Consider the following 1,056,687-nt stretch of genomic DNA (forward strand, 5'->3'; position numbering starts at 1 on the left):
AACTAGATAAAGTTCAATGTCAATGCAAGGGGAACTCCCCAAACCATCATGGAGGATAGGTCATACCCTGCAGGGGACCAATGAGCAGGGACCCTCCTTTATATATGTCCATTACTCTAACGCCAACCCCTCTTTCTGCAGCTGACTTGCACCAGACGCCCAATGGAACGGTTGAACTGCGTAGCGCAGAGAAAAAGGATCCAGCGAAACCGGAGATCTCAACCTTTCCGCAGCCTGAAGCAATGAAGAAGTTCTTCTGGATAGGACTTCTCACCCGAAATCACGCACTCCAGAACTTGTAACTGCGATCCACACTCCTGAGCAGAACCTCAACTCGTACCTGTAAGAACAACAAGCAAGAAGGGTGGGTGGTTGGGAAGAACAACAAACCAAAGAATGTTCTCACTTGAACCACCTGTGTACATGCGTATCACAATTGTCATATCATATCATATCCAGGGTGGGTGGGAGGGATAATAATCGCCTCCTTGTCTTTAATAGAATCTAAACCCCCATCTCACGTTAGTGTGGGGGATTAGTCATTCTATGACAAGACAGGAGGCTCATATTATGCAAGTTCAAAGCCCTTGCATCTCATCAGTAAGTACAAAATGATCCAATATAATAGATAATATAATAAAATAATAGGAAAGGAAACATTTTTTAAATGCTTTCATTAAATCAATCTGTTGACCAATCAGAGAATTGCCCAAGACTAGGTTGCCCGAAAAGCTGTCTTATAAGGCAAAGTCAAATCCACTGCAAGAAAAACAGGAATGTGCCAAATCCAGCGTTCCTTACAGGCCACAAAAACCAACTGGTTAAAAGAGGGGAAAACATTGAACAAAGTTTTCCTATACTAATAGGTTAGGACAAAACCATCTGAAATAAACACCTATGTTGTTCAATCAAATATTCGAAACACTTAAATTCGTACCATTTTTGGGGACCTAGAAAGCAAACCAATGAAAACAAACACCTAGCTCTCCTGGAGATAAAGAAAAGTACCCCATAGGGGTGAAAGTCTTATAGGTTCCATCCTATGCATTAAAGGAAGATATCGCATTAGAAACAGGGCATGTCACAGAACTACACTGGGGAACCAAGAGGGAAAGACAAATCTTCAAAAGGGTAAAATGGGAGTAAAAAATCATTTTTATAAATTTTGTAATAGGACAATCATCCTGAGCGGAGCTGAAAAGCAATAGAATTAATCTACAATTGTCTTCAGACATATGTGTATACTAAGGAGGGAAGTCTTCTGGAGGCAGAAGCAGAATGGAAGAGAGGGCCCCACCTGAGAAGCTAAACCCGTCAAACCACCAACACGGAGACCCTCAGACCTCCCGAACTCTTGAAGAAGGACTCTGCTACCATGACAAAAGGCAGATATTATAAACCTGATCCTTAAGAGGCCAAACTTGGCAAGAAGAAAAAATGTATCCGACATCCAATCACTACCATTATAGTGATATCTAAACTCCTTTGTAGGTATGCCCGGTGCTTGAACCTTGATCCCTCCTCCCTGGTGATAAATCCCCTAGCGGATCAAAAGTAACCGAAGGAGGACACCAAATTTCCAAAATCTTAGCAAGACTCTAAACTGCAAAGAACTGATCACTAAATGGTTAAACTGAAGGTGTACACCAGAAGAGGTCCAACCTATATTTCAGCCAATTTGCAGATCTTTGAAGCTCACAGCACCCTGAGCTGGCACCTTACTGCAAACAAACTCTTGTGAAAACCCCAAAGGTCCACCTGCCATGCAGGTGACTATGATAATCAAGTCATCAACCAAATATATATCCCAGCACTCTGGTAATCGTAGCGGCAGACACCGTCTGAAAGTTAATGTATAGACTCTGGAACGCATCGTGATAGAGGGTCATAACGTGGATGGGGGATAGTATCACTCCCAGACCCCTCTATCCCACCAAGGGATATTGAGCCTTCCCAAAAGAGGAGAAACCTCCCCCACTTATCCAAAGGAAAAACCTTGCAATCCAGAAAGAAAACTACCCTGAGGACCACATTAAAGCCCCGCTTTACACCGTTAAGAGAAATAAATACCCACTAGCGCCTCTAACCAATCCCCTGACTGGACAGACTCCAGTTAACTTATTGAAATACCAGAGATTAGCACAAAGGAAAGTAACAGACGGGAGGGAAATGCTCAGTGCGAGTCTGCACTGGTCACCCGCCAGAACTCCTGTAAAAAGGAAAAAACTGAAACCATTGGATACTCCCAGAGGTGTAATATTATGATGCAATCTCCCCCAAGGATGGCAGGAAGGGGATTGAGGGGGAATGAACTCTGGATAATTATCAATGCCCTGTACATGCAAGGTTGAGAAGAAATCTGGGACCACTGTCCCCTCAAACCCTGAGGTCTGAGTCACTGTATTCATGTGAGGCTGACTGGCCACTAAGGGAATCAGGGGAAGGAAAAACTAAGCACATTGTCCATAGCAAAACAGTACTTATACAGTACTACGAACCCTCAGGTATATGAGTGGTGCTTAACACTACTACGAGCGTTGTGTGGTGTGAGGTGTTCACTTATCGATCTCAGCAGGATAAAAGACTGATGTAGACCTTTCCAAAATTAGGAACCTGTATCAGAACGGTCAGCACGGATATGAAAACAGCACTCTAAAGAGGTTAAGCAACGCTCATGAGGGTACAGAAGCCTGCGTGTACTCCTCGAGCAGAGGAGAAGTTGCAACACACTGTTAGACGGTTAGCTGAACCATAGGCCAAGCTTTGGGAGGAAAAACATGAGGCAGGCGCCAGCAAGTTATTATTTGGCAACTCGTCTAACTGATACCATCAAGTGTTTCCAAACACTCCATCCAAGTAAAACCTGGTTGCTCAACTTGTCATGTAAAAAACTGAACGGTTACCCTCGAGCTGACCCTGTCTCCACCAGAAACCAAAAGAATAAGGAATGTCCAATGGGACAAAAGTAGGGGAGAACAAACGTCCCCACTAAAGAGAGCCTTAAGCCCTACAGACCTCAATAGAGGCATAACGCATCATCTTTATTCTTCCTCATGTTGAGAGAAAATACTGTAGCTTAATCAGCACTGGTATTGGGTGGAGCAATTGAGGTCGGGAATCAAAACCTAAGGAAAGGACTGAGTTGTCCTGAAACTAACTAAGGTAAAGGGTGACAGAATTTTTAACTAAAAGATGAATGATAACACCAGAGAGATGGTTAGAGAGGAAGGTACAACCCCATATGGGTCTGTTTACAACCACTTCCACACTCTTTTCTTTAAAGCACTTAATAAATAAAGAATATATAATATATGAAATATATATAAAATATCCAAAGAAGAGGGGTTACGCCCTCACAGGGGACCGAATCCCCGGCCCTTATATAAGCTGATACTCACTGAGCTTTCTGGGCCACTGACAATTCTGAAAAAAACGCAAATGTGTTCCAGTCAACACTTAAACATATTGTTTATCAAAGCGTACACTGAGCAAGTGCACCTCAACTGCTCACCCCAGCAGGGTGAGGCAACCAATAGTACACGAGGGAGCACCTCGCAGTAGGAACAAGGCGAAGCCTGAAACCGAGCAGGTTACTGCACGCCTACAAGACCAAACAATGGCGTCAGCCATATGCAGCACCTAAACAAAGCTGCCGACCTTAAGGAAGGAATACACTGAGCAAGTGCACCTCCAACTGCTCGCCCGAGCAGGGCGTGATAATCAGCAGTACACGAGGGGGTAACCTCGCATTAGAACTCAGGCAGAGCCTGAAACCGAGCAGGTTAGGGTGCATGCCAGTTAAGGTAATTACCCAAGTTGCACACTTTAAGGGAGGAAACACTGAGCAAGTGTACCTCAACTGCTCACCCTAGCAGGGTGTGGACACAGCCGTATACAAGGGGACCCCTCGCAGAAACCCCAGGCAACCTTGCCACCGAGCAGGTGACTGCACCTTTCCAGGGAAGATAACCCAAACAAAAGAAAACTGTCAAGTTGAAGGTAGGATACACTGAGCAAGTGCACCTCCAACTGCTCGCCCGAGCAGGGTGTGATAATCAGCAGTACACGAGGGGGTAACCTCGCAATAGAATCAGGCTGAACCTGAAACCGAACTTATGGCACCTACAGTGAAGGCAAAGCACATAACTTAAGAAATAAGTAAATGAATAAATAAACAAAGAAAATAAAATAAAACTGCAGACTGGCAGTGCATCGGGCTCTTGCGCTGGATGGTCAGACTTTGACCTAACAAACCCACAGTCTATCAGTAAACATTCTTTCTTTCCAGCACTAAAGGTAAGGAAATGTGTTGTGTCACCAGGGATACGAAATTACAAACATTTAACAAAACCACATTTTTACTATTAAAATGTTTGTGCTATAATCTTTCTGAAGAAGTCATGAACCAACCAAATGCCCATTAGGAAATCCCTGCTCAACTGAGCAAAAAAGGTGACAATCAAATACCTCCACTGTAAAATACAATTATTTAAAATATAACAATTAAAATATCTAATCTTAAAATATACAAATAAACATGCGCTGGTCGGCCGCGAACCCGGGTCTTCCTGCATGGGAGACCTGCAGCTCTATATTTGAGCTAACTTGGCTCAGTACTGAAACAGAGGCTTTTGTTACAAACATAAGCCACAGGGGCAGGCCGAACCCAAAGCCTGCAGCACCTGGAATCCCCAGGTGACCATAAATCTGTCAAGGGGCACGAATTCAAACAGGCGAAATGAAGAGGGAACAGTGTAAACAACACTGCTCTCGCGCACGCCGGGAGCAAGTTGATTAATGCACTAGAAACACCTGAGTTTACAAACGCGAGAAATTTTTAAAGAAGAAATAAATTAGAGAGCTCCCTAAATTCATCCATTGCACCACTGCTTCAGCTGAAACAGGAAGTATGAGCATAATACATATTTTCTTTTTGAAAGACACCAAAATGAAACCAACGGCCGCACGCGGCTATCCAGATACATTGTATCAAATACACAAATTCCTTTATAATAAAAGGTAATTAACACATATTTACCATATATGCCATATTCAAACTAATAAAGCCTACTACTGACAAACAATGTAAGACACAACTGAAAGGGGTGACTTAGCTCTGTGGTGTCAGCAGCAAAGAAAGAGGGGTTGGCGTTAGAGTAATGGACATATATAAAGGAGGGTCCCTGCTCATTGGTCCCCTGCAGGGTATGACCTATCCTCCATGATGGTTTGGGGAGTTCCCCTTGCATTGACATTGAACTTTATCTAGTTCTGTTGTTGAAACTTTTTTGTTTGTAAAAGTTTTTTCTTTGCTGCTGTGGTTTCAGAGTAAAGATTGTAATGCATAATATGAGCCTCCTGTCTTGTCATAGAATCACTACAATACCGAAATAATGTCAGAGGAAGACATCCCTGCCACTGTGTCAGCACGCTCTTCTGGTACATTTTAAATGGCACAGGGGGAGAACATTCCATGGCAAATATCCATGGCATTCGATCTGACAGACACGAGCAACCTAGCACCATCGCACACAGCATGCATTCAGCTACATGTAGAGTCAACAGAGGCAAACAGTGGGTGCATACTCACTCAGTTTTAAGACAGCCATTGAAATGGGCTAGTACACATCTAACACCACATCATGGCACACAGATATATGGCTCCAGAAGGATTCATGGTAGAAGCCTTCCCAAACGTATTCAAAAGGCTAGGAAAATTGCAAAACCACAGAGTGTGACTACATGTCGACCCCACAGTCAAAACGGTAGCCCAACACTACAGAGAAATCCCATTGAACATCCAGAAACAAGTGGAGGAGGAGATTCAGCGCTTTCTAGACCTCAACATCATTGAAAGGATGAGCAGACCCACACCTTGGGTCTCCCCTATCGTACCTGTGCCAAACAAATCAGCAGAAGAATCCTTCAGACTATGGGCCTCATCACGAGTCGGGCACTAACCCTGGCGGTTTTACCGCCGGGGTTATTAGCCCTACCACCAAACCCCCAGCGCAATTAGCCCCAGATCACGGGTTTGGCGGGACGGTAAATCCCCATTCCCCATTGGGCCCATTCGGGAATTTCCCATTCCCCTTTGGGCCCAATGGGGAATGTTCTGCGCTATTACTGCCGGCGGTAATTGCGCTGAAAATCAGCAAAATTGTGGCAGATTTGCCCCCAGCTCAGAGCTGGGGGTAAATCCGCCAAGCCCGTGATTTGGTGGCCCCTTAAATTCTGCGATAATAGCGTTGCTGCCGCATTTAAGGGTTACCGCCAAACTCGTGATGAGGCAGTATTTGTGCATATGCGCTGACCAAACAAGGCAATCCAACAAGAAAGACATCAGGCCCCCAGGATCACCAACATGGTTCAACTTTTGAATGGTGCAACTGTCTTTTCCAAGCTGGACCTTAACAAAGGATACCACCGACTGGAATTGGCTCCTGAATCACGCTGTATCAACACTTTTGCTGCCTGCATGGGGCTATTTTGCTATAAAAGACTCCATTTCGGAAAATCATCAGCGGCAGAAATCTTCCAGAAAGAGCTACTGTCATGGTCAGGAAGTCAGGGGCACAGGCATGCAGGGGTTGCATGCACAGTCGAACTGGGTGGGCACTGTCCTGGCGCCTTTGGCACCAGGATCATGAACAAAAGTAAACAAGAACATACATTTAACACCAAAAGCTTTTATTATGGACATAGCACTTCAGATGCATTAACCTTGAACATTCCATCCATTAAGCAGGATGCATTAACCTTGAACATTCCATCCATTAAGCAGTCCCAAGTGTATTCTTGGGTGAGGCTGCTAATGGATTGCCTTCGCACATGCTCACTCTGTAGGAGTGGCAGGGTGTGCTGGTAAACAGGCCTAATGTGCGTGCCCACAATCCCAGCTATATAGGCTGCCCTGATCCTCAATACAGACGCTTTGCGTTATTCTGCACTTACAAGCAGCTTAACACTCACCGCCACCTGAGGTCAGACTTACCTTTGAAGATCCTGCTTCCTGGACATCCTGCTTCCTGACAGAATACTTACCAACTGGGGGAATCTGTTCTTACCTGTACATCTCTTCGGAGACCAAGTATTCATCTTTACACTTTCCGGAACGCCGAAATCTTCACTTGGCACCGCAGCACGACACGCTCCATCGTCGACAGCAGTGCCTGCAAGGAAAAACAGAAGACAAGGTTAGACATCGAAAAAACAGTCAGTTTAAAGTTGCGCTTCACCATACTTCGCGCTTTCCTTAAACCATCACTTACCTGCTGTCGAACATTTCGGTAGCATCCATCTTCCACCTGGCCGCGTCTCGCGTCTCACAGCTGTATTGAGGCTGCATTTCCATCTAAGGGAAGAAAACAGAAGAGAGGCATTATTAGGGGCATAGATAGTAGCAACATATAAAGACATAAAACAGAACGAACAGCATCACAAGAGCTCAAGAAAGACTTACCAATAATAAGGAGAAGCATAATCGGAGCTGGACTTGACTAATCCTTATCAGGGATCAGTGAAGGAACTAGATCCCATTATACGAGCCCCTACCAAAAGTAGCAAGGACGGAGAGCTTATCTTCCATAATTCACAGGTGAGCTTTATGGGCCGGCGTATACTCACAGAAACCGTAGTTTGGGGTGAAGGGTTCGAGAGGTACAACAATCACAGATTGGCACACTCACACACTGTTATCTCCACACAGGAGTTGTATCACCACGTACCACCGCTCACAGCTTTTCTACTGAGGGAGAGGCCTGAAGGGGGGTGATTCAAGTTCAGGGAGGGCTGCAACCATGCCCCACACCTCCGTAGAGACCAGGCGAGCGTAACAGCTACATAAGATCATCAAACATGTTACAAATTGTCTCAGCTATAGCAACGACATTCTGGTCTTCGGCAAATGAGTGAACATGATGACATCCTACATCGTATCTGCCTTGGATTAGTAGCAGCAAGAGTGACACTAAACAAACACAAATGCGAATTCCGCAAACACACTTTGACATTTTTCATCAATATATTTTCCGAACACGGCATGAGACCAGATCCAGACAAGATAGCAGCCCTAACAGAAGCCTCCCAGCCTACCTCTGTTTCAGACTTACGGAAGGGCCAGCTATAGCTCACGCTTCATGGAAAATTACACCACCATCAGCGCACCACTGTGGGAACTTACCAAAGACAGACAAGAATTCAAATGGTTCACAGAGTGCCAGACCAGTTTCAAGGCCACTCGAACAAACATTGCGTCGGCAGCAGACATGGCCTATTTCAACTTGTCAAAAGACACAGAGGTGACCATAGACGCCATCCCAGTAGGGCTCAGCACCATTCTGTCCTAATTCGACCAGAAGACAACTCACTCCAAACAAATAGTGGCATATGAAAACCACAGCTTGTCAGACACAGAACAAAAGTACTCTCAAGCTGAGAAAGAAATCCATCATTACAGACCACCAGGCCCTCCTCGCCATATATGGCAACCCAACAGCAAGAATGCCCCCACGTATCGCCAGATGGGGACTTCGATTATAGGACTACAAATGTACTATTCACCACAGACCAGGGAAGGACAAAAACCCGGCAAACTTCCTCTCTCGGCACCCGAGAGGACCCAGACAACAACACTCCTTAGGGGAGGCCTATGGCTACTACGTCATCCACCAGATGAAACCATTCCTGATTGCTTGGTCAATTCTCCAACAAGTGTCTGAAGCTGACCCAGCTTTAACCATCATAGCCCGATGGATGTCCACAGGGAAAATGTGGCATGCGAAAGACATGGCAAAGCATCTAGACCCAACTACTCAAGAAGAAGTCAAAGGGAGGAACTCACAGTCACAGAAGACCACATCATAATGAAAGGATGCAAACTTGTCCTACCCAGATCCCGGTGTCAGCGAGTCATCGACCTAGCATATAAGGGTCATAGATGAATTACCTATACCAAGAAGTTACTTTGAGAGACAATATGGTTCCCCCAAGTGGACAGTAGAGTGGAAGAAACGCTCAAGAACTATGTTGTTTGCAATGTAGTGGCTCTGGCCCCCAAGCCTCATCCATTACAAATGTCCCAGCTGCCTGAAAACATCTGGGCGGAACTGGCAGTTGACTTTTTCTGCACCACAAGAGATGGCTCTTATGTCCTAGTAGTAGTGCATAAATATTTAAGATTTCCAGAGGTACAAATACTGTCATCACCTGCTGCCATATCTGTCTCCCGGCCTTGGACTTGTGAGAAACCAAAGGGTGTCTCACCTACTAGTTCTCAGGGATCTCTCAGATGGCCAGGGCACAGCCATTGCCTTTGGATCCAGACCCTGGAGGTGGACCAGTGCGGCAGGATCACCTGGGTGAAGTCTTCAGTGAGTGGGGTGAGACAACCAATGGTGAGACGCAGTATTCCCCCCTTTCCCACACCCATGCCCCATCCTATTTTGTAGGATTGTCCAATGTCCCAACTCCCCCCTTTTTGCACAAACACTGGGCCGAGGAAGAGGGCAACTGAGAGTAAAGAGGCTAACCCTTACATATCTCATTGGACATGTCCCACCAATTAGGTCAGGCAAAGTCAGGCATTTGACTTTAATCACTTACAACTGATACCCATTAGCTCTCCCCACACAGATAAAGGCGGAACATAGAGACACATTCTGAGCAATGTGGAACGAGAAGGAGCAGATCTTTCAGGGCAAGGGTGAACCTACTGGAGCAGGCCGGCATATCGAGGAAGAAAAACCCTGAGGTTCCCTTCAGGAGGTCCTTGCCTCTGGGAAGCCGTGAAGGCGATGCAGTGAAACCCAAATCGCAGACAAGATGAAACCTGCATTGCGTTTTAAGGATGTCAGTGACCCTCCCGGGTGAACGACAGAGTTGGGTAGGTGAGGCCAAGCCTGTGGTATTAACCTTTACTTGTGAATCAAAGCCGCAGAGACAAGAAAGGAACATGCTCAACCAGTGAGTTAGTGAAAGACATGAAAGGCCGGTTTGTGTCAAGGAAAGATTGAAGCCGCAACAGTATATCTCACAAGTGAAGGTTGCACACATGCTGATGAGACACGAAAGAAAGCTAACCAGTGATTAACTTTTAAGTGGCTGATAACTGTGAAGCCACTGTGAAGCCACTTACAGAGTAGCGGAGTGGTCCGGCGAAGGAAGTAGCCCACTCGAAAGTCTTAGCGAAATGTGAAATGTTTTGTTATAAAGCGGCAAAGTGAATGCACTCGGAAATGTGTAATGGTCAAGATTAACCCCAGAAAAAGGGGAAGTGCAAATGTGAATGCTTGAAAGGAAACATTTCTTTGAACTTTTATGCTTATGGTACTGAACTACCAAGACAAAGAGACACTGGGGCAAATAACATAAGGGTGTGAGCTGAAGAAAAAGTTGAAGTGTTCCTGCCGAGGTCTATAGTAAAAGCCTCGCACATTCATGACATCAGAAAAAGGTCATAGCCCGACTGAGGGAGACCAGAAGTATGATAAGTTAGGGGAAGGGAACCCCTAACAAATGTGAATTACGCTTGGGGAAGGGAAACCCTGCAAATGCTGTGATTGCGTGTTCCGAGCCTGGCTGAAGGATATCTGCGTGGAATCAGGTACTTGTTGATTCATAGGTCCAAGCCTGGCTGAGGCAGATGTATGTGAACTGTTAAAGCTTTGAGAGGTCAGAGCCTGACAGAGAGAGATCTACGTGAACCTTTTGTTGAACTGTGAAAGAACTTTTTGAATGCTGGAATAAGTGACTTTAACATGGAAGGTCAGGCAGGTCTTGATCCACGTTGTAGAGAAGGAGAAAAGTACCTCTCCCAGAAACTCTGCCCCTATGTTGTCTATATGTTGGGAACCGGAAATTGCAAAGTACCAGTGAAAGTGTGTATACCATAAAGAATCCTTGAGACAAGATATCCATTGAGAAAACCTTATAAGCATTCACGAAGAAATAACAGTCTTCTGGAAGAAGTCTTGGAAGAGGTGTGAAAATGAATAAGAAAGAAGACTTGTCCTGACCAACTACCAATTCTAGGACTCACTTGGGCACCAATCACTTTCCGCTACTTGGGAGTGGACATACACCATAGCACCACAGCAACGCACACGGCTAATACACAAGCGGCCCTAGCCAAAATAGAAAAAGCTCTGATGTTCTGGAAGACACTCTCACTGGGGATGGTAGGAAGGGCAGCTCTACTGAAGATGACGGTCCTGCCCCGCCTATTGTATTACTTTACTAACATTCCATATAACATTCCCAGGCCCTTCTTCACACGGCTACACACACTGGCAAGAGAGTTCCTGTGGGTCGGGGGGAGGAACAGGATAGCGCTGAACACACTACACTAAGACTATGAATGGGGGGGGATCAGACTACCAGACTTTGAAAGTTATTACCTGGCGGGACAACTCCAATTCGTTGTGAAATGGTTGGAGGATGACACATCTATAGATACATTGCTCTTTCAGCCAGCAATATGGCACTACTACGTGAGAGAACTCCCATGGATGGTCAAGGCTCTAGCCGAAACACTCCCTACTATAGTTCAAATGGGTCTGACTCGCATGGCCCCTACTCACGACAAATCCCCCTCGCGGGACTGATCGACAATCACACGGCGTCCCTGACCACCTACCGTATACAGTGGGAAGACAAGGGAGTGGCACAGACCAGAGATTTATGGAAAGGAGGACAGTGGGTGGACTTTCAGACCTTGATGGAGGAACAGGGCGTACACTGCGGACAATTCCTGTTGTACAACAGTATGATACAGAGGATCAGGAAGAGGTGGAGGACACAGGTGGAAGAAGGAGACAGTGAGGGAGTACTGGATATGTGGTACGATGTATCGGAGGGAGGACACACAATATCCAGAATCTATGACCAGCTCCTGCATAGTAATAATGAACGGACGTTGCAAGTAAGAGCTAGATGGGAAGAGGAGCTCCACAAGACCTTCACCGATGGGGAGTGGAACAGGACACTTCAGTATACCAAAAAAGTATCCAGGAATGCGAGATTCAAGCAAATGCAGCTGTATCTCATGCACAGGGCACACCCAAGAGAATGTCGCATATGGGACACAAACAAACCCGAAGCTGCCCACGTTGTGCGATAGAACAGGCGGATATTATACATATGTTCTGGAGGGGCCAAACTACTTGCATGGAACTCCCTCATACAGGACCCATTTAACAACGCAGATGGGCAAGGCACGACAGGCACGAGGGGGCCGGCGGAGGATTGAACTCCCGGCGACAATGTGAGAGTGGGAACTCGGAGGGGGCGGCTGAGATGCCGCAACGGGTTTGACACAGGGGCCAGGAAAGACCGATACTGAATACGATGGACGGACAAAAAGAGTGCCAAGCCGATGCGCCAAGGAGACGGAGCATAGAGTGCGGATCCCAATACAAAGTGCCAGTTGTAGTGTAAAGTTTGCTGTTGTTGTTGATGTTTGTTTGTTAAGTGTTGCAAATTACTAAAGAGTTTTAAAAAAAGAAAGAAAACTGGTGACGTCATACACCTCTGCACAACTCAGCACCGCAAATGATCCACATTGCGGTTCTGGGTTTTAAAGGCTCCTCCTCTCATGAAAAGCAGCAATAGAAAGACTTCACAGGTACAGCCAGGGCTCAGACTACTTATACTGCACACCTCTTCATAGTTCAACACCACAAAGGCTCCACGCTGCGGTTCTGGGTGTTAAAGGCTCCTCCGCTCATGCAAAGCAGCAATAGAAAGACTTCACAGCCACAGCTAGGGCTCCGACTGCTTGGACTGCACACCTCTGCAAAGCTCAGCACAGCGAACCCTCCGTGTTGCGGTTCTAAGTTTTAAAGGCTCCTATTCTCACGCAAAGCAGCAACAGCAGCAATAGAAAGACTTCACAGCCACAGCCAGGGCTCAGACTGCTTAGGCTGCGCACTTCTGCACAGCTGAGCACTGTGAACGCTCCGCGTTGCGATTCTGGGTTTTAAAGGCTCCTCTTGTCACGGAAAGCAGCACAGCAGCAATAGAAAGACTTCACAGCCACAGCCAGGGCTCAGACTGCTTAGATTGCACACCTCTGCACAGCTCAGCACCCCAAACGCTCTGCATTGAGGTTCTGGGTTTTAAAGGATCCTCCTCTCATGCAAAGCAGCAACAGCAGCAATAGAAAGACTTCACAGCCTGGGCTCAGACTGCTTAGACAGCACACCTCTGCACAGCGAATGCTCTGCGTTGCGGTTCTGGGTTTTACAGGCTCCTCCTCTCATGCAAAGCAGCAAAAGCAGAAATATAAAGACTTCAAAGCCACAGCCAGGGCTCAGACTGCTTAGACTGTACACCTATGCACAGCTCCGCACCACAAACACTCTCTGTTGCTGTTCTGGGTTTCCTCCTCTCACGCAAAGCAGCAACAGCAGCAATAGAAAGACTTCACAGCCAGGGCTTAGACTGCTTAGACTGTACACCTCTCCACAGCCCAGCACAGCGAAAGCTCTGTGTTGCGGTTCTGGGTTTTAAAGGCTCCTCCTCTCATGCAAAGCAGCAACAGCAGCAATAGAAGACTTCACAGCCTGGGCTCAGACTGCTTAGACAGCACACCTCTGCACAGCGAATGCTCTGCATTGCGGTTCTGGGTTTTAAAGGCTCCTCCTCTCATGCAAAGTAGCAAAAGCAGCAATAGAAAGACTTCAAAGCCACAGCCAGGGCTCGGACTGCTTAGACGGTACACCTCTGCACAGCTCCGCACCACAAGCACTCTGTGTTGCTGTTCTGGGTTTCCTCCTCTCACCAAAGCAGCAACAGCAGCAATAGAAAGACTTCACAGCCACAGCCAGGGCTCAGACTGCTTAGACTGTACACCTCTCCACAGCCCAGCACAGCGAAAGCTCTGCGTTGCAGTTCTGGGTTTTAAAGGCTCCTCCTCTCATGCAAAGCAGCAACACCAGCAATAGAAAGACTTCACAGCCTGGGCTCAGATTGCTTAGACAGCACACCTCTGCACAGCGAATGCTCTGCGTTGCGGTTCTGCGTTTTAAAGGCTCTTCCTCTCACGCAAAGCAGCAACAGCAGCAATAGAAAGACTTCACAGCCACAGCCAGGGCTCAGTCTGCTTATACTGTACACCTCTCCACAGCTCCGCACCACAAATGTTCTGCGTTGCGGTTCTGGGTGATAAAGGCTCCTCCTCTCAGGCAAAGCAGCAACAGCAGCAATAGAAATACTTCACAGCCAGGGCTCAGACTGCCTAGACTGCACACCCCTGCACAGCCCAGCACAGCGAAAGCTCTGTGTTGCGGTTCTGGGTTTTAAATGCTCCTCCTCTCATACAAAGCAGCAACAGCAGCAATAGAAAAACTTCACAGCCAAGGCTCAGACTGCTTAGACTGCACACCCCTGCACACCTCAGCACCGCAAACGCTCTGCGCTGCGGTTCTGAGTTTAAAGGCTCCTCCTCTCACACAAATCAGCAACAGCAGCAATAGAAAGACCTCACAGCCAGTGCTCAGACTGCTTAGACTGCACACCTCTGCACAGCTCAGCACCGCAAATGCTCCGCATTGCGGTTCTGGGTTTTAAAGGCTCCTCCTCTCATGAAAAGCAGCAACAGCAGCAATAGAAAGACTGCACAACTACAGCCAGGGCTCAGACTGCTTATACTGCACACCTCTGCATAGCTCAGCACCACAAACGCTCTGCGCTGCGGTTCTGGGTTTTGAAGGCTCCTCTGCTCATGCAAAGCAGCAATAGAAAGACTTCACAGCCACAGACAGGGCTCAGACTGCTTGGACTGCACACCTCTGCACAGCTCAGCACAGCGAACGCTCCATGTTGCGGTTCTGAGTTTTAAAGGCTCCTACTCTCACGCAAAGCAGAAATAGAAAGACTTCACAGCCACAGCCAGGGCTCAGATTGCTTAGACTGCACACTTCTGCACAGCTGAGCAGTGTGAACGCTCTGCGTTGCGGTTCTGGGTTTCAAAGGCTCCTCTTCTCATGCAAAGCAGCAACAGCAGCAATGTAAAGACTTTGCACCCACATCCAGGGCTCAGACTGCTTAGACTGCACACCTATGCAAAGCTCAGCACTGCGAACGCTCTGTGTTGCGGTTCTGGGTTTTAAACGCTCCTCCTCTCACGCATAGCAGCAACAGCAGTGATAGAAAGACTTCACAGCCAGGGCTCAGACTGCTTAGATTGCACACCTCTGCACAGCTCAGCACCACAAACGCTCCGCGTTGTGGTTCTGGGTTTTAAAGGATCCTCCTCTCACACAATTCAGCAACAGCAGCAATAGAAAGACTTCACAGCCAGTGCTCAGACTGCTTAGACTGCACACCTCTGCACAGCTCAGCACCGCAAATGCTCCGCATTGCGGTTCTGGGTTTCAAAGGCTCCTCCTCTCATGAAAAGCAGCAATAGAAAGACTTCACAACTACAGCCAGGGCTCAGACTGCTTATACTGCACACCTCTGCATAGCTCAGCACCACAAACGCTCTGCGCTGCGGTTCTGGGTTTTGAAGGCTCCTCTGCTCATGCAAAGCAGCAACAGAAAGACTTCACAGCCACAGCCAGGGCTCAGACTGCTTGGACTGCACACCTCTGCACAGCTCAGCACAGCGAACACTCCATGTTGCGGTTCTGAGTTTTAAAGGCTCCTCTTCTCATGCAAAGCAGCAACAGCAGCAATGTAAAGACTTTGCAACCACATCCAAGGCTCAGACTGCTTAGACTGCACACCTCTGCAAAGCTCAGCACTGCGAACGCCCCGTGTTGCGGTTTTGGGTTTTAAACGCTCCTCCTCTCACGCATAGCAGCAACAGCAGTGATAGAAAGATTTCACAGCCAGGGCTCAGACTGCTTAGATTGCACACCTCTGCACAGCTCAGCACCACAAACGCTCCGCGTTGTGGTTCTGGGTTTTAAAGGATCCTCCTCTCATGCAAAGCAGCAACAGCAGCAATAAAAAGACTTCACAGCCAGGGCTCAGACTGCTTGGACTGCACACCTCTGCACAGCCTAGCACTGTGAAAGCTCTGCATTGCGGTTCTGGGTTTTAAAGGCTTCTCCTCTCACGCAAAGCAGCAACAGCAGCAATAGAAAGACTTCACAGCCAGTGCTCAGACTGCTTAGACTGCACACCTCTGCACAGCTCCGCACCACAAATGCTCTGCATTGCGGTTCTGGGTTTTAAAGGCTCCTCCTCTCATGCAAAGCAACAAAAGCAGCAATAGAAAGACTTCAAAGCCACAGCCATGGCTCGGACTGCTTAGACTGTACACCTCTGCACAGCTCCGCACCACAAACACTCTGTGTAGCTGTTCTGGGTTTCCTCCTCTCACGCAAAGCAGCAACAGCAGCAATAGAAAGACTTCACAGCCACAGCCAGGGCTCAGACTGCTTAGACTGTACACCTCTCCACAGCCCAGCACAGGGAAAACTCTGCGTTTCAGTTCTGGGTTTTAAAGGCTTCTCCTCTCATGCAAAGCAGCAACACCAGCAATAGAAAGACTTCACAGCCTGGGCTCAGATTGCTTAGACAGCACACCTCTACACAGCGAATACTCTGCATTGCGGTTCTGCATTTTAAAGGCTCCTCCTCTCATGCAAAGCAGCAAAAGCAGCAAGAGAAAGACTTCAACGCCACAGCCAGGGATCGGACTGCTTAGACTGTACACCTCTGCACAGCTCCGCACCACAAACACTCTGTGTTGCTGTTCTGGGTTTCCTCCTCTCACGCAAAGCAGCAACAGCAGCAATATAAAGACTTCACAGCCAAAGCCAGGGCTCAGTCTGCTTAGACTGTACACCTCTCCACAGCTCCGCACCACAAATGGTCTGCGTTGCGGTTCTGGGTGATAAAGGCTCCTTCTCTCAGGCAAAGCAGCAACAGCAGCAATAGAAATACTTCACAGCCAGGGCTCAGACTGCTTAGACTGCACACCCCTGCACAGCCCAGCTCGGCGAAAGCTCTGCGTTGCGGTTCTGGGTTTTAAATACTCCTCCTCTCATGCAAAGCAGCAACAGCAGCAATAGAAAAACTTCACAGCCAAGGCTCAGACTGCTTAGGCTGCACACCCCTACACACCTCAGCACCGCAAACGTTCTGCGTTGCGGTTCTGAGTTTAAAGGCTCCTCCTCTCACACAAATCAGCAACAGCAGCAATAGAAAGACTTCACAGCCAGTGCTCAGACTGCTTAGACAGCACACTCTGCACAGCGAATGCTCTGCATTGCGTTTCTGGGTTTTAAAGCCTCCTCCTCTCATGCAAAGCAGCAAAAGCAGCAATAGAAAGACTTCAAAGCCACAGCCAGGGCTCGGACTGCTTAGACTGTACACCTCTGCAGAGCTCCGCACCACAAACACTCTGTGTTGCTGTTCTGGGTTTCCTCTTCTCACGCAAAGCAGCAACAGCAGCAATAGAAAGACTTTACAGCCACAGCCAGGGCTCAGACTGCTTAGACTGTACACCTCTCCACAGCCCAGCACAGCGAAAGCTCTGTGTTGCGGTTCTGGGTTTTAAAGGCTCCTCCTCTCATGAAAAGCAGCAACAGCAGCAATAGAAAGTCTTCACAGCCAGTGCTCAGACTGCTTAGACTGCACACCTCTGCACAGCTCAGCACGGCAAATGCTCCGCATTGCGGTTCTGGGTTTTAAAGGCTCCTCCTCTCATGAAAAGCAGCAACAGCAGCAATAGAAAGACTTCACAACTACAGCCAGGGCTCAGACTGCTTATACTGCACACCTCTGCATAGCTTAGCACCACAAACGCTCTGCGCTGCGGTTCTGGGTTTTGAAGGCTCCTCTGCTCATGCAAAGCAGCAATAGAAAGACTTCACAGCCACAGCCAGGGCTCAGACTGCTTAGACTGTACACCTCTGCACAGCTCCGCACCACAAACACTCTGTGTTGCTGTTCTGGGTTTCCTCCTCTCACGCAAAGCAGCAACAGCAGCAATATAAAGACTTCACAGCCAAAGCCAGGGCTCAGTCTGCTTAGACTGTACACCTCTCCACAGCTCCGCACCACAAATGGTCTGCGTTGCGGTTCTGGGTGATAAAGGCTCCTTCTCTCAGGCAAAGCAGCAACAGCAGCAATAGAAATACTTCACAGCCAGGGCTCAGACTGCTTAGACTGCACACCCCTGCACAGCCCAGCTCGGCGAAAGCTCTGCGTTGCGGTTCTGGGTTTTAAATACTCCTCCTCTCATGCAAAGCAGCAACAGCAGCAATAGAAAAACTTCACAGCCAAGGCTCAGACTGCTTAGGCTGCACACCCCTACACACCTCAGCACCGCAAACGTTCTGCGTTGCGGTTCTGAGTTTAAAGGCTCCTCCTCTCACACAAATCAGCAACAGCAGCAATAGAAAGACTTCACAGCCAGTGCTCAGACTGCTTAGACAGCACACTCTGCACAGCGAATGCTCTGCATTGCGTTTCTGGGTTTTAAAGCCTCCTCCTCTCATGCAAAGCAGCAAAAGCAGCAATAGAAAGACTTCAAAGCCACAGCCAGGGCTCGGACTGCTTAGACTGTACACCTCTGCAGAGCTCCGCACCACAAACACTCTGTGTTGCTGTTCTGGGTTTCCTCTTCTCACGCAAAGCAGCAACAGCAGCAATAGAAAGACTTTACAGCCACAGCCAGGGCTCAGACTGCTTAGACTGTACACCTCTCCACAGCCCAGCACAGCGAAAGCTCTGTGTTGCGGTTCTGGGTTTTAAAGGCTCCTCCTCTCATGAAAAGCAGCAACAGCAGCAATAGAAAGTCTTCACAGCCAGTGCTCAGACTGCTTAGACTGCACACCTCTGCACAGCTCAGCACGGCAAATGCTCCGCATTGCGGTTCTGGGTTTTAAAGGCTCCTCCTCTCATGAAAAGCAGCAACAGCAGCAATAGAAAGACTTCACAACTACAGCCAGGGCTCAGACTGCTTATACTGCACACCTCTGCATAGCTTAGCACCACAAACGCTCTGCGCTGCGGTTCTGGGTTTTGAAGGCTCCTCTGCTCATGCAAAGCAGCAATAGAAAGACTTCACAGCCACAGCCAGGGCTCAGACTGCTTGGACTGCACACCTCTGCACAGCTCAGCACAGCGAATGCTCCGTGTTGCGGTTCTGAGTTTTAAAGGCTCCTACTCTCACGCAAAGCGGAAATCGAAAGACTTCACAGCCACATCCAGGGCTCAGATTGCTTAGATTGCACACTTCTGCACATCTGAGCACTGTGAACGCTCCGCGTTGTGGTTCTGGGTTTCAAAGGCTCCTCTTCTCATGCAAAGCAGCAACAGCAGCAATGTAAAGACTTCACAGCCACAGCCAGGGCTCAGACTGCTTAGATTGCACACCTCTGCACAGCTCAGCACCACAAACGCTCCGCGTTGTGGTTCTGGGTTTTAAAGGATCCTCCTCTCACACAAATCAGCAACAGCAGCAATAGAAAGACTTCACAGCCAGTGCTCAGACTGCTTAGAATGCACACCTCTGTACAGCTCAGCACCGCAAATGCTCCGCATTGCGGTTCTGGGTTTTAAAGGCTCCTCCTCTCATGAAAAGCAGCAACAGCAGCAATAGAAAGACTTCACAACTACAGCCAGGGCTCAGACTGCTTATACTGCACACCTCTGCATAGCTTAGCACCACAAACGCTCTGGGCTGCGGTTCTGGGTTTTGAAGGCTCCTCTGCTCATGCAAAGCAGCAATAGAAAGACTTCACAGCCACAGCCAGGGCTCAGACTGCTTGGACTGCACACCTCTGCACAGCTCAGCACAGTGAACGCTCCATGTTGCAGTTCTGAGTTTTAAAGGCTCCTACTCTCACGCAAAGCAGAAATAGAAAGACTTCACAGCCACAGCCAGGGCTCAGATTGCTTAGACTGCACACTTCTGCACAGCTGAGCACTGTGAACGCTCCGCATTGCGGTTTTGGGTTTTAAAGGCACCTCTTCTCATGCAAAGCAGCAACAGCAGCAATGTAAAGACTTTGCAGCCACATCCAGGGCTCAGACTGCTTAGACTGCACACCTCTGCAAAGCTCAGCACTGCAAACGCTCCGTGTTGCGGTTCTGGGTTTTAAAGGATCCTCCTCTCATGCAAAGCAGCAACAGCAGCAATAAAAAGGCTTCACAGCCTGGGCTCAGACTGCTTGGACTGCACACCTCTGCACAGCCCAGCACTGTGAAAGCTCTGCATTGCGGTTCTGGGTTTTAAAGGCTTCTCCTCTCACGCAAAGCAGCAACAGCAGCAATAGAAAGACTTCACAACTACAGCCAGGGCTCAGACTGCTTATACTGCACACCTCTGCATAGCTCAGCACTACAAACGCTCCGCGTTGTGGTTCTGGGTTTTAAAGGCTTCTCCTCTCACGCAAAGCAGCAACAGCAGCAATAGAAAGACTTCACAACTACAGCCAGGGCTCAGACTGCTTATACTGCACACCTCTGCATAGCTCAGCACTACAAACGCTCCGCGTTGTGGTTCTGGGTTTTAAAGGATCCTCCTCTCATGCAAAGCAGCAACAGCAGCAATAAAAAGGCTTCACAGCCTGGGCTCAGACTGCTTGGACTGCACACCTCTGCACAGCCCAGCACTGTGAAAGCTCTGCATTGCGGTTCTGGGTTTTAAAGGCTTCTCCTCTCATGAAAAGCAGCAACAGCAGCAATAGAAAGACTTCACAACTACAGCCAGTGCTCAGACTGCTTAGACTGCACACCTCTGCACAGCTCAGCACCGCAAATGCTCCGCATTGCGGTTCTGGGTTTTAAAGGCTCCTCCTCTCATGAAAAGCAGCAACAGCAGCAATAGAAAGACTTCACAACTACAGCCAGGGCTCAGACTGCTTATACTGCACACCTCTGCATAGCTCAGCACTACAAACGCTCCGCGCTGCGGTTCTGGGTTTTGAAGGCTCCTCTGCTCATGCAAAGCAGCAATAGAAAGACTTCACAGCCGCAGCCAGGGCTCAGACTGCTTGGACTGCACACCTCTGCACAGCTCAGCACAGCGAACGCTCCGTGTTGCGGTTCTGAGTTTTAAAGGCTCCTACTCTCACGCAAAGCGGAAATAGAAAGACTTCACAGCCACATCCAGGGCTCAAATTGCTTAGATTGCACACTTCTGCACATCTGAGCACTGTGAACGCTCCGCGTTGTGGTTCTGGGTTTCAAAGGCTCCTCTTCTCATGCAAAGCAGCAACAGCAGCAATGTAAAGACTTTGCAGCCACATCCAGGGCTCAGACTGCTTAGACTGCACACCTCTGCAAAGCTCAGCACTGCGAACGCTCCGTGTTGCGTTTCTGGGTTTTAAAAGCTCCTCCTCTCATGCAAAGCAGCAACAGCAGCAATAAAAAGACTTCACAGCCAGGGCTCAGACTGCTTGGACTGCACACCTCTGCACAGACCAGCACTGTGAAAGCTCTGCATTGCGGTTCTGGGTTTTAAAGGCTTCTCCTCTCATGCAAAGCAGCAACAGCAGCAATAGAAAGACTTCACAGCCTGGGCTCAGACTGCTTAGACAGCACACTCTGCACAGCGAATGCTCTGCATTGCGGTTCTGGGTTTTAAAGGCTCCTCCTCTCATGCAAAGCAGCAAAAGCAGCAATAGAAAGACTTCAAAGCCACAGCCATGGCTCGGACTGCTTAGACTGTACACCTCTGCACAGCTCCGCACCACAAACACTCTGTGTTGCTGTTCTGGGTTTCCTCCTCTCACGCAAAGCAGCAACAGCAGCAATAGAAAGACTTCACAGCCACAGCCAGGGCTCAAACTGCTTAGACTGTACACCTCTCCACAGCCCAGCACAGCGAAAGCTCTGCGTTGCAGTTCTTAGTTTTAAAGGCTCCTCCTCTCATGCAAAGCAGCAACACCAGCAATAGAAACACTTCACAGCCTGGGCTCAGATTGCTTAGACAGCACACCTCTGCACAGCGAATGCTCTGCGTTGTGGTTCTGCGTTTTAAAGGATCTTCCTCTCATGCAAAGCAGCAAAAGCAGCAATAGAAAGACTTCAACGCCACAGCCAGGGCTCGGACTGCTTAGACTGTATACCTCTGCACAGCTCCGCACCACAAACACTCTGTGTTGCTGTTCAGGGTTTCCTCCTCTCACGCAAAGCAGCAACAGCAGCAATAGAAAGACTTCACAGCCACAGCCAGGGCTCAGTCTCCTTAGACTGTACACCTCTCCACAGCTCCGCACCACAAATGTTCTGCGTTGCGGTTCTGGGTGATAAAGGCTCCTCCTCTCAGGCAAAGCAGCAACAGCAGCAATAGAAATACTTCACAGCCAAGGCTCAGACTGCTTAGGCTGCACACCCCTGCACACCTCAGCACCGCAAATGCTCTGCACTGCGGTTCTGAGTTTAAAGGCTCCTCCTCTCAGTCAAATCAGCAACAGCAGCAATAGAAAGACTTCACAGCCAGTGCTCAGACTGCTTAGACTGCACACCTCTGCACAGCTCAGCACCGCAAATGCTCTGCATTGCGGTTCTTGGTTTTAAAGGCTCCTCCTCTCATGAAAAGCAGCAACAGCAGCAATAGAAAGACTTCACAACTACAGCCAGGGCTCAGACTGCTTATACTGCACACCTCTGCATAGCTCAGCACCACAAACACTCTGCGCTGCGGTTCTGGGTTTTGAAGGCTCCTCTGCTCATGCAAAGCAGCAATAGAAAGACTTCACAGCCACAGCCAGGGCTCAGACTGCTTGGACTGCACACCTCTGCACAGCTCAGCACAGCGAATGCTCCATGTTGCGGTTCTGAGTTTTAAAGGCTCCTACTCTCACGCAAAGCAGAAATAGAAAGACTTCACAGCCACAGCCAGGGCTCAGATTTCTTAGACTGCACACTTCTGCACAGCTGAGCACTGTGAATGCTCCACGTTGCGGTTCTGGGTTTTAAAGGCTCCTCTTCTCATGCAAAGCAGCAACAGCAGCAATGTAAAGACTTCGCAGCCACATCCAGGGCTCAGACTGCTTAGACTACACACCTCTGCAAAGCTCAGCACTGCGAACGCTCCGTGTTGCGGTTCTGGGTTTTAAGCACTCCTCCTCTCACGCATAGCAGACACAGCAGTGATAGAAAGACTTCACAGCCACAGCCAGGGCTCAGACTGCTTAGATTGCACACCTCTGCACAGCTCAGCACCACAAACGCTCCGCGTTGTGGTTCTGGGTTTTAAAGGATCCTCCTCTCACACAAATCAGCAACAGCAGCAATAAAAAGGCTTCACAGCCAGGGCTCAGACTGCTTGGACTGCACACCTCTGCACAGCCCAGCACTGTGAAAGCTCTGCATTGCGGTTCTGGGTTTTAAAGGCTTCTCCTCTCACGCAAAGCAGCAACAGCAGCAATAGAAAGACTTCACAGCGAGTGCTCAGACTGCTTAGACTGCACACCTCTGCACAGCTCAGCACCGCAAATGTTCCGCATTGCGGTTCTGGGTTTTAAAGGTTTCTCCTCTCATGAAAAGCAGCAACAGCAGCAATAGAAAGACTTCACAGCCACAGCCAGGGCTCAGATTGCTTAGATTGCATACTTCTGCACATCTGAGCACTGTGAACGCTCCGCGTTGTGGTTCTGGGTTTTAAAAGCTCCTCCTCTCATGCAAAGCAGCAACACCAGCAATAAAAAGACTTCACAGCCAGGGCTCAGACTGCTTGGACTGCACACCTCTGCACAGCCCAGCACTGTGAAAGCTCTGCATTGCGGTTCTGGGTTTTAAAGGCTTCTCCTCTCACGCAAAGCAGCAACAGCAGCAATAGAAAGGCTTCACAGCCTGGGCTCAGACTGCTTAGACAGCACACTCTGCACAGCGAATGCTCTGCATTGCGGTTCTGGGTTTTAAAGGCTCCTCCTCTCATGCAAAGCAGCAAAAGCAGCAATAGAAAGACTTCAAAGCCACAGCCATGGCTCAGACTGCTTAGACTGTACACCTCTGCACAGCTCCGCACCACAAACACTCTGTGTTGCTGTTCTGGGTTTCCTCCTCTCACGCAAAGCAGCAACAGCAGCAATAGAAAGACTTCACAGCCACAGCCAGGGCTCAGACTGCTTAGACTGTCCACCTCTCCACAGCCCAGCACAGCGAAAGCTCTGCGTTGCAGTTCTGGGTTTTAAAGGCTCCTCCTCTGATGCAAAGCAGCAACAGCAGCAATAGAAGACTTCACAGCCTGGGCTCAGACTGCTTAGACAGCACACCTCTGCACAGCGAATGCTCTGCGTTGCAGTTCTGGGTTTTAAAGGCGCCTCCTCTCATGCAAAGCAGCAACACCAGCAATAGAAAGACTTCAACGCCACAGCCAGGGCTCGGACTGCTTAGACTGTACACCTCTGCACAGCTCCGCACCACAAACACTCTGTGTTGCTGTTCTGGGTTTCCTCCTCTCACGCAAAGCAGCAACAGCAGCCATAGAAAGACTTCACAGCCACAGCCAGGGCTCAGTTTGCTTAGACCAGTGGTATTCAAACTGTGGGTCGCGACCCCCTAGAGGTCCGCGGGTGCATCCCAGGGGGGCCCTGAGAGCTCAGCATGAAAAAAGATTTTTTTTTTTTTTTTTTTAGATTGGAAGAAATGGGCAGGGGTGGCCCACATGGGCGGGCTGAAGCATGAAACTGTCTCAGGCAACAATGAAAAAGTGGCCCACAGTTGTAAATGGATATTCATTCCTTTAGTCACAGACTGGGCCTCATTACTACTATGGCGGACCAGTAACAACGGTGCTGGTAAGCTACCGGCACCGTTGCTACCGTTCCGCCATAGTAAGAGTTGTGCTCGTGGGTGCTTGACAGCCCCCGCCAGGTCTGACCTCAGCTCGTCGGATGCACCGGCACCGTTATTAACGGTGCCGGTGCATCCGAGCTCCCCATTCCCATTTGAGCCATATGGGGCTCAAATGGGAATGGGGATCTACCGGCACCTTCGAAAGGGCAATTATCATGTCCGCCTAACTCGAATCAAAGAAACGAGCTGGGGGTAGATCTCCGTCTTCGGCTGGGGCCTCCCTCTGGAACAGCGCCCTGCCACTCTAAAACTTGAGGAGAACCATCTTTCTTCCTGCACTTATCAGACCTACCCTGTCTGCTGCCTTAAACGTAGCACTTGCAAATTGCTGGCTGCACTACCACTGTTTGTTGCCTTTATTATTTATTTATTGTTATTTATCTTTTTCTCCTCTGCTTCGCACTTTCCACTTCTCCCCCCTTCCATGCACTTTTCCCCTCACACTTGCACGTTCTCAATGTCACTGGGCCTAGTAAGATCGCTGTTTTATTCTCCTCTGTTCCCCTCCCTTGCCTTGTCACGCTCTGAAACACTTGTGTACGAGCGCGATAGAAATAAAATATCAATGCCTGCCCCCTGGACTCCCAGCAACAATTGCAAACTGTTTGGCTATTTACCCATTTTTTGTTAAAAGTATGCTCTACAATGCAACATTTTAACCTATTATTTAAAAAAAATTCACAGGGGGAAACCCCCCCGAACCTCCCCTTAATGCCCCTCCACTTAAAAAAGATTCACCAGCCGCCACTGGCCCTCAGACTGTGTTGGGAACGGGATGGGGGAACCGAGGGACTATGGTGGGAGCACAATGGGCGGGAACCATGGGATAGTGATGGGAGCAGAGTGGGGAGAGCCCTGGGTGTGTGATGGGTGGGGAGAGACCAGCGACTGGGTAGGAGTGGGATGAGGGAGCCCAGCGACTTTGATGGGAGCAGGTGACGGCGCGCAATATATACTGTCCATTTGGCATTTCTGGGGGGTCCCGACCTGCCCAAATTTTGCTCAGGGGGGCCCTGGCCAAAAAAGTTTGAAGACCACTGGCTTAGACTGTACACCTCTCCACAGCTCCGCACCACAAATGTTCTGCGTTGCGGTTCTGGGTTTTAAAGGCTCCTTCTCTCAGGCAAAGCAGCAACAGCAGCAATAGAAATACTTCACAGCCAGGGCTCAGACTGCTTAGACTGCACACCCCTGCACAGCCCAGCACAGTGAAAGCTCTTTGTTGCAGTTCTGGGTTTTAAATACTTCTCCTCTTATGCAAAGCAGCAACAGCAGCAATAGAAAAACTTCACAGCCAAGGTTCAGACTGCTTAGACTGCACACCCCTGCACACCTCAGCACCGCAAACGCTCTGCGTTGCGGTTCTGAGTTTAAAGGCTCCTCCTCTCACACAAATCAGCAACAGCAGCAATAGAAAGACTTGACAGCCAGTGCTCAGACTGCTTAGACTGCACACCTCTGCACAGCTCAGCACCGCAAATGCTCCGCATTGCGGTTCTGGGTTTTAAAGGCTCCTCCTCTCATGAAAAGCAGCAACAGCAGCAATAGAAAGACTTCACAACTACAGCCAGGGCTCAGACTGCTTATACTGCACACCTCTGCATAGCTCAGCACCACAAACGCTCTGCGCTGCGGTTCTGGGTTTTGAAGGCTCCTCTGCTCATGCAAAGCAGCAATAGAAAGAATTCACAGCCACAGCCAGTGCTCAGACTGCTTAGACTGCACACCTCTGCACAGCTCAGCACCGCAAATGCTCCGCATTGCGGTTCTGGGTTTTAAAGGCTCCTCCTCTCATGAAAAGCAGCAACAGCAGCAATAGAAAGACTTCACAACTACAGCCAGGGCTCAGACTGTTTATACTGCACACCTCTGCACAGCTCAGCACAGCGAACGCTCCGTGTTGCGGTTCTGAGGTTTAAAGGCTTCTACTCTCAGGCAAAGCAGAAATAGAAAGACTTCACAGCCACAGCCAGGGCTCAGATTGCTTAGACTGCACACTTCTGCACATATGAGCACTGTGAATGTTCCGCATTGTGGTTCTGGGTTTTAAAGGCTCCTCTTCTCATGCAAAGCAGCAACAGCAGCAATGTAAAGACTTCACAGCTACATCCAGGGCTCAGACTGCTTAGACTGCACACCTCTGCAAAGCTCAGCACTGCGAACGCTCCGTGTTGCGGTTCTGGGTTTTAAACACTCCTCCTCTCATGCAAAGCAGCAACAGCAGCAATAAAAAGACTTGACAGCCAGGGCTCAGACTGCTTGGACTGCACACCTCTGCACAGCCCAGCACTGTGAAAGCTCTGCATTGCCGTTCTGGGTTTTAAAGGCTTCTCCTCTCACGCAAAGCAGCAACAGCAGCAATAGAAAGACTTCACAGCCTGGGCTCAGATTGCTTAGAGAGCACACTCTGCACAGCGAATGCTCTGCATTGCGTTTCTGGGTTTTAAAGGCTCCTCCTCTCATGCAAAGCAGCAAAAGCAGCAATAGAAAGACTTCAAAGCCACAGCCAGGGCTCGGACTGCTTAGACTGTACACCTCTGCACAGCTCCTCACCACAAACACTCTCTGTTGCTGTTCTGGGTTTCCTCCTCTCACGCAAAGCAGCAACAGCAGCAATAGAAAGCCTTCACAGCCACAGCCAGGGCTCAGACTGCTTAGACTGTCTACCTCTCCACAGCCCAGCACAGTAAAAGCTCTGCGTTGCAGTTCTGGGTTTTAACGGCTCCTCCTCTCATGCAAAGCAGCAACACCAGCAATAGAAAGACTTCACAGCCTGGGCTCAGACTGCTTAGACAGCACACCTCTGCACAGCGAATGCTCTGCGTTGCGGTTCTGGGTTTTAAAGGCTCCTCCTCTCATGCAAAGTAGCAAAAGCAGCAATAGAAAGACTTCAAAGCCACAGCCAGGGCTCGGACTGCTTAGACTGTACACCTCTGCACAGCTCCGCACCACAAACACTCTGTGTTGCTGTTCTGGGTTTCCTCCTCTCACGCAGAGCAGCAACAGCAGCAATAGAAACGCTTCACAGCCACAGCCAGGGCTCAGTCTCCTTAGACTGTACACCTCTCCACAGCTCCGCACCACAAATGTTCTGCGTTGCGGTTCTGGGTGATAAAGGCTCCTCCTCTCAGGCAAAGCAGCAACAGCAGCAATAGAAATACTTCACAGCCAGGGCTCAGACTGCCTAGACTGCACACCCCTGCATAGCCCAGCACAGCGAAAGCTCTGTGTTGCGGTTCTGGGTTTTAAATGCTCCTCCTCTCATGCAAAGCAGCAACAGCAGCAATAGAAAAACTTCACAGCCAGTGCTCAGACTGCTTAGGCTGCACACTTCTGCACAGCTGAGCACTGTGAATGCTCCACGTTGCGGTTCTGGGTTTTAAAGGCTCCTCTTCTCATGCAAAGCAGCAACAGCAGCAATAGAAAAACTTCACAGCCAGTGCTCAGACTGCTTAGACTGCACACCTCTGCAAAGCTCAGCACTGCGAACGCTCCGTGTTGCGGTTCTGGGTTTTAAACGCTCCTCCTCTCGCGCATAGCAGACACAGCAGTGATAGAAAGACTTCACAGCCACAGCCAGTGCTCAGACTGCTTAGACTGCACACCTCTGCACAGCTCAGCACCGCAAATGCTCCGCATTGCGGTTCTGGGTTTTAAAGGCTCCTCCTCTCATGAAAAGCAGCAACAGCAGCAATAGAAAGACTTCACAACTACAGCCAGGGCTCAGACTGCTTATACTGCACACCTCTGCATAGCTTAGCACCACAAACGCTCTGCGCTGCGGTTCTGGGTTTTGAAGGCTCCTCTGCTCATGCAAAGCAGCAATAGAAAGACTTCACAGCCACAGCCAGGGCTCAGACTGCTTGGACTGCACACCTCTGCACAGCTCAGCACAGCAAACGCTCCATGTTGCAGTTCTGAGTTTTAAAGGCTCCTACTCTCACGCAAAGCAGAAATAGAAAGACTTCACAGCCACAGCCAGGGCTCAGATTGCTTAGACTGCACACTTCTGCACAGCTGAGCACTGTGAACGCTCCGCATTGCGGTTTTGGGTTTCAAAGGCGCCTCTTCTCATGCAAAGCAGCAACAGCAGCAATGTAAAGACTTTGCAGCCACATCCAGGGCTCAGACTGCTTAGACTGCACACCTCTGCAAAGCTCAGCACTGCGAACGCTCCGTGTTGCGGTTCTGGGTTTTAAATGCTCCTCCTCTCACGCATAGCAGCAACAGCAGTGATAGAAAGACTTCACAGCCACAGCCAGGGCTCAGACTGCTTAGATTGCACACCTCTGCACAGCTCAGCACCACAAACGCTCCGCGTTGTGGTTCTGGGTTTTAAAGGATCCTCCTCTCATGCAAAGCAGCAACAGCAGCAATAAAAAGGCTTCACAGCCTGGGCTCAGACTGCTTGGACTGCACACCTCTGCACAGCCCAGCACTGTGAAAGCTCTGCATTGCGGTTCTGGGTTTTAAAGGCTTCTCCTCTCACGCAAAGCAGCAACAGCAGCAATAGAAAGACTTCACAACTACAGCCAGGGCTCAGACTGCTTATACTGCACACCTCTGCATAGCTCAGCACTACAAACGCTCCGCGTTGTGGTTCTGGGTTTTAAAGGATCCTCCTCTCATGCAAAGCAGCAACAGCAGCAATAAAAAGGCTTCACAGCCAGGGCTCAGACTGCTTGGACTGCACACCTCTGCACAGCCCAGCACTGTGAAAGCTCTGCATTGCGGTTCTGGGTTTTAAAGGCTTCTCCTCTCACGCAAAGCAGCAACAGCAGCAATAGAAAGACTTCACAACTACAGCCAGTGCTCAGACTGCTTAGACTGCACACCTCTGCACAGCTCAGCACCGCAAATGCTCCGCATTGCGGTTCTGGGTTTTAAAGGCTCCTCCTCTCATGAAAAGCAGCAACAGCAGCAATAGAAAGACTTCACAACTCAGCCAGGGCTCAGACTGCTTATACTGCACACCTCTGCATAGCTCAGCACTACAAACGCTCCGCGCTGCGGTTCTGGGTTTTGAAGGCTCCTCTGCTCATGCAAAGCAGCAATAGAAAGACTTCACAGCCGCAGCCAGGGCTCAGACTGCTTGGACTGCACACCTCTGCACAGCTCAGCACAGCGAACGCTCCGTGTTGCGGTTCTGAGTTTTAAAGGCTCCTACTCTCACGCAAAGCGGAAATAGAAAGACTTCACAGCCACATCCAGGGCTCAGATTGCTTAGATTGCACACTTCTGCACATCTGAGCACTGTGAACGCTCTGCGTTGTGGTTCTGGGTTTCAAAGGCTTCTCTTCTCATGCAAAGCAGCAACAGCAGCAATGTAAAGACTTTGCAGCCACATCCAGGGCTCAGACTGCTTAGACTGCACACCTCTGCAAAGCTCAGCACTGCGAACGCTCCGTGTTGCGTTTCTGGGTTTTAAAAGCTCCTCCTCTCATGCAAAGCAGCAACAGCAGCAATAAAAAGACTTCACAGCCAGGGCTCAGACTGCTTGGACTGCACACCTCTGCACAGACCAGCACTGTGAAAGCTCTGCATTGCGGTTCTGGGTTTTAAAGGCTTCTCCTCTCACGCAAAGCAGCAACAGCAGCAATAGAAAGGCTTCACAGCCTGGGCTCAGACTGCTTAGACAGCACACTCTGCACAGTGAATGCTCTGCATTGCGGTTCTGGGTTTTAAAGGCTCCTCCTCTCATGCAAAGCAGCAGAAGCAGCAATAGAAAGACTTCAAAGCCACAGCCATGGCTCGGACTGCTTAGACTGTACACCTCTGCACAGCTCTGCACCACAAACACTCTGTGTTGTTGTTCTGGGTTTCCTCCTCTCACGCAAAGCAGCAACAGCAGCAATAGAAAGACTTCACAGCCACAGTCAGGGCTCAGACTGCTTAGACTGCACACCTCTGCATAGCTCAGCACTACAAACGCTCCGCACTGCGGTTCTGGGTTTTGAAGGCTCCTCTGCACATGCAAAGCAGCAATAGAAAGACTTCACAGCCGCAGCCAGGGCTCAGAATGCTTGGACTGCACACCTCTGCACAGCTCAGCACAGCGAACGCTCTGTGTTGCGGTTCTGAGTTTTAAAGGCTCCTACTCTCACGCAAAGCGGAAATAGAAATACTTCACAGCCACATCCAGGGCTCAGATTGCTTAGATTGCACACTTCTGCACATCTGAGCACTGTGAACGCTCCGCGTTGTGGTTCTGGGTTGCAAAGGCTCCTCTTCTCATGCAAAGCAGCAACAGCAGCAATGTAAAGACTTTGCAGCCACATCCAGGGCTCAGACTGCTTAGACTGCACACCTCTGCAAAGCTCAGCACTGCGAACGCTCCGTGTTGCGTTTCTGGGTTTTAAAAGCTCCTCCTCTCATGCAAAGCAGCAACAGCAGCAATAAAAAGACTTCACAGCCAGGGCTCAGACTGCTTGGACTGCACACCTCTGCACAGACCAGCACTGTGAAAGCTCTGCATTGCGGTTCTGGGTTTTAAAGGCTCCTCCTCTCACGCAAAGCAGCAACAGCAGCAATAGAAAGACTTCACAGCCTGGGCTCAGACTGCTTAGACAGCACACTCTGCACAGTGAATGCTCTGCATTGCGGTTCTGGGTTTTAAAGGCTCCTCCTCTCATGCAAAGCAGCAAAAGCAGCAATAGAAAGACTTCAAAGTCACAGCCAGTGCTCAGACTGCTTAGACTGCACACCTCTGCACAGCTCAGCACCGCAAATGCTCCGCATTGCGGTTCTGGGTTTTAAAGGCTCCTCCTCTCATGAAAAGCAGCAACAGCAGCAATAGAAAGACTTCACAACTACAGCCAGGGCTCAGAATGCTTATACTGCACACCTCTGCATAGCTTAGCACCACAAACGCTCTGCGCTGCGGTTCTGGGTTTTGAAGGCTCCTCTGCTCATGCAAAGCAGCAATAGAAAGACTTCACAGCCAGGGCTCAGACTGCTTGGACTGCACACCTCTGCACAGCTCAGCACAGCGAACGCTCCATGTTGCAGTTCTGAGTTTTAAAGGCGCCTACTCTCACGCAAAGCAGAAATAGAAAGACTTCACAGCCACAGCCAGGGCTCAGTCTCCTTAGACTGTACACCTCTCCACAGCTCCGCACCACAAATGTTCTGCGTTGCGGTTCTGGGTGATAAAGGCTCCTCCTCTCAGGCAAAGCAGCAACAGCAGCAATAGAAATACTTCACAGCCAGGGCTCAGACTGCCTAGACTGCACACCCCTGCACAGCCCAGCACAGCGAAAGCTCTGTGTTGCGGTTCTGGGTTTTAAATGCTACTCCTCTCATGCAAAGCAGCAACAGCAGCAATAGAAAAACTTCACAGCCAGTGCTCAGACTGCTTAGGCTGCACACTTCTGCACAGCTCAGCACTGCGAACGCTCCGTGTTGCGGTTCTGGGTTTTAAACGCTCCTCCTCTCACGCATAGCAGACACAGCAGTGATAGAAAGACTTCACAGCCACAGCCAGGGCTCAGACTGCTTAGATTGCACACCTCTGCACAGCTCAGCACCACAAACGCTCTGCGTTGTGGTTCTGGGTTTTAAAGGATCCTCCTCTCACACAAATCAGCAACAGCAGCAATAGAAAGACTTCACAGCCAGTGCTCAGACTGCTTAGACTGCACACTTCTGCACAGCTGAGCACTGTGAACGCTCCGCATTGCAGTTTTGGGTTTCAAAGGCGCCTCTTCTCATGCAAAGCAGCAACAGCAGCAATGTAAAGACTTTGCAGCCACATCCAGGGCTCAGACTGCTTAGACTGCACACCTCTGCAAAGCTCAGCACTGCGAACGCTCCGTGTTGCGGTTCTGGGTTTTAAACGCTCCTCCTCTCACGCATAGCAGCAACAGCAGTGATAGAAAGACTTCACAGCCACAGCCAGGGCTCAGACTGCTTAGATTGCACACCTCTGCACAGCTCAGCACCACAAACGCTCCGCGTTGTGGTTCTGGGTTTTAAAGGATCCTCCTCTCATGCAAAGCAGCAACAGCAGCAATAAAAAGGCTTCACAGCCTGGGCTCAGACTGCTTGGACTGCACACCTCTGCACAGCTCAGCACCGCAAATGCTCCGCATTGCGGTTCTGGGTTTTAAAGGCTCCTCCTCTCATGAAAAGCAGCAACAGCAGCAATAGAAAAACTTCACAGCCAGTGCTCAGACTGCTTAAACTGCACACCTCTGCAAAGCTCAGCACTGCGAACGCTCCGTGTTGCGGTTCTGGGTTTTAAACGCTCCTCCTCTCACGCATAGCAGACACAGCAGTGATAGAAAGACTTCACAGCCACAGCCAGGGCTCAGACTGCTTAGATTGCACACCTCTGCACAGCTCAGCACCACAAACGCTCTGCGTTGTGGTTCTGGATTTTAAAGGATCCTCCTCTTACACAAATCAGCAACAGCAGCAATAGAAAGACTTCACAGCCAGTGCTCAGACTGCTTAGACTGCACACCTCTGCACAGCTCAGCACGGCAAATGCTCCGCATTGCGGTTCTGGGTTTTAAAGGCTCCTCCTCTCATGAAAAGCAGCAACAGCAGCAATAGAAAGACTTCACAACTACAGCCAGGGCTCAGACTGCTTATACTGCACACCTCTGCATAGCTTAGCACCACAAACGCTCTGCGCTGCGGTTCTGGGTTTTGAAGGCTCCTCTTCTCATGCAAAGCAGCAACAGCAGCAATGTAAAGACTTTGCAGCCACATCCAGGGCTCAGACTGCTTAGACTGCACACCTCTGCAAAGCTCAGCACTGCGAACGCTCCGTGTTGCGTTTCTGGGTTTTAAAAGCTCCTCCTCTCATGCAAAGCAGCAACAGCAGCAATAAAAAGACTTCACAGCCAGGGCTCAGACTGCTTTTACTGCACACCTCTGCACAGACCAGCACTGTGAAAGCTCTGCATTGCGGTTCTGGGTTTTAAAGGCTTCTCCTCTCACGCAAAGCAGCAACAGCAGCAATAGAAATACTTCACAGCCTGGGCTCAGACTGCTTAGACAGCACACTCTGCACAGTGAATGCTCTGCATTGCGGTTCTGGGTTTTAAAGGCTCCTCCTCTCATGCAAAGCAGCAAAAGCAGCAATAGAAAGACTTCAAAGCCACAGCCATGGCTCGGACTGCTTAGACTGTACACCTCTGCACAGCTCCGCACCACAAACACTCTGTGTTGTTGTTCTGGGTTTCCTCCTCTCGCGCAAAGCAGCAACAGCAGCAATAGAAAGACTTCACAGCCACAGTCAGGGCTCAGACTGCTTAGACTGCACACCTCTGCATAGCTCAGCACTACAAACGCTCCGCACTGCGGTTCTGGGTTTTGAAGGCTCCTCTGCTCATGCAAAGCAGCAATAGAAAGACTTCACAGCCGCAGCCAGGGCTCAGAATGCTTGGACTGCACACCTCTGCACAGCTCAGCACAGCGAACGCTCTGTGTTGCGGTTCTGAGTTTTAAAGGCTCCTACTCTCACGCAAAGCGGAAATAGAAAGACTTCACAGCCACATCCAGGGCTCAGATTGCTTAGATTGCACACTTCTGCACATCTGAGCACTGTGAACGCTCCGCGTTGTGGTTCTGGGTTTCAAAGGCTCCTCTTCTCATGCAAAGCAGCAACAGCAGCAATGTAAAGACTTTGCAGCCACATCCAGGGCTCAGACTGCTTAGACTGCACACCTCTGCAAAGCTCAGCACTGCGAACGCTCCGTGTTGCGTTTCTGGGTTTTAAAAGCTCCTCCTCTCATGCAAAGCAGCAACAGCAGCAATAAAAAGACTTCACAGCCAGGGCTCAGACTGCTTGGACTGCACACCTCTGCACAGACCAGCACTGTGAAAGCTCTGCATTGCGGTTCTGGGTTTTAAAGGCTCCTCCTCTCACGCAAAGCAGCAACAGCAGCAATAGAAAGACTTCACAGCCTGGGCTCAGACTGCTTAGACAGCACACTCTGCACAGCGAATGCTCTGCATTGCGGTTCTGGGTTTTAAAGGCTCCTCCTCTCATGCAAAGCAGCAAAAGCAGCAATAGAAAGACTTCAAAGTCACAGCCAGTGCTCAGACTGCTTAGACTGCACACCTCTGCACAGCTCAGCACCGCAAATGCTCCGCATTGCGGTTCTGGGTTTTAAAGGCTCCTCCTCTCATGAAAAGCAGCAACAGCAGCAATAGAAAGACTTCACAACTACAGCCAGGGCTCAGAATGCTTATACTGCACACCTCTGCATAGCTTAGCACCACAAACGCTCTGCGCTGCGGTTCTGGGTTTTGAAGGCTCCTCTGCTCATGCAAAGCAGCAATAGAAAGACTTCACAGCCACAGCCAGGGCTCAGACTGCTTGGACTGCACACCTCTGCACAGCTCAGCACAGCGAACGCTCCATGTTGCAGTTCTGAATTTTAAAGGCTCCTACTCTCACGCAAAGCAGAAATAGAAAGACTTCACAGCCACAGCCAGGGCTCAGATTGCTTAGACTGCACACTTCTGCACAGCTGAGCACTGTGAACGCTCCGCATTGCGGTTTTGGGTTTTAAAGGCGCCTCTTCTCATGCAAAGCAGCAACAGCAGCAATGTAAAGACTTTGCAGCCACATCCAGGGCTCAGACTGCTTAGACTGCACACCTCTGCAAAGCTCAGCACTGCGAACGCTCCGTGTTGCGGTTCTGGGTTTTAAACGCTCCTCCTCTCACGCATAGCAGCAACAGCAGTGATAGAAAGACTTCACAGCCACAGCCAGGGCTCATACTGCTTAGATTGCACACCTCTGCACAGCTCAGCACCACAAACGCTCCGCGTTGTGGTTCTGGGTTTTAAAGGATCCTCCTCTCATGCAAAGCAGCAACAGCAGCAATAAAAAGGCTTCACAGCCTGGGCTCAGACTGCTTGGACTGCACACCTCTGCACAGCCCAGCACTGTGAAAGCTCTGCATTGCGGTTCTGGGTTTTAAAGGCTTCTCCTCTCACGCAAAGCAGCAACAGCAGCAATGTAAAGACTTTGCAGCCACATCCAGGGCTCAGACTGCTTAGACTGCACACCTCTGCAAAGCTCAGCACTGCGAACGCACCGTGTTGCGTTTCTGGGTTTTAAAAGCTCCTCCTCTCATGCAAAGCAGCAACAGCAGCAATAAAAAGACTTCACAGCCAGGGCTCAGACTGCTTGGACTGCACACCTCTGCACAGACCAGCACTGTGAAAGCTCTGCATTGCGGTTCTGGGTTTTAAAGGCTTCTCCTCTCACGCAAAGCAGCAACAGCAGCAATAGAAAGACTTCACAGCCTGGGCTCAGACTGCTTAGACAGCACACTCTGCACAGTGAATGCTCTGCATTGCGGTTCTGGGTTTTAAAGGCTCCTCCTCTCATGCAAAGCAGCAGAAGCAGCAATAGAAAGACTTCAAAGCCACAGCCATGGCTCGGACTGCTTAGACTGTACACCTCTGCACAGCTCTGCACCACAAACACTCTGTGTTGTTGTTCTGGGTTTCCTCCTCTCACGCAAAGCAGCAACAGCAGCAATAGAAAGACTTCACAGCCACAGTCAGGGCTCAGACTGCTTAGACTGCACACCTCTGCATAGCTCAGCACTACAAACGCTCCGCACTGCGGTTCTGGGTTTTGAAGGCTCCTCTGCACATGCAAAGCAGCAATAGAAAGACTTCACAGCCGCAGCCAGGGCTCAGAATGCTTGGACTGCACACCTCTGCACAGCTCAGCACAGCGAACGCTCTGTGTTGCGGTTCTGAGTTTTAAAGGCTCCTACTCTCACGCAAAGCGGAAATAGAAATACTTCACAGCCACATCCAGGGCTCAGATTGCTTAGATTGCACACTTCTGCACATCTGAGCACTGTGAACGCTCCGCGTTGTGGTTCTGGGTTGCAAAGGCTCCTCTTCTCATGCAAAGCAGCAACAGCAGCAATGTAAAGACTTTGCAGCCACATCCAGGGCTCAGACTGCTTAGACTGCACACCTCTGCAAAGCTCAGCACTGCGAACGCTCCGTGTTGCGTTTCTGGGTTTTAAAAGCTCCTCCTCTCATGCAAAGCAGCAACAGCAGCAATAAAAAGACTTCACAGCCAGGGCTCAGACTGCTTGGACTGCACACCTCTGCACAGACCAGCACTGTGAAAGCTCTGCATTGCGGTTCTGGGTTTTAAAGGCTCCTCCTCTCACGCAAAGCAGCAACAGCAGCAATAGAAAGACTTCACAGCCTGGGCTCAGACTGCTTAGACAGCACACTCTGCACAGTGAATGCTCTGCATTGCGGTTCTGGGTTTTAAAGGCTCCTCCTCTCATGCAAAGCAGCAAAAGCAGCAATAGAAAGACTTCAAAGTCACAGCCAGTGCTCAGACTGCTTAGACTGCACACCTCTGCACAGCTCAGCACCGCAAATGCTCCGCATTGCGGTTCTGGGTTTTAAAGGCTCCTCCTCTCATGAAAAGCAGCAACAGCAGCAATAGAAAGACTTCACAACTACAGCCAGGGCTCAGAATGCTTATACTGCACACCTCTGCATAGCTTAGCACCACAAACGCTCTGCGCTGCGGTTCTGGGTTTTGAAGGCTCCTCTGCTCATGCAAAGCAGCAATAGAAAGACTTCACAGCCAGGGCTCAGACTGCTTGGACTGCACACCTCTGCACAGCTCAGCACAGCGAACGCTCCATGTTGCAGTTCTGAGTTTTAAAGGCGCCTACTCTCACGCAAAGCAGAAATAGAAAGACTTCACAGCCACAGCCAGGGCTCAGATTGCTTAGACTGCACACTTCTGCACAGCTGAGCACTGTGAACGCTCCGCATTGCGGTTTTGGGTTTTAAAGGCGCCTCTTCTCATGCAAAGCAGCAACAGCAGCAATGTAAAGACTTTGCAGCCACATCCAGGGTTCAGACTGCTTAGACTGCACACCTCTGCAAAGCTCAGCACTGCGAACGCTCCGTGTTGCGGTTCTGGGTTTTAACCGCTCCTCCTCTCACACATAGCAGCAACAGCAGTGATAGAAAGACTTCACAGCCACAGCCAGGGCTCATACTGCTTAGATTGCACACCTCTGCACAGCTCAGCACCACAAACGCTCCGCGTTGTGGTTCTGGGTTTTAAAGGATCCTCCTCTCATGCAAAGCAGCAACAGCAGCAATAAAAAGGCTTCACAGCCTGGGCTCAGACTGCTTGGACTGCACACCTCTGCACAGCCCAGCACTGTGAAAGCTCTGCATTGCGGTTCTGGGTTTTAAAGGCTTCTCCTCTCACGCAAAGCAGCAACAGCAGCAATAGAAAGACTTCACAACTACAGCCAGGGCTCAGACTGCTTATACTGCACACCTCTGCATAGCTCAGCACTACAAACGCTCCGCGTTGTGGTTCTGGGTTTTAAAGGATCCTCCTCTCATGCAAAGCAGCAACAGCAGCAATAAAAAGGCTTCACAGCCTGGGCTCAGACTGCTTGGACTGCACACCTCTGCACAGCCCAGCACTGTGAAAGCTCTGCATTGCGGTTCTGGGTTTTAAAGGCTTCTCCTCTCACGCAAAGCAGCAACAGCAGCAATAGAAAGACTTCACAACTACAGCCAGGGCTCGGACTGCTTAGACTGCACACCTCTGCATAGCTCAGCACTACAAACGCTCCGCGCTGCGGTTCTGGGTTTTGAAGGCTCCTCTGCTCATGCAAAGCAGCAATAGAAAGACTTCACAGCCACAGCCAGGGCTCAAACTGCTTAGACTGTACACCTCTCCACAGCCCAGCACAGCGAAAGCTCTGCATTGCAGTTCTTAGTTTTAAAGGCTCCTCCTCTCATGCAAAGCAGCAACACCAGCAATAGAAAGACTTCACAGCCTGGGCTCAGATTGCTTAGACAGCACACCTCTGCACAGCGAATGCTCTGCGTTGCGGTTCTGCGTTTTAAAGGATCTTCCTCTCATGCAAAGCAGCAAAAGCAGCAATAGAAAGACTTCAACGCCACAGCCAGGGCTCGGACTGCTTAGACTGTATACCTCTGCACAGCTCCGCACCACAAACACTCTGTGTTGCTGTTCAGGTTTTCCTCCTCTCACGCAAAGCAGCAACAGCAGCAATAGAAAGACTTCACAGCCACAGCCAGGGCTCAGTCTCCTTAGACTGTACACCTCTCCACAGCTCCGCACCACAAATGTTCTGCGTTGCGGTTCTGGGTGATAAAGGCTCCTCCTCTCAGGCAAAGCAGCAACAGCAGCAATAGAAATACTTCACAGCCAGGGCTCAGACTGCCTAGACTGCACACCCCTGCACAGCCCAGCACAGCGAAAGCTCTGTGTTGCGGTTCTGGGTTTTAAATGCTCCTCCTCTCATGCAAAGCAGCAACAGCAGCAATAGAAAAACTTCACAGCCAGTGCTCAGACTGCTTAGGCTGCACACTTCTGCACAGCTGAGCACTGTGAATGCTCCACGTTGCGGTTCTGGGTTTTAAAGGCTCCTCTTCTCATGCAAAGCAGCAACAGCAGCAATAGAAAAACTTCACAGCCAGTGCTCAGACTGCTTAGACTGCACACCTCTGCAAAGCTCAGCACTGCGAACGCTCCGTGTTGCGGTTCTGGGTTTTAAACGCTCCTCCTCTCACGCATAGCAGACACAGCAGTGATAGAAAGACTTCACAGCCACAGCCAGGGCTCAGACTGCTTAGATTGCACACCTCTGCACAGCTCAGCACCACAAACGCTCTGCGTTGTGGTTCTGGGTTTTAAAGGATCCTCCTCTCACACAAATCAGCAACAGCAGCAATAGAAAGACTTCACAGCCAGTGCTCAGACTGCTTAGACTGCACACTTCTGCACAGCTGAGCACTGTGAACGCTCCGCATTGCAGTTTTGGGTTTCAAAGGCGCCTCTTCTCATGCAAAGCAGCAACAGCAGCAATGTAAAGACTTTGCAGCCACATCCAGGGCTCAGACTGCTTAGACTGCACACCTCTGCAAAGCTCAGCACTGCGAACGCTCCGTGTTGCGGTTCTGGGTTTTAAACGCTCCTCCTCTCACGCATAGCAGCAACAGCAGTGATAGAAAGACTTCACAGCCACAGCCAGGGCTCAGACTGCTTAGATTGCACACCTCTGCACAGCTCAGCACCACAAACGCTCCGCGTTGTGGTTCTGGGTTTTAAAGGATCCTCCTCTCATGCAAAGCAGCAACAGCAGCAATAAAAAGGCTTCACAGCCTGGGCTCAGACTGCTTGGACTGCACACCTCTGCACAGCTCAGCACCGCAAATGCTCCGCATTGCGGTTCTGGGTTTTAAAGGCTCCTCCTCTCATGAAAAGCAGCAACAGCAGCAATAGAAAAACTTCACAGCCAGTGCTCAGACTGCTTAAACTGCACACCTCTGCAAAGCTCAGCACTGCGAACGCTCCGTGTTGCGGTTCTGGGTTTTAAACGCTCCTCCTCTCACGCATAGCAGACACAGCAGTGATAGAAAGACTTCACAGCCACAGCCAGGGCTCAGACTGCTTAGATTGCACACCTCTGCACAGCTCAGCACCACAAACGCTCTGCGTTGTGGTTCTGGATTTTAAAGGATCCTCCTCTTACACAAATCAGCAACAGCAGCAATAGAAAGACTTCACAGCCAGTGCTCAGACTGCTTAGACTGCACACCTCTGCACAGCTCAGCACGGCAAATGCTCCGCATTGCGGTTCTGGGTTTTAAAGGCTCCTCCTCTCATGAAAAGCAGCAACAGCAGCAATAGAAAGACTTCACAACTACAGCCAGGGCTCAGACTGCTTATACTGCACACCTCTGCATAGCTTAGCACCACAAACGCTCTGCGCTGCGGTTCTGGGTTTTGAAGGCTCCTCTTCTCATGCAAAGCAGCAACAGCAGCAATGTAAAGACTTTGCAGCCACATCCAGGGCTCAGACTGCTTAGACTGCACACCTCTGCAAAGCTCAGCACTGCGAACGCTCCGTGTTGCGTTTCTGGGTTTTAAAAGCTCCTCCTCTCATGCAAAGCAGCAACAGCAGCAATAAAAAGACTTCACAGCCAGGGCTCAGACTGCTTTTACTGCACACCTCTGCACAGACCAGCACTGTGAAAGCTCTGCATTGCGGTTCTGGGTTTTAAAGGCTTCTCCTCTCACGCAAAGCAGCAACAGCAGCAATAGAAATACTTCACAGCCTGGGCTCAGACTGCTTAGACAGCACACTCTGCACAGTGAATGCTCTGCATTGCGGTTCTGGGTTTTAAAGGCTCCTCCTCTCATGCAAAGCAGCAAAAGCAGCAATAGAAAGACTTCAAAGCCACAGCCATGGCTCGGACTGCTTAGACTGTACACCTCTGCACAGCTCCGCACCACAAACACTCTGTGTTGTTGTTCTGGGTTTCCTCCTCTCGCGCAAAGCAGCAACAGCAGCAATAGAAAGACTTCACAGCCACAGTCAGGGCTCAGACTGCTTAGACTGCACACCTCTGCATAGCTCAGCACTACAAACGCTCCGCACTGCGGTTCTGGGTTTTGAAGGCTCCTCTGCTCATGCAAAGCAGCAATAGAAAGACTTCACAGCCGCAGCCAGGGCTCAGAATGCTTGGACTGCACACCTCTGCACAGCTCAGCACAGCGAACGCTCTGTGTTGCGGTTCTGAGTTTTAAAGGCTCCTACTCTCACGCAAAGCGGAAATAGAAAGACTTCACAGCCACATCCAGGGCTCAGATTGCTTAGATTGCACACTTCTGCACATCTGAGCACTGTGAACGCTCCGCGTTGTGGTTCTGGGTTTCAAAGGCTCCTCTTCTCATGCAAAGCAGCAACAGCAGCAATGTAAAGACTTTGCAGCCACATCCAGGGCTCAGACTGCTTAGACTGCACACCTCTGCAAAGCTCAGCACTGCGAACGCTCCGTGTTGCGTTTCTGGGTTTTAAAAGCTCCTCCTCTCATGCAAAGCAGCAACAGCAGCAATAAAAAGACTTCACAGCCAGGGCTCAGACTGCTTGGACTGCACACCTCTGCACAGACCAGCACTGTGAAAGCTCTGCATTGCGGTTCTGGGTTTTAAAGGCTCCTCCTCTCACGCAAAGCAGCAACAGCAGCAATAGAAAGACTTCACAGCCTGGGCTCAGACTGCTTAGACAGCACACTCTGCACAGCGAATGCTCTGCATTGCGGTTCTGGGTTTTAAAGGCTCCTCCTCTCATGCAAAGCAGCAAAAGCAGCAATAGAAAGACTTCAAAGTCACAGCCAGTGCTCAGACTGCTTAGACTGCACACCTCTGCACAGCTCAGCACCGCAAATGCTCCGCATTGCGGTTCTGGGTTTTAAAGGCTCCTCCTCTCATGAAAAGCAGCAACAGCAGCAATAGAAAGACTTCACAACTACAGCCAGGGCTCAGAATGCTTATACTGCACACCTCTGCATAGCTTAGCACCACAAACGCTCTGCGCTGCGGTTCTGGGTTTTGAAGGCTCCTCTGCTCATGCAAAGCAGCAATAGAAAGACTTCACAGCCACAGCCAGGGCTCAGACTGCTTGGACTGCACACCTCTGCACAGCTCAGCACAGCGAACGCTCCATGTTGCAGTTCTGAATTTTAAAGGCTCCTACTCTCACGCAAAGCAGAAATAGAAAGACTTCACAGCCACAGCCAGGGCTCAGATTGCTTAGACTGCACACTTCTGCACAGCTGAGCACTGTGAACGCTCCGCATTGCGGTTTTGGGTTTTAAAGGCGCCTCTTCTCATGCAAAGCAGCAACAGCAGCAATGTAAAGACTTTGCAGCCACATCCAGGGCTCAGACTGCTTAGACTGCACACCTCTGCAAAGCTCAGCACTGCGAACGCTCCGTGTTGCGGTTCTGGGTTTTAAACGCTCCTCCTCTCACGCATAGCAGCAACAGCAGTGATAGAAAGACTTCACAGCCACAGCCAGGGCTCATACTGCTTAGATTGCACACCTCTGCACAGCTCAGCACCACAAACGCTCCGCGTTGTGGTTCTGGGTTTTAAAGGATCCTCCTCTCATGCAAAGCAGCAACAGCAGCAATAAAAAGGCTTCACAGCCTGGGCTCAGACTGCTTGGACTGCACACCTCTGCACAGCCCAGCACTGTGAAAGCTCTGCATTGCGGTTCTGGGTTTTAAAGGCTTCTCCTCTCACGCAAAGCAGCAACAGCAGCAATGTAAAGACTTTGCAGCCACATCCAGGGCTCAGACTGCTTAGACTGCACACCTCTGCAAAGCTCAGCACTGCGAACGCACCGTGTTGCGTTTCTGGGTTTTAAAAGCTCCTCCTCTCATGCAAAGCAGCAACAGCAGCAATAAAAAGACTTCACAGCCAGGGCTCAGACTGCTTGGACTGCACACCTCTGCACAGACCAGCACTGTGAAAGCTCTGCATTGCGGTTCTGGGTTTTAAAGGCTTCTCCTCTCACGCAAAGCAGCAACAGCAGCAATAGAAAGACTTCACAGCCTGGGCTCAGACTGCTTAGACAGCACACTCTGCACAGTGAATGCTCTGCATTGCGGTTCTGGGTTTTAAAGGCTCCTCCTCTCATGCAAAGCAGCAGAAGCAGCAATAGAAAGACTTCAAAGCCACAGCCATGGCTCGGACTGCTTAGACTGTACACCTCTGCACAGCTCTGCACCACAAACACTCTGTGTTGTTGTTCTGGGTTTCCTCCTCTCACGCAAAGCAGCAACAGCAGCAATAGAAAGACTTCACAGCCACAGTCAGGGCTCAGACTGCTTAGACTGCACACCTCTGCATAGCTCAGCACTACAAACGCTCCGCACTGCGGTTCTGGGTTTTGAAGGCTCCTCTGCACATGCAAAGCAGCAATAGAAAGACTTCACAGCCGCAGCCAGGGCTCAGAATGCTTGGACTGCACACCTCTGCACAGCTCAGCACAGCGAACGCTCTGTGTTGCGGTTCTGAGTTTTAAAGGCTCCTACTCTCACGCAAAGCGGAAATAGAAATACTTCACAGCCACATCCAGGGCTCAGATTGCTTAGATTGCACACTTCTGCACATCTGAGCACTGTGAACGCTCCGCGTTGTGGTTCTGGGTTGCAAAGGCTCCTCTTCTCATGCAAAGCAGCAACAGCAGCAATGTAAAGACTTTGCAGCCACATCCAGGGCTCAGACTGCTTAGACTGCACACCTCTGCAAAGCTCAGCACTGCGAACGCTCCGTGTTGCGTTTCTGGGTTTTAAAAGCTCCTCCTCTCATGCAAAGCAGCAACAGCAGCAATAAAAAGACTTCACAGCCAGGGCTCAGACTGCTTGGACTGCACACCTCTGCACAGACCAGCACTGTGAAAGCTCTGCATTGCGGTTCTGGGTTTTAAAGGCTCCTCCTCTCACGCAAAGCAGCAACAGCAGCAATAGAAAGACTTCACAGCCTGGGCTCAGACTGCTTAGACAGCACACTCTGCACAGTGAATGCTCTGCATTGCGGTTCTGGGTTTTAAAGGCTCCTCCTCTCATGCAAAGCAGCAAAAGCAGCAATAGAAAGACTTCAAAGTCACAGCCAGTGCTCAGACTGCTTAGACTGCACACCTCTGCACAGCTCAGCACCGCAAATGCTCCGCATTGCGGTTCTGGGTTTTAAAGGCTCCTCCTCTCATGAAAAGCAGCAACAGCAGCAATAGAAAGACTTCACAACTACAGCCAGGGCTCAGAATGCTTATACTGCACACCTCTGCATAGCTTAGCACCACAAACGCTCTGCGCTGCGGTTCTGGGTTTTGAAGGCTCCTCTGCTCATGCAAAGCAGCAATAGAAAGACTTCACAGCCAGGGCTCAGACTGCTTGGACTGCACACCTCTGCACAGCTCAGCACAGCGAACGCTCCATGTTGCAGTTCTGAGTTTTAAAGGCGCCTACTCTCACGCAAAGCAGAAATAGAAAGACTTCACAGCCACAGCCAGGGCTCAGATTGCTTAGACTGCACACTTCTGCACAGCTGAGCACTGTGAACGCTCCGCATTGCGGTTTTGGGTTTTAAAGGCGCCTCTTCTCATGCAAAGCAGCAACAGCAGCAATGTAAAGACTTTGCAGCCACATCCAGGGTTCAGACTGCTTAGACTGCACACCTCTGCAAAGCTCAGCACTGCGAACGCTCCGTGTTGCGGTTCTGGGTTTTAACCGCTCCTCCTCTCACGCATAGCAGCAACAGCAGTGATAGAAAGACTTCACAGCCACAGCCAGGGCTCATACTGCTTAGATTGCACACCTCTGCACAGCTCAGCACCACAAACGCTCCGCGTTGTGGTTCTGGGTTTTAAAGGATCCTCCTCTCATGCAAAGCAGCAACAGCAGCAATAAAAAGGCTTCACAGCCTGGGCTCAGACTGCTTGGACTGCACACCTCTGCACAGCCCAGCACTGTGAAAGCTCTGCATTGCGGTTCTGGGTTTTAAAGGCTTCTCCTCTCACGCAAAGCAGCAACAGCAGCAATAGAAAGACTTCACAACTACAGCCAGGGCTCAGACTGCTTATACTGCACACCTCTGCATAGCTCAGCACTACAAACGCTCCGCGTTGTGGTTCTGGGTTTTAAAGGATCCTCCTCTCATGCAAAGCAGCAACAGCAGCAATAAAAAGGCTTCACAGCCTGGGCTCAGACTGCTTGGACTGCACACCTCTGCACAGCCCAGCACTGTGAAAGCTCTGCATTGCGGTTCTGGGTTTTAAAGGCTTCTCCTCTCACGCAAAGCAGCAACAGCAGCAATAGAAAGACTTCACAACTACAGCCAGGGCTCGGACTGCTTAGACTGCACACCTCTGCATAGCTCAGCACTACAAACGCTCCGCGCTGCGGTTCTGGGTTTTGAAGGCTCCTCTGCTCATGCAAAGCAGCAATAGAAAGACTTCACAGCCACAGCCAGGGCTCAAACTGCTTAGACTGTACACCTCTCCACAGCCCAGCACAGCGAAAGCTCTGCATTGCAGTTCTTAGTTTTAAAGGCTCCTCCTCTCATGCAAAGCAGCAACACCAGCAATAGAAAGACTTCACAGCCTGGGCTCAGATTGCTTAGACAGCACACCTCTGCACAGCGAATGCTCTGCGTTGCGGTTCTGCGTTTTAAAGGATCTTCCTCTCATGCAAAGCAGCAAAAGCAGCAATAGAAAGACTTCAACGCCACAGCCAGGGCTCGGACTGCTTAGACTGTATACCTCTGCACAGCTCCGCACCACAAACACTCTGTGTTGCTGTTCAGGTTTTCCTCCTCTCACGCAAAGCAGCAACAGCAGCAATAGAAAGACTTCACAGCCACAGCCAGGGCTCAGTCTCCTTAGACTGTACACCTCTCCACAGCTCCGCACCACAAATGTTCTGCGTTGCGGTTCTGGGTGATAAAGGCTCCTCCTCTCAGGCAAAGCAGCAACAGCAGCAATAGAAATACTTCACAGCCAGGGCTCAGACTGCCTAGACTGCACACCCCTGCACAGCCCAGCACAGCGAAAGCTCTGTGTTGCGGTTCTGGGTTTTAAATGCTCCTCCTCTCATGCAAAGCAGCAACAGCAGCAATAGAAAAACTTCACAGCCAGTGCTCAGACTGCTTAGGCTGCACACTTCTGCACAGCTGAGCACTGTGAATGCTCCACGTTGCGGTTCTGGGTTTTAAAGGCTCCTCTTCTCATGCAAAGCAGCAACAGCAGCAATAGAAAAACTTCACAGCCAGTGCTCAGACTGCTTAGACTGCACACCTCTGCAAAGCTCAGCACTGCGAACGCTCCGTGTTGCGGTTCTGGGTTTTAAACGCTCCTCCTCTCACGCATAGCAGACACAGCAGTGATAGAAAGACTTCACAGCCACAGCCAGGGCTCAGACTGCTTAGATTGCACACCTCTGCACAGCTCAGCACCACAAACGCTCTGCGTTGTGGTTCTGGGTTTTAAAGGATCCTCCTCTCACACAAATCAGCAACAGCAGCAATAGAAAGACTTCACAGCCAGTGCTCAGACTGCTTAGACTGCACACTTCTGCACAGCTGAGCACTGTGAACGCTCCGCATTGCAGTTTTGGGTTTCAAAGGCGCCTCTTCTCATGCAAAGCAGCAACAGCAGCAATGTAAAGACTTTGCAGCCACATCCAGGGCTCAGACTGCTTAGACTGCACACCTCTGCAAAGCTCAGCACTGCGAACGCTCCGTGTTGCGGTTCTGGGTTTTAAACGCTCCTCCTCTCACGCATAGCAGCAACAGCAGTGATAGAAAGACTTCACAGCCACAGCCAGGGCTCAGACTGCTTAGATTGCACACCTCTGCACAGCTCAGCACCACAAACGCTCCGCGTTGTGGTTCTGGGTTTTAAAGGATCCTCCTCTCATGCAAAGCAGCAACAGCAGCAATAAAAAGGCTTCACAGCCTGGGCTCAGACTGCTTGGACTGCACACCTCTGCACAGCTCAGCACCGCAAATGCTCCGCATTGCGGTTCTGGGTTTTAAAGGCTCCTCCTCTCATGAAAAGCAGCAACAGCAGCAATAGAAAAACTTCACAGCCAGTGCTCAGACTGCTTAAACTGCACACCTCTGCAAAGCTCAGCACTGCGAACGCTCCGTGTTGCGGTTCTGGGTTTTAAACGCTCCTCCTCTCACGCATAGCAGACACAGCAGTGATAGAAAGACTTCACAGCCACAGCCAGGGCTCAGACTGCTTAGATTGCACACCTCTGCACAGCTCAGCACCACAAACGCTCTGCGTTGTGGTTCTGGATTTTAAAGGATCCTCCTCTTACACAAATCAGCAACAGCAGCAATAGAAAGACTTCACAGCCAGTGCTCAGACTGCTTAGACTGCACACCTCTGCACAGCTCAGCACGGCAAATGCTCCGCATTGCGGTTCTGGGTTTTAAAGGCTCCTCCTCTCATGAAAAGCAGCAACAGCAGCAATAGAAAGACTTCACAACTACAGCCAGGGCTCAGACTGCTTATACTGCACACCTCTGCATAGCTTAGCACCACAAACGCTCTGCGCTGCGGTTCTGGGTTTTGAAGGCTCCTCTTCTCATGCAAAGCAGCAACAGCAGCAATGTAAAGACTTTGCAGCCACATCCAGGGCTCAGACTGCTTAGACTGCACACCTCTGCAAAGCTCAGCACTGCGAACGCTCCGTGTTGCGTTTCTGGGTTTTAAAAGCTCCTCCTCTCATGCAAAGCAGCAACAGCAGCAATAAAAAGACTTCACAGCCAGGGCTCAGACTGCTTTTACTGCACACCTCTGCACAGACCAGCACTGTGAAAGCTCTGCATTGCGGTTCTGGGTTTTAAAGGCTTCTCCTCTCACGCAAAGCAGCAACAGCAGCAATAGAAATACTTCACAGCCTGGGCTCAGACTGCTTAGACAGCACACTCTGCACAGTGAATGCTCTGCATTGCGGTTCTGGGTTTTAAAGGCTCCTCCTCTCATGCAAAGCAGCAAAAGCAGCAATAGAAAGACTTCAAAGCCACAGCCATGGCTCGGACTGCTTAGACTGTACACCTCTGCACAGCTCCGCACCACAAACACTCTGTGTTGTTGTTCTGGGTTTCCTCCTCTCGCGCAAAGCAGCAACAGCAGCAATAGAAAGACTTCACAGCCACAGTCAGGGCTCAGACTGCTTAGACTGCACACCTCTGCATAGCTCAGCACTACAAACGCTCCGCACTGCGGTTCTGGGTTTTGAAGGCTCCTCTGCTCATGCAAAGCAGCAATAGAAAGACTTCACAGCCGCAGCCAGGGCTCAGAATGCTTGGACTGCACACCTCTGCACAGCTCAGCACAGCGAACGCTCTGTGTTGCGGTTCTGAGTTTTAAAGGCTCCTACTCTCACGCAAAGCGGAAATAGAAAGACTTCACAGCCACATCCAGGGCTCAGATTGCTTAGATTGCACACTTCTGCACATCTGAGCACTGTGAACGCTCCGCGTTGTGGTTCTGGGTTTCAAAGGCTCCTCTTCTCATGCAAAGCAGCAACAGCAGCAATGTAAAGACTTTGCAGCCACATCCAGGGCTCAGACTGCTTAGACTGCACACCTCTGCAAAGCTCAGCACTGCGAACGCTCCGTGTTGCGTTTCTGGGTTTTAAAAGCTCCTCCTCTCATGCAAAGCAGCAACAGCAGCAATAAAAAGACTTCACAGCCAGGGCTCAGACTGCTTGGACTGCACACCTCTGCACAGACCAGCACTGTGAAAGCTCTGCATTGCGGTTCTGGGTTTTAAAGGCTCCTCCTCTCACGCAAAGCAGCAACAGCAGCAATAGAAAGACTTCACAGCCTGGGCTCAGACTGCTTAGACAGCACACTCTGCACAGCGAATGCTCTGCATTGCGGTTCTGGGTTTTAAAGGCTCCTCCTCTCATGCAAAGCAGCAAAAGCAGCAATAGAAAGACTTCAAAGTCACAGCCAGTGCTCAGACTGCTTAGACTGCACACCTCTGCACAGCTCAGCACCGCAAATGCTCCGCATTGCGGTTCTGGGTTTTAAAGGCTCCTCCTCTCATGAAAAGCAGCAACAGCAGCAATAGAAAGACTTCACAACTACAGCCAGGGCTCAGAATGCTTATACTGCACACCTCTGCATAGCTTAGCACCACAAACGCTCTGCGCTGCGGTTCTGGGTTTTGAAGGCTCCTCTGCTCATGCAAAGCAGCAATAGAAAGACTTCACAGCCACAGCCAGGGCTCAGACTGCTTGGACTGCACACCTCTGCACAGCTCAGCACAGCGAACGCTCCATGTTGCAGTTCTGAATTTGAAAGGCTCCTACTCTCACGCAAAGCAGAAATAGAAAGACTTCACAGCCACAGCCAGGGCTCAGATTGCTTAGACTGCACACTTCTGCACAGCTGAGCACTGTGAACGCTCCGCATTGCGGTTTTGGGTTTTAAAGGCGCCTCTTCTCATGCAAAGCAGCAACAGCAGCAATGTAAAGACTTTGCAGCCACATCCAGGGCTCAGACTGCTTAGACTGCACACCTCTGCAAAGCTCAGCACTGCGAACGCTCCGTGTTGCGGTTCTGGGTTTTAAACGCTCCTCCTCTCACGCATAGCAGCAACAGCAGTGATAGAAAGACTTCACAGCCACAGCCAGGGCTCATACTGCTTAGATTGCACACCTCTGCACAGCTCAGCACCACAAACGCTCCGCGTTGTGGTTCTGGGTTTTAAAGGATCCTCCTCTCATGCAAAGCAGCAACAGCAGCAATAAAAAGGCTTCACAGCCTGGGCTCAGACTGCTTGGACTGCACACCTCTGCACAGCCCAGCACTGTGAAAGCTCTGCATTGCGGTTCTGGGTTTTAAAGGCTTCTCCTCTCACGCAAAGCAGCAACAGCAGCAATAGAAAGACTTCACAACTACAGCCAGGGCTCAGACTGCTTATACTGCACACCTCTGCATAGCTCAGCACTACAAACGCTCCGCGTTGTGGTTCTGGGTTTTAAAGGATCCTCCTCTCATGCAAAGCAGCAACAGCAGCAATAAAAAGGCTTCACAGCCTGGGCTCAGACTGCTTGGACTGCACACCTCTGCACAGCCCAGCACTGTGAAAGCTCTGCATTGCGGTTCTGGGTTTTAAAGGCTTCTCCTCTCACGCAAAGCAGCAACAGCAGCAATAGAAAGACTTCACAACTACAGCCAGTGCTCAGACTGCTTAGACTGCACACCTCTGCACAGCTCAGCACCGCAAATGCTCCACATTGCGGTTCTGGGTTTTAAAGGCTCCTCCTCTCATGAAAAGCAGCAACAGCAGCAATAGAAAGACTTCACAACTACAGCCAGGGCTCAGACTGCTTGTACTGCACACCTCTGCATAGCTCAGCACTACAAACGCTCCGCGCTGCGGTTCTGGGTTTTGAAGGCTCCTCTGCTCATGCAAAGCAGCAATAGAAAGACTTCACAGCCGCAGCCAGGGCTCAGACTGCTTGGACTGCACACCTCTGCACAGCTCAGCACAGCGAACGCTCCGTGTTGCGGTTCTGAGTTTTAAAGGCTCCTACTCTCACGCAAAGCGGAAATAGAAAGACTTCACATCCAGGGCTCAGATTGCTTAGATTGCACACTTCTGCACATCTGAGCACTGTGAACGCTCCGCGTTGTGGTTCTGGGTTTCAAAGGCTCCTCTTCTCATGCAAAGCAGCAACAGCAGCAATGTAAAGACTTTGCAGCCACATCCAGGGCTCAGACTGCTTAGACTGCACACCTCTGCAAAGCTCAGCACTGCGAACGCTCCGTGTTGCGTTTCTGGGTTTTAAAAGCTCCTCCTCTCATGCAAAGCAGCAACAGCAGCAATAAAAAGACTTCACAGCCAGGGCTCAGACTGCTTGGACTGCACACCTCTGCACAGACCAGCAGTGTGAAAGCTCTGCATTGCGGTTCTGGGTTTTAAAGGCTCCTCCTCTCATGCAAAGCAGCAAAAGCAGCAATAGAAAGACTTCAAAGCCACAGCCATGGCTCGGACTGCTTAGACTGTACACCTCTGCACAGCTCCGCACCACAAACACTCTGTGTTGCTGTTCTGGGTTTCCTCCTCTCACGCAAAGCAGCAACAGCACCAATAGAAAGACTTCACAGCCACAGCCAGGGCTCAGACTGCTTAGACTGTACACCTCTCCACAGCCCAGCACAGCGAAAGCTCTGCGTTACAGTTCTGGGTTTTAAAGGCTCCTCCTCTCATGCAAAGCAGCAACACCAGCAATAGAAAGACTTCACAGCCTGGGCTCAGATTGCTTAGACAGCAGACCTCTGCACAGCGAATGCTCTGCGTTGTGGTTCTGCGTTTTAAAGGATCTTCCTCTCATGCAAAGCAGCAAAAGCAGCAATAGAAAGACTTCAACGCCACAGCCAGGGCTCGGACTGCTTAGACTGTATACCTCTGCACAGCTCCGCACCACAAACACTCTGTGTTGCTGTTCAGGGTTTCCTCCTCTCACGCAAAGCAGCAACAGCAGCAATAGAAAGACTTCACAGCCACAGCCAGGGCTCAGTCTCCTTAGACTGTACACCTCTCCACAGCTCCGCACCACAAATGTTCTGCGTTGCGGGTCTGGGTGATAAAGGCTCCTCCTCTCAGGCAAAGCAGCAACAGCAGCAATAGAAATACTTCACAGCCAAGGCTCAGACTGTTAGGCTGCACACCCCTGCACACCTCAGCACTGCAAATGCTCTGCACTGCGGTTCTGAGTTTAAAGGCTCCTCCTCTCAGTCAAATCAGCAACAGCAGCAATAGAAAGACTTCACAGCCAGTGCTCAGACTGCTTAGACTGCACACCTCTGCACAGCTCAGCACCGCAAATGCTCTGCATTGCGGTTCTTGGTTTTAAAGGCGCCTCTTCTCATGCAAAGCAGCAACAGCAGCAATGTAAAGACTTTGCAGCCACATCCAGGGCTCAGACTGCTTAGACTGCACACCTCTGCAAAGCTCAGCACTGCGAACGCTCCGTGTTGCGGTTCTGGGTTTTAAACGCTCCTCCTCTCACGCATAGCAGCAACAGCAGTGATAGAAAGACTTCACAGCCACAGCCAGGGCTCATACTGCTTAGATTGCACACCTCTGCACAGCTCAGCACCACAAACGCTCCGCGTTGTGGTTCTGGGTTTTAAAGGATCCTCCTCTCATGCAAAGCAGCAACAGCAGCAATAAAAAGGCTTCACAGCCTGGGCTCAGACTGCTTGGACTGCACACCTCTGCACAGCACAGCACTGTGAAAGCTCTGCATTGCGGTTCTGGGTTTTAAAGGCTTCTCCTCTCACGCAAAGCAGCAACAGCAGCAATAGAAAGACTTCACAACTACAGCCAGGGCTCAGACTGCTTATACTGCACACCTCTGCATAGCTCAGCACTACAAACGCTCCGCGTTGTGGTTCTGGGTTTTAAAGGATCCTCCTCTCATGCAAAGCAGCAACAGCAGCAATAAAAAGGCTTCACAGCCTGGGCTCTGACTGCTTGGACTGCACACATCTGCACAGCCCAGCACTGTGAAAGCTCTGCATTGCGGTTCTGGGTTTTAAAGGCTTCTCCTCTCACGCAAAGCAGCAACAGCAGCAATAGAAAGACTTCACAACTACAGCCAGTGCTCAGACTGCTTAGACTGCACACCTCTGCACAGCTCAGCACCGCAAATGCTCCACATTGCGGTTCTGGGTTTTAAAGGCTCCTCCTCTCATGAAAAGCAGCAACAGCAGCAATAGAAAGACTTCACAACTACAGCCAGGGCTCAGACTGCTTATACTGCACACCTCTGCATAGCTCAGCACTACAAACGCTCCGCGCTGCGGTTCTGGGTTTTGAAGGCTCCTCTGCTCATGCAAAGCAGCAATAGAAAGACTTCACAGCCGCAGCCAGGGCTCAGACTGCTTGGACTGCACACCTCTGCACAGCTCAGCACAGCGAACGCTCCGTGTTGCGGTTCTGAGTTTTAAAGGCTCCTACTCTCACGCAAAGCGGAAATAGAAAGACTTCACAGCCACATCCAGGGCTCAGATTGCTTAGATTGCACACTTCTGCACATCTGAGCACTGTGAACGCTCCGCGTTGTGGTTCTGGGTTTCAAAGGCTCCTCTTCTCATGCAAAGCAGCAACAGCAGCAATGTAAAGACTTTGCAGCCACATCCAGGGCTCAGACTGCTTAGACTGCACACCTCTGCAAAGCTCAGCACTGCGAACGCTCCGTGTTGCGTTTCTGGGTTTTAAAAGCTCCTCCTCTCATGCAAAGCAGCAACAGCAGCAATAAAAAGACTTCACAGCCAGGGCTCAGACTGCTTGGACTGCACACCTCTGCACAGACCAGCACTGTGAAAGCTCTGCATTGCGGTTCTGGGTTTTAAAGGCTCCTCCTCTCATGCAAAGCAGCAAAAGCAGCAATAGAAAGACTTCAAAGCCACAGCCATGGCTCGGACTGCTTAGACTGTACACCTCTGCACAGCTCCGCACCACAAACACTCTGTGTTGCTGTTCTGGGTTTCCTCCTCTCACGCAAAGCAGCAACAGCACCAATAGAAAGACTTCACAGCCACAGCCAGGGCTCAGACTGCTTAGACTGCACACCTCTCCACAGCCCAGCACAGCGAAAGCTCTGCGTTACAGTTCTGGGTTTTAAAGGCTCCTCCTCTCATGCAAAGCAGCAACACCAGCAATAGAAAGACTTCACAGCCTGGGCTCAGATTGCTTAGACAGCAGACCTCTGCACAGCGAATGCTCTGCGTTGTGGTTCTGCGTTTTAAAGGATCTTCCTCTCATGCAAAGCAGCAAAAGCAGCAATAGAAAGACTTCAATGCCACAGCCAGGGCTCGGACTGCTTAGACTGTATACCTCTGCACAGCTCCGCACCACAAACACTCTGTGTTGCTGTTCAGGGTTTCCTCCTCTCACGCAAAGCAGCAACAGCAGCAATAGAAAGACTTCACAGCCACAGCCAGGGCTCAGTCTCCTTAGACTGTACACCTCTCCACAGCTCCGCACCACAAATGTTCTGCGTTGCGGTTCTGGGTGATAAAGGCTCCTCCTCTCAGGCAAAGCAGCAACAGCAGCAATAGAAATACTTCACAGCCAAGGCTCAGACTGTTAGGCTGCACACCCCTGCACACCTCAGCACTGCAAATGCTCTGCACTGTGGTTCTGAGTTTAAAGGCTCCTCCTCTCAGTCAAATCAGCAACAGCAGCAATAGAAAGACTTCACAGCCAGTGCTCAGACTGCTTAGACTGCACACCTCTGCACAGCTCAGCACCGCAAATGCTCTGCATTGCGGTTCTTGGTTTTAAAGGCTCCTCCTCTCATGAAAAGCAGCAACAGCAGCAATAGAAAGACTTCACAACTACAGCCAGGGCTCAGACTGCTTATACTGCACACCTCTGCATAGCTCAGCACCACAAACACTCTGCGCTGCGGTTCTGGGTTTTGAAGGCTCCTCTGCTCATGCAAAGCAGCAATAGAAAGACTTCACAGCCACAGCCAGGGCTCAGACTGCTTGGACTGCACACCTCTGCACAGCTCAGCACAGCGAACGCTCCATGTTGCGGTTCTGAGTTTTAAAGGCTCCTACTCTCACGCAAAGCAGAAATAGAAAGACTTCACAGCCACAGCCAGGGCTCAGATTTCTTAGACTGCACACTTCTGCACAGCTGAGCACTGTGAATGCTCCACGTTGCGGTTCTGGGTTTTAAAGGCTCCTCTTCTCATGCAAAGCAGCAACAGCAGCAATGTAAAGACTTCGCAGCCACATCCAGGGCTCAGACTGCTTAGACTACACACCTCTGCAAAGCTCAGCACTGCGAACGCTCCGTGTTGCGGTTCTGGGTTTTAAACACTCCTCCTCTCACGCATAGCAGACACAGCAGTGATAGAAAGACTTCACAGCCACAGCCAGGGCTCAGACTGCTTAGATTGCACACCTCTGCACAGCTCAGCACCACAAACGCTCCGCGTTGTGGTTCTGGGTTTTAAAGGATCCTCCTCTCACACAAATCAGCAACAGCAGCAATAGAAAGACTTCACACCCAGTGCTCAGACTGCTTAGACTGCACACCTCTGCACAGCTCAGCACGGCAAATGCTCCGCATTGCGGTTCTGGGTTTTAAAGGCTCCTCCTCTCATGAAAAGCAGCAACAGCAGCAATAGAAAGACTTCACAGCCAGGGCTCAGACTGCTTGGACTGCACACCTCTGCACAGCCCAGCACTGTGAAAGCTCTGCATTGCGGTTCTGGGTTTTAAAGGCTTCTCCTCTCACGCAAAGCAGCAACAGCAGCAATAGAAAGACTTCACAGCGAGTGCTCAGACTGCTTAGACTGCACACCTGTGCACAGCTCAGCACCGCAAATGCTCCGCATTGCGGTTCTGGGTTTTAAAGGCTCCTCCTCTCATGAAAAGCAGCAACAGCAGCAATAGAAAGACTTCACAACTCAGCCAGGGCTCAGACTGCTTATACTGCACACCTCTGCATAGCTCAGCACTACAAACGCTCCGCGCTGCGGTTCTGGGTTTTGAAGGCTCCTCTGCTCATGCAAAGCAGCAATAGAAAGACTTCACAGCCGCAGCCAGGGCTCAGACTGCTTGGACTGCACACCTCTGCACAGCTCAGCACAGCGAACGCTCCGTGTTGCGGTTCTGAGTTTTAAAGGCTCCTACTCTCACGCAAAGCGGAAATAGAAAGACTTCACAGCCACATCCAGGGCTCAGATTGCTTAGATTGCACACTTCTGCACATCTGAGCACTGTGAACGCTCTGCGTTGTGGTTCTGGGTTTCAAAGGCTCCTCTTCTCATGCAAAGCAGCAACAGCAGCAATGTAAAGACTTTGCAGCCACATCCAGGGCTCAGACTGCTTAGACTGCACACCTCTGCAAAGCTCAGCACTGCGAACGCTCCGTGTTGCGTTTCTGGGTTTTAAAAGCTCCTCCTCTCATGCAAAGCAGCAACAGCAGCAATAAAAAGACTTCACAGCCAGGGCTCAGACTGCTTGGACTGCACACCTCTGCACAGACCAGCACTGTGAAAGCTCTGCATTGCGGTTCTGGGTTTTAAAGGCTTCTCCTCTCACGCAAAGCAGCAACAGCAGCAATAGAAAGACTTCACAGCCTGGGCTCAGACTGCTTAGACAGCACACTCTGCACAGCGAATGCTCTGCATTGCGGTTCTGGGTTTTAAAGGCTCCTCCTCTCATGCAAAGCAGCAAAAGCAGCAATAGAAAGACTTCAAAGCCACAGCCATGGCTCGGACTGCTTAGACTGTACACCTCTGCACAGCTCCGCACCACAAACACTCTGTGTTGTTGTTCTGGGTTTCCTCCTCTCACGCAAAGCAGCAACAGCAGCAATAGAAAGACTTCACAGCCACAGTCAGGGCTCAGACTGCTTAGACTGCACACCTCTGCATAGCTCAGCACTACAAACGCTCCGCACTGCGGTTCTGGGTTTTGAAAGCTCCTCTGCTCATGCAAAGCAGCAATAGAAAGACTTCACAGCCGCAGCCAGGGCTCAGACTGCTTGGACTGCACACCTCTGCACAGCTCAGCACAGCGAACGCTTTGTGTTGCGGTTCTGAGTTTTAAAGGCTCCTACTCTCACGCAAAGCGGAAATAGAAAGACTTCACAGCCACATCCAGGGCTCAGATTGCTTAGATTGCACACTTCTGCACATCTGAGCACTGTGAACGCTCCGCGTTGTGGTTCTGGGTTTCAAAGTCTCCTCTTCTCATGCAAAGCAGCAACAGCAGCAATGTAAAGACTTTGCAGCCACATCCAGGGCTCAGACTGCTTAGACTGCACACCTCTGCAAAGCTCAGCACTGCGAACGCTCCGTGTTGCGTTTCTGGGTTTTAAAAGCTCCTCCTCTCATGCAAAGCAGCAACAGCAGCAATAAAAAGACTTCACAGCCAGGGCTCAGACTGCTTGGACTGCACACCTCTGCACAGCCCAGCACTGTGAAAGCTCTGCATTGCGGTTCTGGGTTTTAAAGGCTTCTCCTCTCACGCAAAGCAGCAACAGCAGCAATAGAAAGACTTCACAACTACAGCCAGGCTCAGACTGCTTATACTGCACACCTCTGCATAGCTCAGCACTACAAACGCTCCGCGTTGTGGTTCTGGGTTTTAAAGGATCCTCCTCTCATGCAAAGCAGCAGCAGCAATAAAAAGGCTTCACAGCCTGGGCTCAGACTGCTTAGACTGCACACCTCTGCACAGCTCAGCACCGCAAATGCTCCGCATTGCGGTTCTGGGTTTTAAAGGCTCCTCCTCTCATGAAAAGCAGCAACAGCAGCAATAGAAAGACTTCACAACTACAGCCAGGGCTCAGACTGCTTATACTGCACACCTCTGCATAGCTCAGCACTACAAACGCTCCGCGCTGCGGTTCTGGGTTTTGAAGGCTCCTCTGCTCATGCAAAGCAGCAATAGAAAGACTTCACAGCCGCAGCCAGGGCTCAGACTGCTTGGACTGCACACCTCTGCACAGCTCAGCACAGCGAACGCTCCGTGTTGCGGTTCTGAGTTTTAAAGGCTCCTACTCTCACGCAAAGCGGAAATAGAAAGACTTCACAGCCACATCCAGGGCTCAGATTGCTTAGATTGCACACTTCTGCACATCTGAGCACTGTGAACGCTCCGCGTTGTGGTTCTGGGTTTCAAAGGCTCCTCTTCTCATGCAAAGCAGCAACAGCAGCAATGTAAAGACTTTGCAGCCACATCCAGGGCTCAGACTGCTTAGACTGTACACCTCTGCACAGCGAATGCTCTGCATTGCGGTTCTGGGTTTTAAAGGCTCCTCCTCTGATGCAAAGCAGCAACAGCAGCAATAGAAGACTTCACAGGCTGGGCTCAGACTGCTTAGACAGCACACCTCTGCACAGCGAATGCTCTGCGTTGCGGTTCTGGGTTTTAAAGGCTCCTCCTCTCATGCAAAGCAGCAACACCAGCAATAGAAAGACTTCAACGCCACAGCCAGGGCTCGGACTGCTTAGACTGTACACCTCTGCACAGCTCCGCACCACAAACACTCTGTGTTGCTGTTCTGGGTTTCCTCCTCTCACGCAAAGCAGCAACAGCAGCCATAGAAAGACTTCACAGCCACAGCCAGGGCTCAGTCTGCTTAGACTGTACACCTCTCCACAGCTCCGCACCACAAATGTTCTGCGTTGCAGTTCTGGGTGATAAAGGCTCCTTCTCTCAGGCAAAGCAGCAACAGCAGCAATAGAAATACTTCACAGCCAGGGCTCAGACTGCTTAGACTGCACACCCCTGCACAGCCCAGCACAGCGAAAGCTCTTCGTTGCGGTTCTGGGTTTTACATACTTCTCCTCTTATGCAAAGCAGCAACAGCAGCAATAGAAAACTTCACAGCCAAGGCTCAGACTGCTTAGACTGCACACCCCTGCACACCTCAGCACCGCAAACGCTCTGTGTTGCGGTTCTGAGTTTAAAGGCTCCTCCTCTCACACAAATCAGCAACAACAGCAATAGAAAGACTTCACAGCCAGTGCTCAGACTGCTTAGACTGCACACCTCTGCACAGCTCAGCACCGCAAATGCTCCGCATTGCGGTTCTGGGTTTTAAAGGCTCCTCCTCTCATGAAAAGCAGCAACAGCAGCAATAGAAAGACTTCACAACTACAGCCAGGGCTCAGACTGCTGATACTGCACACCTCTGCATAGCTCAGCACCACAAACGCTCCGCGCCGCGGTTCTGGGTTTTGAAGGCTCCTCTGCTCATGCAAAACAGCAATAGAAAGACTTCACAGCCACAGCCAGGGCTCAGACTGCTTGGACTGCACACCTCTGCACAGCTCAGCACAGCGAACGCTCCGTGTTGCGGTTCTGAGTTTTAAAGGCTCCTACTCTCAGGCAAAGCAGAAATAGAAAGACTTCACAGCCACAGCCAGGGCTCAGATTGCTTAGACTGCACACTTCTGCACAGCTGAGCACTGTGAACGCTCCACGTTGTGATTCTGGGTTTTAAAGGCTCCTCTTCTCATGCAAAGCAGCAACAGCAGCAATGTAAAGACTTCGCAGCTACATCCAGGGCTCAGACTGCTTAGACTGCACACCTCTGCAAAGCTCAGCACTGCAAACGCTCCGTGTTGCGGTTCTGGGTTTTAAACGCTCCCCCTCTCATGCAAAGCAGCAACAGCAGCAATAAAAAGACTTCACAGCCAGGGCTCAGACTGCTTGGACTGCACACCTCTGCACAGCCCAGCACTGTGAAAGCTCTGCATTGCGGTTCTGGGTTTTGAAGGCTTCTCCTCTCACGCAAAGCAGCAACAGCAGCAATAGAAAGACTTCACAGCCTGGGCTCAGACTGCTTAGACAGCACACTCTGCACAGCGAATGCTCTGCGTTGCGGTTCTGGGTTTTAAAGGCTCCTCCTCTCATGCAAAGCAGCAAAAGCAGCAATAGAAAGACTTCAAAGCCACAGTCAGGGCTCGGACTGCTTAGACTGTACACCTCTGCACAGCTCCGCACCACAAACACTCTCTGTTGCCGTTCTGGGTTTCCTCCTCTCACGCAAAGCAGCAACAGCAGCAATAGAAAGACTTCACAGCCACAGCCAGGGCCCAGACTGCTTAGACTGTCCACCTCTCCACAGCCCAGCACAGCGAAAGCTCTGCGTTGCAGTTCTGGGTTTTAACGGCTTCTCCTCTCATGCAAAGCAGCAACACCAGCAATAGAAAGACTTCACAGCCTGGGCTCAGACTGCTTAGACAGCACACCTCTGCACAGCGAATGCTCTGCGTTGCGGTTCTGGGTTTTAAAGGCTCCTCCTCTCATGCAAAGTAGCAAAAGCAGCAATTGTAACGCTCACCTGAATCCCTCGGAGGCGCAGGTCTGGGCTGGGGGTTCTCGGAGTCTTCTAGGGTCAAGCGCAGGCCTCGAATGCCATCCTGGAAAGGCCCTTTCCTCACTGAGATCTTGATCTGAAGGGTGAGGTGTCTGCAATTATGAGAGCAAGAGGTTAATATGGATATATAAGCCTGACTGGGTAAGCTGCCTCCCCTTCCTGGTACTCCCAAGTAGTTCGTAGGCTAAATGTGCTCACCTTATGTAGGTGAAAGCGGAGCTCTCCATCCTGCGTCTGTGCAGGGGCGCCGAAGCCAGTTACTTCACTGGTTAATTGTCCAGCCTCTTGGTTGCAGAGGATGAAGATTTGGAGCTAGGCCGTTGTTAGCAGCACGAACGGCGGTTGCTTGAATATGGAGGTCCGGAGAGCGATGGAATGGCGAAGGTATTGCAGGCAAGTAAGTAGAAAATGTCAATTTGAAGTTAAAAGCACTTCTTAATGTCTCTTTTCCTTTTTCAGGTCGCAGAAGCAGCTGGGTAGAAAAATGGATGTCGAGGAATGCACCGAGGAGTGAGAAAGATGAGCGCTGCCCAAAACACGTGCGTATAGATGGAGTTTTGTATTTCTTAATGATGTCCTTTTGTTTTGCAGATGCTATTAGCAGCATCGGCGGAGGCGAGAAGAATGCAGCGCAGGTAAGGAAAGTTTCACGGAGGTTTACTAACCAATGTCTTTGCTTCCACAGGGTGCCGGAAAAAATGGAAAGCTGCAGCCCGTGGCTTGAGATGCACCGATGGACTGGGTAAGTGCTGCGCTGGTTTTTATCTCGTGCTAACCTGGTTTTCTTTTCCCTTTTCAGATGCTGCTGAAGACGAAGATGGTATTTCGGAAGGTAATATTGTGGATTTCTCTTCCCCAGATGCAGAAGTTGAACATTCTCTGGAGCTGACACGGTGAGCGTCCTGCTGCTATTGCAGAATAACGCGAAGCACGTTGCTCTGATCGGGCGTGGTTTAAATAGCTTACTGGAGTGCTTAGGTGTCTCCTTCCACAGCAGCCTCGCCCAGGTAAGAAGTCCCAGCTTCCAGAATAGTTCCAGTATCCAGTCCCAGGGAGTGGTGCTGGCCACACCCAGAAGGTAAAGTAGTTCCAGCCATGGATGGATGAGGATTACATCCTGCAGGTGAGTGAGCAGCATGGTCTGCAGCAGGTAGGTCCACCCAAGCACCATTCCTTACATCATGAGCCCGGCACGTCCTGTGCCGGGACTGGGTCCCCTTATGAGCCTGGCGCCACTGGCGCCAGGACAAGGTCCATAAGGCCCCTATGGGAGCCGATGGGTGCCTGGAAATGAAGTTGTGACCCAGCTTCCGAGACAGTTGGGCTAAACCTGACTCCTTGGAGGCTGCGGTCATGACAGCAATAGAAAGACTTCAAAGCCACAGCCAGGGCTCGGACTGCTTAGACTGTACACCTCTGCACAGCTCCGCACCACAAACACTCTGTGTTGCTGTTCTGGGTTTCCTCCTCTCACGCAAAGCAGCAACAGCAGCAATAGAAAGACTTCACAGCCACAGCCAGGGCTAAGACTGCTTAGACAGCACACTCTGCACAGCGAATGCTCTGCGTTGCGGTTCTGGGTTTTAAAGGCTCCTCCTCTCACGCAAAGCAGCAACAGCAGCAATAGAAATACTTCACAGCCAAGGCTCAGACTGTTAGGCTGCACACCCCTGCACACCTCAGCACTGCAAATGCTCTGCACTGTGGTTCTGAGTTTAAAGGCTCCTCCTCTCAGTCAAATCAGCAACAGCAGCAATAGAAAGACTTCACAGCCAGTGCTCAGACTGCTTAGACTGCACACCTCTGCACAGCTCAGCACCGCAAATGCTCTGCATTGCGGTTCTTGGTTTTAAAGGCTCCTCCTCTCATGAAAAGCAGCAACAGCAGCAATAGAAAGACTTCACAACTACAGCCAGGGCTCAGACTGCTTATACTGCACACCTCTGCATAGCTCAGCACCACAAACACTCTGCGCTGCGGTTCTGGGTTTTGAAGGCTCCTCTGCTCATGCAAAGCAGCAATAGAAAGACTTCACAGCCACAGCCAGGGCTCAGACTGCTTGGACTGCACACCTCTGCACAGCTCAGCACAGCGAACGCTCCATGTTGCGGTTCTGAGTTTTAAAGGCTCCTACTCTCACGCAAAGCAGAAATAGAAAGACTTCACAGCCACAGCCAGGGCTCAGATTTCTTAGACTGCACACTTCTGCACAGCTGAGCACAGTGAACGCTCCGTGTTGCGGTTCTGAGTTTTAAAGGCTCCTACTCTCACGCAAAGCGGAAATAGAAAGACTTCACAGCCACAGCCAGGGCTCAGATTGCTTAGATTGCATACTTCTGCACATCTGAGCACTGTGAACGCTCCGCGTTGTGGTTCTGGGTTTCAAAGGCTCCTCTTCTCATGCAAAGCAGCAACAGCAGCAATGTAAAGATTTTGCAGCCACATCCAGGGCTCAGACTGCTTAGACTGCACACCTCTGCACAGCCCAGCACTGTGAAAGCTCTGCATTGCGGTTCTGGGTTTTAAAGGCTTCTCCTCTCACGCAAAGCAGCAACAGCAGCAATAGAAAGGCTTCACAGCCTGGGCTCAGACTGCTTAGACAGCACACTCTGCACAGCGAATGCTCTGCATTGCGGTTCTGGGTTTTAAAGGCTCCTCCTCTCATGCAAAGCAGCAAAAGCAGCAATAGAAAGACTTCAAAGCCACAGCCATGGCTCAGACTGCTTAGACTGTACACCTCTGCACAGCTCCGCACCACAAACACTCTGTGTTGCTGTTCTGGGTTTCCTCCTCTCACGCAAAGCTGCAACAGCAGCAATAGAAAGACTTCACAGCCACAGCCAGGGCTCAGACTGCTTAGACTGTCCACCTCTCCACAGCCCAGCACAGCGAAAGCTCTGCGTTGCAGTTCTGGGTTTTAAAGGCTCCTCCTCTGATGCAAAGCAGCAACAGCAGCAATAGAAGACTTCACAGCCTGGGCTCAGACTGCTTAGACAGCACACCTCTGCACAGCGAATGCTCTGCGTTGCGGTTCTGGGTTTTAAAGGCGCCTCCTCTCATGCAAAGCAGCAACACCAGCAATAGAAAGACTTCAACGCCACAGCCAGGGCTCGGACTGCTTAGACTGTACACCTCTGCACAGCTCCGCACCACAAACACTCTGTGTTGCTGTTCTGGGTTTCCTCCTCTCACGCAAAGCAGCAACAGCAGCCATAGAAAGACTTCACAGCCACAGCCAGGGCTCAGTTTGCTTAGACTGTACACCTCTCCACAGCTCCGCACCACAAATGTTCTGCGTTGCGGTTCTGGGTTTTAAAGGCTCCTTCTCTCAGGCAAAGCAGCAACAGCAGCAATAGAAATACTTCACAGCCAGGGCTCAGACTGCTTAGACTGCACACCCCTGCACAGCCCAGCACAGCGAAAGCTCTTTGTTGCAGTTCTGGGTTTTAAATACTTCTCCTCTTATGCAAAGCAGCAACAGCAGCAATAGAAAAACTTCACAGCCAAGGGTCAGACTGCTTAGACTGCACACCCCTGCACACCTCAGCACCGCAAACGCTCTGCGTTGCGGTTCTGAGTTTAAAGGCTCCTCCTCTCACACAAATCAGCAACAGCAGCAATAGAAAGACTTGACAGCCAGTGCTCAGACTGCTTAGACTGCACACCTCTGCACAGCTCAGCACCGCAAATGCTCCGCATTGCGGTTCTGGGTTTTAAAGGCTCCTCCTCTCATGAAAAGCAGCAACAGCAGCAATAGAAAGACTTCACAACTACAGCCAGGGCTCAGACTGCTTATACTGCACACCTCTGCATAGCTCAGCACCACAAACGCTCTGCGCTGCGGTTATGGGTTTTGAAGGCTCCTCTGCTCATGCAAAGCAGCAATAGAAAGACTTCACAGCCACAGCCAGTGCTCAGACTGCTTAGACTGCACACCTCTGCACAGCTCAGCACCGCAAATGCTCCGCATTGCGGTTCTGGGTTTTAAAGGCTCCTCCTCTCATGAAAAGCAGCAACAGCAGCAATAGAAAGACTTCACAACTACAGCCAGGGCTCAGACTGCTTATACTGCACACCTCTGCACAGCTCAGCACAGCGAACGCTCCGTGTTGCGGTTCTGAGGTTTAAAGGCTTCTACTCTCAGGCAAAGCAGAAATAGAAAGACTTCACAGCCACAGCCAGGGCTCAGATTGCTTAGACTGCACACTTCTGCACATCTGAGCACTGTGAATGCTCCGCATTGTGGTTCTGGGTTTTAAAGGCTCCTCTTCTCATGCAAAGCAGCAACAGCAGCAATGTAAAGACTTCACAGCTACATCCAGGGCTCAGACTGCTTAGACTGCACACCTCTGCAAAGCTCAGCACTGCGAACGCTCCGTGTTGCGGTTCTGGGTTTTAAACACTCCTCCTCTCATGCAAAGCAGCAACAGCAGCAATAAAAAGACTTGACAGCCAGGGCTCAGACTGCTTGGACTGCACACCTCTGCACAGCCCAGCACTGTGAAAGCTCTGCATTGTCGTTCTGGGTTTTAAAGGCTTCTCCTCTCACGCAAAGCAGCAACAGCAGCAATAGAAAGACTTCACAGCCTGGGCTCAGACTGCTTAGACAGCACACTCTGCACAGCGAATGCTCTGCATTGCGTTTCTGGGTTTTAAAGGCTCCTCCTCTCATGCAAAGCAGCAAAAGCAGCAATAGAAAGACTTCAAAGCCACAGCCAGGGCTCGGACTGCTTAGACTGTACACCTCTGCACAGCTCCGCACCACAAACACTCTGTGTTGCTGTTCTGGGTTTCCTCCTCTCTCGCAAAGCAGCAACAGCAGCAATAGAAAGACTTTACAGCCACAGCCAGGGCTCAGACTGCTTAGACTGTACACCTCTCCACAGCCCAGCACAGCGAAAGCTCTGTGTTGCGGTTCTGGGTTTTAAAGGCTCCTCCTCTCATGCAAAGCAGCAACAGCAGCAATAGAAGACTTCACAGCCTGGGCTCAGACTGCTTAGACAGCACACCTCTGCACAGCGAATGCTCTGCGTTGCGGTTCTGGGTTTTAAAGGCTCCTCCTCTCATGCAAAGTAGCAAAAGCAGCAATAGAAAGACTTCAAAGCCACAGCCAGGGCTCGGACTGCTTAGACTTTACACCTCTGCACAGCTCCGCACCACAAACACTCTGTGTTGCTGTTCTGGGTTTCCTCCTCTCACGCAAAGCAGCAACAGCAGCAATAGAAAGACTTCACAGCCACAGCCAGGGCTCAAACTGCTTAGACTGTACACCTCTCCACAGCCCAGCACAGCGAAAGCTCTGCGTTGCAGTTCTTAGTTTTAAAGGCTCCTCCTCTCATGCAAAGCAGCAACACCAGCAATAGAAAGACTTCACAGCCTGGGCTCAGATTGCTTAGACAGCACACCTCTGCACAGCGAATGCTCTGCGTTGCGGTTCTGCGTTTTAAAGGATCTTCCTCTCATGCAAAGCAGCAAAAGCAGCAATAGAAAGACTTCAACGCCACAGCCAGGGCTCGGACTGCTTAGACTGTATACCTCTGCACAGCTCCGCACCACAAACACTCTGTGTTGCTGTTCTGGGTTTCCTCCTCTCACGCAAAGCAGCAACAGCAGCAATAGAAAGACTTCACAGCCACAGCCAGGGCTCAGTCTGCTTAGACTGTACACCTCTCCACAGCTCCGCACCACAAATGTTCTGCGTTGCGGTTCTGGGTGATAAAGGCTCCTCCTCTCAGGCAAAGCAGCAACAGCAGCAATAGAAATACTTCACAGCCAGGGCTCAGACTGCCTAGACTGCACACCCCTGCACAGCCCAGCACAGCGAAAGCTCTGTGTTGCGGTTCTGGGTTTTAAATGCTCCTCCTCTCATGCAAAGCAGCAACAGCAGCAATAGAAAAACTTCACAGCCAGTGCTCAGACTGCTTAGGCTGCACACTTCTGCACAGCTGAGCACTGTGAATGCTCCACGTTGCGGTTCTGGGTTTTAAAGGTTCCTCTTCTCATGCAAAGCAGCAACAGCAGCAATAGAAAAACTTCACAGCCAGTGCTCAGACTGCTTAGACTGCACACCTCTGCAAAGCTCAGCACTGCGAACGCTCCGTGTTGCGGTTCTGGGTTTTAAACGCTCCTCCTCTCACGCATAGCAGACACAGCAGTGATAGAAAGACTTCACAGCCACAGCCAGGGCTCAGACTGCTTAGATTGCACACCTCTGCACAGCTCAGCACCGCAAATGCTCTGCATTGCGGTTCTGGGTTTTAAAGGCTCCTCCTCTCACTCAAATCAGCAACAGCAGCAATAGAAAGACTTCACAGCCAGTGCTCAGACTGCTTAGACTGCACACCTCTTCACAGCTCAGCACCGCAAATGCTCTGCATTGCGGTTCTGGGTTTTAAAGGCTCCTCCTCTCATGAAAAGCAGCAACAGCAGCAATAGAAAGACTTCACAACTACAGCCAGGGCTCAGACTGCTTATACTGCACACCTCTGCATAGCTTAGCACCACAAACGCTCTGCGCTGCGGTTCTGGGTTTTGAAGGCTCCTCTGCTCATGCAAAGCAGCAATAGAAAGACTTCACAGCCACAGCCAGGGCTCAGACTGCTTGGACTGCACTCCTCTGCACAGCTTAGCACAGCGAACGCTCCATGTTGCAGTTCTGAGTTTTAAAGGCTCCTACTCTCACGCAAAGCAGAAATAGAAAGACTTCACAGCCACAGCCAGGGCTCAGATTGCTTAGACTGCACACTTCTGCACAGCTGAGCACTGTGAACGCTCCGCATTGCGGTTTTGGGTTTCAAAGGCGCCTCTTCTCATGCAAAGCAGCAACAGCAGCAATGTAAAGACTTTGCAGCCACATCCAGGGCTCAGACTGCTTAGACTACACACCTCTGCAAAGCTCAGCACTGCGAACGCTCCGTGTTGCGGTTCTGGGTTTTAAACGCTCCTCCTCTCACGCATAGCAGCAACAGCAGTGATAGAAAGACTTCATAGCCACAGCCAGGGCTGAGACTTCTTAGATTGCACACCTCTGCACAGCTCAGCACCACAAACGCTCCGCGTTGTGGTTCTGGGTTTTAAAGGATCCTCCTCTCATGCAAAGCAGCAACAGCAGCAATAAAAAGGCTTCACAGCCTGTGCTCAGACTGCTTGGACTGCACACCTCTGCACAGCCCAGCACTGTGAAAGCTCTGCATTGCGGTTCTGGGTTTTAAAGGCTTCTCCTCTCACGCAAAGCAGCAACAGCAGCAATAGAAAGACTTCACAACTACAGCCAGGGCTCAGACTGCTTATACTGCACACCTCTGCATAGCTCAGCACTACAAACGCTCCGCGTTGTGGTTCTGGGTTTTAAAGGATCCTCCTCTCATGCAAAGCAGCAATAGCAGCAATAAAAAGGCTTCACAGCCTGGGCTCAGACTGCTTGGACTGCACACCTCTGCACAGCTCAGCACAGCGAACGCTCCGTGTTGCGGTTCTGAGTTTTAAAGGCTCCTACTCTCACGCAAAGCGGAAATAGAAAGACTTCACAGCCACATCCAGGGCTCAGATTGCTTAGATTGCACACTTCTGCACATCTGAGCACTGTGAACGCTCTGCGTTGTGGTTCTGGGTTTCAAAGGCTCCTCTTCTCATGCAAAGCAGCAACAGCAGCAATGTAAAGACTTTGCAGCCACATCCAGGGCTTAGACTGCTTAGACTCCACACCTCTGCAAAGCTCAGCACTGCGAACGCTCCGTGTTGCGTTTCTGGGTTTTAAAAGCTCCTCCTCTCATGCAAAGCAGCAACAGCAGCAATAAAAAGACTTCACAGCCAGGGCTCAGACTGCTTGGACTGCACACCTCTGCACAGACCAGCACTGTGAAAGCTCTGCATTGCGGTTCTGGGTTTTAAAGGCTTCTCCTCTCACGCAAAGCAGCAACAGCAGCAATAGAAAGACTTCACAGCCTGGGCTCAGACTGCTTAGACAGCACACTCTGCACAGCGAATGCTCTGCATTGCGGTTCTGGGTTTTAAAGGCTCCTCCTCTCATGCAAAGCAGCAAAAGCAGCAATAGAAAGACTTCAAAGCCACAGCCATGGCTCGGACTGCTTAGACTGTACACCTCTGCACAGCTCCGCACCACAAACACTCTGTGTTGTTGTTCTGGGTTTCCTCCTCTCACGCAAAGCAGCAACAGCAGCAATAGAAAGACTTCACAGCCACAGTCAGGGCTCAGACTGCTTAGACTGCACACCTCTGCATAGCTCAGCACTACAAACGCTCCGCACTGCGGTTCTGGGTTTTGAAAGCTCCTCTGCTCATGCAAAGCAGCAATAGAAAGACTTCACAGCCGCAGCCAGGGCTCAGACTGCTTGGACTGCACACCTCTGCACAGCTCAGCACAGCGAACGCTTTGTGTTGCGGTTCTGAGTTTTAAAGGCTCCTACTCTCATGCAAAGCGGAAATAGAAAGACTTCACAGCCACATCCAGGGCTCAGATTGCTTAGATTGCACACTTCTGCACATCTGAGCACTGTGAACGCTCCGCGTTGTGGTTCTGGGTTTCAAAGTCTCCTCTTCTCATGCAAAGCAGCAACAGCAGCAATGTAAAGACTTTGCAGCCACATCCAGGGCTCAGACTGCTTAGACTGCACACCTCTGCAAAGCTCAGCACTGCGAACGCTCCGTGTTGCGTTTCTGGGTTTTAAAAGCTCCTCCTCTCATGCAAAGCAGCAACAGCAGCAATAAAAAGACTTCACAGCCAGGGCTCAGACTGCTTGGACTGCACACCTCTGCACAGCCCAGCACTGTGAAAGCTCTGCATTGCGGTTCTGGGTTTTAAAGGCTTCTCCTCTCACGCAAAGCAGCAACAGCAGCAATAGAAAGACTTCACAACTACAGCCAGGCTCAGACTGCTTATACTGCACACCTCTGCATAGCTCAGCACTACAAACGCTCCGCGTTGTGGTTCTGGGTTTTAAAGGATCCTCCTCTCATGCAAAGCAGCAGCAGCAATAAAAAGGCTTCACAGCCTGGGCTCAGACTGCTTAGACTGCACACCTCTGCACAGCTCAGCACCGCAAATGCTCCGCATTGCGGTTCTGGGTTTTAAAGGCTCCTCCTCTCATGAAAAGCAGCAACAGCAGCAATAGAAAGACTTCACAACTACAGCCAGGGCTCAGACTGCTTATACTGCACACCTCTGCATAGCTCAGCACTACAAACGCTCCGCGCTGCGGTTCTGGGTTTTGAAGGCTCCTCTGCTCATGCAAAGCAGCAATAGAAAGACTTCACAGCCGCAGCCAGGGCTCAGACTGCTTGGACTGCACACCTCTGCACAGCTCAGCACAGCGAACGCTCCGTGTTGCGGTTCTGAGTTTTAAAGGCTCCTACTCTCACGCAAAGCGGAAATAGAAAGACTTCACAGCCACATCCAGGGCTCAGATTGCTTAGATTGCACACTTCTGCACATCTGAGCACTGTGAACGCTCCGCGTTGTGGTTCTGGGTTTCAAAGGCTCCTCTTCTCATGCAAAGCAGCAACAGCAGCAATGTAAAGACTTTGCAGCCACATCCAGGGCTCAGACTGCTTAGACTGTACACCTCTGCACAGCGAATGCTCTGCATTGCGGTTCTGGGTTTTAAAGGCTCCTCCTCTGATGCAAAGCAGCAACAGCAGCAATAGAAGACTTCACAGGCTGGGCTCAGACTGCTTAGACAGCACACCTCTGCACAGCGAATGCTCTGCGTTGCGGTTCTGGGTTTTAAAGGCTCCTCCTCTCATGCAAAGCAGCAACACCAGCAATAGAAAGACTTCAACGCCACAGCCAGGGCTCGGACTGCTTAGACTGTACACCTCTGCACAGCTCCGCACCACAAACACTCTGTGTTGCTGTTCTGGGTTTCCTCCTCTCACGCAAAGCAGCAACAGCAGCCATAGAAAGACTTCACAGCCACAGCCAGGGCTCAGTCTGTTTAGACTGTACACCTCTCCACAGCTCCGCACCACAAATGTTCTGCGTTGCAGTTCTGGGTGATAAAGGCTCCTTCTCTCAGGCAAAGCAGCAACAGCAGCAATAGAAATACTTCACAGCCAGGGCTCAGACTGCTTAGACTGCACACCCCTGCACAGCCCAGCACAGCGAAAGCTCTTCGTTGCGGTTCTGGGTTTTACATACTTCTCCTCTTATGCAAAGCAGCAACAGCAGCAATAGAAAACTTCACAGCCAAGGCTCAGACTGCTTAGACTGCACACCCCTGCACACCTCAGCACCGCAAACGCTCTGTGTTGCGGTTCTGAGTTTAAAGGCTCCTCCTCTCACACAAATCAGCAACAACAGCAATAGAAAGACTTCACAGCCAGTGCTCAGACTGCTTAGACTGCACACCTCTGCACAGCTCAGCACCGCAAATGCTCCGCATTGCGGTTCTGGGTTTTAAAGGCTCCTCCTCTCATGAAAAGCAGCAACAGCAGCAATAGAAAGACTTCACAACTACAGCCAGGGCTCAGACTGCTGATACTGCACACCTCTGCATAGCTCAGCACCACAAACGCTCCGCGCCGCGGTTCTGGGTTTTGAAGGCTCCTCTGCTCATGCAAAACAGCAATAGAAAGACTTCACAGCCACAGCCAGGGCTCAGACTGCTTGGACTGCACACCTCTGCACAGCTCAGCACAGCGAACGCTCCGTGTTGCGGTTCTGAGTTTTAAAGGCTCCTACTCTCAGGCAAAGCAGAAATAGAAAGACTTCACAGCCACAGCCAGGGCTCAGATTGCTTAGACTGCACACTTCTGCACAGCTGAGCACTGTGAACGCTCCGCGTTGTGATTCTGGGTTTTAAAGGCTCCTCTTCTCATGCAAAGCAGCAACAGCAGCAATGTAAAGACTTCGCAGCTACATCCAGGGCTCAGACTGCTTAGACTGCACACCTCTGCAAAGCTCAGCACTGCAAACGCTCCGTGTTGCGGTTCTGGGTTTTAAACGCTCCTCCTCTCATGCAAAGCAGCAACAGCAGCAATAAAAAGACTTCACAGCCAGGGCTCAGACTGCTTGGACTGCACACCTCTGCACAGCCCAGCACTGTGAAAGCTCTGCATTGCGGTTCTGGGTTTTGAAGGCTTCTCCTCTCACGCAAAGCAGCAACAGCAGCAATAGAAAGACTTCACAGCCTGGGCTCAGACTGCTTAGACAGCACACTCTGCACAGCGAATGCTCTGCGTTGCGGTTCTGGGTTTTAAAGGCTCCTCCTCTCATGCAAAGCAGCAAAAGCAGCAATAGAAAGACTTCAAAGCCACAGTCAGGGCTCGGACTGCTTAGACTGTACACCTCTGCACAGCTCCGCACCACAAACACTCTCTGTTGCCGTTCTGGGTTTCCTCCTCTCACGCAAAGCAGCAACAGCAGCAATAGAAAGACTTCACAGCCACAGCCAGGGCCCAGACTGCTTAGACTGTCCACCTCTCCACAGCCCAGCACAGCGAAAGCTCTGCGTTGCAGTTCTGGGTTTTAACGGCTTCTCCTCTCATGCAAAGCAGCAACACCAGCAATAGAAAGACTTCACAGCCTGGGCTCAGACTGCTTAGACAGCACACCTCTGCACAGCGAATGCTCTGCGTTGCGGTTCTGGGTTTTAAAGGCTCCTCCTCTCATGCAAAGTAGCAAAAGCAGCAATTGTAACGCTCACCTGAATCCCTCGGAGGCGCAGGTCTGGGCTGGGGGTTCTCGGAGTCTTCTAGGGTCAAGCGCAGGCCTCGAATGCCATCCTGGAAAGGCCCTTTCCTCACTGAGATCTTGATCTGAAGGGTGAGGTGTCTGCAATTATGAGAGCAAGAGGTTAATATGGATATATAAGCCTGACTGGGTAAGCTGCCTCCCCTTCCTGGTACTCCCAAGTAGTTCGTAGGCTAAATGTGCTCACCTTATGTAGGTGAAAGCGGAGCTCTCCATCCTGCGTCTGTGCAGGGGCGCCGAAGCCAGTTACTTCACTGGTTAATTGTCCAGCCTCTTGGTTGCAGAGGATGAAGATTTGGAGCTAGGCCGTTGTTAGCAGCACGAACGGCGGTTGCTTGAATATGGAGGTCCGGAGAGCGATGGAATGGCGAAGGTATTGCAGGCAAGTAAGTAGAAAATGTCAATTTGAAGTTAAAAGCACTTCTTAATGTCTCTTTTCCTTTTTCAGGTCGCAGAAGCAGCTGGGTAGAAAAATGGATGTCGAGGAATGCACCGAGGAGTGAGAAAGATGAGCGCTGCCCAAAACACGTGCGTATAGATGGAGTTTTGTATTTCTTAATGATGTCCTTTTGTTTTGCAGATGCTATTAGCAGCATCGGCGGAGGCGAGAAGAATGCAGCGCAGGTAAGGAAAGTTTCACGGAGGTTTACTAACCAATGTCTTTGCTTCCACAGGGTGCCGGAAAAAATGGAAAGCTGCAGCCCGTGGCTTGAGATGCACCGATGGACTGGGTAAGTGCTGCGCTGGTTTTTATCTCGTGCTAACCTGGTTTTCTTTTCCCTTTTCAGATGCTGCTGAAGACGAAGATGGTATTTCGGAAGGTAATATTGTGGATTTCTCTTCCCCAGATGCAGAAGTTGAACATTCTCTGGAGCTGACACGGTGAGCGTCCTGCTGCTATTGCAGAATAACGCGAAGCACGTTGCTCTGATCGGGCGTGGTTTAAATAGCTTACTGGAGTGCTTAGGTGTCTCCTTCCACAGCAGCCTCGCCCAGGTAAGAAGTCCCAGCTTCCAGAATAGTTCCAGTATCCAGTCCCAGGGAGTGGTGCTGGCCACACCCAGAAGGTAAAGTAGTTCCAGCCATGGATGGATGAGGATTACATCCTGCAGGTGAGTGAGCAGCATGGTCTGCAGCAGGTAGGTCCACCCAAGCACCATTCCTTACATCATGAGCCCGGCACGTCCTGTGCCGGGACTGGGTCCCCTTATGAGCCTGGCGCCACTGGCGCCAGGACAAGGTCCATAAGGCCCCTATGGGAGCCGATGGGTGCCTGGAAATGAAGTTGTGACCCAGCTTCCGAGACAGTTGGGCTAAACCTGACTCCTTGGAGGCTGCGGTCATGACAGCAATAGAAAGACTTCAAAGCCACAGCCAGGGCTCGGACTGCTTAGACTGTACACCTCTGCACAGCTCCGCACCACAAACACTCTGTGTTGCTGTTCTGGGTTTCCTCCTCTCACGCAAAGCAGCAACAGCAGCAATAGAAAGACTTCACAGCCACAGCCAGGGCTAAGACTGCTTAGACAGCACACTCTGCACAGCGAATGCTCTGCGTTGCGGTTCTGGGTTTTAAAGGCTCCTCCTCTCACGCAAAGCAGCAACAGCAGCAATAGAAAGACTTCACAGCCAGGGCTCAGACTGCTTAGACTGTACACCTCTTCACAGCCCAGCACAGCGAAAGCTCTGCGTTGCAGTTCTGGGTTTTAAAGGCTCCTCCTCTCATGCAAAGCAGCAACACCAGCAATAGAAAGACTTCACAGCCTTGGCTCAGATTGCTTAGACAGCATACCTCTGCACTGCGAACGCTCCGTGTTGCGGTTCTGGGTTTTAAACGCTCCTCCTCTCATGCAAAGCAGCAACAGCAGCAATAAAAAGACTTCACAGCCAGGGCTCAGACTGTTTGGACTGCACACCTCTGCACAGCCCAGCACAGCGAAAGCTCTGAGTTGCGGTTCTGGGTTTTAAAGGCTCCTCCTCACATGCAAAGCAGCAACAGCAGCAATAGAAAGACTTCACAGCCTGGGCTCAGACTGCTTAGACAGCACACTCTGCACAGCGAATGCTCTGCGTTGCGGTTCTGGGTTTTAAAGGCTCCTCCTCTCATGCAAAGCAGCAAAAGCAGCATTAGAAAGACTTCAAAGCCACAGCCAGGGCTCGGACTGCGTAGACTGTACACCTCCGCACAGCTCCGCACCACAAACACTCTGTGTTGCTGTTCTGGGTTTCCTCCTCTCACGCAAAGCAGCAACAGCAGCAAGAGAAAGACTTCACAGCCACAGCTAGGGCTCAGACTGCTTAGACTGTACACCTCTCCACAGCCCAGCACAGCGAAAGCTCTGCGTTGCAGTTCTGGGTTTCAAAGGCTCCTCCTCTCATGCAAACCAGCAACACCAGCAATAGAAAGACTTCACAGCCTGTGTTCAGATTGCTTAGACAGCACACCTCTGCACAGCGAATGCTCTGCGTTGCGGGACTGGGTTTTAAAGGCTCCTCCTCTCATGCAAAGCAGCAAAAGCAGCAATAGAAAGACTTCAATGCCACAGCCAGGGCTCGGACTGCTTAGACTGTACACCTCTGCACAGCTCCGCACCACAAACACTCTGTGTTGCTGTTCTGGGTTTCCTCCTCTCACGCAAAGCAGCAACAGCAGCAATAGAAAGACTTCACAGCCAGGGCTCAGACTGCTTAGACTGTACACCTCTCCACAGCTCCGGAACACAAATGTTCTGCGTTGCGGTTCTGGGTGATAAAGGCTCCTCCTCTCAGGCAAAGCAGCAACTGCAGCAATAGAAATACTTCACAGCCAGGGCTCAGACTGCTTAGACTGCACACCCCTGCACAGCCCAGCACAGCGAAAGCTCTGTGTTGCGGTTCTGGGTTTTAAAGGCTCCTCCTCTCATGAAAAGCAGCAACAGCAGCAATAGAAAGACTGCACAACCACAGACAGGGCTCAGACTGCTTATACTGCACACCTCTGCATAGCTCAGCACCACAAACGCTCCGCGCTGCGGTTCTGAGTTTTAAAGGCTCCTACTCTCACGCAAAGCAGCAACAGCAGCAATAGAAAGACTTCACAGCCACAGCCAGGGCTCAGATTGCTTAGAATGCACACTTCTGCACAGCTGAGCACTGTGAACGCTCCGCGTTACGGTTCTGGGTTTTAAAGGCTCCTCTTCTCATGCAAAGCAGCAACAGCAGCAACGGAAAGACTTCACAGCTACAGCCAGGGCTCAGACTGCTTAGAATGCACACCTCTGCACAGCTCAGACCCACAAAAGCTCTGCGTTGCGGTTCTGGGTTTTAAAGGATCCTCCTCTCATGCAAAGCAGCAACAGCAGCAATAGAAAGACTTCACAGTCAGGGCTCAGACTGCTTAGACTGCACACCTCTGCACAGCCCAGCACTGTGAAAGCTCTGCATTGCGGTTCTGGGTTTTAAAGCTTCTCCTCTCACGCAAAGCGGCAACAGCAGCAATAGAAAGACTTCACAGCCAGGGCTCAGAATGCTTAGACTGCACACCTCTGCACAGCCCAGCACAGCGAAAGCTATGAGTTGCGGTTCTGGGTTTTAAAGGCTCCTCCTCACATGCAAAGCAGCAACAGCAGCAATAGAAAGACTTCACAGCCCTGGCTCAGACTGCTTAGACAGCACACTCTGCACAGCGAATGCTCTGTGTTGCGGTTATGGGTTTTAAAGGCTCCTCCTCTCGCGCAAAGCAGCAACAGCAGCAATGGAAAGTCTTCAAAGCCACAGCCAGGGCTCGGACTTCTTAGACTGTACACCTCTGTACAGCTCTGCACCACAAGCACTCTGTGTTGTGCTGTTCTGGGTTTCCTCCTCTCACGCAAAGCAGCAACAGCAGCAATAGAAAGACTTCGCAGCCACAGCCAGGGCTCAGACTGCTTAGACTGTACACCTCTGCACTGCTCAGCACCACAAATTCTCCACGTTGCGGTTCTGGGTTTTAAAGTGTCCTCATCTCACGCAAAGCATCAACAGCAGCAATAGAAATACTTCAGAGCCAGGGCTCAGACTGCTTAGACTGCACACCTCTGCACAGCTCAGCACCGCGAACGCTCCGCGTTGGGGTTCTGGGTTTTAAAGGCTCCTCCTCTCATGCAAAGAAGCAATGGAAAGACTTCACAGCCACAGCCAGGGCTCAGACTGCTTAGACTGCACACATCTGCACAGCTCAGCACTGCAAATGCTCTGCATTGCGGTTCTGGGTTTTTTTACGCTCCTCCTCTCACGCAAAGCAGCAACAGCAGTGAAAGAAAGACTTCACAGCCACAGCCAGGGCTCAGACTGCTTAGATTGCACACCCCTGCACAGCTCAGCACCACAAACGCTCTGCGTTGTGGTTCTGGGTTTTAAAGGATCCTCCTCTCACGCAAAGCAGCAACAGCAGCAATAAAAAGACTTCACAGCCAGGGCTCAGACTGCTTAGACTGCACACCTCTGCACAGCCCAGCACTGTGAAAGCTCTGCATTGCGGTTCTGAGTTTTAAAGGCTTCTCCTCTCAGGCAAAGCAGCAACAGCAGCAATAGAAAGACTTCACAGCCAGGGCTCAGACTGCTTAGACTGCACACCTCTGCACAGCCCAGCACAGCGAAAGCTCTGAGTTGCGGTTCTGGGTTTTAAAGGCTCCTCCTCACATGCAAAGCAGCAACAGCAGCAATAGAAAGACTTCACAGCCTGGGCTCAGACTGCTTAGACAGCACACTGTGCACAGCGAATGCCCTGCGTTGCGGTTCTGGGTTTTAAAGGCTTCTCCTCTCAGGCAAAGCAGCAACAGCAGCAATAGAAAGACTTCACAGCCAGGGCTCAGACTGCTTAGACTGCACACCTCTGCACAGCTCAGCACCACAAATTCTCCACGTTGCGGTTCTGGGTTTTAAAGTGTCCTCATCTCACGCAAAGCATCAACAGCAGCAATAGAAATACTTCAGAGCCAGGGCTCAGACTGCTTAGACTGCACACCTCTGCACAGCTCAGCACCGCGAACGCTCCGCGTTGGGGTTCTGGGTTTTAAAGGCTCCTCCTCTCATGCACAGCCAGGGCTCAGACTGCTTAGACTGCACACATCTGCACAGCTCAGCACTGCAAATGCTCTGCATTGCGGTTCTGGGTTTTTTTACGCTCCTCCTCTCACGCAAAGCAGCAACAGCAGTGAAAGAAAGACTTCACAGCCACAGCCAGGGCTCAGACTGCTTAGATTGCACACCCCTGCACAGCTCAGCACCACAAACGCTCTGCGTTGTGGTTCTGGGTTTTAAAGGATCCTCCTCTCACGCAAAGCAGCAACAGCAGCAATAAAAAGACTTCACAGCCAGGGCTCAGACTGCTTAGACTGCACACCTCTGCACAGCCCAGCACTGTGAAAGCTCTGCATTGCGGTTCTGAGTTTTAAAGGCTTCTCCTCTCAGGCAAAGCAGCAACAGCAGCAATAGAAAGACTTCACAGCCAGGGCTCAGACTGCTTAGACTGCACACCTCTGCACAGCCCAGCACAGCGAAAGCTCTGAGTTGCGGTTCTGGGTTTTAAAGGCTCCTCCTCACATGCAAAGCAGCAACAGCAGCAATAGAAAGACTTCACAGCCTGGGCTCAGACTGCTTAGACAGCACACTGTGCACAGCGAATGCCCTGCGTTGCGGTTCTGGGTTTTAAAGGCTTCTCCTCTCAGGCAAAGCAGCAACAGCAGCAATAGAAAGACTTCACAGCCAGGGCTCAGACTGCTTAGACTGCACACCTCTGCACAGCTCAGCACCGCGAAAGCTCCGCGTTGCGGTTCTGGGTTTTAAAGACTCCTCCTCTCATGCAAAGCAGCAATGGAAAGACTTCACAGCCACAGCCAGGGCTCAGACTGCTTAGACTGCACACCTCTGCACAGCTCAGCACTGCAAATGCTCTGCATTGCAGTTCTGGGTTTTAAAGGATCCTCCTCTGCCCAGCTCAGCAGCGCATTATAGGTGAGTACCGCAGTGTGGAGAGACAGCACAGTAATTAGCAAGTCATAATTTGACGTGCCTAAAAAATGATGCACATTATATATGCAGCATGTTTGTGCAGGTCAATGACTACAACTATTTGATAGTATCACACAGTGCACTTTGTTGTATATCTAAGTCTTGAGAGTATATTTGCAAAAACAAGAGGCCAATATTTAGCTTTACACAGTACTGCATTATGATTGTTATTGTCTTCCACGCTAGTCATACTCTTTTTGCTTAACATATTTCTATAAGGATTTGTATACTTCTTAGGTAGATTTACCATATGATGTATAATTTGAAAGTCATTCTGTAAAGTAAAGCATCCTGGAAAGCCAAACACTAACACAGATTTATACTAAAATTAGTCCTAAGAACATATGTGTTTATGTGGCTAAATTGCACAATGTGCTCAAATCCCGGTTTCAACGTGTGGTGTGATGAAACATTTTATCTCAATGTGCTCTATCTCACAAAATTATAAGTCTGCAGAAGGGATTCAATTCACACTGTCCACTACTGAAAAAAAAACTCGCTTGGGGTACTGCTCCATAAGAAGTAATAATAATAATGACAGTGACCATTCATATAATGCACAACACAAAGTTTGCCTCTTAGCTTACCCATGGCTATCTCATGGAATGCATCTTCACATGATCCCCTAGATTAACAAATACTCATGTCCTCTCTGTGACATAATTTTCGGTGATACCACTAATGGTGGGGTCAATACATATGCACATTTTGGGGGCCGAAGATTTTTTGCCACAAAGGTCCTCGCAAATTCTAGATCCATACCTCTCTCCAAGGATGCATGCCAAAATTCTGCAGGTAAAACGAAGCCCATTAACTCTGCTGAAGTTGAGCTCATCCCGGAGACATATGGAGCATATTGCTTGCAAGAACATGGATCATTTTAGCTCGGCTAAGCATGTCAGGATTTACTTGTTTTTTCTTTTGCTGCTTATTTTCCCTTTTGTTCCCGTCAGTCACTTCAAACACTTAAAGGAGTGTGCTAAACACAGAGGGCCTGATTCCGAGGTGCATGCAAAAAGAAGTATGAACACTTTCTTTAAAAGCACCATATTCTGATGAAGTGCTAATTTGGCGTCTGGCATCAAAGCCACGACTTTAGAATGTGCCTGATTTACTGCTTGGCAACAGCCTTAGCAACCATGAGGGCTGGCACTGCGAGGGGATTCTGCTCTCAAAAGCACGGTTAAAGAGGAGTTAAAATACGGCACCAGTGAGGTGCCATTAAAGGCTGCTTCACGCTTTTTCCTTTATAAAAATGGCATTTTCGCGACTACAGCACCACTTTTCTAGTTTAATGAAAGCTTTAGAAAACTTTCTTAAACTACAAAAGTGGCAGTCTTTAAAAAAATGCTTGCAGTGCCACTGGTACACATGTTTCTATGTACATGATAGATTTATGCAGCTTTTGCTGCTGGAAAGCACAACATTTCCCCTCCAATATTTCCACCCACCCCAGAATGGTGGTGCTGGAAACTGGAGGGAGAATCTTGGCTTTCCACACTTTAAATAGCACAAGCTCAGAATCAAGCCAAGAGAGGTTCACCAAAATACTTGCATGCACATGACATTTATCTATCAATCACTGAAGAAATCCTGAAGGTAGTAACACAGAGGGCCTGATTCTGAGGTGCATGCAAATGTAAGAAAGTGTTCCTACACGAAGGAGAAACACTGTACTTACAAACACCAAAGCTTCGGCTTTTGCATGTGCTGATTTATGGATTGACAACAGCCCAGCAGGACATCTCCCCTCCAATACACTGGAGTAACGGGGCCCCGCCACTACATGTCCGGGGAGGGGGCCCCATTGGACGTATTTCTTCTTTTTTAGTCACTCTGCCTTCATACAGAAATTATTTCTATTACATCAAAACAAACAATTTCTGTATGAAGGCAGAGTGACTACAAAAAGAAACAATTTATTTTTGAAGCCTGAGGGCTCCCCCCACCTCATGACATGAAAGACTCTAGGCTGGAGACCTCCATGTCATGGGGTCGGGGGAGCTCTATGACTTAAAAAAAAATGGTTTCTTTTTGAAGTCACTCTGCCTTCATAAAGAAATTATTTCCATTAAGGTTCGGTCCTTAACGGAAATCATTTCTTTATGAAGTCGGAGTGACTTAAAAAAGAAACCATTTCTTTTTTGAGTAATAGGGCTCCCCTCAACCCCATGACGTGTACGCGTGTGATTGTATGGTGAAAGTGTGCAAACTTAAATGAATAAGTGGCTGCCTGTGTTAGCGTATGGTGAAAGGGTGCACAATTAAATGTATGTGTGGCTGGGTGTGCATGTTGAGAGTATGGTGAAAAGGTGCACACTTACATGTGTGGATGGCTGCCTGGGTGTGTCTGTATGGTGAAAGGGTGCACACTTAAATGTGCAGGGGACTGCCTGTGTGATTGTATGGTGAAAGAATACACATTTAAATGTATACATGGCTGCCGGTGTAACTGTATGGTGAAAGGGTGCACACTTAAATGCATAGGTGCTGGATGTGTGAGTGTATGATGAAAGGGTGCACAATTAAATGTATGGGTGGCTGGGCGTGCGTGCCAATTGCATGGTGAACAGGTTCACCCTTAAATGTATGGGTGGCTGCCTGGGTGTGCCTGAATGATGAAAGGGTGCACACTTAAATGTATAGGTGGCTGCATGTGTGAGTGTATGGTGAAAGGGGGCACACTTCAAGGTATGGGTGGCTGCCTGGGTGTGTGTGCCTGTATGGGGAAATGGTACAGAAGCCCAGTCAGCTCAATGGTTTTGCACCACTACTTATGTTTAATCCCTTGGTTACTTATTGGTAATCTTCATTACTCATAGCCCTATTCTTCCACATCCCAGTACTTGGTAATGCCTGGCTTAGTTATCTGTAATCTTTATTACTTCTGGTCCCACTCTTCCTCATCCCAGTACTTACCTATGAGGCAATGAGCCTGATACGTAAGGAATGGGACAAGAAAAAGGGACGTGGAGGTAATTCTGGGCTCGAGAAGCTGCTTTGGGGTGTTGAGACAGGGGGTGGGAGGGAGAGAGGATGTGTGGGGGAGTGGGGTGAGACGTGTATTGTGCGATAAATCATAATGGTCATCCATGTCCAGGCTAAGCAGGCAGGATATGTGGTATTAGTGGCTAGAGAGGCACTTTGGTGCTGCCAGTCTAGTCATTTCTTAGTTTGGCTTGACTTTTTTTTAACGGGGTATCTATGATAAAGCAGTCCAGCTAAGTGTAATTACCTGGCTAGAATGGCATTTGGGTGCTGCCAGTCTTGCCATTTCTTACTGCGGCATTGTATATTTTTTCTGGGCATCTGTGATAAAATGACCATGATAAGTGTCATTGCTTTGACTAGCATTTTGGTGCAACCAGTCTAGGTATGTCTAAATTTGACCTGGCATGCTTTACTGTAATATGTTATTACGTGTCTAGACTGGTCTATATTGTGCAGCCAGTTGGACATGTTTTCATTGTGGCATGGCATTTTTCTTTTTTTTTTAAATATATTTTTATTGTGAATTACAGATTCATCAGCCAAAAGGCTATAAGCGATTAATAATGTCAACGTTAGCAATCACAGAAGTACATTTTGAGATAAAAGAGTATCAAGTAGAAAAGAGTAGAACAGCCCCCCTCCACATAAAAGATTGGAGGTAAAGAGCGGGAGGGAGGCTAGAAGAACCGAGATAGGGGAAAGTGATAGAAAAGATAGAACCCTGTAACCCCCTTTCCCCCTCCCTCAGGGTCTGATCGCAATAAGCTGGCTTGTCACGTATGGGGTGCCGTGGTGTATACCGTGTGCTTGAGGCTTGGGGTTAGCAAAATAAGCATATTTCCGCTATGCAGTAGTGGGGTCTTTGCGGGGCGGGCCCATGTTCTTGCACTGGAGTACTAGGCAGGTGCTCACTCTGCGGTTTTCTGTGTTTCCCGGAGATACTGCAAAAAGTGAAGCCATTGTTGGTCAATGTGGGTATGTGTCTCCATTAAAAGTGCAGTTAGGCTTTCCATGTTGTACATTTCTTTCGCTTTTCTCAGCCATTCCTCTTTTGTGTATGGCAAAGAAGCTTTCCATTTAATGTTGACACATACACGCGCCGCCATCAACACATTTCTGGGCATGTGGGGGAGGAGTAGGTACCGGTTCTCAATAAACTCGACTCCAAAAAGCACCAGGGGAGGGGAGAGTTCTCTATGGATGCCCTCAATATCATGGATCCACACCAGGATCTCTTTCCAGTATCGCTGTATTTGTGTGCAGCTCCACCATTGGTGCCAATATGTGCAAATTTGCCCACACCCTCTCCAACAGTAGGGGGAGATGCCCTTGTACATTTTTGCCAACCGTTGTGGGGTCAGGTGCCATTGTGTAAGGATTCTGCAGTTGTGCATTTTGTATTGCATTGCAATGGAAGATTTCCATACTGCTCTGTATATGGCGTCACAGCCTGCTTCATTGTTATCCCAGCCCAGTTCCATGTCCCATCTCGTCTTACTGTTTGGCGGTGGAAGGTGACTCCTGTCCATTAGTGCGCTATACATGTTTGATATAAGACCCTTAGTGCGCGTGTGTGCGTATCTAGTATTTTTTCAAATGGGGCGCTGCAGCTGACCGTTCCAATTACAGTCCGTAGGAACGCCTTTTAGCTGTAAATATGGCACAGGTTTAATGCGTAGGCCCTGCTGTGTGCTCTCGAGTTCGTCTTTTGTCACGAAGGATCCATCCCTCCACAATTGTCCCGCTCTAACCAAGCCCTGTTCATACTGTGGTTGGAATCGGAGGGGTTCTGACATGAAGTCTCTTATTTGGGGGGGCCCTTATGCAGCTGAGAGGCGATGGCCATGTCATCACTCCGATCATGCCTGGGTTTCTGTTGTTCCATATCGCCCAGAATGCTTTCAGTACCAGGTGTTCCCTTGCTCTGTGCAGGATGGCGTTCCGAGGGGCCCATAGCCATTCGCCCAGGGTTACTGGGGCAAAGAGACCATTTTCCAGGGCTACCCACTGTTTGCATTTCGATTCTCGAATGTGGTCCACTAGAATGTCTGGGTATGCAAGGCCACCCTTCTCCTTTGCTAGGATCAGAGTTTTGTAGGCAATGTGCGGTTTTCTATTGTCCCAGAGGAAAGCTAGTAGGGTCTTTTTTGCTGTGTTCAGGAAAGTGCTTGGGAGCTGGACTGGTAGGGATTGGAAAAGGAAGAGGAGACGTGGCAGTATATTCACCTTAATTGCGGTAAGCCTGCCCGCCCCGGAGAGTTTGAGCTTGCTCCATCTGCCGAGGTTTTGCTGAATTGCGGACCAAAGAGGTATATAATTGGCTTGGTAGATCCTGGTGGTTTGTTGTAATGGTGACCCCCAAGTATCTTATGCCGGATTGCGCGACCTGGAGGCCCCAGGAATGTGCGGGTGTGACGAGGGGAGTCTCAGGCTCCTTGAGTGGGAGATGTTGTTTTACTTCTGTTTATACAGAACCCTTATTGTGCACCATATTCCTCTATTTCTTGCAGGGGAGACGGGATTGATTGCTCGGACTGCGAGACGTATGCTAACACACCATCTACGAACAGGGCGAGTTTGTATTCTGTGCCATATCTGCTAAGCCCTTTAATCCTGGTGTTCTGTCTAATATTTTGGGCTAGTGGTTGCATGACCAGAACATAGACTAGTGGGGGGAGGGGGCATCCCTGCCTGGTCCATCTTGTGAGCTGAAACTGTTTAGAAGCGACTCTGTTGATGACAACTTTAGCTCGGGTGTTCTGGGACAACGCTTGGGCTCCCCTGATCCAGTTAGGCCCTAAACCTGCTTTGTGCAGTACCTCGGAAATGAACCTCCAGTCTACTCAGTCGAAGGCTTTTTCAGCATCGACGGAGATCAGCGTGGGTTCTGGCTCTGACGCTGGGATGGATGCAATAAGGTTTAGTGTCTTGCATACATTGTCCGCACCCTGCCTTTCTGTGACATATCCAGCTTGGTTGCTGTGGATCAGCGGGGAAGAATTTTACCCAGACGCTTGGCCAAAACGCTTGCATACATTCTGGCGTTGACATTCAGTAAAGAAATCGGTCTGTATGACCCACAATCAAGTTTATTTTTCCCTTCTTTGGGTATTACTATGATCCTTGCCCCTGTAAAGGAGGGAGGGGCTGCGCCGGCCTCCATTATGTTATTAAAAAGGAGAGCAAGAAACGGCACCAGGGCACCCTTGAATCGCTTGTAGTAGGCAGGGGTGTACCCATCCGGGCCTTGAGCCGAGCCCGCCTTAGGGTGCAAGATGGCTTGATTGACCTCTTCTGTGGTTACTGTGCAATTAAGTAGGTGGAGGTCTGCTTCTGGTAGTGACGGGAATGTGACTTTGGACATGTATGCTGCTGCGCTCTCTGTGGAGGGAGGCGTGTCTGACGTGTAGAGCTGCTCATAACACTCTGCGAATCGGGCCGTGATTTCTGTTGGGTTGGCCAGAATTGTGTCTGAGGGAGACCGGATCTTTAGAACTGCTCTATTGACTCTTTCCTTTCGGAGCCTGGCTGCTAAGAGTGTATGCGCCTTATCTCCTTTTTCACATTATCTTTGCTTGACGAATCTCAAGCTGGTTAGGGCTTTTCCTTCCCATATTTCTTTTAGTTCTAATCTGAGGGCTTTGATTTCTACTCTGTCATTTGTGGGTCTCCTTCGTCTCTGGTGAGGGCTTTTTCTTTTTCTTCTGTTGTTTGTTTGACCTGGGTGTCTCTGAAGAGTTTTAGTCTTTTCACTGAGGAACCCTGGGCTATGATTAGACCCCTTATTATGGCTTTGGCTGCCTCCCGACGTGGAGAAGGGAGATTTCCCCAGTATTGTTTCTCATGAAGAAATCGTGCATTTCTTCAGAGAAAACTTAGACGAAGAGCCTATCCTTAAACAATGTGTTGTTGCACGTCCATCGTTTGTTGATCAGTACGCCACGCCCTAGGTCATTGTTGATTGTGACCATCTCATGGTCTGACCACCCCACCACCTCGATCTCAGCCTGTGTAATAAGGTGCTCTAAGTGATCCTCCACGAGTATGTAATCTATGCGACAGTACATTTGGTGTGGCGGGGAGGAGAATGTGTAGGCTTTGTCTAGTGGGTGTGCTGCCGTCCATGCGTCTATAAGGTGGTGCGATTTAATGAGATGCCGGGAAGTGTTATTGATCGGGGTGGGGGGCACCCGGATGGTACGATTTCCAATCTAGTGTGGGATCAATTATCTGGTTAAAGTCTCCCCCACAGATCAGGGGTCCTACTCTTTCCCCTTCCAAAGTAGCTATGAGTTCTTCACAAAAGGGTATTTGTTGAGTATTTGGAGCGTAGACTGCGTATAGCGTGACCGTTGTGGATATGATGGCGCCTTGTACTATGAGGAACCTCCCCCTTTCTTTTTGGGAACCAAGGCCCAAATAGTACCCCTTAGGTTGCCCCCTTTTAAGTCAAATTCCCCTGTCTGTTTAAATTTAGTTTCCTGGAGAAAAAGACTATCGAGATTGGCTTGTTTGAAGGTGCGTCGTAACATGGACCTTTTTTGCAGAGAGTTTAATCCCTTCACATTGAGGGACCCAATCCTGATTGTATCAACCCCCATCACCGCTTGTCTTTATGCCTGCTCCTAGTAGCGGAGTATACCATATGTGTCTTTGTTGTTTCTGCTTCTCTAGCCCATCCAATACATTGCCAATGGTTGGCGTGTTGCAGTCAGACCAGTGTGTTCCGCCCCCCAGTGTAGAACAGAAAAGTGAGAAAAGAGTGAAAAGAGTGAGAGAAGGAGAGAACAAACTCCCAGTAACTGCAGAGATACCCCGGTTATAAATACAGGGCCACACAATGGGTGCTACCCCTTGAACCTGCCGAGCTTCCTCTCTTTTTCAACTATCCATCATACGCGAAATCTTAATGCCTACATTTTCTGGTGTCCAGCCTGGCTATAGATTCTTCATGTCATTTTGCTGTGTTTCCTTTCTCTTATATTTTCTGTTCATGGTATGTTCAGTCTCTGGAAATGTTTGCCTCCTCGAGATTTGCTTTTCTGCTGCCCGGGACCTGAAGGTCGCTGCGTGGGTTCCGATGAAGACAGCACTTCCTCACCGTCGATTGTGTTTATTCTTGATTGCAGATGTTTAAGCACCCCATTGGCTTCTTCTCCAGAAGTCACCCTGCATTTCTCACCTTCATTACTAAAGACCAGAGAAAACGGGTGATTGGAAGATTCTAACTTACGAGTCATCGAACTCTATTGCGTCCAGTTCTCTCGCTCTTTGGGGATGTCTACTTTGTGCTTGTAATGATGGCACCTTGCTAAGATTGATCTTGGACCGCCTGGGGGGCCATCTGCCCGATGGACCCTCTTGAATTCCAGTGACGGTGTAATTGGGGAGTGGAGAATAGAGGCAATTAGGTCTTTAACTCTCGACTCCAGTGATGCCGGTGTCTCGTTGGGATTTTCTTTAAGGCCTTGAATCCTAATATTTGCCCTCCTCTTCCTGTTTTCAAGGTCATCTGCTTTTGCTTCCAGGTCACGATTTCTCTATTCAAGTTCTTGGAATCGACCCTCCGTCCTCATCTCTGTTATATCAGCTGATTGTTGGTAGTTTAGAGCCTCTACTCTGTCCTCCACTTTATGTATTTTGTCTTGGAGTGCGCTGACTGGTGCTGTCATGCTAGTTCTGAATGCTCGGATTTCGCCAAATAGGAGACGGATGTCTGATTTGGTTGATACCACTTGATCTCCCCCTCGGATTGGGGGGTCCTCCTGGGGCGTAGGAGAGGCCATGTTTGTGTTACCTCTGCAGAACCTTTGTGGTTTTTGTATAGTTACAGGGGCAACCTCGACGTGCATGCGGCGGTTGCTTCCTGTGGTGTCTCTGGGGTGCAGCGGCTGAGTTGTCTGTGTGCTGGGTGTATGCTCTTGCTTGCTTCCCTCTTCCTGAGATCGCAGACGCGTACTGTCTCGATAGGTCACCAAGGCAGCTTCGTGGGGTTGCTGCTGTGGGTCTCTCTGTGCGATTCCTGGAGAAGGTGAGATTTGTCTTTTACCTCTGAAGTTGTTAGGTTACGGCTGGCTTTTTCTCCAGGATGCTCAGTGAGGGTCTGGGAGGCCGTTGGACTGTTATTTTCCTCTGTGTCTGAGGCACTGTGATACCTGGTATTTCGTGTGGGCCACTCGTTGGGTGCGACACTTGCTGTGTGCCGGCCGGCTGTGCGACCTCTGAGCATGCCTCAGTCTGTGATTCTGCCCCCCATATATGGCCCGTGGGGGGGGTGGAGACTTGGTTTTATGGAGCTTGTATAGGTTTCGCCCCTTTCCCTTTGGTGCGAGTGAGGGTAGGTTGTCCACTAACTGGTTACTGTTCTGGCGCACCTTGAGTGTCTGATTCCCTGTGGTGGTTTTGCGGCGCCTGGAGCTCAAGGGCTGGGATCCCTGTTGGCAACAACGATGTTGGGTTTTAGCATGAGGAAGTCGCTGGGGAGAAAGGATGGCTAGCGAGTAGAGTAAGTGGTGGGGATGGCCCATGCCTGCAGAATTTTGTGTTAGTAAAAGGCTGGTATTGGCAACGAGACGGACCCTATGGGCAGTGGTGTTTTGGCAGGTGTCTCTGCTGGGCCCAGGGTCAAGGAGGATCCTCCCTCTCTCTTTACCTTGTGTTGCATCTGTAGGACACCGGAGCAGGCAGGGCAGTTGGGAGGCCTTTTGAGCGCTTCTCTTTGCCTGGGGATTAACTTCGAGGCTCCTATCCGTTGCAACACCTGGCACTCCTGCAGCAGCGTCCGGTTCTCCGTTGGTATTGGGGGCTGTGGGTGGTATCTCTTTAAACCCCCTTCACCGCTGTCAGCACGGGGCCAGGGGAGCCTTGGTCTAGGCGGGGGCTTCCCCCTCCTTGGTAAGGTGTGATTGTGCAGGGCTCTGGGAGCAGGGAGAGTGGAGGGGTGTACTGGGCCGCTTTAACTTCTGTCTTGCTGCTGCCTGGGTAGCCGGCTCCGATGTTCACACCTAGGGGTGCTCCGGACTGTGGGCGCACACTTTCCATGTCCTTCTGAATTGGGCCAGGGGAGCACTCCTCTCTTTACTGCGGGTGCCGCCCGGAATCACAGGAGCGGAGGGAGCAGTCTCTGCAGCAGGCGCTACCCAGCCTCACAGAGGGGAAAGGAGGCGGCAGCATCTGCAGGGGTTACCTCCAGGGTTGATCAAAGTTGTTAACCTTGTCAGGTGTTGCGGTTTCATTTACACCATTGTCTGTGGCTTGGCGAACGCTATGACTTGATTCTCTCTCTGCATGGAGCAGGACGTCCTCTACTGTCCCAAGGCGGACACCGCATTCCTGCATCGGCAGCCCTTTTGCGCGCGGCGCGGGGGACCCCTGTTAAGGTGGCGTTCGTGGTGAAAATCAGTTAGGTTCCGGACCACACTTGGGTAGATTGATCTTGATCCTTTCTTCTTGTCCGGTGCTGAGTTTCAGTGGCGTGCGGGCTGAGCAAGCGTAAGAACTTCGCTGTTAGGCGGAGGTTCACTGGGAGCTGGGTCTTCAGGCTTCCATGCTACCTGTGCCCCCTGGGCAGCATGGCATGTTTAATAGCAAAGCATTATATTAATTAAGGCATTAATGTTCCTGTGCACTGTTGGTGACTTGCATGTATTGAATTTTTGGATTGGTGTTATCCTACAAAACAATTGCAAACGTTCTTGCCTTTTAGCCAATATTTCTCAGAAAGTGTGCTGTATACTGCATTAAACCCTATATTTATATCTTTCTCCAAGTGCAGTGTGCAGTGTACCCCTGCAGCAGCATGCTCGTGCGTATTGTGCAAGCGTGTGAGGCACGACCCGTGATTTGTTGCTGAGTTGGGGAGGGGCCTCAGCATTGCTCGCAGACCCGTGATTTGTTGCTGAGTTGGGGAGGGGCCTCAGCATTGCTCGCAGGGAGGCCCCCAAATGTTGTGTTATGCCACTGCTCCAATATTTCCACCCACCTCAGAATGAAGGTGCTGGAAACTGGAGGGGAGAATGTGGTATTTCCACACACTTTTTACTTTTTATCACAACCTCAGAATCAGGCCCCATGTTTGTCACTCCTTGTCATGGTTTTCTAAGGTGTTCTTACTAATCTGCATTGTGTTATGGTAAAGAATGCTACATGGGTGCTGACATTTTTTAAATTGGTTCATGCAAATACTATATTAAATATTTACCTGTGTTATCATTGCATGTGTGGCCCAATATCATGAATTTTCTATGGCCTCAGATACATCTGTTTGTTTCGATTGGTGTCAACAAAATTGGAAAGGTCACATGACTTTCTGACCATGGTCGAAAGTTTAGTGGGGGACAAGGGTTTCCCCTTTCCCCCCAACTTTTGTGGCACACCATTTTGTCCCCCTCATTTAGCAGAGGCCCATTTCATTTAGATGTCATGTCTCCCCAACATTTTTAGCAAAAGTTACTCCACAGCTTCTTTTAGACTGTCATTTTTAACGGGTGGGGTAAAGAAGTCAACATAAAATATGGATGCCAATATTCCCCTGAAATTAGACTGACTATGTTTGCTTGAGTTGGGACACGAGCTGGGAACAGAGCAACATTGCTCTCCGATCCCACCGGTTGTGGGTTATTGGGCGGGACACAGAGCACAGTGATGTCAGGCAGGTGACATCTAAGTAGACACCCAAAAGTGGTAAGGGGTCACTATTTTGCGGGTCACTTTTCCATAGCTTATATTCCGCTACCCTTCTCCCACGCTACTTTTACTGTTTGGCGGGGTCACCTGTCGCTCCTCCTTTCCACTGGACAGGGGATACACCTGTAACTCCCTTTTTGGAGGATAACAAATGGGATGCAAAATACTTCACTGCAGAAGGTTTTCTTCAGCAAAGTGACCCGGCCCCCCAGCCGGTAAGGGACACATCATTTCTGCTGAAAGATTTATCTAGACTGGTATTCATTCTTGCAATCATTATCTGGAGGAATGGAGGAAAGAATACAACCCAGGGAAAAAACACTTTACCAGAAACAAATCTGTGCATACAAGATTGAAATTCAAAAGGCAAAGAAAAGACATTACGACGACAGAATCAACTAACACACAAAAAGAAATGTTTAGCATCATTGAAGAAATGAGAAACCCACCTGGCTGTGATAACACCCCAACCCCCTCAGAAAAACTATGCAACGACCTGGCAGATCACTTAAAAACAAAATCAACGACATCCGTCAAACCATACAAAAGCGACCAAACAACCACAACATACAACCCAATAAACCCAAATCGGAACCACAACACAAACTCAGAAGCTTTCCTGAAATATCAGCAGAGGCATTCGCAATGCTGGTTAAAAGAAGCAAGAAAGCAGGATCACCTATGGACCCATGTCCACCAGATATCTACAAATCAATCCTCACGCAAGGATCGCCAGCAGAACACTACAGAAACCTTCTAAATCTATCGCTATCAACAGGGACTGTACCGAAGATCTTCAAATCAGCATACATCAAGCGACTCTTAAAAAACACAAGTGGTGACGTAGATGACCTTTCCAACTACAGGCCGATCTCTAACATCCCCTACCCAGCGAAACTTCTAGAAACCTACATATATAAACTAACCCAAGAACACGTAGAAAAACACCACCTGCTGGACCAAGCTCAAATCGGTTTCAGACCAGCGAGAGGAACGGAAACAGCACTAGTATCCATCTGGGACGACCTCAAAACTAACGCAGACTCAAACACTACTTCAGCCCTTATTCTGCTCGACCTCTCCGCAGCCTTTGACACAGTTAGCCACGACACCCTGACCAAAAGACTAGAAAACACAGGCATAACAGACACAGCATTACGCTGGACCAAATCATTCCTAACAGACAGAACAGAAACCGTATGGATAAAACCTTTCAAATCCACTCCACGAGTTAACGATTGTGGAGTACCTCAAGGATCCTCACTATCTCCACTATATTTCAACATCTACCAGACTCCGGTCATCAGAATCTTCAAAAAATACAACATTACATGTTACAACTACGCAGATGACACTCAGATCATCTACAAAATTAAAGACACCGACGCCGACCATTCAACCCTTACCGACTGTCTAAAAGAAGTCTTCGACTGGATGGATGCCAACAACCTAAAAATCAACCCAGGAAAGACAGAAATCATGATTGTATCCAAAGACCAAGAGAACGAAACCACCATCCCATGGCCTACGGAAATGGGAAAAGCACCAAAACCATCGAAGGTAGTAAAAAATCTGGGAGTCCTAATGGACAACAACCTTTCTCTGGAGCCACAAATAAATGCAACAGTGAAGAAATGCTTTTTCCTCCTCCGGACGGCAAGAAGAATCCTACCTTTCCTCTCCTTCGGGCACAAAACACTCACTTTCGTCGCCTTAATCATGTCCAAAATAGACTATGCAAACAGCCTCTACCTCGGAATACCTGAATACCTCATGAAGAAACTGCAACAGATCCAAAATGCAGCAGCAAGACTACTCCTCAAACTATCCAGAAGAGACCACATCACTCCAGCCCTAAAGACCCTACACTGGCTCCCAGTAAAACATTGCATCACCTTCAAAACAATGTGCATAACACACAGGACAATCAGCGGACAAGGAGCAGAATTCCTACAAAAGAAAATAACAGTCTACAAACCAAAGAGACCCCTCCGATCGAGCAACGAAATCCACCTGGAACTCAAACCATACCTCAAGAAAAAACTTGGAGGCACCTCCTTCTACCACTTAGCCGCAAAAACCTGGAACAACATCCCAAAGGAAATAAGAAACACTGAAGATCATCTAAAATTCAGGAAATCACTAAAAACCTGGCTCTACAACACCACAGACTAAACCTAGAAACCGGAACTGGAAAAGGATAACTAAATCGAAAAGACACGGACATCCCTGACCCGGGAGAGTAAAAGCCCACGGCAGCTGGACGGGTGACACAGGATAGACAGGAACACAGGCGGCACGCACGGAGACTGAGTCAACTAACCCAGACAATCCCACCAACACTTTCGCCCGCCCCTTAATTTAATTACTGCCAGGTACCACATCGGTGTGGAATTATGGAGATATTGGCAATCACCCCACTACCTGAGAGGTTGTCATTGGCAGATGCACTGGCCACAAGAGTCTGAATGGAGGATAAGGGGAGCTATGAGAGAGCATGTTAGAGGCGGGGGCTAGAGGAGTAAGGAACCTGTATGCCAGTCAGCCGCAACAGGGGAGACTACGCAAGCCGAGCGCCTCAATTCTGGATAGAGACGCAAACTAACCAACCCTACTAACAATTTCCCTTTCTGCATACACCTCTCAAACTCCAAACCAAACACAACCAAAACCTACAGCACAACAAACCGCACAAACTTCACTACATTGCAACAACAAAACAAAAACACACATAGCCTTGCACAACAGTATACGACGACTACTGGCCGCAAACACCCCAGGCCCAACCAACAGACCCACCGGGCTGAGGCCGCCAACAGCACATCACTGCTCTCTTGCACTCTTCCTGATTCCTCCCACTAACTCAACCTCCCCTCCTCTTTCAGAGCCGCCAGAGCGCCAAGGGACCACTAGGGTGGTGATAGTGCGCGGTACAAATGTCCTTTAACATTAACATTAACATCTTCTGTGCCACAACTTCCCTAAACCAAGAGTAAACTGTAACATGGCTTGCAACTATATTTATGGCTTATCAAATAGTGAACTGTTCAGAAAAAAAGAAAGAATTAATACAAGTGCCGGGAGTGGTGGAGGCTATACATGGAGATGACAATGTAAGGAAATGGAGCAGGTGCCCAAATAATGGGGCAGCGTCCTCCTCCCTCCCCCGTGGGTAAGGGGGGCGTGGTGCAGGCAAGCCCGGGAAATCAGGAGGGCCAGGCAGCCCACCAAAAGGGAGAGAATGCCAGCGAAAAGAAACAAAAGAAAGGGGCGGGCCAAGGGGCTTATAAGCTGCTGGGCGTCAGGCTACTGGAGCATTGCAGCCCAAGGGTGCCGGACGACCCAAGGAAAGAAGCAGCAGTTTCGTTTTGTTTTGCGAAGCTTGGTTAAAGTATGATAGGGGTTTTAGGCTAAAATGCAGATTTGTCCGGCAATGTCTTGGGATTAAGTGGATGTTACGGGTTACATCGAAAAAAATTGTATCATCAAGGGAGATGGGGGATAAGGCCTAGGGCGAGAAGCCGTATTATAAAAAGGAGAGATGGTCTTATGGGGGCAGGGGAAGGGGGTCCTTTCGTGGGCACTCCTCCTGGAATAGTCGACCCAGTTATCAGCAAGGGGAGCAAGCGGTTTGCTGGAAGTTTGATCAAAGGTATTGCCCCTTTGGCAAAATCTGCAGATTCAAACACACAGATGGCAAAGGTGCAGGGGATCACAGCACATCTTCATCCGATGAGAGAAAGCAGAGAAGCGGGATAAAACCCAAAGGGAAGGATAAGCGTAATTGACACCCAATTGCCCACCCTGGTACTCCTACATAAATTGAGCCCATTCTTGAATACTTACCACAATAGCGCTGATGCAAAATTACTTTCGGAAGGTTTCAGGTGGGGGTTTAGAATCCATTACAACGGTGCAGCAGGGAGCAGGGAAGCAGACAATCATAAAATTGCTAAAAAGATTAAACTGGGTAGGGTGGCGGGCCAATTCCCTACCCCGCCGTTGAAGAACTTTTTGGTATCACCACTAGGCTTGGTCCCCAAGAAGGAGGAAGAGCAGTTTCGCCTCATACAGCACCTTTCCTTCCCCAAAGGCACATCAGTAAACTATGGCATAGCTGAGGAGAGCTGTAGGGTTCATTATGCTTCCTTTTATGATGCAGTAGAACTAGTGAGGGCTGCGGGTAGAGGCGCACTGTTGAGGAAGGCCGAAATTGAGTCAGCCTTCAGGCTACTGCCGATTAGCAAGGAAAGCTACCATTTGCTGGGTTTCAAGGTAGACGGCCCTTAATATTACGACAGGTGCCTATCAATGGGTTGCATTTCTTGCGCTTATTGTGAAAAATGCAGTACTTTTTTGGAGTATGCATTGAAGCTGAGGGCCCAGGGCGGGGTGGAGATGCACTGACTCGATGATATGATATGATACGATAGGTTATTTATAACGCGCTTAATACCCAGAGGTTTCTAAGCGCGGACCCAGGGATCGAACACGTGTTGCTCAATGTCGTCTTGCTTCCAAGGCAAGCACGCTGCCCCTGAGCTATCCTCCCAAGACTTGACTTCTTGTTCATTGGAAGGGAAGGGACAGATGAATGTTGTAACTAGTCTCTCCCCTTCTCACCTGTTTTTCTTTACTTGCGACCTTTTTGGAAGTGACTTCCTTCTTTCGCACGGTCCGGGATTTATACAGGCCTGTGTGCAAGTCTTCGGATTCCAGCCTGAGGTTTGTGATGTCCTGTGCTGGGTAACGTTCAAACATCCAGGATCGGGAACCATGAAGGGAACAATGTCCTGACTCAGAGGTATGGGAGTATTGTAGAACCAAGTACAGAAACGATCCAGGAAGGAAGCACGGAAGTAGGAGGGTAAGGAAAGGGAACGAACGGGAAAATATAATCAGTGAATTGGGAACAAGGACTATAAAGGAAGCGATGAGCGGACTCTGGCAACACACCTCTGACTACTCCAAGCAGTAGCGTTGAAACGCGCATAGCCGCGGGGGCGTGGCTTTTTAGTAGGAAGTTGCACGTAACGTGCAAAGGCTGGTAAGCAGTGTTTCGAAAGAGACGGCGATGTTGGAAGGAACACAGAGTTCCGACCTCGGTGCATCATCGACCACAAAGTCCAGAATTGATGTAATCGGCTGTTCATGACAGTATGCCTCCTCCGAAGCCCCACACCTCTGGGTTTGCCTGGGTGGATATGATGATATCTTTGTATCAATCGGGGGGCATTCATGTTAGAGACAGGTTCCCGGGTGCGCTCACTGGGAGGATATCCTTTCCATTCGACCAAATACTGGAGTTGACCTCTTCTGTACCTGGAGTCACATATTCTGGAAACCTTGAATTCATTCGAGTTGGTTATTGACAATTACTGGAGTTGGTCTTGGAGCAGTTCGAGTGGATTGTACAAATGGTTTTAACAGAGAAGTGTGGATGACTGGATGGATCCTTTTCCACGACTCTGGAAGTCGGAGTATATAGGCCACTGGATTAACAATTTCCTTTATGGAGAAAGGTCCATAATACCTGGGAGCCAACTTAATTGATCGTAGATGTCGAGGAAGGAGTTTCGAAGACAGCCAAACCTTATCTCTTACTGCATAGGAAGGACTAGACCTTCTCTTAGTGTCTGCATAGTGTTCAACAACTTTTTGGGCCTTTTCCATGTGTTCTTTGGCTTCCTTGTGCACATTGATCAGTGTTTCAATCCAGGAATCGACCGCAGGAACTTGGGTAGGATGTGGAAGAACAGAGGGTAGTACTGAAGGGTGAAATCCTTGGCTGCAAGTGAATGGACTGATCTTGATAGCTGAATGATCTGAATTGTTGTAGGCGAATTCGGCCACAGGAATCAAGAGTGACCAATCATCCTGTACCTTGGGGGCGAAGCAACAAAGGTACTGTTCCAAGGTCTGGTTGACTCGTTCAGTTGCTCCATTGGTCTGTGGATGATACCCCGAGGACAATGCGCACTGGATCCCCAATATCCAACATAGTTGTTTCCAAAACTGGGATATATACTGGGGTCCTCTGTCGGAAATGATCTTGGAAGGTAGTCCATGGAGTCTGAATATGTGTTCCAGAAAAATCCCAGCCAATTCAGATGAAGATGGTAGCTTGTACAAAGGTGTAAAATGAGCCATGTGTGTAAACAAATCGATGGTAACCATTATGGTCGTGTATCCTCTGGATGGGGGTAATTCCACGATAAAATCTGTGGTGATGATTTCCCAAGGTCTTGTTGGTATCGCTGGTTGGTGTAAGAGACCCGCTGGTCTTCTGTTATCATATTTATTCTGATTGCACACTGCACAGGATTGTACATAAGTTCTTACGTCGTCTTTCATCCTTGGCCAACAGAACTGTCTCTGTATAAGACGGAGGGTGTTGGTGATTCCACAGTGTCCGGAATGGAGGGTATCATGGCATAGATTTGTGATCTTATGTCTCAGCTCTTGTGTGGGAATAGCCAGACGTGTTTCCTTGAATAGAAATCCGTCCTTCATCTTGAGATTCCTTAAATTGCTTCCTTTAAACTCCTTCCAAAGTTCGGAAGACAGTGGGCCTCATTACACGGATGGCGGTAAGGATTTACCGGTACCGGTAAAATACCGGTACCGGTAAATCCTTACCGCCTTACTACGAGGTCCCTTTGCGGGTTGGGGGATTTAACGCCTGCTTTTTGCAGGCGTTAAAAACCAACCCGCAAAGGGACCCAGGGAGCTAATTACGGTACCGCAATTTGCGGTACCATAATTAGGGCCTTCCCCATTCCCATTATGCCCTATGGGGCAAAAATGGGAATGGGGAAGGGCAATGGTGGAAGGGGGAATTACCGCCCCGCCAACCTTGGAATGGGGCGGTAATTCCCCTTTCCGCCAAGGCGGTGCCGGTAGTTTACCGGCATGAACCATGGCGCTAATAGCGTCATGGTTCTCCGCCATCCGTGTAATGAGGCCCAGTGTCTTGGCTCGAATATCCTCACACGTTGTGTGTAATGGCTTGAGCAATGAACACTGTGTTAGGAAACATCTTGGGAAAAGCCCAGTCGTCAAGGGGCTCATAATCAGGAAGCCTGGACAGGGCATCAGCTATGAGATTATGTGCTCCAGGTAAATGGTGGATTTGGACAGAAAACAGCGGGCCTGACGGCTGTTTCTGCATTCCAGCGATTGTAAGACCTGTAAGTTCTGATGGTCTGTACAGACTTGTACTAGGTGTTTGGTTCCCAGAAGGAGATGACACCAGTCAGTGAAGGCTTGTCGGATGGCTAGCAAATCCTTCTCCAGGACAGAATAATGAGTTTTACTGGGAGTCAACGTATGGGAGAGATAGGCAATGGGATGTTCCATCTTGTCATCAAGTTCTTGTGTTACGGCCCGTTCACAAAGGTGGTCTTTCTTGCGCCGGTGGCGCTTTCTGCCTTCTCTTCATGCTATTTCTCCCAAGATGGAGTTGTGTGTACGAATGGACGGTTTCAGTCACCTGAGGAATCTCCTCCCCCTAACATGGTCACGGTACTTAAACATCCGGAAAGGAAACCTCAGTGCGTTGCTACTGTTTACTGTGGTCACGCTTTGTAAGTCACCGCTTAGGAAACTCCTGGATTTCAGCATCCAAACTTATTCCAAACTTCCGAATCCTTCATTTATTGAGACCTGTTTCTCTCTCCTTCTTTCCTCCCTCTTAGACCAACTACCGCCATTCACCTTCACGCTCTTGAGTTAAAGATCAGTTTCACCGTGGAATCTGCAACCAGACCCATTTACATTCCGTAGGTCCCACTGTCCCCATTAATTACACATTTTTAAGCACAAGAGATACCATCTCAACACTTACCTCTTGTTGTTTCACTTCTGTATCAGTTCACTAAGAAATCCCGGACTACATCTCCCAGCATTCATCACAGGGATCTCTCTCTCTCATCCATCATCAAACTCGCACTGGGTAGGTGGAATCGAAACCCCTTCGCTCTTTCCTACAACCCGCCTTCTTTTACACACCATTTACCCTGTTTTTGTTTTCATCCTCAAGCTACCTCCGGTCATGGACCCATCAACGCCCCCGCTTCCGGAAGGCGTTGACACAACCCGCAACCCACAGGGAAACTTCCTGGGGAAACCTGTTCACCGATAGTCTACGCATCGAGGCAGCGGCCGAGGCCTTTAAACCACCTGTTGATCCCGCGCTCTCAAGCAGCACAGGGTTTTTTCCCTTCACAAAGGGTTTCCCTGAGGCACCCTCCGCTCGCCGAGTTGGAGGCGGATAGAGGGTGTAACAGGTGAATTCTCGCTAGCTTCGATCCTTCACCGAAGACAAGGTAGGAATTTTCCATTTGTTGTGTTGTGGTGAAAGGAACCTGAGTGTATCTCTACTTCTCATGACTCAACACGTGCTAGAATTATTACAGATAGCAATGCCTGGGTAAGAAAACAGAGCCGCTGTTTTTTCAGCTCACTCTGTGTTCCCTTCATAACAACATAGCAAATTGATATGGAGCAGCAGGTACAACAGTTGATGGCGGCTGTGCAAGCCCTCTCAGGGGAGGTCCAACAACTTAAACAAGAGAACACTATTCTGCGACAACAAGTAGGTCGCTCAGCTCATAGCTCCGAGGTTCCCCCGGGTCCACTTCCGTCAGGAAAATTCGATGGAAATCCACACACTGTCAAAGAATACCTAGAAGCCTGTACAGTGTAATTTACCTTTAAGGCAGCCTTTTTCCCAACTGATCGCGACAAGGTTGGTCACATGATCGCCCAAATGACGGGCGCAGCATTAGCATGGGCTACCCCCCCTTGTTACCAGTAACAATCCGATACTTGACTCCTACCCAGCTTTTTGCAATAGCGTCAAAAGTATGTTTGGCAGGCAGGAAATCACGATAGCCTCACAAGAGCGACTGTTGGACCTTAAACAGGGAAGTCAGGACATTTTAACATATATTACTAGGTTTAAACAGATGTCGGCCGATACCTCCTGGGTTGACGACGCTCTCATCACTATATTTAGGCGAGGGCTTTCTGAAGAACTAAAGGACGAAGTTTCTCGAGTCCCAGGTCCTCACAATTTGACAGAATTCATTGCATTGACAATGCAACTAGACTATCGTCTCCAGGAGAGACATTGTGAAAGGCATAAGGGTTGTTCCCAAAAACCCTATTCTGAAGGAGCAGTCCCTATATCCAAGATTTCATCTACGGAAGAACCTATGCAATTAGGTTACACTAGAGGTCCTCTATCACCAGAAGAAAGGTCCAGACAGAAGTCTTTAGGCTTGTGCATGTATTGCGGAGCCATCAACCATACAGTACAGGAGTGTCCCCTCACTCCCAAAAGGAAATCGGGAAACGCCTGCGCCCGGCCGTGAAGGGAACAACGGTCCAGGGCTCTTTGACGGTTACCGGTTCCCTACTTGCTACACACTCTGACTCTAACCCCATCCCAGAAGGCTCCATGATTGTAGTGGAAGTTTCCTTAACATGGGACAATATTCAGCTTCTAAGGGTGTCTGCTTTAATAGATAGTGGAGCTGCAGGAAATTTTATTGACGATACATGGGCTTCACAACATGGCATCCCAAGAAGAGCAAAACCCATAGCAATTCCAGTTGAAAGCGTGGATGGCAGTCCACTAACCTCGGGACCCATTACAGACCATACCTGCCCTTTAACTATGACCATCTCTAATCATCAGGAACCCCTTGTGCTGGACATCATCAAGACGGCTCATTACCCGATAATTTTAGGATTACCTTGGTTAAGTAAACACATCTCCGTCTGAGAGATCCTGGGAGCCCGCTTCTGCAGTGCATGCTCCGCGCTTTGTTTGCGCCTTCTATTGCCGTCACCCGGGTAAGCCGGGTTCTGCCTCCTTTGGCAGGGGGCATACTGTTACGGCCCATTCACAAAGGTGGTCTTTCATGCGCCGGTGGCGCTTTATGCCTTCTCTTCATGCTATTTCTTCCAGGATGGCGTTGTGTGCACGAATGGACGGTCTAGATCCCTTTCAGTCACCTGAGGAATCTCCTCCCCTTAACCTGGGCACAGTACTTAAACCTCCGGAAAGGAAACCTCAGTGCGTTGCTACTGTTTACTGTGGTCACGCTTCGTAAGTCACCACTTAGGAAACTCCTGGATTTCAGCATCCAAACTTATTCCAAACTTCCGAATCCTTCCTTTATTGAGACCTGTTTCAGGGAAAACTTCCTGGGGAAACGTATTCACGCATCGAGGCAGCAGCCGAGGCCTTTTCACCACCCGTTGATCCCGCGCTCTCAAGTAGCACAGGGCTTTTTCCCTTCACAAAGGGTTTTCCTGAGGCACCCTCCGCTCGCCGAGTTGGAGGCGGATAGAGGGTGTAACAGGTGAATTCTCGCTAGCTTCAATCCTTCACCGAAGACAAGGTAGGAATTTTCCATTTGTTGTGTTGTGGTGAAAGGAACCTGAGTGTATCTCTACTTCTCATGACTAACACGTGCTAGAATTATTACATCTTGTTTCAATACTGCTCCGATGGCGTAGTCGGATGCATCAGTTTCAACTAGGAAGGGTCGGTCTGTATCAGGTTCAGCTAGGATAGGGGCTCAAGTGAACTCCGATTTCAATCGTTGAAATGCTGACTCCTGAGCTGAGGACCACTGAAACCGAGTGTCTTTCTTTAAAAGTCTGACAATAGGGTGTACAATGTCGGAAAACGTGGGTATGAATTTCCTGTAAAAGTTAGCTGGCCCCAGGAAGGATTGAATGTGTTTCACAGTGGTAGGAACAGGCCAAGACAGGATGGAATCAACCTTGGAAGAATCCATTCCGATGCCTTTTGGGCTAAGAACAAATCCGAGGTAGTGAACGGTTGATACATGGAAAAGACATTTTTCAGGTTTGGCCAGGAGCTTATGTTCACGTAAACGCTGTAGAACTGCCTTGACGTGTTCTGGGTGTTTCCGAGGTTCCTTGGAGTAAATCAATATGTCGTCTAGGTATACAATGACGAAAAGGAACAACATGTCAGAAAAAACCCGATCCATGAAACATTGGAATACAGCGGGGCATTAGGAAGTCCAAAGGGCATCACCAGATACTCAAAGTGGCCAAAGGGAGTTCTGAAGGCTGTTTTCCACTCATCGCCTTCTTTTATACGAATGAGATGGTAGGCACCCCTGAGATCGAGTTTAGTGAAGATGACTGCACCCCTCACTGCCTCCAGGATGTCCGAAATAAGAGGTAATGGGTAACGGTCCTTGAGGGTGCATTGATTGAGGCCACGGTAATCCAAACATGGTCTAAGCTCCTTGGAATCTTTCTTAGGAACGAAGAAGAGAGAGGCTCCTGCTGGGGACTTGGAAGGCCGAATAGTTCCGTTTGTTAGGTTGGTGTGTCCAGATATTCTCAGAGGGGCCTCTTTTCTGGCTCGGATAGAATGAACATTCTTCCAAAGGGAATCACTGCTGAAGGTTCATTATCAATGGCACAATCTTCAGGCCTGTGAGGTGGGAGAGATTGAACAATGGCCGTTGAAAACACATCTGAGTATGTTTGATAAGCCTGGGGAATCTGGACGATGTTGGAGACTGTTACCGAGGATTGCCGGGGTTCCTGGAGACTTTCTGAGGGGCTTGGCAAGGTGATAAGAGATAAACAATGGGACATGCAGTGTTCTGATCCAAGAAACAAGGAGCCTGCTGCCCAATTGATTTATGGATTGTGTTTCTGTAGCCAAGGCATGCCTAAAACCATGGGATAGTGGGCAGATTTTGTGATGTCAAATCTAATCATTTCTTGATGGTTGTTTATCGAAAGCAGAATCTCCTTGGTTTGATGAGTTATGGGTCCCGAAGACAAGGGCCTGCCATCAATGGCTTCAACAGGTTGCATTACGTCTTTTGTTTCTCGGGGAATGTGATGGCTGAGGGCCCAATCATGATCTATGAAAATGCCCATGGCTGCGCAATTCACTAAGGCCAGGATAGGGTGGGATTCTTTTTTGGGAGGTGACAAAATGTCTGTACAATCACGAGATTGTTCTGTCCTGGGGAGTTCAAGGAAGGAATTGATGAGGAGCAAACATCTTTCTCCCAAAACTGTGCTTCATTTAGGATCGGGAGCTGGTGTTTCCTGAACGCAGAGGCGGCGCAATAGGACACTCTCTTACAAGGTGTTTATCAGAGGCACAATACATGCACAGCCCTGTATTGATCCGACGGATCCTTTCCTGGGGGGAAATTGGTCCTCGGAAGGCACCTAGTTGCATGGGTTCTGGATCTGAGGCCTGTGATGCAACAGCTTCTTTCTTGTAGGGGTGGTCTGTGACTGTCTTTGGGGATGTTGGCTTAGACTTCCTTTTCTCTGCCTTTCTTTCCCCAATCCGGAAATCAATCTGTAGGGAGAGGTCCATGAGAGCTTGGAAGGAGCTTGGGCGAGCCACCCTAGCTAATTCGTCCTTTATCTCATCATTCAGACTTCTTCGAAAGAGGGTGAAGCTGGCTTCTTGGGACCAATCGGCTTCTTTTGCTAGTTGTTTAAAGCGAGTCACATATGTGAGCATATCCTGGGACCCTTGTTGGAATTCAAGCAGTCTTTCTTGTGCACTATACACGAGTTCTGGGCGATCAAACATGGCCTTAAGGGCGTCCACAAACCCATTGGAACCATCCAGGAGTGCATTACCCGCATTGACTAAGGGGGTTGCCCAGGTTAAGGCATTGCCCGTGAGATGTGATATCATAAATCCCACCTTAGCTCTTGGGGTGGAAAAGTAGTACGGTTTGAAGGTAAAATGTACCAAACAAGAATCAAGGAAGGAACGGAGGGTTTTTGATGAGCCATCATATTTGTCCACTACTCCTCCCAACAAGACACTTTCTTTGGCTGCAGTCACGAGATAAAACTGCTTTAATGCCGCATTCTCTGCCTTAAGGTTCTGGACTTCAGTGGTTAATTCCTGCATACCTCGCATGAGGTCTTGAACTGCGGCTTCCATATCTGCCTTTGTATCAGGTTTGAGGCGTCTCAATCTGTCACAAGTCTCTCCCCTTCTCACCTGTTTTTCTTTACTTGTGACCTTCTTAGAAGTGACTTCCTTCTTTCGCACGGTCCAGGATTTATACAGGCCTGTGTTCGAGTCTTCGGATTCCAGCGTAAGGTTTGCAATTTCCTGTGCTGGGTAACGTTCAAACATCCAGGATCGAGAACCAGGAAGGGAACAATGTCCTGACTCGGAGGTACGTGTAATGCTCACCTGGTATCCACGGGGACGTCACTCAGCCTGTTCTGACCTCTTACGACCTCAAACCCTTCCCTGGAGCCTACTCGACTGGAGACTGGGCCTGAAACACACGATTGTTAGAGTTTAACAGCATTTTGTCTCTGTGTGCTTGAACCCCTTCTTCCCCGGGGTTCAACCCTTCCCTTTGATCCACAGCTCACCTTGTTTTCTTGGAAAGTGTGCTCTCCATCCTGCTTTCAGCGCAGGGGCGCGTTGATTGATGCGGGCTCGTTGCTGCCTAGTTACTTCACTGGCAAGAGTCCGACAAGTCAGTATAATGAGTCTTTTGAACAGTTCTCTAACTTCGTTCCTTTCCTTCCTTAGATGATGGCCGGCGTCCGGGGATGGCGACGTGCTGCTGAGATGAGTAGCACTGAAGGTGAGTGAGAGCGCGATGCGCGATGCAACCCTTTCATATTTGTATTTAACTGAGTTATTTTTCTGTGTCTTTTAGGTGCCGCAACGTTTTCAGCGTGGATGCCGGTTATGCAGCGCCTCTAGATGTTTCCACGCTAACCTGGAGTGTCTTTTCCCTCTTCCAGATGGATGAGAAGTTCCGAAGACAGAGTTCCCCCAGAGCGGCTGGGATTCAGGTAAGCGTTTGAAGCTCGTACAGTCTTTAAAAATAAGCGAAGATTTGCTGAATGCTTACTAATGCCTTTTTCTGTTCTTTTCCCTTTTCCTTAGGAAGCAGCGTGCCGGGATGGGAATGACACTGCTGAAGATGCCCGCAGAACAGAAGAAGCGATGAATGATGGGCAGAAGCACCGCAAGGTAAGGCTGTTCCTAACTGTGTTCTTGTTATTGCAGGAGCTGAGCGCAGAAGAAAGATTCAGGCCTACTGGAGACCGATCCGAACACGGTGAGTGTCACGCTACGCTACAGGTGCAGAAAACACAAAGCATGTTTCTCAGCCTGGGCGTGGCTTAAATAGTCTCTGGGTATCCCAGGTGTCTCTGGGCTGAACCACACCCAAAAGACTAGACTGTCCATGCAGTTCTGTGAACCGAAATATGTGGGGGCATACATCTTGTCTCCATCAATGCACTACAAGTCCAATCCCCAATGTTATCCTATGGGAGTTAATGAGTCTGGTGCCACAAGCGCCAAGTCTGACTCCAATTGGGTCTTTGGAGGGATGGAGAGGCCCTTGAGGGCCATGTAGGTGATTGTGGCCTGGCTCCACCCTGACATCTTGGAGGGCTGGGGACATGAGGGGCAGGAATCATGACAGTACGGGAGTATTGTAGGACCGAGTATAGAAAGGATCCAGGAAGGAAGCACTGAAGTAGGAGGGTAAGGAAAGGGAACGAAGAGGAAAATATAATCAGGGAATTGGGAACAAGGACTAGAAAGGAAGCGCCGAGCGGACTCCGGCAACACACGTCTGACTGCTCCAAGCAGTAGCGTTGAGATGTGCAGAGCCGCGGGGGCGTGGCTGTTTAGTAGGAAGTTGCACGTAGCGCACAAAAGCTGGTAAGCAGTGTTTCGAAAAAGACGGCCATGTTGGAAGGAACATGGAATTCAGACCTCGGTGCATCATGGACCACGAAGTCCAAAATGGACGTAATCGGCGGTTCATGACAAATGTGGTGCTCTCATGAACAGGTTCCAGGCATTGATGGCTGAGATGCTGAGATGGGGGTCCCCTTGGCAAAGGGGAAGACAGTGGGCCAGCTCACAAGGCTTACATTCCTGGGTATAGAGATAGACTCAGTGGAAGGGAAGTCTAGATTGCCAAAGGACAAAGTGGTGCAGTTTAAGGAAACCATCAGGGAATTGAGGGCCAGGAGTAAGGCCACCTTGAGGGAGCTGCAATATTTGGCAGGGAATTTGAACTTTGCTGGTAAGGTGATACTGGCAGGGAAAGTGTTTGCCAGGAGCATTGAACTCAAGACTGTAGGGCTGCAACATGCTTCCCAGCATGTGCAGCTGGGGGCAGAGGTTAAAGAAGATCTCAATATGTGGGATGGTTTTCTGGATGATTTCAATGGGGTACTACTTTGGCGGGACCAGTGGGCTACTAGTGAGAAACTCAAGCTTTTTACTCACTCTTCAGGTTCACACATATTCGGGGCAATTCTGGGGAGTGAGTGGTGCAGCTAGGCCTGGCTGGCAGCATGGCAGCAGGAGGGGATTACCAGCGATATCATTTTACTTGAGCAGTTTCCTATTGTAGTTACTTTCAGACTTTGGGTAAAGTAATCATTTATTTATTTATTCATTTTAATTCTTATAATGCACCGCATGCCTGTGGGCCTCAGGGCGCACAAAAACAAAGACAAGACAACAAAGAAAGGCATAAGGAGCAGAAAGGAGGGGTCATAAAAGATTACTCCAAGTTAAAAAGATGAGTTTTTAATGGCTTTTATGAATAGGAGGTAGTTTTGGATCTGTCGTAGACCAGCTGGCAGGGCATTCCAGAGTAGAGGGCCCTGGATGTCAAGAGTGATGCCACCAAATTTAGCAGTCTTAAATATGGGGGGAGCAAGGACTGTGGCAGAGGAGGAGCGAAGATTTCTTCCATTGCTCTTGATGTTAATGCATTCAGACAAGTAGATGGGGCTGCTGAAAGAGATGCATTTATGTGTTGTTGTAAGCATTTTCTGTGTAATACGATGTTTAACAGGAAGCCAGTGAAGCTTCTTCCTGAAGATGGAGATGTGGGAGCGGCGAGTGTGTTGAATATGGTGCACACGCCATTGTTGTGGGCCACTTGTAAGGATTGAATATTTGCGGCAGTAGTGCCAGACAGTAGGCTGTTGCAATAGTCTAGTCTGGAATTTATCAGTGCTGTAGAGAGTGCACAGTTTTTAGCTGTTATAAATGGGTGGATGTAATTGATTTGCTTATTGATCAGTTTGCAGCTGGACCTGATGTTAGAGACACGTGGCTTCATGGATAATTTGTCATCTAAGACAACTCCCAAGGTTTTTACCTTCCTCTGGACAGTAATGATGTTGTCAGCAATAGGGAAATATGCGTAGTCGGTGTCCAGTTTGCTCCGGGTATTCTTGGAGGATACTATCATTAGTTCGGTTTTGTTGTTGTTTAAAGCTAGAGAGTTACAAGCCATCCAATCCTGGATGGCTTTGTAGATGTTATTGATGGCATCAACATAATTTCTGTACTGACCGCTAAGCTGGATGACGACCTGTGTATCGTCTGCTTAGGTAGTATACTGAACTCCTAGCTTGTTTAAGAGGTCAAGAAGAGGTTGAATGTACAAATTAAAAAGTAGTGGCGACAGGCAGGAGCCTTGTGGGACACCACAGGTCTGAGAGATAGGAGTGGAGTGATGACTACCTACGCTAATCCTTACCATGCGTGGGCCCAAGAAGGAGGCGATCCATTTTGATGCCATCGTGGAACAATTTGCGACCTCTCCGACCCTTGTCACTAGTAAGCTGTGATCAACCAGATGAAAAGCTGCGGAGAGGTCAAGTAGCATCAGTAGTGCGGCTTGATTCTTGTCAGCAATGCCCGCCAGGGTGGACTTAAAGTCGAGCATGGCTCTTTCATTTCCATGACGAGCCCTATATCCTGACTTTCGAGAGCCGAAGATCTTGTGTTCTTCAACATGAGCCTGGAGTTGTTTATATGCTAATTTGTCCAGTATCTTGAATATAAAAGGCACGTTGGTTATTGGTCTATAATTATCTTTGTTGGTAGGGTCAAGATTTTCTTTTTTCAGCAAGGGTGTTATCCAGGCGGATTTGAGCGCATCTGGTACCACACCTTCATCAAAAGATACATTTATCAACTTAGTGATCCAGGGAACCAGCAAGTCAGTCGATTCTTTGAAAATGTTAGTAGGACAATCGTCACCAGGGCAGGAGGTAGCTTTAAGATCTTGTATAACTTTAAGCACTTCCTTTTCAGAATAATGGGAGAAGGAGAATTGGGGTATGCCATCTTGAGTATTATTAGGATGTGTAATATTTTTTGTGGGTAGCGGTTGTGCTACATTGATAAGGGCTTTGTTAATTTTTGGATGACTTGACACCATTTAGAGTCTTTAGTTATGTTATTGGAGGGTGGAGGCTGATCCTGAAAATCAGTTAAGATTTTAAACAGTTCACCGACATTAGATTGAGCGTTTGATTCTTTTATTGTAGTGTGTGGCTTGGCATTAATGATACGTTTTTTTGTATTGATGCGTGGCTTTTTTGTAGGCATCAAGTGTATTGTTGTTGGGGTTCCGTCCCCAGGATCTTTCAATAGCCCTTTTGGTTTGTCTGGCCCTTCACAGCTTGCTTGATAGTGTGAGTCAAGTGGTTAACTAAGGCGTAAGAGTCTGCTAAATTGGATATAGGTTGTAGCTGGGATGCTACTAGGGATGAGAATTTAGAAGATGTTATGGTTTTCAAATTACGAGTAAGTTTCCGCAAGCGCGGATAGGTGTTGAGTTTAGGTGGAGGACCAAGTAGTGAGATTTTAGCCTGGATGAGAGAGTGATCAGACGGTGTAACTGAAATGTCGGAAATAGTAGCATTTTGTGAGATAAGCCAGTCGAGTGTGTGTCCACTTTTTTGTGTGGGAGATTTAATCCACTGAGTTAGTCCAATAGCATAGATTGAGTCCTCTAGACTGAGTCCCACTTTGTTTGATTGGTCGTTGGCCCAGTAGTTAAGATCGCCCATGATGATAAAAAGAGCTTTTACTTTTACCAATTTGTGTAATCAGATTGATAAGTTGTTTTTCAAAAAGGGGCATGTCTTTAGGTGGCCGATAGCTGGTAAGTACATTAAAAGATGTATGAGGGGACGTCTTAATTTTAACCCAGAGGGATTCACTGCCGCCAGGTGAATAATGTGGTAGCGCATGACAATTGAGGCTGGATTTGCACATGAGTGCCACTCCGCCTTCTTTGCCTTGGGAGCGATCTGCTCTGAAGAGAGTATATTCATCTGGGATTGAGAGGGTTGCTTGAGTAGGCAGGTTGGAGTTAAGCCATGTTTCAGTAATACCAAAGACATCAGGGTTGCAATCATTGACATGGTCTGTAATTTCGACACCATGTTTATACAAAGAGCGAGTGTTGAGCAAGGAAAGAGACAGTACTAACAGAGGCGCGATGTTAGAAACGGTTTCTCTAATCACGCGTGCGGTTTTGTCTAAGCACATGGTTGAAATGTGTGCCCACCTCTCACTTCGTCCACTGAAAATGTGTGGGTGGCGGACTTACTTGCTATTAGCGAATAGGAGGGTGATTCTGTGGTCAGATAACCTGGCAGTGGTCCCAATCATTAATATGGGGACGTCCAGCAAGTTGAGGGTACTGAGGTTATTAAGGGAGCTGACGACAAGCCTGCTCAAATTGAACTCCGAGGTAAGGGTATGACACATTCCAGGAGTGAAGAACGTGGCAGTTCACTCTCTCGTTTGCAGTGGGAGAAGTTTCAAGGGAACTGTCCAGAGGAAAGCAAGAGGATTACCCTGTTCAAGGTTCTTTGGTGGGGCATGATTGGGGAAATCTGAGCTCACTGATCCACCGGCCCTGGCCGGAGGTACATCAGGTGCTGGGAGCAATTCCTGGCCTTTCAAGAGCACATTTTGACAGAGCACCAAAGGGGAGCGCCAGAGCGCGCCTTTGTCGGATGGGGGATGGCGGTCTGGGAAAACCAGATCCTGGACGTCTTATCACTTGGCAGCAATAGCACGTTATTACAAACTAGGGGGAAAGCCCGATCCCACCAAGGAGCATTACAGGTAATGACAATGAAAGGATGGACAAAGCAAACAAAGAAAAAGCCTGACACAAGGCGGCCCATTGATATTGTTAAATTGCACAGTTTAATAGATACTCTGCCTACAATTTGCCGTAGCGAGGGGGAGAGGGTCTTGTTCACAGAAGCCTTTACCTTGGCCTTTTGTGGAACCTTCAGAGTGAGCAAGCTGGTACCTGAAAATAGAGAGGGACGGGGCTCTTGTTTTATAAGGTTGGAAGATGTGCAATTATCAAAGGGGCTGGTGTTCATTTATTTAAGAAGATCCAAGACTGATCAGAAGGGAAAAGGGAGAACGGTCACACTTTATAGCATCCAGGGGAGTATAGTGTACCCAGTAGCAGGGCTGACAGCTTACCTACTGGTGAGGCAAAAGGTGGGGGCAGGGTCTCATCTATTCTTTCATAGGGATGGATCGGCTCTGAGCAGGTTTCAGTTCAGGAGCGTGATGCACATGGCTTTAAAGGTGATGGGAGTGACAGGAAGGGTGTTAGGAACACACTCCTTTGGAATCCGGGCAGCTACATTAGCAGCCGAGCTGGGAATGGGGACCGGGGCAATCATGAGAATCGGGGGTTGGAAGTCGGGGTGTTTTAGGAGGTACATAATGCCGGGAAAAATGGAGTATTAATGTATCACCTTCTCATCTCCCCCCATTTAACAGCAGCCCGAAGGAGGAGACTGTCCATTTGAGTAGTAGGTCATTCTTTTGTGACTACGGCAGGGGCTAAGTGGACGGCAGAGAAAGAGAGAGAGAGCGGATGACCGCTGCCAAATATCGGATCTGGTGGCAGGGGATGTGCAGTTTGAGATGGGCACAGCTACAGGGGCACATGGACAAACTATTCGGCAGGCATCGCAGGCCAGATGTATTGATCATCCATCTGGGCGTCAACAACCTGACAAATTTGGGCAGGGAGTCATTGATGAGGAAAATTATGTTCACCTCACAAGAATTGTCCTCACAGTTGGGTGACATAGAAATCATCTGGTCCGAGATCATTCTGAGACAGGAATGGAGGGGCGCGGAAAGTCATTCAGCAGTGGAGAAATCAAGGAGGAAGTTAATCGGGTCAATGGCTAAATTCGGCAGGGGCAGAGGTTTCACGCAGATCAGGCATGGTCTGATCAACTGAAAATCACCAGAATACTATGAGAAGGATGGCGTGCATTTGTCACCAGCAGGCATGGATCTGTTCTTTTGGAATTTGTGCACGAAACTGCTGGAATTGTAAGATATGAAAGGGTGGAGCCACAGTGGGCGTGGACCCACCTTTGGCGTGGTAGTGTTTTTGCGACCAGTGGCAATATACAGACTAATAACAAACCGTGGAAAAGCGGGAAGGGTTTTCACTCTTCTCACGATCAGCGCCCCTTTGAGGCCTAAGTGACAAGGGCACTTGAGGGATCGATGAGGGCTCAGCTTCCCCTGAAAAAACAGCACTGGAACAACTGCAAGGGCAGGTGGGGTTCAGACAAGAATGGTTGGGGGAGCTTTGGCCTACAGTGGATTTGGTTGGGAAAGGGGGAAGCAAGGTTTGGTCATGGAACAGTCGGTTGGTCACCGCACCTTCAGAACTATTTTCACAAAGTTTTGGATTGCAGTATTTTGAATTTGGTAGTTATTAACAATGTTGTGAAAATAAATCTGCGGACATTGATGCCAACAAAGAAAAAAATATTAATTCTGCACCTTTTTCCTTGGTGGGTTTCAAGGGTGGCAAATTGAATGAGCAAGTGTGTTGGTACAAGTATGGACAAATGCCCAGGTTATTGAGGTGACAACGTAAGGAAATGGAGGAGGTGCCCAATTAATGGGGCAGCGTCCTCCTCCCTCCCCCCTGGGTAAAGGGCAGGGGTGCGGGCAAGCCCGGGAAATCAAGGGGGCCAGGAAGCCCACCAAAAGGGCGAGCATGGAAACAAAAGAAAGGGGCAACCAAGGGGCTTATAAGCCACCAGACGTCAGGCTGCTGGAGCATTGCAGCCCAAGGATGCCGGACGACCCAAGGAAAGAAGCAGCAGTTTCGTTTTGTTTTCAGCATTTCGTGTTTTTGCAGCATTTGCCTGGAAGCAGCGTAGCATTTTGCTGGGTTCGTGAGCCATATCATTGGGAAGCAGGTTGTCGTCAGAGCGTGGTGCGTGTGCCAGGGGGCCGCCACGAGGATCAAGGCTACAGTGGTGAAGTAGATCTGCCGCGAGGATCGAGCTGCAGTTGGGAAGCTAAGCGGGCCAAGGAACAGAGCGGCTGAAGAAGGAGACGACCGTCGAGAGGTGGATAGGACAGTGAAGCCACGTCGGTGAGGCCACAGGGAGGAGCAGCGAGAGTTGGAGGTGAGTGAGGGGACGGAAAGAGGAGAGAGAGTGCCCATTTGCTCGCCCCGCTCACAACTGCGACTGCGTCAAAGCCCAAAGAGGTCTGCATGTAAGCAAGCCGGTCGCCTTGGAGATTTAAAGAAGCATTGCTATTTCCGGGCAGCCAAGGGTGAAAGAGATACTTTATTTGGATAAAGACATATCATCGCGCACCGGAACTCTGCTTTACGAATTTAGAAATCATTAAGGGTTAGTCGTCGGCAGCAGGCCTGCGTTGGCGTTTGTTTAGTAGTTTAGCAGCGAGGGGAATACAAACAGTGTGTGCACCCTAGGGCATTCAATTCTAGGTGGAAACATTTGAGAAGGAAGCGCACGCTTCAAGGTGAAGTTTCATGGACCATACATACAGCCAACTGGCCCACAGCCCATGATTAAGCCATAAAGGAAGGAGCACTATCCCCAAGCAGTGTGTGTGCCCCAGGGGCCGCTGCAAGGGTCAACAGAAGTGGTGCAGGTGAAGGGCTCTGGCCATCGAAGACGGTTAGAATGCAATAGTACGCAGTGCGTGTCCCTGGAGGCCGCTGCAACAAGTAAGATGCCCATTCAAGGTGGCGGCAAGCCAGGGTTCGGCTGTCCTGAAAATTATTTGAAACAATTCATCATGAGGGCACGGATGGCAGCCGCAAGCACGGGCCAGATTGGTTGCAGAGGGTGGCGTTGCAGCTCAATGGGGAAGTGGCCGGGACAGGCAATAGGTCACAATCTCCATTGTTGTTCCCAAATTACACAGAAGAAGAGGCTAGGCAGCAGATTCTGACCATTGAAGATGAAGAAACTGTTCCTAGCAAGGATGAAGAGTCGGTATCCAAAAGGAGCAGGACATTAACTGCTAAGGCTAAGGCTCTCAGACAGCAGGCAGAGGCTGCCAAGAAGCGGAAAGCAGCCAGGGCAACAAAGGTAGAGGGAAAAAGCAGGGGTTTGTTGCCAACCTGGCGGCCTGGCCTGCGGAGTTTCCAAGGTGTAGCAGCAGTGCACCCAGAACGCATGCGGCCAGCTCGGCAGCGGTGGCATCAGAGCGACCTGCATCCTTGGAACAAGTTAAAGGTATGGTTATGCAGTGCTTGCAAGCATGGGTAAAAGGGGGGGAATGTTGTGTGGGAATGTCAATGCATTCCATCAAGTGGGGAGGAATGCTGAGGCGGTGCATCAGCAAGGAAGTGCAGAGGCTGGGTGGCTTAGGGGAGGAGGGGCTGTGAGCCCTTTGACCATGAGTCAAGCCACTACCACTGTCTTGGGGAATGTCTCTAGGGGAGGGCAGCCAGCAGGCGCCCACAGGTGTTGCGCCCGGCAGGCAGCCACGGGCAAGGTGTTGTGTGGGGTAATGGCACACAGTATGGGAGAGCGATACCGGGCTTTGCACCAGTATGGACGGCAGGGAACGCCCTAGTATGGCACACTGCGGCTGCTGAAACCAAGATTACAGACAAAGAGGGTGGAGGAAAGGAGGGGTCCTTCTGCTGACATTTTGGAATAAAGTGTTTAAATTAGTGTATTTTCAGGTCAAGATCTTTCTGGTGCCTGTAGGTTGACGGGCGTTGATCTTTGTCACACCAAGATAGCTTTGTGGGTTTTTCTTCATGTGTAACCCAGAAATACAAGAATGTGCTCCAAATGCAGACAGTGTGAGCTGAGGCTGAGGAGATGGCACTGGTAGGTGAGGCAAGGATCTTTCACTGGTACACAACATGAGGTCCGTGCACCAAAGGACAGTGCGAGGAGCTTACAAAACAGCTAAAAGAGTCAAAACACACAACCATAAAAAACAACAGCGTTCTGCCACACTTTTTTCCCCCCCAACACATTTTGTTTCGTGTTAGTCTTACATAAGTATTTTGGTCATTCCTTCACTGGTATATTTGTTTTACTACCTCTGAACACATACAATGAATACAGTTTTAGATAAACTTCCCAGGGGAAATGTAAGAAAATTAAAACCAAAGAACCCCTTGCCCCTTGCGACTCAATGGTCCAGAACTTTCTACAACGTTCACAATTCAGCAGTTTGTGTGCCATTTCCCCCCTATTCTGCAATAAGCGCAGTATTCCTCTCATATTCTAATATGCACGGATGTGGAGTCATGGTCTAAACAAAAGCAGAGTGCTTATTCTTTCTGAAAATATTCAACCTCTACTGTCTTGAGACAAGTTATTTATCAAAGATTGCCAAGTCTTTGAGAAAAATCCTGTGACATCATGAGTCTCTGATATGAACCTCCATGCCAACAACTGCCAGAGATCAATTCTTGGAGCTCTTTTTTTCCACCAGTGCCCTGCAATGGCTAGTTTAGCCACTAGGATTTTGTCGCACTTTTACATTGTAAGTCTACAAAAATTGTACAATAAAATATGGAAAGGAACTAGCACCTTGTCGCAACACAAGTAGCTATCACTAAAAAATGCCTTGCCTTCTGCACCAGTATCACCAACAATGCTGAGACTAGCTGGCATACTTGACTAGCACAAATAAGGGGGTCTGTGTGAAGCCGAGTCCACCGTCGCGGACTTGATGCTGACTCGCTCACACCAGACATCACTCAATGTGGCGCAGTCCCTCCCCACCCTGCTGCCCCTGTTCATAGACCTCTGTCAGGTCTTGGTCCCTCAGGTGCAGCCTTCGGGAACGCTTCACACTGGAGCCTCACCCCACCCCCTGAGTTGGAACAAATTAACTGCATAATATTTACCTTTTTATTAATGCCACTAAGTACACTTAGAGGTGGGATGACACTCGTCCCCCTCGCCGCCCCAAAATATTGTTAGAAAAAACCCTCTCAGCCCTTTTGCACCTTGTTCAACACTCCCTCCTCCCCCAACCTTAGTCTGGTGTTCTCTTGGGCTTCCTTTCTTCTGGTTTATCATTCACAGCTCCTCTCTGAACATGGGGGAGGAGTAGCTCCACATTTTCCATTTTACCAGGCCATGCCAGGGTGAAGGGAGGCACAGGCCGCCTGTGCTGTTAACAGATTTTACAGTTTAAGTGAACAAAGCATGATTCCATCTACAACTTGCAAATGGAGTCATGCTTCATTTACAAATGCTAAGCACTGAATAATGGGGTAGGGGTAATCTGCGCCACCAAAGTTGAGGGGGACAGATCCTTTTGTCACCCTTTAAAGTACACTCATACTTATAGAGCAAGTTTACAGCCCAGAATATGCTGGAGCGAAGCATTAAGGGTGTGATGTTAGTGGTGACCACCCTCATCCGAGGGAGAGCCTCCAACAGGATCGGAAGATGACGTGTGGGGGCCTGTTTCCACATGCTGTTTGGATCAACACACTGACTTCACCTAGGAAAACTTGCCCAATATGTTAAAAACAAAAATGAATTGGACCAGTGTAGTTGAACATTTTAAACTGCTGAAGGGCAACGGAAAAGTGGTGTGGGGAACATTTTTGGCCCTAAACAGAAATCTTTTTCACCTGAAAAGCCGCATTTAAACACTGCATCCAAAAATTACCCTGCTTTGTTTTTATTCCATCTGAATGACAAGAACTTAAACATTGCACCAAAAACAGCCCTGCTTTGCTTTTATTTCACTTGAATGGCAAGAAGTTAAACATTACACCAAAAATGGCCTTGCTTTACTTGTATTTCACATAAGGGACAAGAATTTCAACACTCCAACCAGAAACGGCTTTGTTTTCCCTTTCATTTGAACATCAGCTTTAAAACACTGTAAATAAAAAATGGCTTGGCTTTTTCTTTTGTTCATATTAAACCAAGGAACCAGGTGGCAGGGGGCCTACACCTCATTGTCAATGAACCAACAGCAAATGCAAACTTGCTCAAAAAGGAGAAATCAAAGAATTGTGTGACCTGCAAAGACAGGATGTTAAACATTATAAGCAAACAGCCTGCACACATGTGAAAAGGAAAAAACAACAGCTTTAAAAACCACAGTGAAAAGATAGCACTGCTCGCTTAGAAAATGTCAGGGGAATATGTTGTGGGAGTTGACCAAAGCAATGTACATTATGTTTCCACCCACAAGACTTCAATCACCTTTGAAGAGGCACATAATACAGGAAAAACCAGATTGAGCTAAGGGAGGAAACTTCACAATTAAAAGCCCTGCTTCCCACTGGAAGTCGCACCTAACAGTTAACTATCTTGCAGTAAAATGTGATGCTGACGGCATCATAATTCCCTACTCTGTCAGTCTTGAAGGCAGTAGCTCAGGGATTTCAAAGAAAACAAAGTGTGACTGAAACCTGACCAGGAAGGGTGAGCCCTTCCTGCACCCACTACAAAGAACAAACTGACAACTTCAAAAGGAGTCATAAAAATCTCTGGTCACCGGCTGAGCCCAGGGGAAGACAGATGGCTGTGGGGGATGAAGCATCCCTCCCATATGTGACAGATCCTCCCAAATTGACATTAAAAGACTGATTATATTTTAGGCATTTTTCACAGTAATTAGAATGAGAAGTAATTTTGTTTTATGCCCTTTGTTCATGTAAATTGCAGGGGGGTTTTAAACTGTAAATTGCATTTTCCTAGGACTGGAGACTGAAATGGCCAGTTAAGATTAGTTTCTGGCTGATCTGAACAGGTGACAAATATGATAATTGGTGAAAAGATGGACAATGAAATTAGAAACATCCCTGATCATCTGCAAATTCATAACTGTTGTATATTTTATGAAAATGACAAAAATGCGCCAAAGAGCCATACTACCTCGTACGGATAAAAAAGTTCAAAGCAGAAACCAGCAGGACTTCTTCAACCTTTACCTATTCCACCTGCACCATGGCATACCATATCAGTGGATTTCATCACAGAGTTACCCCCTTGTTCGGGTTATAATACAATTTTGGTGGTGGTGGATTTTTTCTCTAAAATGGCCCATTTTATTGTCCTGAAAGGACTGCCATCGCTATCAGTTTTAGCATTGTACGTCTTCATGGATTTCCGTCAACAGTGATCTCTGATAGAGGGAGCCAATTTGTATCCCAATTCCGGAAAGAATGAGATGGCTAAAATAGAGTGTGTTTGTCTACGAGTCACCATCCACAAACTGATGGTCAAACTGAGAGAACAAATCAAACCTTGGAACAATACCTATGGTGTCTTCTCCAACAAACAGATCCCTCTTGGGTGGATGTGCTTTGGGTAGCAGAGTACGCTTATAACAATTCTGAGCACACTTACACATGACACACTCCTTTCTACATTCATAATGGTTGCCATCCACAAGCCTCTACCTTTGATCCACCAGAACCTTTAGAGATTGCAGCTGTGAAAAGTCTTCATGAGAACATTTCCCAAGTTCAGAAGGAAGTCTTAGAGCATTTAATTGTTCCAAAAGAAAGTCAAATGAAATTTGCTGACAAACCCTGAAGAAAACCTCCTGATTATCAAGTGGGAGACAAGGTGTGGTTAGCTTTCAAACACATTTCTCTTAAATTTCAACCAAGATATCTGGGCCCATTTTCCGCGGAAGCAGTCATCAATCATGTAGCACTAAGATTAACACTACCACCCCACATGCTAACTCTTCCCGTGTTCTACGTTTCTTTGTTACAACTAGTGAGCCCAGGTAATCGACTACAAAAATCTCCCGAACCTATGATTGTTGATGGAGAACCTGAGTTCCGAGTGAAGGAAATTTTAGATTCCAAGATTGTTAGAAGAAAATTGTTTTACTTAGTGGATTGGAAAGGTTTTGGTCCACAAGACAGAACTTGGGAACCGAGTTCTAATATTCATGCTCCCCAATTACTTAGAAAATTCCATCAGAATCATCCAACCAAGCTGGGGCTGGAGATTCCATCCTTAGGAGGGTCGTGTGGGGGAAAACTGTCATGATCACCTCCAGGGTTCCTAGTCTAAATTCAGGAGTTCAGGCTAGGTGGGATTTATTTGTAAAATCAGCAGGCTTTAGGTGGGTGTTAGCTTGGCACACAAGGCATTCTTACCATTCACAGCAGTACATCTTCATAGACTTCAATAGGATCCAATAGCATAAACATATCCCTAAAATGGCCGTCCTGTGGGTCATGGGCAAGTTCAGCAGAGAACTAGACATTGGACTTTGAGAGCTATTAAAGCTATGCAATAAGGTGCGCTTCGAGTTAGGTCTGCTGACAGCGGTGTAACGCTACCGGCGCTTCTGGTCACAGAACCTGCAAAACCAAAGAAAAGAAATATTAACAACTCTGCAGTTTTCACAGAATTATCTATAGACAACAGATAAGAATTACATGACGGAAGTTTTCCACTGCCGCAGTCTTCCAGTGGAATTATTTTCATCCGTCACAATTTCTCTTCAGTCTTCAGCTCCAGTTCGCAGCCGCAGCAACGTTCCGAAGTATTCCTTCATTTTTCCAAAGACCTGCAAATAAAAGGTACATTAGTTAAAGAACGAACCTTACAGAAATAGAGCAGAGATAAAATCCTACATGCATACTTACCTGAAAACTCAAAGAGTTATACCTCACAGATGTGAACCGTGCTTCGCAGTAGGAGATTGCAGCTATCTCTGACAAGACGAACTCACGCAGTGCACCACCTTTCTTCCTGATTATGCACGCATACTTACCTCAGTAAAAACGCCTTGTCATGTTACCAAAGCCCTCTCCAATTGGTGCGCTTCAACTTACCTCAAGAGAAGGTTTTCTCATTCTTTCCTTTGAAAACTCCGAACTCTTCAGCAAATGTGTTTTCTTCCGAAAATCTGCAAAAGATAAGAAGAAGAAAAAAACATTAGTAAGAGAGATCTCTCCAACTTAGAAAAGAACATTTAATCCATAGAGACATAGTTTATTCTTCCAAGTTCTGTCAAGAGACTAATTCACTATTAAGACACTTGCCTTCAGAGGTTTCCACAGTCAACAGCATTTGTCTTCAGAACCTCAACACCAACACACCCCTATGTGATAGCAGGATGGAGAGCTCCCTAAACACAAAACACAGGTGAGGAGTGGGGGTCTTTGTAATTAAGGGGAGTTATTTCAAAGGGGGAATACCGACTTCAAGTTCTAGTAGCTTTTACCATTCATATCAATTAGCATCCCTTTTCTTGTTATTTCTTCTTTCAGGACAAGGAGAATCCCTTAAAGCATCAGTTTAGTGGTTCAGCAGGGTTATGAGAATCATTATGCTCCTGTGGAGTCCAGGTAAGTGTTACAATAACTATCTCGTGCAGAGTTGGCGATCAGCTTACCTAATTCCCAATGATCAACTGAAACTGTCTATCTGTTTCTTATGCTGGTGGCTAGTCTAAATAGGAAGTTATGAGACATAACTAGTTTTTGTCAAATAGTTGCAAGGATAACAAAGAACTGTAACAAATGCAAACAGACAGATGGTGCTCTCTTCTCTTGAACCAATTATGCCAGAGGGTGGAGAGAGGAATGGTAAACTGTCCTATCTGAGTGGTAGGAAAATTACAGATTACTCCCCCTAGATTGTAAAGTTAGTGATACAATTTGTGCTATATAAGGGGGGACTGTACTAGGTTCAGGACAGACACACACAAATCAAGGGAGAGAGGAGAAGGAGGATGGAGAGGAGGTGGCTGAACCTTACCATCTTGGAGAGTGCTGTGACCAGAGCCCTTGCCCTAGCATTCCAGAGTGTCCTGAGATCCAGCTGGCCTTCCAGAATCATCCCAAATCAAGGTGTACATTGTAAGTAAGAAATAACCCCAGCCCTGAATTGCGTAAGCCCTTCCTTTTTGTAGCATTGCATCCAATATTTACCCCATTGAAAACCCCATTGTAAGCTGCAAATTGTCAGTGTAATTCAGTCATCTTCTCATAGAAGAATCGGTTGTTAGCCTATATCTCTTTGGTAAACCTCTAAGTTGTCTGCATAAATCCTTAATATTTTTCTCAAGTAAATCAATGAATTCCCCTAGTTGAAATTCACGGTTCAAGAGTGTTGAAATTCGAAATTAACCCTCTTGTCTCTGGCGTCTTTCTTTAATTATTATAGTCATTAAAGTGTTGCCTCAAAAGTATTAGTCTCCTTGTAACTGAAAACCAAATTTGCCTGTGTATTGTGTGCATTATCCCACAGATTCCTATCTGTTCCAAACCATGGTTCCATTGTTAGCAATCCTTTTGCCTAGAAGTCTACGGGCCTCATTAGGACCCTGGTGTTAGCCATGCCCTTATTAAGGGCACGTCTGCCGCCGGTAATGATTTTTTTCCGGGGCCCAGAAAAGGGCAATAACCAGGTCATCCCCGGTTATTGCCCAGGGTACTAACAACAGAACTGTTAATGATGCGGCCATTGTTAGCATCCTGGACTGCTAGCGGGTCCCGCTAAGGATGCCTGGTCTGACCAGGCGTTCCTTAGCGGGTCCCGCAGCAGTCCTCGTAATAGGGCAGCCTGTAATGAACGGTGCCGGTCACGTACCGGCACCGTTCATTACGGACCGCCAGGGTCCTAATGAGGCCCTACCTGTTTTGTGCCTCGGTCCTTGACACTGAAAACTGATTTCCTATTTTAAAGCTAAACCTCTTCCCTAAACTGCCTGTCATTGTAAATCCAGTGTAAAATGAATTTCCATTTGCCACTGTATTTTCCCTTTTTTCTTTGCTATCTCCCAAAACCAATTTTCCCATTTAATTTCTACCTTGCCCTGGTGTGCTGATCAGTGTTATCTAAGCTTCCCTATTTCCTAAGGTGCAAGCAATATGAACTGCCTTTCATTCTGTCCCCTAGCAGTTGTGAGTAATAATCAAAATCCCATTCTGGCATTTTGCTCCAAAAAATGGGTTTTCACTTTCTGTGCTGGCTTCCCATCTTGTGGTGGTGGGATTTTCCCAAAATTCGATTTTCTCTCTCTATTCTTACTCCTTGCCACTGCCTTCCATTCTAAGGAATCAAGTTTAGCTGATGTTTGGGGTGAGTGTTGCAGGGGGAGTGCTAAACCATTGGTGCTATCACGTAGTAACATTGCTCTTTCTCCTGTTTTGCCATTAAAGATCCATGTGAACTGTGATGGGATATCTTAACCTAACTTTTTCTGTGTTGCCATTAAAGACTGTGTGAATTGTAATAGGATATCTTAACCCAATTGTTTTGTAGAGATTAGTGCATTCTGTATTGCCACAACACTGGTGGCTGTGAAATTGTTTGATTTTCCTTTTTCATTAAACAATAAATATTTTATTGATACACACCGGCCTGGTTTCTAGTCCATTGTGACATGGGGTGTTTGTGAAGGTTGGGTGCGAGACGGGTTGGAGGCCTAATCATAAAGAATCCGTAGTATTTTAAAGATAAAAAGAGTTTCTATTGTGCGCCACATTCATTGTCGGTGAAGGAGTCCCTGGCCGGAGTGTGCTGTGGAATAAAACCGCGACAGTGGTAAGTACATTTTGAGGGTTACAAGGAGTTTCAGTTGGTTCGCTTTTGTGTCTCTAGAACACACATCTGATCACACAGTCAATATATTATAAGGAATCGGGCGAATGAATTCAGTACAACCAAGGCAGTGGGCCTCATCTGGTGCAGGCAGCTGTTTGGAGCATAGATTGTACCAGAGAATATGTTTCCTCATGCAAATGGCAAGGGGGGTTCCCCTGGTTTAATTATTGAGGTTGCATAACATGATCCACACCTGAACGTGAAAAGCTAAAAGTAGGGTGAACGTCTGTGATAATTGAACCCCTTTTGGAGAGGTATGGCATTGGCCAGAACAGCACATTTAAAGTGAAAGAGCAATTACTTTGTCAATAGTGACACTTCCTCAGAGAATATGTGTGTACCTTCTGCCCACACTTGTGGCTTCATTCTATGGCAATGTCCTGGATAAAGCAATGGAGGTAGGAGGTTGATAGCTGCAGATTATGACAGAACATGTTTATTTGCCTATCCACAGCAGAACAATGGCCAACAAGGGAGCTGGAACCCTGAATCAGCACTTAAGAAAAGCTAATACGTTTTCTTTGTCAGTCACAGGGACCCTCCCAGGTGCCGGGACACAAATCAATTCAACAGGTTGAAAGACCTTGCTAACGGACCTGCCCGCTGGAATAGTTCCTTTGTGTGAAGTGCCAACTTTCCCAAAAGATGCACACGTTATGATGAATACAAGCCCATTCAGCATACTGCTGCTGCAAATGCAGAGCAACCACTGTCTGTGTCCCTCCATCAATATATTACAAGGCGCTGATGGTAAAATGTTTTTTATTTTTTTATTTTTTGTATTTACTATGAATTGGTTGAAATAATCAATCTTACATATTTAATACACATGACAATTTAAAACCAATTAATCATTTCACAGTTTATAAATGTCTCAATTCATACATTTATATACAATAAAAAGAAAACAGTCTTAAAAATCAGCCTAAGACACATTCTTGCAATCACATCACAATTTCTATGCAAATTAATATAATTAAAAACACAGTCAACTAGACCAATTCCTGCCAGAAATTTCACTCGATAATCAAGCCCAAAACCTTTCAGTTTCCTGCCACTCAGTGCTACAAACAAAGCGTGCAAAGATCGTATTTCTTAACTCACCAAGAGAAACGCATTCTACCAAAAGGTGCTTTAAAGTGTGCATAGTCCCTTCTGTTTTGCATTGTGAAACAGATGGTAAGAGTGCCAGCAGTGTACACCTGCGTTCTAATGCTGCCTCATGGTTTTAGCTCTGTTGAGTTTGTGCTGAGGACAGTAACCCAGCACAAAGCAGCATTTCGTTTCTCCGAATCCAGGATCCAGAGAGATAACCTTTGCCTGATTCTCGGTCTGGAGGAAAAAGCACATTTCCAGCACTGGTTAGGGCAAATACATATACATTTTCACAAGTACTCTAGAGTTTCAGAGGGTCTTACATTTTATGGGCTCTGCTGAAAAAATCCACAGAAATAACAGCAGCAAAGACGTCTTTTAGTTGCATATATGCCAAGAGTATCCATTCCATTCGGAAGACACGAATCCAGTCCTGGTGCTACCTTTTCATTCTGGGACTTGTAGTCCTGATTCAAAATAGAGAAATCCAGGACTTCAAGTACTTTCATGCAAAGTTAAAACCGCGACAGGACTAATAGTCTGCGGAATTAAATGGATAATTTTGGCATGCATAACATTGCTGACCATGCTACCTACTAACCTATGTTCTAACTCTGGCTATCCTTTGATTCATATCCCTGTGCCTCAAACTGTAAATACATTTAATTTTTCTGAGTAAATGTTAAGGTTGTAACTACACTGTGTCATCCAGTCCCGCCCAAATAACAGACTCCCAGACCTCTCACCTACTCCCAATCTTTAGTGAAGTTCTTAACTTGGCCTCACACCCCCAGATGCGCTATGTGCAAGGCGGTCACACGAAACAAGAACCTTTCCTCTAAAAACCACTGTGCTGCTTCTAGGAACTTGATCTACATACTTTCAAATACCTAAAATACTCCTAAACGACACTTAAAGTCAGGAAACAGTCATCATAAATCTGTGCCAAAGAACGCAGATGCAGTTATTGCACAGGAAAAACGGATCAAAAGGGCCGAACACGCTTTACCCAGGGTAAAAACAAACAGCTTGCGACTGGGCCCCAGGTCCCCTTCTACCAAACATTCCATGGGAGATGATCAGATGGATGAGAAAGTAACTGAGAAGGACCCCTTGGGAATAGGCAGATTCCCTCGAGACCCTTTGGACAAGAGCCAGTGACAATAGCGCAAGTCCCTCAGAATGACCGGAATAAAAATCAAGACAATCCAAAGCAGGCCCCCCTTCATCAGCTATGGTCCTGGTTAACAAAGACTTTAACTGCAAATCGGAAACAGTAGCAATCCGTCCGGCCTCCCCTGGGATTTGGAACAGAAGAAGCTAAAAAAACAACGAAATCCATTGGAAAGGGTGTTGAGGCTTGGGTCTTGAAATACACAGGGTTTCCGCCATCTCACCGTGGAAGGAGGCATACATTTAGGAATCTTTGACATACTTTGCCTACAGGAGTCTTGGATGACGGAAAAACCTGCGATGGATGGCTATGACTTATCCTTTGTCCCGACGAAAAAAGGGGACCTGGGGTGCCCATTTTCAGGTTTCATTTCAGCGATACGCTCGGGTAGCGAGCTCCATCTTCAAGAAACACTGATTGCAAATCTGTATCTACAGGCTATTCTAGTACGATGGGATCAACACACGGGCGAAATGGACATGGACAATACCTATTGGAACCCACAAGCGATGGATGATAAGTCCTTCCTTTCCATGATTGAACAGGCCATCGACGAAGCCTATATGGAACATCAGGTCTCTCATGTGATCTTATACGGGGTCCTAAACGCAACGTGGCCCACTCAAGAAGACATGGCAAAGTGGAGGTTTCCTAAATTTCAAAGAGAAGAGAGAGGAGAAAAGTGGTCAGATCTTATGTCCTTGAGAGACTTTCTGAACGTGGGAGACCTATTTTGCCAACCAGAACGTGCCACAACATGGGCAAGAGACAACTCTCATGCAGACATAGACCACATCTTTGTAACAAGGACACTAGCACCTCAAGCTGTCTCATTTGAGGTAATAAAGACAATCGCAAGTGATCATAACCTCTTGGCTTTTACGTGGAAATCTTGCTCAATTCAGAAATTACAAATGACAAACCAAATAGAATGCAATTCTCAAAGAACTTCCCTCAAACTGTCTGCCAGAACCATCACGGACATAACAAAAAATTACATCAAGAGGTCAGAGGTCCATCAAGTTAAAGGTGCTCTACCAGCTCCAGACTATCAACCACTCCTTATTCCCTACAAATCTGATGGCAAAAAGCAAAAGCCTTCTTCAACTTTCAAAAACCATACCTACTGCAAGACTCTTGTAGGGAAAAGACAGGACCTTCGGAAACTGAAGCTGGTGGTCCAAAAACACCCTTCTATATTTAACCTTGAAAGGCTACTTATAGCCACAAAAACATATAAATCATGGGTGAAAAAACATTGCTTGTTATTATATCAACAGGATTCGGAGGAAATGTTAAGGAAAGTGAGTGGCCATAACCCCCGTGAGCTCTGGGCCCTAATCAGATCTGTGGATTCCTTAATGGAGGAGGGTTTGCTGAATAACATCGGTGAGGAGTCGTAGGTGAAGTTTTTCAAATCATTCTTCCAACGGACCCTAGCCCTCACGTGTGCAGATAAAGTAGAGCAAACTGAACGATGGGTTGATTTAGGAGATATAGAAGACATAACAGATGTTATCCATAAGCTAAAACAATCAAGAGCTCTGGGACCGGATGGCCTAAAAGACAGCGACCTCAAACAGCACCCAGAGGAATGGGCTGTCTTTATCAGCGCGGTCTTTAAGAAATGCATGGAGTCGAAGTCAATACCAACATCTTGGGCCCCATCCATCGTGGTACCTATGTTCAAAAAGGGATGCAATGCAAAGAGGATCCAAGAAACTATCGCCCCATTGCGCTATTAGACGTGATTGGTAAGGTCTTTGGGGCCCTGCTCTTGAAACGCTTACAGCTTTGGGCGAGTACCGCGCCATGTGCCGTTTCCTTCCAAACAGGATTTACAAAAACATTAGGACAAGCGGTAACATCATGTTCATGAGCGCATTGAAGAATAAGATCCTAGAAGGGTCCCCCCACCCCCGAGTTTTCGTGGCCTTCATGGCTCAAGCCTTTGACCAGGTCAATGGTAAAAGGCTATGGGAGAAATTAAGTTTGTAGAAATGCCCACCCGAAATCCTACAACCGATCCACACACTCCACGAGAACACCAAACTGAGGGTACGCTTCAGCGAACAGGACTGGCTTTCTAAGGAAATACCAACATCGAGAGGAGTCAAGCAGGGCTGCCCCATAGCACCCGCTCTCTTCATTGCATACATGGGCGACTTCAAAAACTCTGAGGCTAATATAAGATCTTTCCCACCCACAATGGGTTCGACAAAAACCACGCGCCTCTTGTACACCGATGATATGATATTAATGGATCATACACCAATCAACCTGCAGAGCCAACTTGACAACTTGGCCAGCTATATACGTGCAAACAATCTGGAAATCAAAACAAAGATCTTGTCCCTGGAAAAATTGCAACAGAAAAAGGAAAGACTGAAAAGGTTTCTTGAAGGCACAGAAATTGAAAATATCCATAAATCTAAATATCTCAGCGTGATCCTGGACTCATCAATAACAAATATGGCAATGCAACAAGTCCTCTTTGATAAAACGAGAAAGCTGACTGCACAAGCGAGAGCACTGGACAATAAATATGAACGCTTTTCCCTAGTCCCAGTGATCAGATTCTATAGACTCAAGGTGGTCCCATCTTTAACTTATGGCATGGAGGCCATGCCTCAAACATCGGAAAAAATATGGATCAGTCTGGAAGGGTATTTTTGGAGATCTGTGTTAAGCCTTCCAAAATGTTCATCTATGGTGTTGATCAGACGGGAATTAAGCCTTCTATCTCTGCAAGCCTCAATTGAAAGAAACAGCATGATGTTTTACAGAAAAACACTGTTGAACAACTGTCCGTGTATATTAAGTGTGATCAGAGAAGAAACAATGGGAAACAGGTGTCACATGCTAAAAGCATGGGAACATGGGTGCAAAACTAAGTTAACCGAAATACAAACCAATGAGGCAGAGTTGATCCAAAATCCTATCAAATAGAAAGAAAAATGGACAAACTTGACTGGATTAACACCATGGACTCCGCCAGAGAGTTCAAATCGACATCTCACTTACCAGCGCAGTCGAGGAAATTAAACTGCATTCTGAACTATTTAAAAAAGTTTCCAAACAAGTCATTAAGGAACATCTTTATGAGAGCCCGCCTCAACTGTTTGGAAACCAATGACATCCTGGCAGTTAGAGGTTTGGCGAATTCGAACAACTGCCACTACTGCAAAAAAGACAATCAGACTGAAACATTATGTGTTACGCTCACCTGGTATCCATGGGGGCACCACACGATACTGGATCGAGGTCTAAGCGTTATGCCGGACCCCTCTCTGCTTGGTTATGTGCCTTGGTTATGTGCCTGACGTTGGGTAGCGCCTATAACAGGAGAATGGAGGGTTAAGATACAGGATGGATCTGCATATTTGGTGGTAAAGCTAGTTTTACTGCCACAGGATTTATAATAGCCTTGATGGTATAGGGCCCTAGATATCTGGGATGAAATGTTCGAGTTCCTCTTATGGGCACGTGCCGAGACGCAAACCAGACTTCATCTCCGATTTGGTAGTCTGGGGCTTTTCTTCGGTGTTGATCACAGAATCTTTTGTGTTCTGCTGCCTTTTTGAAGGCTTGAGTGATGGTTGTATGTAAAGTCTTCACTGCAGGCATTTCCAAGGTCATGGGGGTATCTAATTCGGAAGTACGTGGGTGCCTTCCATATACGGTATAGAATGGACTCTGTCCGGTACTGGTGTGTAGCAAGTTGTTGTAGGCATATTCGGCTATCCACAGCACATCCTTCCAGCTTTCTTCCACTTGATGTAACATGCACCGTAGGTATTGTTCTAATGTCTGATTCGTCAACTCCATTTGGCCATCAGTTTGGGGATGGTGACTAGTGGACAGACGAATATCGATTTGGGCAATTGCACACCTCTTCCTCCAGAAGTTAGACACAAACTGACTCCCTCGGTCAGAAATCAGGACGGAGGGGAAACCATGTAATCGTATGATGTGCTCTAAAAACACCTTTGCCAGACTGGATGCATTTGGTAGACCATTAGGTGGAATGAAAGGGGCCATTTTAGAGAATAGGTCAACAACTACTAGGGTAGTGTTGAACCCTTGACAGGGAGGCAGATCTGTGATGAAATCGAGGGAGAGTGTGTGCCAAGGTGCAGGTGGAATTTCCAGGGGCTGAAGAAGGCCTACAGGTCTTTGTTTCTGGGATTTATTCTGTGCACAAATGCCACATGACAGAATAAACTGCGCAATGTCCTTTGGCCAGGTCGGCCACCAGTAATTTCTTTTCACCTTGGCTGGGGTCTTGGCAATTCCTGGATGTCCTTCTATCAGGGGGTTATGATAACCAGAAATTACTTGTTCTTGTAGTGCCTTATTCGGTAGATATAATCGCCCTCTGAAATATGGGAGTTGGTTCTTTGTTGTGTAATGTTCACCTTGAGTGGTCCAATCTTGTAGAGCCTCGGTGTTCATTAGGAGCCGAATTTACTTTTGGAGTTCGTCCAGAGACAACGTTGTTGTAAGTCCTAGTAGTTTGTCATCTGGAATAATGGCCCCCGGGTCTGGAGTTGATTATGCATTCTCATCAATACCCATGTGGGATAGGGCGTCGGCTTTTCCGTTCTGGACTCCAGGTCGGTACATGATTATGTAATCATATTCTGCGAAGAATAAAGCCCATCGGAGTTGATGGGATGATTGAGCCTTTGCCGTCTTGAGGTATTGTAGGTTGCGATGGTCAGTGATTAATGTGATGGTATGTCTGGCGCCTAGGAGGTAATGCCGCCAAGCCTTAAAGGCTGCTTTGATCGCTAGGAGTTCCTTGTCTGTTATTGCATAGCTAAGTTCAGGTGTAGTACATTTTCACAACCAAAAGGCCACGGGATGTAACTGGCCTGTTTTGGGATCCCTTTGGGAAAGAGCAGCCCCCATTGCCATGCTGGAGGGATCTGTTTCCACTACATAAGGGAGATCTGGGCGGGGGTGTCGTAGCACCGGGGCTGAGGTAAATCTTTTCTTGAGTTCCTGGAAGGCCTTCTCCGCCTCTTCTGTCCATTGGAACAGTTTGTTGTTTTTTCGAAATGAAGAAGTGATAGGGTGCACAATCTGGGAGAAACCCGGGATGAATCAGCGATAAAAGTTTGCAAAGCCAAGCATACTTTGGACACCTTTGACTGAAAACGGTGATGGCCAGCTAAAGATGGCGTCTACTTTGTGCATATCCATCCGGACGCCTCTGGAAGTGAGGACAAAACCAAGGAACTCGACTTCGGTGACATGGAAGGATCATTTTTCAAGTTTGGCATATAGCTGGTGCTGTCAGAGTTTTCCAAGGACGGAGCGAACGTGCCTGACATGTCCTGTTTAGAAGAGGAGTACACCAATATGTTGTTGATGCAAACTAGGGCACATACGTCGATCAATTCCTGTAGTACATCGTTCATGAAGTACTGGAATGCGGCGGAAGCGTTGCAAAGCCTAAAGGGCATCACCTGATATTCGTACACAGCCCATACTTAGTACGAAAGGCGGTCTTCCATTCAGTGTCCAGCCAAAGGATTGAAAAAAAAGGATCGAATGCCATTTTTTTTAAACCAAAAGGACCGAAAAAAAAGGGTTGAATGCTTTTTTATTTATTTTTTATATATTTTTTAGTTTAGTATGCAAAAAAAAAGAAAACAGGGGGTTCGGGGGGAACCCCCCATAAAAAAAACAACAACCTTTTTTTCAGTCCTTTTGGTGTGGAAAAAAAGGCATTCAATCCTTTTGTTTTAGATCCTATAACCCTTCCATTCATCTCCTTTCTTTCAATTTGGTGTAAATTTGGGCATTCTTGACTTGGTCTAGCAGTTCTGGGATAAGGGGTAGACTATAACGGTTTTTAACTGTTACCTGGTTTAGTGCGCGGTAGTCGATGCACCTTCTCAAGTCCCCCTCCTTCTTGGGTACGAAGAATAGGGGCGAGGCTGCCGGGGATTTGGACGGGCGGATAAAACCATTTGCCAGGTATTGGTCCAGATATGATTTGAAGTGGAGATTTTCAGGATCAGTGAGTGCATAAATTCGACTACACGGGATTTGTGCACCAGGTATGAGGTCGATCTGACAGTCATATGGCCTGTGAGGGGGTAAGGTATTAGCCTGTTCTTTTTGGAAAACGTCTTGGAAATCATGGTATTTGCTTGGTAGTGTACTTGTTACACCTAGTACCAATGCCTATTTATCTTGGAAAGGAGTTTCTGGGTCAGACGATGGCATTTCCACTTGGTGGCACGCATGAGCACATTCATTAGAGAAGGCACATTTTGTGGCTCGCAAGTCGATGTTAGGATTGTGAGCCACCAACCACGGCATCCCTAGAATCACCCGGAACTGAGGGGCCTTGATAAGGTTGAAGGCAATGGCTTCCCGATGTCCGTCTTGGCACAGAAGGGTCAATTCTGCTGTGTGTTGAGTTACAGGACCAGAAGCTATCTCTGTGCCGCCGACAGTGGTGACCTTCTCAGTTGTCATTATCTGACAGAGGGGAAGCCCCATCCTTGTTGCCAGGCCTTGGTCTATGTAGTTACCAAAGGCTCTGCTGTCTATGTATGCCTCCACAACATGCATCTGAGATGGTTGTTGGTGACTGATCAAAATCACAGGCAGGGCAAGGTGTGAGGTATGTGGCTCTTTTCCTTCACTCGACAAAGGGACCTCTACACTTGCCGGGCCTGGAAGTTTTCTGACTCTTTTTCTCCTCCTTTTTTCTCTGTAGCTCCAACTGTTCTCCTAGGGGGTTTTACGAGACATTCTCTGAGGAAGTGACCTGATTTCCTGCAGTACAGGCATAATTGCTGTTTTCTCCTTTTTTCTCTTTCGGCCTTGGTTAATGGGTTCCGTATCGCCCCAATTTGCATGCGTTCCGAAGTGTTTTCTGATGAACGCAGACTATTCTCCTTTGAGCATACATACACAGTCCAATTCTCCGTTTTGGCTCAATTTGACTGTTGATCTTGCAGCCTGTGGTCTAGCCGCACCACTAGGTTGATGAACTCTGCACAGTCTTTTGGCGGGTTTTACCACCTGAGCTAGGACGTCTTTCAATTCCCCCCATAATCCTCGATGGAATAACGTTGTTCGTTTTTCCTCAGGCCACCCAGTTTCAACGACAAGTCTGTTAAAAGTGGCGATATATGTTAACAAATCTTGGCTGCCTTGGCGGAGGGACAGAGGTTCGTTATCCATAGCTTGGCCCTGAGTATGTTGGGTGAACAGCTCCTCCATCTCCTGTTGAATCCCCCTGAAATCCTGCAAAAGTGGGTCATCCTGGCTTACTAACGGTATGGACCAATCCGCGGCACTGCCACTCAGATATGACAGAACAAAGGCAACCCGCGACTGATCGTTGGGAAAGGCTCCGGGTCTACAAAGAAAATGGAGGTAGCACTGGTTCATGAATACTGCTTATTTTCTTGGGTCCCCTGTTAAACGTTCAGGTGGGGCCAAAGGAACTGCCCCAGGGAGAATCACCTGCACTGGATTGACGGATGTTGCTGGAACCGACGGAATACTTCCTGGCAACGGAGCCTGCCCAGCCTGTGTTTGGAGCAATTGTCTGGCTAATTCATCGGTGCGGTCCTTGGTGACAATCAACTCCCTCCTAAGGGCGCTGGTTTCTTGCCAGGCGGAGTGCACCTCGGCCCGTAATTCTCCCAGTAACTGGGCTAGTTGGTCAGTCTCTGATGTTTCCATGACGCCCAGATGGATGTTTTAATTGAGGCTTCGCGTTCTGTTATGCTCACCTGGTATCCACGGGGGGGCCACACGATACTGGATGGAGGTCTAAGCGCTATCCCGGACCCCTCTCTGCTTGTGCCAGACCTTGGGTAGTGCCTATAACAGGAGAATGGAGGGTTAAGATACTGGTTCTGTGATGGGTGGACTCCCACCTCCCTCTGGTCCAAATCCCCTCCGTTGAGGTTATTGCTCACCTTAGGTTTTTGTGCTTTGAACTCTCCGTCCTGCGTCTCTGTACACGGGTGCGTGGTTGGTGTGGGCGTTCCGTGGATCTAGTTGCTTCACTGGTCCGTGTGCCCTTATGTTGGGTCCAGACCGGCTGTGACTCCGACTCTGCTTGCTGTCTTCCAGGTGAGTTATAATGTGTTTTCCGTCTTTATTCTGTCTCTTTCTTCCCCTCCATTTTCTCTGTCTTAGGTAAGTGAAGCGCAGGATGGATTCAAGACTGGTTACTTCACAGGTACGTGTTCTTGCTTGCTAGTGCTGTTCTTGTTCTTTCAGATTATGAATGGAATCCGGATCTAGGGCTTCAGGATCAGGCCGCCAGAGAAGCAGATGAGCAGGAGCCAGACACGGTGAGCATTACGCTGCAGGAGTGCAGAATAACGCGAAGGGTGTTCTGCTGTTTGGGTGTGGTTTAAATAGCCCAGGTAAAGTAGTTCCAGGCCAAGTAGTTCCAGGCCCAGCCACACCCAAAACACTAGACCGCATGGCTTGGTTCTAAAGAACTGAGCTGTGTAATAGGCCTCCATGTTGGATTAAGGTCCAAAACTGGTATTGTTTTATTCCTGATAATGAGCATGGCGCCAAAGGCGCCAGGACTGACTCCAAGTATGTTTCTGGTGGAGTTTTAAGGTCTTTGGGACCGGTGTGAAGGGCTTTAGCCCCACTGCTGCCAGGGGGCTGTTATACCTGAGGATGTCAGGGGCATGGATCGTGACATTATGGCACCTGCTTCTTACATGCCTGGAACTAAAACTATGAGATCAAAATACTTGACGCCACATCTGACCCCAGCCTACACTCAAGAAGAATCTGGGTGGTGGGAAAAACTAATCGGCCAGGAAAAAACAACCTGGATAATAGCAACTGCGCAGCTACTGAGACATATTCTAGGTGGAAGCAACCAATAAGCACAAACTGAACTTATATCCTATCCAGAGAAAGCGTTTCTTTTTTCCTGTATTAGTAACAGCAACTTTTACTTTTACTTCCAACATCTACATTTTATTTTATTTTATTTTTATTTATGTTCGTGTTTTTCTTGTAGAAATCGCTAATCCAAAGTGAGATTCGAAGAAAAACATGCAAAGATGTCAACATTATCAGCTGAATGCAATGTGTCAATAGTAGCGCAGGTGAAATAATTACTGCAAGTTCATTACACGCATACACCATGGATGTGTCCTTGCCCACTGGGGAAGTGTCTATTCACAAGGGCAAAGGGTAAATAACAGCTGTTTAATAAAATGGTCACTATATTCTGCACTATTTACCCTTCATCCTGGTAAATTGTTGCATACATTAATTAATTACCAAGAGAATGGACATTGCTGACTAGCTCTCAACTCTAGTCAGAGTTGTTTCCCTGGTGTACTAATAAGTAAATATCGAGAACTTGCACTATTTAAACTTAGTTCTTGTCAATAATAGAGGTTCTGCCCTATTTACCATTTATCCTGGTAAAATTGGCAGAGATTCTGCACTATTTACCGTCCATCTAGGGCAATAGTAGAGATTCTGCACTATTTCCACTCTGTCCTGCTATATAGCAGAAATTCTACAGAAAATGTACCCTTTGTCCTTGTAATAGCAGAGGTTCTGCACTACTTACCCTCTGTGCTGGTAACTAGCATAGATTATGCTCTAGATACCCTTTGCCCTGCTAAAGAGTAGAGCTTCTGTACTCCATACTGTGACAAATCTGGGGAATAAATCCCCTCTCCCAAGGAAAAGCCATCCCCTTTGGGACAAGGGAGATGGGCCTGCTATGCTACACACCCCCTAAGGGACAAGGCAAGTGGGGTCCTAATGGGGGTGAGTCCCCCTCCCCCTTCTGCCCTATCTTACCACAAGAAGCCAATGTCCCCATTCATTGGCTATTTGGGAACAATATCAAAACAATAAGAATGTTGTACCTGGATTGGCTTCTGGCATGTTGCTGTTGCCCTCACAGAACAGATGGTTTGCTTCCTCTCATTTTAGAGATGGATGTAAAAGGAGTGTCTCAACGGCACAAAGAGAAACGAGAGAGCAGCTAGAGGGAGGCTTAAAATTCTGCGGAGCGAAGACGCATTAGAATGCAAATCCATCTGGAAAGCTTAGTCAGGGAGAAATCAATGTAATTGGCGTGGAGTGCTGGGCAGCGAGGAAGCCTGCGGAGTGCTTCTCCCTGTCATCAGGCCAGGAGCTCAAGGACCCGGGCCCTGCCATACCAAAATACGACGTGTCTGCCAGAGCTGTGGTTGACCCGCGTTCCTGGAAGCCGCCGGAAAGAACCAAAGCCTGTACATTGCTGCAGAGACCAGGAGAGAAGGAGCCACGCTGCCGCAGATCACAAGGAACGTCCCACTGCAAGCCAGGGACACTGGATGCTCAGAGAACCGGGAGGAGGGTGGACCAGCCAGAAAAGACCACAAGTCGGGTGAGAGGACGGATGACCCAGGAGGGTCCACACCTCAACACTGTTCAGATGCAGGGCAAGAAAGCAAACACCACAAGAAGGAATTGGAGACCCGAAAGCCCAAGAGAGGCCGATCTGCAACGCAGCCCAAGAAGAGGTGAGAATCGAAAAAAAAACAACAAGGGGTGAGAGAAACCTGATACAGAAAGGGACTGAAGAGCCCCAACCAAGGCGATAGTTCATACACCCCAAGCCAGGGTGCGAGCCTGAGAAAGGAAGGCCTAAGCGGGATGAATAGATGCCAAACCCGAGAAGAGGAGAGAATCAGACAGGCAATCCCTAAACAAGGATATAATATGTGTTTGATCTGCAGGTTGCAGGTTCAAATCCCGGCAAGGTCGACTCAGTCTTGCATCCTTCCAAGGTCGATACAGTGAGTACCAATTTCGATTGTGTAATAATAATGTATGTAAATATGTTCCACGTAAAGTGCTCTGAATAAAAGCGCTATATACATAACAACTTGTTATTATTATGTAAGTTATCCTCCCTTGTCTCAAGAGCCTAATAGTTTTGTTGGTTATATAGGAGTTAATCTATATAATAACTTGCAACTACTCACACAAATGGCTTGTATAGTTTCAGTACCTTTTCAGGCACCGTCCACACCTCAGAATGGAGGCCGGGGAATAGGCTCACCCGCTGGCAATGTGAAGGATAAAGACCCATTTGGCATTGGAGAAGAGAAGGAGAATAGACCGCAGAGCTGCAGAGGAGGAGTGACTTCTTCCTGGCAGATGTGACGGAAAGAAGGGAGCACACGCCCAGTGTGGTGGGTATGGCTGTGTGTCATGACTCAGAGAATCAGTGTACGCGCACCATGCAAACACCATAGCCTTGTCTTTCCCCTCATACAGCGTTGGCGGTTGCCATGGCACCTATTCCACCGCCATGTTCACTTTCGGCGCTCCCCAGCTGCTGTGCGCTTGGGTATGGTAAAACCTTGAGTAGTCATGGTTACCCGATGAGAAGTGCAACGTAATCACGTGGCAGGAACTCCCACAATGCCATAAAGAACAGCATTTTCATGGCGTTGGTGCTCCTGATTGAAGTTAGTACTCCGGTATCTTTGTTTTGTGCTTCCTAGGCTTGGCATTCATTGTGACCCCGTTTCCTGCTTTACCTACACATCTTTGGATCCTGTTTTGATAATTATGCTTGGTGATTTAAGGTAACGCCTTCTGCATGCAACATGGACTGAACTTGGATATTCCTTTTATTACTGCTATTCCTGGAAATGTTTTGGTGCACCGAACTGTGGACGCTATGCAGCTTTAATCCAACGTGCACTGAATTCGTAGCGTTAGTGCGTCCTCTTGCCACCCGGGGTTAGGTCCCTACTAATCTCACTAATCTCCCTTCCCCTTTTCATTTGTTCCTTCTATGTGGATTTGTTCTTGTCTTCCTGGAATTCCTTTGACCAATTTACTACTTCTGCTTCTGGGCCCTCACTCCTTCCTATTAAGTAATATACCCAGTAGATTAGGCCCTATTTCCTGGAGTCCTTTTTTCCTTCCCTGTGGCTTAGTTCTCTGCCATTTTTCATTTCTATTAGTGTGAGGCCACAGTGTTTTTGCCACCAGACGAACCTGAAAACATTGACTAAGCACCATTCTATCCAGCTCAGTGTTATCTTCACCTCAAGTAGATATTTTTATCGGAGTTGGATTACTGGTGCTGAGATCTATCTCTGTTTTCTTACCAGCTTGGCTCATACCTGGTGGTATCTTTGCTCTTTCGCTTGAATAGAACCTCTGTTTGTCCTCATTCAAATGAACAGAGGGGTGCTTCAAGAGGAAGGTCTCCCTCACTGAGGAGACCTCGTCCTTGTAGACTGCAGTTTCCTGGCTGCACAGAAGGGGAACATGCCATCCAACTGCTCCTTTTCGTGAGTATTAACACCATGGCCATGCCCGCAGAATGCTCAGCGACCCTGCTGAGACACAAACCAGAGAAGCACAGGCCAGGAGACTTTCAAGCAGCAGAAACCGCCTGAGCGGCGGACAAGAGGCGTGGCGAGGAACCGACTCCGACGCCCTGCAGCAACACAGCAAGAAGGAAGCACAAGCTCCATCAGACGCAGAACACCGGGAAGAAGCCAGAAGGACAAAGCTGTGTCAGCCAACCTGAACACATCTGCTTGGAGGAGCACTACATGCAGACGGAAGTTATTCATTCATGCCAGGGACCCTGGAGGAGGGTAGAAAGGCCCAACGAGACCCCAAGGTGGGGTGAGAGAAATCAGACTCCAAGGCAGGGGTGGGAGAAATAGGACCCCAAGGCAGGGTGAGAGAAATCAGACCCCAAGGTGGGGTGAAAGAAACCAGACCCCAAAGCGAGGTGATAGAAACCAGATCTCCAAGGTGGGCGACATAAACCAGACCCCAATGCAGGCTGAGAGAAATCAGACCCGCAAGGTGGGGTGAGAGAAACCAGACCACCAAGGCGGGATGAGAGAAACTAGACCCCCAAGATGGGGTGACAGAAACCAGACGCCAAGGCTGGTGAGAGAAACCAGACCCAAAGGCAGAGTGTGAAACCCAAAACCCCAGGGATGGGTTATAACAAACCAGGAGGTAGCTAACTGGAGATAGCACAAGATTCCCTTGTGGGGAGTCCAAATAGAGTACCTGGTGTGGACATACGAACCAGGGGGTTCCCCACGGGTGGTAAAAGACCAGAAACTGAGACAAAAACCCTGGTTACCCAGGTAGAAACAGACTAACCAAAGACTGACACATAACCCGATGAGAGGAGGGTTGAAGTGACATTTGGTATTTTCACTTGAACTGTGCAGAGGAGCAAGGAACCCCTTTTTCCAATAAAGGGACATTAGAGTGGGGTTAGATACCAGCCACCATTATTTTGTTTGAGTAAGGGCTCTTTTTGTACCTTTTTTAAAGTTATGCTTTTTGTTTATAGTGGTAGGAAAATAAATCAGGCTAGAACAAGTGCCTGGACAGGAGACTTTGCTTATTTCGATGAGCACTCTTTTAGACTTCTTTTATTCTCTTTTATTCCCTTTAGCGTAGGGCAGTAAAACCTTGGGACGGCTGAAATTTTGGGTGTTCCAATAAATAAATGCTCAACCCAAAATGCCAGCTTGTCCGTCTCCTTATTTTGACTTACCACAACTATTTTACCACATGTCCTGGTCAGTAGTGGGGATTCTGCACTATTTACCTTTTGCCCTGTAAACCGCAGAGACTCACCACTACTTACCCTTTGTCCTTGCGAACAGATGCTACCATTCACAAATGCATCTCAGCAGCAGAAGAAAATAGTTAATGATTGTGCTAGTGCCAGGGAAGTACAATGTAAACAAGCCCTAACAAAGACAATAGTGTCAGCCTTTGCCGTGGTTTATTGCATTTTACACACATAGGCATGAATGCAGTAAATCTTGGGCCCTACATACCCAGTAATTACCTTAATCCATACAATAGAAAGACCACAGCTGAGGTGGCCACCTAGGTAGAGGACGGACGGATACTGAATGCTAAAAGGAAGGGAACAAGTTGTAGATGTGTACATATATCTTGATACTCTTTCTGGATGGAAGGTTTTATTGAGAAAAAGTACTCATTAAAAGGGGTAGCAGTGGTATATGGGGTGAGGGAACCTCCATCTTACACAGCAGTTAATTCTCTGCTGTAACCAGAGTAAGTAACTGTCTTTTCATAGTCTTTCCTGCTGAGGCTTGGCTGGTTAAATCTCTAAATTATGAGGAGTGCCGGGGAGCACTGCTTCTCTCCTGGTGCTCTGATCACTCTCTCATTGTTTTGAGCACACCTCTGCCTCCTCCGCGCATGCGCACTGGCATCTCGCGAGATGCGGCGGGTGCCGGGATCTCGCGAGACTGCTCCTGACATACCTCCTTTTGTCAAGCAGTTTAGTCCTACTCCATCTCAAAGTCTCTGCACCTGATTGGTCTTCGCCTCTCTCGCTGGGGGGGATTCACACTGAGTGGCACTATGGAAATTGAGGGCTCGAGATCTCTTGTTCCCTCTTGTATCTGCAGTGACTTGGTTCTCTCCTCCTGTTGATCATTTTCTCCATTTGTAACAGTTCCTTTGCTGCTTCTTTCTTGGCTCTCTTCTACCCTGTTCTCTGTTTCTCTTGGTTCCGGTTCTTCACATGGTCCTTGGTAGCCTGCCATTGTCCAATCTTCTGATGATTCTCCTTTCGCCATGGGACATCTTTTGAACACTAAGACTCTAACCTAACCAAATTCCATCTTTTCCCATCTCTGGTGTATATGTAGTTGGTTCCTTTCTTTTCAACTTCCACTGGCTGACTTTACTTGGATCCTTTGACTTGATCTTTGTTGGGTAATTTTATTTTCACTATGTCTCCTTTGTTTACCTCTGTTCTCCAAGCTGCTCTGTGAGTGTCACAATGTTCTTTCATTTGCTTGTTGTTCTTCTGGATCCTCCAAACCATTTTTTCCATGTTTACTTTGTCATCCGGTCTTCCTCTGGATAACCATAGCGGTACCAACGTGGAGGCAGCCTTCCACCCTCTCAGCATTTTGAAGAGCGACAAATTAGTGTTCGCTTTAGGAGTTAAGCGATGGAAGGCTATAGCCTCTTTTACTGTCTTAAAAGGATCCATCCCGCTGCACTGGCAGTTGCAGTGCTCCCTTAATGAACCTATTTGTCCTTTCTACAAGCCTATTAACTTGTGGGTGACACAAACTAGCCCTTATTTGCCTGATGTTGTTTTTTCGTAGGAACCCTTAGATTTATCTTGACTCCAGCTGGATGCCATTGTCTGTGACCAATTCTCGGGGGAAGCCTTTCCTCTGAAAAATGGTGTTCAACACTTCAATTACAGTGGCTGTGGTGATGTTGGGTACAAATTCTGTCTATACCCATTTTGACAGGTAATCCACAATGACTACCCCATACTTGTGGTTGGGCGATATGGTGTCCAGTGGACCTATAAAGTCAAGGCCCAGCTTACCCCCTGACGGAATTTCAGTGTGGATCATTGGTGCCTGCCATGTTATGTGCCTCTTGTGGTTGTACATACACGTGTGGCATCTTTCTATCATGACTCTGACATCCAGGTCCATGCACGGCCACCAATAGGTTTCTCGCACTCTGCGTCTGGCCATATAGTTGCTCAGGTGACCTGCATGTGCCATGCACAAAATTACCTTCCGCATTCCCACTGGTCGTATTTCTTGATCCAATCTCATTAGCAACTCCACGGTTACAAACATTTCTTCATTAAACTTCCAGTAAGGTCGCAGTCCCGCTGATATTGTCAGGCCATCCATTTCAAGACCAATTTGCTACTTTTTGTAACAACTCATCCTTGCTTATTTCCCCTTTACAATGTGACTCGCTAATTTCCAGGTACTCCTGGCTTCTTAAATCACTGACAGATTCTACCACGCATTCGTCCTGTAGAAACGTGGTGGAAGATGTTCCCTTTCTAGTAGCCTAGACATGCAATCTGCTTGAGAGTTCATCCAACCTGCTATGTGCAATATTTCATATGTATATTCTTGCAGCTTGGCTGCTATCCGTGCCAGTATCAGCGCTGAAGTCTTTGTGCCCCCTGGACTTAACATGTGGACTAGTGGTTTGTGGTCGGTGACCAACCAGAACTTTGTGCCCCAAACATATGTCCGGAAGTACTCCACAGCCCAGGCAAGCATTTCTTTTTCAGTGCAGTAGGGCTTTTGATGTAAACGCAACCAAATGTTCTGCACCCCCTTTCTTTTGGGTGAGCGTGGCATCCAGTGCATATTGTAAAGAAGGCATGGTATCAACAGTAAGACAGGCATAAATGACCACAGTTCAAGTGTGTATATTGAACATCAAAAGGAGTTTGAAAAACGCCTATCTAATCCTAAGTCTAAAGATGGGAGCAAGCTACAACCATCAAATAATAATAACGCAATCGTAGTGGTGTCTTGTCAAAATAAAAAGGGCCTATACTAATAAACCTATTGCCAATCCTTACCTCTGAATAGAAATCGTGTGGGAAACAATGTTATACAAAAGAAAGAAGTGTCCAAGAAATGATATGTCAGGATATTCAGGTCGATGGCCTCCCTTCCCACGTTTTCTGCACGGGACAAGGCGGTGAATTTAGCACAGTCTCTGGCTTCTCAAGCACGAGGGTGCAGTTCGAACATTAGCATCAGGGCCTTCCGTGCCCAAGTTTCTTTGCTTTTTTAAGTCTCTTCTTTCAGAGGGTCTGATGTGACAAACAAACACTATGTTCTTTTCCTCTTAAGATTTCACAAGTATTCAATTTCTCAGGTGATTTACTATTCACCTCGGATCCCCGCCAGCCGGGCTCAGATCTCTTTCAACACAATGTTCAATTAGTCTCCCTCCGCTTGGACTAATTCCAATTTAACTTTTCAACACAAACTTGCTATAACCAAAAAGCTCACAGCTGATCTCCCTCCACCAGGCTCGGACCAACTTCAATTTACTTTGTCATCAACCTTCTTTACGCTATTAACCTCAAAGACTTTCGATTGTGCACAGGGTTTTGCTTTAACTGTTGCAGGACCACTTCGATTCAGAATTCTTTACACTCTTTCCCTTTTGCCAGCTTTCAAGTTGGATACCTTATAGAGACTTTCGAATGAGCACCCACGCTGAGTGTATGTCTTGTGTTTATAACTGTCTGAGTCTCAATATATGTGGTTATTGTTTCTTCCTATAATACCTAGTAGGCCTGATATTGCTGTGTGTGACCGTTAGTTTATTTCATGTCCAGTGATATTTGTCTTTCTTTTCATTCTTTATGAAAAAGGAGGAGTGTGGTGTGCTCCCCCTTTAAGAAGTAAGGAGCCCTTGCTGAGGGCTTGTCTGGTGTCACGTGTCTGGACACCATGTGATTAATGTAATAAAAGGGACAAGGGGTCTCCCGCTCGTCAGTCGATTCTACTAGACTCCTGCCTGCTGTGTAATGTGTTCCGTGCCTACAAGGCTTATAGAGATATTGAGGAAGTGCAGAGCTTTCAGAAAATAGCTGGAAATCATCTCTTGACACAAGGTATAGGAGTGACTGCTAAAAACACTGTATTGGGAATGGGAAATACAGGTAGATGGACAATATCAGTGACAGAACAGAGTGCTGCAGGGGAGTCATTTATGGGGTACCTGCAGCAGTGGCAGAAGAGGGAATAGTTGAGTCATTAAAAGATTCTGAAGTGACAAAAGCATAGAAGATAGGAAGGCAGGTTCCAAAATTGGATGTTATGTCCACCACAGTAGTGCTAAGCTTCCAGAGCAAGGAGATTCAAGGGCATGTGGTTCTAGTATTCCAAAGGTTTGAATTAAACAATATGTGCCAATCCCTTTGCAATTCTATTGATGCCAAAGTTTTGAGCATGAGGCAAAAGTGTGTAGAAGTGAGATTGAGTGTGGAAATTGTGGAGGTCCTCATGAACAAGTGCAAGAGTGAGATCAAACTTCAGTACTGTGACTGGAGGGGTGCATATAACATTTTACAGATATAGGGGGTCTGTAAATCAAATTGAGTCCTGGAATTTAATTCAAATGAAAGTTACACAGAAGATTAGCCGTGTAGAAGCAGTTGCTACACTGAAAAGCAAACAGTTGGTGGTATCAAGATGTGGCAACCTAACTACTGAAAGGGGATCGGTTCTCAACATGAAGGATAGAGTTGATAAAATGAGCTGATCACAGGAGTTATCAAAATCACGAAGGAAGAGTTACTTTGCTTTATAATTGCTACCATACATCTACTGTGGGATGTCAGGCAGTGGTTAAAGCAACTAAAACATACCTATAAATTGGACAAACAAATGATTGTGACACTCATAACATGATGAATTTAGAAAGCAGGTGGCCAAGCAGCAGATAAAACAGGAGTTCCTTAATATATCAATGGGACAATATAAGTTTATGCACGAATGGGCAAGAATTAAAAGGAGTTTGAAAGCAAAGGCAGCGTTTTGGAAGGATGGCAATGTAGATATACTGTCCTTACAAGAAACCTGGTTGCGGAAAGAGTTACGGTTTAGTTTTCTGGGTTATAGAGTTTTCATGAAAGATAGAGAAGGTTGACAACAAATCAAAAGCTTGTCTGTGTCAAAACCTATGCTTGCCCTCACATCTAATACAAACATGTTGTGTAGGGTTATTCTAACTCAAATAGTGTTCAACATAAAGTCTGGAGTAGTCTCCAGCTCCCTTCCCCAAGTTCAGGCTACAGTTCCAACAATCATAAAATATAGTGTATATTCCCCCAAAGCATACTTGGTCTCAATATACAAAGTTCAGGCCTGCTGGAGGCGATGTGGCCAGATAGGATCCTTTTTCCAGATGTGGTTGCCCTGCCCCAAAGTCCAAGGCTTCTGGAGACAATGCTTAGGGGCCATCGCCGACATCACACAAACTATACTTCCCTTAAACCCTGAGCCGATCCTCCTGGGCCTCCCGATACCCGGGATCTACCCAAGAACAGGCCCTAAGGCCAAGCTCCTATCCCAATGTTTACAGGCGGGGAGAATAGTGGTGGCACGTACATAGAAATCCCCAGAGGGCCCCCTCCTTCCCCTCTGGTGGTTGAAGCTATGGGACGTGCTGTTATCAGAAAAAGTGACGGCAGCCAGAGCGGGCCTCCTCCACCGCTTTCGGAACATTTGGAACCCGGTTCTTGACTATGATAGAGACTTTCCGGCCCTGACTTACAAACCCCAATTAGTCAGGAAAATCCTGGAAAGCGGAGATGCCCCACAGGAGCAAGAATGAAGGAGGGGACTCTTGAAAGGCTCGATAATCTTGAGGAGGGTGGGAAATGTGAAATGATGGGCTTTACAATAATGCATTTTAATTATTGATAAATGTTGGTACTGTTATTACCCTGCCTTGTTAAAAAATAAACATATTAAAAAAAATATATATATATATATACAAAGTTCAGAAGGAGCTTAGGGTTCCCTTCCCCAAGCTTCAAGTACTGGTTCACCAAAACAATGTTCCAAAAGAGTTCAGGGTTCCCTGCCCCAAGCTTCAAGTACAGATTCACAAAACCAATGTTCCTAAAGAGCGAAAGGTTCCCTTCCCCAAGCTTCAAGCACAGATGCAATAAAAGTTCAACAAACACTTGTTCTTAAGTTTTCTTCAGCATTTTCCATACACTTAGTTGGGGCTCTCTGGTCTGGGTGCAGTTGTCAGACTGCCCGGTCCACCCATTACAGGTCGCGCAACCAGGGGCCTTTGGTGTTATATTATGGCTTGAGACCATGTCCAGGCGTCTTCCTTGGGATTACTTAACTCTTTGTACTTTAATTTGTTAACTTTATATTCAGTTTATTTCTTCCTTCACCACGGTTTGCAGCCTTTGGGTTCTCTTTTGCTCCCACTTCACTGCTCCCCCTTCTACTGTTCGCCTAACCGTTATTAACCACTTTCTCTTCACTCGTAGTGCTATGAATATTTTTATTCACACCCAGATATCCAGAGACTTTCCAAACGGTGTCTATTGTCTGCACCTGACCACTGTGATAGCCTGTTTCAAGATACTCCTATGGGAGACTGTGGGAATGGGGACCACGGAAGCACCAGTTGCTAACGGTGCTGGTGCTTCCATTACAGTCTGCCTACCGTGGCCGCTGTACCCGACAGGGTCAGACATGTCAGGCACATCGGCTCCGGCAGGCAGACGTTTACTTTGCCAGTCCGGAAACAATGGTGCCGGTAAGCTTAACCGGCACCGTTGTTTCCGGACTGGCAAAGTTATAATGAGGCCCATTTTCTTGCTAACATGTCAGTCTTCGTTACTCAAAAGGCTTTCAAGACTTTGCAAATCTTCTATACGAAATCACTCTGATACACAGTATCTTAGTACAGCCCCGTTAGCATAGCATTCAATGGTTCATACAGTTCAGAAGCACTCACAAGTTTAATCTCTCACTCGTGCACCTGGTTTCTTTACTCACAGAAACTCACTGGTATTTTAGTCAATGCTGTGGCTCCTCCACTCTCATAGCTTCTCACAAGCTGAGGTCAGGGTCTCACCACCTGCTTCTCAGGCACTCCTGGGCTGGCTCCTCTACCCAGGGGAACAAGCATTTGCAGAACCAAACGGGAAGGGACGACACTGCGTATAGCGTACTTCTTCCGACCTCACCGGCTCCCTGGAGACACGGCTCCCTTGCCACGCTCCCACAGAACGCCCTGCTCTGCAACTTTTCAGTGTTCTCGCTTTCCGCTCTCCTCCGGTTCCCAACAGTCCATCTGTGCTCCCTGCTGCTCTCTTCCTCTCTGCTGCTCTCTTAGTCTCCTCTGTGGCTGCCACCCTTTTATACACATGTATCCCATCAAGAGTGTTCAGGTGTGCTTCTCTTGCCTGTTTTGCCTGATTCCAATTAGACCATTTCTGGGACATGCCTGACCTTTAGTTTTGTAGTGTTCAGACACCCTCTTCTTCGTCTCAGTACTATAGTGGTGTTTCCAATAGGAACTGTGCATTACTCTTATTTGCCTCTTCCTCATCTCAGCACTTGAGGTGAGATTACAGGGAAAAGCTGGAAAGGACTGTCGATATCCCATAAAGACCGAGGGAGGGTCTGATAGGTCAGTGTTAGTGAAGGGGGGATTCCATGTCTCGCCTTCAGGGAGCCTCTCTCCAATCCCCAAGGAACCTCCAGCCAGGTAATCCTCCCTTGCTAGTCCACCCACAGGTTGGAGATCCAAAAGCGATGGCCCTTTCCTGGCCACCTGAACAGAAGATCCCTGGGGAGTAAATGTGGGAGTACCTTCAGGTTTCTCACATAGGTCAGAATCAGGACTCGAACAATGAGGCATGGTCCAAGAGTCTTGATTTTTCTTGCAAAGTCCAAAATACTATGTCCTTAAGTCTACGATTCCAATCCCTCTATAAAACAAGAAAATCAAAAGGGTGATCATCAGGAAACCTAGACAAATATAATGCAGTCATATGTCCGGAATCTTACTATAACCTAACCACCTTCCCTATCAACAAAATAAAACAACAAAACAACAAGTAGTAACTTTGTAGAATTGGGGGTTTGGGGGGTGTGGCTAGATGGTTGATGTGCTTGTGCTGATCTGGAATTGATCCTTCTGAAAAATGCACCCAGAGCCTGTAGAATGATGTTGCCTTGAAGCTGAGTATGTGCATGTATCGGTTGACGAGCTGGGAGAAATGGAATGAAGAGAGAGCTCAATTATGAGCACGATAAGTTCCTGTGAACTAAACAAAGACCAAGATAAAATGGCACCCAATTGAGAACAACAGGACTAGCCTCTGTTCGACAGCACCGAAACACTGGAGCGCTGCGCTGCTGCCCAGCAAAAGTGGTATCTGTCCGTTATACGGGGATCAACGTGAAAGGAACAGCAGTGGCAGTGATTACAGCTGACGAGCTGTAGAAGTTTGCAGGGATGCAATGGATGGCGGATCTGTAATGACAAAGTATTGCTGAGTTACTGAAAGATTAGAACGCTAACACTGGGGTGCACGGAGCATATATATGCATTGCAACAAAGTGGTGGTGCACTGAAAGGATCCTTCAGGAATCGGAGACGCTGGCTTGCCAGGCAGTGGGGAAAAAGCACTGTGTAACGAGCAGCAGTACAGTCCAGCAGGCGGACCCCCATACAAGCAGAAGAAGTCGTAGTGGCATCTACAATATGGGGTTCATGAGTACAAGCCTGATGAGGTTGACTACTTAACACCGGAGGGAATCTCGGCATGCGAAATGGAACCTTGCGCGTGTGGCGAAAGCGCTGTAGTGATACACGAAATTGCAACCTTGCCAATCAGGGCTTTAGATGACAGCATTAGCCGCTGAAAGCCAATAGTGTATTCAAAGTATGTGCTAAAAATGCTGACAGTAGTCTGTTGTAGCACTTCCATTATGCAGTAGTGAGCTACAAGGAATATGCAGGCCTAGTATGAAATAGGTCACATTAAGCATTGTTGATAGACAGGCAGGGAGGGCCCCTAGCTCTGTACCTAATAGGTATTTTTGGAGTGTTTGGAACATTATGGCACCTATATAGCGCTTAGATAGCCAGTCTTAAGCGCTATAAACACTAAGCTATGAGTGCATGCCTTTTAGAGCTTGCAGATGGGGTTAATACATCCCTGCTTCCCTTAGAATATTCAGCCTCACTAACGGCAGCCCTGGCTCCAAGCTAATCTTGCTTTTCTCTGGGAAGGCACTGATAAGGACATTCCAGTGTTCGCGGAGAGGGCTCCAAGGGAGGGGGTAGGAGCGAGCAGGGAGCATCTCAGAGAGAGCTGGGTTTTTTCCATGAACCAGCCCATATTTTTGCACAGGGAAAGTTCTGGAACTGTGCGTCATGGTGACTGACAGCAAGAGATTATAAAATATCCATGCACACATGACTCGTGGGGAGAACGTCCTGTGGACTTGATTCATGCACGGTCAAGTGCCCGGAATTGGCTCTCACGGTGTCCTCCAGCATTGTTTTTCTGAGCGGGGCTTGTTTTTACAGCTAGCTTATGAAAAGCCAGGTCTCCCAGTGCTGATTAAAGGGACGTAAGACTGTGTTTCTCTATGTTTCTCTATATTTCTCTATGTTTCTCTATGTTTATCTAAGTTCCATGTTTCACTATATTTTGCATTGCTCTTTGTTTTATGCTTTGTAATATTCTCTAACTTGAATCCCAAATGTATATGAAATTCACTGCTTAGAATAAATATGCTAAAACTTTGAGGGTGTCATTTGTCACTAGCATGAGATCACTGCTCAGCACAATAGAACCTGTATTTTGGGCTGAATTGGGTATTTTTGCTCTCAAAGGGCTGGCCCCGAGGAAGATTTTGCCCATATCAAGACATTTGGTGGCAGCGGTGGGATTTGTGAAGAGCAGTGCCATGCTATGACATGACAAAGTGTGTGAGAGAACACAGTGTAGAGTGGGGAGCAGGCTGTCGCATTTCCTTGGTGGTCTCACTGCAGCTCTGAGACTTCAAAAGGCAGCAATGTTGTGTCGGCTTGCCGTGGCCGATAGCTTGTGTGGTTAAGACTCCCTTCAGTAAATCAGTCGTGACTGACTTATTGCATGGGATTGGTGCCAGGGAGTACAAGGCGATAAACGAGCGGGAAATGGCTTTGTTTAAAGCACTCCGATGAATGGTTAAGAAAGATGTATGCTCAATTAGAAAAGAATTTTATCATGCGGTTTCCCCAGTTTAAAGTTGTAATTTGGAATGCATAGTGAGACGGAGTTCTCATCTCTATTCTGTCATGAGGGCAGGGAAAAAATAATTGCAGGGATTTGACATGCAAATTGTGAATAGTGATTTAACCATTGACTCAGCCCCAGTGTGCTAGCGAGTGGGGGCTGTAATGTTCGGAGGCGAAGGTTCGCTTTTTTGATGTATGCTTTTGAAGGGTTGGCATTCCTGAATAATGAGGAAGGGGAATGAGCCATGCTTAGGAGAATGAGTAACATCTGTGCTGAGAGCCTAAAGAGTTTTTTTCTTTTCTTTTGGCAACTGTAAAATTCCATGTGCTAATGGTGGCAAATTCTGTTTAAAGGAAACACACTAAAATGACTATATTGCATTTTAGGCTGTGCCATGCTTTTAATGGGTGAGAGACTCACTTAAAAGGAAAGTGAGTGAATGTTATTTGGATTTTCGATTTTTGTGTATTGATTTGAATTTGCAGAATCAGTTTGCAATGGTTTGGGGGGAAAAACAATTTATATTTTTCTAAATTGCACCTGGAGTATTTTTGTTCCCATGCTATGCCATGGATTTGTGCTGTTGCCTTATAAGTGATGTATGATTTGGAAATAGTGTCCTGTTGACTGTGATACATGATGAAAAAATGTTGTTGACACATTAAACAGCCCACAAGCAATAGAGTGTGGGTTGCTCTTGCAGGAAAACGTGCAGGGAGCTGCACTAAACATTGGCATTTTTTATTTTTTAAATGCACTGAAATGAGTGGTTATAGTTTGGCAATGGTACAACAGAATGAAACATCTGTGTGTGATAAGATAGCACAAAGATTTAATGGGTTGTGAGTTCTCTTGAAAGATCGCACATTACAAGAAAAAAAAAGACGCTTTGACATTTTGCAAAATTACATGGAGTAGAATCTGATGACAAGAAAAGTGCCGCTTTTGAAAACAAGAGTCTTGCTGTGTGTGCAGAGCTTGTGCCTTGAAGCTGTCTTGGGCGAGGTGCGTGAAGGCAAACAAAAGCAGAAACAGTACAAGAAAGAGTTAATCTGGGTGAACTGTCTGAAACGAGTGCTTCCCATTGAAGCCGCCACAGTATAAGAGTTATAGGCAAAAGAGATAAGCTGCGTGCTCATGGCGCTGCCAGGTGCACACGAAAGATAAACAATGCCTGCATTCCTGAGGAAGGGGGAGCAAAAAGAGAGAGCTGTTCAGAAGTAAAGAATTTGCCCAGTAAACTGTGGTACGGAGCAAAGGCTTCATGCAGGATGGAAGACGGGCACATCACATCTGAACATTTACCTATGCATCTGTGAATGGGCCAAGAAAAGACAGCTGCCCATTCCAACAGACATTACTGTGCAAACCGCATTCCCATGTGATGTGATGTGAAGTGAAGTGAAACGCTATTGCTGTGCAAGCTGCATTCCAATGCTCCATGTGATGTGAACTAAAGTAAAGCGCTGTGCACTGGAGAAGAAACCTCTAGGCGCTTTGAGAAGAGAAAATACACATCTGGCAAACTGCAAGCTACATTGCCAGGGGATGGAGTAACTGACAAAGACATTATGGCATTCCAGATGGAAGCAAAACTGACAAAAAGTGCTTAGCCGTTTTGCAAGAGACAACATGCAGAGCGGGGCTTTGAAGTACAACATGAACACTGCACATTAGCCATGATCCAGAAGCCATACGGCTTAGTGCAAGAATGAATGATTTGTTGAAGCAACAAAAGAAACTGACTTAGACTATCGCACTCAAAGGGGTGGTTCAGGAAACAGCAAACACCCTTTGGAAAAAATGACAAGTGAAAAAACCAGAGGCCTGAAAAACACTGCCTGTATGAAGAATAAACAAAGCTGCTGCTTGTACAACTGTAAGCGGTATTGGACTGAAAGACTTTACCTTTGAAAAATGGAGTGATGCCAGCAGGGCAAACTAAATCAAGATCATGAGACACTGGAAGCAAGTTGGCGCCTGGCATTTGTGATCGCTTTGGTGAAAAAGAAAAGCATTGTGCGACCTGGGTACTTACTATATGGCTTTGTAAAAGCACAGATCAGTCTGAGGTACCATTGACCAGCTATGATTGCATTGCACAAATGAGTTTGTGATTAGGCAGCCACACCCCGTATGGTTGAGTGTAAATAAGCCCCCAGAAACATGCAGAAGGGTGATAAATAATTGCAGTAGCAATGACAAAGTGTGTAGTTACCTGATGAGACCTTTTTGAAGATGGGGGTGGTATTATGGGAAGGGGTGGATAACGCTGATATTGAAGTTTTGATGACATCCTAACATTTCTGTTTGTATTTTGCCTAGGCATAAAAGCAAGACAAGGCATTTCATAATATCAGAAATAGATGTATGCAGTTTGTGGGTGACACTAATCTCAGAGAATATGCAAGTCAACTTTAAACGTGCCCTGCACCGCACTCAATGCTGCAACCTGTGAAAAGTGTCCAACAGAGTAATAACTCTTGCTGAACTGGCACGATGCAGACTTGGCTAATTATCAAGTATTTGATGCTACACATTCAAATGACTCAGTTGCTGGAAATAAATTAATTGACATGTTTTGCCCTTTCTTGTTTAAAGGACTATGGACAATGAGTTGTGGACTGTAACATCAGGCACCACAAGAATGCTAACACATTGAAAAATGGTTTTTAAATGCACTGTTGAGATGAATCTGAAAAAACGAAATGGTTTTACTCTTCCAACTGAATTGCTTTAACCAGAGATGTTTTGTTTTTTGAAAAAAAAAAAAAATATTCTACATTGCACGTAGGCAGGAAAATGATTTATGAATTGTTGGGGCAGCAGAATTATGCAAGCAGGAGCGTAATTTATTTTGAGATAAGATGAGTGCGCACATCAAAGTCACCTGTGCGTAGGTTAAGTTTCTTAATTGAAGTAATGCTGCCAAGTGTGTGAGCTATAATTTGAAATGGTAACCTTTGAAACACTGGATACTTTTACAGCCAGCTTAAGGCAGGTAAATGAAACCATGACTGACTTGATGTTTGATTTTATGACACAGAGTGTGACACGGTTTTTGTTAAACCAACCAGTTTCATGTTTTTGTGGGGACAGCTGTCTCCAGCACACTAATGCAAAGAGTCACCTTTTGATTGTAGACATTTGGAATAATTCTTTGGAAAAGCGCTACAAATGAGTATCCACATGGAATTGCTAGCGTACTGGCCTGGCACATTGTCAGGCATCTTTTGTCACTGAATGGATACCATTTGTTTAATTTGTCTAATGTGATGTTTTTCTGACCAAGAACTGCAGCGAGTGTTCTCGCCAAGATTTTATGGACTATAACTTGACTAAGGCATTTTACCATGGTGTGATGAAACAGCCACTGCCGGATAGTAGTATGGTGTTTGTGGCTAAAGTTAATATTGTATATGGTAGATATCCCACTTGAAGAAGAGTATTCTCCAAGTCACAATAGGTAGACTGGTAATGCACACCTTCATTATTACAGTGATACACTTAGACATAGATTTATCATGAGGCAATGTTTCCTTAGTACTACCAAGCTGCTACAAATGGAGTCCATTTCTATGGCCCATCACTAGAGTGCGCGTAGCTAGGGAGCTAGATTCATTAATTGCAGGAGCTTTATATGCTTGTGACATAGAAACTGTGCACAATAAGCTAGCCACTATGGGTTCTGATGCCAGCTCTGCTATAGAACTTCTGGCCTAGTGGGGCCCATTGATACGCCCAACACTGCTACAAGTATTGACAACCACTGAAAATGGCAGAATTTTAGGTATGAAGACATTTTTTCTGCCATAGGGCAGGTCAACAAGACTGCTATATACACACGATGCATTGTATGGCAAACATTGTTTGATCAGCAGGTGTTGGCTTTTTACTGGGTGGGGGCGACCATCCTCCACACACTGGCACGCAGAGCTACAGTTACCAGCATACATATGGATTGAATTGCTTGCTTTTGATTGCATGAATAACACATGCCATGCTTGATGTAAATTAGTAGAATTGTTTTTATTTAGATAACCTGGTGCCCATGGGTTCACCTTGTTCAGGAAATTAGATGGTTTCTGGTTGGGTTCCACCTACCTGGGGGAAGTGTCTAGTCACACAGCCCACAGTCACGCTTGAATGCCCTGGGATCAGGGGGAGGGTAAGCCCTTAGAGTGAAAGGCTGCCAGGTTTTAGAATTGGTAACCATACATAAATGCAATAGTGCATTGTAGATTAGACTACACTGGATTGCCTTGACATTTTAACTGCATGCTGCTTTTTAACTGACAATCAGTTATACAAAATTGATTTAGGTATTTTTGTGTAGGCCATGTTTTGGCTAGAGTAAATGTCCATGTTCACTTGGTGTAGGTATTTTTTGTGTAGGCCAGGTTTTGGCAAGGGTATATGTCACTGTTCACTTTGTGTACATTTTTGTTTAGGTAGTGTTTTACCTTGCATGCCACGCTAACTAACCGCTAGAAGATAGTTTGCTTAAACCTCTTGCAAAGCCCCAAGGTCTTTATCACTGCACTAAATACTATATTGATAGGTATTAGTCAGCATTTTGGCGCACACACGTTGAATAGGGGTGGAATGTAGTGATACACGAAATTGCAACCTTGCCAATCAGGGCTTTAGATGACAGCATTAGCCGCTGAAAGCCAATAGTGTATTCAAAGTATGTGCTAAAAATGCTGACAGTAGTCTGTTGTAGCACTTCCATTATGCAGTAGTGAGCTACAAGGAATATGCAGGCCTAGTATGAAATAGGTCACATTAAGCATTGTTGATAGACAGGCAGGGAGGGCCCCTAGCTCTGTACCTAATAGGTATTTTTGGAGTGTTTGGAACATTATGGCACCTATATAGCGCTTAGATAGCCAGTCTTAAGCGCTATAAACACTAAGCTATGAGTGCATGCCTTTTAGAGCTTGCAGATGGGGTTAATACATCCCTGCTTCCCTTAGAATATTCAGCCTCACTAACGGCAGCCCTGGCTCCAAGCTAATCTTGCTTTTCTCTGGGAAGGCACTGATAAGGACATTCCAGTGTTCGCGGAGAGGGCTCCAAGGGAGGGGGTAGGAGCGAGCAGGGAGCATCTCAGAGAGAGCTGGGTTTTTTCCATGAACCAGCCCATATTTTTGCACAGGGAAAGTTCTGGAACTGTGCGTCATGGTGACTGACAGCAAGAGATTATAAAATATCCATGCACACATGACTCGTGGGGAGATCGTCCTGTGGACTTGATTCATGCACGGTCAAGTGCCCGGAATTGGCTCTCACGGTGTCCTCCAGCATTGTTTTTCTGAGCGGGGCTTGTTTTTACAGCTAGCTTATGAAAAGCCAGGTCTCCCAGTGCTGATTAAAGGGACGTAAGACTGTGTTTCTCTATGTTTCTCTATATTTCTCTATGTTTCTCTATGTTTATCTAAGTTCCATGTTTCACTATATTTTGCATTGCTCTTTGTTTTATGCTTTGTAATATTCTCTAACTTGAATCCCAAATGTATATGAAATTCACTGCTTAGAATAAATATGCTAAAACTTTGAGGGTGTCATTTGTCACTAGCATGAGATCACTGCTCAGCACAATAGAACCTGTATTTTGGGCTGAATTGGGTATTTTTGCTCTCAAAGGGCTGGCCCCGAGGAAGATTTTGCCCATATCAAGACAAGCGCAAACGTAGTGCCAAGCTGAAAGATAAGATGCAAGCTGGGGAGTGATGCAAATGGCAGAAGCTCACAGAGGACCCCAGCTGTTGTGGTTGCACGCATGTCACACCTTAGGGCTATATCCAAACGTAGACACCAGTAACAGGGCGGCCCAACTCACATCAGGACAATACCATTGGGCTGCCACTATAGCACAGTGGCAACCACACCGTCTGACACAGCCGGGTTGTATGACAGTGGAAAGAGTGAGAAGTAGCAGAGTGGCTGACATGGGCTCGGGAGACTGTGGTGGTAGCTGCACAGCAATCTGAGGTTTGTGCCGGTCTGCTTCAATTGGTGTACTGTAGGCCGGTCTCGTACATAGGAGGCTGGAGGTGTACTAAGGTGAGAACGTGTGCTGGATGGAGCAACATAACATAAATTAAGCCATCACTTGTGCAGCCCCCAACGAGTGCTTTAGGTGGTTCTGACTGCAAAGACCAAAAGAGGCTAGCTTACTAGGCTACTAGGCAGCACCAGCAGGATACAGAGTAGTATGAAGGAAGGTGCATAAACCTTACATAAAGGGCCTGTCATTAACCCTTCCAGAAGTGGGCTGGCCAGACGCAGGCGGAAGCTGACTTAAGCGAACCAGATGCAACAGAGGAGGGGTCGCCGATGTACCATGAACTGTGGAGGACCCTGTAACGCCCACCTGGTTCCCACGGGGGCGCTGATCTAGTCTGGATTACTGCGGCCTCTTCTAGCGTGATGCGCAGGACCCGGAACACCGATTGGACAGGACCTCCTAATCGTGCTTCCTTGGCCCGTAGGAATATCCTTCTGCAGATGAGAAAGGGGATTAACAGTCTGCAGAATGGTGTGCTAGTTCCCCCCTTCCCCCCTCCGTTCCTCTCTATTCCTCCAAACCCGGTTTAAGCTCACCTTATGGTTTGGAAGGTTGAACTCTCCATCCTGCTTCTGGTGCAGGGGCGCTCGTTCGTTCAGTTACTTCACTGGTTTTCAGAATGGCGCTGGCAAAATCCACTTGACTTTCCTGAGCGATGCGCCGTAAGTATGAAAGTTCAAAGTTCAAGTGAGGCCCCCTTTATGCTTTCTTTCTCACCTGTGATCTGTCCTTTATTTCAGGTGCAGAATGAAGGCGATGCGTCGAGGGGTTAACCTGCCGAGGTGAGTAGTAATGAGGGCGATCCCTCTAGATGTCCTTATCATTCCTCTGAAATGTCTCTAGTCCTTTCCCCATAGGGGCCGGGGTACGGTACCTGCCAACGGGGCGGCACCGACCCGAAATGTGGAAGAAAAGCCAGTAAGTATTATGGCTGTTAATCAGGCTTTCCTTCTGTGTGTCCTTCTGCTCACCTTTTATTTCTTCCTCTCTTCCCTAGGTGCAGAGATGTGAGATCCGATGCTGACAGCCGCGATGGAGCCGGGAGATGTCTCGAGGACAGGACAGGTGAGTGAAGCGTGGCGCTGCAGCGAGCAACGCGATGCTTTTAAATTGAAGTCTTCCTTCAGGGATGCTGGCGAGAAGATTCCGGATGCAGGTAAGAAGCTTGAAATAATCCTTGGTTTTCACCTTTCGCTTCTCTTCCTTCCTTGCAGGTCTTCCAGGTTCAAGACGGGCGTGGCTCTAGTCCTGGAGCAGGAGCAGACACAGTGAGCGTTAAGCTGCAGGAAGCAGAACAACGCGAAGCATGAGCTGCTGTCTGGGTGTGGCTTAAATAGCCTCCAAAGAAGTCCCAGGTATGTATCCTTCCCCAACTAGGTATGTATCCTTCCCTGGCCACGCCCGAGTGAAAAAATAGTCCCTATGAAAAAATAGTCCCTTTCAGGTCTCAGGAAGGCCTGAAGCATGCAGCATGGTCTGCATCAGGTAAGTGCACAAAACACCTCCCTTTATGAGCCTGGCACCTATGGCGCCAGGACTGAGTCCAAAGAGTCCCTATAAGGGGCCGCTGGGCTTTTACCCGAGGGCATGATGCCTGCTTCCGGGGGTGCTGGGCCTGGCCTGATGCTCCGGGGGTAGGCATCATGACAGCACTCCCCCCCCAAGGCCCTTCCCAAGGTCGTTCCTTCTGGAGGTTTTTGTTTGTTTGGGAAATTCCGATGGAACCTTTTTACCAGCCGAGGTGCATGTATGTGATCACTGGGTTCCCAAGACCTTTCCTGAGGCCCGTACCCTTTCCAATCAATTAGATAGAAAAGCTTTGATTTTAAGATTTTGGAATCCAAAATGTTCTTTACATCGAATTCTGGCTCTCCATCTATCAGGATTGGGTCTGGTGGCTTTATTAATCTGGTTCCTGGTTGTACTGGTTTCAAAAGAGACACATGAAAAACGGGGTGAATCCGCATGTTGGCTGGTAGATCGAGCTTGACTGCTACTGGCTTAATTATAGCTTTGATTGAGTAAGGGCCTAAATACCTTGGATTAAAAGTTCGAGGTCCCTTGAGCGATAAGTGTTTGGTAGCCAACCATACTTGATCCCCAATTTGGTACGGAGGCGCCTCCTTTCGATGTAGATCCGCATTCTTTTTGTATTTCTCTTTCGCATGTTGCAAATGTGCAGTTGTATCCTTGAAGGCTTGAGTTATCGTAGAATGCAAATGATCCACTGCGGGCATTTCAAGGCTCGAAGGTGAGTCCAAGTCTGAAATACGAGGGTGATGTCCATATAGGGTAAAAAAGGGGCTTTGACCCGTTCCAGAGTGTATCGAGTTATTATAAGCATATTCAGCCACCCACAGAATATCATTCCAATTACCCTCCGATTGGTGCAACATACATCGTAGAAATTGTTCAAGGGTCTGGTTCGTTCTCTCCGTCTGACCATCGGTCTGTGGGTGGTGGCTGGTCGAGAGTCTTACGTCGATTTGTGCCAGCTGGCAACACTTTTTCCAAAAATGAGAAATAAACTGGCTTCCCCAATCGGAGACTAGTATGGACGGGAATCCATGCAAACGGATGATATTCTCGAGGAATTCCTTGGCAAGAACAAAGGCTGAAGGTAATCCTTTCAACGGAATAAAGTGGGCCATTTTGGAAAATAAATCCACCACGACCAGAATAGTATTTTAACCTTTACAAGAGGGCAGGTCCATGATAAAATCTAGTGACAGGGTGTGCCAAGGTGCTGGTGGAATGTCTAAGGGCTGAAGAAGACCGGCGGGTCTTGTCTTTTGACCTTTGTTTTGGGCACAAACTCCACAGGACATCACGAAAGATTTAATATCCTTTCACCAGGAAGGCCACCAGAATTGTCGTCTAACCTTTTCCTCAGTTTTGGCAATGCCAGGATATCCTTCCATCAGGGTGTCATGATGACGGGAAATAACCAGTTCTTGCAATTCCTTTTCTGGCAAAAATAAGCGTCCTTGGAAGTAAGGTAAGCCATCCTTGACTGAAAAGTTAGACCCCTTTTTGATCCAATACTGCAAGGCTGAAGAGTCCAGGACTTGTTTTACTCGTGCTTGAATGTCTTCAAGGGTTTGTAAAGTGGTTATTCCCAAAATTCTTTGTTCGGGAATTATCGGCACAGGTTCTGAGTTTGTGTCTTTTTCTTCCATTCCAATTCGGGATAGAGCGTCCGCCTTACCATTCTTAGAACCGGGGCGGTAGGTGATTACAAAATCGAACTCAGCAAAGAACAAAGCCCATCAGAGCTGTCGAGACGATTGGGCCTTGGCAGTTTTTAAATATTGTAAATTTCGGTGATCAGTGATCACGGTGATGGTATGCCGGGCGCCGAGGAGATAATGCCACCAAGCCTTAAAGGCGGACTTAATGGCTAATAGTTCCTTATCGGTAATCGCATAATTTATCTCCGGCGGTGAGAACTTTCTGGACCAAAATGCTACGGGGTGCAGTTGGTTGGTTTCAGGGTCTCTCTGAGACAGGACAGCTCCCATGGCTAAGCTGGACGTGTCGGTTTCGACTATATATGGGAGATCAGGACGCGGGTGCTTCAAAATAGGTGCGGACGTGAACTTAGCTTTCAACTCCTGAAAGGCCTGTTCGGCTTCCTCGGTCCATTCAAAACTTTTATTTTTTCGCAAGAGTGCAGTGATAGGTTGCACCACACGTGAAAACTCCGGGATAAACCAGCAATAAAAGTTGGCAAAACCAAGCATGCTTTGGACACATTTCACTGAACTAGGTGATGGCCATTTGAGGATGGCATCCACTTTCCGTGAATCCATTCGGACCCCTTTAGGTGTCAGGATGAATCCGAGAAACTCAACCTCGGTGGTATGGAAAACACATTTTTCCAGCTTAGCAACAGTTTGTGCTGGCGCAGTTTCTCTAGGACGGCCCTGACATGTTTTCTGTGATCAGATTCCAAAGAGGAGTAAACAAGAATGTCATCGATATACACGATAACACAGACATCAATGAGTTCCCGAAGGACATCATTCATGAAGAATTGGAAGGCAGCAAGCGCGTTGCACAACCCGAAAGGCATCACCTGGTATTCGAATAGTCCATATTTTGTACAGAAGGCCGTTTTCCATTCGTCGCCTTCTTTTACTCGTACCAGATGATAAGCCCCCCGGAGATCTAACTTGGTGTATACGCAAGCGTCCTTCACCTGGTCAAGGAGTTCAGGGATCAGAGGCGGAGGGTAACGATTTTTAACAGTTATCTGGTTCAATGTGCGGTAATCGATGCAAGTCCTAAGGTCGCCCTCTTTTTTAGGCACGAAGAACAAAGCTGAAGATGCCGGGGACTTTGACGGGCGAATGAAACCATTGGCGAGGTATTGATCTAAATATTGTCTCAAATGCAGATTCTCAGGTTCAGTAAGGGCATAAATCCTGCTACAAGGGGGTTGTGCACCGGGCACCAGATCGATTTGGCAATCGTACGATCTGTGGGGAGGTAACGTGTTGGCCTGTTCCTTTTGGAAGATGTCCTGAATGTCTTGGTACTCTGGAGGTAGTTGCACGGGGCAGAGGTTACTGATGCTAGATTAATCTTTGGATTTTCTGGGTAGCAGGTTTGTGCACAATCCGGGAAGGTTATTCTCTTCGCTCGCCAATCAATTCGAGGATTATGTGTCTCTAACCAAGGGACTCAGAGAATAAACTGAAACTGTGGAGTCTTGATCACATCAAACACATCTGCCTCCTGATGGCCATCCGGACCTACAAGTGTCACCTCAGCTTTGGAATGTGTTACCGGTCCAGAGGCAATTTCGGTTCCATCTACAGTGGTGATGACATCTTTGCTGGTTTTAGGACGCAGAGGGAGGTTTATCCTAGAGACCAATTCTCGATCCACATAGTTCCCTATAGCCCCGCTATCGATGTATGCCTTTATAGCATGCAACCGTTTTGGCTGTTCCGGATCTATGAGGACCATTGGCACAATGAAATGCGAGGTCTGAGAGTTAGTTTTCAAGCTCGGCAAGCGGACCCCTACGCTTGCTGGGCGTGGTCGTTTCCCGATACAGAGTTTCCATGGATTTTATCAGCGGCTCCTACCACCTTCTTGGGCGGCTTAACCGGGCAATCTCGTAGAACGTGTCCTGAGGACCCACAATAAAGGCATAATTGCATCTGTCGTCTTCTTTTCCCGTTCTTTTTGAGTTAGGGGTCCTTTAACATCTCCGATTTGCCTAGGCTCCGAGGCATCAGCCCCCTTGGGGTTAGCGTGGGTTTTGGCCCACACCCGGGTTTCAAACTTGGACCGATCTGCTTTTCTGTTTTGCAGCCTGTGATCCAACTGGACCACTAAATCTATATATTCAGTGCATTCTTGGGGCGGATTTACAACTTGTGCCAGGACATCTTTAAGTTCTCTGCATAGACCTCGATAGAATAACGTGATTCTTTTATCCTCTGGCCAACCCGTTTCCACAATTAGTCTATTGAAGGTTGCAATGTAGGATAGAAGGTCTTGATTGCCCTGTCGCAGAGATAGAAGTTCATCATCCAGAGCCTGTCCCTGGGAATGTCGAGCAAATAACCTTTCCATGCTTGTTTGAAATCCTTGAAAATCAGTAAGAATCGTGTCATCTTGAGTTACCAGTGGGACTGACCAATCGGCAGCACAGCCACTGAGATATGACAACACAAAGGCTACCTTGGTCTGATCATTAGGGAAGGTCCCGGGTCTGCATAGGAAGTGCAAACGACACTGATTCATGAATACGGCGAATCGTTTGGGGTCCCCAGCAAAGCGTTCGGGTGGGGCCAGCGGCATGTTTGCAGGTAGATTAATCAGCACAGGGTTACTGGAAACCACAGGAGTGGGGTTCCCCCCGGAACCGGGTAAAGGAGTTTGTCCAGCTTGACCTTGCAAAAGCTGTCTAGCCAGGTCATCAGTCCTTTCCCTTGTTACAATCACTTCTCTTCTGAGGGCATTAGTCTCTTGACGAGCGGCGTGTACCTCGGCCCGTAATTCCCCCAGTAGTTGGGCCAGTTGGTCAGTCTCAGAAGTTTCCATAGCGCCTGGGTGGGAATTTGTAGGGAGGCTTTGCGTTCTGTAACGCCCATCTGGTTCCCACGGGGGCGCTGATCTAGTCTGGATTACTGCGGTCTCTTCTAGCGTGATGCGCAGGACCCGGAACACCGATTGGACAGGACCTCCTAATCGTGCTTCCTTGGCCCGTAGGAATATCCTTCTGCAGATGAGAAAGGGGATTAACAGTCTGTAGAATGGTGTGCTAGCTCCCCCCTTCCCCCCCTCCGTTCCTCTCTATTCCTCCAAACCCGGTTTAAGCTCACCTTATAGTTTGGAAGGTTGAACTCTCCATCCTGCTTCTGGTGCAGGGGCGCGCGTTCGTCCAGTTACTTCACTGGTTTTCAGAATGGCGCTGGCAAAATCCACTTGACTTTCCTGAGCGATGTGCCGTAAGTATGAAAGTTCAAAGTTCAAGTGAGGCCCCCTTTATGCTTTCTTTCTCACCTGTGATCTGTCCTTTATTTCAGGTGCAGAATGAAGGCGATGCATCGAGGGGTTAACCTGCCGAGGTGAGTAGTAATGAGGGCGATCCCTCTAGTTGTCCTTATCATTCCTCTGAAATGTCTCTAGTCCTTTCCCCATAGGGGCTGGGGTACGGTACCTGCCAACGGGGCGGCGCCGACCCAAAATGTGGAAGAAAAGCCAGTAAGTATTATGGCTGTTAATCAGGCTTTCCTTCTGTGTGTCCTTCTGCTCACCTTTTGTTTCTTCCTCTCTTCCCCAGGTGCAGAGATGTGAGATCCGATGCTGACAGCCGCGATGGAGTCGGGAGATGTCTCGAGGACAGGACAGGTGAGTGAAGCGTGGCGCTGCAGCGAGCAACGTGATGCTTTTAAATTGAAGTCTTCCTTCAGGGATGCTGGCGAGAAGATTCCGGATGCAGGTAAGAAGCTTGAAATAATCCTTGGTTTTCACCTTTCTCTTCTCTTCCTTCCTTGCAGGTCTTCCAGGTTCAAGACGGGCGTGGCTCTAGTCCAGGAGCAGGAGCAGACACGGTGAGCATTAAGCTGCAGGAAGCAGAACAACGCGAAGCATGAGCTGCTGTCTGGGCGTGGCTTAAATAGCCCCCAAAGAAGTCCCAGGTATGTATCCTTCCCCAACTAGGTATGTATCCTTCCCTGGCCACGCCCGAGTGAAAAAATAGTCCCTATGAAAAAATAGTCCCTTTCAGGTCTCAGGGAGGCCTGAAGCGTGCAGCATGGTGTGTATCAGGTAAGTGCACAAAACACCTCCCTTTATGAGCCTGGCGCCTATGGCGCCAGGACTGAGTCCAAAGAGTCCCTATAAGGGGCCGCTGGGCTTTTACCCGTGGGCATGATGCCTGCTTCCGGGGGTGCTGGGCCTGGCCTGATGCTCTGGGGGTAGGCATCATGACAGACCCTTGTGCAAGGTGTACCGCAGAGGGACTATAAGTGTGGAGGGTCTAGCGCTCTGGTGCGGAGGTGAGGCGAATCAACCAAGTAAGGAGGAATATGGGGTGCTCACCATTAGAGCTGTAAACTGCCTGAGAGGCGTATAGGTTACTGAAGAAGAGGAAGTACGCATAAAGTATATACATCGTATGCTCCTGGTGTATGGTCAATGGTGTGTGTCGTCAGGCAAGTAGGATGAGGGTGAAGCAGAATTCTGAAGTGGGTGGACATGATAGGTGCTACGACACCCGAGATAAGGGCTGCCTAGATCCAAGTAGGCAACAGACAGAGGACCACACGTGAACCTTGGCACAGACGTGCTCCCCATATCAAGGAGCTGACATCATGGTGACAAAAGCGAACAAAGGAAAAGGAAAGCAGTCATCACTGGATGTGTTTACTTAACCTACTCAACTGTCCGAGGCCACAAAGGTACAATCAAAAGATGCACAAGAAGGAGAAACACTGGGGAGAATGGACCAGCAAATATTGGAGGCCATTGCAGAACTGAAATCGTCACTGGAATTCAAGATCGATGCAATGCAAACTGATATGAACCTTCTACGATAATATGTCAGGGCGCTGGCGGGACGTACAGAGGTGTTCGAGAAGGAAGTAAAGGCCAACGCTAGTAGCTGTAAGGACAACTCCCAGGAGGACTCCATACTGAAACAGCAAGTGAGTAACCTCGAAAATTGGGCAGAAGAAGCAAAAGGTCAGGCGCGGAGGAACAACCTGCATATAGTTGGACTCCCGGAAGGAGAGGAGGGTCAGAACCCGACTAAATACTTAGAGGACATGCTCCTGCAAGAAATAGGAGCCAGATTGCTCACCCAGGGGTTCACAGGGTATAGGGCGCATAGAGCCCTGACAAGGAGACCACCACCCAGAGCCCCGCCCCGACCGATCATCGCTAGGGTACTGAACTATAAAGATAGGGAGAGGATCCTGGAACATTTCCGTAAAGGTGGAACTATTACCCGGGCATCAGCGTCTATCACAGCATACCCTGATTACATGTTTATGATTCAGAAACAAAGAATGAGCTACGGGACCATTAAATGGAGGTTATGGAGTTCCAACCTCAAATACATGATACTGTACTCAGCCAAAATGAAGGTTTTATACAAAGACCAGGCTTGGTTCTTTGAGTTCCCCGAAAATGTGAACAGTTGGATGGACTCATTAAACCTGCCGGAGGAACAGCCGGATCGGAGAGGAGAAAGGAACGATAAGTGAAGCTGCAAGGGATGTTAACATATTGCTAGATGTTAGAGGGTGCTAGAAAATGTAGAGGTGTTAGAGACAATTGGACTGATAAGCATATGCGTTTATAATGTTAGCAGAATGAAGGAGATACATGCGCAGCATAGGATTATGCAGCGTTGAGGACCATTCTTTACCCACGTTATATTAGTTTAGTTGGGATACTAGTAGTCTAGTATCCTCCTGCTGCACTCTGAGTACCGGCAATGGGCAGAGAAAGGGGGGAGATGCGGGGTAGCCTGAGATACAGTTATGGAGCTCGACAACAGTTGGGGTTGGTGGAGTTGTGGGGAGGAGGGGAAGTTGGGGAAGTTATGGGGGAATCGGCCTACGGACATGCACTCAGAACAGAATGTGGGGGCGCCAATGGAGAGGAGAGGTTTTGGATGGTAACACAACATGGGTGAACTCAAAATAGCAACCTGGAACGTGAGGGGTCGGAACAGTCATATTAAAAGAAACTAGGTTATGTCATATTTAAAGGTCAGAAAATAGACATAGCGCTTCTGCAGGAAACCCATTTGACAAAGGAGAAACAAGACACCATAATACGTAAGGGGTCAACATATTCAGCATATGCTGGAGGGGTCCTGATCTAGATAGCACCACATGTCCCATTCAAGATCCTTCAGACCTTGCTTGACAAAGATGGTAGGATGGTAATTGTCTTGACTTGACGCGTCGTGAAGAATATATGGGCCTCTGTCCCCAAGTTCCACACAGAGAGATAAAAAACGACTCCCTATGCGAGCCTTGAGGCCACAGGATCAGACGCCGCCGAGGACCCCAGAGCTGTTGGAATGAATTCAGGTATTAGCACAAACAAGCACAGTACTGCAAACAATGTAACTGTTGTTGAAAGGGGCTTACCTAAGGGTAATTGAAAGGTGCTAGGAACTATGAGGCTGTGATGCAAGGAAGCGTCAGCAATCCATAAAGCCAGGCACCAGAAAATCAGCACTGGCTACACACCTGATGATTCTTGGATGTATTCGTGACACTGTGGTACTCGTGGACTGCTTGGAGGCACTGTAGCAGTTCAAGGCACCTCGGAGACCGTAGAGTAAATGACAAAGCAGAGAAGGGTAATCCAAACAATCCATTCACCGTTAGCCAAAAATCCAAAAGTCTGTGAATCCGAGCAGGAACCAAAACCACAAATCCAAGCAGCAAGAATAGCCAGTCCGTAATCCGTAAGCTTGAGGTCTTTTTCCAATGAATCCAAAACGTGAATTGAAAACGCCAAACAGTGTCGTGAAATAGCTGTGAAGCGGCGAGTGATTCAAAGTGCGAGGCTTTAATGTCTGCCGACTCCCGATCACATGAGCGGAGCTCAAGGCATGTGACCGGGAAGTCGGCCCAGAACCAGGAAGTGGTTGCGTTCGGCTGCTCCAGCCCGCTCGCAATCTCCATGGGAGTTGCCACTGGAAACGAGGGAACAAACAAAATCGCCCTCTGACAGAGCCTTGGAGCTGATGATGCTACACTCGCACCACAGGTAGCGTGACCTTATGAAGGGCTGACTGTGACTTGGGGAGTCTAGCTGTGTTATGTGTCGGGGAGTCCCCGGGGGTAAGAGTGTTATGTAAAGCAGTGTGCCTGAGGGTAATCTTCCTTCCGCGCATGACAGAGCCCCCCCCAATAGCCCACGGCCACGTGGGCATGTGGGATGGTCCAGGTGAAAACGAGAAACCAGCCGCGGGGCATGGACATCTGCCGCAGGAACCCAACACCGTTCCTCCGGGCCAAAGCCCGCCCAGTCCACAAGATACTGGAGACCACCCCTAACCACACGGACCCCAGAATGTTCGACACTTCATACTCCTCAGAACCACCCACAGAAACGGGGCCAGGGGCAGACAGGAGACAGGTAGGAGCGGGACAAGGTTTCAATAGGGAGGTATGAAACATGGGATGGATGCGCCAAGAAGCGGGAACAGAGAGGCGATAGGCCACCGGGTTGATCACTGCAGAAATCCTACAGGGTCCTACAAAACAGGGAAGCAATTTGTGACAGCCTGGCAGTCGGAGGTGACGTGAAGAAAGCCAAACCCTGTCCCCTACAACATAGGAAGGTGCCACAGCCCTCCGTCTATCAGCCGCAGACTTCACCGACGCCTGAGCCTCGCGAAGATGAGTGAGTGTCTGGGCATAAACAGCCGACAGGTCACGGGCGCATGCAACCGCAGCAGGATTAACAGAAAGCGTGAAATCAGGAATAGGCAAGGTACGGGGGTGCTGACCATATAGAACATAAAAGGGAGAAGAGCCAGTAGAAGCGTGCAAAGAGTTATTGTATGCAAATTCAGCAAGGTGCAAGGCACTTAGCCATGATTGTTGGTGCTGTAAAATGAGACAACGTAAATACTGTTCCATGGCCTGGTTCACCCTCTCAGTCTGGCCATCCATTTCCGGATGATAGGCAGATGAGAAACGGGAATCAATTCCCAGGAGACCTGTGAGCGCCCGCCAGAACCGAGATGTGAATTGCGGCCCCCTGTCCGAGATGATAATCGTGGGTAGCCCAAAAAGACAGAAGACAGATTTAAAGAAAAGGTTGGAATGCCAGAACAGGGAATAAACCGAGCGACCTTATAGAAGGAATCCACCACCACCCAAACTGTGTCGAAGCCCTTGGTCCGAGGCAAGTCTGTCACAAAATCCATCAAAACCGTGTGCCAGGGTCTAGGAGGTACAGGTAAGGGATGTAAGAGACCCACTGGGCGCCCCCGATGATGTTTACACTGGGCACATATTGCACACGTGTTCACATAGCCTTCAACATCGTGTTTCATGGAGGGCCACCAACAAAAGCGTTTGAGGAGGTCCAACGTCCTCTTTGGTCCAGGACGTCCATTAATGGCTCTGGCATGGGACCAATCCAGAGCAAGGTTGCGGTTGTCTGCTGTTGGTAACCATAATTTATTCTGGATGAAAGGTAACCCATCATGAAACACCGGATCCCACTCGGAGACTTGTTCAGGATGTAGCAAAACCCATGTACGAAACGATTTCAGTAGTGGTAAAGGAGGTGTATAGAGACAAATGACATGTTGGTCTAATAGGGTTTCAGGGAAAATGGGTAAGGAGACCCCGCCAGGGGAACGAGACAATGCGTCCGCCTTTCCATGGGACAAGCCCGATCGATGTTTGATCTGGAAGTCGAAGCCCGCAATGAATAAATGCCACCGCACCTGCCGGCTATTAATACACTTGAGCCAGGCCAAATCTTGGATATTACGGTGATCTGTGAATACCGTGATTGGATGTTTTGCCCCTAACAGATGATGTCGCCAGACTTGAAAGGCATCCTTGATGGCCAATAACTCTTTTTCCGTAACCGTGTAATGGCTTTCGGTAGGGGAAAACTTTCGGGAATTAAATGCCACCGGATGTAACTGACCTGAAAAGGGACAATACTGGGATAACACTTCCTGATGAGTGTTCTGTATATTCATGGTGATTGGGGCAGTTTGTTGTCTGATCGGACCGGAAATCAGTGCTGTGCCGTCCACTGCGTGTACGGGTTCTGGGTGTTGTTTGGTAACCAGGGGTAGATTCAATGACTTGGCCAACATTATATCGACATAATTGCCTGTGGCACCTGAATCAATAACAATGGACACTGTATGAACAACATCTGGTGTGGGTTTTAAAGTAGCCTGTACCACCACTGGCCTAACCCTCCCAAAAGCGGGCATCATTTCTGAGGGAGTAGATGAACTGCTCGATCCGGCCCTCGGATCTAGGGTCGAGCAGTCCGAAAAACTGGATTTTTTGTCTTGGGACGCTGAGGACAGGTCTTTACAAAATGACCGTTTAGGCCACAAGAATAGCAGACGTTGTCAGTTCTACGGCGTTCTCGCTCGGTTTGCGAAATCGGGCTGCGGATTCCGCCTATTTGCATGGGTTCACCACCTGTATCTGTGGAAGGGGAGGTCTGAACTGTATCAGGAAACCCTGCTTTGGATTTGCGTTCAGAATGCTGTGCGTCTATCTGTAAGGCGAGGTCTACTAATTCAGTGTGTTGTGTGGGCAGAGAGGGGACGACGGCCATAGCATCCTTCATGGAATTACTGAGTCCTCTATAAAACACCACTGCCTTTTTTGTTTCGGGCCAAGAAGTCTCAGCGGGCAATTGATTGAATCGGGCAATGTATTCTATGAGTGAACCCTTTCCTTGAGTTAATTCCAATAACTCGAGATCCTGGGACTGGGCCTTATGATGTGTGTCAAATACATGAGACATTTCTGTGACTAGTAGATCGAAATCATAAAGAACGGGACTGTCATTTTCCAATAACGGGTTAGCCCAAGCGGCAGCTGTACCAGCTAGATGGGATAGGGTAAACGCCGCCTTTGTGGTGGAATCGGGGAAGGCCTGGGGTCTACAGAGGAAATGCAATTTGCACTGGTTTAGGAATGTACGAAACCTTCTGGGATCTCCATGGAATCTTTCTGGAGCAGCCAAGGGAAAGGGCGTAGACACGAGTACGGGAACCTGAGGTGCTGCCGTAGGAAGGACAGGTGGAGCTACTGGGAGTTGCGCAGCAACATCACCGAACTCTGCATCAGAGGGTAAGGGATTGTGAGCACTTTGGATGAGGTCTAACCGCTGATGTATAGCGGTATTGGCGGCTGTCATATCAGCCCTCAACACTGTGATTGCCTGTACCAAGGCAGCCACCGGTTGGTCGGCTGCGGCCTCCATATTCAACACAACCCGCGGCTTCACAGTCTGTCTTGACTTGACGCGTCGTGAAGAATATATGGGCCTCTGTCCCCAAGTACCACACAGAGAGAGAGAAAACTACTCCCTATGCGAGCCTTGAGGCCACTGGTGGTTGTTGTTTCGCAGGATCAGATGCTGTCGAGGGCAAGAATAGCCAGTCCGTAATCCGTAAGCTTGAGGTCTTTTTCCAATGAATCCAAAACGTGAATCAAAAACGCCAAACAGTGTCGTGAAACAGCTGTGAAGCGGCGAGTGATTCAAAGTGCGCGGCTTTTATGTCTGCCGACTCCCGATCACGTTAGCAGAGCTCAAGGCATGGGACTGGGAAGTCGGCCCGGAACCAGGAAGTGGTTGTGGTTGGCTGCTCCAGCCCACTCGCAATCTCCATGGCAGTTGCCACTGGAAACGAGGGAAAAAAATCGCCCTCTGACAGAGCCTTGGAGCTGATGATGCTTCCCTCGCACCACAGGTAGCGTGACCTTATGAAGGGCTGACTGTGACTTGGGGAGTCTAGCTGTGTTATGTGTCGGGGAGTTCCCGGGGGTATGAGTGTTATGTAAAGCGGTGTGCCTGCGGGTAACCTTCCTTCCACGCATGACAGTAATCATTCATGGGCTGGTGGAAAGTAAAGAAATATGTGTCATTAATGTATATGCTCCAAATCAGGATACTCTGACTTATTTCAAATCCCTATATTTTAAGATCAGTCCGTATAGAGATGGGGCAGTGATCTGGGGAGGAGATTTCAAACATTCTTTGGACCCGACAATACATAGATCGGATGGTAAATGTGTTCATCTGGCCCCTTCCGCCAAAGCTCTGAACATGTTGCTGCACACATTTAAGTTTGCAGATGTATGGTGAATGAAGCATCCACAAGATCGAGTATACTATCACTATTCTGCCCCACAGAATCTATATATCAGGTTGAACTATCTGTTCACAGGAGAGGAGATGATGAGCGAGGTCATACTTGCCGAGTATAAAGCGAGGGTGCTCTTGGATCACACCCCTCTGGTTGTGACTTGACGGGTCCTCCCTTCCTGTGCTAAAATCCTGACATGGAAACTGAGAGTAGAAGCATTAAAAGATACAGGGTTTCGAGGGGGCTTAAGCACCGATGTGAGAGAATATTTTGATATAAATACTAGTAGTGTCGAGTCAGCAGCAATGCTGTGGGAGGCCTTCAAGCTAGTGGTTAGAGGAGGGGCTATAGCTAAATTGAAAGGCGTGCAAGACGTCATAACGCGAGACCTGCAAAAAACAAAGCAGAAATTAGAAATGATTATGAAAACAGGTGGGAGTTCCCCTGAGCAGACTGCGGAAACATCCTGCTTGCAGCGGGAATGTAGGATCACTGGGAACGGTTGGGCAAGCTGAGTTATAGGTAATACATTGAGAGGCAACATGCTGAGGGGGATAAGCCGGGCAGGCTTTTGGCTTTGTTATATAAGAGAGAGACCGCTCTGCAAACTATTAGGGCGGTGAATGGGACAGATGGAACGCTGCATGAGACCCAGGAAGACGTGAAATGTTTCTATGATTACTACACGCACTTATATTCAGAATATGAAGTTGAGGAAGGGATGGATATGCAAGAGGCATTGGCAGAGATTAATCTTCCCAAACTCAGCAGTTAAGAGAGTGAAAACCTCGAGTCCCCCATTACGCTGGAGGAACTCAAGCACGTTATTAAAAAACCTCTGAGTAATAAAGCCCCGGGTGTGGATGGTCCCCCCAGAGAATATTATAAGGTATATATGAATGAGATACTCCCCCACATTATTAGCAATGCTAAATGAGGCATAGGATTCCGGCAGATTACTAGAGTCCTTGCGAGAGTTGATAATTGTCCCACTCCTCAAACCAAATAAACCAGAAGCAGAATGTGGATCTTTTAGACCCCTCTCGCTGCTAAACCAGGATGGGAAGATCTTAATGGCAGTCATGGCGAATAGACTCAGACCGGTCATAAGTAAACTCATACACCCAGACCAGACTGGTTAAATCCCACATAGGAATATAACTAATAATTTGCGTAGATTACAGCACATTATAGATTAGAGAAAGAGGGGGTCGCAGGAGGTGGCAGTAGTCACACTAGATGCAGTGAAAGTATTTGATTCAGTCAGATGGTCCTGGTTACTGGCAGTCCTGAAGGAATATGATATTGGGCCCACATACATTAAGTGGGTGTGGCTGCTGTACATTGAGCCGGTAGCGAGAGTCAAGACGGACTCCACTATCTCTGAGCAATGACGGTTGAATAAGGGCACGCGAAAAGGATGCACGTGGTCCACAATGCTTTTCACTTTTGCACTGGAGCCATTAGCGGTGTACTTGAGGGCAGAGTACGGAGAGGTGGGTATCAGTACTGGGGGGGGGCAACACTTCATTTCGCTATATGCTGATGACATGTTATTATACTTACAATACCCTGAAGAGAATTTATAATATGTTTTGGATGTGATGGCACGGTATGCTGCACTGTCAGGTATAATGATAAACCCGCAGAAGTCGAGTTTATACACCCTGGGCGCGTATGTGGGGAAGCTGCTACACAAATTGCCGGTACTACAGATTAAGTGGGAAATCGACACATTTAGGTACTTGGGGATAGACATATACCATGACCCTAAGTTGGAGCACAAGCAGAACACTGAGAAGGCGGTGTCCAATATTGAGAAATTTATGACATTTTGGACAAAGCTACCATTGTCCATGATGGGCCGCGCTGCATTATTAAAGATGGTGGTGCTGCCAAGACTAGTACACTGCTTCGCTAACGTCCAGCTCGCGATCCCGTAGAAGTGTTTTATAAAATTGCATGGCATATGCAGGAGCTTCATATGGCACAACTCAAGGTGTAGAATAGCACTGTGGAAGCTTCAGAATTCATACGAGCTAGGAGGCATAACATTACCAAATTCTGAAATACACCATTTGGCCAGTCGACTGCAGTTTGTAGCCAAGTGGCTGTCATACAACCGATCACCGAATCCAGATTACTAGGTACAGAAAGCGCCCCTGTTCTTCTTAAATGAGATAATATGGGCATCCAATAAGTGTGCTACCAAAGAGCACCTGTTACGTTTAGGGCACATGATGTGGCACAAGGTATGCCGAGTGATAGATAGTCCTGCTCTGTATTCCCCCCAGATTCCGCTGGTGGCGCTAGAGGGGCTGGATGAACAGGTTAGGTTAAATCTCAGGGGAAGGTGGAAACCTGTGGGGATAGCGACAGTGGGAGATGTGCTTAAGGAAGGGACTCCCAAAACTTTCGAGGAGTTGATATTGATATTGATATTTTATTTCTATAATGCTCATACAAGTGTTTCAGAGCGCGACAAGGCAAGGGAGGGGAACAGGGGAGAACAAAACAGTGATTTTACTAGGCTCAGTGACATTGAGAATGCGCAGGTGCATGGGAGAGGGGAGGGGAAAGTGCATGGAAGGGGGGAGAAGTAGAAAGTGCGAAGCAGAGGAGAAACAGTTAAATAACAATAAATAAATAATAAAGGCAACAAACAGTTTTAGTGCAGCCAGAAATTTGCAAGTGCTAGGTTTAAGCAGTTGGTGGAGGATACTGGGTTACACCACGGACAATACATCACACACACCCGTCTTTTGTAGATTATAAAGGGCAGGTGGCTGGGTTCTGAGTTACCCCCACAACCAGACGATGGTCGGAAGGCAGACATGAGGTTTCACGTATATATATGAGTTGTTGATGTCCATAGTGGGGAAAGAAGCGGTACGTACGAGGCAGGAGTGGGAGACAGATATATGAGAACCAATGTCGGATGTGCTGTGGGGCAGGTCTAGAGGGTACCTCTAGTCTTTCAAATCCTTCACAATTGATGGCAATATCATCAAGGTGGCCAAAGATACAAAAATGGTTTGCATCTATATCAATGCCACTCTATCACTTTCTAAACAAATCAACTCTGTCTGGTCTGCTGCATCTTATACATGCAAGCTCATTTCGGCATGTCGCCCATTCCTATCACCAGCCAATTGCACTACATTAGCCAGGACTCTAGTCCTATCCAAGATCGAATATTGCAACGCCCTCTATCTCGGCACCAACCAATGCAATATCATCAAATTACAGATTATACAAAACAATGCCATCATAGCGGCACTAAACATCCCCAGGAACCTCCACATCTCAGACTCCAGACGGAGCCTTCGTTGGTTATCAGTTTCCCAAAGAGTCTCACTCAAAGCGCTCTCGCTAACACATACAAGCATCACAAACCAAGCACCTAGTTATCTGGCTTGTAGATTTTATTAACACACTTCTTCTAGACCTCTGAAAAGTGCTCAAACCAACTGTCTCTCCATCCCCCGCTTCAACCTCCAGAGATCAGGCGGGAGCAGCTTCCCAGTCATGGCGGAGAAATTATGGAACTCCTTACCCAATCCATTCAGAGTGAAACCGTCCTTCCTGGCCTTCAAGAGCAAAGCGAAAGTCATGCTGTCTGCTCAAGACAGGCTTTGATTTTTAGCTCCTACTGTCATCTTTGACCTACTACACTGGCGCCAACCTGCCAGTTGCCCATTCTGATTGTTAATATGTATAGTACTTGTATATTATCCTAACATACCCTTTTGTTCACTGCCTGTTTCCCCCTCCCTGATGTATTCTGTTTTATGTACCCTGTATTTTCTGCTTGTAACCTAAATGATGCACCTGGATGCCCTTGGGCCTGGTGCCCTTTACAAATAAATAAAATACAAATACCACAAAAAGGTGTCACAGAACGTGCGTTTACAACAGGCCCAGTTATATGTGACACTCAGAGCATACCTGACCCAGAGCAGAATAGTCAAGTTTCATCAAGCAGGAATCCAGACTTGTCCAAAGTGTGAAGAAGTGAATGCGGGGTTAGTGCATATGTTTTGGGAGTGCGAAGAGATAGGCACATTTTGGGAAGAGGTGCCCCAAATTATGGCCAAGGCGGACATTACCCTGGATGTAAGATCCCCAGTGGCTTGCCTCCTAGGAGGATTCCCCAGACCGAAGAGAGAGCAAGCTTAAGGATTGGGCATATGTACTTGCGAAATGTAGAATTGCGATGGTGTGGAAGGCACAAATTAGACGCTCAGCGCAAAACTGGCGGAGAGTTCTAATAAAATGGCCTAATGTGGAGACAACGGTGTGGGTGGAAGCAAGAGGGAGGAACGAGGATTCAGCAGAAGGGCTGGAGAAGTGGAGACAACTGATAGCAGCTTTATCTGCACTGGAGCTGGTCCTGGAAGCAAGAAGACAAGATATCATAAGGGCAGGAGTGGTGAGGGTAGAAGGTGTGAGGTGTGACGTAAGCTGGGAAGGGACATTAAAAAAACATTAACCACCATTTGAGGTTTGTGGTGTTTAATGGTTATGTGTAAGAAAAAAAACAATAAAAATAGTTTAAAAAAAATAAAAAAATATAAAAACTTTCATTCTCTCCCCCACTCTGGGGAACCTTCCTTTCTCATTCCCCACGGTGGGGTTTTCTTTGCCTTTTCCCACACTGGGTTTCTTTTCCTTTTTTCACCCCACTCTGGGGTACTCTCAGGCACTCCCTAATCTGGGGCTCCTCTCTTTCTCACTTCCCACTCTGAGGTTTCCTTCCTGTTTCCTCCCCACTCTGGGGTTCCCTCAGGCTCCCTCCACTTTGGGTCTCCTCCCCTTATGACTCCCCTCCTCTGGGGTAGCCTTCTTCTTTTCCCACTCTGGGTTATTTCCTGGCTTCTTCCCCACTCTGAGCTTTTCTCACTCTTCTGCGATTTTGGGGTATTTCTCGTTCTCACTCCCCTTCTCTGGGGTATCCTTCGTCTTTCCCCACTCTGGGTTCTTTCCCTTCTTTTCTTAGTTTCACCCACCTCCCTTTCCCCTTGAACCACTGTGTAGCTAAATGCATCGAGCAGTGCTCCTCGGGAGGGACGTTGAGTTTGGTTGGCACTCCTGTTGTTGCAGAGCTGCTTACTCGACTTTCCAACTGGGTACAATATCTGCCATCTTGGACTCTTCTCTCTGGTCCTTGCAGCTTCTCGTCAGTGCTGAGTCGCTTACACAATGTTTCAACTGGGCTCTACGTTGGCCTTCCGAGGCTCTTCCCCCCCCTCTCTCTTACAGCTCAATCTGTGTGGAGTCGCTTACACAACATTTCAGCTATGCTCCGCATCCTCCTCACTCTTGCAGCTTCTCAGGGCTGCTCTGGTTGGCCATCAGCTGTGCCTCACTTCACTTTCCTGGTGCATGTTGCTGCCACGCCTGCCAACACTGGCATTCTTCCTCTCTCACTGGACACACCTCCTTTGGCCTCTTTGACTCGGGTTAAACTTCACTGGGCCTCCTGAGAGTCTTTCATGATTGGTTCTCCCAGGGACGCTCCCAGGGACGCTCCTGCAGGAGGCTGGTTTACTCGTCCCTCCTTAGTTTCTGCAGGAGACTGAGCACACATAAGGTCAGAAGCCAAGTCAACCATTAGTAAAGGGTATATAAGGTTATTATAAAAGCTAGCTCCCAGATAATCTACAAAGGTGTTCATAACTGGGGGAATAGAAGGATCTCACTTATCCTGTCCACTAGGGGGTGTTAAGCATAGTGGGCTCACCTCCCTATTCCCAAAGGGGGTGGTTCCCCCTTAGGGAGAGGTGACAATCTCTTAGTTGTTTAAATTGTATGGAAATGGCCTTCAATGGAACGAAGAAGTGTTTGAGATTGTGAGATTAACCAAAGAGGTGTCTATTTGTCCTGCTGAATAAATGGCTATAAATATGGCATTAGTCAGCGGTGTGTTAGGCCTTTTTCATTGCCTGCCCACAATCATTGTCCAGGCCCCTCCAACTATTTCCCACAGTCAGGGTCGGAGTCAGTGTGAAATGGAAGCATGGTCTCATGTTTGCAGAGCTACAACCCCAATGCACTAATCACAGTGAAATTCGCAGACCTTTACTTCACAGCTGAAGAAAAAAGCACTGCATACTGGGATGAATCGCAGGATTCAGTCACTTCTCCCCTGGGGGTAGCCTTTCCCTGTGAGGCTAGGGAGGTGAGCTTGCTATGCGATACCCTCCCTAGGGTAGAGGCAAGTGGGACCTCACCCAGAGAGACTCCTCCCTGGGGACAAGGACTCCCGTTTCGAAGAGGAACTCCCTATGTTACTCACCCACACCTCTCCGCCAACAACGTCTATCCAAAGGAGACATAAAGAACCAATGAATGTATGACACTGTGGTGCAGAAACCTTAAATCCATGTGAGAAAGACAAGGAATACAATACTGTGAAGAAGAAGCCTGGGAGATTCAAATCAGCTATGCGATGAAAGCTGTACCGGAACAGGACGCGCAGCTTGCAAACGTGGAAAGAAGCTGGCGAGTGAAGGCATTATAAGAAATGCCTGAGGGAAGGAAACCTCAGACGGCTCACTGAGTCGTAAGTGGTGGCGTGACAGAGTCATGGACTATTAAGTCCAAGAACGACGCTGAGACCACAGACCCATTCACGGGCACAGAGCTGGTGCAGAGAAGGAGAAGGAGAAAGAGAAGTCGAGAGGCCAGCAGACAACCTAACGAATAGAAGCAAACATCCCGTCCTGACCACACGCCCAGTGACATTAACCCCAAGTAAGAAAGGTAACAGGGAAGGTGGGAGACCCAGGAGGGTCAACGAACATAACAAGCATAATAATCATTCTTGTCCCAGAGATAAAAGCAACTCAATATTCCCTAAGGAGAGTGGGAAGTCTAATGGGGACATTTACAAGAAAGAAAGAACGACGAAGAATGATGAGAAGCAATACTGGTACCCCTCATAGTCTTCCCAGTAACAATAAAGAGGTGGAGTGAAGTGAGAATCATTAAGGGTACCCTCATACCGGTTCCAGTTATACTAAATAGGTAAAGAAAAGTGAGAATTATTACTGGTACCCTCATACTCATCCCAGTAAACTTAAAGAAGTGGACACGGAAGAGAATCATTACTGGAACATTCATACTCCTCCCAGTAAGGCCAAAGAAATAAATACAAGTGAGAATCGTTATTGGAACCTGCATACTAGTCCCAGAAAATATTGAGTGAAAGAGAAAAGCGAGAGTTAATTTGAGAAGCCTTATGACTGGCCCAGCCTGGAAAAACAGTGGGCGTTGTCTATAGAAGAGGAACCAATTGTTATGTTATGTTAAAGGTTCTTATGCTGTGCATTGTTGCCACCTGTGTGGTTTCTTGGCACGCTGTATTAAATAAAGAGCAAGAGAAGGATAACTTCAGAAGGGGAAAGCAAGGTGTCAAGGACACGAAAGAGCAACTGAAGAGCCATATTTCTGGACTGTATGAACGGGTCAAAATAGTTGCCAACAACTACTTACGATTAAGTTACTGAAGCAAACCACAGTAGAAGGGAAGTCATTCTCTTGTGCCTAAGTTGTTTTGATAGTGGTAGAGACATAATAGGTTAGCTTTGGAAAAAGGACAGATCTCCCTTGTGGACTCACCGATGACTGACGAGTACCCTACTTAGTTTTTGTTAGGTAGGAAAGACCCATAGTTTAGGGATATTGAGGAGATTCCTTCTTTTTATTTTGTTGAATAAAATCCATAATTGGAAGAAATCAGTCTCTGTCCTTCTGATCCACCACAATACTGAGAAGTATGCATTTGTCTGTTCAGTCATCAATCACCTCTGTAGTGCAGAGAAAGCAAACCAACGACTTAAAGGAAAGCCGAAGTAAAATGATTAGGTGATCTAAGGCACCATCTCCTGTTGACATGGGGATGCTGCCTATCCCCCAAATGGCCACTGGTGTGGCAGTCATCACAGTGGTGTCCCCATGGCACCAGGAATGCCACCTGATTCCAAGATGGCGGCACGGCTCACATGCTAACGGGTGGCCCCCATGCTAACAGGGTCGCCCTGAAGATTTTGGGGCATGCCACGGGTGCAGCAGTGAATGAGGGTGTGCTCCCCAGCCAACGGGGTCCACCATGACGATCCCAGGGAGCTGTGGGTGCGCAGGTGAGCGCGGGCAGACTCCCACTCATGCAGGGGGCTGCGCAGGACTTTTGAAGAGCGCGGGCTGTGCGGTGAGTGTGGGTGGCCCCATATGGTGGATGGAGCCACCCTGAAAAAAGAAGAGGAGCCAGGGCCCAAGCCCCAACCAGCTTTTCCACCAGCCACCATCCAGAAATGCCTTCAGGCAGCTTTTCTGGCAGCCGACATCCAGCATTGCCTTCAGCCAGCGTCACAGGCAACACAGAGCAAGCATCACCAAGGACAGACCCACAAAGGTACTGTGACGGGGGGTGACTGACTGCAGCAGTCACTCCATTGTGGCATAATGTTTTATGGGAGTTTGATGTCATATATAAATATATATGTATGTGCAGTTGTATATATACATATTTATTAAGTGTTACGTAGAAGGAAGCAAGGTTAGGTTTGAGGTAAGTGTTGGGGGGAATGTTAAGTACGGTTAAGAGGAGTAGGATATCAAGTATTTATAAGAATGCTAAGTAGATAACAAGAGTAGAGGGGAGGTACCCTGGTGTGAGGTAGTGGGATAGAGTGGTGGCTTGTCTGAGGCTGCCTGGTGAGATGGGACTACCTACAGAGTCATCATCTGGCCTCCCACTCGATGTGGGTGGTACCTGAGTGTAGGTAAGGGGTCTGTTGTGTTGGACTCACACTAAGGGTCCCTGAGACCCTTCTAAGGATGGGTGAGCTTATGTAGCAAGTCCCCATTTAGATGGAGCTCACACCAGGAGAATCCTAGGAAGAAAAAAAAGGGTTAAAGGATACAATTGATTTTTATAGATAAACAGGGGTTGAGGTTGTGTTTTCCATGTGAACAGTCCCTGACCTAGGCCAGTAATGGATGCTCCCTGTTTTGGGTTACGGGCTGGAAAACAGGGACTACAAATGCATGCGTGCATGTATTTGAGTGTTTGTTTTCTGAAGTACTATAACATGTAGGGAGGATCAAGGCAGGAGAAAAGATAGGCAAGCATGCAAGTTATGTCTGGAAGGGATTGTATTCCATTCATAGTATTGCTGTGAAGATATGGTCTACATGAGCAATGGTTCCCAATTTAAGAGTGGCACCATACTGCAAATTTTAAGGAAATGTAACAGTACTTCACTGGGCTTTGTGACGAATCCCCGGATGTCGTCCCATCTTCCCTAGGGGGAGCCCTTTCCCATGAGACCGGGGAGGTTTGTTTGTTTGTTTGTTTGTTTTATTTAGTATAGCGCTCCAGACCCAGGGGTAAATGGGCGCTTAAGGATAGGTTACATAGTTACAGTAAATAATCAGTTATACAATTGTGGCGTTAAGATGCCAAATATAGAGTATACAGGCAGGCAGTAGGAGCATTTCAAGGTATGTACAATATATACAGTTGGTGCAGGTCTAAGACAATCATCTATTCAAGGTATGTACAGTAAACGCAAGTGGGACTGAGCTTAATTTATCTGGGGATTTCCTTCTCTAGAAGCCAGCTAATGACTGATCTTCTGAACAGTTGGAAGGATTTGGTCAATTTAATACTCAGTGGCAAGGTGTTCCAGAGTTGAGGGGCAAGGACACTAAAGCTTGAGCCCCCCGCTCTTTTGGCGGAGAATCTGGGCACGGTGAGGCAGAGAGTATTGGATGATCTGGTGAGTCTTGTGTTAGGCTTGAGGGAGAATTTGTTGGTGAGGTACTGGGGGGCAAGGTGATTTAGGGCTTTATAGGTGAGGCAGAGGGTTTTCAAGTCGATTTTTTGTTGGATAGATAACCATTTACAAGCTAGTCTTATGTGTGAGATGTGCTCTCTCCTGGGAATGTTTAGAGCTGCTCTCAGCGCATTATTCTGGAGGATCTGAAGTTTCTTGATTATAGCTTGGTTGGCACCAAGGTAGAGGCTGTTGCAATAATCGAGCTTAGATTGTATGAGGGCCCTCGCCAGAATGAGGCAGCTGTTTGTAGATAGAAAGGGTTTACAAGCCCTAATTAATTTCCCCGTGTAGGCGGTAGCTGAGGCGGTCATATTAACTTGTTTGGAGAGGTTGGTATTGGCGTCTAGGTAGAAGCCTAGGGTTTTCACATGGTTTACAACTGGAATGATGTTGCCATCTATGATGAATTTGGAGTAGTCAGGGCTGAGTTTCTGTAGGTTATTGGGGGAGCCGACCAAGAGGAGCTCGGTCTTCTCATCATTCAGGCAGAGGCCGTGTATGGCCATCCATGCCTGAATGATGGCGAAGATTTCGTTGATCCTGGTGGCGTCAGTGTTGTAGTTGCCAGTGATGGTGAGGAGTATCTGGGTGTCATCCGCGTAGTTAGTGTAGGTGACACCCAGATGGTCCAATTTGTCAAAGAGGGGTTTGGTAAAGATATTGTAGAGGGTAGGGGAGACGCAGGACCCTTGTGGGACACCGCATGTGATGGGGATGGGGTCAGGCCGTTACCCGATAGTCCCCCTGGGGGTGGTACTCAGTGGGTGGGTCTCATGGGGAGGGATACCCCTATGGGACTAGGAACCACTATCAGAGGAGAACGCGGTATAACACCCAGTTCCCTTCACCTAACCCTCCTTTACCCTATCTCCCCGTGTACATGTCTCACACCCATAGTATTAACAGTACTGGGACTATGAAGATTACAACCAACCCACTGAAGTTCAAGGGTATAAGTACTGAGACCAAGAAGAACTCCACTGACTCTCAGGAGAACATGTAGATTAAAAGTAAGAGACAAGGAGGAGGTGCGTAGCCATGAACCATAGGAAACTTAACGAGCAGCTTAGTTGTTGCCAGTTGCTCATTGGTCAATGGAGAGTAGAAAAGGAAGAGAGACTCAGGAAGCAGTTGCCTAGTCTTCCCTGGAGGAGCTTTCGGAGCCAGCACAGTGCAGGAAAGTGGAAGGAAGCAGTCCAGTACGCCAAGAGGGGAGCTGGAAAGACCAGGGCCAGTGCAGAGTGGAAGGACCAGAAGGTGAGCGGAAGGACACACTGCCCATTGAGACTGTGGTGTTTCCGGGTGGACCAGAGCCCACTGCAAGGCTCCCTAGAGGTAGCGGGAGCATGCAGGCTGGCTGGTAAGAAACTAAGAAGGTGCAGTCAGCATCTTCATAGTCACAGTACCTGGCAGACAAGTGAACCAGGTCTGCCCACCAAACAAAAGCAACACAAGTCATCTTCCTCATGGCAGTACTTGGGAGGAAAGGGCCCCCAGTATCCAAAAGCAAAGAAGAGGGGTCTGGGACCTGCCACTATGTGAGAACCACACAAGTCATCTTCCTCTTGGTGGTACTGAGGGCTCCAAGTGCACAAAACATAAGGAAGAGGGGTCTGGGACCCACTTGCATGAGAAGAAGGGAAACCACAGAGCAATTTACTAAGGACCATACTTGGCAGGGAAGTGAACCAAATTGGGCCAAACAGAAAGAGAAAGAAGCAGAGGTCTAGGATCTACGAGAAATTTTACAATTGGGAAGGAAAGCCCACGAGAAAGGAATCATTTTCTGGCGCATTGTGAACTGTGATGAGTCATAAAAGTCTTGAGAAAGACTAGGGGAAGAGAGACATTCCCCCTGGCAAAGAGAACTTTGTGTTGTTGTGTCATACAAGCCTGAGAAAGGCCAGGGGATGGAGCCATTCCCCTGGTGAAGGGAATTGATGCATTTTGTTTTGGGAGAACCCGAGAAAGGTTAGGGGCAGAAAGTCATCCCCGTAATCCAGTGGAACTTTATAAAGTCACCTTGCTTTATGTTGTATATGATAACATGCAGATAGCTTTGATGACTTTAATTGCCTTGTACGTAGTTGTTGTGGCGTTGCCCCGTGAGGGTATGCGCACGCGGCGGCGTGACGTTGCACGTCGCCGCGTGCGGCTTAAATAAACGGGGCGTTCCCGGCCGCGACAGAGCGACCGGGGAGCCCGAAACACACAGACGTGTCCTGCGTGAGGTCTGTAGGTGGAGGGGCTCACGGGCACGCATGGGGGCATCCTGAGACCCCCAACAGTGGCGACGAGTGATACTGGACGCCCGGGCCCGGCGGTGAGAGTCATCCAGGATAATTTTTCCATACGTCGGAACATCCGCGGATGTTTCGTCTCACGCCGTGGCCGCGGACCATACACGCGGCTGGAGGCCATTTTGCACACGTGGTTGCGGAACTTCCAGGAGCTCCGGTTTGGAGTCGGAAGGTGATCTGAACCAAATTTTTGGATATGCTGACTGCGGGCAGCCTAACCTGCAGGCCCATGCCTGGGTTTTGATGTTTTGACCAATTTTGGGTCTCTGACGTCGTGTAGTAGCTGGAAGACGGACTGAGGTGGCTGGGCCTTCTCAGCCCACTCCATTTTTCAAGCTCAATTTTTGGAACCTCCGGTTCAAGAAAGCTTCTTTAACCCCTTCATCATCACGAGGGTGGTGGCAGTGTGGGGTGAGGTCCAAGTTGCGGCCCTCAGGACTGGAACGAGGGTGCCTGTGCGCTTGGGCCTATGAGTGATATCGGCGCCCTGGAGGGTGCGGCTGCCACGACCTCGGAGGATTCACAGGACGAAGGCTTGGCAGGTCTATTTCGGCAGAATCCCCCACAGCCACCCCCACCACTTGTGACGTCTGGACTGCCAAGACCCGCGGTAGGTGCCGCTGCTCCCCCGAATCAGCCAGGGCCTGGGGTCTTACAGGGCGCTCAACCACCCCCTCTGGCCATGGCCCAGGCCAGGGCGCAAGCGGCCCTGCAGCCCATTCCAGAATTTGACACTGCGGGTCCCCCGTCCAGCCTGGGCCCCCGGTGGAGAAGATGGATTGGACGCCTGGACATGTACTTCCGGGCCACCCAGGTGACGGACAATGATAGTATGGTGGCTACTATGTTGTATTCAGCCGGAGTCGCCGTCCAAGAGATATTTGAATCACTGACTCCGGTGGACAACTCCTACGACCAAGCCAAAGCCGCTCTCCTCGCACACTTCATCCCCCTTGCCAACGTGGATTACGAGAGATTCGTCATGCTGTCGGCCAGGCAAAAGGAGGATGAGACTCTCGACACCTTCTATGGTCGCCTGCGCCGCCTCTCCCAAGGGTGTGCGTGGGGGGATGCGGAGGACATGATGCGGACCATGCTAATCCAGGCTTGTTCATCGGGCAAACTGAGGCGGCAGGTCCTGAGAGAGCCCGGCCTTACCCTACCCCGCATTCTGGAGCTGGGGCGGTGTCATGAGGTGGCCGAGGCCCGTGCCAACAAAATGGAAGCCGGATCCCGCGCGGCCTGAAGAGGTGTGCACCGTCTGGCGGGGCGGCAGAGGGGTGCGAAGGCCCGGTGGAGCTCCCAGAGACAGAGCAGGAAAACCTGTGGAGTCATGCCAAAAGTGTGGCTATGACCTCCCCCACTCATCTGAGTGTATGGCAATAGGGAAGATCTGTGGACGCTGCGGGATACCCGACCATTTCTCGAGGGTGTGTAGGGCGACCCTACCTGTACTGATTCCGAGAGGACAACCTCGACTGTGGACTCCTCGCCAGAATCGCCCGCCCAATGTATCTGAGGTGGAGCAGGCGAAAGAGGATGCGCCGGCGGAGGAAGCTGAGGAGGAGGACGAGAAAAACATTTTCTTCGTCTCCAGCATGGAAGTCCTCAAAGGGAGGAGCAGGAGGCAGCCGAGATGCGTCGTGGAAGTGAACTGCTCGCCTGTCCCGGTGCTGGTTGACACTGGGGCATCAGTCAATGTAATGGCGAGAGGACATTATGCCGCGCTCAAACCACCACCGAGTCTGGCGACGCCGAGAGCCCGCATCTTTGCATTTGGGGGGCGGGAGCCCTTGCCACTGGACGGTGCGTTCGTTGCAAAGGTGGAGCATGACGGGTCCATGATCAAGGCCCGCTTCTACGTGACTCCAGTGAGCAGCAACACCCTGTTGAGTTGTGCGGCAGCGGAGGCTCTTGGCATCGTGAGTTTCGCATACTCAGTCTACCTAGAGGACATAAACGACCTGCTGGACAAGTATGCTGCCATCTTTAAGGGGATTGGGAGAATGAATGGTGACATACTGCGGGCGCTTCATCCGGAACCTGGCCTCGAGGTCGGAGCCACTCAGGGCCCTGACAAAGAAGGATACAGCCTGGCAGTGGGGCCCGTTGGAGCAGTCGGCGTTCGAGGACATCAAGGGCGCCCTGACAGCAGATGATACCGTGGCCTTCTTTGACCCGGCCCTTGAGTCTGAAATTGTGGTGGACGCGAGCCCGTTCGGTCTGGGAGCTGTGCTCACTCAAGTGGGCCGAGATGGAGGGATCAGACCAGTGGCCTACGCCAGCAAAGCCCTCTCCGAAACCGAACAGAGATACTCCCAGATAGAACGCGAAGCCCTGGCCGTCCTGTGGGGCTGTCAGCACTTTCGGCTGTATGTGCTGGGAAGACCTGTAACGGTGGTGACGGACCATAAGCCGCTGCTCCCGATAATGGCTGGATCATCATCGAAGCCGCCGGCCAGAATCGAGAGGTGGATGCTTGCCCTCTTGGAATATGGCGTCACCCTGATCTACCGGCCGGGTGCCAACAATGCGGCTGACTACCTGTCCCGACACCCGGAAGGTGGTGGAGGATCAGTGCGAGACTCCTGCGCCGAAGAAGCCGACGACCACATCAGAATGGTGGTAGAGGGTGCCACTCCCAACTCAATGCCGCTACCCGAACTGGAGGCTGCCGCGGCCAACGACGAGTGCTTACGCATATTGAGGAGCTCAATGCGGTCGGGATCCTGGAAGTCCGTGCTGGAACCGGGTGACGAAGTACTGATCCGGAACCGGCATCCTCATGGCAAGCTCTCGCTCCCGTATGAACCGGAGCCAATGGATGTGGTTGCAGTACAAGGGTCAATGGTGACGGCCTCGGATGGGAAATCGGCCGTCACTCGGAATGTGAGTTTCTTTAAGAAGCTGGGTGACTCTCGAGCCGAACTCCCGCCGGACCCGGATGAGACGGACCTCCCGGATGAAGAAACCCCCCCGGGGGGAACTCTTGGGGTCGCCAGATCGAGGGACTGGAACAATGGGAAGTCCTGCGGTGGAGGTAGGCGGGAGGTACCCCCAGAGGGCTGGGCGAGGGAAACCTGCCTACCTCGGTGACTATGTGCTAGGACCGATTGATTGTGTTCCGGAGTGAGGGGACTCGGGTGGCTGACATTAAAGGGGCATGGGCTCTGAGTTTTCAATTGTTGTTTTGTGTGCAGTGCAATATCTAGAAGTGTGTGCTATTGTTGTTCCTTCCGGAAAAAGGAGGAGTGTGGCGTTGCCCCGTGAGGGTATGCGCACGCGGCGGCGTGACGTTGCACGTCGCAGCGTGCGGCTTAAATAAACGGGGTGTTCCCGGCCGCGACAGAGCGACCGGGGAGCCCGAAACACACGGACGTGTCCTGCGTGAGGTCTGTAGGTGGAGGGGCTCACGGGCACGCATGGGGGCATCCTGAGACCCCCAACAGTTGTTAATGTTAGTGACGTGTTATGGGACATTGCTTTTATATGCTTTACCATGTGTTGAGAGTCGTGCATGGTGGGGAGAGTGGGCCACTCTTGTAGTAGAATTATGTTGAGGTTAAAGCAGTGCGAGTCCAAAAAATACACGCTGGAGTGGTCAAGTGTGGGCTGTCACTGCTAAGAACCATTGGAAGGGGAATCGCGGCCATTTCGACGACCTGATATCAGCCTGGAGTGTATGAAGGGCGGGAAACTAGCTAGTGACATTTCCTGGTCTGTGTTGTGAAGGGGCGCTCAGGAGCACAGGAGGGGGTTAGTAGCCTGGAGGATAGGTGCCAACTTACATTGGTTAGTAGAAAGTCTGACAGTGATCAGAGGAAAGGAAGGTAGCCTATTTAAATTAGAGAAAGGACCTTCTGTGTTTCACAACGGAAGGTAACAAAATGCACGATGATGCAATACAATGGTCAGCCACTAGAGGACTCTGTGATCCAATATATATTTTTTATAACATAAAGAGTAAATATAACCAATGTTAAGTGGGAAAAATATAGGGGACAACAACCACTGCATTGTACAGTAACAAGAAACCATTCCCAACCATCATCTTTATGCCGCACGCCACACTTGAGACTCCTGTTTGTATTTCAGAGGGGTGGGCATACATGTTTTCACCCAGAAACAAACCCTTTTTACTTGCAATATCTACAGAGCTCTCACTCACGTTGCCCCATTTTCTGTGTAAGAAATGTATTATATATATATATATATATATATATATATATATATATATATATATATATATATATATATATATATATATTCACTAAAACTCTTTGTTAAAGGGATGTTATGGTTAAGTTGCACTAATAAAAACCTTTGAAATTCAATGAAAAAACTGAAAACCCCCAGAAATTCCCCAGTTATGGTAAGCGAAGCAACCATAACTCACGTCCAAACACCGTGCTCTGCTAAGACTAACACCCAGGTCATCAAAGATGACATCGCAAATGTCATGACATCACTGATAACATCACATATCTGGACCACTTGTTTTTGTTCACTGACACATCTAGTCCAGTTACTTTTGTCTACTGACGGTGTGAATTTAGAAATTCGAAAGCTGATATATATGTAGACGTTAACCTTGTCCTAGGTTGTTAAGGTACTTCACTTAGGGTTTGGTCTCAGCACATGGTGCACATATATGGGGCAATAAGCAGGACTTAAACACACAATTCAGTTGTATACGTGATAATGAACTTTAATGTTATTGACATTTTCTGGTGATGTTGTTTCTTTCTTCCTAACTTTATTTTCCCTGAATGTGCCTCTGATTTGTGTGCATTGTGGGTCTTCATATGTATTGTTTGTACTAACACAAGTATGTAATAAGTCTGGAATTATTAGCTATTGGTTCCATGTTTAACATTACTCAAAGCTCCGATAAAGGTAGCACTAATTATTTTACTATCCAAAATGACCAGATTAAAAATGTTGTACTTCTATGCTGCAGCCATTGTCTATGTGTCTGTGTCACGCTTCGTCCCTGGAAGATTTGGCAGCGGTGGAAGCTCCATTGAAGGGCAGTCACGTTTCTCCAGCTGTAGCGTTCTAGTCTTTGTTCTGTTGTGGCACTTAAAATATAGGCCACGCCCCTCCCACTCCGAGCAGTGCATCTTTGTTTAGTTCAGGACGCTAGTGGCCTTGCTACTCTTTCTACTTGGGATACTTTTGCCTTCCTTGGTCTCTCCCCGCTACAGCAGGTACTCTGCCTGCTCTGTGACCTTGTGCTTTCCCCCGCAGCAGCCTTACTCCTTGTTGCAGAGCTGGCGCTTCCCGGTCTGCATTTCCCCTTTAATTCCTTCTTTGTTGGCGATAGCTATACTTGCGCTCTTACTGGTGGTCACCCTGCAGAGTCAGCTATCCCTGCAGCTCCTCTCTGGGTTTTCCCCCTTGGTTCCGACTCTACACTCCTCCCGCGGAGTCAGCCAACTTTCATTGAGTTTTTTTTTTTCTCTTTCTCTTTCTCTCTCTCTCTCTCTTTCTTTCTTTCTGATTTCGCATATTCGCGACATCTTCTTCCTTTCTCACCTGCATGGTAGTGCGGTCAGCACCTTTCCCAGCTTCCGCGGACACTTGCTGGACAATCAGATACAAGCTGAACCTGCTACACCTTCAAACAACACAGGGTTTTTTTCTGCCTACATTGTGTTTTCCCTGTTCTGGGGCTGGCTCCTCAGAGTTCCACTTGTCCGTAGTTCCTACCTCGGTCAAGATGGCCTATGGGGGTGCCTGCCCTTATCTCCACAAACAAAAGAAGGAGAAGAAAGAAAATAAGGTAAAGGAGCTCGAAGAAAGAAGAAGCCTATTTCCCAGAACAGCTCCACTGAAGATCCAGGTGAGGAGAGTCAGCGGGAGGATCCTTCAGAGCCTGATAGCATGTATGATTAGGTTCCTGTATTAACAACAGCACTTCAATGTAATGTTTTACTTAGATGACTACATACATTAAGTAGTTAATGATAGGTCTCACTCACATGTTGTCCAACATTAGTAACACACCCCTTGTAGGGACTTTTCATCAAAATTAATTTCATATGTGATGTCATCAGTGATGTCATCAATGACATTTGTGATGTCATCTTTGATGTCCTGGGTGTTAGTCTTAGCAGTGCACAGTGGTGGTGCTTAGCTTACCATAACTGGCGAAATTCTGGGGGTTTTCGGTTTTACTTGTAACCATAACGTCCCTTTAACAAAGTTTTTTCATTGAATTTCATAGGTTTTTGCCAGTGCACCCTTAATTTCCTGCAACTTACTAATGTCATACTTACCCCAATATAGCAACATTTTTGTCCAATTTACAAAGTTTCACCTTCACTCTGCCATTCCCCACCTTCAAGCATCATTTTTAACACTTCTATACAATTTTTGAAACTTTTTCTGTGTCCGTTGACGTCTGCGAACATGTGACATCATTGCGTACTTGCCGGACAGTGTCACGTGACCACGCGCTTGCATGCAGCATGATGAAATGGCCGCGATCGTCTCCGAACTGTATGATCGGGTCCATGCTTCGTGAACAGTTCAGAACTGCATTTTCTGCTGATCTAGGAACTTCCAAGCTCAACATTTATCCTTGCACAGCTCCAACACCTATTCTTGCTCATTATCCATTAACAATCTAGCACAGAGCACATACTTGAAAGAATATTAGAAAAACTGCTATTCATCTTAAAAATGGCATCAGCTATTATCCCACCTACCCAAGAGCCACCACCATCACCAGCTGGAGGACCAACACAACAAAAAAAGCGCAGTACTTCCAAAGACAATGAAGAGGACCAAGAAGATGAGGTAGAGGAAGTGCTTACCTCTAGCACCCAGAGAGAATCATGGGTGTGGCAGTTCTTTACCATTGTTGGGAATGTACCAAAGGCTAAAGCTACCAAAGTAAAATGCACCCAGTGCAAGGTTGTTCTGAGTCGTAGACTACCTGGACAATACACCTATGGGACCACCTCCATGCACCGTCACACCAAATTCAACCACCGAAATGCTCTCAGAAAAGTTGTTCCTTTATTAGCAGGTAGTAGGCTGTCTTCCTCCACCTCATCTTGCTCAACCAATACTGTAAACACACAGCCTACCTTACCTCTGTAGGACACTGTCACCACCCTCGCCCAAAACCTCCTCTGGCAAACCCATTGGCCAGGTGGAGTCAGGACTCGAGCCTCTAGAACAGGCATCCTTTTCCAAAGCCCTCTTAGGGCCACTCCTGGCGCCTATGGCGCCAGGCTCATACACCATGAGAAACATGTGCTTGGGAACTACTTATTGTGTTGCCAGCCAACATGGAGGCATCAACATAGCTTGGTTCCTAGGAACCAAGCTATGTGGTCCAGTGTTTTGGGTGTGGTAGCCTAGGGACTACTTTACCTGGACTATTTTGTTGGGGCTATTTAAACCACACCCGAGCAAGACAACACGCTTCGCGTTACTTTGCAGCTTGCAGCGTGACGCTCACCATGTCCAGCTATTCCCTCGAACCTCAGAGAAGCAGAACCTGCAAGGAGACAAAAGGAACATCATTAGCAGCAGCATTTTACCTGCAGTCTTCATCTTTAAACACTCGCAGCTTCTGAGAACGGCTTCCTTGAATCAGCAAGCCCCTGGGACAGTACGACCTGAAAGAGGAAGATAGAGGCAACATTAAAGAAAGCAGTAGAGACATTTGTAAATTACGAACTGCTCAAAAGACTTACCTGGCTGGTTGCATCACGGCTGGCACCATTCCAGACATTCTACATGCACTGAAGAACACAGCGACCTACAAGGAAGGAAAACACAGGTTAGCAAAGGCAAGACTTCACAGCACTGCGCATAGCGCTACTTACCGCAGCATATCGCTCTTAATGCCCCATCATTTACCAGCGGGGCTCAACCAAGCCAGTTCACCGCGCTGAAGCTCTGCATACCCAAGGGAGGAAAAAGAGACATTTTAAACAAAGAAAGGCATGCAGGATAGCAACAAAACTAAAGAACAGCAATAAGACCTACCTAAACAATATCAAACGGGCCAGAGTCAGTGAAGTAACTGGACCGCACACATCCAAGAAAGACAACGCGCCCCTGCCAGGAAGGCAGGACGGAGAGCACGCCTACTTCTACCACCAGGTGAGGAGAGGGCCCAGAGGGGCTGAAATCATACAGGGGTGGAGGGGGGATACTTACCCCAGTCGGTCAGTCTTGAACACAGTCCTCCTGTATTTTCAGGCAGAACATTCCCCGCAGACCATTTCAGGGCAAAACTGAGAAGCATACCAGCGAGTAACCCGGCTGGGTGGCGTCCCTGTGGATAACAGGTGAGCGTAACAGACACAGAATCCCAGCAGTTACCTTACAAGCAATAAAAGAGGCTGTTGATCCATAGCTTTCGAAGACAACAGTACTTTGTATATACTGCAATACACCAATCTGCAGGGGGAGCAATTTTGAAGTGCTTTTGAAGCTGTTATCAAGGAGCATGAGAAACACTGCCCTTACCTTAGATGTAACCAGGGCTTTAAGTGGGGTAAGAAATCGAGGGGGGGGCCCTCATTTGGGGGCGTGGCTTGTGGGGGGCGTGGAAATACATATTTCTATGTTTAGAAAAGATGGCTTGCAAAGTACACAAACCATAGTAAGGTACGCACACAGGTATATAACATGCATATATATGTGTGTTTGCATACCTTACGGTTTGCCTACTTTTCAGGCCATTTTTTTTAAAAAAACATTTCGGTTTTATAAAAGATGGCTTTGAAAGTACACAATTCAAGCCATCTTTTATAAAGCTTTGACTACGGACAAAATTGTCCGTCGGCAAAGCTTTATAAAAGATGGCTTGAATTGTGTACTTTTCAAGCCATCTTTCATAAACCTCGAAAAATATCAAGGAATCCCCAGGTCCGCCGAGGGTTAAAGACGCCTCGGCGACCTGGGGAAACAAAGGGACAGTAACTGCCTCTGGTGACCCCTCGCGCGAGAGGTCACCAGAGGCAGTTACTATGATTTACAGAAGTGGCAGCCAGGCACAGCATTGCTGTGGCTGTCTGCCACTTCTGTCAGATCGCCTGACTTCATGGCAGGCGCATATCCCGTCGCGGCTGCCGCCGCGACGGGATAATGCATACCGCCAATGTTGCGTGTGGTGGGACGGGGGCCCCGGCAGGGCCCCGGCTCAGTCCCACTTTTTGGAGACTGCCGGGGCCCGGCCCCGGCAGGCCCCGGCCCACTTAAAGCCCTGGATGTAACACATAAGAACGTCTTCCCCTGTCCACCTGGCCCTCCATATTAGTAGTTTGTGCCTCTCCCCTCATTTCCCTCTCCACCTTACTTTCTGACCTCTCCGGAAAAAAATGTTTCCTTTAGGAACCACCTTTCACAGTTAAAAAATAGAACAAAAAAGAAATAATCTTAGAGACTCCATCTACTTTGCATTTTTCAATAAAGTTGAAAGACTACTGGGACTCCCTAGGTCTACCCTAATTGAAGCAATATAAAGTGAATTGGGGTTGGTATCACTCAAAACGCTCTGGAAAATACGATGTTTTAAGCTCTACATGAACATCATGCTGGGAGATGGAGAAGGAGCGAGTCTCCTGGGACTCATTGGTAAAAGTGTGCATGTACAACATAAATTGAATACATCCATGAGCAACTTGAAAGGAGTAACACTCTCCTTTCTCATGGAAATTAATATGAAGATGCCGATACAATTGGGAGAAATTAATGCAATTTACAAGCTTCTCAAGAAGAAGGCCTTTGAGTGGGATGTACATTCAAATTTGTCCTATCTTTCCAAAAAGAAATGCTATTCGACCTATGCACTCCAAGGTATAAAACCAATGACTCCAAGACACTATTTATTTATTTAAGACCGGAAACAGGAGCCTGATACGTTTCATTTTCCTCGTCAGATTTAACATACTACCAGGCAGAGAATATATAGGGCTTGGTCGGGTTTAACTTTGGAAGAACGATTATGTAGACATTGCAAAAAATAGATTGAATCTATTAGACACATAGTCACGGGTTGTGAGACATTACAGGAATGGTACTTTAGAGGCTATGGTAATTTTGTATGTGACTTAAGTATGATTTTATCTGATCAATTCTGGTCTGCCCTATATATGGCAGAAACTACGGTCTACATTTGGGCTGCCTTTTATATTTGGAAAAGAGCCATCCCAAGCAACTAAATTTAGTATGATGGGATGCCACGTCTGGAAGAACTGATATTTGCTAAGGAGCTAAAATAATAGTCAATTTGGTTTTTAGATATGCTATGATGATGAAGAAATATGCTTAAATTGTCATTTTAATATGAAATCATATGAATTGTTTTATGCATACAGAACAACTTTTCTTAACTGCTATTTATGTCATGTATTCTATTTATGGCATGTATTCTTTGTTTATGTATTTTAATCCTTGTTGTAATATTATGTTATATAGTGTATAAGGTTTTAATTAACCAATTTGCACTTTAAATTAAATTTAAAAAAAAGATAGACTCAATAAGATTCTCCAACATTTCCATTAGCATTTTGTGCTAATGAGAATAATGTGGCGTTCATCCCTGTTCCAAGGGCTGGAACGGGGGATAATGGCCCTGCAACCCAAGTTATCGGCCCAAGTGAAGTGAGGGCGGATAACAAGGGCTCTGGGCCGTTATACCCCATTCCAGCCACTGCAATGGATGATGAAGGCCATAAGCACCCTAGTTTGCCAAAATGGTAACTCAGGGTGCTAAAAAAAAGGATTTTCCTTTCTACAGCGGGACGTGCACAGCGTCCCGCTATAAGAAGGAATATTCTTTTCCAAGATGGCTGCCATGGAAAGGGAAGGTGGGGCTCCGTACGGAGCCCCTCTTCCCTTTCCATGGTGGCGTGCAGGAGGCGAAGAGAAGGAGCGAATGTGGCAGCGGCACCCGCCGCTGCCGAAATAAGGTAAGTGGGAGGTGTGTGGGGTGAAATAAATTATAAAAAAATCGGACGGAGCGTGGGGATAGGGGGAGATGGCGGCAGACAGAGCTGGCCATCAGGCGGCTTGGAATGCAGGCTTGTACCAGCCGTTCAGGCCCGCGTTCCTAGCCAAGTTATTGGCTGGCTCTCCCGCCCAGGGTGCTAATGAAAATTGTATACTAGAGAAAACTATAAAAGGACAGAAATAATTTTCTGCCCCAAATACTTTTATCTAGCATACAATAAGGACCATAATCGATTAACCTTTATAACTATCCACAGTCTCCACAGTCCCCTTTCTAGGCCATGCATCATTAAAAGACCAGATCGGCAGGTGGACAACATCGCACAGGGCAGCCCTTCTACTTCTTTAAATTATATATTGGTACCACTCCCTCAATGCCTGCTTTCAAACAGTCAATCATGCGTCCACCAATCACTTCCAAAAACTGTACGTATAACCATATGAGCATACTACGCTTCCACACACCAACTGCCACTTACAAATCTTCTACAAAAATTTTGCATCTGCATTTGTCTTACTTATACCAAACAAATGTACCAATGCTCCTATGCATGCACATATGCACTGTGCAGTGAGAGAAGTGCATAAATAGAAGGGGCAGTACGAATGGGAAAGTGCTCATGAGAACCCAGGATGGAAATGCCAATGGGACGCCACTGGCTAACTACTGGAGCAAAGGAGTCCCAAGGGTGGGATGCATCTTAACCCCCTTTAACAACGTTTTTTCTGTCAATTGAATAGGTTTTTATAAGTCGAAACATTTCATGGTGTTCCATCACTGTATATAACTTATTAATAATTCTTGTTCTCATATATGAAAGAACTATAAACCTCCTTTAAAAAACATATTTTTGCAACACATACTTATGTCTGTCATTATCAGCAGCGCATGCTGGAGACGGAAATCATCGTTCAATTGCCTACGGCATAAGGCTTCACCATGACCCCAGCCAAACCAAACCACCCTTATTATTCAGTGTACCTACTCTGCATCCTAGCTTAGTGTCCACTATACCCTAATAATGTAACCAATGGCCAGTGCTCATGGCTTCCAGCTATGGCCAGTCTCCAAATCCATTGTGCATAGGCTTCAGCCATGCTGCATTCCCTAAAAAGCAAATTAAAGTACACATTTCTGTTTACCGAGGGCCAGGTCCACTACCCCCACACACCAAATGTATATCACTCGTTTTTCTACTTACATTCTTACACTTTTCAAAAACAAAACACAAGACATATTTCCAAAAACACGCTTTCAGGTCCTTGCTAATCCTTGTCGCGTATGTTTATTGTAATCTAGTACACCACTTCAGGATGTAACCGCAAGTAGAATATTTTTTCCCATTCAAACCTACCGCTTCGGCCATCCCGCAGGCCCCAATAACCAAATTACAGTACACATTTCTTCTCGCTAACGGCCAGGACCTTTGCCCAGACACCAACCTATATCACTGTGTTTCTGTACTTACATTTTACACTTTTGAAAAAAATAAAAGACAGGGCATATTTGCAAAACCATGCTTTCAAGTTCTTCTGACCCTCCTCTTGTATATTGCTGCAATTCCATCCAGCACTTCAACGTGTACCCATGAGCAGATTTTTTTATTCCCATTCAAATCTATCCCAATTTCGAACAACTTCACCACATAGCCGGTTCCTGGTGGCCATGCCCACATTAACTCCATTGCTGGTCCCTCGTAGTCATGGCCAGTAGCCAAATTGTCCGGGTCATGGCCTTAGGCCATGTCCCAGACAATCTGGCCACTGCCCATGGCCACAGGCTATACCTCAGTCACCAAAGGTATGTCACTATTTTTTGTACCTACATTATGACACTTTTAAAAAAATAAAATGTGGACACATTTGCAAAACCATGCTTTCAGTTCCTTGCCAATGCTCCTTACACAAGTTTGCTGCAAATCCGCCCATGTTTTATTTTTTCAAAAGTGTCAAAATGTATGTACATACAACAGTCAATAACTTAGCCCCCACTTGATAAAAATCGATTCAGACTATGCACAAACATTCAAAGTTGGGTCTCTAATTTTTCTGAAAACTTTTGTCCACATTCATCCAACGACAACAAAATTATAAGCCATCTAAAATGTTGAGACCCCCCCTCTAATTTTGCTCCCTCTTGACAAAATCCCACCAAACGTTGCAAAGATATTCATATCTAGGTCTACAATCTTTTTACAAACTGATGAGCAGATTTTCTCAAATGGTACCACATTTGTAAGCCTTTAAAATATTTTGGAACCCCCCTCCCCTCTAATTTTGTTCTGTCTCGACAAAACAGCACCACACTTGGCAGAAACATTCAGAATCAGGTCTAGAATGAAAGTCCAAAATTTCATCCAGTTTCATTGAATGGCGCCAAAGTTATAAGCCATCCATAAACTGATTTTCACCAACCCAGTAATGCACAAGTAAGAATAGATGCCCCCTAACATTACTGCCCCGGACAGTTCACGGACATCGGAGAACAAAAACACCCCTTCGTGGGCTTTTTAATGCCATACCCCATCCCATCCGCGTCACCCCTCACCTCAATAGAGATTGTTTCATTAGTTTGGCAAGTGCAATGTTCTGTTTTTTAATATGTTTTTACCGCGATGTTTGCGGACAACAATGGCTGTACGCGAATCCAACATGGCAGGCATTTCCAAAAATATGACACACCTCATGCTTTTCGCCATCCAGTAAGCCGGTGCGTCCGATGTTCGCAGACCTCATGTCGACCTTTGGGCCAATCGGAGGCCTGTCCCCAGGCCCAACAGGGACGTGAGTCCGTGAACCGAACCCATATATCACTAATTTATTTTACCTACTTTTTGGTCATTTTATTTAAAAACTACTGGACGGACTTACACCCAATATACAAAAGCACCCTTTCGATACCAAGCCGCTGCTCCTGCAGCAAAATTGGTGAAAATCCATCCAGCGGTTAGGGCTGTAGGCGTGAGCAACCTTTATTTTCCATTGCATCTATGTGAAAAACCACACCTTTTATGTTTATGTTTATTGTGTTTATATAGCGCTTTACGCCAAAGTGCTTTACATTATAAGAACAAGGATACAATAACAACAGGAGAAGCAATTACAAAATATGAATCAAACCAGTAATACAGTAAGTATAACAATTTGCCAGTGAAGATAAACGAGGGAGGAGGGGTTGGAGAAGGGGGAGGAAGTGGGAAACAGGAAGAGGAATGAGCTGAGGACAAGAGAGGAGGAGAGGGGACTTAAGAGGAACGGAGCAGGGAGAGAGAGGTAAGAAGAGGACGGTAAAAGGGAGGAGAGGGGAAAGTGGAAGGAGGGGATAAGAGAGTGTGATGGAGGGGAGTGGAGAAGAAGAGATTTCATGGAGACACGAAAGGAGGAATAGATGGGGATGGAACAGATAGAGAGAGGAAGGGAGTTCCAGTGGAAGGGGGCATGGAGTTGAAAGGAGCAAAAACAAGAGGAGGCACATTTTGGGACCCCCCCTATAACTTTGCCCTCCCTTGACGAACCTCACCAAACTTCGCAGAATCAATCTGATCGGGCCATCATATACTTTTTTTTGCAAAGTTCTATAAGAATTCGGAAGATTCTACTCTTTTGGAATTTGATATCCTTTTTCAGCGAAGCCAAGTCTATAGAGACCCTTCCATAAGGTATCCTCCTGTAGGGTGACCAGTGCGTACCTAATCCCTTTATTTTAAATGCCACATATCGGCCTTCTGTTCCCATGCCTGATCTTAGGTTCAGAATTATGTTTTAAACAATGCCTAGCATTCTCTAAGGACGCTATTTTATTGTAGAGAATTCCTTAAATATTCTTAGGCCAATGAAGCCTGTGCCATACACTATGTCAGCGTCTTCCAATGTGGTCATTTGGGTCTCCACTTTTTTCATCTATAAATCGAGGGACTCCATTTAGATTCCCATGTTCTGCAATCTGCCCTGAACACTATACGGTTTCTTATGGGCTGCGACCAGGAAATCAATGAGGGCCAATTGTGTGAGTCCAGTAATCTACCCATGTCTAGACCCTACACACTTCTCAATTCCAGCTAGGCTCCCTCCGGGTTAATTGGAGAATATCTAGAAGTTATATTCCTGTTGTCATTTCTGGCATCATTGTAGCCTTTGGCCATCTCCCTGTCCTTATCACAGGTTTCTTGGGGCAGTGTGAGAGAGACGTGGGTTAATTTCCTTTGACCAATGTGAACAGCACGTGGCAATTTTCAGGGCAATGTGAAAGGAGCATGGGTCAATTTTCAAGAGCAGTGTAGAAATTAGAAACAAATGTGCCTAACTGAGACAACACTGCCATGGCACTGGCATGACCATTTATGTTGCATTTTGTAAAACTAGCTTGACACATTGCTTAACAAGACACTAGCATTACGGTGTTGAAAGTGACATGGTAATTATGACTTTGCGGTGTAACTCCCTCTTGAGAAATGGATCAGTGATCAGAGGACGTGGGCAGCAGCTGCAGAAAGGGAGTTGAGAGCCACGAGGAGGTTGGCAGAGGAAGCGGGCATGATTCATTCCGTTCAGTACACGTTTCTTGAGGTGCTGTACTATCTATCTGATGTTAGGGCGCCATGAGATGCTCATGAAATGTGGCACAAAGCATTGTTTGAACTAACGTTGAATATACTTTACAGGCAAGAGAGTAGTTTATCGTTGACACTTAATGTAGAGTGATAGTAACAGGTAGAAAATAGGTGCTAGGCAGATGTTGAGCATTAACGCCTGCCTTAACACATCTTCCTCCGATCCAGGGGATTTTCGTAACTTTTGCATGTGTAGTGGGGCCATGCAATGGGATATATGTTTCCGCTGCGCATTCCCCCTATATCTGCTGAAAGTTCTATTAACCAACAAGCCAATACAAGTGATATAAATGAGAATGATTAATAAACCTCCCCCTTCCAATCACACACACTTCCTAAAATCAGATTCTCCAAAGTTGGCTTTATTCATCCAAAAGTTCATCCAATAATTTGTAAAGATAATAGTAACCCAAAACCCAAACAGTAAAAATAATCCAAAAGACCAAATACTCACTGCACCTCTTTGCAAGGGAAAACAAGGCTTATGACATGCAAAAAGGTCCCAGATGGTCGCATAGAACCAAACTGACACCGATCTCGTCACACACCCAAAAAGGTTATAGGTTATATAGCAGAAAACCGCACGTTTCCATAAATAGGTTATAAAGTCATCCCACCACCCTCATCGGCTACTACCTATAGAACATGCTAATACCCCCGTAGTCCCTGTACCAATTGGCCACACCTTATCTAAACCCATTCCCCTAAACACGTGGGCCACTACATCATCACTATTTAATCCAGGTACAGGATTGGCTCGTAAATTTATTGGCATGTTAATAAATCACGACCGTCATGTGATGTGCACCCCTTCCGATCTGGGTACATTCAAAGTAAACTTGCGAGGCCAACTATGCTTTGTTAAGACAATATGTCTTCTCATAACTGATGTTGCGGCGCACACAAGCTGCATCCCCGACCTTGTGCTACATTTATTGGCATCATCTGTGCTCCTCCTATCCCAAATCATACAGCGTTCCAGACATGTCTCCCCGTTATCTCCTTCAAACCCAAGGTGCCCAGTAATGACGTAACCAGGGCACCACTCTCGAGTCTGAATTTCAGGGATTTATTTGCTTTGGTTGTGAGTCTAATTGTAATTCAAGTGCAATGAACGACCATGGGGTGAGGGCAGTAGTGCTCTGAATCTTTACCGGACATGCTGGCATCACAAAACCCTATGACCTATTCGCTTGAATTTGTCCTCCAAAATACGCATCCCTACCTGCCTTTCCTACAACTAACAGTCCATTTTCACCACGTTCGGGTCTTGCAGTTGGATACAATAAGCGTTCATCTGTGTACCGAAGGTGCTTCTGACCTTGGTTTCTCGCATGGGGAACAGAAAAGAGGATTTGGCTTAGGACTGAGCTAAACATAGCCGCAGTGCCACAAGGCCTGCATTCTATTCAGTTCAGTATCTACTAGGCCTTAAAATCCAATATGGCAGCACGCCTGCCATGTTAACACACTGACCTCGCTTCTACCACAGTACCTTTATGACTCCATCTTCCACCTACTTCAACTCTTCCCTCACACCTCAATAAAGAACATAATATCTGTGATGAATCTGAGGATGTCGTCCCTTCTCCCCTATGGGGCCAGGGCGGTGCGTCTACAGTACAATAGTCCCCATGGGGTTGATGCACTGAGGGAGGATCACATGGGATTAGGGGCAACCATGTTTACAGAATGCAGTATTTCCCCGCTAAAGTACACCTAAGTGCTTCCCCAATGCTAAATCCTCCTTCTCCTTCTTTTGATAGGGCCAAGGTTTGCTATTGTAAAGTTAGCCAACCTAATATACTTGACAGGATTAAAATATCAAGGTATGCTCCTTTAAGGGGTCAAGATTAACACTTGGACACAGAGGCATGTTAAGTGTGGGTTACAAGCTTTTATTTATCACAAAAGGAAAGGGGGTTGGAGGAATCCTGTCTGTCCCTAATCCTAAGAGGAGATTCCCTGCCTCAACACAACTAAGGAGCGTCCATATCAGGATGTTAAACAAATAAGGCGTCCTCTGTTCGGTTTCCAAAATCCTAAATTGACCCTTACATACTAAACCAAATACAATGTGTAAAAGTGCCAAAAGGAAAAGGAATAAACTTCCCTTAGATTTCTTCCAGTGGTTTTGACAATATTTTTCACAGTTCCAAGTTGTTCAAGGCAGAAAACTCTTCCCTTGAGCCTCCTCAAAAGTACACAGTTATCTTGAATCCTTAAAGAGGCATGAATCTTCCCTTTTCTGTACACACTTTCATGTATAGGGGTTTTGACACTTGATCTTTATCAATCCTTCTTCCTTTCCCTGGTATGCTCTCCTGACAGCGTATTGTACCTTGTTCCTGAAAAAGGAGTATGGACCTTCCCTTTTTATCCATTATCTTATTTGATGAATCCTGCAGAGTCTTCACAGAATCCCTGCCTAAAGTCTGCTCTCAGGTGGTCAGGGGAAGGCAGCCGCTACTGGATCCTTACCCGTGGGTGGTATTAGCCGGATGGATCACTTGGGAGGAGAAGGTCACCAAGGGAAAATGATGACTCCATTAGGAGAGACACAGTATTCATCTTCTTCAGAGGGTGACAGTTCCAAAATACTGGAATACCCAATCGAGTGTTGTCAGAGTAAAGCTTCCCTTCCCAATATTACCCAGATTGTCAGTGGTAAAAACCCTTATGGTCAACAGGGGAATTATAAATGTAAGGGTCAAATAATCAATATCACTAGTTATGATTCTCCCTTGGTTTGGAACTATAAAGCCAAGAATCAAATATTTATCCCTTTAAAAACCTCCCCTAAAAGGTATATTTTATAAATCATTTAAACAGAGTGAATTGGAAGATGAAAAAAGGAACAAGAACATTAGGGAATTGAAGTCCCATAATGTTCTAGGTACTGGGACGAGGAAGATGAGCTCAGAGATGCAGAACAGTAGTGGGCAGTCTAGTGATTCTAATGACCCACACCTGCGCAGGACTTGTACAGCCCCTTCAGATACTGGCCATTAGAAGAAGTAGACAGCAGCAGTTGGAGCAGCAGAAGCTGAACGAAGAAGACGCCTGGGCCGCCGCTGTAGTTGCAGCGGGACACAATGTCGGGAGAGTCATATAAGTGGGGACTCTGAAGTGCAGAGAACATGCAGCGGGAAGCAGTGCTGTTGATGGCTATCCCGTAGGAGAAAGAAGCTCTCCTGGCATGGGGTCCTACTCTGGTAGTTGGCGTTCACCGGAGTACGAAAGGAGTCAGACAGGCTTACTTACCAAAAGGCGTGGCCCGCAGGAGTGTGACCGGAGATGTCAGATGCCCAGGACCCAATAGGGGAAGAGGTTTCAGCAGCAGCGGGTTGAACGTACGCACAGAGAAAGACCAGTGAGTTGGCCCTCATTAGGTGACCCCGGGGTGCTCCGTAATAGGCTGCTGGCTGCCAGCAATGCTATTGAATGCTGAACTAATGAAATAAAGCATTATTGGCATGATACTGATATTGAGAGAAAGTGAGAAGAGAAAGATTGTATCCATTATTGCCAAACTAAAGAGGGGGCAATATTTAAAGATTATTGTAATCATCATTGCCAAACTAAAGAGGAAGCAATATTTGAAGAAGATAACAACCAGCATTGCCTAAGGCAAAGAAAGGCAATTATAAATAGGAGAGGATACCGTTTCCCTAATAATTTACAAAAAAAGAGATTACCTGAAAGGGCAGACGACAACTAGCATTGCCTAAACCAAAGAAGGGCAATTTCTCTCTTTAGAAAAGCTGTTTCCTCTTTTATTTACAATAAACAAAAGAGGAAACAGCTTTTCTAAAGAAAGACATTTGAACAAGTGACATTACCAGCAGTTAACTGGTGAGTTAGAAGGAACTCCAAGGAGGCAGGAGAGAAGCCCTGCTTGTAGAAATTATCAAGGGGGAGAGGAGCATAATGTCCATCGTATGTGGAAAACAAATCAGTGGAACAAACAGCATCAATGTATATTATGCCCTTGTGAAAGAAGTTGTGAATCTCAATGTTGTTGAAAGTCAAAGACTTTTCTAAAGTTTTGAAGCAAGCCTTTCCACAAAGCGCTTGTAGTAGTGGTAGGAGTTTTATCCTGGCAGGCAAATACACCAGGAAAGGGAATATTAGTGGTTAGTCCTGGCAGGTTAGGGGACCAGGAAGAAAATATTGAAGTACTGCCTTGTGGTGGAAGGTTGTGGTGGAAAGAAAGTGGCAAGTCCACTAATGTGTTATGATTTGAACTGTGGTGAAACCATCCTGACAAAACATTATTGTTTATGAAGAAAAAATGTGAAAGTGGTTGTTCTTCAAAGAAGAGAAGTTATATTGAAAACTGACTAAAAGTGTGAAGACAAGATTCATTACGCAAAAGTTTGTGGAAACTTTGAACAATCATATTTTGAAGTGCGATCAATCTTGTTTAGCAAATCTAAGTGCCAAGTGAAAGTCTTATGGAGTGACAAGAACTTTGTATTGCATTTGGAGCAGAACTTGTATATTGAAAAGAGCGTTCTTGATTGGAACTTTGGTCTGACAAATGCTACATTAATCCCGGGGAGGGGAATCCAACCCAGGTTGCAAGGGTACATGTTTACAAAGTTTATGTTTGAATATAACTGTTATTTTGTTGAGGTTGACTGGCTATACGATACCTGTATGATTTTGTCGTATGTACATGTGTGAGGGACATAAACCTTTTGATATTAGAGTGTTTTCCTTTAGTCTTAGTATGACAAGTAGGGTAATCCACGTTAGGTTAGGGAAAGCGAAGCGTTTATCGCACCCATATTGTTTAATAAAATGGCTACTTATGAGAAAACTCCATCTACTTGTCCATCTTGCATTTCTGACCACTCACACTACTTACCCCTGGTTTACTCGTCCTGCCAGGGTATTGTCACTTTCTTGCTTGGGTGTGAGTCCCAGACTCACCGTTTGCCTTGTTCACTATCCTGCCAGGCTTCTCCGTTCTCAGTTCACTTTCTCTTTTATCCAGCTCACAACACTTCTCCAGTATTGGGTTAGCAACCCTTTCTTATTAACTCCATTGTCTTTATTTAGGCTCTTGCTCTTAACAATGGTCATGTCTGCAATAATTCCACTGCCCTTACTTAGGTTATTTCTCTCAACAATGTTTATATGGTAATAATTCCACTGCCTTTGCTATGGCTGTTTCTCTCAATAATGTCCGTATCTGCAATACTTTCAACAATGTTCGTTATCAGTAATAACTCCACTGTCTTTGCTTAGACTCTCTCGCATCATACACGCTATACAGCATTTGCCCAGAAGTGCCCTGGTAACCCACTCACTCTCCCTAGGCTTACCGGCTGTTGATGGCATCTTCAGCATTCCATGTGTTTCACCGGTGTCTACGCTCCTGGTCCACTGACTGGCAGTGCGTCTAGTGAGTTGTTCGCTTTCTGCTTTACCTTCCTCTGTGTTCAGCAGCTCCGGCTGCCACTGACATAATAGTGGCAAACTTCTCCCGACCTGGCCCCTCTGCACACCATGCCTGTTGGCTTCCGCACTGCAGCCTGCTTGCCTCCGGCGTCCTTCACAGTGTCAGCACAAGTCAAGTGCCTCTCCAGCCTCTGGCTTTCTCGTTCTCCCTCTCTCAATTCACCTGTGTCCTTTTTAAATGTCCCCGTCTTTAATTTCAGTTTCCATTGACTAGAACATGGCATTGGCTTACCGTGTCTAGTCATCGTCATTGCTTTATCCCTCTTCCTTGTCTCAGTACCGGAAAAGGGGAGGAATGGTAAATGAGGTTCTGGGCTAGTAAAACCTGGGAAGTTAGCATCTATATCACAATAAACCATGTATGAATGTTGCAAAGGCACATGGTTGTCACTAAAAGTTATGACTGAAGGGTTATCTTGATGCAGTCTTTTTCTCCCTGGAGCTTGTCCCCTCCCACGTGGTCCTCCCGCAGATAGCCAACACCAGGGTCAGAGTCAGGTCAGATTTGTCATGCTGCATATAGCTCTATTTCAAGTAGTGGAAAACTTCATCTACTTCATGAGACTGAAACATTAGAGAATGCAAAGTATGCTACATCTGACTTTATTTTATGTACTGAGAAGAAGATGACCAGGAGTCCAAGGATCACTCTGAAAAAGGAGAGTGAGCGCCCTAGCTTCTCAACGAATGTTATTGGCCCAAAGCAATTCCATTTTCTTACGTGGGAGTTTAAACATACCACAGCTGAGATATGTGATGAATCAGAGGTGATTATGTTATATTATGTTATGTTAGCGGTACTTGTATAGCGCACCGTCACCAACGGAATTGGTCCCCAGGCACTCTGGCGGATCTGTAAACAGGAAGGGTGGGTAGGGTTAGTCGGGAGGAGGGGAGAAGGAGAGTGGGAGAAGTGGTGTGCTGTTAGCAGCTTCAGCTCGTTATACACCGAGTGCTGGGCTTTGGTGCTAGTATTGGATCGGATGAAGGCCTCGAGTGCTGTGGGTGAAATTTATGTGTTGTTGATGTGGTGTGGTAAAGTGTGTGCGGATTGCTGGGAGAGAGATGGTTGTGTGGCTTTGTGTGGGTTTAAGTATGCAGAAGATTGAGGGTTGGGTTAGTGGGGTCTGTATCCTGGTTCAGGTACTTATAATTACGTTAGAGTTGTAAACCTGTGGGTTCAGATGTTGCTGGTTCTTCGTGGGCCGACTTGTTTTGGTGGTGATGCGCTGATCCACCTGTATCCTATTGAGTATAGTTTGGATTGGTGGGTGCGTCTGAACCTAATCTTCAGGTGTGGGACTGGGTGGGTGATATTTGTTCCCAGGTGATCTAGTGTGACCCTGGTCGGTTAAGGCTTTGAATGGTTCAGGGTCGGGGTTGTGTTGCAGTGTTGTCCTTCTGTGCTGACCAGTTCTTTGATTTTCGTGGGGTGAACATCCTTGGGACTATTGTTTAGTTGTAGTTTTGTATGGTGGGGCATTGTGCTTCCTGCTTTGTATTGGTGGGCAGTGTGTAGTGATGAAACATTCTGTTTCTCACCCATTGTAATGGGGCCCGTGATGCAGTGCTTCCTTTCTCTCTCTATGTTTTGTTCTTATGACTGTTGGGTAAGGTCATAGTTAAGGTCATGGTCCTCTTGATGATTCGTTCTAGTCTTTCTGTCTTCGTTTGCTATGTTTACTGTCTTTGGTCGTATTGCGACTGTATCCCATTTGGTCCTTTAGTATGTCTTGGGATATTTACCTCAGTTTTTCCCACTGATTGATCGGTGTATATCGCGGTCGCTCTACGTTCATTGATGTTTTTAGTTATGTCGGTGCCCCTGTGGCTAGTCTTTTTAATTATGACGTGAAGAGCCAGGTTTTTAGTAGTTTCCTGTGTTGCGTATGTACTTTGGAAGGTTGTTCCAGGTTTTGGGGGCTTGGTGAGAGAAGGAGGATCCTCCAAGTTTTCTTTTGTTCTAGGGCTTCGGTTCCAGGCGGATGTCCATGCTGGATCTGAGCGTACTTGTTGGTTGATGTAGGCGCAGTTTGTCTCTTAGGTACTCAGCGCCTTCGTTGTGTATTGCTCTATGGGTAATGCACATTGTTTTGAATTTTATTCGTTGTTTTATTGGTAGCCAATTTAGTGTTTTCAGCGCTGGTGCGGTGTGTTTTCTTCGGGGTAGTTTCAGAAGTAGTCTGGGTGCCGCGTTTTGAATGCGTTGTAGTTTTTTTAGGAGTCGTTCAGGCATGCCTAGGTATAGGCTATTGGCGTAGTCTACTTTGGACATGACAAGGGCGATGATGGTGGTCGTTTTGTTGGTCAACGATAAGAACGGTAAGATTTTCTTTGCCGCTCGCAGGAAGAAGAAGCATTTCTTGAGGAGAGTGTTTACTTGTGGCTCTAGCGTGAGATTATTGTCCATCAGAACCCCCAAATTTTTTACAATCGCCGAGGGTGCTAGGGTTGTCCCGAGTTCCCTTGGCCAAGGGATGAATTGGTTTTCTCCTCCATTTTTTGTGACGATCATTATTTCAGTTTTGCTTGGGTTGATTTTGAGGGAATTGGATTTCATCCAGAAGAATACATCGCAGAGGCAGTTTTCTAGCGTTGAGTTTCTTTCCGGGTTGTCTTGTAGTTTGAAGATTATTTGTGTATCATCAGCGTAGTTGTAGCAAGTGAGGCCGTGTCTTTTGATGATTCTGATCAGTAGGTACAGGTAGATGTTGAATAGTAGCGGGGAGAAGGATGATCCTTGTGGTACTCCACAGGTGGAATCTCTCGGGCTGGATTTGAAGGGTTTCATCCATACAGTTTCCGTTCTGTTTGTTAGGAAAGATTTGATCCATAGTAGGGCGGTGTCTGTTATTCCAAGTCCTTCTAATCTCGTTATGAGGGTGTCATGGTCGACTGTGTCAAATGCTGCCGATAGGTCTAGGAGTATCAAGGCAGTGCTGTTGTCCGAGTCTGCGTTGATTTTTAGATTGTCCCATATTGAGAGTAGAGCTGATTCTGTTCCTCTCAGTGGTCTGAAGCCAACTTGTGCTTGGTCTAGTAGGCCGTGCTCTTCTATAAACTCTTGGGTCGTTTTGTGTATATACGTTTCGAGCAGCTTGGCTGTTTACGGGATGTTGGAGATGGGTCTGTAGTTGGAGAGGTCCTCTACGTTTCCCTCTGTATCTTTGAGTAGTGGCCTGATGTATGCAGTTTTGAAGGCTTTTGGCACTTTCCCAGTTGCGATGGAATGGTTGAGGACGTTCCTGTGATATTCCATGGGCATTCCTTGTTTAAGAATTGATTTGTATATGTCTGGTGGGCATGGGTCTTCGGGGGACCCTGAGTTATTGCTTTCATTCACCAGTTTGACAAATGTCTCCACTGATATTTCTGGAAAGCTTTGTAGTTTGTTTGGGTGCTCCTCGCTGGTGTAGGTTGGGGTTGTGGTCAGATCAGACGGTCTGCTTTGAATGGTTTGTTGGATGTTGGTGATTTTGTTTTTGAAGTGGTCTGCAAGGTTGTTGCAGAGTTTCGCGGACAGAGTTGGTGTGTTGTTACATCCCGGAGGGTTTTTGATTTCGTTTATGATTTTGAAGAGCTCTTTTTGGGTGTTTGGTGCTTCGAGGATTCGGTTGTCGTAGTGTTTCCTCTTTGCGTTTTGTATTTCCTTTTTATAAGCCTGGTTGTATTGTAGGAATTTCAGTTTGTTTGCCGCATTGTTTTGTTTTCTCCAATCAAGTTCTAGTCTTTGGTTTTTTCTTTTCATGGTGCAAAGTAGTGGGGTGAACCATTTTGCCATAGACCGTTTATTAGAAGAAGCAAAGGGTTTTTCTTTGGCGATGTTGTCTACAGTAGTTATGATCCAGGAATGCAACAGGGTTACCTTTTTGTCCAGATCATCATCTTCCATGAATGTTGGGTGTGGTTTCTTTAGCTCCAGGAGTTCATGCAGGTTGGAGTTTTTGATGGTTCTCCAATTTCTTCTCATGGTTTTCGTTGTTTTGTCCGGTTGATTGTTTGTTAGTCTGGTAATTTTGATTACGAAGGGGGTGATGAGGTGGTCGCTCCAGGGTATTTCGATTGGGGGTGCTGTGGTGAGGAGTAGTTTGTTGGCGAAGATTGCGTCAAGTGTATGCCCTGCCGAGTGGTTGCTCCTTTGACTAGTTGTTGTAAGTTCATTGCTGCTAGTTGTCTCGTTAGCGATTTTTGTATGGTTGTGCTTTCTCCTTCAAACCAAATGTTGAAGACTCCTAGGACTATCAGGTGATTGTGTTTGATGGCTAGGACGGTGATTGCTTCTGTAAAGGAGTGTACGAAGGTTGCATCGTAGGTTGGTGGTCTATATATCAGTACGAATTTCAAGTTTGTTTTGGATGTTACTGCTAGACGTATGATTAGGGATTCACATTTATTGATGATTGGGAGGGTCTTCCAGTTTTATATCTAGTTGTTCCTTGTGAATGATTGCCAGATCTCCTGCTCTTTTGGTTTTTCTGTTTGATTGGACGCATTTGAAGTATTCAGGCAGGCAGTTGTTGAGGGTGATCTTATAATTGTCCTCTAGCCAGGTTTCTGTTACAAATAATATGTCAATCCCTCCGTCGCAGAGCAGATCATATATCTAGGTGGCATGTATCAACATTGATCTTGCATTGATGAGGTTGCAGTGGATCTTATTGGTGTGTTTTTGCTTGTTGGTTGTACCTTGTTTTGGTTTGTGGTTGTTGGGTTGCGGTTCATCCTTGTTGGCGTTGATTGAGGGTGGAAGAGGATCAGCAAAGGATGTATTTTCATTGTAGGAGGGTGTATGAGGATCAGCGGAGGCTGCATCTTCATTGAAGCAGTCTGCTACAATGAGAGCTTGGGTGTTCAGTGGTGTTGCTTCTCCATTTGTGCTGTTTAGGTGAAGGTCGGTGAAGGCTTCTTCTTCGTTGAATTGGTGAGATAGGTTCATGTTTGGGTTGTTGGTTATAAGATCTTCGTCATCGATATGTCCGGTATGGCGTGGGTGTTGAGGGTGTCCTTCTGTTCTTGTGATGTATGGGTGGTAGGGTCGGACTCTAGCCACCTTCTTCTTGGGTGTTCCCATCTTTTTTCTAGTTGTCTCGGGATGTTCTTTGTCTGTCTTGATGTCTTTGTGTCGTTGTCACGACCCTCAGACCTGATCCCCACTGGCAAGCCCATTGGCCAGGTGGAATTAGGGCTTGGATCACTAATAAGGCCTGTCATCCACTTCTCAGGCCCTCTTGGCGCCAGGCTCATCAGTAAGGAAGACATCTGCTTGAGAAACTACTTTATTTAGGCTTTCAGCAAACATGGAGGCATCCACATAGCTTGATTCCTTGAACCAATCTATGCGGTCTAGTGTTTTGGGTCTGGTGGCCTAAGGACTACTTTACCTGGACTACTTTACAGTGGCTATTTAAACCACACCCAAACAAGACAACACGCTTCGCGTTACTTTGCTTCTAGCAACGTGACGCTCACTGTGTCCAGCTTTCTCACGAGTCTGGTGAATTCTGGACCTGCAGAAAAACCAAGAACATCGTTAGCAGCAGAATCTTACCTGCATTCATCATCCTTCACTGCTCGCAGCTCCTGAGCAGCTCTGTTGGTGGAGTTCACCGCCCGGATCGAAGGACCTGAGAAAAGGAGGAAGACATCATTAAAGGAGGTAGTGGAGACATTACAACCACAAAGCGCTTAAAGACTTACCTGGTTGGTTGCTTTTCGGCCGGCATAGCTCCGGAGCTCCATCTGCGCTGGGAACTCACTGCGACCTACGAAAAGAGAAAAGCACAGGTCAGTGAGGACAAGACACGGCTGCGCTATGCAAAGCGCCTCCTTACCGCATCATAGCGCTATAGCGCGCCATCATCTCCCGGTGAGAACCAGCATATCCAGTTCTCCAAGCGGACACTCTGCGCTCCTAGGGAGATAAAAAAAGAGACATTTAGAGCAGAGAAATGGCATGCAAGAATTACGACGCCATCAATCGCAATAAGACCTACCTGAAAGACACTACAAGGGCAGCAGTCAGTGAAGTAACTGGACCGCCCGCGTCCACAAAAGGCAACGCGCCCCTGCCCAGAGAGCAGGACGGAGAGCCCACCGATTCCGACGACCAGGTGAAAAGAGAACCTGGAGGGGCTGGAAACACAAGGGAGGTGGGGGAAAACTTACCTTGGTCGCCCAGTCCTAATATAGTCTTCATTTCCAGGCGGAATCCATCGACATCGGGACCACACCAGGGAATCATTGGGAAGGGCACCAACGACCAACTGGCTGGGTGGCGTCCCCGTGGATACCAGGTGAGCGTAACAGAATGCGAAGCCTCACATAAATAATCCACCTGGGCGCCATGGAAACATCAGAAATCGACCAATTGGCCCAATTGTTGGGGGACCTTTGTGCTGAGGTTCATTCAGCCCGACAAGAGACTAATGCACTCCGGAGAGACCTAATAGTGACCAAGGAGCGCACCGACGAAGATGCAAAATCCTATCTCACGATCTTATACCCCACACCAGTACAGATCATGCTGCCTGGAACAGTTCCCTTGGCACCACCAGAAAGTTTTACGGGCGATCCATGGAAGTATGCAGCATTCATAAATCAGTGTCGCCTTCACTTCCTTTGTCGCCCTGGGGCATTTCCAAATGACCAAGCTCGGGTAGCTTTCATACTATCATACTTGAGTGGAAGTGCAGCGGATTGGTCGGTGCCGTTGGTGACCCATAATAATCCGTTGTTACAGGAATATGGGGGGTTCCAGAGAGAAATGGAAAAACTGCTCGCCATACCCAGGAACAAGCAGTGGATAACAAACTTTTATCCCTCCGGCAGGGGAACCAAAACTTGTTAACATACATTGCAACTTTCAATAGACTGGTTGCTGAAGTCAGGTGGCCAGAAAACACCACGTTATTCCATCGAGGCTTACGAGTTTACGAGGCGAATTAAAGGACGTCTTGGCCCAGGTAGTTGATCCCCCCAGAGACTGTACCGAATTCATAAATCAGGTCGTGCAGCTAGAGCATCGGTTGCAGGACCGAAAAGCAGACCGGTCCAAAGCAGACTCTCAAGTAGTTTATGTTCGGCCTAAAGACAATGCGCCACGGGGGCCAGACAACACCGTAGAACCCAAGCAGATCGGAGGGATACGACCTCCGTTAACAAACCAAGAGTGGGATAAAAGAAGACAACAGCAACTTTGTTTGTATTGTGGAAAACCAGGACATTTTCTGAAAGACTGCCCAATAAAACCCCCATGGAGGACAGTCGGGGCCACAGAAAAGGATGAAGTTAAGGAATTGGAAAACTACCAAGCTCGGCAACCGTAGAGGGCAGTTTGTCGAGTGATGAGAAAGAGCCACTGACCTCACACTTTGAGATACCTGTGATCTTAATAAATCACCAACAATCGTCAAAGATGCATGCTGTAGAAGCGTACATCGACAGCGGAGCAGTTGGGAACTATATAGATCAAGAGTTGGCAGCAGAGATGGGGCTCCCTTTGTGTTCTAAGTCTACCAGGGACAAGGTGACTACCGTGGATTGGACAGAAATCGCCTCCGGACCAGTAACCCAGTGCACAGCAGTAGTAACCTTGCTGTCCCAGGATGGACATCAGGAGTGTATTTCGTTCTATCTTATAAAGGCACCTCAGTTCCGGTTGATACTAGGGATGCCATGGTTGGTTGCTCACAACCCTTTGATAGACTGGCGGGCACGGAAATTAACCTTCTCCAGCAACTGCTCCCTAACTTGCTACTCTCCTGACCCGGAACCCGACTCCTGTGTCTCCAAGACTTCCAATACTCTACTCTGTGAGTAACTAATACTTTGCCAGATGAATATTGTTACTTTCAGGACGTATTCCAAAAAGACCAGGCTAACACATTGCCGCTGCATAGGCCTTATGATTGTCAAATTGACTTTATTCCTGGGGCACAAATCCCTTGCGGCAGGATCTACGCTCTTACCGAACCAGAAAACCTTCACCTGAAATTCTATTTGGACCAGTACCTTGCAAATGGATTTATCCACCCATCTAAGTCCCCAGCAGCCAGTCCTTTGTTCTTCGTACCGAAAAAGGAAGGGGACTTGAGGACCTGAATTGATTACCGTGCAATAAACCAGATAACCGTGAAGAACCGCTACCCCTTGCCTCTTATCCCGGAAATGCTAGACCAACTCAAAGATGCCCAGATCTATACCAAATTAGACCTTTGGGGAGCATACCACCTGGTCCGGGTCAGAAGCGGAGATGAGTGGAAAACCACTTTCCGTACCAAATATGGCTTGTTTGAATATCAAGTCATGCCTTTTGGCTTATGTAACACCCCCAAAGTGTTTCAATATTTCATGAATGATGTCTTGAGAGAACTGATTGACGTTTGCACCTTAGTGGACATTGATGACATCTTGGTCTACTCAGCCTCAAAACAAGATCATATCAGGCATGTTCGTTCAGTCTTCACCAAGCTCCGCCAACATCGTTTGTATGCAAAGCTGGAGAAATGTTTTTTTCACGTCACCGAAGTAGAATTCCTTGGTTTCATCCTTTCGCCGAAAGGCATCAGAATGAACGTACATAAGGTTGACGCTATTCTAAAATGGCCATCACCAACATCTCTGAAGTGGATACAGAGCATGCTAGGCCTTGCAAACTTTTACCGCTGATTTCTACCAGACTTCTCTCAGGTTGTGCACCCGATCAAAGTACTGCTACGAAAAAGCAATAAAATGGACTGAGGAAGCAGAAAGAGCCTTTCAGGAACTGAAACAAAGGTTCACCTCCGCTCCAATCCTGCGGCACCCGCACCCAGACCTCCCTTATGTCGTAGAAACGGATGCTTCCAGTATGGCAATGGGAGCAGACTGGCCAGCTGCATCCTGTGGCCTTCTGGTCAAAATAATTCTCACCCACGGAAATTAATCACGCTATCACAGACAAAGAACTCCTAGCCATCAAGTCCGCTTTCAAGGCGTGGTGACACTATCTTCTGGGAGCTAGACACACCATTACAGTGATCACAGACCACCGGAACCTGCAATATCTCAAAACAGCCAAAGCCCAGTCTTCACGTCAGTTACGGTGGGCCCTCTTCTTCGCCAAATATGACTACGTGATCACCTTTTGACCAGGGGTCAAGAATGGGAAAGCTGACGCCCTATCTCGAATGAGCATTGATGAAACGGTATATACAACTCCAGACCCGGTACCCATCATACCTGAAGACAAACTCTTGGGTATCACAACAGCATTATCACAAGCCGAATTACAAAACAAAATTCGACAGTCAATGAACCGGATGCTTTCCTCGCATGGCAAAGTCAAGGAGAGCAATATTGCATCAAGGATCAGTTACATTATTTTAGGGACCGGCTATATGTACCCGAGAAGGAGTTACAACAGCATATCATTTCAGGTTATCATGACTCTCTGATCGAAGGACACCCTGAAATCGCTAAAACTTTAGCCAAGGTAAAAAATTACTTTTGATGGCCTACCTGGCGTAAGGACATTGTCCAGTATGTTCAGTCCTGCGGCGTCTGTGCACAAAATAAATCACAGAAACAGAAACCATTGGGTCTCCTACAACCACTGGACATCCCTCCCGCTCCATGGCACACTCTTTCCCTCGACTTTATCACTGATCTGCCACCGAGTCAAGGCTTTAACACCATTCTTGTAATCGTGGATTTGTTCTCAAAGATGGCACATTTTATTCCTCTCAAGGGTCTCCCGGACGCATCCACCTTAGCAGAAGTATTTCTGGAAAACATTGTCAAGCTGCATGGCTTAACATCAGTTCTGGTCTCCGATCGAGGCAGCCAATTTGTATCCAATTTTTGGAGAAAATGTTGCGCAGTGGCACAGATTGACGTCCGGCTGTCCACTAGTCACCACCCCCAGACGGACGGCCAAACCGAGAGGACCAACCAGACCCTCAAGCAGTATTTACGGTGCATGCTGCACCATGAATTGAGAGATTGGAAGGACTTACTGTGGATAGCCGAGTATGCATATAACAACTCCGTAGATTCTAGCACGGGCCAAACACCTTTTTACACCTTGTATGGCAGACATCCACGTACATCAGAACTTGACCTTCCTGACAGCTTGGAAATGCCTGCAGTAAAGACTCTTCATACAATCATCACTCAGGCGTTCAGAAAGGCGAAGGAACATCTTATTCATGCAAAAGATAAACAAAAGCACTTTGCCGACCAGCATTGGAAAAAGGCCCCAGACTATCAAGTAGGAGACCAGGTTTGGTTAGCTGCCAAATACATACCATTCAAAGGGACCCGGACATTCCATCCTCGATATTTGGGACCCTATACCATCAAGGCAATTATCAATCCAGCAGCCATCAAATTGGACTTACCACCTAATCTACAAATCCATCCGGTAATCCATGTGTCCCTCTTAAAACCAATGCAACCCGGTACACAAATCAAGACACCAACCTCAACCTATACTAATAGATGGAGAACCAGAATTCGAAGTCAAGGGCATCCTGGACTCCAAGTTCTCTAGAGCCAAGTTGTACTATCTCGTCGATTGGAAGGGGTTTGGGCCTCAAGATAGATCCTGGAAACCCAGTGAGAACATCCATGCACCACGTCTGATCAAGAAGTTTCATCATAACTTCCCAACTAAACCTGGACCAGGCAGGAGACACACCTTGGGAGGGGCCTTGGGGGGGAGTGCTGTCACGACCCTCAGCCCTGATCCTCACTGGCAAGCCCATTGGCCAAGTGGAATCAGGGCTCGGATCACTAATAAGGCCTGGCATCCACATCTCAGGCCCTCTTGGAGCCAGTCCTGGCGCCTTTGGCGCCAGGCTCATCAGTAAGGAAAGACATCTGCTTGAGAAACTACTTTATTTAGGCTTTCAGCCAACATGGAGGCATCCACATAGCTTGATTCCTAGAACCAAGCTATGCGGTCTAGTGTTTTGGGTGATGTGGCCTAGGGATGACTTTACCTGGACTACTTTACAGTGGCTATTTAAACCACACCCGAACAAGACAACACGCTTCGCGTTACTTTGCTTCTAGCAACGTGACGCTCACCGTGTCCAGCTTTCTCACGAGCCTGGTGAATTTTGGACCTGCAGAAAAACCAAGAACATCGTTAGCAGCAGAATCTTACCTGCATTCATCATCCTTCACTGCTCGCAGCTCCTGAGAAGCTCTGTTGGTGGAGTTCACCGCCCGGATCGAAGGACCTGAGAAAAGGAGGAAGACATCATTAAAGGAGGTAGTGGAGACATTACAACCACAAAGCACTTAAAGACTTACCTGGTTGGTTGGTTTTCGGGCCGCATAGCTCCGGAACTCCATCTGCGCTGGGAACTCACTGCGACCTACGAAAAGAGAAAAGCACAGGTCAGTGAGGACAAGACATGGCTGCGCTATGCAAAGTGCCTCCTTACCGCATCATAGCGCTATAGCGCGCCATCATCTCCCGGTGAGAACCAGCATATCCAGTTCTCCAAGCGGACACTCTGTGCGCCTAGGGAGATAAAAAAAGATATATTTAGAACAGAGAAAAGGCATGCAAGAATTACGACGCCATCAATCCCAATAAGACCTACCTGAAAGACACTACAAGGGCAGCAGTCAGTGAAGTAACTGGACCGCCCGCGTCCACAAAAGACAACGCGTCCCTGCCCAGAGAGCAGGACGGAAAGCCCACCAATTCTGACAACCAGGTGAGAAGAGAACCTGGAGGGGCTGGAAACACAAGGGAGGTGGGGGAAAATGTACCTTGGTTGCCCAGTCCTAATATAGTCTTAATTTCCAGGCGGAATCCATCGACACCGAGACCACACCAGGGAATCATTGGGAAGGGCACCAACGACCAACTGGCTGGGTGGCGTCCCCGTGGATACCAGGTGAGCGTAACAGTCATTGGGGTATCCTGGTTCTGGGGTTGTTGCGAGGTATGGTGTGAGATGTAAGGAGTTTTCCCTTTGGAGTTTTGTTCTGGTCGTTTTGGTTTTTGATGTTGTGCTTCTTCTATTTGAGGTTGTTGCTTCAGTGGTAGGTTGGATTTGTGCGCCTGTGTCCAGTGTGGCCTTGTCTTGTGCCCTTTCTCGGCGTCCCTTTCTGGTCCGGGGCATTTTGGTGCTCTGTGCGGAGGTGCCGGTTGAGTGGTTGGCTGCTGTGTCTTCTGATGGGAGTGCTGGTATTCTTCTTGTGTTGGTAGGCTTAGGTGCTTTTGTGCCGCAGTGGTGGAAGTGAGTGGGAGCGGTTGGGAGCGGTGCTCCTCTACTTTTTTAAATTAAGTTTTACTGTTCCTATACTTTTATTTTAAAAAGACACCGTTCCAGAATGGTTTCATTTAAAAATAAAAGTGTAGGAAGAAGTTGGAACTTTCACTTTCAGTGCACTAGACTGAAAGTTCCCTTAAACACCAGGTGTATGTGTTTGGGGGGGTGTATTGTGTGTCAGAGGGGTCGTGGTGATGGGGTTTGTGCAGAGTGGGTGCAGGCCAGCAGGGAACATAGTTCCACTACTTCTTTTTGTACACTTAGACCACTGTTATGCCGTCTGTTCTTCCGGTGGGTCGGTGTGTATATCCTCTGAGCGCTGTCTGGTGGGGTTTTGGTGCTGTGCGTACTGTTGTCAGGGGTGTCGGTCAAAGTTCAGTGCTGGCTGTGTAGGTCTCTCGGAAAGGATGAGGGTGGTTAGAACTATTCTATCACGGTCTGGTCCTCCCTGGGAGTATGTTAAGGTGGTTAAGCTAAGTTTGTGCTTGAGGCCAGTTCTGACTATGTTCTAGGGTATCGTATGGTAGGAGGGACCCTAAGGAGTATAGTAATCCTTATGATTCTAAATAAATAAATAAATACATTTTTGGGGAGCGGAGTCCCTACTAAATTTAGTAGACCTGTATAGTGGGAGAGGGGCCTATCAATGTAGTCTGAATGGCACAAGGTGCAATTTTGGGGATAGAACCCCTGCTATATTTGGGAGACCTGTATAGTGGGAGAGAGGCCTATCAATGTGAACTGAATATCATACAATCTGGTTTGGGACCAGAGCCCCTGCTAAAATAGGGAGACCTGCACGGTGGGAGAGTGGCCCCCCAATGCAATCCGAATGTCACAATGCAGTCTGGGAACAGAACCCCTGCCAAATTTGGGAGACCTGTATAGTGGGAGAGAGGCCTATCAATGCAATCTGAATGTCATACAATACAATATTTTGGGACAAAACCCCTGATGATTTTGGGAGACCTGTATAGTGGGAGAGAGTCCTAACTATGCAGTCTACATGTCACACATTATAATTTTGGGGAGAGAACCCCTGCTAAATTCGGGAGACCTGTACAGTGGGAGAGAAGCCCATCAAAACAGTCCGAACCTCACACAATGCAATTTTGGGGACACATCCCCCACCAAGTTTGGGATACCTGCACAGTGGGAGAGGCCTATCAGTGCAATCTGAATATGATACAATACAATTTGGGACTAGGCCTGTATAGTGGATGAGAGGCCTATCAATGAGATCTGAACACCACACGATACGACCTGGGAGCAGAATCCCCGCTAGAACTGGGAGACCTTCATAGCGGGAGAGAGGCCCACCAATGCAATCTGAATATCACACAACACAATTTGGGGTTGAACCCCTGATACATTTTCGAGACCTGTATAGTGGGAGAGAGGCCTATCAATGCAATTAGAATATCATCCAATACAACTTGGGGACAGAACCCCTGATAAGTTTGGGAGACCTGTATAGTGGGAGAGAGAGGCCTATCGATGCAATCTGAATGTCATACAATACAATTTTGGGACAGAACCCCTGATAATTTTGGGAGACCTGTATAGTGGGAGAGAGGCCTCTCAATGCAATCTGAGTGTCATATGATACAGTTTGGGAATGGAGCCCCTGGTAAATTCGGGAGACCTGTATAGTGGGAGAGAGGCCTATCAATGCAAACCGAATATCATACTAGGCAGTTTGGGGATAGAACCCCTGATCAATTTGGGGGGCCTGTATAGAGAGGGCTATCAATGCAATCAGAATATCATACAATACAACTTGGGGACAGAACCCCTGATAAGTTTGGGAGACCTGTATAGTGGGAGAGAGGCCTATCAATGCAATCTGAGTGTCATACGATACAGTTTGGGAATGGAGCCCCTGGTAAGTTTCGGAGACCTGTATAGTGGGAGAGAGGCCTATCAATGCAATCTGAATGTCATACAATACAATTTTGGGACAGAACCCCTGATGATTTTGGGAGACCTGTATAGTGGGAGAGAGTCCTAACTATGCAGTCTGAATGTCACACATTATACTTTTGGGGACAGAACCCCTGCTAAATTCGGGAGACCTGTACAGTGGGAGAGAAGCCCATCAAAACAGTCCGAACATCACACAATGCAATTTTGGGGACAGATCCCCCACCAAGTTTGGGATACCTGCACAGTGGGAGAGGCCTATCAGTGCAATCTGAATATGATACAATACAATTTGGGAATAGGCCTGTATAGTGGATGAGAGGCCTATCAATGCGATCTGAACACCACACGATACGACCTGGGAACAGAATCCCTGCTAGAACTGGGAGACCTGCATAGTGGGAGAGAGGCCCACCAATGCAATCTGAATATCACACAACACAATTTGGGGTTCAACCCCTGATACATTTTGGAGACCTGTATAGTGGGAGAGAGGCCTATCGATGCAATCTGAATGTCATACAATACAATTTTGGGACATAACCCGTGATCATTTTGGGAGACCTGTATAGTGGGAGAGAGGTCATCAATGCAAACCAAATATCATATTATGCAGTTTGGGGATAGAACCCCTGATCAATTTGGGGGACCTGTATAGAGAGGCCTATCAATGCAATCAGCATATCATACAATACAACTTGGGGACAGAACCCCTGATCCGTTTGGGAGACCTCTATAGTGGGAGAGAGGCCTATCAATGCAATCTGAGTGTCATACGATACAATTTGGGAATGGAGCCCCTGGTAAGTTTCGGAGACCTGTATAGTGGGAGAGAGGCCTATCAATGCAATCTGAATGTCATACAATACAATTTTGGGACAGAACCCCTGATAATTTTGGGAGACCTGTATAGTGGGAGAGAGGAATATCAATGCAATCTGAGTGTCATACGATACAGTTTGGTAATGGAGACCCTGGTAAGTTCGGGAGACCTGTATAGTGGGAGAGAGGCCTATAAATGCAAACAGAATATGATACTAAGCAGTTTGGGGACAGAACCCCTGATCAATTTGGGGGACCTGTATAGAGAGGCTATCAATGCCCTCAGAATATCATACAATACAACTTTGGGACAGAACCCCTGATAAGTTAGGGAGACCTGTATACTGGGAGAGAGGCCTATCAATGCAAAAAGAATATCATACTATGCAGTTTGGGGACAGAACCCCTGATCAATTTGGGGCACCTGTATAGTGGGGGAGAGACCTATCAGTGCAATCTGAATATCAGACCATACAATTTGCGAACAGAGGCCCTGCTAAATTTGGGACACCTGTGTATTGGGAGAGAGGCCTATCAATGTAATCTGAATATCACACAATACAGTATGTGGACAGGACCTCTGATAGATTTGGGAGACCTGTATAGTGGGAGAGAGGCCTATGAATGCAATCTGAATATCTTACAATACACTTTGGGAATGGAAACTCTCCTAAATTTGGGGGACCTCTTTATTGGGGGAGAGGCCTATCTATGCAATCTGAACATCACAAATTCAATTTGGGAACAGAATCCCTGATAACTTTTGGAGACCTGTATAGTGGGATAGAGGCCTAGCAATGCAACCTGAATATCTTACAATACAATTTGGGAACAGAAACTCTGATACATTTTGGAACAGTTTTATATATATATATTTTTTTTCTTTTTATTTTATTTGGTTGATAAAATCAACCTTTCAAATTTTCACCATACAAAACAGCAATACATTTTTTTTAAGAATTACATTTCACAATTGTTTACCAGCACTTCTCTAAATGCCTAGACGTATATCATTGACATTATTATTCGTTCAGACATTAAAATGAAAAATAAAGATAAATATAAAAACTTGCACACAACCTAGTGCCAAAAGAAGCTCCTTCCGGAACCTTCAAGATGTAGAAGCGCGATGTATACTAGTATCTAGTAATCACTCCGTGGCACTGTAAATGCAACAAATAATGGCAGTCCATCAATAGAAAATACCAACTACCTGTAACATCCAGTGTCCATATTATTATTGTCCTATGCATTAAATAATAACATGGCCAGGAGCCCTAACATGCGGTATCAACACTATCAATATCCCAGTAACATTCACCACATGGTATCTACAAACCATTCTCTTACTCGGCTGGCCAATAACACCAATAAAGTAGACCCCAGTGCATTCATATACGCTCAGACATTAAAATGTCTGAACGAATAATAATGTTAATGATATACGTCTAGGCATTTAGAGAAGTGCTGCGCGATCTACCAATCAAATAGTTGTGCAATATCCCTGTATTCCCTTCTTTATTATTATTTTTCACTGACAAAAACTCAGTCCATAAAATCAGGCTGTGAATAAATTAAGAAGGGATCCATTACACGGGGCCATGTGTTAATTTAACAAAACATTCTCTCTTGACTTTTTTTCACTCTTTTTTTTTTTCTCTTTAGTTGTGTGAAAGCGCGTATTACAAACACGACACGGGGGCTTGCTTTTGCTCTTACGTGTGTTATCATGCTCTGGTGGCTTTGGAGCAAATTGTTTTCTATTTCCCAATGGCGTAGACCCGTGCCCGCCTGGGTGTTAAAATACCTAGAGATAATAGTCCCTTCTTTGTGCGCCTCATTTAGAACGATAGCTAGTCCTTTGACTATGTCTAGTGAGCATGTAGCTTGGCTGCCTTGATGCAGTCCTTTGATTGTGTTCTTCATTGTAAATAAAGGTTAGTCCCTCGATTATGTCTAGTGAGCTTGAAGCTTTGCTGCTACGTTTGGAGGTCGGTGCCGCGTGAATGAAGAGGGTGCCGATTCCACTTATATTGTGACGGCGAGGACGGTGTTTCCTAGAAGGTAAGGGACGAGCGAGCAATAGATAGATGCTCATGGTGACGATGGTCCGCCGAATGAGTAGTCACAGAAGAGATTTGGCACATTACGATCGCACTTAGGGGCGATAGATTTCAACATAGAGTTGCTCATGTGGCAGGGTGCCAGAGCGTATATAAATGCACTGGGGTCTACTTTATTGGTGTTATTGGCCAGCCGAGTGAGAGAATGGTTTGTAGATACCATGTGGTGAATGTTACTGGGATATTGATAGTGTTGATACCGCATGTTAGGGCTCCTGGCCATGTTATTATTTAATGCAGAGGACAATAATAATATGGACACTGGATGTTACAGGTAGTTGGTATTTTCTATTGATGGACTGCCATTATTTGTTGCATTTACAGTGCCACGGAGTGATTACTATATACTAGTATACATCGCTCTACTACATCTTGAAGGTTCCGGAAGGAGCTTCTTTTGGCACTAGGTTGTGTGTAAGTTTTTATATTTATCTTTATTTTTCATTTTAATTGTGTACCATATAAGGTCACATGTAGGCACATTATGTGCCTGGTAGTGTTGAATATGTTAAGTAACACACTAAGTGGTGTTCTTTGTTTGCTTTTGTTGGTTCCACAGGCTCATTATACATACTGATGCTAGTGGAGGATGTATTCCTGTTGTCCCACCCACAATCCTGAGAAGTGTATCTTGGGGGTGAGTAGGGCGTTTGTGTGTATTAATTTCTAACACAATGTGACATTTTCTGTCACCTCGTTTAAGAAATAGGGATGACATTGTTGTTTTTATTATTGATTGTTAGATTTACTATTGGCCCATGTACGTAAAGAACAGGGTGGAGTATTCACTCCAAGCCCAACGTCCTGAAGAAGGTCTCTCACTGAAACACGTGTCGACGTTTTTCTGAAAAAGATATCTGGTGGAATTCGATACCAGTTATACAATGACACTTGATACTCTGGACTGGGTCATTGCTGAATAGGCCAAAGGAATACATTTGTTGTAATGAACATGTGATGTAATGATATTTTGAATACCTATTGTGAAAACACTAGGGCTTTTTATATTCAAAGGTTTGAATGAGTGTTGTATGTGGTTATGAATGAGGGTATGAATCGATTGATTTTTATGTGATTTTATGATATTAGTATGATTTTTTTTGTGATGAATTAATTGAATAAAATGTGATATGTATTAAAACTTAATCAGTGTCATCCCGTTCTACTGATCCAATTTCTGTGATAACTGTATAATACCTGAAGGATCAGGGATTCTAGTGCAGGTCTACCCCTTTACTTATTTTTTTACTCTTCTCATGTGGCCAGGGAAAGGCACACGCTTCTTGTTCCCAACCCTGGAGGCAGTGTTCTGCGGGAGGGGGGACTTGGGTAAGGAAATTTGGGAGATCACCATTAATAACTTCCCTAGACACCCTACAGTTTTAATGGCCTACTGCAAAATTGAGACCTTTGATACAAAAAGAAAGCAGAACATTGGGTACTTCAAGTCCCACAATGCAGAGGTACTGGGATGAGGAAGAGGGGATCAGAGGAACGAAACTGCAGCGTGCAGTTAAATGATCCTGATGACCCACACCTGAGGGGGACTTTAGATATTGAAGACCCCCTCAGGTGCAGGCCATTAGAACTAGTGGTTGGAGCAGCAGAAGTTGTGAACAGCATTTGCAGCAGCAGAGAACTGAAGACACAGAGACACAGAGCCGCTGCTGTTGTGGAAGCAGAGTTCAGTCCTGAGAGTGTCTTCAGAGTGGAAACTCTGAACTGCAGAGATCGCACAGTGGAAAGCAGTAAACTGACAAGCTGTCCCGTAAGAGAGAGTGACTCTATTCATTGTATGCCTGGTTCCGGTGGCTGGCGAGCACCTGAGTGCAGGAGATGCAAAACAGGCTCCTTTCCCAAGCGGCACGGGGTGCGGGAATGAGGCCGAGGCTGGCAGCCATTCAGAGTTTACAGAAGAAGCAGAGGAAGCGGCTTGAGCAGATGCGTGTGGAAAGACTGGTGAGTTTGACTGTAATAGGAAACTCCGGAACGCTCCATAGTCGAATGCTGACTGCTGGTAATCATTTTGAATACCGAACTAATGAAAGAAGGTTACGTGGGCGATATACTCACTTTAAAGGAAAGCAAGGTTACAACCATTACTGCCAAAACGAAACGGGAACAATATTGTATCAAGATAACATCCTGCATTGCCAAAGTAAAGAGGGAGCAACATTGAAGAAGACTAATAACAACCATTACCAAAGTAAAGTAGAGCCAATACTTTGACAAATATAAAGCCTGCATTGGCAATAGAATAAAAGAACATTATTGCAGCAGAATTGCAACCAATGTTCCCAGAGTGAGGAAGATGCAATAGATAAGCCACCCACCAACAAACATTGCCTGAGCCAAAGAAAGGAAAGTGTGATAAAGAGACATTGGGCCTCATAAATCCGATGGTAAGCGTGCCGTTAAAACCGGCAGGTTGCCGCTGGACATCAGAATTTTTCTGCCACCTGCCTTGCCAGAAACACCGGGGGATTGCGACCCTGGTGTTCCTGGAAGTCAGGTGCCAGTAAATTGTTAATCCCCATTCCCATTTCAGTCTCTAGGGACTCGATGGGAATGCGGACCACGGACCACGGAAGGACCAGTACTATTAAAAACGGTACCGGTACTTCTGTGAAACTCTGCGGGTGGGTGCCATTCCACCCCTCAGGTCTGACCCTGACCGACGGGATGCCACCCACCCGCAGAGTCGTACTGTGCTGATCTTACCAGCACCAGTGTTTCCAGACCGGCACAGTCGTAATGACGCCCGCTGTCAAAGACTTTTATGAAGATTGTGAAGCAAACCAAACCACAAAGTACTGTAGTAGTGTTAGGAGTGTTTGTCCTGGCAGGGGAGTATACCAGGATAGGGAACATTAGTGGTAGCCCTGGCAGGTTAGTGGACCAGGAAGAAGACATTGAAGTAATGTATTGTGGTTGAAGGTTGTGAAGGAAAGAAAGTGGCAAAGCCACTATTGTGTTTGATCAATAATGGTAAAAACCATCCTGACAAAGACATTATTGTGAATTAAGAGAATTGTTGAATTGCTCATGTTGCAAAAAAGAGAATTGTCATTACAGTGTTGATTATCAGTTTGAAGATGGGGTCATTACGAGTTAGCAGTAGTTCAGTGGTAAATCTGCCATAAAACCGCCTAATTGAATTACTGTTGCCGCCAATTGGTCCGATGAAATTACCATCGGATTAGAAGTGGCAGTGGTGGAGTAATTCCCCATTTTTTCAGAGTCCATTGGACTCTATGGGGCTTTTTAGGCAGAACTACGACCAGCGGAATTACTGCCACAGTAATTCCACTGGTTTTCGGCAGACACTTGGTGGATCTACCTCTAGCATGATGCTGGCAGTAAATCCCACACTCCAGGGCCATTCTCGTAGTATAGCGGTGCATGAAAAGTGACAGTAATTCCGTTACCGCCAGTTTTTTCCTCCACCACCACACTGGTAATGAACCCTCATTTTGTGGAAACTTGTCAAATGCTGAGTAAAAGACTTTTGGAGCAAGAAGAACTTTATGAATAGAACTAGGCTACAAAAAAGGAGGAACGTTCGTGTTTGGAACCTTGATTGAAAATCAATTTGAACCAGGGGAAGGGGAATCGAACTAGGTTACAAGGATACAAAGTTATCAGAAGTTATCAGGTTCATGGTGAACATAACTTATTTCTGTTAAACTTGAATTGCCATATTGTACCTTTAAGAATTGTATGTATGTACAAGTGTGAGGGACAAAATCCTTTTATTAGAGTGTTTTCCTTTAGTCTTGTTTTGATAGGTAGGGAAATCTTCTTTTGGTTAGTGATAGCGAGGCATTTATCACCCCCTTATGAGTATAATAAAATGGCTACTTGTGGAAAACTTTTATCAAGTTGTCTTTCTCGCATTTCTGACCCCTCACAGATGCGAGAGAAGAGCGTGCCTCCAAGGACGAATCCGGTGAGCCATGCACCAGCGAGGTAGACGAGGACCAGCAGGAGGGAAGCCACGAATAGAGGAGGAGAAGCCAAACAGGTTTCTTAAAATTGAAAAAAGTTGAAGAAAATTTTGCCATTTATTCCCATCAATTTCCATGCTCCAGTCATAACTGCTTCCATCAATGGTAGTGTGGACTACTGCAATGCAATCTTCTTAACTCAACCTAACTACTTGATCAATCGACTGTAAGTTTTGCTAAATTCAGCAGTTCGCCTGGCCAAAGGTATTCCCTATGGCCACCACATCTCCGCAGCCCGGCAAATCCGTAATTGGTTGCCCGTGGCAGCGCGTATCAAAAACAAATCTCTTTCTTGATTTAGCAAGATTATGACAAAAAGGGGTGACTGTCCCTGCAGGAGAAATGTCTCCCTTATCAGCCTAAACGTCTTCTGCGATCAGCGTCTTCCTTTCTGGTAGCAGTGCTGTCCTTCCGACTGGAACATTGTGATGGCCGTGCCTTCTCGTGGCAGGGTCCAAACTCTGGAACTTCATTTCTCTGGTTTTACGCAGCCTGCCTGACTTTGAGTGATTTGAAAGTGTCTCTCAAAACTTACTTATTTGCATAAATCTGCTAAATTCCATGTCTCTTCTCATGTCAGCGCCTTGTTGCCTTTGGTGATTAGTTGCGCTATACAAGTGTAATGATGATGATGAACACTGTCCAGGAAGAAAGGTCTGCTCAGGCTTCTGCCAAGTGAAACCTCTGGGCATTCAGAGCAACAGCGGAGCATCCATGAGATAGGACACACTGCCGTGGAGAAGCAGACATCAGGAGAGCCACTGCAGCCCACAATGGAGCCCCGAACACTACCGCAGCCTCAAGAGACACAGCTGCTGCTCGGGAAATGCTGGTACCTACCAGAAGGAAGCAAACAGGTATGCGTGTTACCCGAGAGGTGCTGGAGATCCGGGGAGCAAGTGGGTGAACACGGAAGCTGCAACAAGAGCATATGGGGCCCCGGGAACGAAGTGTGAGTCTGGGTCCCACACCCATATGAGAAACAGAAACAAAAGCCAATCCAAACATTGCAAGTCTGGGACCCACACCTATACGAGAAACTGAAACAAAGCCAATCTGAATATTGCGAGTCTGGGGCCTGTACCCAAAGAGACATAGGGAACAAGTTACTTACCTGTAACTGTTGTTCTCCAGCATGGGTCTGGCATGGATTCAAATGCTCATGAATATTCCCCGTCGTCAGGCTGGGAATCCTCAGTAAAGAAAAAATCAGTGTCAGTTTCGTTTCTGAACTGTCTTTCTACTAGTAACCAATCACTGGTCTATGGGTCATACTGCCCCCAGCCAATGACTGCCCTCTACCTAAGCCCCTCCTCTGGCAGCCATCTTCAGATTTGGTAGCACGTAAAGTGGTAGTAGGACCAAGAGAAGAGCCGCAGAGAGGTAGGAGGGAGGGTTTGCATGTGAATCCATGCCAGACCCATGCTGGAGAACAACAGTTACAGGTAAGTAACTTGTTCCTTCTCCAGTATGGGGTCTGGCATGGATTCACATGCTCATGAATATAAGAATACACAGCAGTACACACATGCACAAGCACGGGAGGTGGCAAGGCTCAAAATTAAGCATTTCATCAACTCAACATTAAACATCTCTTACCTCCTCACCAGGCCCACCTTCGGCGAACAGGTTGCGCAGCACTGCCTGGCCAACCCTGGACTCCTCCTTGGAATCCCTGTCGACGCAGTAGAATCTTGTGAAGGTGTGCGTCAACCTCCACATAGCAGCCCTGCAGATGTCCAGCAGGGGCACACCAGACAAGAACGCTGTGGTAGCAGCGATCGCTCTGGTCGAATGGGCTCTCGGACGGCCGGGCAACGGTCGGTTTGCCAACCGGTGACAGTGCATGATGCAGCCAGAGAGCCATCTGGAAATGGAAGCCTTCGAGAGGGCCTTCCCTTGGTTCACAGGTACAAAGTTCACAAACAGTTGTGATGTCTTCAGAAGGCTCTTTGTGCAGTCCACGTAGAACTTCAGCACTCTCGCTACATCCAGCGAGTGCAAAGTCCTATCAGCCGGCAACGAAGGCAACGGGAAATAAACAGGTAACACCAAGGGCTTGTTGAGATGGAAGTCCAACGGCACCTTGGGCATGAAGGAGGGGTGTGTCCTCAGCACCACCCTTGTCTCGTGAAAAGTCAGGTATGGAGGTTTACAGGAGAGGGCCTGGATCTGGGGGGGGGACGCTGACATGTCCAGAATGTCCGGGAACCAGATCTGCCTCGGCCACGCCGGTGCGACGAGGAGCATCCTGCACCGGGACCGTCTGAGTTGACTGATGAGTTGCAGCAGCAACGGCAACGGTGGGAACGCATACAGGAACAGGCCGTCCCAGGGGAATGAGAAGGCATCGCCCATGCTCCCCGGCTGGGGAAACCTGCTGGCGAACCTCTGCACTTGGTGTTGGTCGCCGTCGCAAACAGGTCGATCTGGGGATTGCCCCATCGTCAGAATAGGAGATCAACTTGATCCTTCTGCACCTCTCACTCGTGGCACGAGCGCAGCTCCCTGCTGAGTGAGTCGACAATGGTGTTCTTTATTCCTGCCAGATGGAAGGGTACCAGAAACATCCCTTGGGCGACTGCCCAGTGCCACAGATCCTGGGCTTCCTTGGATAGGGCTGGGGATCTGGTGCCTCCCTGCTTCCAGATGTAGAACATCGTGGTGGTGTTGTCGGTGAAGACCCTTACCACCTTGCCCTTGAGGGACGGAAGGAATGACCTGAGGGCCCAGAACACGGCTCGGAGCTCCAGGACATTGATGTGTAGTGACCTCTCCTCCGGGAGCCAAAGGCCTCTTGCGTGGAGATCCCCGGTGTGCGCTCCCTATCCCTCCAGGGAGGCGTCCATCGTCACCGTTTCCTGATGTGCCGGGGTCTGGAAGTCCATGCCCGCCTCCAGATGCGCGCGGGTGCCCCACCACCGGATTGCTTGGCGGAAAGTCTTGTTGAGTGAGATTCTGTCTTCGAAGCTGCCCGCCGTTTGCATCCAACGGGCGTCGAGGAACTCCTGTAGCGGTCGCATTCGCAGTCTGCACAGGCGCACGAGGTAGATGCACGAGGACATCATGCCGAGCAGGGACTTGATGGACCTCACACTGGCCTCGTCCATGGTCAACAGCCATTGTACCTTGCCCAGGATGGCCTTCATCCTTTCCTCTGACGGAGAAGCCAATCGCGCCATTGTGTCGAACCTGGCTCCCAGGAACAGAGCGACTTGCGACGGTACCAAGTGGGATTTCGCGAAGTTGATCGAGAATCCCAGATCCGTGAGCAGTTGGATGGGGTTCGCTGTGTGATCGACGGCGAGTTTTCTTGACTTTGCTCGGATGAGCCAATCGTCCAGGTAGGGGTAGACGTGGATCCCCTGCAGGCGCAACCGCGCCGCCACTGGTGCGAGGCACTTTGTGAACACCCTGGGAGCCGACTTCAATCCGAAGGGAAGGGCCTTGAACTAATAGTGTCGCCCTTGGACCACAAATCGCAGGAATTTTCGATGTCCTGTTAGAATGGGGATGTGAAAGTAGGCATCCTCTAGGTCCAGGTCCAGCGACGATAGGAAGTCGCCCTCTACTAGCTGTCTGGGACTTGATGTACTTGTTTAGACAACGAAGGTCCAGGATGGGTCGCCAACTGTCGGTCTTTTTCCAGACGTGGAAGTAGCGCGAGTACACCCCGGAGCCTCTTTGGGACGAGCTCGATAGCTCCCTTTCTTAGCATCACCCGTACCGCCAGCAGCATTTGAGGTACGTGTTTTCCTTCCTGGCCACGGGTGGAATACGGGGACACTTCTTTAGAAATTCCAGAGTGTGCCCGCGGGCCAGGACATCCAGCACCCAACGGTCAGTGGAGATGGATTTTGCCAGCCGGCCTCCCACCGGCGTGCTCAGGTGGGGGCCCGATGCTACGGCTGGTTCAATCCTGCTTCGTCGCGGCCTTGCCGCCTTGGCCTCCTTGGCGACTACGGCATCCTCCTGCCTTGCCGCGTCCTCTGTAGGTCTCCTGAGACGAGGAGCGGGCCACTTGGCGGTATGATGAGGAACCGCCGCCAAATCTTTTGGAGGCACCTTGCTTGCCTCCGGATTTCCGAAAGGACAGCCGTCGTTGTTGAAGAACCCCCAAGGCCCGAGCTGTCTCTGTGTCCGCCTTAATGGCCTGCACTGACTCGTTCACTGTCTTGCCGAACAGGTTGTTCCCGTCAAAGGACATGTCCAGAACCCTGGTCTGCACGTCCTGGAGGAAGTCGGTGGCCTTGAGTCAACCGCGCCGGCGAAGGCAAATGCTGTTGCCCATCTGACGAAAGCCAGTGTTGGCGATGTCCGTAGCCACCATAATGGTGAGGTCCGAAGCCACCTCTCCTTCCTGTAGGATTTCCAGGGCCTCAGCCCACTTGTCGTCTGGGACGAAGTCCAGCAGGGGAGCGATCTTAAACCAAAGCTCCCTGTCGTAGCGAGCCACAATCGCGAGCGTGTTGCCCGCTTTAATAGTCGTCGCCGCTGCTGAAATGACCCATCGTCCCATGGTGTCCAATTTCTTTCCCTCTGCGTACGGAGGGGAAGTTGAAGTTGAAGCCATCGCCCCCGCCGCTTTCTTTTTGGCCGCCGCAGAGACCACTAAATCCAGGGCCGGCTGCGCCCTAAGGCACATGGGGGCAGAATCCGGGACCCGGTATTTCTTCTCATACCGGTCTCTCTTAGCCAGAGCCGTGGACGGGTTCTTCAGGAGAACGAGTCCCTCATCCAAAAAGTCGTCCAGTAACGGGACCGACAGGACAGTCTTCCTCTTGGCCTCCCGCCATTGGTAGAGGAAACCTTCCTTCTTCTGTTCTTCGGGGCAGAGCTGGAAGAGCTAAAATGCCCTGGTGATCATGGCGTGGAAGGAGCCAATTTCGTCGGGAGGGGAAGCCCGAGCGGGTGGTGATGGAAGGTCCATTCCATCGTCGCCACCGTCGTCATCCGTCCCCGTCGTCGCCGTCTCCTTTCCCATCTCATCCCTCAGAGGAGGGGAAGGAGGTGAAGGCCGTACAGGCTGGAAAGTAGGAGGGGGATGAGTTCTCCTCTGCTTGTTCGGTGGGCTTCCCGACGGTCCAGGCTCCGCTGGATCATCCACTGGGGGTAAGGGCAACCTTGTACTTATCTCCGTACACAAGGCCTTAATAGCCATCAAGATTGCTCCTGACTTGTCTTGTGGCATAGGCACCGGTTGCGACGGGAGCGACGGTTGGGGAGTAGGATCCTCCGCCCCCTCCAGGGCCCGTGGTTTCTTCATCCGCCTCGTCGGGATCCTTCCCGTAGGTCCGGACCTCCTCAACCTTCTTGTCCAGGATCTTTGCGACACCAGCCAGCTCCTCTTCAGAGGTGGTATCTGTGTCCGTAATGGCTACCGGGCCCCCCTCCCTTCTTTCTCCGCCTGGGGTTTCACAGGGGTCTTATCGATAGGCTGAAAATAGGATTCCCTCGGCGGTGGCAGGGAAACACTAGGCCCAGAGGTCGTCTCCACTGGGAAAGCCTCCGCAGGCTTTGCCAGGGCCACCACAACTCCCTCGATCGAGGCCTTAGCCGGGTGAATCAGGGCCTTTGCAACTTTGGGCACGCCTGAGGCCTTCACCTTGGGGGGAGGGTCACCTCCTCGCTCCCCCTCGGCTGTCTCTGTCAGGATCGACCGGGACTTCTCCCGAAGCTTACCCAGGTTCTCTGGTTTCCTCTTCCCCGAGCCAGAGCGTTGGCTCGTGGTTGATGGCGTCGGTGATAATGTGCCCTGCCTGGTAGCCAATCGGCGCTCCCGGTGCCCGTGGACTTGCAGTGCTTTGCCTTTTGTTGGTCCCCCTTCGCCGGAGCACCCTCAAAGACTGCTCGGATTTCTTCCTCTTCTCACCTGCTGCTGGGCTCTTCCCCTCCAGCCAGTTGGCGAGTCGAGTACGACGATCCCTCATCGTCCATTCGGACATGTTCTTACAAAACGCACAGTCCTTCTCCTCGTGCGATTTGTCGTCGTAAAGGCAGTAGAGGCACTGAAAGTGATCATCCTCCTTAAAGACGTTCTGAAGTCCGCATCCAGGGCAGCTCCTGAACAGCTTGGAACCAACAGGCGTCATGCTTCCCTTGTCCTGGGCCATGTCCACGCGGGGTAGGCCTCAAAGATCTTCTGGAATGCTCCGAGAAGTGGAAAACACATTGGCTGGGGGCAGTATGACCCAGAGACCAGTGATTGGTTACTAGTAGAAAGACAGTTCAGAAACGAAACTGAAACTGATTTTTTCTTTACCGAGGATTCCCAGCCTGTCATGATCTCTGCTTCCAAAAGGTCAGGGTTTTCCCAACTCCCTTGGAAGCAGATCCATAACCCAGGTTCCGAGTGCCAACCAGTCCCAATTGGGACCTTTTGGACCCAGTCCTGGCGCCAGTGGCACCAGGCTCATAAATATGCCCAGTCCCAGCGCTGGAAGCGCCGGGCTCATAATGCTTGGGTGGACTTACCTGCAGCAGACCATGCTGCTTACTTGCCTGCCAGTTGAGCCTCTGATCCTCTTCTGTTTGGAACTACTTTTCCTGCTGGGTGGGGTAGGAGCCACTCCCTAGATTCAGAACACTGGAACTCTTCTGGAAAGCAGGAACTCTTTTCTTACCTAGGCGTGGCTGTGGAAGGAGACACCTAAGCACTACAGGAGGCTATTTAAACCACACCCGATGGATGAATCTTGCTTTGCGTTATTCTGCATCCTCTGCAGCAGAACGCTCATCGTGTCTTCTGCATCTGATCCTGGGCCTAAGGAAAAAGGCTTACCATCCTGAATCCAGTCTTCAGCAACACCTATAAAGACAAGAAAGAACAGGTTAGCATTACGGTCTTCAGTGACAGCTCTTCACTTACCTGGTCCATCGGCTGTCACCAACGCCTCGCGCTGCATTCCGGCATCTGAAAGACAAAGGCTTACCTACTCTTCGTGCGCTCCGGAGGTCTTCACACTGCATTCCGGCATCTGAAAGACAAAAGCTTACCAACTCTTCGCACGCTCCGGAGGCCTTCGGCGCTGCATCCCGCATCTGAAAGACAAAACAAGGTGCATTTAAAGACATTGGGGAACTTTAATACTCACGTGCCATTACTCCTTTCCACATCTAACCCAGTGGGTATTCCGGCACCCTGCAGCCGCTCCGAACTTGTACCTGCAAAATAAAAAGACAGTTAGAGTGCATCGTGAAGCAGGCAACAAGCGCTTACTTACGTGCTTCCAGGCGCTTCTATTCATCACACGGGCTCCATCTTCAACTCACTTCAGTCCGTCATCCGCCATCGCCGGAACCCTGCAAAACAAGAAACATCATTACTAAAGACTTTAAAGACATTAGAATTACTCGAAACTTACCGTTCGTGCAGTAAACGACGGACAGCAGTCCTCTGAAGTCAAGAGGCCTTCTCCCCTTATCCAGTGAAGAAACTGGTTACAGCACCCTGCCCCGAGGCAGATGGAGAGCACGGCGTTCACTTACCTAAGGTGAGAGCGTTAACCTTTGGGGTTCTACAGGAGAAGAGAAAGGGAAGAAGAGAGAGACATTCAATAACCCAGTTCCTTAATCCCATATTTTCTATCTGCAGACATCTTACCCTTCAAGTCAGACATACAGTGCACAGAGGTCCAGCCCAAAGAGCCAGCCGTGTGCTACACATCACCTTTGCAGATACGGTATACGCCCAGTCAAGACCGGCGCCTCTACGGGAATCAGGTGAGCGTTACAGAACGCAAAGCCTACCACAAAACTCCCGTCCAGGCGCTATGGAAACCTCGGATACCGACCAGCTAGCCCAGTTACTTGGGGAACTAAGGGCAGAAGTGCATGCAGCCCATCAGGAAACGAACGCTCTAAGAAGGGAACTGATTATTTCCAAGGAGCGAACAGATGATCTCGCTAGACAATTGCTACAGTCACAAGCCGGACAGACCCCGTTACCCGCATCTGGGGGAAATCTTCCTTCTACATCCTCTATGAATCCAGTGCAGATCAACCTACCTGAGAATGTACCTCTGGCTCCGCCCGAGCGATTTTCTGGTGACCCAAAGAGGTTTGCAGTATTTATCAATCAGTACCGGTTGCATTTCTTATGCCGGCCAGCAGCCTTTCCAACTGATCAAGCTAAAGTAGCTTTCGTGCTTTCGTACCTTAGTGGCAATGCGGCAGACTGGTCGATCCCTCTAGTAAATCAAGATGATCCGGTCCTCCATGATTTTCAAGCTTTTCAGCTCAGTATGGAAAAACTGTTCGCAAGACATTCACAGGGGCAGGCCTTGGACAATGAGCTTCTTTCGTTGCGACAAGGTAATCAAGACCTTTTGGCTTATATTGCGTCTTTCAACAGACTGATAGTGGAAACTCAATGGCCTGAGGACAAAAGGATTACGCTGTTTTATAGAGGTCTACGTGGAGAGCTCAAAGATGTGTTAGCCCAAGTAGTGAATCCCCCACAAGATTGTTCGGACTATATAGACTTAGTCGTTCAAATAGATCACAGACTGCAGAACAGGAAGGCCGATCGTTCCAAGTTTGATGCTCGAGTATTTTCCAAACCGCCAACTCCTTCCAAAGGAGTAGACTCCGGGGAACCCATGCAAATAGGGGGTCTGAAAGGTCCTCTAACACAAAAGGAGCGGGAAAGGAGAAAACAGTTGCAATTATGCCTCTATTGTGGAAACTCAGGGCACTTTCTACGAGACTGTCCGGTGAAACCTGCCAAGAAGGCAGTAGGAGCTGCAGTTACCAAAGTTACAAACTCTGAGCAGGGAAACGACCTCGCCCGACAAGAATAGAGGTCCTCTTGCCGAGCGTCAAAACCAGTTCCGTGACCTCGCATTTCGTGATACCTATGGTCCTCATTAGCCCTGATAATCCGGATCGATTACATGCAATTGAAGCTTACGTCGACAGCGGTGCCACCGGCAATTATGTGGATCATGAAATGGTTTTGAGGATGAATCTAACTCTTTGTCCCAAGGCTGTAAAGGACGTCATTACTACGGTGGATGGTACGGAGATAGCCTCCGGGCCAGTAACGCATACCACTCAAGAGGTGACGCTAGTAAGTCAAGATGGACACCATGAGAAGATCGTGTTCGATGTGATCAAGGCCCCTCAGTTTCAGATTATTCTAGGAATACCTTGGTTAGAGAAACACAATCCTCTGATCGATTGGCGAGCAAGAACGGTCCAGTTTCCAGAATGTGTCTCTACTTGTCACCCTCCACCTGGTGTTGCACTGGCAGCAATTTCTTCAGAGACTCCCCAGTTACCTCCCGAATACCTAGAATACCAAGATGTTTTCCGGAAGGATCAGGCTAACTCTCTACCTCCTCATAGGTCTTATGACTGCCAGATAGACCTGATACCTGGATCTACTCCTCCTTGTAGTAGAATTTATGCCCTCACCGAGCCTGAGAACCTTCACCTTTGACAATACCTGGATCAATACCTGGCAAATGGGTTTATTCGTCCTTCCAAGTCCCCTGCTTCTTCAGCTTTGTTCTTCGTTCCAAAAAAGGAAGGAGACCTTAGAACGTGTATAGATTATGGCTCCCTGAACCAGATCACCGTTAAGAATAGATATCCGTTACCTTTGATCCCTGAACTCCTGGACCAAGTCAGAAAAGCATGCATATATACAAAGCTGGATCTTAGAGGAGCTTACCACTTGGTAGGTGTAAAAGAGGGCGATGAATGGAAGACGGCCTTCCGCACCAAGTATGGACTATTTGAATATCAGGTCATGCCCTTCGGACTTTGCAATGCCCCGGCCGCCTTTCAATATTTTATGAACGATGTCCTCAGAGAGCTCATAGATGTGTGTGTTGTTGTTTACATTGACGACATCCTCGTTTATTCTTCATCGGAATCTGAACATCGGAAACACGTGAAAATGGTCCTCGAAAGATTGCGTCAACACAAACTTTTCGCTAAGTTGGAAAAATGTGTTTTCAACGTGACTGAAGTTGAATTCTTGGGATTCATATTATCACCTGGCAGAGTGCGTATGGATTCAAAGAAGGTCGATGCAGTTCTCAAATGGCCATCACCATCCTCCGTAAAAGGTGTGCAAAGCATGTTAGGCTTTGCTAACTTTTACCGCAGGTTTATCCCCGAATTCTCTCGAATAGTCCAGCCCATCACTGCCTTGTTAAAGAAAAACAAACGTTTTGAATGGTCTACCGAGGGGGAACAAGCTTTCCAGGATTTGAAGACTAAATTTATCTCTGCACCAATCTTAAAACACCCTCGCCCCGAACTCCCCTACATCGTGGAAACTGATGCTTCAAGCCTTGCCATGGGGGCAGTTCTATCACAAAAGGACCCGGTAAGCAATCAGTTGCATCCCGTGGCATTTTGGTCCCGCAAATTCTCGCCTCCTGAAATCAATTACACGATTACTGACAAGGAACTTCTGGCTATCAAGTCTACCTTTAAGGCTTGGCGGCATTATCTGCTGGGGGCCCGACACACTGTTACTGTGATTACGGATCACCGAAACCTGCAATATTTGAAAACCGCAAAAGCCCAATCCTCTAGACAACTCCGTTGGGCATTATTCTTTGACGAGTTTGACTTCATAATTACCTATTGACCTGGTACAAAGAACGGTAAAGCTGATGCCCTTTCTCGGATGGGAGTGGAAGAACACTTGATCAACCCTAAACCTGTACCAATCATTCCCGAACAAAGAATTCTGGGTGTAATCGCCACAGAATCCATAGAGGAAGTTAAGGATAAGGCCAGGCAACTTGTAACTACAGCAGACATACAGAATTGGCATCTGCAGGGAAAGGACTTTGTAGTAAAGGACAACTTATTGTATTTCCAAGAACGATTATACCTACCCAGCACAGATTTACAGAAAAAAAAGTAATCTCTTGTTATCACGATTCTTTAATGGAAGGACATCCCGGTATGGCCAAGACCTCAGAAAAGATCAAGCGCTACTTCTGGTGGCCGTCTTGGAAAAAAGATATCAGAGACTTTATAATGTCCTGTGGAGTATGCGCCCAAAACAAGGGTCAAAAGGAAAGACCAGCAGGCCTCTTACGCCCTATTGACATCCCACCTCGCCCTTGGCATACGCTTTCTATGGACTTCATCACCGATCTACCTCCATGCTCCGGATACAATACGATTCTAGTAATCGTGGACTTATTCTCCAAGATGGCGCATTTCATTCCGCTCAAAGGCTTGCCAACAGCAGCAACTCTGGCCCGAGAATTTCTCGAAAACATCGTCCGACTGCACGGTTTTCCTTCGGTTCTAATTTCGGATCGAGGTAGTCAATTTATTTCTCATTTTTGGCGAAGTTGCTGTCGGTCGGCTCAAATTGATGTGAGACTATCGACCAGTCACCACCCTCAGACCGACGGACAAACCGAGAGGACCAATCAAACTCTGGAACAGTATTTACGCTGCATGCTGCAACAAACTGAAAAAACTTGGAAAGACATCCTTTGGATAGCCGAATATGCCTACAATAACTCTGTCCATTCGGGAACTGGGAAAACCCCGTTTTTTCTTTTGTACGGCAGTCACCCTCGAACCTCGGAGTTGGATCCCCTCCAAGATCTTGAAACACCAGCAGTAGACTACCTGCATTCTACAATCACCCAAGTCTTTAAAGAAGCTGTTTCTCACCTTCAAAGGGCTAAAGAACAATACAAGAAAGGAGCAGATCAACATCGGAAGGAGGCCCCTCAATATCAAGTAGGGGATCAAGTCTGGTTATCCACCAAATATCTACCTCTAAAAGGGCCACGCACATTCAACCCAAGATACCTTGGTCCCTATTCCATCACTACCATAGTAAACCCAGTAGCGGTCAAGTTGGACTTGCCCCCGCACATGAAGATACATCCGGTCTTCCACGTCTCTCTATTAAAACCCGTGCAACCTCAAACCCGACTAATTAAATCTCCAAAACCTATCCTAGTTGATGGAGAACTCGAGTTTGAAGTCAAAAGCATTCTGGACTCCAAGATCTCCAAATCTAAACTATTTTACCTAATTGACTGGAAAGGCTACGGCCCCCAAGAGAGATCCTGGGAACCTGCTGAATATGTCCACGCTCCTCGCCTAATCAAAAGATTTCACCGAACATTTCCTGACAAGCCAAAACCCCCGGAGAAGCCCGGTTTGGGAGGGGCCTTGAGGGGGGGTACTGTCATGACCTCTGCTTCCAAAAGGTCAGGGTTTTCCCAACTCCCTTGGAAGCAGATCCATAACCCAGGTTCCGAGTGCCAACCAGTCCCAATTGGGACCTTTTGGACCCAGTCCTGGCGCCAGTGGCACCAGGCTCAAAAATATGCCCAGTCCCAGCGCTGTAAGCGCCGGGCTCATAATGCTTGGGTGGACTTACCTGCAGCAGACCATGCTGCTTACTTGCCTGCCAGTTGAGCCTCTGATCCTCTTCTGTTTGGAACTACTTTTCCTGTTGGGTGGGGCAGGAGCCACTCCCTAGATTCAGAACACTGGAACTCTTCTGGAAAGCAGGAACTCTTTTCTTACCTAGGCGTGGCTGTGGAAGGAGACACCTAAGCACTACAGGAGGCTATTTAAACCACACCCGATGGATGAATCTTGCTTTGCGTTATTCTGCATCCTCTGCAGCAGAACGCTCATCGTGTCTTCTGCATCTGATCCTGGGCCTAAGGAAAAAGGCTTACCATCCTGAATCCAGTCTTCAGCAACACCTATAAAGACAAGAAAGAACAGGCTAGCATTACGGTCTTCAGTGACAGCTCTTCACTTACCTGGTCCATCGGCTGTCACCAACGCCTCGCGCTGCATTCCGGCATCTGAAAGACAAAGGCTTACCTACTCTTCGTGCGCTCCGGAGGTCTTCACACTGCATTCCGGCATCTGAAAGACAAAAGCTTACCAACTCTTCGCACGCTCCGGAGGCCTTCGGCGCTGCATCCCGCATCTGAAAGACAAAACAAGGTGCGTTTAAAGACATTGGGGAACTTTAATACTCACGTGCCATTACTCCTTTCCACATCTAACCCAGTGGGTATTCCGGCACCCTGCAGCCGCTCCGAACTTGTACCTGCAAAATAAAAAGACAGTTAGAGCGCATCGTGAAGCAGGCAACAAGCGCTTACTTACGTGCTTCCAGGCGCTTCTATTCATCACACGGGCTCCATCTTCAACTCACTTCAGCCCGTCATCCGCCATCGCCGGAACCCTGCAAAACAAGAAACATCATTACTAAAGACTTTAAAGACATTAGAATTACTTGAAACTTACCGTTCGTGCAGTAAACGACGGACAGCAGTCCTCTGAAGTCAAGAGGCCTGCTCCCCTTATCCAGTGAAGAAACTGGTTACAGCACCCTGCCCCGAGGCAGATGGAGAGCACGGCGTTCACTTACCTAAGGTGAGAGCGTTAACCTTTGGGGTTCTACAGGAGAAGAGAAAGGGAAGAAGAGAGAGACATTCAATAACCCAGTTCCTTAATCCCATATTTTCTATCTGCAGACATCTTACCCTTCAAGTCAGACATACAGTGCACAGAGGTCCAGCCCAAAGAGCCAGCCGTGTGCTACACATCACCTTTGCAGATACGGTATACGCCCAGTCAAGACCGGCGCCTCTACGGGAATCAGGTGAGCGTTACACAGCCTGACGACGGGGAATATTCATGAGCATGTGAATCCATGCCAGACCCCATGCTGGAGAAGGGTCATGTCTTGATATGGGCAAAATCTTCCTCGGGGCCAGCCCTTTGAGAGCAAAAAATACCCAATTCAGCCCAAAATACAGGTTCTATTGTGCTGAGCAGTGAACTCATGCTAGTGACAAATGACACCTTCAATAAGTTTTAGTATTTATTCTAAACAGTGAATTTCATATACATTTTGGGATTCAAGTTAGAGAAGATTACAAAGCACAAAACTTAGAGAAATGCAAAATATAGAGAAACATAGAACTTAGAAAAACATAGAGAAACATAGAGAAACATAGAGAAACACAGTCTTACGCCCCTTCAATCAGCACTGGGAGACCCTGGCCCTCATAAACTAGCTGTAAGAAGCCCCGCTCAGAGGACAGCGCTGCTGGGTGCCGTCAGAGCTCCAAATACCGGGCACTTGATCTTGCTCGAACCAAGTCCACAGGTCGATCTCCCACCTGAGTCATGTGAGCATGCATATTTTATAATCTCGTGCTGTCCGTCCATGACGCACAGTTCCAGAACTTTCCCTGTGCAAAATATAGGCTGGCTCATGGAAAAAACCCAACTCTGTTAATTTCCACTGTGCTCCTTCTTCTGAGCCCCTCCCTGGAGCCCATCTGCGCGAAAGCTCAGGAATGTCTTATCAGTGCCTTCCCAGAGAAAGGGAGATTAGTTTACAGGGCTACCGTTAGAGAGGCAGAATATTCTAAGGGAAGCCGAGATGTATTAACCCTATTAGAGCAAGCTCTAAAAGGCATGCACTCATAGTTTAGTGTTCATAGCACTTAAGACTAGCTATCTAAGCGCTATATAGGTGCCATAATGTTCCAAACACTCCAATATTGTCTATTAGCTACAGAGCTCGGGGCCCTCGCCCTGCCTGCATAATGTGACCTATCACTCCTACTAGGCCTGCATATTCCTTGTAGCTCACTACTGCATAATGGAAGTGCTACAACAGACTACTGTCAGCATTTTTGGCACATACTTTGAATAAACTATTGGCTTTCAGCGGCTAATGCTGTCATCTAAAGCCCTGATTGGCAAAGTTGCAATTTTGTGTATCACTACAGGTCATTACAAGTGCTACTGGCGGGTTGCCACCGGACTGTAACACCCTTTCCGCTGCCTGAGATCCTGGTGCCACTGGGACATTACAAGTCCCGGCGGCCCGGGATATCAGACAGCAGAAAGTGTTAGTCACCATTCCCATGGAGTCCAAAAGGACTCCATAGGAATGGAGACTCGGAAAGCATTGGCACCCTCAGTAACGATGCAGGTGCTTCCATGACAACTGTGCTTACCGGGGGCGATGCGCCGACAGGTCAGCCTGCCCCATGCAACAGCGCCGGCAGGCACAGTTGTAGTACAGCAGTCCAGAAAGGGTACCAGTACGTTGCTACCGGCACCCTTACTTGCAGACCGGCGTACTTGTAATGACCCCCATAGTTCACGCTGGGATTACTGCTTGGCAGGAGAGTAAACCAAGCACCTCTGAATAAAAGGAGTCTGGGACTCGCACCCAAAGAGAGACAATCCAAGAGAGAAAAAAATGTTTGTCAGGAGAGTGCACCAAGCCGGTTTTGAATATTGCGAGTCTGGGACCCGCACCCAAAAGAGGGACAGTCCATGAAAGGACAATTGCTTGGCAGCTGAGTAAACCAAGCCACTCTGAATACTGCCAGTCTGGTGGGTGACAGAGAATTTGTCTGAATACCTGGACTTTATACTCAAACCCAGGGCCACCTTGCTACCTTCCTATCTACAAGATTCTACCTCAGTGATAAGGCAATTACAAACATTTAAATGGCAGAATTCCTTCATCCTGGCGACGTTAGACGTTAAAGCCCTATACACCTCGATGCATTACAAATGGGCAACTTCAACAATTTACCACACTTTTAGAAACAATTCTGCTTCATTTTTTCTACAAATCCAAATGTTGAAAGAAATTCTCCAAGTGGCATTGGATTCCAGCATATTTATGTTTGATAACAAGACATACCAACAAAGGAAAGGGGTCGCCATGGGAACCAAATTTGCACCTGCATTAGCCAATTTATTTATGGGTATGTTGGAAGACGAAGTTGTTTATCAAGACCCAGATTATGGTACAAGAATAAAATTGTGGAAAAGATATATAGACGATATTCTACTGATTTGAGATGGACCAGAGGACGGATTCGCAGAGTTCACCAACAGGTTGAATCGGAATCACTTTGAGATTGAATTTGTAGGAGCCTGCAATATGAGGGAAATATATTTTCTAGACCTTACAATAAGTGTTAACAATCACCAACTTACAACACGGACATTCAGAAAACCAACAGAAGTGAATTCCATATTACATGCGACGAGTTGTCACAAGAAAACCACGATCATGAATTTACCATTAGGTGAATACGTGCGAGACAGGCGTAATTGTCAAGACCAAAACAGCTTTGAGCAAGAATGTAAATTATTGCAAACACATTTCTTGAATATAGGATACCCAGGATCAAGTGTCAAGAAGGCCTATGAAAAAATTAAAACCCTAAAACAAGGGGATACTTTGATCAAAAAGAACAAACTTTTGAATACCGAACCAGTAGAAGTAAGGTTTGTTACACAATATAATAAAGAGCACAGAAGAATATATAAAGCTTTGAAGAAACATTGGTACCTACTTAAACTAGACGAGCATATCAATACATTTGTGGGGGAGAAACCAACAATGATATTTAAGAGAGTGAACACATTAAAATCTTTAATAAGTCCATCATTATTGCCGGATATCAAAGAACCTGAGATCCGCACCTGGCTAACCAAAGAAGACACGGGATTCCGCAAATGTGGATATTCTACTATGTGTAAATTCGCAAGTGAAGCGACATCTGAATTTAAGGATCGAAATGGGAAATCTGTAAAAATTAAGCAAGCAATTAATTGCAGAACCAAGTATGTGGTGTACAGTATTTGCTGTGTCTGTACCAAAATTTATATTGGCAGTACTAAACGGGAATTAAGAATAAGAATTCGAGAGCATCTCAGTAAAATAGGGAGTCAAGATCCTACTTTACCACTGGCGGCCCATTGGCAGAACTCACATCAAATGGATGATAAGAAACTGATCAAATTTGTTGGGTTACAACAAGTTACACTGTCAAAGAGAGGCGGGGACAGACTAAGAGCCTTACAACAAGCAGAAGCCAGGCTCATTTGTTATTTTGATTCTACAGCAACAGGCCTGAACCAGGACACTGAAATGGCATCGTTCTTATAAGTGTGGTTTATGAGATCACTCAATAATGTATGAATTCATTGACATATCTGTTGGAATGACTGAGAGGTTACGAAGAAATAATTGAGTGGTTAAATGGGGAATGTATACACTTAAACATCTATGAATCAACTAAATAAGCATGTATTCAGTTCCTAAATGGATGTATACCATAGTAAAGTGGTATCCAAATAAGGTTGAAAACAAAACTTTATTGACACAAATATTTTGTATAAAAAAGAGATAGTCCAAGATGGCACTCAGCATAACCGAACACTATATCATTATTAATTAACAGAATCCTTAACCCGCGTAATCTTGAGATTTTTCTCAATTCCTGACATAGACTTCCTGTATAAAATAGACAGTCCAAGATGGCGCTCATGGCTTAAGTAACGATATTCGGTCACGTGTCACACACAGTTGAATATTATATTGTTATTTTTTAACAGAATGCTTAGCACGCGCATTCTCGAGACTTTTCAATTTGTTAATTTAATTTGGTAGAGTATTTCGCAAAACGAACAGCAGAATACATAGAGCATAGAGACGCTAATAATGATACGAAGAGCACCGCATCGTCATGGAAACCACTACAAAAAGGATGTCCAAAATGGCAACGGCGTCCGTAGGAATGCCAACGCAAGTAAAGTAGAGGCAGCAGGTAAGCGATGCAAGTCGATTTGACTATGACATTTGTAATAACCGGAGGCTTGAATTACGAAGTCTCCTCGAATAATCGTTAAAATCGTAGAGATTCATTCGCCTATTTTCATCAAGAAAAAAGATATGAGTTAACATCATGCTAGCTATATTGCGAGCTAGACACGAGCAAAGTAACACGGAAAGTGTAGCACATGGATTTGATTCTTAATAGCCGAATAACGGACTTGGGAAATCAATGTAACTGAGGTACTGACTCAAATAATGGTCTTAAAGGCATGGTCTAGTAAAAAATGTTATGGTCCCTACGGGTCGGCCATGTTTTTTTAAGCCTAAGTGGCTCGATTTTAGAAAACTTTCCTATGGACCTTACCCGAGTTTTCGTCCATTAAACGCACGCAAAAACAAGCACCAGGGCGCCGCCATTTCCTGATAATCCTATCACTTGCCGCATCGCCCTAGCTGACCTGCTTCTGCGGCACTAAATCAATTCCCCCGCCCCTTAGCCTGACATTATCCAAACATTCCTATTCCCCGCCTCTCTCCGTGATGTTACTGTGCTGCGTAGGCAAACGCGCCCAGTCGTCTTCTAGGCGACTCCACACAGAACCCGGAAACCAACACAGACCATCTCACAACACAGCGCGCCACAATTCGTAATATGAAACTGTACTTTAAAATCAAACAGCAACACGGTACATTTGGTAAAGTACATTTATTTTACATTAAATGTTTAGAGAATATTCAGCAATTGCCATATGAACTCCGAAAGCCATTTATTTTCTTTTATCTGTATCCGCCATGGTACACAGGGTGTTGCTTTTCGTTAAAAGAAGCACTTTGGAAGCACGGTGAACCGCAAGGCTGTTCCATCAACTAGGCACTAGTCCATCGTAAAGGTTGATATGTTGCTTCTAGCCACTAGTACAGCGTAAGGGCAAAGGGCATGTGGGCCCTTGGCGATCGTCCCATAAAATTGTCAGTGTGCTCCAGTTGTTCACACAAAGCTGCAGGTGTCTACTGTAAAAGCCATCTGCTGGTGTCTCAAACCGATGGCAGTAGCAGAAGGGGAGCAAATACCTGTTATGAAAACAAAAAAATCATAATTAGTCTCGCCAGCCGATCTTCATTAATATTACTTATTTTATTTATTACAGCCGATCAGAAAATATTTGCTTGCAAGGATAGTTCAATGGAGTATGTTCGGCTCTAAAATCAATGCGAAAAGTAACAAAATAAATCGAGGCCAACACACAATGATAAACGATAGTTAGTCTACATGCGTGAGGAATGATATGATATATGATATGGCATTTGTAAAGCACCTATACTCAAGTGTTTCTAGGCGCGACGAGGCAAGTGGGGAACAAGGGCAGACAGACAACGATCCTACTAGGCCAGGTGTCTTTCTGATCGCGCATGGGGAAGGGGGGAGGGGGGGTAAAAGTGCTGTACATGGTTAGTTGAATACAAATTAAATAATAGGGCCAGCTGGTGGCAAGTGCAAGGTAAATGCAGGGAGAAGGTGCTGAAGGATACAGAGACAGTCCTGTAGTGCAGGTAGGCAGTGCAGGGAAAAGTGGCTGGGCCAAGGACCGAGATCAGTGAGACCAGTGGACCTGCATGCCCATGTGCCCACTACGAACATGTTTTCCTTGCTTTTCCTAGCTCTTCATTCATTCATTTATTCATGCATCCATTCATTAAATCTTCATTCCGGTATAAAAGCGTGTAAAGATTTACTTACATTATATTTGAAATTTCCATTGTGTCTCTTCGTAATGCAGTCTGTAAAACGGACCGTGCTCTTGACAACGATTTTTTGTATACTGAACTAAAATGAAACTCGGTCTAGTTTCTGAATTTTCTGCCTTATCGTCTCTTACGTTATTGCGCACCCCCTTCAAATGTAGTTCTTTCGGCATGGTCCCTGTCTCAAGGTCAAAAAACAATAGACCCTTACACTTCCAGTGCGACTTGTGGGCCTCATCTGGGCGCGAGCTGAAAATCAAAGCCGCTGTCCTTCGCATTTTTTATTTGCAACATCACGTAGTATAGGCATCTGTGAGAACTTGAACTTTAGAATCCGTCTATGTAGTGCGCCTCAATGTGCAAATGCGAACTGGCTTCTCTCCCAAATGCCACGGCCCGCTTGGCTGGCGCGTTCTAAGTGCCCCAATTTTGTCCCCGTTGTCTGCGAGCTTTGCAGCCCAAATTGAGACATTTAATTTTTGGCGGAAGGTCAGGGAAAGTATAAAGTACCACAGGAGTTGAGTTACAAGTGAGATTTGTTTGTTTGTTTGTTTTATTATTTGCAATAAGCAAGCCTCCCCTCTGTTAACAGTGCGGAGCATTTACATTTACATGAGATGAGACATGAGAAAAATATATACATACACATATGCGAGGTGAATAGAGAGAATTCAAAGATGACACCCAGCTTGTTCGCCACCCATGATGGTGAAGGTAGGGGTTAGGGTTACAGGTACACTGTACAATAACATTTATTTACAAAAAGACAATCGTATTGCAATTATTTAAACCCGGATTTGTACTTCACAACCAGCTGTACTTCGGGTGGGCATGGCACAGTCGCAATGTTCGGTGGCAATGGATCACTGCTCTGCACAGAAACGTCCAAAATTCCATATCTGTGCTTCTTTAACACAGCAACAATAAGGCCTTTCACAAAGTCGAACTGCATTTCATCATAGACTGGTTTGATCACCCATTGCTTACTTCGTTTTGAAAACACCTTAGTGTAGCGAGGCATCCTTACTTTACCCCTAGTCCTAGATTGTTCACGTCCGACATTGCTGTTATGGGCCAAGACCGCTAGTAGAGTGCGATGTTTCATGCCCCGAAAGCTAAAATGCAAGCGCTTTGGCCTGTACTTTAGGCACATATTGTGGAACACCTCCAAATCTCCTGTGTGACAGAATTCTGTCAGTCCTCTCAAATCTCTTGATAGAGTTTTGTTGAAAACAATCTTCTCAATGGCTTTGTGTGTCGGTGAAGATGGAATCAACCACTTCTTCTTCTGTGCCTCCTCTGGGGACAAAGGGCCATGTTCACATTGGTGGAAATGTTGATTTGCTGTCCAGCGGTGAACGTTGGTACAGTGGTGCATCAGTGACCGCCATTTTTCAAGTAGTATTTCCACTGACCCTTCACAAGTTTTTGAGCTCCACCAAAGATGCTTGGTGATAGAATGGGACCACTGCAAAATACTTTCAAAACCTTTTTTTTTCCCTGCAGCTGAGATTTTCTTATTGATTGATTTAGCAAGATGCCATACGTCAAATTGATGTTTAATATGTGGGAACTGCTCTCTCATTGTCTTGGCAATTGATACGTGTCTGTCCGTGGCTATGAGGTCGATGTGCATTCCCCTTGATTGTAGATATTCCACTGATTTTATAAATCCTAGTTTCTCCATGGCCACTGACGATGTACATTGTGTTACCTGCACGACCACCGAACTCACAATTTTCTTACTATCCATGTCCTGAAAGTGGTAGGTGCAGTACTTGGCAGAAAATCCAGGGCTGTCGCACTGTCCATTGCTGGCTAGCCTGAATCGTTTGCCTTTGGATGTACTTGCTAGAGACAATTGTTCAATTTTCCAAGCACCACTAATGGCCGGAAACAGATAATCACGTTGGCATATGTAGTACAGCGCTTTGGAAATGAAATGGAGTCCCACAAACTGAAAGAAAGCCTCTAACTTTCTAAAACTGGAGCCACTAAAAAGTGATGCAGCTGCACACAGTTGATTGCCTGCTGGCAGTTTCCCCAGCATCGGTGGTGCAGACCATGAGAACCTATGATTTAATCTACAGGCAGCATTTATTTTGACGTTACTGCCTTTTATTTGACGCGTCACATTAATCAATGGCTTCCCACATACTTTCCCTCTAATGGAATGCACACATTTCAGCATACTTATAATTTCCATCAAACAACTGTCGAATACAATGTATTTGCTCTCTTTCATTAGACTGTCATCCTGCGTCAACATTGTTTCGGCCTGTGACGTTGTGGAGATTTCAACACATTGGAAAGTAATATCGCTAATATCAAGTTCTGATGTGTCTATGGATGCTGCGGCTGGTTCATTCTCTGTCATTTCGACATCTATTACTTCAACATTGATGGGAGAACACAACAATGTCGACAGGTTTTTTGGTGGCAAATTTTTGGCGGGTGTAGATTGTGTGAATTGATCTGCAACTACTTCAGAACTATCTTCAATACATTCAATAACATCTTCTTGTGGTGGTGCGGTCACACTGTAGCTATGGTCCAATGCAACTTTGCTGTAGTCTCCAAACACAGTTAATTCATGTTCTGGCCATTGGACATGAGCATCTCGAGCCTGAACATGCCTCTCCTCAATTAATAGTTCCTCCATAGTGTACATGGTCTGGCAAGCAACATCTCTCATTCGCTTCACTGTCTGTGTATGTATAGTTCTGACACCCACGGGTAACTGGAGGAGAGATTGGAAAAGGGATGTTCAGTTTAAACACAAGATAAAGTGTAGTCCAATTGACTGGAAAAAAACATAAAATAGTCCCCAGCGCAAACATTTTTTTAAAGTTATGAACTGTTTGTAAGTAACCTTTTTTTGTTTTTTTTTCTTTGCAACTTTTTTGACTCGACCTTCAACATCTGCACGCTGTAGCTCCGATGCGTTTCCGCCTGTCCTCCCTTCCTCTTGCGCTGCAACGACTATATTTTCTGTATCCGCATAGACAGCACGGAATGAGGCTCCATCGTCTCCCTGAAACATAGTACTTTCATTATTATGTATCAAAATATTGTTAGCATAAAAAACACGTGAGGACGAACAGACGGGTACATCTCAATAGCCAAATACGATTTAAACATTGTGTGCAACAATCAAACGACAAGTATTCAACCAGTGATGATCTATTTTGATGGAGCTGTCAGTATCCATACCTCTGGCTCTGCATGGATTGCCATGAATGGTTGTATTGGAGAGGAGGCATCCGCATCTCCCTGAAACACAGTACTTGCATTAGTATGCTTTTCAATATTGGAAACATAACACACACTTGGGGTCGACGGCACAGGTACATATAAAGAGATAACCACAAATGATGCATTGTCCAAAAGAATCAAGGAAAATCTAAATATGATCACATTTCATCGACTTATTTCTCCAATTCCTTTACATCTGCATCATCTAAATGAGATGTTGTGATTGTAGTCGAAGCTCCGTCATCTCCCTAAAACACAGTACTTGGATTAGTATGGTTTTCAATATTGGAAACATAACACACACTTGGGGTCGAACGCACAGGTACATATAAAGAGATAACCACAAATGATGCATTGTCCAAAAGAATCAAGGAAAATCTAAATATGATCACATTTCATCGACTTATTTCTCCAATTTATTTACATCTGCATCATCTAAATTGGATGTTGTGATTGTAGTGGAAGCTTCGTCGTCTCCCTGAAACACAGCACTTGCGTTAATAGGGAAGAAAGTATAGCAAATGGAATCACGTTATATGATCACGCATGATGGAGCTGTCAGTATCCATACCTCGTGCTGCTGAAGAATATCTATGGATGTTGCAAATGTAGTGCGCACTTCCGAAAGCTGTTGCGCCGATTCGTATACGCATGGTCCCGCTTCCACTTCCCCTGGAATTACTTGAATGTCAGGCTCTGCATCAAGTGCAGGGGTTGACGCTCTATCAACTGCCTGAAACATAGTACTTGCATTAGTGAGGATTACAATAGTGAAAACATAACACACACCTGGGGTCGACAGCACAGGTACATATCAACGGCTAACCATGAATGAAACATTGTGTAGAACAATCAAACGACAAGAATTCCAGCTCTGATGATGACGCTCGATGGAGCTGTCAGTATCCATACCTGCTGCTGGTGAAGAACATCTAGAAATGTCGTAGATGTGGCGGACGCTTCAGCATCTCCCTGAAAGACAGTACTTGCACTAGTATGGATAACACTAATTATAACTGAAAACAAACACCAGTGGACGATAACTAAGGTGTATATCAATTGGAAAGCACCAACCAAACATTCGGTAAAATAATTACACGATAAAATAAAACTATTACTTGACATGCATAAAACAAGTCTGTAGCAGATTAGCCTAGTAAGATTACCTGATACGCGCTAGAAGTGGTTGATAACTGCGACCACATCAAGGATGTACAATGTTCTTGCTTCAGATTCAAGGGATAGTCAAGAAGTTGTAAAGGTAAATTAATGATTGATAATGAAATGCCAATATTAAAAATAGCCATGTAAGGCGACAGAATACTTGAAAAATGCTCAATACAGCACAGTTCCCTGTTCCCATATATATACATTGCTTTTGTGGGTTATGAAATCGAAAAAGAATATATTGATAAATGTAATTATTCAAAAAACTATACACTCATATCAATATCGAAATTATTACAAGGGATAGAACACCTACAATATCAATTAATCCGTTCGGCTACCTACACACTACCGCAAGGCCTAAAGCTAAATCCGGACACTTGACTCACCGGTGGCGGAATGTGGACGAATAGAGTGGGAATAGCGTTTTCGAGCAATTTCCGTGTCGTTCGCCGTTTATTCTTCTTTGTTACCCAAGATGTTGTGTACATGTCCAAGGAAAAGTGCCGGCTGCAGATGCGGTATCGATCACCCCTCTTGTCCTGTAAGACTTGTTGGACTCTACTTTCCAGCTCATCCAGTGGATAGCCGCAATGTCTGACCCATTCTCTTATTCGATCAACAGTTTTCGGGAATACATGCATTGTAGTGCCTTCAGATTTCGCATGGGTCTTCGAAGGGCAACCGCTAATCGAACAGGCAGGCATTGTTGATAAATCTGAAAAGTAAATATCGACATTATTATACAATCTTCAAGAATAAAGATTTGATACAAAAGTAAATGAATCATACAATGATCAATGCAAGGTTTGTTTTGGTCGCAGGAACTATACCAGTTCATTATGTGCGGCTTAGTATTTGCATAAGTTGCAGAAATGTATAAATGATGTGACTAAAATCTGAACATGTGACTCGTCCCTTGGATGTTCTGTCTTGCACGAGAAACACGCTTACATTATAGACTGAACCCCCGAAGGATGCAATTCGATGACAATAGACACAGATGAAAATAAATAGATCTATTGATAGCATAGCAATGGAAACTCAAGTCAATAGTAATGAGACCAATGAACATAGCACTATTGTGTACTCTACTCGCAAATAGATAGAAATTTAAAAATCTGCGAAATATGACTAGGATACATGGCCTTACCTTGACCAACAAACAGTTGGATTCAGCAAGCAGAGCAGTATGTTGCAGGAGAATAGGTGGGTGGCCACAGGTAGCACACTGATGGGTTTGCTCTAAGCGGTCACAGAAGTTCACGGATAGCACGACGACGAGCAGATTAGCGTAGATCTCAGTGGTTACCAGGTAACACGTTCAGGAGTTGACTTGCAAAGCACAAAGATGTTCTCATGAGCATATCAAGTGGTTTATAAAGTATTAGAAACAGGGGTGTGTTTGTGAATGAATGACGTATGTATGTCGTGGTCTTAGGGAGGCGGCCTGCTTGAAGGTGAGGCCTGGCTGGAGACACGGGGTCTGAGGAGGCCATGTGATTGATGGCCCCTTGGCGTTGGATACCTTTTGAAGTGTACATGCAGTTTGGCACCTTGGCCTTTCGCGCCCCTTCCAGCCCCCCATGCCAGCGCTCATCCCTGGGTGCGAACCGCCTTTGATAGAGGGGGGTGGGATGGATGGGCCTGGGGCGTGCAGATAAGGCACAGGAAGACTGCTGAATGGAGACACACTTATGTGGATTGCAGGGGGCGGCCTGCTTCAAGGGGAGGCCTGGCTGGAGACACAGGGTCTGAGGAGGCCATGTGACCGATGGCCCCTTGGCGTGGGATACCTTTTGAAGTGTACATGCAGTTTGGCACCTTGGCCTTTCGCGCCCCTGACAGCCCCCCATGCCAGCGCTCATCCACTGGCACGAACCGCCTTTGATAGTATATCGTTGCTTATCAATAACAAATGCCACATACCGGAGATTCTTGTGAGCACAGACCCACACTTCAACCGGTGTATTATAGTGGTCAAGACCCTTTGGCCTGTATAATACAATGGTAATTGTTAGTATAGATATATGTGTGACTTTTATAGAGACATAACCTACTGAAAGACTTTGAACAATTGTTATTTAGTGCATGCATTATCGAGAATATGTTATGTTAGCTTAGATAGATAGTGACCACCCTGCTTCACAGCGACCAGACCTTCACCAATTCGGAGCACAGATGTCCGACATCCATCCTTGAATGGAGACACACTTGATTCATTTAAAAATCGAAACAACCGTTGTTAAAATATATGTGGTGTTTTATTTTGTATCTTATTTTCAAAAATACAAGACTTTAAAGATTATACGGGTCAGGTTGCAGCACAGCGAGAGAAAATCCCCTGTACTGACCGCTGTCACTCGGGAACGTTTCTCTAATGGCACGAACGGCACAGGCGGGTATCACTCTTTGAACGCGGTGTCCAAGCCTCCCGTGGAGCCACCATGTAAAGGAACGATAGGCCACCAGCCTGTACCACCTGTGAAAAGGAATGAAACAAACTGTTTTTAAATTACCAAGATAAGTTTAATAAACGTTTGTTGTCAATGACAATTCTTGTAACTAATGGCATTCTACACGGACAAATGCTATCTAGACAATGCACACTATTGAACGACTTACATGCGTTACAATGATATGTAGATGTAATTTTGGATATAGTAGAACATGAAATAGGAGTGGCATGACAAGCAGAGTATACTTACTCGTTACTCGGATTACGAGGACGAACAGTTGCGTGAAGTTTGTGCATAAGCACCATCATTATCCTCAACATGGCCCGTGTGAGGCAGGCTGCCCTGAAGTCTGGCAGCTCAGTGATGCATTGCGGTCATGGCTCGCCTTCCGAAATGTAGGCCAGGCATCCCGAGTTTTCTCGGCAGCAGCAGTTCTACTCCTCGGTCGGCATTAGCTCGCACCGATTGCATGTGCACCAGGTGGAGACGCCGTCCATGCGACTAGGCCCAGGCTCTTCATCTGTTGATTCGTCCTGCCAACTGCCGTCCGAATCCCCATCGTTTTCGCGTGCTTCCCTTTCCAGTAGTTCCTCCTCGGTATACTCGGGCTCGTACATGTAGGGCATTATTGTAGCCATTGTGTGGTAAACAAAGTAAAATAATTTACCTAGATGGTACAGGTGTTCACACGGGCTACAAGCGGCGAAGGTAGCTGACCAGAGCACATAAACGAGTCACAGAATACTCGAAGTATCACAGAGAGAGGAATGGAATCGAAAATCTGCTGCTGTGTGTTGTGAAACAGTCTGTTTATACTTATTGAGGAAAGAGGCTTCCTGCCATTTCCATGGCGACACGTCATTAGCTGAAGCGCAGCGAATGTTGAACCAAGACGTGCTTTGGCGTTGGGAAATGGGCGGTACGAGTCTGCTGATGACAGGCTCTGGGGCGGGGGATATGATTTAGTGCCGCAAAAGCAGGTCAGCCAGGGCGATGGGGGAAATGATAGGATTATCACAAAATGGCAGCTCCCTGGTGCTTGTTTTCGCGTGCATTTAATGGGCGAAAACTCGGGTAAGGTCCATAGGAAAGTTTTCTAAAATCGAGCCATTTAGGCTTAAAAAAACATGGCCGACCCGTAGGGACAATAAAAAATTTTACTGGACCATGCCTTTAATTAATTTTTGGGCTATTATGAGAGTGGTGCATGTATGCATATACATACAAGTAACCCTAGTCATTTTCGGAGATATGTCATATAACTCTAATCAAGATTGAATAATAATGTTTTTTTATGGAATAAACACGGTGGACTAAGCTAACTCAATTGCATGCTATTGACAGATAAGGAGCTTGGGATTGAACCCAATCTAAAACAAGCAGAGCAACAAAATCAGTCATTATACCTAAAGTCATTGGGTGAGTTAATATGTGGATAAGAACAGAACAAAGTTAATTATAATTAGATAAGGATTGGACTAACATGGCTAACAATGTTGTATCTCTTTCTTTCTCCATTTTTTATTTTGATCTTATTTATTTTTTTCATGTATTTATTTATACATCTTTGTGTTCTGTTTTGTATATATGATGGATTCATAATTTGTTTGTATTCTCTGTTCCTGCTTTACCTACTTTTTCTCTTTCTTGTGCTCTGTACATTGTCTGTATGCAAACATGATTTTTTTCTTTTCACCCATGCAAACCCCCTGTTACCAATCCCTAATCTCTGTCTTTGAATTTGAATATTCTGCATATTATGCTTTATGTTGTTTTTTTTGGGGGGGGGGGGGTGTTTACTGTGTTTGGGGGGATGTTTTGACTACTTACAAATCAGATTGGATGCAAATGATGAATTAGACAATAAGGAGCCCAGTTTTGAGGAAGGCTTGATTAAGCCGAAACACGTGTCAGAAGAGGGCGTTTTTTGATTTAGAGGGCGTTTTATAATCCAAATTTTGGTTGAATAAAACATAGTCTTCGAAGAATTAATTGGCGCAGAGTCACAGAGTTATTTCTTCATCCAATGCATTTGTAACGGTATAGGCTTGATACCGACAACTCCGGGGAATTGCGACATCATGTGGAAAGTGTAACCTACAGAACATATATAGCGAAAACAAGGGGGATTAAGGAGTCGCCCACGAGACCAGCTGTAGACAGTGAAAGCCAATTTCATATTATTCACACCTTTTTCATATATGTTTCTGCCCAAAAACATGCCATCATTGTGTCCGAGCCTTACTTCTGCACCCTCACACATTGTATGCAATTACTAAACAAAAGGCATATGCATTGCCCTATCTATAACATCTGCAACCACAACATTAATACATGTGTTGCTCCTTCCGTGTTACTATATGTGGATATCTAATATGTGTCAAAACTACCTAAAAGTGATATGTGCGCCTTCTACTGTGCCAAACTCGCTCTAATTACACTACCATATGCTAATAGGTTTTTCTTAGCCTGAACCTTTTTGCCTGGCTGCGACGCTGTAAGTGCATCCCAACATTCCCCCATTTAGATAATTTGCCATTAACTAACCATGCTGCCTCCTTCTTTCTGTCATCTTTAGGTACCCATGCCCTACACACATGACATAAACTCCCCCCACCACGGGCATATTTTTCCGGGGTACCTGTCAGAAAGCAACATCTTCCATCTCCTGCTAAATCGACCCAGTACTATACATAGTTCTCTGGGTCGGAGGGGGTGTGGTCAAGGTATCAGGGGGGTCAAAAATCCTGCTCTACTCTCACCATCCTTGGTTTTACAACCCCATCTCACCTATCAGTCGGAGTGTACTTGTATTTTGTGAGAGGAGGGGCTCTACCCGTTGTTATTGACATCATAATCAGTGTTGCGCTCTTCAGCAGGGTCTTCAAACAGCATCTCAGGATCATTTGACACAAACAAAAAGACAAGCAGAAAAACACAAGGGGAACCAATAATTGTATGGCTGTTTCTAACCACAACAGGGCCTGCGAAAAGATTGAGTGGAACCACTCATCAGCATTTACTCCAGCTTTGTTTTCCATGGCGATCCTCAAATTGTGAAGGGGCCCTGTTCCATGGGTCAAAAATGAGGGGTCTCATTACAACCCTGGCGGTAGCCGTGCCTGTAAAACAGGCACGCCTGCCGCCGGAGTTGCATTTTTTCTGGCGACCAGAAATGGGCAATTACAGGGTCATTACGGCCTTGCTGAAGGTGGTAATTTGCCGATTCCTGGGTGCCGGAAAAAAATTCTTCCCCATTCCCATTGAGCCCAATAGGGCTCAATGGGATTGGGAAAGCCGGATGAACAGGCACCGTTATCAACGATGCCTGTGCATCCAAAATGCTGTGCTCGCGGGTGTCTTTCATTCCACCAGGTCAAACCTGGCGGAATGAAAGGCACCCGCAAGCACAACTCAGAGTTTGCTGGTCCGGATACAACAGTACCGGTAAGCTTATCAGTACCGTTGTATCCAGAACGGCAAACTTGTAATGAGGCCTATTGTCTGCATCATTTGGGGGGATGTCCGTGCAACACCCTGGACCACCCTTCTATAGCCATGAGCAAATCCAGGACATATCTGTTCTGGAGGGCCATAAGCCTGATTGCCTGTAATTCAGTGTTTATTGAATTAAGACCCTGCTCTGTTTGGTTCACCAACTGAAGCATCTCCCACCTATTCATATGCAGCCATTTGGCGTTGGCTGCAGTCTGGATACCAGGCACCAGGAAGGTGGTAAAAAAAGGTTTTGTTGTTAGTAAATAGTTTAAACTGGTCTGATATCCCTTTCAATTTATCAGAGGAGTCTTTGGACAAATAGTTTGATGTTTTCTGGCAACCGACAGGCCCGCTTGGTAGAAGGGGGCTTTGTTGGTTCGAGGGGCATGTAAGGGATCAAGAGTAAGACTCTGACAGTGGCATGTTAAGTGTTCTTTACAGACTTTTATTTTCAAGAAAATAATAAAAAGGTTGGGAGGAAGCTTATCTATCCCTAATCCTAAAATGGGTTTCCCTACCTCAACAAATCTAAGGACCGTCTGTGTCAGGATGTTAAGCAAAATAGCAATAGAGTCCTCTGTCCTGTGTCCAAAAGCCCTAACCTGACAGTGATGAATCCTGCAGAGTCCTCACAAAGACCCTACCTAAAGTCTCCTCGAAGGTGGCCAGGGGGAAGGCAGCCGCTAGCTGATCCCAACCCTGGGGGTGGTATTAGCTGGGAGGTTCACCTGGGAGAAGAAGGACCCTTTCACAAGACTAGAACGCAGTATTAGTTTACCGCTTCTGGTAATCTTCATTGCTCCATCCCTCTTCCTCGTCTCAGTACTACAAAGGGAACAGTAGGACTCCGTTGGGAGAGATGTGGTATCTGTCTTCCACACAAGAAGAAATGTCAGTGATGCCAGAATATGTTATGGTTTGCTGTCGGAGTGAGGTTTCCTATCCCAAAGCTATTTATATTGAGGATTGTGAAAACTGTCATAATCATTCATCAAGAGTACGAAGCCCCTTCACAAAGTTGCCTTGAGGAAGAGGGATATTGAGGCACTAGGCTGCAAATTACAGCCTAATGGTGTTAATGACCCACCCCTGAGCAGGACTGGGAAGTATAAAGGACCCCCTCAGGTGCAGGCCATGAGGAGAAGCAGGAGGTGGAGTTACTGTCGTGACTCCACGTTGCAGTGGCAGCAGAAGTTAAATGAAGTCGAGACGCTGGAGCCACCGCTATTTGCAAGGTGAATGCTGATTCCAAGAGGGTCTATATCTTGGAAGACTGTGTATACAGAGGTCACCAAGGAGGAAGCATTGTTTGGAAAGCTTTCCCCATGATCGCCGTGAATGCAGAGGTCGCAGAGCGGGAAGCGTTCATTTGAAAAGCCTTCATCATTGTAGGTTGGGCTCCGGTGGCAGGCAAGCAACAGAGCATCCCTGGAGTGGGGAACACTCCTCTCCCGACATGCGCATGCTGTGGAAAGGGAAAAGGAGCAGTCTGCCTTGTAGAAGAAAGCAGAAGAAGCAGAAGTCATTGTGGCAGCAGAGCGAGCGGATGTGTATGCAGCAACCAGTGAGTTCACTGCAGTTGTTAAACCCCGAAACACTCCGTAATCGCCTGATGGGCATTAATGATAAATGTGAATATCGAACTGATACAAAGAAGCTAAAGTGTCAGACTGAGAAGTTTGGAAATAGACAAGAAGGTTATAATTGTACTCATAAAGATCAAAGTAATTGTCAAGCCAAAAGCGGGCAATACTAAAGCAAGTTGACAAGAACCAATATTGCCAAAGCCAAGAAAAGGCAATACTAAAGCAAGTTGACAAGAACCATCATTGCCAAAGTCAAGAGAGTGCAATTCAGAAACAAGCTAAGTATAACCCATATTGCCAAAGAGAGAAAGAGGCAATAGATGGAAAAGACCCGAACAAGCAGTGTCTAAGCCAAAGAGAAGCAAGTATAATAGAAAACCATTATCAGCATTCGGTTGATTTAAGAGCATGAAAACAAGAGTGGCAGGAGAGCAGCTCTCCTGATAGAAAGTATTCAGGAGGAGAGGAGCATAATGTGAAAAACCCAGGGATTTTTCCCACCTTTTTCCCCAGGGTTCTACTACATTAAGGCCCAAGTCCCGATTCTGGAGGCAGAATTAAAGGGACAACCAACTAAGTGGAGAATTCGGGGGAGAATGTTCAATGGGGAAGACGCAATATTCAGCCCTTTTGTAATTCCCATCACCCCCCCCCCCCGTTTTTACCATCAGGAGTATTCGAGTTCACACCCAATCTCCCCCTCCCCAGTCATGAGAAACAATGGGACGAAGAAGAGGCAGATGGGAGTCATGAGGATTGCCCATGGAAGTCAATGGGCAATGGATTCCTATGGGCAGTCTCCATGTTGTCCCAATAATGAGATCAGGCAGGGTCAGCAATTACTGACAATTACTCACACCTGCCTTCCATTAAACTTCCCCACACGGATAAAAGGCAGAGGACGAGAGCGCACACTGAGTAAACTGAAACTCCAGAGAGGACTGGGAGAGCCCAGAGGCAGGAGAGAGCAGAAGGAGCTGTCAGAAGAGTCCAGAGGAGAACAGAGGGGCAATGCGCTGAGCCTGTGCCTGTGAGAGGCTGCATCTTAACAGGGGAGCCGTGTCTCCCGAGGACCAGAGAAGACAGACTGCAGCCTGCTAGCTGTGTCACCTAGTGGGCTAGTTTCCCCTGGGTTCAAGATGTAAAGCCTAGGTGTCAGAGTGGCAGGTCGAAAGACCCCGACCTCGACCAAGAGAGGTTCCTCGCCAGCGCTGCGCCATCACGATGAGCATCAGGAAAAGAGAGAGGAAATACTGCTAAACGTGCGTGTGGCTAGAGCGAGAACGTAAATATTGAATTTAAGGAAGAAAGCAAGAACTAGAAAAAAGGCCCATGAAAGGCATTATGGGACTTGGCGTTTGTTGGTAAATTAAAGAAAGAGTTGGAAAGAACCTTGTTAAGAAGCGCGTGATGAACAGCGCAAGAAAAGGTGAATTGTTGATGAGTGTTTGAACTACGAAAAGCAAAAATACGATATCTTTGACAGATTGGTCTTCTATAAGGTATTGTGAGAAACCTGAAGGTGTCTCCATAGCTAGTCCCTGGGGATCTGTCATCCAGGGGACCAGAACACGGCTATTGCTATTGGATCGACTTCCTGGGAGTGGACCAGTGAGGGAGGATCACCTGACTGGGGGGTCCTCAGGGTGTGGGAATGGGACACTGACGGGTGAGAGGCGGTATCCCCCTTCGTTCAACACCATTTCCCCATCCTACCACGTAGGACATTCAAAACCACTGACCCCTCCTTTTCCGACACGAACACTTTCACATGACAAACCAGAGAACAGACTAACACAAGAGCCGTTACCAGAGCAGAGAACGCCAAGCCGTTCATCACAGCCAGTGAGTCGAGGGCAGAGCAAATAAGCTGTGTTGAATGAGACTCGCAAAGTGGCAAGTTTGAATGAAGTTCAATGAACTGTGAAAAGTGTTAAGGGGAGACCAGCTGCAAAGGGAAACTGCCACCACCTGTGTGCTATCTCGAGACACTCTGGTCGATCCCCATCTGAGCGAAACTACAAGTACCAGAAGGCCGTAGGAGAGCCACCAAAAGAGGTCACAGTTGACATACAGGAGGTCTAGTAAAATCCCTTTACAATCAAAGACTTTGATCTACAAACTGTTTGAAAGAAAGGGACGTGAATCCCATATTGAAAGAAAGCACACAAGGGAAGTGAATCCTGCACTGAGAGAAAATACAAGACGTGACTCCTGCAACACTTGAAAGTAAAGTGAATGTGAAGTTAGCAAGAGTGAACCCGACTGAGGGATGCTGATGAACAGGGGGCAAGTCTAAAGTCCCAAGGAGAAGTGTGTTGACAAGAGTGAACCCGGCCGAGAAATGTCCACTAAACTGTTTAAAAAAGACATTAGGATTTGCAAACAAAGGAAAAGCCATAGTGAACCCAGAGAAGGGAGGCTGAGAGTAAAGAAGGGTCAGCGCCTGGAAGAAGAGGACCCAGGGGTGAAGATACTTCACCCTAAGTTAAACCAGGAAACTAACTGTAATTAAGGAATGTTTGTTTGTTGTTTTTGTAAACCTATCAGGCCCTCAGAACCAAGAAGAACAACCACTGAAGGGCCTGATACTGATCGAAACTGTTTTGGGGATCCAAACCCAGAAGAGGGAGATGCAGAGGGTGAAAGAGCCATCACCCCAAAACACGAAGAACAAGGGTCTGCGCCCAGAAGAGGGGGATCCAGGGGTGCATCCATCCCTTAAAGAGGATACGGAGAAAAGGAACTTTGTGTTTGTTTGTGATTTTACTGACCCCTGAAAGCAAGAGACTTGTTGTTGAAAAGGGACTTGGTCGTCGAGACTTCTGAGAAGTTAAAACCGGTACTGTTGTCTCGTGCTGGAAAAAGCTTGAGATTGTGCTGTGCTCCCAGATCCCACCTTGCCCCGTGCTAGAAACATGGGGAAGGAAGACCCAGGCTACCGCATCCTGATATATTAGTAAAGAACACTTCTTTCTTTTCTTGAAAACTATCCCACACCCTTTTTTGAATTAGTTGTGAGGTTTGGCAATAGGTTTCTTAGTATAGGCCTGTTTTATTTGACACAACGCCACTAGGACTGCCTTATTTTTCATTTGATTGTCAACGCTTGCTCCTAGCTTAGATTTAGGTTTAGCATAGGCGTTTTTCCATACTGCATTCATTGTTCAATAAACACCCTTGAACTGTGATCACTTGTGTCCGTCTTACTTGTTGCCACCATGAGTTCCTCACAGTATCCATCTGAGAAGTGGCATAACTGAAAGTCGAAGAGTTGTAAAAAGAAACCGTGAATTGAAGTGTGCCTGCTACCGGTCAAGCAGAATCCTGTGCATATTCGAAAGTCTTTGATCTTTGATGTAGAAAGGAAGGTTTTGAAATTGAGATGAAATGGTTCGAGCCTGGCAGAGTGAGACCAGCTGAGAAATTGAGATGAAATGGTCCGAGCCTGACAGAGGGAGACCAATTGAGAATATGGTGTTAAGGTGGGTCTGATCCCGGCAGAGAGAACAGAGACACCCGAAATTGAACTGTGTGTTAAAGTGGGTCTGAGCCCAGCGGAGGGGGACTGTGAGAAACTTGAGGGTATTCTCCCAGGTAAACCTCAGGAAGCCCCGATTTAGGTGGCCTGGGAAGGCTGCCACTCCCAGATCCCAACCATGGGGGTGGACGAGCGAGGGAGGATCACCTGGGTAAGGGAGCCCAGGGTTGTGCTCTGGGGAATGCCCCAGGTGGGGCGCGGTACTATACCGAAGAAAGGGATGAGGTCCCCAAGGCTTTTATGGGCTGTATCAACTGGGCCTCCCTTCCATCCGATAAACTTCCTTTTCTAAAAACCACCATCACCCTGCCTCTGGAGAATCCATTACACACCCCATTGCATTCAGAAACCATCTTTCTCAGAATCCTTGTTTTTCTGTTCCCTATCCGAATACTCCCAATCGTTCTTCTTCACGTCTTTCTGATTATGATTTCCTACACTCCCAACCTGCTGAGATAAAATACTACAGTTCCCACAATCCCCCTTGTTTATTTCATGATCCTAGCTATTCCCATTTGCCCCACAAACCTTACCAATCCCGTCCCTCTGACTGTCACTTGCAGAACTCTCAGTATAAAATTACAAACTATTACAGTTCCCACAAACCTCCTACTCATTTTGAAAACCCTCCAAAACCCATCCTTCCGAGATCACCAAAAACCCCTCTAAAATGAAGGTTGTAATCCCATATAGCACTGTTTCCCCATCCTATCCCTTAGGACAATCTGACACTCCAACCTCTCCCCTTTCCGACATGAACACTGCTTTACCCCATGAAAGACATTGGTCTTGTAATAAAACTGTTTACCTGACATGTCCCGACACAAGGGTCAGGCAAAGTCAGGCAATTGCCCACATCACTCACACCTGACGGCCCTATCCTTTCCCTACGTGGCTAAAGGGTGGAGCAAGAGAGCACAGTATGAGCAAGGCAGACCACACAATGAGACAGCTATCCAAACCCGGCAGTTGAAGAGGAGGAGAAAGGCAGCAAATATCAAGAGGCTGACGAGGAGAGACACACCTTACCCTTTTCGAGGCACACTCGCGAAACCTCCACAGAGCAAATCGTAACCCTAAGGACAATAGCTCAAGTGTGCTGCAGCAGATCTCAATGGTACATGGAGCGTATCAACGCTGATAAGACGGACCAAGGGAGACTCCGGCTTCTGTGGTACCGGCCTTGATTTCAGTTAAGAGGAAAGCCAGGCGGTTCATCACAGATGGTGATTCGAGGGGAGAACCGATAAGAACCGGGCTTTGGTGAATGAAAGTCGTAAAGTGGCTTAGCAAGAAAAGCTTAAAGAACTGTAACATTGTGAAAGGGAGATCCGCTGCAAAAGAGGATCGGCAACACGTGGGTGCTGCTCCAAGGAACTATGGTCAGTCCCCGTCTGAGAGAGACTACAGATACCAGAAGGCCGTAGGAGAGCCGCCAAGATAGGTCAAAGTTTGCATACAGGAGGTCAAGCAAAATCCCCGTACAGTCGAAAGCCTTTGACCAAAGAACTGTGAGAAAGTATGGAAAGTGAATCCTGCAAACATTGAAAGCGAATGTGAAGTTGGCAAGAGTGAACCCGGAAGAGGGGTGCTGACAAAGAGGGGGCAAAGTCTAAAGTCCCAAGAAACAGTATGTTGACAAAGGTGAACCCGACCGAGGGATGTCCACTGGAATTGTTTAAAAAGACATCAAGATTTGTAAGTGAAAGGACAAGCCATAGTAAACCCGGTGGAGGGAGGCTAACAGTCGAGAGGAATCTGAGCCCGAACAAGGGAGATCCAGGGGTGAAGCCATCACCCAAAGTCTAGAAGCCATTGTGAACCCAGTGGAGGGAGGCTGAAGATTTGAGAAGGGTCTGCATCCAGAAGAGGGGGATCCAGGGGTGGAAACCTATCTCCTGAATATAGGGAAGAAACCCTTGTGAAAGAACATTTTGTTTTGATACTTTGGAAGCTATCAGGCCCTCGTCACCAGGAGGCAAAACCACTGAAGGCCTTGATACTGATAGGAACTGTTTTTGAAGGGTCCACGCCTCAAGAGGGAGATCCAGGGGTGAAGCCATCACCCAAAGAAAATGTGAAAAGGAACTTAGTGTTTGTTTTGTTATTGAATATGTCAGACCCCCGAAGTCAAGAGACTTTGAAGAGAAATGAGACTTGGCCATCAAGGAACCTGATAGCTACAAGTGGAACTGTCGTCTCGTGCAGGGGAAGTTCGAGACTGTACTGTGCTCCAAGATCTCAACTTACTCCGTGATCAAAAAAGAAAAGTGGGGAAGAGAGACCCAAGCTACAACATCCTGACATATTATTTGTGAACACTTCTTTTTTTTCTTGGAAACCATCCAACACCCTTTTGGTATTAGTTGTAAGGTTTGGCAAAAGTGTTTTTTTTTTAGCATAGGCCCTTTTTATTTTACACAACCCCACCACGACTGCCTTATTTTAATTTGATGTTCGACTCCTGCTCTCATCTTACATCTAAGTTTAGATTAGGTGTTTTTTCAACCTGCTTACAGTTTAATAAACACCCTTGAACTGTGATCACTTGTGCCCGTCTTAACTGTTGCCACCATGAGTTCCTTACAGGAGCCAGGGTGAACAGTAAATTGGTCCGAGCCCGGCAGAGGGAGAATGATTGAAGCTTTGTGTTAAAGTCAGTCTGAGCCCGGCAGAGGGGGACCCGAGGTGAATAGTGAATCACCTGAGAAATTGAGTATGTGTGAAAGCCTAAGCGGAAAGGAACTTTATTGTTCGTTTGTCACATCAGGCCTTCTGAAAGAAGAGACTTTGAAAGGCAAAGAGACTTAGGCACAGAAGGCCCTGATGCTGATGTTTTGAACTGCATCCTCGTGCTAGAGAAGCCAGAGAATGTGCTAAGCTCTAGTGTGCCACCTTGTCCCGTGCTGAATACATGGGGGAGGGAAGCCAATGGCTCAGATATTCTGACATATCATTTCCTGACCACTATTCTTTTGCATAACATTGTTTCCCACACTATTTGTATTTAGAGGTAAGGATTGGCTATAGGTTTTAGTATAGGCCCCTTTTATTATGACAAGGCACCACTAGGCCTGCGTTATTATTATTTAATGGTCGTAGCTTGCTCCCATCTTTAGATTTAGGATTAGATAGGTGTTTTTGAAACCCTTTTTGGAAGTTCAATAAACACCCATGAACTGTGGTCACTTTTGTCTGTCTTACTGTTGACACCATGCCTTCCTTACAATAACCTGTGTTGTATGTGGCAATCATAAGTGTGGCACAAATAGCACTAATATGTCTCATCTTCCCAGAAGAAGTAGTCAACGCTGATGTTGTTGAAAGTCTAATGACTCTGCTGAGTTGTTTGAAGTAGAACTTTACCACAAAAGTACTTGTAGTAGTAGAAGCTTTTGAGTCCTGGCAGGCAAGTATACATACTAGGGTGGGGGCCTTTGTAGTGGTAGTCCTTGCAAGTTAATGGACCAGGAAGAAGTTATTGAAGTACTGTGTTATGGTTAAAGACTTTAAAGCAGAAGTGGCAAGACCACTAAAAATACTTAGTGAACTGTTGTGGAATCATCCCGTCAAAACATTATTGATACAGATGACTTGTGGAAGTGTTTTGTTTCCTATGAAGAAGTTGTGTTGAACTCTTTGCTACAAGTGGAGGGATAAAATTGTGTGGTCTTATTTTGAACAATTGGTCAAAGTCCAAATGAGAGTCTTTTGGAGCAAGAAGAATTTTGTCATTCAAACTTTGTTGCAAGACGGAACTTTACTATTTTGAACTGTTGATTGAAAATCCTGCTTTGAATCTCGGGAATGGGTTTTCACCCAGGTTTCCAGGAGAAACAGTTACCAGGTTTATGTCGAACATAACTGTTATTTCTTTTATATTTGAATTGCCATATATTCCCTTTATATGTTTGTTGTATGTATAAGTGTGAGGGACGGATTCCTTTTGTTAGAGAGTTTCCTTTTGTTTATTTTGATAGGCAGGGAAATTTGTTTTGGGTTAGGGATAGCGAGGCGCTTGTCATACCCATTTGAGTTAATAAAATGGCATTTTACGAAAACCCTTCACCAAGATGTCCCCCTCACATTCTGGCCCCTCACAGGACCCTTACACTTTGAACTCATAATGTGCACAAGGGGATTTCTATAAGCTATTCACTTGTAGCTTTCCAATGTTTTTAAGGTGCCTAACAGAAAAGGGAACTAAAGTTCTGCCAGAGAAAGGGATCCTCCTTTCCCCTAGATTTCCTTTGGTAGTCTGAATGTCACTTTATCAAAATGTAAGTTCGCTCCAGGGGGATGAATCTTCCCTTGAGTTTCCTTTAAGTCCTTTATGTACACAGTTCTTTTGAATGTTCAATTTCTCACAGTCTATCACTGTTTCTCTTTCTGCCCCCAGTATTCTCTCCTGCCAGGGTATTTGCAACTTTATTATTGATCCTTAAAAAGGGGCATGATTCTTCCCTTGTGTATTCGTTTATCACTGTTCCACGATTTCAGGTTCACTTCTCTTCTCACTCCTGGTTTACTCTCCTGACAGGATATTGCAGCTTTTTATATTCCTCTCCTGAGTGTGAGTCCCACACTCACTGTCGCCTTGTTCACTAACTTGCCAGGAATTTTTGTTCTCCATTCACTCTCTATTTCATCTACAAAATAATGTTTTTCGAACATTGGGTCTCCAACCCTTTCTCAGCAAAGTTCATATTTGTTTCAACTTCTCTTTTGAAGTATTTGGTCACCAAGCCTTTCTTAGCATTGTACGCATTTGTATATGTTTCTTCAATGGTTTTAATTGGTCTCGCTCACACTCTTAATGAAGTATTCACTGTTAAGCGCCCCAGTAACCCATTTGCTCTCGCTGGGCTTAACTATGGTGTTCCTCACGTCTTTCCTTCTTCCGTTTTGCTACACTGGAACTACATAACAAATGATAACAACATTTACTAAAAATCATTAAGAAAATTCTTACTGATGATTAGTTGGAAGTGAGTAAACGTACTTGAGAGGAGGAAAAAAAAAGAAGGAAGGAAGGAAGGAAGATGGCCAGTTGATTATAGAATTTTAACACAAAGCAGGCTGTCACTTCTTAGCGTGTGCTTAGAGCCCTATCTTGCAGCTCTCAAGCATTTGAGTCACTATTTTCTTCTGCTGTGACTGCCCATCAATCAATAGTTCCCAAGGGAGCTCTGGCACCCAAAATGTTGTATCAGAGACAAATTTGCTTAAGAAGTGTTGTCTGGCCCATCTAGTTCCTTCACACTCCATCATCAAGTGTTTAATGGATTAATTTTCTGGGTTTTTGCAAGTTTGACATAGGTTTATGGCCATTTCCCCCATTCCTCTTCTTGCCAGTACTTCCACAGTGTGTAGGATATTCAACCTTAGTCTTAGAAATGTATTCCTAATTCTCCAGTCAGGAAACTTGATTAAATATTTGCCCAGGAAACCCAGTTTTCGGTCTATAGTTTGCTGGGGATTTGGATTGGACCCCAATCTTGCTTTTCCAATGGTATGGATCCAATCCATTTCCTCCCAATTCCTTTTTGCCTTTGTTGGATTTTCTTGCAGCAATTTACTTTCTATATTTGCCCCTAAGAGTAGCTCTTTCACCTGTAGATTTAGCTTATCAAGGGATTTTGATCTGCCCCGCTCTAAGTGCTTCCTCATGTCTGTGTAAAGTGAATTATCTTGAGCTGTAGTGATTCGCTGTTGTAAGGATATCAGTTTCCACCCAACCTGGTGTTTTAGGGATCTAAGCCCCAGCTCAAATCTAAGGTTATCCATGGCCAGGCTCAAAGGAAGTCTAAATGCATATTTCCACAATAGGCCTTCCCACTTTTGCCATGTGGTATTCCATAACTGAGGTTTAGCTTCTAGACCATATAGTAACACAGGGATTACCTTTGCTTGTTAAAACTTCAAAACTGGGATGACTGAAAATGTCCCATATTTCCATAGAATTTTCTTAATTTGTACTGCAAGAGATTTTATTTTTATTTCAATGTCCAGCTCCACTTTACAGATTGCCGGAATGGCATAGATTTTGTAGCCCAGATAGACCAGCTCCTCCACCCTTGTTATTACTTCGCCCCCCATTGACCATTGGTGAAAGGCAATTGTTTTATTTTTTTGTCTAAAGACCATAACCTTTGATTTGTCAGTGTTTAGGGAAAGCCCATTTTCTCCTGCATAGCAGTACACACCATTAAGTAGACGTTGTAAAGCAATTGCTGTCCTATCCAGGACTACCACGTCGTCTGCTTAGGCAAGCCAGTGGATTTTTGTCCCGTTCAATACTGGACTTGTCAGTGCATATGGCGCTAAGTAGTCCCCCATATCTGCTGTATACATGTTGAAGAATAAGGGAGCCCCGAGACATCCCTGCCTGACCCCCCCAGTTCACTCTAACGGGGTCCGACATATGACCTTCTGCATCCAATCTCACTCTGATGTTATTCTCTCTGTGGAACTCGATGAGCCTCCCCAAGAGGCCTTCTGGTATACCCTTGGCTCTTAATTTCTGCCAAAGCCTACCCCTATCTACCTGATCGAAGTCTTGGAGAAATCCACCCAGGCTCCATACAGTTGTTCTTCCCCCTTCTCCTGCGTTTTTTCACTCAAGAGATTTATCACAATGCCATTTATTGCGGTGGATAGCCCCCTCCTAACACCCGCCTGGCATTTAGATAGTACCCTTGCTTCTGCGTGCCATGCCTCCAATTATCCTAGCAAAACTTTCATAAAAATCTTGCTGTCAATATCCATGAGGGCGATAGGGCGGTAGTTTGATGCCACCGTCCTATCGCCCCCCCTTGAAAAAGGGAATGATGGTAGCGGTTCACCATGATGGTGGCAGTTGCTTCTTGACCAAGATCTCTCTAAAAAGCCAATTGAGCAATTTTGCCCATAGACCCGGGCGATTCCTCAATACCCGATAAAACAGACCATTCGGTTCTGCTGCTTTTGAGCTGGACCCTTGCAGAATTAGTTCTTCAATGTATGATTCATCGAAGGTTAGATTCCATTTCGCCTGTGTGTCATATTGACATATGGTTTTTTCAGGCTTACCAAATGCTAAATTTAAGTAATCAATCCAATCTTTCTCTAGTACCAAATTGCACTGTCGGTTTGTTTTTTCCCTTCCAGCTCCTGTATTACAGACCAAAACCCCTTTGCGTCCCTTTTCCCTAAAAGCTCTAACATATGTTCCCCATCCTGTTGGTGTCTTTTTATGTTCCTTGAAGTGGACCACTCTTTATATGACTTTGTTAAAGCTCTTTTTTCCGTATTTCTGACCTCCTCATTACCCGGGTTTTTTTTAAGCATTCTTAAGTTCTTGTTTAGTTCTTTTTTCTTTTTCATTGTTTCCTCGTCATACTCATGACGGTGCACTTGTTTTGGTACACCACCATTCGTCATGGGGGACACGTTAGCCAAACAAACTTTGGAAAGTTCGATGGGGAACAATTCTTTTTTTGGGTATGCTCGGGGAGGACTGCTAACCGTTCATTAAGCTTTGTACCCCTTGCCTTATATTTAATTAATCAAACTCTTCCCTTCTGAACATCAAAGCTCTGTTATGCTCACCTTGCTCCCACAGAGGCGTCGATCTGAACTGGACAGCTGCGGTCTCCACCACGTAGGGCCGAGATGACGGACTGGACTGGCCCACCTAGCTTCGTTTGCTTGGCTCGTAGGAATATTCTTCTGCAAATGGAGAAAAGGAATTAACCACCCGTGGAGTTGAGCGTAAATCCCCCCACCCCCGCTGTTCTCCCCACAGATCACCTTTGATGTCCCCTCTTATAGTCTCACCTGATGGTTTGAAAAGATGAGCTCTCCATCCTGCAATGAGCGCATGGGCGCGTTGATAACCAGCTGCTTCACTGGCTCGAAGGAATTGGTGAGTTCCAGAACAATATTGACTCCGAAAAGTATGTAGTTCATAAGAGTTCACATGTCTGACTTTCACTCTTGTCCGATTCCTTGCAGTTTGCAGCTTGACCCCAGCGAAGAGTTCCTCGTGGTAGCTGACGAAGTTCAGGTAAGGATTTGGCTTATCCTACACAGTTCAATAAGATAAGGCCAGAATGTAACCTGTTGCTTGCTCCCTTATTCAGGTGTGGAGAGAAAATATGAAGATCGGGGAATAATGCCTCCGGCGGTAAAATTAGGTAAGTCTATTGCGGTGAGAAGAGTTCCCCTTGTTTGTCCCTTTGTCTCACCTTGTTGTCCTTTTGTTCCCCTTAGGGGCCTTGGTACGGCGAGGATGCAATGGAGACAGCGCCGACTGTGAAGAGGAATAGTACCCCCAGCGGTATTCAGGTACCTCTATGGGGGTAGTAACTATTGCCTCTGTTTATTCCCTTGGCTCATCTTTGCTGTTCTTGTGTTCCCCTTAGGTGAAAGAGTGCGGCGGGAACATGCAGAAGGATGTGGTGGAGCATGAGGATGCTGCGAAGGCCGGTGAGTTCAGCGCGTAGGTGCAGCAGGCGAGGCGGCGCGCATAATATGCTTCTTTCTCCAGCTCGAAGGCGCTGTGGAACGGAATTCAGGTAAGGATCAAAGGTTTTGCTCTTATTGTAACCTTTTCTCCTTCTGTTCCTCCCTTTTTTCTAGGAGCTGCAGACTCGAGGCGGGCGTGGCAGAAGACTGGATGCAGGCTTGCAGACACGGTGAGCGTTACGCTGCTGGATGCAGAATAACGCGAAGCGTGTGCTGCTCTTCGGGCGTGGTTTAAATAGCCATCAAAGTAGTCCCAGGTAAGTATTCCTCCCCAGCCCCACCCGAGTAGAAAATAGTCCGTAGGTAAAATAGTCCCTTCCAAGCCTCATTTGGTTTGGAGCTCTGCAGCATGGTCTGCATCAGGTAGGCTTGCAGCATGTCTGAATCAGGTAAGTTCTACTCTATGAGCCTGGCACCTATGGCGCCAGGACTGACTCTCCATATGAGCCTGGCGCCATAGGCGCCAGTACCGCACCCAAACAGCCCCTATCAGGGGTTTTTGGGCTTGCTCAAAATAACTTGATGCCTGCTTCCGGGGTTGCTGGACCTGGTCTGGTTCCCCGGGGGTAGGCATCATGACAAGCTCTGAGTGTCTCTTTGTTGATTTTCTAATGATATTTCTGGGAAGGAGAGTTCTAACCGCATATGGTCACTCCCACCCCCTTCTCTAATATTCAGGGTAACTTTTTGTTCAAAGAGGAAACTTGAAAAGAACAAGTAATCCAATGTTGAAACTGAGGTATCCTGAATTAATATTTTTTCTGTGCGGCCAATGACTGTTGTATGGTGAGAGGTCTAAGCCTTGCTTAACGGATGCAATTTTCAGGTCTTGCAGTTTTTGCATCACATTTGTGTTGATAACATTACTGCAATCTACCACCGCCCCATCCACCTCATTTGTCATTTCTATCAGAGACCCAGTTTGTGATTGGACTTCAAACACTGAGACTAAGGAATTTAGCACATAGTTAAATGCGCTCAGTGTGTTTTCATTTAAAGTTCCCTAATTTGTGTTATTATTACTTGGTGATCACTCAGTTCCGGAGACAATTGCTGTTCTAGTCTTTCTTCTTGGCCTGGGTTCATCAACTCTTTATTTTTTTCCACCCCAGAGAGGTTCAACTTGCCAAATGATTGATCACTTAGGTCCAATCCTGTTATTAAACCTATTGAGCCACTGACTCTTCTGAGTCTTTTATGTATGTTGGGCATACTGCCATTCCCCCGCGTGGGATCATCTTCACTTATGAGTCTTTTTTTCCCAAAGTGATATTCTATTTTCTTTTGCATTTTTGTCATTGTCATTGTGAATTCCAAACCTTTCTTCCAATTTTTTTGTCAATGTATTTTCGTCTTCATGCAGGTCACTATGTCTGACTGGTGTATAGACAGCAGGTTCCACATTGACCTGGGCTTGAACTTGTTGTTTCCCTGCTGCAGGCGGCATCTCCCCCCCTGCTGGTTCTGAAGAGACTTCTGGGCATCTTGCATGGGGACTGGTAACAGTTTTTGGTTCCTCCCATTCTGGGGCTTTTATATCATCTTGAATCGGATTTCTCTGTAATTTCATAGCCTCTTGTTAGCTTTTTCCTTCAATCGCTAACAAATCAATGAATGTACTTTTTATCCCCTTTTTCTCTATTCCAGTCTTTGTGCTTTGGGAAATTTGCGACAAATTTTGCTGATATTTTATCAGCTTTTATTTGCTTTGCAGAATTCCACCCAATCAGAAGTCTTGTACTGGAATCCGTTTGTTTCCTTGCCCGCCTCGTCCTGGGCGTGGCTATCATTCCGCACGAGAATGCGAACGCTGTCACCCTCTCGCCGATTCAGCACGTCTGGGTATCGCCGAACTCCGGCAACACAGCCCCCAGAAAACGCTGGGCTCAAAGGACCGAAGTTCAACAGTCTCCCAGCACATCAGGTAGGCTGCGTGTGCGGATCATGCAGATTCGCCTTACAGATTGTTACTCTCCCTTGGTGTTTTGATATGTTGCTCCGGCTCTCCGGAGTTTCCCAATTTTAAAACACCGTCTTCCCGATTGACGGCGAGATCAAAGGAATGAAAAATCCAACATTTAGGCTGCTCTTTGCTGCTTTGTAGTTCAATCTAGGAGTTTTGGGGTTACACTTTATGTGTTTTACTGCTCCAACTCCTTGTTCTCCACTATTTCAATGTCTTTCTTTTTGTATGTTTATCTAGCGGGGTATTTGAGAAATCTTATCATATTTCAGGTGGAGAGGAAAGGTTTACTTTCACTTTGACTATATGTTCATATCAGTCCATGCTCAGTTTAAACCATACCACTTACCCTAGAGAATGTCGGTAGAGGCTTCTGTACCTCCTATGTATTTTCAGCAACCAGCCCCCAGTGGTTCCCAATGGACCACAACAGAGCACTTGTACCACTTCAACATCACGCGCGCTCCGCGCTGTGAGTGTGGTTTTATGTTTGCTCTCAGGTCAGTCTCCAAGCAAACTCCTCCTCTCCTTAGTGGCCACTGAAAAAAACCTTGCACAATTCAAAAGGGGTCGACCACAACAGACCACTTGCACCACTTCCACACCGCTTTCCCTTCTTCTGCTCCAGGTGGCCCCAGCTGCCTATGGCATAAAGTGCAAACTACTTTTGTCTCGGTCTCTCTTCAAGCTGTTCGTGTCAGTCTCTGTGCTGCCTCTTACAGTCTGCTCACCCCCGGTGTTCCGACCGGCGTCAGAACAAGTTGCAAACAGTTTCAGTCTCTGCCTCTCTCTGGTATTCTGGTCAGCTGTGGCAGTTTCAAACTTCCCAGCATTGCTTAACATTTTCACAAGACTAGAATGCAGCATTAGTTTCCCGCTTCTGGTCATCTTCATTGCTCCATCCCTCTTTCTCATCTCAGTACTACAAAGGGGGGGGAGGTAAACAAGGTGTTTGGCTGAGAAAACCTGGGAATTTGTTGTCTACACCACAATAAGCCATACCAGCATGTTGCAAAGGTACATGGGTGCCATTAGAGATGGCATCTGCAGGATTATTTTGATCCTGCATTTTCCAGGCTCTTTGGAGTTTGTCTCCCCCCACATGGTGCTCCCGCAGAGCGCCACCCCCAGGGTCAGAGTCAAGTAGCTCCTGCCTTTGCCAGGCCAAGTAAGAGAAGCTTCCTTTCAGGAATCAATGACGATGTTGATAGATTAGCACAGGGTGGCACATTTATAACTGTCAGATGGGCGTCAGGAACTACCAAAGCTGTTGAGTGCAAGGCTGTCCGTTAACATACACCTCTCCATGATGGCGGGAGGTGCAAGTATGCATATTGTACACACACCCAATAGACAACAATTAACGCTGCTGTGCCTTAGGTCAGGTCAGGGATGAAGAGAGTTTTATTACAACAAATGTTTGTTCCTATGGGTATAGTACCATTTTCTCGAAAACAGAACAATTACTCTGCTGGCCTCTGTACTTTTGCTGGGGTCCCATTTAACTTGATCTATGTCAATTTTGGCATATCATTTCCCAGTGACTTGTCATAGTTTTGATTGACACGTGCCACTACATCTTCCGGGAATCCCAGTACACCCCCTGATGCACAGCTCACTACTCCGCCACCCATCTACAACTAGAAAACAGCACTCCTGCCAGTTTCAGCAATGGTCTTATTTGTTACTGTGCTTTTTCTTTCTTCTTTGCATATTCTTCATCATCTCCCTCCATTATTACTGCTTGGACCATGTTCCTTTGGAAAAGACTTTGTACTCTGCACGGGGTGAGGTGTACTTAACACTGGACTATAAGAGGCAGCATTTCTTGGGGTATAAACAACTTGGGTGTGCCCGTCGCATGAGGTATCAAAGAGCATACATATCAGCTCTCGTTTGACCTCTCCCTCCCCACTTTGCGCCTGTGATTATACCACATGGTATCCAACATGGGATGGTGCAAATCTGCCACAGTGTCCAGTATTACCCCTTTAAATTGATTATACTCTATATCTGCCTCAGTTTCCCTCCTGATTCATGTCATCTCCAAAGATACATCAGTGTCATTTTCATTTCCATACCACCCCTTTTTATATTCCCCAACCATTTAAAATAACAGACAAACATTATACCTACTCCAAAAGCAAAACAACAGATACAACATAATAGATATTACACAACGCGTGTACTGCTGAACCTGCAGAGGGATGGGATAAAAATGACAAACATGGAGAAAAATCCAACCTTTTCATCATAGTATAAGGATTGATCAATTGTAGTATTTATAAAGAAACTTATTGCAAAATATATTTTTTATATTACTCAGTCACTTGTTCATTCTTGTGAGCAGGTGGAGCGATGCTGGTTGCTTTCCGAGCATCAGATAAGTGGACCTATTACTGGAACTCCTTTACCTGAACTGCAAATGGTGTAGCAAAGACATCAGTAAATGGTCACTGGAAACTTTGGTCGTTCCCAAAGTGGACAAAGTTCCTGATGAATACTTGATCCCCGGGGTACAGTTGTGGTGCTGGTAAATTCAGTCCATCCACAGCTGATGCTTTAGCTGTAGCTTCTCTTCTAGGAGCAATCTGGTGAGACAAAATCTTTATACTTTTTGTTAGCTCCCTCAAATCCCCCTGAAATTCCTCCCCCAAAACTCTTGCTGCCCTGTGAACATCTGATGCTGTGCGTGTAGGCGTGAGAGGTATGTGCATTCTTCTCCCCATCACTATTTTGTCCGTTGACAAGTGGTGATCTTTGCTTGGCTGCATTCTCAGGCGAAACAAAGCCAGAGAAAGACAATGCAGCCAATCCCCCCTAACATAGTACACACCTTAGACAGTTTACTATTCAACAGCCCATTCATTTTTTCTACAATCCTGTTGGCCTCAGGATGCTATATCGAGCAGAGTTTGTGCGGTATCCCTAATATGGATGCAATCTCTTTAAACAATTAATTCAAAAAGTGAGTTCCATTATCAGATTTTAGGACCTCACATAACTCCCAGCAAGGAAATCTCTGGCGTGCCAAGAATTTAGCAGCTGTTTGTGCATTTGATTGTGTGCAAGGACCAGTTCCAACCCAATGGGAGAATGGACATACTACAACAATAAGGTAGCAGTAATTACTGCACCTGTTAAGAATGTCCACATAATCAATATGAAGTTCTGGAAAAAAACGTCCATTTGGTCAGGTTAATGGGCCGCCCAACATCCTGAGAGTCTGTCCAGTTCTGTGAAGATGACACATTGTACAATTTCCCACAAACTGATTAACACATTCTTTTAGGTTGGGGACAAACCATTCCTCTTGAATGTCAGTTGCAGTGGGCTGATTGGAAAGCAACCATGAGCAACTCCCATGGCATTACTACTGAACCTTTAACAGTTTGTCAAATCAAATCAGTCGGTGATGTGAGCACCCCCTTTTAACTGACAACTCTTTCTCTTCCTGGGGTGCCTATCCTTGTAACTCATTATTTGCGTGAGCGGTACTTCAATGAATGGGATTGCTAGCTGCAACTGTTTTGGGTGTGGGCAGCGCATGCACCGAGAATAGAGAGAAGGGTGACCATTTAGAAGGATACTGGTGGTTGGTGCAGCGACTTGGGTGGCCAAGAGAATGTTAGATTGAATGGCCTCAATCTTAGTCACAAACTATCTAGACAAAGAATAACAGAGTTCCTGTGTCCCAGTGATAGAGGCTATCGGTTTGTGGCTGATGACAGAGACTTTACTACGAAAAAAGTTCCCTTGGCTGATTAAGTGCTTTGTCAATTGTCAGGGTAAAAAAGGCACCTTTGGCTTCCAAGATTGAAGAATGATAATCAGTACCACATTGGAGCTCATTCTAACAATGCCGGTCTGGAAACAACGGTGCTGGTTACCTTACCAGCACCATTGTTTAAGGACTGGCAAAGTACAAGTCTGGTGTGCGGGTGCCCTCCTGCCTTGGAGGTCTGACTTGTCGAGTGGACCGGCACCTGCCTACAGACTTTCACGGAAGCACCAGCACCGTTATTACTGGTACCGGTGTTTTCGTGGTCCCCGTTCCCATAGAGTACTATTAGACTCTATGGGAATGGGGAAGAACATGTTACCGGCACCTTGCTCCTGGTCCGCCGGGACTTATAATGTGCCGGTGTTACTGGAAAGCTAGGTGCCGATAACTGGTTACGGGTCCGGAGGCTACCTGCCAGTTTTACCGGCACAGTTACCGCGGGACCCGTAATGAGGGCCATTGCCTTTAGGCTGCTCTTTCAGCAATCCCATACGAGCAACACCATCTGTGCTCCGCTGTCTGAGCCTGAGGCGAGCAACCTTACATTCAACAGAAAACCAGGGCTCAGAGGGCCGCCTCTGAAGGTGGATACACTTGTGTGGTTGTTTGATTCCCTTAGTTCCCTTCGTTCCCTCCTCCTTCCCTCCTTCTGCACTCTCCTCACCTGAGCTGTCGGAATTGTTGTTCGTATACTGTAAGTTCCGCCTGGCCAGGTAATCCTTCTCCCTTCTTGGATGAATGTGCTTGTCACGGAAGGAAGCCACAGTTACCGCTAGGAAACAGCAGTTCCGTGGCCCCTTTTCCGGAATCAAGCCGGAGGAAGGGAAAAACCCAATCGGGAAGAAAAAACCCTTCGTAGCACTTGAGTTCTCTTCTTTTTCCTCTCCGTAGGTGTCAGTGAAGGCTGAGCAGGAAGCGAACGACAGAATGGCGTGAAGATCGGGCAGCGCCTTTGAAGGAGGCAATGAGGGAAACAACGCTGACAGAAGAGACCTCCGGAAGGTAAGCCGGGGACGGGTGAGTCCGCCCAGTAGCTGTCATGTCACGCGGGAGACTGGGGTCTGCCGCTCCCATTTCCTCCTTGCGAGTCTACCCGCGCGTTCGCGTCTGGGGACTCGCCGGGAGGGGAGCAACGGATTACAGGGCCGGCGGCCTTCGGCGCATGCGCGGAGGTCCTCTCTCTCGGTTCCGCGCATGCGCCGTGGGGGCTTGCCTTCCAAGCCTCGTTCTGGGTTCGCCGGCGCCCGGAAACGGAACGGTTTGCGTTCCAGGCCTCTCGGGCGCCGGCGGCCCATAAAAGAGGCCGCGAGTCAAAGCGGGCCGCGTCTCAACGCGGTTCGCTTCGCTTTCCTCGTTGTTCCTGCCCAGCCTTACCTGTGGCCTGTCCTGGGCCTACCTGCCTCCAGCCTTACCTGTGGCCTGTCCTGGGCCTACCTGCCTCCAGCCTTACCTGTGGCCTGTCCTGGGCCTACCTGCTTGCCTCCAGCCTTACCTGTGGCCTGTCCTGGGCCTGCCTGCCTCCAGCCTTACCTGTGGCCTGTCCTGGGCCTGCCTGCCTCCAGCCTTACCTGTGGCCTGTCCTGGGCCTGCCTGCCTCCAGTCCTTACCTGTGGCCTGCCCTGGGCCAGCCTGACTCCAGTTCTTATCCGGGTCCTGTCCTGGGCCTGCCTGCCTTCAATCCTCACCTGGGTTCGGCCCTGGGCCAGCCAGCCTCCAGCTACTACCTAGGTTTTGCCCTGGGTCAGTCTTCCCTCAGCCCATTCCGGAGTTCTGTCCTGAGTCATCATTGTGTAGAGGGGACTTATCCCACACTAGCCTGCATTTCCCCTGTTCCATCTTGGGCACGTTCCTACAGTTCTCTAATTGGCCAGACAACTAGTTCCAACTGTCCTCACTCTTTCCTGTCTTGCCTGACTCCGAATCTCATCCTGTGTACCATTGGAACTATCTGCACCAGCCAAGCTCCTTTGCCTACTACGAATACCTTTCTGCTACACTGGTCTATCTATCAACTGTCGCTGCACTGAGGTTCTTGGAAGATTCATGGTCTGGACAACAAGCTCTACCTGGACTATGGTTCCCTCCATCTGAGCCTACATCCTCTTGTCACGCTTACCTGGGAGAGTGCCTTTGTGACATTGGGGGTTGGTCCATCCTTCACCCAGTTCCTCATTTGGGTGGTGGAGAGGCCGATTCCTCGTGCCGCTATCTCATCAGTTCCTGGACTCCAGACTGGCGACCTCTGCGAGACCAACCACCAAGACTACAGGTACGCGGTCCTCTCGGGCCAATCAGCTTGACAGTAGCTCCGAAAGAGAGAGCCGAATCTGGTAAGGAAAGGAAGAGAGGGCAGAAAGGAATCCGGGGAGTCCAACCAGGAGGCGGAGAGAAGGGAGACAGAAACAGGTAAGAAGGAGAAAGGTAGGTCCGGAGAAAATAAAGAACCGGACCTAACGAGAAACACTGAAGAACGCCCAAAGGAAAGCGTCGGAAAAAGCACTTTGTGGGAAGAGTGAAGTGGAGGACAGTGGAGCGAGGAAAGGCCGCAGCAAAGCAAGGAGTGCCAAGACTCGGGAGCGCATAAACCCGGAAGGGAGACTTCCGAAGCGGGTTGCAACGCGGAGTCTGCTGGGAAAAAGGAAGTTTTAAACTCCCGGCAGGCACCGCCCACAGGAATGGCCGAGAACGATGACCATAGAAAGAGGACTAAAACACACGGCCCCTGTGCCGAAACCTGTAACGCGGAAGAATCCGCCAATCGCGGCGGCGGCTGATGACAACTTGAGAGGGGCAACTAAGTCTGCCGCCATCTCCAGGGAGTGGGTCAGAAAGGACAGGTGAACTTTGCGTGTTCAACTGCACTTAGTGTCAACTAGGGCTACCAGTGCATCTAAATAAGCAGAATGCCAATTCTGTTGCAGAGTGACCAAGGAGTTGGAGAAAGAAGGGTATTAAGTGGTGGTCTGACCACAGAACTGGTTCAACCAGAGAGACAAATAATTCAGATTCTCTGGCCAGCAGAAGATCCAACGTATTCCCCAACACGTGAGTAGGTGACCATCAAAAAATTGGCTTAAGATAGGCGCCTGAGGCAAATTAAATTTAATATGAAAATTGCCATTAAAAACGAGATGGTCACATTTGACTGGAAGTTCAACTATAAGATGCAAAAAAGGGTCAAGAAATCCTGCTTGCGGCCCAGGTGGTCGATAGACCACCAAAAAGTGCCAAGAACATGGGGCTTAAATGATAAACTGCAGCAGCAACGCTTCCATTGCTACCACATGAGTGAGTGGAATATTGGACACACAGAATTTCGATTTATAGATCATAGCCACATCACCACCAGGGAGCGGTAATAGTTGATCGTGGTGGATTATTCTGTAAACAGTAGGCAAGGTTCTGAACCAGCGCAGACGCAGATGACTCAGTTAACCACGTCTCTGACAAACATAAAATATCCAGCATGCAGTCGTTTAAAAGATTAACTGATGCTGCATGGGCCGTCAGCGATCTAGCAGTTAATAAAATAGCAGTGAGACAAGACTCACTTTCCACAGTAGGCTGCAAGTAAATAACAGTTAGCAGGCCCCACCTAGGGCGGGAACTTCATTATAGGTGGCGCTAACTCTAGTAAAGCTGGCCACGTAGCCTTGCTACTGCGCTTGAGGTCAAGCCTGTCCTTAGCTTGGACAGGCACAGATGGGCTTGACTTTGGTGCAACTTCCTGACATTTGGTTTAATAAACCAATTTGTTGTTGAACTTTGAATCTGTTGTCTGTGTCTTGCTTTATGATGCCTTCACAAATGGTGTCAGGGGTGGGATGTGGCTCAACCGCTACAAGTTGGGGGACCCTAAGATTTAAAAAGCTAAGTACCACAGAATCAGATCCCTCGGTAGCTACCAAGCTTTATTGGGTTTGATATCTGCAGTAGTATGAAGGAGACAATTCCTCCAAGAGAAAGAATATTGATACCCACTAATTTTATACTAATTCTACCCCCGATACATACATCAGACTAGCACCCAAATCAGGGCTGGCATGGAGACATTTGAATTGATGCATTAATGGGAGTAATAGACCCAGACTTTAGTGCTACACAATCACCGAAAGGATCCATTCCAAATTCATCAAGGGGATACAATTGTTCAAGGGATGCTTGAGAGAGCAGTGTTCTCTAGGCTTAAGGAAGAATCCGGGAAGGAAAGCACAGATAGGGAAACTCAAGAGTTTGGGGTGGCCGTTGAGACATTTGATGGCCCTCCCAACCCTGTACCCAGAAAAGCTAAAGAGGAAGAGCCCAAGCCACTTCCCGACTAAGCATTTGCCCAAAGAAATGACCCCTTCTTAGCTGAAGCATTTTTGCAAGTAGTATTGGAACTGGAGGGTCATGAGAAAGGGGGACCTTTTTTCTTTTTGAATCATGATCTTCTTTATAGAGGAGACACCACCTGGTAAAAACCCAATTGGTGGTCACTAAGAGTCACAAACAGGTGGTCCTAGAGATAGCCCATTCACATCTGACGGGAGGCCATCTGGGGCAGTCCAAAACTCAGACAAACATAGCAAAAAAGTTTTACTGGCCTGGAATTCACACCAACATAAACAACTTCATCCAAGCGTGTTTAATCTGCCAGAAAAGTAGCACCACAAATCCTGAAACATCTGCTCCCTTTCTTCTCGAGAGTTAGGTTTCCGAAGGAGATATTGAATGACCAGGGCTCTACTTTCATGAGCAAGCTTATGGGAGAAGTTAAAGAACTGGTGCACATCACCACCCTCAGAAAATCTGTGTATCATCCTACGAAAGCATCATGAAGCAAGACACAGACAACAGATTCAGAATTCAAAACCAAATACTTTATTAACTTGAATGCCAGGATGGAAAAAGGCCTAACTTGCCCTATGCTAAGATGGGATTTCCCTACCTAAATGTAACTTAGGAAAGTCTGTGTGAAAGAGTTCAACTTAAGAATCTGTCTGTGTCCAAAACCTATACTTGCCCTCACAACTAATCTATACAATGTGTAGGGATGTCAGCAACCAAAAGAAACAGTGTTCAACAAAGTTCTGAGCTTCTTCCAGCTCGCAGCTTCCTTTCAGCTCTCTTCCCTATGTATAAAACAGTTCCAAAAAAAGTCTCAAAATGACTTTGCTTAAGTTCAGAATGATACAGTTCTAACCAATACTCAGGGATCCCCTCCCCAAGTTCCAAGTAACACACTTCCAAACACAAAAGAACCTTCAGAGTCTGTCTTCAAGTCAGTAAATGTTCCAAGTCTCAGAATTATGTAAGGGATGCATGGTATCACAAGTATGACACTGACACAAGAGCTACAAGTTTCAAAACCTTTATTAAATTCTTGGGGTTTGGAAAAACTCCTACCTTGCCCTATCACTACGATGGGAGTAGTCTTTACCATCAAATAATAAAGAAAAAATAGTTATAGTCAGCCTATGTCGAATAATAATGGCCTACAATAACAAAAAGTGTGTAAAGGGGAATGTGTATGCAAAGGAAATTCAGTGTTATAACTTAAAGGATCAAGGTGGCTATTCAGTTCTCCTCCCCACGTTGCACAGCAAGGAGTAAGTTGGCCCCGTAAACAGGATAACACACTCTGGCTCAGGTTATCAAAATAAAGGCAGTTCATAACATGGGTCGAGGCCCGCTTGGACTTCCACGTTAAAGTCACTTATTCCAGTTTTCAAAAAATTATTTTACAGTTCAACAACAGTTCACATAGGCCTCCCTCTGTCGGGCTCGCACCTCTCAACATAAAGTACTTGATTCCACGTAGATCTCCATCAGTCGGCTTGGACCTCGCAATCAAAGCACTTGCAGGGGTACCTTCCCCAAGCTTCTTTCACATTTGTTTGGGGTTCCCTTACCTTATTGTATTTCATGTTTCCGGACTCCCTCAGTCAGGCTCAGACCTTTCACTGATGTTGAAGACTTTTGAGTGTGCAAGGCTTTTTCCATAGACCTCCGCAGGACCACTTTGAATTTCACTTCAGCTCCCCCTTATGTTATTTGACCCAGTGTCTCTTGGTCTTGGTAGTTCCATAACACAATTAGCAAACTTCACAGAGATCTTTCTATTAAAGCAATCACCTTTTAACTTCCCCTTTCGAAGGGATTAATTGTGACCATTGCATATGTCAGAGTTCGTTCACTTTCCGTTTTTATAACAAGAAATCAAACATTTCACAGAGACTTTCGAGTGGGCTACTTCCTTTCGCCGGACCACTCTGCTACTCTGTATCACTGGCTTTACAGTTATCTGTAACTTTAAAGTTTACTACTGGTTTGCTTTCTTTCACGTCTCATCAGCATGCGTGCAACCTTCAATTGTGAGCTACATTGTTACGGCTTCAATCTTTCCTTGACACAAACCGGCCTTCCATGTCCTTCACTAACTCACCAGGTTTGCGCATTCCTTTCTTGTCTATGCGGCTTTGATACATGAGTCAAAGTGGATACCTCAGGCTTGGCCTCGCCTCCCCAACTTTGTCGTTCACCCGGAAAGGTCGCTGGCATCCTTGACACAGAATGCATGCTTCTTCTTGTCTGGGATTTGGCTTTTTGTGCATATCCTTCACGGTTTCCCAGAGGCAACGATCTCCTGCAGGGATCTTCACGGTTTCCCTAACCTTCGCTCTGGTCCCTCGATCGGTTATCCTGCTAAAGAGGGTCCGCCTTCACCCCGGAAGACCTGCTCCTTCTCATGTCTCACCTTGCTCAGAGAGTGCCTGTATGTTCCACCTTTTATCCGTGTGGGGGAGCTAATGGGTATCAGATGTATGTGATTTAGGCCAAGTGCCTGACTTTGCCTAACCTGATTAACGGGACATGTCCAATGAGATATTTAAGTATTAGCCTCTTTACTCTCAGTCGTCCTCTTACTTGGCCCAGTCTTTGTGTAGAAAGTGGGGGAAGTTGGAACATTGGAGAATCTTATAATGGGCACGGGAAAGGGGGGAATACCATGTCTCACCATCGTTTGCCTCACCCCTACTCCCCGAAGATCCCTCACCCAGGTGATCCTCCCGCACTGGTCCACGCACAGGGTCTGGATCCAAAGGCACTGGCCGTGCCCTGGTCACCTGAGAGCGAGATCCCCGGGGACTAGAAAGTGAGACACCCTTTGGTTTCACACAGTTCTCCTCCCCAAGACTTAGTTTCAGTATCACAAAAAAATATCCTTTGTCTTCTTAGGGTTCTTTGCCACACTTGCACCTTCTTTTGCATGTAAATATCTTGACTGAGTTGGGTTAAACTTCAGGGTTCCAGTTAAATCAACTTTCAATATATATTTCTGCTGTAAGTAGTTTTCACATAATTTGATGTTCAATATGCCGCTTTTTGGTTCAATGTTAAATTTCTGTTCACTTTTGAATTCAGCATACAACCGTTGTTAAAGTTTCATTCATTTTAGTATTCAGCATACTGTCATTTTACTTGAGTTTAAAGTTCCATTCAATTTAGAATTCAGCATAGAATGGTTTTACTTGAAATTAAAGTTCTGTTAAGTTATGAACTCAATATGTAACAATTGTATTTCTTCTACAGTGAACCAACTGAGTCTATCCCTGGGGACTACAAATGAATTGTACTGCTCCTTGCCAACAGACTCCAGTTTCTACAGTTAGCCCAAGAGATACCTTTGGCTGGTCACTTGAGTTTCAAGAAGACCAAGGAAAGGCTCTCTCTCTCTACTTCTACTGGCCTAAGATGGGTGCAGAAGTTGACAAATTCTGTAGGAGCTGTCACACTTGCCAAACCTCTGGCAAGAGTGGCGCTAAGAATGTGGCACCCCTGGTGCCTCTCCCAGTGGTGGGAGTTCCTTTTGAGAGGGTGGGCATTGACATTGTCAGCCCCCTTGACCCTCCCAAATCTTCAGAGAACAGGTTTATCCTGGTTGTAGTAGCCCATGCTACAAGATACCCAGAAGCCTATCATGACCACTGTGAGGGGGCACAAGTTGTGCCACAAGCAGGCTCCCACCAGAACCCTGAGGGCCTTAAACTTAAAACCACTGCAAAAGGGCTACTGGAGCCAGTCCTGGTGCCTTTGGCACCAGGCTCATATGTAGGAAGGAAGGGCTGTTCGAACTAGGTCCCATTTATGTACATGGGCCTTTCAATCCAACATGGAATCACCCACACAATCTAGTTCTAAGAACTAAACCATGCGGTCTAGTGTTTTGGGTGTTGCAAGCCTGTAATTACTTTCCCTGTTACTACTTTACTTGGGCTATATAAACCACACCCTGACTGCAGAACACGCTTCGTGTTATGCTGCAACCCGCAGCATGACGCTCACCATGTCCAGCTCCTGGTCTTCAGCATCTTACTGTAATCCTGCAAGAACACGATTATTCTGTTTTACCTGAGAAAACACCATCCAGCACTCAGCATCTCAACTGGGCTGCAATCTGTGGAAACCAAGAGAAGAAGAAACATCACTCACCTGTGAGTACTAGCTTAGACAGCTGCTGTTCGAACATTGCGACCTGCAATAACGAGAAAGGGAAAAACAATATTAGAACGCGAGCTTCCAAAACATCGAATTCCATCAGTCTTACCTGAATTCCATTGCGCTATGCCACGCTTCAATCAGGAGTCCACAGCAACATCTGCAAAGGAAAAGAGACATATTCAGGTTAGCTTTCAATATTAAACAACCGCACAGCGCTGTACTTACCTTAACGGATTCCGGGGGCCTGTTTTTCATTGCGCTCTAATCCACTCGCAGCACCACAGTGGCCTGTGAGGAGAAGAAGAAGAAAACACAGGTTAGCTTTAAAAGACAAAGGTGCTGCGCTTCGCGCTTTCTCTTACCTAGAAAATGTGCCTCTTCATCTGGCACGCCAGCATCAAGACCTTCGCACCTGAAAAGAAGGAGATAAAGACATTAACGAATTCCCACCATAAACAAAACAAAGACTTACAATTAACAAACCTACCTGCCTGCCAGCAGATTTGGGGTCACAGCAGGCCTGGGCCCAAGGAAGGCGTACTGCACCAGTGAAGCAATTCGGGCAGCTCGCCAACAAACGTCAAGCACCCCTGCACAAGAAACGCAGGACGGATAGCTCACCCTACAAATAAGTAAGGTGAGAAAAGAACCCAGTGGGAAGGGAATCGGTCAGAGGGAGGTGGGAGATTCACCCATTAGAGACAGTTATCAAAAATCCTCCCTTCTGTAATTGCAGATTCATTATTCAGCACTGGGCAACTACGCATCCAGGGTTCCAGATCTCAGATCCTTCCAGACGCCCCCGGGGACATCAGGTGAGCATAACAAAGCCATACCTATGAGAACTGTTACGGCTCAGGCGGCGGCTAAGGCCCTACTTGGTATTTTTACCCGAGTAGAGTTTCCTAAGGAAGTGATATCCGATAGGGGATCCAATTTTATGTCCCGCTACATGCAAGCCATGTGGAAAAACTGTGGTGTCACTTACAAGTTCTCTACAGCCTACCATCCACAGACAAATGGACTGGTAGAGAGGTTTAATCATACTATGAAGAGCATGATGGGTGCTTTAGAAGAAACCCTTAAGAAAAAGTGGGACCTTCTACTGCCATGCCTTCTCTTTGCATATAGTGAAGTCCTTCAGGAGGGAGTTGGTTACAGTCCCTTTGAACTTCTCTATGGCCATCCAGTCAGAGGTCCATTTGCCCTCATCAAGGAGGGGTTAGAGTGCTCCTTCCGCCAAGCCAGTCAGAGTGACTGACTATGTGATAGGTCTCTGGAGGAGAAAGTCACACATGATGGCAGAAGCAAGTGATAACTTAAAAGCAGGTCAGGCTATGGTTAAACATTGGCAGGACCAGAAGGCCAGCATGGTTGAGTTTACTCAAGACTAGCTTGTATTAGTTATGGTGCCAACAAGGCAGGGGGCCTTGCAGGACAAATGGATAGGACTCTTCAAAGTTTTGGGCAAACTTGGACAGGTGAACTATTTGGTGGATTTAGGCAGACCTAAGGAGGCTCCCATTGTCTTTCACACCAACCGTTTAAAGGCTTATTTCTCGAGACCAGAGGTGGGAGCTTTGCTTCTAGCTTCAACTCAAGAGGAAGAGGAGAGTGAACCTCTACCTGACCTCCTCAGGGGCCAACCTTTAGATGAAAAGATATGAGTTAATCTCTCTTCTCAGCTGACTTCTGAACAACAGGAGGAGTGCAAAGATCTGTTAAATTAGTTTGCCTCCCTGTTTTCACTATCACCAGGCGTGACCCCTTGGGGCCAGCATGATATTCTCACTGCTGACTGTTTACCTGCGAAAAGCAGAGGTTACAGAATGTGAGAACATGTGAGAGCCCACATCAAAGGAGAGGTAAGATGCTTGATCGCGGGGTTATAGGGCCATCAACAAGTCCATGGTCTAGACCAGTTGTTCTTGTACCAAAGGCAGGTTCCAAGGAGTTGAGATTCTGTGTGGAGTATAGAGCTCTAAATGCAGTCACTAAGACTGATGCCCATCCTTTGCCAAGATGAACTGGTGAATAGACTTGGTTTAGCCAAGTACCTCAGTACATTTGATCTAACCTCAGGCTATTGGCAAATAGCACTGACAGACCATGCCAAAGAGAAAACTGCATATTCCACACCAGCAGGCCTCTACTAGTTTAAGGTTATGCCTTTTGGACTAAAGAATGCACCTGCTACATTTCAAAGGATGGTTAATCAAGTTCTGAATGGGATGGAGGACTTCTGCATGGCGTACTTGGATGACATTGCAGAGTTCAGCCCTACATGGAAAGAACGTATTGATCACCTGGGATATGTTTTGCAGGCTCTTGAGCAGGCCCATCTGACCATAAAGGCAAGCAAATGTCAAATTGGTCAGAGTAAAGTGGTCTATCTTGGTCATGAGGTAGGAGGAGGTGAGATAAGGCCATTGCCCAGAAATGTACAAGCTGTGCAAAACTGGGCCACCCCTACTACTCAAACCCAAGTGAGAGCTTTCCTAAGTCTCACTGGGTACTACAGGAATTTCATAGAGAACTATGTGTCCATAGCTTCCCCCTTGAATGTGATCGCCTCTCTGAAATTCCCTAAAAAGGTTAAGTGGAATGAGGAGTGCAATCATGCCTTTGAAAACCTGATGAAAGCCCCAGTCCTAAGAGCTCCTGATTATCACCAACCCTTCATTGTACAGACAAGGTGGGCAACCATAGAGCGTGAATGTTTTGCCATTGTGTGGTCTCTGAAGAGGTTTAGACCATACGTGTATGGATCTACCTTTGTGATTCAGACAGACCACCAACCCTTGAGATGGTTAATGCAAATGAAAAGGGAGAACCCCAAACCTCTAAGATGGTTGTCAAGGATGGCACTCTGTCAAGAGTGGCACAGGGCCCCCAGGTAGGGTTTGGGTGGCTGTGCTGATGTAAGGTGACAGATAAGTACACACACAGCAGGAAACCCATCAAGAAAGAAAAGTAGGCAACTGTAGTTGTGAACAGAAAGGGGCAGGAAATACAAAGATACAAACAAACTGGATTCCCTCTTGGGGTGTATGCAGATATGGAAAAAGAGTGTTCCACGGACCTTTAGAAACTCCAGCCTTCTGCACGGATTACTATTACAGAGGCCCACTCTGTCTGCTCATGGCTGGGAACAACAGCTGTGGGTGTCTGTTAAACAGAAAACGCGACAAGGGAAGGGGCAGAGGTTGCCTGCCGGAAACCAACAGTCAAGCTCTGTACAAAGGATCAACATAAGACACAAGAGAGACAAGAACAGAAATAACCAGGGACAAGGAAGTCTAAGAGAAATCTAGCTGAAGGGAGTGAAGGAAGAAACAGCACAATAGAAATGGGTAAACTAAAGGGGAGGACAGAGGAGACAAGGAAGAGAAGGACAGGAATCAAGAACAAGGGGTTGCAAACAAGGAAGAGAGCAAGGGAGCAGCAGCCAGGAAAGAGGGGGGCTGCAAACAAGGAAGCAGGGCTGCAGTACCAAATGGTACAAGGTACAGAACAACTGTAGTGGATTGCAGAGGACTGTAGTAGGCTGCTAGGCAGAGAGCCCAGAGGAGCATGACTGAGAGCTGCAGTAGGCGGCAGACGGAGAGCCCAGAGGAGTAGGGCAGCAAGGAGCGAACCCAAAGGAACAGGGCGTAGAGACAGAGAGACCCGAGGGTCAGGGTTGAAAGCAGAAGAGAGTAGCAGGCTGCAAGGCAGGGAGCCCAGCGGAGCAGAGCAGCAAGGAGCGAGCTCAGAGGAGCAGAGCAGCAAAGCAGGGAGCCCGGAAGGCTATGGCTGTAGGCAGCGGAGTGTAACTGGCTGCAAGGCAGGAAGCCCAGAGGAGCAGGGCTGTGCGGCAGGGAGCCCAAAAGGCTAGGGCTGTAGGCAGCAGGGTGTAGCAGGCTGCAAGGCAGGTGTTAAGGAAAGCGTCTCGAAGGCGCTGAATACCTGAACTTCCGGATGTTGATCGTGATGAGGTTGCCAGGCTGTCCGAATGAAGAATGCTGAGAGTGTGATGCGAGAAACCAGCACAAACCTCACCCTGGAATAGACAGGGTCAGAAGTGGACCGGCTCCCAAAGCCACGGAAGCTAGCTTCCCTGATTTTCGTGACGTCGGGACAGTGCAAGCACTGTCAGGGAAGGCGGGTCTGGATACAAAGATGACTGTCCACAACAGGATATAACTGCGAAGACTTCCAGAAATGGCAACTGGAGGAAGGCTGAAGCTTGAGGAGGTTGTCCACAATGAAGTGCAGCTATGACTCTTGGAAACGGTAGCAGACAAAAGGCTGAGGCTTGGGCTGAATGTCCTGAGCTGAATGTAGTGACAGTTCCAGGAATGGCAGCTGGCAGAGGGCAAATTCCTGGTAGAAGGTACTCAGCAGGATGCAGGGTAGACTCCAGAAATGGCAGAAGGCAGAGGCAGCACAGAGACAGAAGCACAGGCTGAGAGGACTGGGCAGGAAGGACACCCAAGCTGCCTGAAAGGGAACCCAAGAAAAAACTAGGGGAACCCAGGGAAAACCAACTAGGAAAAGGAGGAGAAGGAAAACCCCCCCACAGGAACCAGGACAAAGGACCAAGGAGGAGTCAGGAAGGCAGGCTAGGAGAGGCTGCAGAAGCAACGAGGGGCGAAGACGCGATCCAAAAACAACCGCGTTGAGACGCGGTGAAAATTCAGGATACTGGCCCTTAAATAGGGCCGGCAGCACCTGGGAGGCTTGGAACGCAAGCCGTGCTGTCCCCGGGTGCCGCCGTGCCCAAAACGAGGCTTGGGAAGCAAGCTACGGCTTCCCAAGCACTCAGTGGACAGCGCATGCGCGGAGGGAGAAACAAGGCCCTCCGCGCATGCCCGCTGCACTGTAAACCCGGAAGCGGCGAGTGCCGCAAAAGACTGCTGTCCTCCCAGCCGGAATCGGGGATAGAAGCGCCAGGACAGGGGGCGCCGGGTCCGACAGGCGCACCCCTTGTCCCAGGTAAGTGATGGAGTAACACTACGTCCCCTCCCAGGAAGGCCAGGTGCCCCAGGTTTCCAAGGGAAACGGTGATAGAACTCACAAACCAGACGGGAGGCATGCACATAACTGCATGGTTCCCAAGTGCAATCACAGGCAGTGTTGCCTTTCCAGTCCACTAAGTACTGGAGAACTCCCCGTCTAATGCGCGAATCGCAAATCTCCTGCACTTCAAATTCTGGGGTACCCCGGACAACAACTGAGGCCGGACGAGGAGGAGACCGCCCAAAAGCATCAACCACGTAGGGTTTCAAAAGGGAGATGTGGAAGACAGGATGAACCCGCCAGGCCTGGGGCAAACGTAAATGAAAAGCTACTGATGATAAACATCTAGTAATCCTGAATGGGCCAAAATAGTGGGGAGCCAGCTTGGTTGGCAAGTTACGCACTGGTAGATTTTTGGAGGACAACCAAACCAAATCTCCAACCCGGAAAGTGGGTTCTGGTGTACGCCCTTTATCAGCCTGTTGCTTCATACGTTCCTGTGCCTCTGCCAGACTTCTGCGTGCCAAGGAGTGTTGATCTTGGATGGTAGTGACAAGATGATCAGCAGAAGGAACCGCGCTGGGAAGCACGGAACGAAAAGGCACCAGCCTAGGATGTTCACCAGAACAACAGAAGAACAGGCTCAGACCGGTAGCAGAATGTACCGTGTGGTTATAGGAGACTTCAGCAAAAACCAGATGTGTGTTCCAGTTGGATTGGGTGGCATTGGCAAAACACCGTCTGAGTCTGATTAGTTATTTCAGTCTGTCCGTTGGTGTGAGGATGATAACCCGAACTAAGTGCTCGGTGAATGCCGAGATGACCACACAACTGGCGCCAGAAAGATGACAAGAACTGGGATCCAAGATCGGATATGATCTTCTCTGGTAGTCCATGTATCCTGTATATGTCTTGAAGAAATGCCAAGGCCATTTGAGATGCAGTGGGTATCCTGGGAAACGGAACGAAATGGGCCGCTTTAGTAAAACAGTCCACAACAACCATGATACAGGTATATCCTTCCGATGGGGGAAGCTCAACAATAAAATCCACCGCAATGGTGTGCCATGGGTAAGGAGGTATCTCCGTGGGATGAAGCAACCCCAGTGGTCTCCTCCTAGGTTTCTTAGCCTGGGCACACACAGCTCCTGACATATCGGTCAACTTCGTCGGCGGATCTTGGCCACCAGAACTGTCTGGATATTAATTCTCGGGTGGCTCTTACCCCACGATGTCCACCCACTAGGGAATCATGGAACCCATGAAGTACAAGAGTTCGAAGAGAGGTAGTGGGAATATATAACCTGTTCCGCTAGAAAAGCAACCCATTACGTTCAGTGATCTGACATTGTTTCAGAAGGCTTTCCCTTGCTGGATCTGATATAGTGTCCTGAAGTATTGTCGAGGTGAGAGGGTGAATAGAAAATGCTTTGGAGATATTAGTGGCATATCCTTACATTCACTTCTTACGTCTTCCTCCAAAGACCGGGATAAAGCATCAGCTTTCACGTTCAGAGCTCTGGGAATGTAAGTAATATGAAAATCGTACTGAGAGAAGAAGAAGGCACACCGGGCTTGACGAGAGGTTCGACACTGCAGAGACCGCAAATACTGTAGGTTTCGATGATCTGTACGAACTTCCATGGAATGCCGTCCCCCAAGAAGATGATGCCTCCATTCCTCAAACGCTGCTTTTATAGCCAACAGCTCCTTTTCAATTACTGCATAATTCCGTTCACTAGAAGTGAGTTTGCGGGAGAAATAAGTCACAGGGTGTTCCATGTCCGTTCCTGATTCCCTCTGTAGGAGAACAGCACCAATAGCAAAGTCGGAAGCGTCTGCCTCCACGATGAATGGCATCTCGTCATTGGGATGACGCAAAATGGGTGCAGAGCAGAAAGCTTGCTTCAAGGTTTAAAAAGCCTTGGTAGCCTGCGAATTCCAAAGAAAGGGTACCTTGCTGCTGGTTAGTTGAGTCAAAGGAACCGTGAGTTGTGAGAAATGGGGTATGAATTGCCGATAAAAAATTGGCATATCCCAGAAATCGTTGAAGGGCTTTCAGATTGGAAGTTGAGTCCAGTTTAGAATGGCTTGTACCTTGGCTGGATCCATGTAGATACCTCTGCCACTGATCACATATCCCAGAAATTCCATGCTTTCTTGATGAAAGGAACACTTCTCTGCCTTAGCGTACAGCTGGTTCCGGGACAACCGTCGAAGCACCTCCCGAACGTGTTCCACATGTTGTTCCAAGGAAGCAGAAAAGATGAGAATATCATCAAGGTATACCCAAACCGAGATGCCAATCAGATCACAAAAAATGTTGTCCATAAAGTGCTGGAAAACAGCCGGGGCATTACAAAACCCGAATAGCATTACCCGGTATTCGTAATGCCCAAAAGGAGTCTTAAACGCCGTCTTCCATTCATCGCCTTCTCTTATTCAAATCTAATGATAGGCGCCAGGCAGATCCAACTTGGTAAAAATCTGGGCCGTACGAAGAGATTCCATGATGTTCCGGATTAAGGGAAGAGGGCATCTGTCCTTTCGTGTGATGTCATACAATTGACGATAGTCGATACAGGGACGTAGGGTACCTTCTTTCTTCTTTACAAAAAATAGAGGAAAACCCGCAGGTGACTTTGAAGGTACAATGTATCCCTTCTTGATGCAATCAGAGAGGTATTCCTGTAGTACCGTCTTCTCGGTTAGGGACAAGGCGTACACCTTCCCATGTGGTATTACAGATCCAGGTACCAGATCTATAGAACAATCAAACGTTCTGGGAGGTGGCAGAGGTATGTCCCCAGGTTCGGAAAACACGATCTGAAATTTGGAGTATTCCAGGGGAATTGGCAACAACGAGCAGAGCCCAGATTGACTAGTACTCCTCGTAAGAGGTATGGAGGTGATGCCATTCTGAGGCACGCCGGGCGGACAACAATTACAGAGGCAATTAGCGGAAGAGAAGTCCAGAGTGTGAGCCTCCCAATTGATGGTTGGGTTATGGTGAAGAAGACAGGGTAATCCTAAAACCACTGGATAGGAGGGTGACCTGATGACATCCAGGGTGATTCTCTCCCCATGCTCCTTGATCTGGATACGTAAGCACATGGTTTGTTGACGTATTGGCCCTAAAGATAAGGGAGTTCCATCAATCACCTCTACGGGCAGGACGCTTCTCCGGGCGAAAAAAGGTATGCCATGACATGCTGCGAATGTTTCATCAATGTAGTTTCCGGAAGCCCCACAGTCTAATAAGCCAAGAACTTCTGTCACTTTGTCCAACCATGTCAACTTGATCTTCAAAACCAGTAAAACAGCCGGTTGCATGGGCTGAAGCAAGGAATTGGAATCGGAAAGGCCTGAATACGGATGAGGACCTGTCGTTGCCTTTCCTACAGACGACAGGTCACCTAGTTTTCCGACTTCCTTTGGGGGCGTAGAGGACAGGAACCCAAGTAATGGCCAGCGGCCCCACAGTACAAACAAAGCCTCAGACTTCTTCTACGTTTCCGTTCTGCTTCTGACAGCGGCCCCCTAACGGCTCCTAACTGCATGGGTTCTGGGCCGGGGTCTGAAGACCCAGAAGCTCCGGTCGATGTATGGGGTGATCTTGAGAAGACTCGCTCTGCTCGGCGCCTCTCTCCCTTCCGTTCTGCCAATCTATGGTCTATGCGCAAAACTTGTTCCGCTAGTTGCTGGAGAGTGTCAGGCTCTGGGATATGCAATAACTCATCCTTATACTCATCTCTCAATCCTCTTCGAAATACAGTTTTCTGGGTTATTTCAAGCCACTGAGAATCAATCGCCAATTGGCGAAAGCGACCAATGTAGGCAATAATGTCCATAGATCCTTGTTTGAGGTCCATCAATTGGTTTTGTGCTGTGGAGGCCAGGTTGGGTGATTGAAAAACCTCCAAAAATGCTTTTGCGAAGGCAGTAAAGTCGTTTAGAATGGGGCTATTGACAGATACCAAGGGGGCTGCCCACACAAGGGCATTTCTGGTCTCCCCAGAATATATCCAATCTTGGCCTTGTCTGAATTGAAATAAGAGGCTCTAAAAAGGAAATGTATTTTACAATGATTGCAAAACTCAGCCACGCGTCTTGAATCTCCGTCAAACTTGATAGCTGCGGTATGAGACATAGCTCCTTCACCCTGAGGAGCAGAACCTTGAGTCACCATCTGTCTTAGACCAATATTCTCTTGACGGAGCGCAGTCATCTCGGCTCGAAGAACTCGCATCACTTCCCGAAGTTCCTGAGCCTCATCCATCTCAGAGTCGGAAGGCAGGCGTCTCAATCTGTTAAGGAAAGCGTCTCGAGGGCGCTGAATACCTGAACTTCCGGATGTTGATCGTGATGAGGTCGCCAGGCTGTCCGAATGAAGAATGCTGAGAGTGTGACGCGAGAAACCAGCACAAACCTCACCCTGGAATAGACAGGGTTAGAAGTGGACCGGCTCCCAACGCCACAGAAGCGCGCTTCCCTGATTTTTGTGACGTCGGGACAGTGCAAGCACTGTCAGGGAGGGCGGGTCTGGATACAAAGATGACTGTCCACAACAGGATATAACTGCGAAGACTTCCAGAAATGGCAACTGGAGGAAGGCTGCACCTTGAGGAGGTTGTCCACAATGAAGTGCAGCTATGACTCTTGGAAACGGTAGCAGACAAAAGGCTGAGGCTTGGGCTGAATGTCCTGAGCTGAATGTAGTGTCAGTTCCAGGAATGGCAGCTGGCAGAGGGCAAATTCCTGGTAGAAGGTACTGAGCAGGATGCAGGGTAGACTCCAGAAATGGCAGAAGGCAGAGGCAGCACAGAGACAGAAGCACAGGCTGAGAGGACTGGGCAGGAAGGACACCCAAGCTGCCTGAAAGGGAACCCAAGAAAAAACTAGGGGAACCCAGGGTTAACCAACTAGGAAAAGGAGGAGAAGGAAACCCCCCCCCCCACAGGAACCAGGACAAAGGACCAAGGAGGAGCCAGGAGTCAGGAAGGCAGGCTAGGAGAGGCTGCAGAAGCAACGAGGGGCGAAGATGCGATCCAAAAACAACTGTGTTGAGACGCGGTGAAAATTCAGGATACTGGCCCTTAAATAGGGCCGGCAGCACCCGGGAGGCTTGGAACGCAAGCCATGCTTTGCCCGGGTGCCGCCGTGCCCAAAACGAGGCTTGGGAAGCAAGCTATGGCTTCCCAAGCACTCTGTGGACAGCTCATGCGCAGAGGGAGAAACAAGGCCCTCCGCGCATGCGCAAGTCCCGCTGCACTGTAAACCTGGAAGCGGCGAGTGCCGCAAAAGACCGCGGTCCTCCCAGCCGGAATCGGGGATAGAAGTGCCAGAACGGGGGGTGCCGGGTCCGACAGGCGTGCCCCCTGTCCCAGGTAAGTGACGGAGTAACAGCAGGAAGCCCAGAGGATCAGGGCTGTGAGGCAGGGAGTCCAAAAGGCTAGGGCTGTAGGCAGCAGGGTGTAGCAGGCTGCAAGGCAGGAAGCCCAGAGGAGCAGGGCTGTGAGGCAGGGAACCCAAAAGGCTAGGGCTGTAGGCAGCAGGGTGTAGCAGGCTACAAGGCAGGAAGCCCAGAAAGCACTGGAACAAAAGCAGGAAAATGCAGCAGCAGGAACAGCATACAAATTCGAGACAAAAGGCAAAAAGGGGCTGGGAGGACTCTTGATGCAAGAGACTGAGCTCCTGCAGGCAGCTGCTTAAATACCGCCCTGCCCTGTACTGCGGCAGGCTAATTGGCAGCACCTGGAGCAGCACACCTGAATACAATCTGCCTCCTCCCTCTCTGGTCCTGAGATGGTGGAAGCAGCACTGATCCCTAGGGCTTCTGGGGATTGTGGTTCCAATGCTGACAAATGGGAATGGCCAGGAATTGATAGCTGTAGCAAGGTGCATTGTGGTACATGTAGTTAGTTGAGTTATATAAGAAGGCACCAAAGTCACGCAAATGGGAATTAAGTACCAAAGTGTGAATAGGGGTTGTTCCAAGAGTATTCTGAAGAAAAATGAATAACAAATAGTCCATGATGGTTGCCAATGTGTGCGCCCATGGCGCAGGCATGACAATGGTCAATCTGCCTGCAAGGGTTTGATGTCACCATTGAGCACAGAGCAGGATGTCACCACCAAAATGTTGATGGTCTCTCTAGGATGTTTTTAACCAACTAGAGGTAGAGATTCATCCAGGAGTGGATTACATCCTCCTATCCCTTAGTCTGGGGGGAGGGGAGAGAGTGTTAGGGAGAATTATCATAAATGGCTAATTACCCTTACCTAATGAGTCCCTCAGCATCTTTGTTGGATTTCTAGGATTTCTTTTATTCACCTGGTAAGAGTGTGAGCCTTTTTCCAACTATTACCTGTGTTTTGCTGTGTGTGGTTTTACCATTTGTGTGATCTTGGGCCCTGGAACCTCACCTACTCCATGAGCATCATTTTTATGTGTATTTCACAGCACCTTCAGTACAGTGACACAGGGTTGTCTTTTAGACTTCCCACTGACTCAATTTTTCTGGGACTGACTACTGTCCTAGACCTAAGGAGGCTCCCATTGTCTTTCACACCAACCGTTTAAAGGCTTATTTCTCGAGACCAGAGGTGGGAGCTTTGCTTCTAGCTTCAACTCAAGAGGAAGAGGAGAGTGAACCTCTACCTGACCTCCTCAGGGGCCAACCTTTAGATGAAAAGATATGAGTTAATCTCTCTTCTCAGCTGACTTCTGAACAACAGGAGGAGTGCAAAGATCTGTTGAATTAGTTTGCCTCCCTGTTTTCACTATCACCAGGCGTGACCCCTTGGGGCCAGCATGATATTCTCACTGCTGACTGTTTACCTGCGAAAAGCAGAGGTTACAGAATGTGAGAACATGTGAGAGCCCACATCAAAGGAGAGGTAAGATGCTTGATCGCGGGGTTATAGGGCCATCAACAAGTCCATGGTCTAGACCAGTTGTTCTTGTACCAAAGGCAGGTTCCAAGGAGTTGAGATTCTGTGTGGAGTATAGAGCTCTAAATGCAGTCACTAAGACTGATGCCCATCCTTTGCCAAGATGAACTGGTGAATAGACTTGGTTTAGCCAAGTACCTCAGTACATTTGATCTAACCTCAGGCTATTGGCAAATAGCACTGACAGACCATGCCAAAGAGAAAACTGCATATTCCACACCAGCAGGCCTCTACTAGTTTAAGGTTATGCCTTTTGGACTAAAGAATGCACCTGCTACATTTCAAAGGATGGTTAATCAAGTTCTGAATGGGATGGAGGACTTCTGCATGGCGTACTTGGATGACATTGCAGAGTTCAGCCCTACATGGAAAGAACGTATTGATCACCTGGGATATGTTTTGCAGGCTCTTGAGCAGGCCCATCTGACCATAAAGGCAAGCAAATGTCAAATTGGTCAGAGTAAAGTGGTCTATCTTGGTCATGAGGTAGGAGGAGGTGAGATAAGGCCATTGCCCAGAAATGTACAAGCTGTGCAAAACTGGGCCACCCCTACTACTCAAACCCAAGTGAGAGCTTTCCTAAGTCTCACTGGGTACTACAGGAATTTCATAGAGAACTATGTGTCCATAGCTTCCCCCTTGAATGTGATCGCCTCTCTGAAATTCCCTAAAAAGGTTAAGTGGAATGAGGAGTGCAATCATGCCTTTGAAAACCTGATGAAAGCCCCAGTCCTAAGAGCTCCTGATTATCACCAACCCTTCATTGTACAGACAAGGTGGGCAACCATAGAGCGTGAATGTTTTGCCATTGTGTGGTCTCTGAAGAGGTTTAGACCATACGTGTATGGATCTACCTTTGTGATTCAGACAGACCACCAACCCTTGAGATGGTTAATGCAAATGAAAAGGGAGAACCCCAAACCTCTAAGATGGTTGTCAAGGATGGCACTCTGTCAAGAGTGGCACAGGGCCCCCAGGTAGGGTTTGGGTGGCTGTGCTGATGTAAGGTGACAGATAAGTACACACACAGCAGGAAACCCATCAAGAAAGAAAAGTAGGCAACTGTAGTTGTGAACAGAAAGGGGCAGGAAATACAAAGATACAAACAAACTGGATTCCCTCTTGGGGTGTATGCAGATATGGAAAAAGAGTGTTCCACGGACCTTTAGAAACTCCAGCCTTCTGCACGGATTACTATTACAGAGGCCCACTCTGTCTGCTCATGGCTGGGAACAACAGCTGTGGGTGTCTGTTAAACAGAAAACGCGACAAGGGAAGGGGCAGAGGTTGCCTGCCGGAAACCAACAGTCAAGCTCTGTACAAAGGATCAACATAAGACACAAGAGAGACAAGAACAGAAATAACCAGGGACAAGGAAGTCTAAGAGAAATCTAGCTGAAGGGAGTGAAGGAAGAAACAGCACAATAGAAATGGGTAAACTAAAGGGGAGGACAGAGGAGACAAGGAAGAGAAGGACAGGAATCAAGAACAAGGGGTTGCAAACAAGGAAGAGAGCAAGGGAGCAGCAGCCAGGAAAGAGGGGGGCTGCAAACAAGGAAGCAGGGCTGCAGTACCAAATGGTACAAGGTACAGAACAACTGTAGTGGATTGCAGAGGACTGTAGTAGGCTGCTAGGCAGAGAGCCCAGAGGAGCATGACTGAGAGCTGCAGTAGGCGGCAGACGGAGAGCCCAGAGGAGTAGGGCAGCAAGGAGCGAACCCAAAGGAACAGGGCGTAGAGACAGAGAGACCCGAGGGTCAGGGTTGAAAGCAGAAGAGAGTAGCAGGCTGCAAGGCAGGGAGCCCAGCGGAGCAGAGCAGCAAGGAGCGAGCTCAGAGGAGCAGAGCAGCAAAGCAGGGAGCCCGGAAGGCTATGGCTGTAGGCAGCGGAGTGTAACTGGCTGCAAGGCAGGAAGCCCAGAGGAGCAGGGCTGTGCGGCAGGGAGCCCAAAAGGCTAGGGCTGTAGGCAGCAGGGTGTAGCAGGCTGCAAGGCAGGTGTTAAGGAAAGCGTCTCGAAGGCGCTGAATACCTGAACTTCCGGATGTTGATCGTGATGAGGTTGCCAGGCTGTCCGAATGAAGAATGCTGAGAGTGTGATGCGAGAAACCAGCACAAACCTCACCCTGGAATAGACAGGGTCAGAAGTGGACCGGCTCCCAAAGCCACGGAAGCTAGCTTCCCTGATTTTCGTGACGTCGGGACAGTGCAAGCACTGTCAGGGAAGGCGGGTCTGGATACAAAGATGACTGTCCACAACAGGATATAACTGCGAAGACTTCCAGAAATGGCAACTGGAGGAAGGCTGAAGCTTGAGGAGGTTGTCCACAATGAAGTGCAGCTATGACTCTTGGAAACGGTAGCAGACAAAAGGCTGAGGCTTGGGCTGAATGTCCTGAGCTGAATGTAGTGACAGTTCCAGGAATGGCAGCTGGCAGAGGGCAAATTCCTGGTAGAAGGTACTCAGCAGGATGCAGGGTAGACTCCAGAAATGGCAGAAGGCAGAGGCAGCACAGAGACAGAAGCACAGGCTGAGAGGACTGGGCAGGAAGGACACCCAAGCTGCCTGAAAGGGAACCCAAGAAAAAACTAGGGGAACCCAGGGAAAACCAACTAGGAAAAGGAGGAGAAGGAAAACCCCCCCACAGGAACCAGGACAAAGGACCAAGGAGGAGTCAGGAAGGCAGGCTAGGAGAGGCTGCAGAAGCAACGAGGGGCGAAGACGCGATCCAAAAACAACCGCGTTGAGACGCGGTGAAAATTCAGGATACTGGCCCTTAAATAGGGCCGGCAGCACCTGGGAGGCTTGGAACGCAAGCCGTGCTGTCCCCGGGTGCCGCCGTGCCCAAAACGAGGCTTGGGAAGCAAGCTACGGCTTCCCAAGCACTCAGTGGACAGCGCATGCGCGGGGGGAGAAACAAGGCCCTCCGCGCATGCCCGCTGCACTGTAAACCCGGAAGCGGCGAGTGCCGCAAAAGACTGCTGTCCTCCCAGCCGGAATCGGGGATAGAAGCGCCAGGACAGGGGGCGCCGGGTCCGACAGGCGCACCCCTTGTCCCAGGTAAGTGATGGAGTAACACTACGTCCCCTCCCAGGAAGGCCAGGTGCCCCAGGTTTCCAAGGGAAACAGTGATAGAACTCACAAACCAGACGGGAGGCATGCACATAACTGCATGGTTCCCAAGTGCAATCACAGGCAGTGTTGCCTTTCCAGTCCACTAAGTACTGGAGAACTCCCCGTCTAATGCGCGAATCGCAAATCTCCTGCACTTCAAATTCTGGGGTACCCCGGACAACAACTGAGGCCGGACGAGGAGGAGACCGCCCAAAAGCATCAACCACGTAGGGTTTCAAAAGGGAGATGTGGAAGACAGGATGAACCCGCCAGGCCTGGGGCAAACGTAAATGAAAAGCTACTGATGATAAACATCTAGTAATCCTGAATGGGCCAAAATAGTGGGGAGCCAGCTTGGTTGGCAAGTTACGCACTGGTAGATTTTTGGAGGACAACCAAACCAAATCTCCAACCCGGAAAGTGGGTTCTGGTGTACGCCCTTTATCAGCCTGTTGCTTCATACGTTCCTGTGCCTCTGCCAGACTTCTGCGTGCCAAGGAGTGTTGATCTTGGATGGTAGTGACAAGATGATCAGCAGAAGGAACCGCGCTGGGAAGCACGGAACGAAAAGGCACCAGCCTAGGATGTTCACCAGAACAACAGAAGAACAGGCTCAGACCGGTAGCAGAATGTACCGTGTGGTTATAGGAGACTTCAGCAAAAACCAGATGTGTGTTCCAGTTGGATTGGGTGGCATTGGCAAAACACCGTCTGAGTCTGATTAGTTATTTCAGTCTGTCCGTTGGTGTGAGGATGATAACCCGAACTAAGTGCTCGGTGAATGCCGAGATGACCACACAACTGGCGCCAGAAAGATGACAAGAACTGGGATCCAAGATCGGATATGATCTTCTCTGGTAGTCCATGTATCCTGTATATGTCTTGAAGAAATGCCAAGGCCATTTGAGATGCAGTGGGTATCCTGGGAAACGGAACGAAATGGGCCGCTTTAGTAAAACAGTCCACAACAACCATGATACAGGTATATCCTTCCGATGGGGGAAGCTCAACAATAAAATCCACCGCAATGGTGTGCCATGGGTAAGGAGGTATCTCCGTGGGATGAAGCAACCCCAGTGGTCTCCTCCTAGGTTTCTTAGCCTGGGCACACACAGCTCCTGACATATCGGTCAACTTCGTCGGCGGATCTTGGCCACCAGAACTGTCTGGATATTAATTCTCGGGTGGCTCTTACCCCACGATGTCCACCCACTAGGGAATCATGGAACCCATGAAGTACAAGAGTTCGAAGAGAGGTAGTGGGAATATATAACCTGTTCCGCTAGAAAAGCAACCCATTACGTTCAGTGATCTGACATTGTTTCAGAAGGCTTTCCCTTGCTGGATCTGATATAGTGTCCTGAAGTATTGTCGAGGTGAGAGGGTGAATAGAAAATGCTTTGGAGATATTAGTGGCATATCCTTACATTCACTTCTTACGTCTTCCTCCAAAGACCGGGATAAAGCATCAGCTTTCACGTTCAGAGCTCTGGGAATGTAAGTAATATGAAAATCGTACTGAGAGAAGAAGAAGGCACACCGGGCTTGACGAGAGGTTCGACACTGCAGAGACCGCAAATACTGTAGGTTTCGATGATCTGTACGAACTTCCATGGAATGCCGTCCCCCAAGAAGATGATGCCTCCATTCCTCAAACGCTGCTTTTATAGCCAACAGCTCCTTTTCAATTACTGCATAATTCCGTTCACTAGAAGTGAGTTTGCGGGAGAAATAAGTCACAGGGTGTTCCATGTCCGTTCCTGATTCCCTCTGTAGGAGAACAGCACCAATAGCAAAGTCGGAAGCGTCTGCCTCCACGATGAATGGCATCTCGTCATTGGGATGACGCAAAATGGGTGCAGAGCAGAAAGCTTGCTTCAAGGTTTAAAAAGCCTTGGTAGCCTGCGAATTCCAAAGAAAGGGTACCTTGCTGCTGGTTAGTTGAGTCAAAGGAACCGTGAGTTGTGAGAAATGGGGTATGAATTGCCGATAAAAAATTGGCATATCCCAGAAATCGTTGAAGGGCTTTCAGATTGGAAGTTGAGTCCAGTTTAGAATGGCTTGTACCTTGGCTGGATCCATGTAGATACCTCTGCCACTGATCACATATCCCAGAAATTCCATGCTTTCTTGATGAAAGGAACACTTCTCTGCCTTAGCGTACAGCTGGTTCCGGGACAACCGTCGAAGCACCTCCCGAACGTGTTCCACATGTTGTTCCAAGGAAGCAGAAAAGATGAGAATATCATCAAGGTATACCCAAACCGAGATGCCAATCAGATCACAAAAAATGTTGTCCATAAAGTGCTGGAAAACAGCCGGGGCATTACAAAACCCGAATAGCATTACCCGGTATTCGTAATGCCCAAAAGGAGTCTTAAACGCCGTCTTCCATTCATCGCCTTCTCTTATTCAAATCTAATGATAGGCGCCAGGCAGATCCAACTTGGTAAAAATCTGGGCCGTACGAAGAGATTCCATGATGTTCCGGATTAAGGGAAGAGGGCATCTGTCCTTTCGTGTGATGTCATACAATTGACGATAGTCGATACAGGGACGTAGGGTACCTTCTTTCTTCTTTACAAAAAATAGAGGAAAACCCGCAGGTGACTTTGAAGGTACAATGTATCCCTTCTTGATGCAATCAGAGAGGTATTCCTGTAGTACCGTCTTCTCGGTTAGGGACAAGGCGTACACCTTCCCATGTGGTATTACAGATCCAGGTACCAGATCTATAGAACAATCAAACGTTCTGGGAGGTGGCAGAGGTATGTCCCCAGGTTCGGAAAACACGATCTGAAATTTGGAGTATTCCAGGGGAATTGGCAACAACGAGCAGAGCCCAGATTGACTAGTACTCCTCGTAAGAGGTATGGAGGTGATGCCATTCTGAGGCACGCCGGGCGGACAACAATTACAGAGGCAATTAGCGGAAGAGAAGTCCAGAGTGTGAGCCTCCCAATTGATGGTTGGGTTATGGTGAAGAAGACAGGGTAATCCTAAAACCACTGGATAGGAGGGTGACCTGATGACATCCAGGGTGATTCTCTCCCCATGCTCCTTGATCTGGATACGTAAGCACATGGTTTGTTGACGTATTGGCCCTAAAGATAAGGGAGTTCCATCAATCACCTCTACGGGCAGGACGCTTCTCCGGGCGAAAAAAGGTATGCCATGACATGCTGCGAATGTTTCATCAATGTAGTTTCCGGAAGCCCCACAGTCTAATAAGCCAAGAACTTCTGTCACTTTGTCCAACCATGTCAACTTGATCTTCAAAACCAGTAAAACAGCCGGTTGCATGGGCTGAAGCAAGGAATTGGAATCGGAAAGGCCTGAATACGGATGAGGACCTGTCGTTGCCTTTCCTACAGACGACAGGTCACCTAGTTTTCCGACTTCCTTTGGGGGCGTAGAGGACAGGAACCCAAGTAATGGCCAGCGGCCCCACAGTACAAACAAAGCCTCAGACTTCTTCTACGTTTCCGTTCTGCTTCTGACAGCGGCCCCCTAACGGCTCCTAACTGCATGGGTTCTGGGCCGGGGTCTGAAGACCCAGAAGCTCCGGTCGATGTATGGGGTGATCTTGAGAAGACTCGCTCTGCTCGGCGCCTCTCTCCCTTCCGTTCTGCCAATCTATGGTCTATGCGCAAAACTTGTTCCGCTAGTTGCTGGAGAGTGTCAGGCTCTGGGATATGCAATAACTCATCCTTATACTCATCTCTCAATCCTCTTCGAAATACAGTTTTCTGGGTTATTTCAAGCCACTGAGAATCAATCGCCAATTGGCGAAAGCGACCAATGTAGGCAATAATGTCCATAGATCCTTGTTTGAGGTCCATCAATTGGTTTTGTGCTGTGGAGGCCAGGTTGGGTGATTGAAAAACCTCCAAAAATGCTTTTGCGAAGGCAGTAAAGTCGTTTAGAATGGGGCTATTGACAGATACCAAGGGGGCTGCCCACACAAGGGCATTTCTGGTCTCCCCAGAATATATCCAATCTTGGCCTTGTCTGAATTGAAATAAGAGGCTCTAAAAAGGAAATGTATTTTACAATGATTGCAAAACTCAGCCACGCGTCTTGAATCTCCGTCAAACTTGATAGCTGCGGTATGAGACATAGCTCCTTCACCCTGAGGAGCAGAACCTTGAGTCACCATCTGTCTTAGACCAATATTCTCTTGACGGAGCGCAGTCATCTCGGCTCGAAGAACTCGCATCACTTCCCGAAGTTCCTGAGCCTCATCCATCTCAGAGTCGGAAGGCAGGCGTCTCAATCTGTTAAGGAAAGCGTCTCGAGGGCGCTGAATACCTGAACTTCCGGATGTTGATCGTGATGAGGTCGCCAGGCTGTCCGAATGAAGAATGCTGAGAGTGTGACGCGAGAAACCAGCACAAACCTCACCCTGGAATAGACAGGGTTAGAAGTGGACCGGCTCCCAACGCCACAGAAGCGCGCTTCCCTGATTTTTGTGACGTCGGGACAGTGCAAGCACTGTCAGGGAGGGCGGGTCTGGATACAAAGATGACTGTCCACAACAGGATATAACTGCGAAGACTTCCAGAAATGGCAACTGGAGGAAGGCTGCACCTTGAGGAGGTTGTCCACAATGAAGTGCAGCTATGACTCTTGGAAACGGTAGCAGACAAAAGGCTGAGGCTTGGGCTGAATGTCCTGAGCTGAATGTAGTGTCAGTTCCAGGAATGGCAGCTGGCAGAGGGCAAATTCCTGGTAGAAGGTACTGAGCAGGATGCAGGGTAGACTCCAGAAATGGCAGAAGGCAGAGGCAGCACAGAGACAGAAGCACAGGCTGAGAGGACTGGGCAGGAAGGACACCCAAGCTGCCTGAAAGGGAACCCAAGAAAAAACTAGGGGAACCCAGGGTTAACCAACTAGGAAAAGGAGGAGAAGGAAACCCCCCCCCCCACAGGAACCAGGACAAAGGACCAAGGAGGAGCCAGGAGTCAGGAAGGCAGGCTAGGAGAGGCTGCAGAAGCAACGAGGGGCGAAGATGCGATCCAAAAACAACTGTGTTGAGACGCGGTGAAAATTCAGGATACTGGCCCTTAAATAGGGCCGGCAGCACCCGGGAGGCTTGGAACGCAAGCCATGCTTTGCCCGGGTGCCGCCGTGCCCAAAACGAGGCTTGGGAAGCAAGCTATGGCTTCCCAAGCACTCTGTGGACAGCTCATGCGCAGAGGGAGAAACAAGGCCCTCCGCGCATGCGCAAGTCCCGCTGCACTGTAAACCTGGAAGCGGCGAGTGCCGCAAAAGACCGCGGTCCTCCCAGCCGGAATCGGGGATAGAAGTGCCAGAACGGGGGGTGCCGGGTCCGACAGGCGTGCCCCCTGTCCCAGGTAAGTGACGGAGTAACAGCAGGAAGCCCAGAGGATCAGGGCTGTGAGGCAGGGAGTCCAAAAGGCTAGGGCTGTAGGCAGCAGGGTGTAGCAGGCTGCAAGGCAGGAAGCCCAGAGGAGCAGGGCTGTGAGGCAGGGAACCCAAAAGGCTAGGGCTGTAGGCAGCAGGGTGTAGCAGGCTACAAGGCAGGAAGCCCAGAAAGCACTGGAACAAAAGCAGGAAAATGCAGCAGCAGGAACAGCATACAAATTCGAGACAAAAGGCAAAAAGGGGCTGGGAGGACTCTTGATGCAAGAGACTGAGCTCCTGCAGGCAGCTGCTTAAATACCGCCCTGCCCTGTACTGCGGCAGGCTAATTGGCAGCACCTGGAGCAGCACACCTGAATACAATCTGCCTCCTCCCTCTCTGGTCCTGAGATGGTGGAAGCAGCACTGATCCCTAGGGCTTCTGGGGATTGTGGTTCCAATGCTGACAAATGGGAATGGCCAGGAATTGATAGCTGTAGCAAGGTGCATTGTGGTACATGTAGTTAGTTGAGTTATATAAGAAGGCACCAAAGTCACGCAAATGGGAATTAAGTACCAAAGTGTGAATAGGGGTTGTTCCAAGAGTATTCTGAAGAAAAATGAATAACAAATAGTCCATGATGGTTGCCAATGTGTGCGCCCATGGCGCAGGCATGACAATGGTCAATCTGCCTGCAAGGGTTTGATGTCACCATTGAGCACAGAGCAGGATGTCACCACCAAAATGTTGATGGTCTCTCTAGGATGTTTTTAACCAACTAGAGGTAGAGATTCATCCAGGAGTGGATTACATCCTCCTATCCCTTAGTCTGGGGGGAGGGGAGAGAGTGTTAGGGAGAATTATCATAAATGGCTAATTACCCTTACCTAATGAGTCCCTCAGCATCTTTGTTGGATTTCTAGGATTTCTTTTATTCACCTGGTAAGAGTGTGAGCCTTTTTCCAACTATTACCTGTGTTTTGCTGTGTGTGGTTTTACCATTTGTGTGATCTTGGGCCCTGGAACCTCACCTACTCCATGAGCATCATTTTTATGTGTATTTCACAGCACCTTCAGTACAGTGACACAGGGTTGTCTTTTAGACTTCCCACTGACTCAATTTTTCTGGGACTGACTACTGTCTCCCAGAAACATGTAAAGTTGCCATTACCTTTATGTAGTCTCTTTAAACCACAGACCCAGGACAACCCATCTTAGATGGATTATTTAAAAGGTTTAATTCCTATCCCTTTGTGTCCGTTTCTCTATGAGCACTGTTTCGCTCCCTTTACCTCAAGACTTGGCTGGTGGCAGTGGTAACTACCCTAATTTTTCTACCGTGGGTATCTTATATAACCATGGTATTGTTTTAGGCTATTATATTAGCCTCGAACATAAACCCGCTTGACCAAATACATTTTATTTTGGCTCCGCCTGGGTTTAGTCGCCATTTCTTTTTGTTAAAGTCTTTCTCGTGTTTTTCTCTGCGCACCAAACCGGGGTTGATTCCTTTGTTCGCCGTCTTTTCGCAGGATTCTGCACAGAAGCCCTTCTTAAAGCACCTGAAAGTCTGGGTAGGCAGGATGTGAGGGAGGGGTCTTTGGACCCCTGCCATGCGTTCCCTTGGAAACCCAAGTCGCACTCTTGTCTGATCGGCTAAGTGGACTGGCCTTGCCAGGCCAGCCACCCTGCTGTGTGATTGACAGCCAGGCTGTATGATTGGGGGAAAACTGCATAAAAAGCAGGTCTCTGGGACTGGAAGGGCAGAGTTGCCACTGGAACGCAAGAACCAATGAGGAGCTGACCAAAGAGGACCCCTTCAATGACTGAACTGCACGGTGAAGCCCTGCTGCAGGTCCAAATCTGTAAAATCCGACAACAGAGAATATCCTGCAGGAAACGTCTTCCCTTGAGCTGGTGGGACCAACCAGTTGACCCAAACTGCAAGCCAAGACGCCTCCTCTGGTCGAATTCGCTGTACAGAGCTACCGTGGGCCGGATAGCCAAGAAGGTCGGACCATGCTTGGGTTTTAAGGAGCGCACCTTTTATTCATTTCTTTGCTCTGCTGCTGGTTTCTTCCCTGGGTAGTGCAGGACCCTCCAGTCTTCCTACTTCTTGTCAGTCTGACAGTCGCTTCAGGAATCGTGAGCCTGCAGGAACTACCAGGAACGTCCGCCTCAGCTACAGCTTCCTCTCCGTTTTAAGGTACTGTGCAAATCCGGTTGTTCGTTTCGTTCAGCCGCGGTGAAAGTGTTTGAAATCTTTCTCCAATCTGAAGGCTTGCCCTTGTCTTCTCTTTGAACTAACTTTTCTACCAACCAACCTCGTCAGGAATCCGTGGCACGAACTTTACCGCGAACTACCATGAACCATGTCATCTTGAGCAAAAGACTTTTGACCCATTGACTTTGGCCCTAAACCTTTTCTACCTGATTCTATCACTGTAGTTCCTCTTGTTCAATTGCCATGAGTACTTACCTGTTGGTGTGATTTAATTTCTATTAACTTTGTCTTTCCTTCCCTTTTAAATTGCTGGAGTGCCATTTTGCTCCTACTTCATTTTGTGAGCTTAACTTGTCTGGAATTTAAGGGAAGTGGTGTGGTGGTTTAAGAGTGTGCTTTTTAAACTGCTTATAATAGTGTAATGTTATACAACTGAACAGTAAAATAAATGTATATTCTTTTACTTGAAAACCTTGAATCAGTGTTTGCCTGAATCATAGTAATTGCTGTCCTTTGTGTAACTATTTGATACTGCTCACTTGCTCTTGAGATAAGTCTGGCTGCTCAGCCATCGCTACCACTTTTACTGTGTAGTACAGGCTTGTACCAAAGGTGAATTTGAATGGTCAATTGTAGTCTTAATTGTGTGTGGTGTTCCCAAACGGTACTGCATATAATTCTGCCTAACAGCGATCGCGGCTTTAGATGCAGAGAAGGTGTTCGACTCCGTTGAGTGGCCTTTTCTCTTCGAGTTGCTTAAGTGCTCTGGGTTCAGCCTGTTATTCCTCCGGTGGGTCGGACTGTTATATACCACCCCAAGAACAGCACGGTACACAAATGGAGTGGCCTCAGACTATATCTTCCCAAAGAGGTGAACATGCCAGTGGTGCCCACTCTCCCCCATTGTATTTGCCCTAGCAATGGAACTATTAGCGTGCCACATCCGCAAACTACATGCACACAGGGGCATACGGGTACACTCACATCCCTCCATCATATCACTATATGCAGATGATATACTACTCTATGTCAAACACCCTAGGCCGAACCTTCCCCCACCGACGCAGGATATAACTAGATTTGTAGAGCTCTCGGTGCTAAGAATTAATTGGAATAAATCCGAAGTGCTCCCCCTGACCCCAGAAGTTCAAAGGGCAGATATAGGCGATGACTTTCGCTGGTGCCCTCAAGGTATATGCTATCTAGCTATCATGGTGTCCACAAAGGCGGGGGACCTATATAAAGATGATTATATTAAAGTTCTTGAGCTGCTGGAACACAAAGTAGAATCCTAGATCCTATTACCGTTGTCACAAGCAGCCCGCATAGCGTTAGCAAAAATGGTTATTCTCCCCAAACTACTTCATGTATTTAATAATGTACCATTTTGGCCCCTTACTCTATACTGGTCACGTGTCAAAAGGCTGATAATCCGACTAGTTTGGGCAGGACAACAAGCTAGAATATACTAGGATACCCTCACATTGCCCTATGAACAAGGGGGGGGGGGCTGGAATATCCTGATCTATACTTGTACTTCCTAGCAGCTCAGGTCCAATATGTAGTGGGATGGAAATCAACTACAGCAGACACCCCCCACTCACACCTGGCCAAAGCGGTCACGAGACCAAATGACCTGTTGGGAATATTATGGGGCAATTGGGAGGGGGAGGCAACAGTTGGGACGCAGCCTAGACGCTAATTCTTGATATTTACCGGACTTCCCTGTATACACAATTTGCACCATTACGCTGACACACAAAAGGACCTTTCAGATCCACTTCCAGAGGCTAGGGATCCAGACACTAGGAGACCTGGTCCGTGAAGAACAGTTCATTAGTTGGGAGGACCTGCAGGCTAAGGCGGAATGCAATGTAGTAAACGGTTCTACGTTATTTCGCCGCAGTATTTTTCATCGCACGTTTTTTCATCGCCGTTTTGTTATTTTTTTTTGAAAAACTTGTTTTTTTTTGTTTTTTTTTTTGGGGGGGGTTATCCCCGAAAAGCCCACATAATTTTTTTTTTATTATTCCCTTACACCCACAACCATATATTTTATTTTTTTAACCCCCCCAAAAAAAAAAACGGCGATGAAAAAACCAGCGATGAAAAATTCTGCGGTGAAATGCGTGTATACCGTAGTAAACATGCTTTTATATTGCAGACTCATGGGGATACTGTAGTCCAAATGGCCTAGTTTTCCTTGTGCGCTGGCCCCCCACCCAGCCCTTCAATACACGATGAACCCCCTATCCACAAAGAAACTGGTGTCAACCATATATAAAATGCTGAGGAGTGAGAGAGTCTTAGGAAGAAAACATTTCAGGGATACACGGGAGAAATCGCTGGGGAAAGGGCTGCGTGATGACCATTGGAAAACGGTGTGATTACAGACACGTAATCAGGGCTTTGCTAGGGGGGTTTTAAGGGGGCTATAGCCCCTGATCTTTTGGTTGTAGCCCCGGATAGAATCTCAGGAGCTACAGCCAAAAGACTAGCTAGCCCCCAGTCCCAACAGTTCCGACATCAGCTTAGCCCCGGGTCTTTTTCAGACCTAGCAACTCCCCTGCCGTAATCTGTCTTTAAACTGTCGGTTCAGGCTAATACAATACAAATTCCTACATTAAGCCCATAATTCCCTGGCCAAACTAAACAGGTTCTACCCAGAGAGGTCCCGGCATGTAAAAGATGTCAAATGGACCCTGAAGATTTTTACCATGTGGCCTGGGCATGCCCATGCATCAGACGCTTCTGGGCAAGGATAGAAGAAGCAATGAACACAATGTTGTCAGAGTCGCAGTCTTATGCCCCAGAACTGTGGCTTCTGGCATCGATTCATGAGGGCTTCCGTTCCAAAAAGAGGCTATTGGGTATGGCCTCGTTAACGGCCAGATACCTGGTGGCGAGGTAATGGGGAAAAAGTAATGCACCCACATTCACGAGTTGGCTGGACTTCATGAACACTTGTGAGCAAAGAGAGACCGGGTATGCTTAGACACTCCCGGCCAATAGCCCCCCACTGAATTACTGGCCCCCCTTTCGACAATATTACACAGGACTACAACATGACATGCAGACAACTGGGGAATCACCATAGCATATAAAAGCTGAACAGGGGTAAACTCGCTATATTGATAATTGATATAGGAATACTGAACTGTGGAATATGTGGAACAAAGTGGCCACCCGCTTGAAAGGTCTGCGTACCCCACTGGTGAGGGCACGGTAACTCTTGACAGGGTCGACCCCGCTAACAGTAGGAACTGGGAGGCTATAAGAAGACACTGAAAGTGATAATATAACTGTATAGATACTTGCAAACTGTATGTGTCACACACAAGCCGGGGGGCAGGGGGAATGGGTGGGAGAGTGGATGTTTAAGGGGAATGTTTACGAGGAATGTTGTTACTTGTTGAATGGAAAAAACAATAAAGAACTTTTTTTTAAATCACCCTTAAACTGTGGTCACTTGTGTCCGTCTTACTGTTGATACTGTGCCTTCCTTACATAGAGCAGGTATTAGGTTTTGTTAGTATAGGCCATTTGTATTTGACGGACTCAACTAGGACTGTTTTATTTATTATTTGATGGTCGAGACTACTTCCATCTTAGCAATAGGGCAAAGTAGGAGTTTCTCCAACCCCATCGAAAATTCAAATAAATGTTTTACAAATTGTACCCTTAGTGTCAGTGTCATACCTGTGATACCATGCCTCCCTTACAACACACAGTAGGATACAAGAATTACTCTTCGACAGTAGTATATAAAAGAAATATACAATTTATTAACCCACACAATGTAAAATATATGTATAGTCACTTTTCGGTCAATGCGGTAAAGTGAGGATTCCCGCCAAAACCTGTGAGGAGAGAAAACACTCAACCTTTTAACACAATAGCCAACTCCAGAAATGGATATCCGTAACTTAAGAACTCCAGCCCTACGAAGAAGGGATAATTGTGCTCAATGTTCTGTTAGTTCGTAAAAGCCCTTTTCCATGCGTAAAGCTCACAAAGTGCAACTTAAATGGGATGGAAAAGTTAGAAGAGGACACTGGAGCATAAAGAATTTGGTTCCAAGAGTCAGAGGTGGGTCTGCTATGGAGAACAAAGCTGTCCCTAACTTTCGGACGACTATAGGAAGCAAGAGCCACCCAAGTCAACACAAAGGCCACAAGGGATCTTACGTGTGAAAAAATAGTATGGATGAACTAGTGGCCACTGGTAAGTGGTATGTTTACTCACCTCCCTTAGTTCACTCCGGGTTCAAACGTGGCAGGTTTGAAGAAGGTTGCCTGGGCTACAAAATCCCCTCCTTGGTTATGCTTCAAAGTGCACATGTGCTGCGGGTGTGGATGCGCGCCCATTTTAGATTAGAAGCTGGATCATTCATCTGGAATGCATGATAAATAAAGCACTGATGCCGCTGGTCTCAGGACACTTTAAGAACGGCGGGAAAGTCACCAGCAGCGACCGCCTCTGTCGCACAGTGACGCAGGAGCACCCAAGTCTCCTGGACTGATGCACGCTTCTCTCTTGCGGCCCAAAGAATTAGGGATGACGAAATATGGAAAGAAAGTGCCTTGCAATGGGAACTAGGGTTCTCCCAAAGTTCGAGCCGAAACTCGATGAAGCAACACTCCAGCACGGGTGCCAAGGTACAAGCTGCTCAGTCCACTGGAGGGCAGAGGGACACTTCAGAGAAGGCTCGTTTCAGGACACCAAGGAAACGTTGAGAGTGATTGGTCCCACCACTCAAAAGGGTTGAAGCACCTCTGCAAGTCTTCGGAGATCGAGCGCAAAGCAGGGCTCTACCGGGACAACAGCGGGCTCAGGGTGCCAAACCTTCTCTGTGCGGTACCGGACAGTCCTTGGATCTGCTTCGCTTCTCAAGATAATTGGCTCTGTGTAGAGGTCGATGCGGGCCTCAGGGTGATCTGCGGGTCTGCACCCAGAGCTCCTCCTCCTATCCTAAAGTCCAGTGAGTGCTCGCACCCCAGCTGGTCAATGAGGAAATCTGCCCCACGTATGCACGCTAGCAGTGGTCCAATCAGGGACCAATGCAGCTCTCATGCTCTCATGCACACCAGACATCCTGGCACAAGTACTATGGACTAGGATCAGACAGTCTCAGCCCACTTCCTGGGTACCCACACGCGTGGATGCAGGAGCCCGCAAACAACGATGGATTTTGTGGGCGAATGTATGCCCAAATGAGAACTCCACGGGTCACAAAGAGCAAGAGGAAGGCCAATAGAGAAAATGGCCAAAGGAGAAGACAAAAGACTTTGTGGCACAGCCATGATGGACACTAGCCACAGTCATGAGCCAAACGCGGTAAGTGCGGTATGGCTCAGTAAAAGTTTATAAAAATACACGAAAAGCTTCTGCTGCCACGAGTTTACTCCTAGGCACATTGTCAGTTACCAAAAAATCCTTAAGGGTTGTCTAGGGCCCGAGAACGCAAGGACCTCAGTGTGCGGTACTGTAATGTACTTTGTGCACTGAAATACAGTTGCCAAAATGGACAATATAGTCATAAAACTAAGGGAAACAATGTTTCCCAGTAGTGACTGTCAGAAGGACCAGCAGAGAAAAAACATACATATACCACTAGCTACCCACCTCTAGCACACCAAAGGAAGGCTACTTGTCAGAAATTAACCTCACAGTAGGAATTTCATAACATTATATCTCCCATCAGAGACAGAATGATGTATTTAGCATATTTTAATCATTATATCAAACACAACATAATAAAATGACATAAAAAAACTATTTCCAGCGTTCGTAATTTGTAGAAACAAAAATGACCGAGAAAAGCAAACACCAAGACATTTGCAGTATACAATTTGCGTGATGTTAGTAATGGTGTGTTTTGATCGCATTTCAATTATACAACAACATGGTATAATAGTGTCAACACTTAAATATGTTTCTGGGGAGAAGGACAACACTGTTGCAGTTTAAAGCTCATCAGTGAAGTCCCAAGCCCCGTCTTCAGGACGCGATAGGTTAAAGAAACAAGTTACACTGGCAACATGGCACCTATGTGTCAGTGTAAAGACCTAAAAAGATAAATGAAACATGTTTTACTCAAATTGAGAAAAACTGTGATGATGGTGTGTATATGCATAACAAACCAGTAGCCAAGTTGCTAACCTTAAAATGATTTCTTGTGGTGTGATGGGCAAAACAATTGCGTGAATCTATTTAGTTGAGGCGGCAAACCAGTCCGTTTTAAGAATTCAGGCTGTAAATCAATACGTGAATTATTTAGGTTTTTGTTGAAACAAGTAACATATTGAGCCAACAATAGTCACATCTGGGTGTATGAATAAATCATATTTATCATTTAATGTATAAGGCAAGGATTTCAATTTCAAGTCCTGCAAAAAATATCAATAGTGAACCGAGTTTCTATGATATTCTGGACACTACATGTCCCATAATGCATCATGGAATCTACAAACAATGCACAGAGCCTTTCAATTTTACATGGTTTCACATGCTTTTCGTTTCTTTCAAGCATATACATGGCAATGAGTAACACTTACCTTGCCATGATGATCCCAAAGGCTGTCTTGTATTAATGTATATTGGATTAGTTATTTGGAACCGCTCGCGTGTGCCACGTGTCAGTGAATAGCTCTGTGTGGTGGGTAAAGACACCAGAGAGTGCAATTAGACTCTCGATTCGTTTTTAGACAGCGGCCGAATGTGGCATGCAATAAAAGGCAGGCTTACCTGTCGTATGCACACTCGCCTTCACAGAATTGCTTTACACAGTGGTTTCAATAGTGAAATGCCGGTATTAGCGACTTGATTTTTGTTTCAAGTCCTGCAGAGGAATATCAGTAGTGAACCGAAGTTCTATAGTATTCAGGGCACTACATGTCCCATAATGCATCATGGAATCTACAAACAATGCAAAAAAGCCTTTCAGTTTCACATGGTTTTACATGGTTTTCGTTTCTTTCAGGCATATAAATGGCAGAGAGTAACACTTACTTGGTCATCATGATCCCAAGATCTGTCTTGTATTTATATATCTTGGGTTAGTTATTTTGAACCGCTTGCGTATACCGCGTGTCAGAAAATAGCTCTGTGCGGGGGGCAAAGACACCAGAGAGTACAATTAGACTCTCTGCTTGTTTTTAGGCAGCAGCCAAGTGTGGCATAAAGTATAAACCAGGCTTACCTATCGTGTGCACGCTCGCCTTTCGCTTTACACCGTGGTTTCAGTGATGTAATACCAGTATAAGCAAAATGTCATTCATTGACATCAACAGAGGACTACCAAGTCCAGTCCTTCAGTATATATAATGGAAGAAGGACTTTCCTCAATGTAGGATAAGGATCGGCCATTCTTAAGTGTATAGAGGTCCTAACAAAATATATACTTAACACTAGGATAAAACATGATCTGATTGCTAGTTCTTAGTATGGAGGTATGTATTATATATCGAGTGCATTTTATCTCTAGAACGTATTTATGCACATGATAGTTGTGTATTATATGACAGTTTTTCAGCAAGCAAAGCAACCCTCCAACAGACATGGTAGACAAATATGGCAAAGAAATCATATTTCATAAACCCCCCAATGGTTATCTGAGCCATTAGTGGATAAACAAATTCCACTCTACGGCAATATTAAGGCCGGACTGGACTGTATTAAGATTGTAAATCCATTTTTGCTCCATTTTTTTAAGGAACAGATCCCTGTTCCCTCCCCGTGGGTGAGCTTTTGATGTTTCAATGACGAACCAAAACATGTCTTCACATGTTCGTTTTGCTTCTAGATAATGGGCCACCAATGGTTTATCAGGAGTACCATTACGAATGGCTGAGCAATGTTCTACGATTCGTAATTTGACTGACCTAATAGTTTTACCTATGTAGATTAACCCACAAGGGCATTTTATCCCATAGATCACCCATTTGGTCAAGCAATTCGAGAAAGATCGGTATTTCCACAGCCTGTCATACAGGTCAATCTGTTTTAAATTCTTGGTCAAATGGCAAACTGAACAATGTCCGCATGCATAATGTCCACTGACTGGTGGTAGTCCCCATAGTGTGGATTGAGTGGGTGTCTCAGTGTTGTTAATGGGGTAGGTGTGTAGTAGTTTGTCCCGTAGATTTGGCATCCGTTTGAAGGCAAATCTTGGACAATTGGGTTGAAAATCGTCGGTGTGAATGATTTTCCAGTTTTTTCGTATCACCCTTCTTAGGTCATTACTCAGGGGTGAAAAAGATGAGACGCATGTAATTCTATCATCTTGTGGTTTTTTGTGTTTCTGAAGGATCACTTCGCGATTTGCGTTACGTGCTCTCTTCATAGATCTCCTGATTATTTTCCTGGGATATTGTCTCTGTTTTAGTTTTTCACTCAGAAACTGGATATTGGTTTTAAAGTCAGCCATTTCACTACAATTCCGGCGGATTCTAAGGAACTGTCCATAGGGCAAATTATCCCGTAAACTGGACGTGTGGAAACTGCTGAAAAGCAAAAGCGTATTCTTGTCTGTGGGTTTTTTGAATAGTGTGGTACCCAGTTGGTTTTCCTTTTTGAAGATTTTCAGATCAAGAAAGGCTATATTGTCAGTGCTTGATGACATAGTGAATTTGATGGTAGGAGTTTGGCTGTTAAGCCATGTTAGGAAGAGATCTAGTTGGTCCTGGCTTCCGTGCCAGAGCATGAAGAGATCGTCTATATAGCGATGCCATGAACTGATGTGTTCATGGAAAGGATTAGTCGCCGTGTAGATGAAATTAGATTCGTAGTGATCCATGTATAAATTTGCTAAGTCCGGTGCAAATGTAGCACCCATTGAAGTCCCTTGCCTTTGTTGGTAAAAGGTTTGGTTACACAAGAAAAAGTTTTTTTAAGTGCCAGCCTCACACATTCGATTATAAAGTTGGATGGCACTGTCCGGTTAGCTCTTGTCTCTAGATATTGATGTAATACCTCAATGCAGTGGTCCTGGGGGATGTTAGTATATAACGATTCTACATCAAGGGTAACCAAGATGTCATCGGCCCCTGGGAGTAGACTGGCAATGATGTGTATCATAGCTGTAGTGTCTTGCACATATGATTTCATCTTAGCCACAAATGGTCTCAGGAAAGAGTCTGCATAAACGGAAAGAGGCTCCAACAGTGAGCCTATAGCTGAGACAATAGGGCGACCAGGTGGATGAATCGCATTCTTATGTAATTTGGGTAATAAGTAAAAAGCCGGGGTGGTCGGATTGGGTCTAGTCAAGAACATCAGCTCATCTTTACAGATCCACTTTTGATCGTGTGCATGTTTCATAAGGCTCAAGATTTCCACAGTCAATCCCGTAATAGGGTTGCCCACAAGTTTCCGATAACATAATTGGTTAACCAGCTGTTTTTCAATTTCCAGATTATATGCATTCACATCCCACAGTACGATACCTCACCCTTTGTCAGCGGGTTTCACTACAAAGGAGGTGTTATGATATGATATGATATGGTATTTGTAACGCGCCTATACACATGTGTTTCAAGGCGCGACGAGGCAGGGGGGGGGGACAAGGGGAGACAGACAACGATCTTACTAGGCCAGGTGTCATTCAGATCGCGCAAGTGCAGGGGTGGGGGAGGGGGAAAAGTGCAAGGGGAAGGGGAGGGGGGGAAGTGCAGTACAAGGTAAGTGGCGTAACGTAATAGATAAATAAATAGGGCCAGCTGGTGGCAAGTGTGAGGTAAGTGCAGAACAAGTGCTGGGGGAGGGGGAGGGGCTGTAGGGATACAGAGACAGTCCCGCAGTGCAAAGGGGTTCCAGGGCATCAGTGCAAGTGGAGAGTGGCAGGGCCCAGGGCCGAGGCCGTTTAGAGTGGTCCAGTTGCAGGATCAGTGCAGTTTCAGTGAGGAATTAAATTAGCTGTTCAGCAGGGGAGAGGGAGAGAGAAAGCAGAAGCAAAGAGGAAGGTTTTGAGGTGCTTCCGGAATCGGAGATGGTTCTCCTCAAGTTTCAGGGAGGCAGGAAGGCTGTTCCAGAGGGAGGCCCCTGCCGCGGAGAGAGATCTACCCCCAGCTCGTTGCTTCGAGAAGCGGCTAACCCTGAGGGAATTGGAGGCGGATGAGTGAAGGGCTCGGGAAGGAAGATATTTGGGAAGAGAGAGTTGAAGGTATTTAGGACCCAGGCCCCAGAAGGCCTTGTGGACAATGCAGAGGGTTTTGAACTTTATCCTCGCAGCCACTGGGAGCCAGTGTAGAGATTTCAGTCCTGGAGAGATACGGTCCCTGGGCTTGAGGCCAAGGACAAGTCTCGCAGTTCTGTTCTGGATGAGTTGCAGAGGGCGGAGAGTGGAGGCAGGCAGATTAAGATAGAGTGTTATTTTCGAGATTTTTTAAAGCTCTTCGCCCTGCTTGTGTTAGATTATCTTTTTGTTGGTTTTTGTTTTTAAAGAGATAATTCAATTCCCTTATTATTTTCTTTACAAAAGTGAGAATCTCTGGAGAGATCATAGCTGCATAGAATTACATGCGTCACATATTTTTTGCCCCGGAGTAATGACCTAAGAAGGGTCATACTAAAAAACTGGAAAATCATTCACACCGATGATTTTCAACCCAATTGTCCAAGATTTGCCTTCAAACTGATGCCAAATCTACGGGACAAACTAGTACACACCTACCCCATTAACAACACTGAGACACCCACTCAATCCACACTATGGGGACTACCACCAGTCAGTGGACATTATGCATGCGGACATTGTTCAGTTTGCCATTTGACCAAGAATTTAAAACAGATTGACCTGTATGACAGGCTGTGGAAATACCGATCTTTCTCGAATTTCTTGACCAAATGGGTGATCTATGGGATAAAATGCCCTTGTGGGTTAATCTACATAGGTAAAACTATTAGGTCAGTCAAATTACGAATCGTAGAACATCGCTCAGCCATTCGTAATGGTACTCCTGATAAACCATTGGTGGCCCATTATCTAGAAGCAAAACATTCATGTGAAGACATGTTTTGGTTCGTCATTGAAACATCAAAAGCTCACCCACGGGGAGGGAACAGTGTTCTGTTCCTTAAAAAAATGGAGCAAAAATGGATTTACAATCTTAATACAGTCCAGTCCGGCCTTAATATTGCCGTAGAGTGGAATATGTTTATCCACTAATGGCTCAGATAACCATTGAGGGGTTTATGAAATATGATTTCTTTGCCATATCTGTCTACCATGTCTGTTGGAGGGTGGCGCTTTGCTGAAAAACTGTCATATAATACACAACTATCATGTGCATAAATACGTTCTAGAGATAAAATGCACTCGATATATAATACATACCTCCATACTAAGAACTAGCAATCAGATCATGTTTTATCCTAGTGTTAAGTATATATTTTGTTAGGACCTCTATACACTTAAGAATGGCCGATCCTTATCCTATATCGAGGAAAGTCCTTCTTCTATTACATACACTGAAGGACTGGACTTGATAGTCCTCGATTGATGTCAATGAGTGACATTTTGCTTATACTGGTATTACACCACTGAAACCACGGTGTAAAGCGATCCTGTGAAGGCGAGCGTGCACACAATAGGTAAGCCTGGTTTATACTTTATGCCACACTTGGCTGCTGCCTAAAAACAAGCAGAGAGTCTAATTGTACTCTCTGGTGTCTTTGCCCCCGCACAGAGCTATTTGCTGACACGCGCCATACGCAAGCGGTTCAAAATAACTAACCCAAGATATATAAATACAAGACAGATCTTGGGATCATGATGTCCAAGTAAGTGTTACTCTCTGCCATTTATATGCCTGAAAGAAACGAAAACCATGTAAAACCATGTGAAACTGAAAGGCTTTTTTGCATTGTTTGTAGATTCCATGATGCATTATGGGACATGTTGTGCCCTGAATACCATAGAAATTCGGTTCACTACTGATATTCCTCTGCAGGACTTGAAACAAAAATCAAGTCGCTAATACCGGCATTTCACTATTGAAACCACGGTGTAAAGCAATTCTGTGAAGGCGAGCGTGCATACGACAGGTAAGCCTGCATTTTATTGCATGCCACATTCGGCCGCTGTCTAAAAACGAATCAAGAGTATAATTGCACTCTCTGGTGTCTTTACCCCCCACACAGAGCTATTCACTGACACGTGGCATGTTTCATTTATCTTTTTAGGTCTTTACACTGACACATAGGTGCCATATTGCCAGTGTAACTTGTTTCTTTAACCTATTGCGTCCTGAAGACGGGGTTTGGGACTTGACTGATGAGCTTTAAACTGCAACAGTGTTGTCCTTCTCCCCAGAAACATATTTAAGTATTGACACTATTATACCATGTTGTTGTATAATTGAAATGCGATCAAAACACACCATTACTAACATCACGCAAATTGTATACTGCAAATGTCTTGGTGTTTGCTTTTCTCACTCATTTTGTTTCTACAAATGACGAACGCAGGAAATAGGTTTTTGATGTCATTTTATTAAGTTGTGTTTGATATAATGATTAAAATATGCTAAATACATCATACTGTCTCTGATGGGAGATATAATCTTATGAAATTCCTACTGTGAGGTTAATTTCTGACAAGTAGCCTTCCTTTGGTGTGCTAGAGGTGGGTAGCTAGTGGTATATGTACGTTTTTCTCTGCTGTATCTTTCCTCACATACCACAGCCCCCATGAAAAATTGAGGAAACCCTTTTGCTCATCACATTTGCTTACCCCTGTCAGAAGGACCAGTCAGTTTCCCCAGAACGATGAGCAAAAGCCCAGTGGAGCACAGCTGAAGGCTGGGCTACACTAAATGAAAGTCAGGACTGGATGCTGAAATAAAAGCAAAAAGTTGGGGGGTCCACAAATATAGAGGTAAAAAAGCAGTAAGTGAAATTTTACCTAACAGAAGCAAAGCCACCATAGAGGAACGCTGAGGACCGGTGAGTGTCAGGGAAGCCACTTAACACCGGGGTGCTCGTAGAGGGCTACGCACAGACAATTAAGTGCCATATGAGCTATATTGAATCCCGAAAACTTGAAACAAAGTTAATTGAATACCAAACTGAATTAAACTTTGAGACACAGGTGAATTATGCATATTGAATAACAAACTGAATGAAAACTTGAAACCAAGCTAAAGGAAGCTTATTGAATACAGAACTGAATACAACTTTATGGGTAAAGCTAATAGCGGATGAAAGCCAAAAGGGAAAGTGCCCATTTTGAAAGCAACCTACGGAGAAGAGTGCAAGTGTGAAAGATTGCAACAGAAAGATGGGGCATGAAAAAGACCACCTCAAAATGAACTTTAGGAATGGATACAGTGCAGCAAGGCCAAAGACTGCCAAGAAGTGTGTGACAAGTTATGGCAAACCCAAGAGCCTAACCAGGAGAGTGTGAAACTGGACACAGAGCCAAGAGGCCGACAAAGAGAAGCTAAGTGAATGTGACTCTGTACACAGGGGCAAGTATAGAAGAACCTGTGGGTGTTGGAGATCCTAGGGTTCCTGGTTGTGTGACCTATGATTGGTGGACCGTGTGGTCTGATAACTATGCCTAGACCAGTGAGCCCTATATTGTGAATGTCAAAGACATTGGGCCTCATTCTAAGTGTACCGGTCCGGTAACAACGGTGCTGGTAAGTCTACCGGCACCGTTGTTACCGGACCGGCACACTACAACTCTGTGGGCGGTGCTGTCCTGCCGGCCAGGGTCTGACCTGGCGGGCGGAACGGCACCCGCCCGCAGAGTTTCACGAAAGCACCAGCACAGTCATTGACGGTGCCGACGCTTCCGTGGTCCCCATTCCCCTTGAGTCCTATAGGTCTCAATGGAAATGAGGATTTACTTTTACTGGCGCCTGACTTCTCAGAACACCGGGGTGATAATACCCCGGTGTTACCGGGAAGTCAGGCGCTGGTAAATATTGCAAGTCTAGCGGCAACCTGCCGGTTTTACCGACACGGTTACTGCTGGACTTGTAATGAGGCCCATTGTGAAATACACCAAGAAGAAGCACTGTGAGTGAACTGGTAAGCGGTCACCTGTTTGCATCTCGACAGGGGAATAGCAAGCACACAAGACCTCGGCAAGTTTGGGGGCACACACAGAGATATAAGCCAGCAAGCCATTGGGCCATGCCACAAGTTTGCCATGTGCATTTATTGCTCTACAAGGGGAGCAGAATACTTACTGTTTGCGAGTTAGTCCATCAACACTGAATACACATCAAGTAACAAGCTATTTGACTGGTATTGCCATTGGGAACTTTTGTACTGCTTGTGAAGCAGATCACACAAAGAACGGTGTCTGCAAGGCATTCTTTGAAGTGAGAGAGTATTTTGAATAGAGATATTGTTAATGCAGAACCCGCCCTGAAGATGAACTGCAAGTACGAAATGAATTGGCTGGGGCCTCTGCAAAAATGAAATAATTCAAATAAAAATATCATTGAAAAACTTTGAAAACGTGAGAAGAGCATCATTTGATACAACCTCAACAGGTTGAACATAGAACATTTCAAAGATCAAGAATTCAATTTTTACATTTGCAGTAGTATTTACTACACATCGGGCATCTCCAATGCTCAGTGAGAGTCTCATTGAGCACACCTTGCCCTTATGAACTGGTAAAGCAAACCAGAAGGAGGGTCAAGTGGACATATATTTGTGCTGAACTTTTAAAGACTGAAACAAATATCAGTTGCTACATTGAAATCCTGGGAAAGGGAACCCTGAGATTTGATGAACTGCAAATGCTGTCTTGAGGACAGAGCCTCAAGACCCTTTTTCTTTTGAACTGTGTTGCCTGGACCCTGGGGAAGGAAACCCCAATCATTGTGTGGAACTGCATTGCCTTGAACTTGGGGAAGGAAACCTCAAGGATTTGTGGAAAGGTATTCCCGAGATGTTTATGGAACTTTCTTGATCTTGGGGAAGGGGAGCTGAAAATGAAGCTAAGAGCTGGAAGAAGCTCAGAACTTTGTGTTGATCCCCATTTCTTTTATAATGCACATCCCTACTGTGAGAAACCAAAGGGTTTCTCACCTACTAGTCCCCAAGGATCTCTCTCGCGGGTGGCCAGAGTACGGCCATCGCCTTTGGACCAGACCCTTGGGTGGACCAGGGTGGCCAGACCACCTGGATGAGGGGTATCCGGGGAGTGGGGGTGAGGCAGCTGAGGCTGAGATGCGATATTCCCCCTTTTGCGTATACCTAACCCAACCTATTTTTTAGGATTTTCTGATGTCACAATCGTCCCCCCTTTCTACACAAACACTGGTCCGAGGAAGAGGATGACTAAGAGTAACAAGACTAACTCTTATACATTGCACAGGACATGTCCCGCTAATTGGGTCAGACAAAGTCAGGCACTTGGCTTTAAGTGCGTACACCTGATACCAATTAGCTCTCCTCACATGGATAAAAGGTGATCCATAGAGACACACTCTGAGGAAGGTGTAAGAGTAAGAGCAGAACTTCTGAGGCAAAGGCAAACCTACTGGAGCAGAGCGATGGACCAAGAACCACAGGAGTTCCGTACAGGAGGTCAGTGCCTCAGAAAATGCCCCAAAAGACATGTGTAGAAGGCCAAATGCCAGCCAAAGCAGAAGGCTGCATTGTGTTTCAAGGACGTCAGCGACCCTCCCAGGTGAATGGAAGAGTTGGGAGGCAAGGCCAAGCCAAGCCTGTGATACTAACCTTTACTCATGAATTGGACAATTGTAAAGCCAAGAAAGAAACACACACAGCCGGTGAGTTGGCAAGCGACCTGAGAGACCGGTGTGTGCTATAGAAAGATTGGAGTTGCAACATTATATCGCAAGTGAAGGCTGCACATGTGTGGATGAGACACGAAGAAAAGCAGACCTGTGAATGAACTTTGAAGTAAAGACAGCTGTGAAACCTGCAATACTGAATAACGGAGTGGTTCGACGAAAGGAAGTAACCGACTCGAAGGTCTCTGTGAAAGGTGAATTGTTCGTAGTGATAAAGTGAATGGACTGTAAAAGCAAAGTGAACAGAATTAACCCTGAGAAAAGGGCAGAGTAAAAAGCTGAACATTAAACTTTGAGTCGAAGTGGTCCTGCGGAGGTCTGTAAAGAAAACCACACACATTTGAATGTCTTCGACATCCGAAAACGGTATGAGCCCGACTGAGGGAGACCCGAAGTGTAATAAGTGTGTGGAAGGGAGTCTTCTAAGTATTGTTGAACTTGTGTTGTGAAAGACTTAGCCTGACAAAGGGGGATCAACGTGAACTTTTGTTTTGAAGAGGTCTGAGCCCAACAGAGGTGGACCGGCATGAACTTTGTTGAACGTTATTTGGAAAACTAGAAAGAGAGACTTTATTGTGTAAGGTCAAGTGGGCCTCCATCCATGTTTTTGACTGTTCTTGTGTTGAAAACTCGAGCCACAGTGTGGCATCCTCCCTACGGAGACCGCTTACTCCGTGCTGTCTAACAGGTGGAGGAGAGCCGATTCACATGTATTCTTTATATTTTAACACTGATGTTCCTTTCCATACCCTCTTTGTAAAAGAGATAGGGTAGGCATTAGGTTTTGTTAGCATAGGCCATTTTGATTTGACAGACTCTACTAGGACTGTTTTATTTATTATTTGATGATCGAGACTATCCTAGTTAAAGGGCAAAGTAGGTGTTTTTCCAAACCCAAAAACTTTAATAAAGGTTTTACAAATTGTACCTTTTGTGTTAGTGTCATACTTGTGATACCATGCCTCGCTTAAACTACACATTATTTAGCGTTAGTTGTGAGGGCAAGGATAGGTTTGGGACAGAGACAAACTTATAGGTTGAACTCTTTGACTCAGACTTTCCTTAGTTTCGTTCAGGTAGGGAAATCCAACCTTAGCATAGGGAAATTAGGCCTTGTACCATCCTGACATTTGATTTAATAAACCATTTTATTTTGAACTTTGAGTCTGTTGTCTGTGTCTTGCATCATGATGCCTTCACAAGTGGCAGTCACATATGAAGAATCAGAATATATGGTCACTAAGCATCTTTGGGATGCTTCTAATGCCTCAATTAATGCAATCAGTTCTGCTGCCTGGGCCGAATAGTGTATTGGTAACCTCTTTTGAACTACAACCTCATATTCCCCCATCTAAAAGGCGCACCACTGCTGCACCTGTGTGTCTCTGGCCAATCTCCTGATCAATCGTTGATGACCCATCAACGAAGAGGACCTCCCCTTCTTCAAGTGTGTCCTCACTGACTGGGTCAAGTGGCATTTCCGGGTTCCATGTGTTGATATCCCCGCAAAAATATCGCCATACAAAAATATTGCCATATTTTTGCGGCGATATTAAGGCATGGGACACCCCTGCAACACCTGCATTATTTTTAAAGGAGCAGGGGACACCCCTGCAACCCCTGTACCCAAAAATCCCAAAAAGTATCCCCCCAAAAAATCACCACATTTCCTTGGGTTAGCGGTTACTCCTGCCTCTATCAGGGTCCTTACAATTCCATACAAGTGGTGTAGATGTACTTCCCAGGTTTGACTATGGACTACTATGTTGTCAAGATATGCGCTGCAAAAGCTGGAATAGGGTGACAATATCTTATTCATAAGCCTTTGGAAAGTCACTGCGGCGCTGTGGAATCCAAAAGGTAGGACTCTGAACTTAAACAATCCCCTAGGAGTGGAGAAGGCAGTTTTTTCTTTGTTGGAGTGGTTTAATGACACCTGTCACTAGCCGTTGCTGAGATCAATCAAAACTGTGGATCCCAGTCTGGCATATAAGAGTGTCAATGTGAGGCATGGGATCACTGTCAAACTGGGATATCGCATTCAGTTTGCAGAAATCTATACAAAATCTCCATGATTTATCTGGTTTCGTGACCAGGACTATTGGAGAGTGCCATGGACTTTGAGAAGGTTCTACGATTCCTGCCTCCAAAATTTTTTCCACTTCTCTGAGAATGACTTCCTTCCCAGATTCAGTTATCCTGTAAGGAGGAAGGTTAACCACTTTGCCAGGAGGAGTCATATAACCTTCGTGGCTCTTCACTAAATACATTGTGATGCTCAGTGGTTTCTTCCAACAAGAGAGCTGCCACCAAGAGAAAACCTCAGTAAAACCACTGAGGTTTTCTCAACTGGGTCCTCTCTCCATTCTTTTATTAGATGTATATGATAAATCTGTGTTTTTAGCTTTCTGTCTGGTTGTGACACCTGACTGGTTCTGTTTGTTCTAAGATTTCATATGGGCCATGTCACCTTGAAGTCATGGTGTGCTCTGAGGTTGGTAGTAATACCAAAACCTTTTGGCCAATAGAAAATGATATTTTTATGGTCTTCTGGTCATAATAGGCTTTCCGGGCTCCCTGGGCTTTTTCTCTAGATGTTTATGTACCAGGATCCAGGCCAATTACATATCTTCCTTCAAACGGGGCATTTGACATAAGGGTAAGAAAGCCTCTTCACGTTGCTCCCAAGTTTCTCTAAGCATATGTAGGACGTCCCTCGGGTTCTGCCCATCTAAATGTTCTTGGGGGGATTTGCAGATTTCAAAAAGAGCCCAAGGCACCATCAAATCCCAGTTTCCGCCATCGGCCTGAACCAACTTCCTAAGAATGTTCTTTTGGGTCGTTCAGCAAGCCCATCTGTTTGTGAATGGTATATAGAGGTCCGAAGTGTGGTAATGTGGAGGATTTCTTTCACTTTAGCAATAAGTCACAACTAGTGCTCCAAATAGGATTTTGAGGTGGGAGTATTTTACTCCCTATTTTTAAACTTTGAGAGTAAATGTGATTTTAAGAGAGTAAAAATGACTTTTCTCCTTTGCAAGAGAGTAAAATGTATGTGACATCCAAAGGATGTGTGCAAAAACTGTATGGAAATCATTACTACGAGGCAGCTTTCTGCATTGTGACAGAATACACCTTTCATTATTTCTCTAAGGTCTAGCCATTTGATCTCTCCTGTATATATTTAAATGTGAAATCACAGAAACCTGGCCAATTACATAGTAAAGCAAACATGAATTGTATTGTGTGTTTTGAGGTTCGATAGCAGAATTGTCTTTTGATGTTTAATGAAAGTCCTCATTTTCTGGAGCTATTACTACCTAATGCTATGCCAATGTTATGATACAATAGTGCACAGGCACAAGAACTCCATGCCAAATTGTATATCTAATCTAATGGTCAAATAGTTATTTATATAGCGCTTTTGGCACAGCGCTGTACATAGCCATTTTTTATCACATTATCACCAAACCAAAGTCGGTACTCCTTTATCAACCTCAGAAGGATGAAAGGCTGAGTTGGCCTTGCCGGAATTTGAACCTGCAACCTACAGATCACGCACAGATTGCAGCAATGAATGCTCAACCGGCTGAGCTATCTTATTGGCTAACATGCTTCAGAGGTCAGTAAACTGAGTATCGACTGAGGTATAATAATCACAGTACCCAGATGTTGGAGGAACCATTTATGAAGAACTACATGAAGTTAAATACCTATCTGGATTATCAAGGGGCAGGTTTTGCTGAGTTTCTATTTCAATTTCCAATGTAACTTTCATTTGTTTGTTTTTGAACAGCGCTTGCACTTCCTGGAGAGTCCGGTTTTGGATGTTTTAATTGTAGTCTTGATGATTTCAGATGCTAGAACACCTGTGTTTGGTGTAATGACAATCACTCACCCTTGAGCAAAGACTCTGCTGCCACTGACCATTTTATAGGAATGTATCCCATTGACTGTAGGGTTGAATGGATGTAAACTAGACCATGCATAGTAATCATTTTGCACACATTTTATAATTAGAATGTAAATTAAATTAGAAGTGTAAAAATGATCTGCCTCCGCATGATTATGCACACAGAAAAATACAATTGTGCAATACTGGTTTGCTTTCACTAGAAAAAAGCATAATTTGTCACAAAATATGAATTCTCAATTGCAACTTAGCATTGTATCATTAATAAGATGGTAAACTAACAGTCAAGGAATATAAATATGCATAGTGCTTCTGTTTGCTCCATGAGCATCAATACAGCAGAAGCTGAATGGAAATATACCATTCCTTTAATCACAGTGCAGTTTCTTTTTTTGAAAGGCTTCCGAGAAATACATTCTGTTTCATAGGTGGCTTGACATTACATCCTTGTAGATAAAAATCAAAAGAAGCCTTCTGGTTTCTGTCAAGTAGCCGGACCATTGCACTGCCCTCTGCTCTAAACCTGTGTGTACATGTACAGAAGAAAATAATAAAGCTGTCGTATTTACAAGATTTTCATGTGTAAAAAGGCCTCATATGCACCTTATCTGGAGGCCTGGTCACAACATAAAGGTACTCCCTTGGTCTGGCAGAATCTCTTTAAGGAAACCGACATGTGATAAAAATGATATCAAGTATTTTGAGATCGTCTGAGAGGTATTGTTCTTCATTGGGAACGCTTCTGGATAACAGGACGCATAGTCGTCAATGACCAAAATATACTTTTTTTCCGAGTCTGGATGGTTCTAACGGGCCAACAATATCCATCCCTATTTTTGATTATGGGGCGTCTATAATTCGATGGGGCTGTAATGGGAGTGCTGGAACATTGGCTTGAGCAGTTTTCTGGTATAGGGTGCATGTGGAAACAACATTCTCAAAGCCGGCATGTACACCTGGCGAGTAGAATCTGGGTTCAGTTTGGTTCTGTGTCTTGTTGATGCCGAGATGTCCAGTTGTTAGGTGGGTATGCGCCATTTCTAAAATAATGCGCCCTTGATTTCTATGCACCACCAATTGTGTTCTCGATATTCCTTCAGGGCTAACATCTCCCCAATAAAGGAGACCTTTATTTACATAGAAGAAGGGGCCTTTGTTTTTCTCTACTCTCTTCCTCAGAAATGACCTGATGAAAAGCCTCGGTCAATATCGGATTGTTCAATTGTGCGAATGCAAATCAGGGATTCTGTGGGTTCATCAACTAATGGGACAAACTCCCCATGGAGAGGTTCATCGGCTTCCCCAAAACCTTTGGTACCCTGTTCTGTAATTTCTTGCTTGGGGACTTCTATGGGTTTGGGAAACAGATCCTGCCTCCAGCACACCGTGGGTTATTTTGTCTCCAATTTTTATGTGCTAGGATTTCTTTCCCTGATTATGGAGCAGAATCTTCGCATTCTCCGGTAATCTGGGATGACCACCCCTGCTACCACATCTAGGTCACGCCCTGACGCCACAACAGACTTAGACACAAGCCGTATATATGTGCATTTTAGTGGGGACAAGATTAAGCTTGTGTGAACCAATTGTCATTCACCACTTTCAATCACTACGTTCTGACTACTACTTTGGTCCAACCCTATTGACTCAGGGTATCTACTATAGTGTCAAAGGCTCTAGTGGACAACTTAGTAAATCTAAGGCTCTCCAATTTTTTTCAGGTTGGTAGGATCCCAGTCCTGGCACCATTTGTGGTGACAAGGAATGAAGAGACTGGCCAAGTGGTGCCATAGTGGTTGCTATTGACTTTTATTAAATGAGAAACCAAACCTAGCTAGCCCTAACTCTAAGGGGATTTCCGTACATAAACTAAAGAAACTAGGACACTCGCCAGGAAGTCTGTGTGAGTCAAAATAAAAAGGCACTGTCCCAGTCACAAGGGCTCCTACGCTATCCCGGTCACTACAACAAAACACCATTAAGTCCAGCTACTGTTTTCTCTGTGACCCAACAGAAACTAAACAGTTATATAAAGTTCTGTGAGGCTAGGCGAAAGGCTACCTTCTCCTAGCTGGTTCCCCAATGTCTTTCACAGTTCTAAATAAGGTTTGTAGTTGCTCTAGTGATGTTTTTACAACCTCTAGGTTTTGCATAATACTTGATCCAAACCCACTGGGACGATGAAGCTGCTCCTGGAAACACTGTTGATTCTCCAGTACCACACTTTTGTGGAACTGGCCTGGGAACTGTATCACAACATTATTTACCTTTTTTCTTTTTCTCTATGGTTCACACAGGCCTCCAGATAAGGTTCGTATTAGGTCTTTTTACGCATTAAAATCTTGTAAATATGACGCTTTATTATTTTCCAGTGTTCATTTACGCACATGTTTACAGAAGAGGGTAGTGCAAAGGTCAGGTTACTTGACAGAAACCAGAACGCTTCTTTTGATTTTTATCTACATGGATGTAATGTCAAGCCATGGAGAACAACCTCTGAAACAGAATGTATTTCTCTGGAGCCTTTCAAAAAAAGAAACTGCACACTATGTTAAAAGGAATGGTTTCTTTCCATTCAACTTCTGCTGTATAGTGTGTAGATGCTCATGGAGCAAACAGAAGCACTGTGCATATTTCTTTTCCTAGCATTTTAGGATTGTATAATTAATAAAATGGAAAGTTAAGTTGCAATTGAGAATTAATCTTTTGTAACAAATTAAGCTTTCTTTCAGGGAATGCAAAGCATTATTTCCAATTGTATATTTCAGAGTTCCTGTGCTGTGTGCATAATCACGTGGAGAGCATATCATTTTGACACAAATAATGTAATGTATACTCTAATTATAAAAACAGTGTGTAAAATTATGAGTATGCACAGTCTAGTCTACATCCATTCAACCTTGCAGTTAATGGGGTACATTACTATTAATGGTCAGTGGCAGCACTCTTTGCTCAAGTGTGAGTGCTTCTCATTACACCAATCACAGATGTTAGCCTCTCAAATATTCAAGACTACAATTAAAACATCCAAACCCTAACTCTCCAGAAGGTGCAAGCGCTGTTCAAAAACAAACAAATTAAAGTTACATTTGTAATTGAAATAGAAACTGAGCAAAACCTGTCCCTGTGATAATCCAGATAGGTATTTAACTTTATCTAGCGCTTCATACATGGTTGTCCAACATTTAGGCACTGTGATTATTATTCCTCAGTCGATACTCACTTTACTGACCTCTGAAGGATGTTGGCCAATAAGATAGCTCAGCCGGTTGAGCACTTGTTGCTGCGATCTGTGTGTGATTGGTAGGTTGCAGGTTCGAATCCCGGCAAGGCCAACTCAGCCTTTCATCATTTTGAGGTCAATAAAGGAGTGCCAACTTCGGTTTGTTGATAGTTGTGATAAATATGTTCTATGTAAAGCGCTTTGCTAAAAGCACTATGTAAATATCCATTTGACCATGAGATTAGGTATAGAATTTAGCATGAAGTCGTTGCCTCTGCACTGTTTTATCATACCATTGGCATTCCATTAGGTAGTAACAGCTCCTGGAAATGAGGACTTTCAGTAAACATCAAAAGACAATTCTGCTATCGACCCTCATAACACACAATACAATTCATGTTTGCTTTTCTATGTAATTGGCTAGGTTTTTGTATTTTCTACATTTAAATATGTACAGGTGAGATCAAATGGCCAGACCATGGAGAAATAATGAAAGGTGTATTATGTCACAATGCAGAACGTTGCTGCATGGTAATGATTTCCACACAGTTTTTGCACATGTCGGCTGGATGTCACATACATTTTACTCTCTCGCAAATGAGAAAAGTCATTTCTTTTTTTTTTTTTTTTTTTTTTTTTTTAAATTTTTATTTTAATTTTCAAAATTACAATAAGATGAGCAAAAACATATTAAATGATTACAACAAAAACACATATACTCTAACCTACACACTTAACTATATACAAACCCCCAGAGTCAAATCAGATCTAAAATCAGGCCTAATACAATAAAAGAAATTTACCCCATATCTTATTGAACAATGCACTCTTTTTCTCCCTCAGGTACAGAACCCTTTCGATATCAGCCAAAATATGCATCTCAGCAATCCACATTTCAATTGTAACAGGAGTAGATGTTTTCCAGTTTCTCAATATCAATTTCTTTCCCACCATTGCTCCCCGAAAGATCCACTTTCTCTGGGAGGTACTCAAGTCTTCCAGCACATCAGTGCTGCCCAGCACAATAGTCTTGAAATCCAAGTGGATTCTCTCTTTGAGAACTCTCTCACAAATCTGATCAAATTCGAACCACATACCCCTCACTCTTGGACATTCCCACAACATATGTTCAAAGGTGCCCCTCTCCTGAACACATGCCCAACAGTCAGAGTTATCACTCATTCCTCTTTCCATCAAACGCTCCGGTGTCCAATAAGTTCTATGTAGAATCTTAATCTGCCGCGATCTTTCAACCAGACTCAAAGAACACAGTTTCACATTCTCACAGATTCGAGACCAATGCTCTTCCGCAATGTCCTCACCAATCCTTTGGTTCCAATCCAGTCTCACAGCATCATTTATCTTGTAGTTGGACACAATTTGTTTATAAACATAGCTGACCAAGCCACACCCACTCACCCCAGGTATCCAGCCAAGCAAATCCAAATTGACTCCCTTCTCTATATTCACGTCACCTACTGCTCTCCGGATCTTCCGATAGTCCGCCATACAAAAGGTAGGGATATCAAACTTCAACTTGACTTCTCTGGCAGTCAACCAAGTCATACCATTGAAAAGGTCCCCAATCCACTGAACCCCAGCAAGGAACCATTCTTGCCAGAACATAACTTTCCCTTCATATGTAACACTCGGATTCAGCCAAAGTGAAGCATTCGGGTCTCTCAATGCATCGAAACCCAAACACTCATTCAAAGCCAACCACGAAGTCCGTAGACTCTTAGTCAACGGATTCTCCAACCTCCGTCTGCATGGCTGACTCGTTAATAAAGCCCGGGGTGACAACGGACTCACATGACTAGATTCCGCACCAAACCCATCCGCACCATCTGATTTAATACATGCAAATAAGGTACGGGCCATGAAGGCCAGATCTCTTGAAATCACATTTACTCTCAAAGTTTAAAAATAGGGAGTAAAATACTCCCACCTCCAAAATCGTATCTGGAGCACTGGGTGTTAGGAAAGATTTGCTTTACTGCACCTTTCCTTCCATCTTTATGGAACTCCTAAACTTTGTACTTTTATTTTTGAATCTGACCTGTACTTTTCTGCAGTACAATGAAGCCTTAAGCTTCACTGTACTGGATTTTGCTCACATGTTACGGCGAAACGGATATGTCCTTAAGGCTATCAGTACTGGGAAACAGTGTTCCCTCAGTCGTGTTACTATGTTGCAACTTGTGGTTACTTTTGTATCACTTGTGGTAACTTTTTATCATTGCACAAAGCAGCTTACACTGCAGTGCAATGGGGTGCATTTTTGTTTTGCCCTAGACTAACACTCAAAGGATTGTTTTTGTTACTCTAGATGTGCTTAAGAGATGGGCTGGGGGGAGCAATGACTTTTCCTCACTTTTTGGGGAATTTCGTTTTAGCTTTACCGCATTTACCGCGTTTGGCTACTGACTGGATACTGGTCAAACACGGCCGTACCATGAGGTTTTTGCCCATTCTTTTTGCATCTTGTTATTTAGCCTTCTTCCTGGCCTGAGAGGCCAGGAAGATCCTTATAAGGACTTCCAGTGCCCGGGAAAGCAGCAGCTTTTGGCGGGCTAGTGGAGGGCTTTGTGTCTTTGCAGGCAGGATGTGGGCTGGGTCATCTGACCCTAATCCACATACTGGTTTCTGTGTGTCTGAGTGGTAAGCATGAGTGTTCCCGCCAGTGGTCCTGAATGGACCACTGTGGGGTGTGTGTGTGGGCTAGTTCTGCTATTGGGAGTTTCGACTCCTACCTGGCTTTTAGGATAAGAAGAGGACCCCTGCATACATTCTTCAGAGATCCTGGAGAAACCTGAAGGAGCCAAGTATCCTATCCAGCTACGAGACCTGCGAAGAAACCTGAAACCTGACTGAAGGAGGCATGGCAAAAAACCTCTGCTGCAGTCCTGATGGAGCCCTGTTTTGCTTGTGATCTTCAGTAGGCTTGCGAAGGTACTACAGCCCTTGAGTGGAGGGACCATCCATTCCCGATGTCAACTCGATGCCCAGCACAAAAACCGCCTTTGGAAGTGCCCGGGAATCGTCCTGTGGCTGACCAGCTTCGTTTTTGGGCTACCGTGTTAACTTCGTCGCCGTTCCGAGTTTCTGCCTGAAACTTGGCATACCCTCAGATGCCACTGCAACAACACCATCTGCAGAATTTTGGTGTCCTAGCATGAAGGGACCAGAGAAAGACCGGAAAGTGCGACCGCGGCTACTGAGTCCTCTTGCATCCCTGTGCGCGGCGTGCACCGTCCAAAAACTGCTTTTCTGACATTAGTCCAGTCCTTAGAGGGGTGCTACATAGTTTGTTTTTGCATTCTTTGACCGAGAGTCCTTGCACCAGAAAAAGATCCCAACCAGAGTCATTCTTGAACCTTCAACCCCTGAAAATCGAGGACCGCAGTGTCACATTTCCCGGGAGGTGGAAGCTGCTTTTTCGCTGGAGGAGCCGACTCCATTGAATACTCTGTTACGCTCCTCAGCGTTCCTTTGAATGCGCTCTAGTCTTTTTCAACATCGTCGCTGCCCTGTTCGCTTTTAGTCACTGAGCGATCGGCGTTCGGCGCGTTGCAACTGATTAGGCTTTCCCCGTTTGTTGTTATGCTACTGGATCATTTCTCTTAGCGGTGCTCGGCTCTTCTCTCTGCCTCCTCTTTTTTCACCTATCCGCTCTGCTTCTGCCTTTCCTACTTAGGGTCAGATCCCGCTCCAACTACTCTCTGCCCGTCTGTCTTTTACCACTTTTTCCCTATTTTATTTTGCCCTTTTTTCCATTCTGTGTTGCTTGCCTGCTCTCTCTTTCCTCCCATTTTTCAGCTGCCTTCTCCCCTTTCTTACCTCCATACTTCTTACCTCTCTCCTCGCCTGTCTGGCGGTTCCACTTTGACTTTTCTTTTCTCTCAGGGCCACCGAGTTTTCTTTTTTCCATTTTTTGGGTCTTCTCTCCCATTCTACATCTTCCCGGTTACCTTTCTTGCCTTACCGGTCTGTGGTTTGTAGTTCTCCTGTGATCCAGTCTGTCACTGAACTGTTCTTTCTTGGTTTCCATACAGTCCGCCCCCCCCCCAGGGCTATTATTTCCTTCTACACAGAGTCCACCCCCCTCGACTGCTCCCACAGGGGAATACAGCGACCTGCAATCTATTGTTTTTTTTTGTGCCCTGAAGGCTTTTTCCCCATACACCCGGCTGTTCCGGGATCGAGGCCCCCTGTCTGGCTATTTGAAGCAGAAACAGTGGTTTCATACTGTGGCAGACCTTACCTTCTTTAAAAAAAGGAGACCCACAACAGGAGAAGAAAGAAGATTCCTTCGCCGGATCCTTGCTTGTCAGGTGAGGAGGAAGAGGGGGACTTCGAAACTGTGTCTTCTACATCTGTGGAAAGCGAAGATGACAGTTTGCAACGCCAGAAACTCAACATGACCAGAGCCAAACAGATTCAAGAACTGGTGGCTGCTGTACAGGATCTCAACCTAGAAGTACAAAACTTAAAGATGGAAAACACTGTGCTTGGTCAACTGATCACTGCCAGAGACCAACACTCTACGGATCTCCCTCCTATGGCCCTTGTATAAGGCAAGTTTGACGGCTCACCCAAGAAGGTGAAGGCATTCCTAGAAGCATCTAGTGTGCACTTCACCTTCCGATCTGGCACCTTTTTCATGGATAAGGCCAAAGTAGGTTTTATGATTTCACATAAAACAGGGAATGCCTTGGCATGGGCAACCCCCTTGGTCACAAACTCGACCAAGCTCTTCAAAATTATGATGCATTTGTTTCTCTTCTTCGTCAAACATTCCAAAGACCGGAGAACACCTTTGTTGCCTGTGAGGACTTGTTAGACATCCGTCAGGGTAACATGGTCCTCTTATCGTATGGAACTACCTTTAAACAACTGGCTGCGGAGGCTGGATGGTCTGAACAAGCACAATTTTCAATTTTTTGTCGAGGTCTGAAAGAGGAGCTTAAGGTTGAGTTGGCTCGCACCCCAGGTCCTCCAACCATTTCAGACCTATATTCTGTGGTTCTTCTGATAGATGTTAGACTTGCTGAATGGCGTTCGGAAAGGAGAAAGAACCGCAGTATTTCTCTACTTCCGGACCTACATACACCCTCCTCGTCAATTGGACCACGTCCGGTCAAAGAAAGAAACAGAGAAGAACCAATGCAGTTTGGTACCACCCAGGGTCCCCTTTCGCCTGAAGAACGAAAAAGAAGAAGGGAAGGAAATCTGTGCATGTATTGTGGATCGGGAACCCACTTATTAAGAGACTGTCCAGAGGTTCTGCCAGATGTTCGGGAAACGGGCACCCTCGGGAGAAGTTGGGCCGACTTACCGAGGGGCAGTTCCAGGTCCCTACACAACCATCACAGTTTCTTCTTCTGTACCCACAGATGACACTAGCCTTATGGTCATTACCATTCAGATCCTGTTGGGAGAAAGAAGGATCGACACCCTTGCCCTACTGGACTGCGGAGCGGCTGCTAATTTTGTCGACACACTATGGGCCGAGAAGGAAGGTCTCCACCGGTTAAAAAAAAAAAGGAAGGGCAAAAAGTGGAAGGAGTAGACGGAGAACCTTTCGGCTCCGGTAACATCACTCATTCTACAGAGGAATGTTCCGTTACAGTTCTACAACATACAGAGAGACTGTCCTTTGATATCATAAGGGCCGCTCACTTCCCTGTGATATTGGGCATAGGTTGGCTTTGTCGCCACAACCCTTCCATTGACTGGTGTGCAAACCTCCTCAGTTTTCATTCACTATATTGCAAGCTGAACTGCCTTGAGGGATCAGGGTTTGGGACAGTCAAAACAGTCTTCAATAAAGACTCTTGTTCCATCCATCGCATTCCTGGGAACCTCAAAGAATATGAAGACGTTTTTCTAGAAAAGACCCCAGTGGAATTACCTCCACACAGACCTGAGGACTGTGCCATCAACCTGATACCTGATGCATTGGTCCCTTTCGGTAGAATGTTCCCCCTCTCAATGTACGAGAAGAAGGCCCTTCGTGATTACCTTGATTCAAACCTTACAAACGGTCTCATTTGCCCTTCTCGTTCCCTGGCTGGGGCTTCTCTTTTTTTTATTCCCAAGAGAGATTCTAAGGAGTTGAGACCTTGTATTGACTACTGAGGCCTTAACAAAGTTACTGTGCGAGATAGGTATCCTATGCCATTGATCTCGGATATATTGGAAGTAGTGCAAGGGGCCACTATTTTCACCAAGCCTACCATTTACTCCACATTAAAGCAGGAGACGAATGGAAGACTGCTTTTCGCACTCCGTATGGGAATTTCGAATACCAAGTGATGCCTTTTGGGCTGGTAAACGCCCCATCAGTGTTCCAGAGGTTCATAGACCGTTTATTTTGCGATTTCCTTGACCAGTTTACTATAGTATATCTGGATGATATCCAGGTATTTTCAAAAAATAAGACGGAACATCAAGAACATGTACAAGAGGTACTGCACCTACCTCAGAAGAATCATCTACTAGTCAAGCCAGAGAAATGTGTTTTTTTACTCCTCTCCCATCCCTTATCTAGGGTTTATACTCTCTGATCAGGTGGTCACTATGGATCCTCGCAAAGTCTCGGCCATCATGGATTGGCCTGCTCTAACTTCCGTAAGGGAAGTACAAAGATTTCTTGGGTTGGCTAATTTCTATAGGAAGTTCATCCCAAATTTCTCTAATGTAGTACTTCCAATAACTTCTTTACCTAAGAAGAGTTCTGCCCCTTTTAGCTGGACTCAAACTGCAGAAGAAAGTTTTTCTCTTCTCAAACATCTGTTTTGTTCAGCCCTGATTTGGCAACAGCCTGATCAAAGCCAGCCATTTATTTTGGAAACAGACGCCTCCTCGGCTGCCATAGGAGCAGTTCTTCTCCAAGGACATTCAGGAAAGGAACATCCTGTCTCTTATTTCTCCAAGACACTCAATGCCAGTCAAAGGAATTATTCGTTAATCGAAAAAAGAACTCTTAGCCATAAAGGGGGCGTGTGAGGAGTGATGACATTTACTTCAAGGAGGAGAACTTCCTTTTCTGATTTGCATGCATCACAAGAACCTTCAGTTGTTACAGAGAATGGAATGTGTCAACTCTCGTCAGGCCCGCTGGGCTCATTTTTTTTCCTCAGTTCCAGTTCAACATCACACACATACCAGGATCACAAAACAGATTGGCTGATGCTCTTTCAAGAAAGACTGATGTAGAACCGGACCCTGACAGAGAACCTATGTTTCCGTGCACTAAGATCATAACAGTCGTCTCAACCTTTTTACAACGAGTTAAAGATGCTTCTACCGAAGACCTAAGTACCTCTCTACTTTTAAGGCACAGTGATACTGAAGTTAAAGAAGGTCTGCTCTTCTACAAGAAGAGATGATTCCTGCCCACTGATGAAATTCGCTGTTTGGCTCTCTTTTGGTGCCATGATGCAGTAACCGCAGGACACTGAGGCTGTTATGGTATGCTAGATCTGCTCAAGAGATAATTTCACTGGCCAGGGATGGCAAAGGACACAGAGATGTACGTCAAGGCCTGTCTGGTGTGTACACGCAGCAAAATTCAACCGCAGAAGCCTATAGGCCTACTAGAAAAAGAACCCATCTCTATCGGTCCCGGGAAACATATTTCTACAGATTTTGTAGTGGAACTGCCGGTTCACAAGGCTGTACCTGCATAATGGTTACAATTGATACTTTCTCCAAATTGGCTAATTTTCTGCCTTTGCCAGCCATCCCCATGGCTTCCGAAATGGCAGAGGTCTTTCTCAAAGACATTTTCCGCCTACATGGATTATCTCAAAAGATGGTGTCAGACCGAGGTAGTCAATACACCTCATGCTTTTGGAAGGCACTATGTAATCGACTGGGCATAGAGTGGGCTTTATCTTCTGGCTTTCACCCTCAGTCCAATGGACAAACTGAGCGTCTTAACAGAACTTTAGAGAAATATCTACGCTGTTATGTTAACCATCTACAAGACAATTAGGTGTCTCTCCTACCTACAACGGAATTCACATAAAATAACACCATCCATACAGCATTGGTCATGAGTTTGTTCTTTGTTACTTATGGGATACACCCCAGTCAATCCTACCAGTCATTCCTGGTCCTTCCAACATACCATCCATAGAAAGCTATCTCTCGCAGAAGCTCAAAACATCGCCAGGCAAAGCTTACATGATGCTAGGGATTGCTATAAAAGACAGGCTGATAAGCATAGACGTAGGATTCCTAATCTCGCAGTAGGGTCTAAAGTGTAGTTGTCCACCAGATATCTCCCTCGTTGGGTCCATCCCTCCAAGCTGTCACCCCGATATATCAGTCCATTTGAGATACTGTCACAAATAAATCCTGTAGCCTTTCACTTGCGGCTGCCCAATAAACTCAGTTGCATCCATCCTGTTTTTCATGCTTCACTTCTGCGACCTCATGTCCCTGATCTTTTAGCTCGTCCCTCCCCTGCTATTCAGACATCAGCCAACAATCCGCCTGAGGAGTATGAAGTAGAACAGATATGTGACTCCAGGTACCGGAAGGGTAGACTTGAATATTTAATAAAATGGAAAGGGTACCCTAGTTCAGAAAATTCCTGGGAACTTGTTACGTACATCCATGCCCCTCTTCTGGTCAGAAGATTCCACCGGGCTCATCCAGGAAAGCCAGGGGGCGTTAGGTCTCAAGAGGGGGCATACTGACACATTTCCTGGGAGATGGAAGCTGCTTTTTCGCTGGAGGAGCCGACTCCATTGAATACTCTGTCACGCTCCTCAGCGTTCCTTTGAATGCGGTCTAGTCTTTTTCAACATGGCCACCGCCGGTTTGCTTTTAGTCATTGAGCGACCGGCGTTCGGCGCGTTGCAACGGATTAGGCTTTCCCCCTTTGTTGTTACGCTTCTGGGTCATTTCTCTTAACGGTGCTCCACTGTTCTCTCTGCCTCCTCTTTTTTTGCCTCTCTGCTATGCTTCTGCCTTTCCTACTTAGGGTCAGATCCCGCTCTGACTACTCTCTGCCTGTCTGTCTTTTGCCACTTTTTCCCTATTTTATTGCCCTTTTTTCCGTTCTGTGTTACTTGCCTGCTCTCTTTGTCCTCCCATTTTTTGACTGCCTTCTCTCCTTTCATACCTCCATTCTTCTTACCTTTCTCCTCGCCTGTCTGGCGGTTTCCACTTTCACTTTTCTTTTCTCGCACGGCCACCAAGTTTTTTTTTTCTCCATTTTGTGGGTCTTTTCTCCCATTCTACATCTGCCCGGTTACCTTTCTTGCCTTACCTGTCTGTGGTTTCTAGTTCTCCCGTTATCCAGTCTGTCACTTAACTGTTCTCTCTTGGTAACCATACATTCGCCCCACCCTGGGGCTATTCTTTCCTTCTACACGGAGTCCATCATCCTCGACCGCTCCCACAGGGGAATACGGCGACCTGCAATCTACTGGGGTTTTTTTCCCCATACACCCAGCTGTTCCGGTATCGAGGCCCCTTGTCTGGCTATTTGAAGCAGACACAGTGGCTTCATACCGTGGCAGACCTTACCTTCCTAAAAAAAAGAAGACCCACAACAGGAGAAGAAAGAAGATTAATTTGCCGGATCCTTGTGTCATGATGCCTACCCCCGGGACCCAGACCAAGTCCAGCAACCCCGTAAGCAGGCATCAAGTTATTCTAAGCAAGCCCAACAACCCCTGCTAGGGGCTATTTGGGTGCAGTCCTGGTGCCTATGGCGCCAGGCTCATATGGAGAGTCAGTCCTGGCGCCATAGGTGCCAGGCTCCTAGATTAAAACTTACCTGATGCAGACCATGCTGCAAACTCACCTGATGCAGACCATGCTGCAAGAGCTCCAAGCCAAAAGAGGCTTGGAAGGGACTACTTTACCTAGGGACTATTTTTTTACTCGGGTGGGGCTGGGGAGGAATACTTACCTGGGACTACTTTGGAGGCTATTTAAAACACACCCGAAGAGCAGCACACGCTTCACGTTATTCTGCATCCAGCAGCGTAACGCTCACAGTGCCTGCAAGTCTGCATCCAGTCTTCTGCCACGCCCGCCTCGATTCTGGAGCTCCTAGAAAAAGGGAGAAAGAAGGAGAAAAGGTTAGATCAAGAGCAATACCTTTGATCCTTACCTGAATTCCCGATCCATCGCACCTTCGAGCTGGAAGAAAGAACCTATTTTATGCGCGTCGCCTCGCCTGCTGCAGTGCCGCGCTGACCTCACCGGCCTTCGCAGCATCTTCACATTCCAGTGTATCCTTCTGCATGTTCCCGCTGCACTCCGGCACCTAAGGGGAAGACAAGAACAGCAAGGTGAGCCAAGGGAATACACAGAGGCAATAGAAGTTACCCCCCCATAGACTTACCTGATTTTACCACAGGGGGTACTATTCCTCTTCACGGGTCGGCACCGCTTCCACTGCATCCTCGCCGAACCCCGGCCCCTAGGGGGAAACAAAAGGACAGCAAGGTGAAACAAAGGGACAAACAAGGGGAAACCTCCTCACCACGATAGACTTACCTGATTTTACCGCCGGAGGCATAATTCCCCGAGACTTCATACTTTCTCTCAGTGCCTGAATAAGGGAGAAAGCAACAGGTTACATATTGATATTATTTTATCGAACTGTGTTGGATAATACAAATCCTTACCTGAATATTAGTGGTCCTTACTTGAAAGTCAGACATTTGAACTCTTACGAACTACATACTTACGGCGTCTTGCCGGGAATCTCAGAGTCAATATTGTTCTGGAATTTACCAATTCCTTCGAGCCAGTGAAGCAACTGGTTATCTACGCGCCCCTGCGCTCAATCCAGGATGGAGAGCTCATCTTTCCAAACCATCAGGTGACACTATAAGAGGGGACATCAAAGGTGATCAGTGGGGAGGACAGCTGGAGTGAGGGGGGCGTTAACGCTCAACTCCACTGGTGGTTAATTCCCTTTCTCCATTTGTAGAAGAATATTCCTACGGTCCAAGCAAACAAAGCTAGGTGGGCCAGTCCAGTCCGTCATCTCGGCACTACGCGTCACATTGGTGGAGACCGCAGCTGTCCAGTTCAGATCGACGCCCCTGTGGGAGCCAGGTGAGCGTAACAGAACGCAAAGCCTACCCACAAATTCCCACCCGGGCGTTATGGATACCTCAGAAACTGACCAATTGGCCCAATTACTAGGGGAACTGAGGGCAGAAGTGCATTCCGCCCGTCAAGAAACCAATGCCCTTAGGAGACAACTGATTTTGTCAAAGGAGCGAACTGATGACCTTGCTAGGCAACTACTGCAAAGCCAGGCTGGACAAGCACCCCTACCAGGTCCCAGGGGAAATCCAGCTCCTGTGTCATCGAGTAACCCTGTGCAAATAAACCTACCAGGAAATATTCCATTAGCTCCGCCCGAACGCTTTGCCGGAGATCCCAAAAGGTTTGCCGTGTTTATGAACCAATGCCGCTTGCACTTCTTATGCAGACCTGGAGCCTTCCCAAACGATCAAGCCAAGGTAGCCTTTGTATTGTCATATCTCAGCGGCAGTGCAGCGGATTGGTCAATTCCACTAGTTACCCAGGATGACCCAATTCTTCGGGATTTTCAGGGCTTTCAAATGAACATGGAAAGACTATTTGCCCGGCACTCCCAAGGACAGGCCCTGGATAACAAACTTTTGTCCCTATGACAGGGTAAACAGGACCTTTTATCCTACATCGCAACCTTTAATAGGTTGATAGTGGAAACTGGATGGCCTGAGGTAAAACGAATCACATTATTTCACCGAGAGCTTCGAGGAGAACTCAAGGATGTCTTGGTTCAAGTTGTGAACCCACCTCAAGACTGCGCTGAATATATAGACTTAGTGGTCCAGTTAGATCACAGACTTCAGAACAGAAAGGCTAATTGAGCCAAGTTTGAGAATCGGTGTTGGTCAAAACCCACGCTAACCCCAAAGGAGCAGATGCTTCAGAACCCATGCAAATCAGAGGGGTTAAAGGACCCTTAACCCAGAAGGAAAGAGAAAGGAGACGACAAATGCCATTGTGTCTATATTGTGGAACTTCTGGGCATTTTCTACGTGATTGCCCTGTAAAACCACCCAAGAAGGTGGTAGGAGCTGCTGATAAAAACCATATGGAGTAAGAGTCGGGAAACGACCACGCCCGACAAGCGTAGAGGTCCGCTTGCCGAGCTTGAAGAAGGATACTCAGACCTCTCATTTCATCATACCAATGGTCCTCTTAGATCCAAGGCAGCCATCGCGTATGCACGCAGTAAGGGTATAAATTGATAGCGGGGCCATAGGAAACTATGTGGACTACGAATTGGCTTCCAGGATGAATCTACCTCTCTGCCGAAAAACCACCTCAGGTGTCATCAGCACAGTCGATGGAACTGAAATTGCCTCTGGGCCTGTAACTCATTCCACCGCAGAGATGACACTATTGGGTCAGGATGGGCATCGGGAGACTATTGCGTTTGATCTAATCAAAGCCCCACAGTTCCAAATAATACTGGGGATACCTTGGTTGGAAAAACATAATCCTTGTATTGATTGGCGAGAGAAGAGAATAACCTTCCCGGATTGTGCACAAACCTGTTACCCAAAGAAAAATCTGAACGCAGGCCTGGCCACAGTAACCACAGCAGTCGTGCAACTACCTCCAGAATACCAAGAATTCCAGGATGTCTTCCAAAAAGAACAGGCAAACACCTTACCACCTCACAGATCGTACGATTGTCAAATTGATCTCATACCGGTGCACAACCCCCTTGTAGCAGGATCTACGCCCTTACGGAACCTGAGAACCTTCACCCACGACAATACTTAGACCAGTACCTTGCTAATGGCTTCATTCGCCCATCCAAGTCCCCTGCATCTTCAGCTTTATCTTCGTGCCCAAAAAGGAAGGTGACCTCAGAACGTGCATAGACTACCACGCATTGAACCAGATAACTGTTAAGAAGCGATACCCATTGCCTCTGATCCCTGAACTACTAGACAAAGTGAAGGACGCTTGCATATACACTAAGTTAGATCTCCGGGGGGCATACCATCTGGTACGTGTAAAGGAGGGCGACGAATGGAAGACTGCTTTTCGCACTAAGTATGGGTTATTGGAATACCAGGTGATGCCTTTCGGGTTGTGCAATGCACCAGCAGCCTTCCAATACTTCATGAACGATGTCCTTCGTGAACTCATTGACGTTTGTGTTGTCGTATATATCGATGATATTCTAGTATACTCCTCTTCAGAATCTGACCATGTGAAGCACGTCCGAGCAGTCCTTGAGAAATTGCGCCAGCACAAACTATATGCAAAACTGGAAAAATGCATTTTTCATGCCACAGAGGTTGAATTCCAAGAGGAGTCCGAATGGACTCACGAAAGGTGGACGCAATCCTTAAGTGGCCATCACCAAGTTCAGTTAAAGGAGTACAAAGCATGCTCGGCTTTGCCAATTTCTACCGCAGATTCATCCCGGATTTTTCACATGTTGTACATCCCATCACAGAACTCTTGCGAAAGAATAAACGCTTTATGTGGACTGAAGAAGCTGAAAATGCCTTCCAAGAGCTGAAAGCGAAATTCACGTCTGCACCTGTATTAAAGCACCCACGCCCTAAACTTCCGTACATAATGGAAGCTGATGCATCAAGTCTAGCCATGGGAGCTGTCCTGTCTCAAAAGGACCCTGAAACTGGCCAGCTTCACCCAGTAGCAGTTTGGTCCAGAAAGTTCTCGGCACCCGAGTTAAACTATGCGGTTACCGACAAGGAGTTATTAGCCATTAAATCCGCCTTGAAGGCTTAGCAGCACTATCTTCTTGGTGCCAGGCGTACCATTACTGTGATCACCGATCACCGGAACTTACAGTATTTAAGACAGCCAAGGCCCAATCGTCACGCCACTCCGATGGGCATTGTTCTTTGGCGAGTTCGATTTCGTGATAACCTATCGACCAGGTTGTAAGAATGGTAAAGCAGACGCCTTATCCCGAATAGGGATGGGAGAGGCAGAAGTGAACCCAGAACCAGTACCTATAATTTCTGAACAAAGGATTCTTAGCATGACTACTCTACAAACACTAGAGGACATTCAGGTAAAGATCCAGCAACTCTTTGATCCTACAGCCCTGCAGGACTGGGTAAAGAAAGGCCCGGACTACTCTGTCACCAATGACCTACCTTATTACCAAGGGCGACTATTTCTGCCACATAAGGAACTGCAAGAGCTAGTCATTTCCCGTTATCATGATACCCTAATGGAGGGGCACCCAGGTATCGCAAAAACTGAAGCTAAGATTAAGAGACAATTCTGGTGGCCCACCTGGCGAAAGGATATTAAATCATTTGTGATGTCTTGTGACATTTGCGCCCAAAACAAAAGTCAAAAGAAAAAACCAGCTGGACTCTTACAACCTTTAGACATTCCGCCTATACCATGGCACACCTTATCGTTAGACTTTACTACTGATCTACCCCCATGCAATGGATTTAACATCATTCTAGTTATTGTGGATCTTTTTTCCAAGATGGCCCACTTTATTGCTTTAAAGGGATTACCTTCAGCTTCAATCCTGGCCAAGGAGTTCCTCGAAAACATTGTTCGCATACACAGATTTCCGTCCGTATTGGTCTCTGACCAGGGCAGTCAATTCATTTCACATTTTTGGAAACATTTTTGTCAATTGGCACAAATCGATGTGAGGTTATCGACCAGCCACCACCCCCAAACCGATGGTCAAACGGAGAGGACCAACCAGACTCTCGAACAATACCTGCGTTGTATGTTACATCAGACTGAGAGTAATTGGAAAGACATTCTTTGGATCGCCGAATATGCATACAATAATTCAGTACATTCTGGAACTGGACAAAGCCCCTTTTATACCTTATATGGGCACCATCCTCGAACCTCAGACCTTGACTCACCCCAACACTTAGAAATGCCCGACGGTTTGGGTATCACCTACACTAACTATGCTGATGATACCCAAATCCTCATCCTGTTGTCGGGAGACTACAATGCGGATTTGGCCTTGGTGAACAAGGTGTACCTCATCATCCAGGCATGGATGGCCTCCCATAGTCTATGGGACTGACAAGACCAAACTCATCATCCTGGGATCAGCCACGAACTTAAACAAACTGGACCTCAACTACTCCAGCTTCACCATTGACAGCAACCCTATAAAGGTAGCTAAGGAAGTGAAAACCCTTGGCATCTATCTCGATTCCACCCTCTCCTTCCATAAACAGGTCAGCTCCATGGCATCCACTACAGCCTGCACATGCAAGCTTATACGCTCTGCCAAACCCTTCCTCTCCACCCAAAGTTGCATTACTCTAGCCAGAGCTCTCATACTATCTAAACTGGACTATTGTAACTCCCTCTATGTAGGTGCCAACAAACAGATTACCAATAAAATCCAGATCCTACAGAACAATGCCCTTAGAGCAGCGCTTAACATCCCTAAAAGAGAACACATCTCGAATACTAGGAGAACCCACAACTGGCTCACTACCTCGGACAAAATTCTGCTTAAGGTAGCCTCCCTCGCCCACAAATGCCTTAACAACGCAGCTCCCCGTTATCTCTCAGACAGGATAACCAGATACATGCCCAACAGACTCACCAGAAATAGCAATGCTAACCTGCTCACTGTTCCCAGATTCAAGCGCATGAAAATGGGCGGCAACAGCTTCCAGGTAAAAGCAGCCCAACATTGGAACTCACTACCACCTTCCGTCAGAGCACCTCAAACCTACCACCAATTTAGGCGTAACTACCTCCAGTGGCTTAAGAACAAAGACCAATAATGACAGCCAATAATGACACCAGTAACTACTACACATTTGTCAACTTGTAACTATGTCGTAATTTTACTCTGTATCCTTGTAACTGTTTCTACTCACTGTAACTGCATCTACCCACTATGCATAATATGTAACTAATGTACAGTATTGTAACTAAGTTGAGAATATTCTTGTAATGCTTTCGCCCTCATACCTTCTGGTCCGGTGCGCCATATAAATAAATAAACAAACAAACAAACAAGTGGAACATCTGCACGCTACGATTACACAAGCCTTTAAGGAAGCAACTGCACATTTAAAAAAGGCGAAAGAAAAATACAAGAAAGATGCTGATCGGCATAGAAGTGATACTCCACAATACCAGATAGGGGACCAAGTATGGTTAGCCACAAAACATATACCTCTAAAGGGAACACGGACCTTTAACTCCAGATATTTGGGACCTTACTCTATTAAGGCCATTATCAACCCGGTGGCTGTCAAGTTGGACTTACCTGCTAATATGCAAATTCACCCCGTCTTTCATGTGTCACTTTTGAAGCCAGTGCAACCAGGGACAAGACTAACCAAGCCACCAGACCCCATCCTTGTAGACGGGGAACCCGAATTTGAAGTTAAGAATATCCTGGACTCCAAGCTGATAAAGTCAAAACTTTTTTATTTAATCGACTGGAAAGGTTACGGACCACAGGAAAGGTCATGGGAACCTAGTGACCACGTTCATGCACCCCGATTGGTGAAATAATTCCACCGAAATTTCCCAGACAAACTGAAACCACAGGGAAGAACGACTTTAGGAGAGGCCTTGGAGGGGAGTGCTGTCATGATGTCTAGCCCCGGGGACCCAGACCAAGTCCAGCAACCCCGGAAGCAGGCATCAAGTTATTCTAAGCAAGCCCAACAACCCCTGCTAGGGGCTATTTGGGTGCAGTCCTGGCCCCTATGGTGCCAGGCTCATACGGAGAGTCAGTCCTGGCGCCATAGGCGCCAGGCTCATAGATTAAGACTTACCTGATGCATACCATACTGCAAACACACCTGATGCAGACCATGCTGCAAGAGCTCCAAGCCAAAAGAGGCTTGGAAGGGACTACTTTACCTAGGGACTATTCTTTTACTCGGGTGGGGCTTGGGAGGAATACTTACCTGGAGGCTATTTAAACCACGCCCGAAGAGCAGCACACGCTTCGCGTTATTCTGCATCCAGCAGCGTGACGCTCACCGTGCCTGCAAGTCTGCATCCAGTCTTCTGCCACGCCCGCCTCGAGTCTGGAGCTCCTAGAAAAAGGGAGAAAGAAGGAGAAAAGGTTAGAACAAGAGCAATACCTTTGATCCTTACCTGAATTCCCGATCCATCGCGCCTTTGAGCTGGAAGAAAGAAGCTATTTTATGCGGGTCGCCTCGCCTGCTGCAGCGCTGCTCTGAATTCACCGGCCTTCGCAGCATCTTCACATTCCACATCCTTCTGCATGTTCCCGCCGCACTCCGGCACCTAAGGGAAAGCCAAGAACAGCAAGGTGAGCCAAGGGAATACACAGAGGGAATAGTAGTTACCCCCCCATAGACTCACCTGATTTTACCACCCGGGGTACTATTCCTCTTCACGGTTCGGCGCCGCTTCCACTGCATCCTCGCCGAACCCCAGCCCCTAAGGGGAAACAAATGGACAGCAAGGTGAAACAAAGGGACAAACAAGGGGAAACCTCCTCACCACAATAGACTTACCTGATTTTACCGCCGGAGGCATAATTCCCCGAGACTTCATACTTTCTCTCAGCGCCTGAATAAGGGAGAAAGCAACAGGTTACATATTGACATCATTTTATCGAACTGTGTTGGATAATACAAATCCTTACCTGAATATTACCGGTTGCCACGAGGAACTCTTCGCTAGGGTCAAGCTGCAACGTGCAAGGAATCGGACAAGAGTGAAAGTCAGACATTTGAACTCTTATGAACTACATACTTACGGCGTCTTGCCGGGAATCTCAGAGACAATATTGTTCTGGAACTTACCAATTCCTTCGAGCCTGTGAAGCAACTGGTTATCTACGCGCCCCTGGGCTCAATGCAGGATGGAGAGCTCATCTTTCCAAACCATCAGGTGACACTATAAGAGGGGACATCAAAGGTGATCAGTGGGGAGAACAGCGGGAGTGGGGGGGAGGGTTAACGCTCAACTCCACGGGTGGTTAATGCCCTTTCTCCATTTGCAGAAGAATATTCCTACGGGCCAAGCAAACGAAGCTAGGTGGGCCAGTCCAGTCCGTCATCTCGGCACTACGCGTCACATTGGTGAAGACCGAAGCTGTCCAGTTCAGTTCGACGCCTCTGTGGGAGCCAGATGAGCGTAACACCTTGCTTGTCACGTGCAGCGGAAGAGGGGGACTTCATGGGAAGATTCGGAGTAAGGGGGTAAGTTACAGAACTTTTAACCTACCCCTTTACTCCCATTATCGGTCAATGGGCTTATGATAATCCTATTTCTTATACTATTGGCTTTGCCATTACTTACCTTGGCAAGACTTCTGACTGTTGTGGGTAATTTTGGGCACTTGTCTACATTGAACCTTAACTCTATGAATCCATCACTGGACCCCAGACACCCTACCTACATGTTTTTTTCCTGCATCCCAAGTTCTGTGGAACTGTATCCTGAACAAATAGGCACCAGGCCCCAAACAATTTAGGGTTGGACAATTTTAGCTAGGGATCATCTCTGTGGAACTTTTTGTGTATGATACGTAGCTATTCATTCCTTTGCAGGAGTATTTTGATTTGTATTGTGCATTTGAACCTGTGAATGTATATATGTATTTAGTTTGATAGTATTGGTTAACAACTCTACCTGCTTGTATTCATTTTCTTATAGTGTGTTTTGGCCATAATTAAATAACTGTATTTTTATACATCCTGTCTACATGCAATTTGTGACTCCCATTGTGCACCCTTTACACTCTCACTCCTCTGAAGATCTTAGAGCCTAGACCGCCTGTCTCTGCTACCTAAACTGGTTTTCCTTCTACTGGGGAACTGTTCACTGGTTTCGCCAGGGGTTGCGGGTCCACACTGCTTAGTTCAACTTCTTCCTTTTGTAGTCCTCCACATCTCACCTCTCTCTCCCTCGAGTTATAGTTGAATGCCTCAGGATAGCTGTTGGACCCCTTGGTCCCACCATTACAGGTTACGCCTCCTCCATGGTCGTCACCTATGCGGTTCTGCTTTAGACTATGGTAGGCGGTCTGAGGCACTGTTGTCGGACCGAGCGGTTCACCAACTACAGGTCGTGTCACACTTCTCAGTCTCTCAATGTTTATCATGCCAGTTACCAATCGACTGGGATGACACCTTGTGGGCGTCACGCTATTTCACTTATCAGCCTTGAAGATGAGCCTCGCTGCAGTTTCCTGAAGCCCTGCCAGCTCGCCATGCCTCGATGCGGCCTCTTGAGCACCTGGTGCTCCCTCTGGTTGTACCACAGCTTTCAGCTCCCCAGAACTGCACATTCCATTGCTGGATGGGTCAGCGGATGACGAAGAACACAGTCCTTCTTTACTGTTAAGTTTAAATTGCCGGGACAACCCAGCGTAATGTCCTTCCAATTGATAGCAGCTTTCGCCCTGCACAAATGCAGCGGTTTTGAGCACTTCTTCCTCTCAGTACTTTTGTCATCAGACGGGTTCAATATTTCACAATAACACATAGTTTCGGAGGTGATCTTATGCTATTAAGAAGTGGGCGTTATCATCAGCCTACGTGGTGGGAATTCACATTGTTTGTGCATCCCAATTGCATCCTTATACCCAGGACAGAAGTCCTTCCCCATGAGATCCTCGCGCATGTTACCATTCCTAAGGGGACTATTGGTTTGCGGTATCCCCTCCTTAGCCTCATGGGAAGGGATTCTCCACTGGGGAGACCTGACGCTATCTGAAGGATCATCGCAGTACAGTACACAACATTTTCAGAACTCTCTCCCTGACCAGGGGGGCTTACCAGGCAGCTAAAGCAGCATTAACAAACTATTTCAGTCCCATTCTCAAAGCCAATTATGAAAGATTCTTGCTACAAAATGCTGAGAGAAGATGAGACATACAACACGTTTGATGCTTGTGTAAGAAAACTAGCATTCACCTGCACCCTGTTAAATGAAGATGAAGTAAGAGCGCAGGTGATTCAAGGTTTCTTCTTTGTTAAACTACACAAGCAAATATTGCGCAAGCCTGCCTTCTCCCTGACGAAAATCCTAAAACTGTGGTGAGCCAATGAGTTAGCTCCGGAGAGAGCTGTATGCATGGACAAAAAACTTTGTTCCCAGAATGTGGAGGAAATCATTGTAATCTCTTAATCCAAGCCCCAGGAAGCCACCAAACAAACCAAGTCGGAGAACGGTAACAAGACCAACTGGTAGCTGTAGTTATTGCAAAGAAGCATTACCTAAGCCAGCCCCTGACCAGCTAAAAGACAGAACTGCCATTGCTGTGGCAGGCCCATTCACTTTGAAAGGTTGCGTTTGCCCCTATTCTCGAAACAGGGATAATGTGGGAGACCTAATGTTTCAAAAGGCTGAGCGAAAGTAACCCAAGCCGACTCCTCAAGAGACAACCGTGATGACATACGAAAGGAAGAGAAAGACTCGAGTTTTCTTCATCTGAGCCATATTGGGTGAGGGATGCTAACCGAAGCGACAACCCTGGTGCTTTGTGAGTATTCAAGGTAACAAGGACACACCCATACTGATTGGCATAGGGAGCTCAGTCAATGAAACATATAGAACATGTGGCCACTGTGCTTGCCAGATTAGAACAACACGGTCTCACCCCACACAAAGAGAAGTGCAAACATATGAAGCAATGATAGGAGTTTTTCTGATAAGTCTTCCACGCAGAGGGGTTTGTGAGGGGTCAGTAATGTGATGATTTATTAATGTAAGCCATTTTATTCTTAAGGAAAATGTACTAATAAATGCCTCACTATTCCTATACTGCTGAGGATCTCCCTTCCTAACCAAAGCTAAGGGGAAACACTCTAACACAGGATACCTAGCCCTCACACTAAGCAATAAATACACAAAGAACATATATGGCAATCCGACATCAAATGAACAACATTCCCAGTCTCTGAGCAACCTTATAATGTCCTGGGTGATTTCCCTTCCCACGATTAAAAGTCAGGTTTGTTGGTGCTCAACCAAAGAAAGACATGTTTCAAATCAGTTCTTGATATTTCAAAGTCAGTGTAAAGGTGTGTTAACCAAAGGTCCAATGATAGCAAATCTCTTCTCCTTGGTGAAATATCCACTTTCCTCTTCCTCCAAATAGCACCAATGGTAATCCTGGCCACGGTGCTTTGTCACCACCTCAAGAACACTAGCCACAGTTCAAAAGAAATGCAGTATCCATAACTACTAGTGATACACAGTTCTTGGTTAACACTTAAAATTCTCTTGGTTATAGTGTTATTCTTCACAATGGTATATTTGTCAGGATGACTTCTTAGTGCTGCTGCTTCAACTTTAACAACTTCACTTCTACTTCATCCACTATGAGAACAGTCACCTTTGTCTCATAGTAGTCCTCTTTGCGTGGACTACTACAATGTTGCATCCACAAATAACCAGATGTGCCACCACAGCTTCAGTACTTAGTACTTTTAGACAGGCTTTGACAGGACATACTTCAAAGTACTTCAACAACTTCAATTAGGCAACACCCTCTTCAAAAGGGCTGTCTCTTTGCCTCTCGTGTCTGTCTGCTACAATAACAACCTGGGGTTGCCTTTAAGACTCTTTCTTCTCTGTCTTCCACAGTCTCTAGCAGTACAGGTTGTGTCAACTTCAAAATAGTCTTTACAAGCAGTCAGTTTCCCTTGCCCAACTTTACCTGCCCCTTTCTGCCAGTTATCAGCCCAATTAATTACCCAGAAGCCTTGGTGCCACTCTCCTAGCTCCAGGTAATACTTGCGCACTTGTATCTTAGGCCAATGAACTGTTATTAACTTCACAGTATAGTTAGATTGTTTCTTTAGTCCGAAAAAGGTTGGTTTCAGTGTTAATATTGTGTGATTCTTAGCTTGGTGGGATGGGTCAGTAATGTGAGGTGGACAGCTGCTTGTAGTTTTCTCAAGATCAGATATTTTATTAAAGTAAAAATGTGATAATCAAGCCTTCCTTGCCCTACACTATACAGGAATTCCCTACCTATTCTAAATGCTAAGGGAATTACTCCTGACATAGACAAGCTGGCCCTCACGCTAAACAACAAAACATTCAAAGATAATCATAAACAACATAAAAGAATAAACAGTGATTAAACAGTGTTTTTGATGACCTTCGCCTGTCCTGGGCAAATACCTTCCCCAGGGGTTTCCAAATCAACTTCCCCAGTGTGCAAAGGAAAAGAAAAGTCTTGAACCAGTTATTATAAGTTCCTCAAAATCTTCGAAAGGAAGGAACAGTTTTAAACCAGTTCCTGGAAGTGCCAATGAAAAACAAAATTTCATCAAACAAAAATCCACTGGTAACAGTTCTTTAGTTTTCATTTGAAAATATCCCCTTGCAATTCCAGCCAAGAAAACAGCACCAATGGTAATCCTGGATATCCTCTACCACTTTACAATTGGTTATGACATCTACAGTACATTTGGTATAATCGTCAGGATGCTTCTCTTTGGGTTGTTGCTTTCCTCTTGACAACCACCATTCAACTACTGTTACTGTGGGAACAGTATACTTTGTTGGTTATAGGTCAAAGGATCAAATCAAAAGGATCGAAATACAACAGGGTCGAATCAAAAGGACCGAAAACAAAAGGGTTGATTTTTTCAATTTTTCTTTTTTTATAATTCTTTTTGGGGGGTCCCCCCTCAAAACCTTTTTTTGTGGTAAAAAACACTTTTTTATCCTATAGGGAAACCCATAAAATATATATATTTAAAAAAAAAATTCTACCCTTTTGTTTTAGGTCCTATTGACTCAACCCTATGGCATTCGATCCTTTTTGATTCAAACCTTTGACCATACACCTACTTTGTTCCACAGTATGCCACTACTTCAGGCAACTTCCAAGTAACATCCACTGACAGTTGTATCCACCACTACAGTTCAGGTACTTCTGCTTCCACTTTATGCTTCAGAATCTTTAGGTAAATAAAGACGAGACTCCTCGACCTATAAGCAAGGCACTCTTCTTTCCTATTATTACAGAAAAAGGCAGCCTCTTTGCCTCTTCTGTCTGCCTTACTGTCAGGAATCAGAGGTGGAAGCTGTGGCATAGCTGGAAGCATTAGTCTCAGAGACTATTCCCCGCTCTAGTCCTCATCCAAGATTGGACGCCCGTATTTAAACAGACTCCGCCCCCGGTTCTGTGCATTGTATCTGTTTTTCACCCTTCAGTGCTCGCTTCCCTCTCGGTGTTATTACCAGTGCCTTTCTATCTATCCTGTTTCCATCTGCCTTCTGTGTTCCGTTCCCGTGCGGTCTTATCACGGGGAAGTTCCGCTGCAGTGCTTGACGGTTCTTCCGTTGTTCCGCTACTATTTGTTTTCGCTCAACTGAGCCTCTGCCTAACTCCTGGTTATTCGCGGTGCTTCCGCGATTTGCTATTTCGTTCATGCTCGACTGAGCCTCCGCCTACCTTCTGTTTGTTTGCGGCTCTCTGCAATTTTGTTGGGGTAAGTGACAGCGCCTTTAGTAAAACGCTGTCGAGTTTCGTTCTATCTCTTGGCTTCTACCGCCCTTCTTACTTACCTGAGACCATCCCTCGTCTTCGGGTTACTTCCGCGGCTTTCCGCGGCTACTTCTGTGGAATGGACGGAGCACCTTACGCCCTCTCAGGTGCCTGCCTAGCCTTTTCGGTTTCTTTTAGTAATCCTCCGTACTCTGTTTTACTTTAAGTACTGTTTTCACCCCTCTTTTCTTTTGCCTTGTGTGTATCACCTTGTACCTTAACTGAAGGTTCTTTTTTACAGTATTATTACGAGTGTTCTGCTTTCTTATTACCTTATTCTTTGTTCTGCTGTTGTCCACTCTTGAAAGTCTTCCCCTTTGTGTCAGTCCTTGCTGGGATTCCGGGTTTTGTGCTGACTTCAACACGATCCGGATTACCAATCCTACAGACATTCTTCTGTGCACAATCGGATCAGGGTTTTTTCTGCCCATTGTCTTTTTCCCTGAATTGGGGTTTAGCTCCTCGGGGTCCCCCTAAGGCAGGTGTCTATCCCTGCCAATGTGGCCTCCGAGTGAGCTAGACCCTACTAACACGACCGAAAGTCCAAGGATAAACAGTCTACCGACAAGAAGAAGTTCAGCAGGAAGACGACTTCTACCACCAAGGACAAGTCCTCTGAAGGCTCAGGTGAGGGGGAGGATTGGGAAGTTGGTCAGAGGCTTGACAGCATACACCGCCCGATATTACCCATGGCATCCTTGGAGCAGTACCAGGAGGTGGTGGCAGCTATGCAGAACCTTACTGTGGAGGTCCAGGCTTTGTGGACAGAGAATGTTGCACTTCAGAAACAGGTTTTTCTACATCGGGACGACCGTGGGGATTTACCTCCCATGACACTATCTTTTGGCAAGTACGATGGTCATCCAGGAGGACTCAAGGACTTTCTTGATGCTTGCCAGGTATATTTTACCTTCAGACCTCATGCATACGAGACGGCAAGATCCAGAGTCGGATTTATTATTGCAAATTTGATGGGAAACGCCCTAACTTGGGCTACTCCGTTTGTGACTAGCAACGACCCCTCCTTAAACGACTATGACCATTTTGTGGGGTCTCTTAAGGAGCGATTTGACCAACCTGAGGCCCTATACACCTCATTGGAAGCTATTTTGGATGTGGGTCAAGGAACCACAGATCTACAGACATACATTTCCCGCTTTTTGAGATTGGCTACTAAGACGGATTGGCCTGACTCAGCCAAACAAACCATCTTCAGACGTGGCCTGCATGATGATATAAAGGATGAACTGGCAAGGGTGGCAAGACCAGCATCCTTTCAAGACCTGATGACTTTGTTCTTCAGATAGAATTTAGATTGCAGGAACGACGTCAAGAAAGAAGAAGACCTCGAGTCACTCCTCACATACTTTCCCAATCTCCTAGAAAGAGCCAAGCAGCTGAGGAACCGATGCAAATCGGTGCTACAAGAGGACCTTTGACTTCTGAAGCACGACGGAGGCGTAGAGAATCAGGCCTATGTATGTACTGCGGTTCCTCCAAGCATCTAGTAAGAAACTGCCCTGAAGTACCACCTAGGAGGAAGGAAAACTCCAGCCCCCGATCTACTGCAAGGGAAGTATCGGGGGAACTACCTTCAACCCTTGCAACTCTTCAAGACCAATAGAGAATACAGAGGACAGCCGACTGATGGTTTTCAGAGTCTTACTTTGGGTGCCTGGTTCAGAGCCCAAGGAGGTACTAGCTATGTTAGATTGTGGTGCAGCCGGCAACTTTATGGACCTAAACTGGGCCAGAGAGAATCTAGTACCATCTCGTACCAAGCAGAGACCCATACCAGTAGAAGGAGTTGACGGAACCCCACTGTCTGGTCCCATAACCTGAGAGACATTACTATTGAAGATGAAGTTGGGAGAACACCAAGAAGACGTGATCTTCGATTTGATCAGAGCGGCTCACTTCCCTCTGGTAATCGGAATCCCATGGTTGAGAAAGCACAACCCTCAGATAGACTGGTCTTCCAACAGAGTGAGTTTTAATTCACAGTATTGTGGATCCCACTGTATGAATACCTCATTCCAGAAGACAGAAGAAGAAGAGACTAGTGTTTGTGGAACCATGACAATATCTGCGATTCCTCTTCAGTACCAAGAATACTCCGAGGTGTTTCAAGATACCTTACCCAGATTGTTACCGCCTCACAGGGCAGAGGATTGCGCCATAGACCTTATCCCTGAGACTGTACCTTTTGGGCGCATGTATCCTTTATCATTATCAGAAAGGCGTGCCTTAAGGGAATACTTAGACGCCAATCTGCAGAACGGCCTCATCCAGGAATCCAAGTCATCCTGTGGATCCTCATTATTCTTTATTCCCAAGAAGGACTCCTCAGAACTTCGGCAATGTATCGACTATAGAGGTCTAAATCAGAAAACTGTTCATGACAGGTATCCCATGCCCTTGATACGTGACATTCTGGAAGCAGTTCAGGGTGCAGTCTACTTCACCAAGCTTGACCTAAGAGGGGTGTACCATCTGCTAAGAATAAGGAAGGGAGACGAGTGGAAGACGGCCTTCCGTACCCCGTTGGATCTGTTTGAATACAGAGTGATGCCGTTCGGGATGGTAAATGCCCCTGCTATCTTTCAACGGTTTATGGACAAGGTATTTGCTGACATGTTGTTTATTTCCATAGTAGTCTATTTGGATGACATCTTGATATTTTCTCAGACCTTACAGGATCATCACCATCAGGTAACGAAGGTATTACACCGCCTGCAATCCCATAGACTACTAGTGAAACCTGAAAAATGCCAGTTCGAGATTACATCAGTTTCTTACCTGGGTTTCGTTCTGTCTAAGGAGGGCATCGAGATGGATCCCAGCAAGATCAAGGCAATCCTGGAGTGGAAGGAACCCCAGAATGTTAAGGATGTACAAAGATTTCTTGGACTGGCGAACTTTTATCGTAGGTTCATCCCTAACTTTTCCGGTATAGTGTTACCCATTACATCTTTACTCAAGAAGGGAATCAAATTCGCTTTCAATCAGGAACCCAGAGAAGCCTTCCAAGTTCTCAAGAAGTTATTCACTTCTGCACCGGTTTTGGTACAACCTGATCAAGACAGACAATGTATCCTTGAGACAGATGCCTCGATAGGAGCGGTTGGAGCTATTCTACTTCAAGAATCTATCGATGGTCTGGAGCACCCGCTACCTTACTATTCCAAGACATTGACCAGCAGTGAGCGCAACTACTCAGTTCTCGAAAGAGAACTCTTGGCCATCAAGTTAGCCTGCCAAGAATGGCGCCATCTTCTACAAGGAGCGGCTCACAAGTTTCTCATTCGGACGGACCATCGCAATCTTCGTGTACTGCAACAGATGGAATGTTCTAATGCACGCCATGCCAGATGGGCTTATTTCTTTTTACAATTTGATTTTCTGATCACCTACATTCCTGGTTATGAGAACAAGAAGGCTGATGCCTTATCCCGTTGTCACGGCGAAGATTCCGGGGTTTACCTGGGCCAGGAACTCCTATTTCCAGAATTGAGAATAATTGCTGCAGCCACCCCATTTCTCCAAGAACTGGTTCCAATTTACCAAGGTCTTTCTGACCTCCCTTCCATGGTCACACAAGGAACCGATTGGCTCTACTACCATAATACTGCACTGTATGTTGCCACAAAGAAGCTACAGGAACGAGTCCTTTCCTGGTGTCACGATGCAACCCTATCAGGACACCCAGGTATAAGGAAGACTTACGAGTTACTCAGCAGAGGGTTCTGGTGGCCCAGACTCAAGAAGGATGTAGAGGATTATGTTTCCTCTTGCTCCATTTGTGCATCCTGTAAATATCAGACGGGTAAAACCTACCAGGTTGTTACAACAACCTCAGTTACCATGACGTCCGTGGGAACACATATCCACTGACTTTATCGTTGACCTCCCGAAATCTTATGGCATGGCGGTGATAATGGTTACTGTGGATTCTTACAGCAAACTGGCTCACTTGTAAGCCTTTACTCAGATCCCTACAGCCCCTGGGATGGCCACCACCTTTTTACGGGAGATTGTTCGTCTCCATGGGCTACCCAGGACCATTGTGTCTGACAGGGGTACCCAATTCACCTCTAAATTCTGGTCTGCCCTATGTCAGTTACTAGGTATACACATAGCACTCTCATCAGGTTATCATCCCCAGAGCAATGGGCAAACTGAACGGCTTAATGCCAGCCTTGAGCAATATTTAAGATGCTTCTGCAGCTCCCAACAAGAGGAATGGTTTAGCTTTTTACCTCAGGCAGAATTCACCTATAACAATTCACTCCACACATCCATTCAAATGAGCCCATTCTATTGCACTTACGGTTACCATCCCCAACACTTACCTTGGTCCAGCATGCAACCCACAAGTAGTGCAGCTCTGGACAGGGTACTCTCAGACCTACATGATGCCCATAATCTAGCCGAGAGGGCCCATGAGGCTAGTTAACAGTCACAGAAGAGATGGGCAGACAAGAAGAGACGTGCCAATCCCGACTGGAAGACTGGCCAGTTGGTCTGGTTATCTTCCAAATTCCTACCTAAATGGGTTCACTCTGGCAAGTTCTCCCCTAGATTTCTGGGCCCATATCCCATAGAATCTTAAGTCAATCCAGTAGCTTATAGACTAAGGTTGCCTCAGCAACTCCGGAGGGTGCACCCAGTGTTTCACACCTCCTTGCTGAAGGCTTACAAGGAAGACCCCTATCAGAGACGCTACCGCAGAGTACAAACACCCACGGTTCAGGTCCCAGATGAATATGAGGTTACCTATCTGGTTGATTCAAGATATCGCAAGGGCCGAGTCCAATACTTGGTCCATTGGAAGGGATACCCGGCGGCAGAAAGGTCTTGGGAACCAATGAGTCACATACATGCCCCACTATTGGTGAAGAGGTTCCACCGGTTATACCCTGGAAGACCGGGGGGGTCCCCCGAGGGAAAGGGGGTATACTGTCAGGAATCAGAGGTGGAAGCTGTGGCATAGCTGGAAGCATTAGTCTCAGAGACTATTCCCCGCTCTAGTCCTCATCCGAGATTGGACGCCCGTATTTAAACAGACTCCGCCCTCGGTTCTGTACGTTGTATCTGTTTTTCACCCTACAGTGCTCGCTTCCCTCTCGGTGTTATTACCAGTGCCTTTATATCTATCCTGTTTCTGTCTGCCTTCTGTGTTCCGTTCCCGTGTGGTCTTATCACAGAGAAGTTCCGCTGCAATGCTTGACGGTTCTTCTGTTGTTCCGCTACTATTTGTTTTCGCTCAACTGAGCCTCTGCCTAACTCCTGGTTATTCGCGGTGCTTCCGCGATTTGCTATTTCGTTCATGCTCGACTGAGCCTCCGCCTACCTTCTGTTTGTTCGCAGAGCTCCTCAATTTTGTTAGGGTAAGTGACAGCGCCTTTAGTAAGACGCTGTCGAGTTTCTTTCTATCTCTTGGCTTCTACTGCCCTTCTTACTTACCTGAGACCGCCCTCATCTTCGGGTTACTTCCGCGGCTTTCCGCGGCTACTTCTGTGGAACGGACGGAGCACCTTACGTCCTCTCAGGCGCCTGCCTAGCCTTTTCGGTTTCTTTTAGTAATCCTCCGTACTCTGTTTTACTTTAAGTACTGTTTTCACCCCTCTTTTCTTTTGCCTTGTGTGTATCACCTTGTACCTTACCTGAAGGTTCTTTTCTACAGTGTTACTACGAGTATTCTGCTTTCTTATTACCTTATTCTTTGTTCTGCTGTTGTCCACTCTTGAAAGTCTTCCCCTTTGTGTCAGTCCTTGCTGGGATTCTGGGTTTTGTGCTGACTTCAACAGGATCCGGATTACCAATCCTACAGACATTCTTCTGTGCACAATCGGATGAGGGTTTTTTCTGCCCATTGGCTTTTTCCCTGAATTGGGGTTTAGCTCCTCTGGGTCCCCCTAGGGCAGGTGCCTATCCCTGCCAAGGTGGCCTCCGAGGGAGCTAGACCCTACTAACACGACCGAAAGTCCAAGGATAAACAGTCTACCGACAAGAAGTTCCGCAGGAAGACGACTTCTACCACCAAGGACAGGTCCTCTGAAGGCTCAGGTGAGGAGGAGGATTGGGAAGGTGGTCAGAGGCTTGACACTTACTGCCACAAGAATAACCAGTCTCTGTCTCAAGACTGACTTTCTCTCAACTTCAGCAGTCTCAGCATTCCAGATTATTTTCTTCACAAGCACCCAGCTTTGTTCACACCTTCTTTGTTCCACTAACTACACTGAAGCCGTATTCCCACACTTCCAGCTTCAGGTAACAATGCCATGCGAGTATTAGAGGACACTGGACCTTCCACAACCTTGTAGGTCAGGTGGAGAGATCTAAATATGACTTTCTTCACTATAGAAAGGGCTCGCCGCTTGGGTAATGCTTGTTCATCTCCGTTGGCCACATTCGACCTTTCTTTGATGCTGTATTCACTTGTAACTTCTGTGAAGGTCAACGTTCGGGTTTTCAGAATGTTTTAGCAGGCGTTCCCTCTTTAATTAGGGACATACTACCACTCTGGCAACAGTAAATAGTTCAGCAATGAAAATTAAATGCTTTTATTCTTAAACAAACATTACATCTTTTACTGTTAGTGCGTGTGCTACAGTTAGAAATACTTTCACAATGATGAACAGTTTATACTCGCTTCTACTCACCGGCTTCTTCAACAGCTTCTACTGATGTGGGCACACTTGGGACCCACACCCTTGTGCAGCACGGGTGTCTATTGACCAGCCACACCGTTTGGGAGTCTCCTTCACCCCTCAGTCCCTCGGCTTGCTTACTGCTACGGGCCACGGGCTTCAGCATGGCCACGGCTCTGCAATCACAGCCACTGAGCGCACCTCAGAAAGACTCTCCTATCATTCGCCTTGCATTAAACTGCCATCTTGGAATTGCTGCTTCCTCGTGTATTTTGTCTTTCTCGGAGTGCACCGCTTTTTATCCATGTAGGGTATTGTAATGGAAGTCACGTGTGTGTAATGGTCAGTAATTGCCTGACCCTGCCTTACCATTGTATTGGGACATGTCAGGTATACGGTTTGGGTGTTAGTCCATTTTCTCTTATAGCGGGCTGTCCAAGAGAAAGTGTTTGTGTTGGAAAAGGGGGGGAGGGTTGATTTCCCAAGTATCCTACTTGGTGGAATGGGGTAAAGGTGTTACAGGGAAGGGGATACCGCGTCTCGCTGTCCGGTGTCCCACTTCCACTCCCCGAAGATCCCTCACCCAGGTGATACTCCCACACTGGTCCACCCCCAGGAAGTGGATCCAAAGGCGATGGCCGTGTCCTGGCCACCTGGATGACAGATCCCTGGCGACTAGCTCGTGAGACACCTTAAGGGTTCTCATAGGTGTTACAACCATAGAGTTTACCACCTTAGATTCAATAAGAGGTTGAGAGAAATTAAAATGACAATAACCTCTTCTGGCACAGTGGTAAGAGTCTCCCTGTTAGAGGAAGAATATGCTGTCTCACCCCACAGAATCTCCTCACTACCCTGGTCCCTGTCTCCACCCAGGTGATCCTCCCGCAGTACACCACCCCCAGGGTTTGGATCAGGAAGCGTCTGCCTTCCCCTGGACACTGTGAGGAACCTGAGGGCATCCTCCAATCTACTCCCCGTGGGTCCTCCTCTCAGGTGGCCAGGGAAAGGCCATTGCTTTTGGATCCTGACCCTGGGGGTGGATACAGGAGGGAGCATAACCTGGGTGGGGGGACCACAGGAAGTGCAGAGAGTATGTCTTCAGGTGGGACATGGTATTCGCCTTTCCCGTATGAGAATTAGTTCCTAACCTCCCCCTGCCTTCATCGTCTATTACAAGTATTTATACCTTCCACACACACCAAGTGTCCCACAATCCTATGCCTTTAAGACTGGAACAAGGAAGATGCAACTAGGAGTGATGCACACTTCTAGTCAATTTCACCGCTATAGTAATTGGACGAGGAAGATGACTATGGACGGTCGGGCATGTCCAGTTTAATTGGTACAATTGTGGTCAGGCGAAGGACTCGCACCTGCAACCCATTGAAAGGCAACAGGTGCTTAAAAGGAGAGGCCAGCAGCGGAAGAGGGAGAACATGCCTGGAGAGAAGGCAGCAGCAGCGAGGAGCAAGCAGGGGAAGGGTCGGTAGAGAGGAAGCTATGTACTGCAGAGGGGTGAGGGAGGCACAGAGACCTGAACGGGCCGTGAGGAGGTCAGAGCCCCTGCAGTCCCCTTTGCCACATCTAAACTGGGGAACACAGAAGACTACGAAGTGCTGTGGGCAGTTGCCGTGAGGTACACAGGTGGCACGCGCTTCTTGCTGGAGCTCCTGATGCGTAAGTGGAAACCAGAGAACAAATGGAAGGCGCCCGAAGTAGCAGACAAGCCTTAGTGAGTACGAGTATTCCCTGTCTCGAAGGGGAGCTCCAGGGGCGGGAATTGGACATCAGCTGTTAGCTTTCCAACTGAAATTTGTAAGAGTAAGAATGGGGTTTGGAACCTGAATGAGAGAACACTGAATCATGAGCAAGTTGCCAAGTATTTTGTGAAATACAGCGACATATATTGAATACCGAACTAAAGAGAAGATATGGAAATAATGTGAAATTACAGCACAAGTGGAACGTGAATGATGTGCTATTGTGGTAGTAGTCAAAACTGCTATGAAGCATTTTGAACTAAGTGAAAAACAAGTGTGAAAGACAAGTTGGTGAACTTAAATGAACAATGTGAAACCAAGGTGGTGGAAGAGGATATATAGCACAGAATAAAATTAATACAAGTTGTGGCAAAGCCAAAAGACTGTCAAGGAGAAACCCCAGCATATGTTTATTACGGACATAGATGCATGGTGGAAAATCTGTGTTGTCAAGGAAAACCAAGAGCATCACAAAATGCCATGGGTTATCAGTTGCGTGACCTGTAATGGGTGGACTGAGTGGTCTGACTACTGCACCTAGACCGAGAAGCCAGACTTGGAAAAGAACCAAGAGAAGCTGAAGAGGGAGGGGAGAAATCTACCCCTCTCACCCCCTCCACCAAGTACACAAATCGGAAGAAGAACCAGAAGAACCGCAATCGCAATCCCCATCCTGCATCAGCTCCCAATACCCCAGTGAATGACAAATATGTTGAAAGATACCCCCTTCGTCAGCCCTATAACCCAGGAGAGGTACCAACCTTGCCTAGAGTAGATGAAGAGCCCCTGAATGCTGTTAAGGACACCTCAATTGACAGCCTTGACCAAAGCGTCAAGAAGACATGCTCCAATGTCTTTAGAGACACCATGACATAGCAGCATTAGACATGAAGTACACGTGTTACCCGCACATCGGGGCACGGAAACACACACCCGAATACACAAAGAAGACATGCATCAGTTCTATGAGTTAGAGGGCAGATACATGTACATACTGCCATTGCTTTATTATTTTTGCCATTAGCTTGATTGCAGCAATGCAGAAACCGCATGATGCAAGAGATCCTGTGTAAAAGCTTGCAGATGCCTATATGCAACTAACCCTATGGAGCGGCAGGAGAACCTGAAGGAGCGGAGCTGACAGCGCCATGAATATTATAGAACAGCACAAACCAGCAGAGGCCTTGCCTCGATTTTAGGAAAATTACAGCAGGCCACAATTGTCTCAATAACGGCTGACTGGAGCTGAATTCAGTGAGAATAGAATAGCTACTGTGTGAGACAGGGCCCGCAGCCAAAGCCACCTTGTTGCGATTGACATTCGATTTCCTGAACTGCAGTAACTCCAGCACAGAGAATACGAATAATTCTTCATAAAATAAGACTAATTCAGAGCCACAGAGCACAGAAACATTGGCACTGAGCACATGGTCCAGCAAGACTGAGAGCCAACTGAAACTAGCAGTTGGGAAGAGGAGCAGTCCCACGATCCAGACAATGGCTTGCAACAAAGTTGTTACAGAAGAAGCCGAGAGTCCTATGATGAGAATGGGTGCACTCATAGTGTCTGGTGGTTTACACATGTTACAATGCACATAGTTGTTCTTATTGAAAAGGTACACTCCAAGCTGAGAACCGACTTGGTTCCCAGGCCTGGGGGCAACATCTTTAGCCAATCACAGTTCAGGGCCCTAGGGGTGGGTAGCTATGGGCAATAACCAATGACAAGACCCTCACACTGCAACATTGTAGAAAAATAGACAATTGGGAACAAGCCAGGCTGGCCATCTGACATGAAAGAGCCAATCAACTAACACTTGTAGGGTCCGCTATAGGTGGACTACTACTCCAACGCCCAATGACACAGGGTGATTGGTTTTCTAGGGACAGGCCCAAAGTGTGATGTCAACATGATAACTGCCACACCAAACTGGCCTGGAAGCCAGGGTTCTCTGGGGTGTGCCTGGACTCCCCTTCTGTGTACTGATCCCTGGTTTTGGCTGTAATAAATCACAGTCAAGCTTGCTGTCTGTCTGGGCCTGCGTTCATTTTGGGAAAGGGAAGGAGCTGAGCCTTGCATGAGTTCTGGATCGATGAACTCCTAGTAGCCCGAACCTACCTGGGAGATTTCTCTAACTCAACAAGTTGGTGTAGAATGCGGGCAGCTGCCTGCGCCAGCCCGCCACCAAGCCGACCCCTTCATCGCTGATCCTGAAAGGCTGTGGGACCATCGCGATAATTCAGAGAAATCGGGGAATGCGTACCCGTTAAAAGGCTGTCAGGAGCCGCTTTTGGAAAAATCATCCCGCCCGGGATTGCCGAGTTGTCCAGGCAGACCAGGACGTAGAGGCGAGGTACGATTAGGTCCTGAGGAATGGATAGCAGCACAGATACTCTTGAAGCTTAAAGAGAAGACGACAGGGGAGGCAGATGGGGTGACTGCGGTAATAAAGTGCTTGGAAGGAAACGAGAAAGACTTAAATGGGCAGAACAAATGGAGGAGGAGAGACGAGAGAAGGATTGGGAAACAAGATTGCAGGGTGAGGAGAGGGACACAAGGAGAGCAGAAGAACTGGAACGGGAGGACAGGGAGTGGAGACGGAATGAGGAGAAGGAACGTATGGAAAGAGAACGAGAGGAAAGGATAGAGAGGGAATTGAAGGAAAGGAAGAGGGTAGAGAGGGAGATGACAGAGAAGCGAAAGGGAACTAGAAGAGGCAGAGAGAAGGAGAGATAGCACAGCAAGAAAAACGAAAGTTAGCAGAAATGGAACAGAGGAAGTTACAGTTGGACAGACTGGCAAGGGAAAGAGCATGGAAGGAGGATGATGAGCGAGCACTAAGGTCAGTCAGTGCGCAAGTAGCTTTGGAACTGGAGAGGAAGAGACGGGAGGAGGAGAGATGAACAGAACCAGACAGCACGTAAATACAGAAGAGTGGCTCGGTAGGAAGCGGCACAGCACGTCTAGGGGTATGGGCAGGACGCAGCAAGTATAACCTGGTGGACATTGACCTTACTGTAAACACTGACGCTGAATCGACGTCCAGGAAACTTAATTTCTATGACGACTTCTGTAGTAACATGGACATGGGGTCTGATGACGACAGGGGAGGGAGCAACAATGGAGTGTAGGCCTCACAGACAGGGAGGAGGAAGGGTCACTCTTGAAGAACAAGAAGAACAAGCACAACAGGCAACCAACTGGTGTACTAGGCACAACACATACCTCAATAGGTTCAGGGACCTCCCGGGACGCAGGAGAGATGATACAGCGCTGGCACATTCTAGAGGATGATTGTCCAGAACTCACAACGAGAGCAAGCGAGTACCCACACTAGAACCAGTGGACATGTGAACAGACATAGAGGATGAAAGAGGGCCTAGTCAAATAAGACAATATCAGAGAATGCCTGAAGAAAGAGCATCCTACTCACAGATGCCCCTATTAAAGAGATGAGGGACGAGGCCTCAGTAGGTGCCCTGGAAACACATAGACAAGGGAAATGTGGAGTGCAGATTACCCTCGTTGAGCACGGGAGCGAGGAAATGGATCTATGAGATGGAGAAGCTGACTGAAGGGCACAGGTTGGTGACGTAAAGGGATTATTAGTTTCAATACTGGGTGACACAGCCGATGACATATGGAAGAGGGTGGGGTTCCCAGGGGTGACGATAGAAACACAGCACATGGCATGTCGTAATTTGCAAATTGCAGGGCAGCAGTACGGCAAGCATTATGAACACAGTATCCAGATACGTCAGACACTGGGGAAATTACATCACGCAAAATGCATGACAATGAGGATCCTGTTCAAGAGATTCAAGAGCTTTGGAGCCTTGAAACTCGAGAGCTGTCGGACAAAACGATAGCAATCTTTTATCATATCTTGGTGCAGCGACTCCCAGAACTGGTACAGAAGAGTTTAAAGAAATTGGTGGGGATGGAAGCAAAGGGATCGCCAGAAATACAACTCACAATAGTGCACCACTGTAGTCTATGGCCAGAGACGATGAAGCAAAAGGAAGAGGAGAGAAAGGCGGATTAGGCCAAACTAGTGCAAAAGAAACTATCAAAGTATGCAATGGAGGGGGGCGGTAATAACCAGCCCCACACCACAGGCGCCAACACTGCTGCAGCAGTATCAGCAACCACCACAATACACACCGCCCATGAGGGGAGGATACATGGGGCAGGTTCCAACCTGGGCTTTGAGGAAGGGGAGGATTCCACAGGGACCGTGTCGTCAGACCACAAATGCACCACAACAAGGGAGCGTTTCGGGGATATGGACAACAGGGACCACAGAACTCTGGAGACTTTTTGGGGGTTTCCAAGGACAGGGAAGGGAACCCCCACAGTGTTGGACCTGCGGCCAGCTAGGACATATCTCAAGAACGTGTCAATTTGGGGGAGTTCAGCAGAATTGGGGTGTCAGGGACAGCAGTAGTACACAAGGGGAAAGGGGGGCTATTATGCTCAGGGCCAGCAGCAGCAAGGGCAGATGCAGGGCTCATATCAGCAGGCACCACAAGCACAAACTCAAGCACTGCCACCTTCACCGGCACAGAAACAAGCACCACAAATGGCAGCGCGAGAACCACAGTACCTACAAGGGTCCCAAATCAAACAAGCACAAATGTAGGACGGTGACACAACGGAACTCATGGACACGGTGGCGACAGTACCAGTGAGGAGATTGGGGTGGGGGGTTACTCACCATGGTAGGAAACAACCTTTTCACAGGGAACGGACTATCCATGTACTCCCAATAGGACAGCCACAGACAAACTTGATGTGTCCTATCCTGTCGATCACACCCAATCCTGCGGAGGAACCTTGCATAGGGGTGGCTATAGGTGACAAAACCTTTTCTTTTCTTGTTGACACTGGAGCGACTAGGTCATGCTTTAGGGAAGGGACATTTAAGTTGTCAGGCGATGCCATGAACACTCAAGAATACTCTGGGGCTCGGGAAGTGGTTCCTTTTACTGATAACATCTCCTTATCTATAGGAGGGTTTATGGTCTTTCCATCTAATGCCTTTGCATCTAATGCCATTCCATCAAATTTTTTTCCATCTAAAAACTTTGCATCTAATACCTTTTTGTTTTAGGGGGGGGGAGTCCCTCCCAACCCCTGTTTTTTACCCTTTACAATGCACCTAAAAACAAAAATTTACCCTTTACCCCCCCAAAAAATACATTAGATGCAAAGTTTTTCAATGGAACAATTCGATGGAATGGCATTAGATGCAATAGCATTAAATGGAAATACCAGATACCCTATAGGAGATCACGACTTATCACTACCTTTAATTCACTCTCGACAGACACCTGTAAACATCTTGGAGTGTGACATCATGACCAGACTAAACATGACCATCTCATTCACAGACAAGTGCATAGTGTGCTCAACACTAGGAATGCCCATGCTGAATGTGAGACAAATTCTTCAGGCATATTGTGGGAGCACACTACAGAGGGGGGTGCCATTGGACCCAGAAATGTTCCAATATGGGACAGACAATGCCTTTGCATGGATGCCAGGCATAGCAGGGAAGGTGTGAAGGGTGCCCAGTGAATATCTATTCTGGCCAGAGACAATGGATGAGCTAGAAGGGACCCTCGTGTCCACTGCAATTGAGGCAGTGTTGGCTGGAGAGGATTGGATCAAAGTCCATGCAACAGATGACACAGGGAGGGCATGGAGAGCCCTTATTGTAGTTGCAGAAGGGTGCAGGTTAACAACAGTAACAGATGAGGATCTCTTCATGGAAGAAAGGCTAGAAATGGTGTTTGAAATGAGTGTGACCTTTTGGTTACAGATTCATTACAGAGAGGTCCCACAGAAAATGGAGGCGCCACCCTCATTCTGGTAGGAAGACATGGCCAAGGTACCCGCCAGCTTATGGACCACAAGTCCCTATGATGTGGGGTGAGTAAAGAGCATTAGAGGAGTAAAGATCAAATTGAAACCAGGAGCAATACTACCACGAGTAAAGCAGTATCCCCTAACCAAAGAGTCAGATGTGGGTATTTATGAGACAATCAATGCCCTCATTGAGAGAGGCATCGTAGTACAATCAGAATATCCATGCAACACTGCAGTGTACCTCATGTGCAAGGCAACCGGGGGGTCATGGCATTTCATTCAGGATTTATGCCCTCTTACCAACATTGTAGAAGTAGAGTATCCAGTAGCAGCAGACCCTGCAACAATTTTGTGTGGCATCCCAGCGTAAGCCACCTGCTTCACAGTAATTGACCTGAAGAACGCATTATTTTCTGTACCACTGCACCCAGACTCACAAGACTTGACCAGCTTTATGTATTGCAACCAGAAGTGGGAACGTACTTGTTTGCCACAAGGGTACTGCGAGTCACCATCTATTATGAACAGAGTGATCTAGATGGAGCTAGGCAACATTGAGATGGAGAGCACAGTACTACAGTACGTAGATGACATCTTGATTTGCAGCGAGACAGAGGACCAGTGCAGGACAGACTCTGTGCACATGCTGACAGTGCTAGCAGACAAAGGGTACAAGGTAGACAGGGCCAAGCTCCAGTATTGTCAAAAGGAGGTGCTGTACATTGGACAGATAATATCCAAGGACGGGAGGCACATTGCCCCAAAGAGATCTCAGACCATCTTTGACACACCATAGCCCAAGGCAATAAGGGAGAGTTCCTCGGATTGTGCAACTATTGTAGGGCATGGGTCTTCGACTACAGCACATACATCAGGCCACTCTTGCAGACCCAGAAGGGGGCAAAGACACTGACATTGTCATGATGCCCGCTCCCGGGGAGCCGGTTCAAGCCCTGCGTCCCCGAAAACGGACATCCAGTCCCCAAGGAAGGACCCAGCAACCCCATATAGGGGCCCTTTGGACAGTGTCCTGGCGCCTATGGCGCCAGGCTCATAAAAGACATCAGTCCTGGCACCATAGGCGCCAGGCTCATTATGGAAGTGCTTGGGTGCACTTACCTGATGCAGACCATGCTGCAGGATCCCGGCCTCCTTGAGGCCTGAAAGGAACTACTTTACCTGTGGGACTAATTTACCATCCGGGGGTGGTCGGGGAAGGATACATACCTGATTGGAGGAAGGATATATACTTGGAACTTCTTCCAAGGCTATTTAAACCCCACCCGAACAGCCACACGTGCTTCGCGTTGTCCTGCATCTAGCAGCTGGACGCTCACCGTGTCTGCTCCTGCATCCTGACTTCTGCCACGCCTGCCAGCATCCTGGATCACCTGCAAAGGAAGAGAAGAAGAGAACAGAAGAAGGAAAAGTCCTTACCTGCTAAATCCGTATCCTGGAGACATCTCGCCGACAATCCTGAAAAGGAAGACTTTTATTTAAAAGCTCATCACGTCGATCGCTGCAGCGCCGCATTCCACTCACCTTTACAGGGCGCCTCCATGTTCAGCAGCGATCATCCGGATTCGCAGTCACGCCCCAGCGCATAGGGAGAAAAAGACCAGAACAAAAGGTGAGAGAGAGAAGGGAATAAGGAAAGCTAAATCTCCATGTTAAGACTTACCTGTTGATTCATTCCCTCTTCATTTCGGGTCCGCGCCGCATCCTGGCATTTCCGGACCCCAGCCCGTAAGGGGAAAAAGAGACATCAGCGTTAATGAGCGAATGAAAAGACATTACCAAAAAATGCTCATTAAAGACTTACCTGATTTCTACATGGATTTCACCTCTCATCTCGGGTCGGTGCCTGTTCCCCGGCATTCCGTACCCCGGCCCCTATGAGGAAAAAGACACTAGCATTAGTACATTAATGCATGGACACAAGGGGAACCTCTTATCAAAAAACTTACCTGGAAGCCAAGCAAGTTTGGTTCTCACCAATCCGAAAATCCAGTGAAGTAACTGGATACCAACGCGCCCCTGCATCAGAAGCAGGATGGAGAGCTCGTCCTTCCAGACCCTAAGCTGAGACGCTACGAGGAATCACAGAAGGGTTTCGAGGAAGGTGAGAGGGGAAAGTGGGAGGCTGATTGCATTACCCCGCAGACAGTTAATCCCCTATTTCCGCCTACAGAAGGATACTTCTGCGAGCCAGACAAGCCAGATTTGGGGGCCCGGTCCAGTCCGTCTTCCGAACCCTGCGCATCACCTTAGAAGAGGTCACAGCAGCGCGAACTAGGCCAGCGCCTCCGTGGGAGTCAGGTGAGCGTTACAGACATGGACAACAGAGATGATCGACGCCTTTAAGGAAGTGAAACTGGCCCTATGTAGCACTCCAGTATTATGGAACCCATACTATAAGAATGAATTTTTCCTGTTTTCCCACACTGACTTTGTAGTGAATTTATTAAATTATAAGACTATGAGAAACACCTCGCTTTCCCTAACCTAACAAGGATTTCCTTGCCTGTAAAACTAAGACTAAAGAAAAACACTCCAAAATCAAAAGGTATCTGTCCCTCACACTTATACATACAACACAATCACACAGGTATTTCTATGGCTGTTCAAACTCAACAAAATAACAGTTATACTCAAACACAAACTGTATAACCGAACATCCTTGTGACCAGGGTCAAATCACCTTCCCCAGGATTAATGCAGGATTTTCCAAATAAAAGTTCCAATTAGTAAAGTTCCTTTCAATGGTCAGATTTTGCTTCCAGGGCAACACAAAGTTCCTTTCAACAGCAAAGTTATGCTTTTAACACAACATTAATTCCCTCCCTGGGGGTTTTACTTGGCATTTGGATTGTCTCATTTTGAAACAGGGTTCATCACTCTTCAGAATAAAGTTTCCCACAAGCATGTATTTGTCAAACCAAAATGTCTTTGTCTTCATACTCTCAGTGAATATTTCAATACAACTTCTCCTCTTTGGAAAAGATAACTACTTAACATGTCTTCTTTATAAACAACAATGTTTTCATCAGGATGGTTTTACCACAGCTCATCAAACAGATGAGTGGCCTTGCCACTTTCTTTTCACCAAAATCGTTCACCACAATGTAGTACTTCAATATCTTCTTCCTGGTCCACTAACCTGCAGGACTGCCACTTAAAATCCCTTTCCTGGTATACTCGCCTGCCAGGATAAAACTCCTAACACTACTACAAGTACTCTGTGGTAAGGCTTACTTCAAACATTAGCAAAGTCTTTGAACAACATTAAGATTCACAGCTTCTTCCATAATGATACAACACCCATTGATGCTGTTTGTTCCATTGATTTGTTTGCCACATGCAATGCTGGTTATGTTCCTCTCCCCGTTGATACCGTCCACAAGGAAGGCTTCTCTCCTGCCACCTTTGGGTTTCTACTATCACAGCGGGTAACTGTTGGTAATGTCTCTTATTTAAGTTTCTCTCTTTAAGAAAGCTGTTTCCCTTTTTATTTGTAAAGGCCTTCCTTAGGCTTATGCAATGCTGGTTGTTATCTGGCTTAAATGTTGCCTCTTTACTTTGGCAATGTTGGTTATGGTTTGGGTTCAATATTCCCCCCTCTTTACTTGGGCAATGATAATTGCAAACTTTCTCCTCTCATTTCCTCTCTGCAGGATTCATCACAGTATATTCGAAGTCGTTTTCAGTGGTAACACACCACAAGCCTCTGCTACCGATTATGTCCAGAGTAGCACTACACCCTCCAGCCCAGATCGAAAACTTCAGGAGTATGATGTGGCTCTGATAATGCGGACGGGGTGTGACAACCTGGCTGGCTACCTGTCCAGGCATCTAGGAGACAAAGGCACAGAGTGTGCCCACAAAGAACTACTGGCGGAAGAACACCTTCGCATGGTCAAGTCTAATCCTGGGTCCATTATTTTTCAAAATCCATTACATTCAAATAGTCATTGTTCTGACTATAACATCATCACTTTACAAACAGCCTCATTACAACCTTGCCATTGTGGCAATAACGTGTCAGTAATACCGTATACCGGCACATTTCTGTACTGGCAAAGTACACGTTTTTCAGTGGAGTGCCAGGAATTACCTCCAGTTAAGAGCTGGAGGTCATTCTGGTATCCTACTGGAAAAAAACACAGGTATTACTGGTGCCGGTAATATTGGCATATCTCCCAATGGAGTGAACACCATTAGCAGCACTTGCAATACGGTGGACATTCCACCGAACTGAGTGCCAGTAACAGTATTACTGTTTGCCGGTATCCTGGCAGTATTACTGCCAGGATACTGGCAAACTTAAGATGAGGTATGCCACTCCATCATCTTCTTTTAGTCCTGGGATTTTCAATGGAAAGATTGAGCAAGAGCACCATTTTAATGTCAGAGGATCCCTCAAAGTTTTGAAAGATTAAGAAAATGTAGACTACCTCTAGTTTTCCTGTTAAACATCAAGACAAGTCTATCAGGGAAAGAGAAATGGGATGTGAGCAGCTAGCTCCCTTATCGCAGTTCCCCCTCGTTGCTAAGGCATCAACCATCATCATATTTTTGGGTGTACTGAATATTTTTCGGGAGTGAAAGCACAAAAGAATTGTGAAATATCAATCTATTTAATTTGATTAAATAACGATGATTGCCTGTCCTAAATATGTGGGAGCTTTCTCTCTGGCTTTTGCCATGTACCGCGGAATGACAGCAGGCATGTAGTTTCGGGCGGGGCGCCTGTCAGGTGCCTTTTCCCCCACTATGGCAACAAGTGCCAACATTTTCACAATGTCCCTTCAAAAGGGGAGTGTGATAATGCAAAGCAAAGAGGATGCGGCAAGGTGGGGGAGACCCCGCCCTGGCTGGGAAGACAAAACTGGTCTGATTGATCGTGCAGCCCGACACCAGGGAGGGAGCTCTGCCCCGGGCCAATTATGCTCTATAAGTATGAGGGGGCCAAGGGCACACACAAACAGATCTCCTGCATTGCGTGATGCACAGAGCACATTTTCAAAGTTGGATGAACGAAGATTTCTTTTAGCCTTTTTGAATTTATAAATCAACCGCACTCTGCACGGAGGACGGTTGGCAGTAACCAGTCTCCTTGCGGAGACAGATTGGAAGCTAAAGCAGTTTCAGAAAATGTACGGAATACTGGCACCAACGACAGCGGTGATAGCAAAGATCTCCAACCACCACCCAGCACCAAAGGAAGACTTCAATGAGGCAAAAATTCACAACCGAGAATCCCAGGGCCTACCGAGTGCGGATGGTGCAGTGGACAACGCCACAGAAGGAGAAACAGCCCAGCGCAGGGAGGCAGGGAGCCACATGTGGGACATGTGGCCAGAAAGACCACTATGCACGTGTCTGTAGATCCTCAAGGCAGCCTCAACACCCACAACCGCAACAAGCTAAATCCTCCAAGAAAAAGAAGCAAGTGGACGCGTGTCGACAGACGAGTCTGGAAAGGACAATGGCGACACTGTGATGGATGTAGGGACTGGGAGAACGAAGAGAAGGAGCAAGGTCCATCTGATCTCAGCACTTGATTACAGTAGCATAGAGCCAAGAAAGAAACAGAGAAGACACAAATGCCTTGTGTCCATACAGGGCCAAGAGACACTCATGAAGATAGACACCATAGTATTGGTGAATGTCACGCCATCGACAATGTTCCGGACACTGCGTCCTCGACCTGACTGCAAGACGCTACTCCCCGTGGAAGGAAGCTTCAGAACGGAACTAAGCAGAGGCGAGAAAGTCATCAAATCAAAGATTTATGTGGTCAATGCTGGAATCGAATGGCTGGTTAGTTGGGATGCAGCGGAAGACCTGGGACTGATCCGGTTCATCTGCGATGTCACAGACTCAGCGGACGTCACCAACCTCCTAGAGAAGTGCCCGGGCACCCTCAATGGCAGTGGATGCTTGAAAGGCAAGCTCATAATACTTTACATCGACTAGACGGTACGCCATAGGAGAACTCCATTTCACATGAGAGACCTGGATGCAAAGGAGTTACAAGAACCTGAAAAGGCTGGAATTATTGAACAAGTCACAGGACCAACACCCTGGGTTTCGCCTATGGTGCTGACGAAGAAACCGAAGCAATTGGGGAAAGTAAGGATTTGCATTGATATGCGTCTACCGAATGCAGCAATCACAAGGGAGTGACACATCACCCCCACATTAGATGAGATAATTACGGACCTCATAGGGTCGAAAGTCTTCTCAAAAATGTACCTCAATGCTGCATACCACCAGTTGAAACTACACTGTGACTCAAGGTATATCACAACCTTCTCCACCCACCTGGGTATGCGGCGATACAAGAGACTGAGCTTCGGTATCTCCTCAGTGGTAGAGGTGTTCCAGCAAGCCATTCAGGAGTGCTAAATGTCAATAACAACATCCTCATTCATGCCAGCGACAGACAGGAGCACATGCGTCGTCTCGAGATGGTGATTAGCAGGCTGAAGACCACACGTCTAACCATCCACCGGGACAAATGCAAGTTCCTGAAAGAAGAGATAATATTCTTCGGGTACGTTTTCAACAGTGAGGGGGTATCAGCCGACCCACAAAAGGTGGCAGACATAAAGGAGCCCCTCCTCCCCCCAACACACATGGGAGCACACAGTTTCTTGGCAATGGCAATTTATTGCGGTAGGTTCATTCCAAACCTGGCAACCATGTCTGAGCCGCTCAGGGAGCTCACCAGGTCAAACTCCAAATGGAACTGGAGCTCTGAATGCCAGGAGGCATTTGAGCGAATCAAGACGTCTCTGTCATCAGAAACAACAATGGCATATTACGACCCAACATTGACGACTGAACCATATGTTGATACGAGCCCCGTTGGCCTTGGGGCCATCCTGGTCCAACAATCACGGACAGGCAAAACAAAGCCCATTAAATATGCCCCCTCAACCCCTTACACCAACCGAACAGTGATACTCGAACATCGAAAAAGAATCTATAGCGGTGCTCTGGGGCTACAGCCACTTCCACATCTACCTCTATGGACGGAAGTTCAGGGCCTATACAGATCGCAAGCCATTTATCTTGATCTTCCTAGGGTCATCAGCACACCCTCAATCCAGAATTGGGAAGTGGCTGCTCTACCTTCAGCAGTATGAGTTAGAGTTGGCCTACCAAGCGGGCACTGACAATCCGGCAGATTTCTTATCCTGGCACTCGAGGGCAGTGACCCTGGGGGAAGCGAGTGAAGCAGAGGAAACGGAGGGGCAAGTATGTCAAATCATACACGCCGTGAAGCCCAAGGTGGTCAGTATCAAAGACATCATGGAGGCCACGCACAATGACCCTTGCTACGACATAGCAAAGAACACCATCATATGGGTGATGGGAATTCATTACTCTGCCACGCACATAACTGCACGTCAGCGGCCAGAGACTTCCTCACCAGCATATTCCCAGTATGTCAGGAATTGTCAGTCACCAACAAAGGGCTGATCCTAAAGGGGGATCCGCATAGTGATGCCCAGCAGCCTGCAGGACAGAATCGTGGCACTGGCACACGAAGGCCACCAGGGAATGGTTGGGACAAAGGCCAGAATACAACATTCGGTGTGGTTTCCTCATATTGACACCAAGTTAGAGCAGGTTATTACATCCTGCCACCCTTGCCAAATCACAGGAGCACCTCCAAACACTACAGTCGGCAGAGAGTGGGTCATCAAGGTGGGTGTAAAGACTGGAAGGGGGTGTCTGTACTTCTGCTCTCTATATGGTAGAGGAGAGGCACAGAGGACCCCAGCCAAGATTCTCTATTATTGGTATTGTGGTCGAGCAATCAAGGTCTAGCTTCTCAGGAGGTGATGCAGGCTGGTTCTTAAGTACAGTGTAGTCCCCAAGCCCCCACAAAGAAATGTCAACACACTGTATTAGTTAAAACACATTTTTTATATAATTAATATTCAAGGTTATGTACACTATAACAATAACTCACTTTGTGCTCAGAAAATCAACAATGGTAAATATATACAGTTCTACAGTGGTACCACAAATATTATCAGATCTTATTAAAGTGCATCAACTATACTGTCAAAATGTCACACAGATCAATAAAGAGGAAACCAGCAGTAGAGAGAGGAAGGAAAGCAAGATGGTTGAACAAATGGCAGAATGCTGGCCCTGTGCCACTAGACACAGTTCTGTGTGGAGATCCCCCCACCTGGGCAACCTGTAAGATAAAGATATAGCACATGCCCAGTCCACATATTGATCTATGAGTCTTATTTCCTTCTACAATAGTTCTATGGGAAATCGACGGCCCTTCTTGAGTGCCCTCCCTTTAAGGCAGGAGTCACGGGTTGTCGAACGTCCGATGGAGAACAGGGTGAACTACGGCGGTGAAGTGGCAGCTTCGTTCCTAGCGGTGCTCGTCGACGACGAAGCGTTGGCGTCCTGCAAGGAAGAGGTGTGCGGGGCACCTCGGTGACGATAGTTCTGAACCGCAAAGAAATGATGAAGAGCTGTGGCCCAGCAAGGGCGTCGAGTCGTCGGCATCTCTGTGGTCTTTAGGTGGTTGGAAACCCACTGGCAGATGCACCTCGGCGCGTCGACGGTCGGGCCTTCTCCAGCGGGATAAAGCGGGCAGCGATGCAGACGAGAGCGTCCTTGGATCAAATGAAGTTCTTAGGCAAACGGGAGCACGGCGGCTCCAGTCGGCGACGGTGGTCGTCGACAGAGGCGGACAACAGTCCGGGCACTTCTCTTTGGGATTCCGCGGCACTTCCCGTCTCCGGTTGGCAGCCTGTCGTAGGTCTATCTACCAGGGAGCTTTGGCAAAGATCAGCTGGTGCACGATGGTCCCTCGTAGCTCGGGAAGAGGGCGCCTTACCAGGTCCTCTCTGGGTCAGTTCTTGGAAACACAGCCGATTTTCACATTGTGAAGGAGAGCAACAGCAATTCTTTTCTTCCAGCAGGGCTTCAAGGTTAAGCTTCAGTTTCACTCCAGTTACTCTTCAGCTTCTGAACACGAATTCTAGCAGTGAGAGGCCCCCAGATATACTAGTTGCTCTCCCATTCATTCTGCTGGGTCACATTCAGGCAAACAATCGGTCAGAAGGGCACTCATGCAGGCAGGCATCCAATCAGATGCATAGTGCATTATTTGTATTGGGACAAGTACCCAGCCATTCAACACTCCACACTGCATTCATACCAGTTTCGGGCAGGGCTGTCTCAGTCGTTGTGTAAAACACCAGATACTAGACACCCACAACACAGAATGCATATTCGTCACACACTCCATTCACCCAGGTCCCACCCACAGGGTGTACCCACAACATACAGTCACTGGGAAGGCTCCAGCCAGTCTCGTGTGGACTTCACAACAACACCATATATGGAACTTCCACCCAACAGCCGGTCAGGGGTAAGGGACAGAGTCAGGGCTACCCAGGACTTTGGGAAAACAAGGTAACAGGCAATAGAAAGCAAGAGGCCACAGGGGCCATCTTGTTTCCTATCAGGAATTAACTGATCCGAATGGCAGGGCATGGGTATCCCAAAATGGAGAATACTCAGAGCCCCTGTCAAATTCAGCATGGAGCTGCCACCAGCCCATACCCTGCTCTGTGGGCCACCCACAGGTGCCCAAAAACATGCACTAGGGGCGCAGGGTTGTACCCCCACCCATGGGTGCCATAAGGGTATCCCATGGGTCTGTTCACCAAACCATAAGATAGAGCTGCACCGCCAGGAGTCCCACATGAACTCCTGCGCGGAAAACACAACAGAACACATGATAAAAGGCAGTAAAGGACAATGATACGGAGGCCCTGTCCCTCCGATGCATTTCCAGCATCACAGTCGCCCCCAGACTGAGGTTAGGGTGCCTAATCTCCCACGAGATAGACACCCTCATCCAGATGGTCAACATACCTTCTGGAAAGGCCATCTGCGTTATCGTGACTCTTCCCTGGTCCATGCTATATGGTGAAGTCTAGCCTTGCAGGCTAATGGACCTCCTGAGCAGCTTTGGGCTTTCACACTTCATCTGCATAAGCCACTTCAGGGGCTTATGATCTGTTTGGACCTTGAAGGCAGACCCTGTAAGGTAGGGTCCAAAACGCCTAAGGCTCCAAACTGTTTTAAAACATTCCTTTTCAACAGTAGCCCACCTAAGTTCTCTACCCTTGAGTTGTCTACTGATGAATATGATAGGATGTTCTCTTCCTTTGTAATCTAACTGGGACAAGACAGCTCCAATTCCGGTGTCACAGGCATCCGTCTGGACGATAAAGGTCGGCTGTAGTCAGGCGCACACAATACAGGTGCCCTACACAGACTTTCTTTCAAGCCCTCTGACAGTCTTCAGTCCAATTAACCTTCCTAGGTTGTTTGGGTGATGTCAGAGCTGTCAGGGGTGCAGCTATGGTTCCATAGTCTGCCATGAAATTGCGATAGTACCCAGTGAGTCCCAAAAAGGCTCTTACCTGGGTTTGAGTAGTGGGAGTCTCCCAGTCATGTACATCCTGTACCTTACTGGGGAGAGGTTGGATTTGACCCCCTCCTACCTCATGACCAAGATATGTGACTTTACCCTGAGCTATCTTGCACTTGGTGGCCTTGATAGTGAGGTTAGCCATTTTCAAGGCCTGCAACACCTTATCCAGGTGTGTCAAATGCTCTTCTCAGGAGGAACTGTAGACGACAATGTCGTCTAAGTAGGCCACACAAAAGGCCTCCAACCCACTGAGCGCATGATTGACTAATCTCTGGAAGGTGGCAGGGGCATTCTTCAACCCAAAAGGCATGACCCTAAACTGGTAGAGTCCCTCTGGTGTTGAGAACGCCATCTTTGCCAATAGCCTGAGGTAAGGTCAAAGGTGCTCACAAATTTGCAGCACCTATGGTGTCCACAAGCTCATCAGCCCTGGGCAATGGGTGCGCGTTAGTTTTGGTGACGGCATTGACTCCTTGGTAGTCCACACAGAACCTCCAATCATTTGGTACCTGCCTGGGAACTTGCCTTGGGGACAAGGACCACTGAACTGAACCAGGGACTGGTTGAGGGTTCAACCACACAAAGATCCAACATCTTGGCGACCTCAGCCTGGATGTGGTTCTTACTTGTAACTGACATATGGTAGCACCTGTTTTAGACAGGCAAACTGTCACCAGTGTCAACTTCGTGCCTGCACCACGGTGTAAGGCCTGGTGTCAGGGAAAACAGAGAGGCATACTGCTAGAGCAAAGCCCTGCAGGCCCTCTGCTGCTCTGTCGTCAGATCTGGAGAGAGATGTACTCCCTCCACTGAGCCATCCTGAGGATTGCTATGCAGCAAATCAGGAAGGGGCTCACTCTCATCCTCTTCTTGCTCTGAAGCTAGCAAGAGACATGAGACTTCTGCTTACCTGTGGAAAGGCTTGAGCCTGTTAACATGGAATACCTGAGGGGCTACCCCTGGGATTCCCATGTCAACCAGATAATTGACTTCGCCCATCTTGGAGATGATCCTGAAGGGTCCAGTCCACTTGTTTGCCAAAGCACTAGGCTTGGTAGGCTCCATCACAAGAATTTCCTGTACCGGAGTCCAATCCACTTGCGAGGCTTTAAGGTCATGCCAGTTTTTATTTAATTCCTGGCTGGCCTTGAGATTTGCTGTTGCTTGACCCATCATCTGTGTCATCCTCCGGTGGAGGCCTAACACATAGTCCCCCACTTGCTTAGCAGGACCTGGAGGGGTGGCCTTCCAACCTTCTCTGATCAAGGCAAGGGGCGCCCTCACGGGATCTCCAAAGAGTAACTCAAAGGGGCTGAAACCAACACCCTCTTGAGGTACCTCTCTGTAGGCAAACTGCAGGCATGGCAGGAGGAGATCCCATTTCCTCCTTAAGGGCTCTTCCAAAGCGCCTAGCATGCCTTTGAGAGTTTTGTTAAATCTCTCAACCCTGGGGTGGTAAGAGGTGGAGAACTTGTAGGTTACCCCGCACTCTTTCCACTTGGTTTTCATGTAACTCGACATGAAGTTGGATCCTCTATCAGAGACAAACTCCTTAGGGAATCCATATGGTAGAGGACAGGCACAGAGGACCCCAGCTAAGATTCTCTATTATTGGTATCGTGGTCGAGCAATCAAGGCCTAGCTTCTCAAGAGGTGATGCAGGCTGGTTCTTAAGTACAGTGTAGTCCCCAAGCCCCCACAAAGGAATGTCCACACACTGTATTAGTTAAAACACAGTCTTTGTATAATTAATATTGAAGGTTATGTACACTATCACAATAACTCACGTTGTGCTCAGAAAATCAATAATGGTAAATATATACAGTTCTACAGTGGTACCACAAATATTATCAGATCTCATTAAAGTGCATCAACTATACTGTCAAAATGTCACACAGATCAATAAAGAGGAAACCAGCAGTAGAGAGAGGAAGGAAAGCAAGATGGTTGAACAAATGGCAGAATGCTGGCCCCGTACCATTAGACAGTTCTGTGTGGAGATCCCCAAACCTGGGAAACCTGTAGGATAAAGATATAGCACAAGCCCAGTCCATATATTGTTCTATGAGTCTTATTTCCTTCTACAATAGTTCTATAGCCCCAATGTACCTGGAATTGTGGCGTTCGTCGACAGGAAATCGACGGCTCTTCTTGAGTGCCCTCCCTTTAAGGCAGGAGTCACAGGTCGTCGAACGTCCGACAGAGAACAGGGTGAACTACGGTGGTGAAGTGGCAGCTTCGTTCCTAGCGGTGCTCGTCGACGACGGAGCGTTGGAATCCTTCAAGGAAGAGGCGTGCGGGGCACCTCGGTGACTATAGTTCTGGACCGTAAAGAGATGATGAAGAGCTGTGGCCCAGCAACGGCGTCGAGTCGTCGGCGTCTCTGTGGTCTTTAGGTGGCGGGAAACCCACTGGCGGATGCTCCTCGGCGCGTCAACGGTCGGGCCTTTTCCAGCTGGATAGAGCGGGCGGCGATGCAGACGAGAGCGTCCTTGGATCAAATTAAGTTCTTAGTGTTATAACCATATTTGTGATAATGAACACAACAGATACAGAAGGAATGTCTAAGGTTCACTTCAAGGATACAGACTGGTAGCTGCAAAGGATACACTCGATGTCTTCTCCCATCTACTGTGGTCAGAGGTAGAACGTAGTGTCTCAAGAGAAACCCAACTAATGTCACTCTCTGACTAGTAAAACCCACAGTCAAAGAGAGCTATTAGTGAGTAGGGCAGGAGTGGACCAAGACTCACCAGGCTGTCGATAGAGAGTGGACTAATTAGAAGGCTATTGTTACAAAAGGACAGTAAGGCCCTATGTTAAATACACTAACCTGGATGTACAGCCACAGGTAGGTCCCAACAATGTCCGATGAATCCAAGGAGAAAACAACGACAAGGAAAGGGTAGTGAGGAATCTAACCCGGGCGGAACGAGGGCCACACTAGAGTCGGGTTGATGCACACAGGTAAGCGTCCAAAGTTCTGTGCACTTTGTAGTAAGAGGAAGAAAATCTTGATCCAGGAAGACAAACCCTTTACAATAGTTGAAGGTCCAGTTGAGTCCTGATCAGTAGTGAGTACAGAGACTGTCAGACTAAACTCTCCTGCAAGTAGGGTGTGTCATGACCGCAGCCTCCAAGGAGTCAGGTTTAGCCCAACTGCCTCGGAAGCTGGGTCACAACTTCATTTCCAGGCACCCATCGGCTCCCATAGGGGCCTTATGGACCTTGTACTGGTGCCAGTGGCGCCAGGCTCTTAAGGGGACCCAGTCCCGGCACAGGACGTGCCGGGCTCATGATGTAAGGAATGGTGCTTGGGTGGACCTACCTGCTGCAGACCATGCTGCTCACTCACCTGCAGGATGAAATCCTCATCCATCCATGGCTGGAACTACTTTACCTTCTGGGTGTGGCCAGCACCACTCCCTGGGACTGGATACTGGAACTATTCTGGAAGCTGGGACTTCTTACCTGGGCGAGGCTGCTGTGGAAGGAGGTACCTAAGCACTCCAGTAAGCTATTTAAACCACGCCCGATCAGAGCAACGTGCTTCGCGTTATTCTGCAATAGCAGCAGGACGCTCACCGTGTCAGCTCCAGAGAATCTTCAACTTCTGCATCTGGGGAAGAGAAATCCGCAATCTTACCTTCCGAAATACCATCTTCGTCTCCAGAAGCATCTGAAAAGGGAAAAGAACACCAGGTTAGCACGAGATAAAAACCAGCGCAGCACTTACCAAGTCCATCGGTGCATCTCAAGCCACGGGCTGCAGCTTTCCATTTTTTCCGGCACCCTGTGGAAGCAAAGACATTGGTTAGTAAACCTCCGTGAAACTTTCCTTACCTGCGCTGCATTCTTCTCGCCTCTGCCGACGCTGCTACTCGCATCTGCAAAACAAAAGGACATCATTAAGATTACAAAACTCCATCTATACGCACGTGTTTTGGGCAGCGCTCATCTTTCTCACTCCTCGGTGCATTCCTCGACATCCATTTTTCTACCCAGCTGCTTCTGCGACCTGAAAAAGGAAAAGAGACATTAAGAAGTGCTTTTAACTTCGAATTGACATTTTCTACTTACTTGCCTGCAATACCTTCGCCATTCCATCGCTCTCCGGATCTCCATATTCAAGCAACCGCCGTTCGTGCTGCTAACAACGGCCTAGCTCCAAATCTTCATCCTCTGCAACCAAGAGGCTGGACAATTAACCAGTGAAGTAACTGGCTTCGGCGCCCCTGCACAGACGCAGGATGGAGAGCTCCGCTTTCACCTACATAAGGTGAGCACATTTAGCCTACGAACTACTTGGGAGTACCAGGAAGGGGAGGCAGCTTACCCAGCCAGGCTTATATATCCATATTAACCCCTTGCTCTCATAATTGCAGACACCTCACCCTTCAGATCAAGATCTCAGTGAGGAAAGGGCCTTTCCAGGGTGGCATTCGAGGCCTGCGCGTGACCCTAGAAGACTCAGAGAGCCCCCAGCCCAGACCTGCGCCTCCGAGGGATTCAGGTGAGCGTTACAGGATGGGATTTAGCAGAGGAAGTATAACCAGAATGGAAATAATTGTCTACGGAAAATGACAAGGAGTACTGAGGTTAATAGTATTGCTGAATTGGATGTCTATGAAGTGGAACTCTGCCGGGTGTTGATTGCAGTCCGTGGAAATTGCTATGTGACGTAGGAATGTGGCGGGGCTCGTCTTGGAATGAAGCAACAGGTTGAAGAGCGTTGCATAGGAATGCGACGGGGCTCCCAAAGTTAGAAGAAGGCTGCATAAGAACGCAGAAGAAAGGAGTAGCTCTGAGATGAGCTGGAAGGTTGCCTGAAACTGCGTAGGAACGTGGGGAAAAGCAACCGCTTCTTGCGATGAAAAAGAAGAGCATCTGCGAAGAACAGCAGAAGCAAGCTCCGGAACGCAGATACCAAAAACGATCAGAAGCGAAGCTGTAAGGCATCAGCCTCATTAAATAATGTCAGCTGACGTGCACCTAACTAACACGATGACGCGTACGTTGGTCATGTGATGCGAGCTCGCTCAGTAGCGTCTCCTGGCCAATTTCCATTGAGTATAGAATGGCCTGGCCGTTCCGAAGGATGAGGATGCCGGCAAATAGGAGCGTTTGGGGTAAGTAACGGACCCTGGGGTGGCAGGCATGACACTTAGGCAAACGGGAGCAGGGCGGCTCCAGTCCGCGACGGCGATCGTCAACAGAGGCAGACAACAGTACGGGCGCTTCTTTTTGGGATTTCGTGGCAGTCCCCGTCTCCGGTCGGCAGCTTGTCGTAGGTCTGTCTACCAGGGAGCTTTGGCAAAGATCAGCTGGTGCACAATGGTCCCTCGTAGCTCGGGAAGAGGGCGCCTTACCAGGTCCTCTCTGGGTCAGTTCTTGGAGACACAGCAGCTTTCAGATTGTGAAGGAGAGCAACAGCAATTCTTCTCTTCCAGAAGGGCTTCAAGGTTAAGCTTCAGTTTCACTCCAGTTACTCTTCAGCTTCTGAACACGAATTCTAGCAGTGAGAGGCCCCCAGATATACTAGTTGCTCTCCCATTCATTCTGCTGGGTCACACTCAGGCAACCAATCGGTCAGAAGGGCACTCATGCAGGCAGGCATCCAATCAGATGCATAGTGCATTCAGGCCATTCACTCCTCTCCAGATAATCACAACAAGTTATGTGTATTGGGACAACAAGTACCCAGCCATTCAACACTCCACACTGCATTCATACCAGTTTCAGGCAGGGCTGTCTCAGTCATTGTGTCAAACATCAGATACTAGACACCCACAACACAGAATGCGTATTCGTCACACACTCCATTCGCCCAGGTCCCACCCACAGGGTGTACCCACAACATACAGTCACTGGGAAGGCTCCAGCCAGTCTGGCCTGGACTTCACAACAACACCATATATGGAACTTCCACCCAACAGCCGGTCAGGGGGAAGGGACAGAGTCAGGGCTTCCCAAGACTTTGGGAATACAAGGTAACAGGCAATAGAAAGCAAGAGGCCATGGGGCCATCTTGTTTCCTATCAGGAATCAACTGATCCCAATGGCAGGGCCTGGGTATCCCAAAATGGAGGATACTCAGAGCACCTGTCAAATTCAGCATGGAGCTGCCACCAGCTCATACCCTGCTCTGTGGGCCACCCACAGGTGCCCAAAAACATACACTAGGGGCACAGGGTTGTACCCCCCCCCATGGGTGCCATAAGGGTATCGCATGGGTCTATTCACCAAACCAAAAGAGAGCTGCACCACCAGGAGTCCCACATGTCCCTCCGATGCATTTCCAGCATCACAGTGGGTCTCCATCAGCGTCGGCTTCTGCACAGTGCAGGAAAGGAACATATCTGCTGGTAGCTACTGACGACCACTCACGATACCCATATCCTCGACAGCAGCGGAGACCGTAATATCTGCACTCGAGAAGATGTTCGCTACACATGGCCTGCCAAGACGCATCAGGAGCGACAATAGGCTACCATTCCAGGGGACCGAGCTCAGGAAATACCTGGACGATTTCCACATCAAACATCACCACATCACGTCCCGGTGGCCCCAGGCGAATGGCGATGTGGAAAGATTCATGCGAACAATCAACAAAGTGTTACGCATATCCAGGGCTCAAAACAGCCCCTGGAGAGTGGATCTGTACAAATTCATACGAAACTACCGGGTGACACCCCACAGCTCCACCAACATAGCCCCGGCGGACTTCATGTATGGGACTTTGGTAAACTTAACCATACCACATTACCCGAGCAAGGGAGTAGACCCTTTTGACATCGACCGCACCCAACAAACGAGAGTTGCAGCAAACGAATACATGAGCGACAGGAGACATGCAAGAAGGTTTGAGACACAAAGTAGGTGATTGCGTATTGGTGCTGCGAAACCCTACAAAGTCCAAGCTGGAAACACATTATGACTGCGCACCCTGGACATTGACCTGAACAGAAGGGACAATGGTTACAGCGGCACGAGGACAACAGACGATCACCAGGAATGCTTCTTGGTTCAAGAGGGTGCCCCAGCGAATGTGGACTGACGGAGACAGACAGTCCCAGGCAGATGTAGAGCTGCCACCACACGCTTCGAGTCACTGAGTCGAGGGAGAAGCAACACCGAGTGGAGAGCCCGAGGAGCAACCAGAAGAATCTGAGGGGGTGTATCCAGAAGATGGAGATGAGCTAGGGGGGGGACATTGTCCAGCATCCCGGCAGAGGCCCAGCAGGTATAACCTAAGAGCAGTCCAAAAGGCTCCAGAGAGGCTAAGAGACTATGAGTGGTGAAATGACAAGGTGGAGAGCGTGTAGCTGTGCAGGACTAGATTTGCACAGGAGAATTAATGATGTTGTTTGCTTTGGTTATATGTTTGTGTTTAGTTGTGTTTTGTTGGAAAAAAGGAGGAATGTTAGATCCGCCTCACGTCCTGCATACCCAGTGACGTGAGGCGCACTGTAAGAAAGGGCCCGCCCTGCCAGAAGGCAGGTAGTTCTAGGCATGAGAGAACACAGGCGTGACATGTTCTTTATCAGCTCACATATTCCCCCAGCTGGGCCCCCATGCAGGGCCTACTCCTTCCTCTCTCCGCTGGCTGCACCAGCACGGGGAACTTCACACGCAGAACAAGAGCAGCTTGAGCATAAGGTGTGAGGTCCGACTTCCCATTGGAAGGGCATTGTAATACTTCAGGAATGCAAAGACCTTTGGAAATGTCTGTGCCCCTTATGGTGCAGGGCAATCACAAGTAGCAAACTTGCAGTGTTTAATCGTGTTGGGTTCAGTAGTGAAGAGCGTGGGTCTGCGAGCCTAAACAAACATGTTTCGCGATTCGTGTACAATAAAAGGGAAATTTGCATGGCGAAAGGTACATTGAGAAGTGGCGGCAAGGACTGAGAAAGCAGTGCAGCAGGCACCACCTGTTCATAGTGTAAGCGACAGTGGCTAAGCTATCAGCATTGCTGGCACAGTGGTGAAGTGGCCGGCCTGTGAACCTGGCGAACACGGTCCGAGGCTGGTGCGGGGTGTTTAGGCAAATTTAAAGACAATTTTGTTGAAGAGCCCGTGCCCTGGACAGCAGCAGGGCACGGGGTCGCCCAGTTCACAGGTGAATTTCAGTGGGGCGCAGCATTGTAACTTGGCAGAGTAAATGATTTATGCTTTAGGCAGTACTTATATGCATTGGCAGTGCGTGCTGGCACTTTGTGAGCTTCGCGTTTGTAACTGTTTCGATTAAATGATTCAGGCGTTATAGAGCCTCGAGGGCGATGCAGATTACCCAGGCCGATATAAGTGTATTTGCCCCCTCTTTTAGCCTCCCAGGTGAAGAGCAGACCCCTCAGGTGAGCATTTGAGCCGAAGGGCTCCCTCCATCTTGGCCGAAAACCCCAGAGGAAATCGCGCCCGGCAAAGAGGAGATCCAGCTCCCCCTCTTGCTGGCGCGAAACAAACGACGGACACGAGCCGTGGGACGCAGAGACACCGGATTTTCAGCAGACCACAACGTGTTGGTGGGCCACCCGGCTCCTGCACCCCCTCCGGCCACAGAGGTGAGGAAGTGGGTCTGGGTTGCTCCCTGATACCCGGGACCATCATCGGTGCTCCGCCCATCACCCCACATGAGCACTGTGGTTATTAGGCCCAGATCGGAGGCCTGAGAGACACAGCTGGGGCTCTCTAGAGTCTCCGCTGGACTATAGAGGCAGCAGACTGCCCAGCCCGTCAAGCAGCGACTCGCAGCCAGGGCCCCCGGCGGCCTGATGAGAGGGACAGTGCATGGATTAAGGGACGACCAGGGTCTGGGCGGTGATCAAGGCCTGCACAAGAGCAGCTATAGGACCACACACGGTCCGAAAGGAGAGCACCTTTGTCAGGTGGGGGGTGACCACGTAGCCCATCGGGCCCCCAGGGCCCATTTCACTTTCCTTCAGCTGGAGGTGGCTACGAGCATGGAATACTGTGGTGCAATTGATCATTTTGGCCCGCCTGCTGTGTGGGTGGCCAGATTCAGATGACTACCACGGCTTGAGAGGAAGTAAGTGGGCCGGCCACACAGAATAAACAGCCTGGAGGTGTGGGCCCCCAAATAAGGGACATGTGGCCACCTCCAGGGTGGTGAGGTGTCCAGAGGACGGCGACGGTGCATCAGTGGTGGCCTGCTGGCGGACCTCCCGGTGGTAGCAGACAAGCCTGGACCAGCAGGGACAGACAGGGAATGGACTCTGAAGGCATGAGTGCTGTGCAGAACCACGAGCCGCGCAGGTGATCCCAAATTGGGCCACAAGAGGAGGTGTATTACAGGAGGTGTGGGCCCCCAGTCATGGGGCGTGTGCCCACCTCCCAGGAATTGGGCCCCAGAAGGGTCCCACTGCTGCATTGAATAGGGTGGAGTATTGGTGGGATCAGTGAACCGAGCCCCACACAGGATCTGCAGTGGCTCTTTGGGCACAGCTTTTAAACAGTAGAATAGCGCAGACCCATCTAGGGACAGAAGTGGCCCCAGCTTCATATTAGCAACTAGGGGTCTGTGGGAGAGGTGTGGGCCCCAGAGAACAGGCTGTGTGCCCGCCTTAGCCCCGGGACGTAGACCTTAATCCCCCCTGCAGGTGGCAGAGAGAAACATTCCTCCTGGAAGACACACAGGCTGACGGTTTCCCATTGAAAGGCATCCCACGGATAGGGGAGGTTCTGGAAAAACTGTACCTTCTGGTGGAAAGTAAGAGGAAGGAGTGAGACCCCATTACAGCCCCCCAACCGGTCCCAAGGTTATATGGAGGCCAGAACAAAGCTGGTCGAATTTGCATACCCAGGCAGACTGGATCTCACGGCTCAACCTGAACCACGGAAGATGGCGACCCGGGGACAGGACTCGATGGCGACCAAGAGTGATGTTGCGTCCCTTCTCAATGAAATAAGGAGTATGAGGGCAGATATTGGTGGCAAGGTGGACAAGATCGATGTGATAATGGATAAGATGGATGGGAGACTACAGGCGGGTGAGCACAACCAATCCTGCTTGTACACTCTGGAGACCCAAATGGACGTAAGGATAGGTGAAATCGAGCAAAGAGAAGCAGAGATGGTCTTGAAGATGGACAATTGAGAATCACGAAAGGAGAAATAACCTACGCTTCTTTGGGATACCGGAGGCGGAGGATGAATCAGATAGAACCCTTAGGAGGATCATACATGATATTACTGGGCTCCTCTTTGACGATGACTCCATTGATGAGATGAAAATTGAGAGGGTTCATAGAATCGGGCGCTCAGGGAGGGGCCAGAGGTCGGTCCTGGCCGGTTTTCATAATTATCCAGATAAACTCAAAATCTTGGAAAGGGCAAGGGCTAAGGGGCCTGTAATGATGGGTGTGGCCAGGATCACAATTTTTCAAGACCTGTCTTCCCTGACCCTCACAAAGAGAAGAATGTGTCTCCCCTTGACGAGATGGCTAAATGAGAAAGGAGTTTGGTACAGATGGGGATTTCCGTTCTCTATTACCTTTGAACTAGAGGGCCAGAAGTACCAACTTGCTACGGAGGACGAGATAAACAAAACAATTGGGGAGCTGCTGGAGGTGTGGGGGACCTCGGGCTCACAAGGTGAAGGTGGAGTGGACAGACAATGGCGTATCAAGGGCCCTAGAAGGAAGCGGGTCACTGGATCAAGGAAGTTTCAGAAGCTGAAACCCCCCCCCGGCTGGCACACCCTGAAAACAGTACTGACCGAAGATGAATATCTGCGGCAATTGATTGAAGGGATTGATGGGTCTGTTGGCCTGTTGAGGGAGGGGAGAGTTGAAGTCGTGGGGGACCAGATTTCACGGTTTCACTACTGCAGCTGGGCTAGTTGGAATCAATGGGTCTGTAAGCAGCTGTATGTTCGTAACGCTAGTTGAAGTTGGGGTCATGAGTGGGGCGATTGGGGATTGAGGTGGCATGAGCAGGGGCCTGGGTCTCGGGCCTGTTTGGTGGTTCGGCACTCCTCTGGTGAAAGCAACTGGAGGGGGCTGGACGCCTAAGGAGAGGGGTGTGGGGGAGAGGGGGAAGGGGGTGTCAGAGGTCATGTGGGGTTTGGAATTTCATGATCCGACAATGATATACGCTCTCTTCCGTTCTGAGAAGGCACAATGGGGGAGGGTCACCTCCCTGGCTGTTAACGAGGTGGGAAACAGGATTAGGTTATGGCTGACTCAATAAGGGGTTATGGGGCGGGCAGCCTGAGGGTGTGCACGCTGAATGTGAAAGAGCTAAATGCCTTGGCTAAGCGGTCCCTGGTTGCGAGGGAATTTAGAGGATCAGGGATTGATATCCTATTCCTCCAGGAGACAAAATACTTGGGGGTGAAGAACGAAGGATCCCCTGTGGTCTGGTGGGGGGAGAATACTGGGGCTGGGAGTCGGGGATAACGAGAAAGGCTGGGTTTGGGATACTGGTCCGTAGGGGGCTCCGACTGGAGGTCACTAAAGTGTGGTCTGATGTGGAGGGAAGGGCAGTTTTGATCTCGGGTCTAATTCGAGGACTCAGGTTCACATTTGCCATGATGTACGTCCCCAATCAAGGTTAACTGCAGAGAACCCGGGAAAAAATAATGAATGACAGTGGGGTACACATCATACTGGGAGAAGAATTCAATGTCTGGAGCAATATCAGCATGAACCGACAGTCCGGGCACCCCAGGGATACAGGAGCCCCAGAATCAGGCAGGCAGGGAAATAGGTATGATGATGGAGCTTTACGGGGTGCAGGATATATGGCGGTACGTCCATTCACGTGACAGGGGGCTGACCTTTTATTCTGCCCCACATGGGACTTTTACGAGGATAGATTATCGATATATATCCAGGGACCTATAGGAATTTGCATTGGGGTCAGTCATTCATCCTATTAGTTGTTCTGACCATGACATGGTGTCGGTTGATATTGGTTGGACTGGCCTTTGTCCCAAGTGGAGGTGCAATGAGCCTCTGTGGGAGGACCCATGTTTTAGGGAAGAGATGGAGAAGGGTTTCACAGTATTTTTTTAACTGAATGTCACTGGGGAGGTGCGTAAGGACATAGTGTGGGATGCGGCGAAGGCTACATGGAGAGGGATACTGATCAAAGAAGGGGCTTGCAGAAAGAGGGAAAGCACCCTCATAGAGAGAGGACTGAGGGACAAAATAAAGGTCTTCGAGAAGCGGGCGCAGTTGACTACAGATGGAAGGGAGGACCTCATCCAAGAGGGGAGGGGCGTGAGGGAGGAATTGAGAATCCTTGAGGAAGGAAAGATATTCTGCAACCTACAATTCTTGAAACAGAGGTTTTATGAGAAAGGGGGCAAGGCGGACATTCTCTTGGCAGCCAGGCTAAGGGGTCAGTGGGCATAGAGGTGGGTTGCTTAGGTAGAAGGAAGGGGCAGGACCTCTGAAGGTTGGGCTGAGGGCATCAAGGAGGCATTTGCAGTTTTCTATGAGGGCCTGTACAGGAGTGAAGGGACAGCAGGCAGTGAGGAAATTGGGAACTATCTGTCAGTCTCCAACCTCCCCCTGCTCACAAAACCAGAATCAGAAAGCTCCAATCACTGGGGATGAAATTAGGATGGCCATCGGGTAGTTGAATTTAGGCAAGGCTCCGGGGGATAACTGCTTCACATCAGGATCTTATAAGTCCTTTCTCCCGGCTGCGCTCCCCTTCCTAACGACATTGTTTAATGACATTTTGACTACAGGGAAATCGCCAGATTCTTTTACACAGGCTCTAATCACAGTGATACCAAAGGAGGGCAAGGGCCCCCAGGCGTGTGGCTCTTACCATCTGATTTCTCTCTTAACTATAGATGCCAAAATGTACGCCTGAGTACTAGCCGCAAGGCTGGAGGGGCACTTGCCAAAACTGGTTCTTTTGGACCAGGTGGGGTTTGTGAAAGGGCGGCAAGGGGCCAAAACCATGAGGAAGATGCTACATTTGATTAATGAGGTGCAGGGCTGGGAGGTCAATCCCAAGCTTCTCTCCACAGATGCCGAGAAGGCCTTTGACATGGTGGAGTGGGACTTTTTGAGGGCAGTACTAATTAAGTTTGGAGTAAGTAAGGGTCTCATAAGGGGCATCATGGCACTCTACTCTTCCCCCAGGGCATGTGTGGCTGTTAATGGGGGATACTCGCACTGGTTTAATTTGGAAAGAGGGACAAGACAGGGGTGCCCGCTACCCGCGACTCTATTTATACTATCATTGGAACCACTTGCCAACAGGTTGAGGGAGGACGGTAGAATTGAGGGGCTAACGGTGGGTAAGAAGTTGTATAAGGTATGGCTGTATGCAGATGACATGCTCCTCCACCTGGTAAACCCATTGACATCGGTCCTGGCAGTAGTGGAGCGGATTGAGGAGTACGGGCACCTGGCAGGTTTTAAAATTAATAAGGGCTAGTTGGTACTGTTTCCCCTGGATAGAAGTAAGGACAATGATCTGGGACGCTTTCTCCCAATCGGTATGGAGGTCAATGTGGGGTCTCTGAGGTATCTCTGTATCAATGTTACAAAAGAGCTTGAGGCTCTGTATGAGGCCAACTTCCTCCTCTGATGACAGCTCCGGAGAAAGAGTTGGGAAAATGGAAGGAGCTGACCATCTCTTGGATGGGACAGCTGAACGCGCTCAATATGGTGGTCTTCCCCACGCTCCTGTACTTGTTCCAGATGCTGCCTATTCAGATTCCCAACCTCTACTTCAGAGTGACCAAGGGGACTCTTTTACGGTTATTGTGGCAAGGGAAGAAACCCAGAGTCTCTAGCAATGTCTTGAGTCTTCCTAAGGAAAGTGGGGGTGTGGGGCTCCCAGATATACATCTATACTACAGGGCCACCCAGGTGAGAGTATTGATTCCACACCTTAGAGGACAGAGGGACCTACAATGGGTGGGACTTGACAATCGTATATGTTTTTTTTTATTGCTGCGTGTTTAGTTTACAAAAAACCTTACACAACATGTAGAACAAAAAACATCATATAAATATACATAACCCTTAAAATACACAATAAGAACAATAATCCATTCACATTTAGGATTAAAAACAATTACATCAACCCGTCACATTAAATTCATCACAAAATAAAAGAAACGATAAACAGATCTTATATCACGCTAACCAGAGTTCATTCGAGCCACACTCCAGCATCCATTAGATAACCAAATTCATTATTTCCAATTCTTTGGTTACACATTGCAGAAATGCGTTTAATGCCACAATTAAGGAAATATTTAGCCCCAGCATACATCTACTCCAGAAAAGGTTCAATGACGGCTCTGAATCTTTATCAAACTTATCTTTAAAAATCAAAGGCGTGCGTAGGCTCAAAATAGGGACAAATAAGCACTAAATGCTTCAGTGTCTCTCCGCAAAAACGACATCAAGAATCAAGAAGACTGGACCCCCGCGCATCTTTATTACCCCAGTGCCGTGTATCTCTCGAGAGTCAGTACCTGATTGAGCCTAAAACGCTTATAACTTGTTCTTCCCCTATCCCAGGGAAACCTCTGAAGATAAAGAGGCAAACATTCCCTAACATGGCCAAAATTAGAATATTCCTTGTAGGTGGAGTAGGTATTAACACAGTTCACAGTTTCGACCCAATCAGCCCTGAAGAGAAACCTCTTCACTATCCCCGGACGTTGAATAAGGTCTTCTATGGTTAAGCCAAGGGAAATCAAGATTAACTTCAATTTGGCTCAAAACTTTTCCATGGACAGAACCGAATCAGAACTCACGACCTCTCCTAGTGTTTCATACAGAGTGTTTTTCAGTGGGGCGCTTATTTTTCTAAACAGGGAAAGTTGTTTCCAAAGATACCTAGCTTTAAGTGATATAAGGCAGAGCTCATGTCGAATAACTGCGTGGGGCACTGCCATAGATAAACCCAGTATCTCTTTCCACAACTTTCCCTGGATAATGTTAAGAGTAAGGCTCAAATCATGGGTGCATAGGTCCAGGCCGTAGAGTAAAATGGGCTCACATTTGCTGAGATATATATCGCCTTATCGGAAGCAGAGAGAATCAGCAAGCCTTCACTCTCAAAAATTTAATTTGGGATTTGAGTTTACAGGCTTTCTCATCAAGGGTCTGTTTCCATAATTTCACACTAACCCTATTTGTAAGATTGTACTCCAAATAGGTGAGAGCCTGAACCCGATCCACTGATTCATCACCCACGATCCACTTGTAGGTCTGGCTCTTGCTTCTTTTAGAAAAGACCAATATTCGAAATTTGGATGCATTTGGCAAGAGATTGTTAGCTAACACTTAGAGGTAGAAAAGATACATTTTCCTCCTGAGGCCACGGTGGTACGATCCAAATGAATAAAGTCGTCTGCAAAGGCCATCCACTCGATTCCTATCCTCCCCAACCTGGCTGATGCGATGGAAGGTCCCTGCCACACTCCCTCCACATCGCCCACATACAGATTTAAGAGAACTGGAGCCACTGAGCAGCCTTGCTTAACCCCTACATATGTAGCAATTTCCTGAGACAAAGTCCTCTCTTTGGTCAAGCGGACCCTTATAGTTGTATTAGTTTGAAGTAGGGCAAGGAGCTGGACAATCCTACGCAGAATATTCATAGCTAACATGTTGGACCACAATCTCGACCTTATTACTCCTTCAAATGCATTTGAGAGGTCCAGTGATGCCATAAACACATCTCCAATATTGGACTGCTGTACCGAATCTCTAAAATGTGCCAAAACCATCGCATTCAAGCTGGTTCCCAGCTCTTCCCTGAAACCCACTTGAAATTTACTAAGAAGTAAATTATGCCTGACCACATTATTAAGATCTCTTAAGAGCAGGATGACAAAAACCTTACTAGCCGCATCAATGAGCGCTATAGGTCCATAGTTACTAGGAATTAAGATATCGCCCTTCTTATATATGGGCGCAATAATAGATTGAACCCAGGAAGCCGGGACAGTGTGGGTCTCAAAGATGTAATTGAATAATGGTTTCAAGAGGTTAGCCCACTCAGGGTCAGCCTTAATAACAAAAAGGCAGAATGCCATCTGGGCCGGGGGCTCTGGACGGCTTAAATTTGTGTATAGCCCATATAATGTCCTCGTAATCCCATGTACAACCTCCTACAACAGGAAATCCCAAATCAATACCTGCCCCTTCTACAAATTTAGAGGGCAATGCAAACTTGTTTGTATAGTAAACAATCCAGACGTCAGCTTGGATTGGACAATATAAACTACCCTTAGAAGTGTCGAAATTCCTATTAACCATGAACCAGAATTTGCCATCCATACCCTTACAGAGATTTTCCATCATGTTCTGGTGGGAATTCAAATAATGATCCATCCTAAGCGATTTAACCTAGTTTTTTGTCTAAGAATGATCTTTGTTTTTAAAACCAAAAACTCCATTATCGATAAGGACTGTTATTTAAGAGCCACCAAGTCCCTACGTTTGTTAATTTTAGAGTTACTAATTCTAGTATCCCACCTAAAACTGTCAGATTTGTTGATGGAGTTACCTCCCCCTTTGCTAATCATATAGACACAGCTAAGTATAATGTTGTTATAAAGATTCCCCCCTCGTAAAAGGGAACTATCCCCCAAATCAGATTGGACAGCTTTCGTTAAGTATTCTGTAAGAAGAGTATTAAATCTCCTAATGGTATTGGTATTCCAATTAACCCATCTCCCTTGTTTCACCAATGAAAGACCCATAAGGTCTGGCCTGACGTCAGTCAGGTTACCACACTTTTTATCATTCATTAGTCATGTAGAAGAAATCAATCCTGGAGCTGTGGGAGCCCCTCTTCCACGTGTGCTTGGGTAGTTCCGAATTACATGGGTGATCCAACATCCCCAAAACCCATCCCTCCAAAAAAATATCCCACCGCATCCCCCGGCTAGGATTGGGGTGGAGAATCTTAGGAGTAGCCCCCCCTATCATTCCACTGGGTGCCCTCAGCACATAAAGAGTTAAAATCACCTCCCAGCACAATACATTTCCCAAAACCCTTCTCACACCATTCCCCCAAGATCTCACTGAGGCTCTCCTCCACATTTTCAAACGGCACTTTCATAGGATTCCAATAAAGGTTTAACAGCAAAAATTGCTCCAGCACATTCTCTATATCCAATGTAATGCCCAGGAGCCAATCCTTGCTACAGACCAATTTATAATGATACCCCATATTACAATCTACGGCTATGGTCAAGCCCCCGCTCAGTCGTCCCGCTATACCTTTTAAGGCAGGATGTGAGAATGTATGAAAACCCTCTATACTAAAATGATCAACAATCATAGTTTCATGTAATAAATATATGCGGGAATAGCGTTAGCGGAATACTTCCGTAGCAATGAATTCAAGTGTGGGCTCCCACAAGTATTCCATGAAATAACTTCAATGTTAGTCATGTCATGTACATCCTGTACCTTCTCTTAAGGCATGGGTGCACAACATATTGCCGCGGGCCAGTTGCGGCCCGCCATGCCGTCTTGTCCGGCCCGCGAGACACAAAGACTTTCCTAATGGAGGGCGGCCCGCAAGCAGCATCGGCCGCCCTCCATTAGGAAAGTCTTTGTTGTCTTACGGGCCAGACAAAACACTGGCCCTCATTGGTTCAGTGCACACGAACCACGCAGCTCCTACGAGCCACGTAGTGCGTATGTGCTTCACCAATGGAGTGCCAGCACTACGGCTGGCGTGGCCAGTAAGGCTTGATGCCGAAGGCATTTCAGCCTTGCTTGCCACGCCAGCCGTAGTAACAGAGACATCGCCAGCGTTCCAGCACGTCTGGGTAAGTACATGATTGGGGGGGGCTGTATGTTTGTGTGTGTCTGTCTCGGGTCCGTCCTGACTGTGTTTTTTGTTTTTGTATGTATGTTGAGATGCGGAGGTGGGGGGGGTGTCGGGTGTGTATGGGTGTGTTTGTATTTGTATGTCTGCAGTGTATGTTGAGATGCCGGGGTGGGGTGGTGTGTCGGGTCTGCTTGAATGTGTTTGTGTGCAAGTGCAGTGTGTGTTGAGATGCGGAGGGGGTGTGTGTGTCGGGTCTGCCTGAATGTGTTTGTGTGCAAGTTCAGTGTATGTTGAGATGCGGGGGTGGGGTGTGTGTCGGGTCTGCTTGAATGTGTTTGTGTGCAAGTGCAGTGTGTGTTGAGATGCGGAGGGTGTGTGTGTGTCGGGTCTGCCTGAATGTGTTTGTGTGCAAGTTCAGTGTATGTTGGGATGCGGGGGTGGGGTGTGTGTCGGGTCTGCTTGAATGTGTTTGTGTGCAAGTTCAGTGTATGTTGAAATGCGGGGGTGGGGTGTCTGTGGGGTCTGCTTGAATGTGTTTGTGTGCAAGTGCAGTGTATGTTGAGATGCGGGGGTGGGGTGTGTGTCGGGTCTGCTTGAATGTGTTTGTGTGCAAGTGCAGTGTGTGTTGAGATGCGGAGGGGGTGTGGGGGTCGGGTCTGCCTGAATGTGTTTGTGTGCAAGTTCAGTGTATGTTGAGATGCGGGGGTGGGGTGTGTGTCGGGTCTGCCTGAATGTGTTTGTGTGCAAGTTCAGTGTATGTTGAGATGCGGGGGTGGGGTGTGTGTCGGGTCTGCTTGAATGTGTTTATGTGCAAGTGCAGTGTGTGTTGAGATGCAGAGGGGGTGTGTGTGTCGGGTCTGCCTGAATGTGTTTGTGTGCAAGTGCAGTGTGTGTTGAGATGCGGAGGGAGTGTGGGGGTCGGGTCTGCCTGAATGTGTTTGTGTGCAGGTTCAGTGTATGTTGAGATGCGGGGGTGGGGTGTGTGTGGGGTCTGCTTGAATGTGTTGGTGTGCAAGTGCAGTGTGTGTTGAGATGCGGGGGTGGGGTGTGTGTCGGGTCTGCCTGAATGTGTTTGTGTGTGTGAAAGTGAAGTGTATGTTGAGATGCTGGGGGGGGGGGGAGGTTGGAGGGGTCGGGTCTGCCTGAATGTTTGTTGTTGTTGTGTGCACGTTCAGTGTATGTTGAGATGTGGGGGTGGGGGGTCCGGGTCTGTATGCATGCATGCTTGTGAGTTTGTTTGGTGAGTTGGGGGTGGGGGGGTGTTCGAGTCTGTATGGGTGCATGGTGTATGCTTGTGGGTTTGTATGCTGAGTTGGGGGTGGGGGGTTCCGGTCTGCATGGTGTATGCTTGTGGGTTTGTGTGCTGAGTTGGGGGTGGGGGGTTCGGGTCTGTATGGGTGCATGGTGTATGCTTGTGGGTTTGTGTGCTGAGTTGGGGGTGGGGGGTTCGGGTCTGTATGGGTGCATGGTGTATGCTTGTGGGTTTGTGTGCTGAGTTGGGTGTGGGGGGTTCGGGTCTGTATGGGTGCATGGTGTATGCTTGTGGGTTTGTGTGCTGAGTTGGGGGTGGGGGTGGGGGTTCGGGTCTGTGTGTGTGCATGGTGTATGCTTGTTAGTTTGTATGCAGGGGTGGGGGGTTGGGGTCTGTATGAGTATGTATGCATGGTGCATGCTTGGTGGCATGGGGCATAGCATTTGCTTGAGGGGTGGGTGTCTTGGGGAATAGTGTTTGCATGAGGGGTGGGTGTCTTGGGGCATAGTGTTTGCATGAGGGGTGGGTGTCATGGGGCATTGTGTTTGCAGGAGGGGTGGGTGTCATGGGGCATAGTGTTTGGTCGGGGAGTGGGGGCTATGGGGCATAGTGTTTGCTTGAGGGGTGGGTGTCTTGGGGCATAGTGTTTGCATGAGGGGTGGGTGTCTTGGGGCATAGTGTGTGCATGAGGGGTGGGTGTCATGGGACATAGTGTTTGCATGAGGGGTGGGTGTCTTGGGGCATAGTGTTTGCATGAGGGGTGGGTGTCATGGGGCATAGTGTTTGGTCGGGGAGTGGGGGCTATGGGGCATAGTGTTTGCATGAGGGGTGGGTGTCATGGGGAATAGTGTTTGGTCGGGGAGTGGGGGCTATGGGGCATAGTGTTTGCTTGAGGGGTGGGTGTCTTGGGGCATAGTGTTTGCATGAGGGGTGGGTGTCTTGGGGCATAGTGTTTGCCTGAGGGGTGGGTGTCTTGGGGCATAGTGTTTGCATTAGGGGTGGGTGTCATGAGGCATAGTGTTTGCATGAGGGGTTGGTGTCTTGGGGCATAGTGTTTGCATTAGGGGTGGGTGTCATGGGGCATAGTGTTTGGTCGGGGAGTGGGGGCTATGGGGCATAGTGTTTGCATGAGGGGTGGGTGTCATGGGGCATAGTGTTTGGTCGGGGAGTGGGGCCTATGGGGCATAGTGTTTGCTTGACGGGTGGGTGTCTTGGGGCATAGTGTTTGCATGAGGGGTGGGTGTCATGGGGCATAGTGTTTGGTTGGGGAGTGGGGGCCATGGGACATAGTGTTTGCACGAGGGGTGGGTGTCTTGGGGCATAGTGTTTGCATGAGGGGTGGGTCTCATGGGGCATAGTGTTTGGTTGGGGTGTGGGGGCTATGGGGCATAGTGTTTGCTTGACGGGTGGGTGTCTTGGGGCATAGTGTTTGGTTGGGGAGTGGGGGCCATGGGACATAGTGTTTGCATGAGGGGTGGGTGTCATGGGGCTTAGTGTTTGGTTGGGGAGTGGGGGCCATGGGACATAGTGTTTGCATGAGGGGTGGGTGTCTTGGGGCCTAGTGTTTGCATGAGGGGTGGGAACCATGGGGCATAGTGTTTGGTTGGGGAGTGGGGGGCCATGGGGCATAGTGTTTGCATGAGGGGTGGGTGTCTTGGGGCCTAGTGTTTGCATGAGGGGTGGGGGCCAGGGGCATAGTGTTTGGTTGGGGAGTGGGGGCCATGGGGCTTAATGTTTGCATGAGGGGTGGGTGTCATTGGGCATAGTGTTTGCTTGAGGGGGGGTGTCATGGGGCATAGTGTTTGCTTGAGGGGGGTGTCTTGGGACATAGTGTTTGCATGAAGGGTTGGGGCCATGGTGCATAGTGTTTGGTTGGGGAGTGGGGGCCATGGGGCATAGTGTTTGCTTGAGGGGTGGGGGCCTTGGGGCACAGTGTTTGCATGAGGGGTGGGAGCCATGGGGCATAGTGTTTGCTTGAGGGGTGGGGGCTATGGGGCATAGTGTTTAATAAAAATTAGGGGTTGAAAAAGCCTCCCGCCACGCCACGCCACGCCTACCGCCCCACCCACAGTTACTTTTCGGCCCACTATAGCCATCATGTAGGGTACTTTTGGCCCTCTGTCAAAATCAGTTGTGCACCCCTGTCTTAAAGTCTCCAGCGTCTTGAGGGCTGGCTGTAGCCAAGACCACGCATGTCCATTAATTAACAAATTAGAAATCAAAGACAGAACTGGTATAGAATTATTATATTGATTAGTGTCAGAATATACTGCTTGCCCAACTGGAATAGTCATGGGTTCCTTATATACAAGGAAGATGTCAGCCTCCGTTGCACTAGGTAGTGTCACCAGATTAAATCCCACCGACTCGAGATTTTTTTCTTGAGCTCTTACCATATCTGCCGCCATCTCCGAATGGAAATTACATACCATTCAGAGATTGTTGTAATCTGGCAGCGAAATTGCATCAAATCGTCAGTGGTTATAGATCGGAGTAGAGGGATATTCTTAAAGATATTTAACAGATTTGTTCTATTAAGATTGGACACTTGATCGGTCTTATTGTTATTTATCCACCCAATAATTTTCCCTGTATTAATCATAGAGACAGGCTTTCCGGGAACCAACAACTCCTTTTTCCTGTCAAGGACTACTGATTCCTCAGGCTTAGCTGTAACTACCCCTAATATGTCACCATCGAATGGGGTCATTAACCCTCAGAGCGCTACCCCCATAGTGGTATTATTAATAACCGGCCCCTTTCTTTATTTGCAGTAGACTGAGCCACAATAATCTGTGAGCCTACCTGGAGTGCATCAGTCAATGGAGGAACTCAAATCTGTGAGCCGGTCATAGAAGAAACCCCCAAATGCTGCGAGCCAGTAGAGAACCTAGCATGCTTTGTGCTGACTATTTTCCCAAAGGCCGTCATCTTTGTTTGTTTTGTCTAAGGGCGATCGTGCACAGATTCTACCCTAAGTTGATTTTTAGCACTATCATGTATAGGTTGTATCTCTATATCATTATCTGCTTCCATCCCTACCGCAGACCCACCCTTAGACAACTCCCCAGAGTGGGCCATATCGCATCTAGGAGAGTTATTACATGTGCTAGGCAATTTAAGTTGTTCTTCTTGAACTAATATGTTTCTGATTGCTCTAAAATTAGAGTTTCCCCCCTTAATTTTGGTCTCTGGCATGTTTTTAGTTTTCCTAAGCATCCTCCCCCCTCTTGTCCCTTTTTTCTAATCATTATTTGAGGTCTACAACGGTGGGAGGGTGGCTATGTGTACCTAGGGCAAAGTTAACACGTAGGATATGTGAGCATCCAATCCTGGACACTATTTGGAGTATCTGGCGACCAGGTAAAGAGATGTCCGGGGTAACATCGTGGCCCTCACCCTTAGGGCATCGTTGGGTGCCGGGAGTTTGAGGCAAATTCCCAGATCTTCCAGATTCCAGGCGTGGTATGAGGCGGCCTGGAAAGGATCAGACAAATGTAGAAAGATGGGAGATTTATTATGGTATTGGAATTGGAGGAGGCCCTGGGGATAGGTACACGCTCTGCCTTTTTGTATTAGCAGCTCAAGGGGGTCTTGACTAAGGAGACATGGAAAAGCAAGATACAGAGGGAGCTCACCCCCTTTGAGAAACTACTGGACACACTCACTCAGTCTAAGGGAGTGACTGGAGAATTGTACAGGGCCTTGCTGGGCACGAGGAAGGGGCGGTGGATGGGTTGAGGATGAAGTGGGAAAGGGACTTGGGGATGGAACTGAACCCGCAAACGTTGCTAAGGATATGTTGCGGGGCCTTAAAAACCTCCGTTTCTTGCCAATATAAACTGCACGCCTTAAGGCTGTTACACAGATGGCAATATGACCTGAATAACAGCAGCACTCCATGGGGACCACGGGTCGACTGAGGCAGAATGGTCGAACTTCTTTTCAGCATATATACAACAGGGTTGCAGAAACATAGAAGCGGAATAGGGATTGGTGGGGAGGGTGGCCCCCGAGAGATGAAAACGGCGAGAAACTATACCAGAACTGGAATTGAACTAGGATTACCTGCAAAAAAAAAACTGAGAGCGGTACAATATGGGACTAAGAGTGGAACATTGGTTGGATTAGGAAAAGGAGGGAGGGGGGTTGGGGCGGGAGGAGAGGTTCTCAGTTAAAACAATCTTGTGGGATTAAGTTGCTACCTTTGGGATTTTTGAAACGGGGAGACTTACAATGTGGTTGTGTAGCCTTGTTTCTGTTAAGTTCACGAAAATGTCAATAAAGCAGAAGAAATAACAAGGCATGGGTCATTTATACGCAACTAGAAGTACTTTGAGAAGTTGCTTTATTGGGAAACTAATGCATATACGAAAAAGTATTTTACAAGGGACAGAACAGCCGACTGTATGGCACAATGGGCAAGTGCCAGGCTTACGATCATAGGATCACAGTTCGAGTTTTGGGGCAGAGCACATAAGAAGGATATTGGGAAACAAAACCTCCTTCTGGACGGCGCGTGATGGTCAAAAAGGGCACAGCAAAAGTTGCCTTTGTTGAACCGCACGGATCATTGATTTTCTTAAAACAAGTGGAGCCAGCGCTCTTAACCGCATCTTAGCCGCGGATCTGCAAGGAAGAGGAAACACGCAAGCAGGATGAGAGAGGAAGGAGTGAGGAGCCAGGGACGGCTGGAATGAAGGCTGTAATAAGAAGAACATTGGTAAGATATAGGAGGTATGGCACCAGGGGTCGGTAAAGAAAAATTGGAGGAGTTCCTGCGCTCCCATGATACAGGTTTAAAAAGGTCATAATGTGGCATTATGTGCCCGTTCCACAGGCAACATCTGGGGGTAAGAGCCCGGCAGCCCGGATTAACAGCCCAAGCGAAGCAAGGCCGATTACCAGGGGCCCTGAGCCATTACACCCCAGCGTTGCCTGTGGAACAGGTGCATAACGCATAAAAGTACTTTCATTCATTGAACGGGATGCAGGGCGCGTCCTGTTCAATGAATGAAGATACTTTGCTAAGATGGCCACCATGGTTGTAAAAGGCAGAGCTGCGTAAAGAGCCCCTCTTCCATTACCATGGCTGCTGGAAAAACAACATTCAGTGAAGCTGATGCGGCGCCGTCACAATCAGGTAAGTGGGTTTGGGGAGTGGGCTTTGGATTTTTTTTTTTAAAGGAGGGAAAGGGCGAGTGGCTACAAGATGGCACAGCGGAGGAGGGGAGGCATCCTGCGAGTTCTGTGGAACTCGTGCGGAGATAAGAGGTTTCAGCTGCAATCTGCAGAACCTGATAGGCTGCACCCCCGCCCTGGATTCTAATGAATACAATTTAAATGGGGAAAGTTAGAATTTGTAAGAAAGACATAACTGAATAGAGAGTGATTGAGATATGACAATGAGAAGAACTGAATGTAGCGGGATGGTGATTTAAACATTGACTAGGTCATTGGCAGAACTGGTTTACAGCATTAGTGTTGTTAGGTTGGTTGGCACTACTCTTATGGGGAATAAAGGATATCGTGCAGATAGAGAAATGGCACATTGGATATTCATCATAAGCAATACAACAGCAGGATAGTTAGTAAAACATAACAGCACAACAGATCACAACATGGCCAGATTTAAGTAAAGCACAAAATTGTCAACGTCAATATTTAATAACATTATTTATTATTTATTAATTAAAAATTCTTGTATACTGCGCCACATGCCCATGGGCCTCATGGCGCGCACATACAACAACAAAAAACACACAAAACATTACAGAGGAACGGCCAGTCAAAGGGCCAGGAAAACAGTAGAGAAGAGCTGAGGCAATTAGTCAGGTGGTAGGTTAAAGAGACGTGTTTTCAGCTTTTTCTTGAACTCTACCATTGTCGGAATAGCTGTGAGGCAGGATGGGAACAGATTCCAGGCAATTGAATTCTGAACATTGAAGCTGCGCCCAATAGGCCTTCACCAATTTAAATCTGGGCTGTACCAGTTTAAGAAGTTTCTGTGACCTGAGGGTACGGGCAGGAGAATATGGCTGAAGGTGTGTCACTAAATATCTGGGAGCTATGCTGAGGAGACATTTGTGAGTCAAGGTAAGTATTTTATGTCTAATTCTGAGCTTCAATGGCAGCCAATGCAGGTCCTGCCTGGACGCAGTAATATGAGTTTTTCTTGACAAACCAAGCACAGCCCGAACTGCTCTGTTCTGCACAACCTGAAGGGAAGATATATTAGACTGTAAACAACCACTAAGGAGGCTGTTGCAATAGTTCAGTCGAGAGTTGATAAGGACTGTGGTGAGCATCAGAAATGGTTGAATGTTGCATAAAGGTTTGTTAATCAAGCCACAAGAGGATCTGGTCTGGACAATGTGTTGATTCATGGTAAGCTCGGCATCTAACACAACACTGAGAGTCTTGACCTTCGTAGCCACAGGAATCGTGGAGCCAAGGATGAGAAAGCTCTTATTGTCAGATGAAAGAGATTTCAGTTTTGAGCTGGAAGCAGCAATCAAGAGCTTTGTTTTCTTGGCATTAAGTGCAAGAGAGTTGGTAGCCATCCAGGTATGAATTGAAGCATAAACAGAGTTGAGTTTGGCCAAGTCCTCAAAATAGGAGTCAGAGAGTTTTACAACAACCTGGGTGATGTCTACATAATTTTCATACTGAACACCCAGGTTGTCAAGAAGTCTTAGAAAGGGGATGATATAGATGTTGAACAGAGTGGGGGAGAGACATAACCCCTGCGGGACTGTCAGTCCAGAAAAAGTAGACACCCTTTGATCGTAAGGCAAAGTATTTTGTTGGCCGAAGACCAACCGCCTCATGTGTTTAGTATTAGAAATATATAGCCATAACCTTGACTAAAGTGCGGCCATTTTAAAGGTGATTGAAATCGCCATTTTGTTTTCTCTAACGTTGCTTTTTGCTTTCTGTTAAAACTGCTTTGCTGAAATATTATTCTGCCCCACTTGTGCATAATGCAAGGCCGCGAGAGGCATGTTGAAACATAACGCAGTAACCCCCCAGACAGAAATGCCCGGTCTCCTCCCTCGCATATCCTTGGAAGTAAGCAGCAAGGCATCCTAATCAGTCCACAGGTGCCAGTTAGTCTTGAAAACACAGTAGAAATGCTAGAAGCGAAAATTAAATTACTTGAATTATGCTCTTCTTTGCGGCCCCCCTTTCCTGAGCCCTGTAGAGCCCTGGAGAGCAAGTTGACCCCCAGTACACGAATAGAAACTAGGAGATAGCAAGGCATGGAATGTGTCTCTCCCCAGCTTTTTTGCAAGAACAAAAGCATTGTGTTCTTTTAAACAAAGACTTGTGTCTGTAGGCTCACGAAAATTGCAAACTGTTGCTAAATGAATGTTCGAAGGTGTCATGGCAAACCAGAAAACAGGAAGATTTTCAGTGGCCGAATCATGCGAGTTTTGAGATGACGAGAATAGATAACCAGCAGAAGGTGTTGATGAAAAAGAAAACACGTCCTGCAGCATTTGATGTCCTTAGGGATTGGAGAAGGGAAGCTATGCTTCGTTGGAGAAGTAGAGAGAAACATGCGCGCAGGCATACGTCGAAAGCAGAGAGAGTGAAAGAAAAGGAGGAGTAGTGGAATGATAGTTTGAGCAAATCAAATAGATGCGATCAGTTGAGTATAGAAAAAATATACCCACAACAAGAATTGCATTCATCAGATGAATTGATAAATAAAATATTGACTGATACAAAGCGAGGCCCAAGGGAAGAGACTAAAAAGACTGTCAGTAACTATTGCTCAGCCCCCTCCTATTGCTCAGCCCCTCCCTACTGATCAAATTCCAGGCCTTCCAGCACACCCACAGACCACACAGTCAGCGCCTCCCATTAGCCAGTCAGCACCGCAACAGCCACTTCCCGTTGTCCCATCTGCACCTCGCTCCCTAGCGATTGTTTCTGTCTCATCTGCCCCTCCTGTAATTGAACTTAACTTGTTGAAACAAGAGAAGGGGCCTGTCAAAGTGGATGTGCGAGAGTGACCCATAGTGCGATCAGCAAGGAGAGAAGACGGGAGATGCAAGAGCAGACAGACATGTATATAAACGGGAATTATGAAACGTCAGCACTAGCTTCGATGTATGACTTCAGGAGGAGCAATGAAAGACAGGTAGTGTTGGAATGCATGGGGGAATATTTAGTGGTGAGATGGAAACAGTTAATTGGGAGGCTACCGCCACAACGATTGTTGGATTTGAATGCATTAGCACGTTGTAGAGATAGAGATGAAGAAATAAGGGAACATGTAGACCGACTTTTTGAACTTAAGAATGAACTTGATGATGAATATGCTGAAATGTTTGCCACGCCTGGGTATAGGAGTAAAGATATTAGGAGAGATAGGAAGGAAGCGGTAGAGCCCTATATACAGCGGCGATTTTTGCCGTCGTCAAGACAGACAGGCGATAAATTAAAAGTATGTATACGGGAGGCATTAAAATGGATTTCAGATCCTAGTATCCCCACAATGGGAATACATGAAATGTTTGATGAATACCCCTTGTCAATGAGGATAGAAGCACTAAAATGGTTGAGGTGCTACTCCAGCAAGTGGCGGGACACAATAGAGGGAGAGGAAATGCACAAGGCAGAAGTAATTTGAACATGCATGGAGGACCTCTGTTATTGAATCAGTGTGCGTATTGCAGAGAGGAAGGTCACTGGCGAGCGTAATGTCCACATCTGCAAAAAAGAAATGGGTATGGCCAGAGAAGACAGCATAGGGGGCATCCAGGAACAAATGGGCAGAATAGAAATAGCATGCAGCAGCACCAAAATAGCCAAGGGAATGGTACTCAAAGTCAGAACCAAGCGCAGAATCAAACTGCCTCTACTCAGAATCAGAGCCATCAAAACACGCAAAATGGAAATAGAGGGAGGGGCGGGAACATTTTTGACACCCAATCAAACGCGTATTATAATAACAGCAGCGATTACACATCGGATGTTGTGTTGTTTCCCCAATAGGACAGCCCAAGACAGGGGTCGGAACCAGTGCCTATTCCCGTGGATCAGAAAGGACCCTACGTAGAAATGAAAATCGGGAATAGAGAGCATAGCTTTCTTGTATATACAGGGGCACAAACAATGCTCGATAGATCATGACTTGGTTCCAGAAATACCACTGTCAGGGCAAAGAAATATTTCAGTAGGGTTCGCAGGTACCCCAGTAATAAATCCAGTGTCCCAACCAGTACCAGTAACATTAGGTCCATTCACTGAATACTGTCCATTTCTCTTAACAGAAAAATATGGGGAAAATTTGTTAGGATTAAATCTACTGAAAAAACTGAGTGCAGTTATCCACTGTACGCCAGAAGGAGTATTTTTTTCCATTTCACCACAGAATGTACCAGTATCTGAATTTTTGTCCAAACCTTTGCCAGGAGAATTGAGTGAAGTGCCAACTTGTATATGGGCGATGAATGACAATGATGTGGGATGCTTGAAGATAGAGCCAGTGAAAATTGCTCTGAAAGAAGGAGTAACGTTACCGCGTATTCCACAGTATGAAATCTCAGCAGAAGGAGAGGAAGGATTGAAAAGTATTGTATCTGAATTGGTAAAATTGAGAGTGATTGAAGAAATTACAGGCAGTACTTGTAACAGTCCCATTCTTCCGGTGTATAAAAAAGGAGGTAATGAGGTACCATATATAGATGACTTATTGATTGCCGCAGATACAGAGGAGATTTGTAAAAAGAGCACTGTTTTACTATTAACAAACTTAGCAGCGCATGGCCACAAAGCGAGCTTAAAGAAATTCCAATATTGTCGAAAGGAGGTGGTTTATTTGGGTTAACTACTTTCGAGAGAAGGGAGAAGACTGACGCCAGAAAGAATGGAGAGCATTTCTGGTATGCCTATTCCAAAAACACAAAAAGGAGTCAGACCCATAATAGGCATGGCTTCTTATTGTCGGCAGTGGATTGTGAATTTTGCTTTGATTGTGAAGCCAATGGTGGAATTGACAAAAAAGGATGTTGTGATGCCTTTGCAGTGGAATGAAGAATGTCAGAGAGCATTTGATCTGCTCAAAACTGCATTGTGTTCTGCTCCAGTTTTGAGCACACCAACATATGAAAATGTTTTCAGATTGTGTGTACATGAGAATGAAGGCTGCACATTGGCTGTTTTGACACAGGAACAAGGTGGAAGAAATAGGCCATGCGGCTATTTTTTTTCTGCGCTGGACCCTGTAGCGCGCGCATTACCACGATGTTTGCGAGCTGTTGCAGCGGCTGCTGCATCAGTGAAACAAACGGAAGGAATGGTATTGGGGCACACCTTAATTTTGATGGTGCCACATGCCATAGACGTTCTATTAAATAGAACGCAGACGCAACACCTCACTTCTGCTAGATTGACTAGATACGAAATTGTCCTTTTTGCACCACACATCCAAATTATGAGGTGTAGCGCTTTGAATCCTGCAGAATGAACGCCACTGCCTACGGAAGAACTTGGTGAGTATGAATCACCTCCCCACGATTGTTTAATGGTTACTGAGGAAGAAACAAAGGTAAGAATTGATTTAACAGACACCCCACAAAAAGAGCCAGATGGAGAGTTGTTTTGTGACGGGTCCTGTTTTAAACTACCTGATGGCACATCAACTGCTGCCTATGCTATCACCACGTTAAAAAGTATTGTGGAAAGGGGGCGCTGTTGCGCTTGGGAAAGATGGTCGCCTGAGTTCCAGCTCCGTCCCGTGAGGCATACGATCTCCTAAATTCTCCGGTTGCCTCCGGCATCATACACTGCGGACCCGCTGCTCGGACGGCTGACGGGACTGTGGGCCGAGTGCCGCCTTCCGGGCCGCCCCAGCGACCGAGCTACATCCCGCTGGGAGTGAGGCGGGAGCGGGTGCCTTCCGACCCAGCTCCCGGCTCCAGGCGATCTTGCCTGAGCCCCGCGGCTCGTGGCCCACTGTGGGGGAGGGGCGTCCTGCCCTGCTGGCGCGGCGGCCTTCACCTGCGCCGTGTTGGAGGGCCTGCCCGCATTACTCCTGCACACTCCTCCTTGCCATCACAGGGAACTCGGGATCCTGGAGCGGACTGCTACGCTGCCCCGTCCTGGGCGGTGTGCTGTTCGCGCCTACCCGACGCCGCGCGGTGAGCTTCTTGGAACCGCCTCACCTCGGCGGCTCTACCGGAAATTCTGCAGACACCGCGGACCTTGAGGGGGGGGGTCGGCCCTGGCCCCCAGTCTCCTTTTTCTCCACTACGAGGGACTCCAGAGCGACCTGCTGCGCTGCCCTGTCCTGGGCGGTGTGCTGACCACTCTCTAGTGGATACCTACCCGGCCCCGGATGGCGGGTGGCCCTGGCTCAGTTACCCTCTGCGCCGCCCTCTTCCTGCGCCACCGGTGCCGGGATCGCCGCTGGACCCCAGAGCACCAGGCTCCGCTGCCCCTTCCTGGGCGGTGTGCTGACCACATGGAAGGAGACATCGCCCCGACTCCCGCGTGGTGAGTGATCCTGACCCCGACCACCTTCACGGCCACTCCACGGTGGCGGACCCTGTCCATCTTTTGCTGGACTCCTCCACCCTTGCGAGACATTGGCTTTTCGGACACACGGTGGAGCCTGGTGGTGCTCCGCTCTCTACATTAACCCTCTGCCCCCCTGGATGGCTGGGGGCGCCGCGTGTGGATCTATCGGGTCCTGGTAATCCTGTTGCCCTTCCATTGGGGACGGCTGGTGCTGGAGGGCTGGCTCGCCCCCCTGTGGGCTCTCTTCTCAGGCCGTGGCGCCCACCATCTATATTTTGAGCCCAACAGGGAACCCTACTTAGATCCTTCGATCAGCTCCTTCCTGGACATAACTACGGAGGGCGATACAGCGACCCTACATACCCTGATGACGAGCATGGGGGCAACCTGAACTGCCTACTCCTTCTGGTCCACCCGTATTCCTGATCCTTGGCCGTTCTTGCTCCGGGGCTTCGCTCCCCTCCACCTCCTCCAACGTCCTTCGCCATTCGGATCAAGTGTCTCTCACTCCACTCCCGATACTGGGTTGCTCCCCCTTAATAGGGATTCTTGGGACCGATTGCTGCTCACTGGACCCTGCATATATTACCTAGCCGGCAGCGCCCCTCTCTGGGCCCTCCCGCTTGGAACGGAGTCGTCGTGTGCTCTCCTGGCGCGCGGCTCGCCCTTCGCCTGCGAGCCTCAGTGGATCCTGGTGCCTTCCCTTCTGACTTCACCCAATTCCTTGGTGGATCCTTTGATCTTAAGTTCATCCTTCCATCAGCATCATGTCGACACGCACTGGCAAGAAACAATCCTCCATCAATATCTTCACCAAGCCCTCTGGAAGCAATGGACCAGAGACGTCCACACAGGAGCCTTCTACCTCAGTGGCGCTAGAGCCGTTCGACCCTCAGAAAATGATGGAGTTCATCCGGGAGGGATTCACCACAATTCATTGTAAATTGGACGACATGAATGGCACGATATCCTCCATCAAGGCGCATATGGAGAGAACGGATGGTCGTGTGGCTGAGGTTGAGACGCGTGTGAGCACCGCTGAGGACGGCCTGAGCTCCCTCCGGGCGGAGGACTCCACACTATCCGCCCGCGTCACAGAGGTGGAGAAGAAAAACGAGGACCTTGAGTCTCGCTCGAGGCGTAATAATCTCCGCATTATTGGGGTACCGGAGGATGGGATACACGAGCCTATGGAGGAATACGTGGAGGGTCTACTGAACCAAATCCTGGATTCCCCTAAACTCTCACCTCAGTTCGCGATTGAAAGGGCCCACCGTGCGCTCACGGCGAAGCCCAAACCCGGGGCACCCCCACGTCCCATTATAGCAAGGGTCTTAAATTTTCGCGACCGAGATGCCCTCCTCAGGGCGGCAAGACTCAAAGGGGACCTTCTCCTGGGCGCAGCTAGGATCCACCTATATCTGGACTTCTCGGTGGCGGTACAACGGGATCGCAAGACCTTTCTGGCGGTCAAGAGAAGACTACGTGACCATCATGTCAAATATGCCATGCTATACCCCGCCAAACTTCGGATTGAACATGCAAACCGAGTCTACCTTTTCACGCTGCCTGAGGAGGCCTCCAGGTTCATAGATGAACACTTTCCCGGCTGAACTGCACCTTCATCAGGCACCGCTGTGGGCACACCCCCCACCGGCGCGTCGGATCACGTGATGTGACACTGGCTAGCCAAGGCATTGACAATTCGTTGAATGGATACCGTTGTGTCCCATTTCATTCTCCCAGCGCTGGAGGGGGCCCCCTTTTTTTTTTATTGGAGGCGACCAGGCCACACTTATGACAGATTGTGTGATTGTCCCTATCGTTCCTTATGATTGCTCTGTTCGGGGACGCACTGATATGGCAGGAATTGGTTGGGTCTTTGGGCAGGCTGTGCTGTGGTCTGCTCCCCACCATTACACCCCAGAGGCTTGCCACACATATTCTCTGCTTTCTTGGTCGCCCGGGAGTCCTGGGATAACCCCCTGGATTCCACCACGACATGTTGGTATTGGACAGCACTACTCTGCATGCTAACTGTCCTCCATTGTTGGTTTGTTCAAGACATGGGCTTGCATGCGATCATTTTTCTCTGGGGCATCCTTCTGGTCAGCTAGACCCCGTTAACCGATTGAACACTATTGTTGCCCCTTCGGGCGACTGTGACGTACACTTGTCAGACTCCTGTTGGGTGCCCCCTCCTTCTCGCGCCCCCTTGGGCTCACGTCCCGGTCCCCCCTTGTCACTGTGGCACCCCCAGGGCATCAGTGGCCGGGTGCATACACCACCCCGGTCCAGTTGATCGGGAATTCACGTTTTGCAGCCCCCGTTCATTGGTTCATTATCTACTGACCATGCCCGCCTCTTCCTCGGGAATTCACGTTTTGCAGCCCCCGTTCATTAGTTCATTATCTACTGACCATGCCCGCCTCTTCCCTTCCCCTCCATGGGTCCTCCCCTGGACGGGAAACGACATTAATGTCGGGCATCATGTTTATCCTAAAATTGCCTCACGGTTCGGAGCATTGCCGCCGGGCCAACTCGCAGACCCCCCAGGCGTCGATGCCACTGTTCTGGTTCTGGTTGTTTGGTTATAGGGTCTTCATCCCTCTGGTTGGGGGAGGGATGTAGGAGGGGGATGGGGGGAAAGGGTTAAATGTTAAAAAAGGCTTGGAGACGGCAGGAAGGGTAGAGTTTGGAGCACTATGGCCCCAGGGGCATCGCGGACCTGACCATATTGGTCACCATCCATGGGGAGCACACTTCCATCCACCCATATTCCTCTATGGCCACCTCTGGAGTGCGGGGTGAGGAGGCATTGACATTCATGAGTTGGAATGTGCGAGGTCTGGGTAATTACAAAAAAATGAGACGATTACAGCTTCAGGCCGAGAGACATGGGACTAAAATCCTATTTCTTCAGGAGACACATGCATGCTCTGAGTATTGTGAAAAGTTTGCGAAATCATGGGGCCCTCAAAGGTACTTCACCACCTACTCCACCCAGAGCCGCGGACTTATGACCCTGATCCACAGAACCCTCAAATTCAACCCCATTGCTACGTTAATTGATCCCCTGGGCAGATATGTTCTACTCCATGGCGTCCTGCAGAATAGGGAGGTGGTCCTCCTAAACATTTATGGCCCCAACATCGATGATCCCGAATTCTATGTACAACTGGTGTCCCTCTTGGGAGGCTTCCCGCTGATACCGATTCTCTGGGGAGGCGATTTTAATACGATATTCGACGTGGACCTAGATAGATCTGGATCCAGACCCCGTCAGCTCTCCAGAGCGGCATATGCTGCACTGTCCACCCTTCCTCGGCTAGCCCTATATGACGCATGGAGGTTTCTTTACCCTGACTCCCGATCTTACTCCTTCTATTCCTCGGTTCACGATTCCTTCTCTCGAATAGACAGGTGGCTGGTGTCTGGTGTGCTGATGAGGAGCGTGTCTGGATTGACCATCCTACCCAGGACCCTTTCCGATCATTCCCCGGTGACAGTCACCCTACTCTGGGGCCCGGACGGCGGCCGCACCAGGCACTGGAGGATGAAACCACTCTCTCTCCTTGACCCGGTCTTCAGCTCGGAGTTGGAGTCGGCCATCGAGGAGTTCTTTGAAATTAACACCAATTCCGTTTCCTCCCAAGCCACCCTCTGGGAATCCTTTAAGGCCTACATCAGAGGCATTGCCCTTTCCAAGGAAAATGGTATCCTTAAAACTATTCGGAGGGAGATTGCAGTGAGTGAGGCCAAATTATCGGCGTTGGAGACCCAATACATGTTAGACCAAACCCCAGAAACCCTTGCGTTAATTGGCTCGGAGCTGGATACATTCCGCTCGCTCGCGGACCGTGAGCTGAGGTTTCTTGATAACCCTGGACATGCGAGGAGATATGGGGAGGGTGAACGCCCAAGCCGCCTCCTGGCTAGACTTCTCCGCTGTGAGTTTGGTGCCCCACCCATTCCTGGAATCGAGAGACCTGATGGCTCCCTGGCCACTTCGCCGGGAGATGTCAATTCTGAATTCCTCTCCTTCTATCAATCCCTATATACACAATCAGATAAAGCCACTGAGGCAGAAATCGATGCCTATCTCGATAATCTTCCCCTCTCGGCTCTCTCTCCTGAGACCGCCGGATCCCTTGAGAATCCATTCACCCCTGAAGAATTCTCGGAGGCTATAGACTCCCTCTCTTCAGGCAAATCCCCGGGATCAGACGGTATACCTGTAGAGTTCTATAAACACTTCAAATCACTCCTACTCCCTCGTCTAACTGTGCTATGGGACGAATCGGTGGAACTAGGCCAATTCCCCCCCTCGTTGCGCAAAGCCACCATAACAGTCCTACTAAAACCCAATAAACCCCCTACTCAATGCGGCTCGTACCGTCCACTCTCTCTGATCAATTGCGATGCCAAGATCTACGCCAAAATACTTGCTCTTCGACTTGTCCCCTTCATGCCACATATTATTCACCCAGACCAAGCTGGGTTCATCCCAGGCCGCTCCACATCCTTGAATTTGAGACGTCTATTCAACATTATAAGTAGAGTGAGCCTGAATGTACATGCAGTAGCCGCAACACTCGACATGCAAAAGGCATTTGATTCGGTGTCGTGGAGATCTCTCTGGCGGGTACTTGACAAATGTAAATTCGGTCCCACCTTTGTCTCTTGGGTCAGACTACTTTATTCCAACCCTGTTGCCAGAGTCCGCACAGAGGACCGTTGCTCCCCTCTTTTCCATATAGCCAGGGGCACTAGACAGGGATGCCCCTTCTCTCCCTTAATATTTGCTGTAGCAATGGAGCCATTTGCGGACATGCTTCGTCAAAACCATGCGCATAGGGGTCTACGTACTGCCGGTATCTCGGACATAGTTTCCCTGTACGCTGATGATGCTATTCTTTTCATCCGTTCCCCCGAGACTAACCTGGCCCCAATACTGAAGGATGTTGCCCTCTTCGGGCACATCTCTGGTCTCATGGTAAACTGCTCTAAATCAACCCTCTTCCCGCTTACTCCCAGCACACTCCCCCCCCCGATACCATGGGGTTCGCTTGGGCCCAATCTAAAATTACTTACTTAGGTATAGTGGTGGTTCGTCACACCGAACGGGTCCGTGAGGAGAATTATCAGACATACCTCACAAACCTCATCACAAAACTACAGGGCTGGGCCAAGTTGCCGATTTGGCTGGCGGGCAGGATAGGGGTACTGAAGATGGCGGTACTTCCCCAACTCCTGTATAGATTTGCGAATGTTCCGCTATGGCCGGGAACCGAATTCTTCCAAACATTGACAAGTATTCTCAACTCCTTCCTTTGGCACTCAGGTGCGGTCCGTCTAAAGCTCAAGACCCTTGCCACCCCCATGGAGGCTGGAGGATTTGGAGCTCCGGACTTCCTTAATTATTGGCTGGCGGCACAACTCCAACACACTGCACACTGGTTCAATGTATCGGACCCCCCCATGTCAGATTGGAAAGGTTATCGGTCAGTGACCGTGATATCCGATCTCTAGTGGTCACACCCATGCCGGTGGTGTCGGACTCGCTGGATCCCACGGCTTGCACATCCCTAGCCTTACATAAATCTTGGCAAATACTGGGTACCATTCATCCCTTTCACGGTAACTTTCTGATTTGGAATTTCCTCCCAGAAGTCCCACATGTCCCTCCCTCGGTGGTCCGTACATGGGCTGAGGCGGGATACGAACTACTACGCGACATATTCAAACAGGGAAACTTTATAGAATGGCCCGACCTCCCAGCCTCCCTTAGGCGGAGACCCTCCGTTTGGCTCCAATACTCATCTCTCCAGGGGGGTACTCAAACGCAAATACATAAGTTTTCCGGCATTGCCACCAGATGAACCTGCAATTACCGAACTATCCTCGCCTTCCCCTATGAGGGAAAAAATCTCCAGGCTATACACCCTGCTTCAAACCAGATCACCCCCCACATTCTCCAAACTGAGACACGCCTGGGAATCAGATCTCGGCTCCGAAATATCTGACGAGCGTTGGACCCATATGTGTGCACGCACCCAGTTGATCTCCTTTAACTCCCGATTCAAATTAATTCAATTTAAGGTGCTCCACAGATATCATTACACCCCGGCTAGGTTACACCGTATGTCAAGTGACTCTTCCCCTAGGTGCCCTAGATGTGGCGATGAAGAAGCGGGGTATATACACATGATCTGGTCTTGCCCCCGACTCACCCAATTTTGGACCTCAGTATGCTCCACTATCTCATCCATTCTCGAGTGCCCCATCTCCCCATCCCCAATGCAGTGTCTATTTCATGATTTCCCTGAACTTCACCGTGATTCCAGGAAACTGGCTAGCCTCTGTATGCTACTAGCTGTGCGTACAATCCTACTCTGCTGGCTTCGGCCGAACACCCCTACTCACGCACAGTGGCTCAGGGCAGCCACGTGGGCCTCTGACACCGAGGAGTCCTGGACGATGCAACAGTCCGCCCACTCCAGACCTAGAGATATATGGCAAAAATTCCGCTCATACATGTCTCCCACCATCACCGACTCTGACCCTGCATCCCCGGATCCTTCTCTTGCCTCAGCTCCAGATGACTCTTGATTCTTTCCCAACTGTCTTGTTCTGTCCTCGCATGTGCCCCCCATTGGTGTACGGTGTTCCCTTTATTGCCTTATGTAATTTCTTAAATTGTACCACATTGATCTGTGATGAACACGATCCCCTTTGTATTTCTGTTGATTTTACATGCTCTACTGTAGCTTGCCTGTGCCTGTTGTACCAAGCTGAATAAACAAAAGTTAAAAAAAAAAAAAGTATTGTGGAAAGTAAAAGAATCCCCTACAACTCTGCGCAAGCAGCGGAGATAATAGCCTTAACCAGAGCCTGTGAGATTTCAGAAAATCTGAGTGTAAAGATATATACTGACAGCCAATACGCCTTTGCCGTGGTTCATATCTTTGGCCGACTCTGGGCTGAGAGAGGTTTCCTGACATCACATGGGGCCAGGATCCAACATGGCCCTTTGATTATACGATTGCTGTCTGCAATTATGTGTCCGAAGCACCTAGCAATAGTGAAATGCAAGGTGCATACAAAAGTAACATGTAAAGTGGGAGAGGGAAACGCATTTGCAGACAGAACTGCGAAACAAACTGCCACTGATTTCAATACCAAAATGTTGACAGTACAGTCTGAGGAGGTGCCCTGCATGATAGAGAATGGAAATGCTACTGTCAAAGAAACGCAGGCAGAAGCCACTGCTGATGAAATACAAGGATGGGCTGAGGGCTCTGCTGAATTAGATCTAGAAGGTTGCTGGGTGGACAAGAAGAGTAGAAACTGGATGCTGCCCAACTCCTATGTAATTGCAATGGTCACGATGGCCCACAGCCCTACTCATATTTGTGCCAAAAAGATAGTTCAGCATCTAGCCACAGTATGGGAGAATGCACACATAAAAGAAAATGCAGAGAGGCTGGTTCAAAACTGTATCACGTGTCTACAACACAATGTGGGGAAGGGAACGGTGACTCCAACAGGCAGTTTTGGTCCTCCCTCTATGCCTTTTGAGGTAATCCATTTTGATTTCATAGAGATGGAAGGATGCCAAAACTTGACGTATGTCCTAGTAGTTATATGTGCATTCAGTAAATGGGTGGAAGCATATCCATTGAAATATTGTACCGCCATGAGCACGTTTTGGTCTGCCCCGTGTCATATGGTCAGATAATGGTCCGCATTTTGTGGGCGCAGTGATATTACAGATTTGAGCAGGTCTCCAGATTGATAAGCGATTCCATTGTTCTAGACACAACATGAGTGCCGGTCTTGTTGAACGCCACAATGGCATCTTGAAGTCCAAAATAAGCAAAATATGCACAGGAAACAAGTTAAGCTGGGTAGACGCATTACCAATAGCGTTACTGTGCATGCGTACATCTGTGCAGGCAAGAACTGGGCTCTCCCCTTATGAAATCGTGATGGGGAGACCGGCAAATGTTTGGTGTGCACCGCAGCCGAAACGGTTGAGGGAGCTCGAATACCCTGTGCTCAGCATTTATTGTAAACTTTTAATACAATAATTGCGTTTGATTCATCGGCAGGTGCAGGAGGCATTACCGATAAGATACACTGGTCCGGGGCATGCACTGGAACCCGGAGATTGGGTCCTCATCAAGAACTTTGAAAGGAAGACATTGCTTGCACCAAGGTAGCGTGGACCCTATTTGAAACTCTTAACAATGCAAACTGCCCTTCGTGTAGACGGAAGGAAAGCGTGGATTCATGCAACCCATGGTAAAAAGGTCCTGACACCATCTGAAAAACTGCCTGATCGAGATGACCAGAAAGAAACAGCGGTCCCAGAAACGAAAGAGACGGTTGCCAGTTCTTTGCCACAAAATCTGCCTGATCAGACATTGGTGCTCCCACCCACAGACCCGAGCGGCGGCCACAAGACCCCTTACCTCACTGGAACTGACGGTGAGCGACCTACCGGCCCGGGGGAAGATATTGGCCCTGTATAGGCTGCTGCAGGAGGACCCCCTCCAGTCCAGGCCTTCCTATATGTCCCAATGGGAAACGGATCTCGGACACGCCATTGAGGACCATACATGGGTGGACATTTGGACAAGAACGCGGACGTCTTCCCGCTGTATTACCAACCGGGAGTGTGCCCATAAAGTACTCCTGCGCTGGTATTACCCCCTCTACGCCTTCATCACTTCCAACCAGCACTAAGCCCTCACTGTTGGCGACTTTGCGGCCACCCAGGATCCTACTTTCACATGTGGTGGACCTGCCCCAGGGTGCAAGAGTTTTGGTCTCTCTGTTTAGCTACCATAAAAGACGTCACCCAGACGACCATTCCGCTCGCGCCCGAACAGGTCCTTTTAGGGATTCCACTGTCAGGCTCATGCCCGCGGTCGGGGAGAAGAGCGGCCTTGGTATCCCAGTTCTTGTTAGCGGCTAAGATCACGGTGGCCCGCACCTGGAAGTCCGTGGATGGGCCCTTGATGGCCCTTTGTTGGGTCAAACTTTGGGATATTTTAATAGCCGAGAAAGTCACGGCAGCCAGGGCGGGACTGCTTCATCGATTTCGGGATATCTGGGAGCCAGTGCTAGACTATGACCGGAACTATCCGGCCCTGACCCACAAACCGCGCCTGATCGCAGGGGACCTTCATGTTATGGAGGACCCACCAGTGCCGCCAAATCAGTCTGACTAAGGCCTGAGAACTATGCTTGCCGGGGAACGTAAGGGGTGGGAGATGGGGACTCTGGGTTACATGACCTGAGATGCTACATGTAATGATCTTGTATAATTTCTCCTGTGTGTGGATTTATAAATAAACACATTTAAAAAAAAAATCTGCCTGATCCTGAAACGAAGCCTGAAAAGATTGCTGTAAAAGAGGAAGGGCAAAGAGTGCCCCAACGTTGTCCAGCAGAATCTGCATCACTGCTGGCTGACACAAAACGTATACCACTGTGGCGCCCACCACCTTTTGTTGCGCCACAGCCTGAAACAAAATCTGCATCATCACTTTGGCGCCCGCCATCATCTGTCATTGCGCCACAAGCTGACTCCGAGCTCGAGTCTGGAAGTGCACCCGCACTATTCATTGATCACACGATACCAGGAGCAAGGCGGTATAATCTGCGGAACCGGAAGAAGGAGTGATCAAATCTTCATTTCTTTTGATCTTTGTTGCCTCTGTTTCCTATTACGGGTGAAGTAGGAACCGGAGGCCTAGAGGAGAGCACCGTGAGGGTTGTGCAAATCGGACAGCCCAAAAGGTGAGGCTCCTCGGTGCTAAAAAAAATAAATCCATGTGCAGATCACCCCTTACGGACAAGAGGGGCTCACATGGTACGAAGGCAATTGATAACTGTTCCAGAGTTCTTTGAGCAATGTGCAAATGCACAGAGATCTTGCCCAACGCATAGCAATCCAAGCTGCTAAGAACTGGCTGAATAGACTGAGGACAATTACCGAACTTATTGACATTCGAACTAGTGCAACGAGAAGAGATATTCACGACGAACATTGCTGAAGAATAAGAAGAATCGAGAGAGAAGAATGCCGGAACCAGCTTTTGCCCCCTCCTGCACCACTGCTGATAATGAGTTAAACATAGCGCACGAAAAGTTACACAAAAAGAATTGCCAAAAAAATTGTATGCTGATTTTAACAATAGTCATGTGTATGATGAGTATAATAGCCTCAATAATGACAGTACTAGTATTATGGTGCTTAGAGGGAATGCACCCATTAGAAGTTCTCTTGCCTGTAAGAAACATCTCCACTACTGAAAGCCCGGTTCATGTAATTACCTACACACTGTCCCCAATAGAAGAAAGACATAGGGAAGGATATGGTAACAATACATTACTGCAAATAATGAATATGGCACATTCAATTCTGAGAAAGAATAATTGTTGGGGGTGTGCCCATTTGCCACAGCATGGTGGTAAAGGAATAGGTTGGTACATGCAGCCACTGACATTGAGTTCTGCATGCAGAGAATCTCTAAGTGCCTTATATTATGGGAAATGGAATAAAAGTGAAACGGGTCAATTAGATAGCCCAAACATGAATGAATTTGAAGAGATAATCATGAAACCTGTAGGTTGCTCCATATTTCATAGAGCACAAATAATAACACCAAAAGTAACACCTTCACAACTTATGCCACAAGATAGATTGTTTGCGCCATATAAATCATCTGTAATCACGTTTCATATGAGATTAGAAGGAAATAAAGATGCAGTGCCCCCCTCCTATACAGTAAATTACAGCCCACGTTCTGTGCCGTTTTGCTAAAGAAAGAAAGGCTCCTATTCAGTAGGGACATTCACTAGATGCATGAATATAGTGATTCTTGATAGGGAAGTAGAACCTGTATATGTAGGTGATCCCGTGTATTTTATCTGTGGAGAAAAAGCGTATTCTTGGTTGCCTAGAAACTGGGGAGGTACTTGCTATTTAGGACTTTTGTTCCCAGGAGTGTTTCTTTTAAAAACAACAAGGAGGATTGATTGCGGAAGATGTAGCAAAATCATTTTTACCATTTATGGCCCAAGCAATAAACTCCTATAATATATGACAACTATCCAGAATCTTAGAGAAAACAATAAATGGAACAACATATATATTATACAACATGACAGAGGAGAAAGGGATTAGATTAATGACACTTCAAAAGAAAATGGCTCTTGATGTAATCCTGGTTTATCGTGGCGGTGTTTGCAAAATTGTGGGATCAGCGTGTTGTGTATTTGTAAATGACTCCTCCCCTTCGATTTTTGAGGCGATAAGAAAATTGCACGTCTTGAGCTCTGAACTCCATACCCAAGAAGGAGGTTGGGATATAGGCTCCTGGTTCTGGGATATATTATATTCATGGGGATGGAAATTATTTGCGATCCTAGAAGCAGTGCTAGGAACATTCATGAAATGTTGCTGCTGCATACACTGCTTACCTATAATATGCACTGAAATAAGCGAGGGATGTGTACAGATGATGGAAAGGAAAAACACTACTAAAACAAACACTTATGGTAATGATGAATCGAAGACAGTAAAAGAATTCATGTCAATTGATATTGATGACAACGAAGAGGAGACCAGTAGTGTGCAAGATTCAGAATCTGATTCAGATACTTGGTCAGAAGAGGATGCAATGTATGGAAGAGGCGTTTGGCATACGGCCAAAAGGAGCGTTTGTCAGTCCAGAAAAAGTAGACACCCCTCGATCGTAAGGCAATGTATTTTGTTGGCCGAAGACCAACCACCTCATGTGTTTAGTATTAGAAATATATAGCCATAAGCTTGACTAAAGTGCGGCCATTTTAAAGGTGATTGAAATCGCCATTTTGTTTTCTCTAACCTTGCTTTTTGCTTTCTGTTAAAACTGCTTTGCTGAAATATTATTCTGCTCCACTGGTGCATAACGCAAGGCTGCGAGAGGCATGTTGAAACATAACGCAGTAACCCAGACAGAAATTCCCGGTCTCCTCGCTCGCATATCCTTGGAAGTAAGCAGCAAGGCATCCTATTCAGTCCACAGGTGCCAGTTAGTCTCGAAAACACAGTAGAAATGCCAGAAGCGAACATTAAATGACTTGAATTATGCTCTTCTTTGCGGCCCCCCTTTCCTGAGCCCTGGAGAGCAAGTTGACCGCCAGTACACGAATAGAAACTAGGAGATAGCAAGGCCTGGAATGTGTCTCTCCCCTGCACGCAGCTTGCTTGCAGCTTGCTTGCAAGAACAGAAGCATTGTGTTCTTTTAAACTTGTGTCTGTAGGCTCACGAAAATTGCAAACTGTTGCTAAATGAATGTTCAAAGGTGTCATACTCGTCACCATTGTCAATCATCGTGCCCAATTCAAAGGAAATGTATTAGGGGTGGTATTGGATGTGTCACTACTAATTACAAGATGCTGGATTTGTATATATGTAACTGTTGTAAGATTCTCCCTCTCTTGCATCCCCCGGGGTCTGGAAACACACACGTCGCGGGGCGTGGGACCCAGTTGGCCAACTGAGACTATTTGCTTTGCAATAAACCCTAGATTTTGGGAATACAACCTCGTGTCTGGCGTATCAGTTTGTGTGTGGTGATTGTGCCTTGTTTCCATATGCGAGGGTCCCTCAGGGGCCCCTTCAGGACAACACATGTAATCGGGGTAGGTTTGGAAAATATCTCACCCACACTCACTCTGGCATTCCTAGGTCCCAAAAAAGAGGAGCTCCATTGGGTTGCCTTAGACGAACATCTGTCTATCGAGCGGAGTCTATCCTCTAGCAAAGCATGATCAATGAGATCAAAATCAGAGAATAGATCCCACAGCATCAGCATTGCTGATTGCCCAAGGTCAATACTCTGCAGCAGGTTAGCCTTAAGGTCTAACATGGCCGTTTCTGTGCCATGTCGGTTTCTAAATCCAGACTGGTGTGCCAAGAGAATGTCATTCCCCTTGACAAAGTTCTGAAATTGGATGGAGGCCACTTTATATATAAAATAAATAATAGATAAACTGTATTTTAGACATTGGTATGTTTTCAGTGGCACAGCGTGGGTATGGTGGTTACAGAATAACTAACAACTGCACAAGGCACTGTGATTGACCGGTTAAAAGTAAATAGAGTTGGATGCATGATATAAGAACATTTAAAGGAAGTAGAAAGGGGTATCATAGGAATAGCATGTGGTGCTCAGGTGTGGCTTTGGTATAAACGGAGAGCATTGATTTTGAGCAGAAGGAAGCGTAGGTATTGACAAGCAGGTGTCGGTCCCCCAGCCAGGTACGAGGATATACCTTTCTCAGGAGGGAGAACGTCTGAAGGGGAGTCCGGTAATGGTAAGTAAAAGAGGTAGGGAAAGATGGGACAAAGAGTAGGAATAGGGTTTCTGGGGGAGGAGTGGAGCTGATGGGCCTGAGGTGGCGCCTCTCCTGGTTTCACATTTGACCTCCAATGGTTTTGTCCCAGGCATCTTTCAAGTAGAAGATGGTCTAAAAACTAAACAACACAATTGACTGGTTGAGCGTGCACATTAGGGGAGCAAATTGGGATTATGTTATGCTCACCTGGTCTCTGCGGGGGCGCCTGACCCAGGTGGGCGTGGTCGTCTGCTGGGTATGCTTCTGGTCGCTCTGGCGGTCAGCTTTGGACTGAAAGGAGGCAGCTCCTATGACAAGCAAAATGAATTATGGAGTTTGTCCTTCTGGGGTATGACCCTCTACTCCCTCCAGAATTCACTGCCTATTCTCTCTAGAGTGTCTCTCACCTTAAGTACGAGCTTGGTGGGCTCTCCGTCCTACTTGTCTATGCAGGGGCGCAGTTGCGGGCGAAGTTTGAAGGGCCGAGTTACTTCACTGGTCCTTGAAGAGACGGTAGGTATAGTCCAGACCGGCTGTGGCTAACCTTGTGGTCCTCACTTCACTGTTTTAAACTGTCCTTACGTCTGCTTTTCTGCATCAAGACTGTTCTTTCCTCTATTCCTTTGTATGCGTGTTTCACACTTGTTCTCTTCTTTTCTCTCTCCGTTCTTCCTTTGCGAGTGTTTTTGTATTCTTGTATTCTTTCACGCTTGTTTTCTTGCTCCTTTTCTCTCTGTTCTTTCTATGCATGTCCCTTTGTATTCTTTCACGCTTCTTTACTATGCGTGCCGACTTACATGTTATTTTCCTCTTGTATTGGCAGGTTGGATCAGAGTCGGCGGAACGCTGAAGGCTTGCGGTTCACTCAGCGGCGCGGTTGAATGGCACTGATGAAGAGGACAGGTAAATTCAGGTGCGCGAAGCGCTGGTGCTATGTTGTAGGTTTCAATGTTGCTAACCTGTTTTGTGTTGCAGGGCGCGTCTCACAAACGGTGGATGATCAAGGAATCCAGGCGATATTCAGGACTTACACAGGATTCTCAGGTAAGCGGAGATGTTAATGTTGTCTTGCTTTCTTCTTCCCTGCAGGTCGGCGGCTGGATCAAGATTGGAGTTTGTGGAGCGCTGGAGCTGGACACGGTGAGCGTTACGCTGCTTTAATGTAGAGCAACGCGAAGCACGGATTCCGGTTTGGGCATGGCTAATATAGACAGCCTCGCCCACGTGCTCAACCACACATAATAAAATAGAGTGCACGGTCTAATTGGATCATAGGACTTTGACTTCCTGTCCTCCATGTTTGGTGCAGACATCTATTGACCACAATGATGAGCCTGGTGCCAAAGGCGCCAGGACTGAAACCAGGTGGTCTTCCTAAATTGTGTGGGGCCCCTTTTGGTTACTTGTTGGCACAATGTTTTCACTGTGGGTCGTGGGCAGGGGTGCAAATGGTTATCATGAGTACTGACCATGACAATTATTGAAGGATTTAAAGAGCATCAGAGGAAGCGGCTTAATGTTTGAAGTCTGCTTTAAATTAATAAAGGAGCTTAGGAATGTGCTCTGTTAGGTACACCAGACGGTGGGAGAAGATAAATTATTGTTTTAAAGGGAACAAATAAGGATAAATATACATGAGTTAAGAGGGTACACCGAACGGTGTTGCATAATAAAGGTTTGGCGCATGTTGATTTGTGTCTTATATGACTAACATTGGGTACGAGCAAGGACTATATGCTGAAATTGGTGAATACTGCGGATAACTTATCTTCTTTACAATTGACACATTTGCAAAAGTCTGAAAGCAGAAGCAAAACAACAGAGAAATCTACAGGAGGACGTTTGGTAAGTACTGCCAGGCTGGCAAAAGATAGGGCTCAAAGCATACCTGACATTATTAAACAAGATGTTAGCAGAACTCTGGAATAGGAATTGAGTGCCTAGAGACCACCCCAGTGGTGGTAACGGTGCGCAATATAATATAATAACATATAAATCAACATAACATAGTCAACATAACATTGTGGCAGAATAAATTGATATACGGTGTACTAGCTTCACCACACAGAGCGCTCCCAAAGGTTTAGGATAGCAAGGGGTGTTATAAGCATGACCAAGGGGCCAACCAACAAGGGCATGGAAAGGGAATAAATCTATGTTAGATTGATGGCCCTTCGATGCATGCATCAACAGGGCAAGTGAACTTCAGGGAGCCCCGTGACTAACTACTGATCCATTTAGGGCGCAACGATTTGGTAATATTTGGGAGAAATCAACTTGTTTTGACATCTGCACCTCACTGAATAATATATCTCTTTGTTGGAGAGGCACTTGCATTTTATGACTGAATATGCTCTTCTGAACACCCATGAAGAACTGCTCGCATCTCTGGACTCCAACTCACCTGCTGTCCTCATCCTTCTGGATCTCTCTTCTGCATTTGACACAGTGAACCATTCCATCCTCATAAAAAGGCTCCAGGACACTCTTGGCATCTCGGAGCAGGCAGTGGACTGGCTTACCTCCTTCCTAACTGACCGTTCCTCTAAAACCATTCTGGGCCCTTTCTCCTCCCTTTCTTACTCCGCCACCTGTGGCGTACCCCGAGGCACCATTCTTTTGCCCTGGCTCTTTAACATATACATTTCTCTGCTGGCACGACTCACATCTTCCTTTTCCCCCCCAACTTCCAGTGCTACGCTGACCATACACAACCTTTCTTTAAACTTCCCACTGACGCCTCTGCACCCTCCTTCTTCCCTGACTGCCCCTCTGCCATCCAGGCCTGGTGCATTGCTAATGACCTCTGCCTTAATGCCTGGACAACAGAGATTTTCCCTATTGGGTCTCCTGCTCCATACTTCTTCCCTGCACTTCGGCCTTCTTCCATGGCCCCCCCTCCATCCTCCACTGAAGTTAGGAATCTCTGAGGCATCTTCGACTCCTCCCTTTCCTTCATCCATCATATTCAGGTCATTGTCAAGAAGTCCCACTTTCAGCTCTTCCTTCTTAAAGGGACTCTCCCCCTCCTCACCATCCCCCAGAGACTCAATGTTACCCGTGCTCTGGTACTCTCCAGGCTAGACTATTGCAATAGCCTCCTCCTTAATCTTCCTTCCTCCACCCTGTGACCCCTCAAGCTAACTCAGAATAGAGCAGCGAGACTTATCCTTGGCCTCAGACCAGGGACCCCATCTCTCCTGCCCTACGAAGCCTTCACTGGCTCCCGGTCTCAGCACAGATTAAATTCAAATCCCTCTGTATCATCCACAAGGCTATCTGAGGCCGGGACAACTCTATCTTCAACGTTATCTGACCAAATACTCCCCTTCTAGACTCCTCCATTTCTCTGGCACCAACTTCCTGCAAGTTAAGCGATTTGCTAAACAGAGAGCTGGTGGGCGATCACTTTCCTCGGCTGGCTCCCTCCTGTGGAACAGCCTCCCTCTCCCTTTGCATTTTGAGCATGACCTCCTGATGTTTCTGGAAAAGCCTCAAGACCTTTCTCTTTACCTCTTCCTTCTCCTCCTTTGTTCCCTGCTAATTTTACAGCAACGTGACTGATGTGCAGGGCCTTATGTTTCCTGGGGGCCTTGACCCCCCCCCCCACATATCTCATCCCAGCCGCTGTCTTTCTGCTGCACTTACCTGGGCTCACCCTACCCACGGGCGGTAGCACTTACCCTGAGCACTTCTCCATGAGCACCAAATCACCTATCCCTTCCACCTCCCCCCTGTGCACTTGCACGTTCTGAACACTCACAGGGCATAGTAGGTTTGTCTCCCATTCCCTTTACTCTCATTATTTGTTTGTATTAATTTAATTATTTATCCTTGCTTTAATGCATTCTACCTTCCTTTGTTCCCATCCCCGTTTGCCCTGTGGGCGCTTTGAAACAGTTTTTCTGATTGTATAAGCGCCTAACAAGTGACCAATAAATAAATAAGTAAATAAATAAATGGAAGAAAACGGCGAACGTCCAATGTTCAATAAAACAATAGACATGGCTCGAAAGAAATGGAACAAAGCTATATCTAAGCAAGAGCATGGGGGTAAAATGTCATCAGTCATGCAAGAACAGCGATCCAATACAGTGGCGGCGGCCCGTTCAAGTCCTCTTGGATCGCAGGGCACTCCTTTGTGTCATGAACTGGAAGATAGCTTGAGGACACACAACAAGGTCTATATTTAAGACAATCACTGTCTGGTGGGGAACCCCAGGCATGCCTTGGGAGGATATCCAAGATAGATTAGCTGGCATGGTGGGTTTCAGGGATCCCCTGGAATTCTTAGTTATACATTTGGGATGGGGGGGCGGGACTTGGTTAGACTGGTGAGAAAACAGTTGGTTTATGATATATGTACATCTTCAAAGGGCATGACACACTGTTGGAGGGACACAGAGATTTGTATGTCTGAGATATTGCCCAGAAGGCAATGACACAGGCCCCTTTCCTACAAAGCAATAGATATAGCAAGGAGAGAACTGAACAAAGCAGTGTCAACGTTCTGTGGGAACATGGGTCTTACTTTCATCAGACATGGGGGAATAACGTTTGGCAACCCTGAGCTGTTACACAAGGATGGTGTGTATTTATCTCTAAAAAGCATGGAGTTATTTTCTGCAGGTATTGTCAGTGCTTTAGCGGACAGAGAATTGAAAGGAACCAGGAATGAGACACGGACACTGAGGACACATAGTGGTTGCTACAGACTTCTACTTAAATAATAAAAGGGTTGGAAAAAGTCTTAAAATCCATATTCGGGGAGGAGTATCACTCCCAAGGATCTGTCCTGTGTCAAGATGTCCAAAGCACAAATTTCCTGTATCCGAAAATCCTAGTGAAGAGGAGCAGATGGGCCCCTTCTCCCTGGTCTGCGCCACCTTAGCACCATCCCATTGGAATGACAGACGAAGAGCCATAATTGAGAACCCGTGCATGAATCCTTGTAATATTCCTGTACCATGTCGGGTATATGATACACGATATGCACTCAGGCAACCATTTAGCGTGTACCCACAAGCTGACATAGTGGAGGAATGCTACCAAGAAGAATGCCCCTTGCCGAGCTGTCGAAATGCAGACATGAACAGAATGGATGTATGGTAAAACAAGTCTGATGACAGCAAAAGAATGTCATAAAGAAGATATAAGAACCTATGCTAAAACGATATGAAAATACTTATGAATGAGGATGTAACTGGAGCACTAAGAGAAACATATACTCAATAATACAGTAATCATGAACGAAAAGAAGAATGAAGTGACTCACTGGTCAATAACTGTAAATACGCCGTAATACAAGGTAGAAAGAACATATAGAAGCTTGCATATAGAGGTATATATTCAACGTTTAGGATGACCATTAGAGAAGATGGACGACAGCTTATGTCAATCAACCCAGCTACCTGAAAATACGAGCCCTGGATCCTGAAGTGAAAAAACGATGAAGAGGCTCCTTGCTAAATAAAGGAGTACATTGGCCTGGGAGCAAGGATACTATTTCGAGAGATGAAGGCAAAGTACGAAGGGAGTCCAACGAGCAGATCATGTGCATAGGACATATTTCTCAAGATTAGGAGGAATAAGAACATTTACAGATGTCAAGTATTGGACAATTACAAGTGTATAAATATTATAGGGGCTAAAGAGAGCAAGTCTCTAAAGGCAAAGAGGAGCAACTGCACCTAGTATAATTGAATTAAATAGTGTTAAATTTACTATCAAAATGGACAAATTTGTCGTCTCTTAACATGTGCCTAAGAGTTGCAAACATGGGCTATTCATTAGGCTAGAAACTAAGATAATGGTGTGCCTACACTCCTTTGAATGTTTCAGGACAGTGCAGAATGGCAAGGTTGATCTTCAGATGACACTGGCTGAGGCCTACTGATGAGAGATGGTAGACTATGGGAAAGCTAGGAAAGAGCCGACGTATCTCAAAGCACCTGTGTTTTATTTCTAGTACGTGCTGCTAACGAGCCGAATGTCCAAGGTTGGATTTGGGTTGCCAACCAATCTGAAAAGTCTGCCATGCACTTTTACACACAATGTTGCAAATTACTATTCCGCTGCCATAACCAGTATACTATGTAGAAGTCGCTCAGGAAGTGTCTTTAAGACAAGGGGCCAGCAATGAGAGACTAACACTCATGCATTCTATATGTAGATATGTTCCTCTAATCCAATGCCACCCCTCGATAGGTTTTTGTAATATGCCACGTAGGATGACATCATAGATGATGCATCTGGCATTATATCAACTAAGTATAATCAAGAACACGTGATCCTGCATGCATCGATTTGATGAATGATGATTAACCCTGCTTTCCTTCTTTGAGCTAGAAACCGTATTTTACCATCTTCTTTGAGTCTGTCCGGTTATCTGGTCTGAGACATTATATTGGATAATTTCATATAGCACAAAGACGCTTCAATGTGCTGGAGCCCACTATCCTAGCCCTTGTATTCTAGAAACAAACTCTAAGGAAGTGAAGGATATGTCGTATAACGCCAACCGAAGTAGATAATGTTCACAATTCTAGGGAATGGCTCCCTTTCCTAGGTTTCTTCACAGCAAAACAAAAGTTCAAAGAAACAAATTCTTAGTAGCCCAAAAGGATAATGTCCTCCTCTAGTTGTCACAATTTACTCCAGGAGAAATGACTCCTTTCCTCTGGCTTTTTATTTAATTTTAATTTCATTTATTTGTTTAGTTTTTTAAAAAAAAACTTTACAAAATATTTGTTAAAATTACATAAGATTACAAAAAATTACAAATAATTGCATACAATTACAAGAGAAATTACGAATGATTACGTAACTGCAAAAAATTGTACACATTGTATCCTAGAATCCACTAATACAAGTACACATTTCTAAAATTCTTATGTCTATGCTCACTTTTACATGCATACATAACATTGCTAAAGCTTCATCACTGGTTGTGTCAATTACAGTACTCTATTATTAAAATTCTGTGATCTTTACGTTTTAAGGAGGCCATTTTATTTAACTGGGTTTCTGTTTTCAGCTTGTTATCTTTCCCTTTATATTGGGTTAACTAGTTAACATTCTTGATCAATGCATCGTTATCGACCTTCTCATTTTCAAGATTTTTTTTAATGCACTTCCACAGTAGATATAAACTTATATGTACTGTCTGCAAGTCAGTGTTCAGGCAGTATGCTCAAAAGGCATCACTTTTAATATGATCATAGTTGTGTACCAGATGTCCTAAGTTAGTCATGTATTCGATACTCAATGTAGGGCACTGTAATAAAACATGTTGGTGAGATTCCAGGATGTTAGGTTTCTTGCATATTCTGCATGTTCTTTCTTTGCGCAGGATTTTTTGTTTGTATTTATTATGTTTATATAGCGCTTTCATCCAAAGCGCTTTACATTATAACAACAAAATACATAGAACATTATAACAGAAGAAGCAATATACAATAAATCGAGCCAATAAAAAACAGTAAGTAGAGCAATTAATCTGTGAGGGGAAAGATGAGGGGTGAGGCCCCTCACTGTTGTGCCCCTGTCGTTGTTAATAAAGGCAGTTGATTAGTTCTCATCCTTAGTCGGAAATGTCTGACTACTGGGTTTGGGCACCTTTTTAAATAAGTTTCTGATTGTAGATATTTATGCACTATACCGGAGACAAAAGTATCATTCTTTAGTTGTTCTAAATGTTCATAATTTTTAGTCCAATCCCAGGCTTTGATCTTATTAGTATATATCTTTCTTTTTAGGACTTTCAGTATTACTCAAATCCCAAAGGCATGGATCTTCTTAGGGATTCTCCTTTCAAAAAAAAGAAAAGCAAAACTTGATTGCGAGTGCCAAACTCGAAGACACCTGGTATACTCTCCTGCCAGGTTCTCTACTTGTATTCAATGCAGTTCAAACATCCTAAGGCCATGGGTCTTCCTTAGGATTCTCCATTTACAATATGTAGGTCTTTTTACTGATGTGAAGACATCGGGTATAATATCCTGCCACATTCTTTACTCGCATTAAATGCAGTTCACTTTTACACACTCAACTTTCCCTGGTATACTCTCCTGCCAGGACTTTCTCGGGTTCTTCACATTTACACACTTGACTTGACTGGTATATTTTTCTGCCAGGGCTTTCACACAACTCTATACGGTTGCAGATCCCAGGTCTGCTCTTCACCTGGTATACTCTCCTGCCAGGACTTTTAAACAACACACTATGCACAAAAATCCAAGAGGTATGTGTCTTCTCTTGATTTCTTCCACCTTCTTAGAATCTTCTCTGTTATATTTACTTTACTCTATTTCCCAATTTGCCAAAAATGGGACTGTAAAGATTACTGAGGAGGCACGAAGGGGATAGTTCATTCCCCACCCTGCATAGCAAAAACCACATTCTCCGGTTTCTTAAAACAGATCCCCGGCATCCGAACCCTCCACCATGGGCTCACCGGTATTGTGGCATGTGCTCCGCTTTACCCACTCGGGTCTGTTACTGACTTCCACGGTGCTCGGGCAGTTTTCCTCAGCAGTGGTACAGTGCTTCTGCAGCACCCCAGCTCTCCACACTGGTTGCGAGGCCTGTTTGTCGGTGACTCATCCCGTCTGCATCGCTCTCAGGTTTCGGTAGGTTCACGTCCCCTTTGCAGCGATGTACTGCTGCAGCACAGTATTGCTTCGACGACCCAGCTCTCCATGTCAGTGCGAAGTCCCTGCATCAGCTTCTCGTCTCACCACCGTGGCTCTGGAGTCCTCTGGGACACGTCCCCGGTCTGGACACCGTCTTCTCCTTGTTCCTTGGACTGAACGCCATGCACCCTTCCTTCCAGTTGGTGTCCACAGAAAAAACACTTCTTCAAATTTTCTCTCCTGCTGATGGAAACACTTGCTTTTATCGGCTTCTCTCTCCCTTCCTTCAGCTGTCGCCATTTTAAATGTCCCGGCAATGCATGCTTCTTTCCAACTGCTAGAGCGCTGCGCTGGCTTCCGTGCTCTATTAATCCTCAAAACTTAATTCCTCTTCCTCGTCCCAGTATTTTCAAAGGCTTCATGTACATGGGTTTAAAAATCAGTTGTTGTCATTCTACTGATTACAGGATTTTGAAGGATGCCATCAGCAAGTCTTGTGGGTTGTTGAAGGGGAATGTTATAATAGGCCATTAAGGCATGGGGGTCGGATGGGACATCTCTAGAAGTGAAAGAGGATTATCACCTCTCACCTGATGCCTGTCCCTCTCCCCAACGGTCACTCCCCTCATGTGATCCTTCCACGTACAGTTACACACAGGCAGTTGTGTCGCTAGGGCGGACTGGGGGTCCTGGGCCACCCGCTGAAATCCTGCCCCACCTTTATTCCCCCCTACCTCAGCTGGGCTGCTCTCTCTGCACTGTCAACATAACACAACATAGGAGCTGAACAAAAGGATAGTGCACCGTTGTGCAGAAACAGATAGTGAACGGAGGCTGTTGTAAGTCTTCATAAGCACTTGGCATGACTCATAAGTACAACAATCAAAACAGTTCCGTTCCCTCTGCAGCTTAGACCAGCCCCTCCAATCAGAATGTAGGGCATGAAACTGCTAATGGTGCACCATTAGTCACTGAATGGTTTTGTGCCTGCGTTCTGATGGGAGGGTAGGTGTGGTGGGGTGTGGGTAGTTGGTGTGCACAAAAGCCTCTCTGTAGGAAGGCTTGTGACGTCATACATTCCCTTTCATAGGCGGCCCACCACTTTTGTCTGTGGCTCCCCTACTTTTATCTTTGGCCCTCTCTAAATTTGATCCCTGGCGATGCCACTGCCCCCAGGGTCAGCATCAGTTAGCAACTGCGGTCCCCTGGTCAAATGAGGAGAGGGCAACCCAGGGAAAGCAGTGATGACACCATCAGATTCATCACAGAATTCTTTTAGAAGTACTTTTGGGGGAACCTGAGCAGCCGTGAACCCACTCAGGTGTGGCGGCACAGGTCAGGCCGAAGACTGCCCTCAACCCATAAGACACAGCGCCATCCACAAATAGGTATAACATGTCCCACTTTCACATACCCGGGAATACAAGGATGACAGGTCCCACACGGATCTGGAAAGATCATGACAGGTTTCACACGGATCTGTGAGTAGAAGAAACGCTGGTGGAAAAGGGCAGCCCTCGTCATGACCATTATGTGCCCAAAAGCACACACCTGGATCTTTACAGTTTATAATTCACTGTCTGTAACTAATAATTCCCGTTTCAGTGTAATAATTTCATGTCGGCCAATTTCCTTGTGCTGCTGCGCATCTTAATGCTTTTAGTTTGAAGTTTGTAGCACTTTTGATGGGTGGGGTTTGCATTGACTTCTCAGCCAGGGACACGTTTCCCGGGTCACACGGAACCCGGGGAGGAGCTGCAGAAGCCATTCTCACCCGGCTACAGCAAAGCAGGAGCGGCGGCAGAGCACTAGCTAAAACTCACCCAAGCATTGGAAGTGCCGGGCTCCGCCTCCCCAGGACCGAACGTCTGCCGCCACTTCCTGCTTCCTCCTGAGGTGCAGCGCACTCCCTGTACACGTCGTGATTGGCAGCCGAGCCAGGGGGCGGGCGGTTGAGTAAGTGAGGGGGATACCGGGGTAAGGGTCCTCTGTGTGCTGAGGACATCCACTCTGCCCCGGTGCTGTAGAAAAACAAGCGGAGATCCGGGCCCTGTCAACGAGCGCAGAGGCAGTAGAGCTGGACTCCGGCTACCCTGCTCTGGGAGCCGGGTGGACAGGAGAGCGGTATAACGCAGGGGCACCCCACCGACGGAGGTGAGTGCTAACTCGGGCGGGCGAGAAGTGGGGGTAGGAGGGAAATCCTACAGTCTCTATGTCTTTTTTTATTGTCGATGCGTTGCTGTGGGTTTCCCCCATTCGCTGTCTATAGGTGTTTAAAAGGATTTTAGACCTTACTACAAGCCTTTTGTAAAGACTCATCTGTGTGCTCCCGTTGTCTAGGGTACGTTCGCCCATCCAGGTCCCCGATTTGCAGCTGTCCTGGGAAAAATGATCTTACACACAGCATGTGTGACTCTCGTGATGTCTCCTTCGTCGCCTTACAACATGTCACTTTGTGTCAGGCTTATTCAGGCTGTCTCTCGATGTATGTTCACCGACCGTCTGGAAGCTTCAGGCTGTCTGTTGCTAGATTTCTCATCCGGACTGTCCTTTATAGGACGCCGCCTATAGACTCCCCTTCCATGAGTGTCTTTCTCGGGCTGTTCTTCTCAGGGTGTCACTTTCAGTATATCTCTCTGTGGAATCCTGTATCATGGTGGTCTTCGCTTAATATCTTTCTCGCCCACTGATGCCTTTTCCGACTGCCGCTGTCGAGGTGTTTCTTTCATGTTTTACCTCAGGATGTCCTGGATATGGTGGCACGCTCTATCCCTTACAGAGGCTGTCCTGCTTTCACATGCCCGTCACATTGTCCTCTTTACGTATGTGTCTCCCTGATTGTTGGTCTCTGAAAGTCTTTCTTCTACATTTTAAGCTGTCACTCTTCTGTTTGAAAGCTGTGGATGACTTGCAGTGATCTACCGACGGCCCCCAGCTGCTGCCCAGGTCCTAACAAGGACTTGGGTTTGATCCGCCAGTCACTTCACAGTCACATGCTGCTGACAAAAGTGGTACCATGTGCATTGTGGCATGTTTGTGAGGAGCTTGGGGGCTGGGCTGGCTCATCGGGGTTGTTGATGATGTGGCTCAGACCTGTTGGCAGCTCGGGCCTGTGGATTTCCTTAAAGGCTTGTGAGATGGAAAGGGATCACGTTTCAGTGGCTTCTCTGTGCATCTTAAATTTATCAGTGATCGGGTTCGTGGCATTTTTGTTTTTTTCTTCCCGAGGCTCTTATTGAATAAGTCACCGAAGGACATTCTGTTTGATGCTCGGGGACTCGGTCACAACCACTGATCATGGTCTTGATGAAAATGATGCAAAACCGGAACTATGACAGTCAAGATTGCTCGATTGTAATTATCTTTCAGAGTAGGGCACAGGAGTGTGCTTACCAGATTAAGTATTTTATGTATTGGTCACTTTCCACATGTAAATAGATCGCTTTTGAACGTCAATGGCCGGATGGACTAACAAGAGAAGTCAAGTGATTGGAAAGGGGTAGAGGAAGTATCAAAAGAGTACAACAGTGCCCCATTTTCAACTTCACTGAAGATGCATTCTGGAGCAGCCTGTAAGTGCAAGATGTTTTAAGTTGATTTCAAGAATATATCTTTGATATTATTAATCTGTCTCTGTTGGAGCCACCAAGACTCTGGATAGTAGGGGTGACACATCTACAACGTTTTGGGGGCGCTTGGTCAAGGGCCTGGAGGAAAGTTTTAAAAAGCAGTTCGTGAGTGGGGCCGCAAGTGGTCACCCAGTGCACATCGTCCCTCCCAATGCCTACAACGAATTGTCTTTCCTTTGTGCACTGTGGCCTAGGTAATCCTCGGCATGCATAAGCTATCTGACCTCAGAAAAATTGAGGAATAAAAAGGAAGCATGGGGGGTTAGTATAAGTTAATTGTGTTTGGAATCACACAGGGCAGGTGATGGGATGTGACTACGTATCCCAGAATGGCAAGCAAACGTATCCTCATTTTACCTGGAACTGGATGTGGCCTAATGGTTACATAGATAACTGCACTAGGTGCATTAATCCATTTTACAAAAACACTCACAAGAAATTAATTTTCCATCCCAGTTTCGAGGATGCTAAGTTTCATAAAGTGATGCTAACCGTTGGGAGGTGCCTGCCATCTAAAAGAGAGAAGAGCAGTTAAGTCTTTGGCTTGTCACATTTATCTGAACATGCTTCTGTCTTCTGCCTTGGTGCGTACTTGTTGCTGTTACCAGTTAATGATTGTTTAGCACTCTGCTGTTACAGCTGAGGGATTTGACAGTCTTGCTGCAGCGACTGTTTCCCATCTGCGTCAGTTATTGCATAGTGCTGCTTTTTCTGCATGCAAGTTCCTCGGTCATATAGGAGGGCTTCTTTTCTCACTCTTCCAGCCCCTGAGCTGGTGACTGGCAGACTTGCTTAACATTTAGATTTGAGGGCCTTGCTAAGCTTCATGAGATTTTCGTGGTTTCCGTACTCTGTGGGTAATTCATTCCAACGGGAAGCTTTGGTTTTTCACTGGTTCTTGTATTTGTACTAATGAACTCTTCTCACGGAAGCAAACCTGATAGTTCTGGTTGGTAGGTAATGTGAGATCTGATTCAATAGGTATTTGTGAGTCATGCACAAGGTGTTTAAACTTAATCCACTTTTCTACCAGGATCCAGAGTAGGGATTTTAGTGCTGGAGTAATGTGGTCTCGGAGGTTAAGGCCCATCCTTGGTGTCCAGTTCTGAACAAGTTTAACTTTGACAAGTTTCTTTAGAAGCTCAATGTAATGGATATACGTGTCTGTGTGTGTGTATTTGTTAGAGATTTAGAATTTAAAACATAACGGAAAACAACTACATAATTTTTAAAAAATAACTTTATTTACTGTACTGGCTGACATATGCATTGCATAATATAACATGCATTGCATGGTGTTATGTGATACAGATGAGTTTGCATACATACTTTTACTTCCTTGTCTCAATGCGTTACGATAGTGGAACCAAGAGACCATATAACTCTGCTGTTGCAGAGGGCTGGTTGATCGAGTTCAGGTATCTCCGGAGGTGAGCCCAAATGTCCTTGCAGCGATTGACTGGTGCACCAAGACTTATATATCCGACTTCACAGTCCTGTGTCTCAATCAGGTCTCGGAGCCACATTTGAATTGTGGGGGCAGTTTTGCTTTCCATTGACGGGAGGATGTTGCGTTTGGCCACTCCTGTTGCCACCGAAAATAATCTTCGGGTCTTAAGAGGGGTCTTGCCTATGTCCCCTGGGAGGTATGTCAACGGTGTGGCCGGGATTCGAATCTCAAGGATATCGCTAATTCTGGAAGCAACTTCTCCCCAGCGCCGCCTAGTAGGAGGGCATTCCCAGTACATATGGAAGGAGTTGGCTTCCGGGAGCTGGCATTTGGGGCACAATGAATGTTTGGACTGGTCAAACTTGTCAATTTTCCCTGGGGTGATATGTAAGTGGTTTAGAATGTTTGTATTGGATCAGCCTCAGGTTGGTATTTAATGATATTGATTTGGTATATTCGCAGTATCTGGACCATTGTGCGCCCTCAATTATCATCCTAAGGTCTCTCTCCAATTTGATTTTCATGTTGTTCTCGGAGGGGGGGATGGGTCTGGACTGTGCTGTAAATATTGTGATAGTGCCATTGAACCCGTCTTGTTCTATTATTGCTAACATGAATGGACGTGGTGTGAACGGTGTCCATTTGTGCTTTAGGGCTGCCTTCAGGCAGTGGTATTAAAGGGTTATTGTAAGCCCCCGTCCTGCTATGTTTTGGACTTCTGCCAGTGTTAGGACTTCCCTGTTTGGGAACAAGTCCCATAGCTTTCTCGGCGTCCCACTTCCTCTGCATCCTGGTGTCGTGTGAGGGGGATGATGTCGGGGGCGAGGGGGTGTTCCCAGTATGGATGCATGCATCCCACTCTACGGAAGAGTGCTGATCAAGCTTGTGTCGACACTGGGTCCATGGCAGTCAAGCCACTGCATTTCTCATTAAATATACAAGAACGTATAACCGCCGGGGCAACTGCTTGTTTTTCCACTTGTATGTGGGGTATGACTCTGTGTCGTGGAACCAATATTTGGCGTAGTGGGCCTGCGCTGAGTAGTAATATAGGGTGAAGTCTGGAGCTGATAGCCCTCCCTTGTCTACATTTTCGCATAGTTTGGGCGATCTCTGTCTGACTGTTCCCCCCCCCCCCTACCCACACAAAGCCAGAGGCCAGTCGTTGCATTTATTTTAAAAAAGGTTTGCCCGGCCAGATGGGAATGTTACTAAATAAATAGAGTAGCTCTGGGACCATTATCATTTTCAGGAGGGCAATGTGGCCATAGACTGAAATGGGGAGTTTGTTCCATGATGCTAGTTTGGTTTCTAGTTGTATAATGTAGGGTATGTAGTTAACATTATACAGCGTGTTTCTGTTGGTGGCTACTATTATATCTAGATATCGAGCAGTTTGGTGACCAGCGAAACTTTGCCATGGCGTCTGTTCTGGTAGCTTTTGGTGTCAAGGGAATTATCTCTGATTTGGACTGGTTAATTTTGTACCCCGAGAATTTAGCAAATTCGGTGATGTCCTGCATGACCGGTGGTAGGTAGGTGTCTGGGTTCAGTAGATATAGGAGGGTGTTGTCTGCATAGAGTGAGACGATCTGGAGGGAACCAGCTGTCGGAATACCCCGGCATGAGTGCTTGTGGTGTAGGAGAGCGACCATTCCCTCCCTCGTGAGGGCAAATGTGATAGGGGGATAGCGGGCAGCCTTGACCTGTGCCTCGCTGTAAGGTAAAGGCAGGGGAGACCGTTTGGTTAGTACGAATTTTGGCGCTAGGGTTTTTGTATAGCAGCCGGATGAAGCTTTGGAAATGTGGCCCAAATCCCATGCAGGATAGTATTGCTTATATGTAGCGCCAGGACACTTAGTCCAGCGCTTTTTCAGTGTCGAGTGTTACTGCTACTGCTGCAGAGTTTTGGTCCAGTTGTGCTATAATTGCGAAGAGTCTCAGCAGGTTTAAGGATGTGGACCTAGTAGGTACAAAACTTGATTGGTCCAGGTGTATCAGCTTGTTCATATGGGGGAGTAGTCTGTTAGCTATGACCTTGGCATACATTTTGGTGTCTGTATTAAATTATGAGAGGGGCGGTATGATTTTGGGTCCTGTGGGGGCTTGTGTGGCTTTAGTAGGACGGTTATGGTGGCTTCCCTCAGGGACTCTGGGAGCGTGCCGGATCCTAGGGCTTCTTCCCAAAGTGCTAGTAGCCTGGGGGCTAGTTCATCTACATAACATCTGTAAAAATCGGCTGGGAGGCCGACCGGGCCAGGGGTCTTGCCAGCCGTCGGGTCTTTAATGGCTTGGACTATTTCCTCAAGGGTAAACTGGTTTTCCAAACTTTCCCTGTCTCTGTGCTCCAGCCTAGGCAGGCGAATGGTTGACATATAGCACTCGAGTTTGTGCTTTGTTCCCTGGTCGGTATTCTTTTTTAGGTCTGAGTAGAAGTTCAGAAAGATTTTGTTAATCTTGTCTTCATTTGTTTGGACTGTCCCATCCGTGCCGGTGATGGATGTGATCGACCTGGACCCCTGTTCTGATTTAATCAGGTTTGCCAGCATCTTCCGGCTTTGTTGCCCTCCCCATACTGTCTTGCTCTTGCTGGTTGAGTGGTATATTTTATTTCCCTATCTACCAGGGCTTTGAATCTATCCAGCTTTTCCTGCAATGGTTTGAGAGACTCAAAAGCCCGGTGCTTGTGCTTGTGCATGTGCATTTTCCAGCTCCCGAAGGTTGACTTCCAATCGGTTTAGGTCGGTTCTGATGGATTTCAGTATGCCCCCAGCTTTGGAAAGGAGGTGTCCCCTGGTCCATACCTTAAATGTTTCCCAAAGCGTGGTGGTCGAGGTCACTGTGCCCTCATTAATGCTGAAGAATTCTTTAATCTCGGTCCTCAAGGGCTCTATGATTGACTCATCCCTCAACCCTCAACAGGGATGGCGACATTCGACACTAGCGATGGGTCTTTTCGGTGGTCTCGGTTGTCCGAGGGAGAATAGAGCAATCATTTACACATGGAATTAGTTCCGGAGAGAGTAGCCAGTAGTCTATTCCTGAGCTGTGGAGTGTACCAATGAGTAAATTGTGAATTCTTTCAGCGCCGGGTGCATTTCCCTCCATACATCGACCAGAAGAATTTCGGACATTCCTTGTATTATAGTTCTAGCCGCTCTGGAGTGGGGTCTTGGGGTGCCAGCCGATCTGTCCATATCAAGATCGAGAATCGTATTGAAGTCTCCTCCCCATGTGATCACAGCGTCCCCACGGGGCGACGCCTGCGTCATCATTTGGAAATAAAACTCTGGGGAGTCGATGTTTGGGCCACATGTGTTCACCAGGATTACTTTGCAGTTGTGAAGTGTTCCCAGATTATCACGTGTCTCCCTTCAGTGTCAACGTTTGACTTGGTAAGCTGGAAGCCAGTGCGGTGATGAATGATGGTGCATACGCCTCTGGCCTGTGTAGAGTAGCCTGTTCAATTCTCCGAGGGCCCCAGTCTCGGGCAAAAGAGTCCAGTACCCTTGCTTTTGCATGCGTCCCCTGCAGGAATAATATGTCGACTCTATGGCGCCTGGCATGCGCTAGTATTTTCCTGGCCTTTATAGGGTTCGAAAGGCCACGTACGTTCCACGATAGTAGATTCACGTTATGCATTGAGACTGTTGGGGCCGTAGTAGGCGGCGTGTTATCCTAGTGTTGCATCTGTTACCGATGTTGTTCGGACCATGCTTGTTTCTCGTGTCAGCATTTTCTTCTTTTTGTCCCCCTCTATTTCCCCCACCCCTCCCTCGCTCACCATCCCTCCAACTGGATAGTGTATTCCCCCAACTTAGTTAAACAGTCTGATTCAGTGGCTGGCTATGTGCGGCCACAACTTAGAACTTTGGGGCTTGCCGCCTGCATGTGCATCGTAACCTTGGTTTGCGGTGGGTTGGATGTGCCGGTTCTCATTTGCAATGCTTGTGCTTAAAATTGAGGATGTGCACTTGGGATTGTGTTCTAGGTTCTCGCTTTCATCCATTGCTCTGGGCTTCGGGCATTTGTTGCTCGATGTAGGACATTGCTTCCCCGTGCGTTAAAAAAATGTGGGCTCTTCCCGCATGTTGAAGTCGTAGTTTGGTGGGGAACATCAACGCATACAGGATTTTCCTTTCACGCAGTGCTTTTTTCACCTGGTCAAATGGGCGTCTGGCTGCTTGGACCCCGTTGGAAAAGTCTGGATAGATGTGTATCCTGTTGGAGTCATGGAACAAGGTGCCTTTCTCCTGTGACAGGCGAAGGATTAGGTTGCGGTCCCTGTAGTTGGAGAGGAGGGATCTGTGGGCTCTTTCTATCAAGAAGTGCTGTGAGAACTGGGCTTTCGGGAACAGTGAACGAAGAACTTACTCCAGGTATTTCTCCATTGGCGCGTTCATGGATTTCTCCGCCACCCCAACCACTCTGATATTATTGTGTCGGGAGCTAGATTGAAGATCTTTGCAATTATCCCGGATAGATTTGAGGTTCTTTTGGATCTCTTCGATTGCTTTACCTTGTGTGGCCGATGTGTCTTCCAGGGTGCTCCCTCTCCTTTGCCTACGACACCCTGTTGTTCACTTTTTGAATGTCCGATCTAATAAAGACGATGGTACTACCTATATCGTCCAGTCTTGAGTTGACCGATGCGAACCCGGCTTGTAGGGCACTCATATAAGGGTCCATGTTTGGCTCGACGTGTGGCTGGAGGCTGGCAGTAGCCGTCTGGGTGGAGTCCTGGGATATTACTGTACCGTTTGTATTGGTGAAGTAGTCAATGGGTCCTTTCTTATTATCCTTGGTTCCCCTTGGCATGACCCCGTCGGGTAGGCATTGCCCTCTGTGCGGTTCTGAGGGATGGTGCTACACGCTGCTGTCGTCCGTTCTGGCTCTTATGGTATGTTTGGTGAGAGGATTGTGGCTGGGGTCACGCTGGGTTAGGATTGATCCAGCCTCAGTGTTATTTCCAAACAGTTCCTTGTGGATTTGCTCCTGTGTGAGTAGTTGTATCCCACCGTGTTGGGTCTGCCTGCATGGACTGCGCCTTTTTGTGCTCTCGGGTCCCACTATTCCGGCTCCTGGATGTTTCTTTTCTTAGGTTTGCGTGAGGGCTGTTGCAGATGTGATTTATTTCGTTAGGGCTGACTGTGCATGGTGTGGGCGGGACCCACTCCCGTGTAGTTGCTTCGGCTGGTTGGGATGCCCGCCTGAGGGCCCAGTGGGCTCAAATTGGGCCATTGGATATTGCGGTGTGCGTCCCTTCCACTATTGCAGTCCCAGGTGTTGCAATCAAATGGGCCCCGTTTGCAGTCCTCCACACGGATTTGGGGTGAACTCGTTCTGGTGCAGTGCCTTGATGGGCCTGTTGCAGCAATTTGTGTCTCCATGGTGGTTGGTGGTGCAGGGCTTCACGGCTCTCCTTGTTTGGCAATCCGGTGTTTGGAACTGGCACAGGGAGCCGGGTCTGCCCGGAAGTTTTTTTATGGCAAATGTAGCCTCAGGGGAGCAATGTGAGGGAGGATGCTTTACCTGGAGGAACCCGCGCGAGTGTGTTAGGACCCTGGTGCGCTGATTATCTCCTGTATCGGGTCGCTGCTGTTTTGGAAGTATGGGAGCCCTGTGGTTTTGAACTATGGCACATACCTTGCGCTTGCAGGCTTATCAGCCGAGCCTCTTCGTCGCGTGCACTGATGCTGGGGGGAGCGCGGCGGGCTCCGAGTAGCGGGCACGTTATGGATTTGACTGCTTCGCCTAGTGTCTGTTGCCCGCTGCTACTCGGCCACTGCTTCTCTCAACCCCCGATGCGCTGGTTGCTGGTGAGGCGGCAGGCCTCTGGATGTTCGGCTTGGAGTCAGTTGTCTCGCGAGTGGGGGAGCTGGCGACCGCCTCTCTTGGCTGCGCCATTCCTCCCTCTGGGTCACAGTTGGCTGGGTCGCTCCACACAGGACCTCGCACTGGAGGGTGTATGCCACCCTCGGGTCCCCGCTCCGCCTTCCTCCGAGGGGATGCTGTGTCTCCTTCAGCGCATTGGTTTTGGCACGAACCTCGCGGTCCAGGCCAACGGTCATTCCCAGCCCCAACGCTCACCACAGGCTTCCTAGAGAGCGGTTTCTCCTTGTATTTCGTCTGGCGATTCCCTGATAAGTGCCTTTCATTTATCTGCTTCACTTCCGCCGGCACACGTTCCAATCCGCAGGATCTTAGTGGTTACGGAGCTAGAACTTCAAGCGTCCATCTTTGTTGGCGCACAACAGCGCCCCCCAACAATTACATTAATTTGTTTAATTCAAATCCGTTCCCTTTATAACGTTATAAAATAACATACTTGTTTAAAATCTCGCCAAATATTTCCATTTAACAATTCATATAATTTCTTAATTATTTGCCAAGTTAGTATGAGAGAACTAATCGCCATTCTTGTATCTGTCTCACAGATAGGCTGTTACAATGAACTTGGGGTTGTGAACGCATTTCCTAAAGCTTCCTTTTCTAAGTTCCCTAATCTATTCACATTTTTTAATTAAATGCTTCATTTTCTCCGGGTGTTATGCTCGTTTGCACAATCTGCACATCCTTAAATTCTAAATAATTCCCCTTTATGGGAGGGACCCTGTACATCTAAAGTACATACAACATTTAGTCTAAATCTCATGCATACGTCTCTGACATTTTTGTTACAAAACTGTATGAAATATTTGGTTAACCAGCCTAAATGTGCATTAAGGTATTCCTGAAAATATTTATACTCATTGAAACGAGATTTTGTAATCTGCCAATCTTTTTCCTATATTATTTTTTACCACTTTGGTAGCCTTTCAAGCATCTCAGTAGAGAGCAACCTATATTTAATAAAATGCTATCACAGAATTATATTAAAATGAATGGTGCTTTACTTTTTTTCAGTTTCATAGGTCAGTTTAAAACTATCGATGAATAATGTTCTGTGGGATTTCACATTTTTTAATACATTATACGTTTTTACCACATAACATGAGACTATAGCGAAGATCAGCCCAGAACATTTCTCATTATGACTGTGGACACTGAAGGAGGTCGGTTAAGGGTTTTCTTCCGGAAAATCATCATCATAAGTAGGTGCGATTCCTGCATACCATAAATTAGGCTAGGAATCTCCCTTCGCTTTTTAGAAGGTTAACCGTGTCATCATTGACCACGTACATAATTTTGTTGCACCTTAAGTATTTGCACTGCTTAAGCAAAAACTTTTATATGCAATTTATCCATGAATCTATCCGTCATATATGCTCAAAATTGAAAAGCCCAAGTAAGTGCGATTTTTGACTTGCATAATCTCTTTATCTTCTAAGTCCCACTTGCATTTAGGTAATTTATTCTTTTTGTCAAAAGTTATTTCTGATATGGCAGGGGTTATTTGCATATTATGTTGTTTCATATAAAAAAGCCATGGAATTGGGGTGTAATCCAATAGGCTAGCCATCTTAATCATTACTTCCCTAATTTAGTTGGTAAAAAATGTCTTCTTTAGAATCATGTCTAAATCAGAGATGTACAGGTTAAATGGACAGGGTGCTAGTACGCATTGTGGTTTTAAACCAGAATATGTAATGATCTCTTTTGAGAGTAAGCCTTTGCCATTTAGCCTAACTTGAATTATTGCATGCATGTATAGCGAACATAAAGTAGTCCTTGTGGAATACCCTATTCAAATTTTAACCATAATATTTCTCTATTTGCACAATGAAAATCCACTGATAAATCTAGCCTCTGGTTGGCTGCATGAATTGGCAGCTGTTTGTTTCCATGCTTGCAATTCTAATAATTGTAATGGGAAACATTTAGGGAACTTCCCATTGCTTTCCCGAAACCAATCTGGAATTTCGCGAGTCTACCAGTACTAACTTTCCACTCATCAATTGGTTCATAAGAATAATTGCAAACACCTTACTTCAGGTTTCTAAGAGTGCAATTGGTCTACAATTTTTCGTTAACATCCAATCTCCCTTTTGCTTAAATACATTAAACGGATTATACAAAAACTATGACCATTACTTTAAATCACCTTTCAAGATTAAACTGCTTAGACCATTCATGCCAGCAGCTTTTGAATGTATAAGTTTGTTAAGGTATTTCTTGTAGCTGCACTTCTTGTAGCATCATGGAATATAATATAATTCTCAAACTGGAAAACGGTAATTTGCGTACAGGATGCTATAATGTCCTTTGGTGTTCCAAGAAATAAGTTTGATATGTTCCTTGCAATCGCTTTCGCCCCACCCACATGTACACAGATTTTTTTTGCAATAACTGGGGCAGCCCTGCCCAATCGTAGTCCAATTTAGATAGTTGAGATACATCCCCTACCAATTGAACCTTTCTTCCACCGTTTTCTGAAATGACAACCATTAACATTTACTATTCCATTAACAGCATCATTTTACAACCGGAACCACACAATTTGAAGTTATTTTGATACTCTGATAAATCATTGTAAATTAGGTTCTCTTGGATATCAAATCGCAGAAATTGGATCACCACTAAAGGTGAGCCCTGTTGGGCATTCCTCATGTAACAGAGAAACCCCTTTGAAGATGGCCGCCCTGATGCAGACAAACACCTCCGATGCAGCTTTGTCCGTGAGCCTGCCTCTGCTAACCCATGATAGGATGCCTATTCAAAGGAACGTACTCCCGGGAGCTGGCAGGCGATGCCGGCCCCCTCTAAAGGCCTACTCTTAAGGCCTCTGATGCAAATCCCTGTCTGACGATGAACGGTGCAAGGGCAATTCGCCTAGAAAGGTATGTCTCTGCTAAGCCCACTCATCTATCTATCACTCCAACTGTACTGACTACCATGCCTACCCATGATGCTTTCCCTGCTACACATTTTTTTACCACCCTGTATCGCCAGCGATTTAACTTTCCTGCCTACCACTATGACTTTGCTTGATCATCTGTCCCCTACACTAGCAGCTCCCCAGCACAACAGTGACTTGTGTCCTGCCCCTCGAGGCATCGTGCCGTCACCTGCTTGCCCAGCTGACTCCATTGGCTCACTGTTTAGCGCGTGCGATGCACCCTCCCCCATGTGCTGCCATAAGCTCCCAGACAAACGATGCTCACTACCGTGCGCACCATCCCACACATTGCCCTGGTGCAGCCTCTATTCAGGGCTTTTGCCTCCCTCCTACTCCCTGCCTCTTGCAGAGGCTTTGCACAGGCGCTGCAAGGATATTGCAAGGATATCGCACCAATCTGCATGGACTGCCCTCTGGCTACACAGCCGCTGGCTCACGACTGTAAAATTGCCTTGTTGCTACCGTGCATGGGTCTTACAAGGTTCTGCCGCCTCCCTACATGGACCTCGTATCTGCTGGTCCAACACTCTAGTGGCCAGACCCCATCTCGATCCAATCAGTCTCACTGATCGCCCTCCTCTACCATCTCTACTTAAAACTGACCGTGAGACCCACAACAGGATCTTGGCAGTGTTGAGCATCAGCCAGTTACAGGCTGCCACAGCTGCTGTTCCCCAATGCACCCTCACTCGCCGCCCCGATCCTTGTTTAGCACCCCGGGCCACTTACCCTGTATTAATGAAAATTGGTGGTTTTCCATAATTCACATCCCAGATCGGGGCGAGCATCAAATCTGTTGGGCTGGTCCTGCACTGTCTCAAATTCTATAATATAGGTGCCTAATTAGGAATATAAGTCATGGCATGGCTCTGAGTAACAGCGTAACAGCAGTAGAAGGATCTAATAAATAGGAGCAAGGTGCATGTCCTTCCTTTGTGATCTTGAGTGTGGTGAGTATCTTGTACTGCAGGTACTCAAAATCAAGAAATGAAAGCGTGACCATTTGTGAATAAGGGCTCTACGTCCAATAGGTAATATAGAGTGCATCCATATAGCTGCATAGTGGCTTAGCAATAAATTGTTGTGGTAAATCTGTCGCAGGGGCACACTGACCTGCTGCGAAGCAACCTATCAGTCCATCTGTGCGACCGCTGATTAAATACAGTTACTGATACCGAAATCTGAGTTAAGTCTCGTCCTGCAATTTGTCCGGGTCTAGGAATAAAAACACAAGTTGGTGTAGTGCTAAGCTCTGGGTATGGTAGATAGCGAAGTTACGTCACAGTCTTTAATGGTTTCGCAATTGGCAGTGTTGTTATGGTGACCAATGCCACCCTAAACATAATGTGATTCCAAACGTGGGCGCCTTGGCATTGCGGGCACATGAGAAAATAACTTGCGCAGTGGTGATGAGTAGGGAAAGGTGAAGTATACCACCCAAATTCATTTGTTTTCCATCTCTTAGGCTAATATGATGACGTCTCAAATCACCCCTGGTTGAGGTTTAAGAGTGCCTATGACTGGGTCGGAGAGAGTATGTGTTTTGGACTTCACGCGTATGATATGGCATTTATAACGTGTCTGTACACAAGTGTCTCTAGGCAAGGAGGGGGACAACATAGGGAAGACAAAACAGCGATCTTATTAGGCACTATCATTCAGATCGCACGAGTGCAGGGAAGTGGAAAAGTGCCGAGGGTGGTGGAGGGGAGTGTGGGGGAGAAGTGCAGGTAACTCAAAAGTGCAGCCAGCGTGTGGCTTAGTCATGTAACCCAAGAAGTGGAGTCAACGGGTGGCTCATAAGTGCAGGGAGAAGGGACTGTAGGGTTTCAGATAACGAGTGTTAGGGGATCTGGGAGGCAGTGTGAAGTGCAACTGGGCATGCAGGACCCTGGGACCAACTTCAGAGGGTAGCCAGGAGTAATGACACCTTATGTGACACATGATGGAGTCCGGATGGGAGGATGAAATTCTTCATTGAGACCGTTGTGATGGGAGTCTTTCTATGTATCCACGAAGTTTCTTTAGCTAGTAGGTTCTTCACAAGGTATGGTATGTCTTTGATTAGATCAATTATCGACCACAGGATATTGATATTTTATTTGTATGGAGCTCGTACACAAGTGTTTCAGAGCACGAAGAGGCAAGGGAGGGGAACAATAGAGAACAAAAACAACGATCTTACTAGGTCCAGTGACATTGAGAACACGCAAGGAGAGGGAAAGGGGAAAAGTGAATGGAAGGGGGGAGAAGTGGAGAGTCCGGAGCAAAGGAAAAACAGATCAATGATAAAAGGCAACAAACCATGGTAGCGCAGCCAGCAAGTGGCAAGTGCTGATTATAAAGCAGCAGACAGGGTATGTCTGATAAGTTCAGGAAAAAGGGAGGGACTGTATGGTTACAGATACAGACCCCCGGTGCGAGAGATTGCCAAGAGGCAGTGCGGGTGGGTGGCAGGGTGAGCAGGTAGTTGGGCCCCGGAAGTCAGAGGGTTGGCCAGATGCCAGGCTGCAGGTGCAGGGTCCCGAGAGAGAAGATAAGCAGGTGGAGAGGAGGGCTGAAGGCAGAATTAAAGAGGAAGGTCTTGAGGTGCTTCTGGAACCAGAGATGGTTCTCCTGAAGTTTCAGAGTGGCAGGATGACTGTTCCAGAGGGAGGCCCCTGCTGAAGTGTAAGTGATTTCAATCCAGCACTCCAACTAAGTCAATGCCTAGTATGGGATGCCCAATGGAAACCCTTATTTATATATTTTTATGTCACAAGTTCTTTTAATTCTGGATGATATACACTTCTATACCGCCCCTCCCTTTGAATCCCCCCCGGCCTCACTGAGGCAAGAAGTAGGTTGTTTTGCAAATTAAAAGATTTATTTGAAGAATTGAACAATATATAGATTACACTTTTATGAATAATATCTGAATACCACACTTGTTAATATTTATGCAATGATCAGCAATGGGTAATATGACAATATCAACAATCTCTTTAATCAATTAGGAGTAGGAATAGGAAGAATAATGTAGCATAGAATAACTTGTGTGGGTTTAATGAAATGCAGTGATATGAAAGAATGCAACACAGAAATAAACTTGATATGAATTTAACCAAAGACAAGGTGATCACTCTTTCCCCCTGTTGTTACTCATTCCCCCCAATATGCAATATGAAGAGATGGAATGAGGGCACACAGGTTTCAGGAATAACAATCAACAATGCAGTTCAATCCCAATTCCCCCAGCAAGCATAGAGAGAACAAGTATGATTTTAAAACGGGTCAATTGCTTTTAGATGTGGTTTGAATTGGCTGGGGAAAAATGCTAAAATGATTTTAATTTGCTACATTGAATTCAGAACTAGTGAGAGTTGTTTTGGATTGGGTCAGGTCAATACTAGCAATGATTATTGAATGGTTAGCAGATGGAAAACGAAATTCAGAAGTTGGAAGCAAGAAAGAGCTATTTTACATGGAGTGAAATTGAGCCAAATACGAAATGACGGCAAACTTTTCAGCGCGCGACAAACGCGATTACGGAAAAACTATTGGAATGTCGTTTTGGGTTCGTTTGAAAGCTGAGGATGTTGGCTTCAATATGACATTTAAATTTCGTTTCTGGCATACACGGTTCAAAAGTTACAGAGGTTTTTGTGAAGGTCAAGATTTCAAATTGAAAGATGCGCTGTTGAAGATTTAGAACAAAGATTTCTTAACACTAGGGAGTCTATGGAGCCGCAAACTACGCAGACAGCACAGCCACCTATCCAGAGGCGCCTCCGGATGGTTTCTATCTGCCTGAGACGATTGCCTTTCTCCAGAAATTATAAATTGGCGCCAAGATGCTTATCACTACAATTATTACGGGATTATGTGGAGGAGAGAAAGATTTCAAGGTAGACAAGAGATTCTATAATGCAGTTATGGATATGTTGGAATGGGTTGGATGAGATTACTTAAGATAAGAGATGACTATGGACAGTTCTATACTAAATACTCACTACTATGGCTTTGGAATGGAATGGGCCCGTCAAAGATCTGGTCAAAGGTTTGGCTTGGACTTCACTCGCCACCGGACAGGATTCAGGGCACCTGGACTCTGCTCTCAGCAAGGCACTCGGGTCTGCACAGCCTCTTGGACTGGATCGGACGGGTTCTGGGTTACAGCACTGCTGGACTGATCTGGATCTTTGGTTCTAGCAAGGGTTCTTGGCCAGAAGTAGCCAACCCAGCTCAGCCAGGCGGTTGAATGGGTTAGGCCCTGTGGAAGTTTAGGGGTTAAAATCAGGTTGCTAGATTTTAAAGGCCTGCTGAAAAGGGTTCAGGTTTTTTGGTTGGGCCTTTCTGCTTCAGAATTCTGGAGTCTGGATCTAGGTTCTGGAGTCTGGATCTAGGTTCTGGAGTCTGGATCTTCCTGCAGGGTGCTTCGTCAGTGGATCAGTTGATGAGTGTGTGTGTTTTGCCTGTCCTCAGCAGTCCCCATTTATCAATTTTCCAAAGTGGGTGGGGAGGCTGATTGTCTATGCCCAACCCTGTAAGGATCTGATAGGTCGGAGAATTCCCTGTCCCCTGATTTGAGAAAGGAACAGTGTGTCATGATGTATCATGATGTGTCAGAGTGGTGCTGCCATTTACAATCTAGGGAAGAACCTCCCCTTTGCTTTTACCCAGAAAATCTATTTTTCCCCAAAAACATATTTTCAATATGCACAACTTGTTAATACATAATTGCATGAAAGATTGACTAAGGTACGTTTCTGTCCAAATCTTCTCTTCCTACGAGTTTTGATTCATAAATGACAATTTTTTGCGCTTTTGGTTGGTTACACATTTTCGGATCTGTACAAATTTTTTTACACATACATGCACATACCCTCTGGGCATATTCCTGTAATTTTTCATGTTCCTAGCATAATCGCAATAGCTACAATATTTAAAATGTTGTGGTTCAGTCTCTGAATGTTGCACAGATTCCAGATTGGTTTTCAACTGTGAGTGAATTTTTCATTTTAATAATCTCTAAGTTTCGTATTTTTGTCAGTTCGGCACAATATTTTATAAGTCTTTTCCCAAAACATACAGTTACTTTAGTTTCCAATCCACATTTCCAGTCTGGCCCGCCTCCAGGCTTGGCTGTCAGAGAGTCACATAGTCTTCTTCCTGCCAAGGCAGCTGATGTCAGTCACACCCAAATTAGCATTTTCATTCAGCTCAAGGGAGTCCTTTGTCTACACTCAGAGCAACATGCCAGAGTGCCTCTCCCAGTTCCTTTCACACCAGCCTGCCAGTTTCTTAGCAGAGAGCAGGGGGAAGATTCCTTTGTTTGGGAGAAGGTGTGGAATGTCTTTGAAGCTCAGTGTGGCTAACTTTAACTTTTAAACACAATGTCTGAAATTGTCTCGTCTTAAAATATAACTTACGTTTTTAACAAATACATCAACCAATTTCTTCAAGCCTTTTTAAAATATAGTTTTGAATTGTCTCCACCACCAGCTTCTGACAGAGGTGAGTAACGGTATTGCACCCATTTTTGACATATTTCTTCTTCTGATAAGTGTACTTCTGTGGACATTGTATTTACGTGGATTCTTAAAGTAGAATGATGTTTAACACCCAACAAGGAGGTTGGGTCTTTTGGGTGGTTTGTTAGCCATGATTTTTGCAAATTTGACAACCAAGAAAAACGGATTTTCACACCGCTCTGTTTCTTTTGCAATCAGACTTGCTTTGTAGGCAGCCAAATGATGGGTTTTGGCAGTGGTCTCCTGTGTTAACACTGAGATAGGCAAAAGTGGATGGCGGCCTATTTTTCAGATTTTTACTGCACACTTTTGGGTGTTTTTTAGCGAGCAGCATGCTTTCCGGCGGCCATTCTGATGTTCCTGATGCAAGCAATGTACAGGAATGTTGCAGGGCCTGGACTCGTGGGTTGAAACATCCCACAGAAGATCTAACCCCAGCTTGTTTCTTTGAAAAAAAAATGACTGACCCTGAGGGAGTTGGAGGTAGAGGAGAGAAGAGCTCGAGAGGGGAGGTATTTACGGAGGGACAGCTGAAGGTATTTTGGACCCAGGCCCCAGAAAGCCTTGTGTACAATGCAAGCGTTTTTAATTCAATCCTTACATCCACTGGGAGCTAGTGGAGAGATTTCAGGGCTGGAGAGATACGATCCCAGGGCTTGAGGCCAAGGACAAGTGTTGCAGTCCTGTTCTGAATGAGTTGCATAGGGCGGAGAGTAGAGGCAGGAAGATTTAGAAAGAGGCTGTTACAATAGACAAACTTGGAGAGAACTAGGGCTCGGGAGACAGTGAGCTTCTGGGGGGAAGGAGAGGAAAGGCAGAGTACCTCCTGAGGAGGTGCAGTCGGAAGTTTGTCTTTTTAGAGACATCAGAGAAGGAAAGCGTGGAATCGAAGATGACCCAGAGGTGGGGTAGGAGGAGGGCCAAGGGAGGCTGGCCAGAGAGAGAGGGGAAAGGAGAGTGAAGGTGTGCCGATGAGGAGGATCTCCGTCTTGCTGGCATTCAGGCAGAGATCGTTGGTGGCACACCAATCCTGAATGGCAGATGGGCAATCGGAGATGAGAGAAGGAGAGGAGGTGGCCGAGGGAAGCCTGAAAATGAGTTGGCATAGTATAGCAGAGCATTGGAAATTGGAGCAGAAAATGGCAATGCGGTGGACCAGAGTTGCCAGGTATTGGTTGAAGACCCAGGGTGAGAGGTTAGACTCCTGGGGAACACCGCAAGTAGAAAGGGAGATGGAAGAAAGGAAGGACCCAAGTTGGACCTGGTAGGGTCGATTAGAGAGGAAAGAGGTCAGCCAGGTCAGAGCCTGATCGGTGATACCCAGGTTGTCACGGAGATGGTTGAGCAGGATGGTATGGTTGACCGTGTTGAAGGCAGAAGAGAGATTGAATAGGATGAGGACAGAGGGAATGTTGGTCAAGGTTGGAGAGCAGATCTTCACAGATGTTCGGGAGAGCAGTTTCTGTTTCTGGCAGGTCTAAAGCCAGACTGATGGTCGTTGACACAGCCAACTGAGTCAGAATGAAGGTTAAGCTGTGAGATGGCTAGCTTTTTCAGGAGTTTTCCCAGAAAAGGAGTAATGGAAATTTGGGTGATAGTTAGCCGGGCTGGAAGGGTCAGCTGTGGGCTCCTTCAGAAGAGGCTGCACAAGAGAGTGCTTCAGAGGGGAGGGAAAGGCTTCTGACGCAAAGGAGAGTTGCATAAATTGGCAAGGGCTGGAGCGAGGGTATTGATGTGGGTATCAATGTGGTCCTTGATGGTATTAGAGGAGCAGGGGTGGATCTGTTTTGACAAGGTTTTCATAGATCGGACTTGTCTAGCGACCTTGTTAGGAGAGAAAAGAGGAAAGGACAAGAAAGAGGGTGGGGGTTGGCTGAAGGAGAGTCAGGTTCACAGAAGGAGAGGGGAGAAGAGGAAGAGGAGGATGTCCTGGGTCTTGACTGCAGGAGGGTTGGCCAGCTTATTTTAAAGAGTTTGCCCGAGTTGTAAGATGCCACAGAGACACATGCTTGAATGTGGGCTCTCTTCTTGGTGTGGACAGTCTTGGTGTTGCCTTTGCAGCAGGCCAGTTTGTCAGAGGATGAGTAAGCTCCATTTTCTCCCAGCCGCCCTAGTCTAACATTTAAGAGTAGCTAGGTCAGTCATACCAAGAATTGCACTTGGTTTTGGGCTTCAAATGGATCATCATGACAGGAACAAGAGCATCAAGAGTATCAGAAATAGAAGAGTAGAGCAAAGACAGGTCTGTGTCAGGATGTGAGTCAGCCAGAGGTGGAGGGGGGGAGAAGGTGACGGCGAAAGCCTCCAATGAAACACGCTTCATGGGATGGATGTCGGAGAAGGTAGGTGGCAGAGTTGGGGAAGGCTTGGCCTGGGGAAGGGAAGAGAGAGAGAGAGAGAGAGAGAGAGAGAGATGAGAGGAGAGGAGGGAGTGATCGCTCCAGGAGAGAGAAATGGTCCGAGGGGTGGAGAGGGGGAGGTCAGGACATCAACTATGTGCCCTGCAGAGTGAGTCGGGCCAGAGGGCACGATAGAAAGGGAGAGGGAGTCGCAGAGGTCACGGAAGAGTACAGAGAGGGAACAAGGAGAATCTAGATGGATATTGAGGTCACTGAGGAGGAGTGGTTGAGGCCAGGAGGGAGGAAGAGAGGTCAGCGCACTCGGAGAGAAATTAGGTGATTTGACCAGGAGGCCGGTAGATAGTAGCCACAGTAAGAGAATGGCTAGGAGAGGGAGAGAGCACCTGCAGACAAGGGATTCAAAAGAGGACTAAGTCTGAGTGGGAATGATAGAGGCAGGAATCCAATCAGGAAAGATCAGGGCTACAACCTCACCAGATGTTGTAGCCATCAGGGAGGAGAGTGTCAAAGCTTGTGACAGAGCTGGCCGTGAACCATGTTTCGATAAGACCGAGGACATCAAGGTCAAGTTCTTCAAGGAGGGGGCCGGATGTAATTGAGTGATTGTTTATATAGTGATTCAACATAGATGCTGAAGCATTTTTGCAGCAAATCTTGATCTGTGTTCAGGTACACAGTGCCTTCTTGGTTTTTCTTTGATAAATATTCCCCATAAGCTGTCCTTCAAGGCATCCCACAGAATGGGGGTGGGGGGTTTGGGCCCGCTACAGAGATTAATTGCTAGAAATATTTAAATGTCCCCCTTCACACACTCAACAAAGGAGTTATCCCTGTGCAGTAAGAGGTCTTGAGGCAAGTGCCGGAGTTCACATCCTCTCTGTCCAGGCTTAATGAATAGTGAATTTTGGCACGATCAAAGATCGTAGTGCTGCCCAGGCTACCTTAAAGTAGGTAGGCTGACACTTTTCTGTCAGCTAAAAAGAGGTTGATTCTTGAGACTGTTACATGCACAGCAAGTGATGAGTATAATCGCGGCCCTATCGGTTGAGAGTTCTCCAACGTTGGTTAGGCCGAAATGTTAAAGGCTTACTGTACTTTTGCGATATTGTCCTTAGCTCAGTTACTCTGCAATGGTGAGAATCTAGGGTAATGTTAGTCCCCAACCACCATCACATAGTCATCAGGGAAATTTGGCAGGTCAGATTCTGTCTCTTGCAAGGAAGACATATGGTTGAAGCTGGGTTGGTGTAATTTGTCTGGGGTCATTTTCACCCTCTCAACTCCACCCTTAGGTATACATCACACTATGCTGCTCTTCCTGTGGTATATTGCTCGTTTAGCCTTTTCTAACAAATATGTTCACTTCACAGGTAAAGCTCTAGCATTTTGCCCTGACCCACTTGTGCCGTAGTTTGGCATTCTTTGTCAGGATCATGTGTGCCTCTTGGAGTAAGGGTAGGTGCCCCCTTCCCATATTTTAGGGCACATAGTAACTTTTTGTGCTTTGTGGAGCAGCTCATCCCATTTACTCTCCATAGGATTATTTTAATCTTGTGTGGCATAGGTTCTCTTTCACGAGTAGACAAACCAGTGAGACGCTCTCCTCCCTGGGTGAGGTTCCCAATAGCTGTAGATGGCTGGTTTATCTCCACTTGATCAATGGGATAACATTGGAAAACTAACTAAACATTGATAGGCATCCAACCCTCTGGTGGATTCCAGTCGCCAAAGAAGTAGCTTTGTGGTGAAGCAGGTGAGTAACTGTGAGCCTCCACCACCCCCTTTTCAACCACTAAGAGTATTCCCATAATCAGGATGTGGCACATTCAGCACCCTTCGAGAGCGGTCACTACGAGTAATGCCACACTTGGCTCCCTACACCATTGCCGTACCAATTAAAACCGTTTCCTGCTTGCCTCCCAGACTATGGCCTGACTCCATCCAACCATCATGCACTGATCCTCCCTCATGTAGGAATGATCACAAAGCTCTTGTGTGTGGAAAACCCTTGAAGGCCAGGCGACGCATGGCTCTCTGTTTACAATCAGCAACATTTAGATTTCTTCTTGAATACATTGAATTCCTATATACATAAAGGGGGTTTTCTAAAATACTGTAATTTTTACCACAACTATTCTAAGGACAACGTGTCTATAAATCCACAAAATTGTGTTTGCTTTGATTGCATTGAGTACTTCGTTACTTAGCATAAACCTATTGTTTAAAAAATCTAGAGTCTACACTGTAACTGCTCTTGATCTAATATCATTGTAAAATAGATGAAGAAAAACTATTGGAAGAACAAGACTCGTGTTGTACATGGATTCATTTGACTACACCCCATTTTCAAGCACCCTGATATGGCGTCACTGCAGTGGAATGTGAAGGTCCTATTTCACTGTGGTAAAGTCGCAAACGCATCTGCACACCTACTTTCTCCCGCTGACCTGGCATGCTCGACAGGTTCCTCTTCATGCTGCTTGTTTCGATGCTTCACAGCAGCCCAAAGCCCACCTTGCAACAGGAAGTTGGCACCTTTGTTCAGAAACGCCCAACAGGGTGATAGACACCCATATACAACATAACATTGTACAAGACCGACTATTAAAGAAGGGGAAATATTCCACCTCGAGCTTCAGATAGACTAGATCGATGTGACTCTGAACAGATCGGTTGGATATGTTCACACATGTAGAATTCTAGGTATTTATCATGAAAACATTTGCCATTGGCACATGATCAAGTATTCTAACTGCAATACACCCAAACATTGGCATAAAGGTTTTCCTTGTGTTTCTGTGCAGCATACCTTTCCCTCCTGTCTTTTCGCCAGACTGATAGCGCTAACAAGAGCCAAATGTGGCCATTTCCCGCCCTCGTTCAGCGTACTCGCGCCGAGTTGTGTGGAATTACAAGGACATTCCCATGTTGGTGACCGTGGTGTGTAAAACAACACGATTTTGACACCACGGCAGTGACCAGAATTTTGAAAAGCCCTGTTCCTACGGAGTTTTGGAATGGGCATTCCTTATATACACTGTAAATATGTTTGACACAGACGGATATGGCCGAAACTTTTCCGAATGTGCTGCCACTGCGAGCGTATTGTTAAGTTGTCACTACTGGATAATTGATGTGGGCTTGCTTTCAGCGTCCAATCAATGTGTGAAGCGAGTTCTATTTCGGTTGGGCCTGCAGCTTGGATACACGAGAAAGGGGCAGGTAAACCGGTCCCAAAATGCAGACTACCCGGTTTTAGATCTGCCGTATGGCTGCCTGGCAGGCAGAGGTCCATTGTCTCGGAGTTTGCAGCGGGCGACAAGATGTTATCTGCGAATGACTTACCGCGCTGCCGGGCGCGCCTGTCCGCGAGACTGGGTGGGAATGCGGAGGGGTTGGCCAGACACGAGACGTATAACGATTTTTAGGCGTTTAATAAAGCACCTTTATTAATTACTTAGCTAGTACGCGTTCCTTAACTTCAACCACATCAATATGGTATCTCCTCGTAAAGTAACACACACACAATGTCCCAAACGAAGTCTTATATCGGTCTTTTGTGTTGCTTAGAAGTATAGCCGTGGGGTTTCTAATCCGATTCATACTGTAAATTTCTGTTTAACGTATGGAAAATGATGAATTGTGATGGGTTGTATTTTAACGCCCTGGCTTTGTGTGCAGATGGCCAACATCGTCTGCGGTTTTCATCGCTATTTCGGAATTGCCCTCATATCTAAAGCGCATGTTAACCAAAGAGATGCACAATCGAATTCGGCTGACTTTTCAAAATCTCATTGTATATGCTCCTTTGAGAGGCATGAGGAAGGCTGAAAGGATTGTATTTTTAAAGTGTTATCCAAAATAAATCTGTAACAACTTGTATCCGTTTTAATTATTGTTGGTGTTTTTAGTAACTTTTCACATATTTGTATCAGACGCACACCCCGCTTTTTCCCGTTATATTTGGTGGTTTTGCTAAACTGCCATGTTCTTTGCCATGCAAGGTTTATCAGCACAAACCTTGCTCCCCTTGTCATGAATGCGTGTTTCTGGAATCGGAAACCAAGGGGTTTGAGTTTGCCAACCAGCTTGTTTGCGTTTGAAAATCGCGCGTTTTGCTTCAAGTGCGTGTTGCTGTCTGTCTCAATGCCAGATGTTCTGTCTAAACAGAACGTTATGCAATAGTTTATTATTTGTTCGTGTTCCTTTTGCACACAACTGTTCTCTCCCACTCAGTCTTATTTAGCATTATTTGCTTATCCATATTACATGTCTGGCAAATAACCTTTTACAAAACGAGAGGATTTCTGACGAAGGCAACGAGAGCTGGACAATCATAAGCCTAAATGGCTCAGTCTCACCAGAGCATTGATAATTATCGGAACTCTCTATGGTTTGAATCACACAATCTGAAAATAAACCACATTTCAACAATTTTCCTGCCTTCTGCAAAAATTACTTTGCGCTTGCTATTAGCTACGTGGTGTTCTATTATTAGACCCAACTATCACGTTTGTGATGGCACAGCCTATTTTTGCCTCATGATTTTTTACACAACCCTTTATTAGTTTCCGAACCTTTCATTTGTATGCAGGAAATGAACTTGCAACGTAATAGTACTTGCCTGACTGATAGGTAAATGTGTTACTACTAGCTTGTTGGTCTCTGATTGGCCAAATTTATCAATCATTTTCCTAGTCCTTGAGGTGAAAGAGGTGTGATGGTTGGTTCATAGTAACAGCAGCCATGTTGGTGGCAGGCATACAGAGAGCCTGGGCAAGAACCTGTCTTATTTTCCATACAAGTCGCCCTAGGACTGCCGTATCGCACGGTACATTTCAAAGGTTCTGTACTTGGGAAAGCAACATTTGTGTATAAGAGTACTTTTTTGCAGTCCCTATTACTGACACATTTTATCACTACTTTGGCCCCAATTTATCTCTTGATGCATGCTGGAAACGGCTATAAAGGACGACGGGATATGATTTTGCCACTTGGTGGGTCCTTGTAATTCAACCGGATTCGAAGTATCCTGCACCTGTGTGCTCGGACCAGAACACACCCAAATGCATTGTGAGGATGAGAGTGTGACATTCCCTATGTGCTTGAAAGGGTGTCTTTCAGGCGCCATCCTTCCCCTGCAACATCAGCAGGCACGAGGTTGAGCGCCTACTTGTAGCCGCAATAGATTGACAGGTTCACCAGGACCGAACCTTGGGGACTACTCAACTGAGTGACCCCTGAATCAATGGCCACCAGGTATTGCTTTACTCCACCAATGTTTTTGTTGTATATGGTGACCATTACTGAGCGCACTGTATTTTTGTTATTGGTTTTATTATTTCCTTACTGTTTTTTAGGTCTATGTATTTGTTTTGTGATTGTATTGAGATGATAAATGCTTAAGTTTTAATTTGTATAAAAAAACAAATGCTTAAAAAAAGGTTCCTAAAAGTGTTAACTCATGTGAACAGTGTGTGTGTTTTGTTTATCTAAAATGATTGTGTGGCGTTTTTTTTTTTTTTGGTGTGTCCATCGCCTGCAAGCTAATGGGTTACAAGTGTGGAACATCATTGAAATTGTTTAGTATGTATTGTTTTTTTTAAAATATTGCTCTGCTTTTTCCCCCGTGTCAATTTATGCTCCTACACGTGTGTAGTCATGTCAAATAGTATTTGAAACCTAATAACATATACAGGAAGCGCTGGACTCCAGTGAATACATTTACTATATAGTACATTTAATGTCTAAGCTTTTGAAACCTTTGACTTGGCGTTCAGGCTCCCTCGAATCCTGTTCTGCTGGTAGGCTTGTGGACCCTTAATCAACTGGGGCCAGGACACCGAGGGTCGATTCACTCTGCATGCATTGATGCTATAATTTTTTTCGGTTCACACAAAGTTATGGCAAACGTATTTTTAAGAAAATGTTTTGTCAGAACGATCTAAACGCTGGGCTGTATTCCTTCGAATGGGTGCCGAGTTCGGCACTGCCAGTAGTCAAGGTGAAGTGGCTGAGGCCTACGTTAGGTTACTGGACCAACTGTTCTGAAGAGTGAGAGAAGAGAAAATAGAAGCTAGAAGCACCTGTTTTTAAGTACTGTGCTACGGTATCCAGGGATTTTTAACGAACATTTTTTATTCAAGGCATTTTTTATCGAAAAAATACTGATTTAAAAAAAAAGAAGATAGATATATATATATATATATATATATATATATATATATATATATATATATATATATATATATTTTTTTTTTAAGGGGATGAACATGTGGGGGTTAAAAACAAGAGGAATGGGCTTGAGGGGATGAGACCCAAATAATAAAAAAAAATGCCTCAAATAAAGTTTTAGGTAAAATCATATAGGACTCTGTGCTACAAGATAGTGTAAAGTTGTATACTGTAAACAATGAATTTTGGGCATAGCTTCAGATCGGAGTGAGGAATGGTGGCCTACACCCAAGAACTATAGTGTTCAGGCCATCCATCAAGGACAGGTTGTGCTGACCACTTACTACATGCTCCAGGCGGATTTTCAATTGACTTTTAGTAGGTGTTAACTACGGTTCGCCCTCTTTTAACGGCTCTTTTGTGTGGTGGATTTTGCTTTCCCTATACAGAATTAGCTAGTAGATTGCCCCTCATTTTTATACCCAATAGGTCATGCAAGAGTTTCCTATGAAGGACTGTGTGTTGTGTTCTTTTGACTCCCATTTGCGAGGGTCCATGACTGCAACTACTTATGCGTGCCTACAGTGGTGCACAGAGCATGCAGGGCTGCCCCCTGCCTCCCTCATACGCAAGATCATTTTTCAATGGATTGTGCAGCCTGAAGTCTCATCTGCACCTTCTTTCAAATGAGACTTTGTTTTTCCACAGACATATTTTAGGGTGAACTCGACTCCTTCACTTTTTGGTGCTACTCCTCCCCTGTACCACCACCACTACACTCAATTGCCACCACTATGACTGGGAAAACTGCCTGGCCAAAAGCCCCACTGTGCTACTCCCCCTCACCCCCCCCCCCCCACCATCCTCTTCCTCCAAAATGGCTTCAAAGTTTGAATGACATGCAGTGTGCCGATACATGATCACATAGTTGGTATAACATGGGCAAACATCCTGTAGCAAATGTCTCATGACAGTGTTTAAATCCAGAACATGTTGATGCCATCGATTAGCAATGTCTTTTTCATGTACATGTGCCTGTACCATTTTAGTCAGATTTAATTCTAGAGAGTCGATTGAGCTCAGCCGAATGAAGAGCTTGGCTCTCAATACTTCTGAAGCCGAGGAATTGTTTCTGATCGTTGTCCTGCATTGTTCTTAGTTTTCGGTGGCCTCGGGATAACTCTTTTGCACATGTGGAAGTAGCACACCACATACAATGTGCTCCTTGAAGAAGGCTGTCTCCCTTATCCCTTCGAAGAGGACGGTGGGGAGAGGGCCATTTTTGTAGATGGCCCCAGACACGGCCTTTCGCCACGTGTTTCGGCTGTGGCTTACTAGATAGGCACACCGTCTTCCAAAAAGGCCTTCTGTTGAACTGCTCGGGTGTAATCGATGTATCTGGTAATGGCATGTCTTTGAAGTTCTCAATTATCTCCACTCTTTTGCACACAACACTTGCTTCTCCTAAGTCACACGACATATTATAGATGACAGCGTAGAACGTGATAGAAACACACCATTACTCCATGTACACACAATAACGGTGCATATCAACATGGGACAAAATGTAAGACTGCTTGTCTACTTCATATTGTTACATCCCCTGTGCACCCACCCTCCTCGATGCACCGAGACCTACAATGTATGCAAAAACACACCATTACGTTATTGTACCGAAACAGTGCATATCGCACAAAATGGGTGAAAAGCTATTTTTGTTCAATCCCCTTGGGTTACCCATTTTTTGTTGGGTGATGAATTGAAGTCTTGTTCAGTCTTTTGGTTTTTGCAATCTGGAACTTGTAGTTTTATTTTTTCCATGTTAAAAGGTCCTACTTGTTCCAGAATTCAAAGCAAGAACAGAACCAGATAAGTACCTATAGACTGAAAAGGAAGTGTTGGCAAGTATGTGTACTGTAGAAACTCTTGAAATAAACGCAGCACAAACGGCTGTCCATGGCCTAGGGCAGTCGTAAATCTGAGTTGCGCCACACTCGTAATTTCCAACCCATAGCGCTGCTTCTTCTTGCTGATAGATTTTTATCCATCAGCCGTGATTTTTGGATACCGGGCTTGAGCCTCATTACTCCATCTTCTCGGGTTGAGTATGTAGTCATAGGTTTGTATTCTTCTTGGTCTGTGTGGTCTTGTCACAGTAGGGCTGGTTTCACAGGGTCTTCGCAGTGATGGGCCGCGGGCAGCGGTCAAAGGGGTTTGCAGTGGTGGCAGTGAGTGAGTCTTCTGATCAGAGGGTTCGGGTTCTGATCCAGTCCTTGGCAGAAGTTCTTACTCGGCTTTGCTAGAGCTTGCAGAGCCCGGAAGGTGACTCGGCTTGTAAATGCAATCCTTTGACACGAGAGCAGCAGCATTTTTAGCTCGGTCATAGTTCCTGCCATCTTACTTAATCAGGGAGAAAACGATTTCCTCATACCTTTCTAGTGAAAAGATGCAAAATCCAATATGCAGATCTCGTCACACAAGCCAGGTTCTGCTGGCACACTAAATAACAATCTCCTCATTCTAATGTGTTAGTTTTAAGGGAGTTGCTATGACTCCACAGCAAACTAGCCCAAAATTCGAACGAAGGAATTTAAAATAAGGCAGCCAAACCAGCACTTCACATTTTAATTAGCAGGCATGTTTATTTGTTCTGTAGTTCTTAAAAGGTCTGACTTGCTTGTAGAGGGGGAACTAAAAAAGAAGGCATTGGAAGTCAAGAGGCTACAAACTTGGGTACTGTGAGCTCTGATAGATTATTTAACCTGTCCAGTGACATTGCAGACCCTGCCACAGAGCCGCTTGTCCAACAAGCTCTGAGGTAAGTGTTCCTCCACAACGAAATTGAAAGTGATGTTTTCTCAAATAAATAAGGTGAACAAACAACTTTCAGTGGGAAAAGGGTCCGGATGCCCCGCCCCCCAGACACCTCAGACCCCTATTTTAAAATTCAGTGTTCAGGTCCACAGTTTGTAAAGGTTAAAGGGCACTCCCATTCTGTTACTGACACTCTGGTCATCGTAGGTGGTGAAAAGACTGTAAACCCTTTCGCTTGACCCCTCCGAGTCATACCCCCATACAGGGAACTAGGAGTTATCAATACCCATAGATGTGTGCAGAAAGCCACATCTGTCCCTCAGAGTTGTTTGACCCTTGAACCGTGCGATGATGCCAGGAAGACCCTTATTGTCACATTATCTGAACAATGTTTATCGTATTTCCTCTTGTCCATAAATGCCTTCATACCAAACAACAAATCTTTATTACACCCAAGACGACTCGATCTTCCTTGTAACACTTTCTTTATCCTTTTCAGCCAAGGCCCTCCATTCCCTGTTGGTTACAGGCAGTCTTTTAGCAGGAATGGTACTTAGGATGCGTCAAAAGGGCACTTCATTATAGGCTTTCTGTTTCATTAATTGTCTGATTGTTCAGGCTTTTTCAATAGGACAGTGGTCTTCAAACTGTAGGGCCAGCTCCCCTATGGGGCTCTGAAGGATGTCCGGTGGGTGCGAAAGTGGGGGGCGTCGAGGCTCTATAAGAAGGGATTACGGTGTTGATTTATTATAAAATATAAACAGTTATAGCTTGTGTTGGGAACGGAAACAATATTTTTAGTCAAGGGGCGGCTCAGTATAAAAAAGTTGGAATACCACTGCTTTAGGAGCACAGTACCATATTGTGCCCATGAAACCACCACCTTGCCCCTAAAACATCAGGGTGCAAAAATATAAGCTGCAAGCCTCTAGCCAGCCATAGAAAAGTTACTCGCCACCTCCACTCTATACTCAACGTACTCCACTTCTTACTCGCCTGGAGTCGAATATCACTAGCCAATGGCGAGTGCATATTTTGTTGAAAACATGGCTATGCTTTTCAATGGTAGAATGCCAGTGCTTCCGATACATGATCCTGCTGTATCCCAAGATGCTCCCGAAAATGACCTGCGCATTGCCTCCAAAGGATTATCCTGTCGGTTTCAACAGTGTCATGCCAGAGTTGCTATAGGAAAATTCAAGATTCTCATGCTAGTTTCCACATTGTCTAGAGATGCTGACCATAGCACATCCAAAGTACTATGACATGTAGTTGTTTTCACCACTGTCACCCCAAACTACTTGTACAATGCTCTGTTGCTTACTAGCTTGGTTTGCACTATGTAAATCCCAATACAAAATACAAATGCCAGATTCACATTACCTTCCAAAATGTACTCTGCCACATTACTCGCAGAACATTGCCAAAAGCCACTTCACATTGCCCCCAGAATGGCCTCTTACATCTTCACTTTACCCTCCGAATTTTCTCCATGCCACGGCACATGATGCACAGGTACCCTGGTCCCTGAACCCCAGACACGCACCACTAGAACAAATACACCCGCACACACGAAACATAAACATATACAAAGATGCACACGCAACAGAAATATGGCAAATGGTGATGCAGTGACTTTCTCCTGTCCCTTGTCTGATCCACAACATGGGAGCACACATGCCCTCAAGGGCCGAGGTGACGGACCACAGCTGATTCACAGGCCGGGAAAGGATGGGCTGAATGAAGGCCTCGAGGGCTGGTTGACTCATTACCTGGCCAGGGCTCCCCTGCCCCGACCAGAAAAGGAGTCACCCTGGACTAGGTGGCTTCCTTCACGGCACTAAGACCCTGCTTGTGCATCATGCCTGGGTTGGGATCGGCAAGATAAACCCACCTCAAGAATGAGAGGCTGAGGCAAGGTAGGTTAAATAGCTTACTTCCCTTTCCCTTGTGTATTAGGTGCCTTGGGTATGGACTATGGCTCCCAATGTCATCTGGCTGCCTTGGGCTACTTGATATCCTCACTGGACACGTATGCACAAATATGTGCCCCTCACACCTTCCACTGTTCATGGTCGGTGGTGGGCCTGCAGTTCAGTATTTCCACGCTCATAATTGAAGATGGCACAGTACATGGCATCCGGGGCCTGTTTTTGCATTTGCAATTAATCTGGTTGTGGATATATTACAAAATCAAAAATCCGAGAACTGTAATCTAACTGTTTAATGATTGCGAAGCAGTGCTTGCAACTTAGTGCGACTTTGGTTTAAATGTGCCAGTATGCTGGCAGGGTGGAGTTGCTACAAGCCAATTTGTAGGGATTGAAATTAAGATTGGGTGACCAGGAGCTAAAAGCAGCTTCTGGGTTTTCAGCATTAACCAATGACTTGGAACTGCCACTGGGGAACAAGGAGCTAGTACACAGCGTTCTCCAAATCTACATTCCACATAAGTTGCAAACATATCATTTTGTCCATTGTGTATGATCTTTCATGCTTAAAATGTCATATAGAGGTGTCCTAATGTTTATTTATAGATATTACCAAATGCACAGAGTTAAAATCACACAGGCGTGTTTGTTCTCCATCAGTTGGTCTGGGGAGCCAAAAGTAGCTCCCAGCACCGTTTGGAGTCAAGGCAACCAGGCTCTTCCAGGCTACAGGCAGGAGCTAAATGGGTCCCAGCACCCCTCAGTTTCGAACCCTGCATTCTGTCTTGAAAGACTTGCTTTGTGAGCGACGTATGAACATATCACTTGCTGCCTTATTCTTGTTGCTCGTAGTCTGGACTCTGAAGCAGTGTCTGAGGCGAATTTGTTATGTCAGCAACAAAAGGCGACATGGCAGTCTAGACGTGCAGAGCATTAAATGTACGTGGACCATCTTGTTGGCGAAACGTGATTCAACAATTTTTTGAGTCTTATAATTTGTGTATGTCTTCAGTTTTCAAGAGTAAACCATGAACTTAAGAACAAATGAGAAAATAATAGTCTGATATGATTTAGTGACACAAATGGTTGGCGCTCCCTGTCTGTAAAAAGAAACGCATGCTGCTCTCTGAAACATCAGTCTGGTCGTTTTCAGACTTCAATAAAACACAGGTCAGACAACTCTGATCCCCCAACACCCTTAATCTGGAATCTATATGGTTTATAATACTACAGTATTCCTCATCATGGTTAAGGAGTTAGCTATTCATAGTATGTCATGTCGTATTTGTAAAGTTCAACACCTGCCATTTACATGACCGCCTCATCCTTGAGGGTGTAGATATTGACTGATTGTCGTCTGTCGATTGTGGGTTTCTTTCTGGGGTATGCCGCTGTGGGCTTGTGTATGCCATGTGAGGGATGCAGAAGTAGGTTGAAGAGTTTGGGGTTGAATACCCACCCAATTTCAGAAGGCTGGATAGCGTCTTATTGGCGAATTTCTAGTGGGTTAACTTGGGCCCTCCCGGCCATAAAAAAGATTTTATTTACATTTTGCCCCAACAAAAGTGCTTGGGCACAATCGTAGCTAGTTCATTGATACTACTTCAGATAGGACAGGGAGAGCCATTGATTGATGGTGGTTAAGTGTAGCTCCATAACGAAAACTCAAATATGCAGCTTTAGATAATCAGCAAAGTCTATTATTGGGCAGGGATAACCATGTTCACCTGTAGCAGGAAACTATTCAGGGTAAGTATAAAACACAGCAAACCTCTTTAGACCATTTTAATTTTCCCAGAGTAATGTTGGTGCTAAGCTAACCTGTGCTTCTCAGTTTTACTACCCAGCTGCCCTGCTCCTCTCAATCCACCCATCTCGCTGATCACTCCCTTCGCAATGGCCTTCATTGCACCGCAAGGCAAGGAGGCGAGCATTATGCTTCATCTTCACATTTATTCCTGTCTCCAGCAGTTTCAACAAAAACATTTTGTTTTTCATTTTTGCAGAAACACTACATTTCCCTTAGATCCACTCTATCTGTAGTCCAATATGCCTTGCGCATGTGATCCTAGTCCTTCCTGTCGTCTCCCTCTTCTTTAATGCTCTTAACTGCACTCCAACATGTAAACAAAACTCTGAACTTGTCCAAACATGGAGTCTCCTCTCTCAAATGCACTGTCCTGCTTGGACTCCTTGTATGCCTGCTGGGCTTTGCTGTCTAATCAGCCTGTGCTTTCGATATCCTGCCTCAGTTGTTGTTCTGGTCATCTCCTAAAGAAAAACATAAAGAGCATGTTAGGGAGGCGTATACACAACTCTATTCTGAGAGAAAATCCGTCATACACATAAACATAAGCATTTTCATTAACTCTCCCGTGTATATATGAGGGAAAGTGATGCTCGCCTCCTTGTCTTTAATTGAATCAAGACTCCCAGCGCTATTAGTAGGGGTAATCTTCATTCTATGTCGAGACCGGAGGCAAGCATTCTGCTTGTTCAAAGCTTGTCATTACTGTTGCTGCAATTGATTGCACAGGCTTCAAATAGAACGTTCTAAACATAGTATTGCTGACCCAGTCGTCCGCTTGCAGAATGTCTTGCAACCTTGTGCCAAGCCATCGTGCCTCTCACAGAATGGTCCCCAAATCTAGACATGTCTACTCCTTCCAACTGCATCACCGTGCGCACCCATCTCGCTATGGTGGCTGTTGCTACTGCTTTGTGAGGCTTCCTGCGCTCTACAAGCAATTGTGTTGTCCCTATCTGTCTCATTTCTGCTGTCCTATGCTCGTGTTCTCTTATGACACACCACTTGGGATGTTCGTGTAGGTATGGGTAAACTATCGAAGTGGAACCAGTCTTTGTTCTCCTGACCTGCGTGAAGGTAACTCCTTCTGGTCCATATGCCTTTCTGTTCACGTCCAGTGCTCTGACATCTTCTGCTCTATTACAGGAGATTAGGCATACCAGCATTTCTAAATTCCCTGACAGTTGTTTCAGTGATGGGTATCTTTCTTGGGCTGCTGGCGAGAAGCTTTAGCACCATTGTCACGTCCCATAGGACGTCGTATCTTGGTTCTGGCGGCCTCCTAAAACATACTCCTCTAAGTAGTCGAATGACCACTGCGTTCTCTCCTACGTGCGTGCCCTCGACGGGCAGATATCCTGCTGATATGGCGGATCTGTACACTCCTATCATCCTGTGCGCTTTCCCGCCTTGCAGCAGCTCGGCTAGGAAATTCAAGATCTCTTCGGGATGAAGATGTCTCCCTTTGCACCATCGAGACCATCTGCTACAAGCTTCATCGTAGCTCCGTCTAGTGGACGGCACCCACGATGCTGCGATGAGGCGAGCAGCCTGTGCCGAAATGCCTGGGAGGTCCCAGCGTCTCCTGCCATCATGCACGCCATCAGTGGGATAGTCCCTCTCTCTCTGAGGATATGATGTCCCAGCTGGGTCTGTGAGCAGGCTGTCTCCTGGCAGGAGTACTCTTGGATAATTGGTCACCAGTTCCATCATAGTCGGGAACCATACTTCCGACTTCCATATTGGGGCCACTACTATCATCTTTACTCCCTCTCTGCGAACTTTCGCTAGGACTCTGTTCATCATTAAGAATGGCGGGAACGCGTAGTGTGTGGCTCCCTTCCAGTTTTGATGGAAGGTGTCTACTCCTGCCGCTGTCGGATCTAATCTCCAGCTAAAATACCTTCTCTTTTGAACGTTCAAACTGGACGCAAATAGATCTGTGTGAATTGGTCCTCATAACCTCTCTATCTATTCGAAGATATTCTTGTCCAGCATCCAGTCGATGGAGTCTGAAAAGTGTCTGGAGTTCCAGTCCGCTATTACATTTAGCGAACCCAGCAGATATTTTGCTACCACTGAGGTCTCTGATTCGAGGCAGAAGTGCCAAAAGTCATTGGCGAGCTCCGCCAGTAATCTAGATTTCGTCCCTCCTAAATGATTGATGTATCTGACTGCTGATATATTGTCCATCTTCAGCAGGATACACAAGTTCACTTTGCCCTTCGTGAAGGCTTTGATTGCGATGAGCTGGCTGGCAGCTCCAGACAGTCGATGTGCATCTTGTGCTCTTATGCGCTCCGTTTTCCCCCTGTCTCTAACTCCCCTCAGCGGGCTCCCCAGCCTGCTCTGCTGGCGTCTGACTCCATCACCAGTTTGGGTCGGTCCCTGAATATTGCCTTCCCGTTCCATGCGTCGATATTCTGTAGCCACCATTCCAGTTCTGTATTGGATTCTACATTGAGGGGTACTGCTTGGTGTTACTTTAGCCCCTGCTGTAGGTGTCTTATTTTTAGTCGTTGCAGGGCTCGATAGTGTTGGGGCCCTGGAAATATTGGCTGAATCGACACTGCTGGTAGACCCACTACTCTCGCTATTGTCCTTAGGGACACTACTATCTTGTCCAGACAACTCATCTCTTTTTTATATCCCTTATTTTCCTGGCCGGCAGCTCTTGGGTAGCTATCTTGGTATCTATGATGAACCTGTGGAAGTCTATCCTCCTCGTCGGGATCACGTCAGACTTATCTCGGTTCACTAGTAAGCCTAGTGATGCTAAAAGCTCCTTCACCCAACCTCTCTGATACTGGAATGCCTCTCTGCTGTTTGCCATCAGCAGGATATCATCCAGGTAAATAGTCATCCTGATCCCCCCCCCCTTCTCTCTGATTGCTCATGCTATCGGCTACATGAGCTTCGTGAAAGCCCATGGTGCCGAGTCTAGCCCAAATGGCAATGTTGTAAATTGACAAAATCGTCCGTCCCAGTCGAACGCTAAGAAGGACGGTACCTCCTTTGGACTGGTACCATGAGGTACGCGTCCTTTGGGTTGATCCTTGTGAGCCAATTTCCTTGTCTGAGGATGTCCCTGAGCTGGTGAATCCCTTCCTTTTTGAAATTGTGTTATCACCCAGCTGTTCAGCTCTCTCAAATGTATTACAGGTCTTAATTTGTCTTTCCTGTGCACCAGGAACATGTTGCTTATGAATCTCGTGAGTGCGCTGAATGGTTCTATAGCTTTCTTCTGCGCTAAGCTTCGCAGCTCTGTATAGAAGGTTTCTTTCTCTACCTGCGCTATGTGCAGTAACCGGGGGGTTTGGGTCTGCGTTGGTACCTGTATAAATTCTAGCTGCAAACCCTTTACTGTCTGCAGAACCCACGTGTCGCTGGAAAGTGTTCTCCCCCCAACTGGCGGGTATGCAGTATGTCTCACCTGTGAGGAAGCTTTGTCCTCTTCCCTGGCCTCTTCCTCTCGGGAAACTTTTTGATGCTTTTTTCTCCCAGTAGTGGGCCCTGTTATTTTAAGGCCTTCTTGCGGCTTGATAACGACCGGTTGCTCGGCCTCGATAACGACCGGTCCATGAGAAAACCCTGCCTGGGACTATCATCTTTATAGATGCCTGGGCCTTTTCTAGGGATGTGTTGGTGCCTACAAATCACTGCATTTTCTTCCTGAATGTCTTTCCAAATAGGAGGCCTTGTGCCGCTTCTCCTGCCTCGTAGGAGGCTAGGTCTCCTAACTTGGGGTTGATCTTTAGGAGGAGGCCTCTTCTGCGCTCCGAGGATATGGCACAGTTTGCATTGCCTAAGAGACACACAGCTCTTTGGGCCCAGTTAGCTAGTGTGTCGGGGCCCACCTCCTCTCTGGTTTCCCAGGATCGCTCTGCCAGGTCCATAATCTTGGCCAGGGGGCCCACGATGTCGAGGAATGGCAACTTTTCCACAACCTGTCCATCCCCTTCCTAAGGTCTCTGACACGAGTGCCAGCATTTTTGGATAGAGTTGCTGCGTTTCCTCCACCTTGCCTGGCAGCTACGGCTTTGGGCATTTGGCCTGCATGATCTGCCTTGTGTGTCTGTCTGTCCCTCTCCCTCTCTCATATATATATATATATATGTACGTTATGACTCGCGGTGAAGGCAGCCAGTCTGACGATATAGGGTTTCTGATCTCTTCTGGCTCAAACATATCTGCCATCTTGTCGTCGTACTCTGTTATTACGTTTCCTTGGCCTCGGGAGGGGGCTGTGTCTCATCGTCCTCTTCTTTCGAGGATCGTGGGGTCTCTCTGGGCTCTTCCCACTGAGTCCTGCCCCTCATTTCCCATATTTTCCTCCCCAGGGTAGGGGGTCGTGAGGCTCGGCACGCCCAACTTGCGCATAAAACCGTTTCATAAATGTGTCGGTAGCCTCTGGGGCCTCATTGTCTGCCCTGTCTGGTTGAGACGGTGGGTCAGAAGAGATCTCTCTCTACGGGTCTTGTTACACCCTGCAGGGGCCTCTTGCATTGTCCTTGTGGATGTGCGTTCCTTATTATTGCTGCCTTTTTCTCCTGGCTTCAGAATGTTGGTCGCCAGTCTCTCTTGCAGGGGCCTTACCCCCGTGCCACTGTCTGCCAGTGAGTTTCCCAGCACTTCTCTAAAGCTATAGGCCAGGTCTTTCGCCTGCTCCTCCTCAATACATTCAAATTCTGCCATGTCTGTGCTGATATAGTGCCTTAGGTACCTGTAGCAAGTGTTGTGGCATGTCCACTTACTCACTGAGCCTAATGGTGTGGCTGCACCAGAATCTGTCCTGCTGTGCAGGCTTCAGTTTGTGGCCTGCAGCACTTGACTTGCTGTTAATCAGGTGAGCTTTCTGCTCGTTGGCCTCTATTTGCTTGTGGGAAGGATACTCTTTTACTATGCAACCTCTCCCTGCTTGGGGAGGAGTAAATGAGAGCTTTGTTGCACTAGTACACTCTTCCCATGATTATATTTCAAAGCGCATACTATTCACGTTGCTTCGTTAATCCTTCTTTCGGAGTGAAGCTCCTCACACCCCTAGGTGGATGCTTCCGCTCCTCGGTTTGCGTTGGTGATGCGCGTATGAAGCGCTGCAAGTCGCGGCCCCGCCTCCCTGGGGGTGGGGGGCCCTCCCGCTCGCTCCTCCCTCCCGAGGGAGGGGGCTGGAGCTTATTGTTGTACTGCAGAGTTTGGAGGATCCCCTAACGTGCCGTGAGTGCGGCACGGGACCGCCGACTCTGTACTATTGGTACAATTATAAATTAAAGCAATATTATATGCACCTAAGTTATTAAGTAATTAAATAACGCATGCACTTTATGTCAACATAAAATACATTCTGCATGTACTGCGCTACGCAGCTAATAAAACGTGACTTATCTGCTTGGAGAGCAGGCAGGACTAGAATCATGTGCTCAATGCATATTGGACTACAGATCGACTGGACCTAAGGGAAATGTCGTTTTTCTGGAAAAATGAAGAAAAAAATGTGTTTTCCCATCTGGGAAGTTATGTTTGGTTTTGTTGAAACTGCTGGAGACAGGAATACATGTGAAGATGAAGCATAACGCTCTCCGCTGGTCTTGACATAGAATTGATACCAAATCTGTGTGAAGCTTAAACGGGCCATGTTTATTTCAGTTTCAACTTCCAGGCAATCCTAGCAAGTGCCTACCTCCAAATGAACTAGGCTCCTACCACTTAATTCTGGGTGGAATTTTGCCATTCCATGGTTTTTCCAGCCATGGACACATCACTTCTAGTCTTAATTGCTTTCGGCATTTGTCAACGCGTCATTGTAAACCCACTTCAGATTTTAATCGCTTCAGGGTGCATTCGGAGTCCATTCTGGGCAAAGCCTTTCCAGTTTAAAGCCTACCTTCAGTAGTGATGACTACTGGGAACCATCTGTCCACTCCCGTGCCCCGTACCAAACATAGTCCACTCTGCAGTTGTTGAGGAGTCAAACTCCGCTTCTAAGTCAGAGTTCTTGTTGCAGTCCGTGCCACTGCGGCTCAAGGGTAATCCTGAATTCCACTCAGCCCCAGTAGCACTTAAGCAAATGAGGGGTGTGCGATAGAAAGCCGTTTGTGAGGATGGACCAATCGGAGCTTTCTTCATGTTTGTAACCGAAAAGCATGCTGGTAATTCTACCCCTTAAAGTCAGCTCTGCTAATCGGATTTCTTTTCATAAATGCTCCATGCAGCAAGGAACAGGGAATGGAGCAACCAACTGTGACAGATTGACTCAGTAGGAGGGTGAGACCCCCCTCCAAACCCTTTTAATGTCATCATTTTTGGACTTTCGATGAAGAAGGACCTCTATCTGGGTGTAGTGCGTCCACAGTCCTCTACCATAGAGGTGAAGATAAAGGCTACAAGAAGAGAGAAATACCCTTTATTCACCATGGGGAACATTTTGGTTGAGCTGCTGTGTGTACAGGGCCTACCTGCTTCCTTAACACTGGAACCAGGATCCTGCCCACTGGAGGGAACACATTGTTGTCTGCGGTGTGGGGGCCAAACAATGGACACAGAATGACCGAGGGAGACCTGGGTCAGTGGTTCCTTTTGTAAATAAAGTGATAAGGTGGGTCCCGACATTTTTACGATACCATTATATCATCACTGGATGTGATGAGAGAGCGCAATGCAGACGTGACAAGGTCAGACAATGTAGTGTACATTACAGATCTGGAAAGGGGTAGGGGCATTCCTAGATAGAAAGATTCCAGGGTACTGTGCGAGGATGTTGGAGGCTAAAGGGTAGGAATAGAGCATATACCAGTGTAATAGGACAGCATAGGATGGGCTGCAAAGAGTGCAGACTGAGCTAGATCAATGCAGTGCGCTAAGATTAAGGTGCAGTATGCCAGTGTGTGTAAATTGTTATAAAACAAGACACTGGCTGCAGTTTAAACTTATCACAAGACACTGGATGGAGCTGGGGGTATAATATGGTACTCCGTGCAATGGGGCACCAGGTGCATATTAAGGTATAGTAAAGCAGTGGGTGGGCTTTTAATTTGCAATAATGCAATGGATGCAGATTAAGGTGCAATAATGCAGTGGGTGCAGATTATGGTGTAGTAGGACAAAGTGAGTGGAGACGGAGGCCTGCATAGTTCCCTGTGGGGAGATGTTCATAGGGACACCTGGGAACACAATCAAAGATGCACAGGGGTGGTCATTCTAGCGGCACAATGGAGCTGGTTGTAAGGGGCCATGGGTAGGCTGTCATATAGGCACCTAAGGAAGTTATCCTAGTGTCAGATGGAGCTCTGTTCTTCATGGCACCAGTAGGAGGGTGTCATAAGGGCACACTGAGTGGCTGACGTAAGGGCCCTGGCGGAGGCATTCGTAGCAGCATATAGGCTTGTGGCGGCATGCACATATGGGCACTGGGAGCTGCTAGTAAGTGCCTTGGGGCACATAATTGGGTACACGTTCCAATGGCAGGTGGGGAGTTGTTCATGGGGACTTGTGGTGGGTAGACTGTCTTTGGGACATATGCTGAAGGGGGAGTTCGGGGCATTTGGTGATGTGTTTATAGGAGCACACCATGAATGGATAAGGGCATTGGTGGACGTGATCATAGGGTCCCATTGGGACTTGTTGATGGGAGGTCTCCATTGGGCATGTTGAGTGGTGTTCATACAAGCACACGGAAAGGCCGTCATGTAAGAACATAGGGGCGTGTGCCTACGAGAGCAAGGCTCTAGAACATCATTTTTCATCTTAAGGCACCCAAGTAGGCATAAGAAATATGACCGAAATGGAAACGTGACAACTGCACACATAGGAACAACAAAGGAGTGGTATTTGAAGGTAGCGCCTCCACTTTCAGATGTTTGGTGCCGACCGCTGCACTGCTGTTAGAGCCTTACATTCTGCCATCTAATGGGAAATGGAGCGAGAGCAAATGGGGGCAATGATCGCCGAAAGTTTAAAAGGTGCAAAAAAAGTACACCACGCAATACGGGGTGTTCACATACAGTATACGGGTCCGAGATTTAGTTACACGAACTTGGGTGACGGTGATGATAGCTATCCAGGAAGATCACCCGCATCCCCTAGGTGACTTGGTGTAGTGGGAACCAGTGGCCGTAGAAGGTGCCAGTGGCTGCCATGCATAGTGTGTTGCGGCGGAATTAAACGCTTATTTGGTATTTTTTAGCATACTGACATTGTACATCTCGAGCTCCGCATGTAAAGTGCATGCAGTGGCATCGTATGGTTGTGGGTCCGAGTTTTGTGCTGTGTGCTGCATTGGCGGTGTACACCAGTGCTAAGAAAAATAGAGGAACTACCTGTGGGATTGTCTGTGTTCCGAAGCAATGTAACTTGTGGACTTGCTACATCTACCCCTACACATTAAGTTAGGGAAGGAAAGTTAGTTTGCCAATCTCACAACGGCACGCTTTCTGTTAAAGGCGGAATTTTGTGTTCTTGAAGAGAAAGCGAGTTGTTTTTGGAGTCTTATTTTTAGTCTAAAAGTTACAAGGTGTGTGAGCTCAAAGCTGCCTTTGTTGCCACGCCTGTGGAGGAAGAACACTGCGTCGTTTTGAGGCCGAGTTGCAGGCGTGCTTTACATAAACTGAAGCGATCGGAATATGAAAGGTCGCCCAGTGGTAGTTGCACGATGTACAGAGCCGCATTAAGGTGAACTCGGCGGCTCCGAAGTTTCACAGACACTGTATTCGCTTTGTCCCCCGTGTTTCCAATCTCCGGCTCCCTTGAGGTCCATCTGCGAAGCGCCAGTGGGCCTCGAGGAAGTGAGCCATGACACATGCCATACAGGGAAGTTAGTGTTCTGTACTGGATAGGCAGGCTTTTGACCGTTTTCAAGCTTGTATAACTTCTATGCTTCCACCCTCCGCCAGCTATCACGGGGAGTTAAGGCAAGAGACCGGCTTAGTCTGAGGAGGGATACAGAACCTGATGGTGCTTAGAATGTTAGCCTCTCGTTCAGGGCTATAAGTGGGGTAAGAAATCGGGGGAGGAGGGGGCTCATTTGGGAGCGTGGCCTAAAAAAGTACACAAATTGTAGTAAGGTACTCAAACAAATATATAAATGTATATAAGCATTTATATATTTTTATGCGTACCTTACTATGGTTTGTGTAGTATGCAAGACATATCTTATAAACCTAGAAATATGTAACATATTTCTATGTTTATAAAAGATCGCTTGGAGAGTACACAAAACATAGTTAGGTGGGCACATAAATAAAACATTTATATATTTGTGTGCGTACCTTATGGTTTGCGTACTTGTCAAGCCATCTAAAAACATTTCTATGTTTATAAAAGATGGCTTAAAAAGTGCACAGTTCAATCCATCTTTTATAAAGCTTTCCTGACAGACCAAGCGCAAGGCTTCTTTGTCTGTCGGCAAAGCTTTATAAAAGATGGTTTGAATTATGCACTTTTGAAGCCATCTTTTATAAACCTCGAACTATTCCAAGGAATCCCCAGGTTCGCTGAGGGTTAAAGATGCCTCGGTGACCTGGGGAAACAAAGGCACAATAACTTCCTCTGGTGACCCCTTGAGTGGGAGGTCACCATAGGAAGTTAGTGACTGACAGAAGTGCCAGCCAGCTACAGCGATGCTGTGGCTGGCTGACCTAATGGCATCTCCCTTTGGTGGGCGCAACCCTGAGAGCGCCCAGGAGACTCCAAGCGAAGCCGCCGCAGTGAGAAATACAAATGCCGCAGTATTTACAAATACAACAACGTTGTTATTCTGACTGCAGCGTTGTTCGCTTGGAGTCTCCAGGGCCCGCCGGGTTGGGGGAGCCCAGGAGACTCAACACGAAAGCCGCCACAGTCAGAAATGCTACATTCTTGTATTTATGATTTCCGTGGTTTTCCAACCACGGCAATCACAAATACAACAGTGTTGTATTTGAATTGATGCGCCTTCTCTTTTTGCCTTCATTTTACGTTTTCTGTGCTTCCCTGGGCTTGAAATGAAAATGAAGGCAGCCTCCTCAGCTCATGTTGAGCTCTGCTGTGGCTGCTTGTTTAGTGCCGCCAGGGCAGAGCTTCACATGAGCTGAGCAGGCTGCCTGAAATGGCAAAATGGATGCTCCCATGTAAACGCTATGAGCCTCGTTTGCTCAAAAGTGTATATAGGAACTTTCATAAAAAATGTTTAATGTACGTTTTGGATTGTTGCCCATCTTTTAAGGCAATAATATTTTTGAGCGCACTATTCCTTTAAGCATGTTCAGAGTAGGTTTAATGCAAGAACATTTTTGCATCAAGTTAATATACATCCTAAAAAAAGTTACTCGTTTTTAACAGTTGCAAAAATGCCCCTCCAGTCAGCAAGAGACTGTGTTCTTCTAGCAAACATCTCTCCCGTAGAGCTTCAAATACTGTGTAGTTTGAGGTGGTATTTAGCAGAAGCGACATGGGAAAGTAGGCAGCTGCTCCCTTGCTTCTTTAGCAATCGTTTCTTGAATTTAACTTTACCCCATAGAATCGTTCAGTTTTCAGTTTCTGGCTGTATACCCCAGTGGCGTCTGGTGATTTTTTTTTATTTTTTTTTTTAATTGGAGGGACGTAAATATTTCTCCCAAATATGCCAGTGTGACCGAGCGTAGCAATGGAGCCCCAACCAATGGGGGGGTGCTTCACACACAGATATTTTTAAATAATGGCTTAAAATAATTCATACATTGGGTATAATGCCAAATAGTTTGCAATTGGTTTTGCACAGTTAGGCATGACAAAATATAATAGATGGAAGCCGCCAACAATCGCAGAGGAGCATTTCGGCAACATTTTCAGGTTGCTTTTGCCCACAATATATATTTTCACACTGGCTGCACCCATACATTTCCATGCTAGCTGCACCAATATATGCCAGTATTCCCATTTAAGCACATTTTCATGTTTGCTTTGCACATAATGCTAGTAATGTTACTATAAGAAATCATATCCACGCTTCTTCTGCCAAAATATGGCCGTATCGCCACGCAAGAACATACTCCAGTTGGCTTTACCATTAAAAATGCCCTGCCACAGTATGAAAAGATGTCCAAACTAGCTGCATTCAAATGCCATTATAGCTATATAATAAAACGTATCATGCTTGCTTTAGCAAAGATGCCCAATACAACATATCATGTCACAGAAAAAAATGGCTAGACTAGCTGCACAAAAATGCCAGTCTAGCTACCCAATGCCTGCTTTATCATGTATGCTTTATCATGCTTGCTTTATCGAAGATGCCCAATAGAAATGCCATACCATAATAAGAAATGGCTAGACTGGCTGCATTAAAATGCCGGTCTAGCTACATAACACTTATCATGCTGGCTTTATCAAAGATGCCCAGTAAAAAAAAGCCATACCTGCCCTGTGGTTCCCCCAGCCCCTCGCACACACACAATGTGATTATGTGTGAGTGCGAGGTGCTGGGGAGTAGGTATGGTATTTTTTATTAAGCATCTATCATAGATGGGAAGTAAAAAAAAAAATTTTAAAAAAAAGACCATGCTTGCCCCATTGGCCCTCCCCAGTGCCTCGCACATGGAGCTGATTTTGGCTAATGCACAACTCCTCCCCCAGCCAAATTAAGCTCCACGTCCAAGTACAAACACGCGTACAAACATTCACACAACATCACACGCAGCATGCAGTCGCTCATTCACACGCTCGCCCATCACCATACACTCACTCATTGCACACAACACAAGCATATTCACATAGATACACATTTTAAATGAACATACCTTATGCCCTAGTCCTGATGTTCCCTCCCAGCGCTCCAGCTTCCGCGTAGCATGAACAGGAAGCAAAGAGCGCTCCCTGGTTTGTGCACATGCACGCAAGAGCCAGAGCGCTGATGACGAAATGGCCCGCTCTAAGTATGTGCGAGGAGGCACAATAGCGCTTCCCATCGCACATACATGCAGTTCCTCAGCTAGCATCCCCAATGGGCCATGCCATGTTGGGGAAACAAAACGCCCCTGTATTTGCATCACTCAATGGATATGCAAGGCTGGGGAACAGAACAGTCACACGGAAACCACATTTTCCTTTAAAAGTTCAAGCAAGCTGAGGAGCGCTCGCTCCTTGGCTCCTCCATTAAGGGCGAGGGTGCCCATGGGTCGGTGTCCCTCACCCTTTATGGAGGATCCGCCACTGGTACACAGTCGATGAATCTATGCACGGGGACAGTGTCGCTGGAGATTAAATAATGTTGACTTTGAAGTCATGTACATGAAATGCACTGTTAATGCAGCAATTATAAACACATTAAGGGATCCATAGACATGTCCTACAGTAGAAGGCTCACATGGTAGCTCAGCAGGTTGAGTGACTCTTGCTAAAATGTTATATATTTAAAACTGGCTGTAAATCCTATGACTTTTTGCTATTTTTTTTTTTTGATTTTTTTTTTTAAGCAAGTGTTACAACAAATGTGTTCGGCCAGGGGGATGGGTTGGGGAGGTAGTTTGCTTATGTTCTGGGTGAGTGTGTGAGGAATTTCTGCCCCCATAGAGAAAATCAAAAGCTGGCACCCATGAGCCCACAGCAGTTTAATTACTTAATAATTGCTGTCCGTGTTTATTTGTGATTAAGCAGGTTGACCAGCGTAAACCAGCTTTAAAAATATATCCTGTGATACAACACAAAAGTAAGGGACACAAAAAAAAACCACAGGGTATTTGTGTGGTAATCGAACAAAAAAGAAGCATATTTTAAAAAACTAGTGAAGGTAAGTTTAAGAGCATGTTTCAGTTGTAAACGTCTTTTATTTATTTTTATTTTTTTCTAGACAAGTGTAAGATGCACATTTGGAAAAACAATAGTGTGCCCAGCATGTAGGTAGCCTGCTTTTAACAGTGATTGCTTCCCACACCAGTGATATTCATGGCCCTTTGATTCCTGGGGGGTCTCTTTCAGGACAGAAGAAAGAACTGAGGCTAAGCAAATGGATCCTGCAACCGCGTAAATGACATCTGAGTGAAGGAGCACCTTTAAGGCTCCTGGAAAGAGTTCTTTGTCAGAGGGCGGGCAGGACAGCAATAAGGGGCGGGGGGGGCAAATCAGCCAATAGAGGTGTCAATTTTCCCCTTATGCCCCCCTCTAGGGACGCCCATGTATGTAGGCCCGAGCAAAGCAAGTGCCTAGGCGTGGGCTCAGGGCTGTTCTATACCCAGCCAAGATTTGTTAACGCTATTAGCATCGCTAGGCTTTCGTTCTGGGGTGCATGTTTTTTTAAAGTGAAAATGGAAACACTTGTTTCATCCACACCCTCTACCTGTTTAAAAAAAATCATAAAAACAATGATGTTCGACGGTGAAGATAGTAAAGGGAGGAAGACCCTTTTATTATTTCAATTGCTTTGCCTTCAACGGGCATGATGAGAAGGATGGGGGCTGCAGAGGAAAGGATTGACGGGTAAGTGGGGAGGTCTAAGCGGGCATGCACACAACGGGTGTGCAAGGTTGAGGCGAGCATGGGACTATGGGCAGCATCCAAATGTAGAGATATTGATCATGGTGGAGAGGTTGAGGTGTCTAGGCCGGAATATGGCCTTATACTGCCAGAAAATGCAAGAATCGGACCCAGGCAAATGAGGCTAGAGAGATCACTTATATGTTCAATAAACAATTTTATATTTATATTATAGCTTGCCCCCGCACTGTGCAGAAGCTACGTTTGAACTCCTGAAAAATTTAGAACCTACTGGATATCAATACTCTGGACGCCTGACACATGCCACAGTGTCCTGACTAGGAATCGACCTGTACACATACGGAACACCGTGTCTGCTGGTTTCTGACTGGCATTAATCAACTGTGTGATGACTAACCCTGGGAGACCACATAGAATCGTTGAAAATTAAGGACCCAGGTTCTGTTGGGCGACTACAATATATCATATGAGCTTCTGTGACTGATCACACTAGAAGCCTGAAGGATAAGTTCCTCCATTGACTCTACCCCCATCACTGAAGGTTGGAGATTTGCGCCATAAGACCTCTTTCACCTATTGTCATACGTACAACGTAGGTCCACCTTCATCCTGAAGAAGGTCGAAGAATACTGGGCCAATTAGAAATGGGCCATGAGAACACAACCGAAACCTATGTAGATCCTGTGAATAAGCTATATTGCTATTCTATGAAGAACACACAAATTATTGCTTTAGGTGTAACAAAAATGCACATTGAGGTGCTCGTTTTATGTGCAGGTGCAATCGCCTGTTTTGTAGAAAAAGTGATCATTTAATGTGTAGAATGAGTATGTATGGTGAGATGAATGAGTAGATATTGAACTGTTGTGAATTAAGGTTTTTTTTATGAGTAAACCGTACTGAAATTGTATTGTGAAGAAATAACAAAATAACTTTTTCAATATAAATATAAAATTGTTTATTGAACATATAAGTGATCTCTCTAGCCTCATTCGCCTTGGTCCGATTCTTGCATTTTGTTGTGTAACTTACCTGGAGGACCTACAGTGTTTACAGGTACCCTTAAACTTGAACCCTTATACTGGCAGATGCAGCCCACATTCCAGGTCACTTGATTGGCTTCTGTCTCTCCCCCGGGTGATAATTTCTGTAAATAACCATTTTTTTTAACCTTGCAGGGATGAAGGACTGCGTTTGCAAGCTTGCCCGTGAACTATTCCTACAAATATCAACTTGAAATGCTATAAAAAATATCACTTTCTCCATTTTATATGACCCGTTATGCTTTAATTGTGTTCTACATGATTTCGAATGTAGAACTGTACAATGATCTTCCAGGTTGCTAAGTGACTTAGCAAGTCTATGCGCAGTAGAAATAACTAAGCATTTTTCACATCATTCTAAGAAGTAGTAACTGTGTTTAAGTTGCTTGTGTTTGTATCTGGTGCAATACAGGGGAATTATGAATTTCATTCCCTGCTAGGAGAGCCCACCAGCCCGCGCTAAGGCTGGCACTAGCAGAGCAAGAGACTCAGCTTGTGCTGTGGGGCGTTGAATGCCATGTCCGCCCTCCTGAGAGGGCATGAAAGCTATTTGCATCCCAGGGTTCGTCCGGTGTGCAGATGGCTTTCACAATTTTTCATCAGAAGATCCGCGCTTCTACCGCAGCCGATATTCTCATGGAAAATGAAAAATAAAAAGATGGCTGCCATATGCAAAAGGGATGAAGTACCCTTTCCATGTCTATGGTGGTAGCCAGACAGGAGGAGCTCTGGGACCGGAGTGCAATGCTCTGGTCCCACAGGTATGTGGAGGGTTTGGGAGACAACGGGGAGCCTCTCGCTGGAGAGGCTCCCCGTTGCTTCCCTGCAATGAAAAATAAAAGCAGAAAAAATGCCAACCGTGGAAGGGCCTCGGGTGTCTGGGACAGCGGTCGGGGATTGTGCATTCTCACCGGCTGTTCCAGCCACCTGATTGACTGAGCGCCTTTTCCCCAGGTGCAAATGCAATTTTCCTAACATAGACCAATATACTTCAATATAGTTGGGAGCATCCATGCCTTGCTTTAGGTTTTATTAGCATGTACGGCTGCAAAGTAAACAAGTTGTCCATTTAGGTTCTCCATTTAGTATGAGGGTGTCCTTTTTTTCTTTGCATCCACCATTTAGTCATTTTATTATTGTACCCCGCTGACGCCGCTATTTCTCTTTATTTTTTAACCTTTTTGATCGAGAACATTTTAATTTTTTTGTGTAGGCTCAGTGAGGGTTTTTTGATGTAGCAGCTACAGTTCCTGAAGTTTTGTATTTCAATGAGTATCTTTCCTATTGTCTTTTTTTGTTTTGTTTCAAAAGGCGTCCTGCATTTTTGTGCTTTCTTCAGTGTTTTGAAATATTTTTGACACAAACATGTTTCAGCCCTAAGCAGATTATTTTTCTTGCTCCCTTAGTTTGATGCGGAAATGGCTGTGTGACTTACATATTTCCCAAATTTATTTTTCACCTTGCACTGCACACTGTATATCCCTCCCACTACAGTTTCTGCGCTCTTTATGCCCAAGTGCTTGCATGGTCACCTCTGTGTATATTTTGTTTGTGGTACACTGGACATCGCCCATCATTGACATTGTCATTAGTGTGTGTGTCTGTCTGTCTGTCTGTCTGTCTGTCTGTCTGTCTGTCTGTCTGTCTGTCTGTCTGACCATGCCTTGCTAGCTTCTGCCATTTGGTTTAGACTACTCTTTCTCCTGCACCTGGGGTGTGTGGGGGGTGTGGTGGAATTCCTCCAGCCCTGGGAAAGGACTAAAAAACAAGTTAAACCTGTCCCCGGCCAGCTACCAGAATTCCAGAGCTAGCAAGTTTGCTTGACCTTTTTACACACTTTTCCTACCCTGTAATTTCCATCTTCCCTTTTTCCTGCCCTTCCTGATACCTGCAAGACTACATCCATCATGGGGGTGGGTGGGGTCTGGAAAGCCACTTGCCCCACACCTAACAATTAACCTCCCCTGGGGCCCCAACTGTCCTGCCCCTGACCTGGGAATCACACAGACTACCTGAAAATGTGTGTCCAGCCCTGCATCCCATCTTCCCTAAGAACCAAACAAAATGTGCCCTGAACAACCAAGCAAACCAGTTGCCTGGTCTCCCCTTACCTGTGACCACACACAAACACGTATTCCTGGCAACCACATGTTGTGTTCCTGGGTGGGAATGACAGCCTTATGTAAGACCTGTGGAGAGAGAACAGGGGCATTCATTTTTGGTTGCTGGCAGTGGTGTGCTGATGGGTGGAGGGCAGCAGAGCCCAGGAGGCACCAATCACAGGTACCCTTGTCTTCCCTCTGCATCCTTCCCCGCTCCTTTCCTCCTCAACCTGCTCTATTTTTCCATCAGTAGGGCTCCTGGCTTGTCTGCTGCCTTCCCCTGTGTGTGTGTGTGTGTGTGTGTGTGTGTGTGTGTGTCTCTCTGTCGGTCTGGTTGTGTCTTTCTCTCTTTCTCCTTCTCCCTTGTGTGCCATTGTGTGCACTCACTGGGTGCCACCTTTCTCACCTGCCCTCTCTCTCTCACTTACTTTCTCTTTTTGTCCTCCCTCTCTGGCCTCTGTCTCTACCAGCCCCCTTCTCCAGCATGGGGTCTGTCATGGATTCACATGCTCATGAATATCCCCCGTCATCCAGCTGGGAATCCTCGGTTAAGAAAATATCAGTTTCAGTTTCATTTATGAACTGTCTTTCTCCTAACAACCAATCACTGCTCTCTGGGTCATACTGCCCCCAGCCAATGACTGCCCTCTACCTAAGACCCTCCTCTGGCAGCCATCTTCAGATTTTTACCACACGGTCAAGTGTTGGGAGTCCTCGTGCTATAGCTCTCGAGCTTTTACTGCGTTTTGCGATTTTTCTAAGAGTTTAGCTCTATTTTTTCCGGTCAATCGAGCCTCAAGCTCTATCGATCCCCCTTCTGATTAACAGGGACCCATTTTTGGATTCTTCAGCACCCCTCGAGGTCGAATTTCATTGAGTATTCTTCTTGGAGGATTCCAGAAGCTTCAAGGCCTACGCCGCGTGGACATGGCAGATGCGAAGGACTCGGCGCCTCTTTTCAAGGTTTGCCCCGGCTGCAACCTACGGATTGTCTTTACGGACGACAGACATTCCCTGTGCCTTTACTGCCTGCACTCGGACCCGACACATGTGGAGGATGACTGTGCGTCTTGTCAGGAGATGGTACCCCGCACGCTTAACTATTGGCGCAGGCGTCTCAACGAGTGTCTGCAGGCCAAGGTCCCTGCTCTGGGTGAGTACCTGCAGCATTCCTCCCATGCCCAGAAGAAGACAATTGAGCAGTCTTCTAAGACCTTTGAGGGCGCCCCTCTCGCGGCGGCCCAACATAAAGCTAAGCACCGTGAGTCCACTGCCATCGGGAACGCCGTTGCGACGGGCTCTGCGGTGGGCAGGGCGAGTACAGCGTCTCCAGCACCTTCGACCACGAGACCACGCTCAGGATCTTTCAAAGAAGAGGAAGTCAAACCATCCGGGCAAGCTCTTGGAGAAGACCCAGACAGGCCCTACAGAGAAGGCCAAGGGCCAGCGGGGATCAGACCCTCCCCCTGAGGTGAAGGCCTCAGGCTCGACCAAGGGCCTGAAGGCCCAGGTACATCTGACGAAGGCCCCATCCATCGAAGGAGTGGTGGCGTCCCTCGCGAAGGCTACTGAGGCGGATCCGCAGGGCACGACCCCGAAGGCAAGAGAATCTCTGCCTGCCAGGAAGGCAGTCCTCTTTTCAGCCCATTGAAAAGACACCGGAGGAGATGGTGCCTATCGTTTCACCGAAACCATCTCCATTGGTTGCAGAGAAGGGGGGGGCATGGTAGCTCTCTCTCCTCAGAGGAAGAGCTTACCAACCTACAGACCTTCCAGGCGGAAAGATTCGTCTAGAGAAGGCCCTACGGAAAGGATCCCGACAAGGGCGACGACGAAGGTGACGACAAGGAGACCGGAGCAGCAGGGTGTTGAGGGCCTGGAGGACCAGCCTAAGACGCAAACGCCCTTGCGTCCATCGCCACAGCCACCTCAGCAACCACCTGGGGATATCTCGGTGGACATTCTCACTGCTCTGCATACCCTATGCTCGGAGATCCGTGCGGAGGAAGCACCACCCAAGAAGAGTTCACCCCCTCCTCCTTACCACCCTTTGCCTTGTCTCTTCCCCCTCCAACCCCCCCCACCCCTGAGGGATGAGACAGATCCGGACATGGCGACGAAGGGCACTGGCACGGATGATGACGACGGCGGATTGTGGGGGGGGGGATCTCCCGTCTCCACCTCCCGGATCTTCACCACCCAACCATGTGGGCTTGTTCCACGCCATGATCTCAAGTGCCTCAGAGCTGTTCCAGCTTGTCCATGAGAAGAAGAGGGTTTCCTTTACCAGCGCCGCGAGGCGAAGAGGAAGACTGTACTTTCGATCCCGCTCTTGGATGCCATTTGGGACGAGGGGTTGTCCCTCATGAAGAACCCTTTCTTGGCCCCGGCGAGGAGGGACCGTTATGAGAAGAAATACAGGGTGCTGGACTATGCGCCTAAGTGCTTATGGTCACAGCCATCTGAGGACTCTGGTTTCGGCGGCGGCCAAGAAGAAATCTGCGGGCTCCTCCGTGTCGGTGGCTTCCTCCGTCCGGACAGTGAGGGGAAGAAGTTGGATGCCAGGGGGCTAAGAGTTATCACGTCGGCAGCGACAACCAGCAAGGCTGAAAACCCCCTCTCCATTGTGGCACTGTTAAGGAGAATTCTCATAAATGGCTAATTTCCCTTACCTAATGAGTCCCTCAGCAGCTTTGCTGGATTTGTAGGATTTAATTTTTTCACCTGGTAAGAGTGCGAGCCTTTTTCCCACTCTTACATGTGTTTTGCTATGTGTGTTTTTACCATTTGTGTGATCTTGGGCTCTGGAGCCTCACCTACTCCATGAGCACCATTTTTGTGTGTGTTACAGAGCACCTTCAGTGCAGTAACACAGGGTTGTCTTTTAGACTTCCCTCTGACTCAATTTTTCTGGAACGGACTACTGTCTCCCAGAAACATTTAAATTTGCCATTAACTTTATGTAGACTCTTTAAACTGCAGACCCAGTACAGCCCATCTTACATGGAGTATTTAGGAAAGGGTTCATTCCTATCCCTTTTTGTCTGTGTCTCTTGGAGCACTGTTTCGCTCCCTTTACATTAAGACTTGGCTGGTGGCAGTGGTAACTATCCTAACTTTTCTACTGCGGTTATATTATATAATCATGGTATTGTTTTAGGCTATTAAATTGGCCTCGAACATAAACCCGCTTGACCAAATACATTTTATTTTGGCTCCGGCTGGGCTTAGTCGCCATTTCTTTTTGTTAAAGTCTTTCTCGTGTTCTTCTCTGCGTGCCAAACCGGGAATGATTCCTTTGTTCGCTGTCTTTTCGCGGGCTTCTGCACAGAAGCTGTCCTTAAAGCGCCTGAAAGTCTGGGTAGGCAGGATGTGAGGGAGGGGTCTTTGGACCCCTGCCATGGGTTCCCTTGGTAACCCAAGTCGCACTCTTGTCTGATCGGCTAAGTGGACTGGCCTTGCCAGGCCAGCCACCCTGCTGTGTGATTGACAGCCAGGCTGTATGAATGGGGGAAAAACTGCATAAAAAGCAGGTCTCTGGGACTGGAAGGGCGGAGTTGCCACTGGTACGCAAGAACCAATGAGGAGCTGACCGAAGAGGACCCCTTCAATGACTGAAGTGCCCGGTGAAGCCCTGCTGCGGGTCCGAATCGTCAGAATCCGCCGACAGAGAAGATCCTCCAGGAAACTTCTTCCCGTGAGCTGGTGGGACCAACCAGTTCACCCAAATTGCAAGCCAGGACCCCTCCTCTAATCGAATTTGCTGTACAGAGATACAGTGGGCCGGATAGCCAGGAAGGTCGGACCCTGCTTGGGTTTTAAGTTGTGTACCCTTTTATTCGTTGCTTTGCTCTGCTGCTGGTTTCTTCCCTGGGTAGTGCAGGACCCTCCAGTCTTCCTACTTCGTGTCAGTCCGACAGTCACTTCAGGAACCGTGAGCCTCGGGAACTACCAGGAACGTCCGCCTCAGCTACAGCTTCCTCTCTGTTTTAAGGTACTGTGCAAACCCGGTTGCTCGTTTCGTTCAGCCTCGGGGAAAGTGTGTGAAATCTTTCTCCAATCCGAGGGCTTGTCCTTCTCTTCTTTTTAAACTAACTTTTCTACCAACCAACCTCGTCCGAAATCCGTGGCACAAACTTTACTGCAAACTACCTTGAACCGTGTGATCTTGAGCAAAAGACTTTTGTCTTATTGACTTTGGCCCTAAGCCTTTTCTACCTGATTCCATCACTGTAGTTCCTCTTGTTCTATTGCCCTGAGTACTTACCTGTTGGTGTGGTCCAATTTCTATTAACTTTGTCTTTCCCTCCCTTTTAAATTGCTGGAGTGCCATTTTGCTCCCACTTCATTTTGTGAGCTTAACTTGTCTGGGAATTAAGCGAAGTGGTGTGGTCTATTGAGAGTGTGATTTTTAAACTGCTTTTAATGGTGTAATGTTATACAACTGAAGAGTGAAATAAATGTATATTCTTTTACTTGAAAACCTAGAGTCATTGTTTGCCTGAATCATAGTAATTGCTGTCCTTTGTGTAACTATTTGATACTGCTCACTTACTCTTGAGACAAGTCTGGCTGCTCCGCTACTGCTACCACTTTAACAGTGTAGTACAGGCTTGTACCAAAGGTGATTTTGTACTGTCACTTTTAGTCTTAATTGTGTGTGGTGTTCCCAAAGGGTACTGCATATAATTCTGCATAACAGGCACATTACGACAGGGAGCTCTGGTTCAAGATCGCTCCTCTCCTGGACTTCCTTCCTGACGACAAGAGGGCAGAAGCTTTAGAGATCCTACAGGAAGGTGAGGTGGCATCGGACCACGCCATTACAGTGGCCACAGACATCGCCGACACGGGGTTCCGCCAAATGGGAAACAGCGTTTGTCTTCGGCGGCGGGCTGGCTGAGGGCCACTAATTTTCGCCAGGATGTTCAGTCGAAGGTGGTGGACATGCCTTTCGATGAGAGCAATTTGTCCGGGAAGACCGTGGACAAGCCGTCTCAGTGGCCATCAAGGTGGACACTGAGACGGCTCATGCCTTAGGCACGCTTCAATGACGGCAGTCCTTTCGGACTTCCAGCGGAAAATCCAAAGGATTCGGTGGAGGTAAAACCTCCCGCTCATCGGCCCAGGAGACCTACAGGGGCCATGTCAAATCTGTAGGAGGAGGTCGTCTTCGCCAAGGCCCCCAAGGTGGCGCTTCAACATCAAAATAGGATTGATCCGGCCGTGGCGTTGGGCCCCCACCTGTGCAACGCAGTAGGAGGCCGGCTGGCGAACTTTGTCTGCGTGTGGAAGATCATCTCCACCGACCGTTGGGTGCTGGACGCTCTCGCCCACGGATACACCCTAGAATTTCAACGAAAGTGTCCGCGAATACCACCAGTGGCCCGGCAGGAAAACAATGTCCCTCTGCTGCTGCTGGAAGTGCGGGCCATGCTAAGGTCGGGCGTGATGGAGCTCGTTCCAAAGAGGCTCTGGAGTGTACTCTTTTTGCTTCTCCGTCAAAAAGACCGGCGGACGGAGGCCCATCCTAGACCTCCGTCGTCTGAACAAGTACATTGGGTCCCAAAAGTTCCGGATGGTGACTCTTCAGCATGTTCTAGGACAGCTGGAATAGGGGGATTTCCTGTCGTCGCTGGACCTGGAGGATGCTTACTTTCACATCCCCATCCACAAGTGGCACCACATGTTTCTTCGCTTTGTGGTTCACAGTCAACATTACCAGTTCAAGGCCCACATTGCCAGTTCAAGGCCCTTCCCTTCGGATTGAAGTCGGCGCCAAGGGTTTTCACCAAGTGCCTGGCGGTGGTGGTGGCGGCACAGCTGTGTCTACGAAGGATCCATGTATACCATTATCTGGACGACTGGCTCATCCGGGCAAGCTCAAAGGACATAGCCGACGACCACACGGCAAGGACCGTCCAGCACATCTTGGGTTCTCGATAAACTATGCGAAGTCCTGCTTGACTCCATCGCAGGACGTGCTGTTTCTGGGCGCCCGACTCAACACGGTGTCGTGCCTGGGGTCTCCGTCGGAGGAGAGGATAGCGACCATCTTAGGCAAGGTACAAGGGCTGTTGGCCCTGAAGATCGCAAGCGTGAGGTCCATCAAGTCTCTGCTAGGCATGCTAGCGTCATTCATATACCTCATTCGATTGTGCAGGCTGCGGGTGCGTCCACTACAGGAGTTCCTCAACGCCCGGTGGATACAAGTGCCGGGAAGCTTCGAGGGTAAGATCACACTTGACGAGAGTTTCTGTCGAGCGATATGGTGGTGGGGAGTTTGCGCACATCTACCCGGCGGTGCAGATTTCCTGACCCGACCTTACCAGGAGATGGTTACGACGGACGCCTCCCTGGAAGGATGGGAGCTCACACCGGAAGCCTTCACGCAAGAGGCCTGTGGCTGCCGGAGGAGAACGCGTTGGACATCAACGTGCTGGAGCTGCGGGCAGTGTTTTGGGCCCTCAAGTCTTTCCTTCCGTCCCTCAAGGGCAAGATGTTGCATGTCTTCACGCACAACACCACCACCATGTACTACATCAGGAAGCAGGGGGCACCAGGTCCCCGGCGCTCTCTCCAAAGAAGCGCAGGAACTGGCACTGGGCCGTCGCCCAGGGGGATGTTCCTCATCTCGTTTCACCTAACCGGAGTGAAGAACACCTTTGCTGACTCCCTCAGCAGGGAGCTGCGCTCTTGCCACGAGTGGGAGCTTCGGCAGGACCAAGTGGATCACCTGTTCCGCATATGGGACAACTAGATCGATCTGTTTGCGACAGTGATGAACTCAAAGTGCCGGAGCTTCACCTGCAGGTTTCCCCAGCCAGGGAGCATGGGGGACGGCTTCTCATTCCCTTGGGACGGCCTGTTCCTGTATGCGTTCCCTCCGTTGCTGTTGCTTCTTTGACTAGTCAACCAGCTCAGATGGGCCCGTGCAAGATGATCCTCGTTGCACCGGCGTGGCTGAGACAGATATGATACCCGGACCTTCTCGACATGTCAGCGGCCCCTCCAGTCAAACGTCTGTTGGTCGCAGATCTTTTCCCCAGGGAAGGAGGCGCAATTCTGCATCACAACCCAGGATTGCTGAACCTGCAGGCCTGGTTCCTGCAGGGTTGGAATTCGGTGGTGTTACGCTCACCTGGCTCCCACAGGGGCGTCGATCGGACCCGGACAGCTGCGACCTCCTCCAACGTGAAGCATAGTGCAGAGATGACAGACTGGACCGGACTGCCTAATCTCGTCTGCTTGACCCGTAGAAGTATTCTCCTGCAAGTGGAGAAAGGGATTTAGCCACCCGTGGATTCTATTAATGGCACCCCACTGTTCTCCCCACTAATCGCCACTGATATTCACTTTCAGTAAGCTCACCTTATGTTTTTTTAATGATCTCTCCATCCTGCGTGGAATGCAGGGGCGCGTAGATAACAGTTACTTCACTGGTTTGAAGGCGTTGGAAGAGTTCCGGATGAATATTGACTCCGAGGTTCCAGACGAGAACCCGTAAGTACAAAGTTCAAAGAGTTCAATATGTCCGATGTTCACTCTTGTGCATTCCTTTCTTGTGTTGCAGCTGGATCCAAGGGAAGATTGTCTTGTGGCAGCTGATGGTGTTCAGGTAAGAGTCTGTATTACCCAACAATGTCCGGTAAAAGATGCGTGTATTTAAATTGCTGGTTTCTCTCTCCTTACAGGTGCGGCGTAAGAAGTTGCGGTTTGTTATAGAATAATGCCTGCGGTTGTTAATCAGGTAAGTCTATGGTGGAGAGGTTGTATTTGTTGGCTCTCTCGGCTCACCTTATGTTTCTTTTGTCCCCTAGATGGTGGAATTCGGCGAAGAAAATGATGGAGACTGCGCCGGATCGAAAAATGCTGTGAGGACTGGTGAGTATGGCGCGGCGCTGCAGCTGGCGATGCACCTGTGTAGAATGTCCTTTTCAAGTTCGAAGACGTGATAGATCCGGAATTCAGGTAAGGATCGAAATAATATCTGTATTCTAACCTTTCCTTCTTTTTTCTTCTATCGCTAGGAGCTCTGGATTCGAGTCGGGCGTGGCTGAAGACTGGATGCTGACTGCAAGCACGGTGAGCGTTACGTTGCTGGATGCAGAATAACGCAAAGCATGTGCTGCTGTTCGGGCTTGGTTTAAATAGCCTCCAAAGTAGTTCCAGGTAAGAAGTCCCTAGAACCACACCCGAGTAAAAAATAGTTCCTGTAGTAAAATAGTCCCATCCAGGCCTCACATTGGCTTGGATTCATTTGCAGCATGGTCTGCATGAGGTAAGTAAAGTCTATGAGCCTGGCGCCTATGGCGCCAGGACTGATTTCTATTATGAGCCTGGCGCCTAAGGCGCCAGGACTGAACCCAGACAGCCCCCAGCCGGGGCTGCTGGGGTTTTATTAAATATCTGGATGCCTGCTCCCGGGGCCGATGGGCTTCATCCGGATGCCCGGGGGTAGGCATCATGACAGGTGGCTACGATCTCCCAGCGGACTGCAAGGAAGTGCTTGCCAAGGTCAGAACATCGTCTACTATTAAATGCTACGGACATAAATGGGAAAGGTTCACCGTTTGGTGCCGTGCATAGAAGATCGAGCCGCTACGAGTTACGGCTCCACAGGTACTACCGTATTTACTGTCATTGGCCAAGGCTGGACTGGCCCATGCTTCCATCAAAGTTCATCTGGTGGCTATCTCCCGCATCCTTGTGGTCGCATCGATTGGTCAAGGAGTTCATCAAAGGACTATTTCGCTCGTTTCTGCTGGTGAAGGCTCCGGCCCCGGTGTGGGAGCTCAATGTGGTGCTTACTAGGCTCATGGGTCCCCCGTTCGGGCTTATGCATTTGGTGCCTCTGAAATTTTTGTTGTGGAAAACTGCTTTTCTTGTGGCTATCACCTCCGCACGACGAGTGGGAGAGATCCAGGTCCTCTATTGTAAACCACCTTATTTGATGTTCCACGAGATGAGGGAAGTGTTGCGGACGCACCCCTCCTTCATGCCCAATGTGCTGTCGGATTTTCATCTAAACTAGCCCTTGGTGTTACCTGTATTCTTCCCGCCGCCTTTGTCACCGGCTGAGAGGACTTTGCACTCGCTGGATGTGGCTAGAGCGCTGAAGTTCTATGTGGACTGCACAAAGAGATTCCGGAAGACTTCGCAACTTTTTGTGAACTTTTGCCCTGTGAACCATGGGAAGGCCCTCTCCAAGGCTTCCATTTCCAGGTGGCTGTCCGGCTGCATCACCCATCGTCACTGGTTAGCAAACCGACTGTTGCCTGGCCGTCTGTGTCACGACCCTCGCCCAAAACCCCCCTCTGGCAAACCCATTGGCCAGGTGGAGTCAGGACTTGGGCCTCTAGAGCCTGGCATCCTCTTCAAAAGCCCTCATGGGGCCAGTCCTGGCGCCTATGGTGCCAGGCTCATACACCATGAACAACAATGTGCTTGGGAACTACTTTATTGTATTGTCAGCCAACATGGAGGCATCCACATAGCTTGGTTCCTAAGAACCAAGCTATGCGGTCTAGTGTTTTGGGTGTGGCAGGCCTGGAACTACTTTCCCTGGTACTACTTTACCTGGGCTATATAAACCACACCCTGACTGCAGAACATGCTTTGTGTTACTTTGCAGCTTGCAACGTGACGCTCACCGTGTCCAGCTATTCCCTCGAACCTCGGAGAAGCTGAACCTGCAAGGACACAAAAGGAACACCATTAGCAGCAGCATCTTACCTACAGTCTTCATCTTTAAACACTAGCAGCTACTGAGAACAGCTTCCTCGAATCTGCACGCCTCCTGGACAGAACGACCTGAAAGAGGAAGATAGAGGCAACATTAAAGAAAGCTGTAGAGACATTTACAAATTACGAACTGCTCAAAAGGCTTACCTGGCTGGTCGCCTCTCGGCTGGCACCACTCCGGACATTCCACTTGCGCTGAAGAACACCGCGACCTACAAGGAAGGAAAACACAGGTTAGCAAAGGCAAGACTTTGCAGCGCTGCTCATTACCGCATCATAGCGCTCTTAATGCGCCATCATTTACCAGCGGGGCTCAACCAAGCCAGTTCGCCGCGCTGAAGCTCTGCATACCTAAGGGAGAAAAGAGACATTTTAAACAAAGAAAGGCATGCAAGATAGCAACAAAACTAAAGAACAGCAATAAGACCTACCTGAACAATATCAAACGGGCCGGCGTCAGTGAAGTAACTGGACCGCACTCGCCCATGAAAGACAACGCGCCCCTGCAAAGAAGGCAGGACGGAGAGCACACCTAATTCTACCACAAGGTGAGGAGAGGGTGCCAGAGGGACTGAAAGCAAATGGGGGTGGAGGGAGGATACTTACCCCAGTCAGTCAGTCTTGAACATAGTCCTCCTGTATTTTCAGGCAGAACCTTCCCCGCAGACCACATCAGGGCAAAGCTGAGAAGCATACCAGCGAGTAACCCAGCTGGGTGGCGTCCCTGTGGATACCAGGTGAGCGTAACAGTCTGAGAGCCCATTCGACCAGAGCGATCGCTGCAACTACGGAGTTCCTGTCTATTGTGCCCCTGCTTGACATCTGCAGAGCTGCTACGTGGAGGTCGACGCACACTTTCACGAAGTTCTACTGCGTCAACAAGGATTTCAGGGAGGAGTCCAGAGTCGGCCAGGCACTGCTGCGCAACCTGTTCACTTGAAGGTGAGCCTGGTGAGGAGGTAAGAGATAATTAATGTTGAAATGCTGAGATAATGTTGAGCCTTGCCACCTCCCATGGTTGTGCATGTGTGTACTGCTATGTATTCTTTATTCATGAGCATGTGAATCCATGCCAGGCCCCATGCTGGAGAACAGTTACAGGTTAGTAACTTGTTCCATCTCCCACTTCCTCTGCAACCCTTCCCTTCGGGTCCCTGCTCCCCTGTGCATCCAAGGGTACTTCACGGGCCCATGGTTTCCATGCCAGTGGGTGTGCCTAGCTAGTGTGCCTGCCATCAATGCCCCGCCTTGTGCCTGCGGCCTAGTGCAGGCAATCACCTGTATACAGTGTCTTATTTATCATGCTGGCAATGAGTTTACTCCTCTTCCTGTAATACATCTGGTCCTGGTTTCTACAAAGACTTGTGTGCCTTCATTGTGTTCCCATTTTTCAGTGCAGCCTGCCTGTTATCGCCCGAGGGGGAACCCAGTCAGTCTGCGTACACAACGCACCCCCACTGGGTCTGTTGACTCTCTGGTCCAAAACTGTGGCCGTGCCTGGTTTCTCCCACACAGCCTCCCCCATTTTGGCATGCCTCCCACTTCCACAGTTTTCTAGTACCTGTGCCTCGGATCCAGAACCGGGTCTAGGTCTCTAATCACCTGAAGAGCACCTTAATGCCTGCATATTCTCTGACTAAACTCCCTCTTCTACGGCCTGCACTCTCCTCAGTTCATTTTCCCTCTTTTCAAATCCACAGACAATTCCCAGAGAAGAGGGCTGCCTGCCCTGAGAGCTGCCTGCTACTACAATTGTACTGGCAAATTATAAGGTGTACCTTTTCAGATAATCTGCCCAACTAGTCATAGCCTCCAGTTCTCAGCCCCTTATTTTATCCGGTGTTCAGTTTTAACGCTGAGAGTTCCTCTGGAGAGGGGAGTCACCTACCCTGTAACAAACTCACTTTCTAGACCCCTACTGGAGGTTGAACAAGGGTATCTGTGTCTCATTGCTCACCAAGAACCTTGTTCTAGATCGCCCTACATGTTGCTTAATTCAGTTTACTAGTGTGCCTGATTCTGGGTACAAAGAGTGGTGAGGTGTCATCTTATAATTAGGTCCTTCTGTAGATACCTTTGTGGGGTGTGCCCTGATATCCTTCAGTTTGCTTGTCTGGGCGGCTGGAGCCCTCACCACACCAAATTCAGTTTACTAGTACCAGAGCCACCTAGTCTGTACCAAACTCCTCTCCTAGACACTCGCTAGGAGTAAACAAGGCTAGGAGAGGGCCCAACCTCACCCACTTAGCCATTTTTATTATGTCCATATCCTGGTCGTGAGAGCCATGTATTGCTTAAGGACCATGAGAGTGGGCCTCTAGAGATCGTCTTCGCCTGGAACTCTTATGTGCGAAGTGTCAGACCTACCTCTCTGCCTGAATCCGAGTGGTTTTTCCAGGGATGCCTGGAAATTGTGCTCAACACTCCTTTTTGATGTGGACCATTAGCTTAGTATTACCGTGCCCCCTGTCCTGCAACATTTTATCATCCAACCCCTTCACTAGTTGAGAGCCTGTGAGTGTGTATCTGTGAGTGATTGTGAGCATGCTAGAGTAACCCTGGATGACAGAATTGGATAGTAGGGACTCAGTGGTGCTGACCTACGCCCTGTAGTGATTTAGTGTTTGTCAAGACATCTTAGTTTGTGTACAACATCTTTTTGCCTATCAGAATGGGAAATTCTGCAAGCCAGAGTGAGCCTTTCCCCTGATTCCCCAGTGGCCCTCATAGCTACAGTGCATGGCCCAGACATTGTCAGATGGCTGCCAGTATGGCATAAACGGACCAAGCATCGGAACCTACTGGTGTGGCCCCTAGAAGGGTCCTTTGATGAGACCCACCTAGCTGCAGGGCGTGAGGTTCTTAAAAGGGAGAAAGGGAACTCGGCACTTAGGTAGTGGGAGTCCTACACGTTGTTGTCCCTGCAGAGTGTGTCTGTGGCAAGGAAAACGTGGTTGGAACAACAGGTGACCCTAGAGAGAAAGCTAGAACAGCCTAGAGAAAATGAGGAATGACACCAATTGTTGGTGGCATCCACCCCCCCCCCCCACCTGTTCCCAGTATTGCCCCCAGTGACCCCTTCTGCCCCAGAGGCTGTCCTAGACTTTTCTTTGCTTGCTCCCACACACAGCTATTCTGCGCCCTTTTCAGTTCCTGCCTCTTGGGTGTATGCCGCTGCTGGATCAGCCCCTGCACTGTCACCCTAGTACCATTATGGGGCATCTAGAGGACAGCACACATTTAGTAGGGGAAGGAAGAAGAGGTATCATTCACCACTCCCAGATGCCCCTTCTGAACCGACAGTACTGGGACTATCGGAGCACTCGGTACATGCCTTGGTTATGTTGCCAAGCTAGTATCCACCCCCAGCCCGGTGTCAAACCCAGTTAGGTCAGTGCATGCATAAGGACCAGTGCGCCTATTGTAAGGAATGGGGCTACTGGAAGTACAACAATCCTGTGCGGATTCAGCATCAGCAGAAAAAGGCCACAGCCCTGTCTGCTCAGAGCAAATTGCAGGCCCCTGCACCATGCCCACATGGTCCCTTTCACTTCCCCGCTCACCGTAGACCCCCAGATCACAATGCTGGTTCTGGCCCAGAACCACAGCCTGGACAACCCCAGGCCAGATCTCAGACCAATGGCGCTCATCTTCCAGCCAGTAGTAAAAACAGCCAAGTTGCCTCTTCGGGCACCGCCTTGCAACCCGGGCCCCAGCAGCCAGGCCAGAGTTCCTTCCAGTTCCCTCAAACGAACTGGACCCAGACGATGTACCCCTGGAGCCCCAACTCCTTTCCCTAACCATCCACTTCCCATCCAGTGGCCCCTATGTAACAGCACAGGTAGGTAACAAGTGTGCCAGGATGCTGCTGTATACAGGAGCCACCTGCAGCACACTGAGGCTGGGGTAGCTCCCGGATGCACCTGTGTTTGGCCAGAGTGTTGCCACTTCAGGAATAGAGCACATCCCATCTAAGGTGCCTGTATCATTGCGGTGCATTGTGTCCTCTAGCCCACTACAGCACTCCACTTGACCCTTTTTCTGCTGCTCTAACCTGTTGTCTGCTCTGTTTCGAGTTCTGTGTCCCTGGTCTGTTCTCCCCAGTTCTCCTGTACAAATTCCTGTCGCAAAACTGACACAATTGCTCCACACACTGCAGGGTTCCCTAGGGACAAAATAGAACACAAAGCTTGGGGGGGAAAGAGAAGGGAAAATAGGGAGCTACAAGCGAGTGAAAGTGTGCGTACAAACAGGACTGTGTTGGCCCGATGCGTTGCCCCTTGCCTTTATGTACATGAGAGGTAGGCCGAGACGCTTTGCTGGACTCTCTGATGGCCAGAACAATGCCTCTGCCCGCTGCAGCTCCTCACTCTGTGAACAGGCTGCTTTTGGCACAGGCTGATGATTCAGTTCTGGCATATTTCAAACACCTTACTTCAGTCATGAGACTGATCTACCACTCGGTCAGTGAGGCATAACCTGTGCCGTGCCAGACCAGACAAGATTACATTTGGTGCAGGAGCGAGAGCTATGACACTGCACCCCAGAGAAAGGACTATTTTTTTTTTTTTTTTGTTCTTTTTTTTTTTTTTCCCCAAATCTGCCCTCAACCCCGCTCAGAAACCCTGCCGGCATAGGAATAATCTATTAGATATTTACTTGGACCGTGGTCCCTTGAACAGTGATTGTATTGGACCTTAGTATTTTGACAGTGAATATTTTGAATTTTTAAAATGTTTTTGATACATTTTTGGCATTTTCAACTTTAATATTTGTTTGTTTGGATTTTGTTATATTTTAATAATTTTGAGTTAATGATTTATACTTTTTTCCTCTTTTTTAATTTTGGATGTTCTTGAATTGTAATTTTTAATTTAAACTTTAGCATTTAAAATGTTTATATTTTCAACATTTATTTTTAGTTAGTTTAGTTTATTCATTTGTAATGCGCACCAGACCCAGGAGTAACAGGGCGCAGCAGTTACAGAAAATGCAAAGCTTGTTTGACAGGTTACATATTTAGCATAACAGTATAAATGGCGATTACACATTAAAAGATATACAATATATACAAGTTGGTTACAGTATTTTACATGGTGCCAGTAATAGCGAATAGGTGTAATACATGTCAGCATGTATACAAGTGGAGGTAGGTGGTGCTGGAGTAGGATCCAGACTAGGATCCAGACTCTTTCTTTTAATTTTGTATTTAGTTTCAAGCTTTCTCTCTTTTGAAAGCAAATATGTTTCCATTTTTCCTCCTTGCATTTGTGAGTTGGGGATATTTGGGGTATTATATGTTTGGGGTTCGACCTGTATTTAAGGAGTAACAGTTCCACTTTCATCTAGATCTCAATGTCACCTTCATACGGCTACAGTGTAGCAAGCTCACTTTGTTAAAAGTGTATTTTAGTTGCATTTTCTGATCCAGCATAACAGCTTTGCCTTCCATCTTTAATTTATTACACTAGGTGGTAATGAAAGGCTGATTTCATTGCAATCCATTCTTTTTATGCCTGCACGTAAAACCAAATGCTTTCATTCTGCATCTAGGGAAAGCAAAGCATAGATTCAACTTCCCATTGCTGTTGTCCCACACCTCGAAATGGCAGCAAAATGTGCTTGAGTGTAAAAGTAAGTTTAAAAGCATTTTACACTGTACTTTTACAAATCAGGCACACTGAAAAAAAAACACATAATGTGTCATATTTAACCACCTGCAGTTTCCCCCTCCTAAAAATACCTTTGCAATTCTAGCAGCAAAGCTTACACTTATCCACCATGGCACATAAATCATGTAAAAACAATTATTCTAAATTGACATCGTTTTTTAACGCAGTAGCAATGTTTGCATAAAATATTTAAAGTTTCACTGGGGGCTTTTAGAAGGGTGATGTGCAATTTCTATTTCTAAATGTTATAATATCCCATGATATGATACGCATTTATAACGCGCCTATCCACACGTGTTTCAAGGCGCGACGAGGCAAGGGAAAGGCGAAGACTGAGACAAACGATCTTACTAGGCCAGGTGACATTGAGATCGCGCAAGTGCAAGGGGAGTAAGCATGACGAAGGAAAGTACGCAATCATTCTCCACATCTATTAACTCTAAGTACTATCCAGATGCATACGCAACTCTTGAGCATCTGAAGGAATACAGAGTTTGACACACGTCCCTCTAAATTCTCATATTTTAGTCCTAAATTAATTATTGGATGTATCAAAGCTAGCTCTAAAATAAAGCGGACTGGTTCCAATACCCCCAAAAAGAGAGCCAGTAGCCAGTGTGGACTAGAGCAACATGTAAAGCTGCATACACTGTGCACAGAATACCAACAATGAAGGTGCTGTATCATTGCCTAACGTTTTAAAACAGAGGGAAACCTGAGATGCGATTTAAGTGGGATCTCCAAAGTACAACATGGCAAGTGTTGGTGAGAACATTTTCCTGGTTGATGCAGCGAATATCTGGCAAGCCCAACCTCTTAGTGGAGAGATTTCATTTAATTTCATGGCCACCAAGAAACAGGTGCTCGATATTAAAAATGAGATGTCATATCTTAAGTGAGAAGAAGCAGTCGGAAAGGTTAAGGCTTTCCAATAATCACCAAAATGGCCACAAAAAGGCTGCAGAACAAATGTTGGAAACCTTTAAGAAGAGAGCTACCAATATATGGATCTTTAGTTTTGGGCCTGCTACCCCTGTTCCAAAGCTTGCATTCAGTTTTCAGAGGTGTACTCAATCCGTTCGTAACACAGCCTACTGCCACTCACAGAGGCATTATTTCTAATGCATTGATTCAAAATAGAAGTGTCTCACTCAAAAAATAGATCTCCCACTGCACTGACTGGGTCTGAAGACTAGAAGGAAATTCAAAGAAGACCGATAAATGAAACAAAATGTGTTCACACAAATCAAACTAATCATGATCTAGAAGATTTCTATTAAACTGCACTTGCGTTCGTATTTGCTCAGAAATTAAATACGAAAAAAACATCAAGTACATGTTCTCTTTTTTAATTAGTTGATTTTTGAACATGGAAAACAGAATAGGGAGCCCCGGGATGCTTGCAGTGAAGGCAAATTGTATATTTTCAGTAAAATACAAATTGCCTGGGCAAAATCCATTTTGCCTGCTCAAACGTCTGTTTCACGGAAGTCTTTAAGGATGGCAAGGCATGAAATAAGCAGTGTCGTATAGCAATTTGCTATGCTAATATGCAGGTTTGCTAATTAAATTGACACTTGCGTAGCAAAGCTAGCTATTTAAGTTACCCTGTTCAATGAAAGAACAGATCACCCTACATTCCTCTCTTGCCCCAGTGTCTCTCCACTCTCTTTTCTCTGTTCACTGCGAGCTGAAAGGGGCTAATGGAGAGAGAGTGCAGAAGTAACTCTCTGCTCCAATCTTGCGTGCCAAAGGTCTGTGTGGGAGTGGTAAGTAAGATTTGTGTGTCCTATTTCAAATAATGGTTAACTAGACTTAATTGGGATGTTCCTTTTACTAAGCCAAGTATATCCTGTCTGGCAAAGACCATTATGAGTTAACTTTTCTTTTTTTTTTTTTTTAAAGGACAGTCATGTAATTCCATTCCTAAAAATGTAAGTTGATAATGCATAATTACAATATTGCTACTGTAAAACACTTTTGTCTCCAAGCTTTACAGTACAATTTAGGTTAGTGCATCTAAATCTTATAGTTTCAGCTATATTTCATTTTAATTGGGGAAGATTTTGAAAATGTACATGATCACACGGCCAAATGCTTTGATGGAAAACCCAGGTCTGTCTCGTGCTCGTTGCTTACAACTGGTGCTCAACCCATGAGCTGATCCCATACTCGTTGACATTCTATCTTATCACCCTGTTGCTTTATACTAGCTACCCTGAAAGTGAAATGGCCAAAAACTGCTATGTTCTACCTAATTTTCCCAGTTCTCTGGCTGCTGTGCCATCCACACTGATTAGTCTCTTACTTTCTTTCTTCTTACGTAATGAATACAAAAAGCTAACTAGATGTTTACGCAAAGTAGTGATCAATAGTTCCATCCACTCTGTACATCTACAGATCTGCTGAAATGCCATGCCTCCAAAGCTTGCTTTGCTCTGGGATTATGATTGCATTATATATTCGCACCTGTTAGTGCTGACCAAACCGTTTTCAGAGCTTTTATTATCATAATTATTTATTTGTATCCATTCATGTAGCTAACCTTTTACATTGTACAGACTCATATCCAGGTCTTGCAAAGTATACTCGCCAATTCGATTAGATTTTATGAAGGGCGAGTACGATTTGCTGGGGATATTTGACACTTTTATTTAACATTTATTTGGTTTGCAGTAAATGCCAAATAAAAATGAACAGTGAATGGTTGGCCTCTGGGTGGCAGCATTGTGCCAAACATAAAGTGGGTTTGTGGTGACATGCACCATTTTCAGAAAGCAGATTTACATTTTTTTTGTCATCTGTTTGCATGGGTCGGGTGCATTTCTCTTGGGTCAAGTAGATATAAGTTATTCGACCAGCTGGGCTAACACAATTTTAAAGAATTTGCCAAGCCTTACTCGTCTCATTAATTTCTTAGACAGAAATGCTATATTTTATGTTTTGGGTATAAATAACGTCTGTTGACATTAGGAATATTAGTACAACATTGCGAATCAAGAAAATGTTAATTAGCAAACTCTGCTAATACATTTTTTAAAACTAATTTATACCTTTGGATTGGTGGAGTAACCACGTTACTCTATGCTTTTGTACTGGGTATCTTGCTCGCGTCTGGACGAAGCTATACTCAGCCTACTATTGAAAGTAAAACATGCAGAGAGTAGACTTTATTTGATTTCTGGTTGACACGGATGGGTACTGCTTGCTTTGTTCTGGTTCGGAGGGTCGTTTTCTAGTCCAGTGCTTATGGACTTTTGAGACATTTAAGTGGGCAAAATGTAGTCTCACTCGAGGATTCATGGGCTTCGTTGGGATTGTTTCCACCATAGGAGTATCCTACCAGTTATCTGGTTCCAACTTGGAGAAGTTATGGTGGCCTTCAATGCATATGGGCACTTTGACCACAGCTCCTTTAACTTCCTACCTAAAGTTGTGGGAGGTTACAGATAGATACATGTGCACTGAATGTATAATACAATTCTTTAAATACTGAACTGGCTATATGTCAAGAAATGTAATCTTTGGCTTCTGTACGCATGTTCCGGATGACCCAATCCTTTCCATTTTCTTAGCTAAAAATGTCCCAGCTACCCCAATCCCCCAGATGTTTCTTGCTTTTATTTTATTTTTCGACCAGTGATGGGGTCATGTTTGGTGAAATTGTTAGCAAAGGGCGGCTCCTGGCTCACTAGTCAATATCAATTAATTACTAGGTAGGCAGCACGGTGGGCACATAAGCACCACAGATGGGTGACTGCCTCCACTCCGGCCTCTTCCCAAATTCTGCCACTAGATTTGAGTCCTGAGAGATGAAACCTGCCTTTACAAAAACAATCTGTCACTACCTATGAGATAATATTTGTAGTTTGGGGGACTTTCAGTCGGGACAGTACACCAAATGGTTGGGGGTTGATCAACCCACCACTTACATATGACCTGCAGTATGAAAGGCGAGCTGCCCTTCTTCAGTACTGATGCGTTTTGCCACGATACACACCAGATAAATTGACACTGTAACCGTTGCAATAAAGAACTTTTTTTTTTTTTTAGCTGTCTTTTTGCTTAGGGGGTTAAAACCTGAAGAAAGAGTTGTGCATAATTATTCTTTCAAAAAATGGTGCTTTAAGTTCCTTTCTGATCGGGTTTTGCTTCACTTAGCCAGTGATAGGTCAAGGGATGTCGGCTGCAGAAATCTATTTTACAATATAGGACAATTGCACAGTAACACAGCTACAAAAAAACAACCAAATCCGGAGTACTACCCTCTACTGGTGACAGGGCACAGAACTCATTGAAAAAGTTATTGAAAGACCCATAGTGGGTTGCACACATACACAACGAGTGGTACAAAGGAGGCCACCAAGAATCCACAGCCTTTAATAGATGTGTCAAGCAATAGAGTTGAGGAAATCTATGAAAGCTACTTACTGAGCAAAGATGTGCCCTCCCACAGCCAGACTACGGTGTAAGTTACTTACCTGTAACTATTGTTCTCCAGCATGGGTCTGGCATGGATACATATGCTCATGCATATTCCCTGTCGTCGGGCTGGGAATCCTCAGTAAAAGGAAAAAACTGTTTCACTTTCACTTGAAGACTGTATTTCTCATTTAAACCAATCACTCTCCCCTGGGTCATACTGCCCCATCCAAGGACAGTCCTCTCCCTAAGCCCCGCCTCTGGCAGCCATCTTCAGATTTGGTAAGCATGTAAATTGGTAGTATGACCAAGAGGAGTCGCAGAGGAGCCGGTGGGAGGGTTGGCATGTGATTCCATGCCTGACCCATTCTGGAGAACAATAGTTACAGGGAAGTAACTTAAACCTTCTCCAGCGTGGGGTCTGGCATGGATTCACATGCTCATGAATGACAAATACACAGCAGTACACATTACACAACCACGGGAGGTGGCAAGGCTCAACAGAAGTAATAAATACTTACCCATGGAACAGACTCCCCTCAAGTGAACAAGTTGCGTAGCACTGCCTAGCCGACTCTGGACTCCTCCCTGGAATACCTGTCGGCGCAGTAGAACCTCGTAAAGGTATGCGTTGACCTCTACGTTGCAGCCCTGCATATTTCGAGCAGGGGTATACCAGAAAGGAATGCCGTCGTCGCAGTGATTGCTCTCGTGGAGTGGGCTCTCGGGCAGCCCGGTCAGTGGGGGTTAGCCAGCCGATGACAGTGTATGATGCAGCCGGAGAGCCATCTTGAGATGGAAACCTTGGACAAGGTCTTCCCATTATTCACAGGTCCAAAGTTCAAAAACAATGTCTTCCGAAAACGCCACGTAGAACTTCAAGGCACAAGCAACATCCAGTGAATGCAGGGTCCTCTCCGTTGGCGACAAAGGTTTTGGGAAGAAAACAGCTAACACCAAAGGCCCGTTGAGGTGGAATTCTGGCAGAACCTTTGGCATGAAAGAGGGGTGCGTACGCAGCACCACCCTTTGATTTGTGGAAAGTCGGATATGGCTGTTTGCAGGCTATGGCCTGCATCTCACCCACTCGTCTGGCTGAGGTGATTGCCACGAGGAACACTGTTTTCCACGAGAGAATCTTGAGTGGGGCTTTATGCATAGGCTCGAAAGGTGCCCCCATAAGTCTTGTCAGGACTACGTTGAGTTCCCATGCTGGGGCATGCGCCTTCACTGGTGGGAAAGATTGAAAAAGCCCCTTGAGAAACTCCTTGACGAGTCTGTGCAACCACAACGAAGATCTTCCCGGGTATCTGGTGTAGTGTGAGATGGCCGCCAGGTGTACCTTGATGGACGCATGAGCCAGACCAGCTTCTGCCAAGGAAAGCAAGTATGGAAGAATCATTTGGGGCGTGACCTTCAGAGGGGTAATCTTCTGCGACCAGCACCATGTAGAAAAACGCTTCCACTTATGGCCGTAGCACTTTAGTGTCGACGAAGCCCTGACGAGAATCTCCCTGGAGTCTGCTGGCAGCTTATATCCTCCAAACTCTAAGGCTGCAGTAGCCATGGCTTCAGGTTCAGGCATCCTGGGTCGTGATGAAGGATTGCGCCTCTCTCTCTGGTGAGCAGATCCGAAGTACCAGCAACTTGACTGGAGGTGACGCTGACCGGCTTAGTAGGTCCAGATACCAAACCTGCCTCGGCCACACCGGGACGATGAGTATCATCTTTCACTAACACTGTCTCGGTGTGTTGATCAGACTTAGCAGGAGAGGAAACGGGGTGGGGGGAGCAAGCGTACAGAAACAGACCTTCCCATGGGAAGGATAAGGCGTCCCCCAAGCTCCTCGGTTGGTGGAATCTGCTGGCAAACTTCTGGCATTTGGAGTTCCCCACTCTGGCAAAAAGGGTCTGTCCCATTTGAGGAACAGGTGGTCCACCTGATCCTGACGAAGTTCCCACTCATCGCAGGAGCGCAATAACCTGCTGAGGGAGTCTGTAATGGTGTTCTTGACGCCTGCCAGGTGTAGATGGATGAGGAACATCCGAGTCCTGAGCTTCCTTGAGAGCTCTGGGGATCGAGTGCCCCCTTGCTTCCCGAGGTAGAACATGGTGGTGTTGTCCATGAAGATCCTCACCACCTTGCCCTTCAGAGATGGTAGAAAAGTCTTGAGGGCCCAGAACACTGCCTTTGCTCCAGGATGTTGATGTGCAGATCCTTCTCCACTGGAAGCCACCGATCTCTGGCGTGTAGACTTCCGGTGTGAGCCCCCCAACCTTCCAGAGAGGTGTCGGTGGTGACAGTCTCCTGATATGGCGGGGTCTGAAAACCTGTCCCCTTGGTGATGTGGAAGCGCACTCCCCACCACTCTTATCACCTGCCGAAACTCCTCGTTAAGAGGGATCTTGTCCACAAAACTCCCGGACACTTGTATCCAACATGCATCCAAGAATTCCTGTAGGGGTCACATCTGCAGCCTGTAGAGGACAACCTCATGCCCAGCAACAACTTGATGGCCCAAACTGTGGCCGTCTTCGCCGACAGTCGCTGCACCTTCCCTTGAATGGATGCTAGCCTCTCTTCCGAGGGTGACGCCAGACAAGCCACTGTGTTGTCTGGTGCCGAGGAACCACGATTTCTGCGATGACGTTAAGCAGGACTCTGATAGTTTACGGAGAATCCCAGCTCCATCAGACCGTCTCCTTTGTGTACTCTTCAGCCAGTTCCAGAGAGCGGGCGCAAATCAGCCAATCGTCCAGGTATGGGTATACGTGAATGCTTTGCAGGCACAGATAGACTGCCACCAGGGCCAGGCATTTTGTAATCCCTCTTAGGGCCGATTTCAAGCCGACTGGTAGGGCCTTGAACTGGTAGTGCTGGCCTTGCACCAGGGATATGGAAGTAAGCGTCCTTTAGCTCCAACACCATCAAGAAATCCCCTTTCTCCAGTTGGCTGAGCATGTGCTGCAACATGACTATCTTGATTTTTTTTTTGGGACTTCAGGTACTTGTTCAGGTGGCGCAGGTCCAGGATGGGTCTCCAACCCCCTGTCTTCTTTCTGACCAGAAAGTATCTGGAAAAGACTCCGGATCCCCAGAGCCATTGGGGGACGAGCTCTTATCGCCCCTGTCCTTAACATGGCTCGCACTTCTTCCAGAAGCTGAGGGGTGTGCTGCTCCTGACGGGGAACCGGTGGAGCATGTGGGCACCTGCGTTGGAACTCCGAGGTATGTCCCTGGGTGAGAGCGTCCAGCACCCATCTGTCAGTGGTGGTCTTCTTCCACTCGCTGACAAACCTCGTTCAGTCGGCCTCCCAGCAGGGTGCACGAGTGGGGGCCTGATGTCTTGGCCGGTTCAGGCTTGCTTGGGCGCTGGGACCCTGCCGTGTGGGCAATGCTGACCTCTGCTACTGTAGGCCTGTGAGCAACCCCTGTAGGCTTACTGCGTGGAGGATCGGGGAGGTTGCCTGTATGATGTGGAGAATCCCTTTTGATGATCTGCTCAATTTTCCCCTGGAGCAGCGAAAAGACGACGAGCAATGCTGCTGAAGAGTGCCAAGGGAGTGTGCCGTCTCCATATCTGTCTTTATGGCTTGAAGGGATTTGTCGACCGCCTTCCCAAACAGATTTTCGCTGTCTAAGGGCATGTCCAGCACCTTCCCATGAACGTCCTGATGAAAGTTTGTGGCCTTCAACCATCCCTGCCGTCGAAGGAAACATCCCATCTGCCGGGAACCTGTGTTGGCAATGTCCACTGCCACTGTAATGGCATGGTCCGACACCACCTCGAAGAGAGCGAGAGCTTCCATTTTCTTGTCGCTGAGGAATACCAGGATCGGGCCCAGATTGTACCAAAGCTCCCAGTGGTATTGTGCCAAGATAGCCAGAGCATAAGCTGCCTTGATTGTGAATGCTGCAGTGTAAATGACTCTCTTCCCCATGGAACTGATGATGATGAAGAAGCTGGGTTTGCTGAACGTTTCCTTGCGGCAACCGACACGGAGTCCGGTGACAGTTGTGACCTCAAGCACTTGACGCGAAGTCCGGCACCTTGTATTTCTTCTCCAACATATCTCGTTTGGTTGGAGCCATGCATGGGCTCTTCATGAGGGCTAGGCCTTACTCCCAAATGCCATCCAAAAAGGGTACTGCCATGATAGTCTTCCTCTTGGACTCTTGTTGCTGATCCAAGAAGACCCCCTTCTTGGTTTCCTCTGCCACTAGCTGGAACAGCTCGGTGGCCTTGGAGATCATCGAATTGAATGATCCCACCTCGTCTGATGGAGAGATTTTGAGGGCTCTCCAGGTGCAGTGATTTGTTGTCTGCCAGGATGAAGTCCTCATCTTCGTTGGTTCTGTGGCTGTCTCCGTACCAGTGTCTGTGTACCTGGGTCCGCTGGTGGAGTCGGGGCCCGACGTGGTGGAGGAGGCTGATGTGGAGGAGTCGGATGACTTTCTCTTCTTAAGCAGAGGCTGATCAGGGGCCTGCAGTACCACATGTGTCGGTGCTCGGGGCAACCTCTGCTGGATCTGTCACTAGGGTGTGGAGAGTCGACAGGATGTCCATGGATATGTTCCTCAGCTGTGGCGGGAACGATTGAGCACTAGGCCTTGAGCCGCTGCCGCCGTCCTCGTGGACCATATGGACTGACTCTTGGTCATCGCTATCCGTGGATGAGATGTGCATTGGTTGAACGCAAACCTTGGAGGGCTGTTTTGGGGCATCCTGGCCACACCCCCTCTCCCTTTTCCTTCCTGAGGGTTTTGAACCAGAATCTGGATCTGTGTTTTTGACCCCTCCCAGCCCCTGGTCCTCCACCCCCCCCATGGGTGCTTGCAGCCTTTGCTGCTGGCTCAGTAACCGTGTCATGCCTTTGAGGTATTGATAACCTCTACGCCGTAGGAGCCACCTTCTTTGGATTGGCACCTACCGCTGCCGTGGTCGTCACAGCGAATGCCGACGAGGACCTTTGCTGTGCAGGCTGAGCCTGCTTGGGCTGCAAGGTCTTTCTTCTCTTCCTCTGGCCTAGGCTTTTCGGATTCCTCCAGTAACATGGCCGGGGTGGACGACTTCCTCTTTGAAGAGGAGCTCGATGTCTTGCTGGCTATGGGGGAGAACCGCGATGGTGGTTGCAGCCTATCCAACCTGGGACCCGCATCAGCTGTGAATCCAGTGGAATCGGACATGCAGTTCTTGGCCTTATTTTGGACCCCCACAGATGGGGTGACCTCAAAAGGGCTTTGACCTCTTCCCAGAGGGAGACCGTTCTTCGGACTGGAAGGTCCTGAATGAGGCAGGACCCTTGCTCGAATTGAGCCATGCCGCCAGCCTGTTATGCCTGTATTTCGTTGTCTTCTTCGAGAAGCCCAGGCATATCTTGCACCCCTCCTCATTGTTGTCTGAGTGCAGGCAGTAAAGACATTGTAAATGGTTGTCCTCGACAAAGACGTTCTGTAGCCCGCATTGGGTGCAGGGCCTGAAGAGAGCCGTTCCCTCCTTTTGATCCTCTGTCATGGTCTGAGGGCCCGAAGTAGGCCCAAGACAGCCTTGCAGAAACTTCGACGAACAACTGTCCTTGAGGGGTGCGCAACTTTGCAGACAACGCATCCCCGCAGTCGACTGATGGAGATTAAAAAAAAGTACAAAATAGCTCGGAGAGGAGGCCTCTCAACACTGAAGCGTGCAGTAAAAATCTGAAGATGGCTGCCAGAGGCGGGGTTTAGGGAGAGGACTGTTATTGGATGGAGACAGTATGAGGACAGTGATTGGTTTAGAGGAGAAATACAGTGTTTAAGTGAAAGTGAAACTGTTATATCTTTTACCAAGGATTCCCAGCCTGACTGGGAATGTTCATGAGCATGTGAATCCATGCCAGACCCCACGCGAGGGAATAAATCTTACATTAGTGTAGCAAGAGGGCAAGCTTGCACCTCTGCAGACCGCCACAAGAGGCCGTTGTCTCGATTCTCACAGCAGTGGCCCCACTGTGGTGGCAATCTCAGTTTAAAGTTGTACCCATGCTTGTCTCCATTTTTTTAAAACGCCCCCTTTCCTTGTTTTCAACATTCATTTTAAACACCCTTTATTCTCGAAATCAAGGAAGCCGCAATTATTTACAACACCTTTTTCTGCTTGATAAAACAAGCAGACATCCCTGTGTATTGCCCTACTTGTCTTCACATCAGACATGTTTTACCCAAGCACCTTCTGAATAAAATGTGCATACATTGCACTGTTTCAGGCTTATGTAGTGCACCATTTACTATGGAGAATGGACAGAATGCAGGTTTGGAATACGTATGGCCCCTTCCCAGTGAGCTGTGACTTGTCGGGGAAAGAGGCCATTGGCACTCTCCATTTTACACTTTTGTCTGCCCCAGTCCAATAATTAAAGATAAGACATCCAAGAAACACACTTGGAAAACATGGGGCCTGTGAAGCCCAGCTATGGCTTTTACTATATCATGGCTTTTTTACTTCAAAGCCCTCATTAGCGCCGACCTGCAGTATGCAAAAAAATTAATTTGTTTAGATTTCAAGGAGGCAGACCTCCGTGTTTTACACATCAAGAAAGCACCCCTTTCGTTGTCTTTGGGGACGAGCATGCGTACCACAGCAGTTTAACTGCTGCCCCTGGGAGTGGCCCTAAATGAAATAGGCCCCTATAAAACAGGACTTGGGTTTAGGGCCAAGTGTGCTTGCCAAATCCCAATATGATAGCTTTCAGTCAATAGCCAAAGGCTATGAAGGTGGAAACTCCTTCATTAATTGCTAATCTGGAATACATGGTAGTAATTGGGGCTCTTTGTTGTATTTACATATTTATTGAATGTTTTGCCATAAAAACAAAACATTAACATTCAAACTCAAACATATATACATACAAATGAAAGTTAATTTCTTCACAGTTTGGTCATGTAACATTGGCAAATCCTCGAAATAGATCATATCGCAACATTACATTTAAACTAATAATTCACAACTCTAAAAACCTCTGCCAAATTTGATCTTACACATTTCTTTTCTTGTCTCTGTAAAGGGTAAGTCTTTCCTACCTCGACATTTGTTGAAAGTCCAACATCCAATCTGACACGTCTGGCGTTTCCTTGCGCTTCCATTTGCTTAGAATATTTTATTTTGCATAATTCAAAGCTCTGAAAAACCAAAAGCGTTGTGGGAAAGAGATTCTCCACCAGATCCTCTTCCCCAAAAATAATACTTCTGTAATCATAATCTACATCTAGCAACAGTACCTCGTTCATTCTTAACGTAACCTCTTTCCAATAGTTTCGCAAGCTGTTGCATTCCCAGATCATGTGTTCAAAAGTACCCCCACTATGTTTACAACTCCAACAGGCCTCCGATTGAATTAATCCACTTGCATACAGTTTTTGCGCAGTCCAGAATACTTTGTCAAAGATTTTTATTTGTCCACGTCTTTCACCTAAATTCAATGATGTTAATGCCACGTTCTTAAAAAAATTCATCCACCTGCTCTCACTCATCTCTGATCACTTCTGACCATTTGTCCAGTAACTCTTTATTTGGTTCTTTGTATTGTTCCAAATGTTTGTAAACCTTAGAGGCTTTGTGACCATCCAATGTAAAGTCTCGCAGCCATTCAGGCCAGTCTTTGCCTTTCTCTGGAATCCTATTCTCCACTTCCCTCTTCAGTTTCCTGTATTCCCCTAGTTTGCAGTCTTTAAGATCCTTTTCTTCAGTTAATCTTTTGAAACAAATCCATTTTTTATCCTCAAATAGGTCTTGCAACCATTCCACACAGTAGCCAATTTGGCCATAATAGCGTTTTCCCTCCTAGTTTAATGTCTGGATTTAACCACAGAGCAGTGCTACTAGAACTAGATGCATCCTTTTTAGTTTTTTTGATTAGTTCTTTCCAGCATTCCCTTATAAATTTGGTTGGTGCATATGATCTGCATCTTGCTGCGTCTTCCGCTGTCAGATTAGCTCTGGGTGTTAACGCAGTGCACCTCCTAGTCTTAGTTTGTGTCCATGAATTTTCTAAGAATAGTCGCAGATGTCGTGCTCCAAACGCCAGATGGTAATTTTCCAAATTCGGCACACTAAGACTACCGTTTCTGATAATTGAAGTTTCCAGAGTTTCAAGCGTGGGGGTTTTCCATCCCACAGAAAAGATTGTATCAAGCGTTCTATTCTCTTTATATCTTTCTTTTTAACCAGCAGGGGATCATGCTTAGAATGTAGTTAATTTGTGGAGTTGACGTCATCCTTATTGCATTCACTCTCCCCAAAGGCTTAGTCTCAGTTCGTTCGATCTTCAAGTCTTTTTCCAGGCTTTCAGTAACGTATGACAGATTTACATCCATCATTTGATCTACTTCTTTTGTTAGCCAATACCCAGGTAGAGTTTTTTATCGGAACACCATTTGAAACTATAGGCACTCAGCTGTTGACTTGTACAAGCTTTTGAAGCTGGCAGTGCTTCCAATTTCGACCAGTTAATCTTATAACCTGAGTACCTGTGAAAGTTATCAATTTGATTAATTAGTGCCGGAACAGATGTATCGATGTTTTGTAGTACCTGGAGCATATCATCAGCGTAGAGCCATATTTTCTGACTGGCTTCTCCATGTATTCCTTAGATTAGCACATCTTCTCTTTGCTGCAAGGGGCTCCATTGCGATGACTAACAGTAAAGGGGAGAGGGGGCATCCTTGTCTTGTTCCCTTTTCCAGTTCAAATCCTTTTGATGTAAGACTGTTTCTATTCACACTAGCCATTGGACTTGTATTTAAAAGCTGAATCCACCAAATCATATTTTCTCCCAATCCAAAACCTTCTAATGCAGCCAATAGGTATTCCCGTTCGATTCGAACGAACGCCTTCTCTGCGTCCAGTGATAATACCACTTTTGTGTACGGTTAGCAATAACCTCTGCATGTTCTCCGAGACATGCCTCCCTTTAGCAAAGTCTGCTCGATAATGGTTGGCATCAGGTACTCCAATGTCAATGCTAAGGCTTTTGCAAAAAATCTTATTGTCAGTGTTTATCAAGCTTATAGGTCTATAGCTGCTCGTGCTCACTGATGGTTTCTCTTGCTTCAAAAATAGGGAAATAGTGGAGTGCCTTGTGGTAGATGGAAGCAAACATTTACTCAATGATGAACGTAGCATGGCCAGCATTAGGTTAAAAACGTACCCTGGCAACATTTTATATAGTTCTGCTGGGAGTCTATCGGGCTACAGGCATTTCCCTAAATTTAAAAGATTTGCTGGTAGTTTAAGCTCTTCTACATTCAAATCCTTCTCAAGACTCACTCTGTCCTCAGTCTTTCGACTTCTTAAATGGCATCCTTTTATACATTTTCATTTGTTCTTGGTTCACATGCACTTCTGATGAATATAAAATGGTATAGTATTCCTTGAACGTATCATTGATCTCCTTAGGCTCATAGGTCAAATTACCTGCCCTTTTTCAATAGTTCTTATTGTTTTTTCACGGTCTATTGTAGACGATGGGCTAATGGCTGGTCACATTTTTCAACTCCTTTATAATATTTACATCTTGTTTTACATAGGAGTTTTTCTGCCTTCTCTGTAAGTATTACTTCTAGGTCTTCTTTTTTCTTCCTTCTGAGCACATTGTAAGAGTCCACTGAATAAATTAACATGCTCTTATTTTCAAGTTTAACAATTTCTTCACTCAGGTTCTTTATCTCCATTTCCCTTTCTTTTTTTTTTTTGCTCGAGAGGCCAATCAGCATACCCTTCGTGTAGGATTTGAAGGCCTTGCACACAAATTTCACTTTCACATCTCCAGTCCAATTTTCTTCCACAAAAACATGGCCTCATTTGCATGTTGTACAGATCATTTGCATGTTGTACATACTTATGTTTCTTGTTTCTCTGTATATCTGTACATATGTGAATTATGTGTGTTCTGCTCACCTGTAACCGTAATCTGTAGTTTAAACGCCCAGATAAACCTGGGTCAGGCGCGCTATATAAATAAAATAAACTATCTTATCCAATATTTTCGTATCATCAAGAAGTGTTACATTCATTCTCCATGCACTTGTTTTGGGCATCGGAAACATTAACTTCATTTCAAGCAGGACTGGGGCATGATCCAAAATTATTATGCTTTAAATGTCTCCCCTTTCTAGTTCTGAGTGCATATTCCAGACGTCAATAGTAGGTCAATCCGAGAATACATTTTATGTCGGCCCAAGTAAAACGTGTATTGTCTGTTTTAGTCTTCATATATCTAGTAGATTCCACTACACCATAAACCCTTAAGGCCTTTCGTTTCATTGTACTTTCATTACACACAGTGTCTCCACTCTTATCCAGCGTTGGTTCCAGAGTGACATTAAAATCTCCCCCCACTATGAGATTTGTTTGATTTACATTTTGCATAAACTGTGCAAGAGTAACAAAAAATCTCCCATCACCTCCATTAGGAGCATAAACATTGCATATACAGTAGGTAACATTTTGTATTTTTAAATTTACACAGAGAATTCTGCCCTCATTGTCCCTTTTTTATGACATTTCTTAAATATGTAAAATATTTCCTAATCTGTGTACATAACACCCCTGGAACTTGAGGTACATGCAAAGCAAAAACATTCCCTACCCACTCTATTTTCTATTTCTTCACCTCCGCCTCAAGCAAATGTGTTTCCTGAAGTAGGGCAATGTCTGCCCCCAACTCTAATCTATTCAGAATTATTTTTCTCTTATTTCTACAATTTGCCCCATTAACATTCCAGGAAATCACTTTCAAACTCAGCTTACACAAATTTGCCATGTTAATTACCAGCCCTGTGAAGAAGCCTACGAATGCATGAAAACCAACACTAAAAACATACAGACATAAAAACTGTCAAACCCAAACCACCGGTATCTCTCTTCTCTACGCCACGTAGAGAGACTGAACTCCGCCCACTCCCTCCCCTAGTTTCAAATCCCTTCTCCAACAATCCACTATTCCCTTTTTATCAATACATTACCGATCATCCTTATAAGTAATCTGTTACCTATTTATATCTCATTTAAATTACTCTAGCTTATTCCAGACCTAGTCCAAAACCCTCTAATGTATATACCCCACAGTCTCCCACTAGTATTTCCAGTCCGAGAAAAATGATCCAATCACTTTCCTTCACTTTACCTGCTTTGAACCTTATACCTTAGTTAATTTTTAGGATCACGTATTATGCCCAACCTAATCCCTCAGCAACCTCTCATCACTTAAACGTTTAACTCTCTTAATCCTCATATCTCATAACAGCATCAACTGGTTAGCCCTCTACCTGCAACAGCCATAAACACACCACACCCCACACCACAGCCTAATCCTGTACAATAGCACTTGAACAATACCATCCCACAACACCAGTGTCTCTAGCAGCTTCCCATCTAGTCCATTATTAGTCAAAGCACAGCCCATTCCAAGTTACAAATAAAATGCACTTCAAAAATCCCCAACCCAAAGATCTTGCTCTGCTTATTTGTATTAGACCAATGGGGAGGGCCAAACTTATGGTAAGATTATTTCTAACAGTCCCAAGAGAGTTCCTATGAATTGAGATGGAGGCAGTGCCAAACTCTGTTTCCAAATTTACATTCTTAACCATCTTGGGGGCAAAGAAATGCAGCATTCCAAAGTGTCCTGGGGGCGAGAGACTTCAATAAACTTTGGCATCCTCTTAAATGCCATTGAAGCGGAAGCAAACCTCGGGTTCCTCATCAAGGCCCTGCGCCCCTTAGCATCACCAATGTAAAAGATGAATGTGAGCCATCCTGAGCCGAGAGCCACACAACTGTACATGTCATAAGTGCAGACTCCATGTTTGTAGGCCATTACATCGACTGACCAGGCACCTGCATCTTCAGTTCTATGCTTGCACTGTTGCATATTTCTTCCTGCGTCTCTCCCCTCCCAACTTCCTCTACTACATGTGCTCCTCTCCCCTTGTACACTGCTCTTGAGCATCCCCTGTCATCCCCCTCCTTACCTATTGCTAATTCCCGGTGCTCACCATGGGCCTGCTACCCTCCTGGTTCTCTTTCTAACCATACTTCACATTATTTCTTCACCCTTTAAAGCATCCTCACGCACCCCCAGTAACTAGCTGGCCCCTACTGGCCCCACATCACCTCATTCCCGCACCACCTATGCCAAGGATTCTGGCATTCTACCCTTACGACCTAATATCAGGGCATATTCTAATAGCTCAGCTGACCTCCGCTGGCTATCCAAAGATCAACAGTGCACTTCCGGAAGGCCCTCTCCCCAGACTAACATTTGATTGTGTATAGGTTGAATGTCGAAGTTAAAGTCATTACCACCACCTAACCCCTCCAGCCTTATCACTCATAATGCCTTTATAAATCATGGTACTCCAGTGGACATCTTAATTTGTTTCTGGTCTTCACCCAGCAGCCTGGCACTTGAAGACATCTTAAAATGAAAGAAATAATAAACACAAGTTCCCGAATGCAGTGCGAAAGCTCAGGACTGGTTGGTGTATTGCACATGCATTGGAATACCTCAAAGCCAGCGTGTATCGTCACAGCTTGGGGGGACGGGGAGGGGGGAGTAGGAGGGTGCACATTTCCCACGTAGGACATCTGTCCATCCCACATACATAACAGAAAAACATTTTCTAATTAGTATGTGCCTATGTTTGCATGTGCACGTGCCGTCAAGACATCAAAACAGTGCTTTGGAAACAAAGTAGGAGCCGTCGCTGAAGCTCCACGCACCCATAGGAATCACTCATCCCTCCCCTACTATCACAATACTGACATAGAGGTCATCCCCTTACCAGCAACATTAGCCAACAGGCACCTGCATCAAATGTATATAGAGAGGGCAGCGACTTGCAAACATCTAGTGTGTTGCCAATATTCTTAGAACTAGCCCCCTCGCCTCCAATCTCTGTTTCCATACATACACTAGTCTCCGTAATAAAAGCAACTTGCTACTGCTTGTTACCTTTTGGAATCATACGCCGCCTTCCTTAATCCGCCTCTCGAGACCATATTTGTGACTGAGCCGCTGTCAATCAACATTAAGTCACGTGTGGTCTCTATCCTATTACAGCCCAAGTAATTCAGTCAGGTGATCGTCACATTTTTTCGGTACTGTTAAAAGGCCATTATCCCTGACGAACCTCAACGCACACTCCTACGCAATCTGCCGTTCACGCACCCAGATATAGGCCAGAGCACATTTTCGCCATCATTTCATCCCTCCCCTCCCCATTAGATGAAGGCACCCACGGATATTAATAAACATTCCACAGTCCATGTAAGCTCTCAAAAGTAAATGCAGCCGTTAATAAATGGTCACCTTACAAAGGATAACAACCCAAATTAACAATTATATATTATATTAATTGTTAAACTAAATAACAAAGAAAAATGCAAAGTTAATACAATAATACATTACATTAGTTTAGAAAATGGGAGATATTTTGATTATTAATCCTGAGCAACCCTAGATCTTTCAGCATTAAACCAACATTCGGCCTCCGCTGGCTCCTCCATCCAAACAAATCCTTAAAATTGCAGGGTTGACCATTATGGTTTTGATCATTTTTCTCCAGTGCCAAGGCTTTAGCTTGCTTGAAGGCTTTCCTCTTTTCAACAATTTCCTTAGGATAATCCGGGTAGATGGCCAGGGGACTTGCATCCAGAATAAGTTTTCCTTTTCCCCTCGCCACCTTCAAAATCTTCTCCTTTACGCTTACTTTGGTTAGCACCAGAATTATCTGCCTAGACTTATCCTCCATATTTTTCCCCACTCTGTAGGAATAATCCAGATCACAAGGGTTCACCACTCTTTCCCAGCACCTTGGTCAGGACCCAGATGACTCTTGAATCAAGGTCCTTATCCAATTCAGGATTTTTTTTTTTACCCTCAGTAAGCACAGGTTTAGATTCCTACTATCGGCTTCTAGCCTCAAATTCTTTTTCTTTAGGTCAGTAATCTCTGACGTCACATCGTTATATGCTTTGTAACTCCCTGCAACTTCTGAGGCCAGTGCGGTATTGCCAGTCTCGACTTTAGCCACTCTTGTCTCCAGATGATTGACTTTTGCGGTTAGTTAATTTAAGGATTATTTAATCTCCCCCTCATCTTGAGAGACCTTCAGCAACAGGGCATACATGTCACTGATACCATCAGTTTCTTCCATCTCACCACCTTCTTTAGGCTTTTTAGGCGTAGGATTGTCTGGAACTTCAAACTTCTTTTTATTTAAAGCGATCATTCCTGAAGCTGAATATCCATAGACGGGGGAGGATCAGGAGCAGCTGGCTTAAGCTTGCTGCTAGGCGGCCGACATTCCAGAATCCCGTAATTGGGGCTCTTTACATAGGATCATCTGGCTGTGGTGAAAACGTGTCTAAGTTGTGATAATGAGAGAGTGTGCATCTCCTATTTCTCTTCCTAAATCAATACCTAAAGGTTAAGCAGTCTGAACCGGCACAAAATTAATCTCTACTGCATCCACAAACTCAACCATGTTAAAATATCTGCTTAAAGCTGCTTCCATCACATAAGATTTGGAATCATTTCGGATGATCATTATATAATTCTATTTAATGTTATTACAGATGACTTGTTAGGTTTGTTTCCTTTTTTTATTTTTTTTTAAAAACAAGAGGCCATTTTTATTATTTGTTTCTAAGGACAAATGATGTGAGCAAATTAAGTATGTTAAGACTCCAGTCTTTTTGATGTCACAACTACAATGAAAAGGGAGGGGGAAGAAAGACCACGCTATCATATTCTATAACACAAAAAGGTAATTTAAGATTTACCACGAAAAACAAGGAATGGCAATTCAGGGCTTGAACTTGAGGGGAGCTGGAAGCTATTTAGCTCCTGCTTTTATCCTGGAAGAGCCTGGTTAGCTTGACACAAATAGCTACCAGGAGAACTGTTGGCTCTCCAGGCCAACAAATGTCAAAACAAACACACCTATGTGATTTTAACTGTGTGCATTTGGGACAATCTAGAAGTACACATTAGGACACATCTATATGACATTTAAAACGTAAGCGGCCATAAATTATCAACACATTTATATGCTTCATCGTATGTGGAAGTTATATTGGTGGAATACTATGTACTAGCTCCTCGTTTCCCAGTGGTAGCTCCTAGTCACTGGTGGCTACCCAGGCGCTGCTTTTAGCTCCCACTTACCCAATCCTAATTTCGAGCCCTGCAATGCCAGCAGTTTGGGCTTTTGTTTAAGTATAGGATGAGTTTGCCAGTCACTGCCACAATGGTACTAACTGGTCACTAATGGTAGCAGCTGAAAAATGGAGCAAGATCCTGGACATATTAGAGCAGTGTCTGGCAAAATACCTCTACAACCTATATAAACAAGCAGAAAATGTTGATTTGCCAATACTTGTTTTTAACAGGACTTCAGTGAAGGACATATTTACTGTTTATAAATCAAATGGCTGAAGGCACACTTGGTTCAGGCATTTTTATTACACAAGTAGTGCAATTACAGCGCCAATTACACCATTAACTCTCAGAAGTCTGCTTTGAACGAACACTGGCATGCACTTCGAACACAAAGTGTGATGTTACTGCTTGGGAATACTATCTTGAGTAGATCCCAGGGCGATGTGCTTTGCTCAGGGAAGGGAACGATGTGGGTGGGAATGGCCATAGGGATTAGCGAGGCCAGGGGCAGTGAACAGGTGGGTAAATAACACCTACAAGCTTTGTGTCCCTCTTCATGTCCCAACTTCCTCCTAGGTTTACTCCAATACCATAGTTTCAGCTTATAGGTGGCACTTTCGCACCACTTAATAGCCCAAACTAATGAGGCACTCCAATAGAGGGCCGTTTTTAGTTGGTTATGAAAATATTGACCGTAGTCAGTTACACAAAATTGTTTGAAACGATTCATGCAGCATCCAGATATTTGATTAAAAAAACAAGGTGAACAGTATTTTTAAAAACTATGGAGCATCCCAAAAACACCAAGTGTTTGTAGGGCACACCACCCATCGTCAGGTCTCTAGCATCCTCCACAGTGTAGCAGGAGTATGTGGTTAACAGGAAACACCACAGCATTTGTTACATCAATGTAATCACAAGAGAACAGTTGGCACTAGCAGTGGTTTGGACTGTGATGTGTCCACCAGCAGCACTGAACACGGGAAACAGCTGAGCAGCAGGCGAATATGCAACACTTGTCGTCCTGCACCATTTTTGAAGTATGATATAAATAGAGGAACCATAATGGCTATTTTCTCCAAAATACCAGCATTGGAAGATATTAACTTTAGTGATATAGAGCAAGTGGAATTTGTCAGTGAAAAAGATCCGAGTGTGGCCCATGTATGGATGAAATCTTGTGTTGTGAATACAATTTGGTTGGCTAAAACCCATCTTTTTGATCTAGGATTTGAAATGTCAGTCGGTACCTCTGCCGAGTCCCTCCCTCACGACACGAGTTAAAACAGTGCCTGGGGATCCCATCATAGATCTTACCACCTCTATGATTCAGAACTCATACTAAGCAGATTATGACCCAGTGCGGTTGTAAATGCACTTATAAAAAAAAATGTAACTGGAAGGGCAATATGCTCAGCAACAAGTGTCCATTTTAAGTTGGAATACACAAGGCCTTAACCATCTTATTAATACCCAAAATGGTCTTGAACATTATGATGTAATTATTTTGCAAGAGACCTTGTTATGTAAATCTCCCTCCTGGAACAATTAAGACATTCATCTTCTTCCAGCAAAACGGGGAGTTAAGGGAAGACCCATGTCGGGTCTGGTTACTGCCACAAAGGTTAGTGCAAATATCAAATCTGAATCGTGGGCCTCCCCAAATGCTTACGCTCAGCTAACCAAATGAACTATACAAACCTGCATTTATGCATTACTGAATATATATTGGAATCCTTTGTGTATTTCAGAGACCCGTTTCTTCCAAGATATCAACGGACATAATTCTATGTCCATGGACAATGGACATGATTCTCCTAACTTCTAATATTACTCACATCATTATAGCAGGAGATCTAAACCTGCATCTATTTGATAGCAAATCACCTAAAGACAATCAAAGATTGTACTTTGATGAAATCATTCCAAATGGTCAGAGTCTTATCTTATTAAGTGGAACCCTTCCTAATGATATTCCGCCTCCGAAAACATGGCAGAGGGGTTGCTCTAGTGCAATAATTGACTACATTTATGTAGACACAAACCTCTTTCCGTTTTTTTTTTACATTTTTCCATTGTTCCCACTGATCTAAGTGATCACTGAATGCTAACCGGTAAATGGAGTGTGTCTAGTCAAGGTATTTGCAATCCTCGTGATTACTTAATGGGTTCAACAAACTAAATAGAATAAGATGGTCGGAGAAATCCTTGCTTCACTTCAGTCATCTTGTGTCAGCAGAGTATCAAAACTTGCTTGACATGCCAAGATAGGATTTTGCATACCATGATTTAATGCAAATATACCATACTGAGTCTTGTCATCCTAACATTATTTTTTTTAATGATATCGAACCACCTGTGTGTAATCAAGAGCTAAAGGAAAGAAAAACACTGTTTCAACAACAGAAAAGACAGGCAATGTTCTTACATTTTAAATATATAGATTCTACCATAGGATCAATTAAAACTAAATATAAAAACTTCTTGCAAGCACGAAAATCTTGGATATACAATATTGATGGGTAATTTGTTAAGTTCAATACAAAACAAAAACATGGGCCAAATTTGGATTGCTCTGAATAAAATAACCAATCCATCACAATTGTCAACACAAATTAATGGAGTAACCGAAAATAAATGGATTGCTCATTTTTCACAACTTTATGCGCTATCCAAAACCATTAAAAGCATTGCTCATGGGCCAAGTGCCTCAACGATTCTGCTTAAAATGTGATGGAGAAGATGGTCTCTATTATATAAATAAGGCGAGTAGTTTGAGGGCTCCCAGAGTTATGGGCCTCGATTTTTGTTTAGTATTTTTTTTCCTGCATTGTGCAAAAACAGATCCCAAAGTCATGGTGACATTCCATCATCTTGCCAATATATAATAATAAGAAGGGTGATCGGCAGGATCCAGCCAGTTATAGGCCAAAAGCATTGTTAAACGCGCGTGGTAAGATCTTTAGTCGAATCATACTATAGATATCAATGCCTGGTCAATACTAACTCAGAAAAGGGACCCCTTCCAAACAGAGTTTGTCGCCGGTACCTCAATAAATATCACCATATTAAACATTCTGAAATCTCTACATCTCACGGAAGCAGCCTTTATACATGGCATTTGTGGACTTCTGTGCGGCGTTGTACTCAATTGATCGACGGCTGCTACAAGAGAACTCCAACTTTATGCTTGTCCTGACTCTTTACGAACATTGATTTTATTGCATACGGACACCACTATGCAAGTCAGGCTCAATGTTGAAGTCCTTTTTATCGTCATCATTCAGCACTAAGCGAGGGCTCAAGCAAGGTTATTTACTCGCCTCAAACCTATTCAATCTATTTATATTGGATATGGGCGAAATATTTTTGGAAACAACTGCTAATACACCCAAATTGGGCCCTCAGGTCATTCCATGGCTCCTCTGTGCAGAGGATATTGTGCTCCTCTCGCAAAATCCGAAAGGGCTGTAGAACCTGCTGAATTAATTGGATAATTATGCCCAAAAAAGTAATGTAATGATCAAATCCAGATAGTTGAATGTGGGAAATGTACAAAACGTAATTCAAATAAATTCACATTGAAATTGCAGGATTGCAAACTGCTCGTGGCACCTGAATATACGTATTTGGCTATATCCATAAATAATCAACCAAATGACCAACCATATTTGAGTAGCCTAGACACTATATTAGCAACTCTGATGTCGCAGGCTAAAATTCTGCTTTCCAAATAAGGAAAATGTTCCTGTAGTCACATACCAACTACTTTCTGCTGATTGAAAGTTACAATCATTACTTATGGTGCGTAAACGCAGGTCCCAAGGAAACAACAATTTTGGGACAAATTTGAGGCCCACAGTTCTAAATTTGCCCACCTGTACTCCTACGGTGTTACGTTATGTATTGGGCTTGCTTTCATTGTTGTTCAAGTACTATGGAAGATGTGTTGTCAACTAAGAACATTTCTTTTGGGTAATAACACAAATAATATCTTAGTGTACTTGCCCATTATTTGCTTTCATCTACACATTAGTTTTCAAAACAGTGGAGGAATCATATATTAAATGTTCTAGCTGATGCAAGTATAACCATTGAACTCCTAGTTACAAACCCAGTATGAACTAAATCCAAACTTTATCAACACAACTGTTTTTCTACACAGGATGTGTAATATGCATGTTGATTTTGATACTGCTCTGTTTGGTCACAGAAAATGTCATCACATGGCTGAGTATTTGGTTAAGAGTCCTTCTCATTATATCAGGAACGAATACTTGAGGTTTCGTTTAAACCTCTGGCCAACGAATGACATACTAGCAAGGTGAGGTATAATTAGTAAGGATATGAATTACTGTTGCTTTTGTAGCAGTAAGAATGTGAGAGAAATCTTACAACATATCATTGTGGACTGCCTAGCCTTACTAGCGAAGCATACATTTTTTTTTCAAATCAACATTGAACTCCTACTGTCCACTGTCTTTGATGGAGGTTTAGCATAAAATCGTTACCTCTCCCAGAATAACAATTAAAATGGCAATAGTCACATTTTTTGACTCATTATTCAAAACACAATGATTTTGACAAAAATGCTGAAACTGTTTGTTTAAATGTGAAACATAAAGTTGGAATACAAACTATGTATTTTTGCTGGATTCATAAATTTTGCAGTTCAGCTTGAATTGATTGTCTATTTAAATGAGTATTAAACAGTATATTTAATGTGAATGCCCTAAAGTGGATGGAATTCATGAAAAGATGTAAAATAGGTTTTTTAGATATTGATTGATTTGGATGTTATTTTAAATTGTAAATTGTGAATTTTGAAAGGTTGAAACTAAATCAGCCAAATAAAAGAAAAAGAAGAAAAAATATGCAACACCAAGGAGTACTATCTGGAAAGACCTAAACACTGTTAACAGGTGATCATCGATCGATAGCCTCTTCACATGGTTAATGGCGACTAATCAAAAGTAATTGAACCTGATATATTATGGTAGAGTATGTAAGTGAATTACACGCTGATCTGTCATGGCCACCAAGGCTATGCTGCAACTGTTCTGTAACCTGAAGATTGCAATTATTGGCGAATGGAAAGGGGCAGCTGGAAGAGAGCATTACCTCCACGTCCACTCTTCCTCGTCACAGTACTTACTTCATGAGGCCCCTGCCTCCGACACAGGACCTTCTTCTATTTCTTTAAGTTCCTATAACTCCTCCCCCACATCCACGTCACTCAGTTTAATTTTTCCTGCCTCCGGCAGGTTGGACTTTTTCTTCCCGGTGCGGGGCACTGGGGAGCACCGATTGCTGGCCCCCTGGGGGGGGGCTGTGTGGCGGGGCCCTCGGCTCCCTCAGGTGCGGCGCTGCTCCTGGGCCACCTGCGGGGCTTGGGGTCACAGTTGAGCGGGATTGCCTCGCTCGGTTCTTTGCTGGGCTCCGGACCGCAGCGTGAGCATTGTGTCCCGGGTCCTGCATGGCCCGGGGGAAGGTAAGGGGAGGACTGGGCTTGATGTTTTTCCCCTCTCCTCCTGTTTTGGCCATCTTGATTCGACAGGCCTTTTCCTCGTGCTCTGTGTACACATCTTTATTGGAAATGATGGCAAGCACTTGGCAGTATGGGCTAGCCTTCCCTTTTGTTGTGTGGCCTCTCTGCTTCTTGTCGTGGGGTGACAGTGGCAGAGAGTCTTTGAAAGTGCGGGGGCTTTGTTCTGTCGCAGGCATGTCACATAACACCCGCTCCTCAGACACACACAGCACAGGATGCACCGGATGTTAGCTGCATTCTCTGGGGGAAGGTAAGGAGAGGGGAGGATCGTGCTTGATATTTTTCCCCTCTCCTGCTGGTATGGCCATCTTGACTCCTTCAACATGCCGTTTCCTCGTGCTTTGTGTACACATCTTTGTTGGAAATGATGGCAAGCACTTGGCAGTATGGGCTAGCCTTCCCTTTTGTTGTGTGGCCTCTCTGCTTCTTGTCGTGGGGTGACAGTGGCAGAGAGTCTTTGAAAGTGCGGGGGCTCTGTTCTGTCACAGGCATGTCACATACTACCCGCTCCTCAGACACACGCAGCCCAGGATGCACCGGATGTTGGCTGCATTCTTTGCGTGCAGCCTGTGAAAACGGCGCAGATTTGGATGCGTCTGCATTACCGTCTTGCCCGTTCCTCTCCCTGTTCAGGGTCAAGTTTTCTACTTGCGGGTGTTCCTGGTCCCTATGCCTTCTAGGATGTGTCAACTGCTTATGGGTCTCAAGACCCTGCACTGTTTGTCCGGACATCTGGGGAGAGTGTACTCTGGATGTTGTGCAGGGCGGGCGCTTGCTGGCTGGTCTGGGTTCTCAGAAGGCAGTGTGTCTCGGCTCGCCTGTTGCTGAAGTTACGGGGCACGTGGCGTCTTGCGTTTTTTCGGTTCCTTGAGCCCGTCTTCGGTTATGTCCCCTGGTGTCTTATACTCTCTCCCACTGGTTTCCGACGTCTCGGCTTTCGTAGTTGTGTTTTCGGCGTCCCCAGCGCTGCGAGTCTCCCTGCTGTGGTGGCGGGGGGTTTCAGGTCTACAGGCTGAGGTGTGCATGGTCCATCCTCCTGTGGCCTCTCTTACTACCGACGCCAGCAGAAAGGGTCTACATTGGGGGTCCTCTCAGCTCAAGGGGCAAAACGCATCTGTGGTTTCCATTTTCCGATGGTTCCGGGTTGTGATCCCAGTGCCTATATGGCTTTTGGCCTGCCTGTGCCTGCGCACGATCAGGGGCGGTCCGCCAGGGGTTTGGCGGCTTCCTGGGCCGATGCAAGGAGGGTTTTTCTCTGCAAGAGATTTGTATGGCTGCCACCTTGGCTGGTCTAGGGATTTCCATCAACCGCTATGGGTTGAGTTTCTCCCACTCGGGGGGTTGGTTCCTTCGTGGTTGGAGTTTTATCTGTGGGGATGTGAATTAAGAGTTATTGTGGGTGTGTTTGCTGCACTGTTTTTAGCTGTTTCTCATTGGGACCTTTTCCCCGTTGCTGCTTTGGTATACCTCATGAAGTAAGTACTGGGACGAGGAAGAGTGGACGTGGAGGTAATGCTCTGATTACTTACCGGTAATCTGCATTACTCCTAGTCCTACTCTTCCTCGTCACAGTACTGACGACCCTCCTCACCCTCCCTGCGGGGAAGGTCCCATGCTCTGGCTTGGTAATATGAAACTGAGTGACGTGGATGTGGGGGAGGAGTTATAGGAATTTAAAGAAATAGAAGAAGGTCCTGTGTCGGAGGCAGGGGCCTCATGAAGTAAGTACTGTGACGAGGAAGAGTAGGACTAGGAGTAATGAAGATTACCGGTAAGTAATCAAAGCAACAACCAGATGTGGATCCCAGATCCTACCCAGGAAGGGATCGCGCCGAGGAGGCCTTTACATTCATTAGACATTTTTTTTTTTGGCAATAAGCACAGGCATGACTGGCTGTAATGACCTGCCACCCGAGTTGCGAGGGCCTTTAATAGACTGGCATAACTACTTGCTGGTTGGTACATCCGGCTAATGCCAAAAATCCCAATCCAGCATCTAGGGTCTCCTGTCCACACAGTCGGAGAAAATAAAAACGTTCTTAACTGTTTTCACTACACGTTGGTGCATGATGGAGGTAGACCGTAAAAGACAGGGTACAAGACCCTCATCAAAAACAGCAAAACAGAGATGGCGTGCCCTGAATTCCGATTGGCACTAGCGGTGTGTGGAGCAGCTCATGTCATTTGATATATTATGTTGTTACGTTGTATGATCCAGACAGATAAAATGGGTACAGCGAAAAGCAAAAAGTCACAATTTTGCCAAAAATAATGTATTCTACGATGGAAAAAGACAGTGCTCTTATTTGAGACACTTTGGCCTTGATCAATATGTGGAAACACACGAGGAAGTTGAGGTCTTATTTATTGATCAAAATCATACGCAGAGTTGGCAGCCGGCATTCCCACAATCATCACAAGGCCCCACAACCCCCCAAAGGACCACAGTGATTGTTTCTAGGGCCGTTTTCATAGCGTTTATAATCCTCTCACTTACACAGTGACATTGGATTTCAGCCAGCAGATGCAGCATATTAGTAGCAAGAAACGTCGGCAGTGCCAGAGAAAGCCGATATGGCGGCCACTTGGGAACCTCAGACTCGGGGTCGTAGCAGCTTATTCGGTAAGGGAGAAAACAGAAAAAAGACTAGAGGGAAGGCTAAAGTTCCATCTAAAACCGAACTATGCCTTCAGTTTTCATACCATAACTGAAATAAACACGTTCTCTGGTGCCTATGGGGACAGCTTCTTTTCTATTACCTTATACATGCTGTAATGATATATTGTTTTTTAATCGCTGAACGCTTTTTCAATAAAGTTCTTTTTACATCTCCATTATAAAATGCTCCGAGATTTTGGGATGGGAGGTAATTGCAGGTTGTCAAATGTCCTTTCGTGTCTTATAAAACTGAAATCTAATCTGGTTCACACAAGTACAAAGGAGGAGGAAGTGAGTGTCGGTAAAAGTAGGATGGCTGCACCTCAGCCGCCAATACCGATTCCGAAAAGCCTCAAACAACTCGCTATCTCGAGCACCTACAAATATACAAGCGCCCGCCTGTCAGCATTCACTGCCCTTTAACCCACAAATACACATCATTGCCCTTCATGTCGACATATAGCTCAGGGACAACACCTTGCCGAGGGAACAAGATGGCTTGAAAACCTGGGTTCGACACCAATCTAGTGCATAGAAGCTGGAGTCCGGTGTGCAGTAATGAAACATTTCCACCCTATTCTTTTATTCTCTCATTTTCACTACCACTGTTTCACTGCCTTTCTAGTTCAATTCCCAACTTTACTAATGCACCGCTCTTGAACCCTTTTTATTCAAGTGCCAAAGAAAAGTGTCATGATTGCCACAAGGGTCCAGGGGCGCAGCCCATTCTCCAGCGGCATGGGTATATACAATTGCCTAAATATCCTGGAGGGACAGTGGGAACTATGAAAAGCACTCGCTCTGGAGATGTTGGACTCTACTAATCGGGCAGCACCAAGGTTCAGAAGACCAACTGTAGGTTTTGTTATTTCTGATTGTGTGGTATGGAAACTTTTTTAAACATTTTTCTAAAGGACATCTGTGGGGTGGAACTGAAAGCCAAATCTGGCTTCGTAGCCAAATCTTTGTCTTTAACCAAAATATTAATGGCAACATTTAAGGCCTGGTTCACAGAGCGTTTTACTGTGGGATTGCTCCATTATAAAAGCTTCTGTGAATCAGGCCCTTGGAAGGCCTGAAGAATGGTAAAGATCCAGGGGAACTGCATCATGAGTTTACTGCCTAATACCAGGGATAGAAATTGCTAGGATCGATTTAATTCCTGCTGGTAGCTTAAAGGAGCCAGGTTAGCTTGAGACCAAGAGCTAGCAAGGGTCTATGTGTGACTCCCCAGTTCGACTGATGCCAGCACTGGTCATTGGACTGGATTTTCCCAGATCCAGCAACATTTTCCCAGATCCGCAATCCAGCAACATTTTCCCAGATCCGTGATCCAGCAAAACATGTTTCGCTGGGTCTCAGATCCAGGAAACCTATTTGTGCCCATTCATGTAATCCATCTGCTTTTGTTCCTGGGACTGGGATTCGAAATCGGTCTTTAGGCTCAAAGTCAAGTGACTTACCCACTTACCTACTGGAACGTTTGGTCAGAACACTTGTGAATATTCCCGTCACAATTGTACTCTGCAGAAAATATTCAAGTACAGCTTTGTGAAAACGTGCACCTTTTCTAGTTTGCTTGGAGCATTATAGGAAAGGTGGTTTATGGGGGCGGCGGTAGAGAAGAAGCTCCCCACTCCAACCCTCCTCCCCCTGTCTACCATCTCTTTTTCCCACCTTGCCTGTGGCTGGTGGGATTCCTTAGTTAATCATTTCCATTTACAGCATTGACTGATGCCATACCACACCTATGTGACATGAAATCTGTTTTTTGGTAATGTGTATAAATGAGAATCAGGATACATCTACAAGATACAAAGCATAAAGGGTCATATTTAATGGCTAGGAGGGTATATTATCCATCTCATGTATATGTATTTACAGCACGCCGTGCACTAGCTGCTTGTTTTCCAGAGGTAGCTACTGCTTACTGGCTGAAGCTTGATAACCAACAGCTGCTTTAAGCTCGAGATCATTAAAATATATATGTTGATCCTGCGATTCCTAAGTCACTCACCCGCAAGATAAATAACCAAACACCTACAAGCTGTGCGTCCCTCCTCACGTCATCTCACTCCTACATCTACTCTAATAATAGCTCGAGGGGGGCAGAGGCCAGAAAGGGGCCCACCCAGACTACTTCCTCACTTTGCCACTGGTAAAACGTTAAGCATTCCTTTGTTCGAAACAAAGGAATGGATATTGCGAACGCCTCCTCTGAGCTGCTCTGGAGACACGCACCCAGTGCCCCTTGCCCTTTGTGTTGACAGAGCCTTTAAAGTGGGGGTAGTTTAAAAGTGATAGCTTGTTTGAAGAGCTGTTGTTTTTACACATGTGCTTAACATTTCAGTGTTAAGAACTGAAAATTGAGCATTTTTATTCTGAAGGCCAGCTCAAAGCATCAGTTAGCTGACCAAACCTAAGCATTCTTCCAAGAGAATTACCATGCCACACAGAACAGGTTTTAAACTACATTCTTTCTCCAGCATGGGGTCTGGCATGGATTTGCATGCTCATGAATAAGAGAATATTCCCCGTCGTCAGGCCGGGAATCCTCGGTATAGAAAAAAATCAGTATCAGTTTAGTTTCTGATCTGTCTTTCTTAGTAGTAACCAATCACTGGTCTCTGGGTCATACTGCCCCCAGCCAATGACTGCCCTCTCCCTACGCCCAGCCTCCGGCAGCCATCCTCAGATTTTTACCGCACGTTCAAGTGTTGGGAGTCCTCGTGCTGTAGCTCTCGAGCTTTTGCTGCGTTTTCGTGCTTTTTCAGGAGATTTTTCGGTTAAATGGAGCCTCAAGCTCCACCGTTTCTACATCCGATCAACGGGGACCCGTTTCAGAGTTTTCTACGCCCCTCAAGGGTGAAGATTTTGTCGAGTTACGCTTTTGGAGGATTCCAGAAGTTCCGAGGCCTACCCCGGACATGGCCCAGGAGAAAGGAAGCTCGACGCCCGGGAAGCTGTTCAGGACCAGCCCTGGATGCCAGCTTCAGAATGTTTTCAAGGAGGACGAGCACTCGTTATGCCTCTAATGTCTCCATGAGGACAACACGAACAAGGAGAAGGACTGTGCGTTTTGTGGGAACATGTCAGAGCGGACCATGAAGGATCGCCACCTCCGTCTCGCCAACTGGCTGGAAGGGAAGAGCCCGTCAGGCGAGAAGAAGAAAAAGAAGTCCGAGCGGTCTTCTAAGTTCTGTGAGGGTGCCCCGGCGACGGGGGCCCAACAAAAGGCTAAGCACCGCGAGTCCGCGGGCACCGGGAGCGCCGAACGGTCGGGCTCCTTGGCTGCCAGGCAGGGCGCATCCTCCCCAGCGCCATCAACCACGAGCCGAGGCAGAGGGGGAGCGAGGCTCGGACCCTCCCCCCAAGGTGAAGGCCCCAGGCGTCCAGATGGTGATGATGGCCTTAATTCACCCTGCTAAGACCTCGATTGAGGATGTCGCCGCGGCCCTGGCTCAGCCTGTGGAGGCTACACCAGTGGAGGTGCCCTCAGGACCCAGAGTCTCCCTGCCACCTCGGAGGGAGTCGTCTTTCAGGCCCATTGAGAAGACCCCCACGAAGTCCTCGTTGGAAAAGGTGGGGGAGGGGCTGGTGGCCATCGTGGATACGGACACGACCTCTGAAGAAGAGCTCATCGAAGTCGTGGAAGAGGCTCAGCCCATCGGGAGGGATCCCGACGAGGGCGACGACTAGAGCGACGGTGTCGCCGACAAGGCTCCTCAAGAGCCCTCGCGCCCGTAGTTTCCGGCGCCGCAGGACACCGCGGCGGCCCTTTTTTTTTGGCGATTCAGTCCTTATGCTCGGAGATAAGGACAAGGTTGCCCCTTCCCCCGACGGAGGTACCTGAGCCAGACCCTACGGGGGAACCAGAGCCAGGACCTTCGGAGAGTCCACCGCATAAGAGGAGGACGACGCATCCTACTCCACCTCTCCCACCTCTGCGGCCTGCTCTGCCTTCCCCCCGGTCTACTACCCACGGGGATGATACAGGCACGGACATGGCTACAACAGGTACAGATGATGACGGAGGCGACGATGGGACGTGTTCCCCATCGCCCCCTGTTCGGGCGTCCCCGCCTGACGAGATTGGATCCTTTCATGCCATGATTTCCAGGGCATCCGAGCTTTTTCAGCTCTGCCCAGAAGAAAAGTAGAAAGAAGGGTTCCTTTACCAACGGCGCAAGGCTAAAAGGAAGACGGTCCTCGCCGTACCGCTTCTTGATGACATCTGGAATGAGGGGCTCGCCCTCCTCAAGAACCCTGCCACGGTGCCGGCAAAGAGGGACCGGTACGAGAATAAGTACCGGGTCCCCGACGCTGCCCCCTTGTGCCTTTGGGCAAAACCTACCCCGGATTTGGTCGTCTCGGCAGTGGCAAAGAAGAAAGCTGGGGGGGGCATCGGCCTCGACATCAACTTCCCCGCCGGACGGCGAGGGCAGGAAGTTGGACACGATGGGACGACGGATCATCTCATCCGCAGCGACGACTATCAAGGCGGCCAACGCCCTGGCTATCGTAGCCCGCTACGACAGGGAGTTGTGGTTCAAAATCGCCCCTCTGTTAGACTTCCTTCCGGACGCCAAAAGGGCAGAGGCCCTTGAAATCCTACAGGAGGGGGAGATTGCTTCGGACCACGCCATCACGGTGGCAACGGACATCGCCGACACCGGTTTCCGTCAGTTGGGCAACGGCGTTTGCTTGAGACAACAAGGATGGCTCAAGGCCACGGATTTCTGCCAGGACGTACAAACCAAAGTTTTGGACATGACCTTCGACGGGAACAACCTGTTTGGGAAGGCGGATGATAGGTCCCTTCAGGCCATCAAGACAGAGACTGCCTGGGCACTGGGAGTGCTCCAACAACGACGGCCGTCCTTTCGGAGCTCCGGAGGCAGACAAGGTGCCTCCAAGGGATCCGGCAGTGGCTCCTCCACTTACCGCCAAGCGGCAAGATCTTCGTCCCAGGAAGCCTACAGGGGACGCGGAAAGTCAGGTGGTGCCCGTCGTCGTCGACAAGGTCAAGGAGGCAAGGCGGCCTCCAAACAAGATTGAACCGACCGTGGGGTCGGGCCCCCGCCGAAGCACCCCGGTGGGAGGCCGGCTGGCGAGGTTAGTCAGCGTGTGGGAGTCCATCTCCACCGACCGTTGGGTGCTGGACGCCCTGGCCGAAGGGCACGCCCTCGAGTTTCAGAAGAAGTGCCCTCGCGTTCCACCCATGGCCAGGAAGGAAAATCATGTCCCTCAACTACTGTTGGAAGTAAGGGCGATGCTCAAGAAGGGTGCCATCGAGCTCGTCCCAAAGAGGCTTCGGGGCTCCGGAGTTTACTCAAGGTACTTCCTCGTAAAAAAGAAGACAGGAGGATGGCGCCCCATCCTGGACCTACGACGACTGAACAAGTACATCAAGGCACAGAAGTTCCGTATGGTCACCCTCCAGCATGTGCTGGGACAGCTGGAGGAGGGCGATTTCCTGTCGTCGTTGGACTTGGAGGATGCGTACTTCCACATCCCCATTCTAAAAAGACACCAAAAGTTCCTCAGGTTCGTGGTCCAAGGGCGGCACTACCAGTTCAAGGCCCTCCCGTTCGGATTGAAGTCGGCACCCAGGGTGTTCACCAAGTGCCTAGCACTGGTGGCGGCGCGGCTGCACCTACAGGGGATCCACGTCTACCCCTACCTGGACGACTGGCTCATCCGGGCAAGGACAAGGGAGCTCGCCGTGGAGCACACTGCGAAGACCGTCCAGCTGCTCACGGACCTAGGATTCTCCATCAACTTTCCAAAATCCCACCTGGTTCCGTCGCAAGTCGCCCTGTTTCTGGAAGCCAAGCTCGACACAGTGGCACGGCTGGCCTCGCCGTCGGAGGAAAGGACCAGGACCATTCTGGGCAAGGTGCAGCGTCTGCTGGCCACGGACATGGCCAGGGTAAGATCTATCAAGTCCCTCCACGGGATGATGTCCTCCTGCATTTATCTGGTGCGCCTTTGCAGGCTTCGGATGAGACCCTTACAGGAGTTCTCGACGCCCGCTGGATCCAGTCGACTGGCAGCTTCGAGGACAGTATCTCTCTCAACGAGACATTCCGTCAGGCGATCCGGTGGAGGGGTACCCGCTCCCATCTGTCGGCGGGCACAGACTTTCAGACCCCAGCTCACCAGGTGACGGTGACGACGGACGCCTCCCTGGAAGGTTGGGGAGCACACTCCGGAGATCTTCACGCGAGAGGCCTTTGGCTCCCGGAGGAGAAGTCTCTCCACATCAACATCTTGGAGCTCTGCGCGGTGTTCTGGGCCCTCAGGTCCTTTCTTCCGTCCCTCAAGGGCAAGGGGGTGAGGATCTTCACCGACAACACCACCACGATGTTCTATATCTGGAAGCAGGGCGGAACCAGGTCCCCGGCCCTATCCAAGGAAGCCCAGGATCTGTGGCATTGGGCCGTCGCCCAAGGGATGTTTCTGGTGCCTCTTCATCTGGCAGGAATAAAAAACACGATCGCCGACTCACTCAGCAGGGAGCTGCGCTCGTGCCACGAGTGGGAACTACGTCAGGGTCAAGTGGATCGACTCTCCCGACGATGGGGCGAACCCCAAATTGATCTCTTCACGACGAATTCCAAGTGCCGGAGGTTCGCCAGCAGGTTCCCCCAGCCGAGGAGCATGGGCGATGCTTTCTCGTTCCCCTGGGACGGCCTATTTCTTTATGCGTTCCGTTGCTGCTCCAGCTCATCAACCAGCTCAAGAGGTCCCGGTGCAGGATGATCCTCGTCGCACCGGCGTGGCCGAGACAGATCTGGTTCCCGGACCTTCTGGACTTGTCAGCGTCCCCACCAGTCAAGGTGCCGACGGACGCAGACCTTCTCTCCAGAGAAGGAGGCGCCATTCTTCACCACAACCCGGAGTCGCTGAACTTGCAGGCCTGGCTCCTGCAGCACTAGAGTTTGGAGGGTACGACATCCCGGCCGACTGCAGAGAGGTTCTTGCAAAGCCCAGGGCGTCCTCAACTCTCAAGTGCTACGGACATAAATGGAAGAGGTTCTCTGTCTGGTGCCGTGCACAGAAGATTAACCCTCTGCGGATTACAGCCCCTCAAGTACTGCCGTACCTACTGTCGCTGGCCGAAGCTGGACTGGCTCACGCCTCCATCAAAATACATCTGGCTGCAATCTCCCGATATACCAGGACGACGGGTTGGGCGTCCTTGTAGTGTCATCGCCTGGTGAAAGAATTCATGAAGGGACTATTCTGATCATTCCCGCCGGTGAAGGCTCCTGCCCCGGCGCGGGAGCTTAATGTGGTGCTGACCAAGCTCATGGGGGGCCCCATTCGAGCCTATGTATTCGGCACCTTTGAAGTTCCTGTCCTGGAAGACAGCTTTCCTCCTGGCCATCACCTCCGCACGACGAGTGGGAGAGATCCAGGCCCTATCTTGCAAGCCTCCATACTTGACTTTTCATGACACAAGGGTGGTGCTGAGGACACACCCATCCTTTAGCCCCAAGGTGCAGTCGGACTTCCACCTCAACGAGCTCTTGGTGTTGCCAGTTTTCTTCCCGTCGCCTTCGTCGCCGGCCGAGAGGACTTTGCACTCGCTGGATGTAGCTAGAGCGCTGAAGTTCTACGTGGACTGCACGAAGAGTTTTCGGAAGACGTCACAGCTGTTTGTGAACTTTGGGACTGTGAATCAAGGGAAGGCTCTCTCGAAGACTTCCATTTCCAGATGGCTCTCCGGCTGCATCATGCACTGTCACCGGTTGCCAAACCGACAGCTGCCCGGCTGTCCGAGAGCCCATTCGACCATAGCGATCGCTGCTACCACTGCGTTCCTGTCTGGTGTGCCCCTGCTGGACATCTGCAGGGCTGCAACGTGGAGGTCGACGCACAACTTCACAAGATTCTACTGCGTCGATCGGGACTCCAGGGTGGAGTCCAGGGTCGGCCAAGCAGTGCTGCGCAACCTGTTCGCCTAAGGTGAGCCTGGTGAGGAGGTAAGAGATGCTTAATGTTGAGTTGTTGTATTGCCTAATGTTGAGCCTGTTGCCACCTTCCGTGGTTGTGCATGTGTGTACTGCTATGTATTCTCTTATTCATGAGCATGTGAATCTATGCCAGACCCCATGCTGGAGAAGGAACAAGTTACTTACCTGTAACTGTTGTTCTCCAGCATGGGTCTGGCATGGATTCACATGCGAACCCTCCCGCCTACCCCTCTGCGGCTCTTCACTTGGTCATACTGCCACTTTACGTGCTACCAAATCTGAGGATGGCTGCCGGAGGCGGGGCTTAGGGAGAGGGCAGTCATTGGCTGGGGGCAGTATGACCCAGAGACCAGTGATTGGTTACTACTAAGAAAGACAGATCAGAAACGAAACTGATACTGATTTTTTTCTATACCAAGGATTCCCGGCCTGACGACGGGGAATATTCTCTTATTCATGAGCATGTGAATACATGCCAGACCCATGCTGGAGAACAACAGTTACAGGTAAGTAACTTGTTCCTTATTTTCAAGTCTCTTTATTTGACACACCAAAACGTTTTTGTTTTGTTGCTATATAACTTTTTTGTTGCATATGGCACAAGCCTGGGAAGGTTAACTGTCATTTTCTTGCTTAAGTATTCTAGTGGCTGCTTTTGAACATGGACTAAATGCATCTGCTCAACATCAAAACACTGTTCATTTTCTTAACAAGCCAACCACTGCCTAGCGCACACCAGATGCTCCTCGGTGTGACTTGGCACCTTGATTAGGAAAGCAGGGTTCATTGTGTCACCATGCAGACAGTAATCCATGGCAAATAAATGCGCTGATGTATGCAGCAATGATTTGTGTGCTGCACAAGTCATTGCCACCCTGTTGGTTAATGGCATGGCGCTCCTCTATGTAACAGCACATATGCCTGTTTTTGTCTGTGTCACATGTCCATACAATAGCACACTGAAACGTTTTTTGTTTGTGGCTCTGAGTATGCCATAATGTTCCCACACTTAAACACTTAAAGCAATCAAAGAAGCTGCCTCACATTGAACATACACTAAGCATTTCTACACTGCCACGCCATGATTTTCACTAGCTGCAGGTCAGCACTAATAAGAGATGCTAAAGCCAGTTCTTTTAGATGAAGCATAGACCTGCTGTTTTTGCAGATCTAACCGATGAGGCCTGTGTAATGGTGAGGAGATAGTGGCTGAGGAACTTTGGGCCCTTTACCATGCATTAGAAGCTGGTTTTGTTTAAAACTCTTCATCAGCTTATTACTGGTGAGGCTAAAGTTGGTAAGAGGTACAATCCTTTCTGTGTATTGTTCGTTGGATGTCTCTTGTTGGGTATTCTTTCCTGTCTTTAGATATAATTCCCTAAAGATGTTAATGTTAAAGGCTATTTGTACCGTGCACTATTACCACCAGAGTGGTCCCCTGGCGCTATGGAGGCTCTGAAAAAGGGAAAGGGGGGTGAGTTAGTGGGAATAAGCTGGAAAAGTGCAAGAGAGCAGTGATGTTCTGTTGGCAGCCTTAGCCCGGTGGATCCGTTGACTGGGCTTGGGGTGTTTTACGGTCGGTAGTCGCTGTGTGCTGTTGTGCGAGTCTGTGTGGTTTGTTTTGTTGCTGCAGTGAAGTGAAGTTTGTGCGGATTGCTGTGTTGTAGGCTTGTGGTTGTGTTTGGGTAGAGTTCGAGAGGTGTATGCATAGGGGTGAAATTGTTAGTGGATCGGTTAATTGGCATTGCTGTCCTTGCATCGGTTAATTGGCATTGCTGTCCTTGCATCGGTTAATTGGCATTGCTGTCCTTGCAGTTATGGCTAGGTGTGATGCTTGCTATCATTCACTATTCCATCTGAGTGTGGCACTTGCTAATCTTCAATATCCTGTCTAGATGTGAGGCAAGCTAGTGATCACGATTCCCTCCAAGTGTGGCACTTGGTAACATTCACAGTTTCATTTAAGTGTGGCACATGCTAACATTCACAATCCTATCTATATGCGATGCAGGGCAATCTTCACAGTTCTCTCTAGGTGTGGCACTAGTTAACATTGGCAAGTAAGTTAGTGTGTAATGCAATGCAACATTTACAGTCCAGCGATGAATAGATTTATGTTGGTGGTCACAAATCTCTCTAAGTATGCATGGTGTAAGTCTATTGCAGTCTACGTTATGGAAAGGTAAGGTAGAGTGGCGGGGCTTTCTGGTGTAGAGTAATTGCTCTACACCCCACACATGCCACACTCAGTTTGTGTTGGTGTCTGTTGACCGATTGCTTCACTGGCTTCCCCTGCGGGCACCTGCAGACACGTCTTGGATCTGCCAATGTAGGAGCCGCCCTTTGCCTTGGGTCCTTAGCCGTGGGGGCTGCCGGGCAGAGGACTGCCCTGGGAAGGTCAGTTATGACCAGGTGGACGTACCAATCAGGGGAGGTGGGCAGGTTGGAGGGAGAGGGTGGGACTGGGAAAAGGCCAGACACAAACAAAGGACTACACCCCACAGACTGCACCCTTTGGATGGAGCCCAGCACAGAAAAACAGGCTCAGAAGCCAAATGAAACACTAGACAGACACCAGATTAGCACACAGTGCTCACCATAATATATACATACATAAATGATTACATTAAATAAACAATAAAAAAAAATTAAAAAACTCACACCACTACAAAGAGTGCATAAAGCAGGCCAAAAACGGATTACAATCATTGTGAAACTACTCACTCACAATCAGCCAGCCCCTAAAGTTGCTTCCAAACTGGTTTCCCTGCCACATCCTTCCACATGGCTGTCCACAAAGCAAATGGCTTTGTATTGGGGCTGGGAATGCTTGCACTGAGACCCAGTCCCCCCTATCTAAAATTCTCCATAAACAAAGCAAAAGAGCACTTGCACCCCGTTTGAGTGGCTGATATTGCAGCCATTTGATATTCGCATCCAAAAACTTGAGCTGTCTGAATGACTGTATGGTTCATGGTTCCAATCATTTTGATGTTAGGATGTGTTTTGTGAAGAGTGATATGAGCACCAAGCAATGTGTCTGTTGTACATTTTAGAGACTCACGCATACAACCCTTTTATCACAGACGTGTTTATCAAATATAGAGATCTCTAATCATTGTTATATTCCTGAAATCTGTGATTTGATGCAAATCTGACTGGAAAACTCATTGGTGCCGTCTCTTTTCCAATCTCATAGAGGTATTTTGAAAGAGTACAGTAGGAGTGTACCAGGCTGTCCATCTTGGAAAGATAACCTATCAGAAAATAATTCATATGTACTTCCCCTTGCGAAATACAAGTGAGATGGTACGACCAGAACGCCTGCAAATGGTCAGTGATCTACCACTACGGACAGTTTTAAGTACTTGAATTACATTGTATTGAAACCAGCTTCATTTGTATAGCAATGATTTATTGATATTGAGGAGTGGTTTTGTCGTGCGACACGGGAGCAGTTTGAGAATGACTGTGCCAGTCAGTGGGGGGGGTTGAGGGGCGCATTCTTTCGCCCTGGGCACCAAGTTGGGTAGAAACTGCCCTGTACGAGATCAGTTCTTAACTGAGCTATCCAGCTTCATCAGACAGCACCCGTGCATCTGGAGAGAAGTGTATTCCCTGTTAAGGTTTGGTTGCAGCAATTCACTGGCCAGTTCACCTGAATAGTAGGATCTACGCTTGGATTTTCTTCACATTTTGCTAAGATTCGATCTGTATGAGCTCTTAACCAGGCTTCATTAGAAAGCAAAACATTCTGCAGCAAATAAGTCGCCCATTTTGCGGATTGGTCAGTGGATTCTGTATTGCCAGGTGGCCCTTAATGTAGTAAAGGTCTTATTGGCAAGTGGGACTCTTGAGATGTAGGCTGAAATATATACAGCATCCATTTTAAAAGATCGTATTTGCTTAGCATCAGCATCTGGGCTCATATGCCCCCTTTAAAATTAAACGAGATATGGAAACATATGACTTATTTTCCCTTACTCTGACTTAGTATAGCCTGCCCCAAGCAAAACAGCTGTGGTTCTATAGAGTACAGTTTAGTACTGCATTGCTTACACCCACGTGCTTTTCAGCTGGATTCTCCATCTAAACTTAGATATGTAACTGTATCGATAGGTTTCTCATCTTCCGTTTCGCTGGTAAAAATGTATTGGCACCCTGGCGGAGTAAGCCAGCCAATCAGATGGCTAGGCACGCAGGCTTAAGCCGCCTGTACAAGCCCGCGTTCCATGCCGCCTGACGGCCAGCTGCCCCCGCTGCCATCTTTCACCCACCCTCCGTCCCTTTTATTATTTTTTCGCCCCCACACCCTTACTAACCTTATTTCTGCTGCAACACTTGCCACTGCTGCATCCGCTCCTTCCCCGTGTTCCCGCAGACCACCATGGAAAGGCAAGAGGGGTTCTGTACGGAGCCCCTCTTCCCTTTCCATGGTGGCCATCTTGGAAAAGGATTTTCCTTCGTACAACGGGACACCACACACGTCCCGTTGTACGAAGGAAAATCCTTTAAAAAAAAAAATATATATATATATATATATTTTTTTTTTTAGCAACCTGGGTTACTGCTTCGCTCGTGCCGATAACTTGGGCTGCCGGGCCGATAGCCCCCGTTCCAGCCACTGGAAGGGGGGGGGGATTAACACCATAGTCATCCAACTAAACAGCAAAACAATTGTACATCTCCCCCCTGTAAGTGAAGCTATCCAGAGTTTTAGTTCTCAAGTGGTTTCCTAGACCTTGTTTCTTTGGATTATACATGATTTTTCATTTGAGTATGTTAAGGCAAACCCAAAGTAGTTTGAACCACTGGGACCAAGCTGTCAGGCCTCTCTTAATTATCGTCCAGAAGCACTCGGGTGTGGGGCCCAGCCAGGTTGCTCTGAATACAGGCTGTAAACACCGGAACAAGCCCATCATTCTGAGGCAGGCGCGCAATGCCATTGCGCTAACCGGGCTTCAGCCACCCCCGAAATGTGAGCTGAGGCGCGGGGTCTTCTAGACATAGCTTTTTGTTAGTCAGAGAGGGGAGAAGAGCCCTTCATGAAACCAGTGGCTTTAAAAGTTCTGCTGTATTCGTGCAGAACAATGTATTTGCACAAACACTGCAAAACTTTAAAGCTGCTAGTTTCAAGAAAGGCTTCCCTCACCTCTCTGCCTAACAAAAATCAAATGCACACATCAGCCACCCGCCCCCACGGATGCGAGCAAACAATGTGATATGTTCTTTCACATCCGAGGGGAGGGAGCTTAGGTGCACACTTACTTTTTGTTAGCTAGAGAGTCCAGGAAGGCCTTTGTAAAAGAAGGTTGCATGTTAGCTCACTTTGTATGTATGCATGGGTGTAGGTAATATGTGTGAATGAGTGACTGTATGAAGGAGTGTATGATGTATGGGGGGCTGGGAGTGCATGCAAGTGAGCGAGTGTATGGTGACTTGGATGTTTAAGTGTGTGTGGGTGTGTGTGGTGTGTGCACACACTTATGTGTAATGCTGGTCCACTACCATTTGATACTTGGGCTCCAAGTCTGACAACCCTTGGGGTAGAACAGAGGGGGCAGATCCTCCAAGTTTGCCGTGCCCAGTTTCTGAAGTGGCCCCTCCCACCACCTGTTAGCCCGCAAAATGTAGATTCCGTTGCACCCCTGTTCTGAGCATGATGAATGCTGCATCACCATAGATCCTTGACACCACCTTTTATACCCCTCTCTCTGCTTCTCGCAACAGAGATCTACACGTGTGGGTGCTAGAAACTCTTTGAGATTTTTAAAAATGCAAACGATTACTTATCAGATCCTCCGAGGCAGCCGTGCTGGTCTGCTGGAGTCCCTCTTTTGTTTGTTGATGACATGAACGCATCAAAGTGATTTCAGCACCCCTGCATTGCTTCCTCCCAGGGGTGTTAAAAATTAACTGTTACTTTTGCCCTCCCCCTTTTTCTGCCACCTATACACACACCTGCTCCCCATACCCCCGTCACCCCCAATTCAAACGTCATTTGTTTCCTCCACTCCACCCCACAATGAAAACACAGTGAAAAAACTGCATTTAAATGCCTAACATGTCATTTTCCCCTTCAGCATGCAGTTTTATACAGCTTCCCCTTCCTACCCACCATTCCCACCTCTTAAGGGACATGCCCAGATCAATAGCCACCCACCCCTCCCATTACCTGCAAACACTACTGCACCTACAGCAATTGAAACGCAGATCGCCAACGGATGAGCTTTTTGGCAGCATGTTGAGGGGACTTTTCGCCTAAGCAGTATTTTCCAATAAATCTATTCAATGCAGCTCCTCCGAGATAGTGCAGTGAGACATGACACTGGATTATTCACTGGGAGGTCTCCATGGGCGTAATTTTAGAGGGGGGACGGGGGTGTTTGTCCCCCCCAACTTTCATGGCACACCATTTTGTCCCCATTCATTTGGCTGGGGCACTTTTTCTTCAGATGTCATGTCCCCCCCAATATTTTCAACAAAGTTACTCCACTGGAGGTCTCTTTGAAGGTTCAAGCGCTCGTAGCAAACACTGGTTGAATAGGGGCGGAAAACGAATTGCCAACAGAGTACAAGGTTGGAATCATCTTCACTTATAAAGGCGTAATGTGTAGTGGGAGGTCTGTGGAAGAGTACAAGATTGGAAATGTCCTTAATTATAAAGGCGAAACACACACGGGGAGGTCAGTGGTGCATCCAGTAACCATGATTACCCTCTGCAATGGAGCTTAAGGTGATGAGCTGGAATGTGAGGGGTTTGGGAAACTTCCCAAAATCACATAAGGTCATGGCTTATGTTAATAGGCATACGGTAATGGGGTAAATGAGCTTCTCCTAAGGGAGACACATGCGAAAGGGGCGTTGAGGGGCAAACAGATTTTTCACCTCGTATTCAAACCAATCTAGTGGGGTCATGACACTAATTCATATATCAGTGAAATCTATCTTAAAGAACAACTATTTAGATAATGGGGCAGTACGTCATTCTCCACTGCTTCATCAATGATATAGAATTACTGCTGGTTAACACCTATGGCTCCAATATCGACTCTCCTGAATTCTTTGATGTGGTGTCAATACTCACTAGTTACATCGGGGTCCCGATCATTTGGGGATAAGGGACATGAATCTGATCAGACCAGTGACTGGTCAGCTGTGGCCCCCAGAGCCGGGTCAGGCACAGCTCAACAACTTTCTGCCCACATGGAATACCTGGAACTGGGCGACACATGGCACCTACTACACCCACGAGAGAGAATACATGTTCTACTCATCCATACAAAATAGTTCCTCACGTATTGACACATTTGTGATATCTAGCTGGTTGGATAGAGTCGGGGACATTGTAATACTTCCCTGCACTCTTTCTGATCATTCCCCAGTAGTCCTGACTCTAAACACAGTCAGGCCACCTGGGTCCGGTAGTGCTTGGCATTTCAAATCTGTAGCACTTGGAGACATGGTATTTAAGACAGGGATCGGATCAGATATTGAGACATACTTTACGTGTAATGTGACGAGTACGACGCTGCCGGCGCACAATGGGAAGCCTTTAAAGTCTACATCCCTGGAATGTCAATCTCTAAAGAAGCTGGGGTCTTAAAAACCATTAGGAACGACCTTCAGCGCTCCAAAACCAAACTCAATTCCCTGAAGCTGGAAAACTCCAATCACTCAAATCCGCAGGTGCTAGTGCAGATACGGTCTGAACTAGAACAATTTGAGACGCACGGGTGCTCTACTTCTCACGGCCACAAGCAGCCAGAAAATATGTGGAAGGGGAGTGGCCAGGGTAGGACATGTGGTGTTGGCAGTGTGTTTCGGTGGGTGGCCAGAGCGAAATGTTTGAGAATTGTCTTCATTTCCAGCCAATTTCAGAGACATTTCCCTGTGTCCACTCACCGAAACACGTCGCCAACAACAGATGTCATACTTTCTCGTGTTCCCACAGGTGTCCCGACGAAAAAGGTACCTCGCATGTGTGAGTGCACCTACCGGGGGCGCAAAAGGAAAAGGGTAACCCACTGGTAACCCCAAGCCTTTCGCCACTGACCATTTTGTTCATGTGGTCAACCTACAGATTTGGGCCTAGGGTGTCGAAGCCAGCAAGGAAAACGGGGAACCCCATGCATTTCCCAAAAGAGGACACCCGTGGGAATGCGCAGAGGTCTGACTTGCGCAAAGCGGCTCAGAATTTATTACCCAGAACCCCAGACAAAGTGAACATTGTGTTTTTTCCCCACCAAATATCACACTTTGTCGGGGATTGTGGCTAATAGAAACTGGGGCAATTTGCGCAAGGCAGACCTCTGTGGATTCCCACGGGTGTCCTCTTTTCGGAAATGCATGGGGTTCCCTGCTTTCCCCGGTGGCTTGGACACCCGAGGCCCATTTCTGTATGTTGTGCCGGTCGGCAGAGCATCTCAAATTCCGGTCAGAAAACAGACTTGGGGTTACTTGTGTTTTAGGCTTTCCCCTTGGCGGCCAGGTAGGTGCACCCACACATGTGAGGTACCTTTTTCATCGGGACACCTGTGAAAACGCGGGACGGTAGGCCATGTGCTGTTGGGGGCGTGTTTCGATGGGTGAGCCGAGCGAAATGTGCGGAAAATGCGTTTTTTTCCCCCACATTTTGGACTTTGCGGGGGTGTCTGGGTTATAAATTCTGTGGCGATTTGGGCATATCATACCTCTGCGGATTCCCACGGGTGTCCTCTTTTCGGAAATGCATGGGGTTCCCTGTTTTCCCCAGTGGCTTGGGCACCCGAGGCCCATATCTGTATGTTGAGCCAGTCGGTAGAGCGTCTCAAATTCCGGTCAGAAAACAGACTTGGGGTTACTTGTGTTTTAGGCTTTCCCCTTGGCGGCCAGGTAGGTGCACCCACAGATGTGAGGTACCGTTTTCATCGGGACACCTGTGGGAACGCAGGACGGTAGGCCATGTGTTGTGTTTGTGTGGTTTTCATAACGTTTTGACCCATTTGCTGGTGGCCTTTGTCACACAACCCTTTCATTTCCCAAATGTGACCTACATTTAGTCGCTGCTTTAGGCACCATACACTTTTGTAACCTGCACAAGTCACCTACCCTTGAAAAGTTCTGCCTGTGCTCTTTCACAAAATGTATGCTTGCCGTTCCTCACCACATTGGTTTTCCCGATTTACACATGCTAAGTGCGTCTGTTCAGGCCGTGAGCGTAAAACTCCTGTGTACCATGGCTCAGTGTTTGCCTTGTGGTATTGCTTGTTTTATAAAACACTACAAAAAATGTGTGCTCCCCTAACTGCAAGAGTCGGGGGGAATGTAGCGGAGCATTGCTTTTCTCAAAATTCATAGAAGCCATTGCCGTACCAAGCCAACCATGTCCAACACATACCTTTTTTTTCTGTCATTTTCCCGCTTTTCGCCCAATCTATGGCAGTTTCCCCCTACCTAGTTGTTGCCTGACCTATGCAAATCACCCCTTCCGAAACTTGGAATTTTGTCTACTTTTCAGAAATACTTGCCTTTCTGTCCTCCAATTCGGCTTTCCTACCCTTTTCTTCCATTCCGTCCATGCATGTCCAATTGGCAAAAATGGCCAAAATCGCCTACCTCTCACAAAACGGTTGATAACCACATTAAAATAATTTTTTTTCGTTTCCACTCAACCTGTTCTTGAAAGCCAGGAAATTGGGGAATTCAGCACAGCAAACCATTTGTTCCTAGCTCTTACAAGGAAATAACCACAGGCTTCTTTGTACATCATATTATTGGCATGTTTTCTCTCACCCCCCCTACAGCAACCTAGGATTCCTAGGTGGCGTTACGACCGCCTACATGTGGGAGAAAAAGGAGGCAACTTTGGCGGAGATACCTCATGTAACAAAAAAGTTGCAAGCCATTGAATGGCCACATACCAAAATCACCAAAAAAGGCCCTGGCACTGGGGAGAAATACCCATGGCACTTAAGGAGTTAAACTGCTATACTCGGGTCCCACTGCCAGAGTTTTAGTGAACTCCTGCAAATCATAACTCCTGGGCCTTGGGAGGGCACTCGGCAGGGCTGCCCACTCTCCCCGATCCTTTTCGCCCTGGTCATCGAAACATTGGCGGATATTATCTGCGCCCGTCATGGACACCGGGGAATCCACCTCAGTGGACCACCCGAAATTGTCACTTTATGCAGACAATGTCCTATTGTACGCGAGATCCTCAAATAAATGTGGACCCAATCCTCAAAGACCTAATTCAGCTGGGGTGCTTCTCCAGATTCACGATAAACCATTCCAAGTCACGGATATTCCCACTAACTAGTAGTACTAAGCAACCGTGTGGCGGATACCACCTCTGTTGGTCCCCCAATGGGATTAAATGCCTAGCAGTGTGGGTCTCTTGTTCGAGATCCTTCCACTTGAGAGATAACTATGGGGCGATGGAGGGCTATGTGATGGGCAGGCTGGCCAGATGAAGGGCACTCCCTCTTACAATGGCGGATAAGCTGTCCCTAGTAAAGATGGTGTTGGTTCCCAAATATATATATATATATATATATTGGCCTGGCAGGTCCTTCTCCAAACTCTACGGGCTCTGCGCACAATTCCTGTGTCATGCCGGGGCGGTCCGGAAAACGTGGGTGGATATAACCCCTCTCCCCCCCATATGATGGGGGGAGGGGGCTTCATGGCCCCTTACCTCGAGCTATACTGGTTAGCCGCACAGGCCCAATATGCCCCCTACTCCTATGGGGATAAGATACAACCAACTTGTGTCAGGCTCAAGCTCCTGTCAGATCCTCCCACTGCCCTCAGAACTCTCGTGTTGGATGGCAAATATAAAGACTGCCCATTCGATCCGGTGTCCTCCACGGTCCTAGCCTGACATTGCATCTTCTCGGACTACACAAAGACCACCCATACTATAAATGGCTTCTGCTGTGGAAATTCCCTGGTCTAGGCCCCTCCTGGCACACTGCACTGGCAGTACAATGGGGACATATTGACTACAGGGGCGTGGACGATCTATTCTCAGATGGGACATTCATCACCCCACAAACATGGTGGCAGGAACATTCTGGCTCAGGGATGGAACCTATGCAATATTACTGGTTACAAGCAGCTGTCCAGTCGCAGAGGCCATGTACTGGCATTCATTGCCAATTCTTGTGGCAGCCGCCGTATACTATCAACACTCTACAAAATGCTGGTGTATGATCCTCCTCGATCACGAGGACACGCATCAGCTGGTTTGACTTGGGGATCTAACTGTCTGACGCCCAATGGAAACGCATGTGTGCACACACTAAGCATACATCCTTAGATTCAGATGTATACAATATAAATTGTTAAAATGTATTACACCCCCAAAAAAACTCAGGCAGATCTCTCTGGGTGGGCAGTGTTGCTGTCCTAGGTGCCATTTTAGCCCTGCCGATCACATGCATATGTTTTGGTCCTGCACCCAATTGGGAACATTCTGGGACATTGTGTTCTCTCTCTGATGTTGTGCATATTACCCTTGAACGCTCCACCTTGGGTGTCCTGTTTGGTATATGGGCTAATCTCCCGAACAAGAGACTTGGTTCATTTGTAAACACAGGTTGTATAATTGCCAAGAGATGTATACTGCTGAAGTGGAAACATGTCTCCCTGCCCAAGGCCAAAACCTGGATTTTGGCACTGACCTGGGCCCAGAACACTGAGGAGATATATATTGACACACTGCCCCCCACATCTGGCACCAGTAATACCTGGTCGGCGTTCCGTACCTATCTGGCTGGCCTTCCATTAGATGAATATTTGAATGAATGCCACAAAGTAAACCTACTAACTATACTATCCCAGCGTGCAATGTAATGTATGTACCTCGGATACCTCATGAAATGATACTGTTGTAATACACTGTATCTCTGTTTTCCTCCCAGACTTGAACGCTCACAGTAACCAAATTACTTTGTTTAGTTTGCCAAATAAGCAAAAGTAAAAAAAAGAATTAAACAAAATGTCAAAAGTGGCTCCAGCTAGGGTGACAAGACAGCTCCGGTTATGCCAGGACTGTCCCGGTATTTGCCCTTCACTCCCTGCATTCTGAGACTTTCATTTTAAAAACCCCTTCCTGGAATTGGATGGACAGGTGGATGTCCTGATTTTTGCCTGGATCCGCTTAAGAAATCCTGATATTGGGCAGCCACTGCGGCTCTCCCCCCGCCACCTGCTTTTCACCCACTGTGACCCTCCCCCTTCCTCCATGGCCTCTATGTTCCAATCAGAGCTATGTGCCTGCAGTACAAACCCAGACATTGCTCTGGGACAGGCCCCAACATAGAAGCAGGACTACAGTGTAATTTGAGTCGTGTTTGTGTTTTTAGTCCTTTTTGTATTTAAGGCCACGGACACTGTAGCCCTACGTCTGAGTGTGGTCTGTCCCAGTTTTTTTTATTTTGAAAACCTGGTCTCCCTACCTCCAGCACCAGTGCGTCACATTGTGGGTGCTAATGGCAATATGACCTGTGGCAGCAGGTTGTCCATGATGGGCTTTGCTTAACTCGGGCCCTAAATTTGGGCGACTGACCATTCATTGTTACTTGTAGGGTCAGCTTGCTGCTACTGGTTATGTCTCGTAACATTGGAGTTTTAATGCCGAGGGCCTTGGCCACTGTTTTGTTTTTCGCACCTCAATACGCAATGTCTCCCTTGGCCACCATCTCACCAGGTAAATGTTCACTGTAAGGTTCTGAACACCTATACCAGCTGTTTGTTACAGCCCCCCTCCCCAACCACCTCGCATTCAAACCTCCAAAAAGCAGCATTCTTTAGGCGCTAGTCCCACACTGCAATCGCATCGTTTTCAGGTTGCCAGCAAAGTGCATTCCCCCTCCCCATCTAATGTTCTCCGCTGCTTAAGTCAACTCGCCCTATGTCTTTACTCCCGCTTGCGCGAGTTGGTCCAAATGTTTTTGTAGTGTCCCCCGGCCCCTACATTTTTCTTCTTGCTTGCTACACTTTATAGACCTTTCCCTTGTGGGACGTGTTCTTCATCTGTACGAACTGTGCACCTATATGGAGGCATTAACCTCATACGATCAGTATAAAGTGAAAAAAGCGGGGAAACGTAATTAGTTTCCCTAGACTGCAAGGCCACCGTCGACCCTTTCGTTCGTCCATATGTAAGTGCCTACCGAATTCTGTTTCAGATGCCCATGGCATGCAGATGAAGACACCCACTGTAACTTTTGTGGGCCAGAGAGGAATGAGGAGACGGATTAGCGCGTGTACATGTTTGCACATTTGCTGATCCCATCTTGCTTGCCAGCTGCAAACGCCATTTTCAAATGGCATGTTTTCGACACGGCCCTTCAGGTGCACTGTGGCCTGAAATGATGTACTTGTGTGTTTGTTGGGCAAGCCCAGGGCCCCTCTGAAGTCGTGCACCACCATGCAGACACGCCCTCGCACCCTAGAGCCGCAGGCTACTGCTGTACTGCGCTCAGTCACATGTTGGGTACTGAGTGATTTGGTTAGTGGCCTCTTTTCAAGAAAACGCTCAGAAAGTCGTCAGTGCTCCCTCCCTCTCGTGGGGCGGGGCTGGTGCGGCGAGCACTATTGCCGGACAATGACAGCAGCTCGATGAGCACTCAGTGGTGTGTTTGAGCCAGAAATGATTAGCTCATGTTGATAGCCGAGCGTCTGCATGTTCACTGATAAAGAAAGCCCTTTCATTTTGGCAGTCATGTTAGAAAGATTCAGATATTACATAATCACCGATAGAAGTGTGTGCTCTGGCTTACCAGTTATGCTCCTTAAAATATATGAACTTAAAAAGACACAACAGTATTAAAAAAATATGCTTCACCTTGACCTGATAAAAACCAAAATAAAAGCTGCAATATTTGCCTATTAAGAAGCAGCGTCACTAAACGTGAAGTTCCCGCCACCCTTGAACAGTTAACTTTTCCGAAACCACTGGTATACCTTTCCCACAACTCGGGCCATACATTTTTTTTTTTTTTGCGATATGTGAGGCCATATTAATTTCAAACCTTTATTCGAAATAGTCCTTTAGCATACACCTCACTATCAATTAATACATTACAATTTGCAAAAGGGATCAATCAATCTGGTGCAATAGCTTTCCTTTTTAAAACACGGCTGTTAGGCAAGATTGTAAGCAGTAACCTTAGGGTGCACTACAACAACCCTGACCTCCTGGCAATAGGAACGCAACCTTTGGTATAAGTCTGTACTACACAGGTTGGTAGTGTGGACAAGTAGCCAGGCTTATCTCAAGAGGGGTTAATGTGAGCTGTAGGAGTTACACAGAGGTTCACAGTGACAAGTATTCAAGCAAACACTTACACACAGGGTTTCTTGATAAACAATTATTCATTTATTTACCAGTCGGTTAATATAAACTTTCTTCAGAAGGGAGCACTGTAAAACACCACACAAATGTATTTCAAAATTATACACTCTCTTAAGTTCAGAATCAGTAAATGCACATTTGGGATGGGATACAGCAGAGGCCTATACCCACAGGTGACTTCAATTGCTAGGGTGCTGTTGACACTTATGTATTACTGTTGGCATTCAGAATTAGTTAAGAGCAAGTAAAAAGGGAAAGATTATTAGAGCAAACAAGATACCACAAATATTTCTTAAGAAGGCAAATACTTTCAGATCCCCAATAAGAGTCATTCAGTTAAAACAGGCTAAGTCAAAGTCAATAGTCAAGAGTCTATATGGGCTGAAACACTTCTTTGACGGTAAGTAGAAAAGCCTTTGCACAATGTTTCAGAAGTCTTTGAAGAAAAAGATGAATCAATGTAGGGACACAAGCTGTTAGACTTGTGAGTAGTAGAAGATGCAAGCAACTCTACACCAAGAGGCAAGTTCTCTTAGACTTTGTACATTACGTTTAAAATGAAGAAAAGATTCAGCAGATCACTCCTGTTCCTGTGCAGCTCTGCATATCTCACTGTTCCTGGGCCTCAGTCGTGGGGACAAGAGGGAGGACGTCGGGGAACTCCTGCACTGCACTGGGACAGTCAAAACTTGAAACCAGCCAACTTCACATTCAGTGGCTGTTTAGTGTTTCAGCTCCTCGTGTCTGTTGTAAATAGCAACACCGCAGTTCCTGGCTGTTGAGATGGACTTTCTTTGCTTCTCGGGTCCCACACTCTGAGGGGGCTCAGGCTCGGTCAGTCCTGCTTCCTGGGAGTCCGGAGGATCTTCCTGAAGCTCCTGGTCAACTTAAAAGCAACGCACACAAACCAGTGTTCCTCTCCCTGGCTCTACGGTTCCCAGCAGCAACTCTGTGGACTTTCAGCCAGCTCCGAGAAGGATGTCCATGCGGCTTACTTTGGAGTTGATTGGTCCCACCAACTCAAGGGGAGAAGTCATCCTTGCAGGGGCTTCTCTGTCGATGCAAACTTGGCGTTTCGGCAGCAAGGCTCCACCGGACAAACCAACAGTCCAGGAGTTGCAGCAGGCATCCTCTTTAAGTGCTTCTTCAGTTCCTTCGTCCAGTGGTTGACTCTGCCTTCCAAGCCAAAAGACTTGCCTTTTTTACAGTTCTCTCCCTTTCATTCCAGCCGAGCTGTCAGTCACCCAGCAGGATGGCTGTAATTGCCGGACAGTCAGCCAGCCAATCATCACAGAGTGCATTTGGGTCTCCTAGGAGACTAAGCACAGTGAGTTTATGGCACCACCCTCACTTCCTGCCTAGCCCAGACACCCTGGAGCCAGAGGCAGGCTTCACTCGTGAATCCAGCCAAAGACAAAATGAACAAAGGGACCAAAGCTGGTTTGGCGCGCAGAGTAAATCTCCAGAAGGACCTTTCCACAAAGAAATGGCAAAAAAAGAAGACCAAACGCAGCCCGCGGTAAAGGCGCAGAACGGTAGTAAAAACAAAACCACTGCCACCAGACATTGTCAGGAAAGGGTAACATACATTTTTTTTAGGAGAAGCTAGGCAAGGGGGATACTAAGTAACCCCTTCCGCACCCTATGGTACGATAGAGTGTGCTGGGTCTAGAAAGTTACAAATGTAAATTCAATTTCACTTTAATGCTCTGGAAAACCAGTAGTTTATTCCAGAGAAGGTATTTAAATCTTGGGGAAATCGTAGAGACTTCCCTATGTCACTGCACTAAGGGTGCTGTGTGCCACAATGTAAAAGATGCCTATGGAGTTTGTCAGACTCCACCACCAAAAGAAACTCGGAGTTCAGAAATCACATTAAAATACATGAGTGGGAAAAAGGGTCTCACTCTCTCCAGGTTTAAAAAAATCAAGCCCTCAAAATCCACAAAGTTGATGGGGGTCTCTAAGGTAGAGGGAATTGGCACATTTCTGAGAATTCTCCCTAACAACGGGGTAAATACAATATGAATAAGGGACATTAATGCAAAAGAAAACATAAGTACCACATACAATAGGAAAAAGGAGAAGAAAAAGAATACAAGGTAAAAACGCATCTTTAGAATAAGATTTTAACTTCGAGGCGAGCAAAGCTCGCAGCAGAGGGATATTCTACATGGTAACATGTCATCCATCAGCTCATTTCTCAAAAGCCGTGCACAATGAACATACCTAGCCGAAGCAAATACAACTTTCCACTCCAGCGTATTGGTAAGAAGCTGCATTGTTTCCCTTGAGCTTAGTATCCCCATATCAACTAAAAAGGGTGTTAAATACCTACCTTCTCCTCAGCTAAAGTAAAATTGGGCATATCAACGTAAAGTGGGTTAAAGTGTCATCAGCTTGTTTGCAAAGTGGGCATACCCCAGAATTGTGTGGTGACCATTCACGAGTATACCAAGCAGTATACAGGAAACCCAATCTAAAGCAGACATATAGGGAGTGCTCGTAAGGGGGGTGGATTCCATCTAAAAAGGTTTTGCAATTCCCCAGTGAGTTAGATGAAAAGAATTTGGGGCCATTCTTCAAAGAGTGCTTTTGGGCCTCTAAAATCTGGAACGCCTTGCAATTATCTTAAGACCAATTTTCAGCGAGGGGCAACGATTAAGGGTTATCCCAAAAATATCTGGCACTCAACGCGCATAACATTGTTCTTGCGTGAAAAGCCCAACCATGTTGCAAAAAGTCCCTCAGGGCATCTCTATATGGAACCATGCCCGGGGAAGACCAAAGTTTCACCCAATACAAGACTGGCTTTAGGGCAATCAAGTCAGCCATAGATATGTGAGGCCATATTTCGCTTGAGGTTCTGCAGCCATAAATCGTGACGCACAAGTCTGCATCAATAAAACCCAGAGATTGAAATATTCACACTTTTTTTGTTTTCGTCCCAAACATACTCCTGGTTTAATGGTAAAACATGTTTAACTGCTCTTTCGCAAAATGATACAGCAACCCTTCATGAAATGTACAATCGAGCCATGCAAGCATTTTGAGCCAAGGGACAATTGTTTGATAAGCTAGGAGACTGTTGCATGATTTGTGAAGAAAAATAAGAGGCTGTCCGTGCACATTTGTGATGATATGGGGAGAATTGGAAGTACCATTTTTAATCTGTGATAATGGGTTTGTGGACATATCTGAAGACTCTGCTGTCCCGGCAGTTCCTCCCAGAGTTCCAAGTATCTAACCCTGCAAATAGAGCTGGTCACATTCAGCTCATTTGCATACCTGCAATATTTTGTTTTGTGACTGAACTGAGGTGAGCTTCCAGGGATGGCTACTTGGTGGTGCTGTATGTAGCGTGTGCGGCGTGTTGGCTGAAATTGCCTATTGTACGCTTTACAGATGGAAGAGATTTTATTTGTGTTTAAACCCACCATAACATTGATGGTGTTACTTCCATTTATACTGCTTTTCATAATTTCTCCCCCTTCACCTCATCAGGTCATATGTTTTTAAGTTAATTTAAGTGATGTGATATAATGTATGTTGCAAAAGTCACATACTCGCGTCAGTAGGTAGGAGTAACAAAACAGAATACTTCCTTATTCAGTTACTTAACATTCTCTACTGCTCATTCACACGCCCACCAACGTTACACATCTGACATGATGGCCAGTAGGAACATGCCAGAATCTAAATAAAACCCTTTTCTCTCACACACTGGGCGTATGCTGAATGTCGTACACTCGGTCACAGTCGCAACACCATTTTCTACCTTACAGACAAAACAATCATGCACTGACTCACAACACAGACGTCTTCCCCCATGCTTCAAGCAACAGTGAGGGAAACCTCAATAACGCACATATACCCCACAATGACGGGCAGGGGAGGCATGAGCTTTAAGCCTGAGGAGACCATGCATAGCCGAATGGAAACACGACCACAAACCTCCAGCATACAATCAAATATGTATCGGCACACAGACCGTGGAGACACGAGTCCAAAGCTAAATGGGACAATGCAGCGGCATCATGCATATGACTAACAACATGAAGACGCAGCAACAAATGTGAAGCATGCTTACCCAACCCAAACACCAGACTAGCAAAAGGACAGCGCAGCCACTCCGGTCAGGTCCCATTTGGATGGTGAGCTTCAGAGGATGACCCCTTCGGTCCCTTCCAGGCCAAGCAAACTCACGAAATCTGACTCGCCACATGATACATAAAGGGAAAAACGAAGTCCTGCAGGTTTCGCAATCGTAAGCACGTTCACAAATCTTCAAACGTAGCCACAAAATTCACGTTGCCCATCCTACACAGGCTCCCCTAACTTGGCCACAGATTCAGGCCTCACAGATGTCCATACAAATTGGCCCAGTGGTTGCTCAGACAACAAAACCACAACCCAAACGCAAGCCCTCAACAAGGCCTTACCGTATTATTACTTGCGGTACTCAACTAGATTTCAAGCATGCACTGTCACGACAAATCGCTAAATTCCACACACATAAATCTCCGGCCCCAAAACTAGGTAACAAAAGGGACCACATTCACAGCAGATGTAGCACAAAATGCACACCAAACCCCCCATTCGGGTTGCAGCAATACCTTCTACACGGTTTGTCAACCGCAATGGGTACAAATACAACTTTGCTAAAAATGCAACTGGATATTTTTTTTAAATATTTTTTTTATTGTACAAAATGGTTTATTTCAAACCTCATACATTTTACTCAAAACATTATTCACGGTCATATAGTTAAAAAGAATCATCAATAAAATGTACATTCATAAATGTTCATTAAATGTCCATTTCATTGTTAAATACTGGTGCTATTTGCCATCTTCTTTTCATTATTCAAGTTTCTCATTCATTCATTTAAACAATAATATTAAACTTTTTCAAAAGGTGAACTTCTCCAATCACCATGGAGGAGATGCGACTGTGTACAATGTATTTTCAGAAGTACTGTGAGTTCAGTGAATCTATGGAATAAACAAATTGTGGGGGGGGGACTCTTCTCTTAACTACTGGAGAGGTTTGCAAAGAATCATTAAATGTTAAGGGTTTCAACCACGGTTCCACAATGTCGGCACAGTGCAGTTTTTTGAATTTCATGTATTAATTTTATCTCTCCAGCTGGGAGAGTGTTAAATCGGAACCTTAAATCTCTGTATCGACTGTTTGGAGATTGCTCTAAGTATTTCTGGAGACTTCCTTTCTTTTTGCATTCAGTATTGATATAGCTGGTCAGGCTATATTGAGCTCTTTTATCACAAGTTATAATCCAATCTTTTTCTATCACTTTAATTTTGGCCTGACCCGGATTTTCACACGAGTGAACACCTCATTTTGCTCCAATATGCATTCACACTGTTGTTTAAATTCTGCCAGAGGGCCCTTCTCATTGCCATGTTACATTTAGCTCAATAATGTATTCTAAACCGTATCTACTCTGCTGACCACTATCTGAAGGAATAGTAATAAAACAATCCTCAACTGGGTGACGACCAGAAGGGAGGTTAACCCCAACCCAAAGCGTATTATTGTTATAAGAACACGGTTGGGTAATCTTAACACTTTTCTCAATAACAAGGATTCGAGTTTTTCCAATTCAAGATTGTCAAGCCTGGAGTAAATGTCTAGGCCATACATCAAAACAGGGATGGCTTTGGTGCAATAGAATTGTATGAGCAGCCTGGTTGAGAAGCAGCAGTATTTTTTTGTAATGTATAACCTTTGAGCCGCTAACTATCCCCCATAGAGCCTCTTTACTACCCTTTATTTCTTTTGGTTTTGTTAGTGAGAAGTCTAGATATTTAACGTTTTTCACAACCGGAAGTTGTTCACCATTCATTACTCATCTGAATGAATTCAATGTGTACCTTTCGCCTTTATAATTGATAATGCATTCTTTCTTTGGGTTGATTGTTAAGCTATTTAATTTGGCAGATTCTTTGAATCTCCTTAGGGGTCTTTTTAATCCCACCTGCGTTTGATCTAAGAGTAGAATGTCATCAGCGTATGTAACGCAGAAACAACTCGCATCTTTTAATTTGGTTGAGATGAAGGAAGCACTTCCCACAAGTTTGGCAGATACAAATTGAAAAGGCATCCCGCTAACACGCATCCCTGTATTAGCCCACAAGAGGTATCTATCAGGGCTGATAGATCACCTCCTTTTGTGCCCCTTGTCAATTTTCTAGCTGAGCTGGCAGATTTGGCATCGTATGAGACAGTTAATTGTTTTCGTCTGCTATTTCTATTTTTCATGACCCAATGGATGGTTTCCCGATTATTGAACACCATCTATTGATTCATAGGATTTTGAAAGTGGTACGGGTAGCCAAGCATTCAGCGGCACACTATTAAAACCTCTGGGACGTTAATCTTGTTCTTTCCCTTTTTGAGAAATGGCCTCCTAAAACCTCTGGAGTTTCTTTCTGCTTGTATAAACGTACCAAAACTAGTAACAGGGTGATTGATTTTCTGACTTCTCCAAACAATCCGATGTGTGGTTCAGTGTTTAAGGCAGTATGAACAGGTTTTGGTCGGTTTGAAGAGGTCCATGGGTACCTTGTTCTAGTCAGTCTGTAAATCTTTTCAGCCAGTCTCTTACCGCACGCTTGCTAAATGGGTCAAGGACGTCAAGGGAGCCATAGCCTCGGAGGCATTCTGGGCAGGGGCCATGCCGGAAGATATTCTCAAATTGGGCAAATGTTGATAACTTTTATGTGTTTTCCTGCAAGCCTGTTGTGAATCCTTCGATGTCTGGCATGGCATGGCTTTGAAGTATTGTATAATAGGAGCCTCCGTGCCTTGTCTTAGAATGCTGATTGGTCCTAGTCTTATGACAGTCGCGATTCTATTAATGGCACAGAGACAAGTATTATCCCTCCCATGGCCATCCCTTCTGCACTAATAACCTTTGTCCTTTTCTAGACTCTGGTTATCCAGAGGGTCAGACGTTTTGCTAAAATGCCTTTTTGGACGCTTCATGGGCGGCAGTCTCCCAGGCGTACCTTGATTGTCATCTGCAGACAAGAGAACGGCATGACTGTTGTGGAAGGAGTTATTGGGCATGCTGGTCACAAATTGGTGGATGGAGAGGAGGAGGGGCCAGAGCCATGCCTGATGGGAACTGTAGTTTTGTTTCTTACTGCTATTTTGTAAATAAAAAAAAAAGAGCGATGCATAATACTCGCCTCATGCCATTACTAGAATCACTGTACATCAAAAAACTAGGATTGATCAGCATTGTGGAAAGTCCTTTTTGGCGATGGTATGGCAGCAAAAATTACCTAACTTGATATAAAAATTAACCTTAACTGTGCCTTTTTTGCTCTAATGCCTTCCCTGGTATCTTGTAACATTTGCCAGCTAATAAAGTGTTGGCCTTGTGTTGCCAGAACCAGGCAGTGGCATTACCAGGGCACAATACAGGCTATCCATTCTGTATCCTCTTGTATTTATGATGTATGAGAAGTCATTTATAACACGCCTGTACACAAGTGTTTCTAGGTGCAACACGACAAGATAGGAGGACGAAATAAACTCTTACTAGGCCTTTTGTCATTCAGATCGCGCAATTGGGGGGGGGGAGAGGAGATGTGCCAGGGGGAGGGAAAGGGGAAGTGCGATCAGTACAGCATTGCTCTGAGTAAGTGCAGCCGGGGAGCTGGCTAATAATTTACATATAGTTGTGAAGCGCTTTCCACAAGCATGTTAAGCAAGTGCCAGGCTAATAATTTACATATAGTTGTAAAGCGCTTTCCACAAGCATGTTAAGCAAGTGCCAGAAATCATTCTAGGTTCATGTAAGTGACTTTGCGTTTTACTTGACAGATTTAGTCTCCTGTGCCTGATATGTTGGGGCTTGGAAACGGACGCAGAGGTATGAAGTCCCCGCCCCTCCTGGTGGCCGTGCTCCTGGCATGTGTGCTTGTTCTCGGAATCAATTACTGGATTTCCAACTCTCGCAGTATCGAATTGCAGGTAAGAACACTGCCAGCCTTTTATGTCGTTTTACTGCTTTTATGCGTGTGTGCAGAGCATTTCTTCAAATCCAGCCTCAGAGCCTTGTTTGCATGAGCTTTCGTGTGTGTTAATTTTTCTTTTGGGGGGAGGCTGCCCTTGGGAAATGCACATGCAGTAAAATGATTGCACTCGTTTATCACCCGTTTCTGACACCCCAAGCATACAAACCTTTTTTAATCTTAGATCAGTACTTAGGCGGAACGTTAAAAGTCCACCACACTCCATCTCTCGCCGCACCAGGCTTCGAGTTTCTGCTTCCATATCTCTGCCAAATGAGTATAGGAAATGGTCCGGAGCAAGAGGGAGCAAAATGTCTTGCCGCAGCCGCCCTCCAGACCCAGGTGGTCCCAGACACGACTCTCGCAGGTCCTGCGCCACATCGAGCAGAGCGCTTTCAGCCTGCATACATAAACTGCTGAGACCTCACATTCAGTTTTGCAGCTGTTCAAACTGATATATATGTCCTGCATTTTACAGACATCTCGTTATTAGGGTGAATATTGTGACCAATCAAAACGGAAGAGTCCATTATTCGCTTAAAGGGTTTTCTTAATGAATCACTATGACATTTTAAACATTTTAAATTGTGGACATTATGATGTTCCCATAATTAATTTTGCTTTTGTGCAAATCTCCAGGATTGGGGTCTATATAGAGATACTTGGTTGCGGCAACCTGGCCCTGCTTCCTCCTTCCCAAAGCTCCGGCCGTCCCCCAATAAATGTTTTCCATTTCCAGCACTTTAGACAGCCAAATCATGTACAAACTGTGTAGATGTTTTGTATTATAGACTATAGACTCTAGACCTAACCCCTGGTGTCGTAGAGAGGTTTGTTGCTGGTGGTGGTGTTTTGCAGCGTAGCACATTTCAAGAGCTACGTCCTAGAGTAACTTATGAAGCGCAACCTTTAATTCCATTGCCGACTGAGCATTCGCTCCTCGCATGCAGGGGTGGCTCTGCAGTTTACATTGCTTGTGCACAACTTCTGAGAGCAGTCGTTGGTGCATAGGAATAGTTTCTAACGCAACAGTATGATGACGGTCTTTTATAGTTTTTGGAATCCGATCCTTTGGAAAGCTAGTCCCCATATGTTATATGCAGAGCCACAATATCTGCAGGCCCTCAGGAGGTTGAGGGGGTGGGGGGGATTTGACTGGTCTCGAAATAAGGCCGGCCCTAGGAATTGCAGAGGCAATTACGGCATATGTTTTTTTTTATTATTCTTTATTTACATTTAACCAAACAAGAACACAGAAATCATTTAAAATGGAACAATCGCACAATATTGCGTATAAAGTTTACCAATACCAACAGCATGAGAAAAAGTGAGGAACCCCCCCCCCATAAAGAACTAGTACATAATCAAAAAAAAAATATGGCATATTCATTGCAGGGCCCCTTAATTTGCATATGATATCAATGGAAGTGACATCACTCCAATATGAACTCGGAAGGATGAAACTTGAGGGGATTGGAACCCGTGGCAAGCAGTTTAAACATAGATTTCAGCAGTAGGCACATTAACCCAATGGCTATCATTGCTGCAGGCATATTGATTTATGGCACACTGATTAAAAATGTACTTTGTCATCTACCTGCCCCTTTACCCCAACACACGCGCATTGACACTTGCTTTGTTATGGTAGACTGTGCTATACAGGATTCAATAACCTAGCATAACAAAACATTTCACTCGTTCTCTTTTGGGTAATACTCTGGATGGCCATGCCACTGTGGTGACTGGCAGCAAAATGAGAACAAACTTAACAATGTCTCTGCTGAGTCCAGTCCTCTATAATACAAGGGATTACCTTATTTGCCCAGCATCACACTTTGTGGTTAAACAGTGAAGCTCGGATTTTAACTCGTGCAGTTTAACCACATGAACACACCTTCCGAGTTCCACTTGGCACACATATTTAAAGTTTGTATTTCAAGGCCTAGACTAATGTCTTGTAGAGCAGAGCTCTACAATTTCCTATGACTATGATTGCGAATGCCATCCAGTCCTCATTTTTCCTGGCATTGTGGGACTTTGTTTTCCTAAATTTCAAATGGGAGAAAAAACCATGGGTCCCAGAATCCAAATGGAAAAATAGGAACTTGATGGCATACTCACACATGGCCCTGAGAAACTGCAGAGCTCAGATGGTTTACTTGTAAAAATACTTCCCTAGCATGGGGTCTGGCATGGATTTGCATGCTCATGAATATTCCCAGTCGTTCGTCAAGGAAAAAAAAGAGGCTGTGTACTCTTCTGTCCATCTGCCGACAGCAGGGATCCGTTTATCGGTGAATTTCAAGTTCCCCTCAAGGGCGAGAATCGTCAAAGTTTCTTCGAAGTTTCCAGAAGGCCATCGGGCCTACTCCGCAACTCCGGCCATGACGGAGGAGAAGTAGGAAGGAAGGTACCTTTTCAGGCCCTGCACCAGATGTGGGCTACAGAACATGTTTGTGGAGGACAAACTGCTCCAATGCCTCTGTCTTCACCCGGACCACAAGGTTGGAGAGTGCGAGATCTGCCTCAGCTTCTCCAAGAAAACGATGAAGGACTGACACAGTAGACTGGCGGCGTGGCTGAGTGCCAAGGCCTCTGCCCTGTGCCCCGAGCAAGGTCCTGCCTCACCCAGGACCAGCCGGTCCGAAGAGCGGGCTTCTAAATCCTTTGAGGCGCCCCATCCGTGGAGGCCCAAGACGAGACCAAGCACTGCAAGTCCATCCATCTTCACCGGGGTCGCCGGTAAGCTCACCGGCACGCTTGTTTTCGGACCACCATACTACGAGTCTGCCTGCAGGGGCTGTCGCAACGGCCCCTGCAGGCAGACTTTTCACAAAAGGACCAGGACCGTTACCAGCGGTGCCAGTGCTTCAGAGTCCCCATTCCCATGGAGTCCTTTCCTGACTCAAAACGAAAATGGGGACTTACTGATTCCCCTGTCCCGGGGGCACCGGGAAGTCAGGCAGTGGATTTAGTGTTTCGCTGACTTCGTAATGAGGCCCAATAAGTTAATCCTTAGAGACCCACGTTAAAGCAAAAGAATATTGTTTTTGCTTTATTGTCCATATCCTGAACGGAAAACTAGAAGCCCCACAATGCAAAATATGGAAAATATTACAAGCCTGAAAATAAAAATCTTTATTTCAGACCACTACTTGCATAAAGGTTACTTTTGTCAAACTTCCAGCCGGCTGCTTAGCTAAATGCTGAGAGCATTTGCCTAGTCATATAAAGCAACACTTTTGTTTTTGTAAACATGTCAGACATCATGGCAAAGCAAACCTTTTAAAAGGCGAGCTTTGTTTTGTGAACACCTTCGTGCTAAGGTAATGAGCCCAGCAGTGTAAAGTAAGGGTGTGCTGGATAAGAGAAAGCGGCATGTTGCAGGTCATTAAAGAGCCGCAGGCAGCCAGTTCAGGACGTTGCATGAGGCCTTGAAATGAATGGCAATCAGCCTGAGCTTTGAAACGGCAGTGACTGGAATCGGGACCCTTCTCGTCTTGTCATGGCCTGTTTCACCACGTAAACACATATGAGAACTGTTGATGTGCGTTTACTTTGTGAAAGAAGCCACTGCATGATGACTGGATCCCCCACGGACTACAGCGCCGGAGATTCTGCGAGGCTGGCCCCCATGTGCACGAGGCGTAGTGCAGCTGCACATGCTGCACTCACATATCGCCGGCCCTGCCTCGCAGTACCGGGGCTCTTTCTTCTGAACCTGGGGGCTGCACCTCCTAGAGTGGAGGTTGCAGGGATTTTAAACGCGCCAAGATGCATACTGGCACTGGCCTTGTTCCGAAAATTGTGTAAGAACCGCTTTTATGCCTGGCTTTTCCTGCGTTATATTTCTACGTATGTAGCTGTCAGATAAAGTCTATTTTCTACAGCAATCCTCCCTGTCCTCAAATACCGTAATACTCATTACCTTCTTGTATCCTTGCCTCTTAATGCGTCAGTCCTGGTGGTTTTCGTATTTTTTTGGAAGTATTAGGTATGAAGTAAAAAAACAAAAAAATAAAACGTTTTGTGGTGTGGGATATGAATTAGTGTATTGAAGAGTGAAGCAGAAGGGGCCCTGGTGACCTAGTATAAAACCTCTTGTACCATTCTGCTGACTGCCAGTGACAAACGTGAAGCTCAGTGCTACAGCTGACGCAGATTAATGATGACAAATATTCTATGGTTGACCTAATTACTCTATATCCATAAACCTGCAGGACCTACAGTTTTTTTAAAAGCAGTTTAAAGAAGATACTGAAGCTGGGGCATTAAGGTGGGTTTGTACACCCCTTCCCTGTAGCCGGCCCACCATCCCCTGCCTTCTTTTCTTCTGGTCTCCTAACTCCCAAGAAGAATTCATGGAGGTCCCCAAGCCCTGGACCCCACCCTACAAGTCTTTGAGCCAGAACATGTCCTCTGTGTGACTACATCCTCCTCTAAACCTCATCATCCTCATCTTCTTGGACTGCTACAGCAACCTCTAAAGACAGTAACTCACAGCACCCTCCCAGAGTAACAACAGTCTGTCCTGGACACAGCACTTAAAAGCTTCTGATCATTTCTCAATGATACACTGGAACGGGTCAGATTGCAAACCTTCCTCTTGGATAATCTTGCATGGAACCAGCAATACCCCGAAGGTTTGATCATGTGCCCACTTTTAGGCAATGCTTACATTTACATCTTCATGGGTCTCCTTTGACCTCTCGGTCTAAACACCCTCTCCTGTGCTGATTGCACACACATCTACTTTTTTTGTGCTTATGCCGTTTGGTTTATGGATCGAAGCAGCCTGAAACTAGCGATGCAAAAAAGGAGCATCTTTGCTTTTTAAATAAAGGAACACATTATATTTGACTCCCAACCCAAACTTATTTCTGCATTTAGAGGTAGATTGTTGCTCTGCTGCTTCAACCACGAGCCTACACAATCCTTTCAGTCTGGACTACATCTGGATCGTAAATTGTGAAAAATTGCCTGAGAGGAAGAGTTTTGCACTGAAGACTATTATTTACTTTTTTCTCCTGGTTCAGTGAAAGACTTGTTTGTAGTGACCTGGTTTCCCTGCTAGCATTGTAGTATGTATGGAATGTTGGGTGAGGGACACAGAATGCAGCCTGTGAGGATGTTGATGTATGTGTGGAAGTTCTGAGTGTGTTAGTTGCTGAGATGTAAACCCCTAGAGAGGATGCCGGTGCATGTTGCCCTAAGGCTAAGCTTAAATGTACCTGACTTGATGTACTTAATAACATATACAAGAACTTAAAGAAGTTACTAGTACATCCCAAGATGTCAGAGTCCTCATTAGAGAACCCAAGCTTTACAATGTGCTACTAGCTTATATCTGTGCTCCAGAGCTTAGTCTCCTCCATCCCCTCTGCCCTGCAATGCGCATGATATCCATGGAATAGCGATCTGGCAAGACGCACTTTGCTGCAGCACTGCTCCATCTTGTTGTGGCTTAATTCCTCCCCTGGACTCTCCTAATGATCTGCTTCTCTGGCTAACCTAGGTCTGTGTCTTCCCTCTCTTGGTCCACCCAACCCCTGTGCCTTGATCTGTTCAATGTCTACCTGGCAAGATCATGCCAGCAGGAAAAACGCTGCAGGGAAGCCAATGCCAGCAACATGCGATAAACTGATGAGAAGGTGGAAACAGAGCGTTACGCTTGAGGGGACAGGTGGGCAAACATCAGGTAGGTTTGGATGGCGGTAGGAGGTGCACATACTGAGGCAGGTGGGTAAGGGTAAAGCACAGGGCTGGAGGAGAGAGGTCGGAAGGGGGATGGGATTCAAGGGATAAGCGTATAGACAGGCAGATCACAAAGAGTTTGGTGGGTGTGCAAAATAAATGTATCCAGGAGCAGAGGGTTTTAAGGGAAGGACATGTCGGGGCATGGAGGAGCATGGTCTTTTGGGTAGGGCCACCCAAAACGATAGATAAAGATGGGTACACATAGCTTCTGGCATTTTGTGAAAAACGATCTGATACTGCGTTATTCTGGCAACTTAATTTCATATTTAGGTATAGGGCTGTCTTGAACAGGGAGTTAAATACCTTGAGGTTTTGTAGCTGCGCAGAAGCGATCCTTTTTGGAGGCGACTATCCATTCCTGTCGCTGTCATGCTTCATTGGCAAATAAGCATACATCGCCTATAATCTTCCTCATCTTCTTCCTTTCAAAACAATATAGTGCACACTGTATGTACCCCCATTCTTTTTGCAACAACATATTCCCCCGACTCCAAAAGGTAGTTCAGTGGGAGAGAATTGTATATTTTCTAATGTCAAACGTTTTATTGGCACAAGAAGAGAATATACATTTACAAATGCCCACATACAAAGCAGACACACGGTCATAAGGTAGTTGCTCCTTTTGGGCAGCTGCGTCTAGCTTCTTACTGGCATCATTTCGAAACCTCGTGAAAAGCAATCCGATCCATAGGCTTAGCCTCACACAACACACCACAACCTCGCCTGTGCATTCCAACTATAGCCGATGGCTAAAGTTATTAAACGGACCCAGTACTGTCTCATCCATTTGTGGATACCATGCCATTTTGTATGAAATGTATGCTATGCCTCAGGCTACCGTCTATTGAAAACTCTGGTAGATCGATCACTGTATACCCAATTGCACTCAGCACAGTTTAGAACCTTTTATAAATATCAACCAACATAAATAGCAAAGCAGTCCCTAGCGGTTGTACCTGTTTTTAACAAGGTCTGTTTCCTCGTTTGCTCATTACACGTGCATCTTTCCCCGCTGTCCTTTTTTTTCGTGTTTTTTATTAAATGGGTGCCCCGACCTCCCATTTACCCTACTCCCCATTCAGCCGCATCCTGCCACCCACCACCCCGAATCCCTTACCCCCCACCACCCCGAATCCCTTACCCCCAAACACACAGCATAATAAAAAAAGAATTGGCAAAGGACTGCAGGGGGAAAATACACGAGTAATGTGCAAACGAGGAAACTGACCTCGTTAAAAACGCAGCATACAATCCGCAAAACCGTGACTGCCGACCTGGAGTCTCTTCTTATAGACTCGGGAGAATTGGTCAAGGACAGGTAAAATATCTGTGTTGGCTCCTGAGAGAGCCCATCTTGTGCACAGACAAGAGTGGCCCCAGATTGCTCAAAAACTTCCAGCAGGCTGTTGTGCAAGATGTTAAGAGCATTTGCCTAAACATATAAAGCAACCGTTTTGTTTACATGTCAGATATCGTGGCAAACCTTTTAAAAGGCGAGCTTTATTTTAAGTGAACACCTTCCTGCTAAAGTAATGAGCCCATTGCTGGCAAATAAGGGTGTGCTGGATAAGAGAAAGCGGCATGTTGCAGATCATTAAAAAGCCGCAGGCACCCAGTTCAGGACGCTGCGTGTGGCCTTGCATATGAATGATCAGCCTGAGCATTGAAACTCCTCTTCTCCTGAGGCCAATCCTTTGCTGTCAACTCTCAATTTAGTCCTCATTTTAGTAGGAACCAAACGCACTGAGGTTGGTCCGGATAGTCTTTCTGTTACTCTTTTTCTATCTCCGCTGGACTGGGGTACACATGAGACAAACGGAGCCAACATCCTGTGAGCAAGCGAGGGAGGGAGCTGCACCTTATTCACAAACGTACCCATCTTTTTGAGTTGGCTGGGGTATGTGGCAAGCCAGAAGAACTCGAACCAGGGAACATGTTGGAATGTAGGTTTATTTAAATTAATAGAAAACGCCTCACTTACCCTACTACTAAAAGGGAGTTCCCGTCCTCACCAAACTAAACCACGGTGTTTGTCTATAGTCCGAAAAAAAATAGTCCTCGGTCCAAACATGTCCACTAAACTGGCCCTACCACTTAGCAAAAAAGAAATCGGTTTAGTTTCCAGCACTCTTGGTTCTTAACCAAGGTAGCTCCGCCTGTACCAGGAATCCCTCCTGGGTCTGGATCCAATGGTTAGAAGTAAACAAATGTTCCACTCAAAGAAAACCGTTCTTGTCACTCTATCAAAAGTCCCTCAAAATTCCCCAAAGTTTGGCAAAGTCTCAAGTTCATGGAAAAACAAAATGTCCAAACATCTTTAGGTGGAGGACTAGTTCCCTGATCCCTTTACACCAACTTGGTCGATCTTTTCCATTACTGCAATCAGCGTTCGGGTGCCTCAGTGCTCCCTTGATATCTCACTTAGTTCCTATACCCCTCTCTGCTTCTGGCTCTTGGTTTTCTTGGGTCCCGCTAACCTGCTTGGATTACTTGGGGTCTTCTAACCCTTTTCCTTGTCTTTCTCTCTCTTCTCTCAGGTCCTTGTGACCCTTGAATGCAGCTAGGTGAGTCCTTCCCTCTTCCCCACTTGTTCTTTCTTCGCTTTTCCTCCCTCCCACCTGGGCAACCCACATATCTGCTGTGTTGTGATGCTTGCTACAGTGAGGGTCTGCCTCGTATGCAATGGCATCGTTTTCCACGGCTTGCCACTCTTCCACACTGGATGCAGGTGGCCTTTGTGTGTCTCTTTCGCTCTCGCTCTTTCGCTCGCGCTCGCTCTTGCTCTTTCTCTTTCGCTCACGCTCTTTCTCTCTTTCGCTCACGCTCTTTCTCTCTTTCGCTCACGCTCTTTCTCTCTTTCGCTCTCTCTTTCGCACTCTCTCTGAACCAGTGCTCCCTTTGTTCCTGGACTGTGGCCCTCATTACAAGTCAGGCGTTAAGGGTTTAACGGCGCTGTTAACCCTTAACGCCTGATTCACACTTTAACGCCTGCTTTTGCAGGCGTTAAAGTCCAAGGCGCTAAGCAACCTTGGTGCTAATTACGGCACCGTAATTAGCGCCTTCCCCATCCCCATTATGCCCTATGGGGCAAAAATGGGAATGGGGAAGGGCAAATGGTGAATGGGGAATTACCGCCCTACTCACCTTGGAATGGGGCAGTAATTTGGACCATGGTGCTAATAGCACCATGGTCCAGCGCCAGACCTGTAATGAGGGCCTGTGTGTCTATTTGCGTGCTCCAGGTCCTCGAAGTCCAGTAGCGGTTGCGCCTCCAGGTCCAGTTGGCTCTGCTCTGCCTCTCCTGCCTTGCAACGCTTCTTCGTTTGGCATACAGCGTCTCCCTCTGGTGTCCACCTCCTTCCGCGCTGCAGCCAGCTCTGTTCTGCGTGTCTCCTCCTCTTCAACGAAATTTCCCATTCAGTAAGTTACATTCGTTCAATGTGGGTAAACCCAGTTTTTCAGCAATCCCATGGCAAAGCGAAATTCCAGATTAGCATGGGAGAAAAAAGGTTGATGTTTGATTGTATGCTTCAATTCTAAAGGCGAAAGTTAGTTAAAAAATTTGAAATTTCAATCTGTTCTAAAGGAATTCACTTGTTTTTCGCAACTGTAAAACCTAGAGTTTTCTCAAATTACATAAAAATAATAGCTGCTGTAGCTTTGTTTAAACACTTTACAAACCTGTTTCTCATTTAACTGAACACAGAACGTGTTCTTTCGCCTAAACCAGATATCTAACATTTCTCCCAAGGGATGCTTTTAGTCTTTTCGTTTATTTATTTTTTTTAAACCAGGCGATTTCCTCCTATGATGGGGGGGAAAAGAACAACAGAGTAACTGGTAGGCACAGATGGAGGATTCATAAGGAAGGAGCGCAAGGAAACTCTAGCCGCCTTCCGCTTGTAGGGACTAATGGCACAATTTTTGTATTGTGCCATTTCAAAATCCTGTTTTTGCTGTACTGACTTCCAGTCTTGGTTGCCTTCTCCAGCTTGCAACAGTGATGAAGTTTTGAATGACCTTGCTCTTTTCAATCTGTTTCCCGAAGCACACTGGCGTTGATTTTGCCTTCAGTGCCTGGAGCCCAAAAATCCAATACCTGGTAATGCATTTTGCAACTTTATTTCTTTCAGTCTTTTAACAATCACCTATTGTGGGAGGGAGGATGGGGGTCGGGGCTCAGATTTTTGCCTATGACACTCTTGAAAACTCCAGACTGGGTCACTTATTTTTCCTGACAAATTCCCAAAAAATGTAAATAATATAAAACCTCTGCACTTTCAAGCAGTCCTATTTGCAGTGAGCCGTTTTATATAAACGCAACAATAAAACAAAACATTAGGTTGTTAGTAGATCTCATTAGAGGCTCTCCCCAACTGCTTGGCTGTGTTACTCCTAGGTATTTTTCAAATGGTTTTGCAAATCTACTGGCTTTTATGGGACAGGTTTTCTTCAGGGGCTTTCACGATCCTCTTGTGTGTGTCAGACAAGCATTCTTGAGAGAGTTTCAACAGCCTCTATTTCACAATGGATAACCGCCTTTGAGGGCCGTGTCACTCCAGCTTCTCATTGGTACGGGATTACCTCATATTTTCTTCTGGGCCTTACTGGTTTTAGGGGTTTTGACCAGGCCTTTTTCCACCCCATCCCTTGAGTTGTTTCCCCATGCGTCATAGGGGAAACAGATTAAAAAAGACCTGGTAGAAATGTTCCTTTTCTTTTCTTGGGCAAGTTGTGGGACTAACATGGCGCCAACACGACTAAGTAATGAATTGAGTCTTAGTGTCTGCGACTCCACTTACTTGCTGAAAGCTGTGTTTGCTGTGTTGTTGGCGTGCTGACTGAGGATATCAGTATTCTTTTGCTGTTCATTGTTTTCCACCTTCAAAAGCCCCAGCATACCGCAGAGTGTGGAACTGCAGAAAGAAAAGGTTTGATTTGATACTTGATATCTATCTACTAAGGACTGCCCGTGTGCCGGAGGAGATCGCACCTAAGGAGAGTGACTGAGCAGTAAGGGAAGGCTGTTTGAACTATTTAGAAGACAATTACGTAGTAACTGAGAACCGCTTACCCTTCTTGAGTTTATAAAGTTGCGATCACAAACCGCTCCCTTCGAACATCCCTCCCTGCAGTGATAATTACTGTTGTTTGCTGATTCGTTCTTCTGAGGCTGCAAAGTAACGTGGAGAATTGGAAATCACTGGCAATATGGGACTTGATAGTTGTGCTTTATCAGTGCTGTAAAATCCACAAATCATACAGCGGACCGTTTATTCTCTTTGATCCCGGTTACAACTGCACAGAAGCGCTTACTTTGACTAAAGGTCTAAACAACATAGTTTGGAGCTTCCTGAACCAGAGTCCTTGCACATTGGCCAGGAACCGGGTGAGATCTAGTCTACTCCCAACAATAGACCTGTTCCATTTCCCCACACAAATGTACTACCAACACCAATCCCAGTGGAGAAAGAATTGCGTTTGTAGAATTAAGAACTTACAACAAAAAGCGAAAAATATTGGTTTACAAGATCTGAATTTATGATCAGACTACACTCTATTCCTCAATTGCGAGTTCTGAGGTCGGAAGACTTTGAGTTTGAGCCTCTGAGTGCAAATAATTCAAATGTCAGCCATCCATTGTAAATTCTTGGCGACTGCTGAAATGTGAAATTACAGAGAACTTATTGGAGGCTGATGTAGAAGTTGAGGCACGCCCGAACAAAGAAGATGCCAAATAGCCTAAAATATAGACCACAGAACCTAAGAATTCTGCAAACACACCCCAATTGCCAACTGTTAAAGAAGTTCAGCTTGTCGACATACAGAACATTTTAAAGTGGCTAGCAGAGAATCTACCAGTAGTGGCCTAAAAGCAGTGAGATCGCTCGATTTATTTCATGGAATTGTCAGGGATTTAGCTACTTGTTGTCTATTGAAGGTTCTATAGCATAGATTACTAACCATACCTGTATATGCCTTCAAGAAACTTGGCTAACCCGACAGATTGCTCTGGATGGATACATCATTCATCAGGCTTTTGGTAAAAAGGGTCCACAAGGAAGACCGTATGGGGGTTGATTGTCAGAGTTGTACATACCATAAAATCATGTCGCAAGTATAAAATAAAAAGGATGATTACATTGTTGCCGTTGAGTTAGAATTGCCCTGTAAGGGCATTGTAGATAGGATTTTACTGCTTAGCCTATATAGTCCACCGGGGGCTACTCAGAGAAAACATTCAGGAAGCAGGTCATGAGCTGCTTATTGATTGGATGTTGAATTCAGAGAATAAAGCAGTTCTAATTGTGGGCGATTTTAACTGCCATATGAATCGAGATGCTGTGATTGTTAGCAACCCTCATCTAAAATCCAAGAGCAAAATGTTTCACTTGATTGTTCACCCCGAGGGACTTTATTGGGTAAACTTCTGCAGTATCTGGGGCTTAGAAATGATAAATGGGAGGACCCCTAGTGATTACCCAGTTAAAGAAACTTGGAAATGTGGTAGCCTTTGGAGTACTCTTGATTACATCTTCGTTAGTGCTGAAATAACTGCCCGGGTGTAAGATATGGAAATTAGTATGAACGATTGGAGTGACCATGCCACACTCATTTTAACATTCACCTCTGAAGCAGCCCAAGATAATGCGAAAGCCTTGGGGCATTTGAGGGTAAATCATGCTGTGACTAGTATCCGCTGGTCTGAACGGAACATCAACAAGCCGGCTCTGGTTCTTTCCTGTGTGCTCACTCCAACTCGCAGTGCATTCTTGGCTATGTCTATAAATTAAATTGAGAAATGGATTTCCTCTTTCGCAAGCGCCCACACCACTTCCAGCGTAGGGATGTCAATAATTGAAGTAAACAAAAGCAATCCCGATGATAAAGAAATAAGAGATGCAAAAAGGCCATTAAGAGCAGATATCTGTAAGGCGAGGAAATCTTGCACAACACGCAGATCCTGTTATTCTACCTGTAAAGTGCTCAAAAGTAAATTTAAATCCTGGATTAAACCAAAGCTATGAGAAGAACCTAAAGCAATGGCAGGACTCGGTACAGATTCTGTGCACTAAAAATTTCCGCAATATTTGGGCGTTGTTGGGGGAAGCTAGGGGAGACCGAAGGACTCCACTGACCAAGCCGATTGGTGCAGAGAGATGGGAGAATTACTTGAGAGATCGTAATACTCCTATTTGTGATGAGGGTAAGAGGATCGTGAATACTGCCGCCCCGTCCACTGTTTATAGTGACCGTTGACCTATTGCTCTCTAAAATTAAAAAGCTCAATTCCTCCCGTGCACCGGGTCCTAATGGACTCGCCAATCTTCTATTAAAGAGTAACCTGGAATTCTGGGCTTTTACACTCGAGATCCTCTTTGAGAAAGTTCTGACTGAAGGAAATGTCTCCAAATCGTGGCAGATGGCAACGCTAATTCCAGTGTTTAAGAAGGGCGATAAGGCAGAGCCTGGAAATTACAGGTTTCTTTCTATGCTGGACTGCACTGGTAAATTATTTGCAGCACTGCTACTAGATGAATTACAGGAATGGGTTGAGAAAAAAGGGCTGCTCGATCGATTACAAAGTGGACTTAGGCGTGGCTACTCTACAACCCACAACCTGATGGTCATGGACATCCTCTGTAATAAGGCTAGACGGAGTGGTAGTGCTTCCCTTTTATGTAGTCTGTCGATTTTAAAGCTGCCTTCAACCTAGTTCCCAGAGAATTATTATGGTCAAAACTGCAGTCGTTAAGCTGCCCACAGAGACTACTCTATTTTCTGAGACTATTGCATCAGAATACCACTGTCTCGCTTAAACTGGATGCACAGGGGAATATGACCAACCACATACAGCAGAACAGAGTAGTTGAACAAGGTTGTGTTACAGCCCCTCTACTCTATGATCTTTTTGTCTATGACCTACCAATGGTGATTAAAGCAGTCCACAACTGTCGCCCCCACCCCCCATAATGGGAACAGTACATTGCCCTGTCCTCGCCTATGCGGATGACTTCGTCATTCTGGGCCACACTTATTGTGGACTACGTAGATCTGCTGAGGCACTCTGGGATTACGCCGAAAGCAATGGGTTAACAATCTTGAAAAAACACAAGTGATGGTGTTTACAGGTAAAAAGATCACCCGTAATACACTTAAGATACATGAATCGGAGATCCAGTATACTCCACAATATAAATACCTAGGGGTTGAGATTGAAACTAGGGGACATTATACTATCTACAAACAAGCACGAATAACCAGAGCTGCCCAAATTACAGTACTAGCATACCGCTTTTCTATTTCACATGGTGGCTATACCATTTGGGCCGCCCAACAGCTCTACTTACAAGTGCTTGCCCCTATGATAACATACGGTTTAGAATCCCTCCAGTTAATTGACCTCAAATGGTTGCAGGTAATGGAAGGTAAATACTGGAAGAAGATTCTTGGCCTCCCTGCATGTATACCCATGGCTATATTAGGGCTAGAATTAGGATTAATATAATTTAAATCACTAGTACTGAAGAGACGAGCAGAACTTTATCTGAAAATGTATAATAACACTGACAATTGGCTGTTGGCATCTATGTGGCATCTATGTGGCAGTTTAAAAAAGGAAATACTGACTACGATGCACTCATTGATATATGGTATGGTTATTCGACCTTTAGCGAAAGTTTGATTCTCACACAGTATTTTAAGTAAATAATTCACTAGTATACAGTGGAATTGTTTCGAGGTTTTTTTATCTTCCTATCTTTTATCTATTCTCCTTTTGTGTAACAATAATTATTCTGTCGTTTTATTGAGTTTGTATATAAAGTAATGAATTATGATTGTGAATAAGATGTATTTGTGTTAAATGTGAAAAGTTTGTTTATAACCGTAACACATTAAATAAAAAAAGGAAAAAAATACTTGCAGTCTCTCTTCCCCCTATTATTGAGGTTGATTCATCACAGTGCTCACTGAGCCTAGGCATAGGGCTTTCCTTTCAGGTGCTAAAATGTGTACAGAGAGGCATTCACCATGCAGTTGCCAGCACAGCAATGCCATTGGATACAAAGTCCTTTTATCGCAGGATGTTTTTTCGTTGCAGTTAGAAAATTATATAAATCTGGTGTGAGTGTTCGGGAATCGATAAAAAATGAAAAGTAATGGGGGTGTTTGTGGGGTAACCCCCCCCCCCAAAAATAATTTAAAAAAAATTGATGGCTCTTTTTGTGAAACAATTTGCAGTAAAACCCCCCACGAAAAAACTTCCCGCTATGAAATGACATGGAACCTGCCATTAATGAAGCCTAAACCAGTTCAGAGAGTGGTCTGAGATAAGTTGTGCATACAAAATTGACCAGGCTCTCTCCTTTTTGCCCCTCCCTTTCAAAGACGCAGGTACCAACTGAATAGTCACTGAGCCCTTTGCCCTTCTCATCTGTGGTCTTGATTAATGGCAGGCAGGCAAGCCTGTCTTCCATCCCAAGAGTATTTGTCAGACAGGGTTGTCATTGGGATAGAAATATAGACCAGATTCTTAGCACCTCGCTTTAACCAGGGCAAACTCTGCACCCTTCCCATCTTCTGCTTGAGGTACCCTGACAATAGGGACATAGCCCTCTTAGTTAATGGAGTCGACCCCCAATAACCCTCAAAATCGGTTAAGTCAGTCCACTTTTGTTGGACCCTTTGGGTCAGGCACGACTGGTTTGAGGACAGTCACCTGCACAGGTTTTCCAGCTGGTCCGTTAAAATGTGTGTCGGGCTCTTTTGCTCCGTTTTATCCCACCTATAGACCATCACAATGAACTTCCCTCCTTCCCTCTTTCGCTTTTTCCTTCCCTCCCTGGGTATAGCATAGGAGCAGAGACACAGTGCTGACTGGAGCTGGGGGTTGGAGGGGTGGTGGTGACAATCCCGAGAAACAGGCAACCGTGGGCACCGGCCAGGTAAAAGTAGCAGCCACCTTGGGGTTAACATAGGAAAGGATAGAGTAGTGGCGGGCAGAAGAAGCGGGGGAACACAGCAGGGGGGCCTATACAAGAGGCGATGAATGCTTGCACTGACCTTAGGGCGCAGCCATAGGGAGGCTAGATACGAAATGGGGGTGGGGTGAGGAACAGAACGGTTCCAATGGTCCAGTCCACAGTGAGAGTAGGGGTGAAGTCCTAGATGTTGAGAAGGAACAAGTCCCTGAAGATTAAGGTCTTACGAAGTTCATAATGCTAGTACTGAACATGGCTACAATACAATAGAGGCAGCCCAACAAAGATAACCTATCTTTTTGGGACCAATGTGAGGTCTTTGTTATAAGACCATGACGTGTTATGACTAAGAGCAAGATTCATTTCTTGGTGCTTTCATATGCTTTGCGCTGCCGAGGTCATTTCTTGCCTTAATGTGGTGCACATCAGAATAAACAATAACATTAACTGCCAGAACTGGTTTCCTTTTGGTTTTTTAAGGAGTTCTCAACCCCCTTCCCCCATTGTTTAAACCTGCCAGATAGTGTCGTCAGTATCACCCGTGTGGTCTCTAGAGAAAAAGACTGATACTAATGCATGATAAAGGAAATGTATCCACGTTTTCCCCTTCCTCGTTGTACTTGTTTATTTGTACTTATACACAAGTGAAGGGCTTCAAGGCGGGAAGGGAACAAGGGAATGTAGTCCTTATTCTAAGGCTTTGAAGATTCTGAATGAGCGAACAAAATAACTAGCATAGTAGGCCAGAGGCATTTCTGCTACTGCAAGGGCATGACTGTAAGGAAGGAGAGAAGGGGCGGGGGAGGAGAAGGAAAAAAGAGCATTCAGTCAATAAACTATTATCAAATAGTGCAATTGCATGACAGAGGGGGGGCAGGAGAAAAGGACATACAGAGAACTACTGTACTAGGCCTGGCGACTTTCAGAATGATTGGTGGTTGGTCATCACTAATGCGCCTATGCACAAGTATTTCAGGCACAACCAAACTAGGGAGCGGAGGCTGAGGGAATACAGGACAGACGAACTTGCTAGGCTTAGTACATTCAAGCTTGTGCAAGTGCTAGACAGGAAGTGCGAGGGAGGGGGACAGGTAGGTTAAGTGCAGAGTTGTTGCCTCTCTAATGGAACGTATTCCGAGTGCAGTTGTGCCAAGAAAAGTGCAGAGGCAAGTGCAGGACTGGCGGGGGAGCATCGGACCTGTGTGAGGCTGTAGAGGTTCACCAGGTGACCAGTCAGTAAACTGAGCAGTTGGGGAGGAGAGAGGACGGAAGCAGGAGTGAAGAGAAGGAAGATTAGCAACGGAGCGAGAAGAGGAAGGTCTTCAGGAGTTTCGGAACTCAAGAGTTCTGGCTCAAGTCTGAGAGAGGCAGGCAGGCTGTTCCAGAGGGAGGCACCTGCAGAGGTTAAGGATCTACCTCAAAATCTGTTTGGAAAAATGGCTCACCCGCAGAGAGTTGGAGAGGCCGAGCGCAGGGCTCTAGAAGGAGAGTATTTAGGAAGAGAGCATTGTAGATGGTATGGACCCCGGCCGCAGAAAGCCTTGTGGACTATGCAGAGGGATTTGAACTTGATCCTTACAGCTACAGGGAGCCAGTAGAGGGATTTCAGTGCCGGATAGATACTGTCCCTGGGCTTGAGGCCAAGGATAAATCTTGCGTTCTGTTCTGGATAAGTTGAAGAGGTCCGAGAGTAGAAGTAGGAAGATTGAGAAAGAGACTTTTGGGAGATATGTATATAATTACAGCATATGCTAAAGTAACAGGGTGCCAACAAAAACGTGAATAAAACTAGAGAGACCAGAGCAGTTGGATAGGTCTCCTTATCCCATTTGGCGCGAACTGCTGTAACTCCGCCCGGTCACCTGACATGCTCCTCGGCAGCAAACTCAAACAGGACATTACATCTCTCCCACACATGAGATAATACTTGGTTCTTCTACTCCATCTCCTCGATCCATCTGACAGGCTTTCGAGCAACTCTCCTTAAAGGACTTTGGACCATTGCTGCTAGACCACCTTCACCACTGCAACTGTCATCAGTGTCTATATCAATGTTCATGTAATCAGAACCAGACTCTTGGTTGGTCACAGCATCATCTGATTCTTCAGCCACATCAGCGTCAATTGTGAATTCTTTGAAGACTGAAGAGTTTCTGGTGACACACAACAAGGACCCTCATCTGATGCCATTGATCCTTTGATGGCGGTCATGGTCAGTGACTTGGGGTCAAAAGCGGATACATCCTTCTGCCCTTGTGGTTGTCGCACCAGGACTACATCCCCTGCTTGTAGGTTGGACTCTTTAGCTCTTCTCTTCTGGTCTGCATATTCCTTCATTTATGTCTTGCTTGCTGCATCCTTTGCAGATGCTCTTGCATCTGGGGTGGATCCAAACATCTGCTCTGCACTCTGGGGGTAACCTAGTCTTGATCCCCCGACCAAACATTAGTTCTGAAGGATAGACTCCCGTAGAACTCTGCCGTGTATTCAGAGTCTCAGGGCAGCGTGCAGATGGCCTGCATGAATGAGCCTCGGGTGATGGAACACACCTGAAGCGGGGTCATTTTCCGGTGCTGAAATCCTAAATATTCCACAAACATTGCAAATTCATATCCACTGACGGATGGCCCATTGTCGGACTTTAGTGTTGACGGGTTTCCATAGTCGGCTAATATTTTGTCAAGTGCCAGGATGACTGCATGTGCCGCCGTTGAATTAACCATGTGTATCTCTGGAAATTGCAACAGTTCATCCATGACTACCAAAACATGTTTGCCGTTTGTGAGAGATCCAAACATGTTGACTCCAACTTCATTCCACGATTTCAGCGGCATCAGGGTGTCCTTTTTAGCGGTTCGGAAGGCTTCAAGGGTCTTGTTTACTTTCATGTCCATTTGCGGGAACCACACCTTTGTGCGAAGTTGTTGTTTAGTAGAAACGATCCCTCGATGTCCTGTGTGGGCTAAACTGATCACCTATCCTGCAAAGACTCGGTGATGACGATTCTTTTTTCCTTGAGTAGGAGTCCATGAGAGGTGAATCTCATCAACAATGTGTGCTCTTCCTTTGTTAGGCAGTCATCGCTTTGACGTGCTTCATGCCATCTCCCTGAATGTAACTTGTCCTTGACTCTCATCCGGATTCAATCATCTTGATGCATTGCTTTCATGATTTCAGGTGCAGGTAGGCATTTTGGGAGTGCATTGTCCGCAATATAATTGATATATTGATCTCCCTTGCTCGACTATGTTGCTTCTTTCGCAGGCAATGGATATCCAGACAGGAATTTGCTGGATTGTTGCCTTTTCCAGGAACGATTAATAATAAACGAGTACACCTGCAGTCGAAGCCCCTAGCGTGCAATATGTGGTGGTATCTTGGAATTTTGCTTCCCATAAATGGTTGCGAAAGCCTGGTGATCAGTGATGATGTATTTTTATCCATATAAAAATAAATGATAATGTTCACAAACCCAGACTACTGCTAATCTTTCTTTATCTGGTTGAGAATATGCATATTCAGTCGTTGACAAACTTCTACTAGCATATGCCACAATCCTGCAGGTGAGGAGGAGCCTAGCTTGAATTGTGCCAAGATTGCACCTAAACCTACTGGGCTTGCATCCAGTTAGTTCAGTTTACAGATCAGGGTCATAATATGCCATGCAGTATGCCGATGATGTGCGTCATTTTATCTCCTTGAAGGCATCCTCACATTCCATTGACCATGTGAATTCTTGTTCCTTTCGAGTGAGCAGCCGTAGTGGAGTACTGACTGACGGAAAGTCGTGTATATATATTGTACAATAACTAGCCATGCCCAGGAATGATCATACTGCTGATGTTGATGTGGGTGTCGGTGTGGCAATGAGAGCTTGTACTTTGTCGGGGTCAGGTTGTAGACCTTCACTTGAGAATATATGACCAAAGAACTTCAGGGTGGACTTGCAAAACTCGCATTTGGCTGCATTTAACGTCAAATTTGCATACTCCAGTGCCATGCACACTCGATGTAACTTGTCATCATGCTCCTCTTGTGTTGCACCAAATATTAAGATGTCGCTATTGTAGTTGAGACATTGTGGTTTGTACCGAATCACTTGATGCACTTCGGCATTTTGAAACATTTCAGTAGCTGATGAGACTCTAAAGCTAAGTCTTTTGTATTGGAATAATCCCAGATGTGTAGTGAACGTAGTAATATAACGAAAGTCGGGCGCAGCTCCAATTGGTAATGCCCTTTGTTTAGATCTAATTTGGAGAAAACCTTCCATCCTTGTAAAAGGTGCATCATGTCCGTCATTATTGTGGACAAGTGTTTCTCTTTCTCAATAGCCAGATTAGGTGCTCTCATGTCCACGCAAATTCTGATTTTTATCCCCCTTTTCCTTTTTGGGCACCTGAACAATGGTGGAGACATATGGAGTGGGTTCTACCATGTGTTTAATGATGTCTTAATTAGCAGTGCTTGTATTGCATCTTCGACTTGTCTCTGAATGTTTAAGGGAATTCCCTGATAATGCTGTGCAGCTTGATCTGCTTAGCTTTTGCGTTTTCTTAATCTTGTGAATAGTGACACAAACATCTCGACTACCATGTAATTGGGGTCAGTGGTGTAGACTCTCACTCCAGTGGTTTGTCAGACCCATAGGGGTATATGTCTGTCAGCTGGTTGCAGTGTATTGCAAGGCTCTGAAATTTAATGGAGAAACAAAAGGATTGGTTCTCACATTGACAATTATATGTTGCGTGTTCTACAGTCGGCAAACCAGACAATCTCTATATCTGCGCAGTCAATGGAACAACAAAAAATATTGTATACCCACAAGCATTGTGAAATTAAACATTTTAGAAGCGTGAGCTTTCTCTTTTCTTGCTTTTCCATTTAACCATACTGAGCCACAGCAACGCGTGGCTGGGGACAGCTAGTACGATAATAAAACTAAAGACACCGGAGCAGTTGATTATACATCTCTTATCTCAGTAGGTGCAAACTGCTGTGACTCCGCCCTGTTACCTGACATGCTCTTCAGTGGCAAATTCAAAGATTTAACATCGGCAGGGGACGGGGAAAGGATTATACAAACATAGAAACAGGACATAACAGGCCTCACTAGTCCTTTTCCCGTGTTCTTTACCCTTTATAATGAAGACCGACAATGGGCTAGCATAGAGAGAATTGTGTTGCAGCAGGGAGTCGGAGGATGCAGCTATCAGCCATTTTTTATAATATGGGCTGGTACCGGCAAATAAAGCCTCTGTTCCAAGCACAGCAATTGGCTTCCTCCTATGACACAGGTGCTAATTTGGGATGGTGACTGAAAAGCTTAGTTCGAACAAGAGACGAAGGACACTATAGAAAGTTCTTTAACAGCAGGTATGAGGGAATTCCACCATCCGGTTGTGCAGGTAAATCTAGAGCTGTACCATCTGCAACCCGAGGACTGAAACCACTGCAGCCAGTTATTTATTTTGGGAGTTTTATATAGCGCCAGATGCAGCAGGAAGCCACTTCAGAGTGCTTAAGCCATCACATTGGTAAAACATTAGATGGCATAATTCAAGCTAAAAAGAGGGACATGGTAAAGATTAATTACCTTCTTTGCTACAAACCTCAAGGGACTCCCAGATGGGTATATTAACAAGTGTATACCCCAGTGCCGCATAGCTTTTTGTGTAGCAAGGGGATGTGCCGCAAAGTCACAATTTTGAAGGGTAATTTCCTAAGGAAAAACCTTGAACTGGTATTTGTCCAGCATGGTACAAAGATGTTCTTCCCTCTAATACACTGGAAGCATGCAGGACCAGCAGCCCAGATTCCACTTCCACATGAACGTTTGATGTATTGTTCCTAGATGTAGATAATTCTGCATCTCTAGGAGTTCTGATTATAAAAGCTCTGCATATGGAGGGGCCAATGGGTAGGGCTTTATGGTCTGTGCAGACTGCCTTAAATTGGAATCTTTTGGCAATCAACAGCCAGGGGAAGATGACCAATGGTGATGTGACATGCCCCGTCGTCGAGGTGCAGCAGTAGTCTTGTTGCTGCTTTCGGAGCATGCTGCAAGCGTTGCCTACAACCAGAGTCGATACCCAGTAGGCGGCTCTAGCCATAGTCCAATATGGCGAAGACCAGTGTGTTCATATATGTCTATCTGTGATGAGAAGTTCCAAGATTTAAGATTAAAGAATAATTTGTGGTGTACATGGATTTTTGGCACCTGCTCTCCAGGAAGATTACTGTTTTACACTGTAAATGTCCACCTGCCCCGCCCTCACACTTCCAAGGGCATAAAACAAACCCTGACAATGGAAGGACAGTATGGTCTACTTGTTTTGGATCTGCCGATATGTTGGAGTAGCTTGTCGGGGGTTTCTGCAGATTTCTCCTCTGACCACTGGAGGAGTGACTGTGCCTGCTTCTCCAAACATGCCTGCAACTCTGAAACAGGCCTGCAACTTTGAAAGGAACTGGATCTCTCTTTATCAAAAAGAGATGGCCTTCCTTGGTTAGCCTATTACCCTTCAAAGTCAGCATTCCGTATTTAGTTTGAGGCTTAATAGTATTTATGGAAAACGACTTTCCAGCGCAAGATCCCAATTTGGTCATTAGTGAAATCAAAGAGCTCTTAATCAAATGGAGGAAGGTGCAGCACTTATTATGTCTCAGTAGTGAGGACATTTAAGTTATTCAATATTTATAATGCAACCATCACCACCGTAGTGGTCCTCCGGTGCCTTACCTTTTCTGAAAAGTGGCATATTGTGACCCTGTCAGGGTATCACCATATCTTGGACTCTGCGTATAAAAGAAGGAATTGGGAGCGAGGAGAGGTGATGGGAAAGGGGTATTGGCGAATAGACAAACAATTTAGAGGTGGAAAAGCACATGTGCTGAGGAGAGGGGATAGTGATTGTGGTATATGGGTTGCGTGTCTCTTGACTGTGATTAGTTATTGCTAAACGTGAGAAAAGTTCAGAAGTGTGCAGCTTGGTTAAATTTCAAAGATTATCAGTGGTGCTAGTTTCTAGGCCAGACGATGCATGCTGCTAGAAATAGTGGTTGTGTGGTTGCGTGATGGACTTGAGAGGTACACTCAAGCTGGCCCTAGTAATCTGAATGTTTACACCAGCTTAATTTTGCAAAAAACACTCCCTGCAAACGAGGAAGAGAACTGTTTGTCAAGCCAGCTGACTGATGCCAGTGCCAAGAGTTGCACATCTACAGATGAATGCTTGGGGGAAATATCAGGAAAGTGTCGAAGATTATACAGAATGGACTTGAGTCCAAATATTACCACCTTCCTTAAACTGTGATCTAGGTATAATTCACCATAACTTATAAGGTAGCTGATCTACATATAATAGTAAAGTCTTGATAAGGAAGAAGTGCATTAGGGTCTGAGCGATTGTTTGGCACCTGAGCAGAAAGGGAGATTATCTGTAGCAAACTTATTGTAAGGTACCTGCCTGCTCCCCATTTGGGTAAAGATATAGAATAATGGTGATTGTCGAAACAGTGCAGAAATGTCATGTTTTTAACTTCACAGATGGGATAAGCTTTTACCATTTTGGCAGCATCACTCACTTTAATGGCTTACAAAGGGTACTCTTAAATGTTTTATTCGATGCCTGGTCTAAGGCCCAACAGCATTGCACTACCTAAAGGGCAGCTGTTCTGACCGGTAACCATGCTGCATTATCCCTGTTGGAGTGGGGCGGCGGGACATTAAGATCTGGATTCCTCACCCTGCAGGATTTGATTTCTGAAGCCTTTACTTTTTTCATCCAAACCGACCTGCTTATTTTACACCATTCTTCACACTTCCACGGGTCTGGCAATTTTCTCTCCTGGAAAGAGGGCCCTCCAGCAGGTTTAAGCAGAGCTTAATGATTGCATTCAAGAAAGCTTGTTCATTCAAGAGTTTTGGAATCCATGTCTTTCTGTGCCATGATAGTCTGTCACTGACGAAGATATTTTATATAGTCCACTTGTCAGCACTGTATTCTTAGTTGGCTTAGAATGTTCAAGACATGGTGGCATCTAGTCTTACTTTGACGTCCAGAATACAACTCTTGATCTGTATGGATCCTAAGTTCAAACCCTTTTTTTCTGAAGCAATTCAGAAAACCTGGTAGTTCAGTGAACAGCACTTGAGGTCACACTGTGTTTGAACTCCTCAGGCCAGGACCCTGCACATTACATCTTCATTCAGCTGCACATGACAACTGCAGTGATCTGCTTAAAGAAACAGGCATCCACTGACTCACAGCACCATTTGTTTCTCCCACAAGATTTTCGGATATCGTGTTTCCACCATCAACAAGTTCTCTTGGTGGACAACCTGGTGTGAGTTTCAACATGTAGTTGGCCTGAAGTGGATGTGATAGTGCAATCTTTTTTTTATAAGAGATGGGATTCTGCTGTAACAAACACACTCATTCCTCTATGCTTTTCTTCTGACCTCTTTCTTTCCTAAAATGGTTGTAAAAGTCATTAGATCTCCTGGCTGCCGCATGATTTGGGTTGTACCTTACCTGCCCAACTGATTCTAGCTATTACGTGTTGGCATGAGTATTACCACCCCAATTCCACCAGCAGGCAAAACAATCTGGTCTCCCCTCCACAATCCTAACACTGGTCTTTTCAAACTGCTCTCATTTCACTTTAGTTTCTTTTTCTTAGAAGTGGAATTTCATTCCCAAAATTCATATCTCCTTCAGGCACCACATGCTTCCACTGTCTAGCTTTCTTGCATTTCAGGAATTTTTGGCATCTTTATTCTTAACCCAAAGTTACCAGCACTGGTGTTCTCCTTCTCGTCACCATCATGGCTATGGACACTTTCTAGCTTTGTCTCTCTATAATGTACTGGATAAGTGTTTTGACATGTTACTGAATCCTGTCAATCCCAAAACAGGTTACTATTCTTCAACGTTTCCATATAATTCTACTTCTACCCACCGTTCAGGGTTGAAGGGGTTGCCCTTTTTACACTTCTCAGAATTGTAGTACTTTTTGGATTCTCAACTCTTTGGTTTCCATGTTTTCGTGTTGAAGGCACCAAGTTCTAGTGTTTTATGGGTCTCATCAACTCTTAGATTAAAGTTCTCTGCGGGTGCTCAGCATCGTTTAGGTTCTAGTGCTTTCAGGGTTCTCCACCTTTCTCGGGTAGCAGTGAGTCACTCGGTCTCTCTGCATGTCTCTGGGTCAAGTGTTCTCTCTCGGCACCTCTCTGAGATCAGACGGCTAAAGCATGTCATCAAACATCATTCTTCATGCTCCAAATGTTGACATTCCCTGTAAGGTGTCTTCTGAATGGTCAAGAGTGTCAGTTGGAAGATGGCTTCACTGAGAGAGGGTGCCGGTGGATGTTATCCCCACGTTACACATTTAGAGAACATCAGGTAAGTATCTAAGGTGTATCTGAGACTGGAGCTTCAGTGAAGATGTTTCCTGTTCCCACACCAGTCTGTGTCATCTCTGGCCAAGACATTGTTAGAACACGGGCGACGAGCTGGAGGAACCTGCATGAGCTGTGCTGGGGGCACAGCAGGAGGAAAGGACACCAAGGAAAAGGACATCCACCACCCCCCAAACCCAGAGAAGACCCTCTCGAGGAAGGAGCAGTGGGGCCCATGAGGCCCATCAATTGATGTGAGAGGCAGCACCAGGGCCTGGGGCCAGCCTTGTCTGCAAGGCGCAGACAGTCCATTGATGCAACAGCAAAGGTTGGTTGCTACAGGAGGAAGTGTTGGGTCCCAAAAGTCAGCCTGGTCTGCGGGAGGCAGCAAGGAATTTAGTAAAGTGCTAATGCTGCGAAGGGCAGCTTCAGTAAGTGGCAGACTGCTGCTGCGAGACGCGGCCAGGTCAGGCCTAGGGGCCAGGTCTGTGCTGCATGGGGCACCTAAGCCTAAGTGTTGTGCCTTTGGGGGCCAAGAGTGAACGGAGCCTGCGAGAGGCAGCCGGGTCTATAGAGTACTTGCCCAGGCCTTGAAGGCTTTGGGCTGCAGGGTACACCTGAGAGCATCAGATCTTACCTGCTGTCAGGATACCAGCCGGTGGTGGTGTGAAGAAGCAGATGATGCAGTCAGGTGAGGTAGATGCGCAGGCGGCTCCTGCAGCAGAGTTAAAGGCTGCTTTCTGGAGTTCTGCTCTCTCCAGTGCCTTGTGGTGTAATGACGTCACGTCTGGGCAGGTCAACTGCTGCGATGGCCGTGTCACGTGGGGTTGAGGCATAGGAGGTCTGTTGCACGGAGCAGGACGGGGCTGAGGATCGAAACACGTAGTGCAGAAAGTGAGCCAGATCCGAGCAAGAGATCGACTCATTGGGGAGAAGAGGTGACGAGCGAAATATCGGCACATGTGTGATTCTGGCCAAACGGGCCAATTATGGCAGAATGTTACTTCAGGAAGTTGTTCTCAATAGTAGCGAGGGCTCGGAGAGGGAATCGAACCCCCAAGTGAAGTACACATGTCCCAAAGGTACCGTGCAGGGAGGAAGGGATTTGTGAAGACTTTTTCAGTTTGTTCCATGATGCAGCAGTCGAGGAGGGAGTAGCATTTGATTCAAGCTTTTGCCTTCCGTTTGGTACTGTTTTGAGAATGCCAGGGAACAGTCCCCTTTTAGCGCTGCAGGAATTGGATCCCGATTTCTTTTTTTACTTCTTTAAGGAGATTTCGTTTGAGCCGAGGGAAGCCTGAATCCTTCAGAGTTGTTAATGTTAAAGGATATTTGTACCACGCACTATCACCACCGGAGTGGTCCCCTGGCTTTCTGGTGGCTCTGAAAGGGGAAGAGGGTTGGGTTGCGTGGGAATGTGCGGAAAACGTGCAAGAGCGCAGTGATGTGCCGCTGGCAGCCTCAGCCTGGTTAACACAGTTCGCTGGGCTTGGTGTGCTTTCCGGTCGGTAGCCGGTGTGAGTCTGTGGTTTGTTTTGATTTTGCGGTGTAGTGAAGTTTGTGCGGTTTGTTGTGCTATAGGGTTGTGGTTATGTTTGGTTAGAGTTTGAGAGGTGTATGCAGAGGGGTGAAATTGTTAGTGGGTTGGTTATTGGCATTGCTGTCTAGAAGTGACGTGCTAAATTTCTGCGTGCATTCTAGATGTGGCGCGTGAATATCTCTGCATTTCTATCTAAATCCGGTACTGGCTAATATTCACAATCCTTTCTATATATATATATATATATATATATATATATATATATATATATATATATATATATATATATATATATATATATATATATATATATATATATATGACGCCCAGCAATCTTCACAACTGTATCCAAATGTGGCACTGGCCCACCTTCGAAATGCTGTCTATATGTGAAGCAAGCTAGTATTCACAATTCTATCTAAATGTGGCCTCGATAATAATCCCAATGCAGTCTAGACGTGCCATTGGCTATTAATTGCTATTCTATCTAGATGTGGCACTGGCCGACATTCACAATCCTATCTAGTTGTGACACAGGCTATTGTTCATAATCTTATCTAAGTGTGGCACATGCTAACATTTGCAATTCTGCCTAAGTGTGGTACTAGCTATCATTCACAATTCTGTCTGGGTCCGGCAGAGGTTAATGTTCATAATTGTTGCTATAAAGTGGTACTTGCTAGCCTTCCTAATTCTAACGAAGTGTGGCACTTGCTAGTATTCATAATCCTATCTAAATGTGACGCAGGCTAATGTTAATTATTCCATTTAAGTGTGGCACATGCTATCATTCACAATTTCATCTGTGTGGCGCACGCTGACGTTCATAATCATATCTAGATGCGACATAGGCTAATATTCACGATTCCATCTAAGTGTGGTACTTGCTATCGTTCATAATTCTGTCTGGGTCTAGCACCGGCCAATGTTCACAATTATATCTAATGTGGTACTTACTAACCCTCCATTCTATGTTAGTGTGGAACTTGCTAACATGCACAAATATGTCTACATGCGACACTTGGCTAAAATTACAATCCTATCTCAAATAGACATAAACTGATGGCCACAATTCTATCTAAGCAGGAGTGTTGTAAGTGGTGTTTGCCTGTCAGTCTGTTTTTGCTAAGGTAATGTAGAGTGGCAGGGCTTTCTGGGGTAGAGTGATTGCTTTACTCACCACCCATGCCACACTTGCTACTTTTTTGTTGTTGTTGCTTTCGGTTGATGGCTGGCTTCACCCTGCTGTACCTGCAGACACTTTCTGGAGACTCCGATGTAGGAGCCGCCCTTTGCTTCGGGGCCCTTAGCTGCAGGGTCTGCGACAGGCAGAGAGCTGCCCTGGAAGGGTCACTTATGGCCAGTGATCTAGCCAATCAGGGGAGGTGGGGGGGGGCTAAAGAAGGAAATTGAGCACTGAACAGGCCAGGGGAGAGCGGGCCTGCATGCAGGCTGGTGGGGGTCAGATATGATACAAAATGCAGCACCATGATGGAGAAATGGGGGGCAGAGGGACCACATTGCACACGCTCACCTGTCTGCCAAAGTTGGAAAAAATCATGTGGTAAATTTCACATGTGATAGTCCTAGTTAGGTGGTATTTTATAAACAAGTGGCATTTAAAATAACACGTTTTTACCATTAGCATGGTTTCGGATATTTTTCAGAACCTGCACTGTTTTCAGCATTCAGTAAAGCCAACCTTGGAGAACCAGCAAAGGTTTTTCCTTACCAAAGGTCAACTTGATAACAGAGCAGTCAGGCTGAGTCTTAGGAGATCAGCGGTTTGGTGTGAGGTACAATTGACAAAGAGACTGGAAAGCATTGTAACGTCCACAAAACTGAATATTAAAAATATACCAGTTATTAAGTGCACACATGCGTTCAAGTCAAAAACACTGCAATGCAAGCAAAGGAAAATATACACCTCTACCAACACAATTTGTTAACCCAAAATGGATTACACAGCACTTTAGTATTCACAGTTTAATACGCATATACACCATTACAGTATCTAAAGTGGGACAAATAACACATAATATAGTTCATATAGAATAGTTAGAACACAAAGAAATGTCTCAAAAGACTGTTTGAAATCAAACTCTGCAGTGTTAGAGCACAATTTAGCTTATAAGCAAATGTCAAGGTTCATGTAAGAAAAAGGCACGATTCCAGTCCTTGGGTGTCTACGGGAACCCCAGACAGAGACCTTGTACCCAGAAAGCATCATCAAGGCAATTTAGCTGAAACAGTGTATAGGTTCAAACCTATAGATTTTAGAAAGTACTCCTTGTAACCAGGGTTGGGCTCCCTGCCCCTGGATCAATTCGGGAATACCCTTGGCAAAGTTCTGATTCAACTAAGTTCTAATCAGTTCAAGACAAAATGTATTTTCCCTCCACTGCATCCTTCCTCTTGGTAAAGCAAATTTCGAAGGGATTGTGTCCTCCGACGTATTCCTTATCTTTTATAATACGTTTCCAGCTTGCTGGTCTCGGAAATTTTTTCTGTAGAGGGCGTTGCGCGTCGACATATGCCGAGTCGATGTCTCTCGACGGCCACCGTATCGGCGCCGACGTCACCATGCCCATGAATAGCCACGCGCTGCGCCCGTTGCTCAGTTCCGTTTTTCCGTGCTTCGTGTGGCCTTGGAACATCGTTGCTCAGTTCAGTCAGGATAACCCTATATCTATTCGAATAAATACCTACTCGTTCTAGATGGCATCTTCATCGGAACCGGCGACGCCGCGATCCGGCTTCAAGAAATGTTGAGACTGCGGTAAAAAAAATGTCGATAACGGATCCACACAGGATCTGCTTGTGGTGCTTGGGAGCCGAGCACCATTGTTCGGAGTGTGAGGACTGCATGTGAATGACGGTGAAAGCCTTGAAGGAGCACAAGGGGAAGCTCGAGAGAGGCAAGTCAGTCAAAACCTCCTCGAAGGTTTCTTTGGCTGAGTCGAGGCATTCGTCTCCTCGCCATCGAAAACATTCCCATTCTAGATCTCGAAGTAGCTCCCACCATTCGTCGAGATCAAGACACTCAAAAAATAGACGTCGAAGATCCTCTTCCTCGTCGTCTTCCGTTTCCCCTGAAAGGGTCTCCTGTCCCACAAAACACAGCTCTCAGGCTGAGTGGGAGGAATTCAGAAAGAAAATGTTCAGCGTCTTCGAGAAAGCGGCCTCGACCCCCTCGAAGACAGCTGAGGGTGATACCCCGGGTGAAAAACCCAAAAAATCAAAACGCTGCGAGTCGCAGCACCCGGTGAAACATTCCACCCGAGAGTGCCACGAGCCATCGGGTAAGAAGGCACCATTTTCATCGCCGAAGATTCCTTCGACGCATGGATCGGCGCCGTCAACGCCGTTGTCGAAGGGTTCCTCGACGCATCGGTCGATCGACTCGACGCCATCGTCGACGCCGACATCTACGCCGATGAAAGAGAAGACCAAGGCTACTCCACAGCCATCAGTGATTCCAAGGGCCTCCGGCACGACGCCAAGACCGTCGTCGATGTCCTCGAGTAGGATCCCGATCCTCTCGAGTTCTTCGAGACCTCTTCCAGTTTTCTCGACGCCGTTCTCGGCGCCTTCGAAGCCAGTCACATCGGCGTTGACGACATCGACGTTTTCTCGCCCAATAATGACAAGTTTGGCACCTTCTGCCTTAGAGATGGGTTTTACACCATTTCATAGGTCAGAGTACCCTGGACTATCTTCAATTTATGAAGAGGGGGAAGATTCTGACCAGGAAACATTTGGGTTACAGAGGACCACACTGCCTATTTCAGAGGATTTCACCTCTGAGGAAAGAAGGTTGAAGGACCTACAGGAATTACTACATGAGGCAAGTGGGCTGGACACTTCCCCAGAAGTGGAATTTGTTAAGCCAGACCCAGGGGAACATGCCGAAACACCCTATAGAACCCTTATGGCAAGAATTATTGAATTTATGGGTTGGTCTGCGCCTTCGCCTGTTTTTCAACAGGATGACCTAACAGACATATTAGACAAAGGTCCACAGGAGGACTCTGTGGTCCCCTTCCATGCAGCCTTACAAAGGAAAATTACATCTAATTGGGAAACTCCTGAAGTTATCCCTGCGGTCAATAAAAGATTGTCAGCCAAGTATAGGGTAGCGGCTGCTGACCCTGAATACTTATCAAAACACCCGACTTCAGAGAGCCTGGTAGTTCAAGCGGCAACTTCATCTAGCAGTAGGACCGCTTACCCTACTGTCCCACAGGATAGAGATGACAAGAGGTATGATTCTATGGCGAAGAAAGTCTTCTCTGCTTGTAGTATGGCGTTGAAGTCCATCAACGCCACCTGTACGCTCGCCAGATTCAGTCACACACTGTGGGAGTGTACTTCATCAGCGGCTGACTGCATACCCGAAGGAGAGGAAAAGGAAGCCTTCCTTAACATTATTAAAGATGGCAAAGATGCCATGTGCGAATCACTTCAAACTGGCATCGATTCCGCTGACAGTATCAGCAGGGCCATGGTGGCAAGTACAACAATCCGCAGGCATGCGTGGTTGCGAAAGTCTGGCTTTGCTCCAGATGTACAGGCCAGACTTTTGAATATGCCCTTTGACGGCTCTTCACTATTCGGGAAAAAAGGCTGATGACAGTCTGGAAAAGTTGCAGACTTCGAAAGCAGCAGCAAAATCTTTAGGAGCTGCTATCCGCCAAACTCCTTTTCGCCCCTCAGGAACCTCTGGGAGAGGAAAGTCCTTTCGCTATTGCATCTGCATCAGCCGCCCCAAACCACTCTGAGGCCTTCCACACAATACACCTGTAGGAGGCAGGTTAACTCACCATCTGACGGAATGGCAGGCTATAGCGTCAGATGCTTGGGCATTGGAGACAGTTGCACAAGGTTACTGCCTACCCTTTCTACACATCCCTCAGTCATCCACCGGGGAACAGCTCTCTAAAAGTTCCAGATCCGCTCCTCTTGCAGGAAATTATAGACCTGCTAGAGAAAGGTGCCATAGAACCCGTACCTGTAGCGGACAGGAACAAGGGCTGGTACTCCCCCTACTTTCTCATACCAAAGAAGGACGGAGGACTGAGACCCATCCTGGACTTACGAGAATTGAACAAGTTCCTCAGGAAGGACAAGTTCAAGATGGTAACTCTCTCTCAGATCCTTCAGGCCCTCCAGCTCCAGGACTGGCTGGTATCTCTGGACCTTCAGGATGCTTATTTCCATGTGCCATTCCATCTCAAACACAGGAAATACCTGAGGTTCTCAATTGGCGACTCTCATTATCAATTTCGAGTTCTGCCATTTGGGCTGACCTCCGCCCCGATGGTCTTCACCAAGCTGATGTCGGTAGTGGCGGCGAGTCTAAGGAGGGAAGGGATCCACGTCTACCCCTACCTGGACGATTGGCTGATCAGGGCTGTATCTTCGAAACAAGCCTAGGCCCAGCTAGATTGTCTGCCACTTCCTTCACAAACTGGGCTTCTCCCTCAATTTAAAGAAGTCACAGATTATACCATCACAGAGACTCCAGTTCATTGGAGCGATCCTGGACACTTCCCTGGGAAAAGCCTCGCCACCAGAGGTGAGGGCTCAAGATATTCTACAGATGGTCACCAAGTTTCAAAATGCCCAACGTCTCCCAGCCTTCGACTTTTTGAGGTTGCTAGGCTTCATGGCATCTTGCATCTTCCTTGTGCCAGAGGCTCGCCTGAGAATGAGACCTCTTCAGTGGGCACTGAGAAGTCAGTGGTCGCAATTCTCAGGGAGAATGACAGATCTCCTCTGGATTCTGGACAACCTTCAATGGTGGGCCTATCCAGAGAACATCTTGAAAGGAGAACTGTTTTGGCAACCATGGCCGGAGATAACAGTAGTCACAGACGCCTCACTCACGGGCTGGGGAGCTCATGCCAACGACTTGACCATCAGCGGTCGTTGGTCTCCATCGGAGTCCAGACTACACATCAATCTATTGGAGCTGAGAGCGATCAGACTAGCGCTGAAAGCTTTCCTGCCATCAGTACAGGGAAGAAATGTCCTGATAATGACACAGTGGCCATGCACTACCTCAACAAAAGAGGAGGCGTAGGATCACTACCACTGTGCTGAGAGGCGATGCAGCTCTGGTTTTGGGCAATCCAAGAAGGAATCTCTCTATCGGCAGTCCACCTAGCCGGAGAGAAGAACTTGACAGCAGACTCTCTGAGCAGGCAGAGCACAGTCTCCCACGAGTGGGAGCTAGCTCAGGAAGTCCTTCAAGAGATCTTCGCCCTTTGGGGAACCCCTCAGGTGGATCTGTTCGCCACAAGCACCAACAGGAAGTGCGATCTGTTCTGTTCAAGGGAATTTCCCCCGAGAGGAGCTCTAGGAGACGCGTTCGTAGTGGACTGGGAGTTTCCACTCCTTTACGCGTTCCCACCAGTCCCTGTTATTCCTCAAATGATCAGGAGGTTGAGAAGATTCTGGAAAACCATGATCCTAATCGCCCCGGATTGGGCCAGGAGAACGTGGTACCCGGACCTTCTAGATATGTCCATCTGTCCTCCAATCCGTCTTCCACTCAAAGAGAATCTTCTCTCGCAGAAGGGAGGTCAGGTTCTGCATCCAGACACTAGAGCCCTCAACCTTCACGCTTGGCTTCTGAAAGGGTGAGGTACAAGGATTGGGATCTCCCTGATGACGTCATGGAGGTGTTGCTTTCGGCCAGAAGGCCAGCAACAAAGTCTTTATACCGCTGCCGTTGGAACAAATTTTACAGCTGGTGTAGGGAAGATATATCGAACCTTTCATATGGTACACCAACTGTGTTATCGTTTCTACTCTATTTGGCAAACTCGGGCCTTCAAGTTTGCACTGTAAAAGGCTATCTCGCAGCACTTTCTATCTTCAAGCGCACTGCGGAGGAACCATCGTATTTCAGACTTCCTCTAGTGATACAATTTCTCAAGGGATTAACTAATGTTTATCCTCCAAAACCATTCCAGGTTCCCTTATGGGACTTAAATTTAGTCTTAAACTTCCTAATGGGCACTCCATTTGAACCACTTCACTCTTGTTCGCTGAGATTTCTCACGCTTAAAACTGTCCTATTGGTAGCACTAACATCTGCTAGGAGGGTGAGCGAGCTACAAGCTCTCTCCTGTAAACCCCCACATAAAAGTTTCCACAAGGACAAACTTGTCCTACAGGTGAAGCCTAATTTCCTCCCAAAGGTGGTTTCTGAATTTCATATTACTCTGAAAATTACCTTACCTTCGTTCTACCCTCCTCCCCATCCGGGGAAACAGGAAGAAAGGCTACATAGGCTGGACCCAAGGCGAGCTCTCAGCTTTTACATCAGCAGAATGGCTAGGATCAGGCAAGCAGACCAACTGTTTGTAGGATACTCGGGTCACAAGTTGGGACTACCCATAACAAAACAAACCATCTCCAGGTGGATTATTTTGGCCATTCTGAAATGTTACAAACTGGCAGGGAAAGAGCCACCCCAAAATCTCAGTGCTCATTCAACCAGGGGTATCGCAGCCTCTTCGGCTCTTCAAAGAGGGGTACCGGTCCGAGACTTATGTGCAGCTGCCACATGGTCGTCCGCACATACATTCACAAAATTTTACAATCTGGATTCCACTAGTCAAGAGACCAGATTTGGCAAGGCCGTATTACATTCAGTCCATCCCTAAAGGGATAATTAACATTCTCACTCCCACCTCCAATGGGAGTCTATCAAAGATAAGGAATACGTCGGAGGTACATCCCGTCGAAAGAATGTTACAAGGTAAGAAGTAACTTGTTCGTCTCTTCCACAAACCACATGCTCAAAACATCAAAGCAATTGTTCTCCGCAATATCCTTCCTGGTAAGGCAAATGTCTCTCACAAAATTCAAGTTCATAAACCAAGTCAGTTGTTTTCCTCAGGATGCAAAGTTACTGTTAGCATATCACACTAATTCTTCCAATGAAATATTCTTGTCAGGATAGCACAGCAACTACCTTTGGTGATGCAGCAGTTTGTAAACATGATGGTAGAATTAACATGCTCTATCCACCACACCTTTTTGCCATAACCACACTTCTTCAAAACATCTTCTTTTCTGGTATACTCGCCTGCCAGGACCAACTACTACTGATCCCCTTCCTGGTGTACTCGCCTGCCATTGAGTTTTGATTGAGTTCCGTGTACATCAAGTGTTTAGTGTCATTTGATGCTGTTTTATTTAAGAACAGTTGGTGTGCACTCTGTCAGAGTCGGAGTGTGTTTGGGTGTACAGTTTAGTGGGATTTAAAACAGCAAGTTGGGTTTGAAAAGTGCATAGTGTTAATGTGTATGCTGTTGAACCTATGTTTTCTCCACAGGTGGACTTTGCTTGCAATATTATTTGGGGCATGAACATTTAAAGTGCAGAGCTGTTGATGCATTTCTTTTTTAAAAAAAGGTTTATTTTCATATTTGAGTGTACTGCTAAGTATTGTTTGAGAATTATTTTTGCAGCAGGTTTAAGTATGTTCTGTTTTACTGTGTTTAACCTGAGTTTGATGTGTGATGTAGATTTTGTGCAGTCAGTTGCTGTGCTGAATGTGAGTGGCGGTTCCGCTGGTGTGGAATTTGCATTCTTGGAAGTATGTTTCTATTCTGGAGTAGTGGTGTGTGTTCCACTAGTACAGGTGTGTGTTGGCTTTTGGGGGTGTTGGGTACCTGGAGTGCTCTGTCTTGTGGGGTGTTGGACACCTGCAATGGTGTGGCCAGTGGGGTGTCATTGCCTCTAATGGTAATAATGACTGTATGTGTGGAGGTTTGCGTTGAGATTATTCTCAGTGCTCGCAGGGGTACTACCGACTTATGTGTACGGCAAGGTTTTGCCTGAGTGATGTGGTTTGGCGCTGGAAGCCTGAAGTTGTCTGAGAGCTTTGATGAGGTATCCTTTCTTTAGTTTTGTCATGCCTTTCCTCCCCTTGGTAGACAAGGGGAGGGGCATTGATTGAACAGATTGTCCCACTGTTTGAGAATGGCGAGGACAGTCATAGGGTTTGTGTTGGGTGCATTGTTGGGACAAATTCGTTCTGGAAGTTGAGGGTGTGAGATAGGCATGCTATCAAGAGGGTTCCATGTAATAATGGCCCCGCAAAAATGTCTCTTGACAAAAAAGTCACCGTTATTTGCAGAGACATTATTACATTGAACATGTGGGGGACACCCCCGCAACCCCTGAATTTTTATTTTTAGAAGGGGAGCAGGGGACATGCCCGCAACCCATCCCCATACATAATGTCACCATATATAATATTGCCAATGGTTTTTCACGGCAACATGTATGGGGACATTGTTACCCGATACCATCAAGAGATGACACAGACAACATATTTCAAGTTTCAAAGAATGTTTTATTTCAAATATCAGGATGGTGAAAGGCCTAACCTGTTGTATAACTAAGGTAGGGTTTTCTCCTGACTTAACAAAACTAAGGGAAGTCTGTCTTGAGTTAAAAACCTATGCTTATCCTCACATCTAGAGAAAACGTGGTATGGGGTTTTAGCCAACAGAATAGTTTTCAAAAGTAAAGTCTCAGCTGTTCTGAGTTAAGTTCTTTCTTGGGTTCCCTATCCCAAGTTCAACACAGCTCTGTTGGATGCTTGTCTCCACAATGTTCAGTCCAATCTTGAGGTTCCCTTCCCCAAGTTCAATATGCTATAGTTCACACAAAAAGGAGGTCTTGAGGTTCCCTTCCCCGAGACAGCATTTCTCAGTTTTTTAAACTCCCAGGGTTCCCTTCCCCAAGTTCAATACGGTATAGTTCACACAAATCTGACTTGCTTTAACTAATTGTTTCACAGTTCTTCAGGAATCATTTCCAATGTTCTTTGATTTTCATAATTTAGAACTCTCTGGTCTAGGCGCAGTTGTCAAACCACACAGTCCACCCACTACAGGTCACGCAACCAAGAACCCTAAACTTCTCGTTGGCTTGATTCGTGATGTCTGTGATCTTCATAGCGGGGTACTCCCTGGTCTAGGCTTAGTTGTCGGAATACACGGTCCACCCAACACAAGTCGCGCAACCATGACTTCCCTTAACCTTGTTTGGCCCCTTCTCAGACACTTCTGCATCAGGCTTCTGATTTGTCACTTGTATGCACTTTGGTTATTATACCACTCTTCTGTTGATTTAACACTTTTCTGCATCACTCTTTTGTTTTACCATAGACCTTTGGAGCTCTCTTATACTGTTTGTTAGATAACTTAAATGATTTCATGCTTTTCGTTTTGCCCACAGTGCTGTTTACATATAGTCTGACATTCAATATGTCTTTTTGACTTCAAATGTTCGGTCAGTGTTTAATACGCTGTGATCTTATTCAAATAGCATTTGCTAACTTCAATTCAGTGTTTAATATACTCAATTAGTAGTTTCAGCTCAGTTTGGTATTCTATATGGTTCACATTCACTTTGGCCGTCACTTTCCTGCGGTCGCGGGAGTGCTCTGGTCTGCCCTTGTCTTCTGACACTCACCGGCGCTTCGCATTTCCCCAGCAGCTGCTCTTGTTGCTCTTGCTCACCTTCTCCTTACTAGAGAAGCAGACCGCCACGTTTGTCGGGCACGTCCCGACTGCACTTCTCAACCTCCGACTTCACAATAGACGTAGACTGCGTCTCCCTTGTTCCCGGTTGCTTTTGCAACTCCAACTCCCTCTATCGTGCAGCGTCCCTCTCATTCCATCTTCAGTTTGGCCGCTCCAGCTGCCTGCCTTCCAGTTCAAGGACTCCCAGTCCTGCACCCACCAGCTGCAGGTCCTCTGTGATAGACGCCGGCGTCCAGACTTCTGAGTCTCTTCCCAACACTGCGTATCTACTCCTCGTTCTTTCTTCTCCTTTGTCTTCTCCTTGTTTGGGCCTTCACCTTTTATACACCTGGGCCCTATTAAGGGGTCTCAGGTGTGAGTTCTTGGCTTGTTTTGTCTGACCATACCAATCAATCTTCATACCCCTCTTCTTCGTCTCAGTACTAGAGCGGTGTTTGTAATAGGAAGTGTGTGTTACTCCTAGTCTTCTTTCTCTTCGCAATACTTGGTGGGTATTTATAGGGTAATATAGGGCCTGAATGAAAATAGCCCATGAAGTTTGAGCGAAGGGCGGATAAGTCAGTGTTAGGAAAGGGGGATACCCTGTCTCTTCGTCCGGCTCCTTTTCCCCAATCCCCAGGGACCCTCCACCCAGGTAATCCTGCCTCTTTTGTCCACCCCCAGGGTCGGGATCCAAAAGCAATGGCCCTTTCCAGGCCACCTGAACAGAAGATCCCTGGGTAGTGGTTGTGAGAGTACCCTCAGGTTTCTCGCAAAGGATATATGTGTTGGGTTCTGTGTACATTTGTCTTTCTTCTTAGCGATGTTTTGACTTGTGTTGTTAAAGGGGGAAATGTGTTGTGACCTGCCTTTCCCTGCACCCCACCCTGTATGCATGGAATGCTAGAAGTGACTGACATGGAGTGTTGTGTGATAGAATGTTATCTTCTGAATGGTTCTGAGAGTGCCAGCTGGAAGATGGGTTCACTGAGAGAGGGTGCCGGTGGATGTTATCCCCAAGGTACTCACCTGATGTTACCTAAATGTGTATCTGTAACCTGTATCTGAGACTGGAACTTCAGTAAATGTTTCCTGTTCCCACACCAGTCTCAGTATCCTCTCTGGCCAAGACCTTGTTAAACATAAAGCTGGGAGTGGCCTTTAATATGCGTTGCTCTCCTATGTCTTTTGGCAAACCCTGTCCCTGGGATAGGTTATATTTAAATGCAGCCCTTCCTATTAAATCTGCAATAGCTTCTTGGCAGCAGTCGTCCTCGTTCGAAGTAAACCAGCTCTTCTCGAAGTGAAATCGCGAACGCCTTCCCTCAACTAATGCAGGTGCCTTCCTGGGTGTAATTTCTGCAGTCTTTATTTTTTAAGTGTTCGCGGCAAGTACTATTTCTGCGTGTCCATGGTGATGGGGACTGCATGTCACATATGAAAAATGAAACTAGTATTACATTTTCACATTCATATATATAGATGATATGCCTTAAATATCACAATGCCTCTGGCAGTGATCATTTCAGTTTTCATGCAGTTTTAAAGTATGTTGCTTTACACAGGCTGACATCTATAGACACAAAATGTCTTCACTTCTGTTTCATGCTCGCCACTGAGTAACTGGCTGGGCTTTTTTCCTGTTTTACTCCCAGACTTCACTTTTCTCTCAGAATGTGGACGCGTGTCCTGAAAGTCTTTGCATGTGAACAATGCAGGCGAAAGTTAGTATCTGCTTCTCCAAACTCACCCTTTTAACAGATTCTTTCTTCTGTGTGCTTTGGTTTGTTCTGAGTCAGCAAGTCTCTTTTTCCAGTTTATGATCACTCAGTCTGTATTTTGTGAGTTTTTTTGTGCATCGAGTTTTATTTTTAACATCTATTATGCACGTTTACTATTTTGTCCAAGCCTTCTGTAAAATTCAAGCACATTGTGTTATCCAGGTCTGCCTCCCTGTACAATGCTGCCTATCCCTCCTTCCTCCATGTGGCTTCCACAATCGAGAGTCAGTGGCATAGCGATTGAAGAGCTCTAATACATAGTGCTCAAGGGATCGTTTGGATTTTTTAATTCTTTGTTCTTTCAGCACTTGTTTATGGGATGAATTTTGGTTCCTTGTGTTTATGCTGCAGCAGGACCTGAAAAGGCCCATTTGGATGTTCAGCATCAGGGTGATTCTGCTTGGTACCCATGATTTGGACACTTGGTACCTCTATGAATACATTAAAGATATGTAAACTACCACCCCACCTCAGACCCCTGCTGGCAACTACACTCTGTTGGCTCCAATTTAGCTCAGGGTGCTTTATTCCTACGGCTTGGGCATCAAATATGTTCCTCCCACTCCCTAACCACTCTCATGCAAATAATCAGGCCTGTACACATTTTTCCATTGTCATTCTACTGTGATGAAAAGTATACGCGAGTTTAAACTTGCTCTCCTAGTACTGCCCTCTTTCAGGGACAGCATGAGGCCTCGATGTGAGGGTTTATCACCCTGAATATACACATGCTCCCTTGGTGGTTTGACCATGGTGACTATTAGGGATGTAACGGTATTACGGTATACCGTTAAAGATACCGTGAACCAATGAATTGAACAATAATAACCGTCACATTGTTTATACCGGTATACCGTTCATACCGTTAAGTGTGCTTTTCAATCTGATTTGGAAAGGCTGCAGTAAGCAAGTGCTGCGCAGTCTTGGCCTTGCACTGTTGGATGTGCCGTCTGCCAAGTAGTTTCAGTTTGAGCAATTTTTAATGCCATTCCAATAACCACACTCCCTGACACAAAATCAATATGTTAGCAATAGGAAGAATAAATACAGTGCCAAGGAGGAAAAAGGTTTGCTTTTTTTTTTTTTTTTTTATTTACATTTTTTTTAAAGCGCTCACACAGTCCGCAGTCATCGCGGCGCTGTTAAAGAAATTGTTTTTGTTTATTTAGTTGTGTAATTGTTTTTGTCTTAGTTGCCTATTTATAACACGGTTAAACACCCAGAGGTTTCTAAGCACGGACCCAGGGATCGAACCTGTGTTGCTGCTAGTGTCGTTTTGCTTCCAAGGCGCACACGTTGCCGCTGAGCTATCCTCCCGGGACTTTGGGTTGGCGGCTTTGGGGTTTATATATTTATAATGGATAATGTTTTCTAAACATATGACAATGGGGGATTTCCCTGGTTCTATCATTGAATTTACATATAATAAGTCACACTGCGAAATTTACTCATCTCTGTGGGTATTCCCTGCTGCCATACCAAAGGGTAACATGTCCGTGATTACTGAACACCTTTTGGTCTGGAAGTAAACTAAAGGCTGTAACATAAAGAGAGAGTGCGTGTGCATGCGCACAAGCATATACTACCATCAGACTCCATTGATCTGTGGCATGCAGGTTATCAAGATGGCAACATATTCATCTTCACCAGTAGCCAGTGGGGGAGCTAAAAGCCTAAATTTGCTTTGCCAGTCGCAGCAGGCCCCCCCCTCCTCTTCTCCACACGTGTGTTTGCGTTTGGTGGAAGCAAGGGGTGGCATTTCAGTGGAAAGTATGTTGAAAAGCCCAATTCTGCCCTGAGTGCCTGGTTTTGTTTGTGATGAATAATCTGACAATTTATGACCTTTTAGAAAATATTTAAGATAACTCCACCTGCTATACCGCGATAACCATGATATACCGTTATTTGGCAAGAAGGTTATTGTACCGTCATAAAACTAATACCGTGACACCCCTAGTGACTATGGCATGATCGAATGCACTGCCCTGCAGACAACATGCCTGTCTAACCACAGGGACAAAAGCAATTGAGGATTGTTGAGGGGATGACTCCTTCCATTGGAAAGACGCCCCCAAGGTGATGTACACATTAAACATCCTTATTTTGTGGTTCTTTAGCATGTACTCCTTGACCAACAAGGTGAAAAGACTGCCAGTGGTTTTGAGCCATACGTGTGGGAATAAGGGGTGAAGAGGTGTTTGAGGGGTCACATACCTTTTCCATGTTCATCTCTTGGAGTGCTTCCCCAGTGGCGGAGGCTGCCATCATGATTCTCCAGAAGTGCAGCCAATCATTATCTGTCCACCTTACTGTAAGGTGTGCCGGCTAATCAACACAAAGGGATCTTATTCAACACCCAGCAATGCTCTTAACTGTCATCTCACAGTGCAGCTATGCATGCCTGTCTTCAATCCTCACTGGCCCTGCTGGTGATGCCACTGTGCCACACCAGCAAGACAGTCTGAACCCCTTATGAAATAAATGGGAAAATAACTTAGTCAGACACAAGGGGCACTGCTCTCCATATACCCATTATGTACAGCCTTCAAAGATATAGGGCACTTAACAACTTTATTTTATAAGTCCAAAAAGAAATAAGTGTAGAATGTACCCGATGCCTCGCAAGTCTCAAAACAAGAACACTAGCCAAACACTAACACTATGAAATAAAAATTTCGAATGGATTGTGTCCTCTCGTGTATTACCCATTTTATGATGGATAGCTTGCCAGCTTCAGCTGCTTCGGAAAACAATTTCTCAATAGGGGCTGTCGAGTCGATGCCCCTCGAGAGCCTCCGTTTGACTGCCGACGTCCTCATTAGTATAAGTAGCGCATGCAGCGCCCGTTGGTTTCATTTAGTTTTCCCAAGCAATCGCTTTGATAAATTACGGAGTGCTTCGGTTCTCTACTGAACTTTGTCACTAATTTTATGCATGAAAATGTCTTCACTATCGGCTCCAACGACGCGTAGGACAGGCTTCAAGAAATGTCAAGACTGCGGTTCGAAGATGTCGATCACCGAACCCCCTGCCCCCCACACTTCATATGCCTGTGGTGTCTTGGAACCGATCACCGTAACTCGGAGTGTAACTCCAGTTGGCGATGACCGAAAAGGTTCTGAGGGAGTGTAAAGGTAAATTCGGGGTCGGTAGGTTGCCTCTGAAGTCTACTTTTGAAGAATTCCAATAAAAGAAAATCCGAAGAGTCGAGAGATTCTCCTTGATGGAAAAGATCTTAAAGATCTCAGTCGATTGCGCCATTTTCTTCTGCTTCCAAGAAAGCCAAGAAACAGTGTCAGAGGTCACCTTCGACCTCTAGTGATTCCATGGCCGAGGTAATCAAATGTCTGGACTCCCCAGCAAAATGGGAAGCATTTTGTAAAGAAATGTAAAAAAAAAAGATCTTTGAGAATTCCGGCCCGACCCCTTGAAGGTGAAGCAGAAAGTCCATGCCCCTGCTGGTCTGCATCAAGATGGTAAAGGGAAGTCGAAAACTAAACCTTATAGATCTTTGAGTCCGAGGTATAAGCCGGAACTACATCTAGCGAAATCTCGATCCAATGAGAAATAGACGAGGGCTTCCATAAGCCAGGAATCCAGTCCTTCGAAGGTTCCTTCGAAGAAACATAGAAAGTCAGCAACTCTGGCCTCGCAAATGCCATCCGCGTCGGAGCTGTCGACGCCAGTGTCGAAGTAGATTCCGTCAAAATCGACACCAACTTTGAAGAAGTTATCGACAATTTCTTCAAAGTTTTCGAAGTCCATGGCTACACAGAATAAGGTTTTCAAACCCTTACCAAAAAAGGATTTTTAAAACAAATCTTTAACTTCAATGTAGGAAGACAATGAACCCTCAGATGACAATACACAATACACCATTTGGCCTTCAATTTGGTACCCTAGATTTGCCAGAGGAGTTCATTTCTGAAGAGTCTAGGATAAAAGACTTGTATGAAAACCTGCAAACAGCCAGTAGAATAGATACCTCTCCAGAATTGGAATTTAGGAAACCAGATCCTTTGGACCACGGTGACTCCTCATACAAACAACTAATGAGCAAGGTGGTTGAATTTTTGGGTTGGAGCAGGCCTACACCTTCTTTTGAGCAGGATGACCTAATCGATATACTGGATCATGGTCCCCAGAGAGAGGCAATTTTGCCCTTTGATATCGCCCTACAAAAAGGGGTCTCATCTAATTGGGAAACACCAGGAACTGCAGCTGCAGTAAATAAGAACTTTGCGCAAAAAATATAGGCCATCCACCAGTAACCCAGAATATTTAACAAAGCACCCAAAACCAGAGAGTTTGGTTCTTCAGGCTGCTACGTCTACTAAACAATTTGAATATCCTTCTATCCCCCCCGATAGGGATGACACGCGAGTGGATGTCTGGGCTAGATAAGTATTTACTGCTTTAAAATCAGCAAACACAACTTGTGCCTTGTCAAAATTCACTTTTACCCTGAGGGACTGTATAGCTACGGTGGCTGACCACATCCCAGAAGGAGAAGAAAGGGCCAGCTTACTGGCTATCGTCAAGGATGGTAAGGCGGCAATGTGTGAATGCATCCAGTCGGGCCTGGATACTGCTGATAGCATTAGCAGGTTCATGGCAACTAGCACTGTGCTGCACAGATTTGCGTGGTTGAGGAAGTCCGTAGTTGCACTGGATGTACAATCTTGACTCCTCAATATGCCCTTTCATGGCTGGAGGCTGTTCGGAAGCAAGGCTATGAAAGTCTAAAAAAGCTACAGACCTCAAACGGCGGCTAAATCTCTTAGTGCTGCAATTAGACCGCCTCAACATTCCTACCCTGGTACTTCATCTTGGAGTGGGTAGGTCCTTTCGATTCTACTCAGTTGGAAGAGGGAGAGGACAGGCCAGTCATAGAGATCTGAGAAGATTCCCTTGAGGTGGACGAGGGAAAGGTGCTAAATCGGCCCAAGCAGCAACAGTTTTACCCTCAGCCACTGCTTCACCGCCTCCAAACCACTCAGGCCTTAACCCACAAGACCCCTGTGGGAGGCAGACTTTCTCAGCATCTGAAAGAATGATGGGTCATTACTTCAGATGCTTGGGCACTGGAATCTGTAGCCCAGGGTCACTGCCTTCCCTTTCTAAAAAGGTCCAGGATCATCCACCGGGGGACAGCTCTTTCAGAATTCCAGACCAGCTCCTTGTGCAGGAAATTCTGGCTATGCTAGAGAAAGGTGATATAGAACCGGTAGCTGTGGCGGAGAAAATGGTTTGTACTCCCTGTACTTTCTAATTCCCAAGAAGGACGGCAAATAGAGACCCATCTTGGCCTTAAACAAGTTCCTCAGGAAGGACAAGTTCACGATAGTTACACTTTCTCAGATTCCTCAGGCCCTCCAACTCCAGGACTGGATGGTATCATTTCACCTTCAGAATAATTACTTTCATATTCCTATCCATCACAAGCCCAGAAGGTACCTGAAGTTCGCGGTTGGCGGTTTTCATTATCGATTACGAGTACAGCCGTTCGGACTGACCTCTGTCTGAGGGTTATCACCAAGTTAATGGCGGTTTTGGCAGCAAGTCTCGGGAGAGGGTGGGGATTCACGTCTACTCCTACCTGGATGATTGGCTGATCAGGGCACGTACAGCCGAACAAGCCCTGGAACATCTGAGCGTAACCAGCCGCTCTCTCCACAGACTGGTCTTCTCCATCAATTACAAGAAGTCCCATATGATACCTTCACAAAGACTCCAGTTTATCAGACGGGTACTGGATACACCCGAGGTGAGGGCTCAACACATTCTGCAGATGGACACCAAATTCAAGAGGCCAAGCATCCCCCTGCCTTCAGTTCTTTTATTTATTTTTTATTTTTTGAGGTTCCTCGGCCTCATGGCATCCGGCATTTTTCTTTTGACAGAGGCTCGCCTGAGAATGAGATCTCTCCAATGGGCTCTCAGGACTCGATGGTCCCAATTCTCGGGCAGTAGTCAGACCTTCAAGTTCCAGGCAGACTTGCATAGGATCTTATGTGGTGGGTCTGCAAGGACAACATTCTGAAGGGAGAACCCTTTTGGCAACCATGGTCGGAGATGACAGTAGTTTCGAACGCCTCGTTCACGTGGTGGGGAGCCCACACCACCGATCTGACACAGCGGTCGTTGGTCTCCATCGGAGTCCAAACTACACATCAAACTTTTGGAGCGGAGGGTGATCAGACTAGCGCTGTAGGCCTTCCTGCCCGCTGTGCAGCGAAAGAATGTCCTGATAATGATGGACAACACAGTGGCCATGTACTACCTCAACAAGAGAGGCGGCGTAGAGTCACTACCACTGTGCAGAGAGGGAATGCAGCTCTGGTTCTGGGCAATTCAAGAAGGAATCTCCCTTTCTGCAGTTCACTTAGCCGGAGAGGAGAACACGGCAGCGGCCCCTCTGAGCAGGCAGAGCACAGTCTCCCATGAGTGGGAACTAGCTCAGGAAGTCCTTCTGGAGATCTTGGGGAACCCCGGAAGTGGATCTGTTCACGACCAGTGTCAACCGGAAGTGAAAACTGTTCTGCTCTAGGGGACATGTTTGTAGTGGACTGGGAATTTCCACTCCTGCACGCGTTTCCTCCAGGCCCCATCATTCCTCACGTGATCAGGAGGTTGAGAAAGTTTGGGGAATCCATGATCATGATTGCCCCAGATTGGGTGAGGAGGACGTGGTACCCGGACCTTTTGAATATGTCCATCTGCCCTCCAATTTGTCTTCCACAAAGAGAGGACCTTCTTTTGCGAGAGGAAGCTCGGGTTCTCCATCCAGAGGTCAAGACACTCAACCTTCACTCATGGTTTCTGAGAGGTTGAGCTATAAGGATTGCGACCTCCCGGATAACGTAATGGAGAATTTGCTTTCAGCAAGAAGACGAACTATAACAAAGTGAGAACAAGATTACCCCTCTCTATGCCGATAGAGGTCGAGCTTGGTGGTGATCTATACTATAAAAGGGGTCGTGTTTGTCTTATTAGATCAACACACGATTTTTACACAATTTGGTTTGTGCTACTACACAAATTCGGACACTCTTTTTGAACCATATATCTATTAACCACTCTTATATTTACTTAAAGTACACATTTTATTACATATAAAAAAAATTCATATATGCATAAAAGCAATACACAATATTTTAAACACATTCTAAAAACACAGCTTCATCTGTGCAGGGGTTAGTTTTAGTAAATAAGACAAACTATATACAAATTGTAGATGTTTAGCGTGAGACTTCAGTTGTTCTTCAATCTCATCAGTTGTTGACATGTTACGGCCCTTGGGTAAAATTGGGCACTATCTCTAGTGCATGTTGAACCATTAGTTTCACGGCCTTCTTCAGGACAGATACATTTCTTCAATATATGTTATTAATACTTTTGTATACCCCATTACAAATGTGCAAGTATCTAAAGAAGAGACATTTTAAAGACATATTACATAAGGTAGTGGTTCTGAACAGCCTCGAAGTACCTAATAGGTTTACAATTGTTGCATAGGCAAATCTATCATTTAAATTACAAGTTCATTGTTCAACAGTGTTTGGAAAATGTGCAGGTTTCAAAAAGAAATTACATTACATCCACCACAAAAGGAACATCACCAAGCCATCACTTACATCCAGTATAGGCATGAGTAGAATTCCGCCTCAATTGTAGCCAGTAGAGTTTCTAATTTCAATAGAATTCCGATTCAAATGTAGCCAGTAGAATTTCTAATTTAGATTGGATATAGGTTATTCCACCCACGATTTGATTTCTTTCATCAACATCCCTATATATATTAGGAACCTGGAAGCAACGTAGAGAAAGGACAAATTTGTAACTGTATAATGGGTCTATAACATCATCGCTATTTTCTACAGGGTCCAGTCTACTTAAAAGGGTGTGTTATTAATTCTTTATTATCCCACAATTTCAAGTTCTGTGTTCTCATTTGTCTTATTGTCTAGGATGATCACACGTCTTACCTTTTTTCAGAAAGACGCATGTTCATCCTAGAAAAGGTTTTTTTTCGGAGGATCCTTCACCTAGGATAGCGGGGATCCTTTGGCGCCAAAATCTCGAGGCGTATCTGCGTTAAATAAGCACTCTGTGCCTGCAGAGAAGGCCAGCAACAAAATCTTTGACCACTATCATTGGAACAAGTTCAGCATTTGGTGCAGGGATAAAAATGTGGATCCTTTTCTTTGTGATACACCTATGGTGCTTTTTTTTTTTTTGTTACGTTTGTCGAATCCGGGGCTTCAGATTGGAACGATTAAAGGTTACCTGGCGGTGCTGTCAATTTTCAAGCGCTCATCAGAGGAGGATTCAAATTTTAAAATCAATCTTATTCAATTCCTAAAGGGTCTTATTAATGTATTTCCACCAATTCCATTCCATGTCCCTATATGGGATCTTAACCTGGTGTTACCACTTGTAAAATGCGTTCCTTTTGAGCCAATGCACTCATGCCCATTAAGACTGTTCACTTTGAAAACTGTTTTGCTAATGGCAATAAAGTCAGCCCGCAGGGTAAGCGAGTTGCAGGCACTTTCCTCTAAACCCCCACACACTGTTTTCTATAAAGACAAGGCTGTTCTCGAGGTGAAACCTTTGTTTCTACCAAAAGTAGTCTCCAACTTCCACTTGACGCAAAAGATTATTTTACCATCTTTCTACCCACCTCCTCATCCTGGAAAAAGAGGAGGAAATATTACATAGGCTGAACCCAAGAAGGGCTCTCGGCTTTTACATATCAAGAATGTCGAAAATTCAGTGGGTTTAGCTGTGACAAAACAGACCCTATCCAGATGGATCATCTTGGCTATTGGGGAATGTTACAGGTTAGCAGGCAAAGACCGGCTGGGAGGTTTGAGAGCACATTCCACAAGGGCCATGGCAACCTCTGCTGCTCTTCAGAGGGGTGTTCTGGTAAAAGACATATGTGCAGCGGCCACTTGACACTTTTGTCAAACATTACTGCTTGGATTCATCTTCCAATCAAGGACAATTTGGGAAAGCAGTACTTTCAATCCATGATGACATTTAAGGACAAAGTAAAATTCATATTCCCACCACCAAATTATTACTGCTTTGGGAGTCTATCGTAAGATGAGGAGTATCTGGGAGGACACAATCCATTTGAAGAACAAAACGTACCCGTGGTAATGTTCTTTTGATTGGATGTCCTCTTGTGTATTCTCCATCGCCCGCCCAGCCTACCCCACTGTAGAATTTCTCTCTTTACACTTTGCACTTTCTTGGAGCCTACGGTCTAACGTACACCTGGTAATTTCTCTACAGGAGGGGAAAAACATAACTGAAGCCAACGGGCGCTACGTGCGCTACTTATACTAATGATGACGTCCGCAGTCAAACTGAGGCCCTCGATGGACATCGATTCGACGAAACGGCACACAGCGCCATCTGTCGAATTTTTTTTTTCCAAAGCAGCTGTAGCTGGAAAGATATTTATCATAAAATGAGAAGTATTATGTGGGAGGAACAACGTTACCTCGGGTAAGTAACTTGTTTATCTTCAGGAAAACAGTTAATATCAAATTAACAAAGCGAAACACCTACATTTTCCTTCCGACCCACAGTACACCAGCATCCAGGTTTTCAAAGGTTTGCGAAATTCTTCAGCAATGTGGGTTTATAAGAAACTCGTTTTTTCAGAGTATTAATCCATAAATAGGGCCCATGTTTTAATGCACTCGGGGGGGAAACAAGTTAGAAATCATGACAGTGATTTGATTTCATCGCCCACATCTCCCACATTCTCCAGCGTAGGGTCTGGCATGGATTCACATGCTCATGAATAGTCCTCGTCGTCAGGCTGGAAATCCTCGGTAAAAAAAACAAGTTTCACTTTCACTCTAAAACTGTATTTCGAGGGTTTTGGGTCCTCCGACGTATTCCATACCTATGACGGTAATCACCACAGCTGTGCTGCTTCGGAAAATATTTTGGCGTCGATGACGTCGATAGGCCGCCCTCGAGGACCTCCTCCGATGGCCGACGTCACTGAATGTTAGAAGTAGGACACACGACACCCATAGCCTCGGTTCTGTTTTTTCCGCGAACGTGTTCGCTTCAGAGATCTCGGCGCGCCTCGACTCTTTGGAGTTTCTGTTCTTTCGGTTCCCCGAACCTATTCGTTTGAGAGACGTTTTCGAGATGTCTTCCTCTTCTTCCACCTTGCGTCCAGGCTTCAAGAAGTGTGGGGACTGTGGGTTCAAAGATGTCGGTGACGGACTTGCACGACGTCTGCCTCTGGTTCCTCCCGGAGGCACATGACATGGATGTTTGTGTCGACTGCCAGTCACTTACGTCCAAAGCCTTGCGGGAGCGCAAGAAGAAACTGTCGGTCGGTAAGGTGTACAAGCCCCGGAAGTCCTGGTCCACGGGGCTTTCGACGGACGATTCGAGGGGCGACTCTCCGCATCGTTGTCGGAAGTCCAGTGGGTCTCTGTCCTGGAGTGGGTGCCGCCACTCCTCTGCCTCTTCGAGGCAATCCCGGAAGCGCCGTCATCGGTCGCCTTCCCCGTCCGAGGAATCCACCGGTCAGCGGGTCGCTTATCCCACCAAGCATGCGACTCCGGAGGAATGGGCTTCCATTCTCGAATCGCAGTGCACTGGTCCGTCTGCGCCTCCGAGTGGGGTCGGGCGTGATCGGACTAGAGACACCGCTCGTACGCCTTCGGGCTCGGGTGGTTGGCACGATTCGTGGGAACGGTCCCGCTCGGACAAGGGGAATCGTTCTAGTCATGCCCGTTCCAGGTCCCGGTCCTCGAGGCACTCGAGACCGTGTGTACCTGTGATGTCTTTAAAGAAGACATCGACGCTGAGGTCGTCGAGGGACTCTCTCGAGGCTCTGCCTCCGAGGAAGTTGTCGACGCCATTGGCGGCCAGGCTGTCGAAGGACATGCTCGGGGCTCCGCCCTCGAGGCCTGTGTCGGCGCTGTTGATGCTATCGGTGCTGCGTTCGGCGTGGACGCCGATTCATTCGACGCCTTTCGAGGCGGTTTCGACGGGGGTACCCCGGGGTACGGTGGAACCCCCTAGAAAGGCTCTGGCCAAGGCCAAGCATGGCTTTGTTCCCCATTCTGTGCCCACTTTCCACCATCTTGAGTACATTTCGGAGGTGGATGAGGGCTCTGATGATGGCATGGTTTCTGATATGGTGCCAGATGAGATTCTCTCGGGACATAGTCAGATTGAGGACCTGCGTCAGTCCCTGCACGACGCCAGTGGTCTGGACACCTCTCCAGAGGTGGAGTTTTGTAGACCTGAGTCTGGCACCCATGCCGACTCCTCGTACCGGCGCCTTATGTCTAAGGTCACCGAGTACTTGGTGTGGTCTGCTCCCCCAGGGGATTTTCTTCAGGATGACCTCACGGATATCCTCGACCAAGGTCCACCAACGGACCCGGTACTGCCGTTCCATATGGCTCTACAGAGGAGGGTAGTGGCGGATTGGACTGCTCCGGAGAGTCTCCCGGCAGTGGGCAAGTCTTTGCCTCGAAAATACCGCCCAGCCAGTAGCGACCCCTGCTACTTGACCAAGCACCCCACTCTGGAGAGTTTGGTGGTGCAAGCGGCTACGGCCCCAGCAAAGCAGGCTTCGTAGCCTACCATCCCTCCTGATAGGGACGACAAGCTTTTTGATGGTTGGGCGAAGAAAGTGTTTTCTTCAGGGGGTATGGCTCTTCAGGCTGCCAACTCCGTATGTGCCTTGTCACCTTTCACGCACACTCTGTGGAACTGTTTCCTTAGCGGCTGAACATATTCCCGAAGGGGACGAACGGGATGGCTTTCTTGCTATGGTCCAGGATGGCAAGGATGCCATGTGTGAGGCCGTTCAGTCGGGTTTAGACATAGCAGATTGCGTCAGCCGGTCCATGGCGGCAAGTACCATAATACGCAGGTTTGCGTGGTTGCCGAAGTTGGGGTTTGCTCCTGATGTGCATGCCCGGCTCCTCAACATGCCCTTTGATGGTGTCCATCTTTTTGGCATCAAGGCTGACGAGAGCCTTGAGAAGCTGCACCAAAGTCGTTGGGCGCTGCAGTTCGCCAACCTCTGCCTTTTCGTCCTAGGGGACAGTAATGGAGGGGAGGTTCCTTTCGTTATTACTCATCCTTTGGTAAAGCGAGAGGAGCTGCCAGTCAAAGGGGACACCGTAGGAGTGCCAGAGGTAGAAAGAAAGGTACTCGAGGTGCCAAGGCCGCTCGGGCCGTTGCCTCTTTGCCCTCAGGCAACGCTGCAGCCGCTTCAGCTCAGTCATGAGGCCATGTCCCATGGTTCGCCGGTTGGGGGAAGGCTTGCGCAGCATCTTGTCGAATGGCGTGCCATTACTTCAGATGTGTGGGTTCTGGAGATCATAGCCCACGGCTACTGTCTTCCCTTTCGGCAGAGGCCTCACGACAATCCACTGGGGAATCTCTCGTTGAAGAGTCCGGATCCGCTCCTTGTGCAGGAGGTTGAAGCCCTGCTAGATAAAAAGGCGTCATAGAACTGGTGCATGTAGCGGAGAGGAACAAGGGATGGTATTCCCCTTATTTTTTGATTTCCAAGAAAGACTGGGGATTGAGACCCATCATGGACTTCCGCGGCTTGAACAAACTCCTCAGGAAGGACAAGTTGAAAATGGTTACTCTTTCTCAAGTCCTCCAGGCCCTTCAACTTCAGGACTGGTTGGTGTCTCTCGACCTCAAGGAGGCTTATTTTCATGTGCCGATCCATCCAAAGCACAAGAAGTACCTGAGGTTCGCAGTTGGCGACTCGCACTTTCAGTTTCGGGTCCTGCCGTTAGGATTGACCTCCGCCCTGAGGGTGTTCAACAAGCTCTTGGTAGTGGTGACAGCGCATCTCAGGAAAGGGGGATTCACGTCTACCCCTACCTGGACGATTGGTTGATCAGGGCGCGCTCTCCCGAGCAAGTCCTGTATCATCTGTCAGTCACCTGCCACTCCCTCCACAAGCTGGGCTTCTCCCTCAACTTAAGGCTCCAGTACATCCGAGCAGTGCTCGACACGTCCCTGGGGCAGTGTTTTCCTCCCCAGATGAGGGCTCGTCACATTCAGCAGATGGTTCTAAAGTTTCAACATGCCCAGAGTCTCCCTGCGTTCGAGTTCTTGAGATTGCTCGGCCTCGTGGCATCCTGCATTCTTCTGGTGCCAGAGGCCAGGTTGCGGATGAGATCTTTGCAATGGGCACTCAAGCTCCAGTGGTCTCAGTCCTCTGGCAGGATGTCTGACCCCATTCAGGTGCTGCCCTTGGTCGCCCAGGACCTTCTGTGGTGGGCCGTCTAAGGCAATCTGATGAAGGGGGCTCCATTTTGGCTACCCTGGCCGGAGGTGACGATCGTGACGGACGCATCCCTCACGGGATGGGGAGCTCATGCCAACGAGTTGACAGTCAGCGGTCATTGGTCTCCGTCGGAGTCCAGACTCAATATAAATATGTCGGAGCTGAGGGCCGTCAGGCTTGCCCTGAAGGCTTTTCTGCCGACTGTGCGAGGAAAGAATGTCCTGATCCTGACGGACAACACAGTGGCCATGCACTACCTCAACAAAAAGGGGAGGCAGGGTCACTTCCTCTGTGCAGGGAGGCGATGCAAATCTGGTTCTGGGAAATCCAGTAGGGAGTTTCGATCTCGGAAGTTCATCTGGCCGGAGGCGAAAAAGAGACGGCGGACGCCCTGAGCAGGCAGAGCCCGATCTCTCACGAGTGTGAGTTGGCTCAGGAGATTCTCCTTGAGATCTTCACCCTTTTGGGGACCCCTCACGTGGATCTCTTCGCCTCCAGTGTCAACCGGAAGTGCGAAAGGTTCTGCTCGTGGGAATTTCCTCCAAGAGGAGCCTTAGGAGACGCGTTGGTGGTGGAGTGGCCATTCCCACTGCTGTACGCGTTTCCCCCAGTCCCCGTCATCCCGCATGTGCTAAGGAGGTTACATAGGTTCGCTTCCCGGATGATCCTCATTGCTCCGGCATTGGACTTGGAGGACATGGTACCCGGACCTTCTCGACTTGTTGATCTGCCCTCCACGTCATCTTCCCTACCGAGACGATCTGCTCTCACGGGAGGGGGTCAGGTTCTCCATCCAGAGGTCAGATCCCACAACCTTCATGCTTGGTTTCTAAAAGGTTGACGTATAAGGATTGGGACCTACCTGAAGACGTGATGGAGGTGTTGCTTTCGGCCAGAAGGCCCGCAACAAAGTCCCTGTACCGTTGCCGTTGGAGGAAGTTCTGCGACTGGTGCAGAATTTGGATCCGTTTTCATGTGAAATTCCTGTGGTTCTGTCTTTTTTGCTTTCTTTAGCCCACAGGGGCTTGCAAGTGGGTACTGTTAAAGGTTACCTGGCGGCGCTGTCCATATTTAAGCACTCGTCTGAAGAGTGTTCTTATTTTAAAATTCCTTTAATTTCTCAGTTTCTAAAAGGGCACACTAATGTGTTCTCTCTGTCACCTTTCCAGGTGCCCGGTTGGAATTTGAACCTTGTCCTCAAGTTTCTGATGGGTGCTCCGTTTGAGCCTTTGCATTATTGCCCTTTGAGACTGTTAACTCTTAAAACTGTATTTTTGGTTGCGGTCACTTCCGCTCGCAGAGTGAGTGAGTTACAGGCACTTTCAGTTAAGCCACCCTTCACTGTATTTCATAAGGACAGGGTTGTCCTTGGAGTTCGTCCTTCCTTTCTTCCGAAGGTGGTGTCGGAATTTCATTTAGGCCAGAAGGTGGTTATTCTGGCATTTTATCCTCCTCTGCATCCTGTTAAGGAAGAGGAGAGGCTCCACAGGCTGGATCCTAGGAGAGCTTTTAAGTTTTTATATTTCACGCATGTCCCGGGTCAGAGTGGATGATCAACTCTTTATTGGTTATGCTGGAAGGCGTTTGGGACAAGCGGTTACTAAGCAGACTTTTTCTCGCTGGATTATTCTGGCAATTTCGGAATGTTACCGCTTGGTGGGTAAGGACCCACTGGTCGGCTTGCGGGCCCATTCTACCAGGGGCATGGCTGCCTCTACTGCCCTACAGAGGGGTGTTCCTATTCGTAACATCTGTGATGCAGCCACCTGGGCTTCGATCCATACTTTTGTACGTGACTACTCCCTCGATTCTATCCGTGGGCAGGATCTGACCTTTGGCAAGGCAGTCCTTTACTCCGCAATTTGATTGGGCATTCTAAATTTCTGTATTCTAAATTCTTTTCCCACCTCCTTGCGTTGGTACTGCTTTGAGAGTCTATCATAGATCTGGAATACGTCGGAGGACCCGCTCCCCTCGAAGAACAAATTACTCTCTTACCTGGTAACGTTCTTTCGATGGGGTGGTCCAACAACGTATTCCATATCGCTCCCTCCCTGCCTTCCCCGCTACAGAATTTCTTATGCGATTGCAGCTTACGTCTCCGCAAGGCTTTGTGTGGTCAGACTGGCAGAAGACTGGTGCCACACATTCTGGGAAAAAACTACAACTGAGGCTACTGGAGTCGTGCGTCCTACTTATAACATCCAGTGACGTCGGGCGGCGTATCGACGCAGACGCCGAAAGATTTTCCGAAGCAGCACAGCTGTGGTGATTACTGTCATAAATATGGAATACGTCGTCGGACCATCCCATCGGAAGAACGTTACCAGGTAAGAGAGTAACTTGTTCTCCTCTAACCAATCACTGTCCTCTGGGTCATACTCCCCCCATCTAATGAGTACTCTCCCTAAGCTCCACCCCTCGTGGCCATCTTCATATTTTTACTGCATGCTTCAGTGTTGGGAGTCCTCAAGTTGCTCTCCGAACAAATTTTGTGTTTTTTTTCAGATTTTTATCCCAAATAGTTCGAATTTTGACAGATTTTTGCTTAATTATCAACGATGGACAGAGGCCAGCAGCGAGGATCCCCTGACCGCAAAGATCTTCATCCACCATCTGCTCGCATCTAAGTTTCGAGAATCCTTGGATCTGCTTCGCTCCTGTCAACCATGAGTGAAGAGAAGAAGGAAAGTCGAAGCCTCTGCAAACTCTGCATGAAGTATGGTTTAAGGAACGTCTCCATGGAAGATCAGCATCATAAATGCCTGCATCCGGACCGCAATGAGGAGGGATGTGAGGTGTACCGTGGTTTCTCGAAGGAAACCAAAGAAGACTGTCAGCGTGGCTCTAGTCAAGCAAGGCCACTGAATCAGCGGCGGGGCAAAGTCAAGCCTCATCTAGGACCGGTCGGTCCGAGGAGCGAATCACTCCAGAAGGATGTCGAGGTCCTTTGAGGATGCCCTGCTTGCAGGGGTCTAATAGATTGCCAAGCTCCATGATGCCTGCGCCGCTGGGTTCGCCCCTGATGCGGGTCCCGAGTCGGGGGGGGGTGGCTGGGTCAGGCGATCGCCATCACCATCAGCCTCTATGGTTAGCTTACCATCGAAAGGGTCCTCTTCAAAGAGGAAGTCCCCAAACCCGGCAAAACTCTTGTCTGTCTGTGGATAAGCCGATGAAGGAGAAGTCCGGAGAGGACTCGTTGAATCTGGCACAGACCTTGCTGCATGCCAGGTCAATGGAGTCGACAACTGCACCGTCTACAAAAGCGGCAGCAGGCTCATTGTCGACGATGTGCACAACGACTGCTGCGATCGCGCTGAAGGGAGAGTGGGTCCACGAAGGAGGTGGCGGCCTCTTCATGGGTCACAAACCCCTGAGGTGAGATACGGCTGCGGAAGCAGCGACCAAGGCGGCGGCGGCCACTCCGGGGTCAGGGAAGGACTCGCCGACCGCACAGACCCAGCATCCTCCTGAGAAGGAGAGCGAAACACTCCCTCCAGTGGAGCTCCCCGGGTACATAGACCAGTGGACTGTTCCAGACAGGCCAGAGCAGATCTACTCGAGTTCCAACAAGGATAATGATCTGCAGAACCTATGCCTCCAGGACCTATGCTTTCACGGGACACGCAGGAGCCTCCGAGGCTAAGTTCACCTCCGCGAAAGACAAAGGGGGCGCTAGTCCTCGCCATCATCTGACGCCTCGACCAGCACCACTTCGTCGTGAAAAGACCCCACCCAGAGCCCAGCACCTGCGCACAGTCTCGGCTACCATGGCCACAGGCACAGACGAGGACAACATCATGGCGGCCGACGGCGAGATGGCGCACACGGACGAGCCACATAGGGCCTCCCCACCCGACAAAGTTGGATCCTTTCCTTCCGTCATATCAAGGACCTCAGAACTGTTTCAGTTAACCCTTGAGGAGGCCAAGAAAGAAGGCTTGGCAAAGAAAAAACTAGGACTGGATAAACCCCTACAGATTGGAATGGGTCATGTTGGCAACTATGCATTACCAGTGCAAGGCTCTGCCTTTCATCCTGAAATCAGCACAAGGGTGTTTACACAAAGTACCTGGACCCGGTGGCGGCACATCTTCGCCTACAAGGAATCCACGTATACCCCTACCTGGACGACTGGCTGGTGCGTTACTGATCGCGTGCTTTGGCGGGCGTACACACATCGAAGACCATATATCTGCTGACAGAGTTGGGGTTCTCCATAAACTATCCAAAGTCTTGCTTGATGCCATCTCAGGACACGCAAATGTTTCTAGGTGCCCGACTCAATATGGTGTCGTGTTTGGCATCGCCCTCGGAGGAGAGGGTAAGAACCATACAGGGCAAAGTACAGCGCTTGTCGATGCACACAGCAACGGTGCTGTCCATCAAGTCACTGCTGGTCTTGATGTCGTCCTGCATCAGCCTCGTTCGCAAGGTGGATGCAAGTGTCTGGCAACTTTGCCCACAAGATCTCGCTCAACGGGCAATTCCAACGGGCAATTCCGTGGTGGGGCGTAGGGCCACATCTCTTGCAGGGAGCTCAGTTACAGTTTCCGCTTTGCCAGGAGACTGTCACCATGGATGCATATTTAGAGGGATGGGGAGCCCACACTGGACAGTTGCACGACAGTCATCTGGCAACCGGAGGATAAGGATCTACACATCAACGTCCTGGAGCTTCGGACCATATTCTGTCCCTCCGGTCTTTTCTCCTGCTGTTGAAAGGCAAGGTGGTGAGGATCTACACAGACCACACCACCACCATGTTCTACATCCGTAAACGGGTGGGGGGGACCCGCTCACCAGTGCTTTCGGAGGAGGCCCAGGAACTGTGGCGCTGGGCCATTCATCAGGACATGCTCCTCGTTCCGTTTCAGCTAGCGGGAGTCAAGAACACCATTGCGGACTTCCTCAGCAGGGGACTGCATTCTTGCCACGAGTTGGAACTTGACCAGGTGGATTTTCTGTTCGGCAAATGGGGCCAGCCCCTGATTGACCTCCTTGCGATGGCGGTGAACACAAATGTTCACCAGCAGGTTCTGTCATCCGAGGAGCATAGGGGATGCATTCTTGTTCCTGCGGGAGGGATGGTTTCTGTACCCTTTCCTGCCGTTTCCACTCCTCGTACATGTGATCCACTCATACGGGGGGATTGGGGGAATTCTGCATCACGACCCGAAGTCCATTAGCCTGAGGGCAAGGCTCCTGCAGCCCTAGCGTTTGGAGGCTATGCTTTACCCACAGAATGTAAGGACATCCTGGCCAGGGCCCAAGCCTTGTCAAGGTTGAAGTGCTACGTGCATAAATGGAAATGCTTCTCTGTGTGGTGCCAGACTCAGAAGATTACCCCTCTGCGTGTCACGGCTCTGCAACTTCTACCGTACTTGCTTTCCTGGGCCGAAGCAGGACTGGCTCACACCTCCATCAAGGTGCATATTGCTGCCATATCCAGGTGCACCAGGTCCCCGGGCAGACCTCTGTGGTCTCACAGGCTTGTCAAGGAGTTCCTCACGGGACTCTTCAGGCTTTCCTGCCGGTGAAGGCCTTCACCCTGGATTGGGAGCTCAATGTTGTGCTGAATAAGCTCATGGGAGCGCCCTTCAAACCTACACATTGGGCTGCACTGAAGTTTCTCTTGTGGAAAACTGCTTTCCTTGTGGCTATCACCTCGGCCAGGTGGGTCAGGGAGATTCAGGCCCTGTCTTGCAAGCAGCCTTACTTGTATTTCCACACTTCAAAGGTGGTACTGCGTACACATCCAATCATTATGCCAAAGGTGCCGTTGGAATTCCACCTCAACGAACCTTTGGTGTTACCCGTCTTCTTCCCAATTCCATCGAAGCCAGCGGAAAGGGACTTGCATTCGCTGGATGCTGCTCGTGCCTTGAAGTTCTACGTGCCATGTACGAAGAAATTTCGGAAGACTTCTCAGTTGTCAGGCAGCTTTGGACCTGTAGATCAAGGGAAGGCCTTGTCGAAGGCTTCCATCCCCAGGTGGCTCTCCGATTGCATCATGCACTTTCATGGACTAGCTAGCAGGCTGCTGTCAGGTCGCCAGAGAGCCCACTCCACCAGAGCCATTGCAGCAACAACAGCTTTTCTCTCTGGTGTGCCCCTGCTCGACATCTGCAGGGCTGCTACATGAAGGTCCACGCACACCTTCACAAGGTTCTACTGTGTCGACAGGGATTCCAGGGAGGAGGTCCGAGTCAGCCAAAAGGTGGTACACAACTTGCTTATTTGAGGCGAGTCTGTTTCAGAGGTGAGTTTATTGCTTCTGTTGAGCCTTGCCACCTCCCGTGGTTGTGTATGTGTACTGCTGTGTAATCGTTATTCATGAGCATGTGAATCCATGCCAGACCCCATGCTGGAGAAGGTTTAAGTTACTTATCTGTAACTATTGTTCTCCAGCATGGATCTAGCGTGGATTCACATGGGAACCCTCCCACCTTCCTCTTTGTGGCTCTTCTTGGTTCATACTGCCACTTTACGTGCTTACCAAATCTGAAGATGCAACCAGGGGTGGAGCTTAAAGAGAGGACTGTCATTGGATGGAGGCAGTATGACCCGGAGGACAGTGATTGGTTTAGAGGAGAAATACAGTTTTAAAGTGAAACTGTTTTTTCTTTTACCGAGGATTCCCAGCCTGGTGGGGAATATTCATGAGCATGTGAATCCATGCCATACTCATGCTGGAGAACAATAGTTACAGGTAAGTAGCTTAAACCTTTGCCACCACCATATTGTAATTTGAGGCCCATCCGTGTCTTACCAGCATTGTGCTAAAGAGAGTCTACCAGCATTAAGGAGGTGTGTAACAAGATAGGTCATATAGACAGACAACAGTTAAACGCCTTCTTCCCCACTAACGCCCATAATCGATACTAGGGGATCTAGAGGAAATTGAGAACCACAAATTTCCTTTGTTTTGGATAAAATCTGATTGCATTTTATTTGTGCTAAGGCACAGGACATATGACAGATGGCCTTAATAATTTGCAGTCTTCAAGAAGATTCATGCGTTACAATTCACACAGTTTTTTTTAAAAATCAACTTAATCAATTGTGCTCTTCATCAAAGTTAGATCGGTCAGGAGTAAGACATGCAGATGGTTCAATGGAATGCACCAGGCTGGATGGGGGGCGCAGGCTCACTAACACCCGTCGCACTCTCTCTTGTCTAGTGCAGGCCGTTCCCTCCATAGCCTGGGTCCCCCGTAACCCCAGGATGGTCTACATTTATCAGTAATCCATACTATATCGGATTCTCTTACCTAGCCATGATGGGTTAAAGGCAAACGCCCTATCTATCCAAGTCTCCCACTGGAAACCATCTAGATCATCCTTGCTCTAAGCTCCCCAGCGTGATATTAGGTACTCGCTTGTGCCTTTGACATGCAGGCCCGACTGGGTCTTATCATACCATGCTCTGATGTTCCTCTCCGTATGCCTCTTACTCTCCCAAATCTCCTCCTACTCTCTTCTCTCCTACTCCACCCAGCGTTTCTTCTCACGCTCCCTGACTTTTCCTTCTCTTACCCGCTGATGTTCCTCCCCCTCTCTCCACTGCTTACCTCCACCCTCCGATTTTACGCTCCACTACCCAATTTTCTCTACACCCTTGGTACTCTCCACACCACTGCTCCTCTCCCCTCTCCACAGTACTACTACTACTAATCTTTAAACACTTTCTTGGCAACCTTTCTTTGGACTTTGTTCCCGGCGAATTCCTTCTTTTTTACTTTTTATATTGTTTGTAGGGTTTTGTCAGCTGTGGTATTGCATCAATACCATGATTGCCACTGGTAGAGTTAAGTCATTTATCAAATTCTATGCATTTGCACTTGCGACTTCCCTTTGCATGAGTGCCAAATAATTGTCTCCACACTTGATTGTTCTTTCAAAAATCCTTTATATTTTATTTCTTTTTTACATTTTTTTCTCTTTTTTTCTTCAAATATAATTTTGCCTCTCTACACGTGTTTCACCTTTGTTTAAATCACAAAGGATCTTCAGGAGAGATGTGGTAATAGTTTTATCTTTTAAAAAAACAAAAACATATATATTTAGTAAAGCATAAATCGCCAAAGAAAAATCAGTTGTTTAGAAAACATCTTTTTCACTTATTTTTCATTCTTCCATTTTCAACTTTTTTGCTTAAAAAACAAATCATTGGAAAAATATATCACCATGGAAATGACTCACCAAGTATATTTTTGCCTCAATTCTTTTTGTATTTCCTGAAAGTTTTACTATTCAATCTTCTTGGGGTGTTTTTTTACCCTATTACAATAAGAGAGCATGTATTAGTCTAATTTAAGGTATCTAGTGGAATTAAATTACATTGTTTAAGAGTTTACATTTTAGTATTCTGACAAGGTTTTAAGCAAGAGAGGGAATTCGGGGTTTTCCTAGCTTACCTTGTGTACTGCAGTGATCCGCTTGTCACTCTGGCTCCTATTCTCGCGCTCTGTTTACTAGTGAATCTACTACTAATCTCCCCACAGCACTCACTACACCCTTCTTTTCACACCCTCTTCTCAGAGACATGGTGCCCTGCTCACCTTTCCAGAAATGTAGTGCCTTGCTCACTTGCTCAATACATTCACTCTCGCTATTCTCACACCACAATATCACTTTGCTCCAGCACTCTTCGGCTCGCACCCAAATCCTACACCCCTTACTACTATCCTTACTCTCTCCCAGCACCCACTCCCTTTCTGTCTATGTCCCTCAATCCCCTACTCCTATCTCGCGCTCCTCCCTCACTGCTACCCTCACCTTCACAAAGTCTCCCAGTTCACTGCATCACTCAAAAACGGTACCTCTCTCCCTCAGACATAACCACCCTTCCACTCTGTCTGAGTGATCCGCCTCCACACTCCTCTGTACCATCTTTCCTCCACCTGGTCTCTTGGTCTGCCTCCACTTCCTATGATCTCACCTTAACAACCCACCTCTGGCTGTCCTTCTGTCTCCTTTTATACTGTGTCCTGGTATAACAACCCACCTCTGGCTGGTTCTGTCTCCCTGTTAATTGGCTGCAGCGCTCACCTGACTCTAATCTGTGCCTGTCGTTTCCCTAGGAGTTGGATCAACCAGGTGAAATGCTTAATAAAACCCTCTGAGCCCCTCCTCCTTTTCCAGCCTGGTTATGAAGTCTCTGGTGTGGTAGCAGCCATGGGCTAAAGGTGCTCGTTCTCCCTGTGGCTTTCCTCTGTTGTTGGCGAGTTTTGTTGTCAATTCGGTTTGGGGACGGTTTTTGTTTGTCTTCTGTCCCCCTGCAATCTCTCCTCACTCCCAGTTAGTTTTTTGCTGGCCCCCGTTTGACTGGGGTCTATGTGGGGTTGTCAGGTCGAGTGTTTGGTGTCTGTTCTGTTTGGCAGGGACAGTCCTTTTCCTGGCTGTTCTTGATTCTGTGGCTCTGGTCTAGGTTCTCTGTTGTCCCATGCACACTGTGGGAGTTGAAGTTCTGAAATGGAAAAGCTGGAACACTGGCCAGAAAACATGCTGGTAGGCATTTTGTGACAGTATCCACATGAATGGTGTCTCAGAAAGAGGGGGTCCCCCTTTCAACCCCAAATAACTCGGGTATGAAACTGTCAAAACAACCAGATCTGTCCCCCCTTCTCCACACCCTCCTCGGTACAAGGATGTAAATTAAAGGCATGGGGTGGGATAAATGGCACCTGAAGCAGATTTCATAGGCACATTCCATACTTGTAATTCTATTAAATGAGAGCCAGTGATGGAGCGATGCATTGTGAAATCTGTCTCCCAAATATCAAATGTATGCTTTCCTTCTTCGAAAGACATTGGAGAGCCTGATGTGTAAAACTTGAGTCTAAACTCCAACCTGGGTTGAGGCTCCAAAGTTGTCCCCCCTTGCACATTAAAATAAAGAAGCTTGTGTAGAGCTGAGCAGTGACCCCCTCTTATGTCTATTCTGCCTATTGATAAATAGGAGACCTGCAAATATTTACAGCATGCTGCTCCACAGCCACCCAGGTTGCCCATTCCCATGAGTGTATCCAGTCAGTGTTGAGAAATGTGGGCTGACGTTCAATACCTTTTAAGGCTGGACCACCTAGCCCATCCAGCATGGTGGATCTTTTGAGACACCACCTCCAGATTCTGGGTATTCTTCCAGCCCAAATAAAGGAAACATCTTTAACTGTATTGAGAAAGACAGCTCTCAGGATCCTGAGTTGGAGACTGCAAAATGCACACAGCACGTTATGGATTAAATTCATCTCTAGAGTGCGGATTCTGCCTACCCGAGACATCTCCTGGTTTACCCATGTGTTAAGATCTTCCTTCAACTCACTAAAAACAATGTTGGAATGTTGGCCTGTAAAAGACAGAGAAGATTAGGAGTTCGATGGACATCCCAAATATTCTAATTGCGTCGCTCCATTGAAATGGTAAATTCTCTTAACTATCGTGAAACAGCATGACCAGGCTCCTGACATCTTAGCCTTCCTCATTCTCTACTGTGTGTATCCCACCATAGTTTAAGTCCACTATTGTCAGGCTTCTTCTAAAAAAGAAAAAATGGCAGCCTGACAATCCTGCAAGCTACCACCCCATTTTAAATACTAAAAAGTACTGGAACATTCATATGCCACAAGTTTATGCCACAAGCTTTGGGTCTACGTAGAAACATTGTACTTAACAAGGCCTTGCGTGGTTTTAGGTCTATGAGGGGTGCACACTTGGCCCTCTGCTCCCTCAGACAAGCTAAAGAACAACTAGGACGACCACTTCGAAAACGCTCTCATCCTACTGGATATCTTGGCCGTGTTTCATTTCATCAACCACGAAATTCTTCTAAGAAGTCTAAAAGACATTGTGATAAAAGGAGCTGCGCTATACTGGGTCATCTACTTTCTAATGCAGAGAACCGAAACAACTGACATGCTCCCTACAAATCCCAGCCACAACTACTCATCTGTGGGGTACCCAAGGATCTACTCTTCTGTTCCTGTTGGACATTTACATGATTACCCTACTGGACCTCCTCAGCCTTGCTGGTCTCACCTACTAGAGCTATACAGATGAGTCACAGATAATCTACAAACTCAAAAACAATTTGAGTCACTGGATCCCAAAAAGAAATGCTTTGCATAGGTGGATGTTTGGATGACAACAGACTAAGCTTAACCCCGCCAAAACTGACCTCTTGATTTGCAGTGCCGCTGCATCAATCACCAATTCAATCCGTTGACTTGATGAGATCGGCCCAAGCCCAGTAAGATCAGCCTCAGTAAGTAAGATATTCTTTTCACCTTTGCACTCTGCAAAGCATCATGCCTTATCTATCTTCTAGCCACAGGACTATGGCCATGATATCACTAGTTCCTGTTAGACTGGACTTCGCAAACAAGCCTCTATCTCGGCCTTGCGGAATAACGCATGAAAAACCTACAATCCAAAATGTAGCAGCCAGATTACTCCTCATAATGAAAATGTTGGACCACATTAACCGGTTACTGCACATTCTACATTGGCTCCTAGTCAAGAAAGAATGCACTTAGTAACCCTTCGCATCGCCCATCAAAAATGGCTGTTTCCGTCATAAGGAAGTTCCAGCACTAGACACCATCGAGGGCTGTAAGATCCACTAATGCTGTTTTAGTGCTAGTTCCTATCTTTAGCAGGTAAAGGCAGAGATGATCCTCTTTTTTTTTTGCTACTGGCCACCAAACTCTGGATCTCCCTTCCCAGGCAACATGCATTGAAAAGGACTACTGGATTTAGACACCACTCAAGATGTGGCTTTTTAACTGACTGCTATCCAAAGCTGAGCAAGGAGTTGATCAACAATGCATTCCATCGACTGACAACTGACACACCTTTGTCCGACGCCTTACCCCCTATCCACAATCTTCGAACTGTACTACAAATGCTGCAACCAACGAAGGACCCCACCTTGCGTCTAAAGTTTTTTCCTGGGCCCTCAATACCTTTCCTCCTTTTTCCTGTGTCCTGCTTCATTAACTTCCTCCCTGCTAAAAAAGTGCCTGTTTTACTCCCACTCACTAGTATCCAGTAATATGGTTGCTGAAAATGGCAGTTTTTACAAAAAATCGTGGCAAAAAGGCTGTGGTGTAACCCAGTAAGTGTTTCCATTATACCACACAAGAGGAGCAGAAGGTGATAGACATGGTCCGTCTTAAAGGTAATGATTTCCAGAGTCATGAAGATTTATTTGCACTTGATGTAACAGTTTTTATACATGAGTTGTTTAGAAATATAATCCATTTGGTGTCTTTAATAGGGATCCGGGCCTCATTAGGACCTTGTGGTAATGGCAAATCGGGCTGTATTCGCAAATACTGCGTGTTTTTTAAAAAACATTTTTTTTATTTACCTCCAGCCAAGTGAGAAAAAAAATGCATGCAGTAATTACAGTTGTAGATCTAATGGGAGATCACATGCCCTATTTACTTTCTCCATTTTCTACCCCTCGTCCAAGCAGTGGAGATTAACATTTGTTTTTAAATGCTCATTTTTCCTGTACTGAAGGAAAGCGCAAGCGATTCCTGCAATGCAGCAACGTGTTTTTGGATGGGGCAATCAAAGGGAGTGAAAAAGTGGGTGCCTCTGCTAAATTCTATACAGAAACAGAAGTTGGGGGAGAACAAGCAATATTATGGTTTGTACCCGATATGGATACTAGAGGCAAAGAAATATGTTGTTGGAGCTTAAAATGGAAGAATCCTTTCTTTGTCACTGCTGGTACTTGTGGCATAGAGAGTGCTGTATCAATTAGTACTCCCAAGTTCTGAACCAGTTCTAGCAGTTGCAAGCATTCTAAGGGCCAGAGATGAGGCATCCAGATTTAAGATACTCAGTGATTTTAGAAGTTCCTTTTTTTTTGGCATGGATCCATTTGAGCGAAGGCCCATCACTTTGATCCTTTTAATGCAGGACAGCAGAATGTTGTGACATACTGTTGTCAGTGGTTGAAGTGAGCGGGAACGTTCATGTGCAGTGTTCCACTACTTTTATATTTTACTGTTAATAGCTCCACAACTTTTTGCAACGATTTTCACCATGCAAGAAATTTTCTTTGTGAAGTTAAAGCACACTTCACCATTTTACCACCAGATATCAGTTTCAGCTAAGCTGAAATCCATTTCTACTCAATTGGCTGTCAACCAGCATGACTGCAACCCTTGAAAAATGTGTTGCACGTTGCTCCCTTCCTTCCTACTATTGTCACCCGCCGGAGTCACTGTTCCACTACTTTTTTGGTACACTTCTATCACTGACTGTAGTAAATGCAGCTGACCAATCTAGTAGCATCAGCACATAAATACTACTTGTGTTGAGCATCTATAGCCGGTATGACTCATTTAATCCCTGTTTGTTGTCTAATGGCAGCCTCGGCATAATCCACAAGATGTTTGGCTTTTAATTCTTCCATTGACTGACAAAAATAGTAGATTTGAAACTGGCAAATTAGAAGATATTTGCTAGAGGCCTGGTCACCCATGGAAAATGTCAATGAGTTTGAGAATCTGCTGTTGGATTCTTTAAAGGGAATTAGGTGCGTGCCGATGGTTCAAACACGATTCTTTGTTAATAGCCATCACGTAATGTAAAAAAGGGCTACATTCCTTTTCTATGATGCTCGTTTCTGTCCCAGGCCTAGAAAAGAGATTTATTTACATTGCGTGACAGCCATCATGTTTTTTTTTTAAAACATTTTTTTAAAGAATCATGCTTGCACTATCGGCACGTACCCAATTTCCTTAAAAAAATATATATATTTCGAGGGGATTGGGTCCTCCGACGTATTCCATATCTATGACCGTAATCACCACAGCTGTGCTGCTTTGGAAAATCTTTCTGCGTCCTGTGTTGATGACGTTGATATGCTGTCCTCGAGAGCCTCCGTCGAGGGCCTCCGTCGAGCCGGCATCACCGGATGTTGTAAGTAGGACGCACGACGCCCATAGCCTCAGTTCCGTTTTTTCATCGAACGCGTTCGCTTCGGAGATCTCGGCGTGCCTCGGTTCTACTGAATCCTGTTGTTTCGGTTCTTCGAACCTGTTTCTTCCTTGCGATATTGTATGTCGTCTTCAGCTTCTTCCACCCCGCGGTCCGGTTTTAAGAAGTGTTGAGTGTGCGGGTCCAGGATGCCGCTGACGGACACGCACGACGCCTGCCTCTGGTGCCTCGGAGAGGACCACGATACGGATGACTGTGTCGACTGCCAATCGCTCACATCGAAGGCCTTGCGGGAGCGTAAGAAGAAGCTGTCGGCCGGTAAGGTGGCCAACCCCCGGAAGTTGCGTTCCACTGGTCTTTTGACGGATGATTTGAGGGGCGACTCTCCGCATAGTCGTCGTGAGTCCGGGGGTTCTCTGTCTGGGAGTCGGTCCCGCCATTCATCTGCCTCTTCGAGGCACTCCAGGAAGCGCCGTCACAGGTCGCCTTCCCCGTCCTCATCCGAGGACTCTGCCTGTTGGCGGGTTGCTTGTCCCGACAAGCATTCCACTCCTGAGGAATGGGATTCCTTCCGAAAGGAGATGTTGGCGATTTTCCAATCGCAGGGCTCTGGTCTGTCCGTGCCGTCGAAAGACGCCGGCCGTGACTGTTCTAGAGACACTGCTTGTACGCCTTTGGGCTCAAGTGGTCGTCACGACCACTGGGCGCCTTCGAGGTCCCGGTCAGACAAGGATGGTCGCTCGAGATATGCCCGTTCCAGGTCCCGGCCCTCGACCGCGAGAACCTGTGAAGTCTTCGAAGAAGACATCGACGCCGGCGGCGCCGAGGTCCTCGACGGCCTCTCTCGAGGCTCCACCTCCAAGGAAGTCGTCGACGCCATCGGCGCCCAGGCTGTCGAGACACGCTCGGGGCTCCGCTCTCAAGGCCTGTGTCGACGCTGTGGGCACCGCACTTGACGTCGATGCCGATTCCATCGACGCCTTTCGAGACGGCTTTGTCGGAGGTTTCCCGTGGCACAGTGGAACCCCCAGAAAGGCTCTGGCCAAGGCGAAACATGTCTTTGTTCCTTTTTTCTGTACCCTCCTTCCAGCCTCTGGATTATATTTCTGAGGTGGATGAGGGGTCTGAGGACGGTGCGGTTCCTGCAGAGGTTCCTGATGGCCTCCTTTCTGGTCATGGCCAACTTGAGGACCTGCGTCAGTCGTTGCACAACGCCAGTGGTCTAGACACCTCTCCGGAGGTGGTTTGGTAGGCCTCTGCCTGGCACGCATGCAGAGTCCTCATACCGGCGCCTGATGTTGAGGGTCACAGATTACCTGGGGTGGTCTGCCCCCACTGGGGATTTTCAGCAGGATGACCTGACTGATATCCTCGACCAAGGTCCACCAACTGACCCGGTGCTGCCATTCCATATGGCCTTGCAGGGAAGGGTGGCTGCGACTTGGACTTCTCCGGAGAGTCTCCCGGCAGTGAGCAAGTCCTTGCCGAAGAAATATCGCCCAGCCAGTGGCGACCCCTGCTACTTGACCACGCACCCTACTCGGAGAGTTTGGTGGTGCAGGCGGCTACGGCCCCGCAAGGCAGGCGTCGTACGCTACCATCCCACCTGATAGGGACGAAAAATGTTTTGACGGCTGGGCGAAGGTGTTTTCTTCTGGGGGTATGGCGCTTCAGGCTGCCAATTCCGTTTGTGCCTTGTCTCGTTTCAAGCACACTCTGTGGAACTGTATCTCCTTAGCGGCTGATCATATTCCCGAAGGGGAGGAACGGGATGGTTTTCTTGCTATCGTGCAGGATGGCAAGGATGCCATGTGTGAATCCATTCAGTCGGGTCTGGACATGGTTGATTGCGTCAGCCCGGTCCATGGTGGCTAGCACCGTAATACGCAGGTTTGCGTGGTTGCGGAAGTCGGGGTTTGCTCCTGATGTGCAAGCCCGGCTCCTCAACATGCCCTTTGATGGTGAACATCTTTTTGGCAGCAAGGCTGACGAGAGCCTTGAGAGGTTGCAGACCTCCAAAGCTGCAGCAAAGTCGTTGAGCGCTACAGTTCGCCAACCTCCGCCTGTTCGTCCTAGGGGACAGCAATGGAGGGGAGGTTCCTTTCGATATTACTCATCCTTTGTCATGATTCCTGCCCCTCATGTCCCCAGCCCTCCAAGATGTGAGCCTGGAGCCAGGCCACGATCACCTACATGGCCCTCAAGGATAACATTGGGGATTGGACTTGCAGTGCATTGATGTGGACAAGATGGATGCCCCCACATATTTCGGTTCCCCGAACTGCATGTGCAGTCTAGTCTTTTGGGTGTGGTTCAGCCCAGAGGCACCTGGGATACCCAGAGACTATTTAAGCCACTCCCAGGCTGAGAAACCTGCTTTGCGTTTTCTGCACCTGCAGCGTAACACTCACCGTGTTCCGATCAGTCTCCAGTAGGCCTGCATTTTTTTTCTGCGCTCAGCTCCTGCAAGAACAAGAACACAGTTAGGAACAGCCTTACCTTGCAGCACTTCTGCCCATCATTCATCGCTCCTTCTGTTCTGCAGGCATCTTCGGTGGTGTCTTTCCCATCCCTGCACGCCGCTTCCTAAGGGAAAAGAACTGAAAAAGGCATTAGTAAGCTTTCTGCAAATCCTCGCTTATTTTTAAATACTGTTCGAGCTTCAAACACTTACCTGAATCCCAGCCGCTCTGGGGGAACTCTTTCTCTGGAACTTCTCATCCATCTGCAAGAGGGGAAAGACACTCCAGGTTAGCGTGGAAACATCTAGAGGCGCCGCATACTGCGCTTACTCGCCGCATTTGTTCTTCATAACCGGCATCCACGCTGAAAACGTCGCAGCACCTAAAAGACACAGAAAAAGAGCTCAGTTCAATACAAATATGAAAGGGGTGCATCACGCTCTCATTCACCTTAAGCGCTACTCATCTCAGCAGCACGCTGCCATCCCCAGACGTTGGCCATCATCTAAGGAAGGAAAGGAACGAAGTTAGGGAACTGTTCAAAAGACTCATTATACTTACCTGTGGGACACTTGCCAGTGAAGTAACTAGGCAGCAACGAGCCTGCATCAATCGGCGCGCCCCTGCGCTGAAAGCAGGATGGAGAGCACACTATCCAAGAAAACAAGGTGAGCTGTGGATCAAAGGGAAGGGTTGGACCCCGGGAAAGAAGGGGTTCAAGCACACAGAGACCATACAGAGTTAAACTCTACCAATCCTGTGGTTCAGGCCCAGTCTCCAGTCAAGGGTTCGAGGTCATAAGAGGTCAGAACAGGCTGAGTGACGTCCCCGTGGATACCAGGTGAGCGTTACACTTTAGTAAATCAAGAGGAGCTGCAAGTCAAAGGGGCCACTGTAGGAGTGCCAGAGGTGGAAAGCAGGGTACTCGAGGTGCTAAGGCCGCTCGGGCAGTTGCCTCTTTGCCCTCAGGCACTGCCGGAGCCGCTTCAGCTCAGTCATGAGGCCACGTCCCATGGTTCGCCGGTTGGGGGAAGGCTGGCGCAGCATCTTGAAGAATGGCGTGCCTTTACTTTCATATGTGTGGGTTCTGGAGATCATAGCCCACGGTTACTGTCTTCCTTTCCGGCAAAGGCCTGACGACAATCCACCAGGGAATCTCTCTTTGACGAGTCCGGATCCGCTCCTTGTGCAGGAAATACATAAAATACAATAAATTTCTCCCTCCTGGAGAAAGGCACCATAGAACTGGTGCCTGTAGTGGAGAGGAACAAGGGATGGTATTCCCCTAATTTTTTGATTTCGAAGAAAGACTGGGGATTGAGACCCATCATGGACTTGCGCGGTTTGAACAAGCTCCTCAGGAAGGACAAGTTCAAGATGGTTACTCTTTCTTCAGTCCTCCAGGCCCTTCAACTTCAGGACTGGCTGGTGTCTCTAGATCTCAAGGATGCTTATTTTCATGTGCCGATCCATCCCAAGCACAAGAAGTACCTGAGGTTCGCGGTTGGCGACTCGCACTTTCAGTTTCGGGTCCTGCCGTTCGGATTGAACTCCGCCCGAGGGTCTTCACCAAGCTCATGGTAGTGGTGGCAGCGTATCTCAGGAAAAGGGGAGATTCACGTCTACCCCTACCTGGACGATTGGTTGGTCAGGGCGCTCTCTCCCGAGCAAGTCCTGGATCATCTGCCTGTCACCTGCCTCTCCCTTCACAAGCTGGGCTTCTCCCTCAACTTAAAGAAGTCCCACTTGTCGCCAACTCAGTGGCTCCAGTACATCGGAGCAGTGCTCGACACGTCCCTGGGGCAGTGTTTTCCTCCCCAGGCTGAGGGCTCATCACATTCAGCAGATGGTGCACAAGTTTTAACATGCTCAGAGTCTCCCAGCGTTCGAGTTCTGGAGGTTGCTCTGCCTCATGGCATCCTGCATTCTTCTGGTGCCAGAGGCCAGGTTGCGGATGAGATCTCTGCAATGGGCTCTCAAGATGTAGTGGTCTCAGTCCTCCGGCAGGATGTCGGACCCCGTTCAGGTGCTGCCCTTGGTCGCCCAGGACCTTCTGTGGTGGGGCGTCAAAGGCAATCTGATGAAGGGGGCTCCGTTTTGGCTACCCTGGCCGGAGGTGACGATCGTATCCCTCACGGGATGGGGAGCTCATGCCAACGAGTTGACAGTCAGCGGTCCTTGGTCTCCATCGGAGTCCAGACTTCATATCAATCTGTTGGAGCTGCGCGCCGTCAGGCTTGCCCTGAAGGCCTTTCTGCCGACTGTGCGAGGAAAGAATGTCCTGATTCTGACGGACAACACAGTGGCAATGCACTACCTCAACAAAAAGGGGGGGGGCAGGCGATGCAGCTCGGGTTCTGGGCCATCCAGCAGGAAGTTTCGATCTCGGCAGTTCATCTGGCCGGAGACTAAAACGAGACGGCAGACACTCTGAGCAGGCAGAGCGCAATCTCTTACGAGTAGGAGCTGGCTCAGGAGATTCTCCTGGAGATCTTCGCCCTTTGGGGGACCCCTCAGGTGGATCTCTTCGCCTCCAGTGTCAACCGGAAGTGCGAAAGGTTTTGCTTGCGGGAATTTCCTCCAAAAGGAGCCTTAGGAGACGCGTTCGTGGTGGAGTGGTCCTTCCCACTGCTGTACGCAAGTGCTGCGGTGGTTACGGAGTTTCGTTTCCCGGATGATCCTCATTGCTTCGGCTTGGGCTCGGAGGAAGTGGTACCTGGACCTTCTCGACTTGTCCATCTGCCCTCCACTTCGTCTTCCCTACCGAGACGACCTGATCTCACGGGAGGGGGTCAGGTTCTCCATCCAGAGGTCAGATCCCTCAACCTTCACGCTGGGCTCTTGAAAGGTTGAGGTATAAGGATTGGGACCTCCCTGAAGACGTGATGGAGGTGTTGCTTTCGGCCAGACGGCCGGCAACAAAGTCACTGTACCGTTGCCATTGGAGAAAGTTCTGCGACTGGTGCAGGGTTAAGAATGTAGATCCTTTTTCATGTGACATTCCTGTGGTTCTGTCTTTTTTTTGCTTTCTTTGGCCCACAGGGGCCTGCAAGTGGGTACTGTTAAAGGTTACCTGGCGGCGCTGTCTATATTTAAGCGCTCTTCTGAGGAGTGTTCCTATTTCAAAATTCCTTTAATTTCTCAGTTTCTCAAAGGGCTCACTAATGTGTTCCCGCCGTCACCTTTCCAGGTCCCTGGTTGGGATTTGAACCTTGTTCTTATGGGTGCTCCGTTTGAGCCTTTACATTCTTGTCCTTTGAGGCTGTTAATCCTTAAAACTGTGTTTTTAGTTGCGGTCACTTCCGCTCGCAGAGTGAGTTGCAGGCACTTTCAGTTCAGCCACCCTTCACTGTGTTTCATAAGGACAGGGTTTTCCTTAGTGAGTTCTTCCTTTCTTCCGAAGGTGGTGTCGGAATTTCATTTAAGCTAGAAGGTTATTCTTCCGGCATTTAATCCTCCTCCACATCCTAGTAAGGAAGAGGAGAGGCTCCATAGGTTGGATCCTAGGAGAGCTTTAAGTTTCTACATTTCACACATGTCCCGGGTCAGAGTGGACGATCAGCTCTTTATTGGTTACACTGGAAGGCGTTTGGGACAAGCTGTGACTAAGCAGACTTTGTCTAGATGGATTATCTTGGCAATTTCTGAATTTTACCGCCTGGCGGGTAAGGACCCTCCGGTAGGCTTACGGGCCCATTCTACTATGGGTATGGCTGCCTCTACTGTCCTGCAGAGGGGTGTTCCTAATCGGAACATCTGTGATGCAGCCACTTGGGCTTCGATCCATACTTTTGTATGTCACTACTCCCTCGATTCTGTCCATGGGCAGGATCTGGCCTTTGGCAAGGCGGTCCTTTATTCTGCAATTTGATTGGGCATTCTATATTCTAAATTTGTTTCCCTCCTCCATACGTTGGTACTGGTTTGGGCGTCTGTCATAGATATGGAATACGTCGGAGGACCCAATCCCCTCGAAGAACAAGTTACTCTCTTACCTGGTAACGTTCGTTCGATGGGATGTCCGACGTATTCCATATCGCTCCCTCTCTACCTGCCCCGCTACAGAATTTCTTATGCGATTGCAGCTTATGTTTCCGCAAAGCTTTCTGGGGTCATATTGGCAGTGGTTTGGTGCCACACGTTCTGGGGGAAAAAACTACAATTGAGGCTACGGGCATCGTGCGTCCTACTTATAACATCCGGTGACGTCGGCTCGACGGAGGCCCTTGAGGAAAGCGTATCGATGTCATCGACACAGGACGCAGACGCCGAAAGATTTTCCTAAGCAGCACTGATTACTGTCCTAGATATGGAATACATCGGACCATCCCATCGAAAGAACGTTACCAGGTAAAAGTAACTTTTTCTTTTGTGCCGTAGAGGGAGCCACACAGCGGTAAAAACATTAAGAAGCAGGTTGAGAGGCAGGCTTCTCTGGTGATGCCTTGCTAATACAGCAAACGCACCCTTTTCAGCCAAATTACTTTTGATGAAAAGGGCTTGTTTGCTAGATTTGCTCGAGCGGAGGCAAACTTCCCTCAGCAGCTGCTGGCCAAACCCCATGCCCTCCAATGTTCTTTTTTTATCCTGTGATGAATCCTTGGATGTCCCTTCTCCAATTGGGGTGGGGTAGGGAGGAGACCCTTCTCATTGGGTCAGGACAGTATGTCCACAGTCCAATAATCCCCCTGGGTGTGGTGTACTGTAGGCGGATCACATGGGGAGAGAAGACCCTTATGGGACGAGGGACGACACACTAGGGAGAATGCAGTATTTACCCACCTCTGCACCCTCTTACCCATAGAAGGTCCTGTAGCGCCTTTACTACCATGTTCCTTGTAGACACTTCCACCTCCTTAACAAGTACTGGGATGAGTAAGAGCAGGGACTACCCATGTGAATCCTGTAGAAAAACGGAGACGAGGAACTCAGTACCTCCGCGCATCATGGCAGTGAGGATACTGCGACAAGGAAGATGCAAAATGATGAGGAATACTTCAAAGAGCCAACATGCACAGTTTTGTCAATATGGACAATTAATCGCAGTGGGTTTTTTTAAAAGGAAAGGACAGACTAGCTTTGTCGAACCGCCGTCCCAGGGAGAACTGCAAAGTTCAAGGAAGCTGGAGAAGGAGAATGGATCGGCAGGTCGCGAGAAGGGAAAGGGAAAGCGAGTCCAGAGACGGTCCGATGTCAAATGGACACAAAGGAGAAGCCAATGAAGAAACTCCCAACGTGCTGGGAGGTCATAGAGAGTGGGAAGCAAAAGTTCAGCCCCAGGAGAAACGCTGCCCCTGTGGAGGAAACCACACAGCTGAAAGCTGGCGTCCGAAGAGCCCCGGCAACACTGCAGACCAGAGAAAAAGGTACACGTGTGGCAGACGAGATGCAGAGGGCCTAAGCCAGTGGTTTGAAAGTGGGCAAACACAGAAAGGCACCACAGGCCTGGGATCCCAGTGCAACAACAATATTGGAATACAGAGGAATCAACGGTGCTCATCACAGTCACAGTACCTGGCAGGAGAGTATACCAGGTGGACTACAAATAAAGGCAGGCTTTGAGAGTCTGGGACCCGCACTCGTAGGTCCAAAGCATCAAGAGTGCTCATCTTAGTCATAGTACGTGGCAGGAGGACACCTGGTAGACCACCCAAAACAGCAGAATATGCAAGTATGGGACTCACAACCATAAAGCAATATCCAGGCATCGAGCGTGCTCATCGTAGTCATAGTCACAGTACCTGGCAGGAGAGTAAAACAGGTAGACTACCCGAAGCTGCAGAATATGCAAGTTTGGGACTCGCACCCATAAAACGGTACCAAAACATCAAAAGTGCTGATCGTCACAGCTCCTTGCAGGAGAGTGTTCCAGGTGGAACAAGCCGAGAAATTGTTTTATTTTATTTATTCATTTATAAAGCGCACATAGCCCATAGGCATCTCGGCGCTATAGCTTAAAAACATAGATATTCACTTAAGTTGCAGTTTCTGTTACATCAATACAATTGAATGCAATAGTTGGTTACAACGGTACAGTTACAGTAGTCGGTTATTGCAGCAGGCAGTTTGAAAATGTGTTTAGGATCATCAGTTGCAGACAGCCGCAGGGATTGCAAATGGTTAGACATTTCAGATGGATGTTGGGGGCTATGGTTTGGTCTCAAGGCTGAAGAGGTAGGTATTTTGTTTTTTACGGAAAGACCATAGGGAGGTGTCATTTCTCAAGTGTGGAGGGAGTGTTCCAATGTTTAGCTGCTAATCCAGGGAAGCTCGTGCCACCTGCTTTCTGTTTTCTGTATCTAGGTGTTGCAATGAGGTTGGCGTAGGGGGAGCGTGTTGGTCTGTTGGACTGGGTTTTGCTGATCAGGTTGCTGAGGTGCCTTCTTGGTAAGGCAGTTGTGTCAAGGTGAGGATTTTGAATTTGATCCTCACTTGGACTGGAAGCCAGTGGATATTTCGTCGGGTGGCCGAAATATGTTAATTCTTGGGTATGTTAAATGCTGCTCTGATGGCATTATTTTGCACAGTTTGCAATGTTCTGATGTTTCCGTTACTGGCACCTGCAAGGAGTGAGTTGCAGTGCGAGTTGTAGTTGTTAGTCATTTCAATACCTGGCAGTGAAGTCACCCGGGTGTCACCCGGGCAACCCATCAACAAAGAAAGTGAAGAAGCCAGAGAAATGCCTCTTCAGCGCAGGAAGAGAAGAATAAACCAGGGTAAGGGAGTCATCCCTCTGGTCGCTGTGAACATTGAAAGAGTTGTGTAAAAATAAAGAAGAAGAAGAAGAAACAGGGGGAGGGAGTCATCCCCTATACTTGTTGCAAACAGTGAAGGAAAACCAGGGAATTGGAAACCCTTTCTCTGGCAAACCGTTCTAAGAACTGGCAAGACTTCCTGTCAAGTACAAGAGAAGCATCCTTCTGAGGTTCCTAGAGAAATTACCCTTAGTTGAATATGAGTGTTGGGGACCGAAGTAGATTTGACACGACGGTGGACTTGTATGATTTGCTAGACGTTCTGACAACCCTTTGTTCATTAGTTGAGGCAGGGAAACGCCTATTAGCAACAGGGATAGCTCGATTTTTCCTTTTTTCTTTTCAAAATATAGGTCTACAGTCAAAATCATGCCACCTTTGTGTCGCTCCATTACTTCTGCACCCTTGCAATCTCTGGATGATTACAAATTAAACCCTGTAAATTCACAGATCTAAAAGGAGAAGTGGCACTGTGTAGGAAACAAGGTTTCCCTGTACTCAAGGTAAGTTTATAGAGCCTTTAATGTCCAGGTCCAGCTCTTCCATAAAACATTAGGATTGTAGGTGAAACACGGAAGACCAGTAAAAGGGAGAAACACTGGAACAGCCCCACACCCCATTGACGCCTTTGCTAACTGACAAACCAACCGTCGCTTCTAGAACTGCTGAACCTCCACATTCCACACGATGACCCCCTCATCATTCCACAAGCCTAGTTATGAGCCAACTCTCATAGGCCTACATTATAACACTTGCCCCTCCCTTGGGAAACAAACAATGAAACGAGGGAAGATGACCAGCATCGTACCAAAGTCATCACAAGACCAGCATTGAACTGCAGAACACGGTGGCAGTTCATGTCAGCAATCGCAGCATCCAACACAAGGAAAACTTTCACTGGGCCAACTGGACCACTACCATAAATGCTCCACAGGCCCACCCGGACCACTACCATAAATGCTCCACAGGCCCACCCGGACCACTAACAAAACACCACACCACCACCATCATGACCAAACTCCAGATCAAATGCCAATGTAATTCCTTAGTTACAAATACCACCTTAAATTCCACAAGCGACTGCAAAACCCCTCGATGGGAACCTACAAGAAACAAAAATAACAAATAATGCACCTCCACCGTTCTGAGCTGCCCCTCGGAACCCAGGACTGCCACTTCCAGATCACACAGTTCATTAGAGAACACAACTACCTAACCACCCACTACCACCATCACACAAACATCCTCCCACTCTGGTCTGCACCCAGAGTCTCGGAACTGCCACAACCGAGCACAACCAGCTCAACAGAGCATCACAAATGCCCTACACCTCCGAGGAACCACACTAATACTAAACAACCAACTTCTCTACAGTACTCTTACAAAGTGAATAACCAAATGTCCTACACTGCATCCGATCGAATTTGGCTTAATAACGACTGTTAATACGCCACCAAGCAAACCGGTTAAAACAAACCTGGGGCAAACTGTACAAACCAGGGCACACTCCATGGAATGACATTGAAACAAATATGTAATCTCTTCATGGAACACCTACCATGTACACACCACCACCTCTTGCATACCCATGTGCATGTGACATGTTCACTGCATGACCCTAAGAATACCAAAAGGGCTGCGTGATAACCGCGTACTCGCCACAGAACGCCAACAGCAATCGTGGACCCACCCGGCATCCACCAACCCAATACCTGGTAAAATGCACCCAACCTGTTATCCATATCTCATGTAACAATACCGAAATACAACCATGTGCACTCCACACAATATCACACAAAGTTGACCTAAGCCACAGCAACTAAAACTCAAACTCGTAAAACTCGTAAATCCGCCGCACCAAACACCTAAAGATACAACAGAGAATGCAATAACACTTTCTGTGCCAGAACAGCATATCTCGTGGACCCACCCGGCATCCTTAATGCATTTTATAAAATGCATAAATTCACATAGTAAAGAACCAATGCAATAGAAGGTGCAACATAGACCCACCCGGCATCTACGAACTTACACCGCCAAATACCGCAATCCAAACATTGGCATCTTAACTTCACCACATAAACGCCATGTACATTCACACCCCTCACAACACAACAATGACATGAAAACAGAAACACTATTATGCATTTCACACAATTATCACATTTCTTGGTAAAATTTGCATTACAGTTAACATTAATTACATTTCCAATGAAAGTTGTCCCCTAAACTTCCACCCTCAAGTCCAAAAATATTCCAGTACTTGGGAACACCACCCGCAAGTCCAGTGTTTTGCAGTCTCTCGGATGTACCACCCACAAGTCCAAAAATCCAATACAACACCCACTAATACGGAACAATAACTAAATCCGTTCCTTAACCATGCTACATTACCATAAATCTCGATGAAACCACCACCCACATGTCCTTGCTTCCCACAAAAGGATTAAACACTCTAATCCCATGGAAGCACAACCCTAAATAGTGGTATAGACTAACAAGATCTCAAACTTGGGCTTAACATGAACTATGAGGCCACAACAAAATACTCCACTGGGAAGAGTCAACGGCCCGACGACATCTACCCCTTACACTACCAGGAGTCTGCCCTATGCCCCACGGTGGGCCACAACATCAACAAACACCACACTGGTCCAAAACACTAACCTGAAAAGACCAGATGTTTAATCACGTTCCAATCCATACGGTTCCTTCAAGTGCCCAAACGCGAAATCCAGGAAGTGAAAATTCCACACATTACTTCCACCGCCGGCACATGAACTCTCATAGCACGATTCGCCGTCCTCTGCTGGGCTTCCGTCACCAGGACGGCACGAAGAACCCCTCGGAACGGGTTGCAATATTCTCTGCTGGCAGACCCCACCAGGACCACCCACAACCCCTCACCGCATTGCTGGAAAAGAAACATCCATGGCATTACCTCCATCGCCATACTTCCGCATTACGTGATCGTAGCACGTAAAATCCGGTAATGAATTACGAAATTTAGCGTTTACTACAACGCCGACATGGGCGGGACACGACCCACAAGAACACCAATGGCCTTGGCGGTGATTGGCTCGCCAAACTACTCCTGTTGACGACGTCATCATTGTGTCCCTAGACTCCGCACTGTCCAGATATCTCCCGACCTTAACGAGCCACTCACAATGGAAGCGGATGAGACTGGAAAAAGGACCAGGCGCAGACTGCCTTCGGCCCTGTTCTTCCTCGCTCTCGGCCCCCAGCTGAAACACGCACAGAATGGGGACCAGGCGTCCACAACAGCTGACTCACGGGCCGACATCCGGACTCTCTCTCCTCACCAAAATCCTTGTGGGTCGTCTCAGGCTGCTCACCCCACTACGCCAGAGATCCGAAGGAGACGATATATTGGCAGCAGCCCAACTCAAGAACACCAGAGATATTTAACTACTCTCGACCCGCTGCTCCTTGAGTCGAGGACCTTCCGGTGAAACGAAACTGCTGCAAGATGGTACTCCCTCCTCTGCCCAATCCTAGGCAGCGCTCCCAGTACAAGACCTGCACATTGGCCAAGGCAGACCCCCGTCCCTGAATCCACTCGGGGTGCGGGGCTTCCTTAGGGGCAGTGTTCTCCGGTGGCACAGGGCTGCACCCCACCCCCCAGCAGCAACGGTCTCCCCTTACAATCCCATCCTCGTCGCCAGTGTAGGAAAGGTTTCCCGGTACTCAAGGTAAGTTTATAGAGTCTTTAATGTCCAGGTCAAGCTCTTCCATCAAACATTAGGATTGTAGGGGAAACACGGAAGACAAGTAAAAGGGAGAAACACTGGGACAGCCCCACACCCCATTGACACCTTTGCTATCTGACTAAACCAACCGTCACTTCTAGAACTGCTGAACCTCCACATTCCACACAATGACACCCTCATCATTCCACAAGCCTAGTTATGAGCCAACTCACATAGGCCTACATTATAACACACTGCTTTCTGGGCAAACTGTACGGGAATATGATATGAATGTAGCACTTCCGACCTATACTGTTACATTTGTCACCGAATAACAACGTGTGGACATAAACAGCAGGCATCCCTGTCCTTTATACTATCGTGTACTTGCGGAGCCCTGTTTCAGATAGCAGTAGTCTCCTGGGTCAGCAACCGATAGGATTCGTGTTTAAGAGTATAATTATATTTTTGTCAGAAATCCACCCTTTCTTTCCTTAAGCAGAAAGCCTGCAGGCACTACGTTAAGAGTTGGAGAGAATGTGTTGCACTGGGGGTCATCGTGTGCTGCATTAAGATAGTATAACTTTATGACAGCAGGAACACGTTGTTCTTGTAGCTCATAAAGGCCCATCCCAACAGGATGTATTGCACGTTGGCTAATCTTGCTTCACCTGCTTACGTTTCGGTCAAGACAAAGGCATGTTTACATAGAATGGAAGAGAAGGAGCTTAATCATTTGCAGATGTAATCACTATTGGGTTCTAAAACATATGCTGAGGCGGGATAGGTGTGGCTGTCTTGAGTTACCATTTCATTGTGTGAATGTTAACGTGACAAGCTTTTAGCCCTCTGAACACAAGTGACAGGAAGTGAACAGTGTTGGGTCAGAAACCAACGACAACACTCTGCATAACAAACCCTGCGAATGTTACCTCTTGTATTATAGCAGTGTTGTTCAGCTGCTATAACCAGTGTTCAAAACATGAAACCGTGTACTGGGGGGGGGAGGAGGGCAATGCTAGTCTACACCACTGCACCTACAGTAATGAAGACACAGCCAAATGCCTGTGCGGTCTGGCAAGTTTGTATTTAATACTCCAAAAACAGGGATCGAGTTACGGTATACAATACCTAAATGCCATCTCGATCTCCTTTCCTAGGTTTTAGGGACAAACCCCTGGTCAACAAACGTATATTGTGCCACTTGCGTATGAGAAGTGCCTAGAGGAGAGGATGTGGCACTGGAGTATCGGAAGTGTACACTTCAAGGGATGCACCTATCCTGGCAGTGGATTTCCCAGCACGAGCCTTACCTGCAGTAGGCAAAGCACAGGGAAAAACGCAATGCAGACAAGGCTTTATACTGATTCTTTCCTGCATTTGTCAGCTCCAGAAAGAAAAGTACATTCTTTGTTCACAATGCATACTATAGAAATTGTCCCAATCGCTCATACACTCGTAAGCATTTGAATAATGTCTTTACATTTTCAACCATCAAACATGAGTGGATATATTAAACAAATTTCGAATGTGGCAAGCCCTTCACACCGCTGCCAATGTGGACCCAAAACCCAAGTCGATGGCGGGCTATCCCCAACCTTTACCAATGCGAGTGATGAGGTCCTCTACATTAAGTGACAGTCTGGGATGCAGCCATCACTTACAAATGCATGGAGAGGCTGGCTGCATGCCCCTTACACCAGCAGCCAATCCATACTTCAGCACATAAGTGTTCTTAATGAATTAATCGGGGGGACAAGACTTCCATTCCTACATCTTCTTTGTGACCTATGACCGAAGGTCATAATCTGTCAAAAGCATGAGAATTCTCGCACCCCATAAACATTCAACAGTACATTAACAGCCCATTCAGCAGATAATCTTTTACACAAAACATTTATTTTATATATTTGAAGTAGCCTCCTAGGCACTAATTGGTGTGCTGGAGCATTGTACAAAACACACAATTAATCAGCATAAAAGCAGACAATGAAACAATCACCAATGCAAGAAAGGAGGCAATCAAAATAATACAGGGAAAATATAAATAAGATAAGGGAAAGAAATGTTGCAGAAAGAACTCCACAAAGTAAACTGAGACAGCAGACATGAAAAGAAACCAGAAATAACAGCAACAATGAAATCACTGATACAACCAACAAGGGGGGTCTAAATAAATGCGTTTTAAATTATCTGCAGAAATTATTTGAGACACAAATAACATAATTCCAAATGCAGGGAATTCCACAGATGCAAAGCAAGTGATTGATGTTACTCAAATGCCTGAATTATGGGGGGTATTCAGGTGAGGTTGGGGTTTTAACCTTGTCTGTATGGAAACCATGGCAACCTGGGGCTTTGGGGCATGATGGATTCTTTAAAGTGAACCACACCAAGATTTACCTACCTTTCCTGTAAACTCGCTTCTACTGCTTCACCCTCTGTTTTGTGACATCTCAGATGGCTGTGAACCTTCAAGAGTCTATTTCAGTGTATGACAGTAGCAAGTACTAGACGCTTTGAAATTACAGGTTCCATTTCCTACAGTGCCTATTGCTACTTATATTACATGCCTAACATTTAGGAGGCCAGATGCCATTCTGTCCTTGGTTGTCTGAAGGCAAAGCCAATCTATAATAAGCCCTCATACACAGAAAGATTCCTTCTGATTTATTACCCGCCTCAATTGGACAGCTGAAGGCACGTCCATGCACGCTCACACCAGAAAAAATACAGCCCGCTAAGGAAAAAGGCCCAAGACACTCCTGCAAGGATAACCGGTATTTATTTCTACAAAATAAAGATGCATCAGCAAAGAACTCTGCTGTCGCCGAACGTTCTGATTTCTGTAGGCATGTGTGGTAAATTATAAGCGCAGGCAAGTTCAGTGAGGACGTAATCATATATAGTACAATTCTACAATACGGATGGGAGGAGCCCTTTAGGTGTGTAAGACCTGCTCCATATGGGATGCCAGGCCATTGGTGCATCTTCATTTGTCCATCTCTGTTCACGTGGGTGCTGCTGGGCTCATCTTCCGCATTGAACTGACTTAAAAATGAATTAGCTAATCTGGCAAACAATGTTATTCTATTGTGGTAACAATGTACTTGGCAGATACAGAGATGGGCTCTGGGAGTCACACTAACTCACAAACTCTTCACTCGCTCCCAGACAGACCAACTACTACCAAGGTCATCCACCCTAGTTTTAGGCAAAAATTCTGATGCTACTCTGTGCACAAATCACGTGACCCATTTCTGAAGGTGCGATAGTCTTGCCTTTGGATCTTAGTGATCGATCGAGGGGTATAAAAGTGTTTGATGGTCTGGGTTTGGATGGTGCTGTGGCATGCGGGGGTCTTACAAAACAAGAAAAGTCCTCTGTCCAGAATCATATGCAACCTAAGTTTCGTTCATGCCACTACAAACGAAAAACATAAATCCAAAAAACACATTTGGGCTCTAGTACAAGCAAAAAACAGTGGTTGGTTTCTGGCACCCTCCCTGGTATAATATTCTCCATCTGGGATCCTCGCCCCAAGACGGTCCAAGCAAGTGTACAGATTGTCTCTTTGATTCCTTCTCTCTTTGGCACAACAATAAATGTCTCTTGCCCTCTTCTTGTCTTGGGGAGTCCTGACTCATGTCCCTACTCCTTGAGTTCCCAACCATGCAAACTCCTTGTGATCTCTCCATCTTGACAAGTCCTGGTCTTTACACCCGCATTGGGCTCTCACCTTGCCTTGGGATCTTGTCTCCCACCCCATATTGGGGACTTGCTTCCATCATCCCGCCATGGGGATCTTGCTTCCCACCCCCTCCCCCCCTTGGGGTCTCGAAGGGCCTTGCTGCACTCCTCCCAGTTTGCTGGAGCCACAGCGTACCTCTGCTGGTGCTGTTCAGGGGAGTCAGAGCTTGCCCTTTCTTCCAACTTGCTTCCATTGGGACGTCGGCATTGGCTCCTCAGTGCATTGGTCATCTGCTCCTTGGGCAGATTCCACTTCTTGACACACACCTGGGCCAAATGCTTCCAGTTTGTGCCTGGGTGGGGCCAGTAAGTGTTCTGCAGGCTTGGCTGTATGCCAGGCCTGGCGAGCACTCCCTCTTTTTCTGCCACACCTCCCAGGATGAGGTCTCCGGCCTTCTGCAACTCTGTGGGTTTCTCTGCTACCTGCCTTCAGATCTGATTAGCTCTTTATTTCTCCTATTACAAATGGGTGGGACAATCCACTGTTACTCTCTTGCAGCGAAGATCATGTTTACGGAGGGTCAGAAACATACCAGCCATTTGCGGAGGAAGTTTCAGGCTATCGCACCATTTAATTTCCATTTAGCCAACAAAGATGTTGGGATCTTGATAAAAGGTAGAATAACTTGTATCCCTTTATTGGGATTTATTGACCGCTATGCGGGGGCCCAGTCACCACGAGTGGGATCCCGCTTGCCCTGGCTCCTACTTGGTGTTAAGCTTATCGGGCTCACCTCCCTAGGCCCAAAGGGTGTGGCTCCCTTGGACTTGTGTCACCAGGTACAATGATACTTGTTGGTGGTGCAAATGGGTATTGTTTATATGCTTTCAGGTAGCTCATGCTGTTTACTTGGTGGGCCAAAAGGACCAGAGATTATGGAACAATGACCAGTAAGTTCCGACGTTTGGCTTGTGAGTGGTGATCTTGTGATCTTGGGCCAATCCAAGTATCAGTGGCGTTTGCCAGACGTTCGTACTATTGGCCATGCCCGCTTGTCACTCTGAAGTTAACAGGACCACTGCTATTCAACTCTATGAAGGGACACAACGAACACCCCACAACCAGAAATATCAAACAAAGTTTTGGTCACAGAATTCATGGGAATGCTGTGCCGGAGGGCAGACAGATCAAGCAACCATCTCTGGCTTGTTCTTAAATGAAGGAGCTGAAAAATCATTCTTGACAGAATAACCTGCAAATAAAGAAATAAGAAAGGGGGCTTGCAGGAAGCGATATACTAAGGAGTGTCCATGATTTGTGTGGACAGATTATGAACATTTCTAAACCAAAGGAGATTTGTATCAAGAGAGCACATCAGCAAGTACACTGAAGTGCTGCTGAAAAATGAAGCTGTAAAACGGTCTGTTTCAACTGAACCTGTGCGTTCCTAAGAAGCTAGACACCAAGTGCCTCTCTGCTGCAATGGTTGAAAAGTCCTAATAAATGAAGGCCTGACTCAAGCTACAATACATAGAGTGAGTTCCACAAAATCACCACATAGCTGAATAAGTATTAAATTCAATACGGATCTTTTTTTCATTGCTGCCTGCAGTTTCATTTGGACAATTAAACTCATATGGTCTCCTCTCCCGAGAAAGGTTTGACACTACTTTAGATGATGGGAGTATCAAAGGATCGGACGATTTCTTCAACAGCAGCTGATAGATCTGGGAAAACAGGCACTTGCAAATGGAAAAGGACTTCTAAAAGAAGAGCCTCTTCGAAAAAGAATAAAAATAATTCTCTGTAGTGATGTTGCTGATAACTATGTTCAAATTGCATTAAAAGATGTTTATTGTAAATCTTTGGGTATTTTACATATGTGTCCCATTTGCCATCACAGTGGTTTGTTACATAAGTTGCTTGGTATTTGACAGTACATGGGTGTTCTTTGACAAAACACCATGATACACCTGCCACATACAGAGTGATTGAGGGGGAGGTTTGGAGAATACTAGTTTTCTATAGCCTCTCCAGTCTTGTATGTTGTCTGCTAGCAAGACACATGTAGGGTCATTTGTTACACGATGCAAATCAAGCAATTGCCTCTATATCTGGTTAATTTCACTGTTACAGGGTGCTTTTCACCAGTCATGAATGGGGTACTGCACTAACAAAGAGGCAATTGCTTGTTGTCTTTTGAATAACGGAATGTTTGTTATGGTTGTTTTACTATTGCTTTGAAGACCAACCTCAATTGGAGTTTTATCAGGCCCCTCATGTGAAATGGATTGCACTGCAAGAGATCATTTGTTTATAGCTTTTTACAAAAATACATTTGTAATTGCGCTATGGTGAGGATCATGTGGTGGAACGTGAGGGGTTTAAATGCTCAACGAGGGCTAAGGTGTGGGCTTCGATGTTAGATACGTAACCAGACACATGTCTCCAGGATACACATATGTATGAAAAAGACCAGTTCAGAATCAAACAAACTTTATCATTTTATATGGTATGCTTGGATAGATTACAAGAGGGCTGGTGTCGCTCTAGCATTTCATAGATCGTTCCATTTTGACCATGCAAACATTGCACGTATGACACTGATAGACTTGTTATGATTAAGGGCCAATATATTGGTATGCAGTTGACATGGACACGGTTGTCATTATATGCCCTAAGCACACAACGGGAACAGCAAGCACACTAGATTAGGAGAAATAACTTGAAAACAGAATGGTTGTGCGTGGAGAGCCAGGAAGCATGTTGTCTGTAGGTAGACATGGAGAGGATCTTGACAGGCTGTAGAGAGTGGGGGTAGCAAAGTTGAGAACATTGTATAGAGGGGGGAGGGAGTAGAGAGGAAGGCCTAGGAGTATGCTTAAGCCGTAGTCCGGTTTACTAAGCATGAGAGCAAGTAAGAAAAGGGCACATTTTCCAGATGTTGAGGTTATTAAGAGCAGCAGAGGGCTAGTGATGAATTGTTGCAGTCGTAGGCTGCTATTAAAGAGGATCCCAAAATTGTGAGCCTTGGGCGAGGGAGCAAGGAGGTCAGGCAGGAAGGAGGTGGGAGAGGTGAGGGTAGGGATGGCCTTAGAAACCGGGGAAAGATTACTTCCACATTTTAATAGTTGAGGCAGCGGAGAATGGTGGGGAGCAGGGACGATTGCACAAGACCCCACAAGAGGTAGGGGGTAAAGGGGTGTTGATAGAAGCTGCATTATGGGAAAGTTATTTGGGTATAGATTGCGCTGGGAGTGAAACACCATCGTAAAAAACAGCCATATTGAAATCGAGGCCAGGCGTCGCGCTGCAGCCAAGTCAGTAGGCCTGTGCCCAGAGCATAGAGATAAGTGTGTGCATGCAGGTTCGGGTTGCAGCATAGGCAGCAGTGAGAAAGACCAAGCCCACGGAGATTCATAAACCTCTCATTGTTTCATACTAGTAGCACTTGTATCCCTGAAGGAATGCGCCCTGGAAGGCCATGAGCGGGCCGAGAGCTCCCTATGAAAAGTTATCTCACGAGAAGGAGGGCACGAGCACCCGACCTTCACCAGTCCAAAATTCTAAGTGCCCAGATGTCCCTGTCCCAAGACGCCGGCATTCCAGTGTACCAGCCAGCCCCCCGACCATAAAACTGTTAGAGGCGGGTTCACCACATCCTGGATTCCTGTGATTGATTTGTGCTGCGAGGTGCCAAGGGGAAAAAGCAACAAACGGAAGACCAGGGTGGGAAGATTTGGGAAGGCACCAACGCTTCTGGGATGGGAAATGCAATGATTTGTGTTGTTAATTGCCAATTAGGAGTCTTGCGCCTCATGTTGTACAAAGAAGAGCCACACGTGGAAGAAGACGAACAGGAGAAGGAGGAACCAATGGCCTGGCATCCCTTATGGAGCAGGCGATATATGTATAGGGACGCACCAACTAGCCACTTGGATCTATATCCCATGTAATCTACATCACTAATGATGTCATGATGCCTACCCCCAGGCATCCGGACCAAGCCCATCAGCCCTTTGAGCAGGCATCTAGACATTTAGTAAAACCTCAGCAGCCCTGGCTAGGGGCTATCTGGGTTCAGTCCTGGCGAGCCAGGCTCATAGTCATTACTTACCTCAGGCAGACCATGCTTCAAATGACTCCAATCCAACATGAAGCCTGAAAGGGACTATTTTTCTACAGGGACTATTTTTTACTCTGGTGTGGTTCTAGGGACTTCCTACCTGGGACTACTTTTGAGGCTATTTAAACCACCCCCGAACAGCAACACATGCTTCACGTTATTCTGCATCCAGCAGCGTAACGCTCACCGTGCCTGTAGCCTGCATCCAGTCTTCTGCCACGCCCGCCTCGAATCCGGAGCTCCTAAAACAGAGGAAAGAAAGGGACAAGGTTAGAAAACAAACTTATTTCTATTCCACACCTGATTCTGGATCCATCTCGTCTCCGGACCTGTAAAGAACATCATTTCTGCATGCGCAGCACCTCCAGCTGCAGGGCCGCGCCATACTCACCAGTCTTCACAGCATCCTTCGGGTCGGCGCTGCCTCCATCATTCCTTCGCCGAACTTCGGCACCTAGGAGACAAAAGAAAACCGCAAGGTGAGCCGAGGGAACCAACAAATATAATTCTTACCACCATAGACTTTACCTGATTTAACACCACAGGCATCCTTTTGTGACTCTCCATATTTTCACGTGCCGCATCTGTAAAGAGAGACAAAACAACATGTTTTCCACGTGCAACATTTACCGGACAGCGCCGGGTAATGCAGACTCTTAACTGAGCGCCATCAGCTGCCACAAGAGCATCTTTTCACGAGCCGGCTGCAAGACAAGAAAGGAAGGGGGGAGCAAGAGTGAACATCGGACATCTTGAACTCTATGAACTTAATACTTACTGGTCCTCACCAGGAACCTCAGAGTCCATACTCTCCGGAACTCTCCACAAGCCTTCAAACCAGTGAAGTAACTGGAATCGACGCGGCCCTGCAAATCCACGCAGGATGGAGAGCTCATCTTTCAAGAATATAAGGAGAATATTTCTACGGGTTAAGCAGACAATATTAGGAGGGCAGATCCAGTCAGTCATCGCTGCACTACGCATCATGTGGGTGGAGACCGCAGCTGTCCGGGTCTGACCGACGCCCCTGTGGGAGCCAGGTGAGCGTAAAAGAACGCAAAGCCTATCTACAAATCCCCCACCCCGCCGTTATGGAAACCTCAGAAACCGACCAACTAGCCCTATTGTTAGGGGAACCTGGAGCAGAAGTGCACTCCGCACGCCAAGAGACTAATGCCCTCGGGAGAGAACTGATTGTGTCAAAGGAGCGCACTGATGATCTTGCTAGACAATTACTGCAAAACCAAGCTGGGCAAACACCATTACCTGGATTCAGGGGGAATCCAACTCCTGTTTCATTGAGCAATCCTGTGCAAGTGGTTCTACCAGGGAGCATTCCTTTAGCTCTATCCAAACGTTTTGCTGGGGACCCAAAAATGTTCGCCGTGTTTATGAACCAATGCCGCTTGCACTTTTTATGCAGACCTGGAGCTTTTCCGAAAGACCAAACCAAAGTAGCCTTTGTACTATCATATCTTAGTGGCAGCGCAGCGGATTGGTCAATTCCATTAGTTAACCAGGATGACTCTCTTCTTCGGGATTTTCAAGGTTTTCAATTGAGCATGGAAAGACTATTTGCCAGACATTCACAGGGACAGGCCCTAGATAACAAACTTTTATCATTACGACAAGGTAACCAGGATCTACTAACCTATATCGCCACTTTCAATAGGTTAGTGGTGGAAACCGGATGGCCAGAGGTAAAACGAATTACATTATTTCATCGTGGACTTGGGGGTGAACTCAAAGACGTTTTGGCCCAAGTTGTGAACCCACCTCAGGATTGTGCAGAATATATAGACTTAGTGGTCCAGTTAGACCACCGACTTCAGAATAGAAAGGCTGATCGAGCTAAGTTTGAGAATCGGGTATTGGTTAAACCCAATGTTACCCTCAAGGGACAGATGTATCAGAACCGATGCAGATCGGGGTGGTCAAGGGACCCTTAACTCAAAAGGAAAGAGAAAGAAGACGGCAGATGCAATTGTCTGTACTGTGGGGCCTCAGGACATTTTCTATGGGATTGCCCTATAAAAACATCTAAAAAAAGTAGTCTGAGTTGCTGATAAAAATCAAACCGAGCCTTATTCAGGAAACGACCACGCCCAACAAGCGTAGAGGTCCGCTTGCCGAGCTTGAAGGATACTCGGACCTCGCACTTCATCATACCAATGGTCCTTATAGATCCAAGGCAGCCATCACGTATGCACGCAGTGAGGACATACATTGATAGCGGGGCCATAGGAAACTGTGGACCACGAGTTGGCTTCTAGGATGAATCTATCTCTCTGCAAAAAGACCACTTCGGATGTCATCACCACAGTCGATGGAACTGAAATTGCCTCTGGGCCTGTAACTCATTCCACTGCAGAGATGACACTATTGGATCAGGATGGGCATCGAGAGACTATTGTTTGAATTTTAATCAAAGCCCCACAGTTCCAAATAATACTGGGGATACCTTGGTTGGAAACACATAATCCTTGTATTGATTGGCGAGAGAAGAGGATAACCTTCCCGGATTGTGCACATACTTGTTACCCGAAAAAACCCTTGAACCAAGGCCTGGCCACAGTCGCTACTCCAGTCGTGCAGTTACCTCAGGAATATCAAGAATTCCAGGATGTTTTCCAAAAGGAACAGGCAAACACCCTACCACCTCACAGATCATACGATTGTCAAATCGATCTCATACCCTGTGCACAACCTCCATGTAGTAGGATCTACGCCCTTACGGAACCCGAAAACCTTCACCTACGACAATATTTGGACCAATACCTTGCTAATGGCTTCATTCGTCCATCCAAGTCCCCTGCATCTTCAGCTTTGTTCTTCATGCCTAAAAAGGAAGGTGACCTCCGAACGTGCATAGACTACCGCGCATTAAATCAGATCACGGTTAAGAACCGATACCCATTGCCTCTGATCCCCGAATTACTAGACCAAGTAAAGGACGCTTGCATCTACACTAAATTAGATCTCCGAGGGGCATATCATCTGGTACGTGTAAAGAAAGGCGACAAATGGAAGACTGCTTTTCCCACTAAGTACGGGTTATTCGAATACCAGGCGATGCCCTTCGGGTTGTGCAATGCACCAGCAGCCTTCCAGTATTTTATGAACTATGTCCTTTGTGAACTCATTGATGTCTGTGTTGTTGTATACGTAGACGATATTCTAGTGTACTCCTCTTCAGAATCAGACCATGTGAAGCACGTTCGTGCAGTCCTTGAGAAACTACGCCAGCACAAGTTATATGCAAAATTGGAAAAATGTGTTTTTCATGCTACGGAAGTTGAATTCCTTGGATTTATCCTAACTCCAAAAGGAGTCCGAATGGACTCTCGAAAGGTGGATGCAAACCTCAAGTGGCCATCACCCAGTTCAGTTAAAGGGGTACAAAGCATGCTCAGATTTGCTAATTTCTACCGCAGATTCATTCCGGATTTCTCACATGTTGTACACCCCATCACAGCACTTTTGCGAAAAAACAAACGCTTCTTGTGGACCGAAGAAGCTGAAAAGGCCTTCCAAGAGCTGAAAGCGAAATTCACGTCTGCACCTGTCTTAAAGCATCCACGCCCCGAACTTCCATACATAGTTGAAACTGATGCATCCAGTTTAGCCATGGGAGCTGTCCTGTCCCAGAAGGATCCTGAAACCGGTCAACTTCACCCAGTAGCATTTTGGTCCAGAAAGTTCTCGGCACCCGAGTTAAACTATGCGGTTACCGATAAAGAATTAATAGCCATCAAATCCGTCTTCAAGGCTTGGCGCCATTTTCTTCTCGGTGCCAGGCATACCATTACGGTAATCACCGATCACCGGAACTTGCAGTATTTAAAAACATCCAAGGTCCAATCGTCGCGTCAACTTCGATGGGCATTGTTCTTTGCCGAGTTCGATTTCGTGATCACTTATCGACCAGGTTGTAAAAATGGCAAGGCAGATGCCTTATCCCGAATAGGGATGGGAGAACCTTACGCGAACCCGGAACCGGTGCCTATAATTTCAGAACAAAGAATTCTTGGCATAACCACTCTACAGACACTAAAGGATATTCAAGTAAAGATCCAACAACTCTTCGATCCAACAGCCCTGCAGGACTGGGTGAAGAAAGGCTCGGACTACTCATTCATCAATGACCTACCTTATTATCAAGGGCGACTATTTCTACCACACAAGGAACTACAAGAACTAGTCATCTCCAATTATCATGACACCCTGATGGAAGGACAGCCAGGTATCGCAAAAACTGAAGCTAAAATTAAGAGACAATTCTGGTGGCCCACCTAGCGAAAAGACAGTCATTTGTAATGTCTTGTGGCATTTGCGCCCAAAACAAAAGTCAGAAGAAAAAACCAGCTGACCTCTTACAACCTTTGGATATTCCACCTAAACCATGACACACCTTATCATTAGACATTATTACAGATCTACCTCCATGTAATGGATTTAACACCATTCTAGTTATTGTGGATCTTTTTTCCAACATGGCCCACTTTTTTCCTCTAAAGGGATTACCTTCTGCTTCAATTCTGGCCAAGGAGTTCCTCGAAAACATTGTTCGAATACACGGATATCCTTCCATATTAGTCAATTCATTTCACATTTTTGGAAGAAATGTTGTCAACTGGCGCAAATCGACGTGAAGTTATCAACCATTCACCATCCCCAGACCGATGGTCAGATGGAGAGGACCAACCAGACCCTTGAACAGTACCTACTGTGCATGCTACACCAGATCGAAAGTAATTGGAAATATATTTTATGGATTTCTGAGTATGCATACAAGAACTCTGTACATTCAGGAACCGGACAAAGCCCCTTTTATACCATATATGGACATCACCCTCGAACCTCAGAACTAAATTCGCCTCAGCATTTAGAAATGCCTGCAGTTAGTCATTTGCATTCTACTATTACACAAGCCTTTAAAGAGGCAACAGAATATTTGAAACGAGCAAAAGAGAAATATAAGAAAAATGCTGATCAACATAGAAGTGAAACTCCACAATACCAAATTGGGGATCAAGTTTGGCTGGCTACAAAACACATACCTCTGAAGGGAACTCAGACTTTTAACCCTAGATATTTGGGACCTTACACTATTAAGGCCATTATCAACCCGGTAGCCGTCAAATTGGAATTACCCTCTAATATGCGCATTCATCCTGTCTTTCATGTTTCACTTTTAAAACCAGTTCAACCAGGAACAAAATTAACCAAACCACCCGACCCCATCTTGATAGATGGAGAACCTGAATTTGAGGTAAAAAATATCCTGGACTCCAAGATGGTTAAATCAAACTTTTTTATTTAATCAATTGGAAGGGCTACGGACCACAAGAAAGGTCATGGGAACCTAGTGACCACGTCCATGCACCTTGGTTGGTGAAAAGATTCCATCGGAACTTCCCAGACAAACCAGGGCCCAGGGGAAGAACAACTTTAGGAGGGGCCTTGGGGGGGTTGGGGGGGGTGCTGTCATGATGCCTACCCCCAGGCATCCGGACCAAGCCCATCAGCCCCGGGAGTAGGCATCTAGACATTTAGTAAAACCTCAGCAGCCCCGGCTAGGGGCTATCTGGATTCAGTCCTGGCGCCTTAGGCGCAGGCTCATAGTCATCACTTACCTCAGGCATACTATGCTGCAAATGACTCCAATCCAACATGAAGCCTGAAAGGGACTATTTTTCTACAGGGACTATTTTTCTACATGGACTATTTTTTACTCGGGTGTGGTTCTAGGGACTTCTTACCTGGGGCTACTTTTGAGGCTATTTAAACCATGCCGGACCAGTAACACACGCTTCGCGTTGTTCTGCATCCAGCAGCGTAACGCTCAACCTGCCTGCAGGCTGCATCCAGTCTTCTGCCACGCCCGCCTCGAATCCGGAGCTCCTAAAACAAAGAGGAAAGAAAGGGACAAGGTTAGAAAACAAACTTATTTCTATTCCACACCTGATTCTGGATCCATCTCTTCTCCGGACCTGTAAAGAACATCATTTCTGCACGCGCCGCACCTCCAGCTGCAGCACCGCGCCATACTCACCAGTCTTCACAGTATCCTTTGGGTCGGCACTGCCTCCATCATTTCTTCGGCGAACTTCGGCACCTAGGAGACAAAAGAAAACCACAAGGTGAGCCGAGGGAACCAACAAATATAATTCTTACCACCATAGACTTACCTGATTTACCACCGCAGGCATCCTTTTGTGACTCTCCATATTTTCACATGCCGCATCTGTAAAGAGAGACAAAACAACACGTTTTCCACGTGCAACATTTACCGGACAGCGCCGGGTAATACAGACTCTTACCTGAGTGCCAACAGCTGCCACAAGAGCATCTTTTCACGAGCCAGCTGCAAGACAAGAAAGGAAGGGGGAAATAAGAGTGAACATCGGACATATTGAACTCTATGAACTTAATACTTACTGGTCCTCACCAGGAACCTCAGAGTCAATACTCTCCAGAACTCTCCCGAGCCTTCAAACCAGTTAAGTAACTGGAATCAACGCGCCCCTGCAAATCCACGCAGGATGGAGAGCTCATCTTTCAAGACTATAAGGAGAATATTTCTACGGGTTAAGCAGACAAGATTAGGAGGGCAGACCCAGTCAGTCATCGCTGCACTACGCATCACGTGGGTGGAGACCGCAGCTGTCCGGGTCCAACCGACGCCCCTGTGGGAGCCAGGTGAGCGTAACATATGACACTGTGTGCCTTTTTAACTTGTTGCATATGCTGTTTTCGTCAGTGCTCTTTGTGTTAGCACAGTTCTTTGCTGGCATGTATTTTTCTTGGGTGAGATTAAACCTTGTTTTCCTTGGAAAAATGTGTCTTGGTCATTTTTTTCTAGCGGGTTGTATTTTTTTAAGTGTGTGCGTTGAAGGTCTGTCAGACAAGAGCCACCCAGAGACTAATTGCAGTGAGGCAGTTCATAATCCGTTCTGTGATGGCTCGGGTGAAGGCGTGAAAGGATAACAATATTGGACTGTCATCAGCGAAAAGGTGATGGTGAAAGCCAAAAGATGGGTTAGTTCTTCCTAGGGCAGAGGAATAGTGGGTAAAGAGCAGAGGTCCAAGGACTTATCCTTGGGGGAGGGGGGATACCGACAGTTTGGGGGTCAAAGGCTTGCGAATTCCAAGAGATTTTACAGGAAAACCCTCAAGATAGGAGGTGATCCAAGCCACAGCAGATTTGCAAAACCCGAGGTTCTTGAGAGTGAGGAGGAGGGAGAAGTAGCCGACCATTGTCAAAAGTGCGAGAAAGGTAAAGGATTAGGATAAGAGTTTGGAGTGGTAAGCATTACAGAGAAATTTGGAGACATTCATGAGTGCAGTCTCCAAGCTGGTTTTCGTAGTAAAAACTCCACGAAGTAGATCCCAACCGCCATTATCGTCAAGGTACTTAGTGATCCGGTCGAAGACCACCCGCTCAAGGACCTTTGAATAATGGGGTAGGAGAGAAACTGGGCTATAGTTTTCAGGAACATTTGGGTCATCAGAGGGTTTCTTCAATAGGGTAAAACGGTTACAGATTTGAAGCAGGCAGGGAAAAGTTCAGCAGAGAGACAGAAAGGCAAGTTATTGAGACTACGTTTTGGACCATTTGGGGAAAGCAAAAAAGGTCAATTGAAGCACAAGGGTTGGCACTGCGAAGGCTGGGTGCTACTAATTTTTAGAGGAAAAGTAGTGAAGTCATTAGCAGAAAAGGAGACAGCGCTTGATATTGGCTTGGCAGGTGTGAGCCAAGATTGGAGGGTAGATGAAAAATTTGTGTGGAGGATTGTAAAGGGAGGAGATTAAGTTTGCAAAATGGGTGGATTTGGCAGAGTCCAGTTTAGAGGTTAATCGGCAAGGGTATCTTTGTAGACTATGAATAATATGGGTATCCATAATTTGCGCCCACATCGTAGGTCATGGCTAATGTTTATTTTGAGGGTCTGAATTTCAGAGGTCCAAGGCTGAGGACGGGAAGGTGTGAATGTGCGAGCAGGATAGTGTTGGCCAAACCACAGAAGTGCATAGGGGCAAAAGAGTCCTGCCTGAATATCTGCTTAGTCATTGAAGAGGAGTGAAAGGTGGAGGGACTGAGATGTTAAAATAAACAATGGCGTGATCAGAGGTAGATGGGTCATTGGAGGGATCAGAGGAGGAGAGTGAATTAGAGAGAAAGCCCTGTTCAGGTTGGAAGTGACTCAAGGAGAATGGTCAGATCAGGGAAGAATGATTTGAAATGACAAGGTGGTTGATAGAGTTCCATAACAGCGAGAGGAGTAGACGGGAGGAGTTGAAAAGTGGCATATTGGAAGAGTTGATGTTGGACAGGGCTAGAGAGACAGTGTTGAGGGCCTTATTGATAAGGATCCTCACACATTGCTGTCCTTCCCAACAGGTCGGGAAGAGTGGGAGAAGATAACAAAGGCTGTGTGGAGAGCTGCTAGTGTAGCAGCGTTGGAAGGGGAGATCCAGGTTTCCATGATAGCAAGAAGTGAAATTTGAGAGTGATAAAAATGAAAGTGCACTGGGATTTAGGAATACTCGTTGCAGATACATTGTGCATTCCTGAGGTCACGTGAAAGAGTGATGGGGGAGAGGATTCAGAAGTTAAAGCAAGTTGAGGATGAAGGCTATGGGAAGAAGAGAAGAACAGTAGGTAGAAGGGGAAATTGAACAGTCAAAATGCATGATGAATGGTAGAAAAAATGGTATTGTACTTTTTTACTGACTGTAAATGGTCGCAATGCCCAAAAGTTCTAAAAATGCTACCACCAAAGGTTCAAACACCAAAAGTTCGAACCTTTGGTGGTAGCATTGCAGATAAGTTTTTTAAAAAAAGACTGTGTGCTGCAGCGGTGTCCCCCGCAACAACCCGCTCACTATGTGTGGTATAGTGAGCGCGGGATGCGGGGAAACCCCTGCAGCCCCCGTAGTATGTACGAGTGTTCGGATGAGAAAGGTGCAAACATTTGCTAGTTCGCACCTTTCTCATGTGAACGATCCGACCGCAGCAAAATCAGCTGCGGTCGTAATACTTAGATCCGAAGAAATAGGCCAGTTGAGACAATGAAGAAATGGAGTAGTGTAGAGAGAGGTTAGGTGGGTGAGCGGGAAGGGGTGGATGATTGGCTGAGAATAATCCTATGTTAACCAAAAGAGAGGAAATGGGCCCAAAACAGCAATGTTCCTTAGTCATGTGAGGTAACAGAAGCTCTGCGAGGAACAGATAGTCAATGAGCCGTAAAATCCCTTAACGTGGAAGCAGAATTCAGGTAAAGGGTGAGCTTGTTGAAATTCTGGCTTGAGCAGTAGTTCTGGTCATAGGCCCATTCAGCCCCAACAGGGAGCTGGCCTTTGCTGCTTTCGTCACTTGGCTACAGATGCATAAGCTGGACACCCAAGGGGGGACTGATTAAGGGAGCATAGTGTCAAATATCCCTCTCTGAGCCAATCACAGTGCTCCAGATGGCTACTAAACTTGCAAGCAGAGTCCTGAGTGTTGTAGGCCCATTCGCTTTGTTTTGCTGGCAGGACCCTCAAATGATACACAGGGTCCTTTTGGCAAAGCAGGATATGGCCAAGAAAAACAATATTGAGACGAGCCTCTGGGCAGTCGCATGTCCCTTTTGGAGCTAATCACAGTGCTTGAGATCAATTTGCTTCCCTCACAATTATGTCATCATCTCAGGAGGAAATATAAAGTACTTCGGATTTCAAATTACCCGATTCTAGACAGACTATATATGGCAAACTACCTGACAGTCCTGAAAGGTGAGGGCCGATTTGGCCGATTAACCCAATTTGGGCATTTCATGGCTGAGTCGCATTAAGGCATTGAAAGTGAATGCCTTGCACAATTTCTTCATCACTTTCAAGCCTTATTAGTGAAAGTATGCAAACTATTATTTTCCACCATACTAAAACTGTCCTAAGTCTTTGGATTCTGAGGGCCCTGATCCCTGAGATACAAAGGTGGTGGGGCATTTAGCAAATATTATTACCCAGTGGTGGGGAGGGGAGGGGTGTCGGCTCCCCAGCGAATGAGGAGGCTCAGAACTGAAGCAGGAGGCCGCTATTTTATCTGCTGGTACTTTAACAAAGGCATGGTATCAAACAGTGAAGACAGGCACAAGTGATCAAAGTTCCGGGTTGTTTATTGAACTTCAGTGGGTTGGTTGAACACATATCTAACCCTAAATCTAAGGATGGGAGCAGTCCTAGTGGAATCTATCAAAATAAAAAGGCCTATACTAATAAACCTATTTCTAATCCTTACTTCTAAATACAAATGGTGTGGGACAACAATGTATGCAAAAAGAAAAGGGTTCAAGAGATGTCAGGATAGTTGAGCAGTTGACTTCCCTTCCCCATGTTTTCAGCAAAGGACAAGGTGGCATGCTCGAGCTTAGCACACACTGGGTTTTCTGCCATAAGGATATAGTTCAAAGCATAGGTATCTGGGCCGTCTGCCAAAGTCTTCTTCCCAACAAAAGTCTCTTATTGCAGAGGGCCTGATGTAACAATTGAGCACCAAAGTTCCTTTCTTATCAGGATTTTCACATCTACAAGTTCTCGATTCACTTTTCACCATGGGTCTCTCTCCTTCAGGCTCAGGCCCCCTTTTTAACACAATGTTCACAATTGGTCTCCCTCGATTAGGCTAAGACCACAGATCTCCCTTGTTCGGGCTTGGAACCCTTAAGCACAATGTTCACAATTGGTCTTCCTCGTTTGGGCTTAAGAACAATGTTCACAATTGTTCAGGCTCAGACCACGTAATCTCACTTTCTACGCTTTCCTCTTTGTATCAGAAATCAAATCCTTTCGATTGTGCAATGGATTTTGCTCAAACCGTTGCAGGACCACTTCGATTCACTTCATTTCTCATTCTCATCTTTTACTGCCACTTCTTGGCTGGATACCTCCGAGACCTTCGATTGACAACCACTCGCGGTGCCGGACCACTCTCACTGGTATTGTATCTTTCTCTGTTAAAGTTCAAACATCCATCAGCAATTAAGCTTTTTTCGTGTCTTTCATCATACCCGTTACTAATCTTCGTTCTTGCGCTCTTTATACAATGTTGCCGCTTGCAACCTTGACTTCAACACTCAACACAGAGCGGTGTTCCATCAGTCTCCCCAATTCACCGGCTGTGTTGATCTTTCTTTCGGTTTTTTGATCTTGGGACCAAGGACGGTACTATGGCAGCTGCTGCTCCTCCCCGACTCGGTCCGCCATGCAGGAGGGCCCTGGGTATCTCCGACACACAATGCAGGATTCTTCAGTCTGTTATCCTGGCCTTACGCTTTCTCCCAGGAAAGGTCAAGGGTATTGCTGTGCTTGTGCACCCTCCTTGGTTTGCCATCTTTCTTCCCTCGTTCAGCTGCCATCTGTAAAATGCTGTTCCTTCATGCGCTTTGCCTCACTCAGATCTTGTGCTCCGCCTTTTCAGGTGTGCGTGGTTACCAGTAATTGCCTGACCATAGTAGTGGGACTTGTCGGGTGTGAGTCTGTTTTCTCCCAGAGTGGGCTGTCTGAATTAAACTGTTTGCGACGGGAAAGGGGTGGCGGGGTGGTGTGACGTTCCAAAACAGCCTACTGGGTAGGATTGGGGTAAAGGTGTTACCGGGAGGTGGATACCAAGTCTTGCTATTAGGTGTCCCACTCCCCGAAGACCCCTCACCCGGGTGATCCCCCCACATTGGTCCACCCCCATGGTCTGGATCCAAAGATGATGGCCGTTCCCTGGCCATTGGGGGGAGAGAGACAGACTCCGGGGACTAGTGGGTGAGACACCTTCTGGTTTCTCACAGTACCTATGTAAGTGTGCCCCCTGTGTCCCTTCCTCCAACCCCAATTTCCACATATCCAACCCACCCCTACCCCCGTCCAACCCTCCTTGCGCTCCATCACTTGCTGGTGCCGAGGGACACACTGTGTTCCCGGTGCAGCTCCGTCACGGCAATAACCACCATGGAAAGGGAGAAGGGACGATGTGTAGTTTCCTTCTCCCTGATCCATGGTGGCCTTCTTGTTTTGTATTGTTTCTTCAAGTTGAAAAATGCCAAACCTATTAGTATTCCGGTACAACATGCTGGGATAATAATAGTAATACACCCCTCGCTTAGGGGTGGGGCGTGGCTTTTAAATTACACCACATGGTATTACCTGACCGATAATGCTCCCCCAGCTCGGGATGTATTGCCTAATTACAATGTGTCTCAGGTGTGGATACTGTTCAAGTGGTCTCTACAATCCTCAATGAGAAAATTGGCATGGAAGGTCATCAGGTGGTGGGCATGTCGCTCAAAAATGTCTTGAGGTTGAGTACAAATTATAGACCCATCAGGGCCTATGGCAGCAATATCACTGGCACAACATGTGGTCTCTCCTATGCCCTAAAATGAAGCTGAGGGCTTTTCCAACTCTACCGCCTGTGATGTAATACAAGACCTGTTGATGCAGAAGCATTGCATCTTTTGGGCAAGGTAAGGACATTTTTACAATCACTGAGTTGCATAGGCATACGTAAGCACAGATTAAAGTCATTGGGTTTTACAACCTTCGATCAGGCATGCTTCATTTAGACCATTTACATAGTTTGAGAGAGTAGTGCCTACTCATAATGGGACCAAACATCTTATCACAATATTGTACAAAACACTCAAAAATGCAGGGAGCCCTAATATAAGGGGTCTCATGGATACATGGGGTTGGATTGAGGAATGAGAGAGACTGGCCCCGCTTGTCCCATGTCAGCAGATCAATGCATATTAAAGCGGAAGCATATACAATTCTCTAACATTGGCATTTATCCTATCCGGTAGGATATAACCAGGTAGTTTGGTTCTCTGCTGGCATGGATGTCAAGAAAGGGGCGAGTCCGTTCACATTTGATGGGTTTGCCTGAAACTTCCTTTTTATTGGAAAAAATGAGTGCCTTGGACAAAATACTAGGTGTGCAGGTACCTTTCTGTCCTAGGTTACTGCTCCTGGGGATATGGGCTCCTCAGTAACAAGATTGGTCAAATGCTGAATGGAAGATTTTCCATGAATTGACCATAGCTTCAAAAAGGCAGCTTGAGGTATCCCAGAAGGTTGCTCTTCGTCTTATGATCAATACATATCCCATGTTAGGGAATGAATGGCACTAGAGCAAGTTTTGTTCTCCCAATCTAAAGATTAGACCTCCTTTTAAAATTATGGAGTGGAGTTCTTCAAATTAGACTTTAATAACACGCTCTATTGTCCAGAGACGTTACTGAGTGTCCTCAAGTTCAACCTTCTGAGCAGAGAATGACTTTGTATTTTCTGGGATAGGAGAAATGTTTGTCAGTGTGCTTTTCGGATGTGATCTCTTGGGAATGGTAATCATCAGTACATTTTTGAAGCATTAGGTAACCATCTTTATATTGGTATGAACATGTGGTTGGTAATCCTGTGGTATTCTTTGTTCTTGGTTTATTTTTCATTTGAGTTTTGTTTCTTCTATGCCATCTGACATTCTTGGGACGAGTTGGATTTTAATCAAAGCATACATTCATATTGTAAGAACAATGGTGTACGGTTCAATATAATGTTGCTTTCTGTAAAACTTTGACAAAAGAGTTTGAAAAAAGGTACATCGAGACAATACATTTAAACAGTTCTACGTATTTCATGGCATGATCTGGGGCTTGAACAGCACTACTCTTCGAGCCAAATTGCCGAAGGTGCCATTTGCCTCTGACTGGACAATGGGGAAACATTTCACCACCTCTTGTCTAAAAGTCAAACCTCTAGGTTGTAGACAGTGAGTAGTTCCGAAAAGAGCCCTCCATCAAAGATTTCGAGAAACCTTTATTTCTCTCGGGCATATTTTGAAGTTTGTGGACCTTTAGAAGGTTCAAATATGGTTTATAGTATTTTCATTGAAAGGGTTTCTATCGAAACCCTTTCCAACGAAAATTTTCCATCAAATTCTTCTGCATTGAATGCATTTTGGGGGGGTCCCCCCAAACCACTGTTGTTTACCCTTATAACTCCACCCCAGTGAATAATAACCCGTTACCCCATCCATATGCGCATTTGATGCAAAATATTTGTCGCAAAATATTCGTTGGAAAGGGTTTCGATGGAAACCCTTTTGATGGAAAGACCAGACACCTTCAAATATATATTGTTCCAGTAGCAAGGTGGCATGTATACCTGTACTCTGTGGGGATGAAAGCTTGGTGATTTTCCCTGCAAGCTCTTTGGACAAGAGTTTGATTGTGCAAAGCAATTGAAAGCTTCTAACAGCATAGCATTCAACATTAAATAAATGAAGGAAAAATTGAATAGAAAATTGAATAAAACCTGGGGGTGAAGAACCTTCTTGTTACAAACAAACTGTGCTAAAGTAACCAAATCAAACACCCATCTGTCTGCAATCATACAACACTCAAACAACAATAAAACCAGAAAACCTAAAGTAATAGACAAATTATTTTGTTAAGCCGAAGAGTGGTAATGAATACTACGAGTCACCATATTATTAAATACTGTGTGCAACTACTCTGTACCATGTGGCATGCTGGGTAATGTTACACCTACGTGTGGCAGCTGTGCAACCAAAAAATGAATTGCAAAGACAGTAATTTGTATAACGCGCATTAAAAGATGCCAATTCGAGTTTCGGCCTTGGGTGAAGTTATTTGTCAAAGGAACTCTGCCTTCTTCAGGGCAAAGACATCAATATGGTAGAGTGGACGTACATATTAATCCAGCGTAGTCAAAGTAAAGTGAAACTCATATACTTGTCTTGCGAGATGAGAATGGCAATATGTGTATTTTATTTTTATTTTATGCTGTTTTATTATATGCCGGTATCAAGCTTAAAAAAGGGAAGGGATCCAAGAAGAGGGGCATAGATAATTTTCTGGGATTTATTCAAAAAGGTATGTATATCTCAGCATGTATCTTCCGGAGTCACATAGATTTAAAGATCCCATCCCTCAGGACAAGGGTGTACTTTGAATCATGCTGACTTGGATTGCAGCAGTTGCGTGTTCCTAATACTAGAACAATAGAGGCCGGCTATCGCACTAAAAATGCAGACTTTGCAAAGCTTGATCAGAAGTGTTCAGATATCGCATGATTTCTGGTTTTGTTGTTTGAGTGTTTTATGAGTCTACTTGGACTCCAACCTATCCATGGATAAACAAGTCAACGCTATAGCCTCTGCAGCTGCATACCATGCCAAACTTATCAACGCAGTCAGGCCCTTTCTCTCCAAAGAGAACTGCACTAACATAGCCAGAGCCATCACTGGATCCAGGCTTGACTATTGCAATGTACTCTTTCTAGGCACCTCCAACAGAAACCTAGAGAGGTTGCAAATCATTCAGAATAGTGCTCTCCGGGCAGCCCAAGGCATTGCCAAAAGGGAACACATCTCGGAGGCCAGAAAGCTAGCACACTGGCTCCCAATAAAAGAACGAATCATCTTCAAGACACTGACACTGACCCACAAGTGCATTCACCTCACTGCCCCTGACTACCTCTCCCAGAGGATCCACCCCGTCTCTTCTACGAGGCCAACCAGATCACCATATACTAACATGCTCTCTGTGCCATTAGTAAAAAAAGTCAGAGCGGGCGGATCCAGCTTCCCATATCTCGCACCCACGCACTGGAACGCCCTACCTCCCACAATCAGAGGCGAGTCCTCCCTCAGCACCTTCCGCAAAACCTTGAAAACAATCTTATTCACATAAGATGCGTTGCACTAGTCAAATACATCTCATATATTCCTAATGCATAAACTGTACTGTAATGACATACTGTACCAACCAAAATGTCAGCTCTATACTTTGTGGAACTCATAATGTACCTATGAATGACTATATGCCTGTAACTAAGATTTTTGCAAGTAACAGCGCCTCAATGCCCATGGGTTACTTGCGCGCTATATAAATATAAATAAATAAATAAATAAAATGATTGTGGACGGATGGATGTTTTGGTCATTTTGGTTGGGTGTGGAGGGTTTTTACCCCCACGTTTTATTCAATTTGTTAATTCCATTTCTTCTTCATTTGCTTACAGTTGAATGCTGTGGTGTTCGAAGATTTCAATTGTTTTGTACAATCAATTAAACACTTGTATACTTTTTTCCCATTGTCTTTCCATTTTTTCCTCAACTTTGTCCAAATTTGCTCTAGTGTCATATTTTCAAACTTGGTATGCATGTTTCCTTGTCCTCCGTTTTATTCCCACTGAGACCATTCACCAATTTCTAATGTGGGTTGCCCTTATGTTTTGTGTTTAGCTCTTTGGACAAAGCAGAGTACTTTAGATTTTAAACTTTCTGCAAAATGTGGAACATGCACTTTGATATTTAGTCAAGACCATAGTCTAGATCATTTGACTAATCTAACCATGAGATGATCAGGAGGCCAACCACTTCAGTGCAGCCGGTTCTGTGCATAAACATTAAGCAATGGGGAAGCAGCTGTGGTCAATGTCAACAATTGCCAAACACAAACTGTAGTTGAGAATGTTTCTTTTATGTGACTTCCATATCAAATGGGCCATCTTCCTCCAGACAGTACCAGTACTCCTTGTTCGGACCTAGACAGTGTCACCAGCTTTTCAGCAGCTCAGTCCTCTGAAATGGATCTGCAAAGCATTGCCTTGGGCTTAACCTCACACCCTTTGATAATACAGTTTCACCAAGCCATGATGAGTAATATCCTTGGCTGGCTGGACCTTAGTCAACCTAGCGTTTCCATCCCTGCTCTCTAGATTTAGGCATAATGTGAATGTGCCTCGAGGACAAATGATATCTTTGTGGGTTTAAATGGAGTGGGGCAGTGGCGCGGGTTGATATCAGGGATGCTACATGCATTTTTGTATGTGCAAAAGCTATCTGGTGCCCTGCAGTCTGTACGACTAAAGGTGGGATTAGATTTCCGAATCTCAGTCCAAGTCCTTGCCAGCACAATATTGATTTGGAGACTTGCAAGGCACCCATAGCAGCATGAATTGCCTTAAGACAACGACTACAGAAGAACCTATTGAAATTAGACTTGGAACAGAATAGTCTTGTACCTCCTTATTTTATTTTTGAGGTGGTTCTGGCAGTTTCTGGGACTGTTGGACATGAAATTGCTTAAAATGACTGGACTGGTCCACGTTTCCTTTTTGAAAACAAGTCACATCTTACAAGTGATATGAAGGAGATGTGTGAGCGTAGTCCGCGAGAGCACTTTCTGTTTGCAATGTGTGCTAGAGCTGTAAATAAATGCTCCTGAAGATTCATTTGTTGGGCGACTGAATTTTATATGGGAAAACACTGGTAATTCCCAGGAAATGTCTCTTAACCATTAGATGGAATGCAGATATATGAAATATTGGTATTAGTGATGCAGGATTTGGGTACAGTGAGTTTAAGTAGTTCAGATAGGTGTTGATCATGATAAGATTGAAGGTTTGAATCTAGCCATTACAAGTTTTGAATACACTGCTTGTATTGAGCGATTGTACTGTTAAAGACAATTTAGAATTGTATGGGGTACAATTATTACACAGGCGGCAATACGACCCGGTAAGACTTTCAAAAATGTTCTCGGCAGTGAGCCTGCAGTGTTGGCAGAAATATGGTTAAAGAGCTAAGTACTTCTCGCGCCTTGAAACACTTGTGTATAGGCGCGTTACAAATACCATATCATATCATCATATGTGGTGGTTTTGTGAAAAAGTGTAGTCAAGCCCTGGGGTGGATTGGGGGATAGAAAGGATTGACAGAAAGACCCCCCACCTTGGTCTTATTTGGGTTGAAAGGGGACCCGCCTGCACATGCCCCATTCACATTGTTAGCCGCCAGGGTCTGTTGAGCGACTACCTGGAAAAGGAATATATACCGATTGAAAGAGAATGGGCGACTAAGGCCAAAGAGATATATGTAATGTAAAACATTATGTTGTTAATACATGAGGGGGGGAGGGGGTTGGGGAGTTTCCCGAGAGGGGGAATGGTCCTCCTTTTTTTACAGAAATATGGTGGAAAGATGGACTAATATTCATAAAGGTTTTGGTAAACCCTTGAGGATTGCACTATGGGTTGGGTTGAGTGACACCTACAATATTCATCCCCTAATTGGAAAATGATTGGATACAAGGTTGTTGACTATTTGACTATTATATTTTCGGTTACTTATCCGCACTAAGGTGGGTGGTGGGTTGGGGACCAGGGGAGGAGGGGTTTGTGAAAAGTGACTATGGATTAAAATTATGTTTACATGCTTGATTGTGTTCTTTTTATGTTGTGAACTGAAAACTGAATAAAATAGAATGTTAAAAAAAAGACAAGTTAACAAATTCCTAACCAAAGGGGGACACCTTATGCTGGATTGTAACTGCCTCAATTTATGTCATTTATCCTGAAACCCCACTCCCTGCCCCACCGACAAAAGTTATTTTCTAATTCCCACCTCTTTTTTTGCCCTCAAGGATTAACACTTGAACCCACTACATCACTACTCTAATCAGTTATCAGGAACCCCACTTTTCCACAGTGTATCTGCTATTTCAACCAAATTCAACAACTAACCAAGTGGTTAAGTGTAATCATAACGTATTGATTCCAAGTATCTTTTTTGTTTTTTTATTAGTGTTATGGTTAAAATAAATCTATTCACTTTACGTCTTACAGAACTATAATTGGCATTACATTTCATACAGTATATAAACAATATGCTAAAATCTGTACAATCATTAACTATAATTAAATACTTACAAAAACTAATTCATTCGATTCGTATTTTGCATTCCTATTTACACTGTATCACTCTAATCACTAACATCTATGCAATCATTGTTTAAAATACAATACCAGTAAAACATATTACATTTAATTTGTGCTTTACATTCCAGTTTGCACAGCAGCACCCTGTCACTTATTGTTACATCTTCTACACTTTTGAAGTAGCATGGACGAGTAGAGCCTGTAGTTTCATATTTACATTTTTACCAGCAGACTACTAACATCTCGATCTTGGCAATTCCTACACCTTGTATGCAACCAAGGTCAACGACCAGTAGTCATACTAAATATAGATTTACACAATAAATCTGCCATTACAGATCCCCCTAGTCTACCCATCACTCCATATTTTTTCATATAATATTCTTCTAGCTCGGGACATTTGGGGAGCAGGTTGTATGCGATATGGTCACTGGAAAAAACCTGCGGCTGAAAAAACCTATTAATTTCTTTTTGCACTTATATGAGGGGGGAGTCCCCTGCAGCACCCCCATACTCGCCTTACAATAAGTGATAACCCTAACCCACCCCCAGCATATGTATGCGTTGAAGAGTGCATTTTTTAAAACCGCATTTTTGCTGCAGGAGTTTTGTCGTCAACTTTATCACTGGACACATGTAGTATGCGCTTTCTCTGGCCCTGTATCATAAGTGATGGCAGCAAATGTAATCTCAACTTAAATCGAAGTATCTTAAAGTAAGGTCCTCCCATGTTATTAGGTAGGTAAATGGATATACAAATATTTTTCCCACTTAATCTTTAAATGTTTTCTTTCCATATAGATATTCAATGTTTCTTATTTGGTGCCAATTATAGGCCCTCTCCTTTAACTGTTTAACTATTGTAGGGTTTTCATTAAAATCCATGTCAACCCTATTACCCTATAGAACTCATTGCATGCAACCATCCATTCCCTCATCTGTATACAATCCCTCGCTAAATTGTTGCCATTAGCGCTGTATCAACAACATTGAGTGTCACCCAAATCATTCATAATCTTATGGAGAAGGATGCTTCTTTTGATTTTGCTAATAGTTATCGGGCGGACCAAGCCCAATTCCATGCAAATTGCTTCGACAGCAGACTGTGAGCAACCTGAAGGTATTCTCTCTCCTCGACTCCTTGGATCCTCTTCGCAGGTGTCCAGGGAAAGACCATCACTATTGGATGCCGACAATGGGGGAGGAGGGGTGGAGAAGCAAGGGAGGATCACCTGGGTGGAGGGTCCTTGGGGACTTGGAGTGGGATGTCCTTGGGCGAGACATGGTATCCGCCTTTTCCGATGACAACCAACCCAACCTTTATGGGCTATTGTAAAACAGCTCCCTACATTTCCCCCCATTGACACTTGACAGTACTGGGCCGAAGAAGAGGCAACTAAGAGCAATGAAGACTATGCTATTTTACCATTCTAGTACTGGGACGACAAAGATGCCTGCTAAGAGTAGTGAAGGTCAGGCATGTCCTCTTAATGGTGGTCAGGCAAGGCTGATTAACAGGCTGCAGGTGTGGATGATCAAAGGGCTGCAGGTGTATAAGTGGAGTCCAACCCAGTGGCAGAGGGGAACGACAGAAGGACCAGGAGGCTGGTGCAGGAAGCAGAGGAGACTCTAACGTGGAGTGGGAGTGGGCACTCCCTGGAGCAGACAGGGAAAGGTGAAGGAAGCCGTGCTGGGAGGCTGCCCCTTTCCTTTCTATTCAACGTGCTCTTTTCCCTTGTGGTGGAGGACCACCGCATGAGTGTCTCAGGGGCAGGAACTGGAGCCCGACACTGAAGGAAGAAGGCTGTGTGAGCCGTGCTGTGGCACCAATATTCAAAGCGACCAGTGAGTTTCTGATATTTGGGGAAGACCTGTGTGCGTGGGTGAACTTCAGCTTTTCCTGAAATACTTTGTATCAAAGTGGTCGCGTGTGGTGAGATGCACGTTTTCTAAGGTCTCAGAACATTGACTTGCTCAATTAAAGTCAAACGAACTATGCTTGTCCATTATCACAAAGAGGGAAATACTTTGTATCGGAATGGTCGCGCATGGCAAGGAACACTTTTTTGAAAGTCTCTGAATGCTGAACAAATCAATTAAAGTGAAACAAACAGTTATATTTGTCCACTATTAAACACAGGGAAATATTTTTTAGCAGTGGTCGCGTGTGGCAAGAAACAAATTTTCGAAGGTCTCTGAATATCGAACTATTCAGTTAAAGTGAAATGAACAATTATTGAACTATAAGATGAAGGGAAAATGCACCCTAAGGTAAAGATTTAATTATTGAATACCGAATGGAATTAGAACTTTGCTACTAACCAAAGCCAAAAGGAGAGCTAAAATTAATATATTTCTAAACCAACCACATCATGCTGAAATATAATGTAATATGATTTGAAAGGAACAGACAACCAAAGGATACTGAAGCCTACTTTACAGTGACATTTCTTCAACATGTGTGAAAGCTACAAAATTATCCAAACTGTGTATTTAACAACATTTAACTAAACTGCGGAAGACAAGGACATTTGGTGTTTCGTTTTGAAGTGTGTCGCTTGGGGAAGGGAGCCCTGAGCTTTGACAAGGAACATTTCACTTTAAGGCTGTTTGAATTATGTGACTTGGAACTTGGTTCAGATTTTCCTTAGTTTTATTTAGGTAGGGAAATCCCACTTTAGCACAGAGCAAGATAGGCCTTTCTCCATCCTGAAAATTAAGTTAATAACATTGATTATTTTGAATCTGGAATATATTGTCTGTGTCTTTCTTCTTGATGCCTTCACAAGACCCATGGCGCAACTCCAATGCACATCTCTAAAGCTTCCCCTCTAACACCTTGAGCCATTCAAGTTCTTTGTATTTCTTGACCGTATAATATACTTGGTATGATACTTGCACGATGGACATGAATCAGCTCTTTAATGGAGCAACCCTCCTTGGTCGTACCTGCACAAAGCCCTGCAATGATGTATTGTCTATTCAAGGCGATGCAACAAGTGCGGGAGATGGGCACACACCGATACATATGTGTTCACTTTTTTCTATTTTTTCTCCGTCAATTTTCCAAACAAAGTTTTTAGCTGTTTGATTTTTTTCTTTTTTTTTTTCTTTCTCCATAATCTTACGCTTTGCATGATTCAGCTATAGCCTGATTTCTTTAGAATATTTATGGAGTGCCATCAAGGCCATCTGCAAACCAATCTGAGTTCAGTGAAGGAGTTTTATGTCATTTGAATACATGAGCCAGCCAATAGATCTTGAACCTATTTTAGGTGGAAATGAACGACAAGAGTTATTTAGTACCTAGGTTTGCCAAATATAGAGCAATGCGGGTGCTAGAACAAAACCTTGCTTTGGGCCATTCCTTGTTCGTTTTATGTAATCCATTATACACCCTTCCTGGTTGCTCCGGATTTCTGCTGATGTGTTCATATAGACGAAGCAAATCATGTATAGCAAACCTGGTTCTATAGCCCATTTCATCAATTTGCTCCATGATCTGGCTCTGTCTACCATATCAAATGGCTTAGTAAAGTCATTGAAGCCAATATACAGGCTCCTTCTACTGTCAAATAGGGTGTGGCATATCAGATATTGCAATGCCTATATATTGTGATATGTACCCATATTCTTCCTAAAGACTGTTTGCTACAGGGATAATAATTGCTGATACTCATTTAGCCCATCTTCTAAGTTTCTCATGCTGTAGGTTACAAAATAGTTTGCCGGGAACATCTAACAAAGCAAGTAGCCTATAGTTTGCTGGGCCCTTTTTATGCACAGGTACAAACAGAGGTATGTTTTAATTCCTCAGTACCCTATGGAACAAACTATATAATATTGATACCCATACTTTCGGATTACCATATTTGATAGTCTGTCTGGGACCCTGGGATCTAGAATCTTTCAAATTCATAATTATCTCATAAATGTCTGCCTCTGTCAACACTATTCTATCCCGACGATACATTGTGCTGGGTTCTCTTGAGGCAGGGCTAATGGCCTCTGATCCATATAATTACACAACATATTTCTCCCTGTCCGTCTTGCTAATAGGGGTAATCATAATCCTATTTTTGGAGTCTGTGATGAGTCTTACTTCTGCCAATTTATTTTTTGAGTCATACTTATTTAGGAGTGTGTGTATTAATTGCTGCCTAGCAGTCCTACCGGGGGTTCTATGGATTCTTAACAAGTTCCTATATTTGGTTTGGATGTTCGAAATTAGTACGGCAAACTCGCAAGCAAAGAAGCACCCCCTTTTTTTTTACCAACATCTTTATCTTTCTAATGTTCTTATATTTCTCGCTCTTGTTGGTAGCAATATCTAGATCATACACCTTAGTTCTCTGTTTTACACACACTGCTGGTTTTTCCCATCAATGAGGCGTATCTATTTGCATAATCTGATAGCAGAATGGCAGCTTCCCTCAACATCTGTTGACAGGAATTCCAATACCAGTGAATTCCAATACAGTGTATCCCTTAGTAGTCTATTGTTTACAGCTGTCACATTTTTCTCCCACCACCTGATTCTGTTTCCCCCATGATTCAGTTCAAGCTCCCCCTGCAGTACAGGGATATTGACTTCATATGCAGGTGGCAGGTCAACCCTGAGAGCTTTATGATCACTAAGAGCAGTATTTATCAAACCAAGTCCGGGCATGATTTGAACCAGTGCTCATGAACACATAGTCAATGAAGCTTTCTTGTTTCACATTGGACCAAGTAAAGTTAGTTGATTACCCTCTACTGTCGCAGTCGAATAATCAAGGCTAAATGTTACCATGTAATTCATCCATTTTATACATTGTTTAATGTTTCCCTTGTGCAGCAATGCCCATGATGCAAACATAACTTCTATTTTCTGTTTAGCCTTATTGCATTGTGCATTGAAATCACCTCCTATTATAATCAGAGTATCTATGCATTGGGCATTATATATACCGCCTGAAATAACAAAATCCACTCCTGAATAGAAAGAAGTCAGTGATATGTTGAAGGTATTTCACATGAACATATACATTATGGTAGAACTGAATGTTTTAGGAACATGTGATCTGATGAAGAAACCTGGATTAAGACGGGGAATCAGGTTATACCCGTTTGATACTGAATGTTGATGGATTAAAGTCAGATAACATTGTCTTATTTGGACTTTTTTTCATAGTGCTATGGACGCCTAACCTAACCTAGTGCCATAGTCCTGGGTAAACCCCCTTTGGTGAATCAAAGTATCCTGATGCATGAGTTAGCTTTCCCACTCCTTCTGTCCAGCTGATTGTACCTGTAGCTATCTCAGAGTTCACTTGGAGATTTCATGAGGGTTGGCATTTGGCCTGTTCCTGCAGGATACAAAATAATCTATTATGATGCGCAACGCCACAGTCAATTCTGATGTAAAGGGGCCGGTAGTTGCAAGACTTGGGATCATGGATCCTCTGGTTAGTTCCCTGCCTTGCAGGAACAGAGTACACATTTGAGTCCACATCAACAGCTAGAGTGAGTGCCTGTGGGAGAAGCAGTAGATGTATTGTGGATGGTGTGCAGGCTCCAAAAGTCTAGATTGCTAATAAATCATTAATGGTCCTATCTGCTAGTGTGTTTGCAGGCGCAGTGGCCATTCTCCTTGAAGCCATGCCTCTCAGACAGGATGTGGCAGCTTGGGTTCAAGGGCTATCTGTAATCAAAGACAGTAAGGTCATTCCCCAGAAGTGTAATGGAAGCTATCTGGCTAAATGTGATTAATGCGTGTTTGTTTGCTTCTCTACAATTATGTGTCCTAAGGCTGAGCTTTTAGTGCTGCCAGCTTCGATTGACCACCTGTGGCTTCATAAAGGGCTAGGAAGTAGTTTGAAATGCCTTGACCACTATTCTATTAAGTGGTCAAGGTATAAAATAAACAGTGTTGCATAGCAATTTGCTGTGCAATTCTGTAGGTTTGCTAATTAAATTGGCACTTGTGTAGCAAACCTAGCTATTTAAGTTACCCTGATCAATGAAGGTACAGATCGCCTTGCATTCCTCTCTTGCCTTCAGGGCTTCATCCACCCTCTTGTCTCTGTTCACTGCAAGTTCAAAAGGGCTAATGGAGAGAGTGCAGCAGTCTCCTCCGCCCTTATGTGCCAAAGACCTGTGGGAGTGTGCAAGGAAGAATTTATTTTTCTTTTTAAAATAATTGCAAACCAGAAGTAATCAGTATAATACCTTTATTAAGCTAACCGTATCCTGTCTGCCAAAGAAAAGTATGTGTTAACTTTACTTTATTTTTAATGCGGTCATTCAGTTAAATTTCTAAACACGTAATTTGTTACATAATGCATAAATACAGCATTGCTACTGTAAAACACTGCATTGTCTCCATGCTTTCAATAAAGAGTAGGTTAGTGTATCTATCATAGTGTCAACTATATTTCATAATGTTGGGGAAGATGCATGATATTGATGAGTGGACACTTTTGAAAATGTACATGATCAAATGGTCAAATGCTTTAGATGGAAAACCTAGTTCTGTAACTTGTGGATACATACAGCTTGCAACATGTGCTCCACTCGCAAGCTGATGCTGTTCTCCTTGACATTCTGTCTTATCGTTCTGTTAGTTTATATCAGCTACCCTGAAAGTGAGATGGCCACTAATTACAATATTCCACCTAGTTTGCCCCATTCTCTGCCAGCTACACTATCCGCTCTGCTTAGTACTTTCTTTCCTCTTACATAATGAATAAACTAAGCTAACTAGGTATTTACCCATAGCAGTGGTCAGTAGTTCCATCCAGTCTGTACATCTATAGATCTACTGCATTACCATCACTGCAGTTAGCCTCCAGAGCTGGCTTTGCTCTAGGATTATGATTACATTATACATTAGTACCTGCATTAGAGGACGCTGGCCAAACTGTTTTCAGAGCCTTTTTATCAGATCTATGTGTGTCCAGTCATGCAGATGACCTTTTACAGACACTCGACCAGGGCCCCTAAATTATTTTCACCCATTCACATAGTTGAGTAGATTTTAAGAAGGGCCAGTACCAGTTGTAGGGTATGTTTGACACTTTTATTTAAACTTTACTTTGTTTGCAGTAATTGTCAAATAAATGTTTCACTGTGCAGGGCTGGCCTCCGTATGGCAGCAGTGTGCCAAGCTAAAGTGGGATTGTGGTGACCTGCACCATTTTACAGAAGGCACATTTAAAATGTGGTGTCATCCGTTGCCATGGGTATAATACATAAGTTTGAGTGGGTAAACTGTTACTCGACCTGCAGTTCTAGTGGAATTTTAAAGAACTTACAAGGACTAACTTCTCTCACTAATGTCTTACTTTAGTAGTACACAACTGCTGCATTGTTGTTCATTTGTAGTTGTATCGTACAAGTAACTTCTGGTGGCGTTGAAAATATTAGTACAACATTGCTAATAAAATGGGTTTGTTTGCTAATCAAGAAAATGTTAATTAGCAAACAGTGCTAATAAATTTTGGAAAACGAATGTATGCCTTAAGGGGCTGGGGGGAGGGGTTTGTGTACGGAACCAGTCACGTGCTCAAGACCTGAAGTCTCTGAGCACTTTGTTCCCTGCATAAATGTATCCACCCACTATCCTTGTCATCTGTCCTGCATGAATCTATTTTTTTACAAATCAAATACTAACAATTGAAACAGCAGCAGGAAGACTAGCCCTTGGATCCATTTGTTTCAGAGTTTGTTTTGTGCTCGCATCCTTCTCTGTAGCCTGTGGAATCTGGTAACTGGCCGAGTTAGTTGTAGGTTTGATTTGTAGGTTGAGACCCGCGATATTAATAAAAACCAATAAACACTGATGCAATGTACATACACCTCTTAGGATTGTGTTGTTGCATATCTGACTGCAGCCACAACCAGCTTTCAGCATAGTTGGGTCTACTCCTCAAAATCTAAAAATTATCCACCCTTTTGTTGAAGCGAATACTGGGCTCTCCAAGTATGCACAATTAATAGTAAATATACATTTAGAATGGAACATCCACTGGTATCTTGGGTTTCCAGTTAACATGTATGGTTTATCTCCCTTGGCACACATGGTACATGATTTATGGAGCTTCTCTTTTTGAGGGAGAGGTTACATACAAATTAGAAATCCTAGGCAACATTTTGGTGTATGCCTGGAGCTATGAATGGACGTTATTTCCAATCCATAGAATGATATAAATTGGACCTGGGCAGAATCTGCCAAAACTCCCCCCACCCATAACTATACCATTCTTTCACTTGATTCCACCATGACTAGTAGCAAAATGGTAAAAGTGCAAACATTGGTCAGACTTTTGGAACTCCACAGTAGAGCTTGATCTCTAAAAATAAAAATGTTATCCGTACATCTTAATAATGGAACCAATTTGCTAAATAGCGCCTCAAGGCGTCTTCATGCTCTTGGCTCCTCCTATACCAGGACATTTTCCCAGTTTAGCTGGACATATGGCAGCGATCACCATGTTGGGTTTAATAATGAACATGAAATCCTAAGTGCTGCATGTGCAGTTTTGCTAAGTGCATGAATGGCCTTTGATTTGCATGTGCATGCTTTCTGTTCAGGGGGCAAGCACAGAACCCAAATTCCTGCTACTGGTATAAATCAGCGGGAATTATAATTGTTGGTGCTATCTGATCATTTAGCCTTTAACGATTAAAATCTTCACCCATAATATACATTATTCCTAAATCTATGTCCTTGTGCATTGCTGCATTTGTGTGAAGGCGGTTTTGTGTGAGTCTTGCATTAGTCAGGCTGTATTCCCTTCTGGAACGTGTTCACTACACCTATTTCAGAGTCGTGTCATGGAGTTGGAAGGGAGAATGCGACGGGCTGCCGCCGAGCGAGGTGCCGTTGAAATTAAAAAGAATGAATTTGAGGAGAAGCTGGAGAAGCAGAAGGGGCAGCTTGAAGAAATCCACTCTTTGCACATGACACAGCTTGAGTCTTTCAACATGAGGTGTACAAATGAAAAGGTAAGTGCCTCTGCAAGTCACATCATGCAGCTGTACTTAAATGTGTGCTTGTAAGAGTCTGTGTTTAGCATCTTCAGTCTTTATGTAATTCATTAATGGTGCCATTCATTTAGAGAGATTTAACTTTTTCTGTATGAAGCCAATATAGAATGGACACCTTTTTGTACAGTGCCTGATTTTTAATGCAGCAATTATAAGGAGGATATTTAAATATTACTTTGTTCTGATTTAGTGGAATCATCAAAGTACATAATAGTTCAATGTGTCTTACCGAACCACAACCTGGCAGGCGTTTTAGTAATAAAATAAAGTAGCAGCAAGTGTTTACAAGACTAGCCCATTACAAATGAATTGTCTATTTTTCTGCAAATAGCCTGAGGGTCTTGGCTGAAGGTTTTTCTTCATGAATGGGGGAGGTTTCCAAGGGAATGCTAAGTGGAAAATATTTTGGTAAGAAGGGGAAGCGACTCCCTGTGTGTGTAGCATGGAAGATGTGCATCATTTTCTCTCCGAAGACTATAAAGCGGATGCCTCTTTGGCTAATGGTGGAAGTGTCCCTTTGGAAAATGGCACCTCATTTTTTAAAAGGGGCGAATGTTACCTTTTTTAAATGAAGGGAGCTTCCTCTTGTAAAATAGAGGGTGTGCCCCCTTGTAAAATGGAAGGCTCCCCCTTGTTAAACAGATGGGGGTATAAGTGGCTCCTAGATAAAGGAAGGTAGTTATAGTAAATTGGGGAGTGTATACTTGTTAGTTAGTGTGTCTCCTTGAAAAGTGGAGCACCACCTCCTTAAAAAATTGAGGTATTTTTTTCTTCTTTGACAATTATGATATGGCATTTATAACGCGCCTGTACACAAGTGTTTCAAGACGCGATGCGGCAAGGGAGGGGAACAGAGGGAGGACAGACAATGATCCAACTAGGCCAGGTGTCGTTCAGATCGCACAAGTGCGTGTGAAGGGGGCAGGGAACAGTGCAGTACATGGGAATAGATACAGTAAGTAACGGCCAGCATGTGGCAAGGGTAAGTGCAGACATCAAGTGTCACAGGCTGGTAGGGGGGGACTGTAGGGATACAGGAACAGTCACCAAGTGCGGGGGTTGCCGGGAGGGCAGTGCAGGTGTGTGACGCTGGTGGGTGGTGGCCCGGGCCCGAGATCAGAGGGTGTCCTGGTAGCCAGTGAAGTTCCGGTAACAGCCAGGAGGTCCGCAGAGGAGAGGAGGAGAAAAAGCAGAAGCAAAGAGAAAGGTTTTGAGGGGCTTCCAGAACTGGAGATGGTTCTCCTCAAGTTTAAGGGAGGAAAGGAGGCTGTTCCAGAGGGAGGGACAAGCCGAAGAAAGAGATCTACCACCAACTCGCTGCTTGGAGAAGCAACTGACCTTGAAGGAGTTGGAGGCGGATGAGCGGAGAGCTCGAGAAGGAAGATATTTAGGAAGAGAGAGTTGAAGGTATTTTGGCCCCAGCCCCCAGAAGGCCTTGTTTACGATGCAGAGGGTTTTGAACTTAATCCTCGCAGCCACTGGCAGCCAGTGCAGAGATTTTAGTACTGGAGAGATATGATCCCTGGGCTTGAGGCCATGGACAAGTCTCGCAGTTCTGTTCTGGATAAGTTGCAGAGGGAGGAGAGTAGAAGCAGGCAGATTTAGAAAGAGGCTGTTGCAATAGTCCAGCCTAGAGAGAACCAGAGCTCTGGAGACTTTGAGCTTCTGGGGGAAGGAGAGGAAAGGAAGAATACCTCAGAGGAGGTGCAGCTGGTAGTGTGACTTCTTAGAGACGTCGGAGATGTGAGGGGAGAAGGAGAGTGGAGTCGAAGATGACCCTGAGGTTTTTTGCCTTGCAGGTGGGAGCAGGAAGAGGGCCAAGAGAGGCCGGCGAGAGAGCTGCAGGAAAGGAGGGAGTGGGTGTGCCGATGAGGAGAATCTGTCTTACTGGCATTAAGGCAGAGGTCATTGGCGGCACACCACTCCTGGATAGCAGACACAATCCGAGATGAGGGAAGGAGAGGAGGAGGCCGAGGGTAGCCTGAAGATGAGCTGGGTGTCATCCGCATAGCACTGAAAGTTGGGGCAGAGAGCAGCAATGCGGTGGGCAAGGAGTGCCAGGTATTGGTTGAACAAGCCAGGGAGAGAGATTAGACCCCTGGGGGACACCACAGGTAGAGAAAAAGATAACAGAGAGGAAGGACCCAAGTTGGACCTGGGAGGGTCGGTCAGAAAGGAAAGAAGTCGGCCATGCCAGAGCCTGACCAATGTTGCACAGGTTTTACTGTCTACAATTCTTTCAAAGTAAAATGTATTAGTTTGACCTCATTGTTAAGATTTTTAACTTTTTAAACATTAAAAGGCAATTTATTTTGCCTGGAATATTAGAATGTAGTACCATCATAATGCATGAAGCTTTTAAGTATTTATTTTTTTTCTCAACTTTGTGTGCTAGTGTAGAGTCATTTACCTCGGGACATGTTGAGGTCCAACTGGTCTTTGTGGACTACTGCATTTAGCTGAATTTGCAGTGAAGTGTGGGGATTTTACTCAAAAGGTACTTTCTGACAAATCCAGAGAAATTGTCCCTTCTCTCCCAGGGGGATCCACCCCCTTTGGGACTAGGGAGGTGAGCCGCTATGCAAAGTCCTCAACAGGGCAAGCGGGATCCCAGTGGGGTGAGCCCCCGCTTTAGGGACGAGGAATTCCCAAGTTTTCCTTTCACCTCCCCTTACTGCAAAGTCTCAAGTGTTAGTTGGTTATGTGGGCACGAAACAGGGCATATAGAGGGCCACTTTAATGTGGATGGCTTGATTTCTGACCTTTATTTGTTGCCTCTTTTTGAGAACTAGGACCAATGGAATCTTCTCTTCCATTCCTGGGAGGGATCTGAAACACGGGTGTGTCAACAAAACAAGGAAGAATCCACTAGAAAGCAAAAAACGCTGGCTTGCGCAGCCGTGCAGTGGAGGACGTCTCTCTCTTGCAGGAGGAGCAGAACCAGAGAGCCACGCTGTTGGCATGGTGGGTGGAGACCCAAGGCAGCCTGGGAAACGCTGCACCTTCGACAGAGGCAGAAATTGCAATGCGCCAGGGACCACTGAGAAAGGAAGCAAAACCAAATGAAAAGCGACGTACTGGCGCCCTGCTTCTCTGACACTGAAGGGAAGAACCGATGCAAGGACGTCGACTGCGCAATCCAGGGCCGGTACGATAACATGGGTCAGCGCTTCTTGGAGAGACAGCTTCCACTACCAAGTACTTCCGCTGGAAAAAAAAGAACACTGTATTATAAGAGTAGGAGGATGATGATGCCACAACCAGGCACACATGGTACTAAAAATCTGAATACCCCATGAAGGGAGGCCAGAAGTGATGAGAAAAACCAGGGTAGAGAAACCTGTATTCCACGCCAGGCTGGTGATCTAAGACTTCTGAAGGCGTGTGAGAGAAACCACAACCGAAGCAGGGCAAAGTAGGCCCATAGTCCGCGCTGGGCTGAAAATCCAAAGATCCCACGAGGTGTTAAGAGAAACCACAAACGAGCCGTCCAAGCAGTCCTGCAGCCCACCCGATGCTGATGGTAGAAATATTTGACCAAGGATAAAGAGGTGTTTTTTGTAAATAGTGACCTTTACAGATTAGAGGAACCTGTTCTGTTTAATACATCCCGGAAGACGGAATAAACCAGAAATTTTTCGAACTGACTGAGAAGCCGTTGTTTGCCAAGTGATTGCAGAGAGACATTGTTTTGTTTACTGGAACTACCAGGCCAAGAACTGGAAAGGACCTTAAGAACGCTTTGGCGGCAGCCAGGGTCTGAAAACCAGCCACCCCTGATTTACCTAAGGTGAGAGAAATCCTATACTAGGCTACTTCTTTCTTTTCATAGTGGTAGGACAGATGTTAGGACAGTTTAGGTTTGATGGAGGACAGACCTAATTTGTAAAACATCCAGACGAGCATCCGTTTATTTTTTAGACTAGGGAATCCATATTAGACGTAGGGCATAAAGGTTTTCTTCTCTTTCTAAAATAAACAATCTTGTTCAAGAATGTCAACGTGTCCGTTTCCTGTCTGACTTACCACAACATTGCATTAAAAAAAATGGAAGTGAAAAGGAGAACCGGTAAGCATCAATGCAGTTATTAAACTGTGGGGAGACTTGCTTTTATTAGTTAACCAGAACATGTACTTTAGGAACTTGACTTCACATTTCATACTATAGCCTGCAACATCTTTTACCATGAACAGTAAGTGTACTGTGCAAACAAAAAGAAACCGCTTCAATGGAAGCTTTTTAATTTGTGGTATGTGCAGTTATTCAAATACTACTAAATCATGTGCTGTCCATGTGTATATAACATATTTGATGTCCTTTCCCAAATAGTCAATTTCAGGATTAAACAGTTGGATATAAACCCATGCACTGAGATTTTGTCCGATTACATTTTGTTCCATGTTTATCTGCCGGAAATGGGAGAAAAAAAGAGGTGTCGACTGTGCAATCTTGGCAAGAGAACCACTGAGATGCTTCTATTTTGAGAACTTTATCTGGAAATTAGATCATCCTGAGTTCCAAAATGATACTTAAAATATCTTCAGGGAGTTACTCCACTTCCACAGCAATTGTCCACTCGCTGGTCACTAATAAATGGTACATCCACCTTGAGGAAATGATTAAGGGGGATCTTGTGGTCCACACCGCCTACTGTTGGTCTGTGCTCAGAACTATAAAAAGCCCTCAGTACTGTTGGACCTATAGATCACTTTGCAAAATGAACATAGACAGCTCCGTAAGCTGACTAAAAGATTATCTTTCACCTTCAAGAAAATATCATGTGACTGAGTAACTGAAGACAATAGTTTGCCCCTGTTGGTAGAAAATTGGTCTACCTTCTGGGTGTTTTGAAGTTTTGTTCCTTTGTTGGTTAAGATGGTTTATATGCCATTTGAGCTGCTCTTTGTTCCAGTCATCACTGGGCACTTTGTTTTCAAAATGCCAATACATTTTTATTATAGGCATCCTGTGGTACATGCAATGTTCTGGCATGGTCCCAAGTATCTGACAAACATGGATGCTCACGGTCATGGAATTGAGATCCATCGGTTTAAGAGACAGCACACACCCAAAGGAAATGGAAGTGAGCTTTGTTTATCGATTATGAATGCTCTTCTTCATGCCCTGAAGATGACAACTTCACTCAATGAATGTACAGGAAATAGTGTTCTAGCTTGTTTGCGATCTCATCAAAGAGTTAATAAAGCCTGGAAAGCACTATAAATTTATTATTTGGACACAAACATAAATTATGGTCTCCCACTTCTTCAGATTTTATTATCTTTCTTGAAAACGGGTATTAGCCCTAAGAACCCATCCTCCCTCTTCTGTGAAGTGGTATATTATGGTAAGGAAGCTTCTATTGATACATTAGCATTTGTATGTATACACTCAGGCTTGTGTACTTGGAATGCAATGCTACAAATGTCCGATTGGGCATTTTATTTTCCACAAATAGTGGCTGTCAGTAAGACTATTAATCTGTACATGGATCGATGCCACTTGCCATCTACAAATTCCCTGCTTAGAGGATTAAATACCCTTCGTCCATCCCCGGCCCCCCCATAAGAACACCATCGACAAAGCCAACATTTTTCTACATGCAAAAAAGCAACTGCGTTAGGTGAGCAGGACTCCTCAGAAGTTCCAGGTAGAGAGACCAGGAACAGGGGAGGGGGGTGGGCTGTGTGGCCATGGCCAGCACACGTTGATTATGCTTTGCTCGTGGCAGGCAAACGCCAACCATGGTTAGCAGTTAACCATGTTTGGCAGTGGTCAACGATGAATGACCAAGGTATCCATAGTCACCCATGCATTACAAAGGCATGGGGTGCTGGTTGACAATGATCTCTAATATACACCTGTTTTTGGTTTGCTATCACCATAGTGATGAATTTTAAATCTATATTGAAATAAGAAATGGTAACTGCCACTATGGAGTGGGTCCTTTAACCACATTAAGGATCACTGCAATAATAGTGGTTTTCGTAGATTCGAACATCACCACCCTTAGGACTTCAAAGAATCTGAAATCTTTGCACAGGTTGTCAGAGCATTTTTATACGATTTTCATATGGCAGGAATGTGTGTTTGTTTTTTTCACGTAAGCCAAGAGTTTCCATGTTTCATATTAGTTTTCATAGAAAGTAGCTGTGCACAAGTTGGTTGGGGGTTGGCGCAGTTGAGCTGATTATCCTGGGAACCATTTTGCCTAGAAACTGCCCTGAATTTATCACACACATTAATGTGGTGTTGCCCTTAAAGACTCCACTGGAAGTCTGAAGAACAATAAATATAGCAGAAGGGGTGAAAACAGTTGTAAAGTTTGTGCTTAATAGATCTACACCACATAGCCCCTTTTAACTTTTACACCGTTCGTGTCATTTCATGTAATGATTGTGCCTCTCTTTACAGTCCAAAATAATGCATTTATTTGTCTATACATTTCAACACCAATAGCTGATAGTATCAGCTTTTAAGTATTTCTAAAGGACTTTGATGTTACCATTCATTACGTGTACACAAGGCACGGCTGGGTACACCACCTCGCTTGCATTCTACTCGCTTTAATTGCCATACAACATGCTGGCACTTTATGGGCACAGTGCATTTGCTTAACACATCTACCAATCGAATTTGTTTGTTGCTCTCATGAATCTTGCAAGAGCTCAGGTGTTTCTAAATCCATGTCTTCAAACCGACCTTAATGGGTACCCTGGCTTGAAAAGTCCCCTTATCAGGTTACATTTCTGCTTTAACAATCGATAGTTTGAATGTCAACACACCCTGCACTTAGATACGTAGCAGGGCACGTTCCGTTTGGCTGATTGCCGTCTGTGTGGCAGTCAGGAGGAGGTATCCGGTTAGAATCCGGTTCTAATAAGAATTGCAGGGCTGAATCTGAAAATAACCAAGGACCCGCTCTTGTGGATGTTTATTTAGTGGAAACACTTGTGTACAGGCGCGTTATAAATGCCACATCATATGCCAGCTCTCTGCGCTTTTAAGTGCAAGGGATGCTCACAGCACTGCCCATGCTGCACAGCTGGACGGTGGTGCTCGGGTCTCGGCACCCTTATTAGGAGTGTGGAATCCCTGCCAGCGGTCGACACACACACAGCTGCTTTCGTTAGCCCTCCATTATCTCTGCCTCTACCTCCTAGTTACTCCCCTCTTTGTCTAAGGTGTGTTCTTGCATTCTACAGTTGCTATGTGTATTTTCTTTTTTTAGAGTTAAGGGCCTCATTACAAGCCTGGCGTTCTGGAAATAAGGGTGCTGGTAGCAGCGTACCGGCACCCTTGCCGGACTGCCAGACTACAAGTATGCCTACAGGGGCTGTTGCTCCCGGCAGGTCTAACCTGCCGGGGGCACTGACCCCTGCAGGTATGGTTTTCACGGAAGCACCTGCACTGTTCGCAACAGTGCCGGTGCTTCCGTGTCCCGGAATGGGGACTGAACGCTTTCCACTACCTGACATCCCAGGCCTTCCTGGTGGCACTGCGATATCAGGCTGCGCAACAGTGTTAAGAGTTTGGTGGCAACCCGCCAGTGTTACCGGTGGGGCTTCTGCCAAACTCATAATGAGGCCCTTAGTGTGGTACACAATTGAAAATGAGAAATGAGACACACTGTAGACATAGAGGAGAAAGGTTAGTGTCATGGAAGCAGGACAGTGTATGTGCAGGGCGGAAGCCGAGGATTTGAGAAATTGTGTTATTTATTTGATAATAATGGAATAATTGATGGGAATGAGTAGCCAATTTCTTAAGATAGATGGTCATTTCTTTGGGCATCACAATCCAGATTGTTTTTGGTAGACGGGGTGGCTAATGAAACCCGACCAAGAAAATGTAATCTTAATCCTCTCCCTGTCTGCTCACCACCTCCAAAAAAGCACTTTCACCACAAAATGTTTCAAATTTTGGTGACCCTAGATGGAGTGTGGGGAGGGTTTAGAAAATGCAAACAAACAAGGTGCCATTAGAGAAGGCAAGACCTTTACTTTCACTGATCTGATGGTATAAGTGCTAGGCTCCCCCATATACCTCTCCGACATCATGCATGGGCGCTGGGGGGAGCCTGGCCATTGTGCCAGTGTGTCGGTCAAAGCTGAAGTCCATTTTTTCCTAAGAATAATTTTTCTGTACTGTTCGTTTAGTAATTTTTAAAGTTGTTGACTCCTCTCTCAATGGATATTAAAACTTTCTGTGGACAATTGAATGTCTTTTTAAAATGTTTGCATGTGATTTCATCAGCAACCTTTTTGCTGCCCTTAATGCGTATACATAAATTATAATTGTGACCTTAGGCTGTGCTATTAGTATAATATTTTAGTGAGAAAATGTTATTTTACTGTGTAGATGTCACGCATAGTGTCATTTTTTAAAAAAATCTCATTGTTGATCGCCATTGTGATGTCATGTATATATTTGTCATAGCCACAGGGGCGACTCCAAATTAAAAATGTCACAACTTCCCACACCCTCCAAATGGGTTTTGTTGCAATACATTGTTTTCTTTTCTCTTTCCTAACTGAAGTTTTTTTCATTGAATTTCAGGGGTTTTATTATGCTCTCTTAACCCTGGCTAACTTGCCATGGTCCTTGGCCACTGTCCACTGTGCTTCCATTATGATAAGACTGTGGCCCACATCGCCCTCACTATTAAATAACTAGGTCCCAGCAGCCATGGCCACTGTCTACATTGCTAAACAGAGATGTGCTCAACAATTCAATAAATGTGTTTCAGAAAGCACATGCTGAGGACAGAGAGTGTTCTTATTAAAAAATATCTAATTTTATTCTGTTACAATTTCATAAAATACATAATTTTTGAACAATTCTAAGACAATTCATTTCCAATCAACATATATTTTTGTGAAAAAAAGTTTTTTTGTGCAAATAGCGCATTTTTGTGTAAACATTTCTCCTATGTGTATATCACTAACACACCATTCTACCATTCATCTTTACAATCAAATCTAGTTTGTATAGAGACATTCTAAATAACTTTTACAGTAGTAATATTCCTACATTGACAGTCCACCATTATGCATCAACTAGAAGTATCCAAGATTATTCTAATAGTATTCATCTCATCATTGGATTTCCTTTTGTATAGTTTCGACTTAACATCAATTGGCCAGATTTTACAGAACCATTGGTCAACGTCTTCTTCAGGATTAGTAGACTTATTCAAAGGCTTAACAGTGCTACAACATATAAAACAACAACACCATGATTTAAAACATTAAATAATGCTTAAAAACATAGACAAACAACATTGTTAAAAAACACAATCTCTGAGCTCCCTGAGTATGCTACCGTTATTTCATAAATGGGGAGCAAACTTCAATTTTGTTGTAAAATCAGACCCAAGATGCTCGGGGTTAGTTAACCTCCTAATGCAAAAACAGGGGTAAATGAATTACCATTGTTAAAATTGGGCCACTAAGTCCCCAACTGTTTTCAAATAGAAACCGAGAAAACCTCCTTAGTGTACATTCCTGTCAGTTCAAGCAATTATAAGCCCCCAAAGGGTGCACCATACAGAGGGGCAGGGTTAAAGATATCTGTTAATCAAGGCAATCTCATTTGTACCTTTTAAACGTCCATTTAGAAAAACTTTTCTTTTTGCAGCTTTGCAAAAAGTTCTGATTCCCGTGGTTTCCCACTGTGTCTTTCCACTAGCGTTCAGTAAGCGAGTGAAATATTTATAGCTCCACCTCAAAGGCAAAGTGTTCCGCTAAATACAATTCCTGTGAATATAATGGTATAAAATAGATAAATGTTAGCTGAAGCATAGTGTGTCTCTAGTTAGCAAAAAACGGGGTTGTACCGTATCTGATTAACAAGAACAGTATAGTACACCAAATATTCAAGGAATGTTTAGTGCAGTGCAATCTTCAACTTCTTCTGGTAAGAAGGCATGTTATCAACAGTAAGACAGACACAGGTGACCACAATTCAGCTGTGTTTATTGAACTTCAATAAGGGGGTGGTAATGCCGATCTAATCCTAAATCTACAGATGGGAGCCAGCTGCGACTATCAAATAATAATGCAGTCCTAGTGGAGTCTCGTCAAAATAAAAGGGCCTGTACTAAAAAAAAATCTATTTCAAATCCTTACCTCTAAATACAGATAGTGTGGGGTAGAGTTTATAAAAAAGAAGGAAGTGTTCACAAAAATGATATGTCAGGATGTTCAGGCCGTTGGCCTCCCTTCCCCACGTTTTCAGCATGGGACAAGGCGGTTCACTGGAGCATAGCGCTGCCTTGCTTCGTCGGCATGAGGTTAAAGTTCCATAACCAGCATCAGGGCCTTCTGTGTCCAATTCTCTTTATTTATCAGAGTCTTTTGATTCAGCAGGCCTGATGTACAAAAACAAACACAAAGTTCCTTTCCTCTTACAGGTACTTAATTTAGGTGATTCACTCTTCACCCTGGATCCCCCTCAGCTGGGCTCGGATCCCTTTTATACAACTATTGTTACTTTGTATACCCCTCTTCCGTGCTCAGAACCCCTTCTCCACTGTTCAGAGAATATTCTTTCTTGAGTGACTCGCGGTTCACCCCGTATCCCCTCAGCCGGGCTCCGATCCTTCCTCTTGCACAATTAGTCTCCCTCAGCCAGGCTCGGACCAATATCAGTTCGCATTAACTAGACTTTCGAATGTGCACAGGGTTTAGCTTGACCCGTTGCAGGACCACTTCGATTTCACAATTCCTTTTTACATTTGCCACATCTCAGTTGGATACCTAACAGAGACCTTCGTATGAGCACCCACATGGTGTCGGGCCACTCAGTATACTTGATCTATCTTGGACTTGGTTGTGTTTACGCGAAAAGGCGGCAGTATATTCGGGTCTTGCCATTCAGGGGCTAGCTGTGTTTCGTTTACATTGATCGGCATAGATAAAGTGTTCCGCGACAGATCTGCATAAAATCTGCACAGGAAGTCAATCTCCATTGTTGAAAATCCTTTTCGTATTTGTCCACGAGCTGACATATAACAGTGGGACTTTACATTTGAGCTTTGCCTTGAAAAAGACCTGTGGATGTCGAAACACGTGTTAGCAAATAACTCTGACAATTGAACATGGAAATTGAACAGGATAAAATAACGCACAATCTGAGTCTCCGTTGAGAAGCATTTGTGTATATGGACTTGTATAAATGGCGACATTTCAAACTATTTAATAAGCATAGGTACAGCTGTGTGAGCTAGCAGCGCATCTAATGGTGGAACAATTACTGTTTCTTTTCTTGATCTATCTTGGTTTCAAAAGTTCAGTCAATCCTTTAATGTTCAATTATATTTGCGTTGCTCGTCACTTACGCTTCACACACTGTTCTCTTCATATTTCTTCATACAATGTTGCCACTTGCAACCTTGGTTCTAACACAGACGGGTCTATTATCAGACTCCCTGACTCACCAGCTGTGCTGGCTTTACTGGCACTTCTTCTTTGTAGAAGCCAAGGACAGCACCACGGTGGCAAATGCTCCTCCCCGCCTTGGCTATCGATACGAGAGAGCCTCAGGTACCTCTGACACACAATGCCGGTTTCTTCAGCTTTAATTCCTGTTTTTATGTTTCCTATTCTCAAAGGCTCGTGAAAGTAACGGTTGTCCTCTAAAAAGGTCAAGGGCACTTCACCTTGTAACCCTCTCTGGTCTTGCCGTCTTTCTCCTCGTATTAAACTGCCATCTTGGAACTGCTGCTTCCTCATGTGCTTTGCCTTGCTCAGAGTGTGCTTTCGTGCTCCGCTTTTTATCCATGTGGGGAAGTGTGATGGAAGTCCGGTGTGTGTAATGATCAGTAATTGCCCGACTCTGCCTGGCCATTGTTTTGGGTCATTTCGGGTAAATGGCTCGATGCGTTAGTGCGTTTTCGTTCAACATGAGCTGTCCATGACAAAGTGTATGTGTCGAGAAAAAGGGGTTGGGGGATGGGGTTGAGTTCCTTGGTTTCCTACCTGGTAGGATGGGGAAAATGTGTTACAGGGAAGGGGATACCGCGTCTCACCATCCGGTGTCCCACTCCCCAAAGACCCCCCCCATCAAACCTCCCACACTGGTCCACCCCCAGGATTTGCATCCAAAAATGATGCCCGTGTCCTGGCCACCTGGGTGACATATCCCTGGGGACTAGCGGGTGAGACACTTTCGGTTTCTCACACTTACTACACTTTTATTTTAAAACTGAACCATTCCAGAACGGATTATTTTTTAAAAATAAAAGTATAGCAATAGTGAAGCTTTAAAAATAAATTATAAGTTACTCACCGTAGTGACTTACATACTCTTAGTCCTTAGTCCCCTTTCCTCCATACTGCGTGGGCGTCCCTTCCAAGGGACGGGAGACGGAACCTATTTCACCAGAAAAAACCTTCTTCCCCTTTAAATTTAGAGGCACATGGGGGTGTGGCCCAGGGAGCATGCGCTGCCCTGATTCGGCCCTCCAGTGCCACACCTCAGTCCCCATAGACGCTTCGAAAATAGATTTAACATTGCTTAAGGACACCAGTTTTGTTAAAGGGGGGGGGGGGTGGGACGTATGGAGGAAAGGGGACTAAGAACTAAGAGTAGTTAATCACTACGGTAACCTATAATTACTCGTGCGTCCCATCCCCTTTCCTCCATACTGCATGGGCGATTACAACTGAGTGTAGCCCTAGTGTGGAGAGGAGACCCTCCTTAAGCAAACAGGTTTCTAAGAACCGCCTGCCGTAAGCCGTGTCTGATGTAGAGCCAGCGTCCAAACAATAATGCTTGCAGAAAGCGGAAGGGGTGGCCCAGGTGGCCACCCTGCTTATGACTTGCCAGGGGACATGCTGCTGGAATGCGAAGGCCGTTGCCTTGGCTTTGACCGCTTGGGCGTGCATGTTGGCCGGAAGTGGCTTATGTTGTTCCTCGTATGCTTCCTTGATGGCTGGGACCATCCAACGGGCTATGGAGGCCTGATACCCCGGTCTTCATCCCCCAAAGGTGACAGTGTGTCCGACTTGCGGAAGCCCTTGGTCCTGTCCAAGTAGAATTTCAGGGTACGCCTTACATCGAGGCAGTGCAGAACTCTGTGCCTCGTCTTTAGATTCAGCAAAAAACTTAGGCAGCACCATTTCTTCGTTTAGATGGAACGCGGAAGGCATCTTGGGTAGGATTGCTGGGTGTGTCCTCAGGACTACATTATCCTTGTGAAAAGTATTATAAGGCTCTGAGGCGAGCAGCGCCTGGATTTTGCTGACTCTGTGAGCCGAGGTGAGGCCAACTAGCAAGGCCGTCTTAATGGTGACCAGCCTGATGTCCACAGACGCCCTCGGCTCAAATGGCTTGTGCGCCATGGCACCCAAGGCTATGTTGATGCCCCATACCTGGTGTGGCCTCCTGATGGGCTGGTAAAGTCTGGCGACTCTCATCAAATGCTTCTTGACAATTGCGTTGGAGGAGGAGAACACTTCCTCCTCTGAGTTTCTGTAGGCCCCAATGGCTGCCAAGTACGTGCAGCAAGTATCTACCTGCACGCCTGAGTGGGCGAGGTGTGCCGAGAAGAGCACGTCATCCAACGTACATGCAAGAGGGTCGATATCCTTAGTCTGCCCAGTGACAGAACCTGGTCCACTTGCTCCTGTACTGGGCTCTGGTAGCCTTGCCCCTTGCGCCCTGTATAATCTCTAGATTAGCCTGGGAAAGGCTGAGCTGCCGTAGCGTGACCTGCTCAGGAACCACACTGTGAGGGCTAGTTTCTGTGGCGTGGGGTGGATGACCCCCCCCCCTGTCCCCCCCCTGCTGCGCCAGAAGATGTGCTGGGCCTGTCAGAAGGTGAATGGGTGGTCTCTCTGAGAGGCTGAGCAGCATCTAGAACCATGGCCTGGCTGGCCACCATGGTGCTATTAGAATGACCCTGAGGTGGCGAGACTCCTTGATCTTGCATATCACCCTGTGTACCAGCGGTGTGGGTGGGAAGGCGTATGCTGTCATGCCGTTCCACTGAATCTGAAATGCATCGCCTAGGGAGCTGGGGCCCTGCCAGGAGGCAAATTGTTGGCGCTTCTTTAGTCCCAGAATGCAAAGAGGTCCACCTGTGGGTGTCCACATCTGCTGAAGATCTCCTGCAGCAGGAGGTGGTTCAGGTGGCACTCGTAATGGTCTCCTCCCAGTCTGCTGAGCCTGTTCGCCTCCAGGTTGGATTCCCCCGGGAGGTGGACAGCCCTGAGGTAGATGTTGTTTTCCAGGGCCCATTCCCACATGTTGACTGCCAGTCTGCACAGTGGAGGGAGGCCCCAGTGGAGGCCTCCCTGTTTGTTGACCTAGAACATGCTGGTGGAGTTGCCCCCGATGACCGGAAGGAAGGCTCTGTGTGCTAGCCAGATGGCCTTCAGTTCCAACCAATTAATGTGGTACTCCTGCCAGTTCCAGGTGCCAATTGGACGGCTGCCATGAGACCCAGTAGGTGTTGGTACCACCAGGTCGACGTCCCTTCTCTGCTGAGGAAGTACGCAGTCGCCCTCTTGATGGCTGTGATATTGTCCTAAGAAGGAAAATCTCTCTCAGAGCACGTGTCCCAGATGGAGCACCAAGAAGGTCAGACTCTGCGTGGGCTGCAGCTGCCACTTCTTGAAATTTAGTGAAAAGCCCAGATCGTGCAGTGTGTTCATAAGGGCAACGGAAGTGTGGTGCACTGCTTCTGGAGATGAAGCTCTGACGAGCCAGTCATCGAGGTACGGATAGGCATGGTGGCCCTGGGCCCTGAGGAGGGCCACCACTGTATTAATCAGCCTAGTAAAGATCCTGGGGGCCACGTTGAGGCCAAAGGGGAGCACCTCGTATTGAAAATGGTAGCCCATGATCCTGAATCGTACAAAAGAACGATGGGGCTGCCAAGTCGAGACGTTTAAGTACGCGTCCTTCACATCCAGGGAGCACATCCAGTCTCCCTTGCACAATGAATCCTGGAGTAGAAGCCCAAGCCTTGCTGGGAGACTGGGACTTCCTCCACACCTGTCTTTCAACGAGCGACAGGATCTCTGCCAAAAGAGTTGCTGTCCCAATCTGTGTGCGTGCAGGGGAAGAGGGAAAAGAGGCTGGGATTGGTAGGTGGTACCTCATGGATACTACGAGGGCGCTTCAGGTTAAGCTTTAGAAGTTGCTTTGTGAAGTGCTGTTTGCTGTCCAGACATGCTGTCCAGACTCGAGCAAATTTACTGCTGCTACCTTGCAACCTAGGATCTTGACAAGCTGTGGTACGACCCAGCCCTTACAGCTGATGGACTTTTTGTGGACTTTTTTTTTTGAGGTTAGCGTTCGCTAATTATTCCTTTGTGTTATTGCTTTGTTGCAGGGCTACTCCACTGTGAGTCCGCCTCTTTTTGGACTTGCCCATATCAACCAGGTGTGCATGCTTCAGCGAGCGCTGCAGTAGCAGCTTTGGAAGTTGTTTTGTAAGGTGCTGTTTGCTGCTCGTGCACAGCCACAACACAGCACCAAGCACATCTGACCTACTTGCCTTCATAATTGTGAGGGTACTCTGAAGTATTTAGAAATTGCACACCATGTTTAGATCTATCTGTGATGTATGTTTTAATGCATGATTGTTATTGACTAATGTTTTAAAAAGTGGATTGAAAACGATTGTAAAACAAATTGTAGACTGAGAACCTAGCTGGAAGTCCTCTTTATTATCCTGACCCATAGGTGGGATTGAATGATCAACAAAACTATGTTCTATTCATGCAATTTGCAGTATCCACTTTGAAATCGAATATACCTGAACGTGCTACCGCCACAGGTATTGACCCCAAACGAAAACAATTGGACAGTACGCTACGACGGCGCTCTGCCGGCTGGACTCAAAACGTAGTGAAGAATGAGTAAAGACACTCCACACTATGGCAATATCAAACAACTCTTATTCAAGGACGCCAGACCCCTGGAAAATACATTCTTACATATTTCGAATTAATCAATTCGTAACCACCATGTAACCAACCATGGGGTAAACACCAACACTACTTGTGTTTTGAGTATTACCTTGATTAAGGGCGGTGAGTCCTTAGCAAGTTTACAAAAACCAGAGACTATTGCTAGAGTTATAGACGTCATAGAAGAACCGCCAATAGGCGGAATTCCTAAAACAAATCGGGCGAATATTGTGTTACGCTCACCTGATTCCCACAGGGGCGTTGATCGGACCCGAACAGCTGCGGTCTCCACCAAAGTGATGCGTAGTGCAGAGATGACTGTCTGGACTGGACTAATCTCGTCTGCTTGACCATAGAAGTATTCTCCTGCAAGTGGAGAAAGGGATTTAGCCACCCGTGGATTTTAGTGATGGCCCCCCCCACTGTTCTCGTTCTCCCCACTAGTCACCTCCTATATCCCCTTTTAGTAACCTCGCCTTATGTTTTTAAATGAGCTCTCCATCCTGCGTGGCATGCAGGGGCACGTAGATACCAGTTACTGCACTGGTTTAAGGTACTGGAGGAGTTCTGGAGGAATATTGACTTCGGGGTTTATAAAGTTCAAAGAGTTCAATATGTCCGATGTTCACTCTTGTTCCATTCCCTTGTTGAATTGCATCTGGGTCCAAAAGAATATTGCCTGGAGGCAGCTGATGGCATTCAGGTAAGAGTCTGTATTACCCAACACTGTCCGGTAAAAGTTGCATGAGTTTAACTTGTCTTCTCTCCCTTTATAGGTGCGGCATAGGAAGATGAGGCGTATTAAAGGGTAATGCCTCTGGTGGCAAATCGGGTAAGCATATGGTGGTAAAAGAGATTGTATTTGTTGGGTCTCTTGGCTCACCTTGTTATTTCTTTTGTTTTCCCCCAGGTGCTGAAGTTCGACGAAGAAAATGATGGAGGCAGCGCCGAGTCGAAAGATGCTGTGGACTGGTGAGTATGACGCGGCGCTGCTGCTGGCGATGCGACGCATGCTGAAATAATGTCCTTTCCAGGCTCGGAGACGTGCTGGATCCGGAATCAGGTAAGGAATTAAAATAATGTCCGTAATCTAACCTTTTCTCCTTCTTTCCCCTTTTTCTAGGAGCTCCGGATTCGAGGCGGGCGTGGCAGAAGACTGGATGCTGACTTGCAGGCACAGTGAGCGTTACGCTGCAGAATCACGCGAAGCGTGTGCTGCTGTTCGGGCGTGGTTTAAATAGCCTCCAAAGTAGTTCCAGGTAAGAAGTTCCCCAGAACCACACCCGAGTAAAAAATAGTCCCTGTAATAAAATAGTCCCATCCAGGCCTCACGTTGGATTGGATTCATTTGCAGCATGGTCTGCATGAGGTAAGTAATGTCTATGAGCCTGGCGCCTAATGCGCCAAGACTGAACCCAAACAGCCCCCATCCAGGGCTGCTGGGGTTTTAATAAGTATCTGGATGCCTGCTCCCGGGGCTGATGGACTCAATCCGGATGCCCGGGGGTAGGCATCATGACATATTGATAGAAATCCAGTTTTCATGGCACGGGGCATATTAGATTCTGACGCTGTGGCCGGTACTAAAACTTGTGAGCTCCTACCGCCTGCCCTTCCAATAGCGATGAACATGAAAAAGTAACGCAGGGGTTGACGTGCGAACACGCAATTATTGAATTGGATTCAAATTCGTCCTTTGTTTCGTATGGTTATAATAAGGATGATTTGTTGCATTTACCTGAGGTCTCATTTATACAACCAGAGAATGCATCTATTCTGGAATCTGCCTATATTGCCCCGACCCCTAGAAAAATGCCCCAGTGTTTACCTCCTGAACCAATCTCGAATCATAACATTTCCTCATCTATATTGATAGAGACTAGGTTGCATGCTATGAATTTGGCTATTTCCTCAATCTTTAAAATATTTGAATCTCTTGACTACAAATTGATTATTCAGGCTAATCAAATTGACAAATTACAGAAATGGCAAGTAAAACGCTCAGATTTTTATATAACTAAAAAAAACGAGACGGATAAAGGAGCTCTCATTGCTAATACTTCTAGTTCAGTAACGTTTTTTTTTTTAAAAAAGCTAGGATACACCATTCTGAGCAAGCCTTGGAGCAAAAAATATATGTAGAGTCCTCGGTTGCTCTTAAAGAGAAGGCACATGAATCAGCCCCTTTGTTGGAAAACACGCATAATGAGGAAATGAGGCTGGTCCGATGAAACACAAAAAAACAATATTATACTATTTTCTCCAAACACCCTCAAATGCAAAAGGACAATAGTAAAAATAAAATAAATGGCTCTCTTCCACAACAGAATAAAGCAACCAACTTTAAATCAGCGCAAAACACATCGCAATCAGCAACAAAAAATGTTCTTAAAGCCTGATCTATTCCCAAAGAAAGCACCACCATGGCGGCTGAAGCCGTTCAGAAAAAGTATTCACAGCTTGCACAAAACAAGAAGGTTAAAGACAAACCTATAAGCAAAACTATCACACCTTACCCTCCACTTGATGCGTTAATTGAAGCTTTTGAGGAAACGCAACAAGTGGTTGATAAAAATAGTGGTAATACCAATGTGACGGAATTTAATGGTGAGCCTACAAACCGGGCGGTTATTCCATCTCAAGAGGATATCAGTTTAGAAGCAAGACGTGCAGCAATTAGAAAAGAGGTAGATCATTATATGGCATCTCAAAGGTTTCAACCTTCACTGAATAATCGCCACACCCTGTCAGAATTACATGAACATTCAAAAATAAAGAAGCAACCTATAGTCAATCAATCAGATAAATTCCCTTCTTGCGCACCAATGATCTCCAAAATGATAACGCATATAAAACTAAATCCGCCTCAATGCTAAATAAAGAGCTGGGCCCTGAGCCTCTAGTGCCAAAGAGTTTTCCACTGGATCACTCGATAAAGATAGCTGTTGAACAGTTTGTCTAACCACCAGTCGATAATGCATGCTTATAAACTAGATAACGATGAATGTAGGGATGATCAATCACATAGGAAAGAAGCAATGTCTTTGAAACCTCACCCGGCAGCTTTCAATGATCCAAGGGCAAAACAACTTAACCAGTCAGAAGACCCAAATACAAGAGTTCCAGTCAAAATACCAAAAGTGAACGTAACTAGACCTGCACTCCATTCATTGATAATTAAACGCAGAGAACCCCCCCACCCAAAATACGATTTGAACAGAAGTTGCATTCTTGCAATTTCAGCGGATATGCCAGCACTAGATGACATAGAATCCAATGATCTTGAGCCGATTTAATTCATTTATGCCAAGGATCTTTCCTTTGCCAGGATTTGGGTGCGATCTAGAGTAATATTAAAATCTTTATGGCTAGCTAAAACTGAAATACGTGATTTAGGATTTGAACTATTGATTGGTGACAACAGTTCTAACTATTCTCTAAATATCCAGAATTCATTGTCGAGCCATCCTTCAAATAACTTTACTAAAATGACACCTAAAACACAATATGGTTGCCAATGTATGCATTCACAAAGATAACTAGAACCACGACAGGATAATGTAGACTTCATTTGTGAGTTGGAACACTAGAGGTTATTCACGTTTAATAAAGAATGCAACAAATAGATTGGAATTGCATGATATTATTCAATTGCAAGAAACATGGCTATTGGAAACACCTTCCTGGGACACTTTTTTTCATAATCTTAAATCCGGCCCTACGATCCATTAAGGGCCGTCCGATGTCCGGTTTATTGATTGCTTTAAAAATAAGCTCTAACATTTCTCTAGAAACACAAATTGCCCCAACCCATACATGCAATATATACAAATTAAGAGTTAGATACTCTATCATAAATATATATTGAAATCCGGTGGCCCTGACTAGTGACTTATTTTTCAAAGAACTGGAGATGCTGTGGCAACTATTTATAGACTTCACATCTTACCCTTACATTATCATAGCCGGCAATCTCAATTTATATCCAATTAACCATGCTGACATTCGATTGGCTCGTTGGTTTAGCTTCATGGATTCAAAAACATATTATGGTTAATGACTTCTTTCCGGACGATAGCCCTCCCCACAATACATAGAAAAGTGGATCTGCAGGTGCATCATTGATTGATTATATATACATTAACAGAAAATTGATGGCAGCCATATAGCAATTGCAAGTTATTCTGGTTAATGAGAGTAACCATGAAATACTAAATCTAAAATGGCAAATTGGTGCAAAATCAAAGAAAATTATGTCAAAACAAATGGTGGGCTCGGTGGTAGTGGTGAACAATGGACATAACAGACTACAGTGGACAGGAGACAAAATAGCTCAATTTTAGCAGCGTTTAATAAACTCAATTCACAGATCTCAGAATTCCTATATTGCAAATCATTTTGAATATAGTGAGTTATTACAATTATTTTAAAACAAAACACTAAGAGAAAATATAAAACACTTCACTCATTCGACCAAGATCTTCAAAAACATAAAACCTTGTACAGACGAGATAAGATGTGCATTATTACTCCCTGCAGAGGTAAAATGGCCAGCCTTGAAATTGGTAAAAACAAGATATAGGAATTGGAGGAGAGAACATCAATCGGCCCTCTACCAAAAGGATGGTGAATGTATGTTGAAGGAAATTAGTAACAAAAATTCTGCTTAGATTTGGGCTCTAATTAATAAAACTATTCAACTTCTCAAAATTCATTACAAATCAATGACATTGCACAAAGTCAGTTGATTTCACACTTTTCGCATTTATATGCTAAATTCGAGCCCATTACTCAGCTCGATTTTCAATTTTCTCCTATGCTTTTTACCTTTAAAATTCTCTGAAGAAGATATTATATTTGATTAACAAATTTAGCAGGTCTCGGGCCCAGGGCCCTGACAGGTTGTCGAATCTAATGCGGAAACAACATCCCAAAGCATGGGCTACTATTCTTTTTCATTTGTTCAAACAGATTCTATCTACGCAGAGATTACCAGTTTCCTGGCGACATTCTATTATCGTCCCAATGTTCAAGAAGGGCGATGGACAAAATCCGTCTAATTATAGACCCATCGCCCTTCTTGACACTCTGAGAAAAATCTTTGCAAAAATTATATTGAGAGACCTGCAGAAGTGGATACATTCTTCTAAGAATCAAGATGGATTCCAAACAGGCTTTGTTACGGGGAAAGGCACTGTTCTGAATATTAAGATTAATGCGATCAAAGCCCTTAGTCAACATCAAAAAGAAGCTTTATTTTTAGCATTTGTTGATTTTTAAAGAGGCTTTTGACTCTATTGACACAACGCTATTGTTAAATATACTTACTAGGCTTGGTTGCCCAGATTCATTACTTAAACTGATTGCCCTTTTACATTCTGACACTTCCATGCAAGTGAGATTAAATCTGGATGGTGAAATGACACCATCATTCCCAACATTCCGTGGCTTCATCAGTGGTGTAGATTGGCCTGAACTATATCTAATTTATTTATTGTAGACATGGGATTAAAATTCATTAATTCCAACTCAGACACCCCAAAATTGCGATCAAAACAAATTGCATGGATACTTTATGCGGATGATATCATCCTTTTATCGAAAACACACAGTGCCTTGCAAAGGCTAATTGAGGGGCTTAACACCTATGTAGAGGAGAATAATATGTCTGTTTATTTGGAGAAAACACAATTATGGAATGTGTTCATTTAAAGTGCCATCGGAGAAAACCATTTATGTGGACATTTCAAAATGGGTCTGTTTTTACTACTACACATTACAAATATCTTGGTCAATATTAATGATTGTGTGGATGATGCATAATATGTTAATGATATGAAGTTTAAGTTACAATCAATAATTTCACAAGCAAAACTCTTGTATTAATTTGGTAAATTCACTTGCTGCCCAGTGATGATGATCTATATGCAGAAAGTGGTACCGATTATGATCTATGGTGTCGAAATGGCCAAGGGAGAGACTATTCTGGGATCGCATTGAAGGGAAATTCTGGTGTACTATTTTTAATTTACCAAATTGCTTTCCTATAGCCCTAATGAGATTTGAGCTAGGGCTCATGTCATTGTTTGCCACTTACTCCTGGAAATTGTGCTCATTATTTAGGAAATGCCTATTATCTATACAATATCACGATTTGTACCAGATTCTAGCTCTATATGTATTGGAATCAGTACATTCTTTTCCAAAAATGTGGAAGAGTTTTACTATAAACATACTTATTACGGCAGATATCTCAATCAAATTATTATTTACTAATCCAAGGCAAGCACAAATGAAATTATATCAACAAGATTGGATTTGTACTAATGATCAATGCAATGTTTCCTATTTTGGCCATAAAAGATTTAGAACTATGAAGACATATCTTGTAAAACACCCCTCTGCTCAGTTCCGGAATCTTTATATTAGATTCAGATTAAATTTATTGCTCACAAGGGATATTCTGTGCAGACGAGGTATTCTACAAAATCAAGATAATTCATGTCGGTTTTGTAAATCAATGGAATATAACGAAACCCTAAAACATCTAATTGCAGTTTGTCCTGCACTGACGACTCGCCATTAAATATTTTTGACACTTATTTGATAAATGTTATGTTTTAGATGCTGATGAATTTTGGATTTGAATCTTTGGCACAGCTCTCCAAACGATTAGAATAGCTACCAAACAATATTTACAAGTGCTAGGCCTGAATGAATTGAATTAGTTATGACTAATTTCATCTAAACTGAAGGTAAAAGAAATTTAAATAAAATGTAAAAAAAATATCCTTTTAATGGAATTTATTTTTTTAGAGTTGCTTAAATGTGTCTGGTTTTGTACTATGAGGTATGTATGTGTGTCAGATTGTATTGTTTTATCTCAAACAATTAGGTTATGTTTGAAATCATTGTAAAGTTATAAAATTTGTATAATTGTAAAAACCGTAGATGTTGTAATATGAAATTTGAAAGGTTGATTTTTCAGCCAAAAAAAAAAATACATAGAGGATCCAGGAGACCGTGAAATTCTGTCGCCAGAAGTGTGCATGGTGAGCAAGCCTGCCCCCCACTGGAGACACTTGGACCCCGAAGGGCATGTCATGCCTTCTATCCCTCTGAGGCTGTTGTAGGGGGTGGGGGGCTGGAAAGCCCTTTCTCCCTCTCCCCCTTCCCCTTTTTGTTGCTTGCGCCGATGTTGGGCTGGCGAACGGTCTGGCTGACTGGACCTCTGCTCTTGGAAGCCGCGAAACCCACTGTATGTACGCCCCTTGTCCGAGCGCTGCTGTGACTGCGTGTACGTTTTGGGCGTGGTCTTTGTAAGGATGGACTTCACCATTTGCGAGCTGTTTTTCTTTTTATCCAGCTCCTCGACTGTGGTGGAGTGAAAGTGATCACCCCCCTCGAATGGCAGGTCCAAGATGCGTTCCTGGACATCGGTGTTGAATGTAGTAGCACATAGCCAGGTGGTTGTTCTCATGTCTGTGGCAATGCAGATGGCCCGGCCAGAGGTGTCAATGTGGGCCACGGTGGGCTCTATGATGGCTTGTGCCACCATCTTGGCCTCAGCCAGTCCCACCTTGAATCCTGATTGGCTCTGCGGCGAAAGCTCTAGGAGGAAATCCGCAATTTCCCTCCAAAGACTCTGGTTAACGGCTGCCAGCATGGTATCCGCGTTGGCTTGACGAAGATGCAGGGACGCATTGGAATACAGCTTCTTCCTGTACGCCTCTAAGATCGTCTCCTCCTTGCCTAGCAGTGCCGCTGACGAGGACGACGACTGAGGCTTGGAGTAGAGTGATGCTGCAGCAATCGCAGAGGAGTGTGGCTGAGGATGGGCCGATAGCAAGAGTGTATCCCCCTCCATTTGCCTGTACTTGGAGTCCAGGCGTCGATTGACCGGCTGGACCGAGTGGGGCTTGAGCCAGCCCTTTTTGGCCCAGGCGACATTGTCCTTCTGCATCGGGATCCCCGTTCTAGCTGCAGGACCTAACGTGAGGACTTTGGCGAGGACCCCCTCTGCTGGTTGCTCGACCTTGGGTTGAGGAAGGCCAAAGTACTCTGCCAGCCCTGCAAGACGATTGTGGAAGGCCTTGGCTGAAGGCGGTGTGTCGGGGTCCTCTTCCTCATCTGTGTCCACCTGGGGGTCCGGTTGGTCCGGCACCAGTGGAGGAGTGCTGGGAGTTGAAGGCTGAGGTGTGGAGACCAGAGCCGGAGGCTGCAGCGAAGGCTTGTACAGAACTGCCTCCACAAACGGTTGGGGGGGCCGAGCGGGCAGCGGGTGCTGCACAGGGACCATGGGGGCCTGTACTGGGGCCTGCAGCGCAGCAGCACATCCCTGATGGCGTCCCTGAGAATGACCCCCCATTTGAGGAGATTTCATGAGCCTGAGGAAGCTTTCAAAAAAACCTGTCCTCACATGCCCGTAGGGGTGGTAGGCGATATTGAAGGGGTAGCGGGCGGCGGCTGGAGCTGTTGCATGCCTATACGGACGCAGCGGGAACCTGCCCTGCACAAATGAAGGCTAGGCTGTAGGCCGCGTACCTGGGTGACAGCAGTCCCACCTTAACACTCGTTCCTCCACCTGCTCCATTCCTTGGTGCAGTATCGGGCGGGTGTCCCTAATGTCTGGCACGGCGGCCATCTTGTCGAGCTTCCTTCCACGTGCCTGCGTCGTGTTGCTTGGCTCACTGGGCCCAGCCTCGTCCAGGACTCTTGTGTGGATCATGAAGCTTATCCTGCTCTTCATGCCGCGGCCTGGTAGGCGTTTCGGCCTCGTCGGATCTGCCGGTAGTATTGCGAATAGGCGCCCCCTCGGACATGTTGCTAGTACTAGGGCGTGGCCCCTCTGGTGAAGACCCGATAAAAGAACCTTCCGGTCCCTCAACACGGTTACCGGGAGGATCCACTGACCTCTCAGCCTGCCAGCCGGTAGCTGAATTAGCCTCGGTACTCGTGCTGGTATGAGAACCTGAAAGGTTCGTCCCGCAAGTGGTGAGTCCTTAAAAACGAGTCCTTGCGGGGTGCACTGGAAAAGATTGGCCCCCCTCTTGGGTGTGGATCGATGCTTGACAAAGTGGTGAATTTGGCCTGTTCCCGTCGACGCGGAAAAGGGGACTGAGTTGTGGAGCCGGAGGGTGGAGTCGGCGCATGCTCCCAGGGCCGCACCCCAGCGAGCCTCTGAGTTTAAGGGGAAGAAGGTTTTTTCTGGTGAAAAAGGTTCCATGCATTATGGAGTAAAGGGGACGGGACGTAAGAGTTGAGCAAAGGAACATTGCTCCTGCCCACTTCGACCACTGCTTGCTAGTAGCTTGCAACTTGTATGTTTGCACCCTGTTCATAGCCCTGTTGGACAGCCATCACACTTCTGGGGGCAATGTGAATGTCGGCACCTCAACATGCTTTATTGGGGCAGTACTAGCTCAGCATTCCAGAGGTTGCCATTGCACATTTCTAAGGGCAATGAAGATGCCAGCTCACAATGTGGTACTGGGGCAGTACTGTCGGCACAATTTTCTCTGGAAAATGCAGATGCTAGAAAGAAAGAAAGGCAATGTTTTATGAAGCCAAGGAGGCAGGGCTGGGAGCAAATTACTTTTACTGAACTAAGGGCCTCCATGCAGGGTCGTAAAGCCGTGGGAGTCAGACTAGCTCCACCCGTGATGCTCAAATACACTGTGATAAACGCAAATATGCTATCCTCTCAGATTCAAATGCCCTAGTTAATCAAGTTTGATCTAAGTAACTTATGGCAGGTTCACTGATGAGTCTGTTTGTAGCACCCAGGAATATTTGAGAAAAACTATGAAACTAACAGCACCCTATATTTATTTGAGCAACATTATGATATACTTTGGAAGTGACATTGGATGTTATAGTAACATATTGCAGATAAATGCGTGTGAATTGTATGCTCTTGCTTTGATTGTATTTCGTTAATAGGAACAGTGCAGATGTGGTGCATTAAATGATGATTCTTGGTGCGCAATGTTTAAAACAAGTGTAATATCTAATGGTATTTATGATTGGCATTCTTGCAGTGTGTCATTGGGGGACACTGTATAAGGCATGTCTTTGGTTAGTGATAGTGGAACAATTTGGGCACACATTTTTCTGATGTGCCACCTAACAGCCAAAACTAAAGCAGCAAGAATGAACTTGGGTCTTAAACTCCTTGGAGCATGTTATGGCAGCACTGTGAACATCCGTTTGGCTAACTTTCAAACGGCGAATCGCTTTCAAAACCCTATGCATCATCCATAGAGCTTTCTTGAAGAAGGGCACGCATTCCATCAGAAGAAAATTAAAAACTCTTCCCAGTCAAGCATCTCCAATCTGCTGCCCCAATGAAAATCACCCTCTCGTTTCTCAGAATGAAAAGGACATGGAGAAGAACTTTAGCACACTCTGGTGCCATCTTCTGGAATTACCGTCCCACCACCTTGTGGAACTAGGAAAATCACCTGGAGTTTAGAAAACTCTTGATGATCTGGCTCTTAAAACAAAGCTTTTTAATGTTTGTGAAGGACCTCTAGACCTTTCTGCAGCTCCACCTCAACCCCATTCTGTGGACGGGTGCCCCCCCCCCCCATTCTGTGCAGCTCTTGTCCATTTCCCTGGCACTTACCGGAACTGAATACCCTAGTACTGTGAAGAACCTTCCCTACTCTCCTCGGGGTGCCATTTCAAAGCGAGCCTCTTCACAGCGGTCCCCTTATAAATGTACTATTAAAAAGTAAGATACGGATTCCAAGATGGCCGCCGTCTAAGGAACATCACGGCTCCCGAGCTCACGGACCTGCTCCTACCCTGAGGGGTCCACCGCACGCCTGATGCCGATAATTGCCCTCCCCGGCATTTTTCTTCACCGTCGGCACCTTCTGACACCCCAATCGACCGGAGGCAACACACGGGGACCTCGCTGGCTCGCGGGAGCACCCTGCTGCACCGGCCATCCTGAGGAGACCTGATCTTCACTGGCACTCGGGCGCTCCTGCAGCGGCTTGGACCGGGCCAGGCCGACAGTGGAGTGGTTCCCCGGTGCGGGCCCTGTGGAAAAGCCCTCCACAGAGAGCAACATTAGAAGAGCCCAGGCTGAACTGTGTTGGTTGGCAGAACGCGGCTCCGGACACCCCCGTCCCCCCCCACAGCCCCCCCAGCTGGACACGGGAGCTACTTGCTCTGAGAGGTGAGTGAGTGATGCAGCGACCGGAGTGGGCCTTGGCTGCCGCGCCCGGAGAAGTGAGACGCATCAGAATTTGGAAAACTTATATCGGCCCCCCCCGCTCCCTCCACCCCCCCCCCCCCCAGGTCGAGACCCATAGTAGAGCAGCCAGGTGGCTGACTGGGGCCGGGGATCGGAGCCCCGCGGGGGAGGAGGTCCGTGCCCCCCCACAAGCATAGAGGCACCTTCCCCTCGGACCTAAACCCGTGCGGGCGGTCTGGGGATCTACTGGAGCACTGAGAAGAGGAGGCCGAGTCGGCGGCGTTTGGCCTGGGTCCCCCATTTCGGCCGGGGCGCCGCACCCCCAGATCACGGGACTAGACTCAACCCGTGTATAGGCGGGACCCAGCCGGGCAGCGGGAGCGGCACCAGGACTGGACCGGGACCTGCAGCCCCATACGGGAGGCTGAGTGGGGGCGAGGAGTTTGGGGGCCCCAATGGAGACACACACCTCTACCTAGGTTTGCGAAGCTCCCGCCCTTTCTTCGCTGCTGCGGGCTTCCAGGCTGGGCGAAAACTAAACCAAGCTAGCTTCAGACCCGGGGCCCACCATGTCCAGGAATAGAACCAAGGACCCCCCCCTCGGCCCTCAAAAACACCAGGAAGATTCACGAGGGCTCCCTCCCCAAATTCTGGGCCAAAGATAAAGAGCAAGAGGATGACCAACTGCGTAATAGCCGGGGGGAAGACTGGACGACACCCCAACGTGCAGACCCTCACCCGGGGCAGTATGATGGACCAGTCACCCACATGGCGCTTAGGCAAGTCCTCGGTGAAGTAGTGGATAAGATCACGACGCCGAGTCAGAAGCAGATGGACGCTCTGAGGGAAGATCCGGCCGAGGGGCTAAAGGACATTAAACGGGATATCCATAATGCCGAAGAAAGGGTGGACACAAATGAGTGGGACATCCAGGAACTGGCGGAGGACGCCAGGAAAGCTGAAAATCTTCTGGAAACTCTAGCACAGGCCACTTAGAGCTACAGGCCGAGGATTTAGAGAACCGCTCTAGACGAAGCAACATTCGGGTCAAAGCACTGCCGGAGTCCGTTCAGCCTAAAGACCTTGCGCAAACTCTTCCAGCCGTCTTCAGGGACCTCCTGGACATGGACACAGCTATTGACCTCCAGTTTGACAGGGTTCACAGAGTGGGTCCCCCCCACCCAGAGCCAGGTGCAAGACCCAGGGGCGTGCTAGTGGCATTCCACAGTTATGCCACAAAAGAGAAGCTCCTGGGAAAAGCGAGGAAGGCCGGCTGTATATCTTGCAACGGTGCTGAGATTTTTTTGTATCAAGATTTATCTCTAATAGCACTGAACAAAAGGAGACTGATGCTTCCGGTGTTGAAAATTCTGCGTAAAAAGCAAATCAGAAATAGGTGATCTCATCCATTTGGTCTATCCTTCCTGTGGCAGAGTAAGCTGCACAAAATTACGACCTACGAACAAGGCTTGGACGTATTGGGCATCGAGGAGCAACCATCGGTGGACCATGAAGGCCCTCCTGGTCGGCGCGGTCCATCCAAATCATGGGAATGGACTACCGCCAAGCCCAAGTGATCTAGGAAGAAGACCCCTCAGAAGGGGGGATGCGATTCACCAGGGAGGAACCGCCTCAGCAGTCAAGATGGCTCGTCTGGAAATTCAGCGGACACCAACTCCCTGAAACCTTAGGGGCGCCGGCCCAGTAAGTCTGGGGAGGGCACTAACTTCATAAGTCTGAGGCCCCGCAACAGGGGGGCGAAAGCAGTTCTGAAGATTCACTGCGGGCAAGGGAGGGGGAGAGTCACTTGGGATGGGATTGGGATATCCTGCGTTGGGAAGACCTGGGGTAATGTTGGGGCTCAACTCTCGTCTTTTAGATACGAGGGGGGCAACTAGCCAGTTGAGCCCACCCAGGGGGTTGTCCAAGTTTGGGGAGAGTGGGGGGGGGGGGGTTTCGGGAGCAGTTGAGAGGGACGGTCCGCCTGGTAACATCTACCCGAGACCAAGTATCGGGGGTCCTGAGAAACCAAGGTTTCAAGGCTACTACCCAGCACCAAATAATCCACACAACCAGATAGTATGGAGCAACTGAAGATATTATCCCTAAATGTAAACGGGATAAATTCGCTGGTTAAAAGAAAGGTGGTGGAATTGTTCATACGCAAAGAAAAACCGCACATAGTTGTTTTTCAGGAGACTCTCATTAAAACGCGGGACACTAGGAGAATCAAAATCTGGGAATATGCCCGGCTTTTCGAGGCCACTCAGTCTTGCAGGGGGGGGGGGGGCGGCCCTTGCATTGAGGGATGGGTTGGATCTCCTGATTTAGTCAACACAAAAAGACGACCAAGGGAGGTACCTGGCGCTGATATTAGAGGGCAGAGGAGATGTACACAGTCGCGACCCTATATGCACCCAACACCGGGCAGGACGCCTTCCTCCAGAAGTCTCTTGCCCGCCTGAGCGCTTTCGCCAGGGGACGCATTGTCCTAGCAGGGGACTTTAACATGGCTTGGGACCCCTCCAGGGACAGAAGCAAGGCTCTGCGGGGAGCGCCGAGTGGACCTTCTGTGGGATCTTTCAGGAGCTGTCCTTGGTAGATGTATGGAGGGAGACACAGGGAGATGAGAAAGGATACACGTTTTATTCACATCCTCATAAAACCCACTCCCGAATTGACTACATTTGGGTGTCTGCCCCCCTCTTGGGCACCATCACGGGGATCTCTCTCGGGCCCATTGCGATCTCGGACCACACTCCTATTGGGCTAGCACTGAGCAGGCCACGGGGACCCCCACGGTTGTGGAAATGGCGTTACCCGACCCACCTATTTAAGGACCCAGTTTTGATACAGGAGGTGGAACGGGAGTTGGAGGAATATGTGGAGAAGGATAGTTGGGATGACACTACTCCGCAAACATGGTGGGATGCACTAAAAGCCACGCGAAGGGGGAAAATTATGGCAATCAAGGCCAGAAGAGATGGGGAACTGAGGTTGGAGGAAGATAATCTGGACAGGAAACTCGGGGAGGTGATGGCACTATTGTCAGCAAAGCATACACCAGCCTTAGCTAGGGAGGTTTGGACGCTAAGGGGCCAATTGAACCTCATCCAGACCAGGGCGTCTGAGCGCAACCTACTACACTTACGTCAAATGCACTAAACTAAAGCGAACAAATCCGATAGATTGCTTGCCCGGATGTTGAGAAGAGAGGAGAAGAGCAAAACTATCCTTAGAATTAAGGGAGAGAGTGGGCAGACGTTTACGGACAATAGGGAGATAGAGAGGGAATTCCACCATTTTTATACCACTCTTTACTCAAGTAATCCTGACCCCGCAGCGCAAAAGGCATACCTAGACAGGCTCGACCTCCGGACCCTTTCAAAGGGAGGGCGGGAGCAGCTTGAAGGAGAAATAACAACTGACGAAGTCAGAAAGGCAATCCTAGCCCTCCCCCCGAACAAGGCCCCGGGCCCAGATGGCTTTGTGGCCGAGTTCTATAAGCTACACAAAGAAATTTTAATTCCCCAGCTATCCAAACTCTTTAATCACATAAGCTCCCCTGGAGCCCTCCCCAGGTCCATGGATGAGGCCAAAGTAATACTCATACATAAAAAGGGCAAGGACCCGGAGGACTGTGGGCGCTATCGCCCGATAACGCTCATAAATGCTGATGCGAAGATTTGCACGAAGATCTAAGCGGCCAGGTTAGACTCCATTATGCCAAAGTTAGTGCAACATGATCAGGAGGGCTTTATTAGGGGGCGGCAGACAGCTGACAATGTGCGCAGAGTGACCCATCTGATCGAAAAGTCCCAGATAAAGGGGGTCCACGCTCTCCTCCTAGCGATTGATGCCGAAAAGGCTTTCGATCGAGTGGAGTGGGGCTTCCTTTTTGCCACAATGACCAAAATGGGTTTTGATCCCAAATACATTGATAGAGTGGCCGCCAGCTACCAGAATCCGTCCCTTTGTCTGGCAATCAACAGCCGGGTCTCAGAGTTGTTTCGGGTGGAGAGGGGTACGAAGCAGGGGTGCCCAATATCCCCACTGCTTTGCTATTCATATAGAGCCTTTTCTGGAGGCACTAAGAACGGGTGAGAATATTAGGGGCATCAGCTTCAGGGGTCAGGCCCACAAAGAGTTCGCCTTTGCTGATGATATGTTACTCACATTGACCGATGCTGAGGTATCGCTACCGGCAGTATGCGAGGAGCTTGACCAGTTTGGGCAGGTCGCTGGTCTGAAGGTAAACACTAATAAGTCGGAGATTCTTACACTTAATTCACGGGCGGCTTTGATACAACATGTCAAGCACCAATTTGCTTTCAGATGGGCAAGCAAGGGAATCAAGTACCTGGGGGTTTACCTCACCAATACAGTGGGAGAACTATATCAGGCTAATTATCCCCCTATGTTAGAGAAAATCAAGTCGAAGCTAGTAGACTGGGGTCAATTGTATATCTCGTGGCTGGGGCGCATTAATGTCCTAAAGATGGTGGTGCTTCCACAGCTTCTGTACCATTTTGCTGCCCTCCCGGTAGAAGTCCCGCCCTCCTTTTTTAGGGCCCTACATAAAGCTACAAACCTCTTCATCTGGAACCAAACGTCCCAGAATAGCCTCAGCTCTTATGAGGTCTTCAACCCTCCGGGGTAGAATGGGCGAGCCAGATTTCGAGGCCTACTATATCGCGGCCCAGATAAGGGTACTCGGAGATTGGCAGAGAAATGACTGTGATAAACCATGTAGGCCGATGGATAGGGCAGAGGTAGCTGGGCAGCTGGAGGGAGCATTGTGGCTCCCGTGGCGGATAGACCTCCCCAGATGTATATCAGCCGAATCACCTCGACCAAAGGGGAAGCCTGGGACGTGGCAGTCAAACGGGCCCACATCACTACCTTCCCCTCCCCTTATTCACCTCTGTTTGAGAACCCACAATTCTCCCCAGGTTGTAATAATCAGGCATTTAAGGATTGGTATGTGGGGGGATGCCGGATGTTGCGAGACATGTATGGGGATGGCAAGGTAAAAGACTTCGAACAGTGTAAAACAGAGTTCGGATTGAAGGAGACCCATAGGTTCAGATACATACAGCTGAGACATTGGTTATCCCAACCAGAACAGAAACAGGCAGGCACATGCTCTCTAACCCCGTTCGAAAAATATTTGGACACACATAAGGGGGACAGGGGTCTCATGGCCTCCATATATAAATACATTAAGGAGGGGGAAACTCCCCCCGAATAGAAATTACATGAGGAAATGGGAAGCGGACACGGGCACGGAAATAGAGAGTGCGTGGCAAGACTTGTGGGTTCGGATTCCGAAGCTCACAAGGTCCCTCCAGATCCGGGAGATTTGGCTTAAGCTGATGTATCAATGGCACCTAACCCCGGTCAGCCTAAGCAAGATGTTTGCTCAAACCTCACAACATTGCTGGTGAGATTGTGTGGGGAGGGGCTCTTGGGCTCACATTTGGTGGGAATGTCCTAAACTGAACACTTTTTGGGACAACATCCAGCAGGCCATCGATCAGGTTCTGGGTCCCAAGGCAAGGGGGAAGAAGGGGCTTAATATGCTGGGCCTAAATCGGGTGCTGGGGGACCGCCCTACGAAATCGGCCCGCATAGTGTATATCACTATGATGATGTCTGCTGCAATGGTGCTGGCGCGCAAGGGGAAGTCGAAGGACCCCCCCCCCAAGAGTATGAGTGGGTAGCAAAAATCTGGGTTGGTCGTGTCCATGGAGTGGCTTACGTATTCCATACAGGGTCAATATATGAAGTTTATATCTGCCTGGGCTGCTCTGCTAACTTTTCTGAAGCAAGGGGCACGCAGAGCCTGGTGCCCCAAAAGCATGTCACTACTTGGTATTATACTCCCTCAAGAAGACTCTGACCCCTGAATGCGAAGAAAGCTGAACCGATCAAGGGTTCTCAGGACAATGTCAAGCGGACCTAAAGATGGGCATCACCAGTACGACATCCCCGCGAGGGGGCAAAACTCAACATACTGCTGCTGGAAGGTGGGGGGATGGGGGATCTGAGGGGAAGGGGGGGGGAGTTTTGGTTTGGGCCTTTTGATTTTTGTTCTTCAACTTCGAATGGTTACTGTTTTAAGCAAAATGTTTATAAAAACCAGTAAAAAAAAAGTAAGATGCATGGTCTTGAAATTAAGGACCCCAGCCTTGACAGGTGGCCAGTGCTGGTAGTTCAACGCTTGCAGACCCTGACCATATGTGTATGGAACATGTACCCAGCTTTGCTGTATGTAGTGACATTTTTCCAGGTCTGTCAGAGCATAATTGCCAAAATCGATGCTCCCGATCTCCAGCAGCAGTACAGCTAAAGTATAAACTGAAGACCACTAGGTGGTTTCATGAATCAAAACAAAAATAACGGAAAATATGCAGATTCAAGCAAGCGTTCACTGGGAAGTTCCTTCATAGCTCTGGATAGCCTAAATATATTAGTATTTGTTTCGCTAACTTTATCAAGGTCTTATCAAAGATCCTGCCCGGAATTTGCCAGCTCTCTGCATAGATCTTCCTTCATCTTCTCAGTGGCTGGCTGCTGATTCCATATGGCTCTGCATCGACTTGTGGCTGTCTGCTGTGCTTCAGTACAGGTGAGAAATGACGATACTCGCTAAAGTGTGAAATGAGCCAGGTGCTTCCTCATGCTTGAGCCAGTTGCAGAGTTTTTTGGGTTCAAAAAGATATTTATTGAAGGCAAAAGGACTATATTCCACCAAGTCCTCACGCGGAGAATGTTTTTGCAAGCTGCATCCTCTCTCTAAGAAAGGTTTGGATGCAAGTTCCCAGGTAGTCCTCGTGCTGTAAGAAACATCAGGTTGTATTCTTTGAGGTTTAGAATGCAACGTACTGTTTTGCTTTCGTTGTCCCACAGTGTTATCCTTCCAAACTGAAAACATGCCATGAGATAAATTACATAATGAGAATGAGGAAGTAGTTGTGGTTGTAATTTGCCACAAGTGATTTCAAGGTGAGTCATTGTAATGCAGTATACGGTTTAATATTCCCGGGATATGAATTAAGGGGACTAGTCGTCCCTTAACTTCAGATGAAATAAATAATGCGTCAGGAGTGGTTTAGGAAGTCTTTAATTAAGGTCAGTTCCCAGACAATAGACTTTTGTAAATGGACTATCAATGGAAGGGGGGTTGCCATTGGAACTGTATATAGAGGCATTTTGGCTTCGATACTATGCTCGGAAATGCAGCGTGTCTCTGGATATTCACCTAAGCCCACAGCAAAATAGACTTGACTCAAGAGCACAGACACCTGCCTCCTGCTTCCAGTAGAGCCAATGAGAAGCGTTTTTACTCATCTGAACCAATGCTTGCAGAGCCAGAACTTCACAGTGAGCCAGCCTCCTAATATAAAGTAGAGAAAGGTGACTCATGTTCGGTTGGGCAAGGTAAGGAATTGCCCAATTTTTAATGCACCACTTTCTGGAAGTTTGTCTGTTAATAACAATATGTATGGAGGAATAACCATAACGGTAATTACTCTAAAAAGTACAATGACTGCTTTAAGGAAATGGCATTATTGTGGAAAAGGGAATCGGAGCTGCACCCATTCTTAAAAACTCTTAAAAACTCAGTGAATTGAAGATCACCCAGTTACTGTAACCATCTAGTCTAAAACCCACGTCGACCATGCAGGAGAGAAGTGCAAGGCTTAGGTGCTGGAAATGATTGCAGCAACGCAAATTCAGGGAGAGCTTCACGTAATAGCAGATGGCCAATGCCATAGAACTGTTTGGTGGGTACAACAGGAAGAACAAGCACCCAGCAGAAAAATCCGATCTGGAACACAAACACCATCCAGGGCAAGGAAGGACAGTGAGTACGGTATAAGGTGTTGTGGAGGACAGCAGAGTTGTAATGACTTTAAGGGGCAAGAGCACAATTCGTTCTCCACCCCCCACCACGAGACTGCTGCCACAGGTGGTGGCACTGTGGACTGGCTGCACCTTCTGCCAGGTGAGAAAAGTCTCCATGTTCCAGATGGCTGGCCTTGAGACACTTGAAGCAGCAGTGTTTGGAAGTAGGCAGCCAAGCAGAACTTGGTGAGTGCAAATTAGAGATTGGGATGCTTGGAAGTGTGAATGTATCACATGAGAGCCTAGGGAACGTCATGCAGGTACACTGCTGAATTTATTGGCTGAAATGCTTATGCAGTATTACCACCAACAACATGGAACAAGAGTTGAGGCCTCAATGCAGATGACCATCTGTAAATTATGCCACGCTGAGATTAATGCAATACCTGCAATGTAGCAGATTGTATGAGGATGCTTGGGTCTCTTGTCATCTTGAGGCTGAAGGCGCATCAAAATATATCTGGCAGTAAACTGGTTCCATTCATCGCAGCCCTACTCATTCGAATTTTCAATTCCCCAGGTTATCAAGAAGGACATTTCCTGTTGGTTGAGACAGTTCATTCTTAGTGGGTGGTCCTTTTCAGAAACTTCCCATGGCAGCGTCCATCACAACATCCTCCTCAATTGCTGGCTGATGAGTGACTCTGGACAGCTACTTAGTGTTCGCTCTATGGGGCAAATCTGGTCAGGCCTCTCATATAATTTTTCTGGAACTCAAGGCAATCCTTCTATTGTTGAACGCCTTTCTCCCTTTGATTGAGGATTACCACCACACTCCAATCCACCATCCTTCCCATTACTGTTCTTTGGGTCTGCCTCCACTGACCTCACCCAAACAACCCACACTCTGCCTTTCCTTCTGCCCATTTTATACTTTTATGCTGTGGTCTTGCTGGTTCTGCCCACTCCTCCCCTTTTCATTGGCTACAGTGCACAAATGACTCTCTGCACTATTAAGTGCCCGTCTTTTCCCCAGGAGCTTGAGTACACAGGCGGGAGTCTTAAAAACCCATCTAAGCCCTACTACTACCTTTTCCAGGACTATTTATGAATGTCTCTGGCGTGGTATCAGCCAGTGGCTCATGCTACTCGTTCTCCCTGTTGTTTTCCTCAGGTGTTGAGTTTTGTTGCCAATTCGGTTTGGGAAGGGATTCCGTGTCTCTCCTATCACCCTGCAGTCTCGTCGTTTTTTGCTGGCTCCCCATTTTCCTTAGGTGCGTTTTGATATCTCAGGTTGGGTTTCTCAGTTCTATTTGGCAAGGACATTCTCAGTCCACTTACTGGCTTATCCTTATCCTGGCTGTGGTAGGGTTTTCTCAGTTGCTCCCAAGTGTTCTTAAATGAAAGTGAGCGAACACTGGCCAGAATAAATTGCTGGCAGGCATTTTGCTACACAGGGTGGCACCATTCTTCACATACATGGGACATGAGTGGGTCTGAGGGACTGGGGTCAACGACAGGTTCATGAGAATGTCAGACAGTACAGTGACAATAGTAGACATCAAGAACGGGCATGGGGGGGGGGTGAGGTTTTGCCCCCTGCTTCCCACCTAGTGGGTCATCTGAGTGAAGAGGCAGATAACATCAGCACAATGCCCACTCAAACCAAGGTGGAACTTGATCCTTCTATTGTGCAACACCTGTTCAATGTGTTCCCAGCAATGGATGCAAGTGATTGCATGGGACAACATATTTTCTTACTACTTTCCGCCCCTTCCCCACCTTTCCAAAGTCTTTCAGAAATGTTGAATGAGTCGGGGCCCATCTTATCTTCAAAGCCCCCTTTTGGCCTGCCGAGTGCAGGTTCTTGGGTCTCTTGTTGTGTCCTTCAGCCTCAAATGGGGGCATGGTCTTCCATCCCTCCTCCTCTATCACTGAATTAGGCAGCGTAGTACAAGGGCAGAGGGGGCCCCCAAGTCACCCGGGCATGTCCCAGTGCAACCTAGACCTCAATCGGAAAAGGCCTTCTGCAGGTTCTATGTGATTTCATCATTTTCTTTTCATCAAGGAAGATTGTTTTGTTTTTGTAGGACATTTTACTGCAAATGTATGCGCGGAGAGACTACCCGCAGGCCCTTCTCCAGTACCCACTACCTTCATTACCCTGCCCCCCACATACATTTGCGGTCAAATGAGGTGGTAAAAATGTGTCTAATTCTTCCTCGATGGAAAAACCTGCGATGGAATATTCCTTTCCCCTTCTGCACAGCCCCAGTACTGTAGCAAATGGCTGTGTTTCTATTTTTGGGCACTGGAGTGTCAGATTAACCTGTTTGACTAGTCCTGTTCACATTGTTTTGAAACTGACTGGGTCCGAGGTTAAAGTAGATCTTGGAGATGCTATCTTGCAGCTCTGGGAAACGTTCTAATTTCTGGTTTGGAATCTTATTCACTTTTTAACCCAGCTGTGAAGAGAGATTTCAAGAGCCTACGTTTGTTCAATCCTTTGAGCGTGTCTCACTTTATATATGGCACCTGAATTATGTTCTCACTGCTCTAGTTCTCCTGAAAATGGCCTTTCTGGTGACAATTACTTTGGCTGACAGAATCTGAATTGTGAGTGCTGTTGAGTGGGTTCTATGATGTTTGCTTGATAATATCTGTTTGAGGCCCATTTGCTCAAATGTTTTTATTTTTGTAGACTCCCCCTCAACCCCTCTACATCTCCCACACCTTAATATATACCTAAACCTAACCCCCCACACCATCTACTTTTGCAGCAAAGTGTAAAAAAAACTCAAGCAAATGGGCCTGCAAGCAAATGGGTGAGTACTGTTGAGTGTATACATTTTCTCATAAGGACAAGCTGGTGCCTAAGAAAGTGCAACTAGAGTTTCATTTGAACCAGGAAATTGTTCTCCCCTCTTTATTTACTAATCCATCTGATTTTGTAAAACACTGTGCACAATCTGGATGTGTGCTGCACCATACAGATGTAACAGGATAGGGTGAATGAGATCTGGACCACAGACATGATCTTCATCACCTACGATGGACCCTTTCCATGTGAGCAGTCTGTAAGGGCTTCCTTTCTTTAATGAATTTGGTTCTGCATCCTCTACCTATTTTATTCAGGTGCGTCTTAAGGCCTAAGGGTCTCTTGGATCACTTTGTGTGAGCCAAGGAAGCATCTGTGGCTTTTCAGTGGTCCATTACAGTTGATATCTGTATAGCGGCCGTGCAGGTTACCCTGCTGTTTTCTGCAGGCTTTATTTGCTGGTCTCCAGCTCCTGTGCAGATTGCGAGTTTGGCATGGCTGTTTTTAGGATTAAGACTCAAGTCCAACATTGCTGAATTCTTATGCATTTCTACCACGAGTGTGGAAGAAAGGAGACTGAGTATAGTACTATGTACACGTTACTTACCACCATAGTGACCAGTGTACTCTAGTCCGCTGTCCCTTTACCTCCCTATGACCCTCCCTCACTAAATCTCAGATGCCTGTTGGCTGTAGCATGAGTGGTTGGGGAAAGAACTGGCAGGTGAAGCCAACGTGTGTGGGCAGTTAGTTGTGACATTGGCAGCACATATGCTCTGGTTTTGCATTTTGTAAATACATTTTTGCTGGACAATAACTTTTTTCCATCCACACAGGATAACATCCCCCGAGTACGGAAGAGTGAGTTCAGTAGCCAAGCACATATCATTATTGATAAATACACAATAATCCGCAGAGTACTCCTCTGCAGGGTGCAGCACCATGCTCTTCTTATTGCAAGCCCTACCTTCTGTAATAGTTTCGTGAACTTTGGTGCATTTGTACTCCAAAAGTACAACTTTGCCATCCATAAGTATGTCCAGTGCCTTGCAAGCATAGACAACTCACAGCCCTCTTAAAATCCTGGATGGATTGCTGCATGCATGTCATTTTTCAACCTTAGACTCAGTCTTGTTCCCAACTTCACTTACCGCCCTCATCCGTCTGCATCTCAGGACACTTTGATGGGTCCTCTACTGCTCACCCTTGAACAACAATTGGGCTTCTACAAGCTAAACTGCTGACTGATGCGTTCTTCCTTCCCTCACCCCAGTTCATGGATCAGACATGCTGCACGGTCTTGGCTCCCAACCTAATATTTTCAGTCCTTTCCTAGAGCTGCTGTTCCCCAAACAACGCCCGGCCAGTGGCAGAGCTTGCCATTGTAGGGAAGGTTATAGGTATCACATATACCTTTCTGCTGCCCTGCATGCAGACCTATTGCTTTAAACAGAAAAGGCCAGCTGTAGAGGGAACTTCGCCACTGCAGTAGTATCACTAGACAGTAACATTGTGTTGTCGCTGGCAGCGTAGTGTGAGGGGTCAGAAATTAGTTGGGCACAGGGTATTCCTATTCTCAAGTAAAGACATTTATTGAAACAAAAACAGGAATTTCCATCCCTAAAAATAAAAAATAAAAGGAACAGTTGGCGTCAGGAAGTCAGTAACTGAAAAGCTGTCCTTGTGTCTAAAACATTTTATCCTGACCCTTGCACTAAAACAAAAAAACAAAGGTGCAAGGGAATGTCTTTTTTTCTTGTGGTAGCAAAGTGTTCAAAATCAAAACATAATAATTACTCCAACATAAATGTTCTCCAAGACCCCTGAATCCAGAGGGCGGTCCCCTTCCCCTGGTTTCATAAATAGGATGGCAAGGATTCCACTTTAATTGACAGTTCCTTTGTTTCTTCACTGGCTTATGAAGTTCATGTTCCAGTCACAAGTTATGCAACAGTCCTTCCGTAAGATTTCCTTTGACTCTAGATTGCCTGGTGTACTCCCCTGCCAGGAATCTTCACTCAATCTCATCCTGCTTTTGTCTCATGCATCTTCCATTGATGGTGGCACAAGATGGGAGGTCCTCTTGGACTTCTTCTTGTCCTCCAAAACCATCATTAATGTCCATCCAGGGCACTCAGCCCAACCTCCTAGTCCTGTATAGGCGTCTCCCATGTCATATCAACTTCCTCCCTTCTCGTGCTACTCTATCTATCACCTCTCTGGTCCCTCAGCCACCATCATACTCTACCTCTTTGGCTCCACCGATATGCCTTTCCACCTACGCTGCCTCCTCTGTGGTTCTCCCTCCTCCTTGGGCTGTTTTCCAACTAGAGCGACCTCTACCACCTATCTGGCTCCTCTGCCACCTTCCTCTACTGATCTGGCTCCTTTGCCACTCTCCTCCACCACTGCCTCCTCTCTGGCACCTTCCGTTACCTCCTCCCTGGGCCATCTGCCCCCTCCTTCTACCTCTGCCCTCTCTTTGGCCCCTATGCCTCTTCCACTGGGTGAACCCCTCGCCTGTACCCCACCCTGGAAGTCTTTCAAAAGGCAAAACCTGGTCCTCGTAGCTACTCAACACTCAATCTGCTGTGAAACACTCCTCTGACATCTGCCACTTCCTTGAAGACCTTGATGTTGATGCTCTCACTCGGACTTGGTTCATGGCCAGCTCTGTTACGAGTTTTGAGACTCGCCTCCCTGAGGGCTGCAAGATCCTCTCCGAACCCAGGACCAATCTGGCCAGAGGTGGAGTTGCCCTGCCTCTATCATTCCCACTCAGGCTTACTCCTCCTTTGAATGCCTGGTCTGCAAGCTCTCTAGCTCTCCTGGACTCTCTCTGACTTTGGCCATCATCTACAGGCCACCTGTCCAGGTCGCCTGCTTCCTTGCTGGATGGGCTGATCCCACCTCCTCTCGCCTTGCCTCTACCTCTAAGCTTCTCTTGCTCTGGGATTTCAACATCCACTTAGACTCCTCTGACCACTCTGGGTTTTTCTGCAACTTTTGTGACACTCTCTCCCTCTCTATTGTTCCCTCTGGTCCAACACTCAGCCGTACACACCTTGGATGCTCTAATCTCTGTGGACATCCCCCTCTTTAACCCTATCACTACTCCACTCTCTTCCGCATTCATTCGCCCTATGAAGTGGGTGTTGGTTGCTGCTTTCGCCTCTACTTTCTCGCCTCCTCCTACCCCTGCGGCAGACTCCCACTCTGGCACAGCCCTCTCCAACCTTCATCTCTCAATCTCCAATGCTCTCGATACCCTTGGCCATGTCTCACTGCCTGCAGCATCGGCGCCCTTCATTTATGTGGACACCACTGGGGAAGGGTCCTCTTGGCAACCCTCTCCCTTGCGTCCCTGGAATTACTCCCCTCATGAGTCCTCCTCCGGTCACGCCAAGTTTCAAAAACGTATGCTTTTAGACCCGATTAAGGAGTACTTTCGAGGCCTGTTTAGGGAGATATGCCTGCCTGCGCCGTCTGTTCTAGCTGCGGTTCCTGTGGTTCCGCCGATGCTACCTTTGCCTGCTGGGCCTCCCCCGACTCTTCCACCCTTGCCTCCGTTGTCCCCAGTGGACAAGGCCATTGTGGTGCCTGATGTGATTCAGCCTAAACCAGGCCTGTCGGACGACGCACAGGGCGATCAGGACAGCGAAGACCAGCCCCGCTCTATCAGAGCTTTTCACGACCGGGTGCTGGACATGGTGTCTGTTGGATGTTCCAGTATCCGAGGCACCCACTCCGCAGGAGGGCATGCTTTCGGGGGTGTTCACCTTGTCTCCTTTTGAGTGTACCGGCTTGTTCTTGCAGAAGGACGTTTTGGCAGACGTCCATAGAGTCTGGGAGAAACCACACTCTGGACTGTTTGTCAACAAGAAAATTAACGCACGCTACAGGCTCCATTCTTCGGAAGAGGTGGCCTTAGCGTCATGTCCAGCCCCTCCTCCCTGGCATGGATACCTCTCGTCAGGCTTAGCTTCACGCCACCAAGTTCTCTAAGGAGGCGCAGGATAAGGTTTTGGACCTGCCCTTTGATGGCAAGGAGCTCTTTCATTCCGCGACAGATGTGGAGCTGACCAAAATGAAGGACAGCACTCAGACCGCCAAGTCCTTGTCTGTTCTGGTAAAACCACCTTTTAGGACACAGAGATCGTTGTCGCAGCCTCGGCCTTCCTCTGGTTTCAGGGGTTTTCTGGATCGGAAATTCCTGCCGAAGGCAACAACGGAGTTGGTTTTTCTCCCGCTCCTCAGCCTCCTCCTCAGGTTCAGGCAACGCCGCCCCCGAGAAACCAACTAAATGATGGTTTTCTGCGCTTGCACGAGGCCCCAGTGGGAGGACGCATTGCATCTCATTGGGAGGCGTGGCAGACCATCACCGAGGACCAGTGGGTCTTGTCAGTCGTCCGGATGGGCTTCCGCTTACCCATTCCCCCTACCCCACCAATCAATCCTCCCTTCCAGCAGTCTGGGTCGCCCTCCCTCAGAGCCGAGATTCAGAAGTTACTGGATCTCAGAGCGGTGGAACCCGTTCCCCTTGGGGAGCGAGGGGAGGGCTTCTACCTCGTCTGTTTACGGTGCCCAAATCAAACCAGGCTGGCATGCTTACCATCCTAGACCTTTCCCAGTTCAATCTTTTTTTACTCCAAGAGAAATTCAAGATGATCATGGTCAGATAAAGTCCTCTTTACAGAAGGGCGATTGGCTCAGCGTGGTGGACCTTCAGGATGTGTATATGCATATTCTGATCTGGAATCCACACCGGAGATACCTACGGTTTTCTGTGGGGGAGGAGCACTTCGTGTTCCAAGTGCTCCCTTTTGGTCTCAGCTCGGCACTGCGTGTCTTTACGAAGATGTCTGTTATCGCAGCTTATCTTCGGCTTCAGGGGATCCATGTGTATCCGTATTTGGACGATTGGCTGTTGTGCAGTCCTTGCCCGCTGAAAGCCTCCAACACTCTTCAGTCTCTCCTCCAGCTCCTGTTCCACCTTGGGCTGTCGGTGAACTGGCGAAAATCTTTCATGACTGTCTCTCAGGACTTGACTTTCCTGGGTTTTCATTGGAACACGATCGACTGCAGAGTTTACCTGACCTGGGACAGAATGGCGGATCTGTTGGCCACATGTCAGATGTTTGCGCAGTCGGAGAGCATGTCGGCCTGGTGGTTCCAGAGGCTTCTGGGTCTCATGGCCTTGTGCGTCTTGGCTCTTCCTCTTGCTTGGCTCAAGATGAGGCGGACGCAAATGGTTCTTCGGAATTTTTGGCGTCAGGCTGTGGATCCGGACTCCAAGATGATATTGATTCCGGCTTTCATGAGAGTAGACCTGGCATGTTGGTCTTCTCTCAGCAACCTGTCGGTGGGTGTGGGTTTTCAGGACCCCGCTCTGATGGCGATGATCACGACGGACTCCTCCCTTCTGGGGTGGGGTGCGCCGTTGGATCTTCTTCAGGTCTCCGAACTCTGGTCGCCCCAAGACAAGTTCCTTCACATAAATCATCCGGAGCTTCTGGCGATTTTTCTGGCATTCAAGGCGTTCAGGCCGGTCATTGCCAACAAAGTGGTTCGTGTCTGCACGGACAATGTGGTGTCAATGTTTTACATCAACAAGCAGGGGGGCACCAAGTCCCCTCCTCTTGTGGATCTGACCATTCAGATTTGGGAATGGGCGGTTCAGCATGGCATCTGGCTGGTAGCAGTACACATCCTGGGCCAGCTGAATGTCACGGCGGATGCCGTCAGTCGACGGACAATGGTCAGCTGTGAGTGGGAATTGAAAGCGGAGGTCCTCTCGCAGATATTCCTGTGTTGGGGCACTCCGGATGTGGATCTCTTCCCAACATCGGCAAACTAACTTCCTCTTTATGCCTCCAGAAACGGGCTGGGAACCTCCTCTCTGGGGGATGCGCTCGAGATTCCTTGGCACAACATGAGGGCCTATGCTTTCCCGCCTCTGCCTCTGATTCATCAGACGATTTGCAAGCTGAGGAACACTGTGAACTGTTCTCTTCTGCTCATAACTCCGTGGTGGCCGGCCAGGTTCTGGTTTTCAGAGCTTCAACACCTGTCGGTGTGTGCCCGATCAGGCTCCCGTTGGTTCCCGATCTGCTTCACCAGAGGGATCGGCAGCTGTGGCATCCCTCCCCGCAATTGTTCAGCTTGGCAGCATGGTGCCTAAGTTCAGATCTTTAGAGCATCTCAATCTGTCGGCTGACACCATGCGCATTATCCAGGCAGCCAGGAAACCCTCCACAAGGTCTCAGTACAGAAGCAAATGGCTTTGGTTCTGTCACTGGTGTTTAGCCAAACAGCTGGATCCCAGGGTGGCTACGATTGACACAGTGCTTTCTTTCATTTCTCACCTAGTAGAGTCGGGCATTCATGTTCTGTCATGCAGAATTTATGGCTGTTGCCACCTATCTATCCACGGACCAGTACTCTTATTCACTGTCAAATCCAGTGATTAAGAGACACTTCGTGGGTCTAACGCGTCTTTACCCTCCGGTTCGCAAGCCGCACCCGACGTGGGATCTAAATGTGGTCCTTACGGCGTTGTGCCATAAGCCATTTGAACCAATGGCCACAGTAGATCTTAAGCACCTTTCGTGGAAGGTGTCTTTTGCCGTTACTTTGGCAAGGCGCGTGAGTGAGCTCCAAGCTCTGTCGGTGGAGCATCCCTTTTTGGTTTTCCACAAAGATAAGGTAGTCCTAAGGACAAATCCTGCTTTCCTACCAAAGGTGGTTTCTGATTTCCATCTGAATCAGTCAATCTCCCTGCCTGTCTTCTTTCCAAACCCAGCTTCAGAAGCGTAGAGGGTTTTGCATTGTTTGGATGTTAGAAGAGCTCTTAAATTCTATCTGGACAGAACATCTGAATTTAGGAGTTCTTCTCAACTATTGGTGACTTTTGGTAATCCACAAGGGTAACGGGCCTCTAAAGCGACTATCTCCAGATGGATCGCTGCCTGTATTACGGAGACTTACACTGTTCAGGGTCTCCAGCCTCCTAAAGGGATTCATGCATACCTGGTACGGGGCAAGGCAGCTGCGGTGGCCTTTCAAAAATATGTCCCCTGGGAGACCATCGCGAAAGCGGCTACTAGGTCCTCCCCATCGGCTTTTTGTAAACACTACTCTTTGGACCTGAGCTCCAGATCCGATGCTCAGTTTGGCCAGGCTGTGTTGAAGAACCTTTTTCAGTAGGGGGTTTCCATCCACCAGTAGTTCCTGTGAGGAGTGCTTGGGAATCTCCCATAAGTATGGAGAAAAGGGGATGGGACGTGGAATTATAACCAGGTTACTCACCGTAGTGACCACCTTACTCCTAGTCCATAGTCCCCTTTCCTCCATACGCCCGCCCGCCGTCCCCTCTAATAAGGTTCCTCTATTATTGCTTAAAGGTCTCTGACCTGGCGATAGAAAAGGACTGATGGGCGGTGCGCTGGGCAGAGCTAAGGTGGGCGGGGTTACAGCCGTGTGCGGTACCCCGCGTAAAAAGAGAGGAAGGACAACATTTTTGAAAAAGTTTGATGCTTTTACAAAGTGCTCTGGTCCTGTCCCGCAGCACGGAGGAATGTTCCATAAGTATGGAGGAAAGGGGACTATGGACTAGGAGTAAGGTGGTCACTACGGTGAGTAACTTGGTTATTCCCCAGCATTCGATCTTTCATGGATTCACCTGTGAATATTCACCGTCGTCAGGCTGGGATTCCCTGGTTATGTTAATTTAGTACTTTTCCTGTGGGAAACCGTTGACACCTTGAGTGTCCCATCAATGTCGTTGTGGGTGCTTTTGGTCCCCACCAATAGGACGCTGAGTGTATAGCTCCGCCCAAGCAGCTTTTCCTCAGATTTCAACCGTCTTTCTAGCTGGTGGGATGCCTCAAGTTCTTCTCTTGACTGAGAAATTCTCTTTACACAAAAAAAATATATTTTTCCACATTCCACTCGAGCAAGCAACGACTTACAGGGCAGAAGGTCTTCTTTTTGTTCCTTTTGGGGAGACTCCGGTCAAACCAGGTTGTCGTCCACAAGGGACACAAGAACTACAGAAGATCCGGCTTCTACTTCCTGGGATATAGAATGAACTACAAGTCCTCCCAATGCAGCAGGGATTATCGGCAAGCACAAGGCAAATGCGGCTCGGGCCACCTTGCAGAGAGGTAGGCAGAACAAAGCCCAGCAAGTACTGCCTCAAAGGCACACCAGTGAGAGGAAATGTGGCGCTTCAATTTCGACAGGTGGTGAGCAATTACAAAGGACAGATGTGTGCTAGATTTCATCTAACACGGTCATCTGTTGATATTCAAACGCACAAAGATACCCTTACCTCCCGTAACGGTGTCACATCTGCACCTTCGAATTCTCCAACAAGAAGTGCGCCAAATGTTTAAAAAAACTGGCAATAGAAAAGGAGTTTACTCAAGATACTTTGTGGTAAAAAAGCCAGATGGGAAGTGGCGTCCAATCCTGAACTTAAGAAAATTCAACAAAAACAGCAAGACACAAAAGTTCAAAATGGTCACACTACAAGAACTCATAAAGGCGGTACAGCCTCACAAACATCTAGCGGCTTTAGACCTGTAAAACGCCTACTTTCACATCGCAATACATCCGAGACATCGACAGTATCTCGGATTCAATGTTGGGGAAAGTCATTACCAGTTCTGAGTCCTTCCATTCGGTCTCCTATCAGCCCCCAGGACTTTCACCAAATGCCTAGCGCCAGTTGCAGCTTTCCTCAGAAAACAGGGCAACCACGTGTACCTACCCATACCTAGACGACTGGTTGGTCCAAGCCCCAACACATCAAGAAACTGCGATTTAGCGGAGACAGACAAACTCTACTTTAACAATTGGTATTTGTAATCGACTACACCAAATTTTGCGTAGTGCCATTGAAATGTTTGGTGTTCCATGGCGCTCAAAATGTCACAGAACAGGGCCTCATCAGACCCTCAGCCGACAGTGTATAGATTAATAACCCTGGCACGCTCTTTCAACAAAAACAAATCACAGTCCTTAAATACATCTAGGGACCATGTCGTCCTGCATTCCACTAATACCCAATTGCAGGATACACATGCGACTGCTACAGCGATTTCTAGCTACCAGATGGTCACAGCCAAAGGGTTTTTTTTCGCATTTTTTTCACTGAAGAAAATAATTCCACCAGTGTGCAGCTGAAATCTGGTCCTAGCCAGCCTCACGAAACGCACTTTTGAACCTCTCTCCGGTGCACCTCTAGTTTGTGACCTGGAAAGTGTTGTTCACAACGAGTCTCTGAACTACAGGCCTTAGTGGTGGACCCTCCGTACCTCGGATTTGCAATGGACAAAGTAATCCTCTCCACCAATCCTCACTTTATCACCTTGCCTACATTCTTTTACAGAACACCAACTCCCCAGCAGAGAGAGCATTGCACACCTTAGACGCAAAAAGGGTGTTGAAATACTACCTGGAGCGGGCAAAATCCTTTAGAGCAGCGAGACAGCTCTTAATCACTTTTGGGCCCTCGAACAAAGAGAAAGCCAAAGGAAAGCCATCACAAAACAGGGTATCGTAAGGTGGCTATCCTCGACAACATCCTTCTGCCACGCAAAGGCCAACAGGCCACTGCAGACTACAGCCAGCGCACGTTCTACTAGAGCCACAGCAGCTTCGGCAGCTCTCTGGTCGGTCATCAAAGACATTTGCCAGGCGGCAACATGGGCAATGCGTCACACATTCACTAGGTACTACTGCCTTCAACAACAGCACGCTGAAGGTGTGCAAATGGGACGAGCACTCCTTCAATGCCATCCTGTTGCATTAAGGTAAGGCCCGCAGCTTCCAGTTTTTTTTATAATTACCTATGTATACTTCTGGTATGAGCGTAAAAGTGCAAAGGTTTCAAATCTTTGTTTGCCTGTTTTTTTCTCTTCCAGACTTATATACTGCTATAAAATCTATTCACAGCATGTGAATTCATGAAAGATCCAATGCTGGAGAAAGGAGTAGTTTATTACCTGTAACTCCATTTCTCCACCTTTGGTATCTTTCATGGATTCACATGCGTGCTCCAGCCTTCCCCTCCAGGCAAACATCCTCTACAGGGCGTTGTCCTCCAGCTTCAGTGGTTCAAGTCTGAGGGGAAGCTGCTGTGGCGGAGCTATACATTCAACGTCCTATTGTTGGGGACCAAAAGCACCCAGAACGATGTTGATGGGACACTCGGTGTCAATTTTTTTCCATATGAAAAGTACTAAATTAAAGTAACCGGGGATTCCCAGCCTGACGACCGGGAATATTCACAGCATGTCAATCCATTAAAGATACCAACGCTAGAGAAATTGAGTTAAAGGTAAGAAACGACTCCCTTATTATTTGATGGTCATAGCTTGCTCCCATCTGTAGATGTAGGGTTAGATAGGAGTTTATCACACCATTGTTGAAGTTCAATAAACATCCTTGAACTGTGGTCACTTGTCTGTCTTACTGTTGATACCATGCCTTCCTTACAGCCTCCTCGCCTCACCCTCCTGTGAGGCAAAAAACCTTGGCGTCATCTTCGACTCACTCTCCTTCTCTCCACACATCACAGACCTTGCCAAGAAGGCCCACTTCCAGCTGCACCTCCTCAGAGGTATCCTACCTTTTCTCACCTTCCCCCAGAAGCTCACTGTCTCCCTAGCGCTGGTTCTCTCCAGACTGGATTACTGCAACAGCATCTTTCTCAATCTGCCGAACACTACTCATCACCCTCTTCAACTAATCCAGAACAGGACTATAAGACTTGTCCTTGGCCTAAAGCCCAGGGACCGCATCTCTCCAGCTCTGAAATCTCTCTACTGGCTCCCAGTGGCCGCGTGAATTAAGTTCGACCATCTGTATCATCCACAAGACTTTCTGGGGCCGAGGCCCTCCCTATAGCCAACACTCTCTTCCTAAATACCTTTATTCTTGAGCCCTCCACTCAGCTACCTCAAACTTTCTTCAGGTCAGATGTTTCTCCAAACAGAGAGTGGTGGTTAGATCTCTCTGCTATGCAGAGAGGTCCCTCTGGAATGGCCTCCTTGCCCCTCTCTGACTTGAACTGGCTCATCTGAAGTTCCGGAAACTGCTCAAGACTTTCCTCTCCTCTTCTTTTGCTCCCTCCCTCTCCACTGCTAAACTACCTCTCTGCTTGTCATGTGTGGTGGTGTGGCTGCCCTCAGTGTCTCATAAGTTGACACCCCCTCTCCTGACCAGTCAACATGCATTGCCGTCTGGCCTACTCAGTACTTCCGGTCTGGGACTGCACCCATGTAGTCCTTTGCCGTCCTCGCACTTATTCACAGCCCTGCTTCTCTGACTGCACTTCCCTTCGTAACCCTTCCCTGCATTTCTCCCCTCGCCCTATCCCCTAGACTTCTCGCTGCACTTGCTCGATCTGAATGTCACAAGGCTTAGTAATATCGTTTGTCTTGTCATCCCTCTATTGCCCTCCCTTGTGGAACCTAGAAACAGTTGTGTAAAGGCGCATTATTAATATCAAATTATATCATATCCACCTAGTATACTCGCCTGCCAGGATTTCTTTTATAATTCCTTCAAGCTCAATTACGTGGTATACTCTCCTGCCAGGAATCTTTACATAGCTTCAACTGCCTGGTGCGCATGTATGCTAGGACTTCTCTTAATTGATTCACAGTCCTCGGTTATACAAACATGGCCTATACCGTGAGGTACTTTGTATATTTGCCTATGGTAGCACTTGCTCAAACCTCTCCCCCACACTGGCATCTCATGCACCAGTATTGGATTGGGGTTTCTCTTGGTACTGTCTTCTCTGCATACAAACATTCTTCTAATTGAGTGTTGCGTTAATGCTTTGTCTTGACTGCATTGAAATATTATTCTTATGCTCTTTTCATTGTTAAATATCTCATATTTATCAAATGTGGGCTAGCGCGCTTGTCGTAACGCCCCATGGTCCCCAGCTGGTTTGGGCAGACTCACCTGTCTCTTCCAGCGTCTCCGACTTTGCCCATGCCTTCATGGAACAGCTGCTTCATTTGCTTTCAACCCTGGAGTCAGCAGGTGTCTCTCCAGCGTTGCGTGCACCTCTGCAGTCGTTGCTTGCACCTCTGCAGTCAGACGGTAGCTTCTTCTCTCAGTCTGGACAGACGAACGCTGCTTCTATAAGATGATCGACACCCAAGACCTTTGGCACAGCTCCTCGTGTCTCCATGGCTTTTCCTGCTAGTCTCTGGCGTCCCTCCTTCTGCCCTGGTAACCTTCTCTGTGTGTCTCGCATTAGCAACCCTTAGCCTGGAGTTTACCATCCTCTGCTACACTGCTAGTTTTGTTAGTGCAGTCACCATCTTTAAATTTCTCACGTAAGGTAGGCTTTGGAAAACAACTAGGCTGCATGTTGTATTTCGAGCACCTGTCATTCTGCACAAACTCTTTCATACTCCTCGTCTCAGTACCCAAGTGATTACGGAAGTTGAAGTCCATGAACCTCATTGGGCTTTTAACTCTCAAATGTTTTTTCCAAGAACTTTTACATTTAGGCATATTAGAAGCAGAAGGTAATGTGTGAGTTATGGGTGTTTGGGCTAAAGGTGGGGGCCGAACTAACACAGTAAACAAAGGGTTTCTTTATCTCTTCTACAAGGGGGAACAGTTTTATGACAATAGGCATTAAGGTGCTGGGTGTTGGAGAGTCTTCATCATGGAACAGGGGGGAATACTATGTTTCATCCAGTGAAGTCATAACATCTCCCTTGCTGTTGTCCCCTCCAATGTGATCTTCCCTCATAATGCCACCCACTGGGTCAGGATCAGGTAGTAGCTGACTTTCCCTGGCCACATACGAGGAGATTCCCAACAGGTAATCCGTGATGGACTCCACTGGATTCATTCAGTAGAATCTTGCTGTCCCAGCCTCTAGTTCCATAGTTGTAGACTGGGGCAGTAAGAAGCTTTTGGCAACTTCTGCGGACTACTAACCAGCACTGTACAGTGGCACTTGTTGCATTATTATCCAGGGATTACAATTGATGGGGTTAATTTAGCTACTGTAGCCTATAAATAAAACTTAGCTTCTCCAGCTGTGTGTAAAGGAGTATTGGGGCACATTGCATAATCCGCCATATTCCATGTACAATATGGTATAGTTTGTATCACATATGGAAGTTGGCGGTAATAGCTACTCCAGGCCTATAGGTATCTCCTAGTTATTGTCTGGATTTAGCACTTGCTCCAGGTTATTGAATATTTATTTCCATCCTTGATTGTCTATATACTCTTACGTCCTGTCCCCTTTCCTCCATACTGCCTGAGCGTCCCTTCCAACCTTTTTCACCAGAGAAAACCTTCTCCCCTTTAAACTCAGAGACGAGCGAGGGTGCGCCCTGGGAGCATGCACTGCCCTGACTCCACCCTCCGGCGCCACACCTCCGTCCCCTTTTCCGCGTTGACGGGAACAGGCCGAATTCACCAGCGTTCCTGGGTTTGGCTTTGGCCATGTAATTCCACGCGCAGATACTTCTTCTCTTTTGTCTTTTTATCATTCAGGTACTTGGTCCTCAGGCGTCGCCCCCTCCCCGGCGCATGTTGAGTTCCACAGGGCTCAGCAGGTGTCCATCCTGTGACCGGCTCTTCCCAACTTCAGACACCCACTCCCTCTGCCTAAGTTGCGTTGGCCCAGACCACGGTTGGCCAGCTTGTACCTCGTGCAACGCCCTGTCATCGAGGCTTCTGAAGAACAGACTGGCCAGGTGGAGGGAGCTCTTGCAGAAGTCACCTCCAGAGGACCTCAAGGACTTCGTGAAACATCGATCCAGACCCAAGGTAGGGATTTTTCATCGCACCCCGCAAGGGAAACTCCTTCCCAAGGACTAGCCCACGCGGGAGGGACTGCTCAGGTTCTTGTACCAGCATGTGCACCGAGGCTGCTTCAGCTACTGGCCTACAGGCCGAGGAATCCTTGGATCCTCCCAGTGACAGTGCCGAGGGACAGGAAGGTTCTTGTACTGGATCTTCATCCGAGGGGCTCTGCCCTTGTACCAGAATTATGTCCGAGGGGCTACACCCTCGTACTGGCAATAAGTCCTAGGGGGTGCCTAAACGCAGCTCTACCGACCCCCGGGTCGAGGGTGTCACAACTACCGGGTCTGAGCCCGAGGAGCAGGGCAGGTCTCGCGATCCACACTAAAGAGTCCTGGAGGAGGCTGGGCCCAGCGTGCCGAGCAACATGGCGCAGGCACGTGGCAGGCAGCTCGACAAAATGGCTGCCGTGCCAGACATCAACACCTGTCTGGCGCCATTCCACGAGTTCGGCAAAAACGAGTGTCAAGGTGGGACTGGCCTCAACCAGGTACGTGGCCTACAGCCTATCCATTTGCCCAGGGCAGGTTCCCACTGCGTCCGTATGGGCAGGGTATGCATCGGCTCTAGCAGCCTCCCGCTACCCTGTCTATATCCCCTACCACTCCTCCGGCCCGTGCAGACCGGTTCTTTGAGAGGTTCCTCGGCTCATGAAGTCCCCTCAGAAGAGGGTTATCCTCAGGGATGACATTGGGGACGTGCTCCCTCCAATGCTTCCAGCACCTCTGGCTCCTCTGCCGGCGCCTACGGCATAGTCTCTACATCCGGTCCCCCAGCCGATTCCTCAAGCGGTTCCGTACCAGCCTCCTACGCAGCCTCCAGCTCCGGTCCCTGTACCCCAGCCCCTCGGTCCTGCTACTCATCCAGCAACGCAGGATCCTCCTGACCCACAGAATACGGATGAGGAGGAGGACCCTGATACACCCTTGTCAGCCAAGGCCTTTCACAAACGTCTTGCAGGGCTAGCGGAGTGCTTGGGCCTACCTCAACCCGATGTCGAGCAACCGGCAGAAGGGGTCCTTGCAGAAGACACCCGTCTGCCGAAACAGGAATTCCACTGCAGACCGATGTAGTCTCCCTGGCGAAAAAGGGTTGGCTCAGGCCCCACTCGGCTCAGCCAGTCAATCGACACATGGATATCAAGTACAGGCAGTTGGAGGGGGATGCACTTTCTTGCTATCTGCCCATCCTCAGCCACACTCCTCGGTGATCGCTGTGGCATCACTATACTCCAAGCCGCAGTCGTCCTCTGCCTTCTCCTCTGCAACGATGCTAGGCAAGGAGGAGAAGATCTTGGAGGCTTAGAAGCTGTATTAGAAGCTGTATTCCAGCATGTCGTTGCATCTTCATCAGGCCAACGCTGATGCCATGCTGGTTGCCGCTAACCAGAGGTTATGGCGGGAAATTACGGACTTCCTCCCAGAACTCCCCACGCAGAGCCAATTGCGTTTCAAGGCGGGATTGGCCGAGGCCAAGCTGGTGGCGCAGGACCTCATGGAATCCACCATGGCCCATAGTGACACCTCTGGCCGTGCCATATGTATCACCACGGACATGAGGACAGCCTGGCTCTGTGCAACGAAATTCAACCCTGATGTCCAGGAACGCATGTTAGACCTGCCGTTCGAGGGGGCGGGAGGCCTCTTCTACTCCACCACGGACGAGGAGCTGGACAAGAAGAAAAATTGCTTGCAAACGGCCAAGTCTTTATCCATTTTGACAAAGACCACGCCCAAATTGTACACCCGGTGACCGCAGCGCTCCGACAAGGGACGTATGTACGGATGGTTCTGTGGCTTCCAGGAATGCAGGTCCAGTCAAACCGACCGGTCGCCAAGTCCAGATCGATGCAAGCAACAAAAAGGGGGGGGAAGAGAGTGAGGGATTTTTCCAGTCCCCCTCCTCTGCAACAGCCTCTGAGGTGAAAGAAGGCATGACACGCCACTCCGGGTCCACGTGTCTCCAGTGGGGGGCGGGCTTGCTCTCCATGCACAGTGCTGGCGCCTGAATTTCACTGACCCCTGGATCCGCTCTAGTATCCACTGGGTACCGCCTACCCATCCCAGCCTCTCCTCCCTCATCCCCTCCACTCCCTCGAGTTGGAACAGCAACTCTTCTGATGGAGATCCGGTCGCTCGTAGAGAGCCAGGCCATGGAGAAGGTCCCAGCCTCCCAGCGAGGCTTGGGCTTTTACTCCAGGATTTTCGCCATTCAGAAAAAGAACCAGTTGGGCCTGAGAGTTACTGTGGACCTTTCCACCCTCAACCTCTCCTTACCTCTACAAATATTCAAGATGGTTACGCCAGCTTTTATAGTGGAGACATTGTGCAAGGGAGACTGGATGTGCTCCCTGGATCTGAAGGACGCGTATCTACACGTCCCGATTTGGCAGCCCCATTGTTCTTTCCTTCAGTTCAGGATCATGGGCTACCATTTCCAATACAACGTCCTTCCTTTTGGCCTCAACTTGGCCACCAGGGTCTTAACCAGACTCATGAATGCTGTGGCTGGCCTCCTCAGAGCACAGGGCCTCCACATCTACCCATACCTACCCACATCTACCCATAACATCTACCCATAACATTGCCCTATGGAATGCCTGTTCCATCTGCAATAAAGCCACCGCGGCTCTTGACCTATTCTTCCGACTCAACCTCCACTTCCTCTGCATCACTGAGACCTGGATCCCCCCCTTCAACTCCACTGTTCGTGCATCTCTCTCCACCCCTTCTTCTTCTTCCTCCTTCTCTCACATCCCACGCCCCTCTGGTCGTGGAGGCGGCGTCGGCCTCCTCTTTCACCCTAAATGTCTTATCTCCCACCATCCCTCTTCCCACCTTCTCCTCCTTTTGAATTTCTCTATAAATCCTTTACTCACCCTCACGCTATCGCCTTCTTAATCATTTATAGACCCCCTGGCCCCCTCTCTTCCTTCTATGAAGACCTTGACCATCTTCTCTCCCTCATTTCTCCCTCCCCTACTCCTCTCTCTGTCCTTGGCGACTTTAACCTCCCTCTCTCTACCTCATCTCATTCCTCCCCTCTCCCCTCCTTACTCGACTCCTACCTCCTCTCTCCACTTCCAACCGCCCCCACCCGCTCCTCTGGCTCCACTCTCGATCTCATCTTCCTCTCATCTCACTCTTCCTCCCCTGTTTCGTCCCTCCCCAACTATCTCTCTGATCATGCCCTACTCTCCTTCTCCCTCACCCCTCCTTCCTCCACTCTGTCCTCCCCCACTCCCTCATCTTCCTCCTTCTCACGTCGCGATCTTCGCAATTTCAACCCTTCTCTCTTCCTCGACGCCTGTACCTCCTCCCTCCCCCCTCACTTCTCATCGCTCTCCGCTGACGACGCCCTTTCCTCGCTGTCCTCCTTTATATCCTCCAGTCTCGACCAAGTCTATCCTCTTACTTCCTTCTCACCCTCTCGCAAGCCTTCCCAACCCTGGCTCTCCTTTCACCTTCAGTCAATGCGTCGCCTCCTCCGTCGCCTTTAAAGACGCTGGCTCAAATCCCCTTCCCTGGCTAACCAATCCTCATACTTCTCTCATCACTCTCTACGACTCCTTCCTCACATCTGCCAAGCGCTTCTTCTACTCTAACCTCCTCCCCTCACAAGCTTCTCACCCCCGCTACATCTTCCAGACCCTCTCTCGTCTTCTCTCCCCTCCTACTTCCGACCCTTCCATGAACTCTCCCCTCTCTCCCTCTGACTTTGCCAACTTCTTCTTTTCCAAAATTCTCTCTCTTCGCCAGACCATCCTCACCTCTCCTTCCTTTTCCCCTTCACCCCCCTCGCTTCCCACCTCTGCTATTATGTCCACTTTCTCTCCTATCACCCCAGCCTGCGTCTCCCATCTCCTGTCCAAAACTCACCCCACCGCTGCCCACTCTGATCCTATCCCCACCTCCCTCATCCCCAAAGTCTACCCCCTCATCCCCTACCTAACCACCTTCTTTAACATCGGTCCCTCCTCTGCCTACTTTCCCTCAGCTTTCAAACATGCCACCATCATCCCTATTCTGAAAAAGCCCTCTGCTAACACTCTTCTCACCTTCAACTTCCGACCAATCTCCCTTCTCCCCTTCATCTCTAAGCTCCTCGAGCGCCTAGCATACTCAACTCTCAACTTTCGCCTCCTCCCACTCCCTCCTCCCCCCCCCCCCGGGTTCCGCCCTAAACACTCCACTGAGACTGCCCCAACTTATGTAATTAACTCCCTCCTATCTGCACGCTACGCTAAACAATCCTCACTTCTAATCCTCCTTGACCTCTCTGCAGCTTTCAACACTGTTGACCACCCTTTACTTCTGAGCACCCTGTCCTCCTTTGGCTTCAAAGGCACTGTCCTCTCCTGGCTCTCCTCCTACCTCTCCAACCGATCTTTCACGGTCTCCTGGGGTGGTCGTACCTCCGACAGCTTCCCCCTGAGCTACGGAGTCCCTCAGGGTTCTGTACTTGGACCCTTTCTTTTCTCTCTATACCTCCCTTCTCGCCCCTGTCATCTCTTCCTTCGGTATCTCTCACCACTTCTATGCCAATGACACCCAACTCTTCCTCTCCTTCTCTTCCTTCACTGCTGACCTCCACCACACTTTCTTCCTGCCTCACAGCCATAAAAAACTGGATGTCTTCCCACTTTCTTTCCCTCAACACTGACAAGACTGAAGTACTTTTCTTCCCCCCTAACACTACCTCCCCACCCCCCCCCCCTTCATCTACTTTCCCCCTTCCAATCTCGCCCCACGCCCGCAATCTTGGCCTCCACCTTGACTCCTCTTTCCTTTTCAAACCATATCTCCCTAACCTCTCGAGCCTGTCGGCACCACCTGTTCCACATCCGCAAGATCCTCTCCTCCCTCACCTTCCACGCTTCTAAACTCCTAATTTCCTCCCTTATTTTCTCCTGCCTTTTCTACTGCTCCTCTCTTCTTTTTGGTCTCCCTGCCTCTCACCTGACTCCCCTAAAATCCATCTACCACTCCTCCATCCGTACTCTGTCTTCTTGGTCCTCGTGACTCTATCTCTACCTCGCTCTCTCAACTCGGCTGGCTTCCCTTCCTCTCACAACTGAAATTTCAATTCCTCTGTCTTGTCTACAAATCTCTCCATGACTTTGCCCCCCCCCCCCATCTCTCTTCCCTCCTCTCATTTTACCATCCCTCCCATTCTCTCTGGTCCACTGATCGCTACCTTCTCACTGTACCCCCTGCTCCTTGCGCCGCCTTACGCTTCCGCTCCTTCCAACTCTTGGCCCCCCTCCGCTGGAACTCCCTAACTCTCTCCATCCGCTCCTCCTCCACCTACTCATCCTTCCGCTCCTCCCTGAAATCCCTTCTTCTTCCCTTCTTCTCCACTCCCCTCTCTGACTCTCTCCTCACCCCCCTCTCCCCACCTCTAACCCTACCCCCCACTCACCCCCCTCCTCCCCCCTCTTCCCACTGACCTCACTGGACACTGCTACCTAGAGGTGCAAGAGGCCACCTGGGATACTCCCCCCCCCCCCCCCCCCCCATCCCCCTTTCTCCAACCCTGCTAGCATCGAACCTGATTCTTATACCCTCAACCTTCCCCCTCCTCCCCTCTCCCTCCTCCTCCCCTCCCTTTGAGTAAATTGTTCCATATACTGTACTTCTGGTTTTTCACGTTTGTATATAAGCTTCTTTAAATTTTGTATCTTGTTGTTACTCTGTAAAGCGCTTTGGCGTAAAGCGCTAAATAAATTCAATAAACATAAACCTAAACATACCTCGACGACTGGCTCGTCAGGGCTACATCTCTGCAAGCGGTTCACTTCTCCCATGCCCTTATGAACACACTGCACGATATGGGCTTCTCGCTCAAGCTGCAGGCCACGCAGACTCGGACCTTCTTGGGCCTCATCTGGGACACATGCTCTGAGAAGGTATTTCCGTCGGAGGACAAGATCTCTGCCATCAAGAGGGCCACCACGCACTTCCTCAGCAGAGAAGTGACCTCAGCCTGGTGGTACCAGCATTTCCTGGGTCTCTTGGCAGCAGTCCTACTTGCCGTCCCCCACACGAGACTCAGGATGAGGAGGATACAGCTGCACTTCGCTGTATCATGGAACCAGGAGCGGGGCTCTCAATCCGAGTTGATCAACGTTCCTCCATCTCTCCACCCGGACCTCACATGGTGGTCCAGGGACTGCAACCTACGGACGGGTAAGCCCTTCCAGCCTTACATCCCACAGGTCACCATCACCACGGACTCCTCGCTTGAGGGCTGTGGAGCCACCCTGGACAATCTCTCGATCCACGGCACCTGGACACGCCAGGAGCAGGAGTACCACATCAATTGGTTGAAGCTGAAAGCCATCTGGCTAGCGCTCCGAGCATTCCTTCCACTTCTCAGGGGCAAGGTTGTCCTCATCCAGACAGACAACTCGACCAGCATGTTCTATGTCAACAAGCTGGGAGACACCAGATCCCATCCACTGTGCAGACTGGCAATCAGCATATGGGAGTGGGTCCTGGAAAACGACATCTACCTCACGGCAGTCCACCTTCTGGGGGAAACCAACCTGGAGGCGGACAGGCTCAACAAGTTCGGGAGCAGACGCCTGAGTGGCAGCTAATCGGCCTTGTTATTCAGGAGATCTTCAACAGATGGAATCTCCCCCAGGTGTATCACTTTGCCACTTGGCACAACAAGAAGGGCCCTCAGTTCGCCTCCTGGCAGGGACAGGGCCCCTGCTCCCTGGGCGACGCATTTCGGTTTCAGTGGAACGGCATGACAGCTTACGCCTTCCCACCAACTCCGCTGATTCACAGAGTGATTTGCAAGATCAAGGAGTCTCGCCAGCTCAGCATCATTCTAATAGCTCCATGGTGGCTGGCCAGGCCATGGTTCTCGGAGCTGCTCAGCCTCTTCGAGATACCACTGATTCACCTCCCGATGGGCCCAGCGAATCTTCTGTCTCAGCAGGGGGGCAGAGTCATCCACCCCGCACCACAGGAACTAGCCTTCAGTGTGGTTCCTGAGCAAGTAATGCTAAGGCACCTCAGCCTCTACCAGGCTAATCTGGAGACCATACAGGGTGCAAGGAGCAAGACTACCAGGGCCAAGTATAAAAGTAAATGAACCAGGTTCTGCCTCTGGGCAGACTCCAAGGAAATCAACCCCCTGGCATGTACTTTGGACAACGTGCTCTCATTCTTGACAGACCTCGCCCACTCCGGAGTGAAGGTTGACACCTGCCGCACTTACCTCGCAGCCATCGGGGCCTACAGGAACTCAGAGGAGGGGGGGTCTTTGCCTCCTTCAATCCGATTGTCAAACACTTGATGGGGCTCGCAAGGCTCTACCCGCCCATCAAGAGGCCACACCCCGTGTGGGACCTGAACATAGTCTTGGGCGCCTTGGTGCACAAACCATTTGAGCCAATGGTGTCCGCGGACATCGAGCTGGTCACCATTAGGACGGCCTTAGTACTCGGCCTCATCAGTTCGTCCGGATTCCGATGGGCCTAGGACCCCCCTCACTGCAGGAGCAGTGCTGCCTCCACGCCAGGCGAGGCTAGGGTTGTTTTACCTTGGCAGGACCGCCATACCCCACCTTTCACATCTGGTGCCACGATCAGATTCGAAATCTGCTTTACTACCCACAATTCGAGGGCAGCTGCATTGTCAGTGCTCCGTGCAGCACCGTGCTTCGGTTGCTGCATTAAGGATGATTATTTGTATTGGCCGCCATTAGCCTCCTCGAGGCTACAACCAACTCCAAGATGGCCGCCTGCCTACATTCGCCGGATCACACAGCCCACTTCAGTGTGAACCTGGCCTGATTGGCTCCCTGCCTGCTCTTCAGCCAATCCCGTAGCCGGCAGGTGTCAAGCTGGCACACCCACTAAGGCCACACACCAAGGCTTCCTGTCTGGAGCCTGTCCGGAGGCATCCAGGGCCTGGCCCATGGACCCTGGCCTCATCTCGGTAAGCTCACCGTCTCTTTCCCAGTCACAACCTTGCCATAAATCCCACATGCGCTGCACTTCGCGATGGCTCTTGTGCATCATAGACTTTGGTCCTCCGCCCCATATTGTTGCCTTTCTTGCTGTAATGCAACATTGCATAGCAGTGCATCCACCTAGGAACGCTTATGTGTATTTGTAATACATGCTCAGCTCAGCACATCTGTCTATGGATGGCTATCTTGTACTATATGAGCACAATTCGAATCTGCCTGCCCTGTACTAGCCAACTTGATTTGGCCATAGTTATACGTTTTACAGTCTATTATTTTGTACTATATGAGCACGACTCGAATCTGCCTGTTTGGTTTCTGCCCACTGTCATGCTTTGCACTTCTGCTATTTTGTACTACCTGAGAAAAATTCGAATCTGCTCACCCTGCAGCACTAGCTAACCAGCTGCACCCATTATACTGCCTCTCTGAGTTGACCACTGCGCCTCACTTTTGAATGTGCCTACTTGCTAGCCATTGTGCCTTAGTCTGCTGACCACTGTGCCTGCCCATTGTACCTTATTCTGATTTTAACTACTTGCCTTCCTGCCTATCCCAACCTAGTCGGCTCCCGCCCCACCTCAAACTACTCTATTACCATCTAGTCAACCTCACCCAACTACATCCAGGTCTCACACTGACCACCCATGGCAAACTTCTACTTAGCCACTCTCACCTTAACAGCTACACTTGCCTTGCTCTACCACAACACCACCACCCGTCACAAACCCCGTCCACAATCACCGCCAACCCAACATCCCTCGTACACCTCGATAATGGTTTTTTTTTCGAGGCCCAACATATTGACCAGCCGAACGGCGCCCTCCGCCCCATAGATTGGATCCGCCGATTTGCTGCTCCGTCGCTCCTTGGAACCCATGCACATTGAAAGACAGAAATCTGATCAAGGGCGCCCTCATCAATGCCCGCTCCCTGGTCGCCGAAGCGCTAGATATCGCAGACTTCATCTCTGCCAAAAACCTGCACTTCCTGGCTATCGCTGCACCAAGCAGCAGGCCCAGCTCTATCCCTCGGCATCCCAGAAGGTTATTCAATACTAAGGAAAGACCGGGACATAGGTAAAGGAGGAGTAGCCGCCTTCATCGCCAAAACATCCCTTGGCCTTAGACTAACTCCACCGCCCAGCTTCTGGTCTGCAGAACTTCTGTCAGCCAAGCTCCAACTCTCTGCTACACAAACCGTACTATTACACCTCCTCTACAGACCTCCAGACCCCATCACCACATTTGAGGAAGAGATATCTGACCTCTTGACCACCAACACCAAAACAGGATCTCAAATTATCCTACTTGGCGACCACAACCTCGATCTCGGCGACCCAAACGATGCCAATGCGCTCTGCCTGGAAAGTACCATCTCCCAAATAGGGTTCAAGCTCAGAATCACAGACCCTACCCACAACAAAGGCAGGACCCTGGACTGGCTAGCGGATCTCAACTGTTCTACGGCCATCACAAAAAACGAGCAAACTGCATGGGCTGACCACCATGCCATTTCCTTCTCCATCCAAGGGAAATCACAACCAAACACTCCAACCTCCATCATCCACCAAACCCTCACCAGAAATAACCGCAACATTACCTTACAAAACCTCTGCCCACTTATAGAGAATATCCTCACCCCCACAAACTACGTTAACCTAGATGCAGAGAAACTTGCTGAACTCTACAACAAAACGTTAGAATCAGCAGTACACACCATTGTTCCACTCAAACTCACCAAAGCCAAACCGGCAGCCCACATGAACAAATGGTTCACACCAGAACTAAAAACCCTGCGAAACTCCAAATGAGCCGCAGAAGCCACCTGGAGAAAAACGCCCAACCTATCCAACAAAACACAACTCTCGATAGCAGCCACCACCTACAAAACTGCCATCCTCAAAGCCAAAAAAGAGACATGTGACAACTGAATTGAGAGCGCCAAATCCAAAACAAAAGAGCTTTTCAATATTCTCAGGGAACTCGAATCACCCCCTACACTGGCAGAAACCTGCACTAAAGATGCAGACTGGTGTGAAAGGATTCAAAAAGCCCTAGCAGACAAAATCACCATGTTACAATCCAAAATCGAACAGAAAAAGCTTAGCCTATCCAAAAAAACAAACCATCCACCACTCCCAAAACACCCACTTGCCCCCCCTTCTCACCAGTATCCAGTAAAGAAGTAGAAAGCATCATTAAGGGCCTCAAACCCTCCAGATGCCAAGGGGACTCTTGCCCAGCTCCTATCATCCAGGAAGGCGCCAACATTCTGACCCCCTTCGTAACAGCCCTTATCAACGCATCCTTCAAATCAAGCTCAGTGCCAAGCAGCCTCAAGGAGGCCTGGGTCATGCCACCACTAAAAAAAACTAATCTAGACCCCAATAACCCAACCAACTACAGGCCAATCACCACCGTTCCCTACATCCTAAAGATCTTAGACAGAGTGGCCTACCTGCAAATACAGAAGCACCTGGAAGACAACAACCTCCTGGGTCTCAGACAATCTGGCTTCAGGACAAGGCACGGAACAGAGTCAGCCCTACTGGACCTAAAAATCCAGATGGACGAGGTAAAGGACAAGGGTAATCTAGCCATTCTCTTACTGGTAGATCTATCAGCAGCCTTCGACCTCGTCGACCATCAGATCCTCACGGAACATCTGACCTCAGCGGCCTTCTCTAACCAGGCGACTGCCTGGATCCAGTCCTTCCTAGCCAACCAAACCACCCGGGTCTTCTCCCCAGTGGCCTCAGCACTCCCTGTCGCCATCACCTGCGGCGTCCCTCAAGGCTCGTGCGTCTCGCCGACCCTATACAATATCTTCACTAAGCTATTGTTTGACCGCCTAGATAACCTGGGTGTCACATACACAGACTATGCTGACGATACCCAGGTTCTCATCACCCTATCCGGGTGCTACGATGAGGACTCCACCAGAATCCACAACCTATATTTGGAGATCCAAACCTGGATGGCAGAGCACGGTCTATGCCTCAAAGATGAGAAAACTGAGCTCCTTCTTGTTGGCTCCCAACCACGGCTAAACAAACTAGACCTCCGTTACGTATCCATCAACATAGATGGTAACCTAATCACAGTAGCCAAAGAAATTAAAACCCTTGGTGTTTATCTAGACTCTACTCTCGAGCTCAAAAGACAGGTGAATGCCACAGCCTCATCCACAGTTTATACAAATAAGCTTATCAACGCCTGCAAACCTTTCCTATCTCCGTCCAGCTTCATTACACTAGCCAGAGCGCTAGTGCTCTCAAAAATGGACTACTGCAATACCCTCTTTCTTGGCACGTCAGAACGCAACCTGAACAAACTACAGGTGCTTCAAAATAATGCCCTTCGAGCCGCCCTCAGCATCCCACGACATGCCCACAACTGCAGCATCAGCCAAGATGCTCACTGGCTCCGTGTACGAGACAGAATCCCTCTCGGATCCCTCGTCATCATCCATAAATGCCGCTCCAATGACACACCCAAATACCTGGCAGACAAGTTCCACAATCACACATCAACTAGACCAACTAGAACGCCATACTCACATTGCCTTTCCGTTCCCAGATTCTCCTAAAAAAAAAAAAAAAGCAGGTGGCGCCAGCTTCCCTGTTCTAGCTGCCAAACTATGGAACACTATGCCACTAAACCTTAGAGCAGAACCTTCCTTTTGGACTTCTAGAGCCAATACAAAAACATGGCTTTCCAACAAAAATTCTGCTTAATGTACTTCTCCGCATGACCTTGTCGACCATCTTGTAACCCGGTCTATTACACTTATTGTTGTTATTTCACAGTCTGTATTGTATATTTTTGCCATGCTGTAACTGTCTCTAAGTCTCCGGCGCCCGGTTACCCCAGGGTTCGGCTTGCGGTACAAATAAAGAAACTAAACTAAACCTCGGCTCGCAGAATCCAGGTACTGGTCGCCACAGAACCATATACTACCGTTCACAGCGATAAAATAGTCCTGCGGACACACCAAGCATTTCTGCCTAAGGTGTGATAAAATAGTCCTGCGGACACACCAAGCATTTCTGCCTAAGGTGTGATAAAATAGTCCTGCGGACACACCAAGAATTTCTGCCTAAGGTGCTGTCTGCTTTCCATTTGAATGAGGAAATAGTCCTTCCTAGGTTTTTTTGCTGATCCTAGGACGACGCACAGAGAGTTCTACACTGCCTAGATGTCTGGCGTGCCCTGAAATTCTACCTTGACAGGACCAAGGGCTTTCACAAGTCAGACGCCCTGTTTTTGTCACTTTTGGAGGTGGAAGACCAGGCTACCAAGCTTCCAAGTAGCATACGATGGGCAGCACAAGCCGCTTCCGGCAAACATGCATGCCCACGCAGTCAGGGCCAAGGCAATGGCTGTTGCATTCCAGCGCCATGTCCGTTGGCAAGTCATAAGCAGGGCAGCAACATGGGCCACACCCTCGGCTTTTTGCAAGCACTGCTGTTTGGATGCTGGATGCTGGCTCTAGATCTGATGCAGCTTTCGGACAGGTGGTTCTCATGAATCTATTTGCTTAAGGAGGGTCTCCTCTCCATCCTGGGGCTACATTCATTTATCGCCCATGCAGTATGGAGGAAAGGGGACGGGATGCAAGAGTAATTATAAGTTACTCACCATAGTGACTAACATACTCTTAGCCCTTAGTCCCCTTTCCTCCATACATCCCACCATTATCCCCCCTGATAATACTGGTTTCATTAGGCAATATTAAATCTATTGTCGATGCGTCTATGGCGACTGAGGTGTGGCTCCAGAGGGCAGAGTCAGGGCAGTGCATGCTCCCATGGCCGCACCCCCGCATGCCTCTAAAGTTAAAGTCTAAATTTAAAGGAGAAGGTTTTTTCCGTTGAAAAAGGTTCTGTCTCCTGTCCTTTGGAAGGGATGCCCATGCAGTATGTATGAAAGGGGACTAAGAGTACATGAGTGACTACGGTGAGTAACCTATAATTTCTCTAAGAAGAACATACTGATATTAATTGTTGAGATCCTCTTTACCTATACTGCTTATTATGGCCCTTTGAAAAAAAGCAAACCACAATTTGTGTACTGATGAATTTCAAACGTACTTCCATTGTTCAGATAAATACATCTCCCAAACTCAGCATAGCGATTGCTTTCGCACAGACTAAAAAAACAGGCTGGTTTTCTATATCCACAATGAAAGGGTATAGCAAAAATGTAAATGTAATTCTTTTGAATGCATATTGTTATTGTCCTTCTGATCCCCTCATTGGATTTAACTCTTTTCTTGGTCATGGAATAAACCCTAGAAGCCCTAATTGAAACAATTTATGCCACTAGGGTGATCTACACCTATTGCTATAGAGCAGATGCCTAGTTTATGACCTATATAATTGTTTGCAGGGACCCCATTAATACTGGTGAAAATGTGATTGATTGTCATGTGAGTTAAATCCTTAAAGCATGAAGGTTGTTCATCAAAATACTCTCAGGGATCCTGAATTTTATTTTTTTCTGTTTTTTTCACAAAGGCAATGCTTGTGAAGAACCTCACGTTTAAAGACCAACTAATCGCCCAGTTGCAAGGTAAGGTAGGATGTTTTAGATTTAAGAACACATTTGCAAACACTTTGTTTTGTCGCAATCTTGTTACTACCAGTAGCTCCATCGTTGGTGTTGCACACCCTCTTCACCCATCCCTTCTGGCCAACTAGTACCTGTAATGTGTTTTTGTATAAAGTCTGCGTTAAAGTATATGAATTGTTTTCTACCCCTTTTTGGACACACTATTTCATTTGTTCAGGTTGGCAAATAGAATCAATGTCCAGCATCTCAAATACTAGTAGATGATTAGTGTAGTATGTGTCCCTCATAATGTTCTAGTGATGCAAAGGACTCGAGCAATAAATATTTTCCCACGCGTTTTCTTCTTGCTGAGAACAAGCTGCTCATCACAACTTCCATGTTGCTTAATAGTTGATTTTGGGGTCAAGGGCCATGTTGAAGAACACATTGAACCTGGGGTTCAAACTGAGAAGAACAATCGTCATTTTTTTGGAAGGGCACTACAGGTCACATTTTTTGATTAAGATCAGATCTGCCTCACTTTGTTCCTTGTCGTCCCCTCAGAATCAAGAGGCCTTCGACCAGCAAACAAAGTCTGAATTGTTCAATCTCAGTGTAAAGTTGAATGAAGCAAAGTCGTGCATGACCTCAATCACATCGTTGTTCTAATGTTTAAGCAGTGCTGGGCACAGCATCTGGTCAGACCTATGTTCTCTATAATGCCTCTTGGCAATCCAAATCATTCCATGTGGAGAATACCTGTTCATGCTTGCCACTGACCTCTGTTGAAAGATCTATTTCTAGCCATAAAGGTTATCCATTCATTGCTACTGGTGGAAAGTTCCTCCCTCTCCACAACACCACTACAGTTTTTTACATTGAGAAACTGCTTTGTCTGCTGGCAGTAGAGCATTGGTTGTCAGATCTGCGTGAGAAGATTAATCTATCAGACACTCCTCTCACTGTATAGAACTTCAAAGTGGGCAGATTGACCAGGCTCAGCCAAGCAACCACTCCACACCATTGTTCCTGCTGCTCTCTTATGTCTGGAGTAGGCCAGCAATAGTTTTGCCTGCTTCCAAGTGCTGAGTGCAGTGCCGTCATTTCATGCAGGAATGCCTGTTGACCAAATCCCTCAACGTAGTGGAGGGTTATACCATTTCTCTGATGAATATTCCTTGATCTTTGACCCTCAGAACATCACACAAGTAATATAAAAAGACCACATTGAGTGCACGATTTATAAAATAACAAGTAGTTACAAAAATAGACAAAAGGCTAGTTTAGTTGCCAACAATATATTAAAAATAGTGCTGTCTTATGTTATGTTCTAAACTTTCCTTGAGCACACACTGTTGATGCTGGAGCAGTATCCTGGCACTGAAGAGGTTACTCATAGTAAAGGCATTTATTTGGAAAGAAGTATTATGTTTTTAGCTTTTTCTTGAGCTTTAGAGTGCTCTACTTGTCTTGGTGGGAGCGGGTAGGCTGTTCCATTACCTTGCCTCAGAGTAGGCCCAATTACCCAGTCTGGTTCTGTGGGTTCTTGGCACTGTTAAAAACCCTCTGCAAGAGGAGTGTAAAATCTGTGCTGGAGTTTAATGATGGAACTGATCCAAAAGAAACGGGGGTTCCAGATTTGTGGAAGGCTTGCTGTGTACCATACACAAATCTTTGAATTCCACCCACTGCCAATGGCGTGAGCGCAGGGCACGCTAAATGCCGTTGAATTTCCTTGGGTGTATCCGATGTCGAGCTGCTCCATTCTGGGTATTATGGTAAGACTGAACAATGGCATGCGACACTGACTGGTTGTGTTCAAACAAACTGTTTAATGTTACACTTGCAGTGAATAGGAATTTGATTAATGCCTATAGGTTCTAGGGGCAAAGCTGTACCCAAACAGGGGTTTATCCCATATTAATACTGGGGCATAGGAGAGCACAACAAAAAGTGAGTTTTTTTTCCAGTGGCTAACACCGTAAGCAGTTCAGTCTCAAATGATAACGTTCCTAACCAAATCTTATAAGTTCTCCTCTCTCCTTTAGATTCTAATCGGCTACCTAAAGTACCAAAGGAGATGGCCAGCAAAAGATCCCAACCCCTAACCTTGGCTCTTTTAGCTTCCTGTCTACTCTAAGATAACATCACAAAATGTTCTGGGAATTGGCCTAAAGCAAATGTTCCTAAACCTATTCTTCAAGATTCAGTCCCTATCAAAAACAACAAAACATATTAGAAAGACTGCAGGAGAGAAGCTTAGTGGAGGGACCAGCTTATGCCCCAAGGCTACCAGATGGATTTTAACTGCAAAGCCTGGAAGGAGGGAGGTTTCTTCTAGCTCTGTTCTAGGGGTGTTTCAAGGATTCCTTGCATGCTTACTCTCCTTACACCTTTGTAATGATCGTGTTGCTTGCTGACCATCCTCTATGCCCCTATTTTTTATACGGCTGTGAAGAGTCTTGCAATTCTCTTTCACCTAAACTCCTGTTACCTCCTTACTACCTCACCATGTGCTTGTATCTCCTTCTGTCATCACTCTGGTCCAACAGACATGTAGCATACATGGCGTGCCTTCCCTCTGTTATATTCCCAGACATTCACTTCTCTCCACCTGCTTCACTAATGTCTCTACCCCTCTTCTTCCTGATTTGTCTCTGTTCGAGAGATTTATAACTTTTGTGCTTTGTCCGCTCTCCTAGTGAGACCGCCAGCACTTTCTGCTAGACCTCTGGACCTTCTTCTTTAAATCCTGAATGAGTGGAGCCATTTTCCACTCATTCTGTCTTTTCTTCGTATTCGAGTGCCAACTTGGGGCCTCCCTTTTTTCACCCTTACTAGCGTGGTTGTTCTTTTTTAGCCCTTCTACCATTCTGGCAGGAAGCAGGGAAGGAAGTGTTTCACCCGCCTGTCCTTTGCCTGCCAGAGTGCCTGAATAGGAGCAGCTCCCACGGGGGGTCTGGCTGTCCTTATTGGACAGGCAAACGCCCCTTTCTGTAAAATGCTGAGAGAGATTGCAGAGCAGTGTGCTGGAACTGTATAAAAGGTGAGGTCTACTGGTGTGAAAAGCAAGTCGACCACTGGAAGCTGAAGTAACCGAAGAAGACTACCAGAGATGTTTGCAGACCCTTGCAACACAGTGAAGCGACCACCTCTGTCCTAACCCTGTTTTCTGTGCTACAGTGGAGCTCCGAAGAGGACAACTTCTTGTCTATGGCTGGTGGGAACAACCTGCCCCAAGACAAACCTTGAATTGAGTCATCTCTCGAGGTTCTAGGAGGTTCCAGAGGTGCAGAACCCCAATACTACGAGACCTGTTGCCCATTTCAAGTGCATCTTTGTGGAAAAGACGAAGATGTCCAAATCTTTGCTGAACCCGTAAGGACACTCCAGTGATCCGATCCAACTCGCCCAGACCCCGCTCATCGGAGTGTGGGACTGCAGGAAGCGAAGATTGACCTGGTGATCTGCGTCCTTTGTTGGTGCTGAAGAAAGGGCGCCAAAACTGCACATTGAACCAAGAAGTTGTTGAAAGTCGTGCCTCAGGTCCTCCCTCAAGACTGCTGCTTGAGAGATCCTGTCCATTATCCTGTCTTCAGCTCTCAGACCAAGTAACCCAGAGGTTGGGTCCAGAGCTGCAACATCACAGAGCATCCAGCACAAACCTTTTCATCAAACCTAAGGTACTGTGGGGGGGGAAAGGTATTGGTTACCTGATTCCAGAAAGTGGCTCCATAGCATTGGAGTACACGTAGAGGTGTCCAGGGCAAACCCCTCTGACTCAAGCCGCTACTTGTGTCCCTTCATCGAGTCCTTGATAGTCTCCATCGTTAGTTGTTAACTTGCTGCTTCTATAACACTAGAGACTTGAAGAAATCCACATGAACTCTTTGTATTCTGCTGCTTGTCAAGACTTTGAGCCCTCTCTGAACTGCCTTTAGCTAGGGTTGCATTTTTGGACTTAAGACTTGCTGTGTGAAGAAGCCCTCCCTAGAACCTTGAACCAGACTAGTGTTACACTAACTAACCATTTTCCTTCCTTTAAGTTACTTTGTGTTTGCAGAGTAAATGTCTTAACGTAAATCCTGCTAAGAACCACATGTGCGCTTAACTATCAATAATACAATATAATTATCTTTTCCCTTTCTAACGTTGCAACAAATGTAACCGCAAAAAACACAAAAATGAAAGTGTCCTTTGAAGTAAAATTTAAAGTATTCCAAAGTGTTCTAGTGTAAACGAGTAAGGTATTTAAAGTGATTCTGGTGTAAATATAATAAATATATAATTTTATATAAATGATAAGTGTTTCTTTGATGTCCATGTCTAACTAGGTTCAGTGTACTTACCTACAGCTCACATCTTCCTCTTAAGATAAGCCTGACTGCTCTGTCGCCACTCTACCAAGGTCCTGAGTTAGTACAGACTGATAGTAAGAGTTGGAGATCTACAAACCACTCGGATAGCTTACTAAAGTCTTACTATCAGTAGGACTTTAGGAAAACTCTCCTAAAAGTCTCTGCCTTCTCCTGTTGATGATTCTCTACTTCTTCCTCCCTCTCCTTCCTCTTGTGGATCTGTGGGCTAATCCGATTTCTGGGGCTGGTCCCATTTTGGATTTAATGTTAGCACCTGTGTACTGTCAGCCGCTGACCAGAGCTCTGTGTTTTCCTGCTTCATGAATCACTGCATGCGGGACTTGTGAACAAGAGCCTGGTAAGCTTCAGGTTGAATTCATTTTCCCTGTTTGGCTCTCTTCTGTGCAGCAGCTGATCAGGGCTCTCCCGGCTGCTGGGCACTTGGCCTGCATGTTTGATCCCATTAAAGGGACAGCGCCCGTTTGTGGTGCCCAGCGAAAAGCCCATGTCACGTGACAAACATAGGGTGGAAGAGCAAAAGATCTCCCCATATTGCCCCTGGATCCTGCACTGCATAGCGAGTGGCAGTACCCGGCACCCACAGTCACCCCATCTCTTGTCCTCTGAATCAGGCATGGAACTTCATTTGAGCAGTCTCTATTAAATTAAAGAAATAATACATCAATGATTTGGATGACTTGACCAGCTCATTAGAAAATAGTTAGACAAGGTTACCTTTAAATAACAATGCAGCTTTAGCAGCTGCACCAGCTCTTCATCCTGCTTCGTCCCACGCTTGCTGGTAGTTTGTGCATTGACAGTGGTCGCCTGATTTGTTTGCTTTTTCTGGTAGATATGATCCAATATGGCATTTATAACGCACATGTGTGTTTCTAGGCAAGACAAGACCAGGAGGGGTAAACAAAGGGAGGACAAAACAACCATCTTACTAGGCCTTGTGTCATTCAGATCACACGAGTGCGGGGGAAGACAGAAGGGAGAAGTGCCATGGGGGTGTGGGCAGAAGTGCAGGTAACTCAATAAGTGCAGCCAGCGAATTGCTCATGAGTGCAAAGAGAAGGGACTGTAGGGTTGCAGGTACAGACACTTGAGTGCTGGGGGAACCCGGAGGCTGTGCAAGGGCAGCTGGACATGCAGGAGCCTGGGCCCAAGTTCATAGTGTATCCAGGTGACCAGTGCGCAGAGCAGTCAAGTACGTAAGCAGGGGAGAGGAAGAGAGAAAGCAGAAGCAAAAAGGAAGGTCTTCCGGAGGTGGTTCTGCTCAAGATTGAGAGAAGCAGGGAGGCTGTTCCAGAGGGAGGCCCCAGTGTAGGAGAGAGATCTGCCCCAACTCTCTGCCTGCAGAAGCAACTGACCCTCAGAGTTGGAGGTGGATGAGTGGAGAGCTTGAGAAGGAAGATGTTTAGGAAGAGAAAGTTGGAGGTACAGCGGTCCCAGGGCTCAGAAAGTCTTGTGGATGATGCAGATGTGATCAGGATTGCCTGGCTATTCCCAGTGATCTATAGGTGAGACTTCAAATGGTTCAGAAGTTTGGCTTAAACCAGTTTAAGCCCTCACCCACAGCATCATCGAGGTAGCTAGTACCCGATGTGTGTTGCACTTACCACTTTGTCAAATCTTCCTCTCTCCCTCAATTTTGTAAAATAACATAAGACTACAATAGGAAATTGATAAAAACTAGTTGGTTCATAAAAAGTGCATTATGATTGTTAGAATGGAACAGGAGGCTGGCAGAATAGCATACTAAAAGACTTTAGAATTCAACATGGAATCATGGGTACATGTTTGCTGCTATAAAACCTGTCCTTTTTTTCCAGGTACTCCTCATATAATTAAGTAAAATACTTTCTTTGAGCTGATAATTAGATTTCTGGCAAAAATCTGATGTGAACATCGCTTACACCTTCTTGTATAAAAAGCGGCTTCAACCAGTGAGACCTCAGTGCTTCATATAAGGTGCAGAAACGAAAGGAACTGTAAAATGGTCTCATCCTTTTTTTTACAGTAATGACATTTCGTCGTTTGATTAGCCCCCATTTTGAATAAAAAGACCAAACCGACACAATCCCCAAAAAAAGTTTCAATAAGAGTATGAGTTTCTTATGATTCCATCCATCTATGGTCAAAGTTGTTAGCATCTTTAAGGCGCATGTATTGAATGACAATACTGCCGTTGGTCATCGGGCATCGAATCTTCGAAGTAACCCATAGATCGAAAGCTTTAATTTGATGGCTTTTTGATTCGTGGCCCATACGTTGCGGGTGGGACCAGAATTCCGGAAGATGTAGTCTAGTTAACATGTCTCTCACACAATTAAACCATGGTAGGGTGCCAACTCCAGGGTATTCAAAAGATTGATTGAACACATCAAGTAGTCTTTAAGGTATTCACTCGTCCAGATTTACACACCCAATATAGCATGGTTATAGTTCCAATTTGTAAGAGCATTGTCGGGGCACTGTATAGTAATAAGAACATCCCCTTAACAATTTTGTTCTCCCTTATTTGGATTTAACTAACATCGCTATGGCCCCATAGCTTAGCTCCATAGGCTGTATCTGCAACTGCCTGCATCTTGTAGATCTCGCAAGCACTTGATACTATTCTGTCATCTAATTAATTTCTGACAAACTCTAACACCTCCTTGCCTTTATGACCCATTGTGCTGCCTCCTTTCCATGTAAGGGTTTCATCAAACCTGATGTCAAGATAGTCGAAGCACTCCAGTGTGTCCAGTTTCTTCCCTCAAAGAATAAATGACACGTTTAGATGGTGGCTTACAAGGATCTTTGTTTTTGTAGTGTTTAGTCTTATCCTCCTTGCTCTCAAGCTGTTCATGGAAACTTAGTACTTGAAGCTGCAGTCCGATTGGAGTTTTTGATCTGAGAATCGCATCATCTGTGTAAAAGTGTTGTACATTTATTGCTCTCCAATCTGTAGGGCGTTTCCCTTAAGCTCTGAAATGATAGTTATTAAATCGTTAATACACAGTGAGAAGAACAGGGGTGCCAATGCACATCCTTAATGAACACCTATGTTGATGTTTAATATTGCACCTGGGCCCATGTATACATTTGCCCTGACCCAGGCATAATTCTTAAGTATAGTAAGCGGATAGCAGTTATAAGGGGGGGGTGGTGCAGGGATAGTAGCGAGTTGCTCCAAGGCAATCCATAGTGTCGAGCAAGAAACGCTATCAAAAGCAGCTTCAAGATCGACATGGCAAGGTATATTTGTTGCTTTTTGAGAATGACAAATTCGCATAATGTTAAAAGTTGGTGGAACGCCTGGTCAATTGTCGAGACCCCTTTCCTAAACCCTGCCTGCAGAAGGGAAAGCACCTTTTTGCTCAGGGCATCAGTCTTCCATCCTTGTCTCTAAGTATTTCTCAAAAATCTTGCCCAAAGAGTTGAGAAGGGAAATAGGCCTGTAGTTTTTAGGTAAATTAGCAGCCCCATTTTTGTAGATCGGGACAAGCATAGTGCCCTGACAAATTTTTGGGAGTGCTCCCATTCTATTTATTTTTAAATGTTTTTATTGGCATTTATAAATATACATACACAAGAAAAAGAAAACTGTTGAGCAACTACTCTGGGTTGTATCGTCTGATGCATATATTGTGTGCCAATTAATCTTACAAAAATGTAACAACAAATAAATAAACAAAATAACATCGGCTGTCCCACCGTGTATTGGGGCCTTATATTCCTTGTTTCTAGGTTAGGGGCATGGGTCCGGAGCCAGTTCTCTGCATTTGCCCACTCAGGGCGGCGACAAAGTTGAGTACATAGGTTTGATGGGCTGTTCTCTGCTGCCTGTTGTCTTCTGGGGTTCGGGGGGGGGGGGGACAGGCTCAAGGAGGTTTATAGGTCGTTGAAAAGATCATGTTTCTCAGGAGGGCCCTCCAAGCCTCTAGCGTGTTGCTCACGTCGTCGCCTCCCCGTCTGTTCCCCTCCTCCCAGTCTCTAGTTTCAGCCGTGGTCCACCTTTCCATCTCTTTGATCCAGGGCTCATACCTGGGGCCTGCTGGGGATTTCCAGGCCATGGCAATTGTCCTCTTGGTTAACACGCAGGCCATGCCCATAAGCTTCGCCAGGTGCTTGATTTTAGTTAGTCTCGGGTAAGTGCCCAGTAGGCACTCCTTGGGTGTCCACTCGTATGTCTCTAGGCCAGCGTTCCTGCAGGTTTGTTCGGCAGCCTGCCAGAGTTTCTGAGATTTGGGGCAGGTCCAGAACATGTGGATCATGTCTGCCAGGTCTGAGGAGCACCAGGGACATTTTGGGTCGGCTGTGTTGTTAAACGTAGATATCCTGTGTGGGGTCATATATGTTCTGTAGAGTATGTTCAGTTGGATCAGTCTAAACCTGGCATTCCTAGATATCTCCTTTGGGTGTATCAGGGTTCTCGACCACTCGCCCTCTGTGATTTCGGTCCCCAGGTCTGTCTCCCATTTTTCTTTCAGCCTTGCGCTCTTTGGATTGGATCTGTTGTTTATTTGGGTGTACAACCTTGATGTCGGTCTCCATCCGTCGCTGAGTTCGTATATTTCCCTCAGGAGGGGATGTGTCTCTGGCTCCTCAGGCCATTCGGCCCATTTCTCTTTGGCTGCATGTTTCACTTTTTGGTACCAGAGGAATTGGCCTGGTGGGAGTCCGTCCCTTTCTTGGAGTGAGTCAAAGTCCCTGAAGAGTCCCTCGCAGAACATGTCCCCCCATGTGTAAAGGCCGTGACTCTCCCATCTCCTCATCGTTGCTAGATCGCTGGGGGTTTTGCAGATGTCCGCCAGCATGGGAATGTCGGGTGTGTATGAGTGTTGTAGTCCGACTATGGATCTCACCCTGCTCCATACCTGTCTCCCCACCTCTAGTATCATGGGTGGGTTGGGCGGCCCTGCTCGAGTGTTCCAAATTAACTCTTTGGGGTGTAGCGGTGAGGAGGATTGGGATAAGAGATTCAGCTCCGCTGTATGTTCATCTGAAAGCCATTTTGCTAGATGTGTCGATTGAGCCGCCAAGAAGTACCTTTGGAAATCGGGGAGTTGGATGCCGCCCTCGGCGTAGGTTAGTGTGAGGACTTTTAGCGTGAGTCTGTGCCTAGCTCGTCCCCAAAGAAAGTCTCTAATCAGGGATTCTAGCTTCTTAAAGAAGGATGGGGGGGATGTAGTATATCACGTTGGTGAAGTAGTAGAGGAACCTGGGGAGAATTATCATTTTGGATATTGCAGCTCTACCCATCATGGAGAGCGGGAGCTTTGACCAGAATTGTATGGATCTACGTACTCCGCTCATTGCAGCCTCCGTGTTGGAATTGTGGGTGGATATTGGTGTGTGTGAGATGTCCAGGCCTAGGTATCGAAAGGTGTCCACCTGCCAACGTATCCCGATCGCAGGAAGCTCCTCCACAGGTTTACCCTTTAGTCTTGCAAGTGGGAACGAGCATGACTTCCGTCTACTGAATCTTATCCCCGAATATTTCGCAAAGTTATCCAAGACATCCAGTACAATCGGGGCGTTTTCCAGGGGGTCGCGCAGGTATAGGAGGACGTCATCTGCGTATAGGGAGATAATGTTGTCCGACCCACCAATGCTAATGCCAGCGTCGAAGAACTGCTTCCTAAAGTATATTGCCACTGGTTCCAGTCCTAGGATATATAGCATTGGTGAGAGCGGGCATCCCTGCCTGGTGCCCCTCTGGATGGGCCAGGCCCTTGATACCACAGCGCCTGTTTTTACTCTTGCTACTGGGTCGCTATAGAGGACCTTGATCCAGCGGATGAAGTGCTCTCCGAGCCCAAATTCCCTCAGAGTCTCTATCAGCCATTCCCAATAAATAGAATTGAAGGCTTTTGTGGCATCCATTGAGAGTACTGCTAGGTCTTCCTCGCTTTCGGTCGTCTGTGCTATTATGTGTTTGAGCCTCCTGAGGTTGGCAGTGGTGTTTCGTCCTGGAACAAAGCCATTCTGATCCTCGTGCACCAGAGATCCGATCACCCTCGAGAGCCTCTTAGCCAATATGGTTGTTAGTATTTTGCCGTCATAGTTTAGGAGCGCCAATGGGCGATACGAATCACACCTGTCGGCTGGTTTGCCTGGCTTGAGCATTGGGACGATGAGGGTTTCTCTCATGGAATTGGGAAGAGTGCCCGACTCATATGCCTCTGTGTATACTGCATGTAGTACGGGGGACAAGGTCTCCTCGTAGGCTTTTTTAGAATTCTGGGATGAGGCCATCTGTCCCGGGGGACTTGCCTGTGGAAAGGGATCTAATCGCATCCGTGATGTCCTCAATCGTGATAGCTTCTCCCAGTTTGTCCCGTAGTTCTTGATTCAGCCTGGGTAGTCCTACTTCGGCCAGGGTGTCTCTTATGTCTGCCGCGGGGATCTCGTTCTTGTGAGCGTTATAGGTCATTATAGAAATCCGTGAAGGTGTCATTGATCTTTTGTTGTGTCCTGCGGGTCATATCCTTGCTGTCTTTGATCTCCTTAAGGGCTTGCCTCGGGTGTTCCTTTCTGCATAACCATGCGAGTATTCTGCCCGGCTTATCTGCTTCCCTGTGGGCCTTCAGAGTGCGGACAGAAAAGTCGAACTTTGAGAGTCTCTCCCATGCCGCCCTGCAGTCTTCCCTGATCGGTTTCAGTTCCGATTCCTTTTCAGTGGTCAATGGACCGTCACTTTCGAGTTGTTTGATTTTCTCCTCCACTGCCTCTAGTTCCCTGCGTAGTTGCCTCCTGATCTCGCCAGCTTCGGCGATTATCTCTCCCCTTGTCACCACTTTCATCGCCTCCCAGAGTGTGCTCCACTTCTCGACTGAGCCCTTGTTTATCAGTAAGTATTCTTCTAGCTTTTCTCCTAAGGTTTCCTTGAATGCTGGGTCGGTTAGGGCATCTACTGTCATGCGCCACATCGGGATGGGTGGGCGAGGGCCCTTGAAGCAGAGCTGCAGCAGTAGAGGGGAGTGGTCCGATATTGATCTGCCCATGTATTCTGCCAATTCTACTTGTGGGGTTAGCTCATTGGCGATGAAGAAATAGTCTAGCCTTGTGTGGGGGTTATGGGGAGCCGAATAGAATGAGTATGATCTCTCGAAGGGGTGGAGGTCTCTCCAAATGTCGGTTAAGTGTAGGTCTGCCACCATCTTGGAGAGGGGCCCTGGGGAAGGGCTGTTGGGTATGCGTGGCGTTACTGATCTGTCTAGTTCAGCATTCATGACGGAATTGAAGTCTCCCCCCCCCCATATGAACGTGTATTCTCTGTAGTGCAGCAATCTGGCACATAGTTCCTTGATGTGAGAGGGTATGTTGTGATGAGGAAAGTATGAGTTTACTATGCACAGAGGGGAGTTCTCAAGCATGCCCCACACTATTACATACCTTCCCTCTTTGTCCAGTTCGGCCCCCATTTGTTGGAACGGTATTTCCGGACTCACCCACGTGTAGACTCCTCTTGCACACTTTGAGAAGGATGCGCCGTTGCCCTGGCCCCCCCAGTAGTTCACCATCTTGTCTGTGGCCTCCTTGGTTATGTGTGTTTCTTGAAGAAGGGCCAGTGATATTCTTTTTCTCTTCAGGTATGAATATATTCGGTTTCTCCGTATGTATGTTCCCATCCCTCTAACATTCCATGTGATTAACTTGAGTTTTGCTGCCATTGCGTGAGTGGGTTCCTCGTTGCGGGGAGCGCCTCCCCTTCCTCCTGTGTCATATGCATCGCATCATGTGATGCATGTTGTTCCGCTTGTGTGGGATGGGCAGACCCAGCCTCCGGTTCGGAGTCCAGACCAGGCCATCTGGTTCATCTGAGGTAGGACAGTCGAAACGATAACAACTTGAAAAAAGTAACTTTAACTAACGCACCCAGCTTCTGTCACCGGAGTGCAGTGCTCGGGGGCTCTCGCGCTGTCTGACCTAATCCGGGTCTCTGGCACGAGTGGGTGCGTGCAGGCAGCTGGCCTGCACTGGTCATCAGTGGGTCCGTGGTCTGTGTCCATGGGCGGGATGTCAGGCAAGCCCCGCAGTCGTTTAGCATTCTCACTTAGTAGTTTTGCTTCAGTGATAGTGTAGCTTCGTTCTGGTTTAGGGTGCGATGCAAGGGGCTTGGGTGCCCCGGCCGTGTTATTAAGCGATCAACCTTGGCTGCTTTCGTTATGTTTCTCAGATGTGGGTTCCGTGGGGACCTCAGCCAGGTTGTTGTGTTCCATCCACATGGTAGCTGCCTCTGGTGACTCTAAGAATATTGCGCGCCCTTTATGGATTACTTTCAATCGTGAGGGGTATAGCAGCATGTATTTCAGGTTTAGTTTCCTCAGCCTGGCCTTGATCGGAACGAAGGAATTCCTTGCTCTCTGCACCGATTGGGTATAGTCAGGGTATATGGTGATCTTTGAATTGCCCCGCTCTATTTCTCCATCTCTTGAGAATTTCAGAATCACCTCACGATCGCGGAAGTTGAGAACCTTAGCGATGATGGGGCGGGGATAAGATCCAGGAGGAGGCCTCTTCTGAAGAGATCTGCGGGCTCTCTCTATGGCAAAACCCTGTGAGAGGTTCGATGCCCCTATTTCCTGCTGTATTAGGGATTCTACATAGGCTGTCGGGTCCATGGTCTCTGTCCCCTCCGGTATGCCCAGAATCCTGATATTATTTCGTCTGGCCCGCCCTTCTGCTTCCTCGGACCTCGCCTCCAGGGAGCTCACTTTGCGTTTTAAGTCTGCAACCTCTTTCTGCAGCGACGATGTTCCATCTGAAATGTCTTTCTGGGAGGATTCAATGATGGTTACGCGCTCCGTTAAGTTGCGGGCGTCTTGCCTTACGAGTTGGATATCTGCCTTAACCTCCCCTATTTTCGTGTCGATAAATGTTCTCAGGGCTGCAATCGCCTCGAGCAGTTGGTTATGCCTGGCCTCTTCTTCCGGGCCATCGTGATTTGCTGAGCTCTTCGGGGTGGATTGGGCAGTGGGGTGAGGGTTGGGTGTTATGAAGGGGTCTAGGGTAGCGTTCTTGGCTTTGTTCCTGGCGGCGGCCATCTCTCCTTTGCCTGGTCTCACCAGGTAATGCAGCGTATCTGTAGCTCCCCTTGGGGGAAGTATCGTGTGTGGGCTCTCAGAGGTTGTTTCAGCCCAGTGTGCGACTGTGTGGTTCTGCCGCTCACCGTGATGGTCTGGACCCTAAGGCGTGGTAGCGTCTTGCCTCGGTGGCAGAAGTGGCATTAGGGACCGTGGGCACGCCCCCCAGGGGTGGTCTATAATGTTGAAGGGCCTCTGCGGGGGCTCTTGAGATGGCACTGTTCAAGTGGTGTGATATGCGGTTGGTGCGGTGGGGGGGCTCCCTAGCGTGAATCAACAGTGTCCGGTCGATTGATTCGTCCACTATGGAGTGGCCGTAGTCCTTGACGGCTGTGGTCTCACTTGACAGGTGGAGGAGGTTGGCAATGGGACCCGCGCCGGCCCCAGGGGGGGGACTGTCCGTGAGTGCCGCGGATGGGCTCCGATGTTCTGGTGTTGTAGGGCTGTGGGGCTGGGTGGTTGGGTGATGACCCGGCCCCCGTCGGTGAAGCAGGATCTCCTTCGGGGAGCGGGCGCTCGGCTCCCCTATGTCGAGGTGGCCGTCCGGGAATCCGGAATTATAATGCTGTGGGTTGAGGGAGCTGAGCGACGGCCACCAGCACCGCCGATGGAGGAGGCTCTGTCCCGGGGAGCGGCTCCCCGATGTTGGGGTGTCTGTCGGGTGGTGGGGTGAGTGGTCCCGGAGGGGTCTGACAGCGTGTTCACGCGTCAGCCTGGCGTCTCCCCCCAGCGGGTACACCGGGGTCCCGGGTCGTGGATCGGGGGGGACACTCACCAGGTGCGCTGGGGGGGTGCAGCCTCTCGGGTGCGGGTCAGCACTGTTCCTCGGCGTGCAGTCGGCGTGCTCCCTCCAAGACAGACCTCAGGCGCCGCCGGGTCCGCCGTCTTTATGTGCTCCAGCCGCACAGTGATCCTCCGAGGCGCCGGCCCTCGGCGGTTATCTGGGGCGCTCGGGCCATGGTGGGAGGGGCCACCTCCGGTTCTTGATAGCGTCCTGGTGGGCTCTAGCTGTCGGCCCGTGGGTTCGCCCCGTGCTCCCAGGGAGGGACATCAGCAGGGGGGCACTCATAAGCAGCCTGGGTCTGCCTGGGTCTGTGGTCGCTGGTTCCCGGCCCCGATGTGCGCCACGGGTCCGTCAGCGCGAGGCGGCCGCCATCTTGTGCGCCTCGCACGGGGAGGAGGGGGAGCTGGGCCGGATCGCGGCAGAGGCTTCTCGGGCTCCGATTTTTGTCGGAGTAGGGCGGAAAGCGCAGTTCTTCGCCTCGGTCGTTGATGGATCACCATGTCTATGGTGTCTTTGGGCAGAAGCACCCAGAAAAGGATCGGACTGCTGTGGCTTAGCCGGAGCTCAAGGAGCCCGCGTCCTCACTCCTCGGACATAAGGCCGTGCTCCCATTCTAAGAAGCTCTTTTAAAGGTAAGGGGCCCACATTTTTGGTTGCTCCTTAAGTATGTCACTGGGGATAAACTCGGACATGATGCCTTGTCCATTTTCAGTGAAAGGACGGTTGCCTCAACCTCCAGAAATTAGTAGGGCATGAGTTCAAGACATAATCCAACGAGATAATACTTTGACTTGTGAGAAGATTATCTTCTAGTGCCTCACTTTTTTATAAAGGGAGCAAACCTGGGATTTCCATGCTTCTGAGGTTATCACGTTGATATTAACATGTACCTGGTCATTCTGAAGTTTACTTATTATTGGGTTTAGCTGCCATGCTTAAGTTTTGCCATGCCACCAGGGTGTGCTCTGCCTTTTTCCGATATATCAGTTCTTTATATACTGCCCTTTTCCTAGCCACAGATTCTCTGATTCACTTATTTTATTTGGCTGCCTCAATTAAAGCCTTCTTTGCTGCATGACACTCTGCATTGTACCAATTAGTGTGATTTACTTTAGAAATATAGTGATATTTGGCAACATTTGACTTAACCAACGGTTTTATTACATTGGTCAACTTATTGGAAAGCATAATTGGGTCTTGGTTTTGTGTAAGCTCCCCATAATCAGATAGCTCGTAAGAGGTTATTATATAAAGTTGGAATTATACCAGCTTTATTCAATTCCGACCAGCTCTGAGTGGTTTTGTTCAATTTTATAGACTGTATCGTTTCCCTGTTTGGATGCGATATTGAGTATAAAATAAGGTCATGATCATTTTCCACTTTCCTCAGCACTGTGAAGTTAAGATCCTTACTCCAGTAACTTAAATCTACAAACATATAATCAATCAAGGAGTACTTGGAGTGAAGTCTGTAAATTGGGTGAGCAGGCTCATCAGCCTGAAATCTCCCGTTACATGCCCTAATGCCAATAGAGAACATCAGCAATGCTCCTTTGGACCCCTGCAGATGAGTAAATAGTGGGGGGTTTCAAGTGGTGGAGGGCACACCCCAGATGTCATCTCCTTCTTGAATTAGGGCGTTTAACTCTGTAGATTGTTCCAACTGCATGTTAAAATCACCAGCAATTATTAGTTTATCCAGGTTCCTTTGAAGCAAGTACAATTTGTAAATCATTTTCTATTGAGACAAAGGTTGATTGGTAGGTCTAAGATGTATGTTCATAAAGTAGCTGAGATTATAGGAGAACATGACCTTTATAGCTTGCAAATCTAGAATCATGATCCAGTAAGTGCATCTGCTGTCAATTGCGGACTGAACACTCAGGTGGTTGCTGTGGCTCAGAATGATATGATAGGTTATTTATAATGCTCTTAATATCCAGAGGTTTCTAAGCGCGGACAAGGGGATCAAACCTGCGTTGCACCATGTCGTCTTGCTTCCAAGGCAAAGTACGTTGCCGTTGAGCTATCCTCCCAAGACTAGAGCAGTGCCTCAGTTTGGACATTCATTAGCTATAATTGGTGGTGCTGATCTAACCCGCCCCACCCCCCAATGCCCGCATAGGATGGGGCAAAGCGGGGGGATATTACAACAGTTGAATATTGGAGCCCCCGGTCAGTAAGCTCCTGTATTCAATTGAAAGTAGACCCCTCGCTAGGCCCTAATGTGTTAAGGTTATTTTAATAAAATCCCATGCTGGGTCTGTTTGATCAGGAAGTCTTTCTTCTTCTAAAATATCAGATTGTATCACATATAGGCATATGTTCCTGTGCCTTAACCAGTGGATATAACTATTCTAGAGTCTGACCCCTCTTTCAGTGGAAGGCAAGGAAAGTTTAGGCACTTGGGTCATATAAATAGCAGTGATCTGTTGACATATTAGGTTTTTCCCAGGAACCGGGCGCAACTTGGTTCGGGTAGAAAATTGTGGGTATGCCCAGACTATTGATGTAACAGTTTTCCTTCTTGCCCTGGGTCCCAGTGATCTGCGTTCTCAAACTTGGAAATTGAAATGTATTTGATGCTGCCCACAGCCTTACTCTGTCTGAGCCTCCCTGCTTCGGATCATTTCGGCTCATTCCAGTGGCAGGAAATTATACAGCGAGTAGTCGGGGGGGGGGGGGGGGGGGGCTTAGACGGCCATGGTACAAAGGGTCTCTATTTCCGCCTCACTCGGCAGATCCGGTACTTGCTTATCAGGCTGCCATCAGGCTGGGAGGATGAAGGAGCTAGAGGAAAGGACCTACAATGTCCTGCCTCATCAAGCCGCAACATTGCTGGCTGCTTCCAACAAGGCATGAAACACATTTTTCTTTCTCTTTTCACTCTCTGGATTTAAGAGGTCTTTGGTTTGCAAATGTCAGCTGATCTCTGTTTTGACATTATTTTTTACCCAATTAATAACATCAAGGAGATCACATTTTTAAATCCTCTTAATCGCTACTGAATCTAGTCTGGAGCAGTTATCTGCAATAGGTAATAAGAGGGGATTTGAGATTACCTTTGTGTGCCAAGGTCCCTTACACAGGTTGCACCAGTAACTGTGGAGCTGAAGGCTGTCTGCTATAGCCTTCAGTTTATTCATACCAGTTGAACCCTCCCCATGTAAAACCACTGGGTGCTCTGGTCATGCCATTGCACTTATTCCTCGTTCCACCTCACTCTTCTGCAGTTATGTACTTCCCTTGCCTTTCTGGAATTTCCTGGGTTTTGATACTGTGTAGGCTGTAGGTTTTAGCCCATTATCTTGATTTTTCAGGTGGGGAGCAGGCCTAGGAATCTGCATCTTCTGCACCCCCTGCCTCCAACTTGATAATCCTTCTAGTGGGAGCCCAGAAGGAGATCAGTCCATAACCAAAGGCCTATTAACTGGGACAGAAGTAGTCCTAGCAGATCTAATTCATAGACTCCCTTAAGTCTAGCTAGCTCTGCCCCAGAGAATGTGTGAAAATGTAAAGGCTGATTGCACTGCGGGGTACAGCATTGGCCTTTTGAAAAATTATTGTTCTAATGCACTGCCTACTTTATCAAGTTGGTCTTTGAAGGCTTGTATTGATGTCCTGACAGCTCTTACACCTGGCACATTATTTTATTAGGGTCCAGTGATTAGAGGAGTTTCCCAATATCGTGACTCTTTTTTTATTGTATACATTGTATATTAATATGTCCGGTTTGTTTATTCACTTTGTTTATTGAATATTTGCAATCCGCAGAGGGATGGTAATCCAAAATTGAGGAGGTAAAGAAACCTGTGGATATCGGGCATCACCAATGCCTGGAAAACTAGGAGTTAGTACATAACGTGATGTAAATCTAAAATGCCACATGAGATACAAACTGTAACCTTTTAGTGATTGCTTATGACCCATTTTGCATTACATTTTATCTGGAGGACAAGGGTGCTAGAAGCCATCCTCCAAGATAGCTGGGGAATAGAAAAGCACCCCAACTGAATCAGATGTTTTTTGCCTAGAATTCCATTCTTGCAGCTACAATTCTTTTGAGACTTTTCCTGCTTACCGCAGAGGCACTTGTGCTCACATGGTCTCCTCACTGTGTGCCAGTGATGCATCTGTGGAGAGAATGGAGTACTCCATGCTGATGCCAAAGAACTGGCAGCTGCTCTGCAGCTGGTGAGCCTGGTCCGCTGTGGGTGCTCTATGAACTGCTGCTTTTCATTCTGGTGTGGTGACCCCAAAATCCCTGCTGGAGATTGCTGGCTTGCTGGGGAAGAAGAGTGCTTTGCTCTCCACACCATGCCCCCTGCTGTTGTCCCTAAAAGTCCTGGACACATCATTTGTGCGGGGGACCAGGCTCACATTTTCTCATCTTGGTGTTGATCGCCTACTGCACTTTCAGCGCACCTTTGCCTGTTTTCTGGAGTGCGACTGTAGCGCCACCAGCTCATCTGCACTCTTGCATGTCTCAAGTTCCTTCCTTGGTCCCTCAGTTGTGTCTGCATGGTAGGTCTGATTCTCGGGTACCCACTCTGTACCTTGACTGGGGCATTGGTTTATACTGCTGGATTGGGCGGGAAACACTGGCCAGCTTTATCCCCTTGCATTGTGGGTTTGATCTGTGCTGGTCTTTTATGCCTCCCCAATCGCCTGCAGTGCACCTCTGGGGGCACGCTCCACTACCAAACTCCTCTTAATTGGCTTGCACTACCCTTTATGGTGGGCTCAACTCTTTTTCTCCTAATCGGAATACTGCTCTCTGTCCGCTGGATCCAAGTGCACTATCGCTGCCTGACATACAATCCTACCTGCTTATCTTCAGGTGCTTGCCCGCCAGTATTGTCTGGAAGGGGGTGGGGTCTCCATTTTGTCCTCTTCCAGCCTTTTGAACATTGATAACTGAGAGGCATGTACTCATTGCCTGGCTTCCTTCATCATGCTTCTGGCAATTGTTGCACGTGGATGCTCCTTCCTATTATCCTGCTATACTAGTTACAGGGTGCATTTTCTCTTTACGTCATGCAGCCTCTGATCCACAAACTACTCTACTTGGGTGACTTCACACCTACATCCCCATCCCCGGTGTCGGGATTTCAGCACTCCCTCTGCAGATGTTGCATTGTAGCTCCTCTTCCTCCCAGTGCCCCCTCCCACTGTTAAGGGTAGAAAGACACAACCTCAGTTTGCCTTTTCCAAGAAAATTTCTTCTGAGCCATCCCTTGTGGCCCAGGCTCTGGCAATCCTTCACTTGTTGCTTTTACACGCCAGCCATTTTAGCCCAGAGGAAATCCGGGTTTCATCCTGTGGGCCTCTGACTATTTGGCCTTCAAGGTTGAGACACTCCAGATCTTGATATACAAGCAGAGTGTCTGAGGTGCAGAATGAACCAAAGCTTTAGCGGATGGGACAGCAATGTACTACTGGCTAGAGAAGTTGACCAATGAGATGAAGAGCATTCAAGCGAAGAATGAAGATTTAGAAGCTCATTCATGTGGCAATAATGTAGGCATCCTCGGGCTGCCGTAGTCCACCTTGATTTATTATATGGATGCCTTTCTCGAAACCTTCCTCAAAAAGATCCTGCATGATCCACCTTTTTCATCACCGTTTCTCATGGGACAGACAAATTGGTGTCTTGTCCCACTCCACAAGCCTGATGAGGCTGAACGCCCTACCATTGGAGGTCTTCAGACTTTTTGTGACTGTGATCCGATTCTCTGCAAGATCCACTATCTGTGAGAGTATCAATATCATGGTTCCAAAATCTCGATCTGTGCTGATTTGAATACTGAGCTCCACGTGGCAAGCTTTATTTCTCCCACAGATAAGTATGCAAATTCATTTGCTGCGAAGCTCCAAATTTCTTTTCTACTCCCGATGAGGCACTTTGATTTCTGGACAGGCTCCCTCTCACGGTCACTTCCTCTCAACATGTGTAACCTGCAGATAATCTCAATCTTCTACTAATGTTTTGCTCTATTTCTGTCCATGCACCTTCTGTGCAGGAGGGAGGGAGGGTGGAGGTGAGGAGAAGGTTGATGTTCGGCTTAAGTCTTCCCATTGGAAATGCAGACAGCTATGTACATCTCTGCTGAGGGTTACACTCACTTGGATTCTGATGGGATTGATACAATGGTTCTGACTGATATCACATGCCATGCTTTAAGTTTCTCACTCTTTACGGTGTCTGTTATTGTACTGGATCTGTTAAAAGATGTAACAGATCAGTACATATGTTGTTGCCTAGATGTTTTTGGTTGAACTGACGGTTGAACGGACTGCTTCATTTGGGCAGATGGACATGGCTGAGCTGGCACCCCTTTGCAATCGTCATTTTCACTTACTGGACTGTATTTTTGTGTTACTCGTCCTGAGGTGGGCTGATTACTGCATGTTGAGGTCTCGCGGTGTGGGAGGGTGTTCACTGTTTTTCAAAGTTGTGTATGGAATAATTTAAAATAATCGCAGAAGCTGTGTATATGTTACTCCAGTGGGCCCGGAATATGCCTTTTATGCACTTGCACTTGCATCTTGATGTCGATGGTATGGGGCGGACGTCTAATAGATTCATCTCCAGCTTACCAGTTAGCTTGAATATCCAGGGCCTTGATAAACATATGAAAGTCCGAAACATTACAGTTTGCTTATATAGAATGGGGGTCCAACTTTCATTTCTTCAAGAAGCCCATTTCTGCAGTGCTGTTGATGACACCTTCATCAAGTCCTAGGGTGTTAATTGTTTTTACACCTCCTCATGTTTTAGGGGTGTCTCTATTTTGATTAATACGACATGGGCCTGTGTCCCATCAGTGTTTTGTGTGGATCCTGAGGGGAGGTATGTTGTTGCCTCTTGAATTCTTCAGGGAATCCGTTTTACCTGTGTAAATGACCATGCTCCCAATTTTGACGATCCCACATTTTTTTTCAGGTTGCAGCAAGTGTCATCGGTATCCAAAAACCTATCTTATTTGGGCTGGAGACATTAACACTAATATTGGATAGTACATTGAATAGATCCTGTAATCCATCTCACATTCTAACCCGTGCAACACAGGGAATGAGCAAATGCGTATTTCATCTGCTGAGTTCAGCATCTGAGAAGTCGGAAGTATTCATTCTATAAGTCCTTATATGATATGTACTTGAGAATACATCTGATGTTGGCCTCTGCTGCCATTCTTCCAGCAGTATACAAATGTTCAATACTTATTATACATTAGGTTGCAAGTTCTCTCGTTGTTTGCTTGAGCATCCCCTTAGCACCTTAAGCCTCTTGCACTCACCAGCATTTCATTTACGAGTGAGTTTCTTATCGCAGCCTACATAGAGAACAGTACTGGATCGGTCCTGCTGCAATAGATGTTGTGTGAGGCCTTTAAGATTTTAATTTTTTTTTTTTTATTAGAGCAGATAATGGGATTCTTAAGACCATTTGGCAGGAACTTGCAAGGGTTGAGGAATCGCTTCACTCCCTGGAGGCCAAACATCCATTACCCTAAAACTCTTCTATCCTACATTCCATTAGCATGAGTTTTGGTCCGTGTAGATATATCAGGTTTGCGACACAGCCTGCTCTAGCTAGGACTTATGTCCAGGGCGATTCACTTGGTAGAACTTATGCAAGGCTGCGGCGAAATGATTGTGGGTCTGAGGTAGTCATTGCCGTACCTGACATTGATGGAGCTGTCCACACTAGCCCGGTTGAGAATTATTCATTTTTTGTTGAATGTTGCCCAACAATATTTACAGCCAGGGACTCTAACATCACAGACTCTCACCGGCTGTTCAGTCGATCACCCTACACCATCGGCTGCTGTCGCTGCCCTTAACAAGCCTATTGTGTCCCTGAAATTCTTTGCGCTATTGATACTCTCCTCCTAAGGCTCCCGGGGTAAATGGACTACATCCAAGGTCTGTAAAAAATGTTACTTCTAGCCCCTCATCTGTGTGTCCTCTTTCCTGGTACTGTGTGAGGTTTTGATTTCTTTATTGCTGAAGCCATCGAAAGATCCTCATGTGTGGGCCGTATTGTCCTGTTTCATTTAATCAACACGAACCTCAGAACCTTTGTAAAATTTTTGGAGGATAGATTACTTTCATGTATTCGGCTTCTAACCCACCCTGATCAACCCATCTTTATTCCAGGCAGGCCTAGGGTGCTTAATCTGCGCCCACACACAGTCAGTTACTGCCCTTCTTGATTCTGAGAAAGTATTTGATTCTATCTTGTGTCTTCTCTTCTTTTCTACTCTGAGGAAGATGGGGTATCAGGGGTACATTCTAGATACAGTCCAACTCTTACATACAAGGCTCACTGCTAAGATCTGGGTTGCAAGGCTGTGTTGGAGGCTAAGCAGGGATGCCCACTGACCCCACTCTTGTTTGCCCTGGCATTTGAGCCATTGGTGGCATTGATCAAGATTGTTAAGATTTTGGGGTTGCATAATTGGTCGAAATCTGACCTCATTTTGACTGGGATCACTTCAGGCCCCCCAGATATAGATGAGTAGAGATGGGCCATGGACTCAGTAACGTATCTTGGGGTTTCGTGCTGATGCAGCTAAGCTACTTAATCATAATGATGCGTCTTTATCTTGTCTCCTTAGAGTTGACAATTAAGAGATGGTTAATGCATCCCCTATATGTTTATGGTAAAATATTGTTAATGTAAATGGTGGTCCTCCTAAAGTTCACCAAGGAGATTTTGCGTGGGCTTTGAATGCTTTCCTCTTTTCGAATCAGTCTCTTTGTCCCTTCATTGCCGAAGCAACAGGAACTGGTGCTTCCGTATGTTTGCGGACTTTCCAGTTCCTCTACTTGGTATATACGTAATCACTAATATCAATCGCGAATGGTTCAAGGAGGTCCTTTAAGGTGAGATGGACTTTCAGATTGTCTGGGAAAAGAGTATGCGCTCACAGATCCCAAAAGAGGGTGTCCTCCTGGGAGACTGCTAGACCACACACCCCTACTTTGAAGTGTGAGAGACTTTCCAATCCACTACCGTGCAGGTCAGGACGCCTATGCAATTGCGACTGAGTACCACCAGTAAGGCACACTCTGGTGACAAATGTGTACATTTCTAAGTGTAGGCACAGATTGAGCTGCAGCATTCAGCACAAGCTACTGGCAAGAGATTTGGTCAGATGCGTGTTGCAGCATGTTGTAGGACTCGCCTTTCCCTTAAAGTTATGTGAAATTTGAATGTGGATATCCGAGTCATGCCAGGGCAGATATAAGTCTGTAAGAGAAGCTGTTGACTATCATTCTCACCCTAGCAATGGCATGTGAAGCATTTGAAAGCCACACCCTTCCAACTGTATGGTAGTTGCAAGGCTGACATAGTCCCCGCTCACATAGAGAAAAGGTACCCATGATAGCTTGTCAATGACTTTCATTCTTAGAATACTGCTGCCTCTATTTTCTTTTTTATTCAGTACTCTGTAACCCAAATAAAAATGTTTTGCTGTCCTTATTTCATTTAGGTGAAATGAGAGAATTGGTACGGAAATATGATGTACTGCAAGACCAAATGAAAGAGGTTCAGGAGAGCCAGTCCAGAAAACTTGCATTTGAACTGTAAGTTCCTAAATTATTTATAAGCTTCTTTATTTGTATATATTTATTTTTGTAACTTTTTATTTATGCCTTATAGAAGGTGCACAGACATCAGAATATCAATACATACTTGTAGATAGTTGAATGCATTAACATCATGACCGTTATCTGAATGAAGTTTGTAACCGGTTAGCTTGGACCTTTTGGATTTATATTTATTTGCTGCACAGAAACGTCAATTTTTATCAGTAATGACCTTATAATTACACATTTAGAGATGGCAGAGCAATTCCCCGAAAGGGTGCCTGCAAAATAGCAAATAGTGATCCCCGGTTATGTGGGTTTGAAGAAAGTGGCACATAGACCTGGGACAGAAGAAAAGAAAAATAAGAAACCGGTAACTTATAAGGTTCCCATAACCAAGGGGGCAAGTGCTTCAAACTAAAGAGGAGTACTGTACAAGATTACATTACGTTGCAGGAAGTCGAGTTGTCAAATAGGGAGGATAGGGAGGGGAAACTCCATTTTTTGTTAAGTCTGTTAATTCTAAGCCATGGTTAGATCCACAGTCGGGCTGGCTTTGATTGTGATGAGCAGTGGGTTCCAATGGAGCGGGGCAAGTAGGGAGAAAGAGCAGAAGCGATAGACACAGGGCATGTAACAGTATGGTTATCATGATGCCTGCCCCCGGGAAACCAGACCAGGCCCAGCAACCCCGGAAGCAGGCATCATGCCATTCGGAGCATGCCCAAAAACCCCAGTTAGGGGCTGTTTGGGTGCAGTCCTGGCGCCTATGGCGCCAGGCTCATAAGGATAAAGTCAGTCCTGGCACCATGGGCGCCAGGCTCATTTCAGAAAACTTACCTAGTGCAGACCATGCTGCACGAAGCCACAAGCCAAATGGGGCTTAGGAGGGACTATTTTACCTAAGGGACTACTTTTTCCTCGGGTGGGGGCTGTGGAAGAATACTTACCTGGGACTTCTTCCTAGGCTATTTAAACCACGCCCGGACAGCCACACCTGCTTCGCGTTATTCTGCATTCAGCAGCGTAACGCTCACCGTGCCTCCAGCATCTTCCAGTCTTCAGCCACGCCCGCTTCAGTCCTGGACCACCTGGAAACGAAAAGAAAGAAGAAGAGGTTCAAACTTGAAACCTTACCTGAATTCTTGATCCATCGCGCCGTCTATCTTGGAGTCATCGCACACGCATCATCACGCACCTCGCAGCGCCGCGCTGTACTCACCATCCAGTGCAGCTTTTCCTCACTCCATCGCAGATTCTGCATTTCCAACCCGCTCTCCGATATCTAAGGGGACAAGAAAAGCCAGGTGAGCACGGGAATGCAAAAGGGCAATACTAGCTACCCCCAAAGACTTACCGGATTACCGCAGGGTGAACTCACCTCATATTGGGTCGGCGCAGTAAACTCTGCATCATCGCCGTACCCGGCCCCAAAGGGGAAAACCACTATAGACTTACTTGCCTCTCACCAACTGCCCTTTGGAATCTCTCGTGGTGGTTAAGTTGGCAACCTACAAGGAATCGGAAAGGGTGAACATCAGACATTTGAACTCTTACAAGCTATTGGATCCTAGAGTCAATACTGGAACTCACCAATTCCTCCACGCCAGTGAAGTAACTGGTCATCTACGCGCCCCTGCGCTCGATGCAGGATGGAGAGCCCACCTTTCTAAACCATCAGGTGAGAACAGGAGGGAACATCGGGAGTGGTCAGTGGGCAGACAACGGGAGTGGAAGGTGGGTTAACGCTCGAATTACGGGAGGTTAATTCCCTTTCTCCTTTGCAGAAAGATATTCATACGAGCCGACAAACGAAGTAAGTGGCGGTGTCCAGTCAATCATCTCGGCTCTACGTGGCACCAGGCCGGTCCAGATCGACGTCCCCGTGGGAACCAGGTGAGCGTAACAATGGTTGAGTGCAGAGGAGAGGTGTAGTGAACAGGATGGTGAATATACAGATACAATTAGGTACTGAGGAGCAAGGTCATTGAAAGCTTTGTAGACTAGGAGAAGGAACTTGAAAAGGTTACGCTTGTACATGGTGAGCCAACCAGCATGGTGTGGGTAGGAAGAAGTAGGGGAGGAGCATGTGGGCAGCGAAGGTGAGGACTTTCTCTAGAGTAAGGAAGGAAAGAGTAAAGCAGAATGCCAATGACTAGGCTCTAGGATTAGTCGAGTTTGATGAGCATGATGGTGGAGATTAGATGAGTGAGTAAGAAATGGACACCTTCTCCGAATTTTGAGAAAGTCAATACAAACAGCGGCGGTGGTGGTGGTGGGAGTGATGAATTGTTGCAGTTGGAGGTCGCTATAACGAGGACTCTAAGGTTGCGAGCCGTAAGCGAGGGAGCAAGAAGGTCCGGTAGGAAAGACATTGGAGAGGGGTGGGGAGGGATGGTGTTGGAAGCCCATAGAAAAATTACTTCCTTTTGGAAGAGTTCAGCATGAGGCAGTGGATAGCGATCCATTGGAAGATTGCATTGAGACTGTTGGTAATCCTGTAAAAAGGCCGAAAAACATATGGAAACGGGAGCGTTTTTTAACGACCCAAAGGAATAATCCCCCTAATTAATCAAAAGAAAATATAAAAACCAAAATATTCCTTTAGGTCATGTGTTGTAGTACCCTGTGTAGTTTAGTGTTATAGCAAGTGTCTATCATTGTAACATCTAGTCGTGTACAGCCACTTATAATTAAGCATGCTGACACCTGTACTTGATACATTTCTATTACAGACGGCTAACCAATTCTCCTTTCTTATCAATAAAAAAGAGTTTATTTCATCATTTCATTAGTGCAGTTCACAGTTTTAAAGAACATCCATGATATTAAGCAGCTAGTAGATAGAGTAGTAGTGTATACAAAAAAACGGTAGTTTCCAATTAACTCTCCACTTAGTCTTCTAATTTAAAATCAAACATTTTTAACAATTTCTTGTGTCCTTATTCAGTCATTCACTTCCTATAAATCCCGACATGTTTCGCTCCTTATCATTCTTATTCAGAATAGTTATTATGGGAGTTTCTTCAGGAGAACACTACATACAACATCCACTTTGCTGTTACAGATCTACAACAATTAGACCATTAAACCCAGATACGTAGCACGTAGGGATGAAGAACCTAAAACCAAAAAGGGGAGAGCCCTGCAATAGGTTAGTCTAGGAGACTAGTTCTCTCAGGATGCTCATGTCTCGTATTAAGGGTATGAATTTTAATCAAACAATGACCCTAGATCCACCCCAAGGCTTCACTAAGGAAACCCCAACCCCAGGGTGGGCGCCCAAAGCACACAACTACGTCAACGTCCGAGACACTCTGACTTGTCCCTTTAAGGCGAACCCCTATGACTAGCATAAAGCAGTACAACCCATCCTGGGAGCAGGGGGTGAATGACAAGAAGCAAAGGAAGGGATAGCTAGAAGAGTTAACATACCCCAAACGCACCAGCCAAGGGGGTTCTCTGGCTGTAGGCAGATACAGGGAGGTCAGGCAGGGATCTCAGACCTAAGATGGCCATCCTATCTAAAATAGCCTTCGCCCCAACAAACCCCCACCCTTGACCAGGCCCAGGAAGGGAGCAGGAGTGACCAAAGACAAGTTATCCCACCCAGCTGCAGCTTGTCTGGATAACAAAACCAACAGAAGGGACTTAAAAAAAGAGCAGCCCTGAAAATAGTTTCTCTCTCAACCTTTGGAGCAGCTTCAGTAGTGATGGAGGAGAGCAGAAAAGCCTGGAGTGGATCCCAAAGCAGGAGACTGGAGAGCACTGGAAGGAGTGGAGCTGGTCAGGATGAAGAGGTATAGTGAACAGGGCAGTATACCGCTTGAAATTGAGCAGAGCATCATGTCCTTAAAGAGGTGGTTGGAGGAAAGTTATTGAAGAAGTGTGGGTAGTCAAGAGGAAGTGGCAGCAGTTTGTTGGAGGAGTTGGGAAGATCCACGGAAAAGATGTAGGAGGTCAGAAGTGTAAAGGAGAAATGTGGAATTTTGCTGGGGGGAGTATGAAAAGGGGCTGCAGGTATTTTGGGCATAGGAGTGGTTCATGAAGTAGGTTGAGAAGTTAAAGTAAGGGAAAGGAGAAGACATTAAAGTAGAAAGGAGGTGGGGAAACAGCAAAACGCAGCAGGAGGAGACATTAAGGGAAGAAGTGATGTAAAGAGAGGAGGGGGTAATCAAGGAGGTGGCAGAGTATCAGGAGGTGGAAGGAAGAGAAATGAAGACTGGAGGTGATACTAAGGAAAGGACTGGAACAGCAGGGGAAGGAGGGCAGAGAGTTAAGCAAGGCGACAGAGCTGAGGAGAATGGCGATACGTTCAAGGAGAGGTGGTTGGATAGAGCAATGAGGTTGATGGGAGGTTGTTGGAGGCGGTTGCTGGAAAATGAGGCGAGGGTAGTTATTTCGAGAGAAGGCTGGGAAAGATCAGTAAGGAGAGAAGGTGATTGAAAGATTGTTGGAGGCAGGAAGTTTGAAGTTGGAAGGGAGATAAGACACTTGAACAAGAGTGAGCAACAAAGGAGTATTAAGTGGAGGGCACTAGAGAGCCCGACAGAGATGGTCGTGGGCCTGTGAGGCTCCACTGCACCGAAAACATGCCGGTCCTTTATCTGGCGGTTTCCCTCACTGAAATTTCTTTTAACACAGCAGTGCTGTGTGATAAATATATACTGCATCAAAGGAGTCCTGGAGAAAATCTGGGCCGGTGAGTCTGAATACTGGCTGCAACGCAGTGACCAGCGGACACCGGCGGGGGAGGAGTCGTCCTGACTGCACACTGTCGGTGGGAGCCTTGCCGGCACACACAGAGAAGTTGTGGCCCAGAGCGGAATTCTGCGGCCGTCTCTCCCACTGTGGCACCTATGGAGTCGGAGGAAAAAAGCACGTCCAACACAGCGGGACGCTGAGCCGACGAGCGAAGCTGGGGATAGAGGCTAAACCCCACGTCAACAGAGCTCTGCAGGGGCGAGAGGGAACGATGACACCCGCCTGCTACCCACTCACAGACTCCGATAACACGGCAGCGAACACGTGTGCCCTGGCTCACATCTATGACCAGCAGGAGCGCTTCAAAGCAACGGCGCCCTGGGGCAAGACTTGGTGGAACCTCGGCAAAATGCAGCCGTGAAACTCGGAACCAGTAGCGGCCCGAGTTGCACCGGGCGCGAGCGGGGTTAGAGCGGATACCTCCAGTCCGACCCACCCTATCAAGGACTAACTGGCACCAACCCCCACGGAGCAGGCCATGACCACTCCACCACAGCTACAGTCTCTACTGGTGTAACACTGCAGTGGATGCAGCGGGTGGCTGGGTGTATCTGGACCGGTCCACAGGAGAGGAGGAGAAATCAGGAGAGCCACCCCATCTACGAGCGCAGAGAAGAAGTAGGTCCACGAGGAGAGGGACTGTGCGAACCGCCGGGGATTGGCCAACACCCCACAGAAGTGTATGCGCTGAGGCAGTATCCCACTGCAGGGTGAGAGGAGCAACATCCAGTTCAGCCTGCTCAGCTTGGCCATCAGGATTGGAGAACTGCTCTGCCGAGCCTGCTCTAGAGCCCAGACACACAGGGGAGGGTCGATGAGAACGAGGTCAATGCTCAACCGGCACTGATTCATATGTACAGAGCCCCTGGGTACATTGAACAGTAGGAGCAGGCAAGCCCCGGGAGCCTGTTGAAAACGTGGGGGAGCCTGCCCCAACCACCTGGAACAATCTGAGGACCCAGGGGGGCTGGCGTGCTGCTCAGAGGGCACCATCCCGCGAAAGACTTTGCCATCAACACCGACCCCTGGGCGTAGCACTCCGATCTCTATGAGCAGCCCACAAGCTGTTCCTGGAATGGGGCACACTAGGAAAACCGCAGCAGTGTAGAGATAAACAAGGAGTAAACAAAGCCCAGCGCAAGACCCGGGGACACGTGTAACACTCAACTGCTCACCCCCCAAAGCAGTGACCACTCAAACTCCTACAGCGCGCAGAGCTCACCTACCAGCCCACTCCTCTATGGGACAGCTGCGACAAACGCCTGGGTCAGCCCGCATCGTCTAAATGCACGGATAGACCTGGAGCGGCAGGCTGGGTGGGCGGAACCACGAAACCAACCACGCTCGGAATCAACCTGCTGACACTAAACAATCCCCCACAAAGACAGTCGAGAGGACCTCGGAAGCGACGACACCGGAACTGCCATGACCCCTCCCCCGACGACAGAGGAAGGTTAAAGGAAAGGACACAACTGAGGTCTAACATCAGCACCTACGAGATACCATGCTCGCTTAAATCTAGGCCAACCGTTATGTCCAAATCCGGCAAGGAAGGGGCAAGCAGCAGACACAACTGCACTTTGACACAGCATCACAGAACAAATCCTCCAGAACGATGGAAGACTCACTGGCCTCACACACCCAGACGTTTGGATAAGCATGGAGAGAGGCTGGATGAGGCAAAGGGGAGAGTGTCGAGGGTGGAGGACGAGTCGGCCTCTGTCTCCAGGGAGATGTCGGGGGTGAAGAGGGCTTTGAAAGAACTCACTGAGAAGCAGGAAGACCTAGAATCTAGGTCAAGAAGGAACAACATCAGAATTATCGGCCTCTCAGAATCGACGGATCAGAGGAACATGGAAGCTGTCATAGAAGGAATTCTGCAGGAGGCACTGGGCCCGAGGGATTCCGTGCATTTTTGAAAGAGCACATAGGATACCGAGTGGTAGGAGGCCAATCCTGGGGGCACCACCCCGCCCGCTAATGGCCAGTCTATTGAACTTCCGAGACAGGGACACAGCACTCCGCAAAGCCCAGGAAAAGGAACAGTCTCATACAAGGGAGACGTGATGAAGTTTTCTCCCGACTTTTCAGATAGAGTACATGCGTCCAGGAAGACCATCATTGCAGTTAAAAAGCGGCTGCCGGAAAGGAGCATAAAATATGCTATGATGTTCCTGGCCAAACTGCAAATTGAGCATGAGGGCTGGGCTCTTATCTTCCAAAACCCAGAGGAAGCCACCGCCTTTCTGAAAATGCTGCCGATGGCCCCTGGGGCACGGGGGAACAATGGCTGAAAAGATCACCCGAGGACACCAAACCCGCCAAAGTAAAACAGCACCAACTGTGATTAAGGCTTAAATCCAAAGATCATGGAAACCACGTACCAAAGAAGGTGCGACAGAGGGTCGGACTCTCCGTTATCCCATAAGCGAAAGCTTTAGTTGCATGTTAGAGGACAATAGGGAGCTGAAGAGTTGGGGTATTCAGTGGGGGGGGTTTGGACTTGGGTTGTGCTGGGAGGGAGGTGTGGAATTGGGGGGGGGGACTATCACTGGCGGGTTGCCGGTAGGGGAGGAGGTAAGGGAGGGGTTGGAGGAAGTGCTGGTACAGGTGGAGCAGAAAACATGATCAGTGGGAGGCGGCCAAAGCACAACCAAAGAGACATGGCAACATTAGCGCCCCGGGCAGGTCAGCTACCCGGGGGGGGCGAATACCTTAATCTGACCCCTTATGGCGAACCTTAACTTTATTACCTGCAATGTAAGGGGGCTTAACTCCCCTTCCAAATTCCGGAAAGTCCTGCAATATGAGACAAAACCAGGTGGGGGTTGCCTTCCTACAGGAGACTCACTTAACGGTAGACACGTAGGCCAAATTTGGGAAGGGTTTGGGCTGTCACAGATATTTTTCCTCATACTACATACCACACTTAGATGGAATTGTGACTGTTAGCATGTGCCACACTTTGACGAAATTGTGAATGTTGGCATACGCCACACTTAGATAAAATCATGAACATTAGCCTGCGTCGCTTCTAGATAGGATTGTGAATGTTGGCATGTGGTGCACTTAGATGGAATTCTTAACTTTAGCCTGCATCACATCTGGATAGGATTATGAATGATAGCATGTGCCACACTTGGATGTAATCCTGAACTTTGGCCTGCGCCGCATCTAGATGGAAATGGGAATGTTGGCATGTGCCACATTTGGATGAAACTGAATATTTCCAGGTGCCACACTTGGATGCAATCGTGATCACTGGCCGTCCTCACATCTAGATAGGATGTTGAAGATTAGCAAGTGCCTCACTCAGATGGAATAGTGAATGATAGTAAGCATCACATCTAGACATAATTGCAAGGACAGCAATGCCAATTAAAACTGCACCCCTTTACCAATGGGGAAAGAAACAGCCAGAAATGGATACGCTAACCCCTGTGCGCGCATACATCTGCAAAAACTGTGTATGGGTCACAATCACAAAAGGATGCACACCCCTGCCACACACAGTCAAAGTGGGGGTGAAAACAGAACTCACTGCAGGAGAATGCCAGTAGGTGCTGTTACATTTAACATGAAGCAAGGCCACAGAATTGGGCTTAAAAACTGAAAATGCCTTTTAAAATGCAGCTTTGCAACCTTCAAAGTGCTGTTTTGGTGCTAGATCCATTCATTTTTCAGTGAACCATTGAGTGTAAAAGAATTACAGATCATCCAGTGTGGCCAGAGAAGCCAGGCCTCATTGACTGACAGCAGCTAAGAAATGTATCTTACGAAAAAGGCAGCCCAGCAACATTTCTTTCAGTTCCACAGGAAAAATGCAGCTAAAACCGGCAAAACATGTAACAATTTCAGCTGTGCAGAGAGAACTCCAAGCAAAGGCTGGATACCTACTTCCAGACTGCAGACAAATCCCAGCCCTCAAAAGAAGAACTGGTGCTGAATAAAATGTGTGCGCCGCAGAGGAACCTCTGATGTAAAGGATTCAGTTTAAATGTTCTTTTTTCCATGAAGAAATGCAACATCGCCTGTTTAAAAGCATGTTATTGTGAAAGGCCTAATTCTTTAAATGTCAAAATCCACTATAAAACTGTTAATTCTTATGTTTTAAATGAAAGTTTTGGGTGAATCTTAAAGTCAAAACCCAGTTTGGAGTTAAATATTTAATTGTGAGTTGACAGTGCTCAGCCTGGGAAAGATTTACACTTCAGGTTGACACTCCACTGCTAGCAGGAAGGCTTAATTGATGCTGGAGGTTCTCGCATATTTACAACAAAGAACTCATTAGACATTAGTCGGGGGCCCAGCCAAGAACAATGGCAGGCTGCATACTGATCCCTTTAGGGGAGGGGCAGGAAACTTCCCTCTGGACCTCCTCCCTGATCAAAGGAATTTGACAGCTGTTGCCAGTTGAAAGAAGAAAAAAAACTGCTAAAAGACATTTGTTTAAAAACCAATTTGTGATTAAGTTTTGAAAACCTTTAACTTTGCCCGATGAAGGAGGGCAAACCTAAAAATTGGTAGTTGTAAATCTAATTTTATGCTCTTTCTGTGAAGACGTGAGTGAATCCTGTACTACATAAGAAACCAAAGTTGCACAAAAAGAATATTTGTGGCAAAACTATTAATGCTGCAAGTCTAATATTGTATACCCGTGTTCTAGTGGTGATTGCACAGGTATGTACTGAATTAGGAATTGTTAGGCCAAATCTTTATGATTAAAATTAACAAAATTCCACAGAAAGACAAAACCAGCTCTCACGGGCGTAGGAGTTGGCGGTAAATGTAACCCAGAAAATATGTAATACATGTGTCCGACTTTATTAGAGGGCATAATTATAGAAATTTACATTTGTGGAAAAGTTAAATTGTGGTTCAAATCATTGTGGGAGTTCCCAAGTCGCATCATAAAATATGACAGCTCTTTCTGACTTCCAACCAGAAAAAGGCAAGTGCCTTTGACCTATCTCAGCCGTGGGGGTGTGGTTTGAAATTCTGCCCCTACCATAAACTTAGTGATGTCACTTGGCATGATAAATATAGAAACTTCACCACACACAGACACACAATGATTCCTGACACCATCCTGATTTATGCGTGACGCTCTGTTCCAGAATTCTTCATCTTGTTCCTGTTCCAGACTTCTTTACCAAGCCAAGGCCCAGCATTTGCTGAACTCTTTTCAGCTAGGCCCAAATCCTGAAGCCATCCAAAAAAAACTTCACAGAATTAATTCTGATCCAGTCTGGCTTGCTACCATTAAGGATTGCGCGCTGAAACTCGCTATATCGCTAATCTACAGGGTCCAGTGACCAGAAGGGCCAATCCAATCCGAGGTGCAGTCTAGTTGACCAGAACTGCCCAGCTGACCATCCTGCCAGAAGTGCCCTGCTGCCTGTAGATCTATCCTTGATGACCAGAACCTGACAGTCCAATCTTAATTTACAGTGGACTGTAAGTATAAACAGGAATCATAGTCACCCATAGCATATTTGCCTCGTCCTACTCCAATCTCAACCCATCCTCTTTTTAACTTAAGAACTTGGTAATAGTGCCACACCAGTCCTGAAACCTTGCTTTGATTTCTTGCGCTAGTGATAATTTCTTTTAAATACAGTTGTCTTGTGAAAATCCAAAACCCTTAAAAATCATCCCACGGATAATCCGACTGAGTCCTCCAAGGCGGATACGGAGGTGCTGGGGTTGGTTTCAGCTGACCACTCTGGGGCTTACTGTGTTTCAGGCTGGTAACCAGCCTGAATACCCTAGTTTAGAGCATAGTTGTCATTGTAAAAACTGATTTCTGTTTTCATTTTCACGTCTTTATTTTCAAAAACACCTGTCATTCAAACTTGCATAACTTCTTCAATTTTATAGCTAGAGACTTAATTTAAATTCTCACTTAAACCTCAGGCCTGTAGCTACATCCACAACTAAAATCCGAAACAGTGTATTTGACACGTTCTTATTAAATATTGCATAGCGTAAATTAGGCGCGAATTCGCATTTTGCAAAAGCTTTACACGTGTGCTTTCTCATTCAAAGTGTTTCTTAACTTCCATTCTGATCTAAAGTGTGTACTGTTGCTCATATTGTAGCTCATGTTGGTTAGAATCTGTTTAGTGTTGCTCTCATAGGAATTTCTATCAATAAGGATTTTTGCACACTTCATTGTTTCACAAAGCCATTTTCAACTGTCATTTAAAAAAATTTAAATTTCCCCAAAACGCTTTTCTCTCTTGTTTGGGAAGGGAAGATTATATTCAAACACTGAATACCTGCTGCTTACTTACATCAGTGTAAAATTGCTCATTTGTGAATTGAGAACTTTGCAGGGGGAATCTTAACTTAAACGCTATCTTTTCACCAACCAAAACTGTTCTTTTTCCTGTGTTTTATCTTGTGTATTGCTATCAGTGAATTCAATTGCTTCACTTACACTCCGAAATTGTTTTGTCACCACATTGGTGATTGCTTCCCTATATAGACACAGGGCGTGCCAGTAATACTATCCCTAGGGTGACGTCCACTGTACCCAAGATCCCTCACGCTTCTAGGATCCTCAGATTGATTTTTTCCACCATACTGGTCGGAAGCCTTTTGCGGAGTCCCCTGGCCTTAGCCATATTTTTGCTAACATTTAAAATAATAATCTATTGACATCCTTCCCCACCCCAATGTCGAACTTCGACACTCGACGCCGGCTGGAGAAGAAATCGACCGTCGGCTGCTGCACGACGGATTTGGGCCTCGGAAGGCCGCTGGCTTCGGCCCGGGCCTGGAAGGCCGCTGGCCTCAGCCCTGCAAGTAGGGAGAGTGGGGGGTGTTACATACTCTACGCTCTTGGTTTATAGGTACACCTTATACATTTCCTACACTTAACAGCCCGCTGCCTCAAGGTGCGTATGGAGGGTACCCCTTTTCAATTCTGCCCCAAGTGCAATCGCAAATACCCTTGGGTCGACAGGCACACCACGTGCAATCTCTGCTTGCCGAGGGACCACCCCGAATCAAACTGCAGAGCGTGTAGTAGGTTTAAACCTAAGACACTTAAGGACCGTTCGACGAAGCGTTGGGCCCACCCCGCCAGGCAGGCGGCCATGGCAGCGGAGGGCGCCTTCAGCGATGGCAGCGACGCCGTACCTTCGGACGGCGAGGGAATTACGGCGTCGAAAGACAGCCGAGCGCAGGTCCCCGACCTCGGAAGGTCGTCCGGCAGGGCGGCTATGGGGGAAGACCCCCGGCGACACAAGCGCTTCACATACTACACACACTAAACACACTAAATCCAACCGAGACTCGACGACGTCGAGTTCTCGGAAAGAGGCACAGACAGAACGGTCCGATTCGGTGTCCTCTGGGCACTCTCGATCAAGATCGCCGCATGACTCCAGGCAATTATCCACTCTTGCCAAGAGTGCCTCGCTCCCTAGGCTAACAGAAGTTCGATCGTCGGAAGACGAAGACGACTTCCACCCCCAGGCCGCGCTCCAGGAGTCGGAGCCCGCGGTTAAAGCCAGCGAGGCCCCACGCTCGAAGGACAGGGACACCTCTCCCGATCCTCGACGCCAGGCGTCGAAAAACTCCGGAGCCACTAAGGGACAGGGAAAACATTTTTCTACGCACGGGGAGGGGGGAAAACAGCAGAAGAAACTACCTGTGCATTCTTCCACACCTGTGAAACACTCCACCCCCCCTAAACAGACAGACAAGCCCAGGTCTGCTGATAGATCCACAACCAGCAAAGCTACTCAAGAGAAATCCCATAGACTTGCTGAGAGAGTCATTCCCAGTTCCAAAAAATGGTCCAGTGAAGACATAGATAGGGTCATGTCAAGAATGTCTTCTTTGGCTGATTTTTATGATAAAAATCCAGAACATTTCCTCTCGTATGATCCACAAGGGGCCACACCCTCAGGCTCTAAGGATCCTATTCCCCCGAGTAAAAAGCCCCGGTTTGAAACGCCGATGAGGTCAGAACCCTTCGAGGTACAACCATACGCAAGACCATACTCACTGTATCAAGGAGAGGCTACCAAGAATTTGGTATGGTAGAAGAGCAAACCGGGACGGGCTACTATGGGGATGATGAGGACCAGGAAGAGGAGGACCCGGAAACATACAGAGTAGATTCCCCGGTAGAGAACGAAGCCCCGGTTACCGACTCCCCAGTCGATAATCAACCCCTCTTAAACGAGGTTCTCGCACGTGCAGCAGAACATTTCCACATTGACACCCACGGTGTACAGGAGGAGAGGGACTTCGCAGAAGAGTTAGTGGGAGAAAGGAGGCCTGTTGCCCAGACCATCCCTATCCTTAAGTCCATTCAGCGGAGAATAGATCCGTCCCTGGTGAATCCGAACCTCACCAGAGCAGTCAATCCCAGGGTTGAAAAACTTTTCAGGGCGGCCCAGTCTGACCCTCTATATAAGAGGACATCTGAAGCCAGACTCCCTAGTTGTCACCAACACTCGTAAGAGGGCTGGGACACCCTTGTCATCGTCTGAAGCTCCTCCCGACAAGGAGAGCAAAACACTACGGTTTCGGCAGGAAGGTAGCCTCAACGTCCGCCTATCAAGCAAGGATTGCAAACTCCACCACCCTGTTGGCCAGCTACAACTGCCATCAGTCGGAAGAAGTCGCGGCACTCATAGCCTCTGCTCCTGAACCTTTAAAGGGCCAGTTAGCTCGGATTTCCGCAGAGGGAAGAGCCGCGTCTGGTTGCATTTTGAAAGCAACCTTCGACGCCGCGGACAACGCAGGCAGATTGATAGCGGAAGGCACTGTTAAAGACATGCGTGGTTATGGCAGTCTGGTTTTAAGGCAGAAACCCAGGCATCATTGTTGGACAAACCGGTGGAAACCGATCTGTTTGGTAAGGCGGTCGAAGACGCACTGAAGAATGCCAAGGACGAATACGAAACACTCAAGTCCCTTGGCCAGTTAACCAATAAACCCCCTAACCAGAGAGGGAATAGTAATTTTCGTCGCCCACGCGGCCAAAATTCCCAGAGGGGATCTACCTATTCCCAGGGGCAGGGTACACAGTGGAACAACAACCAACAGTCTACCCAGGGTTACGGCAGGGGTAATAGGAGAGGTTGTGGTAAAGGCAGAGGCAGCCCCAACAGGGAGGCGGCACACCTCCACCAAAGCAGTGACGCTCAGTTCAGGGTCCCTTCTCACGCAACCCCAGTAGGGGGACGCATTTCCAACTTCACCCAGGCTTGGGAAGGGATCACATCAGACAAATGGGTGCTGTCAACAGTATCCACAGGATATTGTATAGAACTACTGCAACGTCCCCGGAACCATCCTCCACGACAAAGAGTACACTCTTTAGAACATCAGAAGATTCTCCTCGAGGAGATCGCCATTCTGCTAGAAAAGGACGCGATAGAACTCGTCCCGGGACACCAGGTAAACAAGGGTATTTATTCAACTTACTTCCTTGTGCCAAAGAAAGATTTGACAATGCGCCCAGTATTGGACTTACGGCCTGCCAACAAGTATGTCAAGCCCCAAAAATTTTGTATGACCACGCTACAAGAGGTAATCCCCCTCCTAAAAAAGGGGGGATTACATGGCAACCTTGGATATGAAAGATGCTTATTTTCATATTTCCATGTTCCCAGCGCACAGAGTATTTGCGCTTCAAGATGGACGGTCGACACTACCAATTCAAGGTACTGCCCTTCGGGATAGCTTCAGCACCAAGGGTATTCACCAAGGTACTGGCGGTGGCGGCTGCACACCTACGCAGGGAGGCAATCCCAGTGTACCCTTATCTGGACGACTGGCTCATAACGGGGGAAACCCCAGAAATTTGCAGGACAAACATTCAAAGGACTATCGACCTCCTTCACGAGTTAGGCTTCTCCATCAACGAGAAAAAGTCAAGCCTAGTGCCAAGCACTTCAAAACAATTCCTAGGAGCAATCCTAGATACCCAGGAGGGGTTGACCTTTCCTTCAGAAGAAAGAATTCGGAATATACTACTGCAAATTCCGCATTATCAGTCCGGTCAACAAATAACGGTACGCAAAGCAATGCGTTTACTGGGCATGATGGCGTCATGTATTTACCTGGTCCCCCACGCGCGCCTGCGCATGCGTCCCATGCAGGAATGGTTGGCGAAACAGTGGTCTCAGGCAAGTGGTCAGTGGGACGATCTAGTGGTCGTTTCACCAACACTGGTACAAAGCCTTCACTGGTGGACAAGAGAGAATCTTGCACAGGGGAAACCCTTTTACGATCCCGAGGTACAGGCAATAGTCACTACAGATGCATGCCTGACGGGGTGGGGAGCTCACCATCTCCACCACACAGCTCAGGGTCTCTGATCTCACTCAGTGGCCAAGAACCACATCAACCTGCTAGAGCTTCTGGCAGTATTCAGAGCGCTTCAGGCGTTCGAGCCCCACCTACTAAACCTGTCAGTGCAAATCCGGACGGACAGCACAACAGCCATGTTCTACCTGAACAAGCAAGGAGGGACTCGCTCGCCAAATCTGTCCAAGCTTGCCCAGAAAATCTGGATATGGGCACTCAGACGGAACATCTTCCTGTCATCACAACATGTTCCAGGGGAGCTCAATTCCCTAGTGGATGCTCTGAGCAGAGACTCCCTCCCAGAGGAACACGAATGGGTTCTACACAGAGAGGTCGTAGAATCTCTCAGTGGGGTTTCCCCATTATAGACTTATTCGCCACAAGCGAAAACAGACAATGCCCAGGATTTGCATCCAGGTTCCCCCAACCAGACTCCCAGGGGAACGCCCTGTGAATGAACTGGTCAGGGATGTTTGCGTACGCTTTTCCACCAACTCCTCTCAACAGGGAAGTGGTTAACAAGATGATCAGAGAGTCGATGACGCTCGTCCTAGTTGCTCCCATGTGGGCAAGACAACCGTGGTTCCCACACCTACGCAGGATGGCGGTGTGCGAGCCCATCAAACCTCCAGCCTGGTACAACCTACTGTCCCAGCACCAAGGTCAAACAGTGCACCAGCAACCCAACTCAATGAACCTGGCAGCATGGCTCCTGAGGTCGTAGAGTTTGGACATCTCAATTTGCCACAGAGGTGTATGAACATCCTAAAGGAATCTAGGAAACCAAACACAAGGCACTGTTACTTTGACAAGTGGAAGAGGTTCGTTATCTGGTGCCAGAGTAGATCAATCAACCCAGTTGATTGCACTCCTTCCAGTATTGTTACATACATGCTCCACCTACTGGATGCCGGATTGGTTTTTAACTCACTGAAAGTACACCTGGCAGCCCTGTCGGCTTACACCACTTTGCAAGAGGGAAAGGAAATTGCACACCCTATGCTTTGATGAGCAATATAATTTCATATAGCAATTGAAAGCTCCAATGGCTTGTCACTGTGTTGGATAGTCTTATGGGGTGTTGGGGAGAAAAACAGTAGACCCTTGTATCATAGGTCAGTGAAACTATGAAAAGAATGGTGTTCCCATTAACAATGGGAACTCCCGTCCCCTGCACACCTCTAGGTATTGGATAACAAGATCCAAACAAAATATACTTTTTAAGTACCCTTATTGTTGATTTTTCGTATTTCAAAGTAACAATTAAACCACTCATTTGTACCAAAATTACATATGAAAACATGCAATGATTTGTTTCAATATACATAAAAGTTTCAAAAAGTCTTTATGAAGGCATGATAGTGTTTTAGTACCATATACATGATAATAAAGAATGTTCGAATTCAATTCACTCAAAAAGAATGTACAATAATTCAAAAGAATTCAAGAAAAAAATTCAAGAAAAAAATTCAAGAGGAAAGCCTTCCTAATTCAAAGCTCTACGCGTTTCGAGAGTGTACCTCTCTTCTTCAGGAGCAATAACTTTTCAATATGGACACAATATTTTAATATCCTGTTATTAATTCACAGTCAACAAGTAAATTCAAAGTATGTACATTTCAATTTTCTTTCATTTTTCTCTGTCTTTAAAACTTCAAGCATCCCTTCTTGTTGTGGAATGGTGAAAACGTCATCTAGTTAAGTAGCAATATGATGTGCTGTAAATAACAATAATATGTGTATTAGCTAGTGATTTAAATGGGGAATTAAATAAATATAAACCCATGTGGGAAACGGTAATCCTACCTGTATTTCTTGTTCATATCCTGTATGTTTCTCAATTCAAAGATGACCACTGTTAATGGCTGGCATCTGTGGCTTCTAATCAGCCTTCGTTCTGTCACAAATAATAATTTGATAATTTCTATCAGAATGTAGTTTGCACATTATGCTTTCATCTGATTCCTTAACTTAAGTTCAAAAAAATTCAAAAAATGTTTTTACCTCAATGCCCTGCTGGTAGTGTTTGTTGTAGTGCTGAGACCCTCGTGGTCCCGTCCCCAGCTTTTCAAAGGTAATCTACGCGAAAAACATTGTCAATGTATGTAACTTTTCCCATGTCACTAGTAGATATTGTAACCTCTCTCATTTCTTTAATATCTGATTAGTGATGTTCCTTCACTCCAACACAAGATCTGCAATCTCTGCCCGAGCCGCGCGTGTTTTCGATCCTCTCTCCCTATTTATTGTCATGTGACTTGAGGTCGTATGTCTGTGTAGATCATGTGACCGGATTAGCAGGTTTAAACGCACTAAAATGAGTGGCAACAGCTTCCAGGTGAAAGCACCTCAACACTGGAACTCCCTACCACCATCGCTCAGAACTCCCCAACCTTACTCACTTTTTAGACGCAACTACATCCATTTGTTAAAGAACACGAACCACTAACACCACACTGCTGCTCTCCGCGTTGCATGCTTTAAGAGAATCTGTAAATTTGTAATACTAAACTTGTATATATTTGTAATTCTTTAAATACATCTACTGCATTCTCTCCTGCCAAACTGTACACATGTTCCTTCATCGTCACACTGTAATTATGTAATGTAAAGTATAATTATGTAATGTAAAGTATAAGCATCCTGTAACCAAGCTTTGAATTCACCTTGCTGCTCATGCGCCCTCATACCCTTGGGTCTGGTGCGCAATACAAATGAATAAACTAAACTAGCATTCTGGGAATCGTAGTGTTAATTACAAAATAATGCGCAAATGCATGCTGGCCGTGTGTATTTAGTTTTAATAGTCATTACCCTGTGAAATCTATTGCTTATCTATGTGTGTCGTTTTACTCTGATTACCAGACTGAAATAAGGTATTTACTTATTGTCAACGAGCTAAATCTAGCCCCAGTGTTTTCTGGGAGTTGTAGTGTCAATTTACACAAAATATATTTATTGTACAAATGGATTCTGCAGTTCATGTGTCAAGTGGGTTTTATGCCAATGGTAATGTCAAATATAAATGCCTATACGTGCCATACAATATTAATTTCTTGGCTCAGCTGGATCCATGTTTAAAGTCTAGGACATTATCTGTAGATTATCTTTTACTCATTCCACATTAGTAAGTGGGAGACAGGTATACATTATAATAACAACTCCAGCAATTTCTCAAATGTGTATCAATATACGAATGTGACAGTAGTAGATAAAAGAGATTATGAAGGCAGTTGACAATTTATACAGGGAACATTAACATCATTATTATTGCTTTTTTCTTTTCTTTTCACAAGAATACATTCAGGCAATACTCCTCATTCATACCTCTAGGCTCAAGAGAGTCCAATTTGTGTACCCAAAACATCTCTCTACGAGATAGAATTTGCTGTAAATTGCCCCCTCTGGCTGGGCGTGTAATTGTTTCCAAAACTACAAATCTAAGTTGTGAGATTGTGTGGTTATGCTCCTTAAAGTGTCTTGTGACTGGTGACTTTAGGTTTTCTGTTCTTATATTAGACTTGTGTTCTGAGATACGATCCTTTACACTTCTCAATGTTTGACCCACATAATATTTACCACATGGACATATAAGTCCATAAATTACACATTTATTGTCACAAGTGGCAAAATTTTGCAAATTAATTTTCTGGCCTGTGTATGGATGTCTGATTGTTGGTCCTTTCTGAACATTATTACATTGACTGCAATTTAAACAAGGAAATGTACCTTTCTTTGTTTTAGACAACAATTGTTGTACCGTATTTACCCTTTCTGCCTTGACCAGTGAATCCCGTAGGTTTCTCCCTCTATTATAGGCCATTAATGGCGGTTTTTGGGAATAAACTACTGAGTTTTGTGTCCAACCTGGTAATTTTCCAATTTTTATGTAAAATCCTTTTGATTTGTGTGCTTTTGGTAGAATACTGTGATAAATAGATCAGTGGAGGATTGTCCTTGTCCTTTATGGTCTTGTGCATTTACAAGTCTGATCTTGTCTTTTGATGGCATTTTTCTTTTGCTTCTGTGAGAATGTTTTGAGGGCATCCTCTCTCCTCAAATCGTGACATAAGATCTTTTTCTGCTTCCAAGAAAGTGTCCTCTTTTGAGACTATCCGTTTAATTCTTTGTAATTGGCTCAAAGGCAAGTTATTTTTCAAGTGTTGAGGATGGTGACTCGTGAAAAATAAGCTATTGTTCACATCTGTGGGCTTCCTATAAACTGTTGTGTGTAGTCTTCCATTTTCAGAATACATTTTTGTATCTAAAAAGTGTACTGCTGGTGTTCCAATTTCTAATGTGAATTTGATCCGGTCATTACATGAGTTTAGATATACATAAAAGTCTTCCAGTTCTTCTTTTGTGCCACACCATATGCCAAGCACGTCATCAATGTAACGTTTCCACATCTTTAACTTCTCTGACCATCTTGGGTTATCTAGGATGTACTGAGTTTCAAAATAAAACATAAATGTATTGGCATACACTGGGGCCATAGCTGCCCCCATTGAAGTTCCTGCAATCTGTAAATAATATTGACCTTGAAATCTAAAATAAGTATTGTAAAGAATCATTTTAGCAAGTTGGATGACAAACATTTTGTTAGATGGGAAGAATTCTTGTTGGAGTAATAGCCATTCTAAGGCCTCCAGTCCTTCCTCATGGGGAATTGAGGTATACAAGGATTGTACGTCAAGTCACCCGTTGTCCAAATATTTAGACAAACTTCTTCAGCCCATTATCCAATCTACATCAACGTATTTAAGAGACACGACCCACTTACTTAATATACTGAACACGTTTCGTGAAGTAGAAGATAATTGGATATTATTTACACTTGACGTACAATCCTTGTATACCTCAATTCCCCATGAGGAATGTTGGGGATGTTTGTCATCCAACTTGCTAAAATGATTCTTTCCAATAATTATTTTAGATTTCAAGGTCAATATTATTTACAGATTGCAGGAACTTCAATGGGGGCAGCTATGGCCCCAGTGTATGCCAATACATTTATGTTTTATTTTGAAACTCAGTACATCCTAGATAACCCAAGATGGTCAGAGAAGTTAAAGATGTGGAAACGTTACATTGATGACGTGCTTGGCATATGGTGTGGCACAAAAGAAGAACTGGAAGACTTTTATGTATATCTAAACTCATGTAATGACCGAATCAAATTCACATTAGAAATTGGAACACCAGCAGTACACTTTTTAGATACAAAAATTTATTCTGAAAATGGAAGACTACACACAACAGTTTATAGGAAGCCCACAGATGTGAACAATAGCTTATTTTTCACGAGTCACCATCCTCAACACTTGAAAAATAACTTGCCTTTGAGCCAATTACAAAGAATTAAACGGATAGTCTCAAAAGAGGACACTTTCTTGGAAGCAGAAAAAGATCTTATGTCACGATTTGAGGAGAGAGGATTCCCTCAAAACATTCTCACAGAAGCAAAAGAAAAATGCCATCAAAAGACAAGATCAGACTTGTTAATGCACAAGACCATAAAGGACAAGGACAATCCTCCACTGATCTATTTATCACAGTATTCTACCAAAAGCACACAAATCAAAAGGATTTTACATAAAAATTGGAAAATTACCAGGTTGGACACAAAACTCAGTAGTTTATTCCCAAAACCGCCATTAATGGCCTATACTAGAGGGAGAAACCTACGGGATTCACTGGTCAAGGCAGAAAGGGTAAATACGGTTTAACAACAATTCTTGTCTAAAACAAAGAAAGGTACATTTCCTTGTTTAAATTGCAGTCAATGTAATAATGTTCAGAAAGGACCAACAATCAGACATCCATACACAGGCCAGAAAATTAATTTGCAAAATTTTGCCACTTGTGACAATAAATGTCTAATTTATGGACTTATATGTCCATGTGGTAAATATTATGTGGGTCAAACATTGAGACGTGTAAAGGATCGTATCTCAGAACACATAAGAACAGAAAACCTAAAGTCACCAGTCACAAGACACTTTAAGGAGCATAACCACACAATCTCACAACTTAGATTTGTAGTTTTGGAAACAATTACACGCCCAGCCAGAGAGGGCAATTTACAGCAAATTCTATCTCGTAGAGAGATGTTTTGGGTACACAAATTGGACTCTCTTGAGCCTAGAGGTATGAACGAGGAGTATTGCCTGAATGTATTCTTGTGAAAAGAAAAGAAAAAAGCAATAATAATGATGTTAATGTTCCCTGTATAAATTGTCAACTGCCTTCATAATCTCTTTGATCTACTACTGTCACATTCGTATATTGATACACATTTGAGAAATTGCTGGAGTTGTTATTATAATGTATACCTTTCTCCCTCTTACTAATGTGGAATGAGGAAAAGATAATCTACAGATAATGTCCTAGACTTTAAACATGGATCCAGCTGAGCCAAGAAATTAATATTGTATGGCACGTATAGGCATTTATATTTGACATTACCATTGGCATAAAACCCACTTGACACATGAACTGCAGAATCCATTTGTACAATAAATATATTTTGTGTAAATTGACACTACAACTCCCAGAAAACACTGGGGCTAGATTTAGCTCGTTGACAATAAGGAAATAACTTATTTCAGTCTGGTAATCGGAGTAAAACGACACACATAGATAAGCAATAGATTTCACAGGGTAATGACTATTAAAACTAAATACACACGGCCAGCATGCATTTGCGCATTATTTTGTAATTAACACTACGATTCCCAGAATGCTAATCCGTTCACATGATCTACACAGACATACGACCTCAAGTCACATGACAATAAGTAGGGAGAGAGGATCGAAAACACGCGCGGCTCGGGCAGAGATTGCAGATCTTGTGTTGGAGTGAAGGAACATCACTAATCAGGTATTAAAGAAATGAGAGAGGTTACAATATCTACTAGTGACATGGGAAAAGTTACATACATTGACACAATGTTTTTCGCGTAGATTACCTTTGAAAAGCTGGGGACGGGACCACGAGGGGCTCAGCACTACAACAAACACTACCAGCAGGGCATTGAGGTAAAAACATTTTTTGAATTTTTTTGAACTTAAGTTAAGGAATCAGATGAAAGCATAATGTGCAAACTACATTCTGATAGAAATTATCAAATTATTATTTGTGACAGAACGAAGGCTGATTAGAAGCCACAGATGCCAGCCATTAACAGTGGTCATCTTTGAATTGAGAAACATACAGGATATGAACAAGAAATACAGGTAGGATTACCGTTTCCCACATGGGTTTATATTTATTTAATACCCCATTTAAATCACTAGCTAATACACATATTATTGTTATTTAAAGCACATCATATTGCTACTTCTCTAGATGACGTTTTCACCATTCCACAACAAGAAGGGATGCTTGAAGTTTTAAAGACATAGAGAAAAATGAAAGAAAATTGAAATGGACATACTTTGAATTTACTTGTTGACTGTGAATTAATAACAGGATATTAAAATATTGTGTCCATATTGAAAAGTTATTGCTCCTGAAGAAGAGAGGTACACTCTCGAAACGCGTAGAGCTTTGAATTAGGAAGGCTTTCCTCTTGAATTTTTTTCTTGAATTTTTTTCTTGAATTCTTTTGAATTATTGTACATTCTTTTTGAGTGAATTGAATTCGAACATTCTTTATTATCATGTATATGGTACTAAAACACTATCATGCCTTCATAAAGACTTTTTGAAACTTTTATGTATATTGAAACAAATCATTGCATGTTTTCATATGTAATTTTGGTACAAAAGAGTGGTTTAATTGTTACTTTGAAATACGAAAAATCAACAATAAGGGTACTTAAAGTATATTTTGTTTGGATCTTGTTATCCAATACCTAGAGGTGTGCAGGGGACGGGAGTTCCCATTGTTAATGGGAACACCATTCTTTTCATGGCTTACACCACTTCCCATAGCAAGGTTTCGTGGTGGAAAGTACCAGTAGTTAAAGCCTTCATGGAAGGAGTAAAGAGACTTCACCCTCCTATTTCAAACCCACCACCAGGGTGGGACCTTAATGTGGTGCTAGCCAAGCTCATGGGCCGCCTCTTTCGAACCCATGCATAAAAGCAGTCTCAAACACCTGACTTATAAAACGGCCTTATTAGTAGCTATTACTTCTATAAGAAGGGTCAGTGAAATTCAGGCTCTGTCAGTGCAGGATCCCTTCTTTGCTGTCCATAAAAACAAACTGGTTTTACGCACACACCCTAGGTTCTCACCTAAATTTATATCAAAATTCCATGTAAACCAGTCCATCGAGCTTCCGGCTTTCTTCCAGGACCCGCAAAGCTCGGCTGAGGTGAAACTACACACCCTAGATGTGCGTAGGGCGGTCCTCTACTATGTAAATAAAACCAGACCGCTAAGAAAAACAGATCAACTGTTTGTCTCCGTAGCTACAGGCAGAGAGGGGGGATCGCGTCTCTAAAGGTGCCATCTCGAAGTGGATTATTAACTGTATCCAGCTGTGTTACTCACTCTCTGAAAGAACTCTGCCTTTCACGCCAAGAGTCCACTCTACTAGAGGCATTGGGGCCACTCTGGCTTTCATTGCAAATGTACCCCTTGACACCATTTGCAAAGCAGCTACTTGGAGCTCTATTCACACTTTTACACAGCATTACTGCATTGACACCCATTCCAAGGCAGATACACAAGTGGGACAAGTGGTTCTAAGACACTTATTTGCTCATGACCCTTCTCACATCCCACCTCCTTCTTCAGGTACTGCTCGCTAATCTATGCACAGCATGTGATCTAAGCAGATCCCACAAGCCTCAGAAGGGATACATTACTCACCGTAATCGTATTTCTGATGCTTGTATCTGCTTAGATTCACATGCGACCCACCCTTCCTCCCCTCTGAGAGAAGGCGCATGATTGCTTGTAGTCTTACCTTTCTGTCTATCTGCTTGGATTATCTGTACTCGCGCTACTCCTCATGCTACCTCATGTCAGAAAAAATACAATCTGAGGATCCTAGACGCGTGAGGGATTTTGGGTACAGTGGACGTCACACTAGGGCATGCGAGGCGAGACCCGGGTGTATTGCCTGACTGAAATCCTCTTGCCTTTTATAGGACGTCCTGCCTCTGCGCATAGTAGTGGCATTTTATGAGGACTGATCAGGGACCCTTCTGCGGTCCACCCGCTCTGTGCACCCTATCGAATTCAAGTTTGGGGAGGTTGACTGGTCACAGGCCTCAGTAGTCCCTTTTCCCCTAAACAGTGCGCAGTGAGGGGCTGCTCCGGTCGCGCCGCGATTTTAAGTAAAACTTCATCCTCCGGTGCGCTGATAGATGCCGATGCACCGTGGTCGTTTATTCAAGTGAATGGTACAATTTCTTAGCATAGTTACGGGCCTGTTTCTAGCCCAGAGAGGGAGACCATGGCTTAGCCGACCATCTCGTCTGCGCCCCCTGGTGGTCTCCCCATAGACGCATATTTTGAGATTAATGAAGGTTCAGTGGAGTCAGTGGGAACTCTCAACAAACTGGCCCCCTATCTGTTGCAGGTGTACCAGCAGGCCATGAATACAGGATGATTACCGGACTCCCTCAGGGAGGCGGTGGTGGTTATGCTGCTAAAACGTGATAAGCTGGGTAATGACTGCTCGTCCTATCACCCAATATCGCTCATTAATCTCGAAAATAAAATAATGGCCAAAATTCTGGCGACCTGGCTATCGCCTTTGATGCCAACGATGGTTAGAGCAGACCAAGCAGGCTTTATCCCGGGACGATCAATGTATTATGGGCTCAGGAGGATGTTTGGCATAATAGCGCCATTACCACGGGATGATCCTGCAGTAGCGGCTTTGCTTTACGCCACCAAGGCGTTCAATTCGGTCGAATGGCTGTTTATGTACGCGGTCCTCTGCCGACTGGGCCTGGGAGACTTGTTTATTTCCCTAATCTTCCTGTTGTACAAAGACCCGGTGGCAAAGGTGAGGGTAAATGAGCAGGCAACGGGGCTGATAGCACTAGAGCGTGGGACATGCCAGGGATGCCCACTGTCCCCTCTGTTGTTCGCCCTGGCATAGAGCCTCTGGCTGAACGGATTAGAGCCATGAACATACACCGAGGGATCCAACTACACACCCACAGAGTGGTGATATCGTTAAATGATGACGATATGGTGCTATTTTTACGGAACCCCAACACAAAATTCGTCCCGATTATGCTAGAGGTTCAACAATATGGCGCTCTGTCAGGGCTTAAGGTGAACACCAGCAAATCGATCATATTCCCTTTGACAGACGCAGTAAAACAGTTTCAGGATACCTGGGGATTTCAATTGGACCTGCTCCAAACCCGTTACTTAGGGGTCACTATAGCCAGGGACGGCAGGGTGGTATACTGCAGTAACTATGTACGAGTTCTGGATGCGGCTAAAGCTGCGCTGACTAGATGAAACTCTCCATCTCAGCCTATATCGCAGGTTAACATGACCTTGCTCCCAAGATTTCTTCATGTATTTTTGAACGCACTCACAATAGTACCTAAGGGCTACTTCCGAGAATTAAGATCAGCTGTGACGCAATTCATTTGGGCAGGCAAACGAGCAAGAGTGTCCTGGGACAAGCTCGCGACAACTCTGGGGGAGGGGGGCAAAGCACTATCAGAATTCGATTTATACTACAATGTGGTGCAGGCCGGTTTCCTTCTGTACTGTTATGGGGCGTGTTACGCTCACCTGATTCCCACGGGGGCGTCGATCTGGACTGGCCCGCTGTTGCTTACACCAGAGTAACAGGTAGAGCCGAGATGGCAGACTGGACAGACCCACTTAGCTTTGTTTGTTGGACTCGTACGAATATCTTTCTGCAATGGAAAAAGGGAATTAACCTCCCGTAATCTGAGCGTTAACCCGCCTTCCCACTCCCCTTGTCTGCCCACAGAACACTCCTGAAGTTCCCTCTTAATCTCACCTGAAGATTTGGAAAGATGAGCTCTTCATCCTGCGTCGAGCGCAGGGGCGCGTAGACGACCAGTTACTTCACTGGCGTGGAGGAATTGGTGAGTTCCAGTATTGAGTCCAATTGTTCGTAAGAGTTCAAAAGTCTGATCTTCACTCTGCCAGATTCCTTGCAGGTTGCGGATTTAAACCACCAGAAGAGTTCCAAGTGGCGATTGGTAAGATCCTGGTAAGTGTATTGTGGTTCTCCCCTTTGGGGCCGGGGTACAGCGATGATGCAGAATTAACTGCGCCGACCCGAAATGAGGTGAGTACCCCCCTGTGGTAAATCAGGTAAGTCTTTGGGGTTAGGTTGTATTGTCCTTGTTTTTTCCCCTTAGGTGCCGGGGTGCGGCGGTGATGCAGAATTGACTGCGCCGACCCGAGATGAGGTGAGTACCCCCCTATGGTAAATCAGGTAAGTCTTTGGGGGTGGTTTGTATTGCCCTTGCTCACCTATCTGTTCTTGTCTTGCCTGGAGATGCTGGATTCGCGATGGAGTAAAGGAATGCAGCCTCGGTTGGTGAGTTCAGCGCGGCTCTGAGATGCGTGGCAATGCACCTGAGAAGGCTTCTCTCTTCCAGATCGACGATGTGCTGGATCAAGGATTCAGGTAAGGGTTTTGTTCTGACCTCTTCTCCTTCTCCTTTTCTTGTTCCAGGTGTTCCAGGGCTGAAGCGGGCGTGGCAGAAGATTGGAGCTGCTGAAGACATGGTGAGCGTTACGCTGCAGCAAGCGGAATAACGCGAAGCACGTGTGGCTGTCCGGGTGTGGCTTAAATAGCCTTGGAAGAAGTCCCAGGTAAGTATTCTTCCACAGCCCCCACCCGGTAGGAAAGGAGTCGCTGAGGTAAAGTAGTCCCTTTAAGCCTCATTTGGCTTGTGGCTTCGTGCAGCATGGTCTGCATCAGGTAAGATTTCTGTAATGAGCCTGGCGCCCATGGCGCCAGGACTGACTTTATTCTTATGAGCCTGGCGCCATAGGCGCCAGGACTGTAGCCAAAGAGCCCCTAACTGGGGTTTTTGGGCATGCTTCAAGTGGCATGATGCCTGCTTCCGGGGTTGCTGGGCCTGGTCTGGCTTTCCGGGGGCAGGCATCGTGACAGGGCGAGAGGCGACCAGAGGCACGTAGAAGTCGAGAGAGCGATCGCGACCCCAGGGATGCTGAGATCAATAATCCTCACTGCCCCGAGCCGGACACACAAGGCTAAAAACATGGTAGACCTGTCATGCAAGGCATGGTCCCTCCTGGAAAAACCCCCCAAAGAGGACACACTTTACTCACCTGAAATCCTGGTTATAAACCTCCCGGATGTTCCCCTATCCAGTGAAACAAGATTTGTATCCCAGATGAAAAGGCTCAGAGTGACAAACTTTGGGAAGCTGTTCCCCAGCGGGACATTCATAACTGTAGAACTAGTGAGAGAAAGAGGGGGAACTATCGGCGCTAGACGTGTTCTGTTACTACACGCTACGTGTAACTTTGCAGCAGCTATTCCCGACTTTTCCAAACAACCACGAACACACTGGATACAGTAGTGCAGGCGAACATGGGGCGCCGAGTAACGTCGAACTGTACGCTCTGGCTCTATCTAATAGACCCCGTAGCTACAGCCTCACCACGGGAGGCCTGGGAGCGGACGCTAGGGAGAGAAATATCGGAGGCGGCATGGGGATACTGCTGCGAGATGATTAGGAAAGGGGCAATCTGCACAATATATAAATAGATCCATTTCTAGTATTTACATCAGTATTACACCCCAGCTCAACTGAAAGACTTTTTCCCACAGACCTCGGGAAAATGCATTAGATGTGAACACGACGCTGCAGGGTTTCTCCATGCAACATGGGAGTGCGAGGGGATTAGGCAGTGTTGGGAACAGGTTTATGAGGTGATTGGGGGTATCATAGGACAGGTGATAGAACCTGATCCGGTGATGGCACTATTGGGCTACACCAAACCAATATCTCGAAGCATCAGGAAACTGGTGGGTCTCTTTCTGATCTTGGCTAAACAGAGAGTGACAATGGTATGGGGTGGGAAGCGGAGCCCAAAGGTTGCCCAATGGTCCAAGGACATTCTGTACTTTAACGACATGGAAACTAGATGGGGCACCATGCAGGGCAGCCGGTGGGAAGACAGACAAATGTGGGACGCATATGCACTCTATCTGATCAGACAATCTGAAAACGAGGATGAAGCTCGCTCAGCACCCGGTGAACCTTAATAAATCTAGAACACAGGTTAACATCCATTAACGCACAACTACCATTCTAAGCGGATAGGATGTACATGCCCAATCGGCGATCTGCTGGACAGAGATAATCTGGACACAAGCTAAGTCCAGACTCTACTGTTGGATGCAAAATTAAGAGTAGATATTGTTATGTGCATGCACACCACAGCACCATGACTACAAACCGATACAACCCGGTGGTCCGCCATGTGACGGACCTATCAAGAAAGCTAAATGTTCCTAACTGAACTGTATCGGGGAGCGGAAGGGGGGAGAAGGGAATAGAATTTTTGTTGAATGTTGATATATACTAAATGCGAATAAAAAAGAATTGAAAAAAAAGTAATAAGTAGAGTGATGGGGAAGGTTGTAAGGTGAAAGGGATCAGAGAAGCGAAGTTTTGAGTTTGTTGCTTGAGGAGGACAGAGATGGGACAAGAACTTCTGAGAGAAAGTGTGATTAGGGAAGAGGCTTTGGTGTGGTTAGCAGAGTCCCTGATCTGAAGGGGCAGATGCAATGGTTGCAGTATGTACAAGAGAAAGGCGTGGCGGCGAGAAGGATTTGACCGACCTATTCGATAGGGCTGGCCTTGTAGACAACTCCCTCTCTGCTGGACCAGAAACCTCGCTCCTCAAGAAAACCACCATTGCCAGGGAAGGGGTTGGAAGGAACAGACCCTCTCCACCAAATAAAACGCTGGAACTGGTATTGGGGTCATACCTTGTAACTGGGAAGTGACCCTACCGACCTGTGCTCAATAGGGAAGGAATACATTAGGGTATTTGGGACCTCCCCAAGAAAGCCAGATCCTAGGTGAACTTTTTAGTGTGGTAGCTATTGGTTGGAGAGCCTGCAGCTCGACGTTCTTCAACCTAAAGAGTCCCAATTGCAGCTTGTTGTTTTGACCTGGATTCAAAAGGATCTTTTTAGTTGTGTTTTAAATAAAACCCCATAAATACATTTTTCAGGTCCCGCCTTTATCGCTGGTTGGTGACCTGGCAGTGCACGGCCACCTTACTCTTGCTGAACATACAGAAAGCTTGCTACATGACTCAGAATAAATAGGAGGATGCCGATGGTGTGCTGTTGGATGTACTGCGCAAGAGGTGCCTGGAAACCCTGATCAAATTTATTTTCTTCAGTCAGGAAACGTCCAGCAAGACCGAGTCGATAATCCCGAATGGGAGATATGACTTAATTTCGGCCATTTGAAAATACCTAACGGTCGAAAAGTTCAACCAAATCCCCCATTCGGTGGCAAGGGCTGCGAGGGAGTCCCCTGCACCCTTGTTCACTATACTGTGAGCGGGCATTGCGGGGGTGTCCCCTGCAGCCGATCCCGTAAAAAGTAAAAAAAAGAAAAGAAGGAAAGGACCCTGCTGCGCCGTTTCCCAATCACGGAGGTGAAAGGGAACAGGCGTCGCAGGGACATAGCGTGAAGTGTGCTGCTGCAAGGTAAGTCGGGGAGTGGGGGTTGGGGCAAAGTTTGAAATGTTCAGGGGAGAAAAGACCAAAAGTTATTTTCGGAAAAAATAACTTTCAGTCTTTTGTCCCTCAAATTTCCACCACTGGCTTCCAACTCGAAACCCTTCAGGCAACACATGTAAAATGCAGCAGAAGCGATGACACATTACTTATCCCAGCTTAATAACGAACATAGAAACCATTCTTTTGATGAAGTAACACTTGGCCGAAAGGAAAGTGACTTTGTCCATTTAGCTCTGCATCATGCGCCATGTGCCTAATGTTTTCCCACTGAAGTGATCTACGATGTGACATTATGGATGAGGTAAGGAGGCTCGTTCATCAAGAGGAAAGGCCTCTTTCAAGCAGTCAAGACTTTGGATTCTTTAAGCTTTTGTGTATCGGAAGTCCGCTGGCCAGCATCTGCCATGTGCACCAAGCCAGAATGTTTTATCTTTAAGTGCTGTCCTGTCACTTTGCGAACACCGTCCTTTCTCCCGCTCTGTATAAAAGTGACTTGTGACAGGTAGCCTAAATCGGCCATCATTTACTGCAAAGGGAGGACTTACATCAGCTGCCAGTCAGTACCTCTGAGGTGTAGCTGCAATTCTCGTGTTCTCCGTTGTGGTGTTCGTACTATGAAAGCTCTTATTCCTGAGTCAGGATTTATTATTTTGTTTTCTCTCCTCTACCTCCTGTTTTTAGCTCAAGCTTGCTGCTCGAGTTGAGCCCCAGCCAGACATTTGGTCCAGCCCAGCCTTACCTGGCTTTTCCAGCTGTACCTGAAACCTACTGTTCTGCCCAGGGCAGAAATTGACAAGGGTGTGGAAGTGAAGGGATTCATGGGGGTTTAACAGGTGCCATGTTTGTAAATATGTGCATTGTGAAAGAGTTTGTCCTGGACGAGGTTTCAAGGTCGACTTCATATCATCTGGGACCCCATCCCTCCGTTCTGGGCATTCATTTCGCCATGAATTGCATTCTGTAACTTGTAGTACCCTGTCACTTAACTTGAATTAAACCGATTAACATAAAACTAAAGTAAATGCAAATCCTAGGATTGGAATACAGTGTGCCGGTGACATGTCACCTGGTAATCTTAGGCCTCGGCCAGTGGATATGAGTAGGGAGTCTGATTTGGTCTGTAGCATTATTAGGCCATTGTGTAGGCTATGGCGAAACCAGCAGGAGAAGAGGACACTAATTCAATGAAGCTCCCTTGGACATGTGCTTGCTTACATGTGTTGGGAGAAGTCTGGTTTGGAGGGATGAAATAAACCTAGGAGTTTGGGCCATGTTCAAATTCTAATCCATGCAGTGAGAAGGCAAAATTAAGATATTGGTTGAAACTGCAGAATATAGTTAAACGTAATCAGTAGCAATAAAAATAAAAGCCCATCACTATGCCCAGTGTCCAAGTGATAGCGTGTACTAGGTAGGAACATCTGCCTACTTGATGGGATTGTTTGACTTTCTATGCCTGACTTTGTATGTACGCATTTTGCAATCTTTACATTCATTGGTAAGATACACTACCTCTATTAAGTCGTGTCGCATTTCTTTAAGGGAACAGTGTTCAAACAAGATGAATGAAATTAAGGACCAGTGCGAAGAGCGCTTGAAGAAACTCAGCGGAAACTTGGGCGAAAAGGTTGAAGTACAAGCACAGGTAAGTTTTGGGTGGTTCCTATGATTATTATTATTTTCCAAGCTTTTTTTTGTCTATTTCCACATGTTTTCTAAAAATGAAAAGAAAATGCACATCTAAGCCATACCTTCATTGCAATTCAATAGCAGAACTGCTGCATCGCAGAAAACTGCAATACTGAAAAAAGCTTGTAGGTAACAGGAATGGAAGAGCATGAAGGACCCAGCTAGGGACATGACAGGCAGTAAAGGGGGTTAATAGGAGAAACATACAAGGAACGTTTGTTTAACTTGTTCTACACGAAGTTGGGTAAAAACATAGAGCATCCTTTACAAGGAACTTTTGTTTAACTTGTTTTGCACTGAGATAGCATACAAATGGAGGGCATCTGTTGAAGCTTCTTTGTTTGATGAGAAAGTTACAGTTTGTTGAACTAAGCCCTAGTATAGGTTTTACAAGCAACCAATGACATTTTCAACAGTTAGAATCAAGGGTTTCGGCATCGCAGTGGTGAGGTGCAAGAGAGTTAGAGGAAGACTGTACACAAAAGATGACTGGCCCACTGCTTAGAAGCTGCAATAAGGCAAGCTTCTTGGTATGGCTTTTGATATGTGTAAAGCATAAGTGAATGATGTCGGATAACCATTTTAAATGTAGAATAATATGCAGATTGCCATTCACATTGGCTTGTATTGTCTGATTTTCGTCAGCCAGAACCTCCGAAGAATCAGGAGCCCCAGAAACGGGAGTCGGATCAGCTCAATGTGCGTGAGCAAGAAGAGAAGGATAAACATGTAAATAACGTGGCACCCCAGCCATCATCCATTGCAAAAGGAGGTCAAGTATTCCTGGTTAAAGAAGATCAAGGTAGGGTGGAATTTCTCCTCGTAGCCTAACTAGATGCAGGATTTCCTGGGTCCTATATCCATGACTAACTAGCACCAATTCTCTACCTAGATACAGGTAGGATCCTGCTTCTTGTTGTCCTTGCTGGATTTTCTGCTGTGACTGCTCTACTTGCCGCAAATAATGCTTGCTGTTGAGCCAGGAGTTCCCCCTAAATGTTTATGGTTCCCAGACCCCTTTTCCACTTCAGGGTTGTGCCCTTGTTTTATTTTTTTCCCTCCTCCTCTCTCAGCTGACTACAATTTTTGTTCGTCTTGTTCATCCTCCCGTTTTCTGGTCCTGTCTAGGGCCGACTTGGCATGCTGGAATCTTCCTATTCCTCCACCTCCTTCGATTGTTAGACCCTTCCTTTTGGGATTTACCACCCTCCAGTACTTCAGCTCCTGATGTTACCAGCTCCTTCAAACCTTCACCAGCTCCTCCTCATTTTACCACTACTTCAAGCTGTCCTTGTCTCAACTTAATCACAACCACCTCTTCCATGTGATTTGGTGGTGCGAGCTACAGGAATGGGGGATCACTGCGCTGATCTGATTCCAAATCCGTTTGTTCCTCCTGCTGCCAGGTACTGGGTCTCAGCGGAAAAGCTCACGGGTTCTCGTATGTAGAGGTAAGAAGGGAAGATGAGGCCCTGTTTGTATGGGCGCTGGTTCTGTGGGAATTTCATTAAAGTCCTTTTGGCGTCAAATGATTATAGAATAGGTTGTCATTGAATAAGGATGCTGGATATCCACTGGTGAGCCCGGATGGCTGCGGGATACGAGATGGGGTTGGGGGGGGGGGGGGGGCTCGCAGTGATCTTTCGATCCGGGATCACCAGTGGCTATCCAGCATCCTTATTCAAAGACAACCTATTCTATAATCATTTGCCTTGATAAAGACCTTTGGTCGAAACGCGTGTTGGCTTTCCTCAATTGAACAAGCACTACCTTGCCAACTACTGGCAACACTGTGCCAATAAAAATCAATACTACACGCACAACCAAGTGTCTGATTGATCTGTGAAATTCTCACAGATCCAGCGCCCATACAAACGTGGTCTCACCTCTTCCATGTCTTCACAACCTCCTCCAAGAACACCTACCCCCCTCCATGTCTTTGTCACCTCTTCCACTACGTCTTCAATGCCCCCCTTCAGATTCTCCTCCAATCTCTTTCTACCTCTTACTGATATGTGCACCTTTTTTCCTATTCCTCCTGGCTTCTTCTCCCCTCTTGCCTCCAACAGTCTGCTCTCCTCCACAGCAGTTGTAACATGCTTAAAAGTCATCCTGCCACCAGCCATAAATCGCTTCAACAGCCCACACCCAGCAACTGAGGTTGACTGCCTTTATACAGGGTTCCTGCCTCCCCCAGGATGGGGCCTAAGCCTGAGAGCTTTGCACCTGTATGCCTTTCTGGAATGAGGGCTGTGCTGATTGGCTATGCCCTCTGAGCACAGCTGTGGTTGGTGAGAGGTCAGATTGAGAGTTCACGGTCCAGCATTTTGGATTGTAGATCTGTTGTACATCTCTCCCCTGAAGCTGCCGGCACTGGGTTGCACTGTCCTAGCTTGTGAGTTGATTGTTATGAATAATTAATCTTTGGGTATGATGTGGTTTTAGTCTGGCGGGGGTCACGCGCAGTGTAGGAAACAATGATTCAACAACCAGGGACCGTTGCCATGGAATCACTGCTGTAATGTTGCAGACTTGAAGCCCTGTATGCACCAGATTCCAGTGTTTGTCACCGAGAAAGTATTCCTGGTATACTGGATGCACTGGTTGTTATGCTGGCCTCACTGCCCCCTTTGATCACTTAAAAACTCTCCTTTAAATCTTGCTTTCCACTGTCGCAGATGTGGGCCTGGCTAGGCTGCATTTCAGGCTCTTTTGATGCATAAGCCCTTCTATTCACAGATAGTCTATCATGAGGGTCTTGTGGTATGGTAATGTGACTGTCCACCGTCAAGTGTTAGGAACAGCACCTCCCCATACCCCAGGCCCAACATCACTTGGTTCAAGGTGGCATCCAGCCACCTGAGTCGCCATCACAATTGTCCCTAGAATCAGGCAGGGATCTTGTCACAAGAGGCACATGCCAGAGGGAAGTTTAAGGAAAAGGAAGCTGATATATTATTACCAACTCCCACCTATATCGTCCTTAATCACCCCCCACCCCCCCACCCACCTATTTGTGTTAATGCCCATGGATGACACCTTAAGGGTGACAGGTTATACGGACTTCAACAATTTATTCCTGATTTCAGGCTTTTGTCTAAATAATTCCTGATTTTCCACATGTTTTAGCGTCCTATTAATTGAAACCCGAGCCATTCCTAACACAGATGAGGAAATTGGCAGTTCTGAGGGCCCCACTTTCTGTCGCCTCCTCAAGTGCCTGTACATATCTTAGCAGTACCACTGTGGATCACCCCATACCTCCAGACAATGCTGTTTATTTTATTTTTTTTAGCCAAAGTCTGGGCAGGCCGCAACAAGACAGCAACCCACCAGCACCTTCCAAGAGACAGTGCCGGTCATCAGACTACCGGGACCAACCGTGCAAGAGAGAATCACTGAATAAAAGGACAGAAAGCCTGTGCAGCTGAAAGGGATACTGTGCGCTACTGCCCAACAAGGGAGTCTGCCAAGCTCTAGCTGGTGCGTCGGACCTGTCTCAGACAAATCAGCATAAACTTGCTGCTGAGTGGCCCCCTAACATGTGCTGGGACACTTTCCAATTAGGGTTGCCATTGTTGCAACACAGCGGCCCCGTGTGAAAGAAAGAGGTGGGGCTTAGCCCACTATTTGTAAATGTTGACCATTGTAACACCTCCTGGGCTGGGAAGTCAAGGACAGATTGACTGGGGCAAGACATTTAATGCACAAGGAAAAGGAATGGCCGGTAGGGAAAGACGAGTGGCAGGAAACAAGGTGTGTTATTCAGGTGAGGCCAGAGGAGGAGGTTGTGGCAGGCCAAGAGACCAGCAGGAGGAAGGACAGTGGACTGAGATATGAAGGCGTTTTGAAGAAAAGATAAGGTGTTGGTTGGTGAGAGCAAGTGGTACTATATTGTGCGGGTGGGTGAACGGTGGGTGAGAGAGTTTGAGGAAGTGTATAGAGGGAGTGGAAAGTGATTGTGATTGAAAGGAGGTTGACTGAGTAGAACATGGGGTGTAGTAGTGGTAGTAGTTGTGTGGAGAGGGGAAACACTAGTGGTGAGGAAAGGGAAGAGTAGTAGTAGAGTGGAGAGGAGATTGGGGTAAGCAGGAGAGTAGGAGGGAGTAACACTGAAAGATCAGAAGTAGGAAGTGCTAGGAGGGGTGAAGTTTGAAGGAATAAGTAGTGAGAAACTGTGAAAGGGAACACCAGGGTGTGAGAGGAAGAAAATGGAGTGGGGGTCTGGAAGGCACAATCATAAAAACCTGCTAGAACTAACATCTTCCTGTCACGCTCACCTGGTCTCCACGGGGGCGCGCTCGTGTGTGAAGGATGATGTCTGCACTAGTGGTGTTCTGCTTAATGAGGGCCTGCTTGCGTCTTCCCTTCTTTCTTGCCTCAGGAGATGTTCGTCTGCAAGTTGAAACAAAATATTAGCCAACTGTGTGGAGCTGGTTTTGGTTTTCACCTCCTTCCGTGTTATCCGTCTCTTTCCCAGGCTCACCTTGTCTATTATATGGGTGAGCTCTCTGTCCTGCACACTCTCTGGCAGGGGCGCGGTTACTCAGTAGTTCCAGGATTGAGTTACTCCACTGATCGATGGAGGTTGCTGAAGTGGATGGACCGGAGTAAGCAGGTAAGTCTCTATTCCAATAACTCCTTGAAATAGCTGCCTTAAGTCCTTGCATGCAAGATATCTAATGTTTGTTTTTTGTCTTTCAGGTGCGGCACAAAAGCGGCCTTCGGATGATGGATGACTCTCCTGACAATAATGTGCAGGATTCTTGCCGGTAAGTAGAGCGCTGTGCGAGATGCAGTAATAGTTCGCTTTATTTTAGCCTTCTTGTGTGCGACTAACCTGCTTTGTCTTTTCTGTTCGGCAGGTGCAGCGCTTTTCCAGGAAGAAGATGGAAGGACCGACTGACGGTGTCGAGATTCAGCGTGATGCAGAATGATGGGGAACTGCTCGCTGGAGTTCCTGGAGGAGTCCAAGTCAGGTGCGTCGCTACCCGAGAGGGTACCTTCTGTTCTGATCTTCCACAGATGCGGCGGCCCCTGGATAAGCGTGAAGGCGAGGTCCGGATGTTCTGCTGGTAAGGCCTTCAATGCATGAATAACTCTTGTTCTTCTATTTTCACAGGTGCCGATGGATAGACTCTGGACGGGCGTGGCAGAAAGGAAGCCTGACACGGTGAGCGTTACGCTGCAGGAGTGCAGATTAACGTGAAGCGTGTTCAGTTTGCAAGGTGCGGTTTAAATAGCCTTGCAAGTAGTTCCAGGAGAATAGTCCCCTTCATCGTATCCTGCCTCTCAGGAAAAGTAGTCCCAAGCCACATCCTGTACTGAATGGCTCAGCATCTGAGCCAAATAAATGGACCATGTATTTAATGCTTGCCATGACCCTGGCGCCAGCAGTGCCAGGACTGAGCCCAGGTGAGCCTAGCTCGGGGCCTGGGAAGTCCCAAAGGAAGCCAGAGGCTGGGCTGGGCTCGTGGGTTTCAGGGTTTTGGGGGCATGCATCATGACACTTCCATAGTGTAGGTCCAGCCTAGGAAGTTGTGGGGAGAGGTTAGCCCTTTAGGCCCCATTGACAAGAAAACAGAGGTTATGGATCAGTTATCTCTAAAAACTAACCTGGGGAGTAAAAGCACCTGGGGTTAGGGAAGGAACCACTTCATCTAAATGATAGAGCGAGTTATGCCCTTCACGCCCTACCAAAAACTGAATAAAAACCTTTGAACCATCTCTGGGAGTTGCTGTTTTCTGTGGGCCATTTGTTACACTAATGTCTTGGTGATGGGAGTCTGCTGTTAAACAGCTACAGCAATATTATAACATGGCGTACACTAGGAATACTGTTAAAGTTGCTGCTGGAGAAGTTTGTGCAGTCACTATGAAGAGTCCTTTGTTAAAGTCCCTCTTCCCTGGTGTCTGACAGCAGATGCTGTTCCCAGGCTCTGAGGTGTCACCACAGGCATCGGACACTGAGGGGACAGGATCCAAACCCTGAAAAATAATCTCAATGAGGGCTAAGGATCAAAGTTGATATATATTACAATGGTTACTGTAAATAACATGATGCGCCATCAGTGATGTGCTAGCACAGCTGCGTCGCTCCCCTCCAGCAGGGCATAAAAGGGAGTAGAGCCCCCCCCAATTTGCCTCCAGAGCACTGTCGTTACCCCCACCCCCATCTCCCCTAACCCAGCCAAGGTCAAGAACATTGCAGGGGTGAAAAAACGGTCCGTGAATCCCCCGAAATACCTTAGAAAAGCCACTGCAAAGCTGAGGCATCGGAAGCAACAGCTCCGAGCCGCCCGCGGCTCCAGAAAGAATCTACATGAGGCTGCGGAGGGGAGATGGCGCCACCTTGGGAGAAGCACGCTGAATTGGATTCCTCCCCCTGCAGGAGTACCAATGGCCAGCCTGCCAAACACCCCCCACCAAAGTCTTCAAAAAGCATGCGGGCGATGGTGGAGAGCGCGTCTCAGGACAATTACCGCTGGTGGCAGGGGTGAGTACCTAGACCCCCTTACCCATTGCGCATTTAAGCATCTAGGGGGTGGGGGGCAGGGTGAGGCCCAGATAGCCTGCATCCCCCACCCTGCTTCGTAGACCCAGTCTGGCTGAGAGTGGTGGGGGAATCAAGAATGGCACCCAGCCGCCCATGACCCCTGATGCCGATTGTGGCTTGGAGGGCCTCGCTCCCCCATCCACGCATGCCAGAATTCCATGCCAGCGGGGGACACCAGCGCCTTGCCCCACGGGCCCAGCTTGCTTCAGGAGGCGGCGAGGAGGCACCCCAAAAGGAGTTGAGAAGGGGCCCTCCCAGGAAGGTAAAGCTAAACGGCAACTCCCCGGGTAGGCATTGTCCCTACCCTGATGATATGGAAACGGCCAGGGGCGGGTGAAGAGGCCCTCTCAGGGCATGCTCACTTCCCTGCAGTACCTGCAGGGGCAGTAACACGAGTTCTGCGATCTACCGGCACAGAGTGCCCCCCTAAAGATTCTAGTCTTTACAGAGCCAGATCTCAGTCCAACCCAACACAGCCCCCAGAGGAGGGCGGCTAACGCACAGAGGTGGAAGCCTGGTACTCGGTCCTCAGCCCTAAATGTTGACAGCACTGGTCTCGGCAGCAGAGTGAGAGGACCTAACGAGGGAGAGATGTAGTGCCCCTCAGTATTCTAAATGTATCCAAGGAGCAGAGAACCTAATGGCGAGCAAGCCCAGGAGGAGTCTGGAACTAAGGTCCCCCCAGACCAGCCAACAGCCAGCTATTTCAGAAGCAAACATAATTTCACATTAATGAACTGGGTGGCCCCACTCCAGAAATTCAAGTTTAATCCGTCCTCCTGGTCAATGCCAGGCCAGCCGCCCCCGGTGAATTCAACCATGACAGATGATGTGACATTGATGAGGAGGGATATGGCGGCGATCCTGGAGGAACTGAAATGTTTTAGATCCGACATCACACATAGACTAGACAGACTAGATAAAGTGGTTGAAACGGATGAAAGACTCCAAGGACTAGAGGCAAATCAGTCATCAGTATTTGTCCTGGACACCCAATTCGATATGCGGATCTCAAAGCTAGAAGAATGTGCCCTAAAAATTGATGATTTTGAGAACAGGGAACACAGGAATAATCTTTGCTTCTTTGGGTTTCCTGAAAAAAAAGGCGAAACAGAGACATTGTCCAGGCTATCAATGGCATCATCAAAAAGCTTTTTAACAGTGAAAACACCAGGAAACCCACCATTACAAGAGCCCACAGAGCAGGAGGAGGTACCCGAGGACCCCACTGCATACTGGCGAGGTTCCATTACTACCCGCAGAAAACAAACATTTTAGAAAAGGCCAGGGCAATGGGCCTAATTGAATGGGGAGAATCCAGGGTCAGCATCTATCAGGACCTGTCTTCTTTCACTCTGTCCAGGCGTCTCCTCTGGGCCCCCTTGACAAAATAGCTCAACTCAAAAGGAAACAGCTATAGATGGGGATTTCCCTTCTCCCTGAACTTTGAACACGAGGGATACAAGTACAATTTGATAACGAAAGACGACATTGGCAGGGTATCACGAGAACTACTGGGAGAGTACTCTCAGAATGGTGCGTCCATGGAAGTGGGGGGAGACACAGGGAAAGAACCCAAGGTCTGAAAAACATAAAGACTATGCATTAGGGGATACCACAAGCTCAAGAGGTTGAATCCACCTTCCCCAGCACAAACCTGAAGTGGAAATCAAGGAACCTAGCTGCAGGGCCGGATAGGGATACTTCCTGGACACATGTGGAGGTAGAATAAACAATTCAGGGTGGTATGGGGCTAAAGACCGACGCACAGGACACTCCGCTTTCTGAAGTGGGAGACACGATTCCGGGGGAGAGGACGACAATACCCGAGACAATAATTCACATGCAGGCTCTGGGGGGTTGGAGGGGCAGGGAGAAGAGGGACACACAAAATGAAAAGTACTATGTGCCAGTATTGAGGGGGGCGGGGGGCTCAATGGAACACTATTATGGGAATAATCACGCCTGGAGAAGAAGGGAAGACTCTTGGTCTGGACCAATGAAGGTGTACATCCAATCAGTGGCTCAGACATGATCAAAAAGGGGGGAGGGAGGAAAGTTAAAGTTTTGGAGTTTGTTCATATGTGGGGGTTAACATTCTTAAAAGCGACACAGCACAGGGCAACAACCACATATTAGGAAAAGCAAGGGAAGGAGACAGGCAGCTTGGCGCACAGGGATCAACAGGGTCAGAGATTCAATCAGATACTAAATAGAACCCTGAATGTCTGACCTGATCTCTGAGATGTCCTTGGGCTCACTGAACGTTGGAGGTCATAACTCCCCTTCAAAAAGATCCATAACTATCTGAGAATTTAACCGCCTGAAGTTGGATGTCTTTTTCTTACAAGAGACCCATTGGAGGAGGCGGGGGGAGGAGAACCAGCCATGAAAGCAAGGGCTATCGAAAAAATGTACCATGCCTCAGGTGAATCCAAATAGAGAAGGGTAGCAGTGGTGATTGCTAACAAGCTGGGCTTCACAGAACTCTCCACCCTTAGAGACCCAGAAGGATGCTACATGTGTCTTAAGGGGTTGATGAAAGGCCAAAAGGTATCCTTGGTTTCAATCTACTGCCCAAATGAGGGACAGAACAACTGCTGTGAGAAAGGGAAAATCCAAACCTTTGTACAGGGGCATTTACTTATTGTGGGGGACTTTAACATAGTCCTGGACCCAGCAACGGATAAGAAGAGGGCAACCCCATTAAGGGGATCCTACGCGCAGCGGAAGATGGCTCGTCACTTTGCTCAGATAAATAACGAACTGGGGGTGGTAGATGCAGTGGCCCGTGAGGCTGGCGTTGACCCAAAGTACACCTTCCACTCACAGGTCAACGATACCTATTCCAGGATAAGAGTACATCTTCTTAGACTCTGTCCTGATACATCGTGTCGAAATCTACCGTAGAGCTTGTTCCCTGGTCGGACCACGATCTATTCAATGTGAAATTTGGCAAGTGGACTTCAGAGCAGAGAAAGGTGAGGTGGGTGCACAATGACCTGCTGGTGAAAGATCGAAAGGTGGCCCAGGGCTTGTTAAAATAGATGGAGTTTTTCCAATTCAAAGCTAACGACTGCCTGGAAGGCATTTAAGGCCACGATCGAGGGGAATTAATCCGAATCAGAGCTAAAAAGAAAAGGGAAAGAGAGAAAGAGGAGATGGACCTGAGGAGTAAGATAAATGCTCTAAAACCTGAGGGGACACTAAAATCCCAAATAACCCCAGATAAACTGGCAAAAGTGCAAAAATATAGAACAGAGTTGAAGGACCTCCCCCTGTATCAAACAGAGAGAAAGCTTGTGTTTCTCAAGCAAAAATATATGGAGTTGGGTGAATGTGCAGATAAAATACTAGCCTGGACGTTGCGGGCTCAGCAAAAAGCCAAGAGAAGTAGGATCAATCCGCCAAACAGGCTCTGATAGGGTATATAGAGACTAGCAAATTTCGGAGGAGTTTCACAAATACTATGAGGCCCTCTAATCGACTGAATATATGGGGGATGGAGCCCAGATAGACTAATTCCTCAGTGCTCTCCCGATACCCAGCATCCCCTCAGAACAGGCAGCAATATAAGATGCCCCATTCACAGCCAACAAAATTAGCTTGTCAATAGGGAAGATGAAATCTGGAACATCTCCAGGGGAGGATAGTATCACAGTCAGTTTCTTCAAGACATACCGGTCCACCCTAGCTCCCTTCCTGGCTAGACTGTTTAACCAAATACTGGAAATAGGTATCCTTCCGGACTCCCTACTAAGGGCCTTGATAGTAGTTCTTCCTAAAGAGGGCAGGGACCTGACACAATGCCAATCATACAGACCGATCTCCGATTTAAAGGCAGATGCAAAACTCTTTGCAATAATGTTGAGCATCAGACTGGAGTCACTCATGCATTCATTAGTCCATGGAGACCAGGTTGGTTTATCGCGATACGGCAGGGCGCAGATAATAATCGCAAAACAATATTGACCTAAAGCACCTGGCTCAAGAACAGAATCTGGATGGCTACCTGGTCTCCATCGACTCTGAAAAAGCTTTTGATAGGGTGGAGTGGAGATATATAAGGATGGTTCTCGAGAAAATGGGGTTTGGCCCCAACTTTCGTAGATGGATCACAGCCCTATAGACTGACCCGACAGCAAAGGTTCTAGGGAAGGGCTCAATATCGCAATCCCTTCTCTTAACCAGGGGAACCAGACAAGGCTGCACTTTCTCCCCACTCCAATAAGTTCTTACCATGGAACCCCTTGTGATAGTGATTAGGAACAATACGGACATCAGAGGGATAAGGGGTGGTGCAGTTGAGTTTAAACTGTCGCTGTTTGCAGACGATATTTTATGTTACCTATATGAAGTGCAACATTCCCTCCCCAGCCTACTAGACCAAATTAACACCTGTGCTGCATTTTCGGGCCTAAAAATGAACACAAAGTCAAGTGTAATGCCACTACAGCTAGCGCACACACACACACGTGATAGCCCAGGGAACACAGAGGGATGAGGCTGTAAAACAAAGAAATTACCTACTTAGGGATATGTCTTCCCCTGTGACCTAACCCGCCTGATTGAAGTTAACTTCACTCCAGCCCTACCGAACTGGATGCAGATCTTACACCCGGTGCCCCTTTGATTCGTTTGTGGTATGGCAGGATGACCTCAATTAAAATGTCGGTCCTCCTGCGCCTATTGTTGTTCACAGCGATTCCCACACACCTCCCAGACCCCTTTTTTTGGTAAACTTAATTCTATGATGATCTGATTCATATGACAAAGGAAGAGACACAGTGTGAAAAGAATCACCCTTCCCAGAGTCCTTGGAGGTTTCGCCTTACCCGATTTCTACCTGTACTATAAAGCAGCCCAACTGCACATCTTTCTAGAACATACAAGGGACGACATGGGCACATTCTGGTCCTATTTAGAGGATATGTATTCCCCCCCCTCGAAAGTTGGAGATCTGCTGTGGTCCCCGACCAAGTCAGTACCAGTGAGACTAAGGGAGCACCCAGTGCTGGGGGGGTAATATGGTCATTGTGGAAAAGTAATGGTCGAAATGAGGCCCTTTCCTCCTGGCCATCCCCTCTGAGTTCAATATGGGCTCCCCCAATAGAACTAAGTAAAAGGAGATTTAAAAATGTGGTCTGATAAAGGTCTTCCACGAGGGACGGTTTAAGGATTTTGAGACTGTGAAGGTGGCGTTGGGAGACAAGAGGGTGACAGTGTTTGGGTATCTGAGGCTGAAGGGCATGTGTACAGACCCCAGGGTCCTACCTACACTCTCCCGCCCATTGACCGCCTTTGAACGAGTCAACAACGAGACCACCACCAGGAAGGGGATTGTGTGCAAATTGTACAAAGTGTTGGTTAAAGCAAACTTGGAAGGGAGACACCATTTTATACAATTCTGGGAGGTGGAGACCAAGAGGGAAATAGCCAAGGAGACTTTTGACCAGGTACATCAAATGATGTTTCATGGGACTCTGTTCACAGCTACAATGGAACATAACTTTAAAATGTTACACGGTTGGCACCTACACTCCACAGAAATTGTCCGAAATGTTCACCAGGGTTTCCCCCCTTTGTCTCAGGGAATGTGGATTGCTAGGCACATCATTTCACATTTGGTGGACCTGCCCCAAAATCCAGGTGTACTGGGCTGAAGTCCTTAGTTGGATGAAGCAGGTGGTGGGCATAGCTTTAACCCTTGATCCACTGCAAATGCTACTGGGGGTGCCGGAGAGGGACAGGGAGGAAAGCAGGCTACTGAGAATATGTGAGGCAATGCGAACAGCGGCCCGGGTAGCAATAGCGCAAAGTTGGAAGAATACTGCCGTCTGCTCAAAAGCGGACTGGTCCCTCAAACTTTGGGACATCTTCATCTTGGAAAAACTCACTACAATGGTAAACGATAAGATGGAATCCTTTCACATGGATTGGGGAATGCCCATACTGAAATGGGGTGATGGCAGACCATAAAGTGTCAGCATAACCCTCTGAAAGGGCTGATGGGATCAGTCGGGCGGAGCACACAGAGGGCATATCCAGGGTTTAAAAGGGAGGCGTTTCCTCTTAAGAAAAGAGAACTTAAAGAGCCTAAATGACTTCACAATTAAGGCGCCCGGAATCCCTGCTTTCATGTTGTAACAAAGGTAACCGTGAAGAAGCAAATGTTGTAACCCCGTGTTGTGTAAATTGGTTTGCAAGGGAGTGGGTGGGGAGAGACGGGAGGGAAGTAATGGGAACAAAATGTTACTGATAATTCTATAATTGTAATTATCCCTTAAGTTAGAAGTTCAATAAATACAAAGATAAAAATAAAAAAAAATAACTATAAATGGCCATACTTGCCAGAGGAAAGGAGGATTCATCTTTTACAATTTTGCTCTTAACTAGATTTTTTTTTTTTTTTGCTTTAGCTTAGTGAATTTCAATGTCCTACAATGGCCTTTAAAAAAAAACTGTTTAACTGGCCTCAATGCACTTCTTGCAAAAGTCATGAACAAGACGTCAACCCTATAATGGAAAACAATAAAATCAGTTTTCGTTCTGTGTGCATTTCTTTGTCGGACTCGCCTATTGGCAAAACTTTTGCCATTGTTCTCTCACAATCATAAAGCTTTCCAATTTGTGCAGAAAATAAACAGACAGATCCTTCAGTTTATATGTTCAGCGCAGGCTCATTCAGGTCATAACTGACGGTCAACATTGCCGTCACAGATTGCATGGCTAAGCATTTTGTTGCTTCCTTATTTCCTCCACTGACGTTGGTCAGCTCAGGCAGCAAGAGAGCTTGAGGACAAGCACTTACCTGCTGACTGCCTCTTCCCTCAGTATTACCCAGACCCATGTCCGCTATCTGATTTATTACCCCTGCCCCCGATCCTGGATGGCCAGACAGTGAGGTTGAATAAAGGCAGCATCTACTAAGCGCCCTATAACTGCAAAACTCTCTTCAAAGCCTCTAACTGTGGTTTCCCTGGTTTCATGGAGGACCATCCTGGCATCTATACATGTTTTTCTGTCATCATTTGTGGAGTCGTAGGGTAGGTCAAGTTTGTCTCCTTTATTTTCTCGAAACCTTCGCAGGAGCCCGCCCCATTCCCTTTTCCCTTCAGATGGGTGAAACTAAAGCTTGCATACTATCTACCTCAGTGGGAAAGACTGCAATTTTGTAGTCTTACTCCTGCCATAACTTGGAGTAATTTTTGTAAGGGAGTACTTTTCTTAAACTTCTGCTGCCTTGCCTAAGGACTGCACATGCCACATAGTCATGTTGAGTGGTTTAGTCATGTTGAGCCCAGCCTCGCCTGGTGCATTACCCGTGCAGCCTAGCAAGCTAGGCGTGGCTGGTAGCCTCCCCAGCTCCACACACAGCCAGATTGGTGACAACCTAATGACACTTTATCATGATGGGGAATGGTTGAAACCACAGACCGGAAGAGGAATTCAATCTCGTCTGGAAGAAAGGATGGTCAGGGATGATATACTGGCATTCAGATTAGTAAAAGGGATGCAAACTGCAAGGGGCAACCATTTCTTAGTTGTAACTTGCATCTTATATTATAGGTTGCAATATGAGTTGGGGGAGGGGACTCAAACACAACCTAACATTTTACAGCAATTGTTGCATTCTTTGACAACCTATCTGCAGAAACATTGCAAGTTGGTATCATGGTCTTTGTTAGCTACACATTTGTGCTTTTGTATCTTTGGTAGATTCACTTATTTACCTTTCTTTCCTGACAGGGCTAAAAGATGGACACCCACCAGTTTAACCCAATGATTTTGACATACAATTAAGTAGTTATTGGGAAAAATCCATTTAGCGAAGTCAGCAAAGAGCATTTCCGAAGAAAACTGTCACATATACAACTCCCACATTTAAAACTTAAAACCATTTGGTGTGTAAATGCATTCATATGTCCTACCTCGGTGTTATTGATTTCAACCCACGCACAAAACTATGGGAAATGCTTCTTAAGATACACCAGAATGGTGTGGTCACATTCAATAGTTCTTTCAGGTTTTCATTGGCATGGAGCAAAAACATTTTGGTCGATTCTGGACAGTGTACCTGAAGTACTCTGGTCTGACAGATATTCCTAATAGAAGAGACATTGTTACAGATGTCCCCTTAAGCAGCGAGAAGTGTAAAGGTGTTAATTTGCAACCATTGCCTCATTAAGAGACCCTTCGTCAGGCAAGGCCTCATTGGATAAGGCACCTCTTCCCACATCTTTCTTCACTCTACTCTAACGACTTTCAAGGAAAGAGTCTCGCTTTGGTGATCTTTCTTGTGCCTTGAAATTCTGTGCACTGCTTCTGAGATGCAATGGAGAAAGTGCAGGGTGGAGCTTCTGCAATCTGTAGAGTGATATACTCTTGGACAGTGGCGTATGGAAAACTGTTTGAACATCTATTTGATTTGTATTTGTCATTTGTCAGAGTTTTTTCCTTTCTGCTTGTCCCTTGTTAGGCTGTGACGTTGATTATGAGAAGAGTTAGTAACCAGAAAGCATTGAGAGGGGCTCCAGGATTTAGCAATGAATGGTCTCGGGAGGATCTGTTGAGACTATATTTAAACACTGTTTGCCACCTTTTCTGCTTATTTGTACATTTGCACCTTTCTCCAATGCTTCTGAACACAGGCCACCTATCCTCCACAAAGTCATTCCTCAAAGCTGGGATCGAAGGCCTGGCCATGGTATGACGGTGACATTGATGAATTTGAAATGAGACTTTCTGAGATGCCCGGGGTTGGACATGTGGGATGGGTGTGTGAGAGGTATGACCCCAAGCCTGGGACTTCCTTTCTGATTTCAAACTGCAAGTCGCCATACACCGCAGTGGGTTATATGTGATGTTTACCAAAGTGGTACATTTCAGAGTAGTTAAAATACTGAATTTATTTATTTTTTATTTCTGGTATTTTGGCTTTTGGTAAAATGACTGGGTACCACAGCAGTGGTATCTTATGTGGCTCAGGTGAATGGTTGGCCTCCATTTTAGGCACACTCAAGAGCAACAGATTGGGCAGCCACTTATTTGCAAAAATGTTAAGTAACAAGAGCGGTCATATTTTTCCTAAAATGTTTTATTTTCCCCAGTAACTGTACCATGTTACATTGCAAAAGTTCCCATGATTACTTGTTTTTGTGATTTGTACTGTTTGTTTGGAACAATGTTTTTTTGAATTACTGTTGATTTTGTACTGAAGTGCTTCATCGTGGGCGTTGTTGCTACTTAAAGACAAATTGATCATTATTAAAACTAGTTATATAGCATTGCGAACTGTTCACATTTTACGACTATTATTTGACTGTATACATTGCTACTGCTAGAAAACAGTAATCCTGATTTTGTGTGAATCATCATGGTATTTTACAGGTAACGAAAAGAATTCTGAGATTGTGGATGGTTTGAACGTAGTCCATTTGCAGGAAAAGGGAGCTCCTGGTGCACTGGCCCCTCCTCCGAATCCATCGAAGGACTTAAAAGAAGGCAATCCTTTGCAAGTTGGCGCAGCCAAAGAAAACGATCCCTATGATGGAGAGGACAAACTGGAAGCAGCAGAGGATGAAGATGCCAGACCGGAGGAACCAGCAAACCAACATCCCAAAAAAGAAATCAACAATGAAGAAGTGGAGCGCGAACAATTCCTCAACTTGGATGACCAAGAGGAGAAAGAGATGACGGAGGATGGTAAGTGTCCCAGCACAGGTTGGATGCTGAACGGCAAAAAACTAGTTTAGAAAGATAATCTGCTTAGTTTGGTTCTATAATTTTCCATGGTAGATTCATCCTCACAGTTTACATGTCTGACTTTGAGATGTTCTTGTGAAGAAATATTCATCCTACCAAATGGAACACTGCCTTACGAGTGACTCATTCGACACACATACATGGACAGTGAAACATGTGCCCAGTGAGATTTACTTTACATTCCCTCAATTTGGATAAAATGAAAACCATATATGAAACACTGATCCACATACAACAACATTTTCAAATATGCACACAACACACTTGGGCAGGGAAGTACCACATTCAGTAATTTACAAAAAGAATTTGCACACCTTGCAGCGAAAATTGCTCTACACTTGTGTTGTGCTTCAAGAATCTTCATGGATATGTAGAATCGTGGAGTGCACTTGCATGTTCATTGGCCGGTAGGGTGATTGACATCAGCCTTTCATTGTGAACTAGCTTATTGTGCTGTACTACCCAAATAAGCAGTATTAAAATACCTCTAAATCTTATGATCTTGCAGTTGCCACCACACCCATTGGGGATTACAGAATAAAAGAGCATTTTGACAAGTTAGGACTTTGCTGAAGGGAGCTCCTTTGGCTGCCAATTTTTCTTTTTGGGTCCACCGCGCACCATCTGGGCTGCAAACTGCATTGTCAAAGGAGCTCTGTCATGGTAGAGGAGTACAGCCCACCTACAACATCCCAATCTCTATTCAGGAGTCAAACTAATGGTGGCGCCCATGCATCATATATGAGCCAAATCTGTGTTGCTTCAGTAGGTGACATTAAAGTTCTACCTTGGAGCCCATAGGTCACACATGAACCAAAACGATGCAGTCTCAGAAACAGATACAAATGGCACCTATGGGTCAAAAATAACCAACCATAGGAAATTGACACTAAAACCCTATCTATGAGCCAAGCAGTTTAAGAAAAGTTTTGACACCACAGAGCCATTGCTCACTTCACCGCTACCTGGTGATCTATGTTTTCCTTTTGCCATCTCTTCTGGATTGATTCGTTTTCAAATTTGACGTAATGTAAGGCTTTTAATTTGAGGACTTACTTGGATGTGTATGGTGTATTGTGTCCTCATGGCGCTGAGCACAATGCTGTGGCTAACTGACATCTTGTGGGAAGTTGTGAATTAATCCAGAAATTAAGATGTACATGTGTGTCATTAGTGTCATGCAGAATCCAGGTTAGGGGTCTTTATTCCTTCATATTATTTTAGTTTTACAGTGAGTGGGCACTGAATAGAGGGGATTTAGGCACAAGCAGAGTTTTGTCTATTGCTTACCATAGATTAGTCCTATCGAGAATGGAGGGATAATGAGCGTATTCCCTATTCATGGATCCGATGTTGACATTTTACTGCAAACCTATATCCTCAACTAATTCAGGGGGTTTGAAGGCTTACCAAGAGTTATGTTACCTTGCAGTCAACACGCTGAGGAAAGAGGACAGCTGGATCCTGCACCGGCAGCAAAAGAAAGTTGTAGAACAAGGAATGTACATTTTCAAGATGGCAGACGGGTGAGACGAAGGCTTTGTCAGGCCGCCTAAGCCCGAAGTAAGGACAGGTACACTCAGACCAAGCAACCAATGCCAACCCTGCCATTGTAAGACACAGGTGTAGACATTGAAGTCCAACCCACTGATAGGAAGGAGAACACTACATAAACTTCAGCTTCCAGTGAGTCAATGTGGCTGAAGATTAGAGAGAGTTGGAAAAAACAGAGGCTAAGGTGACAGAAAAGGATGGAAAAGTGATGGCAGTAGAGAGCAGTGGGAATAGTGTTAGCTAAGAAGTGAAAGGCAGTGTTGAGAACATGAGTGTTAAGTTGGAACATAGCAGGTGGAGGAGAAGGGGGTAGTGATGGCGTTATAGTGAAGGGTAGAAGTGGTAATAGCATTGAGTTAGAAGGGATGGGAACATCAGGTAGTGAAGGTGGTAAGGAGAAGTCAGAGTAGATAACATCCACAGTAAAGGAGAGGGTAGCATCTGAAGGGGAATGGGAGGTGATGGTAGGTGAAGACATCGGGTAAAGAGGTGGGGGTTGGGAGTAGGTGGGCTGTCTCATGGTCAGTGTTGGGCAAGATTCGGCGCAGTACCCTTTGAGTGCATCAGGGCTTCCTGACTGAAGTTATCCATATTTGGCATGTTACAATTGCTGTTCTAGTGGATCTTAGCCTTGTGAAGGTTTTAGTTGAACAAAACCAAACAAATACTTAATGTAACAACTCTTCAATAGATCCTCATCGCCTGCCGCCAGTGTTGGGCAAGATTTGGTGCAGTACCCTTTGGGTGCACTACAACCTTGACCTCCTGACAATAGGAAACCAACCTTTGGTAGAAGTCTGTAATACACAGGTTGGTAGTGTGGCTGAGCATCCAGGCTCATCTCAAGAGGGGTCAATGTGAGCAGTAGGGTGGTTACACAGATTCACAGTGACAAGTATCCAAATAAACACTTACACTCAGGGTTTTTTTATTAAACAATTATTAATTTATTTAACTGTCAGTTTGACTAAGCCTTCATCAGAAGAGGCAATATAATAGTAACACAGGAATACACTCCAAAAGACACTCTTAGTTTCTCTAAATCAGCAAGTACCCATTTGGGATACACACACTTCCTACACCCTCAGGTGACTTAAATAGCTAGGACACTGTGGACATTAATATATCACTGGTACATTTAGAGCAGTACAGAGATTATGTAAAAGTAAAGAGTTTTTCGAATAACACGAGATCACACAAATATTCTTAGGCAGATGAGTACTTTTCAACCCCCCAATGCAAAGTAAGTTAACCCTTTCCTGGAAGGAAGGCAAAAACACAGGTAAGTAAAAGTCTTGTACAATGTTTTAGAATTCTTTGTAGAAAAAGTAGAATCAAAGTAGGGCCACAAGCTAGGAGGCTTGTGAGGTGTAGAAGATGCCAGCAACTCTACGGGATCAACCAAAACAGGTCTCAACTGAGAACAAGTAAGGCTACAAGACAAGAGGTAAGTTCTCTTAGACTTTACGGTACCTTTGGTTAGAAGAAATGGTTCCAGCTGGCTTCTGTTCCTGGGTGGCTCTGCAGATCCTTTTGTTCCTGTGCCTCAGTCATGGGGACAAGAGGGTGGACTTCTGGGGACTCCTGCAACGGGACGGTCGGCGGCAGCAAAAAACCTTCAATTCAGTGGCACGTCAGTGTTTCAGCTCCTCGCGACTAACAGCAAATAGCAACACTGCGGTTCTCGGATACCACTTAAGATTTTCCTTGCTTCTTTGGTCCAGCACTCTGTTGAGGTTGCTCAGGCTTGGCCAGTCCTGCTTCAGGGAAGTACGGAGGATCTTCCTAGCGCTCGAGTCCGACTTAAAAGCGAGCTACTCGATTTGGTGTTCCTCTCCCTGGCACTTCGGTTCCAGCAGCAGCAGTGGAAGTACAGCCAGCTTGGAGAGGATGTCTAAACGAGTTCACTTTGGAGTTGATTGATCCCACCAACTCAAGGGGAGAAGTTGACCTGCAGGGCTTCTCTAGTCGAGGCAAATTCGGAGCTTCAGCACAGCAACAGAGCTTCACTGGGCAAACCAATGGCCCAGGAGTAGCAGCAGGCGTCTCTTCCAAGTTCTTCTTCGAATTCCTTCGTCCAGTGGTCGACTCTGCCTTCCAAGCCAAAAAGTCTTGCCTTTTATGCAGATTACAACCATTCATTCCAGCGTAGCTGTCAATCACACAGCAGGGTGGCTGTCCTTGCCGGACAGCCAGCTGGCCAATCACCTTTGGGTGCATTCCTGTAACCAAGGGGATAAGCACAGTGAGTTTTGGGCACCACCCTCACTTCCTGCCCCTGCCAGACATACTGGAGACAGAGGCGAGCTTCACTCGTAAATCCCGCCAAAGACAAAACAAAAGGAGTAAATATCAAGAAGGACCTTTCCAACAAGAAATGGCGAAAAAAAATGAAGACCGGAGCCAGTTTGACAAAATGGGCACCCATGGGTGCTTTACTGCAGCTGCGAATGCAGCCCGCAGTAAAAACTCCCAATGGTAGTTAAAAGTAAACCACTGCCACCAGCCATTAATTGTAGAAAGGGTAACCTACAAATGTTACATGAGAAACTAGAAAAAGGGGATACTAAATAACCCCTCCAGCACCCTATTGTAAGAAAGTGTGTGCTGGGTCTAGAAAGTTAAAATTTGTAAGTAAAGTCAATTTCACTTTACTGCTCTTGGAAACAGTAGTTTATCCAAGAGAAGGTATTTAAACCTTTGGGAAATTTGAAAGACTTCCCTGTGCCACTGCACTGAAGGTTCTATGTGCCACAATGTACAAAGATGATACCTATGGAGTTTGTCAGACTCCAAAACCAAAAAGAAACGCAGAGTTTAAATCACAATAAAATGCATGAGCGTGGGAAAAAGGTCTCACTCTCTCTAGGTTGAAAGTTAAAAAGTCCTATAGTCCAGAAAAAGTGCTGGGTGTCTCTAAGGTATAGAGGAATTGCCACATTTCACAGAATTCTCCCTAACAGTCAGACAGAAGAGGAAGGTTCTGGAAAGCCAGGTTGGGAAGGTGGGAAGAGGAACGATAGTCTACTAGAGAGGCTATGAAAATATCAGATAGGCAAAAGTAAAAGAAGCATTAAAGGCAACGGTTAGGGGAGGCCTCAATGGATAACTATAGCTCTGCCTGCCAGCTGCTCTCACTTACCCGTCTGCTTGCAAGGTTGCACTCGAGTCCATTTTGGAGTACAAGCCCCAAAAAGCCTGAACTACTCCCATCACCTGAAGAAAGGGGTTGGGAACACTCGGGGAGCAAGGAAGGGTGGCTTAACCTGTTTCTGAAACTAAAGGACTGGGATGGAGATTAGCGAGACCTGCACTGAGGAGGTAATTGTGAACTCAAATCTGTGGTCTTGGCCCAGTCAGATCTGACTGGGCATGTCTGATGGGAGTCAAGAAGGCTTAGACTTGTAAGCCAACAGAGTACGGCAATGCTATTACCTTCAAGGTAGGAACCATTGGTTCCCACTTTGAGGACCTTTTATAATTTCTCTCCCTCCGTAATCCTTGGGGCACGACCCAACATGAGACCCTAGCTCCCACTATTGAGAATAGTGGTCTACCCACCTAGTTTAGTAAGACTTGTAAGGTGGGATCGGCCCGAGTCGAAGGCTATCCACACTAGTAGGATTTTCCAGGGCTTCCTGCAGTTCAGAGGTGTGGCACCTTGTACCGACCAGCACACCGATGACAAAGACCTTGATGACCACTGAGTTGCTAAGAACTCACCCAGCAATATGGAGTTGGAGCTATTTGGGTCAACAAGAACTCTGGCCCTACCATATCACTCCTAGGAGCGGGCTGCAGTGAAGCAGACCTCACTGCAAACGTCGGTATTCACTAGCCCAGCCCCTGCATAATCCTTATCTGGAGAGAGACCAGAAGGTTCAAGAGGACCTCCTCTCTTTTTCAAGTCACAAATGTATGCCACCTGTACCCTGCCAAAATGCAAGTCAACACAAGAATTCTGTTGCCAAGAGGAGCAATCACTGAGGGAGGAACATCAACATTTGCCAGATTCCTAGACAGTTTAGTGGTAGGAGAGATGGCCCTCTTGGGAATCTGCAGGCTCAAACAACAATGCTACTTGTATCCCTACTGCAGATGTATGTGGAAGGACAGGAATCCGAGGCAATTTTCAACAACTTTGAACACACAGCAGAGGCCACTGGATGGAAGAAAACAAGCTGAAGGCATAATGCTGATGACTGGGCCCATTAGAACACCCTCCGGAACACCATCATCGAGAGATTCAACTGGAAGACAGATTATCACAGATGTCATCTGAGTGACGTTAAATTAAAATGTAGGTGACACCTAGGCAGGTGTTATACAGAATACACTTTCTGGTGAAAAAGTAAATGGGGAGGAAAACAGACAAAAGAGCTCAAGGAAGAATTGGTTCTGGAGCAGTCCATGGATTCCCTACCCATTCCCCTCCTAAGAATGTTGAGACAATTCCACAGGCCAACCTTGGAGTTAGCCATTCAGACAACCATCGGGGTAGAACTGGCACAACATTGAAGACCTGCTAGACCAAGCCTACCTGCCCTGAATCCAGGTCGGTTACCACCCAAACGAGCCACAGGGTTCACCGGGGGACCTATTTTGGCACCAGCCTAGGAACATGCACGCATAGAGTACATTAATGTAACCCTGGAATGCCCGTGGCATCCAAAGGCTGAAACACTTGTGTATAGGTGCATTATAAATAACCAACCAATAGATCCACCGAGTTATACCAGTGAAGCCCATTGATAGTGATGTCCAGGAGCCAACTGCGCCAATGCATCCCGCCATCTGTTGTTAAAACGAAGGCCAACTGAGGTACTTTGCCCATTTCTGTTCAATCCCTCCAGCATCAGAACTGATCCCAGAAGTCATGAACAAAGTAGATAGCACCTGTTTAGAGCGAGCGTACAAATCCTGGAAATGGCTGAAGTCAGAAATCCTCACTCCAGGATACCCAGGCGGCATCTACTGCATTTTCATCATCCTCAGATCCAGCCAGTACAGGCGATATTGGACTCTGGAAGCCAGGAGACCTCATTCTGGTCAATCTAGTACTCGGCAAGCAGGTCCTCCAACTCTTCCAGGTGCCAGTCTCATGCATCCATGGTGACCACAGTGTGTACCCAAAAGCCTGACTGAAGTTCAGCATGGCAACAGCAGTCCAAAGCATAGTGGAAGTGTTTCCAAGTCTGCTAGAAGAAGTGATGCTGCGTGTGGGCTTGCCGCAGTTTGATCAGAGGTTTAGGATGGCCCAAGTGGAGGCGTCATCTGGTTTGGGAAAAGATTTGGTTGGTTGGTTGGTTGGTCGGACCACTGAAGGTTTTGGATTTTCCTGGGATCTAATTTCAGACAAAGAAATAACCACTTGCAGAGTATACTCTTCCCTAAAATTTTAAAACGAAAGGAACCAGTGGCAGGTATCTCACAGTCCCCTGTCTGGTTTTGGTGCGCAAGGGGGCGGGGGGGACTCTGGGAGCGAGGTGCCTCTCCAAGCCAGTGGATGGCAGTTATGGTGAGCATCCCGTGGTCACACTCCGTTGGTCCCTGTTACAGTACAGGTGACCATCACAGGACATCAGTGCAGAACAGTTCTGCTAGCCTGGACTTTCTCCAACCCCCTAGCCAATCTGGGGCGGACAGTCTTAGTGGCTCTAAACCCCCTTACTCCCCTGCGCCCACCACCACCAGTACCCCGTTAAGGCCATGCATGACAGTTATAGTGAAACCCACTCTCTAAATGGAAGAGCTTGAAGCGAGAAATCAAATGCTTAATTTTTAAAGTCCTTTTCATTTAAACCATCTGAAAAACATTTGTCCTAATACTGTTGCATTTTTACCCGCAGTATCCAAGAAGTCACTTTCAAGCCCCAGTCAGACGCTCTGTGAAGGCCAGAGATCCACACTTGATACACGGTTGCAAGTTCAAACATTTTCAACCATGGGCATCATAACAGCTGATAGTATTGTCGGCTCGCGGTTTTCCTGCTGGGGAGTCAATGCTGCTGGTTTGTGGGTTTTCTACTGCAGAGTTACCTGCAAATGTAGTAAGGGGAGCAATTTATTGTCTATTAGCCCAGTATTTCCTCGCTGAGGGTATAATGTTGATGTTTCACAGCAGAATTTGATTTTCTACTCATTCAATGGGCTTCGATGCTTACCAAGAGTATTTTCAGCATCTAATCCACATGATGAGGAAAGAGGAAACCGGCACAAATGAGGGGTCGAACAAGGAAAGTACAATCCAAATTGACAAACATGCCATATAGGCTTGGTCCAACCCCTTAAACAGAAGGCCAGGCGTGTCCAAGATCAGCAGCCAATCGCAAGCCTGCCCCAATTACAAGGCACAAGTGGAGCCATTCACCCAAATCCCAATCCAGGAGGGAGAGCACTATATAAACTACAGCTCCTAGTCGGTCAGGATGGATTTCAGGTGGCTAGAGTTTGGTGCTGGCTGAAGATTGGGGAGAGTTGAAAGCTGAAGCGGGAGAGATGAGAGGTTGGAAAATTGGCTGCAGTAGAGCACAGGATGAGGTTTGGAGAGCTTGGAGTGAAGAAGGCTGTGATAACACCAGGGCGTTGGGTGGTTCCAAAGGGGAGGAGTAGGTAATAACATCAAGTGGAGGAAGAGGTGTTAAAGCCAGGTGGAGGAGGAGGCGATAATTTCAGGAGGTGAAGGTGGCACAGCGAAGGAGGAGGTAGCAAGACCAGGTGAGGGTAGGGGGGGCAGCTGGAGGTGGTAACATCAGGTGGTGAGGCAAGGAACGCCTTGCCCCCATGCAGACTTCACTCCTACCAATACTCCCTCTCCCCACAGACCCCAGATCACTAGTAGACCTGTACACCAAAACACTATCTGATGCTGTCAACACGATGGCTCCCCTCAAGCCACGCAAAACGAAACCATCAGCACACATCAACTCTTGGTTCACCCCCAAGCTCTCCGCTCCAACAAAACGATCGGCAGAAGCCAACTGGAAAATATCACTCTCTGAGGATAACAAATCACTGTTTACATTATCATCCAAACAGTACACTAAAATGATCTGCCAGGCTAAATCCTCCACCTACAACACCCGCATCACAAACGCCAAGTCCAACACTTGAGAAATCTTCGCTATCCTTAGGGAACTGGAAACCACAATCTCCCCACCAATCACCATATCAAAAGAGGGCACCTGATGCTCCAGCATTCAGAATGCTATGCTTGGAAAAATTAGCATCCTGCACAATAAGATTGACACCAAATAATCCCTCATCGATCTCTCACAAGTGCCGACATCCACCATTCCACTACCTGCCGCCCCCCACTCCACACTACTCCTAGATTCCACTTTACCAATGTCTCAGTAGAGGAAGTAAAAACTATCCTCAATAGCCTCTAGCCCTCTTGCTGCAAGGGAGACATTTGCCCACCCACTCTGGTCTAAGAATGTGTAGAGGAGCTAGGGCATCTGATCAGTCTTCATCAATGCCTCCTTTAATACTGGCTGTGTTCCCTCCAACCTCAAGGAAGCCTGGGCTCTCCCATTAGTTAAAAAAAAAAAAACACTATCGCCCCATCACCACGGTTCTCTTCCTGTTAAAGATCTTGGACAGAGCAGCCTACCTGTAAATCCAACGCCACTTAGCAGCCAACTAGATCCTAGGCATAAGCCAATCAGGCTTCCGCCCAGGTCACAGAACTGAGTCAGCCCTGCTCGACCTGAAAATCCAGATTGATGAAATTGGGGATGAAGGCAACTCTGCACTGCTACTCCTGCTCGACCCATCGGCAGTATTTGACCTGGTAGATCATAAAATATTAGGTCAGCACCTCGCCACCTCAGCCTACTTCTTCCCAGAAGCCATCACCTGGATTAACTCCTCCCTATGAGATAAATCAATCCGAGTCTTTGTAGAGAACGCCAGCGCCCTCCCACCCCCCGACTCCCATTCCCTGTGGTCTGCCACAAGGCTCCTGCATGTCCCGTACCTTTTACAATAGATTCACGATTCCCCTATCCTCCTACACCTCTTGGGCATCTACACAGAAGACTCAGCCACTTTAAACTCCATCTGTCTAACCATCCAAGCCTGGATGGCCACACACTGTCTGTGTCAAACAACGATAAAACTGAGATACTCATAGTGGGCCTCTCTCGGTTCTAAAAAGACTTTACCCCCAATATGTCTCTTTTAATATTGATGGCCTCCCCATCCTGGTCTCTCCTTTTGTGAAAACTCTAGGGGTATACCTTAATGCCTCCCTGTCCCTATCGCGACAAGTCAGTGCCATAGCATTGGCCACAGCCTACTCCACCAAACTGATCAATGCATCAGACGGTTTCTCTCCCCAGACAGCTGTCTCAGCATAGCCTGACCCACTATTGGATCCAAGCTCGACTACTGCAACGCCCGCTTTGCAGGCACCACTGATAAAAACATACGAAAACGACAAGACATTCAGAACAATGCTCTTCGAGCTGCCCTGAACATCCCGACGAAAGACCACATCATGGCAGCAAGAAAAAAAGCTCACTGGCTCCCAATCCGTGAACGGATCACCTTTAAAACACCATCACCCCAGATGTCAAGAATGCCCCACCCCCCCTACTTGTCTCAAAATCATACCAGAAACAACTCCTCCAAACCCACCAGAGAAGCATACACCAACTGCATTACACAGCCCAAGTTCAAACAAGCCAAAGCCGGTGCATCCAGCTTCCTGACCATTGCTGCCGAACACTGGAACATCCTCCCCATACCTTGAGGACTGAACGTTCTTAATGGACCTTTCGAAAGGCGCTAAAAACTTTGCTATTCGCCTAACTGACAACTTCAGCAAAATTCTCATGACGCTGTCGCTTCTACTTAAAATTAATGTATAGTGTTCTTTGCCTATGTAACTTGCAACTTAAAAGCGTCTTGATGCCTCACGGCTTAGTGCGCTATATGCATGTAAAAATAACTAAATACAATAAATAAGTGCAAAGAAGGAGCAGGTGGAAATGTTGATAAAGAAGGCAGAGGTGGGACATAGGAAAAGGAAGAGGCCAATCCTGTTGCTAGACCGATTAGGAAAGCTCTTCCTGGCCAGGTTGGCCTTAGTATGGGCCAGAAGATAGGAGGAAGAATGAGTAGGGAGCATACTATAAGATCAGAAAGGTAAGAGGGGGAGAATCAGGAGGGGCCATGTTTTGCTCAGGCTTAAAAGGATACCTCTCCAGCTCTCCCTGGCGGCTACTTTCTCTGATTGGTGTGCTGGAAAGACTATGCTCGAGAGTCAGTCTAGTGGGAAGCCTACAACTTGTCCATCACCTGCTAAAAGGGTTTGGGAAGCCGTTGAGTTTGCCATGGCCAGGTAACTGGGAGGGGTGTTGGAATCCATTTCCAAACCACAAGGACTGGGATGGAGGTTCATTCAAGTGATGGAGAAGGCCAGAGAACCCAAAGTGACTAGGGAGGAAATTGTAGGGGGCCTCCCAGGGACTGAGAAGCCAAGTTAAGTCAAAGGACGAGGCTCACCCTGACATTTTGGTTTTGGAAAGGTCCTGTTTATACTTTAAGCTGGCTTCTTTTGTTATTAACTCCATAAATAAAAGTTGAGCTCAAGTATATGGGCTTAGATTAATTCTTGGACCCAGGCAACTCTGTAACAGTAATTAAAAATGATAATTTCTACATCGTAATACTGATTAAAGTCTTTATTCCACTCTGAACATGGCACAACCAGTGGGATCCTGGCATGAATTCACCTGCCGAGTTGAAAATACTTGAGGAATGCTTGGGGCCATTTATTTTTTGCATTGTTACTGATTGCATTTCGGCAACTGTTTTTTCAATTGCAAGGTCATCAAGTGCATAGCAACCGCACTCAAAATCCTCACCCTCACACACAAATGCCTCTTTCCGCCCCGTCCTAGCTATCAGAGACCATCTCCAAACCCTCCTCCTCACGTCCCACCAGGACGCAATACACCAACTTACTCCATATCCCACGCATCAAAAAAGCCAAAGCGGGTGGCCTAAGCTTCCCCTACATTGCTGCCAAGTCCTGGAACGCTCTACCTGCAGACATTAGAGCGGAGAACTCACTCCCAATTTTTCGTAGGAAACTTAAGACCTCCTTCCTTGCACAATGATATGTGACACTCGCTAACGTATGTAAATATACTGCACTGTAAATTTGTACAAATGTCATACCTGCTCCTGTAAATTATGTATTACTCGTGTATATGCAACTAAGATATGTCTGTAACAAGCGCCACGATGCCCCCGGGCTGACGTGCGCTCTACAAATCCAAATAAATAAATAAATAATTTTAATTATTTTTGGGGTTTTGTTACCAGGTGCGTGGTAAATAAATACATATACTGTTCTTTATAATCTCTTTGCAGATGGTGACCAGGCCATCGAGGAACAAGATACAGAAAATGAAGTTGCCAAACTTCCCGACTATAATGGGGAAGAAGGAAATGAGCCAGAACCTGAGGCCAAAAAGCAGGCTGAACTAGCAGGGAATGAAATTCAGTTGAAAGGTAAGTGAAATGGATAAAATGTGTGTACTCGTCTGTGCTATATGGAATTACAATAATGATCTCAGACCAAATAATCGGACAGACTCAAAGAAAGTACTACTTTTTTCTCATTTAATAAAGCATGGAGAACTGGCAGACATCCGACTAATGCATGCTCACACACAAAGCAGCTTGATTACATTTAGAGGTCTTATACCCAATATGCATCATCTATGTCAACACTCTGTGGCAAATCATAAAGGGAACATGTCTACATATGGAACATATAAGGATTAATGCTTCATTGTCTGATTAATGCCCTTATCTGTAGGGCACTCCTTGAACTATCTCTAAGCACGTGTAGAACTGATTATAGCGGACATAATGGCAGTGGATTGGTCTACGCAACATTGTATGTTAGGTTGCCTCTAAAACACACTGATTGGTTGGCATGCTACCCCAACTTGGGACTTTCGGCTCTTTAGCTGCACCTAGGTGAAACGAAACTCAGGCGTTTGAATCCCGTCAGACTACTCCATGTATTTCCAATTAAGTCATCCTCTCTCATCTGTCGGATATAAACCAAAGTCTTCCATCTGTAGTTGACCTTGTAGCCTGATCACTGTCCTGGAACATTCAAGAGAGTGCAAGCACAACACTATCTCAGTCTGAGGCTCTTATGAATAACCCTTGTCTTGACTTCTGAGTCACATGTAAAGAGACCATGAATTTGTCAATTTCAACCTCTTATTTACTTCTATTTGTTTAAGCATGTAGGGTGCTGTTGCTCCTCTCGGCCTCTAGAGACTTGCTCACTCTACCTTGTAAAGACTATATACACTTTTAATCGTCCAATACTTTGGCCATTGCAGATGTTTTCTCCTTCTTTAATCTAAGAGGAATGTCTCCTTCATTCACAGCTTATCTTGGTTAACTCCCCTTGTGCCTTGGAATTATTCCTTATCCTTAATCTTGGTCCTAGGCCAACGTAGCCTTGCTGCTGTTCTGCACAGAGCTTTTCAGCATTTCTGGATTCTACACCCTCAATCTGTTTGAGGTAGCTTGGTTGAATTCGACATGAGCCAGTGTCCATTTTCCTATCATGGCCGTCCATGCCATGGTATATATTCCTGTATAGCAAGCCTCTGTTTCCTTTCTACCTTGCTTTACTGCGTATTTAAATTTATTGGCCAGTAAGTTACTTAATCCTCTATATATTCGCAATTACGTCAGGCTTATGTAGATGCTTCTATTGGTGCTTCAGTTACATTGTTACTCTTGTATTTTCATATCGTTTCAGTATAGGTTTATATATCCTCCTTATGACATCACCTTCCCCTCATCAGATTTTACTTCAACGTACTCCTACGTTCCGTCCCCTTTCCTCCATACTGTATGGGTTTCCTTCGTGAGGACGAGAACGGAACGTCTTTTCTACCAGAAAGATGTTTCCCCTTTAAATTTACTGGGGCGTGGCCTCAGGAGCGCGGGCTCCTTTAATCTCTCCCACCGGCGCCATACCTCAGTCCCCTCTTCTGCATCGACAGGAACGGACCGCTCCACTAGCACTCCTGGGTGAGGCCTAGCCTCTTAATTCCATGTGCTTTTCCCTGGTATGCTAACTTGTTTTTCCTTTCTCTATACAGAATTGGAAACACCATCCACCGGTGCCCTAGCTCTGTCCCCGGAGCATGTCGGCCCAGACAGGCTTTAGCAGGTGCCCGTCGTGCGATGGCTCCTTCCCTACAGCAGACCCCCACGCACTCCGTCTCGGATGCCTTGGTGAGGACCACGGTTGGGACGGATGCGCCGTGTGACTCCCTTACGCCCAGGTCGTTTAAGCACTGCTTAGAGCATTGGAGGAAACTGTTCAACAGAACTCCTCCTCAGAACATCAAGGACTATGTCTGGAGGAAGACACAGAGAAGGTAGGTGCTTTGTTCTCCAAGGCACCCCGCAGAGGCGACTCCTTCCCTGGGAAGCCATTTGGCGGGAGGGGTCAGTCTGGCCCTTGCACCGGCTCGGGGAGCACGGAGGCTCATGCAGCTACCGGCCTCACGGCCGAGAGGTGGAAGGGCCCTCCCGGTCCTGCAGCCGAGGGGCCTGTGAGCTCTACTACCACTGGGACACGTCCCAAGGGGCATCGACCTGATTCTGGGTTGTTACCCTTTGGGGTGCCTTCACGCTGTGCCAGCACTACCAGCCAGGAGGCTGAGGGCACACAGCCTACTGGACGTAGACCTGAGGTGCAGGGCGGGGCAGAGCCGGTGCAGTCGGATAAGCATGTCAAGCCTGGAAACACACCGGATACAGGTCCGCGTGCTCAGGGCACTGACAAAATGGCAGTGGCTAGAGACAAAATGGTGGCCACCCCAGAGCAGCAAAGGCTCGAAGCCTCGCAGCTAGGTGCGGAGGCCCGCCAGCCCACTGATCAGCAAAGGAGTTGTTTTGCTCCTAGGACAGACCAGGTACCACTGACCCCCGTCACCTGGTCCACATCTTATCCCAACACCCCGGGGCCCAGGTACAGTGACTCACTGTACGGGCAGGGGCTAGGGAGGCAATTGGCATATTCATCACGTCCTTCGATGCAAGATCGTGCTCAGCCAGCGTGTGAGGACAGGTTTTTTGACAGATTCATTACCCTCTTGCGGTCCCCACAAATGGGCTCAATTCTCAGGGGCAATATTAAGGACATGTTTCCCCCCCGCTGCGCCGGTGCAACACACGCCAGCACAGCCCATGCCTCCTCCTCCTCCGGCTCCATCACTGCAGCAGCCCAGTACTGAGGGTCCAGGCCCCCACCACAGAGGACCCACCACGGAAGGCAGCTGGCACCAACCCTCTGGTGACAGAGGACCAGCAGGACCCAGACGAGGAGAAGTAGTATACTCCATCAGCAAAAGCCTTCCACGACAGGATTGCCGGCCTGTCGGAATACCTGGGTATCCCCCAGCCACAGAAGGAGCTCTCCAAAGCAGGAGTTCTGGCGCAGGTCCTGAGCATCAGGGCGGAGGCTAGGTCTGGCACCCCCCTACAAAAGGACGTGGAGGCTTTGGCTAAAAAGGGTTAGCGCAAGCCCCACTCCACGCAACCCATTAACAAGAAGCTGGATGCTAGGTTCAGGCAAACTGAGGGGGACAGCATACTGCTCTCTACACACCGCAGCCTCTGTCATCCGTGATCGCTGCTGCATCCATGTATGCCAAGCCCCAGGCCTCGTCATCCAGTACTGCCACGACATCCCTCCTGAATAAGGAAGAGAAGACCCTTGAATCGTATGGCAAGAAGGTCTACTCAAATGCCGGGCTGCACCTCAAGCTGGCGAAAGCAGACGCTATCCTCGCTGAGCCGATTCAACACCTGTGGAGGGAAATCAGATTCCCTGCCAGACATCCCGAAGGACAAGCAAGCCTCTTTCAAAGCGGGCCTAGCTGAGGCCAAACTCGTGGCGCAGGACATCATGAAGGCTTCTTTGGGGCACATTGACATGGCTAACGGGGCAATCTGTCTGACAACAGACATGAGGGGGATGGCTTGCCTAAAGGCTACCAGGTTCAAACGGGATGAGTAGACTAGAATCTTGGACCTTTGTTTGAGGGGAGTGACCTCTTCCGCTCCACCACTGATGAGGAACTCGATAAGAAGAGAAGCTCTCAGACTGCGAAGTCTCTCGCAATCCTCACAAAACCAGCACCTAAACTGTTCTCCCAGACTCAGTCCTGCTCAGACAAAGGGTGTGCTAGGCCTGCAAAGCCAGACAGCCAGACAGATCCCTCTCCCCCCAGTCGGCACCAGAGAAAACAGCATAAGGGGGTTTTCCAATCCGCCTCCTCTTCACTAGCCTTTGACCAGAAGAAACCATGACGATGTGTCTCGGTCCACAGCACCCTAGTTGGGGGCAGGCTGGCCCTGCACAGTCAGGCTTGGTGGGAAAAGTTCAAACACCCCACACAGAGCCTTACACAACAGCACACAACGGACACTGACCAGATACCACACCAAAAAGCTCAGCGAATGGTGTTAACCAAACTGAAGCTGCCAACAGCACATCACAGCTCCCTTGCTTTTTCTCCAAGCTTTAATCTACTATCGTACCCTAACCTGCCCCCCTTTCTTTCAGATCTGTTGGAGCGCCAGGGGACCATGATGATGATAGTGCGTGGTATAAATATCCTTTAACATTAACATCTCAGTGGTGTCCTGGGGCTTCCAGCTATCTCTTCCTTCTCCCCCTCTGTGTTCCCCTCCCCTCCCACAGATCGGCACACCATCTCTGCTAGCGGAGATTCACTCCCTTGTAGAGAGCGAAGCGTTAGAGCAGGTTCCCCCGCTCAGCAGGGGCAGGGCTTTTACTCCTGCATCTTCGCTATCCAGAAGAAGACCCAGGCAGGCCTGCGAGTGTTGTTGGATCTATCTTCCCTGAATCTTTACCTACCCTTGCAGAAGTTCATGATGGTGATGCCAGCGCTCATTGTCAAGACACTGTGTAGGGGTGACTGGATGTGCTCGCTGGACCGGAAGGACACGTATCTCCACGTTCCCATTGTGCAGCCCCACCGGGCCTTCCTCCGGTTCTGAGTCATGGGCCTGCATTCTGAGTACACGGTTCTGCCCTTTGGGCTAAACTAAGCTCCGAGAGTCTTCACGAGGCTCATGAATGCGGTGGCAGCTCTCCTCAGGTCGGAGGGGGCTGCACATCTACCCGTACCTTGACGACTGGCTAGTCGGGGGCACTTTTTTCGTAGCAGGTGCGGGACTCGGCGGACAGGCTAATTTCTACCCTATTCGACCTAGGTTTATCAATCAACTACTAATAATTTGCAGCAGCTCCCATCTTGTAATCTACAGCCACTTGGCGTTTACTGCAGCTTGAAGTCCTGGCAAAAATATAGATGTCATAATCATTGCTGTCTTGCTGAACAGTTTGTGCTCATCTGGAATATTGTCACAGGCCGCCATTTATTTTGCTGAAAAATAATTCTCTCTTCAGCCGGCGGAGTTCAGGTGATCTATTTTCCTCTTGGAAATTCATCAATATGGAGGTCACTTTGGGGAATCGCCAATGCTGGAATGTTTATAGTCACTATAGAACATACTCCTCCCCAATTTTTAGGCAGCAACATGCAAGCTCTTGATCCATAGGCCAAAAATCGATCCATTAGCACAGCAGTTCCTCCATTCATTCCTGGCACTTCAATTATCTGTCGACATCCTTTGTTTTTTTTCCAACCAGGATAATGCATTACTCCTGAAGCATGTTGTTGCATTTCTTAGTGGTATTATGGATACTGGTCCTGCTTCATGGTCAACCCATGTAAGTAACTTTGAGTACTTAGCCCATGATTCTAAACATTTGTCACTATCTGCACTATGCTTGCCGATTCTTTCTTCAATAAAAGTGCAGGGCAACCCAATAGGCCTTCTCCCCATCCAGTACTAGTGAAAACACGTCCGTAAATCGCTAGCTGAGGTCTATCTCTGCATCTTGGCTCTCCTGGTTTTTCTGTTGTAACTGAACAGTTCTGTTTCTTCATCTGGACAACCCTTATTCGTTCTCCAATCTGGGATGGATACATACTTGCTTGTCCAGCCTAGTTCATTTCCCATCTGTCTCATTTTCACATAGGTATCTTCATATGGGAATGTTACTTTTGATCGCCATCGTAACATACCCTTTTTCCTTCAAATTGTCTTCTGTTGGTGCATGCTGCTAGATGACTGAGGCACTTTGCATCATGTGTAGACATCTCTCTTGCAAAAAATGTTCTTGTCGCATTCATAACATACAGTATTAGGGAACAAACCTAACCGCTTTTGTCTGACATTCTCCCACGTCTTTCGTATGCTGGTACCATAGATTATTCTTTAAATGGACTGAATTTATTTATATCTTCATGGTTCTCCTCAATATCCCTTTTATATTGAAATAGACCCCTAGTTATATTGTAAAACACTATGTACCTCTAGTGGGGATAATAATAGATGTTCGAGGGGATTGGGGCATCCAACGTATTCCATATATGACTGTAATCCCCACAGCTGTGCTGCCTCGGAAAATCTTTCGGCGTCGATGACGTCGATACTCTGTCCTCGAGGGCCTCTGTCGAGCCGACCGGATGTTATAAGTAGGACGCACGACGCCCGTAGCCTCAGTTCTGTTTTTTCTGCAAACGTGTTCGCTTCAGAGATCTCGGCGCGCCTCCGTCTTTCTGAGTTCTGTTCTTTCGGTTCCTCGAACCTGTTCGTTTGTGAAGATCCATGATGTCTTCGTCGTCTTCTACACCGCGGCCAGGTTTTAAGAAGTGTCGGAACTGCGGGTCCAAGATGTTGTTGATGGACTTGCACGACGCCTACCTCTGGTGCCTCGGTGGGGACCACGACACGGATGATTGTGTAGACTGCCAGTCGCTTACGTCGAAGGCCTTGCAGGAGCGTAAGAAGCTTTCTGTTGGTAAGGTGGCCAGGCCTCGGAAGTCGAGATCCACTGGGCTTTCGACTGACGATTCGAGGGGTGACTCTCCGCATAGTCGTAGTCGGTCCGGGGGGTCTCGGTCCCGGAGTAGGTCCCGCCATTCCTCTGCCTCTTCGAGGCACTCACGGAAGCACAGTCACCGGTCGCCTTCCCCGCCCTTGTCCGAGGACTCCGCCCATCGGCGGGTTGCTTGTCCCAACAAGCATTCCACTCCTGCCGAATGGGATTCATTTCGGTAGGAGATGGTGATTTTTCAGTCGCAGGGCTCCGTTCCGTCCATGCCGTCGAAAGACGCCGGGTGTGACCGTGCTAGAGTCGCCACTCGCACGTCTTCGTGCTTGAGCGGTCGTCGCGATCACCGGGTGCCTTCGAGGTCCCGGTCAGACAAGGATGGTCGCTGTAGACATGCCCGCTGCAGGTACCGGTCCTCGACGCCCTCGACTGAGCCTTTGAGGTCTTCGCCGAGGTTGTTGAGGGACTCTCTCGAGGCTCCGCCTCCAAGGAAGCCTTCGGCACCCAGGCTGTTGAAGGACACGCTCGGGGCTCCGCCCTCGAGGACTTTGTCGAAGCCGTCGGCACCACGCTCGACGCCGATTCCATCGACACCCTCGATGCCTTTCGAGGCTGTTTTGTCTGAGGTACCCCGTGGCATGGTGGAACCCCCTACAAAGGCTCTGGCCAAGGCTAAGAACGTCTTTGTCCCTTTTTCTATGCCCTCGTTCCAGCCTCTGAATTATATTTCTGAGGTGGATGAAGGGTCTGAGGAACGTATGGTTCCTGAGGATGTACCCGACAAGATTTTGTCTGGTCATAGCCAGATTGAAGACCTGCGTCAGTCGTTGCACGACGCCAGTGGTCTAGACACTTCTCCGGAGGTGGAGTTCTGTAGCCTGAGCCTGGTACCCATGCCGAGTCCTCGTACCGGCGCCTTATGTCGAGGGTAACGGAATACTTTGGGGTGGTCTGCGCCACCAGTGGATTTTCAGCAGGATGACCTGACGGATATCCTCGACCAAGGTCCACTGACTGCCATTCCATATGGCCTTGTAAAGAAGGGTGGCAGCGGCTTGAACTGCTCCGGAGAGTCTCCCGGCAGTGAGCAAGTCTTTGCTGCGAAAATACCTTCCAGCCAGTAGTGACCCCTGCTACTTGACCACGCACCCCACTCCGGAGAGTTTGGTAGTGCAGGCGGCTACGGCCCCAGCAAAGCAGGCATCGTACCATACCATCCCTCCTGATGGGGACGACAAGCGTTTTGATGGCTGGGCGAAGAAAGTGTTTTCTTCAGGGGGTATGGCTTTACAGGCAGCCAACTCCATGTATGCCTTGTCACGTTTCACGCACACTCTGTGGAACTGTATTTCGTTAGCGGCTGATCATATTCCCGAAGGGGAGGAACGGGATGGTTTTCTTGCTATTGTGCAGGATGGCAAGGATGCCATGTGTGAGTCCGTTCAGTCGGGTCTGGACATGGCGGATTGTGTCAGCCGGTCCATGGCGGCGAGCACCGTAATACGCAGGTTTGCGTGGTTGCGGAAGTCGGGGTTTGCTCCTGATGTGCAAGCCCGGCTCCTCAACATGCCCTTTGATGGTGAACATCTTTTTGGCAGCAAGGCTGACGAAAGCTTTGAGAGGTTGCAGACCTCAAAAGCTGCAGCAAAGTTGTTGAGTGCTGCAGTTCGCCAACCTCCGCCTTTTCGTCCTAGGGGACAGCAATGGAGGGGAGGTTCCTTTCGATATTACTCATCCTTTGGTAGATCGAGAAGAGCTGCAAGTCAAAGGGGCCACCGTAGGAGTGCCAGAGGTGCAAAACAGAGTACTCAAGGTGCCAAGGCCGCTATGGCAGTTGTCACTTTGCCCTCAGGCACTGCCACAGCCGCTTCAGCTCAGTCATGAGGCCATGTCCCATGGTTCGCCGGTTGGGGGAAGGCTGGGGCAGCATCTTGTAGAGTGGCGTGCCATTACTTCAGATGTGTGGGTTCTGGAGATCATAGCCCATGGCTACTGTCTTCCTTTCCGGCAGAGGCCTCACGACAATCCACCAGGGAATCTCTTTGAAGAGTCCGGATCCGCTCCTTGCGGAAGAAATACAATCCCTGCTGGAGAAAGGCGCCATAGAACTGGTGCCTGTAGCGGAGAGGAACAATGGATGGTATTCCCCTTATTTTTTGATTTCAAAGAAAGACTGGGGATTAAGACCCATCATGGACTTGCGCGATTTGAACAAGCTCCTCAGGAAGGACAAGTTCAAGATGGTTACTCTTTCTCAAGTCCTCCAGACCCTTCAACTTCAGGGCTGGTTGGTGTCTCTCGACCTCAAGGACGCTTACTTTCATGTGCCGATCCATCCCAAGCACAAGAAGTACCTGAGGTTCGCGGTTGGCGACTCGCACTTTCAGTTTCGGGTCCTGCCGTTCGGATTGACCTCCGCCCCGAGGGTCTTCACCAAGATCATGGTGGTGGTGGCAGCGTATCTCAGGAAAGGGGGGATTCACGTCTACCCCTACCTGGGCGATTGGTTGATCAGGGCGCACTCTCCCGAGCAAGTACTGGATCATCTGTCCGTCACCTGCCACTCCCTTCACAAGCTGGGCTTCTCCCTCAACTTAAAGAAGTCCCACTTGACGCCAACTCAGAGGCTCCAGTACATCGGAGCAGTGCTCGACACGTCCCGAGGGCAGTGTTTTCCTCCCCAAGTGAGGGCTCATCACATTCAGCAGATGGTGCACAAGTTTCAACGTGCCCAGAGTCTCCTGGCGTTAGTTCTTGAGGTTGCTCGGCCTCATGGCGTCCTGCAGTCTTTTGGTGCCAGAAGCCAGGTTGCGGATGAGATCTCTGCAATGGGCTCTCAAGATGCAGTGGTCACAGTCCTCCGGCAGGATGTCGGACCCCGTTCAGGTGCCGCCCTTGGTCGCCCAGGACCTTCTGTGGTGGGCTATCGAAGGCAATCTGCTGAGGGGGGTCTCCATTTTGGCTACCCTTGCCGGAGGTGACGATCGTGACGGATGCATCCCTCACGGGATGGGGAGCTCATGCCAACGAGTTGACAGTCAGCGGTCGTTTGGTCTCCGTCGGAGTCCAGACTCCATATCAATCTGTTGGAGCTGAGGGCCGTCAGACTAGCCCTGAAGGCTTTTCTGCCGACTGTGCGAGGGAAGAATGTCCTGATTCTGATGGACAACACAGTGGCCATGCACTACCTCAACAAAAAGGGGGGTGGGGCAGGGTCACTTTCTCTGTGCAGGGAGGCGATGCAGCTCTGGTTCTGGGCCATCCAGCAGGAAATTTCGATCTCAGCAGTTCATCTGGCCGGAGACGAAAACGAGACGGCGACCGCTCTGAGCAGGCAGAGCTCAATCTCTCACGAGCGGGAGCTGGCTCAGGAGATTCTCCTGGAAATCTTCGCCCTTTGGGGGACCCCGCAAGTGGACCTCTTCGCCTCCAGTGTCAACCGGAAGTGTGAAAGGTTCTGCTCGCAGGAATTTCCTCCAAGAGGAGCCTTGGGTGAGGCGTTTGTGGTGGAGTGGTCATTCCCACTGCTGTATGCGTTTCCTTCAGTCCCCGTCATCCCGCAAGTGCTGCGGAGGCTGCGTAGGTTCGGTTCCCGGATGATCCTCATTGCTCCGGCATGGGCCCTGAGGACATGGTACCCGGACCTTCTCGACTTGTCCATCTGCCCTCCACGTCGTCTTCCCTACCAAGAAGATCTGCTTTCACGGGAGGGGGGGTCAGGTTCTCCATCCAGAGGTCAGATCCCTTAACCTTCACGCTTGGCTTCTGAAAGGTTGAGGTATAAGGATTGGGACCTCCCTGAAGACGTGATGGAGGTGTTGCTTTCGGCCCGAAGGCCAGCAACAAAGTCTCTGTACCTTTGCCGTTGGCGTAAATTTTGCGACTCGTGCAGAGTTCAGAATGTGGATCCTTTTGCATGTGACATCCCCATGGTTCTGTCCTTTTTACTTTCTTTGGCCCACAAGGGCTTGCAAGTGGGTACCATTAAAAGTTACCTGGCGGCGCTGTCCATCTTTAAGCGCTCGTCTGAAGAGTGTTCTTATTTCAAAATTCCTTTTAATTCTCAGTTTCTGAAAGGGCTCACTAATGTGTTCCCTCCGTCACCTTTCCAGGTGCCCGGTTGGGATTTGAACCTTGTTCTAAAGTTCCTAATGGGTGCTCCATTTGAGCCTTTACATTCTTGTCCTTTGAGACTGTTAACCCTTAAAACTGTATTTTTAGTTGTGGTCACTTCCGCTCGCAGAGTGAGTGAGTTGCAGGCCCTTTCGGTTAAGCCACCCTTCACTGTGTTTCATAAGGACAGGGTTGTCCTTAGAGTCCGTCCTTCGTTTCTTCCGAAAGTTGTATCGGAATTTCATTTGGCCCAGAAGGTTGTTCTTCCGGCATTCTATCCTCCTCCGCATCCTGGTAAGGAAGAGGAGATGCTCCATAGGCTTGATCCTAGGAGAGCTTTAAGCTTTTATGTTTCATGCATGTCCTGGGTCAGAGTGGACGATCAACTCTTTATTGGTTACGCTGGAAAGCGTTTGGGGCAAGCTGTGACGAAACAGACTTTGTCTTGCTGGATTATTTTGGCCATCTCGGAGTGTTACCGCTTGGCGGGTAAGGACCCACCGGCTGGCTTGCGGGCCCATTCTACCAGGGGTATGGCTGCATCTACTGCCCTGCAGAGGGGTGTTCCTATTCGCAACATCTGTGATGCAGCCACCTGGGCTTCAGTACATACATTTGTACGTCACTATTCCCTCGATTCCATCCGAGGTCAGGATCTGGCCTTTGGCAAGGCGGTCCTTTGCTCTGCTATTTGATTGGCAATTTTAAATTTTGATTCTAAATTCTTTCCCTCCTCCTTGCTCTGGTACTGCTTTGGGAGTCTGTCATAGATATGGAATACGTCGGAGGACCCAATCCCCTCGAAGAACAAGTTACTTTCTTACCTGGTAACGTTCTTTCGATGGGATGGTCCGACGACGTATTCCATATCGCTCCCTCCCTGCCTTCCCCGCTGCAGAATTTCTTTTGCGATTGCAGCTTACGTTCCACAAGGCTTTGTGTCTGACTGGCAGTTGACTAATGTCACACGTTCTGGGGGGAAAAAACTACAACTGAGGCTACGGGCGTCGTGTGTCCTACTTATCACATCGGATGATGTTGGACGTCGGAGGAGGTCCTCGACGACGGCGCATCAAAGACATCGACGCAGGACGCAGACGCCGAAAAAAGTTTCCGAAGCAGCACAGCTGTGGTGATTACATGTCATAGATATGGAATACGTCGTCGGACCATCCCAAGAACGTTACCAGGTAAGAAAGTAACTTGTTCATCTCATCGCCTAATGCCTTCGCTACACGATGGGCATCAGTTCTTAACCTAGTTGAAGAAGCAAGTGGGGTTCTCTTACATTGTCCAGTCACCAACTCATGAGGACTTCGATGGTGATCTGAGCCAGGCTGATTTCTCACGACATAAAAAGCAAGGGGCAGACAATGTAGCCATCCCTTCTTTAAGGTTATTTTAAGCTTTGCTATTCTTTTCTTAAATAATCGTTTAGTCTCTCCTAGACGGCATTCACCTGTGGGTGATGAGCAGAAGAAAACTTGCGTTATATGTCTAATGGGGGAACTATCTGTTCAAACAGCTCATTCACAAAATGCAGTCTATCGTCAGACTGCAAAACCTCACACACACACACCCCACTGAGGGAAAACCTTGCGCACAAGGAATTTGGTGGCAGATGAGGCATCGGGGTGCGTGCATGGACCGGTCTCGATCGATCTAGAAAAAGGGCATACTACAACCAGCATATATATGTACCTGTTGCATGTCTGTAACATATCCACATAATCTATATGCAGATGCTAAAATGGGCCATTGGGTGTAGGAATTGCTCCTCCCACCGTTTGCAAAGTGTGCCTTGCAGTACATTTCTGGCACACAATGCAATTTTACAATGAACTGTGCCACATGCTCTAACAGGTTGGGCGAGAACCACTATTCTGCAATTGTCGTGTGTGCTGCGTAGTGAAGCTGCTCCAGCGCTACTCTCAATAATGCTAGAGACCTAACTGGCTTTCCAGTACTATGCTGTCTCCAAATTGCCTCAGTGGTGGATAAAAAAACACACTTGCTTTCTCCATAAATCTTGTTCCTCTTGTGGTGCTCGACCTTGTATCTCAATTAACTGATTTGTTTAACATCTTTGTCTTCAGGACTAGTTAGAGGTGGATAATAGGTTACTTTTTGGCCTCTAAGTCTATGGCTTCATTTCTGCTGGAAGGTAAATTTTTCTTTTAGCATGCGCTGCACATTTTACGACTGCTAGCTTCAGTGGAATACTTAATTCTTCTATAAGCCTATCCAATAGGGCTGCATGTTGCACTGGAGTGTCGTCTGTGTGGAGGAAGCCCCTCCTCTTCCAGTGTGACAAACCTGCGTGTACTGTTCATGTCACATAGGCGGAGTAATAGTATACTGTCACTTCCTCATCCTCAAATCTTCACAGCGCTTCAATGAGTGCCTCTAATTCTGCAGCCTGTGCAGAATAATTCGAAGAGTCTCAAATTCGTCACTACCTCAAATTCACCTTCTCGATTGAGCTTTATTACCGCTGATCCAGTATGCCTTTCCCAAATTATTTGGTCAATTATTGGAGAACCATCAATAAGAACAATTTTCCCCTCCTGAGGGCATTTTCTCTAGCTTGGGGAATATCATTATAAGTCTCAATATACGTTGTACAATCATGTACATGATCATCTTCGCCTACTAGTTCTGCTATAACCATTGCTGGATTTACTGTCTTGCCTCTAACAATTTTGATTACAGGGTTGGAAATAATCATCTCGTAGCCAGATGCTCTTTGTGTGGTCAATGTACTCTTGGGTTTCGCTAAAATCGCAAATAATGCATGTTCTACAAATAACTTTATTGGACATCCCATTGTTATAATTGAAGCCTTTTCAATTGTGAATGCAGGAGCAGCTAATGATTGCTCACAGGGATAATGTCCCTTCATAACTGGATCTAAAATTCCACTATAGTAAGCCATTGGTTTGGGTCCATGACTTCTGTGTGAGGCACGGAGTCATGACTTCTCCATTTGAATGGGGTGTCCCCCGGTCCCCTGGTTAGATATTATGGTTTTCGGGGTTGTTCCCCCGCATATGTTACATGCGTGGCATGGGACAAAAAAAAGCAAAAGATAGAATTACAAAATGTAAAATTTTGTAATTCGATCTTTTGGGACTTGATCCTTTAACGTACATCTGTTACATAACCCTAGAAACTGTTGCATTTTCCTCACTGTTTTAGGGGCTTTAGTTCTCATGATTGCTTCTGCTCTTTCAGGTGTTACTTTTCACCCTTCGTAAGAGATCAAATGTCCTATGTACAACACCTCTTCTTGACAGTATTAGAATTTCTCTTTGTCTACCTTGTATCCTTTCGCTGAGTGTATAGTTGTGAGTTTAACTGAGTCTTCTCTACATCTTTCTTCTGTCTCGCTGCACACCAAAATGTCATCCACGTATTGAATTATTGTACTTTCAAATCCATCTGAAGGACTCTGTTAAACATTGAAGTGGACTCTCAGCACCTGGGCCAAATGAGTATGTTTCAGGTGGATCGTTCGATAGGAAAAAGAAGCTAAATCGTCTGAGTCTTCATGAAGGGGGAATAGAAAAGAAAACATTTTAAAAATCTGTAACAGTGACATTTTTAGCCTTAGATGGGATGTTAGACAATATTGTCGCAGGATTTGGAACTAAAGGAAACTTGACTTCGACTATATTGTTTAGGGGGTGCAAGTCCTGGATAAATCTCCACAAAACCCCCCCCCCTTTTATTTTTTCAGAGTACACGGCCGTGTTACATGATGAATTTGATGGCAATAATGACTTGCTGCAGTAAAGCGGGAATGGTTTCAAATCTACCTTCCTCCGCCTCTCTGGACATGAGATATTGCTTTGCTTGTGGCAAAGGGGCTCCTTGTTTTAGTTTAATTTTAACTGCTCCTATCCCTTTTAATAGACCCACATCATATGGGCTTGTGGTCCATCAAATCTTTGGCACCTTCTCCGAGTCTTCCTGGAAAAAATGTTCTTCTTCTTACTAATGCCATTCTCTGCTGCATTTCTATATTCTCTACTTTAATCTAATAAGTAAGACTTGTGAAAAACACTTGTTCGTCGTCAGAGTAGTAATCTCTACTGTCACATCTGTCAGTCTATATCCTTCACTAAGGGCTAGCACTGTTTTCCATCCTCTTCCTTCATCTGTCTCATGAAGCATCACTCTTTCTTCTCTGATCACTGCTGCTTCTAACTCTAAGGGGATAATCTGCTCTTCCTCCTCGTCCCTGGGAATCTCTGGTCTGAACAAAAAAAATCAGGTATTCTCAATATTTTACATACCAATCTGGGCAACCATGATAATAAAATAGTCACTTCATACAAAAATACTAGTCTAAAGGAACTCCTTGTAATGCCTTCTGGCCTATAAATGCTGAAATAAACTCTCTCACATTCATATAGAGGATCCCTGGAGTAGAGCACACTATTCCTTAGCCAGTAAAAGATAGTCATGTTAAGCTTTGTCATTAGGTCACATCCTGATGTTACCTGCCGTCTGCCTAGAATATAATAATGGCATTGACCTATCGTGTTCTGCTATAGAGATTGGCAAGTCTGTAAAAGCAACTAAACTCATTGCCCCAGAGAATCCCTGAGCATTCACAGCAGTACCTGACATTGGATATTTTCCCTCACGGACACAGGAACGAGGAGCTCCAGTATCTACGATAAATTAAAATGTCTTGCCTCCCATTGTAACCCCGACCCTTGGTTCCTCTTGGGGTCTGGTGTCACTGATGGTACTAAAAACATCAGGTGACTCTGCAGGCTGTCCCATTGTGGGTATAATTTCACCACTGTACCTGTGAAAGGATTTCCTCCTATCAGTCACACTCCCTAATTTAGGTGCTGGTGCTTGTTGGGCTCCTGGGGTCATGTTCCATTGTGTTACCATTGCTTGCTGTGTTTGTACCTGCTGTGGTTGCATTGGTGCTTGCTGTGGTTGCCCTTGTGGCACTTGCATTTGCTGGGGCACTGGCTGCATTTGTTGGGGTTACGGCGCATTTGTCAAAGCCTGCGTGTGATCTTGGGCATAATATTCTTGTGGCTCTGTATTGTACTGTGGGGCATAACCCCATCCCCACTCTTGGAGCTTGCCAATTCTGTTGCAACCTTTGGTACAAGTCTGTACTACACAGGTTGGTAGCGTGATTGAGCAGCCAGGCTTCTCAAGAGGGTCAATGTGAGCTGTAGGGGAGTTGCACAGAGATTCACAGTGATAGGTATTCAAATAAACTCTTATACACAAGGTTTCTTGGTTAAACAATTATTAATTTATTTAACAGTCAGTTTGAGTACGCCTTCTTAAGAAGGGGCAATATAATAGTAACACACAAATACACTCCAAAATGCACACTCTTAATATTTCTAAATCAGTAAGTACCCTTTTGGGATGGCAAACACACTTCCTACACCCCCAGGTGACTTTAGTAACTAGGACCCTGTGGACATTAATATACTACTGTTTGCATTTAGAATCAGATTTAAGAGTTTGTCAAAGAGAAAGGGTATTAAGACAAAACAAGAGATCTCAAAAATATTCTGAAAGCAGGTAAGTACTTTTGTTAACCTCTTCCTGGAAGGAAGACCAAACACAATGTCAGAGGCTAGGCCAAAGTCAATTGGGCAAAAGTTTAGGTGAACTGAAGCAATTCTTGAAGGTAGGTAAAACGTCTTGCACAATGTTTTAGAAGCCTTTGTAGAAAAGAATAAATCAAAGGAGGGCCACAAGCTGTTTAGGCTTGTGAAGTAAAGAAGCTGTTAGCAACTTCACAGAGCAACCAAGACCGGTCTCAGCAGAGGACAAGTGAGGTTAACAAGAGATAAATTCTCTTAGACTGCACAGTGCCTTTGGTTAGAAGAAAAGGGCTTTGGCTGTCTGCTTTTCCTGTGCAGCTCTACTGGTCCTGTGTTCCTAGGCCTCAGTTTGGGGACAAGAGGGAGGACGTCTGGAGGACTCCTGCACTACAATGGGGCGATCAGCGCCAGAAAAGGACCAACTTCTATTCAGTGTCACTTTGCTGTTTCAGCTCCTCGCGTCTAAGCAAATAGCACCAACGCTGACTTTTAGCTATTGAGATGGGCTTTCCTTGCATCTGGGGTCCAGCACTCTGTTGAGGTGGCTCAGGCTCGGTCAGTCCTGCTTCCTGGGAGTCCGGATGATCTTCATGGAGATCTTGGCCAACTTAATAGCAACACACACAATCTGGTGTTCCTCTCCCTGGCTATTTGGTTCCAGCAGCAACTGCAGTGGAATTACGACCAGCTCTGAGAGGATGTCCATGTGGCTTACTTTGGAATTGATTGGTCCCACCAACTCAAGGGGAGAAGTCGTCCTAGCAGGGCTTCTCTAGCCGAGGCAAATTCGGAGCTTCAGCACAGCAGCAGGGCTTCACCAGGCAAACCAACGGTCCAGGAGTTGCAGCAGGCGTCTCTTCCAAGTTCTTCTGATTCATTCGTCCAGGGGTCGACTCTGCCTTCCAAGCCAAAAAGCCTGCCTTTTTATGCAGGTTTCTCCAGCCCAGCTGTCAGTCACCCAGCAGAGTGGCTGTCCTTGCCGGGCAGCCAGCCAGCCATTCGCCTAAGAGTGCATTCATGTCTCCTAGGAGACTAAGCACAGGAGGTTTCAGGTACCTCCCTCGCTTCCTGCCCCTGCCAGACACCCTGGAGCCAGAGACGAACTTCACAAAGGCAAACTGAACAAAGGGACCAATTCTTGCTTACCTTTCCACAAAGAAATGGTGAAAAAAGAAGACCGGGCCATTTTGACAAAAATGGCACCCTTGGGTGTTTTACTGCAGCTGCAAACGCAGCCCACGGTAAAAGCACACCACGGTAGTTAAAAGAAAACCACTGTCACCAGCCATTCATCGAGGAAAGGGTGACATAACATGGTTAAATGAGAAGCTAGACGAAGGGGATACTAAGTAACCCCTCCAGCACCATACTGTAAGATAGTGTGTGATGGATCTAGAAAGTTAAAATGTAAGTAAAGTCAATTTCACTTCACTGCTCTTGGAAATAGTAGTTTATCTAAGAGAAAGGTATTTTAACCTTTGGGAAATCTGAAAGACTTCCCTATGCCACTGCACTGAAGGTGCTCTGTGACGCAATGTAAAAGATAATGCCTATGGAGTTTGTCAGACTCCACAACCACAAGAAACACAGAGCTCAAATGACATGAAAATGCATGAGAGAGTGGGAAGAAGGGGGTCTCGCTCTCTTCAGGCAAAACATTAAAGTCCTAGAGTCCAATAAAAGTGCTGGGGTTCTCTAAGGTAGAGGGGGAATTGGCACATTTCTGAGAATTCTCCCTAACGGGTAGAATCAGCATTTCATATCCTGAAGACACTGTTAAAAAAAGACTGATCTTCCAACACTTTTTGCATCCAAATGTTTTCAGCCTAACTGTTTGACTGAGTTGTGTGGGCACCTTAAAATATGGACATCGTCTTTGCTGTGTACATTGACCTCCTTGTGAGGATGGCTTTGTATGGCGGAATTCCATTTTTGGTGGTTCTGCAATCCCATTATTGGTTCTGAGGCTTATTTTTGTACTCCGAAGGAATTCTGCTGAAGTACCACTGCACCCCCTTTTTTAGTAGTTTGTTCTATAATAGCCCGTATGGCTGTTATGACAGGGGTGCTTTTAAATCCACTTTTTTGCCCAAGGGCAAATCACCCCACATTGTTTTTTAGGGATTAGACTGGTGACAGCTGTTATTTAGTTTTAGGTTCACCAGGGGTGCAAGCAGATTTACTGAATTGATCATGTTGGTACTCACTGGGGTACTAATGTGTGTTTGCAATTCCTGTACTCTGCCCCTTTGTTTTTGGGGCTTTTCTTTGTTTAGGGAAACCACAAGGCATGCCTAACGTGACTGTTGTGGACACATGGGCTCACTTTGAGTCCAGCCTCGCTCCCTCTTTACTGGTATGGACTGGTTTATACTAGACCCGACCCTAGACAGGCAATTCTATAGCCTATGTGTGTGTGGACCTGAATAGTTGACTGAAGGCCTTTGTTTAGGTGCACCTTGGTGTGATTACAGAGCGGTCTTAAGACTGTCCATTAGTGCAAGGATATATCTGGGGGAAACCCAAACCTTGCCTCAATTCTGCTGGTTTTCTGCTGGGATGCTGCAATTTTACTTACCTACCAGACGATTTTGTCACAGAGCTGTTTTTGCAATTTGAAAACCTGGTCTGGCTATGCCAGTTGGGTCCTGTGTCCTTTCCTTTGCTCCATTTTTGGATGGAGGTTGAAAGCCTGATATGGAAATGTTTGAGGGAGAAAAGACTGAAGATAATATTTCCGGAATAACCTTTGGTCTTTTCTCCACTGAACATTTCCGACTTGGCCCACCCCCTACCTTTCTGCCAGCTCGCTGTGTCCCTGCAATGCCTGTTCCCTTTCACTTCCGTGACTCCACCATGGTTTTCATTGTAGAACTGTTTTCTGCTAGCTGCCACCCCAGTGTTGGGGTCCACTCCTGTGAAGGCTGTTTGTTCTTCGTTTGAGAGACTGGGATAGTCGTTGGTCCGGGGGTAAATCAAGTCCCCAAGTGATGGGTTCCTGCAACTCGACCTGCGAAGTTACACTCGCACACAGTGGGTTTTCATTATTTCTAGTTGTATTTTTGGGAACTGCTGCCAGGAGTACTTGCCTCGGGCAGTGGGTTAGTCGAGATACTTCCTCTCGGGGGTCCACATGGCCCTTAGTAGTTGGGTTCTGCAGGTTCCCTTTAAGTGCATTGTGCCATTGACTTACATTATCCATGGGACGGCTGGGGCTCCGCACTGACACGAACTCCGCTTGAGGGTCTTCTCTGGTATCCCCTGAGGTAGGTTGCTGCCTTCTGTGGACATGTGGGGTATAACTGGGACTTCTCCAGCATGGGGTCTGGCATGGGTTCACATGCTCATGAATATTCCCCGTCGTCAGGCTGGGAATCCTCGGTAAAGAAAAAACCAGTATCAGTTTCGTTTCTGATCTGTCTTTCGTAGTAATAACCAATCACTGGTCTCTGCGTCATACTGACCACAGCCAATGACTGCCCTCTACCTAAGCACCGCCTCTGGCAGCCATCTTCAGATTTTTACCGCACGTTCATGTGTTGGGATCCTCGTGCTATTGCTCTCGAGCGTTAGTGCTATTTCTTTCACATTTTTCTCAAAAACTTAGTTTTTTTCGGTCAAAAGAGCCTCAAGCTCCACCGACTCTCCATCCGATCAACGGGACCCGTGTCGGATTCGTCTGCGCCCCTCAAGGGTGAAGATTTCGTCGAGCTACGCTTTTGGAGGACTCCAGAAGTTTCTCAGGCCCGGACATGGCCCAGGAGAAGGGAAGCTCGACGCCCGGAAAGCTGTTCAGGATCTGCCCTGGATGCCAGCTGCAGAACGTCTTTAAGGAGGACGAACACTCCTTTTGTCTCTACTGCTTACATGAGGACAAGACGCACGGGGAGAAGGACTGTGCGTTTTGCGGCAACATGTCGGAGCGGACCATGAAGGACCGCCATCAACGTCTCGCCAACTGGCTGGAAGGGAAGAGCCCGTCAGGCGAGAAGAAGAGGAAGAAATCCGAGCGGTCTTCTAAGACCTTTGAGGACGCCCCGGCGACGGGGGTCCAACACAAGGCCAAGCACCGCGAGTCCGCTGGCACCGGGAGCGCCAAACGGTCGGGCTCTACGGGCGCCAGGCAGGGCGCACCCTCCCCGGCACCTTCAGCCACGAGCCAACGCTCTGGGTCGGGTAAGAGGAAGGGCGAGCACCCGGCGAAGCTCCTGGAGAGGCCCCGGTCGAGCTCGAAGGCCCCATCGGAGGGGGAGCGAGGCAGTGTCCCCCCCCCTCAAGGATAAGGCGGTGAGCGCACCTAAGGTGGTGAAGGCCTTAATCCATCCGGCCAAGCCCTCTATCGATACTGTCGCGGCGGCCCTGGCTCAGCCTGTGGAGGCTACGCCAGTGGTGGCGACCTCGGGGCTCAGAGTCTCCCTGCCACCTCGGAGGGAGTCCTCTTTTGTGCCCATCGATAGGACCCCCGTGAAACCCCCGGCGGGGAAGAAAAAGGGGGGGCAGGGCGTCGTCGTAGATTCGGCCTCAACCTCAGAGGAAGAGCTGATCGAGGTCTTAAGCCACGGCCTTGGCGTGGAAGAAGACCGGCCCGTCGGGATGGATCCCGACGCAGGTGACGACGACATCGTCGAGTGTGCCGACGGGGCCCCTGATCGCCCGTCGGATTCCCCTCTGCCAGCGCCGCAAGACAACTCGGCGGCCATTTTGTTGGCTATACAGTCCTTATGTTCAGAGATAAGGACGAGACTACCGTTGCCGACGGAGGAACCTCTCCCGTCGGGGGATCCTGAACCGGGACCTTCTGGTGCTCCCCCGCCCAAGAAAAGAAGGATTCACCCTCCAACTCCTTTTCAGCCGTCGCGCCCCGTCCAGCCCTCCTCCCCGTTCACCCGAGGGGATGATACGGGGACTGACACGGCAGCGACGGGTACGGACGACGCGGTATACGACGAGGATCTACCGTCGTCACCTCCCACCAGGGCTTCTCCGCCCGACGAGATTGGATCGTTCCACTCCATCATCGCCAGGGCATCCGAGCTTTTCCAACTCTGCCCTGAGGAGAAGAAAAAGGAAGGATTCCTTTATCAACGGCGCGAGGCCAAGAGGAAGACGGTCCTCGCGGTGCCTCTACTGGACGACATTTGGGATGAGGGCCTCGCCCTCCTCAAGAACCCTTCCACGACGCCAGCTAGAAGAGACCGGTACGAGAAGCCCCGGGGCACAGGGGGCACAGAGGGTCCCGGACGCGGCCCCCCTGTGCCTCCGGGCGCAGCCTACCCCGGACTCCGTCGTCTCCGCGGCGGCCAGGAAGAAAGCGGGGGGGTGCGGCCTACACATCGACTTCCCCACCGGACGGCGAGGGAAAGAAATTGGACGCTATGGGACGCAGGGTCATCTCGTCGGCAGCGACGACGATTAAAGCGGCCAACGCCTTGGCTATCGTGGCCCGCTACGACAGGGAGCTATGGTACAAACTGGCTCCCCTGCTGGACTTCCTACCGGACGACAAGAGGGCGGATGCCCTGGAGATCCTACAGGAAGGCGAGGTGGCGTCGGACCACGCCATCACTATTGCGACGGACATCGCCGACACTGGGTTTCGCCAGTTGGGCAACGGCGTGTGCCTTAGGCGGCGTGGATGGCTCAAGGCTACGGACTTCCGTCAAGACGTACAGACCAGAGTCCTGGACATGCCGTTCGATGGGAACAACCTGTTTGGGAAAACAGTGGACGATTCCCTCCAGGCCATTAAAGCGGACACTGAGACGGCCCGGGCCCTTGGGGTTCTGCAGCAACGACGGACGCCCTTTCGGAGCAGCGGAGGCAAGGGCGACTCCAAAGGTTCCGGCGGCGGTTTCTCCACCTACCGTCAAGCGGCCCGCTCGTCGTCTCAGGAGGCCTACAGAGGACGAGGCAAGTCTGGCGGACCCCGCCGTCGTCGCCAAGGAGGTCAAGGCGGCAAAGCCTCGTCGAAACAGGATTGAACCGGCCGTGGGGTCGGGCCCCCACCGAAGCACCCCGGTGGGAGGCCGGCTGGCGAGCTTCGTCAGCGTGTGGGAGTCCATCTCCACCGACCGTTGGGTGCTGGACGCCTTAGCCCGGGGCCACGCGCTCGAGTTTCAAAGAAGGTGCCCGCCCGTCCCCCCGTGGCCAGGAAAGAGCTTCACGTCCCTCAGCTTCTCCTGGAGGTAAAGGCGATGCTCAGGAAGGGCGTCATCGAACTCGTCCCAAAGGGGCTTCGGGGCTCCGGAGTTTACTCGAGATACTTCCTCGTGAAGAAGAAGACGGGAGGATGGCGCCCCATCCTAGACCTGCGACGTCTGAACAAGTTCATCAAGGCGCAGAAGTTGCGGATGGTCACCCTCCAGCACGTCCTGGGGCAGCTGGAGGAAGGAGACTTCCTGTCGTCGTTGGATTTGGAGGATGCCTACTTCCATATTCCCATCCTAAAGGGGCACCGAAAATTCCTCAGGTTTGTGGTCCAAGGGCATCACTACCAGTTCAAAGCCCTCCCCTTCGGACTACGGTCGGCACCCAGGGTATTCACCAAGTGCCTTGCACCGGTGGCGGCGCAGCTGCGCCGCGAGGGGATCCACGTCTACCCCTACCTGGACGACTGGCTCATCCGAGCCAAGACGAGGGAGCTCGCCGTGGAGCACACGGCAAGGACCGTCCAACTTCTCACGGACCTGGGATTCTCCGTGAACTACGCCAAGTCCCACCTGGTACCCGCGCAAAACGCACTGTTTCTGGGAGCGAAGCTCGACACAGTGTCCCTTCTGGCCTCCCCGTCGGAGGAAAGGACCAGGTCCATCCTGGGCAAGGTATAGCGGATGTTGGTTTCCGACGCGGCCAAGGTGAGGTCCATCAAGTCCCTCCTCGGAATTATGTCTTCTTGCATCTACCTCATTCCCATGTGCAGGCTCCAGATGCGCCCGTTACAGGAGTTCCTGGACACGCGCTGGATCCAAACGACGGGCGGCTTCGAGGAGAGGATCACACTCAACGAGAGTTTCCGCCGAGCGGTCCGGTGGTGGGGCAACCGCGCGCATCTGATGGCGGGCATGGACTTCCAGACCCCAGACCACCAGGAGACAGTGACCACGGATGCCTCCCTGGAAGGGCGGGGAGCGCACACCGAAGGTCTGCACGCGAGAGGCCTTTGGCTCCCGACGGAGAAGTCCCTCCATATCAACGTCCTGGAGCTCCGTGCAGTGTTCTGGGCCCTCGGGTCCTTCCTTCCGTCCCTCAAGGGCAAGGTGGTGAGGATCTTCACCGACAACACCACCACCATGTTTTACATCAGGAAACAGGGCGGAACCAGGTCCCCAGCACTGTCCAAGGAGGCGCAGGACCTGTGGTATTGGGCCGTCGCCCAAAGGATGTTTCTGGTGCCGTTTCATCTGGCAGGGATAAAAAACACCATCGCCGACTCACTCAGCAGGGAGCTGCGCTCGTGCCACGAGTGGGAACTACGGCAGGATCTAGTGGATCGCCTCTTCCGACGGTGGGGCACACCCCAGATCGACCTGTTCGCGACGGCGACGAACTCCAAGTGCCGGAGGTTCGCCAGCAGGTTTCCCCAGGCGAGGAGCATGGGCGATGCTTTCTCGTTCCCCTGGGAGGGCCTGTTCCTCTACGCGTTCCCTCCTTTGCCACTGCTAATCCGGCTCGTCTACCAGCTCAAGAGGTCACGGTGCAGGATGATCCTCGTCGCACCTGCGTGGCCGAGGCAGATATGGTTCCCCTTATCAGTGTCCCCGCCAATCAAGCTGCCGGTGGACGCGGATCTACTCTCCAGGGAAGGAGGCGCCATCCTCCACCACGACCCGAAATCGCTGAACTTGCAGGCCTGGCTCCTGCAGCGCTAGAGTTTGGAGGATACGACATACCGGCCGACTGCAGAGAGGTTCTTGCAAAGGCCAGGGCGTCCTCGTCTCTTAAATGCTACGGACACAAATGGAAGAGGTTCTCTGTCTGGTGCCACGCACAGAAGATTAACCCTCTACGGATTACGGCTCCCCAGGTACTGCCGTACCTGCTGACGCTGGCCAAAGCTGGACTGGCACACGCGTCCATCAAGATTCATCTTGCTGCGATCTCCCGATACACCAGAACCACGGGCCGGACGTCCTTGTGGTCTCATCGTCTGGTGAAAGAGTTCATGAAGGGACTGTTCAGATCGTTCCCGCCGGTGAAGGCTCCGGCCCCGGCGTGGGAGCTCAACGTGGTGCTGACCAAGCTCATGGGACCTCCGTTCGAGCCTCTGCACTGGGCCCCGTTGAAGTTTCTGTCGTGGAAAACAGCGTTTCTTGTGGCCATCACCTCCGCACGACGGGTGGGAGAGATCCAGGCCCTTTCCTGCAAGGCCCCGTACTTGACTTTTCACGACACAAGGGTAGTGCTCAGGACGCACCCCTCCTTCATGCCCAAGGTACCGTCGGACTTCCATCTCAACGAACCCTTGGTGTTGCCTGTGTTCTTCCCGTCGCCTTCGTGGCCGGCTAAGAGGACTTTGCACTCGCTGGATGTGGCTAGAGCGCTGAAGTTCTACGTGGACCGCACGAAGTGTTTTCGGAAGACGTCGCAACTCTTTGTGAATTTTGGACCTGTCAATCAGGGGAAGGCTCTCTCGAAGGCTTCCATTTCCAGATGGCTCTCCGGCTGTATCATGTACTGTCATCGGTTGGCAAACCGACCGCTGCCTGGCCGTCCGAGAGCCCATTCCACCAGAGCGATCGCAGCCACCACGGCGTTCCTTTCTGGTATGCCCCTGCTGGACATATGCAGGGCTGCTACGTGGAGGTCGACGCACACCTTCACGAAATTCTACTGCGTCGATCGGGATTCCAGGGAGGAGTCCAGGGTCGGCCAAGCAGTGCTGCGCAACCTGTTCGCCTGAGGTGAGCCTGGTGAGGAGGTAAGGTGCTTAATGTTGAGTTTGATGTAATGCTTAATGTTGAGCCTTTGCCACCTCCCGTGGTTGTGCATGTGTGTACTGCTATGTATTCTTTATTCATGAGCATGTGAATCCATGCCAGACCCCATGCTGGAGAAGGAACAAGTTACTTACCTGTAACTGTTGTTCTCCAGCATGGGTCTGGCATGGATTCACATGCGAACCCTCCCGCCTACCCCTCTGCGGTTCTTCACTTGGTCATACTGCCACTTCACGTGCTTCCAAATCTGAAGATGGCTGCCAGAGGCGGTGCTTAGGTAGAGGGCAGTCATTGGCTGTGGTCAGTATGACGCAGAGACCAGTGATTGGTTATTACTACGAAAGACCGATCAGAAACGAAACTGATACTGGTTTTTACTTTACCGAGGATTCCCAGCCTGAGGACGGGGAATATTCATGAGCATGTGAATCCATGCCAGACCCATGCTGGAGAACAACAGTTACAGGTAAGTAACTTGTTCCTTTCCTGGCTTTGCCTACCGACTTGGTCCCGGTGATTCCTATGGGACACATTCTCCAGCTCCGAATCCTCCTCCAAAGAGACATTTTAAGGTACTTACATGAACAGTGAGACTTTTCCTGGGACATCCTAATACTTTGATTTTTAGCTGCTACCCCTAATTTAGCGTACATTTTTAAATCTTTGTTTTACACTCCTGTCTCTTGAGATAAATTGTATCAGTACTTGTTACATTTGTGCTCATTCCTTGGAGTGCATTAAGACCTCATGGGTCTGGATAGTGTAAGACCAAATGTGTCCTTAATTTTGGTATTTGTTGGATTTTGTGTAACCCGGTTTCTTTACTCTATGAACTATTAAACTGTATAGGGTGCATTTGTAATGTTCATATTACTACGTGCTATAGTGCAGGCGGAATCTTATGACTATTTTCTGTATGGCGTGTTGGGCCCTCAACATATTAATAATGTGTCTTTATTGTCTAGTGTTCCCTTCTCTTCCCACCTCTTAAAGCCTACATGTACAGTGTCTATCACCAGATAGTGGGTTTACATTTTAAGTCCTGCGAGTGGGTTGACTCTTCAATGACCATTACTGTTTGTATACATATACAATGGTTTACTGGGTGTTATATTTCACCTAAGTACTTATTTTGATCTAGTAAGATATATTTGTGTGTAACTTTGTAACAGAACTGTCTATTTGTCAGTATATCCGTGTTCTATGGGGGTACTTGACTGCCAGTCTCCCCTAGTCCCTTGAGTAAGCCTGACTGCTCTACAACACGTACCATTTGAGTCTGGTCTTTCCATTTTGGGAGAAACACTTTTCTGCCTTTTAGGTTAGATGGTTAGAACAGAGGGTTGTACACAAAACTTCCCAACAACTATGAGGGAGAGGTGACCATGGGAGAGAAGAGTGAAGATGAGGCAAGCAGCCGCTTGTAAGATTGCTTTGAGTGTCTGTGTTTGAAGTGATGCAAGGCATGGGCTATTGCTTAGAAGTTGGCTGTGGGTCACTCACGATTGAACCTTTTCAGGAAGCAAGAGAATTGGTGGAGCAAGATTTCTGTGAGGTCACCGTAAACTTGAGGATAAAATAAAGAATGAAAAGAAAAAGTAATTTCTTGTTGACAACTGTTTTGGTATTAGGCAATTTTTCAAAGGGGAAACGCTTTCCATCATAACCTTCTTGAAGTGGATTGTGCAGTCTTCAAACTAGCACACAGAAGGAATAGCCTGTTCCTGTTGTTGGACACCACAGAAAGCTTTATATTCCTGCCAGGACACGTAGCCAATCAGCCTCTGAGGTGAAGGTTTGATGTTCCCGAGTTGGGTGACTCGGGATAGCTGACCATTGATCAGCCAGACATAGGCAAGACAAATGAGAAATTGTTGTGCCTGGGTGTCCTGCGGAGAAAGCTTTACTTTTGGGGGAGAACATGGTTATATGGTTTCTGGCAGGTGCTTAGAACGGAAGTGTTGCTGTTAGAGAATGGAACAAAGTTTTGAATGAAGCAGCACATTTGGGAATTGGAAAGTAGACAGTACAATGCTTTGGGTTCTGTGTGAAATCATTATCCTTAACTAGGAATAAAGCGCTTTTAATGTGAAGGTCAGACAAACATGATGTATCTAATACATGCACAGACATCCGATATGGTGTTTGAACAAGAAAATATGCAGGGCTTGTGATTCCACTCTGTCAAGTACTCTGAACCTCTTCACAATGAGTTTGGTTATACATGTGCCCTGTAACAGCAGGTACAGAAGGAGCATATTGTTTGCTTTAAAATGAGCTGGTACAAGGCTGTTTATTATTTTTAAAGATGGTTGTAAGTCAATGATGAAACCAAGGAGAGTCGCACACAGGGTGAGGCGGAGGATGAAACCATTGAGGATTATCTCATGAAGCCATGATGTATCAGTGTTTCTTCTTTAAAGTTGGAGAGGAGGATGAATTCTGTTTTTGTATGCTGCACATCAAATAGGTGGTAGTGAAGGATTGCAAGGATGCTAGCTTATACATTTAAATTAGTGTCTTTAGGGAAGAATATTTGATGATGAAACTATCTCATAATACTAATATGTATTGTCTTTGTTTTGAAGAGGGGACACGAGAGGCTTCAGGTATGGGTTGTATAGCTGTGGTGACAATATGGAGTCATGAGGGACCCATACAGGGGTGGATCAGGAGAATTTATCATGGGCTGTCTTTTGGGGGGGCGGCAAGTCCTGCAAGGAACAAGCAAAATTAGGCAAAGACTGTTCCCTGGATACCCTATGGACAGTAACGGTGGTGAGCAGGACAGAGTTGTCAAACGTATCAAAGGCTGTTTGCGGTCTAGTTGGACCAGTAAATATACCTGGTCAACAAAGGAGAATGTACAGAGCATAGTCTACAACTGCAGTATGGAAGCCACCACAGTTTTCTGGGGGGCAGGGGGCGCTCTGGAGCCCCTACACTCTGGCTGGATTTAATGTTTTCTCATCTTTTCCTTTGTGGACAGAGAGACTTCTACTAACTCCCCCCTTTCACTGCAGTCCTTTTTATGATTTGCTGACCTTACTGACCCATAAACCCACCAGGACAGTAGTGCATTTTAAACACCCCAATTTGGCCCCAGGGGCACTGTCATCCTGAAAATGTATTGTGGAGTAGGCTGGTAGCAACTGTAATTTTAGTTTTGGGATTGTTGCCACCTTTCCAGCATTAGTAGCCCAATAAACCTACATGGTGGCCATTGGGGTACTAATACATTTTTTGTATGCCCTGATCCCAGCCCTTTTCTTTGGGCCATCCCTCTAGATTTTCCAAGCTACAGCCTTTTTGGATGGGGGTAGGGGTGACTGTGTATGTGTTTAGGGGCCAGCCTGATTGGATGGCTGCCAAAACATTGGCATGCCTGCCTGTGATGTGACTGGTGGTAAGAATATATTATCCGTGGGAGACCTTGTGCATTCCTCTGATATTTCTACCTGAGCATGTGCACTACTGCTGCTGATGGGATTTTGCTGTGACCATACTGTTGGGATTCTGTTTCTTTTTGTCCTTGTATCCTGCTCTTTGCCTTCTAGTGGATTCCCATCCAGGGTTCTTCCTCCACTTCCTGCCGTTGTCCTAGCTGGCTGGACTGGCTATTCCTTTGTGCAGTATCTTCCTGGTCTTCAGTGCAGCCTACCTAGCAAATCCTTCTGGCCCAGGTTCCTCAAGGTGGGCAGTCTTTCTGTACTAGACATTTGAGTGCATTGCTACTGGTCCGCCTCAACTGTTTTCAGTCCCTTGTCACATTCTGCCACTGCCCCCATTGTGGGACCATTCTTTGCTTTCTCGCAGACCCTTTCTCCTTCCCTATGCTAACCTGGACCTTTGGTCAGTTCTTCTTGTCGCCATCTTTGGGGTTGCTGGGTCTTCTACCTCGTGGGCTATCCATTCATGTGTCCTGTTTGTTGCTGCTTTGGTCATCTGGATACTTGCTGGTTCATGGATTTCAACCCGCAACTAGACAGTCCAAAATCTGACACCCAAACTCACCTGTTCAGACAACTTTGCATACGTCTTTCGAGGGCCTTGGTTCCTGTTTCTAACTGGCCTACAGAGAACTTTGGAGATTTCCTGGTGTGCCTCTTCAGCATGGATACCCTGGTTTATGCTCCTCGGATCTCCTTGTCAGCTCGCCGCCTTCCTTCAATCTCTCATTCCCTTGAAGCAAAGAATTTGTTCCTTAGCTTCCAGTATGTTATTTCCCATTGTTAACAATTGTATTCTGTCCGTTTATTTTCATGTTTAACTACTTTTTAATCTTTATATCTGGTTAAATGTGCTTTAAAATGCACAGCATTTGGACCCACATTTTCTTGAGCGAAGGGCTCCCAAAACCATACATGGAGGTGTTTGGCTTGCTCACTAAATTGGCTCACACACATATGGGAGCACTTTGGAAAACATTTTCAGAGCCATTTTTGATTCCCAGACCACCCCTGGTAGTTCTTATCTGCCTGGGTACTTGGGACAGGGTGTTGTGGCATTTTGCAGTCTCCCCAAGCTCCTGTCCCATTGAATCCTCTTGTCTGGAGAGGACTGTACACTCTCTTCGACCAGCTCTTCCTGGCCTGCTGGTACACAAACCTGGAATGGAACTCTTCTTTGGGGGTGGGGAGGGGAGAGGGACGGTCCCCTTTGGCCAATTGTCAACTCTGCAGCACTTGTGGATGAAAGGAGAACTTTTCTTACTGTTCTCTGTAACCATAGCAGACCTCTGGGATTTGGCCCCATTGTTTCTTCTGGGAGGATTTCTGTCTGTAAGCACTTTCAAAGTTATGTACTAGGGTACTTACTTGAACTGAGATCCGTTTCAAAATCTGTGGGTACTGCACTTGAAAAGCATTAATGGGGCGTGTGCACGATGTTCTGGTGTCCTACACCAAACCTATTTGGGCTTCACTGGATACATTGAAGTGTACTTCAAGGTTACTGTAAGCCCTACAGCAGTATGGCACTGTGCACTCAAGGAAATATTACAAAATGTGAACCGAGGCATTTTTTCGTAGGTCCTCCTAGGGCACTGGAGTTTTGATAGCACAGTCTGGAATTTTAGTATATATCAAGAGTACCAGTGACCATATTAAAGATTTTAGTATAGTGAATCAATGCACACCACTCTGTATTTGTTTCGAAAGGTGAACTTGGATCTATTCAGGCCCAGAATTCTTATTCTGATTTTGCAGTCTCTGTTGGGTTGGCCATGTGGACATGTTTCCTATAAGGTGTTAGGCAGAATCCTATGCAGTGCCCTTAGGGACCACTGCACAGAGTTAAGACTACAAGTTCACCTTTGTTACAAGCCTGTACTACACTGTTAAAGTGGTAGCAGTAGCGGAGCAGCCAGACTGATCTCAGGAGAAAATGAGCAGTAGTAGAGATTACCCAAAGGACCACAATTACTGTGACTCAAGCAAACACTGACTCAAGGTTTTTGGTTAAAAAGTAAAAGTAAATTTATTTTAAACCATCTGTTTGTAAAACACTTCACTTCTATTAATATAAAAACCACACTTCAAATACACTACACACAACCAATTTCCCTTGTGCAGAACAACTAAAGGTAAGTACCTTATGATTTGACGGACCGGTGTTATGAAACAAGACGTTACCGGGAATACATATGTGATCATTTTGTGACAGTAATGACAGTTCCGTCTTACTAAAGATACGTGTATCCGCGGGAAGAAATGTTACCGGGGTAAAAACACACTTAGCACCTGAGTTACCACAGGAGAGTTGGGGGCAATACTTTTGTCAAGGCAGACAGAATCAGAGAACACTTTCTAACCCAAAGATGAAAGTCAATAGGCCTGTGCCAGTGTTAGGTGGAACAGGGTTCCTGTTGTCGAGATTCACAGTCAGTTCACGATTTAAGGTTGTCAGGAGTACTTAGATTTCGAGGGGATTGGGTCCTCCGACGTATTCCATATCTATGACATGTAATCACCACAGCTGTGCTGCTTCGGAAACTTTTTTCGGCGTTTGCGTCCTGCGTCGATGACGTCGATGCGCCGTCGTCAAGGACCTCCTCCGACGTCATCCGATGTGATAAGTAGGACGCACGACGCCCATCGTTTTTGTGAAAATCCTTCGTGTGAAGCTGTCTTCTACTTCGTCTTCGACCCCGCGTCCGGGCTTCAAGAAGTGCTGGGAGTGTGGGTCCAAGATGTCAGTGACGGACTCGCACGACGCCTCCTCTGGAGGCCCATGACACGGATGACTGTATCGACTGCCAGTCGCTCACGTCCAAAGCCTTACGTGAATGTAAGAAGAAGTTGTCGGTAAATCGGGTGTCCAAGCCCTGGAAGTCGAAGTCTGCGGGGCTGTCGACGGATGATTCGAAAGGAGACTCTCCGCGTCATCGTCGGAAGTCTCGTGGGTCTCCTTCTAGGAGTCGGTCTCGCCACTCCTCGGCCTCTTCGAGGCATTCTCGGAAGCGCCGACATCGGTCCTCTTCCAGGTCCTCTTCGGAGGACTCTGCCCGGCATGTCGCTTACCCCACCAGCTGTGCGACGCCGGAGGAATGGGCTTCCTTCGGGAAGAAAATGCTGGCGATTCTCGAGTCGCAGGGTACTAAGCCGTCTGCTCCCCCGAGTGGGGTCGGTCGTGAGAGGTCGAGCGACACCGCTCGCAAGAGTGGTCGGCACGAGTCACGGGAGAGGTCCCGTTCGGACAAGGGGACTCGTTCTCGACGTACCCGTTCCAGGTCCCGGTCCTCAACGCGTTTCAAGACCGTGTGCACCTGTGATGTCTTCGAGGAAGACATCGACGCCTGAGGCATCGAGGACATCGACAGGCTTTCTCGAGGCTCCGGCTCCGAGGAAGTCGTCGAGGCCGTCGACGCTCAGGTCGTCGAAGGACACGCTCGGAGCTCCGGCTTGGAGGACTGTGTCGACGCCGCCGATGCTGGCGGCGCTGCATCTGACGTCGACGCCGATCCTCTCGGCGCCGATGCCTGTTCTCTCAACGCTGGCGCCGATTCGCTCGACGCCCTCGACGCCTTTGAGGCCGGGGTGTCGGAGGTGCCCCGTGGCACGGGGGAACCCCCTAGGAAGGCTCTGGTTAAGAGTAAGCACTCCCTGGTGCCTTCTTTTCGCCACCTGGAATAAATTTCGGAGGCGGATGAGGATTCTGATGGCCTGGTTCCTAGTCAGGTTCCAGATGAAATTGTCTCGGGCCATAGTCAGTTTGACGATTTGAGGCAGTCACTGCATGATGCCAGTGGACTGGACACCTCTCCGGAGGTGGAGTTTTGTCGGCCTGAGCCTAGCTCTCAGGCCGATTCCTCGTACCGACGCCTTATGTCTAGGGTTTCTGAGTACTTGGGATGGTCTGCTCCCCCAGGGGAGATAGTGCAGGATGATCTCACGGACATCCTTGATGTTGGTCCCCCAACTGACCCGGTACTGCTGTTCCTTATGGCTTTACAGAGCAGGGTGGCGGCGGCTTGGACTGCTCCGGAGAGTCTCCCGGCGGTGGGCAGGTCCTTGTCGCGAAAATACCGTCCAGCCATTAACGACCCCTGCTACTTGACCAGGCACCCCACTCCGGAGAGTTTGGTGGTGCAGGCGGCCACGGCCCCAGCAAAGCAGGCTTCGTACCCTACCATCCCTCCTGATAGGGACGACAAACGTTTTGATGGCTGGGCGAAGAAAGTGTTTTCTTCTGGTTGTATGGCGCTTCAGGCGGCCAACTCCATTTGTGCCTTGTCTCGTTTCACACACACTCTGTGGAACTGTGTTGCGTTAGCGGCTGAACATATTCCTGAAGGGGACGAACGGGATGGTTTCCTTGCTATGGTCCAGGATGGTAAGGATGCCATGTGTGAGTCCGTTCAGTCGGGTTTGGACTTGGCTGAATGCGTCAGCAGGTCCATGGCGGCGAGCACCGTGATACGCAGGTTTGCGTGGTTGCGGAAGTCAGGGTTTGCTCCTGATGTACAGTCCCGGGCTCCTCAACATGCCCTTTGACGGTGAACACCTTTTTGGCAGCAAGGCTGACGAGAGCCTTGAGAGGTTGCAGACCTCAAAAGCTGCAGCGAAGTCGTTGGGTGCTGCAGTTCGCCAACCTCCGCCTTTTCGTCCTAGGGGACAGCAATGGAGGGGTGGTTCCTTTCGCTATTACTCGTCCTTCAGTAAAGCGAGAGGAGCTGGCAGTCAAAGAGGCCAACGCAGGGGTACCAGAGGTGGACGACGGGGTACCCGTGGTGCCAAGGCCGCTCGGGCAGTTGCCTCTTTACCCTCAGGTAACGCCGCAGCCGCTACCACTCAGTCATGAGGCCATGCCCCATGGTTCGCCGGTTGGGGGAAGGCTGGTGCAGCATCTTGTAGAGTGGCGTGCTATTACTTCAGATGTGTGGGTTCTGGAGATCATAGCCCACGGCTACTGTCTTCCCTTTCGGCACAGGCCTCGCGACAATCCCCCTGGGAACCTCTCTTTGCAGAGTCCAGATCCGCTCCTTGCGCAGGAAATTCAAGCCCTGCTGGAGAAAGGCGCCATAGAACTGGTGCCTGAAGCAGAGAGGAACAAGGGATGGTATTCCCCTTATTTTTTTATTTCGAAGAAAGACGGGGGATTGAGACCCATCATGGACTTGCGCGGTTTGAACAAACTCCTCAGGAAGGACAAGTTCAAGATGGTTACTCTCTCTCAGGTCCTCCAGGCCCTTCAGCTTCAGGACTGGTTGGTGTCTCTCGACCTCAAGGATGCTTACTTCCATGTGCCGATCCATCCCAAGCACAAGAAGTACCTGAGGTTCGCGGTTGGCGACTCGCACTTTCAGTTTCGGGTCCTGCCGTTCGGATTGACCTCCGCCCCGAGGGTTTTCACCAAGCTCATGGTGGTGGTGGCAGCGCTTCTCAGGCAAGGGGGGATTCACGTCTACCCCTACCTGGACGATTGGTTGATCAGGGGGAGCTCTCCCGAGCAAGTCCTGGATCATCTGTCCGTCACCTGCCACTCCCTTCACAGGCTGGGCTTCTGCCTCAATTTAAAGAAGTCCCATTTGACGCCAACACAGCGGCTCCAGTACATCGGAGCAGTGCTCGACACTTCCCTGGGGCAGTGTTTACCTCCCCAGGTGAGGGCTCTTCACATTCAGCAGATGGTGCACAAGTTTCAGCATGCCCAGACGCTCCCAGCGTTCGAGTTCTTGAGGTTGCTCGGCCTCATGGCATCCTGCATTGTTCTGGTGCCAGAGGCTCGCCTGTGGATGAGATCTTTGCAGTGGGGACTCAAGATGCAATGGTCAAAGTCCTCCGGCAGGATGTCGGACCCGGTTCAGGTGCCGCCCTCGGTCGCCCGGGACCTTCTGTGGTGGGCCGTTGAAGGCAACTTGATGAAGGGGGCTCCATTTTGGCTTCCCTGGCCGGAGGTGACGATCGTGACGGATGCATCCCTCATGGGATGGGGAGCTCATGCCAACGGGCTGACAGTCAGCGGTCGTTGGTCTCCGTCGGAGTCCAGACTCCATATCAATCTGTTGGAGCTGAGGGCCGTCAGGCTAGCCCTGAAGGCTTTTCTGCCGACTGTGCGAGGAAAGAGTGTCCCGATCCTGACGGACAACACAGTGGCCATGCACTACCTCAACAAAAAGGGGGGGGGCATGGTCACTCCCTCTGTGCAGGGAGGCGATGCAGCTCAAGTTCATCCAGCAGGAAGTTTCGATCTCGGCAGTTCATCTGACCGGAGACAGCGTGACGGCGGACGCTCTGAGCAGGCAGAGCACGATCTCTCACGAGTGGGAGTTGGCTCAGGAGATTCTCCTGGAGATCTTCGCCCTTTGGGGGACCCCTCAAGTGGATCTCTTCGCCTCCAGTGTCAACCGGAAGTGCGAAAGGTTTTGCTCGCGGGAATTTCCTCCAAAAGGAGCCTTAGGAGACGCGTTTGTGGTGGAGTGGTCATTCCCGCTGCTGTACGCGTTTCCTCCAGTCCCCGTCATCCCGCAAGTGCCGCAGAGGTTACGGAAGTTCGGTTCCCAGATGATCCTCATTGCTCCGGCGTGGGCTCAGAGGACGTGGTACCCGGACCTTCTCAACTTGTCCATCTGCCCTCCACGTCGTCTTCCCTACCGAGACGATCTGCTCTCACGGGAGGGGGGTCAGGTTCTCCATCCAGAGGTCAGATCCCTCAACCTTCACGCTTGGCTTCTGAAAGGTTGAGATATAAGGATTGGGACCTCCCTGAAGATGTGATGGAGGTGTTGCTTTCGGCCCGAAGGCCAGCAACAAAGTCTCTGTACCGTTGCCGTAAGTTTTGCGACTGGTGCAGAGTTCAGAATGTGGATCCTTTTGCATGTGACATGCCCATGGTTCTGTCCTTTTTACTTTCTTTGGCCCACAAGGGCTTGCAAGTGGGTACCATTAAAGGTTACCTGGCGGCGCTGTCCATCTTTAAGCGCTCGTCTGAAGAGTGTTCTTACTTCAAAATCCCTTTAATTTCACAGTTTCTGAAAGGGCTCACTAATGTGTTCCCTCCGTCACCTTTCCTGGTGCCCGGTTGGGATTTGAACCTTGTTCTTAAGTTTCTTATGGGTGCTCCGTTTGAGCCTTTACATTCTTGCCCTTTGAGGCTGTTAACTCTGAAAACTGTGTTTTTAGTTGCGTTTACTTCCGCTCGCAGAGTGAGTGAGTTACAGGCACTTTCAGTTAAACCACCCTTCACTGTATTTCACAAGGACAGGGTTGTCCTTAGAGTTCGTCCTTCTTTTCTCCCGAAGGTACTGACGGAATTTCATTTGGCCCAGAAGGTTGTTCTTCCGGCATTCCATCCTCCTCCGCATCCTGGTAAGGAAGAGGAGAGGCTCCATAGGCTTGATCCTAGGAGAGCTTTAAGCTTTTATGTTACACGCATGTCCCGGGTCAGAGTGGACGATCAACTCTTTATTGGTTACTCTGGAAAGCGTTTGGGGCAAGCTGTGACGAAACAGACTTTGTCTCGCTGAATTATTTTGGCCATCTCAGAGTGTTGCCGCTTGGCGGGTAAGGACCCACCGGCTGGCTTGCGGGCCCATTCTACCAGGGGTATGGCTGCATCTACTGCCCTGCAGAGGGGTGTTCCTATTCGCAACATCTGTGATGCAGCCACCTGGGCTTCAGTACATACATTTGTACGTCACTATTCCCTCGATTCCATCCGAGGTCAGGATCTGGCCTTTGGCAGGGCGGTCCTTTGCTCTGCTATTTGATTGGCAATTTTAAATTTTGATTCTAAATTCTTTCCCTCCTCCTTGCTCTGGTACTGCTTTGGGAGTCTGTCATAGATATGGAATACGTCGGAGGACCCAATCCCCTCGAAGAACAAGTTACTTTCTTACCTGGTAACGTTCTTTCGATGGGATGGTCCGACGACGTATTCCATATCGCTCCCTCCCTGCCTTCCCCGCTGCAGAATTTCTTTTGCGATTGCAGCTTACGTTCCACAAGGCTTTGTGTCTGACTGGCAGTTGACTAATGTCACACGTTCTGGGGAAAAAACTACAACTGAGGCTATGGGCGTCGTGCGTCCTACTTATCACATCGGACGTCTGAGGAGGTCCTCGACGACGGCTCATCGACGCAGGACGCAGAAAAAAGTTTCCGAAGCAGCACAGCTGTGGTGATTACATGTCATAGATATGGAATACGTCGTCGGATCATCCCATCGAAAGAACGTTACCAGGTAAGAAAGTAACTTGTTCATTGTCAGAAGAGGAGGCAAAAGTTATAAGAGGGAAGGAAGACCGGGACAAGCCTTTAGTGAGGAGAAAAGGGTTCACCCTAATTCCTCGAAGTCGGACACAGCTCCTTATTCCTTGCAGAAGCTGGTGCCACAGCAATTGTTCCTGGTTGTTTCCTGCAGAGTCATGGTTCCTGGAGCTTCAGTCGTTGTGACAAGGACGACGTCTGGAGCGATCTGCACTACCCAGGGATGAGGCCAGCAGCAGCGACGGTGAATAAAAGGTGCGCACCTTTAAAACAGGAGAGGCTCTTCAGATAGCTATCCGGACCACTACAGCAGTGTGCAGCGATTTCGACCACAAAGGGGATCCTCTGGCTGTGGAAGATGAGCTGGTTGACCCCACCAGGCTCAAGGGAAGAAGACTCCGGACTGGATCTTCTCTGCTCGTTGAAAGGTAGATAGCTCAGGACTGCAGCAGCGCTTCACCGGGACTCGGGTTTGCAGCAGCCGTCTTCTTCTCCGCTTCTCTTCGGTTCCTTGCAGTTCCAGTGGCGACTCTGACTTCCAGCCCAAAAGTCCTGCCTTTTATGTGAAAATCCCCCATTCACACAGCCTGACTGTCAATCACTCAGCAGGGGGGTTGTCCGGCCCGTACAACCACCTCAGCCAATCATGACAGTGTTACTCGGGTTTCCATGGAGACCCTTTGCAGGGGGTGACTACACCCCTCCCTCACATTCAGCCCACCTAGACACCCATGCGCCAAGAGGAGGGCTTCTCTGCAGAAGCCTGCAAAAAGACGGTGAACAAAGAAGGCAAACCTGGTTTGCCGCACAAAGTAAAACACAAGAAGGACTTCAACAAAAAGAAATCGCAACTAAACCCAACCGGAGCTGAAATAAAAAGTATTTGGGCAAGCAGGTTTAGGTTCGAGGCTACCACAATAGCCTGGAACAATACCACGTTTATATAATATAATCGCGGTAGAAAAGTTAGGGTAGATACCACTACCACCAGCCAAGTCTAAATGTTAAGAGCAAAACAAAGCTCAGAGAGGCACAGACAAAAAGGGGTAGGAGTTGACCCTTTCCAATACTCCATGTAAAATGGGGTGTACTGGGTCTGTAGTTTTGCAACTTTACATGTTTCATGAGTCAGTGGGAAGTCTTAGAAACATCCCTGTCTCACTGCACTGAAGGTGCTGTGTAACACCCACAAAAAGTGGGTCTTATGGAGTGGTGTGCTCCAGAACCCAATATCACACAAACAGTAGAAATACACATGGCAAAGAGTGGGAAAAGGCTCACTCTTAGCAAGTGGAAAAAATAAACTCCAGAAATCCAGCAAAGCTGCTGGGGTACTCACATTGGGTGAGGGAAACTAGCCATAGAAGGAGAATTCTCCCCAACATAAGGCTCTAATACTCCCTTCTTTTTGGGACATATATAGCGCTAGCACTTACCTATTAGGTTAGGCTCCTATAGTGTATGTCCTGTAGTGAAGTAGAATAAAATATCTATCCCTGTTTTTCTTATTTCATTAATTTACTTGTATATTTGAAAGGACTTATTTAACCTCTACATAAGATTACCAGTCAGCTGTTTTAACTCAAATGCAGTACTAAATACATGTTTATATATGTTTGCAGTATATGGTGTGGTTCCCGAACTCTGGTGCTCACCCAGACCTCCCTTCCCCTAGATACTATTACACGCCAACTGTGGCAGAAAACCCAAGAAAGAAATCTGTGCCTACCCAAAACTCCATTGTCTATCGCGCAGAATTTACAATACCCCTTGCCAGAATTAATGCTTAAGTATAACAGTCTTGTACTGAACATTATTTGACAAGCTATGCTTGCCATTGGCCCAGTGCACAAGAGAATCAACCTGTAACCGTGGGATGCACAAGTCAACAAATGGATGCGGCGTCCTGCCATTCGAAGCTAACAAATATTCGATCCTGGTTTCATGTCTGGACGACTGAGCTACTTCCCTTTTAAGTAAGGTACAAGTAACCTGGAAAGAGACTGCGCCTGATTCTTGCAAAATATTTTTATATGGAAGCTCATTTTTCACATTATGTGGCAGGGGCATCTTACATGACTACAAGACTAATTAATAGCCCTGATTTGAAAAAGGTCCTTGGAGGACCGAAACACGTGTCATCAACTTTAAGGGCAACTTTTCTTGGAAATAAAAATATTTTGCAAGAATCAGGCGCAGTCTCTTTCCAGGTTACTTATACCTTACACAATTTTGCAAGGGGTCTTGTACTTGGCTAAACCCCAGACCTGGTGAGACGCGACTCTATGGACTTAATATACTGATTGTACCAACTACTTTAATCTTTCACCACTATAAGATGTCGCCAGTTTAGACCAAACCTTCCAAGCCAAGGGTTTTGAAGAACCTACTTCCCTTTTAAGTCACAGCAAACTTCCTGGGTATCCATTTGCAGAACAGGATAAATGCCAAGTCTACGGGCTGCAAGCAATAAAGGAGATCAGCACCAGTGAGCGGGCTAGTGTGAGAGGTGAGATGGTGAATGCACCCCTTATATGTTAATTTGAGGGGCTTTTCTGACTAGCGCGGAACTCGGCACAACAGGTCAGGAAGTAAATTCAAATTTCTGTAGCCAATCCTGTATTCATTGTTCCCTTCGTCACAACTCGATGTGGTCTGCAAATTGTGGACCCGAAAAGCAGGGCCGTGCGACTAGAGAAGGTGGCCCCAAGCCATGTCTTGGAAAGAGACTAGTGTTGGCAACTCAAGGCCAGGAGGTTGAGTGAATAAGGAGTGGAGAGAAGAGGGAGTAGGAGAGAGGTTATTTATTTTAAATGTATGTATTTATAATGCGTCGGCAGCCTGCAGGCATCTGGCGCAGACCTAGACACAGTTAAAACAGAACAGTTAAAACAAGCAGGCAGAGCTAGAAAATGTGTAGTGGGCCAAGGGCTAATCAATTGAAAATGAAGGTTTTTGGAGCTTTTCTAAAGGATTTCTGATCAGGATCGAGCCTGAGAGCATGGGGCAGGGCATTTGAGAAAATGGATGCTTTAATGGGAAAAGATCTACCGAGGCCCTTGGTATGTTAAGCCGTGGGGCCCTGTATCCACCCTAGGCTGGAAGAACGGAGGGATCTAATGGGTTTCTATAATGGAGCCAGTGATTTGAGATATTCTGGTATAGTGCCAAAGAGGCAACCGTGAACCAAGGAACCCACCTTGAAACCAATCTGTTCCCAGATGGGCAACTAGTGCAGTTTTTTCCTGTGCTGTGGTTAAGGCTGAGTGGCAGTGGCCTGGAGAGTATGAAGAAAGTAGAGCATGGGACGAGATGGAAAAGTATGGAGAGATCTTGAGATGAGAGTAGGCAGTGGAAAAGAAATGTCTGGGGTAGAGAGAGCTGGACAAGGGAGTAAGGAGTGGAGGAGAATTCTGGCAGGACACAATAGAGGCGTTAGAAGAAATGGTAGCAAAAGCCAGTGAGAGAGGGGGCAGTACAAAGGGGTGAAAGAACAAAAGCATACATTGAAGAACAAGAAAAGCTAACTGGAGGTGAAAGGGCACAACCGCTGTGGGTCATCCAGGAGATGGAGAGTGGATCATAAGGTTGAAAAGTTGTCTAGAGAGAACCTGTAAAAGGAACATCTGTCCATCCTATGCTGGCAACATATGTGGCAGCCATTTGTCTGCATACCGGGGCTTGCGTCCAAACGTCTCTTTAACCCCTGAGATCTGGCTAAATCTAGGGAGGGAGGATATTTCAGGGCCAACGCGTTTGTCTTGGAAGCAAGACAACGCGGCGCAACATAGGTTTGAATCCCGATCCCACGCTTAGAAGCTACTTGCTGGTATTAAGCAAGTTATAAATGAACAATAAAATAAAAATAAAATAGATGTGTCCCAGGTGCAACATCACCTCAGGCAAGCCTGCACCCCATGAGTGTGGAAGAATTGGGTAAACCGCTGTGTCCCGACTACAATGATGAAATGGGCAAATAAAGACGTGCAGTGGGTGCTTAAAATCCCATTCACTATGAATGACTTCTGTTTGACCACCAGGAGGGACAAACAGACCAATCACAGTCTTCAAGTAAACTAGCATATATTTCCTTTTTTAATTTCTTCCCTTAATTCAGGGGGCCGTGGCATGTGAGGCGACAGCATGGCTGCCTGAGTACTCCTGCAACATAGGGGAAACTAAGTATGTTTACCCTATGAAAGACACCTGCTGATGCCTCCCAACTTAGCAGCTGATGGACAGCTGATGGGTGAACCCACGGAGCAGCCCTGCGTGATCTTTAGGTCACCGTGCTGGTCGCCGTGCAAGGCACCCAGTGCCTGGATCTGTGGGGTGACGATGCCTGTAGTCTCACCCGGAGTAGTCTGTTTTTACCCAGAGTCAACTCTGCATTAGATCCGGCGGCCGGCTGGTCCCCAGGCGCGGCCTGGAAGCGTGGCTGGCTACTTCTCTAGGCTGCATGGAACAGACTTGAGGTTTGGTTGGTTCGACCTCGCGGGGTTTGGGGAATTGCATGGGGGCCGTCTCTGCTTGCTGAGGGGTCGCCCTGGAGCTCGGTGGCTGCCGTATGGGAAGCCGGGATCCCTGCTGATCGTGAGGAGAGCGGTAACCCTCTGAAAATTCCCATCAGGCCGAGCATGGAGTGCCTGGAGGACTTATTCCCCCTGCAAATCAGAGGGGCCAGCCTGGGGTGAACCGGAGGGTAAGCCCCCCCCACACCTGACGAACATCCTGGAGGCCGTTGATGCTCCTAATCAAAGTCTGTTGTTGTATTGGTAGGCTGAAGCTTGGACTCACATAGCCCTGTATTCATCATATCCAAAACTCTAAAGTCAGGAGACACTGCATCCCTTCTGCAGAACCAAGACCGTGAAAAGCAGGAACTTGTTACAGTTGCCCAGGGGATGGCACCCCAATGGGCCACTAAGGATGACTTGAAACAATGGATGTCGAAAATTGAGGGGCAACTCCAGTCTAGTGTAGAAGAAATGGCCTGGAAGATCTCTTCCACTGATAAACGTCTAGATGACCAGGAGGCTATGTTTGAAGTTGACGTAATGACCAGTCAGGCTTGTGCCTATGCAGCTTTGTTGATGCTTACTTTTGACCTTAATGCTAGGACTTTATGGTTCCACCCCTGATTGTACACTACCCATTTTCACCTGGAATGTCCAGGGCATGAACTCGCCGGTTAAATGCAAGTCAGCGCTCCCCATTTTTGTACAAGAGACTCATTTACTTGGAAAGAATATGGGGAGGTTTGCACGTGCCTGTTTTCTTCCCCTCCACTGGAGTTAAAAAGCGAGGAGTAGCGATCCTGTTTAATAAGTAGACTCTGTTTGTAAAAACTTGGTTATTCAGGGACCCTAATGGACAGTATCTTGGGGTCAAGGGCACATTTCTGGGATACGCCTTCACTTTTGTTTCGGTTCATGCCCCCAATGAGGGACAGGATATTTTTCATTATGATCTCTTGGGCAGGCTCCAGACTTTTGTGGAAGGTTCTCTTCTCATAGGAGGTGATCTCTACTTGGCACCCGATCCTAGTGTAGACAAGACTCTACCTGCCACTAGAGGGGACTTTTGAAAATCGCTAGCCCTTATGAAGACTCTCAGAGCTCAACTGTTAAGCTCACCTGGTCTCTGCTGCGGGGTTGGGGCACGTTTGCAGCCCTCCCTGAACTTGAATCACCCCTTTCAGGCCTCTCCCTCAGTAGAAAAGCTGTGAGCGGTGGCAAATGGTCATACTCATCCTGCGTGGAGATAAGTGTGTGAGTGCGCCAATCTGTGATTGTTAAACCTCTCGAACCCTTCACCCCAAAGTACCGTTTCTGTGAGCATACGCCGGCCCATAAAGCTCACCTGTGAATTATGAAAGATAAGCTCTCCGTCCTGCTATTTCTGGTAGGGGCATGCCAAATGGGATCCAGTTCCTTCACTGATCCCTGTGAAGGATTAGTCCAGTCCAGCTGCGACTATGCTTCTCCTTATGATTGGTAAGTCTTTCTTGAGCTCTTGTGATGCTCTTCGTTCTGTTTAATGTCTTTATATGTTGCTCCCATTTATGCCCGCAATAATGTCTCTCTTCTGTTTTCTTCCTTTAGATGGAAATGCAGCCTCAATGCAGCTGTGAGACGCTAGACGTGGCCGGATGGAAGATGGATGCTACCGCAATGTTGGACAGCAGGTAAGTGATTGTTTAAGGAAAGCGCGAAGTATGGCGAAGCACAACCTTAAACTGTTTTTTCGATGTCTAACCTTGTCTTCTGTTTTTCCTTGCAGGCGCTGCTGTCGACTTTGGAGCGTGACGTGCTGCCGTGCCAAGATGAGATTTCGGCGTTCTGGAAAGTGTAAAGATGAATACTTGGTTCGCCGAAGTGATGTACAGGTAAGAACAGCTTACCCCAGTTGGTAAGTATGCTGGCAGGAAGCAGGATGTTCAGGAAGCAGGATCTTCAAATGTAAGTCTGACATCAGGCGACGCTGAGCGTTATGCTGCTTGCAAGTGCAGAATAACACGAAGCGTCTGTCTTGAGGATCGGGGCAGCTTATATAGCTGAGATCGTGGGCACACCCATTAGGGCCGGTTTACCAGCCACACCCTGTCACTCCTAGAGAGTGAGCATATGCGAAGGCAATCCATTAGCAGCCACACCCAAGGATACACTTGGGGCTGCTTAATGGATGGAATGTTCAAGGTTAATGTATCCTGCTTAATGGATGGAATGTTCAAGGTTAATGCATCTGAATTGCTATGTACATAATAAAAGCTTTTTGGTGTTAAATGGATGTTCTTGTTTACTTTTGTTCGTGAGCCTGGTGCCAAAGGTGCCAGGACAGTGTCCACCCAGGTCTCCTGTGCATGCGACCCCTGCATGCCTGTGCCCCTGACTTCATGACTATGACATCACCTGGTGGACATATGGAGGTTCAGGAATCCCTCTCACAAGGACTTCACATGCTTTTTGCATGTGCACAAGGTCTATTCACGCATAGATGCACTCTTGATCTCTTCCTCTTTGGTCTCCTCAGTCCAAGATTCTACCATACACATCACAGCCCTATCGGATCACGCCCCGGTATTGTTGTCTCTCTCAGTGCGGGACATTCCTCCCCCACCTCGTAGAGGTTGTATGACCCTGTTCTTAAGGACCTGGCAATTCGATAGGAGATGAAAACTGTATCGATATTTTGAGAATAATCTGAGGATGTGACTACCCACACGGTCTGGGATGCAATGAAGGTGGTAGCAAGAGGAGTGGTTATACGCTTAACGTCATCCTACTCCAAGGTCCAGTCTCGCTAATGGGGTGAATTGAAAGATGAGGTTCGGGCTAATGAGACTGCTCATAAACCCATGGACTCCCTTAGGGTGTTGCGTCAACTGAAAATAGCTAACGCTAAGCTAGAGGCTCACTTAGCGGTGATAACTTCTCAGGCTCTCGTAAAGGTAACAAGGCTAACAAGACCCTGGTCCGCAAACTTGCAAAACATAAAACCCGAAATAATTTCCCTGCTTTGTAGGACATTGGATGTACTCTCCTGTTAGGAGATCAAGATAAACTGGCTTGGGTTTAAAAGTATTATGCCAAATCAGTTTAAGCTGCCCCCTCTCCCCAACCCCCCAGACAGGACAGCCCTAGGTAATTACTTGCAGTCATATTCCTTCCCACCCCTTCAGCCAGAGGAGATTGAGCAGCTAGAGCTACCCATACAGGTTGATGAGGTTATGGCATCTATCAAATCCCTTAAGAACACCACCCCAGGGCCTGACGGATTCACCTCAGTTTCATAAAACTTACTGTGATGTTCTAGCGCCTCAGCTGGCCCAACTTTTTAACACATTCCCAGATTTCTGGTTTATTATGCCCTCCAAGCTGAAAACCTCTACTATCCTGCTATTGAAACCTAACAAGGACCCCGAGCTACTCGACTCATACCGGCTGATTTCTCTGATCAATAATGATGCTAAAATCTTTTAGAAGGTTATGGCCTCCCAACTCATGACAGTGCTTCGAAGCTGGTCTACCCGGACCAGAATGGCTTTATAGCTTGCAGGTGTGCCCATGATCATATTGGAAAGACCCTTAACTTGGTGGACATGGCGGTTAGGTCATCCCTTATGGGTATATTCATAGCCCTAGATGCACACATAACTTTTGACCTCTTTGACTGATCATATTTGAGAGGGGCTCTCCTACGAGCAGGTCTGGGTCCCTGGTTTCGACAATCATTGCTCGTCCTCAACCAGAGTATTGTGCTGACCATGGAGCACCATACTGGGAGGCGGAGCCTGCAGGGGTCTCGCACGCTAGGCTGCACATGTGTGCAACGGCAGCAGGGAAGCATGGAGGGAGGTCTGGGCTCTGCCAAAAGGAGGAAAGGAAGAGGAGGGGGGAAGGCAGCTCTATATCTAGAGGGAGGGCTCCACCAATTAGATGAGGGGGGATGGAAAGGGTCCCTGATTGGCCCTCTTATAAGCCTAGGACGGGGTATAAAAGGGACTGGCCTTATGGCATTGTGGTGGCTCTTTGCAGGGAGAAGGAGAGGAGTGTGGAAGCGACTGGTGGGCCTATCCGGGTCAGAGTGTGTAGGAGGCACCTCACAAGGAATGCATATCCTGGCATTATCCCACAGTGAAGGGACTGTGGGCCTACCGGGACCCCCCAACCTTATTGGTTAAACACTGAACATTTAACCCTTGTATCAATAAAGTTCTCTCAAGCATCAACCCCGGCTCCTGTCCTGATTGTCACAAGTGGCGTAGTCTGCAGGATTCAAGAGAACGCCTTGGAGAAAATCATCCAAACGCTGTCGGAGGGGCAACAACAATTACAACAGCTCTTCCAAATACAGGCCCAGCAGGCGGCTGCTGACCGCCAGGCCTTCCAACAGGCAATACAAATGCAGGGTACCTTCAGACCACTTCACAGGAGAAGCATCAAGAGACCATCCGGCACTTAACGGATGCAGTGACCAGTTCCCGAAACCAGCCTATGGTCCCCTCAGCCGTATTGCAGAAATTCAAGGAAGGCAAAGACCCCACTTTCTTTTTTACGATGTTTGAGAGAATAGCCCGAAATGCTCAATGGCCAGCGGACCGCTGGGGACAGTACGTCGCCCCCCTGCTATCAGGCATAATGCAAGGAGCTTACCAAGCTATAAACCCAAACGGAACCACCCCCTATGCAGAAATAAAGAAGGCAGTATTGGATCGATTGGGTCTCGATGAGGAAGCCTACAGGATGATGCTACGAGACACAATACTTAAACCTTCAGAAAATCCACGTCAACTATACTACCGAGTTAAAGATCTCGTCGAAAAGTGGCTGCAAGTGCCGGGGCCAGGCATACAGGATGTATTGGATAAGGTCACCCTGGAACAGTTTAATCGAGGCCCAACCCCTCCAATGTAAAGGTGGGTCCGGCAACATTACCGGCCCACCTTATTAGAAGCCGTGGACATAGCGTCTGCTTACCAAAAGGCCGGGGGGGGGGAGCAAACCCTTTGGAACTGGCCCATACAACCGCAGCCCGATACCCCTTTCCGAAACGGTATAGCTAAGGGACCTAGAGGGGCTTTGCCAAGATGGAGATTGATGGAGGAACGCCCTCCCCGACAGGATGAGAAAAAACCCAGCCCAGAAGGCCGGTCAACCCCGTTGGCTACAGGATTCCGCCAACCACAATGTTATGACTGTGGCGAATGGGGCCATATAGCCCGGTTTTGCCCCAGAAGAAGAGGCACCGAGCCGATGGAAATCGGGTTTATGAAAGCGCAATAGGAGCCCCGGTGCCAGGGACCATACACCATGGACATCCGGGTGGACGGGACCCCAGCCAGAGCTTTACTCGACAGTGGAAGCGGGCAGACTGCCGTACTACCAACCGTACGTGACTCGCCTTCTCTCTAATGTTCAAGTACCAATACAATGCATACACGGGGACGTAAAGGCCTACCCCATGAAAACCATAAAACTAGAGGTAGGCCCTAACATTACCGAGATGAGAGCTGCCGTCCTCCCTTACTTGCCCGCCCCGGTTGTCATCTGAACAGATATACCCCACTTCCACCAGACTCTAAATGCCATGGACCAGGGTTGGTGGAACGAAGCGCCCTTTTCCCGAGAACCAATACAACCAGGCACCCAAGTCCGTAAGAAAACCTGTACGGAAAGAAGGGAAAGCCGACTTGCTCGATGCAAATCCATGTATGCCACCCAATGGATAGCATGGAACCCCGAGGATCATGAAGAATCCATCCGGGGAGAAACCTTAACAGACCCCACCTTTAAAAATGGCTCACGAACAAGCTACCATAGATGGGGATCCAGACCTAACCAAGGGAGTTGGTTTTTCCTCTAGACAGGGTCTACTCTATCGGAGGGTTACAAAAGGAGCAGTTACTTCTTCCCAAATCCCATCGTGGGATTATCCTCCAACTAGCACATAATCACCCATGTGGGGGCCACATGGCCGCCTTAAAAACTCAGCAGAATATTTTAAAAAGATTCTACTGGCCAGGTATCTATGGAGAAGTAGCAACATTCTGCAAGGAATGCAAGACTTGCCAGCTGACGAGCGGAGAGAAGCCCGCCAAGGCTCCGTTACAACAGATGCCGCTAATCACCATACCCTTCCAACGAATAGGTATGGATCTGGTAGGCCCCCTAGAACCAGCCAGTAGAGGGTACCGGTACTTGTTGGTTATTGTGGATTACGCCACCAGGTATCCTGAGGCCTTTCCCCTAAAGGGGACATCCGATAACCAGATATGCGATCAACTCATCCCTTTTTTCTCGCGGGTGGGCCTGCCTACCGAAATCCTTACCGATCAAGGCACGAACTTCATGTCAGCTATCATGCGACAGGTCTGTGAAAGGCTACAGATGAAACAGTTACGTACCTCAGTCTACCATCCCAAGACGGATGGATTGGTGGAAAGGTATAACCAAACTATAAAGAAAATGATGAAGAGAGTGGTAGGACCGGAAGGTAAGGACTGGGACAGTCATACCTCTGATCCTAATGGTGCTGAGGGACACGCCCCAATCCTCGACTGGGTTCTCACCGTTCGAGTTGCTGTTCAGGAGACAGCCTAGAACCCTTCTAGATCTGGTCAAGGAAGACTCGGAGAACAACAAGGAAACATCCGTAACCGAATACGCCGAAGAACTACGGGAACACCTATCCACCTTGAGAACAATGGCTGAGACCAATCTAGGACTGGCCCACGACCATCAAGAGAGGGCGTATAACAAGGGGAGCCGTCTAAGGAAGTTGGAACCAGGGGAGAGGGTATTAGTCTTGTTACCCACCAGCACCAACAAGCTGTTAGCTCGATGGAGAGGACCGTATGTAGTAAAGGACGTAGTGGGACCAGTGAACTATCAAATACACCAGCCCGATCGTACCCCTTCGTATAAAATCTACCATGTCAACCTCCTAAATAATATGGACAGAAATCGCCCAGATTGACATTCTGGCCTCTCACGGGATTAGAGTGAATCACTTACCCAACCCATTGGATGCAGTGCAATTGAGTGCATTCCTGACAGACCAAATGAAGAAAGACATCCAGAAAACGCTCAACCCCCATGGAGAATCCTTCCCCCCACTACCTGGCCGAACCAACGTCGTAGAGCATCGGATCGAGACCCAACCCGGACAAATAGTCCGGCTACGACCTTACAGGATCCCGGAAGCCCGAAGATTGGTCATATAGGGGGAAATAGAAGAAATGATCAGACTGGACATTATAGAACCATCGATCAGTGATTGGTGTTCCCCCATCGTACTCGTGCCCAAACCAGACGGGTCTGTCCGGTTTTGCATGGACTATCGACAGCTCAATGCGATCTCACAGTACGAAGCCTATCCCATGGCAAGAATGGACAAGCTGCTAGAAAGGCTGGGTTCTGCCCGTTGCCTTAGCACCTTGGGCCTCACCAAGGGGTACTGGCAGATCCGGCTCCGGAAAACGGATAAGGACAAGACAGCCTTCGCCACACCTCCAGGGGCTTTTCCAGTACAATGTCTTGCCCTTTGGGTTGCATTGGGCTCCGGCCACCTTCCAGAAACTAATGGATATTCTTCTGCAACCACACGACCAGTACGCCGCGGCATATCTTGATGACATCGTGGTGTACAGTGCGTCATGGAGAGAACATCTGGTTCATCTACAGGAAGTGGTGTGCACCCTAACCCGGGCCGGGCTCCACATTAATCTGAAGAAAACAGTCCTAGGGGCCCAGGAAACTAAATACCTGGGTTATATCGTGGGTGGAGGTGTGATCAAACCCCAGGTATCGAAGATCGAAGCGATTCAGAACATTCCGGTTCCGACCACCAGAAAACAAATAAGGGCGTTCCTGGGGTTTATTGGGTACTATAGACGTTTTATACCCAACTTCTCAAACCTTGCCGCTCCTTTGACCAATGCTTTGAATATTGGCGGTTCCCCAAACCTATCAGACAAACCTGAGGCTCTCCTGGCGGTCGAGGGACTGAAACGCAGCATATCCATGCATCCAGTGTTATTGTGCCCTGATTTCCAGACACATTTCTACCTGCAAACGGACGCCTCAGGCCTGGGGTTGGGCGCTGTCTTGAGACAGGAAATCAATGGCTTCCTGCAGCCCGTATGTTTTGTGAGCCGGAAACTTCTTCCGCATGAGATTGTGTACTCAACTATCGAAAAGGAATGCCTAGCGATCAAGTGGGCGGTTGACACCTTGCGTTATTATTTGTTGGGAAGGAGATTCACGCTGTATACTGATCACACTCCATTGCAGTGGCTGGCTAGGCACAAAGACACCAACCTGCGTTGGTTCTTGTCCTTACAGCCCTTCGACTTTGTCACCCTGCATAGGCCTACCAGCTTGAGTTGGTGGCAGACTACTTGTCCAGGTGCTCGATCTGGCCAAACCGGCCTGGATCTGTGGTGGGAGTATGTGAGGATGGGGGTATGAGGGGAGACGCCGAGGGAGCGGGGCCGGGCGTGAAGCAGGGTGCCTTGAGGGCACAGGAGCGGGCAGCATCTGCTCCACCGCAGACGACACGGGTGAAGGACCCGGGGGAAGTGCCGCCGCGGTCAGCGCAGGTGCGGGACTTCGGGGAAGTGCTGCCGTGGACGGCGGGGACGCCTTCTCGGCCTTCCGGACCGGGGCTGCCTGCGCTGCCACAGCGCCAGCCCCTCTCACATTGGCACGTGGTGCGGACGCTGCGGCAGTGCAGAGACCCGGACAAGTGGGATGCGGGCCGGCCCATTTCCCTCCAGCGTTGAGCGGCAGCCGAGCTCAGGTACACCAGTGCCAGGCTCGGGCCAGCCGCTCAGCGTCGGAGGGATATACAGTACCAGGGAAGACACGGATAGGAGAACAAGGCAACCCCCCCCTCCTTACCTGGAATGACTGCCGACGCCGGACAGCCCACAAGACGGGCTGACCATGGAGCACCATACTGGGGGGCGGAGCCTGCAGGGGTCTCGCACGCCGGGGTGCACACGTGTGAACGGCAGCAGGGAAGGAGAAGGAAGCATGGAGGGAGGTCTGGGCTCTGCCAACAGGAGGAAAGGAAGAGGGGGGAAGGCAGCTCTATATCTAGAGGGAGGGCTCCTTGGGTCTCCACCAATTAGAGGGGGGTGGAAAGGGTCCCTGATTGGCCCTCCTACAAGCCTAGGACGGGGTATAAAGGGGACTGGCCTAATGGCATTGTGGTGGCTCTTTGCAGGGAGAAGGAGAGGAGTGTGGAAGCAACTGGTTGGCCTATCCGGGTCGGAGTGAGTAGGAGACACCTCACAAGGAAAGCAAATCCTGGCATTATCCCACAGTGAAGGAACTGTGGGCCTACCGGGACCCCCAAACTTATTGGTTAAACACTGAACATTTAACCCTTGTATCAATAAAGTTCTCTCAAGCATCAAACACGGCTCCTGTCCTGATTCTCACAGAGACCCATCTTGGACTTGAGAAGCTTGAACAAGTTCCTCAGGAAGGACAAGTTCAAGATTGTGACCCTTTGTCAGATCCTTCAGGCTCTTCAGCTTCAGGACTAGCTGGTTTAATTGGACCTTCAGGATGCTTACTTTCATGTGCCAATCCATCTCAAGCACAGAGTACCTGAGGTTCGCAATTGGTGGTTCTCATTATCAGTTTCGGGTTTTACCATTTGGGCTAACCTCCGCCCCGAGGATTTTCACCAAACTGATGGCGGTGGTTTCAGCGAGTATCAGAAGAAGGGGGATTCATGTCTACCCTAATCTGGACGATTGGCTAATATGGGCGAATTCATCCGAACGAGCCCAGGAACATCTGGCCCTTGACCTGCCACTTCTTAGACAGTCTGGGCTTCTCCCTCAATTACAAGAAGTCACAAATGATTCCAAGCGAAAAACTCCAATTCATCAGAGCAATCCTGAACACTTCCTCAGGGAAAGCCTCGCCTCCCGAGGAGAGAGCTCACCACATTCTGCAGATGGTAATGAAATTTCAAAATGCCCAACATCTACCGGCATTCGTTTTTCTAAGGTTGCCAGGCCTCATGGTATCCTGCATTTTCTGGTGCCAGAGGCCAGATTGTGGATGAGATCCCTTCAGTGTGCCTCAGGACTCAATGGTCCCAGTTTTCAGGGGAGATGTCGGACCTTCTATAAGTCCTGATCAAAGTGGCTCAAGATCTCCTATGTTGGGCTTGCAATGAGAATATCCTCAAAAGGGAACCTTTTTGGCAAACATTGCCGGAGATAACGATAGTGACGGATGCCTCACTCACAGGTTGGGGATCCCACACCAACGATCTGACAATCAGTGGTCGTTGGTCTCCATCGGAATCCAAACTACATATCAACCTTTTGGAGCTGAAAGCAATCAGACTAGCGCTGAAGGCTTTTCTGCCCTTTGTGCGGGGAAAGAATGTCCTGATAATGACTGACAACACAGAGGCCATCTACTACCTCAACAAAAGAGGAGGCGTAGGATCACTCCCGCTGTGCAAAGAGGCAATACAGCTCTGGTTCTGGGCAGTGCAAGAAGGAATCTCTCTATCGGCAGTCCACCTAGCTAAACACGGTGGCAGACGCTCTGAGCAGGCAGAGCACAGTCTCACACGAATGGGAGCTAGCTCAGGAAGTCCTTCAAGAGATCTTTGCCCTTTGGGAACCGCTCAAGTGGATCTGTTCGCCACCGGGTCCAACCGGAAGTGCAAACTGTATTGCTCAAGAGAATATCCCCCGAGAGGAGCTCTAGGGGACGCGTTCGTAGTGGACTGGGTATTTCCACTTCTTTGCGCGTTTCCTCCAGTCCCCGTGATTCCTCACGTAATCAGGAGGTTGAGAAAGTTCAGGAAAACCATGATCCTAATTGCCCCGGATTGGGCCAGAAGGATGTGGTACCCGGACCTTCTGGACGTCCATCTGCCCTCCAATACGTCTTCCACAAAGAGAGGATCTTCTCTCGCAAGAGGAAAGTCGGATTCTCCATCCAGAGGTCAAGACACTCAGCCTTCACGCATGGTTTCTGAGAGGCTAAGAAATAAGGATTGGGACCTCCCAGATGACGTAATGGAGATTTTGCTTTCAGCCAGAAGGCCAGCAACAAAATCCCTGTACCGGTGTTGTTGGAACAAGTTCAGTAACTGGTGCAGGGATAAGAATGTGGATCCAGTTCTTTGTAATACTCAAACAGTACTTTCTTTTCTCTTACACTTAGCCAATTTGGGGCTCCAAGTTGGAACAATAAAAGGTTACTTGGCAGCCCTATCTATCTTTAAGCGCTCCTCGGAAGAGGTGTCCTATTTTAAAATGCCTTTAGTCATTCAATTCTTGAAAGGCTTGACAAATGTATACCCTCCAACACCTTTTCAGGTGCCCATCTGGGATTTAAATCTAGTCTTAAAATTTCTCATGTGTGCTCCTTTCAAGCCTTTACATTCTTGTCCATTAAGACTGCTCACTCTCAAAACAATTCTGTTAGTGGCTATAAAATCAGCCCACAGGGTAAGTGAGTTGCAGGCACTGTCTTGTAAGCCTCCTCACACTATTTCCCATAGGGACAAGGTTATTTTAAGTCAAGCCATCATTCACGCCTAAAATAGTGTCGGATTTTCATCTGTCACAAAAGATTGTCTTACCTTCCTTTAATCCTCCACCTCACGCTAGTAAGGAAGAGGAAAGGTTACATAGACTGGACCCAAAAAGGGCTCTCAGTTTCTATATTTCCAGATTGACAAATCTCTGACAATGTGACCAACTATTCGTTGGATATACTGGGCACAAATTGGGCCTTGCAGTATCCAAACAAACTCTATCCAGATGGATAATTCTAGCAATATCTGAATGCTATGAACTAGCTGGGTAAGAGCCTCCAGATGGATTAAGGGCTCATTCAACCAGTGGCATGGCAACTTCCACGGCCCTTCAGAGGGGTCTCCCGGTGCAGGATATTTATGCTGCGGCCCCTTGGTCGTCAATGCACACCTTTGTAAAGCATTACTGCTTGGATTCTACTTCATACCAAGGAGGACTATTTGCAAAAGCTGTCCTTCATTCAGTCCATAATTATAATTTCTAGTACTCCCACCTCCAAAATGACCACTGCTATGGGAGTCTATCATAAGAGGAGGAATACGTGGGAGGACACAATCCTTTCGAAGAACAAGCTACTTACCAACTGTAACGTTCTTTTGATTGGATGTTCCTCCCACATATTCCCCATCGGCTCTCCCATCCTACCCCTCCATACAGTTTACGCCAGTTGCACTCTGACTTCCATAAGAGCCTGAAGACTTAAAGCCTGATCAGTTGATGCGACCATGAACACTGTAAAAACAGAACTGAGGTAACGGGCGCTGCTCGAGCCATTTATACAGCGGATGACGTTGACGCCCGACGGCGGCCCTCGAGGGACTTCGACTCTGCGGTCTCGAACACAGCGCCCCCTGGTGAAAGCTTAAGCTGAAGCTGGGATACGATTATCATAAAATGAAGAATATGTGGGAGGAACATCCAATCGAAAGAACGTTAGTTGGTAAGTAACTTGTTCCTTCTGCTTTTCAACAAGACAGTGGCAATCACAATTTCTAGTGATTTATTTAGTAAGTATATTTGCTCTGTGTTATCTTGGTGAGAGGGAGACACATCTGGGCAGAACTAAAAAAGAAAATAAGTAATAGAAGGATCAGTTGCAAATTAATTTCTTAGGTAATTTAGTAGGTACAGCGGTTTCACCCCTCTGCTTGCCGTGTGTGCACAGCGCTCATTTATTTATTTATTTGATTTTGCTTTCTTGTTAATGCTCTTATGTCCTGTCCCCTTTACTCCATCCTATATGGGCGTCCCTCGTGAGGGATGGGAAAGGAACCTTTTTCTCCAGACAAATCTTTCCCTTTAACTTTAGATGTGCCCAGGGGTGTCGCCTCAGGAGCATGCGCTCCTAAGACCCTGTCGATTGGCGCCACACCGCAGTCCTCGTTTCTGCGTTGACGGGAGCGGACCAACTTCTCAAACGCTCGTGGTTGAGGCTCTTGACCCGTAATTCCATGCGTTTTTCCCTAATTTCTTTTTCATTCTAAAACTCTTAACTTATATTTTGTTACAGATACAATGTCCACGGGTGCCTCGCCCATCCCTGGCACATGTCGGCCGCGGCAGGCGTCAGTAGGTGCCCGTCTTGTGACGGTTAATTTCTTACATCGGACCCACACGCCCTCTGCCTCCGGTGCCTTGGAGAAGACCACGGATGGGACAGCTGCTCAGCGTGCAACACACTTACTCCCCGGTTCTTAAAGAATCGGCGGAGGGAGCGGTTTGCCATGTCTCCACTGGACCACATTAAGGAGTATGTCAGAAGGAAGACCAAAAAGGTGAGTATTTTATTCTTCAAAGCACCCTGCAAGAGTGACTCCTTCCCAGGGAGGCCAGCCTGCAGGAGGGACCAAGTAGGTCCTTTCGCCTGCAAGAAAGGTACAGAGGCTCAAGTAGATACCGGCCTAACGGCTGAGGGGGGGGGGTCCAAGGATCCTCCCGGTGACAAGGAGCCAAGCGACTCGATTACTGAGCCACGTCTCGGAAATTGCTCTACCACCGGGTCTACACCTGAGGAGGCACCAATACGCAGCGCAGACAGCACTACCGGCAACATGGCAGAGGGTCAACAACCTACTAGGCACATGCCTAAGGTGCAGGGAGGGGTTCGAACCTGCATGTACCAGTCGAACCCAGGCCTGGGTCAGCCGTGGAAGCATGTGCAACAGGGACAGACAGAATGGCGGCGCGCACAGACAAGATGGTGACCAGGCCAGAAGCGTGCCAGGCCAGCGAGCCCCATTCACTGGTGTCTACGTCATAGGCCACATGGTCCACCAACTACCAGACCATAACAGGGCAGATGTGCTACACAGAGGCCTCATTTACGCAAGACAGCGGGGGCAGACAACATGACTCCGCCTACGCGGGGACCAGAACAGGAGCGCGCTCAGCCAGCCTGTGAAGACGGCTTCTTTGAGAAGTTCTTAACGCTCATGTGGTCCCCGCAGGTAGGTAGCATCTTGAAGGGCATCATCCAGGACATGCTAGCTCCGATAGCAGTCAGTGCCAGCACAGGTGCCAGTACAACCGCAGGCACCCAGTGGAAGCACCCCACTCCCTCAGCCGCCTTCACTGCCCACCGCACAGGTCAGCACAGCCGTGCCTCCTCCTCCGCTGGCCACCCTGCTGTCCATGCCAAAGGACACACCGCCAGTGGGGGCATGGGAGATCAGCAAGACACCGTTGAACAGGACACGCCTTCCTCTGTAAGAGCATTTCATGACAGGATTGCAAAGCACAGCCAGAGGCAGGTGCTGCAGAGAGATGTGGAGGCCTGTGCCAAAAAGGGATGGGTTAAGCCGCACTCCGCATCCATTTTTTTGCTAACTGGTTGTGTGAAGTTTAGGCAGGAGGAGGGCGACACGCTTCTCTTGTTCTTTCACCTTCAGCTGCTATCATCCGTAATCGCGGCTCCGTCCATGTACTCCAAACCAGGGTCATCGGCCAGCACTTCCACCTTGGCACTGTTGGGCAAGGATGAAAAGGTTCTAGAGGCCTATAGCAAGAAGGTTTACTCGAACGCAGGGCTTCACCTCAGGCAGTAAAAGAGGCCAAGATAGTGGCACAATACCTCATGGAAGCCACAGCGGCTCACATCAATACGGCAAGTAGAGCCATATGTGTAGCGGCGGACATGAGAAAGTCGACCTGGCTTAGGGCCGCTAGATTCAATCCGGATGTCAAGGAAAGAATTCTGAATCTCCAATTTGACAGAGGTGACTTGTTTCACTCTACAGCAGACAAGGAGCTTGATGAAAAGAAAAGCAGCTCCCAGATGGCCAAATCTGGCCATTCTCACCAAGCCAGCAGCCAAGAGTTTTGGGCAAGGGCAGGCACGGACTGATAGATCGTGACCATTTGGTGGTTTTCGGGGGCTTCCAAGACTGCTGAGCCTGGCAGCCAGACCGATCCCACAGTCGGCGTCGGCAGAAGCAACATAAGCCATCGGATAAGGGGTTCTTCCAGTCCCCCTCCCAGTCCTCAGACTCTGAGGCAAAGAAACAATGACGAGATGCGTCCGATCCACAGCACCCCAGTGAGGGGCGGGGCTGGTTGTCCCTCCACAGTCAGTCCTGGCGGACACTGTTTTGGCACCCTTGGGTGGTTTTGTTAGTCTCTCGGGGCTTCCGGCTTCCTATTCCTTCCCTTCCTCCCTCCCCCGAGCTTCTGGCTTCTCATTCCATCCCCTCCGCTTCCCCCCCCTACCACCCCCTCAGATCGGAATACCATCAGTCCTAGCGGAGATACGCTTGCTCGTCATGAGCGAAGCGGTAGAGGAGGTCCCAATCCTGCAGCAGGGGTTGGGCTTTTACTCCCACATATTAGCTATCCAAAAGAAGAACCAGGCAGGCCTGCGAGTGGTCCTAGATCTATCCTTCTTAAACATGTACCTTCCCCTGCAGGAGTTCAAAATGGTTATACCAGCTCTGATAGCCGAATCTATGGCTGGGCGAGATTGGGCATGCTCCCTGGATCTGAAGGACGCATACCTACATGTCCCAATTTGGCATCCTCATCGATCATTCCTCGGGTTTCGGTCATGGGCTTGCACTTCCAGTACAAGGTGTTGCTGTTTGGCCTCAACTCAGCACCAAGGGTCTTCACAAGGCTCATTAACATGGTGGCAGTGCAGCTCAGGGCGGAGGGCCTTCATGTATATCCATACATCGATGATTGGTTGGTGGGAGTGGAAACCCCAGAGCAGGTCAGGTACACAGCCAACAGTCTCATAAGCACACTATACGACCTGGGGTTCTCCATCAACTTCCAGAAATCAAAGCTGCAGCCTACACAAGCCCTGGTGTTTGTGGATTTTCTGCGTGATAAACAAAGACAGGTGATATTACCCACGGAGTAAAAAGTGGCAGCTATCAAGGCGGCAGTCTGGCACTTCCTTGGCAAAACATTGACCATGACCCGGTGGTATCAGCACCTGTTGGGCATAATGGCTGCATGCCTCCTGGCGGTTCCTCACAACAGGCTCAAAATGAGGCGACAGCTGCATTTTTCAGCCTCTTGGAGACAGACTGGGGCACAGTCAATGCCGATTTCCATACCACCTCACCTGCTCCAGGACCTCCAATGATGGAGGCAGGACACCAACCTCATGGTGGGCCGGCCGTTCAGACAACCCAAGCCATCCCATACGGTTATGACTGACTCCTCCCTCCAGGGTTGAGGAGCCACCGTTGGCAGTAATGATGTGCATGGGCTTTGATCTATGGAGGAGCAACAGAACCATATCAACTTGTTGGAAATGATGGTCATCTGGCCCGCGCTGAAGGTGTTTCTTCCAATGGTCAAGGGCAGTGTGGTGCGCATTCAGGCGGACAACTCCACCTACATGTACTACCTTAACAAACAAGGGGGCGCCAAGTCTCCACCCCCGATCCCTTGTGCAGGGTTGCCATCAGCATTTGGGAGTGGGCCATCGCTCAGAGTATGGATCTCAACAGTCCATCTCCTGGAGGACTCCAACCGTGAGGCGGCCAGACTCGGCAGGCTGGGTCCCGGCACTACGAATCGCAGCTCAACAAGCAGGTCCTTCAGGTCATTTTCAGCAGGTGGGGACACCCTCATGTAGACCGATTTGCAACCATGAACAACCGGACATGCCAGCAGTTCGCATCCTGGGGGTGGCCGGGCAAAGGCTCAATGGGGGACTCTTTTCTAATGCAATGGGATGGAATGTGGGCCCTACGCGTACCCTCTGACCCCTCCTACTGCACACAGTCATTCACAAAATCATAGTATTTCTCCATCTGCAGCTAATCCTAATAGTTCCACAGTGGCCGACCAGGCCCTGGTTCTCGGACCTTCAACAGATGGCGCAGCACCCCCTGGTCACCCTTCCCTTGAGTCCAGACCCTCTTCTGACCCAGCAGGAGGGAGCAGTGACTCACCCTTCCCTGTCAAGATTAGCCCTGGCCTGCCTGGTCCCTGAGCAGATAACTCTCCAGAATCTCCATCTGTCTCAGGATAAACTTGAAATCATCCAAGGGGCTAGGAGCCAGGCTACGCGCAAGCAATACAAGAGCAAATGGACCAGGTTCTGCTTCTAGGCCAGGGACGCAGGAGTGGACCCACTAACGTGTACTCTGGATCAGGTACTTTCAGTCTCTGCGCATCTACCTAGATCAGGGGTCCAGGTAGACACTTGCCTGACATACCTGGTAGCCATAGGTGCCTATAGAAACTGACACAAATTCCTTCTCTGCGTCCACCCTTGTGGTGAAAAGACATCTGGTGGGGTTGACAAGGCTCTTTCCGCCGGTCACACAGTCTGGGACCTTAATGTAGTCCTCGACGCTCTAGCGCATAAACCATTCGAGCCCATGGGGGTTGTAGACATCAGGTTGGTTACAGTTAATACTGCGCTCCTTTTGGGACTCATGTCAGCACGCAGAATCAGGGAAATTCAGGCTCCGGTGGCAACAGAACCATACACTAAATTTCATTGAGACAAGGTGGTGCTCCGCACTCGTCCTGCATTTTTCCCTAAGGTGGTCTCCTCATTCCACATCAACGAGGAAATGGTAATTGCATCATTCTTCCCTAGTCCTACGGACGAGGCGGGGAAGGTGCTTCACTGTCTTGACATCAGACGATCTTTGAAATTTTACCTGGAATAGGACCAAGGATTTCCGCAAATCAGACGCTCTTTTTATCACATTCAACGGATCTAGGCCAGGCGGGTAAGCGTCCATGGCTTCTATAGCCAGATGGATGGTCTCGGCCATTTAGGCAGCACACAGCGTGCAGCGCAAAGACTTTCCTAAAAAAAGGAATGCACATGCGGTCAAGGCCAAGGCAACAGCAGTCGCTTTCCAAAGACACATACCATGGCAAACAATCAGCAGAGCGGCCACATGGCTACCCCTTCAGCCTTCTGCAAACATTACTTATTGGTTGCCAGTGCGTGGTGTGATGCAGCCTTCGGCCAAGCGGTGTTGCAAAACCTGCTTGCTTAAGAATAGCAACAGCACTCCTCCCCAGGGCGTCTATTCAGTGGTAATCGCCCATACAGGATGGAGGAAAGAGGGCGGGACTGTTAGGGAGAATTCTCTGTTAAGGCTAATTTCCCAAACCTAGTGAGTCCCCCAGCAGCTTTGCTGGATTTTTGGAGTTTAATTTTTTCTCCTGCTAAGAGTGAGACTCTGTTTTCTCCCACTCTTAGACATGATTTCAGATATCCTTTGACTTTGAATGTGTTTTATGGGCAATGGGGTCTTTTACTACATAGGGCTTCATGTGTTTTTGGTATGTTTGTTACACAGCACCCTCCGTGCTGTAACACAGGGGTGTCATAGTGACCCCCAAACATAGACTCCGTACCCTGGGACTGACTACTGTCTCCCAGGGCATGTAAAGTCACCATTGGCTTTACTAGTCCTAAATTGTGCACAGAACCAGTACAAACCATCATATTGTGGGCGTACTGGTAGGGGCAATTCGATTGCCCCAGGGTCTGTTGTTTGAGGGGGCACTGTCCAGTCCCTCCTGAGCGAGTTATGGCTGGTGGCAGTGGATACTACTTTTTATATTCAACCGCGAATATATTCTTATGGGATTTTCCCATTGTTCGAGGCTAATACTTTTTAACATAGCCTCAAACATACCGCTGGTTTATTTAATATTAATTCACCGGTTGGTATTTTTTGCCAGAACTCGGTTCCAAAATGGAGTTTGTGTTCGCTTCTGTGAATCCAAGCCAAGTCGAGCCCTTGGTTCCACTTTTTGGCGGGCTTCTCCACAGAAGCCTCCAAAAGCGGTGCCACTCTGGGTACCACAGGCGGTGTGGGAGGGGGTTTAGGCACCCTGGACTGAGTTGCTTCGGCAACTCAAGTCGCACTCTTGTGCGATTGGCCCAGTGGTGAGCCGCCCGGCTCACCACTTAGCATATTTGAGTGACAGCTAGGACTGATGAATGGGGGTTTTCTGCATAAAAGCAGGGCTTTGGGGACTGGGACTTCAGACGTCGCCACAGGACCAAAGAATCCGAAGAGGGAGAAGCTGAGCCGACCTGCAACGACGACACCACCGGTGGAGCCTTGCTGAACCGACTCACCACTTCTTCCAACGACAGAGGAGATCTTCATCCCAAAGAGTCTTCTTCCTTTGACTGGTGGGGATAACCAGTGTGCCCGCCTTTTCGCCTTCCCGGATCATCTCGTGGCCGCCTTGCCTGTACCAAGCACCCCGGCAACCGGAATACCACGTTTTATCCACCACCGCGAATAAAAGGGTAGTACCTTTTAACCGGAGAACTCCGCGGCTGGTTTCTTCCCTGGAAGTGCAACGACCTTCAGCTTTCCTCCACGTCGAGATCTCCTCCTCTGGACGATGACGCGACTTGCATCCACTGCCAGGAACAACTGCCCCCGCTGGAGGATTCTCTCCACTTTCAAGGTACTGTGTCCGCCTGGCCTCCCTCGCAACGGTCTGTGTGGGGTGTCTCGTAAATCCTCCACTTACCACTTGGGTTGGCCCTAGGCTGGCTAACTGAACTTTTCTGAGCTGAACTGATTCCTTTTTAAACTCTCTAAAAGACTTTCCAAGCCTTTTAAACTGTGTGATCTTGGGCGCATTGGTGTTCTATTCTCTCCAAGAGGGAGCCTGGCCTCTGAACTTTTTGCTCACAAGTAGACTTTGACTTTCATGCCTTGTTGAGTGCTTCTAAATTATTGTGTTGTATGCTGTTCCTAATTTCTGCCTTTTCCCTCCCTTTTTCTCAACTTTGTGCCATCTTTAGTTAAGCGCTCACCTCTGTCTGGAAATAAGTGGTGTTAACTAAGACTTGTCTAATAAGGACTAAGGGATGTATATATATTAATAGTGACTGTGTTTTTGAACTTGCTTATAATAATAGTGCTAGAGTGTTTCTAAATAAATAATTATATACTTGATACCAAAAGCTCTGGTCAGTGTTTGCTTGTGCTACTTTATTTTGGTACCTATCTTGTATACTCTATATACTGTCTAACTCTTCTTGAGAGAAGTCTGGCTGCTCAGCCACAGTTACCAGGTAAATCTGGGTGGTGCAGACTGCTACCAATTGGGTTTACTGCCAACACCTGTGGTCTTAAGCCTTTTGCAGTGGTCCCTAAGGGAACTGCACAGGTTTCTGCCTAACAGGGACGTAGGAGTAATTAACGCACCAGAGTGACTAACTTACTCCTAGTCCATAGTCCCCTTTCCTCCATATGTCCCACCATCCTTCCCCCCAAAAATATAGCAGTGTCCATGCGCAAATTAAAGAAGCCGACGCGCAAAAGGGGACTGAGGTGTGGCACCGGTGGCCAGGGTCAGGGGAGCGCATCTTTATTTAAAGGGAAAGACCTTGGGAGGGACGTCCATACAGGAAGGAGGAAAGGAGACTATGGACTAGGAGTACGTTAGTCACCCCAGTGAGTGACATGTAATTTTGAGTTCCTTTTATGGCTACGGCTTTCCCCGTGCCGGAGCGGGTGACTGGATGCTGATTTATCAGGTTATTATTCAGCTTGATTATTTTATTTTAAATTTTGGTTTTTCATTTATGTTAACTTTTTTTTTCCCCTTATATGTGCCTTCAGCTGGCAGGACGGTGCCTGGCCTAGACGCCCTGGGGTCTTGTTCCCGTTCGGTGTTAGTCATTTGCTTTCTTACCAACACACACCTGCAGCAGTCTACCTTCTCTGTCCGCTCTGCAGGGACATTCGGATTGGCCTCTGCTATACAATGTGTATTTATAGGTCATCTGGCACTCGGAAGCGCAGTGGGAACGTACTTAGCGTGCCAAAGTCGCACCAAAATGATGCCCTTCTGTGCCTGTCCGGGCCTCGGTTGTGCTGCTGCTGGAGAATGCTCCCTGGTCTTTTCCTGCAAGTACCTCTAGGCACACTTTTTCACAATCTATGCTTCTACGGCGTGCTCCCTCTTCCACTCTTATTTCCCACTGGTCTTTTCTTCAGGTATTGGACCTCCTTCAGTCCCCCATGCTCCACCCCCTCATCTTTTAAAATGTTTCTTGCTCAACTCCCTCTCCCTAGTTGCCCTTGCTGCGCACTGTCCCGACTTATTACATGACAATTATCCAGATTTTACCTACATCACCGAAACATGGTTTTCTGAATCTTCTGGCCCTGCTATGGTCCAGTTATTACCGGTTTGTTGGGTCTGTGCTGCCTTTAAACTATAATAAATGGATCTACTGCTTGCATGTTTTAAATTATCCTCAACTATGTCTATTCATATATTGACTGTTATCGTCCACCCAGCCTTGACTCCACTTTCTGTGATGTTTTTTTTAGAACTAGCCGCTGACTTGCAGCTTTGTTATCCTAATCTCTGTATAGTTGATTAAAATAATTTTAAACCCAATTATCCTTGTGACTTTCATGTTGATAGATGCATCTCAGCCATGAATGACCTGGCCCTTCCCCAGTTGCTTAATGGTCCTACACAGTGGTTAGGTAATACCTTGGACCTTACTATTTCCATTAAGCCCTATGTTGCTTTTTTCCCAGCGTTATTGGTCCATTGGTCTGATCAATTCATTATACCTTTTTCTTCGAATGTTAAACCTGCTAACGCAGGACACAAATCCTGCCTTATTTTTCTTCTCTGAATTGGCGCACGGCTTCTCGTGATGAAATTTCCACTCAGCTGGAAATATTTTTCTCAGGCTATTCCGCGCCTGACTTAAGTGTTATTTTGCAGGCCTTCTCGGCTACCGCAGATCTTGCCCCTCTTAAAATCCATAAACTGTAGGCTTGCATATCTGATCCTTCGTTCAGTGGCCATCTTCGAGCCCTCCGCCTTCAATGGCTTCAATGGAGGCAAGCTGAAAGTGGCGTTCAGGCTACTGCTCCGCAGCCAAGATAGCTTTGCAGCAAATTTCATCAGGGTATCGTGAAGCAATATTTGAAGCAAATTTCACTCACCAGGTGTACATTTCTGTAAACCAACCCAGCTTAAAGTTGTGTATTCTTGATCATCAATTTCCTTTGAATTTGGTTCCCAGTCTTTGTGATTCCATTTCTACATACTTTGTGGAAAAAATTGATACGATCCGAGAAAACATTGGTTCCACTGGACTAAGATCCACAGTACCAGAGGGTGAGAGCATCTGAGGAAATTACTGCTGCTACGGTTAGGCTGAAATCTGCTTCTCCCACTGACCCAATTCCTTTACCTGTTTTGAAGGAAGTCATGACCCGGTTGGCCCCTTCGTTATGCATGCTGTTAACTCTGTTTCTCACTGGTTAGATCTCTGCTTCTCCTAAACGTGCTTTAGGGATTCGCCCTCCTGAAAAAGCCCTCCGTAGATCCCCTGGTCCCGGCTAACTTCTGTCCTATCTCACGTCTTCCTTTTTTAATGAAGCTTTTAGAATCCTTAGTTTTCCCTCATCTTGGCTCCTTCTTGGAGGGGTCTTCTTTTTTCTGTTTCTCTGTCTGGTGCGGCACAGAGTGTGTGATGATCTTTCGTAGACTATCTCGCTCGGCTGCATGATCAAGGCGGTGTGGGAGCCTTAATTTTGTTGGATTTATGATAATGTGTTATTTATATAGCGCCTTAATCCAAAGCGCTTTACAGAGAACATATTTACATACAATATTACCAACTGAAATTGGTACTCATTTGTTGACCTCAGAAGGGTGAAAGGCTGACTTGGCCTTGCCGGGATTCGAACCTGTGACCTGCAGATCACGCTCAGATCGCAGCAGCGAGCGCTCAATCCACCGAGCTATCTTACCGGCTTTATACACTGCCTTCGATACAAATGACCATGCTGTCTTACTTGATCGCCTTGTTTTGTCGTGGTTTACTTAATTTCTTTCAGGTCGCTCTCAATCTTTCTCTCCCACCTTTCCACTCTACTTCTATTGCTCCCTCTTGCAGCATCCCTCAGGGGTCCGCTATCTATTCGGTGCTGTTTAACTTTTACATTCAGCCGCTCACCAAACTCATTTTCTCCCATTGCTTCCATTGTTTTTCTTATGAAGATGATTCCCAAATCTTAGTCCGTTTAGACCGCTCTTTTCCTGAGACAGCTACTAGATTTAGGGCCTGCCTTGAAGCCGTAGGAAATGGTTGTGTAACAACTGGCTCAAGTTAAATGGAGATAAAACAAGGGTACTAGTGGTGGGCCCCTGCTTCTGCCAGCGCTTTGTGCACCCCTATTCTCTGGCCTTTGAAAGGGTAGGCAAACTTGGGGGGTACCCCTTAATTATACGGGTACCCCCTAATCGCGCTCACACCAGATTAAAGTTCACCCCTCTAGGGAATTAAGACCAAGAGTCTTATCTTGCAAGGATAGCACGTTTAATCTTTACAGAAATGAGGATGGGGGGAGGACAAAGAACTCTGCTCCCTGAACAGCATTCTGTCCCTCTTCCATTCCAAGCTCCTCCAGACTGATGCCAGGCAGGAGCTTATACACCGTTCACTTGATGTAGTGGCGTCTCTGGATATGGGCATGGTTCAATCCAAAACAGTCCTTCCCTGCAAGGGGTGTTGCAGTCTTCCTTCCTTCATGGCCGGTAATGTCTGTTTTAGGACCTGCTACTTAACACATTGCTAGCCTATGCAAGAATATACTGTAGCTTCATTTTTCACCATTTTGTTACTCATGAACATTTATATATAAACAAATGTTCCCGTCGCTCTCCATGCTTCACTCATTATACTCCTAATTTTATCTGGTCCAGTAATTCCTCTTAAAACATTGTTTTCCATAATTCTGCATGTCGTGCATTGAGCATGTACAATCCCATATTCTTAGTCTGCATGGGCTTTTAACGGACAGCAGAAGGCTGGTCAGCCACTAAGTGTGCTCTGCCAGAGGTCATCCTCAGTGACGCAACACTGCATGCTCTGCAATCCATTTTTAGCGTAGGCTACCTTCTTTTTGGCAGAGTCTGCTGCTCTCTATCGTGCATTGAGAAAATCTAAATAGAATTTAACATTTACAAACTTATTCAGCTCATAGTTATTTACCCATTATATTTAAATAACTACCTTAATTTAGTGCCTGTCCTACCCCCTGGTCTCTTTGTAGTGCCTATAAACAGTCAAAAGAAGTCCAACCCAATTCTAAAGCGCTTGAGAAGCTTGGGAATGAAGGAAGGCACTAGCTCCTTCCCAATACCTTCTTCCTTTGGTCCACTTCCTTCCCCCGCACTGTTGGTAAAGGATCCTGGTCTTGGATTAGTGCAGTCTGTTAGAAGGGTTATTTCCAACTTAAAACCCTCCGCAAGGTCATCCCTTTCTTGCCTCCCCAGTTGTGTGCACCTGTGGTGTCTTCATTAGTGTTGTCCTCTTTGGACTATTGCAATTGTTTTTTGGCACAACCTGCCAATTTGATCAGTCGGCTCCAGGCTCTGCAGAATTCTGCAGCCAAATTAACCACATCCACGCTCAGGAGAGTGCACATTCCCCCTGTACTTTGCCTTCATTGGCTACCTGTAGTCAAACGTATGCAGTTCAAGGCCCACTGCCTGGTGCACTGTATTTTTATGGCATCAGTGTTTAATACCTTCAGGACATTCCTGCCCAGGCTCTTCGTTCTGTTGACGCCTGACTAGTCTTGGTCTCAAGGTTTAAATCAGTCCGCGTTGGTGGTCGGTTATTTTCTGTGGTCTCAGCCAAGTTATGGAACTCTTTTCCTGTGCCCTTCGGGCTTCAGAGAATCATCTTTCATTTAGGCATTCTCTGAGAACGTATTTATTGTAATCCTTCTCTTTTTTTTCTGCCCACTTGCCTAAGTTAGCACCAAAATGCCTTTGGGTGTATGCTGCGCTTTATAAATGATGATAAAATAGTATTTAAAAGAGAGAAAATATTTTTGAGGGATAGTCTGCTTTTTCTACACTTTCTGAACAGTATTTTACGTTTGGTGCTTTAACTGCCCGTATGTAATCTTTGAGGGAACAGAAAATATGGATTTCTTTGGGGGCTTGCCTTAGTGTAATCTTTGTTTTCTGTTACGTTTTTTAAAAATACGTTGATGCGGTTGCTAAATATGAGTAAAACCAAGGGTTTGACTACATTTAGCCATATAATGAAGCAGTTTGATCTAAACAATCTATCAGATTTGTATTAAAGAGGGTGAATATAATGTTGGAATCTACAATAGTATTTTCCATAGAGGCTTGAAAGAAGAGCGAAGTGAGCCTGAAGCTTCTAGTTTGCAAGAGTGCAGTGGACTCTTAAAGTTTGTGGGATGTATTAGGCGAGGGTTCATTTTCAATACATTTTGAAATTCCTAACAAAATGATCAGACCATCCCACTGGTGAGGGTGTGTGAATTTTTACCGCCATTTGATAAAACATTTCAGCCAGTTACTGTGTTCTTGGTTAGCTTTGGTAACCAGTGGATTCAGACCCAATGAGGACAAATGACGCCATGTGAAAATAGTGATTTTATCAAGGTACCAAAACCATATATTGAAAACGCCAAAAAGGAATACCTTCAGAGATGTTATCATGACTATAGCAAAGGCATCAATGATCCTACCAATAACCTGTTCAGACTGAGTTTGAGGACAAAAAAGCACCAGGATGTCTTAATACCTTGCCTTTCAATAGGATAGATTGCGATGAGAGTTTATGCACAGGAGCAACACTCAGTGGTTCTTATTTATTAAAATTAAATGAATCCTTGCAGATCGAAGTGACACTGCTCCCTCTAGAGGCTCGATCTTAATAGAGCTTCTTTTATCCATCAGGAACAAAATCGCTAATGTTCACATGAGGAGTATCTACTCTATTTGAGCACATTATATTCAAAATTTGAGCCCCCAACCCCCCAGCGCGCAATATATTCGCATCAGCGACCTACCAGGCTGGGAAGCAGACGGTGGAGGTGTGTCCAGTACTGAGGCCAGGATAGCAGTGCGGCAGCCCATTCGGACGGAGCCCAGAACTCCTCTTACCAACCCGAGGGGGTTGGACGAAGCGGGGTGAGGACAGACATCCTTCAGACCACCGTCAGAGACCCTGCACGAGAGCATGTTGAGACACTATGGCCCTCATTACGACCCAGGCGGTAAGTTACCGCCTGGGCCGTGACTTTACCACCATGGCGTAAACTATGTTTACGCCATGGTGGTTGGCGGACTTACCGCCCCATTCCGACCTTGGCGGGGCGGTAAGTCCCCAATCCCCATTTACCCTTCCCCATTCCCATTTTTGCCCCATAGGGCATAATGGGAGTGGGGAAGGCGTTAATTACGCCACCGTAAATTACGGTGATGTAATTAACTCCATGGTCCCTTAGCGCCATGGATTTTAACACCTGCTAAAAGCAGGTGTTAAGTCCGCCATGGCGCTAAGGGACCTCGTACTCAGGCGGTAAGAGTCGGCGCTGTTTACGGCGCCGTAAACCCCTTACCGCCTGAGTTGTAATGAGGCCCTATCTGTGCGACGCAGGTGCCTGCGCTGCGGGCGGGAAACGGATGACACCGCCACTGCACCGTGGCAAGAGACAGGACTCAATATCCCAGTAGAACACCGGAGACGATCAGCTGCCCGTTGGGGACTCTGTCTCTATCGGCGGACGAGACCCGAGCGGAGGACCAAGGACTGACCCCACCCCCCGCCGACGTGGGAATAGAGACACAGGGTTGCGCTCCACGATGGCTGGGAGCCCACGCTGATCAGCGCGGTGCTGCTGCTTCCTGGACAGACGCGAGGACCTTCAGCAAAACGATCAACCTTGGACAACACCAGTGTACATATCGGGGTAGATATTGGTGGGGTAACATATAATCCCCTGGCTGGCTGAGGCACAGGGGGGCTGACCTGCCCATCTGCTACGACCCCGGCTCTAGCATGAGGTCCAACTCGAGACGTGTATCACCCTGCATTTGACCGGCGCACTTTGGGAAGGTGCACGGCAGAAGCGACGCAACTGTTCCGGAGCTAAGGAAGTGGCTAAAAGGGCCGGCCACCATAGAGTAACAAGGTAAAAGGCCCAATATAAGCCCGCATGCGTGGGAGTAGACAGTCCACTTTTAACTTGGCACACCAGTGGCCATAGATAAACTAAACGCTGCTGCGGTGGATCCTCTGGAATAGCTTTTTATACCCACAGGGGGGAACCACTCGGTGACACTCCCTGGCACACTGCACGACAGATGCCCTGCTCTGGAAACTAAATCGGAGAGAAGAATCCGACGATCTGGCCCAAGCCCCCCTCAGAGGAGCACAAACCCCTGTGGGAGTGGATTCATCAGATTTACCCTCGGGACATGAAGGATAGTGCGACCAGGAATCCCCGCGGCATAGACCCCTGGTAGCGAGCACATCATCTGCTGGGGCCCAGTGGAACACCCCAGTTACACTGCCAAAGCCTGAACTGCGCAATCCTCGCAGCTTGGTAATCACCGCCCGCTCCCGTCAATACAGTCACTCAACAAAGACGCCACCAACAGTACAAGTAACACGGGGTGCCGACTGTAAATACTGGCCATAGCAAAACGAAGGAGAGTGGTCATCCCAGTACCGTCCACCCTGTGTATCTCCTTGGTCAGCGAGAGCAGAAATAGAGAGGCTGTCCTCAGCCGCGGTGGTCATGGAAGTGCGACTAAGGCTGTCGCAGCGAGACCTGAGACGGAGGTGAACTCAGACTGATCCCAGTCAAGAACCTACACACAGCACAAAAAGACACAGCGAGCTGGCACTTGGCCACCCACAACTGGGGGTGTGGGGGGGGCAGTTAGAATCTTCACTCTGCCAACGGCCCAATGTGGAGTGACTCCAGCTTGTGCGAAGCAGACAGAGCACCGGTGCGGGGACTCCCACCCATCGTCCCAGATCAACGGCGATGTCCAAATCAGGGAAAGGAAAAGAGTACCAGGCAAAACTACACTAATTCGCGCCATACAAAGACAGCAAATCGATGGAGATCGGAGTCGCCCCCGGAGGCACCAACACAAGACCCAGCCGGCACATTTCCAGACATCAAAGATCTTTATGCAGCTGCAGTCCTGCATTCAATCCTTAGACGGCAAACTGGATTCGCTCACATGCAAGGGGGACCACATGCAGGTTCGCCTAGACAAACCCGGAGAGCGGCTGGACGAAACTGAAAGAGGACACATCTGCCACCACGTCCAGGGATATGACTGGAGTAAAGAGAGCTCTGAAAGAACTCTTAGACAAGCAGGATGATTTGAAGTCCAGATCTACGAGGAACAACCTCAGAATTATTAGACTCCCGGAATCGATAGAACGTAAAGACATGGAGACCCTGGTGGAAGAAATATTACGGGAAACTCTGGGCCCTAAGGGATTCTCAGAACTATGCATAGCCAAGATAGCTCATGGCATACCTAGTGGAAGAAGACCGATCCCAGGGGCACCACCCTGTCCGGTCATTGCATTCCTATTGCATTCCTATTGAATTGCCGAGACTGACACATGGTGCTGCGCAAGGCAAGAGAGAAAGGGACGGTACAATATAACAACACTATGATTAAACTGTTCCCGGATTTCTCAGATAAGGTGCAAGCTTTGAGGAAGATGTTTTTGGACATCAAACGACTACGAGAAAGAGGAATGATGTTCCTGGCCAATCGAGCACAATGGCCGAGCGCGCTTCAACACCCCGGAGGAGGCCACAGCATTCCTGGAGACGCTCCCTAGGAATCCCCATCTGAGGGGGAATATTGACGGCTGAGTCACTGTCTGCATATATCCTTTAATTGCAAGTAGCCGCCACAGGAGGTACTAACACACCCTTGAACAGGGGGGGTTTAACATACTTTCGTAGGTGTACCGGGAGGTTGGGCCCACAGCAGCCCCTCGAGCGGAAGTTTCAGAGGGCACATGTACAGGGCGGGAGGACAGCTGATTTGTTGGGGTATTCAGCGAAGGGGGAGGGAGGGCGAGTTCAAATTGTAAGGATGAGGCAACTATTGGGAGGATGGGGATCACATTTCACTGGCGAGTTGGGGTTGTCGGTGGGATAGGGGGACACACATGGTACACCAACCACGACACCTAGGCCTTACTCAGCTTTTTTCACTAAATGTAAGACATGGCCACACTCAAAGCTTGTGCCTGGAATATTAGGGGGTTGAAATGCCCCACTAAATGCCGGAAAGTACTGCTCTATATGCGGCGACACTGGATAGGAATATCATTTCTACAGGAGACTCATTTCACGTCAGAAATGGAACCCAAGTTTGGGAAACAATGGGGATGCCACAGGTAATTCTCCTCTTCTCCAGCATGGGGTCTGGCATGGATTCACATGCTCATGAATATTCCACATCGTCAGGCTAGGAATCCACGGTAAAGAAAAAATCTGTTTCAGTTTAGTTTCTGAACTGTCTTTCTACTAGTAACCAATCACTGGTCTGTGGGTCGTACTGCCCCAGCCAATGACTGCCCTCTACCTAATCCCCTCCTCTGGCAGCCATCTTCAGATTTTTACCGCACGTTCAAGTGTTGGGAGTCCTTGTGCTTTAGCTCTCGGGCTTTTTTTGCGTGTTACGTTTTCCCAAAGAGTTTACTCATAATTTTTTGGTCAAATAGAGCCTCAAGCTCCACCACTTCATCTTCCGATCAACGGGAATCCCGTTTCGGAAATTTCCACGCCCCTCAAGGGCGATATTTTTCGTTGAATTTCACTTCTTGGAGGATTCCAGAAGATCTTTGCGGCCTACCCCGCGTGGACATGGCCCAGGACAAAGGAGACTTGACGCCAACTGGATCCAAGCTGTTAAGGATCTGCCCAGGATGTGGACTACAGAACGTCTTCAAGGAAGATGAGCACTCCCGGTGCCTCTACTGCCTTCACGCCGACAAGTCGCACGTGGAGAAGGACTGTGCGTTCTGCAAGAACATGTCCGTCCGGACCATGACGAACCGTTGTACTCGACTCGCTAACTGGCTGGAGGCGAAGAGCCCAGCAGCAGGTGAGAAGAAGTCTGAGCGGTCTTCGAAGACCTTTGAGGGGGCTCCGGTGACGGGGGCCCAACAGAAGGCAAAGCACTGCTAGTCCGTGGGCACCGGGAGCGCCGTTGGTTCGGGCTCCTCAGCTGCCATGGCAGGCGCAGTGTCACAGATCCGTCAACCACGAGCCAACGCTCCGGCTCGGTGAAGAAGTCGTCGGACAACCCAGGTAAACTTCAGGAGAAGCCCCGGCAGGCCCTGATGGAGAAAGCCAAGTGGGAACGAGGCGTTGACCCTCCTCCACGGTGAAGGCCTCAGATGCGCCCAAGGTCGTGAAGGCCATGATTCACCCGGCTAAGGCCTCGATTGAGGGAGTCGTGGCAGCCCTGGCGAAGCCTATGGGGGCGACCCCATTGGAGACGACTTCTAGGCCTTGAGTTTCTCTGCCATCCCAGAGGGAATAGTCTTTCCAGCCTATCGAGAAGACCCCCTTGAAACCCCAGGCCGAGAAGGAGGTGGGGCGCGGTAGCACTAACAGACTCAGATAGCTCCTCTGAGGATGAGCTGTCTGGTGTCAAAACAATCCTGGACAACAGGTTCGAGGAGGTCAGGACCTACGGGAAGGATCCCGACGAAGCGGACGTAGAGAGCGACAGTTGAGCCGACAAGGAGCGGCAGGCCAGGGAGGAACCGGAGGACACCACGCCCCTGCCGACACTCCCGTCGCAACCGATTTCCCCCCCAATACGACACCTCCCACCTCTCCCCCCGGCCGCAATTCGGGAGCAATCTTGCTGGCCTGACACACCCTGTGCACAGAGATAAGGACAAGGTTGCCCTTACTTCCAGCGGACGATCCAGCACCGCTTGGACTGTCGGGGAGTCCAAGCAAGCGGAGGCGGATCCATCCTCCCCCACCCTTCCAACCTTCACCTCCAGCCCCTCTGCCAAGGGATGAGACTGGGACGGAGATGGCGATGACAGGGACAGACGGTGGCAACAACGGAATGGATCTCCCGTTGCCCCCCGCCCGGGCGTCCCCTACCAACGAAATTGGCTCCTCTCACGCCATGATCACCAAGGCCTCGGAGCTCTTCCAGTTGTGCCCTGAGGAGCAGAAGAAAAAGGGATTTCTTTACCAACGACAGGAAGCCAAGAGGAAAACCGTACTCTCAGTCCCGCTGTTGGATGACGTCTGGGACGAAGGGCTGTCCCTTCTGAAGAACCCGTCCACGCCCCCTGCGAAGAGGGACCAGTACGAGAAGTAGTACCAGGTCCAAGACTCCGCTCCTATGTGCCTGCCTCAGGGCGCAACCGACCCCGGACTCAGTGGTCTCTGCGGCAGTCAAAAAGAAGGCGGCAGGGGCGACAGCATCTTCCACTTCCCCGCCGGATGCCGAGGGGAAGAAGCTAGATGCCATGGGATATCGGGTCATCTTGTCGGCAGCGACGACCATCAAGGCAGCCAACACCCTCGCAATCGTTGCCTGCTATGATGGGGAGCTGTGGTTCAAGATTGCTCCTATCCTGGACTTCCTCCCGGACGACAAGAGGGCGGAAGCCCTTGAAATCCTGCAAGAGGGCGAGGTGGCTTCGGATCACGCCATCACGGTAGCCATGGATATTGCCGATACCGGATTTCGTCAGATGGGCAACAGCGTTTGCCTTCGCCCGCGCGGTTGGCTCAGGCCCACCGATTTCTATCAGGATGTGCAGACCAGGGTCCTGGACATGCCCTTCGACGGAAAACAACCTGTTTGGCAAGGCAGTGGACGAGTCACTGCAGGCCATCAAGGCGGATACCGAGACGGCCCGTGCCTTGGGCACTCCAACGACGGCTGTCCTTTCGGACCTCCAGAGGCAAATCTCAAGTTGCCTCCAAAGGTTTCGACGGCAGTTCCTCGTACCACCAGGTGGCCCACTCCTCGTCGCATGAAGCCTACAGAGGCCACAGCAAGGCCAGTGGATATCGTCGCCGCCAAGAAGCCCAGGGTGGCAAGGTCTCAGCGAAACAGGACTGAACCGGCTGTGACGTCGGGCCCCCACCTGAGCCGGCCGGCTGGAGAATTTAGTCGGCATGTGGGAGTCCATCTCCACCGACTGTTGGGTGCGGGATGCCATGGCACACGGGCACACTGAGTTCCAACGGAAGTGCCCCTGTTTCCCACCTGTGTCCAGGAAAGAAAACCACATTCCACAGCTGCTTCTGGAGGTACGAGCCATGCTGAGAAAGGGCCTGTCCCAAAGAACCTCCAGGCTCCAGAGTATACTCGCGGTACTTCCTCGTTCGAAAGAAGACCGGCGGCTGGCGGCCCATCCTAGATCTTCGCCGCCTCAACAAGTACATCAAAACCCAGAAGTTCCGAATGGTTACCCTTCAGCACGTGCTGGGACAGCTGGAGGAAGGGGATTTCCTGGACATCGAAAGTTCCTACGATTCGTGGTCCAAGGACGGCACTACCCGTTCAAGGCCTTGCCCTTCGGGTTGAAGTCGGAACCAAGGGTCTTTACCAAGTGCCTGGCACCAGAGGTGGCGCAGTTGCACTTGCACGGTATCCACATATACCCCTACCTGGACGATTGGCTCATCTGAACAGTCAAGAGAACTCACCGTCGACCACACAGTGAAGACCGCCCGCCTGCTCACGGAACTGGGATTCTCGATCAACTTTGTGAAGTCCCTCTTGGTACCGTCGCAGGACACCCTGTTCCTGGGAGCCAGACTTGACACAGTGGCGCGGTTGGCTTCACTATCGGAAGAGAGGACAAAGGCCATCCTGGGCAAGGTACAACGGCTGTTGACCATGGAAGTGGCCAGGGTGAGGTCAATCAAGTCCCTGCTCAGCATGTCATTGTGCATCAACCTCGTGCATCTCTGCAGGAGTTCTTCAATGCCCGTTGGATGCAAGTGGCGGGAAGCTTCGAAGACAAGATCTCCCTCAACAAGACTTTCCGTCAAGCGATCCGGTGGTGGGCACCCGCGCGCATCACGCAGCAGGCATGGACTTCTAGACCGCAGCGTATCAGGAAACAGTGACGAGGAATGCTTCCCTGGAGAGATGGGGAGCGCACACCAGAGATCTGCACGCAAACAGGCCGTTGGCTCCCGGAGGAGAGGTCCCTGCACATCAACGTCCTGGAGCTCGGGACTGTGTTCTGGGCCCTCTGGTCTTTCCTTCCAGCCCTCAAGGGCAAAGTGGTATGGGTCTTCATCGACAACACCACCACAATGTTCTACATCCGGAAGCAGGGGGCACCAGATCCCCAGCCCTATCCAAGGAAGCGCAGGATCTGTGGCACTGGGCCGTCGCCAGGGGATGTTCCTGGTACCTTTTCATCTGGCAGGAGTAAAGAACACTGTTGCCGACTCACTCAGCCGGGAGCTGCGCTCTTGCCACGAGTGGGAGCTTCGGCAGGACCAAGTGAATCTCCTATTCCGACGGTGCGGCAATCCCCAGATCGATCTGTTGGCGATGAACACCAAGTGCCGGAGGTTCGCCAGCAGGTTTCCCCAACCAGGAAGCATGGGCGATGCATTCTCCTTCCCCTGGGACGGCCTGTTCCTGTAGGCGTTCCCGCCGTTGCTTCTGAGACTCATCAGTCAACTCAGACGTCCCGGTGCAGGGTCATACTTGTCGCACCGGGGTGACAGAGGCAGATATGGTTCCCGGACCTTCTGGACATGACGGCGCCCCCCAGTCAAGCTGCCGACGGACGTGGATCTTCTCGCCAGGGAAGGAGGCGCCATCCTACATCACGACCCGGGATCGCTGAACCTGCAGGCCTGGCTCCTGCAGCACTAGAGTTCGGAGGCTACAATACTTGCTGTCGCTGGCCATAGCGGGGCTGGCACATGCCTCCATCAAAATCCATCTGGCAGCTATCTCCTGCTACACCAGAACTCCGGGGCAGTCGTTGTTGTGGTCACATCGCCTGGTGATGGAGTTAATGAAAGGGCTGCTCTGCTCGTTCCGGCCGGTGAAGGCTCCGGCCCTGGCGTGGGACCTCAGTGTGGTGCCGACCAGGCTCATGGGTCTGCCATTCGAGCCCTTGCCTTTGGCACCGCTGAAGTTCCTATCGTAGAAGACAGCGTACAATGAGTGGGAGAGATCCAGGCCTTCTCCTCTAAGCCTCTGTATCTGACATTCCACGAGACGAGGGTAGTGCTGAGGACGCATCCCTCCTTCAGGCCAAGGTGCTGTCGGACTTCCATCTCAACGAGCCCTTGCTGTTACCTCTTTTCTTCCCGTCGTCTTCGTCGCCGGCTGAGAGGACTTTGCACTCACTTGATGTGGCTAGAGCGTTGAAGTTATACGTGGACCGCACAAAGAGTTTTCGGAAGACATCACAGCTGTTTGTGAACTTTGGCCCTTTGAACCAAGGGAAGGCCTTCTCGAAGGCTCTCATTTCCAGATGGCTGTCCGGCTGCATCATGCACTGTCACTGGTTGGCAAACCGACCGTTGCCCGGCCGCCCGAGAGCCCATTTAACCAGAGTGATCGCTGCTACTGCGGCGTTCCTGTCTGGTGTTCCCCTGCTGGACATCTGCAGGCTGCTACATGGAGGTCAACACACACCTTCACGAAATTCTACTGCGCTGACCGGGATTTCAGTCTAGAGTCGGCCAGGCAGTGCTGCGCAACCTGTTCGCTTGAAGGTGAGCCTGGTGAGGAGGTAAGAGATGCTTAATGTTGAGTTGTTGAAATGCTTAATGTTGAGCATTGCCACCTCCCGTGGTTGTGCATGTATGTACTGTTATTTATTCTTGTATTCATGAGCATGTGAATCCATGCCAGACCCCATGCTGGAGAAGGAACAAGTTACTTACCTGTAACTGTTGTTCTCCAGCATGGGTCTGGCATGGATTCACATGCGAACCCTCCCGCCTATCCCTCTGCGGCTCTTCTCTTGGTCCTACTGCCGCTTACGTGCTACCAAATCTGAAGATGGCTGCCAGAGGAGGGGCTTAGGTAGAGGGCAGTCATTGGCTGGGGGCAGTACGACCCAGAGACCAGTGATTGGTTACTAGTAGAAAGACAGTTCAGAAACTAAACTGAAACAGTTTTTTTCTTTACCAAGGATTCCCAGCCTGACGACGGGGAATATTCATGAGCATGTGAATCCATGCCAGACCCATGCTGGAGAACAAGAGTTACAGGTAAGTAACATGTTCCATACTAGTCTTATGCAAGGCAGGTAGGCACCCTAATGCACAGCAATGTGGGGTTCCATCAAACCAAGGTGGTGCAGGACGGGGAAGGTAGGGGTCTCATTGTACAGGGCACCATCCAGGAACTTTACACTCTCATCAACTACTATGGCCCGAACCTAGACAGGGTGGATACACTGGAGTGGGTGGATCGACAGCTCAGGGAACTGCCACCTGGGATGGGCATCTGGGCGGGCAATTGCAACGCAGTGATGCAACCAGCGGTGGATCGGACGGAGAGGGACAGGGATTTGGAAGTAAAGGCACTGATCGGTTGCATTGTATGACCCTTTCATGGGAAATCGCTGACGTGTGAAGGGTGCGTAATGAAACAAAAAGGCAATACACTTGTCATTCAAGCCCTCACAACTCTGCGTTGAGGATAGATTACTTCCTGGTCTTGCACTCTTTAATGGAACGGGTGGTAGATGTGCAGATACACGCTAGAACACTCTCTGATGATTCCCCTGTGATGTTGGAAGTACGATTGTAGGTAGGAGGCTAGACCCTCTTGGCGATTCAAGAGCGAGAGCCTCTCGGATACGTTTTTTAAAGAAAACATAACATCAGCCATTCACAACTTTTTTGAGGAGAACGTAGAGTCGGTAGCATCCAAGGGAATATTGTGGGAAAGCTTTAAATGTGTACTGAGGGGAGAATGTATCTCCAAAGAAGCAGGGATTCTTAGGCAGAGAAGACGAGATTTGGAGCTCAAAGAGAACAGCATAAGAGCGTTGCAAGCTGCATCACCGGAACCCACGCACCGAGAACAAGCCGTGATATGGTCCCAGTTACAAGAATTCTACGAGCTCGCTCTCTGGGAAGTGAAGTATGTTCATAATCAGACTAGTGTGCGCCAATATGGGGAAGAGCATAAACCGGGCCAAACTTTAGCTAGGGCGACTAAGATGGACGGGTTGAAAGGCAGGACGATGGTCATTGCGGACGAACAGGGGAGCGACCGATAGGAAGATACCGAAATATTACAGCAGTTCTTTGCATTTTACAGTCACTTATACTCCTCTCAGATACGGGCTTCACATGCAGACATAGAGGGGTATCTGCGGCAGGTAGCTCTGCACTGGTGCTCTGAGGAACAATGGGAGCAGCTGAGGCACTCCCTGAGGTACTGAACGCCATCAAATCTCTGCCGAATGGGAAGCCACCGGGACCCAACGGGTTTATGGCAGAATTTTATAAACATTTTGCCGACAGGCTGCTCCCCTATTTACTGGGAATGATTCAATAGAGCCTTGAGAGCAGGTCCCTGCCAGACGCACTGAAGGAGGCGGTGGTTGTGGTGCTGCTGAAGCCAGACAAACCCAGCAACGATTGCTCATCTTACCACCCCCATTTCTTCAATATACATAGTACAATTCTGGCGAAGATCGTGGCGTCAAGATTATCACCATTGATGCCAATGATTGTTTGAGCGGACAAGGCAGGGTTCATCCCAGGACGGTCCACCTCATAAGGTGGATGGCGAATATTTGGGATGACGGCGGCAGTACCGCCCAACGACCCAATGGTGGCGGGACTATTGGAAGCAACCAATGCATTCGATTAGGTCGAATAGCAGTTTCTGTTACCTGTATTAAGACAGATGGGAATGGGAGAGAATTACATCGCCATGGTCAAACTGCTGTACACGCAGCCGGTGGCCAGGGTGAGGGTGAATGGTTTGACACCACCAATGACCCATGGGAGGGGAACCCGACAGGGATGCCCGCTCTCACCACTGCTTTTCGCTTTGGTGATTGAACCTTTCGACAAACAAATACGGGATCTACATATACACTGCGGGGTGAGGCTGCACAACCATAGGATTATAATTTCACTGTATGCGGACGACATGGTACTGTTCGTCACAAACCCCCAACCCCAACCCAATAAGGAGGGACGTCCAAATCTTCGCTATCAGGCTTGAAAGTGAATGCCTCTAAATTGGTGGTTTTCCCACTGACCGAGGCGGTCCAAAAATATCAGGACAGCTGGGGTTTTAAGTGGCACATGACCGAGACCCGCTATCCCGGAATCAACGTGGCCAGGGACGACACTGTCGTATACCATAGCAATTATCTGAGGGTCCTGGATCAGGCCCGAGCGGCGATGTCATGTTGAATAATCTCCCTCTCATTCTCTTATATTACCCTGAACGCTCCGATAGGAGTGCCCGGGGAGTACTTTGGTGCTGTGAAGTCATCGATCACACAGTTGCTGTGGGTGGCAAAACACGCCGGAGTATCATGGGATAAATTGGTGGCACTGATTACCAAAGTGGGGCTAGCGCTCCCCGACTTAGAGACATACTACTATTTGGCAGAGGCTGGATATCTTAAACACTGGTATGAAACACAAGGGGATAGAAGTCATGTGGAAGTGGAGAGAGAGGTGGCTGCTCCGAACCTCCTACGCACTGACAGCACCCGACATGGCACACTCAGCGCAAAATCTAGTGGAGGTGACCTGCAGGGCATGGTCACGCCTAGAAAATAAACAAAAGGGGAGGTACTATATTCACCCAGACTCCCGGTGGTGCATTTTCCCGGAATCCCGATCACTCCGGAGCCTGGATTCGGCTCCTTGATGAAAAGGCTAGGGCTGACCAACTTCGGGGACCTATTTCCAGAAGGGAAATTCATAACTTTAGAGGAGATGAAGGAGAAGGGGTAAATGACAGCTTTGGACATATTTACATATTTTCACCTGCAGGTGAGTTTGCATCAAAGATTCACAACGCTCCCAGATCAACCCAAGGTCTCCCCCCGGTTGGATAAACTGTTACAAGGCATAGTGGGGAACAAGGTGACATCCGGGTTATATAAAATGTGTATGCACGCTGGGAACAGGGTCAGATATTCACCTAAGGTGAAATAGAAGGAATCCTTGGGGAGAGACCTCCCGGAGGAGATGTGGACATACTACTTTCGGGAGATCCAAAAGGGAGCCATTAATGCAAGGTACAAGCTCATCCACTTAAAATACATTCACCAGTTCTACCACACGCCAGCTAAACTCAAAGAATACTTGCCAGACACAACAGGGAAATGTAAAGTGCAACGCTAAACCGGCAGATTTCATTCATGTATCCTGGATCTGCTTTGCTACCAAACAATACTGGGAAGAGGTATTCTGCACGGTCAGTGGTGTTACGGGTCAACCAATAAGCCCAGACCCGTTAATAGGCTTGGTGGGATACATCAAGGAGGTCCCCAAGCACACAAGGAAACTGATAGGTTTGTTACTCATAGTAGCTAAGCGGCTGGTGGCAGTACTGTTGGGAGGGCCCGGGGGGAGTCCAAAACATACCCAGTGGCAGCTAGACATAATGTACTGTTTTGACATGGAAAATGGCTGGGGATCTCTGAATTGTAACCCAAGTAACATAGGCACCCAAAGGGATGCGTATATGCACTTCTTGCTTTAACAAGCTGAAGGCGCACATGACGCGTCAGCCACACCAGACATAGAGTACTAAAGTTCTATGAATATGGTATAGTGATGTGAGGGTAATACATGCGCTATGGCAGGGCGATCCCATTGTTGCTAATGACTGAGTATAAAATGGTGGTAACTGAAGGTATAGAAGATTGACCAGATTGATCACATAGACAATGTCTATATTGTGGATGGTGGGTGTGTACCTGGGGAGGGTAGGGTATTGGGGGCTGTAAGTACATAAGTGTCCATTGTTTGTTTCTCTTTGTGTTCTGAAATTCCAATAAAAGTTTAAAACAAAAATAATTACTCTGCCCATTCAATAAGGGAAGTTGGCGTTACAGGTTTTTCACTCTTAAAGATGGCATGTTTGGTTCAGTTCAGAAGAGTCAGGCGAGAAGATGAATAGAATTTCTTCAGGCATACAGCAGGACAAGAGACTAGTATGCATATAGGGTCCGTTCCGAGTATCATGTAAGATCAAAGTATTGCAAATATTTTCCTGAGATTTCAACCACGCCAGGCCTTGCGGCGCATTAGCTAGCCTTAGGCGTGTCTGCAAGTACGTGTGCAGCACTGCTGCATTTATGCTTGCAGTCAGAGGAGGCTGACGAAAGATGGTAGCCTACAATAAAGATAGCAGAAATATTACACCGGAGCCAGAGAAGCCCTAAAAGAAAATGTGCAAAATGCAATTGTAGTAGCAGTAGAAGTATATAATAGAAATCCAAAGGCCTACAAAATCAATTTAAAAGAATTTCAGTAGTGCCTTATTTTGTTGGTGCTCAAATGATAAGTCATGATTTTTTAAACAGTCTGGATCCGTCTATCTTTGTGCTATTTCACCTTCCACTCTTCCTAATACACAAAATGATATAATTTTGCATTAAGTGCAAAGTCTTGTCTCACAAAAATAGCTTAATAACAGTTTGCCGTACATGGACAAACTCTCTGAAGATTACCATTAAAATCAGGTCAGGCGAGAACATAGACTGAATCCATCAATTTTCTTCTTTCAGTAATGATGGATCACATCTAATGCATGTCACAAAAAATATATAATTGAAGATAAGAGATAATATGACTAATACACAGGGTTAAGTCAGGTAAAATTCAACTCATTTTTTGTAAATGCTGGATATGTAAACTTACCTATATTGAGAAATGCTAACTCAACGAAGGAGGAACCTTCTGAGAATTGTGAGCAGGGGGGCTTGTCTGTCTTTTGAGAAATTGGGCCTCATTATGGGTCCAGTGGTAACCTTGCCGGTGATACCGGCGGGTTGTAAAAAAAAAAACCTACTGGCGCTTGACTTCCCGGTAACACCGGGGGATTACAACCACGGCGGGCCGGGTAGTCAGGCACCGGTAAATTGTAAGTCCCCATTCCCATGGAGTCCCATGGGACTCTATGGGAGTGGGGACCACGGAAGCACCGGTTCTGTTATAAACGGTGCTGGTGCTTCCAGGAAAACACTGCGGGTGGGTGCCGTTCCGCCCGGCAGGACTGACGGCAGAGTTGTAATATGCCAATCTCGAATCAGTGCCGGTAAGCTTACCGGCAGCGTTGTTTCCATACCGGCATAGTTGTAATGAGGCCTATTGTCTTTTGGCCTATCAGACAATTGGAAAATTGCAACTTTAAAATACTTTCTGGAAAGGGGAGAGAAAAAGAGAAGGTATCGCTTCCACATTAATATGCTGGATTTCATTTCCATATCTCTTGGATAACCCAATGGTCATTCCTACAATTCTACTGCCCTGACACATCAAGGACACTTGCTGTCTCGCAACACTCTACGCTGTAGCGTAGAAAGCAAAGACCTAATCTGAACTTCGTCCTAAAACCCAAAGGCTTAGGTCTATTATCAAACATGTTGCAGTAGTCAGTTTCAACTTCGCTAAAAAAAGAAACCAGGCACAGAACCCTTGTTCTTATCTCAGCACTTGGTGGTGCCCTCATAGTCTGGTCAATCAGGAACCTTCTTCAACAAATTCCAATGCAGTTATGACAAATTTAAAGTTGGGTTGATGGGATGTGCCAAACACCCAAAAGAAGTAACCGGCAGATGGCTTTATTATTTCAAACCTATAATTGGTTGTGATTTTCTTTAAACAACACACAGGCAAACCCACGATAAATGGACTGCCTCAGTAGTTTTGGTTTGCTACAGATTTCCACAACACATTTGCCTTGCTTCTGCTTCCTAGCAGTAGTGGAATATAACTATTATACAAGCTTTTATATATTATGCTGAGTTTAGGGCTGAGAGAATGGTTCTGGATAGCGCACTGATCAGGGTCCATATCTTTAGTAAGGGACTACACAAAGGTCTGGCTCTCGCCTTTTCACAACCTTCCATCCGGCACCCTACAGTATTTTCTTCCAGCTGTGCATAGAGTGTCGATATACATTTGGATATTGGGCTGCCAAGGCTACTTTCTGCACAAATCTACATATCTTTGGGGGTCTGGCAAAGTCCACACAAAAGCATGCTCACAGAATTCCACCTCTTCACTACTCTGCAGAACTACAGCTGTTTTTTCCCTTTCTGCTGTTGGTTTGGCAGTGGCAGTATCCTGCACTTCACTGTGTCGGGAGATGCAAACAGACTACCGGCGAGGATAGGGGATGGCCGGCATCTGAAGACTACAATCCCCAGCAGCCCTTGCGGGTGTGACGTGGCAGGCATGGACTCTGGCATCAAATCTTACAGCGTGGAGAACCCTGCTGTTTAGCCGCGTAGTTGTTTTGTTTTTCTTTGTTTCCGTTTTTTGGATTTCTATCGGCTCTGTTCTACTTCTGTTGTGCCCTTTGGATTTTTTTCCTCAGTTTTGGTGCCTTGGATTTTGGGGTCTCCCCTTGCTCTAAACCAGTGATTTGACTTTGGACTGCTTCTGGATTTTCCTTGGATAATTTTTTGGATCCTTGGATCTCTGGTTACAGACTCTGGAACTGCCTTGATTTGTTTTTTGGTCTTCCCTGGATTGGCTATTTGGACTGCTTGGGTTCCTGGTTGTGGATGCTGGAACTGCCTCCTGGATTTTGTTTGGACTTTACTAGATTTGTTGTTTGGATAACCCTTTGAATCACTGTTCATCAGATCTCTCATTTGCCTGTACTTGCCACAAAAGGCGTGCTGGACCCCATGTAGCTGTATCGACCCACCCAGCCGTCTTAGGACTCCTGACTTCCACCAGAAGGTAGTGTTTAGCCACTCGGTACAGAGAATTGCATAAGGGAGGGTGATCTGTATTCCTTACTGTATGCTGTATTGTTGCTAATTTTATGACTTTGGTACAACTTCTGGTGACATTTAACATATTAGTACCGAATCGCTAATCAAATCAGTTTGTTTGCTGATCAAGAACATTTTAATTAGCGAATTCTGCTAATCAATTTTTGAAAACTAACTTAAGCCTTGCTCCTCTGTACGATCTGTCCTTGACTCAACTTTCCCTCTACGTCCTTTCTCCCCGACTCAAAAATGTTCACAGCCTTGGCTCGCTCGTCTTATTTCCCTTTGCCGTAACCCACGCAAAGCCGCGCGGCTTTGGAAAAACTCACTCCCTTTCTCATTTTGCTACGCTTTCAGTGCTGCACTCTTCTTTTGATTCTGCCTTTACTTATTGCTAAGAAATCCTACTTTATCTGAACTTACACTTTCCTTATCTCACCACCCTCGCCGTCTCTTTCAGCTTCTGCACAATATTCTCTCTCCCAAAGTCCCTGATGTCTGCTTTTTCGTCCCCTTCAATTGATTTCACGAACTACTTTACATCTGAAGTAGAGCATCGTCATCTAGCTTTCACCCCCTCTTCCTCCTCTTCTCTTCCTTTGTCCTCCGTTACTCTACTCTTTTTCGTCATTCTCTCCTCTTACAGATCTCGACAGATCTGCTCTCTTAACTCATACTCCCCTTTCCTTTCACCTTTACGCTGACGACACCAAGATCTTTCTCTCTCTTTGATTCTGTTCTGCACTCACTATCATTCTGCTGTTTAGAACTGGATGTCTTCCCACTTTCTACATCTTAATCCATCAGAAACGGAGGTTCTGTTCTTTCACCGCTTTCTCCCACTCCACCGCCCCACCCTTCAGTTCCCTCAGTCCCCTTTTCCGTGTCGACAGGAACGGGCTCCTGGGTTTGGCTTTGGCCATGTAATTCCACACGCGGATACTTCTGTCTTTGTCTTTTTTCATTCAGGTACTCGGTCTCGGGCATCACCCTCCTCCCTGGCGCATGTCGACTTCAACAGGGTTAAGCAGGTGTCCATCCTGCAACGGACTCTCTCCAACTTCAGACCCCCACGCCCTTTGCCTACGTTGCCTTGGACCAGACCAAAGCTGGCAAGCTTGTACCGGTTGCAACGCTGTTTCTTCGAGGTCTCTGAAGAACAGACTAGCCAGCTGGAGGGAGCTCTTCCAGAGATCGCCTCCAGAGGACCTGAAGGACTTCCTCAAACATCGATCCAGGCCCAAGGTAGGGACACTCTTTTCCAGCGCACCCCGCAAGGGAGACTCCTTTCCAAGGACTCGCCGCACGGGTGGAACCTCTCAGGTTCTCATACCAGCACGAGTACCAAGGCTATTTCAGCTACCGGCCAGCAGGCCGAGGGGTCAGTGGATCCTCCGGGTGACAGTGCTGCAGGACTGGAAGATTCTTTTACCGGGTCTTCACTGAGGGACCACGCCCTCGTACCGGCAACATGTCCGAGGGGGCGCCTATATGCAATACTACTGCAGATCTGCCAAGGGCGAAACACCTACCAGGCCTCGGCCTGAAGAGCAGGGTAGGCTTCATGCTCCACACTCGAGTCCTGGACGAGGCTTGGCCCAGTGAGCCAAGCAACACAACTCGGGCACCTCAACAAGATGGCCGCCGTGCCAGGCATTGGGGACACCCGCCCGATACTGCACCAAGTAAGGGAGCAGGTGGAGGAACAAGTGGCAAGGTGGGACTGGTGTCAACCATGTACGTGGCCTACAGCCTATCCTTCATTTGCGCAGGGCAGGTTTCCCACACGTCCGTATGGGCAGGGCATGCAACGGCTCCAGCAGCCCCCCATACCCTGTCAATATCGCCTGCCACCCCTTCGGCCTGTGTGGACCGGTTCCTCTGGCTCATGAAATCTCCTCAGATGGGGGTCATCCTCCGGGACGCCATCAGGGGCGTGCTCCCGCCAATGGCCTCGGCGCCGCAGGTGCCCCGGGTCCCTGTGCAGCCTCCGCTGCCTCCTCCGGCCCGCCAGCCGATTGCGCAGGCAGTTCCGTACCAGCCTCCGCTGCTGCCTTCAGCTCCGGTCACCACACCTCCAGTCTTTGGCTCCCAGCACTCCTCCACCAGTACCGAACCCCCAGGTGGACACAGATGATGAAGAGGACCCCGAAACGCGGTCGTCAGCCCAGGCCTTCCACAAGCATATTGCAGGGCTGGCAGAGTACTTGGGCCAATTGACAAGGGGGGTCCTGGGAGTCTCTCTGCCAGGCATTAGTCCTGGTTATGAGGGACTTACCCAGAGTCTTTAGCTCACTATCTTTCACAGAGAAGAAATATCCCAAACATATCAGTCTTTGTCCTGCCCTGGGGCAGTCCAGCACCGAAATGCTAGGCAATTCTCCTCTGAACAAGAGTACCAACAGCATCCCCAGACACGTGTTTGTACTTGGGCCTTACTCAACCCGAGGTCAAGCAACCAGCAGAGGGGGTCCTTGCCGAAGTCCTCATGCTACGTCCTGCAGCTAGAACGTGGATCCCGATGCAGAAGGACGTTGTCGCCTTGGCCAAAAAGGGCTGGCTCAAGCCCCACTCGGTCCAGCCGGTCATTCGATGCCTGGATGCCAAGAACAGGCAAATGGAGGGGGATACACTCTTGCTATCGACCCATTCTCGGCCGCACTCCTGTGATTGCAGTTGCATCACTCTGCTCCAAGCCTGTCATCCTCGGCCTCTTCATCTGCGGCACTGCTAGGCAAGGAGGAGAAGATCTTGGAGGCGTACAGGAAGAAGCTGTGTTTGAACGCATCCCTGCATCTTCATCAAGCCAACGCGGATGCCGTGCTGGCAGCCGTTAACCAGAGGCTTTGGCGGGAAATTGCAGATTTCCTCCCAGAGCTTCCGGCACAGAGCCAATCACGTTTCAAGGCGGGGCAGACGCCAAGATGGTGGCGCAAGACATCATGGAGTCCACTGTGGCCCATATTGACACATCTGGCCGGGCCATCTGCATTGCCACGGACATGAGAACAGCCTGGCTCCTTGCTACTAAATTCCACCCGGATGTCCAGGAACACATCTTAGACCTGCCGTTCAATGGGGATTGGGGGGGTGTCACCTCTTTCACTCCACCACGGAAAAGGTGCTGGAGAAAAAGAAAAACAGCTCTCAAACGGCAAAGTCTTTATCCATCCTTACAAAGACCACGCCCAAAACATACACCCAGTCACACGGTGATATGCAAGATCAATGAGTCTCGCCACCTCAGTGGCATTCTTATAGCTCCATGGTGGCCAGCCAGGCCATGGTTCTCGAAGCTGCTCAGCCTCTCTGAGAGACCACCCATTCACCTTCCGACGGGCCCAGCGCATCTTCTGGCGCAGCAGGGGAGCAGGGTCATCCACCCTGCGCCACAGAAACTAGCCCTCACAGCGTGATTCCTGAGCAGGTCACACTAGGGCACCTCAACCTTTGCCAGGCTATTCTATAGATCATACAGGGCGCAAGTAGCAAGGCTACCAAGGCCCAGTATAAGAACAAGTGGACCAGATTCTGTCACTGGGCAGACTATAAGGATAAACACCCTCTTGCAGGTACATTGGACGATGTGCTCTCCTTCTCGGCACCCACTCGGGCATGCAGGTGGATACATGCTGCATGTACTTGGACATCAGACTGGTCACCGTTAAGACGACGTTGCTAGTCGGCTTCGGCTCGCAGAGTCAGTGAAATCCAGGCGCTGGTCGCCTCAGAGCCTTCTACTACTTTTCACAAGGATAAAGTGGTCCTGCTGAAACCCCCAGCATTCCTACCTAAGATGCCTTCCGTGTTCCATCTAAACAAAGAAATAGTGCTGTCTATGTTTTTTACTGATCCTAAAGACTGGGCACAGAGTTCTGCACTGCCTTGATGTCAGGCGTGCCCTGAAATTCTACTTGGACAGGGCCAAGGGCTTCCGCAAGTCGGACGCAGTGTTTATCACCTATGTCGGATCAAGACCGGGGTATCCGTCCTCCAGGGCCTGCATAGCCCGTTGGATGGTCTCGGCCATCTTGGAAGCATATGAGAGAGAACATAAGCCACTTCCGGCAAACATGCATGCCCATGCTGTCAGAGCCAAGGCAACGGCCATCGCATTTCAGCTGCATGGCCCCTGGCAAGTCATAAGCAGGGCGGCCACCTGGGCCAGCCCTTCGGCTTTCAGCAAGCATTGCTGTTTGGACGCCGGATCTAGATCAGACGCAGCTTTCGGACAGGTGGTTCTTAGAAACCTGTTTGCTTAAGGGAGGGTCTCTTCTTCACCCTGGCGCTACACTCAGTTGTAATCGCCCATGCAGTATGGCAGAAAGGGGACGGGACGTAAGAGTAATTATAAGTTACTCACCGTAGTGACTAAGTCCTTAGTCCCCTTACCTCCATACGTCCCACCACCCCCCCTAATAAAACTGGTTCATTAGGCAATGTTAAATCTATTGCCAACGCGTCTATGGGGACTGAGGTGTGGTGCCGGAGGGCAGAGTCGGGGCAGCGCATGCTCCCAGGGCCATACCCCCGCGCGCCTCTAAATTTAAAGGGGAAGAAGGTTTTTTCTGGTGAAAAAGGTTCGGTCTCCCGTCCTTCGGAAGGGACGCCCATGCAGTATGGATGAAATGGGACTAAGGACTAAGAGTACGTAGTCACTACGGTGAGTAACTTATAATTTATCAGGCCTCTAATCACTCAATAAGTGCCTGATCTGTGGTGTGCTAAACATCGCAATCGGTTGTTGACTATACCATGTGCAAAATTCAAAACCCAATAAATAGTGTAATGAGTGCTAATTCAAGGAAATAAGTTGCTCAAAGCTTCATAGTTGGCTCTGGGGAGTACACCCCTTCGTGTTTGTACCATTTGGTTGGGTCTACCTATATACAATATGTGTTTGTTAAATTTATAAAAAATATTCCATGTTTGATATCTGAACCCTTGGGATTGGAGTAGTACTATAACCCAGTGTTAGGGAGAATTCTCTGTTAAGGCTAATTTCTCAAACCTAGTGAGTCCCCCAGCAGCTTTGCTGGATTTTTTGGGGTTTATTTCTTTCTCCTACTAAGAGTGAGACTCTTTTTCTCCCACTCTTAGATATGATTTGAGATATCCTTTGACTTTGTAATGTGTTTTATCGGCTATGGGGTCTTTTACTCCATAGTGTTTCATGTGGTATTTGGTAAGTGTGTTACACAGCACCCTCAGTGCAGTAACACAGGGGTGTCATAGTGACCCCCAAACATAGACTCCATACCCTGGGACTGACTACTGTCTCCTAGGGCATGTAAAGTCACCATTGACTTTACTAGTCTTAAATTGGGAACAGAACCAGTACAAACCATCCTATTGTGGAAGTACTGGTAGGGGTAATTAGATTGCCCCTGGTTCTGATTTTCGAGGGGGCACTGTGCAGTCCCCCCTCGTCGAGTTTCTGGCTGGTGGCAGTGGTTACCACATGAAATATTCCACCGGAATATTTTCTATGGGATTTTCCCATTCATTTTAAATGCACCACTTTTTTGGTGCAATGTTAAAGATACCGCCGGTTATTTGTTTAATATTTATTCCCCGGTTGGGTCTTTTTGCCAGGACTCGGTTTTAAAATGGCGTTTGTGTTCGTCTCTGTAACTCCAACCCCCCTTTGTTCCACTTTTTGGCGGGCTTCTTCACAGAAGCCTCCAAATGTGGTCCCACTCTGTCTGGGTCTACAGGATGTGTGGGATCGGGGAGGTTTTAGGCACCCTGGACTGAGTTGCCTTGGCAACTCAAGTCGCACTCTTGTATGATTGGCCCAGTGGTGAGCCGCCCGGCTCACCACTTAGCATGTTTGAGTGACAGCTAGGACTGATGAATGGGGGTTTTCTGCATAAAAGCAGGGCTTTGGGGACTGGAACTTCAGACGTAGCCACAGGACCTAAAGAATCCAAGGAGGGAGAAGCTGAGCCGACCTGCAACGACGACACCACCGGTGGAGCCCTGCTGAACCGTCTCACCACTTTTTCCGACGACAGTGAAGATCTTCATTCCGAGGAGTCTTCTTCATTTGACTGGTGGGGATTTTCGCCTTCCCGGATCATCTCGTGGCCGCCTTGCCTGTGCCAAGCACCCCGGCAACCGGGATACCACGATTTACCACTACCGCAAATAAAAGGGTAGTACCTCTTAACCAGAGAACTCCACGGCTGGTTTCTTCCCTGGCAGTGCAACGACCTTCAGCTTTCCTCCACGTCGAGATCTTCTCTTCCTCTGGACGACGCCGCAACATGCGCCCGCTGCCAGGAACAACTGCCCCCGCTGGAGGATCCTCTCCATTTTAAAGGTACTGTGTCCGCCTAGCCTCCCTTGTAACGGTCTGTACGAGGTGTCTATTAAATCCTCGACTTACTACCTGGGCTGACCCTAGGCTGGCTAACTGAACTTTTCGGAGCTGAACTAATTCCTTTTTGAACTCCCTGCAAGACTTTTTCGAGCCTCTTAAACTGTGTGATCTTGGGTGCATTGGTGCTCTGCTCTCTCTAAGAGGGAGCCTGGCCTCTGAATGTTTTGCTCACAAGTAGACTTTGACTTTCCTGCCTTGCTGGGTGCTTCTAAAGTATTAGTGTTGTGTGCTTTTCTAATTTCTGCCTTTTCCCTCCCTTCTTTGATAACTTATTGGAGTGCCATCTTCAGTTAAGCGCTCACCTCTGTCTGAAAATAAGAGGTGTTAACTAAGACTTGTCTAATAAGGATTAAAGGATGTATATATATTAATAGTGACTGTGTTTTGAACTTGCTTACAATAATAGTGCTGGAGTGTTTCTATAATTGTGTCTTTAAATAAATAATTATATACTTTGATACCAAAGCTCTGGTCAGTGTTTGCTTGTGCTACTGTATTTTGGTACCTATCTTGTATACTCTATATACTGTCTAACTCTTCTTGAGAGAAGTCTGGCTGCTCAGCCACAGCTACCAGGTAAATCTGGGTGGTACAGACTGCTACCAATTGGGTTTACTGCCAACACCTGTAGTCTTAAGCCTTTAAGTTCAGCAGTGGTCCCTAAGGGAACTGCACAGGTTTCTGCCTAACACCCAGTCACTATTAGTCAGTTAAGGGACTCATTCACAGGCAATGTCGCTGGATACTATCTTTAGTAGAGACGGGTCCTGACTGTAGAAGGTGTTCATAATGTCCTGCCTTCCCTGGATGTTTTGGGATTAGAGTAGTCTGCCTTCCTCTGGACCAAGAATAGGTGTACCCTTCAGTTGAAGGGACCTCCCACACAGGGGCTGAAAGGGGATGAAAGGATGAATCTTGCTTGAGATCTGTACAAAACGAGGATATTAATCCCACTCGAGTCCTCGACCTGAAAGTTTTAATGCTCTTATTTATGGCAAAACTGCACTTGTTAAAGTCTCAGTGGACCTGTATGTCTGTCCTTTTTATTGGTGATCCTTAGGCAGGTGGCACCTGTGGCAAGTAAACCAGTCATCGTCTTCTGCTAGGGTGCAGCCTATGTACCAGATACTCTGAATGGGCTGCTGACTGCATGCATAAGTCACGTGTCATAACTTCAAAGAGCCGAGCACTGCCTCGCGGGATGGAGTGCCATGTATTCCTTACTGACCCCAGAATGTTTTCTTTCCTTACCTAGTGGTAAAGCTCCTGCCTTCTTGCTCAATCCCACTTGTAGCGTGTACTTACTATAACACTGTCTTGTAAACCTGGTCCGCAGGTGTGGAGGCTCTACTTGCCTGGTGAATTTGTTAACTTTTTTCTTGGTTGTTGCAGCATGGCCTTTGCATTTCTGAAGCATGACATTCGCCCTGCACGTTCCACTTTTTGTTGTGTGAGGGTGAAATGGGCTATCGGGACACCAACAAAATGCTGTGCGTGAAGTAGCTTAGTGGCCTGCACCCATTATATCTGAAACCTGTCCCATAAGCCCCAGAAATGTATATTCGAATTGATTGTGTCCTGCAACGTATTCCTCGTCTATGACATATAATGTCCACAGCCAGGGGCGTTGCTGGGGGGGGGGGGCTAAGGGGGCTATAGCCCCTGATCTTTTGGTTGTAGCCCCGGATAGAATCTCGGGAGCTACAGCCAAAAGACTAGCTAGCCCCCAGTCCCAACAGTTCCGACAGCAGCTTAGCCCCGGGTCTTTTCCAGACCTAGCAACTCCCCTGTCCACAGCTGTGCTGCTTTGGAAATGTTTTCGGCAGAGGGCACCCTTGCGTCGATGGCGTTGTCGATGTCCCTCGAAGGCCTCAGTCGAGGGCGACGTGATCGGATGTTATAAGTAGCACGCACAGCGCCCGTAGTCTCAGTTCAGTTTTTTCCGCAACTGTGTTTGCTTCGAGAACTCGGCGTGCCTCGTGTTTCCTATTGCATTCGGTATTCTGTCGTTTTCCTCTCGCCTGACGACCCTGCGGTCTGGTTTCAAGAAGTGTCGGGATAGCGGGTACAAGATGTCCATCACGGACCTGCATCGTATTTGCTTGTGGTGCTTGGCCGAGGACTGTGCTACGGACGACTGCTCGAATTATCAGTCATTGACTGCCAAGGCCTTCCGGGAGCGTAAGGGGAAATTGAAGCTAGGCCATGTTTCCAAACCCCATAAATCTAAGTCTGTTGGTCTGTCAACTGATGAATGAAGAGGGGAATCTGCTCATCGGAAGAAGTCCAAGAGATCTAGGTCCCAGAGTTGTTTGCGCCACTCTTTGTGGAGGTGGTCCAGGAAGTGGCGTCATCCTTCGCCTTCCTCTTTCACGTCGGATGACGAATACCCAAAAAGGGTGGCCTGCCCCACTGAATCCTCAACCCCCGAGGAATTGGAGTCTTTTCAGGAGCACATGTTGCAGATTTTCCAATCTCAGGGCACAGTACCATCCGCGCCTCCGGTAGAAGCCGGCAAGGAATGGTCTTGACCAGATAATTGTGCGCTCTGGGACCGGGTAGCCAGCGCGATGAGCATCATGAGCCGTCGAGGTCCCGTTCAGACAAGGCATCGGGGGATCGCCAGAGACGTGCCAGATTCAGGTTGCGGTCTTCGTCTGCAGCAAAACCAAGCAAAACCATCGAAGCCTGTGAAGTCATTGAAGGTGTCAACATCGCCGTGCCTGACAAGTGAGTCTGTCAGGTCTTTACCCCCGGTCAGGCCCTCAAAGCTGTCGGCCCCATTGTCGACTGAGTCGTCGGCGTCATTGGTGCCTCCTGGGCAGATTTTACCGATGGAAGCCCCTGTGGCTGTGGATCCTCTAAGGAAGGTTTCTTCTCAGTCTTTTAAGCCTGTTCCTGATAAGAGGTCCACTCCTCTCCGCAGGAAGGAGTTTTTTCAGTCCCTCCAAAATATCTGAGGATGAGGAAAGGTCCAATGAGGATGGTTGGTCCTTTTGGTCTTCCAGATGGGACTCCTAATGTTCCGGACTGTCTAATTTCTGGGAAGGTCGGATTGAGGATCTGCGTCAGTCTTCGCATGATGCCAGTGGACTTGACAAGTCTCCTGAGATGGAGTTTGGTAGGCCAGAGCCTGGCGATCATGCCGAATCTTCTTATCAGAGGTTGATGTTGGGGATTGTAGAGTACCTGGGTTCGTCCAGCCCTCAGGTACAATTTGATCAGGATGATCTTACTGACATCTTGGATCAGGGTCCGTCCACTGACCCAGTGTTGCCATTTCATCTGGCATTGCAAAAGAGGGTGGCTGCTACTTGGAATGCCCCAGAGACTATTCCGGCGGTTAATAAGCCGTTATCTAAATAATACAGGCCATCCAGTAGCGACCCCAGCTACCTGTCCACACACCCCAATCCCGAGAGATTGGTGGTTCAGACGGCTACAGCCACCTCGAAGCAGGCAGCGTACCATACCATTCCTCCTGATAGGGACAATAAACGCATGGATGGATGGATGGCGGCGCAAGGTATTTTCTGCTGGAAGTATGGCTCTGAAATCGACCAACTCCACTTGTGCCTTAGCAGCATTTTCGCACACTCTGTGGAATTGCATTTCGCTGGCGGCTGAGCATATTCCCGAAGGGGAAGAAAGGAATGGCTTTCTAGCTATTGTGCAGGCTGGCAAGGATGCCATGTGTGAATCACTTCATTCGAGGGGATTGGGTCCTCCGACGTATTCCATATCTATGACAGTAATCACCACAGCTGTGCTGCTTCGGAAATTTTCTGTGTCAATGACGTCGATACGCTGTCCTTGTCCTCGAGGGCCTCCGTCGAGTCGACGTCACCGGATGTTAAAAGTAGGACACACAACGCCCGTAGCCTCAGTTCAGTTTTTTCCGCGAACGTGTTTGCTTCGGAGATCTCGGTGTGCCTCGGTTCTTCTGGTTCTGTTATTTCGGTTCTTCGAACCTGTTGGTTGTGAAGATTTCCATGATGTCATTGTCATCTTCCACCCCGCGGCCGGGTTTTAAGAAGTGTCGGGACTGCGGGTCGAAGATGTCGTTGACAGATTCACATAACGCCTGTCTCTGGTGCCTCGGGGAGGACCACGACACGGATGACTTTGTAGACTGCCAGTCGCTTACATCAAAGGCCTTGCAGGAGCGTAAGAAGAAGCTTTCTAGGGGATTGGGTCCTCCGACATATTCCATATCTATGACAGGTAATGTCCACAGCTGTGCTGCTTCGGAAAATCTTTAGCGTCTGCGTCCTGCGTCGATGACGCCGATGCGCTGTCCCCGAGGACCTCCTCCGATGGCCGACGTCACCCGATGTGATAAGTAGGACGCACAACGCCCATAGCCTCAGTTCTGTTTTTTCCGTGAACGTGTTCGCTTTGTGAATCTCGGTACGCCTCGACTCGTTGGAGTTTGCTGTTTTCAATTCTCGGTTCGTTGAACCTGTTCGGTTTGTTGTGAAGACCTGTTCGTGGCGATGTCTTATTCGTCTTCAACCCCGCATCCGGGCTTCAAGAAATGCGGGGACTCTGGGTCCAAGATGTCGGTCACGGACTTGCATGATGCCCGCCTCTGGTGCCTCGGGGAGGCCCACGATAAGGACGACTGTGTCGACTGCCAGTCGCTCACGGCAAAGGCCTTGCGGGAACGCAAGAAGAAGCTGTCGGTAGGCCGGGTGTCTAAGCCCCGGAAGTCGAGGTCTGCGGGGCTTTCGACGGATGACTCGAGGGGCGACTCTCCGTGTCGGAAGTCCAGTGGGTCTCCTTCCAGGAGTTGGTCTCGCCACTCCTCCGCCTCTTCGAGGCATTCCCGGAAGCACCGGCATAGGTCGCCTTCCCAGTCCTCTTCCGAGGACTCCGCCCGTCGGCGGGTCGCTTATCCCTCCATGCAAGCGACACCGGAGGAATGGGCTTCCTTCGGGAAGCAGATGCTAGCGATTCTTGAATCGAAGGGCACCGGTCCGTCCGCGCCTCCGAGTGGGGTCGGTCGGCACCGGTCGAGAGACACCGCTCGTACGCCTTCGGACTCGGGTGGTCGGCACGGCTCGCGAGAGAGTTCCCGCTCGGACAAGGGTAGCCGTTCTCGCCATGCCCGTTCCAGGTCCCGGTCCTCGACGCGCTCGAGACCAAGTGATCCTGTGCCGTCTTTGAAGAAGACGTCGACGCCTGTGGCGCCGAGGTCGTCGATGATTTCTCTCGAGGCTCCGCCTCCGAGGGGGTCGTCGATGCCGTCGGCGCCTAGGTCATCGAGAGACCCGCTCGGAGCTCCGGCTTTGAGGCCTGTGTCAACGCCGCTGATGCTGGCGGCGCTGCAGCTGACGTCGACGCCTTTTCTGTCGACGCCGACACGTTCGGCGCCCTCAACGCCTTTCGAGGCGGTGGTGTTGGAGGGGCCCCCTGGCACGGGGTTTGCCCCTAGAAAGGCTCTGGCTAAGGTCAGGCACTGCATTGGTCCCCAGAGGTCTTCCTCTCCCCGCCTGGAGTGCATTTTGGAGGGTGATGAAGGCTCTGATGGCGGCTTGGTTCCGGTTACGGTTCCCGATTAACTTATCTCGGGCCATAGCCAGTTTGATGATCTGCGGTAGTTGCTGCATGATGCCAGTGGACTGGACACCTCTCCGGAGGTGGAGTTTTGTAGGCCGGAGCCTGGCACTCATGCCGATTCTTCATATCGGCGCCTTATGTCTAGGGTCACCGAGTGCTTTGGTTGGTCAGCTCCCCCAGGGGAGTTCGTTCAGGATGATCTCACAGACATCCTTCATCTCGGTCCCCCCACTGACCCGGTTTTGCCTTTCATATGGCTCTGCAGAGAAGGGTGGCGGCAGCTTGGACTGCTCCGGAGAGTCTCCCGGCAGTGGGCAAGTCTTTGTCGCGAAAATACCATCCAGCCAGTAGCGACCCCTGGTTACTTGTCTAGGCACCCCACTCCAGAGAGTTTGGTGGTGCAGGCGGCTACGGCCCCGGCAAAGCAGGCGTTGTATCCTACCATCCCTCCGGATAGAGACGACAAACTTTTTGACGGCTGGGCGAAGAAAGTGTTTTCTTCGGGGGGTATGGCGCTTCAGGCAGCTAACTCCATATGTGCCTTGTCTCGTTTCACACACGCTCTGTGGAACTGTGTTGCATTAGCGGCTGAACGTGTTCCCAAAGGGGACGAACGGGATGGTTTCCTTGCTATGGTTCAGGATGGCAAGGATGCCATGTGTGAGGCCGTTCAGGCGGGTTTGGACTTGGCGGATTGTGTCAGCCGGGATAGTGGCGGCGAGCACCGTAATGCGCAGGTTTGCGTGGTTGCGGAAGTCTGGGTTTGCTCCTGATGTGCAATCCCGGCTCCTCAACATGCCCTTTGACAGTGAACACCTTTTTGGCAGCAAGGCTGACTAGAGCCTTGAGAGGTTGCAGACCTCCAAAGCTGCAGCGAAGTCGTTGGGCGCTGCAGTTCGCCAACCTCCGCCTTTTTGTCCTAGGGGACAGCAATGGAGGGGAGGTTCCTTTTGCTATTACTTGTCCTTCAGTAAAGCGAGGGGAGCTAGCAGTCAAAGAGGCCATCGTAAGAGTGCCAGAGGTGGAAATAAAGGTACTCGAGGTGCCAAGGCCGCTCGGGCAGTTGCCTCTTTGCCCTCGGGCAACGCCACAGCCGCTACCACTCAGTCATGAGGCCAGGTCCCATGGTTCGCCGGTTGGGGGAAGGCTGGCGCAGCATCTTGTAGAGTGGCAAGCCATTACTTTGGATGTGTGGGTTCTGGAGACCATAACCCACGGCTACTGTCTTCCTTTTCGGCAGAGGCCTTACGACAATCCACCAGGGAGCCTCTTTGAAGAGTCCGGATCCGCTCCTTGCGCAGGAAATTCAAGCCCTGCTGGAGAAAGGCGCCATAGAACTGGTGCCTGTAGCGGAGAGGAACAAGGGATGGTATTACCCTTATTTTTTGATATCGAAGAAAGACGGGAGATTGAGACCCATCATGGACTTGCGCGGTTTGAACAAACTCCTCAGGAAGGACAAGTTCAAGATGGTGACTTTCTCAAGTCCTCCAGGCCCTTCAACTTCAGGGCTGGTTGGTGTCTCTCGACCTCAAGGATGCTTACTTCCATGTGCTGATTCATCCCAACCACAAGAAGTACGTGAGGTTCGCGGTTGGTGACTCGCACTTTCAGTTTCTGGTCCTGCCGTTCGGATTGACCTCCGCCCCGAGGGTTTTCACCAAGCTCATGGTGGTGGTGGCAGCGCATCTCAGGAAAGGGGGGGATTCGCGTCTACCCCTACCTGGAGGATTGGTTGATCAGGGGGAGCTCTCCCGAGCAAGTCCTGGATCATCTGTCCGTCACCTGCCACTCCCTTCACAGGGTGGGCTTCTCCCTCAATTTAAAGAAGTCCCATTTGACACCAACGCAGCGGCTCCAGTACATCGGAGCAGTGCTCGACACGTCCCTGGGACAGTGTTTTCCTCCTCAGGTGAGGGCTCTTCACATTCAGCAGATGGTGCACAGGTTTCATTTGGCCCAGGATCTCCCAGCGTCCGAGTTCTTGAGACTACTCTGCCTCATGGCATCCTGCATTCTGCATTCTTCTGGTGCCAGAGGCTCGTCTGCGGATGAGATCTTTGCAATGGGCACTCAAGCTCCAGTGGTCTCAGTCCTCCGGCAGGCTGTCGGACCCTGTTCAGGTGCCGCCCTCGGTGGCCCGAGACCTTCTGTGGTGGGCCATCGAGGGCAATCTGATGAAGGGGGCCCCATTTTGGCAGCTCGAATTCTGGGCCATCCTGCAGGAAGTTTCGATCTCGGCTGTTCATCTGGCCGGAGATGACAACGAGACGGCGGACGCTCTGAGCAGGCAGAGCTCGATCTCTCACGAGTGGGAGCTGGCTCAGGAGATTCTCCTGGAGATCTTCGCCCTTTGGGGGACCCCTCAAGTGGATCTCTTCGCCTCCAGTGTCAACCGGAAGTGCAAAAGGTTTTGCTCGCGGGAATTTCCTCCAAAAGGAGCCTTAGGAGACGCGTTCGTGGTGGAGTGGTCATTCCCACTGCTGTACGGGTTTCCTCCAGTCCCCGTCATCCCGCAAGTGCTGCGGAGGTTACGGAGGTTTGGTTCCCGGATGATCCTCATTGCTCCGGTGTGGGCCCGGAGGACGTGGTACCCGGACCTTCTCGACTTGTCCATCTGCCCTCCACGTCGCCTTCCCTACCGAGACGATCTGCTCTCACGGGAGGGGGGTCAGGTTCTCCATCCAGAGGTCAGATCCCTCAATCTTCACGCTTGGTTTCTGAAAGGTTGAGGTATAAGGATTGGGACCTCCCTGAAGACGTGATGGAGGTATTGCTCTCGGCCAGGCGGACGGCAACTAAGTCTCTGTACCGTTGCCATTGGAGAAAGTTCGGAGTTCAGAATGTGGATCCTTTTGAATGTGACATTCCCATGGTTCTGTCTTTTTTGCTTTCTTTGGCCCAGAGGGGCTTGCAAGTGGGGACCATTAAAGGTTATCTGGCGGCGCTGTCCATATTTAAGCGCTCGTCTGAAGAGTGTTCCTATTTTAAAATTCCTTTAATTTCGCAGTTTTTGAAAGGGCTCACTAATGTGGCACTTCCGTCACCTTTTCTGGTGCCAGGTTGGGATTTGAACCTTGTTCTTAAGTTTCTTATGGGTGCTCCGTTTGAGCCTTTACATTCTTGCCCTTTGAGGCTGTTAACTCTGAAAACTGTGTTTTTGGTTGCGGTTACTTCCGCTCGAGAGTGAGTGAGGCACTTTCAGTTAAGCCACCCTTCACTGTGTTTCATAAGGACAGGGTTGTCCTTAGAGTTCGTCCTTCTTTTCTTCCGAAGGTGGTTTCGGAATTTCATTTGAGCCAGAAGGTTGTTCTTCCGGCATTCTATCCTCCTCCACATTCTGGTCAGGAAGAGGAGAGCCTCCATAGGCTTGATCCTAGGAGAGCGTTGAGCTTTTATATTTCACGCATGTCCCGGGTCAGAGTGGACGATCAACTTTTCATTGGTTACGCTGGAAAGCGTTTGGGACAAGCTGCGACGAAACAGACTTTGTCTCGTTGGATTATTTTAGCTATCTACGAGTGTTACCGCTTGGCGGGTAAGGATTCTCCGGCTGGCTTGCGGGCCCATTTTACCAGGGGAGTGGCTGCGTCTACTGCTCTGCAGAGGAGAGTTCCTATTCGTCACATCTGTGATGCAGCCACCTGGGCTTCAGTACATACTTTTGTACGTCACTACTCCCTCGATTCCATCAGAGCGCAAGATCTGGCCTTTGGCAAGGCAGTTCTCTATTCCGCAATTTGATTGGGCATGCTAAATTTGTATTCTAAATTCTTTCCCACCTCCTTGCTTGGTACTGCTTTGGGAGTCTGTCATAGAGATGGAATACGTCGGAGGACCCAATCCCCTCGAAGAACAAGTTACTTTCTTACCTGGTAACGTTCTTTCGATGGGATGGTCTGACGACATATTCCATATCGCTCCCTCCCTGCCTTCCCCGCTGCCGAATTTCTTTTGTGATTGCAGCTTGCGTTCCGCAAGGCCTTGTGTGTCTGACTGGCAGAAAACTGGTGGCACACGTTCTGGGAAAAAACTATAACTGAGGCTATGGGCGTCGTGCGTCCTACTTATCACATCGGGTGACGGTCGGCCGTCGGAGGAGGTCCTCGGGGACGGTGCATCGACGTCATCGACATAGGACGCAGACGCCAAAGATTTTCCGAAGCAGCACAGCTGTGGACATTACCTGTCATAGATATGGAATACGTCGTCGGACCATCCCATTGAAAGAACGTTACCAGGTAAGAAAGTAACTTGTTCTTCTGTAGGTAAGGTGGCCAAGCCCCGGAAGTCGAGATCCACTTGACTTTCAACAGACGATTCGAGGGGCGACTCTCTGCATAGTCGGCGTAAGTCTAGGGGGTCTCGGTCCAGGAGTAGGTCCCGCCATTCTCTGCCTCTTTGAGTCACTCACAGAAGCGCCAGCATCGGTCGCCTTCCTCGTCCGAGGACTCCGCCCGTCGGCGGGTAGCTTGTCCCAACAAGCATTCCAGTCCTGCGGAATGGGATTCCTTTTGGCAGGAGATGTTGGCGATTTTTCAGTCGCAGGGCTCTGGTCCGTCCGTGCCGTCGAAAGACGCTGGCCGTGACTGTGCTAGAGACGCCTATCGCACGCCTTCGGGCTCGAGTGGTCGTCGCGATCGCTGGGCACCTTCAAGGTCCCGGTCGGATAAGGATGGTCGCTCTAGACATGCCCGTTCCATGTCCCGGTCCTCGAGACCGTCGGAGCCTGTGAGGTCTTTGAAGAAGACAGCGACGCCTTCGGCGCCGATGTCGTCGAGGGAGTCTCTCGAGGCTCCGCCTCCGAGGACGCCATCGGCGCCAAGGCTGTCGAATGACACGCTCGGGGCACCACCCTCGAGGACTGTGTCGAAGCCGTCGGCGCCACGCTCGATGCCGATTCCATCGACGCCTTTCGAGGCTGCTTTGTCGGAGGTACCCTGTGGCACGGTGGAACCCCCTAAAAAGGCTCTGGCCAAGGCTAAAAATGTCTGTCCCTTTTTCTGTGCCCTCATTCCAGCCTCTGGATTATATTTCTGAGGTGGATAAGGGGTCTGAGGAAGGTATGGTTCCTGATGAGGTACCTGGCGAGATTTTGTCTGGTCATAGCCAGATTGAAGACCTGCGTCAGTGATTGCACAACGCCAGTGGTCTGGACACCTCTCCGGAGGTGGAGTTCTGTAGGCCTCCATGGAAAATGGGGTGTACTGGATCTGTGGTAGATTGACTAAGTAAAGTTAATGGTAATTTTACCCTTTTCTGGGGGACGGTAGTCGCCTCAGAAATGGAGTCGAGGGAAGTCTCAAAGACAACACTGTGCCACGGTACTGAAAGTGCTGTGTGACACACAAAAAGAAGAGGGCTACTGAAATGGTGTACTTCAGAGTCCACAATCACAAAAACAGATAGAAACACATAGCAAACAGATAGAAACACATAGCAAAAAACAGATAAGAGTGGGGAAAAGCTCTCACTCTCACTCTTACCAAGTGGAGAAAAATAAACTCCAGAAGTCCAGCAAAGCTGCTGGAGGACTCACTAGGTAAGGGAAATTAGCCATAAATGAAAATTCTCCCTAACGGAGACCCATCATGGACTTGCGCGGTTTGAACAAGCTCCTCAGGAAGGACAAGTTCAAGATTGTTACTCTTTCTCAAGTCGTCCAGGCCCTTCAACTTCAGGACTGGTTGGTGCCTCTCAACCTCAAGGACGCTTACTTTCATGTGCCGATCCATCCCAAGCACAAGAAGTACCTGAGGTTCGCGGTTGGTGACTCGCATTTTCAGTTTCGGGTCCTGCCGTTCGGATTGACCTCCGCCCCAGGGTCTTCACCAATCTCATGGCGGTGGTGGCAGCGTATCTCAGGAAAGGGGGGATTCACGTCTACCCCTACCTGGACGATTGGTTGATCCGGGCACGTTCTCCCGAGCAAGTCCTGGATCATCTGTCCGTCACCTGCCACTCCCTTCACAAGCTGGGCTTCTCCCTCAACTTCAAGAACTCGCATATGACACCTTCCCAACGGCTCCAGTACATGGAGGCAGTTTTGGACATGTCCTTGGGCATGTGCTCACCACCCAAGGTGAGGGCTCATCACATTCTTCAGATGGTCACAAAATTTCAACAATCCCAGAGTCTTCCGGTTTTCGAATTCTTAAGGTTGCTCGGCCTCATGGTATCCTTTATTTTTCTGATGCCAGAGACCCGATTGAAAATGAGATCCCTTCAGTGGGCTCTACGGACTCATTGGTCCTAGTTCTCGGCAGGATGTCTAATCTCCTTCGTGTTCCGCTCTGTCTCGCAGCAGCTTCTGTGGTGGGCCAACGAGAAAAATCTCATGAAAGGAGAGCCTTTTTAGTAGCCATGGCCAGATGTTCCCTTACAGGGTGGGGATCCCACGCCAACGATCTGTCCATCAGCGGTCGTTGGTCTTCATCAGAGTCCAGACTTCACATCAATCTTTTGGAGCTGAGAGCCTTCAGACTGGCGCTGAAGTCTTTCCTGTCGTCTGTATGGGGGAGGAATGTCCTGACAATGACAGACAACACAGTGGTGATGCATTACCTCAACAAGAGAGGAGTTGTAGGGTCACTACCTGTGTGCAGGGAGGAAATGCAGCTCTGGTTCTGAGCAATTCACGAGGGAATCTCCCTCTGGTTCTGAGCAGGCAGAGCGCTGTCTCCCATGAGTGGGAACTAGCTCTGGAAGTCCTTCAGGAAATCTTCACCCTTTGGGCAACCCCGTAGGTGGACCTGTTGGCGACCGGTGCCAACCGGAAGTGCGAAAGGTACTACTCGAGGGAATTTCCTCCGAGCGGAGCTCCAGGAGACACGTTCGTCATGGAGTCTCTTCCTGCTACTGTGCGCGTTTCCACCGATTCCCGTCATCCCTCAAGTTCTCGGGAGGTTGCGACGGTTCGGGACCCGCATGATCCTCATTGCTCCGGATTGGGCCAGGAGAGCATGGTACCCGGACCTTCTAGACATGTCCATCTGTCCTCCAATGCGTCTGCCTCTAAGAGAGAATCTGCTCTTGCGAGAAGAAGGTTGGGTTCTCCTTCCAGAAGTCAAGACTCTCAACCTTCATGCATGGTTTCTGAGAGGTTGAGATATAAGGATTGGGGCCTCCCGGATGACGTGATGGAGGTGTTGCTTTTGGCTAGGCGGCTGGCAACAAAGTCCCTGTACCGTTGCTGTAAGTTTTGTGACTGGTGCAGAGGAAAGAATGTTGATCCTTTTCAGTGCTCGATTCCGGAGGTTCTCTCCTTGCTTTCTTTGGCCCACAGGGGTCTTCGAGTGGGCACAATTAAAGGTTATCTGGCAGCACTGGCTATCTTTAAACGCTCTTCAGAGGAATGCTCTTATTTTAAAATTACCACTGATCACTCGGTTTTTGAAAGGGCTCACAAATGTGTTCCCGCTGTCGCCGTTTCAGGTGCCAGTCTGGGACCTTACTTTTGTTCTGAAACTTCTGATGGGTGCTCCATTTGAACCTTTGCACTCTTGCCCGTTAAGACTGTTGACATTTAAAACTGTTTTCTTAGTTGCAGTTACATCCACTCGAAGAGTGAGCGAGTTGCAGGCACTTTTTCTAAGCCACCCTTTACTGTGTTCCACAAGGACTGGGTTGTATTTGAGAGTATGTCAGTCCTTTCTACCTAAGATAGCGTCAGAATTTCATTTGAGTCAGAAAGTGGTACTCCCCGCTTTCTATCCCCCTCCTCATTCTTGTAAGGAAGAGGAATGGCTCCATAGGTTGGATCCTAGAAGAGCCTTCAGCTTTTATCTCTCTAGAATGGCCAAACTCAGAGTGGACGACCAGCTCTTTGTGGGGTATACTGGACACGATTAGGACAGGCTGTTTCTAAATGGACCTTGTCTAGGTGGATTATCCTCACTATTTTGGAATGCTACCGGTTCGGGTGGTAAGGACCCTCCTGAGGGTTTGCGGGCTCATTCCACCAGGGGCATTGCTACTTCGACAGCCCTACAGAGGTGTGTATCAGTGAAAAATATCTGTGACGCTGCAACGTGGTCTTCTATACACACGTTTGTTAAGCATTACTCCCTGGATACTTCCCATGCTCAGGATGATGCCTTTGGTAAGGCAGTGCTTTACTCTGCCATTTAATTGGGTATATCTAAATTATTTTCCCTCCTCGCCTCATGCTTACTGCTTTGGGAGTCTGTCATAGATGAGGAATACTTTGGAGGACACAATCCATTCAACAAGTTACTTAAGAAACTGGTAACTTTCTTTCGACCGGATGTTCCTCCAATGTATTCCTCATCGCCCTCCCAGCCCACCCCTCTCAAGAATTTCCCATGCCATTACAGCTTCTATCCCACAAGGCTAAGTGCAGTCGATGCTGTGTTCTGGGCATGTGTGCCACACGTTGTGAGGGGGGAAAACATGAACTGAGGCTACGGGCGCTGTGCGTGCTACTTATAACATCTGATGTCACGCTCGACAGAGGCCTTCGAGGGACATCGACCCGAGGCCATAGACGCAAGAGCGCCCTTTGCCAAATACATTTCCGAAGCAGCACAGCTGTGGACATTACATGTCATAGATGAAGAATACGTTGGAGGAACATCCAGTCGAAAGAACGTTACCAGTTTGGTAAGTAACTTGTTCTTCTAGTGAGAAATCTGTGTCAGTCAATGAGATTGTAGACATTACAAAAAGTAAAAATTTCATTTCATTTCATACATTTCATGTATCGATTTTAAAAGGATGAATGGCCGAGTTGGCTCTGCTTGAATTCAACCTTTTCTGGTATCTCACTGGGCATTTTGTATTTCCCATTTGTTAGAATTACAAGGACTTTGTCATTGCTGAGTCAGAGATTGTGTTTGTGTACTGCTTACCCGTTTTCTGTGTTCTCGAGTGGCCATTTTTGTGTGCCGGTTGAGATGTGTGGAGTGTTGAGCTGCCTGTAATCTGCAGCTGCACACAGACCCTGGCTAGGAGCAGCAAAGCAGAGGGTACGGATTGTTTTTCTCTTTGCGTGACTCTCCCTACACCCATAATCCTATGGTATTCATCAATTTGGACTCCTTTGTCGATCCCGCAGTAGATGCAAAAATTGTTTACTCTGCCACAGAAAGCACAAATGAGTGTGGCTGAAAGTGTGCAGAGGATGTGGAGGGCATGGTCGAGTGTGCAGAGCATAGCTCAGGGTGTATGGTGAGTCACAAAGGTTGACTGGGATGTGGTTGATGGTGGGTGTTGTGGTAGTGGCTGAGTCAGTAGAATGTTGTTTAGTGTCTGTAGGGATTGGCCTGTATGTGTAGAACACAACATAATGTGTAGAGTAAATGGGAAAATACAGCAATTGATGAATGGTGGGCCTTCAGACTGGCAGGGTTTCTCTAAAGCATGTCTTGGATTGGGCAGAGCATGGCTCATGTCTTCGTAGTGGCTGATGTAGTGGGGGGGCACAGCTGGAAGTGTGGCGTGTTGCTGATGGTTGGCATAGGGTCACTGACTGACTGACTGCAGAGCTGAGATGAGAATGGTAGTTGCGTCAGCCACGGGCTTGGGAGGATGCAAGTCCTCCCACTTTATGGAAGATGCACGCATAAGTCGGCACTCTGGCTTGATGCTGAGCACGGTGCTCCAATTGGGGGTGGGGGTGCTGCTAACAAAAGAGCCTGGCCAACTTCTCACTTGAGAAAGCAGAGTATCTACATTTAAGCAATCATTAACGTGGCAGCAGCAGAAAATGTACAGAGGCAGGGAACAAAAGCCTGCCCAGGTGATCTAAGTATACCTCCTATGATGAAGTCAAAACTGCTGGTCTCTGCTTTTAGATGGACCATGCCTCCAATGATAGCATTGCATTCTGAAACTAGATAGCCTCTGAATTGGGATGACGGATGCATCAAACCGGCCAAAGGCAGGCTTTATAGATATTCAGCATCCCGGGCACAGAGTAGAGGGGGGCGTGTTGGAGGGCTGACAGCCCAATGTTTTACTGACCCCACTCACGACCATCTTTCAGAACTGTCATCGAGCCATCCAATGTTTTTGGGCTGGCCCCACCCTGGATGAGAGTGCAGAACCCACCGTGCACAACATTGATGAGGATGAGTAAAGAGTGAATGAGGGTTGGCAGTTTGGGAAGTCTAAACAAAAGTCGGAGCAAGAGGTTCGAGGATTATGTTTCTAGATGTGTAAGGCATGGGTTAAAAAGTTGTGATATGGCCAGCACTCATTGTATAATGTCCGAATATTGCAGGCTCGTTAATGTCTTAAATTTCAAAAGAGAATTCATTTGGAGGAGAAAAATGATTGTATGATCTTCAGGAACCCTGTTCCTAACTTGTAATATGTTTAACTTTTTTACAGGTCCAATGGATAACAAGGATATGAATAACCAGGAGCTAGCGCGGCAGAAGGAAGAACAGGAACAAAGATTGAAATAGGGAGAGCAACTTGAATAAGGACATGAACTTGAGCAGTCCAATCATCTGTAAAAATAGAAATTGAATACAATATGATTGTAGTGTTTCTCACCGAAATCTGAAGTTTAAAATCCAGTGAAAACTGAGAGATTCAGTAATAACAGGATTTATTTGGGGTTTATGTTTTAATGAAAAGCAAGTTCTAGTAAATTTTCATTGTAGTAAGGGGCATTTTTACATATTTTTGAGGGATTTCCCTCACAGTGAAAGTATCTGAGGAAACCAGTTGCATTAATGCTCCCCCTGCAAATCTTGCGACCACATCTCTGGGGTGATCGGCACTTTAGTTTGAACAGTTCAGTCTGCCTAAGGAGTAGAAACCAAAATGTGGCGTAATGTTTGGATCTTGAAAGGGCCTTTCAAACTAAAGTGGGGGTTATGGCTGTGTGCCATGTCAGTTTTATATGAAAAACATAAGGAGTGATTTTAGGAGCATCAGGAGAAAGTATGGAGGGGAGATTTAAAGAATGCAAAAAGCTACCTGTTTCCAATCAGGACTGCCGCACGCCATTCCCAAACATGTGGGAGAAGAGTGCACAGAAGCCTGCGTCAATACGGAGGTAGTTGCCAAGAGTAGGATAAGTGGTCGCGCACACTTTGTTTTTTATAAACTTTCTGATGTACTGTAAGAAGTCGCAGCACTGTCCAGCTTGCTTTTGTATCGGGACACACTCCCTGTTGTTGGAAGCAGTACTCCTGGCATTGCTGCAATCTTCTTACTTCACCTAATTGAAACGACTTTGGTGCCCTACAACAAGTGCTACCTGGCATTCTCCTGTGCTGTGCAGTATGTTACTGTTTTGCTAGGTGCCTAAGTATTGCCAAATTTGTTGCAATGTTGGAGCTGGAATGGTGGGGTGGGCAGCTAAGAGTACATTTTCGGAAGACTTATCAAAAACGTGGTTCTCTCCAAAAACCATTTGTAACCTACACTCCTTGCAGTGTCCACACTCTAGCCGACGCTGCATACTGTTTTTGCTGGTATGGAACACACGTTGTTAATGGTAAGCTCTTGTTTTTCTCTCGGAATGAATCTGTTTACTCCTCTTGTCTGCCAAACCCTACGTGGATTACCATGATCTTGAGAATGAGGCCACAACACCACTAACCAGAGGCCTTTCAAACAGAACCACTGCTTGCCCATCCAAGGCGCTCTCTCTGTACTGTTAAGCGGTTGTTATGCGACAGCAGTGTTTGGTATGAGCAAGACTGGAAGCTAGTGCTACCTACCTCCTTTGAGGCAATCCTTGTGGAAATAGCAGTTTTTTGGTTGATCTTCGATTAAACAAACATGTATTTCTATGATAAAACAGAAGGATTTTGGTTAGGTGCAATCAATATGCTTGGCACAACCGCATGCCCGCTGGAGATCAACAATGCAGGAATTTGTTTGGTTCCAATAAATGTTTTTGTGTTGATGCTAAAGATCTCATCTTGTACCAATGCAGTGCCAGGCTCCTGTAGCCAGTGCCTTGCCCACAAGATTGGGTTATTTATCATCTGACTGCATATTTAAATTACTCAAAACACCACAACTGAAAGGAGATGTTCCTAATTTGGAATACCTTCTGGCTGAATTAAATTATGTAAAATGCCTTGTTCTACCTAAAATATCTTTCTAAACGTTGTCTGGACCTGACGTTTGACCTCTAATATCATCCTAGTCTCTGTGAGGAACTTCAACATTTCATAGACTCATCCTTTTGGCCTCGAGATATTCGATTGTGTGCAATAAATTAAACTTGTAGAAGCGACTTCATTTTATGAGATAGCAGGTCCTTGTCGGGGAAACACAAAGATGGGTTTGGGGAACAAATTGCACTTCATATTATTGCAATTTGTAAACCAGAAGTCTACCTTTATTGCACCAATCTAGCTCAGTGCCTCTTCGCACTGCAACACGCAGACCATGGGGGAGGTGGGGATTTCCGCTCCAGAGTGCCTTCTGACGTTCCTCTCCAGGGTATAACTGCTTGGATTTTGGGTGTCTGTGTGTAGTGGACCTACCAGAGGTCTAAGGAGTGCTAGGGTCTCTCAACAAGCAGTGTTGACGAGGGGCCGAGTGCCACGTTGGAGATTGTAGGGGAGAGGAGAAAACAAGTTGTGATTGGTCTCTGCATCCATCACATTTTAGGGTGCACCTATCTGACCCCAGCATCCCATTTGTGCCAATATGGCTCGAGTTCCAGAACCTGAACTTGGTGGGGTTAACACAACAGCCCATTTTAGCATAATAGCATAAGATGCACAAAACCACAATTTGTGGTACTAGAAATATCTCACTTCCTAGCTTCCTCTTGTTTTTTTTTTGTTTTTTTAGTTTCTCTAATTAGTTATAATGCCTTATTTATTTTTTTAAGTTTTTCTTTTTAAGGGGAAATGTGAAATTCGGCAAGCATATTTTATACTGCACAAGTTAGATGTGATTATCGGTGCGTGCAGTATTCCTGAAATGAAATGAAATTTGGATATCTTTCCTAAAGAAGCGTCTCATATACAGCAGTGTTGCAAGTTTATATTTTCTTATCTCTGAAGAATCGCAGCACTTCTTAAGCCAGCCATATGATCTTTTTTTGGATTTGAGAGCTTGTGTTAGGCAGTTGGCTGCAATTCATGAAATATGTTCTCACGCTGATCGAACTCTACAATATCACACTACAAACTGCAGTCACTACAAACTGCAGTTCTCATGCACTTTAGGCCTCGTGGGCACAAGAACTGTGCGAACCGTTCGCCAGTCCCATCCAGAAACAATAGTTGCTTTTTCACCTACGTTGGTTAGTTTCCCTGTGGTTTTATTTCAGACCACCTTGTTTCTTCCACATAAAGTTTGCATAAAAGCAAGGGCTTAACAACCGGGCATGGTTGGCTTTGCGACAGAAAAAGAGCAATGCCTGAAACAGTAGATATCTGCAACTACACCAGTGGGACCTCACTGAAGATTCGAGCGGCGTTGGTGTGCACCTTGAAGGGCTTGCTGGTGCCTTCTCCAGGACGGTTGCTTCCTCATATTTCCTATGCGATCACTGTGGTAGTCCTGTCCTTAAACTCGTCTAATCTAGCTCTGTTCCAATTGTTACACTGTTCATTTGTTTGTTCTATATGTAATGTTACCTCCTCGGTCGTCATGCCTTAATGTTGTTACAATATAAGTGGATGCCATCACCTGGTGAGGTGGGCCTTCTTGCATTCTTACAGCCCATATGTCAGGTGGGAATAGCCATTGTGCAGTTTTTACTCCTGTCAGGCTTGAAAATGTTCATGCCAAAGCACAGCCGCCCGACTGAGGGATCAGCCAATGCCAGGGCCAGTCTTTCGTTCACACAGTAAAACTATTGACTTGGCTTAGTCCGTACATTTGTGTGCTGACAGCCGGCCGCTTAGAATTCACTGATTTTGTACGAGGACGGTCACACAGTAGCCAATGGTGTCCTGTTATTTTGAAGTCAAAATGTTTGTGACAGGCTGGATTCTGCCCATCTTGCATGTCCAATAAGCCAATGAAATTATTAAAATAATTTTAATGTAAAACCAAAAAACAGCATTTGAGATCTTTCTCGCGCTTTGCCCTCATGCTATGTTACTCCTGCAGGCAAATTCGTTGCATTTCTTCCCATTTAGTGTCATTGGCACCTCCATTAGCGCCCTGGTATTACAGCGATTATTGCTCTTTTTATGTCAGAAAATAACCTGTGTTACGGCTCTAGGTATGATCTCCTCTTAGAGTAGTACTACAGAAGGACAGCAAGCACACCCTGCTGTCAGCAGCTGCTTACAATGGGGAGGGTAGAATGTTTGCATGATTGAAGTACAATTTAAAAAGTTGTGAGTCTCTGATGGAAATATAGTGTCATTTGCTTGCATTAAATGAGTGAGGTTAAGAAAAATAGCCAGCAGGTTCTCTTAGACACATGGCAGGTGGCATGCACTCATCTTGTGTGAGCGAACGTGTTGCAATTGTGATCCGTACAAGTGTGACATTCAGACACCGAGGGATGGACATAGCTGATGCCGCCTGCCATTCTTTTTTTTCCTGGTAAAACAAGAAGTATTCAATGCCTTAGGAAAAGACAGAGATTACTTTTCTCCTAGCCTCTGAGTTGGTAGTGGTATCGTTTTTGATTAATTATGCTTCCATAAAAGATGGCTGCAAATGGTTTATGGTGGTCCTACAAGATCAATTTTGAAACTCCAGAGGCCAATAGGATGTCCTTGCCACCGCAAATTACTAGCGGAAAAGGCTCAGTATTACAGTTGTGTACCTAGAGATGAGGTTTGTGCTTGTATATGGTAAAGATGGAGAATAATAATCGTTTGACTCTTTTGTCGGTGAGTGGGCACAGCTCTAGCATAATAAGGAAAGGTATAATTAGTAGATTAGCGCAGTATAACGTATGAGGAGCACTGCAGCAACCCAACTGGCACAACTGGGTGAAAATACACCAGCACAGGAAGATTGAAGCCAACTGGCCTCAATGCTAAGTGCTCACATCATTGGTGCCAAATCCGCACACTGCTAAATCTCATTCTCTGCTTTTTCCCGTACACACGCACCGGAGTAGTCATTGATCCGCCACTATTCATTACTGTGCATTCATTCACGACAGGCTCCTGCTCACCTTGCAACACCTTTAGTGGAAATGTACTTCAAGCTTAAGTGAATGGGTATCTAAATAAAGAGACAAAGGTGCCCTGAAGAAGGATAGTGTGCTATACGAAATGCATTGGCGATGTTCTGTCTTCTTCTCTTTAACTATTGTTTCTATAATTTGTATGCACTAATACAATCATTTTTTGCATCTTATGATTTAGTCTTTTTTACTTTATTACTGAATTTCTGAATGAGATTTAGCAGAGTGCGGTTTTGGCACTAACACTCTGAGCATATAGCATGGCGGCCCTTTGGCTTCAGGCTTTCTGTGTTAGTTTCAGAAATCTTACCACGTTTGTTCCTCCTCAGGATTGCGACAGTATACTTTCCATAGCTTAACTTTTGTTAAATATTGTACGTTTTTGTTCCTGCAAAGAGCAGCAAAGCATTTAAGTGGGCATAAAAGTTTCAGGTAAAATATTTTCTCAATTTGATACTTTTGGATACATTTTGTTCCTACAGTCATTGATAATTTACCACATGATCAAACATGGCTTCAATGCCTGAAAGACATAATTGTATGTGGTATGAGTTGTATAGGTGTGAAACGTTTACATTTTCCCCACTGCTTGAAATTGGTGCTATGACCCACCACTGCTTGTGGTGATCAAGCACTCACTAAGCTCCTTCCTCTTCACTTAGGTGGAGGGAGGTCATTGCGACTTTTCAGTTCAGCAAGTGGCTGTCTGCAACCCTGACAAGTAGCACCTGAAAATCTGTTCTGTGATATTAAAGGAGAATACGCTGGCTCTGATGAAAAACTTAACAGGATTTTTGTGAAATGTCCATGAAGACTTTGGGTTGTAAACTTGATCTGGCTGTCCACCTCACTGATTCTTGGACTGACCAGGCCCATGACTGGTAAGTCCAAAATGATGGCTGTGTTTGGCTAGATGTTAGCTCCTTAGGGATTACCCTTGTAGACATGTATGACGCTGCTGGCAGTAGGAAAGGCCATCTGTTCACTCCGAGCCAGTGTGCATACGATAGTAGGTTAGACATTCTACTGAATCAGTGCCTTCCCATTCTGTATGCCTGGCCCTCGAAGGCGTAGGATTCAACCAGTGACCATGATAATAATTTCTCGCTACTTGTGTCCAATAGACCGTGTTGTGGGTTGCTGACTGCCTGAGGTGGCTGTGGAATGGGGAAAATGTCTGCCTTTACCCTGTGCACATACCATGGAAATACAACGCACGTCCCTTCCTCACACAGTTAACGAACAGTTGGGCCATATGTTGTGCTGCAGTGGCTGCACTAGTAAGTCTTTTTCAGATGTATATAAAGGTAGTGCAGCGGTAACCTGGGCAAGTACAAGATAGTTGGAGAAGTGCTCCATTTTAGGTTTTGTTGGCTCTGGTGCAAAGCAATCGACTGCATTTGCAGGTAGCTGAAAAGCAAATAGTCATGGCCTTCTTTTAGTCACTTCACCTAAAGGGCACATCAAGGGCAGGAAGATCTTTCAACAACTGAAGAATCTACAAAAGGGGGAACCAGCTCTGACCTTCAGCGTTCGTGATTCTGGTGGACATACGTCCTACCTTGCAGATGCCTGATTGGCTTTAATCCTACTTGCTTTTAAGGGGCTCGCTTGACAGCCCTTTTGTAGTACAGTGGCACAACCACGATTCTAAGTCCCTAAAAGGCTTCATTATGATAAGAACCTGTAATGCAAATCGGATGAACCCTAGAAGTTAAGCTGCCTCAATATGTACCACCTAGACATGGCTGTATTGTTCACTGAAGGAGTCTGCATCCCGAGCCTCTCCAGATGCTTTGGACTACGACTTTAATGATCCCTCCCCATTGACCATGGTAGGTACGGTTGATGGTAGTTGTAGTCCAAAACACCTGGAGAGCCAAAGGTTGCAGACCTGGTTCAGGGCACGCAGAAGTTATTTTATTAAGTCCCTTTCTTATAATTGCTTCAGTTGTGGATCACGCAAAACTAACGAGGGAATTGAAAAAGGGTTTTCAGGATTCATTCCATATACAAGATGCTGTAATGACTTTGATAATCCCTTTCTGCAACGGAAAAACCATTGAGCAGCTCTTTGGAACACTTTTGGCAGCTATTCAAGCCATGACCTTACTACTAGTAGGTTATCGTCAACTAGAAGGTGTGGATGAGAGAGACCTACTTGCCTCAGGAAGGTTGGCAGAGCCCACCCTGGGGTTCACCGCGACTCATTGGATCACTTCAGAATGAAGAAAGGGGTGCCCGCATGTTCATTTTATCTTGAAGTTAATGTTGACACCGCTGCTTTTTTTAATGACTTACACTGAATTGTTTTGTTTGTCAAAACATTGCTGTAGAAATTCAGGAAAACGGAGACATGCCTGGTTGTAGCCGCTCTGGAATCTTATTTAAGTTGTGGGATATTTTGTTTGAAGTTTGTAAATGCATATGAAACTAGTGATATTTTATAGTAAACTATTTGTTTCTGGTGAATAGGGGAGAAAGAAACATGTATGCTGGCGCACTCTGCAGTTTTAGCAGAATGGGTTTCCCATAAAATATAAAGTCTTTCTGAAGTACTTAGTAAAGTTACATAATTGTATTGATCAATTTTAAGTAAAAAAGTCATTAAAAACATTTACACAAAAGAAAATGGATTGTTTAATTTTTCTAAACATTTCTGGTCACAAGCTGCCCCGTTTCCTTCACCACGTGATTTAATGTATTCAATGCAATCTTTAATGTGGCAGATGCGGCTGAGTGGTTGCGTTTTCGTACAGTTGCTGCCCTTTCTGTTGCACTCTTTGCTGGGCCAGTGGCCTGATGCAATAATAATCATTGTCTGGTATTAACCTGCTATTACGTGGCATTGCTGCAAACAGAAGACCTACTGGGCGAATGCACCACCTGATTGGTTGGTCTGCTGTTTGCATGTCATATTTGAGAATTATGTTGGGAAGTGTTAGGCAGAATCCTGTGCATTGCCCTTAGGGACCACTGCATACAATGAAGACTACAGGTGGCAATACAAGTTTTACCTTTGGTACAAGCCTGTACTACTATGTTAGTGTTAGGAGTAGGGGAGCAGCCAGGCTTATCTCAAGAGTATATGAGCAGTAGCAGAGATTACACAAAGGGACCACAATTACTGTGATTCAAGCAAACACGGACTCAAGGTTTTAGTTAGAAAAATAGAAGTACATTTATTTTTAAACCATTTGTTATAAACACAACACTTCTATTAATTCAAAACCACACATAAAATATACTACAACCAACCAATTCACTTTGGTACACTCGAACTCAAGGTAAGTATCCTGTGTTTTAACGGACCGCAAAACAAGCCGTTACCAGGAATACACTTGCGATCACTTTTTGACAGTAATGACAGTTTGGTCTTACTAAAGAAACTCGTAGCCGCAGCAAGAATTGTTACCGGGGCAAAAACACACTTAGCACCTGGGTTAACCAGAGAGAGTTGGGGGCAAAAATCACAGACAATACTTTTGTCAAGGCAGACAGAATCAGAGAACACTCATAGACAGAAATTCAAGAGTCAATAGGCCGGAGCCAGTGTCAAGTGCAACCGGGTTCCTGTTGTGGAGGATCACACAGTCGGACAGTTCGAGATTCAACGTTGCCAGGAGTACTTAGATATTGTCAACAGAGGAAGCAAAAGTTATAAGAAGGAGGGAAGACAAGGTCAAGCCTTGGAGATGAAGAAAAGGGGTTCACCCTAGTTCCTCAAGCACAACACAGTACCTTATTCAATGGAGAAGCTGGTGCCCTGGCAGTTGTTCCTGTTGGTTTCCTGCAGACCCACGGTTTCTGGAGCTTCAGTGTGAAGGAGGACATCTGGAGGGGTCTGCACCACATAGGGATGAAGCCTGCAGCAGCGACTATGAATAAAAGGTGCGCTCCTTAAAAACAGGAGAGGCTCTTCAGATGGCTATCCCGACCGCTACAGCAGTGTGCAGCAATTTCGACCAAGAAGAGGATCCTCTGGCTGTGGAAGATGAGCTGGTTATCCCCACCAAGCTCAAGGGAAGAAGACTCCGGACTGGATCTTCTCTGGTCTTCGAAGGGTAGATAGCTCAGGACTGCAGCAGGGCTTCACCGGGACGGGGTAGTTGCATCAGCAGTCTTCTTCTCTTCTTCTTTTTGGTTCCTTGTAGTTCCAGTGGCGACTCTGACTTCTAGCTCAAGAGATCTGCCTTTTATGCGAAAAATCCCCCATTCACACAGCCTGGCTGTCAATCACGCAGCAGGGGGGTTGTCCGGCCCAGACAACCACCTCGGCCAATCATGGCAAAGTGCGACTTGGGTTTCCTAGGACCCCCTGTGCAGGGGGTGATTACACCCCTCCCTCACATTCAGCCCACCTAGACACCCAGGCACCAGGAGGAGGGCTTCTGAGCAGAAGCCGGCCAAAAGACGGTGAACAAAGAAGGCAAACCTGGTTTGCCGCGCAAAGTAAAACACAAGAAGGACTTTAACAAAAAGAAATGGCAAATAAACCCGACCATAGCCAAAAGAAAAAGTATTTGGTCAAGCGGGTTTAAGTTCGAGGCTAATATAATTGCCTAAAACAATATCACATTTATCTAATATAATCGCGGTAGAAAAGTTAGGGTAGATACCACTGCCACCAGCCAAGTCTAAATGTTAAAAGAGCGAAACAATGCTCTAGGAGGTACAGATACAAAGGGATACGAAGTAACCCTTTCCAGTAGTCCATGGAAGATGGGGGGGTGTACTGGATCTGTGGTAAATTGACTAAAGTTAATGGCAACTTTACCCTTTTCTGGGGGACTGTAGTCAGCCCCAGAAATGGTGTTGGTGGGAAGTCTAAAAGACCACTCTGTGTAACACACAAAAGAAGGGGACTACTGAAGTGGTGTACTTCAGAGTCTACAATAATAAAAAAAAGGTAAAGACAAATGGCAAAACATGGGTAAGAGTGGGGGGAAAAGCTCACACTCTTACCAAGTGAAAAAAATAAACAAAACTGCTGGGGGACTCACTAGGTGAGGGAAATTAGCCATAAAATGAGAATTCTCCCTAACAGTTAGAACGCCTGGGAAAGAAAGACTAGTAACCGTCTATTTTTGCCCATCCTAGTTTTATTGAATTGTATCCGGTTTTGGCCTACGATGCGCAGGAGCTTCTGGCCTTATCAATAACATTTCTTAGTAAGTAGGCTCTCCTCTCTGTGGGCCTTTCTCTGGTTGCTGCTAGGTATCTTCACATCCATTTTACATCCACACAAGTGTCTTCTGAGATTTGCCTCGATATATGCTGGGGAACAAAATATGTATTATGTGGTGACTAAGTTCAAAACCTCGGCATTGGAAATGTAGACACAATAACACGTTATTTATTATTACGTTATTGATAATGCAAATTAAAAAGAACTTTTAAGCAAGATTGCGGTTTATTAAGACTCAATTGAAAACAGTATTTCACATTTTTTTATTCCTCAAACACGACACTTCCTATCTAATGCATCAATTGCAAAAAGCCATTCCGATCTAATTGGAAAGTATGTCGTTACTTCCATTCCTTACTCGCATGTTCTGGGTCTCTTAAGGAACCCAGAAACCCTGTCCAAATGTTACATGCTGAACTAGTTCCGCACAGAGGCGTTGCTAGGGGGGAGCGTAGAGGGCTATAGCCCCAGGTCTTTTGGTTGTAGCCCCGGATAAAAGCTCAGGGGCTACAACCAAAAGGCTAGCTAGCCCCGAGTCCTGACAGTCCTGACATTAGTGTAGCCCCAGATCTTTTCTAGACTTAGCAGCACCCCTGGCTCTGCATAATGCCCAGCCTGAGCTGCCCATTTGGTCACTTCTCCGAACCATTCCCTCGTATAATGGATTGATTGTGTTTGGCACCAGTTTTCTGACCAGAACTCATTGATACGGTGCAACCATGGTGCATGTTTGCAGAGATCTTCTAATGTTGATTGGTAAAACTCCTATGATATAGATTTTCACATTATGCCTGCTTTCCAAATAAGCTGAAATTAGACTGTGCAGACCTCTACTGTGTACAGTAATTTCACACTGCAATAATTACTGTAGTTGTTGTATAGCTCCTGTACAGTGGCATTAACTGATGAGACAATTTCATATTGGCATGTTCTATCCCAGGGGTCTACAACCTTTGATTCGCCATGTTTTGGACTACAACTCCCATCAGCCCTAGCCAGGAGAGACAATGTTGAGTTACCATGTGAAACATTGTCCAAAACGCCTGGAGAACCGCAGGTTGCAGGCCCCTGCTCTAGCTCAATCACCTACCATCATTTTGGGGACCTATGGATATTTTTGCTGCCTAATCATTTAGGCAACAAAGCTGGGATATTATAATTTCTAACTCATTTTCACTATACTTCTACAATCAATGTGATGGTCCTATAGCAACAAACCCACCATTGGTGACTACATAAAGCAACATGATAAATTCATGCTCTCCTTTTCTATCCATCCCCCTCTGTTCCGGCTATCAACCCTTTCGCAACAAAATGATAGGAAGCCCAATCCTATGACATGCCAATCTTTTACTTATTTTTGCATTTATTGCAGCGTGCAAAGCCCTCCGGCATCTAGGCGCTAGTTACAGTAAGTGCAAAGTGACAGTCTACAAGTGCAAGACCACGCGTAAGGGTTACAACTTCTAGGGTGGATCTTGTAAAGCTATAATCTGGCAGAGCCACGCCACATGGTACTGGGGATACTGCAGATGCACAGGTACGCATGAAATACAGAATTAGAGTAGGTGTACAGTCTGGGAAAGTCACGTCTCATGGTACGGGAGGGCTGCATCAGGTATGCAGCTATGTAAAAAGACAAAATGAGGGTAGGTGCAGAGTCTGGCAAAGCCACGCTTCATGGTACTGGGGGCTACATCAGGTCTATAGATAAGCAAATGACTAAATTAGAATAGGTGCACAGTCTGGCTACGCCAGTACAAATGCAGCGCTTGGCTGGTAGGTCATAGTTAGGTGGGTTGCAGATGTAGCACGAGGCTGAATAGTCACAGTTGGATGATTGCAGATAAAAATCATATGCAGCTAGAGGCTGATCAAAGGTAAGTAGGTTGAAGACAATACGGTACAGATGCAGCACAGGGCTGATAGGACATAGTTAGGTGGGTTACAGGAGCAGGACAGGGCAGAGCAGTCATGGTTGGATGGTTACGGATGAGGGTTACTACGTTTAAGTCGTTTGCCATTCAGGTTGAGAACGGGCAGCACTCGCCCAAAAGGAGGCCCTTTTGATTATCCATCAGCGTTTGTCAGACATATCACTTAACCTGAAACTTTAACTTTGTGAAGTTTAATTCCCTATTCCTTTCAGCTCGAACTAAATTAACCCAACATCACCCATGAGTGACATCTCAACTTAACACAGTTTATTGGGTTTTCATTTGGATTCTTCTCGTATAATTTATTTCTCTAACCCAAACTCTACTTCTACTTGAAGTTATCCTATTTGTAATGAATTAGTCACAGCTTCAACCTGGACACCCTCACTCTTCGACCAAGAATACTGTTCCCACAGACAATCTGTTCATTGCAATTATCTAAGGGGACTCCCCTCTGTAGGGCTAGAGAATAATAGCTCGCTCTCTAGCAAACTCGCTGTAGATCAAACATCTTTACACCTACAACCTGTCACCCTTACTCTTCCAGCAGATATTTTCTTTAGACAACTCTTTAGCCCAAAGAGCATCACGCTCCCATTTCAATCAAATTTCGATCACATAAACTATTCCTGTATTAAAATAACTTCAATCTCCCTTCTGGAATACTAGAATTAAGTGCCAAAATGATAAAGCGGCACTAGACTGGAGGAAGCTACTTTCAAAGGATTTCTGAGAGACCAAGAGCCTACTCAGAAAGGTGGTCCACCACAGGTACACAGACCGCGCCTTCCCAGATAACCTTTTTTCAAAATCAGGCCCGCTTGCACCCAACAACCCCTCCTCTTCCTATTAACCATATCCCTAGTTGCCATGCCTTACAATACAACGTTCACCCTGTCGAGGTCCACTACAGATATTTCCACCAGCAACGATCATTACCTATCTCCCTTCACCACTCATTTGACTGATTTAGGATCTTCAGCTGCTGCACAGCCCCTACCAGCTATTTTTCAACAGTCTCCTTTCCGCCAAGAACCTTGTCCGTCTAAATTATCTCCAGATTGTGTGATCTACCTCCCTCCTGACAGGAATCCTCTCAATGCAGTCCACCTCTCTCCCCTGTAGCATTTACTAACCCAAATGGCCTAGAATCCCTTCCCAAAGTCCAGCTACTCCCAACCCTCCCCTCTCTTTACGAAATTCCCCCAACAACAGAGAAGAAAAGGTCAAAATGTACGCCCACTCTCAAGCGTAGGCCATTGCTCCCATAAATCTCATTTACAATTTGCAATCAACATACACATCCTCCTCTATGCTACTAAGAAATACGACCTGCTCACACAGAGTTCTTGTGACCACATTTATACTGAACAATAAACCCCATACCTCAATTGGGGAAATCCAGTGTCCGCACTTGCCTAACATGGCACTATCACATTGGGGCATGCTAGTATGAAAAGGACCAGGAATGCTGCCCACAATTCACTCTCACTGCATCCTAAGTGCAAAAAAGAAATGCCTAATACAGCACCTCCACCAATATGCAAAAAGCCAGCCATCGGCAGAGACAAGATGGCCGCTATGAGGGGAAAGCTGTGCTGAAAGCAGCGTGTTCCTGACCCCTCACTAAAGGTGGTGAAAACAGCACTGTGGCCTCCTCCCCGAATTTGGGGGCCGCGAGTGGTGGTGTCCCTGTGGTGAGCAGTAGAGCGGGGGGCACGAAAAACAGCAGAGTAGGAGAAGTGCTCAGTATCGCACACGGGAGCCACGTGATGTAGCTCATAGGCTGCCTGGCAGGGACCTATGCCGGGAGAAGAGGCCGGGCAGGCAGGAGCAGCTCTCAATCCCAATCCGCCACTGCACGCAACACCACAGTGTGAGTGGGGGACAGAGGCACTGATGCCCCCCCACCCTGGGAGGTTCACCCCAGCCGGTTCACTTGGCAACAACGTAAGTCTTTTGACTTACAACAACTTCAGTAATGAACACTTCTATAAAAACATTAACCACATTGGTGCTGTTTATGCCACATGTATTGCAGACTATGCTCCTCTCATGAATGCTGGCTATCAGGAGAGCAGCTCTAATGCTACAACAAAGTCTTTGGTTTGAACAAAATCAGTATCACCAGCTTCAGTATGGGCTACTTCTGCTCGGTAAACATAAAACACATTGATGTTGCTAGTTCAAACATTGGGATTGCTACCTGTGATGCAGAATCCACTCCTCTCCTCCTTAATTCTGACCATTCGGCGGGCAGCTCTTCTTCCACACTTGCTTCCCCACTTTTACATCAGTGCTGACAATGGCCTTTTATCACCATCACACTTCTTGGGTCTGGGCAATGCTGCTTTGGATCTTTCTTAGTTATTGCCGCTTCTTCTTGGTGATACTAGAATTTGTAATTGATCTTCTTACGTGCCCTATTTGAGTTGGGGCATTATCGGTTGCTGTAAATGTCTTTTACTGTTGCCTTGTTTTGGCTTTGGCAATGGTGGTTTTTATCAGCTTTAGAATTACAATTACATTACAAATGTTCTTTTTCTGCCACCTTAGCTGATGAACATTATTTCTGTATACAAAGTTAGGCCCAATCCTCCACTTCTGCTTCTCCACATTAGTTCGGTATTCAAAATACACAGGCCAGCGGGCAATCACGGAGCGTTCCGGAGTCGCATTCAACTGGTGAACCCACCGGGTGCTGCATACGCGCCTGCTCGCTCCGCTGCCTTCGTGTCGCCTGCTTTCTCTGCTTCCCACTCCAGTGTAGTTTGCTTTCTCCTGCTCCCTGCAGTTTGCATCAGTCATGGAAAGAGTGGTCCTTGCTCCAGAAGTGCTCCAGTGTTTGCATGCCACCAAAGCACTTTTCACTGGGGAAAGCATTCAAAATTAACGCTTTCTGCCACGCAGCCTCTGCACACAAGATCTTAAGGGGTAAAGCCTTTGTGCAGTGGGAAGCATTATTCTCAATCTCTGCAGACACAGTGCTTAAGGGCAGAGACCCTCACAAAACCGGCATCCACTTCCCAGTGGCTCTGGTATCTCTGCTCCCCCTCAATCTCGCCTGCTACTGAAAAGTGTATTTACGAACAGTACTCCACCCTCTGCTTCTCCTACTACTACCACTTCAACTCCTGGCCTGCACCTGAGGGGGATCTTTATGCTCCCTAGTCCTCATCAGGTGTGGTCCATTGAAATCATTAGACTGCACCTTGCAATCTTTTGCCTCCAGATCTTACTTGTGCCAGTACTTTGGGCATTGTGGGACTTGAAGTCCCCAATGTTACAATAGGATTTTTCTCCCTGTATATCACGTTTAAATAAATTAAGTTCACTTCCATTATTAATCATGTTTTCAGGAGGACCTTTAAAAAGAGCCAATGATTGTTTTGAAATCAATGGAGTGCTAGCTCTAGCAAAACCTAGGATAGTAATGTTCTGATGTTTACATTTACTTCCTCTTGTTGACTAAAGGAGTTCTCACCATTATACATATGGATAGCCTTATGAGGGGGAGCTTTGTGTCTCATACATGATTAACACAAGCTTCTTCACCCCCAGGATGAATAGCTAGAACAGGAAATCTCACTCTGACAGCAAGCCATAACATATTCTGGCATCACTAACATCTCTTCCTCTAAGGGGGACAAATACTGCGTCTCACCCATTGGAATCCTCCCAAATCCCTTGGGGCCCTTGCCCTCCCAGGTGATCCTCCTGTCTAATACCACACCCAGGGTTAGGATCAGGTAGCGGCTGCCTTCCCCTGGCCACTTGGGAGGAGACTTTGGGTAGTGTTTCTGTGAGGACTCAGCAAAACGCATAACACAACCCAGCAGTTAAGAGCGAGGTGAAGAACGTTTCTGTTGAACTAAACAGTTTATGCTCATCTGGTATGTCGTCCTATACCTGTTCCATCTTTGAGTCCTAATTGCCCCTTTTTGTGCGTTTAATGGTGAGGGACCTCCTACGTCTTATGTGTGTGTTCATTTTGGGGAAATCGCCAAGCTGCACATCACTCTGGGGCACAACTAAAGCTGGTGTACTTATTACCACAGGCCTCCCCAATTTCAAGGGAGCTTTATGTATGCCTACTAACCGCAGGCCCAATAGTGGTCCATTAACGTCCATCCGCCCGGCTTACCTCAGCCCACTTGCGTCTGAAAGTACTAGCATTGTCACCTTTGCCATCCACCATCTTGATAGCACTCTTCTCCCTTTGTTATATATTACCCATAACCTGCCTCAGAACCTACCACTATATTGCCTATACCAATATTGCTTATCATGACTGCATGAAACCTAGCACTGCTACTCTTTGCTATTAGCCAGGGTTTGCATTTAGCCTAGCACTGCTGCTCATTGCCGGATATTAGCTGGAGATTGCAATTAGTCTAGCACTGTCGACTAGCTGATTGCTGTATTTAGCCTGCACGCTACAACCTATTCATGGCCCCTCTGCCCATCAAAACAGCTAGGATACTACCCTTCTTAACTATCTACAACATATTAATATACATAATCACCTACAATAACCCCCTAAACACAACAGAATATCAATCCTACAGCGGCCTAACAATGAATCAATCTGGCGATAATCGCCTACCAAGAAAGTTAGATTGCAGACGCAGTGTCCATGGGTACTACGGTACCGTGCTCATCCAACATTAAACCTACCACATTCCTTCCACACCACGAACAAACGAGTGAAAAACCCATAACTGAGACTGCATACAAACGGCTCACACCGCAAGAATGGATTGACCTATTTGCCAGGAAACCCACACCGAATATACCTTGCCCTACCATAATCAGGAATTCAAGATTAGGTCATAGACTCATCAAAGGACACCCTAAGGCACTCTCCAATTACTAGTATAAACTGGAACAGTCTTAGGCTGATTCCGGCGCTCCTCAAGATGTTAGAGAGAGAGAGGGGGGGAGTGGAGCTGCGAGACTGAGGTCTATTGCTCTTAGACTGCAAAGGGAAACAAAACTAAATATCTATCTATTTAGACCTCTAAGTGTTTCGCGCTCCACTAATAACTGGATTGTGATACTAATATGTTCTGTAAAGATATGTTCTTCAGTACTTAGCCCAGGCTGAAATAGTTATATGATCTAGAAATAAATTTATATAGACTGTTATATATCACAATAAGTGCTTTTACCCAAATTGGTATAGTTTAATTAGGTGCATTCCCAGGTGGTTGAACATCGAAGACCAAAACTTAGAAAGTAAAGTGCATATAATTCAAAAAGTCCTATTGTGAATAAAACAAAAAATCACAGTAATTCTCTGTTTAGAACAAAAAGAAATTGGTTGCACTTGTTGGTTTACAAATTCAGTATCTCCTGATAATTCACGGATGGATCCAGGTTTATGGATTCAGTATTTCCTATTGGTTCACAAATGGATTCAGTTTACGGTTGATGAAATGGATAAATTAAGTCAGTTGTTTCACAGTTCAAGGTTGACTTCTGTTGCTTCACAGTTCACGGTTGACTGAATTACCAATTGTGGAGTCAAATTACTTGCAAACACTGTTACTTCACAGTTAGAATGAAGTTAAATATTTTAAATCACTGTTGCCTCACAGTTGGAGATTCACTAAGTTTTGAGTCTAGAATAATCAGAAGTATTTGGTCAGAGTCTAGGCCCTCTTATGTTTCAAAGTTGTTATCACAGTTCCATTGAGTCTGTTAACCATGAGTTAACTATGTTATTCCTTTATTTGTTTTGTTGCTCGTTCTGTTACCCAACACGTGTTTCACCGTCTGGGTGGTGACGGATCTTCAGGGGTTAGTACGGTTTGGAGGTATACTGATGCATGGAAACAATTCATCAAAAAAGCTATGCATTATGTATCCTGAGGTTCCTGGTATAAAGAGAAAAGTGGAAATAAAGAAAAGAATGATTTGTTTTAGAAAACCCACTAGGTTGCAAAAGAGGGAGAAATATGCTATTCTAAATATATAAATGAACAGATGTCAATTGACGTTAGCTTTACTACTGTCAATAGTGGGGCTCACCTGTGATTCGGTGTCTGATTCGCAGGAAGATATTTCAGCCTCAGCAGATGGCGTAGGCCGGTCCGGAGTCTTTTTTTTAGAGAAGAGATACGGTCTGTTCCGGGAACTCGCCACAGTGGTTGTGTAAGAAGGCAGACAGCAACCAAGGCGGAGGATTCCCTGCACAGCCTGTTGAGGGGAAAAAGCCAGTGGCAGAAAAAACCCCTGAATATTTGAATGTGCACAGGGCTGGATGGAAGTTCAAAGATTTTTCAGTTCCGGGAAGAAAACAGTCACTGAGGCGCGCTAGAGTAAGCGCCACGAGGAAATAAGGACAAGAGGGTCCGCAGCAGGGGATCCGGTAAGTCCCAGGTAACAGATCCAGCTTCAGTATCCGACAGATGAAGGCCGGGAAACCAAGTTCTTTCATCCATCCAATAAAGGATCGGCTGCAGGTAGGGTGTAATGGAAAACTGGAGAAAGACCAAAGAAACTAAAAAACAGAAGCCGTGAAACTAGACGTGATGCAGCAAAGACAAGAATGAATAGCACCAGAGAAGAGGACCATAAGTATAAAAAAAAGGAAAGGCAGAATCCAGATGAACTCACCCAAATGTTTACGAGGAGAGAAAGTAAGTAGAATCAAAAAAGATACTCGGAGAGGAATGCAAGTGGAAAAGCCAGAGGCTCGAAGGAGCTGTAAAAATGGCAGGGTGAAAATAACGAAGCCCCGGAGGAAAAGCAGTCCGAAAAATGCAGAAAAAAAGGAGGCGGAGTCACCTGAAAGTGAAAAGCCGAGCGGAGGCAGAGAAACGGAGGAAATAAACAGAAAGAAAGAAAAGATGCCGAGAGTAATACCGCTAAAGGCGGAAAAATAAGGCTCAGGAACAAGAACGCTATGGAAGAGAGAATTCCAGTCGGAAGGCAAATACACAGAGGGCACGGGAACCAAAGGCACCAGTGTAGCGAAGAACAGGAAACAGTTGCAACGCAAGGAGGGGGCGTGGCTAACCTCCATATGAAGAGTACAGAACGTAACAGCTAGAACGCTGCACAGGGCGCTGTGAAGGGTGTATTAATGGCGCTTCCACCGTGTCCAACACTTCCATCGTCCTGTCCTCATGACAACTACTAAGGTGGATTTTGCAGGGGTGTAGGATAAGAATATGCTAGTGTCTTAACGAAGTACTTACGTAGCCCTTGCTTTACGTATGCACTGTAACGAGTATGTTTCAAAGGAAATGGCGAAATCACAAGAGATTTTCTATGGCTACTCCCCACGTCCTAAAGAAAACAGATGAAATACAACAAAATAGAGCATGAATGTGCGTGTGGTGTGACTTGGTAGTCATGGTTTTAAACGTATTGTCCATATCTCTGTATAAACTAAGAGTAGATCTATTGCTTACTTCTTACCTATAGTTGTGGGTAGCTTTGAGGTAAGGCACGGGTGTGTGCAGCTTGTTGTCGTCCGTTCGTCGTGAATTGCTGTATGCGAGTACTGTTTGTCGCGACCCGGAAGTGGATATATAGTCGCGTACGCAAGAAAGCGTGATGGTCACGTGATCAAATGTTTCCTATGCACGGTGTTTTCAGAAATACGGCTATTGGTGCTTTGAATCGTGTGGATTGCTATATGGATTTTCATGTATGTAAGTTGTAAAAATAAATATCGTATTTACCGTATACAGGTAAATATATTATCTTGGACGCGGAATGACATGGTAGTCACGTAATCAATGTATTTATCAATATGGTATGTTGAAGGTATGTTTATTATTGCTGTCCAGCGTGTGGATGTTTATGAATGTCAACAAGGAATGTTGTGTTGTCGACACATGGGAAAAATAACTGGAGTTTGTAATGTGTACATTTCTTATGTGTAATTTATCTTTTGGCTATACACCCCCAAGTTTTGAATGGAAATAGACTTGTGATTGAGTTGCCTGGAGCTAGGTAGATAGTGATAATCATTAGGATTGTGAGTAGGGAGGTAGACAAATAATGATGGGCTGGAGAGGAGGAAATAACTGGTCAACTGAAAGTGGTTATATGATCAACACATTGTGACTAAATATTGCTTGGTAATTTGCAACGTAATTCATAGAATAAAGTCTAAAATAACAGCATATACATTTTATTCTCAGCATTGATGTAGAGAGACGTGAAAACGAGACTCTCATTTGTACAAAAAACAATAGTAATCACAACAGAAAATGATGCAGTTCTTGATCAACATTGAGCCCATTATGGATTGAGTCCATTGTCCAGATCCAATAGGCTTCTCTTGCGGAGGCTTAGTTCCAAATTGCCTCCTCTGTGTGAGGGTAAGTTTCTCAATTCCATGACATTGGATATTGGTGAAATCGGATTTGTTGTGTTGCTGAAGAAAATGGAGTGTTAGAGGAGAGGTTGTGTCCCTATTCTTAATTGCTGTCATGTGTTCTCCAACTCTGATTTTCAATTTCCTTATGGTGCTTCCAATATAGACCTTTTTGCACACACAAATGATAGTGTAGATGACGAAAGTGCTGTTACAATTAATGAGTTGTTTAATTTTGATCTGTTTGCCATTTGCTTGGAAAAAATCTTTTTTCGCGTTGATCATGTGTGGACAAAGCTGGCAGTTGTTGCATTTGTAATTGCCTCGTACAGGTGCTTTTAACCAAGATGTCATGTGTGCTAAAGATTCTTTTTTGAAAATCTCATATTTTTTTTATTATTGAAGTATGATGGACTTATGATTTTTTTGAGATTGATGCAATTCCGAAAGACTACATTTGGTTTGTTGTCTAGGAGAGTTTTTAGATCTGCATCAGTTTTCAAGATATTCCAGTTGCGTAGTAGGACCTTTTTGATTATATGATGGTTGGTAATGAAGGTGGTGATGAACCTGGGTGTCTCCAGAGAGATGCATCTTTTAGTTGTCTTTTGAAGTAAACTGGGTCTGGATCTTTCTACGGTTTTTGTAAGCATTGCTTTCAGATGTTTGGAGCTGTATCCACGGTTTCTGAATTTTTTCATCGTGGCAGTTTGATGTTTGTTGCATTCCAAGGTTGAAGTACAATTACGTTTAATGCGGAGAAATTCTCCGAATGGAATGTTGTGAATGATATGGGGAGGATGATTACTTGAAGCATGTAGGAGGCTATTCACAGCTGTCTCTTTTGTATATAGTGTGCTGTGGATTGCTCCATTTTGTAAATATAAATGAAGATCCAGGAAGTTAATGGCTTCTTGACTGTAGATGATGGTGAATTTCAAATTGTAATCATTGTTGTTGAGAAAATTGTGATAGTCACATAGTTGTTGTTCTGTTGTTCTGTGCCATTCCAGATAATGAGGATATCGTCGATATATCGCCCCCAGAAGGCTATTCTGTCATGGGTTGTGAAATCTGGGTGTTGCCATGCGAATTGATTTTCGAAGTGACCCATATATAAATTGGCATAGGATGGTGCAAATTTGGTGCCCATTGCGGTTCCTTGTATCTGTTTGTAAATTTGGTCTCCAAAACAAAATACGTTGTTACTGAGAGTAAAATGAATAATTTCTAGAAAAATAAGTAAATTGTAGCAAGTGTGGGGTGAGTAACATTTAAATATTCATATTCTTCATCTGATAGGTTGTTGTCTCCAATAACTCCCTCAAGCAACATCACAATGCAGACCAAGACCAGACAAACTTCCCAAATAACCCTCAACCATCACCGCATATTCCAAATAAAAACGCCAGCCACCAATTGCCCACAACTATCACTAATGACACTGTGAAAGGAGGTATCATCAACGCCAGTTAATTAACAGCCCATGCACTGGATATCAATGACATTTTACTATCCAACGACCTAGACCACCTAGCTATCACAGAGACATGGTTACACCCAGCCTCAGGCCCGCTCCTCTCGCTAGCCATACCAGACCAATACACTATCCTTAGGCAGCAGCAGCCACATACAAATCTGCTATCTTCCTATCCAAGTCTGAATCATACAATGATCATATTCAGAATGTAAAATCCAACACTAGAGAACTGTTCACCATACTTGGAGAGCTTCAATCACCAACACCACCTCCGACCTGTACGAAGGATGCCACATTATCAGGCAAAATTGAACTCCTACAAAGAAAAATTGAGTCCAAAAAGGCAAACCTAACCAACAATCCTCCTTCACCCATAGCACCCACACCACCGACCGATCATTGTAAACTATTCAAATTCACCACTCTCAGCGTCAAAGAAGTAGAAGATATTATCCTTAGCCTAAAGCCCTCTAGATGTATGGGTGACATTTGCCCTGCACCTATCATAAGAGACAGCAAAGGAGATCGCCCCCTTCATTACTTTGATAATCAATGCTACCTTCAAGTCCAATACCATTCCCACTAAACTTAAGGATGCAGGGGTCATGCCCCTCCTCAAGAAACCTACATTGGACCCCAAAAACCCATCGAACTACAGACCAATCACCACGGTACCCTTCCTCCTGAAGATCATTGACAGTGCAGCCTACCTACAAATCCAGCACCACCTAGAAAACAACAACCTGCTAGGACTACGACAACCCAGATTCCACCCAAGACATGGCCCCGATATTGCCCTGATAGATCTAGTAACCCAGATCGAACAGATCAAAGACTCAGGCAACCTTGCTCTCCTCCTCTTACTAGATTATCAGCAGCATTTGACCTTGTTGACCATAAAACCCTCTGTAACCACCTCTCCTCAGCAGAACACTTCTCTAATGATGCCATTGCCTGGATTCAATCATTCCTGAACTATAGAACGACCAGAGTATTTGCACCAACAGCCACTGCTTCTCCATCGACGGTCACTTGCGGGGTACCTCAAGGCTCTTGTGTCTACCCAACACTCTAACATATTCACAAAACCACTATTCGACATACTTGACCAACTAGGCATTTCATATACTATCTACGCAGACGACACACAAGTCCTCATCCATATCACAGGCAACCATGATAGACACACAACGGCTCAATGACATCTATCTCATCATCCAAGCTTGGATGGCACAACATGGCCTCTGTCTTAATGACGACAAGACTGAGGCCATGTAGGCACGCAAGCTAAAATCAACAAACTGGACAACAAATTTAACACCTTCAACATTGACAGCAAAAACATCAGTCTCAAGAGACGTCAAAACACTGGTTATGTACATCGATGCCACTCTCTCACTAGGAAGACAAATCAATGCCACAGCATACACTACTGCCTACACATGCAAGCTCATCAATGCCTGCAGACCCTTCCTGACACCTGCCAATTGTATCACCCTGGCCAGAGCACTAGTACTAACCAAACTAGATGACTACAATGCGCAATACTTAGGCACAAGTCAATATAACTTGCGCAAACTTAAAATCTACCAAAACAACGCACTCAGAGCAGCCACTAACCTCCCGAGAAAACTACACATCTCGGAGTTGAGGCGTAATGTTAACTGGCTCTCAATTAACCAAAGAATTAAGTTCAAAACCCTCACACTAACACACAAATGTATACACAACCAAGCACCGGCATACCTCTGCAACAAATTCAACCTGAACAAACACTTCAGCTAGACAAACCAGATCATCCCTATCCAATTACCTGATCATACCAAGTTTTAAACTGCAAAAAGCAGGAGGAAAAAGTTTCCCAGTCGAAACTTGGAACACACGACTACCAAACATTTAGACTAGAACCCTCATTCAACAAATTCCGGAAAGAAGCCAAAGCCTGGCTCTTACTGAACGAAAACTAATCTCACCTACCTTGCCACACAACTTACCTCTTGTGAATTCCCTCATGACATCCGGTCACTATTGTGTAAATATTTCAATGTATATATGGTGACTCTATGACCTTGATAATCATATTACCTGCAAAGTGTACAAATGATGTATATTAATATGCTTGTAACTGTAAATACTGTAACTCCTGTACCAAGAAATGTGCCCAGTTGCCTCAGGGCTCGGAGCGCTATACAAATAAATACACATACAAAAATACAAATACAAAAAACACCTTAACTGCTGAGCTTTAATGAAGTCTATGCAAAAAGGGCAAGCATACTCGTCCTTAGCACTTAAGGGGTTAATACAGCAGTGCCTATTCTCATGCCAGGCACATCAAAAATATGTCTGGACAGGGGAGACCACCAGAGGGCGCGGGCAAGATGGAAGCCTGAATGCCAGAACCTGCAAGTAACAGCGGTCGTTCACCGCATTGCCAAGCCTGCAAGCAGACCCGACACGCAAGACAGCAGGAGCGAGAAGCCAGCTACCACCTGTCCCAACCCCAGGGAAAATCAGAGCGGTACTCCCAGTGATCTCGACTCTGGCCCCCGTCGTCCTGAAGACTGGGCCGGACCACGCAGCGAGGCAGCGAGTCCCCGCTCCACAGCACATGTGGATGCCCGCTGACACTGCAGTAGGCAGAGAACGGATCATCTCCGCTCGTCGGGCCCCCCCTTTCAGAGTCATCGTGTGGGCCAGGCTGGGAGCACAGTGACTCTCCCCACATCGAGGCGGAGGGAAGCCTCTGACAACGATGCTCCCGCAATGTCATCATGCACAGCGCTGCTGGCGCAACAGTGAAGCCGCACAGCCAGATCGTGTGGCGTAGCCTCAGTGACTGCGGGTGCTGCAACGGCAAAGAGGCTTGTCGGTGAGGGGCGGGGATATGTGGGGGTGGCTGACCCAAGCTGCGCCCATGACAGCCGTGCTCCTCTTGCTCCCCCGCACTGGACCGAGCGGACAGTTTCTTCCCTCAGCCCACCGCCCGGAGCCAGCCTCTCTCTCCGTTCTTATTTATTTTTACACCGGCATCTGCCCGCAAGACACATACCGAATACAGGTCCTCGGCAAGGTTTACCTCGCGGGCAGTGTTGAGCAGAGTGTATTGGGCGCATGTGTTTAGAACGGCAAACCTGCCAGCAGCTAGAAGCACAGCTTAAAGCAGCAGACGGCATTGACCTGTAAGGCCCACTCGTGGCAGACCACTGTTCACGGTCCCGGACAGCAAAGGGGCAGTGTCCATATCGGAGAGTGGGAAGCACCAGGTGCTTAAGCATTCCCCCAAAAAATAAAAAAAACATTAAAAATGAAACCAGACCTCAATACCATGCCCACCTCGCCAAACGCAAGAGACTGCTCCCCACCCCCACCATCCAAGGAGTGCACTCTACATGGGAACCTGAGCCAATAGACGTCGTAGGAGCCCACACTGCGGCGCACCTGCAAAGATGAGGGGGACGTATTGGAGAGCAAGACACCACAGCAGCTATCCCCCCGAGACAAGACCCAAGTCATACCACAGAGCTCCCCATAAGTGACCGTTTTAGGAGCCTCAAACATTCCACCATCACCGCAAGAATCGGCCCCCCGAGACAAGAGAGCTGCGGCTTCCGCCCCCTCTGTCACAAGAAGCGCAAAGCAGGCCTGCCAACTTCCCTCAGGCCCCATACCAATACAACACCCGCAATCCTGTGTGAACGTTTGAAGTGTTAGTACGGACAGGGTACTCCATCATTCTCCTCGACTACATCTTTTACCCCGCCATCCCAGAAAAAATTGCACCACGAAATAACAAAGAGAAGGGTGGGGGAGACGTGAGGTAGCACCAAGAGAAAGCTTAGCCAACACAACGCACGTGACCCAGCCCACCAGGCGAATAAAAGCAAAACGGGGCAAATGCAGAGGGAGCTGGATCCTGCCATAGCCTTGAAGCTTCAAAAGTACCGAAGGGAGACCAACACCATCACTGCCCCACTGATCCCAGGAGGGTGCCACTTGAAGCCTCCACAAAAGCAGACGTCCGCCTCCTGCTGGATGAAATCCGGACCCTAAGCAACAATATGACCATTACTGTCAACGCTCTCCAGGAAAGAGTTCATAAAATGGAAGACATGGTTGAAGCACTGGAGAATTATCAGCAGTCCATGGATGACATGGACATGAAAATGAAAGGCCTGCTGCAAGATCTAGAGCAAAGGAACTTCGATCTGGAAGCGAAGTTTGACGATCTAGAAAACAGAGAGCGGATAACAAACATCTGCATTCAGGATCTGGTCGAGGGCCCCAAACGAGACCCCAGCAAGTCTGGAAAGGAGGGTGAAAGCATTCGCAAATTCCCCCTTCCCAACGCCCCTGACCCCTGCTCTTGAATTTGATTATGGTCACCGAGCGGGAGGCCCACCAGGTGGCCGAAGATCGATATTGTAAAAGTGCCACTATTATAAACAAAGTGGAAATTTTGATACTAGCGAGAGAACGGGATGTCATAGAGTTTGAGAACTCCAGAGTCGAGACATACCACGATCTCTCTGCCGCCATCCTCACCCAAAGACGAGCCTGTCGACCCCTGACTGCATGGCTGCGCGAACCAGGCACACGATACAGATGGGCCTTCTCATTTGCACTCACTTTCAGCCATGCAAAAGAAGAATATCGGGTGGTCTCGGGGAGGAAGCAGCACAGGTCCTGAAGGGACTAAGAGCAAGAGGGAGCGTGGCAGAAGAAGGGGAGGAATTGCCGTCCTCGTCAGAACCAGCAAGGACACCACAAGGACCTTGAGGGAAGAGGGAGGGATTCAAGGTTCAGGTATAAATAAAGGGATGGGAGGGGAAAATCTGCCGGTGGAGGCTACACCCCGGCAGGGATCTGCTTGTAAACAGGGTATGGGTCCCGGTTTAGCTCGCACACACTTGCAGCTCAACAATAGAGGTGTACCGACTGCATGGGAATGCTCAGAGGGTGGTGGAGGGTCCACGCATTCAACTAAGCACGAGACTCGCAACGCATCAGGACACCTTGATGGCGGCCGACACCATACTTGTGGGGTGCTTGAACGTCAAGGGTATCAACTCACCGCAGAAAAGGTCCATGCTGACACGACTATTCCAACAATCAAAGTTGGACTTGCTGTTCATTCAGGAAACCAAATTTAAAAATAAAGAGGAGCTCCCACTGCATGGCAAGCAGGTGGGGGGGGCACTATGGGCCTCAGGGACGGAGAAGAAGGGTGGAGTAGGTATTATGTACCGCAATTCCCTTGAGCTAAACATTACCCGGACTCACAGACGCAAACGGGAGATACCTAATCATACATGGGACCATTAACACGAAAGACATTACGCTATGCTCGGCGTATGCCCCAATGTCCAGCAACTAGCTTTTTGCAGCGACATCCTCACATGACTAGACAACAAAAGTTCAGGCTCTTAGATCTGCAGAGGAGACTTTAACTTAGTCATGGACCCAACACTGGATTGGAAATCCTATAGAGAGGGGGCAGTGCCTCCCTGGGACACTGGCTCATTGCAGAACTTAATACAGGAACACATGTTGATTGACGCCTGGAGAACCCAACACCCTCAATGAAAATCATACATGTTCTACTCTTCCCGCGCACAACACTTTAACCCAAATAGATCATATTCTTGGGGAGGGGGGGGGGGGGGGGTTTAGAACACCATTTGAGAAAAGCCACCATTGAACCAATAGGTTGGTTAGATCACAACATGGTCACAGTGGGTTTAGACCTGGGTCCCAACAAACTGATGGACAAGCGTTGGCTATGCAATGACACGCTTTTCAGAGACGGTCTCTTTAGGGAATCTCTGGACACAGAAATAAGGGAGTTTTTTTAAAGAAACTATACGGGCGACATTACCCGAAGCACCGTGTGGGAAGCGGCGAAGGCCACCATAAGAGGACTCATAATGGCCCAGGGGCATCGGTAAAAAGAACGAGGCAGCTTAGAGAGGTCCAACTAAAGAAATAAATACATGAAAAAGAATCAGCCCTGGAACAGGATAAAGGACATGCTGCGGAACTCCTAGCCGAATCAAGGGACCTCGGGCAGGAACTCTAAAGACCTCTGGCAAGGGAAAGCACTAGCCCACCTCAGGTTTGTCAAACAGATGTACTATGAGAAGGGAGGCAAAGCCCACACTCTACTAGGTGCCAGGCTTGGAAAACAAAGAGCAGACAGAGCTGTAAATAGGATAAAATCCCCATCCAGAACTACCCTAACTGACTCAACTGACAAAGCCCATTTTGCCCAGTACTATGAACAGCTGTACACCTCCAGTGGCAATCACTCTTCCGAAGGCATGGCAGAATTCATCTCTAAAATGTCCTTTCGCCCCATATAACCCCTGACTGTGAACGCCCCCATAACAGAGGAAATCTATCACGCCATCTCAAAGCAGGTTCGGCACCAGGCCAAGGCGGCTTTACCCAACATTCTATAAAAGAATGAAAGGCGCTCTCTCCCCGTTCCTATCCCTCTTGTTTAACGACGTGAAAGCCACGGGACAAGCTCCACCTTCCTTCACTAAAGCCAGGATCATAGTGATCCCAGAAGAAGGGAAAGATAGGCTAGACTGTGGCTCGTATAGGCCCATCTCGATCTTGAACGTGGATGCTAAAATATATGCTAGTATCTTGGCTAGCTGGCTGAATAAAGTCCTTCCACTTTTGATTCAAAGCGACCAGGTAGGGTACGTGCGGGGATGTCAGGGTTCGACAATGTACGGAAAAACCCTCGACCTAATGGCCTTTGTTGAACCAGGAGATGTCGACCCCACATTGATATCGGTTGACGCAGAAAAAGCGTTTGACCGTGTGTAGTGGCAATTCATGGTCCGTATTCTGGAAAGAGCGGGCCTTGGACCCGGATGGATCCCTGGTGCGCGAGCACTCTATAAGAACACTAGGGCTAGAGTAGTGGTTAATGGAGTGGCATCTTCCCCGTTCAAATTAACTAGAGGAACTAGGCAGGGCTGTCCCCTTTCGCCATTGGTCTATGTTTTAGTCATGGAGCCCCTTACTCAAATTATATGAAATGAGAGTACGATAACCGGCTTAAAAAAATTTGGGAAAAAATACAAACTCTCTTTGTTTGCAGACGACGTCCTGGTTTACTTAACCCATCCCTCACAGTCCATCGCAGCACTCCTGGCCAAGATTGACGAATACGGCACGTATTCTGGGTTCTGCATCGATTGCAACAAAACAGTAGCCCTGCCATTGAGAGCCAAAGAAGCACACCCAGGATCAAACCCAGCAAACTGGGGTCTAAAGATAGCAAGCAACAGCCTCAAATATCTGGGTATAACCATAACAAAACATCTGAACGACCTGTATCACGCAAATTATAAACCACTCTGGACACACATCAAAATCGACACAGAGGGCTGGGTGAAGTTGAAGCTTTCCTGGGCGGGTAGACTTACGGCGGTAAAATGAATGTCTTGCTGCAACTCCTCTTCCTATTTCAATCTCTCCCTATCGTCCTGACGGACGCCTTTCTCGCAGAGGTCAAAAGCACTGTCCTGGTGTTCTTGTGGGAACAAAAAAGGCCTCGATCGCACACAGCACATTGATTCTCCCCAAAGACAAGGGCAGCTTAGCATACCCAGACTTCCAGGAATACAATAGAGCAGCACAGCTCTGAGTACTTGTAGACCACTTTAGAAAAACTAGCGATAAACAGTGGGTTCACCTGGAAAATTGATATTTCGCCCCAGTTACCCTGGGAGAATGGCTCTGGGCTCCTCTAGGGGTGATCCCGCGCAAAGCACAAGACCACCCAGTCCTGGGAGTACTGTGGTCTATATGGAAGAAGGAGAACCCGTGTCTATCTGGAATAACAACATGGCCGTCACCACTGAGTTGCATCTGGGCCCCCCCAACCCCCCGATTAGGGACCTCCTCATAGATCCGATTTGCTTCCAACCACAATATGAGGAGGGGTTGGTCAGGGCAGGCCAGATGTGGAAGGAGGGAGTCTTCCTATCCAGAGAACAATTAGAACAGACACAGCAAGGCCTCAAAATCACACAATTACCCTTCCTGCAATTGAAAGGGGTCCTCACGGACCCAAGATGGAAAGGGCAGCTGCAACGCCCTCAAACTCCCTTTGAAAACATACTAAAAACACACCCAGGGTCCAGAGGCCTGATTTCAAGAATTTACTGAGCCCTATTAGAGAGAGGTCACCAAATGCAGTGGGATAGGTCATTGGGGTGGGAAAACAATCAAGAAGCATGACAGGCCATTTACCGGGCAGTTTGGAAATTGTCCATAGCTGTCCAATACAAAATTCTCACTCAATGGCACTTTAGCCCCCACCGTTTAGCTAACATGTACACAGGAACCAGCCCTTATTGTTAGAGGGGGTGTATTCAGGTCAGCACATACTGGCATCAGTGGTGGGACTGCCCTCTTGCACAGACCTACTGTAAGCAAATCCTGGGGTGAATCCATGACACAGAAGGCATCAGTAGGGAACTTACTCCTCTCCTGGTACTGTTCAGGGTAGAGAAAAAAAAGAGCACTACTCGGTCCTCCCCCACATGCCGAGAAACCTGCTCCTAGCTGCATGAATTTGCATAACCATAAAAAGAAAGACTGCCTGCACAAAGCCAAGGAGATTTATTACAGCGGCGCTCCAACAAACCCACACACACGTTGACATGCAGTGGCTCCCCTTTTTAGAATACTGGGAGGCTAATAGCACAAGCTCATGAACCCTCTACCTAGTAAGCCCTCATATAGCTACGAATGAACACTCACTACACAAGCTAATAGACCCCATGAATTGATCGATCTCCAATAGACCCCCACAGACACCCTGATTTAGGTAGCCAGATTAGAATGCAAAATGCACGACGGATCAGACACCTACCAGTGACCCTCTACTCTACCATCATCAGGAGACCTACAGTTCTTCGCAGATCCCCGTCAGTAGATAAGAGCCCTGAACAGAGAGGTGCGGGAGGGAGTCCAGGGTTCCTTTTCTACTTCCTTTCTGTCTTCCTTTTTTTCTTTTCTCCCTCTTTCTCTCTTCTCTCCTTCTTCTGTCCAATTTACAAGTTATAAAATGTAAAAATTGTTCTGGATCTTGCTGTGTTCCCCCTAAAGGGGGACAAATGTTATGCATTTACTGTTTAACCACAGAACTGAATACAATTTTTTTTAAGTCTGTTTCCCCCTACTTTCACTGTGCCTGTATTTTACAAGCATAAGGTGGCATTCTTCATGTGTATTATGGGTGCTTCATCCACTACCCATGTGAGCAATTCGGAATATTCAGTCCATTCCTTAAGGCATATATAATTTGCATTTTGCACAACCTCTACTGGTACTGTTGGGAGTCCTTGGGCTTTGCACCCCATCATCCCTTCAACCCAACCTTCTGATGTGAATACCTGTCCATATATTAGTAGCTGGGGTCTTTCCCAGCACCCAGGCATTTCTTTCCCTGTGGAATTGATGCATCGTAATAACATATGCTCTGTTATTTTAACCTCTCCTCCATTCTGGCCTTCTAGTGTATATTTCATTGCCTTATTTTTCCTTCGGGGGTCATCCATCATAACCTTTTGTTTTATGTAGCTATCCTCATAAGGGAACTTTTTTTTGTCATCCATCGCAAGGTGGCCTATTTTCCTTGAAATTGCCCCCTAGTGGTGCTAAGTGCATTAGGCAGTGTGCTCTATGGGCAGGCATGTCTGTGGCTATGAATGTCTGGGATGTGCTCATGTGTAAAAGATGAGGGAACACGCATAACTACTCATCAGACGACTCTCTCCCCACTTTGCTCATATCTCGGTACCACAAGTTGTTAGTGATGTGGGCAGAATCATTAATATATTTGCTCCGGTACCTTGAGTTCTCTAGCACACTTCTTTTCATCTGTGTGTTCACTACAAAGACTTGTTCTGGAGTTATTTCATTTGCCATTGTTACAGTACGTGTGCTCATATTTACTGGTCTAGCTGTATTATAAATGATTTCTCTTGCTGCAATGAAAATAATGATATAAAAACTACAAAATGTAAAACACATTGCTATGATCTTTATTGCTAAGGTATCTACCTGCTGCAAATCTCTACGGGTAAATTGTCTTTTAGGCGTTAAAAGAGAATATCTTATTTCATTTAACATATGCATTTTTCTTTCAAGCAAAGTGTTTCCGTTGTTTCCATAGAGAGCAAGTGTTGACAAGAAAAACCTTGTTAATAGTGAGAGAACATTTCTTTCTAGGACTATAAGTCTTCAAATTGAACAGCAATACCGAGAGGCAAATATTCCAGGTTCCTAGAAAAGTATAAGTGTTCATAAAAAAAGGACAAAACCAAGAAAATCAGATGGCTATGTGGGAGCATTTGTTGTTTCTCCTGTACTTTTAAAGTGTCATGTTTTTATTTTGAGGGATCCTCTTTAAAGGAAGTTGGACTAACTGTTCCTGTATGCATTGAAGACTGATGTCTTTATTCTTCTTGCTGCTGATTGGCCCTCATCAATAATCTTGTTTGGGGTCTTCTCCCATCTTTTTTAATTACGGGCTCAATATTGTCAGACAGGGGTGTCTTTCCTCTGTAGACTTTGAGGTCAATGAGATGGATCCAGGCATGCCTTCCTTCGACCCCTTCGGCAGACTGAGTGACAGCCTCCACTACGAATGGTCCCACAAAGCATGGTTGGTGCTGCTTCCTTGTAAAGTACCTGCACAGGATCTTGTCCCCGGGAAATGATGCTAATGGTCTCAACAACATGTTCGGATCAGCCTGTTGATGTGCTTCATCAGTCTTTGTTGTAGTGTGAAACTGTAATGCAATCGCACAACCCGAATGCTATGTTTTGTATGTTGGCCATAAGCAAATTGCATCATGTGAGAAACATTGCAAACCATGATAACCTGAATGTGACCATTGGGAGTCCATTTTGTAATTGCACGCCATTTGCTTTTTGTTGAACGCTTTGCAAATATATTCTGTGCTTCAGGTCTACTCACGGTGCGAGGCCACGGCCTGAACTTTAAATGCTAACGTAGGCAGGAATGTGAAGCCCTGCAGAAATACATTGTTTTTCTTAGTCTGCGAAACCTTGAAGCTGTACCTATGCAGCGGCTAATCAGCAACCCAGGTGCCAGCCTATCTTGCAAATGCTATTTTAGAGAGCAGTTAAATAAGAATTATTTGCGACTAACGATGCTTCTCCATGAAAGATGGTATATTTCTCTGCTTCAGAACTGTCTGACCCTTAGCCCATGAGCACAGCAAATAGATAACATTGCTGGAATGTCTCCCTGCTAGAACATGATATCCTTCCCCGTGCCAGTGCCTTGTGTTCCCCAAAACAGTAAGCTGTCTCTGCAACCCCAGCTAAAAATACTGAATGTTTAGACTGAATGAAGTTACGTGCCTAACTGTCAATTACTGAACCCTAGCTGTATGTCATGTATATGGGCCGACCAAATAATGCTGTGCAATGATGATGTGTTATGTGTATATATATTACTGCTTTATTGACGGCTCGCTCTCTATCCTCAGTGTTTCTGAGCACACGCCCTGAGGTGTTGGGACCTGGTCAGCTGACTGAAATACTCTGAAAATAAACCATACTTGTTTGGGAAACGAACCTCACGACTGGCGTGTCATTAGTATATGGTTATTGTGCCTTTATTCCATATATGGTCTTACAAAAATGGGGCCCGAATAGGGACCCACCGTGTGATGCCGTACATTGAAGGCAAGGACGAAGCTGTCAGACCGTGATCGAGAGGTGTTTGGGGGGCCCCTGCAGAAATGATTAGAGACTCCTCTCCAGATCTGTACACAGCCGATCCCTGGTCGACGAGCAGCGCCCAGAGAGCATCAAGGCGAGGGTCATGGAGTCGAGGCAAATTGTGCCAGACACATTGGTCGTGACGATTCTTGGTTGCACCTGTATACGGACGAATTGCGTCCTGAGTGACGAATTGATTGATCAGGTGAGCCGTGCCCCAATCCAATTATTAAACGTCCTGATATTGGTTGAGTGTTGCACTTGTAAGTACAAACACGCAGGTAAGAGAAGTAAGAGTTAACCATGCATGGGAAATTGTCTTCCTGTCTAGTGAGATTTTTTCACTGCGGTAGACAGTCTTTGGAAACTGGCCAGGCCGCGCCACCCAAAGGGTCGCTGGCGTACAAAATGTATATAAAGTATGGTATTGGGGCCATTGTATTAATGCGGTTTGGCATAGGCAGACCAGCCGTGTATCAGACCTTCAGTCGTCGGATAATGGGAGCTTCGAGTTAGCCTGTATAGAGCATTTAGAATCAGTACTGTTGCGAAAAAAGGCCCGGCCTGCAGAGTTCAACGCTGTTAGGGACTGGAGGAAGGAAGCAAATCAACGCTTGAAAAGTAGAGAGAAACACACACGTAGGCACATGTCAAATTCGGAGAAAGCGCTAGTGCTTGATCAACAAAAGCAGACCGAAGCCATTCCAAGCATGAATAGGGCCTTCCAATTAGATCTACAGAAAATATACCCTTCAAAGGATTTACATACATCAGACGACTTGATAAATAAGATACTGAATGAGAGAAGAAATGAACATCCGAGCATTGACCTGTTATGCTCACCTGGCTCCCACAGAGGCGTTGATCTGAACTGGACAGCTTCGGTCTCCACCAGTGTGACGCGTAGGGCCGGGATGACGGACTGGACTGGCCCACCTAGCTTCGTTTGCTTGGCCCGTAGGAATATTCTTCTGTAAATGGAGAAAGGGAATTAACCACCCGTGGGGTTGAGCGTGAATCCCCCAACCCCGCTGTTCTCCCCACAGATCACCTTTGATGTCCCCTCTTATAGTCTCACCTGATGGTTTGAAAAGATGAGCTCTCCATCCTGCATTGAGCGCAGGGTCGCGTTGATAACCAGTTGCTTAACAGGCTCGAAGGAATTGGTGAGTTCCAGAACAATATTGACTCCGAAAAGTATGTAGTTCGTAAGAGTTCACATGTCTGACTTTCACTCTTGTCCGATTCCTTGCACTTTGCAGCTTGACCCCAGCGAAGAGTTCCTCATGGTAGCTGATGAAGTTCAGGTAAGGATTTGGCTTATCCTACACAGTTCAATAAAATAAGTCCAGAATGTAACCTGTGGCTTGCTCCCTTATTCAGGTGTGGAGAGAAAATATGAAGTTCGGGGAATAATCCCTCCGGCGGTAAAATTAGGTAAGTCTGTTGTGGTGAGAAGAGTTCCCCTTGTTTGTCCCTTCGTCTCACCTTGTCCTTTTGTTCCCCTTAGGGGCTGGGGTACGGCGAGGATGCAATGGAGACTGTAAGAGGATTCAATTAAACACTACAGCGAAGTCAATGCCTAGTCTGGGATACTGAATGGAAACCCTTATTGATGTATCTTTGTGTCCAGTTCATGAGTTCTGGATGACTACCCCTATATAACACCCCTCTCTTAGAATCCCCCTGATCCCACTGAGCCAAGAAGTAGTTCTGTTTTGCAAGTTTAAAATGGTTTATTTGAGAATTTAAACAATATATATATCACACTTTATAATAAATTAATATCTGATAGTACACTTAGACATATGATGTTGATCAACAATGGGTAATCTGGCACTAGCACACTTCTTTACAATCAATGAGGAGTTAATATAGGATGGATAAAGTAGCAAAACTACTTTTATGATTTCAAGGGAAAAGCAATGAGGAATAAAATGCAGTACAGAAATAATTGATATGATTTTAGCAAAAGATAAAATAATCACTTTTTCTCTGGCAATTCACCTCCCTCCCCTATGCAATGTAAGAAATAGAAAGAGATGGAAGTAACACACACAGTTCTTAGGAATGCAATCAAATATAAATCAGTTCACCCCAGCAAGCTTAGACCACAGATAGAAGTTTGAAACACAGGCCCAAAATGCTTTTAAAAGGTGATGGCAATGAAGTGAGAAATATGCTGAAAATGGTTTTAATTCCCTTTAGGAGGTTCAGGGTTAGGGGCAGCTACTTGGGATAAGTTCAGGCTCACTTTAGCAATGATTCAGAGATGGTGATTAAGAGACAAACGAATTTTTAGCAAGGAAAGAAATGACTGCTGATGGTTACACGTGGCTGGATTTTTAACCAAATTGCAAATCGCGGTAAAATTCGCAAGTGCGTGAATCGTGATTGCGGAAAAAGTATAAGAAGTCGGTTCTAGGCTTGTTGGAAAGCTTAGATTCTGAGCTTTCAGAGGAAAGTTAAACCAAGTTCTTAGCCCAAACGGTTCCAGAGATACGGACGATTAAATAAAGGTTGTTTTTCAGATTTAAAGTAAACTCAAAATGACAGGAGACAGCTTGCAGCTGCAGAATTGACAAGTGACAACTTCTAGGAGGCAGTTCTGGTTAGATTAAAATAGTTTGGATTAGATTATTTTAAACTAAGATCTTATTTCTGTCACAATCTGACCTAAGTACTCACAATATATTTTGGAAGGACTGGACCTCGTCACAGATCTGATCAATCAAGCTAGCGGCACTTCACAGCGATCTGGTCTCTGGGTCTGCAGTTCTGCACGGTCTGGTCTGGTCTGGTCTATCCGGATACAGCGGTCTCTGCACGGCTCCTGGATCTCTGCACTGGTCCTGGCAAAGGTTCTTGGCAAGGGATTCAAGCAGCTCGCCCGGCTGTGAGTAGCTTGCAATGATTTGAGGCCTGCTGAGAAGAGTTCTCAGTTTGTGGGTTTAGGCCCTTGCTTTAAGTTCTGAAGTAAAGTTCTGGTCTTTGGAGATTGATGGATTTGATGTCTGGATCTCTGGATGTGAAGTCGTCGGTCAGCATGCTCCGCAGCAACTGGATTTGAATGTCTCTACCTGTCCCAGCAGTCTCTTTTTATGTGTTTTGGAAATGGGTGTGTGCCTGGGCCTAGCTAAGCCTGCCCCTCTCTACTTGTCATTGGCCCAATTCTCCCCTCTCCCATGATTGGGGGAAGGAAATGTGAGTCAGAGTGATGCTGTAGGTTTTATGCGTCAGAGGATCCTCCCCTGGTCAGTTTGCCCACAAATCTATATTTGATTCAAATACATCCTTCCCAGATATACAATTTGTTGAAATTACATGTGCACATTATATATTCCTTATGGTCCATGCTTGTCCGCCTCTGATCTTCCTGGGGGCTTGCATTCAGAAATGGCAACATGTTGCGCTTTTTAACTGGTTTTGCAATATCGGACACTTACCCAAAATTACACACATGTGCGCAAGGAGTATGGACATTAATTGATGAAGTGTCACATTTGGAGTGACAACCTCTTTTCCGCTCGTAACCCCCCAGATCATACCACCGGGTCCTAAAACCTCTTAAAATGTGGGCAGAAAAATCACAAGAATTATGGTATCATTTAGATAATTTTGACAAGTCCGCACCATGAGTACATCTTTCTTAAAATCATATTCTGGCCAACAGGGGTGTGTCTTCCCAGGTCACATGGTGGAGAAACCAGTCTATCCACTTTCTTTAAGCTCAGCCTGTCCTCAGGGGGGGCTGCCCCTCCCCGTTTCTGCCAAGAGGAAGCCACTTTTACGACGCCCCCAATATAACATTTGCCTGAGTCCAGGACAGGCCTTTGTTCAACTCCCTGTAGCTGCTCCACCCCTAATCTAATCAGAGAGGTGACAACTCCTTTTGGCAAGGGGAAGAGTGGCTGAGCAGGTTTTAACTCCTGTGGGGGTAGATGTCAGGCAGAATTCAGTTTCATTAAGCCAGGTTTCAGATAAAATGTCACTTTTTGTCCCCCAGGTTAAGTCAATACAATTTTTACATATGCAGCTAGAATGCTGATTCTAAGTTCAAAACTATGACATTTTAACAGTTACAAACTATGTGACACTCAACAGTAGGTCACTCAGTTAATTTAAACATTTCGATTTTGGTGGTTTTAATCCAGTTTCAGTTAGGCTACTGATATGCATAGCTCAGCCAGTTTTGTTATGAACATTGTTTTGGGCTCTTCATCTTCCCAGATTTTGTATGCACACATACTTCATTCTGCCAGATGTCCGCTGGTGTTCAGTGAGAATTTTGGATGTGTTGCAATGTTTGAAAATAGGCATTTTGAGCTGGCATTCAGAGAAACCAAAGGTAATTTTAAAGCGTTTTTGAGCTAACAGGCGCTGCTGTTTTACCTTTGGCACCCATTCCACTCATGCTCGCACTGGTGGGTGGCAAGTTAGGCAGCCATTTTGGTGTACGCACAAACTGCGTGGTTCTCCTGGATTCTGGCGCACATGTGGGCTTTTTGGCCATCTTGGATTTTCTAAGCCCACAGCACCAAATGTTGCAGCATGATAGCTCAAACGTGGGTCAGGACACCCAACAAGACTGCGCCGACCCGTGAAGTGGAATAGTACCCCCAGCGGTAATCGGGTAAGTCTATTGGGGTAGTTACTATTGCCTCTGTTTATTCCCTTGGCTCACCTTTGCTGTTCTTGTGTTCCCCTTAGGTGCCAGAGTGCGGCGGGAACGTGCAGAAGGATGCGGTGGATCGTGAGGATGCTTCGAAGGATGGTGAGTTCAGCGCGGCGCTGTAGCAGGCGAGGCGGCGCGCGTAAAATGCTTCTTTCTTCCAACTCGAGGCGCGTTGGAACCGGAATACAGGTAAGGATGGAAGGTTTTGCTCTTATTCTAACCTCTTCTCCTGTTCCTCCCTTTTTCTAGGAGCTGCAGACTCGAGGCAGGCGTGGCAGAAGACTGGATGCAGGCTTGCAGACATGGTGAGCGTTACACTGCTGGATGCAGAATAATGCGAAGCGTGTGATGCTCTTCGGGCGTGGTTTAAATAGCCTCAAAGTAGTCCCAGGTAAGTATTCCTCCCCAGCCCCACTCGAGTAAAAAATAGTCCCTAGGTAAAATAGTCCCTTCCAAGCCTCATTTGGCTTGGAGCTCTGAAGCATGGTCTGCATCAGGTAAGCTTGCAGCATGGTCTGCATCAGGTAAGTTCTACTCTATGAGCCTGGCGCCTATGGCGCCAGGACTGACTCTCCATATGAGCCTGGTGCCATATGCGCCAGGACCGCACCCAAACAGCCCCTAGCAGGGGTTTTTGGGCTTGCTCAAAATAACTTGATGCCTGCTTCCGGGGTTGCTGGACCTGGTCTGGTTCCCCGGGGGTAGGCATCATGACAGCACTTCCCCTCCCCCCCCCCCCAAGGCCCCTCCTAAAGTCGTTCTTCCCCGTGGTTTTGGTTTGTCTGGGAAATTTCGGTGGAATCTTTTCACCAATCGTGGTGCATGCACGTGGTCACTAGGTTCCCAAGACCTTTCCTGTGGTCCGTAACCCTTCCAGTCGATTAAATAAAAAAGTTTTGACTTCATCATCTTGGAGTCCAGGATGTTCTTAACTTGAAATTCGGGTTCCCCGTCTATAAGGATGGGGTCTGGTGGCTTGGTTAGTTTTGTCCCTGGTTGCACTGGCTTCAAAAGTGACACATGAAAGATGGGGTGAATTTGCATATTAGCAGGTAAGTCCAACTTAACGGCCACTGGGTTGATAATGGCCTTAATAGAGTAAGGTCCCAAATATCTAGGGTTAAAGGTCCGCGTTCCCTTGAGAGGTATGTGTTTTGTGGCCAACCATACTTGGTCCCCTATCTGGTACTGTGAAGTATCACTTCTATGCCGATCAGCATCTTTCTTATATTTCTCCTTCGCCTGTTTTAAATGTGCAGTTACCACCTTAAAGGCTTGTGTAATCGTAGCGTGTAGATGGTCCACTGCAGGCATTTCTAAGTGTTGGGGTCAGTCAAGGTCTGAGGTTCGAGGGTGATGCCCATATAGGGTATAAAAGGGGCTTTGTCCAGTTCCAGAATGTACTGAATTATTGTATGCATATTCGGCGGTCCAAAGAATGTCCTTCCAATTACTCTGTCTGATGTAACATACAACGCAGGTATTGTTCAAGGGTCTGATTGATCGTCTCCATTTGACCATCGGTCTGGGGGTGGTGACTGGTCGATAATCTCACGTCGATTTGCGCCAATTGACATTTCTTCCAGAAATGTGAAATGAATTGACTGCCCCGGTCAGAGACCAACACGGACGGAAATCCATGTATGCTAACAATGTTTTCGAGGAATTCTTTGGCAAGGATTGGGGGCTGAAGGTAGTCCTTTTAAAGGAATAAAGTGGGCCATCTTGGAAAAAAGATCCACAATAACTAGAATGGTGTTAAACCCATTACAAGGAGGTAGATCGGTAATAAAGTCTAACGATAAGGTGTGCCATGGTGTAGGCGGAATGTCTAAAGGTTGTAAGAGTCCAGCTGGTTTTTTCTTTTGACTTTTGTTTTGGGCGCAAATGCCACAAGACATCACAAATGATTTAATATCCTTTTGCCAGGTGGGCCACCAGAATTGTCTTTTAATTTTAGCTTCAGTTTTTGCATTACCTGGGTGCCCCTCCATTAGGGTATCATGATAACGGGAAATGACTAGCTCTTGTAGTTCCTTGTGTGGCAGAAATAGCCGCCCTTGGTAATAAGGCAGGTCATGGGTGACAGAGTAGACTGGGCCTTTCTTTACCCAGTCCTGAATGGCTGTAGGATCAAAGAGTTGTTGGATCTTTACCTGAATGTCCTCTAGTGTCTGTAGAGTAGTCATGCCAAGAATCCTTTGTTCGGAAATTATAGGTACTGGTTCTGGGTTCACTTATGCCTCTCCCATCCCTATTCGGGATAAGGCGTCTGCTTTACCATTCTCACAACCTGGTCATTTGGTTATCAAATCGAACTCGGCAAAGAACAATGCCCATTGGAGTTGACGTGACGATTGGGCCTTGGCTGTTTTTAAATACTTTAAGTTCCGGTGATCGGTGATCACAGTAATGGTATGCCTGGCCCCGAGAAGATGGTGCCGCCAAGCCTTGAAGGCGGATTTAATGGCTAATAACTCCTTGTTGGTAACCGCATAGTTTAACTCGGGTGCCGAGAACTTTCTGGACCAAAATGCTCCTGGGTTGAGCTGGCCAGTTTCAGGGTGCTTTTGAGACAGGACAGCTCCCATGGCTAGACTGGATGCATCAGTTTCCACTATGTATGGAAGGTCAGGGCACGGGTGCTTTAATACAGGTGCAGATGTGAATTTCGCTTTCAGCTCTTGGAAGGCATTTTCAGCTTCTTCAGTCCACATAAAGCGTTTATTTTTTCGCAAGAGTGCTGTGATGGGATGTACGACATGGGAAAAATCTTGAATCTGCGGTAGAAATTGGCAAAGCCGAGCATGCTTTCTACTTCTTTAACTGAACTTGGTGATGGCTACTTAAGGATTGCGTCCACCTTTCGTGAGTCCATTCGGACTCCCTTTGGGGTCAGGATAAACCCAAGGAATTCAACTTCTGTGGCATGAAAAACGCATTTTTCTAGTTTTGCATATAGTTTGTGCTGGCGCAATTTCTCAAGGACTGCTCGGACGTGCTTCACATGGTCAGATTCTGAAGAGGAGTATACTAGAATATCATCGATATACATGACAACACAAACGTCAATGAGTTCACGAAGGACATCCTTCATGAAGTATTGGAAGGCTGCTGGTGCATTGCACAACCCGAAAGGCATCACCTGGTATTCGAATAACCCATACTTAGTGCAGAAAGTAGTCTTCCATTCGTCGCCCTCTTTTACACGTACCAGATTTTATGCCCCCCGGAGATCTAATTTAGTGTATATATAAGAGTCCTTCACTTGGTCTATTAGTTCAGGGATGAGAGGCAACGGGTATCGGTTCTTAACAGTTATCTGGTTCAATGCGCGGTAGTCTATGCACGTTCTGAGGTCACCTTCCTTTTTGGGCACGAAGAACAAAGCTGAAGATGCAGGGGACTTGGATGGGCGAATAAAGCCATTGGCAAGGTACTGGTCTAAGTATCGTCGTAGGTGAAGGTTCTCAGGTTCCGTAAGGGCATAGATCCTGCTACAAGGGGGTTGTGCACCGGGTATGAGATCGATTTGACAATCGTACAATCTGTGAGGAGATAAGGTGTTTGCCTGTTCCTTTTGGAAGACATCCTGGAATTCTTGTTATTATGGGGGTAGTTGCATGACTGCTGTGGTTACTGTGGCCAGGCCTGCGTTCTGATTTTTCTTTGGGTAACAGGTTTGTGCACAATCCGGGAAGGTTATTCTCTTCTCTCAACAATCAATACAAGGATTGTGCTTCCAACCAAGGTATCCCCAGTATTATTTGGAACTGTGGGGCTTTGATTAGATCAAACACAATAGTCTCTCGATGCCCATCCTGACCCAATAGTGTCATCTCTGCGGTGGAATGAGTTACAGGCCCAGAGGCAATTTCAGTTCCATCGACTGTGGTGATGACATCTGAGGTGGTTTTTCGGCAGAGAGGTAGATTCATCCTGGAAGCCAATTCATAGTCCACATAGTTTCCTATGGCCCCGCTATCAATGTATGCCCTTACTGCGTGCATACGCGATGGCTGCCCTGAATCTACGAGGACCATTGGTATGATGAAATGCGAGGTCTCAGTATCCTTCTTCAAGCTCTGCAAGCGGACCTCTATGGTTGTCGGGCGTTGTCGTTTCCAGAGTCTGACTCCATATGGCTTTTATCAGCAGCTCTTTCCATCTTCTTGGGTGGTTTTACAGGGCAATCCCGTAGAAAATGTCCAGAAGTTCCACAATATAGACACAATTGCATTTTCTGTCTCCTTTCTCTTTCCTTCTGGGTTAAGGGTCCTTTAACCCCTCCAATTTGCATGGGTTCTGAAGCATCTGCTCCTTTGGGGTTAGTGTGGGTTTTGACCAACACCCGATTCTCAAACTTGGCTTGATCAGCCTTTCTGTTCTGAAGTCTGTGATCTAACTGGACCACTAAGTCTATATATTCAGCGCAGTCTTGAGGTGGGTTCACCACTTGAGCCAAGACATCCTTGAGTTCTCCTCGAAACCCTCGATGAAATAAGGTGATTCGTTTTACCTCAGGCCATCCAGTTTCCACTATTAACCTATTAAAGGTCGCGATGTAGGATAGATGGTCCTGGTTACCCTGTCGTAGGGACAAAAGTTCGTTATCCAGGGCCTGTCCTTGGGAGTGCCGGGCAAATAGTCTTTCCATGCTAGTTTGAAAGCCCTGAAAATCCGGAAGAATTGGGTCATCCTGAGTAACTAGTGGAATTAACCAATCAGCTGCACTGCCGCTGAGATATGACAATACAAAGGCTACCTTGCCTTGATCGTTTGGGAAGGCTCCAGGTCTGCATAAAAAGTGCAAGCGGCATTGGTTCATAAACACAGCGAACCTTTTGGTGTCATGATCTCTGCTTCCAAAAGGTCAGGGTTTTCCCAACTCCCTTGGAAGCAGATCCATAACCCAGGTTCCGAGTGCCAACCAGTCCCAATTGGGACCTTTTGGACCCAGTCCTGGCGCCAGTGGCACCAGGCTCATAAATATGCCCAGTCCCAGCGCTGGAAGCGCCGGGCCCATAATGCTTGGCTGGACTTACCTGCAGCAGACCATGCTGCTTACTTGCCTGCCAGTTGAGCCTCTGATCCTCTTCTGTTTGGAACTACTTTTCCTGTTGGGTGGGGCAGGAGCCACTCCCTAGGTTCAGAACACTGGAACTCTTCTGGAAAGCAGGAACTCTTTTCTTAGCTAGGCGTGGCTGTGGAAGGAGACACCTAAGCACTACAGGAGGCTATTTAAACCACACCCGATGGATGAATCTTGCTTTGCGTTATTCTGCATCCTCTGAAGCAGAACGCTCATCGTGTCTTCTGCATCTGATCCTGGGCCTAAGGAAAAAGGCTTACCATCCTGAATCCAGTCTTCAGCAACACCTATAAAGAAAAGAAAGAACAGGTTAGCATTACGGTCTTCAGTGACAGCGCTTCACTTACCTGTTCCATCGGCTGTCACCAACGCCTCGCGCTGCATTCCGGCATCTGAAAGACAAAGGCTTACCTACTCTTCGTGCGCTCCGGAGGTCTTCGCACTGCATTCCGGCATCTGAAAGACAAAAGCTTACCAACTCTTTGCACGCTCCGGAGGCCTTTGGCGCTGCATCCCGCATCTGAAAGACAAAACAAGGTGCGTTTAAAGACATTGGGGAACTTTAATACTCACGTGCCATTACTCCTTTCCACATCTAACCCAGTGGGTATTCCGGCACCCTGCAGCCGCCCGGAACTTGTACCTGCAAAATAAAAAGACAGTTAGAGCGCATCGTGAAGCAGGCAACAAGCGCTTACTTGCGTGCTTCCAGGCGCTTCTATTCATCACACAGGCTCCATCTTCAACTCACTTCAGCCCGTCATCCGCCATCGCCGGAACCCTGCAAAACAAGAGACATCATTACTAAAGACTTTTAAAGACATTAGAATTACTCGAAACTTACCGTTCGTGCAGTAAACGACGGACAGCAGTCCTCTGAAGTCAAGAGGCCTGCTCCCCTTATCCAGTGAAGAAACTGGTTACAGCACCCTGCCCCGAGGCAGATGGAGAGCACGGCGTTCACTTACCTAAGGTGAGAGCGTTAACCTTTGGGGGTTCTACAGGAGAAGAGAAAGGGAAGAAGAGAGAGACATTCAATAACCCAGTTCATTAATCCCATATTTTCTATCTGCAGACATCTTACCCTTCGAGTCAGACATACAGTGCACAGAGGTCCAGCCCAAAGAGCCAGCCGTGTGTTACACATCACCTTTGAAGATACGGTATACGCCCAGTCAAGACCGGCGCCTCTACGGGAATCAGGTGAGCGTTACATTTGGGATCTCCGGCAAAGCGTTCGGGTGGGGTTAATGGAATATGTCCTGGTAGATTTATTTGCACAGGGTTACTCGATAACACAGGAGCTGGATTCCACCCGGAACCAGGTAGGGGTGCTTGTCCAGCCTGGCTTTGCAATAGTTGCCTAGCAAGGTCATCAGTTCGCTCTTTTGACAAAATCAGTTCTCTCCTAAGAGCATTGGTTTCTTGACGGGCGGAATGCACTTGGGCCCTCAGTTCCCCTAGTAATTGGGCCAATTGGTCAGTCTCTGAGGTATCCATAACGCCTGGGTGGGAATTTGTGGGTAGGCTTTGCGTTCTGTTACGCTCACCTGGCTCCCACAGAGGCGTCGATCTGAACTGGACAGCTGCGGTCTCCACTAGTGTGACGCGTAGGGCCGAGATGACGGACTGGACTGGCCCACCTAGCTTTGTTTGCTTGGCTCGTAGGAATATTCTTCTGTAAATGGAGAAAGGGAATTAACCACCCGTGGGGTTGAGCGTAAATCCCCCCACCCCCGCTGTTCTCCCCACAGATCACCTTTGATGTCCCCTCTTATAGTCTCACCTGATGGTTTGAAAAGATGAGCTCTCCATCCTGCATTGAGCGCAGGGCCGCGTTGATAACCAGTTGCTTCACTGGCTCGAAGGAATTGGTGAGTTCCAGAACAATATTGACTCCGAAAAGTATGTAGTTCGTAAGAGTTCACATGTCTGACTTTCACTCTTGTCCCATTCCTTGCAGTTTGCAGCTTGACCCCAGCGAAGAGTTCCTCGCGGTAGCTGACAAAGTTCAGGTAAGGATTTGGCTTATCCTACACAGTTCAATAAAATAAGGCCAGAATGTAACCTGTGGCTTGCTCCCTTATTCAGGTGTGGAGAGAAAATATGAAGTTCGGGAATAATGCCTCTGGCGGTAAAATTAGGTAAGTCTATTGTGGTGAGAAGAGTTCCCCTTGTTTGTCCCTTTGTCTCACCTTGTTGTCCTTTTGTTCCCCTTAGGGGCCAGGGTACGGCGAGGATGCAATGGAGATTGCGCCGACCCGTGAAGTGGAATAGTACCCCTGGCGGTAATCAGGTAAGTCTATTGGGGTAGTTACTATTGCCTCTGTTTATTCCCTTGGCTCACCTTTGCTGTTCTTGTGTTCCCCTTAGGTGCCAGAGTGCGGCGGGTACTTGCAGAAGGATGCGGTGGAACGTGAGGATGCTGCGAAGGACGGTGAGTTAAGCGCGGCGCTGCAGCAGGCGAGGCGGCGCGCGTAAAATGCTTCTTTCTTCCAGCTCGAAGGCGCGGTAGGTCCGGAATTCAGGTAAGGATCGAAGGTTTTGCTCTTATTTTAACCTCTTCTCCTTCTGTTCCTCCCTTTTTCTAGGAGCTGCATACTCGAGGCGGGCGTGGCAAAAGACTGGATGCAGGCTTGCAGACACGGTGAGCTTTACGCTGCTGGATGCAGAATAACGCGAAGCGTGTGCTGCTCTTCGGGCGTGGTTTAAATAGCTTCCAAAGTAGTCCCAGGTAAGTATTCCTCCCCAGCCCCACTCGAGTAAAAAATAGTCCCTAGGTAAAATAGTCCCTTCCAAGCCTCATTTGGCTTGGAGCTCTGCAGCATGGTCTGCATCAGGTAAGCTTGCAGCATGGTCTGCATCAGGTAAGTTCTACTCTGAGCCTGGTGCCTATGGCGCCAGGACTGACTCTCCATATGAGCCTTGCGCCATAGACGCCAGGACCGCACCCAAACAGCCCCTAGCAGGGGTTTTTGGGCTTGCTCAAAATAACTTGATACCTGCTTCCGGGGTTGCTGGACCTGGTCTGGTTCCCCGGGGGTAGGCATCATGACATGACCAAGTTGCACTGCCTCCCTATGTATCGCCTCCTGCTGCTATTCCCACGCTTGCATCTGCCCCTGCAGTAACCGTCCCATCTGCGCCAATGACCTCATTTCCTCTGCTTCTTACAGAGCATGAGTTATACGCTTTAGCTAGCAGTTCTGCATCAGTGGGGCCTGAGAGAGGAAGTATTAGACTTGTAGTACGATTAGTAAAGAGCGAAAAGAATAACTGAAACAGTGGGCTGAAACATATATTGATGATGGCAATGAAGTGGCTGTGCAAAGTTCCACATATGATCATAGAGGTCTTGGTGAACAACAGGTATTATTAGAATATATGGGTGACTATCTTGTTAAAGTATGGAGTGATTTAACTGATCGAGTTGTACCGCAAGAGCTGTGTGATTTGATTGTTCTTTCCCATTCACAAGTGCGTTGAAAATACTAGAACATGTAGAGCGCATATTTTGGCTTAAGTGAGAACTTAACCGATTGCATAAAGATATGAGTAAGCATGAACCGCATATGTCATATGTTCAGAAACTATTTTTCCCGCCAGTGAAACCTTTTAGTGAAGAGATGCATATTTGTACGCGAGATGCGCTTAGGTGGATTCCAAATGTTGCCATTTCCCCGATTGAGGTGCATGATACTTTTAGTCAATATTCACCGGAAATGCAGAGAAAAGTGTTACAGGTTATGGTGGAATATTTACAGGATGAGTGCATGAAAAGGAAGGTTTGCTGTCCTGCTGATTTGATGATGATTTATAAAAGAGCATTTTTTGGGGGGCGTGGCTTGGAGCCAAAATGGTCGGGCCAGCTCCATGAGAGCTCCCGGCTGCCGCCATGCATCTGCCAAAAATGCACAGGTGAAAGGCGACTTGCAGCACATCCCAACGGCGTCCCTGATGGCGGAAGCTACCCTGCTTAAGTGGAGCTAGCCCCGGTCCCGCTGTGAGCCTGAGGGCCGAGGCAAACCTGTGAGGTCTGCGCTGCTGGGGGGAAGGCGGGAGCCTGCGCCCAAAATGGCGGCGGACAGGATCTAACGGACCCCCGAGCCGGCGCGGAGCCTACAGCCGGGATCCTCATCCATTGTGCCTCGGGGGTCCCGAGCAGTCCAGCAGCCCTGGAGCGGGGATGCAGACCGAACCTCGGTCGGAGAGTGCGGCCCCCAGAACAGTGGCCGTCTCCATGCAGCCCGCTGGGAAGGAGCCAGAAGAGCACCCGGCGGGGGGCTGCCTTCGGGGCGACTGTGTCGGCGCCCGGTAGTCCGGTGGCCCGGGGGGCGGTGATCTGCCTTCGGGGGCCGTGAGCGAGGGGCCCCTGCCTGACGGTGCCCTGAGGTGAGCGGAGTGAAGGAGCTCACTGGAGCGGCAGACCGCCTCACTGAGCGAGAGCCGGGCGGGGAGCTGTCTTCGGTGTGACTGGACCGGCACCCGGTGGCGCCCCGCCAGGCGAAGAGGAGCTGGGCACAATACGGTGGGCAGCTCTGCAGGCGCCGTAGGGCGAGGAAGGAGAGGCGGGGAGTCAGGTGGCTATGGCCCGCATTGGGGCCCTGCGAGAGCTCCAGCCGGTAAAACAGTGCGTTGGGGGCTCTCGCTGCCGCCCCCTGCTCTGTGACTCCTGGCGCGGCTGCTCTCCCCCATCTTACAACCAACGCTGATTTGAAGCTGCTGGGGGAGGCCTGGAACTAAGGCGGCTGCAGCCCTGCTCCGACCCAGCAAAAAGGCATCGCGGGGTCTGGAGGAGGCCCCCAGACTGACATTCCAGCAGAGGCAAGGTAGGGCTGCACCTGCCGCACCACCCACAAACCCAGTGGGATCCCCGCCGGCCCAGGAAGGGCCAAGAACAGCTTTGCCTGGGGGGTGCGGACATGTCCCCCCCCCCCCAGATCCACAAGAACACCAGAGGGGGCCTGAGCAAACCGCCCCAGGCCAGCGCGAGGGGAGTGGGGGCGTGGTGTCCCCGCCTGCACAAGCACATCCAATATAACTCGGAGGGGGCCCACCTGGGGGTCATCAATATCCCGGTCACTGGCCACCTCTGACCCCATCAACGACCCCCCCGGGGGCACTGACTCATCACCAGGACTCAGCAGGTCCCCCGCAACGGATGCAGAGGGAGATCGGCGTGGGGGAGGGGCAGCCCCGAACTTCAGTGGCCCACCCGGCCTCGGGGGGGGGGGGGAATCGGGATCCCCGGGGGACCCTCACGGCGCAACACACTACCCCCTGGCAGGGCCTAGCGGGGCGAGCCGCTCCACAGACTCCAACAAACACAGCGGCCACTGGAACGCAATAAGGAGGGGCAAAGCAGAGGCTCCAACCAACGCACAGCGACCATCAGGGCCCCAACGAGCGACCACCCGGGACTTAACACAACACATCAGCCCTGAGGAACAAGCCTTCCAGGCCCCAGTAACCCAGGCAACCGGGAGAAGGTCTGCGCCACCCGTGACCCAAAGGGCCAATTGTGCCAACAAACAGCGAGCTACCACGGGGAGAGACTACCACAACCCACGCGGGACCCACCAAACCAACAGAAATCCTCCCTCAGGACAGCACAAGTGCAGTCCTCCCCTCCAAATATGACGAAAGCGCTCAAAGCCACGAAACAGACATCTCAACCCTATTGGCAGCCCCAAGCGCAGACAAGCCCAAAAGGGGGGACCAGCCAGAGACCGTGTCCGCAATCCCAATCGCTGTAGCGGACCCTGCCACCATGACACCGTCAGTGACCAAATCGGACCTGCAGGAGCTCTTACAAGCTCTCACAAAAGAACATCAGAGGAGCATAGAAGAAGTAATGGGAAAGATTACAGCTCTAGACAAACGAGTGGGGGAAGTGGAGACAAGAACTGAAGAGGTGCAGGTGACCCTTATGCGAATACGGGCAAGAGATTGGTGAAAGTTCAGACAGAATCACAGCACTCGAGGCCCGATGCGAAGCTATGGAATTGAGGCAGGAGGATGCCAAAAATCGCTTTCGCCGGAATTATATCTGCCTAAGGGGAATTCCGAAGACAATCCCGGACGCTGACCTGCCCCGCTATGTCAATGACCTATTCCGTTTCATCTTAACCCTCCCTGACGACGCCCCACTGGAGCTGGACAGGGTGCATCAAACAAGGACCAGAACGAACATGGATACCACACCGGATGTCCTAGCCAGAGTGCACTTTTACAAAGTTAAAGAGGAAATCATGAGGGAGGCCAGGGACTCCCCTTGCGTCCCCTTCAGAGACGCTTCTATCTCCCTCTACCAGGACCTAGCAGCCATAACACTAGCAAAAAGAAAGGCCCTTTGGCCCACCACTTACTGGCTCAGGGAAAAGAAAACCCCTTCCCACTGGGCGTTCCCCACGGCCCTAGCGTTCTCTTGGGATGGGAAACCCTGCCTGATTCTTACCCTGCAGGAGGGAGACAAGCTTCTAAACCCGGACCCAGAAGACGACATCCAAGCCCGAGATATATCAGCGCGAACACCCCGAACAAGGGGTGCTGACCCCGCCTGGACCAAAGTGGGAAGACGCCGAAAACTCTGGGGACCACTAATCAAAAACAAGCCAAATGGCTAGATCTGGGCTCACCTCCCAACAAAGAATTAAGAATAGGGAAGCCAAACAGAAGCCCAGGAAAAGGGGACAAAACGATCTGGGCACATTAGAGACTAATCGTTTCACCAAATAACAGTTGAGGAACCGTTGCCTCCAAGCTGCAAGGATGCGTTGGCCCAGCCGGATGCCCCGTTGGCAGATAGATGACTTTCAAGGCCTTAAAGACTTGGATTGTCGGATTGTTTGGGGCGGGGGGGCTTCAGAACCAGGGGACAGCGACCAAAAACCCAGCAACACACAGGGGAACCAACGCACCGGAGGGATCGCAACAAGAACAGCCCTAAGGACACAGAAGCGACATCATTTCAAAAGATGGAGACCACTAAGGAACTAACCATGATGACATGGAATGTACAGGGGCTGAACTCACCTAGAAAACGGAAGTCAGTGGAACAGACTGAGCCATCTAGAATCCGACATCGTGTGCCTCCAAGAAATGCACCTCCTGTAACGGGACGAAAAGAGAGCAAACTTCCGCCAATACCCCACGAAGTTCTTTGCCTCTTCGGGCCATAAAAAAAGGGGAGTAGCCATTCTTCTCAGCCGGGCGGTGGAGCTCGCCCAAATCTCAATTAAACGCGACCCAGAGGGGTGATGCATACTGCTCAAGGGTCTCCTGATAGACCTACTGATCACCATAGCAGCAATATACGCTCCAAATTCTGGGCAGGACCGCTTTCTCAGCAGTCTTCTCCCCACGATCACCTCCTTCACGGAAGGGCGCCTCCTAATCGGAGGAGACTTCAATCTCACCCCAGACGCCAACACAGACAAGTCACTTCTGCCCTCTAGGGAGGACTTTGTCCGGGCACTGGGGATGGCAGAATTCCTGAGGGACATGGGCACCGGCGACACCTGGAGATTGTCTCACCAGGGAGAGCAAGACTATACATTCTACTTCCACGTACACAGAGGCTATTCAAGGATAGATCTTCTGTTAATGACGAGAGCTCTCTTCCCCTGCATTGAGGACATTCAAATTGGCCGCAGAGTAATATCCGATCGTTCCCCAGTCATAGCCAAGCTGCAAGTGGAAGGCCTCCCAGCACCCCCTCAGAGAGCCTGGAAACTCCAGGATTACGTCCTAGCAGACATAGCATCAAGCACCGAGCTACAGGTTTCCCTGGAGAACTATTTCTCAGAAAATACAGCCAAAGACACCTCTGAAGCCATGGTCTGGGATGCAATGAAGCCAGTCATCAGAGGAGTGGCAATCAACTGCACCGCAGCACAGAAGAGAAGGCACCAAATCCAACTTGCTTAGCTAGAGGCAGAAGTGGGCGAAATAGAAGCACGATACAAAATCCGCCAAACCGTGAAAGTAAGCAGAGAACTTAAAAGAGCAAAGAAAAAACTGGAAATGCACCTGGCAGACACAACGGCCTGAGCATTAGCCTACACAAAACAATTCTCCTAGTTAAACAGCAAGAAGACCAACCGCCTGTTGGTCCAGAAACTGAAGAAACTGCACTCCCGAAACAAGATACTAACGCTTCAGGACCAAGGAGGGAGACTTTGCTGCACAGAAGCGGAAAAGATGGAGATCCTCACTAAACCCCACATGGGGATCATGTCGGGCCCTGCCACAAGCAAGGAAGCTCAAGCCCAATACCTGCGAGACCCTCTGCCCTCACAGCTCGACTCCTTGGAACTACCATTCTCGGCTGAAGAAGTAGCGGAAACAATCCGGTTCTTGAAAAACACAGCCCCAGACCCGACGGCCTGACCGCCCAATTCTATAAAAAGTTCTCCCACATCCTGGCCCCTCGCCTTGCCTTGCTATACAACTCTTTTCTGGACTCAGGCTCCGTCACCCCCTCTATGGATGAGTCCCTAATGGTGCTGCTACTAAAACCAGGAAGAAACCCGGAGCTCTGTTCCTCATATAGACCTATCACATTACTGAATAACAACGCAAAAATCTTCTCTAAAATCTTGGCAAGCAGACTGGCAAAACACCTCCCAGAGCTGATCCACCCAGACCAGACGAGATTCATCCCAGGGCAGAGCACCTTTGACAACACCAGGTGCACCCTAAATATAATCGAATCTGCAGGTAGAATGGTCAAGCAAATGGCAGTCCTGTCGCTAGACGCAAACAAAGCATTTGACTGGGGATACATCGAGGAGACCCTAAAGCATCTGGGCATTGGCCCAAAGTTCCAGAAATGGACCCTGGCCAACTATCAGCATCCAACTACAGCGCTAAGGGTAAACAGCAATAAATCTCCCAGAATCCAGATCACCAGAGGCACGAGGCAGGGTTGCCCGCTATCCCCGCTCATCTTTGCACTATCCATGGAACTGTTTGCCAGCAGAGTGTGCCAAAATCCCTCAATAAGCGGGCTATCTGTCAGAGGAGAGGTATACAAAATAGCGCTATACGCAGACGATGTCTTGCTATCCCTGACCAAGCCGAAATTATCCCTGGAAGCGCTCTGGAATGAACTGGCCAACTTCAGAGAGGCGTCAGGATTCTCAATCTCGAAAAATCCACGGCCCTGGGAATCGACATCCCGGGAGACACAATAAAAGCTCTAGCTACCAATCGCCCCATTCAATGGACCAACTCACACTTCACCTATCTGGGGGGTAAAGATTCCACAGAAAATAGAAGCATACAAGCTAAATTTCCCCCTGCTGTTCAAGGAGCTCCAGGTGGACCTAGTAAGATGGCAAAAACAAGAAGTGTCATGGCTGGGAAGAATAACAGCAGTAAAAATGAATCTGGTACCTAGGTTGCTTTATCATTGCCAGGCCCACCCAATCTCCATCCCTAGGAAGGACCTGCTGAAGCTCCAAACAAATATCATGAAATTTATCTGGGAGGGTAAGAAGCCGCGAATAGCGAGAAGAGTGGTGACAAGGAGTAAGGGATCGGGAGGCCTGGGAGCCCCAGAAATGGATACTGCCTGGCCGCCCAGCTCTCGCCAGCGTTCACCTGGAATCGAACCACCAACAAACCCGGCTGGGTGAAACTAGAGGAGGACTGGTGCCGAAGCCCCTTGGAAGCGCTTCCACACATCATCAGACCCATTGACCCCCCCCCCCCCGGCAGGGAGGGGACCCTAACCGCAACCAAGAATACAGTTGAGAGCTGGAGGAGGGCAGCCAGGCGGTGGAATCGCGGAAGCACAATTGACCCCCTATCCCTGATCTGGGACAACCCGGACTTTACCCCTGGAATAACGCCCAATGACTTTAATCACTAGAAAACCGGAGGGCTAAAGCATGTGGGAGACTTTTACGAGGAGGGCGCCCCACTAACTTTTGAAGAATGCAAAGTGAAATTTGGGGTACCGGAAACAAAGATTCTGCTACACTCAGATTCGACACTGGCTCTCACACGAGCCCATGAAAACTCAGGGCTGCAGAGAGCTAAAGGCACTGGAACAAACGCTCACAACGACTCCTCTCCCCTCCTCCGTATAGGGCCGATGTTTTCCCTCTGGACTATTAGACAGAACTGATCCCGACAAAAAAGAGGCATACATGGAAAACTGGGAAAGGGACATCGGCAGGACAATTGATGGGGAAGAATGGGGGCACATCTGGACCAGAACGCAGAAGAGCTCGAAGTGCGTCATCAATAAGGAACGGGCGATCAAAACCTGCTATAGATGGTATCTAACCCCAGAGACTCTGAACAAGAGCAACCGAGCTATCTCCCACTATGCTGGTGGATGCACAAGCACACTATTGCACTTACTCTGGTCATGCCGAAGATCCGTTAAATACTGGAAGGAAATCCTGGTCCTAATCAAGCAGATCACAGGGCTAATGATTTCATGGGACCCAGGAATAGTCCTACTGGGCAACACAGGGGAGGGCCAATTTCCACTCACTGGCAACCTAGCAAGCCTGTGCACACAACTTCTCACGGCGGCAAAGATAGCGATAGCAAGACTATGGAAACATCCAGAGGGCCCCGCTGTGAGCCTGTGGTGGGCCAAATGTTGGGACATCGCAGCCGCGGAAAAAAATAACCGGCATCCGCCAGGGGAACAGAAACAAGTTTTTCGACACCTGGGCCCCCTTCCTAGACTATGCAGATCAGTTCCCAGACATGGCAAGAAAACCACGGCCACTCCGCTGGATGGACAGATACGACTAAAATAATCCATAGACAAGTCTCGCGGCCTGCAGTGAAGTGGCCCCCCCAAATGTCACTAACCCGGGATCAAGAGCAGCAGAGGGCAAGGCGAACTCAGACACCCAGCCTCACTCTAGTTCTAACCAATACCTCCCTGCAAAAGACAATTAGTTAAAACAATTTTCCCCAAGGACTACAGCTCCCCCGATGGACTGTCCCCCAGGGTTGCCCCTTTGCTCCCCTACTCCCACCTAATTATGTTCTGTTTATGTTTATGTTGTTGTTTAATATGCTCATTTCAAATGAACTATGCAATATGTGAATTAACGCACTTGAGACAGTATGTTGACAAAATCAAATAAAAAGAATATTGGGAAAAAAAGAGCATTTTTGCCTGACACAGGAACTGCTGCTTTATCTCTTGATTTAGCTTTGTTGCTTAATAGACGCTCAGATCCAGAGTCCCCTACTTTGCGATTACCTATGAGAGAGGTGCCTCCCGGGTTTGCTCCAAAAGTTGAAATTCCTGCCGTAGGACAGACCCCAGCACGTACGATAGAAGCTCATAATATTGCACAGTTTGTACATGTCCCCTTTTCCAGACAAGAAGTGAATACTATAAAATAGACGGTCCCTGATACGAGGAAAAATTCTGCTGGTTTTTATAAGGAAATTAAATCTGTTTTGAATTCATCTGTTTTTACTTTGTGATATTGATTTATTGTTCCCTGTAATTCTTCCTGCTGATATATGGAAACAAATTAGAAGTATAAATGATGCTAGGCGACACGTGGGATAATTTCATTAGAATTGATAGTGAGAGAAAGGCTGGAGAGAAACCTCTGAAAATGATTTTAACTTTGCTCTCACGGATAGTATCGAAATTGAAAACTTTAGTGCCCGAGAAGAGAATTGTTTGGGATAAATTAACTGCTTGTTTACAAGGTAAATCGGAAGGAGCAACAGAATTTTTTAACCGATTTGAAGAGGTATATGCATATTTTAGTGGTCAAGATCTAAGTACTGAACCTGGGAAGAGATTGTTTATACATTTGTGTGAGGATTGCTACCGGAAATTCAGACATTGATAATGACATCTGAAAGTGCATGGCAAGCTAAGTCACATTCTGATGTATTACACATGGACAAATATTATGAAAATTGAGTGAATTCAGGAAAGGATAAGGAAGTAAGGAAGAAGGGAGACTTGAAAACTAGACTATTGCTACAGCAGTTAGCCAGAGGAAATAGAGGTGGCAGAAACGCACCATCGAGGGTCCAATTTGCACTATCATCTAACATGCATGGGGGTCCGATAGGTATAAATCAATGTGCCTATTGCAGACAAGAAGGCCATTGCCGAGCACAGTGCCTGCAATTACAAAGATTGAATGGAACTGTTTCAAGAAGACCATATAGAGGTCGCCCAGGAATAGGGGGCCAGAACAGAAGTCAGTTCAAGTCACAATTAAAGGATAATCCGAACCAGCAACAGAACACCATGAATAGTGTGAATGTCTTTGATAATCCCTCCAATGCATATTATTCTGGAGACTTTACATCTGATGATGTACTGTTCCCCTAGGACGCCCGAAGCAGCGTTTGGAACCAGTGCCTATTCCCATTAATCAGAAAGGGCCTTACGTATAAATGAAGGTTGGGAATGGGGAGAATACTTTTCTAGTGGGTACAGGTGCACAGAAATGTTCAATTGACCATCAGCGGGTTCCAGATATACCACTGTCGGGGCAAAGCAATGTTTCAGTAGGGTTCTCGGGTACACCAGTAATTAATCCAGTCTCACAGCCAGTTCCAATCATATTGGGTCCATTCACTGAATCTTGTCCATTTCTTTTGACAATGAATTGCGATGAGAATTTGTTGGGATTGAATCTCTTGAAGAAATTGAATGCAGTAATTTATTGTTCACCTGATGGAGTGTACTTGACGATTTCGCCACAACAAACTCCCGTATCACAATTCATGTCTTTACCATTGGCAACTGAATTAAGTGAAGTTCCGACTAATATATGGGCAGTAAATGACAACGAAGTAGGTGTTTTGAAAATAGAACCGATTAAGGTTGTTTTGAAAGAAGGAGTTAATTACCACTGAAGGTGAGCAAGCCCTGAAAAGCATTGTATCAAATTTGATTACTAGAAATGTAATTGAAGAAATACCAGGAAGTGTATTTAATAGCCAGATTCTTCCAGTTTACAAGAAAGGAGGTAATGAAATCCTGTACCGTTTTATAATTGACTTACGGGCGATCAACAAAATTGTTGCCCCACAATTTCCGCTAGTCCGCGATGTCACCACAATTTTGACTGATTCCAGCCTCTCCATCACATTTTAGTGTAAGTGACTTGAAGAATGCATTTTTTAGCATTCCTGTTCATTCAGACAGTAGATACGTATTTGTGTTCACGTTAGGACGCCGCTCATTCACATTCACACGTATTCTGCAAGGTTACACTGAAAGTCCAAGTATTTACAGTAGAGCATTGAAAGAACAAGTGGACATGCTTGAATTACCTACAGGCTGTATTATATTGCAATACATTGATGATCTGCTTATAGCAGCAGATTCTGAGGAAAATTGCAAGGAGAGTACTCTATTATTATTGAAGCATTTAGCGGAACACTGACACAAAGCATCATTGAAGAAATTCCAGTATTGTCGACAGGAGGTGGCTTATTTGAGCTACCTCCTATCGAAGGAGGGAAGGAGATTGACACAAGAACGTATAGAAAGCATCTCTGGTATGCCTAGTCCAAATACGCAGAAGGAAGTCAGAGCTTTAATTGGCATGGCTTCATATTGTAGACAGTGGATTCAGAATTTTGCGATGATTGTGAAACCCATAGTAGCGTTGACGAGGAAGGATGTTACCTTACCTTTGCCATGGAACATGGAATGTCGAGAAGCTTTTGGCCCGCTAAGAGCTGTGTTGTGTTCAGCTCCGGTTTTGGGCACGCCAAATTATGAAAAGTGTTTTATGTTGTTTGTACATTAAAGCAATGGATGTGCTTTGGCCGTTTTGACTCAGGTACACATGGGCAAAAATAGACAGTGCGGTTATTTTTCTTCCACATTGGGTCCTGTTGCATGTGCTTTGCCACGCTGCTTGCAAGCTGTTGATGCTGCATCAGTGGAACAAACTGAGGGGATGGTTTTAGGTCACTCTTTAACCGTGATGGTACCCCATTCAGTAGACGTTCTATTAAATAGAACACAGACACAACATCTCACTTCTGCCCGATTAACAAGATACAAACTGACCCCATTTATACCGCATATCTAAATTAAGAGATGTTGCTCTTTGAATCCGGCTGAATTATTCCCTCCTCAAGGAAAAAGCGAGGGGAAAATATCACATGGTTGCGATCCCTTTGATTTCATAGAAATGAAGCGTTGCCAGAACTATAAGTATGTCTTGTAGTGGTCTGTGCATTCAGTAAATGGGTCGAGGCCTATCCCCTCGAAGACTGTTCAGCCATGTCCACAGCAAAATCTATGTTAAAGGAATACTTCCCAAGGTTCGGGCTACCACGTGTTATATGATCCGATAATGGCCCACATTTTATAGCTGCTGTAATACTACAAATTTGTGCAGGTCTCCAAATTGATAAACTATTCCATTCAGCCAGACACCTGATGAGTGTGGGTCTTGTGGAACGCCAAAATGGTATTTTGAAAATAAACTGGCTAAGATTTGCGCACAGAGTAACTTGAATTGGCCTGATGCTTTACCATTAGCTGTGGTGTCAATGCGCACGACTGTGCAATCAAGAACTGGTCTCTCCCTATACGAGATAGTAATGGTGAGACCTGCTAATGCATCGAATGTGCCACGAGCAAGAAAATTGAGGGAAATAGAGTATCCATTGCGTACTGAATATTGTAAACAGTGCACTCAAAACTTGCATTTGATTCATCAGCAGGTGCAGGAGGCTCTTCCTGTCGGATACACAGGCCCAGGTCATCGTCTGCAACCAGGTGATTGGGTGCTGGTTAAAAACTTTGAGAGAAAATCTTTGCTTGCTCCATGGCGGAAGGGGCCTAACCAGGTACCTTTGGCCACGCAGACTGCTGTTCCAGACTGCTGTTCCAGTGAGCAATTGCAAACACTGGATACATGCAACGCACACAAAAAGAATTCTGCATCCGTTGCTGCATGAGAAAGAGACCGATGATTCTGATTTCAAGAGTGAACCAGCTTTAATTGATCATAAAGACATCACCGAAATATAGCTGAAACTACTTCCTGAGCCCAAGGAGGGGCCTGGGGAGATTGCAAGAAAATCTGAAACATCAGAGTTACTGCAACCTTGTTTGCTTGCTGCTTCATCATTATCAGTTTCTGCATCAACTGTCACTGTTTCTGCATCTGCTGTACATCACAACAGTACTCTTCATCAATCACACTGTACCTGGTGCTATGAGATACAATCTGCATCCACAAATTGATCACAACAGCCTTTGTTTCTGGCCCATGGATGGGGGTGGAAATGGAGGCCTAGGGAAAGGGAGCGTATGAGCTGTATCGGATGGAAAACTCTGACGCATGATTTCCTGGTGCTATCTTTGAAAAGTGAACGGCTTTGCAACCTAGCACAGACAAGCGGGGGCAAAGGTACCGACACTATGGAAACCTGATGTTGATACTTGATCCTGCATTGTGGAGTATTTGAGGTAAACACCAGCTTGCTGCTGTCCTTAGCAGGCTGAATTGAACTTGCTTGAATCCTGAACTTCTACTGACTGACGTGTGTTGCCACTTCGCTGAATTACTGAACAAAAGCTTAACAGCAAGGCGTTTCTCTACGGACGCTGAGAAACATTTCAAAATCCCTTTTGACTATGCCGGTATTTGCTCCTGCTTCCCCTTGCGCTGATGAAAACATCATTAGAACTATTGACATTGAGCCTGCTCCGAGAAAAATTTGGTCTATGAAATTCTTCCTGATCATCGTACTCATTTGCATCTTATTTACCCTGATTCCAATGACCTGGTATTTGGAAAATATGTATCCAATGAATACTCTATTGCCCACTGTTACTGCTTCTACTATGAGCCCCTGCACATGTGTTTTCTTGCACTCTCCCTTCACGAGATGTTAAACACAGAAAAGGTTATGATAACAATACTTTGCTAATAATTATGAATATGACACATGCAATTTTTAACCGATCTAATTGTTGGGTGTGTTCACATTTACCCCAGCATGGAGAAAGAGGAATGGGTTGGTATATACATCCTTTACCCCTGACTACTGCTTGTTATGCTGCATTAAGGGCTCTGTTTTTTGGGAGATGGAATAATAGTGTCACAGGAAATGTTTATGGAACTAATATAAATGAATTTGAGAGATTGGTATTGACACCATTAGGGTGTTCTGTATTTACAAACAAGAGTAAAAATGAACATTGCCTCGACCAGTCCCAACGATAGCCTCTCTAGACGTACCAGTCGCTGATTACTTTTAAAATGGCTCCTGTGGGTAATAAGGATGCCATGCCTCCTTCCTACACTATTAACAATAGTCCACGTTCTGTCCACTTTTGTCTGCGGAAAAAAGGTTCTCATCCAATGGGTACATTTACCAGATGTATGAATACTGCTGTGCTTGAACATGAAGAGAAGCCACTGTATATAGGAGGTCCTGTTTATTTTGTATTTGGGGATCAAGCCTATCCATGGCTACCTAGAAACTGGGAAGGTACCTGTTATTCAGTGATACTTTTACCTGGTGTATTTCTTGCTACAACCTCAGAAATAGCAAAAATATCCAGATCTCGGCCTCGACAAAATGATGCCACTTTGCACATTTTCAGTGACATAGCCAAATCTTTTATACATTTCTGGGGACAGGCCATAACTTAATGGAATATTAGAAGATTGTCCAAAGTGTTAGAGAAAACAATTAATGAAACCACTGACCTCTTATACAACATGACACTAGAACAAAAATCAATTAGACTAGTTGCACTTCAGAATAGAATGGTACTTGATATTATTTTGGATGACCGTGGAGGTGTATGCAAATTAGTGGGATCAGCATGCTGTGTTTTTGTAAGCGACTCCTCCCCTACGATATTTGAAGCAATCAAAAAAATTACATGTTCTGAGTTCTGAAATTCATGTTCCCACAGGTGGATGGAATCTAAATTTGAGTGCATGGTTCAGGGAACTGTTACGATCCTGGGGATGGAAATTGATCTCCATTTTAATTATGATTCTCAGTATCCTCATACTTTGCTGTTGTTGCATACACTGTCTGCCATCCATTTGCTCCGTAATCATGAATGAATGTATACAGGTAATTAGTACCAAAATGCAATAAAACAAACCAGACTATGATAAATAATGGTCTTGAACAGGAAAATGAAATGATCAAAGAGTTTATGGATGGCAATCAATATTTCTGATAATTATGATAGTGACTTGGGTAGTTCGGAAAGTGACACTTGGTCCGATGAGGATGCCATGTACAGATGATGCTATTGGCTTAAGGCCAAAAGGAGGGTTTGTGAAACTGTAATGCAATCGCACAACCCCAATGGTATGTTTTGTATGTTGGCCATAAGCAAATTGTATCCTGTGAAAAACATTGTAAACCACAATAACCTGAATGTGACCATTGGGAGTCCATTTTGTAATTGCCTGCCATTTGCTTTTTGTTGAACTGTTTGCAAATATATTCTGTGCTTCAGGTCCACACACTATGCGAGGCCACGGCCTGAACTTTGAATGCTAACGTAGGCAGGAATGTGAAGCCCTGCAGAAATACATTGTTTTTCTTAGTCTGCGAAACCTTGAAGCTGTACGTATGCACCAGCTAATCAGCAACCCAGGAGCCAGCCTATCTTGCAAACGCTATTTTAGAGAGCAGTTAAATAAGAATTATATGTGACTAACGATGCTCCTCCATGAAAGATGGTATTTTTCTCTGCTTCAGAACTGTCTGACCCTTAGCCCATGAGCCCAGCAAATGGATAACATTGCTGGAATGTCTCCCTGCTAGAACATATCCTTCTCCGTGCCAGTGCCCCGAGTTCCCAAAACAGTAAGCTGTCTATGCAACCCCAGCTAAAAATACTGAATGTTTAGACTGAAGGAAGTTACGTGCCTAACTGTCAATTACTGAACCCTAGCTTGTATGTCATTTATATGGGCGGACCGAATAATGCTGCACAATGATGATGCGTTATGTATACATATTACTGCTTCACCGACAGCTCGCTCTCTCTCCTCTCACGGTGTTTGTGAGCTCACTTCGTGAGGTATTGAGACCGGTCAGCCGACTGACATACTCTGAAAATAAACCAGACTTGTTTGGGAAACGAGCCTCACGACTGGCGTGTCATTAGTATATGGTTGCTGTGCCTTTATTCCATATATGGTCTTAGAGTACCACCCTGCCGCATCTGCACCTGTCAAGACATAAATTTAAGAGATTCCATCATAGCTGTCAAATAATCACCCATTTCTTTCCCCAACACAGTAGCCGCATTCTCTGCATCAGTTTGAGCTCTAGTGGAAGGAGCAAGGGGTTTGTGGATTTGTCCTGTCACCTGCTCATGTGGAGTCAGGTGATGGTCTTAGCCGGGCTGATTGCGTAATATAAATGGGGCTAAAGGAAGGCAATGTAGTCTGCCTTTTTTCAATGACTTTCAGTTTGGCAATTCGCTCTTTTATGAGATCGTTGAGGTGCTCACAAATGCTGCCTGCTTCGATCCATCATGAAAAGGGGCATTCGACCACTGGCATATATCTGTAGCTGTTACACATTTGGAGAATGTCCATGTAGTCGAAATGCAAATGCTGAAATGGTCCAGTAGGATGGGGTATTGTTCCTGTCACTGTTCGCAGAGTATGACCAGCCGTACATTTCTGGCATGTTAAACAATTTATGACAAAGTTAGCAATCTGTTCTGCGCAATTAGGGACAAACCAGTCCTCTGATATCAGTACTGCAAGACATTCTCTTGATGTGTGTGCTGGATAGTGCAGTTGTTCTAGCACTACTATAAGCAGCCCTAGGGGCACGACTGGTTTCCGTTGCTGTCCTGCCGCTGCATTACATATGTGTGGGACAATGAGCACCCCTTCTTTTCCATAGCTCCTGCTCTTCTTGCAGTGCCCTTTCCTGTAGTTCATTAATTTGTGCTGTGGGTAATGTATTGAAACCTTCCTTCCTTCATCACCATATTGCATGCACATGTGTACTTGTTCGGTGCAGTCACAATGTTGGATACTTATGGAAAATGTACTGCTCTTTTTGCTTCCAAATTGGCTGCCTCACTGTCATGAGAAATCAAATCCGCACCTCTGGTGTGGGCTGTGCTCTTTACCACAGCGATGGCTGATGGAAGTTGAAGTGCGTCTACGAGTCTGTCAAACAATGGTGCATGCTGCACCGTGAGCCGTCTGCATACAGTGACAGTCCTGCATGTACTGTTGACGTCACGTAGGCAGAATCGAAATACACAGTTACTGCATCATCTTCATGCGCTTTGAGTGCCAAAATAAGCGCTACTAATTCTGCTGTTTTTGCTGAGAAATGCGCTGGCAATCTCGCACTTGTCCCTGTTTCAAAGCTGTCATTCTCCCCTGTATTTACCACTGCTGTCCCACTGTGCCATTCGTTAGTGTTCTGGTCTATTGATGACCTGTCAATGAAGAGAATTATCCCCCCACTGTAAAATGCCAATGGTTTGTGTCCCATGGTAGTTTTCTGTATGAGGACAGCCATCATCACGACTCTGTTTGAATGGGAAAATAAAAATAATTCTTCATTATAATGAGGGAATCCTAACACAGGTGATTTGCTGATTGCTAGCTTCAATTCATCAAAGGCATCTATCCTCTCGCCTGTCCAAACTATGTCACTACTGTCTTTCTGTGCTTCATTAAGTCCCTTTAAAAGTTGCCTGATGTATGTGCTGTTGTCAAAAACACATGCCCTGCAGTAATTGCAAAGGCCTAGAAATGGTTGCAATTCCTGCACTGTCTGTCTAGAGATTTTCATGATTGCTTCTGCTCTTCCAGGTGTCACCATCCTCCCTTCTTTTTATATTAGCTGCCCTATATCTAGGCCCGTTCAAGGCAATATTGCTTTTCTTTCCTTGTCCACTTTGTATCCTTTCTCTGCCAATATTGTCATCAGCTTTAATGAATCTCTCCTGCACTCTTGTTCCGTGGTGCTACAAACTAATATGTTGTCCACATATTGGATGACTGCACTGTCGAGCAGTACATTCCCTAAGTCCATCTGCAACACTCGGTTGAAGACTGAGGGTGATACACAGTACCCCTGGAGTAACAAAGTATGTTTAATTTAATTCTGCGGTAAGTAAACCAGGTCAAATACTGTGATTCTTCATGCAAGGGGATTGAAAAAAAGCATTCTTTAAATCAATCACTGTAAAATATTTAGCTTTGGGTGGGATGTTACATCAATGACTCCATGGCTGGTTTCCAACCACAACAATAATATTCAGGTGGGCAAGCCCCCCCACCCCTGGTTTGTTTTTTGATCAGGTACACAGCCATGTTGCATGGGGATCCTGAAGGCACTAGTATCCCTTGTCGCATCAAGGTAGCAATAGTTTCATAGATACCTTCATCAGCTTCCTTTGACATTGGATACTGACTTATTTGTAGTAAAATAGCTCCCTGCTTCAATTTAATTTTAACTGCTCCCACTCCTTTCAATTGTAAAGTGGCAAGGGAATTATTAACAATCTCTCCATCTACATGCAAGAGGAACTGGGCCCTGGAAATCCTCTGCACCAGAAATGCAAGACCCAGCCATTAGACAAAATGTCACTGTCTGTATTACTAATTCAATGACGGGATTGCAGTATGAACAATTCAACATTCTCCAAACGCTCTGTTTCCAGGCATCTGTCTAGTTTTGTTAATGTATAACATCATAAAATGAGGTTAATTCCCAGAAAACCTAACGGGGGTAGGGATTGATTATTAAGGTGACTTTATACACATTCTATGGGGGATTAGTTCGGTTATTGGGTAAGCCACATCTTGTGGCGCTTCCTGAAACCACCTCTATGTGTTGTGAATACAAAGTTACAGGTTAATCTGACGTGGTTGGCCACTGCAGCATAGTGTGAGCTTGTGGTGGAAGACATCTAGGGGTTGAACAGAAAGAGTCTTCTCAGCCTTGGAGCTTTGGACAGATACCAGGCCAAGTGCAACTATACAAGGTAATGGGAATGACCCAGAAGGTGTTGCGTGTTCCCAATAAGTTAACATCTCCTAGACCTTGAGTTAGAACATTGGGCTTTGCACCGTATTACTTTTGTATCCTCCTGCCTTCAGTTTGATGGGAACAGCCACCTCAAGCTGGCTCAAATTAATAGTTTCTATCTTGTGGGTCAAGATCACGTGTGTAGAGACAACAAGTATGAGGATTTTCTGCTTGTGTTTTCTGCAGGTGTCCTATCTCTTATGTTAACTTGAAACCTTTCCTTCTCTCGTTGTCCTTGGAACAGCTGTGCACGGTAGCTGTGCTGGAATTATGATCTGTACCCTTTAGCAGGATCAGCTTGTCAGCTCTCTCTGTTTTCAAGTTCTCTCTGCTTCTCCCGTTCACTCCAATGTACTTGTGGCTTCCATTTTTATGTGCATGGCTGCCTATGTTAGTTGTGTTTAAGCGTTGGCAAGCAGTTCATATGTACTCTGTGCGTCTTGCGGTTTCTGCATACCAAAAGATATGCGTGTCAGTCCTCTAGCTTTGTGAGTCATAAGCATATTCTTCATGTCTACCAGCAATAAAGCTAAATGTCTGTGTAACTTTGTGCAGGGATGCCTATGTGCTTCAAGTCTTCGTTTCTGGTGAGCAATTGAGCCCTAACAGAAATCTGCAGTGCCCACTTCGTAATTCTACAAATAGCACTTGTATTGTGCCTTCTGGGTGAGCTTTACCCCAGATCAACTATTGCCTGTAGGCTGATTCACAGCTGGCACCTGTGCCATTCTTAGCAGCGTGCTCAATTGTTAGAACCGATATATTGTTTCGTCCTCATTCTATATGTTGTCCTATGCCCAGCCACTTTGTGAGGAAATTCGTATTGCAAGGTCGTGACCTTAAGTAAATCAAGACTCCATTTTAGGTTAAAGCCGCCATTTTAGTTATTCGTGCAAAGTCACCCTGTAGTCTAAAATGGCCATCTCGTGTGATCTTGTTCTTGCTTTAACCTCTCCAACCTCTGTAGGGGAGTTAATGTCCAACCTGCCTTCAGGCTACATGTTAGGGTCATGTAGACCTTGTCCTTCATTGACCTTGGGATCAGGGGATTACTTGAATCGGCGACGTTAACCTACAAGTATAGAAAGAACAATAACGCTATCCAAATACGACATGCGAAACATTTGTTTGATCTGTATTAAAGCAATGTGTAAAGAGTGTAACGTTAAACTAAAGAATAATAGTGTGTGTTAGTAAATATGTTGAAAAGTAAACCGCATGCACGAGATATGTAAATTAGGAAACAAACCTGGTGCGACCCTAGCCCAGTACATAATTAACTTGTAAGAGGCTGGAGATCATTAGAACAAACTGTATAAATACGCTGATGTCCAGCTAGCAAATCCTGCTCACTGCTCACATTGAACCCTGCTGGTGGTCTCTGTGATGTATTGACAGCCAAATAGCTATTTGTGTACTTTCTTCGATACTGTTCAGTTTTGTAATAAAGATTCTGGGAATCTTTACAAGCCTGTGTCGGTGTATTTTCCTTTGCATGGTGTAAAAGCCTTAATATTGTATTTTTCTGATTCCACAGATGGTGCCCGAATAGGGACCCTCAAGATCGACTTTGTCTCGTCGAAGGTTGGCTCGGCCGCTGTGGACGAGAAGCGAATTCCTCGACAAAACTGCACGATCCGATCCCTGAACGGTGAGCTGTAGCCCGAGACGACGTCTTGACGAGGGTCCATATATCGAGGTGGGTAAATTTGCCGAAAATCACCAGACACGTGGGTCCTTAGCATTGTCCTTAGTAACCCGATCGGGCCTCCCAGTCCTTTAGTCAGTTGAATCGTGTCCCGATTCTTAATTTAACCCTGACAATTTGAATTTGGCGCATTGTACTCGCGAGCACAAGTACTTGACCAGGTAACACAAGAACTTTGATATGACTGGGAAATTGTCTGCCTGCTTTAGGGCATTATTCCGCAGCGACAGACAATCTTTGGAAGATAAGCGTCCAGCACCACAGGAGGGGTCGCCGGCATGTACTATGTACTGTAAGAAAGGCTTTGGTAGTATAGCATTTAATGACTTTTGGCACAGACAGACCAGACATAATTCTAATCTTCGGTGGCCAACCAATGGTAGTTTTGAAATCCCTCGTATAGAATATTTAGTGTCTGTATAAGTAAAGAAAAAGGCTAGACCTGCAGCATTTGACGCATTGCATAGTTGGAAAACAGAAGCTTTGCAGCAACAAAAGAGTAGAGAGAAACATATGCGTAGACATATGACAAGTGTCGAAAAGTCACGGTTATATGATCAAAATAAACAATTGGAGTCAGTTAGGAACACGGACAGGGCGTTTCAATTAGGCATTCAGAAAATCTACCCTTCAAAAGATTTTCATACGTCAGATGAATTGATTAATAAACTTTTGCATGAACGAAGGCCGGTGCCTCCGCGCCACCTCCGTACGTCCCTCCTCCTGGCGCTTTGCCCCTTCCCGTTGTTATTCCCCCTCCTATAGTTCCTCCGGTCCTCCCTGCTGCTGTTCCTGTTCTTCCAGCCGTCGCTCCTTTGCCTGCCCCCTTGCCTCCTCCTGTTGATATTCAGAATGTGCCTACTCTTCCTCTTCCAAGTGATTCTGCATTGCTTGTAGTAGACCAGGGAACGAGACCAATGGTTGTGACTCGTAATACTGTGTCCCCAGACAAAAAGAATATATGGATTGCTTGGGCTAAACATTGAATGGAGAAGGGTGAACAAGCTGATGTTTTTTCCACACTATAAAATTTAAAAGGTATTCCTGAGAAAAATGTTTTTATTGAAGGATTGGGTACTCATTTGAGTATAATGTGGAATAGATTAAACGATGTAGATTTCCCACAAGGGTTACAGGATTTGAACGCCTTAGCGTTGTCCAGAGATACTGCGGAGAAGGTATGAGCATGTTGAGAGGATGTTTGAGTATAGGAAGGAGTTGGAAGGGTTACAGAATGAGGAAGCAGATGGTGGTAGTTTAGGTATTATGTACTTACAGAAACGATTTTCTCCCCACCGTGAATTAAAAGGTGAGGAAGCGCGAATTTGTACAAAGGATGCAATAAAATGGATTTCGGATATGTCGATAACTCCAGATGAAGTATATGACACATACAGTCAGTATACGTTAGAAATGCAAAAGAAGGTGATACAGGTGATGGTAGAGTACCTACAGAATGAGTGTGTAAAAAGAAATATTTGTTGTCCCACAGAATTGTTGAGTGTTTATAAGAGAGCCTTTTCGATTGATACTTCTTCGACTGCCTTAGCGCTTGATTTGGCTCTGTTGCTTAGTAAGCGTTCGGAGCTGCCTACTTTTCAGTTGCCTATGAGAGAGATCCCTCCGACATTTGTCCCGAAAGTTGAGATTGCGGCCGATGCTGGACGAGGAATACTTGCGGTGGACATTCCTGCACATTACATTTCACAGGTTGTTCACGTCCCGTTTTCAAGACAGGAAGGGAACACCATAAAGCAATCTATTCCTGATGTAAGAAAGAATCCGACCGGGTTCTATAAAGAAATAGTCGGTCTTACAGTCGTCGGTATTCACCTTAAGTGATATTGATTTATTATTTCCCGTACTCCTGCCAGTTGATTTGTGGAAACAGATTAGGACTATAGATGATATACCTGGGTTGGGAGATACATGGGATAACATGGTTAGGTTAGATAGAGAAAGACCAGCTGGCGAACGACCGCCTCAAGTGATATTAACCTTGCCTGATAGGATTATTGTAAAACTGAAAACTATAGTTCCTGAAAAAAGAATCATTTGGGACAAGCTTACGGCCTGTGTCCAAGGAAAATCTGAGGGTGCTACCAATTTCTTCAATCGGTTCGAGCAGGTATTTTCAGATTTCAGTGGACAAGACTTAGGCACAGAGTCAGGGAAAAGGCTGTTTGTCGACAAATTTGTACGTGGATTGCTGCCTGACATCCAGTTATAGATTATTTTCCGAAAGCGCTTGGCAGGCGAAGTCTCAATCAGAAGTACTGCATATGGCTCAGTACTATGAAAATCATGTAAATAATGAAAAGGAAAAACTTGAGGAAAAAAAGGGTGACCTGAAAACAAAAGTCTTATTACAACAGATTGTTAGAAGCCCTAGAGGGGGTAGTCAATTTAGAGGTCAGTACTTTCCATAGGGAAGTACGCCCCTGGCTCCGGTAACCATTAACCAGTGTGCCTATTGTCGACAGGAAGGCCACTGGCGCGCACAATGTCCGACCTTGCAGCAAAGATCATTTGGGAACATGGGTAGACGATCCAGCGGTCGCCCAGGTGCAGGGGGCCCTGGCAGAGGTCAGTTTACACCAGAATCACAGCAACCTCCTCCACAAGATAAGCAAGTTTCGAATGTGGATAATAGAAACATTTTTGATCACCCTTCTGCCGCGTACCTCTCTGAAGATCTTCCCTTTGATAATATTCTGTTTCGCTAGGATTGCCCGAAGCAGGATTTGGAACCGACGCCTATTCCCGTTCATCAGAAAGGCCCCGACGTTGAGATGGTGGTGGGAAATAGGAAGCATTTATTTTTAGTAGATACGGGAGCACAGAAATGTTCCATTGATCATTCACAGGTTCCAAATATTCCCCTGTCAGGGCAGTCCATTGTTTCCGTAGGGTTTTCAGGCACACCCGTAGTTTGTCCGGTCTCTTTTCCGGTACCGATAACACTGGGTCCCTTCACGGAACAGTGTCCATTTCTACTTACCACAAACTGTGGGGAGAACTTGCTGGGGCTAAATTTGTTGAAGGCATTGCATGCAGTAATACATTGTTCTCCCGACGGAGCTCGGTTAACAATTTCACCTCAGCAATCACTCGCCTCTCAGTTTTTGACTCAACCTTTACCGCCAGAATTCAGTAATGTTCCAGAATGCTTATGGGCAATTGATGATAATGATGTGGGCATTCTTCAAATTGAACCTGTTAAAATTATTTTGAAACATGGAGTAAAATTGCCTCGCATCCCGCAATATAAGATCTCAGTTGAAGGCGAGCAGGCTTTGAAATGTATAGTTTCTGATTTTGTACATCGTGGAGTAATTGAGGAAATTACGGGTAGCCTATGTAACAGCCCCATTTTACCAGTATACATAAAAGGTGATAATGCGATTCCCTTTCGTTTTATAATTGATTTACGTGCTATTAACAAAATTGTGGCTCCTCAATTTCATATTGAACCTGATGTAACAACGATACTAACCATGATTCTGGCTTCTGCCACTCATTTTAGCGTTGTTGATCTTAAAAATGCGTTTTTCAGTATTCCTATACACAAGGATAGCAGGTATTTGTTCGCGTTTACCCTAGGTGGACGCTCGTTCACATTCACTCGTGCCCCACAAGGGTACACTGAGAGTCCAAGTATTTATAGTAGGGCGTTGAAAGAGTAGCTCGATACTCTCGAGTTGCCTACTAGAGTATGTAGATGATCTCCTCTTGGCTGCTGATTCTGAGAGCGCCTGTAAAGAAGGCACCGTGTTGTTGCTTTGTCATCTAGCGAAACAGGGCCACAAAGCTTCACTTAAAAAATTCCAATATTGTTGTCAGGAGGTTGCCTATTTAGGCTATCGCCTGTCAAAGGAGGGAAGACGGTTGACACCTGAACGAATAAAGACTATTTCTGGCATGTCTGTCCCAAATACGCAGAAGGAAGTTAGAGCCCTGATAGGTATGGCTTCTTACTGTAGATTGTGGATCCCTAAAATTTCGTTAACGATTAAACCAATGCTGGCTTTGACAAAAAAGGGCATTTCTTTGCCATTGCCATGGACTTTGGAACACCAGACAGCATTTGATTTGCTCAAATCCGCGCTGTGTTCAGCGCCGGTTTTAGGAACTCCGAATTATGACAAGGCCTTTGTGTTGTATGTGCATGAACGTGATGGATGTGCTTTGGTTGTGTTAACGCAGGAACATGGAGGGAAGAATAGGCCATGCGGCTATTTCTCATCCGTCCTTGATCCTGTTGCATGCGCTTTGCCGAGATGTTTGAGAGCTGTTGCTGCTGCGTCTGTAAAATAGAGTGAGGGAATGGTCTTGGGTCATGCGTTAACCCTAATGGTACCTCACTCTGTAGATATTTTATTGAATAGAACTCCTCACTTCCGCACGATTGACAAGATATGACCTAATCTTGTTTGCCCCCCACATTCAAATTCAGAGGTGTTGTGTATTAAATCCGGCTGAACTTTTACCTGTCCCGCAAGATACTGTTGATGGTGACGAAACGTCACACGATTGCCTTTGTGACAGAACATGAGACTAAAGGCAGAATTGATCTGAAAGACACGCCTTTGAATAGCCCACAAGGAGAGCTATTTTGTGATGGCTCTTGTTTTAAACTCCCGAACGGTACATCCATGGCTGCTTATGCCGTTACTACTTTAAGCACGATTGTGGAAACCAAAAGAATTATGCATAATTCCGCGCAGGCTGCAGAAATTATAGCGTTAACTCGAGCTTGTGAACTTTCTGAAGGGCTTACAGTAAATATATATACCGATAGTCAGTATGCCTATGGGGTGGTTCACAACTTCGGTAGACTTTGGAAAGAACAAGGTTTCTTGACCTTGCACGGCACGAAAATTCAGTATGGCACTTTAATAGTGCGATTACTTTCAGCACTCGCACTCCCTGTTCAGTTAGCTATTATAAAATGTGCAGCACATCAAAAGGTTACAGATGATGTAGGAAAAGGGAATGCTTTCACTGATCAGATAGCTAAACAAACTGCCACTGATTTCAGTTCAGAAATGTATGCTGTAAGAGAAACTATAAATATTTGCACCTTGGGTGAAAGTATCAATTCTGTAAAAGACATTCAAGCAGATGCTACCATAGAGGAAACTAAGAGATGGATCGAGGGTGCAGAGAGACTGGATGATGATGGGTGTTGGGTGGACAATATTGAAGGAAAATGGTTACTCCCTGACGCCTACATTACAATGATGGTTATTATGGCTCATGGTCCGACACATGTTTGTGTGCATAAATTGACTAAAATGCTACACAGTGTATCGGCCAATGATAAGATTTTCAAAACTGCGGAGCGCTTTGTCCAATGGTGCATGGTTTGCTTGCAGCACAATGTAGGAAAAGGTACCTCGACTCCTAGAGGAAGTTTCGGTCCACCTTCTGCTCCGTTTGAGGTTATTCACTTTGTTACAACGTTCCATTTCAATAAAATCAATCTTAAATATGTGCTGGTTGTCATTTGTGCCTTTAGTAAGTGGGTTGAGGCCTTCCCGGTTAGAGATGCAAAGGCCATAACCACGGCAAAAACTCTGTTGAAAAAGTTTTTCCTAGGTTCGGGCTGCCGAGAGTCATCTGGTCGGATAATGGGCCACACTTTATCGCTACTGTAATCCTACAAATTTGCAAAGGATTACAGATTGATAAAAGGTTCCATTCGGCCAGACATGCCCAAAGTGCCGGATTAGTGGAAAGGCATAATGGCATTATAAAGAACAAGCTTGCTAAGACGTGCGCTGGCACCAAGCTAAAATGGCCGGACGCCTTACCGATTGTGTTGCTATCGATGAGAACAACCCCTCAAACTAAGACTCCCTTTGAGGTGGTAATGGGGAGACCTGCTAATATTTGGGGTTTGCCAAAAAGCAGTTCGTTGCAGGATACAGAAAATGTGCTTCTTTCAGATTACTGTAACCAGTTGACTAAAAATCTGTTTTCAATTTATCACCAGGTGCGAGAGGCATTACCTGTATGGTATGAGGGTCCGGGTCACAGTCTACGACTGGGGGACTGGATCCTCACAAAGGTTTTTGAGAGGTCGTCTTGCCTTGCTCCTCATTGGAGGGGTCCCTACCAAGTCCTGCAAGTCACTCAGACTGCTGTGCGGGTAGCGGGCCGTAAGAACTGGATCCATGTGACGCACACCAAACAGATCCCGCAGCCCGTGCCATACGATACAGAAGACACAGAATCCCTTCCCACTGCTGTAACTAACGTGCCTGAAACAGCAACAACCAACAAGGGAGTATCGGAGACCGTTCCAGAATTCGCAAGGCCAGACAAAACAGCCATCTTGTCTCCGCACTCTACAACAGTGGAACTTCCAGATCAATCCTTTTCTGACACCATTTCCGTTCACTCGCCACCTCCAGGAGGAAATGACGACACTTTGTTCTCACCAGAAACTGTGAAATATAATTTGTGTCCAAGGAAATAGACGTACAGCACGGTCTGACTGTGCGATTGAGAAAATCATTTGAGGGCTTGTCTTTTGGCCCGACTGTACGGAAGGATTCTGTTGGCTAAGGGTTGTGGGAAAGACATTAAGGAGACGCGCGACTGGAGTCGCCAGCAAACAAACAATTGGTGTTTTTTCGATTGAAGACTACAATGCCTGCACCCGCTACCGCCCGTACCGAACTTTTAGATAAATATGTGACTAGCAGAGACAATGATCAAGCATGTAAGGGGTCCCCCAAAGTGTATTGTTGCCTTTTTGTAATAATAACTCGATTTTTAGTAACTGTTGGTTTTGGGTTATGGTATCTGGAGGAAGCATATCCGTTGGAGGACTTTTTACCTATTGAAAATGTATCTGTTATCCCCACTCCTTCCGTGCAATTGCATACTTTATCGCCTAGAGATTCTTCGCATAGACAGAACTATCAGAATAATACTCTTTTGTTAATTATGAATGCCACTCATGCAATTTTAAATAGAACCAATTGCTAGATCTGTTCACATCTACTGCAACATGGGGATAAGGGGGTAGGTTGGTATATTCATCCTTTACCTTTGACAACTGCCTGTTAGGCTTCTCTTAGAGCACTATTCTTTGGCCGATGGAATGACAGCATCTCAGGGAACTTTGATGGTACAAATTTGAATAGTTTTGAAAAGCATGTTTTGATGCCCCTGGGATGCTCGCTTTTTGCAAATAGAAGTAAGCCAAACGTTGCTTCTGTTAGGCCCTCTGATAGATTGTCTCGTCCTTTTCAGTCTTTAATCTCTTTCAAAATGGCTCCTATAGGCAATAAGGATGCCACGCCTCCATCTTATTCTGTTAACCATAGCCCCGATTCAGTATCCTTCTGCATACAGAGGAATGGAACACGGTCAATGGGTAATTTTAGAAAGTGCGCCAACGTTGAGAACAGACCTCTGTTCGTAGGCGAACCTGTCTATTTTGTTTGCAGTAATGTGGCATTTCCATGGTTGCCCAGGGATTGGCAAGGAACCTGCTATTTAGGAATTCTACTACCTGGGGTATTTATTGCCAGTACTGCAGAAATTTCGAAAACTCGTCCATGACGAGGTGTAAAAGGGGATACTCCAGCGCAAACTCTAGGAGACATCATGAAATCCTTTGTGCCATTTTTTGGGCAAATTACGAATTCAGAAGATATCAGGGGACTAGCAAGAGTATTGGAGAGAACCATCAACCGGACCACTGACATACTCTATAATATGACGTTAGAACAGAAAGCGATAAGATTAGTGGCTCTTCAGAACCGGATGGCATTAGATGTCATTCTGGCCGAGCGTGGAGGAGTATGTAAATTAGTGGGGTCCGCTTGCTGAGTTTACGTACCAGACTCCTCTCCAACGATCTTTAGGGCTATCCAAAATCTACATGTTCTTAGTTCAGAAGTGCATGTTCCTGAGGGAAACTGGGAACTTAGTGCATGGTTTTGGGACCTCCTATGATCGTGGGGATGGAAGTTGTTTTCGGCTCTGCTGATTATCTTGGGAAGTTTTTTGTTCCTTTGTTGTTGTATACAGTGCCTCCCTGGTATATGCTCAGTATTAGGGGGTGTTGCGCGCAAGCAACAAGTGTATTAGGGCATAAAATATACGCCCCAGATAAGGTTTCCAAAGAGTATGTGTTGAAAGAAACTCTAGTGTCTGATCTAATGGCAATAGATATGTCCGACAATGATTCGGGATGTATAGATGTTGAAACGTGGAGTTAGTCGCAAAGTGATTGAAGGTAGTTTAGTGCTTGGCATAGGCCAAAAGGAGTGTTTGTTAGAACTGATATAACTACCAAAAGATATGCGTGTGTCAGTCCTCTAGCTTTGTGAGTCATAAGCATATTCTTCATGTCTACCAGCAATAAAGCTAAATGTCTGTAACTTTGTGCAGGGATGCCTATGTGCTTCAAGTCTTCGTTTCTGGTGAGCAATTGAGCCCTAACAGAAATCTGCAGTGCCCACTTCATAATTCTACAAATAGCACTTGAATTGTGCCTTCTGGGTGAGCTTTACCTGTATTGCCTGTAGGCTGATTCACAGCTGGCACCTGTGCCATTCTTAGCAGCGTGCTCAATTGTTAGAACTGATATAATATTGTTTCGTCCTCATTCTATATGTTGGCCTATGCCCAGCCGCTTTGTGAGGAAATTCGTATTGCAAGGTCGTGACCTTAAGTAAATCAAGCCTCCATTTTAGGTTAAAGCCGCCATTTTAGTTATTCGTGCAAAGTCACCCTGTAGTCTAAAATGGCCGTCTTGTGTGCTCTTGTTCTTGCTTTAACCTCTTCAACCTCTGTAGGGGAGTTAATGTCCAACCTGCCTTCAGGCTACATGGTAGGGTCATGTAGACCATGTCCTTCGTTGACCTCGGGATCAGGGGATTACTTGAATCGGCGACGTTAACCTACAAGTATACAAGAACAATAACGCTATCCAAATACGACATGCGAAACATTTGTTTGATCTGTATTAAATCAATGTGTAAAGAGTGTAACGTTAAACTAAAGAATAATAGTGTGTGTTAGTAAATATGTTGAAAAGTAAACCGCATGCACGAGATATGTAAATTAGGAAACTAACCTGGCGCGACCCTAGCCCAGTACATAATTAACTTGTAAGAGGCTGGACATCATTATAACAAACTGTATAAATACGCTGATGTCCAGCTAGCAAATCCTGCTCACTGCTCACATTGAACCCTGCTGGTGGTCTCTGTGATGTATTGACAGCCAAATAGCTATTTGTGTACTTTGTTCGATACTACTCAGTTTTGTAATAAAGATTCTGGGAATCTTTACAAGCCCGTGTCGGTGTATTTTCCTTTGCATGATGTAAAAGCCTTAATATTGTATTTTTCTGATTCCACACAATGGCCACCCGAGATTTTGTCTGCTTCCTGTATTACACCATCGAGTGCCAGCCATGCAGTGCCCGATTGGCCCGTGTGGCTACTTCCACCCACACCAGAACCGGTGGGTGGAAGCTGGCCTCATTGAAGGGCAGAGGATAAGGGCCTGTGTGCGCCTGTCCGTGACGTAACGCGGTCAGGCGAGAGGTCCTCCTACCCATCAACAACTGATTGTAAGTACACCACTCCACAGCGACTCCGCGCACCATTGCTACCTTTGGCTCTACACTCTACAATTGACACTGCTGTGCGTCTTTCCACACCACTTAACTCTGATTGCCGCTGGAACGCACGCCTCTGTCCAACGGAGCGGGCAGCCCACACCCCTTACTATCTAAAACGCTCTCGATTGTCTGTATTTATTTATTCTTTTGTATCGAGCAGACCCTGACAGTTTGCAAATACCATTAGCGCATTGCCTAACCACGCTCTACCATGTCGCCCTTTCTAATAGCATTCTGTATTCTCAACCTTCTATGCTATCTTACTGACTGACAACACACTACATCAGCCTATTGTGTCTTTGTGCTACTGTGAGCTTACTGCATTAGCCTATGGTGCTCGTGTTACTTGAGTCCTTGTTGTTCTTCTGCTACTAAAAGCATAACGCATTAGCTTATCATGTGACTACACCACTCTGAGCATACCGCATTAGCCTATTGTCTCATTTGTGCTACTAAAAGCATATTGCACTAGCCTATTGTGTTTTTATACCACTCTGAGCGTATTGCATTAGCCTATTGTGTCTTTGTGCTACTGTAAGCTTATTGCATTAGCCTATCATGCTTTTGTGTTACTTGGAGCATGCCGCATTAGTCCACTGTGTTCTTCTGCTACTTGAAGCATAACGCATTAGTCTATTGCGTGCCTACGCCACTCTGAGCATACCGTATTAGCCTATTGTGTCATGGTGTGTTACGCTCACCTGGTCTCTGCGGAGGCGTTGGGGCACGGTTGCAGCCCTCCTGGGGGTGAGGTAGCTCGGGTTCGACTTAGTCACTCTGCGCTTATGTGGTGACTGGTCGTAATAGGTGATGCTGCTCGTGCCTGCTCCTGTTGATTAGTTTTGGCGAGCACTCCATCCTGCTGCTTCTGGCAGGGGCGCTTGTATGATCTGGACCAAGTTCCTTCACTGGTGCCTTGCACATGGTAGTCCAGTCCTGCTGCGACTAAGCCACTATACTTCAGGTAAGTGTTCCTGTTTGCCTTTGTCTTTCCTCGTCTGTTTTTGTTGTATTGTAAAGTTCGTTGTCTTGTATTGCTGTCCATTCCACTTTTGATGTTTGCTCTTTTGCTTTCTTCCCTTCCAGGTGATGTTGCCGGCCCGCCAGAAGCTACGGAGCTCGAGGCAACAGCCGGAGGGAGTGAGGAATGAAGCTGCAGCGGTACAGTAGCTGGTAAATTGTTAACTATGGGGCGCGTGGGGTTCAAATACAGCGCGGCCCTAGGACGGATGTTCTAACCTCGTCTTTCTTCTTCACAGGGTCAGAGTTCGTGGATACGGAGTAGGGTGCTGCGTGGTTAGGATCAAGATCACTGGATGTTAGGAGATGAGTCTGCAGATGAAGCGATGAAGCACCGGTTTCCTGGAGGTGAGTATGCAGGAGAATGCCTGGTTCAAAGGTAAGTTAACTGGTCCAATCGGCGGCGATTGTCACGTTGCACGCGAGTGCACAGTAATGTGAAGCACCGGCCTTAAGGATGGAGCAGCTTATATAGCTGAGCTTCTGAAGCCACGCCTACTGCCTGCCACACCCGATGAGTCAGCACATGAAGACCAGGCCTGAGGAGCCATACCGGATGAGTCAGCACATAAGGATGTTCTCTGGAATAAAGGCTTTCAGCTCCTGGAAAGTTCTTGTAAAATAAAAGCACTCCTGCACTGAAATAAAGCATACCTGCTCACATCTCTATATGAGCCTGGTGCCAAAAGCGCCAGGACTGATTCCAGCCAGGGCCCCTGTGTTTATAGGTCCCAAAGGGACATAAGTCAGTCAAGTGACCCATTGCCCCATCACTAGATGGTGTGGGTTTTGTGTTCTGGGGCCTGTGGCCATGACATGGTGTTACTAAAAGCATACTGCATTAGCCTATTGTATTGCGTGTTACCTGGAGCACACCACACTAGCCAACTGTGTTCTTGTGCTACTGTGAACACACTACATCAGCCTTTCATATTCCCGTATTACCAGAAGTATACTGCACTCAGCACACCCAACCAATTTGATTTGCATTATTGGCAGCACACTGCAAACGGCCTTCTGTGCTATTGTGGTAGTATAATGCACACAATACCCTGTTACTGCTCTTCAATACAAAACTGTACAATCAGCCCTTGTCTGTTTAACGGTATGTCTAACCCTTCGTTGCCAAACCCCATTACGCACACACTTCTACCCAGGCTCGCCCCTCTCTGAATATAGCTATGTTAAGTTGGATTCTTATTAATATGTTCCCATACTGCATTGTCCCAGACAGCACCCCCTGCAATCACCTAGTGGCTTTCAGAAACAGTCTTTCGAGACTGGCATGCCTTTGACACTACCCCATTCCTTGCCCAACACCCTTCCTTCCACCCACATCACCCTTTCCAATTAGCTCGGATTATGTCCACAATCCTAGCATTACCACCAGGATCCCCATTAGAGAACCTTCTTCCTCAAATTCTATAGCAGACCACTCGCTCACTCCCAAGATCCCATTAGACATCAAAACCAACCCCAGCCTTGGCAGCAACAGGATGCTTTGCCTTAGATCATGCCCTAAACCAGCCTGCATACATCACTTCCCCACCACCAGGACACCCAAATCAACCAAGCCTAATGACACCCGGCAAAATAAAAAACATAAGCAACCTACCTCCTTGACCACCAGTAGAACCCACAATGACCCTCAACCACTGGGCACAAGATTGCTACTACAGTGGAACGCAAACCACCAACCAGCCTAAAATGTGCCTTCATTAACGCCCGGTCAGTAGAGGCCCATGCTATTGAAATTCATTATCTAATCACTGAACAAAATCTCGACCTACTGATAATCACAGAATCCTGGCTCCACCAAGCTTTGGGACCCCTACTAGCTCTGGGCATTCCGCCCGACTATAACATTCTCAGAACTGATAGAACTCAGACCTCAGGAGGTGGTGTAGCCATCATAGCTAGGAACTTTCTACAACTCAGATCATGTCCCATTGAAGATAACTCAGGATATTAAATTCTGCTAGCCAAATTCGCCTTGAATGAGAAAACCACAATAAATTTCGTAGTGATATATAGAACTCCCAGCTCCAATAGCCACCCGAAACAGATATCCCACTACTCATTACTCCTCTTATAAAACCCAATATGAAATGTATCATCCTCAGAGACTTGAATCTAGGGTCCAATGATGACCAAGACCATAAAGCAGCAATCCTACATGCAGCACTTAAGAACATGAACTTTACCCAGCTGGTAAATGCCCCCACACATGTCAAGGGCAGAATCCTGGACTGGATACTATCACTTAACACTAACCTAACCATAGACTCAATCACCCCCCCTTGATTGGACTGACCACTCCTGCATAGATTTCACACTTATGAGTGATGAACCTTGTCCACCCAAGACTAAAACAATGGACACTTACGAAGCCAGAAATCCCCTTAAACTCACGGTCGAGAACTTCACCCTTATCCTCAACAAAACTCTTGAAACTAATCTAGTCACCAACAACGGCCTGAGTATAATTTCCGACTATTACCATAATTACCTCTCCCTTACGATCGAAAAAGTAGCACCTATGTGAACGAAAACGCGCCGAACCAACAAAAAGAACCATTTCGGGTTCAACGAAGAAATAGTGACCCTAAGAAGAATAAAACGCTCCTTTTGAACATGCCCATCTCAAACACCTTTCCCCTGACTCTGCCAAACCCTTCAAAGACACTAACAAAATTTATAAAACAGCCATCATCTCATATAAGGCTAACGCATACAACATGCATATTAGCAACACATCATCTGACTCCAAAGAACTTTTCTCTATTCTTAGAGAACTAGAAAACCCCATTCCAACAACGACCCACCCTAACTCCAGCAAGGAATGGTGCACCACTATTCAAGACACGCTCTCCGGCAAAATTGCCATGCTTCAAAACAAAATTTCCACCAAAAAGCTAGTACTAGCAGATAAAAATGCCTCCATCACCAACCCCCCTTCTCCTCTGCTGAAACCTCGAAATCCCTATTCCACTTCACTCTAGTCACCCAAGAACTGGTTCTCGACACTATCTTCAAATTAAAAGCTTCCAACTGTAAAGGAGATATCTTTCCAGCTAAACTAGTGAAAGCTTGTGCTTCCACCCTCAGGATTACTAATTTTGTCAATTCCTCCTTCAACACAAATACAGTACCAGCCAATATCAAAGAAGCTTGGGTCACCCGACTGCTTAAAAAAAACAACTTTGGACCCCACAGTACCCATCAATCATCGGCCAATAACAACGGTCCCCTTCCTACTCAAACTTCTAGATAAAATAGAATATACACACATTCAAGCACATCTTGGACAGAACCAGCTCCTAGGAACCAGACAATCTGGCTTCAGGCCCAACCACAACACAGAAACGGTCCTGGATCTCAAAATCCACATGGACGCTATTAGAGATTCTGGGAAACTCTGCATACTACTGCTGGTAGACCTCTCTGCAGCATTTGACCTCGTGGATCACGACAAACTGTGCACCTCCCTAGCCAATGATTTCAACTTCTCAAATGATGCCCCCATGTGGGTGAAATCTTTTCTTGCCGATCATACATCTAGAGAGGCCATAGGCAAGGAAGCTGCTGATCCTATACCAGTACCCATAGGAGTAGCCCAGGGCTCATGCCTCTCCCCTACACTCTATAATGCATACACTAAACTCCTCTTTTCTGCTCTAGACAATATGGGTGTCATCTACACTAACTTTGCCGATGACACTCAAATCCTCATACCTATCACAGGGAATTACGACCAGGACACCTAAACATTAACAAAATATATTCCATCATCCAAAACTGGATGGCGCTGAATAGCCTCTGTCTCAATGATAAGAAGATAGAAGTTCTCATTGTGGGTTTACCTACTGAAATAGCAGCCCTGCACCCAGACTACACATCTATTAAAATTGACGACACTCCAATCCCTGTTCTCAAGCAAGTCAAAACATTAGGCATATACTTAGACGCCAGCCTCACCATGACCAAACATATCAGCACGCTCTCCTCATCCACGGTTTACACTTCCAAACTTATCGCGCTGAGTCGACAATTCCTGACACCGACAAACTACCTCACCTTGGCTAGAGCACTAGTATTATCTAAGTTGGACTATTGCAATGCACTGCTACTAGGAACTTCTAACACAAACCTCAGCAAATTGCAACTTTTGCAAAATAAAGCCCCAAGGGCAGCACTAGGGATAAAAAAGCGCAACCACATTTCAAAGATCAGGAAGGATGCACATTGGCTACATATCAAAGCCAGAATCATCTTTAACACTCTTTGCATAGCACATAAATGCATTGCCAAAAAAGCCCTGATCTATCTTAACAACGCCATTCAGAAAAAATATAGCATCAGAACACTTGGATCTAATGACAGTCCAAATCTTGTGACACCTTGCTACAACAATACTAGAGCAGGGGGTAGCAGCTTTCACGTCCTAGTGCCTAAACACTGGAACTCCCTCCCAATCAACATAAAAAAAGAGACTTCCTTCCCTGGGGTTCAAAAAGCAGCTGAAAACCTGGTTCTTTAACCAATACTAGCACTTTGCGAGCTGGTACTAGAGCAACCAATATCTGCCCAATTTGTAATTATGCTGTTACTTCTGTATGATCTGCTGACTGTACATTACTCTGTTTGGTTCCTTTATTTGTTTTCTTCTTTTTAAAAATGTATGAATAATTACCAAGATGTCTGTAACCACGCCGTGATACCCCAGGGTCTGGGCGTGTAATACATTTAAAAAATAAAATAAAAAATTAAATATATATCTGTCATGGTGTCAGTCGTGACATCATCGGTGTTCTCCAAAGGGCAACTGTATTTCGTCAACCCTGTCATGCGGATATGGTCTGAACGGTTGTCTGAGTGAGTAGCGCTTCTCCCATTTCTCCAGCATTGGTATCTTTCATAGATTCACATGCTGTGAATATTCCCCGTCGTCAAGCTGGGAAACCTCTGTAAAATAGAGCAGTTTAAAGTAAACTGAAATTTCAGGTCACTTTAGTGCTCTATTGTTGTTGATTTGGGTCATACTTCCCATAGCCAATAGGAAACACTCTTAGCTCCTCCCCTGTTGGCCTTCAGATTATTTTACCGTACGTTAGTGTTGGGAGTCCTCAAAAATCTTCTAGCATTTTCTTTGATCAATATAGGATAACGTTGTATGTTCAATGAAAGAGAAGGGTTTTCTTAGACATCGTTGACCGGCAATGCTGTGACAACAAGACCTCAGTCCAACGTTCGCGCTGCTGGTAAATGTCAAAGACATATCAGTTATGCAGTTGGGCCTACCTCATGGCAGAATCCTTGAGAAAGTGCCTGTTCAGGGCATGTGCCCATTGTGGGCTGAAGGTTTATGTGGAGTGGTGGTCAGTCATAATTTAGAATACAATAATGTAGAAAGTCAAAATGTTGAAAAAATTTGTTAGAAAAAAATAATGTCGAAAATCAATAATGTCGAATTATTTCTGTATTATTTCGAATTTAGCATTATGTAAGGTAAGTAACATAAATAAAATATAACAAATAATGTTTCTTTAACAAATGTCTGTTTTTATTTATGGTGGTCGGGGGTGGCGGGGAGAGGGGGGGCCGCAGGGTGTCGGTGAGGGGGTGTTGGGGGAGGGAACACCCCTAGTAAATGATACTCTTCTTGTTTCTTTATTTCGGGTTATTGATATTGTTAATTGACCTTTTTTTCAACATTTGTTTTCGAAAAATTGACTCTTAATTATATGTATATGTTTTCGATCTTCCGATTTTCGACATTTTTTTTTTACATTTTTGTAATTCGAAATTTTTTTCTCGACATTATCACTATAAACCATGTGGAGTATCACCACGAGGAATGCCTCTATTGCTTTCACCTTTGCCCTCAACTTGTCATTAAGGACTGCAAGCTCTGCCAATCTTTCTCGTCCAAGATGCTGAAAGACTGTCACTGCCATCTTGTCGCTTGGCTGGAAGACGCCAGTGAGGCCTCTGACTCGGCTTCGGTACAAAGTCATGCCTTATTACTGAAGGGCAGGATGGCCCAGCAAACCACCTCAAGTAAGAGGTACAGATTGCACGACGACCAAGCCATAAACGAGAAAAAGCAGAAAGAAGCCCCAGGCGATGGCTCGAGGTTGTCCCACAAAGACCAGCCTGCCACGAAGGTCAGTGCCCAGGGCGAGGCAGGGTGGGAAAAGGACTAAAGCCTTTTCCATAGCCCCAAGGAAGCATCTACCTGGAGGTCCAGCTCCAAGTCTGGTGAGCATTCCTCTCTGACCTTATCTCAGTCAGCTACGAGGCCGCCTTCGTCCTACTCCAGGTCATCTACCCTAAAGTCATCGACCGCAGCTTCCTCATCAGCCAAGCCGGCAACAGTCTGCGGACTTGTCATCATCATCGATAATGCATCCATCTAAGACCTCGTCGGCGACAAAATCATCTACTTCGTCATCTACAAAGCCGTCGACACCAGGACTGTCATCGACCTAAACCTCCGCGACTACGAGCACTTTGTCGACCATACTGTTGTCGATAAGTCAAAAATCTTGCCAGTCCATTGTCAACACAGCTGTTGGCCCTGATACCAGCACCAACTCAGCAGAAGCATGGCCAGATTGTCCAGAAACTGTTTCCAAACCTGGGGGTGGCTCTATTACCAGGTGGCCTGGCGGTCCCAGAACCAAGTCTTTCACAATCGGAAGAGGGGGAAGCTGTTGTGTCACAGCAGCCATCTTCCCCTAGGACGCAGCCACCGATAAGTCCACCTCGGTTTGAGGCAAGCCTCATTAGACCATCATCTTTGAACCCCCCATGACGTCAGTGGGGGTGGTACAGCCTCTACAACCTTTGCCCCAATGGGATCTCATGCTGTCAACAGAACCCGTGCCCTCACAGGAATGTATCATTGGTCCTTTTGTCAACACTGACAACACTGGCGGCAACCTTGCATGCACTGCCCTTAAGGCCACTGGTTGCTGAACCCACCAGGCAGATAGCAGCTGAGAACCCAGGACCCTCCAGAGAGGGGTATGCAATTCCTCGCCCACCCAAGCCGCAAAGACACTGATCCTCACCAGAGTTACTGACGGATGAGGGAGTGAACACAGATCCTGAGGAGGGCACGTCTCCCACTCATTCCGATCAAACAGATGAGTTTGATGATTTCATCACTGCGTATGGTGAGCCAGATGAGGTTCATCTCAGGGATTCTCCCCCTGACGAAGTAGGAGCTTTCCATGCGCTCATGTCTAGAGCGTCCACGATGTTCATCTTAGGGGGATCAGTACAGGAAGCAAACCCAGTCCTACAAGGGTTCCCAGTGATGCAGAGGCTTCTCCCTGCCTAGGGGCCAGTCTGGCAAGCAAGTATGACCAGCCGAGAGCCGGAGCCTCCCACTTCAGCCCCCCAGTGGGGGGTTGTCTATCAAACTTTGTCGACGCATGGGCTCAAGTCACATCTGATGAATGGGTGCTGCCCCTCCTCCATCGGGGCACCTATGAGAGTTCACAAAGTACCCTCCAGACATTCCTACGATATGCAGACCAGACCAGCAAGATTGCTGCTCCTTCTGGTCCAGGAAGTGCAGTCTCTGCTACAAAAGGGTGTTGTGGAAAAGGTCCCCAGGAGCAAGATGCAGAAGGAGGTGTATTGCCGCTACTTCCTGGTAAGACAAAAGGGCTTGCTGAACAAACCAGGGGGTTGGAGACCCAATCTAGACCTTAGGGTGCTCAACATGTTTCTAAAGGCACAAACCTTTTGCATGGTAACATTGCAACAAGTACTTTCCCAGCTGCAGCAGGGGGATTTCCTAGCATCCCTTGAACTCGAAGACTCGTACTTTCACATTCCTATTCACCCTTCACACCGGCACTACCTTCGTTTTGTCGTGGCAGGAGTGCACTATCAGTTCAAGGCCCTTCCCTTCGGGCTCAGATCGGCCTCTCCGGTGTTCACCAAATGTCTCGGACCAGTGGTGGCTCACCTGCGGCAGAGAGGAGTCCACGTCTACCCACCCTTAGATGACTGGTTAATATGAGCCCCCTTGTACACTCTTGCTGAGCCCAACACTGCTGTCATGATCCAATGTCTTCAACAACTGGGGTTCTCCATCAACTTTCCAAAGTTGCAGCTGGTCCCCTGTCAGAGGGAGCTTTACTTTGGGGCCCTGATAGACACCAGCACTTGCAGAGCCAGGCCCTCAGACGAGAATAACGGCCCTTCTGTAGAAGGTGCACTGCCTCAGCAAGACCCAGTCAACCACAGTTCGCAGCTACAAGTCTCTGCTGGGGATGTTGTCTTCGTGCATCCCTCTGGTCACCAACTGCAGACTGCGCATGAGACCAGTTCAAGAATTCTTGCATGCCAGATGGGTACAAGCTTCAGGCTCCTGGGAGGACCGCATTACACTGACTCCAGCTTTCAGGAAGGGCCTGCTCTGGTAGTTAGTGAGAGAACACATCCTGCAAGGTGCCACCTTCAGGCTCCCGGACCATCAGATCACTGACACTACGGACACTTCCTACTGCCAAGACCAGCACACCAGCACATCAACCTGCTGGAGCTACAGGCGATATTCTGGTTACAGAAGTTTTTCCTCCCCCCTACTCAGGGGGCGGTGGGAGTGGTTCGGATTTATAGAGACAACACAACGTCAATGTTTTATATCCGCAAGCAAAGGGGGACCGGGTCCCCACAGCTTTCCAAGGAGGCCCAAGCGCTCAGGCATTGGGCCCTGCAACAGAACCGGTTCCTTATTCCTCTGCATCTTCCGGGGATCTGCAACATTCAGGCAGACTCCTTCAGCAGGGAGTTGCGCCTTTGTTATGAATGGGAGTTGCACCAAGACCAGCTGCACCTGTTGGTTCAGGAGTGGGGCACCCCGGAGATTGACCTGTTTGCCACATGCAACAACAGCCGTTGCAAGTACTTTGCCAGCTGGTTTCCCCACCCGGACAGATTGGGGGACACCTTTGCATGCCTATGGAGGGGACATTTCTGTGTGCATTTCCCCCAATTCCTCTGGTAGTGTGAGTCCTACACACTTTCAAACAGTATCGGTGCAGACTGATATTAGTGGCCCCTGCGTGGCCGAGACAATATTGGTACTCAGAGCTTCTGGCTCTTTCGGAGACAGCTCAACTCAGACTGCCCCTCAGAATGGTTCTTGTCCAGGAACCAGGGAACGGTTCTTCACCACGACCCGGCCTCTCTCAATCTGATGGCCTGGCTCCTGTGTTCCTAGAATTCGGGACCCTTTCCCTCTGGCAGGCTTGCCAGGAGGTGCTGGCTAAGGCAAGAGCTCTGGCCACTCTTTAAATGCTACAAGAGCAAGTGGAAGCGTTTCCAGGTGTGGTGCAGGAACCGTCACCTGCGTCCCCAGACCATCAGGCCAGAGGAACTGTTGCCGTATTTCTCATCTCTGCCGGAGTCTGGTTTGACGCACTCCTCCATTAGAGTGCACCTGGCCGCAATCTCCAGATACTGCTGGTCCTCTGGAAGGCCTTCCCTCTGGTCTCATCGGCTAGTGAAAGAATTCCTACGAGGACGGTTTGGTTCATTGCCTCCAGTCCGCCACCCCGCACCAACCTGGGAACTCAACATACTGCTCACAAGGCTTCTGAGGCGCCCCTTTGAGCCCATGCACCAGATGACCATCAAGCACCTGTCATGGCAGACGGCGTTTTTGGTGGCAATTACTTCAGCGAGATGAGTAGGGGAGATACAGGCATTTTCTTCAAAACAGCCTTATTTGACGTTCCACAATGACAAGGCTGTATTGTGAACAAATCCAAAGTTCATACCCAAGGTACGTTCATCCTTCCACCTTAACCAGCAGGTGGTGTTGCCAGTGTTCTTTGGTTCTCCTGCATCTCCGGCAGAGCACACTCTGCACATTCTGGATGTGGTATGTGTCCTCAAGTACTATGTGGCCTGCACAAAGTAATTCCGTTTAACGGATCAACTGTTTGCCGCATCTGGACCGGCAAGGCTGTCTCCAAATCTTTGATTGCTAAATGGATTGCGGCCTGCATCTCATTCTGCCACCAGCAGGTGGGAAGACCGCTCCCGGGCAGACCCCGGTGCATTTCACTAGAGCAGTGGCCACAACCACTGCATTTCTCTCTGGGATTCCGCTGCCGAACATCTGCCAAACAGCCATTAGGAGATTTGTGCACACATTCACCAGATTTGACTGCATCAACAGGCATTCCGCAGAGGAGTCTAGGGTTGGCCATGCAATTCTATGAAACCTATTTGCATAAGGTTGGTAAGTTGCCTGTGGTAATTGATACAGGGAGCTCCTACACCCTTGTGTATTGGTTATTTTTACTGCTTTGTAATATACTCACAGCATGCAAATCTATGAAAGATCCAATGCTGGAGAAGGAACAAGTTACCTACCTGTAACTCCTGTTCTCCAGTATTGCTATCTTTCATAGATTCACATGAAACCCTCCCTCTGACCCCTCATGGCTCGTTGTTTGGCTCTTACTGCCACTCATGTGCGCTTGCCAAATCTGAAGATGGCCGACAGTGGAGATGCTAAGGTAGTGTTTCCTATTGGCTATGGGTAGTATAACCCAAAACGACAACGATAGAGCACTAAAGTGACTGAAACGTCTGTTCAATTTAAACTGCTCTATTTTAGTGAGTATTCCCAGCCGCCTGATGATGGGAAATATTCACAGCAGTGAATCTATGAAAGATACCAATGCTGGAGAACAGGAGTTACAGGTAAGTAACGTATTCCTTGCAATCCATCGATGATAGTAAGAAAGGGCACAGGAGCGATGTACATCTCTCGTTCCTCTGTCGTCGGGCTGAGAGTGGGGTGGGATGGGATGCAATGAGGACAAAGTTTAGGTCCCCCTCTTTAATCCCCCCTCTGGTTGACAGGTTGACCACACTTCCTTGACAACCTTCTCTATTCACGTGACTTTGGGATCCATACTTTGGCCACTCCTCCCAGATGTACATGATACTTCACTTGTTCATCTAAGCTCCAGGTCATATAGCAGAAAACTATGTCTGGTTTGCACCAAATGCATCTTCCCCAGCAGTTGTGTGAATCTGGGGGAGAAGGAAAACCTTGTAATTGGTGGGAACAGAGGGCACGCTTTCAGGTGTGATGGCAGCATGTCCAGAGTCTGTTTCTCCATCTGCTTTGGTCTCCACGTCCTAATAATATTTTCATCTCCATTGTCTTCTCGCACTGTGCTATAGCTACTCTGATAATGTAGAAGGCAAATAATACTAGCACTAAGTCTGCTATCAGTACTTTCAATCCACTAGCCATCCATGATGGTATCCAGGAGAAGATATGCTGTCGCTGCCTCCGTTTTTAGCATGCAGGTCTGATAATTGCATGATCGCTTCTGTGAGGGTTCCATTTTCCCCATCATGGGAAGGCACGTATGTGTCATGAACCGTCGTCTACGTCCCTTCTGGACCTCCTGGTCCCTGACTCGCAGGGGTTTGCATGCAGTTATCCTTCCAACATGGCCGCCCGGAACGGAATGCTCCGGATCAGTCTATGCGTTCCACGCTGCTCATCCTACAAAAGAGACACGCCCCGTGGCTCTGCACGTCTCAACGCTACCGCTACCTGTAGTCGGACGTGCTTAGCCTTGTTCCCAGTTCCTTGAAACCCCTCCTGTTCCCTTCCCTCTCCAATCTCCTGGAAAACATTCCGCGCTCGAGTCACGGTCCTCCGTGCCTTCGAGCGTACCTTATTTACTTCCTGGAATTACCCTGGACTTTGTGAACGCTCTTGGAAACTGAACCGCTACTCTCACGCTGGTCGCCGAAGAGCGGCGTTCGGGTTTATACAAATCCCAGACCGTAACAAAGAAGAAATCCCAGAAGGTCGCAAGTACTCAACAGAAACAGGTGAGAAGGGGAGAGACTTGTGACAGATTGAGACGCCTTAAAAACGATACAGATTCAGAGATGGAAGCCGCCATTCAAGACCTCATGCGAGGCATGCAGGAATTAACAACGGAGGTACAGAACCTCAAGGCAGAGAACGCAGCATTAAAACAGCTAGTTCTGTCACGTGATTCCGCAACCAAAGAAAATGTAATATTGGGAGGAATAGTGGACAAGTATGACGGTTCTTCCAAGACTCTTCGCGCCTTCCTTGATTCATGTTTAGTTCACTTCACTTTCAAGCCCTACTACTTCTCCACTCCTAGAGCAAAGGTGGGTTTTATGATCTCACACCTCACTGGAAATGCATTGACTTGGGCAACCCCCCTAGTCAATACAAGTGACGCACTCCTGGATGACTATGATGGCCCTTAAGGAAATGTTTGATCACCCAGAGCAGGTGTATAGTGCTCAAGAGAGACTACTCGAGTTTCAACAAGGGTCCCAGGATATGCTCACCTGTGTTACTTGTTTCAAACAACTTGTGAAAGAAGCAGACTGGTCTCCAGAAGCTAGTTTTACACTCTTCCGAAGGGGGCTGAACGAAGAAATAAAAGATGAGCTTGCTAGGATGGGCCGCCTAAGCTCCTTCCAGGCTCTTATGGATCTATCCTTACAGATCGATTTCTGAATCCAAGAAAGAAGAGTAGAGAAGAGGAAGTCTAAGGCAAGTTTCCAAAAGACCATCACGGAACATGCCCCTAGAGCAGAGTCTACTGTTCCTTCTACCCCAGACCCAGAACCTATGCAACTAGGAGCCTTTGGTGGACCCATTACCCCTCAAGAAAGGATGCGACTAATCCATACTGGTCTGTGCATGTATTGCGCCTCCGATAAACATCTTGTGAGACAATGGCCCATTGCTCCTCCACAGCGTTCGGGAAACGCCAGCTCCCGATCCTAGATGGAGCACAGTGTCGGGAGAGAGATGTTTGCTCCACATCAATTCCATCCTTGAACTCTCCTAGACAAAATAACCTTGGGGTTCTTCAGGCCCTACTATCGCCTTCCAAGACAGAATCCTACCCCATCCTGGCATTGGTTGACTGCGGAACTATGGGCGTATTTCTAGATCAAGATTGGGTCAAGGCTCATAACATTCCACATGAAAGCCGAGTTACAATGCAACCAGTAGAGGCAATTGATGGAAGGCCTCTTTCTTCAGGACCCATTACCCTTCAGACTAAAGAGATTCTACTTTCTATCAATCACCATCAAGAGAGAATCAAATTTGACCTCATTAAATCAGCCCATTATGCAATGGTTCTTGGAATGCCCTGGCTGCAGAGGCACAACCCTTACATCAACTGGGCAGCCGGCTCACTGTTTCTTGGATCTGAATATTGTATGGCTCACTGCCTATCCCTGGATACCTTACCAAAGCCTTCTAGAGACTTTCAAGAGAACCAACAAAGCCCACTCACCGTTTCTAACATCATCCAGATTCCCAGGGCCTACCAAGCCTTTTCTGATGTTTTTTCGACCGCGATAGTTCAAGCTCTCCCTCCTCACAGGCCAGAGGGTTGTGCCATCGATACCGAACCCACAGCTGTGATTCCTTTCGGCAGAATGTTTATATTATCTGAACCTGAAAAGAAGGCTCTCCGAGAATACCTGGATACTAACCTGGAAAATGGCACCATACGCCCGTCCAAATCTCCAGTGGGTGCTTCATTGTTCTTCGTTCCAAAGAAAGATACCAAAGAACTCAGACCATGTCTGGTCTACCGTGGTCTAAATCAGTGCACTCTCAAGGACCGTTATCCTTTACCCCTCATCTCGGATATCCTGGAAGCGGTCAGAGGTGCAGTAATCTTCACAAAATTAGACCTAAGGGGTGCTTACCATCTCATTCGTATAAAGGAAGGTGACGAATGGAAAACAGCCATTTTGAATATCTGGTCATGCCCTTTGGACTTGCTAATGCCCCAGCAGTTTTTCAACATTTCATGGATAGGGTGTTCTCGGACATGCTGTTCCTCTTCGTTATCGTCTACCTGGATGACATCTTGATCTACTCCAAGGATCTTCTAAGGCATGAAGAGCATGTTAAGGCAGTTTTACAACGATTACGTGAACACAAACTCCTAGCTAAACCCGAGAAATGCCTGTTTCACGTCACTTCTGTTCATTACCTAGGATTTGTCCTTAGTCCAGAAGGAATTGGAATGGATCCTTCAAAGGTAAAGGCCATACTATCTTGGCCAGCTCCCACATCCGTGAAACAGATTCAATCTTTCCTGAGACTTGTCAATTTTTACCGAAAGTTCATACTGTCCTTCTCTGAAATTGTTCAACCGATCATTGCTCTCTTGAAGAAAGATGCTCCATTTCTCTGGTCTACAGATCAAAACAAGGCATTCCAACGATTAAAGACAGAGTTTACTCAAGCCCCCATCCTGGCTCAACCTGATATTAACCGGCCATCCCTAGTGGAGACGGATGCATCCAATTACGCCATAGGAGCAGTACTAAAACAGGAATTTGAGGACAAATTGAAACACCCCATTGCTTACCTTTCACGAACCCTGATGCCCAGTGAGACTCATTATTCCGTCTTGGAAAAGGGACTGCTAGCCATCCGCCAAGTCTTCACAGCATGGCGACATCTACTCCTGGGAGCTAGGCATCCAGTGCAGGTCCGTACGACCATCGAATCCTTCAAGTTCTACAATCTTTGGAGTGTAGGAACAGTCGTCAGGCCCGTTGGGCCTTCTTCTTTGCCCAGTATCAGTTCCACTTCCATCATGTTCCTGGATCACAAAACATAATTGCCGATGCCCTTTCCAGATGTTCTGACCATGAAAACTCTGAGGATCGGACCTTTCCAAAGATGTTTCCTCACACAATCTTTGTTGCCCAAGCACTCACCCTCCTGGCGAATATCCAAGGCCAAACTCGACTTTCGGACCTCTGGAAGGAGCACAAGCAAAATAACAGATGGAATCTCACAGCTAAGGACGGGTATCTATTCAAAGATAATCGCTTAGTCATTCCCACTCCTGGACTGAGACAAAGGATCACAAGTCTATGTCATGATACCTTACATTCGGGACATTGTGGGATAACCAACACCCTCCATCTAGTAGAAAGACAGTTTTGGTGGCCCAAGATGAAGGATGATATTAAGATCCATGTCCAAACATGCACAGTTTGCAATTAGAACAAACACGATAATAAGAAGCCACCCGGACTCCTACTCCAACCAGCAATACCAACAAGACCCTGGGAATTCATTGCCACTGATTTTATCGTGGAATTACCACCCTCTAGAGGCTACACAACAATCATGGTCACTATAAATTTGTTTACACATATGGCTCATTTTACACCCTTATCCAAACTACCTTCCTCACCAGACCTTGCCGGAATTTTCCTGGAACACATATTCCGACTTCATGGGTTGCCTTCCAAGATCATTTCAGACCGAGGACCTCAGTACGTATCTCAGTTTTGGAAGCAAGTATGTTGAATTCTGGGAATCCAACGTGCCTTATCCTCTGGCTACCATCCACAAACCAATGGAGCCACGGAGTGTGTGAACCAGACTCTCGAACAATATCTACGATGTTTCACCACCAAAGTTCAGTACGATTGGTCACTCCTAATACCTATGGCTGAATCCGCCTATAACAATTCAGATCATTCAGCTATCAAGACCAGTCCCTTCTTCTGTAGTCAAGGATTCCATCCATCTGTCCTACCCCCCGTACTCCCACATCCTACTCCAGTACCTGCAGTAGACTTCTGGATCGAAAACCTCATCACAGTACATAAGGAGGTTAAGGAACATCTAGAACGGGCCCGAGAAGATGTCAAACGTTATGCTGACTCTAAAAGAAGACCTGGACCTTCCTATTCAGTAGGAGATAAAGTTTGGTTATCCTCGAAGCTCCTTCCTCGACACCTGCGCCCCAATAAACTGGCTCCCAGATACTACGGTCCCTTTTCCATACAAGAAATCATCAACCCAGTGGCCTTTTGACTTCGGTTACCTGAATCTTGGAAAAGAATCCATCCAGTCTTTCACACTTCTCTGTTAAAACCATACATTCAGTCATCCCGAACAGCTCCTAGATCTACCCCTGTTATTGTAAATGATCAACTGTAATACGAGGTTTCCAGGATTTGTGACTCAAGATATTGACATGGTCAACTACAATATCTGATTGAATGGAAAGGGTACCCTTCCAGTGAGGAACCTGGCAACCCGTGTCAAACATGAATGCTCCCAGATTGGTTTGACGATTTCATCTGATCCATCCGGGGAAACCCGGAAGAGCTGGTTTCCAGAGGAGGCATACTGTCATGAACCGTCGTCTACGTCCCTTCTGGACCTCCTGGTCCCTGACTCGCATGGGTTTGCATGCAGTTATCCTTCCAACATGGCCGCCAGGAACTGAATGCTCTGGATCAGCCTATGCATTCCACGCTGCTCATCCTACAAAAGAGACATGCTCCCGTGGCTCTGCGCGTCTCAACGCTCCCGCTACCTGTAGTCAGACGTGCTTAGCCGGAGTTCGATCGGGGCTCTTGCTTGATTCCTTGCTCCCAGTTCCTTGAATCCCCTCCTGTTCCCTTCCCTCTCCAATCTCCTGGAAAACCTTCCACGCTCGAGTCACGGTCCTCCGTGCCTCCGAGCGTACATTATTTACTTCCTGGAATTACCCTGGACTTTGTGAACGCTCCTGGAAACTGAACCGCTACTCTCATGCTGGGCGCCGAAGAGTGGCATTTGGGTCTATACAAATCCCGGACCGTAAAGAAGAAGAAATCCCAGAAGGTCGCAAGTACTCAACAGAAACAGGTGAGAAGGGGAGAGACTTGTGACAGTATGTGCAACAGGAAGGTTCGATCCTGGTGAAAATGCCTTCTTTCATAGCTGTGAGAAGATCTAGAATGTATCTGTTCTGTAGGGTTGTCAATCTGACAGCTTGCAAATCTTTTTTTTATGGCATTGAACCCCTTGACGGTCAAGCTTATTTTGCACTTGCTGCCCATTCCTTGAGGCAATCGTCATTTTATCTCTGCTCCACTTCTACTGGAACTGTCAGGAGTGTGTGTGTGCTCTGCACCCTACCATTGATTCCTGCCAGCCTTCTGTAAATATTTGTCCATATACCAGCATTTGAGGTATTTCCCAAAATCCTCACATTCCTCTAATCTCCCTTTGTCTTGTGTTTGGGCGTTGTAACTCCTTCTGTGTCACTATTCTGGCTTCTCCTTTGTTGCGGCCATCAGTACCGTACTCATCTATCATTTTTTGAGTCTTTATGTCGCTGTCTTCATATGGGAACGTTTTCTGTGACATCCATTTTAGTGTAGCCCATCTTCCTTGGAATTGACCTCTTGTGCATTGCGATACGTGCATAAGGCGTTGTGCTCTGGTTGTTGGGATTCTGTTGCTATGAATGTTATGAAAGTACTTGTGGCATAGGGGATGAGAGAGCACACATAGGAGCTCTCCTTCATTGTCTCCCCACCATGGTCATGTGCTGATACCACACGTAGCTAGACTTGTGTGCTGAATCAGCTATGTATGCGTTTGTGTTCAAAATCTATATCTGTGCTTCACCTGAGTCTGTTTACTTCTCGGGCAGCACTGGTCATCCGGCCAGATTTGGCTTCAGTGAAAGCAGGTTGTGTTTGTTAGCAGGTACCAAAGCATGTGCACAAGACAATGCAATCTTGTAATGCAGTGAGGATAAAGAGGTAGAGACAGCAGATGGAAAACAACGTCAACACAATGGATCTAACAGCAACTTCTGTTTTCTGTGACCGTGGATGTCTTTTATATTGTCCATAGAGTCCATTTGAAAAAATCTTTGAAATTCATTATTAGCATTTTGTTATGTTAATCAATCTCTCCTGCGGTAGTGCTGAGCTGATGCAGCAAGAAAGTTGCTCCCAAACAAGTCGCACCTTGGAACTACTGAGCAATTAAATAACAAGTGTTTTGCCTTATGTTAGTATGATCTATTTATATAGCGCCTATACACAATGTGTTTCAAAGCGCTTCAAGGCAAGGGAGGGAACAAGGGAAAATACAATGACATTCTTACAGGCCATGAACAGTAAGGATGTGAAATTTACTATCATATTCGGCCTGATGACATTTCAGATGGTGCAGGAGCTAAGACATAGATAAGGAAGGGAGGGGGAGAGTGGGAAGGAAATGGAAACTGACAGGCGACTACCGTACTAGGCCTGGTGACATTTCTGGTAGAGTCGGAAATGACAAAAGGTGAGGGAGAGGGGTGCAAAAAGGGAGGGGAGGAACAAAACAAGCGACTATCGTACTAGGCCTGATGACATTTTAGATAGTGCTAGAGTGGAAACAGGAGGGGGGGGACATGTAAAGGGAGGGGGGCGGAGATGGACGAGGTTGCTATCATACTAGGTCCAGGGACAATTTTTTAAACTTTATTTTATAGAGAGTCACAGCAGAACAGAGCCAGTCAGGTACAGTGCAGCACCACATCAAACATTACATTTAGTTTCCAATAGCTGGTTACATGGCATTTGAAAGATCAAGGCGTTGACACGGGGGTAAAGTCATTATCCAAGAGCATATTGCAGAGGTAGCCCCTAAACGAAGCCCAAATGTCTTTAGGACGGCAAGCGCCAAACACAGTTAACAAAAAATGTTTTTTGCATTTGTTTACCATTGTAAGGTCCTTTAAAGTCTTCCCGGCGGGGAACATTAGCAGATTTCCATCACTTTAATATACAGCGTTTTGCAATTACACAAGCAATATTAAATCGCTGAGTAGTCTCGGCTGCTTTACCAATATCTCCAAGTAGATATTTCAGAGGAGAGGGGGATGCTGGGATTGACGTGATTTCCTCAATGATGTTGGCGACTTTGCCCCAAAATGCAGCCACTGAGCTGCACACCCAGTACATATGGTAGGCGTTTGCATTTAGTGTGTCACATTTCAAGCATTTCCCTGTGCATCCCGTAACAAATTTGGCCAATCTAGCGTGGGTGTAGTGTAACTGGTTGGGTATTTTAAATTGAATTAGATGTAGCCCAGAGTTTAAGGAAACCGATCTGGTGTGTTGACAGTAGTTAAGCCATTGTTCCTCGCTTTAGTTGGCCCCCAAGTCCCGTTCCCATGTTTCCTTTATAGTGTTACAGGAGGTTGAGTGTTTCTGGACAAGATTATATACCAGCGAGATCCCCTTCTTCTGCCCCTCAGTTGCCGTTATAGCCCTTATACATTCGTGGGTGGAAGGTTCCATAGGGAATGTTGGCCACCTAGCAGCGAACGCATGCCTCATGCAGTGGTACTGGAAACGTTTGAGCAAACCGCCTCCCACAGCATCCGTGAAGTCTCTTAGTTCCACATAAGTGCCCTTGGGGACCATATCCCGCATTTTAAATTGTTTGGTCAGGTTCCAAGCCATTTGTACGGCCTCAACAAACGTGGGTGTGATGTTAGGATGGTTCCAGAGTGGGACTTTTGGGTCATATGAGTTCTCAAGCCTTCTATACATTTTGGACCATGCCTGTACAGTAGTACTCACCGGAATCTTTGCGCTTGGGGCTAAAGATAATGGATCATCAGTGGGGGAGGCTGCATATTTCTCAATAGGGATATGTGTGGCTGTGTCGTCTGGGTCAAACCAATGTTTAGCAAATTGGGCTTGGGATGCTAAATAATATAATTCAAAGTCCAGGGCTGCGATTCAGCCGCTCGAGAACAGCTCCACCATCTTGGCCCTCTTCATCCTTGCAGTCTTCCCACTCCATACAAACGAAGTAGCAAGCGATTGAAATTTCATAAAGATAGTTTTGCCAGGCTAAATTGGAATGTTACCGAAACAATACAGCAGCTTGGGGAGGACTACCATTTTCAGAAGGGCTACTCGACCATGAAGAGGGATATGGAGTTTAGTCCATAAGTATAGTTTAGTTGTTAATGTCTGAAGGATGGCTTCAAAGTTGTCTGTATATAGTGCATTTGTATTGCTAGATACCACCACTCCCAGATAGCAGACTCGTATAGAGGACCATTTGAATCCACTGTTCGATAGGTCGGGTGTGGACTGAATCAGCGGAAACAACTCTGACTTGGAGACATTAATTTTATATCCTGAATATTCGGCAAAAAATTTATATCAGCCATAATAGGTCCCAGATTGGATTTTGGATCTCGGACATAGAGTAGAGTGTCATCAGCATATAAAGATATGATCTGGGGGGGGGCGGCTGTCATTCTGAGACCTCTGTGTGCATGAGTTTTCCAGACAAATTCTGCCATAGACTCCATTGTTCAGGCAAACAAGATGGGGAGAAGGGGGAGCCCTGTCTGGTGCCTCTACCTAGGGAGAAGAGGGAAGATAAAGTGTGGTTGGTAAGAACCCTAGCCTGTGGATTAGTGTAGAACAGTCTGACACATTTAAGGAAATACTGTCCCAGGCCAAAACGCTCCAACACCGAGAAGAGATAGGCCCATGACACAGTCGAAAACATTCTCGGCATCTAAAGCCACGACCGCTGCATTAGCTTTCGGGTCAATCTGAGCCATCACTCCAAAAAGCCATCGCAAGTTAAGGGCGATGGAACAGGTGGGGATGAAGCCCGCCTTGTCGGGGGTAGACCAATGTGGGTATATGTGTTAAAAGTCTGGTCGCAAGGACTTTGGCAAAGATTCTGGCATCCGTATTGATGGTGTCTGGGCATAAGGAGTACAGTAATCACAGCTTCACGCATGGATGCAGGGAGTGAGCCATGTTCCATTGCCTCTTCCCACACCTTCAGCAAAATAGGGGCTATCCTACCTTGAAATTCCTTAGGCCAAGGCCATCTGAAACCAGGGCCTTAGCTATAAAGGCGTTAACATCAGGTGAGTCTAGTGCAGTGCGTGCTTCCAGATTCAGGGAAGGGAGATCGAGTTCCCGTAGATAATTGGTTATTTCCTCTTTGGATTTAACATCTCGGTTAGAATACAAGGTTCTGGAAAATTCTGCAAACGTAGCATTAATGTCTTCTTCCCTGTTTACTATCTCCCCCTGTGTGGTCTGTATGCTCGCTATCGGGCTATGGTATCCCTCTGCTTTAAGCATGTTGGCCAGGAGATTACCTGCCTTGTTGCTTTCACCATATTTGCGGGCACGGGCAAGGGTCACCATATATAGGATTTCTCTATCAGCCAATTTTTTTTTACATTCACTCAGTGTGTTGTGAATTGCGGAGAGGGCATCTTTACTATGTGTAGCGTTGTAGTCAACCTAGAGCGTTGCTAATTTGGCCTCCGCTACTCTCAGTTCTCTCCTGGTCAGCAACCCAGTAGTTTTTGCCATAACACCTCGCACCCACACCTTAAAAGTCTCCCAGAGCGTGGAATGTGCACTAACTGAGTCCTCATTCAAATCAAATGTGTTTATCTCAGTGTGGAGCGATTTGCATACGTGTGGGTCTCTAAGTATGGCAGAGGGCATTGGCCAGCGTCTAGCACGTAGCGAGACGCCTCACAGATTTAGGGTAAGGGATATCAGGGAGTGGTCTGAAAGAGTCTGGTGGAGTAACTCGCTAGTCGATATTGCATCTGTGAGGGACGAGCTAATAAACCAATAATCTATACGGGACTCTGAGTCATAGACCGTTGAGTAGTATGTATACCGCCTAGCAAGTGGGTAGAGTGTGGGATGCTTGAGCCATTATCTGCTGCAGGGTGGGTGCAGCCTTTGTGATTCCGCGGGGGGTAACAGAGGATCTATCAAGTGCCACATCTAGTATTGTATTAAAGTCTCCCCCCATAGTACTAATGCATCCCCTGGCACGTAAAGCATACCTAGTATTATCCGATAGAATTCTGGATCATCAATGTTCGGCCCATAGGTGTTGACTAACCAGATTGAATGACCAGCCACCTTCCCCCACACCAACGCAAATCTGCCTTGGGCATCCACCCTGCTATCTGCATATTGGAACCCCAATGATGGATGAATCAAGGTGCGGACCCCTCTGGATTGGGCTGAGTACTCTGTATAATATCGGAGAGGGCCCCAGCGTGAGTGAAAAGTGGAGTTTACATTTTTGAGTGCGTGTGGCTTCTGTAGCAGCAGTATCTGCGGATTATGCCTCGATATATACGCAGCAACCTTGCTGGCCTTGACTGGGTTATTAAGCCACGGTACATTCCAGGAGAGTAATTTAAGAGTCAACCCCTTATCAGAATGTGTCATACGTGTCATGTGTCACATTACTTTTATCTTTGTGGTGGTACATGCCAGCCGACCCGACTGTACCTCTGCTGACATGACTCTCTGCTTTTAAACTTTTAACATCCCCAACATATCCTGGCTTAGTGCCAAGGGTAAAATTTCTCCCGTACCCCCACCCGCACCTGATGATGATACCCGTTATACAACTTCTGGAACTCTCAAGAGGTGCGAATGTCGCGGCTCACAACTGCCACGGTTGAGCATCACTCATCTGGTCTACAAATACAGGTGTCTGTCGGTGCCACCCAGGCACCACATTTTCACTCATGCAATCATAAAAAGGATATTATGGTCGGTGTGACTAATCAGCTCGGTCTCTTCTATCTCCAACAGGGTGTGGAACTCTATTTTGGTCTGGCCTTTGTCCCTGTGGCGGCACGGGATCGTAGCTTCTCTGTAGTCCATTTCTGCTCTTAGATGTTCCAACAAGTGTGCATGACCTCCGTGTTGTATGTGCAGCTTCGCCAGGAAAATCAATGCATACGGGACCTGTTGCAGGCAGAGTTGTTTTTTGACCTAGTCGTATGATCTTCTTTGGGCCTGTCCTCCCGCAGCAAACTCCGGATAGATGTAAATGTTGTCGCCTTCATGTCGGAGGGGTCCCATTTCTCTTGCTAAGCGGAGAGCTGTGCCTTTGTCCCTATAGTTCAGCAGTCTGGCCACTATGGTGTGGGGAGGAGCTCCAGGGTTGGGCGCTGGGGCCAGCGTGCAATGGGCCCTTTCCACCAAAAAGTGGTCCGAAAAGGCATTGTCTCCGAACAAGGATCTCAATAACAGTTCAACATGTATCTCCATGGGGCCCTTGCAGAAGGATTCCGCCACTCTCACATTGCGGATATTGTTATTTTGGGACCTGGATTCCAAGTCGTCACATTTCCCAAGTAGTTTGCCCATCTCACCTTTCAATAGGGTAATTTCATGAGTATTCTGTCCAATGGAGTGCTCATTATCGCTGATCCTTGATTCAGTCTTTGTCATTTGCGCGCTTTCCTTCTCAACGCGGGCTTTCAAAGACCCAATGGTGGCGACAATGTCATCTAATTTCACGTTGACTGACATAAAACCACTTTGTACCGTGGTGAGGAGCTGCTTGTATCTGGAGTTTTCTGATGATTTTGTCGGGGGTTCAGCCGGTGGTGGAGGCATGGTGACTGGGGACAGGCTGCTTGTGAAGAAGTCCGTTGGCCCAGTCTTCTTCTTCGTGGGAGCCGGCTCCATTTGTCATCGCCGAGCGATTGGGGTGTAGATGTCAATCAGCCTCCCAAGTGGCTTGCACACCAAAGTCTTCACAGCGAGTGCAGGTTACTGCGGATAATGGTTATGGCTTTTCAGCCAGCTACAATGTACCTGGCTGCTATAGCACTGACAGAACTCAAGGAAGTGGTGTAATAAGGCACTTCAAATGAGCTTAGTCTTTGTGGCAGCCCTATTAAAGGACGGGCCAGTCTTCAGGAGAGGTATCTGATAGGGTTCGAGTGTCTGTGTGTGACCCCGGTCGAGCACTAGGCCAGCAATTACTTGCCAGCAGACGGTCCAGGATCTGGGTTATGGAGTTTTGTATCACAAAGGAGCTAATTCACAGGTCTACGTGTAGATATTGCTGTACCATCAACGGGTGTTTAACAACTTGCGTGTGTAGTATTGTATTGCTTTAGTGGGTTGTGTCCTCTCACTTAACTATGGCAGGGAGTTTGTTTTTTTGGCCGCTCTCACTCTGACTCTCCAGGTCTTATTGTGTGTATTGTCCCAGCAGTGCGTTTTGATAGGGGATTTGCTAGGCTTATTATCGTGGCTGATCTGGTACCATCTAGCCAAGTGTGCGTTATCAAGTGGCTTCACTTCAGCCTCCGGCCCCAAGGATGTGCATAAAACCGCCAATGTCTTTTCCTTGAGCGGCCCCCAACCAGTGCTAGCAAGCATCCCGTGGTAGGGGTATTACGCCGTGAGCCTTCTGCTTCCGTGTTGCCAGTCGTGAGCCTCCTGTTGCCGCGGCGGCTCGCCAGCCATATATGCGTTTTTCCGAGTTGGTTCACTGGGTGTCGGCGCAGACAGGCGGCTGGGTCCTTTAATGACACTTGAGTTGTCAGGGAGCATCCAGCAGGGAGCTTTTATCTGAGTGTTTGCTCAATCAGTTTTTTTTTTTTTAAAGCATTCTCGGGCGCTCTACACAAACGCCAGCATCTGTGGCGTTGCCCCGTAAGGGCTGCGCACGCGGCGGCGTGACGTTGCACGTCGCCGCGTGCGGCTTAAATAAACGGGGCGTTCCCGGAAGCGGCAGAGCGACCGGGGAGCCCGAACCTGACGGACGTGTGAGTGTGAGCTCTGTTGGGTTGGGGGCTCACGGGCACGCCTGGGGGGGCAAAGGACAGACCCCCAACAGTGGCGACGAGTGATGTCGGATGCCCGGGCCCGGCGGTGAAAGGCGTCCGGAATTTTTTCAAACGATCGGAACGTTCACAGACTTTTCGTTTCATGCCGTGGCTGCGGACCGCACACGCGGCTGGCGGCCATTTTGCATACAAGGCCGCGGAACTTCTCGGAGCTCCGGTTCGGACCGAGAAGGTGATCCGGTTCTAATTTTTGGATTTTGTGGTTGCTGAGTGCGTGACCTGCACGCCCATACCCAATTTGTGTGTTTTCATCAGATTTTGGGACTGTTACGTCGAGTGTAAGCCAGGATAAGGACTAATATGGTAGGGCCTGCTTAGTCCAGTCCATCCACGTGACTCAATTTTTGGGACTTCTATACGGCAGTGCTTTGCTGCAAGGGGGCAACAAGGCACTTCCTCGCCCCCTTCATCATCAGGACACTCTTTTTGATCCTCTTCATCATCACGAGGTGGTGGCCGTTTTGGAAGTTTTTCGTGTGTTTGCACCAGGCTGTGTGTGGCACGGGGGTGCATCCTTCCGCATGGTGATGGTGGGAATCTGAGTTGCGGCCCCAGGTCTGGTAGTGGGGTGCCTGTGCGCTCAGTCCCATGTCCGACAGCGACCAGGTCGGTGACACCGCGGATCCTGGGGAAGAATCTCAGGACGAAGGTCAGGCGGCCCAGCCTGCAGCTCTGCAACCGCTGCCACAGGGGAATCAGGGGCCTGCACCACAGGCACCACTAGGGGCACAGCCTGTCGCTCCACAAGGGCCCCCCATTATGGCTCAAGCTAGAGCCCAGGCGGCCCTGCAACCGATACCAGAATTCGATCCTACGCGCCCCCTGTCCAGTCTGGGGCCCCGATGGAAGAGGTGGGTGGCCCGCCTGGACATGTACTTCAGGGCTGCTCGAGTAGATGACAATGACAGCATGGTAGCCACCATGCTGTACTCGGCGGGCGCCGCGGTTCAGGAGATCTTCGAGTCGCTGACTCCGGTGGACCAGACCTATGGTGAGGCGAAAGCGGCTCTCCTCGCACACTTCCTTCCACTTGCCAACGTGGACTTTGAGAGATTCGTGATGCTGTCGGCCAAGCAGAAGGATGATGAGACCCTGGACACTTTTTACGGCCGCCTACGCCGCCTTTCCCAAGGGTGCGCGTGGGGGGAAGTGGAGGACATGATACGGACAATGCTGATCCAAGCATGCTCCTCCGGCAAACTGAGGAGACAGGTCCTCAGAGAGCCGGGAATCACTCTGCCCCGTATACTAGAACTGGGTCGATGTCACGAAGTGGCTGAGGCACGGGCAATCAAGATGGAAGCGGGTTCACGCTCGTTCAAAGCCGAAGAGGTGTGCGCTGTGTGGCGGGGCGGCAGAGGAACAAGAAGGCCTGGTGGGGCCCCCCGAGACAGGGCAGGAAGATCGGGGGAGTCATGTCAGAAATGTGGCTATGACCTCCCCCACCCCACAGAGTGCCCAGCCGCAGGAAGAACATGTGGCCGATGTGGACTGCCGGATCACTTCTCGAGAGTGTGTAAGTCGGCTCTACCTGTCATGGTACCCAGAGGTCCTGCCCGAATCTGGACTCCGCGCCAAACCCGGCCATCCAACGTGGCCCAGGTGGATCAAGCGGAAGAGGAGGCTCAGGCAGAGGAGGCTGAAGTAGAGGAGGAGGAAAACATCTTCTTCGTCTCAAGCATGGGGATCCTGAAAGGCAAAAGCAGGAGACAGCCAAGGTGCGTGGTGGAGGTGAACTGCTCGCCTGTTCCCGTGCTGGTGGACACAGGGGCATCGGTCAATGTTATGGCGAGGGGACATTATGACGCTCTTGACCCATTACCGAACCTGGCTGTGCCAAGAGCTCGCATCTTCGCCTTCGGTGGATTCGAGCCCATACCGCTGGACGGAGCGTTCGTGGCGAAGGTGGAGCATGAAGGCTCGAAGATCAGAGCCCGGTTCTATGTGACCCCCATAAGCAACAACACCCTGCTGAGCTGTGCGGCTGCGGAGGCACTCGGGATAGTGACTTTTGCGTACTCACTATACCTGGAAGATATCAACGATCTACTGGACAAGTACGCAGCCCTGTTCAACGGCATTGGGAGAATGACCGGTGATCCAGTCCGGCTACACATTGACGACTCAGTACAACCAATTGCCCTGAAACACCGGAGAGTTCCTTTTCATCTGAGGGAGCAAGTCGACAAAGAACTGGACAACCTGGTGGCCTTGGACATCATCGAGAAAGTGGAAGGCCCAAGACCATGGGTGTCCCCCATTGTCGTGGCCAGGAAACCAAAGCAGCCGGACTCCGTTCGCATCTGTGTGGATATGAGGCTACCCAACAAGGCCATAAAAAGGGAGCGACACCTGACCCCGACCATCGATGACATAATTGCTGAGGTAAAGGGGGCCAGATTCTTCTCCAAACTCGACCTCAGAGCAGGGTACCATCAAGTTGTTCTCCATCCGGAGTCCCGGTACATTACTACATTCACCACGCACCGGGGACTCTACAGGTACAAGAGGTTGAGCTTTGGGATATCGTCGGCTGCCGAAGTGTTTCAGAACATTATCCGGGGTGCACTTGCTGATCTTGAAGGGGTACTCAACATCAGTGATGACATTTTGGTGTTTGCCAACACGGAGGTGATCCACCTGAAGCGCCTGGCCAAAACCTTCGAGAGACTACAGTCATTGGGCCTCACCCTCCATAGGGACAAGTGCGAATTCCTGCGCCCATCAATAGAATTCTTTGGGTTCGTGTTCAAGGAGGGAGGGGTGTCACCCGACCCGCGGAAGGTTCAGGACATAAAGAGTGCACAGCCCCCGGAATCCGTGTCGGAAGTGAGAAGTTTTCTGGGCATGGTGACCTACTGTGGTCGGTTCATCCAAAACTTGGCCTCGAGGTCTGAGCCGCTCAGAGCTCTTACCAAGAAAGAGACTGCCTGGCACTGGGGTCCACTGGAACAGTCGGCGTTCGAGGACATCAAGAGCGCCCTAACAACGGAAGACACCATGGCGTTCTTCGACCCGGCGCTACCCTCGGAGATCGTGGTCGACGCCAGTCCGTTTGGCCTGGGGGCGGTCCTGACCCAGGTGGACCGGGATGGAAACCTCCGGCCCGTAGCATACGCCAGTAAGGCGCTCTCGGAAACGGAGCAGCGGTACTCCCAGATCGAGAGGGAGGCCCTGGCGGTCTTGTGGGGATGCCGACATTTTCGCCTCTATGTGCTGGGGCGCCCGGTGACTGTGGTGACTGATCATAAACCCCTGCTCCCGATTCTGGCGGGCTCGTCATCAAAGCCCCCGGCCAGAATTGAGAGATGGATGCTCGCATTGCTTGAGTACGGGGTCACGCTGGTATACCGGCCAGGTGCCAACAATGCAGCAGACTTCCTTTCCCGTCATCCCGGAGTGCGTGGGGGAGTGGCGGGAGACACCTGCGCAGAAGAAGCGGACGACCATGTCCGGATGGTGGTGGAGGGAGCAACACCAAATGCACTGCCCCTGTCGGAGCTGGAGGCTGCGGCGGCTGAGGATGGGTGCTTCCAGATACTGAAGCAGTCGATGCAGAGCGGTTCCTGGAAGCTCGTCTTGGAAGCTCTCGCAGGGCGGACCCATGAGGCGAAGACCGCCCTTGAACAGCTGTGGAAGGTGAAAGATGAGCTGTCTTTCTCGGAGTCGGGGCTCCTGCTCCGGGGGGATCGCATAGTGGTCCCCCACTCCAAAGTGGGTGAGGTGATCGCTTTGGCCCATCACGGACATCAGGTTGCTGCCAAGACGAAGGCGAGGCTGCGGATGAAGGTCTGGTTCCCGGAGCTGGAGAAAAGGGTCGATGACTTTGTGGCAGCCTGTGTATGGTGCCAGGCAGCCTCCCCGGTGCAGAGGGAACCGGCCATCGAAGCAATGCCTCAAGGGACCAGGCCCTGGGAGGTCGTGCATGCGGACTTTGGGTCCACGTCCGTGGGCACCCATTTTCTGGCCATAGTCGATGAGTACTCCCGGTACCCCGAAGTGGAGTTTGTGGAATCGGTGGCATTCGAGCATGTGGTAGTCGGTGTGGAAAAGATCTTTGCAACCCAAGGATTTCCCCTGACGCTGTGCTCGGACAATGGGTCGCCATTTCAAAGCGAACGCTTCTCAGAGTTCCTGGCCAGCTGTGGAGTCCAACATCGAAAGATATCCCCGCTGTGGCCTCGGGCCAACGGTGATGCAGAAAGACTGATGCGAACACTAAACAAGACATTTCGGATTGCGCAAGGACAAGGCCAGCCCCTCCAACGGGCATTGTATCAATTCCTGAGAGTGTATCGCACCACCCCACATGCCTCCACTGGTGTCGCCCCGGTGGGAGTGCTGTTCCGGCGATGCCCCCGGGGTCTACTGCCGGAGGTACAGGAGAGAGAACCCGGGATTATCAACGACCAGCAGGTTGAGGCCGACCGACTGGCCAGGATCAGCCAAGAGAACGTGCGCCGGGGCCTGCGGCCCCAGCGGCTGGAACCCGGGGATGAGGTGCTCATCCGGAACCGCCATCCTCACGGGAAGTTGTCCCTACCTTATGAACCAGCGCCCCTGGATGTGGTCACCGTGAAGGGGTCAATGGTGACGGCCTCCGATGGGCGAACGGCTGTCACCCGTAACGTCAGCTTCTTCAAGAAGCTGGGGGACTCGAGAACTGAACCCCCTCTGGACCCTGGTGTCGCCGAGATCCCTGAGGAAGATGGGCCCCCTCTCGGTGTCCCAGCCTCTCCGTGTCGGGAGGCTACTGTTGATGGACTGCCGGTGCCAGAGGTGAGCGGGAGGTACCCCCAGAGGACTGGGCGAGGGAAACCCGCTTACCTCAGTGAGTATGTGTTGGGACAGTTGGAGAGTCGTCCGGGGTGAGGGTGGCTGACATTAAAGGGGCCTGGGTCCATGATGGGCAAGTTGTTTGTTGTGTGATATGTTGTGTTTAACGAATAACGTAATTGTGTGTCCTCCTGAAAAAGGAGGAGTGTGGCGTTGCCCCGTAAGAGCTGCGCACGCGGCGGCGTGACGTTGCACGTCGCCGCGTGCGGCTTAAATAAACGGGGCGTTCCCAGAAGTGGCAGAGCGACCGGGGAGCCCGAACCTGACAGACGTGTGAGTGTGAGCTCTGTTGGGTTGGGGGCTCACGGGCACGCCTGGGGGGGGCAAAGGACAGACCCCCAACAGCATCCAGCCCATGGTGTGATGTTTTCCACTGATCGCGTTCTATGCACCGGTGTTCAGTACCGTCTCTCCTTTGACTGTTCCGTAGGACCCCAACCACATAGTTCCAATACGACCAGTGGCTATTCCTGCATTTGCTCCCACCACTTCTACATATTAGGACAGTTCAGGGACTCATATGGAGCCTGCCCCCTGGCCTGGTACAATGCTTGAGTAGTTTTCGCCACGTAGCTGAATTATCTAATTGAATAGGCCATTCTGGGCTCTTCCCTCCACGGACTGTTCGTAGAATGCCTACAGCACCCGAGGCCCGCCCAGCTTACCGGATAGTCTGCACATTCTAATCACCAGCCGTTGGTGAAGATCAGCTCTGCATTTCGGGGCACAGGCTCACAGTTGCCAACACGCTGCAGGGTGCCTCTTCAGATGTTCCTGTCACACTCTTCCACACAGCCCGGTGGTCAGCCACCCCTGCAGGACCGGGGCGACGTGCAGCTTCTTCCACCAGCCTCGCCACTGCCGAGGCAAATGTACTTAGCAGGCCCTCACAGTCTGGTGTCAATTCCAAGAGGGTTTGGTGCCTTTCAGTGTCGGGGATACTGGCGTGGGTAGGGTAGTCGGTTCTCTCCAGTCACCAGCCCCAGGCTGTTTGGGTCGTACGTGGGTATATACGTTTACTCACCGGCCCAAAATGAGGGCCACTCCAGCTGGAATTTGTATTCCACAAAGCATGAACATGTCACAGTCGTTAGTTCGGCTGTGTTGGCGGTGGGCAGGGTCACTGCCGCTTGGTTCAGCAGGGAGGCAGTCCTGCAGTATGGATGTCCCATCCGGTGTTCAACTTGACATAAGGTAGCTGCTGCATATGTTGCAAGAGAGCCCAAGCGTCGCCTCCAGGCTGCCGTATAGTCTCTGCCCACCTTGTCACCCTGTGGCCTTAAGGTGTTTCCCAGCCAGTGGGGCTCAAGTGGCTGCAGCGCGGCACTTCTTCCCCGCCTTTCAATCCCGCCTCACTCGCCGCATCTTGCAAACGGATTTCTCTGCCAAATGTTGTCCGTCTTTGTCTGAGATTTTCACAGGGGGTACGCCTGTGTTCTGGGGTCAGGTGCACACCGTGTGGGTCTCCTTGGGGGCCCCAGAGCAGGATTTATGCTGGTTTAGGATTTTAGCCAGAGAGGAGCACAATCCTCAGGCAGCCATCTCGTGTGTGCACCGTCCAGGGACAATTCTGATAGAGTATAGTGCATAGAGGAAAGTAAGGGGAGGAGATAGGAACAGGGAGAAAGGGAGAGGAGGAGATAACAGAGAGTAAGCAGCCAAAAAAAAGTGGAGAAGCAAGGGGGGGAGAGTGAATACAATTGCAGAAGTCAGTAGTAACACATAATGTTGCAAATCAGGATACAAGATAAAGATGGGAACAGCATGATTCAGGGCCACCATGAGTACAAGATGCAAAGGAAGTCCAGAATGAGAGTTGAGAAAGGGTGACGCACCATGAATCAATGAAGTCCATAAAAAGTCAAATCCAGCGTTGCCCACAAGACTGTGAAGGTGAAAACAGAATTTATCAGGACAGACTCCTGCAGAAGTAGGCTGGAGTGGGAGGGAGAGCAGGGTAGAAGAATCAAGCAAAACAGACAACACCTGTGTGCGAGAAGGGTGGGAGGAACAAGGGAACATCACAGGGGGACTAGAAGGGGTGGGGATGGCAATGGCCTGTGGGGCCAGAGGGAATAAACACATGTTGGTGCATGCTTACCTGCTGTCTGAGCAGGGGGTCGGGCCCTGTGTCCTCCTGGTCTGAACAGGAATTGCCCTTTTCTTCATCAGCCCTTCGCTTTAGACACCCGGGCGAGACATGCCCTTGATCTAAGAGTTAAGAGCAGGAAGGAAGAGGCGGGGTTAAGAAGGTGGGTGGTGCTTATGCCAGGTGACCTAGATCCACTTGCACCTGTTTCCCATCTGCAAAGGAAAAGAGGCTGGAGGGCTCCTTAATTAGGGAAAAAGAGTGGCAACCAGGAAGGCACCAGGTGGGCGGGGCTTGCTAAGTGGGGAAAAAGAGCAGCAACCTGGAAGGCATCCGGTGGGCGGGGGCTAAGGCCATGTGACCTAGATCCACATGCACCTGCTTCCCATCTGCCTGGGTAAGTATGTGCAACGTAAAGAAGGAACCCATAAAATAACACCTTGTGTAGTATCATTGGTCCAGATGTTGCTACAGTTTTTAGAAAAGTGTTTCTGAAAATGTGTGCATGTACAACATTATTTGACAGAAATCAGTCCAACTTTCACGATGATTACCTAGTGTGAAGAAATGACAGTGTGCCTAATGTAACGTTTCATTTTGTTCTTGTCTAGCTCTAGTCCTTGATCGTGTTTGTATCTGCCAAGGTGTTTCCTCTTCTTTCATCTGATAGTCTACATGTTGGGTCGAGGGAGTCTCACCTCTGCAGGATTTGACGTCTCCAAGATGATTACAGGCCCTTTTCCCCATTAACTTTACTGCCTTGTCAGTGGCTTTTTATACAGAATAACCACCCTCAAAACTGGGCTTGTACCAGGGCCTGACGAAACTGCGAAGGAGAACTGTCTCCTGGATACAGAAGGGGCTGTTTAAACAGTTTAATGTCTTTTACTGGTGGGTTGTCTTCCTCATCCTTCTTCGACCTCCCCCACGGGATCGAAGCTGTTGAGAGATAAAAGAAGCACTAACCATCATTGAAGCGAGATAATCGTGTATTTCACCACCTAGGATAGTGGCTATACTCTAGGCATCTGTAACCTAGTGGGTGGAGCAAACTGGAGTTGCATGCGTCGTCCTGTCACCACCTCATGAGGAGTTAAATGGTGGTCGGATCCAGGCTGATTGCGCAATACGAACAAGGCATAGGGCCGGCAATGGAGCCATCCCTTCTTTAGTGTTGCTTTTATTTTGGCTATTTTTTCTTTGAGGGAGCCATCTAGATGTTCACAAATTCCATTCACTTGCGGGTGATAAGCGCAGGAAAACTAATGCTTAATCTCCAGCAGGCCTGTGATATGCTCAAAAACCTGGTTTGTGAAGTGAGTGTCATTTTCTGAATGCAGGACCTCACACACCCCCCATCGTGGGAACACCTCTCTAATGAGGAATTTCGTCACACTGGGGGCATCGGGGTGTGAGCATGGACCAGCTTCGATTCAGCGAGAAAAAGGGCATACCACTACAATCAAGTATTTACACCCTTGACACATTTGTATCACATTCACAAAATATATGTGGAGATTTTGAAAGGGCCCATTAGGGTGCAGTATTGCACCTCGCACTTTTTGCATACTATACAAGTATCCATAAAAGTGGCACTATATATTCCGCCAGTTTGGGACAGAACAAATCTTCCCCCAATATGTTATGCAAGAACATCTTTACAAAGGTGAGTGGGGGGAATGCAGCTGCATGAGTGCAATCTGCAACAATACTGCAGGAATCACCAGCTTTCTTGTCGTCACGGTGGACCCATAGGGGATATTGGACACCCTCTCCTTATCCTCAACTCCTTCTCTTCTATTGGTGGTCACCCTTGAAACTCCACTATTTGGGTAATGAGTAATGAACTATACCCCTCTCACAATATCGTATTAAGCGCATGTGTAAGTTGGGGGTGTCAAACCGATTAATTTTTGTGAAATATGCTGCTTGCTTTGCTTCTGTGTCTGCGGCTTCATTGCCGCAGGAGATTGTGTCTTGTGCTTGGCACTTCACGACCGCTACGGCTGATGGGAGTTGTGCGTTTACGAGTCTGGCCAATAGGGGCACATTTTATTTACTGTTCTGTCAGCATGTCGGTAGCCCCCTCCTTTTCCCATCTGACCATCCTGAATGTATTGTTGACATCACATAGGTGGAGTCGGAGTACACAGTGATCTTCTCATACTTATGCACTTCTAATGCCATTATAAGATCTACTAATTACGCTGCTTGTGCTTAAAAATTTGAAGGCAATCTCACGACTGCTTCAACTATCTCGCTTGTGTTTATTTTCTACTAATGCCTTCCCAGTATGTCTTCCCCTGTTGTCTTGGCTATGGTCGAAGATCTGTCAATGGAGAGTACTCGCCCCCCTTTCGAGGGCATTCTCTCTTGCTCTGGGAATCTCATCCTAGTGTTGTGTATGTGGTACAGTTGTGTACTTAATATCCCCCTTTACTGGTTCTGCTATGAATGTCGTCAGGCTTACTACTCTGTATCTCACTATTTTTATTGCCGGATTTGAGATATTGCCCCTCTTAGTTCTTCAAATGCTTCAGTCATCTCCTGTGTCCATGTCGGCTTACTACCCCCTCCCACTCCCTTCCGAGCCTCCCGGAGCCTGCTTGAAAGGGGTCTTGTGTATGTGTTGTGGTCTAAACACCCAGGCCCTGCAATAGTTAGAGACCTAAGAATTGCTGCATTTCTCATACAATTCGTGGTGGTGTTCTAAAGATCGCCTCTGCTATTTCTAGGGTTACCGTTTTACCCTTTTTTTTTTTTAAGCGCTCACACAGCCCGCGGGCATTGAGGTGCTGTTGCATGAATTGTTTTTTTTTTTTAGTTGCGTAATTGTATTTATTTGTCTTAGTTGCATATTTAAACACCTAGAGGTTTCTAAGCGCGGACCCGAGGATCAGACCTGTGTTACTTTGTGTCGTTTCTTTTCCAAGGCGCGCACGTTCCCCCTGAGCTGTCCTCCCAGGATGACCTTCCTGTGATATTAACTGAATAAGAAAAGCTTACATTGGCAATATTGTAGTTTTGCCTTGACCACCTTGTAACCATTTTCTTCCAATAACTGTCTGGCGTCCTTCTGGCACTGTTCAAACCAAGATGTCATCTACATACTGAATGACTGTGCTGTCTAAATGTATGTTCCCTAGGTCCATTTGAATGACCATGTTAAATATGGATGGTGATTCGCAGTACCTTTTGGGGCAGCCTCGTGTGTTTCCACTTTTTATTTCTATGTAGAAATGACATCAGATCCTGTGGCTCCTGATGAAGTGGTATAGAGAAGAAAATGTTTTTCAAATCTATCACCGTGAAATGGGTAGCTTTTGGTGGAATGCTACATAGTATTGTCGCTGGATTGAAAGCTAACGGAAACTCAACAATATTTTTCAAAGGGCACAGATCCTGAATGAAACACCACAATCCTCCTGTCGCCTTCTTCACTGGGTACACAGGTGTGTTACACTGTGATTCTGATGGCACCAAAATCCGTTGCTACACTAACGCGGAAATGGTCTGAAAAATGCCTTTGTCTGCTACCCGGGACAAAGGCTATTGTTTTTCCCTTGGTAAGATCGCCCATTGTTTGAGCTTGATTTTGACAGCTCCCGCTCCCTTCAACAGGCCAACGTTATATGGGCTGATGGTCCATAGGATACTCAGCACTTGTGCAAGGTCTTCCTCAAGAAATGGTGCTGGCACCTTTTTCAGTAGGGCCATTCTCTGTGGTACTGCCCTATAATGAATTCTAAACCTGGAGGTAATGCTCATAAAGAACACAGTCTCCAAATCTCAATAGTCATCTCCGAACAGCTCTTTGTCCATCCCGGCGTCAACTCTCCCCTATCAGCCAATTGTCCAACCATGCCCTACGAGCGGCCAGTGGGAACCTGAAAGGACTTTCTCTAAAGGGGCACCTGGCGATCACTCTCTGTTCCGGGTAATCCTGTTCTCCACCGTTCACATCTGCAGCTCTTGGGGACAAGGCAGGGACCCCTCGACCTTCCGGTACGCCTAGCCAACCATCATCTCTTTTACCATCTGTTAAGGTGGACCAGGAAAGTTCCAAGATACCCAGAGGATCTGGAGTCAATCCAAGATAGACTCAATAACATAAGTAGACAAAGTGCAAGGCAAAAATCCAGCTTCAGCATTAAAATCTCAGCGCTCTCCCATTGCAGATGATTACCAGCTGCTTTTATGGCACACCTGCGTTAATCATCATTTTATATTATCATATCACAAAACCTACAGGGAATGGGGTTTGGTTAGTGGGGTTGTCTACATGCCATCGGGGACACTATTGAGTTATTCTGCGTGGACTCTTTTGGCTTCTAGTTTCCATGCACCTGGCTTACAATGGTTGGTTGTGCTCCTCTAAACTTTAATCTGTGAATTGTATGATTGTAAATATATTACATTTTTTATGCATTGTTACTGGTAACGATCTTCCCTGAGGAAGCCCTGATTGGCTCAGGTCGAAACGCACGGTTTCTATCTATTAAACAGACAATTGGCATCTTCTATATAATGAGCATTTTGTGATCATTGATGCTTTGAGATGGATCACTATTTTGAGCAATAAATGTTTAAGATAAGGGTGTAGCACTTTGGAAATACCACTTTGTTATTGCTGCCTATTAGATTAAATGTGAACACACTAAATTATAGAATTTACAAAGTTGGATACTGATGCAGTTTAGAAAATATTCAAATCAATCATAACGAAGTTAGGTCATGCAAAGTGTGTTTTAATGTAGAATAAACAAGATACAGAAGAGGAGCAGAGTGAATGGCTGATGCTTTTTGGATCATCCAGATCTTTCTTCGGGGCCAATCTGCAAGTAAAAATGCAACACAGAATTAAAAGAAATATTCAGACCCATATAAACTTGCACAATAATGGTATTTTGCAGCATTGGGCAACATTTCAGACAGTATTGTAGTACCTGAAAAACCTATCTAGACACTCAGGACTAAAGTTTCACATGTGGTAAACGGAGGAAATCAAAAAGTACCCATGGAAAATAGTGAGTGAAAAACTCATAGATCCATAAAGGTTTTCAGAGGAATTAACTCTTAAAAAAACAACACCCTCAAAAAAAAAGTGTGTGCACCACTTTGGCAGAAAAACATACCTGTTCACATAAAAACCAAACCAGAATCATCGCAACACCCGAAGCAGGATTCTGTAAAACAAACCACAAAACCTACCGGCATAGACAAAGAAGATTGTATGTACATTTAAAAGTAAATGGGCCTCATAATGAGTATGCCAATCCGGTAACAACGTTGCCGGTAAGCTAACGGACCGTCATGCTCCGAGATCTGCGAGCGGATGCCTTTACGCCAGGTCCGACCTGGCGGGCCGAAAGGCACCCACTTGCAGACCTTGAAGGATGCACCGGCACTGTTTGCACACAGTGCATCCGTCCCCCATTCCCATTGAGTCCTATGGGACTCGAATGGGAATAGGGAGTAATTGACAGTGTCATGACCCGAACTAATAAAAGGAGCAACTGCAGGCTGCAGACTCCAAGAATGGAACAACTGGGTCTGTGTTTCATTTAGGCCTGCAGGCCCACACCATGTGAGCACGGGCCTGTAGGCCATGGTGCCATAGGGCCCTCTTGCCAGAAGGGGGTGCCAGGGTCTGCACGGGCTGGGTATGGTCCGCCCTGCTCCCACATAAGACCGGGTGTTCCTCAGCCAATCCCCCGAGGCACTGGGCCTCTAATTAAGGTGCTGAGGTCCATGGCACCACTGGTGCCTGCCCAACGCCAATAGGTGGACCCCTACAATAATGGCGACGAGGGGGGAGATCCCTGTGATGTGGCTGCCAGGCTGTCTGCTGTGCCACGCTGTCTGAGGAGAGATGGAGAGCAGTGGCGGCATGGCCTGTGCCACCAAAGAACAATCAGCACCAAAGGTCCCCGTAGGGCAATCCGTTGCCCGCAGGGGAAAGAAGAGGTAGCGGCATCCATCGCTGTGGGAAAAGGAGAGAAAGGATAACCAGCGCTCTGCCGGCAGATCCGCCCATGGGCCCTTTGTCATCAGTCATTACATGTTTGTCGGCTCCCGCTGAGGGAGGAAATGCCCATCTCCAAATGAAGGACAGCCGCGACGGCATCCTCTGAGAAATAAATACAAATATCCCACCAGGGAAGGAAGGGGAGGTGAGCAGTGGTCCAAGTGGGCGGCAGCAGTTGGGAGTGGTGCTCCTCTAATTTTTTTTAATTCAGTTTTACTGTTCCTATACTTTTATTTTAAAAATCAACCATTCCGGAATGGTTTCATTTTAAAATAAAATTGTAGGAAGAAGTTCAAACTTGCACTTTCAGTGCACTGCACTGAACGTTCCCTTAAACAACAGGTAAATGTGTTTGAGGGTTTGTGTTGTGCCTGGGAGGGAGTGTGGGGATGGGGTTGTGGGGAGCAGGGGGGGCCGTAGGGAACATAGTTCCACTACTTCTTTTCGTACACTTCGACCACTGGAGGTGAGCGACTGTGGCGTTGAAGACTGCAGTAGCTTTGTGTCGGAGCCAGTGAAAGAGTTAGAGCTCTGGTGTTGGTGCTGACACAGCTGAGGCAGCCCGCCCGCCCGCCTGCCTGCCCCACAATGATCCTGGAGCACCTGACGGTGAAATACATGAAACGCTGTGTCAGCAAAATGGAAGGCAAATGATCCTTCGAGATCCCAGGCCGCTGCTGGCGCTCTTAGGGCGCTCTGAGACAGAGTTTTCAAATTAAACAACCAGGTGAATGGGCAAATGCAGCGCCTGCCGCCACAGTAATGTGGCAGAGGGCGATTTCCTGCCTGAGCAATAACTCTGCAGCATTCCCGTGCCCCTGGGTGGTATAATACACTCCATGACCGGAGTGTTCAACTTCAAGTTGGAAGAGAGAGGTCGCTGCAATGGCCACAGTGCGTTCCACGTCGGAGCGTGAAGAGAAACATGCTCACGACTCCGGGTGCGATCCTGGGCCTCTGGCGGTGTGTCTATGCCCCTGACAGATTCTATGTCAAGACGGAGGCGAGCATTAAGCGTTCTCTTCTCTTTAATTCACTCTCCAGCAGTTTCAACAAATACATCATATTTCGTGACAATATTAAAACTTTTTTTTTCTCAATAAAAACTTCAAGTCCCATCATTCCCTGTAGTTCTAGTCTCTAGTCTCTGTGCCTTAGCCCTTCCTGTTCCTGTGTTCCTCTTCTTTTCCTGCTCTCCAGATAAGTAACACGTTATTATAGAGCTCCATGAATTTGTTTATTAATATACATGTGAGATCGTGGGTTTACTTTTTACAAGGAAGACATTGTCATAAGAGTATTTGTGAGACTTAGCATAGCGCAGCACCCAGCGTAACAGTTTATATTTGGCTGAGGAGATTTGGCGGCCCCGTGTCGCATTACCCGACACAGTAGGGGCCTGCCGATCTCCTCAGGTAAGCCCGCAGTGCTCCGTAGCGCGATCGAGGGCTAGCGGCCCCCACCCTTGGAGGTTTTGCCTTCCCGCTCGCGCTAAGGAGTGAGATAGCGCCCACCCTCGTGGGGGCGGAGCACGAGGACTCGGAAATTCGCGCTCTAGGAGAGGGGGAGCCCCTCCTCCTGGGAGAGTGAAGCGCGTGTGAGCCAATCAGAGCGAGAGCGCTCAGCTCCAGAGGGCCCCCACCCTTGGGGAGGAGCAGCAATATACACGACGCAGTGAGATCCCAGAATTTTGAATGGATTTTCACCGCGTTTCGTGTTCGGAGCACTAATAAGCTCAGGGAAGTAAAGATAACACGGCAAGATAGCTGAAAAGCATATTCTTTCACGGATAAATCAGAAAGCCCATATCTGAAGTACCCTGCACAGCAGGAAAAAAGGGCAGACAGGTGCAGCCTCCTAGAGTGGAGCAGTGGACGTGCATCTACACCTGGAAAGGTATTGGGAAGGCACCTGAACAGCACAGTAATGTCTAACTTTGAGTGGAGTGATGAGGAGCAAGAGGCTACCTACCCAGAGGATTTAGCCTACAGCTTTAAAGAAGTGCTGGGAGACTCGCTCACTGAGGCAGTAGCACAGGGTGTGAGACCCCTGCAAGACAGGCTACATACCATAGAATTATACCGGAGTACTCAAGGTAAAGGCACCGGAGACAGCACGTCCACCAGGGTCGCTGCACAGGAACCTAAGGGGTGTATCAAGGCCCGGAAGAGCAAGGACTCTTCTGATCCCCCGGGCCAAACTGAGGGGGCGAATACTGAGGCCCCGGAGGCTGGTGTCAGAGCTTGCTTCTTCTCAGCGCAGAGGCAGCACAAACGCAGCTAGAACACCTCCCTACCCGTCAGGTCTTGCCACCTGGGAGCAATCAACACAGGCCACCTTGACCCTTGGGGGAAAGAGGGTTAGGGTCCGATGGTTGGATGGGTAGAAGATGATTAGGAACACCGGGAAGAGGGAAAGGGAGAGGTTGTGGATGGGGATGGGGACGAACAGGGTAACATGCTCCTCAGCTCTGGCTCCTGTATCCTGAGTTCTCCGCCCTTGCTCTCTTGCACTCTCTTGCAGTCTCACTTTATGCCATGTGATTAGGGCCCTTGTACTGGAGCCCCTGACCAGTTACAGTTTCAGTTACATTCAATCATGCACACTGTTATGCCAGAGAGGTTAGGCCTTTGTACTGGAGCCCCCAACCAGTTTCTGTACTTGTTAGTTTACGTTTTCATATAAAACACCATAACAATCACCACATTAAATCATGGAGGAAAAAGACTGCCTGCATTAACACCATGCAGAAAGGAATACACTGTGCCCCCGTTTCTAAACGTGCCCTTAAATAAGCAATTTAGATTGCACTTAGCTTCGGCACTGCTGGGGAAGTCTTCTGGCCTCTTCGTGCTGTTTGGACCACTATGGCATTCACAACCTCATTTGCGCTGCAAGAGGCAAGATAAAAGTCAGTATTGGAGCGCACACATACGCGGACTCGTTGTCTGGGTTAATCATTCAGAGTTAACAATTCTGCTCTACGGATTCAAAGTCAAAAACACATGCGGGGGGCACGCTTCATCTAGGGTCATAATCGCATGTTAATGGTGTCTCATGCTGGGTTATCGAACGGAGCACCATGCATTCCTAAACCGCTTTGGGCGTGGTTCCAGTACGGAAGTCCAAACGCGACGTCTTTCAACAACAGCTTCAGCAAAATACTGCTGGAACGTGCACTTGGCTAAAGTACTTATCTTATTAGTCACGTAGGGCCTGGGGAAGGCTGACAGGCGGTGGGGTGCCCCGCGTAGGATTGCCGACAGGAGCTCAGGCTCTGCACGTCCTTCCTCTCTGCTGGCCGGAATCGCAAGCGTGGGATTTCGGGCGCGGTTCGCGCATGCGCATTAGCGCGGGCGTGGCTGACTTCATCCCAGCAGGCCTGTGCCACGCACGGCCTGCTGGGAAATGTAGTACTTGGGCTGTTCTTCGTTCCTGACGCTGATTTCTGTAAAAGGGATGAAGGACATGCCTGGAATACGGTGTGGGTTGAGTCCTGCGCATTATAAGGGTACCCACCACCCCATCAGAGCTCCTACTAGCCCCAGTCCTGACAGTACTCCCCCTCCCACCGGCAGGCCCAGGCTTAGATGGATTTAACAAATGAAAAAGGCGAAGGAGCCGAGGAGCATGGATGTTTTCGGCGGGCTCCCAGGATCTATCTTCCGAGCCATACCCTTTCCAATCTATCAAGTAAAAGAGTTTACTCTGTGTATAACGGGAATCAAGGATTTTGTGGACCTCAAATTCGGGGTGTCCATTAACTTGAATGGGAGGAGGTTTCTTGGTTCTGGAAGTGGCTGGGGCTGGTTTGAGCAAGGCAATGTGGAACACTGGGTGTACTTTCATGTGTGCGGGTAAAGTCAATCTCACAGCTACTGGACCCACCAATGCTTGTATGGGAAATGGGCCGATGAAACGGGGCATGAATTTCCGTGAACCCTGTAGCCGGAGATGACGAGTAGAAAGCCACACCCTGTCCCCAACTTGGTATTGTGGACCTGGCCGCCTTCCTTTGTCTGCTTGATGTTTGTAAGCTTCTTTAGCTGCATTTAAATTAACCTGTATTGAATGCCATATTTCCTCGAGTTGTTTTTTCTTCTTGGCAGCTGCTGGAACCTCAGGTATATGTCCTAGGAGAACTGTCTGAAAACGGGGATGATACCCATAATTACTGTACAAGGGAGTCGTTTTGGTTGATGTATGTATCGCGTTGTTATATGCTAATTCAGCAAGCCAATTAACGTCCGCCCAATTTTCTTCTTTACCTAGTGTAAGGCACCGGAGGTATTGTTCTAGAGTCTGATTCAACCTCTCCGTTTGCCCGTCTGTTTCTGGATGATAAGCGGTGGAGAGCCGTATGTCCATACCTATGGATCTACAGAAGGACTGCCAAAATCTTGACGTGAACTGCGGTCCTCGATCAGAGACGACAATGTGCGGCAAGCCATGCAGGCGAATGACATTCTGCAAGAACAGGCCCACCAGTGTACTGGCTGATGACGTTCCAGCGCATGGTATAAAATGAGCCATTTTGGTCAGATAATCCACCACTACATAAATTGCGTTAAACCCCCGACTAAGCGGTAGATCCACAATGAGATCCATCGACACGGAGTGCCAAGGAGCAGGTGGTGTTGGTAAGGGCTGTAGAGTTCCTGATGGCCGTTGATGATCTGATTTGTTTCTGAGGCATGTTTTGCACTGGGTTACATACATATGGACGTCTTTAAGCAAGGATGGCCACCAGAAGTGACGTTTAACTAACTCAATGGTCTTTACCTTCCCAGGGTGGCCCACGAATGAGGAGTCATGACACCATTTAATGGCTTGTTGACGCAGAGGTATCGTGGGTAAATACAAGGCCGATTTATAAAAGGGTAATCCTTCCTTGATGGTCTGGTCCTTATTCTGGCGAACCCATAGAACTAATTGCTGTGCAGACATTGCTTTTCTTACATTATCGAAGACCGCGTCCACAGCTACACTTCCGATAACACGACCGGGATTCACCATAGGTTTAGGTTCTTCCACTCTCATGGTGGATTGATCGGGATCTGGTTCTGGATATCTTGAAAGATTGTCTGCTTTTCGATTTTCAACTCCTGGACGATAGGTGACCACAAAATCATATTCTGAAAACTGCGTGGCCCATCGTAGCTGCCTGGGGCTGAGAGCTTTTGCTGATTTTAAGAACTGTAGATTCCGATGGTCAGTATAAATGGTTACTGTATGTTGAGCCCCCATAAGGAAATGTCGCCATTCGTCGAACGCCATCTTTATGGCCAACAGCTCCTTGTCGGCTATGGCGTAGTTCTGTTCTGCGGGCAATAACATCCGGGAGTAATAGGCAACTGGGTGTAATTGTCCATTTTCTCTTCGCTGCGAAAGAATGGCCCACGCAGCGTAACTTGAGGCGTCCGTCTCGACAATGTATGGTTGGTTGGATCAGGATGCATTAACACTGGAGTGGTAACGAAAGCCTGTTTTAGAGCCTGAAAGCCTGCCTCGGCCGCTTCGTTCCAAGAAAAGATTACTCCCTTTCGTAACAGTTTAGTCATGGGCTGTACCTTTTTAGCAAATTCGTCTATGAAGCGACGATAAAAATTGGCAAAGCCAAGAACAGTTTGAATATCCTTTACTGATTTTGGTGAGGGCCAATCCAGAATGGATTGTACTTTCTTCCTGTCCATGGTGACTCCTTGAGGTGACAGAATAAACCCCAGAAACTCGACAGTGGATTGATGGAACTCACACTTCTCCAGTTTGGCGAATAGTTGGTGCTCTCGAAGCTTCTGTAGAACTGCCCGGACGTGTTTTTGGTGGTCCTCCAGGTTTTGGGAATAAATCAAGATGTCATCAATATAGACCACTGCGAACACGTCCAGGTAGCCGCGAAGTACTTCATCCAGAAAGTGCTGGAACGCTGCTGGGGCATTGCACAGCCCAAACGGCATAACCTGATATTCGTACAGGCCGAATTTCGTCCGGAATGCCGTTTTCCACTCATCACCGCTGCGTACCCTCACCAGATGATAGGCCCCTCGAAGGTCCAATTTGGTGTATATTGTCGACCCGCGCACCTGGTCCAACAACACTGGAATCAAGGGCAGGGGGTAGCGGTTCTTGATGGTAATCTTGTTGATCGCCCTGTAATCAATACATGTTCTTAGGTCTCCGGTCTATTTGGGCACGAAGAACAAGGGGAAGGAGACGGGGGATGTAGAGTGCCGGATAAATCCATTTGCCAGATTTGTTTCTATGTAGTCTTTCAGGTATTTGTTCTCTGCTTCAGTGAGGGCATATATCCTGCTACAAGGAAGCACTGCCCCTGCTTCCAAATCAATCCGGCAGTCAAACGGCCGATGCAGAGGTAGGGTTTCGGCGGCGGCTTTGCTGAAAACATCCCGATATTCTTGATATGCCTCTGGTACTTCTGAAAGTGCACTCCCTGCCACGTACTGTGAAACTGACTGCGAGTCGGACACTGAACAGTGTTCTTGACAAAAGACAGAATCAAATGTGACTGAACCGGCATTCCAGTCCACCTGTGGGTTGTGAAGTCACAGCCAGGTCAATCCCAGGATGAACCCGAATTGAGGGGCCGCAATTACATCGAAGCTAATTGTTTCCTGGTGTGTGGTACCAATGGTCAGATGCAACGGTTTGGTTTGCTGAGTCACTGGTTCTGAGACTAATGGGGATCCGTCCACAGACTTTACTTCTTCTGGTAGAGTCGTAGCACGTAATGGAAGACCCATTTTCTGAGCTAACTGAATGTCCACAAAGTTACCTGTGGCGCCCGAATCCACCAGTAGAGTGACGGGTACCCGTTTTTCTTGCCAGTGCAAATATCCGATTACTGTGATATGGGCTTCTTGGGTAGTATGCACATTTGCCAGAATCAGTGGGGTGTTTTCTGCTCCGCTCACTCCTACCACCCTCATGGGCGAGCTTTCTCGTTTCCCGAAGGCCCTCCTTTAGAAGGCTTAGTAGGACATTCTCGCACGAAGTGCCCTGCTTTTCCGCAATATAGACATAATTTGTCTCTTCGCCTCTTGTCCTTTTCCTCTTTCGTCAGAGGCCCTTGCACCGAACCGATTTGCATAGGTTCCTCTATTCCCTTCTCCACTGCTCTGGTTAGTTTTTGCTGGTCCAATCTCACAATTGGCTTATTGTCCCATTTTCGCTTGACCTGCCACCGCTCGCTCTGCCTTTGATCCAGCCTGAGTGCTAGGTTGATCATCGTGGAACAATCAACAGGTTGAGGATCTACCTGAGCCACAAGGTCCTTTAAGTCCTCCCTTAGACCCTGATAGAACAGAGCCATTCTTTTCTCCTGTGGCCAGTCTGTTTCCATGGCCAGCCGGTTAAATGCAGTTACGTAAGACACCAAGTCTCTGCTCCCTTGCCTCAGCGTCAGTAGTTCCTTGTCTTTAATTAAGGTTGCAGCTCGCCTATTGAAAATCTTGCCGAACTCTTCAAGAAAAGTGTCCCAACTATAAAGCAGAGCGTCATCCTTTTGAACCAAGGGTTGTGGCCCAAGAAGCTGCATCCCCACTTAAATAAGAGATCACAAAGGCCGTACGGGCCTGCGCTGTAAGAAACACTGCCGGCTTGGTTAGGAAGTGCAACTGACATTGCATAATGAATTGGTTAAAGTTCTGGGGTTCCCCATGATACCTTTCGGGTGCTGCTAGAGGCAATTGAGGTTCGGTAGCCACCTGTACCTGAACCGGGGTTGGCGGAGGTGCCCTAGGTAATGGAGTAGCTTGGGCTTGTTGATGTATCGTAAGGGCGTGCACCTGACCCGCCAGGTTCTGATAGTCCTGCCTAGTAGCCACCAACTCTGCCTTGAGTTCTTGGAGTAAGGTTACTGCGTCTGCCATGGTTGTGCTGCCTAGGTGCCCAATAGATACTTGGGCTTGCGATTCTGTGAGAGCTTGCTTCTTCTCAGCGCAGAGGCAGCACAAACGCGGCTAGAACACCTCCCTCCCCGTCAGGTCTTGCCACCTGGGAGCAATCAACACAGGCCACCTTGACCCTTGGGGGAAAGAGGGTTAGGGTCAGATGGTTGGATGGGTAGAGGATGATTAGGAACACCGGGAAGAGGGAAAGGGAGAGGTTGTGGATGGGGATGGGGACGAACAGGGTAACATGCTCCTCAGCTCCGGCTCCTGTATCCGGAGTTCTCCGCCCTTGCTCTCTTGCACTCTCTTGCAGTCTCACTTTATGCCATGTGATTAGGGCCTTTGTACTGGAGCCCCTGACCAGTTACAGTTTCAGTTACATTCAATCATGCACACTGTTATGCCAGAGAGGTTAGGCCTTTGTACTGGAGCCCCCAACCAGTTTCTGTCCTTGTTAGTTTACGTTTTCATGTATAACACCATCACAATCCCCACATTACATCATGGAGGAAAAACACCGCCTGCATTAACACCATGCAGAAAGGAATACACTGTGCCCCCGTTTCTAAACGTGCCCTTAAATAAACAATTTACATTGCACTTAGCTTCGGCACTGCTGGGGAAGTCTTCTGGCCTCTTCGTGCTGTTTGGACCACTATGGCATTCACAACCTCATTTGCGCTGCAAGAGGCAAGATAAGTCAGTATTGGAGCGCACACATACGCGGACTCGTTGTCTGGGTTAATCATTCAGAGTTAACACTTCTGCTATACGGATTCAAAGTCAAAAACACATGCGGGAGGCACGCTTCATCTAGGGTCATAATCGCGTGTTAATGGTGTCTCATGCTGGGTTATTGAACGGAGCACCATGCATTCCTAAACCGCTTCGGGCGCGGTTCCAGTACGGAAGTCCAAACGCGACTTCTTTCAACAACAGCTTCAGCAAAATACTGCCGGAACGTGCATTTGGCTAAAGTACTTATCTTATTAGTCACGCGGGGCCTGGAGAAGGCTGACAGGTGGCGGGGTGCCCCGCGTAGGATTGCCGACAGGAGCTCAGGCTCTGCACGTCCTTCCTCTCTGCTGGCCGGAATCGCAAGCGTGGGATTTCGGGCGCGGTTCGCGCATGCGCATTAGCACGGGCGTGGCTGACTTCGTCCCAGCAGGCCTGTGCCACGCACGGCCTGCTGAGAAATGTAGTACTTGGGCTGTTCTTCGTTCCTGAGGCTGATTTCTGTAAAAGGGATGAAGGACACGCCTGGAATACTGTGTGGGTTGAGTCCTGCGCATTATAAGGGTACCCACCACCCCATCAGAGCCCCTACTAGCCCCAGTCCTGACAGTTGGAGACGCTTTTAGTAAGCTAAGAGAAGTGTTCATTAAGAAAGCACAGGTGCCGAGCCTCGAGACCCCCTACCCAGGGGATGATAATATGGGCAACATAGAGGGAGGTTTCCCCGAAGAGGAAGTCCCAGAATCCCCTACCTCCTCGCAAGAAGAGGCGGACAACGAGGGGGATGAGAGCAGCCAACCTCCGCCGAGGAAGAGGCTCAGAAAGCTCAACAATTTAGAGGAGGAGGAGACCTCCGATATGTTTAACCCCGAGGATATCAGAAACCCAAGATCATCAGAATGGGTACCGTCGCCAAGAGTGGCGAAATACATGACGCAGAGATTGCGAAAGGCCTTAGAAAAAGAAGTGAGGCAAAGGATGAGGGCAGAGTGCCCGAAACCAGAATTACCGGGGAAGGTAGCAGAGGCTCCGGAGCTTGATTCGAAAATGTTGTAATTTGCATCAAAGGTGAATAAAGACCCAAGAAAGGGCATTGACCGCTCTTGGAAAAGCTGCCAGGAGAAACTTCTTGACATAGCGGGACCATTAGCGAAGATCATGGATCTGGCCGAACGTGCGAAGGACACGGGAAAAGAAGTGGACCCAGGAGTTCTGGCAAACTGGGCCCAGAGAGCAGTATGTCTGCTAGGCAATGCAAATTGCGCGATTTCTTCTGAACGCAGGAAAGGGCTCCTGCTAAAAATTGATCAGAAGTTAGGAGACCTGTCGTCCTATGAAGCGGGCGAAGCCGCACAAGGCCTTCTATTCGGGGAAACCTTCGGAAAAGAAATGGGGAGGTTTGTTGGAACATACACATCCCTAGAAAAGGCCCAGGCATCCATGAAAAAGATTTTCCCGACGCAAATTTTTGGAGGGACCGGTCGGTCTAGAGGCCGAGCGGCCGGTCGCTACCAAGCATTCCGGAGGCCTCAAGGAAACAGGAGTAATTACTGGGAAAACAGACAACCAGACGTCTTCTTCCCACCAAGGGGTCGCTTCCTGAGAGGAAGACATAGCAGAGGACAAGGGAGAGGACACAATTTTCCCACAGGTGAGTCTCAAAGTATCCACCAGTTGGGGGGAGAACAGCAATATTCTGGGAGAACTGGCAAGCGCTTTCCAGCGATGCATGGGTGCTGCAGACAGCAAAAGGCATGCTCATAGATTTTATAGAGACTCCCTATCGGGATCAGGCACCAGAACTGCTACAGTTAGCGGAGAAACAAGCGATAGAGCCTTGCGTGACCCCTCCCAAATTTGTGAGCAACATGTTCTTAGTCCATCGAAAGGACAAAGTGAGACCTGTAATAAATCTAAAAGACATGAACAGATGGGTAACTTACAACCATTTAAAAATGGAAGGAACTCATCATCTCAGAGACACACTCCGACAAGACGATTGGTTAGTGAGGATAGACCTCAAAGGCGCTTATTGGACAATACCAGTTCGAAAAGATTTCCGCCCATTCCTAGCATTTTACTGAGGCGAGCAATTATGGCAGTTTGCTACCATTCCGTTTGGCCTGGCATCAGCACCCTGGGCCTTCACAAAAATTATGAAACCAGTAGCGGCAGCGATCAGAGAGAAGGGGATTCATATGATTATATATCTGGACGATATCCTACTGATGGCCAGCTGCAGGGAGACGCTCCACTATCAGACCAACTGGGTAGTGAATCTCCTGACGTCGCTGGGATTTTTAGTGAACCGAGAAAAATCGGAAATGAGACCAGCCAAGAGAATAGAACTTCTAGGTTTCGTGGTAGACACCAGATCAGCGACACTAGAACTTCCAAACAGAAAAATACGAGACATAAAAAGAGAGATAAAGACATGTCTCAGCAGAGCAGTTATATCACTACGCACAATAGCTCGAGTGGTGGGCCTCCTAGCAGCCTCCATACAAGCAATATTCCCGGGGCCCCTACACTATCGAGCCCTTCAGAGACTAAAGATAAGACACCTTCAGCAGGGTCTGCAATATCAACAGCTGGTCCACATCAACCAGGAGGCCAGAACAGAGCTGTAGTGGTGGCTAGCAAATATGGAAGCATGGAACGGGAGAGCCATTTTCGGCGATCGTCCAGACCTGATCATAGAGTCGGACGCCAGCAGAGCAGGCTGGGGAGCCCGTTGCGGAGACCTTCAGACAGGGGGGAAGTGGAGCTCGGAAGAACTCAAACTTCACATCAACTGTCTAGAATTGCTAGCAGGGCCATTTGCGATCAAGGCGTTTACGAAAGGGAAAGTGAACTCCTGTATTCTGTTGAAAATGGACAACATTGCAGCAGTGAAATATATCAATCATCTAGGTGGAATGAGATCCAAACTTCTGGCGGAGATAGCCAAGGATTTCTGGCACTCCTGCCTGGAATCAGGGATTTCAGTGGTAGCGGAATACCTGCCAGGATCACAGAACGTGATAACAGACTGGAACTCCAGGTACCTCTCGGACTCCAGCGACTGGAAGCTGGACCGAGTAGTTTTTTGACAGCTGGAAGAACGTTGGGGGCCGGTCCATACAGATCTGTTTGCGTCCAGACTGAACGCACAGACGACAAGGTTCTTCAGTTGGAGATTAGACCCAGCAGCAGCTGGAGTAGATGCCTTCCTGCAGGACTAGAGGGAACAGACTCTATACGCCTTCCTGCCGTTCTTAATGTTGAGCAGAGTGCTAGCGAAAGCTCGCAGAGAAGCGGCGAATCTAATACTAACAGCACCAATATGGATCTCACAAGTTTGGTTCCCAGCACTCATAGAAATGCTAGTAGATTATCCGAGAATGCTGCCACAAGGAGTGAACCTGCTCACGGACCGAGTTGGGTCATTTCACCCTCTGAGAGTGAAGGGGACGTTGCCGTTGATGGCGTGCAGGATAGCAGGAGACGCTGGAACCTCCCAGGCATTTCGGCGCAGGCTGCAAGTCTTATCGCCGAGTCTTGGGCACCCTCAAACAGAAGGAGCTACGACGCAGCTTGGAATAAGTGGTCATCATGGTGCAGAAGGAGAGATCTTCATCCCGTTTCTGCACCTTTAGTCGGAATACTGAACTTCCTGGCAGAGCTTCTGCAGGACGGCAAAGCATATAGAACCATAGGAGTCTACAGATCTGCAATTTCAGCAGGTCACATACCACTTGATGATACCCCAGTAGGGGAGAACATAGCAGTGATTAGACTCCTGAAAGGAATAGGATTTAGGAAGCCACCTCAACCTAAATACAAAGTACTATGGGACGTATTGGTGGTGCTGAAACTACTATCAAACTGGCCTAGCAACAGATACCTATCGTTAGAACAACTATCAGGGAAACTAGCCATGTTACTGTGTATGGTATCGTGCAGGAGAGTAGCAGACGTGAAGGCACTAGAAATAGATAGGAAAACATATGGACCGGAAGGAGTAACCTTCTACCTGGCGAAGAGAACTAAAACAGACTCATCTACAATCACATATCCATACATGCAGGACTATCCGAAATGGTGCCTGGCCTCATGTATTAAGGAATATGAGAGTAGGACAGCGAAAATGAGACCAGTAGGTACAACCCAACTATTTATAGCGCGCAGAAAACCACACAAAGGCGTAGCATCAGCCACAATAGCGAGATGGGTCAGAGATATCATGAGCATAGCGGGCATTGATGTATCTGCATTTGGCGCACACTCTGTCAGAGGAGCGATGGCGTCTAAAGCATTAGAGCAAGGCGCAACCTTACAAGATATCATGAAGGCAGCAGATTGGGCTAGTGATAAAACATTTAGGATATTTTATTTTAGACCAATCAACACAATGGCAGGTGCAGTAGCAAGAAGCTTTGAACAAGCTTAATGCTTGCTTCCATCTTGGCATAGAATGAAGATTCCCCCTGCTAATAGCGCAGGGAGCTCTTGATGCTATTAAAGACAAGGAGGCGAGCATTAAATTCACGACCCAGATACACAGAAAACGGGAAGAGTATTGTAATGAAGGAAATATGAATTGTGAATAACCATGATGACCGTTTTCTCCTCAAAATAGGGTGTGTATTCCCAGCCCTAACATATCTCTATTGTTTAATTTCTGATGCTAGGAGATGACCAAAATAACGGATGATTCTATTTGAAGAGGTTGGATTGTTCCGATCAGATTGCAAGTTCCGAGGCAAGAGATCGAAATCTGCTGAAAGCAGGAAAAGTGAAGTTGTTGGGCTCGTTGGCAAGTTAATGTTACAGAGGATTACAGTTAAGCAGTCAAAGAAGAGGAGGAACACAGGAACAGGAAGGGCTAAGGCACAGAGAATAGAGACTAGAACTATAGGGAATGATGGGACTTGAAGTTTTTATTGAAAAAAATAAAAGTTTTCATATTTTCACGAAATATGATGTATTTGTTGAAACTGCTGGAGAGTGAATTAAAGAGAAGAGAAAGCTTAATGCTCGCCTCCTTGTCTTTAATAGAATCAAGAGCTCCCTGCGCTATTAGCAGGGGGAATCTTCATTGGAGCAGACAAAGGACATGCGCTCCGAGTTCCGGAGTCTTTCAAATAAAGGAAACCACAGTGGGAAAATTAGAAAGGACTGCTGCTGCCGTGTAGGCGGTGTGGTGTGGGACTCTCCCGAGTGTGTTGCCCCTTTAAGGGGATGTACCCCTTCCCTGTGTATTGCCCTTTTAACATGGGCCATGACTTTGTAATGGCCCAAGCTAATAAAAGGAGCCTCTGCAGACACGTGCAACAGAAGGGTTGCAGACTCCAGAAGAGGAATGATTGCGTCTGTATCTCATTTCATGTAGGCTGCAGGCCTACACTTGGAGGCACAGGCCTGCATGCCATGATGCCGTGGGACCCTTGTGCCAGGACGGTGGCAGAGGTCAGATGGCCAGGGGGCCACCAGGCTGTGACCCCACCCCCATTGGTGGTGGTGTCCTGTAGTGCCATGGGGCCTGCTGGATGCCCAGGGCAGGCCCCAAACCCCACTGGCACTGGGCCTGTAGAGTGCATGTGACAACAGCGCTCAGGGGCCCACGGGATGTCAATGGCGGGCCCCCATAACAGGCAGTGAAGTAAAAAGGAAGCGTTCCGTTCATATACAGATGGCCCTTAACGATCCCAGGCTCATAGGCAGTGAGCTACATCATCTCTGGGGTCGGAGCATCAAGTGAATGCAAATAGGGAAGGTTAGTGCCCCTGTAGGCGGTAGCGCCATCCTGGTTTGTGCCACGCTACCTAAGCTACTAGAAAATCCCAGCTGCAGTGTTTTGTGAGCTCTCAGTACTCTAGCAACAAGAATAAAAAAAGGTAATCACATCATAGTATTTGGAGAAGGCATGAGAAACTGCAATGGGTGAAAGTGTTATGGCTTCTACAAACTAGAGGACTTTGTTCTATTTGGAACAGAGGACATCTGAAGTTCCATATATTGAAATGCGATTGTACGTTACTGCATCCAGGGCCAGTTGCAGTGTACTGCCAGGAGGGGGTGGCCCTAACTAAGAGGTCCCCAAATGAAGCAGCGCTAGAGTCATCGCTAATGTGGGGGTATAAAATACATTCCTGCCATTATGGCAACAAGGGCATGGTCCAGCAGCAGTAGTACCTTGTCAGTTCCCAGCAGGGTGAAATCACCCAAAGTGGAGGTGCCTGATGAGAGGAAGGGAGAAACGTGAGAAAGGAAATGCCCACCAGCACTCTGCAGTGAGAAGACATTGTTGTGGGGAATCCGCCTCGTGAGATCGCGGGGACGCGATCTCGCTAGACTTCACAGCGGGAGGCGCACTGCTCAAGAAAAGAGCGCGGGACGGCAGAACTCAGCAGTGGTGCTAGAAGCCACACCTCTCCGGCGAAGCTCCTGATCCGGAGTCTGAGGCCTCTTCACATAAAGGCCTTGCCAGTCAGAGTGTAATGCCAAGGCTCGGGGCAGCCTCCTGGGTGCTCTAATTGTGCTTGCTGGTGTGGACAGCATCCCACACCAACTGAATGCAGTAAAGCACTGCCTGGACTGGAATACTTCTGCTGTGAGAACAGTTACTCCCCACCCTGGACATTCCCCAGTTGTGCAGTTAATGGAGGTGCTTAAATAAACACCTCGCCTAGCACCTACCGTGTCCTGTCGTCCTTCAGGCCACCACATCATTAGCGAGGAGGATCAAGAACCCCCCTCCCCGGACAGAACATGCAAAGCACCACGCCACCCCCTGCCTTTCTTCCCTCTCCAGGGACTGCAGTCATTCCGTGGCAGCAATGGGAACCGCTGTTTATCACGTACCTGGAGGCTCTAGGCGGCACAGGATTCGCACCAGCCAGGAAGAAGGCCATGCTTCTCAACGCAATGGGGGTCGAAGGGCAGCGCATTTTTGGAGGGTTCAAAGCCATACTTGGGCAGGTAACGGCGATGACGCCTACAAGGAAGCGATCCGCCGCATCGTCAAGAGGTTCACAAATAAGGAGAATGTGGTGCTTCACAGACTCAAATTCTACACCACAAAGCAGGAAAGCAACAAGCCCGTGGACGACTACATCACCAGGATGAGGGAACTTGCAGCTCTATGTGGTTTTGGTGACAACGTTGAACAGGCCATCTGCGACATGCTGGTGGTTCACACCAGTTCGAGGAAGGTCCAAGACAAATTCATACAGGAGAAGGAGATTGATCTGGAGAAAGCCATTCAAATCACCAGATCTGAAGAAGAGACCTCCAGTAGACACAAAGAAGCCGGAGGACCATCACCCATCCCTGAGCTGGCTGCGCTGCAGTGGAGAGGGCGAAAGGACAGACAGCCCTGCAACGTCTCCAGAGACAAAGAGCCCAGGCAGAGGGAGGCACCCAAGTGCTACAGATGTGCCAGCACATAGCAAATGATCGCAACTGTTCCGCCAGAAGCAAAGAATGTTATAAATGTCAACCCTTTGGTCATGTGGCTGCAGCCTGCACGTGGTGGGAAAAAAACGTTACCCGCGTCGTTGGCGACAGAGAGTCGAGTGACGACGAAGACCAGAATGACAAAGCCATGGTGATCATGGTCAACGCACCCCAGTAAAAGAGAGAAAAGACCCACTGCATAGTGAGAGTAGATGGCATGGAGACACAAGTCATGGGTGACTCAGGATCAAACCTCACCATCCTCCCCATCCAAACGTATAAAGAAATGATGGAATGTGACCAGGTCGAAATCAGGAGCACCAGACAGAAGCCAACGGTCTTTGGTGGTTCCACGGTAGACTTACTTGGGTGCATTAAGGCTAAAATCGATATTTAAAGACAGGTCCACCACCACGAAAGTGTACTTCTCATCTCACGGCGCAGCCGTGCTGGGTTGGGATGACCAACGCAAGTTGAGTATAAGGCTAGACTCCAGTACATCCAAACAGGTGCTGCTGGTCTCGTCAGGAGGAGCGCCCAACCTCAAAGAAGCCTTCCCGGGCTTATTCTTTGAAACACCCGGCAAAATCAATATGTCCATAAAATCCGCCTCAAGCCAAACGCAGTCCCCGTGAAGCACAAAGTCAGATCCGTACCAGCGACTGCGAGGTCAGCATTCGAAGGTGAACTACAAAAGATATTTAAAGAAGGCACCATCGAGACTGTGGAGTCCTCTGAATGGCTGAGCCCAGTGGTACTCATTAAAAAGAAATTGTTGAATGAACTGAGAGTCTGCATTGACCTATGCAGTTTGAACTTAGAAGTGGTCACGGACAGCTTCCCGCTTCCCAGCATCAACAAAATTGTGCTCATGATGAAAGAAGCAACAATTTTTTCAAGGCTTGACATGCGAGATGCGTACCACCAAATAAGCCTGCACAAGTCCTCATGCCCGCTCACTGCATTTATTACCCCATTCGGCACGTACCAATACACGTGCATGCCGTTTGGTCTATGCTCTGCGTTCCAGAGAATGGGTTCCTTGTTGCATGGCATACCAAATGTTTTGTACTTCCAGGATGACATCTTGGTCTACCCCAAGGACACGAGCACCCATGACACAGCTCTGAACTCAGTCCTGAGCAAACTACAGGAAGCGGGGTGCACCTGTGCCACGAGAAATACGAGTTCCAGGTGGGAGAAGTTGAGTACCTAGGATACCACATCTCGAGAGACGTGGTGAGCCCCAAGAAAAATCTGCTCAAAGTGATAACCGCTGCCCCAGCTCTGATGTCCAAGAATGAACTCCGGTCCTTTCTGGGCCTCGCAGAGTACTATGCGAAATTTGTCCACAGGTTCTCCGAAACCACATCCCCCTAAGGGAGCTCCTGAAAAAGGGGGCAGCCTACACATGGGGACCCCAACAGGATGAAGCCTTCGCTGAGATCAAAAAGAGGATTGTGCACGCTCCCTGTCTCAAACCCTTCAATCCCGAATGGGAGACATGCATCATGACAGACGCCAGCGTAAATGGTCTAGGAACCATCCTCACCCAAAAAAGGAGTGAAACAGAGAACATAGTAGCCTTTGCGTCTAAAGCCCTATCAGCATTAGAGAAAAACTACTCCACTGTGGAAAAAGAAATGCTGGCATGCACTTGGACCGTAGAATATTTCAGATCGCACGTATGGGGTACCAAATTCCAGTTGGTTACCAACCACAAAGCCCTCATACACATGCTAAGCCCTGGCGGCACCAAAACTGCAACCCTGATACTGGCTAGAATTGCAGCAAAACTCAGAATATACCTACGAAATCGCTCACATTGCTATCTGGAAGAATGCCCAAGCGGACTGCATGTCCAGGTTGCTCGATCAGAATATCCCAGGGACCACGTTCCTCAAAGATGTATGCGTGGTGGCATCCATAAGTGACTTGAGGAACAGCAAATTCATGGAGGTAAGCGAGCGACATTGGCAAGAAGAATACAAACAAGACGACGCCCTACTCCACATGGCAGAGTGGGTTTGCGAAGGAAGGCCAAATGAGAGAGCAGTCCCAGAAGGCCTGCGTCCATACCGGAAAGTGGGAGACGTGATCACAACAATGAACTGACTCATACTGAGAGGAGACCGCGTAATAACCCAAGAGGCATCCGCAAGGTAATTCTCTGCAGAGCACATTCGGGCCACCTAGCAAGCAATATGACAAGGGGCAGAGTACACAATGCCTATTGGTGGCCCGGCATGGAACAAGACATACGGGCAATGATTGAGAGGTGCCACAAGTGCATCAACAGCGACAAATGCCTGTCAGTGAGACAAACACCCATGATGCCCACAGAAATCCTTCATGGAGTGTGGCACAAAATAGGGTTGGACTTCTACGGGCCCGCTGGACGGCATGTCCACAGACCACAAGTACTGAATAGTCATGATGGTCTACTTTTCCAAGTGGCTTGAGATTGAATTTGCAGCGGACATCACCACGAGCACAGTCATAGATGTGCTCACTGCCATTCTTCAGCAAGAGGGGCTTCCCCAGAAAATTGTGACCGATAACAGAGTGCAGTTGGTGTCCAGAGAAATGGAAAGGTTTCTGAGAAAACATAATGTCCACCAGCTGAGAGCAAGCCTGTACCACCCACAGGCGAACTATCAGCATGCGCATCATGTTTAGACCCCTACAAGACAGTGAAAGAAGCTGTGGCAGCCCACTGCATCACGCCCAACGCCGTTATCGGAGTGTCCCCTTTTCAACTGTTGAGAGGGAGAAGGGCGGAGTCCATGCTTGTACCACTGTGACTACATCAAATCAGAGAAGATGAAGACATAGACATGCGAGACATCATGTTTTGTATGCAAAAGAACAAGGAAGCCATGAAATCCCAAGGCAACAAATGCAGGGCGGCCCATCGCACCAAGGTCAGCGAAGGCGATCTCGGAAAAATATACCTACCTCACAAGGACACTGCAAGGGCTCCCAAAACAGCAGGCCCATAGAGGTCACCGCCAAGGGAACCAATCATGTCCGCACCAGCGATGGTAAAAGTTGGAACCTGGAAAGAGTGGCTGTGTACCGCAGAAGAGCGTCCACCCACCAACCATCAGCAGAAGCAGAAGATGACCAAGACCAGCAGGGTCCACCCGGTGACTCCCAACTTCCAGACAGAGACACTTTGGTGGAAAAGGAGCAAAGAGAACAGATACACATGAGCCATTCGCCCCAGCCCAGGGAAACACTCTGGGAGTCAACACCTGGAGATTTCGGCCCACCTGAATCTCCCCGAGTCACCATTCAAGCCCCAGGTCTCCCCTCCAACCAAGTCAGACCACAGCACGAGAGAAGGAAGCCCACCAAGTTCTCAGACTTTGTCATGGACTAGCAACCATCCTTTTCCCACCAAAGGAGGTGTGTAGGGAATCCGCCTCGCAAGATCGCGGGGACGCAATCTCACAAGACTTCACAGTGCAAGGCGCGCTGCTTAAGAAAAGAGCATGGGACGGCAGAACCCCGCGGGCAGTGCTAGAAGCCACACCGCCCCGGCGCTCATCCTGATCTGGAGCCTGAGGCCTCTTCACAAAAAGTGACTGAGGTATGACAGGAAATGGAAGCGCTTGAGCACATAAGTCACACGCAAACTACTTGATATTGTACCACGACTAGCTGCAGCACTCTGATGAAACAAGTAGGCACCTCAATACCTACTGACACAGAAAAGAAACAGTAATAGTTCCACCAAATGAATGCACTGCTAGTACTCCAACAATTCAAGACTTTGAATGATAGGATTCGAAGTTGCGAGATCCTTAATAAAGCTGCTCATGAAGGTCTCAGATTAATAATTCAAAATTTAATGATGTCCACATTCAAAGAGTCAGAGTTCTATGCCAACACATGTTTCGACCTCCACTGGTCTTTCTCAAGGCAAAGCTCCGCTCATAATAAACAATAAAAACCATTTAAACACATGAATTGACCACAATGCATGTCGCAAAACCCCAAACAAGGAAAAGGCGAAGTATTACAGGGCAAAATATTCAAAATAACAAGTGAAAATGCAATAGGATGCAAACAGAAAAAATCATCCATAGGGTATACATTACCAAAACCAGATAAACGAAAAAAAAACAGGAACACATCACCAACGGTACATGTAGAGAAAAGAAAAATGACAGAATAAAACTTATACTAAAAAAACACCTTGGAACAGAATAATAGTATATAATCAATATAATGTTTTGATTAGGGTTAACATAGAAACTATTAGTGTGAATCACATCGGTCACCACCAGAAATCCAGTACCTCCAAAGGCAGTGACTGCCGCCACACCCGCAAGTGGAAATAATGCAGCACGCGACGTGTAAAAGAAAAGGATAACCTAGTGAATACTCGTGACATGCACTTGGTTTATGTGTCACATCAATCTAGAAGACATACAGTGTCTCAGGCGTATAAAACAAAGGGTTAATTACCCCAGTGTCCGTTCTTGTCATATGATAATTGCTTCTTAATATATTCTGGTATGATTCCACTAGCGAAATTGGCGTCCTAGATGTAATATGGTAAAGGATTAATCCCTTAAAAAGACATTGAGAAACAATATACTAAATCAAAAAGATTAATTGTACGAATTGGCGCGTACCTCAAAAACACGCTTTACTGCCAATGTAGAAAATTCAGATCATGAAGCGACTTGTATGCGACTGCCCAATGAGTCCGAACACTTAAAGCCTCAGAATGGCATAACCTATTGAAGCAAAGGAACGTATTTATTGAGAGCTCAAACTCGCAACGTGAAACACTTAAAGCGCTACCTTAACGGTGTGCAAACATAAACAGACCTACCCAAATCTACTGCCGTCTGGATCTGACAAGTTCGAGCCGCGTAATAGTGTAACCGGCACTCGTATCCGTGTTTGTTGTTTAGAGAAAAGGACCTAACAAGCACATAAAACTTCCTTTGACAAATCACATGATCTAGCCCCGTAACCCGAAAGAAGACACACATGCGGGATAACACATTACATTTAATGACCAAAAGCTAGCACAATACATTTAATAACTAGACGCTAGCAAATCTAAGAGTGAACCATTCCCTTATGAAATTAATGCGAGCATATAACATGCAAAAAAGCCTGTAACAAAGATGCGGTCGTGGAAATGCACTAAATCAGATTTAATATTAAAATTCAGATTAGTGTAGTGTGGGTATAGGTTCTCCTCCAGAGGTGCAAGAAAGTGGAGGATAACCTCGATATATTGTATTTATAAAAGGCATTAGATGGAGAAATATAACCGTTGTGCAGAGGCCATTGTGTAAAACGATTCCTAAATCAAAATTGGGATTAGATATGATAAACATACAAGCTCCTGAACCATATGAATGCCCGTCCTTTAAGGCAGTAGGGCATATTTTCCCGAACATTGCACCAAATCCTGCACAACCGTGAATTAAATGTACAACAAACCTATCAGATGCCCGCAAGGTCCTAACAAGAAGTGGGTAACATATATGATAGATGATGATTAAGTTGGTGAGATATACAATATTAGGTTAGGTCAGGTATAATAATCCGACGGGCGTAGTGCAGTCACCCCTCCGGTCTCCCAGGCCCCAGTGGTGACAAATGTGATATTATTATTGCGATAAGAGTTCAATTTCTGAATGGGTATCACACCACATTGCCCACCTACAAGAAAACATGAAATTCGGTATCACTGTTCAAACCCAAAGTGGTACAACGCAATTTACAGATGGTACGTGCCTCCAATTGTCGTAACAGGGCAAGGCGATCACCACCTCTAGGTTGCGATTGTGCTTGTATTAAACGACTAAACTGCAGATCTATAACATTATCCATCTGATGGTACTCTTGCCAATGGATGGACAATGGCAATTCAGGCTTCTTAAGACTGGCAAAATGCTCATGTATGCGTATTCGCACTTCCCTGATTGTTGAGCCTACATATATTTTACCACGTATACAAAGAATTGCATATACCACAAATTTAGTTTTACAGTTCATAAAGTCACGTATTGCTGCTAGCTCGTTGAATACCTTGGCTAATGCTTTTGGTGGAATTGAATTTGTGGGGCATGCCAGCCCAAACAGAATTGAATTTCTGGATCTTGTCATCAGCATTTCCGTCAGATACGTACACAGACTTTTAGAAAACCCACAGCTGTTAATTCAATCTTACATGCCACAAGCTGTTATAAACGCTCAGTGATAGATAACATTCCATTTGGGGAATTTCATCGAGCTCGCAGGAATTGCAGTGCCACATCAGACTTTTTTGATGAATGTGGACACATTTTTGAAAGGTTCAAGAACAGAGGTTACACCACCAAAAGCATTAGACAAGGTATGCAACGAGCTAGCAGCATACCACGAGAGGATACACTTTGTGTACACAAGTCGTGCAAACCTAAAAGCCATTCTGATGTACGAACAGATGTATCACAAAATATGTTCAGAACTCAGACATGTTATATGGACTACTAGCCAAACACTGCCATTTACTCCAACTGGATCCAGATATACGTCCATATATATCGGACAAACCTAAATTCATTTTTACCCGGAACCAAACACTCAAAGATCACGTGTGTCCTTCTTTTCTAGCTCCCTCAACTACTCCTATAGCGCCGGTTACTTGGCTACCTTCTAAGCCTAAGGTTTTTTTTCCGATGTGGCACATGTAATTTCTGCAAGCATGTTATTAGTTCAGACAGTTTTGTGTGTCATAATGGTCTATCTGTATCAATATGTGCCTTTATGAACTGTAAAACTAAATTTGTGGTATATGCAAGTCTTTGTATATGTGGTAAAGTATATGTAGGCTCAACAATCAGGGAAGTGCGAATATGCATACGTGAGCATTTTGCCAGTCTTAAGAAGCCCGATTCCAAATTGCCATTGTCCATCCATTGGCAAGAGTACCATCAGATGGATAATGTTAGAGATCTGCAGTTTACTGGTTTAATGCAAGCACGATCGCACCCTAGAGGTGGTGATCGCCTTGCCCTGTTACGACAATTGGAGGCACGTACCATCTGTAAATTGCGTTGTACCACTTTGGGTTTGAACAGTGATACAGAATTTCATGTTTTCTTGTAGGTGGGCAATGTGGTGTGATACCCATTCAGAAATTGAACTCTTATCGCAATAATAATATCACATGTGTCACCACTGGGGCCTGGGAGACCGGAGGGGTGACTGCACTACGCCCGTCGGATTATTATACCAGACCTAACCTAATATTGTATATCTCACCAACTTAATCATCCTCTATCATATATGTTACCTACTTCTTGTTAGGACCTTGTGGGCATCTGATAGGTTTGTTGTACATTTAATTCACGGTTGTGCAGGATTTGGTGCAATGTTCGGGAAAATATGCCCTACTGCCTTAAAGGACGGGCATTCACATGGTTCAGGAGCTTGTATGTTTATCATATCTAATCCCAATTTTGATTTAGGAATCTTTTTACAC

General features: G+C 47.3%; 1 protein-coding gene and 1 long non-coding RNA gene across 3 annotated transcripts in view; one reads left to right on the forward strand and one right to left on the reverse strand.

The window, feature by feature from the left end:
* Positions 1-5,129, reverse strand: part of LOC138510308 (uncharacterized) — a 5,209-nt gene extending 80 nt beyond the window's left edge. The window contains exons 1-2 of the long non-coding RNA XR_011280361.1: positions 5,039-5,129; positions 1-340 (exon numbers count right to left, since the gene is read on the reverse strand). The exon at positions 1-340 is cut by the window's left edge and continues 80 nt beyond it. This is a non-coding gene — a long non-coding RNA (uncharacterized lncRNA). The remainder of the gene's footprint in view (positions 341-5,038) is intronic.
* Positions 5,130-426,857: 421,728 nt separating this feature from the next.
* GOLM1 (golgi membrane protein 1) lies at positions 426,858-926,319 on the forward strand. 2 transcript variants are annotated; one of them, XM_069625846.1, is made up of 10 exons: positions 426,858-427,137; positions 549,512-549,661; positions 664,329-664,508; positions 729,714-729,768; positions 753,476-753,569; positions 784,920-785,022; positions 785,712-785,868; positions 801,013-801,327; positions 813,328-813,468; positions 918,941-926,319. In XM_069625846.1, exons 2-10 carry the CDS (start codon positions 549,533-549,535, stop codon positions 919,015-919,017), a joined length of 1,251 nt encoding a protein of 416 aa, XP_069481947.1. In that variant the 5' UTR covers positions 426,858-427,137; positions 549,512-549,532; the 3' UTR covers positions 919,018-926,319. The 2 variants fall into 2 exon arrangements, with proteins under 2 accessions (XP_069481947.1, XP_069481948.1); XM_069625847.1 differs by lacking the exon at positions 664,329-664,508 and having other exon boundaries at positions 426,861-427,137.
* Positions 926,320-1,056,687: the final 130,368 nt, after the last annotated feature.

Source organism: Ambystoma mexicanum, chromosome 6p (assembly GCF_040938575.1).
Source record: "Ambystoma mexicanum isolate Mex_15411 chromosome 6p, UKY_AmexF1_1, whole genome shotgun sequence".
Lineage (NCBI taxonomy): Eukaryota > Metazoa > Chordata > Amphibia > Caudata > Ambystomatidae > Ambystoma > Ambystoma mexicanum.

Coding starts and splice junctions, on each gene's coding strand:
- GOLM1 (XM_069625846.1), top strand. CDS start 549,533: ATGTTGGGGCTTGGAAACGGACGCAGAGGTATGAAGTCCCCGCCCCTC. Junction 549,662..664,328: donor CTCGCAGTATCGAATTGCAG/GTAAGAACACTG, acceptor CACCTATTTCAG/AGTCGTGTCATGGAGTTGGA. Junction 813,469..918,940: donor GAATGAAATTCAGTTGAAAG/GTAAGTGAAATG, acceptor ACTTTTTTACAG/GTCCAATGGATAACAAGGAT.